General features: G+C 34.2%; 2 protein-coding genes, 1 long non-coding RNA gene, 1 other non-coding gene and 1 pseudogene across 4 annotated transcripts; 1 reads left to right on the top strand and 4 right to left on the bottom strand.

Annotated features, from left to right (window-relative positions):
* Positions 1-80,848: 80,848 nt before the first annotated feature.
* LOC118183029 (allatostatin-A receptor-like) lies at positions 80,849-969,711 on the top strand. Its single transcript, XM_085824290.1, has 6 exons — positions 80,849-80,974; positions 253,039-253,131; positions 387,675-387,798; positions 586,158-586,204; positions 793,097-793,151; positions 966,647-969,711. Exon 6 carries the CDS (start codon positions 966,692-966,694, stop codon positions 967,892-967,894), a length of 1,203 nt encoding a protein of 400 aa, XP_085680416.1. The 5' UTR covers positions 80,849-80,974; positions 253,039-253,131; positions 387,675-387,798; positions 586,158-586,204; positions 793,097-793,151; positions 966,647-966,691; the 3' UTR covers positions 967,895-969,711.
* LOC146995531 (PR domain zinc finger protein 10-like) lies at positions 195,367-229,450 on the bottom strand (annotated as a pseudogene).
* On the bottom strand, positions 318,252-318,833 carry LOC146995532 (uncharacterized). Its single transcript, XR_015043233.1, has 2 exons — positions 318,743-318,833; positions 318,252-318,699 (listed from the first exon to the last, which is right to left on the bottom strand). It is a non-coding gene; the product is annotated as an uncharacterized LOC146995532 (long non-coding RNA).
* On the bottom strand, positions 832,732-834,303 carry LOC146995533 (uncharacterized). The gene has a single exon (XM_085824499.1). It carries the CDS (start codon positions 834,301-834,303, stop codon positions 832,732-832,734), a length of 1,572 nt encoding a protein of 523 aa, XP_085680625.1.
* A 134,479-nt stretch (positions 969,712-1,104,190) lies between the features above and the next one.
* TRNAT-AGU (transfer RNA threonine (anticodon AGU)) lies at positions 1,104,191-1,104,262 on the bottom strand. The gene has a single exon. It is a non-coding gene; the product is annotated as a tRNA-Thr (tRNA).
* Positions 1,104,263-1,153,433: the final 49,171 nt, after the last annotated feature.

Below are 1,153,433 nucleotides of genomic sequence, written 5' to 3' on the forward strand. Positions count from 1 at the left end.
AAATTTCTTTGCATTAATATTTTATAAAGAATTTTCGCTGTAGATGTGGACATTTAAATGCTTAGAAATTTCTTCCTAAAACCTATCATTCAAGTTTCTTTCATGAGCATTTAAATTTTTGAATATGAAAAATTATATATATGCTAAGAAGAGCATAAGAATTTTAGAGAGGATTAGGTGGGGCAATAGTACAGAATAGATTGGGAAACATTGCTCTAAAGCATCAATTAATCGTTCAATAGTTATTAAGAGACAACTTCCAGAAATCGATGCACAATCTCAAAATAGTTAGGAAATGAAGTTAGAAATGTATGGCCCCTGCTGACCAATATTCCAGGAACGTCATCCACAGAAACAGTCATTCGAGTAACGGAAAGAAAATCCCGTAAAAAACAAAGGCGTCATCAAGGGACGAATCAACGTCAAGAAGCGTGAAAATCAAAGATTTATGACCAAATACAAATTCTTTTGTTTCCACCATTGGGAAAACCAAACAATCAAGGAAGATATTCAAAAACTCTCTGAATTTCGTTACCATTTTGAAGGTTGTATCATTTTCTAGTGAAGTTAGTAATGGAAGGAAAATGACATGCTCATAATGAGAAATTGATTTCATCGTTGACTCTGAAGTGGTGCTAGAAGCAATACCACACTACAGATGAATTCGTTATTTAAATATAAAAGCTGATTAATAGATCACAAAATCATCTCATAAATTTTATTTATGGGTGGTGGGTAGCAGAGAAATATTTCTAAGCTACCTAAACGTTTTATGAATTCATGGGCCTTTCCACTTCTGATGGCTTTTCTGTCATAACTTTGATTTGGATAATCCTAAATTATCTTTTAAGACTCTTTTTTTATTAAGATAATGCAATTCAATGCAATATTTATCTAATCAGGGTTAAATATTGCATTGAAGTTGCGATATTTAACCATGCGTTTATAAGGGTTAAATATTGCAGTTATAGTGTTACTCTACAAATCTGTCTTTTCCTCAAAGATATTTGTGTCAAGAATTCATTTAAATTTTAACACTTTTATTAATGATCATTCTACAGTATCCAAATTAAGAATTATCTCATCCTATGCTGTTTTCTACTCGGAATCTTTAAAAAACCTTTAATTTTTAAAACCATTCTACATAATGCAGCTATACGTGAAGCCCAAACGAAACTTATGCTGGTTTCATTATTACGAGTTGATTCATTGCTTTTCGTTACGCTAACTGACGTGAAGCAAATTATCGTTAAACCTCAGATAACAGCAAACTCATGAGAAGTCTAAATTTTCATTTACACAGAATTAGAAACGTAAGTACACACTCTTGTGCTACAACAAGCACAATTCGTGACGATCAAAACTAAATAGAATAGTTCATTTAACTTGAACGTTGAACAGTAGTCAAAGCCTACCCCATTAAATGCTACTAGACGCTAGCTTACTAAATCTACCAGGGCGTCTGACTTAAAGTGTGGACAACGAGTAACCGCAAAGCCGAATAATTATAACTATTAGAGCTGGCAGGAAAATAACCAGGAAGTGGTGCGCAGATGGTGAAAGAAACATACTGTATTTTAAACCCTCAGCTTAAATATTAAATACTAATTTGCATTTTGGTGAGGAATATGGAAAGGAAAGGTTGTAGTAAGGCTTGAAGTTATAAATAACTGGCTAATGAACATAAAATTCGCTACACAGTTCTTTTTCGGAACTGAACATACTTTCACAGGTTTAAATTTTTTGGAGGAAAGTTACCAGCGACGTAAAATATTTTGCGGTAATACAAGCCACTAAGCCAGTATGAGTTAAAATCTAGAGGGTAGTTTTCTAACGCATGTATAGATTTCTGACGGAGCAGTTTATTCAGAGACGAGTACGAAAGGCCATTGCCATGTGCAAGTGCGCAGAGAATACGAAAAATGAAAGAGCAACACATAAGAAAGAACATTATTTTATTCATTAAAATGTAACTATTGCGTTATTAGAATACGCTACAGAACGTAATAGAGGTTTCGATCACCAGCTCTGACAAAAGCCTACCATAAGGGCCAGAATCATTCTGAATATTTTTGAAACGTTTTCGGCGTCTCTCAGCGGGCCGAAGCAGCTACGCAGATAGAGGTTTCGATCACCAGATCTGAAAAAAGCCTACCATAAGGGCCAGAACCATTCTGAATATTTTTGAAACGTTTTGGGCGTCTCTCAGCGGGCCGAAGCAGTTACGCAGATAGAGGTTTCGATTACTAGCTGTGACAAAAGCCTACCATAAGGGCCAGAAACCTTCTGAAGATTTTTCAAACACTCTGGGCGTCTCTCAGAGGGCCGAGGCAGCTACACAGATTCCATACGACAAGATACTTTTCATTGCTCAATTGTTTATTGTACAACAGCCCTTTCATGTGACCGCATAAAAAATCTAAGGAGGACAGATTCGGCCATCGTGAAAGCCAATGAACGGACTGCAATGCTTGATCTATTGTTGTCCAAATGTAGCATATAAATGCTGAAGAGCGTTGTAGCTGAAATAAGTTGGGTTTCCATCATGATCCTCTTATCAAGCCGCGGCGACTACTCGATCTGATAGTCATTCAATACTTGGAGCATGGTTTTCTCCCCCAAACTTTTTATAATTCCGTCTTTTCCAAACGAGTAGGCAAGAGCTATCGGTTTATTTACTAGTCCACCACAATATCAAGCCAAACATCAAAAGAAAAACAGTACTGTGCTGCGCATGTTCATGTAGTATGGTGGTTGTTTAGTAACGAAGCACGTAAGTTTTGTAAGCTCACTGTGGAAGTATGTTTCGTTTCTCATTAAGAGGGAAGAGTAAAAGCGGGATTCGCCACACTTTACAGCATATACTATTCATCAAATATAACCCCTTGCAGGTAATCATGAAGCTGTATTAGCTATGCACGTTGCTCATAGATGCAGCTCAGAAAGGAAATCATAAACAAAAGGGCCACTGATCTATATAACATAGCATAAAACACATCAACATCTGCGAACACAGTAATGGCTGGCGGAGCTTTCGTGGGGTCTGTGAAATATGTAATTATCTGGTTAATTAATGAAACTGAAAAATACTCACATTGCTAACAGTTAACCAATGTGTGTCCGCCACACTTCACCATATCTATGTGAATGCAACTTGTTCGAGTTCAGGAAATTAAACGAATCCTGTAAGGATCTTACCTGTTCAAAAGCATTCTACTCAACAGCTCTGGATGATATATTTAACGAGTTTGCACCTATAATTTTATTTATTAGTGCATTTAGAGTTTTCAGGTTAACTTGAAGCAATTTTATTTGATTATGGGCTGATAAAAATGCTTCAGTTTGATAGTATTGCAGTAACAGAATGACTTGTATGTTGTTTCAATTGCTTTCTTTAAAAGACCGTGAAACGGAAATGCGTTAATACTGCATAGAGATTTGTATAAAGAATGTGTGGTTTCAAAATTGTGCCATTGACTCTAAATGCATCTATAGCAGACGAATCTGCGATTATAATGTTTAATATAGTATAAACCAGCACTTCTTACTCACATCAGTACTAGGGTGGAGTGAAAAAAAAAACGTTTCTTGAAATTCAAACTGCTTGAGTCATTATGTGGTTCCAAACGAGCTAGAACAAATTGTGTTCAAATTTCAGACCAAAATATTGACATCTTGAGGTTCCATACTTCAAGCGAATTGACTTTTTAGCATCTTTATACTTTATTCATGAATTGCTTTTTCATAAATGCCGTTATTAGGGCGAGAAATTGCTTCTCACACCAAAATATAAAATTTAATGCCAAAATATGCTACTAGATGCAGAACGGATTCTAATCTGACTATTGTTTCTAGCTTGGGGTAAGCAATCACTTGGCTTTCATAACCTTTCAATGACATTTTACTGTTAATTAATTGGTTGCTTGGTGTGTTTTATCAGTCTTGCTTTATCAGTCATTGTTTATTTTGGACTACGATGGCGTTGGCTAGAGGTGGATCGTTTTGAGATTTTTGCTGGTCATAAAGTGCGTTGGTTTTCATGTTTGTTGCACACCAATTAATAGCCTTTTCTTCATTTTTTACAGAAGATTGAAGGAAATACATCTGGGCCACAGCAGCTTTCTGGAACAATAGAAAAATCTGTGGAAAGATCTGAAACCCTTTCTGTGACAGGTTATGTCCCTTTTGCAGTTTGATCTATCTGAAATTGACAAAAACGACCTCAGTACTGACGGAAAATACCTCCTTGATATTTCCAGTGCAGCAAACTCGGAGAAATGCCCTTCAGACCTAGTAAACAGGAGTCCTGGTAGGATAGTCCACTTAAGATGGTTTAATATAGCCAACAGAATTCTTCGCCTTCGTAAACCGCCAGACCAACAAACGATTTGAAGCTACTAGCCGAATATGATATGAAAGTTTATGTGTCCTCCAGATTTGAAATAAAGAAAATCCCGATAGCAAAACAGCAGCCTTTTGAGAAGTTTCGCTTGGACAATCCCTTTTAATCACAGACTACTTTGAACCTCGGGTACAAAGACATAAGACTAATTAGAAGAGGTTCTCAGTTTGAAATAGGAAAGTTCCCTTTCCATTCTCAAGTAGTAAAGAGGTATGTGAGACTGGTGAGAGACGCATCATTGGCACGTGTGGTGTAGAAACCAGCGATGGATTCATACTCAATCGAATCCTGGAACATATTTACGACACCAAGAAGAATTTCTTTGGTTCTCTTATAGAACCCGATGCTGACTAGTAATTAAGCTAAAACTTTTTTACTGGTATTTTGTTTAACACTTACAACCATAAGTTGGGTTAGCCATAAGCAAAAATGTTGTAAAAACTCATTAAAAAATAGTTTGATGTTTTCATAAAAATATTTTTTATTTACCTCATGTGGAACCTGAAGATGACGATCGATTGAGCTGCAGTTTTATTACTGTGTTTTTTTCCATCAAACGGAACTATTTGTTGGGTGAGGAAATAATAAAATTTGAAAAAAAAAAAATGTTTGCCCTTTTTCACTCCACCCAACTCAGCACCTTTCACCATTGCTGATGTACTTGACAAGACTTGGTTCACAAACCAAGACGAAACCTATAACGTGCATTATTCTTATATGTACCTTTCACCTTATAAGTCTGACAAGAATTTTAAAGGCATGATTACATTGATAGCTGAAACTTTTAAAAACCAGAACGAAGGCGCCATTGATGGCAATGCACTTCCTCGTGTTGTAAACTTTAGAAAATAGATGTTATATTATTTCTAACCTCATTTTACACCATGATTCAGTTGCTTTGTTTTGTTTGATTATGGCAAAGCACTTAGGGCTATCTGCTTAAAAGGATGGATGCATTCGTGTAGGGCTTTCTAGGGTAAACCGGTTCGTGTACATGTTACACATGGAGAAAGCTATGAAAACTCCCATACAGCTCGCACGTTCGCGGGATTTTAAGCTCGTGCTGAACTACCAACGTTCAGCGACTTTACCGCTACTCCGCTGGTGGGCCCCATGATTCACTTGGGAATGCCCCTTAAAGGATGACTGCTTTAGTTGTCTGAAAACGTAAATTAGTTGTTTTTTATACAACAGGCAATACTATGGTTTGCCAATAGGCAAATCAAGCTAACTGTAATTCATTCCAAATGAAGTGACCTATCAAAATGCAGCCCTGACAATGGAAAATTTTTTATTGTTATTTTTATTTATTAAGTTCTTCTCTCTGCATGTATTCAAAGAATGATCGCAGAAATTTTACTACTAATATTCAGTTTTATAATTAATATAAAATGCTATACATTTCCTAAGAAACAAAGTTTTTCTGTTAAGTTTAAAAACATCCAGAAGAAAGTATGAAGAGCATTTCAGTAATAATTGTCCGTTCAACTCGTAACTGAAAATTGGTACTAAAATTAATGTTTTATCTTTTCTAAATATTTAGACAAAAAAAGGGGGTTTAACTTTAGTGCATTGTGATCAATTTTTACATTTTTTCTGAAAAGTAGTTTAAACTTATCTTCCTAAAATTAATCCCAAAATCTTTTCTTTAAATTTGTGTGTGGATACATTAATTTTTCATGAATGCAGCTGTCCTAAATCGTCTAGGACCACCAGCGGCCGAGCGGTAAAGTAGCTGAACACTGGTAGTTCGGTCCGAGGTTCGAATCCCGCGAACGGGCTGGCTGCATGGGTGTTTTCGGGGCTTTCCCCATGTGTAACGTGTATACGAGCCAGTTTCACTTAGAAAATCTTCCACGTAGGCATCCCTTCCCTTAGGCAGATAGCCCTCGAGGCTTTGCCGTAATTAAGCAACCTAACCTAAATCGTCTATTCTATGATTTTTATAATTAATGATCGCTTTATAATTCTGTTTTATTTACAAATTAAAGAAAAATCCTAATTTAGACAGATGTTATTATAGAAGAAATCTTATGCATTTTGTCAAAGGGCCAGGCACGATATCGTTCTCAAGGAGAAACATTCTGCTATTGAGATTCCTCTTCAAGAACTAAGACGGATATGTGCAAGGAGGAAGTTAAAAAAAATAATAATAAATAAAAGTAGAAGAAAAAGGGGATTTAACAGGTTTTTTGCCATTTATTAAGCAGAAAAAATAAAGCATTATTTTTAAAAATTGAGAGAAAATTGATTGGCATTATTCAAGAATTCAAGGAAGTTTTCAAAGAATGCTGCAACTGAAGAATCATCTTTCAGTCCATTAGCGGCATTCAAGTTAAATAAAAGTTTAAGTTACCAACTGTTATTAGTTTTGGAAGAATGTCTTTCTGTTTACTTCCTCGTACGAAGTAAAGGAAGTACTGTAATCGCCAAAAGTTTTGGGTATCGTATTTTAACGAAACTATCCATATTCACCTACCGTTTTCCCCAAATGGATCGTGAAATGCACTTAAAACGGATTTAGAAGAGAATTTTTCGTGACGTCTGCACGTAACTTAAAAGCGAACAGTCTTAGAATTTTTTTTATATGGAACTGCTATAACATGTAGATGTGCACCTTCATTTTAGGTTGCAATCGGTCGCACCATATGCATATGAATATCTCTCTGTTACCCGGCTCGGTGAGCTGAGTTTTTATTCTTATATGTTCGTAAATTGTGAATTTTTTTGTTTTAAAAATGATTTAATTATATTGTTCTTATGTTGCAGTTACGGGTTTCATGCCTGCAAAATAATCTGATGCAAGATAAGATAATCTGCATGCAAAAGTTGTAAAATTATCAGCAGTTTAAAAATTGCTTAAGTTCCACTAACCTTAAAGACGTCGCCATTTGTTTACAATTGAAACTTGTTACATAGTGCGTTAAGTCAGTTTCTGCATCAAGCTCAGTGTCTTTTTGCCAAGTGGGATCAAACGTTTTGTGCACGGAAAAATCTGTCTTTTTGCTTAATTTTTAACAATGAAAATTGTTTTTAACGGCTTTTAACTTTATTTGCTGTTTCAGGTTTTCTTTAATTTGCAGCTTTTAATGAATATTCTTTTGAGTTTTTATGTACTTTTTCCTTGCCGCGAAGGGAGAACTGAATTGATTGATTAAATGAGAAATACACCTCTAATGGAATTCTGGGAAATAAGTTTCAATGAAATGTAGTAAAAAATGTGCATAATTCAAGGAAATCATGTGGTATCGGATTTTTTATTTATATATTCTATTTTTTATATTTTAGGAAATATAAAGATTTTATTTATATAATGGTTTACAATTGCTCTTTTAAGGCGAGAAAATGCATCGTTGTTTAGCTGGAAATAATTGCAGCTTTTCTATAAAACCAACATCAATGTAAGGCTTAAAGATGCCTTATTAAACTGCGTTCGTTTCCCTGATATGTAAGATATAATAAGATAAATAAATACATGTAAGCTACAGCTAATTAGATTTCCGCAAACTGGTAAATATTTTCGAACATCAGAATCAGAGGAGCAAAGCATAATTACTTTATTAAATAAAAAAAAATCTGATGTGTACACCACATGAATTCCTTGTACGGAATATTAAATTATACGCATTTTTTCTTGAATTTCATTTAAACTTATTGGATTGAATTAAATCTACGTCGTCGACATAGCATAAACCACAATAGAATAAATGCACTCTTTAAAATTCACTAGATTTGTTTACTATAACGACACTCTGAATGCACAAAATTTATATCATTTGAAGAATTACCATTGCCACATGTTCTATTCAAATACTATAATAAAGCTAAAACGATGTATGAAAGAAATTAAGCAAACAAAACAGAAAAGAAACAGTTTTTCACAGACGATTTAGTATTTCTCATTCAATTAATTCATCTCTCACTTCGCGACAAGGCAAAAATACATAAAAACTTAAAATATCTGCATTAAAAATTACGAAGTAAATGTTAAACATTTATTTCGTCGAAAAAATTCCAAAAAGGATTAAGCCTGATTTAATTCGCAATAATAAATGAACGCGTTATTTTTGTGTTGCGAAGCTTAGTCTCTCTAGATTGGCAACAAATCTACAATTCTGCTGTTTCAAATGTAAACAAATATGTCCGCCGTGTTATTTAAAACTTAACCGCACTTAAACAGATTTTAAATTGTTGATAATTGTACAAATATTGCTACCAGAATTACGAAAGGCATAAAAACTTTAATCGGAAGATAAAAACAACATAATTCAATCAATTTTAAAGCCAAAAATGTACAATTTACAAACATATAAGAGTAAAGAAACTGAGATCACTGTGCCGGATAATAGAGTGGATATATATATAAATACATGTTTGGTGCTTATATACGTTTGTTTATATACGTTTGGTGCTTCCGATCGCACCCAAAATACGAGGTGCACATCTACATGTTATAGCAGTCCTATGTACAAAATTTCAACGATCTGAGGCTACTCGTTTTTGAGTTATGCGATATACGTACGTACATACGTTCGTACAGACGCCACGAACATTTCTCTTCAGAATTCATTTTAAAGCAGTTTTATAATTTTTTTCGAGGAAAGGTGTCTTTTTTTCTGTCCTTATGCACAGATATCATGCAAAAATATCGTTAAGTTGCATTCGATAGCGATCAAAATGGATATTTTCGTTGAAATATGCTGCCTGAAACTTTTCGCGATTACAATACTTCCTTTTTACTTCGTACAAGGAAGTAAAAAAACGAAAATCTGATTGCGGCAAGCAGAGTGATATGGCGTGTGGTAACAATAAACAGAGATTGTGACACACATCATAACAATAGTACTCATACACTCAATTTAACCTTATAATTTTACCTTAAATTTATTCATGCTGCTATCATAATTTGCATATACAAACTTGAGCTAACAAATATCTCATCAATGAAGTTTATTTGCAAATTAGGATTGTCATATTCAATATTCATTACCTACGAAGAATTAATAATATACTGCATTTTTACCAAAATTATGAATTCTTAAATAAATAAAAAATCTACATTATTCTTTAAAAGTATTTATAGCTTTAAAGATGTTTACCAGTTTAAACATTAAATTGTGTGTTCACCAGTATTAACTACAGTTTAAACCTGCACAAAATTAACGATTTTTAAAAGATAAGTTACAGTTTTTAAAAGAATTACAATCACGATAAGCTAAGAGGATTAAATTCTATAAAAAGTTGCATTAAATAATTTTCTTTTTCAATATGAATTAGATTTTTACTTTTTTTTATTTTTTTAGAAGGGGGGTTCGGGAAAAGAAAAAAACTATTTTTTCCTTTTATGTTTCAGGACAACGAAATTAAAAATTTATTAATCTGTACTAACAAAATAAGGAGATTAATCATTTATGTAAAACTTATGTAGGAAAACTGTCTGCTAATATGTGCATATTTAATTATATCTTAAAATTAAATTAAATATTTATCAGACATATATTTTGCGCGAAGAGAATTTGCTTTAGCACTATAAACACAATAAAATTTTATACCAATACTAATGTTGCTCTAAGGACCAATAAAACAAACGAAAATGATCTGCGAATACTCATGACGAAACTTTGAAGGATGATGAAATTAATTACGTTAATTAAAGTAAAAGTTTATTTAGCGAAATATTTAATCAGTTAAAATTAATAAGGAAGGTATAATAAAACTTGGTAAAATTTACTCATGCACAAATTTATTTAATGTGCATGTGCTAAAATTTTAAATAAATTTAAGAAATGGTTCCAAAAACAAACTCCTAGCTTTATTAATTTTTTCTATACATAAGGTAATTTATTTATCATTAATTAATCGATTGTCTTGGCTGTAATGTGAAGTGTTATGATCTGCAAACTAAAGGTTGCCTTTTATTTAAAAAAAAATCTGATGTGGGCACCACATGACTTCCTTGTACGGAATATTAAATTATACGCATTTTTTCTTGAATTTTATTTAAACTTATTAGATTGAATTAAACCTACTTCGCCGACAGCGCATAAACCACAATGGAATAAATGCATTCTTTAAAATTCACTTTGTTTACCATACCTACACTCTGGCACTAGGTTTACTTAACAGTATTATATTTCATTCATATTATAACTCAGAATCTACAAAATGTATATCATTTAAAGAATTATCTAATCGTTGCCACATGTTCTATTCAAATACTATAATAAAGCTAGAATGATGTATAAAAGAAATTAAGCAAACAAAACAAAAAAGTAACAATTTTTCACAGACGATTGAGTACGTCTCATTTAATTAATTCAGTTCTCACTTCGCGAGAAGGCAAAAATACTCAAAATATCTATATTAAAAATTACGAAGTAAATTTCAAACGCTTATTTCCTCGAAAAAATTCCAGAAAGAATTAAGCATGATTTAATTGGCAATAATAAATGAATGCGTTATCTTTGTTGTTGCGAAGCTAAGTTTCTCTAGATTGGCAACAAATCCACTAGTCTCCTGTTTCAAATGTAAACATCAATGGCCGCCATTAAAAACAGGGTTAGCGCCAATTAAACGACTCTAAAATTACTAATAATTCTAAAAATATTGCACACAGATTTACTAAAGGCATAAAATCATTAACCGGAAGATAGAAACAACATAATTCAATCAATTTTAAAGCCAAAAATGTACAATTTACAAACATATAAGAGTAAAGAAACTGAGATCACTGAGCCGAATAATAGAGTGGATATATATATAAATATATTTATATACGTTTGGTGCGGCCGATTGCAACCAAAATACGAGGTGCACATCTACATGTTATAGCAGTCCTATATACAAAATTTCAACGTTCTGAGCCTACTCGTTTTTGAGTTATGCGAGATACGTACGTACGTACGTACAGACGCCACAAAAAATTCTCTTCAGAATTGATTTTAAAGCAGTTTTATAATTTTTTTGAAGGAAAAGAGTATTTTATTCTTTCCTTACGTACAGATATCACGCAAGACCATCGTTAAATTGCATTCGATAGCGGGCAAATTGGATATTTTCGTTGAAATATGCTGCCTAAAACTTTTTGCGATTACAATACTTCCTTTTTACTTCGTACAAGGAAGTAAAAAAAAAAAAAAAAAAAAAAGATTAGTCACAAATCTTTCTCATTTTTTATGTATTCTAATCATTTAATTATCTAAATATTTTATATAAAGCTAAACCAAGAAATCAGATAAGCAACTTTTGCTTGAATTTATGTTCTTTTATTGTTTTCTCAATTAAAACTTAAATTTAAAAAAGAGTTTAAGTTATTTGTCCCAAATTTGACAATACCATGAAGAATTTGTTATATGTCTACATTATTTTATTAAATTCATATGTAAAATTGTAGTGTTTTTTATATAGCGTAACATGAAATTGAAACTAGACCAGAAAAATAACAGGAAAAGTTTGTTTGACATTGAAAAGGCTATCTCGCTAAATTGGCGAGATATCGCCAAGCTGGCTATGGTTTTGAAGACTAATTTTTGCGGCGATATTTGGCTGCTAATCGCCAAAAGTCGCCAAACTTGGCCACATTTGGGCCCGGTCATTATAAAACTGTAATTGATCCCTTTGTTCATGCGATGCGTGCGTTGTTATACAACAATTTCATATTAACTAGAAGTGGACTGTACTAAATATTTTATTCAACAACTTTAATCAAATGCGTGCCATCTTTCAAGCGATGACTTATTACTAATAACAACAGCAATAAAAAAAAAAAACTGAGTAAGCGTTTACAGGGTTGCTGTAATGAACATCTGCGCCATGCAAGGCGCCAAGAAGAGAAAAAATGACGTAATCTTACAGTTAAATAGTCTTAATGACTTAACATACCCCCCGGCATTGAAGGGTTACTTCAATAATTTCGTGTGATAGTACTCATAATAACCCACAAAATTGTACAATTACTACCTTATACAATAATGCAATACGAATAACATCTCTTAATTCAATATAATAATATTAAATTTTCAATACAAAATTTTGTGCACAATACAATGTACAATACAAGTTTTATAATAATAAGCTAACACTTAACTAACTTTGGAAGTTTCTTCTTGGGGTAAAATTGCAATTTTGGTAATTCCACGCTTAATGATGCCCTTTGCTGTCTGTATTTCTACTACTCTAACCTTACCGTCAACTCCAGGAAAAATTCTTGTAATGCGCCCTAACACCCATCTACAGACAGGAAGCTCATCCTCCTTAACTAGTACTAGCATACCTATTTTAATATTCGTTTGTTCTACCTTCCATTTTGAACGCTGTTGTAGTGTGTTTAAATAGTCCCTATGCCAACGATTCCATATCAACTGGACAAATCTGGTAGTTCGTTTCCATCTTAAGAGTCTGTTTTCAGGTATATCAATTAATTCGGGTTCTACTATAGCATTCAAGGGTCTTCCAATGAGAAAATGACCTGGTGTTAATGCCTCTAAATCATTTACATCGGAAGATAAGGGAGTAATAGGGCGAGAATTTAAAACAGACTCTATCTGAGTCACTACAGTTAATAACTCCTCGAAAGTCAGCCTTGCATTACCTACAATGCGCTTTAAGTGATATTTCACGGATTTTATTCCAGATTCCCATAGTCCACCAAAATTGGGTGTCCGTGGGGGAATAAACTTCCATACTATTCCTTCTTCACCTAAATAATCTGCTAATTTTTTGTCAGGATTTCTAATTAAATTGTTAATTCTTTGCAATTCGGCATTTGTGCCAACGAAGTTTTTTGCGTTGTCTGAGAAAATGATTGAGCATTTTCCGCGCCTAGCAATAAATCTCTTTAAGGTGGCAATAAATGCGTCAGTGGTGAGATCACTCACTAGTTCGAGATGCACTGCCTTTGTTATAAGGCAAATGAAAAGAGCTAAATATACCTTATGAAGAGTTCCTTTCCTGTGTCCCTTGTACCTAATAAAAAATGGACCGCAAAAATCGGTGCCGACATGATTAAAGGGTGAGCTTGGATTTAAGCGCTCTGCAGGTAATGACCCCATAATTTGTTCGATAGTGACTGGTTTATTTTTACTACAAATTATACATTCATGGGTAATCTTTCTAGTTAAATTCCTACCTTGTAATGGCCAAAATTTCTGTCTCATAAAACACAGTAATGCTTGCGAACCTACGTGTAAATATTTCTGATGATAATGCTCAGCAATCAGCTTAGTTAGTTTGCATTTAACAGGCAAAATTATTTGATGTTTTTGTGAAAACATTACATTGGCCCCTTGTAATCGGCCTCCTACTCTCATTACATTATTTGCATCCAAAAAAGGGTTTAAAGAAAGTAAATTACTTTCATTATTAATGGGTTTACCTTGTGCGAGGGAGTTGTAATCTGAATAAAAACTATATTTTTGAACCTCTTTTACTAAAAAGGATTCTGCCTCATTTAAGTCCTTTGAACTTACTCCTCCTGTTCTTCTCTGTGCTCCTTTCTGTTTTGCACACCTAGCGTTCCAAATGAACCTGAAAATATAACTAACAACACGTAATAATTTTAAATAATTGTTAGTGATATCTAGGACATTATCAATAAATTTTGAAGGCAAAGTGCATAAACAAGCAATGTCAGTTCTTTTTCTCAGTTCATTAGAAAATGTCTCTGTTTTTTCTAATTGTTCAAAGTCAATGTTCTTGTTAGGTATGACACCCTCACTCAAGAATGGAGGACCTTTCCACCACAGATCAGCATCATGCAGCTTGTCAAAATTCAGTCCTCGGGAAATAAGGTCTGCCGGGTTCTCCTCTGAACGCACATAATTCCACTGGCATGTCTGTGTTAGGTCTTGGATCTGCAACACTCGATTAGCAACAAAAGTTTTTAGTACATGCGGGGGATTCTGAAGCCATGCTAACACTATGGTTGAGTCACACCACAGACATATTTTGCTGATGTCCAATTTCAATAAAAGCACCACCTTTGCAACAAGCTGTGCTAGCAGTACAGCTGCGCAGATTTCCAGTCGAGGTACTGTCAGCGGTTTTAGTGGAGCTACTCTGGACTTGCTGCAAAGCAAATGTGAAGATAAATTATTGTCACTTCTACAGCGTAAATAGATGGCTACTCCGTATGCGTGTTCTGATACATCTGAAAATCCATGAATTTGTATATCAGAAAAACTATCCTGTAAAACATATCTACTGACTTTCAAATTGTTGATAGATTGCATTGAATCAATAAAAAGTTGCCAATCCTTAATTATCCTTTCGGGTAGCGGATCGTTCCAATCAAGCTTCAATAACCAAAGTCTTTGGATGAAGATTTTTGCTTTTGTTATCCCTGGACCAAGCAGTCCTAATGGATCATAAATGCGAGCAATATCAGACAACACTGTTTTCTTTGTGTAAGTAGTTCGTTTCTTGATCGTTGATTTGTACGAAAAACAATCTATCTTTGGATTCCATAATAATCCTAAAGTTTTGATGCTCTGATCGTCATCGAAATTACTGAAAGAATATTCCTCTTGTCCATCCGGAAACTGCAAAAGATCAGGATGATTAGCACACCATCTGTGCAGACGCATTCCTCCACGTGATAATAGGTTAATCAATTGCGACTGTAATTCTTTAGCCTCTATTAGAGTATGGGCTCCTGTGAGTACGTCATCGACATAAAAATCCCTTTGTACTATTGGCGCTGCTAACGAAAAATTGTTTTTCTCGTCTTCTGCTAATTGATTAAGTGTGCGCGTTGCTAGATATGGTGCGTTGGAAGTACCGTAAGTTATAGTCTTCAGTCTATAGACCTTAACTGGTTCTTCTTCACTACTCTTCCATAAGATGCGTAATAAATCTCTTTAATGTTCTTTAATCAAAATCTGACGATACATTTTTACAATGTCTGCTGTGAAGGCAATTTTATGCGCTCGAAATCTGCAAATAATATCAAATAGTTCGTCTTGAACTAACCCTCCATTCAGCAGAATATCGTTTAACGAAATTCCAGTAGTCGTAGGAGCAGTGGCATCGAACACTACCCTAAGTTTAGTGCTAGGTTTCTCGGGTCTGAAAACCCCATGGTGAGGAAGATAATATAAGAAACTAGAGCTATCCCCTTCATCAATTTCTTCGGAATGGCCTAATTCATTATATTCCTTAATGAAATCTTTGTATAAGTGTTTCATTGCGGGATTGCGAGTGAAGCGTTTAAGTAGATAATTCAGTCTTTTGCTAGCGTTTTCTCTCGATTCCCCTAAAAGGCTAAGTCCTTCCTCCTTAATTGGCATTTCCACTACATATCTGCCATCATCTTGCCTCATGTGTGTACGAAGAAAGTGCTGTTCACAAAATTCCTCTTCCTGACTTTTCACTTTTTTTGCTTCATTAATACCTTCAATCTCCCAAAACCTTCTCATGTTGTCAGATAAATTATCCCCATTTTCCACAAACCCACAAAAATTATCAAGACTGCCTTGCTGCGGCATGCGCACTGACCCGCTAACGATGTATCCAAAAACTGACTGATGGAGAATCAGGTCTTGCATATTTATTCTATTTGTTCCCAGTAAATCAAAAAATATTTCGTTAGATAATAAAACATGTATTTGACCAGGTTTATAAAACTCTGGATCAGCTAAACCAATGAGTTGCAACTGCTTAACATCGGGAATGTTTATATATCTAGCAGGCGTTACGCGAGTTATTTTTGGAACAACAAAAAATTTGGTAAGGTACGAATAAAATCTCTAGTAGCGTTAGCGATGGTTGCTATAGCTTTTTCCTTAACACTCATAACTGTACCATTGATACCTGAAATAGAAGTGTTTATTTTTTATTTCTTCAAATTCAATAACTCAGCACCTTCTTTAGTAATGAAATTATTTTGAGAACCGGAATCCAGCAAGGCTCTCAGCGAGATAAATTTTCCATCATTACCCTTAACGAAAATAATTGCAGTTGAAAGTAGAACTTGTTTATTAAAAGAACTGGAAATATTCAGCGCAGTACCGTTAATGGATTTTGCTTGGTTGGTTTCATTAGTGTCACTAACCTTTTGGCTGTTTGCCATTGGAGTAAATATATCAGCATTTGGAGAAAGATTACTGCTTAATTTATTAGTCTTGTTTGTGATTTGATTCGATGTGCCATTTGCTTTATCGAAATTTTCTTCATTTCGATCAAAATGTAAGAGCGAATTGTGAAATTTCTGACATTTTCTACATGTATTAGAACTTTTACAGTCCTTGATTGTGTGGACCGAAGATAAACAATTGAAACATAGTTTTTTTGTCTTTACAAATTCCAATCGTTTCTTGACTGTTAGATTTAAGAATTGCGCACATTTCAACAATAAATGATCAGCTTTACAATAAGGACAACTTTTTGAATTTTCCTAAAGTGATGTAAGAGCTTTGGTATTAAATGAACGTTTCGATTCCCCATGCGGAGGTTTGTAATGTGATAGGGTGCGAGCGTGTTCCTTCAAAAAACATGTCAGTTGTTTAACCGTTCCTATCTCGTCTTTTATAAGTGACCTTTCCCACCAACACCGAGTATTTCTATCCAACTTTTCAACTAATAAATAAACAATTAACGTGTCTGAAAATTCTTCCACCTTTTGCTCCAATGCTTCCAAGGATCGTAAACATTCATGCACCTTATCGATAAATTTTAAAAGTGACGAAGTAGAATCACTCGTTTGAGGTACAGAAATTAATTTCTTTATGATAGAATTGATCAAATCTTTTTTGTTGCAATAGCGATCAACCAACAGATTCCATGCTATGTCATAATTCGAATCTGAAATTGGAATGGACTGAATAATATTTAAAGCGTCTGCCTTACACGAACTCTTTAAATATTGCAATTTTTGCGCATTAGTTAATTTGCTATTTTATGCACAGCTGCGGAAAATAAATCCTCAAATTCAATTCATTCTTCGATTTTCCCACTAAATATTGGAAGAGACAATTTAGGCAATTTTATATCCGAAACAATTATGTCTTTACTCGAACCGTTTTTATTTGAGCAGCTATTCCTTTGAGAACGGATCTCAGAAATTTTTCTTTTAATTTTCAAATGAATTTCATCGAGATTATCTACTACATTTTCCTTTTACTTAATGAATTCGTCAGTGTCCTTTTCTTCACAATGTGCAAATAAAGAATCGAAAATGTTACTTAATTCCTTTTTAAATTCTAATATTTTTGATTCGTATAACTCCAATAAGGAAATATCTGCTTCATCCACTGTAGAATTTACCTTATTTTCAAACTTTCTGATACTGCATTTTAAACTTTTTTTGTTAGCTTTAATCGCTTTCAATTCACTCATCATGAACAAATAAATAAGTTATCACTTACCGTGATTGCAGATTTCTCGACAGCAACACCGGAAATGAACGATGACACAGTATCCAATCTTAATTGCGTAATCCACACGAAAACGAAAGCATTCCAAACACTCTATATGAAGTTATGCGTAATACAACCAAACGAAAGTATTCTAAATGTTCTAAAAAGTTAATTTTAGCAACGATATCTTTTACCTGTGGCTCGGCGGGCCATAAAGTGTTCATGCGATGCGTGCGTTGTTATACAACAATTTCAAATTAACTAGAAGTGGACTGTACTAAATATTTTATTCAACAACTTTAATCAAATGCGTGCCATCTTTCAAGCGATGACTTACTACTAATAACAACAGCAATAAAAAAAAAAACTGAGTAAGCGTTTACAGGGTTGCTATAATGAACATCCGCGCCATGCAAGGCGCCAAGAAGAGAAAAAATGACGTAATCTTACAGTTAAATAGTCTTAATGACTTAACACCCTTTATGTAACTGTGATCGTGTAAGGCCCTTATATGTATATGTCTTCCACTAATTTCGAGAAATGGAAGGCACCAGAGATTTCCCGGCGGACGGGGAAAAACTATGCAAGGACGGACAGAGCATTAGTTCTTATAGTTTTTTACTTCCGAATTGACTTCGCAATATTGAGAGTATTTTGTGCTTCGCCTTTTAAATGCTCTTTGGATTGAGCTGTGTTAAACGTTTTTTAATATTTTTAAGTATAATTATTGATTGTATCTGTCGCATTAAATACTTCGAACGAAGCGATCCTAACGTACGAAATAGTAACTAATGAAATGTATCATGACTTCAAGGATTTAACAGAGCTATATTTTTAATAATGACTATATTTTTCATGACTATGACAAAACAGATGAAATTACGAAATTATGCATGGATTCATATCGGATTCTCTACTATAAAAAATTTCTAAAACTGAAATTGCTATCAAGCAAATTATTATCTTTGGATTTCCTGATTATCAAAGAAGGTTGTACCAAAACGCGCAGCACGCAACGCATCTCTGGCTTAAGCAGATAAAACATTACTTTTAATGGTTCAGGGTTACAAGTAGCTGAAAGAGCCTTCACGCACTCCTTCCACACCTTCCTCTACACGGAATGTAAATACTCGCCAGTTCTTCTAAGGATCTCTTCTGAGAGATTATTAATTTGCTCGGGCAAGTATCTGCCGCAATAGATCTGCAATAAATAGTTACGTTTCTTTTTTTTTTCTTCTGACACCAGTTGTTACGGGGTTCGTGTTGATTTGGAGTGAATAACGACGACACTTGATGAAGTATCGAAAGACACTTTTTTTGCCAGTATTGTCAGGACAGCTCCAAAACACGTTTTGCAGTCGTCGATGAACTACTATAAACACGCTGACAAGATCAGCGACACAGTTTTCAGGTTATCAGACTATCAAGGTGGAGACAGCTTCACCGCAAAGCACCAGAGCACAGCTTCCGACTCTGTTTGGTCGTTCTCGAAACTCCACGTACTCTCGAGACTCTCCACGTGATGCACTCGACGATACACAAGAGCAGTGCTCCGCAACCTTTTCTCACATGCGACGCACAAAAAATCTTTCTGGAATTTCGTGGCACACCAAAAGCTAATATATATATATGTATTGATTTATACACAAAATTTACAATAAATTTTTGTTTTTAATTTGAAAAATATACAATTATAAAACCATAACATATTTATTTATATGCAATCATAATAATTATCAATGTGATACCTGCGCTTGCTTCAATGAACACAAAAGTTTTATATTCAAATGCTGACACACTTACAATCACACACACAACAGTGAAATATATAAAAACATTTAAAATAGACATTATTAAGGAAAAAATTGTCGTTGTGTATTAAATACATGATAAAAAATTGCAAAATGTCAAATACATGTATAGATTGCGGCACACCTATATCCTACTCATGGCACACCAGTGTGCCGCGGCACACCGGTTGCGGAGCACTGCACAAGTGTATAGCTCTCGAGTCAGCACAGTCTAAGACAAAATTCGACGATGCACTTAAAGACTCTCTCGATGCACTCGACGACCAACTCGGCGCTAGACTTCCGAGACACTCTCTCAATGACTATCAGCTCGCTAGACAAGGCACACACAATAACTGACTGCGGACCAGCAGGGTTTATATAGCTTTCGGCTTGTGTTCAGGAAGATTCTGGGCTAAACAGGTAAGAATTCGTTCTAGAGGGTTCTCCAACCGTCCACGGTATAGAGCCAATTTTGTCGCCAAATGGGCGATTTCTCACCAAATGTGGCAACCCTGCCCTCTTTGCCATTTTATGGCAACCCTGAAACTGCTTTACGGGGAAGCCATCTTACCGCGCCTGTACATATCGTAACATGATGTTTCTAAAATGATTTATTACATGAGTTAATGCAGTATTCTGTCTTTATTATCAACTCACATTAAACGTATCTAAAAGAAACATTTTTGTCATCACGAATACAAAAATGGCAGCATAATTACCATCGAAACCTTTGATCACACGTCACATAAAAGTAAACACCTTCTTAAAAAAAAACATTTACAAAACTCTCTCTCATCTCCCCATGCAGTCTAATTCTTGCTCTTGGTTTTCTTCCTTGTTTAGCGCCACATAAATAATATTTAACAGAATCAATACGGCACTTTATTCTTAAGCTCTTTCAATAATTGTGAAATGAAAAATAAGAACTTTATCTTTTTTTTTTTTTTTTTTTTTTTTTTTTAAGTAACAAGAAATCTTATTTGATAAATGAAACGGTCATTTTACATTTCTGAAAAAGGCCTTAAAAAGAAATACAGAAATTAAATGCTCTTAAATTATTTCCGACCTATATGCAGTCGTCTTATTTCCTCATATTGTCCTTTGTAAAATATTCCCGTAGAGGTAACACTAAAACTACCGTGTCATGCAACTTTGTAAACATCTGTTAGGTGATAAATTACAATATGCGGTCATTATTTATAACTCATGCGCTTTAAATTTGTCCCTGTCAATTATGGTAGCCGGAAAAATCACATTTACGTAAAACAATAAAAACATCCTTTTCCGTATAAACATTACAAACTCCTTCTTTCTATAGAAAACTGTGTCGGTATCCATAAATTAAACCTGTCAAAAAGTCCTGATTTACAGTCGTTTCACTAAATTTGCGCCTATAACCTGTTTCATTATTTTCTAACTATACTATACATCGCAGTTCAGGTTATGCATGAGATAATCCTTTAGTTTATAACTCGATGGAAAGAATATATATATATGTAATAATAAAATTCCATAGTCAAGAATACACTTAAAATTCTAACTTTATGTTCCTTTCATTTTTAATCGCGACGTTCGAAGTACGTGGAATTAAATCCACAGCCCCGTAGTCAAGTTATTTTTCCCGTCTTTTCTACACGTACCGTTTTAGAATGTTCTGGAGATATTTAAAGCGAACTGGAATGGCTGACGAGGCTGACGTCATTTCTTGGAAGCTCCGCCTTTCCAGAGGCTATAAAAGGACTCGGGAAGGAATATGGGGGCTTTTTCTTAAATGTCACGATGCAGTAAACTTCATACATAAAGTTATTAGTAATTGTTTTTATTTACTCCGGATATCTGATTTTTGTAACTGCTATTTCTCCTGAATAATAATAAATAGATCCTGTTTTTTCAACTTATCGTCTGATTATTTAAGCTACGACTAAAGCTGATACATCACATATATATATATATATTTCATGGAGGCCAATAATGACAAATTGAACTTTCATATCATAACAAAATAACGCTTATGATTTTTTCAGCAGGATATATTATAGCATCTAAAAATATTTTCAGCAACTTCTGAGAATATGCTGTAGCACATAAAAATATTTTAAGCAACTTCTGGATTTAGTTCTAATCTTTTTTTAATGTGCGCTACTATTTAAACTAACTTAATTACGCAAAATGTGAATGTTCATTCCCCGAAAGCCTGAACAGAAAGTTCAGGGGATCAGGGGACCCAATCGCCAAATCTGGTGGTGGATAATTATCATCCACCCCCTTTTTACTTCAGTTACCACTGAAAAGAAATTAGGTTGTTTGGAAGCAAGACACATGAAAAAGGAGAAATGTCATCTTCGGGATTCGAACCTCCGACTTCTCGAATACCCACCGAATGTGCTGCCATTACAGCACGAAGGCATGCTAAGAAGGCGGGAGAAATACCTTATATCACAATTAACTCTTTTGCATCGAGAGAGGGCAAAATCTCAATTCCCCAAACATCGAAAACGCCCGTATCTAAGTATTTCTCCTAGAATGCTTTTCCTTCCCCCATGACAAGTTGAATACTACAGCGCTAACAATAGCCTTACTTAAGTAAAGCGAGAACTTCTTTCTTCCACGCTTTGACACTGTGTGAAGTTCCCCCTTGGGACGGGATTGCAACTTCGGGCATCAAAAGCTAAACACTGACAGTAAACAAAGGAAAGGAAACAAGGAAGCTACTTTTAGTAGCTTCAAAAGATGATTGACATGTGATTTAACAACACCTTAAAGAAATGAGTAATGCAGTAACGTGATGGGGGAAAGCACTGGGTAGGAAATTATTCAGGCGTTTCGGGCGTCCAGCCGATGTCTGAATGATTGGGCGTTTGGAGCGACTTCGATGCGAAAGAGTTAACTCAAATAATCATTCTGTATGCCTTTTTCCACACACGACCTCTTTTTGAATAATTCCTCTGCAATTAAATCTTTTTCCTTTAAAATATCAGGTACAAGATTAACATTCTAGTGGTTTGATTAGTGACGTTTAAAAAATCCTTTATTCATTTACAGGTATGTAATGTAATGGTTCTGAGGATGTGTGTTATCAAAATGAACTAAATGTTAACTACATAGTTTAAAATTCAGTCTTTTTAACACTGAAAAATAAAAAAAAATTTAAAAATTGAAAGGTTTCAGTTCTTAAATTACGTCCAAAGGAACGTTTTTTCAACATTTTGTGTGTTACATTTATTTATTGGATATCACATTCTTCGCCTTTAAACCATAAATTCAGTTCAACAGCAATATCGCAAAATAGTTTTAAAATGAGGATATCTTCAGAATTTCCGATACTCAGTTTCACGCGCTGGAGACAAAAATGTTTTTTCTATACAACGTTGCCATTGCTTGCTTTGAAATCCTTGAATTTGTTAATCAAAAATTCGTTAAAGATTTAGAAAATATGAAATCGATAATAAAACAAATTCCAAATTTCAAATTTGGGCTTTCACATGCCAATATTCGTAGGTGGATTACGTCATTCAAAATCCGATGGTTCTTTGTACAGTTGTATCATCACAATGCGAGAAATATACAAATATTTACGCAGAATTTTTATTATTTAATATTTTCAAATATAATGCAGGACTTTAACATTGGGTGGCAACAGTTTGAAAAGTGAAACGGACATCAACGCAAATTCGCAAAACGAAAACAATAGTCCTTCAGAGGCAAAGCTCTTTGGACTAATAAATGCTACATAATTAATTAGCAGAAGAATAACAAATTATAAATTTGCACAGTTCATTTCTTGAGCTGTAATTAAGGCCCTAATGTAAATTTTTCAAATGTTAGTTATTCATACAACAGTTTAAAAATATGTTGCATTTTTTCGAAGCAAATGTCTACCTCATGCCACTCTTTAATGTGCAGATGACTGACAAAGAAAAAAAGTCATATTAACAAAGTTTGGAAGGGCAAGAGGATTTAAATGCATTTCAAGAATGCAATAAATGAAAATAGTTCTCTGGATTATGGAAATTGTTTTGTTCAACATTATATTAATATATCGCATGGCTGAACCTAAGGAACGTAAAGTTTGACTAATATTTATATTAATATTTATAATAATTGCACTAATCTCATCACTGATTAAATATTTACATAAAATCTGTGCTTAAAGCAAAATAAAATTAAGTTTAATCATTCTGGGAAAATTGTTAATACCAAAACCTGCTGTTTGAATAATTAAATTTATGTTCACAAATTATAAATATAATTTATAAATTCATAAATTACTTGTGAATCGGTTCTTTATTAAATAGTCTAATTCACCTGAAAATTTATTTGCATGTAAATATCATACTCTAAAATCTGTTAATATCATACTCTAAAATCTGTTAATATCATACTCTAAATACTGAAGTCTAACTCTAATACACCTAACTCTAATACACCTAACTCTAATAAACCATTTTAAGGACGCCCATGCTTTAAGTATTAATTGCATCAAAATATGCATTGCTCTTGTTATACATTTAGGAATATTTAGAAATGCTGTACTTTTACTTCGTATTCAAATAGGCAAGCATATTGAATTGCTCTGAAGATAATGTTCTGAAGAAATATAGCTTCGTGGGAGAGAAAAAGACGGGAAAAATGTTATAAAAATTATAGAGAGATCAGGGTTCAAAACGTGGAGGATATGTATTAGCTAAGAGCGTTTCAGCTCCAGCCTAAAGGATCTGGAGTTCCTGTTTTTGATGCTGTTACGATGCTCAAAGAAATTGTACAGTCTATTGGGATTTAAGCGGAGATTCTGTTTTCGGTGTTATTGTTGATTCTAGCTTTAGAAGATCTGGAATTTTTGCTTTCGATCGTGATACGATGTGCGAAAATTTATTCGATATGTGCTGTTAAGAAGAAACCTTGCCGTAGTGTCTTCGTTGTTTCCAGATTAAGAACATTTTGAACATTTTTTTGTTGCCGTTGATGATGTGATGTACGAAGAAACGTTCGAATCTATATATTTTAAGAAAGGATTTTCGTTGTTTACAGCTTGGGATGATCTGGAGTCCTTTCTTTAATAGTGACGAGAAAGGTCATGTATTCTCGTCTAATGCGACTGAGCTAGTGACACTTATTTGTTCGTCCTCGTAGATTCCAGCTTAGAGGTAGGACTTGGGTACATACCTTCCTAATTAACTCTGCTGCTTAAAGACAGTGCATGTTAAGTAACTGTTTGATAAGCTGCCTCCTGTAGAGTGCGTAGAGGCAATGGAATAATGCCTGCAAGCACAGTCAAGGCATTAGAAGAAGTTGTACAAAAAGCGCGGGTAATCTGTAATACAAAGGGTCGTTGTAAGCTTTGCAATAGTCTGGCCTTACGACCCTGCATAGGGTCGGCCCAGACTGCAGCTGCATATATAACCATCTTCTCGTTTACAGTTTGATATAATATTTTTTGTATGTACGGACTAATACCCCAATTGTGTCCATACATACGGCGAAGATTAGTTGCAATGATAGTTGTTCTTCTTTTCAATTCCTGCAGATGCAAAATCCAATTTAATTTCTCATCAAATACTATACCGAGAAATTTGAGCTGCCTTTTAATACCAATTCTGGTACCATTTATTGTAATTCTCGGTCGTCGATTTAAAGATTTTCCTTTCTTTGGGACAAGGAGAATGGTTGACTTTGAAGAGGAAATTGTAAGTTTGATATTATTACATAACTCATAAAAAAGATTACAAGTTTCTGTGGAGTTAATTTGCAGTTCATCTCTTGTTCGCCCTGTGACAACAAAAGCTGTGTCATCAGCATAAGCATATAAACGGGTATGTGCTGGCCAAGTGGAGGATAGAACATAATTAAATGTTACATTCCACAAATCAGGGCCAGCACAGGAACCCTGGGGACAGCCACGATTTTGTATCTTGGTTATTACTTCCCGGTTAGTTAAATACATTAATTTTCGTTCAGATAGATAACTTCTAAATACCAAGAATATATTCTTAGGGCAATGAGCTTTTCTTAATGATTCCAGAATTGCTGGCCACCACAGCGTATCAAAAGCATTTTGAAGATCAATACTAATGAAAGCGCTGTGGTGACCACTGATTCTATTAGATTGCAAATCATTAACAATCTTTGACAATACCTGAACAGTGGATCTACCAGGTCGAAAACCAAACTGATTATCAGACAAAAAGTTTTGCACATGCAAATGATGTTTTAAGCGTAAAACAATTATTCTCTCATATACCTTACCCAATGCAGAGAGTAAGCATATGGGTCTGTATGATGCAGGATTATGTGGGTCTCGACCCTGTTTTAGGAATAAGACCACTCTGCCAATTTTAAAAGCCCTAGGAAAAAGTCCTAAATGGAAAAGTTTGTTGAAGAAGTCCTTGAAGAAATAAGGATGAGAATTAATAGTTGCTCGGATGATAACATAATCAATTCCATCTGGCCCTGGCGCCCGTTTTTTAGGAAGATTTCGTATTGTAGTTTTAATTTCGTCTAAAGTTATATCTTGATCGTCTGCAGTATCAGGAACTGTTAAGTTATTTCTAATTTCTATCTGGAACTGAGAATCTGTGGAAGGATCATCAGATGGAAACACGGTGGTTAAAATTTATTCTATTGTGTCTTGTGTTGGGTGCTCAGTCGAAGTAGAAGATGCTATTAGATGAGTTTGCGAAGGTTGAAAAATTTTTGTCCTTGCAATTTTGTAAGGAAATCCATATGGATCATGATTTTGAGTGCAATATTGCTTCCATGCTGTTAATTTAGATTGAATAATCATGCGTTTATAAATTGCTTTTCCTGTTTGATAATGTTGCAAAGTATTTGAGGTGATACCATTTCGACGGTCAGATTTTAATTTTCTTCTAAGCGCTCGACATTTCTGTTGTTGAGTTCTTAATTCACCGTTCCACCAATGAAGAGCTGAAAGTTTTTTATTTGTTTTCCTTGGAAGAAGATCTTGACAAATATCTTGGATTGTAGTTAAAACCAAGTCCGTAAATTGTTCCAAGGCAGCTGGAGTTGTTTGCAAAGATAGTTGTCTTCTCAGTTGGTTCAATTTTCCTCTAAATTTTCTCGTAAATTGACGATATTTACGACCTGGGAGATTATATCTAATGAGAATAGGAACTGAGCCATTGTTGGTTATTTCAAACGTAATGAATTTATGGTCCGATAAACTTATTTCATCATGAATAGTCCAGTTATGAACCAAATGTGCAGTATTTGCTTTAGTAAAAGTTAAGTCAGGCCATCCAATAGAATATGTTCTATCAAAGGTAGGCGCAGAGTCTGGTGAGTTAAAAAGCACATAATTTTTTGAAGATATAAAATCCTCCAATAGGCGACCTTTAGGATCAGTTGTTGTATAACCCCATGCTATTGAATGGGCATTAAAGTCCCCACTGATGATTTGGTGTTTATTACCAATAATGCGAAGATTCTCTTCTAAAAAGGCAATAACTGGGGTAATGTCATCCGTAGGAGGAGAATAAATTGAATAAATAACAACTATTAAATTTCGAATTTCTAAAACTACAGCAACTTGATCTCTATTAATTGATAAAATTGAGGGAGAGATTTGTGTATTACAGTTAATAATTGCTGCACGTGGAGGTGCTAAAGTGTCTGCCTTAGAGAAAGTTGTCCAAAGAAGAGGAAAACCAGCAACTTGACCGTCTCTAGTGTACGGCTCCTGGGCCAATATGAGATCAATGTGATTTCTTAATGCAAATTCTATTGTCTGTGCTGTAGCTGCCCGAGATCTCTGCATGTTTATTTGTAAGCATCTAAATGATTGCAAAGCACTCTGTGATACATGAATCGCACCTTTAGACATATGTGGTATTCTGGCGCATTCGTTCGACTTGTTTCTGATAGCAAAAGCATGCGTTGGAGTTGGCGGTATGATCAACTAGGACTGGGTTTCTGGAATTCTTGTTTGCGTCGAGACAATTGATGCAGGCTGCAAAATCCGAGGAACAGTCTCGGGAGTCATGTTCACAGGCACAGTACGTGCAGTAGAAGTTGCTGCGACATTCCCGCTGCAAATGTCCAAATCGCTGACATTTATAACATCTCTTGATGTTAAAATGTTCTGTGATTTTGTGAGACTGCCATCCAATATGGAGTTTGGGGTATCGCATAATTGTATTGAAAGCTGCGGGCTTACATTGGAAGATCCACTTAACATTTTTCTTTTCTTTTAATCGAAAAAGAGGTTTTATGTCCTCTGTGTCTAAACCAAATTCAGTAAGAAATGCTTCCCCTAAATCCTCTTGAGGAAGATCTGTAGGAATGTTATGAATGGCTAGTAAAGGATTTTTTAATGTTGGTTGCTTGATAGTAACTAGTGAGAAAGCTCTCTCAGATGTTAAGGTATCTTTTATTTTCTTCTTATCTGACTCTGTTGAACAGACAACAGCAAGACCACCCTTTTTAATTGAACGTATAGCAGTTACCTGAGCTCCAATTTTTGGAAGTGGGAACTCCTTAGCAAGTTTATCCTTCAATTTACGACTAGTTGTCGTATGTTTTGGATATATTAGCAACGTCGGTTGAGGAGCTGCTGGAAGGATGGAATGCTGCACTGCAGCAGCGTAAGAATAGCCTGCGAGTGGAGTTGGCAAATTTACTGTATCTTGCACAGGAAATGAGATATCTGAAGCCTGTTTATGATGGACAAGTTCACAACAAATAACAGTCGAGGTATTGCTACCAGTATCAGTTGTGGGAGGCTTAGGTACAAAATCTGGGCCTTCTTCAGCTAATTGTTTGAAGGCGTCTAAGGATTTACAAAGAGGTTCTCTTAAATTTGAGGGAAGGACAAATTTGCTTCCTTTATATGTTATTGCTATAGTATGGATAGTTTCATATAATACCTTTATTTTTTCATGATAAGAAATGTCTGAATATATCAATGTAAATGGATCCAAATCACTTATTGAAGGAGTTTGATTACTATCAACAGGTATTACAGAAGGGCGAGACATTTTACAAAAAGTAATGTAGCATAAACACCATTAAACATATATATTAATCAGCTGTATAATGAGTAAAGATAAAATTGTACCACAGAATTATGCAATTCAACAAGAAGTATAAAGAGCAAAATAATATAATACAAGTAAATTTACCAATACTGCATAATAACAACAATATTTAAACATAAAGTATATTAAAACATCAATTAAAATGATTTAAAACAGTTTAAACATTAATTACTGTTACAATAATACATATAGATAGTATTCAACACTTGTCGAAATCAGAGTGAAAGTGTCGTAATAACACTCGTCATCGAGTTCAAATAACGACGAAATATAGGGCAATTCAACAGAGTCAAAATTATTGCAATTTCAAAGCGTCTAAGCCAGAAGGACGAACCCTTTGGCACTATTAAATATTTAGCTTGAGAATATAGGTTTCATAGTAAAATGATTGCAGACCAATTAATAGAACAATAGAATTTTCAGTAAAAAGATCAAGTCCGAAGATACAATAGTTAGCAATAAAAGAACTGTACAGAATAATAGATCATGAAAAAAATACCTTTTTCCCGAAAACCAGGTAAGCCTAGGTGCAACTGGAGGTAATCTGTAAATTTTCATGATGACATATTTCTTCCAACCAACTATGAAAAGCAAACACAGCATTTGGATAATCATCCTGCTCAACAAGGATATGGACTCAATGTCTTTTTGAAATGTGACAATTTGCCACAATTACCTCACTTACAGATATTCACTGATAGTTCGAAAATTGAACAACAAACTGGTTGTGCCCTTGTGGCTTATCACAATGAAGACCAAATATTTAAATGGTTAGGACATCTTACTGCTGAAAACAGCGTTTTTCAAGCAGAAGCGATGGCTATTCTTAAAGCTGTTCAATATCTTAAACAAACCGGCGAGATGGAAGGTATAATAATAACGGATAGCCTTTCATCTCTTTTTGCAATTAAAAATCCAAGGCATTCTTCGCCTATTATCTCTGCCATTCAGCAGGAATTGCTCATGTCCGGAAATTCTAAAATACTGATGGCCTGGACAAAAGGTCATGCAGATAACATTGGCAATATCCAAGCAGACTTCTTTGCAAAAATAGCTGCCCAAAAACGTATTGATCATATTGGTGAAATTGAAAACCTAATGGTAAAACGGCCAATTTCGTATTTTAAAAAGGAAATTTTACTCAAGACTATTTCTGCGTGGCAAACAAACTGGGATGACTCCGACACAGGTCGTCGTACTTATTTTCATATTTCATATGTTGATATACATAGACAGGTTACCAATCATCATTTGGTACGTTATATTACAGGGCATGGACCCTATCCAGTTTACTATTATCGACATGGGATTTCAAATACTGATATGTGTGTATGTGGTGAACTTGGAAATCCTGAACATTATGTGACTCAGTGTCCTATTACACAAGATTATCACATTCCCATACCAAATACTAACACTCGTGCATTTTGTAAGTTTTTAATTAAACAAAAATACTTAGTTAAAAAACTGATCAAAATTATGGAAATACTTCATTCCTATGGTACTGACTTGTGCTTGGTAACATAATTTACAATTTTATTATATTGTACGCATACATGTTAGTGTTAATCTACTATTCCCATATGTCAACTTATGACATGCTTGGATTGGGATTTGTCTCATTGAATCTTCGTTGAATTTTGTTCAATAAGAATGTTTACATATATATATATTTTATTTATCTTTGGTAGAAGTACCATTTGATATATGCATTTACTTTTCTATTAATATCTGGATTATTTTAGTATTTGAATTTGTATTGTTTAGATCTTATCGATTGTATTGGGTTGTTTTCTCGATATGTCTTTAACTTGTTATGCATTTATAATTATATCAGTATATATCTACTGACTGTACTTGAATATGCATTGCATAGATATTTTAAGAATAACATTTTGCTTTTGTATTGGTCATATGTTCGGATTTTTATTTTAGTTTATTATTATAATTATATTTTAATACTGTTGGTATTTAAATTGCAATACCATTCTGTTGTACGAATATGACTTTCTTTTGTATAGTATATCTATATCTAACATTGTATACTACTACTCTTTAACTTTACGTTTTGCATTGATATACATAGTCCTTTAACTTAGTATTGTTTTGCACTGATGGTTCATGAAATATTAACATTTGTAATTACATACTCGTGTTTGCATTATATTGTACTGTTCGACTTGTATTGTATTATACAGTCTATTTGTATTTACAATCTTATTATGTACCAATTGATCATTGTATTATAATTGTCAGAGAATTTCAGTATGTTATCATATGTACTAATATTTGAAGCAGTAGTCCTTTAACTTACTATTATTTTGCACTTATGGTTCACGAAATATTTGCATTTGTAATTATATCTATTGTACTATTGGAGTTGTATTATGCAGTATATTTATAATTGCAATTTCATTATATCCCAATTGCACATTGTATTATAATCGTCAGAGAATCTCAGTATTTGCTATCATATGTACTAATGCCTGGACGGTTGGGTGAGCGTTGTGTGGAGGGCGCTTTTGGTCAGTTTGACTGCCCTCTGGATGGTCCGAGCGTTGGGCCTCGGCTTTTGGTGCTGGGCGCAAATGTGGCTCCTACACATTGGCTCTAGACAGTGGTGGGCACGGTGCAATACCGATTAACCATTATGGTAAAGGGACAGTGCCCGTGCTCCCCGTTACCTACCTACCTACCAACTCGGCGGGAGTCAACCTCTAGCAACCAGGCCTCAACCCTGGCCAGCCCCGGCTGAGCATACGACATTTATAAAATGCAAAAAAGAGATATACATGTGCATACAAGGCACTTGAAGAAGAGTACAATCAAAATATATGTATAAACACATAAATACCAACTCATATACAGATATATACACACTTACATACATAAATATTCCGAAACAAATAAAAGTATGCATACTCTCACTCATATTGCTATATACATACATACATATACGGTATCATGATAGTTAAAGTTTACAAGAAGCATACCGTTGAGGTACGCGTGATCCTTAGTATAAATTAGGTACCATAAATAAAAGATATAAACATGTACAGATACACTACAGCATTCACATACAGTACGAACTTTATGTATGAGAACCTGGCACAGCATAAATACAAAATTGCATATTGAACATACATATCACGTATTCTGTTGCTGATATACTGAACTAGCTTATATAGACTCTGACTACTATCTTCCAGCGTCAGAAGAGTAATTGGCAGTAAAATACTCAATTATTGTTTTCAGTTAACGCTGGGCAAATCTGTTACTTTGTAGATTCTGGAACCAATTTGGACAGAATCTGGCTCCTGGTTGCTTGAAACTGTTAAGTGCTGTGTGTGAGCAGGAGAACACAAAATGTTTTGGATGACCCTCCTCCTCACATTCGCAGTTACCATTCTCTCTCAAGCCAAAGCGGCAGAGATATGAATGGAAGAGCCCATGGCCAGTGAGGAAATACGTCATGTAATTGTTATTAGTTTGGGTTGTTGTCTTGACCTTGGGAATGTGATTGTAAGTGGTTAGGGGAGCCATACCTAAAAAGAAAGCATGGATGTAAATTTGTCTGTTCCTTCATAGGAGGTATCGGTGGTCGCTTATTAGTTGCCTCCACAATAAAATGGCCACTACTTCTGGCCTTAAGTAGTGGCCAAAGACGTTATAGGCAAGTGATAGCCATCGGGAAAAAAGGGATTTGGTGGAAATTACAGAATTTCTTCGAATGCCTTTATCCATTGGCTGAGTTTTTGCAGAATGAATTCCCTATAGTAATAAATATTAATAGACGTTGTCGATTTTTGCGTGTAGATTAACTAATCCATATGAAATAATTAAAATCAGTTTTTGTCAATTTATATAGATTACTTGTTTATTTATCTTCTACTGTTATAAGCTCAAGTAATCAAATTATATTTATTGATTAAAATCTACATCTAATGTCTAGAATAGCAATACATTTTCATTTGCACACCTCCTTATTTTACAAAATTATTTTACCACCGATCTGAATTTAAAAAGTAAAACTATCTGAATTTAACATTTTAAACTCTAACATGGAGAAATGATGGTACAAGATTTGGAATTTTGCTAATCAGTTTTTGCTTAAATTTTTCAACTCAGTCTTGTCAAATGTATACAGCACTTAAGCGGATTAAAGGCGGAATAAGTTATTTCACTTCTTATATTGTGTTTCAGGCACACATGACATCTTATTGCAGGATGTTACATTTGATCCGTTGCGGGTATATGTTCGGAAAAATGCGCCCAATTTTTTCCTTGTAAACGAGCGGGGAATTTACCTTGCAACGATCTTCTGCGTGTGGGATGCTTCGGAAAGTTCAAATTACAGAGCAAGTCTTCTGCAATTTTCCAATCGAAAACTCACGATTCTGTGAAGTAGGCACCTTCGAATATCAGACAAAAGCATATCAAACATATAAAAGCTTATAAATAGCTATATCAAACATATAAAAGAACATGTTTTATATCCTTTTACACACTTTCGCATGGTGGAGAAACATGTAAGACATTGGTCTTGGCTGTCGACATCTCCCATTCGACGATTGTAGTCCACAGCACAGGTCCTTCTTCGCCTCCCTTCTTTCTTCTTATTTTCTCTGTGTCAACCATTTCTGCTTTTGAGTGTTCGTGATAATTATATACACATCCTTCTTGCCATGCCAGCGTAAGGACAAAATACCTCTACAAGATAATGTTCTTACTTCTCCTGTTTTTTAGCTTAAATGATGCAAGTTTCTTTGCCATATTTTTCCTATTTTTTTCTCACCGTTCCAACAAGATTTATATTTTCTTCATGCAAAATTTCGAAAAATTTAGAAGACGAATACCAGTTATTCAAGAACATAGTATATCCTTTCCCTAAAAGCGTTTCTGCTAGTTACATGACTACACTTTCCGATACAGGTTCATCACTTCCTGGGATTCTGCCTAGTCCTGTGTGAAATTATAATTGATAACAATAATTAGAATTGAAGTCACACAATTTAGAAAATTTAATTCCTAATCTCGCTCGGTTTGAATGCTATGAATTGTGTATACTTTAGCCGTCCTCTGAATTTCTTTAGAGATTCGTATTTGACGATATTTCTTCCGGAATGTAGAACAGTTGAAATCTGGTATTCAAGTACTCCACTACAGATCGAACCTTTCGTTTTCTGTCTTTTTCAGACACCATCTCATTATTCACAAAATGAAGACAGTGCTATATGGCCAAAAACCGTTTACGAGGCATAAGTTTCGAAAATATGGGTATTTCTATTATTTTTCTCTTTGACCGATATATATCTACTTAAGATTTTTTTATCTGCTACAATATAATGCATAATGCAATATATTCTCGAACTTTATCATTTGTTAGTGGATACCAGTCCTTGTTCGTTTTCGTATTCAGTTCCATTTTCATTTGTGTTAAATATCTTTTCATTTCTCTGACGATCATTTCAAAACCATCATCACGTAAAACTTGTTTGAAAACACACAGAGCATTTGTATCCAGTCTTCGCAGAGCAGAGTAGTTAATGCATGCAATTTCAGTAAATTGTTTTACCAATTCCAGTCATCCTCTGGTAGATCAGATTCGTCACTGCTTGAAATAGGTCTTCCACGTTTACGCATATTTTGTCGAATAGAACTACTAGCTTCACTTGAATATACAACAATGTAAACAATTTGATGACCATCTTCAATCTCCCTATCATCACTAGAAGAGCCTAATGGACTTCCATCATCCCTTTCATATAATACATCTAACTGAGACATGTTGTTAGCACTATTTCTAATTTTTACAAACTTCAAATATGTACTACTTCGTTCTTCGTGCGAGATCAGTAGTGTACTGATTACCGCTTTCATCATGCGTCGTTCACTGGTTTAGCCAATGTGATTTTGTTTATCGGTAGTGTTGAGAGTGGGGAAAATATACAAAACAGGATCAAGGCACGACTGCAGCAGTGCAGAACCTAATATACTGCGCGGCGTTCGCCGAAGAAAGTTCTTACTGTCTCAGAGACGTCAAAGTCTATAATGACAACTGAAATAAATGATGTCTCCCAGACGTCATTGTATGTCAAGGGGTTAAATGCGTTCTTTCATCCGCTTAATTTGTATCCTGGCGAGGAAATGCAAATGGAAATAGAGAATTCAGAAAGGATACTAAAATTAAAATAACTGGTTAGTAAGCTAAAGCAAACAATACACTACAACAGCTACAAAGGATACCGGCCAGAGTGACGTCAGCGCGCGTGCATCGATGCATTTCCCTACTGAGCGGTGGCGCATCCGCGAGCCACTTCTACCTCCATTCTTCAGCATGTTCAAGGATACCCGGAATGTTTCCATATCGATCAGAACCTTTTGCCGTTGATTAGTGGCTAGTGGGCTGCACTCGTGGGGTCCGTTAAGAAGACTGCCATTGACCTCACATCATAGACGCCAGCGTTTGTAATGGTGCCTTGCTCGAGCGATGTAGACTACGGACTGACACGGGGTCATGTCATCAGTTGAGTCACGCTTCTGTTTCTCCAATGATAGTCGGCGTGTACAAGTAGGGCGTCGGTGGGGAGATAGGTCCAATCCGTCAGCAATTTTCGAACGTCCCACCTCGCGACAATGGGGCATCATGTTTTGGGACACAATTGCATAAGATTCCAGGTCACCTCTAGTTCGTATTCAGGACATTATGACGGTCCAACGATACGTGGATGATATGCTGCGGCCGGTGAAATTCCCCTACCTTTGGAGAGTGCCCATTGCCTTTTATCAGCAGCACAACGCCCGAACACACACTGCTCGCATCAGCTAATGTACTCCGCAAGGTGTACAGATGCTTTTCCCTGGGCACAGTTCTCTCCTGAGCTCTCATCAATCGACCATATTTGGGATGTGATTGGATACCATTTGCTGGCCCTACCATTGTCACGTTCAGAAGACGAACTGTGACAAATGTTTAACAGAGAATGAAGAGCCATCCTCGGGACAGCTTCTGTAGTCTCATTGACTCTGTACCTAGACCACGGACTGTACTGTACCTAGACCACGGACTGTACTGTACCTAGACCACGGACTGTACTGTACCTAGACCACGGACTGTACTGTACCTAGACTCTGTACGGAAACTCTGCACCTAGACTCTCTACATGGACAACCTGCAACCTACTGAGCTGATGCGGTTCTAGCTCAGTATTACACATATCATTTCGAAATACAGATCACTTAGTGTTCGTTGCTGTCTCTCTCTGTTTGCTAAGTTTCATCACTTTTTGGCTATTTCTTCTTGGTGTTGCATTATCAATGTCGGATAATGTGTGTTAGACCAATATCAATAAGCATCAATCAAGCGTAACACAAACATCCATACGCAAGCATAGAAGCAACAAACACAATCAAAGACAGACAACCAACTGATCTTCAAATCAATATAAAAAATCGATTAAGAGCATAGTTTATAAAATAAATTTGAGCAGCATCAAAACAAAACACCGCCATAAAATTATTAATAAATTTAAGCATAAGTCTTTTAAATCTAAATGTTTCCTTGAACTTTAGAAAAACAAGCTTTTGAAACATTTAATGAAGTAGAAGGAGTTCAACACGGTACATTTAACAGAGGAATTTCAAATACCACCAAAGGGATTTGCACAAATTAGAAAAAAGAGGCGTTGGCGCTTGATATATCTTCTATAAAATTGCTTTTTTCGACACTAAAAATAAATGACTCGTAGGCGGAAGGATTGATCCAGACAACCCAACTAGCATCCCAGTTACATCTGGAACAATGGCTTAGGAAAAATCGCTTAGCATTAAAAAAATATTTCTGCACAGATTTTCTGCAGACAATATTTTTTCCTCTTTTCTCTTTCCACAGAAAATTAATAAGATTTTTTTGTTTCCTTTTTTCTGAGTGTACACAAAAGTTGAAGAAAGAGAAAAGGGAATTAAATGTGAAATGCTTTTAAGTCACTGATTACTTGAGACAAATGAAACATATTTGTACCTAAAAATAAATTTTATTTAGCTACTTCATTTAGTCGAAGTATCAAAAGATAGAATTTTTGTTTCATGAAAATAAAATTAAACGCAACTATAAAATATCGCCCAGTAGCTTCATTTTCAATTTATGTGTCGTAAAAAAATTGCAAAATCTGATTTTTGGCGGAAGTTTTACACCCGTTCTCAAATAAAATAACGTTTTATAGTCAGAAAACACTATTCATTACTTTTTTATTAGTATGGTAAAGCGTTCTTCGCTGTTTTAGTACAGATAATCTATGTTAAACCCCAAACGACTGGTAATAACTGTGTATTATAACCCCAAATGTTAGAAACACAAGAATTTTGTTTCAATACTTGTATATATTTTTCCATAGTATATGCTTGTATAGGTTTCAAACAAACCGTCAGATAATAAATTCGCTAAGACAGTTCCATCAAATAGCGACTGTTTCTACAAATTAGATTTTTGCATTGCTTTGGAGAATATTTATTATTAGAATATATTTATTTAAAATGAATATAAAGTAAATAAAAAACAAAATCTGAAAGATTTCAGATTTTAACGGTCGTTCAAAAGGCTTTGTTAGTTAATGTTTTATATACTGTCGCTGAGCCCGCAGCCTACATTCACACTCTCTCCTACTAACACATTTCTTTTGTATTTTTAGCCATATTATTAAGCATAATTTTCTTCGCACTTACACCATATACAATTCAACAGCAAAATTACAAATATTTTAAAAGCAGAATAGCAGTATAAGTTTAAAATTCCCGATGCAGCGTTAAGTATTGACATACATTTTTCTGCTTTATTTTGTCTTTTCTCAGATTCGTTAAAGTTTTACAAAATATGAGAGAGACGATAAAATGTTCGAAATTCAAATGTCCGTCTTCCAGGTGCCTATGTTCCTGTGGAGAACTGCGTAATTCAAAATTTGATGACTGTAGGTACCGTAGGTTTTTCATAAATCAATAAACATACATAATTTCATGCACATTCTTCATTATTTAGCCTCTTTAAATACAGAGACTGTTTGCACTTTTTTTAGACGATTTTGGTAAGCGGTAATAAAAAATCGTTTGCTGCAAAAGAAGTAATTGAAATTGTACTATGTTTTTAAAAGTCAAAATTATCGTCTGTGGCTTGAAAGTTTTGTTTTTATTCAAAATGGCGAATTTAACAAAGCAGTGGTTCGAAGGCTACATTTACGCTCTTTCCGAAGAGAAATATGCATACTCCCTTATCCAAAAACGATGTGAGAGTCATGGTTTTGAGATATCTAAAGCGTCGATAGGTAATATCATCAACAAAAAAGGAAACAAACGTCAAATTGGAGTCTCAAGTGGGACAAAAATTCCAAACAAGTATCCAAAGAAAAAACGGACATCTTTCGACTATTGCAAAGGTACGTTGTTTAATGTTGAAAGAAAATCCGCCTAGTCAAAGGACAGTTGCAAAATCATTAAAATGCTCAGTGTCTACTGTAAACAAAATGATAAACGTTGATTTAAATCTTAAGAAAGCGAAAACACGCAATGTGCATCGTCTTCTTCCAAAGCATATCGCTCAACGCAGGACACGCTGCAGATTTCTATATGAGAAACACTTATCCAAAGAAAAATGGAAAACATTTGTCACAATAGATGAAGCATGGGTGTATTTAAGTGATTGTGACAAAAAAGAGCCCTTTATTATCATAAAGGGGAGAAAAAATTTAAGTACACGGTTCAAAGAATCGAAAGAAAAAGTTTTCCTAAGGGATTCATAATTGTTGCTGGTTTTTCTTATAATAGCAAGTTAAAAATAAAGAGAGTGCAAAAAAATGTCAAGAGTAACTCCAAATACTATCAGGAACATATTTTATCGCCAATTTTTCTGAATGAAATATTATCGCTTTACCCACAGTGCCATCCATCTGTGAGACTCCATCAGGACAAAGCTAGCAGTCACACATCAAAATCCACTGTAAATTTCCTAAATGAAATGCAACAAAAAACTAGTATCAAGGCCATACCCTTCACTGATATCCCTACCAAATCTCCCGATGTGTCACTAAATCTCCCGATATGGAATTTTGTGCTTTCGGACTTTTAAAAACTGCATTATCCAAACGTTCTCCCAAAACCCTAACAGGACTCTGGGAAGCTGTTCGGGAGGAATGGGATAGAATATCTCTTCTGCCACTTCAAAAGGCATTATTAACCTGGAAATTGCGGTCTCGAAAGATAGTTCAGAATAAGGGATGTCAAACAGAACATTTAGAACATAAGAATTTTAGGTAATTTAGTTTTGTGAATACAATATACCTCGTCTATAAAATGTGTGAACAGCCTCTGTGTAATACAGGGTGATAATATTTCGTGGGAACAATTTGAAAAGTGATACGCCGTTCACATTTATTCAACGCAAGATCCCGTTTCGAGACTAACGTCCCTCTTGGGCTAGACATATAATGGCCTAAACGAGACTCTAAGATGAAATGATTTTCTTTAAAACCTCTATGTTACATAATGTGCAACAATGTAATTTCCAGAAAAGAGCAGCTTAAGAAATTAGAAGCAAGTCTGAGGAAGCGTAAGGTCTTTGTTTAATGGATTAAGTAATGGATTCATGTCTATTTATATAACATACGTTAGACGTATTTCCATAATAAATGAATGTTATTCAATATAACAAGAAGGTAGCTAATGTATTAATGATTTCATTTGTATTAATTAGGCTCTTCCCAATGACATAAACATTATTTAATATTAAAATAACATACATATTAAATTTATAAGTTCATTTATATTCCTTGGATACTTAGCGCAGCTCAGATACGTAAACTTCAGTAGAGAAATGTTACGCTCACGCATAAAACAATTGAAACCTAAAACCTAAAGAGAAATATAAACTTTAAAGAAAAGATATTTTTATTAGTCTAAAGGGGCTTTGTTCCTGAAGGACTATTTTTTTCGTTTTGCGATTTTGCGTTGGATCACTATAAATGTCCGTTTCACTTTTCAAACTGTTGCCATTAAATGTTAGAGTCCTCCATTATATTTGAAGAAATTAAATAATGAAAAATACGCATAAATGTAGGCATATTTCTCGCACTGTGATAAAACAACGGTACATAGAGCCATCGAATTTTCAATGACTTAATCCTCCTACGAATATGGGCATGTGGAAAAGCAAATTTGAAATTTGGAATTTGTTTTATTATGGATTTCATTTTTTGTAAAACTTTAACGAATTTTTGATTAACAAACTCAAGAATTTCATAACGAGGAATGGCAACACTCTACGGGGGGGGGACCTTTTTATCTCCAGCGGGCGGAATTGTTTATCGGAAATTCTAAAGATAGACTCATTTTAAAATTATTTTGCGACATTGCTATTGAACTGAATTTTATGGTATAAGTGCAAAGAACATGATATTTAATAAATAAAGGTAACGCACAAAGCGTTAGAAAACGCCCCTTTGGAAGCAATTTAAAATCTGAAACCTTTCATATTTTGTTTTTATTTGTAATATTTTGATTATATGTAATACACTGGTGTAAATGTACAGTATTGGTATAATGCAGGTTTAGGGCATTTTTGCGTTCTAGGGGTTTGTGGATTGAACACTTGAAGAATCAAAACACAATTTAGTTATTCGTCAGTATGACACAGAATAATTCCAAAGAAGCGTTATAGTCATCGGAAAACTACGAGAAATATGCTGAAACAATCAGCAACGCAGCCTTCAGACTATCAGTCTAAAACGGGACCGCTCTAGAGGTTATCTCTGAACTCAAGACACTACTAGTGATTTCAACATGCTAATCTAATACTCAAGATTTTCTCCTACTTCGCGTACATATATACTCAAGATACTCTCCTACTCCGAGTATATATAGCTTTTGACCTGCCTTCGAGAACATTCTCGGGAAAACTGGTAAGATTTCGTTCTAGAATATTCTCTCTCCGACAATAGCATATCGCCAGTTTGTCGCCAAATATCACCAAACGGGCGATTTTGAGGAAATATGGCAAACATACTTGTTCCTTTCCATATGCTGGCAACCCTAAACCCACTTGGCAGGGAAGCTATCTTACCACAGCTGGGCTTTCGCAACAGTATTTTAACTTCCCAAAGGTAATGGTAAATTTAAATTACCTTTCTAGACATCGAATAATGTACAAGTGAACACGTGCGAAAAATTTTGATAACACAATCATATAAAATTAAATAATTCATTGCTAAATCTAACGCAGTTGAAGATTCAGCCAAATTCGTTATATTGATTTGTTATACTCATTTTAAAGATAATGCATTGACTAAAATTTGTATCAAAGGCACTGTGATTAGCGTATATAAATTATAATTAACTGCAATGCACGATAGCGTAGAGATCGCGGTAAACAAATTCTGTAATACATGAGGTGAATATGCAATGTATATGTTTAATTCCCCATGCAAATTCTTGCCATTCTACTAATAAAAAAGTTTACCCCTTCAGGACTTCTTTTTTCTGTGTACTTAACGTTCATTTCTCTAAAGCAGCCATTGACCAGAAACTTAAAAGTTTGAGAGCCACTTCAAGTTCTTAAAAGAGAAAGCATTATTCTCTAATTGATAATAAATTTACTTGTTGTACGTTTCTCCCCCCCCCCATCAGCTAAAATTTGCACATAATTTCAAATTTAGTGTTAAGTTTTCTCCCGTCAATTAATAGGCAATAAACTCTTTAAATCAGCTAGCTTCCTGTGGAAAATTTACATCACTTCATTTCAATACGGCTTGAGATAATTATAGACAAAATGAGTTTTAACATTTTATATCAGACACCATAATACTTCGGTTCGAAGGAAAAAATGTACGCTCTCTATTGCTCAACAGTGCTGGGCGGAGGGCCATATATTTAATTTTGCTTCTCTCAGAATCATCCTAATATTTTGTTAATTGGACGAATTAGATTTGCTTGAAGCTTTCCATATCAATAAAAATCTGTCTTCAATTAGATAATCACTCAAATTTTATCCCGTTTTCCTTATTTTGTTCAAACAAATAATTTCTAATTTCATTTTCTGCCCGTCGATGTTACTGCTTCCTTCGTTTCTTTCTCTACCTGTTGTTTCTTTTCTCTATTTGTTGTTTCTTTGTTCTTTTTCCCACTTCATTATAAAAATAATTACTATTATTAAATTCTTGAAAATTCGTCTATTGCTTTTTCTCTCGTGGGAAATTTTGAATTTCAGTTGAAAACAGCGATAATTTTGGGAAACGCTCTTCTAATATAAACCTTTCAGCGATACATATTAGTTTCTTCATACAATCATGTTGTCAAAGGTCTCGAACTTTCAGCGTAAAATGTAGTACGTTTAGTTTTTTAACTATAAATATTTTGAAAACAATTTCGTAAAATTTTCAAATTCATAAGAGGAATTTTAAGGTAAAAGATTTCTTTAGAAGTTGTAACAAACGGAAAAGAAATTCTTAAAGAAAGCTAATAGGGTATTAAAAATGACTTCTTTTAATTGAATCTGTGTCCGCTTTCTGTTACCCTTACGTGTAAAATAGACAGTAATTCTGTAGATAAAATGGATACCGTCAGTTCTCATTATCATTTTGTAATGTAGTACTGTAAACGTTGACTACCTTACGCTATTGAGAAAAAAAAAAAAAAAAAAAAAAAAATCCGCTTTAGCTGAATTTTAGTTTAACATCGTTGTTTTCAAGTTTATACATGCAGACTATTTACATTTGTTGAATTCTCGGTCTGTTAAGCTAATGAACAAATCAGAAGTCGAAAAATTGCATCAGATACTGAAAATTCTGCAAAAATCATTTTGGATTTAGTGTACATTAACATTGTGCATCCTTGCTTTGCAACTTTAATCACATATGAAAAAATCTTTAAATTCGAATGCACTTTTCCTACTCTGATGTAAATCTTGATAATTTCTCTAAGCTTTCCTTTCTAGCAGAGTCTCTGTTTTTTCTACGTTCTATGGTCAGATGAAACTTTCGACATATTTGAATAACTCTGGCGGCTTAAAGCAGTCTGTATGAACAGTAATTCGTCATTTTTTCAATTGCTGAGCATTCGTCATAGTTCAAAGATGAGCTTCCTCAGAAAAAGATATATTTTGAAAGAGGGGTAAATTTATTGCAGCACAGTGGATCGGAAGTGCCACGTCGTTGAGTAATCCTCCGGTAAAGAGTCCGGCCTGTAAGGTCGATTGTGACTCGACAAAGGATATGGTCCTCCACTTTTACCCCCTGGAAAGAAAAACAATAAAGAGATAATATTAGTAATCATAGTATGCTTGAAACCAAAATAGTGTTTTTCTTATGAAAAAGGAGAAATCATTACTTATGAAATCTGTTCCTAAAATCGTTCTTTTGGATGATTTTAAAACTTCAGGATATCAAAATAATAGAAATTTCAAACTGTTGCCTCACACTTTAAAGAGGAATTTACAATTTAAAAAAATTTTAAAAAAAAATCTGAAATTTTTCATATTTTAAATTACGTCCAAAGGGGCGTTTTTTTAACGTTTCGAGTGTTACCTTTATTTATTAAATATCATGTTCTTTGCACTTAAACCATAAAATTCAGTTCAAGAGCAATATCGCAAAATAATGTTAAATTAAGCATATCTTTAGAATTTCCAATATACACAGTCTCACGAGCTGGAGATAAAAGTATTTTTTTTCTATATAACGTTGCCATTTTTCGCTTTTAAAGCTTTGAGTTTGTAAATCAAAAATTTGTTAAAGTTTTACAAAATATAAAATCTATAATAAAACAAATTCCAAATTTGGGATTTCAGATGCCCATATTCGCAGTAGGATTTCGTCATTCAAAATTCGATGGCTCTATGTACCATTGTTTTATCACAATGCGAGAAATAGACAATCATTTATGCAGATTTTTCATTATTTAATTTCTTCAAATATAATGCAGGACTCTAACATTTTGTGGCAACAGTTTGAAAAGTGAACCGACGTTTATGAGTCCGACGCAAAATGCCAAAACGAAAGCAATAGTCCTTCGGGACTAAAATCCCTTTAGACTAAAAAAAAAAAAAAAAAAACTTCTGCTGGTTTAAAATACATTTCTTATAAAACCTTGGTTGCGCATAAGAAGATTAGTATTCATAACCAATAACTATAAGACTTTATAACAATCTCACAAAATTGCCGTGAAATGTGATTGAGATAACCTGACACTTAGCATATGTATGACTTGTTTCATAAAGATAAATATTTGAAATGTGATGCAGTTGAAATGAATGGTTATCATGAAAACACAATACTTATTAATCAATAGATCATTTAATTGAGCTCCTAAAATTCTGACGAGAGAAGTCAAGAATTAAGTAAACTACCACTACTACCTACAGCATATATGCAAATTTTCCACGTACAGTAAGACCCCGCTTAACGCGGGGGATACGTTCCATCAAAGTAGAGCGTAATGCGAAACAGCGCTAAACGAGGCTATCTTTACATGTAAATATTAGGGTTAGGGGAAGATGGCTAGGAAATTGGTTAGGTACTAAATTTAAAAAGTATGTTTTTTTTAATAAAAATAAAACCAAACATTTATTTCTTAAAGCCCAAATTAATACCACATTATTATTTCTTGCAAAAATAAAAACAAAATATAAGTAACAAAACGAATATTCTTAAAAAAAACATATAAAATTCTCAGTCATATTTAGTTAGCCTTCCGCGTTTTGAGTGTTCTGCCTTTTTGTGACAAAAGCATCTAATGTTGTTTGCCTTTTTCTTTTGCGTTGTTCTCTTAAAAGTTCTTCATAAACGGATAGAGCATCTCTAACACCACGCCTTACTTTTGAGCTCCTGTCAAAATTCGGATCATTTTCAATGAATTGATCCATTATTTCAGTTATGGTAGACAAACTCCTTTTTATAAACGCCATCGAAAGTTCTTTTTGCTCTTCTTCTGAATCACTGCTATCAACATTTTTGTTTTCTTCTTGTTCAGTTAATTTCTTGAGCTGATCATTAGAAAGACTAGCCGCTGCTTCTTGAATTATTTCTTCGACATCTTCCACATTTACTCCTTCAAAATATGTCTGTACAATACCGCACCAAACAATAAATACAAGTACACTCTTTCGGATATGTATTTGAAACCTATCGCTGCATAATATTTCGGGGAATCCCCGTATGCTGCGAGCGATTTCGTGGAATCCCCGGGTTGAAATAAAAGAGCGCTAAACCGAAGCAGCGCTAAACGAAACAGCGTTAAGCGGGGTCTTACTGTAGTCCAAAGATGGTTCTGGGCGAACGCCTATAACTGAATTTGTTAGAAAACTTTTAGATAAAACTCAGATACGTAAAAGTGCAAAAGATTCTACAAATAAAATACAATTGAGAGAAACTCTATTTTAACACTGATAAATCTTTCAAACTCTTTTGGTGAGCTGAGACATGCGCTCGGAAAGTTTGAATAAGAAAAAGGTATTGCCTATACATCATTAAAAATTGGTTGTCTTCAAACACAGTTAACATTAAGTGATTTATACTGAGTTTCAAAGCTCTTCTTCTCTTCTTTCTTTTCATTGAATAATTTGTTCCGTAATTGTATTCCTTTTTGTTTCTATAAAAGTATTTGTTTAAAATTTTTTGTTTCTTTTAAAGTTTATTTAAAGTGTTTGTGTTAACTTCACAGATACCTTTCAACTAACTCTTACTACGTAAAGTAATAATAATGCTGCAAATCTGTAAAAAAAAAAAAATAAAATAAAAATAAAAATAAATAATAATAATAATAATAATAATAATTTGAAAGCTTCCAAATTTTATATTATGCTTCGAAGGGGAAACTTTTTTTAGCTTTTTGTGTGTTAATTACACTGGTGTGCAAAAATTAAGGACCAAGTCGAAAAATTAGCATATCAGCTGAACGAAGAGGCAGAACGGACAGAAAGACCAATCAGGAGATTAAGTAAGGGGATGTACGGTAGCACATGCGCAGATATGCAGGTAGACGTAATGGGGGAGTGTCTGAGTAGTATAAAGCATGTTGTCGGTGTAAGATCAGTATTCCTGGCAAAGAGATTGCACGCCGTATAGCAGTTAAAATCACACCGAGTTGCTGCCTCAGCGAGAAATGGCGAATAATCAATCTGTTAGACGACATCTGGATGCTTTTACCCGAGGTCGAATCATTGGGAAGCTGGAGGAAGGCCGCAGTGTGACAAGTGTGGCTGCAGAGTTCGGAATTACTCACAGCATCGTTTCACGACTTAGAGACAATTTCAAAGTACAGGAACTGGGGGTTTAGTAGTGGGTGCTATCCGGGGGTTTAGTAGTGGTCGTCCACGAGGAACCACACCCGCAGATGACCGGTATATTACCTTACAGGCCAGAAGAAACAGGCGGCAGACAGCGGGAGAAATCGCCAGACACACGACACAGGCGACTGGACGACCGATATCGCGTTTTACCGTGGCCAGAAGACTGCACGGTGGTGTTCTGTTTGCACAACGCCCTGTACGGTGTGTACCTCTAACCCTGTACGGTGTTCATCGGAGAAGGCGTTCTCTGTGGTGCCGGGAACACCGGAATTGGAGAGACAATGAATGGGGACGAGTACTCTTTACAGATGAGAGCAGATTCAGTCTGAGTAGCGATTCTCATCGCATACTCATCTGGAAAGAGCGGGGAAACCGCAATCATCCCTCGAACATCATTGAAAGGGACAGGTATGGAGGTGGCGGTGTTCTCGTTTGGGGAGGCATCATGCTTGGTAGTCGTACAGACCTTCACATCTTCGACTCAGGTTCAGTCAACGGGACCCGTTATTGTAACGAGATTCTTCTTCCATATGTGCGTCTTTTTAGAGGCGCTATGGGTCCGCAGTTCCTTTTCATGGACGACAATGCACCATGTCATCGCACAGTAGCTGCCGAACAGCTCTTAGAGAGTGAGGATATTGAACGTATGGATTGGCCGGCACGATCTCCGGATCTAAATCCCATCGAGCATGTATGGGATTTTCTAGGCAGACGCTTGGCAGCTGGTACCTTACCACCAGTAACGATTCCGGAGCTTCGATTGGCGCTGCAAGACGAATGGGCAGCAATGCCTCAACAACTCATTGACACCCTCATTCTCAGCATGGGCAGACGCTGTGAAACAAGCCTAGCAGTCAGGGGAGATCATATCCCCTATTAAAGACCGGATGTTTCTTTCTAGACACCCATCACAGGGATGTTTCGGCCTTCAGCCGCATTGCGCTCCATGCTACTTTCTCAATAAAGCTTTCTTTTATCCCTCTGATTTCTCTTTTAGTAAGTGTTGCTTACATTACTCATGTCCTTACGTATTGGGGATCTTACGGTATTAAATGTGTTGATTTGGAAAGCTTTTTTACAAAGTTATATTAAAAAAACCGTCTCGTCATAAAATTCAATTCAATAGCAATATCACAAAATAATTTAATAAGAGCATATCTTTAGAAATTTCGGTAAACATTTACGCGCTGGAGATTTTTTTTCGGAGGGTGGTACAGTGTTGCCATTAGTCGCTTTGAAATCTTTGGGTTCATTAATCAAAAATTCGTCAAAGTTTTACAAAATATGAAATAGGTAATAAAAGAAATATCAATTTCCAAATTTGGGCTTCCAGATGCCCACATTTGGGTGGAGAAGTACGTTCTTTAAAATTTGATTGCCCTAGATACCGTTGTTTTATCACAATGCGAGAAACATACATACATTTATGCATTAAAAATACATACATTTATTTTTTTAATTTATGCAGATGCTTCATAATTTAATTTCTTTAATATAATGCAGGTTATTCAAATATAATATTTAGTGGCAACAATTTGAAAAGTGAAAAGCCATTTATAGTGAAAAAACGCAATATGCCAAAACCAAATTAATAGCCCTTCTGGGGAAAATGCCTCTTTCGGCTAAAAAAAAAAGAAAAAAGTACTATAAACTACTATGTATCAAACAGACTTAAATTGGTTAAATTAATCAAAATGAGATTTTGCATGAAGCGTTCCAGGTATAGGTATCGATATCGATAGAAAAACTAATTGTTTTGTCGGTAAAGAAAATGTAATTACTTTTTATAAACGTATATGTAAAACGAGTTAAAAACATAAGAACAGATACTTAAAAAAAAAAAAAAAAAAAAAAAAAAAAAAAGTGTGGTTTAATGCATAATTTGTTATTTTTCGGGAATACTTTTGAAGCTTAAGACTAAAATATTTAAGATAAAATAACATGCCGAACAAGTATTAATTTAGCATTCAAACAACAAAAATCAACGTTATATTTTCAAATTTTCACAGGATTAGTTTCGATGGATTTACAGAACCATCAGCCTCAGCTGCTAAAGCAAAAATGAAAGAGATAAGATGTAGTGATTAGATAAAATAAGACAAGAATAACTGGTCAAGAGTTAAACTAAGAGAGCCTTAAAATTTCACGTTAAGGAGTATGAGGTATATGTTAAAAAAATGGAAATAGAGAAGTCATCTGTTGCCCAGCATTGTTGGCCCGAAAATCACACTTTCAATTTAGTCTGCAGCCAAAATTAGTCAAAAACGCTTCACATTGGTTAATTAGATTTTCTAGAGGCGTTTCACGTTCAAAAATTTCTTTCTGTTCTAGTTAACGACCTTAATTCCAATCCATCTTTGCCTTCAGTCTTTAAGGATATTTTTTCCAGTTCTTGTTTCATCAACAGATGGCGCCAGTAACTTAACTCTTGTCCAGAGATATCTTATCTAAATACTATATCTTATGTTGTTCTTTTGAGGTTTGGCAGTTGAGGATGATGGTCCGCTAAAACAATCGAAACTACTCCTGCGGAAATTTGCAAATATAACGCTGATTTTTCTTGTTTGATGGAAGGAAAGTTTTTTTTAACAGAAATTGACTCATATTTATATATGTCATCTGAGGAAAAACACGAAAATGTCCATGCACTTAACCTTGGTCGAGCTATTGGTGTTCAATGGCTTCTCGGTCATGACAACTCGGTCAGTAAAAGGCTTAACCTTTAATAAGCAATGGTAACTTAACACAAAATTTTAATTCGAATAAGATTTTTATGTCTGCGACACAGCTTTAAGAATTTGAAATTTAAAGTTGGTGATATTCAACTCTGTCACAATTTTGAAAGTTTTTCTGCTAGCTTGAGGGTTTACTGGCGACAAACCATATTTCGAAGCTTTAAAATAAGGTACATACACATTTAAATATCTTAAAGAAAGCGCGAGTTTATCATGCATGATTAATGAATGCACAGTTCTTGTCAGCAAAATCTTAATTAGCGAGACCTAATTATAATTAAATAGCTTCGCTTATACCTAGTGACATTTTAACAAAACTCTTCCTCATTTGAATTAAACGTATGCTTTAGCTCAAGCTTCGGAAAAAAAATACACAAAACCTGCTCCCAATTCAGTTAATTGAGACAAGTACTAATCGTCTTTCAAAATGTCTAATTTTCGTGTCGCAGTTAAATAAAGTAGAAGTAAATGTAAAAATACATTTATTTCTAAATGTTGATAACAGATTGCCAATTAACGTAAATCACAGCTAATGAATTTCTTGAGTTCGACTAATTGGAAGTTTTTTTTCGTTTCAGAGGAAAATTATTTTCAAAACGAGGTATAATTAAGATCTGGATTAAATTGCGAATACGTTACACTAGCCCATAAAAATAATGACAAATAAAGAGAGAAAAGAATACGTAAGTGCATTTGCTGTTTTTAAATGAACAATTAATATTAATTAACTGTTGTAGTTCTGTGAGAATGTTGGATTTTTATTCATGCTGCGAATAATTGTTGATTTACCAAAAACATTAATGCTTTTATTAGCTACAATGTCGCCTTCAAAATTGTAACATAGAACGATCCACCTTGTAATTATTTCTCCTTACTTTAATGGAGTTTATTTCTTTCAGCTTCTATGAAATTTGGCTGAAAAATACTGTTTTAAAACATGCACTTATTAGTAGAAAACGCAGTTAGGTAGATTGCTCTAAAGAAGAATAAGAATGAATTTATTTTTTTTTTTACCATGCACAAAATATACGGCAGCAAAATATAACTTCATAATAATAATATAACATACATATTAAATTTACAAATTAATTTCTTTTCTTTAGATGATTATCGCAGCTCAGATAAATAAACGTTAGTTGAGAAATGTTACAGCGACGCATTAAACAATTGAAATCTCAAACATAAAGAGAAGTATTATGTTTAGCCTTAAGGAATAAGTTTTCTTTAAACCTCGGATATTATCCCATTCAGATAAAACAGTTCAAAGTAAACCTGGTAATGTGTTTGTGTTTGTCTTGAATAGAATACAAGGTCGTTTTCGCTTACTGAAAAGGGTCTCTGTTGGTAATATTTTATCTTTTACAATTGCATGCAGAAATCCGCTAGATAAGCATATAATATGTTGTAACCAGTCAAAAGATATGACATTTTATCACAATCAGCAGTATTTTCATAGTTCAAAGAGTTTAAGGAAAACCGCGTTTCCTAAAGCATGTGGTTCGCGTGCTTTTGCTAACGCAGAGAACGGATTTAATTTAACCATTGGTCGAGAAGATCGCCTAGCAACAAAGAATGGATTGCCGAAGATTTTACATTTTTCTCATGAGAATTTTTACCATTCTGTGCACATAAGACATATCTGAGAGAAATTGGAGAGGGCGGATTACTAACTCCTGAACAAAAACATCTGATGTGTGCACATGACTTCCCTGTACGGAATATTAAATTATACGCATTTTTTCTTGCATTTCATTTAAACGTATTGAATTGAATTAAATCTACTTCGCCGACAGCGCATAAGCCACAGTAGTATAAATGTATTCTTTAAAACTCATTCTATTTGTTTATCATAGCGACATTCTTGCGCTAGGTTCACTTAACCGTATTATATTTCGTTCATATTGCAAGGATCTTAAATTTTACTAACGTTTATTTTATTTTAAATCTTTACTATCACTTCTTATTTTCTACTTCCGGCCAGAATTAAAAGCGTTAATTTATTTATGCAAAATTTGTCTGGCGAACGCCAAGTACTTAAGTTGTGGCTTTTTGCCAAGCGAGAGAGAGGAAGGAGTTAGACGAAGCAAGCCGCTTGCCTTAGAAGTTTTACTCAGTTGCTGGTTGCCTTCCAGGCCAGAGGTTTAATCCTCTTGATAATTTTAAACGTATTGTAGTGTTAACAGTTCTCTGTACTACATACGGCTTCCTGTTAATATAAGGCCAATCTTCCACGTTTATTATTTCAAAGTTAAGTTATAGTTTAGTTATATTTTTATATTCTTACGTTTAGACCACAAGTAGTGGGTCTTTGTATTCCGAAGTACGGAAATTATTGTAAAGAGAGAAAAATAAGGGGTTTTGTATACCCTTCTTGTGTATCCTGTCTACTTCCCACAGTTATTGAACATAGCTTTAGTAAGCTCTCTGTTCCGAGTCAGGTCCTTGCATGTTCCCAAAGAAAGTAAGACGGAACATTGAACCTGATAATATTATAACTCAGAATGCACAAAATTTACATCATTTAAAGAATTATCTAATCGTCTCCACATATTATATCCAAATACTATAATAAATCTAGAACGATGTATAAAAGAAATTCAGCAAACAAAACAAAAAGAAACAGTTTTTCACAGACGATTGAGTATTTCTCATTTAATTAATTCAGTTCTCACTTCGCGACAAAGCAAAAATTTAATAATTAAAAATTTCTTTTGTGCTTATTTATTAATCTTTTTTATTAGTTTTCAATAATTAAAGATGTTATGCTCTTCAATGATCACGCAATTGATTCCATATTCTGTATTTCTATATTCGGAAACTATTGGGCCGTCATACGATGATTAAATTCAGTAATTCTATCTATCTAATTTGCTCTGTAAATTTTTGAAATATAGTATTTTTCCTGGAATAAAAAGCAAATGCTTCTTGACTTGGTAATTCAATACGAAACAAACATAATATAGCTATTACTTCGAGCGAAATTTAAATACCTTCGAGTTTCGCGTATTCATTTTATTAAATCATCAGAGAGATGTAAATTAATTCATCGCATTTTAGTAAGGCAGTCAGACAGATTAACAAATATGAATTTAAAATGAAGAAGATTTAGTTCTGAAAAGTATCTCTTTAACTAATCGCATTACCAACCTCGTTGAAGAAAAATTAGATGCTAATAGCAGTTATCGCATACGTTTCATTTTCGACCTTTGGCATTTAAAAACCCGGAAATGAAATTCTAATTCCAGTCACAATACGTTGACAATTCAGATCCCTACTGACTGCAACTTATCGTTCCGATGGGTTTCACAAAATAACCGAAGAGCCAGGCTGCATTTCTATATCCATAACTTTTCTATTAATAGAAATTCTCAAAGGTAGGGCTCACAGATGGAAAACATTATGCATGAAATTGCCGATAACATATTCTGATACATTCGGATTTACCTTCCTTGCTTTGGAATTGGTATTTAGTACCAATCGATCAGAAATGTTAGCTCTTGCTCTAAACTCTATCTCTTCTGCAATATATTATGAATATTTCCATTTCTTTGACAATAAATTTTAGTAGTCTAGCATTTGAGACTTCCGAGCAATACATAATAAGTAGTTTCATCATCAGCAAAACCTTATTAAATGCATGCAGTTGAAATATTTGCCTATTTTAGACATTTCTTACAGCAACTATTTGTTCTATTGTCAAAATGCATCTATTTTTTAAACTGATATATAAAGCGAACTAAACACAATAATTCGTATAATATGTGTTATGCCCTTCATATAATGCGTTACTTGAATACTAAGTGCTCTTATTTTGATATTCAGATGAAAAATAATACTTTGTTCTCTGAGTGTTGCAATTACAAAAGATATATCATAAGCAATTCAAACATTATTTTTACTCTCAAAACTAATCGAAATTTTACAATGATAGTTGCACAACGCCTTTGTGAGATTATGATATAAACTTCTACCTGCCTGTTACTATGCAATAAATTAATGATTTTTTCTTCAGTTTTAATTTATTTCATATTATTTCATTAACCCTGTAAGTTTTATCCTAAATTGTTAACAGTTGTTTTTAGTTAAAGCCTTTTCCTATCTTTACTAATTTCAACTTACAATTTCTTACCAGAATGTGTTTTCAGAATCGCGGTTAAATGCAAATGAAGGAAGAGCAGTACTTAAAGTCAAAGTTCCACTGACTTCGTTAGAGAGCCTGAGATTCTGCCCAGCGCGCGTTCGTCTTTGGGCTACATTCTCTCTAAGCTATTTCTACGCTCGGCCATATTTCAGGTTTTTGATAGCTTTGCTGTTTAGTTAGCGTTAAGGGGACAACTCCTGTAGAATTTTGATAGCTTCGGCTATATCTTTTTAGTTAAGTCTAGTTAAATTTTATTTTCTTAGTATTCTTGAGTTCAAGCCCAAGTAGAGGCTTTCTGTACGCCCTGTGAGAGGACCGACTGTGATTTTTACTTCTACTACCAAAGGGAACTTACTTTCTACAGATGGCTGGGTTACTGGTAATTTCCAGTTTCGTCAAACGCGCCAAAAACGGGATCAATTGCTGTTGGTCATCAAAGGATTGATACCTGCACTGTTTTATTTTTATATAAAGATTTAGTCTCAACAATAGTCATATTTCCTTCTTAAGTTTTTTAATTAAAGCTTCTAGAATTGATGGAACTGTATTCTTTACCTCTGGCACATACTTATCATACTTGTATTCTCACTTTATGCACTTTATCCCTTGTATTTTCAATTTAGTTTGACAGCTAGTACAGTCATGCGTATATATACGCATAGCAATAGATTTGTCCTCACGTTGTTCATTTCTGTAGTTTACGTACACAATCCGGTAGGAATGAAGCGAAAATTTTCGGTATTCAGAATTTCATGCCGGGTCAGATTGAGCAGATTCGGTTCGAGGGACAGCTTCTGCCAACTTCTTTCATACATTGTCTAAGCGTATTCTCTCAGACGAACCATAGTCATTGCAACATGCTAAATATGCGCACCGAATTTAGTCGGCACAAAAATGTTAATTTCAATTGAAGATTTAGTTCGTATCACGTTTAGCTCACAAATAGAAAGCCAAAATTACAAAACAATAACCTTTCCTCTGCTATTTGCAAAATGTCACATTAATGTAAAATTGCAGAAAGGTTACTAAACTTACACTTATTAAGCTTCGATTCTACTACAGTTAAATTCTGCACAGTACTTAACCACGGAATGTTAGACAATCACTTAACGAACACCAGCAAGAGACCGGCTAGTAAATGCATTAAAAATTACCTAAATTACAATGCCAACAGATCTCTTAGGAGATTTACAAATTTAAGCTAATTAAATATTACTTTCATTCGTTGTTTAAACTTAACTTCATGTAATTACAAAGTGCCACTAACTACCTTTCCCGAATTATTGAGATTGAAAAGATACATACGTGCAGAACAAGACTTAATAGCATTTAACATTAAAATTTTAACGAGTCTCTTCTTCAGCATTACCAAACAAAAATATAAAGATAGCAGTCTACTTGACGAAACTTAAATTCACATTGCAAGGATAATCCTACGAAGAACCACAATTCTCTATATTTTAATAAATTATTCTCTACATTGTTAAAAGCTAGGCATAAAATCTGTACCTTACCGATTTGGACAGGACTTTCTCGTCGTTACTTACTCCAACATGAATAATCCTCGGCTACTGCTTCCAGTGATTAAATCCATCTGATCTGCCACTTCTATGACCAGACTGGCCTGCCGTTCTTCAGGCAAAACTCAAATGAGAAGGAAACACACATCCAACATAAAACAACTGCAGGCCACCGACCGACTAACCACCACAGGTGTCAGTTACCCGCTTCAATCCCTGCGCTCTTCTCAAAATCTGCATAACTCCCTGGAAGGAACCAGCTCGAAGGGGCAGAACAGTATGCAAATTGTCACAAGTTTCCTGTAAAAGCGATTTAAAAGACACTTCTTAAAAATTGCTTCTTTAAAATTATGCATGCCTAAATTTACACTAATACTTCCAACTTACTTACTAATACCTCAGACCTAAGAATGCTATATATTTTGCAGTCAGAAGAATTAAATATGGTTTTTAAAATCAAGATTGAAAAATCAATTTTCTTGATCCAGAAAAGGTAATGTTAATCTTATGATTTTTTTATATCTAGAAACTGCAATAAACTTTCAAGTGCATATTTTTGAAGCAAATAATTATCAAATATTTTTCAAGCTTTATTTTTGTACTAAACTGAGAGAATCCTTGCAAGCTAAATAGTCGAATTCGTGATAAATTGCCCGAAGAAAAAATGCAAGAATGAGATTTATAGGAAATGGCTCAAACACAGAAATACATTTGGAAACATAATGGTAAAATCTTGTAGTCTTCATAGTAGGAACAAAATGGCAATTCGAGCAATAAAGATATTTGTCTCAATGGCTACTGAAGAAGAAAAGAAAGCGTTGAAAGTTAGAAATGCATCTGTTCTGTTGCTCTGGGTCCTGGTTCTTTAGCGTTCTATTTGTATTTATATTCTGACAGTTAAGGCGAAAAACATTTCATGAGGCAAACAAAGTGTTTAAGAAATAAGTTTTCAGCGTTGATGCAGAAAATACGTTGATTTGAATAACAGTTATGGATATACTGATTAAAAATCTTGGTAGCAGGAGCTTGCGTGAATTTTTATCTTAATATTTTCTATGCTGGAAATTCGAATATATTAAAAGTGTCAGGAACGTTAAGCTTAATCGTTGAAATTTCAAGACTCAAAATTCAATAGAGTTTAAGATAGATGTCTCTACCTATCCATTTCTTTGTACTCAAGAGTTCATATTGGTAATAACATCATGGAAATATGCAATGGGATTAAGAAAGAATTTGTAGAGACGTTAGGTTATTTTGAAGCAGAAGACATGAAAAATGAACCCAGCCCTCTACGGAACTCGAACCTGGAAATCTCGAAATACGCGCCGAGCGTGCTACCATTACACCACGAAATCATGCAGAAAGGAGGGAGAAAATACCTCATATATGAGTAACAAAATATACTGTGTTCTTGTATTTTCAATGATTCTTTATGCTATCTTTTCATGTGTTCTCAAAAACTTCCAAACGTTCTACATAACTAGGATTACACTCATACGGAGATTTTCGAAGTCTTTTGTTTTTAGGTCCTCTTCGACAACATGTTACATGAGTAAGAATATAACACGCATTTCATACTCAGAATTATAATATTTGGTTCTTTACGGTTTGCAATAAAAATTTGCTCATTGCAGTGAAAGGGGTTATATCAAAAATAAGAAACTGCAGTTATCATGTTATTATAAGAAAAGTATTATAGTGAAGGGAAAATGGACATAATTTTGCTGCATTCATTTGCCCTAATTTTATTGGGTTGTTGGTAATTGAATGGTAAAACATGTGGCAGGCCTTCAGAGGGATGCTCTTCAGAAGATTTTCTAAGAGAAACTTGCTTTGTTATATATAAAGAAAAGCACAAAAAAACAACGGAAACCAGGTCAGTTTTTGAGACCTGATCCAGGTACGAAATGCAATATTCAGAGATCTTATCCACTGCCGGCAATCATTCTGTTATTGAAAGAAATGTATTGGTTATGGCTATAGAAAGACTAAAAAAATACTGCATAAAATTACGAAGAATAGGCATATTTATAGCGGTTATTATTTTTCTAGTAAAATTTAAGGATGCTTACTTATTGAGTATCGTTGTAGAGTCATTAGGTTATTTTGGAACAGAAGACATTAAAATGAGCAATGCCCTCTCTGGGACTAGTACCTAGACCTCTATAATACGCGTCGAGTGTGAACGAAAACATACAGAAAGAAGGGAGGAAATATCTCATAATCCCTCTTTCAAGGGCCGTTCCCACTGGGGTTAATCTGAGGTAACGGAATCAGTTCCATATGTCGACTAGCTCCGCTATGCCTGCAGTTCAGATTTTTCAACTTGGTGTCCTATGTGAAAAACTGGTTTTGGAAGTGGGTCGGCTACGTTATTTGTGTCGGTTAGCTCAGATAAATTCCAGTGGGAACGGCCCCTTAAAGGGCGATTGGGGATCAGGGGACCCAATCGAAAAATCTTGGTGAGGAAGAATCAACATCCATCACCTTTTAGTTCGAACGCCAATGTAAGGGTCATTAGGTTATGTTGATGCTTTAGAGCGGGATTTCGCTAGCTTATCATACGTTGCTATTCTGCAGTTTCTGCTGATACGCCTTCTGTCCGTTTAGTTAAAGTCTATTGCTGGTGTATGTTGCTGAAGCTGTCTGTTAATCTTAAGTAGTTAGCACTACTATTTACCATTTAAATTTAGCACTACTCTTTGCAATTTAAATTTAGCACTACTCTTTACCATTAAATTAGTTAAATTATTCTTATGTTCCTACTGCACGTAGTCGGTGTTATTGTGAGCACGAAGTACGTGCATTTTTGTTCAAGATTTTAATCAAACAAAAAGGCAATTTAAACCCTTTCTTCTGTGTGCTATTTCTTCACGCTTGTGCGAGAAATCACCGTGTTTTGTAGTAAGATCGCACTAACTGTATGTTATCAAAGAAGGTTAGATGTTACAGATCCACCTTCGCTTTCCTAAAGCCCTACTAAAATCTCTGGTCTCTTCAAATTTTCACGTCATCTCTCGTAATAAAGGTCTTATCCCACAATATTTTCAATCGACGAGATTCTTGCAATCCGGATCAAGAATTGTTGTTGGTTATCTTTTTTTTTTTTTTTTTTTTTTAAATTAGGAGCCACTGGTAGAGTGATTAGGTTATCTTGAAGCAGAAGTCATGAAAAATGAACAATGATCTGGCCGGGACTCGAACCTGGACCTCTCGAATACGCGACGAATGTGCTACCGTTACACCACAAAGTCATGCTGGAAGGAGGAAGAAAATACCTTATATCGTAGAGCTTAAGAAACAATAAAAGCAAGGTTAAGGAAATATATAAATATAGCTTAAAAACAATAAAAAATGGATTTTGAAAATCCTTTTTTTATGCTACAAAGATTTGGGAAAATCTGTTATGAAAATTATTAACGGTGAGCGCCGGGCAGTGGGAATCAGTGGATTTTTGCTTTTAATTGCCATCACTATTTGGTCTATTTATTTTAACTAATTTTTTGTAACCATTGTTTATGTTTGTTGCTCGTGTTTTTTTTTTTTTTTTTTTTTTTTGTCTTTGGTGTCTGCTTTTGTCTAAGTGTTTGTAATTGCCCTTTTTCTTCACTTTTATTTTCATTTAGTTATTTTTATGTTTCACTTATTTTCCTTTGCGTGGTCTCTTTATGACCTTGAGACCAACATACTTGGTTAGGTGGGTCGGGCTGCGAACATATCTGATACCTTATATCGTAGATCAATATGTATATCGTGCTATTTCATCTAAAGAGCTTCTTCGAAATATTTTATATGCTATACTGTAATAACTCAATTTAGGATTTATATTAATTAAAATTAAATAATAGATTTTTTAAAACGTGTTTAATATTACTTGGAGTGGAGACACAAATAATGAATACGATGGTGGCTTAGATTTCTGGATGCAATTTTATATTATCAATGACATCCTTCATTTTAATATCAGTGAAAAGAATCGAGTTATCTCATTATGCGTAAATTGAATCTTCATTATATTTACCCAGTGGGGAAATTATTTATCAGACCCTTTTATGAATAGTATTTTAATGCCACGAGAATACCAAGAGCAAGTTTAGGTATGATCGGATCACAATTTGAATAAATCGCATCATTGTGGCATGGCAAATTTTACACTCTTTCCTTAACGTTTTGAAGGCATCAGTGCGTCAGCAATAAGCGACACATCAAAGTGCACTTTTATTGCATGAAAATAACCTTGCCTTCCTGAGCTAGAATACAGCTTAAAGGGGAAATAAATGCATTACTCCATCAAACATCCAGATGTACCTAAAGCAATATTTTTGTTAGCGACATCCTCTGAGAACAACATATAAATTTATATCCCTTCAGTGAAAAGAGTGTATCTAGTTATGTTGCCAAAATAGCAGCTAAGCTGCAGAAGATTGGTCTTCAGCCTCAGATATAAGACCATAATGTCTTTATTTTTATAGCGTAAGAGAATACTACCAGCCGTAAAAGGAGATAAAAGTCAGTATCTTACGTTTAAACCAAGAGAGGTATTCTTAGTAGCTCAGAAAAAGGACGTTTTATTTCTGTGCTGAAGTAATGTGTTTTGCAATAATAAGCATTTTAAGAACAAATCGTAAAAGTATTTCGTCAGTGGCTACTGCAACGCTGTGCCATCAGATTAAGCAAAATCGATACTTAGAACTGAGAGACCTGTTAGATGCATGTTAGACATAAGGAATCAAAACTACGGAAATTATGAAAGAATAATAAATACAGGCATAATGTTATGAAGCTTGTGCATTATATGTACATATGTTACGGTGAAACACCGAAATCTGGAGAATGTCCACTTTCACCGGTGAATGTCAACATTCACCTAGTCGCTTGGTGTATATCCGAAATATTTTCCAAATACTCTTATTTCTGACTTACACCGGTAAATGCCGACATTCACCATGTACTAATGGTGAATGTTGAACGTATAAGAATATTATATTTTCTTCTCCGTAATTCAGTCGCAAAAAAACGCACTTAAGACTTAAAATAAGAACTTAATGACATTAAACTTAAAACACAGAGTACATTCAAAATGCGAAAGGAAAATAATAGAAGTTAAAAAGTTACTCAATTATGTGATTCAAATCTTATTTATTGCAACAACGTAAACTATTATGATACTTTGAATTGCACAAGAGGCGCTTGTTTTTACAACTGCATTTATTTGTGTAACACTTCCTTTAGCAATGACAGTGTGTACATATATACTCCTCTCTTTTCGACCTACACCAGAGCATATGTGATTGTCGACATACACCGGTGAGCGTCCGAATGTATAAGAATGTAATGCAATATTCGATCTTTCACCGACGTATTTGGTGAATGTTGTCATTCTCCGGTGAAAGTCGACATTCTCCAATTTCGGTCTTTCACGGTAACACATATATATAACAAGAACTTAAAATATTTAAATTAAAAGAAAAAGATTATACCATCCCAGAAAAATTCTTTAAACTGAATTTAAAAAAATCTGATGTGTACACCATATGACTTGTACGGAATATTAAATTATACGCATTTTTCTTGCATTTCATTTAAACTTATTGGATTGAATTAAATATACTTCGTCGATAGCGCATAAGATGCAATAGAATAAATGCACTGTTTAAAATTCACAATATTTGTTCACCATAGCGACACCCTGGCGCTAGGTTCATTTAACAGCGTTATAATTCGTTCGTATTATAACTATTAATGTATGTCTATTAACGCAATTAAGAGGCAATCGGCCTAGTGCGACCTTTACCAATATATTATAAATAGGGTATATTTAATGATGAGTTGAATCTAGTAAGACGGAACGTACTTTTTGCACCCAGTGAACGTACTTTTTTGCACCTAAGTCTCTAGAGGATAAGTAAGCGCGGCGCCATCTTTTGGCGAAAATTGTAGTAGAAAAGAAGAGCCAATTTTGGTCTAAAACCAAAAAGACGCGTGCGAAAGTCCTCTCGTGTGGTCTCGTGGAAGGGGAGAGGGGTGGGAGACTCTCGGACACGTCCTTCCGGGAGCTGTCAATCAAAATTGCGGGCGGAACTGAGCCAAATCGCACTGTGACCTGTTGGGTGTTGCCACCGACAGACGTAATCTAGCATTTCTTGCCACGTGGAATTTTGCGCGCTGGGCTGACTACGTCAGACAGGTAAGCATAAATAATAACACAATAACAACAAATGTGTACGCTACAGTCCTTTGTCCTTAGCTTGTCCTTCTCTTGTCCAGTGACACGGCCATGCCTTTCTTTCCCTTAGTTTTAACGCACAATTTGAGCCGTAAATATTATATTATCAACATCTGTATTTATCAGTGTCTTACCAGTATAAAAAGGAATTGGTAAAAGAGAAATTTTTTTTTAATTAACTCTTTCCACTTAGAGTAAATAATCCGTTTCCATATAATTTACCAAATATTGCAGACTGATCTTTCTTCCGATTGCCAACACAGAAGAAAGTAAACTTATATTTCTTTTGCGGATTATGTTTTAGCCTTGCCCATGATGGCTATAGAAATGTTAAGATTTAAATTGAACGTATGAAAGTACCCCGAAGACATTAGGGAGACTTGTATGATTTTCACCTAATGTCAAGCATTAAAATCGCAGGTGGTTCATGTCTAGACGCATTTCTGCCGGAAGATTAGAAAGGAAACTTTATACATGTTGATGACCTAAATATCCAACGCTCAGCTAAATAACTAAATAGCATTTTGTTTCCCATGGAGGAATAACATAAAAATCCTCCACCTGATTTTAATTCCTAAATCCTGTGCGATGATCTCACATTAGACATTAAAAAATTTTCTGTAAATTTTCTATTCGATCTAAATTTTTTAAAAGAAAAGTGCTATTCATATTAAATAAAAATAGGAAATTGCAAAAATCAAGAAGTTAGAAAACTCAGAAATAATAACTCTAAAATTATATTTTCTCTTTAAGCACTTGTGAGGTATCAATAATAAAGTTAAGTAATATTAATAAAACTATTAAATCATAATAATTAAACTCATAGTAATGATAGTATTAAACTAACATTAATGATAACTGATTTAATAATAAAAATTATAAAAGTTTTAATAACACAAAATTTCTAAGCAATAATAAGAAAATGCATAAGTGATTATATTTAAGTAACATTAATATATTCAGCAGTAATAAATACATTAGAATAATAAAATAAGTAATAATAAAAATGTCTGTATTCAAAACAGTTATAAAAATTAATTTATATTAATTTCAGTTTGTTTTGCATATATTTCGTGGATGTGGTGCAACGTTAAAAAGGTATTTGATAAAAAATCTATGCACAAGAATTTGAAATTTACACAGTAGTGCACTACATTAATAGTTTATAGGTATAGTTCATAATAATGCAGGTTCATTTAAAGCCAAACATATCATAAAATTCGAAGAATTAATTTCATGAGTATCCGAAAATACAAATAGTTATATAATTATGAAAAATACATGTAACTGATAAATAAATATTAAATGCAATTTAAATAAACTAAAAATTCAAATCAAAATAACTTTAACGTATTTGTGAAAAATCAAATTCATATCTTTTAATAAATTTATGTAAAATTTCATAAAAAAATTTTAAAATGTAAATTTAAAACCAAATAAATTGCATGTAATATTTGAGGCGAAGTTTATTATAGCTATCGCAAATTGTTAGTAATATATTTTGTTTATAAGTTTATCGAGAACCTGAAATCCGTAATGAACTGGAAAGAAAATACAGATATTGCCTTCTTTTAAACGAACAGTCGCATTTCCAGGAAATTTTTGTCTTTTGTGCAGGTAGTCATCTTAGAAAAGATGGCTATTGGTGGTTAGGGTATATTATCGATCTGCACAATAAATTTATCTCTTCGGAGACCGCTTAAGAAATACTTATTGAAATTTATTAAACAAGAACGATGAAATGAAAGTACGGTATATCAGTTTATTATTAATGCTATGTTAGTAAAATTTAAAAAATAATGATTAGAAATCATGCAAAAAGTTATGAGGGATAGGTTTAATATTAAGTATTTCATTATTAAGTTTATGTAAGTATTCCTAGCAACTCTCTTTCCTAATAATGCCTTGAAAAGTTTTTAATTTTATTTTGAACATTAGTACATCTAGAATATGCATGTAGTTTTACTAACGATTTATTTTATGTTAATTTGCTTTTTTTCCCATCTTCTGCCAGAATATAAATTTCAAGCTCGCGTGTATTCAGATTAGTTTGAAAGGAGACAGTATTTAAAGGAAGATTTTAGAGGATAGAATCAGAGCATGTTCCGCCTATTAAAGGCCACGTTCCTAATTTGATTCTCTTGAGAGCAGTATTCAACTGCGTTGCGTTATGCTCACCATTACGCTTGTCACGCCGACTAGTCATAGCCGACTAGTTTAGGTCAGAGCCATATTGCGCGTTACTGTATTTATGTAACCGTTAACTTAGTAAAGTCAAATTCAGTACCTTTGATTTATCCCATAAATGCTGGCTTCTGTAAACATGACTGTTAAACTTCTGTAAAAGTCTGTTAAACTTTATTTGACTTAAGTAAAAGGGTAATTCACCCCTTTCTCAGTGTCTGTGGTACTTTAAAAGATATAGTGATAATTCCCTTAAAGTCTTAAGAAGTTTCGTACATTTGATGTTATCAAAGAACTCGAGACTTTATGACACTTCGTTTCGCAATCATTTCAATGTAAATTTAATCACTTAAGATTCCTAAAATTTGTAGCACACATACATTACTTGAAGCTTACAAATAAGGTGACCTATTATAGCTTTCCAAATGAGGTCACTTCGCCTTCCAAATAAGATGACCGATTATACTTATCTCAAAAGCAGAAACGTACTGCGTGACAGCATTGATTCGCTATCTCTGGTCAGCTGCACGGACAGGAAATGGATAAAAGAATTAATATAAATACTTCAGGTATGTAATGAATAATTTAGAGTGTATTGCTATGTAATGAGTCTGCCCAAAAGTTCCTTACTATGAGATAAGGATAAATTAGTTTCTGCGTCATACCGAGCTTGTAAGAGAACTATCTTTCTTTGAGATAAGGAAAATTATCTTTCCAGAAATGCATATAAAATATGGTAAATGGTTTTTGTGTTTGAAGATATATCTGTAATTTGTGGAGTACCTGAAAACATTTGCGTTAATGCGGAAATTAGGGAATATGCAGAAATTAGGGTCATTAAAAAATATATTCCATGGTGTGTATTAGATAAGGCAGTGGATTTCTTACACAACTGTATTGCAATTATCAAGGCTGATGTTTACTTATACTCTCAGAAATCCTGGTCACTCTTTCGTAATGGTTTTCTGTGGGTCGTCATTGCCACGACAGGTTCATTCAATCATGTTATGACAAATAACATTTTCGAGCAATTTCACTCAAATGTTAGTAATTAAGATACGAATGCAAATAAATAATCTATTGCACTGCTGAATTCTAATAAGGAGTCTCTGATAAAAATCAGACTAAATAAAAATCTCTGATAAAAGACTACTTCTGTAAAACTGAAAACAGAAAAATAAATACCAGTAGATAAATATAATAAAAAAAAATATTTATACTTATGCCAGAAAAAGTGCATCAGCTTAAAATTATGGAAGTAATTTTGTTTCTAAATTTCTAGAACAGGCATATTTCAGGGGAACGAACAAAATAACAAAGAATACTTCCACAATTGATTTAATGAAAATTTTACAATCCTTTGCATATTTATTTGAAAGAAGTCATTTTATTTGAGAATATACTTTTTAAGTATCATTAAATGTTCATAACCCATAGAAACTATCTGTTTTTAGTAAAGGAATTAACATATTACTGGGTTTTAAAATGAAATGCGCCGTTATTTGTAAATATTGGGACATCTGTAATTTGGATGGGTTTGGTTTAGTTGACTATCGCAAAGCCCATTAGGGTTATCTGCCTAAGGGAAGGGACACATTCATGGAGAACTTTCTAAAGGAAACTGGTTTGTATACACGTTAGACATACGGTAAACCACGCAAAGGCCCATGCAGCCGGTCCGTTCGCCTGGAGTTATATATTTATATACTTTTGGTGCGACCGACTGCAACCAAAAAGGGATGTGCACAACTAAATGTTATAGCATTCCTATGTACAAAATTTCAGCGTCCTGAAGTTACTCGGTTTTGAGTTACGAGAGATACTTACATTCGTACGTACATACAGATGCCACGAAAATGTCTCTTCTGAATCCATTTTATATTAAATTTATAATTCATTTGGGGAAAATGAGCCCTTACGTACAGATGTAAAGTAAAAAACGTCGTTAAATTGCATTCGATAGCGGCCAAAATGGAAAACGCAAGCAAAGGCCTTGAAATGTCTTGAACCGGAGATCATGTTAGAGATTATTACAGATGCATTTGGTGCTACAGTAGAAACCACTGCATGCAAGATGGACGACCGGTAGAGTATTTTAGCAAAACATTTAGTCCAAATCAGAGAAATTATACCGCTACCGAGGCAGGAACTTTAGCGATCTTGTTGGATGTTCAGAAAAGGAGCATGTTACTGTATGCACAGATCATGCAGCAAAAATACGACTGTATTCTGGAAAGAATCTGTCGCCAAGAATCATAAGACTCTTAAATTGCAAAATTTATCTCGAAAATTAAACCTACTGTGGAGAAATAAAATACAGTTGCTGATGCCCAATCAAAAATTAAACTAGATGACGAGGCAAAACAAATACAGTGTGCTATGTTGACTTCAAAAATTTAAAATTTGCTAAGAACAGTTATTTAAGAAATGTAGAACAATGTAGAATTAAAAAATGTTAATTCTTATTTAAATATCTATCATTTTAAGCATCATGACATAACGGGAATTAGGACGAGGGCAATCAGTTATGAAATCACAGGTGACCTCTTGTTTTATTCGAAGGGAACAAATAATAACAATGAATTACTCACCGAGTAACGACCATTTATCCCACCGAACTTAAGATTGAGTATTTTACATGAATTGCATGAAGCGCCATTTTCAAGCCGCCTTGGAATTAGAAAATCAATTCAGAGAGTAAGGAAAGTTACATAACGCTATGAATTACATTTGATTTCAACAATAATAAATGGAATGATATAGTGATATAATGTGCAGTATTTTTAAAACCTACTTAATGGAAACCAGACAGCAGAGGAATCATCTAAAAGTTCTCAAAATTTCCCCCATAAAACTTTACTAACGCTCCTTCCAAGTTATTTTCTTCTCTCTCGAAATAGTCTCTGTTGAACTGCAAACACCAAGTCTACCGTTTTTCCCATGTCTAGAAACACTCGGCAAAATCGGCTTTTTAACAGCATTCGATACCACTTAAGTGTTTTTTCTATTTTCTGATGTTAATTTGATTTTAACCTGAATGATGATATTAATTTGGATGAAAGAAAGATATCGCTGCTAGAAAAAACTACTGTAGCCTGCCAGACGATATAGTGGTTGGAGTAACCTAATATACCGGAGAGCCCGGGTTCGAATCCCAGAGAAGGCATGGATATTTCTAAATGCATGGTGTCTTTGCAGCAAGGCGCGCACTCGAAATATATGGCGAGCCAAAAGTACTCTTGTGTAGTTTGGTGAAAGGGGAGGGGGGTGAGAGACACTCGGTCCCGTCCTCCGGGGAGCACTCCCTCAAAATTGGGTTGGAAGTAGAAGTCCAACCGCCTTGAAACTCAAGCAACCATTCTTCCATGAAATACATGGACAAGACAAAAACCACAACAAAAAATGCTGTATTGATAAACGAGTTTTGCGAAGGCTCATTTTTATATTTTTGAATAATTTCTTTGCTTCTTAGTTTGAGAAAGTTACATTTTTGTAGATTTTAATCTGGGTTTCGTTTTCTCCATCGATGGGACAGCCCTTCCACCAACTGTACATAGCAGCCTTAATATCTGGTTGAAGAGCGAACATATATATATTTTCTAGTCACGGCAGAGAAGTATTGTTCTTCAGTGAAGATGCCACAATCACGGATTAAGGTTAAAGAAATGCAAGGTAAAGAGGACATTTTTTTATTCCAATGTTCCTGAAGAATTCCAAAGAAAGGTAAAGAGACAACCAATATTCCTGAAGTAATACGCCCTCTTTTGATACGGTTCTTTTGGCATCTTTGGGCTGGATGATATTTACCAAACAGCTTTCTCCTACTAGTCGTATCAGACGTCATTCTTCATCGATCGAAAATCTTGACTAAGAACCATATCGTAACAGACACTAGAAAGCAGGAGAATTGATGCTAAGGGAGTGGTAAAAAATATTGCTGACCAGAAAAAATATATAGCTTCGTGTTACTTGCTTAACGCATTTTCATTGAAAGACTGCTTAAGCTTCTGATATGCTTCTGCAGCATTTTTCCAAGAGTGTATTGAAATTTAATATGCAAGAAATATTTGCTTTGTAAAATTCAAAACAAAATAGTTTTGTACTGAAATAGAAATCTAGTGCGACGTTGCCCGAAATGAGAAACGACAGGTAAATCTAGTTTATAAAATGGTATTTAATATCATAAAGAAGCACATAATTAAAGTAGCTGTTTTTTTTTTACCATTTAGCGATTCGTGAATTGACAGTTTCGTGAGCTTTTAGATAGTCTGTCTCTCATATTATAACTCTTTGAATTTCAGATCACTGTTTCGTAAGAAATGCAGTAAACAATATATTTTTCGTAGAGGATTAATATGGTATTATCAATGTTTTTGAATCCATCCGAAGCAGTTATAAAACAAAATAGTTTCTGTGCGTTATAAAAAGAAAAGATTAGTTTTCTACTATAAAGCTAAAACATTCACCTAAAGAAAAGTTAGTTGTTGAGAAAAATACTTCTAAATTATTCTCGAGAAATTTTTGTTTTCACTTTTCAATTCGTTGTTTACTTTCTTCATCGTGCATATTCTTTTCTATGTGAATCTGATAAGTAGAATAAAACTGAGTTTCTTTTAATTCTCAGACCGATTCTTAGATCGAACGACCTTTTTTGCATTGTCTGGAACTCCTGTTTGGCATCTAGCCTAGTCTCTGTCCAGTTGTTTTAAATTGCTATTCAGAGTTATTTTTGTTGTAGTATTGTTGTAGGATACACGAAATGTGCAAGTTTTGCCCTATTCGAGTTGTCTGATCTAACTGGCTAAGAACCAAGTTACATAAGAAGCTGGAGAGTTGTCTGTGGAATATTTTATACATATACATGCATTAATATGTTATGGAAGATATTTAATCTCAGTTTTCTATAATGAAACACGGTGAGATTTGGAATAAATATCTATTTACACATTCATATTCAAATATCTATTTTTATGAAGAGTTATGTTAATTTAAATGCATTTTATATAAAAATATTTTACCTAAATATTGTCAGGTCATTAACGGCGGAAATCTCAAAAGTACCAATAAATTTTAAATCTAGTTTCATAATCTTTTTCTAGTTCAGTCTTTCACAAATCCAGTTTCACAACCTAGCTTAGCTTATTTACTTCCATAACCTAGCTTAAAGTAGCCTACATTAGTTCCGTCCTTCATAAATCCAGTTCCATAACCTAGCTCATTTAGTTCCATAACCTAGCTTATATTAATTCCTTCCTTAATAAATCCATTTCATAAGCCACATTCTATTATATCAATCCTTCACAAATCCACTTTCATAATCTAACTTAACTTATTTATTTCCACAACCTAGCTTAACGCAGCTTATATTGTAGAGTTATTAGGTCAATTGGAAGCGGAAAAGATGAAAAATATGCAACCGCCGGGAATCGAACCACGAACCTCTGGAATACCGGCCCAGCGTGCTACCGTTACACCACTAAGGCACGCTAGGAAAGTGGGAGAAATACTTCATATACTCCCCTTTTTAAAGGGCGACTAGGGTTTTAGGGGACCTAGTCGCCAAATCCTGGGTGCGGAGAATCATCATCCACAAGCTTTTAGTTCGGGCGGCATTTGTAGAGTCATTAGGTCAATTGGAAGCAGAAAAGATGAACAATATGCAACCGCCTTCGCCGGGAATGGAACCACGGACCTCTGGAATACCGGCCCAGCGTGCTACCGTTACACCACTAAGGCACGCTAGGGAAGTGGGAGAAATACCTTATAATATTAGTTCCGTCCTATATAAATCCAGTTTCATAACCTAGCATATTTAGTTCTATAATCTAGCTTATATTAATTCATTCTTTGATAAATCCAGTTCCATTAGCTACCTTCTATTATATCAGTCCTTCACAAATCCACTTTCATAACATAACTTAGCTTCTTTCCTTCCATAACCTAACTTAACGTAGCATATATTAGTTCCGTCCATCATAAATCTAATTCCATAACGTATCTAATTTAGTTCCATAACCTAGCTTATATTAATTCATTCCTTAATAAATCCAGTTTCATAAGCTACCTACTATTATATCAATTCTTCACAAATCCACTTTCATAACCTAACTTACCTTCTTTACTTCCATAACCTAGCTTAACATAGCTTATATTAGTTCCGTCCATTATAAATCCAATTCCATAACCTAGCTTATTTAGTTCTATAATCTAGCTAGGAACGCTAGGGAAGTGGGAGAAATACCTTATAATATTAGTTCCGTCCTATATAAATCCAGTTCCATAACCTAGCTTATTTAGTTCTATAATCTAGCGTATATTAATTCATTCTTTAACAAATCCAGTTCCATTAGCTACCTTCTATTATATCAGTCCTTCACAAATCCACTTCCATAACCTAACTTAACTTAGCTTAGATTAGTTCCGTCCCTCATAAATCCAAATCCATAACCTATCTTATTTAGTTCCATAACCTAGCTCATATTAATTCGTTCCTTAATAAATCCAGTTTCATAAGCTACCTTCTATTATATCAATCCTTCACAAATCCACTTTCATAAAATAACTTAGCTTCTTTACTTCCATAACCTAGCTTCACGTAGCTTATATTCTATTAGTTCCGTCCTTCATAAATCCAATTCCATAACCTATCTTATTTAGTTCCATAACCTATCTTATTTAGTTCCATAACCTGGCTTATATTAATTCGTTCCTTAATAAATCCAGTTTCATAAGCTACCTGCTATTATATCAAACCTTCATAAATCCACTTTCATAACCTAACTTAGCTTCTTTACTTCCATAACCTAGCTTAACATAGCTTATATTAGTTCCGTCCTTTATAAATCCAATTCCATAACCTAGCTTATTTAGTTCTATAATCTAGCTAGGAACGCTAGGGAAGTGGGAGAAATACCTTATAATATTAGTTCCGTCCTATATAAATCCAGTTCCATAACCTAGCTTATTTAGTTCTATAATCTAGCGTATATTAATTCATTCTTTAATAAATCCAGTTCCATTAGCTACCTTCTATTATATCAGTCCTTCACAAATCCACTTCCATAACCTAACTTAGCTTAGATTAGTTCCGTCCTTTATAAATCCAATTCCATAACCTAGCTTATTTAGTTCTATAATCTAGCTAGGCACGCTAGGGAAGTGGGAGAAATACCTTATAATATTAGTTCCGTCCTATATAAATCCTGTTCCATAACCTATCTTATTTAGTTCCATAACCTAGCTTATACTATTAATTCATTCCTTAATAAATCCAGTTTCATAAGCTACTCTTTATTATATCAATTCTTCACAAATCCACTTTCATAACCTAACTTAGCTTCTTTACTTCCATAACTTAGCTTAACGTAGCTTATATTAGTTCCGTAATTTATAAATCCAGTTCCATAACCTATCTTATTTAGTTCCATAACCTAGCTTATATTAATTTATTCTTTAATAAATCCAGTTTCCTAAGCTACCTACTATTATATCAATTCTTCACAAATCCACTTTCATAACCTAATTTAGCTTCTTTACCTTCTTTCCATAACCTAGCTTAACGTAGCTTATATTAGTTCTGTCTTTTATAAATCCAATTCCATAATCTAGCTTATTTAGTGCCACAACCTAGCTTATATTAATTCATTCCTTAATAAATCCAGTTTCATAAAATACCTTCTATTATATCAATCCTTCGCAAATCCACTTTTATAACCTAACTTACTTTCATAACTTTTCATAACTTAACTTCTTTACTTCCATAACCTAGCTTAACGTAGCTTATATTAGTTCCGTCCTTCATAAATCCAATTCCATAACCTAGCTTATTTAGTTCCATAACCTAGCTTATATTAATTCATTCCTTAATAAATCCAGTTTCATAAGCTACCTTCTATTATATCAGTCCTTCGTAAATCCAGTTTGATAACCTAGATTCTTGCTTATCTTCCCCAATATCTTCCCCAAATGGTGAAAACTGGTCAAACAGGATTTCTCACACTCGTGACGTACTGGCTAAACCAGCCAGCCATCTATTGCTTCAAAATCATCTTTCTATGTTTGACAACTAATTCTGCTGCTTAACCGGGATTGTGGTTAATTGCTCTAACTGTCGTATTGAAGGGCTCGTTTTAAAATCCCAGAGAAGACATGGACGCTTGTAAATGTATAGCGTTTGTACGGTATGGGGCACTCTAAAAATGCGGCGAACCAGAAGTCCTCTCTAGAGGACGATGGTAGAGGAGAAGCGGAAGTGGGATCCATGAACCTGCCCCCGACGTGCTCTCTTTCAAAACTGGGGGTGGAACTGAGCTAAAGTCGGGCTGTCATGCATACGGTACTCAAGGCTCACTTGACTCTTTGCCTCGATCAATGTCATGGGCTTGTGCTGACCATCGTCAGACAAGTAACAATGGTAACACCAATGCTAATTCTTCAGTTTTCTGCTGCATCATTAGACCGTTAACTGCCACATCATCGTCAGGAATACCTCTAAATAAAATCTCCAATGCTTGAAGATTACATAGTAATTTTCCCACCTACGCATCAATTTCATATTTTCATTTCGATTTTGCTGTGAAGATTAACGTTACTTATAGTTAGTGTAACAAATAAAATCCATATGTAAGCTTTCTCTAAATTGGGTCAGTATTAGAAAAAGATTCTCTGCTTGATCATAAATGTATCCCATTTATGTTGAAACAAAATTCTCGCTATAAGAACAAATAGTAAAACTATGCTTTCCTTACCTTCCACTGCTCTGTACAGACTGCCGGACATTTCACATAAGGAAATATGACAATTCAAATTTGTTCTCGCCCACCTGAATTCGAAACAAGTATCCTCTAATTTCTAGCAAGATCTACTAACCACTTACACATGGAGACGTATACATGGCGTACAGATGCGGAAACCCATATACTTCAGTAACGTATGCATGGGGAAATGCAGTAATTCCTTATATTCTCCCCCATTTAAAAAACTGGGAAAAGAAAAAACGCCTAGTCGACCAAACCCAAGTAGTCACAAATGCCCAGTATGCATCTGTTAAGCTACTTCTTGAGGGATCTTTAGATATTCCGTACTAAGAAACTTGAAGAATCAGCTGTATTCTCTCCGGTATTCGAAGAAATCTTACACCACGAGTGCTCGCACAGGGATGCAATAATATCATAAAAATCTTCATCTTTCAGCTTAAAATATCTAGCTTTTAAATATTTTTTAAAAGAGTGCTTCACGATCATTTAGCAGGTCTAATTATTAATAACTATATCTTGTCTATTAATATGAAATAATTCAGCGCTTAATTTGAACTATTAATACACTTTTAGACAAAAAAAAAAAAAAAAAAAAACCGGCGCATCACGACGCATCTAGAAGATATAAAGCAAATTGGACGCAAATTGATATGCATACAGGTTTCGACGAAAAATGCAAAATTTTACATTTTGGCTGGCAATGAATAAACGGTTGTCGCTACAGCGCATCTGATCTGCGCAACTGGCAGGATATTTAAAAGGAGAAATTACAATTCCATGTCATAAATTCTTCACGAATTTCATTCCGTGTACTCTGGTACACAGTAACTATGCCTCGCATACAGGTGCGTGAACGATATGCGCAGATGTCAGAATTTGAGAGAGGTCGTGTAGCAGGGCTCAAAGAAGCCGGTTGGTCTTATCGGCGAATAGCTCGACATTTGAGCAGGAGCGATGCCACTATTAAACGGTGTTGGCAGGAATGGGTGAACCATGGCTGTACACAGCGACAAGAAGGAAGCGGTAGGCCTAAAGAAACGACAGAACGTGAAGATTGAGCAATCGTCAGAGAGGCACTCACAGCCCCAGATGCATCATTATCATCGCTTGCAAGTGCAACTAGTGCTTCAGTGACCGCAAGGATCATTCATAGACGGCTCACAGAAAGGGGGCGGAGGTCACGGCGCCCCTTGCGCCGACTACCATTGACCTCTGTACAACGTCAAGCCCGTTTGCAGTGCTGTCGGGCTCATTCGCACTGGAATGTCACTGACTGGAGTAGAATAGTCTTCAGTGATGATTCCCGCTTTGAACTGAGCCCCGATGACCAGCGAAGGTGAGTCTGGAGACGCCCCGGACAGCGGTGTGATACCAACCTGACTGTCTTCTTACAGACAGGACGACAACCAGGAGAGATGGTCTGGGGTGCCATTTCATTTCACAGTAGGACCCCTTTGGTTATCATCCGGCGCAACCTTACAGCACAGCGGTACTTCGACGAAGTTCTAAGGCCCGTTGTGTTGCCCTTAATGTCACTCCACCCAGGGCTTATATTACAGCAAGATAATGCCCGCCCCTCACTGCGCATGTTTCTACTGCTTGCCTTAGTTCTTGCCGAACATTACCTTGCCCAGCAAGGTCGCCGGATGTCTCTCCTATTGAGCACGTTTGGAGCATTACGGGCAGGGCCCTCCAACCAGTTCGGGAAGTTGACGATCTAACGCACCTTAAAATTTTGCGTTAAAGAATATGGGGCATATGTTAGGGAAAAGGAAACTCTGTTGCCCATTGTTGGTCATAAAATCACACTTTTCATTTTTCTGCTGCCAAAATTATTCAAAACAGATCTTCCCTTAGTGAATTAGATTTCCTACAGGCGTTTCACATTCAAAAAATCTTTCTGTTCTAGTTGAACAGAATTTGGCACGATATCCCGCAGGAGGACATTCGCAACCTTTATCAGTCGATGCCCAGCCGAATAACTGCTTGCATAAGGGCCAGAGGTGAACAAACGCGTTACTGAGGTTTTAAGTTTGTGAAGCTCTATCACTTCAATAAATCATCCAATTTCTCTCAAACTGTAATCATTTGTTTCTCTGTAGGTGCACTTCTGCACTTCTACTGATTTTCGTCCCATTCGGATAACTCCTTCTTCTCCTTCTTGGTGCGTCGTTTTTTTTTTTTTTTTCCTAAGGGTGTATTAGTCTAGAGGCATTTCAAATTCAAAAAAATCTTTATGTTCTAGTTAACGATCCTAATTCCAATCCATCTTTGCCTTCGGCCTTTAAAGAAATTATGTTTTAGTTCTAGTTTCATCAACAGATGGCACCACTAGCTTATTTTCTGTCCAGGATTTCTTATCTTATCTAATCATTATATCATATCTCTTTTTATTTGCGCTTTTGCAGCTGAGGTTGTTTGTTCGGTGAAACCATCGAAACTACTCCTGTAAAAATTTGAAAATGTAACGCTGATTTTTTGTTGTTTGACTTCTGAATTAGTATTAATTTAGAATTCAAACAACAAAAATCGGCGTCATATTTGCAAATTTTCACAGGACTATGTTTCGATGGTTTTACCGAACCATCATCCACAGGTGCCAAAGTGCAAATGAAAGAGATAAGATAAGAATGGTTGGACACGAGTTAAGTTATTGGCACCATCTTTTAATGAAACAAGAAAATTAAAACATAATTTTCTTAAAGACTAAAGGCGAGGGTGGATTGGAATTAGGGTCGTTAACTAGAACAGAAAGATGTTTTTCAATGTGGAACGCCTATAGAAAACCTAATTCGCGAATGCAAGATGTTTTTTGAATAATTTTGGCTGCAGAAAAATATGAATCATATGGTTAATATGGTTTAATTTACGTTGGTCGAACTACGAGAACCTTAAAATTTCGCGTTAAAGAATATGGGGCATATGTTAGGGAAAAGGAAACTCTGTTGCCCATTATTGGTCATAAAATCACACTTTTCATTTTTCTGCTGCCAAAATTATTCAAAACAGATCTTCCCTTATTGAATTAGATTTCCTAGAGGCGTTTCACATTCAAAAAATCTTTCTGTTCTAGTTCATGACTCTAATTCAAATCCATCTTTATTTTCAGCCTTTAAGAAAATTATGATTTGTCTCATCAATAGATGGCGAAAGTAGCTTAACTCCTGTTAAGTCATTCTTACCTTATCACTATACCTTATCTTGTTCATTCATTTGCACTTTGGCAGCTGAGGTTGATGGTTTGGTAAAACCATCGAAACTAGCCCTGTGAAATTTGCAAATATAACCGATTTTTGTTGTTTATCGCCTAAATTAATAAAGCTTACTTCTCTAATGAATCTGTTGATGTTCTCACTATTTATTTTGGAAAATGGTTTAGTAACCCATTTTATTGTTTTTCGTCATCTTCTTTATCATTCTTTTATCATCTTCTTTTCCCCTGCTTTCTCTTGACTATATTCCAGTCTAAAATATTCAACATCTCTTTTTTTATTTATTGATGCTGACATCCTTACACACTTTTAATTATAATACTGAAGCAATGCAATTTGTTGTTTTATTTTTTTTCCTCTTATTTATTCTTTTCTTTTTTGAAATCCTGACATTTAAAGGTTAAGAATTTTTTTCGTTATTGTGTACACTTTTGATAAAAATAAACTGATCATAAGAGGGGGGGAGAAGAGAATGTTTCTATTACTTATTATAATAGCAACTGTTGCTGTAAGCGGATTAACAGTGAAGAGTAAGCATAGCATATATGGTATGCATATTTGGATAAAGAAATATACATAGCTCATGCATGCTGTACAAGTATGTAGCAAGGAATCCGATTTTAATATTTTATGAATTATTATGGTATTATTTTTTTTTTCCTTTGAGAACATACAGACTCCCCGTGCACCACATATGTACAACACGGGGCTTACAGAAGTAAGTTAACTAGAACATTAAAGGTTACATGTATAAATAAACATTAAAAATTACATGCATAAATAAAGCGAACAAAAGCAGAGAACAGCAGTCTGGACTTCACGAAAACAGATAAGTTCACTGGCCAAGTCACTCCGAACATTTTCAAATCGTTCTGTAAGCATAATCTAGGGCCATCAAATGTAGGGCACGAGAAAATCAAATGTTCCACATCCTGAGGAACTCTTTTTGAACATTCACATAAATTGTTTGATCGTAGATTAAAACGAAACAGATAACTTGCAAATTTACCGTGACCAGATAAAAACTGAGACACTTTAAAATTTAACGAGAGGAAAGACTCGGAATTCAGTCTATGGTAAATAGAAGGAAAGAACTTTTTGGTGACTTCCGCATTACAAGATGAAATGTATTCCTCATTCCACATAGCTAAAAGCTTTTTATAATGAAAGGACATCCAATAACTCTTTGGAATGCTAATGTTGATATCAATGGGTAAATTTAAGGCATCTTTAGCTAAGAAATCAGCTCTTTCATTTCCGTAGAAACCATGATGAGCACGCACATAAGCAAAGCAGATATCAATACCTCTAAGTGAACTAACAGTTACTAGGGTTTCGATAACTAATTTATCGCAGCTGGTAATACTGTTCAAAAGTTGAAGAGAAGAAAGAGAATCAGAACAAATAAGGTACTTTGAGGATGTTGTCCCATGATCCTGGAACCATTTGACGGCAAGATAAATGCACAGAAGTTCTTCTTGAAAAACTGTACATTCATTCCGTATACGGTGTCTAAGAAAACAAATCTCGGAATGGCCTTCAAAAAGAACAAATGCAAGGCCAACCTTGTTGTTCATCTTGCTGCCATCTGTAAAGAAAACCATATGAAAATTTATTTTAGCAGTCTCTTTATAATCGCAGAAATTTATGGGTTCTAAAGAAGCGGGATGAGGAAGATCAGTGAAGGGGACAATTCCATTAATACAGTCTTCCGAAGCATGAGTTGCCAATGACTCAAAAATATTGTTCTTATATGCAATTTCAAAATCAATAGGCGGAACTCCTGCAAGAACAAAAGCAGCCTCATAGCTTAAGGTTCTATAACCACTAATAATACGAAGAAGAATTCTCCGTTGAATCTTTCTTAAATTTCTTTTGTTAACCTTCTTCGCAAGAACATGTCCCCAAGCACGACAGCCGTACGAAATGAAAGGTACAATACACTGCTTATACATGAGTTTCTTAACAACGTAACTCCAAAAGTATTTTTGGCAATTCGGTGAAAGCCATTAATAATTTTTTCTCATTTAGCAGAAAGGAATTCAATGTGCTTTTTCCATGTTAATTTTTGGTCAATAATGACACCAAGATATTTAACATTTTCTACAAATTCCAACGGAGAATTATCGAGCATCAAAGAAGCAATATTTTGTTCATCAAACGTACTGGGAACAAGCATAACTTTACTTTTTGAAGGATTGAAAGTGAGTTTATGAGAAATCGCCCAACTGGAGACAAAATCTAGAACTTCTTGTGCTCTCAAAAGAATGTTATTCAAAATCCTTCCTTGGAAAATTATAGTAAGTCGTCTGCAAACGCAATTTTTAAACAACCGTCGAGATGACTTAAAAGATCATTTATGATTATGTTCCAAAGAGTAGGTCCGGATACAGAGCCTTGAGGACAGCCTTTTTCTAGAGAATAAACCTTAGCTTAAAAATAATTACTTACACATTATAGAAAATTTATTTTAAAAATGTCTTTCATTTAAAAAAATTTACCATCATACACCTAAAACCCCTGAACACTCTTCGAATATGTGACTGTTGCAAAAATTGGGATATTTTATCTATTTTAAAAGCAATTACTTCCAACTTTTTACAGTTGACTACATAATATAGCTGCTTTGGAAACTAGTAACCAGAAAGTTTGTGTTGCCACAAATATTTTTGTAATTTAATTCGCTTTGTGACAAAATGTTTCGTCATGTTTCCACCTTGCGCGCACGATATTTTAAAAATGGCTAATGGTACATACTTGAAATTTGATGGCCCTATTTTGTAACTGAACCAAAAATCTGATGAATATTTTAATATTAAAAAAATTTATGGACGAAAACATGACAGATTTTTTTTTAATAAAATACGTTTTATAAACTCAACTCCAAATAAAATAAAAATTTAACATGAAATTCTTAGAATTGTTGGTTTACAGTAGTTTCCAAATGTTATAAAAGCTATGTATTAAATATGGAATTAAATTATTAACAGAATGTTTTAAACTGTGCGCGCTAGGTGGAAACGTGACGAAAAATTTGTCACAAAGCGGATTAAACTATAAAAATATTTGAGGCAACACAGAATCTCTGATTACTATTTCAGAAAGCAGCTATATTATGTAGTCAGCTGTAAAAAGTTGGAAGTAATTGCTTTTAAAATAAATAAGTTATCCCAATTCTTGCAACAGTCACATATTCGAAGATCTTATGGGTTTTAAGGTGTATGAGTCCCCTTAATTACTTTTTTAGCCCAAATGGACGTTACCCCAGAAGGGCTATGCTGTTGCTGCTGTTGTCGTTGTACCTCGCCTTTTTTAGAGTCACATCAGCACAAGCACACGAAATTTACCCTGGCAAAAAGTGCAAGATTGCACCTGTCTTTGGCAAGAGCCTAGACCAGCCTACAAGTGACACCACGATTTTGCTCAGTTCCGCTTCCAATTTGGATGGAGAGCACCCGGGATCCGAGGGTCTCCCACACCTGTTCTCCTACTACCAACGTCTCGAGAGGAATTTTGGTAAGCCACAGATTTAGAGTGCCCCCCTGCCGCACAGAAACTATACATTTACAAATATCCATGACTTCTTCGAGATTCAAATTCGGTACCTTAGTATTACTGCCTGCGTCGCTGACCACTCTCCTGATTAGACGACTGAAAAGGGCTATTAGTCTTAAAATGACATTTTGCGTCTAATCACTATAAAAGGCTGCATTTTTTTTTCAAATTATTGCCAACAAATATTATCACCCTGGGTTATATTTAAAGAAATTAAATAATGAAGAATCTACATAAATGCATGTATGTGTCTTTCACTGTGAAAAAATAACGTTACCTAGAGTCATCAAATTTTGAATAACATAGTCCTCAACGAGAAAATGGGCAGCTGGAAATCCGAATTTTGAAGAACTCCTCTTCCAAATAATGTTTATTTGAAATTTTTTAAAACTTTCAAATGAATGTTTGATTAAAAAAATTCAACAATTTCAAAGCGAGTGGTGGCCAAACTTTTATCTCCAGCCTGCGAGACTGTCTATCGGAATTTCTAAATATGTGCTATTTTTAAATATTTTTAGCCCAATGTGGACTAGCGCACATGCTCCCAAAATGTGTATGTAATGAAAAAAACTCCCGTTTGGGCGTAATATAAACTTTGATTTATTTTTTATTAGTCCAAGGGGCCAATTTGCTCAGAAGGACTGTTAATTTCGTTTTGACATTTTGCGCTGATTCACGATAACCATTATTCCACTTTTCAAATTGTTGCCACCTAATATTATCGCCCTGTATATATTTAAAGAAATTAAATAATGAAAAATATGCATAAATGTATGTATGTTTCTCGCATTATGATAAAACAACGGTACCTAGAGCCATCAAAATTCGAATAATGTAATTTTCCATAGAATATGGGCATGTGGGAGCCCTAATTTTAAATTTGGAAGTCGTTATATAATCGATTTTATATTTTGTAAAGCTTTAACCAATTTTTGATTAACAAACTAAACGATTTGAAAGCTAGCAAAGGCAAAACTGTACGGAAAAAAAAAAAAAAAAAAAAAAAAAAAGTTATCTCCAGCGCGCGAGACTCTGTATTCTAAAGATAATTCTAAAGATATTCTCATTTTAAAATTATTTTGCGATATTGCTGTTGAACTGAATTTTACAATTTAAGCTCGAAAAGCATGATATTTAATAAATAGAGGTAACTCACAAAATATTTAAAAAATGTTCCTTTGGACGTAATTTAAAATCTGAAACCTTTCAGATATTTAAAAAAAAAAATTTGCCCTCTATATTGAAACCGTGCTTCTCTAAATTATGGACCTAGTACGGTGGTTATCTTATTTGTCTCTTGGTATGTTAGCACTAAGAGACATATGAAATATCTGAGGTCAGTTATTTCCTATGAATTGCTTAGAGCAAATATCCGACTGTTATACAGGGAAAAATAAGGAGGATCCTTTAAATAAAAATGACGAAAACAATTTTGAACACTTTTTAAGAAATCTAATATATCATATGATAAAGCTGCCGCCCAGTCGGTATAGTGGTTAGAGAAGCCTGATTGATATACCGAAGGGCCTTGGATTGAATCTCTGAGAAAGCATGTTTGTAACTGTCCATCCCCTTCATAGGAGGCGATGGTGGCTCACCTATTAGGTTCCTGCATAATAAAGAGACCGCCACATCTGGCCTTGTATAGATTAATTGACTGTGTTACACAGTAACTGTTCACAATCTGCCATTGGGGGAAAAAATATGATAAAACTTTTCAGCATTTTGTTCAAAGAAAAATTCAGAAGTACGTCGAAATGTTAACCTTCACTTCAGACAAAATATCTATCAGTCTCTCACATTTCGCTTAATTTTGTTCAAAGAAAAATTCAGAAGTACGTCGAAATGTTAACCTTCACTTCAGACAAAATATCTATCAGTCTATCACATTTCGCTTAATTTTGCTCAAAGAAAAATTCAGAAGTACGTCGAAATGTTAACCTTCATTTCAGACAAAATATCTATCAGTCTCTCACATTTCGCTTAATTTTGTTCAAAGAAAAATTCAGAAGTACGTCGAAATGTTAACCTTCACTTCAGACAAAATATCTATCAGTCTCTCACATTTCGCTTAATTTTGTTCAAAGAAAAATTCAGAAGTACGTCGAAATGTTAACCTTCACTTCAGACAAAATATCTATCAGTCTCTATCATTTCGCTTACTTGCAAAGCTACGTTATTTTGAAAGCTGTGTATTAAATTTTACTTTGCAAGAATTTACAGCGCGTACGTACAGCGTGGAAATATGAAAATGAACTGCGATCTTTCTTCGCCTACGTGTTGTCAGCTCTGTAAATGTGGTGTCAATTAATCATTACACTTAGGGATATTATACCAAAACTTGTTGGCAGTGGATTAAAAGGAGAAATTGAAATTGAAAGGAGTTATTTTAAGATAGACGATCACCAAAAGCTGGGCAGTCTTCTGAATCCACTCCCGCGAAAATGCGGCGCAATTACTAAGAAGAAAAACGAAACCACTGCCAAGGAGAGTGTCAACTGCGCATAGCTCACTGCGATTGGTCAACAAGTGCGGCCCGATTCTGCGCCTCGTTGATAGAAGAGTCGAGGTAGACAGTTCTGTTGGTGCGTGTTCTCAGACAGCGGCGAGTTTACAGTGGTGATGCACGCTGTTATGAACATTATCTTACAAGCCTGGAACCCATGCTCAACCGGGCCAACGTAAATGGTTGTTTAATTAGTCGTCGTACCGTCTGCGCAAGGTTAGTTATATTCATTTAAGATTTTGATTTATTCGTGGTTTCATTCAAATATGAATTTTGATTATTACAAAATTAATAGTTTTGTGTTTTTAAATTATTCATTAGTAAATTTCATGTTTTCAAGAAAAGTTAATTTCCAAAAGATGGTGAGTGAGACAGAATCCGAAAATATGCGTATGTTTTGGGGTATATAAACATTACTTTTACCAAGAATATATATATATTTTTGACAAAAATATTTTTATTTTTCAAGAATTTCCTTTGAAAAGGGATATTGAAGGAAATTAACTTAATATAACTTATAAATAAATATCATTATTAGCGAATTTCGTGTTTTCAAGGAAGTTAATTCTTAGAAAATGGTATGACAGTGAGTGAAACAGCAAGAATCCGAAAATATACGTATGTTTACGGTATATAAACGTTATTTTTACCAAAAATATACATATATATTTCTTGAAATACAAAAATATATTTATTTTTCAAGAAGTCTTTTCCTTCGGAAACGGACATTGAATAACATTAGTTTAATACAACTTATGCAGAGTGAATTAATTAAATATCATTATTAGCGAATTCCGAGTTCTCAAGAAATAACTCTCAGAAAATAGTATGATAGTGAGTGAGAGAGCAAGAATCGTAAAATAAACCTATGTTTTGGGGTATATAAACCTTATTTTTTATTAAAAGCATACATATATTTTTGACAAAAATATTTTTATTTTTCAAGAATTCTTCTCCTTCGGAAATAGATATTAAATAAATTAGCTTGATCTAACTTATGCTGAGTGAATTAAATAAATATCATTATTAGCGAATTCCCTGTTCTCAAGAAAGTTAGTTCTCAGAAAATGGTAAGACAGTGAATGAGACAGCAAGAATCCGAAAATATACGTGTGTTTTGGAGTATATAAACGTTATTTTCACCACTGATATACGTATATTTTTGACAAAAATGTTTTTATTTTTCGAGAATTCTTAGCTTTCGGAAATGAATATTAAATAAGATAAGCTAAGTATAACTTATATTGAGTGAATTAAATAAATATCATTATTAGCGAATTTCGTGTTCTCATGAAAGTTAATTCTCAGAAAATGGTACCGACAGTGAGTGAGCACAAGAATCCGAAAAATTATACGTATGTTTTGGGGTATATAAACGTTATATTTTACCGCAAACATACAAATGTTTTTGACAAAATTATTTTTAATTTTTCAAGAATTCATACCCTTCAGAAATGGATATTGAATTATTAAGTTATACTGAGTGAATTAAAACAAAATATCATTCGTAAATAAATGTGTTAGGTGTGTTCTGAATAAGGTGTTTAAAATTAAGGATAATAATTTTAAACACCAATTTTAATACAAACTTTATAATTTTTTTGCTTTAGATAAAATCTAATTTTACTTAGGTAAGATTTAGTAAAGTTTTATCTGAAGGTCGTTTTTAATAGTCTCTGAAAACAGCATTTAACATGCATGTGAAAGCGACTATATTTTATGCACTTTAATAATCCCAAAGCTATTATAGATGTATGAAATATATCGAAACAAATTTTAATACTTTTATTTTTCTATAAACCATTTCTGGTAAGAACCTTTTACGTGAAATTTACTTTTTTTTTGGCATTACGTATTTTATTAAAACTACCTTTCTTTCATTCAGCAGAATACGCACATAACAATATAAGTATCTGAAGTAAATACAGAATCTATTCAGTAATGTAGTCAATTCGTAAGGATAATTACAACTTTTTTCTTAATTCTAAAAATTAGTTAAAACATTCGTTTGATCAATAATAAGCCTTTTGAAACATTTGTAATATTAGAAATAAAAATTTGTAAACCTCTCGTAAAACTGTAATGCACATTTCCTGACAATCTTCAAGTTATTGCTATTCTTGGTACATACGTAGTATCTCGTCGACTGTGAGTTGTTGCTATGCAGTGCTATTTAGACCCAGTTATGGATAAATGTGAAGTAACAATGAATTCATAATATCTGCACTTTTGTTTGGTTAGATTAGGCTCATTGATTAAGACAAAGTAGCTGGGAGGGCTATCTGCCTGTAGGGCAGGATGCCTTCATGCAGGGCGTTTCAAGGAAAACTGGCTCTTATTCGCGTTACACATGCAAAACACGCGAAAACTAACCATGAAGTCAGCGCGTTCTCTGAAATTCGATCCCAGCTCGAACTACCAGTGTTCAGCGACGTTACCGCTCGGCCGCCGGTGGGCCCTTGCTTTTGTTGGATGTGACTCCTATTAATTCTCGATAAGCTACCTTTTGCTTTTATGAACAAGGATATAAGTTAACTCTTTTTGTTGTATTTTTTTTTTTTTTTTTCTTGCGGTTAGAAGAAAATGATTAACCTGTGGAAACTAACGTTTTCAGAATAGCAAGCAGCGGATTCAAAGTTATGAGATCTTAACATTTAAAAAAATTGTTCATTAATGGTCACGATATGATTAGTTGAATATGCTCCACAAAATAGTAATAGTTTGGAACAATTACCTGAGAAAGTTTCTGTTTATAGCGTTCTAAGCAGAGCTTCTAGTAAACTCGCTGAGCCAAATAAACGTGTACAAATCGACGAAAGCTTTTTTAACCAACCGCGTCGAATACTAATTTTTCACTAAATAAAGAAGCGTCATTTTATTCATAATATTTCAGGAATAATCAGTAAAAATTTAGCAAGATCCCTGGCCAGATTTCAGTGTTCGATGTAGCCAACATTCACGGTTGAAGGGATAATACGTAAGTACCCTATTAATTTACTTGATATTTACCAATAAATAACAATACAGTTTACCAATTTTATATAATAATTACCTTGAAATTTACCACTTTGACATAATTATACGAATATATTGACATATATAATTGCAGCTGTATACATTTAGATATGTAGTTGTAGCCACATACGTTTTATAAATTTCGGATCACATTTTGTGCAACCACTTTCTTCATTTCGTCTCGTATCTTTAAAAAAATATTTTGAAGTAAATATTTATAAATGATAAGTAAGTACTGGTCTAAAGAATATAATGTAAATAAGAGACTAAATTAGGAATTCTGTAACTTGCCAACCCCTCTGTTGCACCGCCAAAACTTTTTGTGCAGATTTTTTTTCTATTATTTTTTAATATTTTTTCCCCTTTTATTTCTCTTCTATTTCCCAGGCGTATTCAGAAACTAAGTACCGTTAAAAAAAAAAAAAAAAAAAAAAAAAAAAAAAAAAGTAAAACAATTTTTTCGAATCCAATTTTATTTTTACATGAAAATACATGTCTTAAACTATTTTTCAACATAGTTTCCGCCAATGATCAAACACTTGTCATAGCGGGTGAGAGTTTTTGTATACAATCGTCAAAGAAACTTCCCGCCAGTTTCGATAACCACGACTCCACAGCATTTTTCGTGCATTTTTCCACAGCATTTTCAGATCCAAAGCGCTTGCCACCAAGCTCGCGCTTTATGTGCAGGAGCAAGTGATAGTCGGACGGCGCCAAGTCCGGGCTGTACGGCGGGTGATCGAACTGCTCCCAATGAAACTGTCGAATTAACGATTGAGTGACACCAGCAGTATGGGGCCGAGCATTGTCATGGAGCAACACAATTCCTTTACTGAGCATTCCTCTTCGTTTGTTTTGAATGGCACGCCTTAGTTTTGTTAAAGTCTCACAATATCGTGCCGCATTAATGGTTTCACCTCTGGGAAGAAATTCAGTAATCAAAACGCCTTTCCTATCCCAGAAGACAGTGCACATGATTTTTTGTGATGGCATTGTCACTTTGAACTTTTGTTTTTTCGGAGAATGAGTGTGTCTCCACTCCATCGATTGTTGTTTCGATTCTGGTGTGAAATGACACACCCAAGTTTCATCACCTGTCACAATTTGGTTTAAAAAGTTTTCTCCCTCATCACTGTACCGCGTGAGAAATGTCAGGGCACTACCAAGTCGCTTTGTTTTGTGAACATCAGTGAGCATTTTTGGAACCCATCGGGAACAAAGTTTGCGATAATTCAAGCGGTCAGACACAATTTCGAACAAAACAGTACGTGAAATTTGTGGAAATGCCTCTGAAAGAGTTGTCATTGTGAAGCGTCTGTTCTCATGAATTGCTTCATCAACTTTCCTTACCAAATCATCGGTGACAACAGAAGGCCGACCACTCCGAGCCTCGGCGTGGACATTTGTTCGACCTGCATTAAACATTCTTACCCACTTTCTCACCATTCCATCACTTATCGCGTATTCACCGTAAACTTCTGTCACTTAACGATAAATTTCGGCCGGTTTAACTCTTCTCGCGTTCAAAAATTTAATCACGGCACGAATCTCACAATCAGCGGGAGAACAAATTGTCTTAAACATTTTGAATGTGAACAGCAAACTGAAAATACAACATAGAGAAACCAAAATGGCGACAATTGAAAGTCAGTGAACTAGAAAGACTAGTGCGCATGCGCGGGACTCCTACCACAGCGCTGCGACGGCGCTAGAATAAAACGGTACTTAGTTTCCGAATACGCCACGTATCTCGGCCGGGGCAAATTCAAGCGATTGTTCTACCCTCTTTGAAGACAATTACTTCTTTCCACAGAATTCCTATAGAAAACGACATTTGAAATCTTGTCAACTATTTTTTTGCAATGGCAAAATTCATGCTATTTTTTATCTTAATCAAACTTTACCAAAATTTTTGGCCAATTATGTATTGCTGTGTTAAAGATAGCTTTTCTAATTAAAAAAAAAAAATGTACAAAGTACAGAAAAGTATAAAAGCGAAAAATTTTCGGATACCATATTTCTACGAATATATCCATTTTGACTGCTCTCGAATCAATTTAAACGATTTTTTCGCGTGACATCTGTACGTACGCAAAGGACCCTTTTTTACCAAAAAGGATTGTAAAATGCATTCAGAAGAGATATTTTTTCATGACGTCTGTACGTACCTACGTACATATGTACGTACGTATGTATGTATCTTGTATAACTCAAAAGCGATTAGCAGTAGAGCGTTGAAATTTTATATATACGACTACTATACAATCTAGTTGTGCACCTCCCTTATTCGTTGCAGTCAGCCGCACCAAACATATGTAAATGTATATATTCCTACTCTGTTACCCGGCTTGATGAGGTCAGTATTTTATTCTTATATGTCGGTAATTTTTATTTTAAAAGTGATTGAATTATGTTGTTCTTATGTTCCAGTTAAGACTTTTATGTCTTTAGTTAATCTGCATGCAGTCGAAATTTCAAACATTTAAAAGTGTAAATGGCGTTAGGCGTAACAAGGCCGCAATTTGTTTACATTTGAAACTCTTAGTGGAATAGTGAATTAAGTTATTTGGTGCACAAACCTTAGTCTTTTTTTTGCCCCGTGGGACCAAAAGTTAAATTATCAGTTTTGTGCAACGAAAGTTTTGTCTTCCTGCCCCTTGACCGAATTGCTTGTTTCTGCGTAAAAACTAATTTTAACTGCAAAAATTGCTTTTCTTAAGATGTTTCCTACTGTATTTGGTATTTTATTTTTTTCTGTATTACACAATTTTTAATGAAGATGTTTTGAGTTTTTATGTATTTTTGCCTTACCACAAAATGAGAACTAATTGAATGAGAAGTCTATGTCCTACCGAAATTAAAATAAATAAGTTTAAATTAAGTGCAGCGAAAATTGTGTATAATTTAATAAGCCGCCGCACAAGGTAGTAATGTGGTGTCCACATCAGATATTTTAATTAGAGGCCGGAACTGGAATATTTGGTCTCTTAAAAATTTTTGGTTCTATAACTGTTAGGTTTACGATCAGTGGTTGTGAAAATAAAGATCGCAAATTTTTTTTTATTTGATTACGGCTAAAGCAATCTGCATAAAGGGAGAAAAGCCTTCGTGAAGAACTTTATACTTCCTTGTACGAAGTAAAAAGAAAGTGTTGTAATCCCGAAAAGTTTCAGGCATCATATTTCAATATTCCAATATCCATTTTAACAGCTATCGAATGCAATTTAAAGAAGGTTTTGCGTGACATCTGTACACAAGGACAGAATAAAGGACTCTTTTCCCCCAAAAAAATTGTAAAACTAATTTAAAATGAATTCTGAAGAAAATTTTTCCTGACCTTTGTGCGTACGCACGTACGTACGTACGTGTCTCACATAACTCAACAACGAGTAACCTCAAAACGTTGAAATTTTGCATATAGGACTGCTATAACATGTAGATGTTCACCTCGTATTTTGGTTGCATTCGGCCACACCAAACGTATATAAATATATTTATATATATATCCACTCTGTTACCCGGCTCAGTGATCTCAGTTTCTTTACTCTTATATGTTTATAAATTGTACATTTTTTGCTTTAAAAATGATTGAATTATGTTGTTCTTATCTTCCGGTTAAGGTTTTTATGCCTTTATTAAATCTGTGGGCAATATTTTTAGAATTATCAACAATTTAAAAGTTCTTTAAGTGCCGCTAAGCCTAATAATTTTTTCCATGGCGGCCATTGCTTGTTTACATTTGAAACAGCAGAATAGTAGATTTGTTCCCAATGTAGAGTAAGTAAGCTTCGCAATAACAAAGATAACGCCTTCTTTTATTATTGCGAATTAATTCATGCTTAATTCATTCTGGAATTTATTCGAGAGAAAAAAATGTTTAAGATTTACTTCATAATTTTCAATAAAAACATCATGAAGTTTATCAGGTTCAATGTTTCTTCTAACCTTCTTCGGAAACATACAATGACCTGACTAGAACAGAGAGCTTACTAAAGCTATGTTCACTAATTGTAGTAAGTAGACAGGATACAGACGAAGGGTATACAAAACCCTTTATTTTTTTTTCTTTATATACAATGACTTCCGTACTTCGGAATACAATGACCCTCCACTCGGGGTCTAACTTAAAAGATATCAAAATAAAACTAAACTCTAATTTAACTTTAGAATAAGATTGGCCTTATAATAACAGGAAGCGTATGTAGCACAGAGACTGTGAACACTACAATACGTTTAATTTATCAAGAGGATTAAAACCTCTGGCCTGGAAGGCAAAGTAGCAACTGCGTAACTTCTAAGGTAAGCGGCCTGCTTCGAACTCACGGCTTCCTCTCTTCTGCTTGGCAAAAAGGCCACACTTAAATACTTGGCGTTCACCAGACAACTTTGCATAAACTCCTTCACGCTTATAATTCTGGCCGGAAGTAGAAAATAAGAAGTGATAGTAAAGATTTAAAATAAAATAAACGTTAGTAAAACTTAAGATCCTTACATACTTCCCGCCAGAGTTAATTAGTTTGAAACTGAGGTCTAAAACGACCTTGTTGAAAACTTTTAGCTCTAGAAACTAACGCGAGGCCAAACTTTTACAAACATAACTTAGCTAGAAACTAGAAAATTTTAAAAGAAAGAAATTTGTTACAATAGCAGCTCCCGGAATATACAACAATCTTTTTTCTTTTTCATCTGTACTGCATCAAAACAGGAGCTTTATTCAATTCTGGTTCCTTCCAGAGATCTGGAAGGAAAACTAGTTTAATGAAATGTTACAGAATGACATTGCAAATAACATATAGAATATACTTTTCTTAACATTCTTATTTCATTCATGACTATTTTAATTATCTCTCCCCGTGCTCTCTGACATGTGTTGTAAAAACACCAAACACGAATGTGTTTCTGTCTATGTGTTCAACACTTCCTCCTACAATCAAAACACTAACGTGTTAAAATTCAACATACGAGACCTCTTAACACACCCTAATTTCAACTCTAGACCCTGAGGTACTATTCTGAAAGTGGCTAACTCTAAAGTGTAGCGTCAGAGAGCCTAACTACATCATTCAACCTTTAACACATATTCACCATGATTTAATCTTTACAGTCACACGAATAACAAATTTTTTAACATTACTTTCACTTTTACCATATCACGTTATTTCTAAACATTCAAAATAACAGTTCACATGTATACAAGAACATATCAAGATGCCGTTAATTTTACACATTTGAAAACATACATTAGTAGTACATTGTTAACTTCTATTCTTTTCAAAGCAAGTGCCAATTCTTTCTACATTGAAATAATACTACATTTCAAAAAGTCTTTCAGACTAAAACTTCTTTCTTGTTAGAATGTTTTAAATAAAATTTATACAATAACTTTTTACAATATTTAAGTCTTTATACAACGCTATTATACATCAACTTTAGTTTTACGCGCGAGTAATTGAAAAACATAATAAGAAAATCGGTCACAACTCATTTCTCGCCCTTTTGGCGATAAAGGTAGACCTCGCATGAGGTAAAACTTCTTCAAATCTGCCACTTGCAGTAAGAATGAAAGATTAACTTAAGTTTGTAAAGTAACACAAAATTTTACTTATCTTTGTAATATTCAGACATCCTTTTCTGGGCCCAGTCTTTAAAGGTGCTGCAGACCGTAGCTTGGTTGATCCTCCTTCTTGTACGGGCTCGCCCTTCAGTGCTTTCCTCTGGAAGCTTCCGTTTTTCACCACTACGGCCACCCTTGAACATCTTCCTTCTGTCCTCTGCTTGTGGTCTTGGCCGTTTGAAGGCAGCTGGTCTTGGTGGAACCGGGAAACTTCTGTCGTGATCCTGCTTGGACCTCGTTGTTGGCCGTTCAAATTTTTCTTGTACTTTTTCCTCCGCCGCTGATGGCCCTTCCGCAGTTCGGCGACTTTTGCTGCGGAGAGTTCTGTCGGATGAGTCAATCTTCCGTTTCACAGCCGGGTTATAGTTGCCGTCCTTTCTCCCGGTCTTTTCCACATACGTCGTCCTTCTCCCTTCTTCATTCTGGGGGTGTTCGTGAACTCTGTTTTTTGGACGGTGGAACGGCTTCTTTTTCTTTGTACCTTCAATTTTTCCGCGGGGCAATTTTCTTTTCACTTGCTTCTGTCTCTCATTGGCTTGCCCTTGTACTTGTCGTTTTCCCACCTCTGGAACTTGTACCTGCGGTGTCTGCCGTACCGGATCCTGCAAAAGATCTGAAAAGATTTGCATTTTATGACGGTCATAGAATGGTTTTATCTGGTCAATGTTTGCGGAACAGGTTTCACCATTTCTTGCCTTTAATACTACAACAGCGTGAGTTATTTTTTCTATAACATATGGTCCTTCAAAGCGTGGGAAAAATTTGGCAGTTTTATCTTCTGGTGCTGAAGAAAGTGAATGCTTAATTTTTAGTACTTCATCCCCTACTTTATAAGTTACTCCCCGTCGTTTCAAGTCATAATACAATTTTTGTTTTCTTTGTGCTACTTCTGTATTCTTTTTTGCTTCTTTTATTAGTTTTTCTATATCACCCATTTTAAATTCTGGGGCTCTTTGTTGCACATAAAATAGTTTATCTAACGGTGTTATAATCTTTCTGCCTAGAAATAACTCAGCAGGAGTTTTTCCCGTTGTATCATGTTTTGCGGTCCTAAGGGCGAAAGCAAATTCATTGACATAGTTATCCCAGCTTTTATGAAAATTTTTAACATAACTACGGATAATTTTCACTATATTTCTGTTGACCCGTTCCGCTATATTTGATTGCGGCCGATACGGGACCATTTTTAAAAGACGTATGCCCAGTTTTTGGCACATGTCTTCAAATATATTACTTACAAATTGAGGACCATTATCCGATATAACTTTTAGGGGCGCCCCGTATTTTAAAATATATTTATTTAAAATAGAATCGGTAACTAATTTCGCGGAGGCTCGTTTTAAGGGAACAATTTCGGTCCATTTACTAAAATGATCAACTATAACAAGGAGATAGCGACTTTTGTTTAACTGACTTTTTGGGAAAGGGCCCAATAAATCGATACCGATTATTTCATTTGGAAATTCGGATTTAATACTATTTAGAAACCCGGCCGGGCGGAAATTAATATAATTAACGGCTTGACATGTTGGGCAGGACTGGACATACGCCCTTGTTAACTTTTGCAGTTCAGGAAAGTAGACTGCCTCGCGTACGCGTTGAGTAGTTTTTCGAATACCAGCATGAGAAGCTAAAGGGCTGTCATGGAGCTCTTGCAGGATATTTAATCTAAGACTAGCTGGGATAACAGGTCGAAATTCGTTGTTGGAATTCGTAGTTTTTGTATAAAATAATAGACCATCTATTAGTTCGTAATGGGCCGCCCTATTTCTTATCGCCACAATATCTTGGTGGCTAAAATTTTCAGGATCCTTCAAATACTCATAAATACTTCCAAACTCAGGATCCTTACCCAGTTCGGTTATTACAGTTTCTCGGGAATTTATTGTACACGCTGTCAGCATTGCAACTTTTACGGTATTACCCTGTTCGTCTAATTTAATTCGTGACAGGGCATCTGCTACGATATTTTCCTTTCCGGGGGTATGCTTGATTACCAGATTATATTCTTGCAGTATGAGTGCCCATCTTATTAACCTTGGGGATAAATTTTTTCCAGAGCACAATCTAGTTACCGCCGCATGATCAGAATATATTGTTATCGGCGCCTTTCCAAAATAGACTCGGAACTTTTGCACTGCTAACAGAACTGCAAGTGCCTCTCTCTCGGTCGCGGAATAGTTTCTTTGTGTTTGATTTAAAGTTCGGCTAAAAAATGCTACTGGCTGCTGATTTTGCGAAAGTACCGCTCCTACCGCATAATCCGAAGCATCCGCTGAAATTTCTAAATTTTCATCCTTTTCAGGAAATTTCAACACAGGGGCTTGCGTTAATGCTTGTTTTAATTTTTCGAAAGCACTATTGGCTTCGGCCGTCCACGAGAATCTTGCCTTTTTCCTTTTTAATTTTAACAATGGCTCAGCGATAGCCGCAAAATCTTTTATAAAGGACCTATAATATGAACAAAGTCCTAGAAAAGAAGAGAGCTTCTTTGCCGTGTTTGGAGTCGGATACTTTTGTACAGCGATTATTTTTGATTCATCTGTCTCGATCCCTTTTTGCGATATTTTGTAACCTAAATATTTTAATTCAGGGGCTGCAAATTTGCATTTTTCGACATTAACTTTTAGACCGGCCTCATTTAATAAAGAAAACACCTGTCTTAAATCCTGTACATGTTGGTCTAGATTATCACTAGTAATAATGATATCGTCTAAATAGATAAATGTGGACTTTCCGAGAACAGGTCTTAACACAATGTCCATGCATCGCTGAAATGTTGCTGGGGCGCCTGAAAGGCCAAACGGCATTCGCAAAAATGCATAAGTGCCAGACTTGGTTATAAAAGCAGTCTTAGGCACGTCCTCAGGCCTGATCCCTATTTGAAAATAACCATTCGTTAAGTCTAAAGTTGTCATAAATTTGGTTGATTTTATGTTCCTTAAAATTTCTTCTATAATCGGTAACGGATATACCGGATATTTCGTTATGGAATTTAATTTACGGTAATCAATAGCGAATCTCCACCTTTTTGGATGCTCCAAAGGATAATCATTATTTTTCTTACATAAAACCACCGGACTAGCATAACTACTTGAGATAGGCGTTACGATCTTTTTACGTAGCATATCGGTAATATGCCATTCTATAATTTTTTCCTTATTCTTATCATACCGGTATGGTTTTTGACGAACCGGCAATGCATCTCCGGTGTCAATACTATGGTTAGTAACCTGGGTAAATCCTGGAATATCACTAAATAAGGAAGCAAATTCACTTACCACTTGTCGGATTCTATCTTGCTCGTCATTAGGCAGGTGGTCGAGATTTACCCTTGGCGGTTCAACCTTTTCTACACGCACTGGTTTCATCGTCAGCTTAAGAGACGCTTCATTAAAATCCAGTGTAGCTTGTGCGTCTGAAAGAAAGTCTATTCCTAGTATTAAGTGTGCTTGCAAATTCTTTACTATAAAAAACATCACCTTTACTTGTTCGTCCTTGATACGGATGTACAAAGGTACTTTACCTACGCACTTACATTGTTCTCCTTGCGCCGCTAATACTGTTGTATTATCCGCATTATATATGCGGTATTTGCGAAAATACTTTCTAAAAAAGACTTCTGCCACACAGGAACACTGCGCGCCGGTATCCAGGAGTGCGGTGGCCGGGATATTATTTACCAAGACTTCAATCTTCGGAAGAGTTAAATTTTTCACCATTACTGTATTTAACTTGTAGGAAGAGGGGTTTTCGTGGCCTTCGGATTTCCGCACCCTCTCGTCAGCAGAAATCCGTTTTAGTTTAAATTATTTTTTCTTTCGGTGCTTTCCTTCTTTCTCCACTGGCCTTGAGACTTTTTTCCTGGGTTGCTATTGAACTGTCGACGTTCGCCGGCTGTTTTTGAATGCTCGGGTTTCCTTGCCCACTGATTCGCTTTTTCTCCGTAGCCATGTGCTTGAGTTTGCTGTAGTCTTGGCGTACCAAATTGGTTTCGCTGTTGATATTGGCGTCTTCTTTCGACGTCCGCCGTTCTTCTACTTTCAAACTGGATTGCTAGCTCAAATAATTTTTCCAGTGTAGTCGGATTTCTCAATTCAATAAAGTCTTGCACTTGGGGTAGTAACCTCGGCAAAATCACTTGAATTATTTCAGGATCCGGACGGTTTCCATACAAGAGCTTGAAAACGTGAATTTTTCTTAAAATAAAGCTCGAGAGGTTTTCGATTCTTTGTTGATATATACTGAAAAGTTCTGTTTCTAATTTCGCACGATCCCTTACAACAGGGAAGGCTTTTAGTAGGGCAGTCTTGAAATTTTCGTAGGTATAGGTGGGACTTCCTGCTTGACCCAAGAGACTTCTGCCGATACATTTGAACCAGTTAAGCGCTTGGCCCCTCAAAGCGCTGGTAGCTAAGGTAACTTTTTGAAACTCGTGCACGGGGTAGAGCATGAAGTGGTCATCCAATTTTTCCAAAAAACTGGTTACCTGTGAGTTTCCATTAAACGTTGCTTCTGGTTTCATCGAAGCGCGCATGGTCTGGACAATATACCCAAATCCTTCCAGGGCGGCAGCTGGCATTTCTGGATTCTGAGCTGTTTCTGCAGGCAGCACAGGTTCTTCTTGAAACTCGGCCATGGTTATTCTTCGTCGGGCGCCACTATCAGGTTCAATGTTTCTTCTAACCTTCTTCGGAAACATACAATGACCTGACTAGAACAGAGAGCTTACTAAAGCTATGTTCACTAATTGTAGTAAGTAGACAGGATACAGACGAAGGGTATACAAAACCCTTTATTTTTTTTTCTTTATATACAATGACTTCCGTACTTCGGAATACAATGACCCTCCACTCGGGGTCTAACTTAAAAGATATCAAAATAAAACTAAACTCTAATTTAACTTTAGAATAAGATTGGCCTTATAATAACAGGAAGCGTATGTAGCACAGAGACTGTGAACACTACAATACGTTTAATTTATCAAGAGGATTAAAACCTCTGGCCTGGAAGGCAAAGTAGCAACTGCGTAACTTCTAAGGTAAGCGGCCTGCTTCGAACTCACGGCTTCCTCTCTTCTGCTTGGCAAAAAGGCCACACTTAAATACTTGGCGTTCGCCAGACAACTTTGCATAAACTCCTTCACGCTTATAATTCTGGCCGGAAGTAGAAAATAAGAAGTGATAGTAAAGATTTAAAATAAAATAAACGTTAGTAAAACTTAAGATCCTTACAAGTTTAATGTATTTTTGGCCTTGTGGCGAAGTGAGAACTAAATTAATTGAATGAGAAATATTGAATCGTCTGTAAAAAAAACTTTTTTGTTTGTTTTTTTGTTCTTTGCTTAATTTTTTTGTACATCATTTTGATTTATTATAGTATTTGAATAGAACATGTGGCAACGATTAGATAATTCTAAGACGATATAAATTTTGTGCATTCTGAGTTAAAAAATGAATGAAATGTAACATTTTTAAGTGAACCTAGGGCCAGAGTGTCGCTATGGTAAACAAATATAGTGAATTTTAAAGAGTGCATTTATTTTATTGTCGTTTATGCGCTATCGACGAAGTAGATTTAATGCAATCCAATAAGTTTAAATGAAATGCAAGAAAACATGGGTATAATTTAATATTCCGTACAAGGAAGTCATGTGGTGCAGATATAAGATTTTTTTTCTATGGGAAACCGCCTTGCATCCACACTACACCTAAGGAAAGCCATGAAAATCTGCATACAACCATTCCGTTTATCTGAAGTCGAAATCAGATCGAATTACTAGTGGTCACCGACTTTACTGCTCACCCGCTGGTGGAAAAATTGATTTTTTTTTCTGGTTTTCAGTCGTACAGTTATTTTAAGATCAACAAGATATGTTGATAACGGTTTAACCTTATATTTAAAAATATCAAGTTAAAAGCTACAACTATTTTCAGACATAAAATTAGAAGTACATATATTTGTAGATAATGCATTATATCTTTTAGAGGTATGTATGTTTATTTTTGATAAACATTTGACTGAAACTCCAAAATTAATCCCTGATTAAATCCCTGATTAAATTTGTTTCTCAGTTTTCTTTTATATCTTTGTTACATTATTCTTTCATCTTTTTTTGATTATCAAATCGGTACTTTTTTCTTTATTTCGTAAGTTTTAAAAGACACGTGAAGCTTTAAAATTTATGCCACATTTATCTTGCATTATGGTGTTTGTATTATACTCGTACAATATTTGTAATATTCACATTTCGCTAAATATGTCCTTTTTAACATCACACATATTATTAATTCAAAAACATTACGTTAAGATAATTATTTAAAACTTTCTTTTAATTAACGGTATTTGCTTGTTAAATTCTGCGTATATAAACATAAAATCGTCTGCGTCGTTCGACGTAAAAACTATATTTTTCAAAGTACAGAAATAACAGAATTTCTGGCTAGGAATTCTAACTTAAATGTCTTAAACAGCTAAGTGCGTTTTAAGGATTCTTGTACATTTCAATGCATTTTAGGAAAAAACAAGATTACTTTTGAATCCTCAAATATATGGGGGAATACTCTAAAGTTCCAATATTTGCACCATCTGTTATCGGTATTTATATAAGAAAATATTAAATTTTAATGTACTTATAGACATTTTTTCTTCGTATTCGATCGCGAAGTGGGAGTTGAAATATGTTAAATTCTTAAAACTTTTATTGCGAAAGGGGTTTAGTGGAAGAGAAAATATAATAATGCAGTAGGAAAAAAAAAGGGATTAAAGAATTTAAAAAAAAAATCTCCTTTTTGGGCGGGAAAGTATTCTTGTAAATTGTTTGTTAGAAATTTATTGATGTTTTTATGATTGAAAATAAATATTTCTCTAACATTCCCTAATAGATACCTGTTTAATTTGGATTAATTGGGATTTGAATTCATATTGTTTAAAACATCTACTTAAAATCGAAACAACGAAACCGTAACTATAAGATATAAGTTCCAATCTGCTATCCGGTCTAGGGTTGATATCTGACACAAGATGTGATCTGTTTTAAATTGAACACTGGTGACGTACTGCATTTGATGATGATGATGATGTCGTGTCTATGCCAAAGTGCAATTATATAGCTTTGAAGCTGTCAAAGACAGCTTTTGCAACCTCGGCAGCTCTATCAGTATAAAGTAGGTCCACTGGTTCTTCAATGCCGATGTTAAACAGTCTGTCCTGGATTGCTGGGCAGCTGAAGATGTGATGGCGAGACAGTGGGATGTCATCTGGGCAATGAGGACAAATGTTGGTGTAACTACGCTGTCCGTCTGCAGAAATCCTCATTCCTTTTAAGTCATTTGTCCTAAGTCTGGTTATGATAGTCGACATGGCTCTGTCACAGTTCAAGTCCGGGATGGAGTGTCCTTTAACTTGACCGATTAGTCTTTGGCTGGCAACTGCATTGGCATCAACGAGGGTTAGGCAGTTGGATGGCTGAGGAGAATCACGGGATACCTTTGCAAGCTCATCGGCCTTCTCATTATCAAAATTATTTACATGAGCCGGTATCCATTGTAGGATGCAGGATCTTTGGGCAGCAATGATTTTGTTTGTGAGCTCAATGATCTGTTGACTGAGTTGACATTTGCCCTTCTGGATCGCTTGCAATGCTGATCTGCAGCCAGAAAAGATTATGATGCCCTTGGAACTCTGGTTTTCTTTAGAAAGATAAATCTCCAGAGCATTTTTGATGGCGACGAGCTCGCATGTATAGTTGGAGGCGACCTTCCCAACAGGAATACTGTGGAATTTCTGCACTCCGTCTAGTCCGATGAAAAACGTACTGCATTTAAATCACTGAAAAGGGATCCGTGTTATTACGGTTGCTGGTCTTGCGACTAAGAATGATAGTTCTTTATTTTTCGACATTTTCCCTGCGTATGACGTTAAAGCGCTTGCTTTCCTTAACGTTAAATCTGTAACGCGTGTATTTTCTTCGTTGTCTAAGCTCTTTTTTTTTTGTGTGTAAGTAGTATAAAAATATTTCTGTGAATTATTATTTGGATATTTGCATATATTCTGTAAAACGTTTCTGTGTTTCTGGCACAGTATGTGATTCTAATAAATTTGTGTAAATAATCCTATAATTTAAACAGAGCAACGATTTAATTCATGATATACTATTCACTTGTATATACTGGCAAACACCGTAGGTATCATAAAGCATATGCTATGCCAAAACCAACAAGCTCTATAATGAACATAACCTCTTGCATTGTAAATAATCTGTAATAGTGTGATAATGCTACGTCCTAAGAACATAAATTCTTTCATTGTAAATAATCTGTAATAGTATGATAATGCTATGTCCTATGAACATAATTTCTTGCATTGTAAATAATCTGTAATAGTATGATAATGCTATGTCCTATGTGTTGAAGTATGTTGTAACAGTATGTGGTGATATGTCCTATACGTTGTTAGTGCTATGTCCTATGTTTACTGTAATCAGGTCCCCTGTGGAAGGAGCGGTGCCAAAACCAACAAGCTCTATAATGAGCATAACCTCTTGCACTGTAAATAATATGTAACAATATGTTAATGCTATGTCCTATGTGTCGAAGTATGTTGTAACAGTATGATGTGCTATGTCTTATTTGTTGTTAATACTATGTCCTATGTATACCATAATCAGGTCCCCTGTGGAAGGGGCGGTACGCTAGAGAGGTAGTGCATGGGGGCTATACCATTTTTGTCAATGGCGATGGCGTGGTGTCCCCTGTACTTGTTCTTGTCCTGTCTGTATATACTGGCAAGCCGAGAGTCTTCTCGAAAGTTTTGTTTGGAAAAGGGTGGGAGATCTTTGGATCAGTCCATTGGGATTTTTCTTCATCCAAATTGAGAGAAAACTTCTCCATTCTCTCTGATATCAAATCTATGGTGCACCCTGGGCAAAGTTATTGATGAGATGAAATGGTTAAACGACAGATGGCTGTCTTGGTCATTCTCGAGGAAATCATTAAGTTGCAAGTGTCTGACAATTTGAAAACAACATATCTGTTGTCAGAAAAGAAAATAATTAAAACGGCTGTCACCAACATATGAGAAGAAAAAGTATAAAATGTTAACGTACTTTTCCTATTATTATTATTTACGTGTTCCGTCCTAAGGCACTACACAGAAGCCTTCGTGGCTTCTACGTAACGTTACGTACGTAACTACGTGCCTTCGTGGCAGTAGTAAGGATGCATTCGTGGAGGACTTTCTGAAGGAAGCTGGCTCCTATTAACACGTTACACATGGGGAAAACCGCGAAAATGCCCATGCAGCCAGCACGTTCACTGGATTCGAACCTGGGACCGAACTACCAGTGTTCAGGGACTTTACCACTCGGCCATTGGTCGGCCAACGAAACGTATCCAAGCTCATTTTTTTAATCTCACGTTTTTGTAGTTATTATTGACCTCTATTTCGTAATCCACAAAAATTTTGCAATCATTTTTGTATATTTTGCCTTAATCATGTGAAAAGTATTGATTATATTGGAGATTGACGGAAGTTCATTATTATTACATGGCATTCTTGCTTTCTGAACCCTCATTATTGCATGTTAATTTCGGCATTTTGATAATGTAAATACAAGTAAATTTCTCTTAGATAGTTCTGCACGAAGGCATCTTCCTCCTAAAGCCGTTTACCTTGTGTGCTTTGATGTAGACAGTCAAAAGTGAAATATTCCAAGCCTCTTTTGCAATATTTTAACACACATCAGGTATAGATGCTGTATTTTTCTTTGCTTCGTCAATTAATTTTCAGCCATATATCTGGAATAAGATTTTTAGGTACTTTTCCGTTTCGCCGGCGCAAATCTCGCCAAGCAGACTTTATTGGCGACAACATACAGTATACACATAAAAAATATTAAAAATTGTTAGTTCTAAGAATTCTTTTAAAAAAGAAGGCATAAACATTTTAATATCGCTTAAAATTTTATAAAAAGCCAATAAATAAAGACAATAAATTTGTAAAAAGACATTAATTTAAGAATTTACTATGCTTTCATGGTTGAACATCCTGATTCCTGAAAAGGGATTTGAATCCCGAAGGACTATTAGTTTCGTTTTGGCATTTTGCGTCGGACTCATAAATGTCGGTTCACTTTTCAAACTGTTGCCACAAAATGTTAGTCCTGCATTATATTTGAAGAAATTAAATAATGAAAAATCTGCATAAATGTATGTATATTTCTCGTATTGTGATAAAACAACGGTACATAGAGTCATCGAATTTTGAATAACGTAATCCTCCAACGAATATGAGCATGTGGAAGACCAAATTTGAAATTTGAAATTTGTTTTATGATCGATTTCCTATTTTTTAAAACTTTGACGAATTTTTGATTAACAAACTCAAGGATTTCAAAGCGAGCAATGGCAACGTTGTGCAGAAAAAACATTTTTATCTCCAGCGCGTGAGTCTCTGTATCGGATATTCTAAAGATATGCTCGTTTTAAAACTATTTTGCGATATTGCTGTTGCACTGGATCTTATGGTTTAAGTGCGAGGAACATGAAATTTAATAAAGAAAGGTAACACACAAAATGTTAAAAAACGCCCCTTTGGACGTAATTTAAAATCTGAAACATTTCAGATTTTTTTTTTTTTTTTTTTAATGCAGTATCATGTTTAGGTAGTGCCTATACATATATTTGAAGAACTTCAACTTTATCCTTGTTACGTTTCGAGTGTTATAAAATATGAAATCTATAATAAAACAAATTCCAAATTCCACATTAGAGCTTCCAGATGTCCATATTCGGTGGAGGAATACGTTATTCAAAATTTGATGGATCTAGGTACCGCTATTTTTATCCCAATGCAAGACACATACATACATCTATGCAGAGTCTTCATTATTTAATTTTAAATGTAACTCAAGGAGATAATATTTGGGGGCAACAATTTGAAAAGTGAAACGGACATTTAACGTTTTCACCACAAAATGCCAAAACGAAATTAATAGCCCTTCTGGACTAACGTTCTTTGGGCTAGAAATAAAAAGGAAAATAAAAAATTATCACGTCATGGCAAAAATTACGAAATGTTATCCATAATGTTCAATGAAATTGCACAAATGTACACACACACACACACACACACACACACAATTACCACACCCAAAAAACCTCCAAAAAAAAGAAGACAGACTGAGAAACTTCTAGTAATTCGTTTTTTTTGCATTGTGAAGAAAATGAGGCTAATACATACTTTTACGAAATGTACAGGCGCGGTGTGATAGCTTCCCCGCAAAGCAGTTTTAAGGTTGCCATAAAATGACAAAAGAGTGCAGGTTGCCACATTTGGCGAGGAATCGCCCATTTGGCGACAAAATCAGCGATATACCATGGGCGGATGGAGAACCTTTTGGAACGAATTCTTACCAGTTTAACCCAGAATGTTCCCGAACACAAACCAAAAGCTATATAAACCCTGCTGTTCCGCAGTCAGTTAGTATGTGCCTCGTCGAGAGGGCGAGTCAAAGTGCCTCGTCGAGAGGGCGGGTGAGAGAGCCTCGTCGAGTGCGAGATAGTTAGTATCGAATTGTTGTCTCGTTTAGCGAGTCAATCCCTGCAGAGTCGATCGAGTTGACAGCCGGGCAGAGAGTGCCGAGTGGGTCGTCGAGTGCACCGAAAGAGTCTCGTAGTGTATCGCGGTTAGTGCATCGTCGAGAGAGCGTGTTGAGCTCCGGGAATGACTGAACCGAGAGTCGAGAGCTGTGCTCTGTGTGTCGCCGAGTGCATCGCGAATTGTAGCTTGGAGAGTCTCGAGAGTACGTGGAGTTCCGAGAACGCTCGCGCAGTGTCTGGAGCTGTACTCTGGTGCTTTGCAGTGAAGCTGTCTCCACCGTGATAGCTTCATAACCTGAAAGCTGTGTCGCTGATTGTGTCAGCGTCTTGTGTTGTTTATAACAGTTCGACGAATGTGAACAAGGTTTTGGACCTGTCCTGTTTAATACCGGCCAATAAAGTGTGTTTCGATACTTCATCAAGTTACGTCGTTATTCACTCCAAATCTACGAACCCCGTACGAACGTGAAGGAAGAAAATAATGTAACAACTGGTGTCAGAAAAAGGAAAAAAAATGCAACAATACCAATATGCCATTTACCTGGTTAACTAGCATTTTTCACCGAAACGAAAGAAAAAATAAGGGTACAAGTCAATTCAAGGTTTGGTTTAATTCTCGATATGTAGTTTGATCTTCACTTTTATGCTGTTACTAGTCTCACTTGTCTGACAAAGGCTAGCACAAGCCTACTACATTCATCGTGACATCTTATATACATATATGCGGCTTAAGTGTCTGTTAGTCACCGATAGTTTTTTGGTTGCTTGCGTAACTGTACTAGCCAATGGGATGAAGTTGCCACGGCATTCAAGTAGTTCATATAACATACATGCAGTTATCATTGTTTTAATTAAATTATCATGGTATTTAAGAACATTTAAATATTTTTAATTCATACAATTGTTGCTTATTATGCATGTAACTATATTTACACATGAATTACCTAAAAACTTGCAAAGGTTGATAAATTAAAGGAGACGAAACCAACTAACGAAATGTGCGTAGTACATCTCATCAGGTAGGTTTACTCAAACTCCTATGCTAAATATCCTTTCGGGTAAAGAGTTTAAAATTTTGCCCGATTTTATTCCGACATTGTATTTTAAACTGAATTTTCAGCTGAACGCAAACTGAGCGTGTCAGGGGGAACGTGAACATTTGTTTGCATTAGTACTCATCTCTTTTTGAAATGGTTTACAATTGAACGCAAGAGTTCGTGAGTTCCTGTTCAAGAGTTCGTAAAAGAACGATCGTAAAATTAAAAATAATGGATGGTCCTCTGCAAGGCGAGCTTAAAAATGATGGAAAGATCTACACAAGAAATGTTGTGTACAAAGAAATCTTTGACGTGTGAATTAACATTTTATTATTTAAATCACCTTTATCTATTGAGCTAGCAGTGGCTCTTAAGAAATGTACCGCCAGTGGTTTCCTTCATTGCAATCTACTTAAAGCAATTAAGCAAGTAGAAGGGGGAAACTCCGTGGGGCAGTTAGCAAAGGGGCGTCCTCGCCTCCTGCCCTGGGTAATTCAGTTTGAATTAGAAGACACCTTTGCACAAATCATTTTAATTACAATTTATAATATTGTGGCGTTTTTCTTTCTTCTGACACCAGTTGTTACGTTATTTTCTTTCTTCACGTTCGTACGGGATTTGTAGAATTTCGTGTGGATTTGGAGTGAATAACGACGACACTGGATGAAGTATCGAAACACACTTTATTTACACTGACTGCGGACCAGCAGGGTTTATATAGCTTTCGGCTTGTGTTCGAGAACATTCTGGGCTAAACCGGTAAGAATTCGTTCCAGAAGGTTCTCCAACCGTCCATGGTATATAGCCAATTTTGTCGCCAAATGGGCGATTTCTCGCCAAATGGGCGATTTCTCGCCAAATGTGGCAACATGCCTTCACCTCCCATTTTATGGCAACCCTAAAACTGCTTTGCAGAGAAACTATCTTACCGCGCCTGAAAATTTCGTAACAATATTTAGAACAACGGTCATTTCGTATGACCGCCAGGACAGCTCGAAAACGCTTTTACAGTCGTCGAAGATCTACTATAAACACGCTGACGTAATCAGCGACACAGCCTGTAGGATATCAGGCTATCACGGTGGAGACAATTTCCTGGAAAGCACCCGACTTTGCTTTCCGGCGTACAGCTTCTGACTCTGCTTGGTCGTTCTCGGAACTCCGCGTACTCTCGAGACTCTCCACGCTACAACTCGCAGTGCACTTGATGACACACGAGCACAGCTCCCGACTCTTCGGTTCAGTCTTTCCCGGAGCTCAACACGCTCTGTCGACGATGCACTAACCGCGATACACTAACAGACTCTTTCGGTGCACTCAACGACCCACTCGGCACTCCCTGCCCGGCTGTCAACTCGATCGACTTCACCGGGATTGACTCGCTAGACGCGACACACTCTCAATACTACTCTCTCTCACTCTATGCGAGGCACACACACACACTATCTGACTGCAGACCAGCAGGGTTTATATAGCTTTCGGCTTGTGTTCGAGAACATTCTGGGCTAAACCGGTAAGAATTCGTTCCAGAAGGTTCTCCAACCGTCCATGGTATATAGCCAATTTTGTCGCCAAATGGGCGATTTCTCGCCAAATGTGGCAACCTTGCCTTCACCTCTCATTTTATGGTGACCCTAAAACTGCTTTGCGGAGAAACTATCTTACCGCGCCTGTACATTTCGTAACAATATTTAGAACAACGGTCATTTCGTACGACCGCCAGACTTTCTAGTAGAGGTATATGCGCCAAGAGCGTTGAACACCATACAGTTGACAGCCCGACTTTAGCCACGATCTCGCTTTAACTCAGTTACGAGCTCCGCGCCCAGTTTTCAGAGAGGTCTTAGAAAGTTTCATGGGAATCGTTCAATGCACCTCTTTTTAGTAAACAGATATGTCGGCGAGTTTCGCTTTCATGTAACGATGCAGATTTCTCGAGAACCGTATGGGGATAACGGCAGCTGAACATGCTTTTCTTCTGCTTGACAAAGACGTGTACCACTTCAACGCCCCATCCTGGCACACTCGTTCCATTAGAAAATCTATTTGTTTTGATCTCCTCTATCTGCTTTTATGTTTTTGGCCGATATTTTCTGAACACCCTGTACATAAACATATCCTGTGGTAGTTTTAGCTCTAATTTAGTTATTATTTTGTCTTATTTATTATTCCACCTTCTACTTCACTGAATGAGAACTGTTTGAATAAGCAGCTTTATCTTTACCTCTTCCAAACCCCAAAACTAGTTCCATAAATACATTCTTCTCCTTAAACGTTCCGAAATGCAGCTGAACTTCTTTCCATTGTAGTGAATCTTCTTCAAATGAAACATTTTTCAGCAACTTTATTCGCAATCTACTGCAGGCATTCTAGCTTTAGATTTCTTGATTAAACATTGCTAAGTTTGTCATTAGACTTCGTTTACATCATTTTTATTTTCGTTTTCACCGTTTTTATTTTCCTTGGGGCATTTACTTCCGCGTTTGCAGTTCCTGACTTTTTACAGATTTCTCGCTGCAGGGTTTTCCAAGCTTCTTTCTATGTAGCATGCAGTGTTTTGTGAAACACTTTGGAGGTTGTATTTTTTATGCTATGTTGGTTTTTATGTTCTGTTCCTTCTTAACTTAGATTTTTTTCGATCTTCTAAATACTTATCAAATTCGAATTTTTTTGTTTAATCCTGTAATTTCTTATCTCTGACGCTTCTAATTTATTTTACCATTTCTAACTCATGCACGATTTTCTTAGCTGTAACTTTACATTGATATGCTGTGATCCATAATTATTCTCATGATTAATTTTTGTTTGAAAATCTTCTAATTCTTATCCATATTTGGATGTGTTACTATTTGGTCATTACATGTTTGAAGTATGTATTTGTATTAGTATGTTTGTTTAATTCATTTTTATTTCGTTGTTATATAGAGATTGGCTGTTAATGCATAGAAAGGTAAAATATTCTAATATTTCATTTTTAATTGGATTCCAGTTAAAATTATCTAACCGTTAAATACAACATCTCGGATTTTTGTAGTTTCTTCTAATTGTGAGATTGTTAGTTCTATACACCTTTCCTTATATGTTGTATTTCTTGTTAGATATATAAACTGAAGCTTCATTTTCAAACCGTATATGATCGCTACATAAACTTCTAGAAGGGCTTTTAAAGAGAACCAAATGGCCCTACAGTTATTACATTTCCTTTCTAATTCGAATCCTTAACAAGTATTGCATTTTCACATCATTTTGTGAACAATTCAGATATATGAAATAGATTAATTTCTAACATCCGCTTAGTAACTTTGCATGCATGGCATTTTGCACTTCCTCATCTGTTGAGCCTCTCTTCCTCCATAATAGAATCTTCATTTCAGGAAACGCCAGAAAATCACATTTCCTAAGTCTAGACTTGTATGACATATATTCTAATGCTGAATATCGATTTCAACCATTGCTACTTATGCCTCAACAGGCAGTATAGTGCCAGGAATTGCCCTGGTACAAACCTTTATTTCAGCAGAAAATTCGATCTTATTTAGCAGAGTTTATGTAAAGGCAGAAATGGCAGGGGAGTTAATTAATCTAATGCGACTTTTAATGCGTTTATCAAATAAAATTTATAAGGTATTTCTCCCACTTCTCTATCGTGCCTTCGTGGTGTAGTGATTCTGCATAATGAGCCGGCATTTCAGAGGTCCGTGGTTCGATTCCCGGCGAAAGCGTTTCCTATTTTTCATCTTTTCTGCCTCTAAAAAAATCCTAATGACTCTACAAATTTGCTAAAAATAAAATTTTAAAAGAAAAAATCTGAAAGCTTTTAGATTTTATATTATGCCTCAAGGGTCGTTTTCTAAACGTTTTGTGTGAAAATATTTAAAAGAGCATATTGGCCCACCAGCGACCAAGCGGTAAAGTCGCTGAACACTGGTAGTTCGGTCCGAGGTTCGAATCCCGCGAACGAGCAGGCTGCATGGGTGTTTTCGTGGTTTTCCCCATGTGTAACGTGTATACGAGCCAGTTTCCCTTAGAACGTCCCCCACGAAGGCATCGCTCCCCTTAGGCAGATAGCCCTAGTGTGCTTTGTCATATTTAAATACACCAAAAGAGCATATCTTTAGAATTTCTGATACAGTCTCGCGCGTTGAAGATAATTTTTGTTTCCCCCGTACAGTGTTGCCACTGTTCGCTTTGATATCGTTGAGTTTCTTAATCGAAAATTAATAAATGCTTTACAAAATATGAAATCGATAGTAAAACAAATTCCAAATTTGGGCTTCCAGATGCCTATATTCGAGTGGAGGCGTACGTTATTCAAAATGTGATGGCTCTTGGTGCCGTTGTTTTATCACAATGCGAGAAACATACATACATTTGTACAAATTTTTCGTTATTTAATTTCTTTAAATATAATTAAAGGCTTCTAATATTTGGTGGCAATAATTTCAAAAAGCATTTGCTGTTTATGGTGAATCGACGCAAAATGCCAAAACGAACTTAATAGCTCTTCTGATTTAACGCTTCTTTAGGCATTTAAAAAAAAATTTTTGATCTTCAGACATCGAAAATGCATTCTATCGCCAAACAGTGATCATGTGTTTCATCGCCAGATGGCGCCATAGACTGCTTTATCAATGTACTAGATGGTGCTGGATAATACCCTAATACACCTAAACTGGAGCAGTAAAATCTTAAAAATGTGTGAGCAAAACGTTAGATACCTTAAACTGTTAGAATTTATAGATAAATGCGTAACGAATATAGTCATTCGGCCGGCTAGGAATTAAATTACGAGTAACAACAACTTGCAGTTAAGAATACATTAATCGCCCAAAACTAGCAAATTCTATTTCCAACTCCTCCCTAAATAAGTGTGAAAACTATGAATTTTATTGATGATAGGTATGGAAATATAACCTAAGCTCAATAAATTCTTTTCCAAATATCTCCGAAAATTAACACGTAAAAATATGTCGCTTCCATATTAGCTCCAAATACACAGAATATTAAAATACTCAATTTTTGTTCGATGGAGATCATATAAAATATAAGAATGTATACTTTCAAAAACTCTCCCGAATCCAAGGATGAAGTTATTTCCAAAACAGCACTATTTTTTAGAAATTTTACAAATGGAATCATATGTTTTGGTTCAATAATTAAAAAAAATAAAGCCTCTAAACATATTTTTCAAAAACCTTAGGGTTTACAAACAAATCTGAAAACTAAAAATTCGGATTTAAAAGTATTAATTGCCTAAGCAAAATTTCTTATTTAAGTAATTATAATGTAAATAAATTTGCAATGCGGAAAGTGGCAGTGATTATTTAGTATGATAATCATCTTATTCTGCGATAAGTCATAATGAATCATAATTTCTCTTAAGCCAGACATAGCCTGTACCTGCTTTTACTCAGCTAATCAGTCGGAAAGGGTATCCGCCGATAACATCGCGGACGAAAACGTCGCGGAGAAAACAACGGAAGGCGAAAATGTGCAACAAAACATCGTGGGAGAAAACATCGCAAAGAGAAAACATCGCAGTTCTAAAACATAGTGGTACAAAATATCGTCGTCGAAAATAAAACGGTTCAAAAACATCGCAGTTTAAAAACATCGCAGTTTAACAACATTTTTTACCACGAAAATATCGTGGTAAAAAATAAAGTATCAGTAAATTACTTTTGTACAAAAAAAAAAAAAAAAAAAAAAAAAAAAAAAATTGATTTGTTTATTTCGATGTTAGACATTTTCGATTATTTCACCTCTTGCAAATCCAGTCTTACGTGATCAGATGTATTTGTCCAGATTTGTCAGATACAAGTTCCATTTTAGAAATTTAAAACTTAAGAAATATTAATAACCAGTTATGTTTTTCAAAAGAAAAAAAAACAGTTCTACTTTTACATTTAAATTGAATTTTTAACATTATCTCAAAAATGAATTCTCCTCCGGTGCCTAAATGAATTGACGAATTCTCTCCGCTAAAAGCCGAATACAAATTCATAGTGAGATTTGGGGAGTGGATTTCGAGTTGGTTATGAATTCTTACAAATGAATTGTTTACATGAGGTTTTTCATATTTCCTATACACAGCATGAAAATTGGCAAATTTTCATGTGACAGCTCTCCACGAAGGCATCCTAGCCATTAAAATATACTATTACGTCAGAATTTACGAAAAACTAACTATAAGGCGCATTCCTTTGAATAACAAAATTAATAATGACAAATATATTCGCGGTTTGTTCAATAGAAATTATCAGCAATTAGAAAATATTGGAATTTTTTCAAAAAAATTGTGGTTTATAAGCTTTTTGTACAAACAATAACTAATTTGAAATCACAGGACTTGAAGTTTTCGTGTTCCTCATGGCCAAAAGTTCATATTACGATAAACTTTCTATTAATTTAGATACCAGTTCCTCATGTCCAAACGTTCACTGTCATTTCGAGAGCAGCGAGTTTAGTAATTATAAAAAGTTCAAAATTTTCAGTACCATGTGTGATACAGAAAATGTATAATACATAAAAACTTCCTTTTACTTCTTTGTACGAAGTAAAAAGGAAGTATTGTAATCGCGAAAAGTTTCAGACAGCATATGTCAACGAAATTATCCATTTTGACCGCTATCGAATGCAATTTAACGATGATTTTGCGTGATATCTGTACGTAAGGACACAATAAAAGACTCGATTCCTCCAAAAAAATTATAAAACTGCTTTAAAATTAATTCTGAAGAGAATTTTTCGTGGCGTCTGTACGAACGTACCTCGCATAACTCACAAACGAGTAGCCTCAGAATGTTGAAATTTTGTATACATGACTGCTATAACATGTAGACGTGCACCTCGTATTTTGGTTGCAATCGGCCGCACCAACCGTATATAAATATAATTATATATATATCCACTCTGTTACCCGGCTCAGTGATCTCAGTTTCTTTACTCTTATATGTTTGTAAATTGTACATTTTTTGCTTTAAAAAATGATTGAATTATGTTGTTTTTATCTTCCGGTTAAGATTTTTATGCCTTTAGTAAATCTGTATGCAATATTTTTAGAATTATCAACAATTTAAAAGCCGTTTAAGTGCCGCTAAGCCTTTTTTTTATGGCGGCCATTGAAGTTTATATTTGAAACAGGAGACTAGTGGATTTGTTGCCAATCTAGAGAAACTTAGCTTCACAACAACAAAGATAACCCTTTCATTTATTATTCCCAATTAAATCATGCTTAATCCTTTCTGGAATTTTTTCGAGGAAATAAATGTTTAAGATTTACTTTGTAATTTTTAATATAGATATTTTGAGATTTTATGTATTTTTGCCTTCTCGCGAAGTGAGAACTGAATAAATTTAATGATAAATACTCAATCGTCTGTGAAAAACTGTTTCATTTTCTTAATTTCTTTTATGCATCTTTCTAGCTTTATTTTTTGTTATAGTATTTGAATAGAACATGTGGCAACGATTAGATAATTCTATTCTTTAAATGATATAAATTTTGTGCATTATGAGTTATAATATGAAAGAAATATAATACTGTTAAGTGAATCTAGCGCCAGAGTGTCGCTATGGTAAACAAATACTAGAGTGAATTTTAAAGAATGCATTTATTCTATTATGGTTTATGCGCTGTCGGCGAAGTGGATTTAATTCAACTCAATAAGTTTAAATGAAATGCGAGAAAAAATGCGTATAATTTAATATTCCGTACAAGGAAGTCATGTGGTGTACACATCAGATTTTTTCATTTTGCATATCTGAATTATAGTATTATATAAACTATAATACATTTCCGGGATACTGCGGTAGGGAAATAGTGTTTTTTTCAGCCCACCTTATTGTGTAAATATTAACACATTCAGCTGACAAGCGGAAGATCTGTGATTCCTGGAGAGGGAATAGTTTAATTTCGTATGTATCAGTGTGCAAAACCTAATGTCTATAACGAAGTGCTTGATGTACGTTGATTCAGCCTAGGATGCTTCCTTCTATGTAAACAAATGAGCATGTGTTAGTGGAAAAGAAAAAGCCGTAAGAGATCCTGAGACACTTCTTGATATACCTTTAACCCTTTGTTGCATACAAATAATCTATAGAAGTTAAACGAAAGTGTTTGTATTTTTTCTACTTAAACTAACCTTAGTAATAACAAAAAATAAATAAATAAATAAATAAATAAATAAATAAATAAATAAATAAAAATAATAATAATTTTATTCAAATTTCGTTTTAAATAATTGCTACAGTGTGTTCACTACAGTGGACAGCATGCATATACGTACATGCATACAAATCTCTTCTCAACGATTTACGGTCATTGCACTTGAAATCATTTCCTGCCTTGTTTGCAGTGATCATTACCATCTTCTAAATGGTAAATCTACAAATTAAATGTACATACAGATCCCCAAAAATACCTTCATTTCGTCGATAGTGATTGAATTAATTTTGCTACGATTTTGTAACCTGTACCTATTAGATTCAAATGTCAAATGTTCTAGAATTTCCTTGCCAAACATAAACATTTCCAGTTGTGATTTGGCTTGATAAGCAGTACGTTTGTGTTGCAATTCACTCTTTTCGGTAGATCTTTATCTACCCACTCCACAATTTTCTCAAACTGACATTTAAAATAAAATGTCTAAAATTACTAATTATGAATAAAAAATGGCAGTATAAGAAAATGTAAGCAATATTATATAATGTTTACTATGAGAAATTGTACTAACTTGGAAATAGAAGTAGCAGCCATTTTCCAAATAGCAGTGCTTCACTTAGTGATGCCGTCTATGATCGACAGTTGAAAGTTCTAATAATATAGAATGAATAAACACAGGAATGAAATCTGTTAAGGCATTAACAGAAGAATAAGCAAATTTAAACTTTTGTTTACTAGAGTGGACATGATGCAACAAAGCGTTAACCAAACTACGATGTTGCTGGGAGGAAGTCATTTTGTCATCGCTATTGCCTAGTGATTCAATCTGCCTGATTAATGACTGAATCTACATTATTAATGATTGATCTACTGATTAATGACTGAATCTACCTGATTAATGATTAAATCTACCTGATTAATGATTGATCTACTGATTAATCTACCTGTTTTCTCATATGTGTCATTTCATAACCTACTGAGATATGGAGGATTCCATCCACTTATGATATTTCTATCCATTGTGTATAACATAGACATCAAGACATTATATTTGTAGTTATAAAAGAAAATCTTGATTTTTCTCAAACTTTAATGATAACGATAATTCTAAAGCAGAAGTTGTATAGAATTATGAAACAGATAAACCACTACGTTTGGTTATCACTTTGATTTCATCAGTTTATTTGCTGCTTGAACACATTTATAGCTATTACACACAGAGTATACATTTCAGCATTCTAGAAAATACTTAGGCTAGTTATCCAATGTATGAAACGATGATTAATCACTTCACACATTGCCTAGGCATTCTATAGAATGCCAAATAAAAAAAATATGAAATACATCTTATTCGTTTCAAATAACTAGAACTGCTTACCAGAAGTTAATAAATGCTATAAATCCAAAATGGCTACTAATAAAAAACTGCGGAAATCTTGGCTGCTGAATTGCAATGATATGATGTTTGTGGAAAACACAAATAAACTATTCTATCCTCTTTAAGAAGGTGTCAGTACTATACAGTATTACTTAAAGGACAACGACTTATTTGCCGTACTTCGTGAAGACTCATTTGATACATGGAGAACATGACGGAATGTTGAAAGAACTTTCAATCAAAAACATTACATGTAATGATATTGAACTATACACCCACTTTTGGGAGCCTTTCCAGAAAACATAAAGGTATTAGAAAGGGCACTGTTGTGAAACCTATGATTTTTTTTCAGTTGGGAGGTAGATTTTGTTGATTTCCAGCCTCAGCAAGACAGGAAATGAACATTTATTGTGGTGTATTAAGATCATATCACCATTTTTTACGTATTTATAATAAAAGGCTTTTGATGGCAGTTCTTCATTACTTTCTCAAAATAACATTTGTATTGAGTCAGTCCATAAATTCGTGCGCATTTTTTGGTAAATTTTTAAATAATATAAGAAAACACAATTTAACATTTTAATCAATTATATATTTTCCTCCATTATCTACAATGTCTCGCCATCTACCAGGCAGCTTTTTTATGCCACTTCTATAGAAAGACTGATTTTGATGCAAAAAAAACTTGAAAGTTCATTATGCACATCCTGTTTAGAAATTAATTTTTTCCCAGTAAAAATTTTTGTAAAGCACGAAATAAGTGAAAATCACATGGGGCTATATCTGGGGAGTAAGCAGGATGTGGCAAAAGTTCCCAATTAAATTCACTAATTTTTTACCGCGTTGTTCGTGTGGTATGCGGTCTAGCGTTATCATGATAAACAACACTTTCTTGATATTCACCAATTGTGGACATTTTTTGATCCATTCTGAGTTCAGACGGCAACGTTGTTCGCTATAAACTTCTGAATTAGTCGTTTGATTTGGTTCTAACAGTTCAAAACGTCCTGAATGGGGTTCATTATCAATGCTGCTTTTTCCAACTTTAAATTATTTAAACCATTTCTGGGCGGTCCTTACACTAATAGTATGTTCACCGTATACACTATTAACTTTTATCACAGCAAACGTGACAGATTTACCACACGAAAATAAAAAAAAATGTAACACAGCACGTTTGTACTGATTATCTATATTCATCTTCTATAGGTACAAAATGCGTTCGATATTTACGAAAGTTGCTGATGAATTGAATAATATGTTACTCAAACCATGACAAGTTTCAACAGGTTCAAAATTGTATTTATTTAGTACATGCGTCATAGTGAATTCCACGCATACTTTTAATGCGCACGAACTTATGGATTGACTCGATATTTTTGAGGAAAGAACGTCTTTTAAACTATAGTCTTATCATGACTTTTTTTGACACTTTGTCTAAACGGCATTTGTCATTCTACAAAATGCCTAAATGTTATATACAATGCCTAGGTAAAGTGTATAATAATAGAAACGCTAGGCATTCTGTAAAACGCTTAGGTATTCTATAGAATGCAAGCGTTTCATACATTGCCGGTAGCATAGATAACTAATGGATTTTTTTCCTCAGTTATTTATAAACTAGAAACAAGACCACAATAAAGCAATGTTATTGAACCATTTATCTTACAAACGGCACTACGACATACATCTTTACTTTTGTTATCAAAATTTCTCATGTCGCTGAGTTTTAAATCTAGAAGTCAGACACATAAATTTTCAGTACCTTTGTGATCAGAATAGAAATTTCGTTGGAAAGCACGGAAACATACCAATCGATATAGTTAAAGCAAAAGTTACAAAACTTGAGATGGAAAAAAATATATGTTTTTGATACGAACGGCAGACATCTAAGGCATATCGACTTTTTTTGCTCTCTGGAATTTATTCGACGCGAAAAATGTATCGAAAATGATGCTGGTTTGGTAACAACTGAACGCTCGTTTTCTTCTGTTGTGAAATCCAAACCTTTCCGCTTCTGAGAGATTTGGTACGGAAGTTTTGTCTACCAGAATTGTTTCAAAAGGATTGAAAATGTGTAAATGTAACATAAAATCCTTTTTTTTTTAAGATATATTTTGATTTAGTTTTTGCCACAATCTATTCCCCTACCAAGGCTCTGAAAACTACGCTCTTTCTGAAAATTGCAATTTTTTGCGTGTAAATTACTGTAATACATTACTTACTATTAATTGTAAATTACTCTGTTTCTATATCCTGAAGTCATAAAAAACAGTCTAATGTGAATTTTGATAAGATAAACTCGCAAAATGGAAAAGCTAAAATTATTTGCTTTTCGCATATAATAATAGACATATTATTGTTGAATTAGTCTTTTTCAAACTGCAGCAAAATATTATACTTTATGGTGAACAGTAATAAGCTGCCAAAAGAAACTAACCCTAGTTTGTTACTTTATAACAGGTACTTCAAGGCCGTTGCCAACCCGCAGTTTGCGATCATAATTTCTGTTGTCATCATCACACAACATTTATTTTTTATTTTCCCTTCGTTACCTGAGATTGCAGTGCAAATGAGCTTTCTCTCGTGCACGTAAGAAGCAAAAAACGAAGCAAAAAACACTAAACGGAATTGAAGTGGGATAAAAAATTTAGAGACTCGACCTTTTTTCCCCAAAGTTCGTTCCCATGGCTGCCATTCAAATCACGGCTAGGAAAATAACACTAAAGCTTCTATTTTTAAGTAACAGAATATATCAGTGTGAAATAATTTTTGTTCGCTTGTAGTAGGTGAAATTGGGGATGAGAGGACATGCTTTACAGCAAGATGGGTCATTTCGTTATTCTGAATAACGTACCACGAAAAGAAGGAGGTTTTGAAAAGGTTTTTATTTTCGAATATGATAAAAGATACAATGGCTATCTGCCTAAAGGGAGGGATTCTTCGTAGAGGACTTTATAAGAGAAACTGGCTAGTATTTGTTACACATGAGGAGAACCTCAAAATCCAGCCATGCAGCCAACCCTTTCGCCTGGGCTGAAACCGAGGCTGAAATTTAGTATTTATTGTTCTTTAACCACCCTATAAGTTACCATTCACCACTTGTCGGGCAGATGAAATTAAAGTGCTGTAAATAACATAAAAATATCTTTGCTTACTGTTACTAACAATTAAAGAATTTGATGCATTTTGTAAGACAAGACGGCGGTACTCATCTTCTGAAACAAGTAATTCTTAAATTTCCTTTTAATAATTAAAATAAACTTTAAAATTAAATTATTTTTGAAAGTAATCTTGGTACAGAATTTTAGTTATTAGTGCACAATAGAATTAAAAATCTACCAGTTATTTTTTTACAGATGGATAATACTCTTGTTTATTTATTTACTACGGTAGTAGTTATGCTTATTAATTTATTACTGAACAGAATATATTTACTTTACTGTGAATTACATTCCTAGAATTTGACTCAAAATCGTCTGCATTTTGAATCTCGGAAAATGCGAGTAAAGTTGACAAATTTGAAAAGCCAAAAAAATTTTTACGAGTACTTTCTAGTTATTTGCATTGTATAATGCACTTTCCAAGCATAAGTTTTAAAGTGTCTGAAAATTTTATATGCATTTCTTTATTATGGATATTTAGGTACCTTTTCTACGTTTGAAAAATTGGAAAATAATAGTTCTTTGACGAGGACAGTAAAAATACATGCAGCGTCCTTTATATAAATCACCTGTAACCACAAGCACACCTTTCCTAATATAGAATTTCTTTTTGAAAAACTCCTTAAGCCGCTAAGACGTTTTTCAGGCTTTTTCTTTTTTTGATTTATGCACTTTCAACCTCGAAATATAAATCTTTCTTTTAAAAACTATTTTTACCACTTTTGACAGTGGATGTCGTAAAGAATTTTATTTAAATGAAACGATTCAAAAGAATTTCTAGTTTCATTTTCGTTTTTTAAACACAAGAGATTTCTTTTAAAAGAATCCTTCGCTGTATAGCTGTTAATGCTGAAATGCATTTTTTAAATTCTAATTTTTTAAATTCTAATTTTAATAAATTCTAGTTTAATTAAATATAATGCAAGGAGATAATATTTGGTCTCAACAATTTCCAATTATTACAATTTAATTAAATTTAATTAAACTAATTAAATAAATTTAATTAAACTAGAATTAATTATTACTTTACGATAAAATTAAACAAATTTGAAATTGTGTACTATGCAGTTGGATGCTGTATTCTATTACTTTACGATGTATATCATTTTTGTTTAAAATAAGTGTTTAAAAATCAAACTCCCGAATTACTGAAAAATCTACAGAATATGAAAAGTGTCTTAGTTATACTTGCTTGAAATAATTGTATGAAAAGCACGTAGCTTTTTTAGGGTTTTTATAATAACGGACTTATTATTGCAACAAAAATAATCATTGAATTATTGTACTTACTGAGTAGAAAATCGTAATATAAATTATTAGAAAGTAAGAAGGAAGAAACAATGCTTTAGCAGTTTTAAAAGCCTAAATAAGCACATTATGTTAACATTAAATACATTACAAAACATTAAAGACATTACAAACCACTTCATAACTGTGTTTTTTATTTATATTAAAGTACATATAACTTGTTTTGTATTGTAAAAATTGAATCTTCTGTTTCGTATTGAATTCAGTAATAAATTCTCTTTAAAATGATATATACAAGTTTGCATTTTGCAAAACGTAACATTTTCTATAAGCATACAAAGTTCAAAAACATAAAAATTTCCAAAGTGTCCACAATTTTGGCCAGCACTGTAATATAATATTCCAGATTATTACGAAAATCGGACTACGAAGTTAAAGGCATGAAATTTTGATTTTCGTACTAATATATATATATACACAAAACTATTCACAATTAAATTATCAAACTTCATTACTACACTACCTGAATATCACGTTTACACCTATTCACAGCGCGGAACAGGTTTCGACGAGAAGAAAGTCAAGCAGCAAAAGCACTCTTTTGTTCTAGCTGACGTGCAACTGTGTCTAAGACGTCTGGATGCCTGAGCCCAGTGCCCTACCCCGAATCGAACAGTTAAATTTTCGAAATAATGTACTTAATAATACTTTAAGAAATAAAAAATTCGCATTATTGAAATTTTTAAAATATATTATAAATGTTAATTAGTTAGAGGAGACTGTTCAGAAAGCTGATTGAGCTTGGAACGAAAAGTACTAAGTGCACAGTGCAAGCGCTTGTGGTGGTAAAGTTTACACAATTTGAAAAGAATGCGTACAATAATAATACAGTAAAAAATACAAACCGAGGAAGGTAAAATTATAAATGAAATGACATTGAATACTATTACTCCATTATCACCCTGGGGTTTAGGCTTTTTATACTGCCCATCCAGGTACAGTAAGACCCCGCTTAACGCGGGGGATACGTTCCATCAAAGTAGAGCGTAATGCGAAACAGCGCTAAACGAGGCTATCTTTACATGTAAATATTGGGGTTAGGGGAAGATGGCTAGGAAATTGGTTAGGTATTAAATTTAAAAAGTATGTTTTTTAATAAAAATAAAATCAAACATTTATTTCTTAAAGCCCAAATTAATACCACATTATTATTTCTTGCAAAAATAAAAACAAAATATAAATAACAAAACGAATATTCTTAAAAAAAACAAATAAAATTCTCAGTCAGTCATATTTAGTTAGCCTTCCGCGTTTTCCGTGTTCTGCCTTTTTGTGACAAAAGCATCTAATGTTGTTTGCCTTTTTCTTTTGCGTTGTTCTCTTAAAAGTTCTTCATAAACGGATAGAGCATCTCTAACACCACGCCTTACTTTTGAGCTCCTGTCAAAATTCGGATCATTTTCAATGAATTGATCCATTATTTCAGTTATGGTAGACAAACTCCTTTTTACAAACGCCATCGAAAGTTCTTTTTGCTCTTCTTCTGAATCACTGCTGTCAACATTTTTGTTTTCTTCTTGTTCAGTTAATTCCTTGAGCTCATCATTAGAAAGACTAGCCGCTGCTTCTTGAATTATTTCTTCGACATCTTCCACATTTACCCCTTCAAAATATGTCTGTACAATACCGCACCAAACAAGAAATACAAGTACACTCTTTCGGATATGTATTTGAAACCTATCGCTGCATAATATTTCGGGGAATCCTCGTATGCTGCGAGCGATTTCCTGGAATCCCCGGGTTGAAATAAAAGAGCGCTAAACCGAAACAGCGCTAAACGAAACAGCGTTAAGCGGGGTCTTATTATAGTTATAGATCCTGTGTCCAGGATAACTAAGTGTTCTTATTTTTACATAACATTTCCGTGCAAGATGGTAATAAAATGATCTGATTTGGATAATGCCAAGTTCCTCACGAATGTGCCAGGGTGCTTTGGAGATCTACCTCAGAACATAGATCTGTGCAATTTGAAGTTGTTTCCTGACAGATACGCCCAGAATAAACAGGCATAATATAACATGGGTCACAACACGGACTTATAAATGAGTAACTTGTTGTGAATCAATTCGAGCAATTAAGGGGTATAGTTCAGCTTTACGAAATCGAAACCTCTGGAGAATAGACTGCATCTGTGGAGTCCAAATGGGAGAATTAGTGAAGATCACCACCGAGATAGGGACTTGCTTAGCCCAGGGCAGAAATGCTCCATATAACTCTAGATGCTGATGCATGCTCTTGTTTCTGGTGAACATAACAGCAATGGTCTTGTCCAAGTTGACTTCAATTTTCGATTTAATAAGCCAGGCCTCTAGTGTGTATACGTGGTGCAAGGCTCCATGTATCATCGCATACATTACAAGCATAGTGTGAGGTGTATAAATTATGCCGAAACATTACTGTAATGCGTTATCGGAGTTGAAACACGTCAATGTTAAGTGTCTTTTTTTTAATCCAGTTACAAGCTCAGGCCAGTCCTATACAGAACTCTCTTTTGTTCAGCACGTTGTCTCCTTTTATGCTCGCAACCCAAAACACACACTCTTGCGCACGGGTGTCCGCCGATAACATCGCGGCAAAAACATCGCGGACGAAAACGTCGCGGAGAAAACAACGCAAGGCGAAAACGTCGTGCTACAAAACATCGTGGGAGAAAACATCGCAAAGAGAAAACATCGCAGTTCTAAAACATCGTGGTAGAAAACATCGTCGTCGAAAATATCGTGGTAAAAAATAAAGTATCTACAAATCATGGCATGACGATAACATCGCAGACATGCTTTTTTCAGGCTTTAATAACTTTAAATGGATATTCCCATAATGATTTGTGAGCGCAAGATGTAAAGAAGGATAATTTTTACTTTCATATTTTTTATTAAATATTAAATTTTTGCTGAGAAAATAAGAAGAAAACTTAAGCATAGAAAATTATTGCAACTTATAGCACTTAATAGAATTTTAAATCGACAGTTAACTAACAAAGACCATTAATAAATCATTTTTTATAAAGATTTTACAGATAATTTTTCATAAAAAGTATAATCTATTAAGTTGCATTTAATTTTCTATGCTTAAGTTTACTTCTTATTTTTTCAGCAAAAATTTATTAGTTAATAAAAAAAGTGAAAATAAAAATTATCCTTCCTTACATCACTTGCGCTCACAAATCATTATGGGAATATCCATTTACAATTATTAAAGCCTGAAAAGAGCCTGTCTGCGATGTTATCGTCATGCGATGATTTGTAGATACTTTATTTTTTACCACGATATTTTCGACGGCGATGTTTTTAAACTGCGAAGTTTTTGAACCGCTTTATTTTCGACGACGATGTTTTGTACCAGGATGTTTTAGAACTGCGATGTTTTCTCTTTGCGATGTTTTCTCCCACGATGTTTTGTAGCACGACGTTTTCGCCTTGTGTTGTTTTCTCCGCGACGATTTCGTCCGCGATGTTTTTACCGCGATATTTTCGGCTGTAACCTGCGCACGTGACGTAGTTGCCGGTAGTTGGCTCCTTAGCTCGTGACGTCACACTAGAATCTTGGATTCGCCTCTGAATGTGGGATATTCCTGAACGTCCGCCATCTTTTGCTTCGGCCTCAATAGAAATCATATGGAAAGTCCACATACCTGTAAAACACACAGGTACTTTAAATTAACTGTAAAACACATTTAAAATTTGCTGTCTTTTGAATATATTTGAACATTTATAGTTTACTATATTGTTGTATTTTAATTTTTTTTTTTAATCTTATGCTTCTTGTTAAACAATAATATTTCTGTAAATGAATGCGTCTTATTTTCCTACTTATAAGCGTACACTACTTAAATTAAACCTCTATCTTAATACACTCTATTGTACACTTTATGTGATCGGAAAAAAGTATTATTTCACATTAAACTTGGATTTCATTTCAATATTTTAATGAAACATTGCTTGTACGAAGTTTTGAATTCGAAAAATCTGAACATGCATATGAGTTTTGTTAATAGTGTGTGTAATTGTTGTGGGTTAGCTTACTCGATTCGCTGTGTTTCTTAATTTTTCATTTGAACTTCTACAAGATGCTCTCAAAGATCGTATTTCGAATTGAATTCCTTATTTTATGATTGGTTAAATATTTTCTCATATATCGATTAAAATTGGCTATATTTAATTGCGAAGGATTCAGAAATCTCCTGAAAGAACATTAAAAAAGTTAGATTTTTGTCATTTCGATCCCATTTGACAGAATTCTAATTGAAGTAAAAGTCTTTCCTCCAAAATTCAGTCTAAACAGAGCAGCTGGAACATTTGGATTAATGCTGATTTTTTTATTTTTATTCTCAAAAATGTCATTTCAGGTGAAACGGACAGATTCCGAAATAAAACACTATGAAAATTTACTGGCAGCTTTGCTTTTAGTAGGTTACAAAAGCAAACAAATATGGCCCTTCAAGAGTCGTTGCTAGTTCAAGAATGAAACTAAATGTAATTTAATAATCATTTTTATTTCTTAAACTTAAATATTGCAAGGATTTCCTGGATTCCATAATTTACGCAAGTCCACAAGTTCTAATCAGAAACTTCAACAGCAGAAAACTTGAAGAACTTCATTTACTCCAAGATTCAATAGCCTGAAGCAATACCAAACATTGATTTTTAGCTTCCCGGAAGCTAGCCAAATCTTGCAAAATTCTTTAATGGCGTAATTGGAATATGCCACTTTTCCCATTATTTTTCTCTTTACACATATATATTTTCTACCAATCTACATCATTTGAAAAGATTTTAGCAATATATCTCAAATATATTGCTAAAATAAATTACAGCAATGTATTTGAGATTAGTGTATAAAACGAAAATTACGTTTTAGTTTATTCTAGGGTACAGTTTGAAAACTTTGAAGTGTTATTCAAGTCTTTTCAGTACAACGCAGAAAACTAAGAAAAGTAATAAATTATTTCAGTAATAAAAACCGTAAGTCCTTTAAACCAGTGATCTCAGACTCAAACTGCATGTAGGCCGAATGTTCGATCTCAAACCCAGCTTTTAGCCATTAGGTTATATTGAAGCAGAAGATGGGAAAACTGTGCAATGTCCTTACCGGTACTGCAATCTGGAACTCTCGAATACGCGCCGAGTGTGCTACCATTACACCAAGAAGGCATGCAGAAATGAGGTAAAAATACCTTATATGCTCCCCCTTTAGAAGGATTACAGATGATTAAGGTACCCAATCGCCATGTCCTTGTGGTGACGAATTATAATTAACCATCGTTTTTACTTCCTTGTACGAAGTAAAAAGGAAGTATTGTAATCGCTAAAAGTTTCAGGCAGCATGTTTCAATGAAAATATCCATTTTGACCGCTATCGAATGCAATTTAACGATGTTTTTGCGTGATATCTGTACGTAAGGACAGAATAAGTCTCGTTTCCTCCAAAAAAATTATAAAACTGCTTTAAATTGAGTTCTGGAGAGAATTTTTCGTGGCGTCTGTACGAACGTATGTACGTACGTGCGTATCTCGCATAACTCAAAACCGAATAGCCTCAGAAAGTTAAAATTTTGTATATAGGACTGCAATAACATTTAGATGTGCACCTCGTATTTTGGTTGCAATCGGCCGCACCAAACGTACATAAATATATTTATATATATATATATATATCCACTCTGTTACCCGGCTCAGTGATCTCGTTTCTTTGCTCTTATATGTTTGTAAATTGTACATTTTTGGCTTTAAAAATGATTGAATTATGTTGTTTTTATCTTCCGATTAAGGTTTTTATGCCTTTAGTAAATCTGTATGCAATATTTTTAGAATTATCAGCAATTTTAAAGTTGTTTAAGTGGCGCTAAGCCCTTTATTTATGGCGACCATTGATTGCTTACATTTGAAACAGCAGAGTAGTGGATTTGTTGCCAATCTAGAGAAACTTAGCCTCGCAACAACAAAGGTAACGCTTTCATTTATTATTACCAATTAAATCATGCTTAATCCTTTCTGAAATTTTTTCGATGAAATAAGTGTTTAAGATTTACTTCGTAATTTTTAATATAGATATTTTGAGTTTTTATATATTTAGCCTTGTCGCGAAGTGAGATCTGAATTAAATTGAATGAGAAATACTCAATCGTCTGTGAAAAACTGTTTCTTTTTTGTTTTGTTTGCTTAATTTCTTTTATACATCATTCTAGCTTTATTATAGTATTTAAATGGAACATGTGGCAACGATTGGATAATTCTATTCTTTAAATGATATAAATGTTGTGCATTATGAGTTATAATATGAACGAAATATAATACTGTTAAGTGAATCTAGCGCCCGAGTGTCGCTATGGTGAACAAATACTAGAGTGAATTTTAAAGAATGCATTTTCTATTGTGGTTTATGCGCTGTCGGCGAAGTATATTTAATTCAATCCAATAAGTTTAAATGAAATGCAAGAAAAAATGCGAATAATTTAATATTCCGTACAAGGAAGTCATGTGGTGTACACATCAGATTTTTTATTTTGTGCGTCACTGTGGAGTCGTTAGGTTATTTTGAAGCAGGAGACGTGAAATATTTGCAATGCCCTTGCCTAATTCGAACTTGGACCTCTCGAATACGCGCCGAGTGTGCTACCGTTTCTCTACGAAAGCATGCGGAAAAAGGGAGAAAATAACTTATAAATTTTTTAAGAAAATTTAAAAGCATTTCTAACAAAATAAAAACAAGTAAATCAGTTTGAAATTGAGCTTACTGAATATTTATCAACATATATATTAATAATAGCACACAGGAGAAAATTTAAATTTATATTTAAGTTTAACTTTTAAGTTTAATATTTGGTGCCTATAAGAAATTTCTATTCATTGTATTTTGTAATTCAAACGCAATAAGAACTAAATATTAAATTTTTATTAACTAAGTTTTATTTCGGGTAATTCCAATGCGTTGAATTTATCACTAAATAACTTAATTTAGTCCTGAAATCCTGAAATTTTAGAATCGAGAAGCGCTGTCAACTGTCGGCTGGCAAATTAAATTTACTGACTCTACATATATGGGAAACTCTCTTACCTTACTGACATGACTCGGCGCGCAAGAATATAGTGAGAAGGTCACAATCTAATAATGTCATTTTTTCTCCTTCAATAGCAGTCGCGCAAGTCTATATGTTTATGTCTCTGAAACTTATAAGCACCGTATTTCCAACAGATGCGTAATTAAAATTTATTCGTCGGCTGTATAAAATTGCTTCGGAGGCTACGTGTGGCCCGTATTTCGTACTCTGAGTGACACAATGGTTCTCAGAAGCCACGCCTACAAGTTCAAGTTTTTCATTTTTCATGTAAATATTATTGTGTAAATAGTGCATCTTGGTTTTTCCCCCTCATCGCTATGGATTATTTTTTAAGTGATTTTATCGTTAAATTAAGAACTTTTAATGAACTTTGCTGATTTCGTTGTCGACCAACTAGGGGCCTTCTCAAGATCACACGACGTCTCCTCTGACTGCCTCCACGCCAGCGTAGCGCAAGACGAACATCATTCGTTCTTATTTACATACTCATGAACTCTCATTTTGAACTTTCGCCTCATTTTACATACTCATGAACTCTCATTTTGAACTTTCGCCTCATTTTACATACTCATGAACTCTCATTTTGAACTTTCGCCTCATTTTACATACTCATGAACTCTCATTTTGAACTTTCGCCTCATTTTACATACTCATGAACTATCATGTTGAACTTTCGCCTCATTTTACATACTCATGAACTCTCATTTTGAACTTTCGCCTCATTTTGCATACTCATGAACTTTCATGTTGAACTTTCGCCTCATTTTACATAATCATGAACTCTCATTTTGAACTTTCGCCTCATTTTACATACTCATGAACTCTCATTTTGAACTTTCGCCTCGTGTGACGATGTACTATAAGTACATTATTGATTTCTTTTAAAACCAAGCAAATGTTTAAATGTTTATAATTTTCAGGATACTGGTTAGAACTCTTTTAGTTAATGCCAGCTGTAAAGATAAGATCCAAGTGTGGCCCGTAGGCTGCGAGTTTCGGACTACTGCTTTAAATATTGATATTTATTGGTAAAGGAAAACATTAAAGATATAAACATTTCTTGAAGAATATCTAAACTTTATAGAAGTGCAATGTCCGTAATATGCGTATGGCTTTTTGCCTATACTGTAACATATCTCATCGAATGTGGGTTTGGTCAAGTGGACAGAAAATCAGTATTTAAAAATAATTAGAAGTAAAAATTAGGAAATACTTTTCGAGATCTTGCACTGACATCTCTGCAGTTGATGATTTTCTGAAAGTTTCAATTAAGAGAACTTTCATTATTTTAATTTGGCTAATAAAGATTTAAACTGGTCCAAAAACATTTGGAAGGTGCTTTTGACGTAGTTTCCTAAAATGGCAGTGCTTTATTTTAATTAAGCTTGTTGCAGAACAATCACAGCATAATATATAATTAAAATTTGAAAAATATTTTTCATAAGCGAGTGACTTTTACTTGACGGAGTGGATTTTATGATTAATATTTAGATAAAAATTTTCCTTAACAAAGTTCATAACACCATTGTAGAGATTCTCAGTTCTTTAGGTTAATTAACTAGTTAGTTTATGATTTAGACCTTTACTGCCATTCCCGTTTCCAAGCCACAATCCAAACAAGCTCCCATATATTTAACGTGAGGTTTCAGGTTGCATGACATAGCGTATTCTGCCTCTCGAGGTAACGATACTAAGGTGTGTTAGCTCAAACAAGATTTGTGATCATTGGCCTTGCATTAAATGCCGATACTGAATCGCCACGCCGGTTAGGTTTGAGGCAACTTCGCGTTAAATTGATGATAACCTTCGATTACTAGTTTACTAAAATTTAAATTTTACACTTTACGCTACGTTACCTCTCCATAAGTGCTGGCTGAGTTGTAAGCAAAAGATGTGCCTTCTGTTGTTCTTAGTTTTGAATAAAGTTGTTTCTCACATCCTTCTCAAGTTTCAATTGCTCTTTATGACTTAAGTGATAACTCGCTTAACGTCTATCAAGAGTTTGGACACTATTTGATGATTGTAAAACACACGACACTTTACACAATCAAATAAAAATTATATTCAACATTGTACAATATTTAACAAATTCACAAGCCATCATCTACGGCAGGAAATATGTAGTCAAGACAAATTCTTATGATCAGACGTTTAATCAAAAGAAGATTTAATTGCAAGATACCTTGTTTATCAAGAACATTTCATCTCGTCGCCATTTAGCACATATCCATTTAACTGGATACTAAATGCTCTTTACTGGATTGGGAAGAATATTCCAGGCGGTTAACATATTCCCAAACGCAGAAAGAATCTCTTTTCTTCAAGAATGAGAAAGGTATCTTAAATTATTTCTTACATGCTTCATTCTGCTTCCGACGAATCCCGTTTTTAATGGGAAAGCTTCCGTTTCCTCAGAATGCGGAATCAGCTTTGACATTAGTAACAATGAAAGAGCTCTTCCATTAGGGCTTTTTAATCCCGACATTCTCTAACAGATGTATTAGAATTTCTGCTTTCATGATACAAATTCTGAACATGTAATAGGAACAAGCTAAAAAAAGATCTAAAACTCTTTCCTTCTGAAAACTAGCCAAAAATATGTAGCGGTTGTTATCCATCCATTACACAGAATGTATTTAAAGTGATTACTAACAGGAAAAGCTTGGGTTTGGTTTATTTAATTAATGGCAAAGCAATCGAGGGCTATCTGCCTAAGGAGAAGGATGCCTTCGTCGAGGACTTTCTAAGGTAAACTGATCATATACACGTTACTCGTGGAATAACAGGAACAGCGGTATTTCATTTCGAATTATGTATATATATATATATTCTAAAGAAAAGTAATTATGAGTAAATTAATAAGATATATATATGTAGGAAGAGAGAGAGAATGCGATAATTTAGAAACGAAGAATTCAGATACTTGCAACTTTGGGTCGACAAAACATTTTTTTTTTTTTTTGAGGAGCACATTCTTAATATAAATTGCGCACATCGTAATATATATAATCTTCGCGCCCGTCGTGATTACGTATTTGTCTATTCTATATCTTATCTTGCATCTAGTGACAACACCATGGATGAAAGAGAAAGGTTGTAGAGACATTTGCTTATTTTTGGAAGCTGGAGAGATGAAAAATGAGCAACGCCTTCGCCAGGAATCGAACCACGGACCTCTGGAATACCCGCCCAGCATGTAGACCACTACACCACGAAGGCACACTTAGAAGGCGGGAGAAATTTCTTGTAAGGTAAGCGGCAAGATGTTTGCAGGACAGCAAGCAAGAGAAGGAAAGTGATGTAGCCCAGGAGAAAGTTGAAAGTTGAGTTCAGTGTGACTTGAGAGTCATTTCGGAGTTTTGCTGTTAGATACAGATAAAAGTTTCTTGTTCCAATGTACTCGCAGAAGCTTTTACATAGCTTGTAGCACTGTGTAGTCAGTAGCGATCATCACCGTAAGAATGGTGTGATATGTATTAAGTTTGAAATGATAACGTTTAGAGCGATTGATTATAAACAGTTGCTATTTATAGGAGAGAAAGCAAATAGAGCAAATTGAAATAGCGAGTCAAGTGACTATTGCAAATTAAAGTTAGTATTTTTATCATTTCCTTAAGTATATATATTTACTCCACTTTTTAATTCAAACACAACTCAGAGTTGTTCAGTGCGTACGGAAGCTACGTACACTCTGCATACACACACCAAAAAAAAAAAAAAAAAAAAAAAAAAGGGAAAAAAAGAGGGAAAAAAAGAGTTGTATATCTCCCTATATTTTTATCATTCTTGATACTTTAACTTGCGCTTTCATGCCTCGAAATATGACCTTAAGATCTATATATTTCATTGAAATACAGTATTGTTATAACATTAGGTATTTGGACACCAAACCGGAGATTTTCTAAAATGACATAGCATTTTTTTCCCTGTTTAGATTCTATGACTCAAATTATGTCAATGTGCCAAGTTCCATAAAAGTCACAAGAGTAGTTTATAAAAAATTAACCAAAATTTTAGCTCCTCAATGTTAATTAAATTTGGTATATATTTATTAATATCTGTTTTTTACTAAACTTATCTGATTTCTTCTTTGACAGTTCGAAATTTAGATTCAATCCAAATACATTTCGCAGTTATTTTGTGATTTATTTTAAAATTTGCAATTTTTTAATAAGCTTTTATATTTTTTGAAAAGCATTTTGAATTATAAATTTTTTACCATCGTCTTAAAGTAGATGTTCTTCTAAGCACACCTGCAAAATATTAGAGTTTTTTATTCAAAATTTTCTCAGACTTAAATATTGGCACATTTTGAAATTTGGCATGTTTGTTTTAAGCAATAATAACGCCAAATGTGGTTTACGGGTCTAAAAATAACAAGTAGGATTAAAAGATGTAAGAAAGATTAAAAGATATACAGAAAATTATTTGAAAGAATGAAAGATGCACCTTTTACATCATGCACAATGAAAGGTAAAGTGAAGTAGGTTACATAAATTAAGCATAACGTTAAGTGAACTATTCTTGGCCAAACCGAAAAAAGTGCACCAAGATAAATTTTTGAATTTCTCGGTAGGATACTCCTCACATTTTTCAAAATTTAATATTTAGGCATAATTTGAGTCGAAGAACCAGAATATGGGAAAAACATCGGTATGGCATTTCAGAAAAAACAAAAAAGATTTTGTGTCAAAATTTCTATATTAGAGCAATGCTATATATAAGTCTAATATATATCATAAGTCGTACTTTCGAGACATGAGAAACGCAAGTTTAATTCCGTAAATTCGCCTAATAGAACGGGAGATATAAAACTGTCCCTCTTTCTTTTGTGCAGAGGGTGGCTCACAAAAATGTTCTGAATATTTAATTGCATTCTTTCGACATTACATAGTAATCTTATTACTTTCATGATTTTATTATTATAATGTGCTATAATAAAATGCCCTTCCGTTGTAAAATGTTGTTGTTGTTTATTACTGCTGTGGATTTTCTTTATTAACCCGCGGGAAAGCGCGTGGGGTGTACCATACCCCAACCCTACATAAAAGTAGAATATTCCTAACTTGTGAAACTGAAATTCTGCGCTGATTTCAGTAGCTGAGTTTCTAGTTGTGGTTGACGTTCAGAACAGCTTTTTCTTCGCCTGTGTGTTTCAGAAAAAGATTTATCGGTATTTTGTTGGAACTGGGGTATGACACACCCCACGCGCCTGTCCGCGTAAGTGTTTTTCTAAATGAATATTTAGTTTAGAAATTTATTTATAGAGGGTGACAGTAAATATTTCTACTCGCAAGTGATTTTAAAGTGCTTGACATTAAATTCTTAAAAATTTCTAATTGCATTATGGTAAAAAGAATGACCTATGAATTGGAGATGCAACGTCTGTGAGATTTATTAGAAATATTTGAAAAGCGATGAAGATTGCATTTCGGAAACTAAAGTTGAAACGGAATATTTTCTACACTGGTTTGGTTTCGAAAAAGATAAAACATTAACTCCTGATTTTCCTAAAAAAGGAAAAACTGTTTTTATGCTTTCAACATTATATAACGATTATACTATAGTTGATACTATCGGAGAAAATAAAACGTCGGGAATTATATGATTTTATAATATGACTAAAGGAGTATTGGATATGGGGGATGAAATGTTAGCCAATTATTCAATTGCCAGAATAACAAGGAGGTGTTCAATGGTAATTTTCTTTCCTGCACTGAATGTTGCTGTAATAAATGCTTGAATTATATTATATTCAACTGCTAATCCACCAACTACAACATAAGTTTGTTTTTGAAGGACTTAGCATTATAATTAATGAAAAAAAAATTGAACAAAGATCAGAGATTAATACTTTACCAAGAAACTGACGTACTGCATGCAAAACGAAACAGAAGTTTCGACGAAGAATTAAAACGAATACATGAAATTCGAAACAACTAAGTATGAAAGATGTGATAAATTTTTTGCCCTCTCTCCAAGGACAGAAGAACGTGAATGCAATGTTTAAAATGTGAAAACATTCTGTGCCAAGAACACATGAGTGTATTTCGTTCAAAGTGTGAAGAAATAAAATAAGCATTGTGTATTAGAGATGCAATAAAACATAGAGGCATGATGTTTATTTTTTTATTATTTTCATTTATCTTAATTTTAACTCTAAGATTATTTTGGAAATTAATTTTTTGAAACCCAATTATTATTCACGTATTTATAATACACGAGAACAAGAAAAACAGCTTTAAAACTAAATGAAACTTTTTTTTATCGTATTTTAAATATTGGGGTATGTGATACCCCACGCGCCCACTCTAGTAACTTTTCTTGGTGCGACTTCAGCCGGGTTAAGAAAGTGTCAATTATTATTGCGTAAAAATGGTAAAGAATTAAAGACTGCCGACTGAACAATAGTAATAAGCAAATTGTAAATTACGTTGTCGTCCCTTATAATATTTAATGTGCTGGATAATCAAAGTTCAAAAATGTTACTTTCCCTGTAAGAAATTATGTTAGGTATACACTACATGGCCAGATTTAGTATGGACCAGTGTCTTACAATGAAGTAAATAACCAGGAAATTGGCTACATGAGCTACTTTCAACTTAAAAATGACTTATTAAGATCACAGGTGCGTAGAAATTTAGGGTTCCAATACCTATGAAACACCTAATATTTGAGACTTTTCTCTTGCAGTGGATGTTTACAGAATGGCAGTTGACCAAAAATCTTCAGGCAACAAGTACACATGTGATCGGAAAATGATGGTAAAGGAAAACGTCGCGGCTGCTACAACTAGCGTAATGTAATTGTATGCTTCTGTGTTCTATGTACGAATTCGATGTTTAATGCTGAATTCTAAAAGTTAGTTTCTTTTCAGTGTTCGGTCTGCTTTATGAATGGTCATGGTTTCCTATATCTCTTCCGAGGTCATTAGCTTTTGTATCATGCATAGGTCTTGAAGCATTTGGTGGAAGATACTGGTATTTTCCTGCAAAATAGTTTTGGGTTTTTCTGCTAGTAATTAGAGCTAGACTATCTGGGAAAGCGTCCAGTTGGTGTGGGGAGGGAAATGAAAAATTGTTCAACTGAATGCTATATTCAAGAAGTTCAACGCTTAAACAAGGACCTTGCGAGAACCTCTGAAATTTGTGAATATCTATCAACACTCCGTTAACAAAATAATTAGTCATTATTTAGAATAAATGCTTTAGACAAACATTCCATGTTTCGCGGGAACTGTCAGACAGGTCAACTCATAATATTGCTGAGTGCTTAGATAACAGTTGAACTTGTCGAACTACCGAATTTACAGCATTTATTGTTGAGAGATTTGATATAAAATCAAACTGATGGCGTGATTTCTTTTATTGCAATGATTTTTTTAATATTCCGGTTATCAGGAGTTCTAGAACTTTCTCTATGTCGCGCAGTACGTTAATTAGGCTATAAAGTATTTCTCCCGCCTTCTTATCAGGCCTTCGTGGTGTGGTGGTCTGCACTCTGAGCGCGTGTTCCAGAGGTCCGTAGTTCGATTCCCGGGGAGGGCGTTACTCATTTTTCATCATTCCTCCTTCCCCCCCAAAAAAAATCCTAATGTCTCTACAGTGGCGCCCGAACTAAAAGGATGGTGACTGATGATACTCCACATCCAGGATTTGGCGATTGGGTCCCCTAAAAACCCCAGTCACCCTTTAAAAAGGGGTAGTATATAAGGTATTTCTCCCGCCTTCTTGCCATGCGTTCGTGGTGTGGTGGTCTGCACGCTGGGCGCGTATTCCAGAGGTCCGTGGTTCGATTCCCGGCGAAGGTGTTGCACATTTTTCTCATCGCCTGCTTGCAAAAAAATACTAATATTTCTACAAGGGGCTGCATGACGTTGGGTATGCCAGGTTCTTTTTTGTTCTTTTCAGAAAGCAGTGTTACTCTGTAATGGGCAAAACCGAAGAGTATACAAGTTGATAATTGTAACTACTTTTGAAGATAGCCGACATAAAAAGTAACTTTTCATGTTTTTAATGAAAAGTTATCAGATAAAAAAACTGTGAAAAGTCTGAATAACTTTCTCATCTAATTCACTTCTTGACTGGAAGCATGGATCCACGATTCATGAAATATTTATTGGCACTCTCTTTTCAAACATCATGATATGCGTAATGATACTAACGCAAGTATTAAGCCATACACATAAAAAATATAATGAGAATAAGACAGCAGCAGCTCGCTATAGATAGAAAACAATTTTTAAAAAAGCCAAGACAAATGTGTAGACAGTATCTAAAATGATAACGGTAACCTGTTTCTAATTTTTTTAAACGTGGACGTTCCAGTTAGATTTTTTCTGTGTTACAATGTGGTGCAAATCATCCCGGCTTCATACTTCTTAGAATAAACAATGTTTACTACACCATACGCATATATTCTCTCTGAATCATATTGAGCTGCACATGCTCTCATAAGCGTTGTATAGAATGTTCTATAAAAACGTTGTATAGATTTATGTATATGTGGACTTGAGGAAGATTATAAAGTACCAGTCATATACTCTTGCTGTTCCACGGTATGATGTATGTTGACTAGTCATTAATTAATCAGAAGCAGAATAATTTGTTTTCCTGCGGGAAACCTGAAACAGAAGCTAATAAAAAATAAAAATAATGTTCTTTACCCAATTTCTTGATTGGACGTCACCATTTATCAAGAGTGAAACAAAATGATGTTGGCTTATGGGAGAATTAGGAAAACGCTTTTTTATTCATATTTAGTTTTCTTTTTAATTAAAAAGTTGGCTTTACGCATGCTATGCATCTCTTCACAACAAGTAACAGTTTTTATTTTTATAATCCGTATCATCCTTGGTCGTATTTATTACATCTCCACATAAGTCAGAGCAAACACGTCATCTTTTCATTCTATTTATTACTGCCTCTGATTTGTGGTAAAAATTTTGTGAGATCTAGACTTGCCGAGTTCACCAAATAGAATAAATCTTGAAAGATTTTATTTTGGCTTGGTATGAAAGAATTCGAAGAGGAATGTCTAGAATTATGTTAAATAAACAAACGCATAAATACATACTTTGCTGTTCAAACAAGTATATAAACATAAAATACTTGTAGCCTTTAATGAATGTCAAGATTTTACTTTGACGTCTCCATCCCTCTAAATGTAACTCTTACTGTTGTTTCTAAAAGTATGCTGTTTGAATTCCATATTTCTGTTTATACGTAAATTCTCTTAAAATAATAAGGTTAACGCGGTAGCTACATCGATGTTTTCATGTTTTTCCCTGTTACGTATATACGGCCCAGTTTCCTTTAGAAACCCTGTCACGAGAGCATCTTTTTTATCCTTTTTTACTTCCTTGTACGAAGTAAAAAGGAAGTATTGTAATCATGAAAAGATTCAGGCAGCGTATTTCAACGAAAATATCCATTTTGACCGCTATCGAATGCAATTTAACGATGTTTTTGCGTGATATCTGTACGTAAGGACAGAATAAAATACTCTTTTCCTTAAAAAATTATAAAACTGCTTTAAAATTAATTCTGAAGATAATTTTTCGTGGCGTCTGTACGAACGTATGTACGTACGTATCTCGCATAACTCAAAAACAAGTAGCCTCAGAACTTTGAAATTTTGTATATAGGACCGCTATAACATGTAGATGTGCACCTCGTATTTTGGTTGCAATCGGCCGCACCAAACGTATATAAATATATTTATATATATATCCACTCTGTTAACCGGCTCGGTGATCTCAGTTTCCTTACTCTTATATGTTTGTAAATTGTACATTTTTTGCTTTAAAAATGATTGAATTATGTTGTTTTTATCTTCCGGCTAAAGTTTTTATGCCTTTCGTAAATCTGGAAGCAATATTTGTACAATTATCAACAATTTAAAAGCTGTTTAAGTGCGGTCAAGTTTTAAATAACATGGCGGACATATTTGTTAACATTTCAAGCAGCAGAATTGTAGATTTGTTGCCAATGTAGAGTGACTAAGCTTCGCAACACAAAAATAACGCCTTCGTTTATTATTGCGAATTAAATCATGCTTAATTCTTTCTGGAATTTTTCGAGGAAATAAGTGTTTAAGATTTACTTCGTAATTTTTAATACAGATATTTTGAGTTTATTTATTTTTGCCTTGTCGCGAAGTGAAAACTGAATTAATTGAATGAGAAATACTCAATCGTCTGTGAAAAACTGCTTCTTTTTTGTTTTGCTTGCTTAATTTCTTTCATACATCGTTCTAGCTTTGTTATAGTATTTGAATAGAACATGTGGCAAAGATTGCATAATTCTTTTAACGATATAAATTTTGTGCATTCTGAGTTATAATATGAACGAAATATAATACTGTTAAGTAAACCTAGCGCCAGAGTGTCGCTGTGGTAAACAAAGTGGATTTTAAGGAATGCATTTATTCTATTGTGCTTTATGCGCTCTCGGCGAAGTAGGTTTAATTCAATCTAATAAGTTTAAATGAAATGCAAGAAAAATTGCGTATAATTTAATATTACGTACAAGGAAGTCATGTGGTGTACATATCAGATATTTTTTCGCGTGCTTTTCCATTATTAAATAAATTAATTAATTAATAATAAATCAACTTTTAAAAAAATATATTGAAATTTTTTTCTGGCAGTTTACACAAATTCGAAAACACTAGCAAACATACCGCACAGTTTAAATACATGGGGTGGGGGATATTATAATAACATCAACTAGTTTCTACATGAATGTTCTGTACTTGTGATATACCTATATATAAATATATATCCTTAAAAACGTGATGTATATCACAGGTGCAGAACATTCATGTAGAAATTAGTTAATATTATTTTCTACCAGAACACAAGCAAAAATATATTACGAAATTGATACTTACGTATTAACAGAACCCCATTGGCCCAGTTTGGCGATTTTTTACAGAAATAAACGGGACTTGGGGAAGTTTCGGAATGCATCATATAAATATTATTGCCTGAAGAATTATTACGCTCATGGCTGCCAGAATTTGACGCCTTCTGAAAATCTGAGCGATTCCTAATAAGATGGTTACGAAAATACGTAAGTACCATGCTGTGTTATGATAATAAATTTGCAGCGATCTGTTGCTGCCTGTAATGTAGGAGCTCAGGTTCATCACTAGCTGCTCAAAATGGAGTATGATACTGTAAGTCATGTTCGTTTACAAAATTTGTCAATTTAACAAACTGAATTCTGTAGAATAATATAATCCGCTGTTATTGAATACTTTTCACCGATTTTTATTTAATACTTTATCCTCTTAATGCACTCAAACGAGGTAACTCAGGTACACCGAAATAAATTATTTCCGCGCACCCAAGTTAAATGTGTTAAATAATTTCTTTTTTTTTTTTTTTTTTTTGTTTTTTTTTTTCAGGCATGAATACAAGAGAATATATCCGCTAATATTTTGAATCAAAATAAAGAAAGTGGTTGAATTAAAATTTAGATTAAAAAAAATAGTCGAAAGAAGACTGTTTTCCCGAATTTGTAATGGTTCATTAGGATTTAAATAATGCAATAAGTGATATAACAGTACTTCTAGTCATACTGAAATAACTTCCAAAACGCAGAACATACGTAAGTGCATACGAGGCAGTTGCTCGTAGAAAGTCCTCCACGTAGGCATCCCTCCCCTTAAGCAAATATCCCTCGAGGCTTTACCATAATTACGTAAACCAGACCAAACCCCTAAAAAAGTAAACGTTATTAAGTAAATGGCAAATTGTATTACTTACTATACATTTTTACATCCCTGTGCGAAGCAAAGGAATTATTGTAATCGCGAAACATTTCGGGTATCGTATTATTTCAATGAGAATATCGTTTTTGACCGCTGTAGAATCCATCTGAACGATTTTTTTCGCAGAGATATGTACATACGAACAGAATAAAGGACACTTTTTCCAAAACGGATTGTAAATTGGATTCAGAAGGGATTTTTTCCATGACGTCTGTACGTACGTAGGTATGTATGTACATCGCATATCTCAAAAACGCATAGCCTCAGAAGGATGAAATTTTCTACTTAGGATTGCTATAACATGTAGTTATGCATCTCCCTTTGTGATTGCAATAGACCCCACCAAAAGTATACAGATGCATACATATATACCCACTCTGTTACCTGGTTCGGTAAGCTCTGTTTTTTATTCTTTTTTGTCGGTAAATTATGGATTTTATGCTTTAAAGTGATTGAATTATATTGTTCTTGTATTCCGACTAAGGTATTTATACCTCTAATTAACTTGCATGCAATAGTTATAGAATTATGAGCAATATAAAAGTATAAATTTCGCTAAGCTTAACGCACCGGTTGTTTGTTTCCATTTGAAACCCTCAAGTATAGTGCATTAAATCAGTTGGTGCACCAACTTTAGTATCTTTTTACCCAGTGGAACCGCAAGCTAACTTTAAAATGTGTGCACTGAAAATTTTGTCTTTCTGCACATTAGCCGAACTGGTTCACATTAGCCGAATTTTTTTTTTTTAACTATTATTAACTGTATTTGGTGTCTTAGGTTTTTCTGCATTTTAGAACTTTTAATGAAGATGTTTTGAGTTTTTAGATATTTTTGCTTTGATGCGAAGTTATAACTGAAGAGTTTGAAAGAAAAATGCCCATACGTACAAAATACACGCACGTACAAAAATCTGATGTGGACACTACATGACTTCCTTGTACTTTATACACATTTTTTTATGCATTTCATTTAAACTTATTTCCTCTGATTTCATTAGAGATATATTTCTCATTCAATTAATTCAGTTGTCAATCGGCGGCAACGCAAAAATGCATAAAATCTCAAAATATCTTCATTAAAAATTTAAATATATAAAAATATAAAACACCAAATACATTAAAACAGTTTAAAATTTCTATATATATATAGATATATAAACAGGCTGTTCGTTATTACTAACATACTGCTTGTTGCTACGTTTTTCTGTCTTTAGTTAATCTGCATGCAATAGTTGTAAAATGATGAACAATTTAAAACTTAAACTTTTAAACTGAAGTAAGCCTAACGAGACGGAGTTTGTTAATATCTGAAACTAAATTTTTGTGAATCGAAAATTTTGTCTTTTGTTTATAAACTCTAGGTTTAATTGCAAAAGATATTTTTAATTGGTTTTAACTGTATCCGGTGTTTTAAGTTTTTTGTATTTACAATTTTGGATGAAGATATTTTGAGATTTTATGTACTTTTGCCTTGCCACCGAGTGAGAACTGAATTGATTGAATAAGAAATATATCTCTAATTAAATTCAAGGTAATAGGTTTAAACGAAATGAAGCAAAAAAAAAAAAAAAATGTAAAATTTAATGAGCCATACAAGGAAGTCATGTGATGTTCACATCAGATTTTTTTTTTATTTTAAATAAACGTATCGGATTTATGCCATGATTAGTAATGGAAATATTCTTCATAATAAGTTCAATGACAAAAACCAGCATTTGCATGCTTTTTAAATGTATGATGAACGATAACATGTCCTGCCAACGGATAAACGTATTCTCCAAAGTCTTAGCAATTAATTACACGCACAAATGATTTAAAAGAAATTAACTGAAGGCAGATATCAGGGAAAAAATTAAATTTTGGCTAATTCTTTCAAATTAATGAAATCTGTTAGAAAAAAGGATCAATTATTTGTTTGATAGTTATTAATAAATATATATATTATATTGTTAATCTCATGGATTAAGAATGAGATAAATTTATCAAAATTTTCTTTTTATAACCTAAGGTATTCTTATTTCCGCAATTACATTCAATGTATTTTTCTAAGCAATGTTGCTTTTGAAATTATTTTGGGGAATTTTTTTTCTTTAATATAATTCCCTCCAGCAAAATTTAATTATAATAATCCGTTAAATAGAATATTAATAATCCTCTTAAAAGATTAATTTGATCATGTTTGCTATAGATGAAATAATTTAGGCATTTAAGATAGAATTATGAATATTTATTTTTGTGTGCATCAAGTCTGATAGTGTTGGTGTTAAAATAATTCTACATATTGTTACGTTATTTTCTTCCTTCACGTTCGTACGGGGTGCGTAGATTTGGAGTGAATAACGACGACACTTGATGAAGTATCGAAACACACTTTTATTTACCAGTAGTAATCAGATAGCTCCAAAATCACTTTTACAGTCGTCGAATTGTTATAAACAAGCTGACACGTTCAGCGACACATTGTCAGGCAATAATGGTGGAGACAGCTTCACTGCAAAGCACCCCAGCACAGCTCCTAACTCTGTTTGGTCGTTCTCGGAACTCCACGTACTCTCGAGACTCTCCACGCCATGCACTCGACGATACACAAGAGTATAGCTCTCGACTCAGCACAGTTTAAGACAAAACGCGACGATGCACTAATTCGCGATGCACTAAAAAAGTCTCTCGATGCACTCGACGACCCACTCGGCGCTAGACTTCGAGACACTCGCTCATTGACTGACTATCAGCTCGCTAGACGAGGCCCACACACAAACTGACTGCGGACTAGCAGGGTTTGTATAGCTTTCGGCTTGTGTTGGAGAACATTCAGGGCTAAACCGGTAAGAATTCGTTCCAGAATGTTCTCCATCCGTCCATGGCATATTGCCAGTTTTGTCGCCAAATGGGCGATTTCTCGCCAAATGTGGCAACCCTACTTTCCCTCGCCAATTTATGGCAACCCTAAAACTGCTTTGCGGGAAAGCCATCTTACCCGCCTGTACACTTCGTAACAATATCATAAATTTCTCCTAATGTAAGATAAAACGCAGGCATCTCTCCCACGAATACGTCCACAAACTCGTGTAACAGTGTAAAGAAATCGAGGAAAATCTTAAGAAAAATGAAGTATATTAAAAGATATTGCACTGCTGAAAAAAATGAACTTTTTTTGCTACAGCAGCTATAGCGAAAGAAAACTGCGATGCCGATAAATATCTGAAATGATTATGGGGGAAAAAGTAAAATACTATAAAATTACCTTTAACCTTTTTTTTTTCTTCATATAGTGTTTGGAGGCCACGTAGCTCCAACTGCTGGTAAAATGACCTCAAATGGATTTTGCATTCCTATGTACTGACGCCACATAAACTCTGCTATATGCCACTCGATGTCGAATCTAAACCATTGCATTTTATATCGCCATTTTTTGAAAAAGCATAATTATTTTAGTTATTGAGTGTATGGACTGGTTTTTGGATCAATAAAAGTTATAAACCACAGCATTTATTTTGTCTGTTGTATGTATGTATGTATGTATGAAAGATTCCTTTCTTAAAAAAACAGGGTACTTCCTCGAATGTGTTATTGCAGGTGTCAAGTAAGGTTGACTTACAACTCAGCGAATCAGGTTTACAATTAGTTTTGCAAGCACAACAACATTTCAGTGTGGCTGCAATTGACACGAAAGCACTGGTAAAAATATTTAATACTACCTGAAAATAAAAAGTTTGCTAAGAACAACTACAAAATCTTGCAATGGGAAAAATACGTGAGATTTTAGCTTTTACAAACGGTATTTTGAGCTTGAACTCTAAAGCGACGGAACGAAGTTTGTGTTATGTATAATATTTTTCACGTATGTGATTTTTTTATTACATACCAGATATGGTAATACTTCAAAACAGAAGAGAAACACCCTAAAGAGAAACGTAAATTTAGCATAGCAACAGCTTTGATTTAGTTAAAATCTCAATCGATTTCGAGGACAATTAAGTACAAGTCCCTGATCAATGGGAGCAAAGAAATCTATAAGACTGGATACTTAGATATAAGCCGGGGTCAGGGCGAACTTAATCGCGCTATTTCCGTCACCTCAGATAATCTCCGGGTGGGCTGCTCCCGCGTACAAAACCTCAGTAAAAAACTGAGATTCAACCTGCCACCTTTGGCATGGGAGGCAGGCATGTTGCTGCGAAACCAAACTTTTGTCATGTAAGATTGCTGCAAATTCCAAGTTCTGCTATGAACCGAGAATATCAGACAGATGATGTGACTTGCTCCTGCTCGGTTGAAATGGTACCCTATGGGCTCCAGACGATGAGGTCATTGCATTTTGTTTCTCCAAATAGAGAGGCATTGACAGTGCAGAATAGGACCTTTGCATCGCAGGTCTAAGCAATTATTGCATTCGATCATTAGTTGTTATGCAGTGACATTATCAAATAAGATTCAGGATCATAAGTAAATAAAGGATATAAACATAATAAATCTTGAAATAACTTGCGCAGTCTTTCCAATCATGTAACTGTTGTGCGTTCCAAACTTGATTATTGAGATATTTCTGAATGAAAGCCATTGATCCATGTCTTATCATTCGAAATACTGTATTTAAAGAAAAACACACTTTGATAAAGCACTCCCACGGGTTATTTCAACGCTCTAATCATTTTTTTTAAAAGTCCAAAGAGACAATTTGCCCAGAAGGACTATTAATTTCGTTTTGGCATTTTGCTTTGATTCAGTACAAGCGTTATTTCACTTTTAAAATTGTTGCCACCAAATATTACCGCACTGTATTATATTTAAAGAAATTAAAGAATGAAGAATCTGCTTAAATGTATGTATGTTTCTCGCATTATGATAAAACGACGGTACCTAGAGCCATCAAATTTTGAATGGCGTAATCCTCCTGGGAATATGGGCATCTTTAAGCCCAAATTTGAAATTTGGAAGTCGTTTTATAATCGATTTTATATTTTGTAAAGCTTTAACCAATTTTTGATTAACACACTCAACGATTTCAAAGCGAACAATGCCAACGTTGTACAGAAAAACATTTTTATCTCCAGCGCGCGAGATTGTATATCAGAAATTCTAAAGATATGCTGATTTTAAAGTTCTTTTGCAATATTGCTCTTGAACTAAATTTTATGGTTTAAGTGCGAACAACATGATATTTAATAAACAAAAGTAACACATAAAATATTAAGAAATATGCCCTTTTGGACGGAATTTCAAATCTGAAACCTGTCATATTTCCAACCCCCGTTGAGGGAGATTGAAGGAGATTTCAACGCTTCTGGAAGAACTCAAGAAGCAACGAACTGTGAGTCTAGTCTTTCAAAATAAACTCGTTAGCTTGGTTTTGGTTCATTTAATTATGGCAAAGCACTCGAGGGCATGGCAAAACTACAAAAATGTCCATACAGCCAGTCCCTTCTCCCTGTATTATTACCCCAGATCAAACTATCAGTGTTTAGCGACTTTACCACCGCAACTGGTCCAAAACATAGCTCGAAAGGCCTCTTAATAGAGCATCATATTCATTAATATTCCTTATTTTTAAACGGTGATTGCCAAGTAGATCTGACTTTATCGATATGTTGCTTATTAATTGATATGGATTGTCTACAAAAATATGTATCTTCATCGCATTCCCTGTGTTTCTTAAACACTTTACGCACCTCAGAAAGTGTCTTCAAAAGTCTTTCGCAACATTTGAGACACTTATTTAGCAGACAAAATGCTTGCTTAGCTTTAACCCCTGAACAAACAGCATTTATTGCAAATACTTTATTCAATTACATTTGACATTTAATGAAACCACCATTGTAAAAATTCTTTATTCATTAAAATCTAATTTATTTACAAAGCGATGGATTGAAATGAAATATGTACTGTTGCTAGATGTTGATGAAAATGATAACCACTTCTAAAATATCTTTGCCAACGACTTCTTCCATGTGCGTATTTTAGGTTAACCATTTTGGATGCTTTTTGATCCAGTATGATCATTTTAAGTGTCTATCCAAACTACTAATAAATTATAGATTTAAGCGTTTTTTCTTGAGAAACATTAAATACTCCTGATACTATTTTAAAGCTTTTGCTGTAAATTTAAATTTATTCCTTGAAGCAGTTGATTATTTCAAAAAGGCAATCTAAAACTTGTGTCCATTTGGAGGAAATTTAGTATACGAAATTACTTTTAACAAATGAAAATATATCACCAGAGTTTTAAGCAATTGAAAGTTGACACTTTGAATACAAGTAATAATAAACTCCTAATATTGTCTATCTGAGTTTCAACTGGTTAAAAACTCTGGATTTGGATGCAGAAATATCAGTTTGAGATAACAGCTGATATAGATATTCCCAAAATAAATGGTTTGCAAACTCGGAACAGAGTAGTGAAATGTGTAAGATGAAAGGAAATCTGCCCTTTCCGTCTGTTGCTTTTATCGGAAGGAACATACATGATCTTTTTGGTTTAATGATGTCTTACTCTAACAAAGGATTAGTGCAATAATAACCACATTGTTGCAGGTCAACGAATATTTTCCTTAATAGGAGAAGAAACACAAGATAAGCCGACATATAATCTGCCTTTCCTCTGAATCACTCCAATTCACTTTGTGGAAAGAGGAATAGCATTTAAGGATGATAAAAAAGACTTATTTACACAGAATTCCCTGCCGGATAGAAATCTTATTATGTGAATAGGAATTCTCTCATTTGAACTCCATAAAGAAATCTCCTTAAGAGAATGGTGGACGTTCAAATATTTTTTACTTCCTTGTACGAAGTAAAAAGGAAGTATTGTAATCGCGAAAAGTTTCAGGCAGCATTATTTCAACGAAAATATCCATTTTGACCGCTTTCAAATGCAATTTAACGACGTTTTTGCGTGATATCTGTACCATAAAGACAGAATAAAACTCTTTTCCTCCAAAAAATTTATAAAACTGCTTTAAAATGAATTCTGAAAAGAATTTTTCGTGGCGTCTGTACGAACGTATGTACGTACGTACGTACATACTAAGCCTAATAAATTTTTTGATGGCGGCCCTTTCTTGTTTACATTTGAAACAGCAGAGTAGTGGATTTGTTACCAATCTAGAGAAACTTAGCTTCGCAACAACAAAGATAACGCCTTCATTTATTCATTTTCGCCAATTAAATCATGCTTAATCCTTTCTGGAAATTTTTCGGGAAAATAAGTGTTTAAGGTTTACTTCGTAATTTTTAATACAGATATTTTGAGATTTTATGTATTTTTGCCTTGTCGCGAAGTGAGAACTGAATTAATTCAATGTGAAATACTCAATCGTCTGTGAAAAACTGTTTCTTTTTTGTTTTGTTTGCTTAATTTCTTTTATACATCGTTCTAGCTTTATTATAGTATTTGAATGGAACATGTGGCAACGATTAAATAATTCTTTAAATGATATAAATTTTGTGCATTCTGAGTTGTAATATGAACGAAATATAATACTGTTAAGTGAACCTAGCGCCAGAGTGTCTCTATGGTAAACAAATAGAATGAATTTGAAAGAATGCATTTATTCTGTCGTGGTTTATGCGCTGTCGACGAAGTAGATTTAATTCAATCCAATAAGTGTAAACGAAATGCATGAAAAAATGCGTATAATTTAATACTCCGTACAAGGAAGTCATGTGGTGTACACATCAGCATTTTTTTAATTATTGTCATAGAGATATGAAATTTTGCATGCATGTATATTTTACTATAGTCATATCAAATATCTTTGAAAAAAAAATTCTGCCTCATTGCAATTTATTTTTTAATTTTGTTTCAATTTTTAAATTTTTTTCAAAATGCTCCATGCGACTTAATTTTTTTCTGTTTCTTGGTATTTTTGCTTTATTTTTATTTAAAATGCATTACCAACACAACTTAGTATCAATTAGCGAAATGCATAAAATGTTAGTTTTTAATTAATATTTCTTTCACATATACCTAAATTTTAGACAAAAATCTCCCACCTTAATACACTTTAATTGGACTTTTATCCCCTTAATATATTTGCATTCAAAAATGCATACTGAGTTTTGTTGCATGTATAAATAGGTATCTAAGTTACAAATTAATTACATTTTGAACATAAACTAAAGCGCATGGAGCATTTTGAAAATGTAATATTCACGAAAATTTCACTATGAGAAAAATACTTTATAAGAATATTTTTACGCTGACCTTTAATAATTACTTCTCAGTATCTTCTAATATATGATTTTATTTAATATAAATTATTTTAACATTATTTTACGTATGCATAAATAATTTTCTACTAATAAAATCGTAGAATGGTAAGAAATACTTAATATTATTTTAGAAAGTTTCTCGAACACTTTCAGTAAATTCAACTAAATTCCTTTTTTTAAAACTAGGAATCACTTTAAAAACTTCCTGCACCATATGTTTCCTCATCCTTATTTACATTTTCATTATGTTTAGCTTATTTACGCAGGGTCTTTTGTGGCAATTCTTCTTTTCTTGCATCCAGACGAACACCTTTTTGCACTGGTCTATACCAGAGTTGGCCAAGCTTCAAGTCAGTAAGAGCCGCACGTTTGAATTCAGGAATGTTCGAGAGCCACATCTAGATTTTCTAAAAGCCACAAGTTCATATTTACATGATTATAGAAGTAGTGGAGGAGATTTTAAATCCCTGATAACTTTGTAAAAAGAGTTTAAACTAATTAATTACTTCCTTATGGACACTAAATAATTTTAGTTTACCATATTTCATACATAATATTTTATATGCATAATATTTCATACATAATATTTTATATGAAATTGATTTCGAGAGCTGTATCAAGCTCGCGAGCCGCACTTTGGCCACCCCTGGTTTATACGATGTGTATCTTGCCTTTGACCAATAGATATTGAACATGAATTTATATATTTCTGTTTCATACCTAAAATATTTAAACTCTCAAAAGTGAAATTACTAATTGCTGTGATAACTGCTACTTCGAGTCTGTTTTCAATACAAATGTTTCTCTGGAGCAGTTCTTTCAAATGTCACTATGTAAACTCTCTTTAGTGTTTTGTGTTTCTCCAGATATGCATCTTCCTAAAAGTTCATTACTGGCTAGTCTTTAATACATTGGCAGTATTTTGGATAAAACATCTACTGTTAATTTGATTTTTATCATTGAATGAGAGTTAGGTTTCTTATTTTTGGCAATGCTACTTCGGGAAAAAAAACAAAACATCATAATATGACGCCTGTTAGGCATTTATAGTGTCTGGGTTGAGTCATCGGTGGAAGAACAGTGAAACAAACTTGCATAAATTGCGGTCTTCATATCTTACACGTTTATATCTTACTAATAGTAAAAGATATTAGTCGCGAAAATTAAAATAACGATTCTCTAATGTTTGTTTACCTTTTTATTATGTTACAAAAGGTAAACAAGCGTATTCAAATGCTTATAATATCTTTAAAAATAATTTTACACACAAGCGGTTTTTTTTGTAGACGATAGGGTTAAAACCGTAGAATATTATCATATAAATTTTTATATCCCAATTTTTGGTTGATATTTGTTAAAACCATCGTCCACTGTCCCCTTAAATGAACATTTGTTGAGGGGAAGGGTACCGAAATGGGCGCAGCCTTTCCACCTGGTTTAATGAAACTTTATGATATAGTAGGCCTTGTCCCTCCAACAACGGGCGAAGGGTATTTTATTTTGGTAAGAAAGGTTATCTACTTATATATATATATATATATATATATGTATAATATAGGGTGTAGCTCGCACCCGTGTTACTATACACTATATTATATATACCGGGTGGTCAAAAAGTCAGTATAAATTTGAAAACTTAATAAATCACGGAATAATGTAGATAGAGAGGTAAAAATTGACACACATACTTAGAATGACATGGGGTTTTATTAGAAAAGCAATAATCTGATCAGAAAAGCAATAATTAGCATAACAAATTAAGACAAAGCAAAGATGATGTTCTTTACAGGAAATGCTCAATATGTTCACCATCATTCCTCAACAATAGCTGTAGTCGAGGAATTATGTTGTGAACAGCACTGTAAAGCATGTCCGGAGTTATGGTGAGGCATTGGCGTCGGATGTTGTCTTTCAGCATCCCTAGAGATGTCGGTCGATCACGATACACTTGCGACTTCAGGTAACCCAATAATCGCACGGACTGAGGTCTGGGGACCTGGGAGGCCAAGCATGACGAAAGTGGTGGCTGAGCACACGATCATCACCAAACGACGCGCGCAAGAGATCTTTCACGCGTCTAGCAATATGGGGTGGAGCGCCATCCTGCATAAAAATCGTACGTTCCAGCAGGTGTTTATCAGCAGGCTGGGGACGTTGCGATTCTGTAAATATCGGCGTCACGGTAGCAGTTACAAAAACAGAACCACGCATTTCCTCGAAGAAAAAAGGCCCGATAACAGTAACAGTAACACCTTTTTTGGTTCTAATAAAACCCCATGTCATTCTAAGTATGTGTGTCAATTTTTACCTCTCTATCTACATTAGTCCGTGATTTATTAAGTTTTCAAATTTATACTGACTTTTTGATCACCCAGTATATATAAGAAGGTAGGGTGTAGCTAGCACCCGTGTTACGCTGTGGTTTTTAAAATTTTTTATCAAAGCTTTCTCTACACATGGTTCTTATGACAAGACCCATTATGTAAGCTCAAGGATAATTTACTCCAAATCCAGGGTAAATTGTAACAGACGAAATGTTTGGACAAAATACTTTTTTCGCTAAAATTAACAAAATTGGCGAAATTTGTTTCATGAATGAATGGTTATACCATAAAAGTACGATTTATAATGAAGGAATCGTAATTACATTTAAAAATATTAAAATTTTTCCAGAAATTGTTACACTAGCCTCTAGCTCCCTTACTTTACATATTAGTTAACTCTGAATTCTTAATCTCAGAGATTCATTTAAAGAAGCAAATGTTTAGTAAAAGCTTGCTTTGGATTATACAAATTCTTATCTTCTTTTTTCAGAAGAAAAGATGCAAAGTGCTTGGTTTTCAACCAGTCAGCTATTACGATATTTTTCTGAGTTTTTTTATGCTGGTAAAATCTACAAAAGTTACGGAATGCTACTTTTTAAATTTCCTAACAATGCAACTGTGTACAGCACTCTTTGATTTCGGTTATGTTCATATATTATAATGACTTGATTTTTACTTCAACTTTGAAAAAACTCTAGGGCAAAGAATTTCAAAACTTTTTTTTTTTTTTTTTTGGTTTTTAATCGTAACACAATATTTGTTTGGTTTGGTTTAATTTATATTATTATGGCAGAGCCTCGAAGGCTATCTGCTTAAGGGGAGGGATCCTTCGTGGAGGACTTTCTAAGGGAAACTACGAAAACACTCAAGTAGCCAGACCTCTCTAGGGATTCAAACCTCGACCGTACTGCCAGTGTTCATTGACGTTACCGCCCGGCCGCTAGTGGACCCACAGTATTTGCTAATTTACTTTTCGATACTGAAGCCCTGAAACCATTGTTAAGTAATGATTATGCTATTCCAGTGCAATTTTGAACAACATAGATATACACGATGAGCTCTACGTTCAATAGCTTTAGAAATTCACGAATTTGCTCAATGACAACGGATCATTCCAGCAATAAGACCAAATAGTTTTTGAGGAGATAAAACTGCTTAGCACTGGTAATTAAACTCAAATCCAAATCCTAATGAACGTGTTGGCTGCATGTGTATTTTTGTACTTTGCTCCATTTTTGACTTGAATAGATGATAGTTTCCTTTAGATGGGTTACCACCAATTCATTCCTTCCTTTTCTCAGCAGCGGCAGAGCTGTAAATTCACTGAACATTGGTAGTTCGTTCCATGGTTCGAAACCCGGCAAACGGACTGACTGCATGGGGATTTTAGTGGTTTTACTCATGTATAACGAGTAGCCAGCTTTCCTTAGAATGTCCTCCACGAAGGCATCCCTCCTCTTAAGAAGATAGCCGTCTAGTGCTTTGCCACAAATAAATAAACCAAGTCGTTCCTCAGGCAGATAACCTTCGGGCTAGCATTAATAACCGACGGATCCAAACGTTGCAAACCATTAATGGTCTCGGCATGAATGTGAGTTTGTGAATGACCCGAAAATAAAGATGTCTTATGATCTTAGGATGAATGGTACCTTATGTGCCGCCTTTAGTATTGCCATACGGCCTATTCGGTATCCCAGAAATCAATGGTTAAGGATTGATTATAGGTTCAAGAAAGCAGTAATTATAAAAACTTGAACCAATTATGGATTCTTGAATCAGTGGTGATGAAGAAACTGATCATTAAGAAATAATGATGCTGAGATTATAACACACTCCACATAATTGAAAGTATTCTATTACATTTATCGTTAACAGGAATATATCAGTTCTTTTTCTACGTTAGATCATGCAAGTCTATATGTAAGATTTTAGATAATACTCTGGAATATAGTAACAGAAAGTGTGTAGAGACATAAGGTCATTTGGAAGCAGGAAAGATGAAAAATGAGCAGCGCCTTCGCCAGGAATCGAACCACGGACCTCTGGAACATGCACTCAGCGTACAGACCACCACATTCCGAAGGCATGCTAAGAAGGCAGGAGAAATACCTTACCTACTCCCCCTTTTAGAGGACGACTGAGGGTTTATGGGAACCTGTCGCCAAATTATGGTTGTGGAGGATCATCATCCACCAACCTTTTAGTTCGGGCGCCACTGTAGAGACATTAGGTATTTTTGTAGCAAGAGAGATGAAAAATGAGCAACGCCTTCGAGGGGAATCGAACTACAGAACTCTGTAATACGCGCCCAGCGTGCAGACCACCACACTACGAAAGCATGCCAAGAAGGCGGGAGACCTTATAAGTTGTAGATGATTTACTTGTATTTTGTATAAGAAAATAGAGTGTAAATTGTAATTTATTATACATCACATTTATTTATTCCTTCAAACGCTCTGTCACTTCAAAGAAAGTGATATCAGCAAGCCAAAGTAGAAATTCTTAACATGCTAATGAGAATAAAATCCATGCAACTGACATTTAACGACAAAAGCTGACATTATAAAAATTCAAACTCGTGTCTGATGAATTATGCATTACCTTTCAACTAAAAATGTATACTAATTATATATCCGCTATCAAAGGATCTGTTGAGTCAATTTTTAAACCGCCGCTAAAAGCCATCCGGGAGATTTTCAACAAGACTTTTCCGCAAATTTTAATTACGATCCGCAACAATGGAAGTTTTATTCAGTAATTTAAACATCCTGAGTGACTATGTGAAAAGTGAAAATTGCTTTGAAGTTCTTGAAAATGCACAACGAAATAAAAACGTTAATTAACCCGTTAAAATCCAATGTAATTCATCTAATGTATGTATTAATGCTTAAGTGCAGGTGCACCGTCAATTGGAAATTTAAAATTTCGGTGCGAAGTGGTATCTAAATTAAAAAGCGCAGACATTTTGTGTAGTTTTAAACGAAATGTGTTTTATTTAATTCTCTTCGTCCAAAGTAAGTTTCGGGAAATTTAAGCTAACTTTTATATAATAAATAAAAGTTAGCCTGAATGTGGAAGAACTTATCAGAGATCAGGAAGTTTTCTCAGGTTAAGAAAATCTTAAACCAGTGTCGAAATTCTAAAATGTGGTTAACATGTTATTATTTAAAAGAAATTCGCAATTTATAAATATTCCTAATTATTCTAATTTCTGAAAATATCCTGTGTGGGAATTTTGTTCTAAAACTTAATAGTATCTCACTTTTCCTTTTTCTAACATTTTCAACAATTTTCCAGGATAGTATAATCTTTTTTTATCTTCGCATTTTTAGAGAAATAATCTTTTGTTTTTAATATGTAAAATATACCAAAATACGGTGGCTGCTGTAAAAATAATTGGCGACTTCAAAACTAACTATTCTAGATTTGGTGCTGTCCCCTTAATTCATCTGTTCTCCCAAATTCGAGATCCTTCTATGTTGTATTACGACCTAATATTAGCCAATCATAGATTGTCTCCACAATTGCATCTACTTTGGTATAAATACTGCTTGCAAGAAATTACGTCATTTTTTTCCTTGGCTCCGGCCACGCTATCATCGCTATGCTACTCTGCCTATCTTTAACTCATTCTAAAATGACGTCGTATTCCCGTTAGTCTGTGTTATGGCATATAAGGAATTATTGTAATTCATTATAATTGGATAAATATCTACAAAGATGGTTTTATATGCGTGAAAATAAAAATTAGGACTTCTTCAAAATTCATTTGTGTCTAGGTCATCTGTGTCGTCTTTTCACTCAGCCAGCACGACTACGCATTAAAAATATGACATATATATATATATATATATATATATATATATATATATATATATACACTCATGTCCATAAATTAAGGATAATGCAAAATCAGGCAAAGGAAGAGTTAGAAGCAAAACAAATTTGATTTATTTGTAAAGCTTATTTATTAAACAAAAGGTAAAGAGCAAAAAAAGATGCTATATATTTGATATTATTAAAAATATTAGCGATTTTTTCTCCCTGGAGCAAATTACAAAAAATACCTATTTACAAAAAACCAATATTACATGGTTGGTATGATTGTTAATACATTGTATGTCCCCCAGACGATGCAATACAGTCAGGACAACGCCTAGACATGCGGAGTATCAAATTATCGATCTGATCTTGGGGGATATTACACCACTCAAAAAGCAATGCTCTCCGAAGTTCCGGTAGACATGTAGGAGAAGGTTGACGGGCTGCAACTCGTCGGTCAAGCATGTCACACACGTGCTTTACTGGATTCAAGTCCGGTGAAAATGCTGGCCAGTCCATACGGGTTATATTCTCCGATAGAAGGCATTCGCTTACGATGTTTGCACGGTGAGGACGGAGGTTTTAATCCATAAACATAAATTGTGCGCCCATGGCGCCCCGAAACAAACGTACATGTTGTTCCAGAATGACGTCCCGATAGATTTGGCTTGTCATGGTTCCAATTTGAACATGCAGGTCAGTTCTGAAACCCAGAATAATTCCAGCCCAAACGAGCACTCCTGCACCACCGTAACGGTGTCGTTCAATGATGTTTTCTTGGTGGTAACGGGTACCGGGAGCTCTCCATATGAAAGTCCGGCGAGAATCTGACTGTAAGCTAAACCTGGACTCGTTGGAAAACATCACACAAGCCCACTGTTGCGGTGTCTACAACGCATGCTCTCTACTCCGGGCTAACCGCAGGCGACAGTGAGTTGCAGTAAGTGGAACGCATCTGACAGGTCTACGAGCATATAGACCAATCTGCCCTAAGCGTCTGTACACGGTCTGCCTTGAAATTGTCGTACCAGTGACTGAAGAGAGCTGGCGAGACAGGTCTGAGGCTGTGCTCCGCCTGTTTGTTTTGGCAGTAACTGCCAAATACCGGTTCTCATTCGGCGTTGTAACTCTGGGGCGACCTGTGCTGTAACGTCTACTCACATTACCATCATCTTGGAATTGTTGCCAAAGCCTGGAGATGACACTCAGGGAAATTCCGAGTTCGTTTGATACTTCCAGTTGGGTAGTCCCACATTCCAGACGGCCGATAATTCTAGCACGTAAAAAATCATCCAAATGCGTCCTTTGTGTCATAACTATTCGGTTATTGCACTGAAATGCTTATAAAGAGCTTTTGAACAATTTTATCTCTTTGCCTGTATTCCTTATATATCACTCTCTTATTGTGACGTACCATCGGTGTCATCTGGTTACTTCCTGAAATTTGCATATGATTCTTGAAGATGTGTGTAGTGATTTTACAGGTGATATATTTATTTTAGAGTTCGATTTCCGCGTGACTCCGAATTATCCTTAATTTATGGACATGAGTGTATAATCCCTTGGCTTCCTTCGAATTCAATTCTCTCCATTTGTAACTATATATACAGATTTTAACATTCTCTTTCACCTCTTTTATGGTAAATCTAAGCGTCCCTCAAGCGTCGGTTCCAGCAAACATTCTTTTCGATTATGTGATTCACATTTGCAGCTGTGTAAGTTAGGTTTAAAATTTATATCTTTTTGCCTATATTTTTGTATACACATGTAACTAACTTAAGCATTATATTTATATAATATTTAAATTGTATAATAGTCTCATGCAATTTATATGCAATGTAAATTTTTATTTGGTACATCTGAATTCCCCATCACTTTTTATAACACATTTTTATAAATGTTCATTTTTGATCGCGTCTTAGGAACTTTATCTATTTATTTTGAGCAGTTTAGTTTGTTAATAACGGACAGGTTCGATGTATTTAGTTATAGCAAAGCATTCGAGGGCTATCTGTCTAAGGGAAGGAATACCTTCGTGGACAGCTTTGTGAGGGAACTGGCTCGTATCCACGTTACGCATGGGGAAATCCACTAAAACGGCTATGCAGATAGACTGTTTGCCTGGCATCGAACTCAGGTCGAACTCCAGTGTTCAGCGGCTTTATCTCTTTACTGCTGGTGGGCAAATATCAGAGAGATTAAAATCTGAAAACTAAATAGCTTATATTTTACCACATTGGCAAGAGACTAGAATGAAAGGTGGAGAACCTCATTTACAAGTGAATCAACGCAAAATCATTTAACGCATAAAAGCCCTTTTGAGCGAAACATTCCATGAAAAACTCACAAACATTTCTGAAGATGGAAGCTACGAGAATCCTTTTAGCATCCTCTTGTTGTATTTGACATTCAGTCGATCTTTGACGAGGTAGTGTTCTGTCAAGACTTTGTTAATTTATTAATAAAGTTTAGAAAATACTCTAAGCAAAAAATTAATCATGTATTGGCAGCCGTTCTGATAGAGCAAATACAAGACATTTGCCACTCGCAAACTGTTCGGGTCAGTGAACAAAAGCTGCACGTAATCTAATTTGTGAAAGATTTATGCTAATTTGATACTTCTAAATATTAAATTTGTATTTTTCGACAGGCGTGTTAGGAGACAGAGAACGAGTTAAAATTTTAACTCTTAATTCAAGTTAAAAGTCTGAAAATGGAACCTATCTTTTACATAAATCTAGTTCATATCCATGAGAGATATTCAAATCCTTACAAAGCCTTAATTTGAGTGCTTTTTTAATTATGGTTTTCATATTATATGTTTATCTTTACCACTTTTTGATAAGAAATTTTATGATTCTCTATCATAAGATATTATAAATACAAGCCCCAAAAATATTTATAACATTGGTTAGAATTTAAGAGGACTTTTAACTCTCTGTTGCACGAAGTAATCCTCTTATTAAAAGTCAGGAGGAAAACCAAAAACGACAAATAATTATGTAAGCTTTATATAAGCCAACACATTACTTTATATATTCTCGCCTGTACCGTCGACTGATTCCGTTAATCTTTATCAATAATCCAAATCGATTTGAGTTTAAATAGCCAGCGCCTGAAGCTGGCTTAAAGAGAAAGCTTTTGCAACTCACCATTATTTTTTTTTCCTGAGATGCTTGTGTTTTGCTGAGGGAGTTTCACTTACTAACAGCTGAGGTAAAAATCATGGTAGCTGTAGGCAGCTGATTTAGATTTCGAAAATGTCATTTATTTGTGTATATGTAAGTACTTTATTTCTAAAATCGCACACTTGATTGTCTCTCGCTTTTGTTAATATACATTTGCGCTACAAGAAGTGGCTTTTAGTTGAGTTCTACTTCTCATCTTATTCACGGAATTTTAGATTTCTGCTTGAAAACCAAGATGAGAATTTTTCTCAAGTACAGAAAAGGTAAAAAGATATACTGTAATGGATTTTGCAGTAATTGACAAAACAGATAAACATCTTAGTAAAACATAAATTTTATTTTTAGTTTACGGAGATAGATAATTTGTATATTGGACAATTCTTTAAGTGGCGAAATTTTCATACATCTACTAGCTGGCCCAACTTCAGAATCCTAATTTTTAAACAATTTTTTTCTGTTGCTGAGCAACAGTTACATCATACAAATATGGCGTTGCCACTTCAATAATTAATATAGTTATTTGCTAAGTAACAAGATAGTACAGTACTTTAATAATCTAATAAACTTTAACCTTAAATTTTTATCACAACGTGAATACCTTTTGAAATCTTTAGAGATTCTCAATCCCCGCGGGGTGATCTCCACTGTCATTGTACTCCATTAAACAGGTACAAGTAGAAAAGTCTAAAATAGAAGACTAGCTGAAAGTCAATTGCGGCAGAAAATGAAACAAAGTAAACAACGTAAATCTCTGAGATCGAACAGGAAAGCCAGCCCATTTGTGCGGAATCAGAAGAAACAACTCGAACACTATAAAGACCAAGAATGAAGAAAGGAAATCACTTATAAATCCCAGCAGCCATGCACAAAGAAACAAAAACGTAGGTGAGGCTTTAAAGCTCTAAACGTTCGGAGTGCTTATTTCCATCGTTTCTACAAACTAAAGCTATTTGTTTAATCCCGCTCACATCATCACTCAATTCAATAGTCCAATTCAATGAAATAGTTAATTTATGTAAATGTTTGAATTTTGCGAGTACGTTTTCTGTATTTTTGTAGTAGTACTAATAGTTTATATTTAACTGTTTATTTTATTTATGTGGTGCATTTTATAAAATAATTTTGCGTATTTTATTCTAGTCGACTTTAGGTCTACTAATTGTTTTTGTAAGTGTTTATTTCGTATAAGTTAAGCTACTGATCTTCTAATTTTAAATTGAATCATGTTTCAATTGTAACAATAATTCGACCAGACGCAAATAAATATGCAGAATTCTGCGTACAGGATTTTGCCACATTTGTCAAGTTTCTGCCTGTTGACGACACTCAGGAAGCTTCCGAAAATAACATTTTAAAATAAAAAAGTATATTTTCTTTCGAAAATAACATAAGCCTTCAGAAGTGTTTTGGCGGCCACGGTAAAAATATTTGGTACAGTACCTGTTAACCATTGCTAGAAACCAAGTGTCCCGCTTCACCATTAGTTACGGCTGCCGCTGTCGCAGAGTCTAGCGTGCTAAGTATGCTAGCTATATACCGGCTATCTTAACGTAGATGCTTCAAGGAGCAATGCAAAGTACAAAAATGGTTGAGTGGGTTCAGAGAACAGGCTGAACGTTGGTGACTGCTTTGTCACGTGAGTAATATTAAAACACGTTTTACAAAATTACACAGTACATAAAATATAAAATACATATTTTCCCCAGAAAATAGACCACTATTTAAATAGTATTTATATGTATATTCAATGCTAAAATAGCAGAAAGTCCTACAAAAATTAGGAAAAAATTTAGAATGCTTACATAATATGGAGTTGCAATAACAATTTTAAATCCTATGTAGGGAAATTTTGGTTTTCTTTTAATATAAAAGCTGTGTAAGTGCCGATCTTCTTGCAGAATTTCGTAGCTGAAGAGACTGAAATGATTGTTTATGTTGCAATCTTGTGCGTCCTGATAGAATTGCTTATTAATCTTGTGTAAGAACATCGCAAAGGGTCCTACTTTAAAGACCTCATAAAGACACTTATTCCTTACAAAACAGTGGGCATCTGTGATGATCCACAGGTATTTTTTCTGCACCACTTGTAATTTATTAAGTTCCTGGTCAGTAATTGTTGTCCAGACCTGTGAAGCGCAGATCATTATTGGCCTAATAAAAATAGAAAGATAAGAGTGTCTCTTCTTACCCAAATGTAGTGAAGAATATTTTCCAATGATGGGATAATTTTAGAGGCCTCTCTCGTACGTTATCCCATTCACCATCAATCCAACTGAATCTTATAAATATTGACCGCGTTGAAACTCGGTAGTTCGGTCCGAGGTTCAAATCCCGCGAACGGGTTGGCTGCATGTGCGTTTTCGTGGCTTTCCCCATGTGTAACGTGTATACGAGCCAGTTTCCCTTAGAAAGTCCTCCACGAAGGCAGATAGCCCTAAGGCGCTTTGCCGTAATTAAATAAACCAAACCATAAGAGTGTGGACCAACCTGCGGCCCTCTTATTCATTTTGCCCTTCTTTATTGGGAAAAAAAAACGTTAGTTAAACGTTTGGAAAAACAGAATACCCTTCTTACTGCTTTAAATAATAAATATACATAATTATATTAAATAATATAAACTTCTAGCTCATCAAAAAAGGCTCAGACAATGAAAACTGTTGTAAATATTGTAAATTTAATAAGGGGAGGTAAAGCCCAGACACACAGGGCATTTGTTGTATTTGTGAACAATTTGGATGTTGAATATAGTGACATTCCATGGTACTGTCAAGTGTGCTGGCTAAATGCTGGAAATTGTCTGCAACAGTTGTTTGGGTTGAGAGAAAATATTCTTGCTTTCTTCAAAAAAGAAAACATTGGGCATGTGTATTAAGAAAAATCAGAAGAAATCCAGTTTTTAAATAATCTTGCTTTTCTGACAGATTTAACAACCCATTTAACCCCTTTAAACTTTAAACTACAAGGCTGAAAACAAAATATATTCCATCATAATGGACATGTGAAGGCTTTCGTAAAAAACTTAATGTAATGCAAATTGCACTGAAGACAAACAATATGGCACATTTCGCATTTTGGTCAGCAGCTGAAAGAAGAAATTACAGAAATTTGAATATGTTTCACCAAAATAATTACTGATATCAAGAAAGAGTTCCAGAACAGATTCCAGGATTTTGTCTCCCTGAAAACAAAACTTTGATTGTTAAACAACCCCATGGAGATTAAAGTAAGCGAGGTGTACTGCGACCTTCAAATAGAAATTTATCATCTTCAGGCAATTCCATTCTACCAGACTAAAAAGTGTGATGTCACTGAACACTTCCAGAAACTGATTACTAAAGAACGTTTTCCCAAACTGCATTAATTCTCTTTGCAAATGTTATCGCTGTTTGGCAGTGCATATGTCTGTGAAAGTGTTTTTCTTCTCTCAAACAAATTAAATAAATCACGAGAAATAGCATTGAAAGTGCTTCATTGAAATCGAGGCTGAGATGTTGTCTTATTGAAATTACAAGTGGACATTGATAAACTTGTATCAAAAAAGCAGTGCCAATCATCACATTGATTTCTAGACTGTAAATTAAAGTGATATGTTAAACTAATGATTTAGATGTAATTCATTTTGTTTCTTTAATGCCTCTGGCACTCGCTGTCTTATATTAACGTTTGATTGGCCCTCGGGTAACTAAAGGTTGGACCACACTGCTCTGTGATTCTAGTGATCTACTATAGTATTTTACAGGGGCCCACCAGTGGCCGAGCGGTAAAGTCGCTGAACACTGGTAGTTCGGTCCGAGGCTCGAATCCCGCGAACGGGCCGGCTGCATGGGCGTTTTCGTGGTTTTCCCCATGTGTAACACGTATACCAGCCAGTTTCCCTTAGAAAGTCCTTCCCTTAGGTAGATAGCCCTCGAGGCTTTACTATAATCACGCACACACACACTATATTTTACATGTATTACGGCGAAATTCGCCTTATCTCTGTTTTTTCCTCAATGAGCTATTTCTAACTGCTTGTCTTGCTGTAGAGCTGTTTGTTTTACCAATAAAATGTCAGTTTCTTCTTGCTTACGTGATGTATCAAACAAAGGTGCGCCGTCGCGAAAGAGTTTTAACCCCTTAACTGCCGCGGGCGTATATATACGCCTTGCTCAGCCGATGCGTTAACTGCCCCAGGCGTATATATACGTCCTTCCAAACTGCTACCATTTGCTTTGCGCTGCTACACCTAAAATTATTCGCAAAGTTAACGCATCGGCTGCGCATCTGGGCGCATCTGTGGGGCAGTTAACGCATCGGCTGAGCAAGGCGTATATATACGCACTTCCGATAACTAGCAACAGTATTAATGAGTACAGAATTTGAGTAAATACAATAAGCTTAGAAGTTTGTTTGTTAACACAAAGGCAGTGAAAAGACTTAATAGCGAAGTAATTAACTCCAACAAGGCTTATACGTCTGTTCCCATGACTTCAAAAGAGAAATCTAATAAGAAACATTTATCAACATCGTCTTCAACCTCTTTTCAAGGGAATTAAAACACCATTTATCTTTATTTTCCTCGTGGGCTGTATCAGAGAAAGAAACTGGTTAAAAAATAACGCTATTCAACTATCTATGGGTCTGATTAGTGTGGACAGGTACTGAAAGAGATTAACTGACTGTGAAATAACAGAAATCTGTTAAAAAAAGAAAAAATCTGAAGATTTCAGCGGAGTGGAAAATGGAAATACGAACCTCTCAAAACTCCTCCTCCCTCTGTCGAATGAAAGAGGTAACTAAGCATCTCGATTTACATTCGAAAAATGTTAGAAAGCTCGAATCATCAATTACGGGGGAAATTCGTAATGTTTTTTTTAAACGATCATTTATTTCGAAAAGTATTGAAACTAGAATTATGTTGATGTGTTAGGATTATGCTTCCGAACTGTAAACTGAGGAAATATGGTCTGCTACGAAACTTGCAAAAATACATCATTAACGTAAAAAAATTATAGTTTTGTAAGCAAATATCGCGGTATTTCTGAATTTTATATCACTTTGCTTTATATAAATCTCCATCGATGTAAGATAGTTTCCGTTTTGATAAGTGCAAAGTCTCTAGCAATGCTTTAAGAAGGTATCAGAAAAATATTATTTGAATTTTAAATTGCATTCAGCGCATTCAGATAAATATTATTTCATATCTGCTATAAAAATAGTGAAATAACGAATGTACGGATGGTTTCGAAAAGATGTCTTTATAATATTTTTTAATGTCCTCGGGGCTGTTGGAGTCCCACTAACAAATGTTTTTTTTTAATAAATAAAGTGTTATGAAAGCAATATCATTTCTGCAGCTGAGAAATGCATATAAATAACAGTATTTTAGAGCATTCATACAGTTTTTTTACCTTATTATAGAGTGTTATATGTGCATATTTATACAGTAGTTTAGAGTAAAATTCCTGTGAGTAAATTGTAATCAAGAACGTTATACTCTAAATTATTTACCTTTTTTGTACAACATTCACAGAGATGTGAGTAATTTATATTTAATGGGATATGGGTACTTACGTATTAACGCAACCAGGCCAAAATTCGCATAAATCGCCAAATTTGGCGACCCTACTTACGGCAACCCTACGTGTTTAGGCGAAAGTTTATTTGTAAAAAGAAAAAATAACACTGGGCGTGTACTACCACAGCAATGGGTTTTCGGCGGAATTTGCCGAGAAAAGAAAGAGACGTTTTTGGTTACTGTACCTAACAGAAGCGCCGTTACCCTCATGGAAAAAATTTGCGAAAATATCAAGGAAGGAAGCATCATTTATTCGGATTGCTGGAAAGGATACAATACAAGTGAGTTCGAAAATGCTGGATTTATGCATGGAACTGTTAATCACAAATATAACTTTGTGGATCCCAACACGGGCGTTCACACACAACATGTAGAGCGCATGTGGGGCTCAGCCAAATGGCGCAACAAAAAACAGAGAGGAACAGCCCGTCATCATCTTGACTCATACCTTATCGAATTTATATGGCGCCAAGCTCAAGCTGTTAATGGCGAAGACGGTTTTCAATCAGTGCTAAAAGCAATAGCCAAAAGATTTCCGCCGAAAAAATAATTCTGTAACTTATTCAAATTCGAAACCGGAAGGGTTTAATTGCTATTTTATATTTTAAAACAAAATAATATAAAAAACTGTATTAAAAATTATCTGTAATTAATAAATGTACATTTTCTTTTTATTCATACGTTTTTACTTAAACTTACAAATCGCGCCAACCTGGTTGCGATAATGCGATAATACGTAAGTACCGGGATATGTTAGTTTTAAGTAAGAATACTTTTTAATACGGTATTTATTCTTAATGTCACGAAGATTGATATTAATTTTGTTCTAAGTTTGTCCAAAATCTTAATCCTACAAACGGCCGAGCGGTAAAGTCGCTGAACACTGGTAGTTCGGTCCGAGGTTCGAATCCCGCAAACGGGCTGGCTGCATGGAAGTATTCGTGGTTTTCCCCATGTCTAACGTGTATACGAGCCAGTTTCCCTTAGAAAGTCCTCCACGAAGGCATCCCTCCCCTTAGGCAGATAGCCCTAGTGTGTTTTGCCATAATTAAATACACCACACCACCAAAATCTTAAATTATAATTCGGAATAGCCATAAAAAGAGTTGTAATTCCTTTTAGAATATTTTACATAAGGTTTATGCTTAACAAATGTTAAACTTCTTTTAAAGCTTAATGACTATTATATTAACTGGAATTTCAGCTACTTGTAAATATCATTTTATATCTCCAGAGCTTTTCCATCCAAAATGTCGAAGAAGTTTAAATAGAGTTCTCTGCATTATTTTGAGAAACTTTGCAACTGAAATGAAGATATTTTAAGAAATTAAGATTGTAGCCAACTTTCTTATAAACCTTGTGAAACTGTAACGTTAAATTTTCGTTAAAAGTTTCATGGGATCCAATTTTCGCCGACTAGAATTATATGACTTGCATTAATTGAACTAAATTTACTGTAGGAAAGGTAATTTATATATGTAATTGCGACAGGAAAGATTCCCTGGTAGGAAAGCACTCTTTCTCGTATGACGTCATCAACTTCCTTAACATTTAGATATGCCATTTATTATAATGAATATGCGTAATTTCTTAAATTGCTTTCCATACTGAATGTGTATAAAGTAGGATGGTAATATTGTAAAACCACTGGTTCATTCAGCTCGTCTGTGCTTTGTTTGACTGAATATTTTGTATTTATGAGGGATGTAAAGCTAGTAATCCTTTTGTGATGCGGTAATGAATTCAGAGATTCTGTACACCTGACCATATACTGCAGTCTTGAATTTAGGATCTTGTTCTGATCGTTTGGGTATTAGCTTCCAAGCAATGTAGCCTGACTTAGTGATTTTGTGTAATAATAAATGCTGGTTTTATGCTAAATCCTAAATTATTACTGGTTTTATTCGTATCAACATTTTAATTAGTAACTTACCACAAGCGACTAAGGATTTTGCAGAGTACTTGATCTTCGTTATATAATTTTTGAGTAAATTTGCATTTTATATGCTATGTTATTCCAAAAATAAGCTTCGAATAGGAAGAATATTAGCACATCGTACTGATTTTCTGGATATAAAGAATTTCTTTTACTTCCAGATTTTCACCTTATGTCTGCATAACTGCATTATTCCATTTGTCTTCTTATTATTGATAGGAAAAGTTAAAGCTGCGTGAGAGATTTGAAATACTGTAGTTAATATGAATGTTGAATAATGGGAACAAATCCGAAATTCTGCCGTAATTGGCTAATACTCTGAATAATAAAAATTTTAAGAAAGTATCAGTTTCATTCACGTGAATTATGTGTTGATAGGTAAAACCTTTTAAGTGGCAAAGCCGTATATATACGCTGTGTATATATGTTAATGCCGTATATATACGGCTTAGAATATTTTTTGTGATAACTGTAAGAACGTATATATACGTGCATATTAAAATATGTCAAAGAAATCAAGGCAATATATCAAAAGTGCACAAATCCAAGTATGAAATACCAGCAGAGTTTTTAACTTAAAATAAAAAAAAATAATTTGTTCTCATAGTAGTTTGGGGAAATGTGTGCTTTCTTAGCGAAAACCCTGGCCGCTCAGAGGGTTAAATTGTTCTTAAAGGCGATAGCGAGCCAACAGGTTAAGATAATACTGTGGTATCAGTTCGGTTCAATTACCAAAAGGAAGACCTCTTTACCCTGAACTCTCAATTTTTTTAAAATACATGATTTTGAAACGCATGAGTATGATCATGAAAAAATGGTACTTACGTATTATCGCAACCGTCTTAGTAGAAAGTTTCAGAATACACCAATTCTGGTAATCATGCGCACAATTCAGGCAACCATGCGCACAATAATTCAGGCAACCATGCGCACAATAATTATTCAGGCAACGATGTGCATTACAAATATTCAGTTTCCAGCGTCGCCATTTTTCGTATGCGTTCTTTTTTTTTTTGTTGTATTCCAAGCTCCAAAGAGCTTTTATAGAAAAATTATGATTATTTTTTTTCTTAAACTGAATTTTAAAATTTGTGCTTGTGGGTTTTCGTATAACAGAAGGGAGTTCAACGTTCTTGCAGTAATTCATTTTTTTTTCACTCCAAATCACTAAAAAACAGTGCTTCGAATTCTTTTTCAAATCGATCGCTAGAAAATTTCCACCAAAACAAAACAACAACAGAAAAAGCAAAAACTTACTATCATTTTTTAAAAAGTTGCTTAAAATATTAAATAAAAACAACAAGTATGATTTGAAATGAATGCCATCTTCATATAAATCATTCATAATGATATTAATATTTACCTTATGTCTAACATATTCCTTGAAAGAAACATAATTTGATCCTTTTAGTTGATAAATAATTCTCCATTACAAAATCCCATAAATAATGGAACGATTGTGCTTCAATGAATTCTTTAAACTAAATCAAATATTAAAAAGCAATTTCCTCATATTCATTCTTTATGAATCCAATAATGAATTTAATAATACTCATAAATCTAATTATAAAAAGTGCTCCAACATAATGGGTTATATCACAAATTGTTCAATTCAGCGCTTAATTCCTTTATTAATTGGAAAAAGTAAAAGAATAAACACGGCCGAAGCATCAAAAAATATTCTTTCTTATTCGTATTTGTTGTAGACAATAAGAAAAACACACTTTAAAGGGATATTTTCCTATCTGTATACAGATACATTTTCAGACACTGACAAGCAGTCGCATACAATAATACATCTTCATTAAAAATCCTTTCAAATGCATCTTTTTACGTGAAGATATAAGGTATTTCTCCCGCCTTCTTAGCATGCCTTCGTAGTATAGTGGTCTGCAAGCTGGGCGCGTATTCCAGAGGTCCATGATTCGATTCCAGGCGAGGGCGTTGCTCCTTATTTATCACTCTTGCTTTAAAAAATAACTTAATTACCCTACAGTGGTGCCCGAACTAAAAGGGTGGTCGATAGTGATTCTCGACACCCAGGATTTGGCGATTGGGTCCCCTAAAAACCCAATCGCCCTTTAAAAGGTTAAAGGCCCTTTAAAAAGGCCCTTTAAAAGGGGAGTTATATAAGGTATTTCTCCCGCCTTCTTAGCATGCCTTTTTAGTGTAGTGGCCTGCACGCTGGGCCCGTATTCCAGAGGTCCTTGGTTCGATTCTCGCCGAGAGCGTTGCTCATTTTTTATCACTCCTGCTTTATCCCTTCGTATCAGCTATAGTAAAGTTGTTGCAACTGGTTTTGAAACAAATATATGAAATATAGGGCAAAGTTTCATTACATTAAAGAAATGAGAAACTAAGTTAACAAAAGATTGTAACTCTGAATGAAGATCGTTTTTAAAAACGATTCCATAAAACTATATTTTGTGTAACATAAGAAACTTGACAGAAACATGTTGAATCATGCAAAGCAAGCTTTCAAAGGAGAACAGTTCTGTTCGAATGACACCGTTTAGTAAAACTAAACGAAATTAAGGATTTTATGTGGAGAATTTCTAATTATAAAAATGTTTCTCAAGTTACTTATGAAAAAGAATGGAGAAAAAACTTAAAAAAAAAAAGAAATAAAAGAAAGAAAGAAAGCTTTCAGATATTATATGACGCCCAAAGGGACGTTTCTTTAACGTTTTGCGTGTTACCGTTATTTATTAAATATCATGTTCTTCGCACTCTTACCACATAAAATTCACTTCAAGATCAATATCACAAAATATTTAAAAATAGCATATCTTTAGAATTTCCGATAGAGACTCGCAAGCTGGAGATAAAAACGTTTTTTCTGTACAACGTTGCCATTGCTCGCTTTGAAATCCTTGAGTTTGTTAATAAAAAATTTGTTTTACAAAATATAAAGTATATAATAATTAGTTATATAATATTGTAATAAGTTTTACAAAATATGAAATATTCAAAATTAAAGTCAAATTCGAAATTAAAAATCCGGGCTTCCAGGTGCCTATGTTCGGGTAGAGGGCATCCCACGGGAATGGGTCCCGAGGATCTCCCACCATTCTTCCTCTACCACTAACCTCTCGAGAGGACTTTTAGCTCGCCTTAAATTTAATGTGCCCCCATGCCGCACAGACACTATACGTTTACAGCAGTCAGAATCGACTGTAACCACTATCACGATTAGGCGTCTCCAAAATATATTTATTGCTCCTAACAATTGTATCTTCAGGAATTCTTGAAAAGATTTTTTTAATGGGAGGCTAAATAAAATAGAAAGTGAGTTACGGAACTCAATTTATGATCAAATTGCAACTAGTGTGTATTTTTTATCTATACCTTGATATAAAGCATTTAAGTAATTCAAAAATAATAACAAAGAAAAGAGAAATTTAATTTTTCAAGAATGTTTCTGTGTTGTCAAGAAATAAAAATCGTGTTTTCTGGTTCACCATAAACTTGACTATGAAACAAAAACTTGGAAAAGCAGAATAAAATTATCTTTCTCAAAAATGTCGAAGTCTAATCATTTGAGTGAAAGAATTTTTAACTCCGTCGTTAAATGTCACGCATTCAGCACATTAAGAAACACATTTCTTTTCCTTTCACAATACATTGTTGAAAAAGACGGAAAATAACAAGAAACCGAAATAAAAATGTTGCTTCCGTCTTTAATTCTTTAATCAGTTATTCGAAAAAAAGGCTTTCGAGAAGAAAATTCTCTGTTCGGAAAAATGACTTCGACATTAATGACATTCTTAAAATGATTCTATTCGACATTTATTGTACGCCAAGTTGATGAAACTTAAGCTAGAAATCTTTTCTTTTCTTCATTATGGAAAAAAAATGTTTTTTAAAACATTTTTAACTTGTGTGTGATATTTGATTTTTTATTATTATTAAATAACATCCAGTGAAAATGAATTAAAAGTAGAGGCTGAAATGGTTTCTTGATTGTTTCGTCTGGTAATGCGTTTCTTGTGTATTATTAAAATCCTAATGTTAATGATTTCGAGATATTAGAATAAATGTTAAAAACATTTGCTGAGAAAATAATATCATTTCGTTGTGGTTATACTAGTTTACGAAAGACTTTAAAATGCATTTAACAGTGCCAAAATTATTTTATAAATTTTTTAACTTAGCATTCGTTTATATACTTGCGCTTCATAAATGTTTGGAAAGAATATTTCTGTATAATTTTTGGTGTGAAAGTAGCAAGTTTGATGCACCGTGTGTTTTGAAGCTTCAACTGTAGAAACTTCCAGATGATTTTTAATATTTGAAGTGTCTGCAGTCTGAACTTCCTACTTTAGCGTATTTAGTATGCGTTGCGTGGCACTGCGTTATCAAATTACTGTAGGATAAGCGAACAATAGATTTTCAGTCCACGTAGTACATTGGTAGCAATGCTTCCAGTCTACGGGAGATAAGACATTTAAAATACAGTCTTTTATTTTTGTAACGAATTTGCAAAGATTTATATATAGACAAACCTCAGAATTTTATTTTCTAATATGTTCACAGTCTGATAGCTCTTTTGTTGAAGTATCATATTACATCTTGTCTTCCAAGATAAAAATCATTTTAAAACATCAAGATTGATTTTATTCCACTCCTCCTTCACAATCTTCCAGAGTCCATCCAATGTTTTGGGATGCCAATTACAAAGAGCTTGTTTTAAAAGTCCAAATGTACAGTAATCCATAGGCGACATATCACGGGACTTCGGTAGGATGCATTTAAAGGGAATAGCTTCAATTCCGGCTTCATCTCTCATTTTTTCAAAAAATAGAGCTGTAGATATAGAGGTATGGCTTAGAGTCTTATCCTGATGGAACTTAAAGCAGAGAAGATCATTTGGATAAAACGTAAAGCAGTGAAGATTGTTTGGATCGTTTGGAGGTGTTAAACTATATTTCTGATAATAATGCGAGTTAATTTTGACATTTTTTGTACCTTCCTAATTTTATGTTTATAAGAGAATCCAGTAATAACCATAAAAACCTTTAGCTAAACTTTCCTTGTTTTCTCTGAACTAACATATTATGTCTTTCCCTCCTCTTTTTCGGTAGTAAATCGATATATTCTAGTGCAATCAGGTAAGCATATCCAAGCCTCATCAATTTGTAACTCCGTTATCGCGAAACACCGAAATCTGGAGAATGTCGACTTTCACCGGTGAATGTCAACATTCACATAGTCGCTTGGTGTATGTCCGAAATATTTTCCAAATACTCTTATTTCTGACTTACACCGGTGAATGTCGACATTCACCATGTACTAATGGTGAATGTTGAACATATACGAATATTATATTTTCTTCTCCGTAATTCATTCGCGAAAAAACGCACTTGAGACTCAGAATAAGAACTTAAGAATATAAGAACTTAAAACACACAGTACATTCAAAATGAGAAAGGAAAATAATAGAAGTTATAAACTTACCAAACTATGTGATTCAAATCTTATTTATTGCAACAACTTAAACTATTATGACACTGAATTGCACAAGAGGCCCTTGCTTTTACAACTGCATTTATTTGTGGAATACTTCCTTTTGGAATGGCAGCGTATACATGTACTCCTCTCTTTTCGACCTACACCAGAGCATATCTGTAATTGTCGACATACACCGGTGAGGTTCCGAATGTACAAGAATGTAAAGAAATATTCGATCTTTTACCGACGTATCTGATGAATGTTGACATTCTCCGGTGAAAGTCGACATTCTCCAATTTCCGTCTTTCACGGTAACAACTCTATATTTCCATTTTTCACATGCCACATAATTTTCATACAGCAATCAGCATATAGTCTTATGCTGAGAAACTTGTTTCGGCGTTAGGCGATGAACATCATATTTTTTGTTTTGATTAGCTTTAAATCAGATTTTATAATTTTGTCCACTGTTCCTACTGAGGTAGTGAAATATTTTGCAATAGCTCTTTGTGGGGGGGGAGGGCTGGATTTTCCTTTAAAACATGAGATGCGACTTTAAATTTAATAAGAGCTATACATACCTTTGTTGGATATGAATTTTTTGCCTTTTTCACTGTCCGGTGTAAACTTATACATTTCGTTCTTTTCACATAACTTATGTTACTTATTTTACGTGTAGAAATATTAACACCATGCTTTTCACCTCTTTTTTAATACTTGAATAAAGAGTATTTCTCTCATTCAAGTATTAATGCGCAGACAGCGCAAAAATATAGCCTTCGATCCATTGTTTATTTTTCAGCGACATTTTAAAGAAAAGAATAATTTTAATGCTTAAGATGATAAATTAACCTTATTGCAATTTGATAGCAGTCGCAGTTATATTTTAAAATTAATATTTAATTTCATGAAGAAAATCAAAATCGTTACAGAAGTGTGTGAACACCCTCTGTATAGCAATACTTTGCTTATCTATATTAAAAACATAAATTTAAAACCGATTTATATAATAATGCAAATAAATTATGCCAATATTTAGGAAATTATTTAATAAAAAACATTTGCTTTCGGATCTGTGTATTTCCAAACCCAGGTTTCAAAACACTTTTATAACTTCGTATAGTTTGTACCACGAACTAGCCATTTTTTAGCTTGTTAGCAAGATTTGTTAAGAATTTACTTCTTCCAACGAGAGTCTTTACTTCTTCCAACGTGGACTAAAACAATTCTTGTACAGTTAACCAACCGATCATAGATTTCTCATCGGAAGCTTGCCGGGAAGGTTTGATTGCTTTCCTGGAAGCGAAAGAAATATTTCTAAGTCTTTTCTCCCACGTGACCGCTCCATTCTTTCTAATTACTAATAACATACTGAATTTTCCTTCTATTTATTTTTAGCTTTCCTGTTGCTAGTGCTCCGGATTAAAAATACTAAAATTGTTTTAATATTTAAAAAACAAGATTAAAAAGCAAAATCTGCAGCAAGCTATTACAATCGAACCATGAAATAAACCCACGTAATTGGATGAAACTGACAAACTGTCCTTTTTACTTCCTTTTACGAAGTAAAAAGGAAGTACTGTAACCGCGAAAAATTCCGGGTATTGTATTTCAATGAAAATATCCATTTTGATGGCTATCGAATGCAATTTAACGACGTTTTTGCGTGACATCTGTACGGAATAACGGACCCTTTTTCACGGCCGAAAAATTATAAAACTGATTTAAAATGAATTCTAAAGAGAATTTTTCGTGACATCTGTGCGTACGCGCGTATGTCGCATAACTCAAAAACAGAACGTTGAATTTTTGTATATTGGACTGCTATAACATGTAGATGTGCACCTCGTATTTTGGTTGCAATTGGTGCCACCAAAAGTATATAAATATATGTATATATATATATCCACTCTGTTACTCGGCTTAGTGAGCTCAGTCTCTTTATTTTCATATGTTTGTAAATTGCGCAATTTTTGCTTTAAAAATAGTTGCATTATGTTGTTCTAGTTACGATTTTTATGCCTTTATTAAACCTGCATGCAGTAATTGTGGAATTATAAACATTAGAAAAGTTTTTTTTAAGTGCGGTAAGCCTACTTTTTGATTACCATGGCGGCCATGTTTGTTTACATTTGAAACTTAGCAGAATAGTGGATGGATTTGTTGCCAATCTAGAGAGACTAAGCTTTGCAACAACAAAGATAACGCCTTCACTTATTATTGTGAATTAAATCATGCTTAATGCTTTCTGGAATTTATTCAAGGAAATAAGTGTTTAAGATATACTAACAATTTTTAATAGAGATATTTCGAGCTTTCGTGTATTTTTGCCTTGTCGCGAAGTGAGAACTGAATTAATTGAATGAAAAATATCGAATCGTCTGTGAAAACCTGTTTCTTATTTTGTTTGCTTAATTTCCTTTATACCTTAAGTCCTCGCTTAACGCTGTTTCGTTTAGCGCTGTTTCGGTTTAGCGCTCTTTTATTTAAACCCGGGGTTTCCCCGAAATTGCTCGCAGCAGTACGGGGATTCCCCGAAATTGTGTGCAGCGCTAGGTTTCCAAATAATATAAATGTGGAAGTCGTCGAAGAAATAGTTCAAGAAACAGCAGCTAGTCTTTCTAATGATGAGCTCAAGCAATTAACTGAGCAAGAAGAAAACAAAAATATTGATAGTAGTGATTTCGAAGAAGAGCAAAAAGAACTTTCGATGGCGTTTGTAAAAAGGAGTTTGACCACTATAACTGAAATTATGGAACAATTTGTTGAAAATGATCCAAATTTTGACAGGAGTTTAAAAGCAAGACGGGCTGTTATAGATGCTTTATCCACTTATCAACGACTTCTAACTACATTAAATAAATAAAACTACATTAAATGCCTTCTTGACAAAAAGGCAGAAAAGTGGAAACACAGAATAGACTGAATGATCTGACTGACTTAGAAGTTTATTTGTTCTTATAAATATATTCGTTTATATTGTTTTTATTTTTGTAAGAAATAAATGTTTGGTTTTATTTTTAGCCTCGTTTAGTGCTGTTCCGCATTACGCTCTACTTTCATGGAAACGCGGGGTCTTACTGTATATCGCTTTAGGTTTATTATAGTATTTGAATAGAACATGTTGCAACGATTAGATAATTCTTCAGGTGATATAAATTTTGTGCATTCTGCGTTATAAAATGAGTTTCTAATGTAACGCTGTTAAGTAAACTTTTTTCCCCCATAGCGTCAGAGTGTCGCTATGGGGAAATATATATATATATATATATATATAGAGAGAGAGAGAGAGAGAGAGAGAGAGAGAGAGTGAAATTTAAAGAATGCATTTATTATATTGTGATTTATGCGCTAATGACGAAGTATATTTAATACAATCCAATAAGTTTAAATGGAATGCAAGGAAAAATAAGTGTAATTTTCCGTACAATGAAGTCACGTGGTGTACACATCAGATTTTTTAAAAAATAGATTGAGCTTTGTCTTACATGCGCAAAACCATGGTAAAAACCATGGCGCATAGGTTACATATGCGCCATGGTTTTTAGCATGGTCTATGCATAGAACAGTCTCGCATAGGTTTTAGCATTTATTATAAATCAAAGTGTTATTTTTAAAAATATAATCACGCTGAAGCAGCAAATCAACTGCAAATTCACAGCTCATAGCATAATCTATTGGTGATTCAAATGAAAAATTTTTAGCTATACTGCAATTTATGTATTTGGAAGGACACACTGTGCCAATTATATGGCCATGCGTATAAGAACCCTGAATACTGGTAGATTGAGCTAGGTTTAAATCCAGCGAACGCGTACATGTATGGACGTTCAAGGGAAAGAATTACCATGGGCAGCGTAAATACAAACCAGTTCCCATTTGAAAGTTTTCCCATAAGGGTTACCCTTCAATGGCCTGACGTGTTTCCCCTCATTTGAAATCAACAAACTAAACAAATGGATGACTCAGAGCATAACATTCATTAGCTGTCGCTCAGTGGTTAGGCAAGTCCAGTGCAGTACCGTAGTGCGTGGGTTCGAATCCCGAAGAAGGCACGGATGTTTCTAAATATGGCAGTGTCTTTGCTGCATGGGGGCACTCTAAATATGCGGTGATCAGTAAGTTCTTTCAAGAGGTTGGTGGTAGGGAAACGGGATGGAAGACCATCGGATCCGTCAAAACTTGGGGCAGAAATGTGCAAAGTCGTACTGCGAGCTGTATAGTGCTGAAGACAAGTGTCAACGTCAGACAAGTGTGCATAAGGCAACAACTATGATTACAATTTTAGGGATGCCCACATCATGGGTAACTGCAGCACTCTTTACATTTCATATATAAAAGGCTGAAAGAGTAAGGCTTTGGTAACGTGAATTTTACACTTACCAGATGTTTTGTGCGTGCAACTTCAGTATGCCTCGTAGAAAAATGCCAGCATCATTTCAGTTCGTTTTTTAAAGAGGCAGAATCGATGCACACAGATGTAAGAATTTATTTATTTTTATTTAATTAGTTGTTTTTTGTTAAGTAGCTTTACTCTCCTTCTCCCTTTCCGTTTTTCTACCAGAAAGCTAAATTTAGTTCGCTAGATATATGCTAAATTATTTCTTTAATCAGATTTTCTAAGAGCTGTCGTACTGCAGCTTATTTATATAAGACATGAAATGCATTAATTTTCAGATACTGCTTTCTACATTCATAGCTTAGCATTTTTAAGGAAAGAAGGGGATGTACTCAAATTAAAATGAGTAATTATAAATTTCATATTTTTTATCTTATATATACTATGTGTTTGTAAGTAACAGACAGAACACGTCAGGACTGGTGAGCGATAGCGAGGCAAGAGCATGATGGGATAGAATGAGATCTTCTAGATGTCCAGCCACATATGAACATAACATAATGCTTATGATTGTGTATTGGTTCATTTAATATACCATGCAAATACATTACCATTGATACAAATATCTTTCCGTCGTTTCTTGTGATCTCTAACCAAAATACCGTATTTACGCGAATCTAATGCGCATCGTTTTTGGCCAAATGAAGCATTCGAAATTGGGGTGCGCATTAGATTCGAGTGCAAAGTTCGCCGATGACGTCAAACAAATTTAAATCTCAACAATGGATTACTGTATTTCTCGACTACATTTACCATTACATTTATTGTTGACACATTATTGCATAGAGGATACAGAAATAAAAGATACAAGAAATGCTGCATTTCAAATTCATTGAATCGCAGTGAAGATGACGTGCTCTGGAACGCCGAGGATGACGATGATGATGATGAGGAAAGAAGAAAAGAATCTGCTTCTGACGAAGAGAGCTGCGAGGATTCCAGTGATGAAAACATTTGTGAATAAAGACGTTTACTATTAATCACTAATTGTAGAAACTGTTAGCTAGATAGAAATGTTACGATTTATTTCATGTTCATATTTTACGATAGGTACCGTATATACGGTAGTGGTAATTAACAATGATTGTTTCACATAACAATAGCCCACTAATAGGTTAATTCTATGTTCTGCTACTTTATGTATAAATTCATTGTTGTATAAAATATGGTATCTAAATTTAAATAAAATTATCATACCATTGATTGATAATTTATATACAAATCCGTTTTTGTATAAAATAAGATTCAATAAATTCCTCATTCCATTAATGCGCATTTCGCCGACAAACACATTTTTTTATTATTTAAAGTTTTAAAATGGAGATGCGCATTACATTCGATGGCGCATTAGATTCGCATAAACACGGTAATTCTTAATTTTTGAGTAAAATACTGACGCTTGGAAAAATTCGGATGAAAAAAATTCACTTTGAAATGATATGTTTAGATGTTGAATCATCTCAAGAGGATATCAAACAAGGATTGCATTTTGAAATCCAATTTTATTTTTAGTGATTGCTGACAGGTTTAAGATTCATTACATATTGTTCATGCTTTATCTTTGTCGAAGTTAGTTCTCTAATCTGCAAAGAAATTGCCTGGAAGTTACCACTCCATAAATCAGGATTAAAAGGGATTATATAGAACTACCGTCGTACATTTGGTAAAAGCCTTTCGATGGATTTTAAGACAGCTTCTCATAGTCAATTGTATAAGCGTCTTAACTATATTATATAAACTGAAATGACTGGTTTATCTTACGGAAATAAACCTTCCTTAATTTATATGAATATTTATAATATGTTGCTGGGTGGTGTCAACTACTATTAACACAGATTAATCTTAAGACTGCTCCCTTTCAAATACATAAACAGTTAATTTTTTAAGTTTAATGGCAGTTTAGTTATTAAAAACATTGCAATATGATCTTCACATTCAGTTTGATATTTGAATTACTTTCAAGCTAATATAGGCTAATCTTTAGAATATGGTAACAGGTAATTTGACGACATTTTGGTAAGGCGATAAAGGTTACTAGCTAGGACTTTAGCAATAATCTGAGAAGTACACAGTTCGAATCACAGATTATTTTGTCTCAGAGAAATGAGAGTTTATGAGACATGTAATGTGACATTTTCCGGAAAATTCCGATCGTGATTTTAGCTAATAAGCACTTAGAAACAATTTCGCTGCTAAAGTGCAGAATCGTCCACTTATTTGTTTGGCGCTTTTTACAAGAGTAAGAAGAAATGGATTTTCGTCAATTTTCTTTGACTTTTTAAGTAAACATAGATCGATGTGTACATAGATAAAGTCAAGAGTGTGCGCAATGCCATTTTTGTGCAATTCTGAGATGTTTCTTTAAGTGAAAGCAGGTCGACGTGTACATGGATACCGTGTATGTGTAATTCTTAGAAACGCGGCAAGCAATTTGCGATTCGGCACTTTCTCTCAATTTCGCACCTAATCTTGGTCATGCTTAAGCATTTTTATTCCATAAAAGTTCTAGTATAAGCGTAATTCGACTAGCAGATTGTTGAAAAAAATATTGAGTTAAAAAAAAAAAAAATGCTTTTACTTCGTGAAAACAAAATGGCGTCCAAAACAAAACTAGCAGGTTGCTGTAGCAGGGTTGGTCGCCAAATCTTCGCCAAAAAATCGCCAAGTTACCATAATGTAAAGATTCACCCTAAATTATTTGCTATGATAATTTAGTAAATTAGTTTCTTAATTTATCCCCTCAGATTATAAGTACTTCAAGCAAGCTATTCAAGAAAGTAATGCTAAATATCTGATAGAATATTGCTACGATATTATTTAATCAAAATTCAACGTTGCATCAATCTTTTACATTTCTTAAAAGAAGATCTAAATTAAAATGATAACACAGACTTAACTTAACTAATAATAAGAAAGAAAACTAAAACTAATAATTAAAAACGTAATTCTTCACAGCTGTGTATTTTGATTGCATACGTATGAGGCTTGCATCAAATATTCCATATATCCTTATTCCTTTATTATTCCTTCCTCCCAAATGAGGCCACAAGTATTCCTATTATTTTTTCCTAGAGCACGAAATTCGAGTAGTAAAAATAACTCATTGGATTATGTTATTAAAAAGAAGAAAAAAAATCTGAAAGATTCAGATTTTACCTTACGTCTAAAGCGACGTTTATTTAACATTTTGTGTTTTACCTTTATTTATTAAACATCATGTTTTTCGCACTTAATTCATAAAATTCAGTTCAAGAGCAATATCGCAAAATAAATTTTAAATGAGCATATCTTTAGAATTTCCGATACACTCTCGCGCGCTGGAGATAAAAATGTTTTTTTTTTTCTGTACAACGTTGCCATTGCTCGCTTTTAAATCTTTAAGTTTGTTAATCAAAAATTCGTTAAAGATTTACAAAATATGAATCGATAATAAACAAATTCCAAACTCCATATTAGAGCTACCAGACGCCCATATTCGGTGAAAGATTACTCAAAATTTGATGACTCTAGGTACCTTTGTTTTACCACATTGCGAGAAACATACATCTATGCAAATTCTTCATTATTTAATTTCTTTACAGGGCAATAATATTTGGTGGCAACAATATGAAAAGTGAAACAACGCTTGTAGTGAATCAACGCAAAATGCCAAAACGAAATGAATAATCCCTCTGGACAAATTGTCCCCTTGGACTAGCAATGGCTCAGTTACAACTCATCAAAGCATAAAGCAATAGTAGTTTATTTTGACTTTCATTCCATAAAAATACTATTACTGAAGAAGAATGTTTATTGCTGCTACAACGGCTGCATGGCCATTGAAAAAAGTATGATCTGAGTAGACGTGGTACATTATGATTGCATAGCAAAATTACATTGATAGCTACGACACATTTAACATGAAGACGTTTTCGTTAGAAAAGTGCTTACCAAGTACCGAATGGATAAAACCACTCATTGACCGCTGTTTCAAGTTTTGGAAAATGGTCTCGTTAGGGGACATATTCATGACTTTTCTTTCATTTATAAATCGATAGAAAGTGTCTATCCGAGGCATTCGTTTTTAGATGGATAGATCTCATTTGCTTTTCCCATAATTGACTAAACTGACCAAAACAGCTTTTAGAACATTTTCAACGAAATGCAACTCTCTCTCTCAGCTATCATCTTAATTTTCGTTAAGAAATTTTCAGCTATATAGAAATAATATCTTTGCATTTGGATAAATACGTTTTAAATATTTGAATACGTTTTCGTGATCGTGTTTTTACATAGAATCTTTAAACGTCTTTACAACTTTTAAATGTATTCACAGGATTATTTTTATTTTAATTATCTAGTTATCATGTTTCAGATCTTAACTATAATTTCTCCTCTCCGTCTCGTCACAAGAAATGTAAGTGATTTAGAGAGTATTTAAGACGATGTTTTTGGATTATAAATCAGAGCGTGTTTCTGCCTCTGATAGCGGCCGTCATTTGTATTGTTATACTGGAAAAAGTTCTGAGTCAACTTAGAATAAGTTAATGTGTGTAGTCCTTAATTACTAGATTAAATTTTCATTAAATTTGATTATTACATTAGTTTATCGCCAAAAATAGTGAATATTTTCTTAAGACGTGCTCTTATGTTCAAGCTCTGTTTTAATAAAAGAATTGTTTTAATTTTTTTTAACTTTGTAGTTATTTCAGTCATAGTGATAATTCGCTTAATGTCTGTTACGAATTTGATGCTAGCTTATGTTCTCAGAGAAAGTCACTCTATCAGTTATAACTGAAAAAATTACAAATATCATATGGTCTTAAACATTTATTGCAGAGATTCTGCTGCTGAAATTGCTGAAAAATTGCCAATTGTACTTTTTACTAGCACAAGAATTTCAATCAATATATGCGTCGCTGTGCGTTTCCTAGAGTAATTAATAACAGAAAATAGGTTTCATTTGTACTAAATACAGTAAGACCCCGCTTAAAGCTGTTTCGTTTAGCGCTGTTTCGGTTTAGCGCTCTTTTATTTCAACCCGGGGATTCTCCGAAATTGTGCGCAGCGCTAGGTTTCCAAATAACATATCCGAAACAGTGTAGTTGTGTTTCTTGCTTTTTATCATTTGAAACAACATTTGTTGACATTATTGTAAGTTTAAATTTGTATAATACTATAACGATTAATACAGTGACAAATATTATGATCTTAGTTTTTATCATGGGTGATGATAAAAAACAAGAAAAGAAAGCAACCAGAAAAAGCATTTCACTGGAAACTCAAATGCAAGTGATTAGAAGATTAGATTCTGGTGAACGTCAATCTCAAATTAGCGCTGCATTGATTTTGGCAACTTCAACAATAAGGACAATTCTTAAGAATAAAGAAAAAATACTGTCATCGACAACTGCAACTACGTCAAGCTCTGCAACTAGAATTACCCGTTCTAGAAATAACATTATAGAGGAAATGGAAAAACGACTGTCTATATGGATTGACGACGAAATTGAACGCAATATGCCATTAAGCCAATCTATCATAATGCCTTCTTAACAAAAAGGCAGAAAATTGGAAACCCAGAATAGACTGAATGATCTGACTGAGAATTTTATTTGTTTTTAAAAGTATATGCGTTTATATTGCTTTTATTTTTGTAAGAAATAAATGTTTGATTTTATTTTTATTAAAAAAACATTATTAAATTTAATGCCTAACCATATTTTATCCGTCTTCCCCTAACGCTATTATTTACATGTTAAGATAGCCTCGCTTTGCGCTGTTTCGCATTACGCTCTACTTCGATGGAACGTATCCCCTGCGTTAAGCGAGGTCTTACTGTATGGAAAAAGTCTTAAAACTGATTCATAAATTGGCTGCTCTAGTAGAAAATAAATTTGTCGATATCTCCACCGCTTAATTCTGTTTGTTTACATGTGTATTGTTTCGTTCTACGTGTTCGTGGATTTGGAGTGATTTATGTGTGTGTGTGTGTGTGTAATTATGGCAAAGCCTCGAGGGCTATCTGCCTAAGAGGAGGAATGCCTTCGTGGAGGACTTTCTAAGGGAAACTGGCTCGTATACACGTTACACATGGGGAAAACCACGAAAACGCCCATGCAGCCAGCCCGTTCGCGGGATTCGAACCTCGGAGCGAACTACCAGTGTTCAGCGACTTTACCGCTCGGCCGCTGGTGGGCTTGGAGTGATTTATGACAACACTTGATGAAGAATCAAAACACAATTTATTCGTCAGTATTACACAGAACAGTCGCAGAGACTCGTTGCAGTCGTCGTAAAACTACAACAAACGCGATGCAACACAGCCTTCAGACTACAGTAGAACTCTAATTATCCCAATGAATTGGGACCGGACTCTATTCGGATAATGAAAGATTCGGATATTTGAATTTTTTCCGAAAAAAGGGTCTACGTACACTTTCATTAATTACTGTATGTACTGAATGTTGAAAATGAGAGAAAAACTATTTTTAAAGAAAGAGAGGTTTTAATTAATTAAAATGAAAAGACAACACTTTTGTGCATGTGTTTATATAGCGTACTGTACAGTACTTGCAAGTGCTGAAAGTCATTGCTTGCTGAACATCTTGGTCGAAGAAAGCTCCTGTAAAAGGTAAGGTCAAAGTAAGGTCACCATACCTGCACTTAAAATGTCTTATCCAGCCGTTACTTGCTTCAAATGATGAACAGTTTCTGAGCTGAGATCTTAGCTTTTCCACAAAGAATCGGAACCGAAATTGGGTTTCCTATAGAACGCTGCTGCAAAAACCACTTGAAAACGACATCTAAATTTTTGTTTGTCGCTGCACTGATTTTGTTGAAAGTAAGAAAACTTTCAACTTTCAACTTCCACTTTGTTTTTCAAGCAGTAACACGAAGTTTAAAAGTGTAGGTCTGTTCCTTTTAATCTCTGAAATCGCTGATTGTACAAGAGTACGTTTCCGTCTTAATTTTTTTCTTAATCTCTGAAAGCAATTCGGATAATCAGCGATTCGGATAGTCGCAGTTCGGATAACCGGAGATTACTGTAACAGGCTAACGGAGTTACTGTAACAGGGAAGGCAGCTTCACAAGAAAGCACTAAAGTACAGCTTTCGACTCGGTCGATCGCTCTCGGAACTCAACGTATATCAGAATATCAGATACTCTGGAGACAAACTGCTATTCCGTGAACAGGCAGGGTATTTATAGCTTTCGACCTGCCTTCGAGAACATTTCTCGGGAAAACCGGTAAGAATTCGTTCTAGAATGTTCTCGCTCCGCCTATAGCATATGTTGGTTTGTGCATCAGCACTGAAGGCGTATTGAGTAAGTTTCCTCGGGCGCAGTTTTCATTAAGGAATCATAAGTCAAAAAATTAACTACGAAATCTTTATTTAATAAAATAGGAGAATTTTGCTTAACTTAAGCATAACAAAAAGTAATAATCTTCACAGACATTAAAACACTGAATTATTGAAAAGAATAACTTACGTAGAATCATCATCAGTCCTAAATATCATCAGGCTTACCTATTTAGGCAATAAAAAATAGAAACAGGAACATACTTTGACACAGTACCTGAAAGAGAAAGTACTAACTGAATTATACCTTTGGTCCAAGTACAAGTAGCTAAGGTGAAAGTCAAATACACTGCATTGCACGCGAACTTTACTTTCTCTCGCCAATATATATCTTGGCGCACGTTCGTTTCGTATGCCTTTCGAGTTTCATTATGCAAAATACCTAAATTTATGCTAACAGCATATCGGCAGTTTTGCCGCTGAATATCGCCAGATGGGTGATTTAGCGCCAAATCTCGCAATCCTGCCTTTCTCCGATTTTTCTGGCAACCCTAAACTTACTCTGTAGAGAAGCTATCTTACAGCAGCTGGGCATTTCGTATCAGTATTAGTTTTCTAAGAAATATGAAAAAATGTGTATTCCATGCAGATTCAGTGGATTACATTCATTTTAATGGTCCTGCTATAGCAGTCTGGATCTTACTTTCTGAATCACAAATTTATTTTATTCACAATCTTGGGTTACTTTTAACTTTGTAATAAGTTAAAAGTACGATTGTAAATAACTACGATTCTGCAGTCCGATTATTTTCATATTAGGCTTTCGCTTTATAATATTCTTCTTTAGTAAACAGAATTTCTATAAAAAATAGATTTCATGCAGTGTTAAAAGATAATTTCAAGTTTCTTATCTTTTTAACGATTTAAAGTTGTTGAAATGTAATTATTTCTTTGATAAAATTCTATCTTTTTCATATTCTTTTACTTGTATGCTTATCATTTATGATTTATTTTTACCCTTTTATCATTTATACTATACTTTATTCTGAAAATTTCAAGTCTGGCTGTTTATTAAAGTAATATTTGCCTATCTGTTCACTGATTTCCAATTCCTTTCTTTATGAGGACAGATTCCAAGATATTTCTTTTTGATTATATTGAAAACGTAAGAGAAATATCCCTTTGTTATGTAGATTCTGAAGGAAATGCAGTTTCCATGCTGGTGAATTTGTTTAGATGATTTGTAAACCCGTAAGTTTTGAATTATAAGTACCAATTCTTTGCATTTTGTACTGCGTGTGTGGAAGTTCATGCTCAAAGGGAAAACATTTTTGCACGTTTACAGTTCGAAAGAGTCATATCATTAATAATGTATTGCTTAGAATGGTTAGAGATTTACTCTGACGTCTGAAATATAATTTATTAAATTAAAGTAAAGGTACAAGGAAAAATTTCAGGAAAAATGGTATAAAAATATTATGCTTTTCTTAAATGGAAGATTATTAAATCGGTTTGCTTTGTGCTCGAAGTATTATTATTAGCGTAGATTAAGTTATTTCTTTCTTATTCTTGTGGAACTGGAGTCTAGAAAAATAACTTCTTTTATAAATATTTGAGAACATTTCCACTTTTGCTGTTTACTAAATAATGTAAACATGCTCCTCAGATATTATTTTGAAATATATGTCATTCACGTTAAAATTTCGGAAAGAAGTGCTGAATCGCCCACTTACTTGGCGCATTATGTGTGGCTCTTTTTACAAGAGTAAGAAGAATTGGATTTTTGTCAATTTCATTTGACCATTAAGTGGAAATACATCGATGTGTACATGGGGAAAGTCAAGGGAGTGTGCAATGCCTTATTTGGGCAATTCTCTGCTTTTTTTAAGTGAAAATAGGTCGACGTGTATATTGATACCGAGTTATATATATAAAATGTAGAAATATAGAATAGGCACTAGCGAATGAGATCATCAAATCCAATGAGAATTCACTGCGGTTTTACATAATTTCTGAGTAAGCTATTCGTATGCATTAAAATAATTCTTTGCATTTAAACTTGTATTCCATAAGATTTAATTTAAGATTTAACTTGAAATTAATGTAGATAATAACTTAGAGAGAATTAGATTTTTGTAGCGTAGTTCATATGAGATAAGATCACTTGGGGTCATGTGATACAAACCGGCGAATCAGGATGTTGAACCATGAAAGCATAGTAAATTCTTAAATTAATGTCTTCTTACAAATTTATTGCCTTTATTTATTGGCTTTTTACAAAATTTTAAACCATATTAAAATGTTTATGCCTTCAAAATGAATTCTTAGAACTAACATTTTTTATGTGTATACTGTATGCTGTTGCCAACAAAGTCTGCTTGGCGAGATTTTCGCCGGCGAAACGGAAAAGTATCAATTAACTTCGTAAAAATGCATATCGATCAGTTCCATGATGATGTAGGAATGTATACCTGTCAAAATTTCGTCATTTTGTCGAAATTCTCGCAGGAATAATGATTTAGGACAGCAGAACACATTTACCTGCCGCTGAGCATGCTGAGGACCACCTCAAGACGTTATTTTTAGAGATGAATTTCTTTCATGGGGGAAAATTGTCTTTTATGGGAGAAAATTTTCTCTTTTATGGACGAGACCATTCGCTTTTCAAAGACCATTTCCTCTTTGAAATGACTCTGTTATTTTCTATGAGTCATCGGGGTAAAATTAACTTAGATTAAAATGATCCGGTACGATGGATGAATCAAGAAAGGTTGGCGAGGATGTATGAAAACAGTGCAAAAAATTCGAACGAGCAGTGGGATAGGATCAGTTGGCGAGGCTGGAGCGAAGAGTGAACAGTGGGATCGGAGAAACTGAATCAATTCTCCCTAAACTGATTTCTTTCAACTGTAGTTTTGAGATTCCCTAAAACGTCCTCTCTTTTGCTGTGGTTGTGACTAATCTCACTTGTCTAGCCTCATCATCAGAACAAGCCCAAGAAATTTATAGTGACAAGAAGAACAAGTTTACGTCTGTAATTTGTTCCCTTGGGCACCTTACAGGTGACAGAACGATTTTGTTTAGCTCGAACCCAATGCTGAGAGCGACCAAGGACGGGTCAAAGCGTCTCCTAACCCTCACTAACCCTACCAAACCACACTAGAGGACTTTCGGCTCGCCATATATTTAGAAGTGCTGCCATTCCGCAAAGACACTGTATATTTACAAACATTCATACTTTCTCTGAGATTTGAACCCGGGCCCTTCGGTGCAGTAGTCAGAATCAGTAACCACTGTACCGTTTGGGCGTCTAAAACCTCTTTTCTGCATAGAAATCCCTATAAAATTCTAGAATAATTTTTTTTTTCAAAATGATGGGCAATAATGAAAGTTAAGTTCACTTTTATCCCGCGCGTGAATAAACATTCTTTTCTTCCCTAAGATGGGAAGTTGGCACGCTTCCAATTTTCTTCCTTCTTTTTTCGCCAATCAGGCGTTCACTTTCTCAGTAAAGTAAAACGATGTGTGAACGAACAGCAGATCTAATAGGGGGACCGGAAAGTAATGTCGCTTTCTTACATTAAATTCAAACGAATAAATTTGTAACAAGTTTTTATTTTTAATCAATAATATAATCACCCTCGTTATCAGCAACTTTTTGCCATCTAGTATGGCGATTTCAATCCCAGACCGCTAAAAATCAAATGGTTTTTGAGTAAAGTATCTCGAAATGGCATTTTGGACATCATCCAAATTTTCAAATTTGTAGTCACTAAGAAAATGTTGTAGGGATCGGAATAAATGGAAATCCGAGGGTGAGATATCGGGCGAATAGGGTGGATGAGGCAATATCTCCCACCCCAATTCATTATATTTTTCCAGTGTTCGTCTTGCACAGTGCGGTCTTGCATTGTCGCGTTGCAGAATGACGCCTTTTCCGTTGACAATCGCCAGATATTTTTCGATTAAAGTTTGGTTCAATAGATCCAATTGTTCACAATAGAGGTCTACCTTAACAGTGTTTCCAGGTTTCAGCAATACAAAATGAACAATTCCGCGAATACTCCATCAAACATTCAGAAGCGCCTTTTCGGGATGTAAACCTTTTGTAACCCCTATTTAAAACTGCCTTTTGAGTTTTGGATTATCATATAGGACTTATTTTTTTTTTTGTCTCCGTTAATCAAACGATCGAAAAACGGTTCTGTATGGTGCCGTTGAAGCAATACGTTGCATGTGATGGATAGGTTGGCTTTGTTCTTTTCGGACAGATTATGGGGATCTAAACACCTGACTTGCTTATTTTTCCATTCTGCTTTAAATGTTCTTGGATGGTCAAGAGTATTTTACATGGATTTGTTTCCACTTCTGCCTTCTGCCCTTAGCATGTTTTTGTCGACGTGCGCAGAAACGACATTAATTTCCGGTCCCCCTATTATATTCCTGGCATACTTCCAAAATGGCCCGCGCACTCTAAAAGAACTGCAGCTTCATTTTCTGCAGTTGGAGTAAATTCGTTCAGTAAAAATGGAATCGGTTGTTTGAATCAGTTTCGAAGCAGGTTGTTCAACTCAAGTAGTTTCCTTACTCACCATTACAAAATCTTGTTATTTAGATCTCTGTTACCTGCCTTTACCTTTTTAAGTTATATTTTTTAATCATTTTGTACTATTTTAAATGCCGTTTCAAATAATATACTTTTATGCTGTCCAAGAATTATAAAAAACTATTTCGTTCTTGATTCCTTCTATAGCCATATTTATTTCACGAATTGAAATTTCAACTTCCAGTTATTATTCATTAAATAATTATCTTAGGAACTTTAAAACTCACTATTAACATTTCTATATATTTGTTATGACAAGAACAAGAAGTTTACATTTCTGTCATTAACCAGTGCTGAACAAAATAAAAAAGCAGATATTTTATTTACATATTAAAATACATATTTATCACATCAGTGAGAAGGTCATTGAGACCTTGAAACAGTGGCTCTTTATTGCGCATTCGGTTCTTAACGAATAGTGGCTGTAGACATCTTAACTACGTAGAGAACTCTGCGAAGCTACTTGCTAGGATCTGTTGATATGCAGTCTCGGCCGCGGGTGTATAAAATTTATGAACCTAGTGGTTCTGGAGAAACGGAAAGTTCACTTATTTGTTGGCGCCCGTGGGTCTGGCGAGTCCTAGAGCTGAGTGGCTATAGTAGCCCGGGGGGGGGCTTGAGTCCCGGGTTCTCTGGGTAATGTCCCTTTGCGACGGGCAGCCCGATCGACTGGCAGGTAGCAAATAGATGAAGCAAGGGGCAAAGAAGGAGGTTAAATCTCTGGAATCGCTCTGAGGGGGGGCGGTTGGCCATGTAGTGAAAAATGTATAGCCTTTGGGCTGGGCAGAGCATGTATAACAAATCTAGTTGTCACCTGTTTAATGCGTCTTCATACTAACATATCATACTGAAATATACCATGCGTTTTTTATTTCTAAACATAGATTAGGAATCTGTTTTGAATTTACTATTAAATAATCAGTTAACTCATTTAACTTATAATCTCGTCTCCTGACAGTTCAAATTTATACTAGAACACAATCAGATTCTCGAAAAGTACAATGGGAAAATATATTTCGATACATTTATAAAACTAATTCCCATCCTTTTGCGCTAAAATATATATTTTATCTCAGTTGCGAACCAAACGCTAGCCATTCAGTTCCAAAAACTAATTCATAAGACGCTAGATATAAAATATTTTGTATACAATCTATATATGTAATATGTTGACATTCTCATTATTCATTCTATTATACGATAATGACATCTGCTTGTTTAATGGATGGATATTTTCAGCTTAGGGTGTAAGGAAGAGGAAAATAAATTAGGTAAATACCGACTGCATCGTTAAAAACAACATGTTTTTGCACGTCATTGCTAGCCGGCAGCCAATATATTGAACATCAATACTTTTAGCGCAACTAAAGGATTTCCTTTCTTCTGTAAACTATTTTTCATACTTTTTCCTTTGAAAATTATCAAAAGATTTCGAAGCATAAACATCGCAATACGAATATCGTGAATACTTCCATTTCGGATCCGCCTGCAGCAGAAAGAAAAAACATTGAAAGGAAAACAAATAAGAGGGATACATATCTAAATAATTTTGATATTTCAGTTTTTATATCTCCAAGAAATTCTGAAGGGATTAAACATTTTTAGCGTTTTTTTAATTGCCTTTCTATATCGTACAATCATTGCAGTGCAAACTTTTTTTTTATCATTGCTTCATTTTGACACAAAACTTATAAAATGAGAATTAGTTTCTTTTAATCTCATGTTTCTTAACTCTTTCGCATCGAGAGACGACCAAATCTGTTTTCAACAAACATCGAAAACGCCCGTGTTTACGAATTTGTCTTGGAATAGTTTTCCTTTCCCTCTTTTGCGGTTTCATCCATTCATCCATTGTGCGCAGTTTCACCTTAGGGCCAGATTGCACCTGCGAACGTCAATAGCTTTCCGTATTTCTCCTTTATTTGCTTCAAAAGAATGATTGACATGTCTTTTAACAACTCGCGAAACCAATGAGCCATACACTAACGTGGAGGGGAAAGAACTAGGTAGAAAATAAACGAGACGTTCGGGCGGTTTGCCGTTGCCTGAATGAACGGGCGCTACGGGCGATTTCGATGCGAAAGAGTTAATGTAAGAAATATAACATTTGAAGTAACTTAATTTAATTGAAATTCTAACGAATGAAAATTTGATCTTATTTTAAAAGATTTTAAAATAAACTGATTAAATCTAAATCTTAATGAAGGTATAAAAAATAAATATAAGCAATATTTATTTATTTATTTATTTATTATGTTTCTTGAAATCAGAATTTTATTTTTTAATCTGTGAATTGAACATGTTTCCAATTTATAAAATATAAACCCTTTTTTAATTAATGAAATGAGAAAATTTTCTATAAAATGATAATTGTGCTTTAATTGATGGACTGAGAGTATCTTCTTCACTTTTCGAATCGCAAAGATTGTTTTTAGGAACCAAAATTCATGAAATTCATACTGCCATGTTATTTTGCAGAATGTTCCTCCAGAATGCTAAAATTGCAGAATGGTACATTAGATTTCGTTTTTACTGATTGTCTAATACAACAACTAAATATCAAAGAGTGATACAGGAATTTTATCATTACTATGAAAAAAATGCCTCTAATTCCAAAAGAAAACTATGCAAAATTGTTGAATGACAGATTGACAGATATGATGCTAGTTTTAATATTTTCTTAATTCTTGTTAGTCAGTTGCTCTTTATTGGTCTTTCTAACCATAACTTTAACTGTTGCCGTTCAAAATCTCTCTTTACTTATATTTTGTAGCGTGTTAGGTCAGATCTTAAAAAAATTCTGAAGTGGAAAGTTGTTGATGAACGCTTAACTCTTTCGCATTGAGAGACTACCAAATCTGTTTTCAACAAACATCGAAAACGCCCGTGTTTACGAATTTGTCTTGGAATAGTTTTCCTTTCCTACTGCGGTTTCATCCATTGTGTGCAGTTTCACCATAGGGCCGGATTGCACCTGCGAACGTCAATAGCTTTCCGTATTTCTCCTTTATTTGCTTCAAAAGAATGATTGACATGTCTTTTAACAACTCGCGAAACCAATGAGCCATACACTAACGTGGAGGGGAAAGAACTAAGTAAGGGCGGTTTGCCGTTGCCTGAATGAACGGACGTTACGGGCGACTTCGATGCGAAAGCGTTATGAAATGAGCGATCCGTGACTTGAGTTGCTGAGTTGTGCCAGACAGGAAACAAGTACAGGGACACCAACACATCGCCATGGGCAAAATTGGTATCGCCCCGCTGCACTAACCATCTATGGAAGTCCATCCTCACAGGGTACGCTAACGCCATGCTCGGGCATTTGTTTACATTGCAGCATTCATAATAGTTACATATTAATGGTGCACAATTTGCATTACAGACAATTTTGACATAAGCTATACTTTACACGGGTACTTTGCAGTTGCATGGATAAATACAATAAGTTTTGCATTACAGACAATTTTGACATAAGCTATACTTTACACGGGTACTTTGCAGTTGCATGGATAAATACAATAAGTTATTTACCAATGCATATACATATTTCTTTTGTGTTTTGGTTTGGAGCTTTATTGGTGGAAGGGGGAGTGATTACGGTACGTGGTTCCTTGTTTGTTTGGCTTTTTTGTTACACCTTTCATAGTTTATGAGTTCATTCATAGTACAGTTCATAGTTCAAAACACAATTTATGAATTTATTTCATGGTACATAGTGTTGAGTGCGTAGTACTGATGTATCTGTCACACATTACACAGTATAAAGCCAGTTCGTAGTTTGAGTAGGTATGAAAAAGTCACGGTTGTCTCAATAAATGTAGATATTTAAATGTGTTTTCTAAAGGCACTCCTGTATAGTATGAGGGTGGAGAGTGGATATTCTTATTGCTGGGATTTTCTGAACTTGAGAATTATTTTGGGTTGCATGCTATGGATGACACAGACTGAGTTGTGCCAGGAGGTTATGTAGTGAAACGGAATTGGCATATGTTTCTTTGTAAGTGGCAAACTTGACATTAATGTTATTGATGAATTTATGTGCGACTTTGTATTTCAGCAGTATTATATATAAAAGTATGTTGTCCAAGTGATAAAAACATATAATTATATGTAGTGTCCTGTACCTGATGGAGTACATAAGCACCGTTAACATCCAAAACTGAAATAATTTTTGGAATGAAGATATTCCAGATTTGAATGGTGATAACAGGAATTTTGTACTATTCTTCCGTCAGAAATTGCCCAAATTTTTTTAAGCAAGCTAGGACAGAATAAATTAATGTCACTCTTCGCAGGCCATATTAATTCTCTAATACTTGTCTTGTGATTTTTCGTGCCGGGAAACATGTAACTTCATATACGTTTTTCAAACTACCGATTAAACACTTTGACTTCTTCTAATCGCAGAATAATTTTGTATGTAGTTAAATACTCGTTGGAAACAGTGTTTGAGCCACTCACTGGATACTGTTGTTTCAAATAATTATGTAATAATACATGCATATCTTTTCCTATAGATATATTTGAACCTACTATAAACCATGGTATAACTCTTGGAATATAACTGCATCTGGAATACCACCATGTTTTTTTTTGTAGGAAGCATATAGCATAAGTATGTCCTGAGGTGGAAAATCGTTAGAAAGTCGACTCATCTAAAAACATTACTTGTTGTTACTAAAAACATTACTAATATCACTTGAATGGATAAAACAAGTCCAGGAATTATCATGCATGTCAAGGAGCATTAGATTGCGTCTGTCGTTGGGCAGAGCTTTGAGCGCCATGCAGGTGGCAATACGACGTCTCTCAGTTCCGCTGGCAATTTTGGTGAACACCCTTGGTTGACGGATCCGAGGTTCTTCCACCTTCTCTTTCCCCATCGCCAATCCCTCGGGAGGACTTTCGGCTCGCCGCATATTTAGAATGCCTGCATGTTCCACAGATACTATACATGATATAATATGAGGGACGCAGCCCGAACCCTCCTGGCAGACTTTACTCCACCACCTCCAACAACAAAAAGATATTATACATTTACGAATATTTATGCCTGCTTCGAGATTCGAATCCGGGCCCTTCGGTCCGGCAGTCGACGTCGCTGCACTCTTTAGTTTGTTTCTGGCTTTGTGAATAAGCTTCGTGTTCCTCCAACAGTTGTGCCTCTCAGATGATAAACATTATATGCTGTCATGAATTCCTTTCCATGTCCCCAGTAATATCGTAACTGAGATGACGACTGCACCAATGAGTTAAGTGCGAAAAATGTGATTATTCTTAAACTCAGTCATTTACCTCATTGCAGTGTTGCCAGATCGTGAGATGTTTCACAAATTTGCTACTTTTGACGAAATTGTGCGAATAAAATTTATGTGTATGAGAGTTTGCTAAATATTTATTACTCCTTCATTTCCTTGTGGTAATTTTTGCGACTTTTAATACATCGTAAAACGCTTACATGTTAAAATAATGTATCAACTAAAATTAAACTATTTATTTAGGATTGAATAGAAGATGAGACAATCAGAATCTAATAAAATAAATCATCCTATCAGATCGGAAGAAAATTCACTGAAAAGCATTAACTATAAACAATTGAACTTTAATTTGAGGAAACACTTAACAATAGATATGATTAAATTAATTTAAAAATAAAAATCTAAAATAACTAAGACTTAATTAAAAGTAAAAATTGAATGTGTAAACAATGGATAATTCGCATTATCTTATTTAATTTTCTGTCAAGATTAACATACGTTATTAAAATGTCCAAGAATCGAATTACAGTCCGTGACTTTGAGACTGTATATTTAAGCAGCAGTAACCAAGAGAGACTGAAGTTATGATGACGTCAGACGTCATATGAGCATATGTTACTATGACATCACCAAAATGCCGCGATATCTTACGTCATGTGCTAGGTTTCTCGATTTATCTCCTGCTACTTTAGTTGAGGGGCCCACCAGCGGCCGAGCGGTAAAGTCGCTGAACACTGGTAGTTCCGTCCGAGGTTCGAATCCCGCGAACGGGCTGGCTGCATGGGCGTTTTCGTGGTTTTCCCCATGTGTAACGTGTATACGAGCCAGTTTCCCTTAGAAAGTCCTCCACGAAGGCATCCCTCCCTTAGGCAGATAGCCCTCGAGGCTTTGCCATAATCACACACACGTAAACGCTACTTTAGTTGAAAAGTTTTTTCCAACGCTGCTTCGTTACAGACTATAGATGAAACTTGCAGGTTTAGACAATCTTGAGAATATGTGTAAAATATCCATGCAAAAAAATTTGCCTCTTTTACAAATATTGCATATTCCATAGAAACAAAAAAAATTTAAGCTTAATTTATTATTTTTATAGTGTGTAAGGATTATGTTAATTTTATTAACAGTTAACTTTTAAGTTCTTTTCCTGTCAAATTCTTAACTTCAACTTACTACTTCCGGCCAGAACGTAGTTTTCGAATCCTTCTGAATACTGAATGACGAGGAGCGATATTTAAACCACGAAGTCTACTTGCATAGTGAGAGAGAATCAGAGTTTCTGATTTGCGCGCGGCTGCCTTTTGGATACTCTCTCTCTCAAAGCTGTTATTACGCTCTGCCGTACTCAGGCCCTTGATAAGCTTCGTAGTGAAATAGAGTTGAGGGGCCAACTCGATTAGAATCTTGATAGCTTAGGCTATATTTCTTTAGTTAACCTTAGTTTCAGTTTATTTCTTAGTCTCTTAAGTTCAAGCCCAAGTGTCGGCTTTTATTGTACACTTCAAGACGGAGTTTTGTTAAATATTATTGGAATAATAAAGGGTTAGTTACCCTTCCTTCTTGCTGTTTCTTGTTACACAAACTTAAGCGATTATTCGCTAACTAGTTCTTAAGATTCGTCACTTTCTACAGTAACTGAGAATTACACTAGTGATAATCTTACAAGTGTTTCCATTATTTGAGTAACAATGTAACTTTTAGTAATAAACAAAACGCAAAATTTTTTAGATTATTAAACAGAGTATAATATTTTATTCTTTCATACGCAATTAGATAAACTTCAGGAAATGATTTAAACAAATATTACAAGCCTGTTAGTTCTCTAATACTTCTTCTGAATTAGGGTCAAACTGAAGTTCTTTTGATTCTCAACCTGCAGTCTCCAACATCAACACGGTTTTACTGTTCCCTGTGATTTATTTATGACATTATGCCGCTTACGCACCAGCTGCAGCCAGGCCTGTGCAAATCAACACTGGTTTTAGTCCAAAAATTCGAATATTTCACCACCTAGGATCTAAGAGGCCGACACATCAGCATATTTTAAAGTTAACAACAGCTGTCTTGTAACCTGTTGCGATTACAAACCAAATGTTAAGCGTAACGTTCGCGGAGAATATCTAAATATGAATAAATTTCATAACTCCGTCTTGAGGGAGAATTTCGGATTCAAGTGGAAGGAAATTTTGTATGTAGCAGGTCGCAGTTCACGAAGAAAACAGCATACTTAAGCAGACTCCTTACACTCCGCTAATTCCTCTACGAGCCATGAGTTAATCTGATTCACAACATTACCTATGCAAGCCTATTATGGAAATGCGTGATAGCGTATCTCCTTTCTAGCCTTCTGAGCGCCATAACCGGCTTTATTCGGTCATGAGTTTTTGGTGACTTTGTACATATTACCGTATAATTTAGGATATTTTGATTTCTTGCTTTCTTTAATAGGTTAATCTTCAAATTATGGTAAATTGGCGATTTTTTGGCGAAAATTTGGCGACCAACCCTGCTACAGCAACCTGCTAGTTCTTTTTTGGACGCCATTTTGTTTTCACAAAGTAAAGGCATTTTTTTTTTTTTTTTTTTAACTCAACTTTTTTTCCAACAATCTGCTACCCGAATTACGCTTATGCTAGAACTTTTATGGAACAAATGTGCTTAATCATGACGAAGATTAGGTGCGAAATTGGGAGAAAGTGCAGAATCGCCCACTGCTTGCCGCGTTTTTAAGAATTGCACATACACGGTAATGTACACGTCGACCTATTTTCACTTAAACAAACATCCCTGAATTGCACACAAATGGCATTGCGCACACTCTTGACTTTATCCATGTACACTGCTAAAGTCCTAGCTAGTAACCTTTATCGCCTTACCAAAATGTCGCCAAACTACCTGTTACCATATTCCAAGGATTAGTCCTTTAATAATATAAATGTCATGTTGATGAATGTAAGTTTCTGAAAACAGAGGCTAAAATAAGTAGATACACAAATTCAGCTAATAAATGCTGCTTTCCACAGAATTTTATTTCCAGACAGAAACAAAAAATTTTTTTCATGAAGTTTCAGAGAAAAAATATTCTGAAGTCGTCCGTCGATCATATCATAGCAGAGTTAAATATAAAAACTGTTAATTACAAAAGAAGTAGTTAAATATAAAAATTATATAAAGGAGAGTTAAATATAAACACTGTTTTTTTAAACTTGGAATATTTATTTTGAATGACAGACATTTTTAAGATTTGCTGTATGAAACCGTGTCATAGCGGCGACAGTAAAAGAAACATTTTAATGTAAATACACTCATGTCCATAAGTTAAGGATAATTCGGAGTCACGCGGAAATCGAAATCTAAAATAAATATATCACATGTAAAATCATTACACACATCTTCAAGAATCATATGCAAATTTCACGAAGTAACCAGATGACACCGATGGTACGTCACAATGACGAGAGTGTAAGAGAGTGATATATAAGGAATACATGCAAAGAAGTAAAATTGTTCGAAGGCTCTTTATAACAATTTCAGTGCAATAACCGAATAATTATGACACAAAGGACAATAGATATGACACAAAGGTCGAATAGTGATGACACAAATGACGCATTTGGATGATTTTTCACGTGGTAGAAATATCGGCCGTCTGGAATGTGGGCGTACCCAACTGGAAGTATCAGACGAACTTGGAATTGCCCAGTGTGTCATTTCCAGGCTTTGGCAACAATTCCAAGATGATGGTAATGTGAGTAGACGTTACAGCACATGTCACCCCAGAGTTACAACGCCGAATGAGGACCGGTATTTGGAAGTTACTGCGAAAAGAAACAGGCGAAGCACAGCCTCAGACCTGTCTCGCCAGCTCTCTTAAGCCACTGGTACGACAATTTCAAGGCAGACCGTGTACAGACGCTTAGGGCAGATTGGTCTATATGCTCGTAGACCTGTCAGATGCGTTCCACTTACTGCAACTCACTGTCGCCTGCGGTTAGCCTAAAGAAGAGAGCATGCATTGTGGACACCGCAAAAGTGGGCTTCCGACGAGTCCAGGTTTAGCTTGCAGTCTGATTCTCGCCGGACGTTCATATGGAGAGCTCCAGGTACCCGATACCACCAAGAAAACATCATTGAACGACACCGTTACGGTGGTGCAGGAGTGCTGGTTTGGGGTCGAATTATTCTGGGTTCCAGAACGGACCTGCATGTTCAAATTGGAACCATGACAAGCCAAATCTATCGAGACGTCATTCATAGAGCAACATGTACGTTTGTTTCGGGACGCCATGGGCGTACAATTTGTGTTTATGGATCACAACGCCAGTCCTCACCGAGCTAACATCGTAAGCGAATGCCTTCAATCGGAAGATATCACCCGTATGGACTGGCCAGCATTCTCACCGGACTTGAATCCAGTACAGCACGTTTGGGACATCCTTGGCCGACGAGTTGCAGCCCGTCAACCTCCTCCTACATGTCTAGCGGAACTTCGGAGAGCATTGCTTTTTGAGTGGTGTAATATCCCCCAAGATCAGATCGATAATTTGATACTCCGCATGCCTAGGCGTTGTCCTGACTGTATTGCATCGTCTGGGGGACATACAATGTATTAACAATCATATTAACCGTGTAATATTGTTTTTTTTTTTTTTTTTGTAATTTGCTCCAGGAAGAAAAAATCGCTATTTTTTTAATAATATCAAACATATAGCATCTGTTTTTGCTCTTTACCTTTTGTTTAATAAATAAACTTTAGAAATAAGTCAAATTTGTTTTGCTTCTAACTCTTCCTTTGCCTGATTTTGCTTTGTCCTTAATTTATGGACATGAGTGTAAATCTTTGCTGTGTGAACTGGCAATTGTTCAGACTATGCAACAAGGAGAAAGGACGGCGATGTGTTACGCAGTGCGAAGAAGAGAAAGAATGGACTAGAGTTTTTTGACATCTGACTTCATTGCTTTATTAAAATACCTTGGAATATTAAAATGCATGTAACATAAGGCGTCTTGGTAACATATTTGCTTGTTGATCTGTTAGAATGTATAACGAAAGTAAAAATACAGAACATAGAAATTATTCGAAATTCCAGAAACATGTTGAAAATATCCTTAGTTTGCCACAGTAAAAAAAGAATAGATGGAGTAAATCCCTTTCCAGAAATAATTGCTTTTGCTCTAAGTGCACGTTCGTGGATTAATTTTCTCCCTTTACCTTTGGCCTTTAAGAAAATTCCTTTTCAGAATCCTGCAGTGTTTTCATATTTTTAAGAATATCTGTCTCAAACATTTCCATAAAAATCTCGCAATTTCAAAGTTCAACCGAAGGCTTCATTTTTAAAAGTTGGCTGTTTTAGGAAGTATCAAATAACAAACTTCGCGTGCAGTTACTTTCGGAAACGCAAGACGAAAATACTTCTATTCGAAGCTTGTATTTGTGCTTGGAAAATCAAGCAGTAACTATTTCCTTTTTTTGCCTTTGAAGTTTAGCAGTGGAAACGTTCTCGAGGTCTACCAATAGGTAGGACGCAATAATAGAAGAAAATGGAAATTCACCTCCCCGTTTATTTTTCTCTTTCACAGAAAAATATATAGTCAGCTAAATTTATTCCTTTCACCCAAGCGGTTTTTTTGCGAGAAACGTCTTAAGTCAATTCAACCATGAAATAAACAGCAAGTTTATATCCATTCACCATAAAGTAAATTTTTACGTTTATCAATAGTTATGAATTTTTTACATATGTAATTAATTTTAGTCAAATTATACGTAAAATTGTAGTATTTTTTTGTATAGTTTGAACATGAAATGCTTGAAAAACGCGATGCTATGCCGAAAAAATAAAAATACAGTGGCAAGTCTATTTAATACTTAATAAATGGCTAGTTTGCTAAATTGCCGAGATGCAGCCACGCTGACGAAGGTTTTGGCGATAAAGACTAGTCTCCAAATTGGTTTGCGCGACTAATTTTTGTCGCCGAAAGTCAGAAAACGTGGCTACCATTTGGAGACATAAGTCAGAAAACTTGGCTACCATTTGGCGACATAAGTCAGAAAACCTGGCTACCATTTGGCGACATAAGTCTGAAAACTTGGTTACCATTTGGTAACATAAGGGTCCACTCCTTATGTAGCTGAATGGATACTGTAATTGAATAACTGTAACTGATGTTTGCATGTAACTGTATCCTCATCTAGCTCTTATATGCCTTCCAGTAATTTCGACGAGGTACTAGAGATTTCTCAGTAGCCGGGGAATAACTATATATGAGCAGAGAGAGCATTAGCACTCAGTTTTTCTCTTTACTGGTTCAAAGATAAATTCGAAACACCGAGATATTCGTACGACTTTGTCATTTAGATGAGCTTTACACTGCGTTGTGTTACCGTTCTTAGTAGTTCTTTGAAATGTAACTATACTAATTAAGTTGTGGGATATCGAGAATAGTTGTCCGCGTATTTTCGTGAAAGGTTTTAGAACTGTAAAGTGTTTCTTATCACTGGTTTCTGTGTGCATGCAATCTGTTACGAACTCGTGCACGCAATAATACCAAATTCCACAGTATCTTATATAATATGGACAAGATACAGAATTCATTAGTAGTTCATTAGTAATTCATTAGAAAGTAAACGGCTTCCACAGTTTAGTAATTGGCAAATAGGTAAATTAAAACGATTCCGATTAGTGTTAAGAAAAATCTCATAGTTCAGTTACTCAAAATGTACTCCTTCATCACAGTGTGTTAAAATTGTTACATGTCAGTGAAAATCTTCAAACCGCATCCTAGTCTAGTGCAACTCTTTTTTTTTTTTCTTAATTCCGTTTAACTTGACGTCTAACATTTGAATATTCTTTTTTTCCCTTTTAAATTCTGCATAGGAATTGCTACGGTAACGATGAAGGAGGTTAGAATAAATGGAATAAGCCGTGCAAAGAAAATGAAGCCATGAAACTTCACGGTACCACGACTTATCATGACCGCTGCCATAGGCGAGCTTCTGGTTGGTGTTTTACACTCTAATAGGTGGTGCCTACATGTTAGCTGTCATCACTAAGTGTCTGTAAGTGCCAGATTCTAACTTTAATACTTAATATAAATGTTAAATACAAAGAATTGAAAATAACAAGTTCAATAAATCCAGGGACATGTGTAAATGGTAACTACACGACATGGTAAAACCCATAACACCAGTGAGGTTTCAATTGTATTTTACACAAATTATGCCTAACAAAACCTTTTCTGAGTCTCCGAACGTTTACATTTGCTTTCAAAATCAGTGTAATTTTATGAAAATATGTTTCGTAGTCTTATCCGCACGGTGTATGGTTGCCATGATACGTCGTGACGCCATGTTGTTAATATTTCCTCGGTCATGCTTAATCTAGTTATTCTAACCTCCTTGGTAAGAATGATGCACACTTTCTTTGGTTTCTTTGTATATATGCCTCTCTTCGTTTTGACTTCAAATATTGTATTCTTAGTTCAGTTCTCTCTTGTATTTAATAAACTGGATTGTTTTTTAGTTCCAGTCGCAGTTGCAATACTCGCTTGTAAATGAATGAATAAGATTGGCAGACATTGATAGTTGGACCTGGCTAGCTGGCCTAGATGTTTCCGTAAATGTCATCATATGCAATATGCAGTTTCCTTTATAAAATCCTACACGAAGGCATCTCTGCCTTGACGAATAGCCTTTAAGAGCTTTGCCGTTATTAAGCCCAGCCGTTTAAACTTTGTTTTTACTGTAAAATTTTTTGGCACAGGATATCGTCATCGCAAACGCGAAGTCTCCGTTGAATGTCTAAAATAAACAAAATAAATCAGAAGTTAATAAAGTTTTCTGTCTCAAAATCGAGGGGAAAATGACTATTGAAGTATTTGTGATTCCTTTTAAAATTCGAAAAATTATTCCTACAATATGTATTATGATATAGGATTACATAGTAATTTCACTTGAAGTGACTGAGTAACCTAATTAGACGACTTTTTCTATCCTGTATAAATTTAGAGTACTGGAACTTAGCTGATAACAAAATATGAAACAAAAAACCAAAATATTTATTATCGCTTCAACCCTGAGTAAAAAGAAAAACAAATTACACTACTTGCAGCCTTGACAATAGAAGCGAGATATTTACATAGTTAAAATACAAAAGCCTAAGAACATTACTGTAGAACTAACGTGTTTTTCAACATAGGATTTCATTCCTCCATAACGGTCTGATGGAAAAGCAAAAATGAAGACGCTATTTGATGCATTAAATTCAGGTGTTACTTAAGTTTGTCTTTCCATTTAAACTGTTTTCCACAATTTGCACACAAACATTCTCTATGGTCAAAATATTACAACATTCTATGATTTTGATTTATCTGGACGAGGGAAACGGTTTTCGCACTTATCACAAGGGAATTCCTTTCCGAATGAAACGCTCTAATATGCTTACGAACTTGATTATATTCTTCAAACATTTTCACAATATTGGCAGTAATAATCGCTGGTCGTTTTTAAAATAGAAAGATTCAGTTCAGGAACAGATTCTGGTCTTATCGTAATGCTTTTTAGCAAGATGGTTTGCCAACATTCCTCTCCTTTTGAATCCCAATAAGCAAGTATGATATTTATAAATGAAGCGATAAAAACCAATAGGCGATACGTTTGAGATAAATGTTTTTGAACCAGATGGATTTGGAGATATTGGCATTCACTTACTCTATACGGGGTATGCATATGCTTCATGTGTTCCTTAAGTTTGTTTTCCCTTTTAAACTGTTTTCCACAATTTGCACACAAAAATACTGTATGGTCAGAATGTCGTAACATGTGTAACTTTAATTTATCTGGACGAAGAAAGATTTTTCGCGCTTATCACAGGGTATCTCCTATCTGAATGAAATGTTGTAATATGCTTACGAACTTGATTATATTCTTCAGAAACCTTATGAAAATTAGGACAATTATAAACCCTATTTTCAAAGTGAATGTGTACATGTTCTTTTGAAGCCACAATTTGATCAAATTCTGCTTTACAAATTACGCATTCATAAAATTTTCTTTCTTCACTATGAACTTTTGTATGACAAGCTAAAGCAGAACTATTCGAAAACCTCTTGAAACAAGTGCCACACTAGAACGGTTTTGATTCTTTATTTCCATGTACAAGATAATGCCAAATTAAACGTTCATCTGAAGCAAAGGATTTATAACTTAAGTTGCATTAAAAGTTTTTCATAGGATTGATGATGCCTCTGTAGCAACGCTCCTTGCCAATCTTGCCATGCACACTTGCATGTCCAATTAAATCTCTTCTGCTTGAGAATTCCTGAGTGCATTCAGGACATTTGTGCAACTCATCATTACCTAGTTTGCTTTTATCACTTCCTTCAAATCCATCCTCAGTACCAAGATTACTTTTTAAGAATGTGTAGAGTTCCTCACTTTGTAAATGCTAAGTTACAGTTGAACGTGAAGAATCTTAAGAACTGATAAGCGAATAATCGCTTGAGTTCGTGTGACAAGAAACAACAAGATGGAAGAGTAAATAACCTTTTATTATTCAATTAATATTTAACAGAACTCCGTCTTGCAGTGTACAATAAAAGCCGACACTTGGGCTTGAACTTAAGAGGCTAAGAAGTAAACTAAAACTAATATAAACTAAAGAGATATAGCCGAAGCTATCAGGATTCTAACCGAGTTGGTCATTTAACGCTAATTGACTGCGAAGCTATCAAGGGCCTAAAGTAAGGCCGAGCGTAATAATAGCTTACGAGAGAGTAGCCTAAAGGGGCGGACGCGTTCAGACAGAATACCTGGTAACTCTCTAACACCGAAGAACTTCGCTGTTAAATACCGCTCTTTCTCATTATTTATTCAGACGTGATTCTAAAACTACGTTCTGGCCGGAAGTAGTAAGTTAAAGTTCAGAATCGACAGGAAAGGAACTTTAGCTTAAAATTTAACTGTTAATAAAATTAACATAATCCTTGCAAATGTATGGTCCTCATTGAAAGTCACATTTTCAGCAGCATGAGTCAAAGTATGAAGATTAAGAACACTAGAATTATCAAATGTGAGATCACAGTGAATACAAACCCACTCAGCCCCTTGTTTTCTTAAATAGGTGTTCTTTTAAACTTAATATGTTTCACAAACAATAATCAATCAACAAATGAACTGTATTCCTACACTTTTATTTCATTACACTAATTATTAATAATATGTCAGCGATGCGAAATAATTGATACAAAATAAGCGAGCCATTCTACATGGCTGTCACAAACACAATTCTATCAAATCAAATTATCTTGTTGCCAAACATAAAGTTCAAAACTAAAAGAAGAAAAACAAAAGGAATTTACGCTGTTTGCAACAATAAAATGAAGCAAACGATACTCACATAAACAATAGGAATTTCACCGGCTTTACCGCAAGTCATCATCATGACGAAGCACATGCCTATTCCGATTAGACACATTACTAAATTTGATTCCACATACAGGACATTTATATTTCTTCCTCCTGTATGCATAATTAAATGCTTTTGAAAACTATAGGAAAGCTTTTGTGGCAAATAACACATTTATACTCTTCTTGCTTACAAGGTATACTTTTTTAAAGGTCTGCCTCTGGTTTTCCTCATATTAGTACCTTCTGTACAATTAGCAGAATTTCCCAATGACGTCCTTAGACGAGCTGCATGAGATTTCTTTGCTAATTTTGAATGTGCTTGAATTGTTTCGGATCACCTGCATTCACATTTTCTTCACCATGCTGATTCAAATGCGTCTGCAAATCCACTGAACTTGAAACATCTGATTGCATTCAAAACACGGCCAGGCATTTTCCTGTTCTTGCGGAGCTCTTTTTCTTCTTGGTTTGGCTCTAAAACTGATAGAACCCCACTTTTCGGCGTATATGGCAGAGTACTAGACTCTCAGCTCTGTTTTAGGGTTAATCGAACGTATTGTCCTGAAAAATAGACTGACCTTAATGGACTAGAACCAAATTTTTAGTCCAAAGGGATTTCAGTCCCGAAGGACTATTGCTTTCGTTTTGGCATTTTGCGTCGGACTCATAAACGTCGGTTCACTTTTCAAACTGTTGCCACAAAATGTTAGAGTCCTGCATTATATTTGAAGAAATTAAATAATGAAAAATCTGCATAAATGATTGTCTATTTCTCGCATTGTGATAAAACAATGGTACATAGAGCCATCGAATTTTGAATGACGAAATCCTACTGCGAATATGGGCATCTGAAATCCCAAATTTGGAATTTGTTTTATTATAGATTTTATATTTTGTAAAACTTTAACGAATTTTTGATTTACAAACTCAATGCTTTAAAAGCGAGAAATGGCAACGTTATATATAAAAAAAAATACTTTTATCTCCAGCTCGCGAGACTGTGTATATCGGAAATTCTAAAGATATGCTTAATTTAACATTATTTTGCGATATTGCTCTTGAACTGAATTTTATGGTTTAAGTGCAAAGAACATGATATTTAATAAATAAAGGTAACACTCAAAACGTTAAAAAAACGCCCCTTTAGACGTAATTTAAAATCTGAAAAATTTCAGTTTTTTTTTAGTCCAAAGGGATTTGAATCCCGAAGGACTATTAGTTTCGTTTTGGCATTTTGCGTCGGACGGATAAATGTCGGTTCACTTTTCAAACTGTTGCCATAAAATGTTAGAGTCCTGCATTATATTTGAAGAAATTAAATGATGAAAATCTGCGTAAATGTATGTATATTTCTCACATTGTCATAAAATAACGGTACATAGAGTCATCGAATTTTGAATAACGTAATCCTCCAACATTTATGAGCATGTGGAAGACCAAATTTGAAATTTGTTTTATGATCGATTTCCTATTTTTTAAAACTTTGACGAATTTTTGATTAACAAACTCAAGGATTTCAAAGCGAGCAATGGCAACGTTGTGCAGAAGAAACATTTTTATCTCCAGCGCGTGAGTTTCTGTATCGGAAATTCTAAAGATATGCTCGTTTTAAAACTATTTTGCGATATTGCTGTTGCACTGGATCTTATGGTTTAAGTGCGAGGAACATGATATTTAATAAAGAAAGGTAACATACAAAATGTTAAAAAACGCCCCTTTGGACGTAATTTAAAATCTGAAACATTTCAGATTTTTTTTTTCGTATTAGCAGGTGAGACAAAGGGCATCCAATTACTCATAGATTCATCAGATATATCTAAATATAAAGCAACACCATCTTCATGTTCCACCAAAATTTCGACATGCAATGACGTCACATGGACTCGCAACTTTCTTCAACGTTAGAACATATATAATAATAACATACGATATAATGTTTATCGTATATAATGTTTAGCAATGCTATTTTTTTTCATATTTTGTAACATTTACAAATTTATATTAACAAACTCTACGATTTGAAAGTGAGCAGTGGCAACACTTTTCGAAATAAAGCAAATTTGTATCTCCAGCATGCGAGACTGTTGCCCCTCGGAGAAACTGAGAACGAAAATTAGCGTCTTCAGACCTTTTAATTAATATCTCCGCTGACTGATGTCGTACGAAGATGAGAATGGTCGAAATGGCTTCTCACAAATTTTCGGAATCCGGGAATAGCTCTGTGGAAACTCGACTCCTCGCCATTCCGGATTACATAGTGCCACAAAGAAACAGACGCGCACAGATTTTAATTGTAAAGAATATTAGTAGATAGAAAATGGGGGTTCTGCGACAGGTGGATCAGTGGATCAGGGGGCGTGGTCAATGACATCACAGAGGGCGGGGCCAAAGGCAACGTCATCACACTAGGAGGCGTGGTTTCGAGTTGAGTTGAGTTGTTCGTAGACTACTGATTGAGTTGTAGACCTCCTGCTTTTCATTAAATGTTAGTTTTTTTTAATTTGGCAACGGAGTCATGGCGTCCTCTAGGGATGAAAAATGAAAATAATCTATTTAGGAATTGCTCATGGCGTCCTCTATGGACGAAAAAAGAAAATAATTTATTTTAGAAATTTCTATTTTTTAAAAAAAAAATACTCTATTATTCAAAATATAGAATTGAACTCTGAAACAAAATATCTCACCAGCTGAGTAGTTTGAAGATTTTAACCACTAAGCTGACGGGATACATTCAGATTTAGGTAAAAAAGCCTATATAAGAAAATGGAATTTGAATCGACTCATCAATTTATTCTGATACTTTTATCCTTTCTAGTTTTAAATGAAACTTTAACTTATTTCTTAGATTTTCTGTTCATAATAACATATTCATTTACTGTCATATTTTTTTTAATACTTAACGTTTCTAATTTGTAATATTTTATTTAATTTCCACATACTATTTTTTTCATACCTGTCATAAATTTCAGCATACCCTGATTTTTAACTTATGCGTTATATTTCACAAACGTTCCCGCACATGCTGTTTATTTGTTACATTACTTAATTTTAGATGCAATTTCACACTTTTTTTAACGTTATAATGTTCAATATATTCTGAATTTTAACTTCATTTACTTTTTTTAAACCATTCTAGTATTCTATACACACTTTAACTTAGTGGTATGAAATTGTATTTAAAAAGAAACGTTTATTTTTCATGATCTTAGTTCTTTTACTAAATTTTCTACAGAATTTCTAATTTCTTTCACGTGTTTAACAATATCTTCCTTACATTACCGAATATTTTTTTAAAAAAAACTTAAGTCTATAACTGTTAATTGCTTTTCTTACGTTCATGATTTCCCTTCTGTGTTTATATTTCTTAATTCTAGCTTAACTTATTTATTATAATGTTTTTATTTCTGTCTCATCACTCGTAATTCCAACATTTTATCCCTTTTTATTCATTTTAACGATATGGATTGTTTTCATTTACTCAATCAAATATTTCCTTACAATTTTTATAATACTTGTTTTATTCCTCGATCATAATAGATCATCTACAGGTTTTACTCAGAAATTTCCATTCACAACTTTACAGTTTAATACCATTTATATCTAAATGTATTTCTTTCTCATATAGTTTTATGGTCTTCAAAGTTTCTTACATCATATTTAGTTTTAAATCCCGATTACCTTTAAGTGTGTTGATAATTTTCATTTCTAATTTTACAACCACGTTCAGTGTTTCATCCACACATACCAAAATATTTCTTACATTTTCTGATATTTAGTCTATGTCATATTTCAGTACTTCAAATGAATTTACACTGCTCACACTATTATTTTTTCATGTTTTAGAGACACTAACTATACTAATTTTACTATTTTTCCTGCACTAATTGCATCTATGTCAGCACTCATGATAAACTAGCAATTGTTTTGCATCACATGCATAAAGAAATTCTTAAGACCAACTTTTTCAATATCGTACTCAAATTACTGTTTTCCAGATAGGAATTACCAGTATTCTTTGGTTTTATTCTGTTACATCTTTTTAAATTTTAACATCTTACTTTTAATTCTAACATACATCTTTTAAACAGGTTTTTCTTTTAATGATAGCCTTACCTTATTTGTTCAAATTAATTCTTTCATTCACCTTGTAGGGTTTATATTTATTTTAACTAACATTTATTTTAAGTTTAAACTATCTTTCCTGTCAAGCCTTACTTTCCCCTGGAACTGCCAATGCCAGAATATGTAAATTTGAGTAGAACGCGCAAGGATTCAAATTATCAGCGGAAGTAGTATGATTTAAATAGAAGGAAACGAGTTCGGTGAGAGTTATTCTTACTTAGCGAGCGCGGAGGTAGTTATCGAGAATTTCTTTATGCATGTGATGCAAAACAATTGCTAGTTTATCATGAGTGCTGACATAGATGCAATTAGTGCAGGAAAAATAGTAAGATTAGTATAGTTAGTGTCTCTAAAACATGAAAAAATAATAGTGTGAGCAGTGTAAATTCATTTGAAGTACTGAAATACGACATAGACTAAATATCAGAAAATGTAAGAAATATTTTGGTATGTGTGGATGAAACACTGAACGTGGTTGTAAAATTAGAAATGAAAATTATCAACACACTTAAAGATAATCGGGATTTAAAACTAAATATGATGTTAGAAACTTTGAAGACCATAAAACTATATAAGAAAGAAATACATTTAGATATAAATGGTATTAAACTGTAAAGTTGTGAATGGAAATTTCTGAGTAAAACCTGTAGATGATCTATTATGATCGAGGAATAAAACAAGTATTATAAAAATTGTAAGGAAATATTTGATTATGGAGTAAATGAAAACAATCCATATCGTTAAAATGAATAAAAAGGGATAAAATGTTGGAATTACGAGTGATGAGACAGAAATAAAAACATTATAATAAATAAGTTAAGCTAGAATTAAGAAATATAAACACAGAAGGGAAATCATGAACGTAAGAAAAGCAATTAACAGTTATAGACTTAAGTTTTTTTTAAAAAAATATTCGGTAATGTAAGGAAGATATTGTTAAACACGTGAAAGAAATTAGAAATTCTGTAGAAAATTTAGTAAAAGAACTAAGATCATGAAAAATAAACGTTTCTTTTTAAATACAATTTCATACCACTAAGTTAAAGTGTGTATAGAATACTAGAATGGTTTAAAAAAAGTAAATGAAGTTAAAATTCAGAATATATTGAACATTATAACGTTAAAAAAAGTGTGAAATTGCATCTAAAATTAAGTAATGTAACAAATAAACAGCACGTGCGGGAACGTTTGTGAAATATAACGCATAAGTTAAAAATCAGGGTATGCTGAAATTTATGAAAGGTATGAAAAAAATAGTATGTGGAAATTAAATAAAATATTACAAATTAGAAACGTTAAGTATTAAAAAAAAATATGACAGTAAATGAATATGTTATTATGAACAGAAAACCTAAGAAATAAGTTAAAGTTTCATTTAAAACTAGAAAGGATAAAAGTATCAGAATAAATTGATGAGTCGATTCAAATTCCATTTTCTTATATAGGCTTTTTTACCTAAATCTGAATGTATCCCGTCAGCTTAGTGGTTAAAATCTTCAAACTACTCAGCTGGTGAGATATTTTGTTTCAGAGTTCAATTCTATATTTTGAATAATAGAGTATTTTTTTAAAAAAATAGAAATTTCTAAAATAAATTATTTTCTTTTTTCGTCCATAGAGGACGCCATGAGCAATTCCTAAATAGATTATTTTCATTTTCCATCCCTAGAGGACGCCATGACTCCGTTGCCAAATTAAAAAAAACTAACTTTTAATGAAAAGCAGGAGGTCTACAACTCAATCAGTAGTCTACGAACAACTCAACTCCACTCGAAACCACGCCTCCTAGTGTGATGACGTTGCCTTTGGCCCCGCCCTCTGTGATGTCATTGACCACGCCCCCTGATCCACTGATCCACCTGTCGCAGAACCCCCATTTTCTATCTACTAATATTGTTGCTATTGGTGGTGGTGTTTTAGTAGAGTTAATAGTACTCACCTTTTTCAAAGTTTTGTTGTTTCTTAACAGCTCAAAGACACCTAATTTGTATTCTGCATTGCTTTTAAATCACAGATTCCTTGTCTTGCGAAGTGGAGAGTAATTCCACTTAAGGAAAATTATAATTTAAAACCTAAGACGATCATGCATAACTTTGGTATGAATAATCAACTACTTTGATACAATAAATAAGAAGTATCCAAGTGTAATTAATTTGCAATGAAATATTACAGCATTGGCTTATTTTACAGTTTTTTTTGGGGGGGGGCAGAATTTTACATTCTATTATTTGAATTCCTGAGATCTAATTCTTAAACTAGCAGACCCAGTGTAAAGGTTCATGAAATTTAACTTTAACTTTTAACAGAAGCATAAATGAAGATAAAGAGAAATTATCGTTTCATGCGAAGAAAACTATTCAAAATTCAGAAAAAATCTAAATTTAATGGAAAGAATATTGCAGAGTTTTACAAAATAAATTCTGAGTGACACATGCAATTCTAAAAATTGATAGCTTCATGTCGAGCTTTAAATTCGGCCTGTCTCTTCTAGAATTATTTCATATCTCCTGCAGCGTTCTCTACGTTTCAAACACTTCAAGAAGATTTTTTTTACTTCTCCAGACTTTTAAACATTTTAGTTCCTTCTTCATTTTTGCCTGCAAGCATTGCAAAGAAATTTTTAACTCCCGAAATTCTTCTTAATTTCCAAATCATTTATTGATATTTTTCAATACTGAGGAAGGAAAAAATGGAATGCATACTTTTAATAAGGCAAAATATTGCGTAACATTCTTTTTTTTTTTTTTCTAAAGAGCGTTCCGGACAAAACCCAGCCAACTACGTTCGCTACGTATGAGCAAATAAAAATAAATACCCAAAACACATTTATGGAATTATATTTCATTTAATGTTAGATATTAAAAATGAAATTGATCTATTTTACAACTGCGTTGCTAAAAAAAGAAAAGGTGCTGTGTTTAAACATAATAAAAATTGACAGATATTAAAGAACAAGATATTATAATAGTATGAAGAGTGTAAATATGTCGATATAAAACAAATGTTGAAAAAGGAGCTACGACATAAAATAAAATATTTCATAAACATAATTAAATAAAATGTTTTCAATTTCTATCCCCTATGCTGCGTAAATTTGAAGATATAAAAATCAATCATTCATCAATTAAATTATCTGATAAGGACACCAAGTGACTCTCTTGTACAACCTATTTAATTATACACATTTTTTATGCATGTCATTAAATCTTATTTCCTCAAATTTCATTAAATATATATTTCTCCTTCAATTAATTTAGTTATCACTTCACGGCAAGGTAAAAATGGCGAAGCCAAAAATACGTAAAACCTCAAAGCATCATCATTAAAAATTGCAAAGTACAGACAAATATAAAATACAGTTAAGAACAGTTTAAAAAAAAATTATCATTAAAATTAAGAGTTTCTAATCAAAAAACAAGCAATTCGACCAGAAGGCAAGAAGACGGATTCTTCTGTGCATAAAATTAAAAATTTATTTTTGGTCCCACTGTGCAAAAAGACACAGAAGTTGGTGCACAAACTAACTAAAATGGGAAATTAAGTTTCAAATGTAAACAAATGGCCGCCTCGTCAGGCTTAGCACAACTTAAGCGTTTACATTTTTAATAATTCTACAACTATTGTATGCAGATTAACTAAAGGCATAAAAAACCTTGGAACATATGAAAACAATCACTATTCAAGCAAAAATGCACAATTTACCAACATATAAGTCTAAAAGGACTGAGCTGACCGAACCGGGTAACAGAGTGGTTATATATATATATATATATGTGTGTGTGTGTGTGTGTGTGTATGATGTACCAGCTTTTGTCCGGAATAAATAGATTGGTAAAGAATCATAGATGTAGTCGTAGCTTAAATTATCAGACGATAAGTTTAAAAACAGGATCCATTTATTATATTTCAGGAGAAAATAGCAGTTACAAAAATTAAGATCTCCGGAGGAAATAAAAAGGAAATACTAATAACTTTTTGTATTAAGTTTACTGCATCGTTACATTTAAGAAAAAGCTCCGATATTCCTTTGCGAGTCTTTTTATAGCCTCTGGAAAGGCGGAGCTTCCAAGAAATGACGTCAGCCTCGTCAGCCAATCCAATTCGCTTTAAATATTTTCAGAACATTCTATAACTGTACGTGTAGAAAAGGCGGGAGAAACAACTTGACTACGGGGCTGTGGATTTAATTCCACGTACTTTCAAATGAGAGACCGTCGTCATTATAAAATGAAAAAGAACATACAGTTAGAATTTTAAGTGTAATCTTGACTATGGAATTTTATTATTACATATATATATATATATATATATACGTTTGGTGCCGGCAATCGCAACTTAAAAGGGAAATGCATAGCTACATGCTATAGCATTCCCACGTACAAAATTTCAACGTTTTAAGCCTAGTTGTTTTGGAATTATGCGAGATACATACGTCACGAAAAAAAATCTCCTGCCCTTTTAAATCTGATTTACAATCCGTTTTCGAAAACGTGTCTTTTGTTGTATCTGTACATGTATAGTCATGCAAAAGAATCATTCAAATGGATTCAAGAGCGCTCAAAATGGATATTTCGTTGAAACATGATACGCGAAATTTTACACGATTTCTACTTCTTTTACTTCCTACAAGGCAGTAAAAGAAATTGGCCTTCAAATCTTACATAAATATGCAAGTTCCAAAATAGTGAAGAAGTCAAAATGTTCAAGGAAAAGAAAATTGCCTTAAGACTTATATGCAAATGACTCCAATTCTAAGTGGACAGAAACAGATTATAGATAATGAAATGTGTCTCTTATGTTTGGTTCTAATTTAAGTGGTGATATTAAATATTATAAATTAGCATTACCCCTCTTCTGTCCCTGTACATTTCGGTATAAAATATAAAGATAATATTCGCAAAAAAACTGATATTATTCTAAACCCCTTTTTTTTCCTCTCAGGGAACTGTAAATGGTTCCTTTCTAAAAACGTACAGCGTTTATTATATTTATTTCTTTTCATTTGATTGAATATGAATGCAGAGATATTTTATTATATATAGTATATATATATTTTTTGGCCATATAGGAAAAATGTTATCAACTAATAGAACAGCTAGAAGATTTATTTGTGTCTAAATCGAACAACGTTCTCAATATTACGAAGCTAAACGCATCGAATGAATTGGCGGCATTTAAAGGAAAGTAAACCAGGCTGGAAAAGGAGGCTAAAAACGTGACTCAGTTCAATAGTCTGAAATTCACTACTGCGAAAAACCTCTTTTCTAAAAGTATGCACGAGGACAGCCGGAGAAAATCTGATGCTATTCTAAAAATAAATATATATAGCACTTTAAAAGTGCACATAAAAAGTGAACTTCTTGAATAGTTTTCCCATATAAGGCTTAATTTAATATGAAACCGAATATTAGTTTAAGGTTGAACTTTATTCTCATATTGGACCACTGTGTATTGATAAAATAAAAAGTTTAAATTATTTCTTATTGAAAGATGCAACATTGTGTTCAAGAAATAAATTAAGCGTCTAACAGCAACTGAATGTCTAATTAATATTTTGTAACATGCAACAAGTCTTGTCTGAAACCTTTAATATATTTATACAGTCTCATTTTCTGTGGCAACATAATCTAAAACGAGGTTCAATCTGAACGTAAGAGAATTATTGCGACGTCCAGTAATCAGACAGATAAAATTAAGAAGGGTGTAAAAGACTCTTTTATTAAACTCAGAACTTAAGAGAAGATACGTCTTGTGCTTACAAAACGAGCCATTAACTACGGCGTAATTCAAACTAAAGCTAAATAATGTAAGTTGTAAGATATCCAGAGCCTACACAGAGTTAATATCGCGCAAGATGACTCACATTTAGTTGAATGTTTTTGTATTTTTGCATGTAAAAATTTATTTTATATAAAATACAAAATCTAACGCGTTGAACGATCCTCCGGTACATATATTTAGAACGTTGTTGTACGTGTTATCTCATGTTAGAAAAGGCGAAGGGGGGAACTGTGGGAGCTGTAGACGCAGTCAGCTGATCAGTGTTTCAGTTTGCCATACTCTTTTTATACTCGCTATATCTTTATTTATTATATGCGGCTTAAGTGCCTCTTTGTAGCCGATAGTTTATTGGTTTGCTTGCGTAACTGTACTAGCCAATGTGTTGAAGTTGCCACAGCATTCAAATAGTCCATATACACTGATATCATACATGCAGTTATCACTGTTTTAATTAATTTATCATGGTAGTTAAGAACATTTAAATATTTTTAATTCATACAATTGTTGCTTATTATGCATTTAACTATATGATTTACCTAGAAACTTGCAAACGTTGAGAAATTAAAGAGAACTAACGAGTTGTGCGTAGTACATCTCATCAGGTAGGTTTACCCAAACTCCTACGCTAAATATCTTTTCGCGTGAAGAGTTTACAATTTTGCCCGGTTTTATTCGGGACATTTTAAACTGAATTTTAAGCTGAACGCAAATTGAGCGTGTCAGGGGGAACGTGAACATTTGTTTGCATTAGCAATCATCTGTTTTTGAAATGGTTTACAACTGAACGCAAGAGTTCGTGTGTACCTGTTCAAGAGTTCGTGAACGAATGGACGTAAAGTTAAAAATAATGGATGGTCCTCTGCAAGGCGAGCTTAAAAATGATGGAAAGATCTACACAAGAAATGCTGTGTACAAAGAGATCGTTCACATGTGAATTAACATTTTATTATTTAAATCACCTTTATTTATTGAGCTAGCGGTGGCTCTTAAGAAATGTATGTATGAACTACGTATGTAAGCATGTATATGTATGAACTATGCAAGCAAGTTTTATGAAAGGTCTATGTTTTATGAACTACTTGTATATAAGCATGTACTATGAACTATCAGTAACTATGTAAGCATATATTATGAAATATGTAACTATGTAAGCATGTATACAGGACCAATGTCTGCCCTTATAGGCCCCATGAGGTGTTGCCCCGGATCGTTGCGGAACCTGGACTAGACCCGAATAGTCTTAGTAAGCCGCACGGGTGTCCAGATTCTGCTCTCAACTCAACTCAACTCAACTCTCTGCCTGCCCTGGGTAATTCAGTTGAATTAGCAGACACATTTGCACAAATCGTTTTAATTACAATTAACAATATATAGAACAGCGGTCATTTCGTGTGACCGCCGGGCTTTCTAGTTTATATATATATATATCCATTCCTTTTTTTTTTTTTTTTTTTTTTTTGTTTTACAGTTTTTTTAAATAAATTCTTTTAAAGCAATGCTAATGTAAATTGATGAAAGGTATACGGATATCTTCACTCGTAAAAGCTGCTACTGCTTGGAGTTGTAAAAACATCCCACATTTTTGGTTAATTTGTTTGTTCTTCTGGCATGTTTATTCGCGAAGTTTATACGAACTTTTAATATACAAAAATACTAACTCAGTAATTGAAAATACTAGAAAACATCAAAATGTGTAATTTAATTATTATTTGTTTAGAAACTATGCATGACAACTATTTCTAAAACAATTGGTAATATAATCGTAACCTTTAAAACCTTTATTTTGGCAAACAGGTAATTATTATTATAATCTAATTTTATGACCTTCCATTCTGTGCACTGTTTTCGTGTTAGTTCTCAGATATTATGAGATCAATGGGCTTTAAATCATGAGTTGCCTCCGTTAGATATTAGTTATTATTCCTTTAGTTAATGTTTCTAGCTTGACATCAGCATCATGGCTAATATACCTCAGAAAGGCGAAGAGAAGAAAAATGTGTGACGTGATCGTACTTAGCTGATCAATGTTTATGTTTACAAGCAATGTTCTCGAAAACGAGATATTTCTGAGCAGTCAAAACATTTTAGTGCTGTCGATGAGTTAACATCAATATTAACACACCAAAATCAATATTAACACACGTTTTCCAAAAATGTGCGGTAAAATTTCTTTGCAAGGTTCTACAATGTAGTGGCATCTCTTTAGCAAACTTGATCATTGAATGTTTTATCTGAGCGTCGATTTGCGGTTGTTTATAGCCATTCATTCTTTGTGAAACCTTCTATTCCATCTTTATAATGCTTAATAACCGTGATTACCGGTTTGGCCACGGGCAATCATAGCCATATCCATCCCTCCATTTTCGACAACCATCGTTGTTTCTGTATAAGTCGACATTGCTTAATGTATTTAGTCTTGAGATTTTTCTAGCAAAAATGTCGAGGTAGCACTTTTTTTCTAAAATAAAAGTAACTTACCAAAAGTGTTCATAACATGCGGTTTCATAAGGTATCTTCAGAAAATTCGATAGGTAAAACAAAATTCCACTTAGATACGTACAGTACGTATCAAAATAATGTTTGCACTATTTTGACCTCAATAACAAGAATACTAATAAGAGCAAGAATGAACACTTTTTTTGTTTGTCACGTATCTTAGGTGTTCCAAATGATAATATTTGCAGTGATGCATCTTCTGCAACTCTGCACAAACAAATACTACGGTTCGACGAAAGAGGTGTGATTTCACAAGAGGAGAAGAGCAAGTAATCTCAATCGTCATGTCATCTCATACTATGCTTAAAGTCTACAACACTGTCCCCACAATTAATCCGTTGTGGATTGCTTGTTGGTGCATCATCGTTTCTTCAGCTGATACTAATTACTTCCACTTCAAGATGGTCACATATCCTAGGTGTTCAAAACAATATTTTCAGCGATGCATCTTCTGCAACTCTGCACAAACAAATACTACAGTTCGCGAAAGAGGTGTGATTCCACAAGAGGAGAAGAGCAAGTAATCTTAATCGTCATGTCATCTCATACTATGTTTAAAGTCTACAACACTGTCCCCACAAATAATCCGTTGTGGATTGCTTGTTGGTGCATCATCGTTTCTTCAGCTGATACTAATTACTTACACTTCAAGATGGTCACATATTCTAGGTGTTCAAAACGACAATATTTTCAGCGATGCATCTTCTGCAACTCTGCACAAATACTACAGATCGACGAAAGAGGTGTGATTTCAAAGAGGAGAAGAGCAAGTAATCTTAATCGTCATGTCATCTCATACTATGTTTAAAGTCTAAAACACTGTCCCCACAATCAATCCGTCGTGGATGGCTTGTTGGTGCATCATCGTTTCTTACGCTGATACCACTTCAAAGATGGTCACATAATTTCATAAGTATTACAATTGACTAACTGAGGGTTAAATTCTTTGCTACTTCGTTTTCGCAACTCGTATACTTTCTCGATGTTTTGATAACCTTCAAAACTTGCTTACATTGCTTAAAAGGAAAAATTTGCTCTTTTCTATTGTTTAGCTTATAAGGTTATATGGTTATACGCCACTGACCAGGCTTCGACCTAAGGTATAACCGAACGGAACGATGCCTGATTAGTGGAAAAAACTACAAGCAGCCACCACAACAAAGCAATGGCTGAAAAACCAAACGCTATTAATTGCTCTTAATCAGTAATGTTACAGAAAAGTACTTTACAAAAATGATTACAAGATATCTTGCATAAGTTGCTACATATGACAATAAGCAAACCATCAATATATGATATTATAGTACAATAATATAGTGCATTTAGTAATAAGATACATGAATACGTAATTTAATGGTATTCTATAGTATAATGCCTTAATATTATGGAATAGAACTATGATAAAGTACGAATAATACTATAAGTTAAATATAATTAAATGTGAAATATTTTTAAATGTTGCCTTAAGGGGACTCGTACACCTTAAAACTCATAAGATCTTCGAATATGTGACTGTTGCAAGAATTGGGATAACTTATTTATTTTAAAAGCAATTACTTCCAACTTTTTACAGCTGACTACATAATATAACTGTTTTCTGAAATAGTGACCAGAAAGTTTGTGTTGCCACAAATATTTTTATAATTTAATCCGCTTTTTGACAAAAATTTGCGTCACGTTTCCACCTTGCGCGCACAGTTTAAAACATTCTGTTGCATAATTTAATTCCATATTTAATATATAGCTTTTATAACATTTGGAAACTACTGTGAACCAAAAATTCTAAGAATTTCATGCTAAATTTTTATTTTATTTGGAGTCAAGTTTATAAAATGTATTTTATTAAAAAAATCTGTAATGTTTTCGTCCATAAAATTTTTCAATATTAAAATATTCATCCGATTTTTGGTTCAGTTAAAAAATAGGGTTCATATAAGGAATTCCATCAAATTTCAAGTATGTACAATTAGCCATTTTTAAAATATCGTGCGCGCAAGGTAGAAACGTGACAAAAATTTTGTCACAAAGCGGATTAAATTACAAAAATATTTGTGGCAACACAAACTTTCTGGTTGCTAGTTTCCAAAGCAGCTGTATTATGTAGTCAGCTTTTAAAAAGTTGGAAATAATTTATTTTAAAATAAATAAAATATCCAAATTCTTGTAACAGTTACATATTCGAAGGGTGTTAAGAGATTTAAGGTGCATGAGCTCCCTTAATGCAGTACTATAAGTGACACTTTACTTTTATGTTATTTTAGATAATAACTGTAGTAATACAAAGCATTTTATAACACATAAATAGTTACTTAAGAATGATGTAAATAGGTGATATATGAATGAACCAAAATACGATAATGCATTGCGTTAGATGATTAGCTTATAAGGTATTTCTCCCGCCTTCTTAGCATGCCTTCGTGTTGTAATGGTCAGCACACTCGGCGCGTATTCTAGAAGCCCGTGGTTCGAGTCCCGGCGAAGGCATTGCTCATTTTTCATCTTCCCTGCTTCGAAACAACTTAATGTCTCTACAGTGGCGCACGAACTAAAAACGCTGGTGGATGATGATTCTCCACGAAGATTCGAGAGGTCCGTGGTTCGAATCGCGGCGTGGGCATTGGGCATTGCTCATTTTTATCATCTCTTCTGCTTCGAAACAGTCTAATGTCTCTACAAGCTTACTTCGTTGCCTGTTCTTTGGCGGGCTGTGCCGAATGTGAAAAAGAACAAAATGCCTACATGTGCTCAGGCATTGGAGCTTCATATACAAAATAACCATATCATGTTTAGCAGTTATTTGTTATTAACATTAAATTAAAAAAGTTTTAATTGCTAACAATTGCTAATTCATACCATGCTCAGAACAAAGTTCCTGATAATAATATTTCAATAGCAATATTGCGCCTCACCTGTGGTAGAGCTGTTAAAACAGCTGAATACTGGTAGTTCAACCCAGGTTCAACCTCAGGCGAACAGACTAACTGCATATGCTTCACCAGTGGCCGAGTGCTTAAGGTCGTTGAATACTGGTAGTTCTACCACGGTTCGAACTCAGGGAACGGGCAACGAGCTGGTTCACTTGGCTTTGCTGCATTTTAAGTTGTCGTGTTTTTCCACATACATGGTGTGAGATTGAGCCAGTTTTCCTTAGAAAGATCTCCACGAAGACATCCCTGCATTAGATAAACCTCGTTTTTGTGATTTGCCGTTTTCAAATAATCTTAACTTAACCAATGACAATTTTGAGCTAAAATGTTAATATGTTTTCTATTAAATATTCTTATATAATTCCTTATGCAAGTGCTCCTTTCTCGTCATATATATCCCAACAAAATTTAACGAAAGCCACATAAACTTCAAAGAAAAACCTTTTAAGTCTAGAAGCTAAATATGATCTGCATGCACAGTATTGCATTATGTAAAAAATATATGATATAATGTGTCTTCTATATTGCATTTTTTATACAACTGTTAAGTGTTCGTTTTCGTTCCATATATTAAGTTCGAATTTAATCAATGCCACATAAATTTAGGAAAGAAACACTAAGGAAATTTAGAGGTTATGATGACCTGCATATATTGCGTTATATGAGACAGTGTGATGCTAATCTATGTATCTGCAGTTTCTTTTCTCTAAGCATCCAATATTTAGGTTGCACAGCATTTACAACAACTGAGCTCAAAATCTCCCCTTTTTATTTTATTCAGTGAGGCCTTCCTGAAGTATGTTACTACGTGACGTGACTGTATAAAGCAGCAGTAGGGAAGACACGAACCAAAAGAATTACTCCTTTTCTAGTGAACCAGCCTAAGGAAAAAATAAAAGTTATTTAGCGTTTTATTTATTTTTACAGCATCAGACGTCCATTTATCTTATGTCACGATATGCGTGCTTGTTAGAGCGAAAAATATTCAGCCTTTTTTCGCTAAAAGCTTACCGCTGCAAAGGACATATAATCTCTTCTACATATTAATTCTACCATAAATGGCACCAAAAGATAAGCACGTGTGATATAAGATGAGTGAAAATAACATTAAACGTTGATTATTACTCTAGGACATTAATCAATAAGTTAGGATATGTTGGAATTTTTGAATGTACACATCTTTAATGGGCAAAAGTATGCATGTCTCGAAGATTTAAGGAGTACAAGTTGGAACACATTTAAAGTTTATGACGATGTTTGCTTTCGGCTTTGCTTTTAAAAAAATTATTTAAAAAATTGGGAAATAAAAAAAGAATGGATATATATAAACTAGAAAGCCTGGCGGTCATACGAAATGAACGCTGTTTTAAATAATATAAATTGTAATTAAAATGATTTGTGCAAAGGTGTCTGCTAATTTAAAATGAATTACCCAGGGCAGGCGGAGAAAACGCCCCTTTACCTACTGATCACGGGGTTTCACCTTCTACTTGCTTAATTGCTTAAAGTGCAATGAAGAAAACCACTGGCGGTACATTTCTTAAGAGCCACCGCTAGCTCAATCAATAAAGATGATTTAAATAATAAAATGTTAATTCACATGTCAAAGATCTCTTTGTACAATACATTTCTTGTGTAGATCTTTCCATCACTTTTCAGCTCGCTTTGCAGAGGACCATCCATTATTTTTTATTTTACGTCCGTTCTTTCACGAACTCTTGAACTGGCAACATAAAGTTGACCGTGTTCAAATGCAGGCTTAGGTAAAAATGTGCCAACATGCTTAAGCGTTTGACCCTGAGACTTATGGATGGTCATAGCAAAGCGAGTTTTACTGGAAATTTTCTACTTCTCAATTGAAACGGCAACCCTGTGCCGTGGCTCTGTAATAGGGAAACCCAAGAAAGAAAGTAGAGAATGTAGGGAAAATGTAGGAGAAAATTAGTTTTTAATTAGTATCTCGGTCCATTGGCCCATTGGCTAGTACAGTTACGCAAGCAAGCGATAAACTATCGGCGACAAACAGACATTTAAGCCGCATATATATATATGGGGAAGTAACATCATCTCCTCCGAAACGGCTGGCTCTTGGGCTTAGCGAAGCACACCGTTGGATTCCGCAGCTGCGTGGCACGCCATTTTGACCATTCGCGTCTTCTTGGGACTTTAATTACCCGAGATATTAATAAAAAGCTAATTTTCCCCTACGTTTTCCCGACATTCTCCACTTTCTTTCAAGGAATTTCCTTATTAGAGGGATGTGGCTACGTGCCAAATTCTTTTTTCTCGAATATCTAGGGAACGGCGCCGAATTGAAATTCGAGATGCGTATCCTCAGATTCCAAAAAATCTCCGAATCCATCGATACCGTTCTCATCTTCGTACGACTTAAATCGGTCGAGATATTAATTAAAAACTACGGAAATGTTTATTTCAACGCTCATTTTTCCGAGTGGCAACAATAAACTATCGGCGACACACACTTTAGCCGCTTATATATATAAATACTTATTTGCATCTTAAATTGTAAAAAAATTACACATTTGAAAGTATAAAAATCCCGCACGCTTTACTATTATTATTAAATTTCATTCATGCAAATGGCAGGTGCCAAACACACGCAATATGTATGTATTATTAATGAACAACTGGTGTGTGTGACACTATTTTTCTCCTACAGCAGAAAAAAAGGTGGCACATAGAACCGCCAGATATGTACACACAGTAGTTCTCTCCCGGAACATGGCGCCTCGGAGCGGGAATTTTAAATTTTAAATTTGCTTTTGATCTATTTCATATTTTGCGCGAATTTAATATTTTTATTAATAAATTCGACGGTTAAAAAGCAGTATGTTGCAACTCGGCAAAGTCTAAGATGTTTTAAATTTAATCAGCAATTTAAAAGAATCAGCAATTAAAAAAGAAATGTGTGGGTATAAAAAGAATTTAAAAGAAATCTGTACATTTTTTAAAATTTTTCCAACCGCCAGTTTGTTGCCATTTGGCAAAGCGTAAAATAACACAATAATAATAATAATAACCTGACCTTTATTTATTACGTATCATGTTCTTTGCACTTAAACCATAAAATTCAGCTCAACAGCAAAATCGCAAAATAATTTTTAAATGAGCATACATTTAGAATTTCCGATACAGAGTTTCGCGCGATGGAGATAAAATATGTTTTACTTTTCATGCAGTGTTGCCATTGCTCGCTTTGAAATCGTTTAGTTTGTAATTCACAAATTCGTTGAAGCGTTATAAAAGATGAAATGGATAATAAAACAAATTGCAAATTCAAATTAGGACATCCACATATTCAAATTCTATGGAAGATTACGTTATTTAAATTTTAATGGCTCTAGGTACCGTTGTTTTACCAGAATACGAGAAACACTCATAAATTCATGCAGATTTCTTCATTATTCAATTTCTTTAAATATAATACAGAGCGATAACATTTGGTGGCAACAATTTGAAATGCGAAACAACGCTTATCACGAATCGACGCAAAATGCCAAAATGTAGTCCTTCTGGGCAAATTGCCCCTTTGGAATAATAGTAATAATAATAATAAGTTTACTTTCAAATATTAGCTGTCTGTTATTTATTAACAAAATAAGCAATTTGAAAGCAATAACTTCAGTTCTTTATTATTATTATTATTAATTGCTAGCTGGAGGCGTGAAATTACACTAGCTCATTAAAAATATTACAATCTTTTCTTCTTTATAGTAATTATTTTACGTGGCCGACCGCGCCAACGGCTCATTATTTAAATATTCAATCTCTAGAGCGTTATTATATCCTGTACATTCGATGCGTGAAGAATTTTCTATTTTTGTGCCATTTTTTCACGGCAAATAGGCTTGAAGAGAACAAAATTTGTATGTTTTTTCCCTATAACTATTGCTTACATATTTATTAAATTTTATCTGCGAAATTTCCAAAACTGAATTTTTCACTTTCTTTGATGAAATAATACCTGCAAGAGGCTCGTTAGATGAAGTACCTTGTCTCAAACTTGCTGCCTGCGGGCCGCATGTGGCCCATTAAAATGTTTCTGCAGCTCACGAATGCATCTCCAGTAAATTAATGTGATACATTCGGCAAGAGAAGAAGAAGAAGAATGATCTTGTTTATTTTTATTAGCTGTACAGAAGTCATGTTATCTTTGAGATAATGTACATTGTTTGTTTACGTTAGCTATACGTAAGTCACGTAATCTCTGAAGTCATCAGAATTTATCTCATTAGTATCATTATAACAAGAATAGAAGAAAACATTTAAGATTTGAATGGTTCGAAGTCTAATTTTACATACTTTCATTCCCAAAAACGAGCATGAGTAACAGATTTATATCACACAGTAAATGAATTAACTGCAGAATTGCAGTTAATTCATTTACTGTGTGATATAAATCTTTTTCAAAGATTTGAAGAAACAAATTTGATTAAATTTATCATTACTTGTCAAAAGGTAAATATCATCACGAATTTTTTAAATAAAAATAATTGCTTTGTTTAAAAGTGTATTTATGTACTTGTCAATAGTCTTGTTTCCCTGCAATTAAAACATACTAATTATACTAAAAAATCCCACTGCGCATGAGTATCTATAATTTGTGAAGAAGATACTTTCTAGTAATTTTACTCGAAGATTACGAACTTTATGAAAATCAAAACGCCATGAGGTATTGTAGCTGAAAAAAAGATAATAATTATTTACAAACAAATATGCGTTTTTTCCTAAGGTTGTGGCCAATAGATAGTAGATGTTTTTACCTCTGAGTAACATATTCCGTTTGTTGTCTTTAGGCTAACTTAGGTCGGAAGTTGCTCAGTAGGTAAGTGTTGTTGTATGCGTCATAGAAAGTTCTAATAAACAAAAAAAATTAAATAGTTTGTTATTATTTACTCTAAACTTTTGTCGCTCTTGGAAAGTTTCTATGTATTTTTTTTTAGTTTCAGTTCCAAGTAAATTTATTTAGCGATTACTTCAATTCATATCAATTATTTCAATAAATTTCAATCTGAAAATTTTAATATTTAGCTGTCAGTTACAAAGTATGACCAACAGGAGTTTCTTGCAAATAGCTTTTCAATTTCAGGCTAAAAACAAATAGTCCAAAAAATTTTAATTTTAATTTTTTCTTTTCGTCATTTTTGCATGTATGTTCTGCCAAAAATGTAATAATTTTTTTAAAAAAAATTAATTAACAAATTTTTATTTTTTCAACAACAGAAATTAAAATTCTTTTTCTCTCCTTTTTTTTCGGACGGTCAGCTACTTCCAGGTCGTGCATTTGGCCCGAGTGCAATCTGAGTTTGAGAACTCTGACAGTCATTATTAATGCACAGACTATTAAGATTAGCATCTCAGGAAACAGAATATCAATTGTGTTCACACTGGGATTCGTGCCACGGCTATTCAAGTTTACTTCCGAAACATGCTAACCATTGACAACATCAGAGCACGTCCGAGAAAATGCAATAATTCCTCACATTCTCCTAGAAGTAAAAAACGACTGGAGAGAAGTATGAAATCCAGTCGATCAAACTCCTGGTAGTTAATGACGTCTATATTTTAGGTTGAGCCCCAATGTAAGATTAGACTTAATTAACTATCTAACTGCTCTTGTTTAATCTTTCTTGATCCGAAGATTTGTGTCTTCACGAATAAAAAGTAATCAGTACTTCAGAATATAGATGAGACATAAAATTTAACAAAAATATTAAACAATAAGCTCTATTATAACTACTATTTAACAAATACTATCCACTGGCATAGTCTGTTGCTCTAAAATAGCAATTTCAAAGTTGTTTTCAGTAGCCCGACGTGCCTCGTAACCATGAGAACGACAGGTGCAGCAGACACTTTGCATCGCCTAGTTTCTTATATCCGATTCTTTTCCATATAATGTGTTTCGCTTAAAGAAATGCGCATAAATGAAGACTGGTTTGAACTACTCTCTCATATAAGATACTAAAAATAAGTGTTGCGCGATGATGATGACTTACTATAGAAAATGCGAAGGATTGGCACCGGCTTTGCAGTTTCTATTTTAAAGAAATTTACTCCACGTGTGAGATTTCGGTAATTAACATTGTAGAAACATTAGGTTACTTTTTTTTAAGCAGGAAAGATGAAAAATGAGCAACGCCTTCGTCGGGAATCGAACCACGGACCTCTGGAACACGCGTCGAACGCGTAGACCACTACACAACGAAGGCATGCTAAGAAGGCGGGAGAAATATCTTATATACTCCCCCCTTTTTTAAAGGGCGACTAGGGTTTTAGAGGACCCAATCACCAAATCCTGTGTGTGGAGAATCATCATCCACCACCCTTTTACTTCGGGCGCCACTGTAGAGACATTAGGTATTTTTGAGGCAGGAGACTTAAGAAACGAGCAGTGCCCTCACCGGGAATCGAAACACGGACCTCTGGAATAAGCGCCGAGCGTGCAGACCACTACACTACAAAGTCGTGCTAATTAGGCGAAAGAAATACTTTATAGCGTGTTTAGGTAAGTCAAATTTACAGAGTAACTTGTACTTACCAAACACCTCAGCTATAGTTAACTGTAATTCTAACCTTGTTCTGCAATGGATACAATACTCATTCATTAAAGGATCAGATCGGCAGGTAGGGCGGATTGCCTTGAGGCGGGGACGTCTCAGGAGATGTTCTCGGAACAGGGAGATTTGTCGTCTCAGGTTAACAGGAAGACCGTTATGGTTGATACTGTACTCTTTCTAAATAAGGGCCCACCAGCGGCCGAGCGGTAAAGTCGCTGAACACTGGTAGTTCGGTCCGAGGTTCGAATCCCGCGAACGGACTGGCTGCATGGGCGTTTTCTTGGTTTTCCCCATTTGTAACGTGTATACGAGCCAGTTTTCCTTAGAAAGTCCTCCACGAATGCATCCCTCCCTTTAGGCAGATAGCCCTCGAGGCTTTGCGATAATCACACAAACACACACACTTTCTAAATAAGAGTATTTAATAGTTACTGAAATTAATTTGCATTCTGAGGGAGTTGATGAAAGGAATAGGAAGTAACGAAAACAGTTAAAAACAAAATGCTAGCTAAATTTTGCAATATCCGGGAACCATATGCTTTTAGATATACTATTTAAATTATCTTAGAGAACATTAAAATATAATTAATTGGTCTGTATAACAATTTAATTAGTTGACTGTGTACATTTTGTCACGTTATTTCAAACTATATAATAATGTTATCATCTGGCTGGATGAATTACAGTCATTTCTTTAAATTATTTAACTTATCAGTGACAAATTGTATCTTGTGTAAGTCTTCACATGTATCGGTGACAATGATTTATTGTTATTTAGAAAATTAAAACGTTTTTAATTACCTTCAGTGTTACCTTCAATAAAATTAATACCACCCTTTATATATATATAGGCGTTTTAATACTGAGATTTCCAAGGAAATTGCCCTTTTTTCTTTAAATTCTTTACATTCCTGTGACATCAATGATATATTATAGCGCCTCCTTTTAATTGCGTATAGGAATTTTTTAACTTCACGTGTTACGTGGGAATATTCCAGAGGGAAGGTATCGAGTCCTAGTTCTTGACGTGTCTTACATTCATATGTTGTTTAAAACAAATTAACAATTCATGATTTTGAATCTGTATGAAATTGTATGCTGTAAAATACATTTTAAGAAATACCTTTTGTAAATATTCGACAGATAATTCTAGTCTACGCTTGAGCAATCCGTTCGATACATAAGACTAGTTTTAAAATGTAAAAGTAGTCTTAGTTTCGGTGTTTTCCAAAAAAAAAAAAAAAAAAAAAAAAAAAAAAAAAAAAAATCTTAAATTACGTCCAAAGGGGCGTTTTTTAACATTTTGTGTGTTACCTTTCTTTATTAAATATCATGTTCCTCGCACTTAAACCATAAGATCCAGTGCAACAGCAATATCGCAAAATAGTTTTAAAACGAGCATATCTTTAGAATTTCCGATACAGAAACTCACGCGCTGGAGATAAAAATGTTTTTTCTGCACAACGTTGCCATTGCTCGCTTTGAAATCCTTGAGTTTGTTAATCAAAAATTCGTCAAAGTTTTAAAAAATAGGAAATCGATCATAAAACAAATTTCAAATTTGGTCTTCCACATGCTCATAAATGTTGGAGGATTACGTTATTCAAAATTCGATGACTCTATGTACCGTTATTTTATGACAATGTGAGAAATATACATACATTTACGCAGATTTTCATCATTTAATTTCTTCAAATATAATGCAGGACTCTAACATTTTATGGCAACAGTTTGAAAAGTGAACCGACATTTATCCGTCCGACGCAAAATGCCAAAACGAAACTAATAGTCCTTCGGGATTCAAATCCCTTTGGACTAAAAAAAAAGTTCTCGCTTGTTGTCTCTTTGTTGGTTTCTGAAAAACAAGGATTGTGTCTAATCACATTAGACAACGAGTTTTATTCAAATTCTGCCCCAATTTCAGGTAATTTTTTTTAATTTAATTTTAGGTTTTACGCAGACGTGTTTCTCTTTCGTTCGGTTAGTTCAGTTTCGTATTGTTTTCTTAATGTAGTTAAGTAAGATAAGCATGACTTTAGATTTATTTTTCGTAATCATGAAACATTTTCATTTTCTTTCCCTTATTATTACATCAGTTCTTTTATTCTAAATTTTAACTACTATTAAAATGTTTGCAAAGATCTATTGTTCAGATTATTTAAGATTAATCTAGGTTGAATTAAAGATTAAAAAAGCAGCATATTTCAGTAAAAGAAGCTGTAGGTATATTTTTTCGGCTCATCATATATGGGGTTGATCGTGCCAGTAACTCGCTCATATGAAGGTAAATGGCCGATACTGAAGATGTGCCAACATAAAAATGTTTTAACAGAAACTGACCTGTATTTAATTTATAATTGTGCCATCGGATTGTTTAGTTGACTGATTATAGCCAAGCATGCAAGGCCTATTAGCCTTCTGAGGGATAGCTTATTGGAAGAGAGTCTAAAAGTTTTAGGTTTACTTGATATGGCAAAGCATTCGAGGGCTATCTGTCCAAGGGGGTGCTTTCGTGGAGAACTTTCTAAGGGAAAGTGGCTCGTACACAAGTTGCAGATGAGGAAAACCGCGAAAACGCCCATGCAGCCAGCCCGTTTGTGAGATTCGAACCTCGGATTGAACTACTAGTTTTCAACGACTTTACCGATCGGGCGCGGGTGGGCCTGACAGTCTAAAACGAAAATGGTTTGTATTCACAGCATGCGTAAGGTAGCAACTAAACTCAGGACTTTCACCAGAAACTGAACCCAAGGAAATCTGACTCTCTTAAGGCAAAGCACACGAGGGCTATCTGCCTAAAGGGAGGGATGCCTTCGTGGAGGACTTTCTAAAGGAAATTGACTCGTATACACATTACACATGTAAAAAACCACGAAAACGCCCATGCAGCCATCCCGTTCTGGGGATTCGAACCTCGGACCGAACTACCAGTGTTCAGCGTCTTTACCTCTCGGCCGCTGGTGGGCCCAGACAGGTGATAGGTAACGGAAGACGAGGGCACCAGTACTTTGTCTTCGTATTAGACAGTAGAGCCCCACGCTCCTCGCTGTGGTAAAATCCGCTTTACGCTGTGGTTTGGCAAGAAATTCAAAAAAGTAACAGTGGGAGTGATGTTAAAAAAAATTAATAATACCTATAAAAAATCGGAAAATTTTCAGAAAGGGGAGTTTTTTGAAACATTTTGTGAGTTACCTTTGTTTATTAAATATCATGTTCTTCGCATTTAAACCATAAAATTCAGTTCAAGAGCAATGTCGCAAAATAATTTTAAAAGAAGCATATCTTTAGAAATTCCGATACTCAGTTCCGCGCGCTTGAGATAAAAGGTTTCCCCCCCATAGAGTGTTGCCATTGCTCGCTTTGAAATCCTCGAGTTCGTTAATCAAAAATTTGTTATTGTTTTACAAAATATGAAATCGATTATAAAACAAATTTCAAATTTGGGCTTCCAGATGCCCATAGTCGCAGGAGGATTACATTATTCAAAACTGGATGGCTGTAGGTACCGTTGTTTCATAGCAATGCGAGAAACATACATACATTTATGCAGATTCTTGATCATTTAATTTCTTTAAATATAATACAGGGCGATAATATTTGCTGGCAACAGTTTGAAAAGTGAAACGACGCTTATAGTGAATCCACGCAGAATGCCAAAACGAATAGTCCTTCTGGGCAAATTGGCCCCTTTGGATTAAAAACATTTAGACAGTAAAAGGTGGGTTATCGAAAGCTCTCTTTTGTGGGATTATATCAGAGCCGTTCCTTCTTTGAAATGAACCGATTTTTAACTTTTACTGTTCAATAACAGAAAGTTGATAAACAACATCTGTAACGAGAAGTGAATCAACAGCGGTGTGTGAGAATGAAATGGAACGTTAAAAGAATCGAACGAGACGTGACATCCGGAGAATTCCCTCTATTGATTTCTTTCAAGTGTAGTTTTTGAGATTACCTAAAATTACCATTCTATATGAAACTAACAATAAAATTCTGAAATAAAAATGCTTAAAAGGTTGGGAAATAATAAAAATTAAATTTACTTTTAATATATGCGAAGAGAAACTTTCCTTTCTCCCTTAAAATCAGAATCGGATTTTCCTGGTACGCTTTCAGCAAAGGTTTTCGAAGAAAGTATTTCTGCGTTTGTCAAATCACTGTTCGTTCGTTCATGAAAGTAAATCGGTTCTTTTAAGTAATTTCACAAACCAATCTTCCCTCTTTCGTGGATATTTCAATCGAAATGCAATTATTGATGATTTATCAGTATATGTATTATTATTATTATTATTATTATTATTATTATTATTATTTATTATGACTCGGCCGCTGCTGGCTGAGAAGGATATACCATACCCTGAAATGTTCTGCCTAATATATATCTGAATGCGCTGGAGAGAAGTATACACTTATTTTGTTTCTTTAGAAAGTAATTTTAAATATTAAATATAGTTATATGCTTCCTGTAACCTTTTCCTCACTTTGTTATATCTGCATTATTCTCAAATCGCAGAATTCAACTGGGCAAAATAAATGCTCCCCCTCTTTAATCTTAATTTACATTTGAATCCGAGAGGAATTTGCATTACAAGCTAAGCTAATTTGCTGATGTCATCACTCAGACAGTTCGCAGTAGAGAAAACACGCTTCAGCAGTTGGCTACAAAGCAACCATTAGACATAAATGGTGCACCAGTTTTATACATTCAGATTTCCGAATGTATCTTGGCATATATTTCTGTATATATTGTTCAAATAAATTACTGCTTCTTCACTCGGAAAATTTAATTTTTAAATAAGAGCTTTTCGCATTGTCCTGAATATTCAATTATCTTCCCCATTCATATATTTAACTCGGCGAACAGTTTGTATATCTTTTTGCTTCTATAAATCAGTACATTCTTAGAACTTATGATGAACTGAAATCCATGTTCCAGAATAGTAAGTTTGAAATTAATTGCAAAGTAAAACGTCACATGAAAAATCACAAAACTTGCTTTTTAGTCACACAAGAGGATTTTAAAATTATCTTTTTGCTTCTATAAATCAGTACATTCTTAGAATTTATGATGAACTGAAATTCATGTTCCAGAATAGTAAGTTTGAAATTAAGGGGGCTCATACAGCTTAAACCCCTTATGATCTTCGAATATGTGACTGTTGCAAGAATTGGGATATTTTATTTATTTTAAAAGCAATTACTTCCAACTTTTTACATCTGACTACATAATATAGGTGCTTTAGAAACTAGTAACCAGAAAGTGTGTGTTGCCACAAATATTTTTGTAATTTAATCCGCTTTGTGACAAATGTTTTTGTCATGTTTCCACCTTGCGCGCATGATATTTTAAAAATGGCTAATGGTGCATACTTGAAATTAGATGGAATTCTTTATATGGGCACTATTTTCTAACTGAACCAAAAATTTGATGAATATTTTAGTATTAAAAAAATTTTGCTATAAAACATTACAGATTTTTTTAATAAAATACATTTTATAAACTCAACTCCAAATAAAATAAAAATTTAACATGAAATTCTTAGAATTTTAGGTTCACGGTAGTTTCCAAATGTTATAAAAGCTAAAATTAAATTATGCAACAGAATGTTTTAAACTGTGCGCGCAAGGTGGAAACTTGAAGAAAACTTTTGTCACAAAGCGGATTAAATTATAAAAATATTTGTGTTAACAGAATCTTTCTGATTACTATTTCAAAAAATAGTTATATTATGTAGTCAGCTGTAAAAGGTTGGAAGTAATTGCTTTTAAAATAAATAAGTTAGTTATCCCATATCTTGCAACAGTCACATATTCGAAGATCGTATGGGTTTTAAGGTGTATGAGTCCCCTTAACTGCACAGTAAAACGTCACATGAAAAATCACAAAACTTGCTTTTTAGTCACACAATAGGATTTTAAAATTATCTTTTTGCTTCTATAAATCAGTACATTCTTAGAACTTATGATGAACTGAAATCAATGTTCCAGAATAGTAAGTTTGAAGTTAACTGCACAGTAAAAAAGTCACATAAAAAATCACAAAACTTGCTTTTTAGTCACACAAGAGGATTTTAAAATTATCTTTTTGCTTCTATAAATCAATACATTCTTAGAACTTATGATGAACTGAAATCTATGTTCCACAATAGTAAGTTTGAAGTTAACTGCACAGTAAAAAGTCACATAAAAAATCACAAAACTTGCTTTTTAGTCACACAATAGGATTTTAAAATTATCTTTTTGCTTCTATAAATCAGTACGTTCTTAGAACTTATGATGAAATGAAATCAATGTTCCAGAATAGAAAGTTTGAAGTTAACTGCAGAGTAAAAAGTCACATAAAAAATCACAAAACTTGCTTTTTAGTCACACAAGAGGATTTTAAAATTATCTTTTTGCTTCTATAAATCAGTACATTCTTAGAACTTATGATGAACTGAAATCAATGTTCCACAATAGTAAGTTTGAAGTTAACAGCACAGTAAAAAGTCACATAAAAAATCACAAAACTTGCTTTTTAGTCACACAATAGGATTTTAAAATTATCTTTTTGCTTCTATAAATCAGTACATTCTTAGAACTTATGATGAACTGAAATCAATGTTCCAGAATAGAAAGTTTGAAGTTAACTGCAGAGTAAAAAGTCACATAAAAAATCACAAAACTTGCTTTTTAGTCACACAAGAGGATTTTAAAATTATCTTTTTGCTTCTATAAATCAGTACATTCTTAGAACTTATGATGAACTGAAATCAATGTTCCAGAATAGTAAGTTTGAAGTTAACTGCACAGTAAAAAGTCACATAAAAAATCACAAAACTTGCTTTTTAGTCACACAAGAGGATTTTAAAATTATCTTTTTGCTTCTATAAATCAGTACATTCTTAGAACTTATGATGAACTGAAATCAATGTTCCACAATAGTAAGTTTTAAGTTAACTGCACAGTAAAAAGTCACATAAAAAATCACAAAACTCGCTTTTTAGTCACACAAGAGGATTTTAAAATTATCTTTTTGCTTTTATAAATCAGTACATTCTTAGAACTTATGATGAACTGAAATCCATGTTCCAGAATAGTAAGTTTGAAGTTAACTGCACAGTAAAAAGTCACATAAAAAATCTCAAAACTTGCTTTTTAGTCACACAAGAGGATTTTAAAATTATCTTTTTGCTTCTATAATTCAGTACATTCTTAGAACTAATGATGAACTGAAATCAATGTTCCAGAATAGTAAGTTTGAAGTTAACTGCACAGTAAAATGTCACACAAAAAATCACAAAACTTGCTTTTTTCTAGTCACACAAGAGGATTTTAAAATTATTTAATGTAAACCAATCCGAACCTTTTGTTGCGTATATTCAGTGTAATTCTAAATTGTTTTTACAAATTTAAAGGACTAATAGTACTCATCCAGATGAGCATAATTTTCATAGAACATAGGGTCGCATTCCACCCTGAGAGGCAGAAAAGAGGAATATTAGAATTTCAACCTGAACTTAAAGAATGTTGGCAAAGCGAATGAACGAGACCAAACGTTGCACAAACAGTTTAATGAAAAACTCACAGAGAGTGCACAAAACCGATAAAACCGAACTTTAGAGTGTTAATTCGAGCTCAGACTTTGATGGCAAACACTGAAATGCACATTTTTGGTTGGCAAGGTCTCAACCTCGCAAACGATTGCAACAAGTTAATTATCTAAATTATTAGGGAGAAATTATGTTTTAGGGGGGGTTCCCCTTCAGGATCTTCTATCCTGTCTTCTTGGACTTACTGTGCTGCGCTCATACTACTTGAAGCGCCCTTCTATGAGACAAATGAAAATTCCTTCTATGGGACACGAAGTTCTGACAACGGGAACGCAGCATCAACTTTCCATGATAATCTCAGCATACAGGGGAAGTTGGAGTTAGTTGATAATAATCAACCCTTGATTACATAATTAACTTGTTGCAATCGTTTGCGAGGTTGAGACCTTGCCAAACAACGATATGCATTCGACTGTTTGCCAAGTCTGAGCTCGAATGAACACTCGAACGCCAAGTTTTCGGTTTTATCGGTTTTGTGCACTCTCTGTAAGTTTTTCACTAAACTGATTGTGCAAATTTTGGTCTTGTTCATTCGCTCTCCCAACATTGTTCTGGTTGGAATTGTAATATTCCTCTTTTCTGCCTCTCAGAGTGGAATGCGACCCCATGTTCTATGGTAACTATTGCTCATCTGGATGAGTACTATCACCCGTCTTAATTTGTAAAAGCAAATTTGGGTCACCCTGTATACTTGAGTTTCCGTTTGTAATTATTTATCTTCTCCAAATCTCTTTCATTAAAGTAGATTAGAGTAGGGATTCTTTTCAAGTGGATGATTTTCAATGTTTATTTATATGTCTGCATAAGTCTCTTGCATTGTATATGGGCATATGATGAAAATAAGTTTAGTTTTTTTCCAGTTTCATCCATAGTCATCGTGGATCCTTTCGTAAGCCATATTTGAACTATATTTGTTTAATTAATTAAACATGTAGGCGAATAAGGTATGTTAGAAAAGTTAACTTCTAAATTATGCACTAAATATAAAATGACTTTCTGCTTTATAACCACATAGAAAAATGGCAATTTTAATACTTTTTTTATAATTTCTGTAATAATTTTTTTCAATACTACGAAGTTTCTAAATTTGAATACGTAAATTTTCTTTCGCATACTGCTATGTTATTGTTGTGTACCGGTTTCCGAAAGTTAAGCACGCTATGCAATTAGCAATTTTCGAATGCGTAGATGAATTTGAGTGACTGAAAATCATTGCGTATGCAGAAGACAGTACGCAAATATCATATGCTACAACCAATCACGATTGTTTGTCCAAACGTATGTGAATTAGGCCGTCGTTGTTGAAGACGACAGCGTTCTGAAGGGTTTGAGGAGGCTCATGTTAATGATGACACTAACTGCAGTTTTCTTATATCAGATTTACACCATTCTGAGGACAGATAGCAGGGTTGCTTTCGTTCCATATAAGTTTCTTACTTCTTTTAATTTTTTCGGTTCTGAATTTGCAACTGTTTTGTGCCTTAAGCTAATATTATGAGGAAATATTTAAAATAAATGTTTTTTCGTTTTACTTTAAATAATTTGTCATTAATATAAATGAGTTTTTTAATTTCCAACGGCTAGGCAAAAAATTATAAAGGACTAAAATATCATAAACAGAGGTTGCAAACAAAAGTACTAAGAACAAAAAGACCAAAGTCATTGCCTAAGGAGCGTTCTTGCTTCCCAGTATCTCGACTCTTCTGTACCACCAAGAAGAGCCTCCCACATCCAAGCAGGTAGTCTCTGTCCATTTCTTCTCCAGAATCACAAGGTGGGCAAATAAGATCGCTTGAAATGCTTATGAGTTGCATGTGAGTAGCAAGGCAATCATGTCCTGTAGACAAATAGAAAGCGGCAACTGCATTGCGTCTTGGACTATCGGGAACAAGACAAGGACTTATTTTCCAACGATTTAAGGCTGTACAGGTCTCAAAATCTCGTAAGATATTAGACGTAAATAAAGTTTTTGAAAACAGTTAATCCTCCGATAAGAAAAGGCTGTATTATGTTGTTGTAGTAAGCTGGCACCCCTTATTGCATAGGAGTCCGCTTGTTCATTGCTCCAAAGGCCACAATGACCCATTTGTTTCCCCTTTAAACTGAAAGTTCTCATGAATTCTTGACATTGCACAATTTCAGATGTTAATGACTGTTCAAGAGAGCTAATTGATTGAATGACTGCCTGAGAAACCCCACCCCAAAATGATTGCCTTTGCAAACGTATAATGGATAGCTGATAATTAATTTAGGGCTATAGATATGGCTATTACTTCACCATCAAAGGAGCTACCAATGTATCCTGCAAGGGCGTAAAAAGAAAAAAAGATTCGAAAACACACCAGCCTCAACTTTAAAATGACATTCAAACTGAGATCAATAAAGCCGCAATGGTCTCCACAGCGAGGCATTTCAAAACGTTTGGTGCAACATCGCTATTTCTATGGATGGTTTCCTTTATGTGTAGCCTTACTTCGACACTGATCATCTCCAAAGGGCTTCTGCTTGTCAAGAGTGTTTGTATATTACCTCTAATCTCAAGATCTTTATTGATATCCAGGACTTTTTGAATAAATCCATAATGGGTTTTTATTTTGCTAGGCTTGACTATGTAGTCCATCCAGTAGGGATCCTTCATCCCCAGTAGTTTTTCATAAAGAGCCAAGGCCCTGATTTTCATAATATCCCAGAAGGCTTAATTTCCAATCAGCAATAACATCACACTGATAGATGTGGATTTCACATCTTCTGCAATCAAGCCAAGAGCAATAACATCACACTCCAATCAGCAATAACATCACACTGATAGATGTGGATTTCACATCTTCTGCAATCAAGCCAAGAGCTTGGTTTTGCATCACTTCAAGTTTATTAACAACCAATTGTGGGGCAGTGATGAGAGCTTCACAACAATATGTCGTTAAAGGCGGGATATGAATATTAAATGTAATGTTAAGAGTAGACCAAGCGCACTCCCAGATACACCCTGATAATAATATAAATGTAGACTTATAAAAAATATTATACATGAGATTTCAGTTTCGCATCAGTTTGAATTTTTTGTGGGATGTATATAGCACATATGATTGTATAGCTGATTAAAATTTCTAAGGTTTATTTATGTTAATTAAACAGTTGTTTTATGTTCCGAATCTATACTGTGACTTCTCTCTTTTCGTTTTCCTGCCAGAATGCAAATTAGCTACATATATTTAAGTAAGGGTATATTTAAGTAAGGGTTTGAGAGTTTTAGTCAGAGCGTGTTATGGCTGCTGAAGGCCACGTTACTAGTTGTTTGTCAACGATATTCGTTTCTGCCTACGGAGCTGTTTTATTGTTGCAGATAGCGCTTTTACACAAGTGTAGGTTAAGGGCCAACTCTCTGTGTAGCCTGATTACATTTAGCTGAATTCATAACTCTACTTTTGCGATCCCGACGTAAATGCTGGCTGATTTTTAAGCACCAGATGTGCCTTCTGTTTAGCTGACTTAGTTGTAAATAAAAGAGTCTTTAATACCCTTTGTACTTTTCTGTTTGCTTATCTAGACACAGCGAAAGTCGCTTACGTCTGCTCAAAAGTCTTGACTAAGTGTATGTTAGCAAAACACGTGAGACTCTACAAATCCGTGAACAAATTAATATCTCAATTAATTAAGGGATTAAAATCTTTCATAATAATCACTGATTTCTTCTAGCAATACAAAGAGGGTAATTACAAACACGAATGCTTTTCTTTAACAGCCACGGTTTACTGTCAATCATTCCTTAATTTAATTTGTCACTCGAACTCAGACTTCCATCTAATACCAGTAACTTCTTCCTGTAGGACAAAAGGCTTTATTCTTTGACAAATGATGTGATAGTATCGGATCTGATAGATACATAAGGAGCAGACAACATGTAATTGATCACTGTGAGGGAAAAAAGCTATGGAGGACTTCTTTTTGAAAGAAAAGGTATGAAAGAACCAGTATAAGCATCACATGATAGGGATAAATACAAATAAAAATATATTTCCTAGAAGCTCATCTGATGAAGTAGGCGCAAGGTGTTCAAAAATAGTTTATTATAATAGGCTTGAAGATAATACTAGGTTTCATAGGTTTCTATTGGATTCTAATTTAGAAATAAAAGGGGGTAGGGATTTAAAATATATAGAACTCACTACCGTTATGCCTTATGGAGGGCTTCTCAACCAGGGGAGTTTCACAGTTTCAGGAGGGGGGATGTGATCAGCCTTGTATTTATCTGTTAAGTGTTTAGCTTTCGTTTATGAATATAAAATATTATTTTTATTGACGTCTTGGTATTTACCAACATTTCTGCACTGTTTTGTGTTTAATTCATCAAACCCTAAGTAAATGTTTTTTTTTTTTTAATTTTGGAAATGACGTAGGAGACTGATCTTCTAGCAGTGGCGAAAGGGGTGTATGTATGCGGAAAAAAAGGTTGACAACGCCTTGCCTATAAAGAAAATTATTTTTTTAATAGTAAAAAGCACATCTGTTGTTTAAAATTTAAACTGCTACATTATCAGAATTGTATAAAGATAAATGCATTCAGAAAATTTTGAAATTGCTACATGTAAAATAAAATGCAGCATAAAAATTACTACAGAAGTTATTATTTTGAATATGCATATAACTAATATAGTATTCTATTCTTTGTTCTATGAATATCTTAATTTTACTCCTATACTTTAACCAACCAAAACTGGCTCTCTGAGAAAATTTGGATTCACTATCAGAATGCATATGGCCTCATTTCAGATGTCGTCTTTGCAAGTATGTTGTTTGTTTGTGTGGAGCTGTCATACATTGCATTAGCATGCCAAAGTTTTCCTTGATTCTCATTACGATATGAGTTCTCTTTCTGAAAGTATTCGTAATTATTCTCAGTGGGCACGGGCGATAAAGTTCTTGACGTTGCTGATTTTGGTAATAGTGCAATATATGCCCAACTGAGCATTAAGCAATGCCCAACATTTACACTCTGTTGGTTAAATATTCAACAGACGGAAAATATAAGTATATATATGTTTAGTTCTTTCATAATTTATAAAAGGCAAAGTCTTTATCTAAACGAATGTTATCCATATGGACCTTCATCTCTAATTATGTAATTTACTAATTGAGTGGAAGGACAACCATCCGTAAATAAAAGCTGTTTCTCTTTTATATTTTTGCTTATTAAAATAAAATATATTTTAGAAGAAATTGAATATGGCGTAATGCTTAAATTGCTGTTTCAAAATATAAAATTTTGATTGATTATAAAAAAGCATATGGCATGCTATGCTAACTGAGTAGAGTTCTATTTTCTTGTCTTTAAATGTTGGTCGGTATACGTCAATATATATATCATACTTGAAAATATAACTTCAAGCTGAAAGAAACGGTCTAAAAGGATCTCAGAATTTTAAATTAGGAAAGATATGCATGGCAAGTAGAGAAATTAATCTGAAAGAGGCCCATTTCTTTTATATGCATATTAAGAAAACATATTTATTTTAATACCTTGCATAATATATGAGATATTGTCTAGTAAAATAATTTCGCATAAAGAATTGTTTTCTTACATGAAATATCGATATATTAGAAATGTAAAACCAGGAAGTTCTTATTCAAAATGCTTTGTTTGAATTATTCACAATAAATTTCTTTTGGAAAAAATAATGATTAGCATAAGACATGGATGATTATTTTATTTCCTCACGCTTTAATCAAGACTGGTAAAGTTTAGTAAAAAGTGGGCTTAAAGCAAAGTCTTCTACTAGATCCTTTTTCTCAATAATATGCACAGAATTTCAATAACTCAATAACGTCTGCTGACAATATTTATTTTTTTTTATATTACAGTCGTGTGGTGAAGCAGAATATCTTCAAGAAGTGCACTATGAGTAAGAAATAAAAGTACTAAATGCAAAATATAATGAAATGAAACTACACATACAGCTGCATTCATAACAAAGGTCCATTTACGGTCTTACTATATCACAAGCCATTCTTTTATCTGAGCCACTGACAATTTCCCAATATTTTTCAACATAAAATTTAGCACAGTACAACTCCAACTATCCGAATCGCTGGTTATCCGAATTGCTTTCCGAATTTCAGAATTTTACACAATCAACTGACGAAGAGAAGGAAAAAGAAAAAAGGGAAAAAGAATCTCAAAAGGAAAGGGAAGAGACAGGAGAAGACAGGAGAAGAAGAGACAGAAGGATGGCGTGCCACTTGAGAAATTAAAAACATTCTTTTGAAAATTCCTGGATGTTCAGAAGTTAGTGCTGAGGATACAGCACAATAAATGGCGCGATTCATCAAACCCCGGGTTTCAAATTCTAAATGATGAAGAATTTATTGAAAGTGTGAAAGAAGAAAGTGTTGAGGAAGGAGATGACCTTAATGTCGAAGTTGAAGCAGACACGGGACTATCAGGTAGTGAAGCGTTTGCCGGTATTGAAACTGCGTTCAAGTGCACGGAGCGTCAGCCCGAGTGTGACCATATGCAACTTCTCATTGTCAAGCGGATGCGCGACGTGTGTGCTCGAAAATGGATGAAGATAGTCAAATAGCTTGCTTTGACCGAGATGGTCAGCAAGCAATGACTTCAGCACTTGTAAGTACTGTATAGTACGCTATGTAACATGTACGCAAAAGTGTTGCCTTTTTAGTTAATTAAAACCTCTTTTTCTTTAAAAATAGTTTTTTTTCTCCCATTTTCAATATACAATACATCTAGCGCTTTCAGAGATATTAAACTATTTTGAACGAAGAGTCATAGTGGTACCATTGGGAACGAGTTAGCAGATAGATTGGCAAATGCTTCCACTGAAAATCAAATTATTGATTTTGAAGACTTCTTTGACAGTTTGAAATCCTTGTTGAAAAGAAAAAGTGGCTAATCTTTGAAATATGGTAACAAATAGTTTGGCGACATTTTGGTAAGGCGATAAAGGTTACACTAGCTAGGACTTTAGCAGTGTACATGGATAAAGTCAAGTGTGAGCGCAATGCCATTTTTGTGCAATTCTGGGATGTTTCTCTTAAATAGGTCGACGTGTACATGGATGATACCGTGTATGTGCAATTCTTAAAAACACGGCAAGCAGTGGGCGATTCTGCACTTTCTCCCAATTTCGCACCATATCTTCGTCATGATTAAGCACTTTTGCTCCATAAAAGTTCTAGCATAAGCGTAATTCGGCTAGCAGATTGTTGGAAAAAAATGTTGAGTAAAAGAAAAAAATATATATATATATATATATCTTTACTTCGTGAAAATAAAATGGCGTCCATACAAAAACTAGCAAATGCTGGAGCAGGGTTAATCGCCAAATTTTCGCCAAAAAATCGCCAAGTTACCATAATCCAAAGATTAACCGAAAACGTTTGACTCTATGACAAGCAAAGTGGAACGACCCAGATTCTAAAGGAAGATTCACTTCTAATTTAATCTTAACTGTGAGAGAAGATGCCTAAGTGACAAGTATCTAAAACCAGCTGTAACTAATCATGGACACTTTCCCTTTTATTATAATAGGTTTTCGATTAAAAATTGTGCCTATCCATGTGGCATGAGTAATGTCGATATTGAGCACCTGTTGTTTAGATGGTATTTTATGAAAAATATTGTTCTAAAATTTATTCCAGATATTGCTAAACTCTAAAGGATCTAAGTAAAAATACAGTGACTAAATTGAAATTGTCAAATTTCATAAAATATGTATGTGTAAATGAAATGAATTTATATAATGATTGTGTTTAAAATTTCCCTGTGTGTTTAAAGGAAAACTAGAATGTTTATGAGATTCTGTTATTTTATTTCTTTGCATATGTAAGTAACATATTTTTATTCATGGAAGTAATATGTGTTATATTTTACAAAGTATGTAATAATGTGCTTTTGTTGGTGCAGCTAGTAAATCTCACCAGCTCCTAGACTTTAAGTTCATATTTTAGCTGTTTGTTCTATTTTAAGTTATTTCAGGTAGTAAGGTGGTAGTTCTACTAATTAATGGGCCTGATTTAGACCTTGTTTTAGATCTCAATGTTTCTTTAATTAAATAGCTCCACTAAGCCCTGTTAAGCCTCTAATAGCGGTACAGGAAATCTGGCCAGTCACACAATACATATAGTAATTAATTAAAGTGTACGTATACACTTTCTTCGGAAAAACTCCTATTATCCGAATTTTGATTATCCGAATGGGGTCCGGTCCTAATTGATTCGGATAATTGGAGTTTACTTATTATCCCCTCGGCTATGAGCGATCGCTGAGCGGCGCGAATTATGGATAAGGGTGACGTAATAGACACACTCATAACGTGTGAGCTTTCGTTTCATGTAACCCCGATATTTTCTCGAAAAGCTAGATTTTTTAATACGAACAAGGATATAAATTAGCAGTTATTACTAGATATAAATTAACTGTTATTTATTTATTTTTTTATTTTTATTTTTATTTTTTTTTTTTATTTTATTTTATTTTTTTTTTTTTTTGCATCTTGAAAAGAAATTATAAAAATTTAGGAACTACCTTCTACAGAACAGGCAGTGGATTATTTTCAAAGTTAGGGAATCTTAGCATCAAAAACGTGTAGTTAACAGACACGGCAATATCAGCTGCAACAGATAAAACAGTAATATGTTATAATTATTTACGTGTTTCGCTCTACTTCGTGGAGGACTTTCTAAGGGAAACTGGCTCGTATTAGCACGTTAAACATGGGAAAAACCACGAAAACTTCCATGCAGCTAGCCTGTTGGCGGAATCCGAACCTTGGACTGAACTACCAGTGTTCAGGGACGTTACCGCTCGGCCGCTGGTAGGCACAAAACAGTAATAGATTGGAAAATTCCCTGCGGAAATTTTATATTCATTAGGGTTCTAAATAGTTCTTCCGGTAAAATCGGAGTGGTTAACAAAATAGTAGAAGTTGAAGAAAGCATTTTACGAAGCGCAAAAACGAAAGAGTCGAATACTGATTGTTTCTTGGCTCACAGCGGTCCAGCGGTAAAGTCGCTGAACACTGGTAATTCTGACATGAGATATATTCCAGGTGAACGGGCTGACTGCATGGGCATTTTCGTGGTTTTTCCCCATGTGTAACGTATACGAGCCAGTTTCCTTTAGAAAGTCCTCCATAAAGGCATCTTTTCCCTCAGGCAAATAACCCTAGTGTGTTTTGCGCACTTTTGTGGAGAAACAATCTTGTCATTAGTCGTCAACATAATGGATATATGAATGTACAAAAACTTATATGCAGAATAAACCTACATGAATATGTAGTAGAACACGGATAAAAATACCTTACCTAAATGAAACAAGCTTGATATTTGTGTGTATTACCTACCATAAGATACATTTATCCGCATAAATGCAAATATCTCATTGTTAATTCTACATTTAAACATTTTATTAGTACTTGGCAGATACAGAAATAAATACTAAACAACCATTTCTATTGGAGGATATCTACCAGCTGAATTGCTTAAGTACATATGCATAATATGAAAGTACATGCAAAGTACATAAATTTCAATCTGTTTTTATACTTTAGTTAACAAGCTGATTAAAAAACGTATATTATTATAGCCAATTAATGTATTAGGTTGTAATGGCCTAGATAAATCAGAATTCCTTGGAAGCTAAAACACTTAATAACTATATAGCTACCATTCGCTGAGATCTTGTAAGTATCAAATAAAAAGAAGGGTTAAATTACCCTTTATTCCAACTCGAAATAAATGAACAGATGGCCCGTTTAAGCTCTTACAATAAGCCTTCACTTAGGTTTAAGACAGAAAACATTAAACTAACCCAATACTACATAAAAGTCACCAGCCGAAGCAGAACGTAGGTGGAAATTTAGAATGCATAGGAAAGGCTTGCTCGAAAACAAAAATAACTATTAGAAAAATAAAATATACCCTACAAGGTATATAACTTATTATTCCTTCTACTAGTTATATGTACTGATACTGATATACATACATACTAAAGAAAAATACTGGACTACAATGAAATGAATACTTTAATACAATGAAATAACAATTACCAGATATATATTTATTTACAAAATATGAGTAAATATCTAAATGTAAATTAATTTAAGAGAAATGTATACAAATATTTATATTAGTATTTAATGACGCACTTTTATCTGCCAGATAAAATCAATTGCATCAATAAACTTGCAGAGCTGATAATTGTTCTCATATTTTTATGTGCTATTACCAGAAATTATCGCTTTCGTATTTTATACTTATCTGCATTTTGTATTACTTAGAAATATAATTCGTACTCTCAAGACCAAAAACATAATTTTTTTTTTGTTTTTGCATTCTGTCTATCACATGACATGTTCATGATATAAATCTCAAATAAAAAAATTATTTATTAGCCCCAAGGGCGTTAGCCAAGAAGGACTATTAATTTCGTTTTCGGAATTTTGAGTTGATTCACTATAAACGGCGAATCACTTTTTAAATTGTTGCCACCAAATATTAGAGCCCTGTATTATATTTGAAGAATTTAGATAATTTTGAATAACGTACGTCTCCCCGAACATGGGCATCTGGAAACTCAAATTTGGGATCTGGAAATGGTTTCATTATCTATATTTTGTAAAACATTTATGAGTTTTTGATTAAGAAACTCAACCATTTCAAAGCGAACAATAGCAACGCTGTACGAAGGAATAAACACATTTTTATTTCTAGCGCGAGACTGTGTATCGAAAATTCTAAGGATATGATCTTTTAAATATTTTGTCATATTGTTGTTGATTGAATTTTATGGTTTATTGTTATGGTATATTGCTTGAATTTTATGTTGTACGTTCAAATACCATGATATTTAATAAATAAAGTAACACACAAAACGTTAAAAAACGCCCCTTTGGGCGTAATATAAAATCCGAAACTTTCAGATATTTTTATTGATTTATATTACATTAAATTTAAATCATAACGTCATACGTATTAACCTGAAGTGTCCGAAGTTTTATATTTATTTATTTTGTGATTAAGTCGTATTACCCAAAATGCCGAAAGTTAAGTCGATGAGTGGGGAATCAAAAGAAATTAGACTTTCAGTGTTCATGTAATATAATTATTTAAAAGTCACTGAATATACGGTATACTGTAGTATTACTAATAAATGACAAGCAGGAGGGAAAAAATACTGCGTCTTGCTTATAATGAATGTAATATATAAGAATATTTTTTTTCATTTCCTCTGCATTTCTTTCGGTAATACCAATATACGGTCATTTGGATCAGATATTCGCTACCAAAAATTTATCTACGTCTTTCCGAACGGCGTTATCCTGTTCGATGAAACAGCGCAAATATGGCCTGACTTTAATTTAGAGCTCCTGGTCACCCCATGATCAAACAATTCCCTAGGAGAAGCTCCATCAGATAGATTGCAATAACGGAAGCAGTGACATCTGAAAGGACTGCAAATTCTCCCCTCAGGAGCCGATGAGAAACAATGCGAGGGAAAAGAATTCCCCTAGAGTTCTTTTAGATAACATGCATCTCGAACATTATTTCCCCCCTTTTTTTTTTTTTTTTTTTTTTTTTTTTTTTTTGGTGTGTGTGTTTCTATAAAATAATAAAACACACATATATAAAGAAAACGTATTCCCTTTTCACACCTTAGTTTAGAACATTTTTTTAAAGATCTGAGAGTTCTTTTTTTTATGTGTTAGACAACAAAAAAGCGGAAAGAATGAATCTCGCTGTTCCTTTTCTCTGCAGTCCAAGGCCACTTTTTCATAGATTGTACTTTAAAATACATTCCCTGCACTTAACATTTTCAGTTTCTATGAGATCTCTTTTCTATTGAGATGTCGTAATAAATCTGTCTTTGTTACAACGCTGATATTTTTCAAGCTTCAAATAATATCACTATGGTATAGTAGCTAATTCTCAAGATGGCAGCCGGTCCACCAGCGGCCGAGCGGTAAGGTCACTAAACACTGGAAGTTCAGTCTGAGGTTCGAATCCCGAGAACATGCCGTTTTAGTGGTTTTCCACACGTATAATGTGTATACAGTAGTCTCAGGTTCTAAGTTCGCAATTTTCCTTAGAAATTCCTCCACGAAGTCATTCCTCTCTTTAGGCAGGTAGCGTTGCCGTAATTACATAATCCAAATCCTCAAGATGGCAGCTAGTTTTATGATTAAAGCACCAAAATCCGCTTGGAATATCGACATAAATAATTATGAAAAATAATTATTTTTTATAGAATTAGAATGTAGAGACATTCGGTATTTTTGAAGCAAAAGAGATGAAAAATGAGCAATGTCCTCGCCGATACGGACCTCTTGAATGCGCGCCGAACGTGCTGATCACTACACCGAGAAGGCATGCTAAGAAGGCGGGAGAAATACCTTATATACCCTCCCTTTTAAAAGGCGGCTGGGGATTATGGGAACCAATTTCCAAATCCTGGTGGCGGAGAATCATCATCCACCACCGTTTTTAGTTCGGGCACCACTGTATACACATTCGGTATTTTTGAAGCAGGAGAGATGAAAAATGAGCAATGGTTTTGCCCAGACTCGACCCACAGACTTCTCGAATACGCGCCGAGCGTGCTGACCACTACACCACGAAGGCATGCTAAGAATGCGGGAGAAATACCTTATAAGAATAACAAATGCATTATAAACAAAGGGCATGTCACACGCGTGTGAAATTATTTGAAGCATTTCACTCATTTCTATTCGGTATCGGAGCGTTGAATTAAAAGCTGCATTTGAACAATAAAAAATGTAAAAAAATTCGGTTATTCACAAAAGTTTACAAATTTGTTTTGTATATTCCGATGCTTATGGATAAAGGAATTCGAGACTGTTTCCCTAATTTGAATGCTTCGTCTTTGCAAATCTAAGTCTAGAAGGTGGCCTAACAGGTATCTTCGTATACGTCTACAGTATTTTGAAATACCTTTTTTTCGCCCGAAATGTTGGTACCAAAGCTGCTTATCACCGTTCTATGATATATAATTCATATATTGTGGAAGCATATATCATAAGCAGCAAATTTTCTATATTCAAATGTATATTTTCTAGCAATCTGTTCCTAATTAATCGTATGGCAAATGTGAATTCAAAGAGATTTTCTGATATTAAATATTTAAGAAAGTTCAGCAAACATGCGATAAGAGTCAAATTTAGTTGTTTTCTTAATTGTCTATTTATAAAGTATTATTTCTGTTTTAATCTTCAGTTGTAGGCACTTCGAAGCCAGCGTTAGGGTTCACCTGCGGCCGAGTAGTAAAACCGCTAAACAGTGATAGTCCTCTTCGAAATAAAATCTTATCTAACTAGCTACTTGCTTGGTGTTTTCATCTGTGTAACGTGAAAATAAATCAGTCTTCTTTAAAATGCCTTTCAAGGCGACTTCCACCTACCAGATGCTGAGCGGTAAAGTTGCTGAACGCCGGTAGCTACGACCTTGGTTTGATTCTAAGCTAACAGACTGCCTGCATAGGCGTTTTCGTGATTTTTCCCATATGTAACGTGCATATGAGCCCTTAGACATTCCTGCATGAAAGCACCCCTCTCCTTAGGAAGATAGCCTTTTCATGATTTGCCATGATTAAATCAACCAAACCATACATGAAGACTTCCTTCCTCAGATAGTTAGCCCTAGCTGTAGTGCAGTTATGGCATATTTGCATATTTTGATAAAATAGAACAGGCATGAGAGAGGCATGAACTAATCGTAATATATTGCACAGAATAGGTACAAAAGAAAGAATCTGTGGCTGACTAATTACACTCCTGTTACTGTCCTCTTTCCCGAGAGCCATTTTACATCGGGCCTTGAAACATAAATATTGTCCATATGTGATATAAAGCAAAAACTGTTCTAACTTATCGCCCGTTTTCGATCTATTCCGAATAGTTCAGCGAGAGTGTTGAGACTGGAACTGTGTGAATGCTGTTCTTGAACACCCATATTTTTGAAACCATTACAGCAAGATCCGTTATTCTCTTTTGATATATATTTGCATTAACACAGTGAATACATATTACACCTCTATTGCAAATGCTCCTATAAAAGTGAGGCCATAAAATTTTCCTGATCGCTTTCAAATCCTCAGCGTTCGGATAAGGAGCTAAGAAAGCTGATAATCCGATATTCACAGAACTTAAGAGATTTGCGCATTAACCTGCCAGATTGTAAAATGTGATTTATCGTTTCGCCGAATGCGTTTGCAAACATTATCGTATTTCTTTGTGCGTGCTTTCGTGTTGTGAGAGGTTAACATATCCAGTTAACTTCCGAAGATTCATGGTTTAAAGTCTGGTGAGGGTTCAGATGAACTATGTTTAATTATACAGAAATCAATTTAGTTTCTGCAGCGACTCCTATATTAAAGTATTATTGATAATTGATGATTTGTCACCATTTGCGTTTAGTCGACTGAGTGTCTTACCTCTGCCTAGTCGTCTTTTAAGTGGGAAAGAATATAAAGAATTACCGCATTCCCTCATATATACTGTGTTGTTTCAAGTAATTAAAAGGTCCACTTATCATTCGAAGATCCGTGACTCAGCTGCTGGCGATTACATAGTTGCATTTTCATATTTCTCGGATTCGATTAACCCGCGAGCACACGCACCGATCCGACGAACACGAGAACACGCGCCGGGTATGTCATACCCGAATAAAATTATTGTAAATAAAAATTTGCCGAAAAAAATTAATCGTTTTTTTAAAAGAAATTAAAATGTAAAACCAAATTAATACTTCATTTTAGATAAAATAGAAAACAATAAGGAGAGGAAAAATTATTTACTTACAATTTTTTTAACATTGTTTACAAAATGGGGTCATATGTTCCATATATATATACTTTTGCTACAATTTTCACAAATGAATCTAGTCTTTCTATCGTTTTTCTTGAAGCACTTTGTACACCTCTTGTAAGTCATTTCAGGTTTTTTGGAGGGCGGTCCATTGTTAACATGTTCATCGGTAGTCAGAGTTCGTCCAGAATCAGGAACCACAGATGCTCGTCGTCGTTCATTTTGAACATTTTCTATTAGCTGCATCCCTAAGGCTTTGAGAAAAGTACTCATCCCGTTCACGAGTTAAATTTTCTCGTATTGAATCAATATAAATATTTGTATTATCAACTACGTGTTTTAAAATATCTTCATCGAAAAGCAATGACAAGGAGTCTAGAGGTGTTGAGACGTCTTTAGAATACTTTGTATTTCCAGGGAGTTTAGTTATAATATTTTTGGCCCCAATTCTAACATTAGTCCGGAATTTATTTTTGTTCCATTTTACTCCATTTTTTCCAACATAAAACTCATTGCTACATTCCAGAGTTTCATTTTCTGTTTCTGTATCTGAATCACTACTCTATATGGATGAATCATGATTACTAATTATATTCTTCGTCATCAACATCTTCCTCTTCTTCACTAAATGAATACTCATCAGAAAAAAACTGTTTCAAGGAGATTTCTCAATCTTTTCATCTCTTCATCGTAAGGAATATACGGCCCCATGCTTACAACTCAAGAAAAACTTATAGTAAAAGCTTGAAAACGAGAAGTTGCGAAGTGACTCACTGAGAAACGCCAGTACACGCGCGGGTATGACATGCCCGAACAATGCTGGTCCTAAAAAACCATTGCACTTGCCACCTCAGGAATTTCCCCCATTTAAGTATGTGACCTTGAACTCAGCTACACCAAGTTTCATCCTTTTATGAAAGAATGGGCGAGAAATATACAAAAAGAAAAATGCACATGGGTATGACATACCCGCCGCGTGTGCTCGCGGGTTAGACTAAAAGTTTTGTGGCAGCAGCTTTTGAATCCAGTCTGCGCTTGAGTATATTATGGATCTCTGAACCTGCTCATAACTTTCAGGTTGTGTACTATTAACGATCATTTTGCGGAGAAACTGTGTAATTCTTTGATAAATGTTTAGATAAATGTCGCGTAGATGTAGCGACACAGTTTTATTTCATTGTAAATAATTCTGAACACATATCTTCTCGTTTACATTATAGGTGCCATATATAAACCACAGTTTTTCATACAAAGGAAGAAGCGGAGCAGCAAAGTAATACAACTTAGCGCCAGCAAAGCAAAGTGGAAAAATCTGCTGCGAAATAGTAGCAGTGGTATTCATAAACTTGATATCTTTGTTTATCTGCAACTATATATGAGCTGTCGTAATGCAGAAGGCTTGCGTAAGCGAGCATGAAATGGAAAGACGCAGTCCAAAAAATTATTATAAACGATTTAGAACAGAAGAACGAAATAGACAAATTAAAAATGGAATTTTAAAAAACAACTATTGACATTCAGAAGTCAAACAACAAAAACCAGCGTTATATTTACAAAATTTTCACAGGACTACTAGTTTCGATGGTTTTACCGAACCATCATCTTCAGCTGCAAAACCGCAAATGAACAAGATAGGAAATAATGATTAGATAAGATAAGAAAGCCTGGACAAGAATAAGCAAGCGGCGCCATCTGTTGGCGAAACCAGAACTAAAACATAATTTCTCTAAAAGCCGAAGGCAAATTTGGATTGGAATTAGGATCGTTAACTAGAACAGAAAGATTTTTATGAATGTGAAATGCCTCTAGAAAATCCAGTTCTCCAATGGAAGATGTTTTTTGAATAATTTTGGCAGCAGAAAAATTGCCACCTCAGGAATGTGAAAAGTGTGATTTTCGGACCAACAATGTTGAGCAACAGAAGACTTCTGTGTTTCCTTTTTTCTAACATATGCCTCATGTTCTTTGACGCGAAATTTTAAGGCTCTCTTAGTTTGGCCAATTTAAATTAAACCACACTGGCAAGGAATCCTATAAATACCCCAGGAATTCATATCCGGAATGGGGTCCTTGAGTATAGAAGTTGGAATTTTATTGATGGGAGAATAAACAACCCGAAAGTTAAATTTCTGCAAAATATGTGCAACTTTATAGCTAATTGATGGAAAGAAGAGAATGACAACAGAATTTTTATAATCTCCTAAAATAAGAGTGTGGCTTTTAGTGTGTTGAGATGAGAATTTTTTAACTGCTTGAATAATAATTTTGTTGTTTGACTTCTGAATTAGTATTTATTCGGCGTGTTATTGTGTCTTAACTATTGACATATTATAGTTTTGAGTTGAAATTTTGATTTAGTACATTTAAAGTTAATAATTTTGAGTTATATTTTACATATATATATAAGTATATATATAATTATAAGTAAGGTTGTAAGAACAAACGAAAAAAGACCAATTTTGGTCAAAAATTTGCGCATTGTGCTGCAAAATTAAGGAAATCAGAAGATAAATTTTAGTACGCACGCTAAAATGTTACCAAAAACTGTGGCTCCGTCAAAATTCCAACATAAGCATATTTAGTTGCTATGAAATGTGTGAAAGAGGAGAATTTGAATATTTACAAATTAATAAAAAAGCTATATGCTAAACAAATTAGGTAATTTTTAACACAGTAAAAAATAAATCAGTTGTACGAGGTAAAATAAATATATGCTAAACGAAAAAAGTAGATTAAAAACACTGTAAAATACTAATCAATTGATTGATGGTAAAATATAAAAAAATATTAAATTTAAGAAGCGGTAAATGGTTAATTAGCCGAATTCGGAGTTCATTTTGGCTTTTCAAGGGAAATTTTTATAATTTATAAAAATTACAAGGAGAAAATATTTAAAATTATTAAGTTCAAAATTTTTTTAAAAAGCACTTAAAAAGTAAAATTCTGCGGTATCGATGAAAGATTAAAAATTTAATTTAATATAGAATATATAAAGGAAAATATATATCGTAGAAAATCAGAAGTGAAATTTAGATAGTAAATTAAAAATAGTAATCAATAGTTAATTAAACAGGAATTGGTAATTAAAATGTCTAATTAAAGAATTAAAACAATAAAAACATTGTTTATCCCATAGAAAATATCCCGACATATCAATGGGAATTAGAATCTCCACATACAACTACCAGCAATTCATAAAGATCGCGTTTTGACATTTCGTATTTATGAAAATACCCTATTCGAATTTTAAATTCTCTAATCAGTTTCATAAAATCTAAGTTTAGGTATGTGAAATAACTCTCCTACGCAATGATAGACATTTGCAATTAATTTCAAAAATAAATAAAAATAATTATATTATTCATACAGAACATTACTCAAAAATATGAATGAAAGAAAAATGGAAATAAAAATTAAGCTGCAAATTAAATGAGAGAAGTATACAAATGCAATAAGCAGTGTGTATTTTTGCATATTAAGAGGGCAAAATTATTTCTACATGTTACTTATATTTTATCATAATCAAAGGGGTTATTTCAAATTGGTGCTATCAGAACAACCAAACTGGTATCCAAATTTTACATATCTTTTTATATATACTTGCCAAATTACAAACTATAAAGAGATAGCCGTTTAATTTGAAGCATGAGACGGAAGAACCTTATAAATAGGAAGTATGGTATAATAAGTGAAATCATCGAATGAAAGCGAAATTGATGAAAATATCAAGAATAAGTAATCTAAGAATAAGGTAAAAAGTCTTACCTTTTCAGATCTTCTACACAAAATTCCGGGACTGTTTTTACTTCCTTGTACGATGTAAAGGAAGTATTGTAATCATGAAAAATTCCGGGTATTATAATTCAAAGAAATATCCATTTTCACCGATATCGAATGCAATTTAACGATATTTTTGCTTTACATTTGTACATATTTACAGAATAATGGACTCTTTTTCCCCAAACGAATTATAAAACTGATTCAAAATGGATTCAGAAGAGATTTTTTCGTGGCGTCTGTACGTACATATGTATGTATCTCGCATAATTCAAAAATGAGTAGCCTGAGAACTTTGAAATTTTGTATATAGGACTGCTATAACGTGTAGTTGTGCACCTCCCTTTTTGGTTGCAACCGACCGCACCAAAACTATATATATATATATATATATATATATATATATATATATATCCACTCTATTACTCGGCTTTTTATTCTTATATGTTGGCAAATTGTACATTTTTACTTTGTGTATTTTTGCCATGTCGCGAAGTGAAAACCAAATTAATTGAATGAGAAATATAACTATAATGAAGTTCGAGGACGTAAGTTTAAATGAAATGTAGCAAGGAGGTCATGTGGTGTACACGCCAGGTTTTTTTATTAATTGAAGACAGTCACTATTCATCACAAAAAGAGAGGCTTCTAAGGTGATAACATATTTTAATACACATCATATTACTAACTAATTATATACACAATACACAGAAGAGAAATTACGGATCACATCTTTTTCATTACATCATCCATTACTAGTTCTATCAAACTTCTGTTTCCTTTTAGGCTACGGGGCCCACCAGCGGCCGAGCAGTAAAGTCGCTGAACGCTGGTAGTTCGGTCCGAGGTTCGAATCCCGCGAACGGACTGGCTGGCTGCATGGGTGTTTTCGTGGTTTTCCCCATGTGTAACGTGTATACGATCCCGTTTCCCTTAGAAAGTCCCCCACGAAGGCACCCCTCGAGGCTTTGAGGTAATTAAATAACCAAAACCAAACCTTTTAGGCTACGCCACGTGGTGCTAATCGTTTAAATTTCAACGGCGAGAGTTTCAACAAAAATCATTAATTTTGCAGTTTTGCAAAAGATGGTCGTACCTATTCTAAGATTAGTCTACATCAAAGTACATTTTGTTGCTAATATAGTTTTCAATAAGTTGATATCAACATTCTATCAGAAAGAAAGATAAGGAACAGGAAAACAATTCTAATACGGGATTTTGCTTTTAATGCTTTTTCACTTTTCCATTATCCGTACCTTTTAAAAGCAGAATCTCAAAGGAAATGGAAATTTAATAGATACAATTCTGAGAACGTTTTGCTTTATGATGCATGGAATATTCCAAGATGATTTCGATTTCCATCTTTAGTAGCAAAGTAAATCTTCATGTTATAGAATATTGAGATGGTAAATATAGAATGCTTCAGTAATAATCTTTCAATATATTTTAGACAATATAAATGAAATATGCTTTCTTGAAATTTCCTGGTACTATTTTTCATCATTGTCAGTATGTATATTTCGAAATATAAATATTACTGAATTTTATTTCAATGGTATCAGAATATCTACAATTCACTGAAGTATGAACTGCAAAACCTAAAACAATATATTATTCATTTCATGACTGGCATACAAATTATGCTACAGTTAAAATTTTGTTTCATTTATTTTTTTGCTCTTCTATCATTGTATGGATAAAAGGAAATGTAATTACTACACATAGAAATCTCTAAAATTTTGAATACATTTCATACGGCAAAACTATTTTCTGTTTCACTTTTTTACAAATGAATTCGTACAGTAAGTACATCAAGAAATCAAATTTCTAATAGCTTATTGAGTTGTTGCCGCCTTTAAAGTACATAATTGCGTAGTCCTAATTTAATATTTTTCAATTAATTATTTCCATTTGTACAGGTTTAATACAATTTTGAAGTGATTAGAATCATATATTTGCAATAAATTATAAATAATGATATAGTGTTTTCATTTTGCAATAAATTATTTTGAAAATTATTTTCATTCAAGCAGTAAGTGAAATAAATGATTTTCAATGCGAAATCGGAAAATTAATTAATTAAAATAATTTTGATTAAATGTTACTCTTTAGGATTATTCAATTAAAACTATTTAAATAAATTATTTTTCTAGTGAAAACGTTGTATGTTTAATTATTATACCATATTCTGCTTTTTTCACTATTCTCATACAAGCTTGGTTTCACGGAGTTCAACCAAATTCTGAAAACCCATAACTGATCATATAGTAAAATGTATTTGCAAATATAGAGGACACATTTCTCATAAATAAATAGTAAAGTGGAAGGCAAAAACATAAGCAACTTTCGTATTATTTAAATCGCACTTTACCAAAATGTAATGCAAAATTCGGGATGTGACGTACTAATATGAAGTTCTCAGATCGAATCCAATGCAGTAATCGTCTCTTTTATTATACGCAATTCATTTTATGGCAGGTTTATCGAAAGAAATTTTATTCGTAGAAATTATTTTTAAAGACAAATGCAAAAAGTAAAATATTGTCAAATTTCGAAAGAATTATCTTCTAAAACTTTTGTTCCAATGTATTATATTTTCCTACAACATCTTGTAATATTACTACGTGGTAATTAAAAATTTTCTCGATAATTTTCATAAAAATCTGATGTGTACACCACATGACTTCCTTGTACGGAATATTAAATTATACGCATTTTTTCTTGCATTTCATTTAAACTTATTAGATTGAATTAAACCTACTTCGCCGACAGCGCATAAACCACAATAGAATAATTGCATTCTTTAAAATTCACTTTGTTTACCATAGCGGCTATCTGACGCTAGGTTTACTTAACAGTATTATATTTCGTTCATACTATAACTCAGAATGCACAAAATTTATATCATTTAAAGAATTATCTAATCGTTGCCACATGTTCTATTCAAATACTATAAAGCTAGAACGATGTATAAAAGAAATTAACCAAAGAAAACAAAAAAGAAACAGTTTTTCACAGACGATTGAGTATTTCTCATTCAATTAATTCAGTTTTCACTTCGCGACAAGGCAAAACTCATAAAAACTCAAAATATCTGTATTAAGAATTACGAAGTAAATCTTAAACGAAAAAATTCTTTCCTCGAAAAATTCCAGAAAGGATTAAGCATGATTTAAATAATAAATGAAGGCGTTATCTTTGTTATTGCGAAGCTAAGTTTCTCCAGATTGGCAACAAATCCGCTATCCTGCTGTTTCAAATGTAAACAAGAGCAATGGCCGCCATCAAAAACATTATTAGGCTTAGCGGCACTTAAACAATTTTAAAATTGTTGATAATTCTAAAAATATTGCATACACATTTACTAAAGGCATAAAAACATTAACCGGAAGATAAAAACAACAACATAATTCAATCATTTTTAAAGCAAAAAATGTACAATTTATAAACATATAAGAGTAAAGCAACTGAGATCACTGAGCCGGGTAACAGAGTGGATATATATAAAAATATTTATATACGTTTGGTGCGGCCGATTGCAACCAAAATGCGAGGTGTACATCTACATGTTATAACAGTACTATATACAAAATTTCAACGTTCTGAGGCTACTCGTTTTTGAGCTATGCGAGATACGTACGTATATACGTTCGTACAAACGCCACGAAAAATTCTCTTCAGAATTCATTTTAAAGCAGTTTTATAATTTTTTTGGAGGAAAAGAGTGTTTTATTCTATCCTTACGTACAGATATCACGGAAATACATCGTTAAATTGCATTTGAAAGAGGTCAAAATGTGATATTTTCGTTGAAATATGCTGTCTGAAACGTTTCGCGATTACAATACTTCCTTTTTACTTCGTACAAGGAAGTAAAAATTCCAAGAAAAAATTACAATTCCATTAAATTTCGAGGAAGCTCCTGCTACAGATCGTTTTGAATCATCAAATAAATTTATGTTTTTCTCCGCTTACTTAATGTACCCCATATATATCTGAATGTTTTAAGATAATCGTTTCTAATTTGTCATAATACGTTTATAAGAAAATCAAAAACAGAACAAAACAAAACAAAAAAAAGTAAGCAGCCAGATTTTATATTACGCCTAAAGGGGTGCTTTTTAAAGCTTTGTGTGTTACCTTTATTTATTAAATAACATGTTATTCGCACATAAATCACATAAAATTCAATTCAACAGCAATACCACAAAAATATATAAAACCAGCTAATATTTAGAATTTTCGATAGACAGGCTTGTGCACCAGAGATATGTTTTTTTTTTTTTCCGTACAGTGTTGCCTTTGCTTGTTTTGAAATCGTTTGTTAATCAAAAATTCGTTAAAACTTACAAAATATTAAATTTGTAATAAAACAAATTCCAAATCTGAGGTTTCTGTATGTCCATATTCGAATGAAGGACTACGTTATTCAGAACTTGATGTCTCTAGGTACCATTGTTTTTTCGCAGTGCGAGAAACATACATACGTTCTCAGATTCTTCATTATTTAATTTCTTTAAATATAATTCAGAGCTCTAGCGTTTGGTGGCAACAATTTGAAAAGTGAACCGGCATTTATAGTGAGCCGATTCAAAATGCCGAAACGAAATTAATAACTCTTCTGGCAAATTATTCCTTTGGACTGAAAATGAATTTCTATACGATATTTTTAGAGAACATGATTTTCTCTACTAATGCCTTAAAAATAATTTTCTCTCAAATTAAAATTCCACTAAAGGAATGAATAACATTCATTAAAATTCAAATTATAAACAGCTGTGATAAATCATCATTTACTTTATACACACAGTTTCAATAAAACGAATAATTATATGCCAGGAGTAAAAAAATCTGCTTTCTATTCGATCATTTTTTGGTACGTTCTAATTAATGTGCTTTCTTGTATTCAATTCAGATGAATAAATCACCTTTTCAAATAAAGTAACATTGTAAACATTTTCATGAAAAAAGCGGAAAAAACAACGAGATTGGCAGCAGAAATTTAGTTCAGAATTTTTCGTTTCCATGGCGATCAAATTACTGGCGCTTGTTAATATAAAGAAGAATTTAAATAATTATGGATTTGGGAACGGGCAAAGTGGATATTTCTGTTGAAAAATGAAATCTGAAGTTTTTCGCCATTGCAAGGAAGTAAATATATACGCAACATTAAACACATAATATAAACGAAAGCTTAATTTTACTTTATTCGTACGAGGAAAAATGGATGTCATAAAAGCAAAATGATGAACAAAATTATCGTTTGGTTGAGGCGTCCTCTTCCATGAAGACATCAGGTAACTGTCTTTGGGGAGAGGTCTTCTTTTATTGATCCTTTAACTTTAAGAACTGTTCGACTGAGACTCATTTCCGTTTCACTCAAACTTTGTGCACTGCGCAAAAAATAAATAGATATATAAAATAAATAAAAAAAAATCTGAGAGATTTCAGATTTTAAATTACGTCAAAAGGGGCGTTATTTCAACGTTTTTTGTGTTACCTTTATTTATTAAATATCGTGCTCTTTGCACTTAAACAATAAAATTCAGTTCAACAGCAGTGTCGCAAAATAATTTTAAAATGAACATATCTTTAGACTTTCCGATACACAGTTCCGCCGCGCTGGAGACAAAACAGTTTTTTTTTTTTTTTAGTCCAAAGGGATTTGAATCCCGAAGGACTATTAGTTTCGTTTTGGCATTTTGCGTCGGACTCATAAATGTCGGTTCACTTTTCAAACTGTTGCCACAAAATGTTAGAGTCCTGCATTATATTTGAAGGAATTAAATAATGAAAAATCTGCATAAATGTATGTATATTTCTCGTATTGTGATAAAACAACGGTACATAGAGTCATCGAATTTTGAATAACGTAATCCTCCAACGAATATGAGCATGTGGAAGACCAAATTTGAAATTTGAAATTTGTTTTATGATCGATTTCCTATTTTTTAAAACTTTGACGAATTTTTGATTAACAAACTCAAGGATTTCAAAGCGAGCAATGGCAACGTTGTGCAGAAAAAACATTTTTATCTCCAGCGCCTGAGTCTCTGTATCGGAAATTCTAAAGATATGCTCGTTTTAAAACTATTTTGCGATATTGCTGTTGCACTGGATCTTATGGTTTAAGTGCGAGGAACATGATATTTAATAAAGAAAGGTAACACACAAAATGTTAAAAAACGCCCCTTTGGACGTAATTTAAAATCTGAAACATTTCAGGTTTTTTTTTTTTTTTTTTTTTTTTTTCCTTTGCAGAGTGTTGCCATTACTCGCTTTTAAATCGTTGAGTTTAATAATCAAAAATTCGTTAAAGTTTTACAAAATATGAAATTGATCATAACACAAATTTTAGATTTCAAATTAGGGCTTTCAAATGCCCATATTCGAAGTAGGATTTTCTCAGTTTTTAATTAATATCTCTGATTTTAGCTACTATTTTTTGGAAAAAAAGAAGACGTCGACCATTTCCAAGACCCAAAAAAGAATCGTAAAAAGTTTGACGACTATAGCTATAGTAGTAATTGAGTTATTAGAGGGCAAACAAACAGACATTCTTTCTTATAAATATAGATTTTTAACCTGCATTACAGAAATCATGAATGCATAAATTACCTGACTAATCATAATGTTGTCTTACCAGCGGCCGAACGGTAAAGTCGCTGAACACTGGTACCTCTTTCTAAGGTTCGAATGCCGCGAACGGGCTTGCTATATGGGCATTTTAATGGTTCTTCTGATGTGTAACCTGTATACGCATTTTCCTTAGAAGTTCCTCTACGAAGGCATCCCTCCCTTTAGGCAGATAGCCCTCGAGTGCTTTGTCGTAATCAAACAAACCAAAAACGAAGATGTATTTTAATTCCTCGTAGTCGAATCAGTGCAGTTTCCTGCACATTTTCAGATCAGAACCAGATTTTCTGAATACTTAAATTAATTGAGCAACTAATAAGGAAATAAAAAAGGAAGCAAATTAGTAAAAACGTCAGACTTATTTGTTATTTACCCATTGGCAATTATCGAAGAATAAATTTAAATTAAACGCTTTTATTCTTTTTTCTGGCTTAGTTTTATTCATACGTAGTTTTTAAAAGAAAAAATTGCAAGCGATGTAATGTGTATAAGCAACAATGTGCTGAGTTTTCAAGTAAACAACCCGTATGTAAATAATCAGTGAAATATTTGTTCTCGTCTCACACAAATTGTGAAAAACCTACTGGATTTCCTCACTTTAGTCCTGCTGATACGATCCTGAACATGAAAATGTAGGTTCAAACCACGATGATTTCAATAACATTTATTTTGATAATTCCCATACGTTTTTCGGGGGATTTTTCTCTAGTTTTAAATATACAGTGCAATTTTGAACATCCTGCTAGTCTTACTTTGAATGCCAATACTTCAAAGGGATTCACAGGCTCCATGACGCTTCACTAGATTTGCTATATGCGAAGTATTTTGCTGTTAGATACACTGAAACTAAAGACTAGTAAGATTAACTAAATTTATATGATCTTTGAGTTAATGATTTCTAATCCAACTGTATTTTGCATTGTCAGTGACAAATTAAAGTGACATGAATAATAATATGAAATTATATTTATTCCAGATTTGCTTTCTGGCCAGCTGTAAGAGATGGACGAAACCGTCTAAGGCGCCGCTGTTGACATAATGATCTTAACTCATCTGACAACTGATCAAGGTAATTAATTAGCTTTCAAAGCAAACATGAAGATTATGTTTAGCTTTTACGATTTTACGCTAGGCTTCTATTATTAATTGGTATTTAAATATTAATTTCAATTCACCTAATTTATTTCTGTTAAGGGAATGAAGCGTGTTTATTAAAAGTTGTTTTTGATATATTGCTAAACTTTCGGGAATTTCACATAACTGGAAACTAAGAGTTAAAATTTAAGCTAGGAAAAAAAGTCTACATTTATAGATTAAATACTGGTAATCTTAATAACTTCTGTTAGACTCATTAGTATTTTGGAAGCAGAAGTATATAAAAAATAAGCAATGCCCTCACCAGGACCTCTTGAATACGCGCCGAGTGTGCCAACCGTTATAACACGAAGGCATGCTGGAAGGAGGGAAAAAATACCTTATAAACTAGGTTCACTTTATTTAGTTCATAAATATTTTATTCATAGTTTGTTATGAAATATCTTAAGCTGCGTTTTTAGTGTTTTCAAAACTATTTTAAAAGTCTAGTGCTTACACAATTGTAAAAGTAATTCATTTATGTCGATTATGTTGAGAATGAACTTCTTTTCATGCTCCATACTAAGACTGTAGAAATTTATTAACATTCTATATTGAAATTTAAAGAGTTGATATTTATAATAAGAAGCTTTTTATCAAGAAAATCATACAATTTGTATATTTTATTATTATTATTATTATTTGTAAAGCCACCCAAACGCGACAGTGTAGAGACATTAGGATTTTTTGGAAGCAAGACTGATGAAAAATAGCAAACACCTTCGCCGGGAATCGAACCACGGACCTCTGGAATACCGGCCCAGTGTGCTACCGTTACACCATGAAGGCACGTTAGGGAAGTGTGAGAAATACCTTATAATAGTGCTTAGTGAATCTGACTACCGTACAAAACGGCTCTTATTAAAATCCTGGAGATGGCATGGATGTTTTAAATGTATAGTGTATTTGCTTCATGGAGTAACTCTAAATATACGGTGAGCCAAAAGTCCTTTCGTGTAGATTGCTAGTTGTGGAAGAAGAATGGGAGACCCTCGGACACATTCCCCGGCATGCTCTCCCTAATAACTTGGGTGGAACTGGGCAAAATCGTACTATCACTTACATGGTGCTCAAAGGCTCTTGCCAAAGACATTCTTACTGTAGCACTCATCGCCGCGATGACTTTCGTGGGATTGTTCTGATGTGAAACAAACGAAATTAGTCACAACAACAATAATTATTTGTGGTGGCTTTTTTGTTAATGGGTTCTATTCACCAAATGTGCGTCAAACAGCCAAATCATGTCGTCTGTTTAGTTCATATCAGCAATAGCTATGCAAAGTTGGCGTTGCAAAGAAGCAGGAAGAATGAACATCGAACATTTGTCATAAATTTTCTTGTGTTGCAGTGCCGAATTTATGCAATTCTATGATACATTTTTAAGCGAAAATAAATTGCTGTGTACATGGGCGGAACACAGTGATCTTTTTGGCGTAACAAAATCGGAATTGCCAAGGCTGTACTCACACGTTTATCATTATGTATAGTAAGTTTGTTACAAATAAAATGGTTATTCTGTGGGGTTTCCCTTATTTTGCATAACAAATTTATTTTAAGTTTGATATCTTTACTGAACTTCTCAACTTCCCCTCACATTTTCTCGCCAGGATGTAAATTTAAAGTTAAGCGAAGTGCGTATATAATCTCTGAATTTATTCAGAGCATGTTTATGTTTTCGCTAGCCAGAGCATGTATCGTCGTTGTTTCGCTGTTACGCTAGTCTGCCTCTTGGCCATTTCGGATTTTCATCACGCCTGTTAGGTTTTTGTGAGTCAACCTGTTAGGCGTAACTTACGTGCTATCCAGCACTACTTATTTTAGATTTTGACTGGAATTATATTCTACGTTTTTAGTTTCACCTCAAGTTGACGATGCCATTGTAACGCACGAAGATCGTGCCTTTCTGTTAACTATTTGAATTTAATAAAGGATTATTTTCACCTTCTTCTGTGCTGGTATTTATTCACGCCCGTGCGAGAATTTGCCAGGTTCATTGTAGAATCTAAGTTAGTTTATGTGGAAAGACAGAAAACGACCCTACAAGTGGGGCTCGAACAAAAACAAAAAAAAAAAAAAAAAAAAAAAAAAGGTGTTGGATGATGATTCTCCACCACCAGGATTTGGCGATTAGGTACCCCGATCCCCAGTCGCCCTTTAAAAGGGGGTATATAAGATATTTCTTCTGCCTTCTTAGCATGCCATCCTGGTGTATTGGTCAGCACTCGATGCGTTTTCGAGAGGTCCGTGTTTCGAGTCCCGGCGAGAACATTGCTCATTTTTCATCTCTCCTGCTTCCTAATAACCTACAATTATTTTCACGAAGCTTTATTTATCATTAGGACTGCCAACATCTAGTTAGGTTTCATGCCACAATTTATGTTTGGCGCTAAATGGCTTCATGTTGACAGAAAAGAACCTTGTTTTCTTACGCTTGTGCCCGTTTAAGAATACAAAATACAAGTGTATTTTATTTTTCCTTTGATTGTGCTTTCATCATAGCTGAACAAATACATGTTGATTTAATGTTGATAATGAATTCTTTAAAATAATGAGCCATATTCTCTGAACTTGTTAGTGAGATAAAACCAACACTTTTCACGTCCATCAAACTTGAAAAACTAACGTGATATTCCCCTGTCCCTATGCTGATTACAGCGCATTTTAAATTTCTTCACGCACTCTTTCTTTACTGAATGCCAAAAACTATGCATCCAGAATTAAATCAAATATGCAAGCAGACAGCTTTGACGGCTTTTCCCTAACAGTGGCTGTTTTTTAGAAGAAAAATATCATCTCTTTAGATGAGATGAAACTTTCTTTAGATAAACTTTTTATTCTATTTAAAAAAATCGATGGATATTGAGAATGGAAACTGAGATCATCCTGAACCCGGTTTGAAAGTAGAAGGATTTTTGGTAAAACTCCTTTTTTTTCGGATGATAGCTTACTTTCGTAAAATTACATTTTAAGGTTAGATTTTTAACATATATATGGAAGCATGCGTAGGATTATTTCTTTCATTATGCAAATTGATTTTCTATATGCAAATTGATTCCTTTATACTAAAATAGTTTTCCATTAATTAAATTTTCTAATAAATTGATATAAAACATTTATTGTTGAAGTGTTTGTTTCGATATTAAATATTTTACTACTAACTTTTGGAAACGATTGTTGCAATTTCTTAATGTAATGTCCGAAATTTGTTAGTAGTAAAGTCATGCAAAACTAAAGCGAAGGCTTCTTAGCAATTTAAATACAATACTAGCAAGCTTATTGCGAATTTTTCTGAGCAGCCCGGATGATTAAAATACTTTACCCTCACTTTAATATAAATGTCCATAAAGTGTAATTAAGAAATAAGTTTTTATACAATAAATTGGATGTAATAATTAATGCGCTAAAAAGCGTCATTACTTTAGCATACAGTTTAATGGGAATAGTAATTTAAATAATTCTGTTACGAATTTTGTACTTAGGTATATAGATTTTGTCGAATTATACATGAAATTGTTGTATTTTTTTGTGCAATGCAACGTAAAATAGGGAAGCTATGCGAGTATAGGGTAAAATCCATTTAGCATTGAGTAAATGGGTATCTAGGTAAATTGGCGTAATAGCATCAAGATGACTATCATTTCGGCGACTTTTTTTGTTTCCAAATTTTCGAGAAATCTCCGAAAGTCGCCAAACTTGGCGACTGGTCCCTGTATCACCGTAATATGTATTGAAATTGAATAAATGTAACTGACCATTATATTAGTTGTAACCGTAATGCCACTCGTATTGCTTTCCAATAATTTCGAGAAGCAGGAAGTATTTGAAATATCTCAGCAGCTGGTAGAAAACTATACAAGGCCGAAGAGAGAGCATCTGCTTTCAGTTAGTTGTTTATTTATTGTGCTACGAGTTATTAGTTCAACGTCAACTGTCTCCGCTTTCTCTATATACAGTGGTGGCAAAAATTGTGGACACTTTTGGAAATTTTTATGTTTTTGAACTTTGTATGCTTATAGAAAACGTTACGTTTCACAAAATGCAAACTTGTATATATGTCATTTTAAAGAGAATTTATTACTGAATTCAATACAAAACACAAAATTCAATTATTCGCAATACAAAAAGTTAAACAATAATAGTTATGGATATACATTAGATAGTGATGATTGCAGTGAGTTATCAGTACTTAGTAGGGTACTCTTTATTTTTGATTACAGCTTCACATCGACGTTTCATTGAGCTGACAAGAGTTTTAAACTCTTCTTTCGTTATTACATGATGCCAGGAAATAATTATAGCCTCAATTAGTTCCCTTTTATTTGTTGAGCGCCTTATTCGGACAAGAGTTTTCAAACGGTGCCACAAATTTTCTATAGGATTGAGGTCAGGACTGTTTCCTGGGCCATGACAAGAATTTAATGCTCTTTGTACGAAACCAATCTTTCGATATTTTGGCCGTGTGGCAAGAAGCAGAATCCTGCTGAAAAATAAACGAAGCATTGTTGGGAAAGGGATCTCTGATGGAAAGTAGAAGTTTTGGTTCTAGAATAGTGTCAATGTATTTTCTGGCATTCAGTGTCCCATCGATGGCATGAAGGCGACCCATACCCTCTGCTGGCATGCATGATCAAATCATAACACTAACTGGGTTCTTCACAGTTGCTTGAATGACAGTCAGGGTGTAGCTCTTCTCCTATTCTACGTCTTAACATATTTTTGCCCATCACTACCGAATAACGATATCTTAGTTTCATCACTGCATATAACTTGAGACCACTGATCATCTGTCCAATTAATGTGTTCCTTTGCCCACTGTAGTCTTTTTTTTTCGTTGCTGAAAATTAAGATAAGGCTTTTTTCGTGGAATTCTACCTCTCAGTCCAACATTTGTTAATCTTCTCCTGATTGTTCTTGAACTGACAGAAACACCAGCATCATTCAGATCACTTCTGCTGGCCGTTGGAGACATAGTCTTTTTATTCTTCTGTAATTTTGGCCACCACTGTAGCTTTTTCTTTAGGTGCGCTTCACTTTGCGTTTTGTTTACCGTTCTTAGTAGTTTAAAGCGTAAATACTAAAAACTAACTTCCGTGATACTGTGAACACCTGTACGAGTATTTCTGTATAAAATGCCAGAATTTGAAATGTTTCTATTTAATAAAAATGAATTGTGTTAACCTATCATCGGACCTGCGCGCATTCAATCTGTTACGTTGCGTACGTACGGGTGTACGTACGCAACAATTCTATTTACAGAATTCATCTGCGATTTTTTATCGTTAATATTAAAATAATGATAAATAAATACGCTAATAATAAAATAATTTCTATGACAAACGGTTGAGAAACTAAAGGCAGGATAACTTGATGTACTCTGCTCGAAATAGTTAGAGGATATTATGATTTTGGATGTAAACTGCAGATTAGTCAATGTTTTGGTGACTGATACACGATGTATAGGTATTAGTTATAAGAAAAGAAAACGAAGCAACAAACAAGGAATAATTACATTTTATTGACGATATTTGTCGGCAAATAAAAATCGCACCATTTATGCATAATGTTACGAATTTTTGTGCTTAGATAGATAATTTTTGGTAGAAATATGACTAAAATTGTTGTAATTTTCTGTGTAATGTAGCGCGAGACAAATTTTAAGAAAAAGCTATGCCGGAGAAGTAAGAATGCAGTGGTACCTGCATTTAACATTGAGTAAATGGGTATCTCAGCAATTTGTATTGAAATTGAATAAATGTAATTGACCACTACGTTAACTGCAACCGTAATTCCACCCTCTTATTAGTTTCTAGTAATTTCGAGAAGCAGAAAGTACTAGAAATATCTCGAGGCCGGTTGAAAACTATTTAAGTCCAAGAGAGAGCATCTGCTCTCAGTTGCTTAGTTATTGTAGTTGCGAGTTGTTTAGTTCCTCGTAAACTGAGATATCCGAGGTAGCTTTCTCTTTAGATGCGCTTTGCATTTCGTTGTATTTAACGTTTTAGTAGTTTGAAGTGTAACTACTGATTATACTGCATTCTATTGTGAGCACATGTGGCAGTATCTTTGAGTACAATTCCAGAATTCTGATATATTTCCTTTGATGAGAATAAAATTTATTAACCTATTATCGGACTTGTGCATTTTATCTATTACGAACCTTACGCACTCAAAAATATTACGCAAACACGCAAAAAACGCGAATTCTCAGATAGAAATGTGTTTCAATAAGAAGTATGGTTTTACCTGACTAAAGCAATGTCGCACACGTATCAGCCATAGAATCAATGACATTGTCAATGAGGGACTGAGGTATTATATGCCACTTATGTAGAAGACAGCTTTCAAACTGTTGAATTGTTTCTTGTGGTGATAAGCGGCTGGCAACCCTCCTCCCTAAAATGTCTCAAACATGTTCTGTAGGATTGATATCTGAGGAACATGCCGGCCGATCTGGCCAGCATTCCAAACTTCTTTTTCTTCTAAAATGAAACTTTCTACTAGCTGAGCACGATGTGGCGTGGCGTTATCGTCCAACAGAACGAATTCATCCCCGACTGCTGCATCGTAAATGACCACAATAGGTCTGAGGGTCTCATCCCTATATTGCGAAGCCTTTAGAGCTCTATTCCTTATCATGTGCAAGCCGGTGTGGTCATTGATAGAAATACGGCCCAGACAATCACTTCACCTCCGTCAATATCGTATATTTTCATGCACAAATGCTATATTCCGTGTACCAGCTTCTCACCAAATGAAAATCGGCCTATTGCCTATGGTTGTACTCTAAAGTGGAACTCGCCCGTGAACAACACGTTGCTCCAACTATCTCGCACCCATCTGAAATGCTTCTGTGCTCACCTTCTACGGGCAGCAAGGTGGTTTAGTAAGGTCAACGAAGCACAAACCATAAGTCTACAAGCATACAAACCCATATGGCGAAGTCGATTTCGAACAATTTCAGCCGAAACTCTGGTACCTTCTGAAGATGGTGCTGCAAGAAAGGGGAGTTCATACTGCGGTTACTTCTGGTTTTTAGTGTTAAATACCTATCCTCATTTTGTGCTGTTGCAGGCGTGGGATATTGTCTCGATCTTCGGCCAACATTTCGAGTTTCCAAAAACCGATTCCTTAGTCTAGAAATGACACTTTGATAAAACCTAACGCTTCCGCTACAAAGGATTGCATTTGACCTGCTTCTAAACGACCGATGGTATGCCAGGCTACCGACTTAGCGAAGCCATGCTGCTGAAACATCGTATTCTCAGTTACAAAACATTCAACGCGTGTCAATTGCTTTTAATCTCCCCTTACTGAAGGAATGCCGTGGGTCACTTTTCACTCCTTATCTAAAAAGCGTAACTTTCACGTCACGGACAACATACGCATATTCTCAGTTTTGTAAAGGTTATAGTTTTCCTTTTTAACCTTGTAGGAATTTATATTTATTTTGAATAACCAATTAAGTTTATACTTTCTTTCTTATAAGCCTTCATGCCTCTAATTGCCAATGCCAGAATATTTAAATTTGGTAGCGCGCGTGAAGGAATGCAAATTCTACCATGAGGAGTAAAGCTTTTAAATACTGAGTTCTAGAAGGGAACTCAGTTAATAAATTTTATTCTCATCAAAGGAAATATATCAGAATTCTGGAATTGTACTCAAAGATATTGCCACATGTGCTCACAATAGAATGCAGTATAATAAAGTTAGAAAGTGTGGGCAAGCACTGTACTTTTGTAGCGTGAGTTTCTAATTCTGCATTTATTGCTGGTTAAAGAGGGGTAACAGCTATTATTTTGCTGTCATGAAACTTCGACGCGGTTTTAGTAACAGGATTATCTGAGCCCTGGGGAGGAATTCTTCTGTTTTGTTAATATCTTTGAATTTTAATTCTTGTTAGTTGAGTTACCACCCGAGCGAGGCGTAGTTTGTTAGCGTCAAGTCGACGCATTGGGAATTTTAAAGAGTTTAATAAAGGGTTCTTTAAACCCTTCTCCGGTCTGGGTCTGCACGTACTTCAGCTGTCACACCAAAAGCTTAACGTCTGGATATTATATCTTCTTCTATTTCATTTTTGTTAAAAGCGTTGTCAGTTATATGATTATTCATACCGAACTCACAATATCTCCTAAATGTTTTGAGCAGTGTATATATCCAAATGCAGATGTATACTTGTAACATATAATTTTTGCAGGGACAATAATGAAAATTATATATACGAACAAAGATAGAATTGGAATTCGGCACTGATACTCATATTTTGGATTTTATTTGTTTTTTTCTGGCCAATCCCATTTTTTGAACACACGGCCGGCTTTTGCCAGCTGGAGGGGGGGATCGGGGCTGTGCCCTTGTAAAGATAATGATAATGTAGTATGTAATCCAGCTTTTCTTATTAAGCAATAAGAAAAGCTAGAAATATTTAGTTGTCCAGTTTACTCATATTAAACATTAGTACAGCAGTATTTACTTTATGCATTTCGGTTTTTCAGCAAGATACACCATATGGCCCTATCTTAAGTTTTATATTTTAGAAAACGTTCAGGTATAAACTTAGCTAGTGAAATGCGATAAAATAGAAAGAAAAGGATGCAAAACATAAGGCATGCAAGACTCTTTTTTTGTAACACTGCAAGTAATCTGATAGTCGGTTTGATTAAATAACTCCAGTACGTTAAAAATAAATATGCTACTGAGTTTTTGCGACGGGGTAACAAGAAACACCGTATATTTGGTAGTTAATTCGATAGAAGACCATATAATTTGATTTGGAAAGATTTTTTGTGAGTAATGGCATGATTCACTCTGCTTTTAATTATATAAACCTTGTGACATGCGATTCTTTCTCAATAAATTCATTTCGCAGTTCTTTATTTTTTCTTTTTTAATTTCTAAAGCTATACGATTTTTTTTGTTTGTTTCTTGCTTATACTTTTACTTTTGTATTCAAACCTTTTAAGATTTAGCAATTTTATAAAAAAAATTGGATAGATTTTGAAAAAAAAAAAAATGAAAATTTTTTAAAGGAAGCCAGCGCTTATACTTTTCTGGCTGCGGGGATCTGTGAAAATATATTTGTTTAAAGGTATTTTTAATTTTTATTCTGTGTTTGTTATACATATATGTTTGAGAATACGAATGTTAAACAATTTATTCTGAAAAAAGCAAGTTTATGTTTTAATTAATGTTCAAACATAGAATTTTCTTAAATTCATATTGTGTCTTTCTGAATCTTATGAATCAGCATAATAATGCATGTAAATAAATATTATCAACATAAATGGACTATAATAAATTTATGACCATTCTTTGTTTATTTTCTTCAAATATTTTACACCAAACATTAGGACTAGTATTACCATCTAATGGACAAAATAAAATTTTTAACATCTATAAACCGTACAAAAGGAGACTTGGAATAACCATATCGAATCAGGAAAAGTGGGAAATCCAAGAAAATAAAGCAATTGGAAAAATTCCCTCTGAAATCATAGAACTATGCAAATCCAGCCTCGTTGCCTATGAAAACCGCGGGATTACATAGTCAGAGGGTTAAAATATTGATTGCACATATTTCCTGTCTTATTAGTACAGAAAAATCTGCTATTATATATCTGCACCTGTAATTATTTGGAACTAGAATATTATATAATCTGGGTTCTGTAATCAAATACTGCATAACTCCAACATTAATGAAATGCATTCTATGCATTTTTAATTAATAATACTCCCATGAACGCGCTCATATACTCACGAGCAACACACACATGCATCACCCATGCAAGGTGTCCACAAAGTCTTTAACTAAATTTAACAGCTTGTTGTTTGGAAATGGAATAACTTATACTTGTGATGAAAGCCATACTTTCACAAGGAAGGTTCAAAATTCTTGTGACAAGTGACATATGTAACAGAAGCTCTCAAATCTCAAAATGATCTCTGATTGACGGTCTTCCAAGTGTATGTTTCCAACTGTCCTCCAACTGTATTATATTACAAATGTAATTAATCAATGTATGGGACTACATTCGAGTTGTTATTCTGTGTTTATTGACGGAAAATGGTCTTAAAATTTGGTTGTGGAAAATCCCACAGTAAGCATTCACTCTCGGGCTGTGTCATTTCGATTGCTTTCTGATATGAATATTTTTGGACCCCCAGTTCCTCACATTAGTTAGCCATAATAGTTGTTGGGAAAAACGTTGACATACCTATAATAAAGGCATAACAATTTTACAGCACAATTATTTAAAGGGGGCTCACAGTCACAGAATAAAGTTGTTCAAGGACTTTAAGGACACACACACACTCTATATATATAATGTATATGTAAAAAACTTTAAAACCTAACTCCTTTAATTTTTAGTCCAACAGGACAGTTTGTCCAGAAGGAATACTAATTTCGTTTTGGCATTTTGCGTTGGTTCACTATTTGGTCGCAAATTTGAAATTGAACCGACATAATCGGTTCAATTTCAAATTGTTCCCACCAAATATTAGAGCCATTTAAAGAAATTAAATAATGAAGAGTCTGCATAAATGCATGTATGTTTCTCGCAGTGTGATAAAAGAACGATACCTAGAGCCATCAAAATTTGAATAACGTAATTTTCCATGGAATACGGACATCTGGAAGCCTTAATTTGAAGTTTGGAATTCTTTTTTTTTTATCGATTTCATATTTTGTAACAATTGAACGAATTTTTTATTAACAAAGCTTTCCATTTTTACTTCCTTGTACGAAATAAAAAGTAAGTACTGTAATCGCGAAAAGTTTCAGGCAGCATATTTCAGAGAAAATATCCATTTTGACCGCAATCGAATGCAATTTAACAATGTTTTTGAGTGATATCTGTAGGTAAGGACAGAATAAAAGACTCTTTTCCACCAAAAAAACTATAAAAGTGCTTTAAAAGAATTTTTCGTGGCGTCTGTACGAACGTATGTACTTACGTATCTCGCATAGCTCAAAAACGAGTAGCCTCAGAAAGTTGAAATTTTGTATATAGGACTGCTATAACATGTAGATGTGCACCTCGCATTTTGGTTGCAATCGGCCGCACCAAACGTATATAAATATATTTATATACATATACACTCTGCTACCCGGCTCAGTGATCTCAGTTTCTTTACTCTTATATGTTCGTAAATTGTACATTTTTTGCTTTAAAAATGATTGAATTATGTAGTTTTAATCTTCCGGTTCAGGTTTTTATGCCTTTAGTAAATCTGTATGCAATAATTTTAGAATTACCAAAAATTTTAAAGTTGTTTGAGTGCCGGTAAGCCTTTTTTTTTTATTGCGGTCATTGATTGTTTACATTTGAAACAGCAGACTAGTGGATTTGTTGCCAATCTAGAGAAACTTAGCTTCGCAACAACAAAGATAACGCCTTCATTTATTATTGCTAATTAAATCATGCTTTATCCTTTCTGGAATTTTTTCGAGGAAATAAATGTTTAAGATTAACTTGGTAATTTTTGATATAGATAATATGAGTTTTTATGTATTTTTGCCTTCTCGCGAAGTGAGAACCGAATTAATTGAATGAGAAATACTGAATCGTCTGTGAAAAAGTGTTTCTTTTTTGTTTTGTTTGTTTAATTTCTTTTATACATCATTCTAGCTTTATTATAGTATTTGAATAGAACATGTGGCAACGATTAGATAATTCTATTCTTTAAATGATATAAATTTTGTGCATTATGAGTTATAATATAAACGAAATATAATAATGTTAAGTGAATCTAGTGCCAGATTGCCAGAATCTAGTGCCATAGTAAATAAAGAGAGTGAATTTTAAAGAATGCATTTATTCTATTGTGGTTTATGCGGTGTCGGCGAAGTAGATTTAATTCAATCCAATAAGTTTAAATGACATGCAAGAAAAATGCTTATAATTTAATATTCCGTACAAGGAAGTCATGTGGTGTACACATCAGATTTTTTCTTTTATTATTAACATTTCGTGTGTTAACATTGTTTATTAAGTATCACGTTGTCCGCTTGCTACGAAAACACGCCAAGTAAAATTGCAACAGGCAACAAGAAAATCAGGAAATATTTAAAAACAAGCATATCATTAGAGTTTGCAAAAGACAGCCTCGCGTGCTAAAGATAATAAAATTCTTTTATTCTGTACAGAGTTGCCTGTACTCGCTTTCTAACCGCTGAGTTTGTTAATTAAAATGTAATAACATATGAAATATAAAATTCAAAATTCAAAATTCGCTTTTCCAGGTCTACATTTTTGGGCGGAGGACTGCGTTATTCAAAATTTGGTGACTGTAGCTACATTTGTTTTCTCACAGGCCGAAGAACATACATACATACATACTTAGAAAATCTTTATTACTTAATGTCCTTAAAAGTAATTCAGAATAATACAGGACGCTAATATTTAGTTGCCGCAATTTGGAAAGTTATTAGCCATTTATTGTGAATCGACGGAAAATCTCATTTTGTGTAAAATAGCCCTTTTTGGGCTACAAAAACAAGCATAAACAAAAAAAAAAAAAAATGTGAAATCTATGAGATTTTAGATTATGTCTAAAAAAGAGTTTTTTTTTTTTTTTTTTTTTTTTTTTTTTTTGATTTACATGTAGATACATGTTTCGAGAGCATTAGGTCTAATGTCCCTTTAGGAAAAAAATATTTACAAATTGTATATATTTAGTGGCAACAATTAGAAAAGTGGTTCGCCGTTTATAATTAATCAACGTGAATTCACATTTCGAGGTTAAAAGCCCGTTTTTGGTTAATTTATAAAATAAGTGGTAGGTAATAAAAAAATCTTCAGTCCTTCTTGGAAAATTAGTTATTAATATTGCCAGTTTAAAGAACGCAAACTGTTTTTTCATCGGCTTTAAAAAATAGATAGTAGTATATATTGTGACAGCTATTAATTTCATTTAATTCTAATTTTAACTTTGCTCATGTTTAAGGTTTTGCGAATTTATTGTTTCGACTAAAGAAAACCTTGCACTGTTCGTGAGATACCGGGTGATCAAAAAGTCAGTATAAATTTGAAAACTTCAGAAATCACGGAATAATGTAGATAGAGAGGTAAAAATTGACACACATACTTAGAATGACATGGGGTTTTATTAGAACCAAAAAAAAAAGTTCAAAAGTATGGGTTGGATTTACTACATCTACTGTTATCGGGCCTTTTTTCTTCGAGGAAATGCGTGATTCTGGTTTTGTAACTGCTACCGTGACGGGTGAGAGGTACGCCGATATGTTACAGAATCGCATCGTCCCCAGCCTGGCTGATAAACACCTGCTGGAACGTACGATTTTAATGCAGGATGGCGCTTCACCCCATATTGCTAGACGCGTGAAAGATCTCTTGCGCGCGTCGTTTGGTGATGTTCGTGTGCTCAGCCGCCACTTTCGTCATGCTTGGCCTCCCAGGTCCCCAGACCTCAGTCCGTGCGATTATTGGCTTTGGGTTTGCCTTGAAGTCGCAAGCGTATCGTGATCGACCGACATCTCTAGAGATGCTGAAAGCCAACATCCGATGCCAATGCCTCACCATAACTCCGGACATGATTTACAATGCTGTTCACAACATTATTCCTCGACTACAGCTATTGTTGAGGAATGATGGTAAACATATTGAGCATTTCCTGTAAAGAACATCATCTTTGCTTTGTCTTAATTTGTTATGCTAATTATTGCTTTTCTAATTATTGCTTTTCTAATAAAACCCCATGTCATTCTAAGTATGTGTGTCAATTTTTACCTCTCTATCTACATTATTCCGTGATTTATTAAGTTTTCAAATTTATACTGACTTTTTGATCACCAGGTACATTATTAGAATATTTTATTTATGAAAAAACAGTGAGTTAAATTTATTAAATTAAAGAAAAATCCGATATTTAATCGCATTCAGTCTAATTATTTGGTGCAGTGTTTCCGCCTTTTAGCATTTCAGTTTACTTTTGCACAAAATAATTTTGCTTATTCTTTTGTATAACTGGCTGGGGAAGTCTGTATCCGTTTTCCTTTATGTCGAGTTTTAATAACATTTCCTTCTCATGATATTTTGAACGTCTGTCATTTCTCCCGTTATAATTTTATAGTAAGAAAAGTTAATCCCTTAAAAAATTTCACTGTTAAGATTTATTATGATTATTGATTTCTTTTCAACATCTGGAAGTCGAATAGTGGGTTTCATTTTAGAATTCATTCATAAAAATTTATTTTATCACAACACGCTAATTTATTTAATAAACTTTACGTTTTCCTGAATATAAATTTCAAGCTACGAATAAAATTTGCGTGTTAATAGTCTATTGATATAATGGTAGTTTTGTTCACCTACCTTCTTGTAGATAATATAATTCTTAAACGTATAATTACAAAAAAAAAAGATATTAGAAAAAAGTGCATAAATTTATGTTTATTTTTAACAATATTAATTTTAGATATTAGTAGTATACTTCCATACAGCTTGAAATAGATAATTTCACTAACGTTCAGAATTCCATAACGTTTCGTCTGCTGTTATTGCTTTTAACGATGAAACCAGATAATATTTCCAACAAGCAATTTCCATGTCATGAATAAAATGAAAAAATAATTTTAAAAAAAGAAAATAGAAAAGTGTTGAAATTTTAAAGTCGCACCATTTGATTGTTTAAGTATTTTATGCTGAAGTTACGAATCTGCTCTTACATTTACTCCTGCTATCGTAAAAATTGTTTTTATCTTTTTATCTTTGTTACTAAGCATGGCTTCTTTTGCACTTGATGCCACATAAAATTCAAGAGCAAAATCACGAAATATTTAATATTGGGTTTTAGTATATATTTTTTTAATTAATATTTTTTCTCAAGTAATTTTAACAAAGTGAGTAAAAAGCATTTGGCGTTATTATCGCTCAAAAAAAGATGCCAAATTTCAAAACGCGCCAATATGTAATTTCACATATATCTTATAAATTTCGAAAAAAAAAAAAAAAAAAAATTTCTTTTGCAGGTGTGCCTAGAAATACATCTACATTAAGAGGCTGTTAAAAATTTTATAGGTTAAAAAATTTCAGAAAAATTTATAAAAAATATTTTAAAACACAAATTTTGAAAATAAATAATAAAAAATGGGCGAATTATACTTGGATTAAGCCTAAATTTCAACTTCTGAAAGAAGAAATCAAGTAAGCTTTTTTAAAAAAGAGATGTTAATAAAAATATATCCAATTCAATTAACACTGAGAGAAGCTAAAATTTTGAGACCTAATTTTCTAAAAATTGCTAGTGCGATTTTTGCAAAACTTGGCAGTTTGGCATAATTTGAGTCGAAATTTTGAATTTGAAACGAAAGTTGAATTTGGTCAATCGGCCTAGGAGAACGGGAGATATAGAACTGTCCCATTTTTTTTCGCAGTGTACATCTTTTTTTCTACTATTAATGTATATTCGCACCAAATTTCATTAAAATCTGTTCTTTAGCGTTTCAAGAATTTCAAATAACGTGAAAAATTCTCTTAAAGATTGTTGGAACCCAAAAATTTTCAAAAAATTGTGATTTCGGATTTTTGCATTTTCAAATAGTCTACACTTTTGTCTTTCTAAAAATACCATTCTTTAATCTCTATGAAAATTAGAACTGTAAAAAAATCTAGTTTTAATTTGTCATCTACTGCTTTGACCAATGAGGACTTTTTACCAAACGGGATTTTTTTTATACTCGATGTACCTTTTCTCAGGAACTAGTGCTCACAGGTATCTAAAATTTTTACGGCTTATTTATTAGGTTTCGTAATATTTACTGAAATGAGCTTTTTGTGATAAACTAAAAAAATAATTTTTTAGTCCAAAGGGATTTGAATCCCGAAGGACTATTAGTTTCGTTTTGGCATTTTGCGTCGGACGGATAAATGTCGGTTCACTTTTCAAACTGTTGCCATAAAATGTTAGAGTCCTGCATTATATTTGAAGAAATTAAATAATGAAAATCTGCGTAAATGTATGCATATTTCTCACATTGTCATAAAATAACGGTACATAGAATCATCGAATTTTGAATAACGTAATCCTCCAACGAATATGAGCATGTGGAAGACCAAATTTGAAATTTGAAATTTGTTTTATGATCGATTTCCTATTTTTTAAAACTTTGACGAATTTTTGATTAACAAACTCAAGGATTTCAAAGCGATCAATGGCAACGTTGTGCAGAAAAAACATTTTTATCTCCAGCGCGTGAGTCTCTGTATTGGAAATTCTAAAGATATGCTCGTTTTAAAACTATTTTGCGATATTGCTGTTGCACTGGATCTTATGGTTTAAGTGCGAGGAACATGATATTTAATAAAGAAAGGTAACACTAAATGTTAAAAAACGCCCCTTTGGACGTAATTTAAAATCTGAAACATTTCAGATTTTTTTTTTTTTTTTTTTTTTTTTTTTTGTGTGTGTGTGTGTGTGTGTGTTTGAGAGAGAGAGAAAGAGAAAAGTGCTAAATTTTACCATGCCTAACAAAGTTTTCTGTAAATTACTCTAAAATTCAAAATGTTTCAAAAGCTCATTTCAGTATAATCAAGTAGGTATACTTTAATTACACAAAAAATTTCAAGCTCATATCTACAGCAGATTTTGAGAAAAGGTACACCGAAACTAACCAATTTAACATTGTCGGTATAGGGGTTGCTGATAGACCTTAGTTTTGCACGTGAGTGTATTTTATCGTTATTTTCAACAAATTGTAAAATAAATTTTAAATTGTTTTAAATGCTTCAGATACTTAAATTACGCACATTGAAATCCGAAATTAAAACAATTTTGACGTTATTAATCACGAGTTTTGTTCCTTTCGACTACTACTAAAACACTGTCTCCGTAAAGCATCGATTCCTACTAAAATTTAAATAAAGTTGTTAATCATAATTAAGCTTATCTCATCTTGGCAATAAAATTAAAAGTGCAGTAAGATGCATCAATAATAACTGTGGAAGTATTTGTTAATGAAAACTTATCACACTGCTTTACATCAAGCACTTTTCTTAACTCATCCGGGAAAAGGAAATTTATTAAATATAAGGCAACGTAACAAATTAATTTTCTCACGTCGTTTTTAGTTTCACCGCGAGTACATGTAACCATGTGTGACACGCGAGACAGTTTCGCTTCATGAATTCCCTCGAGGCTGAGCACTTCTGAAGTTGGATAAAAGAAATCTTTTCAAGTTATCAGAGTTACGTGGAATAAATTAGTTCCTTACGAGTGTGGCATGTTATAAAAGATATCTGTACTGATATTTTCCTCATCTATCAAGTCATTTTAATAAGATTCTGTCACTGTCAAAAACGGTACTGCATTTTTCGATTAATCGAATGTATGGCAATATTACACTCATGTCCATAAATTAAGGATAACGCAAAATCAGGCAAAGGAAGAGTTAGAAGCAAAACAAATCTGACTTATTTGTAAAGCTTATTTATTAAACAAAATGTAAAGAGCCAAAAAAAAAAAAAAAAAAAAAAAAGATGCTATATGTTTGATATTATTAAAAAATTAGCGATTTTTCTCCCTAGAGCAAATTACAAAAAAACCTATTTACAAAAAACCAATATTACATTGTTGGTATGATTGTTAATAAATTGTGTGTCTCCCAGACGATGCAATACAGCTCGTACAACGCCTAGGCATGCTGAGCATCAAATTGTCGATATGATCTTGGGGGATATTACACCACTTAAAAAGCAATGCTCTCCGAAGTTCCGGTAGACATGTAGGAGGAGGTTGACGGGCTGCAACTCGTCGGCCAAGCATGTCCCACATGTGCTCTACTGGATTCAAGTCCGGTGAGAATGCTGGCCAGTCCATACGGGTGATATCCTCCGATTGAAGGCATTCGTTTACGATGTTTTCACGGTGAGGACGGGCGTTGTCATCCATAAACACAAATTGTGCGCCAATGGCGCCCGGAAACAAACGTACATGTTGTTCCAGAATGACGTCGCGATAGATTTGGCTTATCATGGTTCCGATTTGAACATGCAGGTCAGTTCTGGAGCCCAGAATAATTCCACCGCAAAGGAGCCCTCCTGCACCACCGTAACGGTGTCGTTCAATGATATTTTCTTGGTGGTAACGGGTACTTGGAGCTCTCCATATGAAAGTACGGCGAGAATCAGACTGCAAGGTAAACCTGGACTCGTCGGAAAACATCACACAAGCCCACTTGTCTACAATGCATGCTCTCTACTCCAGGCTAACCGCAGGCGACAGTGAGTTGCAGTAAGTGGAACGCATCTGACAGGTCTACGAGCATATGGACCAATCTGCCCTAAGCGTCTGTACACGGTCTGCCTTGAAATTGTCGTACCAGTGGCTGAAGAGAGCTGACGAGACTGGTCTGAGGCTGTGCTCCGCCTGTTTCTTTTGGCATTAACTGCCAAATCCCGGTCCTCATTCGGCGTTGTAACTCTGGGGCGACCTGTGCTGTAACGTATACTCACATTACCATCATCTTGGAATCGTTGCCAGAGCCTGGAGATGACACTCTGGGCAATTCCATGTTCGTGTGATACTTCCAGTTGGGTACGCCGACATTCCAGACGGCCGATAATTCTACCACGTAAAAAATCATCCAAATGTGTCCTTTGTGTCATAACTATTCGGTTATTGCACTGAAATACTTATAAAGCGCCTACGAATAATTTTACTTCTTTGCCTGTATTCCCTATATATCACTCTCTTACACTCTCGTCATTGTGACATACCATCGGTGTCATCTGGTTACTTCCTGAAATTTGCATATGATTCTTGAAGATGTGTGTAGTCATTTTACAGGTGATATATTTATTTTAGAGTTCGATTTCCGCGTGACTCCGAATTATCCTTAATTTTTGGACATGTGTGTATATTGCGAGATAAGTTGCTTAAAGTAAAATCCTACTCCTATTCCATTAATGCATATGTAGAAGATTATTGACATTTTAAAGGAAACGAATTATATAGCAGAACTATCCTTTAATTTTATACGTAAGTTATTTTCATAATATGTACATTTCTGTTTAATATTATATTCGAAGCGAGGTTTTACTATAAAAGTTGTAAACCGCCCCGGGATAGTGCTTATCGACGCTGACTGCCTTACCGAAGAGCGCGTTTGACTCATTGCCAGGATAAATGTCGTGAGTTTGTGCTGACCTTTATCAGACAAGTGAGATTGGTAACAACAAAAACAGATGCAAAACAGCATTTTTATTTTTAATAATTCAATATAAATATGATAACCAAGCGTAGGTGTACCCCATGAATAAATCATCTATGCCGTGTTTATTTTGATTTCTTGTATATTTTTGCTAAGTGACATCAGTTTGAGTAGAATTACTCGTCCTCGTTGCTGATCTTTGTGTGTGCGATTTTTGTGATATGCGACCATTATATCCATTTTGACCGCTATCGAATGCAATTTAACGATGTTTTTGCGTGACACCTGTATGTAAGGACAGAATAAAAGACTCGTTTCCTCCAAAAAAGTTATAAAACTGCTTTAAAATGATATCTGAAGAGAATTTTTCGTGGCGTCTCTACGAACGTATGTAAGTACGTACGTATCTCGCATAACTCAAAAACGAGTAGCCTCAGAACGTTGAAACTGTGTATATAGGACTGCTGAACGCTGCTCAAGTGGACTGCCGCCCTTAACTATAGTAAGCCTTACGGTATTTGTTTCCACTTGGCAGATGGTGTCTAATCATGACTCGCTGATCCGACAGCATTTATTATTTCAAAATCTTAGGTTTCATAATCACTCATTATTTTACATAGGTTTTTAGTATCTATAACTGCCTGGTTGTTAACTCAAGTTCTATTTTAACTACTACGCTGCTAACTATACTACACTACTTTAACATGGGCAATGTTGCTATACTTCCTTTTCACTACAATACTACTTCAATGTTTTACACTGGACCACAATACATTTTACACTGAGTACTATACATTGTAACAATATCATATATAAATGCAAGACATAGAAGAATATATTAATGCAAGACATAGAATATCCTATATAAATGCAAGACATAGTAAACCTGGTTATAAATATAATACGATAATATTAGATCATTTTTCTATCGCAAAATTTCGAGTACATACAATGCCTACAAAACTTTACACTCTAGTACTATAAGCTACAAAAGTACAAACTCGGCTAGAATTGCATTTTACATTGGGTACAATACATTGTGATTCTATTATATATATGTACAAAATTTACAAAATATATAAGCATTAAAGTCGCATAACCTCATACTACTACTTATACAGATATACTGAACAATTACTGTAAATACAGTAGCTCTATATCTTGATTACAATTCACACTGTACTAGTTAGCCATATAATTACAAAATTAAGAAATAATATACAATGTTAATCAAACCATACACTGTTATTCATTATTGATGCTATAACATGTAGATGTGCACCTCGTATTCTGGTTGCAATCGGCCGCACCAAACGTATATAAATTATTTATATATATATCCACTCTGTTACCCGGCTCAGTGATCTCAGTTTCTTTAGTCTTATATGTTTGTAAATTGTACATATTTTGCTTTAAAATTATTGAATTATGTTGTTTTTATCTTCCTGTTAAGGTTTTTATACCTTTAGTAAATCTGTATGCAGTATGTTTAGAATTATCAACAGTTTTAAAGTTGTTTAAGTGCCGTTAACCCTTTTTTTTTTTGATGGCGGGCATTGATTGTTTACATTTGAAACAGCAGATTTGTGGATTTGTTGCCAATCTAGAGTAACTTAGCTTCGCAACAGCAAAGATAACGCCTTCATTCATTATTGCTAATTAAAACATGCTTAATCCTTTCTGGACTTGTTTCGAGGAAATAAGTGTTTAAGATTTACTTCGTAATTTTTAATATAGATAATTTGAGTTTTTATGTATTTTTTGCCTTCTCGCGAAGTGAGAACCGAATTAATTGAATGAGAAATACTCAATCGTCTGTGAAAAGTTTCTTTTTTGTTTTGTTTGCTTAATTTGTTTTATACATCATTCTAGCTTTATTATAGTATTTGAATAGAACATGTGGCAACGATTAGATAATTTTATTCTTTAAATGATATAAATTTTGTGCATTATGAGTTATAATATGAACTAAATATAATACTGTTAAGTGAATCTAGCGCCAGAGTTTCGCTATGGTAAACAAATACTAGAGTGAATTTTAAATAATGCATTTATTCTATTGTGGTTTATGCGCTGTCGGCGAAGTAGATTTAATTCAATCCAATAAGTTTAAATGAAATGCAAGAGAAAATGCGTATAATTTAATATTCCGTACAAGGAAGTCATGAGGTGTACACATCAGATTTTTTGATTCAGCAAACCTAATGCTTTGCACAATAAAGGTGAAGATTCATCGATGGCATGATGAGATAGATGCAAATAAAAAGCATGTTGAGAGGTTTTCTGGATTAAAAAATGGCGACATACATATCTAATGGAGACTGCTATTACACAGCTACTGACAACAGAAATGAGTAATATAATACAATGGTCTTTGTATAAAGACCATTCGCCAAATTTATGATATCTCCGTCCAACAGTTCTTGAGGACGAACAACACGGTGCTTGTGGCATACTTGCTATTCCCAAATTTTCTTCTTCAAAAGCACAACAGCCTTTTACAGGCCTTGGATGTCTTAACCGCGCGCTCCTTCCAGCGTCTTCTAGCTGCAGCGACTCCTCTCCAATTTTAATTTTCGAAGTTTTTAAGTCTTTTTCAGTGTCATCGAATCATCTAGTCGGCGGTCTTCCCTTAGCTTGGGATCTCTCAGGTTTCTGAATGCCAAGATAAATTTTCTTCTTGCTCAGTGCAAATGCTTTCTGTTTCAAGTTGTGAAGAAATATTTTAGAAATGAATGGATAAAAAATCAATGAGCGAGGTGAACTAGATGAAAAGTACATCGCTTGCGATGAATAATTTGTCTGCTCACTGGAACTGTTTCTATGCACAGTGCGCAGAACTTTGCGAAAAGTGTATCGATGTTGGCAGAGAAGCCTTTAAGAGAACTGAAATACGTATTGTAACAGCTTTGAATAATATTAAAATCTTGTAGTTTAAATAATTTAAATAAATGAACATTAAGGTATTTGTGAATGGCAATATTTGAAACCAGACTCGAGTGCCTCGTGCGACTCTCGCACGAAGAATGTAATTTATTTTTAAATGAGAGAATATGTTTTTTTTTTTCTTTTTTTTTTTTTGTATGTCGCCATTTTTTTAGTGTTAAATAAAAGTTATTGCTGTGTTCCATCATTGGAGTTGCTTCATTTCGCCAAAGAAGTATTACAGTCATAATTATTTTGGAGGCACCGACCAAGATCGAATAATCGTGCGTATTTTTATTTCATTTGTTCATCACTGAACATAATATTAGTGATACCAGATTATTATTTCCTGTTAATATTGAATTGCTTTATTTTATTAGTTCATCACTGAACGCAATATTAGCGATACCAGAATATTACTTTCTGTTAATATTGAATTGCTTTATTTTATTAGTTCATCACTGAACGCAATATTAGCGATACCAGAATATTACTTTCTGTTAATATTGAATTGCTTTATTTTATTAGTTCATCACTGAACGCAATATTAGTGATACCAGGTTATTACTTCTTGTTGATATTGAATTACCTTATTTTATTAGTTCATCACTGAACGTAATATTAGTGATACCAGATTATTACTTCCTGTTGATATTGAATTGCCTTATTTTATTAGTTCATCACTGAACGTAACTTTTTGTTGATATTGAATTGTCTTATTTTATTAGTTCATCACTGAACGTAATATTAGTGATACCAGGTTATTACTTCCTGTTAACACTGAACTGCCTTATTTTATTAGTTTATCACTTGAAGGTAAACTTAGTGATTCCATTTTAATGCCGTTTCTACTAGAGCTCAAAGGAAAAGAAAAATAGCTGAAGAGCAGATCTTTGAACCGATGAAGGAAGAAAATAAAGCATCCAGAGATGTATTTGAAGAAGAAGTTAAATCACCAGAATTAAACGTGGAAGATGTTCACGAAAATTTGAAAAACGATAAAGAAATTAATATTGAGAATCATTTTGCAATGCAGCGTTATCATCATCTTTCGGCTTTTGATTTATTATCAAAGCCGCTACTAATAGACGAAGAAAACAATTGTCGAAAGCAAATGACAAATGAATATTATCCGAAAGGCACAGATGAACTGAGGAAAGGCTTTGCTGTGAATTATAGCCGAGGAACTGGTCCACTATGGAAGAGATCTAGGTGCCGTCAAGAAAAAAAAGGAAGACTGAATCATTCTCCATTTTTTTCTATTTAAATGTGGTGTAAAAGTATTTGTTGAAAACTTACAATTTTGGTTTAAAGTTTAGAACTTATGGGAGAAATTACCTCTTCTTAAAATAATTCAGAATGTCGAGCTTATAAACTTTCGAAATTTACAGAACTTTTCCCTTCGGTAAAAGTCGCTCCGTTGGGGGAGAGGTTGTAACAGCTTTAAATAATATTAAAATCTTGTAGTTTAAATAATTTAAATAGATGAACATTAAGGTATTTGTGAATGGCAATATTTGAAACCAGACTCGAGTGCCTCGTGCGACTCTCGCACGAAGAATGTAATTTATTTTTAAATGAGAGAATATGTTTTTTTTTTTTTTGTTTGTATGTCGCCATTTTTTTAGTGTTAAATAAAAGTTATTGCTGTGTTCCATCATTGGAGTTGCTTCATTTCGCCAAAGAAGTATTACAGTATGTGTTAAGTATGTTATAATTATGCAAGAGAATTAATAATACGTAATACTTGTAAGAAAAATTAATAATAATAAAACATGTAATATGTGTAATAGTTCTATGTAAGATATAATACAGTAGCTTAAAAAAATTCTGGTTACTTTTGTGTACTCTGTCGTATCTTCGGGAATGTCTAGTAGACTATAAATGCAGTTTTAACAGTAGAGCTTATAAGGTATTGTCGTTCTTCGTATTTCATTGTGGAGTAATTTAATTGTACTCTTATCGTGTAACATCCAGGTAGCAGTGGAAGGTCTGGAGTTTCAGCCACGCGAAAGCGTTGCGCATTTTGCACTTTTCCTGCTCCAAAATAAAATACTTAACTAGGTCTACTAATTTAGTAAACACCTTTGCTTGTATTCATCCTTATGCCATATCTTGACACTTTGCTAATAACGGCAGTGTAATGAAAACAATTTATAATTGTTAACTCACGAGGTTTTTGCAGTAGGCAAAAAAAAATTATCGTATGCTGTAGATAAATAACAAACAGATTAATAAATCTGAAACATCCACTGCTGTCAATGTTTATGCACCATGCTAAAAATGATGTAACAGCAACCATATATTTGGAGACATGTTTCACCTGTATTATCAGGATATTTCTATCGTCACAGTAACTTGCAAGGTAAGCATGTTTTGACATATAAAGGTTATATTAAATAGGCACTTTTCTCACGAAGTGAAGTAGCAAAAAACATGATTTCAAAATTACAGGAAAAATACATGCAGTATCACTTTTGTGTGACCTATGCTCATTGTGCATGTCTGGATATGTACCGGTAGACTTCAGCTGAGAGAACATCATGCCATTTGGTGAATAAACTCATGCTGATCCTCCTTAGGTGCAAGTATTTTGATGCTGGTGGTAAGATTATAGCTTCATCTACTAATAATCCTCCTAATTACTAATTCTTCTTTAACATTGGTTATAAAAGTATCTTCAGGGTGTGAAGGTAAACCCTCAAATTTCATTCCGAATTCCATTTCGACGTGAGAACACAGAGGCTTATAACGTTGCGCGCCTCCAACTTGCACGCAACCAAGAGGTGACTGTGAAAACTTGTATAAAAGATAGAGCCTTGTGAAGGGTTTAAGTCCCTTTTTATTCAACGTAATAAATTACAATTGCATCCTCTTGACGCTTACAGACTGTGCCAACTTGGCAGTCAAATAAAAATAATAACCTGAAAAGAAAGTAAAGACAAGATTCTAACTACGAGGTTCTCTAAAATAACTAACTCACCGCGTTTTACAATACCGCTGCTAATTCAGCAGACTTGAAGCACTGGAACAATTACCACTACTTCCCGCCAAGCACATGGGCCGCAACGCGGGGTTCTTCAGTTCTCGCTAACTACCTCCGCGCTCGCTAAGTAAGAATATCCCACCGAACTCGTTTCCTTCTATTTAAATCAGAATACTTCCGCTGATAATTTGAATCCTTGCGCGTTCTACTCAAATTTACATATTCTGGCATTGGCAGTTCCAGGGGAAAGTAAGGCTTGACAGGAAAGATAGTTTAAACTTAAAATAAATGTTAGTTAAAATAAATATAAACCCTACAGGCTGTTCACACATTTTTTAGACGAAGTATATTGTATTAACAAAACTAAATTACATAAAGTTCTTGAGTTTTAAATGTTCCATTTGACATCCCTTATTCTGATTTATCTTTCGACACCGCAATTTCCAAGATAATAATGCCTTTTGAAGTGGCAGAAGAAGTATTCTATTCCATTCCTCCCGAACAGCTTTCCAGAGTCCTGTTAGGATTTTGGAACAACGTTTGGATAATGCAGTTTTTAAAAGTCCGAAAGTACAAAAATCCATAGGTGACACATCGGGAGATTTAGTAGGGATATCAGGGAAGGGTATGGCCTTGATACCAGTTTTTGTTCCATTTCGTTTAGGAAATTTACAGCGGATTTTGATTTGTGACTGCTAGCTTTGTCCTGATGGAGTCTCACAGATTGATGGCACTGTGGGTAAAGCGATGGTATTTCATTCAGAAAAATTGGCGATAAAATATGTTCCTGATAGTATTTGGAGTTAGTCTTGACATTTTTTACACTCTCTTTATTTTTAACTTGCCATTATACGAAAAACCAGCAACAATCATGAATCCCTTAGAAAAACTTTAAACCTCGCACTTAATTTTTTTCTTCCCTTTTATGATAATAAATGACTCTTTTCTTGTTACAATCATTTAAATACACCCATGCTTCATATATTGTGACAATTGTTTTCCATTTTTCTTTGGATGAGTGTTTCTCATATAGAATTCTGCAGCGTGTCCTGCGTTGAGCGATATGCTTTGGAAGAAGACGATGCACATTGCGTTTTTTCGCTTTCTTAAGATTTAAATCAACGTTTATCATTTTGTTTACAGTGGACACCGCGCATTTTAATGACTTTGCAACTGTCCTTTGACTAGGGGGATTTTCGTTTAACATTAAACAACGTACCTTTGCAATAGTCGAAGATGTCCGTTTTTTCCTTGGATATTTGTTTGGAATTTTTGTCCCACTTGACGCTCCACTTTGACGTTTTTTTTTTTTTTTCCCTTTCTTGTTGATGATATTACCTATCGACGCTTTAGATTCACAAACCCATGACTCTCACATTGTTTTTGGATAACGGAGTATGCCTATTTCTCTTCGGAAAGAGCGTCAATGTAGCCTTCGAACCACTGCTTTGTTAAATTCGCCATTTTGAATAAAAATAAAACTTTCAAGCCACGGACGATAATTTTGACTTTTATAAACATAGTACAATTGCAATTACTTCTTTTACAGCAAACGATTTTTTATTACCATTTACCAAAGTCATCTAAAAAATATGCGAACAGCCTCTGTAGACTTTGGCTAAAAAGACTATAAAGAGACCGGTTTTAAATTTTCCTCTCTCTTCCCGCTTTAGTGTACGCTCGCGCGCGTGAATGAAGGCTGCAAGACACGACTAATAAGTATTTTCCATGCCGATTCCGGCCATAATTTTCATCATCGGGTAATCGTGCTTCTTCATATAATTATTCAATTTGATACCTGTGAACGTGTTTATTCGTTCATGCAGATATTTCTTTTAGTCGATCTCTGCTAACATGAAGAAGAATGCGCAAAGTGAGAACTGAATTCATTGGCAAGTTCATAATGAAATTTTTGCTTCGGGTCACGAGATCGACAAAGTAGCGCATTTTTTTTTTTTTTAAATAGCTGGATATTTTTCATTCCTACTAAGTCCTATAGTATTCTGTAAGCATGACGTCGAAACTTGATTAGTGATTTTTGCGATGTTTCAAGATTTCACTTCCTTCGATGTCCTGTTCTTCTACGATGAATTATCAAAATCATTACGTGACTGGTGTTATCTGGATTTCTTGTGTTTCAAATATGTATCTAAATTGCTAATACAGCAATAATGATCTGAATAAATACGTATCTCACGGGTGAAGATATTACCTTTTTTTTGGTATTATACATGGGTAAGTCAACATTTATCTGTTATTCCATATTTTGGTTATTAAGGTACACCAGAATCTGTTCTCTTCTGTTTGAATTATTAATAGTCTCAACCTCACGGGTGAAGATATTACCTTTTTTTTGGTACTATACATGGGTAAGTCAACATTTATCTGTTATTCCATATTTTGGTTATTAAGGCACACCAGAAATCTGTTCTCTTCTGTTCGGGTTATTAATAGTCTCAACGCAAACATTGTAAAAATCTAATTTAAATTATCCCGGCAACAGTATAGGAAAATAATTAAATGTCCTATCTCTGTATGATTCTCAGTAACCTTTGGTTCTGTAACTCTTAGTTTTACAAAACAGGGCAAAAGCTGACATAAACGTGAGCTATCCAATGGTAAACAATGGAACAGAAAATAGTATATTGCCTCAAATTATTTTGTGATCTTGCTACAATCCATCTTTTTCTGAACATTATGTTCCATTAATAAATTTCAGCAGAGGAGTAAAAATTGTTAGTGTACAATAAAGTTTTGATATTATGGCTATTTGCTTGTACAAAGTACCCATGAACTAAATGATACCAATTATGAAGAAAGTTGAAGAAACGCTTATGTTCTGTATTGGTTCTCTGTCCATACTCTGTGTCATAACTTTTTAAAGCATGGACAGGGAGCCGTTACAGAATATAAGGGTTTCTTCAACTGATAAATGGTCCCATTACATTGTATCATTGCTTTGTAAAAAGTAATCATGACTTGTATTACAATTTTGTATCTAACGTTACTTGTAGAAAGTAATGAATGCACACAAAAAAGTAATGATACTGATAATACAGAGAGTAATGATCAGACTTACTTTGTAAAAAGTAATGAAACTCTCAATGAATTAACTACGGAACCAGAATTCAACAAATCATGCTTCTCAAAGTGATACCAATGCATTTGTAAGGTTCAAATTCAAGAAAATACAATTCAAAAGAAACTGTGAAAGCATTGTCTCGAATAAAGTAAACAAAGATAATGTTTGTCATAGAGACTCATCCGAATTTCAGTTGTATTCCAAACAGATATCCTATACTAATTCAGAACCCAAACAACAAAAATCAGCGTTATATTTACAAAAGTTTGTAAATATAACGCTGATTTTTGTTGTTTGACTTCTGAATTAGTATTTATTCGGCGTGTTATTGTGTCTTAGATATCCTATACTAAAGAAAACTTTTCACGTGCAGAAGAGGATGTATACTAAAGTATCACTTCAAATACGTTTGGTGCTACTCCCAATTTTGCAAATATTTTTTTTACACTTAAAAAAAAACGTGTATTGTCCATGAAATACGTAGTAGTTTATTGAAAGTTTAAGACAATATAAAGTCGATATTTGCTGTAACTATGAACTCAAACTTACGTCTTTTACTAAAGAACTGTATCTGGCCCTTCTGTCAGGCTTGCGAGATTTAGTGGTTCTTAGGTCTTAGATTTTTTTCTTAGGTCTTAGGTCTTAGGTGCTTTTTAGGTCTTTTTCTGCTCTCGCATTTTTTTTTTTTTTTTTTTTTTTTTTTTTCATTGTTGGGGTGGACTTTTTTAGTCCAAAGGGATTTGAATCCCGAAGGACTATTAGTCTCGTTTTGGCATTTTGCGTCGGACTCATAAATGTCGGTTCACTTTTCAAACTGTTGCCACAAAATGTTAGAGTCCTGCATTATATTTGAAGGAATTAAATAATGAAAAATCTGCATAAATGTATGTATATTTCTCGTATTGTGATAAAACAACGGTACATAGAGTCATCGAATTTTGAATAACGTAATCCTCCAACGAATATGAGCATGTGGAAGACCAAATTTGAAATTTGAAATTTGTTTTATGATCGATTTCCTATTTTTTAAAACTTTGACGAATTTTTGATTAACAAACTCAAGGATTTCAAAGCGAGCAATGGCAACGTTGTGCAGAAAAAACATTTTTATCTCCAGCGCGTGAGTCTCTGTATCAGAAATTCTAAAGATATGTTCGTTTTAAAACTATTTTGCGATATTGCTGTTGCACTGGATCTTATGGTTTAAGTGCGAGGAACATGATATTTAATAAAGAAAGGTAACACACAAAATGTTAAAAAACGCCTCTTTGGACGAAATTTAAAATCTGAAACATTTCAGATTTTTTTTTTTTTTTTTTTTTTTTTTTTTTATGGCGGACTATTTTTGTAGAAGGTCTCGTTACAAGCTGTTGCCTCTGACAGAGATATGTTATCCTTTGTTTTTAATATTTTTTTTCCAAAATACTTTATACTTTTATAAAGATACTCCTCTGCCAAAATAATCCCGGTGGTTCTGTTTTTATTCCATTTGCAGTTTATAGTGGTTTAAAAGCCCATGCGTATTATTAGTACCTAATAATAACTATAACTAATAAAATAGAGTTAAATGCGATAAATTATACGAACACTACGCCTACAAGCTTCCAAATAAAGTACAAAGGTTCTGTTAAAAAAAATGTCAGCGCTCTACATAATTTGCTGCTTTTAATATTTACCTTGTGTTGAGTTTTAAACGATTAAATTTGAAATCATCTGATTACATGTCCTATATCTCATAGAAATTATGAAACATGAAATTCAAGCTTACCCGACATATTTGGAATCATTGAGCAGACCGTAGAATATTTTTGGAAGCAGAAGGGATGAAAAATTAGCGACCGCCTTCGCCGGGAATCGAACCACGAACCTGTGGATTACTATCCCAGTGTGCAGAACCACTACACCACGAAGGCACGCTAGGAAGATGGGAGAAATACCTCGTATAATTATTAAAACAATAAGAAATTTTAGTAAAGAAATGAAAATTTGTGTCTTGTAAAGTTTATCCCAAGTCTTTAAAAGTTATCTTTAGTTAAAGCTACTTTCCTGCCCTTCCTAATTTCAGCTTACAATTTTCCACCAGAATGTGTTTTTAGAACTGCGTTTAATGCAAATGAGTAAGAGTGGTATTTAAGTCGAAGTTCTACTGACCTCGAGAGAGAGCTTCAGAGTTTCTGACTAGCGCGCGTCTGCCTTTTGGCTACGTCTCTCTCAAAGCTATTACTACGCTTGGCCGTATTTCAGGCCCTTGATAGCTTGCTAGCTTATTCAAAATTTAGGGGCCAACTACTTAGACTTAGACTTAGTTAGAAATAAAATTTAACTAATGCTTAGCTAAAAGATATCCTTTTAGCTAAGCATTAGTTAAATTTTAATTCTTATTACTTTGAGTTCAAGCCCAGGTGGAGGCTTTGCTGTACGCTCTGAGAAAGGAGACAACTGTTAAATTATTATTTTGAGAAATAACGGGTAATTAACCCTTCTTGAGTTTACCACTCTGTTCCTGAACTAAAGCGTTTATTCGCTTAGCTGTTCACGATGTTTCTATACATTTAACTGTTAGATAAAAGGGTGGAACACCACAATGTAATAAAGAAAAACGATCTAAAAATCAATTAAATTTGCATATTCAGTTGCAATGTTTAGGACATATCTTGAAAGACAAAATGCATAAGCGAAACTGCTTTCCAAAAAATCACTTAATACTCATCCTCGTGATATTAAAAAACAAATGAATTAAACGCTGGGCCATATTAAGATATAATATTGCATTTCAAAGGCAAGGAGAAATTATCTGACCTGTTTATTATTGGGAATAAAGTTCCATTTGCTTTCCCAATTAAATCCACAAAAAAATGCTCCATACCATTCTTCCACATATTCCCTGCCTCCATAATCACTTTTAATGAATAAAGCATAAATAATAAACAAAAATATAAAGATCATTTGGAGATAAAAATTCCAGAGCGTGATATCCTATTATTCTCTTAAAAGAAAGCTTAAAAGGAAGTTTTTCTGATCCCCTTTCATTACTCATAATGAAATGAGTGAGGCAGAATCTATCCTCTCTTTTACCCCTATTTCATAGTTGTTCACTAAATTGTCGATTGCTGCAGTCATTAAAATATGATTCGCTTTATTTTTTCTTTTCTTATGGCATTTTAAGATCTGCATTGTTTTCGTTTTGCTTGAAAAAGGAACTTCCCCCCCCCAAAAAAAAGGGATGAAAAGTTCTGCTTTTAGTTAATAGTAGGGCTTAATTTCAAATTTATTTCAGAGTAACAGAATGTTAAAGTGAATCCTAAAGTAAATTTTAAATAAAGCTAATAAAAATTCTTTCAACAAATACTTTAAACCTCTAAGCGGCAAGGCCGTATATATACGGCCTAGAATATTTTTTGTGATATCTGTAAGAACGTATATATACGTGCATATAAAAATATGTCAAAGAAATTAAGGCAATATATCAAAAGAAAACAAATCCAAGTATGAAATACCAGGAGAGTTTTTACATTAAAATAAAAAAAAAAATTGTTCTCATAGTAGTTTGGGGAAATTTGTACTTTCTTAGCGGAAACCCTGGCCGCTCAGAGGGTTTTAAGATAAGCTTCTCTATCATTGCTATGAGCATTTTTCATTTACAATGATCATTTACTAATGATCGGTTAATGAAGACTGTTACACATTTAAACTAGTAAGGCTTAAATTAAAAAAAAAAAAAGATGAGTACTTTAGAGAAAAATTTGGTTTATTCAATTTTACTTCAAAATAATTAACTAGACGTGTGCTGTTAGTTAATTTTAATGTCTTAACACATAAGTTTTATTAATTATTTAGGAACTGTTGAAAATAGATGTTAAAGTATAAGTAAGTATTTGCAGGCATGGCCAAATTAAATATTCCTCTTTCTTACTGACATTTTCAACTACAAACAATTTGACAAAATAAGTACTCCTGTTTTAAAACTTCGATATTTTTTATGTTATTTCGGTAAGGAGAGAAACAACGACATATCATCTAACCAGCAGGAAAAGCGGAATGTAAGTGATTTATGTTTGAAATTAAATCTTACTTCAGAGTGATTTAGTTTCGATTAATGCTCTAATATTAATATTCGCTATTCTTGTTTTAGTTCGCAAAATCAATCTGTGTCACCGGAGTTGTGTAAATGATGATATGATGGCTATCAATTTTGAAATGGCGTAGTTTAGAGGACTCTATGAAGAGACATGATAGGCCTTCGGTGTTTCACCGTAACATATATACGAATAAGTTTCCCTTTGAAAATCCTCCACAAAGGCATCCCTTCTCTTAGGCAGATAGCTGTTGGGGCTTTGCCGTAATCACATAAACCATAGTTCACATATACAGGTTGCTGCTGTGGTAAAAGTGAGAAATATTTGTTTTTGGTTCATTAAATATTATTTAAACAAAGATTACGCATTTAAAAATATAAAAAATATACAAAACAGTTTTTTAACCAAAACTTCATAATCTAAACAATATTTATTCTAAAATACATTAAATTTTTTATCACAAAGGGGCAATTTGTCCAGGAGGGCTCACTATAAAAGTCTGAATCACTTTTTAAATTATAGCTCCCAAATATTAGAGCCCTGCATTATATTTAAAGAAATTAAATAATGAAGACTCTGCATTAATGTATGTATGGTTCTCGCGTTGTGAAAAAACAACGGTACCTAGAAACATCAAATTTTGAATAATCCAGTCCTCCACTCGAATAGGCATCTGGAAGCCCAAATTTGCAATTTGTTTTATTAACTATTTCATATTCTGTAAACCTTTAACGAACGTTTGACTAACAAATTCAACGATTTCAAAGCGATCAATGGCAAAATTGTACAAGGAAAAAATTACCTCCAGCGCGCGAAACTGTGTATCGGAAATTTTAAAATTTACTCTTTTTAAATATTTTGTGATAATTACTGCTGTTGAACTGAATTTTATGGTTTAAGTTCTAAGAATATGATATTTAATGAATAAAGATAACATAAAAAACGTTTAAAAACTCCTCCTTTGGGAGTAATATAAAGTCTGAAAGCTTTCAGCATTTTTTTAATTATTATATTATTTTAATTATTGGAGGAAGTTTTTATTTCGACAATGTTTTATGAATTAATGTAGAGTTAATTAGAAATATTGTAGTGTCATTAGGTTAATTCGAAGCAGGAGAAGTGAAAACGTTTTCAGTGCTGTCGCCAAGACTCGAACCTGGAACTGTGCAATACGTGGCGAATGTGCTGCCGTTACACGACGAAGGCGTGTGTGTGTGTGTGTGTGTGTGTGTGATTATGGCAAAGCCTCGGGGGCTATCTGCCTAAGAGGAGGGATGCCTTCGTGGAGGACTTTCTAAGGGAAACTGGCTCGTATACACGTTACACATACACGACGAACGCCTGCTGGAAGGAAGGAGAAGATACTTATATACACCACCTCTTAAACTGCGGCTGCGCCCGAATCGCGAAATCCTGGTGCTGACGAATTATTGTCGAACCCCCCCCCCTTTTTTTAGCTCGGATGCAACTGTAGAGTCAGTAGGTTATTTTGAAGAACGTGGAGACGTGAAAAATGTGCAGTGCCCTTGAACCTGGACCTCTGGAAAACGCGCCGAGTGTGCTACCGTTACACGCAAAGGCACGCTCCAAGGAGGGAGATAATACCTTAGAAAGTACTCCAATTTGGAATTTTAGTTTCTTTCGGGATCAGTATAAAAACTCTATGCATGTTGTTGGAGATTAACGCAGATCATCTCTTTTCAAGAAACAAAAAATCTGATGTGTACACCACATGACTTCTTTGTACGGAATATTAAATTATACGCATTTTTTCTTGCATTTCATTTAAACTTATTGGATCGAATTAAGTCTACCTCGCCGACAGCGCATAAACCGCAATACAATAAATGCATTCTTTAAAATTCACTCTAGTATTTGTTTACCATAGCGACACTCTGGCGCTAGATTCACTATTATTATATTTCGTTTATATTATAACACTCATAATGCACAAAATTTATATCATTTAAAGAATAGAATTATCTAATCGTTGCCACATGTTCTATTCAAATAATATAATAAAGCCAGAATGATGTATAAAAGAAATTAAGCAAACAAATCAAAAAAGAAACAGTTTTTCACAGACGATTGAGTATTTCTCATTCAATTCATTCAGTTCTCACTTCGCGATAAGGCAAAAATACATAAAAACTCAAACTATCTATATTAAAAATTACGAAGTAAATCTTAAACACTTATTCCCTCGAAAAAATTCTAGAAAGGATTAAGCATGATTTAATTGGCAATAATAAATGAATGCGTTATCTTTGTTGTTGCGAAGCTGAGTTTCTCTAGATTGGCAACAAATCAACTAGTCTCCTGTTTCAAATGTAAACATCAACGGCCGCCAATAAAAACAGGCTTATCGGCAATTACACAACTTTAAAATTGCTGATAATTTTAAACTATTGCACACAGATTTACCAAAGGCATAAAATCCTTAACAGGAAGATAAAAACAACATAATTCAATCATTTTTAAAGCAAAAAAATGTACAATTTACAAACATATAAGAGTAAAGAAACTGAGATCACTGAGCCGGGTAACAGAGTGGATATATATATAAATATATTTATATACGTTTGTTGCGGCCGATTGCAACCAAAATACGAGGTGCACATCTACATGTTATAGCAGTCCTATATACAAAATTTCAACGTTCTGAGTCTACTCGTTTTTGAGTTATGCGAGATACGTACGTACATACGTTCGTACAGACGCCACGAAAAATTCTCTTCAGAATTAATTTTAAATCAGTTTTATAATTTTTTTCGAGGAAACGAGTCTTTTATTCTTTCCTTACGTACAGATATCACGCAAAAACATCGTTAAATTGCATTCGATAGCGGTCAAAATGGATATTTTCTTTGAAATATGCAGCCTGAAACTTTTCGCGATTACAATACTTCCTTTTTACTTCGTACAAAGAAGTAAAAAGGGAAAAATACATTTTTACTCTATCCGAATATTCATACTGAACACAAATGACCCTTGCCAGGCTCCTTAAAAATCCATAATAAATGTTTGAGGTAGCAGCGTCAATGTTAGCGTAAGTGTATTTTATTTTAAACAATTCTATGCAAATAATATTGATCGTTATTTCAAACGGAGCAATTAACTGAATCTCACAATTCATAATTTGTTTATTTTACTGCTAAATAACAAATTTTATTACATATTTTTCTTCACCGCACTTAATAACGTACATAATGAAGATTTCCAATTATCAGTTAGCGCCCCACCTTGTTTGTCAGAAACTAAAATAAGGAGAAAAAAAATCATGATAACCATCTTGTCGCCTCTTTAAACGTGTGACAAGAGAGTAAGAACAATTTTATGACACCTAATTACTTCTTTTCGAGCATAAATAAAGAGTAACTAAAATGAGTTAAGAATACCCTTTTAGCGTTTCCTCATTTGCTAAGAATATGTTCCTCAACCCACCCTCCAATTGATTGAAGTGTCTGGTCCAAAAGCTAGCGCCTCATCAAAGTAGCGTTAAATTAACCACTTTATGCTTGTGTTATAATTTTTTTATTCTCCGCTTATTTACTTCCATAATCGCTTTTCTAATTTGCTTTTGAGAATATTAATGACTAGGCTTAAGACAATGACGCACTTATCTTGAACCGAACTGTCTTCAGGTGATCTTCTCTTGTCAAGTTAAGAACTGTTTTGAAGAGGCCTCCATTTAAGGTTATGTCAGATAATGACAGAAAATTAAAAAGAAACCAGTTAGCTTAAAAGATGTTATATAAAATAATTTTATTTAATGTGCATCGAATCTGTGTGTTATACAGTGTTCTGAAAAATTGATAATTTTTTTTTTATTCCAGCCTATAGCAGTTAAGGTAATAATTACACAACGTGATTTAATTTATAATTATATTTCTTCTGATTTAAATTACTTTTATGACTTAATTATGCATTTGTTGGCTCATAAACAGTCTTTTTACTTCCTTGTACGAAGTTGGAAGTTCCTTGTACGAAGTTGGAAGCTGGTGGAAGTTGAGAAAAATGTTTCAATACTTCATAGTTTTATATCTTATGTAGTTTTACTTAGAAAACTTCATCTGAAATATTCCACACGATATACATTAGTTTTCAAAACTTAAGCAACGTTTCTGATTTGGGCCAAAATTCAGCAAGAAATCAAGAGAAAGACATGAAATTCATACTACAGAGGCATTATGTAGTACTTAAAGGATGAGGAAAATATAATAGCAAAAACCTGAATAGAAGGAATGCAGTACGGAACAAATAGAAAAAGGCTTTATTGACAGAACGGTGTTGGTAAAATAATCTATCTAGCAAGAGAGAGAACTACAAATAAAGAGCCTTAGTAAGGGACATAACTTCACCTAACTGCACTGGTTGCGTTGCGCTGTCTATCAATATTCAACAGCAGATTATCAAACAGTTGCTGGAATAAGAGCTCCCATTTTTCAAGGAGCACCTGTTTCAGTTATCTGACGTTTCCCGCGGGTAAAGTAGTCGTCAGGTGTTTCTCTGAAGGATTCCACAACTGCTCTTTGGGATTTATATAAGAGGAGCTAGCTGGACAACTCTTTCTGTAGTTATCTCATTTTCCAGGAGTTCCTCAACAACATGAATAGTGTGTGGCCGTGCGTTGTCATTCATAAAATCAAGGTCGGGACCAGGGCCACCTCGGTACAACGGTACAAAAGTGGGCGCAGCCCCCGGTCCACCCAATCGACATAAGTCGATCTTATGACCAAATGGAGGTCGACCCTTCCAACCAACAAAAATTTGCCCAGCGAGCCGGCCGTGCTCCAATAAGAAAAATAAATACTCCCTAAGAAAGCACTTCTCATATAATATGTCTAACCTCAGGGAAACCAAGCCCAAGCCCCGGGCAACTAAAAAGGGTTAATGTAACGCAAACAAAATAAACAAAAAATTTACGAATACAATGGTTGCAAGCCTAAAAAAACACACACTCACACATAAAAGAAACTGAGGAAAATAAAAATTCTTACGATGTTAGTATACAGCAAAATGAAACAAAACAACACATAACCATTCAACACAAAACAAATCTAACATCCAAATATTAAACCACATGAGACAGAGCAGCAACAGATCCATTACACTTTGTTGGATTTCAAATCCAACTAGCAAACAAGCCATATCACCAAAAAGTACCCAAAAGAACAAACTACTACCAATTCGAGCCTCACTACCTTTAGAAGGACCATTAGCGACTTCACCTCTGGGACACTAGTTCCCAGAGGCCTTATTTACAAAATCAATAGTGTACAATTTTTTAAAAGTTCAAATATGTTATTTAAAATTTTTACAATAGTATTTCTATTTTAATAAAATTCAATTATCGGATCTTTTAATTTAGGTCTCTCAATTAGTTATAATAACTTATCAAACATATTAGGTTCTAATTTCCTCGCTATGTCCTAAAGCAATCATATCTACCAAATTTCCAGTTCTGGGTACAAAATAGTTAAATATGTATATAAGTGCGTGTCTCAAAGGTGTAGTGGGTACAAAGAAGAAAGACAGAACACAATTAACATAAAATATAAAAAGGCAGCTCCACAGAGCAATCAATACAATAAAAATAGACCCTTTGTTTATGTCATATTTACAATAAAAATTCTAAAAATTTAAAACATTTTAAAATACAAGAAAAATATTTCAAAAGCAGTGTTAACAACCATGAAACTCCTCCATTTCAAACCATAATTCCAATTTTCTTTCTATTATTATTTACAATTTTCATTATTTCCGCAGCAAACTTTTCCAGAGTACTATACTTAGTATTTTCAATCTTTTTAACGTTAAGTCTATCCCTCACACTCTGAGTTAATCGACAGTGTTCGACGAAGTGCGTTGCCAAGTGTATTACAATATAGACAATTTTTGTTGCCCTGGAGGTTAAAATGACTAAGATACTCAGGGAATCTACCATGATCTGTTATGATCTGATTTAAATCAATATTATCATGAAGTTTCATTTTCTTTTGAATCTCCATCGTTTCTAAATATCTTGTTATTTTTTCGGTGATTTCCCATTTGTTTTTCCATTCAGTTATATGATTCATTTTAATCTTTGTGATCAATTTCTGTCTGGAGTAAAGTAAATTATAATCAGTACCCTCCCCCAGGGCAGCCTCCTTGGCCAGTGCGTCGGCCCTCTCATTTCCTTTATAACCCTTATGGGCACGAATCCAGTGTAGTCTAATATAATGCTTTTTATTTAATACTTGAAAAATATTTTTAATTTCTTTAAAAATGTAATTCTTCGGCTCTGGTCGGGTATCAGTATTAATACTGATAAAGCGTCCGAATAAACATGTATTGTATATCTAACATTTAATTCGGTTTGAATCCATATCAATGCCTCTTTCAATGCTAAGGTTTCAGCCTGGTAAACAGAATTTAATGTACTCAGAACAAACCTTTTCTTATCAATCTCTATACCATGGAAATATACAACAAAGGCGGCGCCGACACCCCCCTCGATCTCAGAGCCGTCAGTAAAAATATCAATATCCCCTTCATTAAAAATTATATCATCATATGGTAAAAAATATAGGTCACACGGGTTAGTTTCATTGATATCATATTTCATCACATAATCTATATCAATAACTGTATTTTCATAATACACTTTCTGTAATAAATTGTTTCGTAATAAAAATTTTTCATAATACATTTTGTAATAAATTGAGAGGGGAGGCGCACCGGCAAGCACACACAGAACCCCCGTCGAAACTGTTCTAAAGGCTCTTGTTATGGCCAGCAGCCAAACTCTCTGCAATGAGTCCAACTTATTTCTAGTTCTTATTAGTTCCCCTTTCCGGATACCCCATGCACCGACACCATACATAATTTTTGGCAGGACAACGTTAAGATATATTTCTTTCAAGATATGACTTTTCTTTCCCAAGATAATTGTATTAAAAGTATTCAAATAAAATGTTAAAATTTGTTCAATATTTCTTTGTATATGTTTAAAATGATTAATAAAATTCAATTTTGTATCGATTATCACACCCAAATAGCACATATCCTCTCCAAATTTAATGTTCTTGTTGTTAAACTTCAATTTGGGTGCCCGTACTTTTATGCCGTTTCTCGGGAAAAGTAAGGCTTTAGTCTTTTGTATATTGAATGTAACATTGTTGTTCCTGCTCCATTTCATAAAAGTTTCGTTTAATTCTCGGAATCTCCTTTCCATCTTCTCCAAGGAGACATCATAAGTTAAAACTAAAATATCGTCGGCAAAGCAATAAATATCATTGTTTGGCATTTCTACTAATATCTCATTAACTATGAGGTTCCAGAACAGGGGAGCGCTACAGGAGCCTTGTGGGCAACCTTTTTTAATATTATAAATTAAATTGCTTGATGTGTTGCCAACTGCGAAAATTAATTTTCTGTTACATAAATAATCCTTAATCAATTCAAAGAGCTGCCTAATGATATTTAGACTTGAGATTATCTGAAGAAGTCTAGACCTGTCTATCGAATCAAATGCGCCTTTTATATCGAAGGAGATCATGGCCACGTGGTATTTAGTTTTGTAAGTCCTAATTTTTTCCATAACTTCGTAAAGTACTAAATCAGTCGATCTGTTCTTCCGAAAACCATACTGTTTTTCACTTAAATATTTATCGCGGGTAATTATATAATTTAGTCTTCTAGTGATCAACTTATCCAAAATTTTAGTGAAGGTCTTCAACAAACAGATAGGTCTAAATTTTTCATCATCTTTAGGTATTAATTAGGCATCTTTAGAGCCACCTCGGTATCCGAACTAATGACACGTGGGGATAATAACTTCATAATAGTAATGATCTCTGGTAAATTAACCTCTATCGAAAATTTGGAATTCCGTCCGTCCCTTCATCATAATAAATCCTCATACACGCTAAAATCCTTCCTAGCAAAACCATCCCAGCCTTCGTTTTGCCTGGTATTAGTAGGATGGAAGCGTGTCCCTGCCTCATATTATCTGGCGCCGAGAAAGATTTGTCGGACTGAAATGACTCTCATCGATAAAGAGGACGTGATTCCATTGATGAGGTGATCTATACGTGGGTTCTTGTTGTGACTTCCCACGAATTTCATCGTTACAATCATAGCAATATTGCGCCAGTCGTTAACAAGAGCTTTGAGCACCATACAGGTGACAGTACGACTTCGTTCAGTCCTCCCCCCTCAGTTTTGATGGAGAGCACCCGGAGAGGACGGGTCTGATGGTCTCCCACTCATCTTTCCCTATCATCAACCTATCGAGAGAACTTTCGACTCGCCATAAATTTAGACTGGCCACCACATGCTGCAAATACACTATACATTTACGAAAATTCAAGCCTTCATGTATTCGAACCCGGAAACTTACGTGCCACAGTAGGCACCCCTAACCACTACTTCGTCTAGGTGGCGGTGACCTGTGTTCTCTGCACCACTGAAAGCGGTGCCGCCGATCGGCTGCTGTCAATCATGTGGAGATTTCAGGACGGTGGGCGAATAGGCCACCTCTCTGAAGTCATCTGTCACCAGAAAAAAGGAATCCTGACGTCCAGGTGCTGTATGTAACTACTGAAAAATGTTGTTTGCTCTCAGGTTTCGATCTGCTTTCGTCTGCTAACCCTCATCAGTCACCGATGAGCGAACTTGGCCTTTCCTTGGCCATAGAACTTTAGAATATATGGGCTTTCCTTGGCCAAAGAACGTCTATGTAAAGAAGGAAAGGCTCCATAGACGTAATGTAAACCAATTTGTCTTCTACGTCGCTAGAAAGAAGAGGGAAAATTCACCAAGGGATTTGGCGACGGAACCTGTTGTCGAGAATTTCGCCCTCTTTGATGTACCGGACCTGGCCGAGATTTTCTTCCTCCGCGACGTGTACAGGAAACTGAGGAACTCGGATTAAGATGAATAAGAAAATTAGATGAAGTTTCACTTTCACTGGCTGTCGAACTTGCATTATCCATATCGGAGTTTGATGTCTGATTTTATACCCGTCAATATCGAGGGAAAAAATGGAGTCACACAGCTGTAAACTCTTGATAAACGTAACCGTTGAACCTGTTCAAACTTTGACATCAGCTTCGAGCTTTGGTGCTTTTTGTCGACATATATTTCACATATTTCACGCATGTTTTCCTTTTCGTTCGAAGGGAGCCACTCCAAAGAACGTCTGCGTAAAGAAGGAAAGGCTCCATAGACGTAATGTAAACCAATTTGTCTTCTACGTCGCTAGAAAGAAGAGAGAAAATTTGCCAAGGGATTTGGTGACGGAACCTGTTGTCGAGAATTTCTCCCTCTGTGATGTACCGGAACTGGCCGACATTTTCCTCCTCCACTACGTGTACAGGAAATTGATGAACACGGGTTAAGATAAATAAGAAAATTAGGTGAAGTTCCACTTTCTCTGGCTGTTGAACTTTCATTATTCATATTTCAGTTTGATGTCTGATTTTATATCCGTCAATATGGAGGGAAAAAATGGAGTCACACAGCTTTAAACACTTGATAAACGTAACCGTCGAACCTGTTCGAACTTTGACATCAGCTTCGAGCTTTGGTGCTTTTAGTCGACATATATTTCACGCATGCGCAGCTGTTTTCCTTTTCGTTCGAAGGGAGCCACACCAAAGAACGTCTACGTAAAGAAGGAAAGGCTCCATAGACGTAATGTAAACCAGTTTTTCTTCTACGCCGCTAGAAAGAAGATGGAAAATTCGCCAAGGGATTTGGCCAAAGAATCTCCTTAGAGATTCTTTGATTTGGCGACGGAACCTGTTGGCGAGAATTTCCCCCTTTGTGATGTACCGACCTGGCCGAGGTTTTGCTCCTCCGCGACGTGTACAGGAAATTGAGGAACTCGGATTAAGATGAATAAGAAAATTAGGTGAAGTTTCACTTTCTCTGGCTGTTGAACTTTCATTATCCATATTTCATTTTGATGTCTGATTTTATATTCGTCAATATGGAGGGAAAAAATGGAGTCACACAGCTTTAAACCCTTGATAAACGTTGACCGTCGAACCTGTTCGAACTTCGACATCAGCTTCGAGGTTTGGCGCTTTTCGGCGACAATATTTCACGCATGCGCAGCTGTTTCCTTTCTCGTTTGAAGGGAACCACTCCTGCTGCTGCGAAGTTTTCCTTCTTAACAATACATATTCTTTGCCTTAGCCGACCATCATCGATTTTTCTTACATGCTATATACCGGTTGGCTGACAGACTTAAAACTACGCCCTTTCAAGCTTGCCAACCATTTAACTCCATATAAAGGCATCCTGATGTTTTCTTGTAACAATTCGGCAGATACAATGTAACTTTCACATACAGAAGAATGCCTGGAAATGCGTCTTCCTTTATTCGTTTTAAGTATCCTTGCATTCGGCGCGTTTATTCTTCGCGTTTTACATGCCCTCACGTATCGTTTGGTATCATGGCGCTCATACATGCATACACATCATCTTTCTACTAAATTGGCTTTTTAATGTACTGGCTGCAAAAAGCCCTTTTCAACAATTTCATGGTTGTTTGTAAAAATGGTTTCGTCTCTTAACCCTTTGACGCGTGGTGGTCGCGCCCTGAAACCACCATTTTCCGAATTTTTTTTCTCCTCTTTTTTCCGAAATTTTTCCGAAAAAATGAAAATGAATTGATTACTGATCTTTTACATCTAAATAACACAAAATGACTGTAGAATCATATATGTTTTAGGTATTAATACTTCAGATCGGATGCCTTTAAAAATTCTTTTTCGATGACACAAAATAACTTCCTTTTATTAATATAAACAACTTTAAATTTCAAAAGTTAGTCATCGCACATCATGATTTCTATCATAAGCAATAACAAATTGCAGTAATTAAACTACATATATAAAAAAACCTCTACATGTATGGCATTTGCTATGTGGTTTCAGGGCGCGGCCACTGCACAATGCTCTAGAGGCTTGGTGGTCGCGCCCTGAAACCACTGCTCTTCACAATGGCGTTTGCTTGCTTCTCAAATAGAAATGTTTATTTTTACCCGGATGTAGATAAGGGGTTTTGATATCACAGAGTTATTTTATTACTAAACAATACATACACCTGCCCAGTAAAAAGGTCTTTCTTTTTCAAATACCTTTCTCTGACATCAACACACTTGCTCTCCAAGCTAGTATTGTGATTTTATAAATTATTCCGTGTGGTTTAAATTTAGTGTAAATATACTTTGCTATAATTAAAAATAGAAATTGCGTAAAAGTTTTATTTAAATTAAAAATATTTTATGAATATTTTGGGACGAAATACGAATAAAATAAGTATGAATGGGAACGAACGATCCGTACAAAGCCAAAAATCCCAAGCCCCCCCCCCCATTAACATAAAAAAACCAGGAAGAAACCTCATAGAACAAGATGTATGTGCGAGACGTGCAGTGTGGGTCTATGCATGTGCCAAAAAGATAAAACATGCTTTGAACAGTGTCACAAAAAAAATTTGTTCTTTTAAATAAAAAAAAAAAAAAAAAAAAAACACTGAGTTCTTTTTTATTCTTATTTTATTGAGTTTTTTAATCCATTTATCCAAATGTCCTTATTATGTAGGTACTTATATTTTCACTGCTATAGAAAAATTACATAAATGTTCATTTTTTAATTTTTTCTGACGATTCACTTTGTAAAATAATGTAAAAAAATATATATAATGCAATTCTTACATACATTTTTTTTAATCCGTAAATTTCGTCATTTATTGGAAACGCGCGCGGGTTTTTTTTTTTTCTTACTACATCAGTAAGTTTCAAAGTCCTAGACGCGCGGTGGTTTCACAGTGCGACCACCACCCACAGAACAATGGGCAAGAGTAGATTTTTTTAATTCATATATTGTTTGTCTCTAGGATCATAATATTCAATTTCTAGTGTTTTTAGTTAAAAAAATTATAAAAATAATATCGCGCCCGCCAAAGGGTTAAATTTTGCACTTAAGTGATTTTTATAATTACGAAGATATGGGAATTCCTGATAGTATAAAAATGTCCTGTTTCAAATGGAATAGATGCATAAGTGGTTAAAAGGGAAAAACAACGCAATATGGAAACATCGGAGGAGAAAAGAAAGCAAGGCTAAAACATCACAATTGTAAAATATCTTGGTGTAAACATAATCGTGGAAAATAAAGCCGTTCAAAAACTTTCCAATTTTTTAACATCGTCGTAAAAATAACTTGTTAAAAATAAAGCACCAACTCATCACATACGATAACATTGCAGACATATGTTTTTGAGGCTTTAAAAGTTGTAAATGCACACTCGCGTAATGATTTGTAACTACAACTAGGAATGAGGGATACTTTTATCTGCATATCTCATATTTTAGATTAATTAATAATTTATGTACTTAAAAAGTAAGAAGGAAACTTAAGCATTGAAAAGCTGAAAATTAGTAGAAAATTAGTACTACATACAGCGTTAACAGCATTTTAAATTTATGTACTTACTAGAAGTCATCATTTAATTCATCATTTTTTTAAAGATGTATTGGCAGTTTTTCATGAAAAATATAATCTAAAAATTTAAAAAAGGAAAGATAACTATGAGCGTGAATATTACTTGTATTAATGTTTTTTAATTTAATTATACGTATATTAATTATCTATTCATTTTCAACTTGTGAATACTTAAAGTTTCTTCTTGCTTTGCTTTAAAAAAATAATTATTCCAAAATTTTAAAAATAGAGATTAAAATATTCCTTGTTCCTACTTGCGCGCACAAACCATTCTACGAAATTTATATCAACAAATATTAAAGCTTGAAAAATACATTCCTGTGAAATTATCATCATTCTATGATTTGTAGGTGCTTTATTTTTTATAGCGATATTTTTTACAACGATGTTTTCTCCTTATTTCCCCTCCCACGATGTTTTTTATGACATTTTTGCCTTGCGTCGTTTTTCCACGATGTTTTCGTCTGCGAATATTTTCACCGCAATTTTATCGGTAGACGCGACACAAGTGGTCCAGTTGTAATCACAATGATTTTCATTTTATTTATATCTGAAAAGTGAGATTTAAACAATTTTATATTTTTTGAAAAGTAATGCAAAAGATCTCCTTCAAAAGAGTTAGAATATTCGTTTATTAGTCCAAAGGGGCAATTTGTCCTGAAGGACTATTAATTTCGTTTTGGCATTTAAAAACTAAAAACGGCGAATCACTTTTCGAATTGTTGCCACCAAATAGTATCGCCTTGCATTATATTTAAAGATATTAAATAATGAATCTGCATGAATGTACATATGTTTCTCGCATTTTGATAATACAACGGTACTTCTAGAACTATTAAAATTTGATTAACGTTACATATGTTTCTCGCATTTTGATAATACAACGGTACTTCTAGAACTATTAAAATTTGATTAACGTAATCTTCCATAGAATACGTGCATGTGGAAGCCCTAATTTGAATTTGAAATTTGTTTTATTATCTATTTAATATTTTGTAACACTTCAACGAATTTTTGATTATAAAACTAAACGATTTCAAATCGAGCAATGGCAACGTTGTAAGAAAAAAAGTCTAAATCTGTACACCACATGACTTCCTTGTACGGAATATTAAATTATACGAATTTTTTCTTGCATTTCATTCAAACTTATTGCATTAAATTAAATCTACTTCGTCGATAGCGCATAAACCACAATAGAATAAATGCACTCTTTGAAATTCACTATATTTGTTTACCACAGCGACATTGTGGCGCTAGCTTCACTTAATAACGTTACATTTCGTTCATATTATAAATCAGAATGCATATAAATTTATATTATTTGAAGAATTATCTAATCGTTGCCACATGTTCTATTCAAATACTATAATAAAGCTAGAACGATGTATAAAATAAATTAAGGAAACAAATCAAAAAAGAAACAGTTTTTCACAGACGATTGAGTATTTCTCATTCAATTAATTCAGTTCTCACTTCGCGACAAGGCAAAAATACATAAAAACTCAAAATATCTGTATTAAAATTTACGAAGTAAATCTTAAACACTTATTTCCTCGAAAAAATTCCAGGAAGGTTTAAGCATGAGCTAATTCGCCATAATAAATGAAGGCGTTATCTTTATTGTTGCGAAGCTTAGTCTCTCTAGATTGGCAACAAATCTACTATTCTGCTGTTTCAAATGGAACCAAACATTTCGGCCATGTTATTTAAAAGTTAGGCTTAACCGCACTTAAACAGCTTTTAAATTGTTGGTAATTCTAGAAATATTTCTTACACATTTCCTAAAGGCATAAATACCTTAACCGGAAGATAAGAACAACATAATTCAATAATTTTTAAAGCAAAAATGGACAATATACAAAGATATAAGAGTAAAGAAACTGAGATTACTGAGTCGGGTAACAGAGTAGATATGTATATAAGTATATTTATATACGTTTGGTGCGGCCGATTGCAACCAAAATACGAAGTGCACATCTATATGTTATAGCAATCCTATATACAAAATTTCAACGATCTGAGGCTACTCGTTTTTGAGTTATGCGAGATACGTACATACGTTCGTACAGACGGCACGAAAAATTCTCTTCAGAATTCAATTTAAAGCAGTTTTATTATTTTTTTGGAGGAAGAGAGTCTTTTATTCTGTCTTTACGTACATATGTGACGCAAAACCATCGTTAAATTGCATTGGATAGCGGTCAAAATGTATATTTTAGTTGAAATATGGTGCCTGAAATTCGCGATTAGAATAATTTCTTTTTACTTCGTACAAGGAATTACTCCACCGCATTTTTTATCTCCACCGCGCGAGATTCCGTATCGGAAATTCTGAAGATATTCTCTTTTTATAATTATTTTGCGATATTGCTATTGAACTGAATTTGATGGTTTGAGTACGTAGAACATAATATTTAATTAATAAAGGTTACACACAATACTTAAAAAACTCCCCTTTAGACGTAATTTGAAATCTGAAACCTTTTAAATTTTATATGTATATATATATGTTTTTAAAAGTTATAAATTTACCATTTTTGTGCCTGAAAATGTCAGCACCATAGTTTCTTCCAAAATATTAACTGCTGCGAAGGAATTTATTAACTATGCAAGCAATCCTAAGAAATATTCCAGGAACAAATTTAATATCACGTCATGTCTCTATCTGTTAACTTAATATTATGTAAAATGTTCTGAGAAATTTCTTGTAAGCTTTTCCTATTAAATTGCTTAATTAATCAATATCAGCAACGTCACTGGTTCCCTGTTTTATTTATCTACGTAATTTCTTCCAGTTATTCAATATGCGTCGAGACAGTATTTGGCATTTATTGATTTTTCAATGAAATATTATGTCTTTATAAGTTTATTAAAAGGCCAAATGATTCTATATCATGAGGGATAATATGCGGGCATGAAGCGACTTTTATTATGACAATAATGCTGCAAATTTTGATAAATATTATCAGCTGCATGAATTATAGATATATGCATATTGTAGTTACCTCCTAATATGTATAGATTAAATATTAGTATTTTTATATTGTTTTATTAATTTTTATATTGTATAGATTAAATATCAGGAGTTTGGAAATACATTAAATTTCTTATAATACTCCAAATAGAAGAATTCTGAAAATTTCCTGCATGTTAAATGGCACAAGCACTGACAACACATGCCAGTACGCGTGGATAAAAATTTCAAAAAAAAAAATCTGAAAGGGTTCAGATTTTAAATTACGTGTAAAATGGTCTTTTTTAACGTTTTATGTGTTACTTTTATTTGCTAAATATCACGTTCTTTGCATTTAAATCATAAAATTTAGTTCAATAGCAATGTCGCAAAATAATTTTAAAATTAGCCTTACTTTAGAATTTCGGATAAACAGTTCCGCGCGCTGGAGATAAAAAGGTTTTTTTTTTCCTCGTAGAGTGTTGCCATTGTTCGCTTTGAAATCCTTGAGTTTGTTAATCAAAAATTCGTTAAAGTTTTAAAATATGAAATCGATCATAAAACGAATTCCAAATTTCAAACTTGGTCTTCCACATGCCCATATTCGCAGGAGGATTACGTCTTTCAAAATTCGATGGATCTATGTACCGTTGTTTTATCACAATGCGAGAAATAAACATACATTGATGCAGATTTTTCATTATTTAATTTCTTCAAATATGATGCAGGACTATAAAATTTGGTGGCAACAGTTTGAAAAGGGTAACGGACATTTACAGTGATTCAACGTAAAATTCTCAAAATGAAAACAATATTCCTTCAGGGACAAAGCCCCTTTGGACTAATAATAATAAAGTAACACAACGTGAAATAGTATTTTAAATTCTTCTAAAAGCATCTAAAAATAAATTATTTTATTTTATTTTATCAGTTTTAATGGAGAAACATTTGTGATCCATATTACATCAGCAGTTTTATGTCGGGCATTTAATAAATGTTTATTACCGTTTATAAATTCAAAGGTGTCCTAAAAAACAGCATTACTTGCGACATTTTATTATTGGAACGCTTAATGCATTTATTGTATTCTTTTGGGAATGGAAGATACATTTATGCCCACGATTTCTGAAATAGTTAGGTGGTTAATATGATCTTCAAATTCGTAAATATAAAACAAAAAAATTCTTCAGCGTCTGGGGTTTTTAGATAATGGAAAATTGATGAGGTTAAGAAGAAATAATATTAAGTTACGTACAGAGCTTTCAAAGCAGTCTCGCTTTGGGATTATTTTGCAACAACAACTTTAATTCTATTTCTTCCAATTAGCATTGTACCATTACTTGGCTTGCATTATTCCCATATCATATTTAACTTAATGGACATTTGTTTGGCAACTCGAGGTTAAAAATAAGAACAGCAATTAGGTTTCCCTTTTTACATTTTCTTTGGAACATTATAAATTGCCTATACGCTAACATGTTTTATTGGCTGCATTTACAGAAAATATTGCCCACACCAAGCCAAAACCAATGATCAACAAAACCATTATTGTTTGAAGAAAAATTATATTCAGTCGCCTCTCTCGCGTTTGGTCTAGGAGCACTTTCATAGTTTAGTAATACGAAATGTATTTAAATGAAAAAAACAAAAGTGAAGATTCATGTTTCTGGCTTGTTTTTGATGCCATTCAAATGAAAACATTTTTTTTTCCAAATGGCAGGCACTAGCCATTATAGGCGCTGGCCTCTACTAAGGCTGGAAGCGGTGATCACTTAATTATAGAGGCCCCTGATAGGTGAGCATTCGTTGCCTCTGCGTTCAGATGACGGTATAATGTGGTTTAAGCTGAGCTGCGTTGCCAGGCAACCAGTCTCTTCTACGTCACAGAATCTGGTTTAGGACTCTTGGCATAAAGTTCAAAGTTTTTAACTTTGTGTCGACTTGGTATAAACGTCGACCAATGAGCGCGAAACCGAATGGGAAGACACAAGAGGAAAGCTGTAGCCACATCCACGCATGTGCAAGTTTAGCTTCTCTAATTTGGTGCGGCTTAGACCCTGTGTCGCAGGTATGAACGAAACTCCCGCATTTTATTCTTTGTGACTATGTGACATTTACGCCGCCTTCTGAACGCAGCCTTATGAAAGGCCAAAAAATTTATATCCATGGCTTCTGCGAAAGTCGAACTCGGCCCCTTTGATAGAGCAGTCAGTGTCACTAAACACTTTCTAAGCGGCAGCAAAATACAGTTTGATAGGATAAGGTATTTTATCCCTGCTTTCTGCATGTCTTCGGGGTATAATTGGAAGCATACTCGACGCGGATTCTAGAAGTCCAAGGTTCGAGTCCTGACGACAGCAGTGGACATTTTTCTAATCTTCTGCTTCAATAAATAAATAAATAAATAAATAAATAAAAACCTTATGTCTCTATAAGTGGCGCTCGAACTAAAAGGTGGTGGACGATAATTCGTCACCCCCAGGATTTGGCGATTGGGTCCCCTAATCTCCAGCCGTCCTTTAAAAGGGGAAGTATATCAGGTATTTTCTCCATCCTGTCAGCATGCCTTTGTAATGTAATTGGAAGTATACTCGACGCTTATTCGAGAGGTTAAGGGTTCGAGGTCCTGCAAGGGCGCTGCACATTTTACACATCTCCTGGTTCAAAATAATCTAACGAGTCTACAACAGTTTTTAGCTCGCTATCAATGATATTAGATTAAAACAGTAAAAAGACAAACTCGTCGATTTGCTTTCTTTGATGATGAAATGTTTTTTCCTTTCTTGCTGTTCCAAGCGCATATGTTTTTAAAAGTTGCGTTGATACGTAACTGCGTCAAAAACTGTACAACGAGGAGTCTCTAAAATAAATTTTCTGATATTTCTCTTTCGCAGTGTGAAAGGCAGATGTGAAAACTATTTTTTCAATAAATATGAAAGTTGGGAAAAGTCAATTATTTAAGCGATTTCTGTGAAATGTGCGTAATTTTACCTTTTTTTTTTTTTTTTTATTTAAATTCGAAGCCTTCAGCATGTGTTAAGAAAGCGAGTAAAAGCTTTCTTAGCACATGTTGAAGCTATTTGAATTCAACTATTTGATGAATCTATTATCTCGTAAGCCTTTTCCTTTACATATTTCCCACTCGCTTTTATTCCTTAATAAGTGAAAAATCACTTTTATGAATTTGAATGCAGTACAGAATTATTTATCTGGTAAAATAGTTTTCTACATAAATTATTCTGCATTGTGCTTTATACATTATCTTTTACGCCTTTTATTACATATTTTTCTCTTTCTAACTGAAACTTCATTCATTAAATTGTTGATGAAAAATCTCGTGATTTCCCAATGATTTTTAAATTGGTTGAAGAAGGTTGGCGGAAACCTGCGACGTTGTATGGAGCTGCGAAGAGCAGTTGAAAATTTCGCTTTTTATGAATATTGTATAGATTTTAATCTCTATAACTAATATTTCGTACTTTTCCTTCATATTATATTTAAAGCATCTGTATAGTAGAATCATTCATGAATATTGAAAATTTCGAAATTATTTTTGGAATACATATATGTTACGGTTTTTAAAAAGTATTCCTTTATTTTCTGCAAATCCCCACTTCTAGATTCACTTCATTGGAATTTTTATCTACTAAAATATTTTAATTAGAAGAAAGAATCACAAAAATAATGAAAACTTCGCGAAAACCTGCATTCAGAAATATGAAGACATCGCGAGAGAAAAGTGTTTCAGATTACTCTGATGTAAATTCCAATCTTCAGACTTACGCAAAAATACATTGAAATTAAGAATTTTTAGCCCAAAGGGCATCTCGAATTGTGATGAAACAACGGTACCTAGAGCCATCCAGTTTTGAATAACGTAATCCTCCTGCGAATATAAGTATTTGGAAGCCCTAATTTGGAATTTAGAATTTGCTTTATTATCGATTTCATATTTTGTAAAACTTTAAAGAATTTTTAATTAACAATCGCAAGGATTTCAAAGCGTGCAATGGCAACGTTGTACAGAAAAAAAAATATCTCCAGCGTGGGAGATTTTGTATCGAAAATTCTAATGATATGCTCATTATAAAATTATTTTGTGATATTTCTCTTGAAATGATTTTTATGGTTTAAGTGCGAAAAACATGATATTTATTAAATAAATGTAACGCACAAAATGTTAAAAAAAACGCCTCTTTAGACGTAATTTAAAATATGAAGCCTGTCAGATTTTTTATATATTTTTAATGTACTTTATTTTATAATAAGCAGATACTCTTATAAAATTTTTGCAAGGAAGAAAATTACTTCCATCAATGAAACCTATTAAAATTTAAAAGAGAAAATGGTTGAAATGTTCCAACTGAGGGTATTGATTGCTTAAATAGCTGAGTACATTATGCTCGCTTGAACTCAAGCCATATTGAGTATATTTGAGATGTTGTTGTGCATCGAGCCACACTTATCTTTACATCTCACTACTTCTCAAAGCTCAATGTATCCTCTTACACAAATGTCGTTTGTTCCCAGAGAAAAAAAATGGACGCCCTAAAATTAATAGTATACACAAAGGTATCATGAAATGTGCAACATAAAACACACTCTATAAAATAATAAGAGAATATATAGAAGATTATAAGATAAGAGAATATATAGAAGAGTATAAGATAAGTGAATATATAGAAGAGTATAAGATAAGAGAATACACTGAAGTGACAAAAGTCATGGGATAGCAATATGCAAATATACAGATGGCAGTAGTATCGCGTACAAAATATATAAATGCGAAGTGCTTTGGCAGAGCTTTCATTTGTGTTCAGGTTATTCATGTGAAGAGGCTTTGACGTGATTATGGCCGCACGACGAGAATTAAGACTTTGAACGCGGAATGGTAGTTGGAGCTAGACGCATGGGTCATTCCATTGCGGATGTCGTTAAGGAATTCAACATTCCAAGACGTCTGCGTAGAGTTGTCAATGTTCACAGACAAGCAACACTGCGTCAAATAACCGCAGAAATCAATGTGGGACGTACGAGTGACGTGTCCGATAGGACAGTGCGGCGACATTTGTCTTCTATGGACTATGCCAGAAGACCGACTCGAATGCCTTTACTGACAGCACGACATCGCCTGCAGCGACTCTCGTGGGCTCTTGAGCATATCGGTTGGTCCCTAAACGAATGGAAAACCGTAGCTTGGTCAGATGAGTCACGATTTCAGTTGGTAAGAGCTGATGGTAGGTTTCGAGTGTGGCGCAGACCCCACGAAGCCATGGACCCAAGTTGTTCAAGCTGGTGGTGGTTCCATAATGGTCTGGGTTGTTTTTACATGGCATGGACTCGGTCCTCTGGTGCAACTGAACCGATCATTGACTGGAAATGGATACCTTCAGCTACTTGGAGATCACTTACAGCCATTCATGGACTTCACGTACTCAAACAACGATGGGATTTTTATGGATGACAATGCGCCCTGTCACCGGGCCACAATTGTTCGCGATTGGTTAGAAGAACATTCTGGACAATTCCAGCGAATGATAAGGACACCTAGATCGCCCGACATGAATCCCATCGAACATTTATGGGACATTATCGAGAGGTCAGTTCGTGCCCAAAAAACTGCACCGTCAACACTTTCACAATTATGGACGTCTATAGACTCATGGCTCAATATTCCTGCAGGGGACTTCCAACGACTTGTTGAGTCCATACCACGTCGAGTTGCTGCACTTCGCCGGGCAAAAGGAGGACCGACAAAATATTAGGAGGTATCCCATGACTTTTGTCACTTCAGTGTATATAGAAGAGTATGAGATAATAGAATATATAGAAGAGTATAAGATAAGAGAATATATAGTTCAGTATAGGGATAAGAGAATATATAGTTCAGTATGACTTAAAAATATTTCTTTATAAATAACTTAATTTTAACAGTAGTGTATATAACCATTTGAGTTGGGGATTTGCATAATATTATAAGGACAAAAATTCCTTACAATATTCTAAGGCAAACAGAATTGGTGGAATGGTTAATTACTTACGGCAAAGAACATTAGAGCTCTCTGCCTGAGGGAACGTATTTCTTAAAGAAATTTACTCACAATTTTATTCCACAAGGGAAAAAACCACAAAAACACCACATAGCCTGCCTAACTCAGGCATTCGGAAATTTACTGTCCATATCGATTGCAAACAGATTCTTTTCCTACACAAGGGACTGCGTAAATCGATAGTTAGTTTCGATAGAAGTTTTCCAAACCAATCTAATTGAAAGTGCTTCAAAAAAATTTCTCAGAAGCTCGAGGGTTTCGAGTTACGTTTTTACACCGCTCCAGATGTTAAGGCTTGCCGAAAATTTTATTCTGACATTATTTTGCATGTGAGAAAAAATCGGCATATTATTTTCTTGGATATGTGTCTGGTTTCACATACAGTTTTTTCATCTAAACATTGAATGATCTTCTCGAATAAGAATGAGATCAATTTAAGATTTTCTGAAGTTGACACCATAATTTATATAAAACATATTACCTGTTTGCAATACATAAATGGGTTCGTTTTACGTTCATATTATTTAAGACTCCACTCCAGGAATACAAAATCGATGCACAGAAAGCTTCAGATTAACGTTTGTTTATTGCGTTGAGATTATTTCTATTAACAAGTTTTTTATTAGGTTGAAACCCTCCTGAACTTCTGCTGTTTCAACTATTTCGCCAGAAAATGTAAATGAAGTGCCTTTCATAACGAGTAAGTGTTTGAATTTTCAGACAAAAATTAGTATCCTCAACTTGTTAGGGTCTGGATAAATGCTGAACACCCATTTCGAAAAAATAAATGATTTTAATAAATCAAAATATGCACATAAAGCGTTAGAATAACATTAATCTCAGCAATGGATAAAGTGTCTATACGAACGTGTATAAAAACAGACGGGAGAAGTTCTTTTTTGCAGTCCCGCAGAGATGAGATTCTTATTGCGCCCGTTTCTCGTCGACTGCTGGCGACCACTTGACTTTTACTTTCGTCTTTTTATTTTACTGATGTTCTTCACGGGATACAGAGTAAAAGGATGCGCTGCTTTCTGAAACTCAAATTCACTATATGTTAATTTAGAAGTCAAACAGCAAAAATCAGCTTTATATTTTCAAATTTTCACAGGACTAGTTTCGATGATTTTACCGAAACATCATCCTCATCTGCAAAAGCGCAGATGAACGAGATAGGATGTAATGATTATAAAAGATAAGATAAGAAAGCTTGGACAGGAGATAAGCTACTGGCGCCATCTGTTGATGAAACCAGAACTAAAACATAATTTCTTTAAAGACTGAAGGCAAAGACGGATTGGAATTAGGGCCGTTACCCAAAGCAGAAAGATTTTTTTCAATGTGAATTGCCTCTAGAAAATCCAGTTCACCAATGGAAGATAGTTTTTGAATAATTTTGGCACAGGAAAAGTTGAAAGTGTGATTTTCAGACCAACAATGTTGGGCAACAGGAGACTTCTGTGTTACCCTTTTTCTAATATATGCCTCCTGTTCCTTAACGCGAAATTTTAATGCTGTCTTAGTTTGACCAATGTAAATGAAACCACACTGGCAAGGAATCATGTTAATACCCCAGGAATTCATATCCGGAATGGGGCCCTTGAGTATGGAACTCGAAATTTTATTGATGGGATAATAAACGACCCGAAAGTTAAATTTCTACAAAATACGTGAAACTTTATAGCTAATTGATGGAAAGAAGGGAATGCCAACAGAAATTTTATAATCTCCTAAAACAAGAGTGTGCCTTTTGGTGTGTTGAGATGAAAATTTTTAACTGCTTGATTAATAATATTAATGTTCTTTACTATTTGTTCTTAGTAATTCTTATTGCGCATGCGCCCGGAGGCGAAACCGAGGTGTTAAACAAATGTGTGGGGGGGGGGGTAAAACCCCACAAACTCTTCTATCGCTGTCAGTATTTAGTACTATGTTACGAGTTGGGGAGTTTTAATTTTTATTTGAAATTACGTTTGTAGTCGCTGCGTAGTGAAATCGGATTTACAAGCGTGTAAGTTTAAACTTTTAAGTATCTTATACTATTGTTATTTGCCCAGCCCGCAAAATATGGGAGATAATTCATTTTAATATTTCAGTTTGAAACCGAATAATAACATAATTTCCTGTTACTTTGAAATGAAGTGAAGATAAATGTTTCCGTTCGAATTTCACTGTGCTTTTGATACTTTAGCATTTTCGTTTTAAATATAAAGACGGCCGATAACTTGACTGTACTCTGAGCAAGTTAGACTAACGTTTAGACTAAGCCAAACAGAGTTTAGGCCTACATTTAGCCTATTTCCGGCCTTTTTTGAATCAGATAGACTGCATATCTTTCTTTTCCACAGTGCGGAGGGATTTTCTATTAGACCAGTGGCAACCAGTTATTTTGCCTAGATTTGAATAATATCTAATTTTTCCAATTTTGACACTCTACTTTTGAATGTTACCGGATTTAAATTTCATTGTGATGTGCTTTTGCTGTCTGTAGCAGTATCACATGTTTAGCATATCATATTTAAAACAATATACAGGATATCCATAATTTAATCGCCGAAAAACAAAATAAAATTGAAACGCAGTTTTACGAAGTAACTGGAAATAATTTATATCTATTTAATTTTTAGTTCAAGAAATTTCATTTATTCTAGTTCTTGGGAATGGCAACAATGAATTTGTTTGTTTACAGACAAAATGGCGTTATACAATAAAAGAAAAACAATGTGCATTCTGTGGTTATGAGAAACAAAATCTTCGAAAATGGTTCAGAGGCAACTCCGACGTGAATTTAATAAACCTTCGACAGCAGAACAATCAATTAAAAGTTGATTAAAACAGTTTCGAGAAACCGGATATGTTTTGTGTAAAGTAGATGCAGGTGAACTAAGATTTAGTGATGAAAATGTTTCGACAATATACTTGGCAATATACGTTAAAAGTTATTAGACACTCGATAAAAACGTAAGTACATATTTTTTATTACTTTGTATATGTACATTTTATTTTTTAGAAAAAAATTAATACATTATTTTCGACAATAACTGAGCTATTTTTTTACTTCCACAGATGTTTTACACTTAAATAACTGTATTATATAAAATTACTTTATTTTAAGTGAGTCAGTTCAAGTAATATTTTAATCTCATTAAACGGTGGCGCGATGGTTTTAAAGCGGTAATTTTATTTTCTTTCTTTACTGTAAATGTAATAATTTAATCTTACTGCAGTATTTTGTATTCGCAGTAAATGTGCTTATAACCTGCCATCTTAAAAAACGACGTTTTCAACAAAAAATTAATACATTATTTTCAACGATATCGCATATTACTATTGTTATTTGTCCAGCCCGCAAAATATGGGAAATAATTCATTTTAATATTTCGGTTTCCTGTAACTTTGAAATGAAGATAAATGTTTCCGTTTGATTTTAGTTTGATACTTAAGCATTTTCTCTTTAAAATTTAAAGACGGCCGATAATTTGACTGCACTCTGAGCAAGAGCAAGTTAGACTATGTTAGAATTTCTGAGCAAGTTAGACTATGTTTATGACAAAGTTTAGAATATTTTCCTATGCTTAACATTTTTACCAAAATAATACTTTTTAAAATTTTCAAAATAAAAACACTATTATTAAATCAGTAATTATAATTCAATAGTAATAATATCATTTGCATCGCCATTCTTTTTACTAATTGCTTCTGTTTGACTTATTGTGACGAGAATACGAGTGATGAAATCGACACGAAAATACACATTTTTGCGCACTCTTAATTAGATTTTCGCAAAACACGATCAATCACTACACAAGCACAAAGCTCTCGAGAGCAACACAGAACGCCGTAGACGTAGGGAAAGATTTCCATCCTCAAAAGTAGGTCAACAGTAAGAGCACATTTGATGAACGACGAACTTTCGATGGAAACACAGATCACGCATCACAGGGGGCAGAAGGGTGCTTCTCTGGACGTAAAATAATCTGCAGAACACCAGAATACAGGTAACAGAAGGATGATTCTCTTGAAGCAAGAACGCCTAGAGAAAAATGTAGAAACATAGAAGTCGCACAGCGGCAAATTCATCTTAAGTGCGTAACATTTTATCCGTATAATCTTTGAGGTATCTTCTTTTTTAGATAATCCCTTTGAAGGTGGTATCCTACCGGCTTTCTGAAATGTAATTTCTCATACAATATTTGTTTTGTGCAGCCGGGGCAACAGGAATGAGACAAATTTTGGAATATAAAGTGGTAGGTTTATTTTAGCATCCATCTCACAAGCGTTCTCCTCGTACCTTGAGCAGAAGCCCTACTTATACATATGTGTGCGTCACGAGGCTCCTCCAATCAGCGATATTAATTGAAATCACGAGGTGACGCTATCTTCTCATCAGGAGTGTCTTATTTGTAAGCCCAAGCGCACGAAATTCCTCTTGGCTAGGGGCACAAGTTTACGCCAATCGTTAGCAACTGCTTGAGCACCTTACAGGTGACAATGCGATTTAGCTCACTTCCGCCCCCCCCAATTTTGATGGAGAGCACCATAGGGGGACGGGTACGAAGGTCTCAAACACATCTTCCTCTACCACAAACGTCTTGAGAGGACTTCCGGCTCGCCGCATTACAAACATCTCTGCCTTTTCCGGGATTCCAACCCAGGTCTTTCTGCATTGCAGTCAGCGACGCTAAGCGCTACACCGGTTGGGCGGCTAACCACGTTTTACAAGATGGCAGAGGATTGTAAAAACCATCCCAACAATTTCGCCAAAAAAATTGCTAAGAATCCAATGGGCCCGTTTACCAAAGTAGCACCATTGACCGTATCAGTAATGACGATCAACTACTTCAGGAAATCATATTCTAAGAAGAAATATTTCATAGTTCAGGAGAGGTTAAACTACTAAACTAAAGAATTTCGGAATCAGAAATCCTGCACAGTTCCTTCTTTCTCTCCGAGTTTGGGCTAACTCATAAGAAAGTAATTGATTCCTTTTTTTACCCTCCCAGTTTGCACTAACTCATAAGAAAGGGAAGTACTACTCTTATATGCGCCCTCAAGTCGCCAAATGCAGCGATATGTGTTGCGCGTTGGATATTGGCGCGATTGCGTGTTCTGCGATGGTTTTGGGGGCGATGTTGGTTTCTATGGCAACCCTTTTTACGTGGAAACTTGGATTTGACTTTAGTCGTTTTAGTTGCTAGTTGGTTCGTGTATGTGTTTGTGGTTTGAAATGATCTATGATAAGAAGTGTTACAAAATTTTAGTCGCGTGCCTGGTACAACTGTAAGGATCTTAAGTTTTACTAACGTTTATTTTATTTTAAATCCTTACTATCACTTCTTATTTTCTACTTCCGGCCAGAATTATAAGCGTTAACGTATTTATGCAAAGTTTGTCTGGCGAACGTCAAGTATTTAAGTTGTGGCTTTTTGCCAAGAGAGAGAGAGGAAGCAGTTAGTCGAAGCAGGCCGCTTACCTTAGAAGTTTTACTCAGTTGCTGGTTGCCTTCCAGGCCAGAGGTTTAATCCTCTTGATAACTTTAAACGTATTGTAGTGTTCACAGTTCTCTGTACTACATACGGCTTTCTGTTAATATAAGGCCAATCTTCCACGTTTATTATTTTAAAGTTAAATTAGAGTTTAGTTTTATTTTTATATTTTTACGTTTAGACCACAAGTAGTGGGTCTTTGTATTCCGAAGTACGGAAGTTATTGTAAATAGAGAAAAATAAAGGGTTTTGTATACCCTTCTTGTGTATCCTGTCTACTTCCCACAGTTATTGAACATAGCTTTAGTAAGCTCTCTGTTCCGAGTCAGGTCCTTGCATGTTCCCGAAGAAAGTAATACGGAACATTGAACCTGATACAACTATATTTACAGGTGGCTGAAAATTCTACAAATATTTAGAAGAAGGTTTTGAACATTTATTTGTGAAAGATAGTATCAATTTTGTGGATAGTGAGTCTGGCTGTCATATAAATACGATAGAGGTTACGTGGCGGCATGTTAAAGCTACACTGCCTATTTCTAATCGGAAATATCATTTTGAGTTTTATTTGGTGGTTTATATATTTTTTCATCTCAAACGGGAGAAGATACTTTCAACAAATTTGTGGTTAAATTGTTTTGGTGATGTTTGAAATTGGTATTTCTGTCGAAGCTTCGATTCCTTCTTTTTCTCCGAATTTGCACTAACTCAAGAAAGTAATTAATTACTTCGTTTTCTCCGAGTTTGCACTAACTCATAAGAAAGTAATTGATTCCTTCTTTTTTACCCGAGTTATCATTAATTCGGACGTTTACTTTGATATGCTGAGAATTTTGCGCTGTTCCACAGTTAGAAGAAATGCAGCCAGATCTTTTTTTTTTTTTTTTTTTTTTTCAAAAGAATGGAGCCCTTGACAATGGGCTACATAATATGCATAATTTACTTTAGGAAACAATTTCTAGGTGGTTGAATTAGTAGAGGTGGATCTATTTCATGGCCACCCCATTTTCCGGACGTCAAATCACTGGACTTCGTTTTCTAAGGATAGCTGAAGAAACGGAATTTATGCTTGAATAATAAAAAAATTGAACTGTGGAGATAGGATTTTTTTATTATTCAGCATTGAATAATAAAAAAATCGTATCCACAGAAACGACTGATTCCGTAAATGCTTAATAACATCGGAAGGGAACTAGAGAACAGATTTTATGATCTCGGAGCAACTAATTGTGCTCATGCTGAAGTATACTAATATAAAATTCTTTGAAGTGCTGAATAAAATTCAGTCGGTCTTTTTTCCCCAATCTCTAATTCTTCATTGTTTAAAACATATCTCCAACCGGTAAATACATTATGAACAACCTTATTCTCAAATTATTTATTAATTCTCAAATCAGAAAAGTAACATAATATCAATAACTAAATTTCTTCTATTCAACCACGCTTTCTTAAAAACAATAATAAAAAAAATTCTGTGCCTATTCTAAAATGATAGCTAATTATTTAGCTGAGAAAGCCCGCTTTGAAAATTGAATATTTTATTGAATTTCTATTAAGAATGTCCAGACAGGTATTCTAATCGCTTTTAAGCGGAAGAAAAATCGAAAAAGGTTTCCATTTAAAGATTTCAGTTTTAGTCGATGTATTTTTACACTAATTGAAAAAAAAATATTGGAAAACTTCACATCACAATTACTTAAGTTATTGTCTAAAACAGTAGCTCTCTTATTTGTCTCGCCTCAATATTATCAGTTTGTCGAAAAACTGGAACATATTAGAAAATTCATTAATCACCTTGAACGGTTTTTAACAAATTACCTGGACTAAAGATAACTCAGTAGAGGAAATCGATCAATCCGCGAAAACCAAGATAATTATAAGCCCAAAATGGACGGGACATAAATTACTGTTTGATCTCTTAAACCACTGACTGAATGTATGCTGAGGAAATTGTCTATAGACAGAAGCATTAAAATGCAATTAGAGGGCAGGTTGTGGGGCGTGTAAACTACCATCTGTTTCATTATTGATATTTCAGTATGAATTGAGGATTGAATATTTTTCATCAAATATTTACCACTTTCTGGTTTAAATATTCTTCAATTATCTTTCTTCTTTTCTGAAAGAAAAAAGCATAAAAAATGAGTATATTCCGTTTTGTGCTACACAAAATATCTTAGTAACTTCCAAATGGCTCATAGCTCCAAGGAATTTAAAGCTTCAAGTTTTACAGTATGTTCGCATTCTGGCAATCTGAAAACTGCATTGAGACATGAAAAATGACAGACGAACTTTATAGTACCAACTGAGAAATTTAGTTCGAAGAAATTTAGCGAATGAAAATGTATAAAGAAGAAAGTCTTGTTTGTGTATCCTCTAATAACTCAGTCACTACTATATCTATCATCACCAAACTTTCTACAATTCTTTTCTGGGTTCTGAAAAAGGTCGACGTTGACTTTCTTCCAAAAAAAAAGGAGTTAAAATCACAGATATTGATTAAAAACTCGGAAACACGTAATTTTCGCCCTCATTTTTCTGAGTGGCAACAGTCTCGCAAAGCTGGAGATGAAAATCTGCTTTATTTCTAAAGTTGTTGCCACTGCTCGCTTTCAAATCCTAGTGTTTGTTAATAAAAAATTTCCAAGTTTTGCTATGAAATAAAAAAAGCATTGCCAAACATTAAATACATTATTCGCCATTCCAAAAATTCGTCGGAAGCCATTTCGACTATTGCCATCTTCGTACGACATCTGTCAGCCGAAATATTAATTAAAAACTCTGAAAGCGCTCATTTTCACACTCATGTTTCCGAATGGCAACAGTCTCGCGCGTTGGAGATAAAAATGTTTTATTTCGAAAAGTGTTGGTACTGCTCGCTTTCAAATCGTAGAGTTTGTTAATAAAACATTTTTAAGTTTTACAAAATCTATTTACATAAAAAAATGTTTGTTGTGTGTGTACTTGTTCGTGTTATTGATTTCTGATCAATTATGATAAACTGTTTTGCCGCATTTAATCGACTAAAATTGAATATAGATGGAATATTGAATGGAACTGAATCTTTTATGAGAATTTGATTAGAAAGACGAAAATCATTGAAAAGTGCGTGCCATTGTTGCTGATATAATGAGAGAGAAATAGCTTATTTTTCTATCGAAATATTTTATGTGGGCTCCATATCGTATCAGGCTGAAAAATGTATGACTATGAATCGTATTTTTTGCATCGTTATTAGAGAAGGATGACAGTGGTATCGTTCTCTCTGTTGTTAGATGCATTACTCTCAATCAAACTTAATTCACATCGGGTACTTCCGCTATGTAGAACTATTTGTGGGGAGATGGGTCGAGTATTTTGGTTCTTATCCCGGCGGAAGTCGCACCAAGAAAAGTTACTAGAGTGGGCGCGTGGAGTATCACATACCCCAATATTTAAAATACAATAAAAATAGTGTTATTTAGTTTTAAAACTTTTTTTGGTTCTCGTGTATTATAAATTATGATAAGAATGTAGTGTATGCAACGAAATATGTAATTCATGCAACAGAAGCCCCTAATGAAAGTATGTACATTATGTATTATGGGAACTGAGCATATTTCCGCACAGCGCTACTGCTTTACGCACACCTTACTATGTCTCATATGTTTCTTCTGAGTGTAATATTTGCATTTATGTGCTCTACGTGTTTCCATATGTATTCTATGTGTCATGATATGTATTCTCGTGTGTGTTTTTATGTCTTTATGTTACGTAATTACGAGTGTGTTTTTATGCTTTTACGTTTAATTTTGTATATCTATGTGTTTCAGCTTATATGAGTGTTTTAGTGTTTTAATGCTATCCTTTATATTCTTTCTAAGTTACTTTGTGTTATTAACAACGTCCTATGTAAAAACTACCCGACATCTAGCCCCTGTATGGCCATGTAAACTCCTGGTGCAGCCTCACGGGGCTCCAGCGAGTTGCTTCTTCGAGATAGTGGAGGACGTGGGACATATGCCTGTTTACCTATGTTATACGTCAGGCGTCCCCGTCCTCCGTCACCTGTCACCTGTATTATAAATAAGTGAATAATAATTGGATTTCAAAAAATTAATTTCCAAAATAATCTTACAGTTAAAATTAAGATAATTGAAAGTAATAAAAAAATAAACATCATGCCTCTAAGTTTCATTTCATCTCTAATACACCATGCTTATTTTATTTCTTCACACTTACGGAATACATTCATGTGTTCTTGGCACAGAATGTTTTCACATTTTAAACATTGCATTCACGTTCTTCTGTCCTTCGAGGGCAAAAAATTTATCACATCTTTCATACTTAGTTGTTTCGAATTTCATGTATTCGTTTTAATTCTTCGCCGAAACTTCTCCTTTTGTTTTGCATGCAGTACGTCAATTTCTTGGAAAAGTATTAATCTCTGATCTTTGTTCAATACTTTTTTTCATTAATTGTAATGCTAAGTGTCCTTCAAAAACAGACTTCTGTTTTCTGGCAAGCATTTATTACAGCAACATTCAGTGCAGGAAAGAAAATTACCATTGGCCACCTCCTTGTTATTCTGGCAATTGAATAATTGGCTGACATTTCATCCCCTATATCCACTGCTCCTTTAGTCATATTATTAAAGCATATAATTCCTGACGTTTTATTTTCTCCAATAGTATCATAATGTTGAAAGCATAAGAAGAGTTTTTTTCTTTTTTAGGAACATCAGGAATTAATGTTTTATCTTTTTCAAAACCAAAACATTGTAGAAAATATTCTTAGTTTCATCTTCAGTTTCCGAAATGCAATCTTCCTCGCTTTCAAATATTTCTAATAAATCTCACATGCGTTGCATCTCCAGTTCATAGGAACTCATTCTTTTTACCATAATGCGGTTAGAAATTTTTACGAATTTAATGTCAAGTACTTTAAAATCACTTGCGAGCAGAAATATTTATTGCTACACTCTAGAAATAAATTTCTGAACTACATATTCAGTCAGAAAAACACTTACACGGACAGGCGCGTGGGGTGTGTCATACCCTAGTTCCAACAAAATACCGATAAATCTTTTTCTGAAACACACAGGCAAAGAAAAAGCAGTTCTGAAAGTCCACCATAACTAGAAACTCAGCTAATGAAAGCAGCAAAGAATTTCAGTTTCACAAGTTAGGAATATTCTACTTTTATGTAGGGTTGGGGTATGATACACCCCACGCGCTTTCCCGCGGGTTATATAAAGCATTTTTGATTTACCCAGCACCTAATTATGAGATGTTTTCAATCATACTGTGTTGCTTACGATGAGGACCAGGTGACAGGTGAATGCAGGGCCCGGACGGCTTAATATGACAAATCGAGTGTCGTCCGGTACCCGCATGCGACATGCGACGGAGGACGTGGGCACCACCCCTCTACCAATACGGTTAATCGGTATAGCGCCACGTCCACCTTTATCTAGATAACCATACGTGTTCATTGTGCTAATATACTAATATATAAACATACATACAAATTTGGTACTTCATACAGTGGCGTTAAAGCTAATTAATGTTAGACACTGGATAATACATTGCCATGTTACAACGTGTATGCAAAAGCATGGATACGATAGCATATATACATAACGTGTGTACTCATATGTTGAGTACACTATGACCCTTTGAAGCATTATCATTAGATTACAGAAGACATGTACATACTGAAATATTAGGTGCGCAATGTTATGCTGGAATAAGTAATTAGTACAGTGAATTAAAAGTTAGACCCTAGATTATTACTGTGTAGTACAGTGTCTTTGGTGCAATTAATTTTAGAGTGGGGCTCTAGTTAGTTCTTTGCGATACGGTGCCGTGTTACAGGATAAAATGTGCAGATGCATAGTTACATTATCATATATACAGAACATAAATTCATATACATATATACAGACACATTAGGTACATGATTATTCCGTGCGTAATAGATGTATATTAACTATACAGTGCCAAGCTATGTGATAACACTAGTAGATACATGGGTACAATTACATATAAACAAAGACATACACAATTACATATAGACAAAAGCGTATATACGCTTATATTTTGGTACACAATAGTCATTGGTGACATAAACATTTCGTACTTACTTCATATACTGAAACTCTAGATCCATAAAATAATGTTATAACTAGTAATAGGTGCTTATTTAATTTCATAATAGGACACTACGTTGATATTTTGCCTTACTGTGTCACGTTACATAGAAATGTATGCGGGTGCATGGGTACAGCTTCCTATTTACAATGCTATACTGTTTTCCTATTTACAATGCTATACCTATTTACAATGCTTATATCATTCGATTTCATAATCAATAGGTACATGGCACATTTATATACATGAGCAGATGGTACATTGTAGAGTGCCGTTCAGGATAATTCATGCACCTATTTAGAACAACACAACCCTGGCGACTTCCTGAAAGGGCTGCATCGGAAATATATTAATGGAGAATATGTGGTATTGACGTGGCCAAACAAGGGCGTGTGCATATATATGCTTCAGAATACAATTAATGAAAAGTTTCATACATAGGTACATTGGTGGTATAGGTACATTGGATACATATGTATATTGGTCTAAGGGGTTAATGAGATAGGACCAGTGTGGAACAGGTCCATGTGTCTATCAGTATGATATTTCTCATATTCATGAATCAGCATTTGTTACCGCAAGGTTCAATGAGACAGCCAAAAGAAAATTTGACCGATTTCCACAGAATCATCAGGTTAAACTAATTACCTTTTGGAATGTATTGTAAACATTATTACAGTTTTTCTAGTTTACTTACAATCAGTGCCCAATCTATCAGCTTCTAGGATATTTCAATTATAATTCCGCGCAGATGTTTACGTTATACGTTGCAGGAAATGTAAAAAAAAAAACCAACTGCTCCCTAGCTGAGATTCAAATCACGTTAACTTCCACTTGCCAGCTGAAAGCGATAACCGTTTACTTCTAAAGCGCACGGACGGAAACGTGACAATTCGCGATCTGCTAGCAAGACATGGAAAGAGTTTACGGCGAATAAAGATTGAAAAGCAGAAGTAGGTGGACCAGAATCGAAATAGATATATGGAATTTGCATTAATAGTCCCGCCACTGTAATAAGATTATAGTCATGTGAGTTTCTTGTTTTTCTGCTGCTGTCAATTAAGATCAAGCTCTTTATTAATTTAGCTAAGTGGTTTTATGTCTTAATTGATTTTAAATAATATTAAGTTGTAAAATACTGTCGTGTGCAAAAGTTTAAGACCACACATAGAAAAATCAGATTTATTGGAATTCCGCCTCAAAAACATATGTTATAAATGAACAAAATAGACTTAAAGGCTATTGAAGTATAGTCAGTATTTTGTCGGACCTCCTTTATTTTTTATTACTTCTGCAATCCTTTTAGACATGCTATGAAAAAGAGACTGGCAATAAGCTTAACAAATGTCTGTACACCACACGTGCTTTATTGTTTCAACACGTTCTGTAGCACTGGATGGTATCCGCGACTTTATATTTCACAATATACCACAGGTTCTCTATGGGATCCAAATCTAGGCTGTTACCTGACCAATCAAGCACTTGGATTTGAGTAGCCCTCATATAGTCCTTAACAATTCTTGCCCTGTGACACGGAAGAACGTTTATGATCAGGCATGTGAAGCCTCAACTTGTCACGTAACAAATTAAGGTACCGACTGCCGTTCATTGTGGTTTTAGGTGGCAGGAAATCTACAGCAGCAGTACCAGACGCAGACATTGCACCCCATCTCATCTGGAGGGTGTTTCACTGTTGGAATCGTATATCTGTCATCATATCTTTTTCCAAGTGGGTGGCGAAAACATTTATCACGTGCAGAAAATTGCGCACACTTGACTCATCGGAAAATAACGCTGCTCTCCACTGAGCGCCGCCTGAGATAACCACTGACCTGACTGTTGCAAAAGTATTACAGTGTTAATAGTCATCCTGGCAGAAGGGAATATTTCCTCCGTGTAATAATATAAACATAAATATTACATGGGCATACAAGGCCTGTGCATAAGCATAGATATGTTCATTACAAACATTGTCTTGTACAAATTACATCTGATAGTTACATAAAATCATGACAGTTATGTGTACATTTAAACATTATCTGAATTCATATTTACAATACTTTTATTGAGATAATCAAAGTAAACTTGTAATTCATTTACACATTGATTGGGTTTTTAATATCATTTAAACTGCTTTACAATATTATTTTTATCAAGTACATACAAACTGGATAGTTATCAGGTTTAATGTTCCTTCTAACCTTCTTCGGGAACATACACGGACCTGACTCGGAACAGAGAGCTTACTAAAGCTATGTTCACTAATTGTGGTAAGTAGACAGGATACAGACGAAGGGTATACAAAACCCTTTATTTTTCTCTATATACAATAACTTCCGTACTTCGGAATACAATGACCCTCCATTCGGGGTCTAACGTAAAAAAAGTATAAAAATAAAACTAAACTCTAATTTAACTTTAGAATAATACACGTGGAAGATTGGCCTTATAATAACAGGAAGCGTATGTAGCACAGAGACTGTGAACACTACAATACGTTTAATTTATCAAGAGGATTAAAACCTCTGGCCTGGAAGGCGAACAGCAACTGCGTAACTTCTAAGGTAAGCGGCCTGCGTTGACTTACTGCTTCCTCTCTCTTTCGCTTGGCAAAAAGCCACAACTTAAGTACTTGGCGTTCGCCAGACAAACTTTGCATAAAATCCTTCACGCTTATAATTCTGGCCGGAAGTAGAAAATAAGAAGTGATAGTAAAGATTTAAAATAAAATAAACGTTAGTAAAACTTAAGATCCTTACATAGTAATGTGCTTACTTTACAATAGTTTTGCTCTTATGGTCCTGCTACTATTCTACGGGGTGAGCTATTTTCATAGCGTTGATTTTCAGTTGTTGCAGTATTTTGAATTGCTATTAAAATTATGCTGCGAAGATACAATTCTCAAGGGAGGGGGAAAATTTCGTAGTACCTTGCTTAGCATAGCCTGATTACCTCCTCTAATTTAATTTTCGTCTGCTTGTTGCCGCAGGTATTCTCCGCCCATTGCGGCCCGGTCCAGTTCTGATATTGTCTGACGAACGTCAGTCATTTCTTTTTATACTTTGAGTAAGTCGAGTATACTTTGAGTAAGTCCTTGAAAGTTTATAAGAAAATAAACCATAATCTACAGCCAAGCATCTTGAAATTGTACTTTATTTGACGCTGGTACCCTTTGCAGCCAGAGCAACTCAAATTATGTTGCATAATGTTGTAGGACATAGAATGACCATCCTTCTTATCACACGATCATCACGTGCACAAGTTTTTCTTGGGCGACCGCTTCTCTTAGGATCCATATAATTTCCCGAAATTTTTAATTTACTGAAAATTGATGCACACCTGTCTTGCTGACTTTTACCTTCAAACTTATTTCAGGTTCAAAAAAGCCAACTTCATAAGCATGACCACTATTTTTGCCAGTTTTCAACAGTAAGTGAGGGTTTTTTTACCCATTACAACAATTGTACATCAACGCTGTGTACGAAAAATCCAATAGCGAACTACTGATAAACGAGAAAAGCACGTTATAGCGTCTAGTACAATCAACGCATGAGATGACAGAATCACATGCGAAAATGATGCAACCTGCTAAATTACAGGAAAACGGCTACTGGACTTAAACTTTTGCGCGTGACTGTAATGTTTCTAAGATATTGTTAAAAGTTTAGAGGAATTTATCATATATTTTGTTTACAATAGAAATAATAATTGATTCTCAAACCATAAACAAACCAGCACAGAGCCAGTGCAATCATAGCGACGTTTTTCCATTTTATCTAACAACTAAATGTGGAAGAACCTAGTGAACAGCTAAGCTAATAATCGCTTATGTTCAGTAAGAGAAATGTAAAGCTCAAGAGAGAGTTAGTTACCTTTTATAGCTCAAGATAAAGATATACAGACGGCCCTTTTCTATGGGCTTACGGCAAGGCCTCCATTTGGGCTTAAGCTCAAAAGTGTAAGAAATAAGAACTTGACTAAATAGATGTAGCCGAAGCTAACACAAATCTAAGCAGTTGGCCCCTAAATATAGGTTTGGTTTGGTTTTTTGAGATTACGGCAAAGCAAGCTAGGACTATCTGCCTAAGGGGATGGATGCCTTCGTGGAGGACTTTCTAAGGGAAACTGGCTCGTATACGCGTTACATATGGGGAAAACCACGAAAACGCTCATGCAGCCAGCCCGTTCACGGGATTCGAACCTCGGACCGAACGACCAGTGTTCAGCGACATTACCGCTCGGCCGCTGGTATGCCCCCTAAGGGTCCGTAATATGGACAACCGTAGTAACAGCTTAGAGAGATGTGGTTAAAAGGTCAAACGCGCGCTAGTCAGAAACTCTGAGTCTCTCTTTCGAAGTCAGTGGGACTTCGACCTAAATACTACCCTTACTCATTTGCATTTAACGCGATTCTAGAAACACATTCGGGTAGGAAATTGTAATCTGAAATTAAGATGGACAGGAAAGAAGCTTTAACTTAAAAATAGCTGTTATAAACTTAGGATAAACCTTACATCATAATTTAGGGGCAGTAACATTTTAGAAAGTAGGAGGCAACGGGTGGCTGAATTTATAAAATGTACAGATTACACTAAGGGGGGGGAAGCCTATTTCCGCTACAGGCCGTACACATATCACATTAACTCAGTGTAATGGCGTATGAAAAATACTTCATATTGTGTGTTATCTGACCTCGAAAATAGTAAAGCCTTAGCATTAATGAAATGTAATTACATACTGTGTGCAGGCTTTTTTGTATAATCTCTGAATCACTGTTTTGCTGTGGAGTTACTTAGGGGAAATAAAGGAACTAAATATCATGTTTGCATTACGCTCTTTTAAAGTGTGGGAAACAAAAATGGATATTGATTTAGAAGACTTAATCATAACAGTTTTATTTTGGTTTGGTTTGGTTTATTTCATTATTACAAAACACGCTAGGTCTATTCGCCAAGAGGGAGGAATGTCTTCCTGGAGAAATTTAAAGGAAACTGGTTCGTTTCCAAGTTACACATGGCGAAAACTAGGAAAACGTCTATGCAGGCATCCTGTACCTCGAATCGAACCCAGGTCGAACTACCAATGATCAGTGGTTTTTCCGCTCTGCCGCTATTCGGTTCCAGAATTAGGAATGAGAAAGAAATGAGTTTTTGTTGCTTTCACGAATAAAATATAACTTCAGCATTCAATTTTTCTCAACATAATACTATTAAGTTAAATTGTTCCAAACTAAGAAATAGTTGAATACTTGTGTTTCAAACTAATATCATGTGCAAGAGTCATATTTTCTAATACATTCCGGGCAAAAAGAAATCTTATATTATATTTACGAAAGGCATACATAAATATGATTCCGGTCCATTACAGCGCTATTTATTAAGAAACTGGGCTAGAAAAGACTGGAATTTTAGATATTTCTTAAGAAAAATGATTCTAGAACTAGCGATTACTAACCTTTTTGTAGCAGGAAACGCGAAAAAGCTGACAGAAAGCTTTAGTTTTATTGTAACTGAAACTCTACTCTTCATCTTGCCGTAAAATGTATTAGCTGATATGGACACGGCTATGTTTTTGTTATGAATGATGATTCTTCAAAATATCTTGAAACCATTATATCAGTCAATTTTAGATCTAAAATTCTTCTTGAGAATTTACGAGCAAGATAAGATACAATTTAGTCAATTTATTTTTCTTCCTTGGGAATCAGAAGTGATCATTTTTTTTTTTTTTTTTTCATTTTCTTTTAAAAGAATACTGAAAAACGGAGCACCCTTCAGGAATTCTATTCTTTTTTATTTTTTACGAGAGTTTAACTGAGAAACATTGTATTGCATTTTATTTTTTACGAGAGTTTAACTGAGAAACATTGTATTGCATTTTATTTTTTTCCTTTAGACAAATAGTAGCAGGAGATTCTCAGGATATTCCTTAATTTTCTTTTAGCTATTTTACGGAAAATTCATTGCTTCTTGTTTAAAAAATAAGAAAAGAGACCACCTAATGACATTTCCGTTATAGAGATTAAAATTCACTTTCAGCTTTACATTTTAAATTATTAATCCAGAGAGCGTTAGCAGAGAAGGACTATTAATTTTGTTTTTGGCATTTTGTGTTAGTTCACTATAAACTGTGTTTAACTTTTCAAATTGTTGCCACCAAATATTAGAGCAAATATTATATTTAAAGACATTAAATAATGAAGAATCTGCATGAATGTATGTATGTTTCTTGCACTGTGAAAAACAACGGTAAGACATCAAATTTTGAATAACATAGTTCACCTCCACACGAATATGGGCGTCTGGAAGCCCAAATTTTGGCTTTGTTTTATTATATATTTCATATTTTGTAAAACCTTAACGAATTTTTGATTACCAAACTCAACGATTTAAAAGCAAGCAATGGCAACACTCTACGGGGGGGGGGAAACCCTTTTATCTCCAGCCCACAGAAGTGTGCATTGGAAATTCTAAAGGTATGCCCTTTTTAAATTATTTTGTGATACTGCTGTTAAATTGAATTTTATGGTTTAAGTTCAAAGAACAGCATATTTAATAAATAAAGGTAGCACACAAAACATTAAAATAAGTGCTCGTTTGGGCGTAATATAAAATCTGAAAGCCTTCAGATTTTGGGCTAACGGCCTGTGGATTGATTAAAAAAAAATGAAAGCTTTCAGATTTTTTTATCAACCCAAAGGCCGTTAGCCCAGAAAGGCTATTAATTTCGTTTTGGCAATTTGCATCCATTCACTATAAACGGCAAGTCACTTTTCATATTGTTACGAAATGTACAGGCGCGGAAAGATGGCTTCCCCACAAAACAGTTTAGGGTTGCAATAAAAGTCAATTTCTAGTGAAAAGTCATCCACGAAACTACTTTTTCCCTTAATTAGGCAGCTCTTGTTTGCTTTTCCATTGTTAACTAAACAAAAATCATCCATTTGCTTCTTTCAGACATTTCAATGGCTCACTTAGTAACCGAGGGAATAAAATGGCTAAATGAATAAAATGGATGAATTCTGGAAATTCAACGCAGCTCTGAGTACTAACGAACAAACTAACAAAATTTTTATATCTTTTTATGTGCATTATAGTCTATTTGCATTTAATTATAGTCTATTTGCATTTTTTTCCTCTTAAAAATGATTGAATTTTGTTGTTCTGATGTTCCGATTAAGGTTTTTACGCCTTTAGTTAATCTGCATGCAGTAGTTGTAGAATAATCAACAATTTAAATGTTACGTTGCGCTAGGTGTAACGAGGCCAGCCTTTGTTTGCATTTGAAAATGTTTGTAGAATAGTGAATTAAGTCAGTTGTTGCTCAAACTTCAGCGTCTTTTTCCCCGGTGGGGCCAAAAGTTAACTTTCAATTTATTGCACTCAAAATTTTGTCTTCATGAGTGCTGACCGAATTACGTGTTTTAGCGTAGAAAGCAATTTTAATTCTAAAATCTGTTTTTTTAACTGTTTAAAGTGTGTTTAGTGGTTTTATGTGTTTACAGTTTTTTTACTTTCTATGTTTTTTTTTTTTTTTTTACCTTGCCGCAAAATGAGAACTGCATGAATTGCATAAGGAATAGTATATCTATAATGACAAAACAATCTCGATAAAATAAATTTAAATGAAATGCAGCAAAAAATGTGTATAAATTTATTGTTCGTACAAAGGAAATCATGTGGTGTCCTAATCAGATATTTAAATTTTATTTTAATGGTAAAGTAAGCACTTTTTAATAATATTTTGATACTTTTATGTTTTCGAGTGTCAAACAATAGCAGAGAAATAAATGATGGAACTTTCTAAAATTTAAATGCATTTTGAATTGAGGTTTTATAATATTTAACCGAAATGGTGTGTTTTATGATATTGTTACGAAATGTCCAGGTGCGCTAAGATAGCTTTCCCGCAAAGCAAGTTTAGGGTTGCCATAAAATGACAAAGCAAGGCAGGGTTGCCACTTTTGGCCAGAAAGCGCCTATTTTGCGACAAAATTGGCGATATCCCATGGACGGATGGAGAACCTTCTGGAACGAATTCTTACCGGTTTAGCCCAGAATGTTCTCGAACACAAGCCGAAAGCTATACAAACCCTGCTGGTCCGCAGTCAGTGTGTGTATGTACCTCTTCTAGTGAGCTGATAGTCAGTCATTGAGCGAGTGTCTCGAAGTCTAGCGCCGAGTTGGTCGTCGAGTGCATCGAAGAGTTTCTTAGTGTATCGCGGTTAGTGCATCGTCGAGAGAGTGTGTTAAGCTCCGGGAACGACTGAACCGAAGAGTCGGGAGCTGTGCTGTGTGTGTCGTCGAGTGCATCGCGAGTTGTAGCGTGGAGAGTGTCGAGAGTACGTGGAGCTCCGAGAACGACCGAGCAGAGTCGGGAGCTGTACTCTGGTGCTTTGCAGTGAATCTGTCGCCACCGTGATAGCCTGGCAACCTGAAGGCTGTGACGCTGATTGTGTCAGCGTGTTTATAGTAGATCTTCGACGACTGTAAAACATGACTTCACATCTGTCCTGATCAGTATTGGCTAAATAAAGTGTATTTCTATACTTCATCAAGTGTCGTCGTTATTCACTCCAAATCTACGTACACCGTACGAACGTGAAGGAAGAAAATAACGTAACAACTGGTGTCAGAAAACAAAAACGCAACAAAATTTTTGCCAGCAAATATTATCGTCCTGTGTTATACTTGAAGAATTTAAATAACGAAGAATTTGCCTAAATGTATGTATGTTTCTCGGATTGTGATAATATAACGGTACGTACAACCATCAAATTTTTGAATAACGTAATCCTTCACCGAATATAGGCATCTGGAAGCCCTAATTTGGAATTTGTTTTTATAGATTTCATATTTTGTAACACTTTAACGAATTTTTGATTAATAAACTCAACGATCCTAAAGCGAGCAATGGCAACTCTGTACGGGTTGAGGGGGACATTTTTATCCAGCGCACGAGACTGTATATCGGAAATTCTAAAGATATGCTCATTTTAAAATTACTTTGCTATATTGCTGTGGAATTGAATTTCATGCTTTAAGTGCGAAGAATATGATATGTCATAAATAAAGTTAACACACAAGACATTAACGCACCTTTCGCGTAACGTAAAACCTGAAATCTTTCAGATTTTATTTACTTTTTATGTAGATTTTAACGAATTTAAGTGTATATACGTAATTATTGTATTTTATTTTTAATTTCTTTTTTGTTGTTTTCTTATGAGAGTTATGAACTTAATGCACGAAGGCGATTGCATACGATTTCGTATTTTATGCTCTTTTATGAGTTTTTAGTATATTGCTACGTGCAATTTAACACGGATCTCCATATATAAGTGAGATAGATAAACAAAAAGGACTTGAATCGTTTTTAAGATAAAAATATGCAGCAATATAAAAAAAAAGATTAATAGCCCAAAGTGAAACGAAAACACGCAGGCTAAAGTTATGTTTAACCGATGAGGATCACCTTAATCGCTTGCAAAGCCAATGATCTTAAAATGTAGTGCTTGCAGCTGCTCTCGTATCCTAAGGGAAAGTGCATACAATGGGTGAAATGGCCCAAAGATCCCCAAAAGAGAAGTAATCGCTTCGCTCAAGTAGGTTATTGTTAACGCATTCTGCTTGCATTGTGCTTGCATGGGAGAAGAAAATACATTCTAACAAAAATTCGTATATACGGGTGTTTCAAATGTTTAAGAGAAAAAGATATGGTTCTATACAGATGCGAAAGAGTCATACGTTGGATTAGAGTGTTTATATGTGCAGGTATAAAATGAAATAAATTTTTCATCTTAATTCTAAAATGTACGAAAATTAGTAACAAAGATTTTCATAACGTTATTTTTCTCTTCCACTTCACTTCGATGTGCATGTCTGTTTTCGGCCATTTTCTTCATTTTAGTCAAGCATTATAGTATTGATTTTTAGGTGTATTGTGGTGTATTTAATTATGGCAAAGCACACTAGGGCTATCTGCTTAAGGGGAAGGATGCCTTCGTGGAGGACGTTCTAATAGAACTGGCTCGTGTACACGTTACACATGGGGAAAACCACGAAAACACCCATGCAGCCAGCCTGTTCGCGTGATTCGAACCTCGGACCGAGCTACCAGTGTCCAGCGGCTTTACCGCTCGGCCGCTGATGGGCCGTATTAATTTTTAGATATATTTTCTGGTTGCAATATTTGATTTTGCCTCTATTTTGTAAAATTCTTGATATTGTGCTACTTACCATTTAATATTGTACTACTTCTCTAAATCAGAAAGAACGTAGGAAAGAATGAACTATTTTGAAAAACATTTCGAAATATTATTGAAAAATCCATGTTAAATTTAAAAGAATGCCAGTGAATTTAAGAACAACGACTGAAATGATGAAGATTATGGTGTATTAAACATGTTGCGTAAAGGAGAAAATATCCTTAAAATTAGATGTTCTGAAGAATATACAGAAGTGGATAAAAATGATGGTTAAGTAATTAACCAATTCTAAATCTTTGAACATAATTTTCTGTTCTGTTACAGAAGATTAAATCAAGGAATATTTACCGGATAACGTATAAATGCAGTTAAATTTCTATCATGAAAGTGCATTTAAGATTTTTCACGTATCCCAAGGGGATCGTCACAGTTTCAGCGTTAGACCATAAATTTAAAAATGGGAACTTCGCGAAAAGTGCTTACTTTTAAAGCTAATAAAAATACGAGGAGTCTTTTTACTTTTATACAATTCGATATTTCGCATATTTTTTTTAGATCAAATTTTTAAAGATGTTTTCAACTTTACAAAAATGGTTCGCTTTTATATAGGCACTCCCACAGATCCCGGTACACATTGCCTCCTAGAGTACACATTGTGGAATCGTACACAAGTACCAAGCACAAGATCGGAAAATATTGTTACGAATTTGGTATTTAAATAGCTAATGTTAGTTGAATTATAAATAAAACGGTTTTATTTCCCGCGGAGTGCAGCGCGTGACGAATATTAAAAGAGAGCTAAGCCGGAAAATTGAAAATACAAGAGCGCATGCATTTAACATTTAATAAATATCTCTTTTTCATTTCGAGAAAGTACTAGAAAATTCTCACGCGCGATTTTAAAATCTTATAAAAGGAGGAAAACCTATCAGTTTGTAGTTACTTAGTTTGTTGTTGTTTAGAAAACTGCTTTTGTTGACTTTAGCGAATTCGAGGATTAGCTTTCTTTAGCTGTTTTCAATTAAGTTCTCTTGAACGTTTGAGTAGTTAGAAGATACTACTGTGATATATTGTGATACTGCACGATTATTTGAGGATATTTAATCATATTTGTTGTGATAATAATAAATTTTCTTCATTCTTCATCGGACTTGTGCATTCATTTCGTAAAGAACCCGTACGCACTCAACAGTATTAAAGAACTTAGTAACTAAAAGCCAGATATTTTGAAAGCGATATATGTATACACATATATCGCTTTCATCATATATATATATATATATATATATCGCTTCGTTTCCTTATCGTATATATATATGTTACGGTGAAACACCGAAATCTGGAGAATGTCGACTTTCACCAGGGAATGTCAACATTCACAGAGTCTCTTGGTGTATGTCCGAAATATTTTCCAAATACTCTTATTTCTGACTTACACCGTTAAATGTCGACATTCACCATGTATTAATGGTGAATGTTGAACATACAAGAATATTATATTTTCTTTTCCGTAATTCAGTCGCGAATAAACGCACTTGAGACTTGAAATAAGAACTTAAGAACATGAGAACCTAAAACACACAATGCATTCAAAATGAGAATAGAAAATAATAGAAGTTAAAAACTTACTTAATTATATAGTGCGTTCTAAATGAGAAAATAAAATAAAAGTGATAAAAAACTTACTAAATTATGTGATTCAAATCTTATTTATTGCAACAACTTAAACTATTATGGCACTTTATGACCTCTCTTTTCGACTTTCACGAGAGCATATCTGTGATTGTCGACATACACTGGTGAGGGTCCGAATATACAAGAATGTAGTGAAATATTCGGTCTTTCATCGATGTATTTGGTGAATGTTGATATTCTCCGGTGAAAGACGACATTCTCCAATTTCTGTCTTTCACGGTAATATATATACACGATAAGGAAACGAAGCCTGTAGCCATTTTTTAGCACTCTGTATAAATAAGAGCGTCAAATATAAGTATTGTATTTACTTTTATTATGTTGTTCTGTTCATCGTACAACCATTAAATGTCAAAGGTAATTTAAATTGTTCAAATGTCAGCTGGGTAATTAGCCATTACCCGCGAATCATTATCGTTGCCCAAATGGCCATTTAGATGACTCGACTGAGAACGAACTACAAATAAATTGTCTGAATGCGTTTTAGATGGAAAAAAAGATTATTTGTAGTTGAGCAAAGTTGTCTTTGTCTCGCTTTAATTTTGGAAAAGAATTGTAATTTTTTAAATAAGTTGTCTCTTGATAACAATAACTCCAGTTAAATCAAAAATCCGATACCTCTAAAAAAGTTTACTTGTCACATTTATTATTTTCTACAAATATTAAAATACAAAATATGGAGCGTTTAAAATAAGGCGATAATGCAGCCTTGATGTAGATTTCGAATAAAATTTTGTAGCTCCTTAAGAAAACAGATCTGTGTCTCGCCGCCTTCAATTATTCTCAGTTATTCATAAGAATATTCTCCAAGCGCCATGGCATCGATTTCAAGAAGTTTGAACTTTTTTTTTTTCCGATGGCAGATTGTGAACCATTACAAATGTAACCCAGTCCATTAATCCATACAAGGCCAGATGTGGTGGTCTCTTTATTTTGGAGGCATGGAGGCACTTAATAGATGGGCCACCATCGTCTTTCCTATGAAGGACGAACAGTTACAACCATGCCTTCTCCGAGATTCGAACCCAGGCCCTTCGGCATCGCAGTCAGGTTCCCTGACCACTATACCGACTGGGCAGCAGGAAGTTTGAAGTAGTACTGAAGGTATTCGGTTCCATTTTTCTTACAGGATAGATTTCAAATGATCTTTTCCCATTAATTATCTTTTTTTTCACGTTTTATGAACTTAAAATCTGAGTTTTCAGTGACGCTTCATATCTAGGGACAAGGCTTGTAGTGGTGTATAACCACACTTTTACATTGCTTAAAACCCTTTTTTCGGTTACATAACGAAGTCCACACGAAAGAGCTATCGTGTTTGTTATGGGGTCGATTGCTTTATTTAATTATGGCAAAGCATTCGACGGCTACCTGAATAAAGAAAGGAATGCTTTCGTGGAGGAATTTATAAGGAAACCTAGGTCGTATATACACTGGTGTAAGAAATTAAGAGAATTTTTATATTTGATCTACGGTCTTCAGAACTACAGGACAGATTTTAATAAAATTTGGTGTGAACGTAGGTTGATATAATACAAACAAAATAAAGATTCAACAGTTATAATAGACACACATGTTCGTGTATAACATTCATGGGAGTTTGAAGGTCTGAAACAGCGGTGGCAGAAGACACAAACGAAATGGGTTAATAGGGGATATGGTCCCGTCTTACAGCCATACAGGCCTCGCAGCGTGATGTCATACTGGAAAAAAAGCAGTTTATCAATGCGTGTAGCAATTGGTCCCACTCATTCAGCAACGCTGTTTTGAGTTCCTGGATGGTTCAGAGTGTCCCAGACAGGGTTGAGGTCTGGAGACCTGGCTGGCCAATCCATCCGGCGAATACCCTCACTCTCGAGAAATTCGTCGAACCAGAAAAGCTCTATGTGGCCTCGCGTTATCGTCCTGTAAGATGAACTCGGGGCCCACTGCACCCCGGAAAAGGCGAAATATGGCTCCGAGACCTCATCTCTATACTTCACACCAGTAACAGAGCAGCCTCTGTCAAAGACATGGAGAAGTGTGTAGTTAACCAACATGATGCCTGCAAAGACCAAGATGCCTGCAAAAGATGATGACTGCAAAGACCATGATGACTGCAAAGACCATGATGGCTGCAAAAATCATGTTGGTTAACAACATGATGCCTGCAAAGACCAAGTACACCGCCACCGCCATAATTGTTGATTTCGCGATAATGGAGGGTAGGTAAGGGGTTCCTGGCTCTCTCCTTATAAAGGTACGGCGATAATCAGTGTTTAGCTGAAACGGGACTCGTTGGTGAACAGAACCGTCGCCCATTGCTCGGTACTCCAAACACTATGCTGCCTGCACCATGCTAATCGGACTCTTCTGTCCGTAGACGTGAGCGGGACGCAAACAGCCGGTCTTCTGGCAAACAACCCTTTCTTTTGGAAACTCCTAGTCTTTCGGAAAACAGTCACTCTTGTTACACTTCCTGTGGCTGCATATAGGTCCCGAGAGAGCTGAGAAGCAGTAGCTCCTCTGTTACGCCTCGCTAAAATGGATAAATAGCGATTTTCTGTGGCCGTCGTGGTTCTTGGACGACCTTGCCCAAGCTTTCTCTCGATGGATACACTAACCTGGAATTGTTTCCATAGGTTACACCTGACGCTGGGAGTTAAATTAAACTCTCTGCATATCTGGACTTGCGATTGGCCTGCCTCTAGCCTCCCCACAATTCACCTCATTCCATCATCTAAACGTTGGTGGTTACTCATTTTTACTACTCCGATATGAATTTAACCGTTTGCTGCAAGATAACACCAATAAATTCACCGAGGTGTGCTAGCGAACACAATTAGTCTTACGCTCCACGCGCTTATAAAGCCTGTTTTTCTGCTGGCTCCGCCTTACACACACGTGTACGCTTATGTATTTGCCGTACAATATTTGCATTTTTATCTAGAAGCTGTGGTTTTTCCTTCAGTTCAGTTCCATGCAATTCGATGAAATATGCAAATTATCTTAATTTATTTCACCAGTGTATGTTGCACATGTGCAAAACACGAAAACGCCCATGCAGTCAACTCTTTCTCCTAGATTCGAACTTCGGACCAAACTACCTTTACTGCTCTGTCACTGATGGGTCGTATACAGGAAACACGCATTAACCTACTACACATAGAATTCGAGTCTATTCAAAATATAGAATGGATACTTTCTGTTATAGAACAATATGAACAAAAGTAAATATCATTACAGAAGAATTTTTTTTTTAAATGACATATATGGCAACTTCAGTCCTATGGCAAGAAAATGCACCATAATATAATCTTACTTTGATTCTCTCTGATGAGAATTCATGAGAAGACCCCGGAATAAAATTTAACCTGTTTGCAAAAATCTTAGCAAACAGGATATCATTTCGGGCCCTTAAATTTAAACATGCTTTTACCTCTTTTAATTGTATTCTTGTTTTCAATGTAAATACTGTCAATAAAATTTTGTGTCATTCTATTATGTAAAGTTACGGTAGCAAAATTTCAGTTAATTATATAGAGACAGATATTTTAATTATTTTTCTGCATTGCTCCCAAATAACCCAGAATAGAAGAGAATATTTAGAATTTATTCACGTATAGAGCCAAAAAAGTAACGCGTATTATCTTCACCTGTGAAACACATATTTATTCATAACATTAATATCCTTGTATAAATTTAGATACATATTTGGTTTCAAAAAAACCTACATAACGCCAGTCAAATAATGACATTCGTGAGTTTCTCGTAGAAGGAAAGAAAGCACCAAAGGAAGTGAAATCATGATACACCGCCTGAAGTCGCTAATTAAATTTCGACGTTATGCTTCCAAAATACTATAGAACTTAGTAGAAATGAAAAATGCGCATGAAGAAGCACGAGGACTTGCTGAAGAAAACTGTGTCGCCGAGTCGGCGTGGGACGGAAAATTACCAGAAGTATCTTGCAGCCTTCATTCACGCGTGCTGCATAACATGAAAGAAGAAAGAGATAGAGAGGAGCTTCAAATCCGGTCTATTTGTAGTCTTTTTAGCTAACGTCCGTTGCCACACTCGAAATGGAATTCGGAGTGGAAATGTGAGGGCTTACCTCCACATTAATAATAAAATTTTATTACTTTGTTTTCTTATAACAAAATAGATATAGATATAGAACTAGGTGTCTTTAAACAAAATACTTGCAGAAATATCTCTCTTATATCTTCTCAATTAGTTATAGCTGGGCAGCAAAACATTGATCAGCACCAAACCATTGATCAGACACTTAATAGATGGGCCACCATCGTATTTCCTATGAAGGACGGACAGTTACAACCATGCCTTCTCCGAGATTCGCACCCAGGCCCTTCGGCATCGCAGTCAGCTTCCCTGACCACTATACCGACTGGGCAGCAGGAAGTTTGAACTAGTACTGAAGATATTCGGTTCTTGTAGTAGACGGACAGTTACAACCATGCCATTACGATTAAGTATTTCGTTCTCATTTTAAAAGAAAACTCGGTTTTGATTTTAAAATATATTCTCATTTGCAGCTCTTCTACCCTATAGAGAATTTTTAGTATCTTTTTCTGTTCCAGATAATGCCAAAATGTTCCTCTGTTTTCGTGTTCGAATGTTTAGCTTAACTCCTATAAGGTAAACTTTGTCAAAGTGCTATCTGCTGGATCGTTAAAGTGTTCTTTGTTATAGGATAGCGAGAGCGTTAAGACGAACATAAATCAGTTTATGTCTTTACGTTTTGTTTGAAAAGAAGCTCAAGGGAATAGTGCTTTGTGTTTCATTCAGAAGACCCAGGGATTACAAATAGACCCGTTCCCCATTACATTGTTATCTGGGAATTCTAAGGGGTGAACGAAAAGAAACATTGAGGCATCGAATGCTTAATGTTTCCAGTTAGGCTGTACGTGTCCTTTTGCAGATAGGGGAATCCTTGTTAAACGAATTTGGCGTTACTCAAATTTGTATTTGGTTAGAAATGAGCAATATTAGTTCAACACCTTTTTTGAAATTCATAAATAACTTATAAAATTGAAAATTATTTATCCTCGAGGATTGAGTTGTTTAAAAATATGAGTCTAAAGATATTGTTAAACACAGAGATTTATTTTAATAATGCAGTACTTAAAAACAAATGATTATTTTTATCGAAAAATGAAAATCATAATAGAAAATTATTTAGAGTAAAACCGTGCGTAATATTAGAAAGTTCAACAATCGGCTTTATTTACTTTAAAGATAATTAAAGGCCAATTGTTGAACTTTTCTCTTTAAAAGTGTACTGCATTAATTAAAGACAGCACACTTTTAAAATTTTCAAAAAAATTCGATTTTCTCCAATTTTGATCGAATCCCGCGAACGGCTGGCTGCATGAATGTTTTCTTAGTATTCCCCATGTGTAATGTGTATACAAGCTAGTTTTCCTTAGAAAGTCCTCCAAGAAGGCATCCCTCCCCTTAGGCAGATAGACCTCGAGGGTTTGCCGTAATTAAGTAACCTAACACTCTCCAATTTTGCAATATTTTTATAGCTCTAACCTTTCTGGGTAATTTGGTGCCATTGTGTTGGCTAGACGTTAATTAGTTTGCGAGATATTCAAATTAATATACATAAACATCGAAGTAGTTGTTTATCGTGCACCTACAGTGATGGTGATAGCTACTGGAGTACTTGTTTAAAGTTTTGGTTTAGTTGATTATGGCAAAGCACACTAGGGCTACCTGCCTAAGAAAAGGGACGCCTTCGTGGAGAATTTTCTAAAGGAAACTGGCTCGTATACACGCTACACATGGAGAAAAGCACGAAAAGAGCCAGGCAGCAAGCCCATTCGCCTAGAATCGAACCTACGTCAGAACTACCAGTTTTCAGCAATTTAACCACTCGTTCGCCGTTAGGCCTATAATTTGAAGATCTTCAGTTAGGATTATGTGCATTAAAAGTCAGCCATTGATGATTTTAAACAAAAATATGCCAGCGCCAGAACACGAGGTAAAAAGTGACTTTAATTTTGTTTTAATATGTCGCTATAACTCGTTATATTTCACTAGAAAGTGCAAAAGCTAAGATGGAAACTGTGGTTTCATTTCATGTTTTTTGCTTTGATTTATAGTATTTGAGCTTGACTTACTGCGTGTATTCCCAATCCCCAGGCTTTTTATTCTCAATGAATCTTTTAATTCCCTTGTGTGGAAACTGTGCCCAAAAACTAGTGAGTGTAATAAAGTTACTGCAGAGATGGCTGCATATGAAGCCATTCTATCATTCAATTTTGTGAAAATAGCTCGAATAGAGTGTATGAAAAGAATGGCTTTTTGCAGCAGAACAATGAGCAACTGAATTAAGAGGAAAGCTAATAATAAGTGAATCTACGATACTGAAATCACTACTTCAGCAATAAGTTTAGAAACTCGCGGAGACAAACGCATGGCAAACGCTGTAAAATTTGAAGCACAAAACGAAAGAGAAGGTATCATATAAGAATCTGGAAAATTTAAAAATTTAAAAGCAGTTTTATATTATTTCTAATAAATTAAAAAATTACATAATAGCTGGATTATATATTTGGTATTATATTTTATATATTATATTTTATTATATTATATATATATTTTATATATATGTAATATTAATATATTTGTATTACCTAACCTATTGTCTGTAATTATCTCTTAGATTTTCCTCCTTCCTTTAAGTAGATTTGAATTTTTTTTAGGCAAAATGGGCGTTAGCCCAGAAGGGCTATTAGTCTCAAAACGGCATTTTGCATCGAATCACTTTGAATGTCCGAATCACATTTCAAGTTGTTACCACCAAATATTTATTGACCTGTATTATATTTAAAGAATCTACATGAATATATGTATGTTTTCGGCATTGTGGAAAAACAACGGTACCTAGAGTCATCAAATTTTGAATAACATAGTCCTCTGTACGAACATGGGCACCTGGATCCCCGAATTTGTTTTATTGTATATTTCATATTTTGTAAAACTTTAACGGATTTTTAAAATTAAAGTACCCAACAATTTCAAAACTAGCTGCAGCACTGTAGGTAGCAGCACTTTGCTCATAAATTTAATTTTAATTACATTTATCCCAAAACGCTATTTTTTCAATTTGTAAATTTATATACACGGAACAACAATTACGACTGCCCTTGTGTTCCACAGACATTGATATATATCGTAAATTTAACATTTTATGACCTTATTAAAAGCAAAAATTATGTAAAATACGTTTTTGCATATTATAATGTTTAAAAATGGAAATTTCAAATAAATAATATATAGCAGAACAAAATTAGAATCTAAATATGTTCTATAATTTAGCATGAAGTATATTATTATGCAGTAAATATTTAATTAAATACCTTTTGCGCAGTCAAAGTCGAATTTTCGAAAAATGAAAATATCCTTTACATTACAGATAATTTTTAAGTACATAAATATTACTATTTTATTTTTTATTATGCTTTCAATAATAAATCTACATGCTGAGAAAATTTCATGCATGTAATTGAAAAATTGCTTTTTTAAATCAGAAAAATTGGTCAAATTTTGAATATTTTAGGCTTGTTAAAGGTGCAGTATTCTCTTAACATTACATATTATGTTTCACAATTCCTTTCCCATAAGAGCATCCCAATTCCTGAAAGAAAAATTATTCCCCTGAAAATCACATCTCGTCTTCTCAAACGACTGTACTAATTTTTACCACAGGCTGTAATTTTAAAATGCTTCTGCTAAATATTATGCAAAAGATTAAGGAAAACATCTTTCTTTATCAATTCATCTAATGAATAAAATAATAGACTGCCATTAATTAATTTCAGTGTTATGTTGCGTAACAACTTGAATTTTTATTTGTGTCCTGACATTGTTATTGTAACTCGAGATGCAGTCCTTTCGAATTAACTTCAAGCAAATTCTTCGTAAGCATTTAATTATCTTTCCATCATTAATCTCCATAATGTTACGAACATCATCCAGTTTGATACGATTTTATTTTAATTTCTGGTTTAAGGAAACGGGGCACTTTAATTAAAGACCTTTTCATTACTAAAATATTGATGAAAGAAATGTTTTAGGTGTAATTCTATCTCGTTTTGAAATATCATTTGGTGTAAATCCTCCGCAATGATAGTATTGGACTACAATGATACTATTTATTGGATACGAGAGCTTTGACCCGCAATACTATTTATTAGATACAAGAGCTTTGATACAAGTCTTTGACCAGTTATTCCGATTCAAGATTCGCTTTCCCACTAAATTCCTTTTCTTTCATAAATGAGCTACTACATCGCGTATGAAAAGAAAGATTTCTCAACACATTTGATTTTTAATAGAAAAAGAATAGCATCTGATTCCAATAACATAGTCTGATTTCCCCAATTAAACATTGCATCTGATTCTCTTCGTTATACATGGTATTTTAATTGTACATTGTATTTTAGCAAATTAAATTTCAACAAATTAATTTTACACTGTATCTTAACAACTTAATTGTACATTGTATTTTAACAAATTAATCGTACATTGCATTTTAACAAATTAATTGTACATTGTATTTTAACAAGCAACAACAATACATTATATTTAATCTTGTTACACATGAAATTTTATTTAAAATAGAAGAAAATATATTTTCTCTTCCTAAAGTTCTACTAGATAGTTCCACGAAACGCGCTGGTAGTGTCAGAGTTTTAGCAATTTTTTCATGTATTATATCAATACCTGATAGATTTCCAATGAAAAGTCATCCACAAATAGTACTATTTTCCCTTAATTAGGCAGTTCTTGTTTGCTTTTCCATTGTTAACTAAACAACAAAATCTTCCGTTTGTATTTTTTTTCAGACATTTCAGTGGCCCACTTAGTAACCGAGTGAATAAAATGAATTAATTCTGGTAATTCAACCCAGCTCTGAATGCTAGCGAAAGAACTAGCAGAATTTTTCATTCTTTTTACGTGCATTATAATCTATGTAAAAAAATAAAATTTTCTTGAAATAGTAAAATGCTGTAGTTAAACATGTAGACATGTAAAATAGATTTAAAATGTATTCAGAAGAGAATTTTTGACACATTGGTAAGAACGTACGAACGTGCAAAAATAAATAAATAAATAAATAATTAAAAAGCAATGGCCCTAGAACATTGAAATTTTGTATATATGGGATTGCTATGTAGTTTTGCACCTCCTTTCTGCGCTGCAATCAGCTGCACCAAGCATATATATAATTCCACTCTGTTACCCGGCTCGGTGAGCTGAGTATTTTTAATTTTATTTATTGGTAAAATGTACATTTTTTTCCTCTTAAAAATGATGGAATTTTGTTGTTTTGATGTTCCGGTTAGGGATTTTACGCCTTTAGTTAATCTGCATGCAGTAGTTGTAGAATAATCAATAATTTAAATGTTACGTTGCTCTAGGCCTAACGAGGCTAGTCTTTGTTTGCATTTGGAAATGTTTGTAGAATAGTGAATTAAGTCAGTTGTTGCTTAAACTTCAGCATCTTTTTCCCCGGTGGGATCAAAAGTTAACTTCAATTTAGTGCACTCAAAATGTTGTCTTCTTGCCCGATGACCGAATTACGTGTTTTAGCGTAGAAAGCAATTTTAATTCTAAAAACTTTTTTTAACTGTTTAAAGTGTGTTTAGCGTTTTTATGTTTTCCTGTACTTTACAATTTTTTATCATGAGTTTTTTAGTTTCTATGTTTTTTTTTTATCTTGCCGCGGAATGAGAAGTGTATGAATTGCATGAGGAATAATATATCTATAATGATAAAATAATCTCGATAAAATAAACTTAAATGAAATGCGTAAAAAATGTGTATAAATTTACTGTTCGTACAAAGAAAATCATGTGGTATCCTTATCAGATATTTTAATTTTATTTTAATGGTAAAGTAAGCACTTTTTAATAATATTTTGATACCTTTATGTTTTGAGTGTCAAACAATAGCAGGGAAATAAATGATGGAACATTCTAAAATTTAAATGCGTTTTGAATTGAGGTTTTATAATATTTAACCGAAATGGTGTGTTTTATGATATTGTTCCGAAATTCCAGGCGCAGATGGATAACCTTCTGGAACGAGTTCTTACCGGTTTAGCCCAGAATGTTCTCGAGCACAAGCCGAAAGCTATATAAACCCTGCTGGTCCGCAGTCAGTGAGTAGTGTGTGCTTCATCGAGAGGGCGAGAGAAAGTGGGCCTTATAGTGTGCGAGATAGTTGGTGTCTCGTTTAGCGAGTCAGTCCATGCGGAGCCGATCGAGTTGACAGCCGGGCAGCGAGTGCCGAGTGGGTCGTCGAATGCATCGAAGAGTCTCTTAGTGTATTGCGGTTAGTGCATCGTCGACAGAGCATGTTGAGCTGCAGGAACGACTGAACCGACGAGTCGGGAGCTGTGCTCTATGTGTCGTCGAGTGCATCCCGAGTTGTAGCGTGGAAAGTCTGGAGATTACGTGGAGTTTCGAGAACGACCGAGCAGAGTCGGGAGCTGTACTCTGCTGCTTTGCAGTGAAGCTGTCTCCACATTTATTGCCTAACAGTGTGAAGGCTGTGTCGCTGATTGTTCCAGTATAGTAGATCTTCGACGACTATAAAAGTGATTTTGGAGCTATCTGATTAATGTTGGTAAATAAAGTGTGTTTCGATACTTAGTGTCGTCGTTATTCACTCCAAATCTACGAACCCCGTACGAACGTGAAGGAAGAAAATAGCGTAACAACCGGTGTCAGAAAAGAAAAAACGCAACAATAGGTCAAATGTAGGTATAGACAACCCTCCATTTATTCTATTTCAGCTAAGCTCGGTTCATCAGATTCGGAAACATTGCTGTTCTTAATTTCTTTGTTTAACCCTTATTTACTATTGTTTGGATTTGAATTAAGAGTTTAGTTCATTTCCCTTAGTATTTCTTGGCCATTAATTTAAAAGCTGGTTTTTCGTTGTTTTTGCGTTACTTTACTTTCAGTCCAAGTCACTGGCAACGTAACGAACCTGCCCAGATGCTGCAGATGAGCTTTCATTCAATTATTTGCTAGGAGATACATTTGATTAGCGTGAGATTCGCCGTAATTTTGTTTCTGTGAATTTCAGAGAACGAGCTTCGAATTTTTAAGTACTTGATCTAATTTTAAATTATACTAAGTTTTGTTGGACTCTAAATGGGTTAAATTTTGAAACAGAAGTGCAGTTAAAAGTAAACAAATAAGCAAAACGTTTATGACAAACGCGTGACTCATTGATTATATTGTAAACTCGTTGTCAATTTATTTATTTTCTATTTTTCTGTTGGCGGTTTTGTATATTAGAAGACTATTTCATTTAAAGTTTGGGCAGATCTAGTTTGTTTTATTTTGGTTCGTGATCAGCATAAATGTTTTTTGTTCCGAGGCAACGAAAGGTTTCTTAGATTTAATTTTAACGTAATGAGTATAACTCTGTACAGTGGAGATTTTTTAAACCAAAATGCAAACCTTTTACGGAATCTACTTTCCAACGCACGTTTTGCAAAATTGAAGAATAAACATTCGCTTTACTGTTAAGCTGTAAAAAGTAGTATTTCTCTTTTAAATTAAATTAAATAATAATAAATTAAAGTTGTCAAAATTAATTACATTCCGGATTTCTTTAATTTTCTTCTATCTATCTTTACGAATATTTTCTGAATGAAGTACCTCTGTTAATTTTAAATCTGCTTTCTTAAGCAGGAAATTATACTATAAGGAAATAACAGTAAACATGAAACTAAACTCATCACATTTAATAACAAACTCAGAAGATATTCAAATCTATAAAAGACATATCTTTATTCTTGACACCGTACTCCTAAATTTAGTAGGGACCACCAAGACTGAGCGGTAAAGACGCTGAACGCTGGTTGTTCCGACCTGGGTTCGATTCCAGACTAGTGATCTGGCTGCATGGACCTTTTTGTTATTTTACTCATATGTAACGTGTATATGACCCAGTTTTCCTCACGAAGGCATCCCTTTCCTTAGGCAGATAACCCTAGCGAACTTTTTCTTAATTAAATAAAACAAAATTTAATATAATACTAGTTGCATATTTCTTGCCATCAGATGACATGTATTAAATTAAACGGGGAAAACACTGTTTTATGATGCAGAGGCATTTTTGCAAGTGCATTTGCTTAAGCGAAGTATTACTTGTAGTGCTACAATGAAAATTTGAGAAGCAATTTTAGTATAGAAAATAAAGCAAAAAATATGAGGTTCAAATAGCTATACTTAGTTTATCTACCTTATTTGCCGGCATATAAGAAACACCCCCTTTTTTATACACATTTTTGAAGGTTAAAACTTATTTACTGATCATTATAATGAATTTACAGTATTTTAAATGTAAGATAATACAAATAAAAAGCAATACTTTCTGCAAATAACTCTATTTGGAAAAGAGCACCTTTTAATCTCCTTCATCAAACCCCAGACACTCATCTCCAGAGCTAAATGAAAAGTCGCTTGAAACCTCTTCTAAATCAGAATCTGAGTCCTCATACAACAAATTGTCTTCTGTACCATCCAGTGCATTACTACCTCCTCCTGATTCCGCCAAGTTCTTGTCATTTTCTTTGTTGGGGGTAGCTCGAAATGCCTCTCTGCAGTCCTGTTTCCATGTTCTTTAGCATACGTAGTCACACGTAGCTTGTATGTTATGTTATAGCAATGCCGACTTGTTTTTGAGCTATAATTTTCCAACAAATTTAAGAAAATTGAACAGAAGAAATTTCACACACTTAAAATCGTTCACAAAAAATGGAAAGTTAAACGAACCCAGTTATGATTTTCGATAACAGCGCATGCGCATTCAGTGAACTCTTTCAATGAATGCCTGAAAATGTGAGTTTAAACAGTTGAAGGTCTACTCATATATTGGCGGGACTAGCCTAGAACGTGAAAATGTGAGTTTAAACAGTTGAATGTCAACTTATATATTGGCAGGACTAGCCAAGAACGCGGAAATGTGAGTTTAAACAGTTGAATGTCAACTCATATATTGGCGAGACTAGCCTAGAACGTGGAAATGTGAATTTAAACAGTTGAAGTAAACTCATATATTGGCGGGACTATCCTAGAACGTGGAAATGTGAGTTTAAACAGTTGAATGTCACCTCATATATTGGCGGGACTAGCCTAGAACGGGGAAATGTGAGTTTAAACAGTTGAATGTCACCTCATATATCGGCGGGACTAGCCTAGAATGTGGAAATGTGAGTTTAAATAGTTGAAGTAAACTCATAGATTGACGAGACTAGCCTAGAACCTGGAAATGTGAGTTTAAACATTTAAAGTTAACTCATGTATTGGCGGGACTATGTCGCCCTATCTAGCAGTATTGTAACTACTACATAAAAACCACGACACAAGTTAAAAAAAAATAAATAAAAATAAAAAACTGGAAACGTTTCTGCAATGCGCAAATATTGTAAATTATGCTATGAAGAAACTGCGGCACAATTTGGTAGAGAAATGACCAGAAAACTGACTAAACAATTTGTCACATTTTGTGATACCTGCGAAGAAGAACCGATTTTATGTTTACCGTATTTCAATAAAATCCATTAAATTATGCAGTTTTTTTAGTTTGAACGGAAAGTTTAGTGTCAATCACCGGTGGCTGACGCGGCCTGAACGGAAAATTCAGTGTCAGTCACCAGTGTCTGACGTGACACTCAGCGTGTTAATAGAGATTGAATAGAGCGGTTTATTTACCGATTAATTTTCATATTAACATACAAAATCTGGCAGCATGTGTTATTTACTAAAAGAAATATTTTCAGCATTGATCAGTGATGTTTCAGAATAGCGTTTAAGATTTTGATGGCTCTCAGGTTTATTTTTTTTAAGCTTGTTTAGCTTTTTTTTAACAGAAATTCATCACAAAAATATTTCCTCTTTAAGCTCGAAAGAATTAATTTTACTGATACCTGACCAACTGTATCTTCATAAATTAAAAAGTAACGTTATTTTTTTTCGTAATTTGTCAGCTACGCAAGTAATGTAAATTTACAAAAACATTACTTGCCGCTTATTAACAAATGAGAACTAAAAATACAAGGCACTGAATAAACCTACGCCGTGGAAAATTTTCCAGTAACATTTCTATCTTACAAAACAACATCATATTTGTTCTACAGTGTTTTAATACCTTAGTTGTTTCAATGGCTCGCAGATGCTTGCATTTTACTTATTTCTTTACTACTTTTATTCTTTAAAATAAGAGGTAAGCCAAAGAGAAGTAGATCTTTTTTCACTCGAGAAATACTTCTCCGATTTCTTTTGGTGGTTGATATAGCAGGATATACAGTGACAAAAATAGTTCGAAATATTGTGTATACAATCCTGATTCTTTCACAGAGTCTAGTCGAATGATTTGAAAAGCATTTTTTTTTTATATCGCAGCCATTTACTATTCTATCTCTAAGTTTTTCCAGGAGAATTTTTGTTTTTTCTCCCCTGTCGTAGTAGCGGTGATAATGCATATCGTTTTCGCATGACTATTTTCAAAAATTTAGTGCATGCTTCATAGGAAATAGAAATGGTTCAAGATTTTACAATACCTTCTATATTGTGCTTCAAATGTTTTTATTTTGTGCGGAGAATTTCATGTCTTTCAGGAAACGTTTCACTTCGTTGAAATTCTAAATGTTGGTCACAGAAATTTTTAAAAGTACTTAAAGTGAATTTTGATGTTTTATAGGGTCGACTTGCATACTATAACAATAAGGGATAAGATGAATAAAAATAAAGCCTCGTTCAAAAAGCGTTTATTTTACCTTACTAATCTTTATGTAGTAAATAAAACTGTGCTAAGTAAATACAATAAACAGCACAGCTTTAGTTCATACTCAAAATTATATTTGTCTACTTGATGCTGTTTAACGCTTTAGACCAGCGGTTGCCAACCGGTGGTTTGCAAAAACCTTTTGATGGTCTGCAGAAAAATTGGGGCATTATTTATATTTTTAATGAAGATTCAGTTTAAAAAATGCCGAGTAACAAAACCTATTATGGAATATGGATTATACTTTTCTTTTAAATTTTAGCTACTACTTTTAGCGAAATTTCTTCTGAATTTAGCGACTTTTTAGCCACTTTTGCAGGTGTATTCTAGCGACATTTGAAAGTGAGAGTTGGCATCCATGGATATGCAGCTGTTATCAGTTATAGCGCGAAATGGAATTCTTTTTCCTTTTGAGTTACAAACATATGGTATTGTAGTCGTTAATAACACAGTTTTTCTCCATGTCAATAGGCAACCTTGATGGATTTTTATGAGAACCATTTGCATTCTTGTTTTTAATTGCATCACTGGAAATTTCCGTGTTTGTTTTGTCTAATTGTTGATCGATGGCGCCATTGCTGAGTAAGGAATGATCATTATGTTTACAATAATTAAAACTTGGAGCTGTAACACTTTCAGTTTATTGATATTGCTTTGTATTTGCAGTTTTGTTCTTGCTTTTCGTGAAGTTCCTTTTCAGTGATATGGAAATGTGAAGCTTTCTGTACAAAAAAGTAAGATTTTTGTACTTTTCATATAATTTTTCAGTGTGAACGAAATATGTGTATCAGTGAGTTGTTAACAGTGTTTTAATTGTTACTCATAATCAGGGGCATAGGCTGAATTTCCAGAAAGCCATGCTGCTGAACACCAAATGTTTCGAAAGTTATATTAACAAATGAAAATTAGAATTGCATCTATTGGAAAGTTGAATATTTTTTATGCGTATTAATATGTTGCTTTTAACGTCTGATTTAAGGAGTTTTTTTATTCCTATTAGTGGTCCGCCAAATATAAAATTATATATGTAGTGGTCCGTGAAGTTCCAAGGGTTGACAATTGCTGCTTTAGACTACACAAATGATAAGGCGTGCTGTTGCCAGCGAAAGAATAAATAAATAAATATTTTATGAATAGGAAATAAATAAGACTTCTAAGGAGCCTAACAACTATTACTCACAATTACTATTACTCAATTAATTATAATACAAACAGAGCGTCCTTTTGTTTGCGTCCTTTTGTTTGGACAGTAGCTGCTTTAAAATTGTTAGCAATTACACTTTAACTGCCAGTTCCATTAGACACTTGGAAATGCTCTAGCTAGAGGAATTCAGTCTAAATGCCCATTTACCAATTCGCTAACACGCTACTGTCAGAAAACAAGGGCAGGGGAAAATTTCAATGCGATGAATGCGTGATTCAGACTACATCAAATCTTGCTAAAAGCAGAACTTGTAATTAAGAGATATCGTCGTTTCAACTTTACGCTCTTACTAATGAGATCTGCATTAAACTTTTAACAAGGCGAATTAATGCGACGGAAAACAAGAAAAACAGTATAAAGTGTAAGGATATATTTTAAATGTTTACGCCTTAACAGTTAAGTCACAAACATAGCTATAACTTAGCAAATATTTGAAAAACGAATTATGAAATAACCTCCTCAAAATTAACGAAACCCAATTGCTTAAACATTCATTTAGATAAAACAATCAAGGACGTAATATTTTTATTTAATATCTGAGCATTTATTGAGCTACTATTTAAACAAAAAAATGTTTTAAAAATCAGTAGAGGCTTCATGGATTTCTTTTTCAGGAGCAAGGAAAAGGCGAGGGAGAATTCTGTAGATATTCCCACACTCACCTGAAGAACATAGAGCTGTTTCTAAAGCCATCAAAATCTGTAGAGTTATTCAAAATCTACACGAAATTAAGACTGCTTTTTTTTTTTTTTTTTTCTCTTTCTTTCAAATTTTAAATGATTGATTAAAATTCAAACCAAGCTACTTGGCGACTTACTCCCTTACTTGGCGACATTTCTCTGTAACTTGCAAATTTTTATAATCAATTTTGTTGCTATCTGGCGACATTACTTAAGTTTAAAAAGATTTATTTTATAGTATTTTGGTCGTGTTAACCGAAAGGTTGGTCACAATAAGCGAACTATCTTTCCTGTTTTTATATACAAACAGATTAGATTTCGGCAAGTCTATGACAGTATCCGAATGATACATTAACCGCGATTGCATTAAGCGGCGTCTACTATAACTGAAACCCCACTCCAGAAAACTTCCTTAGCATATCCTGGAAATGTCATTCGCAAGATCAGTGCACATCCTCAGAATATCCCGGAATGTCCTGCAAACTTCCCAAACACATCTTGCCGAATGCTTAATTGAATTATCCTAGAATATCCAGTATATTCTTGAGTAGATTCCAAAAAGTTAAATCTCCAGAACAGAGGTTCCCAACCTTATGCCGCAACTGTGCTGTCACAATAAAATGTTTTAGTTTTCAATAAAATTCTATGTGAAGTTTTTCTCATTTTTAATGAAATAGAAATTGTGTCCAACACAGATACCAGCACAAGCGAAATGTTATCTATTTATTTTTATGTGCATGTATTAATATATTAATTACCGTTAATGTATGCATCTATTAATGCGTTAACCGTTAATTTGTGCATATATTGATGTATTAAATACCGTTAAGGGGGATCATACACCTTAAACCCCTTATGAGCTTCGAATTATGTGACTGTTGCAAGAATTGAGATATTTTATTTATTTTAAAAGTAATTACCTTCAACCTTTTACAGCTGAGTGCATAATATAGCTGATTTGGAAACTAGTAACCAGAAAGTTTGTGCTGTCACAAGTATTTTTGTAATTTAATCAGCTTTGTGACAAAATTTTCGCCATTTTTCCACCTTGCCCGCATGATATTTTAAAAATGTCTAATGGTACATACTTGAAATTTGACAGAATTCTTTATATGGGCACTATGTTCTAACTGAACCAAAAATCTGATGAATATTTTAATATTAAAAAACTTTATGCACGAAAAAATTACAGTTTTTGTTTTAATAAAATACATTTTATAAACTCAACTCCAAATAAAATAAAAATTTAACATGAAATTCTCAGTTTTTTTGGTTTACAGTAGTTTCCAAATGTTATAAAAGCTATATATAAACTATGGAATTAAACAATGCAACAGATCATTTTAAACTGTGCGCGCAAGGTGAAAACATGACGAAAATTTTTGTTACAAAGCGGATTAAATTATAAAAATATTTGTGGCAACACAAACTTTCTGATGCCTATTTCAGAAAGCAGCTATATTATGTAGTCAGCTGCAAAAAGTTGGAAGTAATTGCTTTTAAAATAAATAAGTTATCTCAATTCTTGCAACAGTCACATATTCGTCAAATATCATAAGGTCACAAATATCATCACAGTCACAAATATCATAAGGGGTTTAAGGTGTATGAGCCCCCTTAATGTATTAATTACCTCTATCCAACTATGAATTCATCTTGAAAAGGTAAATGGTGCCCGCAGGCCAACAGATATTCTAGAATGTGCTTTTAGGGGTCGGGGAACCCTGCTATAAAAGAACTGAAAGTTCTGTGAGATTCTGAAGACTATATTTTTCTATTTCATAATTGTTGTCGTTTTTTAGTATTTTGTAAGCGTATTTTGCTTTGTTGGTAATATTTACTTGTATGCCCTTTCTCTTCATCTTTGCCTAAGGCTATTTCAGGCTGGCTGCTTGAGCGTTTTCGTGATTTTTCCCATGTGTAACGTGTGTATGAGACAGTTTCCCTTAGAAAGTCCTCTATGAAGGTATCCCTATCCTTAAGCAGATAACCCTCGAGTGCTTTGCCGTAATGAAACAAAGCAAACCAAACTCAAGGCTTTCTCCCAAGGCTTTATGAAATTTGAAATAAAAATAAAAAAGTGTTGTATTTTGGTTTTAAATTCTAAATTCATAACTCGTAAGATTTAAGGATGCACAGCAGAAACTATAATTAAAAATTTAATTATTTCATTTCCTATACAATAATAAATTTCCACAGTACTTCTGTTCAGAACTTTGAACATCTTCATAAGTTTACGTTCAATACAAATTCTAATTTCCTAAAGACGTTAAGGACATTTATAGCCCTTTTTTTATTATTTAGAGAAAGCTAGCATGAACGACATAGCCTGTAAAACGGAGTTCTGAATATATACTTAAATTCAAAAAAGCAATTACATTTACTAGCATAAATAGCAATCAAAGATACTCCTTTCTAATTAAACGAGGGAATGTGTTTAATAAATGTGTTAAAAAGCTGTCAGGAAAGCATTACGTTTTAATAAGGAGTATGGTCATAAATTTCCAGCCTAATCAGAATCATAAATGTAGTTTAAAGTAAAAAGCACATCTAACTTGTTTTTTAAGTTGTTCTTGTGTCTTCAACTTCTTTCACAGTTTTCGTTATCCTTGTAATTAACCATTAAAGTCATCGGAAATATATTCAGTTCTTAGAATCAGTACCAAGATCTGAAAACCTCTATGATTAACATCTGATATAGTTGCCTTCAGTTTGGTACTTACTTTAAGAAGCCATTGGAATAAGTAAATTTGAAAGAAAATGGTTTTCCCTTAATGTTTCTCTCCTGCAAAAGAAGATATTTTATTTTTAATCAGTTTCTGTTCCGAGAGTTTTTAATTTATGAAACTGAAAAGCAAGAATTATCATTTACATGTTCCTTTTTGATATGATTAGATTTAAAAAAAATTTTAAGCGGTTTGTAATGACACATATATTTAGCATTCAGTTCTAGTTAAAACCAAATGATTAATCTGTGCTGAAATGCTTATTGTGTTTTTTAAATGTTAACCAAAAATTTGTAACTGTTAGAATTTTGCTGCGTTTGAAAACTTATAAAGTATTTTCTGTTTTGGTTCCTTCATCGATATAACGTAATGACTTTACAATTAGCACCCGAACTGAAAGATAATAGACGATAACAAATGGGTCTCCTAATCCCCAGTCGCCCTTTAAAACAGTGTAAAAGTTATTTTCTCCCTCCTTTCAGCATGCCTTCATGGTGTAATTGGAAGCACGCTCGACGCGTATTCAGAAGGCCCAAAGTTCAAATCCCGGAGAGAGTCCTGCGAGTTTCTTCGATTTCCTGCTTCAGGAAAGGAAAAAAACCTAAGACCCTACAGGTGGCACCCGAACTGGGCGGTACTTTGTCACCACCAGGTTTCGGCGACTGGGTCCCTAATCCCTAGTCGCCCTATAAAAGGGGATGTATATAAGGTATTTGCTCCCTTGTTTCCGTATGTCTTCGTACTGTAATTAGAAGCATACTCGACACATATTTGAAAGGTTCATGGTTGGAGTTCCCGCGAGCACATTTCTCATTTCTGACGTCTTCATTAAAAAACTCTAATGACTCTACAAATGTATGTGAATATAGTATAGAATATTATGTCAGATGTATAATTAAAATTAAAATGGAATAATACCTTTATAAAGTTATTATTAAATTTAAACTGAGGTTTTTGGATTCTGAGACAGAGCGTGCTTCTGCTCTGGTACTTGCATGTCAAGCAACATGTTTAACCATTTCTTCAATAATAACATCATTTCCTGGTGATTTATTTCCTTTAATAGTGTTCAAAGCAATATCTAATTTTTCTAAAGTGATGTCCTTTAGAAACAAGTTATCATGCCTGTATCTTCTTGTTTCCAGGAGCAATTATCTAGCACAGCTTTTTATTTCCTTATCTTCTTTCTGATAGTCAATTTTATCAGCAGTAGAGAAGTGCATTGGCTACTTTTTCACTAGTGTCTACTATTAATTCGGATGCCGCCCAGAGGGTATAGTGGCTAGGGGAGCCTACTACGGTGCCGAACGGCCCGGGTTCGAATACCGGAGAAGACATGTATGTTTGTAAATGTATTGTGTCTGTGCGGCATGGTGGCACTCTAAATATGCGCGAGCCGAAAGTCCTCTCGTGTGGATTGATGGAAGGGGAGAGGGGTGAGAGACCCTCGGATCCCTCCCCCAGGGTGCTCTCACGCAAAATTGGGGGTGGGAAATGGAAGTCCAACCTCTTTTTGGAGTGGGTTGTGGCAACCATTGTTCCATGTAATATGGACAGGACAAACACAAGAACATTAAACCCAGCTGTATAAAGGATGTTTGAAAACTGGGCAGCAACTGGAGTAAAGGAGGCGTTCACTAATTTAGTTCTTTTACGATACTTAGTATATTTCCTCGGACTTCAAAGAAGCTTAAAATGAACCCAATATTTTGGCTTATGTGCATACTCTATGTATTTCATTAGGTTTTTCAAGCTACAATTATTTTTATTTTTCATTTTGTCAGATCATTTATACCTAACGACATGTAACCACATCTAGATGATAAGTTTTCAATCGTCAGTAAATTTGATCGTTCTTGTGCATTGATGACATACGTGATGTTAAGCGTTAGACTACTTTGCTAGCTTACCCACAGATTGTATTTAATTCATATTTCGAAATTCTGGAAAGAAATTTTTTCATAACATATTCATTTTATATTCCATCGTTCCGAAGCACACGTTTCCAGTGGTTTGAAGCACAAGCGTAAGGTAGCGATCATGTAAGATGTATATCAATATTAATCTTTCAAAATGGCTTGCTTAAAATTTCATGATGCACAGCAGGTCTTTTTCGATGTCATAAATTATCAGAGAATTCCTGATGGATAAAGCTGACACAATTGGGGGGGAGGCGCAATATTGAACTTTTATTTAAAAACAAAATAATGCATTCATAATTTATCTGTCTGTGTAACTTTCTTAAGCAATAGACAAAGTAAAAGGTTAAAAGCCTTCAGACCCGATATAATACAAAATATCAAATATGTCACATACTGAATACCAATATAACTCAACTATAAATTCAACTTCTCACACTTTAGCAAATCGCAAATGAATTCAAGTTGTACTAGATGAAATGAGAACACAAAGGATGCATCTGATCATCACTGGAAATGAACTGATGAAATATTTAATTAGTTTGTAAGGATTATGTTAATTTTATTAACAGTTAAATTTTAAGTTAAAGTTCCTTTCCTTTCATATTCTTAACTTCAACTTACTACTTTTGACCAGAGCGTAGTTTTGGAATCTGGCTGAATATTTAATGAGGAGGAGCGGTATTTAAACCACGAAGTTACTTACTGAGTCAGAGTTTCTGATTTACGCGCGTCTGCCATTTTGGCAACTCTCTCTCTCAAAGCTGTTATTACGTTCGGCCGTGCTCAGGCCCTTACTAAGCTTCGTAGTCAAATAAGTTAAGGGGCCAGCTCGATTTGAACCTTGATAGCTTCGGCTATATTTCTTTAGTTAATCTTAGTTTTACTTTAATTCTTAGTCTCTTAAGTTCAAGCCCAAGTGGCGGCTTTTATTGTACACTCCAAAACGGAGTTCTGTTAAATCTTATTGGAATAATAAAGGGTTAGTTACCCTTCCTTCTTGTTGTTTCTTGTTACGCGAACTTAAACGATTATCCTCTTATCAGTTCTTAAGATTCTTCGCTTCCAACATTAACTTAGAATTACAAAGTGAGGAACTCTACAAGTTTTTAGCGTTATAATTCTGTTAAAATAAAAAACAATTTTTCTTAGATTTAGTTACAAAAATTACCTGTTGATAAGTTGTAATATTTAACATTTTATATTCTAGCAAGATAAAAATGTTTCCAGTAAAATAAATTGCATTAGTATATTTCGGCATCTAGGTATATCTGTGAATCTTGTATTTTGAGAAATGCACAAACAATGTTACGTAAAGATGGTACTTTGTCTTATCCCGCAGCATCTATTTGTCATCGGATTACAAACATTCTGCTTAGATTGGCCGGATTAACGACTTTCTTCTAGTTGTGGATAAGCTTTTCTTCCTACAGAGTTTTCTGGAATGTCCAGAAATAGAATCATTAGGCTTTTGTTCATTAAGGAGCTCAAAATATGTGAATCGAAAGAAAAGCGTTCATTTCACGTTGGGAAAACCATTCATTTCAGTAATTTATGTTTGAGAAAGACCTACTGAATTATTTTATTTTATCCTATTCTCCAAATAATCAGCGGAAAAGTGCTTAGGGCGTTCGAAAGAATTACACATAGGTCGACAAAGTTTATTTTTTTAAATATGGTTTTTCTATATGTGCTTCTTACCCTTAAATTTGTAAAAGTAAGATGAGATATTTATTAAAAGTCTTACGACAAGAAATGGTAAGGTTCTTATATATAATCTAAAGTTTATAGAGCAAAACTTTTATTTAGTGAAGTATTCATTATACTATAACGGGTAAGGACAGTTTTCCGTGTCTTTAAGTGTAAAACTGAAGATACATATATAATTTATATATTTTGGGGGCCACGTGCAAAATAACCGAAAGTGTTGTTTTGCCGAAACCAAATCCATAATTTTTCAAAATTTTAAAACATGCTCAACACCTTCAATGAAATGCGCTGTAGAACCTAGAATTTTGATACTTTAATTTAGACTTGCAGAATTTTGACTTGCAACAGGCAGTTAAATTCATGTGCCAATAAACTGACTTTTAAATATCTCGTACAAATTCCATAAGTAAAGGTCCTTATGCATTTCACTTATTTAAGTCTAATAGAAGTATTGGTAACAATAATTTCTCCTTCTTTGAGGAATTAGATTATAGTTACTTTTTTATGTAGAACACTTCCATCCATGGCATTAGAATATTTTTTAATCTTTCTACACTAGTTTGAGAAACAGCAATCCAATGCACATATCTAAAATCAATATTTTTATGATTTTATTAATAATGTTCAATCGCTGTTTTTATTTCGCGTTTAATTTTTTTCTAATTTTCTTTTGTTGCCTAGGTGGTACAAACTCCGCAGTAAACTTGAATCTATTCTGCATACATGTCGATTGAACGGTCAAAATAAAAAATAAAAAAAAGAAGCTATTCTTACACATGCTTCATTTGCTCTTTTTGTTGTCATGTACGTTGAGGTTTCTTGATTACGTACGTTTTGCTACCACGTACGTTTCTGGGATTTTAGTGTTAAGGGGTATCAAAAACCCCTATACCGACAATGTTAAATTGGCCATTTTCTATGTACCTTTTCTCAAAATCTGCTGTAGATGCAAGTTTGAAATTTTTTCTGTAATTAAAGTATATCTATTTGATTATACTGAAATGAGCTTTTGAAGCATTTTGAATTTTAGAGTAAATTACAGGATATTTTGTCAGGCATAGTAAAATTTAGCACTTTTCTCACACAAAAAAATTTTAATTTTTTTTGTAAGTTTATTACAAAAAACTCATTTCAGTAAATATTAGGGAACCTAATAATTAAGCCATAGAAAGTTTAGATACCTGTGAGCAGTAGTTCCTGAGAAAAGGTACATCGAGTATAAAAAATCACGTTTAAAGAAAACGCGTTTTATGTAAAAATCCTCATTGATCAAAACAGTCGATGACACATTAAAACTAGATTTTTTTACAGTTCTAATTTTCATAGAGATTAAAGAATGGTATTTTTAGAAAGATAAAAGTGTAGAGAATTTGAAAATGCAAAAATCCGAAATCTCAATTTTTTGAAGATTTTGGGGTTCCAACACCCCGTAAGTATAGCAGAACATGGTCTATCGTTGAGCGTAAAAATATAACAAGAATATCAACGACATTCCGCATTATACTTGTCTGTTGATATGCAGATAAGTTGTTCCATTTCCTTGATTGGCAAGCATTCTGATTTATCGTAGTACTCAAACGAACTATACTTACTTCTTTCCTTCTGGAAAATATTCTTTTATAGTTTTCTTCAATTGAGAAAAGGATGTGGAGGTTCATTTATTTTGACTACTAGGTAATTTTTAGTTAAAGCAACTTTCCTTTCACCTGCACTTTCCTGCCATAATGTTAATTAGTTAGCGTGAGGTGCCACGTTGGCTTTTATTACGCCATTTTGCACTGCTCCACATTCTTTCAACTTTTTGCACGTGTGCTGGGTTCTGCAAAATTGTATCTGTGGTTAACTGGGAGATGATCATATCCTGCTTCTTTCACATCCTTTGTTTTGTATGCTTTCCAGCAATTAGAAAATACTGTACTACCGTCTCGTGACGCCTTTTTTTCAGGTGCGCCAAATAAAGTTTTAGCAGAGCGATCCGAAACGGCTGAAAGGAAACATTCTTTTGCTTCTTTACATATGCCTCCAAAAACCCACTGTGGAAGCTAAGTGTAGTGGGACTATACCTGCATTACTTATAGTAAACATTAGTTGTCCCAATACATTTCCACCTGAACCTGAACCTGTGGAGAAAGAACACTTCCAAAGTTACTCTTTCCTTTCGTAAAATGACTTTCGTCAACCTCTACTATTCTGTTATTTCCACCAACTTTAACTTCAGGTCTACATAAAAAGGCGTGAACACAAACCTCCCGCACATAACTGTTTCGCTTAACAACGGTACTGTTGTTAATTTTTAATTGCATTTTACAAAACTCAGCTTGTGTCAGTTTATGTCAGCAGCAGTAGATACATTTTACAGCTGATCCTTCAAACCAAGTGCATGAGATATGGTATCTGTTTTTTCTCGGCAAGATCTCAGGTTGCCATTGTGGGCGTATCATAATTGGTAAAACACAGTATCATTTCATTATTATTTTTACAAAATCTTCAACTATGAAGAATTCTTTTATCTTGTAGTATTTACAATGGATCTGCATCATCTTTAGGTAAATCCCATATTGTGAAACTCATTTTTAGCCCAAAGGGGCGTTCGACCCAAAGTGCTAGTCTCAAAACGCCATTTTGCGTCGTTTCACTTTTCAACCTGTTGCCACCAAATGTTATTGCCATGTATTATATTTAAAAAGAATTAAATAATGAAGAATCTGCATGAATGCATGAATGTCTTTCGCACTGTGAGAAAACAACGGTACCAAGAGACATTAAATTTTAAATAATGCAATCCTCCACTCGAACATGGGCATTTGGAAGCCCGAATTTGGAAGTCGAATTGGAATTTGCTTTATTATCTATTTCAAATTTTGTAAAATTTTAACGAATTTTGGATTAACAAACTCAACGATTTCAAAGCGAGAAATGGCAACACTGTACAGAAAAGAAAAGAAAAAAAAAAAAAAACATTTTTATCTCCGGCGCGCAAAACTGTGTATCAGTACTTCTATAGATATGCTCATTTTAAAGTTATTTTGCGATACTGCTGAATTTTATGGTTTAAGCGCGAACGACATGATATATTTAATAAATAAATATTTAATAAATAAATATAGCACACAAAACGTTAAAAAAAGCCATTTTAGGTGTAATATAAAATCTGAAAGCTTTCAGATTTTCTTTTCTTTTCTTTTTTAGTCGAAAGGGGCTTTGTCTCTGAGGGACTATTGTTTTCGTTTTGATATTTTGCGTTGAAAACTTTAAAAAGCTGTATAATTTTTCAAACTGAAGAAATTAAATAGTAAAGAATCTGCATAAATGTACGTTTCTCGCATTGTGATAAAATTGGAATTTGTTTTATTTTCGATTTCATATTTTGTGAACCTTTAACGAATTTTTGATTAACGAACTCAAGGATTTCAAAGCGGGGAATGGTAATGTTTTACAGGAAAAAAAATATCCGAGACTGTATATCGGAAATTCTAAAGATAAGCTCAATTTAAAATTATTTTGCGATATTGCTCTTGAACTGAATTTTATGGTTTAAGTGCGAAGAACGGAATATTTAATAAATAAAGGTAAGGCACAAAATGTTAAAACACGCCCCTTTGGACTAATTCAAAATCTGAAACCTGTCAGATTTTCTTTTTTCTTTCTTTCTTTTTTTTTTCTTGTGCGTGTGTGTGTGTTTGTGTGTAAATAACGCTTTTATTAAAAGAATGTATACGAATAATGTCGTCTATCAAATTATTGCTTGTTCTGTTTTAAGAAAATGCTGCAAATCATAACACGCGAATATTTGGTTCAGTTTCACTTATAAAACCGATATACTTATTTGATCGAATTCTTGCAATCTTCGAGAATTTGCTACACATTTTAACGGCGTTTTTTCGTGACGACCGTGTAACGGAAAAATACCGCAAAAATTGTGTCTGTTTACTCACATTCATCTTGTAGATACTGCTTGGTCCTTTTTTCTTCCAACAATTTATTAAAATTCTATCAGAAGAACTAACCATGAAGCAGCATTTAGGAAATTTTGCACGTAACGCTGAGTTACATGAGAAAATATTCTGAAACTATGCTGTGTAAGTTAAGTTTTTAAGAATAGAAATCCGAAGCTTAATTAAACCTTTGCTGTTATATAATCCGTCGCTGACTCTTCCGCAATTAAGGGACGTAAAATGATCTGAAGAAAAATAATATTATCTTTCTCTTGATCTGTCATTAAATTAATTTTAAAAGTTATCCACTGTGGAACAACTGGCGTTATTCTGTTAGGAAATTTTAATTAACCTTATCCACGAAGTAATTACGCAACTGATGAGAGACAACTAAATTACTCGAATAGGATAGTCTTAGGTTACCAAGTGTCAAGTGTTTTTCGAACCTCTTGTTGTGTCAAAACGTAGACAAATGTATGCGTAAAAAGAGTAAAATAATAAACTTTCTTTTTGAAATAATAAAAAAAAAAATTCCTTTCCTTTCATTCTGAAATTCTTTATTCAAGGATATCTTTCACATGTAAGAAAAATGTTTGTGCTAGTAAAATTAATTAAAATTCTCTACACATGGTAAAAAAAAATTTGCATTCATGAATTAGTTGCAAATGAAATTTTAAACCCCAAAATAAATATTATTGAGATTATCATATGCTATTACATTCATTGGAAGAAATACGTGTTTACAATGTTTGCTCTATATCTGAATGAGCATTTAAGAATATTTGCTTTGTAGATAAAAGTAATATTTAACAATATTGTATTTGTAAAGCACTAATAAAAGGTGAAAGAAATCGTTACTAAGTGATTTAAAGGAATCAAATAATTAAAAAAAAAGTTAAGGAAAGTCTGAAAGCTTTCAGATTATATATTACGCCCAAAGGATCGTTTTTTAGCGTTTTGTGTGTTATATTCAATAGCATGTTATTCGCACATAAACCATAAACTTTAGTTCAACCGCAATATCACAAAAAAGCATATCTTAAGAATTTCCGATACACAGTCTCGCGTGCTGGATATATATATATATATATTTCCGTATAGCCATTGCTCGCTTTGAAATCCTTGAATTTGTTAAACAAAAATTTGTTAAAAGTTTTAAAAAATATGAAACAGATAATAAAGCAATTTCAAATTTGGGCTTCCAAATGCCCGTGGAGGACTACGTTATTCAGAATTTGTTGTCTCTTGGTACCATTATTTTTCTCACAGTGCGCGAAACATACATACATTCATGCAGATTCTTCATTATCAGTCCAAAGGGGCAATTTGGCTAGAAGGTTTATTAATTTTGTTTCGGCATTTTGCGTTGAATCACTAAAAACGGCGTATCACTTTTCAAACTGTTGACACCAAATATTAATGCCCTGTATTATGTTTAAAGAAATTAAATAACAAAGAATCTGTATAAATGTATGTATTTATCTTGTATTGTGATAAAACAACGGTATCTATAGTCATCAAATTTTGAATAACATCCGAATATGGGCATCTAGAAGGTGAACTTTGGAATTTGTTTTATTATCTGTTTCATATTTTGTAAATCTTTAACAATTTTTTTATTAACTCAACGATTTCAAAGTGAGCAATGCAACACTGTATGGAAAAAAGAAAAAAAAAATATCTCCAGCGCGTGAGGCTGTGTATCGAAAATTTTAAAGCTATGCTCAATTTCAAGTTATTTTGTGATATTGCTGTTGAAATGAATTTTATGGTTTAAGTGTAAAGAACATGATAAATGTAGCACACAAAACGTTAAAAATCGCCTCTTTGGGCGTAATGTAAAATCTAAAAGCTTTCAGATTTTATTTATTTTTTATATTTATTTACTAATTTAATTTCTTTTAATATAATGTAGAATTTTAATATTTGGTGGTAACAATTCGAAAAGTTAAACGCTGTTTTATTAGTGGACAACGCAAAATGCCCAAATGAAATTAATAGTCCTTCTGGGCAAATTGCCCCTTTGTTTTAATAAATAAACTGCAATCTGAGAAACCTCAGTTATATGGGAATACTTGAAAGAGTTCAACATTAAAATTTCTAAAAATTAAAAAGATTAAAAATATAAAAATCTTAAGATTAAAAAGGTACCGCTTTCCGATCTGGCATACAAATTGCAGTTTAACTCTTACAACGATTCTATGGCAACGTTGTGCAGAAAAAACATTTTTATCTGCAGCGCGCGAGACTCTGTATCGGAAATTCTAAAGATATGCTCAATTTAAAACTATTTTGCGATATTGCTCTTGAACTGAATTTTACGGTTTAAGTGCAAAGAACGTGATATTTAATAAATAAAGGTAACACACACAATGTTAAAAAGCGCTCCTTTGGACGTAATTTAAAATCTGAAACCTTTCAGATTTGTTCTTTTTTCCCTGGTCCCTCTATCATATCAATGTTCAGTTTACTTAGTAAGATGCGCTTGAAAAACTTTCTTTCTATTAGTAACATTTTGTGTGTTAACTTTACTTATTAAGTATCACGTTCTTTTCACGTGTTCTTACGCCGCATAAAATTCAATTCAACAACAAAATCATAAAATACGTAAAAGATTGTTCAGATACGTTCAGACTGAAATATTATAAAATTCTGACGTTGACAATTTTCCTATAAAATGCGTAATATTGTTAGGTGTTTGTAATGTATTCAATGCACATAGAACCGATTATAGCTTGATAAAATTTATTTCCCCCCCCAAAAAAAAACGATTTACAACTCTGGAACCTTTCACAGAAGTATTCGTACCTTTCTTCTCAACATCACAAAGCACAATCAGTAGTTATACTTTAATTTACTAAGAACGTTAAACACAATGCAATGCAAAGCGCATCTAAAACCCGAAGCTGTCACAAAGATCTCCGAGTTCTCCTAAGTCAGTTCTGAACTAAGCTGAGAACCGATGCTTTGTCCGGTCTTACATAGTTTTCCCTCGGCCGCGGGAAATCTCTAGTACCTTCTATTTCTCGAAAGTACTGGAAGGCTTATTCGGTGAAAGTTGCATATAAGGGATACAGCTACAGTTACATTTAGGGATCAATTACAGTTATACAGTTACAGTTATACAAGGGCTAGACTAGGTTTGGCGACTTTGGACGATTTCTCGTCCAATTTGGCAACAAAAATTAGTTATCAGAACCATCGCCACCGTGGCGATATCTCGCCAATGTTAAATATACTTAGCCATGTAATCTTATTTCTCCGGCAGAGCTTCGGTCTCTTCAGAATTTTAATGTTACGTTACACAAAAAAAGATACTGCAATTTTGCTAAAATTATTTACATATGTGTAAAACTCGTAAGAATACTTTTTAAATAGGAAAAAAAGTTTTGTGTAAGTAATTTAAAAACATATTTTACTTTTCACAAGAATCATACTAACGGCAATTCGAAGGCCGGTTTGTTCTTGCCTTAAAAAAATAAATAAAATAAATAAAAAAAAAAGAAAGAAAGTAAAGGAAATGCCTTTAGAAAAGTAAATGAAAGATAACTTGTATACAAAATCTTCTTTTACGTATTTCGAAGGAAATTTATGAAAATATTTTCATGAGCTTCTTCGTGACACAACTGGGTTTTATTCTTCTGAGAAGCAATTAGAGAAAGAAGCCTTATCCAGACTGAAACAAAAAGACTTAATTTGTTAAATTGCTATTAATTAAATATAACAACAAGCGCACTTTTTGAACAAGGCGAAATATACTGTTACGTGATTTCCTCCTTTGTTAATTATTGCGAATTTTACGACGTATTACAATTTTTTATGTAAACAATGTTTTTTCAATGGAGCAACTAATTTTACTTGCTTGCAGTACTATATCATGCAATACAAAAGACTATTATGCAATTCTATTTTCAAATGAAAAAAAGATGATTTCTGTCTGTAGTTTCGCTTAGAGTGAAATGACTAGTGATTCCTGAAACTATTTCGGAGTAAGACATATTTGGGTGATCTGGAGTGGCAGACGATTTGTTTGAAGCATAATCGTATTCTTTTGTACATTGTATTGTATTGTTCTATATAATATATATGAATGCTAGAATATTGATTAAAGTAATTAAAATTTGTATAAAATATCATGATTGTTTTCAAATTTGTAGAAGCTTTTAACCAGACGAAAATCAATTTTAAACGTAAAGACGATTTAAAAACAGAAATAAATTTGATAACACATTAAAATGCTATTGGAAAGAAATATTTGCATACCCTTTTTTTCATGTTCGTGGAAAAAGGAAAACAAAGTGAAATGCCAGAAATACACTAAATATTTTGAATTAATAAACTTCATTTTCAATCTTTTTAGACTTCGTATAATATCCGTAAACGTGACGAATGAAATATGCTATAAAGGCAGTAGTTTCTTTCAGTACATTCGGATTCGTATAATTTTCGTAAAAATAACGTGTGGAAAATAACGATAAAGAGTCAACAGTAACTTCAGCCTTTTTCATTCGTATAAATTTCGTAAAAGTAACGTGCAAAAAATACCATACCCTTATTTCACCAAAATTATATATATATTTTATACATATATTTTGGGAGACGTGCTGCCTGGGATCGTATTCTTTTGTATTAGTATCCCAAACTAAGCGAATTACTTATTCGCTTAGTTTGGGATTTTTCAATTTCTCACATATTGCAATGAAACCAGCGGAACAGATCTCACAGTTTCAAATGGACTGTTCAAAATCCGTTTATGCGATCAGTTTATTTTTAAAGTATTAAGAACCAGAACAAAAGTGTAACTGTGAGTAATGGTTTCTCGATATTGTATCAATTGCAAACGCAATATGATTGTGTCCTATGAAAGTTATTGAATGGTATTTAAAAATTCTTAATTGCATCTTTCGATTTCAAAGAGACAGTTTTTCTCTGCTTTTAATATTTTTGTATGGCATATGTACTTCCCTTAATAAACATTTTAGATATTATTTAATTAAAGTGTATTCATTATGTGTGCAGGATTTCTGAAGTTGCCAATGATCGGATTCGAAAAAGGCAAGAAATGGAGAAAATAATCAAAACTATAAAAAAATTAATACTGATAAAATTAATTCATAATGAAGGTAAATTAAAAGAAAATGTTTTATTTAAACGTGTTTTGGTAAAAATACATTTACAGGTGTCCCTTGGCGTAAATTTGCGATTCCTATTTTCACTTTAAAAACATCAGAGAATTGAACAAACTTGGCACTCTCTTTGTTCATACACACATCCATATATTTTCACTTGAAAAGTCAAAAGAGCAGCCAGCAAAAAATATGTAATCGCAATAAACTACATTTTAAATCAAACAATCAGTATAACATAAAAAAGGAAATTAATCTCAGCACTACATAAAGGAAATAATATCCACTTACCTTATTTTCCTCTCTTACCAACTTTTCCTCTCTTCAGTCAAACAAAATTCCTTTACAGCATCCAAAAACGTCCTAAAATTATCTGAATTGTATACTGTCGTAGCCACATAAATTCACAAAGAGTCAAAAATAGTACCGTAGTGCTGGTATCCTGCGACGTTTGACCATACGGCATTTCCTTCCAGCAAACAGGAAACATAATGGCTACTAAGTAATGTGTGTGTATTTAATTATGGCAAAGCACACGAGGGCTATCTGCCTAAGGGGAGGGATGCCTTTGTGGAGGACTTTCTAAGGGAAACTGGCTCGTATACACGTTACACATGGGGAAAACCACGAAAACGCCCATGCAGCCAGCCCGTTCGCGGAATTCGAACCTCGGACCAAACTACCAGTGTTCAGCGACTTTACCGCTCGGCCGCAGGCTACTAAGTAAACCTTCATTTACACACCAGTCAATTAATGCTCTTTTCCCCTTTCGTTCCAAATCGTACAGAAACTTCAACTTAATCTTACCACATTCAGCCATTTTACCGTCTAAACCACGAAACAGCAACGTCCTTCCTAACCAACACACACCACAAGCCCCAACAAATCTTTTCCCATCATTCAAATTCACCGCTATCACGCAACCGATTACGTCATAATAGGGTTTCCATAACATTCAACTACTCAGGTTACCATAAATGAAACAACAACTTCGCGATCATACAAGGGGCAACCTTAAATCTACTCTAACCCATATTATCTGTCGTATGTACAAATTTTAACACTTAAATAGAAATAATTACTTTAGTTAGTCATTCATATATTATTGAAGAATCACTGTTTAAAAAGGTTTTCTTCATAAAATCATTTTTGCGGAAAACTCTCTAAACTTGTGACTGCATTTTATGTAAGATTTCTATACAAAACTGCAAAGTATTATTCTTTTAAAATTGTATTACCAACAACTAGTGAATTTGCAAATTTTCATGGAAGTGTTCTACACTAACTATCAATAAGTATTTGGTCACCTATGCAAATGACGATATCTGCGGTCCCAAGGTACGCCACGGACTCCGTCGGTATATATCGTGTAGGAAACAGCATCGGCTTTAGTCGCATGCAAGATGCCTCGCAATTCGGAGCTCTCTGATTTCGAGAAAGGTATAATTATCGGGTATCACAAATGTGGCCGATCCTTGAGGAACATATCTAGCGATCTGAAGTACCCAATATCGACAGTGGCCTATGTGATTAAGAAGTGGAAGGTGAGCGGAGTTTGTCGCAATGTGCCCCGAGTCGGCAGACCAACGAAACTGGGAGATAGAGACCGAGGAGTGCTATCCAGAGAAATTCGGAAGAACCACACCCAACCGATGGCCCTCATCCGCGAGGAGTTTCAACAGGCATCCGAGAGTACTGTTTCAATGAATACCATCCGTAAGGAAGCACATTTACTTGTTTTTCATGGTCGTGCTGCTGCCCATAAGCCTTTGATCACAAAGTCCAACCGCGTTGCTCGGTTAATGTGGTGCAAAGCGCATCGAAATTGGACCGTAGATCTAGTGGAAACGGGTTCTTTGGAGTGACGAATAGAGGTTCACCCTTTACCGTTCGGATGGCAGGGTCTGGGTCTGCCGTCTACCTGGAGAACGTCTCCTGCCAGAATGCATTGTGCCAACAGTCAAGTTCGGCGGAGGTGGAATTATGGTCTCGGGGTGTTTCTCCTGGTATGGGCTGGGACCCTTGGTCCCCATTCATGGTAAGCTCAACTCCGATGCCTACTGCACTATTTTGGATGACAATGTGCTTCCTACGTTGTGGCAGTTTTACGGGTTGGACCCCTGTTACTTTCAGGACGACAATGCCAGTTGTCATGTTTCGACGTTAACCAAGGCTTGGTATGGTGCCAATGGAGTTCATCGAATGAACTGGCCTGCCCAGAGTCCAGACCTGAACCCTATCGAGAACCTCTGGGACGAGTTACATCGCCGAATTCAGGGGTGCACTACCCTTGCAAAATCGGTCAAGGAACTTCTATGTCTTCTCCAAGCCGAGTGGAAGAAAATACCACTAGCTTTCATACAAAGACTTGTGGAAAGTATGCCCCGGAGGGTCCACGCTGTAAATACCTCTCGTGGAGGCTCCACCAGCTATTGATTTTGAATAAAGTTAGTTTTTCTTTTCTATCACAGGTGTCCAAATAATTATTGGTAGTCAGTGTATAAACTATTGAAAATTTACCACCAAGATTAAATCTTTGTCGTGGTTCTAGTATTGTTTTATTGGTTGTATTATTACTTTAAAATTGTATTTCAAAATATTCATAAATTTACGTATTTTCATGTAAGTGTTCTTTGAACTAATGAAAAATTACTATCAAGATTACGATGAATGAATTCACATGTCTTTTGTATTTGTAATTTACGAATTTTAGCGAAATATGTGTTAGGAAATTAAATGAAATTATTTCGTGACATATCGTTTTAACGAACAATATTTATTTTTTCTTTTTATTAGAAAGAAACCAAAGCACTTATTTATTTCTGAAATCCTATAGCGAAAGTTTCAGAGTCTTTTCTATTATTTTCATGAAAGCATTCAGTTTTTAGGCAAAAGGAAAAGCTTTTAAATCAGAAAATTGAAGTACAAATCTCGAACTGCTAGAAAAATTTAAGAGTATTTTTGTTTCAAAATATAGCATACTAACGAATAAAAGTAATTTCTTTTCTATACCTTAATAGCAGTCTTCATTAGCAGATAAAAAAGAACGATTTCATTAAATTAAAAATGCATTTAAAAATGTAAATTGCAGTAAGTTTTCTCTATGCAGTAAAATATTCGTTTCTTTTAATTACTTTTAATTCCGTGATAAGAGAATAAGCAGTAATACTTTAACTCTCGAGACAATGCGCAGACAAAAATTTTAAAAGAAGAGAAACGTTAAGTAAGATTATATTCCTCTTAAACAAATAATTCCAACGTCTTTCCAAATCAAACAAGCGAAAAATTAAATTCTCTCTTTAAAAAGGTTTCTCTTATTGGAAAAAAATGGTGCAAAAAGTTAGCTTTCATTTTACTTTATAATATTGTTGAATTTTGCAACAGTTTTACTTCTTGGAAAATTGCCAGTGTCGCAACATTTTGTTACTAGATATTGATAAAAAATAGTGTTTGAAAATTAATCAAATTAAAAATTTTAGACATTGTATCAAGATATGAATACAATTAAAAAGTGAATTGTGTTTTCTGTCTTTGTTCGCGCTAATTTTTAACCCTTTCCGGCACGCTACCTTTTAAAGTCGCAGTTTTGATATAAAAAAGGTAGGTAGTTTAATTAGACCTAGAGGAGTACACAAATAAAAGTTTGTCAAGATAGCACTTATCGTTTTAATTCTGTGGGTGTGCCTAAAGTGGGCATATTGATTGAATAGAGCTTCGAAAAGAGTGCTGACACGAGCATTTTTATGAATGAACTGACCGATGAGATACGAAGAAACAAATAATACAGACTCTCAGTTGTCCTAGATGATCGGTGAGCCCGCTCTGGGCACACCTAGGGTTCGCGTTTGATTTTAGAAAAGATTTCAAGGTAAAAATTTAAAACTAATATAGAATAAGGAGATTAGCATACAGCCAAAAAATAACATAGAAATTTCCTTTCAGACAATTCCTTTTATACCCTAACAAAATCTGGAAGATTCTTTGAAAAATGAGGGTCTTAAAGAACTAAATATGGCTAAAATATATGGACTGGTTTGTGTTGAACTGCCATCTATTATAAATAAAGAAGGTTCAGAGTAACCTATAGTAACCCATAAATCCTTTTTCATTCAATTTTTCTGTGCGTAAAGAAGGAAATTTTTAGGCGTGTCCAGACCGGACACATTGTGCTGCAAAGGGTTAATTGTACTTTTTTAAAATAACAAAGCCGAATTTGTAGCTGGAAACATTTAGCCAAACCGGAAAGCCAATTGCTAAAATTAGTAATCACCAACGTTCGGTTGATAGTTTAGTTTAGTTTAGTTTAGTTTATGGCAAAGCACTCGAGGGCTATCTGTCTAAGGGGATGCCTTCGTGGAGGGACACTGGCTCGTATAAGACGTTACATATGGCAAAAACAACGAAAACATTCATTCAGACAGCACTCAAACCTCGGAATGCGCTACCAGTGTTCAAAAACTTCGCCGCTGTTAGTTAGGCGACGCAGTCGCTCGTTCAGGCACCTGGGTGAATACCCTATCCTGTATGTAATTTGTCGGAGTGTACATATCATTTGATGGGCAAAGCATACAGTGCTGTAAGAAAAGTTAAAGTGGAAGTAGAAGGTTGCACTAGGCATGATGAAGTAGCGAAAAGAGTTCGGTGAATAGGAAATAATCTAGCGATGAAAAGGATAATGGCACATGGGGAGATCGAACCCACGACCTTCGCGTTATTAGCACCACGCTCTAACCAAATGAGCTTATGGGCCAACTCGCCACTGTTGGACTATGTGGATGATAGAATGAGAGTGATAGAATTCTCTCATATTTTAAATAGATATCCGCCATCGTAGATTTCAAGAAATGTTATTTAATGTTACCTTTTCAAAAACCAAAAGTATTAAATTTAAGCAAACTATTTGTTTGCGGTTAACATTTAATAACTTAACCTAGCTTCAAGCAACTATATCAGTCTGCTGTTGTCATTTTTTTCCCTCGTATCGTTACTGGTTTTGAGATTTCTTAGTTCCTAAACAAAAGTATCATCTTTTTATCTAATTCTCATATAAGCATAAAATTAATAATTTATTAAATTAAGCATTATATTGAAGCTCATAATCACATTTGCTTTACGCTTAACTCGAAACACGATTTTCCATTTGCTATCTGGACTTAAATACTTAGCACAAACACAGAAGGAAAAGTACCTGATGTGAAGACACCACGTGACTTTCTTATATGGCCTTATTAATTATACGCAGTTTTTACTGTATTTCATTTAAACTTATTTCCTCGAATTTCATTAGGGATGTATCTCTAATTAAATCAATTCACTCCTTGTGGCAAAGCAAATATACGTAACAACTCAATTTTCATTCAAAACTGAAAAATGCAGAAAAAAAAAAAAAAAAAAAACCTAAAACATCAAATATAGTTAAAACGGTTAAAGATAAATTTTACAATTAAAATTAGTGTATGCACCAAAAAAACAAGCAATTCGGTCAGTGGTCAGGAAGACAACATTTCAATGCACAAAACTTAAAGTTAACTTTTGGCCACACAAAAGACATGAAAGTTAATACATCAACTGACATAATTCAGTGTTGTATAGGAATTTTAAATGTAAACAAATGGTGGCCTCCATTATGCTTAACGCCACTTATAAATTGCTTATAATTTTATAATAATTGCAAGCAGATTAAGTAAAGGTATAAAAAACCAAACATAAGAATAGCATAATTCAGTCACTTCCTAAAGCAAAAAATACAGTTTACCAACATATAAGAATTAAAAAACTGTGTTCACAGAGCGTTTAACCAGAATGCTAATATATATTTATATTCTTACTTTATGTCTTTACTGATAATTTTTCAGCAGCTGAAAATTCTAGGCATGATTATATTTTTTTTAATGTTTTGTAATTATAATATATATATATGAAATGTAGAATCTCATACATTATTTGTGTTGTGCAGCCGGGGCTACAGGAATGACACAAATTTTGGAATATAAAATGATACGTTTATTTTAGCATCCATCTCACAAGCGTTCCCTCCTGTACCTCGAGGAGAAGCCCTATTTATAGATATGTGTGCGTCATGGTGCTCATCCAATCAGCGATATTAATTGAAATCACGAGGTGACGCTATCATCTCATCAGGAGTGTTCTTAAGGACTTTATGTAATATGACAGATTTATAAGTTTGGCGATTTGGCGGGCGCCAACAGGTTAATATAATTTATAATAAAGAAAGGATTTCGCCAAAATTTAGGAACAGGGATTCAATTTAGGTAGAGAATTGCCAACACTTTATTAAGCAATATGATTAGAATTTAATTTAATCAATTGATTTAAAAATATCATTACATATAAATATATACACACACGTTTGGTGCGGCCGATTGCAACGAAAAAGAGAGGTTGGTTTGGTTTATTGAGAATACGGTAAAGCACACTAGAGCTATCTGCCTAAAGGGAGGAATGCCTTCGTGGAGGGCTTTCTAAGGCTCGTATACACGTTACACATGGGGGAAATGATGAGGATAAGGAACGGGGGACGTGGACACTATGCCTCTACCATACGGTTAATTAGTATAGCACCACTTCCACCATGATCTAGAGAACCTTTAGGACAACACTAATTCAAATACGTGAGTACATAATTGAAAATCAATGATTTATTACAAACAATTGTGGTATACATTGGCAATAACATCATTGGCAATAAAATTGCTGCATTTGTGTAAATAACAAGTTACTATACATTTAACATAATACGATGTAGTTAAGAAATTATATGTGTTATTGCATAAGACTTCTAACAAGTAATATATGATTATACTTAATACATGACACAGCGCGAGGATGAACTCCTGAGGAGAAGTCAAACAAATAACTATAGAGAGATTATAATATGATAAAAATACGGTTCAGTTTGATAAAAATCCAGTATAGGATGACAAAAATACAGTAGTTTACATCAGATTACAGTAATGATGAATACAAAGGTATGGACTAATATGTTTGTGGTAAAATACATTGAAAATATTATGCCAGTTAAAAATAGATGTGCACATGACATGATACAGTTTAAACAGTTGTAGTATACCTTGACAATAAGGAATTGTTGTATTTGTGTAAATAACAGATTACTGTACATTTAACATAATACAATATAAATACGAAGTCATATAGACACATGGGGGAAACCACGACAACGCCCATGCAGCCAGCCCGTTCGCGGGATTCGAACCTCGGACCAAACTACCAGTGTTCAGCGATTTTACCGCTCGGCCGCTGGTGGACCCGAAAAAGAGAGGTGCACAAATACATGGTTTAGCAGCCTCATATACATAATTTCAACTTTCAACGGCTACTCGTTTCCGAATTATGCGAAATACATACGTACGTATAGACGTCACAAAAAATCCATTTTACAACCGTTTTAAAAAAAATAGAGTTCTTTTGTTCTGTCCGTGCATACAGTCCGTGGTACGAGGAATTCGAAAAGAAACAAACGCAGAGATAGTGTTCGGAGTCCCTACTTTAGAGTACAATTGAGTGAGTGAATGTGCATATACCTACCACTACATCGCGATGGAAAATGCCTTTAGTTCGTTATAATCTAAACACATCTTCAAGGATTTCCTAAAATTTGACCTCTGCACTTAACATTAAACATTTGCTGTCATTACGAGGAATAAAAACGTAGACAACAGTGTAGCCAGCCACGTTATTATATTCTCCAATAAATCAGGATTTGGCGGCGATTAGAATATCTGTTCAATCCAAACTTGTGTTAAATCTTATCGAATTCATTTAGATTGTTAAACAACTAGTAAACAGACCGATTCGATTTACTGCAAACTCCAAAAGCTTATTCTGAGTCAACTGCAAATCCTGCTGCTCTAAAATCGAGTTAGAATAGGGAGAACACGAGTAATTTTCCGGATTAGAGTTTAAGATCAATGTCCTGAATATTCATTCTAAGTGGTTCCGTTGCATTACTGATGAAATGAGCTGGGCGTGAAGTCATTGCCATCCTAAGCATCCCATATGCTGTTGAAGCCGGCATGGTAAATATTTGCCATTCTAGCAGAAAATTGTTTGAATTGAATTTGCTGAACCGAATTACGTCGAGTCTTGTTATTTCCGAGAGAAATCTGTGTTTAATGATAAACGACTCCTTGCGTCGCTTCTTGTGACATTTATAATATCACTGGTTGGGACATGTATTTTATTTGAACGAGAATGTGCTATTCTCCTATACAAGATGTGTGTCTTGTAAGAAATTTGTTTCTCTTGCTCATTTTGAGCATGAAAATGCGTTTTCTACGTCTTGGACATATGAGAAATACATTAAAAATGATGACATTTAACTGATATCATTTAATCCAAATCTAGCCTAGAAAAAACAGTATTAGAAATAATCCGAAATCTCCAGTACTCTGGGTTTTTATTATAAGGTTATTTAGAGATAAGTATGCCGCCCAGACGATATAGTGCTTAGGGAACGCTTCTGCGGTACCGATTCGAATCCTGGAGAATGCATGGATGTTTGTAAATGTAGTACATTGTGTTTGCGGCATGGGAGGTACTCTAAGTATATGGCGAGCTGATAGTGCTCTCGTGCGGTTTGGTTAGCGAGGTAGAAATTAAGAGGAGAGGCCCTAACTGGTTTTTCTCCCTACACTGCTTTGAAGCACTGGCGATCCCTTCGTGGCGACCAAAACATTCACTGACTTGCCATTAGGGGGATCAACGTGTTTTGACATGATTGGATGTAAATATTTTGTAATTACGTCATAAATATGCATATAAATGTATCTATGTTCTTTTTCTATACTATTTCAGAGTATTGTGAAAAGAATACATTTTTAAACAACATTTCGTTCTGAACGGAATTTTTCCCAGGATAGTTTGCTCAGAAGAGTTTAATTTGAATGAAATATTTCACAAGTTTTCGTTAATTACATTAGAAAAGCAATTTAGAATAAATAGAATGCCTTCTATTTATTTAAATTTTTATCTTCTCTATAACTAGATTTCAAATTCTTTCACTCTCTTTTATAAATAGCCCACCAGCGGCCGAGCGGTAAAGTCGCTGAACACTGGTAGTTCGGTCTGAGGTTCGAATCCCGCGAACGGGCTGGCTGCATGGGTGTTTTCGTGGTTTTCCCCATGTGTAACGTGTATACGAGCCAGTTTCCCTTAGAAAGTCCTCCACGAAGGCATCCCTCCCCTTAGGCAGATAGCCCTCGAGGCTTTGCCATAATCACACACACACTCTTTTATAAATAAACGCAATAACTTGGAAGTCGGTTACGTGGAGATACACACAGCAATAAATGCGGTGATAGGGGCCAATTCAAGATTTTTTTATTCCCGAGAAGAACATTTTTAACTTTAAATAACACATTAGAATAAACGTAATTTTTATCTTTTCTAGGCCTTCGTAACAAATTATTTTCGATGGAGTAAAGAAACTAGCAGCGGAGAGCAAGGTGATTTCTAGCTCGCGTCTATTGAAATGAGGTAGTACTTAAAGGAAGGTTTTAGAGGGTAGAATTGGAGCGTGTTCCGCTTGCTAAAAGCCACGTTGCTAATTTGATTCGCGTTAGGTCAGAGCCAACTTGCTCGTTTCTCTATCTGTGTAACCGTTGAGCTAACTTCACGATTACTTAGTTAAGTCAAAGTTACTATCTTTGATTTAAGCCATGAATGCTGGTTAATAACTTGACAAAATAAATTGACGTTAATATCGAGCTTGACATTTTTTCCAAATGTGTCGCGTTATAGTGATCACTATGACTACATAAAAGCCTTCAGGAATGAAGATTTGGGAAGCTTTTAGAACTAATGTCCTATTGTAATAAGAATAATAATAATTATATCTTAGAACTCAGTCTTATCTTTTCATTGTAAAATCCCCAAAATAGATTTTCCCATATATCAGCAAGATCAACATTAGCTGTCAGGATAAAATACAAGTTATGCAAGAAAACATATGCACTCTTGATGAATAAATACCATTTTATGTAGAAGTCTGGTCTCTTCGACCACTTTCTTTCATTATAATGTAAAATCGGAAGGAAAATCAATATATCTTTGCCTGTTTGATTTCATACTATGCCGCTATAAAATGTGGCTTTCAACCTGAAATGAGATGCGAAAGCATCTTTAGAAATTATTTTCTTGAAGAAAAAAAAACCGTAGATATAAAGTTAAAATATTTTCTTCTTTGATCCCATAAACAGCAGTTATGGATGCGTTTCCATTCAAAACGGTTCTTCAGTTGTTAATATATGTTAAATTTAATCACCACTACTTGAATTATTTTTTTACGTAATAATAACTAATAATTCTATAATGACCAATATTTTATCAACACTTCCCATTTATTGCATGAATCAATTATGATTGTGGTTTTCAATATGTGCTTCGCTCTATTCAGCTATAACATACCCCTAGATTTTTAGACTGTTTAAATTATTTATATTAACACGTGCCATTTAATATTTAATTCAAGGATTGTTATTTTAATATTCGTTTGAACTGCATGGTCATAGCTTCGTATCGCAATATAAACATGTGGTTATAATTAAAGTTTCTTTACTGAGAGTTCTCAGCAGCCCTCTTTAAAAAACATGTATTAATGAAACTTAAAACATAAATTATTTATACCATCGAGAGGATAAGAGAAAAACCACGTTCCCAGAAACAAGTACAGCTCCTGTTTTTGATACTGTTGAGATATTTGTAATCGCATTCTTACTGTTTTAAAAGGAAGTATAGCTTTCTGTCAAGTCCGAACATTCATTAGCTTTCAGCCAGGTCCGAGTTATTCTGAAACTTAAATCCCATTCTGTATGTTTCTTTTGATTGGTTATTTATTGTGTCTTGTTTATGATTTGTTAAACCATGATCTGTTGTGAAGTTATATATATGACCTTTGTAACCGCTTATCTCTTATTATATATACCAACGCCTAAGGGCATCTTTTTCAAAAGCGGAGGTTAAAGCAGCAGAGGCTGCTAATTGCCTCCTAACCATTCAAAAGACAAAGACAGCTTATCGCTGCTTAGTATTATTCTGCCTGCTTAGTATTATTCTGCTTGTACTTATTTATCTGTGCTAGTGCTTGCACTTACTTATTTCTGCTTGCACGTAACTCTGCGTGTATCTCTGCATTATCTCGGTAATAAATATTTGCTTTGCGAACCACGGCATTTTCTATATTTAACAGATACAAAGTGGTTTTTTTTAATAAAAAATTATTGGGGTTGGAAACTACAATGTTTGAAAAAAAATATTTATATAGAAGCTCAAAACAAAGAAAAACTGGATTCCAGATTGTATTCAGGTGACGAGGGACGTGGGCACCATGCCTTTACCATTATGGTTAATTGGTATTGCGCCTCGTCGACCATTGTTTATTGAGAGTCGACCATTATTATTGAGAGTCCCCCAGATGGTAATTGGGACACACTCAGGCTGCTTGCACCAACTGTCGAGACCCAGCATCTGATGCATGGGCTCTACAACCAGCTGTCCCTAATGGGTAATTTATTGAAAATTTTGATATTATCATACAATGAGATACATGTAGTTATTAATTTAAATAAATATAATATGAAAAGATATAATACAGTGGTGTAAAGAAAAATATTTCTTGACGGCGAAATGTCCCGACGGCGAAGTGGCCAACGGCGAAATGGCCACGGCGAAACAGCCACGGCGAATATTACCCTTTCCTATCGAAAGGCCGGGGTTTGAATCGCGAAGAAGGAATGGGTGTAGTTTGTTCGGCACTTTATTCGAGGCATCGGGTGGCCCACTTATTAGATGCCTCCATGGTAAAGAGACCACCAATGCCTTAATAGTGGTCAATGCCCATAAACAGCTAAAGTCCGCTATTGGGGGGGGATTCATCAAACAGAGTGTTGTTGCGATACCTATAAAATACTGTAACTAGAAACTTGCTGTTGAAAATAGTTCTCGCGAAAGAAAGGTGCTTCGTGGAAACGCTCCGTTTTACGTTTTCTGTTGGCACAGCAAATTGTGTAAGTCAATTTGCATGCCATTGAAAATAATGTTTTGGCCTTCATATAGGCAATAGATCGCCTTTTCACCGAAACTGCTTTACTCTAACCGTCTCATTGTCAAGATGAGAATTCTTATAAAATAATAATTTATTTTTTTCTATTTTTAGCTTCACTTGTGCTTGCTTGCATATTTCATCAGTATATCTTCGGTTTTCTTTGACAAAAAACTTCTTAGAGACGTAAGTCACTTTAGCTGTCCTGCAATTAATTTTGAAAACAGAAATCCAAAATTATTTCAGCTTATCCTTTATCTGTATTAATAACAAATGTAATTTAAAATAATAACAAATGTAAATTTACGTTTTCTGTTGGCACAGCAAATTGTGTAAGTCAATTTGCATGCCATTGAAAATAATGTTTTGGCCTTCATATAGGGAGTAGATCGCCTTTTCACCGAAACTGCTTTACTCTAACCGTCTCATTGTCAAGATGAGAATTCTTATAAAATAATAATTTATTTTTTTCTATTTTTAGCTTCACTTGTGCTTGCTTGCATATTTCATCAGTATATCTTCGGTTTTCTTTAACAAAAAACTTCTTAGAGACGTGAGTCACTTTAGCTGACCTGCAGTTAATTTTGAAAACAGAAATCCAAAATTATTTCAGCTTATCCTTTATCTGTATTAATAACAAATGTAATTTAAAATAATAACAAATGTAAATTTACGTTTTCTGTTGGCACAGCAAATTGTGTAAGTCAATTTGCATGCCATTGAAAATAATGTTTTGGCCTTCATATAGGCAGTAGATCGCCTTTTCACCGAAACTGCTTTTCTCTAACCGTCTCATTGTCAAGATGAGAATTCTTATAAAATAATAATTTATTTTTTTCTATTTTTAGCTTCACTTGTGCTTGCTTGCATATTTCATCAGTATATCTTAGGTTTTCTTTGACAAAAAACTTCTTAGAGACGTGAGTCACTTTAGCTGACCTGCGGTTAATTTTAAAAACAAAAATTCAAAATTATTTCAGCTTATCCTTTATCTGTATTAATAACAAATGTAATTTAAAATAATAACAAATGTAAATTTACGTTTTCTGTTGGCACAGCAAATTGTGTAAGTCAATTTGCATGCCATTGAAAATAATGTTTTGGCCTTCATATAGGCAGTAGATCACTTTTTCACCGAAACTGCTTTACTCTAACCGTCTCATTGTCAAGATGAAAATTCTTATAAAATAATAATTTATTTTTTTCTATTTTTAGCTTCACTTGTGCTTGCTTGCATATTTCATCAGTATATCTTCGGTTTTCTTTGACAAAAAACTTCTTAGAGACGTAAGTCACTTTAATTGACCTGCAGTTAATTTTGAAAACAATAATCCAAAATTATTTCAGCTTATCCTTTATCTGTATTGATAACAAATGTAATTTAAAATAATAACAAATGTAAATTTACGTTTTCTGTTGGCACAGCAAATTGTGTAAGTCAATTTGCATGCCATTGAAAATAATGTTTTGGCCTTCATATAGGCAGTAGATCGCCTTTTCACCGAAACTGCTTTACTCTAACCGTCTCATTGTCAAGATGAGAATTCTTATAAAATAATAATTTATTTTTTTCTATTTTTAGCTTCACTTGTGCTTGCTTGCATATTTGATCGGTATATCTTCGGTTTTCTTTAACAAAAAACTTCTTAGAGACGTGAGTCACTTTAGCTGACCTGCAGTTAATTTTGAAAACAAAAATCCAAAATTATTTCAGCTTATCCTTTATCTGTATTAATAACAAATGTAATTTAAAACTAATTATGTTCCAATTAAATTTGACAATATCTTTTCATCTTCTGCACTCATCAATGAGTTGAAAGATTTAATTCTAATTAAAATGAATGATAGTATTCTAATAACTGAATTTAAACCAATTAAGTCTGTATTATTAAGTTGGTAGGAATCTGCCTTCTATCTTCCTAAAACTGTCAAACTTAATTATGAGAACAAACAATATTGCATTGCTTCGCAAATTGAATCACTTTCATGAAAGAAAATACTACTCAGTTTCCGAATGGAAGATAAAATTAAATAGATACCTCTACCCTGCTTTATTACATTAACGCTAACACTAAAAATAAAAGAACAGATGAAATTTAATCAAACTCAGCTGCCGTTGATGAATTCTCAAAAGCTATCCAATTTTATATTTCAAAGAAATCCATTTTAAAATAAAGATTTTCATTAACATATCTCGTGATTGAAGTTTTAATTAAAGTTGGTAAATTTTAATCAAAGATTTTTAACAAAATTATTTCTGGGTATTAATTTACTTGAATAAATTTCTTTGAATCATGTTACCAAAAACAATTCTATGAATTTCGTATGCAGTAAAAGTGTATTTTCTTTTCTGAATGTCAAAAGGTCAGATGAAACATCAGATACGGTTCAAATAGTTTCCTAACTGCAATAGCTTTCAGTATGTTAAAATTGTCTGAGCTGTCATAACTTGAATTCCATCACTATAAATATGTTTTATGACTTCTATTAATAAGCGTAGTGGTCAATACATGCTCAAAGATATTCTTATTTTATTCCTAGAATTATTGTCAGTAAATAATTTCTAAGAATTCTGGATTTCTTCCCTCGTAGTTTTAGTTTTTCCCTCGTAACTAAAACTTGATTTATTGTGGAATATGATAACTAACTTCATTTATAGTAAATGTATTAACTAACTTGATTTATATGTACGTACTCAGTCAAGAGTTTTACACGGATTCCTTTTTTTCATAACATTGATCAAACATGTTTTAGAGAAAACTCGTTTATTTTATATTGGATTATTCTTTATTCGATTGTATTGCTTTTATCTGACGTAAACGGCATTTTTTTTATTTATTTAAATTCCTACTATTAGCTCACACTCTTTCTGTATATTGTTCAGATTTTCAATTGCTAATAAAATACTTTTTATTCATCCACTCAAGTTCAAATACAATTTTTTAAACTTGTAGTGGATGACTCTTAATGTTAATACAATTTTTTCACATATTAAAGTTAATTCATACTTCTTTATTCCTGTTTATCGGAACTAAAAGTATGCTGTTTTTACTTCCTTGTACGAAGTAAAAAGGAAGTATTGTAATCGCGAAAAGCTTCAGGCAGCATATTTCAACGAAAATATCCATTTTGACCGCTTTCGAATGCAATTTAACGATGTTTTTGCGTGATATCCGTATGTAAAAACAGAATAAAAGACTCTTTTCCTCCAAAAAAATTATAAAACTGCATTAAAATGAATTCTGAAGAGAATTTTTCGTGGTGTCTGTACGAACGTATGTACGTACGTTTCTCGCATAACTCAAAAACGAGTAGCCTCAGAACGTTGAAATTTTGTATATAGGACTACTATATCATGTAGATGTGCACCTTGTATTTTAGTTGCAATCGGCCGCGCCAAACGTATATAAATATATTTATAAATATATCCACTTTGTTACCCGGCTCGGTGATCTCAGTTTCTTTACTGTTATATGTTTGTAAATTGTACATTTTTTCCTTTAAAAATGATTGAATTATGTTGTTCTTATCTTCCGGTTAAGGTTTTTATGCCTTTAGTAAGTCTGTATGCAATATTTTTAGAATTATCAACAATTTAAAAGTTGTTTAAGTGCCGCTAAGCCTAATATATATATATATATATATATATATATATATATATTGCGGCCATTGCTTGTTTACCTTTGAAATAGCAGTGTACTGAATTTGTTACCAATCTAGAGAAACGTAGCTTCGCAACAACAAAGATAAACGCCTTCATTTATTATTGCAATTTAAATCATGCTTAATCCTTTCTCGCCTTCCGAACTTTTTCGAGGAAATAAGTGTTTAAGATTAACTTAATTTTTAATAATTTAATTTTTAATAAATAGTAATTTTTAATACAGATATTTTGAGTTTTTATGTATTTTTGCCTTGTCGCGAAGCGAGAACTGAATTAATTGAATGAAAAATACACAATCGTCTGTGAAAAACTGTACTTTTTTGTTTTGTTTGCTTAATTTCTTTCATACATCGTTCTAGCTTTGTTATAGTATTTGAAGAGAACATGTAGCAACGATTAGATAATTCTTTAAATTATATAAATTTTGTGCATTCTGAGTTATAATATGAACGAAATATAATACTGTTAAGTAAACCTAGCGCCAGAGTGTCGCTATGGTAAACAAATAAAGTGAATTTTAAGGAATGCATTTATTTTATTGGGGTTTATGCGCTGTCGGCGAAGTAGATTTTATTAAATCCAATATTAAACGAAATGCTAGAAAAAATGCGTATAATTTAATATTCCGTACAAGGAAGTCATGTGGTGTACACATCAGATTTTTTTAAATATATTATAAAACTTACAATGACCGTTTATTAGGAATTTTCACGTGCTGTAAAAATTTATTTTTTAGCAGTTTATAAATAATAGCACATGCCTCTGATAAATGGGATTGTAATATTTAACAAAAATAAGTGGCAACAGTAGGACAGAGTTCTAAAGATTTTTAAAGTGTATGAAATCAAAGAATACTAGTTTTATAGAGTTGAACGAAGCGGATGCAAAGTTTCATTATGTAGCGAAAATTCGCCCCATATTTCTATGCTAACGTGATAATAATATAGGATTAAAACATTTTTTAGATTACTTGAATATTTATATTATTTGAATATTAATTGAACAATTAGACTGCTCGAAGCTCACTGGAAAGCTTCCTTGCAATAACGAAGCATTACAAGAGATGGACAGAATGAGAAACTATAGACCACCATCAGCTTCATAAATTAGAAACGAAAAAAATTTTAATAATGTTACTAAAAAGTAACTAATTTTTTTTTCCTTTGCTGACCTAAGTACGATGGCTTTAAAATAAACTTTTTTATATTACTTATTAAAATCTCGGTGTGAATTTAATTATTAAAGAAGATTAATCAAAGAAATAATTTCTAGAATTTTTATTTATGGGAAGGTGTATGATACATTTTTCGTTGATGATCTACGAAAATGAAGAAGGGATTTAATTTTTAAAAAAAGTGATAAACATTCCAATGGTTGTTCGTTTTGTTCTTAATCGTGCGAGTTAAAGTTAACAACATTTTACATGTGTTTGATGCAAATATACAAACAAGTTCAAAACATTTCTTTAAATAGAAAACTCATCTTTCTGTCTTCAAGCCAAGTAATTAGATAGAATTACTTATTTAAAACTATAGGCATTTCTGTAAAATTTCTAATGAATGGTTACGAATTTATAAAGGACAACATTAATGAACATAATTAGATATTATTTAATAATAATTAGGTATCTCAAAATAGATTCATAGAAGCTATCAAACATTTAACTTTTATGAATCCTTTAAAATTAATTTTTGTCAAGCTGATGGGAGTTTGCTGTTCCAGAGAAAATTAATCAAAAATATTATTACAGCATGTTTGATTTTTCAAATTCCATGCATGTATAAGATGCTTTGAAAGATCAGTTTTAATTCATAAAATACTTGTATAAAATATAGTATATAAAAATCACAGATTTATGTATGTGGAGATTAATATTCTTGTTTTCCGGTTTTGCGAGACATTGAGATTCACAAGAAAATCCACGAACTGTGTTGTTATTTTGATAAATACTGGATTTACGTAGGCAAGCAAGAGATAATAAGAATTTATAAAAAATAGTCAAATTTTCTGTTTTTTTTTAATTTTTGCAAATCACTGCATCGTATTTTATTAAAATATTCTTATCACAATTTTTTAAACAGCATCAAACTAGTATTGCATAAAATAATAACATATGTTCTAGTCAACGTATGTATAGCTATTAGTCAACATATTATATTATTTTCTAGTCAACATATGTATAGCCATTAGTCAACATATTATATTATGTTCTAGTCAACATATGTATAGCCATTAGTCAACATATTATATTATGTTCTAGTCAACATATGTATAGTCATTAGGATTATTGATGCAGGAGAAATGAAAAACGAGCATTGTCCTTGCCGGGACTCGAACCTGGACCTCTCGAATACGTGCCAAACGTGGTACCGTCGTTACACCACGAAGGCGAAAGCATGGATAAAAAAGGAAGAAAATACCTTATTTACTCCCCCTTTTAAAGAAGACTAGGGATTAGGGAACACAGTCGCCAAATCCTGGTGGTGAAGAATCATCATCCATCACCTTTTATTTCGGGCGCAACTGTAGTGATATTAGGTTATTTTAAGTAGAACATGTTGAAAATGTGAAATGCCGTCGCCGGGACGTGAACCTGGAACTCCTGAATACGCGCCGAGTGTGCTACCATTACACCACGGAGACATGCACGAAGGAGAGAGAAAATACCTAATAATATGTTACATATATGTCACATGATATATTGCATCATGTTTTACTTAGCAAATGTCAAAACAAAATGATTATTATAGCATAAACATTATATTTTATTAAGAAAATGAAATCTGGTATACATTGATAAATGTAATACCCAATAGAAACAGCTGACAAAATAAGGGTTATTTTCATTTCTATTTAATTAAAAGTGTAAGAACAAACTGATAAAAAGGCTTTTTATTAAACATTTTCTAAGATCTCAGAATTGAAAAATAGCAATTATATAGAAATAGTTACAGGAAGAAACATTAAAATTTTATGCTTGTTTAGAAGAGTATTTTTTTTTCTTTTATATTAGGCAAATTTTTACACTGCTTTGGGCAATATATTTTGTTTTTTTTAGTTTCTCTCTTTTAAGAATAATTCAAAATAAAAATATACATCTTTATAATGCAAAAGGTTTTAGGATTTATAAGCGTTTTTGTAGTCCAGAGCACTGTTTTAATTAACATTCACATTTGAGTCTTTACAAATGAAAAGTCACAGATATTAATTAAACCTTGCAGCGAATGCGTTTTGCTTAGAAGATGTTAGGAAATTTTTCTTTATTCGTAAGTTACTGAAATAATTTTATTGCTGATAAAAACTTACTTTTTAACCTTAGTAACCGTTAGGTATTTTCTGGAGTGGTAATGTGAACAGGTGCAGTCGTCGTGTGCAAACTGCCGTGAGACTTCAAGTGTTTAGACTAGTAAATGATATTTCCGGCCCTCAGGATATGAGAAAAGTCCAAGTCATTTGGGTTTGGGTGCCTTTTTTTCCATTCGTATAATATATTTACCCTTATTTACCTTATACATCTTAAGGGGACTCATACACCTTAAACCCCTCATGATCTTCGAATATGTGACTATTGCAAGAATTGGAATATTTTATTTATTTTAAAAGCAATTACTTCCAACCTTTTACAGCTGACTTCATGATATAGCTGCTTTGGAAACTAGTAACCAGAAAGTTTGTGTTGCCACAAATACTTTTGTAATTTAATCCTCTTTGTGACAAAATATTTCGCCATATTTACACCTTGCGCGCATGATATTTTAAAAATGGCTAATTGTACATACTTGATATTGGGTGGAATTCTTCATATGGGCACTATTTTCTAACTGAACCGACAATCTGATGAATATTTTAATATTAACAAATTTTCTGCACGAAAATATTACAGATTTTTTTAATAAAATACATTTTATAAACTCAACTGAAAATAAAATAAAAATTTAACGTCAAATTTTTAGAATTTTAGGTTTACAGTAGTTTCCAGACGTTATAAAAGCTATATATTAAATTTGGAATTAAATTATGCAACAGAATGTCTTAAACTGTGCGCGCAAGTTGGAAACATGACGAAAAATGTTGTCACAAAGCGGATTAAATTATAAAAATATTTGTGGCAACACAAACTTTCTGATGACTATTTCAGAAAGCAGCTATATTATGTAATCAGCTGTAAAAAGTTGGTAGTAATTGCTTTTAAAATAAATAAGTTATCCCAATTCTTGCAACAGTCACCTATTCGAACATCTTATGGGTTTTAAGGTGTACGAGTCCCCTTAAAGCGATGTTATTCTTTTCATCTGAATTATTCTACTTCAGTAGCCATAACAAGGTAATAAAAATATGTTGTTACATGATTACAGGTTCGTAATAGATTGAATGTACACAAACCAATGATAGCTTGATAAAGTTTGTGTCTACTGAAAAAACACTTTACAGCTCATAAAATCACTCGTACAGCTCTTCTCATTATCACAGAGCACAAAGAGTAGTTACAGTTCAAACTACTAAGAACGTTAAGCACTACGCAAAGCAAAGCGTATCTGAAAGGCGAAGCTCACACGGAGATAACTCAGTATTCCGTATTCGACTCTGAACTGAGAATCTTAGAAACTAATGCTGTTCTCGGCCTCCCATGTTTTTCCCCAAGCCGCCTAGAAATCTCCTCAACCTTCTATTTCTCGATTTTTTTTTTTTTTCAGTGTCGGGTTCTAGCCGTTAATAAGCATTGGTTACTACTAAAACCGGAAGTGGTGATCACTTTATGATGGAAGCACGTAATAGGTGGGGCACTGTTGCCTCTTACGAAGGTATCAACAAATTACATCCATTTCTTCTCCGGGCTTCGAACCCGTGCCCTACGGTACGGCAGTCCGAATCATTAACCACTTTTCCGACTGGGGGGCTCACTTCTCGAAATTAAGGTATCTGCCTACGTTCGGAGCACATTTTTTAAAAAACATAGAATTCTGATGAAATATATATTTATTTAGTCAAAATATGATATCAAATCATGAAAATAGGTAAATTTTTGGGAATATTTTAATAAATTTTTGAAATATATGCAATTTTATGCAAATTTTTAGGAAAATTTAACGCTTACGTTAAATGTCGTATATTTTTTCCTCACAGCATATATTTCAATTTTATTTATACTGTATACTACTACAACACTTATCTGTGTTATGAACTAACATGTTTATGATATTTCTAAAATTTACTAAAATATGTGTAATTACATGAAAAAACACAGTTTTTTGTAAAATATTTCTTTTCGTTTTATATAGAAATACTTATAAAACAATCAAATTAATAAATATTACTTAGATTGCAGCTTAAAACCTAATAAATAATATAGAAAACATTTTAGTGAAATTTAATAGAGATACCTTTAGAACATTTTGAGTAATTATATTTCTTGTATGTAAAAACACTAGAAAAATTAGTTTTTCAGAAAACGCATTTAAAGATTTCACATTAACAGAAAAACTGTTCTGTTGTATTTACACACTTAAAATTCTCCACATTTGTACATCACACCCTCTATATCTTTATACTTAAGTAATTTTGATTTCCTATTTGATTTTAATTTTTTTCTGGCTATTTTCGAAATGAGCGACGAATGAATTTTCGAGTTCTTTATTCTTTCGTTTTCAATTCCAAAGTAATTTTTAATCATTTCTTGTTCAATTGATATGCCTAAATGTTCAAACACAGTAAGTAATCCAAGATACCCTGAATTAAAAATTAAAACGGCTATATATGCACCCAGCAACATAGTCTTTATACCTAATCGCAATATTGCCAAACCCAGTTAAAAAAACCGCAATGTTGCCAGTCCCAGTTCAAAGAATTAAGGCAAATAATTATTGCCAGAAACAAAAAAAAAGTACCCAGAATTAAAATGAAATGTTTTAGCACAATTTTACACACAAACAGGTAAAAAAAAAAAAAACACGGATAACAACATTGTTTACCTTTAAGTTGAGCCTTTTAAATGGCACTTCCGGTCTTTCTGCTTTCACTTCCAGTGCAGTTAATTGGCTATACCTTCTCTTCTAATTATCACAAACGTAAAAATGAATCATTTTCGGAATCCTACAAAACTGATCTTTCAAATTGGGCAATAAAAAAAATCGAATTTTTTCGCCGAAATCGTTCTTTTAACGTAGGCAGATACCTTAATGCAAGATATATGAGGGATGCGATTACAGTTACATACGCAATACTGAGTAAAATGAAAAGCTTTGACGTTTGATATTCATAGAGTTATTTTAGAAATTTATGCAAATAAAGCAATTTTCTTCTCAAAAACCTCAAATCTCCAGAGAATCAGATTCTTCTTTGATCTCTCTCTTTTCTTGAAACGAATAATCTCTGTGATGCTGAAGTTTTGCTTTAAAATTTAGCTTGACATATTCTTTAGAACTTTATCAACAATTAACTTAAATCAGCTACGGTTGCTTGACGTCTAAATATAAAAAAAGAAAATTTCAATGTAAATAATTCATCGTCCATCCAATACTCGATAAACGTTCGAATTATGTAAATATAATTTGATCTTGCGCTGCGCTAAAAGCGCGGAAACTTCGCATTAATAATTTTCTTCAGCATAAATTAGGTTGATGAAAAGTTTCTTCAGCATAGCTAGTTCTAAGCTCAAGAATTTTCTTCAGCATAAGTATTTCTGACTATAAAAACGTTTGCTTTGTATTCAAGAAAAACCTAATACTACTTTTTAATTCTTTAATATTCGGATGTTTTACTCAGAAAGAGTAAAAAACTTTAAAATATATTTTTAAATTTTTAAACTAAAAGTTGTTATCTTAAGGAGCTGAAGTAATTTATTTTTAATGTTTAAAAAGGATGATGGGCACTTCTTGATCACTTTCTTCTCAATTTACAAAATATTAAAATGAACGCAGATGTAGTAGGCTTGCAAACATACCTATGAATTATTTATTCCTCTTTAGCTCTAGCAGTTAGTGTTTTGATTTTCTACTTGCAATATATAGCCTAACATATAAGTAGTCCAAAAGTTCGTGATAAAGCAATAACACAAACCTAAAAATTTTTAATTACTATATATATAAATGTGTGTACATATTTTTTAAATATTTTTAAAGCTTACATATTGCTCAGAAATTCTGTACATGTGTAAATAATTTTACTGATGTTTTAAATAAATATATATATATGTTACGGTGAAACACCGAAATCTGGAGAATGTCGACTTTCAACGCTGAATGTCAACATTCACATAGTCTCTTGGTGTATGTCCGAAATATTTTCCAAATACTCTTATTTCTGACTTACACCGGTCAATGTCGACATTCACATGTACTAATGGTGAATGTTAAACATATAAGAATATTATATTTTCTTCTCCGTAATTCAGTAACGAATAAACGCACTTGAGACTTGAAATAAGAACTTAAGAACATGACAACTTAAAACACACAATACATTCGAAATGAGAAAGGAAAATAATAGAAATTAAAAACTTACTTAATTATATAGTGCGTTCTAAATGAGAAAATAAAATAAAAGTGATAAAAAACTTACTAAATTATGTGATTCAAATCTTATTTATTGCAACAACTTAAACTATTATGGCACTTTATGACCTCTCTTTTCGACTTTCACCAGAGCATATCTGTGATTGTCGACATACACCGGTGAGGGTCCGAATATACAAGAATGTAGTGCAATATTCGATCTTTCACCGACGTATTTGGTGAATGTTGACATTCTCCGGTGAAAGTCGACATTCTCCAATTTTGGTCTTTTACGGTAACATATGTATAAATTGTAAAAGCTGAATACATACGATAAGATAATGATGATATTTTTTTGAAAGTTTTACTTCTATGTTCTTTTAAAAGAGCCAAATAACGTTCTTTGCGTTTAAAAACACTAGCAAATAACAATATACGATGAAGATTAAAGTGAACATCATATTAAATATATTTAAAGTAATCTTTTATTAAATAATCTCAAATTGTACCGATCATATTGAAAGGCATCGACTCCAGTTTCAAGCTTCTAAACTCTTACCTTTAACATCTTTAGTTAAATCTTTATATAGCATGCACTTTTACATCAAAAGAATGGATTGAAGCCTTTTAATTGTTCCAAAACATACTTTGTACAGAACATAAAATTTGATCAGAATTTACTGAAGAATGCATTTCTGAATACCATGACCGTATACCTGATGAATTACTTCGTTCATTAGCTTTCATATTCGAGTTATATTCAATTCTTACATGTTCTATTTTAAAATACTTTTCGTATAAAAAGCTTGAAGGTAATTTTAACTGCACTGTTTTTCCAAAATTATCCTTGTAATAACAGTCTTCATCGAATTTCATCATATAATTTTTTATTATAATGATTTTTGAAAAGTTTCTTCTTGATACGAAAACTAATGTGATATTTAATATACCGTATATTCCAATGTATAACACGCAACTATAATTTCAAATTTCATTTTTAAACTTTTAGGTATATCCGCCGTATCACGTGTACCTTTTTGTTTAACCCCTTAACTGCCGCGGGCGTATATATACGCCTTGCTCAGCCAATGCGTTAACTGCCCCAGGCGTATATATACGTCCTTCCAAACTGTTATCATTTGCTTTGCGCTGCTACACCTAAAATTATTCGCAAAGTTAACGCATCGGCTGCGCATCTGGGCGCATCTGGGGCAGTTAACGCATCGGCTGAGCAGGCGTATATATACGCCCGCGGCAGTTAAGGGGTTAAGAAGAAACCCGAGAGATACATGTGCGACGCTCCTTTCTTTTAAAATTATTTATTCGAAGAATTTTCTACAATGCTATACTAAACTGACAAGGATAAGCGGAACAATACATGTGTGCGGAAAATGATTAAAGAAGTAAATAATTCCGCATAGGCAGTGAGTGGTATTCAATGCAGGTGTGCACAAGAATGTTATTCTGGGAGTTCGAGAAAAGAGTGACATAATTTCGGGTAAAAATGCACACCTGATCCGAATGAATTCGCTTAACTACGAGTTAGATGTTTTCTCTGAGTTGATGAAAGCACAATAATTAATATTAGGCAAAGGAAATTATCCGATAACGAAAAGTTTTAAGTTCATAAGTAGTGTCATATCTTTTAAACAAACAGCATTTAAGTACATGTATCAATCTAATATCTGTATGCTCTCCCTTCCCCTATTTTTTTATGTATCATTTTTAATGTCCGGTGAATAACACGCACCAGTAAATTCAAATCGTATTTTTTGTACTGAATGTGCGCATTGTACACCTGAATATACGGTATGTATTTTTCAAACTGAATGGGATGAAATACGTAAAATTCATTTTCTAGGTTGTGAAAAGAGGTTTACGTCTGCTTTTTGATGACGTAAATGCTTTAATTGGAAAAGGCACTGAAATCCTTGATATCTGTGGTATAGAACATGTTTCCGTTTGATGCGTGTTTCCTTTCTAAGGTAAGCATTAATTAATTAACTTTAATGCGTCAATTTTGAAATCAACTGTTCAGAAAACCAATTTTTAGAGGAAAAACTCATTTAACATTTGTTTTTGCCACTGACCTGTGACTTTTTTTCTAGGAAATACACTTTTAATAAATTAAATATTGTTCTGATTTTCATTAAAGTATTTCCAAAATGATTAAATCAATATAAAAAGGCATTTGTTTTTTCGGTTAACAGTATATGGCTTTAAATTTTAACTAGTGAACACCCCAGTATAGACTATGACCTTGTAATTTTCCGCAGATTGAAGTTATTCACAAAGTTGTTGGACTTGTAACATTAAGATACCTTAATGCACTTAATGATTTTTTTGCTTCAACTTTCTCATAATATGAGAAGTTTCAAGGAATATATTTCATGTTTCTTCAAAAAATCTAAAATAAAGCTAAAATATGTGTACTAGTAATTCAAAGCATACATCAAAATATATATACTATGCATTAAAGCTGTATTACGCTATGAAATAAGTAATGCTATTAATAAATATATAACAAAACAGCTATCATATATGTTATACATTTGATATTAACAAGTATTTAAAAATGAATCAATAAAATTAAATAAGATAATAATCGATAAATAAATAGTAGTGAATAGTAATGTAAAATTATGTGCATCAATACAAAGGAAAACTTTACCGCCAATTGAACAAATGCCTTTACCAATTTTTAAATATTTTTATTATTCATTGGTTTTTAGTGTATTTTATTTCTCTTGAATTTCAGGTAATAAAAGACTTATTGTGCAATCTACGATAAAATTTCAAATTAATGTTATAATTTTTATAAAGCGAAAAAATAGTAATCTAATTTTAGAAGTAAAATAAAATCGCAGATTATTATTTTCTCATCTATGTGTTCTGTAGCATTATATGCGACGGGGGGGGGGAACACTGGTTTTCAGAAATGAAGCTTTCCAAAATTATTTACCCGAATTGTGCTAATCGTATACCTGTGCGAGACAAAATAAAGAAGAAAAGGCAATATTTTTATAATATTAAAATTAATAGCTTTTATTAAATTTACAAGAGGAGTATAATCTTCTAAGTAAACGTAAGAGTTATGTAAAGACGTGTGGTAAAAATCATTTGAAAATATTGTAAAATATGAATAAATGTAAAGGAGCACAAATCCCGAACGAAAAGATTTTGACTAAGAATAATCATTTTAAAGCAAATTAGTTAACTGAAAAATGTAAAATATTTACATTTACGAAATTTAAAAAGCATACTTTGTGCTCACGAATGAATTAAAAATTCATCTTATATTCATTTGGCCTAGACATAGAAGCAAATCGGATAGTTACGATTCCGGATAATTATGATAACTAGGAAGTGTGTTAAACTCACTGCCCAAATTATGAAACAGGAGACTTGAAACGAAATCATTTATGGATCTTTTCAAGTTCCCATTGTGTTCAACTCAGCAGAAATAATGATGCGAATCATATAGTGCTAAGTAATATTTCTGAAATAGCTTAATAATTCATTTATTTCCATTTAAAGGTATTTAAACAAATATACATTTAATATTTTATATAGCTTTTATGAGTCCACGTTAATGCGTGTTGTGAAAAATATAAAATTTTACATCTTATATCAGTCTTTCTTTGCGTGGGAAAAGGTTGGGATACGGAGAATAACATAAAGAATTAGTATTGATTTCAATACAAAATATATTAATAAAAAAAAAGAAAATCTGAATGGTTTCGGATTTTAAATTACGTCCAAAGAGACTTTTTTTTTTTTTTTTTTTTTTTTACATTTTGTGCGTACTTTTATTTATTAAATATCATGTTACCTCATACTTTTATTTATTAAATATCATGTTACCTTATCATATACCACTTTCGCACATAAACCATAAAATTTAGTTCAAGAGCAATATCGCAAAATAATTTTAAATTGAACATATCTTTAGAATTTCCGATACACAGTCTTGTGCGCTGCAGATAAAAAAAAAAAAAAAAATCCTGTACAATGTTGGCATTGCTCGCTTTGAAATCCTTGAGTTTGTTAATCAAAAATTCGTTAAAGATTTACAAAATAGGAAATCGATAATAAAACAAATTACAAATTGCAAATTTGGTCTTCCACATGCCCATATTCGCAAGAGGATTATGTTATTCAAAACTGGGTGGCTCTAGGTACCGCTGTTTTATCACAATGCGAGAAACATACTGTTACGAAATGTTAAGGCGCGGTAACGTAGCTTCCCCGCAACGCAGTTCTAAGGTTGCCATAAAATGGCAAGAGAAAGCAGGGTTGCCCCATTTGGCGATAAATCACCCAACAAAATTGGCGAAATGCCATGGAGAACCTTTTGGAACGAATTCTTACCGGTTTAGCCCAGAATGTTCTCGAACACAAGCCGAAAGCTATATAAACCCGGCTGGTCCGCAGCCAGTGTGTGTGTTCCTCGTCGAGAGGGCGAGTCGAAGTGCCTCGTCTTCGAGAGTGCAAGATAGTCAGTATGGAGTTGGTGTCGCGTCTAGTGAGTCAATCCCTGCGGAGTCGATCGAGTTGACAGTCGGGCAGCAAGTTCCCACTGGGTCGTCGAGTGCATCGAAAGAGTTTCGTAGTGTATCGCGGTTAGTGCATCGTCGAGAAAGCGTGTTGAGCTCTGGGAACGACTGAACCGATAATACGGGAGCTCTGCTCTGCGTGTCGTCGGATGCATCGCGAGTTGTAGCGTGGAGAGTCTCGAGAGTACATGGAGTTCCGAGAACGACCGAACAGACTCGGGAGCTGTACTCTTGTGCTTTGCAGTGAAGCTGTCCCCACCGTTATTGCCTGATAGTGTGAAGGCTGTGTCGCTGGTTGTGTCAGCGTGTTTATAATAGTTCTTCGATGACTGTAACGTGATTTTAGAGCTATCCTGATTAATATTGGCTAAATGAAGTGTGTTTCGATACTTCATCAAGTGTCGTCGTTATTCACTCAAAATCTACAAACCCCGTGCGAACGTGAAGGAAAAAAATAACATAAAAACTGGTGTCAGAAAGAAAAACGCAACAATACATACATTAACGGCAGATTCTTCATTATTTGATTTCTTTAAATATAATACAAGGCAATAATATTTGGTGGCAACAATTTGGAAAGTGATTCGCCGTTTAAAGTTTGCAACGCAGAATGCCAAACGGAAATGAATAGTCCTGGGCAGACCCTTTGGATTAATAACGCACGTAATTTTTTTATTAATTTGAAAATCAAGTACATGAACACGTCACCGTTAATCCTAGACCTTCACATTCGAAAGCTGCCTCTGAACGAATAGCCAATGAGAGTGAAGTATGAAAGTTCTGTGTTTGTTTTTATGAAGAAAGATATAAAAAACTGTAGTGCGGAAATTCAATTTTTTTCATATATTTAAAACTCAGAACATAAAATTCATTTAAATCTTCCATATTTTTAAGTAATATAAAAGGATTGGGGGATTTAGAAAGTGGAGCTCTGAGACACGTTCCACTGCTGCAAGCCAAGTCCTGCTGCACTTATTTCATCACCATCTTCCTGGAATATATAGAAAGAGTTGAAAAAACATTTAAATTAATCGGTTTTGCATAAAATCGTTTATTTTTCGTTCGTGCTTCTTTCAGGTTACCATATCTTCATTCAACATGTCTTTTGAAAGTAATTATAGGGAAAATGTTTTTGCATTGCAAAAATGTGAATCACTTCAAGAAAAGAGAAAAGAAAATAAACGTATTTTTGAATGAAATATGCAAGCATTATTTGATGTAGTCTGAATGGCAACGCTTAATTATTTACGTGCACCTTTTCTCTTTGTCCAAGAATGAGAATGTTACTCTTTTGAACAGATTTTCGCTGCAAATATGAATAGAATATTTTTCAGTTTTTTGATAGAACTACGGAATAATTTTCTATTTTTTCCAATTTTACTGAAGCTCTATAATGGAAAATGCAATTGAATTCTGCGAATGCTATAATTATGCGAAAAATTATTCTTTTAGAAGCTTTTCAAGTTTTCGAGAGAAATTTCCTTTCACATAGTTTTTATTTTCTTTGTGTATTCAGTAATACACTTTTCCAAAGTTTTACCTTTTATACATTTTGGAAAGTATTGAAATATATATTTTTCAATCGTAGAAAATAAGTTTAATCATATTTATTTCAGTTCTACGTAAGTATGTTTGCTAACTTGATTCGAAACTGATTTATTTATATGTCTCGAAAGAAAATTTGCTTTTCGTTTGTTTGGGTAAATATAAATTTTTGAAAATTCCGCTTGTCTATTTTCGTACTATGAAAGTTTACGCAAAGGCATGAAGCATAAAAAAGAGATATGACAGCATGGCTGAAACTTTCTTTTTACCTCATGAACAAAATTCGCTTCAAAATAATGAGATGATTTGTTGCCTTTCAATAAGAGACGAACAGAATTATCTTCTTTCTGCAAAATGTTTCTCAGTAGTGCAATAGAAGTTCTTCATCCTTGTTTCGAAATTTATGGATTCAGTTACTTTCATGATCGTAAAAGGAAAACTACCTTTCTAAGAACTCAATACAGCAAGTAAAATATTTTTGAATATTGAAGGGAATGAAACTCGTTTTCCTTAGCATCTTTAAAGGAACTTCCTAAGATTATCATAGCCCCATAACAGAATTTAGAAGTAAATATGTAAAAATTAAAATATTATTTACCGAGTTACATCAATGCACAATAATCCAGAAAAACTGCAGAAGATAATATTACTATTTTTTTTATTTTGCTGTTAATTTTTATTTTTTCGAATACTAGGTAAATGTTCATTAATAAGTTACGGAGTCTTCGAAATTGGTAAAAATGTGTCGGTTTTATTTAATGAATTTCATATAAAATCTTCTAATTTAAAAAACATTTTGTGCTAGGGGTTTCGTTTCTGCAGGTAATTTATAGGATCCTAATGGAGTAGATTTAACTAAAGTATTTTAGACCTTATTAAGCTGATAAACGAATTATTGTTTCCTCTGAAATATTTAGGGCAAATTCATATGAATGTTTAAATAACTTTTAATTAACTCTTAAAATTGAACAGAAGTCACCTTTGTGCTTATGAACAAAAACTACGTCACTTGCGGGCACTAAAGTAACAATATTGAAATTTCAAATTAAATTATCATGGTCAAAGACCCCCCAAATTGGCTTAATTAAGTTGGTTCACTATTTTAATAGCGCGTTTTAACGTCGGTCAGCAAAATGGCTAAAGCCGGAATATTCACTGGCCGGGAGATAAAACGTAAATTGCAGTTGTCACAACCAAAAGCTTTATATCCAAAACATTCAACCCCATCGAGTATTCAAACTAATATGCTTCCTGGTTAAAGCTACGGAAAGAAGTTAATCTAAGTTATACTAAAACCGTATGGAAAGCTGTCAGAAAAGTGAACAAAATGAAGTCATTTACTGATTAATAGCTACTAATTAAATTTAAATAAAAAGAATATTAAGAAATTAAAGAATCAAATTTAATAAATTAATGACAAATGTTGAATTACAGTTCTAGAGTTCATCGCATTTGAGGATCCTGCTCGAATTACAATATCACTATTTATTATTATAATTATCAGTAACAATATAAATTTTAATTATTAACAACCAAGAATTAAGATTAAATAAAGTGCGAAAATATAAATAAAATCCATAATTTAAATTAAATTAAGGCCAAATATTTAACTAATAATTTACAATAATTGATTACATCTTATTTGAGGCTCTCCTCGACGAAAATCGCTTAAAAAACTGAGAAGTACAAAAGCTAAGGTCGGTTGTATTCTGGCCGAATTTAAGCCCTGATGCCTTTGCTATTATTTTAATCTTCTTTTCCATTTTAATGAATAAATTTCTCTTTGTAAACTCGTTGCACTTAAAACAATGCTGCAATGATTAACTTTCTGAAGATGAAGACATGTTGCTTCCTTTTGTCTCTCCAAATTCGCTGAACATATTCATTTGGAATCAATACCCTAATTTCATAACATCTTCATTTGTCTCTTAAATTTATGCTATAAATTGAATGTTCCAAAAATAAAGTACGACTGTATTATTACTTGCACAATTCGTAAAACTGGTATTAACATTTTCTTTTTAATAAATGATCAAATGTCAGAAGCTTATCAAGCTATGAGAGTTTTAGTCAAATGATCCCAGTTATTAAAAATATACAAAATTAAAATTTTTATTGGGCTTCGAGACAAAAAAATGAAAATACTAAGTTATTCTTTTTTTTATTAAATATCTTTTATGAAATTAATAAAAGGAACTGCAGTATATTAATTCGAATCTAAAATTTTAGCCTAAGCGGATATTTAGCCAGTACCCCCATAGCATAAAACATCCTCAGGATGTCCTATTTAAGTCGTAATATCCCCGGACATAGTTAGGATGTCCTAAGGATGTTGATTCTCAGATGTCCTGAGGAGATCGTAATTTAACATCCTAAGGATGTCTTATTTAAGTCGCTATGTCCCGGGACATGACAGGATGTTCTGAAGATGTTGATTCTCAGATGTCCTTAGGACTTCACCAATTTCACATCCTGAGGACTTCCGTTGTCAAACATTTTGAGGATATTTGTTCAATTTACCAGTTTTAATTTTTTGACATTGCACATCTGAAACTTGCACATTATTTAATTTTCATATGTATTTTACTAAGTTGTTTCTAACTGCTGTACATTAAAAATATTGATATGATTGATGATTTATTCTTGTTATTTTGTTATTAATTTTAACTGCTTTTTTTTCTGACGTTTTTAAAAATTTATTTAGTCATGGAAAAGATTTTTTTCAATGGATTAGCATTTTATAGAATATTTTTTGCAAAATTCTAAATAACATGTATTTTTTTTATAAAAAATGTATAAATTACATGTATAATTACTTACAGATTACTAACCCTATTATAAGTATATATAATATATATTTTAATTCTGAAACGATTTTTTTTTTAAATTTGGGTATTGAGACATTAGGTATTTTTTTGGAAGCAGGAAAGATGAAAAATTAGCAACTGCCTTCGCCGGGAATCGAACGACGGACCTCTGGAATACCGGCCCAGTGTGCAGAACCACTACACCACGAATACACGTTAGGAAAGCGGGAGAAATACCTTATATTACTAGCCTTTTTAAAGGGCGACTTTTTTTAAGGGTACCCAATCACTAAATCCTAGGTGTGGATATACCTCATCCAACACCTTTTTAGTTCGGGCGCCACTGTAGAGACATTAGGATTTTTTTGGGGAGCCGTAGAGATGAAAAATTAGCAACCGCCTTCGCCGGGAATCGAACCACAGACCTCTGAAATACCGGCCCAGCGTGCAGAACCATTACACCACGAAGGCACGCTAGGAAAGCGGGAGAAATATCTCATAAGGAAAAAAATTTTCCCCTAATTACAGGACAGAAAATGTTTTTCAATCGCGCTATCTGTTATTGATATTGAATTACAGTCGTGCGGTAATTTCGCAGTAAAAATAATTCTCTGATGACTATCCAAGATTCTAGAAACTTTGGTTTTATATAGAGATGGTCGTCTTATAGAAATAATGCTTAATATCAATATTTATTTATAATCTCAGAACTATTGGTCACTTTCAGGAGTGGTCGTTTGAGAGGCGATATTCTATACATTTATTTACTAATACTCTCAGATTCCAAAATATGTTTATATTCGCAGAAATATATTGGACAGAAGGTGGTCGTCACATACATGCAAAATATTACATTTCATTGAAAATTAATTCAGCATTACTTAACTATTTTCCTATTAATTAATTAATGAGATAAAGAAAAAAATACGACATAGTACTGTTTATTACGGAATAATGTAGGAAGTTCTGCAGAACTATATTCTTTCGCGTCATTGCACATTGTATCCGGCAAACTACTAGTTCCTTGTATTCTTCCGCAAATCCGTAAACGTCCGTCTGATTTGAAACGAAATCCAAAATGGCTGCGCCATGAGGTTTACTTTTTCTATGGATATTTTTTGTTGCATGAAAGGTAAGTTCATTTGCAATATTTGTATGTTTACTTGTTTGCTTTTCGATTTATGTTATTTTGACAGTTAAATGTGTTAGCTATCACAGCTTTATGAATTGTTACCGTTCTGTCGTGAATTACGTGTATATCTCAATGGCTGTCTTCAAATATCTGATTTGTCCTGCTCTCCAAATGTTCATGACTGAATTCTTTTTAGTTCAGTTTATGCATTCAGTTTCAAAATATTATGTGTGATCAGATTATTATTTTATTGCAGCAATAAATTTATATTAAATAGTTTGAACGATTGTATAAAAATAAGAGTTTGCATTGTTTTGTTCAAAATATGTATGGTTGAAACATTATCTTAATCTAGTTTATAATTCAATTTTAAAACATGGAGAATTGGAAGTTTTAAGTGTTTTTGGGGGGTACTGTTCTGTTATCGGGACCGTATTCGGAAATGTATGAACCTGGGTTTGTAAGTATGTGCATATGTATACACACACACATACATTTACAAATGTTAATTAAATATTTTCACTATTTGTTAACTATAATTCACTGCATTTGTTATATATAATCACAGATTAAGGTTGTAGTGCTTTCCTCACTCTGATTTCACATGTATTTTGATTCATAAATACATGTATTTATAACACGTACATAAATCCACATATTTCGATTTCTCTTTTGAGACCGAATAAAAAATGAACTAAACATTTTCGTTGATATTGAGAGTTGAACAACAGCTCACCTCAAAATAAAATGAATTAATAAATTTATGGAAAATTTTACACAGCGTATTTTAAACAGAAAGAATAAACTGAATATACTTAGAAGTATTAATAATTGGTAGAGCTGATTGCAGAATAAAATGCCTTAATTGCATGGTAAACAGTAGATCTTCTTTTGGAGTTTTTCTGTGTTGCGTAAAATGCAGATTTAAATTTTTGATATTGATTGTCATATAAATGGCTATTACTGTGTTATTTTGCTCTGAAATGAATGGTTAGTAATAAAATTCTGGATGAGATAACCTTTAACATGTGCTAGAATTTACGAAGTTTAATTTGGTGCTGATTTCAACTGGTAAATTTCATTTTACTGAAATTTGCATAAGCACAAGTGCAAATTATTTTCAGAACTTTTTTTTAGTCCAAAAGGGCTATTAGTCTCAAAATGTGACTTCATATCGTCAATCGTAAACTTATTTCGCTTTTCATTCAAGTCTTGTCATTTGGCAAAATTTAACATATTAAAATCTAATCTCTTATCGATTAAGCCAAGCTATTTAAAAGCTATACACACTGTTCTTAACAATGTATTTTTTTTTTACTTTTTAATCTGATTGATTTAAAATGCATTTAATTCATCATATATCTAATTGAAAACAATTAATATTTTTATATAATTACATGATATATTTCTTCACTTTTCAAATATACAGAAGATATTTAACTTTCTGGTGTCAGTATCTTATAAAATGTTTTGCTATTTCTACTGCCCCTTCTGTATTGATAATCTATGCACTCATAAACTTTGAGCCCCATTTAAGTGACTGCTAAAATCTGAGGCCTTTCAGATTTTTTTTTTTTTTTTTTTTTTTTTTTTTGTGTGTGTGTGTGTGTGTGTGAGTAGAAAGACAGAATTTTAGAAGACCTCTTTGAGTTACCTTTTGAATGATGTAAAGAATTGTTAACATAATGTCAAGAACATAATTTTTACAACTAAATATTAAATATATGAAACAGCCTGCAGCATTTTCATGTTACGAAAACATATTTATTTATTCTGTGGCTAGGAATTGATTTAGTTTTAAAAATACAATTTATTCCTTTTAACAATTTCCCAACAGTCTCATCAAAACACTAAAATTTCTTTACATGTTTTAAAGAAAGATGATTCATTTATGTAAAGATTATTAAATGGCTAATTTTATTATTGAGTTTTTAATACAAATTAACTGAAATTATAAACTGATTTTGTAAAATAGTTTAATTATGAATACTTCAATTTGGGGGCTATTGGATGTTTAAAAATGTTCGAAAGATTTTTAATATCTTAAAAATAAAAGCAAAATTTTCTGTTATAATATTTTGTATTAATAATTCATTTTAATTGCCTTGCTCAGTTTTAATATATTCACAAATTCGGTTTTAAAAACAAAATAAGTTGTATAAATATTCTCAACCTTTTTAATTTTTCCAGAGTAACCCTAGGAGAAGGATTTGAGACTGTCTGTGTAAAATAAGTAGGTTTTAGATCATTATGACACCTTCACATATTTTCACTGGAAGTTTCTTTGTATATATACTGGGTATTAAGCAGTGGAGAGTATGTATTTAAAGTGATATTGTAACTAGTAAAAATTTGAAATCCTGATAACATTCCATACGCTGTCGGTGGGACCTAGATAGGATGTCCTAAGGATATACTGGGATGTGACATTAAACACACAGGAGGATGAGTTTAGGAGGAAACTGGGATATTACAGAATGACCTGAGGATATAGTAAGTAGGACGTTAAATCCTAATAACGTCCCATACGCTTTCGATGGGAGATAGATAGGATGTTTTTAGGATATGATGGGATATGTTTAGGAGGTTAGTGGGATATCCCGGGATGTCCTGAGGATGTAGTAAGCAGGAGTTCATATCCTAATAACATCCCGCACGCTGTCGATGGTACTTAGTTAAGATGTCCTGAGGATATCCCGGGATGTGACATTAAGCACTCGGGAGGAGGTATTTAGGAGGTTTGCGGGATATTCCGGGATGTCCTGAGGATGTGCGCATATCCCGCTATCAACATCCTCGGGATATCCCAAGGATGTTTTTGTGCTATGTGGGTAGACTATTTAAATGTTACAGGCAGTTAGCCGGCAGAACATGACACGGACATTTAACCAGCCGACAACACGTTTAGCCAAGAGCAAGTTTAGATGGCAACGCATGCATTTAGGTAAAAATATGCAACAGTGTATTATAAAAATTTGTTAATATTCATTTACTTAATTTTTCTATCAACTTCAAAATTGCTAAAGTTCTTCATAAACTCAAAGTCACTTTTTCACTTATCATTAAATTTTGTTGCTCGATTCTTAAAGATTCCATCTCTGATTTTAATTCTTGCTGGAATTTTGGTTTATCATGCCAGAGTACACACATTGATATTATCATCCAAACCTAATGAGCGTTGAAAGGTTTGTCATAAAACTTAAATTGTATGTTCGAAAAAGAGAAATAAGCAAAAGTTTTATGGCTAATGACTGTTGGACACTTAATCATAATTTCGACTTTGGATTTGCAAAAATTATGCGTAAAGCTTGCTTAGTTAATAAATTGGATTTATTTAAACCCTTTCAAACTAATAAAACATTTAAATTTTTAATTAATGCCATTAATTTTCTACTCCAGCTCTTCCAAACGCTTTCGAATTCCTCTAAAATATTAGCTTTTTCACTTTTCATTACTTGGGAGCTAAGCCTGATTGTTCTAGAAACTGATTTTAAAATATCCGCCAACTAAGGAGATTTTCTGTCTAATTTTAAAATCTATTCTGGATATAGCGTTTAATAAAGACAAAAACGTGTTACTTGTTCATTAATCTTCTTACTGTGTGCCCTGGAAATGGACCTTTATCTCGGATAAATATGGATCGATAAAAGATTGTCGCATGATTTTGACAAAATGTATCTGTTGTCAATTAAACATGTTGTCGGCTAAATGTGTTGTTGGTTAAACCTGCTGTCGGCTATTATGCCGGCTAAGTTTCCATGTCAGCTATATGTCTTTTGGTTAACAACTGTCAGCTAAGTGTCTCCTCAGCTGAGTTGTTGTCGATTAGTGTCCACGACCGGGCTATGAGTTATAATGACGAAAAATACAAGGCATTACTGATATAATTATTTCGCTGTGCTTTATAAGCATCTGACTGTCTTAAAATCTTGATAAAGAATTTTTAAAAACAGGTACAGTAAATAAACGTATCAGAACTACTATTCCTTCTAATTGCCTTTGCAAACGTAACTGGAGTCCTGAGTAGGAGCAGGGAGTTTACTGTGTTCGTGCGTCTGTAGAAGATATCACAAAAGTAGGTAGGGTTAAATTACCCTTTATTTCCAACAGCTTACAACCGATCCCGCACTTCGGGATACAGAGACCAGCACTTATGGTCTGAAACTTAAAAAATAAGAACTAAACTCAATACTTCACAAAGACTAGTAACGCGTAGATTGGCCATAAACTCTACGTATGTAGTGAGCAAAATGCGGGAAACTACAATACAGTCTGTCTATCATAAGAAAACCTCTCGCCAGTTAGTCTACCACTGTCTGTTGACACTGACGTAGAGTAGTCTCCACTGACGTAGAGAACTCTGCGAAGCTACTGGCTAGGATCTGTACCTAGGCAGTCTCGGCCACGGGGGTATAAAATTTATGAACTTGGTGGTTCTGAAGGCTCTGGGAAAGGTCACTTATTGGCCGGCCTCGGAGTCTGGCACGTCCTAGCGCGGCGTGGTGCTAGTAACCCGTGGGGTTTTCCCCCGGAGTCGCTGGGTAATGTCCCGCTGCGACGGGCTCGCCCGAGCGACTGGCAGGAGCAATTGACGACCGGTGCTGCCTGGTGACGTATCCAGGTGGTGCGCGGCTCTGCTGGAGGGTAATAGTGGAGGTTGAACCTCCACGACGTGCCCGAAGGCAGAGTCGACCTGTAGTGAGAATCAGTTACTCGGAACAGGGAAGCCGAAACCCATAGTTACCACTGTCTGTTGCCGTAGAAACGAGCCTTGACCCATTTTCGGTAGAGGTGTCTTGAAGACGAATGATAACTCTTTTCCCCTCAGCCAACAGTCACCAAAAGTAAAATAACAATAAAGCAACCCTTGGCTCGCTCCTATTTGAAATATACTAAGACTGTTGCTATAGCGACCGCCACCCGCCAGACACTGTGGCGGGGCTGTTCTTCTCGCAGACAGACAGTACGTCTTCAAGTATCAAACAGAACTAGTTTTGGCCTCAAAGGCAGACAGGGGCTGATAGAAAAGCACGCGAGAGGTAAGGTAGCGAGAAGTCTCTCTCTCCCTTTCTTGGCTTAAAAGCCACAACTTAAATACTTAACAGCTTGCAAGCCGAATTTGCATAACCAAATCTGTTTAAGTTTATTCTGGCCGGAAATGAAAATAAGAGAGGATAGCAAAGTTTTAAAATAAAATAAAAGTTAGTAAAACTTAAAATCCTTACAAACTGTGGTGTTGTTGGCTGTGATCGTATAAAAATTACGATACTAAGAGTTTCGAAAACGAATTAATTCCGCGTAAATAGTTAAACTAAAATTTAGTGGTTAGTACATTGCATGATCTTTATGTACCTTTTTCTTTGGCAAATGCGCTAATATATGTTTTAGTTCTTTCAATGTAATATCCCTATCCGGTGGCACGTTGGTAGACATCTGTTCTGTGCGTATAGTTGCTTGTTGCTTAGAATCTTCGGTTGGGTCATCCTGACTGAAGACGGAATCCAGGATCTGTATTAATGTTTCCCTTGTGTAGTCCTGAGTAACATTTATTCGTGTAGGGATGTGTAACTGGGCAGGCCTAAACAGCTTTCCAGTCATAATCTTATGATGAATACCATAGATGTTTTGTGACTCTGTACAAAAAGCATGCCATGAATTGAACATGAGGAATCCACGTAATAATAAGAATAAAATGACTTACCCAATAAGGCTCCCCGGGGGTCGACGTAGAGAACTCTGCGAAGCTACTGGCTAGGATCTGTACCTAGGCAGTCTCGGCCACGGGGGTTTAGTTTAGTTTAGTGACGGAACACGTGGGCACCATCCCTTTACCGTTATGGTTAATTGGTAATAGCACCACGTCCACCCTTATCTAGAGACTAGTGGGACTACAGGTCATACTTTACAGTACTTACGATATCGTACAATATAAATAAACCATACAATTTCCTACATATGCATGATACAGTATATAATCAAACAGGATTATTAAAGCATAATGCTGGTGCGTATACAGTTAAAATGCAAAAGTTAAGATGTAAAATACTAAGTATCGATTAAAGTTATATGACTAAATAATATTATATTATTCATGCATAAAAACCTTAAAAAAAATAAAATAAAAAAAAATAAAGAAAGAAAATTAAAAAAAAAAATACAATATCCTACATATGCATGATACAGTATATAATCAAACAGGATTATTAAAACATAATGCTGGTGCGTGTACAGTTAAAATGCAAAATACTAAGTATCAATGAATTATATGATTAAATATTATTATATTATTCATACATAAAAACATTCAAAAATAAATAAATAAATAAATAAATAAATAAAATAAATAAATAAAAATAAGTAAATAAATAATGCGCTGTTATATATATATATATATACATAGAATATGCCATACAAAATAATACACATACACATTAGGAGCAGAATGTGGAATATAGGATCATACAAATACAGGATCAAGTCGTGAGGATCATTGAAAAGTACATACTTAATGTGCTTCACAAATTCAGCCATAAGTATCATTCATACAAATGTAAGCATTCTGGAACAACAAAAACCAATAATGGTGTACCCTCATATTTGCTACAATACACTACACTGGTACAGTAATTTCTTATGAAATATTTTACTTTTAAATTTCAGAGACACAAAATTTGATAGAATTTGTACTGAGTGACTATTTGAAAGGGTACGTTAAGACTGTGGTAAATAATAAGCAAAGTAAACATATTGTTTTTCATAGGGGGTGCATAAGATACAGTACAATAATCATTTCATTAGATCAGTCCGTTATAAGAATATCACTAAAATTTATAAATGTAGCATTAAACCAGAGTTTACCACGAAGATTATGTACTTTGCATCAATGCATTATGCCTATGAATGCTACACCTGGCACAGGTCTATTCCAAGACCTTTAACCTTTTCCATAACCTTGTTAATTTTATTAATCAAGTGCCTCTGCTTGATTAGAAATTTACAAAAGGCTTGACGATTTTGCGAAGGGAATCTGATATGTAAGCCTTCTGTAAGAGGGCATTTTTCAAGGTAATGCTCCGGAGAGCCTAACTCTCCGCAGGTGCAAAAGCTGGAATCGCTTATTTTAAATCTCTCAAAATAAAGAGGAAAAGTGCCATGCCCTGAAATATAATGTGTCAGATGGGGATTTCCACAGCATCTATCTTGTGTAACGTAAGAAATATGGTAATAAGTACGACGACCAGTGGTACTATAATCCCATTCTTATTGCCACTTACTGATTGCTTTGAGACGTAATGCAGATTTCAAATGTGAATGCGGCCAAGATATGTGAATTTGTTCAGCAGCAATTCCAAAAGCGGCCTCCTTGGCGAGAGTACCTGCAACTTCGTTTCCATATTCACCCATATGTGCCTTTATCCAAGCTAAGTGGATGTCATGGCGTTGATGTTTTCTAAGGTCTTGTTGAATATCTCTAATGATTTTGGATGGGTGTTCTGGATTACTAATCGCATAAATAGCTGAAAGGCTATCAGACTTTATAGTAGCCTTTAGGATTTGGTGGGTTAGCAAGTAGCGAATAGCTTGCGCTATTGCTACTGCTTCCCCTTGAAAGACACTGTTATTGTTAGCCAAATGGCCCTTCCATTGTGCAATGACACTATTTTTTTGTAAGACAGCAAATGCGCTCCCCACATTTCCTTCAATTTTAGATCCATCCGTATAAATTACTATACTCGAGGGGCTACGGTATTCTGTGGGCGGGACATGTAGTCTAATGCCAACACCATAATCCGCAGGGTGAATGCTGTCAGATGTTAGTTTGGTTTCATATTCCTCCGAAGTAAAATTTTCTTCAGCAAATGCTATTGGCTTGTGTAGCTGTATTAACATTTGTCGTGCTGCTTCCTCCTCAGTTCTAATATGCAGTGGGAGCAAACCAGCCAAGACATTTATTGCATCAGTGGAAGTAGTAATATATGCCCGAGTTATTCCTAAGGCAAAAGGGCGCTGAATAGTAGAGAGATGCTTGATTTTTCTCCTCTGCATAGGGAGAGCCCAAATTGCTGCTGCATAAGTTACTAACTTTTCTACAACCGTTGTGTATAAGATCTTTTGAATGTGGTGGTTCAAACCCTACTTGTATCCATAAAATTGTCTTAGTTGTTTGGCGATGGCCAGGGTACGCTTTTTAATAGAGAGAACATGAGGAATCCACGTAAGTTTTTCATCAAAGGTAACACTAAGATATTTTAATTCTTTTACAATTTTGAGCCTCTGACCATTGAGTACAATACGCGGTCTCCTTGCCAAAGAGCCTCCCTTCTTAGGCACCAGTAAAATTTGACACTTATTTTCTGCTATGACTAATTTCAGTTCGTCACAATTTCGCTGGAAAATTTGACAGGCCTCATTGCAGTTCTTTTGCAATTCTTCACGAGAATGTCCCTTGACAACCAAGGCCGCGTCATCGGCATAGGCAAAAATGTTCGTATGCGCAGGCCAGGAAGCATTGAGTAGCTTATTGAAGGTTAAATTCCAGAGTTGAGGACCTGCGCAGGAACCCTGCGGGCATCCTCTCGTCTGTGACTTTTCAATAATTCCCGCTGAATGTATAATCATTATTCTTAGATCTTGTAGATAAAGATTTATAGTATTAAAGATATTGCTTGGGCAGCCAGAACTTCTTAGAGCCTGCAAGATCGCTGGCCACCATAAGTTGTCAAATGCACTCTTCAGGTCTAAGCTGATGAGTGCTGTATGGAGACCGTGATATTTGTTGTCCATGATAGCCTCTTTGATATCATGCAAAGCGTGTAAAGTGGAAGTTCCTGGCCTAAATCCATATTGCCTGGGACTGAGGATATTATTAACGTGTAGATAATATCGTAGTCTGGTCATAAGGAGTTTTTCAAACAGTTTACCAAGAGCCGGAAGTAAACAGATTGGTCGGAAAGATGTGGGTTCCGCTGGATTGCGATATTTTTTCAAAAACAACACCACTTGTCCGATTTTAAACGATTTCGGGAATGTACCCGTAGCTAGCAATTTATTGAAAAAGCTAACAAAGATTGTTGGCTTGGCCAAAACGACTGTTTTAACGATTGCATAATCAATGCCATCAGGGCCAGGGGCCTTTTTCTTTGGCAAATGCGCTAATATATGTTTTAGTTCTTTCAATGTAATATCCCTATCCGGTGGCACGTTGGTAGACATCTGTTCTGTGCGTATAGTTGCTTGTTGCTTAGAATCTTCGGTTGGGTCATCCTGACTGAAGACGGAATCCAGGATCTGTATTAATGTTTCCCTTGTGTAGTCCTGAGTAACATTTATTCGTGTAGGGATGTGTAACTGGGCAGGCCTAAACAGCTTTCCAGTCATAATCTTATGATGAATACCATAGATGTTTTGTGACTCTGTACAAAAAGCATGCCATGAATTGATTTTAGCCTGCAAAATTGAACGTTTGTACTTCGCTCTTGCCTGTTGATAAATTGGGAGGGTCTTAGCTGGAAGGTTTAGTCTACGCTCAGTCTTTAACCTTCGACGTAATGCGCGACATTGCCTCTGCTGAATACGAAGTTCAATACTCCACCAATTGATCGTAGTCAGTTTTTTAGTACTACGCTGTGGCAATATGTCATCACACGCTTGCTGTATACACTTTTGTAGAGTCACTGTGAAATTCTCCAATTCGTCTCTAGAGTTCGCTTGAGTTAGCTGTTGTTCAATACCTTCAAACAAATTCTTGACACGTTTACGCCTACCAGGTAGGTTGTAACGACGAATAATATTAATTGTCGTCGGTTGCTCTATTGAGAAAGTAATGTACGATGGTCGCTTAAGCTAATTTCATCATTAACCCTTGAGTTTTGTATTAATGGCGCAGCTGAGGCTGAGCTGACCGTCAAATCAGGCCAGCCTTGTGCGTAGATTCTGTCATATGTCGGAGGAGCGTCTGCTGTGTTATGTAAAACAAGATGATTAGCAGACAGAAAATCCTCCAGAAGGCTTCCTTTGTCATTCGTAGAAGCATACCCCCAAACCGTGTTGTGGGCATTATAATCGCCTGTAATTATTTTAAGAGGAATTTTAATCTTTTGCAGGGTATCTGTAAGAAACTGTGTAGTAGCCAAAATATCTGCAGAAGGAGGAGAGTATTGTGAGATAAACAGTAAAGATGCTTTTTGTGCTTCTATAATGATTGCAACATTATCGCGTTCAATTGCTACGATAGCCGGAGACCATTTTTTGTTGCAGTTAATAATAATGGCTCTAGGAGGTTGCAGTTAATAATAATGGCCCTAGGTTAATAATAATGGCCCTATCCTCCTAGGGCCACGGGGGTATAAAATTTATGAACTTGGTGGTTCTGAAGGCTCTGGGAAAGGTCACTTATTGACCGGCCTCGGAGTCTGGCACGTCCTAGCGCGGCGTGGTTCTAGTAACCCGTGGGGTTTTCCCCCGGAGTCGCTGGGTAATGTCCCGCTGCGACGGGCTCGCCCGAGCGACTGGCAGGAGCAATTGACGACCGGTGCTGCCTGGTGACGTATCCAGGTGGTGCGCCGCTCTCTTGGAGGGTAATAGTGGAGGTTGAACTTCCACGATGTGCCCAAAGTGGACCCGCAGTGAGATTGAGTTCTCGGAGCGGGGAAGCCCAAACTTATCTTATCTTACCCAATAAGGCATGGATGAGTCAGTAGCTCTCTTTCAAATATACATTTATTAAATCACAAAACACACTTTTCTTGATTAGCCTAGATTATATACGTTACAAAAAAACACAACATTCATAAATGCTTTTCAGCATGTCCTACTCGTTAGTCCTACGGGACTCTCACAGCGTTAATTTCTTACTGTATATAATTCTTAATCCTAAAGCATCGATGACACACTACTTATCAGCATCTTGCAAGAAGCTTAATTAATAGGCGGTGCACTAGTTCGCGAGAGAAGAGAGAAGATTTCTTGTAGATGTGCTTGCATTTGGCGCACATGGTCGTCACTTTGAAAATTCCAGTTATCAGGATATACACGTGAAATCACAGCACAGGAACCATTTTACCTCGCAGCATAAGCAGTAAAGTTTACCGGAGTTCTTATTGCTCATTTATGCAGCTTTCTTAGTACAAGAACATATTTTCTCCTCCATCTTATGCAAAGGAATATCAGCTCGATTACATGATGTTTTACCGTGGACGATGGCGAGAGCTGTGTGTGGCCCGAAGGCCCACACACTCGTTAACACGACGGCAGGCAGAAAGAGAAAGACAAAACCAGTCCTTCCAGTTTTTATCCACTGCGACGCGCGTTGTAGGGCACGATAACGATTCAAAAATCGATAATGCCACCGTGTTCACTGTGAGAATTCTGTGTTCTCACACAGACATATATAAGACTTTCTGAAATCAAGTAGCTTTATTTTCCCTATGAAATTGTTCTCTTACAAATAAATCATTGGCGACTGGCAAAACTATCAATGAGCGGTAAATTTTAGCAATATTGCAACTTCGATCGGCAAAAATTTTAATAAAACTTTATCAATATCAAAAGTAATATCGACAGTTTTTTGTTAACAGAAAGATTTTCCTAATAAATTATCTCCTCCCGGGTGTAAAATACTTTTGCTCTTGCCGTTTTTGCCTGTCCTGGAAAAACTTTATGAATTTGTCCTTTAATTAGATAAATGTTTTTAATTCTATGCCAGTCTAAAGTAATTATTAATTTTACTTTAATATTTGGCATGTGTCAAATGCGGTTATACGTTAAAGTAACGCTCTATATAATTTATTTTTATTCCTCATAATGTATTTCGACAATGCGTATACATTCAAAATTGATGGGTTTGTGGTATTCACACATGGCATTATAATATCACCGATTATGTATATTTAGCATCTGTTTCTATTACAAATTCACATATCTGTTTGTTGATTTCGTTTAAAATAGCAATTAAGCATTATTATCCATTTGCGGCTACAGAACACTTTCACAATCCCTGTGAGATTTTTAAATGATCGTACAAAACGAGTCCTAAATCAAATTTCTGAAGTTATAATTTTAGGTATTTTAATGAGAAACAAATTATACGCTGAAATTTTGAGTGTCTAGTTCTTGAGTTAGTTTTTGTTTTGCTTAAGCGGTGTGTGATGAAATGTCCTAATGAAAGTCAGCTTTCAATATTAATTTATAATTTTATGTACTGTAAACAATTATTTTAATCAATTATATGTAATGCGGGAAATAATTAAACTCCGTTGGTATTCATAATGGACAAATGCGTTGAAAATATACTCTGTTGCTTCAATCAAACTTTCTAATTTGTGGATTTAACGCAATTAAGTACATTATAATGACTAATACATTATTATATATTTAAACTTGTGGCAGAGTGTAATTGCCTGAGATTAAAAAATTCGAAACTGACATTTAAACAGCTCCAACAAGAAGTCTTTTTTAGGAAAGAATGTTGCTAAAACCTATAAACATGGGAAAATACTAGTAAAACCCGTAAACCCGAGAAGAAATAAAGGTAAATTAATAAATTCTAATGTAGAAACCTTAAACATGAGAACAGAAAAAAAATATTGGGTTGCTAAGTTTCCCACCAGTGCTGTTTATCAAATTATTAAATGGACGATGGTATGTTTTGACAGGGAATGAATTAATATATCATCGACTGTCTTCAGGCATTGAAAACTGTCATATATAAATAGGAATCCATTGCATATTGTCAAACCTATGTGGTAGTAGCACAGGCCCAACACGAAACTACACTCAGTTTAAAAGAGGATATCATCTCAGTAATTTTCGCACATAATTCCTGTACTAAGAGTTGAATTCATGTTGAGCTTGAAATTTCCGGTTTGATTAAAATACATGTTTTAACCTTTACTGGCAGATTGGTTTTAAAATTCCGAATTAAAAAATTACAGTGTAGTAGCGAATACCTACCTAAGTGGAGCACCTCTGAAAATGACAGGTATTTTTGGGTCTTTATGTCAATATTCTCATTACACATCACTTATCTAAGAAGGCAATTTCCACTGAAGACCAAAATCACCTGGTACCAACAGTTAGACACTCTTAGATAGGGTTTGGTGTATTATGACCTGATTAAGTTACTATTAAACTAATTAATATACTGCATAAGAAAAGTACGCAAATCAAATTTTGAAAAGGATTCTTTATAGTACTGTATTTGCTGGTGTATATGACGCATTTGTTTTCCTTTAAAAATAGGTCTGAAGAACGGGGTACGTCTTATCCCGTCTTATACGCCGATACTCGATTCAAATAAACTCAAATAACTGAAAACTCAGTTATCTGACATTCTAGGATGCCTAACGAGTCAACTTCAACCTTTAGATATCTGCATTAATAAACCATTTAAGAGATTTATGAAGGAGAAAATGAAGAACAGCTGGATGCAGTCTTCAAATTTTGAGGTTACGCCATCAGGAAGAACGAAGAGGCCTACCATTTCGCCAGTATGTGAATCGGTAAAAGCTTCATGGGATGCTGTGAAAACAGAGACAGTGGTTAAATCATTTAAGATGTATGTCATTAGTAATGCACTGGAGGGTACAGAGGACAATTTGTTGTATGAGGACTCAGATGCTGATTTAGAAGAGGTTTCAAATGACTCTTCATTTAGCTCTGGAGATGAGTGTCTGGGTTTTGACAAAGAAGATTGAAAGGTGTTCGTTCCCAGATAGATTGGCTATTTGCAGAAAGTATTCCTTTGTATTTGTATTGCTTTATAGTTAAAATACTGTAAATTCATTATAATAATCAGTAATAAAATTTTATCCTCCACAAATGTGTATAAAAAATGGGGGTACGTCTTATACGCCGGCAAATTAGGTGTACTGAAATAAAATTTTTATGAAAAAAAGTATTTTCTAAGTTAGGTATGAAATTATCAGAGGTAGATATTTTAGGCTTTAAAACATTGCATTAATACTACTGATTGCATTAATACTACTCTGATGCCTCTGGTGCGAATTTGCTAGAGGGAGGATAAAATGAAAGGGGGGGTAAATTTACGCCTTGTCATTGTATGATTTACGTAGCCTCTATCATTAAAATTATTTTATACTTTTTTTAAATAAATTCTCTAAGTTTTCCAAATAACTGCATAAACACCTTCACAATAATACCGCAAAACTGCAAGAAGAGGTTGCTTAAACTGCAACTCGGAAGGACTTGATTAGTGCCACTGAGAATCTCAAAGACAGCTGTAAACGAATATATAAACTTAAACGAGTTAAACCCATATCAGATTGTAACTGGTGGAACATTTGCCTACTCATCGAAACATACAAATTCTCAGAAGTCGTTCTCAGTCATGTCAAGAACAGAAAACGTGTAAAAAGATGTATCATACTTGAAACAGAAAGAGTAGTGCATAAAAGAGCCATTTTAAGTGCAAAAGGTTTCTCACATAAATCGTTTTTGCACAAGAACAGCCAAAACGTTTGGATGGCTGTCAGAAACCATCGACAAGTAATGAAAGAAAATGGTCTTGAATGGTACCGTAAACATTAATGACTGTAGAGCCTACAAGAACAGCCAAAACGTTTGAATGACACAAAGCTACATCTGTGAGAAACCATCGACAAGTAATGAAAAGTACCATAAACATTAATTACTGTAAAGCCTAAAAGAACAGCCAAAACGTTTAGATGAGAAAAACAATACATCTGTCAGAAACCATCGACAAGTAATGAAAGAAAATGGTCTTGAAAGGTACCGTAAACATTTATGACTGTAGAGCCTACAAGAACAGCCAAAACGTTTGAATGGCAACAACGCTACATCTGTGAGGAACCATCGACAAGTAATGAAAGGTACCATAAACATTAATTACTGTAAAGGCTACAAGAACAGCCAAAACGTTTGGATGACAAAAACACTACATCTGTCAGAAACCATCGACAAGTAATGAAAGAAAATGGTCTTGAAAGGTACCGTAAACATTAATGACTGTAGAGCCTACAAGAACAGCCAAAACGTTTGGATGACAAGAACGCTACATCTGTCAGAAACCATCGACAAGTAATGAAAGTTACCGTAAACATTAATTACTGTAAAGCCTACAAGAACAGCCAAAACGTTTTGATGACAAAAACACTACATTTGTGAGAAACCATCGACAAGTAATGAAAGGTACGATAAACATTGATTACTGTAAAGCCTACAAGAACTGCCAAAACGTTTGGATGACAAAAACACTACATCTGTCAGAAACCATCGAGAAGTAATGAAAGAAAATGGTTTTTAAACGTACCGTGAACATTAATGACTATAAAGCCTACAAACACCAATTTTATAACAGATGTAATATACTTTATTAAATGTAACGCCTCACAGTTCTGAGTTCTGTTCAAAATTCTTAGGTATAAGCATAGCTTAAAATTTTGTCTTCCAGAACTACAATTATTACAACTAAGGTAAAATTCTGTTTTCAATACTTGTAAAATTCCAGTGTCTATAGGTTTCAGCTCCACATAATGTATGCAGAAATTTATTTGCAAATGATTATTGTACTTTTATTAATATCCAGAAAAAATGCCCGATTGTCTTCCGACACTACCTTTGGACTGTGGTTGGCTAGCTAGTAGATAACTTCGCATTGACTGGACATAATGGCTTGAAGCAAAATAGCACGTGAGCCGTCCAGTCAGCGTTCAATAAAAAGGGGGGAGTTAAAAAAATGTCACAATGAATACAACATCGAATTAAGCAAAAACTTAAGGGGACTCATACACCTTAAAACTCATAAGATCATCGAATATGCCACTGTTGCAAGAATTGGGATAACTCATCTATTTTAAAGGGCCCACCAGCGGCCGAGCGGTAAAGTCGCTGAACACTGGTAGTTCGGTCCGAGGTTCGAATCCCGCGAACGGGCTGTCTACATGGGCGTTTTCGTGGTTTTCCCCATGTGTAACGTGTATACGAGCCAGTTTCCCTTAGAAAGTCCTCCACGAAGGTATCCCTCCTCTTAGCAGATAGCCCTCGAGGCTTTGCCATACTCACACACACACACACACTCACACACACATTGATTTTAAAAGCAATTACTTCCATATTTTTACAGCTGACTACATAATATATATGCTTTCTGAAATAGTAACCAGAAAATTTCTGTTGCCACAAATATTTTTATAATTTAATTCGCTCTGTGACAAAATGTTTCTTCATGTTTCCAACTTGCACGCACAGTTTGAAACATTCTGTTGGATAATTTAATTCCATATTTAATATATAGCTTTTAAAACATTTGGAAACTACTGTGAACCAAAAATTCTAAGAATTTCATATTAGATTTTTATTTTATTTGGTGTCGAGTTTATAAAATGTATTTTATTAAAAAAATCTGTAATATTTTCGTGCAGAAAATTTTTTAATATTAAAATATTTATCAGATTTTCGGTTCAGTTAATAAATAGCGCCCATATAAAGAATTCCATTAAATTTCAAGAATGTACCATTAGCCATTTTTAAAATATCATGCGCGCCAGGTGGAAACATGGCGAAAAATTTTGTCCCAAAGCGGATTAAATTACAAAAATATTTGTGACAACACAAACTTTCCGGTTACTAGTTCCCAAAGCAGCTATATTATGTAGTCAGCTGTAAAAAGATGGAAGTAATTGCTTTTAAAATAAATAAAATATCCCAATTATTGCAACAATCACATATTCGAAGATCATAAGGGTATGAGCCCTTTTAAATCGACTGTTGAGAATGAAACTGTTCCTGAATCAAATTTCAAACAGTATGCAGCGATGCATTAATTGCTATAATTTACTGAGCATTTTTCTTTAAATGACATGTAAAGATCTTAGAAGAATATTTGTTTCCTTTTCGTGGCTTTACAAATAGTTCTTATATCGAAGTTTATTACTTTGGAATGGGGGAAGCATTTTTATGAAAAACAAGTTATATTCTTTTAATATGTGTCCCGAGTATTTATATTTTATCGCCTTTGTGATAAAATAAACTTCTAGAATAGCGAAAGAATAATATTGTAACTAGTAAGCGTTGAAGCCCATTTTCTTAACGTACATTTTTGTACCAAAGCGGTTTAACATAAAATTTTATAGCATGTGCGGATAGAGCAGCATCCCATAAAAATTTCTCTTGCATATCTTTATCGACTGACTGATTGTGTACGGAGAAAATTCTTAGACAAAAATAGATTTATAGGAAAATATAAGGTGTAAAACGAAGATAAATATTTAAGCTCGGATTAGCAGAATAAGTGCGCAGAGGGGGTAAAAAATATAATATTGAATCAAAATGTGTTCTTAACGAGGGCTAAAGTATGGAAAGAATGTGCAGAATATGAAAGCAAAGTTTTTAATAGCTGCAATGCTATATCTGTAACTTTACAGAGAAAAATATGGAAAATGGTTCCTGGAAATGATTAACAAATAAATTAATTATCTTGTGTTACTGTCTCTCTCTTAATTAAAAAATCTGATGTGTACACCACATGACTTCCTTGTACGGAATATTAAATTATTCGCATTTTTTCTTGCATTTTATTTAAACTTATTAGATTGAATTAAACCTACTTCACCGACAACGCATAAACCACAATAGAATAAATGCATTTTATAAAATTCACTTTGTTTACCATAGCGACACTCTGGCGCTAGGTTCACTTAACAGTATTATATTTCGTTCATATTATAACTCAGAATGCACAAAATGTATATCATTTAAAGAATTATCTAATCGTTGCCACATGTTCTATTCAAATACTATAATAAAGCTAGAACGATGTATAAAAGAAATTAAGCAAACAAAACGAAACAGAAACAGTTTTTCACAGACGATTGAGTATTTCTCATTTATTTATTCAGTTCTCACTTCGTGAGAAGGCAAAAATACATAAAAACTCAAAATATCTATATTAAAAATTACGAAGTAAATCTCAAACGCTTATTTCCTCGAAAAAATTCCAGAAAGAATTAAGCATGAATTAATTGGCAATAATAGATGAATGCGTTATCTTTGTTGTTCCGAAGCTAAGTTTCTCTAGATTGGCAACAAATCCACTAGTCAAATGTAAACATCCATGGCCGCCATTAAAAACCGGCTTAGCGGCACTTAAACAACTTTAAAATTGCTGATAATTCTAAAAATATTGCACACAGATTTACTAAAGGCATAAAATTCTTAACCGGAAGATAAAAACAACATAATTCAATCATTTTTAAAGCAAAAAATGTACAATTTACAAACATATAAGAGTAAAGAAACTGAGATCACCGAGCCGGGTAATAGAGTGGATATATATAAATATATTTATATACGTTTGGTACTATGGGTACTATACGATGACAAGTTTCAACAGGTTCAAAATTGTATTGTTTTAGTAAATGCATCATAGTGAATTCCACGCATACTCTTAATGCGCACGAACTTATGGGCGGTTACAGCAGCCGAGCGGTAAAGCTGCTGAACACTGGTAGTTCGATCCGAGGCTCGAGTCTCGGCGAGCGGGCTTGCCGCATGAGCGGTTTCGCGGTTTTCCTCACATGTAACATGTATACTTGCCAATTTCCTTGTGAAATCCTCCACGAAGGTTTCCCTTCCCTTAGGGAGATAGCCCTCGAGTGCTTTGCCATAATCAAATAAGCCGAACCATGATTCGTCGTCAGTCCTTTATTATACACTGACTATCAAACAAATTTTAGAACATATTTGACCTTAAGGAGTGTGCAGGAATTCCATCCTTTAATGCATATTTGAAAGAAAGCATTTTTAGCTTTGGCAATGAAATCTGAAAAAAGAGAAGTTGCGATTCTTGATAAATCTTTAAACTATTTTAACTATTTTAACTATTTTAACTTGATTCCTCCTAAGATTGGCTACCCTTCTTCGAATTTTTCCTGTTTGCTTTATCCTTATATAAGCTGTTTCCGCTCGAGGTCGCTTGACGAACGGAAAAGTTCTTGAAACAAAGTTAAATGAGCAATCCATTACAAACAGATCTTGCCTGATATCAAGCCGTATGCGAGGAAAAGGGGGGGGTATCGGCTGAAGATGTTATTATTCTTTCGGGAGTTGGCGTTAATTAACTACAGAGTTACTGCAGGGATGAATTTGTAATTCTGGGAAGACGCTTGGGGGATTGCAAACTTTTAATGAAGTGTCTGGCAGTTCCTCATTTGTTTCCCACCAACAGAAAATTCTTACGCAGAAGTAGGTAGTGCGCCGATTTATAAGGTAAATATCATACGGAAAGTAAAAGAAGTTTAATGTTTTGCATTTAATTTTCAGTAGAAATATTTAACCTATTAATTATGTGGAAATTTTGTAGCTTCTTTTTGGCTAAACAGCACGAAATATTTATGTCCTAAATAATAGAAGTTAGGTAAAGTATTAAAAATTTGGTTAACATTGTAGGCTTAAATACATGAAATGAATATATGTCATATTCATTCACAGTAGCATTCAGCTTATGAATTTTAACTAAGTATGTGCAGTTCTGTGTGGCAGTTTAAAATAAGACTGCATAAGCAATAAACAGTCCAATGGAATCTTATTTTCAAGCATTTACAAAGTCTATACATTTTGGAATGCTTCTTTTCTGTCAAAAAAGGAAAATTCTGCCTTTAACTGAACATTTTACAGCACTAACAAATGTCATTCACCAGCAACTGAGCGGTAAAATTGCTGACAACTGATAGTCCCGCCTGAGTTTGAACTCAGACGAACGGCTAACTGCATGGGAGTTTTCGTGGTTTTCCTCATATGTAACGGGAATACGAGCTAGTTTCCATTAGAAAGCTCTCCACGGAGGCATCCCTCCCCCTTAGACACATAACTTTAGTGCGCTTTACCATAATAAAATAAATCAAACCAAATCAAACGAACAAATGTCAGAATCCTCTAAATGGTTGGGGTGGTTTTCCTTTTCATGGATATAATTTACATTGTATATATGAATATAATTTACATTTTAAAGAATATATAACAAATTAGAAAGCTCAGCGGTCATACGAAATGACCGCTGTTCTAGATATTATAAATTATAATTAAAATGATTTGTGCAAAGGTGTCTGCTAATTCAACCAGAATTACCCAGGGCTGGCGGCGAGGACGACCCTTTGCTTACTGCCCCACGAGATTTTCCCCTTCTACTTACTTAATTGCTTAAAATATAGTGCAATAAAGGAAACCACTGACGGTATATTTCCTAAGAGCCACCGCTAGCTGAATAAATAAACGTGATTTAAATAATAAAATGTTAATTCACATGTGAGAGATTCTCTTTGTACACAACGTTTCTTGTGTAGATCTTTCCATCATTTTTAAGCTCGCCTTGCAGAGCACCGTCCATTATTTTGAATTTTACGTCCGTTCTTTCACGAGCTCTTCAACAGGCAACATAAAGTTGACCGTGTCCAAATGCAGGCTCAGGTTAAAAAATGCCAACAAGCTTAAGCGTTTGGCACTGAGACTTATTGATGATCATAGTTAGTTACGCAAGCAATCAATAAACTATCGGCGACAAATAGACACTTAAGCCGCATAAAATAAAGATATTTATTAATTTCATTTTATTGGTTTTTGCCGGTTGCATATTTCGAATTCTATTACATATAGATGTTAAATTTATTTATTTATTGTTAAATGCATGTGCTCTTGTATTTTTAATTTTTCCGGCTTAGTTTTCTCATAATATTCGTCACGCGCTACAGTGCATGGGGAATAAAACAATTTACAGTTGCGCATGCAACCAATAAACTATCGGCGACAAACACTTAAGCCGCATATATTTAAAATGTCAGGATGTATACCGATATAATTTATATTGTAAACCCTATATAAAAAATGTCAGGATATATATATGCATATAGTTTACATTTTAAAGCCTATATAACAAATGTCAGGATACATTTATGGATATAATTTGTATTGTAAAGCTGAACACTGGTAGTTCGCTTCGAAATTCGAATCCCGCGAACGGGCTGGCTGCATGGGCGTTTTCGTGGTTTTCCCCGTGTGTTGTAAGGATCTTAAGTTTTACTAACGTTTATTTTATTTTAAATCTTTACTATCACTTCTTATTTTCTACTTCCGGCCAGAATTATAAGCGTGAAGGAGTTTATGCAAAGTTGTCTGGCGAACGCCAAGTATTTAAGTGTGGCCTTTTTGCCAAGCAGAAGAGAGGAAGCCGTGAGTTCGAAGCAGGCCGCTTACCTTAGAAGTTACGCAATTGCTACTTTGCCTTCCAGGCCAGAGGTTTTAATCCTCTTGATAAATTAAACGTATTGTAGTGTTCACAGTCTCTGTGCTACATACGCTTCCTGTTATTATAAGGCCAATCTTATTCTAAAGTTAAATTAGAGTTTAGTTTTATTTTGATATCTTTTAAGTTAGACCCCGAGTGGAGGGTCATTGTATTCCGAAGTACGGAAGTCATTGTATATAAAGAAAAAAATAAAGGGTTTTGTATGCCCTTCGTCTGTATCCTGTCTACTTACTACAATTAGTGAACATAGCTTTAGTAAGCTCTCTGTTCTAGTCAGGTCATTGTATGTTTCTGAAGAAGGTTAGAAGAAACATTGAACCTGATAGTGGCGCCCGACGAAGAATAACCATGGCCGAGTTTCAAGAAGAACCTGTGCTGCCTGCAGAAACAGCTCAGAATCCAGAAATGCCAGCTGCCGCCCTGGAAGGATTTGGGTACATTGTCCAGACCATGCGCGCTTCGATGAAACCAGAAGCAACGTTTAATGGAAACTCACAGGTAACCAGTTTTTTGGAAAAATTGGATGACCACTTCATGCTCTACCCCGTGCACGAGTTTCAAAAAGTTACCTTAGCTACCAGCGCTTTGAGGGGCCAAGCGCTTAACTGGTTCAAATGTATCGGCAGAAGTCTCTTGGGTCAAGCAGGAAGTCCCACCTATACCTACGAAAATTTCAAGACTGTCCTACTAAAAGCCTTCCCTGTTGTAAGGGATCGTGCGAAATTAGAAACAGAACTTTTCAGTATATATCTACAAAGAATGGAAAACCTCTCGAGTTTTATTTTAAGAAAAATTCACGTTTTCAAGCTCTTGTATGGAAACCGTCCGGATCCTGAAATAATTCAAGTGATTTTGCCGAGGTTACTACCCCAAGTGCAAGACTTTATTGAATTGAGAAATCCGACTACACTGGAAAAATTATTTGAGCTAGCAATCCAGTTTGAAAGTAGAAGAACGGCGGACGTCGAAAGAAGACGCCAATATCAACAGCGAAACCAATTTGGTACGCCAAGACTACAGCAAACTCAAGCACATGGCTACGGAGAAAAAGCGAATCAGTGGGCAAGGAAACCCGAGCATTCAAAAACAGCCGGCGAACGTCGACAGTTCAATAGCAACCCAGGAAAAAAAGTCTCAAGGCCAGTGGAGAAAGAAGGAAAGCACCGAAAGGAAAAATAATTTAAACTAAAACGGATTTCTGCTGACGAGAGGGTGCGGAAATCCGAAGGCCACGAAAACCCCTCTTCCTACAAGTTAAATACAGTAATGGTGAAAAATTTAACTCTTCCGAAGATTGAAGTCTTGGTAAATAATATCCCGGCCACCTCACTCCTGGATACCGGCGCGCAGTGTTCCTGTATGGCAGAAGTCTTTTTTAGAAAGTATTTTCGCAAATACCGCATATATAATGCAGATAATACAACAGTATTAGCGGCGCAAGGAGAACAATGTAAGTGCGTAGGTAAAGTACCTTTGTACATCCGTATCAAGGACGAACAAGTAAAGGTGATGTTTTTTATAGTAAAGAATTTGCAAGCACACTTAATACTAGGAATAGACTTTCTTTCAGACGCACAAGCTACACTGGATTTTAATGAAGCGTCTCTTAAGCTGACGATGAAACCAGTGCGTGTAGAAAAGGTTGAACCGCCAAGGTTAAATCTCGACCACCTGCCTAATGACGAGCAAGATAGAATCCGACAAGTGGTAAGTGAATTTGCTTCCTTATTTACTGATATTCCAGGATTTACCCAGGTTACTAACCATAGTATTGACACCGGAGATGCATTGCCGGTTCGTCAAAAACCATACCGGTATGATAAGAATAAGGAAAAAATTATAGAATGGCATATTACCGATATGCTACGTAAAAAGATCGTAACGCCTATCTCAAGTAGTTATGCTAGTCCGGTGGTTTTATGTAAGAAAAATAATGATTATCCTTTGGAGCATCCAAAAAGGTGGAGATTCGCTATTGATTACCGTAAATTAAATTCCATAACGAAATATCCGGTATATCCGTTACCGATTATAGAAGAAATTTTAAGGAACATAAAATCAACCAAATTTATGACGACTTTAGACTGGTTATTTTCAAATAGGGATCAGGCCTGAGGACGTGCCTAAGACTGCTTTTATAACCAAGTCTGGCACTTATGCATTTTTGCGAATGCCGTTTGGCCTTTCAGGCGCCCCAGCAACATTTCAGCGAAGCATGGACATTGTGTTAAGACCTGTTCTCGGAAAGTCCACATTTATCTATTTAGACGATATCATTATTACTAGTGATAATCTAGACCAACATGTACAGGATTTAAGACAGGTGTTTTCTTTATTAAATGAGGCCGGTCTAAAAGTTAATGTCGAAAAATGCAAATTTGCAGCCCCTGAATTAAAATATTTAGGTTACAAAATATCGCAAAAAGGGATCGAGACAGATGAATCAAAAATAATCGCTGTACAAAAGTATCCGACTCCAAACACGGCAAAGAAGCTCTCTTCTTTTCTAGGACTTTGTTCATATTATAGGTCCTTTATAAAAGATTTTGCGGCTATCGCTGAGCCATTGTTAAAATTAAAAAGGAAAAAGGCAAGATTCTCGTGGACGGCCGAAGCCAATAGTGCTTTCGAAAAATTAAAACAAGCATTAACGCAAGCCCCTGTGTTGAAATTTCCTGAAAAGGATGAAAATTTAGAAATTTCAGCGGATACTTCGGATTATGCGGTAGGAGCGGTACTTTCGCAAAATCAGCAGCCAGTGGCATTTTTTAGCCGAACTTTAAATCAAACACAAAGAAACTATTCCGCGACCGAGAGAGAGGCACTTGCAGTTCTGTTAGCAGTGCAAAAGTTCCGAGTCTATTTTGGAAAGGCGCCGATAACAGTATATTCTGATCATGCGGCGGTAACTAGATTGTACTCTGGGAAAAATTTATCCCCAAGGTTAATAAGATGGGCACTCATACTGCAAGAATATAATCTGGTAATCAAGCATACCCCCGGAAAGGAAAATATCGTAGCAGATGCCCTGTCACGAATTAAATTAGACGAACAGGGTAATACCGTAAAAGTTGCAATGCTGACAGCGTGTACAATAAATTCCCGAGAAACTGTAATAACCGAACTGGGTAAGGATCCTGAGTTTGGAAGTATTTATGAGTATTTGAAGGATCCTGAAAATTTTAGCCACCAAGATATTGTGGCGATAAGAAATAGGGCGGCCCATTACGAACTAATAGATGGTCTATTATTTTATACAAAAACTACGAATTCCAACAACGAATTTCGACCTGTTATCCCAGCTAGTCTTAGATTAAATATCCTGCAAGAGCTCCATGACAGCCCTTTAGCTTCTCATGCTGGTATTCGAAAAACTACTCAACGCGTACGCGAGGCAGTCTACTTTCCTGAACTGCAAAAGTTAACAAGGGCGTATGTCCAGTCCTGCCCAACATGTCAAGCCGTTAATTATATTAATTTCCGCCCGGCCGGGTTTCTAAATAGTATTAAATCCGAATTTCCAAATGAAATAATCGGCATCGATTTATTGGGCCCTTTCCCAAAAAGTCAGTTAAACAAAAGTCGCTATCTCCTTGTTATAGTTGATCATTTTAGTAAATGGACCGAAATTGTTCCCTTAAAACGAGCCTCCGCGAAATTAGTTACCGATTCTATTTTAAATAAATATATTTTAAAATACGGGGCGCCCCTAAAAGTTATATCGGATAATGGTCCTCAATTTGTAAGTAATATATTTGAAGACATGTGCCAAAAACTGGGCATACGTCATTTAAAAATGGTCCCGTATCGGCCGCAATCAAATATAGCGGAACGGGTCAACAGAAATATAGTGAAAATTATCCGTAGTTATGTTAAAAATTTTCATAAAAGCTGGGATAACTATGTCAATGAATTTGCTTTCGCCCTTAGGACCGCAAAACATGATACAACGGGCAAAACTCCTGCTGAGTTATTTCTAGGCAGAAAGGTTATAACACCGTTAGATAAACTATTTTATGTGCAACAAAGAGCCCCAGAATTTAAAATGGGTGATATAGAAAAACTAATAAAAGAAGCAAAAAAGAATACGGAAGTAGCACAAAGAAAACAAAAATTGTATTATGACTTGAAACGACGGGGAGTAACTTATAAAGTAGGGGATGAAGTACTAAAAATTAAGCATTCACTTTCTTCAGCACCAGAAGATAAAACTGCCAAATTTTTTCCACGCTTTGAAGGACCATATGTTATAGAAAAAATAACTCACGCTGTTGTAGTGTTAAAGGCAAGAAATGGTGAAACCTGTTCCGCAAACATTGATCAAATCAAGCCCTACTTCGATCGTAATAAAATGCAAATCTTTTCAGATCTTTCGCAGGATCCGGTACGGCAGACACCGCAGGTACAAGTTCCAGAGGTGGGAAAACGACAGGTATAAGGGCAAGCCAATGAGAGACAGAAGCAAGTGAAAAGAAAATTGCCCCGCGGAAAAACTGAAGGTAAAAAGAAAAAGAAGCCGTTCCACCGTCCAAAAAACAGAGTTCACGAACACCCCCAGAATGAAGAAGGGAGAAGGACGACGTATGTGGAAAAGACCGGGAGAAAGGACGGCAACTATAACCCGGCTGTGAAACGGAAGATTGACTCATCCGACAGAACTCTCCGCAGCAAAAGTCGCCGAACTGCGGAAGGGCCATCAGCGGCGGAGGAAAAAGTACAAGAAAAATTTGAACGGCCAACAACGAGGTCCAAGCAGGATCACGACAGAAGTTTCCCGGTTCCACCAAGACCAGCTGCCTTCAAACGGCCAAGACCACAAGCAGAGCACAAAAGGAAGATGTTCAAGGGTGGCCGTAGTGGTGAAAAACGGAAGCTTCCAGAGGAAAGCACTGAAGGGCGAGCCCGTACAAGAAGGAGGATCAACCAAGCTACGGTCTGCAGCACCTTTAAAGACTGGGCCCAGAAAAGGATGTCTGAATATTACAAAGATAAGTAAAATTTTATGTTACTTTACAAACTTAAGTTAATCTTTCATTCTTACTGCAAGTGGCAGATTTCAAGAAGTTTTACCTCATGCGAGGTCTACCTTTATCGCCAAAAGGGCGAGAAATGAGTTGTGACCGATTTTCTTATTATGTTTTTCAATTACTCGCGCCTAAAACTAAAGTTGATGTATAATAGCGTTGTATAAAGACTTAAATATTGTAAAAAGTTATTGTATAAATTTTATTTAAAACATTCTAACAAGAAAGAAGTTTTAGTCTGAAAGACTTTTTGAAATGTAGTATTATTTCAATGTAGAAAGAATTGGCACTTGCTTTGAAAAGAATAGAAGTTAACAATGTACTACTAATGTATGTTTTCAAATGTGTAAAATTAACGGCATCTTGGTATGTTCTTGTATACATGTGAACTGTTATTTTGAATGTTTAGAAATACCGTGATATGGTAAAAGTGAAAGTAATGTTAAAAATTTGTTATTCGTGTGACTGTAAAGATTAAATCATGGTGAATATGTGTTAAAGGTTGAATGATGTAGTTAGGCTCTCTGACGCTACACTTTAGAGTTAGCCACTTTCAGAATAGTACCTCAGGGTCTAGAGTTGAAATTAGGGTGTGTTAAGAGGTCTCGTATGTTGAATTTTAACACGTTAGTGTTTTGATTGTAGGAGGAAGTGTTGAACACATAGACAGAAACACATTCGTGTTTGGTGTTTTTACAACACATGTCAGAGAGCACGGGGAGAGATAATTAAAATAGTCATGAATGAAATAAGAATGTTAAGAAAAGTATATTCTATATGTTATTTGCAATGTCATTCTGTAACATTTCATTAAACTAGTTTTCCTTCCAGATCTCTGGAAGGAACCAGAATTGAATAAAGCTCCTGTTTAGATGCAGTACAGATGAAAAAGAAAAAAGATTGTTGTATATTCCGGGAGCTGCTATTGTAACAAATTTCTTTCTTTTAAAATTTTCTAGTTTCTAGCTAAGTTATGATTGTAAAAGGTTGGCCTCGCGTTAGTTTCTAGAGCTAAAAGTTTTCAACAAGGTCGTTTTAGACCTCAGTTTCAAACTAATTAACTCTGGCGGGAAGTATGTAAGGATCTTAAGTTTTACTAACGTTTATTTTATTTTAAATCTTTACTATCACTTCTTATTTTTTACTTCCGGCCAGAATTATAAGCGTGAAGGAGTTTATGCAAAGTTGTCTGGCGAACGCCAAGTATTTAAGTGTGGCCTTTTTGCCAAGCAGAAGAGAGGAAGCCGTAAGTTCGAAGCAGGCCGCTTACCTTAGAAGTTACGCAGTTGCTACTTTGCCTTCCAGGCCAGAGGTTTTAATCCTCTTGATAAATTAAACGTATTGTAGTGTTCACAGTCTCTGTGCTACATACGCTTCCTGTTATTATAAGGCCAATCTTATTCTAAAGTTAAATTAGAGTTTAGTTTTATTTTGATATCTTTCAAGTTAGACCCCGAGTGGAGGGTCATTGTATTCCGAAGTACGGAAGTCATTGTATATAAAGAAAAAAATAAAGGGTTTTGTATACCCTTCGTCTGTATCCTGTCTACTTACTACAATTAGTGAACATAGCTTTAGTAAGCTCTCTGTTCTAGTCAGGTCATTGTATGTTTCCGAAGAAGGTTAGAAGAAACATTGAACCTGATAGTGTAACGTCTATACGATCCAGTTTTCTTGGAGAGTCTTTCACGAAGGCATCCCCCTTATGTGCTTTACCGTAATATCAATAAACCAAAGCCAACCCAGTACTGAAGAGACTTTGGGTTAATGATTATTTATAATGGCGTGAAATCATTGTCTGTGGCAAAATCCCTACTACCCCCCCCCCCCCGAAAAAAAAAGAGAGTGAAAGGAAAAGAATAATTCCCAAAAATCTCTGTAATTTATATGTGTCTTTTTTTTTTTACTGTCTTAATGCCAGTTTTATGTCTTTGAATACTTTATTCCTTCACATACCCGTCTCTTTTTGCAGTGTGCTTAAAATTTCTCTTTAAACTTTTCCATTTCCTTTATGTCATTTAAGCCAGCAAGTAAGATCAAGTTCCTTCATTAATATGTGTATTCGATTTCCACGCCATTAGCATCTGTTACAGATTTAAGTCGTTAAATGTAAACAAATAAATGTTCAGGAGCATAAAGAATTGAAAAAACGGAAAGAAAGAGAATATGTCGAGACCTTCTGGGCAGCGAATTAAACTTGGAAGTCTGCCACGAGGAATTTAAATTAAATTTTTGTTCCTCCTAAGCAAACAAAACTGGAGATAAACATTTTGTAACTGATTTATTCTTTGGAAATATTGCTTGAACTGTGTTTTTAAAAGTTAATTTTTTTTTATCATTCATTTCACTGTAGGGCTAATCTCTAAAGATAACAAAGTAAAAGAAACGACTGGTCATAAGCAGCAGTAACTCTACACCTTATTTCATTTTTCTTACTGTGCAGTTTTTCCAAAAAAGAAATCAATTTAAATACAGTTTCGATGTTTTTAAACAAAAGATAACACAACAAATCAAAGAAAAGGTCACATTTTAAACAAAGAACTACTACATTTTAAACAATGTAATCATGTACCATCAACTTCCCTTGTAAAAAAGAACACGGATTTTCGAAATTTTGGTTACGGGGGGAAAAGTGGTCAAAACAATATAGAAATAAGAAGGAAGTTATGTTCATAAGATAGAGGAATAAGGCAAATTTCGAGTTTAAAAATGTTCATATACATTTAAAAAAATCTATACTATTAAAATCGGTTCGCGTATATCTGCTTGTTTGGTGGATTATCTCCTCCGGAGCGGCGGGGAGTTATGTTTCGAGAGAAGTACCCTGGATTCCAAAATTTTATGAGAAGCCATTTTGACAATTCTCATCTTCGTACGACTTTAATCAATCGAGATATTAAATAAAAACTCCGAAAACGCTAATTTTTGCGCTCATGTTTTCCGAGTGGCAACAGTCTCGCACGCTGGGCTTGGGAAATTTTAAAAAATCAAATGACTCTTATTATTGAATTGAGTAAATTTCTTATATGACCAGTTCGGCTCTGTATTGAAATAACAGTTTTCATTTTTATTTCGACTACAGTGTTACATGATAACATACAAACATATGATAAATTGTCGATTTGGGTGTATACTTGATAAGTTGCAGTTTCTCAATAAGCTAAAGTAGTAGATGATATTCGAATCTTTATGCAGTGATACTTGCTTCAACAAGTTTGCGCCCTAAATTCATGCAAGAAATGTCGAATAGAAGTGAGTTATTGGAAAAGCTAAGGAGCATAAGTGAAGAGTACTCCGATATAGAAACAGATGCAACAAATTCTGAACTATCATCTGAAGATGAAGTGGATTATATTCAAAGTGAAACATCTGACACTGACGATAGCGATGAAGAGCCGATCACCAATGATGAAAATGAAAGTGTCATCAATGTGCCCAGGAAAAGGTGTAAGGTGTGCTAAGTATTTCAGAGACTCTGATGAAGAAACCGAAACAACCTTTCAGGAGACCGAAACAGCTGCCGACGGTACACTGTGTGGTTAAAATTGTGGTATTTCTGGAAGGTTGTAACGATCTTAAGTGTTAATAACGTTAATTTTATTTTAAAACTGTACTCTCTTTTCTTATTTTCCACTTCCGGCCAGAATGAACTTTTTTGCCAAGAGTTGGAGAGAGAGGGGAAATGAGCCGCCTTACCACAGCATTCTTATGAGTTTTCAATCAGTTGCTTGATATTTAAAACGTATCGTAGTTTCAGCAGTTTGCGTACTACCTACATAGCCTTTTAAAAAGGCCAGTCTTAGTGTTAGGCATTTGTAAACTAATTCAAAGTTAGCTTTTAGTTAGAATTTTAGTTAGTAGTTTTATATTTTTACATTCAGACCACAAGGGGTTGATCTCTGTATCCCGAACTACGGGAGCATCTGTAATCTTATAGAAAATAAAGGTTTCAGTACACCCTTCCTGCTTGTGTCGTCTATTCCTACTTGAACACAGCTTTAGTAAGTTCCCTGTTCCTTTTCAGGACACGTAATATTTCCAAAGCAGATCAAAAGACATACAAGTCATCACTAAGTTACCATCTACTTGTATTTTCAAGGGTGTGAAAGGGCCAACAGGTTACGCAAATTTGTCAAGTACGACTTTGCCACAACAACAAAACCAATAATATATGTAAAAAATGTCAAAAGTATGTTTGCGGAAGATGTACACATAAAAAGATGTTCACTTTCATTTGCAAAAAATGTACAAATAATAATGCATAAATTTCTTTTTTTCCCAAGTGAAGTAAATTTTTTATTGTTAACATTTACTAATAACTTGTTATATGACTGTAAATAATGTAAAAAATATAAAAAATTAATTTTAAACAAATTTCTTTACACATTAGTTTTTGTTTCACAATGCAGTCATTTTGGCTGCTTTTGGGCAATAGAGGTATATACTAAGTTTCAGTCATTAACTATAGATAATATCGTTATCTATAGTTAACGATATTATCTATAGTTAATATTGCCAATAACTATAGATAATATCGTCATTAACTATAAATAATATATTGCAGTCATTAACAATAGATAATATAGTTGTTTGTGTTGCAGAACAAATGGAGTTCTGGTAGTTTAATACTTTTTTCAACCTTTCATATTTTGATCACGTAAATAATATTCAACATTAGATACTGAATAACAAATGCAACTTACAAAGGGAGCGAAGATGTGAATAATTTTTCCCTGGAAGAAAGAAAGACCTACATTCTAAGCCTTTCAAATTGCATAGATAGGTAAGATGAAACCGACGCCAGTGTGTAGTACCAGTTCTTTTCCAGTTCATTTTATCTTTGAAAAATTAATTATAATTTTGAATTCCGAAGAATTTTCAAATTTCATTTTAATTCTGTACAGAATTTTAAACTTTATTTTTTAATTTGGTGCTATTATCCTCCTTTTTGGTTATTAAGTTACCCTTATTATGGCTTTTATATTAAAACTGCATTTAAAATAATCCATTTGTTAAAGACCATAAGATTTTTAAATCATTATTTCAAAGAAATATCACTTTGATTATACCATTAACAAACTCATTTATTGTATTCATAATTTGAAGCGGGAATAAATTTAAATAAATGCATTTTAAAATATCATTATTAATACCCTCTAATAGTTTTATATGCAATTTAACTTAGCAATAATCATGTTGCGTAATTAAATCTCCCCCATCTTAATATTATTATGTTTATCTTAGCTACCATTTAGAACTATTCTATACACAGTTTAAAGTTTCTAGAATTCATCTTATGTTAATTTCTTAGCATTTAATATTGTATTCACTAAGGTTAAAAAGATAAAAGCTTATTACTTGAATTTTAATTAATGCGATTTGGTTTGTGGATACTATTGAGATAATTGTTGGAATACGTATATTCAGTTAGTAAGGGACATTAGTTTTATGTGGACTTAGTTATAACTATATCACATACTGTTCTTTAAAATTAAAGGATAATCTGAGAAATGTGCTTATTAAAATTTTAACCAGTGTCCAATAGAATTTTTGTTTAATTTTAATTATCAAGTACACACATAGTTGAATTACTGTTCATAGACTAGTGCATGAAATAAGCAAATTAGACGGCTGACAAGCCGTTTTGCAATGGAAGCATAATATTACAATTCAGATGCATAGTGTTGTTTGAAGTTAATATGGTTTCAAAGAATGATTAACGTGTATTAACTCTGACTCACTCAAAGGCGTCATTTAATTGAATTGCGAAAGTTATGATTAATTGGTAAACTCGAGGGGAGTATTAAACAAAAATGGAGGCCACTCAAAATCTGAATATCTCATAGATTGTCATATCAAGAACTTATCCCTCCGGGGGTCGACGGAGAACTCTGTGAAGTTACTGGCTAGGATCTGTACTTAGGCAGTCTCGGCCAAGGGGGACATTAGCGCTAGAAGAACGGAAGCACTTTCGAGACATGGAAAATGCAAGATGAATTTCATCAATCTGCCCATTAGAAAACGGGAGATATAGAACTGTCCCTGTCCCCCCTCCTCGCAGTGTACAACCAGTAATTAGAAGACCAATATTTTAGACCCGGAGACGGACATAGCTGATTTTTCGCGTTTCATCGCTCTAATAACTAGTTATCTTTACAGTGGGGCCTGAAAGAAAACATAATCAATGATCGTGCCTCTGTCCGTTATAATTCGCGTTATAATTATAATCTCAGTCTAAGTATAACTTTATTGCAGCAAGTAATTCTACTTATATAATTAGGAAAATAAATTTCATCGACAGTTAAAATTACATAGCTTGGAAAATCGTGATTATAAATAAACTAGAACGCTCGGCGGTCATTCGAAATGACCGCTGTTCTAGATATTATAAATTGTAATTAAAAGGATTTGTGCATATGTGTCTGCTAATTATATTTAATACTAATTATATATAATACTGAATTTACCCAAGGCAGGCGGCGAGGACGCAACTTTGCTTACTGCCCCACGTGGTTTTCCCCTTCCACTTGCTTTATATTTCTTAAGAGCCACCGCTAGCTCAATAAATAAAGGTGATTTAAATAATAAAATGTTAATTCACATGTCAAAGATCTCTTTGTACACAACATTTCTTGTGTAGATCTTTCCATCATTTTTAACCTCGCCTTGCAGAGGACCGTCCATTATTTTTAATTTTACGTCCGTTCTTTCACGAACTCTTAAACAGGCAACATAAAGTTGACCGTGTCCAAATGCAGGCTCAGGTAAAATAATGCCAACAAGCTTAAGCGTTTGGCACTGAGACTTATGGATGATCATAGCAAAGGCAAGTTTTACAGGAAATTGTCTACGTCTCAATTGAAACGGCAACCCTGTGTCGTGGCAACTTCACCTCATTGGCTAGTGCAATTACGCAAGCAACCAATAAACTATCAGTGACAAACAGACACTTAAGCCGCATATATGTATATATATGGGGTGAAGTAACAACATCCCCTCCGAAACGGCTGGCTCCCGGGCTTAGCGAAGCACACCGTTGGATTCCGCAGGTCCGTGACACGCCATTTTGACCATTCGCGTCTTCGTAGGACTTTAATTAGCCGAGTTATTAATTAAAAACTAATTTCCCCCTACGTTTTCCCTACATTTTCAACTTTCTTTCTTGGGTTTTCCCTAATAGAGATTTTTGGCTATATGCCAAATTCTTTTTTCCCCGAATATCTACGGAACGGGACTGAGTTAAAATTCGAGACGCGTATCCTAGAATTCCAAAAAATTCTCCGAATCCATCGATACTGTTCTCTTCTTCGTACGACTTTAATAGGCCGAGATATTAATTAAAAATTTCGGAAACGTTAAATTCCGCGCTCATTTTTTCCGAGTGGCAACAATAAACTATCGGCGACAAACACTTATGCCCCTTATATATATAAAGAAATTGCATTTAAACCTTATATGTCATAAATTGCGCGTAAACATAATTATATACGTAAATGGCATTGGGCCACTGTTGAACCAAAATTTAATTGCTGTTGTATTAGAATTGTGTTAATAGCTGGATTAGCTGCAGCTTTGCAAGAAGTAATTACAATATAATTATCAGCTATGTTTAATCACTGGTATATTGCTTAAAATTTAAAGATAATTTCATGATATGAAGTTGCAGCGAATAACAGTATTCTGAGAGTTAGCTATGCGCGAGGGGGTTTAGTAAGTGGATTCAAGTCTTACTTAATTACTGCTTTTAGATTATCTCCATTCCTTCTGACCCATCAATTTCCAAAGCATGATTTGTGTCTACAGATTTTAATTTCCGTTCATATATTTTATATGATGAGTATAAATAAGGCGCCTTCTTCAAAGTGGAATAATCACGATTACTAGTAAATTTAATTATTATTATACTGTAATTATTTAATGTACATACAATACTGTATACGAGTAAGTTAGAATAAATACTAGTAATGCTACATTTACAATTTTATACTGTAATTATAACTTAAGTTATATTGTTTTATTTATATTTGGATTTCAAGCTTTCTTATATTTGGTTATTTTTTTCTTTATTGTTTAACGACATATTTTAATTTTATGAGTATATTTTACATGTACATATGTATAGGATTTGTTATTCTGGGAAAAATGTGCTTCAATATTCTAAACAAGAAACAGGGTAAACAAGAAAGTATCGTAGACAGGCTTATGAAAAATGCTTGAAATATCATTAATAAATCAGATGCTAAAATTTCTGAATTACATTTATCCTTGCACGTGGTAAATAATTAACGCAAAATTTAATAAATTTATATAAACTACTGGAATTTATTAAAATATAAAAATATTGTTACGAATTTGGTATTTAAAAAGCTAATATTAGTTCAATTATAAATTAATTGGTTTTATTTCTCGCGCAGTGCAGCGCGTGACGAATATTAAAAGAAAGCTAAGCCGGAAAATTGAAAATACAAGAGCGCGTGCATTAAATAAATAAATATCTCTTTTTGATTTCGAGAAAGTACTGAATTCTAGCGCGTGATTTTAAAATCTTATAAAAGGAGGAAAACATCTCAGTTTGTAGTAGTTGCTTAGTTTGTTGTTGTTTAAAAAAACTACTGTTGTTGATTGTAGCGAATTCGTGGATTAGCGTTCTTTAGCTGTTTTGAATTACGTTCTATTGGACATTTGAGTAGTTAAAAGAAAACTACTGTGAGATATTGTAATACTGCGTGATAATTTGAGAAAATTTAAGCATTTTTGTTGTGATAATAATAAATTTTTGTTCATTTTTTTTCATCGGACTTGTGCATTCATTTCATAACGAACCCGTACGCACGCAACAATTTTTGGTGTCAGAAGTGGGATTTCAATGCGAATAACAAGAGCGATGGAAGAACAATTCAGGCAAATGATGACTGCATTTGCTGCTTTCCAAGAAAAGATGGAAGGGGCCGTCAAATCCGTTAAGGAAGAAATGAAATTGGGCCAGGAATCCGTTAAGGAAGAAATGAAATTGGGCCAGGAATCCGTTAAGGACGAAATGAAAGCCGTTCAAGCTGGTCAAGAAAAGATTGAAGCATGTCAAGAAGAAATGAAAAGAGAAATTACCTGCATAATAGAAAATAAATTTGAAGCTATGGAAGGCAGAATTGACACAGTTGAAAATAAAGTTGGACAAATTGAAGAAAAAGTTTCTTTCGTAAAAGATCAAATTGAAGAAAAAGTTTCTTCGGTGAAAGAAGAAATAGAAAAAAAAGTTTCTTCTGTAAAAGAAGAAATAGAAAAAAAAGTTTCTTCTGTAAAAGAACATATAGAAGGGAGAGTTTCGGCTGTGGAGGAACGAATTGAAGGAAGAGTTTGTGCCGTCCAACACCAAGTCGAACAACAAATTGATGAGAGAGTTTCTGCAGTTGCCAAAGAAATGGAAACGTTAAAGAAATTCGTAGCGACGGCAGGGAGCAAGAATGATGATTTTAAATTCTTACCGATGCCTGCTCGTCCATTTTTGAAGCTATCCACATATGATGGGAAGACATCCTGGCAAGTGTACAAGACCCAGTTTTCTATCGTTGCGGATGCGAATGGATGGGATTCCCAAGCTAAGGTCTGTCATCTCGCCGCTTCTTTAAGAGCCGACGCAGCGGATATCCTTCAGACTCTTCCCGAAAACAAAAGGTTAGATTTCGAAGCTCTGTCCGGCGCTTTGGCGAGAAATGTTTAAAAGACTACAGCAGGCTTCAATTAAAATCCCGTCAACAGAAGCCCACTGAATCACTTCAGGAGCTCGCCACGGATGTTGAAAGGCTGTCACATCACGCCTTTTCGGAGTGCCCGACAGAAACAAGGGAAATCCTGTCCCTGCAATATTTCATCGATGGCATCCGGGATACTGAAATACAAAAAGCTCTACGAATGGCGGATGTAAAAGATTTAAAAAGCGCTCTAGTGTACGCCATGAAATTCGAGGCAACCCAGCAAGCCACTCGTCGAGACTGCCACCCAGTCAGAGCTGCTCAAGTCCAGGAGCCAAGGGATCAAGTCACCGCTCGTCTAGACGATTTAACTAGACAACTGAACGCCTTAAGACGGAATAGTGGTGAAACGAAACCGACCCTAAAGTGCTGGAATTGCGGTGTTGAAGGCCACCTACGAAGGAACTGCAGAACTCCCCAGAGCACGGAAAATAAAGCATACGATTTAAACAGACAATTAAATGCCACGGGAAGGAAAAGGACTGACAAGAAACCAAAGTGCTGGAACTGTGGAGCTGAAGGCCACGTACGAAAGAATTGCAGAACACCCCAGGGTACGAAAATTGAGACAATTTCTGAGCAACGACGCAGGAAACAAATTAATGACCATATCAAGGAACGGAGGTTGCCAGATAATGAGAAACCCTGTTTGAAAGCGCTTAAGATCTCTATAGTGAGTGGCAATAATAACGGACTGTCCATCAATGGGAATATCGATGGAGTTCCTTGCAATATGATCATTGACACAGGAGCTAATGTTACCATCATTAGGAAAGATTTAGCTGAACAGTTTAAAGATAAACTTATTTGGACGCCATCCTATGTTACCCTTCAGACTGCGTCTGGTGATAAGATCGACATAGCTGGGAAGTTAAACCTGAAAATCACGTTTGGAAGTGCCGCCTACCATCACACGGCATATGTGGCGGATATTACAGATCCATGCATACTCGGATTGGACTTTTTAAGGAAATACAATTTTTCCTTAGATTTCAAAAACAATAAGCTGCTTTCAGCATCTGATGGCATGACTATCCATCCTCAAAAGGGATCCTCGCCTGGAAATGTCGACGCCTTGTCCGAAAGATCGAGCTCGGGAAGCTGCCGAAATCATATCAGGGTCGAAAAGAAACGCAAGACTATCAGCTATTCTCCATCTCAGAAGTTCTTCGGTCAAGACCTTCGTCTGCCTTGTGACCGCCTGTTTAGTCTCCCTACGGATGCGCCTTCATCGCCTGAGGAACACATCCAAGATGCCCAGGCCCGGTTTGAGGGGATGCACCGTTCTGCACGAAAGCGAGTCAACTTGGCGACGGAGAAAACGAAGACCAGATGCGACACAAGAGCTACTAGACATAGATCCAACAAAGGAGACAAGGTGTGGTTGTGGAACCCGATTCAACGAAAAGGACTGTCACCTAAATTACAGTCACCTTCGGATGGTCCATATACAGTGCTGAACACGAATGACGTCGTGGTTCGGATCCGTGAGTCTTCGAACTCTTACGACAGGTTAGCTCATTACTATGGCCATAGTACATAATGTAAATAATTGTAAATAGTATCAGACCATGGTCCTTTTTGTTTTTAAATGTGTATTTGATTTGATTTGTATTTAGTATTTGATAGCATTTGATTTGTTTAAGTTAGTTATTGCATTTATTGTTCATGTTGTTTGATATTGTGATGTAATGTTTATGCCTCAGTTGCATTTATGCCACAGTTGTAAGTTTAGCTTCCTGTCCAGGGATTGTACTGCCCGGGACGTGCAGTCCTTGGGAAGGGGGCAGTGTTACGAATTTGGTATTTAAAAAGCTAATATTAGTTCAATTATAAATTAATTGGTTTTATTTCTCGCGCAGTGCAGCGCGTGACGAATATTAAAAGAAAGCTAAGCCGGAAAATTGAAAATACAAGAGCGCGTGCATTAAATAAATAAATATCTCTTTTTGATTTCGAGAAAGTACTGGAAAATTCTAGCGCGTGATTTTAAAATCTTATAAAAGGAGGAAAACATCTCAGTTTGTAGTAGTTGCTTAGTTTGTTGTTGTTTAAAAAAACTACTGTTGTTGATTGTAGCGAATTCGTGGATTAGCGTTCTTTAGCTGTTTTGAATTACGTTCTATTGGACATTTGAGTAGTTAAAAGAAAACTACTGTGAGATATTGTAATACTGCGTGATAATTTGAGAAAATTTAAGCATTTTTGTTGTGATAATAATAAATTTTTGTTCATTTTTTTTCATCGGACTTGTGCATTCATTTCATAACGAACCCGTACGCACGCAACAATATTAAATTTATGTTTCAACAATAAAAATTCAGCATCTAAATATTTCAAACTTCAAATATGATCTTAGAGACCAAGTCTAATGGGGATAACAAAGACAAAATTGTGGAGTTATTCAATGACTGAGGAAGTAATTCTTAGCATAATATTGTCACTTTATGTTTTTGAAATCCAAACTTCTTTGAAACACACGAGCTAACAATCGGAATACTGGTGTAAATATAAGTTCAAATATTTTCTTGAATGAAAACATTTTTACGGAAATCAATTCAATCGGAAAGTTTTTAAATAATCTTTTGATGTATGCTTCAGCAAAACTAGTCATGCAAAAAGACATATTTTCCCCTAAGCAGAATTTATTGTATAGTGTTAACGAAATTTCCATCAAAATATACTTTACTTTAAACACGTGAAAGAAAACTTCAGCATCTCAACTTTAAAGCAATCACCTATAAAGTTTACAATGTATTGTTCCTTCTTGAAATTTGAAACTATTCTTATTCTTAGCATGCTTCATATATTCTCTCCGCAATATCAAGAATTGAAACAAAGACACCGCACATGTTTCCTTTTTTTTATTATTCGTTGAAAACATATAGGCAACCAAGGGGGTTACATCTTTGCGGTTTCCACGAAACTTATTTTGAAACTCATTTCAGCCAGTTGTAACTTTTTGGAGATTCTAATATTCCAGGCTGTTTGCTCTCATGCTCTCATTGGTTTGATCCATCGCATTCCTTTAATCGAAAAGGACTGAGAGGGCGTGGAAAATAAGAAAAATTCAATTTTGCTACCTGGAACTCTGGAGTGGTTCTTCTTTCATGTTAACTCATTTTGAAAACCCAACCTGTTCCATTCTTCAGGAGAAGAATAAAAAAAACGCAGCTCTTTTCCCTTTAGGGTATGAGAATTGCTTTTTAATTTTATAGATTTTTAAAAGACATTGGAACAAGAATTGGAGGAGAATAGAATTAAATTCAAATTGGATTTAGACAAAAATTTATTTCCTATTTCTCCAATATGCTTAAGAAAATGAGGTGCATTATTTTCCTATTTGTTTACTAATTGTTATCAGAACTTTGTTCATGATTGAACCTACATTATAACTGAAAAATATGCATAGATGATTTCCAAATTAAATATAAATGTGATCGATCTTTGTTCTTCGTTTTTCTTCCCTTGCAGATTTTCATTCTTTAGGAGGAGAGAGAAAAAACGTCTGTGACATTTTTGGGGGAGCTTTGCAATCTCTTGGTTGTTTGCAAGATCATCCCACTCAGATGTTTCAAGTCATGACAGACTTAATAATTTACTTAACTGTGTACAAACGTTTTCCTTACTAAATATCAGAAACTGCTAAAAATGTACTTAAAATGAGCCATAAATGATAAATAATTTTACTTTAAAAGTCGTTCCGGTTAGTATGTCCTAAAATGGAACATAAATGATAAATAGTTTTACTTTAGAAGTATATGTCTTATATATATAAGTATACTTAATATGTCCTTTTTTACTTTTTTGTACAAAGTAAAGGCAATATTATAATCGGAAAAAATTTAGGTGCCGTTTTACAACGAAAATATCCATTTTCACAACTATCGAATTTATTTGAACGATTTTTTTTTTTTTTTTTTTTTTTTTTCCAAAGCATCTGTATTCACGAACAGAGTAAAGGACTTGTGACCCAGAACGGATAGTAAAATCAATTTAAAATGGATTCACAAAGGAATTTTTCGTGGCATGTGTACGTATATATCTCGCAAAACTCAAAAACGATTAGCCCTAGAACGTTGAAATGTTTTATTGGGGATTACTATAACATCTAGTTGTACATCTCCCTTTTTTGTAGCAAAAGGCGGCACTAAACGTAAATAAAATACTTAACGCCAATCATCTTAATCAATCTCAGTGAACTCCGCCTTTTTTTTATTATTATATGTTAGTAAACTGTCTACTTTTTCCTTTAAACGTAATTAAATTACGAGTATGTTGTTTTTATGTTCCGGTTTAGATTTTTATGCCTTTAGTTTATGTGCATGCAATAGTTCTAGATATATCAGCCGTTTGAAAGTATAAGTGTAGCTAGCCCTAGCATGGCAGCTAATTGTTTATACTTGAAATTTGAGTGAAACAAATCAGTTAGTGCCCCAACTTCAGAGACTTTTTGCCCAGTGAGAGCGAAGCTAGCTTTACATTTTTGTGTACCAGCAATTTTGTCTTTCTGCCCGTTGGTCACGTCGCTTGGTTTTACGTACAAATTCTAATTTTACTCTTTTAAAAAAACTGCAAAAATTTTGCAAATTTCGTGTTTTAGGTTTTTCTCAGTTTTACAATTTTTAATGAAGACGTTTCGAGTTGTACGTATTTTTGCTTTGCCACGAAGCTAAAGCTGAATTGATTGATTGAATGAGAAATATATCTCTAACCAAATTCGAAGAAAAATGTTTAAATGAAGTGGAGCAAAATATGTGTATTATTCAATTGGCCGTACAAGGATCATGTGGTCGTACAAGGATCATGTGGTCGTACAAGGATCATGTAAAATCATGTGGTGTCCACATCAGAATTTTTAGTAATTCAATTGACGATTTACTGGTCAGATTTTATTGCATATATAAATTCTTTCACCAAAATATTTGCTTTTTGAAAGAACCGTATGTATGGAATACCCTCTCTGTAATACATAATTTCGAATACTCTGCAACTGCTGAATTTCTAACGGTCAGTCTAAAACACTGTGCTTTTGCTGAAACCTATTTCATCTCAAAGAAGTACTACACTACATTTTGGGGAATGAGAAAAGGATTAAATATTTATATCAGTCCGAACGCCAAACAGAGTTTTTATGCATGCTTTAAGATATATCGAAAAAGAAGGAATAGAAAAAAGTCTTGAATGCTAATGCGATATGCGCCAATTTTAAGAAAACATAAACAAGCAAATATTTTAAGAAATCATCCCAAATATGGCTATGTGCATTCGAATACTAAAATCAAATGGAAGTATGTTATGGATGCTACGCTAGTTGACTGGTATATTCGTACAGAATTGGCATATACATATAAAACGAAGAAACGAATCCTTTGTTGGCAAGATGCATTTAACCTCCCATGATCATGATTTTTGTGGTTTTTTATAGCCATCAGCTATAAGAGCTTTCCTTTATTTATATGTGCGGTATGCTGAAGTTTAAACGTAATGCATTTTGCTAAAATATAAAAGAGGTATAAGGTTTATTTACTTTTTCTTCTCCTTTTTCCCCCCTCCACATGGGCGGTACTCTGAAGCATAACCTAATGCACTTTACTCACATATAAAAGCGATGAAAAATATTTAAAAAATAAGGCACTCCCAACTTTTCCATTTCTCCCTCTATAAGAGGAAAAAATCGTACAACAAAATAACGTTGCAATCTTTAAAATTTCAGGTTATAATATATGTCACATAAGAGTTTATTAAAAATGCAAAACTAAATAAATTAATCATAAAAATATAACACAATTCATATTACTTCTTAAAGCGGTAGCTACTGCTGCCACTTCATACAATTACGTTTTCGTGTTGTGAATTGAATAATTTGAATGTCCCTTATTTAAAGACACGTGACAATACATAAAAATACGAAAAAATAATTATTTGTATCTTTCAAAAATGTATTTAAAATAAAGAAACACTTGTTTCATAATGGTAGAAAAAGAGGATTTCTCAGATCTCGTTACTCATATTCTCACGTTTTTACTTCCTTGTATGAAGTAAAAAGGAAGTATTGTAATCGCGAAAACTTTCAGGCATCATATTTCAGCAAAAATATCCATTTTCACCGCTATCGAATGCAATTAAACGAAGTTTTTGCGTGACATATGTAATAAAGGACTCTTTTTCCTAAAACAAATCATTAAACTGATCTAAAAGGAATTTTGAAGGAAATTTTTTATAGCGTCTGTGCGTACTATATTATATCGTATAAATCAAAACACAGCTACAGAACGTTGAAATTGTGTACGTAGGACTACTATAATATGTAGATGTGCATCTGGTATTTTGATTGCAATCGGCCTCACCAAAAGTACGTAAATATATGTATATATATATCCACTCTGCTACTCGGGTCAGTAATCTCAGTTTCTTTATTCTTATATGTTTGTAAATTGTGCATTTTTTGCTTTAAAAATGATTGAATTATATTGTTCTTATCTTCCGGTTAAGTTTCTTATGCCTTTAGTAAATCTGCGTGCAATATTTGTAGAATTATCGACAATTTAAAATTGTTTAAATGCGGCTAAGCCTAATTAGTTTTGCGATGGCTGCCATGTTTGTTTACATTTGAAGTTTTATCAGAATCGTGGATTTGTTGCCAATCTCGAGAAACTAAGCTTCGCAACAATAAAAATAACGCCTTTTTTATTATTGCGAATTAAATTATGCTTAATTCATTTTGGAATTTATTCGAGGAAGCAAGTGCTTAAATTTTACTTCGCAATTTTTAGTGTAGCTATTTTGAGTTTTTATGTATTTTTGTCTTGTCATGAAGTGAGAACTGAATTAATTGAATGAGAAATACTGAATAGTCTGTGAAAAAAATCTGATGTGTACAGTATATGACTTCCTTGTACGGAATATTAAATTATACGCATTTTTTCTTGCATTTCATTTAAACTTATTGGATTGAATTAAATCTACTTCGCCAACAGCGCATAAAAAACAATAGAATAAATGCATTCTTTAAAATTCACTCCATTTGTTTACCATAGCGACACTCTGCCACGAGGTTTCCTTAACAGTATTAAATTTCGTTCATATTATAACTCAGAATGCCCAAAATTTATATCATTTAAGGAATTATCTGATCAATGCCACATGTTCTATTCAAATACTGTAATAAAGCTAGAACGATGTATAAAAGAAATTAAGCAAACAAAACAAAAAAGGAACAGTTTTTCACAGACAATTGAGTATTTCTCTTTCAATTAATTAAGTTCTCCCTTCGCGACAAATCAAAAATACAAAAAACTCAAAATATCTGTATTAAAAATTACGAAGTAAATCTTAAACACTTCTTTCCTCGAAAAATTTCCAGAAAGGATTAAGCATGATTTAATTCGCAATAATAAATGAAGGCGTTATCTTTGTTGTTGCAAAACGTAGTCTCTCTAGATTGGCAACAAATCCACTATTCTGCTGTTTGAAATGTAAACAAGCAATGGCCGCCGTCAAAAACATTATTAGGCTTAGCGGCACTTAAACAACTTTAAAATTGTTGATAATACTAAAAATATTGCATACAGATTTACTAAAGGCATAAAAGCCTTAACTGGAAGATAAGAACAACATAATTCAATCATTTTTAAAGCAAACAAATTTACAATTTACAAACATATAAGAGTAAAGAAACTGAGATCACTAAGCCGGGTAACAGAGTGGATATATATATAAATATATTTATATAGGTTTGGTGAGGCCGATTGCAACCAAAATACGAGGTGCACATCTACATGTTATAGCAGTCCTATATAGAAAATTTCAACATTCTGAGGCTACTCGTTTTTGGGTTATGCTTGATACGTTCGTACATATATCGATAGCGGTCAAAATGGATATTTTCGTTGAAATATACTGCCTGAAACTTTTCGCGATTACAATACTTCCTTTTTACTTCGTACAAGGAAGTAAAAACGGTTTTTAGATTTATTATAATATTTGAATGGTATATGTGGCAACGATTAGATAATTCTTCAAATGATATAAATTTTGTACATTCTGAGTTATAATATGAATGAAATGTAACGCTGTTAAGTGAACGTAACGTCAGAGTGTCGCCATGGTAAGCAAATATAGTGAATTTTAAAGAGTGCATTTTTTCGATTGCGGTTTATGCACTATCGACGAAGTAGATTTAATTCAATCCGATAAGTTTAAAACAAATGCAAGAAGAATTGCATTTGTTTTAAACTAAATTTTTTAATATTCTGTACAAAGAAGTTATGTGGTGTACACATCAGCTGTTTTCAATTAGATGTTTAATAGGATGCTCAATTACTAATTTTAATACTCTAATGTGGAAAATCCAAACCATATTTGCATTATTTTTGCATTTTCGTATATCCTGACAAATTATTTCAAGCAACATTGTTCATTTCCTGACACTTTCTAAATGCACAAGTTCCATATTATTGTTTATTTATTTAGCTTCAGAAAGGATTATATGAAAGGCTTAATTTTTCAATGAGTAATTATTTCTTAATACCTATTAGATTACACGCTTTAGCAAGATTTATCGCTATCAACGCACAAGTGTTGAAACGTTATGCTTTATGACGTTTTATCACCGGACAATATCTGGATGGTAACATAACGCAGGATGGCGTCCAAATGAGTCGTTGAGGCAGATATCTTCGGATGATGCTAACATTGGCTCCTGTATCAATGGTCTTGTTACAACGGACTACATTTATATTCCCCATGACAAAGAGTCCATTACTGCCGCCACTTATTGCAAGAAGTGGAGACGCTTTAAAATGGATCTTCTCAATATCTGGCAACATCTTCCCAGCCAAATGGCGACTAATTTGTTTCCCCTCGTCCTGGCTAAGGATTTCGAGTTTTGGGTGTTCTGCAGTTTATTTGTATATACTCTTCACTCCCGCAGTTCCAGCACTTAAAGATCGGTTTTTGTCATTCAGATTCAGCCTGAAGTCATTAAATTGCCTGGTTAAGTAGTCTAGATGATCTGTCATTTGATGTACTGGCTCCTGGAAATAAGCAGCTCTGCTTGGGTGGCAGTCTCTACAGGTTGCTTACTGGTCTACTACGAATTTCATACAGTACACTAAAGCGCATTTTAGATCCTTAGCATCTGCAATTTGCAGAGCTTTGTAGATTTTAGGATCCCGGATTCCATCGATGAAGTACTGCACGTCCGTTGAAGTCCGAAAAAGCGAGATGAGACAGCATTTTAATATTCTGAGTGAGCTGCTGGATTGTTTCTGTGGATCTCTGGTGGTGAGACTGAAACTGAAGCCTGCTATAATTTTTAAATGTTTTTCATCAAATACATCTCGAACGCGCCTAATGGATCTTCGAAGTTTTACCTCTGGTTTGTGCACACAGCTTGAACCCACTATGTTTGCTCTCAAAGAAACAGTAAAATGGCCGGCATTAGTTTCGAAATCCCATCCATTTGCGTTGCCACTTTAGAGAACTGAGTCTTGTACACATGCTAGGAGGGCTTTCCATCATACGTGGATAGCTTTACGTAGGATCGAAAAGATACAGGTTGGAATTTAAAACTGTAAGAATTGTTGCCTACTCTCACAGTAGTTTTCTGAAGCTGTCAACTTTCTCGGCGACAGTACCGTAAGTAGGGAACGCAGCGCCTGCGGCAAGAGTTTAAACTCGCACCCCTTTCATTTTTTTTTTTTTTTTTTTTTTTCATTTAAGGATAACAATACTGAAGTTGAGTTAGCTATATGAAAATTAGTTTTTTTTTTTTTTTAATTCTCCTATAAGATTATTATTTATGTGTAGTTATAAATAAAAACTGTTTAAATAGTTTCCATTCGTATTTAATAAGCAAAAGTAGAAAAAATATAGGTATTATCTTAATACACTATATGAAAGCATAAGTTTAATATATTTTAGAAGTAAAGAAATTGATTAAACTAGTTTTTATTAATTTTGTATAACCAAAAATAGGGAAGTTCACAATAGCAGTACATTTCAAAATCAAAATACTATTTATCAGAAAAAAAACTTAAGTTTAACATATTTTACAAAGCAATTTCTCTAGCTTTTCCATTTGCAAATACATCTATTATATCATCATAATTTAATGCTTTGCAAAACCTTTTTTACAGTTGCTATTACAGGTATGTTTGTCAGTTGCTCTTGTCCAATGAAAGAAGGTACAATTTTATGATCTTCAATTTAATAAATGAGCACTCTCAGAAAGTTCTTTTAACAGGCATTGTTAAAAAATTACTCTTTGCAATGTCAAAGATTGGTTACATATTACGTAATCAGAGTTCGTATTTTTTTCGGTATTTGTAAACCATCCATTGGCATAAATTTTCAAACATTACAATCGCTTGATATGTAAACTTCTCTATTTAAGACAAAAGTTCCGAAATTTTTAAGTCGGGATTAGATATTCCTAAGCTAAGTTAGCTGCTCTTTGTTTCAGATGAACTAGTGGTAAAACTTTTGACAAATGTCCATTTTAAAAACTGAAAAACCTTTGGGATATTTTATATAGCTGTAAATTTGTCATTTAGTTGCATGAGTATTTAATCTAATAAATCTCAAATACCGTTCTTAGTGATTAAGTTTCGTTCATTGAAAACGAATCAATAGCAGCCTTCTCAGAGGCACATTTCTTATTATGCGTTGTCCCTTTTCTACTACGCAAGTTTCAATATTCATTTCTTCGGTGCTACTTTGGTAGACGGTTGCACGGATTTTTGGCGACTTACGTTGGCCGAATTGTTGGCGCGATTTTTACAAACGTCAGCCATCTTGAAAAACGCTATTTTTATGCATAGTAAAGTATTCGAAACTTAAAAAAATAAATAAATAAATATCGTTAAAAGTAATGGATTAATTTTTTGTTGAAAATGTCATTTTTTAAGATGGCAGGCAAGTGTAAATAAATACATTTACTATGAGTAAGGTTATTATTACTTTCATGTAGCAAAGAAGAGAATAAAAACACCGCTATAAAAACTTTGGGCCAACGTTTAATTAGATTAAAATATTACTGAAATTGAATATCGAATTAAAAACCATCATACCAACATTTAAAAGAATTAGAATATTATTAAATTCAAATACTTTAAAATACGTTATATAGAATATAATTAACATTAAAACATATGGACAATAATTATCTCAGCAATTTCTGAAAATAGTGTATTAATTTTTTAAAAAAAATTGAAGTATGCAATTATAAAATAAAAGAAAAATATGTACTTACCTTTTTTGAGTGTTTAACCTGTTCTTTACTGATAAGTACCACAATAAAAAATCAGAATCATAATTTAGATAACATCTTTGAAGACATCTTTGAAGGAATTCGAAGATATAAATTAAATTTTAAAACGGCGCGGAAATGCACAAATTGTCAGTAACCAATCAGGGAGCTGATTACAGCTCGTTAATGCACAAATATTCTATAACCAATCAGAGAGCTTATTACATCACAGCTAGAATTAAAATTATTTAAAAATTCATACATAATAAAATCATTTTTTAAAAAAATGCAAAATTAAATTGTATTTTAATATTTAAGAGCCATAAATAATGTTTAAAACATTAGATTAAATTTATACATATTAAAATGAATTACTTTTAAAGTAAGGTGACGTCATTGCTTACATCATCCACAACATAAAATTTCATAAAATATGATAAACAATAAAATTTTTATTTCAAATAAAAATGCAAAATTAAATTGATTTTTAATATTTAAAAGCCATAAATAATATTTTAAACACGGAATTTATGCACAATAAAACGCACTATTTTTTAAATAAAATGACAACAAAGTATCGGTTACCATAAATAACTTATCCAACAATGGGTTTACCATAAGTTGTATTACTCGCCAAAGGAAAATCGCCAAAATCCGTGCAACCGTCTACCAAAGTAGCACCATTTCTTCAGCCAAACCTTTCGACGAATTGTGAGACGCACCGAAGACATCATTTCTATGCTGCTGAATTTCACCAGTAAGCGATTTTATCATTTTCGCTCTATTTTCAATAGTAGTTTTCTCCTGTGGAAGTAAGTTTATTCTATTTACATTTCTTAACCCTTTGGCGGTTGCGAGATTAAGCAATTCTTTCTTCTCACATATGCTCGATATCAGTCAGTCGTGCATTTTTAATGCGAGGTGTGTTCGTTTGCGCCCACTGCGGTGCGTAAATGGAATGCAAAGTGAGCTCGTTGGAGACTATCAAAAGGTGATATGTGATGATTTAGCGACACACTAGCACTGGCATTAACGTAAAGGTTATCATATTGGTTACGGGGCTGTACAATAATAAGGTACAATATTGGATTTTTAAACAATAGACCTTGGTTTAGACCCCCAGACGGATCAGTGGCATATCTACAACCTTCACTACAATTTGCACCGCGAAGACTCAGTTACAAGCTAATATTACAGTTCTATAATGTTTGCTCATCGTATCTGAACCATAATGCCCCATCATACTAGGACCCCATACCATGGCTTAGCAGTTGCTGATTCTATTAATCATTCACACGTTTGAGTAAGACTTCCTCAAAAAGCAATCGTATAAAGCCTCAAAAAACAATCGTCCGTTCAAATGAACAGGTAAGAATTGTGGATTTGTTTAGCAACTTTCTCTGGTGAAGTACGGCTAACCTGTGAATAAGACGGAAGAGGAAAAAGGGGATCCACAGCATTCTTCTGTGGATACCATTGAGCAAAGGCAGCCTGCCGTGGCTAATTTTCAAACTGCAGTAACTGCACACATTTCTCATGGTGTGAGTGCAAATGGTCAAGATGCCCAAGATGTTGGCTTGGAGAAGATCAAAGCATCAAAGCGGGTAGTGACTGCTCCTGTACTGCTATGAAATATCTTCTTGAAGGCGAAGCACCATCTGTTGGATTTGGGTTCCTTCTATCCCCTATTCTTGGCATGTCTCTAAAATGAAGAAGTTTTTTTTATAACTTTTGGTTCACGTCTAGTGGTTCGGTTTGGTGCACGCCTCATCGGGACAGCAGCCCGGCTGTTACAATCAACAGCACCATTGTAGAGACATTAGGTAAATTTTTGGAACCAGACGAGATCAAAAATTGGCAATCGCCTTCTCCGGGAATCGAAACACGGACCTCTGGAATACCGGCCCAGCGTGCAGAACCACTACACCGCGAAGGCACGCCAAGGAAGTGGGAGAAATACCTTATACCATACATATTTACTAACGGCCATTTGTGAAAGCTTTCTTCTCATTTTATCTCGTGGGCGAGTTTCGGACGACGATTTTCCTGCGTGGACGTTTTGCCGAGTCTCTTAACAGCTTCCTCTATCGCGTCCTCTGTTTCGTTACCATTGCATTACCAACACCGCATTACTGTGTGATCCCACTATCAAATATTAGACCATGTGGTAGCGAATCACCCTGTGTATAGTTAGTTTGTCCTAAAATGTATTCAATGAATGAATTGCCATGTATTCCTAAGATTACGGCGCTTAGTAATTGATCTAAATAACCCATTAATGATCGTGGTAGAGAGTTAGGAATTTTCTCAAATGTATCGAATTTTCAGAAATTATATTCTCTTGAGATGAGTATAATCCTAAACTGAAGAAAACTGATTAAACAAGGCTTAGTTTGTTTAAACTAAGCCTTGTTTAAACCATTTGCAGTTCCGTTGATTTTATTTCTTGCCAACAGAATTATTGTTATGAATGAAATAATGCATTGTATTAATTATATTTGTAAAGACAACATATATTTCAATAAGTGAAACAGTATACTGAGACATTAAAGATGCTTTTTGATGTTACACGTCTTGACATTAATGAATCTTTGTCTTTTTTATGTGTCATTTCCTAGCCTTTGTGTTCAGGAACGTGGAAAAGAGCTTTTTTCTGAAGGTTTTTTTTTCCTTTCGCTTCAACAGTTCGAGTAATTTACCAGGTTGAGAATATCAATGGCGTGGAAAATGCAGCTTCCCAAAGCCGAGAAATAAAAAAGGAATCAACTAAGCAGAAAAGAGAAATTAGATTCCCAAGAAGTCAGCAGTTTTTCGCATTAGTAGCTGAAACTAATCGCATTACAAATTATACAAAAAAATGTGTGAACTGGCGTTTCATTAAATTTACCTTTGGGATCAAAATCAGCTAATAAAAATCAGTCGGCAGCTAAAATACGAGCACTTTTTCCTTCTCCTTTTTTTTCAATGACATAATTTACTAAACCTATTTGCCTCTGGGAAATTTAACCTCTACACTCCACTGGAGCCATTACGACGATTTACGTAACATGCATTTCTTCGCCGTTAGCGCCATTAGAGATGAAATTCTTAAACTGCATTGCAGCCCGAAGTTGACAAGAAGATTTTTCATTATATTTTGAGAGTGCTGCTATGGCAGTTGCACAAAGAGAGCTATTATACTTCTACGTTTCTTTGTTTTGTAAGGTTAAATTTAATTAATTATTAAACTAGACCATGTTTAACCACCTTATACTGTCGACGATTTCTCGTCTTCTCGTTTATGTCTTGTATGACTAACTTCAGGACAAGCTCACGAACTTCATCGTGGCAAAGACAGCAAGACTGTGCTGTCTTTGCCTGTCGTTGGCAAGAGCCTTGAGCACCATACAGGTGACAATACGACTTCACTCAGTCTCATCCCCACAATTTTGATGGAGAGCACCTCGGGGGGTGCGGGTCCGAGGGTCTCCCACCCCTCATCTCCTAACACCAACCTCTCGAGAGGACTTAATGCTTGCCATATATTTAGAGTGCCCCTATGCCGCAAAGACTCTATACATTTACAACCATCCATGCCTTCTGAGGGATTCCATCCCAGGCCCTTCCGTAGCACAGTAGTCTCTCCTAACCACTATATTTGACCGCTCATAAATTCTACCCCTCCAAAAATACAGATTACTTTAAATCGTAACTAAACATTTCATTAAAACTGTGTCTTACAGATATAAATCTTTTACGTTGTACTTAGGAGTCTTGTGGGTTTATCAGATCTAACGGCGCTTGCGATTAGGAAACGTTTTGCGAGAAACAAGCTTCTAAGGGTTCCTAGTCGAAACCATGGAAGTTCATGTCGCGTCTATGAGCACATTTCGTGATTAAAATGTTTCGCTTAAACGTTTGCCTATCGTAGCTACTCCTCCAAAATTGGTTTACGCGTAAATCAACCAATCAGATATCCCTAAAGATATTCGAAGAAATCCTCTACTTGCTACTACTTTTTCTCCTCTACTACTCTACTGCTTTTTCTCCTCTACTCTTGCTCTTCTACTCTTTTCTCCTCTCTTGCTAACAATATTCACACTGTAAAAATTCTGTTGATGTCATTGATAAACTTAAAAATATTTCTCCACTTCGTTCCATTATGGTTTCATTTGATGTCAAATCACTGTTTACTAATGTTCCGGTCGAAGGAGCACTACATTGTCTTGAAACTAGGCTTCGGGAATTTCACTTCCCACATACTGAAATTAATGAGTTGGTTTCGCTTACTAAAGTTTCTCGCAGTCAAACCCACTTTGTTTTCCAAAATGCATATTTTCGTCAAGTTGAAGGATTGGCTATGGGTAAACCTCTCACTCCGGTACTTGCTGACATTTATATGCACTATTTTGAGATAAAATTATTTGATAAACTATCTTTTCGTCTTTGGATTCGGTATGTTGACGACACTTTCGCACTTTCTGACGGTTATAAAGAGGATTTATCCGAGATTCTATCTATTATGAATTCAATTGATCCAGCCATCCAATTCATTCTTGAAAATTGAATCCAACAATTCCCTCCCCTTCCTTGATATTCTTATAATCCGCAATGAAACTGATTTTAGCACCATTGTGTACCGTAAACCCTTTGCAGTTTGTTTACCACCCCATGCCAAGTCATGACACCCTGTTAAGCAAAAAATGGCTTCTTTTTACTATTATGTATTCCGCGCGCTTAAAGTTTGTTCCTCTGAATCTTTGCTTACCAATGTACTTAATTATTACAGAGCAGTTGCGATTGACCGTGGATTTTCTCCCGTGATTATTGATAAAGCCGTTAAAAAATTTTCAGATTCCCATCAAAGAAGACATTCCACTGTTAGAAATAATATTAATGACCTTGTCGTGCTTCCATTTTATCCTTCTGTTATCTATAAAATTGCACGGATTCTCCAGAAATTCAATTTTCAAGTCGGTTTCTTCCGTATTAATAAAATTCACCCTTCGATTCTACAAGATTGCGTTTCTGTCTTGAATTCTTGGGGAATTTATAGTATATCGTGTCAGTGTGGTTTAAGATATATTGGCCAAACAAAAAGAGCGTTGAAGTTTCGTATCAAGGAACATGAATCTTATGTCATAAAAGGCGAAATTAACAAGTCTTCAATAGCGTATCATAGTTGGACATTTAACCATAATTTTGACTTTGGGTCTGCGAAAATTATCCAAAAGGCATCTTCCATAGGTGAATTGGATTTTCACAAAAATTCACAAAGATTTAGCAGGTTTAGTTAATGATTTGAAGTCCAATCCAGTCCTTCCTAATTCCTTTAAAATTCTACTATCTTAATTTATTTTTGCCGATAGATGGCGTTACCTCCTCGCGTTTGGTACTACCAGAGGGTATAAAAATCTGTTCAGTGGTTGCTTTTCATTATTTGAAGTTCAGATTTTGAGCGTGAAGGTGCATTTGCCCCTCGCTCCCTATTTTAACTTCGCTAATTTTTCTTGTCCTTGATGCTTGATCAGATAGCCTGGCTCAGTAAAAGTAGGCGGCCAGTGCAACTCTGATTAAAAATCCAGTTATAACCACGTGCAGTGCTGATAAGGACCACGTGTTTCTGAAACTCCTTCTCCTTTATTTTCTTCTTTCTAGGTATTTATTTCTCCTGATGAGGAGGGACCTTTAGCTGCCCTCGAAATCGATTGAGTATTTCATTATACTTACGCTAAATACAAGGTTGTTATTACGATTTTGATTCGAAGAAATGTTTCTTTAGATGCTCTGTTGAGGATAAGTAGTAAATCTGATGGTGGTTTTAAAAATACGAATGCTTAAATATAAAAATATGCGAACTAATTTGAATGCCTGACCACCTCGAGAGTAGCTGTTATCATCGTCTATCCCTAAATGTTAACAAATTCAGGAAATCATTCATCAAAACCAGATCAGCAAACAGATGGATAAATTGCTTTTCAGGTGTATTGCCAAAGCTCTCGCTTACGGTCTAAATTATGCATATTTTCGCTGTTTAAATGCAACTCGCGTTCTGGTGAAGACTGACGAAAGAATAGGAGAAACAGGAAAGAAAACAGAAAATAGTTTTTAAGCTAAAAGGAACTTTACGATGTCATTAAAAGATAGAAAAGGGAATTTGAATGCGTTCGAAATATATTTTATTTTCATTTTGAATTATACAAGATCAGTTAAACAAGGCGTTGCATTGCAGTTTAAAAATCTTAAAATGATTAATAAGGTACAAGTAAGAACACAAACAGAGTCAAGAATAGAGTTCTTTGCATCTTTTCTTTCTTTGCTATAGACTTATAGCGTTGTAAGATAAGAACACGCTCCCCATTCCGTCTTTCATGTCTCTTGTGTGAGTTTTTTTTTTTTTTTTTTTTTTTTTACTTTTATAGTTGAAGATTGTCAAAATGTTAGTGATAATGACGTAATAAGTGATAGTAACAACCTTAAAAGAAGAGGGGAAAAAGTAAGACTTATTGAATAAATATTTCTTTAAATGAGATAATGAGATGAAGGGAAGGAATGAAATGAAAGAAGTTGTTTAATTGTAAATAAAGTTAATTAATCGATTTCCAAATATTTCAAGTTATTTAATTGTAAATATTTTAAATTTTATTTAGGACAATAGCTTTAATTTTTAGAAGCCCCAGTTTCCGAATTATATTAGAACTTTTGGTTAAGGGTGTTAAAAATTTGCGAAGTTAAATTAAGGATTAAAGTTATTTAAATAAAACACAACTTTTTATATATGACAAGTAAGTAGATAACTGAATTAACTAAAGTAAATATAGACATTGTATAGCTTTGAATAACTTTTCTCTTTCTCTACAATTACAGTAGGAGATGGTGTGGTGTGTATTTAATTATGACAAAGCACACTAGGGCTATCTGCCTAAGAGGAGGGATGCCTTTCGTGGAGGACTTTCTAAGGGAAACTGGCTCGTATACACGTTACACATGGGGAAAACCACGAAAACACCCACGCAGCCAGCCCGTTCGCGGTATTCGAACCTCGGACCGAACTACCAGTGTTCAGCGACTTTACCGCTCGGCCGCTGGTGGGCCCAGTAGGACATGTAAATCTGATTTTAAATTAGCTTTGCGAGTGTTTGAAAACAGTTAAATACACACAGAAAAAAGCACCTTTTTTCAGATCAAACTTAACTGATGGAAAAGACTTTAGCATGAATTTAAAAAAGAAACAGTTTCTGAAACTCTTTTTGGTAAAATGTATTACAATATAAAGTAGTTTAAATTTGATATTAATTATTAAATTTATAAATTTTTTAAGTTATTAAATTGATATCACATTTTCTTTTTTCGGGAGTAACTTACAAAAATTCCTACCCAGAATTTTACTTTTCGAAATATTTTAACTTATTTATTAAACCAAATTCTAGACGCTATTTATAATTGAAAATTGTTAAGAGTTTTGAAACTCTTTCGTTGGTTTGACCACTTAAAACTCAGCATAAATAATATACGCCGAATTTAAAGAATGAAAGACCCAATTTAAGTTACTCTGCTCCTCAGAATACGTTTATGTGTTATGAAATTTTTCTATGTGTATGCAATGAGATCATTCTGGAACCTTTCTACGCATACTAGTTAAAAGATGATTAACATTAATATATCCGAGAAGAATGTTAATTGTAGTGTACGTCCTATCAGGATATTAGAAAGATTTTCTTACAAAATTTCAAAAGAATGAAACAATTTACTTTAATGTAATTCAGTACTTAGTATTTTTTATTATTATAATATATTAAATAGTATTCAGGATAAAAAGTATTCTTTTCGAATTTCTGGTTCTTACTTGGCAACACTGATAATAACGCTTTAAATGACAGAATAGAAAAATTCCTTCTTTAAAAATTCTTAAGGATAAAAGAAAATATATAATAAAAGTGTTTGGTTGATAAATGTTTTAGTTATACACAAGTTTCTTTTTTGACGAACAGAAGAAACTCTCCTTTATGCTTCTGTCAATTGAAAGAGAAAGTTTGTAACTTCCTTTCTTAACTTGAAATGACATTTCTGCCAAAACATGCGATTGCCTGAAGAGTATAGCAAGTGATAACAAAGGAAACAGAGAAAGAAAGATATGTGGTCAATATAAATGACAATTGCTCAGCTTCTTTGCGAGTGCTATTTTTATCTTTCCTTTCAAAGCAGTGGCAAGTATTTTGATTATGAGAAACAAGACTTGTTTATTTTTAAACACTGATATTTTTACTTCCTTGTACGAAGTCAAAAAGAAGTATTGTAATCGCGAAAAGTTTCAGGCAGCATATTTCGACGAAAATATCCATTTTGACCGCCATCGAATGCAATTTAACGATGTTTTTGCGTGATATCTGTACGTAAGGACAGAATAAAAGACTCGTTTCCTCCCAAAAAATTATAAAACTGCTTTAAAAATTAATTCTGAAGAGAATTTTTCGTGGCGTCTGTACGAACATAGGTACGTACGTGCGTACATACGTCCGTACATATCTCCCATAACTCGAAAACGAGTAGCCTCAGAACGTTGAAATTTTGGGTACTATTCGGTTTCGAGGGCCGTAAAAAAGTTGCAGCGAAAATGCACGCGCAAAGGCGCCAAATCTAGCAAACGCCTCCCATTTAACAGCGCGCCAAATCTAGCGTACGCGCTGATTTCAGATTGCGTAAGTTTATATAGTTCTATATTTCTTAACACGCCATTGAAATACTAGTTTAATTTTTAAATCCTTTTTTGATATCCTATGGATTTAACAATGTGGGAATTGCCCATGACGAAAAGTCGGCAATAGAATTTTGGGTAAAGTGCAGAGTCACTGCTTGACGCGTTTTTAAGAATTGCACATACTCGGTATTCATGTGCACATCGACCTATTTTCACTTTAAAAAAAAAAAATCCTAGAATTGCACAAAAATGGCACAGCGAACACCCTTGACTTTATCTATGTACATATCGACCTATTTTCACTTAAAAAGTAAAAGAAAATTGACAAAAATCCTATTGTTTTTACCCTTGTAAAAGCGGCACACAAACAAGTGAGCGATTCTGCACTTTACCGAGAATATTTTCAAAGAAAAGGCATCATTCGTTATAGAAAATTACGTTTGAACATCCAACGTGATGAAATTATGCTTTAGCGATAAGTCGGTAGCGAAATAGCGATGCAGGCATCCATTCAGTTATGTTTAGCAATTTTTATATAAATTGTAATAATGATCTGAAATAGTTATTTACTCTTATGCTTCCATTCAGTCATTTTTAGACTTTTTCATATAAATTATAATAATAAAAAAATATTACATGAAATTAACCTTTCATCTAAATTAAAACATCAATCTTAGATAGTTATTTACTATTATACTTCCTTTCTTGCCACAATTATTAGGGTTGCCGCAATTATTTTTGGCAGCATTGGCATCAACAATAGTTTGGCGATTTTTTACGGCCCTCGAAACCGAATAGTACCAAATTTTGTATATAGGACTGCTAAAACATGTAGATGTGCACCTCGTATTTTGGTTGCAATCGGCCGCACCAAACGTATATATATATATATATATATATCCACTCTGTTACCCGGCTCAGTGATCTCAATTTCTTTCACTCTTATATGTTTGTAAATTGTATATTTTTTGCTTTAAAAATGATTAAATTATGTTGTTTTTAATTTCCGGTTAAGGTTTTTATGCCTTTAGTATATCTGTATGCAATATTTTTAGAATTATCAAAACTTTTAAAGTTGTTTAAGTGCCGCTAAGCCTTTTTTTATCATGGCGGCCATTGATTGTTTACATTTGAAACAGCAGACTAGTGGGTTTGTTGCCAATCTGGAGAAACTTACCTTAGCAACAACAAAGATAACGCCTTCATTTATTATTGCCAATTAAATCATGCTTAATCCTTTCTGGAAATTTTTCGAGGAAATAAGTGTTTAAGATTTACTTCGTAATTTTTAATACAGATATTTTGAGTTTTTACATATTTTTGCTTTCACGCGAAGTGAGAACTGCATTAATTGAATGAGAAATACTCAATCGTCTGTGAAAAACTGTTTCTTTTTTGTTTTGTTTGTTTAATTTCTTTTATACATCGTTCTAGCTTTATTATAGTATTTGAATAGAACATGTGGCAACGATCAGTTGTTTCTATTCTTTAAATGATATCAATTTTGTGCATTTTGAGTTATAATATGAACGAAACATAATACTGTTAAGTGAATCTAGCGCCAGAGTGACGCTATGGTAAACAAATACTAAAGTGAATTTTAAAGAATGCATTAATTCTATTGTGGTTTATGCGCTGTCGGCGAAGTAGATTTAATTCAATTCAATAAGTTTAAATGAAATGCAAGAAAAAATGCGTAGAATTTAATATGCCGTACAAGGAAGTCATGTGGTGTACACATCAGATTTTTTCTTACTTATCATGGCAACAAAGATTTATAAACCAGCTATTACTATAATACAGCTCATGAACTTTGGTGAATTTTTACTTCGCAAAGAAAGGTTTAAGGTAATTTTAATATCTTTAATAACTTCAGATCTAGCATCACCCCGCCCCCCAAAAAATGGTTCAAAGAAATGTTTTCTTTAGCAAGTAATAATTAGTTGAAATACGATGTTGTTCTTTTGTAAAGATAAAGCCATTCTGGAAATAATCAAGATTCTTCCATTGTAATTGCTATCCAAAAACAAGAACGTAAAAATGCAGTTTATTAATTTAATATTCGAAATTTTTGCAGTAGTAAACAAAAACAAATAAAATGGTACTGCAAAAGATTGTGACTGTCTCTCACTCTTCATTAAATAACTAGACAAATTTATAGAGATATTAGGTTTTTGGAAGCAAGAGAGATGAACAATTAGCAACCGCCTTCGCCGAGAATCGAACCACGGACCTCTGAAATACCGGCTCAGTGTGCTGACCATGAAGGCACGCTAGGAAAGTGGGAGAAATATGTTATATACTTTCTTTTTTAAAGGACGACTAGGATTTTATTGGATCTAGTCGCCAAATCCTGGGTGTGGAGAATCATCATTCACCACCCTTTTAGTTCGGGCATCACTGTAGCGGGTGTCCGCCGATAACATCGCGGCGAAAATATCGCGGACGAAAACGTCGCGGAGAAAACAACGCAAGGAGAAAACGTCGTGCTACAAAACATCGTGGGAGAAAACATCGCAAAGAGAAAACATCGCAGTTTTAAAATATCGTGGTACAAAACATCGTCGTCGAAAATAAAGCGGTTCAAAAACTTCGCAGTTTGAAAACACCGTCGTCGAAAATATCGTGGTAAAAAATAAAGTATCTACAAATGATCGCATGACGATAACATCGCAGACATTCTTTTTTCGGGTTTTAATAATTGGAAATGGATATTCCCATAATGATTTGTGAGCGCAAGATGTAAAGAAGGATAATTTTTACTTTCACATTTTTTAAATAACTAATAAATTTTTTCTGAAAAAGTAAGAAGGAAATTTAAGCATAAATAATTAAATGCAACTTATAGCTTATACTTTTCATGAAAAATTACCAGTAAAAGCATTACAAAAATTATTTATTAATGGCCTTTGTTAGTTAACTATGTCGGTTTAAAATTCCATTAAGTGCTATAAGTTGCATTAATTTTCTATGCTTAAGTTTCCTTTTTATTTTCTCAGCAAAAATTTATTAGTTAATAAAAAATATGAAAGTAAAAATTATCCTTCTTTCCATCTTGCGCTCACAAATCATTATGGGAATATCCATTTACAGTTATTAAAGAATGTCTCCGAAAAGCATGTCTGAAAAAAAGCATATCTGCGATGTTATCGTCATGCGATGATTTGTAGATACTTTATTTTTTACCACGATATTTTCGACGACGATGTTTTTAAACTTCGAAGTTTTTGAACCGCTTTATTTTCGACGACGATGTTTTGTACCACGATGTTTTAGGACTGCGATGTTTTCTCGTTGCGATGTTTTCTCCCACGATGTTTTGTAGCACGACGTTTTCGCCTTGCGTTGTGTTCTCCGCGACGTTTTCGTCCGCAATGTTTTTGCCGCGATGTTTTCGGCTGTAACCCTGTAGAGACATTAGGTATTTTTTGGAAGCAAGCAAAATGAAAAATGAGCAGTCGCCTTCCCCGGGAATCGAACCACGGTCCTCTGGAGCACCGGCCCAGCGTGCAGAACCACTACACCACGAAGGCGGGAGAAATATCTGATAAAGTTTAGTTTTAGGTGTTTCTATTAGTGATGGTCTTAAGTGTGAATAGAAGTGCTCCACCAGTGGCCAAATGTTTAAGCCCTCTGAATACCGGAAGTTCGACCTGGGTTCGATTGCAGGCGAACGGGCTGGCTCAAGATAATTTTGTTGTTTCATCACATGTAACATGAAAACAAGTTCTTTTAAATAGTCCTTCACGAAGGCATCCTTCTGATTCGGCAAATCGCTGTATTGTGCTTTGCTGCTTTCGAGCAACATAACCTAACCCATAGACTGGGCATAATGGTATCATAATTTAACTAGCTAATGCGTCAGTAGGAATACATACGATGATGGACAATTTATTCCAAGAAATGAATGCGAATGTCGGCATAAACTTTCACATAAACTTTCATACTGTTGCACGCTACGGAATCTTAGAGATCGTCTTATATAACTATGCCGGATGAGTAGGAAGAAACGGATACTTTGTTGAAAAAAATCTTGGTTCAGGCAATCTAATCTAATCTAAGAAAATAAGCCGTACCGCCAAAATTGGCACAACCGGCAATTTAAAAGAAACAAACTGAAAGATAACTGGATAAACACTACAACAGAATAAGGACTACTTATCCAAAAACTCATCCTCCGCTGGAGATGTGTCGGCGCCGCCAACGGGTCATCTCGACCTTCATTCAGAATAGAAACCACCTATTTCTTAACATAAAATGACTAAATTGAACTCAAGACAACTGCTAACCTAAACAACAATTATAAAATACAAATATTGCCTAGCTTAACGAACAATAAGCATTTACAGTTTTCAGTAAATTATACATTGTATGTATACAAATTACATTATAATTTATGCAATTCAACTCAAAAATTTAAGCAACTAAACAAAAGGATCGAAATATACATAATTATTCAAATTGATAATAATTTTTATAAGTCCTAATTTAGCTTTATTATTGCTATATAGATATTTTTCGTTATTTATAGATATATTTCGAAAATATTCTCCTCTAATTTCCTTCGTTAAGGCACAGTCCCAAATGTAATGTCCATTAGATGCTCCAGATGCATCCTGACCACATCGGCAATGCATATCTTTCCCATGAAACCTTTTTAGATATTCTGGAAATTGGCCATGTCCTGTTATCAATTGATTTAGCAATCTATTGTAACTTAATCTTTGCTCTTTGACAACAGGAAATATTTTATAAACCTTTCGTCCAGTTTTGTCATAATGCCATCTTTGTTGCCATGTGTGGAGAATCTTGTCATGTAGTACACTCTTAATATAATTAAGAGGTAAAGGAACCGTGATATCAATATCTGTATTATAGCATGCTTCCTTAGCAGCAGAATCTGCTGCTTCATTTCCATAAATATTCGAATGTCCTTTTATCCAATTTATATGTAATTTCATTTTTGAATTAATATTGTGAATATAATTTCTGACTTTATCTACTTTTGCAGATAAACATTTTCTAGAATTAAGAGCTCTAAGGATGCTCTGGGAATCTGTGAACACCGAAATCTCCCAATTTGTAATATATTTCTCATTTTATTCCTCATTAGCCCATCTTATGGCGTATTCAAAGGCAATAAGTTCTGCATCAAAAATAGTTGAATTATTATTCAATCTTAATTTAGATTTATATACATATTTATTATTTGCGAAAGCAACAAATGCTGCTCCAACATTTTTATCAATCACGGAGCCATCAGAGAATAATTCCAAACCAACACCAGTTGGAAGAAGTGTCTTCCAGGTAACCTCTTTAAATTGTGCCGGATGAAAATGAAACTTTTCTAATTTTGGATCAATTTCTCTATTAGAAATCTTCAGATCACAATAATCTGTATTCTTCTTCATATGAACAGCTTTATTTTTTGGTTCAGGCAAGGTAAATATCAATGAATGTCTCATGGAGAATGATGAGAGATAAAGCAAATTCTCCTTAAAATAAAATGAATATTGCAGATCACGGCAATTACTAACAGAGTAAAATCTAAAGCAATAATCACCAAAAAAGAACTCGGTGCAGTCATACGTCTGTAAAGTGAATGACTGCTGAACTAAAGCAGTAAATTTACCGTAAACAAACTCATTGCAGACGCAAAATTGCAAATGAATGACTAAACTTTAACTAAGTCACGGTTTCATTGCAACTTACATTATATGGTTATCCAATCACATTCGGAATATTTTGAGAAACCTCTCTCATACGATTCTGTAAAGGAGTTTTCCGGGAAATTCTAGAATGTTGCCAATTGGCAAGAAACTAATAAATATCACCAGAATCCGGTAGTCAGTTTTGTGAATATACTGGGCTGGGAGAACGTAATTTCGGTTTGCACAAATAGGTAGCGTTATGTTCGTTTTGTTGTTATTCTTTTGTCAATCTTGTAATTCATTTTCTTTTGATGTTTCACTGCTGATACTTTTGCGTTGCTATGGAAACAAATTCTGAATATTTTTGTTTACAACTGTTAGTTTACGGTCAGTTTTAACGTGGGGTGCAAAATTAACATTTCCGACATACAGTGGATGGACAAAAATATGGAAATACCTTGTGAAATGCATGTTTTGAAAAGAAAGATTGATTTTAATGAAATATGTAGGTGGCGCTGGCGTTTTTCACTACTGACGCCACCTATACAACTTCGTAAATGTGCTAAACAGTTCAGTTGTTGTCGGAGTACTGTTATGTGAGGTTGTCATTGCATTATGTCAGAGTTAACAGACTTCGAACGTGGGCAAATTGTTGGAGCACGTACGGTAGGTGCTTCCGTAAGCAAGGTAGCCGAGGTGTTTAGTGTTTCAAGAGGTACTGTATCGAAGATTTATTCCGCATATTTGAAAAGCGGGAAAACATCATCTGCTAAATCACAGCGCGGACGAAAGTGTGTCCTGAGTGATCGTGACAGACGATCATTAAGGGCAATTGTGACGAAAAATAAGACCACAGCTGCAAAAGTTACTGCTGAAATGAATGTTGTGTTACAGAACCCTGTGAGTACCAAAACAATTAGAAGGGAGCTTCATAAACAGGGAATTGCTGGCCGTGCTGCAATCGAGAAGCCACTCATCAGTGATGCTAATGCCCGTAACAGGAAATGGTGGTGTTTAAGTCATAAAGGCCTGGACTATAGAGCAGTGGAAGCGAGTAATATGGTCTGACGAGTCTTCTTTCACATTGTTTCCCATTTCTGGCCGAGTTTACGTCTGGAGAACGCCATCTCAAGCCTATAATACAGACTGCTTGTTGCCAAGAGTGAAACATGGCGGGGGTTCTGTTATGGTTTGGGCAGCCATATCGTGGTTCTCTGCTGGCCCCATGATAACTGTGTCAGGGCACATGACTGCCAAGACTTATGTGAACATTTTGGCTGATCAAGTTCATCCCATGGTACAAACTTTGTTCCCCGATGGTGATGGTGTCTTCCAAGACGACAAAGCCCCTGTTCACACAGCTCACATTGTCCAGGACTGGTTTTCTGAGCACGAGGATGAGCTGTCCCATCTCCCCTGGCCACCACAGTCACCAGACCTGAATATTATCGAACCTTTGTGGTCTACATTGGAACGGAAATTGCGTTGTCGTTATCCACCGCCAACATCGTTATCTGAACTTGCCACCGTTTTCCAGGAAGAATGGTATAACATTCCCTTGGCAAACATACAGGAACTGTATTTATCTATTCCGAGAAGACTGCAAGCTGTTTTGGATGCCAACGGGTTTCCTACACCATATTAAGCAAAGAAACATGTTTTTTTAAAGGTGTTTCCATATTTTTGTCCAACCCCTGTATTTTACTTTTTAATTTTCATAAAGGCAAGAGATAGCCTCAGGCTTGCAAAGACGTAAGTGAAGGTTATGGTGGTAATAGCTTAATAGAACGCATGCGTCAGAATTGGCTTAGAAAATTTCATTCTGGAGATTTTTTGCTTGAAAATTACCAGTGTTCTGCCTCCCCGTTTCAAGTTGTTGATAACAAAATTAAAGCCATAATTAAATCGATTAATCGTACAATTGTGCGAGAAATGTTAAAAAGGTTCAATTTATCAAACTAAACAACTGAAAATCACATAAAATATCTTGGGGATTCTTTAAGAAGCTCGGTATTAGGTTTCCGCATGAATTGAAACAAATTCGCTTAACACAACGCGATTCAAACGTAATGCAATCGACCTCTTTTTTTTTTAAAAAATCATGACTGATGATAAAGAATGGATCGTATATAATAACACTTATTGAAAACGTTCATGGTCGAAGATTGATGGATCAGCACAAATCATATCGAAAGCTAAATTGGACCCCCCCAAAAAAAAAACAATGCTCTCAGTTTGCTGGGATTACATAGGTGTTTGTATTTTGAGCTGCAACCAAGCAACCAAATGATCAAATCAGATATTTACTGCTAACAGCTTATGAGGAAGCAATCAACGATAAAACGCCAGAATTGGCAAATTGCAAAAGAATCGTGTTCTACCGTAACAGTGCGTGACACTATCGCGAAATTATTGGAGCTCGGCTGGGAAGTGATGCTTCGTCCCCCATGTAGCACGGACTGTGTACTGTCGGTTTATCATTTATTTAGAAGTTTATAAAACTTCTTTAAAAAGGGTAAAACTTCCAGTAATAGTGATGACCTCTTATCACCTCTTATCCATGTCATTTTTGGCTGATAAAGACCAGAAGTTTTATTAGCGTGGAATCATAAAGTTACTAGAAAAAATGGCAAAAGGCCATCGAACAGAATAGGAGATATTTAACTGATTAAATTTCATATTTTGTATAGAAAAAATTTTCTTTTATTTCACACTAAGAAAACCAAAATTTTGTCCTTGCAAACCCGATATTTCCGGCTCATGCTGCATTTCCTGTTCAAAAGTGAAGAGATTCAAATAGAACAATTCTGCAACATATACGAAATATCCATCAAACACTATAACTTGATACAAAGTTGTTTAAACATAATTTCGCAATAAAATTACCATTTAAAATGCGATAATGTATAAATATGTAGACTGGGCCAAAAAACAAATAGGACAATTCTTTATCTCCCATTCTACTGGGCCAATCGACGAAATACAAATTGCGTTTTTTATGTCTCGAAAGCGTAACTTAGGATACGTATTAGATTTATATATTGCATCATTCTAACATAGGTAATTTGACACAAAATCGGACTTCTTCTGAAATTACGTACCAATCGTTTTCCATATTTCGATTCTACAACTCAAATTATGCCTAAATATTAAATTGTGTAAAATTTGGACGAAATTTACGGAGAAATTCAAAAATTTATGTTGGCGTATTTTTTTCACTAATTTACTTGGCGAACATTTTAATTTATAACAACCCATTTTTCCTCTTCTTTTTTTTTCATTGTAAACGAAAGAAATAAATATCAGTCTTCATACTCTAAAGTAATTTTAACAAAGTCTATATTATCGCTCAAGAAGAAAAGATGCCAAATTTCAGAACGCTCTAATATGCAAATTCATGTATATTATAGAAAATTTCCAATAAAAATGTCTAATTTTTTGCAGGTGTGCCTAGAAATACGTTAAAAGTTTTTAAGATGACGTTAACATTTTGTAGGTGATAATGAAAAATATTTTTCGAAAAATTATAAAATTATTTAAAAATACAAATATTAAAAAAAAAAAAAAAAAAAAATCCGAAATGTTTCAGATTTTAAATTACGTCCAAAGGGGCGTTTTTTAACATTTTGTGTGTTTCCTTTCTTTATTAAATATCATGTTCCTCGCACTTAAACCATAAGATCCAGTGCAACAGCAATATCGCAAAATAGTTTTAAAACGAGCCTATCTTTAGAATTTCCGATACAGAGACTCACGCGCTGGAGATAAAAATGTTTTTTCTGCACAACGTTGCCATTGCTCGCTTTGAAATCCTTGAGATTGTTAATCAAAAATTCGTCAAAGTTTTAAAAAATAGGAAATCGATCATAAAACAAATTTCAAATTTCAAATTTGGTCTTCCACATGCTCATATTCGTTGGAGGATTACGTTATTCAAAATTCGATGACTCTATGTACCGTTATTTTATGACAATGTGAGAAATATACATACATTTACGCAGATTTTCATTATTTAATTTCTTCAAATATAATGCAGGACTCTAACATTTTATGGCAACAGTTTGAAAAGTGAACCGACATTTATCCGTCCGACGCAAAATGCCAAAACGAAACTAATAGTCCTTCGGGACTTCCTTTATTATTAGTCCAAAGGGATTCAAATCCCTTTGGACTAATAATAAAGAATGAAAAATGTGTGAATTATATTTGGATTAAATATAATATTTTTCTAATTTTTCTAATTTTACTAGATTTCGAATTCTAGAAGAATGAATAAAGTAAGTTTAATATAAAAAGAGATATTAATAAATATATACCAGATTCAATTAACATGTAGAAGCTAAAATTTTGAGAGCTAATATTTTAAAAACTACTCGGGCGAATTTTACACCACTAGGCACAGTTTGGCATAATTTGAGTCATAAAATCGAAATATGGAAAAAAATTGGCATGTCATTTCAGAAAAAGTCCTTTTTTGTGAAAAATACCTGTATTGGAACAATGCTATATATAAATCTAATATGCATCCTAAGTCGTGCTTTCGAGACTTGCAAAACGCAATTAGAATTTCTTCAATCGGCCCAGTAGAACGGGAGATATAGAACTGTATCTTTTTCTCTGCGCAGTTTACCTAAAAGCAATACGTAACACTACACAAAATTTCTTTGAAAAGTTTTTAGTCTGGAAGTGGTTATAAGAAGGGATTAATACAGAGAAGTTGTATAGTTTAAATTTGGGAATATGAAGTTTTCTTCAGTATGTAAACGAAGAAAACTTCTCTAAACGTGTCATAGCAGCGAAGAAGGAGACGTCAGGTCGTTTCTAAGTTGCGTCAGATAATGGACAGTTTTGGTTTAGTTGATTATGGCTAAGCACGCTAGAGCTGTTTGCCTAAAGAAGGAGATGCTTTGGTGGAAGGCCTATTTAAAAGAAATTTTCCCGTTATGGAACCGTTGTACATGAAAATAAAAGATTTTATTTGGTTATGGCGATTTTAGTTATTAGTTTACCACGACGGCATACACCCTCCCCAAAAGGAGATTCATACGTTCATTTTTCAGTTACGAATTTTGCATATACGTATGTAAATAATTTTGCTGAAATTGTATGTGAAAATGAAATATTTTTTTGTACAATGTAACATAAAATGCTTGAATGAGACGAAGCTCTGCCGGAAAAATAAGACTGCAAGTCTATTTAATATTGAGTAAATTGCGATCTCGCTAAAATGGCGACATTTCGCCAAACTGACGACTGTTTTGGAGACAAACTTTGTCCTCATATTTTACGAAAAATCACCAACAGTCGCCAAACTGTGCGATTAGAGGACATATTGGTCCAATGCCTGTATAACTGTAAATAGTATTATGACTGAATAAATGCAATTGATCCCTATATGTAAATGCAACTGTATCCGGCCCTCATATGCTTTCTAGTCATTTTAAGAAGGTACCAGATATTTCCCGGCATCCGATGCAAAAGTACAGAAGACCAGAGGAGAGTACCCGTTTCTCACTCAGTTGTCGTTTAGTTTAGCGTGAGTTCGGAGTATTGAGAGATCTCCGTAAGAGCTTCGACTTTTTAGATGCGCTTTGCTTTGCGTTGTGTTTAACGTTCTTAGTAGTTTGAAGTTTAACTACTGTTTGTGTTCTCTGATACAAAGAGAGTGTTTTTTTTTTTTGGTAAATCTTTGTGTGAAGAGAATAATTTTATGGAAAGTTCCAGAACTGTCAAATGACCCTTTTGGGAAAATAAATGTGATCAAGCTACCATCGGTTCTGTTTGCATCCAGTCTACTACGACTCCGCATCTACGCAACAATATTATTACGTTAAAAGTCTTGAAGAGGATAATCATGCGAAATAGGCTCTTATATAAACTTATACATCCCTCTAATTAAAGAAGTACAGCTCGGCTTAAAAAGTAATATTTCACGCAATAAGCGATGGAAATATTTTAAAGGTTTAATCGAAATGAAGGAGACACAATTCTCTGAAGTCTGCTAGGAACTAATAATAATGTTAGATTAAATTTAGTATATATACAGTTTTTAAAGTAATTTAATTTAGAAGTGTTTCGAATAAAATAAGTAATCGTGTTATATTCGTTTTTCGATCACACATTCTGAAATCTCTAGGTGATTACTTCCTGCAGTTAAAAGAGCATACCTATTACATAGTTAATAATACAACCACAGTCATATAGTTAGTACAAAAATATTGCGATTCAGTCTTACATTTTCAACTATAAATTTTAAATTAAATAAAGCAACGATAATTTGTGTGAAAGTAATAAGAATAAAATCGAGTTAACTAAGTGATCAATAAAATAACTACACTGTCGTGGTAATCCATTGCCTAGTTATGACAAATCATGACGATTATCTTCATAAGGAACGATGTCCTCGTAGAGAAATTTCTAAGAGAAATGGATTCCTATTCACGATACGTACGGAGAATATGTCTAAAACATACTTGCAACCAATTCAATTTAAATGATTCGACAACCTTCAAGCATTTAACCGATGCTTAACAGCTGTTGAATCATTTAAATAAATCACTAAGAATTACATTAACGATTAAATAGCATTTAATTAATACTAAAATAAATAACTCACTTAAAGAGATCAAATTCGACTTTTCTATGTAGCACAATCACGCACACAGTCAATAGAAGAAGTGTCTTTTCAGTTCAGTTCTTTCACACAGTTAGAAAAGAATTCATCGATAGCTTCACTTCAAATCCCCTGGAAGAGTAAGGCTGGTTTCTAAGATCCTCCCACGTTTTGAGACTGCGGCTACTGTAGAAGACTCAAAACTCTTGAGAAATATTAACAGGTGAAAGCAATGAGGCACTTTGCTTAGCAATTCTTCAGGACCGAGTAGTTTGGGCATCCGAAGATGGCTTAGAATCATCCGAAGTCTGTTCTGGAACAGTTTCAGTTCGACCGGCATTACCTTCTTTAACCTATAAAAGGGAATCCAAAAATTTATTAGTTGGTACTACAAAAGAAAATCTTCTCTGGACAGATCTGGCTAAAATATTAAAGTAAATTTTCAGTTTGAAAGTCGGCACTTATCGAAATGAAGCTTTTCTTCTTTCCTTATCTGGCGCTTCCTTTTTTAGTTTATTTTTAAAGCGTATTTTATTAGATGAGCAGTTCTCAGAATTTTCAAAGAACCATGATATACTGTCTTATCCCCGACTTTCAGTTAACGTTTTGAGAGAATATACTGTAAAAATAACATCAACGACATCCATTTCACCAAGGACATATCTCCAGTTTTCTACTGATGTCAAATGGTGGAACTCCTTTACTCTATGTGATACAAAAACAGACCACTGCTCCCGTTCCCGAATCACATCAAAATGTAACTTTTACACTCATGTCCATAAATTAAGGATAATGCAAAATCAAGCAAAGGAAGAGTTAGAAGCAAAACAAATTTGACTTATTTGTAAAGCTTATTTATTAAACAAAAAGCAAAGAGCAAAAAAAGATTCTATATGTTTGATATTATTAAAAACATTAGAGATTTTTTCTCTCTGGAGCAAATTACAAAAAAAAACCTATTTACAAAAATCCAATATTACTTGGTTGGTATGATTGTTAATACATTGTATGTCTCCCAGACGATGCAATACAGTCCTTACAACGGATAGTCATGCTGAGTAACAAATTACCGATCTGATCTTGGGGGATATTACACCACTCAAAAGCAATGCTCTCCGAAGTTTCGGTAGACATGTAGGAGGAGGTTGACGGGCTGCAACTCGTCGGCCAAGCATATCCCACACGTGCTCTACTGGATTCAAGTCCGGTGAGAATGCTGGCCAGTGCATACGGGTGATATCCTCCGATTGAAGGCATTCGCTTATGATGTTTGCACGTTGAGGACTGGCGTTGTCATTCATAAACACAAACTGTGCGCCCATGGCTCCCCGAAAGAAACGTACATGTTGTTCCAGAATGGCGTACTGATAGATTTGGCTTGTCATGGTTCCAATTTGAACATGCAGGTCAGTTCTGGAACCCAGAATAATTCCACCCCAAACAAGCACTCCTGCACCACCGTAACGGTGTCGTTCAATGATGTTTTCTTGGTGATAACGGGTACCTGGAGCTTTCCATATGAAAGTCCGGCGAGAATCAGACTGCAAGCTGAACTGGGCTCGTCGGAAAACATCACACAAGCCCACTGTTGCGGTGTCCACAATGCATGCTCTCTACTCCAGGCTAACCGCAGGCGACAGTGAGTTGCAGTAAGTGGAACGCATCTGACAGGTCTACGAGCATATAGACCAATCTACCCTAAGCGTCTGTACACGGCCTGCCTTGAAATTGTCGTACCAGTGGCTGAAGAAAGCTGGCGAGACAGGTCTGAGGCTGTGCTCCGCCTGCTTCTTTTGGCAGTAACTGCCAAATACAGGTCCTCATTCGATGTTGTAACTCTAGGGCGACCTGTGCTGTAACGTCTACTCACATTACCATCATCTTGGAATCGTTGCCAAAGCCTGGAGATGACACTCTGCACAATTCCAAGTTCGTCTGATACTTCCAGTTGGGTACGCCCACATTCCAGATGACCGATAATTTTACCATGTAAAAAATCATCCAAATGCGTCCTTTGTGTCATAACTATTCGGTTATTGCACTGAAATGCTTATAAAGCGCCTGCTAACAATTTTACTTTTTTGCCTGTGTTCCTTATATATTAATTACTCTCTTACACTCTCGTCATTGTGACGTACCATCGGTGTCATCTGGTTACTTCCTGAAATTTGCATATAATTTTTGAAGATGTGTGTAGTGATTTTACAGGTGATATATTTATTTTAGTGTTGAATTTCCGCGTGACTCCAAATTATCCTTAATTTATGGACATGAGTGTATATCAGGCAAATCAGAGCTAATCTAATGGAATGTGGTAATCGAGCTCTTGTGCTACACGAAATTAGTTCTACTTTCAGTGTCAATAATTCCTTGAGTGGTGCAGCTCTAGATTTAGATAGCAAGAGATGATTTGACAGAAATAGAAACCTCTGTTCACATAAAAACACGAGAAGCATATGAAGTTCTTCATGCGTCTACAAATACAAGTATTTCAGGTGTCATATTTACCTCCAGGTAGCTTGGAACTTCGACATCAAATCGGTCATTCATCGAGATTCATCATCATTCATCATTCATCAAGATTCATCATCATTCATGAAGACATCAAGATCGACATTCAAGATCAATCGCTTTACCAACCAATCTGAAAACGACTTTTCGATGTTGTCAATAAAGGGTCTGTCTTAGTTTAGCTTGTTTCTCCATGTCCCCTTCATCAATAGCTTTTGCAATAAGGTTGAAGCACATAAACATCCGAAAGGATCGAATATTTGTTGTATCAAAGACAAAACAGCTATTTTTGTTTTATTTTATTTGAATTTTTAGAATGTTAGGTACTCTCTCAGGATACCTCGATCCAAATTCGATATCATACCCAAAAGAGAAGTATCCTCAGCGATTTGGAGATATGCGAACTAAACATATTAAGTTACCAGTTTTCTAAATTAGTTTCTTAAATTAAAACATGCAATTTTCAGTAAACTTAAGGGACAAACTGATCTAATGTATGTAAGCTAAACACTCCTGTTACTATCGACATAAAATGAATGACGAAGCGGGAAGCAACTTCATAATTGTCTTTAAAGGCATACCCTAGCAAATGATTTTAAGATGCCATAAAAAAAGGCGTTGTAACCCTAAATAGTACTCTGCAATACCTGTAAAGAATGTCTTCAGTTTCGTAAGGAAAACGAATTTAAGAAATTTTCTCTGTTGCGGATTAATACTTAATTGTAGGAAGGCCTTTTCTATGTCAGCAGATAATCCTATGGGTTACAACCTAAATACGCCCATTATATTGGGGATTAACCCAATTAAGTTTGCTCCTTTAATGAGCAGATTATCTAAGGATGGCTGATTTAACTCTTTTGTTGAGGCATCAAAGTCTGGTCTGATTTTTAAGTTTGGATATTTTCTTTAATTACCGGGAGATGAGGTAAATAGTGTTCTTACTCATATACCCCTGTTCCTTAAATATATATAAGTAATCATCCAAATATCCTTCACTGGCTATGCGCTCTCACATTTCTTACCTCTTTTCAGAATCAGTTGTTTGTTACTTAGCGAAAAGGTTACATTTTTGAATGGTAACAATACCTCATATTTTCTGTTGAGAAGACTAATCAAATTATTGACTCAAAGGGACGTTAGCCAAGAAGGGCTCATAGTTTCGAAACAGCATTTTTTTTGCTATAAACAGCATTTTTTTGCTATAAAAAATAATTTTTTTGCTATTGAATCACTATAAACGGTTGTACCTTTTCTCAAATTGTTGCCACCAAATATTATCACCCTGTATTACATTTAAGGAAATTAAATAATGAAGAAACTGCATGCATGTATGTGTGTTTCTAGCGCTGTGAAAAAACAAGGATACCTAGAGCCATCACATTTTGAATAACGTACTTCTCCACCCAAAATATGGTCATCTGGAAACCAGAATCTTTAATTTCTAATTTGTTTTATTATCTATTTCATATTTTTTATACTTTACAGAATTTTTGGTAAAGAAACACAACAATTTCAAAGCGAAGAGTGGCAACACACTGTACGAAATAAAATATATTTATCTCCAGACTGTCTATCGGAAATTCTAAAGATCTGTTGTGTTCAAATACTTTTAGCCCAAATGTTCCCGAAACATGTATGTATACGTATAAATGAAAAACAAACGCTCTTTTGCGTGTAATATAAAACCTGAAAGTTTTCAAATTGTTTTTTTTTACTTGTTTTGATCCATTGCATCGAGAAACATTAATTTCTTCTATTCTTCCAGAAGCAGGAACTAAGTTTCACAAACCAAATTCCGTTTATAATTTAATAATTATCTCTCATTTAATGAGAGAAATAATTTCATAAATGATTTCAAATAATCATATAAATGCAACAAATGTCTTTAATGATAATTCTATTTCGATTATATATATATATATAGTAATAATAAAATTCCATAGTCAAGAATACACTTAAAATTCTAACTGTATGTTCTTTTCATTTTTAATGGCGACGGTCTCTTATTTAAAAGTACGTGGAATTAAATCCACAGCCCCGTAGTCAAGTTGTTTTTCCCGCCTTTTCTACACGTACAGTTATAGAATGTTCTGGAGATTTTAAAGCGAACTGGAATGGCTGACGTCATTTCTTGGAAGCTCCGCCTTTCCAGAGGCTATAAAAGGACTCGCAAAGGAATATCGGGGTCTTTTCTTTAATGTAACGATGCAGTAAACTTCATACAAAAAGTTATTAGTAGTTCTTTTTTATTTACTTCGGAGATCTGATTTTTGGTAACTGCTATTTCTCCTGAATAATATAAATGGATCCTGTTTTTTAAACTTATCGTCTGATAATTTAAGCTACGACTACATCTATGATTCTTCACCAATCTATTTATTCCGGACAAAGGCTGGTACATTACATATATATTTGTAATAATAAAATTCCGTAATCAATAATACACTTAAAATTCTAACTGTATGTTCTTTTCATTTTTAATGGCGACGTTCTCTTATTTGAAAGTACGAGGAATTAAATACACACCCCTGTAGTCAAGTTGTTTTTCCCGCCTTTTCGACAAGTACAGTTATAGAATGTTCTGGAAATATTTCAAGTGAACTGGATTGGCTGACGAGGCTGACGTCATTTCTTGGAAGCTCCGCCTTTCCAGAGGCTATAAAAGGACTTGTAAAAGTATATCGGGGTTTTTTCTTAAATGTCACGATGCAGTAAACTACATACAAAAAGTTATTAGTTAATTCTTTTTATTTATTCCGGATATCTGATTTTTGTAACTGCTATTTCTCCTGAATAATAATAAATGGATCCTGTTTTTTTAAACTTATCGTCTGATTATTTAAGCTACGACTAAGGCTAATACATCACATACATATATATGTGTGTGTGTGTGCCTTTCATTTAGGAATTGAAATAAGATATTCTCTAGAATTTATTCAGGAATTCTTTCACGATCACTTATAATTGTGACTACCAAATATATATTCGTCCTCAACACCTCAAGATGTTCGTACAATGGAAGAGTCCTCTCTAAAGATATGATTGAAAGAACGAAAGAAACTCTTCTGGAAATTACGGTTTCCGGCTTACGCTTTTACCGACAATCCTGCGATAAGTGTAAACATTAACCATTCAATACGAAAGCAGTCCTAACAATGGGACTTCGTTCCCCTTCGTGACTTAAAAACCTTCAAATCCCTGAATAGAAATCGAAAGCTACTCGGGGAATATATATGCAAATGCAGTTCCGATAAAAATTCTAAAGCTCGACTTTTGATTGAAAAAAAGTTCTTTTTCGCATTACTTTCCTTCTTAGAACCGATTGCTGTCTTCTCTTAATGTGAAACATTGAAAATCATGGCAGTTGAGATCTAATGTTTACCTTTCTATTACTCCGTGTATCTGAAGGTCTGGTTCTAGATTTCCAAAGTAACAGTTTGTGATATTAAAAAGAACCAGCGTATGCAGCTATGCATGAAAACTTAATAACATACCCGACTGCAGTATTAACTGTTACGAGGTTAGGAAATTAATTTCAAAATAAGATTTAAAAAGAATCTTAAATTACGCAACACAGATTCTAGTTTCCAAGAGGGAGGTTTTAATTGAAAGTTTGAAATATATGACGCGTTTCAGCTGAATAGCGTCAAGTTATGCAGCTGAGGAGTGAAATAACCTGAAGAATAACATCCTAAAAGTGGGATTTTCTGAGTAAAATGTATTTTGGATGAGGTTTGAATTAATAATCTCCCAGTGTTCTGTCCCTACAGCTTCAACGAAAAGTATATCGTTAGTACTCTGAGGCAGTTTTTAATCAAGTCTCCATGTCGCATTCTACTTCGCTTTAAAATAATCCTTGGTATATTCATATATTAATCTCAGAAGAAAAAACGACATATTAAATTGTCGTAATTCATTTTTTATGTAACATATTTGGAGAATAGAGTCGAAATTCTAATAAAGAGCATCGCAAAATGAAATGCTTCTATTTATTATTCAGAAAATACGTCATGTGGATCATTCTCTTTGTATCTGCCACTACGAGGTTTCTTAAGTGCACAAAACAAATGAAAATATTTTCCGCTCGAAATTAAATAATTGTTTAACCTTTTTACTACTAACTATTTCAAGATAATTAAATCTTAGAGTTTTAAAATTTGAGATTTCTTTTGTGTTTATTCTGAAATTGATGTTGTCCTTACTCACATGCGATGAAATAAATTTGCAGACATGATTATGCAGTGTACAGTGGATGGACAAAAATATGGAAACACCTTGTGAAATGCATGTTTGAAAAGAAAGATTGATTTTAATGAAATATGTAGGTGGCGCTGGTGTTTTTGACTTCTGACGCCACCTATACAACTTCGTAAATGTGCTAAACAGTTCAGTTGTTGTCGGAGTACTGTTATGTGAGGTTGTCATTGCATTATGTCAGAGTTAACAGACTTCGAACGTGGGCAAATTGTTGGAGCACGTACGGTAGGTGCTTCCGTAAGCAAGGTAGCCGAGGTGTTTAGTGTTTCAAGAGGTACTGTATCGAAGATTTATTCCGCATATTTGAAAAGCGGAAAAACATCATCTGCTAAATCACAGCGCGGACGAAAGTGTGTCCCGAGTGATCGTGACAGACGATCATTAAGGGCAATTGTGACGAAAAATAAGAAGACCACAGCTGCAAAAGTTACTCCTGAAATGAATGTTGTGTTATCGAACCATGTGAGTACCAAAACAATTAGAAGGGAACTTCATAAACAGGGAATTGCTGGCCGTGCTGCAATTGAGAAGCCACTCATCAGTGATGCTAATGCCCGTAACAGGAAGAGGTGGTGTTTAAGTCATAAAGCCTGGACTATAGAGCAGTGGAAGCGAGTAATATTTTCTGACAAGTCTTCGTTTACATTGTTTCCCACTTCTGGCCGAGTTTACGTCTGGAGAACGCCATCTCAAGCCTATAATACAAACTGCTTGTTGCCAAGAGTGAAACATGTCGGGGGTTCTGTTATGGTTTGGGCAGCCATATCGTGTTTCTCTGCTAGCCCCATGATAACTGTGTCAGGGCACATGAATGCCAAGACTTATGTGAACATTTTGGCCGATCAAGTTCATCCCATGGTACAAACTTTGTTCCCCGATGGTGATGGTGTCTTCCAAGACGACAAAGCCCCTGTTCACACAGCTCACATTGTCTAGGACTGGTTTTCTGAGCACGAGGATGAGTTGTCCCATCTCCCCTGTCCACCACAGTCACCAGACCTGAATATTATCGAACCTTTGTGGTCTACATTGGAATGGAAAGTGCATTCTCGTTATCTGAACTCGCCACCGTTTTGCATGAAGAATGGTATAATATTCCCTTGGCACACATACAGGAACTGTATTTATCCATTCTGAGAAGACTGCAAGCTGTTTTGGATGCCAACGGGTGTCCTACACCATATTAAGCAAAGAAACATGTTTTTTTAAAGGTGTTTCGATGTTTTTGTACAACCCCTGTATGTACAATAAACTTATTAAGCAATTTTATTTCGTTGCAGTATATTTTCTAGTGTTGTTTCGTTCCCCAAAGTGTCTTTTATTTTTAATTTGATTCCTCACTTTCAATGTAAAAATGAAAATCTTAGGGAGTTAGAAATGTATGTACTGTAAACATCTTATGCTTTATATGATAAGGGAATGTTATACCTAATATTAAAAGGTAGTATAACATTTTATAACTTAAGAGAGACATCTTCTCGGTGGACGTTGCAGAGGAAATGGCTTCATATCCGCAATACACATAAATGAAATTACGAAAACGTAAAGCAGTCAAAAATTCCACCTTTTGGAGTCGAACTAGAAATGCGCTTCTAGCTATTAAAATACAACTTGAAGTTTACATGCGGTCTTTAGAGCTTTCGCCTGTTTTGTGTTCGCTGACTTTAAAGCTGAGAGAGAAAGAAAAATTTAATGAATTTATTATACATGAAAGTTGGTTAAGCAAGTTACTTAAAATGTATGTGAAGATTGTCTGCATAACAAAAGGGATGTTTTCGTGGAGGAATTTATAAGAATAGCTGTCTCTTAGCATTAAATGTAGGAAAATTCACGAAAACTGCATCCAACCGCCTCATTTACTTGGGAACAGACTTGTGAGGCGAGAGACCTCTAGGTCTTAAATATGTTGGGATGAGTGTGCAGAGTAAAACACATTCCATTCCTGAAATCGTTAAATGTGACTATTTCATGAAAACTCACGTCAAATAAGAAGCTGTTTGACTTTGGAAAAGGAAGTAAGATTTTTATTTGATTCAGAATAAATTGGTGAAGAGAATTCGAGAATATGTAACATCTCTTCTTTTACAGCAACATCTCGAAAAGAATTTCTTACCGACGGAACTTGTGTGCCCTCTTCTCTGCGCTTTCTCAGACATAAACGTCAGTCTCCGAATATGAATGCCAGTTCTCTGGTGTGGGAGTAATCTCTGTGGCCGACAGGACAACGAATCTGAAACATTTTTTTTTAAGCTTCATTTACGGATTAGCTGAGAATTGATGTAACGCATATTATGATAAATGTTAGTAAAAATTTTGCTTTTTTGAAACTACTCCTGGATTACTTTCATTGAATACTAATGCTGTAATATGGGCACTCTGGTACAGTTCTATATCTCCTGTTCTCCTGAGCTGATTGATAAAATTTAATATAAGTTTTTCATGTCTCGATACCTCGACTAAGGATATATATTAGATTTATATATAGCATTGTTCTAACATATATACTCGTATTTTGAAATTGAACTTTTTCTGAAACAACATACCAGTTGTTTCCATGTTTTGATTTTACTACTCAAATTATGAGCGGCCGAACAGTAAAGTCCCTTAACACTGGTAGTTCGGTCCGAGGTTCGAATCCCACAAACGGGCTGGCTGCATGGGCATTTTCGTGGCTTTCCCCATGTGTAACATGTTAATACGAGCCAGTTTCCCTTAGAAGGTCTTTCTCCATTATGTCTTCACAAGTTTGGTAAAAATCGCACGATTAGGTTTTCAAAAACTAACTCTCAGATTGTTAGCTTCTCGATGTTAATTGAATTTCGCATATATTTATTAATATATTATTTTTATTGAACTTACTTGATCCCTTCTTTCACAATTCCTGGTAGTTCTGTCCGAAGTTCGAATCCCGCGAACGGGCTGGCTGCATGGGCGTTTTCGTGGTTTTTCCCATGTGTAGCGTGTATACGAGCCAGTTTCTCTTAGAAAGTACTCCACGAAGGCATCCCTTTCCTTAGGCAGATAGCTCTCAAGGCTTTGCCATAATCGCACACACACACATTCACAATTCGAAATTTAGGTTCAATGCAAATAAAATTAGCAGATATTTTGTGATTTATTTTTTAATTTGTCTTTTTTGTAATTTTTATAAATTTTTCGAAAAAAGTGTTTGAATTATACCCTATAAAAGTTTTACCATCACCTTAGAGTAGATGTATATTTAGGCTTAGCTGCAAAAAATTAGAGTTTTTAAGTCAAAATTTACCAAGATTTACGTGAATTTACATATTGACGCGTTTTGAAATTAGGCATTAATGTTACAAGCGATAATAACCTAAATGTCGTTTCCGCACTTTGTTAAAATTAAAAAATTATTTGAAAGAGGGAATGATGCGCCTTTTTTTCCGTTCGTGCACAATGAAAGGGAAAGAAATATAGGTTACCACAAGTTAAGGATTTTTTGCAGAGTGAAATATTTTTGGCGCAAAGTCAACAAAATACCCAGGATAAATATTTTAATTTCTTGGTAAGTTTTACAATTATTTATTGTTAATTTTACAATCTTTAATATTTAGGCATAATTTGAGTCGTATAATCGAAATATGGAAAACAAAACATTAATTAATGGTGATTATTTACATGGAAAATGTCCGATTCTGTATCAGAATTCCTGTGTTAGAACAGTGATATATATATATATATGATGTACCAGCTTTTGTCAAGAATAAATAGATTGTTGAAGAACCATAGATGTAGTCGTAGCTTAAATTATCAGACGATAAGTTTACAAAACAGGATACATTTATTATTATTCAGGAGAAAATAGCAGTTACAAAATCAGATATCCGAAGTAAATAAAAAGAATTACTAATAACTTTTTGTATGAAGTTTACTGCATCGTGACATTTAAGAAAAAGCCCCGATATTCTTTTGCGAGTCCTTTTATAGCCTCTGGAAAGGCGAAGCTTCCAAGAAATGACGTCAGCCTCGTCAGCCAATCCAGTTCGCTTTAAATATTTCCAGAACATTCTATAACTGTACGTGTAGAAAAGGCGGGAAAAACAACTTGACTACGGGGCTGTGGATTTAATTCCACGTACTTTCAAATAAGAGAACATCGCCATTAAAAATGAAAAGAACATACAGTTAGAATTGTAAATGTATTCTTGACTATAGAATTTTATTATTGCATAAATATATATATATATATATATATATATATATGATATATATCCTAAGTCCCATTGTCGAATTTTCGTCCAGGGGCCCAGCAGAATGTGAGATATAGACCTTACCATCTTTTTTTGTTTTGTTTGGTACGTACTCTCTGCTTTCATTCTAATTCATTAGCTCAATCAACAGAGTAAATATAGCACCTAATTATTGCGTCGGCAGTAAAATATATTGGAAATTGACGAAATTCAGAATAGAGCATTATATTTATTTCGATTCATTAGAAAGCACAAACATATCTAACATGTTACAGTTACTAAAAGATGAGCTCAACTCCTAGTCATGTTTCTCTACGTTAATCTGTAATCGATAGAAACAATCAAAAGCTTTCACCGGAATGCTTTTATTAGCCATGCATGACTAATAGAGAGAACTAACATTAACGATACCATTAGGAATGTTTCATTAGTTTCATATTCCGGCAGAGTTCGAATGCATAGGCTAGTTTCCTGAATGAGTAAGTAATCGTTATGCATAGGAAATGTTTCACATTTGCGATAATAGTAACAGTATTTTTAGCTTTGAAGAAAAAAATTGTATCTTCGCGGTTTCTGGTGTTGATGTTTCTGTTTTTCTCTTGCATTCATTAATTTAGTTTTCTTTCCAATATCATTTTAGTTCATTTACTTACCGAATGAATAATTTCCTCAGGGTGATAAAGTTTGCTATGTAATATCCTACAGAAATCAAACTTAATTATTTTGATGTCATGCAATTTTAGTGATTGGCAACAATTTTAGTTAATGGTCAGTAAATGTATTTGTCAATTACGAACGCACAATGTAAAGCTTAATTTAAACAAAACGTTAATTTTATATTAGTTCTTTCCTATAATTCCTGCTTCTTCAGCCAACCAAACCAGAATGTAAATTAAGTGAAGTTTAACTAACGAGTGAATTATAATGTATACTTTATAGTGAGTTTTGGCGAGAAAACGAACTTGTTCATCGTGAATATTTTGTAGTATTTACTGGCGTTTAGTACAGATTACCACTTTTCTGTGTTTCTTAGAATTCTACGCTTCCACTTAATGCGAAGACGTTAAATCGGCATAGAGCAGGAAAGTTAATTAAGATGTAGTTTAGGTTAAACTAACACGCTGAATAATGATTACTGGTGAAGTCAATGAACAAAAATCAGTATAATATTTGTAAATTTTGCAGGACATTCAGAACCACCTTCCTCAACTTCCTAAATGCAAATACGTTTCTCAGCTGCCTACGTCATTTGCACATAGACAGCTGAGGAAGATGGTTCTATAGTTAAACCTTCGAAACTAGTCCGTCAAAATTTACAAATATTGCAGTGATTCTTCTTGCTTGACTTCTAAATAAGATGTAGTTTATAAAGTTTATAAGGTATTTTCTTCCCCCAGTCCTTATACCTTCGTGGTATAACTGGAAGCAGGATAGATGCATATTCAGAAGGTCCAGAGTTCAAATCCCTGGCTAGTGCAGAGTGGATGTTTTCAGTTTCCCACATCGAATATTTCTAAAAGACTGTAGAAGTAGTCCCCGAACTAAAAAGGTGTAGACGATAACTAGTGATTGGCGATTGGGCCCCTTAATCTCTAGTCGCCCTTTAAAAGGGGAGAGCGTGTAAAGTGTTTCTCTCTCCTTTCCGCATGCCTTTGTGGTATAACTGAAAGCACACTCGTCGCGTATTCGGGAAGTCCGGAGTTCGAATTCCAGTGAAGGTGCTGCGGATTTCTTCCGTTTTCTTACGTCAAAAATATTCTAATTTATACTACAAGTGTTAAACGTCAATTAGTTTAACTTTACATTATCACACCCTTCCAAACCCCCCCCCCGAAAAAAAGGAATAGGATAGAGAGAAAAGAAAAAACAAAAAGGATAAAAGAAAATTTTTCCACTGTAGACATGAACTCATAAGCGTGTTACTCTACTCTTTATTTTCACCAGATTTTTTAATTCCATAACAAAAACGCGCAAATGAGATTTTAAGCTGCTTATCATATTGGATGTGAATTTATCGAGCGTATTTGATATAGAAATTACTTACAAGAAAAGAAGAGGAAAAAATTACTTAAATTGGTATTTTTATTACTTTTTATTAAATGCCTCGATAAACCGTGATTAAATTACATTATGAGAAACAAATATATGCTTGAAAATTCTTTGCATGCATTATGTATTAAAGAAAGAATAAAATTTAAATATTACTATATGAGATGTTGTTGTTTGCATTATTAATAAATTAATATTTTCGAATGTCTTTATCACGCAATTGGATCAAATAAAGGTATCGAAGTTTACAAATATTATATTAAACTTTTGAATTTTTCTAAAATTTTAAGACGAAATTTTATGATGTTTGTTTGGGTCAACATAATACATTCACAAAACGTTCTATTATACAGAAACATATAGAAATTCGAAATTTTTTCATCTTTCACTTGTTTCGTAAAACTAAAATTCATCTATAGAGCTTAGTGCAAAATATTTTTTATCTGTCTTAGTTAGATGTAATTCTCAATAACAGCACTTATTTCTCAAATGAGAGTGAAATTACTGAATTTAATAAGTACTAGTGGTCTGCGGCCAAAACATAATTTACAAGTTCTAGTCACACCTGAAATGAAAATGCATAAAAGCATTTCAGTATGAATAAAATCAGTTCATTCTTTCTAAGCAACAACCAATTCGTAAATGATGTTTTTGTTGCCAAACCAGGAAACAAAACTTTTGACACTCAGGTTAATACGCATACGTATGACGTCATGATTTAAATTTAATATAATATACCAACTTTTTGTCAATATTAATAAAAGAATTAATGTGGCAACATTATACTATCTCAATTATCCTAAATTGAAACAAAAAAGTTGCTAACAGCAGCTATTTACTATTTGTAATGGTGACATTAATGAAAGATGAGAATGGTCGAAATGGCTTCCCACGAATATTTGGAATTCGGGGGGGGGGTTATCACAGACGCGCACAGATTTTAATAGTATAGATTGTTGCATGCTTATGGATGCGTAATTGATTGAATGCGCACAGAAATTATGATAACATGATAAAATTTATTTTACCAGAAGAAACATTTTACAGTTATGGAACTTTCCACGAACGCAATTCATTTTAGTAAATAATATGCTTTTAATCGAAATAAGAATAATATTAACTGAGTTATTTATGGAAAAGAATTAACATAAAAATGACGTGTTATCTAAAATTCACCTTTTAAACGAGCCAATAGAACTGTTTCGAACGTGCATGCAATTTTATAAGCTAGTAAATTCGAAACATATGCAAAAGTGACGCTTCTCTACTGCATTTATCACATTTGTTTCACTTTAACGAGACGAAAGATTTATTAGAGAAAAATATAAGCGAAACAAATATGAAATTCAGAAAAAAGGGATTTCAGAGGATGACGACAGAGAATGGTTATAGTTTAACTAAACTATTAACAATTATGAAATCCCGGAAAGTGATATTCAGAAAGATGATGAAAGAAAATGGTTGTAATTTAACTAAACGATGAATAAACAGTGACAAAATTTAGAAGGAATTTTCATGATATTTTTATTCAGAACTGTAGAAATTAAAGCTTGAAATTTTCAAGAAGGTTTTGAAATCATTGTTATAAAAGAATTATTTTTAATTATTAGCGGAAAAAGGGACGTTAGTTCCAAAGAGGATATTAGTCTCAAAACGGCATTTTGCTTTCAATTACTATAAATGCCGTCCGTATCACGTTTCAGATTGTTGCCACTAAATATTATTTGTCCTGTTTCGTATTTAAAAAAATTAAGTAATGGAGAATATGCATGAATGTATAAATGTTTCTCGCATTGTGTCAAAACAACAGTACGTAGAGCCATCAAATTTTGAATAACGTAGTCCTCAAACCGAACATAGGGCACCTGGAAGTTCGAATTTTGAATTTCGACTTATTTCATATTTTGTGAAACTTTAACGAATTTTTGATTAACAAACTCAAAGATTTCACAACGAGCAGTGGCAGCATTGTACGAAATAAACAATTTTATATCCAGCGGGTGAGACTGTCTATCGAAAATTCTAAAGATATGTTGTTTTAAAATAATTTGAGATTTTGCTGTTGAATCAAATTTTGTGAGCGTTACCGCAAAGAACGTGATATTTATTAAATAAAGTAAACACACACTATTTTAATAATAAAAAACAAAAGAAAGTTTTGAAAGCCATCTTAGCAAGAAAACTGAAAATTGATATGATAAACTGAGAAAATACTGATAAAAACAAAAATACATGCTTACATGCTACACTTAACTATGCTTCTGAATTCTAAACGTATACAAAATTTTTGTAATTTTGCTGTTCAATTTGTATATGGCATAAATTCGAAGAAAATGATGCTTAATAATAAAGCTAAAAAGACAAAAAAATGGGTTAGTAGCAGCGAGTGTAACAGCAGACTAGTAGACTGCGACCTCAGCGAGAGCGTAAAAACTTTAACAAAACCTTTTGGACGACAGTTAAAAATCTGAAAGTTTCAGATTTGTTAGTCCAAAGGGGCAATTTGCCCCTGTCTGACTATTAATTTCGTTTTGGCATTTTGCGTTGAAAACTATAAACGGCGAATCGCTTTTCAAATTGTTGCCACCGAATATTATCGCCCTGTATTATATTTAAAGAAATTAAATAATGAAGAATCTGCGTTAATGTATGCATGTTTCTGGCATTGTGATAAAACAATGGTACCCAGAGCCATCAAAATTTGAATAACGTAATATTCCATAGAATTTGGGCATGTGGAAGCCCTAATTTAATTTTTTAAATTTGTTTTATTATGAATTTCATATTTTGTAATATTTCAACGAATTTTTGATTAAAAAAACTAACCTATTTCAAAGCGAGCAATGGCAACACTGTACGAAAAAAAAAATCTCATGTGTACACCACATGACTTCCTTGTACGGAATATTAAATTATACGCATTTTTTCTTGCATTTCATTTAAACTTATCAGATTGAATTAAACCTACTTCGCCGACAGCGCATAAACCACAACAGAATAAATGCATTCTTTAAAATTCACTTTGTTTTACCATAGCGACACTCTGGCGCTAGGTTTACTTAACAGTATTATATTTCGTTCATATTATAACTCGGAATGCACAAAATTTATATCATTTAAAGAATTATTTCATCGTTGCCACATGCTTTATTTAAATACTATAATAAAGCTAGAACGGTGTATAAAAGAAATTAAGTAAACAAAACAAAAAAGAAACGGTTTTTCACATACGATTGAGTATTTCTCATTCAATTAATTCAGTTTTCACTTCGCGACAAGGCAAAAATACATAAAAACTCAAAATATCTGTATTAAAAATTACGAAGTAAATCTTAAACACTTATTTCCTCGAAAAAATTCCAGAAAGGATTAAGCATGATTTAAATAATAAACGAAGGCGTTATCTTTGTTGTAGCGAAGCTAAGTTTCTCTAGATTGGAAACAAATCCGCTATCCTGCTGTTTCATATTTAAACAAGAGGAATGGCCGACATCAAAACCATTATTAGGCTTAGCGGCACTTAAACAATTTTAAAATTGTTGATAATTCTAAAAATATAGCATACAGATTTACTAAAGGCTTTAAAACCTTAACCGGAAGATAAGAACAACGTAATTCAATCATTTTTAAAGCACAAAATGCACAATTTACAAACATATAAGAGTAAAGAAACTGAGATCACTGAGCCGGTTAACAGAGTGGATATATATATATATATATATATATATTTATATACGTTTGGTGCGGCCGATTGCAACCAAAATACGAGGTGCACATCTACGTGTTATAGCAGTCCTATAGACAAAATTTCAACGTTCTGAGGCTACTAGTTTTTGAGCTATGCGAGTTATGTACGTACATAAGTTCGTACAGACGCCACGAAAAATTCTCTTTAGAATTCATTTTAAAGCAGTTTTATAATTTTTTTGGAGAAAAAGAGGGTTTCTATTCTGTCCTTACATACAGATATCACGGAAATATCTCGTTAAATTGCATTGGAAAGAGGTCAAAATTGGATATTTTCGTTGAAATATGCTGCCTGAAATTTTTCGCGATTACAATACTTCCTTTTTACTTCGTACAAGGAAGTAAAAACAAAAAGAATTTTACCTCCAGCGCGTAAGGTTGTGTATCGAGAATTCTAAAGATATGCTCATTTTAAAACTATTTTGCGATATTGCTGTTGAGCTGAATTTTATGGTTTGAGTACGTAGAACATGATATTTAATAAATAAAGGTAACACACAAAACGATAAATAAACAGTCCTTGGACGTAATTTAAAATCTGAAACCTGTCAGTTTTGTTAATTTACTTATTTATTTATTTTTGCTGGTGCTCCATACATTGTGATATGTATAGAAAATATAATACAGAGCTTACGCCTGCTGTAGTACAACGCTAACTACCGCAACTCGCATTTGAAACCACTATTGTACTATCTGGAATACCACTAACTCTTCGTTGGAATTGCAGTACCTCCTAACTCGGGTAACTCAGCTAGTTGAACATGCATAACCCATTTCCGAGGCTAAGTTGACGTATTCCAAACCCTAATATTAAGCATTAAATTTCGAATATAATGAGTAGCCTGTAATAGCAGTTTGGTTCAAAACAAGGGTTATTGATTTTTGATAATATGATGTAAAATCATGTATACCTTATATCATTGATATTCATGGTCTAAGAATATATATAAATGGCAGGTTTTTGAAAGCTCGGGTGAAGCAAGCATTAAATATTTCTTCGTTATTTTACATTATATGAACATTATTCTCTGATATGGTATTTACCTGTTCTCTCTAGTTCATACTGCCAGTGTCAAAAACGCATTAGTAAATCATTTATGAATGCTGTATCCTGAATTGATAGATCCATTGCAAATGTTACACAGGATGCATATTTCATCCTTTAATGCCTGTTATACTACAGCACTGCATATGTTGCCCATTAATGCAAATGAGAAGCTGCTGCTTAAGTATGGTTTCTGATAAGCTATATCCAATGATGATACTGAATTTCGTATATATTTGTGAGCAGAATGAGAGTATAGCTTTTTAAGCAACAATTTTTGAAGTTATTACAATGCAATTATTGCATGTTTACTTTTTCATGATTAAATATTCAACTATTTTATCCAAATAAATTTAAAACATATTCCCCATGATCAGAAATAAATTTGTAGTCTTCTAAGCGTTACTGTAACAAGAGAAGAAATATTTAAGGCGGAAAATAAATTAATCAAATTCTGACTGTTAAAAAATGAATGAGTTTAATATTCTGAAAATCGACTAAGGAAAGAATACAAAATTTGCTTTTGCTGGGCATATATATATATTTAAAAGGATATTAACATTGGCAAAATGTATATTTTGATAAATATAATATTATCTTGAAAATAACTTAATTATAAACGTTTTATATAGGATATAGAGTTATACAAAATAAACATTAATATTTGTATTGTTATATGAAACATTTATGTCACATATTGTTTAACTCAAGTAGTACAGCAATTTAATAACTAAATAATGTATTACTAGGAGCTTTGGATTCTGCAGGAGGATTAGTTTGAAGTGCATCTAATTTCTTAACTTATTTGTTAAGATCAATAGCAGGGTTTTTCAATCTTTTTAACGCCGTGCAACCATTGCCCCATTCCCAGATTCGAAAAATACGTAAACATTTATTTAAATTTAGATTCTTTTTTAATGTCTTTTATAAATAAAACAAGAAAAATCTGATATGTACACCGCATCACTTCCTTGCACGGAATATTAAATTATACGCATTTTTTTTTTTGCATTTCGTGTAAACTTATTGAACTGAATTTCGCGAAAATTCTATCATCTGAAGAATTGTCTAATCATTGCCATATGTTTGTTCTATTCAAATACAATAATGAATCTAAAACGATGTATAAAAGAAGTTAGACAAATAAAAAGAAAACAGTTGTTGTTGCGAAGCTTAGTTTTCTTTAAATTTGCAACAAGTCCTCTATTCTGCTAAGTTTCAAATGTAAACAAATATGGCTGTTATGGTAAAGGAATTAGGCTTAGCCACAATTAAACACTTTTAAATTGTTGATAAGTCTACAACTATTGCATGCAGGATAACTAAAGGCATAAAAACCTTAACTGTAAAATAAGAACAACATAAGACAATAATTTTTAAAGCAAAAAATGTACAATTTACCAACATATAAGAATAAAGAACTGAGCTCACGGAGCCGAGGAACAGAGTGGGTATATGCGTTTATATATATTTGTTTATTTTTGGTACGGCCGACTGCTACCAAAAAGGGAGGTGTACGACTGCATCCTCTAGCTGTCCTATGTAAAAATTTCAACGTTCTGACGCTACTTTTAAGTTATGCGAGATACATACATACGCACGTACGTACGTACAGATGCCACGAAAAAATCTCTTCTGAATTAATTTTAAATCAGTTTTATATTTTTTTGGGGGGGAGAAGACCTTTATTCTGTCCGTACGTACTGATGTCAGAAAACAACTTTGTTAAATTGCATTCGATAGAGGTGAAAATGGATATTTTCGTTGAAATATGATACCTGGAATTTTTCATGATTACAATTTTTCCTCTACTTCGTACAAGGAAGTAAAAAGTATGCAAAATGTTAATAAATGCAAGAACTAGAGTAAAAGTAGAAAACAAATTTTGTGTTTATATACAGATTTTATTTTGTTATCAGCATACAACTGTTCTAAATATAAACATACCATTTTACCATTTTGTGTTGCCAGATTCTAAAATTCAATCAAACTCTGCGTGTAGAAAATCGTGACTAACGTCACGGGCAGCACTATCAATCTAGAGGCCAGGACACTCAGTATACATTATCATACTTAAGTGGAGCTTTATATTCTTTTGAGAAGCGTTTCCCAAGTGCTGAGAATATCCCGGCGCTAGGAAGTGAAATGACAACGCCGCTCTGCAGATAAACGGAATTAATAACTTTGTTTAGCATAGTAAAATGAAACTATGTTATAATTTGTTTACAGATTACGCCGCCATTTAAAAATTTAATATGTTCACTGATGGCATATGATACTGGAATTTAACGCTTATGACTTCATAGTTTTGTTCTTATGTTTATCTTATCTCCGATGCCATCTATAAATTATGATTGTAAATTATTTATTGTTATTAGACGGAATATCTTCTGAGAAGTGACAAAAGTTAATTATGGATGTCGTTTTATTTTATCTTATCTCCGATGCCATCTATAAATCTGATTGTAAATTATTTATTATTATTAGATGGAATATCTTCTGAGAAGTGACAAAAGTTAATTATGGATGTCGTTTTATTTTATCTTATCTCCGATGCCATCTATAAATCTGATTGTAAATTATTTATTATTATTAGATGGAATATCTTCTGAGAAGTGACAAAAATTAATTATGGATGTCGTTTTATTTTATCTTATCTCCGATGCCATCTATAAATCTGATTGTAAATTATTTATTGTTATTAGACGGAATATCTTCTGAGAAGTGACAAAAGTTAATTATGGATGTCGTTTTATTTTATCTTATCTCCGATGCCATCTATAAATCTGATTGTAAATTATTTATTGTTATTAGACGGAATATCTTCTGAGAAGTGACAAAAATTAATTATGGATGTCGTTTTATTTTATCTTATCTCCGATGCCATCTATAAATCTGATTGTAAATTATTTATTGTTATTAGACGGAATATCTTCTGAGAAGTGACAAAAGATGTCGTTTTGGATGTCCTTTTATTTTATCTTATCTCCGATGCCATCTATAAATCTGATTGTAAATTATTTATTGTTATTAGACGGAATATCTTCTGAGAAGTGACAAAAGTTAATTATGGATGTCATTTTATTTTACATTCATAAAGATGTACGATCAATATATGGTAGAGGTTTTATTCTATTTTATTAATAGTTATTTTTATTTTGGAACAAGATTTTCCTTCACTTTCTAATTTCCTACCTACGCTTTCCTGACAGAATGAGTTTCAGTTTTACGCTTTATACAAAGAGTAGAAATTACAATTTAAGCTGACGTTTAAGTTACTTCAGTAGGAGAGAGTGTTCTGCCTTTTGGCCATGTTTCTGCTGCTAGTTAAAGCTTGCTATTCTATAACCAAACATACTTATAACGTGCTTGTTAGCGTACGCCGGTGATTCTTATACAAGATCCAACTACGCGATATTGACTCTGTGCGGCTTAGGCTGATTAATTTTATTTAGAATTAGCTTATACTTCTGTTTTGAGTCCAAGATCAAGTGGAGGCTTCTTGTACGTCTAAAGAGTGGGCATCTGTTAATCTATTCTAAGTTCAAATAGAAGAGTACTTCAACCATTCTTTCAAGTTGATACTCACGCAGTAAGATTTTAGCGAATAGTCACTTCAAAGTTTTACAATATTATAGCAGCCAATGGACTTTTGAATTTAGCAAGAATATCACAATATATATACAGCGTGATCACAAAAATACACATTTTTTTTTTAATTTAGCAAGAATATCACAATATATATACAGGGTGATCACAAAAATACATTTTTTTTTTTTAATTTAGCAAGAATATCACAATATATATACAGGGTGATCACAAAAATACACAATTTTTTTTTAACAACGTAAACGTATCTGCTGCCAAATCTCAAAAGTAAAAAAATATATGTAAGATTGACAGAAAAATAAGAAAACCAACATAACACTATCTACTTTTGCAAACCAAAATTACTTTCTTGCCAAAATAATTTCACAGGATTTTAAATTGAAAGAACAATATGGAATTTTAAAATCTACAGGGTGATCAGCGAATAAGCCCTGATTTCAAAATTAAATATCTCTACAACAAAGATCGATAGAATTATGCGGTAAACTGAACGTTTATTAGCAAAACTGTAAAAATGGTTTACAAAAGTTTAGAAAATTTAGTTACGAAAATCGTTAACAGATGGCGCTCTGCAATGAAAACTCTTTCTCTGAAAGAAGTCTGAAAAAAGCGGGAGTAGCGGGATTGTTTCGATAGGCAGTGTCTTTCAATGCGTCCCACAGAAAGAAATCACAAGGACTCAGATCGGGAGAATATGGAGGCCAAGCAATCCCTGTGTCAGCAAATTGCGGATAATCTAACGCAATTACTCTATTCTCAAAGTATTCATGAAGAAAGCGAAAAACTTTATCTGTTCGATGTGGTCGAGCTCATCTTGCATAAACCAATCGATACCTGGTCGATCCTCCAACGCTAGTTGAGTGCTGACAAACTGTTCCAAAATCGTAACGTAATGTTCAGTGGTTATCGTTTCTCGTACGAAAGGGGTCCGATAAAATGCCTCTGGCCCATACCGCAGCCCTGGCAGTAACTTTAGGCGAATGCTGTGCTTTCTCTTCACACAAATGAGGAGTTTCGGAACCCCAAAATCTCCAGATTTGTTTATTAACAATTCCATTCAAATGAAAATGTGCCTCATCTGTGAACCAGATGCAGCTCACATCAAATCTGTCGTTGTCGATCATTGATAGAATCTGATTCGCGAAGTCAACCCTTTGTTTCACACCTTTCATGGAGACTTTGGATTTTGTATATAACATTGAATCGGTTTCTAAAACTGCGACGTGTTGCCGTAGGACTGTGTTCTAATTCGCGAAATTCCAGAACAACAACAACAAGAAAAAACAGGTTGTTCAATGGAATACGTTATTTCACTTTCTACGCTAGCCTCTTTTCACTAGCCAACAGTCGTACTGATCACTTTCGACTTCGATGCACATTTTAAAGGCTATTGATAGGTCATTGCGATTACAGCGCCCTCTGCTGACGATTTTCGTAACTAAATTTTCTAAACTTTTGTACACCATTTTTACAGTTTTGCTAATAAACGTACAGTTTACCGCATAATTCTATCGATCTTTGTTGTAGATATATTTAATATTTAATTTTGAAACAGGGCTTATTCGCTGATCACCCTGTAGATACGATACAGTAAGAACATCTGTTATGATATGTACACTAGAAAAAAAAAAGAGAGTTCTATATCTCCCGTTCTACTGGGCCGATTGACGAAATTCAACTTGCGTTTTTCGTGTCTCGAAAGCGCGACTTAGGACATGTATTAGATTTATATGTAGCATTGTTCTAAAAGAGGCATTTTGACTCAAAATCGAACTTTTCTTTAAGTGACATACCATTTTTTTTCCATATTTCGATTCTACGACTCAAATTACTCCAAACTATACTAAGGTTTGTAAAAATCGCACGAATAATTTTAAAAAAAAATTAGTTTTCAAACTTTAGCTCCTCAATGTTAATTGAGTTTGGTATATATTTATTAATCTCTCTTTTTTATTAAACTTATTTGATTCTTCCTTTCATATTTCGAAATTTAGGTCCATTCCAAATAAAATTCACCCATTTTTCATGATTTATTTTTAAAATTTGTATTTGTAAGTGATATTTATAAATTTTTCAAAAAAAATATTTGAATCATAATCTATAAAATTTTTACCATCGTCTTAAAGTAGACGTATTTCTGAGCATACCTGCAAAAAATTACAGTTTTTTATTCAACATTTTGGAATATATACGTGAATTTCCATTTTGGCGCGGGGCCCACCAGCGGCCGAGCGCTGAACACTGGTAGTTCGGTCCGAGGTCCGAATCCCGCGAACGGGCTGGCTGCATGGGTGTTTTCGTGGTTTTCCTGATGTGTAACGGGCATACGAGCCAGTTTCCCTTAGAAAGTCCTCCACGAAGGCATACCTCCCCTTAGGCAGACAGCCCTCGAGGCTTTGCCGTAATTAAATAACCTAACCTAACCTAACCTAACCATTTTGGCGCGTTTTGAAATTTCGCATATTTGTTGAAAGCGATAAGACATCAAATGTGGTTTAGACACTTTGCTGAAATTATTTGGAAGTAAGAATGATGTGACTTTTTTCCCCGCTCATGCACAATGTAAAACGGTAGAAACGAGAGCCTTTTTTTTCCCCTCCATAATGGACGGGAAAGAATACTGAGAGATTCGCCAAGGGAATTATTCTTGGCGTAAACTGAAAAAAATGTGCCGTAATAAATTTTCGAATTTCTCCCTAAATTCCAAACGAAGTTTTACAAAATTTAATATCTAGGCATAATTTGAGTCGTAGAATCTAAATATGAAAAAATAGGTATAATATTTCAGAAAAATTCCTATTTTGTGTCAAAATACCTTTGTTAGAACAATGCTATATATAAATCTAATATATATCTTAAGTCGCGCTTTCGAGACATGAAAAACGCAATTTGAATTTTGTCAATCGGCCCAGTAAAACGGGAGATCTAGAACTGACCTTTTTTTTTCGCAGTATGCGTAAAAGAATAAGTTACATGTACGCCTATTAAGTTATGAGCAAGATTTATCTTTTAATGAACGTTTGTTTGTCTTTTAAAACATCTTATGACTGATTAATTTAAATACAGAAGAAGGTGACACATCTAAACTTGATTAGGCTTGACTGGAATGCGGCAGCAGACCCAGCCGATATTTTTGTGTAAGAGCGATGAAAACAAGTCTACATTAGAGAAGGTAAACATTGCGAAAGCTACGATGGGATATCCAGAGGGAATATTTTGAAGAGACTTTTGCAAATGAGAAAAAAGAAATAATGTTTTTAAACCAAGATTCCAAATGGTTAAAGAAGGAATATTTGAATTGAAATATTTATTTAGTGATGTTAATTGGTTGATGAAGTTATACCTTTGTGACATTTTTGACTGCTTAAATAAATTAAATCTTTTGTTTTAAGGCAACAGTATAACTGTACTTACAGAGCAAGAAAATGTGGAAGCCGTATTATGAAAAGTTTATTTTGTGGAGTTTTCTTGTGGAAACAAGAAATTATAATGCTTTTATGAAACTAACATATGTTAAGAAAACCTGAAGTGGACACCACACGACTTCCTTTACGATCTGTTAAATGTTACACATTTTTACTGCACTTTGTTTAAAGTTATTTCCTCGAATTTGAATAGAGATATATTTATCATTTTAACAAATCAATTCTCATTTCGCGGAAACGCAAAAATACATGTAAACACAAAACACAAAATGCAAAATTGTAAAATACAGAAGAACTTAAAACGCTGAATACAATTAGAAACATTTATAAAAAGGAATGTTTGCAATTAAAATTAGAATTTCTAAGAGAAACCAATTAGCAATTCGGGCAACGGACAGAAAGATGAAATTGTCGCGGCGCACAAACTTTAAGAAATTTCTGTCCCCACTGGGCAAAAAAGCAATTAACGTTTGTGCACCAACTGACTTAATTCACGATACTACTAAGAGTTTGAAATGTAAACAAATACCAGCCACATTAGAGCTAGCGCCTCCTACGCTTTTAAATTATTGATAATCCTACAAATATTGCATGAAAATTAACTAAATTCATAAACTGGAACATAAGAAAAACGTAATTCAATCACATTTAAAAGAAAAAATTCTAAATTTGCCAACATGTAGGAACAAAGAAAAACAAAGCTTACCGATCGCCGTGTAAAAGGGTGTGTTGGCCTAGCTTCTTACCCGGCGACCTTGCCTCGTACTTACTCTTTTCCTTATATATATATATGTGTGTGAAAGATAAAAATCTGAAAGAAAACTTCTAATTTTAATTGGCTATAATCTCTTTTATTTTTTATTAAATTCGAGGCTTCATCTCTCTCTCTCTTAGATAAATCTCTTAAAAATATGTCTAAACTGCGTCATTCAAACCAATCATTTGATCCTTAGTAACGCATAATGCAGATACCTCTTGCCCAGTCAAATAATTGTAAACCTAACTAGAATGAAACTTTTGACTCCCTCCCTTCTTCCTCTGAATTCCTGCGTTAATTTTCTCTTACGCTTTCCTGCTGTTAAGACGCTGCAATCATCTATGTTGGCTTATATCGCTGTCGTATCATAATTGTTCTGGAAAGAGGCACGATTGGAATGCCAAACGGATTGTGGCCACAAATGTGAATTTAAATAAAAATCGAATTAAAACTACCTCGGTTGCTAAGTTCTTAGTCTTTACGAATTCAACGTTTTAAGTATTAAGGATCTTCGTAATGAGCATTTCTACGCATCTGTATCTCAGTGTTCTTACTTCAGTGCTTCCAAAAGTGTGCCATCGTTACATAGATATGTATGTATATGTTTGATGCGGCCTATTGCAATAAAAAAGGCAGCTGCAAACCTAGATGTTATAGTAGTCCCATATATAAACAATTTCAACATTCTACGGCAAATCGTTTTTACGTTATGAAAGATACATACGTAAGTACGTATATGCGCACAGATGTCCCGAAAAATCCCTCCTGAAACCATTGGACAGTCCGTTTTTTCCAAAACGGACCTTTTGTCCTTATTGAAGACCTTCTGTCCTTACTGTCCTTCTGTCCTTAAAACGGACCTTCTGTCCTTCTGTCCTTATGGACAGATATCGTGTAAACAAGTCGTTCAAATGGATTCGAGAGCCGTCAAAAGGGATATTCTCGTTGAACTATGATACCCGAAATTGTTCGCAATTGCAATATTTCCTTTACTTCGAACAAGAAAATAAAAAACACAATATTATGTTCATACCCTGAGGAATTTTTTTTGGCTATCAAAGAACATCTCACATCTCATAGGATGGTAGGCATATCTGAAAGAATATTTTCCTCTAATTTACAGCAGCAAATCAAGATAAAAAGCGCTTTCACAGTTAATAAAGAATCAGTATTAGTATAAGTTAATACTGATAAAGTTAGTAAGGTAATAAAGAGTCAGTATTATTGGATTTATACACCGAATCCTTAACTGAGCTGTCTTGCGACACAGCGCTTAAAATACAACTTCGACAGGATATCGTCGATAGATTTTTCGCCATTCTGCAGACCTGAAAGTTCGAATTAACGAGAAACAGCATCACACTTCCCAACAAATATTTTTAATAATTTACATTTTTGTTTATTTCGCAATAAGGAACAAATATTTGAAAACTATTTTTTTTTTAATTTACCAATAAAACATAAACATTTTTACCTGGGTCACGAAGGAAAAGTATTAAAACAAACGAGTCACAAAAAAAAAAAAAAAAAAAAAAAAAAAGATTTGCAAAGCTCCGTTCTGGAGAAATGGAACTAAAATCAGACTACAATTAGTTCACCGTAACCAGCAGACTATAATCGTATTTCACATGACCACGAAATGCGTCTGTCTGTTGAATTTAATTACCGCATAATAGAAGGATGAGTTATGGAATACTTCGGTGGTCTGGGATTATAAATTGATCTGTCTTGCCGCTACGACTTCTCCATATGGGGATTCACTGACCCTCAGCACTTAGACAGAAACTTGATTCATCGGCGAGTACTGTTCATGTCACCATTTATTTATAGATGCGCTTTGGGATTTATAGAGACATATGTGCCTTATATTAATAACATTTTCAAATGGCATGGGGGTTCTATCAGTTGACGCTTCAGAATTTCCTGCATGTCTACGGTTAAGCATAACTGCGCTGTCAAATGTTGTTCTTCTGGAAGCAGCGTACTGTTCTGAACATTCCAATAACCTGTACTAATGGAATATCGTGCGCTCAATCGTACATCTCTAGCCCTCTGAGCGGCTAGGGATTTCGCTAAGAAAGCATAAATTTCCCAAAACTACGAGAAAAAATTATTATTTCCATTTTAATGTAAAAACTCTTCTGGTATTTCATACCTGGATTTGTGTACTTTTGATATATTGCCTTAATTTCTTTGACATATTTTAATATGCACGTATATACCGATATCACAACAAATATTCTAGGCCGTATATATACGGCCTTGCCGTTTAGAGGGCTAGAGCTTCATAATCATATCGCAATGCCTTTTAGCAAATTTTATGTGTGCGTAGCCCAAATGCCTTTTGTCCGCCAACGTTCATTAATATTACACTGGTTATAAAAATTAAAGCTAATGGCATTTCTGTTAGAAATAAAACGTAACTGATACTTAATAAAAATTATTAACAGAAATTTGTACAAAAGTATTAGGTAGCATAAATAGCAATGTTTGGCAGATGATTTTTTGCAAAATTTTGAAATTAAGACCACATTTATTGAAATTGGAAAATGACGGAAAAATGAAGTCACCTGTTGCGAAAAAATCGTTTTATGAATATGGTGCATGGTCACCTCGGGCAGATATGCATACCTCACATCTCGATTTCATAAGCTTTAAATAAATGTTGATCACGTCTTGTGGAACTGCACGCCACTTTTCTAAAAGTGCACATTTCAGCTCCTGGAAGATCCGGCGAGGAAATGGTTCACTAAAGCTCAATCGAATTCAAGTCGGGTGAGTTAAGTGGTGAATCCATTCGAGTGGTATATCTTCTGTTTGCAAGTATCCTGTCACTACATATCCTCGATGAGGCCGAGCATTGTTACCTATTAGCAAAACCTCTGGGCCGACATCAACCCTAATTAGTCTAACTTGAGGTTCCATTACGTCGTCCACATATCTTTGAGCGGTTACAGAATCTTCTTGAAAGATATACAGCTCGGGGCGGCCATTTGTCATGATGTCCTCACCAAAGCAATTAACCGCAGTCGTGGGAAAGCAGATATTTCATGGACAAGGGAAAACAAGTTGCGTGTACCTTCCTCTGTCCCCCAGATCAAGCACGTGTAGAATGACTATTCAGACTATATCTAGACTCATCCGTAAACAATAATCGGGCCCAGTGGTCTTGGTTTCATTCAACATGGCCACGCCAGCAATTGAAACGGGCCAATCTGGAAGCTGAAGCGAGTGGAACACAAACCATTGGCTTTGCTCGCATACAAATCCTCTTTAAGCCTTCGTGCAACAACGAGTTCTATTTTCATTATGCATCTCACTATCTTGAGGTATTACAATACATTTCTTTCTTGAGTATATTATTTGTTAAATGATAAAGCACTATTTAACTTTACATTAATTTATTTTATATATACAAACAGATATGCATAACAACACATATAATTAGCCCGCGAGCACACGCACCGATCCGACGAACACGAGAACACGCGCCGGGTATGTCATACCCGAATAAAAATATTGTAAATAAAAATTTGCCGAAAAAAATTAATCGTTTTTTTAAAAGAAATTAAAATGTAAAACCAAATTAATACTTCATTTTAGATAAAATAGGAAACAATAAGGAGAGGAAAAATTATTTACTTACAATTTTTTAACATTGTTTACAAAATGGGGTCATATGTTCCATATATATACTTTTGCTACAATTTTCACAAATGAATCTAGTCTTTCTATCGTTTTTCTTGGAGCACTCTGTACACCTCTTGTAAGTCATTTCAGGTTTTTTGGAGGGAGGTCCATTGTTAACATGTTCATCGGTGGTCAGAGTTCGTCCAGAATCAGGAACCACATATGCTCGTCGTCGTTCATTTTGAACATTTTCTATTAGCTGCATCCCTAAGGCTTTGAGGAAAGTACTCATCCCGTTTACGAGTTAAATTTTCTCGTATTGAATCAATATAAATATTTGTATTATCAACTACGTGTTTTAAAATATCTTCATCGATAAGCAATGACAAGGACTCTAGAGGTGTTGAGACGTCTTTAGAATACTTTGTATTTCCAGGGAGTTTAGTTAAAATATTTTTGGCCCCAATTCTAACATTAGTCCGGAATTTATTTTTGTTCCATTTTACTCCATTTTTTCCAACATAAAACTCATTGCTACATTCCAGAGTTTCATTTTCTGTTTCTGTATCTGAATCACTACTCTATATGGATGAATCATGATTACTAAATGTATTCTTCGTCATCAACATCTTCCTTTTCTTCACTAAATGAATCCTCATCAGAAAAAACTGTTTCAAGGAGATTTCTCAATCTTTTCATCTCTTCATCGTAAGGAATATACGGCGCCATGCTTACAACTCAAGAAAAACTTATACTAAAAGCTTGAAAACGAGAAGTTGAGAAGTGACTCACTGAGAAACGCCAGTACACGCGCGGGTATGACATGCCCGAACAATGCTGGTCGTAAAAAACCATTGCACTTGCCACGTCAGGAATTTCCCCCATTTAAGTATCTGACCTTGAACTCAGCTACACCAAGTTTCATCCTTTTATGAAAGAATGCGCGAGAAATATACAAAAAGAAAAATGCACATGGGTATGACATACCCGCCGCGTGTGCTCGCGGGTTAGGCAATAATTGTATTGCACCATGAAATTCCGCAATTACTTCCGTGAACATTACGTGATTTTTTTTTCTTTTTTAAGATTTTGCGAATATCAAATTTTATCATTAATCTCAAACAAACTGGCAGATTTTGGATCTTTTCATATTCCTTTTTTTTTTAAATTACATTACAATCATTACATTGTATTTAAGTAATGCTGCTTTCCTTTACACTTTCCTCAAAAATACGTTACAGAGGAAACTTGTTTCAAAATCCACGCTAGAGTACTGAGCTATATACTACATTCTACGGAACTTCCTGGAACACGAGGAAAGATCATTTAAGGAAGATGCATGTGCTTCCGACAACACATTGCATGCGCTTCCGACAACAATTCTGATTCATGGAGAACAAACCTTAAAAAAAAAAGCTTGTTTTTATTCAATGTAATGTATAAGAACCCAGTCCAGTTAAACAGTTATCTTGATTTAATTCAATAATGTTGAATTCCGTTTCAGAATATGATTAGTTTATGAATGCAAATTTCAATTACAAATGCGTAATTCAATTTTTATTTAATTAAATGCTACATATTTATGATATTTTTTCCTTTCTGGTATGCATCTCTCTTTCCGTAATTTTAATATAAATCTCAAAGCCTTTCTATTACGCAAAATCCCATCATCATTTCCTCTGGACCAATCAGCAATGTGGTGGCAAGTCGCTTAACACTGGTAAATCCGGTCTAAGATTCGAATCTGGACGAACGGGCTGACTGCACGGGCCTTTATAAGATTTTCCCATGTGTTACTCGTATACGAGCCAGTTTCCTTAGAAATTCCTCCACGAAGGCATCCTTTCTGTTAGATAGCCGTCGAGTGCTTTGCCATAATTAAGTAAGCTCAAATTGTCTTCACATTACCAATACTTAGGGTAGTGACTTTATCATGGTTCGAAATGTTCGCACATTTTAAGACATTTTTCGAGATTTGAAGAATAATAGATTTTTCTGCAAAGCAGAATAAATAAAATAATATCTGATTTTTTATTACGCTTTAAATTTGAAATGTAAATGAATTCATGGAAGAATGGTTGCCAGAGCCTCAAGGAGGTTGCATTTCTACTTTAACGCCAGTTTTGAATGAGAGCACCCGGGGGAGGGGTTCCGATTGTCTTCCAGCCCTCTGCCCTTCCACCAAATCACACAAGAGGACTTTCCGGCTCGCCATATACTTAGGTGCCTCCATGCCGTAAAAAAATTATACATTTATTTACAAACATCTATGCCTTCTCCGGGATAGCAGTAGACTGTCTGGGAGGCTAACATAAATGTTAAATTATTTTTATATTTAAATCATAACACTTTCTGTTATGTATGTTGAAATGTAACTTTATTTTAAAATTTAAATCTGAAGAAATTTTGTGTTATCTTAAGATTTTTTGTGCTTCTAAAGTCTGAGAAAAAGACGTCTCCGGAAGTTACATAAAAACATTTTCCGTTGTTTCTCATTATCTTCTGCCGAGGAATAATATCAAGATCGAACTATTTTTACTTCCTAGTACAAAGTAAAAAGGAAGTGTTGTAATCGTGAAAAGTTTCAGGCACCATATTTCAAAGAAAATATCCATTTTGACCACAATCGAATGCAATTTAACGATGTTTTTGAGTGATATCTGTACGTAAAGACAGAGTAAAAGACTCGTTTCCTCCAAAAAAATATAAAACTGCTTTAAAATTAATTCTGAAGAGAATTTTTCGTGACGTCTGTACGAACGTATGTACGTACGTACGTATCTCGCATAACTCAAAAACGAGTAGCCTCAGAACGTTGAAATTTTGCATATAATGACTGCTATAACATGTAGATGTGCACCTCGTATTTTGGTTGCAATCGGCCGCACCAAACGTATATAAATATATTTATATATATATATATATCCACTCTGTTACCCGGCTCAGTGATCTCAGTTTCTTTACTCTTATATGTTTGTAAATTGTACATTTTTTGCTTTAAAAATGATTGAATTATGTTGTTTTTATCTTCCGGTTAGGGATTTTATGCCTTTAGTAAATCTGCGTGCAATATTTTTAGAATTATCAACAATTTTAAAGTTCAAAATCGTAAAAAACAACCTTATATTTAGCGTAGGTATAATGAAACACTCAATCGATTTCGAGGGCAGCTAAAGGTCCCTCCTCATCAGGAGAAAGAAATACATAGAAAGAAGAAAATAGGAATCACAGAAACACGTGGTGCTTATCAGCACTGCACGTGGTTATAACTAGATTTTTAATCAGAGTTGCACTGGCCGCCTACTTTTACTGAGCCAGGCTGTCTGATCAAGCATAAAGAAATATTAGCGAAGTTAAAATAGGGAGCGAGGGGCAAATGCACATTACGCTCAAAATCTGAACTTCAAATAATGGAAAGCAACCACTGAACGGATTTTTATACCCTCTGGTAGTACCAAGTGCGAGGAGGTAACGCCATCTATCGGCAAAAATAATTGAATTAAGACAGTAGAATTTTAAAGGCATTAGGAAGGACTGGATTGGACTTCAAATCATTAACTAAACTTTCTAAATCTTTTTCACATCTTTGTGAATGTGAAAAGCCTCAAGAAAATCCAATTCGCCTATGGAAGAAGCTTTTTGGATGATTTTTGCAGACCCAAAATCAAAATTATGGTTAAAAGTCCAGCTATGATACGCTATTGAAGACTTGTTAATTTCCCCTTTTTTGACATAAGATTCATGTTCCTTGATACGAAACTTCAACGCTCTTTTTGTTTGGCCAATATATCTTAAACCACACTGACATGGTATACTATAAATTCCCCAAGAATTCAAGACAGAAACGCAATCTTTTAGAATTTTATTAATAGGGGAGAAACCGACTTGAAAATTGAATTTCTGGAGAATCCGTGCAATTTCATAGCTAACAGAAGGATAAAATGGAAGCACGACAAGGTCATTGATATTATTTCTAACAGTGGAATGTCTTCTTTGATGGGAATCTGAAAATTTTTTGACGGCTTTATCAATAATCACGGGAGAAAATCCACGGTCAATCGCAACTGCTCTCAAATAATTAAGTTCATTGGTAAGCAAAGATTCAGAGGAACAAACTTTTAGCGCGCAGAAAACATAATAGTAAAAAGAAGCCATTTTTTGCTTAACAGGGTGGCATGACTTGGCATGGGGTGGTAAACAAACTGCAAAGGGTTTACGGTACACAGTGGTGCTAAAATCGGTTTCATTGCGGATTATAAGAATATCGAGGAAGGGGAGGGAATTGTTGGATTCAATTTCAAGAGTGAATTGGATGGCTGGATCAATTGAATTCATAATAGATAGAATCTCGGATAAATTCTCTTTATAACCGTCAAAAAGTGCGAAAGTGTCGTCAACATACCGAATCCAAAGACGAAAAGATAATTTATCAAATAATTTCATCTCAAAATAGTGCATATAAATGTCAGCAAGTACCGGACTGAGAGGATTACCCATAGCCAATCCTTCAACTTGACGAAAATATGCATTTTGGAAAACAAAGTGGGTTTGACTTAGAGAAACTTTAGTAAGCGAAACCAACTCATTAATTTCAGTATGTGTGAAGTGAAATTCCCGAAGCCTAGTTTCAAGACAATTTAGTGCTCCTTCGACCGGAACATTAGTAAACAATGATTTGACATCAAATGAAACCATAATGGAACGAAGTGGGGAAATATTTTTAAGTTTACAATGACTTCAACAGAATTTTTTACAGTGTGAATATTGTTATCAAGTAGAGGAGAAAATATGGAAACTAAATATTTGGCCAAAGGATATGAAGCAGTACCTATGTGGAAACAATTGGTCGAAAAGGAATACCGGTTTTGTGGACTTTTGGAAGAGCATAAAGTCTAGCGCAATTAGTAATAGGCGGAATAAGTGATTTCTTCAACTGAGTTGGCAGAATGTGGGAAGATTTAATAGCATTTTTTACTTTCATGAGGTCCGAAGTTGAAGGATCTTTAGGGATCGAGCAGTATGGGCCTTCATTTATCAATTTAGAGACTCCAGTAATATATGTGTGTTTGTCCATAACAACGATCTGTCCGCCCTTATCAGCTTTAGAGATAATGATATTAGTATCAGAATGAATTTCACGTAAGATCTCATTTTCCTTTTTGCTAAGATTAGAATCCAAAGATTTATTGTTAAAATTAACGTTATGAGTCATTAGGTGGCGGATTGTATCCTTCTGCGTTTCCGAAATTTTGGAGAATTTAAAGGCTTTCTCTATAGGGGCGATGATTTGAGGAATTGAAGGTTTAGATGTCTTTGAAAAGTTGAAATTATATTTTAATACTTTTAACTGATCCTCCGAAAGATTCCTATTGGAGATATTAACGATGGAGTTAACGTTTACAGTGGGAAGATCAGAGGGATAATTGGGACTATCCGACTGGTGTGCGAGTTTTTGGAATTTAGAAATGAGCACATTTTTATGCCGTTGACAAACGGTATCGGTTCTAGACCAGGATGTATGTTCAAATGAGGAAAAATTTTCAGTGGAATTAGCAATTTTTAAATGGAGGTATGAGGAAAAATTTTCAGTGGAATTAGCAATTTTTAAATGGAGGTATTTCCTCATTTGAACATACATCCTGGTCTAGAACCGATACCGTTTGTCAACGGGGGGATGATGTTTGGGGAGATTTTGATTTTAATTTTAAACTTTTTATTTATTTCTGTGGCTACGAACTAATAATTTACGGCTTTTACACTGTGTGAAATAAAGACTTTTGAACTATTGTGTAATTTATTTCTAAAAGAAGACTTCTAGGAAAGGATATAATTGAAAATCTTGGAAGAAACTATACCCTTGCCTCCCAGGTAAGTTCAGGATAATTATTGCTGATTTTAACTGTATATACTGTTTTTAAACTGTATATATTGGATTTTAAATTATATTTATTATATTGAATGGTTTTATTTTGGATCCTTTTAATTATGCACATTTTAAATTGTAATCTTAATCATTGTAATGCTGCGACATGCCGGCTCTCTGCAATAGATAATATTTCTGAGGATATCCCTGATATTGTTACAGTTCAAGAACCTTATTATATTGGAAAGAAAATGGCTTATATTAAAAACAGTTGGAGGACCATCCATGCAGATACAGGAAGAGCCGCTATTGTTGTCGTAAACCCTGGGATTGAATTCATAGTTAAACACGCTTCTGATATTATTGTTGCTATTGAAATACAGAAAGAGGGAAGGAATTATGGTGTGATCTCATTTTATTTTTCTCCTGTGGAATGTTTGAATACGTATCTTTTAAAATTAGAAGAAGTTATATCTGTTTTTAAAGACAGTTTTATTATTATTGGAGATTTTAACTCAAAGAATTTTATTTGGGGAGCTAAGAGTCTTGATGAAAGAGGGGTTTTAACTTCAGATTTTATTATTTTAAATGATTTGATATTATTGAACAAAGAAAATTCTAGACCCACCTTCTCTTCTTCATGTGGAGATGGATATACGGATTTGGTGTTGTGTTCTCCAAATTCTCTTATTGAGAACTTTGACATGCAAATATAGGAGGAAAATTCCCTTAGCGATCATAACTATATTTTGATAAGTATAAAGGATGTTAGTATTAAAGATAAGAGGGATATTATTCTGTCAAATAATGTTAAAAGAATTAACAGATGTTGCGTTAAGATGAGAAGGTTTATTTTTGAGATTGAAGATCGTATTGTCAATACGAAGGATGCTGGGGAATTTAATGATTTAATTTTGTATATGGAGAAGCGAATTGAAGAAAGAATGAGAAGAGATTTAAAGTGTGAGATATGACAACGTAGTGGTACTGCTTGGTGGAATTATGAGCTGAATACTCTTAGAAGGAGAGTCAGGGCTATCCGCAAGAGTTGCCAGGTGAAAGACTTGGATGATGAAACTAGATTACGAAGAAAAATAGAATATAAAAAATGTTTGGCTTTTTATAAAAAGAAAATTAAAAAGGTGAAGGGTGATTTCAGATATAGGGCTTTTATTCAAGACAAGGAATATTACGAAGGAATTTTTAAGGTTGCTACGAATAAAATTAAGAAACAGATTATATTACGAGATAGTGATAATAGAGCGGCTACGGATGTAAAGGAAGAATATTTGAAAATTGTTAAAAAGACACTGAATATTGAAACTGATGAAATTGATGATCTTGATAATAATGGTGATAACTTTGGTAATGACTACTTAGATGGTGAATGGGACTCTACCTACGAAGAAATTAGGGAAGTCATTTTAAGTCTTAGAGACAGAGCCGCTCCAGGATTGGATGGAATTCGGGCAGGAGTTGTAAAAAGATTGTTTGTGAACTATCCTTCGTTTTTTATTATTTTGTTTAATAAATGTTTGTCTTTGCATGTTTTTCCTATTGCCTGGAAGATCGGAAGATTAATTTTGTTGCCTAAAAATGAAGATAAATATCGCCCAATTTGTCTATTAAAGGTTTTTGCTAAGGTATTGGATAAGCTAATTGTAAATAGACTTTTATATGTCATAAACGATAAACAACATCTTGCGGAAAATCAATATGGATTTAGGAAAAAAAGATCTGCTAATCTGGCTCTCTTTAGGGTAGTTGATAAAATACGTAGAATAAAAAGTATTGAACATGTCGCGGTTGTTTCTTTTGATGTTAAGGCTGCTTTTGACTCTGTTCGATGGTCCTCCGTATTAAATAAATTATTTGAGCTGAAGATTACAAAAGATCTTTATTTACTTATCAGGGATTATTTTAGTAATAGAAGAATTGTTTTTAAGGGATTTTCAGAAGATTTAGATATAAATTTGGATATGCTTAAAGGCTGTCCGCAGGGATCGTGTAGTGCTCCCCTGTTCTGGGCCCTAATTGTTAATACTCTCCTTGTGGATTTTGATGTTTCTAATGCAGAAATAATTTGTTATGCAGATGATATTCTGCTTATTATTAAGGGCTCCTCTCTGGAAAAAATACAACATACCTTTATAAAAGTTGAAGAGCAGATGTTGAAGTGGAGTAAATCTGAAAATATTTATTTTAATGTGGAAAAGACTTTTGGACTTTTCTTTCCTATAGGGGGTGCTAGAACTAGAGCACCAAAATTGAAATTTGACGGTAAGAATATCCGTTTTCAGAGAAATATAAAATATTTGGGTGTTATTATAGATGAAAAGCTAAATTTTATTGAACATTTTAAATCTATACATAGAGAAACTGATAGAATTTTACATTTTTATCGTAGTACTTTTAATACAGAAACTTTGCATAAAAAAGCGCCGATACTGAAGAGAATTTTTAACAGTGTTATCTTACCTAAGATTTTCTATGGAATAGGTGCTTGGGGTGCTAGGGCAGGGGAGTTGATCCGCTTGCGAGATAAATTGAATACTTTGCAGAGAAGCTGGATGCTGGCAGTTACGAGAGTCTTCAGGACAGTCTCTACAGAGGTGGTCTGCCTCCTTGCTGGTGTCCCGCCCCTCTCATTCCAGTATAGTTTTTATTATAAAAAATTTTTACTTTCGAATAATTTGGTTGATCATATAGATATAAATGAATGTGTTATTAAAAGTGAAGCGTTTCTAAATTTTGATGATGATTGTATTCATCCTAGTAATAAGATTTTGATTCCTTATGACTGTGCATTTCTCGAATGTCAGGAAATGAATATTTTCACAGATGGTTCAGGACTACTCGAGGGGGGTATTGGAGGTGCGATCGGGGTATTCTTCTATGGAATTGAAATACAAAATTGGAAATTTCGTTTAAATTCTATGAATTCTGTCTATCAAGCAGAAATGTATGCTATTTTTGAAGCTCTCAACTGGATTAAAGGCACATTGAAAATTAGATATAATATAAATATTTATTCTGATGCATTGTCGGTGCTACAGACCCTCTCGGGTCCTGAAAGTAAAAACTCTCTTGTATTTGAAATAAAAAAGACATATGCACAATTGAAAGATATACATAATATTAAGCTTCACTGGATAAAAGCACATGCAGGATATGAAGGGAATGAGAGGGCGGACGAATTAGCTAAGTCTGCAGCTGTGGATGAAAATGTGATTATTAAAAATATCCCAGACTCTAGAAGAAGGGCCACCTCTACTCTATATAATTATGTATTGAACGAATGGAAAAATAATTGGGAACAATCTAATAGAAATTGTGGTTTACTGAAAAATATAAATATTGAAAAGAAAATGAAGTTATATAAAGATATAGATGCCAATCAAATGCTTACGGGACATGGACGCTTCCCTGCATACTTGAAACGTTTTGGATTGCAGGACAATGATAAATGTAATATTTGTAATGTCACTGGAGACTCTATGCATTTCTTTGAGAACTGTATTATTACTGGGAGTGCAAGGGATAGATATCAAAAATATTATAGAAGTGATTTCAAGAAAAATTATAAGAACTTTGTGCAATATTCTAGACAAATTATGAAGATTGTGAATAGCTCAAGAGAAGCCATAGGAATCTATGTGTGAATGCTGTTTTTGTATTGTATTTGCTTGGTTATGTGTTGTCTTATTTTTATTTTCTAACAGTTCTTTATTATTTTATTATGTTCTTTTGTGTGAATGTTTAAGGTCCAGTGATGACATGAAATTCACTGGTCGTATTTATGATTTTGTTTAGTTCTCTTTTTTTCTAACTTTTTTGTTACTCGGTTCCTGGGGCTTTTGGTTTCCCGGGATTCATAGTTTAATATTTTATTTGTTTGTTTTTCTTTGTTAGTTTTTGAGCACGGCCGGGTCTCTGGCCCCTCGTTTGTTGTTAGATGGGCCGGCCCTTGTGATAAGTCATATGACCAAGTGTTCTTGGTTGGGTGGGCTGAGGGCTGTGCCCCCGTAATTCACCGTTTGTCAACGGCATAAAAATGTGCTCATTTCTAAATTCCAAAAACTCACACACCAGTCGGATAGTACCAATTATCTAGCTGATCTTCCCACTGTAAACGTTAACTCCATCGTTAATATCTCCAATAGGAATCTTTCGGAGGATCAGTTAAAAGTATTAAAATATAATTTCAACTTTTCAAAGATATCTAAACCTTCAGTTCCTCAAATCATCGCCCCTATAGAGAAAGCCTTTAAATTCTCCAAAATTTCGGAAACGCAGAAGGATACAATCCGCCACCTAATTACTCATAACGTTAATTTTAACAATAAATCTTTGGGTTCTAATCTTAGCAAAAAGGAAAATGAGATCTTACGTGAAATTCATTCTGATACTAATATCATTATCTCTAAAGCTGATAAGGGCGGACAGATCGTTGTTATGGACAAACACACATACATTACTGGAGTCTCTAAATTGATAAATGAAGGCCCATACTGCTCGATCCCTAAAGATCCTTCAACTTCGGACCTCATGAAAGTAAAAAGTGCTATTAAATCTTCCCACATTCTGCCAACTCAGTTGAAGAAATCACTTATTCCGCCTATTACTAATTGCGCTAGACTTTATGCTCTTCCAAAAGTCCACAAAACCGGTATTCCTTTTCGACCAATTGTTTCCACATAGGTACTGCTTCATATCCTTTGGCCAAATATTTAGTTTCCATATTTTCTCCTCTACTTGATAACAATATTCACACTGTAAAAAATTCTGTTGAAGTCATTGTAAACTTAAAAATATTTCCCCACTTCGTTCCATTATGGTTTCATTTGATGTCAAATCATTGTTTACTAATGTTCCGGTCGAAGGAGCACTAAATTGTCTTGAAACTAGGCTTCGGGAATTTCACTTCACACATACTGAAATTAATGAGTTGGTTTCGCTTACTAAAGTTTCTCTAAGTCAAACCCACTTTGTTTTCCAAAATGCATATTTTCGTCAAGTTGAAGGATTGGCTATGGGTAATCCTCTCAGTCCGGTACTTGCTGACATTTATATGCACTATTTTGAGATGAAATTATTTGATAAATTATCTTTTCGTCTTTGGATTCGGTATGTTGACGACACTTTCGCACTTTTTGACGGTTATAAAGAGAATTTATCCGAGATTCTATCTATTATGAATTCAATTGATCCAGCCATCCAATTCACTCTTGAAATTGAATCCAACAATTCCCTCCCCTTCCTCGATATTCTTATAATCCGCAATGAAACCGATTTTAGCACCACTGTGTACCGTAAACCCTTTGCAGTTTGTTTACCACCCCATGCCAAGTCATGCCACCCTGTTAAGCAAAAAATGGCTTCTTTTTACTATTATGTTTTCCGCGCGCTAAAAGTTTGTTCCTCTGAATCTTTGCTTACCAATGAACTTAATTATTTGAGAGCAGTTGCGATTGACCGTGGATTTTCTCCCGTGATTATTGATAAAGCCGTCAAAAAATTTTCAGATTCCCATCAAAGAAGACATTCCACTGTTAGAAATAATATCAATGACCTTGTCGTGCTTCCATTTTATCCTTCTGTTAGCTATGAAATTGCACGGATTCTCCAGAAATTCAATTTTCAAGTCGGTTTCTCCCCTATTAATAAAATTCTAAAAGATTGCGTTTCTGTCTTGAATTCTTGGGGAATTTATAGTATACCATGTCAGTGTGGTTTAAGATATATTGGCCAAACAAAAAGAGCGTTGAAGTTTCGTATCAAGGAACATGAATCTTATGTCAAAAAAGGGGAAATTAACAAGTCTTCAATAGCGTATCATAGCTGGACTTTTAACCATAATTTTGATTTTGGGTCTGCAAAAATCATCCAAAAAGCTTCTTCCATAGGCGAATTGGATTTTCTTGAGGCTTTTCACATTCACAAAGATGTGAAAAAGATTTAGAAAGTTTAGTTAATGATTTGAAGTCCAATCCAGTCCTTCCTAATGCCTTTAAAATTCTACTGTCTTAATTCAATTATTTTTGCCGATAGATGGCGTTACCTCCTCGCACTTGGTACTACCAGAGGGTATAAAAATCCGTTCAGTGGTTGCTTTCCATTATTTGAAGTTCAGATTTTGAGCGTAATGTGCATTTGCCCCTCGCTCCCTATTTTAACTTCGCTAATATTTCTTTATGCTTGATCAGACAGCCTGGCTCAGTAAAAGTAGGCGGCCAGTGCAACTCTGATTAAAAATCTAGTTATAACCACGTGCAGTGCTGATAAGCACCACGTGTTTCTGTGATTCCTATTTTCTTCTTTCTATGTATTTCTTTCTCCTGATGAGGAGGGACCTTTAGCTGCCCTCGAAATCGATTGAGTGTTTCATTATACCTACGCTAAATATAAGGTTGTTTTTTACGATTTTGATTGTCACATTAGCGTGTTTCTCTTCTAGTCTAATTTTAAAGTTGTTTAAGTGCCGCTAAGCATTTTCTTTACGGCGGCCATTGATTGTTTACATTTGAAACAGCAGACTAGTGGATTTGTTGCCAATCTAGAGAAACTTAGCTTCGCAACAACAAAGATAACGCCTTCATTTATTATTGCCAATTAAATGATGCTTAATCCTTTCTGGAATTTTTTCGAGGAAATAAGTGTTTAAGATTTACTTCGTAATTTTTAATACAGATATTGAGTTTTTATGTATTTTTGTCTTCTCGCGAAGTGAGAACTGAATTATGTGAATGAGAAATACTCAATCGTCTGTGAAAAACTGTTTCTTATTTGTTTTGTTTGCTTAATTTCTTTTATACATCATTCTAGCTTTATTATAGTATTTCAATAGAACATGTGGTAACAATTAGATAATTCTATTCTTTAAATGATATAAATTTTGTGCATTATGAGTTATAATATGAACAAAATATAATACTGTTAAGTTAATCTAGCGCCAGAGTGTCGCTATGGTAAACAAATACTAGAGTGAATTTTAAAGAATGCATTTATTCTATTGTGGTTTATGCGCTGTCGGCGTAGTAGGTAATTTATGTATGCAGTATTATGCATGGTAACCGGCGCCTAATGAAAGGGTTGTCTTAATCTAAAATAACGGTTTTGAAGGCATTTCTAGAACTTTATAGTTTTGTAAGCGGAAATTTGGAATTAAAATACTAATAAAACATATTTTATCATGTACTATTTTACTGTTACTAAGATATTGCTACGTTTATTCCGGCTCGCCATATGTTCATTTCGGCACATTTTTTCCTGCACAGCATTTTAAAACGTGAATGTAAATCTCCGATCAGGAAACTTTTTGCAGATTTGTAGTGTGATTCTCAGGCCGCGAAAATTCCGCGAACTTTCAAATTACTCTGCGACGACCTTGGCTAAATCTCCCATTATTCCCACATGACAAAGTTAATTTATGTTCATATGAAATACTACGTAACGAATAACTGAAGTAAGCAAAGTGAGCAACTGGCATTTTAGTAATTTTTAGTATCTAATCTTATGCTAAATTTAAAGGATATTTTCTCCCTCCTTTCCGCATGGCTTCATCCTGTAACTGGAAGCATACTCGACACATATTCGAGAGGTCTAGGGTTCGTGTCCTGGCGTGGGCATTGCAAATTTTTCACGTATTCTTATTCAAAATAACACAATGTCTCTACAAGTGGTGCCTGAACTCAAAGGGTTATAAAGTATTTCTCCCGCCTTGATAGCACGCCGTCGTGGTGCAGTGGTCAGCACACTCGGTGCGTATTCGAGAGTTTCGTGATTCCAGTCCTGGCCAGGGCATTTCTTATTTGTCATGCCTCCTGCTTCCAAAAAATTCCTAATGTCTGTACAGTGGCGCCCTAACTAAAAAGGTAGTAAATGATAATTCGTTACCACCAGGATTTGGCGAGTGAATCCGTTAATCCCCAGTCGCTCTTTAAAAGGCGGAGCGTATAAGGTATCTTCTTCCATTTTTCCGCATGCCTTCGTTATGTAATTTAAAAGCGTACTCAGCGCGTATTGGAAAGATCCAGGGTTCAAATCCCAACGACGGAAATGCAGATTTTACACCACTCCCGTTTCAAAGTTATAAGGTATTTCTCCCACTTCCCTAGCGTGTCTTCGTGGTGTAACGGTAGCTAGCTGGGCCGGTATTCCAGAGGTCCGTGGTTCGATTCCCGGCGAAGGCGGTTGCATATTTTTGATCTTTTCTGTTTCCCATTAACCTAATGACTCTACAAGTGGCACCCGAACTAAAAGGGTTGTGGATGATGATTCTCCGCACTCAGGATTTGGCGACTAGGTCCCCTAAAACCCTAGTCACCAGTAGTGTAAAAATGAGTGTTCTGCATCAGGAGGGTCAGAGGGTCGGGGGCGTGGCCGATGACGTCACACAGGCGGCGGGGCGAAGGGAAATGACGTCACAACAGAAGGCGTGGTCAATGATGTCACGAGTAGAGTTGAGTTGTTGGTAGACTGCTGGTTGAAATGTAGATTTCCTGCTGCTGAAATTTAAATTTAGCTTTTCAAAATTGGCAACGGGGATTTTTTTGAGATATATGCTCATGCTGCCCTCTCTTGATGAAAAAAGAAAATAATGTGTTTGGGAAATGCTCATGGCGCCTTCTAGGGATAAAAAAGAGAAACGATCTATTTTAGAAATTACATACATATATTTTTTTAATGATCTATCATCTAATATATAGGATCGAACCCTGAAACAAAATATCTACACTACTGTCGCCCTTTGAAAAGGGGAGTATATAAGGTATTTCTCCCACTTCCCTAGCGTGTGTTCGTGGTGTAACTGTAGCACGCTAAGCCGGTATTCTAGAGGTCCGTGGTTCGATTTCCGGCGAAGGCGGTTGCGTATTTTCATCTTTTCTTCTTCCAATTAACCTAATGACTCTACAAAGTAACCTAATGACTTAAAAAGTTTGATTTAATTTAATTTATACGGGTGAGCTGGCCTCGTGGTTAACGCAGAACACCCGACTCAGACAAACAAAAATACAGTTAAAAGATAAAAATGAAAGATTAAAACATAGATTAAACAGATTAACACAAATTCTGTATCTTAAAAATACACAAATGACTCAACAAGTTATTGGACTTTATATTTATATTTCTGTTGTATATTTTAATCCCACGAAATATGTCATGAATCATACTGGCATTATTTTCAGAGAAACTAGCTAATAATAGTTATATTTTTCATACAAATGTAACAAAACATATTAAACGCAGAGAAATTGTTTTCAACAAGTGTTAATACTACCCTTTGTGATAGCATTTGTTTTCAGTTGTAAACTCGATAGAAAAAAGGTAGTAAAGATATATTTTTCTGAATTGCGCAGCAGAAAGTATTCATATGTACACATTTTTATTAAACTTTCAGAGCATAAGTAAAGGCCCGTTAAGGGCTTTTGCACTTTCCTTCGCATAATTTTACTAAGCAGATTTTTTTCTCTTCTATTGGTGATATAACAAAGACGAAAAAAGGATGTTGCAGTACCTGAGAGCAGCGAAAAAGTTCTTACTCCTGAACTCTCGTCATGTTATCATCGCCATTCATCATACATTCTTTCAACTCTTAGTAACAGCTGACAATATCCTTTTGAAATCCTTGAGATATAGCGAAATGGATATATACAATCTAGGCATAAATTTTTCATATATTTATGCAGAAAAAGAAAACGTGTAATGTAGTTCGTAATCCATGTATAAAACTCTATGATAAAAAGAAAATTTTAAGTAAAATAACTCAAACCTTATATTTTTTGCAGAAGTATTTCATCCAAAGCGTAGCATGAAAAATAATTCTTCGTCGGTTCATCTATCATCGAAGTAAATTTTAAATTAACTTTTGATATTTTGCCAACATAATTTAACAGTTTCGATTTTTACGTCTAAGAATTCTTAAGAATTGGTACTATGATGTATTTTGATGCCTCAGGGAAAATTCAAATAGTTATTGACTTAAGGGGACTCGGCACCCCCAAAGTCAATGAAATTACCGATGTTTCAATTTTTTGATGGAAAGGCACCTTAATACCCTTACTACACTGAAGAGAAATTTTGAAATCATTTGACGATAATAAATGCTATAAAAAGGTATTTAAAAATTTTGACACCCCTTTAAATGCCCCACCCACTCATTGTTTTTTTTTACTTATTAATTTTTTCAGTAACTTACTAAAAATCAGTGTAAATGAAAAGGAGTGTAATTAAATATGACTCCAATTATCAAAAAACTCTGTTTATATGTATATACTGATTTATTTAAATACAAATTAAAGTTGGAAAAATATTTTCACCTATAAACTGGCAAATTTATACATTTATACTGAGCTCAGCAAATAATTTTATGTGTATTATAAGACAACTTGCTATGCTTATTCAAAAATTGAAATTATCTGTGATTAGACACAAACAGAAAGAGGTGCTGTAATGAACGTGATCCAGTTTCTGACTATAGCATTATTGAAATAGTGCTGGAACAAACATTAAACTCTTTAATTAATTAAAATACACATAAATTAATTTGAGATCCAATTTATATACAAGAACAAATGGCTACAATAAGAGAAGAAATCACATAAGCTGCTGAGTGGTTTTAAATTAAATGTTTTATGTCTGTTAAAATTTCAAATTTTGCTTTTTAAAAAAATGAATGAAACGACAAATTAATATTATTCATAATGATTATAAGCGTTTTAGAAAATATAATTAATTCATGTATTAAAATTGTATTGAGCGTGTTTGAAAAAAACAGAAACAGGTAAAGAAAAATTCTACTTTCATTTTATGATTTGTTTGCAATATTTCTAGCCAGATAAGGTTTTGTACAAAAGCTTGTAATTTATGTTCATATTAATCAATTGAGCAGTACTAAGTTTTATTATATATATATATATATATATATATATATATGTGTTGAAATTCAGTAATAAATTTTTTAAGAAATTTGAAATGATTTAATGACCATTCAGACAGTTTACATTCTTTAAATTGCGTTTTCTCAGTTTGCAATTTTTCAATATATCCTTTTACTTAAAGTCCTAAAACTTCTTCAGATACGGAACAAATTATATAATAACTGTTTATTTAAAATACACTCATGTCCATAAATTAAGGATAATGAAAATCAGGCAAAGGAAGAGTTAGAAGCAAAACAAATTTCACTTTTTTGTAAAGCTTATTTATTAAACAAAAGGTAAAGAGCAAAAAAAAGATGCTATATGTTGATATTATTAAAAAAAATAGCTATTTTTCTCCCTGGAGCAAATTACAAAAAAAAAAAAAAACTCTTTACAAAAAACCAATATTACATGGTTGGTATGATTGTTAATACATTGTATGTCTCCCATTCGATGCAATACAGTCCGTACAACGCCTAGGAATGCTGAGTATCAAATTATCGATCTGATCTTGGAGGATATTACACCACTCAAAAAGCAATGCTCTCTGAAGTTCCGGTAGACATGTAGGAGGAGGTTAACGGGCTGCAACTCGTCGGCCAAGCATGTCCCACACGTGCTCTACTGGATTCAAATCCGGTGAGAATGCTGGCTAGACCATACGGGCGATATCCTCCGATTGAAGGCATTCGCTTACGATGTTTGCACGGTGAGGACGGGCGTTGTAATCCATAAACACAAATTGTGCGCCCATGGCGTCCCGAAACGAACGTACATGTTGTTCCAGAATGACGTCCCAAAAGATTTGGCTTGTCATGGTTCCAATTTGAACAAGCAGGTCAGTTCTGGAACCCATAATAATTCCACCCCAAACGAGCACTCCTGCACCACCGTAACGGTGTCGTTCAATGATATTTTCTTGGTGGTAACGAGTACCTGGAGATCTCCATATGAACGTCCGGCGAGAATCAGACTGCAAGCTCAACCTGGACTCGTCGGAAAACATCACACAAGCCCACTGTTGCGGTGTCCACAATGCATGCTCTCTACTCCGGGCTAACCGCAGGTAACAGTGAGTTGCAGTAAGTGGAACGCATCTGACAGGACTACGAGCATATAGACCAATCTGCCCTAAGCGTCTGTACACGGTCTGCCTTGAAATTGTCGTACCAGTGGCTGAAGAGAGCTGACGAGACAGGTCTGAGGCTGTGCTACGCCTGTTTCTTTTGGTAGTAACTGCCAAATACCAGTCCTCATTCGGCGTTGTAACTCTGGGGCGACCTGTGCTGTAACGTCTACTCACATTACCATCATCTTGGAAGCGTTGCCAAAGCCTGGAGATGACACTCTGGGCAATTCCATGTTCGTCTGATACTTCCAGTTGGGTACGCCCATATTCCAGTCAGCCGATAATTCTACCACGTAAAAAATCATCCAAATGCGTCTTTTGTGTCATAACTATTCGGTTATTGCACTGAAATGCTTATAAAGCGCCTCCGAACAATTTTACTTCTTTGCCTGTATTCCTTATATATCACTCTCTTACACTCTCGTCATTGTAACGTACCACCGGTGTCATCTGGTTACTTCCTGAAATTTGCATATGATATTTGAAGATGTGTGTAGTGATTTTACAGGTGATATATTTATTTTAGAGTTCGATTTCCGCGTGACTCCGAATTATCCTTAATTTATGGACATGAGTGTAATATACTAAATATAATCAAGGATGGGTTTTGAAAAATAATGAAAAGGAAAGTTATTGGAAGTGAAAATGTGACTGAAATCATATTTTTTTAAAGTTCTTATAAAAATGAAGTTTTTATTTTTTTTCTCAGAAACTAATTCATTAATTGCTAAATCGAGCCGTAAAATTATTAAGAACACTATTATAAAACAATAAAAAATTCTAAGCAAAAATATTGAAAATTGTGGAAGAAATTTTTAATTGATTTTTTTTAAATTAAATTAAACAAAAATTAATAGCAAAAATTTTTTTCACCTTAAAACCATTTTGTCTCATAAAAACCCCTTAATATTATTCATAAAAAGTAGATGAAAGTGCTTAAATAAAAAAAATCATTCAAAAGGTATCGAGTCCCCTTAAAAAAAGGATTAATTCTGAATTTCTTCAAGCATTTTAGAGGAATGTAAGCTTACAGTATAATTCGTATATTAAAATTTGAATATATAAAGTATTTTGAATATGAATATTTCTATTGCACTTCTACATACAGCATTAAATATTTGCATTACATATCATTGCGTCATTTTTTGGTGGGGGTTGTTTATGAACAATCCTACACTACTTCTTTTTTATATGACCAATCCTGCATGTCGGTTTAAATGTATAAAACCTTTATTAAAATAATATCCGATTAAAAACTGATGTTTTTTTAAGTGTAACGTAATTTTGAATTCTTTCTTTTAGATGATTTTGTACATTTAATTATAAACATGTGTTAATTAAATCGTTTCTAGAAGCAGGCTTTAAATTCAATATAAAAATTCTCTGATTATGTTCTTTTCGTGGATTAATGTTAAGTAAAATGTTAAAAATTTTACAGTTTAGTTACACTGCAAATTAATTTTAAATTAATAAATAATATAATATAATTCGCTGAAGCTGTTAGGGAGAGAATCCCTCCCAGTATAAGAAGTATATTTTAGATTTCTTAAGAAAAATTAATTCGCATTGATCTATATTTATTGTTGTATTTAAAATAGAGTTTTTATCCCTACAAAGTTATATATTTTTATTCATTGTTATTGTAATTTTATTTATTGTTAACCCAATGGCGGCTAACTCAGAAAGGCTATTTGTGTCGAAACTTCATTTTGCATCAAATCACTGTAAACGGCTGTAACATTCTTCAAATTGTTGCCACCAAATATCATCGTCTTGTGTTATTATTTAAAGAAACTAAATATAGAAGATTCTACAGGAATGTGTGTATTTTTCTCGCGTTATAAGAAAACAACGGTACCTAGAATTATCAAATTATGAATAACGTAGCCTTCCACTCGAACAGGGCACCTGGAAAACCAAATTTGGAATTTTTTTAATAGTTTGTCTCATATTTTGTAAAATTTAACGACTTTTTGATTAAAAAACTTAACAATTTCAAAGCGAGTAGAGGTAACATTGTAAGGAATAGAACATTTTTATCTACAGCACGCGAGACTGTCTGTCGGAAATTCTAAAGATATGCTGTTTTAAATATATTTAGCCCAATGTGGCTTAAGGTCAAATGTTTTCGAAACGGGTATGCGTCTGTAAATGAAACAATGCCCGTTTGGGCGTAATATAAAATCTGAAAGCTTTAAATTTTTTTAATATTTGTATTTTAACATCCTTGTATACGGAATACAGTTTTCCTTTTATACATGTGAATATTACCAGTGATTAAATAGAAATTGTTAAATAGTCATGCTTCCTTGAAAAGAAATGAAAATAGTACGCTGGTTTTTGCAAGTAAGTGGAAGAATAGCTGTATATCGCTGTTAGTTACCTTAGCTTGTAGAGTTCTTCACTGGGTAATTCTAAGATACTGTTGAAAGTGAAGATTCTTAAGAACTAGTAAGCGAGTAATGGCTTGAGTTCCTGTGATAGGAAAGAACAAGATGGAACGATAATATAATCCTTTATTATTCAAAAAACGATTTGACAGAACTCCGTCTTGGTGTTGTACAATAAAGCCGACACTTGGGCTTGAACTTAAGAGACTAAGAATTAAACTAAACTAATCTAAACTAAAGAGATATAGCCGAAGCTATCAAAATTCTAACAGAGTTGGTCCCTTAACTTTAACAGACTGCGAAGCTATCAAGGGCCTAAAGTACGGCCCAGCGTGATAATAGCTTACGAGAGACTAGCCTAAAAAGGCAGGCGCATGCAGCCAAAATACCAAGTATCTCTCTCACTAAAACAGAAGAAATTTGCGGTTAAATACTGCTCTTAATCATTAGGTAGTCAGACGTGATTCTAAAATTACGTTTTGGCTGGAAGTGGCAAGTTGAAGTTAAGAATCAATAGGAAAGGAAATTTAATTCAAAATTTAACTGTTAATTAAATTAACATAATCCTTACAAGCTTATAAAGTCGGTTATACTTTTCAAAGCAGAAAACATGAAGAATTACCAATGCCCTCCTGAATATTTAAACTGTAGACTTCATGACATAGCATGCCATGCAATTTTACGTATAGTGTAGGAGAAATAAAAAATAATATTTATCTTCTAGGATTTAATCATAGAAAGTCTGAAGTATGGATCCTACATTTGGATTGCAGATAAATTTTTGATGACTTTTTTTTCTTCTCTTTTCTTCCTTTATTCTGAACTTTCGTATCTATGTGAATGAATTAAATGAAAAAGGAAGTTAAGAGAGGTAATCGAATACGTATCATCTAACATATTTGCATAAAGCGTAAAACTGACTTATCTTTTGAATTGTAATGAATAATTTCAGTGAATTTTAAGGTATTACATTTTGGCAGCGTTATTCAATAATAGCTCCAATTACAATGAATTTTATTTTACATTTTGGTTGTGTATGAGCACAAAATTTTAAATGTCCTTGGTAACGATCACATATTGTGATATTTAGAATACAAATACGTTAACTTTTCCGTGTGTAATTAAACACAACTTATCTCTGAAATTTCACGATTATGAAACTTAGTTAAGTCATTGAAAACTTAGTGTAATTTTTTCAAAGTGTGAATTATTCTCTGGTATTACTATCATTCGGAAATATTGTATTTTTCCTCTTCGCTTGTCTTCTCCCTTAGCGATTTAGTACGAGGTTACGAAATTTTTTTAAATATTCACATAAATTTGTCCTTTATCAAGACGCTCAGAAAGTGAGATTCTTTAACTTTCAATGTAGATTCATTCACATAGTAGTTGTTTTCCTCTCACTAATTGATTTACTTGTAGATTTTGGGTGTTGGGGGCTCTTACCGATGAAGCTGTGGAGACATTAGATATTTTTTGGAAGCAGGAGACTTGAAAAATGAACAATGCCTTCTCCGGGAATCGAACCACGGTCCTCTGAATTACGGCTACTCTAGGCAGATAGCCCCAATGTGCTTTGCCATAATTAAATAACCTAACCTAACCTAACCTGAATTACGCACCCAGCGTGCTGACCACTACACTACGAAGGCGAGCAAAATACCTTATATACTCCCCCTTTTAAAGGACGACTGGGCTTTAGGGGACCTAATCGCCAAATCCTGGGTGTGGAGAATCATCATCCACCACCCTCTTATTTCGGGCGTCACTGTAGAGACATTAGGTATTTTTTGGAAGCATGAGTCATGCAAAATAGACAATGCCTTCGTCCTCTGGAATACACGCCTAGCGCGCTGACCACTACACTGCGAAGGCATGCTAAGGAGGCGGGAAAAATATCTTATAAAGCATAAATAGTAAAAACTCCGGGATATCTATTACTCACGATATTGTGAAGATCACAAGATGATAAAAAAAATGATAACAGTCACGACGACAATCGTTTACAAGCTGTAGCACGTGACACAGACAACAATTGTAGCAGAATTTAATGATTTGAGGCTACCGATTACCTACGATAAGAATACACTACAGTCAAGGTACAGGAAAGAAAATTGAAGATATATTATTATATATTGGTAATGTTAATCTTGAGGCATATTCTTACTGGAATACAGTATTTACCGGTAGTTTGTCCACGTACCTTTCATTCGTTATGTTCTTACTGTAATTGCGTCCTTTGGAAATCATTCATATATAATTTTCACCTCTCACTTTTCGTACTATAAAATTTATAAAAGTTTCGACATGTCCGCGACTTCACGGCCTATTAAATTTTACACATTTTTGCTGCGCTTTCATTTAAACTTATTTCCTCCAACTGTTCTAGCTTAATTAACCGTCCCCTCAAGCCGAGTTGAAAAGAACATCAGAAACTGCGTATTTTGAAATTCAATATTCCGGTAAATTTTTGTCGTACTGCCGTCAAACTTCTTCTAATTTATTCTTTCATAATGAGTATAATTCCCCAAATAAAGTGTATTAGGAACCGGAAGACCGTATTTAAAATTAGATTTCGGTTATTTGTCAAAAATTACTTTTTAAACCTGACATTGCCAAATTATGAGTATTTTCATCATTTGAAATGTTTCTGTATTGGAAGTATATGACTATGATCACAGATTGCGAAAATAAATGTCGGGTAAGGATATTTGCATATATATATATATATATATATATATATATATACAGGGTGTCCCGTAAATGTTGCAACAAACTTCTGGGGGAGGTAGGGTGCATCATAAGGATTAAGAATTGCATAAGAACCCATGTCCGGAAATACCAGGGGTAAGTTGTAGCACAGGTGGAAGATGGGAAAGTAAACAAGAAAGTAATTAATTTGAATCATTTACTCAACATGAATACAAATGGTGTACGACAGCCTGAATGTTACAACAGATGCTCGAAGTTTGCACCATCAGGCGCCAAAGATACCTGACACCGACGGGCTTCTGATTGCCGGACAAGCTCACTGGGGATTTCTTTGACTGTAGCAGCTGCGAGTCTTGCCACGAGATCCATTTCAGGTACAACAGGATCGTGATGCAAGACACTTTAGATGGCTCCCCCCAAAAGGAAATCGAGGCTCGATAAATCTGCTGAGCGTGGGACCAGGGAACCGGTCCATCACGCCCACTCCATCGATGCTGGAATGATCTGTTCAAATGGCTACGAACATCCAGTCCAAAAAGAACAGGCGCCCCATCAGTCGGTAGAAAACGAAGGCTAAAATACTCCCGGACCATCCATTATGGTGCTTTTCATCAAAATTGAAATAGAGCTGCACAAAAATGCGGTGATCGGTGTGACTATACTTGTGCAACCAACTTTGAAATTCTAACATCCCACCCGCTTAAAGCCATCCGATCAGTACGCCATAAGTATGAACCCGAGGTTATTGTAGACCTATGTGCCTGCAATTTCTTTCGAAAGGAGTTTCATAGTGACAGACTTTTTGAACACGATTATTAAAATAAGTTCTGATTGAAACAGATTTAAATTTGTCTTTTACAGGGTGGCAGCTGTATGAAATTTTTCTAGTCTGCTCGAATCATGGATAAGTTCAAAACTTTGGAAGACAACAGCGACGTGTTCTCCTCACAATTAGCAATTAGCAATACTGGCTACTTGCGAAGAAAACACATAGCTGTCTGATATTTCTCCAGTCTGCTGCAATCATGGATAAGTTTGACGCTTTGAAAGACAACAGCAATGTTTCTTCCTCATTAGCAATACTGGCTAATTTCGAGGGAAAATCTTTACTGTATGAAATTTCTCCAGTGTACTGGAATGATGGAAATGTTGAACACTTTGGAAGGCAGCAGTAATGTTTGTCGCTCGCAATTACTCATTGCGAGGGAGAAATGTTGCTAAAGGAAATTTCTCCAGTCTATTGGAATCATGGATAAATTCGACACTTTGGAAGATACAATTTAAGTAACCATTTGCAAGAATATATTTTTAAGCATTTACTTCTTCAGTAGTAAAGAATGTAGGCAATATACCTTTTTTCCCTGAAATATGAAACTTTATAAGTTTTGGCAATTTCAGTGAACACCGGATGTTAAATTCAAATTCTAATTTCCAATGTTCACAAAACTTCACTGTATTAATCCCCGAATTGCTAAAACTGACATAAAGACGTTCTTGCTAAAAATGCATGAATGGATAAATATGTTAGCAGCTCCTAACATTTCCAGATGCTGTTCAATATGCTTATAAAATAGCACTCAATTAAAAATAAGATTTGGAAATATACGTCTCCATAAGCATTCTTTAACAAGATATAAAATTCACGCAAGCGAAGAGACTTAAGAAAAAGCGCACACCCGGATAAAGCTGTGAAGATTAAGACCTTGTATTTCGGAAATGGACAATTCTATCAGGCGAGAAATACTCGTGGGAACTAGACAGAACCATTTTTAAAAGCGCAACCTAGGAAAGTATGTTGCACGCGTTTCTTGACGTGAGTCACACGAGCGGATTACTTTATCACGGAGACGTCTCTAGGGAAAAACTCGAAGAATCCTGTTTGCTAGGTCTCCTGCGTTTCCATGGTAATAGCGTTAAAGTGTCATGCTTCTGCGGCAAGAAAAATTGTTTATTGAAGAGATGGACCGAGTAAAAAATGGTCGAAGCAAGGAACTTTGCAAAGCGTGGCTTGACGAAGACTTTCGTTGGCATTTTCTTTCATAAGAGATTAGACAGTCACGCATGCGTGAATGTTGAAGGAGTTTAAATGTAAAAGAATGTATGGAGCTGTAAAATAAGCCTTTTAAGTGAATAAACGGAGATAAAAATTCTATAAGATGTCATTTACAGTTCTACGGTTTGAAAATGTCTCGGTATTCAGAGCGAGATCATTAAAATGATGAATGTTTAAAGTTTGTGACATTCTGAAAGTGTTTCTATATCTTTGCTAATGCGTAACTTTATTCGGAGCATTCTTGAGCAAGAGCTCCCCGCTCCAAATAAATCTTTAAGGATTATGGATGAAAATGTCATAAAAAGAAACATTGGATATATAAGTTAACTATTAAGTAGAAACTATTTAGAAAGAGAATATTTGGAAGACATATACCACGTTGCTACGTAGTTTCAAAAATGTTTCATTTTCTGTTTATGGAAATAAAAGCAAGAGCATAAAATATTATTGTTATAGCTGCAGATACAATTCCATGGTTTTCTTGCAATTATTAAATAGGGTTGTTTTGAAAGGTTTTGCAGTTTTAATAGAACTTACATTGTCGATGCTAATTTAATTACAAGTAAATTAAACGATTAATTAACAAATATTGTTGCGTGGGTACAAGTGCGTAATAGATTGAATGCACATAGAACCGATGATTGCTTGATAATTTTATTTTACGTAAATAAACACTTTACAGTTCTGGAACTTTCAGCAAAAATATTCATTCACCTCTTCACATTATCAAATATTATAATCAACAGTTACACTTCTTTTAAGAACTAAGTACTAAGAATTAAGACTAAGCACTAAGTACTAAGAAGTAAGACTAAGAACTAAGTACTAAGAAGTAAGACTAAGAACTTAAACACAAAGCAATGCAAAGCGAATTTAAAGGGCGAAGCAAATAAGGGGATGTCACCGTATTCGGACATCAGCCAAACTGAATAACTATTGAGAAACTGATTTTCTCCCGATCTTATATAGTTTAACCCGGCCGCCGAGAAATTTCTAGTACCTTCTACTTCACGAAATTACTGGACGGCATATGGAAGCCGCATACAGTTGCAGCTACATGTCTAGATTGATTACATTTATTCAAACACAACACCAATGGCAGTCATATACAGACTAGACCAAAATGTCGCCAAATGTTCGCCAAGGTGACAAAAATTAGTCGCCAAAACCTTCGACAGCTTGGCGATATCTTGCCAATTATAGCCACTTACCACTTACTTAATGTTAAATACACTTACCCCTATATTCTTACTTTTCCGGCAAAGTTTCGCTTTTTTAGATTTTCATACTACACTTCCACATATAATTCGTTAATTTACTAAAATTATTTCTATAGGTGCAATATTCGTAACAATATTTTACTTTATTTGAAAGACATCAAGCTGGAATCCGGTATTTTTTTTTTCACTTAAAAGTTTATAAGGTATTTTTCCTCCTCCTTCCAGCATGCCTTCGTGGTGTAACGGTAGCACACTCGGCGCGTATTCGAGAGGTCGAGGTTCGAGTCCCTACGAGGGTCTTGCTCATTTCTCATGTTTCCTGCTTCAAAATAACTTAAGCCCACCAGCGGCCGAGCGATAAAGTCGCTGAATACTGGTAGTTCGGTCCGAGGTTCGAATTCCGAGAACGGGCTGGCTGCATGGGCGTTTTCGTGGTTTTCCCCATGTGTAACGTGTATACGAGCAAATTTCCCTTAGAAAGTCCTCGTACGAAGGCATCCCTTCCCTTAGGCAGATAGCCCTCGAGGCTTTGCCATAATTACACAAACCAAACCAAACCAATCAAAATAACTTAATAACTCTGCAGTGGCGCCCGATTATTTGTTGAAATTGAATCCAACAATTCCCTCCCCTTCCTTGATATTCTTATAATCCGCAATGAAATTGATTTTAGCACTACTGTGTACCGTAAACCCTTTGCAGTTTGTTTACCACCCTATGCTAAGTCATGCCACCCTGTTAAGCAAAAATGCCTTCTTTTTATTATTATGTATTTCGCGCGCTCAAAGTTTGTTCCTCAGAATCTTTGGTTACAAATTAACTTAATTATTTGAGAACAGTTGCTATTGACCGAGGATTTTCTCCCGTGATCATTGATAAAGCCGTTAAAAATTTTTCAGATTTCCATCAAAGAAGACTTTCCACTGTTAGAAATAATATTAATGACCTTGTCGTGCTTCCATTTTATCCGTCTGTTACTCGTAGTTATAAAGTTGCACGGATTCTCTAGAAAATCAATTTTCAAGTCGATTTCTCCCCTGTCAATAAAATTCACGGTTCGATTCTAAAAGATTGCGTTTCTGACTTTAATTCTTGGGGAATTTATAGTATATCGTTTCTGTGTGGCGTGAGATATATTGGCCAAACAAAAAGATCGTTAAGGTTTCGTATCAAGGAACATGAATCTTATGTCCGAAAAGGCGAAATTAACAAGTCTTCAACAGCGTATCATAGTTGGAATTTTAATCACAATTTTGTCTTTGGATGTTCAAAAATTATCGAAAAAGCTTCTTCCGTTGGTGAATTGGATTTCCTTGAGGCTTTTCATATTCACAAAGATTTAGCATGTTTAGTGAATGACTTTAAGTCCAATCCAGTCCTTCCCAACACTTTTAAAATTCTATTGACATGATTCTTTGTTATTATTTTTGCCGATAGATGGCATTGTCTCCTCGCGCAGGGTACTCCCGGAGGCGTAATGGCAAACCGCACATTCAGTTGATCATGTTAAACGAATTTTGCGTACTGCGCATGCTCAGAAGAGAATTTGGCGCTATTACGACTGTGGCACAATTCTAAAAGAAGATAAATGCGGTGTATGGTTGATATTCTATCTGAGCGTAAAACAGGGGTTTTAAAACGTGTTACTCAGTAAGTAAGTTGCTTCAATACTTAAAGTGTAAATATCGATTGTAAACTACGCAAATTTTCGTTTAAGAAGGATTACAAAACAGGAAATATTACAAGGTATATTTAACTAAATGTATATTGATTATATTTCTGAGGGAAAAAAGCGACTGATTATTTACTATACGTTCCATTTGTTCCACTTTAACAAATTAAGGAATAAATCCAGTTTAAATTACTGAAGTAAGATCAAAGAAATTATTATCATGGTTATGAGTAAAATAAACCACAATGAAGTGAAAAAAGAAGCAACAATTAAGCACAAAAAAATTTCCGTAGTACTGCAATTGTAAACAGTCGATAAGACCTACATGACGAACAGGCTTGTGTAGGGTTGTTTGTATTTTAGTCGCCAGTATTTTCTCCCACGCCAACGGTACGACATTGAGCATGCGCAAAAAGCGAAATTCGTTAACATTGATCAACTTAAGGGGACTCATACACCTTAAAACTCATAAGATGTTCGAATAGGTGACTGTTGCAAGAATTGGAATAATTTATTTATTTTAAAAGAAATTACTACCAACTTTTTACAGCTGACTACATAATATAGCTGCTTTCTGAAATAGTCATCAGAAAGTTTGTGTTGCCAGAAATATTTTTATAATTTAATCCCCTTTGTGACAACATTTTTCGTCATGTTTCCAACTTGCGCGCAAAGTTTAAAACATTCTGTTTCATAATTTAATTCTATATTTAATGTATAGCTTTTATAACATTTGGAAACTACTGTGAACCTAAAATTCTAAAAATTTCAAGTTAAATTTTTATTTTATTTTAAGTTAAGTTTATAAAATGTATTTTATTAAAAAAATTTTTAATGTTTTCGTCCATAAAATTTTTCAATATTACAATATTCATCAGATTGTTGGTTCAGTTAGAAAGTAGTGCCCATATAAAGAATTCCATCCAATTTCAAGTATGTACCATTAGCCATTTTTAAAATATCATGCGCGCAAGATGGAAACATGGCGAAATATATTGTCACAAAGAGGATTAAATTACAAAAATATTTGTGGCAACACAAACTTTCTGGTTACTATTTTCCAAAGCAGCTGTATTATATAGTCAGATGTAAAAAGCTGGAAGTAATTGTTTTTAAAATAAATAAAATATCTCAATTCTTGCAACAGTCACATATTCGAAGATCATAAGGCGTTTAAGGTGTATGAGTCCCCTTAATGTGCGGTTTGCCATTACGCCTACCGGAGGGTATAAAAAGCCGTTACAGAGGTTGCTTTCCTTTTCTAGTAATTTCGTTCTCCTGATGAGGAGGGACCTTTAGCTCCCCTCGAAATCGAGTGAGGTTAATAAATGTACGCGAAATACAAGCTTGTTATTGCGGTTTTGATTGTCACATTGGCGTGTTAACAAACTCACCGAGTATTCGAGAGATCCAGGTTCGAGTCCCGGTGAGGGCATTGCACATTTTTCAGATCTCCTGCTTCAAAATAACCTAGAGACTCTACACTGGCGCCCGAACTAAAAGGCAGTATATGATGATTCTTCACCACCAAGATTTGTCGATTCGGTCCCCTATCCGCAGGCCGATTAAGCCTTTAAAAGGGGGAGTATATGAGGTATTTTCTCTCTCTTTCCAGCATGCCTTCTTGGTGTAATGGTTAACACACTCGGCGCGTATTCGCGAGGTCCAAGTTCGAGTCCCGGCGACGGCATTGCTCATTTTTCATGTACTCTTGCTTCAAAAATGCCTAGTCTCTATAGTGGCTCCCAGAACTAAAAAGGTGGTGGATTATGATTATTCATGACCAGGATATGGTGACTGGATCCTCTAATCTCCAGTCGCCCTTTAAAAGGGGAGTATGTAAGGTACCAGAAATGGGCGTTACCAGAAATGTTAACCAAACAAGTTGTTTTATGGGTATGAGAGACCACGCCCAATGGAGTATATAACGTACGTTGTTCCTCCTTTCTACATGTTCTTGTGATGTAACGGTAGCACACTCGACGCGTATTCGAGAGTTCTAGGTTCGAGTCACGGAGAGAGCATTGTTCTTTTTTCATGTCTTCTGCTTTAAAATAACCCAATGACTGCATAATGCTACAGGTTTATTTTTTGATAAAGATTACCTGATATTGTTGTTGCTGTTTAATTTTGGCATGGAGTAATCCGAGTTCAAGTCAAACTGAATGCGATTTAAAATGAAACTCAACTGATGCATTCTTCACGAATTCTATTAAATATGGCAGGTGACAGGTGACGGAGGACGGGGACGCCTGGTGTTTAACAGAGGTAAACAGGCATATGTCCCGCGTCCTCCCCTATCTACCGGGGGTTTATTGAGATCTTAAAAGATTTATTACATTGCCATACAGGGGCAGATGAGAGATACATTGGCTATTTATATTGTATTACAGATTTTAGGTTTGCAAGGTATACGTTACATAACATACTGGTTACACATTTAAGAAGAAAAAAAAAGAAAAAAAAATATTAACATAACACATACATGACATGACACATAAATACTATTAATAAAGAAGGTACATGCGCTTAGCAGAAGGAAGATACTGTATTTCCTTAGATGCAGAGGAGTACTTACATTCACTTAAGACCCTAAATTAGTGGGATTGGCATAGGTCTTGCCCCAGGGCGGTTATCTGGCTGATTATTCTGCAGATGGTATTCACTGTGCCTTTGTTATTAACGATGAATCGTTTGAAGGCTATTTGGTTGTCTGCTGGCAAGTGGAGATGATTATCCTCCGTGAGCGGGCATTCAAAGATGTAATGGTCTGGAGTTCCGAGCGACCCACAGACGCACAAGCCTGTATGAGAGATACCAAATCGCTCAAAATAGGTGGGAAAGGGCCCGTGCCCCGAGATGTAATTAGTGATGGGAGGTATGGAGTATTGGCGCTCCATTTTCTCTCTAGGCAGAAATAAATTGGTACTGCGACCCGTATCACAGCTCTCCCATTCAGCTTGCCACTTCTGCAGACATTTTTCCTTAAGAGTTCTCTTGAGATACAAGGGTGGCGCTGGAATAGTTACCATCTGTGCAGCTATGTTGTTTGCTGCCTCCTTTGCCAGTTGGTCAGCTGTCTCGTTACCCTCGTTGTTAACGTGTGCCTTAGTCCATATTAAATTTACAATTAGTTGAGGATGTGATTGTAGAATATTCTGGAGGTCCGCTACCAATGGGAAGGTGTGGTTATGGTTGACTAGGGCGAATAGCGTTGACATGCTATCTGTAAACAGCATTGCATCGGTGATCCCGCTGTCAATTGCATGCTGAATCGCAGTGGTAATGGCTATGACTTCAGCCTGGAATGTACTGTTTATTGGTTGAAGATGCCCCTTCCACTCGATTTCCTTGGATCCTCCGTGGTACAGGACGAAGGCACTACCTGTACCCTCGTCGAGCTTGGATCCATCTGTATAGTACTGCTATTATAAATAAAATATGGCAACAAAAATCTATTATTAATTATTCATAATATTATCATATGTATCTTTTCAGAAATAATTGTGATATACTACAGCTTCTGTCGTGGCGCATATAATACTACGTTTTTAGTGTACTCATATTCACGTGTTATGTTTATGAAATTTAATATTTAACTTTTGAAAACCGTTTCCATTCCCATATGGTAGTAAAGAGTAATATTCAGGTTTTTTTCCTACGGTGAGAATTTGATCATAAATGTAGCTGAACTAAAGTCATCTATTCTTAAATTAGGTTATAGTTAAATTTCGTGTTAATTTAGTGCAAAACATGATATGCATCCTAAAATGTTAAAATTCTAGCAGTTACAAATTATGTTTTTGTAAATTAAAAAAGTCTTCGATACTGCTAAGATTCAATATGATCTGTATTACTGGATTTTTCAGGCGTTGTTCCTAAAAGAATAGTAAATGGCCTTGGATTATAGTGACCGTCTCATGTTACTTGCAATATAGTAGGATCTGAACCTTCTCCGTCGCATGGACCACCTTTGAGAGGGATACATAAGCGAGATATGTCGCTGTGCGTGGAACAAAATGATTGTTGTTAATATTTTAGTGGTGGAGAAAATTTCAAGCTTCCAGATCTTGACTACGTTTTGTAAACAAAATGGAAAGCAATATATATTGTGCAATTTTGAGTGGGTAGAATGGTCAGATAATAGCTCTTGGAGTCCTGTCCAGATATAGTTCTAGTAGTTTAACAATGTCATCGCAAGTTAAGTGTTAGTAAGTTAGTGTAGTCAAATGCTGTCTTTGAAGAAGAAGTAAAGCAGCTTCCAGGACATTGTGAAAGATACGCTAGAAAGATCTGCTTCGAATAACAGTACAATTTGCAAGAATTTAGGATTCCATTCTCACAGGTTGTGCGGGTTGCAAATGAATAATCGAGTATTCCTTTGCAATAACATCAGTTCTCGAAAGCTTTTATCAAACATTAATTTGATAACCTAATAAGTAAAACATATCGACAAGTGAGTACGTGTTACTGCGCTAAAACAGAAAAGAGGCATATATTCTGAAAGTGCAAGTTTTGTAATTCGAAAATTTTCTGGGCGCTGGAAACTAGGCAAGGTTGCAAGGTAAAAAGACAAAAACCGCTGGATGCAGAATGCTGCATTTTCTCTTGTGCTATAACTTCATGCCATAACCCGTCACAATGGACCACTTATGTAATACATTCATCGGAAATCCATCTAGCCATTCGCTGCATGAATCCTAAAAAATCCTTTCAGACCTACTTAAATTCCTTGATGCAGCGTGCTTGCATTTTCCATATATTCTGTTGGAACCACGAATCTTGCATTTGAAGTTCGAACATGCTAAGGATTTCTACCACTATAGTACGCGCGGTAGAATGCGATAGTTCCTTATACATTCACGAACTTAAAAGGGCAGCAGGAGAAAGACAACGAGACCCAATCAACCAAATTCGCTTTGTGATCAATTATCATTCACAACATTTTCAACTTCAATGCCATTATAGAGTTTATTAGACACTTTCAAGCGGTTTATTAGATACTTATTAAATACTCTGAAGTTGAAACATCAGCTGTGCTTTTATCGTGTCTCAAATCGGACCTTTTGATTGCTGATTGGACAGTACAGTAGAACACCAATTACCCGAATCAATTGGAACCACATCTCATTCCGATAATTGAATTTTTTCCGAAGAAAGGTGCTACGTACACTGTAATTAATTACTGTATGTTGAAAATGGGGAAAAACTATTTTTAAATAAAAAGAGGTTTTTAATTAATTAAAATGAAAAGGCAACACTTTTACGTACATGTTACATAGCATAGTGTACAGTACGTACACGTGCTGAAAGTCATTGCTTGTCGAATATCTTGGTCAAAGTAAGTTGTTTGACTGTCTTCATCCGTTTTCGGACAGCCAAGTCGCTCATCCGTTTGACAATGATAAGTTGCATGTGGTCACCCTCGAGCTGACGCTTCATACACTTCAACGCAGTTTCAATGCCGGCAAACGATTCACTAGCTGATGGTTCCGAGTATACTTGAACTTCAACATTAAAGTCATCTTCTTCCTCGACACTTTCTCCTCTCACACTTTCAAAAAGTTTATCATCATGTAGAATTTGTAACCCAGTTTCTGAGGAATCACGCACCATTTGCTCCTTTTAATGTCTGAAATCGTTGATTGTCCAACACCGCACATCGCAACCAACTGTTTACCCGAAACTCCTTTATCTGATTGCTCTATAATTTTTTCCGCTAACAATAGCACAACACGTTTTCTTTTAGAAGCCGGGGTGAAAGACGAAACGTTTCTATCTTAATTCTTCTTCTTGAATTCTGAAATCTATTCGGACAGTCAGAGTTTGGATAACTGGAGTAATTTTTAATTTAGTTACTAACTGGTTTTATAAAATGAGAACATGCACCGGAGAATGGGACACTTTCTTTAAAAAATGTTTAGCGGCTTAGGGGATTATAGTCATTAATTTCTTCTACTAGTTATTAATACTAGTTACTTTGGATTTTAATCAGTTTTGGTCATCATTATGACCAGTTAAGCATGCGTTAAAAGAGCATCATCGACATCAAGCATCATGAAGTACTGTCTTAAATAAATATTAATAATAGAGCCATTTGTTTCAGCAGAAGAATTTTCATAGCTTTTAGGAAGAACAGATAATATGATGACTGTACATCCCCTCTCTATTCATTATAATTTTTAAATAATTTTCAACTCGCAGATTTCTAATTAAAAACCGTAATTTATGTAACTTATTAGATTGAAATCTTTTGGAGCAGCGTCCTAATTTTCAACTAGATCAATAACTTCCAGCACATCATTTTGTTCTTGTATGCTGTCTTTAGAAGAATAAATTCCATTTTACAAAGGCAACATTTTTTTTCAGCTGTTAGCATCTTAGTTTGCGAGAACGAACTAAAATGTGTTGAATTTTAATTGAGCTTGATCTGTTCGTAATAATTTCAATCCATTTTTTCTATTAGAAGTTTGCTACAGTGCGCATAGTTCGACCTTTCAAAAATTACAGACTTAAGTCTAAACTTTTTAAAAGGTCGAACTATACTAACCAACTAAAAATGTCGATGCTTAATTGGTCTTTATCTTTTCGTAATAATTTCAACATTTTTTTCCTGTTGAAAGTATGCTATAGTGCGTCAGGTTAGACCATTTAAATATTGTCAACTAAAGAGCCAACTAAAAATGTCGATGTTTAATCGGTCTTTATCTTTTCGTAATAATTTCAAATTTTTTCCCCTGTTGAAAGTTTGCAGTAGTGCGTAAGGTAAGACTATTTAAAAATTGTTAACTAAAAAGCCAACTAAAAATGTCGATGCTTAGTTGGTCTTCATCTTTTCGTAATAATTTCAACATTTTTTCATGTTGAAAGTTTGCTTTAGTGCGTAAAATTAGACTTTTTAAAATTTACCAGTTAAACAGTTCCATGTTTAGTTGGTCTTCATCCTTCTGTAATAATTTTCTATACGTTTTTTTCTATTGAAAGTTTCCTATAGTGCCTATAGTTAGAGCTTTTAAAAGTTCTTACATTTTAATCGTGATTAATTTAGCTCTCGTTTAATACTTTCTTAACTAAACTAGTTAAAACAAGCTATATCATTAAACTGATATCAGTAATTAAAGGTTGAACTCTATTTGCATTCAATATTTGAAATTAAAGAACCACAACTTAACGTTCAGCAAACTACAACCACCACATTTAATACTGCTCAACAAATTAAATCTGATTATTTCTCGTATTACACAATTAAATTGTTTCCAGAAATATATTGTTCATTAAACGGCTTAATCTGTGTACCTTTCTCATTCTCAAACATCAATTAAAATGTACAATGTAATTAGATAAGCAGAAGTCTATTCATTGCATTTATTTTCACACAAAAGCATTTAACTATTACTGAAATAGTTAAAGCTATCACCTCAAAATCTGTACAGATAATTTTGTTTGCATTCGTATTTTCACCAAAAGGAAGACATTAGCATTAACTATTCCAGTATAAAGTTAGACCAATAAATTTTGTAAATGTATAGGCATTTGGAATATGGAGATAACTTCAGTATTCTGTGCGATTTGTAATCCGCTTTGAGTAATAGGTTCAATCAACTTATTCATCATGCTCTGAAAAAATATTCAAAGTGAAACCTCCTGAAAAATTAAAAAAAAAGTTATGTACTAAGTTAAGTCGTTAGAACTATGTTTTGTTAATAAACATAACCCTACAAGTATTTCTAAAATTTATATTTTTAACTTTCATCTTGATATATTTTATAAATGAAATTTATTTTACTTTTCATCAAACAGGTACTGAAAAGAAATTAACTATTTAAACCATTAAAAATATGTTTATTGTTTAATAGAACGATAAATAAAGCAGTTACGGGCTGGTTCTTTTTTAAAATAAATTTAAGATTAAATTGTTTTGCCTATTTTCAAACTTTAAGGAGTGGCTATACAGGAGACCGTGCGGATTATGCTTTATGCTATTCTTCTGTGACAGAACTTTTTAAAAATTTCGTAAGTAAGGGTGTGGTAAATCCACTAATAAACTAAACTCAGTGACGCAACAGCCCTAGTGGGCGACGTCCTGCAGTGCCCTTGACCTTGGGCTCTCGAGTGCATCAGCATATGCCCTGGGCAAGTGGTCAGCTTGTCGCAGGAGCCCCGGTGTTTAGTCCCCAAGCTAACTTGGTACTCATTTAATCGAGCTACCCAAGGGATGAAAGGCTGGGTCAACCTTGCCCAGCCCGGTGATTGAACCCCGGACCTGTGGTGCAGCTGCGCGACGCGCTAGCCACTTCGCCACCAGTCTGTCAAATCAACTAATACTGAAAACAAAATTGGGTACTTAAAACCGGAAAATACCGTAGACCACAAGAGACTGCGCCAATCGCGCCAAACTAAAAAACCCCATTTGTTAAATACATCAAAAAACGTTCTGTTCTCATTTTTCTTTCAAATTTATTATATTATCATTTATTTATATTTAATTTTTCATTAAAAATTTCCATTATTTTTTTATTAAGAGGATATACTGTAAAAGCACTTATTTTCGCTAGGTCTTAATTTTCACGAGAAAATATAAGTCTCGCTTTGCTTTTTTGGCGAGAAATATAAATCTCGCTTGCTTTTTTTCGCCTCAAATAATAATTTAAAAAATCAGAAATTTTTCACTTAACAAATTTCGCGAAATTTTCAACTCGCGAAATTACTGATATCTTTATTTTCGGGAAAATTACGGATCGCAAAAATAAGTGTTTTTACAGCACTCACTCGAATTTATTGCAGTGTCCAAAAATTCCTAATTTCGGTTAGAATAGCAACAAATATATCTTCATCCTTGTGAAACCGACTCCACATAAATTCATCCGTAATGAATCCAAATGATGGCACGCGGTCCCACGTAGTCCATTTTTGGCGAAAAAGCGCGTAGTTTGGCGTCTTCTCTTTAATAGGAAGAAAAGGTCGACGGAATTTTCCGTAAATACCCTAAAGGGTAAGTAATATAAGGTAAAATAGAAATATTAATGTTAATCCAGGAAGAAAAAGATGTTTCGTTAATCTGTGCAAAAATATATTCCTTGAAATTGGGATTGATAGCTTGGAGTTTTCCATTTTTCATGCGAGATTTACGAAGTTATCTTTTTATCTAATCATAAATAATATTGAAATACCCATGGTATCGAAGGAAAGTAGAAACATTCACGCAATATTTGAATTTTGCACCATTTGTGCAATAAAGTGTTGCTAAAGAAACAAAAAAAGACAATGGGACAACTGAAGAGTTAAGGGTTATTAAAAACAGAGTGCTGCACGAAAGAACAATGCATTTTCATTGTTGAACAATATTTCAAAAATAATGAAGGTCTGGCAGCTACAGTTCGCAGTTTTCTTATAAAATATGGTTGGAGTATATATTTGGCATTATCAGCTGTGAAATGATTAATACAAAAATTTAAGAACGCTCGATCAATTAGCGATCATAAACACTCCGTCCTTCAACAAGTCGTTCAACACAAAACATCGGAACAGTTCGTACGAGTTTGTTGAGAGTCCAGGGACAACAGATTGGCACCATGGTCAAGAATTGGACAATTCGAGAATCTCTGTACAGCATATCCTTGTTAAAGATTTGCTTCTTCATGCTTACAAATGTTGACTTGCTCAAGAATGAAAACTTACTGACCCCCAAAGTGAAGAGATTTCCTTGAGTGGATTATGAAACAACAACAGGTGGATGCTGATTTTTCAAACAAAATGATCCTCAGCGATGAGGCTCATTTTCATTTTGATGGATTGTTTAATAAACAAAATAGCCTCTTCCCTTGGACTTCGCCCTGGAACCTCCAGTTGTTTTGACCAACAGAAGCAGCTCACTTCCTGTCCTTATGGTTTTGTTGACTACCAGACTAACAAGTGGCCACCTTAAATGTCTTTTCCTTTTGATAGCGGCATAAAACTCCATCCCACTTGTAACAAATGCTGTGACCATCCAGCTCCACCGGATCACATACTGGGTTGCATAGGACTTTCTAAGGGGACTTAACATCCGATCCCCTCACTGTTATTGATTTTTTGGCGGTCAACAACCTTCTGGAGCTGATCTGACATATATAAGATCTTTCGAGGATAAGCAACAATAATACAAAATTGCAGCATTTGAGGTTCAGAAAATCCCCGAGTTATTGTTGACCAACAAATGCGTCTATAAGATGTCACTGTTTGGTGCGGGTTTTGGATTGGATGCATCTTCGGATCATTCTTCTTCAAAAATGCTGCTGACCAGATACAAGTTATGAAAATTCAGTTTTTGCCCCTAAGTTACAAGATATAGATGTAGTCGACAAGTACTTTCAACAAGAAGCTGCCACATGCCATACATCCCAAGAAACAATTTAACTACTGCATGAGTCATTTTTCTGATTGTGTAATTACCCATTTTGGTGACCAGAATTGGCGGCCCAGATCATGCGATTTAACGCCGTTGAATTTCTTTCTTTGAAGTCTAATGTTTATGCCAACAAGTCCACTACCATCCCCGATTTGAAGTAAAAAACTGAGTGCTGTGCGTACAAAATTCAGCCACATCTATGCAAAACGGTCATGAAAAATTTCAACAACAGTTTACGAGTATGCCAACAAAGCCATGGAAGTCATTTACCTGATATGCTATTCGATACATAACACTATACTATATACTTTATGAATTAATAAAAAGTTTACAATTTTTAATTCTAAACCTGTGTTTTGACTAAGTAATATTGAGTAATATGTTGAACGTTAGTGGAAGGTGAATGTTTTCGATGTTAAAACGTGCTACCATATTCTGTTCTGTGAAGTAATTTTCCGGTAACTATTGCGTAAAATAAAAGATTTTATGAAAACATCTGTTAAAAGTTCTGTAGCTAGGAAATAATATATTGATTTAATTAGGGAGCTAGAGATTTCGCGTTAAGTTTTTAAAATCAATTAAATTTAATTCGTTGTCTTACTGCTAAATCACTAAATAAATGAGGTGTTAAGAAGTTACAAAGTCATTATAACTTCACTTCTTTTAATTCTTCGTTTATTTAGCTTCTTACGTGCATAATTTTAAAGCAATTGTGTGAACGTTTAAAGAGGTGTGTATGGAGAGTAAATATATAAAAATAAAATATTAAAAATTTTGTAAGTAACATTCTAAACAAAATTAATACTTATGATTTAGTTTATATAAATATTCTAAGAAATGGTAAATTTATTCCAGAAAGAAAAATGCACGTTAAATTACATATTATTTTTTAGTTTAAATTTTTTAATTGATTAATTGATATTTATTTATCGTATGGATTTCTTATTTTCTATTGCATCAAATAAAATATTTTATTTGTTACTTCGAAATTAAGAAGTACAGTGTCAACTCGAAAACTGAAGATTCCGATTACAATTTCAGTAAATTTAATTCGATAAATTCTTGGCGATGATTGTTATCTAATTACGGAGTATATTCTAATTAAAATCAGAAATTGAAAATATTTCAGTCGTTAAACTATTAAATGATGTACCAGTAACTAACTGAAAAAAAAATATTCTTTAATTCCTTCTGATTTGTACATTCAACAAGATAAACTTTGTACCCGTTCACGATGACAACACGCTTTTTCACTTTGTATGGTTTTAAATATTAACTTCTGAAACCGTAAAGATAGGTGACTTTTTGCCCAGTCTTAATTTTTAATTAGAGTAACACCACATCAAAAGGAGATTAAAAATAAACCTTATGATTTACTTGTCAACATGATGGTTACATAACCTGTTAGCTAAGAGGAAAATCAAATTGGCCCCGCTTGCGAAAAAAATCAGAACAAATGTTCAGTAAAAATATTCAATACAATGTAAATCTTTCTACAAGGCTTTAGCTCATGTTTGGTTGTTGGTCATGAAGCAGTTACGGCTAACAGAGCTAAAGCTGATTTCAGCAATTCAGTTTGCAGAGCAAAATAGGAGTAAGGATGAGCGGCAGTTGCCAAAGACACTCTTTGGAACTGAAGAACCGTGTACTTAAATGCATTAACTATTTTGCATCTTGGTGGGAGCCGACGGAAGTAGAAGTAAAAGTACAGGGTGTGGCGCGTTCATAGTAGGATATTAAAAACACACCATAAGGCAGTAACTGTAATTTATTTATTACATTCTTATGTCAATTAATAGTTAAAGGTATCCCATTTACTAATGTGTAACTCATTGTCCATTGCGTGGATTATGTACTTTCTGAATATGATGCCTGTCAAATGATTCCCCCTCTGCACAACACATTCATCTAGGCGGCATTGGAAGCTTGTCATTACTCGGCGTAACGTATTCCCTGGGACATTACCGATGGCAGTTCGATGCGATCCTTCAACTCAGGAATGGTGACACAACGTGTTCGAAAAACTTCTTGCTTCAAGGGCCGCCGAAGGAAAAAGTCTGCACATGAATGATCAACTGAGCGAGGCGGCCAGGAAATGTTACCAAAACGGGAAATTTCTCCACCTGGGAATGTCTGTCGCAATGGTCCGTCCATCCGGAACTTTCCCATGACGTCTCAAGTTGAAATGTTGGCGAAAGAGACGCTGGGTAGCAACAACAGAGTAGTTATTCTTGAAATAACTTTCAACAGCCAAGGCACAATGCTGTGTACTTCACCGATTCATATCACTGTCACACTCGAAATGGCAGCTCATTTGTACACGAATGCGGCAAGAGCTGGCGCGCATTCATCCAGTACGTCATTGTACTACGCAAGTCAAATTACTCTATGAACGCTGCCGCACCCTGTACAAATAAAATAATGGCAACTGGTTAAATAATATAAAATCCTAGCAGTTTAGTAGCAGAATTCGCATGTTATGAAAACGTACGCGCAGCTTTTGATACACTAGAAAGCCCGGCGGTCGTACGAAATCACCGCTATTCTAGATATTATAAATTGAAATTAAAATGATTTGTGCAAAAGTGTCTGCTAATTTAAACTGAATTACCCAGGACAGGTGGCGAGGATGCCCCTTTGCTTACTGCCCCACGGGGTTTCCCCCTTGCTTAATTGCTTAAAGTAGAGTGCAATGAAGGAAACCACTGGCGGTACATTTCTTAAGAGGCACCGCTAAATCAATAAATAAACGTGATTTAAATAATGAAATGTTAATTTACATGTCAAAGATCTTTTTGTACCCAACATTTCTTGTGTAGATCTGTCCATCATTTTTAAGCTCGCCTTGCAGAGAACCATTAATTATGTTAAATTTTACGTCCGTTCTTTCACGAACTCTTCAACAGGCAACATAAAATTGACTGTGTCCAAATGCGCTTAAGCGTTTGGCCCTGAGACTTATTGATGGTCATAGCAAAGGCAAGTTTTACAGGAATTTGCCTACGTCTCGTCTCAATTGCAACGGCAACCTTGTGCCGTGGCAACTTCACCCCACTGGCTGGTACAGTTATGCAAGCAACTAATAAACGATCGGCGACAAACAGACACTTAAGCCGCATATATATATATGGGGTGAAGCAACATGTTCTCCTCTGAAACGGCTGGCTCCCGGGCATAGCGCAGCAGACTGTTGGATTCTGCAGGTTCGTGGCACGCCATTTTGACCATTCGTGTCTTCTTGGGACTTTAATTAGCCGATATATTAATTAAAAACTAATTTTCCCCTACGTTTTCTCTACATTTTCCACTTTCTTTCTTGGGTTTTCCCTATTAGAGGAATTTGGCTACGTGCCAACTTCTTTTTTCTCGAATATCTACGAAACGGCGCCGAGTGGAAATTCGAGACGCATATCCTCGGATTCCATCCAAAACAATCTCCGAATCCATCGATATCGTTCTCATCTTCGCACGACTTTAATCGGCCGAGGTATTAATTAAAAACTAAGGAAACGTTAATTTCCGCGCTCCTTTTTACGAGTGGCAACAATAAACTATCGGCGACACACACTTTAGCCGCTTATATATATAAAGATATATCTAATAAATTAATATATTTTCAAAGTAGCTTCATAATACTTAAAGCTAATGCAATTTTCTAACGCGATGTTTTACACTCAGTCCCAGTAGGGGCGCGTGGTAAAGTCTCCGAACGCTGGTAGTTCGAATCCTGGCAAACTGGTTGATTTCATGGGAGCTTTCATGATTTTTCCTAATATGAAAATGGATACAACCATAAGTCTTCCCTAAAGCACGCATTCCCATAGACAAATATCCCCGCGTTGCTCTGCTTTAATTAGTTAGTCTAACTTAGCGTCTTTAAAGGCAGGAAACGTCATCCAAGTAAACAATGCTTTCTAATCGTCTTCAGTATCTTTCTGCCATCAATTTCGTCTGGGCAATATTTATCTTATCCTGAAATGAGGGAATTTCCATTTTCCCTCATTTCTCTTCAGACGGAAGACGTGCTAAATTAAAAACGTAACAATCTTGTTTACATAAATTCAGAATTCTTTAGAAACACACATTTCACATGTATAAATAACAGAATTTAAAATCTTCGAGGCAAATTTTATAACTATTGAATATTTTTATTTCGCATTGCAGCAAAAAAAAAAAAAAAAAATCTGCGAGACTTTCGAAATAGCCTCCCGGGAATTGAGGCAGAAATGTACCAAGCTTAGAAATCTCAGAAGTAGGTTACGAAATAATTTCTATGGATACTGAAATCCTATGAATGTAGTTTGATCGTAAAATATGATACCTTTTGTCACTGTGTCGTAACATGCTTTGTTAGAGAAGCCGACTGCACTTCTAGTAACTCGTCGTCGGGTAAATTGGATTCTCTAAGCGATGTTAATGGTCTTAAGCGTTTTCTATCTATTGGTATACGAATTCCTACCCTTCAAAGAGGGAATAAAGTGAATAGAATGAGTAAATCTTTTGGGGAAAACTTTCTCTCGCCTTTGGGGTAGACAGAAAACATGTTTACCTGCTAAAAAGCTGCTAAGAGAAATCACAGAACTTTTGTACTTAGAAGAGAAATATACAAGGAAGCAGGCAGACTTTTTTTCAAAGGAAATATGTAATTTGCTTACAGTTTATTTAAAATGAAATAAATGGTAAAGCAATTTTATGAATTTAATTACATTGATGTCATGGTTACAAAAATGAAATTGCAACACTGCAGAATAAGTGCATAATTAAAGCCGATGAAATTACCTTTTCCATGCCCTACTAAATTTTTTACTTGCTTCCTCAATACTTCTCTGCCGAAAATTAGACACAAGGTTATCAGGTTCAATGTTCCGTCTTACTTTCTTTGGGAACATGCAAGGACCTTATTCGGAACAGAGAGCTTACTAAAGATATGTTCAATAACTGTGGGAAGTAGACAGTATACACAAGAAGGGTATACAAAACCCTTTATTTTTCTCTCTTTAAAATAATTTCCGTACTTCGGAATACAAAGACCCACTACTTGTGGTCTAAACGTAAGAATATAAAAATATAACTAAACTCTAACTTGACTTTGAAATAATAAACGTGGAAGATTGGCCTTATATTAACAGGAAGCCGTATGTAGTACAGAGAACTGTTAACGCTACAATACGTTTAAAAATTATCACGAGGATTAAACCTCTGGCCTGGAAGGCAACCAGCAACTGAGTAAACTTCTAAGGTAAGCGGTCTGCTTCGACTAACTCCTTCCTCTCTCTCGCTTGGCAAAAAGCCACAACTTAAGTACTTGGCGTTCGCCAGACAAATTTTGCATAAATAAGTTAACGCTTATAATTCTGGCCGGAAGTAGAAAATAAGAAGTGATAGTAAAGATTTAAAATAAAATAAACGTTAGTAAAACTTAAGATCCTTACAAGGTAAGGTATAGCTTGACCAAACAAATTATGGATTCTCTGTTTGCTTGAAGCTGCTTTAAAAACGTATGATCATAAAACGTTCTGTACAATCATAACAGATGAAATTCTGTACTTTGATTAGTTGTTAGCTGCTGTTTGTTTAACAGATTATATATACGGAGAAAATTTATTTAAAAGGTGAAAGTTATTTTCACCAAAATTACAACAGCGCGAAAACAAAAATCAAAAAAAAAAAAAAAAAAAAAATCACAATCTGTGATAAAAAAATACGGTGAATGAATTGCTGGCGGGCAGTGTTGCTGGTGCTACTGAGTTCATGGTCAGGTTAATGAAGCAAAATGTTTGTCAATAATTTTTCGCGAAACCATGTAGTTGTCCATGTGCATATGTGGACGTGCAGTTTGTTCGTATGTGAAGTGTAATGCAGCACTGCTGTCAAGGGTAAAATGGAACAACTTACCAACGTGAAATAAAGTTTAAGAATTCCAAGAGAATGTCACGACATGCTGTACCGGTGTATTTTCATGGCGCAAAGCGCATAATCGAAACAAATGAGTATACGAGTGGCACAAGTACGCTGTCGGGACATCATGAAATATATGCAACGGCTAGATAGACCCATGACTTCGGGCACAATCGAGGACATTGACAATTTCCAGATATTGACCGAAGAGCATCGACCGACAGTTCCAATATTGGCGGAGAATACAGGAGTGTCGTATGGAACTGTTTATATGACTGTAAGCGGAAGGTTGGTTAAATGCAAACTGTGTGCACAATTAGTGCCTCACGACATGACTCCTGATCAGAAATAAGATAGCATGGAGGCGTGCGAAGACCTTTATCGACAATGTGGATAGGTGGATATTGACTCCCACCGCTCCTGAATGGTGGATGAGTCATGATGGCTAAAGACATATCCAGAATCGAAGAGGCAAAGTGGTGCGGTCCGTGCTCAACGAAATCCAAAAAGAGGTTAGAGAAATTGTCTATCAGAACAATGCTGATTACCGCTTTTGATGCTGGAAGTATCATTCATAAAGAATACCTGGCAGATCACACGACAATGAATGCAGCCATCTCCGTTAACCTCCTAAAGAGGATCAGATGTGTGCTCCTTCATCATATCAAAAATCGATTCTAGCGTCTGTTATACGATAATGCTAGCCCCCAGACAGTGCAGCAGTTCCTAGCACGTAAGAGAGTTGTTATTCTCATCAGCCTCTTATTTACAGGATGTGGGCACTGCCGATTATTTTTGTTTCTTTCGTTTGAAGAAACATTGTAGAGACAACTGATTTAGGACACTGCCGATATCCAACGCAAGGTGAATGCTAAACTCAGATGCAATCGTCCAAAGTATGAGAAACCTCTACATGCTCTTTCAGAATTACATAACAATAAGACTCGAGTAATTTCAAGGAACTTTTATTCTATTCTATATGAACTGCTATTCCTGCAAATAAATTATGAACTCAGTCATTCGCTGTGTTTATTGATCACAAGCTGTATATCGAACCTAAGGCAACTTTTATTACTAAATCTTTCCATTTCAATTATGCCTTTAAACGTAATTTATAAATTAATTTTTTAACATTTCGAAGAAGGTCTTATGGATTTCATCACGCAAGTTTCACGTCATGGCACAACAGAAATTGTTAGCACTTCAGTGACAGGAAATATTTGTTGCAAAAAAAAAAAAAAAAAAAAAAAAAAAAAACGACTATCCTACACATTAAATAATTGAATATTTTCTTTTATTAAATACGAGCAAGAGTCTCCTTGTCGAAATAATTATCATGGCAAGTTATTTTCCTTCATTTTGTACGAACTACAGGAAGTACTGTCATTACAAAAAATTCCCGGTTTTATATTTCAACAAAAATATCCATTTTGACAGTTACCGAATGCAATTTAACGATGTTTTTGCGTGACATATGTACGTAAGGACAGAATAAAGGACTCTTTTCCCCAAATAAATTTTAAAACTTATTTTATTGTGGCCCGTCTGTACGTACGTGTGTATGCATATATCTCGCATAACTCAAAAACGAGTAGCCTCAGAACTTTCAAATTTTGCATATAGGACTGCTATAATATGTAGCTGTGCACTTTCATTTTTGCTTGCAATCGGCCGCATCAGAAATATATGTATTTTTACTCGGCTGTGACTCGTTTACTCTGTTACTCGGCTGAGTGAGCTCAGTTTTTTTTAAATTTTTAAATGGTAAATTGCGCATTTTTTGCTTTAATAATGATTGAATAATGCTGTTTCTAGCTTCCGGTTAAGGTTTTTATCCCTTTAGTCAAAATGCATGTAACTGTTGTAGAATTATCAAGAATTTAAAAGTTGTCAAAGTGCGGCTAAGCCTATCTTTGCCGTAGTAGCCATATTTGTTTACAATTGAAACTCAGCAGAATAGTGAACTAAGTCTTTCTGCACCTTCGGTGTCTTTTTGCCGAGTGTGACCAAACGAAAACTGTGCACCGAAAGTTAGTTCTGTGCACCGAAAAATCTGCCTTCTGGTCTAATTGCTTGTTTTTTCGTAGAAACTCTAACTTTAATTGTAAACATTGTTCTTTTAATTGTTTCAACTGCATTTGTTGTTTTATGTTTTTCTATATCTTTCAATTTTTAATCAAGATATTGTTATTGCGTAGATGAAAATTGTTTCAAATGTTAAACTGAGCCTGAAACGAGAAGATAAAACTGTAATTTTTTTTTAAATTGATGTTCTACAATGTTTAATAAGCATTTTATATTTTATAACTGTTTTACATATTTAGATATAAATTTTGCTTGGTAGTCCTTAGATTGCAATTTGATGTTTTGAAATTCTTTTCCCCCATTTGGTGTTTTATCTTTTAATGCAAGAGTACACTTATTACAAGAATCAGTTTAGGAAAGATAACATAACATAGTGCACATATAAAAGAAAATGAACTATTTAATAAACACTTAAAAGTGGCAAATTAGTTAAAAAATAAAATTTTATGAAATTAGATATTAATCCCTCTCTACAATTCTTTAATGAGAGATTTTATAGTTAGCGCCGCTTAAAAATATTTAGGGTAACAGAAGTATGTTAATTTTTTTTTGTATTGCAACTAATTATATCTATTTATTTTTGGCTTTAATAGAACTTTTTTTTTTACATAGATAAAATTGAGTTTTGCGCTTGTTAACTTCGCAGCCGAATTCGGTGTTTTTAATTGTGTGCATAATTTCCTTTTAAAATATACATTTTGTAACATACTGCATATTTAAAAAGTTATTAATAACTCTTCAGTTTTTTATAAAAGCAAGAAAATTTTCAAAAATTATCTTTTACCTCAATGAGAGCATTCAGACACATAATGAATGTTTGAAAACTATTTCATCGCAGAAAAGAATGATCGTTAGTAATAAAGGCCATGAAAATCTTTTCCAGAATTAAATTGCACATTATCTCGAATTTCTGAAAAACTAATCGACAGATTTAAATGAAATTTGGTATGAATAAGAGCTGTATCATTCAAAAGTCATCTTATGTGCGCATAATTATCAATAAAGCCCATACTGCAGGGATGTCCCAAATCCACCTTTTGATATCGAACTGAAAGTGAGCCTAATATGGTGTATGGTATCCTCTCAAAGTCAGACAGGTCGCGAAGCATGATGGGATACTGAACAGGATGCAGTTAAAGAGCCTCTGCGGCAGTCTATCCTATTTCTGCAGCAAGGTACTTTTGAACTCCCGGATGGTTCTCGGAGAGGGATCTTCAGATGATATTGCACTCCTAAGAGAGTTCCAGATATGCTTTAGGGTTGCCAATTCAGAAGATCTGCTTGGCCGAACAAATGTAGTTACTTTCCTGGTAACTGTTGACCAGCTGAGTCCTATGTGGATGCGAATTTTTGTTCAGGGACTCTTTGACAAACACATGCAGGGGTGCAGCCGTCCAACATAATGCCAGCCCAAACCATTACACCTCTACCCCTGAAACACTACAAAAATGTTCATTGACGGTAGGATTTGACGAGTCTTTCCGTGTAATTATGTTGGCAGAAGCCATCTATTACTTGTTAATCGTGATAACAGCCAGCACACAAGTTGGCATCTTTAAAAAATTCTCCAAAAGGTTACAGTGTCACATATACATTATAACCAGCAAAGAAGTTGGCATCTTTAAAAATTCTCCAAAAGGTTACAGTGTCACATATACATTATAAGCAGCAGAGAAGTTGGCATCTTTAACAATTCTCCAAAAGGTTACAGTGTCACATATACATTCAGTTTCACATAGATATTTTTACATTTAATGCTATACATTTTCGATTCTAGGATGTTAATTCCAGCTATTTGTTATGACTTACTTAGCTGAACAGTTGCATTTCCTATTTGTTGGATATTATTAAAGATTCATAGATTCATTTTACTAAACAGTTACAAGAGGGTTTTTTGCAAAAAGGTTAGCAGAGAATGTTACAAATTAAATGCAGAACTTACAGTTGCACAAAGATAATAGATCCGGTTATGAATTATTAAGCACATAATTACACTTATAAACAAACAGTTACAATAGAATCGATGAAATTCAAAATATCCAAATGACGAAAGTAAATACACTTTTCATAATACTCTAGCTGCATACATTAGTTACATGATTGTGGAAGAGAGAATAACAAATTTGCCTACAGGACTGTAAAAGAAACATTTCTGCTTTCTTTTAAACTAATAATATAAGGGGAAAGTATTACAAAATATTCCTGATACACCTCTACCATTGTTGAGGGAGGTTTGTTTGTGTGCGGGAAGCAACTCGCCCTACTGTCTACAAGTGGCCGTACAGCTTAATTAGGTTGTCCCACTTATAGGCACAACAGAGCACACATGCAGTAGAATTCCCGCAATTGGATTGATCAATATTGATCATAATGCATAATCTTTCTTATAGAATTCTCGTCTCGTTCATATCTAATAAAATCCATTCCAGATTAAAAATTTCATTTAAGATAAAAATATTTCCTTCCTTAAATCCTTTAAAACTGGACAGGTAACCGCGTGGTATTTAACATCTCCAGTTTCATTGCGGCTGCCTCAGATACCGGAGTTTTGAAGATAAAATCTTTTAAAGTATGCAGGAAAACGGTCATGACCCGTTAAAATTTGATTGTTTTTATTGTTAGCAGTCTCATGTATTTTTTTTTATTTTTATCGGAGATTTTCCATTTTTCTTTGCATAATTTGCAGCTATACGTCTTCATAAAGGTTCAAGGCCTTCCTTTTCTAGCCTGCATGTTTCAGGCGCTCTCCAAAGGTACGCGGGGAATCACTGTCCACGCTGAATCTGGACTCAGTTATAAGCAGCACGGTGCTCCACTGAAGTGTAGTCTAAGATGCATGCTGTCTGCACCATGCTAAACGCGCTCTCTTTTGTGCTGCAATGAGCGAGACGCAAACAGCGGCATACAGACCTATCTCATGAAGCGTTCGGGCAGTTGTAGACCGTGAATCTTGGGTGAATACAACTGACGTGAGAACCGTTAATCTGTAGCACTTAATCTGCTGCGCTGAATGGCCCATATAATGATACTCATTCGTCGTAATGAATCTTGCTCGACCTAGTACAGGTCTTCTCAATATGGATTCAGTGTCCTGAATCTGTTTCCACAAATTCCAGACGATACTGGGTATTACACTGAGCTTTGTAGCCACCTGCGCTTGTGATGGACCGACAAGGATTCTCCATCTCTCTCCGTTATACATGCGTTCCTAGCTACTCATTTTACCTAATACCTTATAAAATTTATCCGAGTGTTTCAAAAAAGATGGCGAATGTCTTGTAGGGTTACTGGCACACAAATCGCCGAAAATACTGATGTGCTTATATTCCCTCTATAATAACAGCTCTGGAGACACGTTTTGCACCCGACTGTACTTCCCTTTGCTCTTCTTCAGGAGTTAACGTTTGGAATAGTGTATCAAGTTTGGAGGTTGCTGCTCTAAATTTATGTGAAAATATGTATGCGTTTCTTGTATTATGCTATAAATCTTATAATCCTGAACCGAATTCTACAACGAGATTTCGAATCTGCGATATGGGCGGAAAACTTCTTACCACGTGTTAGCAACAATTTGACATTTGGTGTTTTCTCACCTAGGTGACGGCATTTATTGTTTTTCGCCAACTTAAAATGATTGCGGAAGTTTTCGGAATACACATCATCAAAGCTTTATGGAAGTTGTTTGACGAAGTTTTCAGAAGAACTTCAGCAAACTTATATCTATCAGCTGGTTAATGGAAACGGCAGTCAATCGATTCAGTTATTCAGTCAGTGCCGTACCACACGCATTAAGGAATCACTGTGCAATGGTTATTGCTTTAGATTTTTGCTATGTGAGTGATTTTGTAACCTGCGGTATTTCTCGCAAGGTATGGAGATTTTTCTGAATATCTTTTCCTTTGAGATGTTTATAGCTGTTTACCTCGCTATAGGGCTGTTATTTAGATATTTCAACAAAATATCAAATTTTTGATGTTCATTTAGCATAGTTATTACAGAATAAAATTTTTATAAATTCGTACCACATAACAGTGTTAATTGCGATTTATGTATCATGTTTTTTCAAAAATAAATAAAAAAAACAATTTAAGCTGCATCTGCTCCTCAAAAAAAAAATTACTGCTCTTTTGTGTTTCTAAACGGATCACATTAATGAGCCTTTTTTTTTAATATCTAGAAACAAAATGTATCAGTTTTAAATGTTTAGGAAGTTAAAATAACAGTTATTATTTAAAGTCATAAAGGGAAATGAAAATCCAGCAGATAATATAAAAATATTGACATTTTTGGATAAAACATTCTGGTTTACTTTGAGCATTCGGTTCATTCTCAGTTATTACCGTTAACGTTTTAAAATATTCATCAAAAGTTAATAAGCTGCCTGCCGTCCACCCACCATTTTCAGACTCAAAGTTGAAAATGTGCCAGGAAAGATCCATTTAAATTTTAGAAGATAATAAATATTTATAAGATCAGACACTTTTTCTTAATTATTTACAAGAGTCATTCTTACAATTTGTGTGTGTGTCAGCGGTTTTAAGTTACCAGTGTACCATGTAGCGTTTATAAAACTAAAAGGTGTACCAGAAGATGAAACTGAGTTGACGCATTTCGACTGAACTGTCTACCAGTTTTTTGCAAGCGGATGTTTCTTCGCTCATGCGCAGAAGGATTATGGAAACAAGCATGGTAGACATTACTTTAAAAGAGATAATCAGGTTGAATATTCATAACAATATTGACACTATCGATAATAATACTAGATATATCGATTAAGAATAAATACGTACTTCTAATTCCAGAGTGAAAAGTCTAAATCAAATCATTAGTAAACTGCAACACGAATGTAGTTAGTGATGCTGACTGCAGTATAAAAGGGCCGGGGTTCGAATCCCAGAGAAAGCATAGATGTAAATTGTCTGTGCCTTCAAAGGAGGCAACGGTGTCCCACCTATTTGGTGCCCTGCACAGCTTCCGGTCTTAGTAGTGGCCAGCGCATATAATGGCTACTGGCCGCCAATGGAAAAGTAAATCCGCTTATAAACTATGCTAACTATTGGGTCAGTCCATAAATTCGTGAGTATTTTTTGGTAAATTTTTACATAATATAAAAAAACACAATTTAACATTTTAATCAATTATATATTTTCCTCCATTATCTGCAATGTGTCACCGTCTTATAGGCAGCTTTTTTATGCCATTGCTGTAAAATGACTCTGGTTTTGATGAAAAAAAAAAAAAAAAAGAAAAACTTGAAAGTTCGTTGTGTACATCCTGTTTAGAATTTAATTTTTTTCCCCGTAAAATATTTTGTAAGGCACGAAATAATTGAAAATCACTTGAGGCAATATCTGGGGAGTAAGCAGGATGTGGCAAAAGCTCCCAATTAAATTCACTCATTTTTTGCAGCGCTGTTCGAGCCGTATGCAGTCTAGCGTTATCACGATGAAACAACACTTTCTTGATATTCACCAATCGTGGGCGTTTTTTGATCCAATCTGAGTTCAGACGGCAAAGTTGTTCACTATAAACTTCTGAATTAATAGTTTGATTTGGTTCTAACAGTTCAAAACGCTCTGAAACGGGGTTCATCATCCATGCTGCTTTTTCTACTTTAAATGTTTTAGACCATTTTAGGGCAGTCCTTACACTAATAGTATGTTCACCATGTACACTATTAATTTTTATCGCCGCAAACCTGGCAGATTCACCACATGAAAATAAAAATTGTAGCACGGCACGTTTGTACTTATAATCTAGTATGAAAATCTAGTATGAATATACTAACCTAGTATGAATATATCGTCTATGGGTACTAAAATGCGTTCGATATTTACGAAAGTTGGTGATGAGCTGAATAATATGTTAGACAAACGATGACAAGTTTCAACAGGTTCAAAATTGTATTGTTTTAGTAAATGCGTCATAGTGAATTCCACGCATACTCTTAATGCGCATGAATTTATGGACTGACCCGATATATTATTTGCTTATTTTTAAATCTTAAAACTGAATATATTAAACAACTGAAACAAGTGTTTATAAGATTTTGTTTTTTTATCGAGAACTTACCGAGCATAAAAATACTCTCGAAGTGTTCATGAAATTTAAATAAAACTAAAAAGCGTCTTATGTCATGAAAATAAGAATTTCAAGAGTAAGAAATAAAATGTAGACGGAAACATAAATATAAAAACGGAAATGTAAAAAAGTAAAGAAATTTTGCTAAGACATATTTCATAACTTGACAAAAAATATTCAGTACTGTGACAGGAGTGACTCACCCAAACATAAAGAAAACCATTATTCACTGAACCTTTCCTCGCTGGAATTACATTTCATCATATTCCCTTCTAAAAGAGTTGATTGATGAAAAACAAGTCTGAAGTCACGGTATGTGGAAATTTACAGTTTGATAAATGTCATTTTCTTAAAATAATTAGATATTTTACGACTTATTGCGAAAAATGCCTTTTTTATGGATCCTTATATATAAAACGTTTCGTTAATAAGCGGAAATTCGAAGTTAGCAAACGCTAAATTAACTTTCTTTTACTGCATTATTCTTTATAATAAGAAGCATTTAAAAATTTGCTTTAATTTTTCAATTTTTATACATACGAATGAAATACTTTATTTGCGTAAAGGAGACCTTTTTGTAAATTGTAATACATGCCAGCTATAAAACTGCAATTAAAAAAAAAAAACTGAAATGTTTCAGATTTTAAATTACGTCCAAAGGGGCGTTTTTTAACGTTTTGTGCGTTACCTTTATTTATTAAATATCATGTTCTTTGCACTCAAACCATAAAATTTAATTAAATAACAATGTCGCAAAATAATTTTAAAATGAGTCTATTTTTGGAATTTCCGATACACAGATCCGCGCGCTGGAGATAAATAGGTCCCTTCTCGGTAGAGTGTTGCCATTGCTCGCTTTGAAATGCTTGAGTTTGTTAATCAAGAATTCTTTAAAGTTTTACTTAAACTTTCTTTTACTACATTATTCTTTATAACAAGAAACATTTAAAAATTTAAAATAAATCAAATGAAATCGATCATAAAACAAATTCCAAATTTCAAATTTGGTCTTCCACATACCCATATTCGTAGGAGGATTGCGTCATTCAAAATCCGATGGCTCTATGTACCGTTGTTTTATCGCAATGCGAGAAATAGACATACATTTATGCAGATTTTTCATTAATTAATTTCTTCCAATATAATGCAGGACTCTAACATTGGTGGCAACAGTTTGAAAAGGGAAACGGACATTTATAGTGATTCAACGCAAAATCGTAAAACGAAAACAATAGTCCTTCAGGGACAAAACCCCTTTGGACTATTCATATTTAATCGTGGCTTAGGAAAGCAGCCATAAAAGGTACTTTTCCAGGGTATATAAAGAAAGGTTTCCTCTCTGTTAAATCATTATCTTAGAGTCAAAGATATGCCTTAAGAGGCAAAACTGCTCTCTGTAAAAAGAAAAGCGCTTTTACCTGTCTCATAAATATGTAAAACAGCATGTTTGTTTGTAAAATGTATTTCGTTCATTTGAAATTAATGTAGAACAGAAAGCTAATATGGTAGAATATGAAGTATCCAGAATGATCTAGACTATACCTTAATTATGGATATTTTTAATTCCTTAGGACAAAGGCGTACTTGTCGTAACATAGGAAAATGATTTTAATATTTCTCTTATCGCATTTTTAAATATTGTACATTTGCAACAAGTGTTTCTTCCATGAGACAAGGTGAAAAAATGTTTTTTCCCGGATAAAAATTAAAGCACGTCAATGAAGTTACTTCATTAGTTAAGGCTGGATAGAAATATTCAATTTCTAGAGTAATTGTCCATTCTATTATTTTCATAATTTATTTAATTCTTTTTCTGATATCTTTTCACACATTTTGCTTGCTAACAAATTACCCATAAATATAAATATGCAAATTTTTATGTTGCTACATATAACATCAATTAATTTCCTTCAAAATATCATTAGTTCATTTTAAATGCTGGAATTATTTACAACGCTGATGCAACGAGATGGCTCCCGACCTAATGCGACCAAATATGCGCCAAACGGGATTAAATGCCGCGCCGCCCTTGATCAATCCACAATGTTGCGACCCCACAGAGAAAGGTCAGACAAGGCAGTACTAGGACGGTCCCTGCCGAGCCTTACTCTGTCCCGAGAGCCCTCAAGGCTCCTGTGAAGTCTTTTATTATGCCCCCGTGGTTGAGATTGCCCCTAGGTACAGATCCTAACCTGTACTACCCAGGCGTTCGCCTGAGTCAGGAATTATTTACAAAATGCCACATCATACGAAAACTATTAAGTACACTTGTAGAAACATTAGATTATTCCGAAGCAAGAGAGATGAAAAATGAGCAACGCCTTCGCCGGGAATCGAACCACGGACCTCTGAAATACGCGCCCAGCGTGCAGACCACCACACTACGAAGGCGTGCTAAGAAAGCGAGAGAAATACCTTATACACTTTTGTAATTATAATGCCCACAAAAGCAACTTAATTAGGCTTTAATGTTGCGAAAACAATTTAAATATCCAAAGGAGTGCTTTATGTAGTTTTAAAATATCAAGAGGAGCACGGACAGTTTGATATCGTAACGTAACATCATTCGGAAAAGAAGGAAACAAATGGCTAAAGAAAAGTTCTAAGCTAGACATTTCTGTCCGTTATGTTGCTAAAAACTTAAGATATCCAAAACAAATTTCACTGAATTACGAAACTTTTATTTTGGTTTTTAAAGTTTATACGACATCATAATGTTTTCCTGTTTCAAGAGTTTCGTACAAAGCAAAATAGTTAAACTTTATTACCAACTGATTCTTCTTCGAGTGCCTAGAATTTTATAACAGAAGGCAAATCGTATTTTATGTTTAATTTGAAGTTGAGTTTGGGAACAAGAATATCATTCAACATTCATTAGTTATGGCTTTGTCCACTTCAGGATAATGCCGAAGGAGAAATTCACAAAACAGTTATGGCAAAGGTCACCACACATAAAGGGGACAATATTTTAAACTAATTTTTTTATGGAACGGCAAATGGTTCCGTATATTTAAATCACTATATTAAATGTGTTTTGATGCCTTTCATCAAACAACATCAAAATGAACATATATTATACAATAATGATTACACGATTATACTAATGATTACACCATCAAATGCTACCAATGATTATACAATCAAACCTTTTAGTTTAAATTAAAAATAAGTAAGTTATGAAAGCAAATTTCCAAGTTCGAACCAGTCTCTTTCTTCTATTTATTAAATTTTTCTTCAATATTTAAATAACAAACAATACATATGTTTTATATATTACTATGTCGTGATTATCAATCAAATCTTTTTAATCAAATGAACAATCAAAATTGATTTTGTATCGAAATTCAATAATACTCACAAAACCTCCGAATTAGAAGCATTAAAGTATTACTTTTTATACATTACTGCTTGCATTAATTGATAATTAGACTAATGAGCTCATTAGTCTAAGTCATATTAGACTAATGAGTGTCTGTAACTGATTTTTTTTTGGTGAGGATGTCGTGTACATGGGAACCCAAAATTGATCGCGAAGCACCATATATAGACAGGACCGGATTTTGATTTGACGAGATCCTAAGCTATTTGAGATATGGGGCCCTTTATGATAGATATGAGACATTTTTCTTCTTAATACAGAATATACTTGTAGTACAATTTCTAAAGGTGAGATGAAGTCCAAGAAAATGTCCAAGAAAGTGGCGGCCTTAAGCTATAGCTTGTGCAGCTTACACGTATGCAGACAAGAAGCAGCCAGTTATCTCAGTGATGTTCCCAAAATAGAGCCGATCAGTATTGAAGGGTGTTTTCCAAAAGGAATCAATGATCTTATGATTGCAGTCAAAACTATGACCAAGACGTAATGCCCGTTTAGGACAGTTATTGCAGGGATGGTAGGATCTTATACCATCTCATTCTCTCTTCACTTTCAGAAAGTGCTAGCTTCTGAGCCGAATTACAGTTTTTGGAATGCCTCGATTAGTATTAATTTCACAAATCCGAAGTACTAGTCTTTTTTTTATGGTACTTCCTCCAAGTGAATACTTTGCGATGGCCACTTGAGTCGTCAGAGGTAGTATTATTATTAACCATGGCTGAGATATCTTGTCATTTTTGGGAGCTGTTTGTGATTTCAATTCCAGGAATGCCATCGTGGGCAGGCATCCACTGCAGAATTCACATCTTATTTAGGTTGTCAGTTTTCCTCTGTTGATGTTGCATACCTTGGACAAGTGTTGATTGACCTTTACGTATTGCTAAGGCAGCTTCGAAGTTACAGTAGGCTAACAAACCATTTGCGTTTTCCATATTCTCTCGTCGATAATAGTCAGTTAAGTCTTTGTTTACTGCTCTTATTTCGCTGGCGAAATATGAGGTAAAGGTACCTGTGCAAATTTTATAGTTCGCGGCTAGACTATGGTTATTTTTATCAGCTGAGCTGTCAGTATATGCATTAATGCAGTTTTGGGATATTGTTTGGATAGTCTGTGTACCTTTGCAAAGATAGTAGTTATTTATTCCTGTTTCGAACATGCTTCAATGAGATTAATAGAAATTTTAGTGTTCTTGGCGATAGTTGGGAAGAATAAAAGCTGTTGAGTACTAAAAGGGTGCAGTGATTAAGACCGATCATTTGCCTTATTTCAAAATCGAATTTTAAAATAAATTATCTGGTAGTAGTCTGGAGTAGAAGTCTGGTTCAGCCATTCAGTCAGTTCTCCATTAAGTGCGCCAAGATGGCAAACTGCAAAGCAATTTTTCAAGAAACTCCTATGAAAGATTTTGTAAATATTTTGAGATTTGACTGTTATATGATTGTTATTGATTGCTCCATTTTAATAAATGCCAAATGTAATATCTGAAAGCATTTCAGGGTTGTTACTAGTACATGCATTTATGCGAATGCCATGTAATAAAAGGCAGTTTAGAGACATTAGTTATTTTTGGGAGCAGGCAAGATGAAAAATTAGCAATCGCCTTCGCCGGGAATCGAACCACAGATCTCTGGAATACCGGCCCAGTGTGCAGAACCACTACACTACGAAGGCACGCTAGGAAAGTGGGAGAAATACCTTATAACAGGAATAGGAGCATCAAACACAGGGAATAATTACAATTGATCGAAAGAACAATAAATTATTCATTTTAAATTTATTATAGTTGCACTCTTCCAAATATCTGTACAACGTGTCTTTAAAATAAATGTTAAATTTCGTATTCGGAATAAACAATAATTTTAGCGTCAAAGGATTTCAATCTTCAATTAGATAATGCATTATCCTACTTTCATTTTCTAATATTTAATTTCCAAAATCCACGCTCATGTGAACTTGTAATAAATGATTCTAGGTCCTGATATGCCTCACCAACTCTTTATCTCATACACAATCTAATCAATATATCTTTTAATTCTAACTATTAAGGTTGTTTTATAAAAAAAATAATTTAATTGTTTTTCCCCTCGTTTAGAGTGATACATATTCTTGGAATTCCTTCATATTAAACGTATTGGTGTCCTGTTTTCCGCTGTTTCAAATGAAGTATTCAGATCATTTGAGAAAAAAGCTGCTGCAAAGGGGCAGAATTAATAGTGATTTCAATGATTTCTTCTGTTTCTTAAGTTGGAAATCTGGCGCGGGAGAGTTGATTAATTCCTTTTAAAATTTTTAAAACTTAATATAATTTTTAACAAATTTTCTCTTTCTTAAAAAATAAGTTCAAAAAACAAGGAATTCTTCAATTTTTGAATCAGATGACAAAACAATCGGAAGTCTGTTTTAATTACCAAATAAGGAAATAGCTATAGAATGTACAGATGTATTAAAGTATACATTTTAGCTAAATTACTTGAGAGTTTCCAGTTTATAGGAAAAGGATTAGAATATATAAATAAATTAAGAATTTATGTTTTAATACTTAGGTATCAAACAGTAATAAAGATGGGATACACTTCACACATTTTAAAAAATGTGGATGTACCCGAATTCCGTTGATAGCTACCTTAAAACAACTCAAATGTTTTACATATAAACAAATATTACATTTTTAGATTAAATTCTGATTACATAAGAACATTTTAAAATAAATTCAGGTATTATCTTATTGTAAACTTTAAATCAGCTTATTGTAAACTATAAATCAGCTTATTGTAAACTATAAATCAGCTTATTGTAAACTATAAATCAGCTTATTGTAAACTTTAAATCTTATATTTAATCTTATCTTTTATATGTTAGAAATTCTTAAGGTAAGTTAACTTTCTCCAGATTAAATTTTTAATTAGATGAAAATTCGAAAAAAATCTTAAAGATAATGTTTTTAACTCTGCTTTAAAAGGCACGTCGCTTAATATATCATTATAATCAATTACTAGGGCGTTCTGTTATTGATTTTTGAGTGGATGATTCTGTTATTGATTTTTGAGTATGAGTTTTACATATTAAAATTTGTTGTCTATGAATATGCCTCCACATTCTCTCCGTAGGTTATTATAATATCTGAATTCATATATAGTTCAATCTGTTCATTCAGCAGATTTAAAGGTTAAGACAGAAGGACCATGCATTCTCTCAACTCAACCAGAAAATATCGCCTTTGTTTCGTTGGCAGTATCCTTATTAAAGCCAGTAAGAAAGAAGTCACATGGGGTGGCTATTCTACCGAACTTTCATGTTCTGTTCAAGTGCTCCAGGATGTATTGTTCTAAGCAATTCCGGACATCCTAATCGCCCAACCTTGCTTGAAATGGCTATCCGGAATATCCTTCTTTGCTCCTATGTTAGAGAGTTTTGTCTCCACACTCGATAATAGGGAAGTTACCTTATGTTGCCGCGAGGCCATTTTTAGCTGTTTGCAATGCTCTATGAGATACTTAGCTTCAGCTATCAGTTTCTATAAACTTTCAAAAATGCCTTTTATATTCGGAGGAAAACCTTAAATTTGGCATTGTTCTTAAGCGCCATGAAGTTGTATGCTTCTTGCGAACGCATTGTTTTACAGGAGAGTATTTTGGCATAGAAGAAATGTTTTATGTATATTTCACATTAATTGAAATTATAAAAAAAATATCACAGGTTATTCCATGAATGCATCTCCAGTAATTTTGTGCAGATATTATATTACTGAACAATATTTTAGCACAACGAGAGTATAAAATTGATTTCCATTAATTTAAATTCTAAAGATTTTCGGCCCTGGTCATACAGGAATACGTCCAGGATGTGAAATTAAGACTAATTATGACGCTTAGTTACTTACGAAAAGTATAATAAGACATATATTAAATTATATAAGGTATTTTCTCCCGCTTTTCCGCATGTCTTCGTGGTGTAATTGACAGTACGTTCGACGCGTATTTAGGAGGTCCAGAGTTAGAATTCCGGCTAGGGCACTTCGAATTTCTTCAGTTTCGTGACATCGAAAAATTCTAAAAGACTCTACAAATGGCCCCCGAACTGGAAAGATGATATATAATAATTCGTCTCCATCAGAATTTGACGATTGTGTCCCCCATTCAACCTTGCCGTTTAAAAGGGGGAGTATATAAGGATTTTCCCCCTAATTTCCACACGCTTTCGTGGTGTAACGGGAAGCACGCTCGTTACGGGAGGTTTTGAATTCGAATCCTGCGATGGCATTGTGTATTTTTTCAATTTCCTGACATCAAAAAAATTCTAAAAGACTTTACAATCAGGATCATCAGCACCAGGATTTTAATCACCTTATAAAAGGGGAATTACATAAAGTTATTTTCTCCTTTCTTTCCCCATGTCTTCCTTGTGTAACTGTAACGCGATTTATCTTACAATATATCTCTATAAATCATTAACATCAATTAACAAATTGTTGAGCTACATACAGGATAAAAGTAAGAAAAATATTCAGTAAAAATATTGAGTCTGACATTTTTTTACCAAATTTAACTACCTTTACCATTCCCTTGATTAAATTCTTGTGGTTAATTCCTACGATTTCAAATTATGAAAAAAGTTCAGAAGTGTCAAAAAAATGCAAATACAGGTTTCCGAAAGATTTTTTTGAAAAGCAGTCTCGTGAATGATAGAATCTCCACCCATTTTTTTCGGACGAGTGGATAAATGTGTTCAAAATCTTAATCCTTCTTCATTCCTTTACGCAGACCAGCTTCCGCATCAATCACTACATTTATACTTCACTACCCATCACTATGTTCTCTACTCTCACTACCAAAATCACTACCGAAATAAACTTGAACGAAGCATTGGTCTTCGACAAATGCTTGATTATTTTAAGCTAACTATTACAATGAACTTCTTCATTTATTAATTATTAAATTGTTACTCCAAAGGGATTTGACTCCCGAAGGACTATTACTTTAGTTTTGGCATTTTGCGTCGGACTCGTATAAATGTCGGTTCACTTTTGAAATTGTTGCCACAAAATGTTAGAGTCCTGCAATATATTTGAAGAAATTAAATAATGAAAAATCTGCATAAATGCATGTATATTTCTCGCATTGTGATAAAACTACGGTATCACAATTTTGAATGACATAATCCTACTGCGAACATGGTCATCTGAAATCCCGAATTTGAAATTTGGAATTTGTTTTATTATAGATTTCATATTTTGTAAAACTTGAACGAATATTTGATTAACAAACTCAAGGATTTAAAAGCGACCAATGGCAACAGTCTACGGGGAAAAAATCCTTTTTATCTCCAGCGCGCGGAACTGTGTATCGGAAATTGTAAAGATAGGCTCATTTTAAAATTATTTTACGATATTGCTGTTGAACTGAGTTTTAAGTTTAAGTGCAAAGAACATAATAACATGATAGTTACTAAATAAAAGTAACACGCATAACGTTAAAAAAAATCTGTTGTGTACACCACATGATTTCCTTGTACGGAATATTAAATTATACGCATTTTTTCTTGCATTTCATTTAAACTTATTGGATTGAATTAAATCTACTTCACCGACAGCGCATAAACCACAATAGAATAAATGCATTCTTTCTAACACACTCAACGATTTAAAAGCGAGCAATGGCAACACTCTACAAGGGGAAAAAACCTTTTTATCTCCAGCGCGTCGAACTGTGTATCGGAAATTCTAAAGATATACTCATTTTAAAATTGTTTTGCGACATTGCTATTGAACTAAATTTCATGGTATAAATGCGAAGAACATGATATTTAATAAATAAAGGTGTAACACACAAAACGTTAAAAAAACGCCCCTTTGCACGTAATTTAAAATCTGAAACATTTCAGATTTTTTTAATTATTGGATTGTTTACAATTATTTTTATCGTGTAAAGCTTGCTGCAGTTACTAAATACATGCATAATGAATTTTATGTTCAAACAATTCTCGTTTCCTATATCTATTACGATTTTTCTTACATTAAAATATCAATCAGCCTTGTTGTATCTCAGGATATGTAATTTATTACAGCAATAAATTCTTTGAAAACTACTTACATTGAAATTCATTTACTATAATTATTCTGTGCTGCTTTGTAAAGTTTAATTTATTCTCATGCAGTTCCTTTCTTGTAACTAAGAGATGTACTTCGAAATTTTCATTTAGCTTCTATACCTTTAAGTTTTGATATGCAGATGCAGGAAATATTCATGTGTGTAGAACACATACAGTGGATGGACAAAAATATGGAAACACCTTTTGAAATGCATGTTTGAAAAGAAGGATTGATTTTAATGAAATATGTAGGTGGCCCTGGCGTTTTTAACTACTGACGCCACCTATACAACTTCGTAAATGTGCTAAACATTTCAGTTGTTGTCGGAGTACTGTTATGTTATCAGGTTCTGTGTTCCTCCTTACTTGCTTTGGAAACAAGCCACAACTTAAGTACTTGGCGTTCGCAAGACAAATTTGCATAAATAAGTTAAAGCTTTTAATTCTGGCCGGAAGTAGAAAATAAGAAGTGATAGTAAAGATTTAACATAAAATAAACGTTAGTAAAACTTAAGATCCTTACATAGTGAGGTTGTCATTGCATTATGTCAGAGTTAACAGACTTCGAACGTGGGCAAATTGTTGGAGCACGTATGGTAGGTGCTTCCGTAAGCAAGGTAGCCGAGGTATTTAGTGTTTCAAGAGGTACTGTATCGAAGATTTATTCCGCATATTTGAAAAGCGGAAAAACATCATCTGCTAAATCACAGCGCGGACGAAAGTGTGTCCTGAGTGATCGTGACAGACGATCATTAAGGGCAATTGTGACGAAAAATAAGACCACAGTTGCAAAAGTTACTGCTGAAATGAATTTTGTGTTACCGAACCCTGTGAGTACCAAAAGAATTAGAAGTGAGCTTCATAAACAGGGAAATGCTGGCCGTGCTGCAATTGAGAAGCCACTCATCAGTGATGCTAATGCCCGTAACAGGAAAAGGGGGTGTTTAAGTCATAAAGCCTGGACTATAGAGCAGTGGAAGCGAGTAATATGGTCTGACGAGTTTTCTTTCACATTGTTTCCCACTTCTGGCCGAGTTTACGTCTGGAGAACGCCATCTCAAGCTTATAATACAGACTGCTTGTTGCCAAGAGTGAAACATGGCAGGGGTCTGTTATGGTTTGGGCAGCCATATCGTAGTTCTCTGCTAGCCCCATGATAACTGTGCCAGGGCACATGACTGCCAAGACTTATGTGAACATTTTGGCCGATCAAGTTCATCCCATGGTACAAACTTTGTTCCCCGATGGTGATGGTGTCTTCCAAGACGACAAAGCCCCTGTTCACACAGCTCACATTGTCCAGGACTGGTTTTCTGAGCACGAGGATGAGTTGTCCCATCTCCCCTGGCCACCACAGTCACCAGACCTGAATATTATCGAACCTTTGTGGTCTACATTGGAACGGAAAGTGCGTTTTCGTTATCCACCGCCAACATCGTTATCTGAACTTGCCACCGTTTTGCAGGAAGAATGGTATAATATTCCCTTGGCAAACATACAGGAACTATATTTATCCATTCCGAGAAGACTGCAAGCTGTTTTGGATGCCAACGGGTTTCCTACACCATATTAAGCAAAGAAACATGTTTTTGTAAAGGTGTTTCCATATTTTTGTCTAACCCCTGTATTTCAGCCAATCTAATTTCCTACGAATATTGAATGAGAAATTAACATTCCCTGGAAAACTGACATATGTCATTTTTACTTAATGAACAATTTGAAATGCAAATTCGAGGTAATAAATGCTGTAAAACTTACACATTTTCTCTTAAAACATTTGTAACTCGTCATTTTAAATGTAACGGATGATTATTTCAATAAACGCAACTTTGAATTATTAAAGACGAAAGTTTAAAATGCTTACGCCTTAGCTACTGAAAATGAAATGTATTCATACTTAATTTTCATTTTGACCACAGTTTTGACATTTTATATCATGAAAACTATATAAAATTATCGTAGTATTTCTTCTCTTAAATATATATATATATAGCATGCCGATAGTTTATGTTATTTTTTAATTTATGAACTGAGTTTTTATTTACATGATTTAAAATTTTGTTTCAGGATAGTTTAAATTTTATTCCGTCTGCAATTCAGCATCAGAAATGCTACTTTCTAAAGTATAGCTTATGATTTATTTGCCCTTGAATCTTTCGCATCGACAGAGATCAATACCTGTTTCCTTTAAATATTTGAACTCCCGTGTATACGGATTTCTTTTGGCATGGAGCTTCTTCCTCCCCCCCTCTGCCAAGTAGACTTCTACAGCGTTAATATTAACCCACTTAAGTGTAGTGATTACTTCTATCTTGGATATCTTTGTGCGGTTTCGAACACTGTGCGCAATATTTGTTGTTTGTGGCTTGTCCCACCAGATTGATAGTAAGTTGTGTGAATTCAATTTAAAGTAAAAGGCTGACTTAGACCGGCGGGATACTAGCTAAACGGCAAGAATGCACAGCCGCTATTAATATTAACAGCTATTATAAACTATTACGTTTGCTATTACGTGCGCTCGTAATAGCGAAATCATGCACTGTCTAACCTTTTCTCTCCCAGCAGTTTAAATACTATTTTCACCTTATTTCATTTACAGGCGCGGAACCGCGAGGGCAAATACGAGAATTCAGGAAAAGCTCACGAAATCAGGTAACTATTAGTAAAAATAAACAGGACCCCACATACTAACCTACTTTTTATCTTTTAAACTTTATTATAAAGCATCATTTTCTTCGCACTCATGCCAAATACAATTCAACAACAAATTGCAAAAATTTTAAAAGCAGCGTATTGTAAGCAGTGTTGAGTGTTGGCATAAAAAAAATAAAAAATGTTTTTTTATTTTTTTCAGCCTTTTCTAACGTTATCATATCAATATTAAGTTTTCTTAGTAAACGATGACTCGCAAAGCTCTTATTTTATTATGAACGTTTCGTGTGTTACGTTTATTAATTAAATATCATGTTCTCCGCACTTGTGCCGCACACAATTAAGCTCTACAGCAATCGAAATAATTAAAAATAACATATGTTTAGAATTTCCGATAGACATTCTGTCTGGAACGCAGGAGATAAAAGTTTTTTATTGCGTACCGAATCGTTGATTTTGTTAATGACAAATTCATTAAAGCTTTACAAAATATGAAATATGAGATTTAGAATGCAAAATATTTCATTACTTAATTTCTTTGACCTGACAAGGCTTGTCCTGCACGCTTTTGGATCCATTTAGCATCTTTTCCTTGCACAAGATTTCGTAGCAAGATAATATTTCGTTGCAACTATTTGAATAGGGACTTATTCATTTAAAGTGAAAACCTGCAAAATCTCTTTTTAAGACTAATTGCTAACTCGGGGTAATGCTTTATTATGCTGAAAATTTAAATATATTCTTATTTTTTGGCTAAACTTTGGAATATGGTATCAGGTAGTTTGGCAACATTTTGGTAAGGCGATAAAGGTTACTAGGTAGCTAGGACTTTAGCAATGTACATGGATAAAGTCAAAAGTGTGCGCAATGCTATTTTTGTGCAATTATGGGATTTTTTTTAAGTGAAAATAGGTCGACGTGTACATGGATACCGTGTATGTGCAATTCTTAAAAACGCTGCAAGCAGTGGGCGATTCTGTTCTCCCAATTTCGCACCTAATCTTCGTCATGATTAAGCACTTTTGTTCCATAAAAGTTCTAGCATAAACGTGCTTCGGCTAGCAGATTGTTGGAAAAAAATTTTGAGTTAAAAAAAAAATGGCTTTTACTTCGCGATAACAAAATGGCGTCCAAAGAAAAAACCAGCAAGTTGCTGTAGCAGGGTTGGTCGCCAAATTTTCCCCAAAAATCGCCAAGTTACCGTAATCCGAAGATTAACCTAATTTTTCCTCCCTTCTACATGCCTTCGTGGTGTAATAGTTAGCCATCTCGGCGAGTATTCGAGAGGTCCAGGTTGGAGTCTCGGCGCACATTTTTCACATCTCCTGCATAAAAATAACCTAATGACCTTATAAGGTATTTCTCCCGCCTTCTTGGTGTAGTGGTCAGCACACTGAGCCGGTATTTCAGAGGTCCGTGGTTCGATTCCCGGCGAAGGCTTTGCTAATTTTTCATCTTTCCTGCTTCCAAAAAAATCCTACAGTGGCGTCTCTACAGTGTCTCTACAGTGGCGCCCGAACTAAAAGGGTGTTGGATGAGGATTCTCCATCCCCAGGATTTGGCCATTGGGTCCCCTAAAATCCCCAGTCGCCCTTTAATTTGGGAAGTATATAAAGTATTTCTCCCGCTTTTCCTAGCGTGCCTTCGTGGTGTAGTGGTCTGCACACTGAGCCGGTATTTTAGAGGTCCGTGGTTCGATTGCCGGCGAAGGCGTTGCTAATTTTCCATCTTTCCTGCTTCCAAAAAAATCCTACAGTGGCGTCTCTACAGTGGCGCCCGAACTAAAAGGGTGTTGGATGAGGATTCTCCATCCCCAGGATTTGGCGAATGGGTCCCCTAAAATCCCCAGTCGCCCTTTAAATTGGGAAGTATATAAGGTATTTCTGCCGCTTTTCCTAGCGTGCCTTCGTGGTGTAGTGGTCTGCACACTGAGCCGGTAATTTAGAGGTCCGTAGTTCGATTCCCGGCGAAGGCGTTGCTAAATTTTTCATCTCTCCGGCTTCCAAAAAAAATCCTAATGTCTCTACAGCCTTACAGTGGCACCCGAACTGAAAGGTGGTGAATGATGATTCTTCACCACCAGGATTTGGTGATTGGGTTCATTAATCCCCATTCGCCCTTTAATTTAGGGAATATATGAGATAGTTCCTTCCTCCTTCCAGCATGCCTTCGTGGTGTAATGGTTAGTACACTCAGCGTGTATTCGAGAGGTCCAGGCTCGGGTCCCGGAGAGGGTGTTGCTCATTTTTCATGTCTTCTACTTCAAAATAACATAATGACTCTACAATCTATGTTTAAATTTCTCACAGAGTAAGCAACTTTTAACCCTTAACTTCCCACTGTTGCATTTCTGCAATGTATGATTTATTTTAATTTAACAGACTCAATATTTTTTTTTATTTACCTACAAATCACTTATCTAGGAAAGAAAGGTTACTGCAACGAAATACATGCTAAATTTGTCACTAGATAACAGCACATTTTTTCCAGAAATCACAACAATTATAAAAATCTCTGATGCCTCAAGAACTGTGTTTTTGCTATAAAAAGAATCCATTATATTTTATGCTTCCTCTTGTTTATTGATGAAAACAATTTCCAGGTAAGAAGTTTAAACATTTTATGTTCATTTAAAAGAAATTTTGATTTTCTAATAGAAAAAGTTTGAAAGAAATTTGATTTTAATTATATGTTGCAGGTCTGCAACATTGGTCTTTGGTTACCATTTTGACACGGCCAAAAAGCGTATACTAACCCAAGATGAAATTGCTAGATATATGAATAATTTGGGCGAATTGAGTGATTTAAGTGAGGATAGTCTTGAATATTCTGCTGATGATGTTAATTTTTTAATTGTGTGTCAGCTAATGATGATTGGGATAGCGACTGTGAAATAGTGTTGTTTCACAAAATACAATTCAGAATATAAAAACATCCGATGATAATGATAATAAATTTGATAGAAATATTTCAGCCAGTGTGCGTGTGTGATTATGGCAAAGGCTCGAGAGCTATCTGCCTACGGGAAGGGATGCCTTCGTGAAGGATTTTCTAAGTGAAACTGGCTTGTATACAAGTTACACATGGGAAAACCCATGTGAAAGAAATATCAGTGTTCAGCGACTTTACTGCTCGGCCGCTGGTATATTTCAGTTAGAAAACCTTTTTTAAATTTAACTCTTTAAGAATAATAAAACATTGTCAAAGAATATTTTATGGAAAAATCAAAACATTTCATTGATTGAAGAAGTATTAAAATTCCATGGAGATGACACGCTCCCAAGAGAAATTAGGGATTTGAACACTACGTACCAATTTTTTAAATATTTATGGACGGAAGAGATCATAAGTAACATTTATGAAGACAGCAAACGATATGCTAATCAAAAGATCCTTTGATTATATCAGAGAATGAAATAAATCAATATTTGGGTATTTTGCATTTATGCATCTCTAGTTCACCTGCCAAACTATAGAGCATACTGGTCAGAAAAGCTTGGATTTGATCGAATTAAAGAAACAATGAAGAAATCTGAAAATTATAAAAAAAAAAAAAAAATCTAATGAATTTACAAAAATTCAAATCTGAAGTTGCATCATGCTTATGCGAAATGGGGTACGGTCGAAATGCCAAAAGAGGAAGACCTAGTAATACTTCAATGGTACAAATGTCTCAGACTAAAAGATGCAAACGGACTGCCCAATCCGTTCCATGTAAGGTCATTTGTAGAGATGGTATAAATCATTGACCAATATGGTCAGAAATGAATACGGTGCAAGTTTTCAAACTGCAAGAGCTACACTCAAACTGAGTGCGAAAAGTGTAAAGTAGGGGACTTTCTACAACAAAGTCAATAACTGCTTTAAAAATTTTCATTGTATGTAAGGCTAAAGCAATTTATAACAATGAATAATAAAATCCTTATATAAAAAAAAGTTTTGTAGTTTTACAGCACTACTTCACAATGTTGCACTTCTGCAACAAACAAAAAAAATGACTGAAATTTAATTTAAAACTGCTTAATTTTTTTAAAAAATATTTTTCTCTTTTATTATTACTTAAGAAGTAGCTGATATAATTGTGGGATGGCATCGTTCACTATAATCAGATGACGCGACAAGCTGTGAAAATAAATCTTTTACTTTTCCGATGATAGGAGTCAGACGATTCCGCCATTAAGACGATGACGCGATTAAAAGATGTTTGAATGTAAAGATGATTCCTTCTCTTCATGTGTAAATAATCTCACCTATTTCCTTCTACGTATGTAATCACTTTGTAGTTTGTTGCAATATTCATGTTTCATTAAATATTCAAGTTATTTGTAAATCGGACTAGTTTATTAGCCCCTAGACAGCCACCTAAGAAGTAAGTTTACAAACATCATATTCCTAGACAGTAAGTTCCGATTCTACATAATTTTTTCATAGAAATTTGAAAAATTGGGAAGTTAAGGGTTAAATAGTAACAAAAAGTAAAATGCTGGAAAAAAAAGTAGCGAAATAAATGAGTTCCAGAGACTTCTCATAAATTTTTGAGAAAATTGGGAAGTTAAGGGTTAAATAGTAACAAAAAGTAAAATGCTGGAAAAAAAAAGTAGCGAAATAAATGAGTTCCAGAGACTTCTCATAAATTTTGTTTTCTTACCTGCTTTTAGAAATAATCTTCTACCGTTATTTAGAAACATTTGTTCTAATGCTTTTCCTGTGTTTATATAGATAATTGCAAATACATTTCGGAAAATAATAAAACGAGAACATTGTATCTTAATTTGAAACAAGTAATTAAACCTGAAACTTTACTAACGTTGAAAAAACTCATTTGTTCGGCTGTAAAATAATAATTTTTGTAGTCTCTTAATGTACTTTTAATGAATGAAATAACGTTTAAACATGCGCAACATTAACTATTTTGTGAAAATATTCCAACAAACTACATTTTTCAGTTTCTTTGATAAAAAAATTATAGTAATAAAACAACGGTTATGTATTCTACGTGGAATTTTGTGACATTACTTTTTTAACCGCAACAGATTTTATTTAGAGTTCATTTCATGTAAAAAGGCTCTATAAAACTAAATGATATTGCTTCAAAAACTAAAAAATTTACGATGAAAGAGGATAATATTCAAGCTATTACGGCAGTATCAGGAATAAATCCGAAGCGTTTTGAGCACATTTGCTGTATCTTGCGGTCGAAATGGTGCCGCATATGTGGAATATTTTAAACTTAGTTTGCGCTAAGCACTTCTGGCATTTTGCCTATTTTGTGCAAGGCGTTCGAGATATTTTCGCAATTGAATTTTTGTGTTTGATGCCTGTTCTTTTTATTTTTAGATAACACACCAACTGCAGCAGTTTTAAGAAATTGTCTAAAGTAGCTTCATATGCAAAAACTTTAAACATGATAAGATCAAACATGAACTTTAATCATTAAATAGGTTTAGTGAAATATAGTTGATTTGTAGAGTCATTAGGTTTCCTTGAAGCAGAAGATGCGAAAAATGAGCAATTGCCTTCCCGGGACTCGAACATGGACCTCTCCAATACGCGTGGAGTGCGGTACCGTTACACTACAAAAGCATGCTGAAAGGAAGGACACAATTCCTTATATGCTCCCCCATTTTAAAGGGCGACTGGGGATTAGGGAACCCAGTCGCCAAATCTTGGTGGTGAACAATCATTATCCACCGCTCTGTTTTTTTTAGTTCGGGTGCCATTTGTTGTGTTTTTAGGTTTTCTTGAAGCAGGAGATTAGGAAAATGAAGAATGCCCTCACCAAGACTCAAACCTGGATCTCTCGATTACGCGTCAAGTGTGCTGCCGTTACATCACAAAGGCATGCTAAAAGGAGGTATTACGTATTTCCAGCGTCATTCTGACTAGAGGGCGCTGCGTTCGTCCTAATAGTCAGTGGCAGGCAGGATACTAAAGGTGTAAGACGTGGAAGGCAGAGATGCCTAATAATATATCTCTAATTGATTGAAATTTTCGTATATTTTCCTGTAAATAAATGTTGTTATTGTTAACAAAACCTCTTATTATCTCTTGGATGCACCTTTAGTCTCACAGAACCATTAGATGCAAAAGGAGGTAGAGAATGCCTTATAGATGTAAGAGCAAAAGAAAGCTATCCGAAATCCTTTACTAACAAAACACTAAAAATACCCTCTTTTGCAGAAACACACACAAAAAATGCATCCTTAAAAATAATCCGAGGATATCGAATTTTTTATGTCTGCAAATTTGTTTATAAAAAGAATGAAAAAGATTTAATTTCCAAGGCCAATGAGTGCCAGCTTCGGTCATAGCACGTGTTCCGATATTTTAAAACAGGTAGCAATTGCGGACGGTTTATCATTTTATCAAAATTTTCTCTCTTTCAGTTAATAATGATAACTCCAAGTTATTTCTAGTACTTTCAAAATTCTAAAATTTCAGCTTGTCCTGTTTCCTACGACACGCAGCAGAAAATTCTCTTTCGCTTTGCTTTGCTTGTTTCCATATAAATCAATTTTTGCAGCTCTGAAAATAATTTTTGCTTTTGAAGAATACTTCCTGCCTCTAATTGCCCTCGAAATGGATAGAGTTGTATTCAAAAATCTTCTCCAATCTAAAGGTTTTCCCCTTTTTTCTTTAGCCCGAAGGGCGTTAGCCCAGAAGGGCTATTAATTTCATTTTGGTATTTTGCGTTTATTCACGTTCTGCGTTGATTCACTTTTTAAACTGTTTCCACCAAATATTAGAGCCCTGTATTATATTTAAACAAATTAAATAATGAATATGGGCATCTGGAAGCCCTAATTCATTCGGAATTTGGAATTGTTTTATTATCTCTTTCATATTTTGGCAGATATTAAAGAATTTTTGATTAACAAACTCAACGATTTCACTGCGAGTAATGGCAAAATTTTACGGAAAAAGAAACATTTTTATCTCCAGCGCGCGAGACTGTGTATCGGAAATTCTAAAGATATCCTCATTTGAAAATTATTTTGCAATATTGCTCTTGAATTGAACTTTATGGTTTAAGTACGAAGGACATCAGATTTAATAAATAAAGGTAACACACAAAACGTTAAGAAAGCGCCCTTTGGGCGTAATGTAAAATCTGAAAGCTTTCAGTCCCCCCCCCCTTGCTTAGAGTCAAAAACATATTATGGCGAAAGTAGGAAAACAAAATCAGATGTACAGTTGTTACCCCAGCCCCCTCTTCAGCGATTTACAATCTTCTGTTTACTGCTATCTACTGTGCTAATTACTGTTACTACCGTTATTTAGACCTTATGTCCAAGCGCGGCTTTTCATTAATTTTTACTAACATTACTTACACTGTTCTTATATCGATATACATATGTAGATTTTGTTTTGCCATTCATCTTCCTCAGTAAAATTAAAAATTGATATTTTGATATTTTTAACCTATTAACCGCCGTGAACCAATTTCGGGATTTGTCTTAGCAGCGGAAATTTGGTAACTTTAATTAGGTTGGAAGCAATGTTTTCATTGTTGTTACATTGTTGTTTAAACCTTCTCAAACGTTTGCATGAGTTGTTGAGTAATCTAGAGAGTATTATTGTTTCTGAGAAGAAGTAAAATTTTTGTGAGTTTCAACATTTGAAATTTTCAAAATGCCTAGTATATCATATTATTATATACATCATTTCCAACTCCTGTGTATTACCGTGTTCTCTAATGTTTTTAGAATGTATTTTCTAACTCTTTATTATCAACGTGAATTTTATTTTCCGGTAAGGGCTACATGAATGTCGATCTCCATTTGGGGCTGATGGCAGATTCCTTCTATATTCCAATTTCCAGTCTCTATGTCAATCTGGACACCAGAAATAAATGTAAATCAAGAGAAAAAAATTGAGCAGTTAATGGGTTAATAATCTGTTGATAAATTTAATTAATTAAGTAAAATTTTATTGCGAGATACAATGGAATGTACTCCATACTTATTCAGTTAACGTTTGATACTTGATTTATATTTTTATGGAAGAAAACCCGGACATCAAGTTCTTGTTGGTCGAGTTCTCCAGATAAGTTCTTCATTCGTTTGTTACCTGACGCAAACGATGATCTCATTCTCCGAAGAGATTTTTCAACAAATCCCTCAAGGGCATACTTATGAGCATTTTTGAAAGATATCTTGACTTAGCTGGTATCCATGATTTAAAGGGTATATTCTTCATATATATTTTTTTACGATTACAGTGATACCGATAACGTAAAATGAACATGTTACCATCGATCGCTTCTCTACCTAACTCTTTTATGAGATATATTTTTATCTTCCTAACAAAAACGGAAAACGTTTATGGATAAGAATGTTTTCACGTAGTTTAGAAAAGAAAATTTGAAATATTCAGTGGCAAATCCAATTTTAGGGCGCAAATAATAAATCTTTCGAACTTAGGAGACAACTTCTTTAAGTGGCGGAAAAATATCTAAAGGTTTTTATGACGTTTATGAATTATTCACGTTAGAGGTCCCAGTACATTTCCGTTTTTGCTGACCTTCCTCCTCTACGATTATTCCCTTTTCTCGTGAAATCTAGAATGTCAGAAACATTCACAAAAGAAGTGGTTTTGCAAGAAATGTTTTTATTCAGATTTATTTTCGCAATGCGTTGATTGTGGTTATATCACAAAAGCTTTTAGCTGTTTGGGAACATGATTGCGTTGAGCGCCGATTTACAAAAAACACTCCGTCAAATCATTTAGGTTATGTGAGAATTCATTCAACCGACTATATACGTATGCAATGAATATAAATGTGTTTTGCATCTTTCAGGAATCGATTTACGTCAAATTGAAAGTGAATGCATGGCTGATGAGAGGTTGTTTTGGGGCTTTCGAAGTACAGATGGAAAGAACTTAATCTATAATAGATTTTTCTCGTCATCAAACCATTAACATCAACTGGATCCATTTTAATGATTTATTGTCAAGGATCGTATAGCTATTTCACATGTTTAGGTAATGGAAAGTAATTTACAGTTATGTATCACAAGACACATTCAATGTAAATTAAAAAATGAAAAGGGCATTTTAATAAGTCCTTTCATCTGACAATAATAGCATATTAAATATCGGTTTGACAGAAATGTCATTTATAATTGTGTCCAATCGTTGATTTATTTCAGGGATACTTAAGGGAAATCCTTAAACGACTTGAAATCCTTCACCACTTGTGCTTCCATTTATTTTATATAAGCAAACGAAAAGGAGTATGCTCATCTTTATAGTTGCACTAAAACTATAATGTATTTTTTCGCTTCTTCCAGCACGTCTTCGTGCTGTAACGGTAGCATGCTAGTCACAAAATTCGAGAAGTCCAGTTCCGAGTTCCGGACAGGGCACTGTTCATTTTTTATTTCCCTGCTTCAAAAATAACCTAATAACTCTACAAAACCATTTGCACGTTTTTTAATTAATTTAGCACCACTTGCATTGTTTGTTCCATAACATGATGACCTCTATACACAAAGTACTTGCATTTTCAAATGAATTTTAATCATACTACACATCTTTAGATATACACTTAACGTTTTTTGCGTTAGTTATACGTTCTACACATTCTGGAATACTTCGGTTGAAAATAAGGCTAAATAATTGCAGACATATGCTTTGAATTAAGTGCCAGGTAAAATTTTATTACGAGATACAGAGGAATTTCATTCGATATATAAGTATTGGTTGTAACTCCTAGTTGGGGAGAGAGGGAACTCCGTTCCCCTTCAAACAGCGCTTTTGTTCGCAGAAATTGTAGCACTTTTTCTCTCTTTTCTCCTGTTTTGTCGCTGTTAGTCCTTCAAAGAGCTATTTTATAACGCAAAGTCTGATTGGTGCTCCATTACAGCAGGCTTTGAAGCGATAAGGTCAATTTAAAAGAACAGCTACGAAAAGTTTTGTAACGACAGTTAGGTGTTTCGGAACAGAAGACATGCAAAATCAACTATGGCTTCGCAGCATATATCTTCCATTAACTAGAAGGATTGCTAAGTACATTCTCTGAGAAAGCACGCACGAGAGAACCTCACACCTATCCTCCGAGATTCAGACTTGGATTTTAAGCATTGCAGTTTCAAAACCTGAGAAATGCTTCCGTTAACAGACCTCTGTACAGATTCGTATGCATAGCAAATGTAATATTACGATGAAGTATGATGATTAATAGACGTACTTACCTACGCGAATTCAGCAGATATTTTGTGTATGTTCAGAGATATAAAGATGAATTACTGCAAATCAGCTTAGGACTTTTAGAGGTGCATTCGTCTTGAGTTGTCCGATTTGGATTAATGATAACACTCATCCATCTAAAAAAATGGCTGATAAACTTCTGGAAACAGAAGCCATTGAAAGAAAAAATTGAGAAAGTAAATCACTTAATTCCAATAAATAAATTTAAATTAAGCTTTTTGAAAAGCTTTTGGGCCCCGAAATTATTTACTTACATATCACTTTATCCTGAAGACTATACTGGTGAAGACTACACTACAATTTTTTAGATACTGGGAACTTTACCTCCCAATTCTAAATAATTGCTTAAAATTCTAGTCGTGGAATTACAGAGATTACAATTAGTATAAATCTATGTAATCATGTTGTGATTTTTGTCTAAGGACTAGGTAAGATTTCATTCACCATTAATGCTAAGTCTTCTGTTTTTCTGATACTCATGGGCGTTTCTTTATAATCTTTTGCTTCTTATTATTTTAATTTTATTTGTTTCATAATGCAGATTAATCGGAGAAGAAATTGTTTATTAAAATAATATTATTATTACAGTTTTGGTGAACTCTAAAACAGCAAATCCCTTCTACATTGCAAACATGACCATTTTGTACGCCAAAGCATGTGACATGCGATAATCGCCTGCGCCACTGCATGGAATGCTGGGAAAAATTCATATTTTCCTACAGATATACTTCCAACTTTCATTGATATACATTTTAATGATTTTCCGCGGTGTCCGCCGATAACATCGCGGCAAAAACATCGCGGACGAAAACATCGCGGAGAAAACAACGCAAGGCGAAAACGTCGTGCTACAAAACATCGTGGGAGAACACATCGCAAAGAGAAAACATCGCAGTTCTAAAACATCGTGGTACAAAATATCGTCGTCGAAAATAAAGCGGTTCAAAAACTTCGCAGTTTAAAAACATCGTCGTCGAAAATATCGTGGTAAAAAATAAAGTATCTACAAATCATCGCATGACGATAACATCGCAGACATGCTTTTTTCAGGCTTTAATAACTATAAATGGATATTCCCATAATGATTTGTGAGCGCAAGATGTAAAGAAGGATAATTTTTACTTTCATATTTTTTATTAAATATTAAATTTATGCTGAGAAAATAAGAAGAAATCTTAAGCATAGAAAATTAATGCAACTTATAGCACTTAATAGAATTTTAAATCGACATAGTTAACTAACAAAGACCATTAATATGTAATTTTTTATAAAGATTTTCATAAAAAGTATAATCTATTAAGTTGCATTTAATTTTCTATGCTTAAGTTTCCTTCTTATTTTTTCAGCAAAAATTTATTAGTTAATAAAAAAATGTGAAAGTAAAAATTATCCTTCCTTACATCACTTGCGCTCACAAATAATTATGGGAATATCCATTTACAGTTATTAAAGCCTGAAAAAAGCATGTCTGCGATGTTATCGTCATGCGATGATTTGTAGATACTTTATTTTTTACCACGATATTTTCGACGGCGATGTTTTTAAACTGCGAAGTTTTTGAACCGCTTTATTTTCGACGACGATGTTTTGTACCACGATGTTTTAGAACTGCGAGGTTTTCTCTTTGCGATGTTTTCTCCCACGATGTTTTGTAGCACGACGTTTTCGCCTTGCGTTGTTTTCTCCGCGACGTTTTCGTCCGCGATGTTTTTGCCGCGATGTTTTCGGCTGTAATCTTTTCCGCTTTATTGAAGCAATATTTCAATGAAACTGGATATATTTTATTATAACATTGTGTAATTTTCTGCCATATGCATCTATATTCATTGTTTTTTTCAATTTATATTAATGTATTATGATATCATGTATCACCTATATAAATTGACTGAGTTTTGTTCAGCAGTTTTTTAAAAATAATTTATTTTTATGCAGATAAATTCAGTTCTTTCACCATTTAAGCAAACGATATATCCATAATATTTCCTTGAATCGTATATTTTGAAATATTTTCTCTAAAATATATTAAAATTGTCGTATTGGTTGTCGCGCATGATATGCGAAACCATCCTTTCAGAGGAGATACTTCGATGTATCCCAGAACCGTTTCTCTGACTAAATCACCAAAGAAGAATTATTCTAGTTTCCTGTTTATTGCACAAATAAAGGAAGGGCTTATAAAAGCATATATAAATACATATTCCAAAAGGATATTTATTTTTAATCAGACAATATCACTTTTATTTAGCAATTATAAATGGCAAAAATTTCATCTGACCAGAAATAATGTTAGGTTGTCCGTAGAGTTACGTTACATACAGCGTTGCAATTGTGATTTTGCGTCATCACATCAGCTCCCGAAGAAAGGTTTCTGTTTGGTTTTAAAAACCAAAATGTCGTATACACAGATGATTAACATTCATAAAGTATGCAGAGAGATCTGTCTTTTGGCAAAGACTCTATATGGTGTGACTAATTTAATTTTAACCGTAAATGAAGCTTCTATCACTTGAAGTACGGGAAAATTATGTAAAATAAATAAGTTCAAAAGATATTTTCTGCTAAAAATAATTTAGTTACTGAACCTTTTTCAAAGACGAAAAAGATTATTCGTAAGTTGTTATTACTAGCTGCTACGACTTATAAATCGTAGCAGCTAGTAATAACCACTTACGAATAATCTTTTTGTCAATCGTTTTCCGTATTTTACCCTTGTGTATTCCTTTCAGAAGTCCAAGAGGGATAGATTAAAATTATGAGGCTCTAATGTTCTTTATAAAATGTTTCCTTTGATCATTCATTGTGAGGTAAAATTTTATTCATGCCAACCACTCACGGCGCCTATGTCCCATGTCAAATCTGGACTAGTATCCAAAAGGGAATTTTAAGCTACGTGTTTTACATTTTAGAAGCTCAGTAATTAATTTTCTGGCTTTTAGTAACCTAAACTTCTCGTCATAAAGAATTTAAAGGAATTTGTGGCTCAGATTCCGTTTTATACAAAGTACATTAATTAATGGGGTTCATCATTAGTTACATACCTTAAAGATCAGCAAAATATACGCTTTTATTTTGACTCCATTAATTTTAGAAACTTTACTTCAAGGAAACCTTTCACTTTCTTTCTTCTATCCTCTATACTGTTTTCATAAGACTTTTGTTACAGTTAGTTTGACGTAAAGATGAAGCAAGCATAAATTTTCTGAGGACATAAGACTAAGTTATACTTCTAAACCACGAAAATAACATCTTCCTTTCCAAGCTAGCACATTTTAAGTTATGTTTCTCTTTGCCCTTACTATTCCACTCACACAAAAAGCAACAGTATTTTTTTTACACAAATTGTGGTCGATGGAATAGATCTGTCACTTAAGCCTCCACCGATGTGTCATGAGTGTTTACGGTAGGTCATACTACGAAGAAATAATTTCATATTTTCGTACGAGTCTTTCATTTATGTAAGAAAAGCAAGCGGCCCTGACAAAATTTCATTTCCGTTATGAAGCAAGACTGCTTTTAATCTTTCTTGGAGGAAACCTATGAATATTTCTCCGTTTCATTCGGATTGCATTCGTGCTCCAAAACTACAACCAATTGGTCAGCTTCATTGCATTAAATAAACTTTCTTTATGAAAATTAACTCTCACTGTATCTTATAAAACTTGCTCATATCTGTGTCTTTTATCTCAGATATGCTATATGTTAAGGCTTAATGCAGATACCTAAACATGGCTTGTTCATTAATTAATGTTACAAGTAAGGTGAGACAAACATGATTAATTACAGAAGACATTTGTCGCTACTGATAAAGACATCAAATTGACCTCTGACATTGAAGAATCAGTGGAATGTTCTGTAAAAATAATAGAGACCGATAGAAAACTTCTTATTTTCTAATTGAAATCAACATCACAAACTGAATACCAGACACTAAAATATATTCTGTAAGAGCTCATTTGTTGCTTGTATACACGTTTCTATGCTTTTTGGGGAATCTGTAGCTTGTATTTTGTCAGTCACACTAGTCACAGTCCTCGAAAGAAGATGCTATTCTTTACTGCAAGTATTAAAGTTAAATTGATGTGACTTTTGTAATGAGCACCATGAACTTAAAATGTATTGAAAAAAAGTTTTTTTTTTTTTTTTTTTTTTCCCTAATACCAAAATTTCGTAACATTTTAGCATATTCAGGATGTAATTCAGAGGAGACTCGGTAAATTTCAAATGATTTCTTTTATTTGGGAACTTTCATCTAATTTTTATGAATATTATTAAGTGGATTTATAAGACAAAATGATTTTAAGCTGAAAAACATATTTCGCCAGTAACTTTTTTAATTTAAATGTTTGAAGGAAACTTTAAAAATTAAAATTTCTTCCTTCTCCTAGTTTTCAGTGTTTTTACCCACGCGTTTTTGTTAAATTTCCTCAAATGTTTTTACTATATTTTTCAGGGTTCCTCATAACTTTAAGAATCGAAGTTAATGAAATAGTTTCTAATAAAAAAATAAAAAGAATATTTTTGTGTAAAAACATTGAAAACAATATGATCTCAATCACATTTTCACTTCGAATAATTGTTCTTTTCACTATTTTGCAAATTCCATCCTTGTTTAAGTGTATAATTTTAAACAAGCAGTAAAAATATTAAATGATGTAGTCCATATCTGTATAAGTTTTAAGACTTAAGGACTTAAGTAAAAGGATTTATTGACAAAATGCAAACTGAGGAAACTCAGTTTCAAGAATGTAAACTGTCTCAACGTTCATTAAATCATTTTAAATTTCTAAAAATTTTATTACTGAATTTCAGTACATATATACATACATACATATATATATAAAATAATATATAGTACTGTTCCATTGGTTAATGTTAAAATAAATTACAAGCTTTTGTTTAAAATCTCATCCGATCAGAAATATTGCAAAAAAAAAAAAAAAAATCATAAAATGCAAGTCGAATTTTTTACCTGTTTTTGTTTTCTATAAACAGGTAAAGAAACATGTTCAAAACAAATTTAATACATGAATAAATTATAATATATTTTCTAAAACACTTATAATCAATATTAATCAAATTAATTTCTCATTTCATTTCATTTTTTCGAAAGGCAAAATTTGAGCAGACATAAAACATTTTATTTAAAACCATTCACCAGCATGTGTGATTTCTTCTCTTCTTTCAGCCATACATTTCTCGTATGTAAATTGCATTTTAGATTAATTTAGGTGTATTTTAATTAATTAAAAATATTAATGTTTTTTCCAGAACTATTTTAATAATGCTACAGTCAGGAACTTGATCACGTGATAAATACACATAGAAATATTTGCTGAGCTGAATATATATATAAAACTGCCAGTTTAAAAGTAAAAAAAAAAATTCTTTTCCGTCTTCACTTTGTATTTAAATAAATCAGTGCATACATATTGTTGCGTTTTTCTTTTCTGACACCAGTTTCTTTTCTGAACGGGGTTCGCGTGAATTTGGAGTGAATAACGACGACACTTGATGAAGTATCGAAACACACTTATTTAGCCAGTATTGTCAGGATAGCTCCAAAACACGTTTTGCAGTGGTCGGTGAACTACTATAAACACGCTGACACGATCAGCGACGCAGCCTCCAGGTTATCAGGCTATCACGGTGAAGACGGCTTCACGGCAAAGCGCTAGAGTACAGCTCGTGACTCTGCTTCGTCGTTCTCCGAACTCCACGTACTCTCGAGACTCTCCACGCTACAACTCGCGATGCACTCGAGGACACTCGAGCACAGCTCCCGACTCTTCGGTTCAGTCGTTCCCGGAGCTCAACACGCTCTCTCGACGATGCACTAACCGCGATACACTACGAGACTCCCGGCTGTCAACTCGATCGACTCGCTAGGGAATGACTCGCTAGACGAGACACCAACTCGATACTGTCTATCTCGCACTCGACGAGGCACATTCTCACTCGCCCAGTCAACGAGGCACTCTCACTGACTGCGGACCAGCAGGCTTTATATAGCTTTCGGCTTGTGTATATAGCTTAGTATTTTACGAACTTAAAATGAATTTCGTGTTTCAATAAATCGATTAAATACGAATTTATTTAACAAAGAGAGCTTAACACCTTTTCAACGGGATTTTTTCTTAAAAAAGTTTATTTTTAAAAATGTACAGTTTATTTTTCTTTTATTTTTTGACACATTAAACTTTCATCCTTCCGACTGCTTTTACAAAAAGAATTTTTGAAAAATTATAATATTTTGTAGCTTTAATTTTTTTATTTTAAATGAAGCTTTCGAGTACACTTCCCTCATCTCACATCTATAAAAATGTAATTTTGGCAACAATTTTCCTGTCTTATTGTTGTTGATAGATTTTTGATGAAATCGCATCATTTTGAATAGTTTCATTCTTTTAGAAATATGGGTTTTGCAGCAATTTTTCATCGTATTTCTTAAGCCACTGAGATTGGCATATTTCATTGTCATTTATGTATATATACAATACATTTTTACTGATATTTTTTTAATAAAGTTGTTCTGCAGAGTAAAATTCTGCGCGGAATTTTATGTTTTTTTGAGTTGCTTTCATGTTATTTTTTGCTTATTTCGCTGTTTGTAAGATATTGAAAAGTTTTGCATGATTTTTTTTCTTCAACGGAAAGTTGGTTAATTTTTTTATTAGGATAATTAATATTTGTATTAAGGGATATAGCTTATTTCATTGTAATTTTTTTCTCTTGAAAATATGAGATAAAATATCATTAATTATACTTTGCTTTTCAGAATTTTTTTGTATTCTTTTATGTTATTTATTGATCATTTCACTGTATTTTAGATATTGAAAAGTTTTGAGTGATTTTTTTAGGAAACAAAGTCACTCAAAAACAAAAATCACTCAAAACTCCTTTATACCATTTGAGTTCTTAAGATTTTGTAAAGGGAAGTTGGTTAATTTATTTATTAGGATAATTAATATTTGTATTAAGGGATATTGCTTATTTCATCGTAATTTTGTTATACGTAATAACTTTTTATTAAGTTGTTCTGCAGAGTAAAATTCTACGCAGTTTTTAAATTTAACGTTTGGTGTTTCCTTCAGCCATTTTTCCGGTACATTTGAAAGCCAGACAAAGGCTGGCAGCGAAGCTGCTAGTTTAGGTAATAAAATAACAATAGAATTTTTTTTTTAAATCTGAAAGCTTTCAGTCTTACATTACGCCCAACGGGATAGTATTTTTTATTTTTTTATTATAGGGTACCGATTACCATTAGAAGTGGTATCAGTGACATGGTTTCTTTACTATCTTCTTTAAAGTTTTATTGATGACTGCTAACTATTCTATTATTCCATATAACCGAAAATGGTAACTATACGTATTCACGTACACATCCGTTATCATGCTTTGATTTGAAAAGACTCCAATGATCTTCGTATATCCTCTGGTAGTAAAGCGTTTGGGAGTAATCAGAGAGATTCATATATTGAAATTCTTCGGCGAATTGCCTTCCTTTCGAAGAATCCAAATAAATATTGAAATCTCCGGCCAAGATCGTTTTACATTCTTCGTCATATTAAAAAATACGAAAAATGGCACTGAGTGTATGATCAGAAGAGGCTCGTTTTTGCGTAGAACTTCATCTTGCGCGTAGACCACATCCATTTGTACATCGTTATAATTCGTTTTGAAATATTTCTCATACATCAAACAGTATATCTCTAGAATTTCCAATAGACTGTCTCGAGACTGTTGGAGAAAAAAATTTTTTGATATTCTTTGAGTGTTGCCATTGCTCGTTTTGAAATCGTTGAGTTCGTTAATCAAAAATTTGTGAAAGTTTTACAAAATATGAAACAGATAATAAACTAAGTTCGAAACTCAATATTCGGGGGTTCAGATGCCCATGTTCGGCTGGAGAATTACCTTATTCAAAATTTGATGGCTCTAGGTACCATCGTTTTCTCGGTAACATAGCTCTGAGTATCGAAAACTCAAGCATTCGGATTAAATGGAACTTCAAACATCTCAATACTGAAAATTTTCAAATAATTCCAAAATCTGGATATCGTTTTACAAGCTAAATATGTGGATATTCCTTCACAATCTAAATTTACTTTAATGCAGCTTGAAGGGTTTAAGCTTTGTTATAATAAGAATAAAGTTTATTCTTTTTTCTATTGGCAGATAATACAAACAGAACTCTGTGAACATATGACGTAGAAACTCAATATCTCATCATTTGGCGTCTCTCGCTCTCCACCTCAAAGGCTCCACACAGAGCTGGGCACCTTCTGATGTGGGTCCTGTTCATTTGTTCATTTAAGTCGCAAAGTGGGAAGTTTCCCTGTGGTTTGTCCGGTAATTCTCTTTCCCGGATAATCCTCCAGTGTTTGGTTGAGACACACGTTATAAGTTCACGTTTCAAGTTTTTTTTTTTTTAATTTCACCAATCAATACTTTTGCAGAGTGATAAGAACAATTTATAGAAAGAAAGAGAAAGTTTTTCAGTTTTGTATAAAGTTTTGCAAAATAGTAAGAACAATTTGTATAAGAATAAAGATTATAATAATTGAATATCGTGCAGAAACTAACAGTGGGGTTTACGCTAAAGATCTTATAAACTGAATTGACTGCAGTTATGCTGCATGTTATTATGTTAACTTACAAATGCAAGCATGGATAGAAAATAACGTAAGGTCATGATGTTTGTTTAATCTGTTTTCAGAAAAGAAGCACTTATAAACTCGGTGAGCAGACAAAGAACAATGAGCCTATGAACTAAATTCATAGGCTCATTGTTCGCATAGAGTTGCTCCTTTCTTAACTTTCATAAGCTTCATATTTGAACAAATTTTAGGTCAGTTTATGTTTTATACACACTCACTTCATATTCTAGCTTTATAAATATTGAGTTAAACTGTATTGCTCTTCAGATGATTTAAATGACAAGAAAACTAAAACGACACATAAATAAATAAACAAATAGATTTTTATTGAGCTTGATGTTAGCTTAGAATGTAGAAAACATGATTCTGTTAATTAAAAATTCGTTTATCAAAAGCTCGCGTGTTTTCAGTCCTACTGTACTTTATTACTGTTAGCCAAATATAGGAAATGGCCATCTTAAATAAGCAACAGAAATACTAAATCATAAGCTAGTTAAAAATTTTTAAAAAGAGCAGATGATAGTAAAAAAATCCTTTTGAGAAATTCGGTTATTCTAAAAGAATTTTTTTTTTTTTTTTTTTGTTTTTAAAATGTTTGTTTCTTAATTTTATGTTTAATAATATTGTTGCGAATTTTGAACATAGATAGATGATTTTAGAGCAATTATATGCGAAATAGACTTTTCTGTGTAATGTAACGCGAAAAAAATTTAAAAAGAGAGAAGCTATGCCGGAAAAGTAAGAATACAAGGACAAATCCAGGTAATTTGGCGAGATATCGCCAAGCTGACAACGGTTTTGGAGAATTTTGGCGACAAATCGCCGAAAGTAACTAATTTGTAAGTAATTTGGCTACCATGTGGCGACATTTGAATCGGGTCCCTATATCACCGTATAGGTATTGTAATTGAATAAATGTGATTGGTCACTATATTATTTGCAACCGTAATTTGCCCCTCATATTGCTGTTGTTGTAAGTTGTTAGTTCAACGTGAACAGAGATTATCTCCGAGGTAGCTTTCTCTTTAGGTGCGGTTTACATTGTGTTGTGTTTAACGTTTTTTATAGTTTGAAGTATAATTAGTTATCGTACTCTGTGATACTGTGAACATCTGTACGAGTATTTCTGCGGAAACTTTCAGAACTTTGAAGTGTTTCATTTGATAAGAAATAAAATTTATTAACCTATCATCGGACGTGTGTGCATTCAATCTGCTACGAAACCGTACGCACGCAAAAATATCATTAATCTTAATCGTCACAGATTCATATAGTTTTCGTCAAAATCATTTTCTTGAAGAAACATGAAGCTTTTAAATGTTGCTTACTCACCCCCTACTGTAAAACGTATATTGTTTGATAATAGTTAAAATAAAACTTTATGAATTCGATATTAACATTTGTATTCTACACAAGAAATCATTATCCTTTCTCGATCCGCTCCCCAACATTCAATTATCATCTTTTATCGTCTTTTTAAAGTTCCAAATTTAAAAGTTGGAACTTCCAACATTTCTAAGAAGTTTTAAAGGAACATGGAACAGAATCGTGTTAGCAGATAAGCAATCAAATTATAAATAATGCATTAGTTTCTTGCGTGATTGCGAGAAGCGTTTTTTCTCCTCTCCGATTTTCCTCTTTTCTGAACACGAAACTACTCTCGAATATAAATCTTTTTGAAATATTCAACGCATATTTAAAGATTATGTTCACGAGTAATAAATAATTAATGATGAACAGTTAAAAACAGCAAATGAAAATATCAAGAAAGTATATATTCGAGAACTGATTATTTAGTTTGTCATATTTCAGAATTTTTAATGAATTGCAACGACTCTTAGAAGCAAAATTTAAAGCGGTATATATATATATATATATATATAGAGAGAGAGAGAGAGAGAGATAGATAGATATACGCATTGCAGGAAGTTAAGATGAAATATTAGTTTTCAGATGCGAAGCAGTTTCGAAAAAGCTATTTCTAACTTTTAGAATAGAAAGGGGAATGTGCCCAAGTTAAAAGGGGAGGATGTGCCCAAGTTAAAGAGAGAAACTAAGAAACCAACGGTTTCGAAAATAAAGGCCTGTTAAAACTTTTATTGATACTATATGTTTGTTCTATTATGAATATGTTACGGCGAAACACCGAAATCTGGAGAATGTCGACTTTCACCGATGAATGTCAACATTCACATAGTCGCTTGGTGCATGTCCGAAATATTTTCCAAATACTCTTATTTCTGACTTACACCGGTGAATGTCGACATTCACCATGTACTAATGGTGAATGTTGAACATATAAGAATATTATATTTCCTTCTCCGTAATTCATTGGCGAAAAAACGCACTTGAGACTTAAGAATATAAGAACTTAAGAATATAAGAACACACAGTACATTCAAAATGAGAAAGGAAAATAATAGAAGTTATAAACTTACCAAATTATGTGATTCAAATCTTATTTATTGCAGTAACTTAAACTATTATGACACTTTCATTTCACAAGAGGAGAATTGCACTTGCTTTTACAACTGCATTTATTTGTGGAACACTTCGTTTTGGAATGACAGCGTGTACACATACTCCTCTCTTTTCGACCTACACCAGAGCATATCTGTGACTGTCGACATACACCGGTGAGGGTCCGAATGTACAAGAATGTAAAGAAATATTCGATCTTTCACCGACGTATTTGGTGAATGTTGACATTCTCCGGTGAAAGTTGACATTCTCCAATTTCGGTCTTTCACAGTAACAAATACATATAACGTGTAGATATATAGTAAATAATCTTAATAATTCGTGATTCATGAGCTGTTTCCGAAAGACTTATGTTTATATACAAGGCTTTTATACATATATGTAAGATATAACAAAATGCAATGGTTGCTTTAAGAAATGATTAACGACCTCAAAATTAACTCTTCTAGATTTGTTGTTCTCCCCCGTAAATTCATCTGTTCTCCCAAATTCGAGATCTTTCCATGTTACATAACGCTGCTTGAAAAAGGTAACTAAAACTAAAATTAACCAATCAAAGCTTCGAGTACTTTTTGCGTCTACTAGGTTCTTTTCCTAGCTTCAAACCCGCAAATAACTGTGCGCCGCTTATGCTGTCCTGTTTAGAAACCTTACGCGTTATTTTTAAAACCCGTATACATGGAAATTATTGCGTTCTCGCTATGATTAAAAGATATCTTGCCTGCAAAATGATGATTTTTGATTTGTGTGAAAACAAAGATAATTGATTTGTCGAAATCCAGTTTTGTTATCTTCATCTGTATGCCTTAACCATCAGCCATGACAGATGTCGAAAGCTGCTAAAAGTATCCTTGGCGTCTACGCACTTTAAAATACTACACACACACACACACACACACACACACACACACACACACATATATATATTCGCTAGTACAGAGTCATAAATTATTATACTTATCTGCTATATATCTGCACATAATATGTATTCATAATAGCACACTTAGTGTCCATAAAATTTTTAAAAGACTTTTATTTTCGCAACATTTGGTCCCTTGATTCCTCTTTTTAAAGTGAACACTTCCCTCTCTCTATTCTAAAAGTAGAAATAGCTTTTTCGAAACTGCGTCACATCTGAAAACTATTATATCTTCTTAACATCCTGCAATGCGTACAGTTCGTAGCCAATCAGATTAAAAAAATTTACTTTAAATACCACTGCAATTCTTTTAAGCTCTCTCTTTTGCCCTTCTCTCCTGCTCTAGCTTGGAGCCCACCAGCGGCCGAGCGGTAAAGGCGCTGAACACTGGTAGTCCGGTCCGAGGCTCGAATCCCGCGAACGGGCTAGCTGCATGGATGTTTTCGTGGTTTTCCTCATGTGTAAAGTGTATACGAGCCAGTATCCCTTAGAAAGTCCTCCACGAAGGCATCCCTCCCCTTAGGCAGATAGCCCGGTAGCTCAGTAGGTACTAAGAAATTTTCCCCCTCTCTTGAGAATTGTATCTTCGCAGCATAATTTTAATAGCAATTCAAAATACTACAACAACTGAATATCAACACTAGAAAAATAGCTCACCCGGTAGAATAATAACAGGACTGTAAGAGCAAAACTGTTGTAATGTAAGCATATTACTGTCTAGTTTGTATGTACTTGATAAACATAATATTGTAAAGTAGTTTAAATGATATTGAAAATCCAGTCAGTGTGTAAATGAATTACAAGTTTAATTTGATTATCTCAGTAAAAGTATTGTAAATATGAATTCATATAATGTTTAAATGTACACATATCTGTCATGATTTTGTGTATCTATCATATGTAACTTGTACAAGACAATGATTGTAATCAACATATCTATGCTTATACACAGGCCTTGTATGCCCATATAATATTTATATGTATATTTTTACACGGAGGAAATTTTCCCTTCTGCCAGGATGACTATTAACACTGTAAGACTTTTACAACAAAGTCAGGTTAGTGGTTATCTCAGACATCGCTCAGACCTAGTGTGCTTTGCCATAATTAAACACACACACACACACACCCTGTTCTAGCTTTCACTAGTCATTCGGTTCGCTGTATCGTTCATTGCCTGAATATCGGCTAAGTATTACAATGGCGAGGTTCATACTGCATCCATAATTCTGTGTGAAGCAAATATTGTGTCTCCACAAAATCCTTTATTCAATAATAAAATTATGTTCAGTTCGACCATGTCTATAATCAGGTCCAAGCCGTAGACTTAGTAATAATAATGTAGGAGCATTGATAATGAATATGTAGAAATACACCATTTCGTAGATTTCAATCCTGTAACGTAAATAGCAACTTTGCAGAGGAGGCAGATTAAATATTCACCTTTGTTTTAAAAATATGTTGCGGCCCAAAACAACTTGGCTCACTAATCTTGTGAAGTAAGAAATGTGAAGGTGTGTGTAAGAAATGTGAAGGTCTATTTAAAAACCTTCACATTTCTTAGAGCTATGCAATAAGGAGTATACTCCAGCTAGACCGAAATATAGAAAGCAAGTGAGTTCTATTCAGGATGAAATCTAATTCAGAACGAGTTAATTTTGGTTCTCAGTGCATTTGATTGGATAATTAATATTGCTATAAAATTATCATTGGCTGTTTTAGTTCCATTAACATCACTAGCGTTATGTAAGAGCCATTATGACATGGATTAGTCTAGAAAAAAACCAGTGCGGAAAACTCTTACTATTTTTAGAATAGAGAGGGGGAAGTGTCCAAATAAAAAGAGGAATTAAGGGGCTATTGCTAGTTAAATGTATAAGCTAGGATACATTAGCCTTTTAGGATAAGCTGTCTGCAATAAACGGATGCAATGCATTTAAGGAAACTGCCCCTGCTACTGCATACCTTAGGGGGAGGGAAGAAAACAACATCGCAGTCTCGGCCGTTTCGGGCGGTTGTGGTCGTTTGAATAAAAGGGCGTCTCAGGAGTTTTTATCTTCAAAGGGTTAAAATATTGGAAATAGAAGCTGCACAAAAAGCATTTCGGACAAATGTTCATTAACGAATGCAAGCAACCTTTGACGTCTTTTCATGACAACGCGCTGACCAATTGTCAGTATTATAATCCTAGGGCCTCTGTCACCTATTTGCTTTGCTTTGTGAGATATAGTTTCAAAAGACTGAAAAGACAGAAAAGAGAAAAGAATAATGACAAAAAGTAGATATACTCCACATCTTTTCACAATGAAATGTTTAGGATTTCAAAATAATTAAGGATATGCAAACTAACAATCTGTTTTCCTGGCATTGTATACTTTTGAGATATTTTTTAATTAATTATTTTTTCTAACATACATTTTTTAACTAATTATGTATGCTGTGTGGCATGATCATTTTCATTTTTTCACTTCATCTCATCATCCGATTTTAATAAATTTAAAAAGCATTTTATTATCATTTTTGAACAATGAACGTAACTAAGCAATGAAAGCGCAAAGACGGCATCACTCGACGTTGAACAATTTCGCATAGAAGTTTCACAAATTACAGTAATAAACCTGGCGAAGAGTAAAAGATGAATCTGCAAACAACATGTTCACAAAGCGTTAGGTTACGGATTATGTTACTGAGGTAAAGAAAGCTGAAGTTTGTTAATTTCGCAGTAAAGGCATATAGAATCACTTTATTGTTCTTGGATTAATTAAAGTTTCAGTTCAATGCTGATTGGATAGAAGATTTTGCTATTATTTTTGCCGCTATTTCAAAATCATATTACAGGAATTAATTTTGAAATGACATGCTTCTGAAAGATTCATCATTTAAGTATTATTATTCTTAAGCTACGAAGGGAAAATAATCGAATTAAAAAGGGTTTCAAGGGGCAAGTACAAATTAAAATTAGCATTTTATAATGCATATATATATGCACGCACATACGGATTTTCTTGATGTGTATTCGTTTATCTTTTCTTCCCTTCTTTCTTCTCTGGGGGCCAGAAAGTATACGCCGGATATAAAAATGATAGATTTAAAATAAGATAAAAAATCAGCATCCAAAAATTAGATTTTTACAAGTACCTAAATGCTGTTTATTTAAAATAAATAACATAACTTATGAACTTATCGGATAACATGAAAAGTTTGTCATGTTCGGCTTCCGATATATCTTTAGGTATGTAATCGAATCCAAATTCATCTTCACTATCATTCTTACCCTCATCCATAAATAAATAATCAACCTACCAGCGATCGAGTCCCTGATATGCGGTAGGCCGGTTCTGGTCGAGGTTCGAATCCCAGCGAACGGGCTGGCTGCATGGATATTTTCGTGGTTTTCTGCATATGTAAATTGTATACGAGCCAGTTTTCCTTAGAAATACCTCCACGAAGACATCCCGTCCCGTAAACTTCCTATCCCTTCCCTTAGGGTTTATTTCCTTAAGGCATCAACTCAAGGGATGCTTTCAGGAAGTAAACCAAGCCAAACCAAACCATAAATGAATAATCATACCAGTTCCATCTTTCACGAACACACTACTCTTTGCTGAAGCACGATTTTCATTTTCTTTCCATTTGTCTCAAGATAGGAAAATAAGAAACTAAACTAATGTTAAACTAAACTTAGCCGATGCTGTATAAAATTATCTAACGTAGCTGGCTCTTAATTGGTGAATATCATCATTATCATTAAATTAATATGAATATATCATCATTAATTAACCGGTGAATATCATCATTAAATTAACCGGTGAATAGCATTAGGTATGCATTCAATACGGCCGTGCGTAGTAAGATTTAGTTGTAAACAATGAAGTAGCCTGACGACGAACACCCGTCACTAAGGACTTCTAAGCTGTTGTGCTGAAGTAAGCGAAATCTTCCTTTAAATACTCTTTCTCCCTCATTTGCGTACAACGCAAAAAACTTATTCTGATAGGGAATAGTAGGTGGAAACCGAGAACAGATAGTAAAGCATGTTTAAAAATTAAATTAACTATTACAAACTGAAAATAACCCCTAAAAAATTATGAAATAAAAACATGGTCGTGTTATTATTATTATTAGTTCAGCTCCTTTTTAACAAAGTTTAACTGCTGTAGCATGTTGTAATCATAACTATTCGTTTCATGTAAACAGAAACATTACTTTATTTTTTGTTACTTTTATATTTTGAAATGTTAGTGTGATTTTAAAATATATCTTTCAGGTTTTCAGTAAACGTGATTGGTATCACAAATGCAAAATAATAATAAATTATCTGACGCTTTTGCATCACAAAGTACTTCATTAACTATTCGCTGCGAAATATGTTTCGAATATATGCTTTCGATCTCGGAGGTTATATTGTCTGTTAAATGCTTTTATATAATGCTTTACATACTGCTTGCATATGCTGGTAGAACAAATGACAATGTATATACATATCTGTTATATCTGAATGCTTATGAATTTTAAAAACTCGCTTTATAAAACTTGCAGTTATATTGATGAAGTTGGACATTTCAGTTAACAGAGACGCCCTGGGGGAATATTTTCCATTAACCAAAATAGCAATTTCAAGAAAGATCTTTCTCTATTAACGTCATGCCACAAATCGTTATAAAATATTAAAACAAATAAATGAATTCGAAGGTGTTTTTTTTTCCCCTCTCCATGCGCTAAGTGGTATCTGTTTGAACTTTCGATGTATGGTTTGAAGGACTCGTGAGCAGAAATTCAACTTTATTTATATTTTTATATATTAATATTAAAAAATAAGCAATCTGTGTTTGTTCTATGAAATTTCAATGTAAGTTAAATAATAAGCCATAAATGCAGGCTCTGCAGTGCACAGTAAAGTGGCTAGCAGAAAATAAACGATTGATGAACGAAGTCGTTTCATGTGTTGATGAACGAAGTCGCTTCGATTTAAACGATATTCGTTTCGAATACCGTTTAATTCGAAACATTTGTGATACTATGGAGAAATCGCAGCATAAGGCTAAATTGTATGTAGGAAAGAGTCATTATGAAAATGGTGGTACGAAAAATAGTGATATGAAATCTTCAGGATGGCATGAGTCAGTATGGTAACAGAGCTCAAATATTTATATGCAATTTAAAAATTAATAATAAATAAATAAACAAAAAAATATAAAATGTCTGTAAGCTTTCAGATTTTATATTACGCCCAAAGGGTCATTTTTTAACGTTTCGTGTACTAACTTTATTTAATTAATGTCGTGTTCTCGGCACTTAAACCACAAAATTCAGTTCAACAGCAATATCACAAAATGATTTATTTTATTAACCTTAAACCGTTTCTTTTTTGTTTTGTTTGCTTAATTTCTTTTATACATCGTTCTAGCTTTATTATAGTATTTGAATAGAACATGTGGCAACGATTAGATAATTATATTCTTTAAATGATATGAATTTTGTGCATTATGAGTTATAATATGAACGAAATATAATACTGTTAAGTGAATCTAGCGCCAGAGTGTCGCTATGGTAAACAAATACTAGAGTGAATTTTAAAGAATGCATTTATTCTATTGTGGTTTATGCGGTGTCGGCGAAGTAGATTTAATTCAATCCAATAAGTTGAAATGAAATGCAAGAAAAAATGCGTATAATTTAATATTCCGTACAAGGAAGTCATGTGGTGTACACATCACATTTTTTTAGTTTATATAACGTAACGATAGAATTATACTGAAAATTTAAAATCCTATAATGCAACAAATTGTTTTTATGATCAGTGTGCTAGTAAGTTTCCATTTAACTTTAAATATAAATAGTTGATGTCCGATGAGTCTTTGAATTCATAAATTTTAATTCTCTAATGGTATATATTTTGTAAACAATTATGAGTCGTTGTAAGTAAGATGTAACAGACGTTTTCTATAAATATATTTAAAAAAAGTTACCATGGAAGCATTTTTTCTAATTCTCATTTCCTTTTCTCTTCTTATCTTTCAGAGTTCTTCGCTTCTAACTCTACAGTGATACAAACTGACTTTGAAAAGGTATGATATATTATGTTTTTATTAAATTTCTTTTGCGAAGATGGCTTAGCAAAACATTCCTAAGACTTTTCACATTTGCAAGTCTGGAACGATTACTCACATTCCGAATCTGAATTTTATCTTAGAAAAGACAGCTTAAAGCTTATTACAAATAAAAATGCGTCATGGATTTTCTATAGCCAAGATGTTTTTGAAAGGATTACGATTTTGATAAAATATTGGTCAAAATGTTTAGATATACTTCGCATCTCTTTCCTTTTTTTATGCACTTAAAACTAGCGCTTCTTTACATATTTAAGTATCTCGGTTACAGGAAGACCATTTAAAGTTCGCGAGAGTAGTTTTATAAATGGGTCATTTTCGGCGCAGCAGCTGAATGAGATTTGTATGCTTATGTAATTTTCTGAAATATGTCTGCTTTTGGGGCAAATAGTTGCTATTCTTTTTATTTTATTCCGGAATTTGTGAATCTTCTCACGTTTTTCAACTTAAAATGTTCTGATTGATTGTACAGCAGGGCGTTCATCTAAACGATTCTAAGTTTTTTTTTTTTTTTTTTTTTTTCAAGAATATGTTAGGAATTTTTACGAAATTATTTTACTTCAGTTTTGTTTAATTTAGAAATGCTACTTCTATGCGCTATAGCTTTCAAATAAAATTTCAGACTGCTTCTTTTTATATTGCTTCTGAGTATCCGAGGCATATACAAAGAAAAACTGAAAATTTTATTTCTGAAGTTCTAGGTATTACGTCAGGCATTAGAGAAAAATACTGCATGTTTTTCGAAAGTGAAGACAGCAGTTGAAAGTAACTCAAAGAAAACTGAAATTACCTTTAATCGGGAAGTTTTACTTAAATAATTGGTACAGAATATTCAGGATCACTGGTGGTAAGATATTCAGAGGTGAGCCCAATGTGGACGAGCGTAGTCGTCCATTAACAGGAAGCCAGGACCAACTGCACCCCTTAAAAGTCTAACATAAACTCTCTTATTTATACTCCATAGCAATCAGGGAGTCTTTGTGAAACACCTGCAGGGGTTGCAACATAACCAAAGAATATGTAAGAAGAAAAGCTTCGCAGCAGCAGGAGTGGGTCCCTCCGAACGAAAAGGGATACAACTGCGCATGCGTGAAATATCTGTCGCCAAAAAGCGCCAAAGCTCGAAGCTGATGTCGAAGTTCGAACAGGTTCGACGATCACGTTTATCAAGAGTTTAAAGCTGTGTGACTCCATTTTTCTCCTACATATTGACAGATTTAAAATCAGGCATCAAACTGCGATATGGATAATACAAGTTCAACTAGTAAAGCGAAAAAGCACGAAAATTCGAGTTTAAATTATCGCGAAAAGTCAAAGAATGATTCATCTTAACCCGTGTTCCTCAATTTCCTGTTCACGTGTCGGAGGTGGAAAATCTCGGCCAGGTACATCACAACGGGAAAAATTCTCGCCAACAGGTTCCGTCGCCAAATCCCTTGGCGAATTGTCCCTCTTCTTTCTAGCGGGGTAGAAGACAAACTGGTTTACATTACGTCTATGGAGCCTTTCCTTCTTTACATAGACTTTCTTTGACATAATTGCCTGCACAAACCATTATATCACCGTGACCGTAATGATCCTTTTCCTGATGAGAGAGGGATGGTATCGTGTTCCAGGCTCTCTCCAGACAGAGGTACATCGAGAAGCAGTGTACAGGCTGAATCTTAATTTCCATATGTAAAAGGTACGGTGCCTCATTGAAGTCTGGTCTAGTGCATTTTGTCTGCACCATGCTAAACGCTCTCTCTTACGTGCTGCAGTGAGCGGGACGCAAACAACGGGTCTTCTAGCACCCAGCACTATCTCAGAAAGCACACTCAGATTTCACTGTTAAGCTTACAGCTCATGCGAGTGTTGTGAAGCTGTATCAGCTCTTTGTCGCTTCAATGAGAGCGCCAAAGAACGGTCTTCATTCATCATTGTGGATTTCGGTCGATTCAGCCTAGGCCTTCTCGATATGGATCCAGTGTCCTGAAACTATTTCCACAAATCGCAGACGACACCGGGCGTTACACTGAGCTCTGTAACTATCTGCGCTTACGTTTGGCCTGTCTCCAATTTATGGACAATTCTTTATCTCATTCCGTCATCCGTAGGTTTATATAGCTGCTTCTTTTACCTTATAAAATTTATCTAACTCTTGCAAGAAGTACGGCGAATGTCGTGAAGGGGTACGAGTGTGCAAATCGCTGGAAATCCCTCTTGCGCTTATAATTCCCCAATCACGGTTTAGCAGACACGCATGTATAGACTAACGTATTCGACTCGGAATATTTACATAAGTCTTCGGCGGCATAATAATACCTTTGGTTCAATACATTTCATAAAAATTCGTATAATGTTGAAATTTTCTAATTTTTCATAAGTGTGTAAACTAGTGGAAGTGGAAGGGGAAGGGGAACCTCTGATTGGACATTAAATGGAAAACATTTTCCTTTCATACAGTAATTACCGAAGGTTTTATATTTCTTAAACTTAAACTAAGTTACTGAAACTTTTCTTTTTGCTGCAGATATTTAAGTTCATTTTGAAAATCTCTGCTTCTCTTTCTTTTTTTTTAAATACAGTGTGTTTACAATGAAGTATATGGAGATTTGCTTTTAATTTTAAAGATAAGTGAGAATTGGTCTTAGTTTAAGAAAATTTCATGTTTGCATCATAGTTCAAAGATTCATCTGACAATGCGTTTCCTGGTACGACTGAAAAAATATTCCATGGCACTCTCTTGTTAAAGCGGCAGCATTTAATAGCATTTTAAATTTGCGCACTACTGATTCTGCAATTAAGTTTGCTGTGTCTGGCAACTAATTGCAGTACCCGGTTTAATAATGAAATATCCACTTCTTTAGTGACTGCTTCTTTGAAACTGAGAAAAAAACGATTCTTTTAATCTAGTATAGATTAGGTTAACTTTCACAATTGTAATTTTTACTAAAAGGCTTTTGAAAACTTTGTTTTTTCACGAGAAAGAAGTAAATGTGATAAAAATTAAAAGAAACCCAAAAGTCAAAAAGAAGTCACAAAGAACTGCTGCGAAAAATCTTCATGGAAGTGTCTTTATGAATCTAGGGCTAGCTGCAATAGCTCAGCAATTAGACGAATATTTTATTATGAATGTCTATTGAGATATGTACTGTTACGAATTTTGTATATATATATATATAAATAACTTTCTTTATTCTTCTTCATAAGCTCCACAGCCTGTTACAGGCCAAGGCTGTAACAGGCTGTCCTCCACTTGACCCCATTCGGCGTGATAGTCTTCCATCGGGTAAATGACTTTAGTGAAATTATATGTGAAATTGTAGTACGTTTTTGTATAATGTAAAATGAAATGCTTGAAAGAGACAGTGTTCTGCTGGAAAAATAAGATTACCAATGGCAAGTTTATGCATTGAACTAAATGGCTATCTCGTTAAACTGGCGAGATATCGCAAGCTGGTGACGGTTTGGCGACTAATTTTTGTCGCCAAATTTGGCGAGAAATTTTAAAAATCGCCAAATGGCACATTTGGGTACGGTTTCTGTATAACTGTAATTGTTACTGGAATTTAATAAATGTAATTGATCCCTATATTTAACTGTAACTGTATCCAGCCTTCATATGTCTTCCAGTAAATTTGAGAAGTGGAAGGTACTAGACATTGTAGCGTTGCGCGTCTCCAACTTGCACGCAACCAAGAGGTGACTGTTGAAACTGGATAAAAGACAGAGTCTTGTTAAGGGTTTAAGTCCCTTTTTATTCAACGTAATAAATTACAAGTGCGTGCTCTTGACGCTCACAAACTGCGCCAACTCGGCGGTCAAATAAAAATAATAACCGGAAAAGAAACTAAAGACAAGACTCTAACTACGAGGCTCTCTAAAAGTAACTAACCTCACCGCGTTTTACAATACCGCTGCTAATTCAGCAAACTTGAAGATCACTTGAACGATTAACAAATCTTCCAGGCAAGCACAGAGGCCGAAACGCGGGGTTCTTCAATTTCTGTCTAACTACCTCCGCACTCGTGAAGTAAGAACAGCACACCTCGAACTCGTTTCCTTTCTATTTAACTCAGAATACTTCCGCTGATAATTTGAATCCTTGCGCGTTCTACTAAAATTTACATACTCTGGCATTGGCAGTTCCAGGGGAAAAGTAAGGCTTGACAGGAAAGGTAGTTTAAACTTAAAATAAATGTTAGTTAAAATAAATATAAACCCTACAAAATTATATGTGAAATTGTAGTACTTTTTGTATAATGTAAAGTGAAATGTTTGAAAGAGACAGTGTTCTGCTTGGAAAATAAGATTACCAACGGCAAGTTTATGCATTGAACTAAATGGCTATCTCGTTAAATTGGCGAGATATCGCAAGCTGGTGACGGTTTTGGCGACTAATTTTTGTCGCCAAATTTGGCGAGAAATTTTAAAAATCATCAAACGGCACATTTGGGTACAGTCTCTGTATAACTGTAATTGTTACTGTGATTTAATAAATGTAATTGATCCCTATATTTAACTGTAACTTTATCTAGCCTTCATATGTCTTCCAGTAATTTTGAGAAATGGAAGGTACTAGATATTCTTATTATTTATTTCTTATTTATTTCAGAGTGAGTTCGGAATATTGAGAGATCTCTGAAGGAGCTTTGCCTTTTTACTTGCGCTTTACACTGTGCGGTGTTTAGCGATCTTAGTAGTTGGAAGTGTAACTACTACTTATTTCACTTTGTGATGCTGCGAATAGATGTACGAGTACTTTTGTCGAAATTTTCAGAACTGTGAAATGTTCCTTTAGGTAAAAATAAATATTATCAAGCCATCATCGGTTGTGTGTGCATTCAGTCTAATACGAAACCCTACGCGCGTAAGACTATTGTAAACGATTGCAGTCACCAGTTTACGTGTAGGATTAAAATTTGTATTTTTTCAAATGCTGTAAACTGCTTGTCTAGTTATTTCAGAAAGCCGTCATAAAGTCATATATATAACATTTTTATGTTACTTTATATTATATATGTAACATTTTTATGTTACTGCTTTAATTACATATTACATTGAATTCCATCAAAACAATCACCGACAATGCAAAATGATTCTGTGGAGATAGTCGTCTTAGAGAGGTGATTTTCAAAACTGATATTTGGTCAGCCAAAATTCCACCTACTTTTATAAGTGGTCCTTTTAAAGACCTTTCTCAGAATTCCTTTTGCTTTTTTCACAGATATCATTTAAGAGGATTCATACACCTTAAAACCATTAAGATCTTCGAATAGGTGACTGTTGCGCGAATAGGGATATTTTATTTATTTTAAAAGCTATTACTTCCAACTTTTTACAGCTGACTGCATAATATAGCTCCTTACTGAACTAGTAACCAGACAGTTTATGTTACCACAAATATTTTTATAATTTAATCTGCTTTGTGACAGAATTGTTTATGCGTTCGCGTCATGTTTCCACCTTATGCGCATGATATTTTAAAAATGGCTAATGGTACACACTTGAAATTTGATGGAATTCTTTATATGGGCACTATCTTCTAACTCAACCAAAAGTTTGATGAATAATTTAATACTAAAAAATTTTATGCACGAAAACATTACAGATTTGTTTAATAAAATATATTTTATAAACTCAACTCCAAATAAAATAGAATTTTAACAAGAAATTCTTAGGGTTTTTGGTTCACAGTAGTTTCCAAATGTTATGAAAGCTACATATTAAAAAGGGAATTAACTTATGCAGCAGAATATTTTAAACGGTTCGCGCAAGGTAGAAACATGACGTGAACGCATAAAAGATTTTGTCACAAAGCCAAATTAAATTTGAAAAATGTTTGAGACAACAGAAACGTTCTGGTTACCAGTTCAGAAAGCAGCTATATTATGTAATCAGCTGTAAAACGTTGGAAGTAACGCCTTTTAAAATAAATAAGTTAATTCACATACTCGAAGATCTTAAGGGTTTTAAGCTGTATGAGTCCCCTTAAGACTATGTAGAGGAAAAAAAACCGAGTACATCAATTGGGTAACAGAATTCAGGAAACAAATTTTGCCTTTCATGTATTCGGTGAAAAAAGTCTTATTTATGGGCACAGAATATCAATATTTATGATAGGAAAGGGACACAAAGAACACGAAATTCTTTCCATAAAAGAGTAACATATAATACCAAATGCATTTGCGACATTCTATTGGCGTAATGACGCAGAAGGAATGCTTGCTTTCTTGGAAAACTCATTGAGTGGTCATTCTCCCAGCTGCCCACAGGGCGGCCACTCAAGTGGATATTCGCATATCTCGCAAAAGAATGGCACTATTTAGTATGTTTTCACATCGTGTATATGAGGAAGAAAGAATATCCACATATTGAAATAAATGCAGAATTAATCGGCCCAATAAATTTCGCTTTTGGCGTGGACCTTTTCTTCCCTGCAAAGCTTTTCATGTTAGAAGGGTTTCTGTCTTTTATTCTGTCAGAAACAAGCTTTTGTTTCAAATGATTAATGAGAGATAGTATGTTTACCCGTCATGGTTATGAGTAAGGATGAACTCTAACTGATATTTATGTATATGTTTATAACCGTTGCTAAATGCCATTTTTACGGTCTTCAGAATTTTCCGACTACATTTGGAACACGTTGCTTCCGCTAACTGTTTGCTGCAGTGAACTTTAAATGGGAGGAAATGTTTGTCAGAAGCAGGAAAAGTAAATTAGAGCGAATGTTTCAGAGAATACTTGTTTTTAGTCCAAAGGGGCTTTGTCCCTGAAGGACTATTGTTTTCGTTTTGCGATTTTGCGTCGGACTCATAAACGTCGGTTCACTTTTCAAACTGTTGCCACAAAATGTTAGAGTCCTGCATTATATTTGAAGAAATTAAATAATGAAAAATCTGCATAAATGATTGTCTATTTCTCGCATTGTGATAAAACAATGGTACATAGAGCCATCGAATTTTGAATGACGAAATCCTACTGCGAATATGGGCATCTGAAATCCCAAATTTGGAATTTGTTTTATTATAGATTTTATATTTTGTAAAACTTTAACGAATTTTTGATTTACAAACTCAATGCTTTAAAAGCGAGAAATGGCAACGTTATATAGAAAAAAATACTTTTATCTCCAGCTCGCGAGACTGTGTATATCGGAAATTCTAAAGATATGCTTAATTTAACATTATTTTGCGATATTGCTCTTGAACTGAATTTTATGGTTTAAGTGCAAAGAACATGATATTTAATAAATAAAGGTAACACTCAAAACGTTAAAAAAACGCCCCTTTGGGCGTAATTTAAAATCTGAAACATTTCAGATATTTTTTTTTTTTTTTTTTTTTTTTTTTTTTAAGTCTTATTTTGTTATTGAGGAATATTGTAGCATTTTATACTATTGATAAATGAATAATTCGTCAAATAGGAAATTATCAAGTAAACTAAAAGTTTTAACCAGTAACACAATTATGAGTTATTTGATAATATACTAACTATTGAAAAGAAGTGCCTGCATTAATAAGGTATTTTCTCCTTCTTGTCCGCATGCCTTCGTTGTGTAACAGGAAGACTCGACGCGTAATCGAGAGGACCAGGGTTCGAGTCCCGGCAAGGGTACTGCACATTTTTTTCACGTCTCCTGATTCAAAATAACCTAATGAGTTTACACATTAATAATTTTGACTATATAGACAGGTTAACTTTTGGGAGATTAAATAGTTGTTTATGTCGAAGGTTGAAAATTCTGAATTTTCATGCATGAATTTTAAAGAAAGGTACAATTCTTTAATTTTTATGTTTTAAATTGCTTACTGAGAAAGAACTAATCTATATTTATTCAAGTCCAGAGGAGAATTCTTCATTTTACTTTAATCTTTATAATAACTCAGAACATTTTTCATTAATTCTGTGTAACTAGTGAACCTTAAAAGTCTTTAAGATGACTTCCTTATATCGACTGTTATACTTTCATATTTCTTGTAGGATTTTTTTAACAATGCTTTGCAGAATATAACAATTATTGTTTTATTTTTCATACATGTTGGATTTTTTATTTCCATTTTCATTTCGCTTAAGAAGACATAACTCTTTTTGTTGTTACTCTTTCATTTTGAGATTTTTCATCAACTGTGCTTTCGAAATCCCAGTAAATATTCATCACTTTTTCATGTATGTAGACTTTTTTTCGCTTTTTTTTTCCTTCCTGAATATGAGCAGATGGAAAACCAAAAAAGAGGCATTAATGACTTTAATGCTGTGATTGCAAGTTTGTATTGAATAGGTGTCTTAGGTGAACAGTAATTTTGTTAAACCTGCAATTTTTGCTGATTCTTCTGTACTTTTGGGAGACAAAAATATCAGATTACAAAAATGAAACTGCTTATATTTTCTGTCTCTCATAATTTTTTTAAATATAGAATCGCATTTTCTTCAAACATTTGCCTTTATCACTGCTTTTGCTTGCGTGATAGCTGAAATCATTACTGTGATAGAAAAGCTTTATATGCAGGTATGAAATTATTCAGGAAAATGTTTGTACGAATTACTCTAACTTCCAATGAACAATATGCATATGTATCGGGCTGGCAAGGAAGTACTTTCGATTTTTAGTGGGAAATAAAACTCAGTTTTTCATCGGAAAAAACTAACTTTAATTTCTCAAATATTTTCCATTCTTTTTGAAGATCTTTGCTTCTCTTCTGCTAACTGTATGATTCCGTGATTATAAAACGTCTGGCCTTCACCGCCCAAAACTCTCAATCAAATATGATTTGAGGTTATTGTTATTCTTACTGAAAATTTACCATTTAAGAAGTTTTGTAAACTTTGAAATAAATGATAATCCGATGGGGCACGGTCTGGGCTGTACGCAGGATGAGATGTCACTTCTCAACAAAGCTCCTATAGTTTTGCCCGTGTTGTTAAACATGTGTGAGGCCTCACATTCTCATGGTGAAACACAATTCCTTTGCGATTTCTCAATTCTGGAATTTTCTCTTTGATTGCTTCTCCCAATTTCATAAGTCGTTGGCAATAAAATTCTCAGTTGATCGTTTGGTTGCCTGAAAGCAGCTCAAAATGCATAACACTTTCGTAATTCCTTCAAACTGACAGCATGATCTTTTTCTGATGCATTTTAGCTTTCCATATGTTTTGTGTTCTAACTCATAATGCTTGGACTATGACTTCTTTCAATTAATGTTATTGAAGACGTCCCCGTTTTCATCACCAGTGATAATTCCTTTCCAAAAAGGGTCGATTAGTTACGTTTGAAACGCGTATCGCAAATATTGATTCGTTTTATTAAGTGAATTTCTTTCAATTCTTGAGGAACCCAAATATCGAGCTTCTTAACCTGTCCAGACTATCTTATGTTTTTTTTTTTTTTTTTTTTTTTTTTTTTTTTTTTTTGTGTGTGTGTGTGTGTGTTTGTGATACATTTAACCTTTTTGTAATATCTTGCACAAATATATAATGATTCGATTTAATTACGGTTTTAATTTTGTCACCGTCAACTTAAAATGTTCGGCGAGAATGTTGGTCATCTTCAAGTGAAAAATTAACGAAGTTAAGCTAAGCATAACGCATGCGTTCTGTTTAAGGAATCAACACCATAAATTTCACATACCTTTTTATGAGCCTCAACTGCTTTCTTGCCTTTATAAAAATAAAAAAGTAGTCGAATTGTTTTTTTCGTCTTGTGTTAAAATTGATGGTAAACTAACATGTATAAGCAAAGATACGCGGAATTTTTTTATAGCAACACAAACATGTCAGATTCGAAATCTCAAAAGAAACAAAATTGAGATTGTGATTGAGAAAATAACAAAATGAACGTAACTTTATTTGTTTTTGCAAACCGAAATTACTTTCTTGTGTTTCAGTAACAGCATCAGCATTTTAGTCAAAAAAATTTGTTTTTAAGTCTTTATTTGCTTAAAATTAATTAAGCAATATTGCACTGAAAATGCCCTCGGTTCCACATCTTCAGATTGGGATTTATTTGCCTTATCGCAGATTAAATTATGATGCAATCGTTTGCAAAATAACCAATTCTCTGCTTGTGCAATATGCGCTGTTGCCAACAAAGGTTTGGTTTTTGGTTTATTAGATTACGGCAAAGCACTCGAGGGCTATCTGCCTTAAGGGAGGGATGCCTTCGTGGAGGACTTTTTAAGGGAAACTGGCCCGTACACACGTTACACATGGCGAAAACCACGAAAACACCCATGCAGCCAGCCCGTTCGCGGGATTCGAACCTCGGACCGAACTACCAGTGTTCAGCGACGTTACCGCTCGGCCGCTGGTGGGCCGCCAACAAAGGAACCACCATCTTTCTTTTTAAATATCGCTTTTCGGTGCTTATTATTAGGTAGGCATTTAGTCTGCCGACCCCCGCGAAGATATTTCTTCCCATAGGTTCAGAAACATTAAGTGCTTTGCGATAATAAAAACAAAATCCTACCTAGCCCAATTTTTGTAAATTAGACATGCAACTGATTGAAGTTGTACGGTGTTTGTTGTCTGAAGAAAAACATCTCATCAGTACAAAATGACTGGTATCAGATACACCAGTTGCGTCAAACTCGTATTGCATGTGGACCAAATGCAAGCAGCTGACGGTCAGAATTTTTCTTTAAGAAAATGACAAATTTGATTAATAAATTAAAAGAAATTTTAAGTGAGTTTTAAACTCTGCTTGCGAAGTATGTATCAAAATATTAATTTAAAAAAAAATCTGAAAGGTTTCAGATTTTAAATTACGTCCAAAGGAGCGTTTTTTAAACGTTATGCGTGTTACTTTTATTTATTAAATATCATGTTCTTTGCACTTTAAAATTCAGTTCAACAGCAATATCGTAAAATAATTTTAAAATGAGCCTATTGTGCAGGCAAGCCTCCACATTTATTCAGCTTCAAATCTCTTCAGTGCGCTCGCTCAATGACAGAGCGAGGTTGACGATTACAACCGGTTTTTGCTCTCTTCTGCTGCGAGACTCCGAAGTTGTAGGGCGGCCTTCTGACCGTCCTCACCGGGGATGATGCGTGTCTGCAATTTGTTCCTTTTCGTGCATTTCTGACGACCATCTCCATATAGTTTCAAGAGAATGCAGTTTTGTAAAAAAATAACAATAAGCGGATGAAGAATTAACCTAATTGATTTAGATGCTGGCTTCTGTGGTAAATGAATGGTTTTTTACAACTTGAGAGGAATTCCCGTGCACGTGTCGCATCTTGAGTTGAACTCATGTTTCAACAAAAATATATAGAAATAATCATTGAAGTTAAACTCCTTCGCCATAAAAATTGAATTCTGTTATCGTGTAACTTTGTGTAACGAAGATGAACTGAGATTTATTAGATTGGATCTTTAACGCATTTCTGCACGAATGGTTAGGACTCAAAAATGGTAGCACGTGGTATATTGTTTTATGTCTGGTTATGTTTCTTGATTTATGCTAATATTAATCTACATTTTTACGGTGTCAAGGTACAATAAATTTCTCGTAATTCACATTATTTGAAGTGTCATCCTTTAAGGGTATGTTACTTTAATTCTTTTTTTTTTTTTTTTTTAGTCCAAAGGGATTTGAATCCCGAAGGACTATTAGTTTCGTTTTGGCATTTTGCGTCGGACTCATAAATGTCGGTTCACTTTTCAAACTGTTGCCACAAAATGTTAGAGTCCTGCATTATATTTGAAGAAATTAAATAATGAAAAATCTGCATAAATGTATGTATATTTCTCGTATTGTGATAAAACAACGGTACATAGAGTCATCGAATTTTGAATAACGTAATCCTCCAACGAATATGAGCATGTGGAAGACCAAATTTGAAATTTGAAATTTGTTTTATGATCGATTTTCTATTTTTTAAAACTTTGACGAATTTTTGATTAACAAACTCAAGGATTTCAAAGCGAGCAATGGCAACGTTGTGCAGAAAAAACATTTTTATCTCCAGCGCGTGAGTCTCTGTATCGGAAATTCTAAAGATATGCTCGTTTTAAAACTATTTTGCGATATTGCTGTTGCACTGGATCTTATGGTTTAAGTGCGAGGAACATGATATTTAATAAAGAAAGGTAACACACAAAATGTTAAAAAACGCCCCTTTGGACGTAATTTAAAATGTGAAACATTTCAGATTTTTTTTTTTTTTTTTTTTTTTTTTTAGATCACACATTTCATTTTGCACGTTATCCAGTAATTCCTGGCTTATTGCACATTAAATATTATAACACCTATCTTTACACTTCCGATACACAGTTCCGCGCGCGCTGGAGATAAAAAGGACTTCCCCCCCCCGTAGACTGTTGCCATTGCTCGCTTTTAAATCGTTGAGTTTGTTAATCAAAAATTCGCTTTAAAGTTTTACAAAATATGAAATCGATAACAATTGGTCTTCCACATGCCCATATTCGTAGAAGGATTACGTCACTCAAAATTGGATGGCTCTAGGTACCGTTGCTTTATTTATCATAATGAGAGAAACATACATGCATTTAATGCAGATTCTTCATTATTTAATTTCTTCAAATATAATACAGGGGTATTTGGTGGCTACGATTTGAAAAGTGATACATTCTTTTAAAGTTTTCAACGCGAAATCGCAAAACGAAAGCAACAGTCCTTCAGGGACAAAAGGGACAAAGCCCCTTTGGACTAATAATAATAATAATAAAGCAAAGAAAAACGAATTATATTTATTTTTCTGAAATCTAAAGAAAAACGAGGAAGAAGTAATGCGTACTATTCTCGTTATCGTTAAATGCGTACTAAATGAGTTAAATGCGTATTAACTGTGTTAATCCTGAGCAGCGATTGGTTTAAAACTTTCTCCCTGTAGAAGAGTAGCAGGAGAAGAGGGAAGAGACATACCGCAGAGTGACGAAACATGGTGCCAGGCGTATCTCTGAAGCAGGGAGGGGTGTTTAACTATAACTTAAGAGTTTAATATTTATTTTAATTGGTTCCATGTGAGATTTTATAATTTTGTTTTATGTTTTATAGATATATATCCACTCTCTTATCCTTGTTAAACATTTTTATCCTGCCTCTATTTTCGCATTCGTGGGTTGTAGTCGTATAGGAAAGTGTTTTTAATGGCGAAAATATTCATGTTTTGCAAATAACAAAGTTAAAAAAAAATAATTTTCACAAACACCGAAATCTAAGTCCTCTATTTCTATTTAGAAAAGTTTTGTATTTGTTAGGAAAAGAATAAAATTATAAGAAGTTTTATTTCCGTATGACAAAAATTGTCTGAGATATTTAATTTTAAAATTTGCAATTTTTGACGTCATTTACAACTTGCCTTGCGGAATCAGTTAACTGAATTAGAATATTTCGGCCGCTCAACCGGTATAGTGTTTAGCGTCGCTGACTGCCGTGCCGAAGATCCCGGGTTCGAATCCCGGAGAAGGCGTGGTTTATAAGTGTATAGTGTCCGTGCGGCATGGGGCACTCTAAATATGTGGCGAGCCGAAAGTCCTCTCGAAAGGTTGGTGGTAGGGAAAGAGGGGGTGGAGACCCTAGGTCCGTCTCCCCCCCCGAGGTGCTGTCCATCAAAATTGGGTGTGGAAATGAGTTAAATCGCACTGTCACCTGTAAGGTGTTCAAGACTGTTGCCAACGGCAAGCGTAATCTTCCGCTCCTTGCAAGAGGAATTTCTTAGGCTTGGGCTGAATGTACGTCAGACAAGTGGGCATCAGCAACCACAACAACAGAATAATTCGAGAAAATAAGTTTAAATAAAGTTCAACAAAAATGTACACAATTTAGTACGGCATGCAAGGAAATCACGTGGTGTCCACATAAGACTTTTTATTTAATTATATGCAATGGCCAAATCGATTAACTAACTCTTTGCATTATAATAACAATAATAGTTGTTCCAAACCTTTATGCATTTTACGTATCGTAGCCTAAACTCTATATATGTGATAACTTTTCCTACTGTAGCTATTGATCATAGACTTCATGAAATTTGAAGTAACGGTCTACGTCATTTTATTAATTTTCTGTAATTTTGTTTTGTGCAGCTAATTACTGTAGTAAAGAAAAAATTATACAGGAAAACAGAAGAGTTTAATAGATGCAACCAACGTTTTCTATTCTTTCATCTTCCATCCCAATGTAATAAAAAATCTCATACCGTCTGATTTAGTTAACGGTCAATTAAAATTTAATTAACTGACTTACATAATGGGAATTCAGATCTATGTTAATCCGAGAATTTATTTCGTAATCTATGAATTTATTTCCATTTATTTCGTGTGTTAAATCCCTTCATTAAGAAATGAACTAGATTTCACATGGGCATAATCTCAAATGTACACAAAGAACTCATTTTTCAAAGTGTTAGTTAGTTTAATAAAATTCAGGTTTTAGTTTACCTTAAGTAATTAGTTTTATAACTCGGTAACGAGCAAATTTTCTTATTCCCTGTCCAAACAAAACTTTAATTTAAAAGTTGTTTTCAGACAGAAGCATAGGCTTAAAATAAAAGTAACATTTTCTCTAGAGTATTACATAGTTAACAAAATAATTCTGCGTCGTTGCTGCTAATATAATTGTTTAAACAATGGTATCCATGCTTTCAAGCACATATTCTTAATTTGGTAGTTTTCTTCAAACAGCCAAATTATATTACCGAACAATTCTCAAATGCTTCAACGAGGAGAACTCTGTTATTTAAATAAAAACGGTACTAAATTTGGAAACTGCATTTAGTGTTGCTTACATAAGTCTTTAAATGTATAACACTCGTCACTGCAGTGTAAGTCCACAAGTATCGTAACACTCAACAGATTTCGATTTCAAGTAGATTATCAACAGACTGATAGGCAGTTTGAAGATCCGAAAAGCAATTTTGGGTAAAATACATGTTTGATATGCTCTTGAGGGCAGCTTTGGAGAAAACACACACTGAAGTGTTTATTCAATATACAAATGCAGGTGTTTAATGGTTTTATAAATATTTAATATCCGTCGCTTTTGTATTTCTGGGTTTTTATTTCAAACTGATTGCGTAGAAACAGTATTCGGAGATAATTTGTTTTTACAGCTGTTTGTACTTAAGCTTAATTTATTTTCACAAAATATGAATTCCTGGAATATTTGGTTATAAATTTATTAACTCAGTTGTTCATTTTGTATTTAATATCTGATGTGGACGTCACGTGACTTCCTTGTAGGGGCCTATTAAATTATACACATTTTTTGCTTCACTTCATTTAAATTTATTTCGTCGAATTTCATTAGAGATATATTTCTAGTCCAATCAATTCAGTTCTCGCTCCGCGACAAGGTAAAAATTCATAAGAACTGTAAAATATAGAAAAATGTAAAACACCAAATATAGTTAAAACAGTTAAAAGAACAATTTTTTACAATTAAAATTAGGATTTCTACGCACAAACAAGTAATTCGGCCAGCGGCCCGGAAGACAAATGTTTCGGTGCACAGAACGTTAATTTTCGGTGCCTTAGGGCAAAAAGACATTTAATTTTGTGCACCAACTCAAGTAATTCACTTTTTACTAAGAGTTTCAAATATAAGCAAATGGTGGCCTCATTATGCTAATGTCGGTTTGGCGTTGTGTGTGGTACATACATACGTACAGAAATCACGAATAAAATCTCTTTTGAATCCAAATTAAATCCATTTTACAATCCGTTTTGGAAAAACAAGTCCTTTATTCTGTGCGTGCATACAGATGACACGCAAAATACGTTGTTTAAAACGTTTCTAGAGCGGTAAAAATGGATATTTTCCTTGAAATATGGAATTAACCCTTTCGCCGTTCTCTCCTATCCGCGAAAATTTCTCCCCAGCGGTCGTCTGTTTTTCGTAGCCTGTAATATTGTTTTCTCTGTACATCATAACTTTCCATATATAACTTTCGTAGTGCATGAATGAATGTTAATGAATATTAAGTAGAATTATAAGGAAATAAAGCATAATTGAAAAATAATATCTCTGCTTATTTCTAACAGCAGGATAATTTGATAACATCTGTTCAAGGCGGTCCACTCGTCCCATTTTGTTGTTGTACTCTTTTAGAATTATTGGTTTTTTTACAGTTCTTTTCCGTGGAACATCAATCATCGAGTTATTATGGACTGTACTCATCAAACGTATATCCTTCTTGTCTTTCTAATTCACCACCTCATTTTTTCTCTTTTTTCTGCTGAGTAGACGTTGAAGCCATCTCTCACTGTCTTGTATCTTATGTAAAATGGCGCGAATATACATAAAACCCGGGGCAAATTCGATTAGATATAGAATGCCTGATTAGTGCTGCCCTCTAGGAGGTATTAGAACAAACAAAAATAAAAACTCAAACAAGTAAACATTTAGAAAGCGTTTTAAACGTTTAAAAGTTTTAAAATGTAGAAGAACGCTTGTAGCGCGTTACGGCCGCCCTGCGAAATTTTCACTCGAACGCGCTGCTATACGCGTTACGGACGACGAAGAGGTTAAATGGATGAATTTAAAATAATATAATTAGTTGCTACGAAAAAAATTCTACATAGATACCAAATACTTTGAAACTAACATTAAAACTACCTTATAAATACATTTATCCTGGTTATCAGTTGTATGTGAATAATGGGTAGTTCAACAAAAACACATTTTGCTCAAAATGCTGTCCTTCATAATTCATTCTCATCTGTCAAAAACTGCCTCTTTTATTCTTAAAAAAATATGGAAGACGAACTACTATGCTTAACTATCTCTGTATTTTCCATTAAGCAGATTTGGCAGATAAAATGTGTGTCTGGGCACCATCAACTCATTTAGCTGAGTATGCACAACACGCTTCTCTACGATTTCTGTTTGTTTCCAAAAAGCGGTTGAAATATATTTCGACTAAAGGGTCTGAGTCGAAAGAGAAAATATAAAGCTAAATATTATGAAAAGAGCTAAATACTACACGTTTTGATATATATGGTGGCATTAGAGCGTGATGGGTTGAAAGAAACAAAGATAAATAAATAGTTAAAGTTATGAATGAAGGTTTATTTGTTTCTCAGTTATAACAGTTTTATATAACTATATTATACTTTTTCAAAAACTCGCAATTATTGTCACAACTCATACATAACTATTGTTACAACAATTCACAAGTGGTGTAATTGATTATCGCACAGAAATCTCAGAAGTATTTTCATAATAACTCACAATTGATGTAATTTATTATAACTCATAAGTGCTCTAATCGTGTATCTCATAAGTATTGCTAATATAACTCACAAGTGATGTAATTATTATCGCACAGAAATCTCACAAGTATTGTTACTACAATAACTCACAAGTGAAGTAATTTATTATCGCACAGAAATCTTAGACGTATTTTCACGATAGCTAACAAGGGATGTACTTCGCTATAACTTACATGGGATGTAATTGTATGTCTCACAAGTATTGACAGAATAACTCACAAATTATGCAATTTATTATCGGACAGATATCTTACAAGTATTTTCACAGGAACTGACAAGCTATGAAAAATTTTTATAACTTACATCTGATATAATTGTGTGTCTCACAGTATTAACAGAATAAATCAAAAGTGACGTAATTTATTATCGCACAGAAAACGATGAATATATGAATGGGCACCACTAATGAAGGCCGACATGTTAGCCACGCGGGATTTGTTGTCAGTTCGGTTAAGAAGATATGTTAGTAGTGATCTATTTGAAAAGAATACCACATTGTTCTGTAACCGCATAGATACCTGTTGATTTTTGTTGTTGGTATCTTCTATTATATGAATGATCCAGGGATGAAAATCGATGCGTTGTTTTAAAGGTTTAACCGGTGTATTGTTTTGTATCTGACTCTTATATATTTTAATATTTAATTATGGTGTAATTTACCTGAATGTCTAGAAAAGAGAGTGCCATCACATTCTGCAGATGATTTGATGTTCAAGACCTCTATGAATGCATATTACCTATTAGATAGGTAATCATAGCTGCCCTTAGCGCAATCCAATCGATCCAATCCAGGCTCTCCAGCTCCGACTGGCAAAGGCCCTGAGCACTGGTAACTTGACCTGGATACAAAATTCAGCGAAATGGTTGGCTGCATGGGCCTTTTCGTTATTTTTTCATCGTGCAAAGTGGATACTAGCCTTTAAGAAGTCCTTCGCAAAGGCTTCCCTTCCCTTAAACAGATTGACATTACTTGTTTTGCTATAAGCAAGCAAACCAAAATAAACCAAATCCATTCTGAAAGGGAGATGTGAAGAAAAAATCCACACATGCTAATTAAACGAAAATGCATTATTGCCTTCAACTATTCCCCAAATCCAAGTTAGCTTTATTACGCAGATCTATCGCATATTATATTTATTGCAGCCTTTCCATGCATCAAAGCGGGTGTCATCCTATTTTCAAATTTAAAGCACGAAACTTACAATATTTTCTATAATGATGCGTGTTTTTGTTCGCTTGTTGCTGATACGATGAAGCAATGTTACAACGCGAAATACTTTGTGCAACGTCAGTGACTCTTAATCTGCTCAGAAGTAGCCATTCTCTTTGTGTCTTTTTCTCCCACATCTGTGAATCAGTGACGTCAGCGTTGTTAAGAGCTTAATCTTGTTTGTCTGCTGACCTTGCGGCGAAGCACCTAATGAAGGCGACAGCGTGAGAGAATGCATGCCCGTGACGACTTCGTAGGAGAAATTGGATCATCGTTAAGTCACACAATGGTTAAATTGGCCAAAACACTTATATAGCTGACCAGAATCCGAAACAGTGCCAAATTACCTCAGATTTCATTTTCCTTGGTCGGTTGTTGGCTAATATTTATTTGATACAGTTTACGCTTCCTCTTAAATATCTTCGTGGTATATTAACGAGTCAGCTTAGTTGTGAAACTCTATATTAATGATAGCTGCGCAGTTTAAAGTAATAGCGATTAAACTGGCTTTCCATTCTATAACAAGGCAAAGGATTATGTGTAATCAGATTATCATTAGTCACTACATGGCCTAATCTGATTTGATAAATGTTAACCTAAGCTATTATCACCAAAAGGAAAGGATTATTTTCTAATTGAAAGCATGCCTAGTACAATTCTGTACTAGACAAACTTAAGGCATTGAACGTATAAGGTATTTCTCCCGCCTTGTTAGCATGCCTTCTTAGTGTATTGGTCAGCACGCTGGGCGCGTATTCCAGAGGTCCGGTGTTCGATATCCGGAGAAGGCGTTGCTCATGTTTTACGTTTCCTGCTTCCAAAAAATACCTAATGTCTCTATAGTGGCGCCCGAACTAAAAGGGGGGCGGATGATGATTATTTATACCCAGGATTTGGCGATTGTGCCCCCCTAAAACTCCAGTCGCCCTTTAAAAGGGGGAGTATGTAAGGTATTTCTTCCGCCTTCGTATTGTGATGATGTGTGGGCTGAGTGCGTATTCCAGAGGTGCATGGTTCGATTCCCGGCATAGGCGTTGCTCATTTTTCACGTTTCCTGCTTCCAAAAAATACCTAATGCATCTACAAACTATCCAGTGAAATTGTCGACCTGAGTAACAGCGGCAAACGTTTCTAACCTTTATCTAGCTATCTCTCTCTCTCTCTATATATATATATATATATATATATCTTGAACCATTTGTTTCTCAGCTTTCATATTCTTTTAAGCTGCGTGCAGTTCGAATAACTGACGTGACTACAGAAAGATGAGGAAAAAAAAAGATAGATCAATAAATGTCGAGATGGATATAGTGGTTAATGAAAGTTGTTTTACGACGATATACTTAAAATTATTACGACGAATAAGTTAATTAATTGACTAATCTGGGTGTTTGTAGTATTTTTTCTTCCCATTTCTTAGGATAATATTTATCTACCAATTGTACGCAACCTCTGTAATTCTCAATGATGGAATTGTGAAAGATGATATTCAAATAAATATCTGACCGGTATGTAGAGAAAATTAAAACATAAAACAACTTAAGGTATACAATAACCTATCGTTTGAAACAGAAAGTATACAGCAATATAAAACTTTAATTTACATAAAATAAATGTGAAATCATGGAAAATGACTAACTGCTTTAAATGTGAAAATGTAGGAAAACACGAAAAATCGAGGAAAAACATTTTATCAGTGCATTCAAGTAACACAACAAGTATTCAGTTGTTTTACCTAAACGGTTATTAATTATCGGCACACATTTCCAGACACTGATTATGTATGCAGCTTCTGATCAAATTAAAGCTAACGAAACGAACGATGATCCTATATATTTGGTTAATATAATTAAATTTCTGACATGATATATTGAATGATCAAAATATTGTCAGTTAAGTTTGAGCTGGCCTCTAACTTGCAGACAGAATTCAGATTTGAAATGGATACTGGCATGTGTTGTATGTATGCGACATTAGCTAAATATGATTTGAATATATTGATGGCAAGTGAAAGTATAACCATATTTCAATGCATAATAAAAGCATCCTGATCAATAAAGTGTCCAGTATTCTGCTGTGATATTTTTAGCTTTTTATTTACTCTTGCAGTTTTTTTAAGAGGGTAAAAAAGATATATCTTACATTATCAGCTTCTGTGTTCCTCCTTACTTGCTTTGGGAACATTAACTGTCCTGACTCGGAACAGGGAGCTTACTAAAGCTATGTTCAATAAATTTGGGAAGTAGACAATACACACCGGAAGGGTATACGAAACCCTTTATTTTTCTCACTTTACAATGATTTCCGGAGCTTCGGAATACAGAGACCAACCACTTGTGGTTTGAACGTAAGAATATAAAAAATATTAACTAAAAATCTAACTAAACTAACTTTGGATTAATAAACAAGTGCTTAACTCCAATATTGGCCGTATATTAACAAAAAGCCGTATGTAGTACAGAGAACTGCTAACACTACGATACGTTTAAAATTATCAAGAGGATTAAACCTCTGGCCTTGAAGGCAACCAGCAACCGAGTAAAACTACTATGGCAAGCGGCCTGCTTCTAATAGCTCCTTCCTCTCTCTTGCTTGGCAAAAAGCCACAACTTAAGTACATGGCGTTAGCAAGACAAATTTGCATAAATAAGTTAAAGCTTTTAATTCTGGCCGGAAGTAGAAAATAAGAAGTGATAGTAAAGATTTAAAACAAAATAAACGTTAGTAAAACTTAGGATCCTTACAACATGGTGATTTATTAGTTTTCCTTCTAAACATTGTTCTGTACATTAAAGCATGATATGAATGATCTTTGAAATTATAATTTACAGGGTGATTGTAGTTATAATTTAGAGCTGTTTGTAGCTACAATTGGTAAACGGTCCAGCAAAAAATTTTTCAATACAGTATTCAAAAGCTGCCACATTAGATGGCATTGTAGTTTCCGGATAATGACTGCTAGCCTAAAATCAAGAATGGATTCTACTTCCAGGCAAAGATGGGCTGTACATATGTGTTTCCTCTATGGTTCTCCCTCGGCGCCGGGAAGGACGGCGATTCAGGCGTTAGCTGTCTTGTTTAGGCAGCTAATCGGGTCCTACGCCTAAGAGCTGGTGACTAGCTCTATCCATATGGTGGAAACAGACAGTCATGGAGGTACTTCCATGCAGGCAGTACGGGGGAGATTAGCTGCGTTCACAGGGCTAGAACCTATGTTTTTTACAGTGGTCCGTTCTGGCTTGGCAGGGACTGAGGTCCGTCAGTGGCAAGGTCCGTTCTGGCTTGGCAGGGACTTAGGTCCGTCAGTGGCAAGGTCCGTTCTGGCTTGGCAGGGACTTAGGTCCGTCAGTGGCAGGGTCCGTTCTGGCTTGGCAGGGACTTAGGTCCGTCAGTGGCAAGGTCCGTTCTGGCTTGGCAGGGACTTAGGTCCGTCAGTGGCAGGGTCCGTTCTGGCTTGGCAGGGACTTAGGTCCGTCAGTGGCAAGGTCCGTTCTGGCTTGGCAGGGACTTAGGTCCGTCAGTGGCAAGGTCCGTTCTGGCTTGGCAGGGACTTAGATCCGTCAGTGGCAGGGTCCGTTCTGGCTTGGCAGGGTCCGTTCTGGCTTGGCAGGGACTTAGGTCCGTCAGTGGCAGGGTCCGTTCTGGCTTGGCAGGGAAGTAATTCTGACTCGGTCCATGCGACCGCTAAATGTTTTTTTAGATATCTTCTGGGGAGTTGTATAGACTGCTCGACTGTCTGGACCTGGGTATTTTTCTCTCTGGTGCACTCTACATATGTGTCCTACACCTTCTAGCTGGCGTATGTTGACTGTCTTTTGTGATGATCATGAACCGTAATCTAAATACAAAAATAATAGGAACGCACCATATTGGCTATGCAACAATAAAAACAGATAAGTTCTGTTGGGAAAATAAGCTAAACCTTTAGCAACTTTCATCTTAATAAGATATCTAAATGATCGATGGGTTCGATCATTGTCAATTCACATTCGTGGTTATTGAAGAACATTTATCCAATAGCTAAAAATAAGGATTCAAAAAGCAAAAAAATGGGACTCATATTATTCCCTGAGATCGCGCTGGGATGAAATCTGGAGAAAGGAATTTATTAAATCTATGAAACATAATCTCAAAAAGCATTTTAGGTACTTATCAAAACACTTACAAACATTATGAATGAAAGTGAGGGAAGTTAAGTAATTAATTATACATTAGACCAAAGTCTCCACAATTTGTCCGGAAAACGACTATGACCTTAGAGGACTAAAGTTTGGAAGATTAGGATTTCAGTCATAGAGGTTCGGTTAGGTTTATTTGAATATGGCAAAACCTGCGATGGTTATTTGCTTAAGAGTAGAAATGTCCCTTGGAAGACTTGCTATGAGATAAACTGGCTCTTATCCACAGCACACACGAAAAAAAACCACGGAAACGCCTAATCAGTCAGAACATTCTTTTTGAACCGAACCCAAATCTAATTACCAGCATTCAGCACTCTACCGCTGACCAACTAACAGGCCCATACATCCTGGTAGAGGATCTTGAACTCATTAAGCGCATAAGTTGTTAAAGATGTTGGGAAACTCGTTGTGGAGCAGTCATTGGTCCATTTTGACAAAGTCACGAATAGTGATTCGTTTTTGACCATATCCTATGCAAAGGTTTGAAAAATGTTGCGAAGTTTAAAGCAGTTTCCCATTAAAGATCAATCATAACAGAGATTGTTTTATGCGATAAAAGTCAACGACTGGTATTCATAATAACGTTTAATTAAGAAAAGAAGTTAATGTTTTAATGCGGTGGATTATCCTTTTGAACAACGAGGCCCACTTTTATCTGAATAGTAGCGTAAACACTTAGAACTGTTAAATTTTGGCAAAGGTTCGATTAAATTAATAAATTTTCCAAGAAACGCCTCTACATTTGCCTCACAGGAAAGTATGGATTTTCTTCCCATTTAGCCTCTGTTCTATATTAAGTATAGAACACTCTAACTTATTAAATTTTACAATGGCTACTACTAAACATCATCACTGTGTAATTGAAAATTCACGTTAATGCATGTACTTGGTAAAGGTGTGAAAATTCTCCACATCAGTAATATTCTCAGAGTAATAAATGCTATATGACATCAATACATGGTAAATCCCATTCCAGAAACAAGTCCATATATATAACTGCGTTATGTGAAAATAGCAATGTAAACCCATAATATAGAGAATATTGGTCCAGTGTAAAAGAATTAATTAAAATTGATTACAATACAAGGTAAGAAAAATCAAACTAACGTTTATTCATGGTGATAAAGAGATTAGGTTACAATACTGATAGAGCATGATAGTACATGATGATCACAATATTCATTACAATTTTATTAAGGGGACTCGTACACCTTAAAACCCATAAGATGTTCGAATAGGTGACTGTTGCAAGAATTGGGATAACTTATTTATTTTAAAAGTAATTACTACCAACTTTTTACAGCTGACTACATAATATAGCTGCTTTCTGAAATAAAAATCAGAAAGTTTGTGTTGCCACAAATATTTTTATAATTTAATCCGCTTTTTGACAACATTTTTCGTCATGTTTCCAACTTGCGCGCACAGTTTAAAACATTCTGTTTCAGAATTTAATTCCATATTTAATATATAGCTTCTATAACATTTGGAAACTACTGTGAACCTAAAATTCTAAAAATTTCATGTTAAATTTTTATTTTATTTTGAGTTGAATTTATAAAATATATTTTATTAAAAAATTTGTAATATTTTTGTCCATAAAATTTTTCAATATTGAAATATTCATCAGATTGTTGGTTCAGTTAGAAAATAGTGCCCATATAAAAAATTCCATCCAATTTCAAGTATTTACCATTAGCCATTTTTAAAATATCATGCGCGCAAGGTGGAAACACGGTGAAATATTTTGTGACAAAGAGGATTAAATTACAAAAATATTTGTGGCAACACATAATAACTTTCTGGCTACTAGTTTCCAAAGCAGCTGTATTATGTAGTCAACTGTAAAAAGTTGGAAGTAATTGCTTTTAAAATAAATAAAATATCCCAATTTTTGCAACAGTCACATATTCAAAGATCATGAGATGTTTAAGGTGTATGAGTCCCCTTAAGAGGTGGCTGGTTAACAACTTTAGCTGAAGAATAAATTAAAGATAACACATACCTTTAAACCTTTAACATTACTAACATAACCAATGAGCGGAGGGCCCTGCTCCTTTAATTGTTGCAATAAACACCCCAATGTACTCTAAGCAACTGTAAATGGTAAAAATAAGAAAAATTAATATAACAGCAAACTCATCTTTCAATACTGAAAAGGGTTAATCATGAAGATAACACACAAAACCGGTTTACACCGGAAGTGAATATTTGGTTTAATAATTAATTTGAGGAAACGTGTCCAATTTACTGAAACAGACAAACTGCAGGTGATGTTTTTTTTTCCCCCACGGGAGGGATAAACCAGCAGTTTTTTTTTTTTTCACACGAATGAAGAAGCCATAACGCCTAATCTGCAAAAGGAATAAACACAAAATTAAATTTTAGTGGTACTAGTCTTGAAGCACGACTGTCTTCCCGGGACGTCTCGTCCACCAGAAATCAACGGTATGAACCATTTTTGCTACGAAAGCGAGAAGATAGAGGTCAGTAGCCATCGAATTTCCAAACCGCCACAACTCTCTCAAGCTCTTCGCTGTTCCTCCTCGTCTCCGAAGCGGCTGCCGTCCACGCTGAATGGTAAAGTTGACATCTTTAGTTTTTCTTCGAAACGTCTCATGAAATTTATTTTCTCCGTCTCTTTCTGTCTCGTCTCCACTGCACAGCTACTTTAGTACCTGGCGAAACTTGAAAAATTTGGCGAAGTATGATGATCGGAAGAACGTCAAGCACAGCAACCCAAACAGAGAAATCTTCACGAGAAGGGGTTTCCCACTACCAGAAGACGCCAACTATCGCGGTTCAACCATTCGGCCTCCAAGGCCACTCCACTGAGTCAAACTCCTCTCTGCTGATGGAAAAGGGAGGAAACACTAGCCTCGCTCGGGGTGCAACTCAACTATGGCGATCTCCCTACCAACGACTTTTCATTCTCATAAACAAACTCTCCGTAGAACATTTCCCCGCTGGAGATGTCACAACAAACGGGGTCGGTCCCGGTTATACAAATACTACTGCATGCGGCACAGTCATCAGGATATGTGGTGAAGACATCAGACATGTGTTAAAATGCTTGGCGAAAGAATTTTGGAGTGCAGAAAACTACAGATAAGGGATTCTGAGAATGAATTCTAATTCGACGGTTTGGTTGGGAAAATTACTTAACCAGTGAACAGTTATTCAATACAATAAACGAATTTAGGACATTAAAATTAAACTATTTCATAACAATTAATTTCATTAAAAAATGTCAGCACAATATAAATTGTTTCTTCAGCAGAAATTAAGTATACACACTCATTATACAGATTGAGTTTCAATTGCTATTGATTTACCTTACCACCAGTTAGAAAATATGAATTCAAAATACTTTAAAAGAAAGAGGGGTAAAAAATAGGTTACCTCAAATAAAATTAAAAAATTAACACACCAAAAGTGCAGCAACAAGGCTTACAAATAATTAAAGTTAAACAAATTTAAGGGTCAAAGACAAAAACACAAAAATAAACTTAAGTCCCTAAACTCAAATTAAAATCAAACAATTTCAACATAAGAAAAGTTTTAAAGCAACCAGACCTAAATTTAAAGTTTACAAAAAGTTGCAGTTTAAACTTACAGACAACTTTAAACAACTAAATCAAAAATTAATAACTTAATTAATTACTGAATCAAAAATTAATTACTAATCAAAACTGAATTAAGTAAGCAAAGCTTATAAAGCTTGAAAATACTAACAATTAATACATAACACCTCCGACCATATATATGTGGACATTCGCTCCTACAACTCAACCGCCTTTTCCTAAATCTGGCAACAGCTACAGCAGCGAGATACTTCTTCAAACTGCGTGAGAAAATAAAAAGAGACTTTTATTCCGATGAGGTTATGACGTGGCGTTGGATGTAACTGAACTATGCCGCTTGAAAATATTGCTTGATGATGTAATTCCATTTCATGATGAATAGAACTTTTTATCTTACTCCCTTTCACTCTGCACGTAACATAATCATGTTTATTCTTTCATCATTAAATACCTTTAAAATGCCACTGCCTTCCTCTATTTTAATCCTAACCTCATCCCACATATATTCGACGAAGTTTCTGTTAATAGTCTTGTGACGTTTCCATGACAACAGCAGATATCCTAACGTGCTGCATATGTATCAATTCTACTGTAGCTGCAGAATTGATAGTCCTAGTTTCGATTACTTTTGTCCAATGTAGCGCCATGGTCCACATTTTGCATGTCAGGTACAAATATGTTTTACTTATATATTTCTTGGATAAATGTCTCATCTAGATGTTCGTTTCCTTTGCCTGACTGCTACATTACCCGAAACTCAGCCCTGTTACTTCTTTAAGATAAGAATTACTTCTTTAGGACCTCTAGCGATGTGAGGGATTGATGTTTATCGCGGAAGTGTTGCATGGTTGGCATAATTCATGCAGAGATGCAGCACAGATAGTCAAGTGCAATCAGAAGCTATTCCAAATCTCCTTCAGTGTATGCAAATGCAAGATGATGAACACATTGAACAGATTCTTTTTATTAAAGGCTGCTATTTGACTGAGTATATCTCGTATGATATGCTGTAATGCATGCGTTTATGCCATTTAGATTGTGATATCGTTGCTTTTAGCATTCCAAGTAACATTTTATTCCTTGATACCACTCATAATGCTTGGAAAGGCTATAACAGATATTTTAACAGATTTCTTGTTGTTTAATTTATTTGCCAGGCTTCTTTTCCCGTATGTTTACCAAAATAACCCTGTTTTATTTTAAATATATTATTTACAGAGGATATATTTTGCACCCCTTCCCCACATACACATTGCAGAATTCCGTTTACCCGATGCTTTTAATTATATGTATAAATTTTAGTACCCGTATGCATATTTCACAAGTGCACATCTGCATAGCCACCGAGGGAGTGGCTTCTAGGATGGACCAATGGGCATCCAATAATATTTCTGTCATGTTACATGATCGTTCGCGTGCTTTAAGATTTAAACAAGATGGTTGAAAATATGCTGCCACGCAATTTTCTGTACAAATTAATTAAAGCATCGTCGATTTCTTCTGAAAATTTTCATTGCGAAGTTAAATTAAATATAAGCAATTGTGAAAATTCCGCTACCTCGCTGAAAGAATTTGAAATAAATACTAACAAATAAAAAGAATGCAGGCATTGAAACAAGAAAACACTAGATTCATTGTAACACTTCCAGCCTTTCTCAGCTCAATTAAAATAAAACTATACACTTGAATTCTCTTAATCCGCAGGTGTTAGTAAATCCATAATATTCGAGGCTAATTGTAGCTTGAGTCATTTTCTCGAAGGTGATAATATGCCGTGAACATCAATCCAAATATTAATGCGTGATAAAAATCGCGAAAGTGAAATGTCAGCGATTAATGAAACTCATAAAGCACTACGATATTTTGTACTATTGTATTATTTATAACTACGAAACAAACACAAATTAAAACATAAACAACATACGCTCACATGCATGAAGAATTAGCGTCACAAGAGCAACAGAAGCTCATTGGTCCATTTTCGAAACCCCTCCCTCAGTAGCTACGCTGATGTGCACTTGTGAAATATGCTACCCGTATACTCACTGATAATAGCTTCAAGCATATATAAACTGGCCAACATTAATTGCGATCACTAAACGTCTAAATAAATAGATTTTAAGATTCTTTTAATTAACTTTGTGGCAGTAAATAAGACTTCCTATAGTATGTGTTTAGGGATAATAGATTTGAAAATTCCATATTGTTCTTTGAACTTAAAATCCTGTGAAATTATTTTGGCAAGAAAGTAATTTTGGTTTGCAAAAATAGATAGCGTTATGTTGGTTTTCTTATTTTTCTGTCAATCTTACATATATTTTTTTTCTTTTGAGATTTGGCAGCAGATACGTTTACGTTGTTAAAAAAAAAAATATTTTTGTATTTTTGTTCAAAATTGTTACTTTACGGTCAGTTTTAACATGGGGTGCAGAAACAAACTTTCCGACAAAACAAACTTTTCTGAATTTTTTATTTTCATAAAAACAAGGAAAAATTGCGGCTGAGTCTCACATGTGAAGTTTATGGTGTTGATTGCGTAACAGAACGCATGTGTCAGACTGTGTTTAAAACATTTCGCGCTGGAGAATTTTCACTTGAATTTGACCAACGTTCTGACCGACCTTCGGAAGTTCAGAATAATCATCATGAATAATCAACTTCAGACCTTCGGAAGTTCAGAAGCCGTAATTGAATCTAATCATCATCGAATGATTGCAAAAAGATTAAATGTATCACATACAACAATTAAAAATCACATTACTTGTCTTGGACTCGTTAGAATTCGATATTTGGGTTCCGCATGAATTCAAAGAAATTGTCTTTACACAACAGATCAATATTTGCAATATTCATTTCAAAAGTAATGCAATCAACCTCCTTTTAAACGAATCACTGGTGATGAAAAATAGATCGTCTACAATAACATTAATCAAAAAAGGTCGTGTACCACGTATGATTAAACAGCGCTTCCAAGCAACCAAGCGATCAACTCAGATGTTTACTGCCAACTTATGAAACTGGAGGAAGCAATCAATGAGAAAAGGCCAGATGACAAATCTCAAATGAATCGTGTTCCACCAAGATAATGCAAGCCTCGCACATCCCTAGAAACATGGAGGAAATTATTGGAACTCGGCTGGGGAAAATGATGTCGCATCCACCCATATAGCTCATACAATATATCATCGAATTATTTCGAAGTGTGCAACGTTTCTTAAATGGTAAAAAATTCAGTAATAAGTATGATCTCAAATCGCATTTAAATGCGGTTTTTGCTGATGAAGACCATGAGTACCATTAGTGCAACGTCATGAAGTTACCAGAAAGATGGCAAAAGCTCAAAGAACAGAATGGAAGAAAGATATTTAACTGATTAAATTTCATTTTTTTGTATAGCTAAAATTTGAATTTTATTTCAGACTAAAAATCCGATTTACTTTCTTGCCAACCCGATAGTTTTGTAAATGTTGCTGTATACTTTCTCGTAGTTTTCCATTAATAATGGAGTATCTGTACGCCATTTTGCCAGCTGCATGTACGATGCATACAATCAAATTTATGATGCGTTTCAAGAGAGAAGAAAAATAAGGTTTTCTTAGGATATAAATAAAGTCGGTTTTTTAATAATTTAGCAATTTTATTTCGACTTTTATCAATTTAATTCAATAGATGTCACTTTTTACTTAGGTAAAACTGTTTCGCAGTAAAATTAAACAAGTTTTATCATTTTGCCCATATATGTTAATATATTCGTGCTTTGAACTGTAAATGCACAATTTTGAACATTTTTATGCAAGATTCAAAAGATTCAGGGAGAAGTATTTCTTTAAAATTTGGTGATATAACTATTATTTCAATTTAATAAATGAACCAAATAAGGTGGACCTTCATGCAATGAAAGAACTTGTAAAAATGTAATTTTCATGTGGGTTCTTTACAAAGGTATTTTCAGCCAGCAAATTCTTCCTTAACCCGCTAAAGATCGTTTAAGAAAACCACCATACAGAACTGAACACGGACATGATTATCAAGCTTCTATGATTTAAAACAGTTTCACTTCATAAAAAGAATAATGGATCTGTGAATTGCTGACTGTCCATTAAAATATAAATTTCATTAGCTTAAGTATATTTTCTCATGGAAGTTTGAAATACATTCTCTTTATTCGGGTTATTTTTGTTGTAAAAAATATTTTTTTGGAAATCTACGTTCGGATAGGTAATTACTTATATCGTGAGGAAGCTTTTTTAACTACTTTGGCTGCAGTATACATTTTCCATTGACAGTTTTTCCTACCTATTAGCGTAATTACTTGAGTTTGATTTATTTTCGCTAAAACTTGTCATGTAATCTAATATCACATATGCAGAAAATATAAATGTTTTATTCATTTTTTTAAACTAGAACCCTAGTTGTGTGAACATTTATGTACATAGAAGATATTTTAATCGTTCAGTCTTTTTAAAATATCCTGCATGCATGAATATTTTTATGAAGTAGTAATTGGTTTTTAATTCCTCCTCAACGTTCTACTCTGTAAGAATAAAATTCTTCACAAAAAGAAGTTAGCAGAAATTATAACTGTGTATGGAACAGTTAAGAAATACGTATTACTGGCTAGTTGCATATAATCTTATTCCATCCTTATTTAATTATATCTTCCTCTAGATGGCCAAAAATAAAAATGAAGAGCATTTTCAAAAACGGTTGCAGTTTAGGAATATATGCGATATGTCACCTTTTTAAATGCTCATTTTAATGCTTGTGGGTGTCATGTAACGTTAATTTAATTAACAATTTAGTGAGAAAATAAAAATGCGTTCGATAAACGTATTAATTTCTAAATGACAAAAAAAAAAGGTTTTCTTCTTATACGCAGGATCGAATTTGATTATCAATCTTTTTATTGACATTTCCTTCCTATTTTATGTGTATTCTTTAAACGGGACTTTTTCAAGCCAGTAGAAAATTATTTTGATGAATTCATTATTTTACTCACAGAATTTGCCTGTCGGCCAAACTAAGAGTGTGCATATGTAAAAGCTAAAGCAACACTTTTTGACTCCTTTTCTCCTCCCCAGCATGACTATGATTAATGATGATTACATTGAATCTCGTATGGAGGATACGTTCACGGACCTGTCCTCCCAAATGATCCTCTTTTTTTATTGGAGAAGGGCAGTTTTTTGTTTCAGAGCACATTATTGTTAAAAGGTTTTAGCATTTCTGTTGTTAACTGGAAATTTCTTGAAAATGTTTGGTCAGTCTTGCTATTTAGGAGTAATCTAGACCCTTTAAAAGAGTTTTAATTCAAATACCATTCACTTAGGTTTTCTATGAATAGATTTGGAGCAGAAAATCGAAAGATCTAATTCTTTCTTGTGTATTTTTTGCACTCAAATTAATGTTCACTTAGATATAAAAAATTAAAAAAAATTTTTTAATCTTAAAGCTTTCAGATTTTATATTACACCCAAAAGTGATTTTTCTGAACATTGTGTTACCTTTATTTATTAAATGTCATGTTCTTCGCAATTAAACCACATGAAATTCCATTCAACAGCAATATCGCAAAATATTTAAAAACAGCCTATCTTTATAATTTGTGCGGCGTTTAATCGTGCGAGGAAGAAGTATAACACAGTCTCGCGCGCTGGAGATAAAAATACTTTTTTCAGTACACTTTTGCCATTGCTCGCAAATTCGAAATTCAAAATTCGGGCTTCCAAGTGTCCATATTCGGTTGGAGGATTAGGTTAATCAAAATTTGATGACTCTAGGTACCGTTGTTTTTTCACAATGCGAAGGATTCGTGTATTTATGCAGGTTTCTTTAAATGTAATACATGACGATAATAATTTCTGGCAACAGTTCGAAATGTGAATCAAAAATCATAAAATTAAAATCACACCAATCCCGGAATTTTACGTTATCTAAACTGAGAAAATGACACACCCGTGACGAATCAAACACCAGAAATCTGACAATGCCGTCCAAAACATCTGTACACACAACGTGAGAAAAAAATGGACCCCCGCCAACTAACAAGCGAAATTAAGCTTTACGAGAATCCAATTACCTAAACTTTGTACACCCCCCTTGTCTTGAAGGAAGCAAACTTGAAACTATAAAAAAGCGAAAGGAAGACGATTTTCGTTTTAAACACCATTAGTAAAAGGCTACAACACAACACCCTACTGCCCCCATTGTTAGTACAAAGGCCATAAACCAATAAACCAAATGGCTCTTGCAACCGTTTCCTGTCGTTGTTACACTGCACTTTCAGGAATTACCAGTTAAATAAGGCTTTAACAATTTAAGAATACTTTTTCCCAGATTAAAATATACATGAATACAAAAAAAAAAAAAAAAAAAAAAAAAAAAAACTAGAATAATGATAACTTAAAACACATATTAATATTTAACATTCGCGACATAACAGAGCTTATTAGATTTCATTGGCAGTAATTAAGGTGAGCATTAATCATTTCTTAATAATTATTATTATTTAATACACTGTAAGGTATAATTTAATTTTATAATAGTTATTTTAGGTTTATGATACTTTATTATCTCTCCTAACTTCAGCTTAGAATTCCTTACAAGAAGGATGTTTCAAAATCGCATTAAATGAAAATGAGATGTAGAACGTACACTGCTGGCCATTAAAATTGTAGCACCAGGAAGGAATGATCTGATGAATGTCAAAATCACATGAAAGGTAGACGAGGTTGTGATATGCAAATGATTGCTATTTCAGCCTATTTAGACGACACAGGATGGAGAAACAGAATTTGAAGATTTGCATGAAAGAAACGCTGTGTAGTGGATTTCTCATTGGGAAAACGCCTTTTGTTCGAAATTTGCTCAGAATTTAGTGTTATACCTCGAATAATAAGAATAAATGCTTACCAGAAAGTGTCAGAATGCGATAGAGGCAAAATCGTTGCCTATCAGAAGTGTGGATTTTCATTCCGCAATGTAGCCCGTCGCAGTGGTCAACATCCAACTACTGTCATGCGAATATGGAATCAATGGTTTTCTGAAGGTCACGTTGAACGGCATGCAGGATATCAGTGTCCTCTCATGAATAACGCCCGAGATGAAGACATATTGTGAGGTCAGCCCTGCACAACCGTACAACCATATCACGAAACATTAGTCAGAAATGACCATGTTTGCAGCATGTCTACTGCTTCTCCAAGAGAGAGAGACTGGGTTTGGCGCGCTGGCAAGAAAATGGAACAAGCCAGGGGGGGAGAAAGGAAGGTCTGGAGGGACGGAAGAATACACTTGCTTGGAATTTCCTTCAGTGATCTCAGAGAGTTCTTAGCTTCTCCCTTTTACCCTTGTTTAAATTTAGTTCTTTCCATCTCAAGATCGTTGTATCAGTCACAATTAATTATTGTCTAATACTTTTGTGTTTTTTGTTTGATATTGTTGCTCATGGATTCCAAAGCATCATCGAATTCAAAAGGCAAACACTTTCGAAGCTCGACCAAAGGAATTTTGCACAATGTTGTTACATTTTGTGATAATGAAGCAGATAAGGGTTCTGCATGCATCCCATTATGTCATGCTACTAAACGAGCTTCTGCTATCGCCGGTGTGTCAGAGAGCACCATCAGAAGAATTCTTAAATAGTTATACGCTTGTGCGTTGCGTCGACGTCTGCAGCCGCAGCGTCACATGAGCTTCTGAAAACATTCTAATACATTTTTAAAATAAGAAGATCACTTGTAGAACGTTTTAACACCCTTGAGGTCTTGCCAGAGTACATCTCGGTTATAGCATATGTGTTTATTAAAAAAATCAAGGAATATCTTCGCAGCTGTTTATCGCCAACAGTAAAATAAGAAAATAACAGCAGCTGTTGGCCAGCTGTGCAAGTTCTGTTTTTCTTTCTTTCCGTGACTATATGTAAAGCAAAAACATACATTTCATCTTCATTCATAGCGCTTGTGTCGAATTATAGTTTTTACTGAGATTGTATTCACAGGTCTTTTCGGGGGGGTGGGGAGGAAAATTAAGTAAGAAAACACGAATGATTTTTCTGAGTTAAGATCTATGTAAGCAGCAGACAACTCTTAGTATTTCTTATATAACAGGCCTACAAATAGCCTGATGATAGTTTTCCTTGAAACACTAGCCTCGTAATCAATCAAGGTATCCCACGCCTTAGACAGACCATCCTCGTACACTTTCCATAATAATCCATAATCATTGAATTACCTCATACCTTGGATCGGATTGAGTCTGGCTAGGCTTCAGACCAGAGTCGTATTATCCCTAAAGGCTTCCAAGATTCTTCAAAGGTTACAAGGCTAATTGAAGTTTCGCAAAAATTGTGATGATTATGTTGGCCCTCCACAGCTGCATAGCCAATGGGGACAATTTCTTGGGAACAACGATTACGTATTTCCAGGATTCAGCAAGGAATTGTGATAATTACACTAAGTGTATACAAATGTATGGCTAACGGTATAAAAATGTTGAAGTAGAAATTGCATTAGGAATGAGAGCTGTTTTCAAAGTTATTTTAAGTTTATCGGTTTCATAAGGTATCACAAGAAATTAAAATAATTAGTTTAATCCTACATAAATGTATGATTAATTGCATGACAAGTTTGTTTAGGAATTTCTTGAGAAATGAAAATTATTCCAAAGTTCTAGAACAGCGGTGCCCAACCTTGTGCTCGCCCATCGTTTTGTATGTGCTCGCCAGCCCGATTAGGTACTATGAACAAAATGTATTTGAAAAATAAGCATTTATTTATATTTCTTATTTGTTAAAATATAGTAAGCATTTCTGGTCATAAGAGATACTTTGCAAAACGTTATAAATTAATTTATTGCTGACTGATGAACTTGGTCACGAACATGGAATCTTATTGCTTCATTCCGATGTTAGATGGCTCAGCAGGGAAAAAGTACTTCAACGATTTGTAGAACTTCTTTCGTCAATAAAGCAGTTTTGGGAATCCAAAAACGAAGTTTATAAAGAATTGGACGATTATAATTGGTTAACCGATGTGTATTTTCTCACGGATATAACAGATAAACTGAACGAAGGTCTCCAGGGAAAAGAAAAAAACCTTTTTCAATTGCCTGAGACTGTAACTGCTTTTCAGATAGAGTTAAATTTGTGGATAAATCAGATGAAAGAAAGATATTTCACCCATTTTCAGAATTTATCAAGCTATATTAATAAACACAAGGCAATTGAAACAGAGAAATACGCGGAAAATCTAAATGCACTGAAAAATAATTTTGAACAACCAATATTATTATTTATTATCTCAAACCCATTTCCCGAAATGAATATTTCAGATGTATCACATAAGATTGGAAATATGTTTAACAAAAATGTTGGTGTTTTGGAAATGTGCTCGCCATAGGCCAAAGGTTGGGTACCACTGTTCTAGAAGAATTAAAAGTTTAATAAAAAAATGTTCTACATGCAGCTAAATCCATGTCTTAAAAGTTTCATTTATCGCTTTGATTTTCCATTCAACAAGTGAAACATATCTGGGATGAGATCTGAGTGATTGTTGGTGGAATTTAGAATCTGTTTTAAACTTTCTTCTAGTGTAAAAAACGTTTAAAAAGCCAAATTGACAGTTACGACAAGAAATGAAGCCATTAAGACCAGGAAAACAATTTCATCTCACGATCGATTTGTAAGTTCCAAACCCCTCAAGTCAGTTGTTTAAACGTAGCAATTTAACATCTAAAACTCGATTTACTTTTTTACCCTATCTGAGGAGCTTTGAAAGGATTTCTACATTATATGCTCTATTAATGCCATTTCTGAATCTCGAAATATCTGCTTTTCACTTCGTGCTGGTTACTTATCTCTTCGTTCAAGTTATTCCTACATCCAAAGCATGTCTTTCAAGTCCTATTACACTACCTCAGATTTAGAATTCTTATTCAGAAAAGCAAAGCCTCTTAAAATGTGCTATCGCCTACTCACTAAAGGTAATTATGACCTCAAATCATGCTATCACTTTATCCTTCTTGAAAAGTAATTAATGTCACTAAGAATGCCACCACCTTAGTTACCAAAATGCGGTGGGTTTATGTGTGCTGAATTTATTGACTACGGGTGAAATTCTCACTTAAGTTTTATCGCATACATTGGAGCTAAATTAATCTTGGGGACTTCATATTTACGGTATAATCATCTCAAATCAAATGTGCCCATTTCCCTTCAAGAACAATAAATTTGCATAGAGAAAGATCTCATTTTTGCTTTCTATCCTTTAATTAGATCATAGATTTACACTGCGCAAAAGAAAAAAAAAAAAAAAAAAGGGGGGGGGGCAGTTTTATATCTCTCTTTCTACTGCGCCGATTGACGAAGTTCAGCTTCCGTTTTTCATGTCCCGAAAGCATAGGATATGTATTAAATTTATATATAGTATTGTTCTAATATAGATATTTAGACGCAAAAGCGATTTTTTTCTGAAATGACATGACAATTGTTTTCCATATTTCAATTCTACGACTCAAATTATGCCAAATTGCCAAGTTTTGTAAAAATCACACGAGTAGTTTTTCAAAAATGAGCTCTCAAAATTTTATCTCTTCAATGTTAATTGAGTTTGATATATATTTATAATTATATCTTTTTTTTATTAAACTTATTTGATTTTTTTCTTTAATATTTCAAAATTCAGGTTCGTTCCAAATAAAATTCGCCCATTTTAAATGATTTATTTTTAAAATTTGTATTTTTAAATAATTTTTATACATTTTTCGAAACACATTTTGAATTATAATCTATAAAATTTTTACCATCGTCTTAAAGTAGATGTATTTTTAAGCATACCTGCAAGAAAGTAAAATTGTTTATTCAAAATTTCCGAAGATATACGTGAATTTATATATTGGGGCATTTTAAAATTTGGCATACTTGTTGAAACATCACATGTGGTTTAGGCGCTTTGTTAACATTATTTTAAAGGAGAACGATGTGACTGCACAATGTAAAAAGGTAGTGACGAAGTGACTTTTTTTCTTGCAATTTTATTTAAACTTATTAGATTGAATTAAACCTACTTCGCCGACAGCTCATAAACCACAATAGAATAAATGCACTTTAAAATTCCCTTTGTTTACCATAGCGACACTCTGGCGCTAGGTTTCGTTAACAGTATTATATTTCATTCATATTATAACTCAGAATGCACAAAATGTATATCATTTAAAGAATAATCTAATCGTTGCCACATTTTCTATTCGAATACTATAATAAAACTAGAACTATGTATAAAAGAAATTAAGCAAACAAACCAACAAAGAAACAGTTTTTCACAGACGATTGAGTATTTCTCATTAAATTAATTCAGTTCTCACTTCGCGAGAAGGCACAAATACATAAAAACTCAAAATATCTGTATTAAAAATTAAAGTAAATCTCAAACGCTTATTTCCTCGAAAAATTTCCAGACAGAATTAAGCATGACTTAATTGGCAATAATAAATGAATGAGTTATTTTGTTGTTGCGAAGCTAAGTTTCTCTAGATTGGCAACAAATCCCAAATCCACTAGTCTCCTGTTTCAATTGTAAACATCAATGGCCGCCATTAAAAACAGGCTTAGCGGCACTTAAACAACTTTGAAATTGCTGAGAATTCTAAAAATATTGCACACAGATTTACTAAAGGCATAAAACCCTTAACCGGAAGATAAAAACAACATAATTCAATCATTTTTAAAGCAAAAAATTTACAATTTACAAACATATAAGAGTAAAGAAACTGAGATCACTGAGCCGGGTAATAGAGTGGATATATATATCAATATATTTATATACGTTTGGTGCGGCCGATTACAACCAAAATACGAGGTGCACATCTACATGTTATAGCAGTCCTATATACAAAATTTCAACGTTCTCAGGCCACTCGTTTTTGAGTTATGCGAGATACGTACGTACGCACGCACGTACATACGTTCGTACAGACGCTACGAAAAATTCTCTTCAGAATTAATTTTAAAGCAGTTTTATAATTTTTTTGAAGGAAAAGAGTATTTTATCCTGTCCTTAGGTACAGATATCACGCAAAAACATCGTTAAATTTCATTCGATAGCGGTCCAAATGGATATTTTCGTAGAAATATGCTGCCTGAAACTTTTCGCGATTACAATTCTTCCTTTTTACTTCGTACAAGGAAGTAAAAAGATGCCTAGATTAATTTCTGAATTTCTCCGTAAATTTCGCACCAAGTGTTACAAAATTTAATATATTGGCATAATTCGAATCAAAACATCAAAACATTGCTATATTGTTTCAGAAGAACTCCCATTTTGTGTCAAAATACCTACGTTAGAACGAATACATAAATGTAAGATAAATCCCAAGTCGCGCTTTTGAGACATGAAAAACGCAATTTGAATTTCGTCAGTCGTCTCGGTAGAACGAGATATTCCGGTTCGTTCCATTTGAACAAGAAATATAGAACTGTCTTTTTTTTTTATGCAGTATACCTTGCGATAAACAACTAAAGGACCTGATAAGTGGTAAGACTGTGTTTTAGGATATGAAAAGGCAAAATTGAGTAATAAAAAACTCTCTTTATTACCAGTTGACATATGCAAGGATTTTCGATAAAGCAGAACTGAATGACACTTGAATCTTTGGTTTACACAGTTATGGGAAAGCACGCGAGGGCTACCTGTCTAAGGGAAGGGATGCCTTCGTGGAGAACGTTCTAAGGGATTTTGGCTGGTGTGCACATTATACATGTGGAAAACTACAAAAACGCCCTTGCAGCCAGCCGGTTCGCCTGGAATCAGGACTACCGATATTCAGCGACTTTACCGCTGGAAGCGGCACGACTCTTGAGTGTAATTCTCTGAGAAATATGCCAGTGTAAAAATTATAATTGACGAGCAAAAACGTTATTTAGATTGGCGTAAATTGTAAATAAAATTCTGTCAGTTTCAAAAACTATTTGACATAAGTTCCTTTCCTTCAAACGCAAAAGTTTTCACGAAAATGGGAGAAATATAAGAAAATCTACAGGAAAACGAGTGGTAGGACGACAGATAAAATAAAATTCTGTCAGTTTCAAAAACTATTTGACATAAGTTCCTTTCCTTCAAACGCAAAAGTTTTCACGAAAATGGGAGAAATATAAGAAAATCTACAGGAAAACGAGTGGTAGGACGACAGATAAAACAAACATAGTTCAGAAAGCAAGCAGTAATAAAATATGCAAAGCTAAAATATTAAAATTTCGAAAGCTTTGAGAGGAACTAATACCATTAACAAATCGCCATTTTATTGAATTTAATTTGGTTTGGTTTAATTTGGTTTATTTGATTATAGCAAACCATTTGGTGGGTATATGCCTAAGGAAGAGGATTCCTTCATGGAGGACTTTCCAACGGAACCTGGCTTTTATATACGTTAATTTATTTTGGTCATGGATTGAATTTACAAAATATCTGCAAATGAGATAAATGTCCTTGAAATTTAGGAACCAGTAATTTATATTTAATCAAATTAAGTAATATATTTTTAACACAACGATATTACAGTTTCATTAATATTTAGCATAGAAAGAAACAATCGCTTTAAACTTATTAACTTGTATATAAAAATTTATTTATTCTGCTAATTTATTTGTAGAAAAAAGTTTCATATGCAACTAACCTGTCTATAATACAGTTTCTCATTGCAAGAACAATATGTAAAATACCTATTACTAATAGTAAAATATTATAAACTACTCTTTTTCTTACTACTGCCCCAGCAGTGGTCGATTGGCTAACACTGCAGAATGCGGGTAGTTCGTCCTGGGTTCGAAACCGTATGAGTGGGATGATTGCATGGTCAGGTTTCGTGGTTTTCCCTAAATATAACGATAGCCCGAATCCGTTTTTCTAAAAAAGTCTTCCACGAAGATATTCCTCCCAAGCCATCTAGCCATCGTAGCACTACATACTCCAATAGCTGAAACCATTTTCTCACTGCGATTTTGGTGTGACTTGGCGAGTAATAAATTAAATTTTCTCTTTAGGGTTAGCATGAATGCAGTGGATCGTTTTGAATGTAATCATGGTTACGTAAATAATTATAGGCTCATTTCTGATTTTTTCTTGTTAACTTTGATGTTTCAATTACTATCTTAATGTTCTCTTCTCTTGATATTGCATATTTTTGCATATGTTTTGGGGATTTATTGATCTGGGTTTGCAGATTAGATCTAAAAGTATTTTAAGCGAAGCAGTGACGAAAGGCTTAATAGTTTAAGAATTAGTCCTCACAAAAATTATAAATTTATTGAACATAAAACTTTGTATTTAGAATGAGTTGTTTAGAGTAAGCCAAATTATAAAAGAAATACTGTACTATTATTTCATTTCAAATTAACACCACATATAGACTGCCCATATTCAATAAATAAAAAAAGTCAATTATTCAAGACATAGCTGTGAATCTACTTCATTGGGTCCCTTACTCACTTAACTATATTTAGGTTTAAGTTGTTTGAATATGGCAAAGCAAGAGAAAACTATCTGCATAATTTAAATGATGTTGTATTGTTCCAACGTATAATTTACAACGAAATATGTGGAACGTTGAGAACTGGTGAGGGAATAATCGCTTTAGTTCCGTAGACAGAAACGTAAACTTGATAAGGAATAATTACCCTTTTTTGCTCAAAATAAAGTTCATAGTCGGTCCTCTCTTAGGACGTACATAAAAGCCTCCACATGGGCTTGAACTCAAGAATACTAAGAAATAAAGGTACTACTTTGGTAGACGGTTGCACGGATTTTTGGCGATTTACTTTGGCGCAATTGTTGGAGCGGTTTTTACAATCGTCAGCCATCTTGAAAAACGCTGTTTTTACGTTATTTTCCGCATAGTAAAGTATTCGAAACTTTAAAAAAATAAATATCGTTAAAACTAATGGATTATTATTATTATTATTATTTTTTTTTTTTTTTTTTTTTTTTTTTTGTTGAAAACGTTGTTTTTTAAGATGGCAAGCAAATGTAAATAAATACATTTACTACGAGTATAAAATACTAAAAAAAGGTTAAATTATTACTTTCATATAGCACAGAAATAGAATAAAAATACCGCTATAAAAACATTGCGCCAACGTTTAATTGGATTAAAATATTACGTAAATTGAATATCGAATTAAAACAATCATACCAACGTTTAAAATAATTAAAATATTACTTAAATTAAATACTTTAAAATAAGTAAATAAGAACGCGTCGTACACTAGAGCTAAAATGACAAAAATTAGTTTATTGTCGGTAAAAAGGGAGGAATGTCTAATATTTTTCTTACCATTACAGCGATTATTTCTTCCAACATGACCAAAATACCATATAAGGCCGTCCTCAGAATCGGCTCTTCTAACGATCTTCATCTGTGATCTACATTTTCGCACTTCATTGAAGAAGCAATTAGCGAGGTTTCCTCAAAAATTTAAAATAAATTTCCTCTGACCTTTGTAAGAATTTATAAGTAAATCTTTGATTAGAAAGCCAGGCGGGCCAAAATAAGGTCTCAAAGGACAATTTTTTGATTTCGATACCAATAATCCTTGGTACTTATCAAAAACAACATTCATCTTTGAAGGAGACATTTTTGAAGGAATTCGAAGATGTGGATTAAATTTTAAAATGGCGCGGTAATGCACAACTTTTCAGCAACCTATCAGAGAGCTGATTACAGCTCGTTAATGCACAAATATTCTATAACCAATCAGAGAACTGATTACATCACGCCTAGAATTAAGATTATTTAAATAATCATACGTAATAAAATCATTTTAAAAAAGAAATGCAAAATTAAACTGCATTTTAATATTGAACAGCCGTAAATAATGTTTAAAACATTAAATTTATAAATATTAAAACCAATTACTTTTCAAGTAAGGTGACGTCATTGATTACATCATCCATAGCATAAAATTTCATAAAATATCATAAAAAATAAAATTTTTATTTCAAATAAAAATGGAAAATTAAATTGATTTTTAATATTTAGAAACCATAAAATATATTTAAAACACGGAATTTATGTATAATAACACGCATTATTATTTAAATAAAATGACAACAAAATATCGGTTACCATAAATAATTTATCCAGCAATGGGTTAACCATAAGTCGTATTAGTCGCCAAAAGAAAAATCGCTAAAAATCGCCAAAATCCGTGCAACCGTGTATTTTATTTTCGTGGAGGACTTTCTATAGAAACGTCGCCCATATTCACGACTCACAGAACAAAATGTTCCCTCAAATAACAATACATTTTATTATGCCATATGCAAAAATCTTGGAAATTAGTACTTCGAAGACGTCTTCTTTAATATGTTCAAAAAACATTTGTTTGGACCATGAATTAAGAAAAAACATCATGTGAACACAGCATGATTTCCTTCTACTGCATATTAAATTATACACGTTTGTGGAAGCACCTAAATTTAAACTTATTTCCTCAAATTATTCTAAATTAACCGATTCCTGAAGGCAAGTTGAAAATGACATAAAAAACTGCAAAACCTTAGATTAAATATCAAGGTTAATTTTTGTCGTACGGGAGTCAAATTCCGTATAATTTTATTTTTGCTTTCTTGTACGAAGTAACGGAATTATTGTAATCGCGAAAACTTTGAAGCATAATTTTTCAGCGGAAATATCCATTTTGACCGTTACCGAATCCATTTGGAGGATTTTTTTCATGATATCTGTACGTACGAACAAAATAGAAAACTCTTTTTTTTTTTTTTTCAAAATCGATTGTAAAATGGATTTATTTCGTGACGTCTGTATGTATGTATGTATGTACGTACGTAAATATCTCGCAAAACTCAAAAATGATTTTCTGATATGTCGTGCGTGCATTTAATATATTTAATACGTTTGAGTACACTATCTACTAATTAGAAAAGTTTTATTAAAGAATCATAAGTTATAATAACTACGAAATCTTTATTTAAAAAGTTAGAGAGTTTACTTAGCTGAGATAGATCACAAATGTTACAGCCAAACAAATTTGACTCTCAAAGTTATCAAAGAGCCTTGCAACATTCTGTGCCCTCTCCCCCAAGCAAAAATTTATTTAAATCTCTTACAGCCTGGTACCAAGAAAGATTCCACCTCAATAATCAAAGAAAAGGGTGACCATACCATTGAGGAACTCACGACCTTAACTCAAGATCTGACGATCGCCTACACAGACGGCTCTTCCGACTCCAATCTGAACAGAGGAGGAGCGGGAGTCTTTTTCATCGGAACAGACGGAGTGCAGAAATGCCACAGTATTCCTGTTGGGAAAATCGCCTCCAACTATACATGCGAGCTCGTCGCCATCAAAAGTGCTCTGGAGATTTATCTCTCTAAAGACCAGAGTTCCAAGGGCATCATCATCTTCTCTGACTGCAGATCAGCATTGCAAGCGATCCAGAAGGACAAATGTCAACTCAGTCATCAGATCATTGAGCTCACAAACAAAATCATTGCTGCCCAAAGATCCTGCATCTTACAATGGATACCGGCTCATGTAAATATTTTTGGTAATGAGAAGGCCGATGAGCTTGCAAATGCATCTCGTGATTCTCCTCAACCATCCAACTGCCTAACCCTCGTTGATGTCAATGCAGTTGCCAGCCAAAGACTAATCGGTCAAGTTAAGGGAAACTCCATCCCGGAATTGAACTGTGACAGAGCCATATCGACTACCATAACCAGACTTAGGACAAATCACTTGAAAGGGATGAGGATTTCTGCAGACGGACAGCGTAGTTGCACCAACATTTGTCCTCATTGCCCAGATGATATCCCACTGTCTCACCATCACATCTTCAGCTGCCCAGCAATTCAGGCCAGGCTGTTTAACATCGGCATTGAAGCCCCAGTGGACCTACTTTATACTGATAGAGCTGCCGAGGTTGCAAAAGCTGTCTTTGACGGCTTCTGAGCTATATAATTGCACTTTATCATAGACCCGACATCATCATCATCAGATCACAAATAGAATACAAATCAAAGTTAACAGTCTTTACAAACGCTTAAACCGAGGTGTTAAAATATAGAACTTACAAAAGATTCATTTATAAGTTTAACATAACATCAGGCTTACCTATTAGGCAATATTATCATGAGTATATTCCATAAAAAGAACGTAACTTGCTGAAAAGAATGAAGGACAAATGCAATGTTAGCACAAAACCTTTTTAAGACTTCTACATCTGAACAAAAAAAGAATCCTCTCTCAAACAATATACATCGTTTGGCGCTCGTTTGTTTTTATGAGGCTCGTCGCCGAGGTTCGATATGCAAAAGTGACACTAATTTGTTCTAACATTTTACAATTTAAGGTCCAATTTAAAAAAAAAAAATAATTTTCGACAAATAACGAAATCTAACATTTAATGATGTCCCCCGGTTCTTGCTCTTACATTCAACAAAGTTTTATTCTCATTTTGCAAACGTAACAATGTAAGAAGCTTGACTCCTGTACGACAAAAATTTACCGAGATATTTAATTTCAAAATTTGCAATTTTTGATGTCATTTTCAACTTGCCTCGAGAGATCGGTTAATTAATTTAGAATAATTCGAGAAAATAAGTTTAAATGAAATGCAACAAATTGTGCATAATTTAGTTGGCCGGACGAGAACGTAATGTGGTGTCCACATCTAAGTTTTTGACACTTCACAAGTAGCAGTAGTCTTGGATTTAATTTTAAATTCACAAAATTCCAATTTTTCATTTAGTTTTATATCCTGGATCGATAAATTGATTTTTCTTTAAAATATTTGCTTTTATTCCTTAAATTTTATAACTGTAACAGGCAGACTATCTGCTTTAAAACATAAAAGGTATCGAAATTAGTATTAATATTCTTATCAATATATAAAATTAATAAGGAAAAGATGATTTTTAATGAACGAAAATTGTATGAAACTAACGGAACTACCCCATGCCAGTTACGTTAGATTGGGAATAATGCATCTAACAACACAGACAACGATACCGCTGTAATCCTACTGTAATAACGATGCAAAAATTACTATTCATAGTCATGCATTTTTCACTCTTATGCGATATGGAACCCACACAAAAAATTTCGATAGAAAACACACAAACAGACACTCTTCTTTATAAGTGTAGATTTTGTAAAACTTACATATATTTGATTAATAAACTCGATTTGAAAGCGAGCAGTAGCAACCCTTTTCGAAATGAAGCATTTTAACACCAACGCCTGAGAGTGTTGCCACTCGGAAAAAGTAGCGCGAAAATGAGCGCTTTCTGAGTTTTTCATTAATATTTCGGCTGACTAAAGTTATACGAAGATGGAAATAGTCGAAATGGCTTCCCACAAAATTTTTGGAATCGGGAATAATGTATTTAATGTTTGGCAATGCTATTACTCCCTTGTACGAAGTAAAAAGGAAGTATTGTAATCGCGAAAAGTTTCAGGCAGCATATTTCAACGAAAATATCCATTTTGACCGATTTCGAATGAAATTTAACGATGTTTTTGCGTGATATCTGTACGTAAGGACAGAATAAAAGACTCGTTTCCTCTAAAAAATTTATAAAACTGCTTTAAAATTAATTATGAAGAGAAATTTTCGTGGCGTCTGTACGAACGAATGTACTTCCGTCCGTACGTATCTCGCATAACTCAAAAACGAGTAGCCTCAGAACGTTGAAATTTTGTATATAGGACTGCTATAACATGTAGATGTGCACCTCGTATTTTGGTTGCAATCGGCCGCACCAAACGTATATAAATATATTTATATATATATCCACTCTGTTACCCGGCTCAATGATTTCAGTTTCTTTACTCTTATATGTTTGTAAATTGTACATTTTTTGCTTTAAAAATGATTGAATTATGTTGTTTTTATCTTCCGGTTAAGGTTTTTATGCCTTTAGTAAATCTGTCTGCAATATTTTTAGAATTATCAACAATTTTAAAGTTGTCTAAGTGCCGCTAAGCCATTTTTTTATGGCGGCCATTGATTGTTTACATTTGAAACAGCAGACTAGAGGATTTGTTGCCAACCTAGAGAAACTTAGCTTCGACACAACAAAGGTAACGCCTTCATTTATTATTTCCAATTTCTTCATGCTTAATCCTTTCTGGAATTTTTTCGAGGAAATAAATGTTTAAGATTTACTTCGTAATTTTTAATACAGATAATATGAGTTTTTATGTATTTTTGCCTTCTCGCGAAGTGAGAACTGAATTAATTCAATGAGAAATACTCAATCGTCTGTGAAAAACTGTGCCTTTTTTGTTTTGTTTGCTTAATTTCTTTTATACATCTTTCTAGCTCTATTATAGTATTTGAATAGAACATGTGGCAACGATTATATAATTCTCTTCTTTAAATGATGTAACTTTTGTGCATTATGAGTTATAATATGAACCAAATATAATACTGTTAAGTGAATCTAGCGCCAGAGTGTCGCTATGCTAAATAAATACTAGAGTGAATTTTAAAAAAATGCATTTATTCTATTGTGGTTTATGCGCCGTCGGCGAAGTAGATTTAATTCAATCCGATAAGTTTAAATGAAGTGCAGGAAAAAATTCTTATAATTTATTATCCCGTACAAGAACGTCGTGTGGTATACACATCAGATTTTTTTTATTTCATCGTAAAACTTCGAAATTTTTTATTAACAAACTCTAGGATTTGAAAACGAGCAGTGGCAACAACTTTTGAAATAAAGGAGATTTTCATCTCCACCTTGTGTGACTATTGCCACTCGGAAAAATGAGGTCGAAAATGATCGTTTTTCCGAGTTTTAATTAATATCTCTTATTGTACCTACCTTTTTTTGGAAAAAAGTTATCGTCGACCTTTTCCAGGACCAGAAACGAATTGCAGAAAGTATGGTGACGATAGCCATAGTAGTGAGTGAGTTATTAGAGAACAAACAAACACACTTTCTTCTTTAATAGAGATTATAAATCTAACGTCAGAGAGCAACAGTCATCTGTAATATCATTAACTAGCAGCTTCGCTGCCAGCCTTCGTCTGGCTTTTAACTGTACCGGAAAAATGCCGAAGGGAACACCAAGCGTTAAATTTACAAACTGCGTAGAATTTTACTCTGCAGAACAACTTCATAAAAAATGTTATTACGTATAACAAAATTACAATGAAATAAGCAATATCCTTTAATACAAATATTAATTATCCTAATAAATAAATTAACCAATTTCCCTTTGCAAAATCGTAAGAACTCAAATGGTATAAAAGAGGTTAAATCCTAAAAAAATCACTCAAAACTTTTCAATATCTTAAAAACAGTGAAATGAGCAATAAATAATATAAAAGAATGCAAAAAACAAAAAATTCTGAAAATCAAAATATAATTAATGATATTTTATCTTATATTTTCAAAAAGGAAAATAATACAATGAAATAAGCTATATCCCTTAATACAAATATTAATTATCCTAATAAAAAATTAACCAACTTTCTGTTGAAGAAAAAAATCATGCAACACTTTTCAATATCTTACAAACAAAACGTAACATGATAGCAACTCAAAAAACATAAAAATTCCGCGCAGAATTTTACTCTGCAAAACAACTTTAACAAAAAAAAAAAAAAAAAAAAATTCATTTTCATATATATATTGATATATATATATATATATATATATATCAATATATATATGAAAATGAAATATGTCAATCTCTTAAAAACAGTTACATGAGAAATACAATGAAAAAATTGTTGCCAAACCCATATTTCTAAACGAATGAAACTATTCAAAATGATGCGATTTCATCAAAAATCTATCATCAACAATGAGAAAGGAAAATTGTTGCCAAAACCACATTTTTAAAGATGTGAGTACTCGGAAGCTTCTTTTAAAATTTTTTTTTAAAATACAAAATATTATCATTTTTCCAAAATTCTTTTTGTAAAAGCAGTCACAAGGATGAAAGTTTAACGTGTCCAAAAATCAAAGAAAAATAAACTGTACATTTCTAAAAATAAACTTTTTTAGAAAAAATCCCGCTGAAAAGGTGTTAAGCTCCCTTTGTTAAATAAATTCGTATTTAATCGATTTATTGAAACACGAAATTTATTTTAAGTTCGTAAAATAGCTAAGTGCCTACGTTTCGTGACGATGTGAAAATGGAGTGTCTAGAGGCCATTATGTCTCAAAATGACGCTATTTCGTCACAAAACATAAAAAAAAAAAAAAAAAAAAAAATTCTGAAATGTTTCAGATTTTAAATTACATCCAAAGGGGCGTTTTTTAACATTTTGTGTGTTACCTTTCTTTATTAAATATCATGTTCCTCGCACTTAAACCATAAGATCCAGTGCAACAGCAATATCGCAAAATAGTTTTAAAACGAACATATCTTTAGAATTTCCGATACAGAGACTCACGCGCTGGAGATAAAAATGTTTTTCTGCACAACGTTGCCATTGCTCGCTTTGAAATCCTTGAGTTTGTTAATCAAAAATTCGTCAAAGTTTTAAAAAATAGGAAATCGATCATAAAACAAATTTCAAATTTCAAATTTGGTCTTCCACATGCTCATATTCGTTGGAGGATTACGTTATTCAAAATTCGATGACTCTATGTACCGTTGTTTTATCACAATACGAGAAATATACATACATTTATGCAGATTTTTCATTATTTAATTTCTTCAAATATAATGCAGGACTCTAACATTTTGTGGCAACAGTTTGAAAAGTGAACCGACATTTATCCATCCGACGCAAAATGCCAAAACGAAACTAATAGTCCTTCGGGATTCAAATCCCTTTGGACTAAAAATTCTAATTCTAATTTCGAAAAACATCGCTTCGAGGTGCAGTGGCTCTTGTCTAGATGTACCTATGTACCAAATTTCGTAGTCGTGCGTCTATTAGCTTACGCGCAGCACGAACGAAAGACACACAGACTCTTTATTTTATTATGTGTAGAGATTAGTACACATTTAAAATGTTGTTATAACTGTGCTGCCATTTGATCCCTTTCATTATCATATAAATTTGTTTGCTATATAATTGCAAAGAATTCATCGAAGTGAGAGTAATGTTAACAACGATATACAATGAGACTTTTCAACCCAACGGCAGCCACAATGTATGCCGGGGAGAATATTTTGGCTTCGTTTCCTTTGTTACACGAGTAAACTGTTTTCTTGAAATGAACGAAATCCACTTTCCTACTACTGGCGTCTGAAATGCTTTCCGGCCACTGCTTTAAAGGATTTGGGGTACTCCTGAGAATTGTCGGAAATGCACATATTTCATAGTATTCGCTTATGGTAATGGTGCATATGGTGCTGAGATAAGAGTTAGGTAAATGGAGCTCGACCGATAAAATTCACGGAGTTGCAGATGAGATAGATTTATTTAACTGTGACACTTATTTAGAGAATTTCGTATACAGTAGCGAGTAGGAAAAATATTTTTGTTGACTGTTTTCGTATGAGCTTTCTTGATAGCAAAGTCTATTTGATTTTATGACAGATTTTCAGCCCCGCTATCTACTTGCCTTCTTGCACAGTTGGGATTTCTCAAATAATTAACGTGTCACGTTTATTGAGTGAAATATGTTATTTCATTTAGGAAATAAAAATGCTTTTTTGACAAAATTTCTAGTATAAGTGTCCTGTGACTGAAATACCAAGAAGTATTCAATGCATTAATAAAGGATAGATCCACAAATATCATTATATTTAACCCAAGAGGGTAATTTCCGAGAAAGGCTATTAATTTCGTTTCGGTATTTTGCTCCGTCGACTGTAAAACGGCGTTTCACTTTTCAAATTGTTGCCACCAAATACTAGAGCCCTGCATTATATTTAAAGAAATTAAATAATGAAAAATCTGCATGAATATATGTATGTTTCTCGTATTGTGAAAAAACAACGGCTCCTGGAGACATCAAAATTTGAGTAACGTAGTCCTCCACTCGAATATGGACATCTGGAAGCCCAAATTTGGAATTTGTTTTATTATCTATTTCATCAAAACTGTTTCAAAGCGAGCAATGGGAACACTGTAAGAAAAAAGACATTTTTATCTCCAATGCGCAGGACTGTGTATCGGAAATTCTAAAGATGAGCTTTTTTAAATATTTAGTGATATTGCTGTTGAATTGAATTTTATGGTTTAAGTGCTAAGAACATGATATTTAAAAATAAAGGTAACGCATAAAACGTTAAAAAAGCCTCTTTGGGCGTAATATAAAATCAAAAAGCTTTCAGTTTTTTTTTTTTTTTTTTCTAAACTATTATTTTCAAATACGATTGTTTATTTATTAAAAAGATTAATAGCTGTATTCTAAGATAAAAGATTTTGAAGGAAAATGCCAGTTATACCATGAGAAAAAATAGGCAACTTATACGAAGGTTCTTCTATATGCTCATTAATACTAAAAAAGTTATTAAAATAGCTAAATCATTTAAAAAATGAAGTTTAAAAGGGTGTTGAAAGTAGAGTTGCTAAACGTTTATGAGCAGTAACAAGTGCATCATAGGTACCTATTTTTTATTTTATTATTTGCATGCTGAAGGCCCTGAGTGCAGCATTACAGACAAAACGCATGTATGTAAAGAAGGAAAGCTTCCATAGACTTAGTGTAAACCAGTATCACTACAGCGCCGCTAAATCGTGGAGGGACAAATTCTTGTGTGCTGGAAATTGAGAGATACGGTACAAAAAAATGAAAGAACTTATAGGATTTGTTCCTTGACAAAACTTTTCGCGATAATTTAAACTCAGATTCGTAGATTTCCCTACTCAAAATAAAATAAAAAAGGCATCAATTAATCTACCTACGCGGATTACTGATTTGATTTTACGTTGAAATGTCGGGGGTAGAAAATTGTATCACAAAAGTTTGAAATCTTCACAAATGTCAGCTTTGTCTTTCGACCAAAGAATATCGAATCAGTGTCGAAGCAGATCTAGTCTTTATATCTTTTTGTAATATATTTTTTGCGCATAGGGGAACTAGTTATCTAGCCGATGTCAAAGATCGAAGATCATGTCTGTTAAGAGTTCAGACTTCTGTGATGCAATTACCCTCCCCCCGTATCGACTTAAATCAAATCAAGAACATTGAAAATAAATTTATTAATGTATCTATTTATTTTGAGAGCAAAATCTGTGAAAATCCGAGGCAGCCGCTACTGAGTGCTCACATAAAGTTTTATCAAAGACCGAATCATCTACGTTCTTTGGTTTTGTATCATATTCCTCAATTTCCTGTAAATATGGCGGTATTGTGACGAGAATTCGTCCCTCACGATGTAGTAGCGCAGTAGTGAAGCTGGTTTACATTATGTCTATGGAAGCTTTCCTTCTTTACACACACATTCTTTGCTTCGACACGGGCTCAAGAGCTATTTCGCGCATGCGGAGAAGGGTATTTATTATGTTTGGATGGGTAGCCCCTGTAAAGTAAACATTGTTTATATTTTTTCTCTGTGGTTTGACTCAGCCACTCCTGGTCCAACGAAGCTTTCGTACGTAACCCTAGAAGTTCTTTGTTATAGGAACAGGTTGAAGTAAGACTGGAACCTGTGCATCCATCTAGCCATGCTAGCTATCGCTGGTTCTTACTAACTGCTAAGCTTTCGCCCCGGATGGAATTCCGAGGAAGAACACGGTGCGGACGGTCCGAAGGTGTCCCACACCCCTACCATCCATCAGCCACTCGAGAAAATTTCGGTTCATTGTGTATTTTAAGTGCTTGTATTCAGCGCAGGCTTACAAATGCTTACAAATATTCATCCCTTCTCTGGAAATCGAACCCGGGCCCTTCGGTACCCCAGCTAACGTTATTAACCACTATACCATTTGAGCGAGAGTGCAGCACTACAAAAGACACTAGACAGAAGTGTCCTTCATTTCTTATGTCTTCCCACCATTTTAAGGGAAGTTTGGTAAAAGAAGAGACACATATTTCGCCAAACCTAAGGGGAAAACTAGTTTAAGTGTCTAAATGGCGCAAAGACACTATGCATTTATAAACACACATGCCTTTTTCCGAAAATTTGCGGCAATGATCTGACACCTGTACTTACCAGCACAACGATAGGCAGCATTTAGTTTTATTAAATGGGCTTAATAATTGAAAAAAACTATTAAATGTGGCTTACAAAAACTCCCTGGCTTTTAGCGTATAGTGAGGTAGAATTTGTGTACCGGAAATGTGTCAAGAAAAGTTTTATTCGTGAAATTAAATGATTCTTTGCACTGAGATGCTAAGTTTTCAATCTTACAGGAACATGGTTGGCATTTCAAACAGCAGCAAATTTAAAACTCAGGAAACTAATGGTATAAACTTAACTCTTATTTTAAGTTTTACGGTTATTGAATGGTATTTAAATATTGTCCAGTTATCTCTTGGTTTACGCCTCATGTATTTGCTCAGACAAGAACTTTATGCAAATCACATCACACGCAAGAAAGTTTAAAAGCTAACGTGACCATTAGTGGCCTCCGAATGTCGAGAGTTTGACCTGGATTCTGTTCCAGGCTGGCTGTGTGGTTAAATTTTCTTGTTTTCAATGTACAATGAAAATGTGAACCATTTTCAGTTAGAAATTCCTCCACGGAGGCATCTCTTTCTATTGGCAAATAGCCCTTCCATGCTTTGCCATATCATAATAACCTAACATAAATTTAACAGTTAGAAAAAGTCAACTGATGCCTTGCTGCATGTATGGCCATTTTCCTTTTCTTAGTTGTCAGCACCAATCTATTTGTCTGGGTTAGAAAGAATTTTTGCATTGGTCAGTGGCAGCTTTGAATTTCACTGACCCCAACGTTTCGTACGTGCTTTTTTAGTACTGATTAGCTAAGGATTAAATCACGTTCCTGTTTTAGAGGCTATGATTATGATATTTGTTCATGTCAAGTTATGTGATTTAGTTGTTACCAGTAATTGTTGATACGTCCTTTAGTTTTGCGATTTCTTGCTTTGTTTTAATCCTCCAACAATGGTCAAATAATGTTTTGTGACATTTTATCTGTGCTTGTGTAAGTTGATTGTAGTCAAGCCACAACTAGCCGATATTTAGAAAGAAACTATCAATCGCTAGGTGAAAATATTTTTAAAACTAGTTTAAATGTTAGAGTTACGATATAAAACAGTTGTTAAACAATTCTGGCATGTCCCTAACAGAGAATGAATGGTAGCAGGCTTAAAATCAGACGCTATTTTTCTGTCAAGAAAATTTGCATTCGATAGTTTTAGTAGAAGAAATGATTCTTTTTCGCTAAGATACTAAGTAAAAAATGTGCAAGTCGCACGTCAACGTAGACGCTTTTACCTAAGGAGCAAAAAAATGGCAAATTGTAAAGTTCAGAGTGACTGATGATCAACTTTAGGATGATTAATTCTGAAGCCACTTCAATTTTATAATACCTGTCTAAATTGAAAAAAAAATGCATCGGGAGTGGTTTTGCTTTACACTGTCACTTTGAAATGAAAGAAACATTAATCACCTCTGTGTGCGTTTAAAAATGTAGATTTTGTTTCGTACCGTTAGCGGAATACGTTTTCCAGAACAATAAACAGAAAGCATTTTTTTTTATAGTGAAGTAATCTTGAAAATGCATCAGAGTTTTAAAGAGATTAATGTAAATGCTCAACGCAGATACCATTGTGGTTGTTTTTAACATTGTTGTTGCTAATAATTATTGAGGATGTGTGAATTAAATACTTTTATTTCTTTTACTTCGTATTTATGATTGCGTAAGACGTATCTGACACAAATGGCTTACGGGAGATTATATGTAACATATGAATAAATATTTAAATGAAATGATTATTATATTAACTGATTCTTAATATTAAATAAAATTTAATCATGTTAATAAAAGTTATCCTGCGTAGTGTATCGAGAAGTTATTTATTGTACTATTACCGTGCCGTAAAATCACAGTCATGGGTTTTTACGTAAAAAAGGTTAGGAGTATCATGTTTTTACCCTCTTCCTACCTCGGCATCTAGTTCCGATGAGATGCGGTTGTAAGTTGAAGTGACGTTGTAATATAATCAATTTCTCTCGTCTGAGTGATTTAAATAAATCTCCTTTAGTAGATTTTAATCCATTTGACAAACTATCATGACATGTCTTCCATACATTGCACCTGTAAGTCGTTAACTACAACCCGCTTTTTATCGTGAATCGAATATGGCTTTATTTCACCTACCGCATCAACAGGTTCTGGCTTGGTTTATGTGATTACGGCAAAGCCTCGAGAGTTATCTGTCTGAGGGATGTCTTCCTTGAAGACTTTCTAAGGAAAACTAACTCGTATACACATTACACATGGGGGGGGCGAACTACGAAAACGCCCATGCTGCTAGCCCGTTCGTGGGATTCGAATCTCGGGCCGAACTACCAGTTTTCAGCGACTTTACCGCTCGTGTACCAACAGATTTTGACACGAGACGTTTACATATTTTTACCTACAAAGTGCCATTTACACTTTTCAAACCTAAGGAATATCAGCTCTGCAATCTCCGTCGTAGAACCACGGATCTTCTAAGCTAGTTAGACGTGTTAAGCACTTACCCCTCAAAAGCACGCATAGGAGAATGCGGTAATTCCATATATTCTATCCAACTGAATGAGGGACTGAGGAAAGGTTCAAGACTGGGTCGAATTAATGTAGGTGATCACAAACGATAATATAGCACATCTTAGTGAAGACGCCAGTGTGGAGACCAATTCATTTTTTTAAGGACCATGAAACATGAAAAATCAATTGTGCCCTCTCCGAGAATTGACAAATGGATTTTTCATTCGTTCGCTTGACATGCTAATCACTCAACCGCGAAAGCATGTTTCAGGAATGTGGTAATTCCTTGCAAAGGGAAATTGCATGAAAAGACAGCAAAATGTGAAATCTGCATCGATTCATTATATAGCAGTAGATAGACGTAATTTATCGTAAGTGATAAAAGAAAAGGGCAAAACTGCATCATTCCTTAGCGTAAATAATATATATATAAATACATGTCTTAAGTATAGGTACATAATTCCTTTGTTGTACTTATTTTTTTAAATATATTGTTGCGTGCACACCGGTTCGTAATGGATTTGAATGCATACAAAACCGATGATAGCTAAATAAAAAAAAATATATTTTCCCAAAAGAAACACTTTGCAGTTCTGGAACCTTCCACAAAAGCACTTGTACAGTTCTTCTCAGCATCACAGGGTACAATCAGTAGTTGCACTTCAAACTATTCACACAATTAAACACAAAGCAATGCAAAGCGCATGTCAAACTCGAAGCTTTCACTTAGATCTCTTGATATTCCGAAGTCAGTTCTGAACTAAAAGCTGGGAACCGATGTCTCTCTGGTTTTACATAGTTTACCCCTCGGCTGCCGGCTCAATCTCTTGTACCTTCTATTTCTATCTAGACGTTTCGAATTTCTCGTCAAATTTGGCGAAAACATTTATTACCAAAACCATCGCCAGCTTGGCGATATTTCGCCAATTTAGTGAGACAGCTGTTTATCTCATTAAGTAGACTTCTCCCCTATAGTCTTATTTTTCTAACACAGCTTCCTTTCTTCAGACTTTTCACGTTGCATTATACAAAAGATACTACAATTTAACATATAATTTCACTAAAATTATTTACATACTAGCGGAAGTACTCGATACCAGTTACGTTAGATTGAAAGTAACTTATCTAACGACTGAGATAACGATACCGCTGGTAATCCTTCTCTAAAAACGATGCAAGAAATACGATTCTTATTCATACATTTTTTCAGTCTGATGCGATATGGAATCCATATACAAAATTTCGATAGTTAAGTAAACTAATTCTCTTTCATTATATCAGCAAAAATAGTACGCAGTTTTTAATGATTTTCGTCTTTCTAATCAATTTCTCTTGAAAGTTCAAGTTCCATCCAATATTTCATCAATTCTCCATTTTAGTCGATTAAATGTGGCCAAATATTTATCGTAATTGATCAGAAATCAATAACGCGAACAAACATACAGTAAGATCCCGCTTAACGCTGTTTCGTTTAGCGCTGTTTCGGTTTAGCGCTCTTTTATTTCAACCCGGGGATTCCACGAAATCGCTCGCAGCATACGGGGATTCCCCGAAATATTATGCAGCGATAGGTTTCAAATACATATTCGAAAGAGTGTACTTGTATTTCTTGTTTGGTGCGGTATTGTACAGACATATTTTGAAGGGGTAAATGGGGAAGATGTCGAAGAAATAATTCAAGAAGCAGCGGCTAGTCTTTCTAATGATGAGCTCAAGTAATTAACTGAACAAGAAGAAAACAAAAATGTTGACAGCAGTGATTCAGAAGAAGAGCAAAAAGAACTTTCGATGGCGTTTGTAAAAAGGAGTTTGTCTACCATAACTGAAATAATGGATCAATTCATTGAAAATGATCAGAATTTTGACAGGAGCTCAAAAGTAAGGCGTGGTGTTAGAGATGAGCTATCCGTTTATAAAGAACTTTTAAGAGAACAACGCAAAAGAAAAAGGCAAACAACTTTAGATGCTTTTGTCACAAAAACGCAGAACACTGAAAACGCGGAAGGCTAACTAAATATGACTGACTTAGAATTTTATTTGTTTTTTTTTAAGAATATTCGTTTTGTTATTTATATTTTGTTTTTATTTTTGCAAGAAATAATAATGTGGTATTAATTTGGGCTTTAAGAAATAAATGTTTGGTTTTATTTTTATTAAAAAAACATACTTTTTTAATTTAATACCTAACCAATTTCCTAGCCATCTTCCCCTAACCCCAATATTTACATGTAAAGATAGCCTCGTTTAGCGCTGTTTCGCATTACGCTCTACTTTGATGGAAGGTATCCCCCGCGTTAAGCGGGGTCTTACTTTACACACAAACAGGCGTTCGTCTTTATATATATCGATTTTGTAAAACTTACAAATTCTTGATTAACAAACTCTACGATTTGAAAGCAAACAGTAGCAAAACTTTTAGAAATAAAGCATTTTTATCTGCAACACGCGAAACTATTGCCACTCGGAAAAATTAGTGCGAAAATTAGCGCTTTCAGAATTTTTAGTTAGTATTTCGGCTGATTAAAGTCGTACGAAGATGGTAATAGTCCAAATGGCTTCCGACGAATTTTAGAAATCGGGAATAATGTATTTAATGTTTTGCAATGCTATTTTTATTTCATCGTAAAACTTAAGAAATTTTTTAATTAACAAACTCTAGGATTTGAAAACGAGCAGTGGCAACATCTTGGAAAAAAAGTAGATTTTCTTCGCCAGCTTGCGAGACTGTTGCCACTCGGAAAAATGAGGGCGAAAATTATTGTTTTTCCGAGTTTTAATTAATATCTCTGAGATTTTCGCTCCTTTTTGGGAGAAAAGCAGACATCGATCTTTTCCAGGAGCCAGAAAAGAATTATAGAAAGTTTGGTGACGATAGCTATAGTAGTGACTGAGTTAGTAGCGAACAAACACACAGACATACTTTCTTCCTTATGTATATAGAATACGTGTTGACTGGGCACACATGACAATTTGCATCATCCCATATTGTAATATTGACTAAGTAGAACTATTTTGCAACGCTATTTTTAATCCATCGTAAAATTAAAAAAAATTTTATTAACAATCTCTAAGATTTGAAAGCGAGCAGTGGCAACAACTTTCGAAATACAGCAGATTTCGTCTCCAGTTTGCGAGACTTTTTCCGACTTTTTAATTAATATCTCTAATTTTAGTTACTTTTTCCTTCCTTTTACGATGTAAAAAGGAAGTATTGTAATCGTGAAAAGTTTCAGGCAACATATTTCAACGAAAATATCCATTTTGACCGCTATCGAATGCAATTTAACGATGTTTTTGCGTGATATCTGTATGTAAGGACAGAATAAAAGACTCTTTTCCTCCAAAAAAATTATAAAACTGCTTTAAAATGAATTCTGAAGAGAATTTTCCGTGGCGTCTGTACGAACGTATGTACGTATGTGCGTACGTACGTATCTCGCATAAGTCAAAAACGAGTAGCCTCAGAAAGTTGAAATTTTGTATATACGACTGCTATAACATGTAGATGTGCACCTCGTATTTTGGTTGCAATCGGCCGCACCAAACGTATATAAATACATTTATATATATATCCACTCTGTTACCCGGCTCAGTGATCTCAGTTTCTTTACTCTTATATGTTTGTAAATTGTATATTTTTTGCTTTAAAAATGACTGAATTATGTTTTTTTATCATCCGGTTAATGTTTTTATGCCTTTCGTAATTCTGGAAGCAATATATGTAGAATTATAAACAATTTAAAACCTGTTTAAGTGCGGTTAATTTTAAATAAATGGCAGACATATTTGTTTACATTTGAACCAGCAGAATTGTAGATTTGTTGCCAATCTAGAGAGACTAATCTTCGCAACACAAAAATAACGCCTCCACTTATTATTGCGACTTAAATCATGTTTAATCCTTTCTGGAATGTTTTCGAGGAAATAAGTGTTTAAGATTTACTTCGTAATTTTTAATGCAGATATTTTGAGTTTTTATGTATTTTTGTCTTGTCGCGAAGTGAGAACTGAATTAATTGAATGAGAAATACTCAATCGTCTGTGAAAAACTGTTTCTTTTCTGTTTTTGTTTGCTTAATTTCTTTCATATATCGTTTTAGCTTTATTATAGTATTTGAATAGAACATGTAGCAACGATAATTCTTCAAATGATATAAATTTTGTGCATTCAGAGTGTCGTTATAGTAAACAAATATAGTGAATTTTAAAGAGTGCATTTATTCTATTGTGGTTTATGCGCTGCCGACGAAGTAGATTTAATTCAATCCAATCGATTTAAATGAAATTAAAAAAAAATGCGTATAATTCAATATTCCGTACAAGGAAGTCATGTGGTGTACACATCAGATTTTTTTTGGAAAAACGTCGACGTCGACCTTTTCCAGCACGCAGAAAAGAATTGTAGAAAGGTTTGAGATGATAGCTGTAGTAGTGACTGAGTTATTAGAGGGCAAACAAACAGACTTTATTCTTGATATATATAGATATACAAAATTCGTTACAATTTGTTTGAACTGTTCCTGTTTTAACTTTTGAAAATAGTTAGGGTAAATTATTCGAAATGGCTTCGCTTCCATTTGCAGGAATTGCGTATCTTACACGGACAATACGAATATTTCTTTCAGCTGAAAATGGAATAACTGCCAGGAAGCCATTCATCGGTAGAAATAACAGGTTACTTGATTAAAATTTAAAACTTAAGTTTGAAAAGCTGTTGTGAAACATGTAATTGAGTCTTTAAACTGGTAGAATATTATTGAAGTTAAATGTATAATTAAGCTGTTATTCCTCGCATTCTGTAATTTGCTTGAAATACTTAAAAGTATGCATGAACAATTTCTCTTGCATAATTCTTTCCATTGTGAGATCCCCAGAAGTCTTGAGATGAATTTCCCTGCATCATTACAACGAAAGTAAGTCATTCGGAATTAATATTTGATTATAGACTAAAATAAATGACTGCTAATTCAGAGGCAGTGTGTTTTCAACTGTATCACATTCATCACTTAAATTAGTTTCGGAGTTAAGTATTCCTATGAGTACGTTTAATGATGTTTCCCACTGTAATGATTCCCTCTTTAGGAGTCCTTTGAAGTTTATCATGAAAATTTCCGTTTATACATTGATTTTTGGATCAGTTCCATAGAAGGTCACTAAAAAATAAATTAAACTGCGGTTCTTAATTAAGATTTAAATTGTGGTGAATTAAAACAATGTTTGAATATTTAATGTAGATAAAATGCTTTGTTTTCTAAATTTGATTATATTTGATGATTAAGGTGGTTTCCCTTTGTTGTTGTCGTTGCCTTGTCCATGAATTTCATGGAAGAATGGTTACCAGACCTTCAAGGCGGTTGGACTTCTAGATCCAACCCAATTTTGAGGAAAAGCGCCCCGGGAGATGGTCCGAGGGTTCTTTCTAATTTTTATGTTTTTAGTCCAAAGGGGCTTTGTCCCTGAAGGACTATTGTTTTCGTTTTGCCATTTTGCGTTGGTTCACTATAAATGTCCATTTCACTTTTCAAACTGTTGCCACCAAATATATATATCCACTCTGTTACGCGGCTCAGTGATCTCAGTTTCTCTATTCTTACATGTTTGTAAATTGTACATTTTTTCCTTTAAAAATGATTGAATTATGTTGTTCTTAACTTCCGGTTAAGGTTTTTATGCCTTTAGTAAATCTCTATGCAATATTTTTAGAATTATCAACAATTTTAAAGTTGTTTAAGTGCCGCTAAGCCTAATAATTTTCTTGATTCCTGCATTCTATTTGAAGGCCCATTAGCAGCCGAGCGGTAAAGTCGCTGAACACTGGTAGTTCGGTCCGAGGTTCGAATCCCGTGAACGAGCTGGCTGCATGGGCGTTTTCGTGGTTTTCCCCATGTGTAACGTGTGTACGAGCCAGTTTCCCTTAGAAAGTCCTTCACGAAGGCATCCCTCCTCTTAGGCAGATAGCCCTCGAGGCTTTGCCATAATCACAGACAAACATCTATTTGAAGAAATTAAATAATGAAAAATCTGCATAAATGTATGTCTATTTATCGCAATTGTGATAAAACAACGGTACCCAGAGCCATCGAGTTTTGAACGATGTAATCCTACTGCGAATATGGGCATGTGGAAGCTCAAATTTGAAATTTGGAATTTATTTTATTATCGATTTCATATTTTATGTAACTGTAGCAGTTCTTTTATTAACAAACTCAAGGATTTGAAAGCGAGCAATGGCAACGTTGTACAAAAAAAAGCATTTTTATCTCCACCGCGCGAGACACTGTACCTGGAAATTCTAAAGATATGCTCAGTTTAAAACTGTTTTGCGTATTACTCTTGAACTGAAGTGCGAAGAACGTGATAGTTAAAAAATAAAAGTAACAAACAAAATGTTAAAAAAACGCTCCTTTGGACGTAATTTAAAATCTGAAACCTTTCAGACTTTTTATTTATGTTTCTTTGTGTTTTTAATTTTTTTTAATATTTGTAAACTTTGATGGTTCAATTCTTCAGTGTGGTATTTTGCAATCTGCAGTTTTCTGGCTACATTTACTTCAACACTAATTAAGTTAATGCAAAAATATCATTTTAATTCTACAACATATGAAGCGCTTTTCTCAGCGCAGCGCTTACAAACAATATTGCCAAAGAACGCATTTTTTACAATGATTATTTGTTATTTTGGCGATTTTCTACATTTATCATCTTTTTTAGATTTTTTTTATATATATGTATTGTGTTTGGATGTGTTTGAATAATTGGAAGATGTGCTCCTCTTTACTATTGTGTGGCTACTGGAACACTTTCATCAATTATCGACCCAAGTTTCAAATTCCTTCTAAATATTTCACGATAGTTGAAGATGTTGCACTTTCAGCTTTATTTTCGTATGTTTCCTACGAATGACTGGCATTTTTAAAGTGCTCTTCAGTATTTGCTAAGACACGGTTCCAGATGCGTCCAGCATATAATTTTGAGAGGCAGTTTCAGATACGTTCAGCAAGTTTCTTGCAGTGTAACAAAAACTTATTTTTCTGATCCATTTGGATTTTTTTCCTTTTCTACCATGTCGTAAAAGTTCCAACGGTCTTTTTGCGAGATTAATATCGACTCTTCAACGTAATCGATTCATGGATATATTATTTCTTGGTGGAATGAATGAGAATAACTAGTTCTACGGATTGTCACTTATTTTTCTGACGGAGATTGATAAGAAAATAGTAATGCATAATGTTACGGGAATTTAAAATATTTTATCAAAATTTTTTAATGCCAGAAAAACTTTTTAGTAACTTTACATTTAGCGTAACATTTACTGCTAATGTCTTTAAAAAATATTTCTAAGCATTTTATTACAGTAATATTTAAAAAGTAAAAATCTAGCAATGACATGTCGTTGTAAAATATGAAATAGTAAAAGGTGAAATAAAGGTCACATTTCATTACTGAGCTCAGTTTAAAATATAGAGAGGTCTTTTTTTTACTGCTTAGATTTTTTTAAATTTTGATGTATGCTGATAATAAAACTGACTTAAAGAAGTAGCAATGGTCTGACAGAAATTTTAATATTTTTTTCAGTACAGCTTCACTCTTTTAAGTTGCATACATTAAGCCGAGACTGTAATAGACTTAATTATCGCTATGTCTACAGAAATAATAAAAACTTAAAAAGAACATAGACGATCTTTTTATTCAGAACTTAATTAACTGAACAGAAGGCATCTTTTGTGCTTACAAAACGAGCCAGCATGTATGGCGTAATTTAAAAGCAAGGACTTAAAATTAAAATTAAGCTAAATCTTAAGCTAGCCCTTACTAAGAAATTTACTAAGAAATCATCAACCACTTAACTGTTTTGGCCGAAAACCGTCCGGGTGACGTGAAAAGGGACTTTTTGATTTGCCCGTTTACCACTCGGGCAGTGTATTCTCCTACACCAAGCCACTGATTGTTCCGGCCTTTTCCACATTTTTCACTTTGCAGTGTTTCTGATAGATGTATGTAGTGGCCTGGGAGATACTGGATTGTGAAATCAGTTCATAGAAAAATTTTCCCGCTTTTCCTTAGGCGAAGAAATTTAACGAGTTTGTTTGCACGTGTTCAGCTTTGCAGATAGTTATTTCTTTCCAATTTTGTCATGAAATAAAAGAACAACGGGTGACACTAAATGGCTCATAAAAAATATAATTCTGATATTAAATCAGATAGCAAATCTAAAATTTCTATAAATGATTCTGGTAGTTCTGAAAGTTCTTTATCGGAATTCCGTAGTGATGATGGGATAACGGAAAGTTCAGATGGTCTAACTCAGGTTCGGAACATTTGTGAAATGGATACTAGTAATCCTCGTCCACCACCGCCACGATTTCCTTTCACAACGAATTCACTTCTTTCACATTTATCTCCTGTAAAGTGTTCTTGCCAGTTTCGCAGTTTCGTCAGAAAAAAAAACAACTTTAACTAAAAATGCTTTAATTTCGCCGTAATTAAAATTCTTCTTAATAATAATTAATAAATGCAATACTTGTAACAGTTTTGAATACTGATTTGAATTCATATAATCGATTAGAATACAAAATTGTTTATACAAAATATGCTTATTTTTGGTCACAATATGGCGACATGTTCTTGCCAAGAAGGTTAACAAAAGAAATTTAAGAAAGATTCAACGGAGAATTCTTCTTCGTATTATTAGTGTTTATAGAACCTTAAGCTATGAGGCTACTTTTGTTCTTGCAGGAGTTCCGCCTATTGATTTTGAAATTGCATATAAGAATAATATTTTTGAGTCATTGGCAACTCATGCTTCGGAAGACTGTATTAATGGAATTGTCCCCTTCACTGATCTTCCTCATCCCGCTTCTTTAGAACCCATAAATTTCTGCGATTATAAAGAGACTGCTGAAATAAATTTTCATATGGTTTTCTTTACAGATGGCAGCAAGATGAACAACAAGGTTGGCCTTGCATTTGTTCTTTTTGAAGGCCATTCCGAGATTTGTTTTCTTAGACACCGTATACGGAATGAATGTACAGTTTTTCAAGCAGAACTTCTGTGCATTTATCTTGCCGTCAAATGGATCCAGGATCATGGGACAACATCCTCAAAGTACTTTATTTGTTCTGATTCTCTTTCTTCTCTTCAACTTTTGAACAGTATTACCAGCTGCGATAAATTAGTTATCGAAACCCTAGTAACTGTTAGTTCACTTAGAATTAAAGGTATTGATATCTGCTTTGCTTATGTGCGTGCTCATCATGGTTTCTACGGAAATGAAAGAGCTGATTTCTTAGCTAAAGATGCCTTAAATTTACCCATCGATATCAACATTAGCATTCCAAAGAGTTATTGGAAGTCCTTTCATTATAAAAAGCTTTTAGCTATGTGGAATGAGGAATATATTTCATCTTGTAATGCGGAAGTCACCAAAAAGTTCCTTCCTTCTATTTACCATAGACTGAATTCCGAGTCTTTCCTCTCGTTAAATTTTAAAGTGTCTCAGTTTTTATCTGGTCACGGTAAATTTGCAAGTTATCTGTTTCGTTTTAATCTACGATCAAACAATTTATGTGAATGTTCAAAAAGGGTTCCTCAGGATGTGGAACATTTGATCTTCTCGTGCCCTACATTTGATGGCCCTAGATTATGCTTACAGAACGATTTGAAAATGTTCGGAGTGACTTGGCCAGTGAACTTATCTGTTTTCGTGAAGTCCAGACTGCTGTTCTCTGCTTTTGTTCGCTTTATTTATGCATGTAATTTTTAATGTTTATTTATACATGTAACCTTTAATGTTCTAGTTAACTTACTTCTGTAAGCCCCGTGTTGTACATATGTGGTGCACGGGGAGTCTGTATGTTCTCAAAGGAAAAAAAAAAATATGGCACGAAAATGAAACAGTTAAGTAGTTAACGCGCAAACTTATAATGGCGTGAGAAGCACTATTGGCAAAAATAAAGCAACGCCGAAGTCAGACTGCTATTGTAAAATTTTAATTAGTAACATGGCCTTCAGGCGGAACACGCTGTGATTAAGCAATCTGAAATGGCAGTTGAAATACTATCTCTCTCTTCCTCTTTAATTACGCGCGAACTAAAATTTACATTTTTGTAGGAAAACGCAAAAAAACTGACAGTAAATATGCATAAGATAAAATAATTGCATGCATTTCATGGAAGAATGGTAGCCCGAGCAGGTTAGACTTCTACTTCCAGACTCTAGGACTTTTTGCCGCCGCCATTTCACCGTGGCCGTTTCGCCGTTGGGATGTTTCGTCGTCAAGACATATTTTTCTTTACATGACTGTACTGTATCTTGCCGTATTTTGCTCATATTAAATTTAGTTAGTTTAATAATTCTGTTTACCTTTTGTATACTTAGTGTTGCTTGTAATATATATATTTATTTACAAGTATGAAATATGGAGAAATTACACGTAGTTAGTTGGAAAATTATGTCAGTTTCAAAGAGAACTGGGACTAAACTTCTGATATAACAGAAGTTATATTATCGATTTTAAAATTATGCGGGTACAATATTTACATAATTCGCCAAAATTTCTTGAGTTTTTAATCGGCTAGTTCAGAGAAATCACTCATACAAGCAAGAAATTCACATTTTTATGAAATCTGAATGGGAAACGGAATTACTGTGGAATCTTGTCAGCACATTTCTATCTTAAAATTAATATGTCATGTGTAACGGTGAAATTGTATAAAACTGTACACAAAAAATTATTAAATTAAATTATTGAACAAAACAGACTTATTAATTTAAATCAACTTAATATAATACGGCAAGATATAATACAGTCGTGTAAAGAAAAATATGTCTTGACGCGAAACGTTTCGACGGCGAAACGGCCACGGCGAATAGTCCTATTCCCCTAGTTCACCCCAATTTTGAGAGAGAGCATCCCGGAGGGGTGGCCCGAGGGTCTGTCTCACCCCTACTACCAAACTGCACGAGAGGACTTTCGGCTCGCCATATATTTAGAGTGCCCCATGCCGCAAAGACACTATACATTTACAAACATCCATGCATTCTTTCGGTACCACAGTAGGATTTCCTTTAACTATACTGTCTGGGTGATAATTGATAATAATTAAAACAAACACATACATTACAGATTTGTTTAATCCTTTGACTACTAACGGATCGTATATGTCCCATTTAAAGTTTAAAAACTACTGCTGGTTTAAAAAGTACTTAGAATCTTCTGCATGTTGGAGATCATCTTCCAATAGTTGAAAAACCAAGACGCCGCTGTACTCATTGTACACAAGGGAACATAGAGAAAAGAACAGATATGAGTTGCCCAATGTGTAAGTAATGTTGGGTTATGCAAAGGATGCTTTATCCTGTACCATACGATGTAAATCTATTTCATATAATAAAGTTTTTCAGAATAATAGGTGTGCTTACAGTAAGTCAATCGCTTCGTGTAGGATATACAGGGGTTGGACAAAAATATGGAAACACCTTTAAAAAAACATGTTTCTTTGCTTAATATGGTGTAGGAAACCCGTTGGCATCCAAAACAGCTTGCAGCCTTCTCGGAATGGATAAATACAGTTCCTGTATATTTGCCAAGGGAATATTATACCATTCTTCCTGCAAAACGGTGGCAAGTTTAGATAACAATGTTGGCGGTGGATAACGAGAACGCACTTTCCGTTCCAATGTAGACCACAAAGGTTCGATAACATTCAGGTCTGGTGACTGTGGTGGCCAGGGGAGATGGGATAACTCATCCTCGTGCTCAGAAAACCAGTCCTGGACAATGTGAGCTGTGTGAACAGGGGCTTTGTCGTCTTGAAAGACACCATCGCCATCGGGGAACAATGTTTGTACCATGGGATGAACTTGATCGGCCAAAATGTTCACATAAGTCTTGGCAGTCATGTGCCCTGACACAGTTATCATGGGGCTAGCAGAGAACCACGATATGGCTGCCCAAACCATAACAGAACCCCCGCCATGTTTCACTCTTGGCAACAAGCAGTCTGTATTATAGGCTTGAGATGGCGTTCTCCAGACCTAAACTCGGCCAGAAGTGGGAAACAATGTGAAAGAAGACTCGTGAAAAGACCATATTACTCGCTTCCACTGCTCTATAGTCCAGGCTTTATGACTTAAACACCACCTTTTCCTGTTACGGGCATCAGCATCACTGATGAGTGGCTTCTCAATTGCAGCACGGCCAGCAATTCCCTGTTTATGAAGCTCCCTTCTAATTGTTTTGGTACTCACAGGGTTCGGTAACACAACATTCATTTCAGCAGTAACTTTTGCAGCTGTGGTTTTCTTATTTTTCGTCACAATTGCCCTTAATGATCGTCTGTCACGATCACTCAGGACACACTTTCGTCCGCGCTGTGATTTAGCAGATGATGTTTTTCCGCTTTTCAAATATGCGGAATAAATCTTCGATACAGTACCTCTGAAAACACTAAACACCTCGGCTACCTTGCTTACGGAAGCACCTACCATACGTGCTCCAACAATTTGCCCACGTTCGAAGTCTGTTAACTCTGACATAATGCAATGACAGCCTCACATAACAGTACTCCGACAACAACTGAACTGTTTAGCACATTTACGAAGTTGTATAGGTGGCGTCAGTAGTCACAAACGCCAGCGCCACCTACATATTTCATTAAAATCAATCTTTCTTTTCAAACATGCATTTCACAAGGTTTTTCCATATTTTTGTCCATCCACTGTATGTATTCCAACATTAACTACGGCTGTGATATCTGTGTCCCAGCCTTTAGCTTGAGAAATAACCGTTTATAAAAAAAAACCCAAATGCTAAACTTACCTTATTTATGACGTATTTTGTTCATCTGGATAGAAAATGGGTTAATTTTTTTTTTAAATTCGTAGTCAAAAGAAATGCTTCATTAACGTTGTGTGAGTACTATTTCAACTTTGTTACGCTGTTGCTAATTGGAAAGTACTCGTCAACAATAAAGTTAATACCTATAAAGGAATTAATTTTACTCTTTTCCTGCGGTATATATATTGCATATGCTTAATTATTTTTCTCTTATTTATTCTGCTGCTAACGTAAAAATACATAACAACATTAAAAATAATACTTATAAGGTATTAATTTTATCTTGACAAAAGTTCCTATTATGTATAAGTTTCTTAATTGCATAAACTCTTTATGCATTTTAACTTATTGTTTTCGTACGTAGGTTGCTTTGTTTTTATCTTAAAATCGTTCTTCCAAAATCTTTCTTTCAGCAAACTTTACAAAATTACATTTTGTTCTCTTGCGAAGTATAACCAAGCAAATAATCTCAAAGCATTGTTTATATTATTTAAGAATTCCATGGCTAGAATTTAAAAAAACTCATAAGGAGTTTTTATGCTAAAAATTTACCATGAAATGACTATAATTATAATAAACAACAATAATTATGTACCAAAAACTAATAATAATAATTAAGTTTAACAATTTTATCCCCAAATTGTATCATTATTGATGCAAATAAAAGAAGTAGAAAACATGAACCTGCAGTCAAAAAATGTTAATATGCCCAGCTGCGGTAAGATAGCTTGTCCCCAAAGCAGGGCAAGGGTTACCAGAAAGTGGCAAGGAAAAGCAGAGTTAACAAATTTAGACGAAATTGCCCATTTGGCGACAAAATCGGCGATATTCCATAGACGGAGACCATTCTAGAACGAATTCGTACCAGTTTTCCCGAGAATGTTCTCGAAGGCAGGTCAAAAGCTCTATATAACTTCCCTGTACGTATACTAGGAGAGTATCTTGAGTTCAGTAGCAGAGTAGTAGTGTTCAGAGACTAGCTCGAGAGCGATCGACCGAGTCGGGAGCTGTAATTTAGTGCTTTGCCGTGAAGATGTGTTCACCGTTATAGCCTGTTAACCTGATGGCTATGCTACTGATTAATTCAGCGTGTTTGTTATAGATTTTTGACAACTGTAACGCTTCTTTGGAACTGTCCTGTATAATACTGACGAATAAATTGTATTTTCATTTTTCATCAAGTGTTTTCATCAGTCACTCCGAATCCACTAACCCGTAGAACTCAACAATATAAATTATTTCATTGTTTATATATTCAATATAAAATGTTCTCTATCATTACATAATAAGCGTTAGTAAAGATATGTATTTGTTGCATGCAAAATATATCGCATGATTCATAAAAATAACTTGTACAGGTTAAAAGCTATTTTGGATTATACCACTTTTTCATAAATCGGTCATTTTTCTCCAGATCACGTCGGTACACAGATGCTGGAAATCGTTCTTAAGCCGAACTGCAGTGTAAATCAGGTGCATAAGTTGACAAAACAAATATACGCGGCTACACTGCTAAGTTTTCCTTTCCTCCGTAGGAATATAAACTTCGCGGGTATTTTTCCTTTTCTTCAAGCTTCTAAAGTAGACAGACATACTTTACGTGAGTAATTTTCAATGAATGCACAGAAATCTGCTGCACGATTACAGCTGTTATTCTACAGAATGTTACACATTTGTCGGTTTCCTTTTATATCAAATATTCGTATCATCTAATCTAAGGAATTCTAAAAATAATTTGAGATTCGAATATCAGCGGCGATTTTTCTTGCTTCGAGATTTTACGAATCTTAGCCTAAAAAACACGGTTAAACGTTTTAACTGGAAATTTTAGAAAAATTAGTGTTATCAATTCTAACAGAAATATTTTTAAAAAAACGAAACAAGAGAAGGGGGTAAAGAGATAAAACGGCGGAACGCGATTTGTAACTATTTCAATAGTCCCTAAATTATGAGTTTCAAATTTGTTTAAGAAACAAAATAAACTAGTTTTCCCAAAAAGAACGTTAGTCCCGAATGGATTAGCCTCAAAACGGCATTTTGTAAATGCATTTTTGTAATGCTCATTTTGTAATGCATCGCATGACTTTTCAGAGTGTTTCCACCATATATTATCTCCCGTATTATATTTAAAGAAATTAAATAATAAGGAATCTGCATGAATGTCGCACTGTGTAGAAACAACGGTACTTACAGTCATCCAATTTTGTAGTTCTCCACCGGAACTTGGGAAGCCCGAATTTTGAACTTCGGATTTCTTTTATTATTTGTTTCATATTTTGTAAAACTTTAACGAATTTTGGATTAACAAACGCAACGATTCCAAAGCGAGCAGTAGCGACACTGTATGAAATAAAATATTCTTAATTTCAGCTAATGAGACTGTACATCGGAAATTCTAAAATGAAGTTTCTAAATATTTTGAGATTATGCTGTTCAATTGAATATTATGTAAGTGTGAAGAACGTGGTATTTAATAAAATAAAGTTAACACATAAAACGTTGTAGAGACATTAGGATTTTTTTGGAGAAGCCGGAGAGATGAAAAATGAGCTATTGCCTTCGCCGGGAATCGAACCACGGACCTCTGGAATACCGGCCCAGTGTGCAGAACCACTAAACCAAGAAGGTATGCTAGGAAAGCGGGAGAAATACCTTATACTCCTTTTTTTAAAGAGCGACTGCGGATTTTTAGGGGATCCAATCGCCAAATCCTGGGTGTGGAGAGTCATCATCCACAACCCTTTTAATTCGAGCGCCACTGTCGAGACATTATTGCAACAAATGCTCTACCATCTAATCTCTGACTGCATAGGGAGCAATGCTACGTATTGTAATAGTAACTGCAATTGTAACTATACTTATCTAATTGCACCGCAACTGTACCAACTGTAATGTAATGAAACTGCACTAACTGTACTACCTGTAATGGAATGTACCACCCGTAATGTAATGTAACTGTACAGTAATAATTGTAATGTAATTGCACTGCATCCACTGCGCAATCTACAAAAATTGCACTCTGTATTATATCACCTCAGCATGTATCATCCATACTCCAACATGTGCAAATTTCATTTAACTGTAACATACAACAGTAATATTTAACTGTACCATATAACAATATTTTGTCCTTGTACCATGCCTTATGTTTTGATACAAGTTGCGTACTTGTACTAGGCCATATGTATAATTCACAATATGCATTCTTAGTATGCACATACGTGTTTTTATACAACCTTGTTTATTTCAGTTAACATCATCAATCTTCTAAGCATTATTGTCATGAAATGAATCTGTAATATAAGTACCATTCCCTATGTTCCTTTGTTTTATACTTCATGTTTATCTGTACCGTAATTGTAAACATATTTAATGATACTGTGCCCTATGTATGCCCTATGTGTTTTTAAGCGATTTATGTCATGTGATCCTAAGTGTTATGTGCTCGTATTTATTACTTGTTTTATGTTATATGTTTAGGTGTTTAATTTTCTTTTTTTGTTATAACCTATTAAGTGTTTTTTTTTTCCATGCCTGTATCAACAAGTTAATGCAAATGTACCTCAACTGCCAGATGTTCAACAGTTGCCCCTGTATGGCCATGTATCCACACTTTTAATTCTTAAATAAACTCCCAGGGAGGACGCGGGGCATATGCCTGTTAACCTCTGTTAAACTTTAGGCGTCCCTGTCCTCCGTCACCTGTCACCTGTGGAGACATTAGAATTTTTTTGGAGAAGCCGGAGAGATGAAAAATGAGCAATCGCCTTCGCTGGGAATCGAAAAACGGACCTCTGGAGTACCGGCCCAATGTGCAGAACCACTACACCACGAAGGCACGCCAGGAAAGCGGGAGAAATACCTTATAACGTTAATAATAAAAAAGGCAAAAAAATGTGGATGCCGGTTAACCGGAACAGCGGTTAGCGACATTAACTGCCGTACCGAAGGGGCTGCTCTTGAATCTTGGAGATGGAATGGATGTTTGTAAATGTATAGTGTCTGCTTGGTATGGGGGCACACTAAATATGCGGCTAGCCGAAAGTCCTCCCGGGAGGTTGGTGGTAGAAAAAGAGGGTTGGGAGACCATCCAACACCCCCAGTGCTTCTCGTCAAAATTGGAGGCGGAACTGAGTTAAATCGTACTGTCACCTGTATGATTATCAAGGCTCTTGTCAACAACGGGTGCAATCTTGCAATCCTTACTACGATGAATTTCGTGGGCTTGGGCTAATGTTATTCTCTGACAATGATGTTACTGTCAGTCATTAACAAACAAATGGGTTAGTAGGAGAGAGGAGTGTAAAAGCAGGCTGGTAGACTACGAGTTCAGCGAGAGCGTGGAAAACCTTAACTAATCCTTTTATGCGAACGTTAAAATCTGAAAACTTTCAGATTTAAAAAAAATCTTTTTTCATTCAAATTTTAATTAATCTCTCTTTTAAAAAGTAATGTATTTACAAATTAATTCTCTTCCCCATTATGTAACAAATAAATGCTAAACAAATGCGAAAGAATACCTTTTTCTACAATTAGCGGCACTTTTAAAATCTATAAATATTGCTAATATGTAAAATAATGTAATTATAATTAACATCGGTAGAATTTAATCTTTGCCTTTAAATGTGGATGTAAATACACTCATGTCCATAAATTAAGGATAATTCGGAGTCACGCGGAAATCGAACTCTAAAATAAATATATCACCTGTAAAATCACTACACACATCTTCAAGAATCATATGCAAATTTCAGGAAGTAACAAGATGACACCGATGGTACGTCACAATGATGAGAGTGTAAGAGAGTGATATATAAGGAATACAGGCAAAGAAGTAAAATTGTTCGCAGGCGCTTTATAAGAATTTTAGTGCAATAACCGAATAGTTATGACACAAAGGACGCTTTTGGATGATTTTTTACGTGGTAGAATTATCGGCCGTCTGGAATGTGGGCGTACCCAACTGGAAGTATCAACGAACTTGGAATTGCCCAGAGTGTCATCTCCAGGCTTTGGCAAAGATTCCAAGATGATGGTAATGTGAGTAGACGTTACAGCACAGGTCGCCCCAGAGTTACATCGCTGAATGAAGACCGGTACTTGGCAGTTACTGCCAAAAGAAACAGGTAGAGCACAGCCTCAGACCTGTCTCGTTAGCTCTCTTCAGCCACTCGTACGGCAATTTCAGACGCTTAGGGCAGATTGGTCTATATGCTCGTAGACCTGTCAGATGCGTTCCACTTACTGCAACTCACTGTCGCCTGCGGTTAGCCTGGAGTAGAGAGCATGCATTGTGGACACCGCAAAAGTGGGCTTGTGTGATGTTTTCCGACGAGTCCAGGTTTAGCTTGCAGTCTGATTCTCGCCGGACTTTCATATGGAGAGCTCCAGGTACTCGTTACCACCAAGAAAACATCATTGAACGACACCGTTACTGTGGTGCAGGAGTACTCGTTTGGGGTGGAATTATTCTAGGTTCCAGAACTGACCTGCATGTTCAAATTGGAACCATGAAAAGCCAAATTTATCGGGACGTCATTCTGGAGCAACATGTTCGTTTGTTTCGGGGCGCCATGGACGCACAATTTGTGTTTATGGATGACAACGCGCGTTCTCACCGTGCAAACATCGTAAACGAATGCCTTCAATCGGAGGATATCACCCGTATGGACTGGCCAGCATTCCCACCGGAGTTGAATCCAGTAGAGCACGTGTGGGACATGCTTGGCCGACGATTGCAGCCCGTCAACCTGCTCCTACATGTCTACCGGAACTTCGGAGAGCATTGCCTTTTGAGTGGTGTAATATCCTCCAAGATCAGATCGATAATTTCATACTCAGCATGCCTAGGCGTTGTACGGACTGTATTGCATCGTCTGGGACACGTACAATGGATTAACAATCATACCAACCATGTAATATTGTTTTTTTTATTTGTAAATAGGCCTTTTTTGTAACTTGCTCCAGGGAGAAAAATTCGCTAATTTTTTAATAATATCAAACATATAGCATTTTTCTTTTTGCTCTTTACCTTTTGTTTAGTAAATAAGCTTTACAAATAAGTCAAATTTGTTTTGCTTCTAACTCTTCCTTTGCCTGATTTTGCATTATCCTTAATTTATGGACATGAGTGTAATAATACTTAGTAAGTTATATTTCATTATAGGCAGCACTTCAAGCAAATTGCAAAGTTAAATATTTCTCGAATAGTTGGTCACTGATTCATCATTCTGGTACAAAAAATGAACCCGATCTATGAACCCCTAGCGGTCGAATCGCTAAACCAATCGAAATGAAATTTTCAGATGTTGTTATTTGACGGTACACGCTCGAGACTGTGATGATTTGAAACAATAGAGCTTTCACGGTCACGGTTACAGTGAATAAATTTCGAAATTTTCGAATGGCGGTATCCATATGTTTTTGTTTGCAAACTGATTAGAGCTCTGCAAAAATCATAAATGACGTTGGAATGATGCACGTATGAAGAATATTCCTGGGGTGAAACGAAAAAGAAGAAAATTGTAAAGGAGCAATAACAACACAAGAGAGAGAGAAAGGGAAAAAAACTATTATTGGAATAACAAAATTTTCAACGTGCCCACCTTCGAAGACGATAATGTATTGCACGCGGGAGATTGTTACCAACAACAACGAACCTAACATTGCAGGAGAAATTTGTATAAATTCACCTTCTTTTGCAACTTTCATGTATGACAGATCTCGTGGATTTGATATGTAAACCTTAGATTTCAGTTAAGCTTAGAACCAGAAGTTCATCCGAGTGAGTTCGTAGAATCGGAGGTGACTATGAACTTCGATGTTACGGAAGGTGGCTCTATCTTGAAATGTTGTACACTTTGATAACTTGTAATTCCAATAAAAGTTTTATTTCCCTCTCCTTTCTTGTGTTGTCATTGGTCATTTCTAATGCTTTTCTTTGAAAATGATTTACGCCGGTAATTTTCGTCATACGTGTACCATTCCAATGCTATTTATGGATTTTCAGTGAGCTGATCAAATTTTGAGAAAAACTTTGGTGTTGCCATTCGGAGAGTTCTATTGTTTGATATCATTACAGTCTCGAATGCTTACCTTCAAATACCGTGATTTACATTTCGCGAATTGCATTTTCGTAGAAAACAATTCGCAGACGTAAGTTGGTCCGCCGAGAGATGCAAAATTTTACAGGGCGGGACACATGTGAGCCGTGGGTCGCGTATTAATCATCCTTGCCTTAGAGAGCCAGTTTCTCTCGGAAAGAACTTCCATGAAAATAACCTCTACTCTTAGAGAATTAATTTTCGTGTGCTTTGCGGGTTTCGACTATAGAAACTATTTTTTTTTTTTTTTAGTATAAAGGGCTTTGTCCCTGAAGATCCCTGTTTATTAGTCCAAAGGAGCAAGATATTATTATTCCAAAGGGAGTTTGTCCCTGAGAGACTATTGTTTTCGTTTTGCGATTTTGCGTTGAATCACTATAAATGTCTGTTTCATTTTTCAAACTGTTGCCACCAAATGTTAGTGTCCTGCATTATATTTCAAGAAATTAAATAATGAAAAATCTACATAAATGTATGTATATTACATAGAGCCATCGAATTTTGAATGACGTAATCCTGCGAATTTGGGCATGTGGAAGCCAAAATTTGAAATTTAACATTTGTTTTATTATCGATTTCATATTTTGTAAAATTTTAACGAATTTTTGAGTGACAAACTCAACAATTTGAAAGCAAGCAATGGCAACACTTTACGGGGGGGGTGAATCGTTTTATCTCCAACGCGCGGAACTGTGTATCGAAAATCCTAAAGATAGGCTCATTTTAAAATTATTTTGCGACATTGCTATTGAACTGAAATTTATAGTTTAAGTGCGAGGAAGATGATATTTAATAAATAAAGGTAACACACAAAACGTTAAAAAACGCCCCTTTGGGCGTATTCTTAACCTGAAACTTTTCAGATATTTTTTTTTTTTCATTATTTAATTTATTCAAATATAATGCAGGGCTCTAACATTTAGTGGCAACAATTTGAAAAGTAAAACGGACATAGAATTAGTAACACAAGAACGTTGAGTTTGGCATAGATTTAACTGCAGATCTAAATCAATTTCGAGGACAAACAGGTACAGGTCCCTCTTCATCAGTAGTAAAGAAATCTGAAAGTTTCTCTGCCTCAGGAGCAAAGAAATCAGTCTTGCAGATTTCTTTGCTCCTGATGAAGAGAGACCTGCACCTGTTGAACTCGAAATCGATTTCGATCTTCATTTAAATCTACGCCAAACTCAAGGTTCTTGTGCTGCGAGTTTTATGTTTCACTTCGTGTGCTTCTGTTCTGCCTTCATAGAAACTAGTGTTGAAGTATCAGCCCTTTTTATATTATGTATCGGAATAGAATATAAATAATATATTATATATCGGAATAGAATATAAATAATATATTATATATCGGAATAGAATATAAATAATATATTATATATCGGAATAGAATATAAATAATATATTATATATCGGAATAGAATATAAATAATATATTATATATCGGAATAGATTATAAATACTATATTATATATCGGAATAGAATATAAATAATATATTATATATCGGAATAGAATATAAATAATATATTATATATCGGAATAGAATATAAATAATATATTATATATCGGAATAGAATATAAATAATATATTATATATCGGGTCGGAATATACCAAAAAAAAAAATGTTTTCGGAGGGAGCTACCTCCGCGTATTTAAAGCAAAATCCTTGACTTTATTACTTTAATTTTGAATTTGTATTTTTAATGAGAACAATTAAGCTGCACTTTGTCTTTATAGAAACTGCAAATATATCAAATTTATGTTCCGAAATGGAAGCAGTTTGGCGTTATGTTATTTTTTCATTTCCTAATAAATTTTTTACGTTGTTTATAAGAACTTCTTTTATGATCTTTTAAAGTCACCAGAAGAGATTTTAAATCTTCGCTTTTCTATCGCTCTACTAAAATAAATTGTTTCGTAAGCAGGCTGACGCGTGATGAAGTTAAAAGTAAATATCTCAAGATATAATCTACGGTTTGTATGCTGAGAAGACTGATTAATGTTTTACGAAACGTTAATTAAATCCAAGAAAGGCTGTAAAACTTGACCATATATCAAAGTATTATATCAAAGTTATAAAATTTGCAATTAGTGGCATACTGTCATTTTTTTATTAAAATAATGCATGTTTTATTGTAGTAGGGTTCATAAAATGTTAAATAAATTTCTGAAAAAGTGTTGGGAGGGATACTCGTAAAGTAAATTCATGAATATTAATATACTTGTTCTAGTTTTTATTCCGTGTTTGTTATTAGAGACTAAATATTTTTATATATATAAGTATTCCAAAAGAATGAACTAAATGATTCTGTCGTAAATCAAGAACTCTTTTTACTTATTTTTCAGATGTTTCTTTTGCATTATGAACATTCATTTAAATTTTTTGGTCTTATCTGTCTAATTTTATTTTATTTCATGCGTTGGCGCAAATTTCACTCGTAAAATTAAAAAGTCAAATATTTATGATGTGAGTTTTAGCTTTACAATGCGTTTCTCATAGCGCATTTTTATAATTTCACGTTTAAGTGTTAAATGAAAATGCATTAAATACCAAAAACTGTAACTTCATTTCAGTGTCCGGTGTTTAGAAAATGTAAACTGCTTTTTTTTTTTTTTTTTTTTTTTTTTTTTTTGAGTCCAAAGGGGCTTTGTCTCTGAAGGACTATTGTTTTCGTTATGTGATTTTTCGTTGAATCACTATAAATGTCCGTTTCACTTTTCAAACTGTTACCACCAAATGTTAGAGTCTTGCATTATATTTGAAGAAATTAAATAATGGAAAATCTGCATAAATGTATGTATATTTCTCGCATTGTGATAAAACAGCGGTACCTAGAACCATCGAATTTTGAATGACGTAATCCTACTGCGAATATGGGCGTATGGAAGCCCAAATTTGAAATTTGGAATTTGTTATATGATTGATTTCATATTTTGTAAAACTTTAAAGAATTCTTGATTAACAAACTCAAGGATTTCAAAGCGAGCAATGGCAAAACTCTACCGGGGTGCGGGAACCTTTTTATCTCCAGCGCGCGGAACTGTGTATCGGAAATTCCAAAGATAGCCTCATTTTAAAATTATTTTGCGACATTGCTATTGAATTGAATTTTACGGTTTAAGTGCAAAGAACATGATATTTAATAAATAAAGGTAACACACAACTGTTGATGGCAACAGTTTGAAAAGTGAAACGGACATTTATACTGAACCAACGCAAAATTGCAAAACGAAAACAATAGTGCTTCAGGGACAAAGCCCCTTTGGACTGTTACAAAAAGTACAGGCGCGGTAAGATAGGTTCCCCGCAAAGCTGTTTTAGATTTGCCATAAAATGGCAAGATAAGACAAGGGGGCCACATCTGGCGAGAAATCGACGATTTGGTGACCAAATTGGCGATATGCCATGGACGGATGGAGAACTTTCTGAAACAAATTCTTACCGGTTTATCCCAGAATGTTCTCGAACACCAGCCAAAACCTATGTAAATCCTGCTGGTAAGCGGAGAGTTTGGTGTCTCGTCTAGTGAGTCATTACCTGCGGATTCGATCGAGTTGACAGTCGGGCAGCGAGTGCCGAGTGGGTCGTCGAGTGCACCGAAAGAGTCTCGTAGTGTATCGTGGTTAGTGCATCGTCGAGAGAGGGTGTTGAGCTCCGGGAACGATTGAACTCAAGAGTCGGGAGCCGTGTGTCGTCGAGTGCATCGCGAGTTGTAGCGTGGAGAGTCTCGAGAGTATGTGAAGAGTCGGAAGCTGTACTCTGGTGTTATGCAGTGAAGCTGTCTCCACCGTGATAGCCTCATAACCTGAAGGCTGTGTCGCTGATTGTGTTAGCGTGTTTATAGTAGTTCTTCGACGACTGGTGTACTATGATTCTAAACTAATGAGTGTACTATATAGCAAAAGAACTAACTAATTTATTGAGAGTAATTAACTAAATTCAGATCTAATACATGCCCTGGCATGTTGCTTAGCCGAATCAAGATGGCCAAGTCAGCGTTTCTCTCCTCACCCAATAGGTGGCTCTGTATTCTAACTTAACATGCCGCCGCCCGTTGAAATTACAAATTTCAACATGTAAATTACAAATTTCAACATGTAAATTACAAACAAACATACAGTTTAACATTCCAAGAATAACTAATTCTACAACACAATATGAAACCTAATAGATAATCTTTCATCATGAATATAATATAAAATATTATAAACATTTAAGAACATTAACATTCATTATGCTACAATGAAACTTATTCTTTAAACAGTTCCATTTTAATGTAAAGCACAATTTTGAATAAGAACATAATAATGTAAACTAAGCATTATTATCATGGATATGTGATAAACAAATTTTACTAATACATCGAATAAACGCACCATTTGATGTTTTCATTTTAACAACTCTGGCCTTATTATCTTTACCAGGTAAAACTTCTAGAATTCTAGCTAAAGACCATTTAAGAGGGGGAAGATTATCTTCCTTTAACACAACTAACATCCCTGCCTTTAAATTTTCTTTATTAATAAACCATTTGGTGCGTTGTTGGAGATGATTTAAATAATCAGTTTGCCAACGTTTCCAAATAACTTGAATGAACTTAATAATAACTTGCCATTTAGAAAGTCTATTATCTGTAAGATGAGACAAATCTGGTTCAGGATATGAAGTAATGGAACGTCCAATTAAAAAATGAACCGGCGTTAAGGCTTCAAAGGTATATTTACCCGAAAGCTTAGGAATTGGTAATTCTGGCAAACGTATTTGTACTTTAGAATCAAATTTATTACAATCCTTTTCATTTTCAGAATGTGCGATAGATGATAGAATTTCCATAATTCTTACCTCCAGAACTTCCGTTCTTTCTTCCATTTCAGCGATTTCTTCATCGATGGCTGTGACATCTTTTTTATCAACGCTTTCGAAATATCTGTTCCTTAAGTTTCTAATATCCATTTGAATGCTTTGAAGGGATCTATACTTTATTTGAATTTCGTTCTTATTCGAACTATCATCATATTCCTTCACAACATTTTCTAATCTAGTTAGTTTCGCTTTTAACGAAGTTTTATTTCGATCTAATGTTCATTTTGTTCATTTCTCCGGTTCTGCTGACCATGTACTATGATTCTAAACTAATGAGTGGACTGTATAGCAAAAGAACTAACTAATTTATTGACAGTAATTAACTAAATTCAGATCTAATACATGCTCTGGCACGTTGCTTAGCCGAATCCTAATGGCCAAGTCAGCGTTTCTCTCCTTATCCAACAGGTGGCGCTGTATTCTAACTTAACAACTGGTAAACGTGATTTTGGAGCTGTCCTGATTAATTTTGGCTAAATAAAGTGTGTTTCGATACTTCATCATCAAGTGTCGTTATTATTCACTCCAAATCTTCACGAACCCCGTACGAACGTGAAGGAAGAAAATAACGTAACAATTGGTGTCAGAAAACAAAAGTAACAGGACTAATAAAACATAGAATATGAATATTTGTTATTATTCCAATGTTATATATATATATATATATATATATATATATATATATACATTTCTTTTAACAAATACTTACCTGCATTATACCGTGGGACTATGATATATTTTTTTGTATAATGCGATCATGATTAGTATTGTAATATTAATGGAAACTTAATTAGTTATACGTTAGTACCTTCCAGTAAGGGACACCCACTGGACCAGACTTTTTTTATTTAAATAGAGGTGTCCCTTCTTCAGCTGATACATTCTAAAAATATAATTTAATTAGAAACTCAGGCTGAGTCAAGTGATATATAAATAAGTAACATAGTCGCAGGTATTTACCTGAATTTGGATTTAATGAAAAATACAAATTTTTAATTAAAAAAAAACTTTAATTATTGCAAAAATGTATGAAATGAGCAACAGAGTTTCGTACTTATAGAATTTTTTTGAAAATAATCGATTACACGAGTTTATGTGCGGAACTGTGTATCGAAAATCCTAAAGATAGGCTCATTTTAAAATTATTTTGCGACATTGCTATTGAACTGAAATTTATAGTTTAAGTGCGAGGAAGATGATATTTAATAAATAAAGGTAACACACAAAACGTTAAAAAACGCCCCTTTGGGCGTATTCTTAACCTGAAACTTTTCAGATATTTTTTTTTTTTTCATTATTTAATTTATTCAAATATAATGCAGGGCTCTAACATTTAGTGGCAACAATTTGAAAGTAAAACGGACATAGAATTAGTAACACAAGAACGTTGAGTTTGGCATAGATTTAACTGCAGATCTAAATCAATTTCGAGGACAAACAGGTACAGGTCCCTCTTCATCAGTAGTAAAGAAATCTGAAAGTTTCTCTGCCTCAGGAGCAAAGAAATCAGTCTTGCAGATTTCTTTGCTCCTGATGAAGAGAGACCTGCACCTGTTGAACTCGAAATCGATTTCGATCTTCATTTAAATCTACGCCAAACTCAAGGTTCTTGATGCTGCGAGTTTTATGTTTCACTTCGTGTGCTTCTGTTCTGCCTTCATAGAAACTAGTGTTGAAGTATCAGCCCTTTTTATATTATGTATCGGAATAGAATATAAATAATATATTATATATCGGAATAGAATATAAATAATATATTATATATCGGAATAGAATATAAATAATATATTATATATCGGAATAGAATATAAATAATATATTATATATCGGAATAGAATATAAATAATATATTATATATCGGAATAGATTATAAATACTATATTATATATCGGAATAGAATATAAATAATATATTATATATCGGAATAGAATATAAATAATATATTATATATCGGAATAGAATATAAATAATATATTATATATCGGAATAGAATATAAATAATATATTATATATCGGGTCGGAATATACCAAAAAAAAAAATGTTTTCGGAGGGAGCTACCTCCGCGTATTTAAAGCAAAATCCTTGACTTTATTACTTTAATTTTGAATTTGTATTTTTAATGAGAACAATTAAGCTGCACTTTGTCTTTTAGAAACTGCAAATATATCAAATTTATGTTCCGAAATGGAAGCAGTTTGGCGTTTATGTTATTTTTTCATTTCCTAATAATTTTTTACGTTGTTTATAAGAACTTCTTTTATGATCTTTTAAAGTCACCAGAAGAGATTTTAAATCTTCGCTTTTCTATCGCTCTACTAAAATAAATTGTTTCGTAAGCAGGCTGACGCGTGATGAAGTTAAAAGTAAATATCTCAGATATAATCTACGGTTTGTATGCTGAGAAGACTGATTAATGTTTTACGAAACGTTAATTAAATCCAAGAAAGGCTGTAAAACTTGACCATATATCAAAGTATTATATCAAAGTTATAAAATTTGCAATTAGTGGCATACTGTCATTTTTTTATTAAAATAATGCATGTTTTATTGTAGTAGGGTTCATAAAATGTTAAATAAATTCTGAAAAAAGTGTTGGGAGGGATACTCGTAAAGTAAATTCATGAATATTAATATACTTGTTCTAGTTTTTATTCCGTGTTTGTTATTAGAGACTAAATATTTTTATATATATAAGTATTCCAAAAGAATGAACTAAATGATTCTGTCGTAAATCAAGAACTCTTTTTACTTATTTTTCAGATGTTTCTTTTGCATTATGAACATTCATTTAAATTTTTTGGTCTTATCTGTCTAATTTTATTTTATTTCATGCGTTGGCGCAAATTTCACTCGTAAAATTAAAAAGTCAAATATTTATGATGTGAGTTTTAGCTTTACAATGCGTTTCTCATAGCGCATTTTTATAATTTCACGTTTAAGTGTTAAATGAAAATGCATTAAATACCAAAAACTGTAACTTCATTTTCAGTGTCCGGTGTTTAGAAAATGTAAACTGCTTTTTTTTTTTTTTTTTTTTTTTTTTTTTTTTTGAGTCCAAAGGGGCTTTGTCTCTGAAAGGACTATTGTTTTCGTTATGTGATTTTTCGTTGAATCACTATAAATGTCCGTTTCACTTTTCAAACTGTTACCACCAAATGTTAGAGTCTTGCATTATATTTGAAGAAATTAAATAATGGAAAATCTGCATAAATGTATGTATATTTCTCGCATTGTGATAAAACAGCGGTACCTAGAACCATCGAATTTTGAATGACGTAATCCTACTGCGAATATGGGCGTATGGAAGCCCAAATTTGAAATTTGGAATTTGTTATATGATTGATTTCATATTTTGTAAAACTTTAAAGAATTCTTGATTAACAAACTCAAGAGATTTCAAAGCGAGCAATGGCAAAACTCTACCGGGGTGCGGGAACCTTTTTATCTCCAGCGCGCGGAACTGTGTATCGGAAATTCCAAAGATAGCCTCATTTTAAAATTATTTTGCGACATTGCTATTGAATTGAATTTTACGGTTTAAGTGCAAAGAACATGATATTTAATAAATAAAGGTAACACACAACTGTTGATGGCAACAGTTTGAAAAGTGAAACGGACATTTATACTGAACCAACGCAAAATTGCAAAACGAAAACAATAGTGCTTCAGGGACAAAGCCCCTTTGGACTGTTACAAAAAGTACAGGCGCGGTAAGATAGGTTCCCCGCAAAGCTGTTTTAGATTTGCCATAAAATGGCAAGATAAGACAAGGGGGCCACATCTGGCGAGAAATCGACGATTTGGTGACCAAATTGGCGATATGCCATGGACGGATGGAGAACTTTCTGAAACAAATTCTTACCGGTTTATCCCAGAATGTTCTCGAACACCAGCCAAAACCTATGTAAATCCTGCTGGTAAGCGGAAGAGTTTGGTGTCTCGTCTAGTGAGTCATTACCTGCGGAATTCGATCGAGTTGACAGTCGGGCAGCGAGTGCCGAGTGGGTCGTCGAGTGCACCGAAAGAGTCTCGTAGTGTATCGTGGTTAGTGCATCGTCGAGAGAGGGTGTTGAGCTCCGGGAACGATTGAACTCAAGAGTCGGGAGCCGTGTGTCGTCGAGTGCATCGCGAGTTGTAGCGTGGAGAGTCTCGAGAGTATGTGAAGAGTCGGAAGCTGTACTCTGGTGTTATGCAGTGAAGCTGTCTCCACCGTGATAGCCTCATAACCTGAAGGCTGTGTCGCTGATTGTGTTAGCGAGTTTATAGTAGTTCTTCGACGACTGGTGTACTATGATTCTAAACTAATGAGTGTACTATATAGCAAAAGAACTAACTAATTTATTGAGAGTAATTAACTAAATTCAGATCTAATACATGCCCTGGCATGTTGCTTAGCCGAATCAAGATGGCCAAGTCAGCGTTTCTCTCCTCACCCAATAGGTGGCTCTGTATTCTAACTTAACATGCCGCCGCCCGTTGAAATTACAAATTTCAACATGTAAATTACAAATTTCAACATGTAAATTACAAACAAACATACAGTTTAACATTCCAAGAATAACTAATTCTACAAACACAATATGAAACCTAATAGATAATCTTTCATCATGAATATAATATAAAATATTATAAACATTTAAGAACATTAACATTCATTATGCTACAATGAAACTTATTCTTTAAACAGTTCCATTTTTAATGTAAAGCACAATTTTGAATAAGAACATAATAATGTAAACTAAGCATTATTATCATGGATATGTGATAAACAAATTTTACTAATACATCGAATAAACGCACCATTTGATGTTTTTCATTTTAACAACTCTGGCCTTATTATCTTTACCAGGTAAAACTTCTAGAATTCTAGCTAAAGACCATTTAAGAGGGGGAAGATTATCTTCCTTTAACACAACTAACATCCCCTGCCTTTAAATTTTCTTTATTAATAAACCATTTGGTGCGTTGTTGGAGATGATTTAAATAATCAGTTTGCCAAACGTTTCCAAATAACTTGAATGAACTTAATAATAACTTGCCATTTAGAAAGTCTATTATCTGTAAGATGAGACAAATCTGGTTCAGGATATGAAGTAATGGAACGTCCAATTAAAAAATGAACCGCGGTTAAGGCTTCAAAGGTATATTTACCCGAAAGCTTAGGAATTGGTAATTCTGGCAAACGTATTTGTACTTTAGAATCAAATTTATTACAATCCTTTTCATTTTCAGAATGTGCGATAGATGATAGAATTTCCATAATTCTTACCTCCAGAACTTCCGTTCTTTCTTCCATTTCAGCGATTTCTTCATCGATGGCTGTGACATCTTTTTTATCAACGCTTTCGAAATATCTGTTCCTTAAGTTTCTAATATCCATTTGAATGCTTTGAAGGGATCTATACTTTATTTGAATTTCGTTCTTATTCGAAACTATCATCATATTCCTTCACAGCATTTTCTAATCTAGTTAGTTTCGCTTTTAACGAAGTTTTATTTCGATCTAATGTTCATTTTGTTCATTTCTCCGGTTCTGCTGACCATGTACTATGATTCTAAACTAATGAGTGGACTGTATAGCAAAAGAACTAACTAATTTATTGACAGTAATTAACTAAATTCAGATCTAATACATGCTCTGGCACGTTGCTTAGCCGAATCCTAATGGCCAAGTCAGCGTTTCTCTCCTTATCCAACAGGTGGCGCTGTATTCTAACTTAACAACTGGTAAACGTGATTTTGGAGCTGTCCTGATTAATTTTGGCTAAATAAAGTGTGTTTCGATACTTCATCATCAAGTGTCGTTATTATTCACTCCAAATCTTCACGAACCCCGTACGAACGTGAAGGAAGAAAATAACGTAACAATTGGTGTCAGAAAACAAAAGTAACAGGACTAATAAAACATAGAATATGAATATTTGTTATTATTCCAATGTTATATTATATATATATATATACATTTCTTTTAACAAATACTTACCTGCATTATACCGTGGGACTATGATATATTTTTTTGTATAATGCGATCATGATTAGTATTGTAATATATAAAAATATTAATGGAAACTTAATTAGTTATACGTTAGTACCTTCCAGTAAGGGACACCCACTGGACCAGACTTTTTTTATTTAAATAGAGGTGTCCCTTCTTCAGCTGATACATTCTAAAAATATAATTTAATTAGAAACTCAGGCTGAGTCAAGTGATATATAAATAAGTAACATAGTCGCAGGTATTTACCTGAATTTGGATTTAATGAAAAATACAAATTTTTAATTAAAAAAAAACTTTAATTATTGCAAAAATGTATGAAATGAGCAACAGAGTTTCGTACTTATAGAATTTTTTTGAAAATAATCGATTACACGAGTTTATGTGAAAGTCTGCACATTGCAAGCGTTTGTTTCCATATGGATACTAAAGTCACTGATGATCTAAGTCCTTCACTATCGCCAACATGTCGTGACCATGAGTGTATTTCAAGGCAACTGTATAGTTGTGTCCCACTTTTCGTCTGGCACTTATTCCTTTTCTTCACCGCTTTTTGAGCTATTTTTGTTAAAGCTTATATTATTAACTACAGCCGAAATAAAAGCTTTCTGGTTATCATCGGTGTCTTCAGTGTGCACGTTTTCATCGATTTCTAAATATTCTTGCATTTGAACACTGCCACTGATTTTTCATAGTTCAAACAGTTCATTTTTATCAGTAGTATTTTCACTGAAAACACTGGAAAGTTATATTTCAATGTTTGATTACTTAATAGAGTCCTTCCCTGGGGGTTGACGCAGAGCTCTCTGTGCAGTACTGGCTAGGTTCTAGTATGGCTGGCTAGGATGCAGTATCTAGGCAGACTTGGCACAAGGGTATCAAATTAATGAACCTGGCGGTTCCCGATGATCCGTGGGTTTGAGCTTCTGTTCACCTTTCACGGGTCGGGCGGCGTAAGTCCCCCTTAACTAGGATCATGGAGGTAGGAAAGGGAGGAGGGGCCATTCCGCGCTAGAAGTGAAGCATTGCTTTGAAGCTTGGGTCACCAGACGGGGTGTTCTTTGTTTACATTCAGAAGCTCCCTTCACAAGATTCTGATAGTATTTCGACGCACGACAGTTCCATAGAAATCGAAAAAGGCACACTCTCGCATGAAAGAAACATTCATAGTGTGATGGATAATAGCAATTTGTATAGTTTACTGACATTTACGCAAAAATCACATCTTGGTTATTTTTCGATAACTAACAACAGCAATTTTGATTATGAATTTGTTTTATAAAATTCTAAGCTGTTGCACTACAAAAATATAGATTTTAAGAAAATTGCTAAAAAAGATCTGCCAAAATTTATTTTCTAGAAGATTTGAAAAGTTTGAAACTTGATGGCTAAATGTAAATATAAAATTATGTATGTTAAAATATTTGTAATTAGGCACATAGGTCAGATTAAGTTTTTATTAAATAGAGTAACGCATGCAAGGGCTATCTGCCTAAAGAGAGAGATGCCATCGTGGAGGAATTTTGAAGAAAAACTGACCTTTGAGTGGGTATTAAAAATAATACTTATAATTTTCATTCAAATTATATTCATATATATTTTTATGTAAAACTTTCGGGTGTATGCTAAATTAGTGTAAATTACTTTACACGAAAAATATAGTGAATGCACAGAAATTAACGATTTGCACATGCCGGAAATGATAAATAGGAAATATGTATGGGTATTTATGCATGTGCTTGCAAAAAGCATGTATCTGCCTTTGACAAAATACTTAAATAATCATTAAATTATTTATAAATGTATTTGAAATGAAGAATTTATTCACTTATAAACAACTGTGAAAGTACTGTGAAGAAATCTAATGATTAAATGTATCTAATTTATAATGATTATAAATATTATCTAAATATATAATAACCTTAATATTGAATTGTAAACATAAATTGAAATCCTGTTGGCAAATACGTTATAAAACTATGTAAGCAAGAATTGTTCGCATTGGAAAGCAATCTGTTAAAAGGTATTGTAAAGCAAATGATATGAGATGCGCACTTAAGAACGTAATAAAGAGTTTTGGAATATGTATTGTTGAAATGAAGGGTAAAAAAAAATCTGATAAGTATGATTAAAAGAATTATTCCCTTTACATTTTATAATAACTTATAATTATATATATATAAGTTTTAAATAATACTTTAAAAAAAAAACTTATTTTATTCCCTTTCAGAAATGTTCAGAGAAAGTCAAATACTATTTAATACCTATTTAAATATTAGGAATTAGCGAAATACTTATTTAAAGTATTTCGCTAATTCCTAATAATTCTCTAATTTAAAATGAACCGAATAGAGCATTAATTATAAATTGACTTACATTTTTCGATTTAAAAGAAGCCAAAAAATCATGTCATATTTAAGAAAGTATTTTAGGAAGAAGCTCTGTAAATAGAAAAGTAATAATGCATAATTTTAATATTGATAATACAATAAACTTTGATCTTAATTTTTGTACCTTAACCGAATTACCTTAATTTTTTTTTCTAATGTAATTAACGAAAACTTGTGAAAATATTTCATTCAAATTAAACCATTCTGAGAAAACTGTCCTGTGAAAAGAATAGCATTTAATTCCGTTCAGAATGAAATGTTGTTTAAAAATATGTTGTTTTCACATACTTAGGACTCTGAAGTGTTGTAGAAAAAGAAAATATATACATTTATATGTATATTTGCGACGTAATTACAAAATATTTACACCCGAACGCGTCAAATCCCATAGAACTCAATGGTAAATGACCCAATGTTTTGGTCACCACGTAGGGATCGCCGGTGCTTCAGAGCAGGGTACGGAGAAACTTGTTTAGGGCGACTCCCTCTTACTTCCTACCTTCATGACTAGGATATCAGTAGCCGAATAGCGCCCGGGCCATTGAGCGTCCGATCTCCATAGTCCTCTGTATTCTGTGTAAAGCCTGAAGGGAGGGGTTGCCAGCGTAGTACTGGATCAAGGATCAAGCAAGTTAATTTACGGAATGCGCTAGGCTAACTCCACATCATCAGAGATAAAAATAATTAAATCAAAAGAGGGGTTCATCTAATAAGGAAAAATTTTGAAGCCTAAATTTAAAAAAAATAAAAGCTTTTCAGATAATGCCTTTCGCATGAGCAAAAGGTAAAATCTCATAGAAGGTCTTTTAAATTAAATTTCGTATCTAAGAAGGGCCAGAATTCAATTTTGATAGGGAAGTCATCATTCATAAAATTTTGAAAAGAATAAAAAAAGGTGCAATACATTTCCTTGATTCTTGATATCAACAGTAAAATGAAATCATTAAAACAAGCAGTCCGGATGAGAGGAGCTAGCGCGGGTTCAGCGAACTCGCACCCACTGGGGGTAGCTGGGTGAACTGGGCGGGGGAGGGCCCGTTAGGCAGGTTCTAGGAGCAGATCAGAGTATACAGCTTGGCAGGTTGCACCGATCAACTGCCAGTCAAAGCTAAAAAGTTTTCATACCCACCCCACCGTGGTCTCTGTTCGCTACGACGGTGGTTTTGGCTGGCCAGTGTTTAGCGGTGGGTCTTAGAGGGAGCCTTAAAAAGTTGATGTTCTCAGAGGTGTGGGATCCCATCCTATGGGTGGCTTCTGACTGATACTGTGTATCAGTCCCCGAAATCTGATTTAGTTATAAGGTATTTCTCCCGCCTTCTTAGCGAGCTTTCGTGGTGTAGTGGTCTGGACGCTCAGCATGTAATTGAGAGGTCTGCGGTTCGATTTCCGGCGAAGGCGTTGCTAATTTTTATCTTGCCTGCTTCCAAAAATACATAATGTCTCTACATAGTTCACAGGTAGGGTACAGATTTTAGTTAGTTAGTTCTTAAAAGAAGTGCTGAACACGACTTCATTACACGGATTCAACAGCCTTTGTTATCCACTGAATGACATTCAATACATTTGCACATTCTGCAAGCTGGTCACTGGTTCTTCAAGGCAACTTGACAAAGAACATACCGTAGAAACAGTTTACGGTAATGAACCTTGAACCTTTGTCGAAAAGCTGTAGTAGTGATGTTGCAATAGGTGGTAAAGATTAATTTCACTGATTTAAGTTCTGCATTTGGTAGGTGGGCTGGCGAATAGTCAAGAAATAGCAGAATCTTCCTATTTTTTTTTCTAGATAATGTTTCCTTAATAGCAATCAATCATTAGGACATTATGTTTCGCGTCATCCATATTGTGATGCTAATAGACCGATCTAGCATTTATACTGATGTGTTTGAAGCATTTTGGTTTTTTGGCTTCTCCAATTACAAATGATTGTTCAAACTCTGCTTCCATGTTACAGGCAGTAAGACGTTCGTCGGAGCTTTTATTACCACAGCACTTTTCTCTTTTGAAACATAAAATTTTATTAGGCAAATTTTGATAAAATAATGCAGTGTCATCTGCATTGTAGATGTTTTATCCTCATATCCTTCATAAATTTCATTTAGCTTTTTATCCATTGTGTTACATTTTGCATATTTACTGGTGTTTCTTCACCACAGTAGTTTTAAAAGTACTGTTGTGTACTTGCTTAAATTTGTCTTACAGAATCTTACAGAACAAAACCAATTGAACACTACTATATCAATTTCAAATGCTTCACATTTTTTAAATTTTACAGCATTTGCATGCTCTTCGAATTATTAATCCGTAACATTTTTATTTCTTCCCTATTCTTTAGCACATGACTTACTTGGTTTCCACTTATTCCAAATTTCTGCACTGAATCCCTCAAACTAAGCTTCTTAATTTCCTCTACATGATATGCATCAGTTTTGTTCTAAAGCTAAGCTGTTTCTATTTGGAGACATGTTAGGTAAAATAGGTGTAAAATGAACACATAAGTACAAAACTACACTTCGTTTGCTCCCTAGTCCTAGCACGAACTAAGAATGATAAAAGTTTTCATTCTATCATTGTGGGATCCCTGTGCCTTAACAGGTGGTTCCGTTATCTCATCATCTTTTCTTTCCCATTGTTTCCTGTCTTTATATTTAATTACAGCTTGCCAACATTGTTTTCTTTCCCTGTAACAAAAATGAATTGTAACAAGCATAACTGGATTTTTAATTTTCTGAATGTGAAATATCATTTTGATTGCACAACAGTTTGCTTTTTTCCAATGTTTTGCTCCCCTTTTCCCTACTGAAAAGCAGGAAAAAGGGGAATAAAACAAAACAAAACCTTTCTCCTTTTCAAAAGAGAAGAGTTAACTTTTCATTTCATTTCTGATGTCCTCTTGTCACAAAGAAGTTTCAATTATTCACAGGAAAGTTTGTGTTTTGTTGAGCTCTTTGAAACTAGAACAAATTATTACTAACAAAAGAGTATTTCTATTTTTATTTATTCTTCTACCTCTACCTTAGTCTTCAAACGTTTTTCAGTGTCCCTTAAACATAGTGTCCTTTAATAAGAAGTAAATACATTAAGGTTCCTATTTAAAGGGACATGGGCGAAGATCCATAATTCCTATTCGAAGGTACTACGGTCACTTATTCGGAGGTAACCCTGACAGGAGATACTTCTGTAGTACTTTTTCTCATATGAATTTAGAGATTTAGTTCAGCTTCAGGAAGCTTTATCTAGCTGCAACCGTATGCAAAATCGTTAAATACCTTCTCATTTAGTTGCACGCATAGAGAAAACCTCTAGCCTTTGAAATAAGTTTAGGTTCTACCATAATAATTTAATATGCATAAAGTTAAAACAAAAATTACATTTATGAAATTTATATACATATATAAAATATTACTCATTAAATTTATATACATATATAAAATATTATTTATTAAATTTATATACATATATACACATTTATATACATATATATATATAAATGAAAATATAAACACACGACGTTATTCGTGTTCAGAATACTCTTCGGTAAAACAACAATTCTAACAATTCTATGACCTGACAAAACAAGTAAGTATTTATCAAGACATCCTATATTTCATACCTTCTTCCGGTATCACATTTAAATGTTTTATGAACCATACGGAGTTACATCGCTATTTAATGCTGCAGTAAGAACTTTTAATTTTACCCCAAATCGCAGTTCATTATTATTTCTGAATTGTTAGTTTTATCCTATCGAAAACAGTGTGTTATAGATTTTAAATTATGAAATTTATCCGTTTTCGAAGTGGATAATTTTTTTTGAAGTTTACAGCAAGCGTTTAAAATACATTAAATAACCCATACTATTTATTCTTTTGTTGTTTACATAAAGATAATTATTTCTATTCTGTATGATTAGCCACACGGAATAAAATACAAAATCTTCATTTAGCATTAAAGCAGTTCCGTTTGTTTTTACAGTACCTTTATTTTAAGGCCCACTAGCGGCCGAAAGGAAAAAAATGGCTGAATACTGATAGTCCGGTCTGGAGTTCGAAACGGGCTAACTGTATGGGAGTTTTCGTGTTTTTCCCATGTGTAGCGTGTATACGAACCAGCTTTCCTTTTAAAGTCCTCTACGAAGGTATCCTTTACCTTAAGCAGTTAGTTGTCGAGTGGAAATTTACTAAACTTTCGTTCCAAGATGTTTGCTAAACGAAAAATAGAAGCATTAAATTTGGAATAAAAAACAAAATTTACTCAAAATATTGCTGTCGGTCTGTTAGAAAAATCCAAACGAATACCAAAAACATCAGCAAAATGCAGAACCAAATATGTTTTAAAGAACGTAAAATGCTCAAAGCGGAAAAAAAAAAGCATCAAGAATTAAAAAAAAAAAAAAAAAAAAAAAAAAAAAAAAAGGATACATTTCAAACATATAAGAGAAATAACTGTTCGGCACGAAAACTTCCAATCAGCGGTAAAATTCTTTAAAAACCACTCTATAAGCGCTCGCCATCCAAAGTTTTGGATTTCTGAACCGTTTTCCTTCGAAGTGATATGTATTGACGTTTTAAAAACCTCTTTGTCGTTAGGAACTGTTAACTATTACTGATGGTTCTTTCTGTTCCTCTAAAGTATACGTAATTTATTTTCTTTTTCAATACCATGCAACCGTTAGATGACAGATGGAACAATCTCAAATTGAAGAATTTAGTGCAAACTATAGTTTGTTAGAAAATTCTGTAACTGAAGTAAGAATAACTTTAAACCTCCGAGGTTAAAATTAATCTTCTAGGAAAAAATGCTGTAGCAAACGTGTAGCAAAAATATCTGTCATTAGTAAAAGGTAGAGATTCAAAAGCATTTGTAACCTACACGAGGCAGGTTATTCTTATTAGACAATACATGCTTAAACATTCTAAGGCTCAAATCATTTAGCATTGGAAACGTAAAATAAAAGATATACACTTTAGGAGCAAAGAAAAGAAGTGTTTTCAATAACAAATGACTCGTAACAGCCAAGGTGTTTTAGAAAATGTCAATATTTCTTTTCTCGAATTGGTGTAACTCAAAAATCGAAAGCTCTTAGCAGGAACAATTTTACACACTGAATTTAAAATGAAAACGTGGGAAAATTTTGTTGAACGCAGAACGAATCCCCATAACATTTGCAAGTATTATTGTGTGACGCTAATTTATTGTTGTCATTTACTAATACAACTAATATTATCATAACCTTTGAATCTAGGAATAATCAGGATATTAAACTTATTTTGTTAGTCAGATAAAATTCGCATAATAATGCAATAGCACTGACTGATTCAGTAGAAATTGTAAATGAACCGATTTAAAAATTTCTAAGGCAGGTGTATTGTAACATGTGAAAAAAGTCGGATGTTCAAGAGAACTAACTAACTAAACTTTATACGTGCCTCGTCAACTAAATGACATTACACGACTGGATTTAGCCCAGCTGAGAAATCCCGATATCAGGCACGGGGCGGGCAACCAGCAATAAGCCACCTTGGAGATGGTCTAACACTCCAACTGAGGTTCCGGTGCCCACATCACCAGGACAACAGCTTCAAAATCGATCTCCACCAGAAAAACTGGCCCACCGCTACACTGGTCGACCAAGACCACCGTCCCAGCGATCAGAGACCACGATGGGGTGGGCTTATAAACTTGGCGCTTTGACCGGTCGTTGAAAATGCTACCCACCAGTACTACACGGGATACCCCTCTCCTTAGACTTTGCATGGAATACCAAGGACAGCAGTGACCAGACTCTCAATGGTCCAGTTTGTTATTTGGCTACCAATACCCTGGTGGAAGGGACTTACACCACCCAACCCATGAAAAGCAAGTATAAACTTACTCCATGGGCCTTCGGGAACCGCCAAGCTCGAAATATTATACCCCCGTGGCCGAGACTGCCTAGGTACAGATCCTAGCCAGTACTTCGCAGAGTACTCTAGTCGACAACCGGGGGGATGTTCAAGTGAAGAAGAACCTATCTATATATATGTAAAATATAAAAAATACGATGGCTTTGCTCTACGCGAACACGCAACCTTTAATTAACTTTCTGCAATTCAGGATCTTTTCCTTAGACCAGTACCATCCAGAATATTCGCTCATTTCATAACCGCTGCTATAAATACTGAGTGCGCGCCACTTTTGCGTCAGATTTAACTGCTTCTGCTGGACTCCCTGCATACTTTTACTTTGTAAATACGCATTTTATTTTTGTATATAGTCTTTCTAATTGTGAGAAAAAATTCAGTTTGATGAGTTTATGCACTGAATATTTGTAAAAAATGCACACTGTTACTGAAACTTGGACCAGCATCTCTCCAGCCTACCAGACGCCGCTATAGCCTCACGTGACAAAATAATCACGCCCTCTTTCACTTTGCTTCCTGTCCTCCGGACACACTCATGCATTTGCTATACCTGCAGTGTACTTATAAATTCATGACAGCCGATATACAGCTTGCTATCTGCAAGCTAAACACGGCAATAGTGGGAAAAGGAAAGATTTTGCGTCAGAAGCTTTCCTCCCGCTGTGCCTTTAGGGTTCCCCCCGGGGGTTGACTCAGGAGAATTCCTGGGAAGTACTGGTTAGGATCTGTACCTAGGCAGTTTCAACAAACAGTCTTCACAGGACTAGAACCCGAGTATTGTACTTAGGTTGGTTCAGGCTTGGCATGGACCGTACTGGTACTGTCGTGTCTGTTCCTCCGGCTGTGGTGGAGCTATATGTAGATTTAAGTGGGTCTCTTCGATGGGGGTTTAGCCCTCATAGTCCCAGTGACGGGGACTGACAAAGTAAGGTGAGGCACCCGCATGAATATATCTGATGCTGAGGGAGTGGTGTCCCGAGGCAAAGTGTATTTCTTCGTATTAAGTATTTTTACCTCGCCGAGGCTATGTATAAAGCCGGGCAGGGACTGTGGGGTCTGCGCCGCCACTGATGAGTCCCTTCTAGAGCCCGTTTCATCTAAACTTTGTACGGAATTTCCAGGTCGAAGGTTGGGTCTCTAGCGCACTGTGCCTTTAGGGTCTACGCTACTGCGCTTCTCATCTTTCTCTATTTGTTAGAATGTTATGACGCAGAAAGTAGAAATTTAATCGTAATTACTAACTCATTATTGAATATGTAATTTGGAGAACTTCGTCGGAAAAGGAAACTGATCTGCTATCTGAATTAAATAAATATGTGCAATTAAAAGTGAAATTCCTCTGTGTGTCGTCTTTGGTTCACGACTGCCAAAATATCACATGTATAAAGAAGAAAGTCCGTGTGTTTGGTTGTCCTCTAATAACTCAGTCAATACTACACTTAGAAGCCCAGATTTTGAATTTGTTTTATTATTTGTTTCATCTTTTGCAAAACTTGAAGAATTTTTGATTAACAAACTCAGCAATTTCTAAGCGAGTCGTGGCAACACTGTACTGAATAAAATATTTTTATCCCTAGCTCGAGACTCTCTCAAAAATTATAAAGATATATGTTTTTTTATATATTTTGTGATTTTGCACTTGAATCGAATTTTATGTAGCATAGGCGCCAAAAACCTAATATTCAATAAATAAAGTAAACACAAAAAGACTTTAATAATAAAAGATAAAGTTTTTTAAGCCATCTGACTTAAAAAAAAAAAACTGAACACTGATATTGTTACGAAATGTACAGGCGCAGCAAAGCAGTTTTAAGGTTGCCATAAAATGGCAAAGGAAGGCAGGGTTGCCACATTTGGCGAGAAATCGCCTATTTGGTGACATTTGGTGACAAAATTGGCGATATGCCATGGACGGATGGAGAACCTTCTGGAACGAATTCTTACCGGTTTAGCCCAGAATGTTCTCGAACACAAGCCGAAAGCTATATAAACCCTGGTGGTCCGCAGTCAGTTAGTGTATCTCAGTGTGTGTGCCTCGCCTAGCGAGCTGATAGTCATTGAGCGAGTGTCTCGAAGTCTATCGCCAATGCATCGAGAGAGTATTTTAGTGCATCGCGAATTAGTGCATCGTCGAGTTTTGTCTTAGACGTGCTGAGTCGAGAGCTATACTCTTGTGTATCGTCGAGTGCATCGCGTGGAGAATCTCGAGAGTACGTGGAGTTCCGAGAACAACCAAGCAGAGTTGGGAGCTGTACTCGAGTGCTTTGCAGTGAATCTGTCTCCACCGTTATTGCCTGTCACTGTGAAGGCTGTGTCGCTAAACGTGTCAGCGTGTTTATAATTGTTCGACGACTGTAAAAGTGATTTTGGAGCTGTCCTGAGAATATTGGTAAATAAAGTGTGTTCCGATACTTCATCAAGTAATATCGTCATTATTCACTCCAAATCAACACGAACCCCGTACGAACGTGAAGGAAGAAAAAAACGTAACAACTGGTGTCAGAAGAAAAACGTAACAACTGGTGTCAGAAGAAAAACGTAACAATATGATGAACTGAGATAAGACTGATAAAAACAGAAAAAATGTATGCCAACACGTAAGGCTGCATCGAGAATTTTAAATGTATACTGCTACTCTGCTTTTAAAATTTTTCTAATTTTGCTCTTGAACTGCATACGGCGTAAGAGCAAAATTATAATAAAATAATGCTTAATAACAAAGCTAAAGATATAAAAAAAGAGGGGTTAGTAGAAGTAAACGTAACAGCAGAATGGTAAACTGCGAGCTCAGCGAAAGCATAAAAAATCTTAGTAAAGCCTTTCGAGAGATGTTTAATATCTGAAACTCTTCAAATTTCATTTTTCTCTGCAAACATGTGTCTATAAAAATGCATTTCTTTTTAAATAACAATAAAGTGCAAGAACATTTGTTTTCAAACTTTACTTAAACCTGACAAAGTCTAAAACTGTTCTGCGACATTGATTTCTGTTATCATTGGGTAAGCAGGCGTGAAATGAGTACATTCCCTATCAGAAACTTCCAGCAACAGAGATGATACTGAATGTTCAACATGAGGTCTTTAAGGCAGACATCATTTTTCTAACGATGAATTCTTTCTCTGTCATTGTTTAGTCAGATGCACTTTTTAAAGCCTTCAAAGTTTTTTGATTAATGGAAAACGATTTTTCATGTCCTCAGTTTTTACCATGCAGTTTAATAATTTTAAAGCTTTAATCTGTTATGATGCTTTGCTTTAAGTATGTTTCAATTTTATTACATTAAAATATATATTTATAATATTTTTTTTTAAATTTGAAACATTTCACATTTTAAATTATGCCCGAAAGGGCATTTTTTAACGTTTTGTATGTTACCTTTGTTAATTAAATATCATGTTCTTCGCACTTGAAACACAGAAAATTCAATTCAATAGTTATATCACAAAATATTTAAAAACAGCATATCCTTAGAATTTCCGATACGTAGAAGTCTCGCGCTCTAGACATAAAAATGTTTCTTTCCGTACAGTGCTGCCATTGTTCGCTTTGAAATCGTTAAGTTTGTCGTAATTTTTCTGCTGCCGAAATTATTCAAAACACACCTTCCATTGGTGAACTGGATTTTCTAGAGGTATTTCACATTCAAAAAAATCTTTCTGTTCTAGTTATTGACCCTAATTCCAATCCATCTTTGCCTTCAGGCTTTAAAGAAATTATGTTTTAGTTCTGATTTCATCAACAGATGGCGCCAGTGGCTTATCTCCTGTCCAGGTTTTCTTATCTTATCTCGTTCATTTGCGCTTTTGCAGCTGAGGATGATGGTTCGGTAAAACCATCGAAACTAGTCTGTGAAAATTTGAAAACATAACGCTGATTTTTGTTGTTTGAGTTATAAAATAATAAATCGTTAAGTTTGCTTATAAAAAATTCGTTCAAGTTCGACAAAATTTTAAATAGATAATAAAAAAAATTCGAAATTCAAATCCGAGCTTCTAAGTGCTCATGTTCGGTTGTAGGACTACGTTTTTCAAAATTTGATGGACCTTGGTACCGTTGTTTCTTCACAATGCGAGAAACACTCATGTATTCATGCAAATTCTTCATTATTTACTTTCTTTATATATAATACATAGCGATATTATTTGGTGGCAACAGTTTGAAAGTGAATCGACGCAAAATGCCGTTTTTAAATAAATAGGCTTACGCCCTTTGCGCTTTAAAAATTAGATAAAATATATTTATGTGCATTTTCGATAAAATTTCAACCCATTTTTTAAGTTACTGCTATGTTTTTTCCTTGGAAAGAAGAAAAATAAATAAATAAAAATAGTGGTATTTAACAGACATGATCTTTTCATAACCTGCTAAATAAAAATAAATAAATAAAAATAGTGGTATTTAATAGACATGATCTTTTCATAACCTGCTAAATAAAAATAAATAAATAAAAATAGTGGTATTTAATAGACATGATCTTTTCATAACCTGCTAAATAAAAATAAAGGCATAAAATAGTGGTATTTAATAGACATGATCTTTTCATAACCTGCTGTCATAGCCTATTTTGTTAATTATGAATGAGATATATATTTGTGAACGGCGTTACCTTCAGATTATTATCAGATTTAAGCTCTGGAAAAATGTTTATTCAACTACAGTTTTGAGAGTTAATTGTTATAGTATTTTTAGTAATGAGTGGGTTATGTATTTTTATTTATATAAGAAAAATAAAAACAACTTAAATTCAACTTAGACATCATTTCTAAATATGTTCTTGGAAAAGAAAATAAATCTTAAACGACATATTACATTTTCTACTTCCCTACCTTTTCTTCTTTCGATAGACAGAAGATACATTCAATAGAAAAATATATACAGTAACTACTGCTACTGATTTTCAGTGATATTAAGAATTCAAGAGAAACGGTTCTTCTCAAACAGTTTAAGAAAACAGAACTTACAGTTTATCATCATAGGATTATTGAAAACTCCAGAGAACCCCGGAAATTGAAAAAAACTAAAATTCTAAAACGGGAAACATTATTTCGCTTTTCGGTAACTATCATCATTCATATTAAAGTACATACGAAGGCAATTTCTACATCGATAGCCTTTCCATATATTTGATCTTTGACCATACTGTGTAAGAAAAACAATTTTATTGTTTCTTTTCTTTCCTGAAGTAGTCTTATAAATATTGTAACAGACATAATACAAATATTTGACACCGTTAAATGAAAAGATTTATATAAACTTGCTTACTTTGTATTCTTAAAAACACTACAAAAAATAAAATGAGATAATTAATCATACATAATAATTAATATTTTAATAAACACAGGATGAAGAATTTGGGTACAAACAGTTCAAGTATTGTTCCCTTTATGCACAAGAAACATAAAGAATTAATCTATCAAAATGGGAAGTATTATTTTACTACCTTGAATATAGCAGTTTCCATGCTGCAAATCATTTAGAAACTATTCGGCATTTCTGAGCACGAAACATGAAACATAAACAACTTGTAGAATCATTAAGTTATTTGGAAACATGAGACATGAAAAATGAAAAACGGCCACACCAGGACGAACCTGGATCTCTGGAATATGCGTCGAGTATGCTATCGTTACCCCACGAAGACATGCAAAAAGGATAGCGAAAATGCCATATATAATCATCCTTTTAACCCATTAACCGCCAAAACTACAAGGAATGTTTCTTTTCTCATGAAAATAATAACAAATATTAAATTAAGCATTTATAACATAAATTTACATTGAAAATTTTAAAAAATGCCCTTACTTGTGGAAAAACCGAGTGTTGCGTTCGCGCAACGTCAGCGGAATAAGACTACGGATTTTTAGTGAGTAGGATTGTACTCGTGTGATGTTTCTTTTGAGTGGAGAGCAGGATTACCTTTTAGCTGTATACCGCTTTATAAATCTACAAATCACTTTACTTGTAATTAATTTAATATTAAAATATACATTGTATTTCTTTTACAAATACAGATTATTTCATTTGAAAGATTCAAGCATGAAAAGCTTGATTACGATCATGATGTAAAGCTACATTACATACTTTGCTGTAACTATAAACAGTCTGGCTATAGTACTCTTTACAACAAAGTCTTTTGTTATCAACGGACTTAACGATAAAATGTCTACCATCTCCATGCAGTGGTTTTTGAATGCTGAATTTACTAGGTCTTCCTGTTGCTGATCTATTTCTAAATAATTCTACACTCTCAATAGGAGTTTGCAAAAATAATAATGCATTCTCGCGTCTGAAATCTGAAAGAGACTTTATATTTCCAGTAGTAAAAAGTGGTGATACTTAGTAAGTTTAGATACGGTCTCACCTCATATAATTTATCAGTATTGTCAATTTGACTATTGTCAAATGCAAATTCTGCTTCATATTCCTGTACTGCAAACGTGATATCAATTATCGTACAACAGGAACAGAAATGTCTTTATCAAAAGACCAATACATTTTTTGAGGTAAAGAATGATATCCTGTAAGCAATAATATTCCAATAAATCTTCTCATATAGGCTTCAGATGCAATAAATTTTGGGATTTTTTTTTCCTGAGCGTATATATTTGTCTGTTCAACGAGAAGAGAGTAAATGTCTAAACCAAAAAGAAAATCGAAAATCTGTGCACTAGTTTTACCTTGTGTTTTGTCTTTTATAATTTCTCTTCTATCTCTTTCTTCATGTTCTTCCTGAGACATAACTAACAGTTCCTTTTTTATCCACTTCAAGATTTCAGTCTTCTGTTTTTAAACTTTTTTGTATGACTATAACTGCTTTTAGAAGGCTTAAATTTAGTTCTTACGTGAATTTCAACTTCCCCAGCAGTATCATTTGGTAAAATATCATTATCGTTATTTAAAACATTGCCATTCCTTTCTTCTTCGTCACTAGGCTCTGCAATTTTTTGGGGAAAAACAACAATATCAGATTCATTTTAGTCATTATTAACATTATCATCATCTGTTTCTTCATCAAAAAATCTTTGAAGGGCTTCTTCTAATGTAAGATACCTCGTTCTAGACATTTTTATACAACCAGAACATGAACCAAAAATCGAAAGGAATGAGAGGAAAAGGAGATTGACTACCCTTTTTCTGAGTAGGATTGTACCCGTTTCCTGCTGACGTTGCGTCAACACAACACCTGTTTTTCCTCCCTTCCCAACACAAATATAAACATCTGACTGATGTAATGTTCTGATAAACGGTGACACTGACTAAAGTTAGATCACTCATAAAGACGGAGATTCTTTCGTTAAATATTTTCAGCAAACATACCCGGTCGAAAATTTTGCTTAAATTTTGCTTAAAGTATGAGATTAATTATTATAAACAAAATGATTGTTGAAGGCAAATATTTTTTTACAGAAATAATCTTCATAATATTCCCTACACAAAATCATCTGCTGGTATAAAATATCTTAGGTAGTTATATTTATATACGCATTTATTTTGACCGTTGCGTCAACGCAACACCAGCGGCTAATGGGTTTAAAAGCGACTGGGGATTAGGTGACCCAGTCGCCCTTTAAAACTAACCACTAGCCGACTACCGACTAACTTGTCAATCGAAATTTTTTTCGTTTTCAATAACCTCTCTGTCACTTTCTTCACTATCGGAAGCGGTACATCGAAACATGCTTTCGCTTTGTAGATCCTTTGGCAGCTCCAGAATCGGAAACTCTTTTTGACATAATCGAAAGTTCAAGCTTAGTTTTTATAAAATTGCTCAAACTTTCTGCAAAAAATAATAAGCCGGATCCAATTAGAAGATTAAGGAACAACGCAATCAGCAACAATAACTGAAATAGATAATTAGATAATTTTAGCCTAGCTTTTACTTTCCGTTATACATTAAACGCGCATGCGTAAACACATTATGCGTTTACGCATGCGCAGAAATTTTGTAGCTTTGAGGTCCGGATTATAGATCATTCCGGATTAAAGACTTTGTACTGTATAGGAGACGTCTCTGGAACTCACGATGGAGGTGCCAAAGAAATGCACGAAGATACTACATGCATATTTTCCACATATTTTCTTTTTGCTCCGAATTAACCCAGTAAGAAATTGTCGCTGATAGCCTGAAACTGTGATTACTGTATATTCTCGTTTAATTTTCTGCTTTTTATTTTATTTTGATTGCTTGAAAATCAAAATGCACATAATTCTGAAGCGAGCGGTAAAGTAAAAAAAGCGTATTTAAATCAGAGGTGCTAATATTACTATATATTTATTGCTTCAATATGTTCCGCTTTCATTTCCATACTTTGTTTGTTTATGGATAAACGCAAATTTCCTGTTTAGATACAAAATGTTTTAATATAAATAAAGGTCTGTAACAATACATTAAAAAGTTTCTAAAGACTAAGAAGTTTTTGAAGGCGTCATTAATTTCCATAGAAGCCAATTGTAACTATAGTCTGTTATTTTAAATAGGCATTTCAAGGTCCCTTTTCCGACTAGCCTGTTCCGTAACCATGGTAACGACAGTTGTAGCAAATGTTTGAATTCTCTAACTGTTTGTATTCTACTTGCTTTCTGTTTAGTGCGTTTCGTATCGAGAAAAAAAAGGACGAAGTAAAACCGACTTGAACTATAGGAAAAGTAAGTACCGCGCGGTGCTAACGAGGTATGTTCTAACTGCCAATGGGAAAGAATCTGAAAGGCTTTGAAGGGCCCATTTTAAAGTAGCAGTTTATAGTTGTACAAATTGATCACAGGTCACAACAGTGTGAAGGCATTCAAATGTTGAAACTATTACTCAATTTTTGGAGGTAAAAGGACAGACACCCGTTTCCAGTAATTAGATATATGTGTGTGTATAATTTTCAGGGATAGCATTTTATAAAGCAAACTTCATTTCTTTTTTATCTTCATGAGAGGATGGGATGAATAAAAAGTTCTAGAATCGTGAAAGGTTAAAAGAACAGCCTTGAAATATATTTAGGAAGAATGCCAATCTCTAACTTCAAAGAACTGAATTCTGCGAGTAAATCAAAACTTTCTAAATTATATTCTAAAAGTTCTAGGAGCGAAAATATGCTAGTAAGTACTGTAAAAGATTAAGTGGTTGCTCAAAAATATTGCATTATTCATTTAGGTAGTTCCAAAACTTAAATATTCTTCTCAATATTCTATATTACAAAGTAGCAGCTTCGCTGCCAGCCGTCGTCTGGCTTTTAAATGTACCGGAAAAATGGCTGAAGGGAACATTAAACGTTAACTTTAAAAACAGCGTAGAATTTTACTCTGCAGAACAACTTCATAAAAAATGTTTTTACGTATAACAAAATTGCAATGAAATAAGCAATATCCCTTAATACAAATATTAATGGTCCTAATAAATAAATTAATTTGCAAAATCTTAAGAACTCAAATGGTATAAAGGAGGTTAAGAACTTCGTTTCCTAAAAAAAATCTCTCAAAACTTTTCAATATCTTAAAGGCAGTGAAATAAGCAATAAATAACATAAAAGAATACGAAAAACAAAAAATTCTGAAAAGCAAAATATAATTAATGATATTTTATCTTATATTTTCAAGAGAAAAAAATTACAATAAAATATGCTATATCGCTTAATACAAATATTAATTATCCTAATAAAAACGTTAACCAACTTTCCGTTGAAGAAAAAAAATCATGCAAAACTTTTCAATATTTTACAGACAGTGAAATAAGCAAAAAATAACATGGAAGCAACTCAAAAAACATAAAATTCCGCGCAGAATTTTACTCTGCAGAACAACTTTATCAAAAAAAATTAATAAAAATGTATTATATATATATAAAAATGGCAATGAAATATGCCAATCTCTTCAAAACAGTGACATAAGAAATACGATGAAAAATTGTTGCCAAATTCATATTTCTAAAAGAAAGAAACTATTCAAAATGAGGCGATTTCATCAAAAATCTATCAACAACAATAAGACAGGAAAATTGTTGCCAAAATCACATTTTTAAAGATGCGAGATGTGAGAAGTGTACTCGGAAGCTTCATTTAATTTTTTTTAAATACAAAATATTATCAATTTTCTAAAATTCCTTTTGTAAAAGCAAGTCTCAAGGATGAAAGTTTAACGTGTCCAAAAATCAAAGAAAAATAAACTGTACATATTTAAAAATAAACTTTTTTAGAAAAAAATCCCGTTGAAAAGGTGTTAAGCTCCCTTTGTTAAATAAATTCCTATTTAATCGATTTATTAAAACACGAAATTTATTTTAAGTTCGTATAATAGCTAAGTGCCTACGTTTCATGACGATGTGAAAATGGCGAGTAAAATCTCGCTTGCCTATAGCCCATTATGCCTCAAAATGACGCTATTTCGTCACAAAACATAAAATAAAAAAAAAAATCGAATACGAATTTCGAAAAACTCGCTTCGAGGTGCACTGGCTCTTGTCTAGATGCACCTATGTACCAAATTTCGTAGTCGTGTGTCTATTAGCTTACGCGCAGCACGAACGAAAGACACACACACACACAAACAGACAGACTCTTTCTTTTATTATATGTAGAGATAGCCAAGTTTCGAAATTTACATTTTGATGTTTAAAACATGGTTAAAAATGCCTCCTTTAAAAAAATTTTTTTTAAATGTAACATTAACTAATTAGCGTTAAAATTTTTGTTCTGTTTTCCATATTTCAAATACCCAATGTTTCGAAATTTACATTTTGATGTTTAAAACATAATTGGAAATCCGTCCTTTAAAAAAATGTTTTTTTAATATAACATTGACTAATTAGAGTTAGAAAATTTTTTTTCTGTTTTGTTTTAAATAATAATAAAATTTAATATGTTGCAGTACATATTTTCAAGACGCTATTAAAAAACATTTAATGAATATGTAAGATGTATATCTCAGTTGACAGTGCTCGGTAAATATTGTCCTTGTAAACATTAATGGGTTTTAAAAGGAAGCATAATTACGTTTTATCATTAGTACTGTTATTCTATGTACACATGCACAAAGTACGTCTTGCACAAAATAATGAGACAGTTCTATATCACCCGTTCTACTGGACCGATTGACGAAATTTAAAGTCCACGTTCCACGTCTTGGAAGTGTGACTTAGAATATATATTAGATTTATATATAATGTTGTTTTAACATAGGTATTTTGGCACAAAATCGGACTTTTTCTGAAATGAGAATTTTTTCCCATATTGCGATTCTACGATTGAAATTATGCCCAAATATTAAATTGATTGTTTAATCATGCTTTTGCTTCAACAATATCTCTGTGAGTTGAATATAATGCTAAAAAGTCTATTAAGAAGTAAAGTTAAAAACTAAAAAAGGAAATAAATAAGTAAATATAATAATCCTTTAACCCAATTTCAATCAGAGAAAGAGGATCTCTTAACCAAATAAAAAGTTTGCCTGGCCTTATAAGTCCTTAATCTTTGTTTTGCCTTATAGTGTTTCTTGAGATTTTATTTTCTGATTTCTTGATACTGATTTTTTTTTTCCTTCTTCCGTTTCCCTTTGTATTTTTCTTTAGGAAGATATCCAGTTGACTGAAGAAAGTTTTTATGTATCAGATATTTTTACAACTAAGAAATGCATTTTTAGTAACCGCTGTGTGAAAAGAGATGTAGAAGCAAATACGGATCAATACATTATATAATTTTCGTAAAAGCGATTATTAGATGCAGAGGGAGTCAATTATATATGAATCCAAAATAAAAATACATAAAATGTCAAAACATCTCCATTAAAAATTGTGAAATACAGAAAAACATAAAACACCAAATACAGTTAAAATAGTTATAAAAGCAATTTTTACAGTTAAAATTAGGTTTTTTTAAATTAGTAAATTAATTGTAAGTGTTTAGATTTAAATTGTGTTATGCATTGTATTGAAATCAATATAAATACAAACTTATAAATGCAAGTATTTACAAATTTATGATTTTTGTAGTTTTTACTAATATTTAAATACTTAAATTATTATTTCAAATTTCAGTAATAAATACGTTAAGATTGCAATATACAATTTTCAGATTACAAATCGCGTAGTTATATTTTTCTTTTTGAAACGCAGAGTAATTTTACATAAATTCAAGTGATTTTATTTTTTTCAAAAGAAAAACTTTATAGTTCTGACTGTAAACTGAAATTTAAAATAGTAATTTAAGTATTTAAATATTAGTAAAAATACAAAAATCATAAATTTGTAAATACTTGCATTTATAAGTTTGTATTTATATTGATTTCAATACAATGCATAACACAATTTAAATCTGGAACGTTCCACAAAAATAATCGTACAGCTCTTTACGGTATCACAGAGTACAATCCATATAGTTACCAATTCAAAGTACTAAAAACGTTAAACACATTGCAATGCAAAGGGCATCTAAAACGCGAAACTCGGACTGAAATCTCTCAGTGTTCCGACGTTACTCTGAACTGAAAAAAACTCATAACTGATGCTCTCTCCGGTCTCGTATAGTTTTCCCTCGGCTGCCGAGAAATCTTTAGTACCTTCTTTTTCTCGAAATTACTGCAAAGTATATACGGTTAAATTTGCATACGGATGTGGTTAAAGTTACATATAGGGATCAATTACAGCTACTCAATTAAAATCCCAATTACAGTTATACAGAGAGTGGACCAAAATGCCGCCAAATGGCTCTGGGCGGCTCTGGGCGATTTCTCGCCACATTTAGTGACAAAAATTATTCGCCAAAACGTTCACCACCTTGGCGACTTGGCGATTCTTCGCCAGTTTACTAGATAGCCATTTACCTGAGTGTTTAAATAGACTTGCCCCTTGTAATAGTATTTTCTGGCAAACAATCGCTTTCTTAAGGCATTCAACAAGATGACATTAAACATTGATATGACATTAAACAACAAATAGCACTATTTTACGTATAATTTCATTAAAATTATTTACATAGATACAAAATTCGTAACATTACTTTCTACGCACTAAAAACACGGGAAATCAACAGGGTTCTAGCAGATATTCCAACAATACATTTCGGATTAGTTACCTGCATCTACTAGCCATTTACGCTACTAGAACACATAGTGGGGATGTGATAATTCTCTAAATCCCTCTAAAAGAATGACTAATGAGAAGCAAGAGAACAGTCGACCAAGTTCAGCTGCAAACAAATTTTTGTCCAGAGGCCATTAGCTTTCTCGGAAGGATAAACACGTAAAATTATCAATGTCTTTTACTGAGATTTGAGCTACGTCTTTTCCAACAGCTTGCTAGATATGGTAAACACTAGTACCGCAAGAACATGCATAAGGGAATACAGGATTCCTTATACCTCACTGGGGAATCTGTTAAGTTATCTGAAATTGGTTAGGTTGTAGAGACATTAGGATATATTGAAACCCGGAGAGATGAAAAATTAGCAAACGCCTTCGCCGGGAATAGAACCACAGACCTCTGGAATATCGGCCCAGCGTGCAGAACCACTACACCACGAAGGCACGTTAGGAAGGCGGGAGAAAAGGTTATCTGAAATATGTCTGAACCCACGAGGGCTATCTGCCTTAGAGAAAGGATGCCTTCTTGGAGCATTTTCTCAAAAAAACTGGCTCGTATTCACTTTACGCACAGAAAAAAACACAAAACGCAACCATGCACTAAACCTTTCGCCTGGAATCGAACCCAAACCAATTACTAGCGTCTTAACCACTCTACCACTGGTGGGGTTTATTGAAAATCGAACTTGAGGCCTTTCGGCTACTACTACTCCTGCTTTATTTCGTATTCACAACGCCATAAGGACATATCAGAGTATGCCTCAGTGCCTTACAATAGAGTATGGTTCTAAATTGTTCTTACAAATGAAGACTAATAATAGTACCCATCCAGACGAGCAATAATTACCTAGATAGAACTTAGAACTTAGGGTCGCATTCCACTCTGAGAGGCAGAAATGCGGAAAGTAGAAACGCATCGAGGAAGAACAAGGAGGCCATCTCTTAAGGCCTATCAAGAATTAACCGTATGCAAATTTGCACTTTGAAGAGGCAGCATTTTGCTCTTACTTGGTATCACAGAGATCCAATCAGAGTAAACGGTGCCCTTAAAACGGCACAGCGTCATCGTTTCAAGTATACCTTAGTAACACTTTTTGGATAAAACTTTTCGTGAATGCTGTGGCGGAGTAGACGTACGAGGAATTGGCCAAATATCCACCTAACATACGATGAAGCAAAAGGGAATGGACGAAGATTGTTTGAACAGTGGTTTCCACTCATCGGATTTCAAATCATCCAAACCTTTCCAGTGTTGATTAAAGGATGCGAGAATTCAATTCTTTTGCCATCTCAAAACGCAATGCAGGTCATTCGCGAAATGCACGAATGCCAGAAATGGAAGAGCGTGTTGTCGTTATTTTGAGCACTGTGAGTTTTTTAATAAACAATAAATCTAATTGCGAAACTTTTAGTCTCGCTAATTCGTCGCTTTCCCAACACTGTTGTTAAGTTCAAGTTCAATTTCTAATATTCCCCTTTTTTGCCTACCCCTTTTCTGAGTGGAATGGGACCCTATATTCTATGTTAATTATTACTCGTCTGGATGGGTACTGTTGCGTTTTTCTTTTCTGACACTAGTTGTCACGTTATTTTCTTCCTTCACATGCGTACGGGGTTTGTGAGGATTTGGAATGAATAATGACGACACTTGATGAAGTATGGAATAACACAATTTATTTGCCAGTATTTTCAGGACAGCTTCAAAACACGTTTTACAGTCGTCGATGAACTACTATAAACACGCTGACACGATCAGCGACACAGCCTTCAGGTCATCAGGCTATCACGATGGAGACAGCTTCACTGCAAAGCACCAGAGTACAGCTCCCGACTCTGCTAGGTCGTTCTCGAAGCTCCACGTACTCTCGAGACTCTCCACAACACAACTCGCGATGCAATCGACGTCACACAGAGTACGGCTCCCGACTCTTCGGTTCAGTCGTTCCCGGACCTCAACACGCTCTCTCGACGATGCACTAACCGCGATACACTAAGAGACTCCTTCGGTGAACTCGACGACCCACTCGGCACTCGCTGCGCGCCTGTCAACTCGATCGGCTCTGCACGGACTGACTCCCTAGAGGAGACACCAACTAACTCGTAACTAACTCTCCGCGTACCAGCAGGGTTATATAGCTTTTGAATGGTGTTCGAGAACATTCTGGGCTAAACCGGTAAGAATTCGTTCCAGAATGTTCTCCAACCGTCCATGATATATCGCCAATTTTGTTGCCAAATGTCGCCAAATCGTCGATTTCTCGCCAGATGTGGCACCCTTGCCTTATCTTGCCATTTTATGGCAACCCTAAAACTGCTTTGCGGGGAAGCTATCTTACCGCGCCTGTACATTTCGTAACAGTACAGTCACCCCTCTTAATTCGTAAAAACAATTTAGAATCACCCTGTATAATTTTCCAAGGGTTTTCCAAGATTTCTGTGTGATGAACAGCAAATATCTGCTGTTATTAACGAGAAACCATAGTTATATATATGGTGTTATCAACGTTATTAGGATTTATATTTATCACTGTTAAAGTCTGAATATGTTTTAAATTCAGCTATGCTTTAAATCTTATCAACTCCAGTTAAACTCTTAAAACAAAAAATGAACATATCGATAAGTTCTGTTGTGAACTCGGGCAACATATCCTATGTTAGATGTAAATAGTACTGCTCTGGAATCAATTTAGAATAGAGAGAACATGGGTAATTTTACGGATTTAGGAGCAGTTGTCCGCATCGTTCATTGTAAGTGGTTCCGTTGCATTACTGACGAAATGAACTGGGCGTGAAGTCATTGCCATTCTACGCATCCCGTATGCTCTTGAAGCCGATGTTGTAAATACCGGCTATTCTAACTGTCATTTATTTGAAATTCAATTTGCTAGACTAATTTTATATCGAGGCTTGTTTCTTCCGAAAGAAATTCCAGTAGTTAATGATGTAGGCCTTTTTCACATCGCTTCTTGTGAGATTTATGGATTGAGCACGTATTTTACATGAATGGCGAATTTTTTTTCCGTTGATAAAGTATCGCTATAAGTTTATGTAAATATTTTTGGTTTATTGTATACAGTTTTTTATTTATTTATTACCCCAAAGAGGCATTACACCCCCCAGAAGATGAAGAAGAAGGATTCTTAGTCTCGAAATAGCATTTTGCGTCGAATCACTAAAATCGTTGAATCAGTTTTGAAATTGTTACCTCTAAATATTATCGCCCTATATTATATTTAAAGAAAATAAATAATGAAGAATCTGCAGTAACGTATGTATGTTTCTGGTATTGTGAAAAAACAATCAAATTTTGAATAACGTAACATGGGCATCTGAAACCCGAATTTCGAATTTGTTTTGTTATCTATTTCCCATTTTATAAACCTTTAACGAATGTTTGATTTAAAAAACTCAAAGATTTCAAATCGAACAGTGGCAACACTATAATAAATAGAAGATTTTCATCTCCAGCGCACGAAAGTGTTCTATCCTAAATTTTAAAGATATGCTGTTTTTAAATATTGTTAAGCTAAAAGGGCGTTAGCGCAAATGCTTTCGAAACGTATATGCGTGTGTGTAAATTTAAATACCTCAACTTTGGGCGTAATATAAAAGCTCAAGTGTTTTAGGGTTTTTTTTGTGTGTTTGAGTATTTTACATAGTTTTGATTTTGTGACCAATATTGACGCTTGTGTATGTTTATTTCGTGTATTACGCTATATATCATTTCATTCTGAGCCGACTGATATTTGATGTGTGTAAAGATAACTCAAGCAGCAACAGAGATACGTGGGGGGGGGGAGGAAGAGAAAAAAAACTTTTCCTAACGGATCTTGGCAACAAATTCGCTTTCCGAGGTCAGTTTGAAAGTTTTGGGAAAACGCATTTTTTAGCTTTCGCAGCAATTTTACTAACAGTTTTCTGTTGTTCTTCCTCCCTAATGGAGTAACTTTATATACAGGACGGTATGAGCGTCTTCATGTTATTGTTCAGAAACGTGAGAATATCGCTTTAGACTTTGATCTTCAAATCTTTTGAAGAAATCCGCGCAGCTTATAAATAATAAAGCTATCTTCAGCGTTAATGGAAATGGTACTGATAGTATAATACTTATTGTTTCTGAAGAGATCATTTGGCATTTCGGATTAAGACGTGTGAAAATTTAAATATGCCTTCGCTACGTTTCCGAAGACAAGTCTTCAGATTATAGCTAAACATCCCAATCATTTACATCAGGAGCGAACCATTCATATCAGGAGAGGAAAGAATACGATAAGTCCTTACATTTTCCCTCAGTCAAAGAGCGAGTGAGGAATGTCACGAGACTCGGTCAAAAAATGTCAAATGGTGACGAGTTGCGTTATTATAGAAACTATCGTGTTTTTCGGAGCGAGGAACTTTAAAATTGTACCCTCACCGAGATCCGAATTGCTAATTTTCTAATTCCCTTTTGCATATGTGGGCCACTTACACCGTAATAACATGCATGGGGAAGACGATTGTTCCTTAAATCATCTCTCTACTCAAAACGTCATTTAAATTTTGGTCTTAAAGTTGCATGCTCAATTCGTTTAATTATTGAGACATATCTATTAAAAATTCCTCTCCCAGCCAGATCTCATTTTCTAATTCCACGTCACATACATTCAACTTGTCTTTCAATTTTTAGTGTTATGCGATACGTATCGTATCAAAAAAGGCGTACGATTCGTATCGCATCAAAAGGTTGGAGACTGGCGATTTAGATGTTCCCCATATAAAAATAAGTAATATATTTTTCAGCGTCCATTGTTTCTGTATTAAACAAAATTCCACCTTTATCGCGGCTAGTCCCACAACCGTTCATGGTATTCAAAAGCAATAATGTTTGCCTTATTTATTTTATGTTCCAAAAAATTAGGACTTTTAAAGTTAAAAATAGGAGCATAAAATTACTCAGTATATGTCAGGCTTCTTTTTCCTGCCACAAACGCTGATTTATAAAGCTGTTCATATGAAGATTTCTAATAGAGAAATTGATCCAAAATTAGAAAAGTTTTATTTTCATCCGGCACAATTTAAAGAGGTTACCTGGAAGACACTTCTTCCAACTGGTATTGGTTTGGAATTATTCTCTGATGGCTCCGTGATTGATAAAAATGTTGGAGCAGCATTTGTTGCTTTTGCAAATAATAAATTTGTATATAAATCTAAATTAAGAGTGAATAATAATTCAACTATTTTTGATGCAGAACTTATTGCCTTTGAATACGCCATAAGATGGACTAATGAAGAAGAAAATGAGAAATATATTACAAATTGGGAGATTTCGGTGTTCACAGATTCCCAGAGCATCCTTAGAGCTCTTAATTCTAGAAAATGTTTATCTGCAAAAGTAGATAAAGTCAGAAATTATATTCACAATATTAATTCAAAAATGAAATTACATATAAATTGGATAAAAGGACATTCGAATATTTATGGAAATGAAGCAGCAGATTCTGCTGCTAAGGAAGCATGCTATAATACAGATATTGATATCACGGTTCCTTTATCTCTTAATTATATTAAGAGTGTACTACATGACAAGATTCTCCACACATGGCAACAAATATGGCATTATGACAAAACTGGACGAAAGGTTTATAAAATATTTCCTGTTGTCAAAGAGCAAAGATTAAGTTACAATAGATTGCTAAATCAATTGATAACAGGACATGGCCAATTTCCAGAATATCTAAAAAGGTTTCATGGGAAAGATATTCATTGCCGATGTGGTCAGGATGCATCTGGAGCATCTAATGGATATTACATTTGGGACTGTGCTTTAACGAAGGAAATTAGAGGAGAATATTTTCGAAATATATCTATAAATAATGAAAAATATCTATATAGCAATAATAAAGCTAAATTAGGACTTATAAAAATTATTACCAATTTGAATAATTATGTATATTTCGATCCTTTTGTTTAATTGCTTAAATTTTGATTTGAATTGCATAAATTATAATGTAATTTGTATACATACAATATATAATTTACTGAAAACTGTAAATGCTTATTGTTCGTTAAGCTAGGCAATATTTATATTTTATAATTGTTGTTTAGGTTAGCAGTTGTCTTGAGTTCAATTTAGTCATTTTATGTTAAGAAATAGGTGGTTTCTATTCTGAATGAAGGTCGAGATGACCCGTTGGCGGCGCCGACACATCTCCAGCGGAGGATGAGTTTTTGGATAAGTAGTCCTTATTCTGCTGTAGTGTTTATCCAGTTATCTTTCAGTTTGTTTCTTTTAAATTGCCGGTTCTGCCAATTTTGGCGGTACGGCTTATTTTCTTATTTTCTTAGATTAAATTAGATTTTCCTGCCAGTTAACTTTCGTTTTTCACAAAACTGTTACTTGCATGAATTCCGCTACCGCGAGTTGCTAATTTAGTTCCTGTACCACGGTGAGTGGTTGCGAGCATTTCGAAGAGTAGAAAATCGTCATTAGACATTATATAAATTTTGCCAATAAAATATATTACCTCTAGGCTTCCACAGAAATCGAGACTAAAATATCTCATTTGCATTATTGGACACACTACCACTGAGCCTACAGTAGTATATAACCCATCGTTCGTTGTTTAAACTTGACGACTTAGCACATCGCATGCGCGAAACGTACTTTTACGTTTAGTACTGTCTGCCACTAGAACGCGAGTCACGTAAAAGTACGTATTTAATAGATTTTTGCTCTACAGCGAGTATCGTATAAATACGATGGACATTACAAATGTGTTTCGATTTATTGCGATATTACTAAGTGACAAAACACTCGCGAAAATTGACGGAAACGCATTCTCAACACGCATAAGTCCGTGGCGAAGTATACACGCATGCAATATGCTAAAACTAATTATTCTCGCATGTAAAATCACTAATACAGCTGGTGCGCTCAATATACTCTGCTGTCATCTAATTGGATCAAGCGACTTTCGAAGTGGGGAACATGAAATATCAACTGTGCCTTCACCAGATTCGAAGCAGGGTTCGTCATTTTTGCTAGTTGCGCGTTCTAACTATTTACTCCCACAGAGTTCGCAATGGAAATCTCTGTAATTCCTTGTATTTACTGCCATCAAGACAGCGTGAGACTCAGTCGACTAAATCTTGATGGTAATATGTTGTCATCCATTACGTTTTTAGATCTGTTGCATGGAACATGAAAAATCATCTGTGCCCTTAGCGAGTTTCGAACTACCTATCTTTTGTTTTGGTAGCTGGACGCGCTAACTCTATATGCTGACACCACTACAGGGTGCGCAAAGAAATCGGAAAACTCCTTACAGTTATGAAAGGGCTCTTTCTGTTGTGTCTCTTTCCCGTCTTAGTTGCTTGATAGAACATTCGAACAAGTCCACGAATTTTATTATGACGAGGCTCGTAGGTTTTCGGCACCTTATAGTTGTCAATGCTACTTTGCACACAAATCCATCCTAACGTTTTAACGTGAGGGCCCATGCCACAAACCACTCGAAAATACTTTCGGCTGGCCGTGACCCCATGTCGCAAAGATACTATACATTTACAAACATCCTAGCCTTTTCTGAGATTCGAAGCCGGGCAGTAGCATGCAGCAGTCTGCGACGCTAGCCGTTGTACCGATCACAGTAACCAGGCTCTTTTCTAACTGTAGTTGACGCTTTAATTCTGGAAGCCGATGAAATGTTTTTTTATGAGAGGTCGAAATTTTCGGTAACCTGGCGATTTGTTTCCTTCTTTATTCTCCAATCAATTAACAGAAATATTTATTCCATTCTTGCCCTCCTTTTTAATTATATACTGAAATTTAATCAGTATAATAAATTTTAATGCCTAAAGTATGTGTCAAACCATAAAAAAAGGCTGAAATGTTTCAGATTTTAAGGGTCGCTCAGGAGGTTTTTTTTTTTAAGTTTATTACTTTATCGCTGAGCTCGTTGTCTACCACTTTGCTAACCAATGCAGTCATTCTTGCTAACCAATTTTTTATGTCATAGCTTTGTTATTAAGCATCGTTGGTACTTTTTGGTTAAGCACAAGACATGCCTTTTGGACCTGTGAAAGAGAAGACAAACACTTGCTGAGCTCATCTGGGGACCTAATGTGTATGTACGTACAGGGGTTGGATAAAAATATGGAAACACCTTTAAAAAAACATGTCTCTTTGCTTAATATGGTGTAGGAAACCCGTTGACATCCAAAACAGCTTGCAGTCTTCTCGGAATGGATAAATACAGTTCCTGTATGTTTGCCAAGGGAATATTATACCATTCTTAATGCAAAACGGTGGCAAGTTCAGATAACGATGTTGGCGGTGGATAACGAGAACGCACTTTCCGTTCCAATGTAGACCACAAAGGTTCGATAATATTCAGGTCTGGTGACTGTGGTGGCCAGGGGAGATGGGACAACTCATCCTCGTGCTCAGAAAACCAGTCCTGGACAATGTGAGTTGTGTGAACAGGGGCTTTGTCGTCTTGGAAGACACCATCACCATCGGGGAACAAAGTTTGCACCATGGGATGAACTTGATCGGCCAAAATGTTCACATAAGTCTTGGCAGTCATGTGCCCTGACACAGTTATCATGGGGCTAGCAGAGAACCACGATATGGCTGCCCAAACCATAACAGAACCCCCGCCATGTTTCACTCTTGGCAACAAGCAGTCTGTATTATAGGCTTGAGATGGCGTTCTCCAGACGTAAACTCGGCCAGAAGTGGGAAACAATGTGAAAGAAGACTCGTCAGACCATAAAATTAGCTTCCACTGCTCTATAGTCCAGGCTTTATGACTTAAACAATACCTTTTCCTGTTACGGGCATTAGCATCACTGATGAGTGGCTTCTAAATTGCAGCACGGCCAGCAATTCCCTGTTTATGAAGCTCCCTTCTAATTGTTTTGGGTTCACAGGGTTCGGTAACACAACATTCATTTCAGCAGTAACTTTTGCCACTGTGGTCTTCTTATTTTTCGTCACAATTGCCCTTAATGATCGTCTGTCACGATCACTCAGGACACACTTTCGTCCGCACTGTGATTTAGCAGATGATGTTTTTCCGCTTTTTAAATATGCGGAATAAATCTTCGATACAGTACCTCTTGAAACACTAAACACCTCGGCTACCTTGCTTACGGAAGCACCTACCATACGTGGTCCAACAATTTGCCCACGTTCGAAGTCTGTTAACTCTGACATAATGCACTGATAACCTCACATAACAGTACTCCGACAACAAGTGAACTGTTTAGCACATTTACGAAGTTGTATAGGTGGCGTCAGTAGTCGAAAACGCCAGCGCCACCTACATATTTCATTAAAATCAATCTTTCTTTTCAAACATGCATTTCACAAGGTGTTTCCATATTTTTGTCCATCCACTGTATGTATGTGTGTCTGTGGAAAAATTAATTAAAAACGCACGCACATGTTGTTATAACAATTCCACCAAAATGTGCAGCAGGTGCGTAACGGAAAAGTACAAAATCGTTTTCTTCGCACTTACGCCAAATAGAATTCAACAAAATTCCGAACTGCTGGCATATATTTTTCTACTTTTAAGTTATTTCTCAGTTCATTATATCAATGTTCACTTTTCTTTGTAGGATGGCTTGAGAACCGTTTTTTAGGTTTCTTACTCTTTATTTTTTTGTGCGTTGATATTATTAAATATCGTGTTCTTCCCACTTACGCCAAAATTATTATTTAAAGTCTAAAGCATTATTTAGGAAAATATTTATCATCATTAAAAAAGGTAATTCCGAAACAGTTTATTATAAAACTAATTTTAATTGTGTTTTTCAAAGCTGTAATTAACTGAATATGTTTTTTTTTCTTTCGAGATGGCAATACGTTATGCAAGTTTCCTTTGTACCACATATCCTTACGAAATTTTCTTTTAATTTCTTTTCTAGTACCGGAAACTTTAAAATGTTAATAGCGTGCGTTGAAAATATTTTGGTAGCAGAATATTAACTAAATTCACAGTTCCAAGTGAAAGAACTAAAGCTTAAATTCATTAATTAGTTACACAGTTATTAAATTATTTCCGTGCCATTTTTATTTAAGTAAAACATTTCAGTCTTTCTGGACAACATTATTTAATTAATTTTAATTGCTATTCGTGTTTCCATTCCGTTAGTTGACTTATTATTATAAATAAAAGCATGTAAAATAATACTGCTTCGAAGATCGGAGAAATTTCGTGCCGTCTGTACGTACGTATGTATGTATCTCGCATAACTCAAAAACGAGCAGCCTCAGAATGTTTAAATTTTGTATGTAGGACTGCTATTACATATAGCTGTGCGCCTCTCTTTTTGGTTGTAACGGCTGCACCATAAATATATATATATATATATATATATGTAATAATAAAATTTCATAGTCAAGAATACACTTAAAATTCTAACTGTATATTCTTTTCATTTTTAATGGCGACGATCTCTTATTTGAAAGTACGTGGAATTAAATCCACAGCCCCGTAGTCAAGTTGTTTTTTCCGCCTTTTCTACACTTACAGTTTAGAATGTTCTGGAAATATTTAAGGCGAACTGGATTGGATGACGAGGCTGACGTCATTTTTTGGAAGCTCCGCCTTTCCAGAGGCTATAAAAGGACTCGCAAAGGAATATCGGGGGCTTTTTCTTAAATGTCACGATGCAGTAAACTTCATACAAAATGTTATTAGTAGTTCTTTTTTATTTGCTCCGGATATCTGATTTTGTAATTGCTATTTCTCCTGACCAATAATAAATGGATCCTGTTTTTTAAACTTATCGTCTGATAATTTAACTACATTTATGATTCTTCAACAATCTATTTATTCCTGACAAAAGCTGGTACATCACACACACACACACACACACACACACACACACACATATATATATATATATATATATATATATATATATACCAGTTGTGTCACTTGGCCTCGGTGAACTCAGTTTTTTATTCTTATATGTTTGTAAATTGTGCATTTTTTGCTTCAAACAAGATTGAATTATGTTATACTTATGTTCCGGTTAAGATGTTTATGCCTTTAGTTAATTTGTATGCAATAATTGTAGATATATCAACATTTCAAAAGTTTTTTAGGGCAGCTAAGCCTAATGGAATAGCCATATTTGTTTACATTTGAAACTTAGCAGAATCGTAAATTAAATCTTTTTTCACCTTCAGTGTCTTTTTAAAATTAAAACATAGATTAAAAGTTTTTCAGAGTTATAACTCCATGTTTAATGTACTGAATTTCATCTATGCTTTCTAAATGAATACACGTATATTTTGAAACACTGTATTGTTAAGCATAGATTAAAAATTTTGACTGATAACTTTTAGTATTAAACATGCAGTTTCTTCTGTTTTCTTTCTGTTATTATTCTCACATGAAGAATTTGAGGGTCGAAAATTTTGGAACCTTTTAGGATTTTATTGGCATTTATATTAGAATTCTTTCATCAACGATAACGTACATTCGCACAAACTATCCCATTTTTCGAAATATTTTATAACATTCGTTTTGTAACCGAAGGAAACGAAAGCAGTTACTACCTCAAGTAAGGGATAGAATAAAAAGGGTGCCTTTTAAAGATTATGCAGGGATCTAAAGGACCAAAGTAAATACACGTTTGAAAGAAAATATTCTTTTTGGTTTTCAGAGTTTTTTTTTTTTTTTTTTTTTTTTTTACCTATGAAGTCAAATATTTCCAGCGTAAATTTTGTCGTTTCCACCTCCGGCGAAGATGTGAAGTTCCATTTTCCAATGTCATTATTTAAATAAACACTTCTTTTTCATGATTTTGTGTTTCTATGACTCGCTTTCTCTTCTTTGAATGACTTTTGTGGAAAATAACTGAACTTATTATAGGCCATCTTGAAAGGATATATTGAATGAAAATATAGTTCCAGATTAAATTTTCTTACAACTGTATTCTAAGAAGGAAAAAATAAATAGATCCATGCCCCGATTTACAAAACTAGAGACTCAAAATCCACTCCTCTGTTTTCTTTCTAATGGAAAGGTTATCACTGGGGCGAATCATTGCAAAGCATATTTATTGTTAAGGTTTTTGTATTGAATTAGCTACTTTTAAATAGAATTGCTATTAAAATGTTTTTTTCCCCGTGAAATGTTGCACGCGACTATTTGAAGAGAAAGGGTGAGCCGGAAAAATGAAAAATAGAGGAGCACGCGCGTTTAATAAATAAATATCTCGTAATTTTACGCTTTTTCTTTTCGAGAAAATACTAGACTATGCTGGTGCTGATTAAAGAGCTTATAAAAGCCAGAGAAAGAACATCTCAGCCTCATTTGTTTTATGAGTTTGTTTAGAAAACTGTTGTTGTTTAATGGAGGGAATTCGCGGTGAAATCGGATTAGATTTCTATGTTTTGAATTAAGTTCTGTTGAACATTTGAGTAGTTTAACAGATAACTACTGTGCGATATTACAATATTGTACACATATCTGTGGAAATTTTTGCGTTTTGTTTTATTTGTTGTGATAATAATAAATTCTATTCACTTTTCATCGGACTTGCGCATTCAGTTCATTACGAACCCGTACGCATGCAACAATACAATGAAATAATCTAAAATAAGTTCGATAATAAAATAATCTAAACTAAACGATAAACTAAGTTCGGTACGTATTCCAAGTTTACACTTATGTAAGTTAACCTTGAATAGAAATTTTAGACATTCGGTTGCTGAATTCATTGCGAAATTCCTTCATTAAGTTGCGAATAATCTTTCTCACTCTCTCTTTAATATCTCTCCTTCCAAGGCTTTGTTTAATTTTATCATAAACTATTAAGGTGGTAATACCTTCTAGCAATTTATTTATTTTTTTCGTCACCCAAACTAAGATTTTTAGCGCAAAAGTGAAATTGGCCCAAAAGGGGCTAATAATTCGTTTTGACATTTTACGTTAGTTCACCATCAACCGCGTTTCACTTTTCAAATTGTTGCCACCAAATACTAGAGCTCTGCAATATATTAAAAAAATTAATAATGAAGAATCTGTATGAATGTATGTATATTTTTCGCACTGTGAAAAAATAGTGCTAGCTAGAGATATCAAATTTTGATTAACTTAGTCCTCCACTCGAATATTGGCATCGGGAAGCCCAAACTTGGAATTTGGAATTTGCTTTATTATTCTGGTTTTTTTTTTTTTTTTTTTTTTTTTTTTTTTGTAAAACTTTAATTTTGTAAAATTTTATTTTGTAAAACTTTAAGGAATTTTTGATTAACAGATTCAACAATTTCAAAGCGAGCAATGGCAACACTGTAGGGGGTAAAAACATTTTTATCTCCAGCGAGCGAGTATCGGGAATTCTAAAGATATGCTGTTTTTAAATCTTTTTGTGATATTGGCGTTGAATTGAATTAATTTTTTTTTTTTTTTGCGAAGAAGATGATTTTTAATAAATAAATGTAACACACAAAAGGTAAAAAAATCCATTTTAGGTGTAATATGAAATCTTTCAAATGTTTTTATTTATTTATCAGCATGCATTTTAGAAACATATAAAAAGATTAATAATCACACTCTAAAGTGAAAGCAATTTTAAAAATCATTCAAACGACTCAGATATTAAAGTTACATCAGAGGGATTTGAAATTTCGTGGTGTGGTCGTCCCATATATAAATTAGAAGTAAATATTCATGATTTGTCTTTTTATTAATTTAAGAAAAGCAATTTTGTAAAAATTACGAAATCTAACTTTTTATTCCTCCCTTCTGTCCTTATGCTTATATTTAAGGAAATTTTGTGCTGATTTAAAAATAAAATATAAAATATTTGAAAAGCGTACTACACGAATTTTTGTTTATATATATAATTTATATATATTGAACTTTTTGGAGCAACAGCTCCTGGTAACTTTTAGGCGAGCTTACTACAATTTCTAATTTATATATATTATATAATTTATTTTATTTTCACTCTAAAAAAGAATATCGTATTCTGTGGCCATACATAAAGTGAAGCTCGAAATGTTTCCATTTCTTACGATACTAAAATTTTCTAGGAAACTCTTTAAAAATATCAGTATTGAAAACGTTTCCGCTGTTAATATATTAGGTGATTAGTATTGCGATGAAAATTGTTTTGAAATGTATGAATCAAGTAATATATCCAATGTAATGATTGAAATATCATTCAAATGGATTTGAGAGCGGTCAGAGTGAATATTTTCTTTGAAATATGATACCTGAAATTTTTCACGGTTACAATACTTCTTTTTCTTCGTACGAAGAAGTAGAAACTGATTTACACAAAATGATAATAATAGTGATAATAAAAGAGATAAATGTCTAGCCATTTTACCTAGAAATGCTTTTTTTATTGATGTGTAGTCTTTCTTAGGCAAATATAAATCTGACTAATGTCGACGCTTTGACAATGCCATTACAGGTGCAAAAAATAAGGCACTCCATGGCAGATGTCGATATAATAGGTTTATCGATCCGTTTCATTTATGGCTTTAGTGACATTCCCTTCCTCCTCTGAAGTTCTGCAATGAAGCTTACGTAAAAGATTACATTTTTATCAAGGAAACTAACTTTATTCATATAAGCATAGGAATTATCCTTTTATCAAGGAAAATAGCTAAGATATATATTGTACGTATTTCATTAGTTTAAATTATTTGGTTAAGCTTAACAACCGGAAATCCTTCTTCAGCGTGCGCGTTCCTTTATGTTAATGCATGAGTTAGTTTATGCTTCAGAATATTACTGTCACTTCTTTCCGTTTCTGCGCCAGAATGCGAATGAGTTCGCGAGTTAAGTTAATATAATGATCGCAAATTTCACATGAATGATCATATGTACATTAAGATACATTGCAACAAATTTCAAAAATAAGTAAATACATAAAAAAAAAAAAAAAAAAAAAAAAAAAAAAAATCTAAAATTTTTCAGATTTTAAATTACGTTTAAAGGGGCGTTTTTTAAACGTTTTGAGTGTTACCTTTATTTATTAAATATCATGTTCTTTGCACTTAAACCATAAAATTCAGTTCAAGAGCAATATCGCAAAATAATGTTAAATTAAGCATATCTTTAGAATTTCCGATATACACAGTCTCGCGAGCTGGAGATAAAAGTATTTTTTTTCTATATAACGTTGCCATTTCTCGCTTTTAAAGCATTGAGTTTGTAAATCAAAAATTCGTTAAAGTTTTACAAAATATAAAATCTATAATAAAACAAATTCCAAATTTGGGATTTCAGAGGCCCATATTCGCAGTAGGATTTCGTCATTCAAAATTCGATGGCTCTATGTACCATTGTTTTATCACAATGCGAGAAATAGACAATCATTTATGCAGATTTTTCATTATTAAATTTCTTCAAATATAATGCAGGACTCTAACATTTTGTGGCAACAGTTTGAAAAGTGAACCGACGTTTATGAGTCCGACGCAAAATGCCAAAACGAAAGCAATAGTCCTTCGGGACTGAAATCCCTTTGGAATAAAAATGTTTACCTTTATTCAAAATCGCATGGTGATGAAACGAAAAAAAAATAAATCTGAAAGCTTTCAGATTTTATATTACGCCCAAAGCGGTAATATAAAATTTTTTAACCTTTTGTTGGTTACCTTTATTTAATAAATATTATGTTCTTAGCACTTAAGTCATAAAATTCAGTTCAACAGCAGTATCGCAAAATAATTTTAAACTGAACATATCTTTAGAATTTCCGATACAGAGTCTCGCGCACTAGAGATAAAAGTGCTTTTTTTTTCGTACAGTGTTGCCATTGCATGCTTTGAAATCGTTGAGTTTGTTAATCAAAAATTCGTTTACAAAATAGGAAATCTATAATAAAACAAATTTCAAATTCCTGATTAGGGCTTCCAGAAGCCCATATTCGGTGGAATATCACGTTATTCATATTTAAATGCTCTAGGTATCATTGTTTTATCACGATGCGAGAAACATGCCTACATTTATGCAGAATCTTCATTATTTAGTTTCTTTAAATATAACACAGGGCGATAATATTTGGTGGCAACAATTTGAAAAGTGAATCAACCTTTATAATGAATCGACGCAAAAATGCCAAAACGAAATTAATAGTCCTTCTGGGAAAACTGCCCCTTTGGACTACTAAATATGAACAAAAGATACTTTACAGTGAACGTTCATTTATGTCCAAAAACTGGATAAAATAAACTGAAAACAAACGTCATTTGAAACGAATTTAGAGATTTTCAGCGAAATTAGGAAATGTTTCCGAAGTTTCGTTGCCCCCCAAAAAATAATAATAATTTCTTATTCGATGCTGAATTCAAAGTAAAGGAAAAAAACGTAAAGGAAGAGTTAAAAGAAAATTCTTATCACTCTAAGAACTTTCTTTTTAACTGCTCCAAAAGTATTTTACTTGCTTTTTCTTTATGTTTTAGCACAATAGAATACGGATAGCGTGTTTCTTCGAATTCCAGAAGAGAAAAAAAGGACTAAATGAGAGGAAACAAAACATTAAGAATTCAGCACCGTCTTGATTCACTGGCGCAAATTTCATTTCCTATCTGAAGGTGGGAAGTATACGCTAAATAAAATAAATTCTGGATAGTTTTTCAGAAGTTGAAAAGCGCAATAATATATTGTTTACCCGAACTTTTCTTTCCTTCACAATTTTTGAAAGTTTGTTAAGGAGTTTTCCATTTCGCATGTCGAGACGTTATATCCGAAATAAAGTTGGCAGGAATGTTCTTTGCTTTGACGGATGAGTGGCTGTTCCCCGAGCTCAAAATATTCGAAAAAATTCGAATTATTTTTCAAATGTTTTCGAAGAGTCCGAAATAACGTAAAACTCCTAAGCAACAATTTCCGTTGGACATGAAAGCTCCTCCGTTTAGAAGTAAAACAAGTTTTACAAAATACTTTTGGAGATAACTTGAATCAGCAAAGGAAAGAAGGAAATGTCAAATACAGTTACTAATATTTTAAATTTTAAAAAGGTAATTAACAGTTTTATTTTTGCAGAAATACTATTTAAGGGCAGCTTCTTCTTGCCCTCTTTTATTAACATGATAAATGTTATTGTTGTTGTCGTGTGCAAATTACTAAGAACAACGGTTGCCACAGCCTACTTCGAAGAGAGGTTGGACATATATTTTCCACCTCCAATTTTGAGGGAGAGCAACCCGGGGGGGGGATTTGGGGGTCTCCCACCCCTCTCTACTTCCACCAATCCACACGAGAGAACTTTCGGCTTGCCGCATATTTAGAGTGTCGCCATGACGTACCGACACTATACACTTGCAAACATCTATGTCTTTTCCGAGATTTGAACCCAGGCCCTTCCGTATCGTACTAGGCTCCCCTAACCACTATACCATTTGGGCGACAACGTGATAAATTAATGTAGAAAACTGATTTTTGATAACTGCATTCACTATGACACTATTAAAGCTGTACGCACATTTTTACACGACTTTCATTTTATTTACAGAAATACTTTACCTAATTTTTTTTGTGTTTTAAATAATTCATTTGATACCCCCTGTTCTTCACTATTTTTCGACGCCATAATTTCCAAGGTAATAAAGTCCTTTGTAGAGTTCATCACTTTGTAAATGCTAAGTTACAGTTGAACGTGAAGAATCTTAAGAACTGATAAGCGAATAATCGCTTGAGTTCGTGTGACAAGAAACAACAAGATGGAAGGGTAAATAACCCTTTATTATTCAATTAAGATTTAACAGAACTCCGTCTTGGAGTGTACAATCAAAGCCGACACTTCGGCTTGAACGTAAGAGGCTAAGAAGTAAATTAAAACTAATCTAGACTAAAGAGATATAGCCGAAGCTATCAAGATTCTAACCGAGTTGGCCTCCTTAACGGTAATTGACTGCGAAGTTATCAAGGGCCTAAAGTACGCCGAGTGTAATAATAGCTTACGAGAGAGTAGCCTAAAAAGGCGGACGCGTGCAAGCAGGATACCTGGTATCTCTCTCCCTAAAACCGAAGAACTTCGCGGCTAAATACCGCTCTTCCTCATTATGTATTCAGACGTGATTTTAAAACCACGTTCTGGCCGGAAGTAGTAAGTTGAAGTTAAGAATCGACGGGAAAGAAACTTAAAATATAACTGTTAATAATATTAACATAATCCTTACACCTTTTTTAGTATCGATCCTCTTTAACAGCTTTCTGAAGTCCAAGGAGGGCTGTAGGTAGACCTCTGGACAATGAGCTTTTCAAATGCTCAGTATCGCAAAATTCCATCAGGAGATATAGGTATGGAGATAGATATAGGAGATATAGGTATGAGTGAAGAGCGTGGATTTCATACCCGTTTCTTATTCTATTTTATTCAGGAAATTAACAGTGTTTTTTGACATGTGACTGCTTTCTTTGTTTTGATGCCGTTCCACTGATTAATGGCACTGTGGTTAAACAGGAGGTATTCCATATTTGAAAATTGGATATCAAATATATTTCTGATAATATGTGGAGTTGACCTGAACAGTTTTCTTCACTCTCTTTAATTTTTATTTGCCGTTATATCAAAAACCAGCAACAAACATAAATGCTTTTGAAAAACTAAGTTTAGATTCTTTGGACCATGTTCTAAGATTTTTTGTTCTCTGTAAATTATTTGATAATAAATAATTTATTTGTTGAATGTCATTTAAATATACCCAAGACATTTTTCCTATTGTGACAACATTTTTCCCTTTTTATCCGTATAATTGTTTCTTGTAGAGAATTCTGCAGCAAGTTCCGCTTTCGAGTTGTTGAGAAAGACGATGCACATTATGATTTTTACGCCTTTTCTTGATTAATTAGCATTAATCTCTTCTTTTTCTGTTGAAACAGAGCATTTTAATGATTATGCAACTATCCTTTGACTTTGCAGATTGTCTTTTAGTATTAAAGATCTTTGCAACATTCAAATCTTGATCACAAATTTTGACCTTTTTTTCCCTTTCCTATTATTAACTATCGTTGCTTTAGATATCGAAAAATCATGGCTTTCGCAGCATGTTTTAATAACTAAATGCGAATAATTTGCGTCGAAAAGAGCACAAACAGAGCCTTATGCCCATTGCTTTTTTAGAAAGCAGCATTTTGCATGAAAACAAAATTTTCATGCAGGAGACGACAATTTACACTTTGAAAAGTATAGTAGTTGTACTTGAATCGTACAGAAATGATTGACACAACGACTCTCAAAACAAAACTATTACACTATGCGAAGGGAAGACAAGTGAAATAGACACAAGGGGGGGGGATGAGCTACTCCGAATGCATTGATGGAGCTGGCCACAAGCGAATGGTATAAGTCAGCGGCCGTCCCTTTCGCCGTTGTCATTGAGATGGTGGACAGCAAAGATGGAAGATGATTATCACTGTCAGCGTTGGACAGCATGGTTCCTACGGAAGGAAGGGATGCAGGGTAGTAAGATCCATCGTTGCATGGTGTCGGTGTGTGGGAACAAAGAGCACCTCAAGGCGTACCGTATCCCGTTGGTTGGCCAAGTTCAGGAGTGGAGTGGAGACCGCAGCCAAACGTGTAAGCGCGGGACGATCACCAACATCGCATACAGCAGCAAATGTGGCAGCCGTGTCGGATTTGATCATGGCGAACAGGCGCATAACGTTCAACAATGTGTAGGAAGAAACAGGGCTCGCGCAAGGAACATTGCAGGCGATTACTCATGGTGATTTGTAGATGACAAAAGTGGACGGACCTCGGACCTCGAAGCAAGACCTCGGACTACGCCTTGCTTGACAACATGAAATGTTGAATCTTCTTCCAAATTGCATGCAGTTGTCCATAGGTGGTGCACCAACACTCCACAGACTGGTTTACCGAAGCCCTTCGGGACCTCCCAGCCAGGTGGCAGGAGTGTATTGACATGGACGGGGATTATTTCTAATTGATGTACTATCAGTTGTTTGTTAATAAATTGCATTCCGCTCTGTGGCAGCATTTGTGTCATTCATTTCTGTATGACCTAAATCGTTTAAAAAAAATTCCCAAGCAGGCGATTTTTATAGCAATGTAAACTCGTCTAAAAAATATGCGAACTGCCTCTGTAATGAAATTACACTTTTGTGCGCTCAGTAATGTCGTGAATCTTCGTGTCAAATGAATAATCCATATGCAAGATACTGTGAGAAAAATCTGTACAGAAAGATGAAAATTACAGAAAATTTCAAAAAGAAAGTTCTTAAATTTACTGTAAAAATTAAAGTACATAAGTTTCCTGACTGTTAAGTAAATTTTACAGGACTTTAGGTTTAGCTCAAATAATACTTTAACTTCAGCATAGTTAATTATTTTAATTTTATTTAATTAGCTATACATAAATTGTTTTTAGTAGACCTTTAGCAAAATTTTAGACTTTTAGTAAAATTTTACATCATCAGACCTTTTACAATACCTTCAGACATTTAGTAGACCTTTAGACCAATGCATTTGGCATTAGCTAAGCTTAGAAATTAGGTAATGCCAAAATATGACATTCATGTATCATATTTAAATGTATATAAACAAACATGATCAGCAAAGTAGTGGTTAGAGCTCCCGGCCACTGTATCATTCCTAGGGTTCGTTTCGAATTTCCCAAAGAAGACGTGGGTGTTTGTAAGTGTATAAAGTCTGTGCGGCATAGGGGCAACCAAAATATTCGATAAATCGAAAGTCCCTGGAGTGGCTTGGTGATTGGGGAAGAGGTTTAGAAATCTTCTGACCTACGCCCCCCCTACGGGTTTTCCTACGAGTTAGGTGGACATGACATTAGTTGGAATTTCTCTTTGAGCTCCTTGAATCATTCCAACAGAATACGAGCCTTGTGACATGGGGCGTTGTCCTATTAGAAGATTCCATTTCCAGTTGGCAAGGCATACGTCTTTTAAGGCTGCAGCTGATCCGCATATTCAGATAGTCCGCAGCTTTCATGGTCTATTCTACCATTACTAAGGATCCCAGATCCGCTTAAGAACGTCCTCGAAAGCATAATACCACTACTACCACCTAATAAATAATATGATCTGCTGTGAGCGGAGAGGGGAAGGAACTGCTCGCCTGGAAAACGGGGCATACCCTGATACGACCATCTACATGATGAATGAGAAATCGTTGTTCATCCGACCAGGCAACTATTTTCAACGTATCCATGGTCTAGTCCCGATGTTTCAGGACCCACTGTAGGTGTAGTTGACAATGACGCTTGGTCACCGGAGGCACACGAGTGGGACGTCTGCAGCGCAGTCTGGTATCCAACAGTGTCTGCTGAACTGTGTCTTCCGAAACACTTGCAGTTGGACCTGTTCTGCACTGAGCTGTCATTGCCTGATACTGATTTTGCTGTACCAAGAGGAACAGGCTCAGACGTCCTTTTTGTTTGATGACGCGTGGATGTCCAACACCTTGGCGTCTACTGCTGGTTTCACTTTCATTTATCCACTTTGCACAAATATTGGCAGACAGCAGATTGTGAACAATCTACCAAACGTGCAGCTTCGGGCATACTCGTTCCGAGGTCTTTGAGCCATTACAATCTACCCTCTATCAAATTCGCTTAGATCAGCACCCTTCCCCATTACTCACAAAAGTAAGTGATTTCCACTTAGTCACGTGCTCTCTACGTCATCCAGATGCGTTCGTTGAAAAATGTGAGGACGGTCATAACATTTTGGCCCGTCTGTTTATTTAAATAGCTTAAGAAGAAGAATTAAAAGCGGAAGAAGTGAGAGAAGAGTAAAAATTGAAATGCATATTATTTATATTTCCTTTAAAAAGAAATGAAATCTAATGCTAGCGAAGGGACGCTGGAGATAGAAAGGTCAAAGGAAACAGAAAGACGGGAAAAAGTAGAAATTCATTTTAGTTCAAATTAATAAAGCACTTAAGTAAATAGTATAATCGCTTATTGTAGGATTTGTTTTATTTATATGTAAAAGATTAAAAAATATGGAAACAAAAAGCATAAATATGTATTTCTTAGTAATTGTGTTGTGCTTGGTATATTTCAAGCCTTTACACTATTGTGTTAACTCGTACAAGAAACATTTAACCTGACCTTTGCGATTCTGTAGTCAAACATTAATTGAAAATAAAGCCGACTTCTTCATCCTAACAATCGGAGCGGAAGCAATGAGAAAAGCAATTAAAAGAAAGAAGAAGAAACTTTCTCTATAGACATTTTCCTATAAACTGGAAAGATGATATAACCACAGCGGTGAAGGAAATAAAGCCAAACATTGTGAAATGTGCTGATTCATCTCCTCGGCATTTACTGATATTTCGAAAGTGTCCTTAACGCAGGAAGCGTTTAAATATCATTATATGAAATTTGAGATATTCCAGTGCACCTTATCTTTGTTGTGTTTTTATTATTCAGCTGAATGCGAGAAAAAAAGTCTAAATAGAGTGATGAATTTTGTCATGGCGACCACCTTCTTAAGACGACCACCATCCAAAATAATCTGGAACCATGAGTGACCTCTTATACTGTTCATTGTGTGCATATTTAATATGAAAACATTCTTCGGGATATTCTCAAAATACGGCAACAAGGCTGTGAACCGTTTAATATAATAAAGATGGAAGAATTGATGTTTCGCAATGGCCACCAGCTGACAACATGACAACATATTGCCTTTACCACCAGTTCTGTAACGCTCCGAGCATCGTGTAGTAGCTTCTGTGATTTTATGAGTAAGTTATGTTAATGAAGTTGATTATTTTTGCAACGTATAGTAGTTATGTCTTGCAAGAACCAACACCGAGCCGCACCTAAACCTCTTACAGTATAATTGTACGTGAACATTTGAGGAAAATGTTCTGATCAAATAAATAATTATTTGAATAGTTATTATCTTTCAATATATATATATATATATATATATTTACATCAAATATAAGTAACTATAATTATACTTTAAATTAGCAATAGCCCCCGAATTCCTCTTCTAATTTGAGTACTTCCCCTCGCTTTTCTAAAAATAGTAACAACTTTCTCTGAACTGCGTCATTTCTAGATTAATCCTATCATATTACTTTTACATAACAATGATGATGTAACGAATTCGGAACTTAAACCGAAACCCTTTTCTTAATAAGCTGCCATATTGGATAATTGCGGAGTTAGTTTCTGCTTCTTTCACTGTTAAGGCGCTGGTGCTCTGTTTTCTTCCTTTCGCAACAATGTAAAAAATGTAAATATGCCTTAAAGGAAATGATTACTGTGCCAATTTGTTTGTGGCCGCAAAATATTTATTGAAATAAAAATCAATATGTAATCTGCTTTAGCGTAAAATAAAGTCGAATCCATTATGTACTCGCTTCTGTTACATTTTAAAGCAAAATAATGAAACACATTTTACTTGTATTATAAGGAATTTCTTATTGGCATGCCTTCGTGGTGTGGTGGTCTGCACGCTGGGCGCGTATTATAGAGGTCCGTGGTTCGATTCTCCGCGAAGGCGTTGCTCATTTTTCATTTTTCTTGCTTCCAAAATACTAATGTCTCTACATTATATACTTTAAAACTGTATGCAAAATTTCACGTTTAGTGTACAAAACGTATACAAAGACCTCATCCTTTATTTGCACAAAATCACATAAGCAGTATCAATTCAAACAAAATTAAACTAAAGCATTGTTTTACATTGATTATGTAATTAACATTCATAATTTCAATTAAATAGAGTAGGAATAATTCCTAAATGATCTTTAATGTGATTTAGATTCTTATTTTGACGAATGACTTCTAGACCTGTTTTAAAATAAAGAGTTTAATTAAATTAACTCATTTCTTATTTAGAAAAAGATAAGAAACATTCATTTTGTATAATTTACTAATAAACAATTAGTCTTAGAATTCATGTACATGACTCACAATGGTCAAACAAGCGCAAAATTACGAAATGTGCACATGTATTAAATAAGGAATTTGAAATATGCGTTGATTGAGCTACAAGGCAAAAGCAAGAGGCTGACAAGCAGAACATGTCTATAAATAGAAGCACTTGTTTATCAGCTAACATAGATGATATTTTCTCATTGATCCTATTTCGGAAATATTTTATCAGTAAGCATAAACATGAAGCTATATTTAATTCGGGAGAATTTAATCTTCCTCATTCTGAAGTTATCTTTCACAGTTCTTAAGAACTTTGTACATTTAATTTAAATAAAATATTGATAGCATCGTCAAATGATGTCAAGTGCCATTAAACACACCTCGTGGAATCAGGAATTAACAAAATTGTAGAATCTACGAATGTAAGTATGCTTCTTTATTTTGAAAAATCTGTTTTGAAAATTTTGATCGCAAATATAAATATAAACAAAGAAATCTGAAAGCTTTCAAATTTTACTTTACGTTCAAAGAGGTGCTTTTCTTTTTTTCACATTTTGTGTGTTACCTTTATTTATTAAATATCCTGTTCTTCATCGCACTTAAACTACGTAAAATTCACTTCAACAGTAATATCGCAAAATATTTGAAAACAGCATATCTTTAGAATTTCCGATTTACACTTTCGCGCGCTAGAGATAAAATTTTTTTTTTCCGTGCAGTGTTGCTACTGCTCTCTCTGAAATCGTTTAGTTTGTAAATCAAAAATTCGCTAAAGCTTTGCAAAATATGAAATAGATAATAAAACAAATTCGATATTCAAAACTTGGACTTCCAGATGTCCATTGTATTGCAAATAATAATATTTTTGGCTCAAATGCTCTCGAAACGTGTGTGCCTGTAAATGTGAAAAAAAAAAAAAAAAAAAAATCCGTTTGACTTTAAAATATAAAATCTGAAGCTTTCAAATATTATTATATTTTTTCTTTTTTATTTTGCTCTTGAATTTTATATGGCGTAAGTGCGAAGCAAGTGATATTTAATAGTAAAGTTAAAAAATAAATAAAAAGGTGATTCAGCGGGGATAAATTCATGAGCAGATCGATAAGCTGCAAAACTGCTAGGTGAGCAAGAGCACAAAAATTCTTAGCAAACATTTCTGCTGTGACGTTAACATATTAAGTAACGAATTTTTTGTTTCTCTTTAAAAATGACTGCAAAATTTGAGTATTTTTAAATTGTTTGTTTACTCTTGAATTTCTCATTTGCTTAAAATAATGTGAAAAAATTTATACAGCTCTATATGTATTATAATTATCTATTGATTTAATTTAGATTGATTTGCACGATGCGTAGCTGGGGACTATTTTTCATCACTCCTGCTGCCAAAAAAAAAAAAAAATCCTAATGTATCTACATAATAATTAAAAATATAAAATTTGGAAGGTTTCAGATTTTAAAATCACGTCCAAAGAAGCGTTTTTTTTTTTTTTTTTTTTTTACATTTTGTGTATTACCTTCATTTACGAACTATCTTGTTCTTCGCACTTAAACTAGAAAGTTCAGTTCAAGAGCAATATCGCAAAATAGATTTAAAATGAGGATATCTTTAGAATTTCTGATACACAGTCTCGCGCACTGGAGATAAAAATGTTTTTTCTGCACAAAGTTGCCATTGCTCGCTTTGAAATCATTCAGTTTATTAATCAAAAATAATGTTTTAGTTTAATTTTGTTTGAATTGATACTGCTTATGTGATTTTGTGCAAATAAAGGATGAGGTCTTTGTATACGTTTTGTACACTAAACGTGAAATTTTGCATACAGTTTTAAAGTATATACTGTAGACACATTAGTATTTTGGAAGCAGGAGAAATGAAAAATGAGCAACGCCTTCGCCGGGAATCGAACCACGGACCTCTAGAATACGCGCCCAGCGTGCAGACCACCACACCACGAAGGCATGCCAATAAGAAATTCCTTATAATACAAGTAAAATGTGTTTCATTATTTTGCTTTAAAATGAAACAGAAGCGAGTACATAATGGATTCGGCTTTATTTTAAGCTGAAGCAAATTACATATTGATTTTTATGTAATCTGCTGCTTTTATGTAATTTTAAGCTGAAGCAGATTACATTTTGATTCCTTCGTTAAAGTTTTGCAAAATATGAAATCGATAATACGACAAATTCCAAATTTCAAATTTGGGCTTCCAAATGCCCATATGCGCAGGAGGAGTACGTCATGCAAAATTCAATGGCTGTATGTAGCGTTGTTTTATCACAATGCGAGAAACATACAAGCATTAATGCAGATTCTTCATTATTTAATTTCTTTAAATATAATGCAAGCAATAATATTTGGTGGCAACAATTTGAAAAGTGAAGCAACACTTGTAGTGAATCAACGCAAAATGCCAAAACGAAATTAATTGTCTTTCTGGGCAAATTGCCCCTTTGGACTAAAACGAATTCATAAAATGAGTGCATCAAATAGTAAACAGACAATGCAGTAATTTTTAAAAAATCCATAAAATAAAACTTTGCTGGTAATACTAAATGGACGTCCAAAATGCACAGCTGCCTCTGTGTAATTTCTGTACTCCGTCAAACTATGCGGCACTCAAAACAGATTAAATGTGCTCTCGTTACATTTGACCGATCTTTGTGATGAACCCCTCCATGCGTAAAATTAATAGCCACGAGAACGTTCAGAGTATTAAACAACCATTCTGATCCACATTTCTTGTCAAGTGGTATTAAGCGGTTTGTGACTTGATGCTATGCAGTATACCTTTCTGCCTAAACGACATTACAGTTATGTTTTTCCTTTGTTAAACGCCATCTGCTATGAAAGCACTTTTCCAATAGCGATCATTCTGGAATATGTTGTAAATAATATTTTTTTGGGATAATTTTCTTTGAGGATAAATTTAATGCATAGTTATTTCGAGTTGTGGTGGAGGTAATGAATGTCCCTACTCGTAAAATTAGTGTTTTTCAGCCATTTATTGAATGCATACGTTAAATTTAATCAATTTGCTAAAAGCAAATCTGAAAATTATTCGAGTTTTAATTTAACTATCCGATAATACGGGTATCTAGTTTCTTTCTTAAGAAGTAGTAGACAAAAACATTTTATTACGAATAAAATAAATTTTTCGGTGTTTCTGATGATGTAAATGCGTTATGCAAGGTTAGTTTTTATGGTTTAGACATTTTTACCCTAAAAGGGCGTTAGTTCGAATGGGTTATTAATCTCGAAACGGGATTTGCAGGTAGGATTACGTCATTGAAAACCGAATAGCTCTGTTCAGGCAGCGCGTCTCCAAAAATATACGTATAAAATTTTGGTGAAATAAGCGTATGGTACTTTTTGCACGATACTTTTACGAAATTTATACCAATAAAAAAGGCTGAAGTTACTGTTGACTTATTATCGTTATTTTCCGCACATTATTTTTACGAAAATTATACGGTATATAAATCCAAATGTACTGAAAAAATAAAAACTACCGCCTTTATGGTATATTTCATTCGTCACTTTTGCGGATATTATACGAAGTCTAAAAAGTTTGAAAATGAAGTTTATTAATTAAAAATATTTAGTGTATTTCTGGTATTTCACTTTGTTTTCCTTTTCCGTGAACATGAAAAAAGGGTATGCAAATAGTTTTTTCCAACAGCATTTTAATGTGTTATCAAAATTATTTCTGTTTTTAAATCGTCTTTACTTTTAAAATTGATTTTCCTCTGGTTAAAAGCTGCTACGAATTTGAAAACAATCATGATATTTTATATAAATTTATAATTCTTTAGTCATTATTCTAGCATTTATATATGAGGCTAAAATTTTTCTATGAATTTTAACATGTGGGTTAAATCTTTATGTGCCATTTTGAAAAAAAAAATATTTAGTAGGTACCGGAAACATACATACATTTATGCAGATTCTTCATTATTCATTTTCTTCAAATATAGTACAGTATATGGTGGCAATGATTTGAAAAGTGATACGCCATTTATAGTGTTCCGACGCAAAATCGCAAAACGAAAGCAGTAGTCCTTCAGAGACAAAGCTTTTTTGGACTGAAAATTGTTAAAATAGATTCGGGAATGGTCATATTGATAATCCCATTGAAATCTGGAATCTGAGTTTTTTTGCGATTACAATACTTCCTGGTAAAAATAACCATTTATAGATTTCTTTGTTTTCATCGCATTGGTATATAAATCATGCGTAAACGCTGTCAGAACTTTGTTTAAATCTCTTTTAACATAATCTAGGTCACCTGTCCCGGTATAACCTTACATAACCGAAACTCAGTCCATAAATTACCCGTCTGGCCTTAAGGCTTTTATGGGTAATGGCATCTGTTCCGAAAATATATTTTCTTTAGAAACAGTGAAGGCCATTGCTTTAGTCCAGTGATTCTGAACCTTTTTTTGTAGCGGCACACTTTTAACGATTTCAAAATTTGGCGGCACACAGTGAAAAAGATAAGTTTAAAAGTTGTTTATTTACCACTGTGTAAAATAGTTTATGATAATAAATTTGAATGCTAACTAAAATATGCACTACAAAAACAGCAATACGTTTATTAAGGGATTAATTACAAGTTAACAATAAGAATATTTTTAATGAGAAATTTGAACTTGATGTTTTTTATAATTTCATTTATATATTCGTCATATCGTCTTCTACATTTAACAGTCTCGATTTTTTTTTTTAAAGTTAATACTGAAAATCCGAATCCACACAAATAATATGTAGAGAACTGTAATAATATTTTTAAAGCTCTTTTGGCCAACATGGGATAATCGCATCTAATGTTAATTCAAAATGAATTAATTGATTCTTCCGACTATTTTAAAATTAAATCTCGATTATTAGAAAGCGAAATTAGTTCTTCCTCTTCATTCAAAGTTAATTTAAATACTTCGGCACCAGAATTGGCTTGGATACCACAATTGGCGCGCTTATTAATGTCTTAAAAACCGAATTTCGCAATTCTCATGTACACTAGGATTAAACCCATTATAATTTTTACTATACCCATTTCTAAAATTTGGCGGCACACTTTAAGAATTTGGCGGCACACAAAAGTGCCGCGGCACAGTGGTTGAGAATCACTGCTTTAGTCTATCCTGTTTGAAAACTGTTAAGAGTCTCAAATTCATGTTACATTTATAAAGTTAGTTTCAGCCAGCGAAAATATAACTTAATATCTCTCACCTTTCTAATCAAATTACGCATACATAATTTAGAAATATTATGTAATTGAAATAGTCATATTTTTGAGTCATTATCTACGTCCAAACTTATTCGATATATGATAAATTAAAAGTCGAAAACCGTCGTCGAAATGGAAGTTTTACCTTTTAACGTTATCGGATAACCTAAAATAATATACATCGTACGTTGCCAGGGCATCTAAAAACTAATGAAACAAAATTTAAATGATAAAATACACTGAAACAAATAAAACTTTGAATGCACGGTTGCACGTTAAGGGGTATCAACAATCCCTATACTGACAATGTTAAATTGGCCATTTTCGATGTACCTTTTCTCAAAATCTGCTGTAGATACACGTTTGAAATTTTTTGCGTAATTAAAGTATACCTATTTTATTATATGTAAATGAGCTTTTGAAATTTAGCGTAATTTACATAATATTTTGTTAGTAAAATTTTAAAAAAACAGTAAAATTTAGCACTTTTTCCCACACGAAAATTCAAAAAATTTTTTTTTTCAAGTTTATCACAAAAAGCTCATTTCAGTAAATATTAGAAAACTTAATAAATAAGACATAAAAATTTTAGATACCTGTGAACAGTATTTCCTGAGAAAAGGTACATCAAGTATAAAAAAATCAAGTTTGGAAAAAAAAACGCGTTTTTATGTAAAAAATCCTCATTTATCAAAGCATTCTATTACAACTTAAACTAGATTTTTTTACAGTTCTAATTTACATAGAGATTAAAGAATGGTATCTTTAGAAAGATAAATGTGTAGAGAATTTGAAAATGCAAAAATCTGAAAAAAATCATTTTTTGAAGACTTTTGGGTTCTAACACCCCTTAAGCGTTTAGGAATCGGTGAGCCCATTCCGTTTCTCACCATCCAGTCTTTTGCAACGTAAAGATTAAGCGCATTCATTACGAAATGTCCAGGCGCGGTAAGATAGCTTCCCTGCAAAGCAGGTTTAGTGTTGCCAGAAAATGGCAAGAGATGGCAGGGTTGCAACATTTGGCAAGAAATCGCCCATTTGGCGATATTTGACGTCAAAATTGGCGATATGCCATAGACGGATGGAGAAGCTTCTGGGTTAGTGTCTAGAGTTAGTGTCTCGTCTAGCGAGTTGATAGTCAGTTAGAGAATGGCTAGTCGAGTAAATGAGCGAGTGTCTAGTAGTCTAGTGCCGAGTTGGTCGTCGAGTGCATCAAGAGAGTCTCTTAGTGTATTGCGAGTTAGTTCATCGTCGAATCTCATCTTATTTCGAGTGTGTTGAGCTCCGGGAACGAATGAACCGAGTCGCGAGCTGTACTCTTATGCATAGTCAAGTGCATCGCGAGCTGTAGTGTGCAGAGTCTTGAGAGTACGTAGAGTTCCTAGAACGACCGAGCAGAGTCGGGACCTGTACTCTGGTGCTTTGCCGTGAAGCTGTCTTCACCGTTATGTTATGTAGAGAAATTACCGGATAGCGTTATAAAAATTAGGTGAATGATTTTATGATTTATGGAAATTTAAATTTTATTTTGATTCTGAATTATTTAATTTAAGGCTTTAATTTTGGGGAGAAACAGATGCTTCGGGAAATATTATTTAGTATAAATGAATATTATTTATTTTCTTTTATTTGCAAATCTTGTACAAACTTTTATTCATTGTGAAAGAAGCAGGGAAAGGGAGGCAATTTTCGCCAAGTCATGATTTCGCGCGCTTTAGAATGTTCGAGAAAGAATTTTCATTGTTAGTTGACCTTAAGAGAGGAAAGTACGTGACGGAAAGGTCAAAGGTTGCTACTTGTCTTTCAATGTAAGTCGTTCAGGTTTTTGGCGATTGAGGGTCCGGTTGTTGGCTAAGTGAAGCAGGGCGCGCATGCGCGATCACCCTTATTTCCGCATTCTGGAGTTGAAAACGAAGATTTTGCCATAACTAAGGGGGCGATAAGTGAAGCCATAGTGGGAGCCCGTTTTGTGAAGGAGACGAAGGAAATTCGAGTTGGATACACACTCACTTTTGGCTGACTCTAGGACTGACTCGCTGATTTTCGGGCTTGCTGGACAAAATGTAATTACGAAAAGAGATGTTTTCCGGCGGAGAGCGGCAAATATGCTCCCCGGCCGCGTTTGGGTTAAGAGGCGACTCCCTCTTGCAGACTGGCGGGTGGAACTTACTTGGGACGTTACTCGTGAAGCTTGCTCTTGGGATGAGTAAGAACAGGCGAGCCGTAATTGCCTAGAAACAACGTTTCTGACCTGAGGCTGAAAACCCTCTTCCTTGCGGCGTGCTGGTAAAGAGGCGAAATTTGAACGAGTTACCTGCGTGTTGACATAGGACTTTCAGGACCAAGCGGATAGCCGTCCTGGGCAGCAGTGCTCCTGTTTCTGTTCTACAGTGGTGAAGTGGAGTCTACATTTTTAGAACCAGTGTCAAGATGAGCCCGGCCGACATCAACGCTTGATAAGAGTCCTCCATTTCAAGATGTCCACTACAGATAAGTTATTTTTTTTTTTTTTTTTTGTGTTTATTCGAACCTCTCACGAAACTTTTCTTCATAACACTGGTGCCGTGACCTCTGCTTAGTGAAGGATCGAATCGGTAACTCATTTTTTTGAATTTATTATTTCGTATAACTTACTCTTTTAAGAAGGTGTTAAATTTTATGTGCTAGGATTAATTAGAGTTTTGATTTGTGTTTGCTTATTTGTTAATACGAGAGTGATAAAGTTTGAAAATGTGTGTGAATTTCAAAAATTTTGGACTTTAACGTTAGGCAAACAGAATTGAACTTTAAAATTAGGAAAAATATATATTTTAATGTAGCAGAATAGGTACTGTACATTTTTACTGTTGAAAATCCTTGAGTGTTTTCTGGATGTATACTTTTGATTTCTGATTTCTGATACAAGATGGAAAATGAATTAAACCACGATAATCCTATGCTATTTGTGTATCCTTGTATAAAGTTTCGAGTGCTTGTCTTTAAAAACTGGACTCATTTTTTGAGCACTTCTAAGAGAAAGAGATTAAAGACTCTAATTATTTTACTGAATGAGACAAGCCATAGCTATGCGTAGCTAGAATTTTTTTTTTTTTTTTTTTGTGTGTGTGTTTTTGCTGATTTTTTAACCTAGAATCTTGTGAAATGTGTAATTGTGAGGCGTAACGTTAGAGAAATTTTGATTTTTTTGACTTAATTGAATAATATTTTGTGAAATGTATGTAATGTTTTCATGATTCTCTAGCGTAGTATATTATTGCTTTTTGATTTACAATGTTTTGTTATGATTCCAGTATATTGTGTAATGTGTTAGAAAATTTAATTTAGTATTGAGCAATGAATTTTATAAGTTCTGAAGGCATAATGATACAAATGAATGAGTTAAAAAAATTGAAGGTTATTTTTCAATTGCAAAGTTCTGTTTTAAAGTGAACATGGGTTAGATTTGAATTTTTGCCTGAGATCAGCAATAGTGATGTTTGGTTATTTAATTTTTTTTTTTGGATTGTATTCTTCAGCTTGAGTGAAGTTCTAATTAGTTTAATGAGTCAGAGTAATTGAGATTAGTTATCTTCTGAGTTTTAAGTTTGTGAAGAGTTGTCATGTGAGAATTGTTTAAACAGTAGAAATTTAGTCTTGTGAATTGTAGAAAGTGAATTTTAATGAGAATTTTGGTGACAACGGGAATTGGTTTTATGAAATTTTTGAAATAAGTTTGAGAAGATTAGTTACTTATGCTCTGTACTCATGTGTGGGAATTTTCTGTTGATTACAAGTAGTTTGTCTTGAATTTGCTAGTGAATCGTAATAGATTTGATTTGAGTTACTGAATTTTCTTTCTTGGTTGGACTTGTTGCTGAATTTGGGGTTAATTCTTGTTTTGGCTTAAGTTTTGTATTTGAATTGGTAGTATCAAGATAGTTGTATCAAGTTTTTGTTTTGTTTCCTGGTGGTTTCTGCCAAGGTCCGTAAAATGTAAGTTCTCTGATGTTTGGCTTCTGTGGAAGAATTGATATTTCTGTGGTTATAGGAAAATGGTAGAATTTGAGTTATGGATTTGATTTGTGAGATTTTCAGGGATTTTTGAGTTATGAGTAAGTACTTTTTTTTAGTTTAGCACTTTTGAGAACTTTGCATTTGTTGCTTGCAGTTAGGTCTTGCGTGAAGTTGTAATGTCCTGAAAACTCGTTTTCTTGTAAATACTTGCACTTCATGGTGGCACTTGACCTCTTACACCGGGAGAAACAGGAACTTGTTATCTGAGAAAACTATTGTTGTATCTTTTTCATTGTGTTGGTTCAGGATTGTAACGTTTCAGTCAGCGCACTTTTCTTTCCGAGATAAGAGATCTTATGTTCTCTTTCAACGTGTCTGGAGGTTTGCTTGATACGTAAAGTTTGAGTCTGTCATTCATAATACAGCGCTTTTCTCAGCTTACATGGACGCGGTAAAGAGTTACTTTGTTTCTTTTGTTTGGGTGGAGGTGTTTCTGAAGGCTGTTACTTAGGTTACTATACAACGTTTTGAAAAAGTCTGATGCAGAATAGATCTCAGTTTTGCCTAAAATTGGGGGGTTTGTTTTGAACACTTTTTTTTTATTTGTGATATTTTATTTAGTGTTCTAGTAACGTGCTTCAGTCCAGCTTTGATTGATTTCTTTGACTAGTTGAAATTTGTTTTTGAGGACCTAATGGATTTTTTAGAATTACTGAATTTTTTTAGGTGTTGTCTTTCTAAGGGGACTTAAATATGGTGTTGTTACTCACTAGTGTTTACCGTGAGGTTTGAAAAATTTTTAGCGACACTTCACTCTTGCTGGTTGATTTTTTTTGGCTTGACTTGAAATACAGTGAAATTATTTTTTGACTTGATATGGTTTAACGCAATGACTATTTGTGTATTTGTTTAGGTATTGCAATTTAAAATTTTTTTTGTTTAGGTATCACTGATCTCATTGCTCATTTGAATTATGTACGAAATTTTTACAGTTTAATTGTATTTTCATTTTATGTGTATATGTGTATCTTGGTAGTATTTGTAAATTTTTGGCCAAACGTTTTTGTACATGCATTAGGTATTAGTATTATTTTTGTGTGTGTATTGGATAAAATTCTAATTGGTATTTGCACAGCGTATTCGTTATGCTATTTTCGGAATTGATTTTGGTTGGATCGAATTTTTGGACAATCACGTTTTCTTTCTTTCTGATTTTTTTTGTGTGGGGTATTTTCGGCTGGTTCCGAGGTTCCTTGTGTTGTAACGTTCTTTTCTTTTCTAATGCTTGGCCCTGATCAGGCCGCTTCTGTTCTTAGACGTGATTGTTTGGGATTCATTCCTGGAAGTTATTCATTTTCGTAGTACTTAGGGGTCTTTACTCCTTATTTGAATACGTTCATGTGACATATTTTATTTGGAATTGTTTGAATTATTAGTGTGTTTATTTTCTCAGGAATGTATTTTATGTATCTGCGGCGCGTTAATTATCTTATTGATTGATCTAAGACATATTTTGTTTGTGATTAGCGCCTTATTTTTATTTTTATTTTTGTATGTGTTCTGAGTATTTCTAGGTTTAATTAAGTGATTTAATTGATGTTTTTGATTAATTATTTTTGATGATCTTCCTTGAGTATTTTAATTAGTAATTGCTTTGATTAATCTTGTTGTTTTACTTGCACATTTTGGACTTTACATTTAATGTGTCAGTAACGTCACTATACCAAGGAGTCGTATGAAATATTGTTACATCATGCTATCCTTTAGCCTTATTGCACAGTATGAGTCATGGTATTTCAAGAAGTGTCTGTCTGCTAAATTTTGGTAAACCAAAATTTAATTCCTTAGGGGAAAGGAATGTTATGTAGAGAAATTACCGGATAGCGTTATAAAAATTAGGTGAATGATTTTATGATTTATGGAAATTTAAATTTTATTTTGATTCTGAATTATTTAATTTAAGGCTTTAATTTTGGGGAGAAACAGATGCTTCGGGAAATATTATTTAGTATAAATGAATATTATTTATTTTCTTTTATTTGCAAATCTTGTACAAACTTTTATTCATTGTGAAAGAAGCAGGGAAAGGGAGGCAATTTTCGCCAAGTCATGATTTCGCGCGCTTTAGAATGTTCGAGAAAGAATTTTCATTGTTAGTTGACCTAAAGAGAGGAAAGTACGTGACGGAAAGGTCAAAGGTTGCTACTTGTCTTTCAATGTAAGTCATTGAGGTTTTTGGCGATTGAGGGTCCGGTTGTTGGCTAAGTGAAGCAGGGCGCGCATGCGCGATCACCCTTATTTCCGCATTCTGGAGTTGAAAACGAAGATTTTGCCATAATTAAGGGGGCGATAAGTGAAGCCATAGTGGGAGCCCGTTTTGTGAAGGAGACGAAGGAAATTCGAGTTGGATACACACTCACTTTTGGCTGACTCTCGGACTGACTCGCTGATTTTTGGGCTTGCTGGACAAAATGTAAGTGACTCCGAGAGGTGTTTTCCGGCGGGGAGCGGCAAATATGCTCCTCGGCCGCGTTTGGTTAAGAGGCGAGACACACTTACTCTTGACCGGAGAAAGGAAAAGATTTAGTCGGTATCGAGCAGTACTTCCGGCGGGGAGCGGCAATTATGCTCCCCGGCCGCGGGTTTTCTCAAAATGCGAAGAAAAAAAAACTGTTGAGCGAATAACAAAAAAATTAACAGAGACTTGGGTCTCTATCTGTATCGGCAAAAGTCAGGACGATGTCCTCTGAACTCCGACTTGAAAACAGAAGGAATTATGTCACCTTAGTCAACTGGAAGCCTGCGTTAGCCGTTCTCTAAAATGCCGAGCTTAATTGTCTACGTTTTCCTTGGTGGAGCTTAGAGTCTGGGCAGACAGCCGTGCGGTGTAAGCTGTTCTCTTGCTTCCAGTGGGAATAATTTTCTTCTATGGAAAACAGTAGCAGGCGTAAGATTTGACGGTATAGCTGATGTAATTTATTGTCGTGCCGTTCGAGTCTCTGTCTTGCGGATTTGCCAAGTGACGTAAGGATAGAGCTAAGATATGAGCTCTCCTCCACTTCAAGATGTCCACTCAAGATAAGTATTATTTTTTTTGGTGTGTTGGAACTTTAGGCAAGTTTTTCCAAAAACGTCCTTAGCAGTAAAAACAACGTCGAATCTAAAATTTAACTCTCAGGCCATAAATTGTTTCCCTTTCCTTTCTTTTAAATCACCAGACAAACCTTAAGTTTTTTTATGAATTTAAATGAACAGACTCTCAGATGAGGTTAAGATTTTTCTTATTGTGTTGTAATTGAATAAACTGATATTTAATCTGGAACCTCTTACAGTATGTTTTCTTTATATATTTAATATGAACTTTTCCTTTATATCTTGTATATGTTTTATGTTTTCGATCCTCTCACGGCGCGGTCCCGGAATGCATTTTTTTTCACAACGCAAAAAATGCTGTACACGTTTCACTATACGATCACTCCCTTTAACGGCAAGTAGTTTCATATTTAACATTTTTATATGAATTTAAGATATAACATTGGTGCCGTGAAGTAAGATTCATAACATTATTTCCCGGCGTGAACTTAAGCTATTTAACAGTTATAGCCTGATTGTCTGAAGGCTATGTTGCTGATTGTTTCAGCGTGTTTATAGTAGTTCTTCGACGACTGTAAATTTGTCTTTGGAGCTGTCTTGAATAATACTGGCTAATAAATTGTGTTTCGGTACTCCATCAAGTGTCGTCATATTCACTTCAAATCCATGTACCCTTAACAAACGTGAGGAGAAAAACGTAACAATATTCACATTAAGCGGATACAGACGCAGTGATTTTTCGCATGCACCATTATTATTTTTTCATTCCTTGTATTTCTGCTAATGTTTTGTATTTTTTCATGTACATTATTTGCATGTTCTTTGAGGTAGCTGAATTGGTTTGCTTATCAATCGACGTTTATATTTGACGTTTTTAATTTACAAGCGTGTCAGGTTTTCCTCAGATGATTATCTAAGTCAGTTTGGGCTAACAGACAGTGATTTTGCAACTTTCTTCTCTCTTCCGCTATTTTTCCATGACCCCCACTGCAAACTTAATTATGCCTAGTACTTTCAATTACCTCAATTTGATGAAAAGGGACACGTCGAGTTCTGCGCGATATTCGCAGCTAAATCGCAACTGTCATGGTCATCATTACCAGTGAAGAATCATTACATTAGCATGGAATAAATCGGTGTCAGAATAAGTAAAAATTTAAACCGTGATTTGTCTAACAACATTTCATCATACAATGTTTTAATGTATTCGATCTATCACCCTTCTGAGTAAGCTCTATTAGATTTCGAATTCATGCAAAGTAAGACTGTGTGTTACTTTGCTGAATTAGTTCTATTAGATTTGAAATAGCTTATGGATCACTTTCGAAGTCATGCAAAGTAACGTTGGATGTTACCTTGCTGAATCAGTTCTATTAGATCTTAAATATCTTATGGATCACTTTCGAATTCATGTAAAGTAAGACTGCGTGTTACTTTGCTGAATTAGTTCTATTAGATTTGAAAAACCTTTGCATCACTTTCGAATTCATGCGAAGTAACATTGTGTGCTACTTTGTTGAATTAGTTCTATTAGATCTGAAATATCTCATGGATTACTTTCGAATTCATGTAAAGTAAGTCTGCGTTTTACTTTGCTGAATTAGTTTTATTAGATTTGAAAAACCTTTGGATCACTTTCGAATTCATGCAAAGTAACATTGTGTGTTACTTTGCTGAATTAGTTTTATTAGATTTGAAATATGTTATGGATCAGTTACGAATTCTTGCGAAGTAACATTGTGTGTTACTTTGCTGAATTAGTTCTATTAGATTTGAAATATCTTATGGATCACTTTCGAATTCATGCGAAATAACACTTTGCATTGCTTTCTTACTTTGCATGCTAGGAGACGGGCTCTTACGACACCCCGCTATTTGGACATATTTAATATATAACTGGAATTTATATATTCGCCCCTTAATTCGGCAGTTTGATTTATTTGGTACTTTTTTTTATTTTAAGCATATAATTTTTAATACTATTTTGTATTGCTATACGTTTCTGTTTCTTAAATATATTATTAAGTTTTCAAAAACATTTGCGAACAATTGGTGAATAGGTGAATATAACTTTGTAAAAGAATTTCAAATCTGTACGCATAACCCTAGCCAAGCACTGGGGAGAGTGGAATTTGGCCTTCTTAAGTTTATTTCTCCTATCTCTCTGCTTGGCCAACCTTGCTGAAATAGCGGTAGGAAAGTGGTTTAATAGTGGTAGGATTGGCAGTCGGCTGCGACACATTTGGACACAGGTTCAAATTCCAAGAAGGTATGAATATTTGATACTCTTGGCCGCGTGAAAGCACTTAAAGAAGCGTTCAGACTGTGGTTTAACTGTCAGGATTGTCTTGATCATAAGTCAGCTCTGTTTAGACCTTTGCTGAACTGTAGCCAGTTATGGGAACCAAATTTGCACGGGAACAAAGATACTAAATCGTAACTATAATATTTATCTTTCATTTGACGATTTATTGTAAATGAATCAAAGTAGATGTGCCTAACTGGCTGAAACGTAACCATCTGATATTTCCCTTTTTTTAAAAAAAGATTATTTCTAAACCGATATTATTTCGAAGCCATTGCTGCAAATGATATAATACAGAGAAGACAGACATTCGCTATGCCATATCAAACAATATTGTTTTCGTTATAGATCTGTCATCTAAGTTCTGTCATTATTGTCAAATGCTGAACATGATGGAATATACAGTAACAATTTCCACATCCTTCGTAATATCCGCTCCAAGCATTTATCTTCCTCATCTCACGTCGCAGAAAGCTGAGTCCCTAAATAGCGAATCCACGATGACATGAGAGCTAAAACACAAGAAAGGAAAACAATAAACATATATCAACATATATCACCCAGCTCCTTCAGTTCGGATTATCGATCTTTCCCTTGCGTGATAACTTATAGATTCTCTAGCAGATTTCTCGACCTTTTACGTTAAAAGAGATATAATGTGCATGCAGTTATCTATTTAATGGAAGAAGGCAATAAAAGGCTCCTTATCTTTATCTTACAGGAATGAAGTATTTCAGAGATGACAATAATTCAAATGGTAGCGCGAGTGTTTATATAATGATCGCGGAGTATGTAAATCAAGTCTGGTTGTAAACTCTGACGTAAAATAAGCTCACCTATCATTCTCATATCCGAAGATTAAAATTCTTAGCTCCTTAACTTCCAGGGTTTTACAGTCTAATGAACTCATATTTAGAAAGAATTTGATGCAGTAATATTGAAAAGGTATAATTATCTTGAAATATCTGTTGAGTATATTATTTAGATGTCTAACAATTCTGCTAGTAAAACAAGAACAGTTTCCCTTTCATTTTGTATCTTACTTCTAGTGGTATGTTTATGAATGAAACTCTCCAAGGATTATGGATGTAAAATTCTGCAAGAAGGACGGCTTTCCAATTACTTGCACATAAAAATTTCTGCCAGTTTCTAATGGACCCGCGTGTATACAGGACAGTTTCGCTTAAAATTCTCTCAACGAAGGCATTCCTTCCCTTAGGCAGACAGCCCTAGTGTGCTTTGCAATAATTAAATAAACCAAACGGATCTGATTTGGGGTTCGATATATATTTGTTCAATGGCGGGCACTTGCCTGTCCCGGCATCGGCCACTCCTAAGGCCAGATGTGGTGGTATCTTTATCTTGGTGGCACCTAATAGGTGGGCCACCTTTGTCTCCTATGAAGACACAGACAATTACATCCATGCCTTCTCCAGGATTCGAACCCGGGCCCTTCGGTATCGCAGTCAGGCAGAATATAGCAAGAACGTTGGGATCAAGCCTCCACAGGGATACGTGTTTACAATATCATTCCCAAGGTCAAGACAACAATCCAAACTAATAGCAATTACATGACGTATTTCCTCACTGGTTATGGGACCTTTCCTTCATACCTCTGCCGCTTTGGCTTGAGAGAAAATGGTAACTGTGAATGTGGGGAGGAGGGTCATCCAGATCATTTTGTGTTCTCCTGCCCACACACAGCACTTAACAGCCTCAAGCAACCAGGAGACAGATTCTGGCCAAATTGGTTCCAGAATCTACAAAGTAACAGAGTTGCCCAGCGGTAACTGAAAACAGTAATTGACTACTGTACTAGCAATTACTCTTCTGACGCTGGAAGATAGTAGTCATAAAAGTCTATATAAGCTAGTTCAATATGTCAGCAACAGAGTATGTGATGTGTATGTACAATATGTAATTTTGTATTTATGCTGTGCCAGGTTTTCATACATAAAGTTCGTACTGCATCTGAATATGTTTATATCTTTTATTTATGGTACCTAATTTATACTAAGGATCACGCGTACCTCAATGGCATGCTTCTTGTAAACTTTAACTATCATGATAACGTATATGTATGGGTTTATATATCAATATGAGTGAGAGTATGTATACTTTTATTTGTTTCGGAATATCTATGTATGTATGTGTGTACTATATATCTGTATATGACTTTGTATTTATATGTATATACGTATATTTTGATTGTACTCTTCTTCAAGTGCCTTGTATGCACATGTATATATTTCTTTGTACATTGTTGTACTCTTCTTCAAGTGCTTTGTATGCATATGTATATCTCTTTTTTGCATTTTATAAATGTCGTCTGCTCAGCCGGGGCTGGCCAGGGCTGCGGCCTGGTTGCTAGTGGTTGACTCCCGCCGAGTTGGTAAACAATTCTGCATGAATATATCTATACCTGGGTCGGAAGCCAACTCAGCGGTTTACCTCCCCTAACCACTATACCGTCTGGGCTGCGGGAAGGGGGGTTGTATATGTATTGGAAGGGAATAAAAGAGCGATGTTGTGAGAGTCATTTTAGAATTATCTTTAAAAATGCCACTTATTCATGACATTTTGTGCAACCTGAGGGTTTGAGGTCGGAAATCCGTAACACTCGGACACTGAAATGTGCCATGTGAAAGCGGATCCAAAGGTTTGAATAATGTTCTATTATTAAAGGTTACCTGCTAAACCGTCGCTGAAGAAAACGAAGCAGAGAAAGTAATTTGAAGAGAAAACTTTGTCATGCAAAATAGCGTGATAAAAGAAAGCAGTGAAAAAATTTCGCAGTTCTAAACAATGGTTGGGTAAAATATTTTCATGGAAAATAAAGCGATGCTATAGCTTGGAAATTTCAAATCATTATCATATCTCTAAATAAAAAATATTTAAATAGTGTTTGTTCATAATTAACTAAATAATCGTAATGTCTATCAACCGCTTCACGTAGCAGTAATTTGTACTAATTTTCGGATTTTTAATACTGAGGATTCCTTTTTGCTTTATGAAGTTTCGTGTGTGAAGAATAAATAATAAATGTTAACAGAAAGCACCAATCATGCTTACAAAATAACCAGCATTTGTGGCATAAGTAACGTAAATTAGCACAAGGATTTATAACACAGATAAAGAAACGCGCAAGTCGGCTGTGACCTAAAGTCGGCTGGGCAGGGCTAATGGCGAGAATAAACTCAACGCTGCAGAATACTACTCTCAAGAGAATTAAAACAGCAACGTGGCCTTCAGCAGGCGGAACACGCTCTGGTTCTACCCTCTAAGCCAGTGGTGCCCAACCTTGTGCTCGCCGATCGTTTTGTATGTGCTCGCCAGACAGATTAGGTACTATGAACAAAAAATATTTTAAAAATAACCATTCATTTATATTTCTTAATTGTTAAAATATGGTAAGCACTTATAGTCATAAGAGATATTTTGTAAGACGTTATAAAATAATTGATTGTTGACTGATGAACTTGATAGCGAACATAGAATCTTATCGCTTCATTCCGATGTTAGATGGCTCAGCAGGGGAAAAGTACTTCAACGGTTTGTAGAACGTCTTTCGCCAATAAAGCAGTTTTTGGAATCCTGAAACGAAAGGTATAAAGAATTGGACGATAATAATTGTTTTATTCGATCTGTATTTTCTCACGGATATAACAGCGAAAGTGAAGAAACTAAAAGAATATCTCCAGGGAAAAGAAAAAAAAAAACCTTTTTCAATTGACTGGGACTGTAAGTGCTTTTCAGATAAAGTTAAATTTGTGGATGAATCAGATGAACGTTACATTCACCTATTTTCAGAATTTATCAAGCCATATTAATAACCAAGAGGCAATTGAAACAGAGAAATACTCGGAAAACCTAAATGCACTGAAACATAATTTTGAACTCCGCTTCTCAGATTTCCTTAAAGTTCAACCAATATTATTATTCATCTCAAACCCATTTGCCGAAATTAATATTTCAGATGTATCACATAAGATTGGAAATATGTTTAACAAAAATGTTGATGGTTTGGAAGTGAATGAAAGAGCGATGTTGAAATGTGCTCGCGATAAGCCAAAATGTGCTCACGATAGGCCAAAATGTGCTCACAATAGGCGAAAATGTGCTCGCGAGAGCACCACTGCTCTAAGCCCTTCCTTTATGTACCATCTCCTATCTACCACATTTGAATACACGCGAGAGAAAAATTTACATTCTGGCATGAAAATGGGAGACGAGAAGAATATTAACATAAAATAACTGATTAACAAACTAGATGAAATCTTATAGTTTCTTTTTCAATAAAGACTTAATAAATAGTTGCTTCAAGAGTCTGACATAATAGAGACAAGAGTACTTCTAATTTCTTTCTGCCCTCACTAATCATTACGCATTGTAGCAGCGAACATCGTGCATTCGAAATTTTTAAAGTCTCAAAATGACTATCTGAACTTTTATTTACGTGCAAGCGCTTTATATTATAGCACAGTGCTTGTAAGATTATGTTTTAAAAAATCTACGAATGTTTTGAACCGCTTTATTTTTCTACGTCGATGTTTTCTCCTTGAATCTCTTTTATACCGTGTTGTTTAATACAATATTTTCCCTCGCGTGTTACTTACGCCACGATATTTTCTTCTGCGATGTTTTCGACCAACATAAATCTGAAATAAATATATCCGCCACTGTTACGTTATTATTAATTTATCTAATAATTTGTTTTATAGAAGCAAAGGAATTTTTAATTCTTTTTTCTGCTACTATAGTATTTTCCTCCACACACGCTTGGATTCATGAAACACTTGTTACATAATAAAAACTGACAGTTTCTTCTTTTGAAAGTCAACAGGCATAGAAAATATAGACACGAATGCGGAGCTGATGTGTTTTTCGCCATCACTTAATGAGCTGAAGCCCATACTAATGCCGCACTTCGCAAAATAACATCAAACTACGAGTGCCGTCAGGCTTACTGTCATATACTAATAATTTGTAATAACCCATAAAAAATATATAAACTAAACTCAGTGCCGTTACAGCCCTAACGGGCCAATGCCTGCAGTGCCCCGAAATCTGCTTCTTTGACCGTGGGCCCCGGGTGCGTAAGCAAATGCCTTGAACAAGTGGTCAGCTTGTCGCAAGACCCCCACTGTTTAGTCCCCAAGCGAACTTAGTATTCATTTTATCAACACAAAAGGGGCCCACTAGCGGCCGAGCGGTAAAGTCGCTGAACACTGGTAGTTCGGTCCGAGGTTCGAATCCCACGAACGGGCTGGCTGCATGGCTGTTTTCGTGGTTTTCCCCATGTGTAACGTGCATACGAGCCAGTTTCCCTTAGAAAGTCCTCCACGAAAGGCATCCCTCCCCTTAGGCAGATAGCCCTCGTGTGCTTTGCCATAATTAAATACACACACCATTTTATCGACACAAAAGGATGGAAATCAAGGGATGAAAGGCTGAGTCGACCTTGCTCAGCCCCGGAATCGAAGCTCAGACCTGTGGTGCTGCTGCGCGATGCGCTAGCCACTGTGCCACCGGGCCTCAAAATATATATAATTTGGTGATTATGTTGCATATGCCTAGATGTATCAAGTGTTTATTACTTAAACCTCTGATGTGCCTTATATATTTAATTATGTAACTCCATTTATTCTTGTAAAATACCAGTGACTTACTTGTCCTTATACAGTAAGCATGTACTTTTATAAAATTAAAAAAAAATAATTAAAAAATCTTTAACGAGTAATATTCAAATCAAATTTTATTAGGGATGTAAAGATAAATCTGCTGTGAAGGGGCATCGTGACTTAGCAGAGGAACAATAAAGTTCACTTTAGCATAATGCAACTGTTTGCAAAGGATTTGTTGAAACCAGGAACGCCATTGCGTACCTCAAGTATAATCTCTATTCCTTTTAATGAAATTTCTTTTAACTTTTTTTAATTTGATATGCACTCTTATACAAAAAAAAAAAAAAAAAAAAAAAAAAAAAAACGACGCACCGAGAAGATACAAAGCAAATTGGACACAAAATGGTATGCATAGAGGTTTCGACGGAAAATGCAAAATTTTACATTTTGATTTCCAATGAATGAACGGTTGCCGCTACAGCGCATCTGATCTGCGCAACTGGCAGGATATTTAAGAGGAGAAATTACGATTCCAGGTCATAAATTCTTCACGAATTTCATTCCGTGTACTCTGGTAGACAGTAACTATGCCTCGCATACAGGTGCGCGAACGATATGCGCAGATGTCAGAATTTGAGAGAGGTCGTGTAGTTGGTTTAAAGCCGGTTGTTTTTATCGGCGAATAGCTCGACATTTGAGCTGGAGCGATGCCACTATTAGACGATGTTGGCAGGAATGAGCCATGGCCGCTCACAGCGTCAAGAAGGAAGCATTAGGCTTAAAGAAACGACAGAACGTGAAGACCGAGCAATCGTCAGAGTGGCACTTACAGCCCCAGATGCATCATTATTATCGATTTTACGTGCAACTAGTGCTTCAGAAATCGCAAGGACCATTCATAGACGGCTCACAGAAAGGGGGCTGAGGTCACGGCGCCCCTTGCGCGAACTACCATTGACCTCTGTACAACGTCAAGCTCGTTTGCAGTGGTGTCGTGCTGATTCGCATTGGAATGTCACCGACTGGAGTAGAGTAGTCTTCAGTGATGAGTTCCGCTTTGAACTGATCCCCGATGACCAGCGTAGGCGAGTCTGGAGACGCCCCGGGCAGCAATGTTATAGCAACCTGATTGTCTTCCGCCAGACAGGCCGACAATCAGGAGTAATGGACTGGGGTGCCATTTCATTTCATACTAGGACCCCTTTGGTTATCATCCCTCGCAACCTTACAGCACAGAGGTACGTGGACGACGTTCTAAGGCCCGTTGTGCTGCCCTTCATGTCACGCCATCCTGGGCTTACATTTCAACAACACACTGCACATGTTTCTGCTGCTTGCCTTAGTGCTAACCTAACATTACCTTGGCCAGTAAGGTTACCGGATCTGTCTCCTATTGAGTACGTTTGGAGCATTATGGGCAGGGACCTCCAACCAGCTCGGGATGTTGACCATTTAACGCTCCAGTTGGACAGAATTTGGAATGATATCTCTCAGGAGGACATCCGCAACCTCTATCAATCCATGCCAAGCCGAATAACTGCTTGCATAAGGGCCAGAGGTGGACAAACGTGTTACTGACGTTTTCCCTTTGTGAAGCTCTATCACTTCAATAAATCATTCAATTTTCTCAAACTGTATTAATTGTTTTTCTGTACATGTACATCATGTACATCACTTCTACCGATTTTCGTCCCATTCGAGTAACTCCTTCTTGTGCGTCGCTTTTTTTTTTTTTTTTTTTTTTTTTTTTTTTTTTTTTTTTGGGTCTAAAAGTGTATGACGTCGTCGTTGACACACATACGTTTATATAATTATCAAAGAGAACTCAGAGAAGAACAATTTTAAAACTCATAGAGAAACAAGTGAAAAAAACATAAAGTCAAAATAAACAGCGGAACTTAAAGAACAATCTCATAGAGAAACAACTCAACATCAGGCATAATGCCAATGCCCACGAATCCCTTCTGTTAAAATGAATGTTAATAAGACTGCTTTTATGTCTACTTTTTTTTTTTTTTTTTTTTACAGTATAAAGTTGATCAGTAGTTTATTTTATTCTCGATACTGAGGAAATGTAGAAGAGGAACGTAGATCAATTCTTTTAATCAAAAAACTGTGGAGAACACTTCGGAAGATTTAAAACCGACATGAAAAAATAAATGATAAAAGCAGAACTCTTTGGAACAATAGAATCAATTCGGGGCGGAGTAGGGGTATTAGAATGGAATACCGGAATTAATTCGGAGGCGAGGGTAGGATTTCTTTCACCTTGAGATATTTTTTTCCTTTCTTGCTCTTGATTACCCCACACGATGTGGAATTTCAAACAAATGAATATTTTCTGCTTTTCCTATTTTTCGATTTCCATTTAAAATTATACAACGTTTGGTTTTGTTTAATTTTAAAAGTAAAATTATTGTAACAAATTTTATTTCTAAATTAATATTTAGGCTAATTAAATTTACATCCTTTTTGAACGAAATTTCTGGCTCAGCACAATTTTTTCACCTCCCAAAGAATAATAACTTATTAATGATTTTTATTTATTCAAAGAATATTAATGATTTAAATTCTCTAATAAACTGCTCTTTAACCAACTAAATGCTTATAGAATGTTTTTTTAAAAAAATGAGTGTGACTAAGCAGAACTGTTTGTTGTGAAGGCAAATCTTAAACTGTAAAATACTTTTAAATCCTTTTTCCAGAAACATGATAGGCAGTATTCAAGAACATTTTTCTCAATCCTTTTAAAAGCATTTAATGGCCTGTCAACGAAAGGTGTTGAAGCTTTTTTTTTTCTTATCTCCTAAACGGCAGGGAATAAGGCTCGGGGGAAGCTGTCTCTATAAATATTTGAATATTTGCTTGAAAGTGATGCTGGACCTTAGGCAAACACAAAAATTAATGAACTTATTAGATTAACAGGAGCATATTATATAGTTGCTTTGAGTTCATAAGCCTCATTCCTCGACGTACACCTTGAAACACAAAGAGAGTTTTATTAGGCTAGTACTTTTAAAGTCAACGGCAGCACAGAAAGTGCAAGTTGAAAAGGGGGGATGAGAAATAAAGAGAAATGAAAAGAAAGAGAGAAAAAACTTAGTCGTTACAACTTTTACATGCAGTTCGAGATTTGACTGTTTCAGAAACCAGGAATTAACCATGTCTTTTATTAAAGGAGAAAGAAAACAAAAATGACCAAAGTCCTTGCAGAGATATTAGGTTATTTTGAAGCAGGAGATGTGAATAATGTGTAATGCTCTCGCCGAGATTCGAACCTGAACCTCTGGATACCGCGCCGAGTGTGTTACTCTTACACCTCGAAGGCATGCTGGAAGGAATGAGAAAATACATTATATACTTATCTTTTTAAAGGGCGACTGATGATTAGGAAACCCAAATGAAAAATCCTAGTGGTGAGGAATTATTGCCCACCACATTTTAGTCCGGCGACAGTTGTAGACTCATTAGGTTATTTTGAAGTAGGAGACATGCAAAATGAGCAATAGCCTCGCCGCGATTCGAACCTGGACATCTTGAATTACACCCCAAGTGAGGTACTGTTACACCACGAAGTCATGCTGGAGAGAGAGAGAGAAAATACCTTATTCTCTGACCAACTTGTTTGGTTAGGTGGGTCGGGTTGCTACCACTTCTGTTACCTTATACTCTAATTAAAAATATATAAGTTTCTAGGTAATTCCATTTGTACAAAGAGGCTGCAATACGTGGCTATTTTGTATTAACAAGCAGAATCTAAAACCATTTATCTGTTACAATTTGAAAATCGTTAAGGAATTGCAAAGATTTGTTTCAACATTTTTGTTCACCTGTAGCATACCCTGAGCCCATGCCACACGACTGTTTTCCTAGACAGCCACTGGAAGCTAAATTAAATGCTATTTAGTTGAATCCTTTAAACACCAGGTGCCGCCAGTTGGGATAGTCGTTAGTGACCGCCGTACCGAAGGGCTGGGGTTCGAATACCGGAGAAGGCATGTGTATTTGTAATTTTCTGGTGCCTGTGCGCCATGGGGGGCACTCAAAGTATGCAGTCAGCAGACAGTCCCCTCAAGAGGCTGGTGCTACGGAAAGAGGGGTGGAAGAGCCTCGGACCCATCCTCTGGGTGCTCTTCTTCAAACCTCGGGACGGAACTGAACAATATCGTATTGTCACTTGTGCGCCATGAGGGGCACTCAAAGTATGCAGTCAGCAGACAGTCCCCTCAAGAGGCTGGTGCTACGGAAAGAGGGGTGGAAGAGCCTCGGACCCATCCTCTGGGTGCTCTTCTTCAAAACTCGGGACGGAACTGAGCAATGTCGTATTGTCACTTGTGCGCCATGGGGGGCACTCAAAGTATGCAGTCAGCAGACAGTCCCCTCAAGAGGCTGGTGCTACGGAGAGAGGGGTGGAAGAGCCTCGGACCCATCCTCTGGGTGCTCTTCTTCAAAACTCGGGACGGAACTGAGCAATGTCGTATTGTCACTTGTGCGCCATGGGGGGCACTCAAAGTATGCAGTCAGCAGACAGTCCCCTCAAGAGGCTAGTGCTACGGAAAGAGGGGTGGAAGAGCCTCGGGCCCATCCTCTGGGTGCTCTTCTTCAAAACTCGGGACAGAACTGAGCAATGTTGTATTGTCACTTGTGCTCATGGTTCTTGCCAACAACAAACGCAATCTTGTACTTCTTACGACGATGAATTTCGCGGGTTTATGCTTATTTCAGACAAGCGAGATTAGTCACAGCAACAACAACAAACACCAGGTAGTGAGATTTTTATGAGTTTTGATTCCGTAAAACAATACAATAGCTGGAATTTGAGGAATAAAGAGACAAGCAAGTGACCAATGGAAGTAAAGAGTTTGAAAAGAGCTAGTTTAGATTAATTACTCATATAGTCAATAAATGTTGAGCCGACAACAATGCAATCCGAGGTTTACTATTCTAGAAGGCTTGCTATTCCCAACATCTGTCTGACGTCATCGGTTTTGTGTGACGTCGTTGCCTCATCGTCTACTCCAGAGCTGCATCTTCCTTTCCCTATTTCTGCAAGAAAGAGACGTCACTGAACTCGAGCTTTAGAAAGAGCCTAACCTTGTCTGTTTACTGACCTTGATGTGAAAGCGGCGTTTACATTGATATTGAAATTTCTTATGAAGAGCGTAGCATGTAGCCTGTAATTGTACTTCCCAATTGAGATTTGTTAACTAGTTAAAGGTTTTAAAAATTCTAATTTAATTCACAGGTTATAGCTTCTTAGAAGAGCGTTTATATTCATACACCCATTTATACTGCAATATTGCTAAAATCGCTTTGCATTAAACTATAAATTAATTCCATGAAAAAAGAATCGAGCATACAAGCTCTAAACATTTTGAGAAGTTTCATGAACTATATAATAATGGATGAGAAAAATACAAAAGCATGTTATTTTCCAAAATCTCACAGTGAGTTTTTTGAAGGGATACTAGTGGACTAGTGGATAAACGGAACAAATGCGACATAAATAATATTTTTACTTCCTTGTACGAAGTAAAAAGGAAGTATTTTGTAATCGCGAAAAGTTTCAAGCAGCATATTTCAACGAAAATATTCATATTGACCGCTATCGAATGCAATTTAACGATGTTTTTGCGTGATATCTGTACGTAAGGACAGAATAAAAGACTCTTTTTCCTTCAAAAAAGTTATAAAATTGCTTTAAAATTAATTCTGAAGAGAATTTTTCGTGGCGTCTGTACGAACGTATGTACGTACGTGCGTATGTACGTATTTCGCATAACTCAAAAACGAGTAGCCTCAGAACGGTGAAATTTTGTATATAGGATTGCTATAACATGTAGATGTGCACCTCGTATTTTGGTTGCAATCGGCCGCACCAAACGTATATAAATGTATTTATATATATATCCACTCTGTTACCCGGCTCAGTGATCTCAGTTTCTTTACTCTTATATGTTTGTAAATTGTACATTTTTTGCTTTAAAAATGATTGAATTATGTTGTTTTTATATTCCGGGTAAGGTTTTTATGCCTTTAGTAAATCTGTGTGCAAAATTTTTAGAATTATCAGAAATTTTAAAGTTGTTTAATTGCCGCTAAGCCTTCTTTTAATGGCAGTCATTGATGTTTACATTTGAAACAGAAGACTAGTGGACTTAGCTTCGCAACAACAAAGATAACGGATTCATTTACTATTGCCAATTAAATCATGCTTAATTCTTTCTGGAATTTTTTCGAGGAAATAAGTGTTTGAAGTTTACTTCGTAATTTTTAATACAGATATTTTGAGTTTTTATGTATTTTTGCCTTCTCGCGAAGTGAGAACTGAATTAATTAAATGAGAAATACTCAATCGTCTGTGAAAAACTGTTTCTTTTTCGTTTTGTTTGCTTAATTTCTTTTATACATCGTTCTAGCTTTATTATAGTATTTGAATAGAACATGTGGCAACGATTAGATAATTCTATTCTTTAAATGATATAAATTTTGTGCATTATGAGTTATAATATGAACGAAATATATAAGTTAACTGTTATATAATTATTGGATTATATTACAGTTTACTTAGTTTACGTTATATAATTATTATATAAGTTAACTGTTATATAATTATTAATACTGTTAAATGAATCTAGCGCCAGCATGTCGCTATGGTAAACAAATACTAAAGTGAATTTTAAAGAATACATTTATTCTATTGTGGTTTATGCGCTGTCGGCGAAGTAGGTTTAATTCAATCCAAAAGCAACAACGCCAAATCGTTTTGACACTTGTCATTTATGATAACAATCGTTAACATCTTGGCATTTCTTTTTCAGATCTTCTAACTATTCAGTTATTTAATTGTTTTTACATTTATAATTAACAAAATAACATATTAAAATCTCTGTTGATCAACATATTATTTATTATTTGAAAGCAATTTATCATTATATTATTCATATTATATATCTAGCTATTTACAACTAACCCTATGCTGAGAATAATTTATTAGACTAAGAAAATGCTATTTAACAATGCTTATTCGAAATTTCCATCTAAGCAGCCATTTATATATTCTGGATGGGTTTTAATACCTTCTCGCATTCTGATGAAACTGGGATTATATTAATACGTAATATTAATATCATGCTACAGTGTGCATATTAATCCTATACAAGGATTTATAATCCTGTGAGCTTCAGCTTTCATTCAGTTATCAGACTCGGTTAAGATTTCTCCAAGAGTTTCCAAGCCGAGTTTGCTAGAGATCAGCTGAATGGAGAGAAGTCAAGCATGAGTTTAGACGCCTACGAAAGCTGTGGAGTTAATTGTTCACTAATATGTATGTTCTGTAGTTGTATGGATTAGGCATTAGGCATTAGTAGTCTAAATCCTCCTTTCGCTAAGCTCTTTAAATGTAAAAAGACTTACACAGAAGACGACTGGCGTATTAAATCCAGTCAGTTATTGGTCTCAACACTATCCTAATACTTAAGTCTACAGTAGCAACACTTTGCTCGGGAATAAAGATGAATGTTGGATGTATTTTTGATACTTGAATACGTAACAAAAAGGTAAAAATAAAAAATAAAAATCTGAAAGGTTTCCGATTTTAAATTACGTCCAGAGAGGCGTTTTTTTTTTAACATTTTAACACTCTTCGCACTTGAATCATAAAATTCAGTTCAAGAGCAATATCGCAAAATAATTTTAAATTGAACAAATCTTTAGAATTTCCGATACACAGTCTCACGGGCTGGAGATAAAAATGTTTTTTTTCTGTACAACGTTGCCATGGCTCGCTTTGAAATCCTTGAGTTTGTTAATCAAAAATTCGTGAAAGTTTTACAAAATATGAAATCGATAATAAAACAAATTCCATTCAAATTTGGTCTTCCACATGCCCATATTCGTAGTAGGATTACGTCATTCAAAATTCGATGGCTTTATGTACCGTTGTTTTATCACAACGCGAGAAATATGCATACATTTATGCAGATTTTTCATTATTTAATTTCTCCAAATATAATCCAGGACTCTAACATTTGGTGGCAACAGTTTGAAAAATGAAACGGGCATTTATAGTGATTCAACGCAAAATCCCAAATCGAAAACAAAGTCCTTTAAAATAACAAAAGCTCCTTTGGACTAAGAATTCACACACCTTTTAATGTTAATGTTTCTACAATTTACCAGTTTCTGCAGTTGCCCAAACGGGACATTTGTCTCGAAACAGCTTTTTGCTTCGAAGCACTTAAAATGCGTTGTACCACTTTTCAAATTGTTGCTACCAAATATTATCGCTCTGTATTATATTTAAAGAAATTAAGAAAATGAAAAATCTTCATAAATGTATGCATGTTTCTCCCACTTTGAAAAAAAGAACAGTACCTAGGGCCATAAAATTTTGAATAGCCTAGTCCTCAATCTGAACATGGACGTCTAGAAGCTCGAATTTTCTTTTACACGTGCAAATCATTCTATGAAAACTATATGTGAAATTGTAGCTTTTAGTCTAAAGAGGCAATTTGCCCAGAAGGGCTATGATTTTCGTTTTGGCATTTTGCGTCGATTCACGATAAGCGTTATTTTACTTTTCAAATTGTTGCCACCTAATGTTATCGCCTTGTATTATATTTAAAGATATTAAATAATGAAGAATTTGCATGAATGTACGTATGTTTCTCGCATTGTGATAAAACAAGGGTACATAGAGCCATCAAAATTTGAACAAAGTAATGTTCCATAGAATATAAGCATGTGGGAGCCCTAATTTTAATTTGAAATTTGTTCCACTATCGATTACACATTTTGTAACACTAAAACGAATTTTTGATTAACAAACTAAACGATTCCAAAACGAGCAATGGCAACACTGTATAAGATATTTCTCCAGCCTTCTTAGTGTGCCTTTAGGGTGTAGCGGTCAGCACGCTCGACGTGAATTCGAGAGATCCGACGGTCGAGACCCGGCGAAGAAGTTACTCACTTTTCATCTCTCCTACTTTCAAAATATACCTAATGTCTCTAAAACTGTACGGCAAAAAAAAATTATCTCCACCGCGCGACACGCTGTATCGGAAATTCTAAATATACGCTTATTTTAAAATTATTTTGCGATATTGCTATTGAACTGAATTTTATGGTTTGAGAAACATAGAATGTGATATTTAATAAATAAAGGTTACGTTAAAACAGAGGTTACACAAAACGTTAAGTTACACAAACGTTAAAAGGTTACACAAAACGTTAAAAAAAAACTCCCCTGTGGACGCAATTTAAAACGTGAAAGACAGCAAGATATAAAAGGACCAATGTGCAGAAGGTTTTCGATTAAACTGACTTAAGAGTTAAGCATTTTTAGATTTTAGCAGTTTTTAAATTTTCTTTTTATCTCTTATCTTCTTGATAACTACAGCATAGCAACGAAAATAAGTTATGAGGGAGTTCTTGATAAATTAAGATGAAAGAATCTTTGTAATTCGTAGAAAGATAATGACGAGCCGGGTCCTTAAATTGCTGTATTTGCAATATGTGTTTTCTGATTATTTGAAAGGCAGTAGCACATTTTTAATGTCTGAGACATTTTGTGATCAAAGAGGCTGCTGCACTAGATGTATTATTTCATCAGGTTATGTAATTTACCCTTTATTACATTTAAATTTATATCAATTTTTATTATTTATTTTTTAAGGTTATTCGTCTTTTATTACATTTTGAGTTTGAAATTTAACATGAAATGAAAAAAACTGAGAATTTTTCCTTTAGCAAAATTTTCAAATACTTATTTCGGAAGCAACAACTAGGCTTCACACCATACTTATAGGCTGTAAGTTTTTTTTAGCCTATTATAGTTTACAATGCAGAGACAAAAATGCAGTTTTAACATTAAATTTTCGAAAAAACGCGTATTTTGGACATCACTTCGGAAGCAAAATGCGTTGAAGTGATTATATTATTTCATCTTTTACAGAGGCTGTTCGCACATTTTTAGACGATATTCGTAAGCAGTAATAAAAACTCGTTTGCTTCAAAATTATTGCAATTGTACTATGTTTTTAAAGTAATTGCAATTGTACTATGTTTTTAAAAGTCAAAATTATCGTCTGTGGCTTGAAAGTTTTGTTTTTATTCAAAATGGTGAATTTAACAAAGCAGTGGTTCGAACGCTACATTTACGCTCTTTCCGAAGAGAAATATGTATACTACGTTATCCAAAAACGATGTGAGAGTCATGGTTTTGTGATATCTAAAGCGTCGATAGGTAATATCATCAACAAGAAATGAAAAAAACGTCAAATTGGAGCCTCAAGTGGGACAAAAATTCCAAACATATATCCAAGGAAAAAACGGACATCTTTCGACTATTGCAAAGGTACGCTGTTTAATGTTAAAAGAAAATATCCCTAGTCAAAGGACAGCTGCAAAATCATTAAAATGCTCGGTGTCCACTGTAAACAAAATAAACGTTGATTTAAATCTTTAGAAAGCGAAAAACGCAATGTGCATCGTCTTCTTCCAAAGCATATCGATCAACGCAGGACACGCTGCAGAATTCTATACGAGAAACACTTATCATGATGCACTTAGATGAAGCATGGGTGTATTTAAATGACTTTAACAAAAAAAAAAGAGCCATTTATTATCATAAAAGGGGAGAAAAAATTTAAGTGCATGGTTCAAAGAATCGAAAGAAAGTTTTTCTAAGGGATTCATGATTGTTGCTGGTTTTTCTTATAATGGCAATTTAAAAATAAATAGAGTGCAAAAAAATGTCAAGATTAACTCCAAATACTATCAGGAACATATTTTCTCGCCAATTTTTCGGAATGAAATACCATCGCTTTACCCACAGTGCCATCCATCTGCGAGACTCCATCAGGACAAAGCTAGCAGTCGCACATCAAAATCCACTGTAAATTTCCTAAAAGAAATGGAACAAAAAACTGGTTTCAAGGCCATACCATTCGCTGATATCCCTACTAAATCTCCCGATGTGTCGCCTATGGATTTTTGTGCTTTCGGACTTTTAAAAACTGCGTTATCCAAACGTTCTCCCAAAACCCTAACAGGACTCTGGAAAGCTGTTCGGGAGGAATGGGATAGAATACCTTTTTTGCCACTTCAAAAGGCATTATTATCCTGGAAATTGCGGTGTCGAAAGATAGCTCAGAATAAGGGATGTCAAATAGGACATTTAAAACACAGTTTTATGTAATTTAGTTTTGTGAATACAATACACATCGTCTAAAAATGTGTGAACAGCATCTGTATATATGCAAGCATCTGTAATTCTAGGTTATAAATACAGACACAAATGAATCTAAATTTTTATGTTCAGTATGGCCATCGTAAGGCATTAAGTAGCACAGGTATTGCCTTGGGGTAAGAGGTTTTATTACGTTTCAATGAGAATTGTAGTAAATTGAGAGGTTTAAGCATGAGAGAAATTTCTGCAATTGTGGTATAAATGCAAGCAAATAATGATATTAAAATTATGACAATAACGCTAATTTACACCCAAATGTAATTTAGGGAAAACATGAGTAAATATTTAAATATAGTATTCACTATTATTATATATAATTATTATTATTATGTATAGTTAGTATTATATGTAGCAGCGGTTTCCAACCTTTTGACTAACGTGTACCATCTAAACAAACATTGAAATTCTTTAGTATCACCACTACAAAGTACTACTACCTCCACCACTCTTGAAGAAAGCTCAGATCGCATCAATTTGCGAGTGTTAGAGAAAAAAAAGTCATTTAAGATAAGGGGTTTTAATTTTTGAATTTAATAGTTAAAAATACTTTGCTTCTTTGCGTACCACCTATTTTTCTCTTGCGTACCACCGGCTGAGAACCCCTGATATATAGTATTAAATATGGTATTTAAGTTCTGCGTTCATTACATTCTTCGAATATAGCTCTAAATAGCACAGCTAGCAGTGGATATATTATAGCCGGGTCACCTCATCCTTGAGAATCCCTGTTTTTAAGATATCAAGTATGTTTACTATTATTCATACTTTCACACGTTTTATCTTTGAACCCGGAAAACAATTTGGAAGCTGTATGAAATGGGGAGCAATTTATAATACGTAATTTCGCGATCGTATAAATTTGCTTTTGGATGAAACTTTGTGTAACATTGAATCAGTTTTATGTATTGGTGTAATACAATAATTGTTTAATCTCCTTCTGGATCAACAGTTGCACTGGATATTTAGGGAAGTGTTTTTACCAGTTTACGAATGTAAGAGGTTCCAATTTCACTTTGGGTATGTTGATTCAAAAAGAGATTAAATAATTATTGCATTACACCAAAACATAAAACTGATTCAATGGTACCACTAAATGATTCAGTGCACTAGTGTGTACTTAGTGGTGTGCGTAACTTAGTTCGGTGTAGTAGTATGTACATAGTGATGGTATAACTTCAGTGTACCTAGTGATACACTGAACCACCAGGACCAGTAGGACCAACTGGTTGGTTCGGTAATTACGGCAGAGCTTCAAGGGCTATCTGCCTAAGGAGACGGATGCCCTCGTGAAGGATTTTCTAAGAGAAACCGGCTCGTATACACGTTACACATGGGGAAACCTTTAAGGCAGCACGCTCGCGGGATTTCAACCACGGACCGAACTATCAGTGTTCAGCGAATTTACCGCTGGGTGGTGTCCCTATGACAAACTGAAAAAGGAGGTAAATGAATTAAATATAGCCTTTATTGACCTTAATAATGTAAAAGAACTCAAAGAACAAAATTTAAACTGATTTGTTAACTAAACGTTGTAGAGACTTTAGGTTATTTCGAAGCAGGAGAGATGAAAAATGAGCAGTGGCCTCACCGGAACTTGAGCCACGGACCCCTCAAATACGCGCCGAGCGTGCTGACCACTATATCACGAAGGCGTGCGAAGAAGGCAGGAGAAATACCTTATATTCAACACCTTTTAAAGGACGACTGGGGATTAGGGGACCCAATCGGCAAATCCTGGTGGTGGATAATCATCATCCACCACCTTTTTTAGTTCGGGTGCCACTGTAGAGACATTAGCTTATTTCGAAGCAGGAGAGATGATAAATGAGCAACGCCCTCGCCGGGACTCGAACCACGAACCTCTCGAATACGCTCCGAGCGTGCTGGCCGCTACACCACGAAGGCATGCTAAGAAGGCGGGAACAATACCTTATAACGTCAGCAGCTATAATTATCAGTTTATTTTTCATATTATTGTTCATATACTTTAAGAGTAATGACCCAGCTCAAATAAAATATAAAAGCCCGACGATCCAGAAATCTTTGGAAATGCCGAATGTCAACAGGAAAATTCCAAAGAATTGATCGCAAGAAAAACGCAATTCGGCGTAGAAAAGCCAAACAAACAGAATAAACTTCTGTCTAAAGTTATAAGAATACTCATCTTGTTTGTTATCACATGAATATCAAAAACCTTACGTTTAATTATGTAAGATTTTGGTGTCCGGGAATGCATTTCAGACTTAAAAGTCGATATAATTTCATAGGCCTTTAACATATCAAAGTAAAACATTTTATTCCATTAGGAAATCTTCTCCACTCCTCGTTAATGGAGATGCCACCAAACTTTCGACCATTATTCCACCAGAAGTGTGCAACAGCTCACTGCTTTTATTTATTTAGATAACTGTGAGATACAAATTACGGACGAAACTTTTAAAGAAATGAAATAGGCTGTCATAAGTTTTCACATTACATCGCCATTGTTTATGTGTTTTCAAATAAAATCACCTTTCGTACCCAATAATGCAAAATTTCGTGATACCAGCATCCTGTAATTTTAAAAATACTATATTGCATGCTGTTCCCTTTAAAGCAGATCCAAAATTCTAATCATTTGTTCAGAATGCGAGAGAAAAACAAACAACTAGCAGTTGACTTATAAACCCTTTGCAAAACTTATACTACCATTCTGAAAATTTATTGGGTTTACCCCAAAAGAAAAACTTGGCGATGGTTCTATCATTACTATGACGTCGCACGTTTGCCATTCTTTGCACTATATCGCAGTGTGTTTGGCGATTGTTTTTGTTTGTCAAAAATACTCGACATCAAGCATACTGGCAAAAGTATTTCTAAGAATAGATGGACTAAACGACTGTCGTAAACTTTGGAATTCCTCCATATGTTTCCGTGTCATACTAACTCCTTACTTTTCTTTTTATGAGGAGTGTTCAATTCCAGGAACAAATTCTTGGAACAATACAATAGATATAACGGTTAGGTAAGGTATAATCAGGGTCTAAAATACAACTGTGTAAGTGTTTTCACATTTGAGATGTTATAAGTATGCTGTTTCTCAGTTCTATATGTAATTTATAATGGCTTTACTTGTCTCTCCTTTTATTAAGTTATCTATAAAAAAATTTTAAAATTTTGCATTATTCCATTTACTTGAACGCCCCATTCCATTAACTTGAACGTTCCGGTTATTTGAATAGCGGATCGTCAGTTAGCTTAGGTTAATTGGTGAATGGTATATAAGAGGTATCTCGAGGGTTATCTGCCTAATGGGGAGTCAACTTAGTGGAGGACTTTTTAAAGGAAACTGGCTCGTATCCACGTTGCACATAAGGAAAACCAACCATGCAGCTAACCCGGTCACCGGGATGCGAACCCAGCTCGAACTACTTGTGTTCAGCGACTTAACCGCTCGGTCCGTAGGCACGGATAGTCGGATTTTAATGTAGTTTGATATTAGTGCTACACATATTGCTTTTAAAAATGCAATAAAAAGAAATTTGCGAGCACCTATAGTACGTAAAGAGAAGCATTCTTTTTTATTTAAAATTTATCTTAATAGTTTATGAACAAAACTGCAACGGAATAAATTAAATGTGCAGTACTTAGCATTTTTCCCCCAACAGAGCAGTTTGCCTAGAAGGGCTATTAATTTCGTTTTGGCATTTTGCGTTGATTCACTATATAAATTTTTAAATTGCTGGCATCAAATATTAGAGCCCTGTATTATACTTAAAGAAATTAAATAATAAGGAATCTGCATGAATATATGCATGTTTCTCCCATTTTGATAAAACAACGGTACATAGAGCCATCCAATTTTGAATAACGTACGTCTCCACCCGAATATGGGCATCTGGAACCTCAGATTTGAAATTTATTTTATTATTTATCTCATATTTTGTAAAGCATTTATGAGTTTTTGATTAAGAAACTCAAAGAAACTCAAAGCGAGCAATGGCAACACTGTACGAAAAAAAAAAAAAAAACTTTTTTATCTCTAGCGCGCAGGACTGTGTATCGGAAATTCTAAAGATATGCTCTTTTAAATATTTTGTGACATTGCTGTTGAATTGAATTGTATGGTTAAGTGCGAGGAACATTATATTTAATAAATAAAGTTTAAAAAGAGTCCCTTTAGGCGTGATATAAAATCTGAAAGCTTTCAGATTTTTTTTCCATGTTTCTTATTTTGAAAAATTTCTAATGTGCTTTATACATTGTAATTCTGAAATAAAATATTTTTTTGAAAATTTTGGAAATAGGACTTTTGAATTACTTTTATTAAAATTTTGTTTGGAGAGAAGCCAAAACAATATTCACACAAAAGCGGCTTGAACCCTAATAGAGGTTTCTATTTAGCTGCCCTAAATTTTCTACACACCATGAAATCGGAAAAAAGTGTTTTATGCGTTTATTTACACTTTTACGTTATTAGAATACTGAATTGGTATTATTCGTCTTCAAATACGGAAAACTCAAATGAAAATGCACATCCATATATAAAAAGTTGAGACTTATAAATTTAATTGAATAAGCTGATATACGTCACCTCACCTATTTCATCTGTAAAATGGTGCTTTGTTTTTAAAACAGAACTCGGAGAGATAATTCTGATAAAACTTAAGAGATAACATGAAAGGTCTGAGGTGGTTAAAAAAAACCAGAAGTCATTAGTGAAAATAAAGATAATTTTATAAAAATATTCACCCAGATGCTGCCCCCGACGTTCATTAGCTATCTATCCGTTAATTTATTAAATTATTCTTTTATATTTTCTCTTTTCGATAAATTGCATACAAAGTACCACTTCTCCTGGAGCAAAAGAACTTTAGTAGTCACACATCTGCGTACTTTACATAAATCGATATAATTTTGTATAAAATAAATGCGAGTCTAAGCAACCCTTTTCTTTAATTCTTTTTTTCCACCTACTTCTTTATTTTACATTTGCATATAAGTCTTCTCCTATATATAATATATTAACTTAAGCTTCTTAAAGAAATGAGTGAAAACATTCGGGGATTTTTTTAATTCTAAGATTAAATTACCCTCTGCATAGTATATTAATAAAATTTCTTAAAGAAATAAATAAGAAAGTTAGATAATTTTCCTTTAATATTAAACTTTTGTTTCTGTTATTTTGTTAACGCCTTCTCCCTGGTTAATACTGATTTGAATTCGAAAATGTGTAAACAAAAAGCCTAAAAGGAAAATGTACTGATGGAAGAATGACGAAAAGTGATTTTTCTAAAAAAACGCTTATTTTTCTAATTCAATGGCATTTTCATATTGAGAAAAAATCTAATGTGTACACCACATGACTTCCTTGTAGGGAATACTAAATTATACGCATTTTTTCTTGCATTTCATTTAAACTTATTGTATATGCGCATAAACCACAATAGAATAAATGCATTCTTTAAAATTCACTATATTTGTTTACCATAGCGACATAATCGTTGCCACATGTTTTATTCAAATACTATAATAAAGCTAAAACGATGTATAGAAGAAATTAAGCAAACAAAACAAAAAAGACACAGTTTTTCACAGACGATTGAGTATTTCTCATCCAATTAATTCAGTTCACAATCAGGCGTTTTTTTTTTTTTTTTTTTTTTTTTACATTTTGTCTGTTACCTTTATTTACTAAATATCACGTTCTTCGCTCTTAAAGCATAAAATTCAGTTCAAGAGCAATATCGTAAAATAGTTTTAAATTGAGCCTATCTGTAGAATTTTCGATACAGAGTCTCGCGCGTTGGAGATAAAAATGTTTTTTCTGTACAACGTAGCCATTGCTCGCTTTGTTTGTTAATCAAAAATTCGTTTACGTTTTACAAAATATGAAATCGATAATAAAACAAATTTCAAATTTCAAATTTGGGCTTCCACATGTCCACATTCGCGGTAGGATTACATCATTCAAAATTCGACAGTTCTAGGTACCGTTGTTTGATCAAAATGCGAGAAATATACATACTTTTATGCAGATTTTTCATTATTTAATTTCTTCAAATATATTACAGGACTGTAACATTTGGTGACAACTCTTTGAAAAGTGAAACGTACATTTATAGTGAACGAACGCAAAATCGCAAAATGAAAACAATAATCCTTCAGGGACAAAGCCCCTTTGGACTGAAAACAGTGCACAACATTACAAAAACGCATAAAACGTAAATATGATTAAATAAACACAGCCGCTTAGGCGGGAAGTGGTTAACGACGTTGACTGCAACGCCGAATGGCTCGATTTTGAATTCCGGAGACGGCAAGGATGTTTGTAAATACATAGTGTCTGTGCAGCATGGGGGTGCTGAAAATATGCGTCGAGCCGAAAGTCCTCTTGAGAGGTTGATGGTGTGAAATCGGACTGTCACTTGCATGATGCTCAAGGCTATGTCCAACGATAGACACTATATTGTACTTCCTGCCGCGATTATAATTCGTAGTTTTGTTCTGATTACACCAGACAAGCAACAACACAAAGTTAACAACAAGCAAATACAAATGATTACATATATTTACAAAAATCGAGCAAATTGATGTGAATTTTTTTTATTTATTTATTTTCTTTTTTATTTTTTATTTTGCCTTCAGCGAGATAGTTTAGAAAAAAAAAACTCATTTCATGCTTTTCGTGCATATGTCTTCCCCCAGGTTATTATCAGATTTATTCCCACCAACGATAACTGATTACCTATTATTTTCAAAAGAATCTTCTCGAAACGAATCGATAAATGCGCAACTTAAACATTCTTCACCCGCATTTTAAATCACGCTTCGGAATATAATTAAAGGATAATTTTGCTTCATAAGGATTAAAAATATCGGATCCATTAGTGAATCTCACGTAAGCTTTGAAATCTTTTATTGTTTCCACTTTTTTAAATACTTTCAGACCCGTTATTTTCTTCTTAATGTGTTGCTTCTAAAAGTGGTCTCAGTATAAAGCTTTAAACTCTTCGATGTAACCACTGAAAATGAACAAGTTGTTCAAGGATTTTTCGCAAGTTCTGGATTTCGTTTTTTTACTGTGAGGAGCCATCTATTAAAGCTTTATTCGGAAAATTTTTGTAGATTCCAAACTACTTTAACAAAGTTTGTTCAAAAGCTGGACACTCGGACTTTAATCTTCTTCTGTGGGAAATAGGTCCTGCCGTTCGCAAAATAGTCGAGAATCTTTTTCTCCCCTCTGGTTGGTCATAGAAAGTATATTACAAAAAATTTAATTTCTTTTGTGTTAAATCTTTTTTTTTTTTACTATAAAATGATTGTCAGTTTCATGGCTTAGTTAAGGGGCTCTTACACCTTAAACTCCTTATGATCTTCGAATATGTGACTGTTACAAGAACTGGGATATTTTATTTATTTTAAAAGCAATTATTTCCAACATTTTACAGCTATTTACATAATATAACTGTTTTGGAAACTAGTAACCAGAAAGTTTGTGTTGCCACAAATATTTTTGTAATTTAATCCATTTGTGTTTTTCGTCAAGTTTCCACTTTGCGCGCATGATATTTTAAAAATGGCTAATGGTACATATTTGAAATTTGATGGAATTCTTCAATGGGCACTATTTTGTACCTGAACAAAAAATCTGATGAATATTTTAATATTAAAAAATTTTATGCATGAAAACATTAGAGGTTTTCTTTAATAAAATACAATTTTTAAACTCAACTCCAAATAAAATAAAAATTTAACATGAAATTCTTAGAATTCTTGGTTCACAGTAGTTTCCATATGTTATAAAAGCTATATATTAAATATGGAATTAAATTATGTCACAGAATGTTTTAAACTGTGTACGCAAGGTGGAAACATGACGAAACATTTTGTCACAAAGCGGGTTAAATTATAAAAATATTTGTGGCAACGCAAACTTTCCGATGACTATTTCAAAAAGCAGCTATATTATGTAGTCAGCTGTAAAATGTTGAAGTAATTGCTTTTAAAATAAATAAGTTATCCCAATTCTTGCAACAGTCACATATTCGAAGATCTTATGGGTTTTAAGGTATATGAATCCCCTTAGATTATTAAGCTTTCCATTTTTATATGCAATGCGTCTACAGAATTTTGCGGTTAAATTCATAAAAAGCCGAGATCTGAATTAATCTTCTTTATCGGTGTTTATATACAATTTTCCTACTATATACAGTGGAGAATTAGGTATTTTGGAAGCAGGAATGATGAAAAATAAGCAATGACTTCTCCGGGAATCGAACCGCGGACCTCTGGAATATGCGCCCAGTGTGCAGACCACCACACCACGAAGGCATGCCAAGAAGGCGAGAGAAATACCTTATAATACATTTAAATCTCTCAGAGATTTTAAGTTGATTCTAAAAGAAGCAACTTGAAGGGTTTTTCATTCTGTTCAGATAATTTATGAATTTCTGAAATGTTCTCAAAATGGATGTTAGGGAGGATTTCAATTCACGGAACAAAACGTAATCCGCAGATGCCAGATCCTGCGAGTAAGGAGGTAATTTATAGCAGCCGCGCTTTAAAAATAGCACACATCATTTTCTGTATAAATATTTCCTTTTGAATTGAAAGGTAAAAACGAGCATCAGAATTTACATTATTATTGCATTTTTTACTATGGTAATAATACTAAATATTCATTCTACATATACATTTATACTTCACATAGTTTTTCATTAGTGTACTGATATAAATATACAAACATTTTTATTTTCAATAGAGTTTGTAAGTTTATGTTTGAAACATACAAATACCTTTCTGAAAAGAGGACTTTTCTACAAATGTACGATAACAGGCAAAAAACTTGAGCTGGATTTGTTGTAAATTAAATTGATAATGTTTATATTCGTTTATAATTAGATGGTATTTTTCTCTCATATCTAACTTTCATCAGGCTTAAAATCAATCTTGAAATCAAATCTCAGCCTGGCTTAGCCATAAAATCAAATCTGGCTCTTAAAACTTAGCTGCTGTTTCATTCGTGTAGCATAAGTTCTGGTGGTTTAGTTAATTATCGCAAAACACACTAGGACTATCTGCCTGTGGTAGAGATGCCTTCGTAGAGGACTTTCTAAGGGAACATGGCTTGTGTATATATGTTATACATAGGGAACACAACCGAAAGCAATCATGCAATCAGCTTGTTCAATTGAGATCGAACGTGGGTCGAACTTCTAGTATTCAGGGATCTTAGGCATTCAGCCGCTAGTGGGGTTGATTTCTTAAAGAAAACTAAATCATATTCTCTTTACACATGGAGAAAACCACGAAAACACCCATACAGCCAACCCATTCACCTGCAATCGAACCCAGGTAAGAATTACCAATGTTCAGCGGCTCCCGTGTTAGCATATGATCCGCTTATTCAGAAAAATACTTTTCCAAGTTCAGCTGAATAACTTGCAGGATTAGCATGTTTTGTTCCGGAAGCTGTCTGAGTTAGTTGTTATAGAGCGCTGAAAGTAGAACGATATATGAGTGAAACCGTCAGTCAGGATTTCAAATTAAGAAAAATAATGATGTACGTTTCCATTAAATACAACACCAGAAAATTGTTGCCAAACATGAAAAGTCACCATATGGGTTCGCCAGTTTCGCGCTGAATCAAGTTGAGATAACCTTAAGATGTTGAATAACAATAAAATCGTCAATCGTTAAGAAGCATGCACACACACAAAAGTATTGCAATTCCTCGTAGTATTTTAATAAAGAAGCAATGAAGTACATTCCGCAAGAGGAGAAGAGGAAGAATGATCTTGTTTGTTTACGTTATCTATATATAAGTCACGTGACCTCTGAGGTCATCTACATTGTTGGTTTACATTTGCTATACGCAAATCACGTGATCTCTAAGACTATCGGAATATATCTCATTCTGCCACTTTAAATCCAAGAAACAAACACATCAATGGTTAAAATTACTTAATTTATTATAAGCTGTGGAGACATTAGGTATTTTTTTGAGCCCCCTTGCCAGCACTCGTCGAGCGTCGAGCGTGCTGGCCGCTACTCCATGAAGGCATGCTAAGAAGGCGGGAGAAATACCTTATGTACTCTTCCTTTTAAAGGGCGACTGGAGATTAGGTGAGACAATCGCCAAATACTGGTGGTGGAGAATCATCATCCAACAACGTTTTTAGTTCGGGCGCCACTGTAGATACATTAGTTATTTTTTGACAGCAAGAGACGTGAAAAATGAGCAATGCCCTCGCCAGGACTCGAATCACGGACTTCTCGAATACGCGTCAAGCGTGCTGACCACTACACCAGGAAGACACGCTAAGAAGGCGAGAGAAATACCTTATAAAGTGCAAATGCAAAACTGACATCACATGACATTTGAATATAAATCTTACGTTGAAATATAAAATGATATGTATATAGAACGTGATGAAAAAGAAAAATAACAAATTTATTACCAAGTGATATCAGAATAATTTTTTTTTCAGTTGTTCAATTTAAAATAGAAGGTGTTAGAAATGGCATTTATTAATTCAAACTCTAGTTACAAAAATTATGCATTAGATGTAGTGTAAATTTGTCAAATAGGTATTTTATTAAAAGTAAAAGTCAGTAGGAGTATAATATGTTAATAAGTATACATACAGGGGTTGGACAAAAATATGGAAACACCTTTAAAAAAACATGTTTCTTTGCTTAATATGGTGTAGGAAACCCGTTGGTATCCAAAACAGCTTGCAGTCTTCTCGGAATGGATAAATACAGTTCCTGTATGTTTGCCAAGGGAATATTATACCATTCTTGATGAAAAACGGTGGCAAGTTCAGATAACGATGTTGGCGGTGGATAACGAGAACGCACTTTCCGTTCCAATGTAGACCACAAAGGTTCGATAATATTCAGGTCTGGTGACTGTGGTGGCCAGGGGAGATGGGACAACTCATCCTCGTGCTCAGAAAACCAGTCCTGGACAATGTGGGCTGTGTAAACAGGGGCTTTGTCGTCTTCGAAGACACCATCACCATCGGGGAACAAAGTTTGTACCATGAACTTGGATGAACTTGATCGGCCAAAATGTTCACATAAGTCTTGGCAGTCATGTGCCCTGACACAGTTATCATGGGGCTAGCAGAGAACCACGATATGGCTGCCCAAACCATAACAGAACCCCCGCCATGTTTCACTCTTGGCAACAAGCAGTCTGTATTATAGGCTTGAGATGGCGTTCTCCAGACCTAAACTCGGCCAGAAGTGGGAAACAATGTGAAAGAAGACTCGTCAGACCATATTACTCGCTTCCACTGCTCTATAGTCCAGGCTTTATGACTTAAACACCACCTTTTCCTGTTACGGGCATTAGCATCACTGATGAGTGGCTTCTCAATTGCAGCACGGCCAGCAATTCCCTGTTTATGAAGCTCCCTTCTAATTGTTTTGGTACTCACAGGGTTCGGTAACACAACATTCATTTCAGCAGTAACTTTTGCCACTGTGGTCTTCTTATTTTTCGTCACAATTGCCCTTAATGATCGTCTGTCACGATCACTCAGGACACACTTTCGTCCGCGCTGTGATTTAGCAGATGATGTTTTTCCACTTTTCAAATATGCGGAATAAATCTTCGATACAGTACCTCTTGAAACACTAAACACCTCGGCTACCTTGCTTACGGAAGCACCTACCATACGTGCTCCAACAATTTGCCTACGTTCGAAGTCTGTTAACTCTGACATAATGCAATGTCAACCTCACATAACAGAACTCCGACAACAAGTGAACTGTTTAGCACATTTACGGAGTTGTATAGGTGGCGTCAGTATTAAAAAACGCCAGCGCCACCTACATATTTCATTAAAATCAATCTTTCTTTTCAAACATGCATTTCACAAGGTGTTTCCATATTTTTGTCCATCCACTGTATATGTACTAGCATGACGTGGTATGAAAATAAAAATTAAAGATCTCTCAAGCTACAGTGCAACGGCAATTTGTGAAAGGTTGTTGGCAAACAAAATCTTTCTTACGAATTGCCACATTTGGCGACTTCTCGCAATTAGCAAGAAGGATTTTTCTGATGCTATCATTAATGGAAAAGTACTGATGTTGCATATTACTTAAAATATCATTAATAACTTTATAATTTTAAAAAACCTAACTTTATTAAGTTATTTATGACAAAATAATAAATAACTTTATAAAGTTATTTATCACATTATTATAATTTTTATTTACCCCTTTGAGAGTAATATAAAATCTGAAAGCTTTCAGATTATATATTACGCTCTAAGGGGCGTTTTTTTTTTAACATTTTGTGTGTTACCTTTTTTTATTAAATATCATGTTCTTCGCACTTAAACCATAAAATTCAATTCAACAGCAATATCGCAAAGTAAATTTAAATTGAGCATATCTTTAGGATTTCCAATACAGAGACTCACGCGCTGGAGATAAAAATGTTTTTTCTGTACAACGTTGCCATTGCCCGCTTGAGATCGCTGACGATTTTAATGAAAAATTCGTTAAAGTTTTACAAAATATGATAATAAAACAAATTCTAAATTACAAATTTGGGCTTCGAGATACCCGTATCCCAGTGGAAGGCTACTTTATTCAAAATTTGATGTCTCTAGGTGCCGTTGCTTCTTCACAGTACGAGAAACATACATTCATTCATGCAGATTTTTCAATATTAAATTTCTTTAAATATAATGCAGGGCTCTAATATTTGGTGGCAACAATTTGAAAAGTGAAATGCCGTTTATAGTGAACCAACGCAAAATGCCCAAATGAGACTAATAGCCTTTTTTTTTTTTTTAATTTTATGATTTAACTGCTATTTTGGGTTAATAAAGTCTAATCATTCTTAACTTACTAGTTATCTTACTAGAAAACTAGGCGACTTTTTAATTCATTTTAACTTCAGATTCCTTAAATACAAACTCATAAAAATAAACGTATAAAAGCAATTAAAATATTTATTGCTACTTTGGCTTGAAACATTTGCATAATGAGTATTTGCATCATTAGTATAATTAATCAAATTTGTTTCTGAATTTTCTCATAAAAGTAATTAATTTCTCTTTTTCTTGTCCTACTTACATCTTATCGTACGTAACAAAAATAAATTTTGGTAGTAATAAAAAATATATAATTATGGTAACATGTAAATTTTAACCATCTATTAAATGATTCTTCCCTTTTTATTCTACATTTGAATGCTGTTTTCAAAATTATTTCTTACAAAGTTGAAAATGGCTTATGGAATATGTTTCCTTTTAAGCATTCAATTTTGCTTCTTGCACGAAAAAAAATAAAATTATTCCGTCAATTAATGAAATATTTTCATAATTAACCTTTTTTTCACATTTTAACTATCGCACAATTTTCCGAGAGTTTTAAGAAAGTACTTCAGTACGTGTCAATTTTAATTAGGAATTAAGTAAAATTCTTTTGAGGTGTCAAAATGAATGCGAAGTTTAAGTAGAAACATTTTAATTGTTTTAGTCTTCGTTATTAAAGAAAACAGTATCCTTTAAATAATGTAAATAGGCAGTAAAAAGTACCCAATATATTAAATCATGTTTCTGTTTGAAAGCATTTTACATGCATAAATCTGTCTGAAAGTATAACATAACTTAAAACTTGTTTTTAAAATTTCTAAGATAGCAAATAAAAAAAATTGGGAACGATAAATATCGTTATGCTACAATTAATTGCACCTGAGATATTGGCAACAGAACAGGAGTAACAGCAGGAGATTTATAAAAAGTGTTAATTTGTTAAATCTAATGCAAAAAAAAAAGGTCTGCCAGATAAAATTTTTTTCATCCCATAATTTAGAAAGATTTCAAAAAATGTTTTTGTATGTCGGAGAAACAAAATCGATTTCAAATACTTTTTTCTTACCACAAACGCTGAAGGCACACACACACACACACACACACAAATATATATATATATATATATATATATATATATATATATATAAATCTATTGCAAATACGCTATTTCAAATAACAATTATTAAAAATAATTTTTTTGTAAAATTAGCTTTAATAGCACAGGAAAGTTATTTAACTAGCAAGTAGCAAATATTTCGATTAAAAAACATCGAAAAGTCATATAAATACCTAACATTATAAAGGACTACAAATAGTAATTAGTAGTTATGAGATTAGTTAATGAGGGTTACGAAAGGAAATACGAAGAACAATCTCAGAGTACTTTTTAATTATTATTTCTTTTTAAGTTTTTGTATTTTTTTTTTTACAATAGCAGTTACTAAATATGTCATAAGTAAAAGGTTAGAAGTTTCTAAAATATGCAAAATTATTCTCAAGCTATTTCAAATTACATTTTTAATCCTTATGACAGTTAAACTGAAAAAAAAAAGTAAATAAAACTTAAAAAAAAACTGGAAGGTTTCAGATTTTAAATTATGTCTAAAAGAGCGTTTTTTTAACGTTTTGTGTATTAACTTTATTTATTAAATATCAGGTTTTTTGCCACTTAAACCATAAAATTCAGTTCAACAGCAATGTTGCGAAATAATTACAAAATGAGCATATCCTTAGAATTTCCGATACACAGTTCCGCGCGCTGGAGATAAAAAGTTTTTTTTTTTCTTTCTTTCCGTACAGTATTGCCATTGCTCGCTTTGAAATTGTTGAATTTGTTACTCAAAAATTCGTTAAAGGTTTACAAAATATGAAATAGACAATAAAATAAATTCCAAATTTGGGCTGCCAGATGCCCATATTCGGGTGGAAATGTACGTTATTAGAAACATATATATATTTAGGCGGATTCTTCATTATTTAATTTCTTTAAATATAATACAGGGCGATAATATTTGGTGGAAACAATTTGAAAAGTGAATCGGACATTTACAATGAACCAACGCAATATGCCAAAACGAAAATAGTAGTCCTTCATGACAAATTGCCTCTTTGGACTAAAAATTTAAGTGTTAGATTTTCTCTTCTTATAAATTACTACGGCTTCCATTATTGAGGAGATTTTGTGAGATAGCGCAATAAGAATTAGTGTTTGAAAGTTGTTTATAATTTGAGAGTGACCTGATGATCGTTTACGTAGCTAAGCAAAATCTATTCAATCACTGTCCACCGCTATTTTCATAAATTAATCTTACGAATTTTATATACATGTAAATGACTTTAGTGAAATTATGTGTGAAACTGTTGCACCTCTTGTATAATATAACATGAAATGCTTCAAAAACCGAAACTCTTCCGGAAAATTTAGGGTACAGGGGCAAATCTATTTAACATTGAGATAAATGGCTATCTCCTTAAATTGGCGATATATCGCCAAGCTGGAGATGGTTTGGCGAACATTTGGTGATGTTTCTGACTCGTTCCTGTATAACAGTAATTGGTAGTGTAACTGAATGAATGTAATTGCTCCTTATATGTCAACTGCCACTCTAATATGTAACTTAAACGATATACTAACGACCCTTATATGTAACTTGAACCCTACGTGCCTTTCAGTACTTTCGAGAAACTGAAGGTACTAGAAATTTCTCGTCAGCTGGGGGGGTGACTATGTAAGACAGAACAGAGCATCAGGTCTCAGTTTTTAGTTCAGAACTGATTTCGGAAGATTCTGAAACTGTGCTAGCTTCGCTCTTTGCATTGTGTTGTGTTTAACGTTTTTAATAGTTTGGAGTGGTAATTGCTGATTGAGCTCTGTTATACCAAGAAGAGATGTACGTGCTTTTAAGGGTAGTTCTAGAACTGTAAAGTTTCAAAACTTTCAGTTCAAACTGTAAAGTCAAAATAAATTGTATTAAGCTACCATCGATTTTGTGTGCATTCAATCCATTACGAACGCACGCGCGCGCACGCAACATTAATATTGGTTCAGAAAGTTCTTAAAATATAAAAGTATTCTGTCGTAAAATTCTTTGTACATTTTCACATGAGTAGTAACCATACTTAGTTGCTGTTGGACAAGGTAAATTTTGTTTTTGCGTCTGTGTGTGTGAATCATTAATAACAATACAAGCCTTACAAAATTGGAAACGGATAAATTTAGTTTGATACTTTATATATACCAAGTCTTTATATATACCCAACCTGAACAACATATTACAAACAAAAACAACATAATCATACATTTTTTTCGACTTTATGGTTATGTTGTTCACATACATGCTGTCATAAAATTATTTGAGGTATATATTTTAAACTAAGAGAGCCTTAAAATTTCGCATTAAGGAACATTAGGCATATGTTAGAAAAAGGGAAACACAGAAGTCTTCTGTTGCCCAACATTGTTGGTCCGAAAATCACACTTTCAATTTTTCTGCTGTCAAAATTATTCAAAAACCATCTTACATTGGTGGACTTGATTTTCTAGAGGCATTTCACAATCAAAAAAATCTTTCTGTTCTAGTTAACGGCCCTAATTCCAATCATCTTTGCCTTCAGCCTTTAAAGAAATTGTTTTCGTTCTGATTTCATCAACAGATGGCGTCAGTAGCTTATCTCCTGTCCAGGCTTTCTTATCTTATCTTATCAGTATATCTCGTTCATTTGCGCTTTTGCAGCTGAGAATGATGGTTTGGTAAAACCATCGAAACTAGTCCTGTGAAAATTTGAAAATATAACGCTGATTTTTGTTGTTTGATTTCTAAATTAAGTCCTCGTGTATTTTGCCTAACCTGCTAACTAGCATAACATAATCATATGTGTTCAAGCACTTAGTAAAGACAGCTCAGAAGAAGCGCATTTGCAACTGTCTGGAGTCTGCAACATAGAAATTTCAAATTTGCAAATTTAGTAAATCTTTTGCATTTTGACTGAATGTAACATAACAACTGTAATTTTTCAGCTATTGTTTTAGCTAAAAGTTTTCTGTTTGAGATATAATTTTTAAACTTTTTAAATAGTTTTAGGAGGACTTTTAACATAAAAAGCAGCCATGAATTATTTTAACACCTAAGTACTGAAAGTGTGTTTAAATCTGACAAATGCCGTTCATTTTTAATCCTCTGAGCGTTACGGGTTTAGCCCTGAAATTTCAGAGTTCCTCAAAATGTCACGAATAAGGAATATTTTCTTGATTTTAATTAAAAAATGACTCTTTAATTTTGTACATTGATTCCTTTTCTTCCTATATACATCCAAACTGAAATCAGATACATTAAAAGCTAGCAGAAATTTTCATGTATAATGAATGTGGAAGGCAACCTTCTGTACGGAATTTTCCGGTCGTAACGCTGAGAGAGAATTCCGTTTCGTAGACTTGTAGTCGAGATTAAACAAGTTAGATTTTAATAATAACTAATTTCCCTTCTACAACTCTATTTGGTTTATATTTTCTCTATCAGTTTCAAAAGGCGTTTATTATCTCAGTGCCGAGGAAAGCTGTTGCCATAGCAATATAATAACAGCAAGCCTCTAATTAAGAAAGCAGATTTCCCTAAAATCGCTTCCAATCCACTTTTATGTTCGCCATTTTTTTTTTTTTTTTTTTTTTTGCTCTTTGAAGTTTCTCATTAATTGGAATATAATCCCTTACATTATAAAGACGGTACGATAGAAACTGCTGGTATTGTAATTGCAATTGATCTTGTTATATTTAAAACGTAATTTGTATGCTAATGCATTTAACATAAGATAATGTTGTCTGCGCTTGAATCCATTTATAACAACGAACGTTCTCTTTGGTAAATGGCCCCAATCAGGAAAGAACCTCTTTTTTTATGAAATGCAAACTTAATTTTTATTGTAAATGTCTTAGAAATAATTCCAGGAGACTTATGTTGAATAACTGCATGGATCAAGGCAGGACATATCTAGTTTTAAAAGGACGAAGGATGGAACATTCAGTCGGCGTCCTTTTTACTTCTTTGTACGAAGTGAAAAGGAAGTATTGTCATCGCTAAAAGTTTCAGGCAGAATATAACAACAAAAATATCCATTTTGACCGCGATCGAATGCAATTTAAAGATGTTTTTGCGTGATTTTTGCGTGATAAACGAGCAGTGGCAACATCTTGGAAAAAAAGTAGATTTTCTTCGCCAGCTTGCGAGACTGTTGCCACTCGGAAAAATGAGGGCGAAAATTATTGTTTTTCCGAGTTTTAATTAATATCTCTGAGATTTTCGCTCCTTTTTGGGAGAAAAGCAGACATCGATCTTTTCCAGGAGCCAGAAAAGAATTATAGAAAGTTTGGTGACGATAGCTATAGTAGTGACTGAGTTAGTAGCGAACAAACACACAGACATACTTTCTTCCTTATGTATATAGAATACGTGTTGACTGGGCACACATAACAATTTGCATCATCCCATATTGTAATATTGACTAAGTAGAACTATTTTGCAACGCTATTTTTAATCCATCGTAAAATTAAAAAAAATTTTATTAACAATCTCTAAGATTTGAAAGCGAGCAGTGGCAACAACTTTCGAAATACAGCAGATTTCGTCTCCAGTTTGCGAGACTTTTTCCGACTTTTTAATTAATATCTCTAATTTTAGTTACTTTTTCCTTCCTTTTACGATGTAAAAAGGAAGTATTGTAATCGTGAAAAGTTTCAGGCAACATATTTCAACGAAAATATCCATTTTGACCGCTATCGAATGCAATTTAACGATGTTTTTGCGTGATATCTGTATGTAAGGACAGAATAAAAGACTCGTTTCCTCCAAAAAAATTATAAAACTGCTTTAAAATTAATTCTGAAGAGAATTTTTCGTGGCGTCTGTACGAACGTATGTACGTACGTACGTATCTCGCATAACTCAAAAACGAGTAGCCTCAGAACGTTGAAATTTTCTATATAGGACTGCTATAACATGTAGATGTGCACCTTGTGTTTTGTTTGCAATCGGCGGCACCAAACATATATAAATATATTTATACATATATCCACTCTGTTACCCGGCTCAGTGATCTCAGTTTCTTTACTCTTATGTGTTTGTAAATTGTACATTTTTTGCTTTAAAAATGGTTGAATTATGTTTTTTTTTTATCTTCCGGTTCAGATTTTTATGCCTTTAGTAAATCTGTATGCAATAGTTTTAGAATTATCAACAATTTTAAAGTTGTTTAAGTGCCGGTAAGCCTAATAATTTTTTTTAATGGCGGCCATTGCTTGTTTACATTTGATACAGCAGACTAGTGGATTTGGTGCCAATCTAGAGAAACTTAGCTTCGCAACAACAAAGATAACGCCTTCATTTATTATTACGAATTAAATCATGCTTAATCCTTTCTGGAATTTTTTCGAGGAAATAAGTGTTTAAGATTTACTTCGTAATTTTTAATATAAATATTTTGAGTTTTTATGTATTTTTGCCTTCTCGCGAAGTGAGAACTGAACTAATTGAATGAGAAATACTCAATCGTCTTTGAAAAACTGTTTTTTTTTTTTTTTTTTTTTTTTTTTTTTTTGCTTAATTTCTTTTATACATTCTAGCTTTATTAGAGTATCTGAATAGAACATGTGGCAACGACTGGATAATTCTATTCTTTAAACGATATACATTTTTTGCATTCTGAGTTATATGAATGAAATATAATACTGTTAAGTGAATCTAGCGCCAGAGTATACCTATGGTAAACAAATACTAGAGTGAGTTTTAAAGAATGCATTTTTCTATTGTGATTTATGCGCTGTCAGCAAAGTTGATTTAACTCAATCCAATAAGTTTAAATGAAATGCAAGAAAAATGCGTATAATTTAATATTCCGTACAAGGAAGTCATGTGGTGTACCCATCAGATTTTTTCTAATACATCTTGGCGTTTTATTGTACCATAATTTAAACTATAGCTGCAGTATGTTAGTTTCGATGATGTTAGCCCGATCCGTTTGATTGTTTTTTCTTCGATAGGTTATGTTTGTTACCCTTTTGCTTGTTTCTTGATGCTTTTATAAATATGATTGTCGCTACTTCCATCTTAAATCCACCGAATGCTAGGAATTCAACCTGGATTCAGTCCCAGGCGAACGGCCTAGCTGCAATGTCGATTTTCGCGATTTTCCCATGTCTAACGTGAATACGAAGCATTTTCTCATAAAAAGTCCTACACGAAGGACTATTCTTCCCACTGTGCAGGTAGTCCTCGAAAGCTTTGGATGTATTCAAATAACATAATCTACCTTCCGTCTTCGCATGTATTTTCTGCTCTTGAAGAAAAAGAGTCTGTGCCTGATTCGATCGATATAATATAATATAATCGATTTATAATATAATATAATAGATTTATATTATATCTATTATATTATTTGATCGATATGATATAAATCTTTAAAACTTTATTTAAAATATATGCCACGATAATGTTACCGTTTTGTTTAATTTTAAACCTTGGATTGGCATTATTTAAATTTTAAAATTGTCTGGTTTTATTAATTTAATTACTTCCATTAAAAATTTGTATTTTTAATTAAACCATAAAATGTAAGATACATCTGTGTTTAAAAATACTTTTTTATTAAGTTTTTACTTATGTTTATAATATAATAACTATAACGTAATCTGCTACTTATGACAAACTATTGAAAAATTGTAAACAGATTTTTTTTTTTTTTCCGTAAGTAAACGTTAAGTTTCCTCTTTCAGAAATCGTCATCTTGCTGTCAGTGTCAGTGGCAATATAATGGAATTTTTTTTTGTCTTTAAAAAAGATGTCTTTAATTTTTGTTATAATTTACTGATAACTTTGATACCTCCTTGTTTTGCACCTTGTAAATTTTGATAAGGTTCTTTGAGCACGAAGCAGTTTTATTTAACACTGTCTATTAATGTATGAAACTATTTGAATTTCATGATCTACAGAAATTCTGCAGTGTATTATTACTGTATACAGAATTCTAAAGCACTTGGTGTATATTTTAAAGTGTATATTTACCTCTAAATAATTCCTCTAAATAATAATATATACCTCTAAATAAAATCTAATTACTTTATATCCTATTTTTTATCGGCTCATCACGGTATTCGCCAGACCAGAAACTATAGAAATTAAATAGTCAGCGGCATAACCATAAACACACCTACAAAAACATTAAACTAATCATAGACAAGCTACAACAATAAGGTAGAGAACTATGCCACTCATAAATAATAAAACGGACGTAATGATGAATACCTAGCAATCGAAGTGCCACCACACAGCTGTCCAACAATGTAGAGAACTATGCCAACAACAAGGTAGAGAACTATGCCACTCATAAATAACAAAACGGACGTAATGAGGAATACCTAGCAATCGAAGTGCCACCACACAGCTGTCCAACAAGGTAGAGAACTATGCCAACAACAAGGTAGAGAACTATGCCACTCATAAATAACAAAACGGACGTAATGAGGAATACCTAGCAATCGAAGTGCCACCACACAGCTGTCCAACAAGGTAGAGAACTATGCCAACAACAAGGTAGAGAACTATGCCACTCATAAATAACAAAACGGACGTAATGAGGAATACCTAGCAATCGAAGTGCCACCACACAGCTGTCCAACAAGTTAGAGAACTATGCCAACAACAAGGTAGAGAACTATGCCACTCATAAATAACAAAACGGACGTAATGAGGAATACCTAGCAATCGAAGTGCCACCACACAGCTGTCCAACAAGGTAGAGAACTATGCCAACAACAAGGTAGAGAACTATGCCACTCATAAATAACAAAACGGACGTAATGAGGAATACCTAGCAATCGAAGTGCCACCACACAGCTGTCCAACAAGGTAGAGAACTATGCCAACAACAAGGTAGAGAACTATGCCACTCATAAATAACAAAACGGACGTAATGAGGAATACCTAGCAATCGAAGTGCCACCACACAGCTGTCCAACAAGGTAGAGAACTATGCCAACAACAAGGTAGAGAACTATGCCACTCATAAATAACAAAACGGACGTAATGATGAATACCTAGCAATCGAAGTGCCACCCCACAGCTGTCCAAAGAATCATGACTGTTTTCTCACCTCCCACTGAAGAACGACACCTAATCTGCAGCTTCACCATTTAATTTTCCATGGAAACAATCTAAGGTACTCATATGATTCAAATATCATATTCAACACAGAGTGCTCCTATCCTAAGTCATCACTATTTATGTGAGTGATGATTATCAACTACCAGTGCCTTCAAACTGCCAAAGCGCAGTACTTTGAACTTTACACTATTATCTGATACTCACTATACAAAGGTCTCTCCATGCTGCTGCGCACAATTCTGTGCACATTGAACTCTATGCACAATGAACTCTGTGCAAAGTAAACTCTGCAAAATCTGTGCACAATCACACAACGATACCACCAACACAAAAATAACATAGCATTATAACTCACATCACATCCATCTTCCCAAATGCTAAAGGCATTCCTCCAAGCACACCAACAAATGTCAAACTGCAACACCTAATTAATTGTAACATGTTATCTCCATATTGATTCCTGTATACCAATATATCTGTACCTCGATTACCTGTACCCCAGTTTATCTGTATAATTGTTCTTCCTGTGTAAATAACTTGTTACTTTAATGTAATTTATTATGACAACTGTGTAATGTAATGACTTGAAATGTAATCTTTTGTCTTAGTAAATGCCAGGAAAAGGTAGTGCAGTGGGGCAATACCCTTTTTGTCTACGACGATGTCGTGGGGCCCGTGCACATTTTCCTGTCCTGTCCTGTCCTGCACCGTGGTGCTGCGGCTCTAGCTGAATAACTTTTTCTCGTGTAACTGCGAAGGAGATACCAAGAGGATAGATTAAGTTTTTCTAATATGAAGCATAGATTGGCTATTTAGTTGTCCAGACGATACAGTGGTTAGAGGAGCCTATTGTGGTACCAAAGGGCCCGGATTAGAATCTCGGATACGATATACTAGATGTTTGTAAATGTATAGTGTCTTTTTTGCGGCATGAGAGCAAATAGTACATGGCGAGCCAAAAGTCCTCTCGTGTGGTAGGCTGGAAAGGGAGAGGGGTGACGTACCCCGGACACCTTCCCCGGAGTACTCTTCCTCAAAATTCGGGTGCAAAATAGAAGTGTAACCTATCTCTGGCAACCCTTCTTTCACGTAATGCGGACACAACAACATTGGCTACCTGCCTAAGGGGAGGGATACTTGGAATAACTTCAGCTTTCTAAGAAAAAATCACTCTTATTCATGTTCCATATAGGGAAAAACAACAAAAATAATCATGAAGCCAGCTGGTTCACCTGGGTTTGATTTCGGGTCGAAAGGGCAAAGACATATTTACTGCAATCCAAGTGAGAGAATATTATACATTTTTGTTCATTGTATTTTATTTCAATAACTTTTATAAGTCCAAAGCTAGAAAAATTCGGTTACTTCCTTGGTAGAGGTGCCATTATATTATACATTTTTGTTCATTGTATTTTATTTCAATAACTTTTATAAGTCCAAAGCTAGAAAAATTCGGTTACTTCCTTGGTAGAGGTGCCATTATATTATACATTTTTGTTCATTGTATTTTATTTCAATAACTTTTATAAGTCCAAAGCTAGAAAAATTCGGTTACTTCCTTGGTAGAGGTGCCATTATATTATACATTTTTGTCCATTGTATTTTATTTCAATAACTTTTATAAGTCCAAAGCTAGAAAAATTCGGTTACTTCCTTGGTAGAGGTGCCATTATGCTTAGTCGCCAAACCTGGCCAACGTGATCACCCAATCTGTAACGCGAATTAAAACAGGAAGTATAATAATTTAGCTCCGTCTTTATCTGGGGAAAAAGTCTAATAAAGGTGCGTTCACACGACGGTCACAAATTACTTTTCTCGTGTAAACAAGGCAGCTACTCGAACCAGATGACCATCAGGCACCTCCACTGGAAGATGAACTAGCTCCACCGTTGCGGATTCTGACTAACTCTCCTCCGAAAACGAATTGAATTTCTCCATTACAACAAATATTTGCGGTTATACTTAGCCAACTAATCCTCAAGATATGTAGTCAACATTTGCTATAATTGTTTTCAAATCGAATTGCTATTCTACGTCAACGCGCAAGCCATTCACAAATTACTTTTCTCGTATAAACAAGGCAGCTACTCGAACCAGATGACCATCAGACGCCTCCACTGGAAGATGAACTAGCTCCACCGGTGAGGATTCTGACTAACTCTCCTCCGAAAGCGAATTGAATTTCTCCATTACAACAAATAATTGCGGTTATACTTAGCCAACTAATCCTCAAGATATGCAGTCAACATTTGCTATAATTGTTTTCAAATCTAATTGCTATTCTACGTCAACGCGCAAGCCATTATTGCTTTTCCTACAAATTTTCAATTTTTCTCTCCCGAACTTACAGTTAAATGGACTTAATGCTATGCCCAACAACAGATATGTACACCCTTCAAGTTTGTTCCGCACAGGGTAAGGCCAAGCCCAGGAACTTGATGGGTGACTTCATCATTTAATGAGTCACACAACAAAACGGACGTCGCCGGCGAAATATCGTCCAAACGGAGACGCGAGCGAAGTCTGCATTTAGACAGTAGACTTGTTGAAGAGAAAAATCATGTGACACTCATACAAGACTGCAAACGCGATGTGTTTCATCTGTGGTTTCGTAGTCTGGTCAGAAGAATGTCGCACTCGGTACGTTTTATTGCGAAATTTTGTTTATTAAGCAATTTAACAGCTCATGATAGTAAGATTAAACAGTTATTATATTCACAAATCAGTTTTTATGCACATTTACAAGGTATTTCTCCCGCCTTCCTTAGCGAGCCTTCGTGGTGTTAGTGGTCAGCACACTCAGCGTGTAATTGAGAGGTCTGCGGTTCGATTCCCGGCAAAGACGGTGGCTAATTTTTCATCTTACCTGCTTCCAAAAAATACCTAATATCTCTACAGTGGCGCCCGAGCTAAAAGGGTGTTAGAGTGTTTGATGATGTTTCTCCTTACCCAGGATTTGGCGATTGGGTCTCCAAAAACCTCAGTCGCCCTTTAAAAGGAGGAGTATATAAGGTATTTCTCCCGCCTTCCTAGCGTGCCTTTGTGGTGTAGTGGTTCTGCACGCTGGGCCGATATTCCAGCGGTCCGTGGTTCGATTCCCGGCGAAAGCGTTGCTAATTTTTTATCTTCCCTGCTTCCAAAAAAATGCCTAATATCTCTACACATTAAGATTTATAAAGTTGTTTCGGAATAAAGTATGTAAAGAGAATTAAACGATTTGAAACCCCTTCCATCATATAACAAAATGAATTTCATATTTTTTATAAGTTAATATTTCATCCTCCTCCCTCTCGCTTGGCTTGCTTATTTATGTGCGATATGGGAGTACGTGTAAAGGAAACTGTGCAATAACTAAAACATTTTATAAGTATTCCCTATATATTATCACACATATATTAGATGAAAATTATTTCAACCAATAACATTTATTTGTTTCAAATTCAAATTTAATGGTTTATAGAGAATATTACATTCACAGCAAAATATTAAAAAAGTCATTTTTCATAAAGTAAACATGCCCTTTTATGTAAAAAGTGTAAAAATTTTAAAGTATTATTTTTTGATTTTTGGTGCTTTCTGCGTGACTGCTCATTTCTATAAATCGAATAAAGGTTACCAATTTCTGTATTAATTGTTTTAATTAATATTTTTGAATCAATATGCTTGTAATTAAAGTAAACCCCAACCAACTATGCTAAAATAGTATTTATGCCCTGTGAATATCAGATGTGAATAATAGCTTTCATTTGCATTTATTCTATTAAAAGCTTTCTTAGGAAAGGTGCCTATAATTCTTTAAATATTTTAAATTAAGATAATAAGCTTAATTTTGATTCGCTAAGGATGACTTAAGAACCCGGATACCCGGAATTCCGAATTTTAAGTTGCATATTTGCAGTTAGTTTTGTTTATTGTAAGTCATTAAAGCAGATCAATAGTCAGCATAGTAAAAGTAACTCATTAAGATAAAACACTTGTGCAACCAAAACGATGCATTCCCTCTGTAACTGATATACTCATTAAAATAGATCTATAGTCAGAATCATAAAAGCAACTCATTAGAGTGAAACACATATTGCGTAACCAAGCGAAGCAATCTCTGTGCTCCAAAATTTCTGCGCGAAATTTAATTGCCAATATATGCAAGGAAACCGAACAAAATTATTTATGGAGTTAGATTTATTTACGATCCTAAGGGCGGTGTTTAATAAGAGATAAAAATGAAAGAATATTCTTATTATGGCGATTAATAACTTCTTACTGCTCTTATTGACTCTTATTATGGCTTCCGTCTGATTTTGCAAGCCCCGGAGAGCTCATTATTAAAGAATATTGCCCAGAATATAAAAATCTGGGCCTATCATTTTTGTTTCTAGGATTTATTATGGCTTGTACAGTATGCGAGGAAACAAATCACAGAAGGGACTTGCTCTTCACAGCACAACTTATTGCAAGATCTTATTGCGGTGATTATTTATTTGCATTCTACTATACAGCAAAGTTCTAAGTTAAGCGGTAGATTACTTCTGTACGTTTATCACCTGACTATACAGTACATTTCATTAATCAAAGACGTTTTTGATTACTAATTAATCTCAACATTCTGCGAAATTCATACAAAATTTCCTTTACGTTATGAAGTTAATTTTCTTCTAAAATTCGAAGTTAATGCGCAAACTTTAGCAAATGCCTCAAGGTGATATATCATCAAACCAGTTTGAAATTTCTAAAAGTATAATGAAAGTGAAATGTTATATTTGTGAATCCGTAGAGATATTAAGTTATTTTCAAGCAGGAGTATATGAGAAATTACCAGTACCCTCGCCAGGACTCGAACCTGGACTCGTCGAATACGCGCTCAGTGTGCTAGTCCTTACGCCACGAAGCCATACTGGAAGGCGGCAGAACATATCTTATATACCAAAAGTCATAAGGGGAGCTTGGGCTTGCCAGGAGGGAGGAACAGCGAAATACCTAATGTATCTTATATGCTCCCCCCCCCCTTTTAAAGGGCAACTCGCCGCCTTTTTAGTTCTGGAGCCAATGTAGAAAAATTTGGTTTTTTGATACAGCAGACGTACACAATTATCAATGCCCTGGACTGACACCTGGACCTCTCGAATATGCGCCGAGTGTGCTACGGTTACACTACGAAGGCATGCAGAAAGGAGGGAGACAATACCTTACATTCTGCGTGGTCCGGTGCTTGCTAGGTTTTCAAACTGACCTTATATTCTGCTCTTTTTAAAGGGGGACTGGGTATTAGGGAACCCAATCGCCAAATTGTGGTGATGACTGTAAAAGCGTGGCATAAAGGTTCTTTGTCTAGGATGAGAGATTTCAGAGTGCAATAATTTTCATCGGTGGCGAAATTATGTGCGTTTGCTTATGATTCCGGTTGCAGCCTGGAGGGTCACTCCTGTGGACGAAGAGGTAAAAGAAGTCTTTTCAGTAGGGTCTGGATATGGACACTTTGTTATGTATTTTACTTGAATAACGTCAATTTTCAGCGGCCGAGCGGTAGAGATACTGTATTCTGGTATTTAGGTCCGGGATTCGAATCCGGCGAACGGACTGGCTGCATGGTTCTTTTCGTGATTTCCCACCACGTGTAATGCGTATACGAGCCAGTTTCTCTTAGAAAGCCCTCCAGGAGAGCATCCCTCCTGTTAGGCAGACACTCCTCGAGCGCTTTGCCATAATCAAATAAACCAAACCATACATTAATTCTTGTTGCTAAATGTTAATATTCTGAATTTAATTAAAGAGTCACCTGACATACTAAATAACTGAACCGCTGCCTGGCTTCTCTTGTACTGGTGTAAAAGTAGTCGCAGTTAGCTTATATGGATTCACAGCCATAAAAAATTCAATTTCAGTAGTAGTTTTCAAGTATGAAATATGTGAAACTGTATTACTTATTTCATGCAATTATTAACTGCAATTCAAAATTTTTATATTCATAAAATATAATAAAACCGAAAACATGAGAGGAATGATTAAGAAACGTAAATTATGAATATCATGAAAACATTCTTAAATACTTTCAGACTTAACTCCTACTCCGCAGCTCATAAAATATCATAATATCTTGCACTTCACATCACTTAGAACACTGTGTAATTTTCAAGTTGACGAAAATAATCTCCATTATGATAACTATTTTCTAACTGTCACTACTTTTATCGTTTACAAAAAAAGAATTGCACGAGATAAATGATTATTCATTAAATGTCCACCTATTTTCTTTCCCCGTTGAAGCTGAGCATTACTTCTTGTTATGCACGGACTAGAATGGTCGAACTCATTTCTTGTTTAACCGATTCATGACCCTGAATGCTTCCCAGGCTGCAAAACAAAAAGTGACTAATATTACAGGATACAGGAGGACTTGGTTACCGCAAATAGGACTTGGACTCCGCAAATAGGAGGACTTGGTTACCGCAAATAGGACTTGGACTCCGCAAATAGGAGGACTAGACCACAACTTCAGGCAATCCTTTTAGTGGAACTTAGACAAATACACTTGGTTTCGAATTAGCAGTCAACATTTGTTATCCTGTTATGCCATCCAGTGGGGCTCTTCAGAATGCTGATATATAAATTCAAGCACAGTGTCCACAGAAATACAAACTAGCGTTTCATAGTATTGTAGACATTATAACACACTACAGATTATGGCCGTCGTTAATATCAGCCATTTATAGGTACCTAAGAAGTACTGCCAAAATCCTGACATGCAGATTTGCTTACATACACATAAAAGATTTATTGATTATGCTATTTGTACCATCGCTTATACAATATTAATAATGACTCCCTGATCGGTATAATCGTTAGCATTGTTGTCTCCCTATCATTGGGCCTAGGTTCGAGTTCTGAAGATGGCTTGGATGTTAATGTATAGCATCTTTGTGGCACTCTTTACCTCTGGCGGAATTCGTTTTCAAAATTGGGGTGAAATTGGTCAAAATTGTAATCATTATGCACCAAACTTACAATATGCTTAAATCCTATGCCAACAACAGATGCAACCATGCGTTTCTCGCTAAGATAATATTCGGGGGGGCAGATTTGTTCGGATGTTACTATTAGACAAGTGAGACGAGTCACAACTCATTGGTAATCAACAGTTGATTAACTGGAGATTTTGTATTCTTTAGAGTAGACAGCATATTGTTTGCTCTAATCAAAATGTATTTTGTAATGAAACATTCTTGCAGAATATCACTTTGTCGATTCACGCTGGATTTTGCAGAAAATAAATTCGAAACAGACTCGATAGAGTAATTCCGAAGAATAATCATGAAATTTGTTTTTTACTTAATTACTTTTACAATCACATTTCACACTAAGTGCTATGGTAACTCATAGCAAAATACATTACTTGCAAATATAAAGAGAATTTTTTTAAATCATAATAACTAATTTCTAGAAATACTTGAAATTAATGAATGAGACTTCAGGAATTACTATGCAAAATATTTCCGAAAATTATTAAGTAAAATAAATAATTAACGTTTATGAGACCTGTAGATTTTTGACTTTCCGACAGGTTATTGAAAAATAAACTATAATTACTTGAAACATCATTCAGGAAGTTTCAATCACAACATACGCTGAAAACTCTTACAGTATAGTTTATAAGGGTGCATAGTCTCAATCAAACAGATATTAGAAACTCTTCAAAGACGTATGTTTATCCAACTTTTGAAAGATGCAAGTATTAGTTGAATGGAATAACATGTTGACTTTGCTTACCTATTGTTTGCGAAAGTAGATATTGGAATACTAAATATTTTGCATATGTGCAGAACATACTCGAAACCAAGGAAAATATATATGAAATTGTTCAGCCTTAACATCTTTGATATAAAATATATATCTACTTGGGTATTGAATGATTATGAGTGAATTAATTCATTTTAAAGTATTTTATGAAAAGTAGTTATAAACATAAAATGTGGAAATTGAAGTTTTTCTTTTTAATCTCTTTCTTTTTGAGCAGAAGATAGTATAAAATGTTCATTGTTTGCCTTCTAAACTAATAAGTGAGTAGTATTTATCTATATTTAATTTCCATTTTTTTAATTTTATGGACTTTTTCTGTTTGATTCTGAAAAGTAATTTTCACGCGAAGTCAAGATTATTTTATTTATGGCTCCAAAAACCTTCAGAAACACATTTGAATGAAACCCTTGAAACATTTAATACTTTTAAATACTTTTAAGTTCGAATTTTAACTTTTTAACGAAAAGTATTATCAGTATAAAGAACTTAAAGCAGATTTCGGCGAGCTGATTATAAAACATCTATTAAACTTGCTGCATATTTGCCCCATTTTTGAAAAAAAGTATTTTTTAAACAAGTGTATAAAAATGGGAAAAGAGTGATTATAAGACACACTCTAATTGAATGCAACTTTAAAAATAATTTTCTTTGCTCTGTCTGTATATTGCGTTTATTTTTTTCTTTGTATCATGTATTGATGATCTCCTGAGTAACATTAAGTTGCGTGGCTAGGGTTAACTTAACCGCTATATTATGGTTCTGAATTTTTTCCAAATGAAAGTGCCATTAATCCAGAGAAACGTGGCTTTAATATATCTGCTGAGTCATTCAGTAATTAGAATTAATAGGTGTATGCCTTTAGACTTATTAAGATTAACGCTTTCGTAATTTAAGCGCATTTTTCCTGTGCAAAAATCAAAATATATTCTGAAGATACAGGATGTCATAAATGTCAGTTAATGGTTGGTAACATTAGCTGATAACAGGCAAAGTGATACAAGAATCTCTTTTAACCGCGTCCATCTAATTTTGCTTGCCAGAGATCTAATATAATATCGGATAATAAAGCGTCTTTTCATCCAGTTGCCATAATTCTGAATCAAATAATTAATTACATATTTTTTTTTGATTTACTCATATGTAACACAAAATTAAGACAGTTCCTCTTATATAGCTTTGTGCCTTAAACAGTGTGCAAGCTTGTATGTTATCATTCGAAAAACAAACGTTCGACAACGTGATTTCTTTGTGTCATTAGCGTCGAGGCGTTATTTGGAGATGTGATAACTGCAAAAGTGATTCGACGTAAAGTTATGATGTCATAAGCTAAACTCTTTAAGTGTTGTTTGAAATTTGATACACTGGGAAAATGATTCGACACAAAACGTGAGCGTACTTTTAAGCATTATATTATATGCATTATATATTATAAGCATTAATGGTGTACGTTATCGTCCAAAAAGCCAACATTCGACAACATGATATTTTGTCGTTATAAGCGTTAGAAATTCTATCAAAATAAGTTATATAAGCATTACTTTAAAAGTCATGGACAGCACAAATCATTCGATGCAAAGGTACAGATAAATCAGTATAAGCGATAAATCGATAAATGTTACCGTCTGGACAGTAAATATTCGATGACATGATATTTTTGAGTGTTAAATATCCATCCGTTATAACCGATGTAAATACCAATGTAGAATTCAGTATTTACATAAATTTACAACAAAATAGGTTATACTAGCAGTTCCATACCACAGGGGTGGTCACCTTCTATATATAATAATACTATATGTTCGACATTTTGTTTGAAAAGTGATATATCTCAAAAGTGATTCAACGCAAAATGGAGGATCTAGAGTAATACACTTCCTAGTGTTTAATATGTATTTAAACCACATTTAACTTGAAGATTACGAAATAAAAGTACTGAACATAATCGTCGCTATTTATTTGATTAAAAAATGAAATAATAAACTCCCAGGACGTATTGGCTGAATGTTTGCCGAAAATGTTTTGCTGATGAAAAAACTGATGGAAAAATATTTAGTTTGATCGCATTTAAAGTTGGTATAAAGCTTTATTCAAAATCTATATGACTTTTAAGTTACGTTTTACATAATTTTTAACTTAATTACTAAATTAAAAATCAAAAACTACATAAAAATGAAAATTACGAAATTAAATTAAAACTGCGTAATTAAAATTACGTAAGCTGCCTAAAAATTAAAAATACGTAAATGCGTTAACAATGTATTTAATTTTACTTATGCTAGAAAGAAAAATAAGCTATCTTCATAATTGAATTTCTGTGCATCTAGAATCCAGAGAAATATAATTCTGCTGGGTTAAAATGAAATCTAATTTGTACCTGAAATAATATACGATGCCAACTGCAAAGTTTGATTCTTAACATCAACCAACTTTTGCATCATTATTTTTCTTATCCAGAAACCTCTTCTCGGAAATTACAATTTTTGATTTCAGAAATCACTCTGGCATAAACTTATTTTCGGATGAGCACAAGTACAAATAATATTGTAAAATGTAATTTAAATCGAATTAGGAAATTCTCGTTTGCGAATTTCCATTAAAATCTCGAGTTCTCGAAATTATATATGATTGCTGCTAGTATTTTTCAATGATGAGAAAATAAAACGAAACAGGGAAAAAAATTTCAACTGGTTATCAACGGCAAAAATGTTCGACATAAAGCATTATTCGCAGAATACATCGAAATTTATTTGATGATATACGGAGTTTTATTAAATACACGCAGATTTAAACTGTCTATTCATCTGAGCCTAGAATATTGTAAGTAAATTCGATTTATTCGGAACGACGTAATGAAGAACATAATAATCCTTTTTGCTGAGTTATTTAATGCGTAAAACTAGAAATATTTATGCTACTTGAAACACAGTATTTGCATAAATATTTAAAGTACTTAAGCCAATGTTCTTGCTTTGAAAATATTCAACATCTTTTTATTAAAAGAATAGAACACGTTATTTTAACCATAATGTTTATTGAGTTTTATTGTATCTCTGATACATCGCTTAAGAAGAAAAGATTTTTTCCTGTCTTGAATTTTACAGTTTTATTTTTAATACATAATTTGCATACGCACATCCTTTAAATCGGAATTAGCAGATCTGCATGTTAAGTTAATAAAGTATTTTCTTCCTCCTTTCTGCATACCTTCGTGGTAGCACAATCGGCGCGTATTCCAGAGGTCCAGGTTCGAGTACCAGCGAGGGCATTGCTCATTTTTATGTCTTCTGCTTCCAAATAACCTAATGTTTCTTCAGCAGCGCCCGAACTAAAAAATGGTGAATGATGATTCTTCACCACCAGGATTTGGCGACTAGGTTCCCTAACTCCCAATCGCCCTTTAAAAAGGGAGTATATAAGGTATTTTCTACCTTCTATCTGCATCCTTTCGTGGTGTAACGGTAGCACACTCGGAGCACATTCGAGAGATCAAGGTTCGAGTCCTGGCGAAAACAATTTCAAATTGTTTACGTCTCCCAGCATGTTGAGTAGTAACAACAAGTTATACATCATCCCCTATGAATCAGTTACGGAATACATTATTTTAATACAAGAATGGTTATACATAATCCGGACTCGTCGGGACTTCGGCGATTCCGGATTATCGATTTTTCCGGATTATAGATCATCAGTTTAAATCTCGTAAGATGGCATGCAGAAATTCTAAAATTAAAAATATGAAACCATAATTTATGAAATAAAGAACAATTGTGATCTAAAGGGTATCAAAATTTACAAAAAAAAAAAAGAGCTTAATATTTATTTGTTTACTTTATTAAACATTTCTTTGAATGTAAGTTGTTTAAGTTGCTTCGTTTTATGTGATAATACTTTCTCTTTAATTCTTTAAACAGACATAAAATCTTGTTCAGTTACAAAGTTCCGCTGTTCAACTCCCGTAATTTCTGTGCCGAGAATACCGACTAACTTGTCAATCGAAATTTTTTCGTTTTCACTAACCTCTCTGTCACCTTCTTCATGTCTTTATCCATTTTTTGAAGCAATTCTACTTTTTGTTTGATGGACATCGAAACATACTTTCGTTTTGTAGATCCTTTGGGCGCTCCAGCACCGGAAATTCCATTTGACATAATCGAAAGTTCAAGTTTACTTTTATAAAAATGCTCTTACAGTCTGAAAAAAGTTATAAGCCGGATCCAGTTCGAAGATTAAGGAACAACGCAATCATCAACATTAACTGAAATAGATAATTAGATAATTTTAGCTTATACCGTCCGTTATACATTAAACGCGCACGCGAAAACGTATTCTGCACTTGCGCACACGCATATGGGCAGTCGTAAAGGTCTTACGCGCACGCGTAAACGCCTATGCGCATGCGTCAACGCGGCGCATGCGCAGAAAGGTTTTAGCTTTGAGGTCCGGATTATAGATCATTCCGGATTATGGGTGTCCGAATTAACGACTTTTGACTGTATTTGATGTTGTTTCTGTCATAAATGCCACAATTATTAAAACTGACTGAAATGTATAATTTACGTTTCAATTTTACCGACTTATTACTCAGGCTTACCATGGCGAAGATAATCGTTTAAGTCATTCAAATACTCGAATTTTTAGGACAGTGAAATTGAAAACATTATTACCATTTGTGCGATTAAGCTGAGTGTGGGATATGTAAACCTTCTCCAAGATTCTGTTGGCTTGTTAAACATTGTATTAGTAGCTGTAATTGTAAAGTTATTTCAGAATTTAAGTGCAAGGTTTTTTTTTTTTTTTTTTTTTTTTTTTTTTTGTCCTTTATGGAACAAACAAAACTAAGATGGGAGAGATCTTTAAAGTTTTGCAATCTTTCAAATTTTTTTAATTTTAAATCTCTTGAATTCTTCATATAAGATAAAAACGATGAAGAGGAATTTTTAGTTTTTAACAAATTCCTGTATATCTGTTAAGGAAATATAAATGAAATTTAGTAAATTATGCACAAAAAAATTCTTGAATCCTGAGTTCTTTTCTCAGTATAATTGAATCAAAAAATTTCGTAAAAATGCATCAATTCCTAGAAATTTTCTACAGTTTCCTAGAAATGTTCCAGATCGAAATAATGCTTAGGAGATAAAATTACTTCAAAATTTTCAGATGCGAATACTAAATTTCTTTCAGGAGATTCAGAGTGTGAGATTGAGGCCCGCCATAAGATAATATTGGTAATTCAAGTCCATTAAAATTGAAACAACGTGTTCCTTTTTTACAGAATGCTTCTTTTCTTTTGGACGACAATAAAATTAATCTTTTCAGACATTTTGGTGACAACTTTCAAAGGATATTCAGATTAGGAATGGATCGATTCAAATGAAGACAATTGTGCAAAGATTTCATTTTTCAAATATAGAAACTTTTTTATGAGCTAATAAGATTCAAGAACTTCAATGAGGAATTCTTAAAGCAAATAGTTTCTACCAGAACCAGAAGGTTTAGAGAGAATAGACGGCTACAATTCTCTCGATTTGCAAGCCACTACATTTGTCTACAACAGTCATCGTAATGGTTTATATTCGGTTATATAAAACTGGTCAATATTGAGCATTAATGCATTGCTATATAATGAGTTATAGAAATTAAACCGTGTTGTGCAAATTATCATTAATCATTTTCTCCTATTTCTCTTCGCTCCTGAATAAGATTTTGACGTCTGCCATAACTTTTCCGTTTTTTTTTAGTCCAAAGGGATTTGAATCCCGAAGGACTATTAGTTTCGTTTTGGCATTTTGCGTCGGACTCATAAATGTCGGTTCACTTTTCAAACTGTTGCCACAAAATGTTAGAGTCCTACATTATATTTGAAGAAATTAAATAATGAAAAATCTGCATAAATGTATGTATATTTCTCGTATTGTGATAAAACAACGGTACATAGAGTCATCGAATTTTGAATAACGTAATCCTCCAACGAATATGAGCATGTGGAAGACCAAATTTGAAATTTGAAATTTGTTTTATGATCGATTTCCTATTTTTTAAAACTTTGACGAATTTTTGATTAACAAACTCAAGGATTTCAAAGCGAGCAATGGCAACGTTGTGCAGAAAAAACATTTTTATCTCCAGCGCGTGAGTCTCTGTATCGGAAATTCTAAAGATATGCTCGTTTTAAAACTATTTTGCGATATTGCTGTTGCACTGGATCTTATGGTTTAAGTGCGAGGAACATGATATTTAATAAAGAAAGGTAACACACAAAATGTTAAAAAACGCCCCTTTGGACGTAATTTAAAATCTGAAACATTTCAGATTTTTTTTTTTTTTATTATTCGAGATAGGCCTATCATGTGCAATCCGGTTTCATGCACTTGGAAACAAACAAGATGCAATCCTTCTAAGATTCTTCAAATAAGATGCAATTCCTTCGCTTTGAATGCAAGATTCGTGTACACTCTACATTAACCTGTGTTAGGAACGCTAACTGTTTTAAAGTTTGGAATAATTGTGACGTACCACTGGTAATAGATTTCGTGTAAGTATTTAAATTGTCTACAAAGAATCGATAACTCAATAGGGAATGGGTATGATTCCATGTTATTATTAAGCGATCGCTAGATTAGTATTTGGGATTGGTGATCGTGTTCCTAATATTTCTGAAACACTTCCGAATGTTCACATGCCAATCTTTCTGAAACTGCCGCATTTTCTGATTGTAACAAGTATTAACAGATTTAGGTTAAGCATGCAATTAACGAAAGGATTGCAAATTAATTATGTGTCTGGCTCTAAACGAATATGTGTATCTTAAAAAAGCGATCATTCACTAAACGAATTCTGCCAAATCAGTTGTACATCATGCCGCAAGAAAATAAAATTATCCTTCATCAATATTAGCAAAACATTATTTTATTTACATTGACTGCATAGTTCGTAAGAATCTCGATTTTACATGCCGCTTAATCGAATGATGAATACACACTGTTGCCAATCTGCTTTAGCTAAATGTTAGAATCAAAGGACGTGTGACTTATCAAAAGTTCACAGTGTATGAATTCTTGATACGTACCAGCCTTGTGAAATGGAATTAGGATTGCATTCGCAGCTGAGTTTTAGTCAGACATTATAAGATTACTTTACATTTATTAATAATGCTGCAAAATATAACAAAACAACACTGCGTAACGTTACTTTACTATCAAAACAATAATAGTTATTATAGTAGCATGAAACGGTTCTACATCAGGAGGCGGAGTGCGGAGCAAAGACTACAGCGAAATGAGCAGACTGATTGCCGATGAGCCTGATATCTGATAAGGAAAAGGACCGAAATAAAGCAGACGTTTTGATAAGAAATTATTTTGATTAATTTATTTTAAACAATTTTTCGGCGACAATTTTCTTTAACCCTTTGACGGTTATGGAAATGAGCAGTTTCCATTTACGTAATTCGCGCAGCATTAGGAGTAAACAGTAGTCGAAAGTGGCAGCTGTTTTCCCCCGCCGTTCTTCCGAAAATGTCACCTTTCTCTGGCGATGCCGTAGATAGCTCGTCTCGCGCGTTTTAAAAATTTCTTAAAATATTTGTAGTACATAAATAACAGCTTTTACGTACTTTAAAATAATTATTAAATAGTAAATTATAAATGATTATAACCAATTATATAAATAATAATAGTTAATTATAAATATAAGACAAATATTGAATTGAAAGGACTAAATAAATACAACTAATGTAAAACTTTATGAAGCACAGTATAAATACAGTAATTACCTAAAAATCTGTTTGTGTCGGCTAAATCGGCTAGGAGCGTGAGAACTTGAATCAATTATACACCACTGTCGAACACTCGAAAAATCTTCCTCATCGCTTGAATCGTCTTCTGAGTTTGAAATACTGTGAACAAAGTCTTCATCAGATTCAAAACTTGATAAGCTTTCTGTATCACAATCATAATCATCATCATAACTATCTAACTTTCGCTTTTGAGCCATTTTACTGTACAACCACCCTAAAAACCGCGCCAAAATACGTATAAAATGAACAAGGTCAAAAAAAAATCCACCTTCATTATGCAAAGAAATTCATGGAACTCGTACTGCCATCTGTAGACAGTAAAACTAACTAAATTTCGTGAGTAGCATTCGTTTGAAACACAATCAGTGCAGAATAATAATGGCGAACGAAGTCAGCTCGTCAGTGCGCATTGGAAAAATTTCACTACTCGAGTAGTGCTCGTTACTAACAATTTCGGTCAAAATCTTGCTCCCGAGCGGAACTCGTTTGCGCGCATTATGAAGCACGATTCGATTGCGAGCTGAACTCGTTCATAACCATCAAAGGGTTCTTTAATTTAAATTTTAGTGCCTATTCCCAATATTTAAGGGGACTCATACACCTTAAAACCCGTAACAACTTCGAATATGTGACTGTTGCAAGAATTGGGATAACTTATTTATTTTAAAAGCAAATATTTCCAACTTTTTACAGCTAACTACATAATATGGCTGGTTTCTGAAATAGTAATCAGAAAGTTTGTGTTGCCACAAATATTTTTATAATTTAATCCGCTTTGTGACAAAATGTTTCAGCATGTTTCCACCTTGCGCGCACAGTTTAAAACATTCTGTTGCATAATTTAATACCATATTTAATATACAGCTTTTATAACATTTGGAAACTACTGTGAACCCCAAATTCTAAAAATTTCATGTTAAATTTTTATTTGAGTTGAATTTATAAAATGTATTTTATTAAAAAAATCTGTAATGTTTTCGTCCATAAAAGTTTTCAATATTAAAATATTCTTCAGATTTTTGGTTCAGTTAGAAAATAGTGCCCATATAAAGAATTCCATCAAATTTCAAGTACGTACCATTAGCCATTTTTAAAATATCATGCGGGCAAGGTGGAAACATGGCGAAATATTTTGTCACAAAGAGGATTAAATTACAAAAATATTGGTGGCAACACAAACTTTCTGGTTACTAATTTCCAAAGCAGCTTTATTATGTAGTCAGCTGTAAAAGTTTGGAAGTAATTGCTTTTAAAATAAATAAAATATCCCAATTCTTGCAACTGTCGCATTTTCGAAGATCATAAGGGGTTTAAGGTGTATGAGCCCCCTTAATCGCTTTGTATTCTGAATATGTTATTCCGTAATTATTTTATGCTTATCTTTCCTTAATACTTTCCTGTTTTCGAAATTAATTGCATACTCGCTCGTCCTTAATTTTAAAAGTAAATTTTTAATTATCAGCATATATTTTAAGGGTTTCAGTTTCCTATATATTTTTAGTTTTAATATATATTTCTTTAATTTTCTGCTCATAATGACGTTTTACTTAAAATTAATTGCATTAGTTGTTTTTATTATTTATTTCATTTTACGTACATTTTTATTTTTCACACTTTTTAACCAACCTAGTCTTAATTTTAACTCATTTCTTACATTTTCCTAACATAATTACTCAAACATGCGTTTTTATTCATTATCTTATTTATTTTTAACCCTTTTCATACTTTTCAACTTTTGCAAATTTTAAATAGTAATTAATTTGTTATATTTTCTAACTATGCCCATGGCTTTTATTTAATTAAACGTAATTTTTAGCTTCTTTCTTACTTTTCAACATTTAAAACTCTTACTTTTTCAAATGTTAAAAAGTCCTTACTGTACTTTTTAACATTTGAAAAACATGTTTTAAATTTTAGTTAATTTTTAAAACTTTCTAATGCATAACTTTTATTTGATTTGTGTAATGTTAAAGACTATAACAATTTATTAAAATTTAGAAGCTGTTAAAAATTACAAACGTTAAAAAGTATGAAACAAGTTAAAAATTGTGTGTAAAAATAAACATTATATTAAATAATAACGCGTATATGTAGAATTATGGTTGGAAAATATAATAAATGAGTTAAAAGTAAGAGTATATTAGTTAATATATATATAAAAATAAAATCTTCGTAATATGAAATAAACAATAAAAATTAGTAATTGAGTTGAAATTATGGAAAACGTCATTGTGAACAGAAAATTTAAGAAATATGTTAAAATTAGGAATATATGGGAAACTAAAAAGCTTAAAATATACGATAATAATTAAAATTTTACTTTTAAAATTAAGGCCGGGCGAATATGAACTCGAAAATAAGAGGTGTTAAGGATATACATATGTTACGGTGAAATACCGAAATCTGGAGAATGTCGACTTTCACCGGTGAATGTCAACATTCACATACTCTCTTGGTGTAGGTCCGAAATATTTTCCAAATACTCGTATTTCTGACTTACATCGGTCAATGTCGACATTCACCATGTACTAATGGTGAATGTTGAACATATAAGAATATTATATTTTCTTCTCCGTCATTCAGTCGCAGATAAACGCACTTGAGACTTGAAATAAGAACTTAAGAACATGAGAACCTAAAACACACAATACATTCAAAATGAGAAAGGAAAATAATAGAAGTTAAAAACTTAATTATACAGTACGTTCTAAATGAGAAAATAAAATAACAGTAATAAAAAACTTACTAAATTATGTGATTCGAATCTTATTTATTGCAACAACTTAAACTATTATGGCATTTTATGACCTCTCTTTTAGACTTACACCAGAGCATATCTGTGATTGTTGACATACACCGGTGAGGGTCCGAATATACAAGAATGTAGTGCAATATTCGATCTTTCACCAACGTATTTGGTGAATGTTAACATTCTCCGGTGAAAGTCGACATTCTCCAATTTCGGTCTTTCACGGTAACATATGTTTATATATATATGAACAAAAACTGAATAACATTTTCAGAATACAATGGCTGAAAATCCTGAAATTTAAGTTAAAGAAAATTATAGATGGAGAAACTAATGAAAGGTAATCTCTTATCAAAAAGTCTCTCTGATCTCGGTTCTTCTTTTTAACAGATAGCTGGCTTATTAGTAATCTCACTGCGCGTTTCGCCTGCGGCTAGGCTCCCTACTGCGCCTCCTGACGCAGAACCCGCCATTTCAAACTGCATACTGCGTTCTTCATACTGTAGTTAACAAATTTCAAAATAGTATACATTTCATTATGTTTACCTTACATAATACAATACGTTATATTACAAAATATGCATAATTGTGAAACATTACCTAATACTTACAAACCCACGAACAAAGCAGTTCTGCAATTTGCATGTTCCATAGGTTCTCACTTAATTCGTGTGGTTTTTCTACAGCGATGTTTAATGAACCAAATTTATTGAATTATTATTTTTAAAAAATCTAGATTATCTGTATTCTGCTTGCAGTATTGCCTGTTGTATGCTTTCAGAATTAATTCAAAATTTGTTATGGCAAATTTTCGAACTGCCTTATTTTTCGCTTTCGAACGAAATCCTCCTTTTTCAAAATATCTTTCATAAATAAAGCCACATTATGGATTCTTTCTGTAACAAAAGAATAAACTTTTCAAAGTTTTAGAACATGTCACAAAAGAAAGGCCTGAAAAGGGCATTATTTTAGTGCAGAATGTGTATATGTGCTGCCTTTTAGAAACAAAAGTACATAGTTTATTCTATTTACGGGAAAATTTTAGCTTGCACTAAAAACAAAATATTTCTTCCCGGACTTTCCAAAAATACGTCAGAATAGTCGTCGTCTTCATTTTACAATCTTAAATATTGTTTAGTTGTAATATTTTGCATGACTAAGCATACGATATAAATAGATTGCCTTCTACAGACCTTAATATTTCTTATTTGAAATAAATTTTTATTGTAAATAAACTAATCCCAGATTTAGAGCATTTTAAGTGATTGCTGTTAATGTTTACATTATGTTCAGAGCATTTCAAATAATTTCAGCTGACTTTTGCGCCGAGTTCAGATGATCGTAAATAATTCTTGTTTACAATTTTTTCAGTGGACTATTTTACTAAACGTTTCTACTTCTGTACGATGTTTAGTACATTCAATAATAATTTGTACCTTGCTGTTGTTCCAATGTTGAACTGCCCAAACAGTTCAACTTCGTGGCGGTGTTCGTTTCAGAGATGGGCCCACCAGCGGCCGAGCGGTAAAGGCGTTGAACACTGGTAGTTCGGTCCAAGGTTCGAATCCCGCGAACGGGCTGGCTGCATGGGTGTTTTCATGGTTTTCCCCATGTGTAACGTGTATACGAGCCAGTTCTCCTTAGAAAGTCTTCCACGAAGGCATCCTAGGGAAATAGCCCTCGAGGCTTTGCCATAATCACGCACACACGTTTCAGAGATGGTAGTGAAAGATTAATGGCTTGCGTAACCGCTCTACGAAGAACAATATTGATTCAAAATGGTGCAAAAGATCTTTGGTTAGGTTAGGTTTATTTAATTACGCAGTTGGCGTTATAATATGAGGCTTAAAATAAAATTCACCCCTTTCGTATTACTTTATTTGCAACCAAACTACTTCCTCTGGTACCTTTCACATTGGTGAATTTTCCGAGCAAATTCATTAACGTTTATTTTGATTTAATATGTTTGTTAAAAATGTGTCGGCCGCTAAAAACCCCCCACGTACATAAAGCGGAAGCAACTAAATCAAAAGAGATATAATATTTTTACGTGCTTACGGTTTCGTAATGGATTGAATGTACACAGAAACGATCACAGCTTAATAAAATTTATTTTACCTAAAGAAACATTTCACAGTTCTGAAACTTTTCACAATAGCACTCGTACTTGAAATTACTGGAAAGCAATATGAGGGACGAATTATGGATACAGCTAACATACTAGTCAATTACATTTATTCGATTGCAATACCTATTACGTTGATACAGGGACCGTACCAAAGTACATCAGAGCACAATCAGTAGTTACCACTTCAAACTGCTATGAATGTTAAATACAACTCTATGCAAAACGCATCCAAAGAGCGACGATCGCACGGAGATATATTAATATTCCGAACTCAACCCTGAGTAAAACTGAAAACTGATGCACTCTCTTGTCTCATATAGTTTTCCCTTCCCGGCGAGAAATTTGATTTCTTGAAATTTCTGGAAGGCATATACGGTTACAGTTACATGGATTCAGTTAGAATTATATGTAGGAATTAGACCAATAACAGTTAGACAGTAATAGGACTCAAATGTAGTCAAATGTTCACCAAGTTTGGCGGATTTTGGAGATTTATCACCAAATTTGGCGACAAAAATTAATTGCCAAAATCCATCGCCAGTTTGGCACTAACCATTTACTTCGATGTTAAATGGACTTGCCACTGTAATCTTGTTTCGTCTTTCGAGGCAATAAGAAATACTGCGATTTACATATAATGTTAATAAAATTATTTACATATGTACAAAATTCTTAACAATGTATAATTTATACACAAGTAATGTGGCTTACTGTTTTTAGTCGTCCACATTGTTTCGTATCATGATTGAGTCCAGGATACTTTAATACTATGTTCTCATATTAATGTGTGCTGTCTGACCGTATCGTTATCATTTTGCTTTAAAAATAATGTTGTCTGAAGACTTGGTTTCATGCTGTATACACCCTTAAAACCGAAACCTATTGAACATGCCACTACGGGATGACTCTTGTGGGGATGTAAATGTTGCGGACATAACACCTTCAAGATTTCTATCGAGGATCTATTTGCAAAGATTTACAAAACATTTACAGTTAATATCATGTAGTGTCACGACACACCACTACGCAATCTACAGTGGCAATGGCGAATGCCACGCATTCGCATGTTGTACAAGTGCATGTTGTACGCTTTTTCCTTCGCATTTCATACTAGAAAGTTGTTTTGGTGAATTTTTGAATAATGGTGACTTGGCGATTTTTTGGCGAAACTTTGGCGACCAACCCTGCTGCAGCAACCTGCTAGTATTTTTTTGGACGCCATTTTGATTTCACGAAGTAAAGGCATGTTTTTTTTTTTTTTTTTTTTCTTTTTTTTCAACATTTTTCCAACAATCTGCTAGCCGAATTACGCTTATGCTAGAACTTTTATGGAACAAAAGTGCTTAATCATGACGAAGATTAGGTGCGAAATTGGGAAAAAGTGCCGAATCGCCCACTGCTTCGCGCGTTTTTAAGAATTGCACATACGCGGTATCCATGTACACGTCGACCTATTTTCACTTAAAAAAAACATCCAGAATTGCACAAAAATGGCATTCCGCACACTCTTGTCTTTATCTATGTACACATCGACCTATTTTCACTTAAAAAGTCAAAGAAAATTGACAAAAATCTAATTCTTCTTACTCTTGTAAAAAGCGCCAAACAAATAAGTGGGCGATTCTGCACTTTAGCAGCGAAATTGTTTCTAAGTGCTTATTAGCTAAAATCACGATCGGAATTTTCCGAAAAATATCGCATTACATGTCTCATGATCTCTCATTTCTCTGAGACAAAATAATCTGTGATTTAAACTGTGTACTTCTCGGATTATTGCTAAAGTCCTAGCTAGTAATCTTTATCGCCTTATCAAAATGTCGCCAAACTACCTGTTACCATATTCCAAAGATTAGCCATTGTTTTCTCCGCCTCCTGCATCTTCTGTTCTTCCGTTATTGCACCTAGTAAGAATTTTTTATTAGATTCTGATTTATATAGAATAGTTGAATTTGTTTTAAATATTCTCTCTGTTAAATAATGATATATATTCATAAATACTTTATAATTACTGATGTCATTTCTCACGCGCATCTTTCTCATGCTTAAAAACGTACTAAAATGCCGTTTTCGTTTGGCTTTTATTCCTTGGTGAATAATGCATGATTTTTTTTCTTTGATTTATAGATCCTATGGAGAATTGAATTACTGCAGTGTATATTTGGATAAGGAAGATTTACAGGTATGTCTTTTTATTCTACATAAATCCATTTCAATATTATACTCCATTGATATTAATATCGCGAAACCTGCAGAGTCTTACTTTGTAATAAAAATTTATCCCCCTGAACATTTTTAGCATTATAAATTATTTAACAAAACGAGTACTGGTTTTAATATATAGGAGCATTTTAACACATTTTCAGAATTTCGTAAATAAGAGAAAACATAAATTTTGATAGCAAAACGGCATTAAACGCAATTCTAATTGTCACACAGGATTGTGAGCATTGCATTGTGGGCCAAGAAGTCTGAAATTAATTTATTTTCATTTTAGAATTTATTTTTATTTTAGCCTTTATTTCCCGATATTACGAAATTTGATTTTTATAGAATTAAAGCAGTAAATTCTGCCGACTAGCAGTCAAAAGCAAAGAACGTTTCTCTGTTTCGGTTATTGATTGAGACAATTTTCAGATGTTTTTCTTCATCCTTCATGTCATCTTCTAATATATGATAAGTTTATAACTGTTCCGTTAAGCAAAACTAAAATGCTGGCAAAAATTATTTTAACTTTGCAACTGAATTGCAGGTAGTTTTTTTTAATTATGTGGACACTAATTTATTCCTTTTTCATGAAATAATAAAATATTAATTAAGATGTATTAATTACGTGAACAATTTACTTCTGGACATTGATTTAGACAAAATATGTTGTTCCAAAATTAAATTAGATTTACAAAAAAATAAGAATATCCACTTCATACATCGAGAAGTAAATGTCAGCAATTAGCAAAAGAATAACTGCTGATGTGCCAGCGATTGCGACGAGAAAAAACATATATCAAAATAGTGAACGTAACTTTTGACAATGTGAAGGATATTTCTCACAATAAGCTGGCATGTATTTGGCGCAGTTAATCAAACTTTATCCATAATGTGTTAATGTCTGCTAACTAATATATGAGAACTGATTAGATATTTTGCATTAATACTTTCTATCATTATCTCATTTCTTCCGAATTGTGCTCTTTTAAAACGTTTAAGCGAAATGACGCATTGTTTGAAGCCACTGAGATCTACAACAGAAACATATGTTTTAATTCTTGTAGTTGAAATTGAAGTTGCTTTGGAACGAGAGTGAGATTATCGTTCTGTCTTGAAGTTTTCGTTTCATAATCAAACACCCGCCAGCTATAAGGAGTATCTGTGCAGTTGTACAGCAAATCAACGCCCTAGGGCAAGACATTTGCGAGCCACAGTAGCATGGCAGACAATGTACTCAACGATTAGATATTCGCAGTATGTACACATTCTGTAATACACATTCCACATTCAATTTTGAGCCTCGTGTTAACATCTGCTTTCAATAGCCACCAACTTGCAGAAATAATGTTACTGACATGTTTATCAGTGTAAAGCACTGGGCACCCAATGGAATGATGTGTTATCGTAAATCGAAATATACAATATCCGTACAATGCACGAATGTAGTGTATGCAACGAAATATGTAATTCATGCAACAGAAGCCCCTAATGAAAGTATGTACATTATGTATTATGTGAACTGAGCATATTTCCGCACAGCGCTACTGCTTTACGCACACGTTACTATGTCTCATATGTTTCTTCTGTGTGTAATATTTGCATTTATGTGCTCTACGTGTTTCCATATGTATTCTATGTGTCATGATATGTATTCTCGTGTGTGTTTTTATGTCTTTATGTTACGTAATTACGAGTGTGTTTTTATGCTTTTACGTTTAATTTTGTATATCTATGTGTTTCAGCTTATATGAGTGTTTTAGTGTTTTAATGCTATCCTTTATATTCTTTTTTAAGTTACTTTGTGTTATTAACAACGTCCTATGTAAAAACTACCCGACATCTAGCACCTGTATGGCCATGTAAACTCCCGGTGCAGCCTCACGGGGCTCCAGCGAGTTGCTTCTTCGAGATAGTGGAGGACGTGGGACATATGCCTGTTTACCTATGTTATACGCCAGGCGTCCCCGTCCTCCGTCACCTGTCACCTGTCTTGAAGTTTGGAGCCAGTGTACCCACATTAATATTCGTTAGATTTATGTTCGAATATAAAATCCAGAGGAAAGTGATCATTCCACTTACTACCAATACACATAAAAATTTTATTTACGTGTAATACAGTGCTTTACGGCCATAAATATTATGCGCGGGTTTTTGGTATTATTAGGCTTAACACCTTTGTTCTTCCAATCGAATAACTCCAGAAACAGGACGCTCGAAGCGCCACCCAATGGCGGATGCTGTCAATTCATAACAAAACAAAACACTCTAGCATAAAACTTCATGGAACATCCATGGTGTCAAGCGTTAAAACTCCATGAAACAGCCATGATGTCAAGCACTAAAATTCCATGGAACATTTTCGTAGGTGAAAATCGAGAAAGTGGTCAGGCTGGTGATTTTATGGATTAGAGTATTTAGTAGCTAACTTTAAGTATTACTTCGTATTTATACTAGCGGTTATATAACATGCCAGAATGTTCTCGAAAGTACTGTTCCAGTGGGAAGATCCCGAAATTGCGGAAAGTTAATATAGGTTGCCTGTTCGCGCAGAGCAAAGCCATCTTATTTTTTATATTTTGCACACATACACACACATATATATGTAGTATATCCGTGTATAGTCTATATACCGATATCATCTATACCGGATATATATATATATATATATAATTGTATGATCTTAAATTCACTTAGTTCGAAAGCAAGTTATTCTAATACTTACGCAATTGCTGCAACGTAAGATAATAATAATTTATTTACTAAAGAAATATTGATTATGTTATCTCCAAATATTAATTTTAGTAGAATTATCTAAAAAGAGTGAACCCATAGGTAGGAAGTTTAATTCCAAAAATTGTTTTAAAGTAACTTGAATGTAAATAGTTAAAAATGTTTTACGGGGACTTGAAGTAAATCATGAATAACAAAATTTCATTTGGAAAAAGAAATTAAATTAAAAGCAAGTAATTATTGCTATTGATCGGAAATTAAGGGAACAACGAAAGTTGGTTCATGATTTACTTCAAGTCCCCGTAAAACATTTTTAAATTTACATTCAAGTTACTTTAAAACAATTTTCGGAATTAAACTTCCTACCTATGGGTTCACTCTTTTTAGATACTTCTACTAAAATTAATATTTGGAGATAATATAATCAATACTCAGTAAATAAATTAATATATATATATATATATATACCGGATATAGCCTATATACCGGTATACATACAGGGGTTGGACAAAAATATGGAAACACCTTTAAAAAAAACATGTTTCTTTGCTTAATATGGTGTAGGAAACCCGTTGGCATCCAAAACAGCTTGCAGTCTTCTCGGAATGGATAAATACAGTTCCTGTATGTTTGCCAAGGGAATATTATACCATTCTTCCTGCAAAACGGTGGCAAGTTCAGATAACGATGTTGGAGGTGGATAACGAGAACGCACTTTCCGTTCCAATGTAGACCACAAAGGTTCGATAATATTCAGGTCCGGTGACTGTGGTGGCCAGGGGAGATGGGACAACTCATCCTCATGCTCAGAAAACCAGTCCTGGACAATGTGAGCTGTGTGAACAGGGGCTTTGTCGTCTTGGAAGACACCATCACCATCGGGGAACAAAGTTTGTACCATGGGAGAAACTTGATCGGCCAAAATGTTCACATACGTCTTGGCAGTCATGTGCCCTGACACAGTTATCATGGGGCTAGCAGAGAACCACGATATGGCTGCCCAAACCATAACAGAACCCCCGCCATGTTTCACTCTTGGCAACAAGCAGTCTGTATTATAGGCTTGAGATGGCGTTCTCCAGACGTAAACTCGGCCAGAAGTGGGAAACAATGTGAAAGAAGACTCGTCAGACCCTATTACTCGCTTCCACTGCTCTATAGTCGAGGCTTTATGACTTAAACGCCACCTTTTCCTGTTACGGGCATTAGCATCGCTGATGAGTGGCTTCTCAATTGCAGCACGGCCAGCAATTCCCTGGTTATGAAGCTCCCTTCTAATTGTTTTGGTACTCACAGGGTTCGGTAACACAACATTCATTTCAGCAGTAACTTTTGCAGCTGCGGTCTTCTTATTTTTCGTCACAATTGCCCTTAATGATCGTCTATCACGATCACTCAAGACACACTTTCGTCCGCGCTTTGATTTAGCAGATGTTGTTTTCCCGCTTTTCAAATATGCAGAATAAATCTTCGATACAGTACCTCTTGAAACACTAAACACCTCGGCTACCTTGCTTACGGAAGCACCTACCATACGTGTTCCAACAATTTGCCCACGTTCGAAGTCTGTTAACTCTGACATAATGTAATGACAACCTCACATAACAGTACTCCGACAACAACTGAACTGTTAGCACATTTACGAAGTTGTATAGGTGGCGTCAGTAGTCAAAAACGCCAGCGCCACCTACATATTTCATTAAAATCAATCTGTTTTTTCAAACATGCATTTCACAAGGTGTTACCATATTTTTGTCCATCCACTGTATATATATATATATATATATATACCGGATATAGCCTATATACCGGTATACATATATACCGAGCCTGGTAAAGATATACTTCCAATTACAAAAACTGTTACAGATGGCGAATATATTCATTTTTTGGCAATGTCAAATTTAATAAAGTGAAAATTCATTTCCGACAATTAAAGAAATCTAACTTTGAATGCGATCTCCCGGTTCCCATAGTTACATTTGGAAAAGCTGTTGCTGTTGTTGTGACTTATCTCACTTGTTTGACAATAACATCCCACGAAATTATTCATCGTGGCAAGGAGTGCAAAATTGCGCCTGTCATTGGCAAGAGTCCTGAGCACCATACAGTTTACAGTACGACTTCCGCTCCCAATTTTGATGGAGAGCAGCCTGGGGGAACAGGTCTGAGGGTCTCCCACCCCTCGTCCCTGCTACAAAACTTTCGAGAGGATTTTCGGCTCGCCGCATATTTACAGTGTCCCCATGCCGCACAGACATCTATCTATCTATATACAAACATCTATGACTTCTCCAGGATTCGAACCCTGGCCCTTCTGTTATGAAAAAATAACATTATTTGAAGTTTGACTGCCGTACGACCAAAATTGACCTGTGCATTTAATTTCCCAATTTGCAATTTGTGATGTCACTTTCCCCTTGACTTGATGGATCTCTTAATTATGTTATAATAATTGGAGGAAATAAATTTGAATTAAATCCCGCAAAAATGTGCAGAATTTATTAGGCTGCACAAGGAGGCCATGTTGTGTATCTGTTACCGTGAAAGACCGAAATTGGAGAATGTCGACTTTCACCGGAGAATGTCAACATTCACCAAAAAACGTCGGTGAAAGATCGAATATTTCTTTACATTCTTGTACATTCGGACCCTCACCGGTGCATTTCGACAATCACAGATATGCTCTGGTGTAGGTCGAAAAGAGAGGAGTTATATGTACACGCTGCCATTCCAAAAGGAAGTGTTCCACAAATAAACGCAGTTGTAAAAGCAAGGGCCTCTTGTGCAATTGAAAGTGTCATAATAGTTTAAGTTGTTGCAATAAATAAGATTTGAATCACGTAATTTGGTAAGTTTATAACTTCTATTATTTTCCTTTCCCATTTTGAATGTACTGTGTGTTTTAAGTTCTTATATTCTTAAGTTCTTATTCTGAGTCTCAAGTGCGTTTTTTCGCGAATGAATTACGGAGAAGGAAATATAATATTCTTATATGTTCAACATTCACCATTAGTACATGGTGAATGTGGACATTCACCGGTGTAAGTCAGACATAAGAGTATTTGGAAAATATTTTGGACATACACCAAGTGACTATGTGAATGTTGACATTCACCGATGAAAGTCGACATTCTCCAGATTTGGGTGTTTCACCGTAACATATCCACATTAGATCTTTTTATTTAAAGAACAGTAATAACTTTTATATGGCCATAAATATTTTTATTCATAATAATAAAAATTTTAAAGACCATGGAAATATTCTTGTAGATATACTCATCCAACTAAAATGCGTTGCTTTGCGAAACATGTTCTTTCATCTTTCACGAAACTGACACTGATACATCTGTTTTAAGCAAAAGCTTTCTGCGAAAAAATAAACAAATAAAATCTAATAATATGTATATCTTCTCGGACCATGTTTGATAAAGAAAAAAACTGCAACTTTTCTCAACGATTCCACTTTCCTACTTCAAATGAAAGTTTTCCTGTTATCGCCGGCGCAATACCGATAAGCAAATGCAGATGTGAGGAGTAAAAATGCTGGAGTTATTCTTCGGGTTTCATATTTTGCAGGAGCAGAATGTGATATATTCAGATACGAAGCCGAATAAATTCTATTCCAGGAGAGCTCCTGTGCGACGCTGTCCTTATTAGATATGCCGAAAGGAGTAATCTGGCTGCATATCTCTAAAATGAACTTGTTCCAAATTTATTGCTGGACTGTTATCACGTAGTAGTAACGGAAATGCGTTGCATATTTTATCTAAGACTTGTTACAATGTTTTAATGAGTAACTTAGAGTTTGCTTATTACGATATAAAGTATTATTTCTGCATATCCAAGCATACCATAACTCGAGCATAGAAATTTTGTGAACGGATTTGGGCATAGAAATTACTTATTATAAGACTATAAGGTATTTCTCCCACTTTCCTAGCGTCCTTCGTGGTGTAGTGGTTCTGCACACTGAGCAGGTATTTCAGAGGTCCGTGGTTCGATTCCCGGCGAAGGCGATTGCTGTTTTTCATCTTTTCTGCTTCTAATTAACCTAATGTCTCTACAGTGGCGCCCGAACTAAAAGGGTTGTGGATGATGATTCTCCACACCCAGGATTTGGCGACTAGGTCCCCTAAAACCCTAGTCGCCCTTTAAAAAGGGGAGTATATAAGGTATTTCTCCCACTTTCCTAGCGTCCTTCGTGGTGTAGTGGTTGTGCACACTGAGCCGGTATTTCAGAGGTCCGTGGTTCGATTCCCGGCGAAGGCGATTGCTGTTTTTCATCTTTTCTGCTTATAATTAACCTAATGTCTCTACAAGACTTGGTATATTTTATATCAGTTCACCTACACGTGCTGGGTCCTTTTTTAAAAAACTTTTGGATTTTTCGGATCCAGGAAACGTGAAACGTCAACGGTGGATTTGCTGGGATTCGAACTAGTTACTTCTACTTGCTGACTAGACGTTGGTTTGGTTCATTTATGCAACAGAATTTTTTTACATTGCTGCAATATAATAATTTTTATTTGTGTTGTGAGGTTTATCTTTATATTTTTGACTAATAGTTCATTTTAAGTTGTAATGTTGCGCGCTTCCAACCTGCACGCAACAGTAGTGGTGACTGCTGAGAACTGGAACAGGTTTAAGTCCCTTTTTATTCAACTTTAGAAATTACAAATGCGTGCTCTTGACGCTCACAAACTACGCCGATCCGGCGGTAAAATAAAAATAAGAAACTGAAAAGAGATAATAACAAGTGACTAACTACGAGGCTCTCTAAACGTAACTAACCTCACCGCGTTCTAAGATACCGCTGATAATTCAGCAAACTTCTGAATATTACGTTGAACGATTAACAAACTGCCGAGGCAAGCACACAGGCCGAAAGGCGTGGTTCTTCAATTTCTAACTAGCCACCTCCACGCTCGTGAAGCAAGAAAGCACACTTTCGAACTCGTTTCCCTTCTATTTAACTCATTGCTTCCGCTGATAATTTGAATCCTTGCGCGTTCTACTAAAATTTACATACTCTGGCATTGGCAATTCCAGGGGAAAGTAAGGCTTGACAGGAAAGATAGTTTAAACTTAAAATAAGTGTTAGTTAAAATAAATATAAACCCTACAAAGTTACCACTATATCTGTTACTCTCTTTTCACCCAATCGTTTGATGCCAGAATGTAAATGAGACAGCGAGCGTTTATTCAGATTAAGGTAAAAAGAAGTGCTTAAGCAAAAGTTTCGAAAGTTAGTTTTAGAGCGTGTGTGCTTATTCCAGGCCACCTTGTGCCGTGATTATTAGCGACTTGATTTAGTGGCGTTGAGTGTTTTAGCCATTTGGCTTTGTCTCGCCGGTTTTCTACAAACCAGAGCCTTACCTGCTTGTCAAATTATTCTCTGAGCTATCAGGCTAATCCACCACATTTTGAATTTGTTCGTTGTTACGTATTTTCTCGGCTTGTGTAAACTCAAATTGGGTTATTGTTACGTTTGTGTCCGAATAAAGGGATCTTAAACACCCTTTTTCTAGTTTTTTGTTTTGTTTCACAAGGCTAGAATATAATTCTTCGATAGTCTTTTTAAATTCTATAGGGAATGCTCCCTGAGATGATTACACTTATAGTGTTTCAAACTATAACACTACATTTTTATAGCTATCTGCAAAGATCATTTTGGATACTTTTCCCATGTAGCAAAGTGCGTGAATTTTCACACAATCAGTATATTCTGAGATAGCTACTTGGGATGTAAAATTCACTGCTACAGAACAAGCAGAAATATCAAGAGAAACGTTTTCATCATACGCAAAATATTTTTATTATTTAATGATTAAGTTTTTAAGTTATTTCTTAGTATTATAGTACTACTGCATGTTTACTTTTATGGCAAAGCACTCAGGATCTATCTGCATAAATGAAGACATGCCTTCGTGGAGGATTTTCTAACTGAAACTGGCTCGTGTATGCGTTTCATATAAGGAAAACCACGAAATCCCCCATTCAGCCAGCCCTTTCGCCGAGATTCGAATCCCGCCGGCCGAACTACTAGTGTTCAGCACTTTTACCGCTTGGCCCTTGCTGGGCCACTGACTAGACGTTGAAGTTAATGATTTGGAACAACAAGAGTGCAGAGAGTCTATTACATAAAATGACATTGAAATCATTGAACTGTAGGACTCGAAGGGAAAGATCGTGACCCTTATGAAAAAGTATATCTAGAAATTTTAGAAAGGAAAGGTGGAATATCTCTGATAAAACTAAAAAGTATACGCGATTGGTAACAGTCAAAAAATAACAAACATGCACTGGCATATACTTAAATCAAGTTTTAACGGGTCATCGCCGTTTTCCATGACCCATTAAAATCTGTCCATTTCACTTTAAAATTTCATTTCCGTCCATTTCACTTTAAAAGTCCGCCCATTTTTTTTTATTTTTTTTATGGTTTTATCTTCAGAACTCCAACCTCTGCTGCAGCTGAGATAAAACTGAAGACGCTAAACACTTCTTGGAGATCTGCCGACTTTTAAAAGATCTGAGGAAAAATTTTTATCATAAATTGAATTTTTAGCGTGGAAAGGATTTTATCACATTTTGACAAGGCGAGAAGTCTATCAAGAAAGATTGTGATAATTATATAAATAATAATGGATCAACTGTGGGAGTCCTTCTTTAGTGTGTCTGCTGTGTTTGAGCCTGTAACTGGGACAGTTTATATTAAGCCACTTGTGGTATGTGTGCGGGCTGCCTCCCACAAACAAACACTATTCTTCTCCACTTAAACGATGACTGGAGAGAGGCATGACACCCAGTCGATCAATGTCTATTGGTGACGTGTTATCATAACCACATTTTTTTCCGACATCATTGAAGAGTTTTTATGCCTTTCGAGACAATTAAAGTGAAAAGACGTGTGCGTTCTTTCTGAGACTCGAACCCCATGCCTCTCATTTGCTCGTTGACCGTACTAACTACCTACAGTATAAAAAGGCACGAAGAAGGGAGGTCATTTCATACATCTTATTCTCTGAACGACAAAAATAGCTACAAGCAGCCGTAATAAAACTGAGTTTAAAATTTAAGAAATCATTAAAAAATAAAATACAATCAGAAATGGCGTTCGCATACAAAACATAAAACCTGTTTGCACTGTAGCTCTTCTTAAAATCTAGGTATCTGCTAATGCTACAGAATGTTTCCCAGTTCTGCAGTATAATAATTTTTATTTGTGTTTCAAACTATAACGGTATATTTTTACAGCAATCTGAAAAGATTATTTTGGATACTTTTACCATGTGGCAATGTTTGTGAACTTTCACACAATCATTACATGTTGCGATAGCTATTTGGAATGTAATCTTCGCTGCTACAGCATAAGCAGAAATATCAAGAGAAACGTTTTTATCATGTGCAAGATATTTTAATTACTTAATATGATTAGATCTTAATGTTATTTCTTGGTATTTTAGCACTGTTGCAAGCCAGCTTTTTCAGTGTTTAAATTATTATCTGCGTTTCATGTGACCGCATCTTTATTTCGTTAATCTTCATTAACTTTATATTTTATTTCTCTGAACATGCTGGTTTTCCCCATGTGTAACATGTTCCCTTAGAACGTTCTCCACGAAGGCATCCCTCCCCTTAGGCAGATAGTCCTAGTGTGCTTTGCCATAATTAAATACAGCAGTACAGCATCTCTGAACATGCCTCGCTTATGAAATTTTTGTCCTAAACATCACATAATTTACAATGAATGTTACTTGCGCTAAATTCTTTAGAGATTAAAAAAAGGTATAGTTAGTTGATTTGATTAGCGAAATCTATTGCATCCCCATCTATAGCTCGTTGTTTTGTTAAGCTGCAGTGCTGTAGTGCAATTTCGCACAACCCGCGATGGCATTTTGATTGCATATTTGTTGTTAGATGCGGTTCTTAGCACTTTTAGAGATGCAGAGGTATGAACTGACCTTACGTTCGAGATGTTATTTGAAAGGGAAAATGAATAGATTAGGGTTTTCTTTTTTTACTGAGTATTACGTCATTGTAGTGTGTATTCTAGGCCATGTCATTGAGGAAATGTGAGAGAACGTCTCACGGAAGTATTTGGTTTAAATTTGGTTTATTTGATTGTACTGTGGTGTAGTGGCCGAATCGGCTACTCAAAGCCTCTGTTGTAATCCAGGGTTGAAATAAACGTTTAACTCAAGTTCTAAAAGTAACATGAATTGAATTTAAATAAAAAAAAAAATTATCAGGTGTTTTCATGACGATGTGGGACTCGGATATATTCAGTCCCGTAATTTCAAAAAATTATTAAACATGAATGTGCGCGATCAACAGCATACACGAGGAGTCCTAGTTCTAGTGGACCAAAATGCCCATAGCCTCAGCAGAAAGATCCTGACTCTTCTCAAACCAATTTCCTTTCTGGCTGCAAAAATTTTATTAACTCATGGTGTCCCTCCGCTGAACTCTGGGGCAAAGGGGTGGAATTCCACCACTCGTACCTAACAAAGATGTCCACATTCCGACCCCGATGAAAGACTGATTCTGTGTCCCTGGAACCGCTGGAGTGACCTTGGAGGCTGAAACCAGAATAATTAACAATGGGACCTCGTTTCAATAGGATTTCTCTCCGGTGTGAAAGAGGCACCATTACATTCGGAATTCGGCTTCCCTGGACGAAATCTGAGAAGGAACATCTATGCGACCTTGTCACAATCGCAAAGCTCTCCAGTACTATCTGGGGCCCACCAGCGGCCGAGCGGTAAAGTCGCTGAACACTGGGAGTTCGGTCCGAGGTTCGAATCCCGCGAACGGGATGGCTGCATGGGCGTTTACGTGGTTTTCCCCATGTGTAACGTGTATACGAGCCAGTTTCCCTTAGAAAGTCCTCCACGAAAGGCATCCCTTCCCTTAGGCAGATAGCCCTAGTGTGCTTTGCCTAATTAAATACACCAACATCTCCAGTACTATCTGTTTAAGAAGATAAATGCCTTTATGGTGGGCTTTCTTAGGAGAACTCGTTCGTCTACACGTTACATGTGGGGAAAACCACGGAAACGCCCATACTGGCAGCTAGTCCAAAAGGATCGAACTGCGAACCGAACTACCGGTGTTCAGCGACTTTACCACTCTGCCGTTGAGGAGCTTCCTACTAGGTGTTAATCAGTAAATGGAGGTCGCCGAGCCGCAGTTAGTGGCGCTGCAGCATTCTAGTGTCTCCGTATTTTTTTTTTTCTTGAGTTGGTATTTCTGACGTAATAATTTCCTTGAGGCTGTCCCCAATTGGTTAGCAGAATGAATATCTGCGGAGTTCACACAATAATATATATGTTAACTCCGATTTTGTTTAAAAAAAAAGAATTTCGGCCAGTCACATGCTTTCAGATTTTGCCTTCGGCCCGCATGCAACTTGAGTTTCAGACCACTGTTATAATAACGGTAGTGTGCGATAAAGAAAGAGCATACATATATTTTATTATTATTTTTTAACTGATTAACGTTTTTCAACTTCTTGAAAAAAAATGCAGAGTTTTGTTTTTAACCTATATGGGCATTTTTTGGAAAACTTAATTGACAATAATGTTTCAATGAATCAGCTTGAATTTTGATTATTTTAATACCATTCTTACAGCTAAAAATTACATTTGTGCTATATTTTAAAATCGCTGTTATTTAGTGTATTCGCAAAGTTCAGTCGAGCGAAAAGGGAAATTGTATTTTGAACAATCATCTTTGCATGCATTTTTATCATTCGTTCAATGTATTTTGTAGAAATAAAGTATATCTGCCACTTGATATGAATCCCTAGATATATATTCATTTGAAATAATATTGTTTAAGGTGTGCGACTCAATAGCAATGCCGCAAATATGTCCTCCTTTCAGGATATCATATTGATATCAAAATCTTACAATATTACACTTTGGAACTTTTTTAAATGTTTTGTTTTAGAATTTATTGATCATGCTTTGTTTCGTACAGGGGCATTATTATTAATGCCTAATCAATAAATTCCAAAAAATCCAAAAGCCCATTTGGGGGGTGTTAAATCCCATTGCAGCAGTGAATACTTTAAAAGACCGTAGAACACGTATCGAGTTCCAATATATATTTTGAAGCGTTCGAAATAATAAATATCAAAATTGATAAAATAAGAACAGTAAAAAGAATAATATACTAAAAGATGAAGTTTTAACCGATATGGTTTGGTAAATGCCTTATATGCTTAAGAATAGCTTATTCTATTAGTATTTGCAAAACAAGGCAAATAAAAATAGTACAAGGTAAAACATATGACAGCGTCTAGAACTTCAATGTATACTATACACACACACACATACAGAGACAGACAGACTCTTTCTTTTATTATATGTTGAGAAGAGATGAAATTCAAGGAAATAAAAGTTTAAATGAAGTGCAGCAAAAATTGTGTATAATATTAAGAGGGCGTTCAAGGGAGTCACGTGGCGTCCACATCAAATATTTTATTATATCATTTCAGATTAGAAAACTGATCTTGAGACCAAATAATCTTTTCTATAACTTTGCGCAAACGTGTTTTGGCTCATGATGCCTTATGAACCGTAAGATAAAAATTCAAATGCGCAGCTAAGCGCATTGAATTTTTATCTTAAATCTTTTATCTTATTTTGTCTTAAATCTTTTATCTTATATCTTAAATTTTTATCTTATATCTTAAATTTTTATCTTATATCTTAAATTTTTATCTTTTATCTTATTTTGTTTTAGTAATGCAATGTCTACTATCTTAGTAATGCAATCATATCAGCTTAAAATGTCTACTATCTTACTATCTTAGAAAATGAAGAATATAAAGCGGAGAGAATGGAGTCTTAAGAAAAAGCATGATGACGAAAATGAACAATTAATTATTAGAAGAAACAATTTTTGATATTTACATCCATTAACTTCTGAAAAAAATAAAAAATCGAATTTAATATTAATTAGCACTGGATACATAAAGTTCATACACAATTTGGTATGAAAATTAATTAAAAAGCAAATTCTTACACCAAAAAGCGATTTAAAAAGTTTTTTGGTAGATAATACTTTGCAAAAGGAAAATTGATCTAGAAAACGTAAAATATATTGCAAAATATTTTAAAAAGCATATTAAAATAAATTGTAAAGGCGAACTTCTTTCCGAGAAAAGTTGATTTTCCTACAAACATTTAATTTTTCCTGGGGTGGGGGCTGGAAACTGCCTTTTTATTATTTGACTAATTAACAATGTTAAGTTTAATGAAAACTGTATACAGAGCTACGGAGAAAATTAAATGTTGCGATGAAATTAGTGATTCTGATATATTGTGCGTTATATATATTTAAATATACATTTTTTCTTTATTTTCCTTTTTTAAATTTTTATTTATTTATTATTTATTTTTTTATTTATTTATTTATTTACTTTTTTTTACTTCTTTTTAGATCACATTTTTATTTATTTCTTTCATTTTTCCATATGTTGGATTACTTCTTTTTTACATGTTTTTGACTCGGTTGCCTGATACTAAATGTGATGTGTACACCACATGATTTCCTTGTACGGAATATTAAATTATAAGCATTTTTTCTTGCACTTCGTTTAAACTTATTGGATTGAATTAAATCTACTTCGCCGACAGCGCATAAACCACAATAGAATAAATTCATTCTTTAAAATTCACTCTATTTGTTTACTATAGCGACACTCTGGCGATAGGTTCACTTAACAGTATTATATTTCGTTCATATTATAACTCAGAATGCACAAAATTTACGTAATTTAAAAAAATATCTAATCGTTGCCACATGTTCTATTCAAATACTATAATAAAGCTAGAACGATGTATAAAAGAAATTAAGCAAACAATCCAAAAAAGAAACAGTTTTTCACAGACGATTCAGTATTTCTCATTCATTTAATTCAGTTTTTACTTCGTGACAAGGCAAAAATACATACAAACTCAAAATATCTATATTAAAAATTACGAAGTAAATCTTAAGCACTTATTTCCTCGAAAAAATTCCAGAAAGAATTAAGCATGATTTAATTGGCAATAATAAATGAAGGCGTTACATCTGTTGTTACGAAGCTATGTTTCTCTAGATTGGCAACAAATCCACTACTCTGCTGTTTTAAACAAGCAATGGCCACCATGAAAAAATTTATTAGGCTTAGCGGCACTTAAAGGACTTTAAAATTGTTGATAATTCTAAAAATATTGCATACAGATTTACTAAAGGCATAAAAACCTTAACCTGAAGATACGAACAACATAATTCAGTCATTTTTAAAGCAAAAAATGTACAATTTACAAACATATAAGACTAAAGAAACTGAGCTCACTGAGTTGAGTAACAGAGTGGATATATATATAAATATATTTATATACGTTTGGCGCGGCCGATTGCAACCAAAGTACGAGGTGCACATCTAAATGTTATAGCAGTCCTATATAGAAAATTTCAACGTTCTGACGCTACTCGTTTTTGAGTTATGCGAGATACGTACGTACATACGTTCGTACACACGCCACGAAAAATTCTCTTCAGAATTCCTTTTAAAGCAGTTTTATATTTTTTTTTATTTATATATTTGGAGGAAAAGAGTCTTTTATTCTGTTCTTACGTACAGATATCACGCAAAAACATCCTTAAATTGCATTCGAAAGCGGTCAAAATGAATATTTTCCTTGAAATATGCTGCCTGAAACTTTTCGCGATTACAATACTCTTTCTTTACTTCGTACAAGGAAGTAAAAATTGTATTAGATTTTTAAGGTTTTTTTGCTTGTTTATGGTTTACGCTATTATTTTATACATGGCCTATATATTTACAAAATCTGCATATAATTCTGCTATTTCCTATTTTCGGTTAAAAAAATTCCATATGATTTCTTTTTCAATTATCGGATTACTATTTTTGCCAGTTTTGTTTCTGGACTCGATCTACTCAAAATATCTTTTTAAATTGTCTATTACTTCGCATTTTTTTTCAATTTGCCTATGTTTTTGATAATATAATTTTGCATTTTTGACACTGTTTACTTCTGCCTATTAAGAGTTGGACTGAAAAGAGACAGGAATTACTTTGATTTTGTTTATAAGATTATTTTTAAATTTAAAATGTGCAACTTTAGTTTGCGTCTTTGTCAGTACAGAAACAGGTTATTTATTTATTTAATTCTTCCGTTGCAACAACTTAAACAATTAAAAAATTAACGGTTTAAATTTAATTTAATTAAAATTTTTCTTTTAATTTAAAGAGTCTCTGGTGTTTAATGCGTATTACTAACGGAATTGTGAGGATGTTATAGAACAAATAAAACAAACAAAAGATTTTAAACACAAACATATACTTTACTTTTATTTTTTACTAGCCGCTAAGCGACCAGCCTTCGGATTGGATTGGATTATTCAATTATGGAAAAGCACACGAGGGCTATCTGCCTAAGGGGAGGGATGCCTTCGTGGAGGACTTTCTAAGGGAAACTGGCTCGTATACACGTTACACATGGGGAAAACCACGAAAACGCCCATGCAGCCAGCCCGTTCGCGGGATTCGAACCTCGACCGAACAACCAGTGTTCAGCGTCTTTACCGCTCGGCCGCTGGTGGGCGCGACCAGCCTTCGTCTGGCTTTTAAATGTACGGGAAAAGTGCCTAAAGGCAACACCAAACGTTAAATTTAAAAACTGCACAGAATTTTACTTCGCAGAACAGTTTTATCAAAATTAAAAAAAAACACACACATACAAATTTCAATAAAAATGTATTACATATAAAAAGTATTAACAATGAAATAAGCAGTATCCCTTAATACAAATATTAATTATCCTAATAAATAAATTAACCAACTTCCCGTTGCAAAATCTTATGAATTCAAATGGTATAAAGGAAGTTAAGAACTTTGTTTCCTAAAACAAATCGCAAAAAATTTTATATAATTAAATTATATATAATTAAAGCGTAATGTAAAAAATTGCAACGAAATAAGCAATGAATCTCATATTTTGAAGATAAACAGTCAGCAGTCCAGTATCCAAAGCAATGAATTAGAAACTGCTGCCAAAACCACATTTCTAAAAGAATGAAACTATCATCAGAAAGCAATAACCAGTCAAAATTGTGCTTTAGGGACAACATAATTCAAAATATACAAACCTCTTTGCCATTAGTTAATTAAGAGAAAGAGAAAAAAAAAAAGAAATTTCTTTCTGTTGTGCCTCGCGAGACGCATGCGCGGCAGAGTAAGAAGATTGCGATGTGCTTGTTGCGTGTCCAAAAATCAAAAGAAAATAAGCAGCATTTTATCTCATATTTTCAACAGTCAGCAGTCCAGTATACAAAGCATTGAATGAAAAACTGTTGCCAAACCACAATTCTAAGAGAATGAAGCTATTCAAAATGACGCGATTTCATCAAAAAAGATAAAATACAAAAAAATTCTGTTTCGAATTTTGAAAAAATCGCTTTGACGTGCACTGGCTCTTGTCTCGATGCACCTATGTATCAAATTTCGTAGCTCTGGGTCTATTAGCTTACGCGCAGCACGAACGAAAGACACACGCACAGACAGACGCTTTCTTTTATTATATGTATGCATTCAAAATGAGCCTATGCAAAATTGATCGATGATATGAAAAGTAATTTAAGATGTCTGCAATTATATTCCTAGTAAATGTTAAATCTCTAAATGAATTGCCAAGTATACTTGGACATTTACTTGACACCATATTGAGATTAAAATGATGTTTCGTGAAATCAAATGCCTTTTCATATCGTTTAACGTCTACACTGAAATTTCCCATCAAACTAATGGGAAAATGTGTATCTACATGAAACTTTTCATCGATCAATAGGGTAGTGCCAAAATATTTCATCAATGCACTAAACAAGCACATCCTCTCATCTCATGCATTAACAGTTGGATGAATATTTAACGGATGCTAGAATAAATCTTGATTGCCCATTAACAATTAAATTATATCAACCATACAAATATCGCCTGCTTCTGAATCCCGTATTCTTTTATTCTTAACAGCAAGTTCTATTAGCACACAGTCTGCTACACTCGTTAAATTTCTATAAATCGCAGCAACACTAACTAAGCGAAACAAAATAAAATACAACAAATAGCACCCGGACAATCTTGTCTGTATATCAAACGACCTTGCCACCCACACGCGGTCACGCATGTTCACGGAGCTTCACCAAACTTTAGCTATTTTTGACGCGTTACTATGCGTATACTCTATGTATAATTAAAAAAAAAATTGTGTGTTTGCTAATGGGTTCTTTTATCGATCTAATGACGTACTTAGATTGGTTGTAATATTTGTAGTTGCGAAGTCGTGCGCACCTCAAATAGCGTCTTAAGTTTTGCTTTCCCATCAAACCTCACTCAGGCACGTTGTGCTACGTTAAAAAGATATAAAAGTATGTTTTTATCTTACAACATTTTTCCAGGAGTTATTCTCATAAAGATAAAATTTTATAGTTAAAAATTTCAAAACAATTATTGCCCCAAGGCAGTTATCTGATTTAATGATTATGTCCTTTAATGACCTTTTAATTCTACTTTAAAAAATGTCTTTTATTTTTTCTTTTTTCCTCTTTTCTCTTCCCTTTCAAGACTCTTTTTCCCGTTGAAAGAGATCTTGTTTACAGTTCTTTTTCATTGACCTTTGATATTGGTTAATTGTATAGCTTAACTCAAGTGCTCTTGAATATCTATTCTTTGTTGTAATTTCTTGTTTTTACGACTAGTCTTGAAAGAATGGATTTTCAATAACAGGGCTCATCTTTAAGATATGTTAAACACGGTACTAGCCTTTTCTTTTGGTTCTTAATGGTCATTAAGTTCTCCTTAATGTATCCTCAAATTTGGCGCTGTGTCTAATGTACACTTTCAATTCAAATTTAAGAAAACTAAATTAGATAAGCCAGTTTGCCATTTATATTTTATGAAAAAGAGTATCTCCTAAAAACTGCGTAAATGACCTAAAGAAGGTTCTTGAAAATTTCGTTAGAAGAAAAAGTATTTTTCTCTTCTTTTAAAGCTTAAAGAGAATTAATTCTCTGAGGCAGCGGTGCCCAACCTTGTGCTCGCCGATCGTTTTCTATGTGCTCGCCAGCCCGATTAGGTTATTATGAACAAAACATTTTTTAAACCATTCATTTATATTTCTTAATTGTTAAAATATGGTAAGCATTTATAGTCATAAGAGATATCTTGCAAGACGTTATAAAATAATGGATTGCTGACTGATGAACTTGATAGCGAACATGGAATCTTAGTCCTTCATTCCGATGTTAGATGGCTCAGCAGGGAAAAAGTACTTCTACGATTTATAGAACTTCTTTCGTCAATAAAGCAGTTTTTGGAATCCGAAAACGAAGGTTATAAAGAATTCGACGATAATAATTGGTTAACCGAAGTGTATTTTCTCACGGATATAACAGCTAAACTGAACAAACTGAACGAAGATCTCCAGGGAAAAGAAAAAAAACCCTTTTTCTATTGACTGGGACTGTAACTGCTTTTCAGATAAAGTTAAATTTGTGGATAAATCAGATGAAAGAAACAAATTTCACCCATTTTCAGAATTTATTAAGCCATATTAATAACCACGAGGCAATTGAAAGAGAAAAATACTCGGAAAACCTAAATGCACTGAAACATAATTTTGAACTCCGGTTCTCTGATTTCCATAAAGGTCAACCAATATTATTATTCATCTTAAACCCATTTCCCGAAATTAATATTTCAGATGTATCACATAAGATTGGAAATAGACCTTGCCACCCACACGCGGTCACGCATCTATCGCGAGCACATTTCCAAAACATTAACAAAAATGTTGATGTTTTGGAAATGTGCTCGCGATAGGCCAAAATGTTCTTCGCGGGAGGGAAAACGTTGGGCATCTCTGAAGTGTTATTGTTTTAATTTCGAAATAAATGGGTGCCGACTATGGGTGAAAAATATTCCCAATTGAGGATGAATAAGATCTTCGTTTTGTCTTCGATATTATGAAAATGTTGATGAGTAATTAAAGTTGTTGATTAACTGTGAATAACATATAATCTATTTTAATCTAATATTATATATAAATAACGAATTAATTTCAACTTAAAAAATACTTCATATAATAATCGTACTAACTGTGTTGATTTAATAAGCGATTATTTTCCATGTTTTCGTATATAGTTTAACCGTGCCGGCCACGACCATTATCACAAACACGCATGCGCCATTCAGACCGATTTGTTTACCATACAGATTGGATGAAACATTGATTTCCGTTCTTATTTTTCCCCTGTTTATTTACATTACGTTCAAAGAGTACATGTTTAACAAGGCAGAAAATTACTTTTAACTAATCCAAGATAATGGCTTATCAACGGCCCAGCGGTAAAAGCCGCTGAAGACTGGTAGTTCGGTCCGGAGTTCAAGTCCCGGCGAACGGGCCAGCTGCATGGGCGTTTTCATGGTTTTTCACCATGTGTAACGTGGATATGAGCCAAATTTCCTTAGATCCACAGTTCCACAGGGCCTCCCTTCCTTTCCCTGTAGTGCCTAATGGCTGAGCACGTAATAAGTAAAAAAAAATCTAAGATGGTATTCTGATCATCATTTGTTCTGTCTGATCATCAACTGTTCTGTTATAATGTGTTTAAATTTTTGCATTTATATATTTATTTATTTGTTAAAAATATAAGCGTTTCCAAAGCTTAATTGTGTTATATATGCATAATTTTATGAAAAGGCGTAATAAATAATTATCATTGCATTGTAATTATTTTAATTATTATATACTGCGTAATTTTCATTACAATAAATTATAATATAATAATTATTATAATTGATTATAATAATTTTGCGATATTAAGTAAGTATTTTAATAGTAATTAATAAGTATTATGTATCTTTTTATCTTTGAACTAAATATATGTACATTAATCAATAAACATAAAAAAAGTTCTTAAAAATTAGTTTTAATAATTATATGATAATGAATGATTATTTAGCTATTTAATTAATTATGACAGTAATATTATAGTAAATAAATGTCATATGTCGTTTTGATTTTTTGGCTTAGCATCTGTATGCATTATTATACACAGTTGAAATAGAGGGAACCAAATTTATTTTAGGAAAAAAGAATGAAAATTATTCTTGCATAAAAAATCACAATATTAGTAAATGGCCATGTTATATAAAGACTGCGAGCAGAGAAGACGCCGCTCAAATGGGGTGCATACCCCCTTTTTTTTGTTTTAGCTGCAGAAAGAATATTTTCACTAAAACATATAATTCCATTATTTTTAAGGATCTTATATTTAAAAGTAAGCAATGAAATATGCAATTTTTCAAGTAACGTTCATATGTTTACCCAACATTTTTGGTTTCTAGCGTTGCACAGCAATGCGAAGCTCTGCCCTTACTTCTACGAATATGAAATAAAGGCGTCAAAAACAGCTGACGAGAGGATCACCACATGACACGGGAACTTTCTTGCCTTCGATAAAAAAAAAATTCCTTCTTTCTGGAGAAGAGTGAACTTCCATGTGACCTGTTTATCCTGCAGCACGTAATTAACAGCCCTTCTGCACGATCCTAAGTGTTTTTGCACAATGCGAACCAAAACTGCGTTTGACGCTGTCGTGCTATACAAACGGGCGGGACTAGGCAATGCGAAATTTTTAAACTCACCACTCTCGATGTCACCCGAGAGTTAGTATTTATGATCCATTCCTTTATCAGTCACAGAACGTTCTCAGTCAGACAGGGTCAACATTATTCCACCCCAAGAAACATTGCTGCGGGCGTTCCTCAAGGATCTAATCTGGGGCCTTTGTTTTACTTAATTTATGCCGTGGATTTCCCGATGTTTGACAACAATACTAATTGCATTACTGCCTGCTACGCTGACGACACTGCTATTCTGTCTTCTTCACTCAACCCTAGTCATGCTATAACTCGCATCCAGAGCCGGATGCATGAAATCGAACATTGGTGCTGTAAAGTGGAGAACTCGTATTAACGCAACTAAATCCAAACTCTTGCTCATAGGTCGTCACCGCAAGAAAACTGTGAATGTTGGCGTGACATTATTTAATGAAAAAGTCCCTAAAAGTCACTCAGGCAACATATCTTGGCGTCAAATTCAACTCCACACTTACCTGGAACCCTCATGTCACGGCAGCCATAGGCAAAGCAACAGGTGTGGGAAGAAAACTTAACAACATTATTATCTCAACTACGTTTGATCTTGCCAGGAAACGAAGGATCTATATCTTCATCTTACGCCCAGTTCTTACTTATGCATCCCCAGCCTGGCGCGGGGCTTCAAAATCTGACTATAACAAACTTCAAACTTTTCAAAATAACTTTCTTAGAAAAATAACGGGTTCTCCACTGTTCATTAGAAACACCGACCTACACAAAGACCTAAAACTAGATGACATCAAAACTTACATTGGGAAAATAAATAATAACTTTTATACCAAGGCCACCAACACTAACATTGTTAATTATGCAAATAATTTCAGGTACGAACTCCTGGAAGAAGACTTTAATCTCCGTCCGTATGCTACTCCTCATTTTACATACAATATCTAAATAATACGCATATTCCTTTCCACTATTTCACATTTATTTTATTTTCTCACAGTTTCAATTCTCGCAGGCAGGGGCCTAATTTACTTCTACTTTCGCTTACTCACAGTGTTTACCACTCGAAGATCTTCATGCGAGGTTTGCCCTAGCCAGAGATGATTGAGGTGTTGGTAAGAGCGCGATAGATATTGCGCTGAGGCCAGCCTAACTGACAAGTATCAAAGTATCAATGCGAAAATGTATCCGAATGATAACATTAACCGCTATCACATTAAGCAGCGTCTACTGTATAGTCCATATGTCTCTTAAGCTGTGTTCAGACGACGGTATAAAGGGCTTAAGTGGTTTAAGCCGAGCTGCGTTGCCAAGCAACCAGTCTGTGCTACGCCACAAAATCTGGTTTAGGGCTCTTGGTATAAAGTTCAAAACCTTCAACTTTATCTTTGAACTTTGAAACTTTGAACTTCAAAACTTTGAACTTTATGCCGACTTAGAATAACAGTCGACCAGTCAGAGCGAACGCGCGAAATCTAAACGGGAAAACTGTAGACACGGGTCCACGCGTGCGCAAATATAGTTTCCCTAAGTGGGTGCGGCTTAGACCCTGTGCCGCAGGTGTGAACGAAATTCCCGCATTTTATTCCTTCTCACTATGCCTCTGTGATATTTACATTTTCTAATACTGAAATATGAAAATTCTAAAAATATTTTAGCATTAATTTAAAATTTTATTCTACAGATTATGCAATGAAATTTGTTTTAAATTTGGCAAATGTCTTTCTCCCATTTTTACTTCCTTGTACGAAGTAAAGGAAGTACTGTAATCAGGAAACATTTTTAATATCATATTTCAACGAAAATATCCATTTTCCGAATCCATTTAGTGGATTTGTTTTGCGTGATATCTGTAGCTATAGAAAGAATAAAGGACTTTTTTTTCCAAATCGGATTCCGAAATGGACTTAAATTTGACTCAAAAGGGATTTTTCGTAAAGTCTGTACATGCATACGTATGTATGTATGTATACTACGAAAACAAAAGGGAGGATAGTTCTATATCTCCCGTTCTACTGGGCCAATTGACAAACTTCAAATTGCATTTTTCATGTCTCGAAAGTGCTACTTAGGATATATATTAGATTTATATATAGCATTGCTCTAACATAGGTATTTTGACACACCAAATCGGACGTTTTCTGAAATAACATACCAATTTTTTTCGATATTTCGATTCTACGGCTCAAATTATGCCTAGATATTAAATTTTGCAAAATTTGGTTCGAAATTTACGGAGAAATTCAAAAATTTATCTTGGGACAAATTTTGTTCAGTTTGCGCCACGAATAATTCACTTAGCGAATTCTTAATATTATGGCAACCAATTTTTCTTTCACTTATGCTGAAGCGGTAAAAAAGCACCTCGTTCCTATCTTTTTACGTTGTGCGTGAGCAGGGGAAATGTCACAGCGTTTCCACTTCCAAATAATTTTAGCAATGTGTCTAAACCACATTTGATGTTTTATCGCTTTCAACAAATACGCCAAATTCCAAACGTGCCAATATATAAATTCACGTATATTTTCGGAAATATTGAATAAAAAAAACTGTAATTTTTTTTTTCCGGTATGCTTAGAAGTACGTCTACTTTAAGATGTTAGTAAAAATTTTATACACTGGTTATCATAAATTAAGGAAAAATCACGATTACTGAAAAAGTTACATGTAGAATATTATGAAACTTACCCACAATATACAACACGTAGCAAGGTATCAAATAACATAAAAATAAATTACCTGACAATTATGGTAGTATAGAAATTAGCACATGTATAAAATGAACAAATCGAAGGTGTCAGTTTGCAATATAAAAAATATCTTCTATATGGAATATGATCGCCTCTAGAAGCAATATAGCACATACAGTGATGCGTGATGCTTTCAATTATGCGGTCTATCAGTTCCATAGGAAGCGAGAGCCATTGCTCTTGCAAAGCAGTTGCAAGCGCGACAAGGGTCTGGAGGGGCGGATTGAAAGCAGTTAGAAGTCTCTCTAAAGCATCCCAAACGTGCTCGATAGGATTCAAGTCCGGAGATCGATCTGGCCACTCCATGCGCATAATTGTTTCCTGTTGAAGATAATCATTTACGATGCGAGCCCTGTGTGGTCTTGCGTTATCGTCCTGCAACAGGAAAGCATCACCTATTGCCTCGGCACATGGGCGCACATAAGCATCAAGGGTGTCATCTCTATAAACCAGAGCATTCACGATTTCCGTTGGAAAGACATGGAGGTTTGTGCTTCCACCCAAAGAGATGCCACCCCAAACATAGACACTGCCTCCTCCGTATGCATCTCTTTTACGGATGTTTGACGGATGGTAACGGGTTCCAGGTTCTCTCCATATCAAATAACGCCTACTATCGCTTTCTAGACTAAACCTAGACTCATCCGTAAAGCGAACAACCCTCCACTGATCAGGCGTCAAGTAGACATGTTGTCGTGCCTACTCCAAACGGTCCCTCCTATGGCGTGACGTGAGCAGTACGCAAATGGCTGGTCGCATACAGACCACCTTCCTGAAGCCTTCTACGCACAGTGCTACCAACCTTCCGGTGGCTGCAGCAAGGCAGGATCTAAGAAGAGTCGGAGTAGCGGTTCTATTCCTGCGGGCACATAATGTCAAATATCGGTCATCAGCGCTCCTCGTAGCAGTTGGCCGTCCTTGGCTGAACCTCCTAGATGCCGAATCTGTGGTTTGTAATCACCTCCAAAGCCTGCAGGTCATTGTTACGAATTGGCTATCTTAGATTTCTGATGTCATTATCACAGTGAAATTTGTGGGCTTGCTCTCAAACATGGACTTTTTATTCTCCTCGTGCCCACCAGCGGCCGAGCGGTAAAGTTGCTGAACACTGGTAGTTCGGTCCGAGGTTTGAATCCCGCAAACGGGCTGGCTGCATGGGCGTTTTCGTGGTTTTCCCCATGTGTAACGTTTATACGAGTCTGTTTCCCTTAGAAAGTCCTCCACGAAGGCATCCCTCCCCTTAGGCAGATAGCCCTCGTGTGCTTTTCCATAATTAAATACACCTATTCTCCTCGCAGATGACGTATTCCGAGTGCAGCGCCACTAATTTGCATATTGCAGTTTTATTCAGCTACTCTTACTTGGCAACATATTCAAATTTTACACGGTTTGGCTTATTTTTGAGGGAGTTATCGCTATTTTTGTGATATTTCCTTAATTTATGCTAACCAGTGTAGATTATAATTCAAAAATATTTTTGAAAAATTTATAAAAATTGGTTAAAAATACAAATTTTAAAACTAAATCATAAAAAAATGGGTGAATTTTATTTGGAATGAATCTGAGTTTCGAAATGTGAAAGGAGGAATCAAATAAGTTTATCAAAAAAAGAGAGATTAATAAATATATACCAAACTCAATTAACATGGAGGAGCTAAAATTTTGAGAGCTAATTTTTTAAAAACTACTCGTGCGATTTTCACAAAACATGGTAGTTTGGCATAATTTGAGTCGTATAATTGAAAAATGGAAAAACATGCTATATCAGAAAAAGTCCGATTTTGTGTCAAAATACCTATATTAGAACAATGGTGTATATAAATCTAATACATATCCGACGTCGCGCTTTTGAGACAAGAAAAACGCAAATTGAATTTCGTCAATCGGCCCAGTAGAACGGGAGATATACACTGTCCCCCTTTTTTTCGGGGGTGGTACGTATATATCTCGCATAACTCAAAAAACGATTAGCCGTAGAGCGTTGAAATTTTGTTTATGATGCTGCATTAACATCTAGTTGTGCACCTCCATTTTCTATTACAATCCGCATTATTATGTATGCGTGTGATGAGAAAGACGTAGTAACATTGTGATGAAAAGGACGTAGCCAATGTTACTACGTCTTTTTCATTACATACACTTTCCCATTCCATACTTTCAAAATATAAACTTCCCCTAACTTGGCTGAAAAGTCCTTATCCGCCTTTTTTTTCCCACAATCGTAGTCATATACTTCCAATTGCAGAGGTGCTTTTAAATGAAGAAATTAATCATGTTTTGCCAATGTCAATTTAAAACAAAAAATTGTTTTCGGCAAATAACGAAATCTAACTTTTAATGCGATCTCCCGGTTCCTATAGTTGTATTTGGGAAAGTTTTATTTTCGTTATTGAAATATAAAATCATAAACAGTTTGACTCTTGTTAGACCAAAATTGACCGCGATATTTAATTTCAAAGTTTGCAGTTGTTGACGTCATTTCAGCTTGCCTCGAGGGAATGGTTAATTTAGAATAATTCCAGGAAATGATTTTAATTGAGGTACAGGAATAAAATGTGCATAATTTAATAGGCCGTACAAAGAAGTCATGTGATCTCTATATCAGATTTTTTGTCTCATTTTTACTGAGAAATTCTTATTTGCAATTAATGATATTCAATTATAAAAAGCTTTCAGTACTCATTGTTTCAATTCCGGTATGATGCCTTCCAACTATATATCATCTAACCAAACATATCTAATCCCACACTGACTTTTCCAAGCAATATTATCTCTCTTATCTTTTCCGTTCTAGAGAAACATTTTTGGAGAGCTGTGTTCAGTATCAAATGTAGCGTCAAAACACATTACGTCAATATCAGTTACACTGTCAAAATATATTACGATATCCTACAAAGAATGGATATCTGTCTCTGAACATATTCAGGAAAGAGAATTTTTAAAAAAAACATGTTTCATATCCGAATGTCTATGAAATGATTTACTTCTGAAAAGAAGATACGAAGCATATTTTTCTTTAGTGGACTGGAAAAATGACGCCGAATTCCCTGAAATATTTCTCTGTATTTTTTTACTTCGGAATATTTCTTGTTTATATATTTACTTACTATGCGATATATAGCATTTACTTATTATGCAATATATTATTATGTAATATATTTCTATACGATACAATAAAGTTTAGATTAGACTTAACTGATCGGTTTTGCGGCTTGTAATGAAGAAGGCATTATTCGGAAAACAATTTTACATAGCTAAAGTAGAGTTGTTAATATAGTTAAGGAAAAGAATGCAAAAAAAAAACTTAAATCAATGCTTTAAAATCAGCCATCAAGAATCTTATCTCCATAAAGGTGATCTTCTGTTGTATAGTTGTATAGCAACCTTGTTCCAATATTCATATTTTATTTATAAAGTTTAGGGATCTTCTTTGCAATCATATACTCCAAATAAGCTTTAGAGCAGCAAATTATCACTAAGTGTAAAATAAAATAACAACTGAAACTTGAGAAGCGTGCAAAAGAACTCAAACATATCAGAAGGTGCAGTTGGTGCTTAAAACTCAGCCAATCACCTGTGGCGAGATAACTTAAAGCAAAGTAAGTTGTAAAATTTAAGATGTAAAATTTAAATTCAAATAAACCAGTAACCGAAGGCTATACAAATCAATTGACGCGAAGCTGGCTCGAAACTTAACCGGCGTAGATTTTCAGATGTTGGCAATTATAATACAACGACGAAGACTACAAATCTTATCCTATCAAGCAACTTAGTAACATCTCCTCGATAGGCAGAACACGGTCTACCTTACAATCTAAAAAACCTTACCTTAAATACCCCTAAACTAATTTACATTCTGGTGGAAAAACGGATTGAAGAAATGACAGTAAAGATCCATAACATAAAATAACTAATTATTTAACATAAAAAACCTTACATACTTTTTTAATGTTTAAGATAAGTAATTTGAATGAATGAAAGATAATTAATTTGATTAATTTGAATAAATGAAAAGCGAAATGAATTAAAAAATTAAATCTTTCCGATTTTGTTCTGCTAGAGACAATCAAGACTTTTCGAAGCCAAGAAACATGTATAATCACCTGGATCACATTATAATTAGAACCATAAGGCTCCTAATACTAGCTATATGTGCTAATCATTCACATCACAAGAACAAGAACAAAAGAATGTGATAATTCCTTACATTCTCCCCGAGCTTAAAAGCTGACTGAAGTTGACGAAATTTCTAAGCACAGTAAGAGAGTTTGAGCTCTAGTGTAGAGACCGCTAAATTTTTTAAAATGGAGGAAACTAAAATAATCAGTTATATTGAGAACTTAGTCACGGACTTTCCGCTTAACGTGTGCTCACCACTTACATCACCAGAACATAAAAGGGGGAACGTTATAATATCTTGAAAAAGGATTTAAAATACACTTTGATCCGCAAACCATATTACCCGTAGATTTATAAAAATTTGTTTAAAAATCTTTTTATTTTTGCTGATAATTTGAATTATAATCCTCATTTATTTATAGTTTTTAGGCATCTTCATGCTTGATTTGTTTCTTATCTCCTTTTTAAAGCTACTTTTCAAAGTACACTGGTGTGCAAAAATTAAGGACGAGACGGTTTTTTCAAAATAACTTTGTACAAAAGCTTTCCAAATCAACACATTTAATACCGTAAGATCCCCAATACGTAAGGACATGAGTAATGTAAGCAACACTTACTAAAAGAGAAATCAGAGGGATAAAAAGAAGCTTTATTGAAAAAGTAGCATGGAGCGCAATGCGACTGAAGGCCGAAACATCCCTGTGATGGGTGTCCAGCAAGAAACATCCGGTTTTTAATAGGGGATATAATCTTTCCTGACTGCTAGGCAGGTTTCACAGCGTCTGCCCATGCTGAGAATGAGGGTGTCAATGAGTTTTTGAGGCATTGCTGCCCATTCGTCTTGCAGCGCGAATCGAAGCTCCGGAATCGTTACTGGTGGTAAGGTAAGAGCTGCCAAGCGTCTGCCTAGAAAATCCCATACATGCTCGATGGGATTGAGATCCGGAGATCGTGCCGGCCAGTCCATAAGTTCAATATCCTCACTCTCTAAGAGCTGCGATGACATGGTGCATTGTGGTCCATGAAAAGGAACTGCGGACCCATAGCGCCTCTAAAAAGACGCACATATGGAAGAAGAATCTCGTTACAATAACGGGTCCCGTTGACTGAACCTGCGTCGAAGATGTGAAGGTCTGTACGACTACCAAGCATGATGCCTCCCCAAACAAGAACACCGCCACCTCCATACCTGTCCCTTTCAATGATGTTCGAGGGATGATTGCGGCTTCCCCGCTCTCTCCAGATGAGTATGCGATGAGAATCGCTACTCAGACTGAATCTGTTCTCATCTGTAAAGAGTACTCGTCCCCATTCATTGTCTCTCCAATTCCGGTTTTCCCGGCACCACAGAGAACGCCTTCTCCGATGGGCAGGCGTTAGAGGTACACACCGTACAGGGCGTCGTGCAAACAGACCACCACCGTGCAGTCTTCTGGCCACGGCAAAACGCGATATCGGTCGTCCAGTCGCCTGTGTCGTGTAAGATCCCCAATACGTAAGGACATGAGTAATGTAAAATCGCTAGACACACGACACCCTGTGTCGTGTGTCTAGCGATTTCTCCCGCTGTCTGCCGCCTGTTTCTTCTGGCCTGTAAGGCAATATACCGGTCATCTGCGGGTGTGGTTCCTCGTGGACGACCACTACTAAGCCCCCGGATAGCTGTTACTGTAGTTTGAAATTGTCTCCAGTGTCGTGAAACGATGCTGTGAACAATTTCGAACTCTGCAGCCACACTTGTCACACTGCGGCCTTCCTCCAACTTCCCAATGATTCGACCTCGGGTAAAAGCATCCAGATGTCGTCTAACAGATTGATTATTCGCCATTTCTCGCCGAGGCAGCAACTCGGTGTGATTTTAACTGCTATACGGCGTGCAATCTCTGCCAGAAATACTGATCTTACACCGACAACATGCTTTATACTACTCAGGCACTCCCCCATTACGTCTACCTGCATATCTGCGCATGTGCTAATGTACATCACCTTACTTAATCTCCTGATTAGTCTTTCTGTCCGCTCTGCCTGTTCGTTCAGCTGATATGCTAATTTTTCGACTTCGTCCTTAATTTTTGCACACCAGTGTATAATCGGGATGATTTCGTCATTTGCTTGCTGCTTTCTGCATTAATCGTCTCGTTTTAAAGCAGAATACTGGCACAAATCATTTTATCAGCTTTTCGAATATACTTAGAGTAATAAGGAGAAAACTTTTAAACTGAACTATTATGTTATAGTGAGAAAATTGCCACCTACGCATATTATTTCTGGAAAAGATATTATACTGCGAAGAAAAATTTGATGAATCGCAATAACTCTAAAATAAAATGAAACTACCAGTTTCAGTGACGGAAAATATTCTACTTGCTTCTCAATGACAGTTTTCGAAGTTTATACATGCTTACTTTTATTGATATCAAGTAAACGAATTTCAGAGTTTACGGAAATTTTATCGCCTTTACCTATTCACCTCATGTATTATTCCTCGAACATTCTCAAAAATAAGCACTCTTCAGTAGAATCTCTATGTCACGAAACATGATGCCTGTATCCAGTACAATAGATAATGGCTTGAAAACATGCACATGTACAACTATGTTTCGTTATGTGCACCATGTAATGTAATGTAAGATAAATTACGTAAGATAAATTTGTAAGATAAATTTGACGTAAGATAAATACATCATTATATCTGATTTAAACAGTAATGCTTCTTTTCCTAAAACCTTATAAGGCATTTATCCTGCCTTCCTAGCGTGCCTTCGTGGTGTAATGGTCAGCACACTGGGCCGGTATTCCAGAGGTCCGTGGTTCGATTCCCGGCGAAGGCGTTTGTTAATTTTTCATCTTTCCTGCGTTCAGATAATCATAATGTCTCTACAACCTTAAAGGAAAATCCTGGATAACAGCACTGTTATACTAACACTTTCTTTGACCATTTTAATACTACTTACAAAAATAGTTTACCGAAATTTTAAATTTACCGAAATCCCATTTCTAGAAATTACTGGTAAATATACGGTTAAAGTTACACATAAGGGCCGGATGCGGTTATTGTAACACATAGGGAGGAAATAACAGCTGTTCAGTTACAGTACCACAGTTACACAGAGACCGAACCCAAATGTAGCCAAATGATAGCCAAGGTTGGCAACATTGGTCGATTTTCCGCCAAGTTTTCGAGTATAAGTAATCGCCAAAATCATCCGCAGCTTGCCGATATCTCGCCAATTTAGCGAGAGTCATTTACATAAATGTTAAACGGAGTTGCTCTTGTGGCATTACTTGTCTGTCCTCAGCTTCGCCCTCTCGGAGCCTTTCATTACACAAGTGACATTAAAATTTCATCTCAAATTTCATTACAGTTATTTACTCGCAACAATGTCGTGAAACAGGATGCTTGTATCCACTACAATAGATAATGGCTTGAAAACATGCACATGTACAACTATGTTTCGTTATGTGCACCATGTAATGTAACGTAAGATAAATTAGGTAAGATAAATTTGTAAGATAAATTTGACGTAAGATAAATTAAGGCTGAAACCCAGAAGTTCCGGTGATGCTGCCGGCCGTGGAAGGCCTTGCGGTAGTGGCCGGAGCCACAGTTTCACCAAAGCTCGAATACGTCGGGAGGGTGTTGGGGTTCTAAATGACTAGTGTTAGGGGTTAACACATACTTATATAGGGTAAATGATATGTCCTCTACATCCTCTACATTTATACTTATTAGTGTAAAGATTATGTTAGTTTTATTAACAGTTAAATTTGTTAATTTTATTAATATGTTAGTTTTATTAACAGTTAAATGTTGAGTTAAACATCTTTCCTGTCAAATTCTTAACTTCAACTTACTACTTCCGGCCAGAACGTAGTTTTAGATTCACTTCTGAATCATAATGAGAAGGAGCGGTATTTAAACCGCAAAGTTTTTCGGTCTGGGCGAGCGAGTTACCAGGTATTCTGTTTGCACGCGTCCGCCTTTTTAGGCTTCTGTCTCGTGAGCTATTATTACTTCCGGCCGTACTTAGGCCCTTGATAGCTTCGAAATCAATTAGCGTTAAGGGGACAACTCGGTTAGAATCTTGATAGCTTCGGCTATATCTCTTTAGTTTAGATTAGTTTTAGTTTACTTCTTAGCGTCTTAAGTTCAAGCCCAAGTGTCGGCTTTTATTGTACACTCCAAGACGGAGTTCTGTTAAATCTTATTTGAATAATAAAGGGTTATTTACCCTTCCATCTTGTTATTTCCTGTCACACGAACTCAAGCGATTATTCGCTTATCAGTTCCTAAGGGTCTTCACTTTCTACAGTAACTTCGAATTACTCGAACTCGGTTAGAATCTTGATAGCTTCGGCTATATCTCTTTAGTTAAGATTAGTTTTAGTTTACTTCTTAGCCTCTTAAGTTCAAGCCCAAGTGTCGGCTTTTATTGTACACTCCAAGACGGAGTTCTGTTAAATCTTATTTGAATAATAAAGGGTTATTTATCCTTCCATCTTGTTATTTCTTGTCACACGAACTCAAGCGATTATTCGCTTATCAGTTCTTAAGGGTCTTCACTTTCTACAGTAACTTCGAATTACACTGTGAGGAATCCCACAATAGAACATAACACGTTCCCCATCTTAACACGTGGGGGTACATTTTGTCCATTTCTTCAGTTTTCAAAAGCCATTTCTGAAAACAGTGCAAAATTATTGACATCGAAACTAGGACTGCGGAGACATGATTCTATTGTTTGTATGCTTAAATTCTTTAATTCTCATTTCCATTCAACGTGCATCTTTTGTATCCGAAGAATTTCCTGCTTCAGAATAAATGTGCATTTAATTTATTTTAACATCCTGCTAATACATTACAAAAGCTTTATATTTATTGCATGATCTTCATTAACAATACATACATATCATTAAAAAATATTCTGACGATTCGAAAATCCCATTCATTTCCATCAAAATATAAAAACGAGCTAGGTACTAAATTTTCTCTTCGAGCTCAGTTAAGCTGTATATTACATTAAATCTTCCTCAAAAGGCTATAAACAGTAATAAAAATTCTACTTTTCCCAACAGATTTTCATATATTAGGCAGTTCTAAGGGATACACTAATCGTTATGAGTAGTTTCATTTTAGTGGTAAATGGATCTTAACGACTTCGTCGTTATGCATTCAGATCATTTCATTAAACGCTTTCCGCATTAAAAAGAGAGTAATAATAAGAATCGCAGCTGCGTATATTTAGGTTTGCTCATTACTCAGACTAAGCCATTAAGAGTAATCCATGCGTTTGCAAAACTTATGAAATACCATTCTTTTATTCTTTGATAATTAGCAATATTTGTTGTGTGTGTTAAAATTTTAGTAATTGGTTAATTTTTATAAATCGTCCAGAAAGTACTTTACATTACTTAATTAAACGCTATTCTGGTTTGAATAAAGTTTGTATTATGATAGCTGCAGTAATTTTTAAAGTAATTAAATACATAATATTCGTAGTGAGAAGATTTCGTATTGCCTGGGAAACTGAAAATACGTTTGTGGACTGAAAATAAGCAAATAGTGAGGTTAAATGTGGTTATTAAATTGCGTTGCTTTCTCTGTACGTTAATGCACCATTTATTACTTGAATAGTACAAATGAAGAAAAGGATAATAAGATTAAAGAAAGTGTTACATTTTACGTCCTTGTGTGAAGTAAAATAAATATTGTAATCATGAACCATTTCTGGTATCATATTTCAACGAATCGAATGTTCTCGTATCCATTCCGTGACGTCTGTACGTACGTGCATACGTTGATCATGATCCATCCATTTATTATTTGAATATTTTTTTAAACGGAGGACGTGGGCCCTTACCATTATGGTTAATCGGTTTTGCGTCATGTCCTCCTTTGTCGTGTGAAACCCTCCAATAAAATACTGGAGGGTCACACCATCATTCCTCACCCTTCGTCTCGAACTTATTGTAAAACATTAAAGAATTTATACATGGACAAATACTCGGCAATCTGTGACATAAGACATATACATATTTGTTTAACAATATTAGTTAATAACAATAGTTTTAAATAGAAAATTTTGAATGCCTAAATATAAAATTGAATTACTTTTAATACCTAAATTATTTGAATATTTGAAATTCAGTGTCAATAATGGCCAAATCCATCGGTCTCTTTTTATTTTAAATTTAATTCTTTTTTTACCTTATCACTGGGAGCGCTGTAGAGTCAATAGGGTATTTTGAAGCAGAAGTCATGAAAATGAGCAATGCCCTTGACAGGACTCGAACTTGGACCTCTCGAATACGCGCCGAGTGTGCTACCATTACACAAAAAAGGCATGCCGAAAGGAGGGAGACAATACCTTATATACTGCGCCTTTTAAATGGAGACAGTGGATTAGGAGACCCAGTCGCTAAATCCTGGTGGTGAAGAATAATTATCCACCACCTTTCCCTGTTCGGCCGCCAACCATGGAGGTAGGAAAGGGAGGAGGGGAAAACCCGCGCTAAAAGTGAAGCACTGCTTTGAAGCTTGGGTCACCAGATGGGGTGTTCTTTGTTTACATTCAGAAGCTCGCTTGACAAGATTCTGATAGTATTTCGACACATGACAGTTCGATAGAACTCGAAAAAGGGACACTTTCGCATGAAAGAAACATTCATAGTGTGATGGATAATAGCAATTTGTATAGTTTAGTGACATTTACGCAAAAATCACATCTTCGTTATTTTTCGATAACTAACAACAGCGATTTTGATTATGAATTTGTTTTATAAAATTCTAAGCTATTGCACTACAAAAATATAGAAGTTAAGAAAAATGTTATGCTTAAAGAATGAAAAATACCTTACGGTACATTTAAAATTGTATACGTCTTTCGATACGCTTGATATAGTATTCGCTACTTTTATTTTATTTTCCAAACGTCAAAATGTTTTAAATAAAACAAATTTTTTTCACATCCTTATATTATTGTAACATGTACCTTTTAAAATTAAGTAACGCATGCAAGGGCTATCTGCCTAAAGAGAGAGATGCCATCGTGGAGGAATTTTGAAGAAAACTGACCGTTGAGTGGGTATTAAAAATAATACTTATAATTTTCATTCAAATTATATTCATATATATTTATGTAAAACTTTCGGGTGTATGCTAAATAAGTGTAAATTACTTTACACGAAAAATATAGTGAATGCACAGAAATTAAAGATTTGCACATGCCGGAAATGAAAAATAGGAAATATGTATGGGTATTTATGCATGTGCTTGCAAAAAGCATGTATCTGCCTTTGACAAAATACTTAAATATTCCGAACGCGTCAAATCCCATAGAACTCAATGGTAAATGACCCAATGTTTTGGTCACCACGTAGGGATCGCCGGTGCTTCAGAGCAGGGTACGGGAGAAACTTGTTTAGGGCGACTCCATCTTACTTCCTACCTGCATGCCGCCAACGCAGAGTCACTACGTTTTTTTGATGCTGGAGTCGTGAAAAATAAACAATGCCGTCGCCGGAACTCGAACTTGGACTTCTCGAATACGCGCCTGGTGTGCTACCGGTACACCACGAAAGCATGCAGGAATGAGGGAGAAAATACCTCGTTAAATATATAGCGTTGCGCTGGCTGCAACACAGGGAATGGAAAATATTCCAACTTTGAGGAGAGGAAAGAACACACACAAACAACCAAACCCTATTCGTAATCTGTAGTCTCACCCGCACCCTAGAGTTAGGACTAGCCGTTAGTTCCACTATGTATTATGCAGTCCAGGAAGATATTATGGAATATTATATATATATGTGTGTGTGATGTACCAGCTTTTGTCCGGAATAAATAGATTGGTGAAGAATCATAGATCTTCGTAGTCGTAGCTTAAATTATCAGACGATAAGTTTAAAAAACAGGATCCATTTATTATATTTCAGGGAAAATAGCAATTACAAAAAAATCAGATTTCCGGAGTAAATAAAAAAGAATTACTAATAACTTTTTGTATGAAGTTTACTGCATCGTTACATTAAAGAGAAGACCCAGATATTCTTTTGTGAGTCCTTTTATAGCCTCTGGAAAGGCGGAGCTTCCAAAAAATGACGTCAGCCTCGTCAGCCATTCCAGTTCGCTTTAAGTATCTCCAGAACATTCTATAACTGTACGTGTAGAAAAGGCGGGGAAAACAACTTGACTACGGGCTGTGGATTTAATTCCACGTACTTTCAAATAAGAGACCGTCGCCATTAAAAATAAAAAGAACATACAGTTAGAATTTTAAGTGTATTCTTGACTATGGAATTTTATTATTACATATATAAATTAGATTTCATAAAGTTTGGTAGATACTCATATTTATTTGTAGATTAGTCTGGTTCTTTTTGTAGACAGTTTTCAACTTGGAAATGAAACTGTTAACGTTTAAATGCACTGCCAAACAAAGCGATTGTTCTTATTGCAAAATTCGTAACTGAGTATGTTTATCTTTTGACAAGTACTAATAAATTTTAATAAAAATTTTCATTTTGAAATATTTGAATGGGAGTGATATCACAGTACTTATTAATTAGCTCCATTTCTAAATTTTCGGGAGTTTTATTCACTTTGAGTAATGAATCTTCTGTAAAACTGGTTTCAAAAAACCGTTAAAATCATAAAACTTTATCTTCAAATTCTTGCCTTGTACTAATCTTAATTAATTTACGGGAAATATATTCGCTGCCCGCATAGCCGCATAAAAATTCTTTAGTCCATTAGTTTCAGACCGCTGTTTTATTCCGTAAAACAATCCCCTCACTTTCGGTAGGTATTTTCACTACGCTCTGTCATAATGAAAGCATTCCAGATTCTTTCCTTAACATTTAAGGTATTTATTCAAAATACTGTCTATAAGTTAAGGAACCAAATTCTTTACAACTACAAGTTTTCTGATACAGTTTTAATTGATCAAGAAATTCACATTTTTGTTCTCTAATTTATCCATGCTTATAAACTGCATGCAGAATTTTTTAAAAAACTTACAACATTCTAAAATACACATTCGACTTTCCTGGCATTTTCACGTTTAAACATTACTTTTACATTTACCGAAGCAAAAATACTGAGTAATGCTGTTGGAAATTTCTGAACTGCTGACAATGTCTGACATACTTTACCTCTGAGACCGGCACGTACTTGGAAAAGAGGGCAGAAACTCATAGTAAATTCAAACTGGCGTATTGCACTAAAACATATTGGTGAAGAATGCAGTGAATTTGATAAATTCATCTTTGACTTTCTCTTTTTTTTTCTTCTCTTTTTTTATGACAGATTCGTTAAATTCTCACTTTTAACTCTTCTGAAAATGTTCTAATGTCAACTTTTTATATTTCCAATGGCAACTGACGATTCCAATTAGATTTCGATGCTGTCACAAAAATTTTTCCTGCTTCTTGCTGTTTTATCTTTCATATGGTCGGTGCTGCTTTTCAGAACCTTTTTTGTTTTTCCTTTTTACGTCATCTAATATTGTTTATGAATGGGTAAAAATGACTTTATTTCAATTTTACACTTATGTTTACTATTACTGCTTCGTCTTTCATTCCCTGTATGATTATCCTATGTCTATTTTACTTAGCTAATTTAATTTTTGACTGCATATCCCTTGTTGACTAGTGAAAACGGTTATGTCATTAAATTGTATAAAAAGCGCACTATGTTGCAAAAAATTATATATGTAGCCAGATAAAACTGAGCCACAACTACGGCACTCGGCAGTAATATAGTGTTATGTAATATAGTGTTATGGCAGTAATAGAGAGTAGATAAACAAATGTTAAAAAATCCGAGAGAAAGAAACGTTTTATTTACGATTAACTAATACAAGGAATTTGAAAATCAGTAAGTGGTAAAGCCATCCCTGGCAGCTGTATATGCCGATAATTAGTTGGGCATGGAAGTCTATTAAGTTGCGAATGTTCACGTGGGGTAGACTGCGCCACAAACGGAGCAACTGGTCAGCGATTTGGGGCGTATTTGTACATGGTTGACTTTGCCTGCCCAACATGTCCAAAACATGTTTGATAGGCGATAGGTCTAGAGACCTGGCAAGCCAGTCGAGGATTAGCACGTCAGAGACATTGTTGGGAAACTTATTCTGTATGTGGCTAGCGTTGTCCTGCTAGAAAACAGAATTTGGACTACATGCTAGCATAGGAAGTACGATTGGCTGCAGAAGGTCTTGAACAAACGTGTGAGTACCTCACAGCGCTACTAATGGTGAATGGCTCTCACAGCTGATCACTCCCTAGACTTCCACATTATGTGTTCTGGTTGTGTGCTGCTTGGTAACGAATCGTACATTGGACTGCTCACCTTCCCCTCTCCAGACACGTATGCGGCGGTCATCAGCATTGAGAGATAAGCACGATTCTTCGCTGAAAATCCCATTTCTCTAACTGGACACTGTCTAGCTTGAGCGAGATTGGCACCATGTAGGATGATACTGCTTGTGACGGAATAACATTGGCGAGCAAGCATTTTAAGGGGACGGTGGACTTTAAAAATTATTTTTTTAAGTTTTCATTTTTTCAACAAGAAATTTTATACATGTACATCTTATAGCATCAGTAAACAAAATATATGCTCAAAATTTCAATTTGTTTTAAATTAAAAATTTTTAAAGCAATTAATTAATTATTTTAATTAAAAATTTAAAATGCTCCATGCGCTCCAATTTTTAATATTATTTCCTAATGTTTGCTTTATGTTACTTATAAAGGCTTGGTAAAAGTATTTGTGTATCCGTTATTGAATATGATGATAAAAAATTTTTAAAGGCTATTTTTGTGAACTTAACCCAATTTTCGAAAAAATTTCACCTTTTGTTAAAGGTTTTCACAAGTTTAAACTTCTTAATAACCTCATATCTAAAAATGCATACACAGATCTACTGTAACATATAACAATATAGTTTCTTCCAAATATCATCCATTTTTAACTAAAAATGAGACGCATGGAGCATTTTCAAAACACACAAATTGCGAAAAAATTTGTTTTGAGAAAAATGAATTTAAAGTTTTCCTTCAAACTTACCTTTAATACATGGTCATGAGAAACAGCAAATTAACTTTGAATATAAATTTGTAAACATTCGATAACATTTTTGTAAGATTTAACTATTTTTAATCTCATAATATTAAATATGACAAAAATAAACATATGACAAATTGCTAAGTGATTCGAAGTTATACAGGTAAAAACAATTTATGCCGTATACTCAATGAAATTTTTAAAAATCACCAGCACCATATGTTTTACCTTCATTTGCTATAATTGCATTATCGTTTAGTGATTTACAATATTTTTTACTATTTCTGTGTTTTTTCCATGCAGGTAAACTTCTCTTTTTACTTTGGTTCAAGCGACGCTGATCGCGCTTTTTTGCAATGAGTAGGGAAAACGAGTTCACTTCTTCCTGTTCTACGCTTATGGCATTTACACAACCAAAGTTAAATTCATTAATTGTTGATAATACTGACATTTCTAGCCTTTTTTTAGAAATAAACACTTCTTTAGGGCAATTGTTCCAAATTAAACTATGGATACTTTCATTAGCATTTTGTGTTTTACCAGAAATGCATCTGGACAGCAATTCTGTGCTAGCTAGCCTTTGATAAATTGGCAATATTTGAGAAAGAACACTTTCAGATACTTTAGTTTTCATGGCTTTATGTGCTTTCGGCTGCTCTTCATTTGCTACTGCACGTTGATAAAAACACCATGACAACGTACCGGTAGGACATTTCGAATGTTTTGGTGAGACATCAGTAGATGAACAGTGTAGTAAGCTTGCATAAATTGCAGATTTCATTTTGTGTATATCCGGTATGTTATCTTTTATGGCCTTTCTGTAATAGTTTGTTAACTTTAAAATTGTAGTTTCCTTCAGATTACCTTCTTTTCGTCCACCGATACATATACCTCTGGAACGCAGCTCTTTAACTTTATTGCGCAATCCTGCCCCTAAACGTTTTGCCACATGATTGATACATTCTTCTTTACTAATTTTTACGTCATTACCATAAAGATTCAGAGTTAATAAATGTTGATATGTTTTCGCATCCCCATCAGAAAGTATCCCAACATATCGCATATTACATGTACTGATAGACCGTTTCCATAAAATTTCTGCGGCTTTCATTTCCATAGCATTAGACGAACCAGAAAAATTTTTGGAACACTCTGGTTTGTGGCTTTCAAACCATATATGAAATTCCGCACTGTCAACATCCATATCTCTTTTCGCGCATACACATTCAGGACAATATTTTGACAGAATTTCGTAGTCGATAACTAACCCAGTCAAGACATCTACGACGATACCTATTCCATACAGTGATGTATGCCCACGTTTTTGCCATGTGCCATCATACGACACTGTGACATCTATACACTCATCATTATTTATATTAATTAATTTTTTATGCTTATTTCGAACAATATTTCGAGAAAACTGAAGGAAATCACCTTTTAGTTTCCCCTTTTCTTCAGACAAACTGTGTAAACATTTAGCAAATGTCTTTTTGTCCATAGCATGAATTCCCATAATCATGGAAAACACTTCTAAGGCGGCGTGGCCTTTGCCTATTTTCAAAAATGCTTCGACAAGTTTCGTATTCACATCAAAAGTATTTGATCGTTTTACCCGCTCACTTGAAAATGTTGAACTAAATATTTTATCACAGTTTTTACAAACTAATTCAAGTTTTGTAGAATATCCATATATTCCTTTCGAAACAATATCTAAAGAGTTGGTTGAGCACTCGTCACACTTTATATTACATAGCAATGGATTCCACATTTTACGATTTATCAAAATATATGAATCATCATTTCGGTTATCACCACAGTCAGACGTTCGTAATAAACTTTCATTCAGTTTCTTTACACTGGCACTTATTGAAGTACTCGCTTCAACTATAGAACTTTCAGAAAAAATTGTTTTTATTTTTGGAAGAAACTTCTTCACTGTTCAATGTCACGTCATTTTCCGAATGAGCTGCCCATCGTTTTTCAATTTTGCTGACAGCTGCAAGTTTTTTCTTCGATGGTCGCCCTTTAGGCTTACGGTAACGACGACTTATGGCATGCATAATGTACAATAAATAAATATATATATATATATACTCTTACGCAAGAGGTTATAAATTAATCTGCAGTTCTTCCAGTCCAAGAAACTCAGTTATAAACAGTCCTGCAAAATGTAGTTGTATAAAACACAGCAAAACACTTTTAGCAAAAGAACTAAAGAAAATAGCGAGGAAAACACTTTTAAACTGTAAACAGTGAAATGGCAGTTACAGTTAAAACGCTATATTGCCAGATTTATAAAGAATTAAATATATAAGTATATAAATATCAGCAAATAACTGTTGAAACATATTTGTTTACATTTTCGCCAAAATTTAAAGGGCAAAGTTTATGTTGTTTACACATTTTAAATGCTTGTAACTTCGTTAAAAATTAGAATATTTAAATTCGGTTTTTTACATACGATGCAGTTAAGTATATGTAATACAACGAGAGTAAAACAAAAATTTCAATATTTTGGTCGATTTTTAGCTTTTTCAAAGTCCACGGTCCCCTTAATAGCAGTCGAGATTTGATCCCAACGTCTCCTTGTCTTCTGTGAATATCACTGGATATCTTGATATCTCTGCGAGTTGGCCAATGGCGTTGAATCGATGATAGCGAAACTGTTGATACGGACGTGGCAGCTGTTCTAATTGCGAGATCATCTCTCTCATTGGTGGCCCGGAGACGTCCCAAGCACATACGGTGGCTGAATATGCCTTCGTTGAGCCTCTGGTTCCAATAATGGACAATGACCATACCCCTCCGATGAATATGCCAGCCAATCCACCAGTTCGACCCTCTGCCAACTTTTCATAACGCCCTCGTTGAGTACGTCTTAAAGGCGACTTTCGTTACAATGTCGTGTATCTAAGCCATCAGATTAGCTGAAAATACTCGTCACTCGCTTTACCTGACCTTTTGTATTCTACCAGCTGCGCACTTTAGATGCGCATTGTATCACTCCGCAATGGATATTGGTGATGGAATTTTAATCATTTAAATAACTCACCAAACTGCATTTGCATGCCTCGTTTCGTAGGCAATGTTCAATGTTTTCTGGATGCATATATATTTTTCTAACAGAGTGTAATTTGCTTTCATTCCCTTCTTCATATTTACTGTATACATATATAGATATGTATACAGTAAATATATAGATACAAATATTATATATATATATATGTATAGAGCGAGAGAGAGAGATATTATACATACATATATAGATATGTTACTGATATTTCACATGTTTGTTGCTGATGGAAGTGAGTTTCTAGTATTAAATTAAATTAAGTCCCAAAAACAGCTTTAGAAATTTATTTTCCTCTGTGCGTCATTGTTGCTTATACACACTCATGCCATGGAGACAATATCAATCTTTACGCATACGCCAACGGATCTTCAAAAGTTGAACTAATAATGGATTTTAGCTATAATTTTACTGTTAAGCTCATTTATTTCAAATATTATTTGGTTTCCTTTTCAGTGTAACTGACATAAGGTTTTTGTGTTAGACGTAAATACAAGTAGAATAGAGAAGTAGCTTTTAGTTACCCGCTATAGAAAAGAACCTTTGTGAAAGGCTTCTCCAATAAAAGTCGCAACTCATATTTGAGTTTATTTTGCGTAAACTCACACAAACACGGATGCGGGGTAATGCCAGTGAAAAAGATCTTCCTCTAAAGCTTCTGTTTCCCTTGGGCAGATAACACCAATGCGCTATTGCATAATCCATGCAGGCACTTAATTCCAGAAAAAAACTGAGACGAAGTTGCTACAAATAGGTGCTCTTAATGACTTAAGTCTTTTGTTTTCCCTGATATACGAATAAGAAAAGCCAAATCTGAAAACATGCTTGAAGAAAGACATTTCTATGTCTAGATCAATGACAAAACTGCATGCTAACCAACATCTGTTGTTAAGTTTACATACTTTTTTCCTCATTTCCGTAATATTGATTTGAATGCAATATTTGTTTACCCATACGAATAAATGCTTTTAAGCTAGATGCATCTTTGTACTTTATTTTATCAATCAGAAGTACTTTTTATAGCCTTTGCATTTTCTTTTTACGAAATAAATATTTTGAAGCAATAATCTAAGCTATTATGCGCTATGATAATATACAGGATTTTAATATGTTACTTTAAAGTTCATTTGAGTATGAAAACCTCTCGAAACACTCAGGCTTATGCAGGACCATCAAACATTTCTGAACTCATATGTGGAAGGTTTTTCTTATGTGCTTTATACACAATAGACTCATTTATACACAATCGACTCATTTAATCTCTTCATATTATTAGAAGGTGTATCTTGAAAAAATACTTATAAAACATACAGAAGCTTCATATCCGCACGAAATATGTTTTCAGAAGCTAGAGCTTTTCATACCATTAGATGTTTTTTAGCCCAAAGGGGCAGTTTGCCCAGAAGAGCTATTAATTTCGTTTTGGTATTTTGCATTGATTTACTATAAACGGCAAATCACTTTTTAAATTATTGCCGCTAAATATTAGATCCCTGTATTCTATTTAAAGAAATGAAATAATGAAGAATCTGCATAAATGTATGTATATTTCTCGCATTGTAATAAAACAACGGTACCTAGAGCCATCAAATTTTGAATAACGTACGTCTCCACCAAATATGGGCATCTGGAAGCCCAAATTTGGAATTTAGAATTTGTTTTATTACCTATTTCATATTCCGTAAAGCATTTATGAGTTTTTTGATTAAGAAACTCGACGATTTGAAAGCGAGAAAGGGCAACACTGTACCCCCCCAAAAAAAGGCTCCAGCGCGTGGCTGTATACCGGAAATTCTAAATATATGCTCTTTTAAATATTTTGCGATATTGCTTATTTGAATTAAATTTTATGGTTTACTTGCGAAGAACATGATATTTAACCCGCGGGAAAGCGCGTGGGGTATATTATACCCTACCCCTACATAAAAGTGGAATATTCCTAACTTGTGAAACTAAAATTCTGTGCTGCATTCAGTAGCTGAGTTTCTAGTTGTGGTTGACTTTCAGAACCGCTTTTTCTTTGCCTGTGTGTTTCAGAAAAAAATTTATCGGTATTTTGTTGGAACTGGGGTATGACACACCGCACGCGCCTGTTCGCGTAAGTGTTTTTCTGACCGAATATTTAGTTCAGAAATTTATGTCTAGAGTGTAACAGTAAATATTTCTACTCGCAAGTGATTTTAAAGTACCTGACATTAAATTCTTAAAAATTTCTAACCGCATTATGGTAAAAAGAATGACTCCCTATGAACTGGAGATGCAACGCCTGTGAGATTTATTAGAAATATTTGAAAGCGATGAAGATTGCATTTCGGAAACTGAAGATGAAACTAGGAATATTTTCTACGGTGTTTTTGGTTTCGCAAAAGATAAAGCATTAATTCCTAATGTTCCTAAAAAAGGAAAAACTGTTCTTATTCTTTCAACATTATATAACGATTGTACTGTAGATGATACTGTTGGAGAAAATAAAACGTCAAGAATTATATGTTTTTATAATATGACTAAAGGAATAGTGGACATGGGGAATGAATTGTCAGCCAATTATTGAACTGCCAGTATAACAAGAAGGTGGTCAATGATAATTTTCTTTCCTGCATTGAATACTGCTGTAACAAATGCTTGAATTATATTACATTCAACTGCTAATCTTCCAACCAGAAACAGAAGTCTGTTTTTGAAGAACTTAGCATTACAATTAATGAAAAAAAGTCTTGAACAAAGATCAGAGATTAATACTTTACCAAGAAACTGACGTACTGCATGCAAAACTAAAGCAAAAGTTTCGACGAAGAATTAAAACGAATACATGAAATTTGAAACAACTAAGTATGAAAGATGTGATAAATGTGATAAATTGGACAGAAGAACGTGAATGCAATGTTTAAAATGTGAAAACATTCTGTGCCAAGAGCACATGAATGTATTTCGTTCAAAGTGTAAAGACATAAAATAAGCATTGTGTATTAGAGATGCAATGAAACTTAGATGCATGATGTTTATTTTTTTATTATTTTCATTTATCTTATTTTTCACTCTAAGATTATTTTGGAAATTAATTTCTTGAAACCCAATTATTATTCACGTATTTATAATACACGAGAACATGAAAAACAGCTTTAAAATAAAATAAAACTGTTTTTATCGCATTTTAAATATTAATATGTGATACCCCACGCGCCCACTCTAGTAACTTTTCTTGGTGCGACTTCCGCCGAGTTAATAAATAAAGTTAACACACAAAACGTTAAAAAAACGCCCCTTTGGGCATAATGTAAAATCTGAAAGCTTTCATATTTTTTTTTTCCGTTCAGTAACAAATTGATGTTTAACATACGTATTATGACATATATTTCAGAGAAATACGCATACGTAATAAGAAACCTGCTTAATATATGTATCACCTGAAACACGTTCATATACTAGTGCACACATCGTAGTGATACATATACTAGTGTACATATACAGGGTGGTCATAAAAAAAGTTCGCTGATAGATGAACCCCTAGCAGCCCGTAGCAGCCTATCCACTCATGAAATTTCAGATATTGCTATTTGAAGGTATGATCTCGAAATTGTGATGAGTTAATACTATAGATATCTCACGATCAAGGTTACAGTGAACAAAATTCGAAATTTTCGAACGGCAGCATCCACTTGTTTCGTGCGCAAGCTGAACATGCCATAAGTAAATACATAATAACATACCATAAATGAATTTAAAAACAATAAATGGTGTTGGAACAATACGCGTATGAGGAAACTTGCCGGCTCAAAACATTTGCAAAGAAGGGAATTGTACAGGACCAATTGCGACACAGGAAAGAAGAAGACAAAAAAGACTTTTTTTGGAATTAAGAAGCTTTCTGCGTCTCACCTTCGCAGATCGTAACGGGTTGTATGAGGAAAATCGCAGAAGGAATCTGTATATCGTCACATCTTATGACATCTTTCAGGTCTGGCAAATATCATGGGTTTGATGTGTACATCTCAGATTTCAGCTAACCCCAGAGGTAGAAATCCAACGAGTAAGGTCGGGGGATCGGGATGGCCACGAAGCTGCAAAGTTATGGGAGATGATCCAATATCTTCCAATGTTGTACACGTTGAAAGCTTGTAAATTCAGTATTTTTTTTCTTTCCTCTCTTGCGTTCTGATTGGTCCTTTGCAATGATCTTTGCAAATGTTTTACGCCGGCAGTTTTCGTTATAGGTCTATAGTTTCAATATTAATTATGGTTTTTTAGCTCGCTGATCGATGATCTAGGAAGAAAGTGTGTGTCGGCATTCGAAAATTTCGAAATTGTTTCACTTCACCGTAACCGTGAGAACTCTATTTTAAATAATTACAATCTCTAGCGCTCACTTTCAAATAATAATGTCATAAATTTCATTTATATTTGTTGAGCGGATAAGTCGCTAGGCATTCATATATCAGGAAGCATATAAGCAAAGTGTGCACTGTTAAGACAATGGCTTGAGTTTGGCCAATGAGAATCGAGATGAGACTCACCATAACTCCGCCTACAATGAGTGATGTCACATTTCTGACGTTTGTTTGCATCCTGCTGCTCGGCGTTACGAAATGCGTAACGCCTAATAACGCCAAGAAGGAATACAAATTCACTACAAAATTTCTCTACGTGAATAGGTATCAATACAATGGATTGAATGCACAAGTCGATAAAAAGTAAATAAAATCTATTATTTTCCCAAGAAACAAAACAAAATGCTGAAATTTCCTCAAAGATATTCGTACAATATCGCAATATCTCACGCAATATTTATTTTTTGAACTACTAAAACGTTGAATAGAACTCAATTCAAAACAGAAAAAGCTAATCCAGTCTCACAGCGAATTCGCTACAATTAATAACAGCGCTAATTAAACAACTGAATTGAGATGTTTTCCTCCTGCTTTTATAAACCTCTAATCCTGCACGAGAAGATTCTGGAAGTTTCTCTATTTTTCTGGATAGCAAAAGAGTACAATTACGATACATCTATTTATTAAAAATGATAAATGCGCGTGCTCCTGTATTTTAATTTTTCCGGCGTAGATTTCCCTTCAAATAAGTCTCGTGCTGCATAGCACGAGAATATAAAGCAATTTTAATTACAAATTCCACTAAAAATTGCTATATAAATACAAAATCCGTAACAATATATATATATATATGTATGTAATAATAAAATTCCATAGTCAAGAATACACATAAATTCTAATTGTATGTTGCTTTCATTTTTAATGGCGACGTTCTCTTATTTGAAAGTACGTAGAATTAAATCCACAGCCCCGTAGTCAAGTTGTTTTTCTCGCCTTTTCTACACGTACAGTTATAGAATGTTCTGGAAATATTTAAAGCGAACTGGAATGGCTAACGAGGTTGACGTCATTTCTTTAAGCTCCGCCTTTCCAGAGGCTATAAAAGGACTCGCAAAGGAATATCGGGGGCTTTTCTTTAATGTAACGATGCAGTAAACTTCATACAAAAAGTTATTAGTAATTCGTTTTATTTACTCCGGATATCTGATTTTGTAACTGCTATTTCTCCTGAATAATGATAAATGGATCCTGTTTTTTAAACTTATCGTCTGATAATTTAAGCTACGACTACATTTATGATTCTTCACCAATCTATTCATTCCGGACAAAAGCTGGTACATCACATGTATATATGAAGAACGAACCAAAAGAACCAAAAGGATAAATAATTAACCAAAAGGATATATATATATATATCCTTTTGGTTCATTTTTCAAGATGTAACATTTCTAGCGAATAATCTAGAAACCTTTTTTCTCTTAATTTTTAACATATTCACATTCAGTTTTTTAAATAATTGAGATGAGCGTATTCATATTTAATATTTATGCACAACTTGATTTATCGCCTAATAATGCATTTATTTAATTTTGGAATGTCAATTCCAGTTGTATATGACTTTTAATAGTAGAATAATTAATTAGTCTAAAGAAGCTTTTGTTTGTCTTTATTTTTTAATTCCTTTAGAAGAAAATTACATAATAATATTAGAAGTAATTCTTAATCTATTACTCCTTACACATTCTTAAATATGTTAACAGAAAAGTTTTATTCAATAGCATTATAAATTTATTTTATGCATAATTTTAATTAATAAGAACTAATAGAACACAGCCCAACACCAGCTGAGCGGTAAAGTCACTGGAACGCTGATAGTTCGATGAGTTTGATTCCAGGTGGACAGACTGGCTGCATGAGCACTTGCCTGGTTTTTCACATGTGTAACCGTGTAACTATAACTGTGACTGTATATACCTTCCAGCAATTTCGAGAAATCGAAGGTACTGAAAATTTCTCTACAGAACGAAGGAAAACTATGTAAGATCGGAGATAACAGCAGTGCAGTTGAGTTCAGAGTTAGAACTGATGCTTTCTGCATTGCCTTGCATGTGTAACGTGTATACGAGTCAGTTTCCCTTAGAAAGTCCTCCACGAAGGCATCCTTCGCCTTAGGCAGATAGCCCTCGAAGTTTTGCCGTAATTAAATAACTTAACCTAACCTAACCTGCATTGCCTTGAGTTCTGAGTTCTGAATAGTTTGAAGCGATAACTGCTGATCACGTTCCATTCTAGGAACGTTTGTTTATACTAGTAACTGTATAAATAATAGATACATATTAAATATAATAAAATTTAAATATTATACATATATAGTATAATATTTAATTAATATTATACATATATAATGACTTTTTAATATGCTATATATGTATATATACTATACATATATAGCATATTAAAAAGTCATTTTTACTTATCTTTTGAAATTTATATGCCAGATAAATTTAAAGAAAATATGATAAATTAAACTATGATCTACAAAGTGTTATCCATCTTCTTCACATTGGAATGGTGGAATAATAAGTGAGAACCATTGTTCTATTAATTTAATCAAACTTTTAGACATTATTATTCGCTTACCTTGGGCGAATTGATTGCTATACAAAATTCCATTAATATAAATGTTAACATGTATGACTTATAGGTCGTAATCAAATCTTTTCTACCTCGATCAGCTGAAATATTTTCTTCTTTGTAGGTTTCACAATATGAATCAATTACAATAATAAATTGGTAAACAGTAATTAATTCATGAATGAAAACGGCTGCATAATTCTCAAACAGATTTATAAATTCAGTATGATTATATAAGTCTAGTGATATATAGTTTAATATATAAGTCTAGTGATTTGAATACATTTTACATGAAATATAAAATATATAATACATATGAAATATGATTATATAAGTCTAGTGATTTGAATACCTTTTTACATGAAATTTAGAATTTAGTTATTTAAATATTGGGTCGTATAAAAAGTCTCCGCGATTTTTTGCCACTAGCTGGTGTTGATGCTTATATATCCGGCAACACTCACCCGATAGTCTCAAACGAACATGTGCTTAAAAGGTGACATTCAGCTTCCATTGTCTGTAGAAATAGTTTTCTAATTCGTTGCTTGTGTAAAAAAGTTATATTGATTTGAAAATGAGTGAAATATCTGAAGAAATACGTTATCTAATGCTTTTTACTTCCTTATACGAAGTAAAAAGGAAGTATTGTAATCGCTAAAGTTTCAGACAACATATTTCAACGGAAATATCCATTTTGACCGCTATCGAATGCAATTTAACGATGTTTTTGCGTGATATCTGTACATAAGGACAGATATAAAAGATTCGTTTCCTCCAAAAAATTATAAAACTGCTTTAAAATTAATTCTGAAGAGAATTTTTTGTGGCGTCTGTACGAACGTATGTACGTACGTACGTATCTCGCATAACTCAAAAACGAGTAGCCTCAGAACGTTGAAATTTTGTATATAGCACTGCTATAACTAGTAGATGTGCACCTCGTATTTTGGTTGCAATCGCCCGCAACAAACGTATATAAATATATAAATATATTTATATATATATCCACTCTGTTACCCGGCTCAGTGATCTCAGTTTCTTTACTCTTATATGTTTGTAAATTGTACATTTTCTGCTTTAAAAATGATTGTATTATGTTGTTTTATCTTCCGGTTAAGGATTTTATGCCTTTAGTAAATCTGTGTGCAATATTTTTAGAATTATCAGTAATTTTAAAGTTGTTTAATTCCCAAGCCTTTTTTAATGGCGGCCATTGATGTTTACATTTGAAACAGGAGACTAGTGGATTTGTTGCCAATCTAGAGAAACTTAGCTTCGCAACAACAAAAATAACGCCTTCGTTTATTATTTAAATCATGCTTAATCCTTTCTGGAATTTTTTCGAGGAAATAAGCGTTTAAGATTTACTTCGTAATTTTTAAAACAGATATTTTGAGTTTTTATGTAATTTTGCCTTCTCGCGAAGTGAGAACTGAATTAATTGAGTGAGAAATACTCAATCGTCTATGAAAAACTGTTCCTGTTTTGTTTTATTTGCTTAATTTCTTTTATACATCATTCTAGCTTTGTTATAGTATTTGAATAGAACATGTGGCAACGATTAGATAATTCTTTAAATGATATAAATTTTGTGCATTACGAATTATAATATGAACGAAATATAATACTGTTAAGTGAATTTAGCGCCAATGTCGCTATGGTAAACAAATACTAGAGTGAATTTTAAAGAATGCATTTATTCTATTGTGGTTTATGCGCTGTTGGTGAAGTAGATTTAATTCAATCCAATAAGTTAAATGAAATGCAAGAAAAAATGCGTATAATTTAATATTCCGTACAAGGAAGTCATTTGGTGTACACATCAGATTTTTTCCTATAAAAAAGGTAAAAATGTTACAGAAACAGGCCGAAAAATTTATGAAGTTTATGGTGAGAGTGCAGTGAGTGAACGAAGGACCCAGGATTGGTTTGCTCAATTCCGTTCCGGAAATTTCGATATAAAAGATGCACCTCGCTCTGGTCGGTCAGTCACTAAAAATGTCGATGAAATTTTGCAACTGGTGGAGCAGGACCGGCATGTAGGCTGTCAGGAAATAGTAGAGGCACTAAACATCAACCACATAACAGCTTGGAATTATTTGAAAGGAGCAGGTTACAAAAAGAAGCTCAATGTTTGGGTGCCACATAAATTGCAACCTGGCGAGATCATCAATTCGGCCCTGTATTGTGCACATCTGGACCGTTTGAAAGAAGCAATACAGAAAGAGCGACCAAAATTGGCCAAAAGAAAGGGAGTTGTATTCTAAAGGGAGTTTAGAAAGGGCAGACATTTTTGATGACTTGGAACAAATTGACGGAACTTGGTTGGAACATTTTGATGCATCCACCATATAGCCCGACCTAGCACCGTCTGATTACCATTTTCTTCGGTCACTGCTAAACTATGTTGATGGTAAAAAATTGGCCGACCGAAGAGTCGCTGAAAATCACTCCTCCAAGATTTTCGACCAAAAACCACAGAAGTTCTACACCGATGGAATTATGAAGATACCCGAAACGTGGCAAAAGTTTGTAGATAATAATCATCAATATGTACTTGATAAAAATTGATTTTCAATAAATGAAACATTTGTTCAAAAATGTACCAAAAACGCGCGGAGATATTTTATGTGACTCAATAATTATTACGATAAGGAATAAAAGTTAACTCTGTGCCTACAAATCAAAGTAAAGAAAAGATTTAATAAACTTAAGTGTTGTAAAGGTTTATAAATAACACAACTATAAAGAAGATTTAAAATCAACCATCAAAAAGTTTTTTTTTATTATACTAAAAGCGAGTTAAGGTTTTATTGTAGTTTCTTAACAAAACTAATAAAGCACCTTTTCTGGCAACTCCTTTCTGTCTACAAGACTTTTGGTATTTAGCTCTTATCTGCTAAATCGATAAAAATCGCGACGTAAATCGTATTTTAATGCGACATTATTTTCGTTTTACTTTATATGTATGTCCCCTCGTGATTTTATTTCTTTTATCCATCTGTTAGTCCATTTCATTATTATCTATCGATTGCTTCTTTCAAGAAACTTTTCCCTTTTATTTACTCATTTAATACAAAAAAATCTGTGTATTGCTTTTCTATTTGCTTTAATATCAGGTGAAGAGGGCGTGTAATTGAGAAATATTTTCATGCTGATTTCCTGAAAAAGTATTATTTCGCTTTTTAGTCCAAAGGATTCGTAATTTCGCTTTTTCGCCAAAACGAATTTTGACATTTTCCGTCGGACTCCTATAAATGTCTTTTCTCTTTTCAAACTGTTGCCAGTCCTGCGTTATATTTGAAGAAATTAAAAAATTAAAAATATGCATAAATGTATGTATATTTCTCGCATTGTGATAAATCAGCGGTATCTAGAGCCATCCAATTTTGAATGACGTAATCCTAATGCGAATATGGTCATCTGAAATCCCAAATTTGAAATTTGGAGTTTGTTTTATTACCGATTTCATATTTTGTAAAACTTTAATACATTTTTGAGTAACTAACTCAGCTATTTAAAAGCGAGCAACGGCAACACTTGGGGGAAACATTTTTTATCTCCAGCGCGTCGGACTGTGTATCGAAAATTCTAAAAATGCTCTCATTTTAGAATTATTTTGCGACACTTCTATTGAACTAACTTTTATGGTTTAAGTGTAAAGCACATGATATTTAATAAATAAAGGTAATACACAAAACTTTAAAAAAACGCCCCTTTAGACGTAATTTAAAATCTGAAATATTTTAGATTTTTCTTTTTCCCTTTTTATTTATTAGTCCAAAGGGGCTTTGTCCCTGAAGGACTATTGTTTTTGTTTTGAGATTTTGCGTCGAATCACTATAACGGCGAATCACTTTTCAACTGTTGCCACCAAATGTTAGAGTCCTGCATTATGTTTGAAGAAATTAAATAATGAAGAATCTGCATAAATGTGTGTTTCTCGCATTGTGATAAAACAACGGTACCTACAGCCTTCCGACGTAATCCTACTGCGAATATGGGCATCTGAAAGCCCAAATTGGAAATTTGGAATTTGTTTTATTATCGATTTCTTATTTTGTAAAACTTTAACGAATTTTTTAATTACAAACTTAAGGATTTAAAAGCGAGCAGTGGCAACACTCTACGGGGAAAGAAAAACCTTTTTATCTCCAGCGCGCGAGACTCTGTATCATAAATTCTAAAAATATGCTCATTTTAAAATTATTTTGCAACATTACTGTTAAACTGAATTTTATGGTTTAAGTGTAAAGAACATGATATTTAATAAATAAAGGTAACACACAAAACATTAAAAAAAAGCCCCATATAACGGACCTAATTTAAAATCTGAAACATTTCAGATTTTTTAAAAATTTTATTTTATTTATTTAGACGTTTATAATAAGCACGAAGAAGTTTCACGCAGAATATCAATACGTATCAATAAAATTTCAAAGAATAGTTGAATCCGTTTGACGATTGTATCCTATTCTGTTTCGTAAATTTTATAGGTTGTAAACTATAAATTCAAGTAAAGTGACAGTGTTATATAATCGAAATGCAGCAGTTTCAACAATGCAAATCCTGTCTTCTTACGCTACGCCTTGTACGTATATACGTACAATAATATATGAAATATCACTGCGGATTCTTTACGTGTATTCTGAGATTGCAAGGACCCACTCATCTATCTTGATGATCATGAACATCAAGAGCCACACGTCAGAGTAAAACATAAAATTATGTATAACAGTAACTTTCTTGTTTATTATATATTTTAACTAAACCGGAATTTCGAGAGCCAACAGGTACAGGTCCCTCATGTTCAGGACAAAAGGGTGATGGGAGACACTAATGACCTCCAAACTAAGCTTGCATTTTTGCCTTATTTTGTACTTTATTGATTTAGAAGCAGAGATGGAAGAACGGAAATAGCAAGATTAATTTTCATCTAACGATTAATCCATGCCTGTTTCAGTAGATGGAGCTGCACTAGATTTTCTGATAGTTCTGCATAAAATCGCTGATATTTTACAAATTGGAATATTCCACAAGCTGCCTTGGCCATCCTCGGCCATCGCTATCCAAGTTGTAACTATTCTCAGGGAAATCGAAATGAACAACGTGCAATTCAGCAGGCAGAACACGCTCTGATTCTACCCTCTAAAAACTTCTTTTCAACACTAACTTATTTCTACCTCATTTGAATAGCACCCGAGCTAGAAATTTACATTCTGGGACGAAAATGGGAAACGAGAAGAATAGGAAAGTTCATTAACATAAAATAACTAGTTAAAAATTAAACGAGGCCTTACAGGTTTCATTTTCTCTAGTTGACTCTCCGTTAAATTCTGTACAAATACCACGACTGCCTACTTCTAAATTATACCATATATAAGAATCATAAGAATGGGATTAATTTTGAATAGAAAAATGTCTTATTAGCTTATTATTTGTTTTAATAGGAAAGAGAAATTTTAAGGTGTTTCTCCCGCCTTCTTAGCATGCCTTCATAATATAGCGGTCAGCACGCTGGGCGCGTATCCCAAAGGCCTGTGCTTCGATTGCCGGCGAAGGCATTACTCATTTTTCATCTCTTTAGCTTCGAAGAAAATCCTAATGTATTTATCAAATAACGTTATTAACGTTATTAACTATATTAAAAAATCTGATGAGTACAACACATGACTTCCTTGTACGAAATATTAAATTATACGCATTTTTTCTTGCATTTCATTTAAACTTATTGGATTGAATTAAATCTACTTCGCCGGCTACGCATAAACCACAATAGAATAAATGCATTCTTTAAAATTCACTTCAAGAGTATTTGTTTACCATAGCCACACTCTGGTGCTAGATTCACTTAACAGTATTATATTTCTATCATATTATAACTCATAATGCACAAAATTTACATCATTTAAAGAATTTAATTATCTAATCGTTGCCACATGTTCTATTCAAATACTATAATAAAGCTAGAATGGTGTATAAAAGAAATTAAGCAAACAAAACAAAATAGAAACTGTTTTTCACAAACGATTGAGTATTTCTCATTCAATTAATCCAGTTCTCACTTCGCGACAAGGCAAAAATACATAAAACTCAAAATATCTATATTAAAATTGCGAAGTAAATCTTAAACACTTATTTCTCGAAAAAATTCCAGAAAGGATTAAGCATGATCTAATTGGCAATAATAAATGAAGGCGTTATCTTTGTTGTTGCGAAGCTAAGTTTCTCGAGATTGGCAAGAAATCCACAAGTCTGCTGTTTCAAATGTAAACAATCAATGCCCGCCATCAAAAAAAAAGGCTTAGCGCACTTAAACAACTTTAAAAATTGTTGATAATTCTAAAAATATTGCATACAGATTTACTAAAGGCATAAAAACCTTAACCGTAAGAAAAAAACAACATATTGAATCATTTTTAAAGCAAAAAATGTACAATTTACAAATATATAAGTGTAAAGAAACTGAGATCACTGAGCCGGGTAACAGAGTGGATATATATATATATATATATATATTTATATACGATTGCAACCAAAATACGAGGTGCACATCTACATGTTATAGTAGTCCTATGTAAAAAATTTCAACGTTCTGAGGCTACTCGTTTTCGAGTTATGCGAGATACGTACGTACATTCGTACAGACGCCACGAAAAATTCTCTTCAGAATTCATTTTAAAGCAGTTTTATAATTTCTTTGGCGGAAACGAGTCTTTTATTCTGTCCTTACGTACAGATATCACGCTAAAACATCGTTAAATTGCTTTCGATAGCGGTCAAAATGGATATTTTCGTTGAAATATGCTGCCTGAAACTTTTCGCGATTACAATACTTCCTTTTTACTTCGTACAAGAAAGTAAAAAGAAACTTCAGAGGCTATTGGAAATTAAATTCTGAATTTTATCTGTGTATATATGTATATATAGAAATTGATATAAATGATTATAATTCTTACAGACACATACACATTGATATAAAAGTTGATAATTCCTACACAACTTGTACATAAATAAACATATTTTAGTATAGCTGTTTCGAATATTGAGCAAGTACAAGTTAATAAAACGAAAGCATCTCTTGCAACACAAAATAAAATATCACAGGGGCAGAATTTAAAAAATCAAGCTCTCCAGAAAGCGTTAGTCCATCAGCCACCAGCCAACTTTCCTTGTACGTAATCGTTAATGCAAATCATTAACCATGACACATCTATCATTACTGAAACAAAATTTATTTAGCTTTCTTAAGACGTTTCTAATGAATCAGAAAGCATGAAAGTTTTCTAGTTAGAACAAAACTTATTCTATTTTTGTATTTGCCTTAGAATATATTAAAATATAACCGTTCAAAAATGGTTTCAAAAATCAAACGTTATAAAAACTTCCTCACTTACTTTTTGCCAACGTTTCATTAATTCTTTATAAATGCCCGAAAGGAACAAATAAGTAATAATAAAGAATTAAAATTTCATACGTATTTTTTCAGTTTTTCACTCTTTCCCAAAGTATCGTCTAACTTATCATTATTTAAATACTTTAGCTAGCTATTTTTTCCTACAGTAATTTTTAGCATTATTTAGTTTATATATTTCAGGATGCTGATCTTACAGGCATTTAATAACATTAAACGGAATGTCATTATTAAGACAAATAGCAATTTGCTCAGAAGGATTATTATTTCCTTTTGGCATTTTGTGTCGATTCCTTATCATCGTTGTTTCACTTTTTAAAATGTTGCCACCAAATAGTATCGCCCTGTATTATATTTAAAGAATTTAAACAATGAGGAATCTGCAAAAATGTATGCATGTTTCTCGCATTTTGATAAAACAATGGTACCCAGAGCCATTCAATTTTGAATGATGTAATCCTCCTGCGAATATGGGCATCTGGAAGCCCAAATTTGAAGTTTGGAATTTGTTTTGATTTCATATTTTGTAAAACTTTAACGAATTTTTGATTTACAAACTCAAGAAATTCAAAGCGAGCAATGGCAACGTTGTACAGAAAAAACATTTTTATCTCCAACGAGTGAGACTGTGTATCGGAAATTCTAAAGATATGCTCAATTTAAAATTGTTTTCAGATATTGCTCTTGAACTGAATTTTATGGGTTAAGTTTTTTAAGTGCGAAGAACATGATATTTAATAAATAAAGGTAACACTTAAAACGTTAAAAAAAACGCCCCTTTCGACGTGCATTAAAATCTGAGAGCTTTCAGATTTTTAAACAATTTTGTTTATTTACTTTTATCGTTGCTCCCGCTAAGCTGTACAAAATTATTTGTAGCTGAATGTATATAATTTTAAGTACAGGACGCGTAAAATCTGTAACACGTTACATAACACGTTGTGACAAATGCACGTATATAAAATTCTTATTTTGGATAGCGCCATTACCTTGTCAATTCCATCCCAAGGTGTCTTCCTTTGAAAGTTTACACTGCTCTGCAGAACATATCCTCTGAAGTCTGTTCGCATATATACAGTGGATGGACAAAAATATGGAAACACCTTGTGAAATGCATGTTTGAAAAGAAAGATTGATTTTAATGAAATATGTAGGTGGCGCTGGCGTTTTTGACTACTGACGCCACCTATACAACTTCGTAAATGTGCTGAACAGTTCAGTTGTTGTCGGAGTACTGTTATGTGAGGTTGTCATTGCATTATGTCAGAGTTAACAGACTTCAAACGTGGGCAAATTGTTGGAGCACGTACGGTGGGTGCTTCCGTAAGCAAGGTAGCCGAGGTGTTTAGTGTTTCAAGAAGTACTGTATCGAAGATTTATTCCGCATATTTGAAAAGCGGAACAAACATCATCTGCTAAATCACAGCGCGGACGAAAGTGTGTCATGAATAATCGTGACAGACGATCATTAAGGGCAATTGTGACGAAAAATAAGAAGACCACAGCTGCAAAAGTTGCTGCTGAAATGAATGTTGTGTTACCGAACCCTGTGAGTACCAAAACAATTAGAAGGGAGCTTCATAAACAGGGAATTGCTGGCCGTGTGCAATTGAGAAGCCACTCATCAGTGATGCTAATGCCCGTAACAGGAAAAGGTGGTGTTTAAGTCATAATGCCTGGACTATAGAGCAGTGGAAGCGAGTAATATGGTCTGACGAGTCTTCTTTCACATTGTTTCTGGCCGAGTTTACGTCTGGAGAACGCCATCTCAAGCCTATAATACAGACTGCTTGTTGCCAAGAGTGAAACATGGCGGTGGTTCTCTTATGGTTTGGGCAGCCATATCGTGGTTCTCTGCTAGCCCCATGATAACTGTGTCAGGGCACATGATTGCCAAGACTTATGTGAACATTTTGGCCGATCAAATTCATCCCATGGTACAAACGTTGTTCCCCGATGGTGATGGTGTCTTCCAAGACGACAAAGCCCCTGTTCACACAGCTAACATTGTCCAGGACTGGTTTTCTGAGCACGAAGATGAGTTGTCCCATCTCCCCTGGCCACCACAGTCACCAGACCTAAATATTATCGAACCTTTGTGGTCTACATTGGAACGGAAAGTGCGTTCTCGTTATCCACCGCCAACATCGTTATCTGAACTTTCCACCGTTTTTCAGGAAGAATGGTATAATATTCCCTTGGCAAACATACAGGAACTGTATTTATCCATTCCGAGAAGACTGCAAGCTGTTTTGGATGCCAACGGGTTTCCTACACCATATTAAGCAAAGAAACATGTTTTTTTAAAGGTGTTTCCATATTTTTGTCCAACCCCTGTATGTCTTGCTGGATCTTTTCAGAGGGTGGGAAGTAAGTGGCGAATAGCTATGTTGAAAGGACCTCCCCGCCCCTTTATGGTTTCTTTACAAACCGCCATAAATCATTTCCAACAACGTCTCGCTTTACGTGCTGTTTATGTTATACACAAACATATACTTTTACAGCTTTTTTTCGCGAATTGGAGCCTCCTTGAATGGTAGAAACTTCGTGTCATTTTTCTTCATACAATGTCATGCAAGTCCGAGAGTTATTATTTGGAGGCTATATTTGTCAGCGAATGTTGTTCAATAAGAACGCTAGACTAAGCATAAAATTTACTTATAAAAACGTATAAGTTTTGGGGAAGATATGGAATTCATACATACGCCTATGCATCTATATACTCCTATAGGCTTAAGGCACGGGTTACACGCTCTCATGTTCTGCTTTAATTGCATAATAAAATATGCATAGTCCCATATATACATTGAGTCCTATATATATATTGAGACTAGCAGGAAACAGAACATTTATTTTCTCTGACTGTAAGCTTGATGATGAAACAGAGTTGAAAATATTTTTGGAACAAATATGAAATAATTTATTTAAAATTATTTATTTAACAAGAAGTATAATATTACATGAAGAATTCCTGAGTCGTTAAGCGATATTTGTATCGACATTTACGAAAATACTCTAGACTGTTAGATTTTCGTGTACGGTGATGGTAAGTTATATTAACAACATATTTTTTCGTACGTGCTTCTGAAGCATTCCGCAAATCAATGCAATGGAACTAGGAAACATAAGCATTGGGATCGTACGTTTCAAATGTAAAAAATACCATACATAAATACAGTGGCTTCCCGTCCAGCAGTACTTAAATAGCTTACAAAATGTTTTATGCATTTTTGAAATATAATCAAAGAAAGGTATTTAGTATATAATCAAACATATGTTTTCTTCGAAAGTTTTAAAATATTTACAAAATTATAACTTAGGCAAAATGTTAAATATTGATGTTTTAGGAAAAATTTAACTTTTAGGATCAGTATTAAAAGATCGGCCTAGCGGAAAAGTTCCTGAACGCCGGTAGTTCAATCCGGGGTTCGAATCCCGCTGAACAGGTTGGCTGTATAGGCGTTTTCGTGGTTTTCCCCTTGTGTAACGTGTATAAGATATAGTTTTCCTTAGCAAGTCTTCCAGGAAGGCATCCCTTCTCTTAGGCAGATAGCTCTCGAGTGCTTTGCTTATTAAGTTGTATGATAAAATAAAATATATAAGCCAAACCAAACCTTCAATCCTCAAACCCGAATGAAGTTTCGTTTTGAAATACCGCTTTTAAAGTGATTGCAGATACAAAGAAAAGTAAATTACAATTAAAAAAAGTTTTTCTATACGATAAGCTTTAGCTCTACTCTTATATGCGCCCTCATTTCACCAAATGGGGCGATATGTGTTCTGCGCTGGTTTTTGGCGCGGTTGCGTGTTGTATGGCAACCCTGTTGACGTTAAAAAATCTTTTGCTGGAGTGGTTTAATTGCTCGTTGGTTCGTGTCGTGCGTGTTTTGAAATGGCCTATGTTGCAATGATAGACGGGATGGCAAGATTTCAATCGCGTATTTTAGATTGTGTAGAAAGTAAATTTAGTATTAAAAGGTACGATGTTGAAGTTGTTAACGAGTCTTTTGTTCACGTGTGTGTTTATGAGGATTAAAGTGTATTTTTGGAATTTCTGTGGGACTTTTAAAACGGAGTCCGAAATGCGGAGCTGCTATGAGAACTTGGACGAAGAAGGGCGTTCCTGATAATTCTTGTGTGGATTTGCAGTCAAATGGTTGCTGGTAAAGTATGTGGTTGTCAACGTAGTTTAAGATTTGGATTGTAGTTTTGGTGTCGTAAGTTAACTTTGGAGGAAGTTTTTATCGTTACTTTTGAAATTTTGAATCTGAGAAAGACATGTGATATAGCAAAATCGTGGCACTTTTGTTCAGAGACGTTGTGTGACTGGCGAAATTTTATTCAGGAATGTATTATAGTAAGTGCATTTTATTTTACTGTTTTTATTTTTTAGAATGTTATTTTTTAGAATGTTACGATGAATTTTTGTTGTTATTGTTGTTTTTTGAATTGTTTGTAATTTAGTTTAGTTTATTTCGTTGATTTGTACGCAATGCCTAGATTGTGCAATTCGTAGATTTTTTTTTTTCGAGTTTAAACAGAATGCTATGTACATGGTATTATTTGAAATTTATTGTTGATATGTTAATTTACTGAAGCTAGGTGTGCGTAGTTCGTAGATTTCTTCGCTGCCTAGAGTGTGTAATTCGTAGATGTTTTTTGAAGTCAAAACATATCGCTGTGTACATGAATTCTTGTCAAATATTTTTGATTAGAAACTTTATGTTTTTGGTATCTAACTTGTTTGTTTTTGTTTCGGATTTTTAGCTTAAATTGTGTCTTCAAAATGTGTTTTTTGAATGTGCGAAAACCGCATTTTTGGAGACAGTTTAGACTTAAAATTCGAAATGTAGACAAAACATTAAAGTAGTAATATGGCGGCGTAGAGTTTGGCGAGAAATTTGGCGACCTGAGGGCGCATATAAGAGTAGTTCCTAAGCTTTTATTCAAATTGAATGTGATAGTTAATGAACCCAAAACTAAAATTTATTTTATCATACAGCTTTATAAAAACAGGAGATTAAATAATTCTGTTTACAAAATTCGTCTACAGTTTTAAATAATAATACTTAAATATTAATTACTTATTACAAAAATATTTATTAATTATTTATGATTATTACACTACTCTTTTCATACAACTTTCATTTATATGATTTTTTCCGCCCTGTTCGATGGTGTAAAGAAATACATCTCTGATTGTTTTTAGTTTCTTCTTTAAGCGTAAATATGAGCGAATTAAAAAAAACAAAACTCTAATTCCAATTTTGAAAGAATCGCTTCATCACATTGTATAGACATCGACAAATAATGTGTGTTGTAAATCTGAACTCGACATATTATCAGAAAAATCGATGACGAAATTACGACCATAGTAACAGACCAAGAGGGAAGTAAATCAGAGTTCATAATAAATATCATTATCAGGCGCTTAAAAAAATTCACTTCAGAATAAATAAAAATTACCCTGTTAATTTCATAAACTACTAACTTATTCAATCGCAGCTAATAATGCATTGGATGAAACTTTAATCTTGACGGAATTTTAAAAATATGTAAGTTCGTTTTAATTGCATGAAATTTTTACATTTTATCTACTTTTTCCCCTTTTCATCACGCTTGGTTTTGTTAGTTGAATTTTACTTAATTTTCTGAAGGCCATTTTCGTCGTAATCAGTATTATCTGTCGCTTGCTTTTCATATACAGTTTTCAAATTTACGCGTTCCATTTCTTTTTCAGTGGAAGGGTATTAAAAAAAGGAATAAAATCACTGAACAGTAGTATTCGTCTCGCATCTAGGTCTCACTGATTGAGGCTACGTGCAATTTTTTTTTCGTTATTTCCCCTATTGTTACAAGAGTAAAAACCAATTTAGTACTTACTTATTACCGCAACCACCTTAGTAGGAGTCGTCAAATTCTGGCAACCATATCTAATGTAGGTTGCAATCCAAAAAATTCACCGAATCACCTTTTTCTTCTGTAAAAAACCGCCAAACTGCGCCAAGGTGGTAGCGCTAATACGTTAACCCTTCGGTTGACGTATTAGCGCTACCACCTTGGGTATATAGGGTTAAATAGCACGTTAACCCTATAACCCTATAACCACGTACGTTACTCTTTACCACGAGTTTGTGCCATAAACTAAAGCCACGAGTCTGACTGGTGGTAAAGAATTCGTATCATAAACAAAAGCCACGAGTCTGACTCGTGATAAAGAATTTGTGTCATAAACAAAAACCACGAGTCTGACTCGTGATAAAGAATTTGTGTCATAAACAAAAGCCACGAGTCTGACTCGTGATAAAGAATTTGTATCATAAACAAAAGCCACGAGTCTGACTCGTGATAAAGAATTTGTATCATAAACAAAAGCCACGAGTCTGACTCGTGATAAAGAATTTGTATCATAAACAAAAGCCACGAGTCTGACTCGTGATAAAGAATTTATGTCATAAAAAACCACGAGTCTGACTCGTGATAAAGAATTTATGTCATAAACAAAAGCCACGAGTCTGACTCGTGATAAAGAATTTGTATCATAAACAAAAGCCACGAGTCTGTTTCGTGATAAAGAATTTGTATCATAAACAAAAGCCACGAGTCTGACTCGTGATGAGAAATTTGTGCATAAAATGACACGTATTATTATTAGAACAAGCGATTGGATTTATTCTACATCGAATATTTTTCCTTTGATTGTAACGTCACTATTTTGTTTTCTTCAGTTTTTTCTGACGAAACTGGATGATCTGTTACTTTGGTTCCCCGTAAAGCTTCGTTACGTTCATACGTTTCAGATATAATTTCGTATAAAGAATTGAAAAACTCTCATACCCATCATGGCAAACACTTATACTCATCATATCCATCATGCAATTATTTTTGTCAACTGATCGATTATGAATACACCCTAGACGTCTTAAAATTACTATTTGTACATAAGCATTGTTTATTATTTCACAATTCCTTTCGTTACACTGAAATATATATGTCATGTAAAGTATACATTTTGCACCAGTTCGGGTACACAGCTGAACCGTTGAATGGCACGGCGCGCAACCGATTACTATAGCTCGCGCAATCGGCAGATATCGTGTAGACCAAGCGGTTTATTACTACCATTTCCTTCACGAACTCCTTTACGAAGGCAACCAAGTAGACTAAGCATGCTTTCCCACTATTTTTAACCAAACAATCCAAAAAATAATATGTGAACATGCGACTAAAGTACACTGTACAGTAGAACGCAACCACAAATGGCATACAAAATACTTTAAAACCAGCTATGCAGGTCATTAAACATTCAGAGTGCGTGTACGGTGCAACAAGAATGAACAAATCGGCTGATGCGGAGCATAACTTCGTATAACTTAGGAGAGGTCGCAGTTAAAATTATTGGCCGTGACAAAACATAACGTTTCCGAAATCCATCAAATGAAATCAATGGTTAAATGAGCGTATTTCAGAGCAGTTGCATCGCAGCCTCTGGGGAAGCAGGATGGTCATACTGCCGAGACATTGGGCACGATTTTTGGAGCGATGAAACAGATGACACGGTTGTTAGCAATTTATTCAACACACTTTTCGGTCAGTGGACGGAAAACTGTGAGTATTCGCGGTAGATGATTTGACGTATGTACCAAATTCATCGAGTGCGCTACCGCTACAACTCCGGAAGCTACACTTTCTAACATTCAGCAGACCCTACCCGCATATCCTTGTCATTTGTTTGCGACACTGAATGACTGGACGACGATTGGAGGTAGATGGACAGACGTAAGACGCTCTTACGTATGTGCTTGTCAGCGTCCTTTATATTAAAGCCGCTTCAATGCCAGCAATGTTTGCTGTGACTAAATCTACGCGAAACACAAGGTTGTTGCTTTGCTAATTTTTATTGTTTGCGACACTGAATGACTGGACGACGATTGGAGGTAGATGGACAGACGTAAGACGCACTTACGTATGTGCTTGTCAGCGTCCTTTATATTAAAGCCGCTTCAATGCCAGCAATGTTTGCTGTGACTAAATCTACGCGAAACACAAGGTTGATGCTTTGCTAATTTTTATTGTTTGCGACACTGAATGACTGGACGACGATTGGAGGTAGATGGACAGACGTAAGACGCACTTACGTATGTGCTTGTCAGCGTCCTTTATATTAAAGCCGCTTCAATGCCAGCAATGTTTGCTGTGACTAAATCTACGCGAAACACAAGGTTGATGCTTTGCTAATTTTTATTGTTTGCGACACTGAATGACTGGACGACGATTGGAGGTAGATGGACAGACGTAAGACGCACTTACGTATGTGCTTGTCAGCGTCCTTTATATTAAAGCCGCTTCAATGCCAGCAATGTTTGCTGTGACTAAATCTACGCGAAACACAAGGTTGATGCTTTGCTAATTTTTATTGTTTGCGACACTGAATGACTGGACGACGATTGGAGGTAGATGGACAGACGTAAGACGCACTTACGTATGTGCTTGTCAGCGTCCTTTATATTAAAGCCGCTTCAATGCCAGCAATGTTTGCTGTGACTAAATCTACGCGAAACACAAGGTTGATGCTTTGCTAATTTTTATTGTTTGCGACACTGAATGACTGGACGACGATTGGAGGTAGATGGACAGACGTAAGACGCACTTACGTATGTGCTTGTCAGCGTCCTTTATATTAAAGCCGCTTCAATGCCAGCAATGTTTGCTGTGACTAAATCTACGCGAAACACAAGGTTGATGCTTTGCTAATTTTTATTGTTTGCGACACTGAATGACTGGACGACGATTGGAGGTAGATGGACAGACGTAAGACGCTCTTACGTATGTGCTTGTCAGCGTCCTTTATATTAAAGCCGCTTCAATGCCAGCAATGTTTGCTGTGACTAAATCTACGCGAAACACAAGGTTGTTGCTTTGCTAATTTTTATTGTTTGCGACACTGAATGACTGGACGACGATTGGAGGTAGATGGACAGACGTAAGACGCACTTACGTATGTGCTTGTCAGCGTCCTTTATATTAAAGCCGCTTCAATGCCAGCAATGTTTGCTGTGACTAAATCTACGCGAAACACAAGGTTGATGCTTTGCTAATTTTTATTGTTTGCGACACTGAATGACTGGACGACGATTGGAGGTAGATGGACAGACGTAAGACGCACTTACGTATGTGCTTGTCAGCGTCCTTTATATTAAAGCCGCTTCAATGCCAGCAATGTTTGCTGTGACTAAATCTACGCGAAACACAAGGTTGTTGCTTTGCTAATTTTTATTGTTTGCGACACTGAATGACTGGACGACGATTGGAGGTAGATGGACAGACGTAAGACGCTCTTACGTATGTGCTTGTCAGCGTCCTTTATATTAAAGCCGCTTCAATGCCAGCAATGTTTGCTGTGACTAAATCTACGCGAAACACAAGGTTGATGCTTTGCTAATTTTTATTGTTTGCGACACTGAATGACTGGACGACGATTGGAGGTAGATGGACAGACGTAAGACGCTCTTACGTATGTGCTTGTCAGCGTCCTTTATATTAAAGCCGCTTCAATGCCAGCAATGTTTGCTGTGACTAAATCTACGCGAAACACAAGGTTGTTGCTTTGCTAATTTTTATTGTTTGCGACACTGAATGACTGGACGACGATTGGAGGTAGATGGACAGACGTAAGACGCACTTACGTATGTGCTTGTCAGCGTCCTTTATATTAAAGCCGCTTCAATGCCAGCAATGTTTGCTGTGACTAAATCTACGCGAAACACAAGGTTGATGCTTTGCTAATTTTTATTGTTTGCGACACTGAATGACTGGACGACGATTGGAGGTAGATGGACAGACGTAAGACGCACTTACGTATGTGCTTGTCAGCGTCCTTTATATTAAAGCCGCTTCAATGCCAGCAATGTTTGCTGTGACTAAATCTACGCGAAACACAAGGTTGTTGCTTTGCTAATTTTTATTGTTTGCGACACTGAATGACTGGACGACGATTGGAGGTAGATGGACAGACGTAAGACGCTCTTACGTATGTGCTTGTCAGCGTCCTTTATATTAAAGCCGCTTCAATGCCAGCAATGTTTGCTGTGACTAAATCTACGCGAAACACAAGGTTGTTGCTTTGCTAATTTTTATCGTTTGCGACACTGAATGACTGGACGACGATTGGAGGTAGATGGACAGACGTAAGACGCACTTACGTATGTGCTTGTCAGCGTCCTTTATATTAAAGCCGCTTCAATGCCAGCAATGTTTGCTGTGACTAAATCTACGCGAAACACAAGGTTGATGCTTTGCTAATTTTTATTGTTTGCGACACTGAATGACTGGACGACGATTGGAGGTAGATGGACAGACGTAAGACGCACTTACGTATGTGCTTGTCAGCGTCCTTTATATTAAAGCCGCTTCAATGCCAGCAATGTTTGCTGTGACTAAATCTACGCGAAACACAAGGTTGATGCTTTGCTAATTTTTATTGTTTGCGACACTGAATGACTGGACGACGATTGGAGGTAGATGGACAGACGTAAGACGCTCTTACGTATGTGCTTGTCAGCGTCCTTTATATTAAAGCCGCTTCAATGCCAGCAATGTTTGCTGTGACTAAATCTACGCGAAACACAAGGTTGTTGCTTTGCTAATTTTTATTGTTTGCGACACTGAATGACTGGACGACGATTGGAGGTAGATGGACAGACGTAAGACGCACTTACGTATGTGCTTGTCAGCGTCCTTTATATTAAAGCCGCTTCAATGCCAGCAATGTTTGCTGTGACTAAATCTACGCGAAACACAAGGTTGATGCTTTGCTAATTTTTATTGTTTGCGACACTGAATGACTGGACGACGATTGGAGGTAGATGGACAGACGTAAGACGCACTTACGTATGTGCTTGTCAGCGTCCTTTATATTAAAGCCGCTTCAATGCCAGCAATGTTTGCTGTGACTAAATCTACGCGAAACACAAGGTTGTTGCTTTGCTAATTTTTATTGTTTGCGACACTGAATGACTGGACGACGATTGGAGGTAGATGGACAGACGTAAGACGCTCTTACGTATGTGCTTGTCAGCGTCCTTTATATTAAAGCCGCTTCAATGCCAGCAATGTTTGCTGTGACTAAATCTACGCGAAACACAAGGTTGATGCTTTGCTAATTTTTATTGTTTTCGTATCCGTGTCGGAGTGTGGGATGTAGCAGAGTAGTGCCGTATCATTTTAAGTAAAAGTCAAAGAAATTAATTAAACACTTTTTACTAAATTTAGGACTGAAATTAAAATGCAAAATACATAAAAAATAAATGATGTATACATAAGAATGAAATATACATAAAAGTTAACAGATAACATTACAATTGTAGCTTACCAACAAAGAAATAACGATCCAAAAGACCGAAATTCAAAAACATACATTTAAGGTTGCAAATTTAGCTTCCAGGCCCTCTGTTAATAGAAGTGAAGTCAAGAAAAAAATTATATAAGTAATACAAATGTACACAAGCATGTACTGTAAAATCTTTTAAAAACATCCTTCTTCATCCTCTGTATTTGAGCATTCAGATAAAAAATTCATTTCTTAAAAACGTTTTATAGGGTATAGACCACTCTAGTGTTTTTCAGAAGACTGTGGATGAAGTTAATTTGAATTTCATTTTTCTTGTAAAACTTTAGTAAGAAGAATTAATTTTTGTTTTAAAATAGAAAAAATATTGATGTTATATATATATATATATATATTTACCTAAACGTTTGCCCGGCTTATACGTCTTTACCCGGACTTGATTTTCGCAATCGTTGGCCGTACTGATTATCATCCAATTACAGAAGTGTTTAAATGACGAAAAGTGTTTGATGTCATTTTAAACTTGCCTTGAGGAACTGGTTAATTAAATTAGAATAATTCGAGGGAATAAGTTTAAATACAGTGCAGAAAAGATATGAAAATCTTTTAAATGACGAAAATATTCAGGTTTTGGCAATGTCAAATTTAAAAAATTAAAAACTTTTCCTAAAATAACGAAATATATCTTTTAATGCGGTCTCTCAGCTCCTATACTTATATTTGTAAAAATTTTTTATACACTTTAAGAAAAAATAAAAATGCAAAACATTTGTTCCCGGTACGACAAAAATTGAATAGGTTGTTTAATTTCGAAATTTGTAATTTTTGATGTCGTTTTCAACTTGCCTTGAGGGATCGGCTTATTTATTTAAGTTACAATAGTTCGCAAATAGAAGTAATCGTAAATGAAGTGTAGTAAAAATTGCGATAATTTAATAGGCCGTTCAAGGAAGTCATATGGTGTCCACATCAGATTTTTTTTCTATTAAAGATAAAGAATTTTGTTTAGTAATTATCGTTTGCTACGTGTTACCTTTCTTGCAACATAACTCGATGCAAAAAAGCAAAAGCGTTCTTTCAGTTTAGTAATTTCATAACATATATTCATGTATTCAGATATAATATTTTCCTATGAAAAGAATATTTATTCTTATTAGGAATGCCATGAGAAAATTTTTAAAAAATCGTATCATATGGTTATGGGAGCCACTTAAGCTAGCTAAAGCAAAATATCTAGTGAAGTACTTGAAAATCAGACATACAGATAACGTTAAGCTATAGTGAACGAAAAGTGTTGCAAATAAAGCTATATTCTTAATAAGCAAAAAAGGCCTTTGCTATTTACGTAAACCTATTCAGGCTTAAATAGCTTGTTTGTCATACGCACGCATGAATAATTATTTATTATCTAAGAAACCAAAATTTGATTTATGGCTCTTAATGGAAATTAATGTGTTTGAAGTCGAAGAAAATAAAATCTGACGCCAGACTGGCAGTGCTTATGAATCACTCTGGTTTATGAATTGAAAATTTGAAAATTGGCAAAAATCCAGTTAGTGTCACAGTATGAGAAATCATTTATCTTCATCATTAAAGTCATGTATTCCATAAAACTGCAATTAAATAAAAATGTATGTATTCCATATATAAAGCTAGTAAAATTATTAAGTAATAAAAATTCATTGTAAATCAACTACTCATAAAGGAATTGGACGTTTCAAATGTTTTATGCATTTTTTAAAGTTAAAACAAATTACGGTTTGTGCCCTAAGAATATTCAGATAATTAGCGTAAGAATTAATTTATTGTACTCTCTAAAATCAAAATTCATTTTATTTGTTAAGTTTTCAAGAAATGATCTCTTACGATATTGTGAGAATTTGGCTTAATGGTAAAGCAGGTAAAAACTTGGCTTTTACAGATTATTTTGTGTTCAGAATCTAGTAACACTAATTGAAATAGTCAACTTTGCATTTTATATCGTATGTAATACACACAGTAGTCAGTAAATTAGAAACCCAAGATCAATATTATATTGGACCACTTTTGCACGGATAACTGATCTAATTCGTTTGGGCGTCGAATCTTCATACTTTGGAGTGCACTTACGTCCAGAGAATACCATGCATTGGCTGTGCAACTTTTTAGATCTTGTAAATTAGATGGAAGAGGAGAGTGCTGGCGGATGCGTCTTTCCACCAAATCCCACACACTTTCTATGGAATTCCGGGCTATACCGTGGCCAGGGAAGGTGCTGGAAGTCAGACTGATGTTCACTGAACTAGTTTTGAACACTTCTGGCATGATGTATGGTTGCATTATCGTCCATGAAGTTTCCATCGCCATCAGGGTTAACATGCAACATTGCAGGGTGCACTTGATCTGCCAGGTATCTCATTGCTGTTTGTTTACCCTCGAGGAACACCAGGGCATCACTTCCATGCCAACAGAACATGCTTCATATCATGATACTCCCACCAGACTCTTGCATGTTGCCAGTAAGGCAAGATGGCTTCATGGCTGTATGGGGCTCTTGCCAAATTCGACGTCTTCCATGAGTGCAATATAAGGTGCAGCGTGATTCATCTGACTACATTTACCCATTTGTAATCCTCACATGTCCAATGTCTTCTTCCTCGACACTACTGCAAAGGAATTCTTGTATGCCGGGCAGAAATGAGTGGTTTTTCTCCCAGGCACCCGACTATGCATTCCTATCCTCTGCAATTCTTTGACCATGGTTCAAGTTCAGATTTATTGAGAAGAGCCTTGGTTGACGACTGTGTCAGGTGAAGCACAGTAGAGTCCCTGTTCTGTCGTACAATTTGTCGGTGACGACACCGATAACATGGCGTTATGGGTGGTTGAGAACACAGTGACATTTGCTGTCTTCTAAATTGAGGCCCGTGCTAAACGAGTACCAACAATAGGCCCTCTTTTCAAATGGTGAAAGATCTGTCGTTTTTCCCATTTTACTTCATTCAGCGTAAAAACACCTTTCTTATACCAGCATTCTAACCACGTGTAACCCACGTTATAAAAAAATTGTATACTTCATCTCTAGCATGTATTATAATGAAAATCTCAAAGGTTTCTAATTCATTGGCCAGTGTGTGTAGCTGTCTAAGGAAAAGGATAGCTTAGTGGAAAACCTTTCGGGGAAATCTGACTAATATTCACTACATTACACATAATGAAAATCAGAAAACTATTATACTCCCATTACGTTTTCCAAACTTTTAACGTCAGTGAAACTGTCAGTGTTCAGAGGTCCTAACCGTTTGGCTTTTGACAGGACTTAATGCTCCAGGAAAAATCCGTGCATTCCGTTTTTTTCAAAAACTTAAGAAGATCCAAATTTTCTGATGTCTTCTTTTCTTCTTCGTTTCTTCTGTCTTCTTTTCATTTCCTGTCGTGATTACTAATATCACAAATAAAAAAGCAACGTTTTTAATAAAATCGGGTGTGAAAATAAATATGAAATACAAAATGTTAACAATTTTTTTTAAATAAACTGGCTTTATGCATCAACAATTCCTGAATTTGAGAATAGTGTTTAAGAAACAACCTAAAATACAGAATTTCGAATTAATCAAACATGATGTTTTCCACTTTGCCATTTACATATGTCAAAATCTGTTATTTACATGTATTTCTGCACTTCTAATTGTTCTTATTAATAACCATCACACTTATATTACACCCAAAAGGACTTATTTTACACATCAAATTTTAATTACTATAGAAATTAAAAAATTCGGCACTTACCGTTATCGTATTTTAATCCATTTTTTAATGCAGACTACAGTTAGCTTAACAATTTTTAATTTTTTTTTCTTCTTCTTTTTGATATCGCAGCAATACAAACAATATATTACAATATCGGAATAGAAATGCAGAATAATTTAATATAGAATAATAAAGCCCATATCTAACATTCTGCTGCAGGTTAAAAAAACAGTCATTGATTTTTCAATTCTTCAAACGGGAAAAGTTTCAGAACTTTCCCCGTTTGAGAGAAACTCCATCTCAAAAAAATTAAACTCGAATTTCCAGCTTTGGACAGTCGTTCTTTCCCTTTTCATTGTTCTCAAGATAACGTTTCCTTTCGAGAAACTAAGAAAAGTAAGCCCTAGCTATTGTATGTTAAGCCTAGATTGATAGATCGATCAATAAATCAATCAGTCAATGTCATATCCGATGCTGCACCCCACAGTACTTGTAAAATTTTACATTATTACACTATTTCAAAAAAAAAAAAAAAAAGGGATATCTATGAATGTTACCCTTACTTCACTTAGAGCCTTGATATTACGGTATAATATTAACAACAACAATTTAAAAAAATTGAAAGCTTTCAGATTTTATATTACGCCCAAAATGAGCGTTTTTTTAATGTTTTGTGTCTCACTTAAACAGCAATATCACAAAATATTTAAAAATAACAAATCTTTAGAATTTCCGATATACAGTTTCGCGCGCTGGCGACGAAAGTGTTTTTTTTTTTTTTTTTTTTTTTTTTCCCTGCAGTGTTGTCATTGTTCAGTTTGAAATCGTTGAGTTTGTTAATCAGAAACTCGTTAAAGTTTTCCAAAATATGAAATAGATCATAAAATAAATTCTAGATTCCAAATTTGGGCTTCCAAGACTGTGGAAGACTACGTTGTTCAAAATTTTATGTCTCTAGGAATTTTTTTTTTTTTTTCAGAGTGCGAGAAACATACATACTGTTGCGTGCCTACTGTTGGCCCATACTGTTGGTTCGTAACAGATTGAATGCAAAAGTCCAATAAAAAGTTAATAAAATGTATCTTATCGCAAGAAATATAACAAAAAGCTCGCAATCCAAAGCCCAGAGAAAGCTAAACCGATCTCACCACGAATTCGCTACAATAAACCACAACAGTTATCTAAACAACAACTGAGCTGAGATGTTCTCTCTCTGGCTTTATAGCTTTTTAAATCTCCCGCACGAGAGAGTTGTAGCAATTTCTGGAAAGCAAAAAGCATAGAATTACAGTTACAGTTAACATTGTAGTCAATTACATTTATTCAAATTAAATACCAATTACGGAGATAAACTTTTATTTAAATGTTAAATGCAGGTGCTCTTGTAGTTTTATTTTCCACCGTAGCTTTCTCTTAAAATTCGTCACACGTTGCATTGCACGGGAAAATAAAACAATTTTAATTACAATTCTACTAAAAATAGCCAACTAAATACAAAATCCGTAACAATACATTCATGTAGATTTTTCATTATGTATTTTCTTTAAATATAACGCAGAGCTCTAATATTTGGTGGCAACAATTTGAAAAGCGAAACGCCGTTTTACAGTCGGCGAGGCAAAATGCAAAAACGAAATTAATAGCCCTTCTGGGCAAATTGGCCCTTTCGGTTAAAAACCGTCGTAAATAAGAAGGTATTTCTTAGAAATAGGAATCCAGAGAGAGGAATTATATGTTTGCTTGTTTCATAGCTCTTTAAGGATTAATTTCCAGTAATTTAGGTTTTTCTTTATCTAATTCGCTTCACAAAATTCATTATTAAATGAACGTAAAAAATATTTTAATCTTTTTAGCTTAATACAAATATTAATTCTGCCACAAATGTCAATTTGTTGTGGTTTTATCAAAGCTTATTAAACAAATTTGACTAAAACTTCAAAGTTCTTTCTTCAAATTGCGTGGGCGTTATCAGTGTAAACTTTTACTCACACCTTTGAAAAGTGTTAATATTTCTAGTTCCGATAAACTCGCCTCGGAGATAAGCAGATACAGATTCCAGTTGAGGATGCATATGAACGTTTAAGTTTTGTTAATATTATAACCGTATATAACCGTGGCTTGGTTTCTCGAAGGCCACGATATAACTGTTTACAATATTATGTTTATTCTCTAAAAAGAAAATTTATCTGGGATTCTTAGAAACATTTTGCAGAAGATGTTTTTTTACTTCATATAATGAGAGCCATAAATAAATAAATAGGTTTCTAACATATTGATGATATTTTGTTATATGAAATGATATTTTGTTGATATGATGATATGATATTTTGTTAAAAGAAACATTTCTTAACTTTACTTCATCCATAGAGCAAGGTTGCAAAAATCGTATTACCGCTCAGAGCCAGATTTAGACTTGATAAGACTCTAAGATATTCGAGTTATGGGACCCTGTTATAATATATTTTAATACTAGTTATACTATATTTTAATTTTTGGGAGGCCTCCAAGAAAGTGGGGTCCTTATAGCTTGTGTAGCTTATACGTAAATCCGGCCCTGCTACCGCTTAAGTAATATGTTTTAAATATTAGGCGTAATATCACGCCAACTGTGCCTCGTCCGGCAAGACGATTTACCCCCTAGTCAACCGCATAGTTTCACATGGTGTACGCCTCCCTGAAATTTTTGAGGAAGATTGCGAAGAGAATATGGTTCCGTGCCTAAAATGCAAAGGACAGGTACACACAGTTGTATGTTTATGTATACTTTTGGTTATTTGTTTTCTCTTTGTCTGTTTGCACTGAGTGTTTTCACTCTTGCGAATAATGTATATAAAGTGCTACTACTATAAATCATAATTGAAAAAACCTGAAAGGCTTCAGATTTTATATCCCGCTTAAAGGGGAGTTTTTAACGTTTCGTGTATTAAATATCATGTTCTTTATTTATTAAATATCATGTTCCTTCACCCTTAAACCACATAAAATTCAAATCAACAGCAGTATCAGAAAATATTTAAAAACAGCATATCTTTAGAATTTCCGATAAAAGGTCTTGCGCGCTGGAGGTATTTTTTTTTTTAAGTCCAAAGGGGCTTTGTCCCTGAAGGATTATTGTTTTCGTTTTGCGAATTTACGTTGAATCACTATAAATGTCCGTTTCACTTTTCAAACTGTTGCCACCAAATGTTAGAGTCTTGCATTATATTTGAAGAAATTAAATAATGGAAAATTCGCATAAATGTATGTATATTTCTCGCATTGTGATGAAACAACGGTTCATAGAGCCATCGAATTTTGAATGACGTAATAGTCCTGCAAATATGGGCACGTGGAAGACCAAATTTGAAATTTGGAATTTGTTTTATGATCGATTTCATATTTTGTAAAACTTTAACGAATTTTTAGTAACAAACTCAACGATTAAGACACAATAACACGCCGAATAAATACTAATTCAGAAGTCAAACAACAAAAATCAGCGTTATACCTACAAAATTTTCACAGGACTAGTTTCGATGGTTTTACCGAACCATCATCTTCAGCTGCAAAACCGCAAATGAACAAGATAGGAAATAATGATTAGATAAGATAAGAAAGCCTGAACAAGAATAAGCAAGTGACGCCATCTGTTGGCGAAACCAGAACTAAAACATAATTTCTCTAAAAGCCGAAGGCAAATTTGCATTGGAATTAGGATCGTTAACTAGAACAGAAAGATTTTTATGAATGTGAAATGCCTCTAGAAAATCCAGTTCTCCAATGGAAGATGTTTTTTGAATAATTTTGGCAGCACAAAAATTGAAAGTGTTATTTTCGGACCAACAATGTTGAGCAACAGAAGACTTCTGCGTTTCCTTTTTTCTAACATATGCCTCATGTTCTTTGACGCGAAATTTTAAGGCTCTCTTAGTTTGGCCAATGTAAATTAAACCGCACTGGCAAGGAATCCTATAAATACCCCAGGAATTCATATCCGGAATGGGGTCCTTGAGTATAGAAGTTGGAATTTTATTGATGGGAGAATAAACAACCCGAAAGTTAAATTTCTGCAAAATATGTGCAACTTTATAGCTAATTGAAACTCAACGATTTAAAAGCGAGCGATGGCAACACTCTACGGCGGGGAAAAGAAATATTTTTATCTCTAGAGGGCGCGGGACGGTGTATCGAAAGTTCTAGATAGACTCATTTTAAAATTATTTTTGGACATTGCTACTGAACTGAATTTTATGGTTTAAGTGCAAAGAACATGATATTTAATAAATAAAAGTGACACACAAAACGTTAAAAAACCATCCGTTTGGACGTAATTTAAAATCTGAAACCTTTCAGATTTTTTTATTACTTATTTCGTATATTGTAAAACTTTAACGAATTTTTGATTAACAAACACAACGATTTCAAAGCGAGCAATCGCAACAATCTACGGGGTAAAACAACATTTTTATCTACAGCGCGCGGAACTGTTTATCGGAAATTCTAAAGAAATGCTTATTTTAAAATTATTTTGCGACATTGCTATTGAACTGAATTTTATTGTTTAAGTGCAAAGATCATGCATGATATTTAATAAATAATAGGTAACAGACAAAACGTTAAAAAAAGGCCCCTTTGGACGTAATTTTTTTTTTCTTTTTTTCCTGTACAGTGTTGTTCTCGCTGGCTTTGAAAGGGTTCAATTTTTTAATTAACAATTCGTTAAACGTTTACAAAATGTGAAATAACTTATAAAATAAATTCGAAATTAAAATTTCGGGCTTGGGGGTGCCCATTTTCGGGTGGAATTTTACATTATTCAGAATGTAATGTCTCTAGGTGCCGTCGTTTTCCCAATGCGAAAAACATACCTACATTCATGAACATTCTCCTTTATTCATGAACATTCTCCTTTATTTAATTTCTTTTAAAATAGTACAAGGAATTAATATTGAGACAGCGTGGGATCAATTTAAATCTGGTTCGAGACTAATAGCATTCTGAGCTAACGCTCGTTCGGGCTGAGTAAAAAAAAATGTGACAATAATATGAAAAAATATCTTTGCGATCATTGTTGTCATTAATTGTTTAAATAAATTAATTAAGAAAAAGGAAGTTTCATTATAATTGCCCAACTTTAAACGTAGTATGACTTGAGATATAAGTGGCGCGACGTAGAATACTGGTTGTCTAAGTCGTATTAAGTTCGAGTTCATAAATTTTATTAATTTTATCCAAGAGATTATACTATATGGAATTTTACTGTAGTAAATATCGGCAACGACATCGCAAGATATTATTACGACACATATTTTTTTCAAAGGACCTGCGATTTATACCTAGTTTTTCTTAAGGAATACTTCCTTGCGCCACACTACCCTACATTATAGACTACATTAAAAATAAAATCTAATGTTTCCTTTTTACTTCCTTGTACGAAGTAAAAAGGAACTATTGTAATCGAGAAAAGTTTCAGGCAGCATATTTAGACGAAAATATCCATTTCGACCGCTATCGAATGAAATTTAACGATATTTTTGCTTGATATCTGTACGTAACAACAGAATAAAAGACTTTTTTCCTCCAAAAAAATTATAAAACTGCTTTAAAATGAATTCTGAAGAGAATATTTCGTGACGTCTGTACAAACGTACGTACGTACGTATCTCGCATATCTCAAAAACGAGTAGCCTCAGAACGTTAAAGTTTTGTATATAGGACTGCTATAACATGTAGATGTGCACCTCGTATTTTGCTTGCCATCGGCCGCAACAAACGTATATAAATATATTTATATATATATATCCGCTCTGTTACCGGCTCAGTGATCTCAGTATCTTTACTCTTATATGTTTGTAAATTGTACATTTTTTGCTTTAAAAATGATTGAATTATGTTGTTCTTATCTTCCGGTTAAGGTTTTTATGCCTTTAGTAAATCTGTATGCAGTATTTTTAGAATTATCAAGAATTTTAAAGTTCTTTAAGTGCCGCTATGCCTAATAACTTTTTTTTGATGGCGGCCATTGCTTGTTACATTTGAAACAGCAGGATAGTCGATTTGTTGCCAATCTAGAGAAACTTAGCTTCGCAACAACAAAGATAACGCCTTCATTTATTATTGCGAATTAAATCATGCTTAATCCTTTCTGGAATTTTTTCGAGGAAATAAGTGTTTGAGATTTACTTCGTAATTTTAAGACATATATTTTGAGATTTTATGTATTTTTGCCTTGTCGCGAAGTGAGAACTGAATTAATTAAATGAGACATGCTCAATCGTCTGCGAAAAATTTCTTTTTTGTTAGCTTAATTTCTTTTACACATAGCTCTAGCTTTATTATAGTATTTGAATAAAACATGTGCAACGATTAGATAATTCTATTCTTTAAATGATATAAATTTTGTGCATTATGAGTTATAATATGAACGAAATATAATACTGTTAAGTGAACCTAGCGCCAGAGTGTCGCTATGGTAAACAAATACAGTGAATTTTAAAGAATGCATTTATTCTATTGGGGTTTATGCGCTGTCGGCTAAATATATTTAATTCAGTCCAATAAGTTTAAATGAAATGCAAGAAAAAATGCGTATAATTTAATATTTCGTGCAAGAAAGTCATGTGGTGTACACATTAGATTTTTTTGTAATATGCAGGCTGCGAGTCTCTTCGTGTATTTTGTTTTTAATTTAGCAATGTAATATACGTTTTTAAATTCTAGTATTGTTTTCTTTTTATACTATAGAGTCATTGGGTTAGTTTGAAGAAGCATATTCAAAAATGAAATGCAGGAACAACTGACAATGGCTGCAAAAAGACGAATGGTACCCCTTCAATCTTGCAGTAACAATAGCACTATACTCAGACTAAATTAGAATCTTTAATTTCTACTTCCTAAATCACATAGTTATTTAATTCCTTTCAGAATTATTTATAACATTTCTCTAAAGAATAATTTAATATTTAAAAATTAATCAGCAATACAAAAAAATCACAACTGTGTTAAGACTCGTTTCCCTTTCCTACATAGAAATGGAGATTTTGCAGAAGTTTTTGTTAGGTATATTTTTGTTTTAAAATTATCTTAATAGTTTAATACCAACTGATATTTATATCTAAAGCTTTATTACGCAAATAAATTCCAGTTTAGTGCATTCTTTGATATCATAGCACAGTATCATAAAGAAATGTTAAATGAATTTTAAAAAACTAGTTATTTTTTATTTCAAAATTGATAATTATGTTAGGAAAATTGCGAAAACATTGAATTTGCTGCTAGTTTTAATTTTATAAAGAAATTCAAAGAAAACATCCGAATTGTAAACAAGAAATGAACTGATCATCCATCAAAGCTGGATTCCAAGGTCTGTGTTTTTCGGCAAATATTTTAAGAAATCTACGATTAAATGCTTTAAATCTTTTGGCAAAACTCGGCAAAAGATTTAATATATCGCTTTCTTCTAAGAAAGTCAGAATAATTCTTACACAGGAATGAATTATTGTTCGAGCACTGTGAAAACAAGAAAATAAACAACAACTCAGGGTTTTATTTGAAAACGCAATGACAAATGGAACATTATCACCCTAAAATCTCTGGATGGGAGGAAGATTTGTGTCATTTTATTCAGGCGTTTTACGTTATTGTCTGGTGAAGAAAAAAATGCAATAAATCTAAAATGTTTGGAACTGGAAGTAAAGTACGATGTTGAAAGCGTGGGACTGCATAATTGCAGCAGGACTGTGTAAAATGAAAAACATACGAACATTTTAAGAAGCTGAAAACATCAGCACAGAAACTGATTATCGGAAACAATTCGATATGGTGTCAAGACAATGATACTAAGCATTATAATAGTCACTTATGATTGTTGTACAACAAAAGATGATCAACACACTTCCCCAACCTCCAAATTTAAGTGAAGCTGTAGCTAACAAGCAAATCATTTCATCAAAAGCCGAATTACAAAAATTGATAAAAAAAATTCGTGCAGCAGTTACAAAATGGCGTTTTCGTGGTTTTCCCCATGTGTAACGTGTATACGAGCCAGTTTCCCTTAGAAAGTCCTCCACGAAAGGCATCCATCCCTTTAGGCAGATAGCCCTCGAGGCTTTGCCATAATCACACACACTTTCTGACAGTTCCCAATGCTTTTGTTGATTTTTTTTAATGTTGCTAATTAATTTTTATTTAAAAATAATATTAAATCATTAATTGGCTAAACTTCATACATAATTGGGTTAGAAACCGAATAAAGATATCATACGAAAAATACTTCAGGAAAATCTAATCTAACCTATATACATTTGTATTTTTATTCAAGTTTTAAAGGTGTCCTGACATATGTAGTAGTCACTATACTGAAACCGTTAAATTAAATTTACTTTTTTAATTAAATTTCAATGGTACTTTTCAGTGAAAATTCATTCGTAGGAGCGAATGGGAAGCATAAAGGAAAGAGCTAAGATAAGTCTTGATATTCATAACGCATAAAATATGACACATAGACAAATATGTTTTACCTAGAATTTGCATGTAACATATTCAAGTTTTGTGTGTAATCACTTAATAAATTTTTACGTGTGATTCTTTCATTGCCCGAAGGATATCCAGTCGATATTCTATTCTATTCCTGTGTTGGTCAACATTGTGTGAAGGTGGTGTGGTGTGGTGTGGTGTATTTAATTATGGCAAAGCACACTAGGGCTATCTGCCTAAGAGGAGGGATGCCTTTCGTGGAGGACTTTCTAAGGGAAACTGGCTCGTATATACGTTACACATGGGGAAAACCACGAAAACGCCCATGCAGCCAGCCCGTTCGCGGGATTCGAACCTCGGACCGAACTACCAGTGTTCAGCGTCTTTACCGCTCGGCCGCTGGTGGGCACATTGTGTGAAGGATGGATGGATGTTATGACTTCAGTAATTCTGCGCTGTAATGCCTGCGATGTCGTTCACATGCGTTTGCTAAACCTTGTCCTTGTTCTAAAGGAAGAAATCCAGTGGTGTTATGTCCGCTGATCGCGGAGGCCAGTTTGTGGGACAATCACGCACGATCCAGCTTGCCGGAAATGTTGAATCCAAATAGGCACGGGAATCTAACCCCGGTGAGGTGGCACACCAACTTGTTGGAAAGTTAAGGCCGGATTATCCAGAATCTGTGGTACAACAATAATCTGCAACACATCAAGATAGGCTCTGAGGAAAGTCCCCGGACACATTGGCATTACGTGCCGCATGGAAAACTATATTGTCTTTCTCTCAATCGAAGCCAAACTTTAGAGGTACTGGCTGTGATCGTCTCTTCACTGAAGGAGAAAGGTCGTATGATTTTATTGTGCATAAAACCGCTCCACACTTTCAGCTTAGAGCTATCTGAGACGTTCTCAAGTAGAGCGCATGGGGATTCTGGCAGTCCTAGATTCTAGCAGGTGTTGGTTGCCACCATAATTTAATTGAAATTGGCCACATCAAGATAGGCTCTAAGGAAAGTCCCCGGACACATTGGCATTACGTGCCGCATGGAAAACTGTATTGTCTTTCTCTCAATCGAAGCCAAACTTTAGAGGTACTGGCTGTGATCGTCTCTTCACTGAAGGAGAAAGGTCGTATGATTTTATTGTGCATAAAATCGCTCCACACTTTCAGCTTAGAGCTATCTGAGACGTTCTCAAGTAGAGCGCATGGGGATTCTGGCAGTCCTAGATTCTAGCAGTGTGTTGGTTGCCACCATAATTTAATTGAAATTGGCCACATCAAGATAGGCTCTGAGGAAAGTCCCCGGACACATTGGCATTACGTGCCGCATGGAAAACTGTATTGTCTTTCTCTCAATCGAAGCCAAACTTTAGAGGTACTGGCTGTGATCGTCTCTTCACTGAAGGAGAAAGGTCGTATGATTTTATTGTGCATAAAATCGCTCCACACTTTCAGCTTAGAGCTATCTGAGACGTTCTCAAGTAGAGCGCATGGGGATTCTGGCAGTCCTAGATTCTAGCAGTGTGTTGGTTGCCACCATAATTTAATTGAAATTGGCCACATCAAGATAAGCTCTTAGGAAAGTCCCCGGACACATTGGCATTACGTGCCGCATGGAAAACTGTATTGTCTTTCTCTCAATCGAAGCCAAACTTTAGAGGTACTGGCTGTGATCGTCTCTTCACTGAAGGAGAAAGGTCGTATGATTTTATTGTGCATAAAATCGCTCCACACTTTCAGCTTAGAGCTATCTGAGACGTTCTCAAGTAGAGCGCATGGGGATTCCGGCAGTCCTAGATTCTAGCAGTGTGTTGGTTGCCACCATAATTTAATTGAAATTGGCCACATCAAGATAGGCTCTGAGGAAAGTCCCCGGACACATTGGCATTACGTGCCGCATAGAAAACTGTATTGTCTTTCTCTCAATCGAAGCCAAACTTTAGAGGTACTGGCTGTGATCGTCTCTTCACTGAAGGAGAAAGGTCGTATGATTTTATTGTGCATAAAACCGCTCCACACTTTCAGCTTAGAGCTATCTGAGACGTTCTCAAGTAGAGCGCATGGGGATTCTGGCAGTCCTAGATTCTAGCAGTGTGTTGGCTGCCACCATAATTTAATTGAAATTGGCCACATCAAGATAGGCTCTGAGGAAAGTCCCCGGACACATTGGCATTACGTGCCGCATGGAAAACTGTATTGTCTTTCTCTCAATCGAAGCCAAACTTTAGAGGTACTGGCTGTGATCGTCTCTTCACTGAAGGAGAAAGGTCGTATGATTTTATTGTGCATAAAACCGCTCCACACTTTCAGCTTAGAGCTATCTGAGACGTTCTCGAGTAGAGCGCATGGGGATTCTGGCAGTCCTAGATTCTAGCAGTGTGTTGGCTGCCACCATAATTTAATTGAAATTGGCCACATCAAGATAGGCTCTGAGGAAAGTCCCCGGACACATTGGCATTACGTGCCGCATGGAAAACTGTATTGTCTTTCTCTCAATCGAAGCCAAACTTTAGAGGTACTGGCTGTGATCGTCTCTTCACTGAAGGAGAAAGGTCGTATGATTTTATTGTGCATAAAACCGCTCCACACTTTCAGCTTAGAGCTATCTGAGACGTTCTCGAGTAGAGCGCATGGGGATTCTGGCAGTCCTAGATTCTAGCAGGTTGTTGGTTGCCACCATAATTTAATTGAAATTGGCCACATCTAAGAAAAGGACATGTTTCAGGTAATCAGTACCCTTCTCAGTCTCAGACAGCTTGGCGTTAGCAAAGTCGTAACGAGCACTGTAATCCAGCAAATAAAGTAACAATAAATATTTACACCAAAACGTGTATATGTCACATCTAAATGAAGATAAAAAGTATTTGTCTATAGGTCATTTTTTGAGCCTTATGAACACTTGTAGTCAGGAGAAGAATTCTAGGACATCCTGTATATTTAGGTGGGAAATAAAGAAGCGGGTTTTGATAAATCATAATGAATTTCCTACTATGATTTTAGGTCTCTCAATTTCTGTGCATAGATTGCTGAAATACTTTTTAAAAAATGCACGGAAAATTTAATTATAATCTTCATGCTATATTTTTAAAACGCTGAAGATCCAAAGAAGAAAGCGGCAGAACAAGTATGGATAATCATTCTAAACCGAAATGGGAAATGAAGTTGACATTATAAAAGTTAAATCTCATTTTTATTGATTACTTTTATTTCTATTACTAATTTTATTAATTACGTTTAAATTTAAATAATAATTTTTCATTTTCATTTTAGTTTTTAGTTAATTTGGAATTGTAATAATTTTGTATTTTGTTTTTCAAGAGCTATAAAGCAATATATGTCTTTGAAGAACACGAAAATTAAAGTAACAATTTAAGATGTGCAATGTATATCTTAAGTGAATATAGGACTGAATTCGACAGTCATCATACGATATGTTCCTAAAAGTGTTTCATTGTTCGTTACAATAATCATTATTACTTTTCTCAAAGAAACATTAATTCCAGAATTTCAAAGTAAAAGAATTTGAAATATGTGTTCAAACTGGTTTCTACAGCTTTTTATTGCAATTTTTAATTTCTAACCACTATGCTGTTAAATTCAAACACTTCTTAATATAATGCGTTCTGAAATAATTACTACCCTCGTTTTTTAATTACCGACAGATTGAAAGCATCATCGAAGGAATGTTCCTCTTATTAGAAAATAATTTAATTTCTTTTCAACCAACAACTAAAATTCCTCGCATTATATTATTCAAAGACTGAAAAAGGGGGGAGGGAATAGCAGAAGAAATACCTGAATGAAAAGGAATGAACGTCTTAAGTTATAATTAGAAAATTCTCTTTAAACCTGTTCGGGAGTAATTTAGAAAAGATTAATTTTACTTTAATTAAACAAAACCACAGTGGATAATCATTTTTCTTTACAGATCGAAGTGTTTGCATGAAACACTTGAATTTCTTCAATGTAAAATAAATAAATATTTTTCTTTTCGAAATTTTCAAAAGAATTTTTGAAATATTTTATTAATGATTAGCATGGAGAATGTTATTTACAGATCTGATATATTTTTCCTTGTACAGAGGTTGTTAGTACATTTTTAGACGATTTTGATTGTATTTAAAGAAGTATTTTATCTAAAATGTTTTTGTTTTAAATGTTCTGTTTGATGCCCCTTCTTCTTCACTATCTTTCTGCACCGTAATTTCCAAGACAATAAAACCTTTTATAGTATCGGAAGAAATCTTTTATACCATTTCTCTTGAGGTGTTTTCCATTGTTCCTTGAAGTCCAATGAGTGTTGTAGGTCGATCTTTGGACAATCCACTTTTGAAAAGTCCAAAAGCTCAAATATCCATGAGTTAATTACCGGGGGATTTAGTAGCGATATGAATGAAGAGTACCTACCTTGATACTCGTTTCTTATTCCATTTTGTTCAGGAAACTAACAGTGGATTTTGACGTATGGCTGCTAGGTTTTCCTTGTTGCAGCTCTACTGAATGATAGCACTGTAGGTAAAGAAACGTTATTTCATATTTAAACATTGGATATAAAATATGTTCTTGATAATGTGTGGAGTTGATGTTAAGCATTTTCGACACTTTTTATTTGTCGTTATATCAAAAACCAACAACAATCCTAAATCCCTTTGAAAAACTTTCTTTAGATTCTTTGAACCATGTTTAAAATTTTTTCCCCTCTATGATGAAAATAAGTGGATTTCTTTTCATTGTGTTCTTTAAATACATCCAAGATTCATCTGCTGTAAGAATATTTTTGTATTTTTCTCCGCAGAAATGTTTCTCATGAAGAATTCTGCAGCGCGTTCTGCGTTCGGCGATATGTCTTGGAGAAAGACCATGCACATTATGTTTTCCGCCCTTTTCAGATTCAAATACATATTAATTACTTTGTTTCCAGTTGGCATTGCGCATTTTAACGGTTTTGTAACTCACCTTTGACTTGGCTGATTTTCTTTGAGCATTAACGGTTTTACCATTGCAGTATTCGAAACACTCTGTTTTTTTCTTGGATATGTGTTTGGAACAATTCTCCTTATCGAAGCCAAACTTTGAAGTTTTTTCCTTTTTACTTCCTTGTACGAAGTAAAAAGGAAGTATTGTAATCGCGAAAAGTTTCAGGCAGCATATTTCAACGAAAATATCCATTTTGACCGCTATCGAATGCAATTTAACGATGTTTTTCCGAGATATCTGTACGTAAGGACAGAATAAAGTACTCATTTCCTTCAAAAAAAAAATATAAAACTGCTTTAAAATTAATTCTGAAGAGAATTTTTCGTGGCGTCTGTACGAACGTATGTACGTACATACGTACGTATCTCGCATAACTCAAAAACGAGTAGCCTCAGAACGTTGAAATTTTCTATATAGGACTGCTATAACATGTAGATGTGCACATCGTATTTTGGTTGTAATCGGCCGCTCCAAAAGTATATAAATATATTTATATATATATCCACTCTGTTACCCGGCTCAGTGATCTCAGTTTCTTTACTCTTATATGTTTGTAAATTGTACATTTTCTGCTTTAAAAATGATTGTATTATGTTGTTTTTATCTTCCGGTTAAGGTTTTTATGCCTTTAGTAAATCTGTATGCAATATTTTTGGAATTATCAACAATTTTAAAGTTGTCTAAGTGCCACTAAGCCTTTTTTTAATGGCGGCCATTGATGTTTACATTTGAAACAGGAGACTAGTGGATTTGTTGCCAATCTAGAGATACTTAGCTTCGCAACAACAAAGATAACGCATTCATTTATTATTGCCAATTAAATCATGCTTATTTCTTTCTGGAATATTTTCGAGGAAATAAGTGTTTAAGATTTACTTCGTAATTTTTAATATAGATATTTTGAGTTTTTATCTATTTTTGCCTTCTCGGGAAGTGAGAACCGAATTAATTCAATGAGAAATACTCAATCGTTTGTGAAAAACTGTTTCTTTTTTGTTTTGTTTGCTTAATTTCTTTTATACATCATTCTAGCTTTTTTATAGTATTTGAATAGAACATGTGGCAACGATTAGATAATTCTATTCTTTAAATGATATAAATTGTGTGCATTATGAGTTATAATATTAACAAAATATATAAGTTAACTGTTATATAATTATTGGATTATATAACAGTTAGCTTAGTTTCCGTTATATTATTATTATATAAGTTAACTGTTATATAATTATTAATACTGTTAAGTGAATCTAGCGCCATAGTGTCGCTATGGTAAACAAATACTAGAGAATTTTAAAGAATGCAATTATTCTATTGTGGTTTATGCGCTGTCGGCGAAGTAGATTTAATTCAATCCTATAAGTTTAAATGAAATGCAAGAAAAAATGCGTATAATTTAATATTCCAATTTAATATTCGAATACAAGGAAGTCATGTGGTGTACACATCAGAATTTTTGGGGCATTATTAGCTATCGTAGCTTTATATATCGAAATACCATGGCTTTCAGAGAATTTTGTAATAACTAGAGAAGAATAATTTTCTTTTGAAAGAACACTAGCGTAGCTAGTAGCTAGCGTAGGTTGCCATCCATTGCTTCTTTAAGAGCGGCATTTTACATGACAATAAAACTGTTAAGCCGCAGACAGTAATTTAGATTTTCACAAATATAGTTGCAGTTAAAAACAATTTCAAAGCAGATGATTTTTTTTTTTTTTTTTTTTTTTTTTTTTTTACCGCAAAGCATAATCGTCTAAAAAAATGTGCTAACAGCTGCTGTATTAAAGAAGTAGTCTGTAAAAAGAGGAAACATGTCTTATACTCGGAACTCATTTTCTCTGTGGGAAAGCTTTTATTTTCTCTTCGATGGTTACGAAATAACACACTTGCAAAACGTAACAATAACTAGTTACTTCTTCAGACTAGGACAGGCAGAAACAAAACTTTGGCTAAAAAGGTTCCACGACAATTCATCACCCGTAACACTCCAGCACGATCCGTCCTGAGCAAGACTATAAATCTCTTTACACGCCTATATTGACAAAATGGAGCGTTATTCTGAGATGAATTCTTATCAACTACTAAGGGAAAAGGCGTAATTCAGAAAGAACTATTCAAATATATGTTGCCAAATTTTCCTTGTAATTATTCACACCGTTACACAGTCGCACATGTGAAATAGCGTAACATTTTTACCTATACTTACAATATCAAATTCTTACAATCGTACAAATATTACAAATATTTATAAATATTTCAATTTTTTTGTAAATATTTGTGTTTATTCATAATCTGCAACACTCAAGAACGATCCTTCCAGGACAAGGTTCTTTACACGTCTGCAACAATAAAACGAAGTCTTATTCTGCAAAGAATTCTTGACAACTAAAGAGAAGTGATGAATTCAAAAAGCAACGTTCAAATATATTTTACGGAATTTTCCTTGCAATTGTTCACACTGTTACATATTTCCACACGTGGAACAGCGTAACGTTTTTAACTATCCTTATGGTATTGCATCTTTAGAAAATAAAAAACGTTAAAAAATATTGTAAATTTTCGCAAATCTTTGTGTTTGTTTTTCTGTGATTAAAGTTTTATGTAAGTTTGCAATATTATATATATTTTTAATTACATTTTACTTCTTTATATGGAGTAAAGCAAGTATTATCATCGCAAAAATTTCGGGTATCATGTTTTAACGAAAATATCCAATTCGACCACTTAAATTCATCTAAACGATGTTTTTGCGTGACATCTGTACGTACGGAAAGAATAAAGGACTCTTGTTTTTCAAAAACAAATTGTATGGATTTAAAATGGATTAAATTGTTCCCCCCTTAACATTCACCCAATTTCCGATCAATGACGATAATTACTTGATTTATTGATTAATTTTTCATTTTCAAAAGTTTCCATTTCAACGTTTTCATTTGCCAAAGTTACCATTTCAATTTTCATGATCCAAATTGATGTTTCTAGAAAAAAAAAATTCAAAATTCAATTTTCAATGCTTCATGTTTCTTCTTTCTACTACAATTCTACTAATCTTATCTAAGGAGATAAGATACTTAATAATCCATTTGTAAATAAATTATATATATATATATATGTGTATATATATATTCTAACTCTCTTACCCGTTTGAGTGAGCTCAGTTTTTTATTCTTATATACTGGTAAATTCTGTATTTTGTACTTTAAAAGTGACAATTATGTCGTTCTTGTAGTCCGCTTAAGATTTTTATGATTTTAGTTAATCTGCATGTAATTGTTGTAGAATTATCAATAATTTAAAAGTGGCGTAGGCTTAACGAGGCCGTCATTTGTTTACATTTAACACACTAGTGAATTAAGTCAATTTTGTGTACCAATTTCAGTGTCTTTTTGCCCAGTAGGGACAAAACTTAACTTTCAATTTTTTCACCGAAAATTTTGTCTTTCTGCCCGCTGGCCGAATTGCTTAGTCTTTGCGTAGAAAACTAATTTTAAAAAAATTACTAATTACTGTAAAAATTGTTTTTTTTTTTTTTTTTTTTTTTTTTAACTCTACTTGGTATTTTAAGATTTTCTGTATTCCACAATTTTTAATGAAGATGTTTTGATTTATGTACTTTTGCCTTGCTACTAATTGAGAATGCAATTGATTGAATGAGAAATATATTTTTAATGAAATTAGAAGAAATATGTTTAAATGAAATACAGCAAAATATATGCATAATTTAATAGTCTGTACAAGTCAAGCGGTATCCACATCGGGCATTTTAACTTCATAGTGCATTTCGTTTAATAATTATCTGCATATCTGTGTATTATCGTTTAATAATTATCTGTGTATCTGTTTAATTTCATTTATGGCCGCCTGTTATTTTTTAGTGTTAGTTTGTGTGTTATGGAGTAGATCTGTCACTTCTAAATAAACTAATATATGAATTGTAAAGATAGATAAAAACAGAAATTGATATGAAAAAAACAATGACTGCTCTTTCACAGCAACTATTTCCGCCAAATCTGAGGGGACTTCTCAAATTTGGCGATATTCTAGAACTTTCAGAAATATACATTTTTGATGACGTACGGCCGATTTTTTCGGGAGCTTCCTGAAGAGCTTACTTATCCTTTTGTGGAAAGCTGCAGATGTCAGCTGTACTGGATCTGAAAACCATATAGCTCAGTTGGATACTGTTCAAAATAGAGTCCTGCGACTAGAATGAGGTTTTGCTCTGTGGTTAAACTAATTTTAAAGTAATTTAAATGTAATTTGCCTATATTCATGGAGTTTTAAGGAGAATTAGCCTTATCTCTCTTTTCACGGACTACTTTTACTTATTTATCCAACTGTCTGAGCTGTTATTTATGTCAATGTGTCAATTTCCTTTGTGTCCATCTAACGTAGTTATTATAGAGATCCCTACGAACATATAGCAGGACATAATTTATTCCACTATTTAACAAAAGTCTTTGCAAAATTTGAGAATGTTTTGAACGAACAGAAGAGATAAAGGAAATTAAAAAAAAAAAAGAAAGAAAAGAAAAGAAAGAAAGAAAAGAAAAGAAAATTTGGGAATGCTATGAAGCCATTACTGTTCCCGTAAGGTCATTAAAGAAAATATATTTTTAAGAACTAAGCAGCAAATCAAAAAAGAAAAAAAAACTGTTTATGCAGTGTTCGAAATACTCAGAATACTGGCTATGGGAATAGAAAGAAGCTTTGAATCTCATGTTGTACATAGGCGACATTGGTGAAACATTTCTCCAAAAGAAAAGACTTAGTTTCTGGTTGATTGTGGCGGCTAGGCCCTCATATTTTCCACTCCGAGTTCCAGTTCGACTGTGTAGCAAATGACACCGGCTTACAAAGCTATAAATAACCGGTTTGGGGGTTCTTTCTTTTTCTCTGTCTTTCTTACTCTTACATCAGTTTGGAAGCTCTAGGGAATAAAGGCGAATGAGAGTTGTGTAGCAACCTTTCCTCGCCGTTTCTGCGTGATATGTCTGAAATTTTTTTAGTGCCGCTTCATGCGAATATTTTTATGCTTTCCAACAGTGAATATCATTAGTATTCGATCATTATATAGATTGTATTCCTAGTTGAACACCTTGTTAGAAAGAAGAAAGGGGCCCACCAACGAGAGGATAAGTAGCTGAATACTGGTAGTTTGGTATGGGGTTCGAATCCCGATGAACAGATTGGCTTCATGGGCGTCCCCCCCCCCGACGTGTACTGCATATACGAACCCAGTTGCCCTTAGAAAGCCCTCTATTCCTGCCTTTAGATAGATAGTCCTCGAGTGCTTTGACATAACTAAATAAACCAAATCAAACATAAATTTAGGAGGCTGCTGAGATTAGTTCTTTGCGCCATTTTTTTTCTTCAAGGCAGGAGAAACATGTTGTCGATCAAGCAGTGCGTTTCGGTGAAAAATTAGCTGAACATTTTTCATCCCTACGAGGTCCTGTTTGATTCTTTTGTAGTTAAATATTTAATAACTTTCGCGAATCATTAAGACGTTTGCTGTATCTTATACATCAACAACGAACTCACGAGCATCATTCATGGAACTGGTGTCTGCCTTGTCTTCTATGTGACTGAATGTGAAGCTAATCTCCTACTACAAAATTTAAGATTCTGAATAAATATTAATTTCACATGTGAAAATGTTACATTTTGGCACTATTTCGGGGCTAAATTAAAGGTATTGTTATATTTTTGGCAGTATTGCATGGCTAATGTTATCAAATTTGGGTTATTGCGGCATTAAATGTAAAATCTAATTATCGCTTTATTTGGGTTATTGCGATACGAATTTAAAGATTAATTAAAATATATATTTTTAACAGCTGCGAAGTATTAGCTCATTACTAAGTATTCCAAAAAATGAAGAGGTCATGATACAGAATCGTAGTCAATGCATTGTGTCACTCGCATAGATTTAGCGTATATAGAATCTGACATTGACATGCAACAATAAACGATTGACTAGTATCCTTTACTTCGTGAACAACGTTTTACAATAAACCGTATATTTTGTAAAGTACCAATATGCTGAAATATTTTGGTTTTGAAAAATATATGGCGACTGACAATAAAAAATATCCCCCATGCTGCCGAAATTTCCCTATAGTATCTCTTAAGGGCCGTTTCCATTGGGCTTTATCTGAGCTAACGGAGACAACTGACATAGCCGACCCATCTCCAAAATCAGTTTTTTCCATAGGGCACTAAGATGAAAAAGCTGAACTGCAGGCATAGCGGAGCTAGTCTACATATGGAACTGACTCCGTTAGCTCAGATAAACCCTAGTGGGAATGGCCCTTTAAGAAGAACCAATGGAACGGCTCCCCATATGACACATTCAAAATATTTCAGAAGACCAACTCTTTAGAACCAGTGTTTCTTCTTTGTCACGCGATATGAAACAGCAAATCGTTTTGGAGTTTTGGAGTTAGTACCCATCATCCACCATCATTTGAAATCTCTATTTCAAATGATGGTCGATGATGGATGATTGTATACCTTTAGCTGATTGGCTGTTGGAAATGAACAACTTACAATTTTTTTGCGAAAGAAAAAAAATCATACGTCTTTCTTTGAGAGGTAAAGCAGGTAGAAAAATTGTTTGAAGCAGTTGTTGGTCTGAAAAAAATTGATATGTGATACCAGCCTTAGGATAACATAGCAGTTTCTCAATCGAGGTTGTTTTACATGGACCAAAAATATGCAGTAGCTTATTTCTTCTGCGATCCAATAAGGTAAACGTCGTCTTCTTTTGAGGTAGAATTGGCTTCATTATGCATTTCAAAGCTCTTTTAATTTAACTTTTGAGTTTATCATCTACATTTGTTTCATAAATCCCATAATTCATCAGCAGCCATAATTCGTTGAGAAAAATGTTGTTATCTGCTCCTGTTTAAGAGAAAAAGAATCGATAGACGAAACGGAAAGATAACTTTTCACGTCGTAGAGACTTGCATCCCTTAATCTAAATTTTAGCTACCCGTGCTGAAAGGTTTATTTCAGCTGTTTGTATATGAAAGCTTTATTGATATTTTAGACTTTTTCCCCTATAAAAGTTTTGTCATCATCTTAAAGTAGATATATTTCTATGCATACCTGCAAAAAATTGGAGTTTTCATTCAAAATTTTCTAGGATACACGGGAATTTACATTTTGGCGCGTTTTGAAATTTGGCGCATTTATTATAAGCGATACTAACGAAAATGCAGTTTACGCACTTTGTTAAAAATTATTTAAAAGTATGAACGATGATTTTTTTCGGCTCGTGGACAAAAAAAAAAAAAAAAAAAAAAAAAAAGGGGGGGGAAGGAAAAATAGGTTGCTATAAATTAAAAAGTTCGCCAAGTAAATTATTCTTGGCGCAGACTGAAAAAAAATTCGCCAAGAAAGTTTTCAAATTTCTCCGTAAATTTCTCACCAAAAATTACAAAATTTAATATCTAGGCATAATTTGAGTCGTAGGATGGAGATATGGGGGAAAAATGGTATGTTATTTCAGAAAAAGTCCGAATTTTGGGTCAAAATACTTATTTTAGAACAATGCTGTATATAAATCTTGTATATATCCTAAGTCGCGCTTTCGAGACATAGAAAATGCAATTTAAATTTAGTCTGTGAGGTTTACCACTGTGTATCTGCAGTCAAAAGTGAGTAACCTTAAGAACTAGTTGGCGAATAATCGCTTAAGTTCTTGTGACAAGAAACAACAAGAGGGAAAGGTAACTAACCCTTTATTATTCCAATAAGATTTAACAGAACTCCGTCTTGGAGTGTACAATAAAAGCCGACACTTGGGCTTGAACTTAAGAGACTAAGAAATGAACTAGAACTAAGATTAACTAAAGAGATATAGCCGAAGCTATCAAGATTCTAATCGAGTTGACCCCTTAACGCTAATAGACTGTGAAGCTATCGAGGGCCTAAGTAAGGCCGAGTGTAATAATAGCTTACGAGAGAGTAGCCTAAAAAGGCGGACGCGTGCAGACAGAATACTTGGTAAGTCTCTCGACAAGACCGAAAAACTTCGCGGTTTAAATACCGCTCCTTTTAACTCTATTTGACTGCGAAGCTTATCAAGGGCCTTAGTACGGCCGAGCGTAATAACAGCTTTGAGAGAGAGTAGACAAAAGGCAGACGCGCGCAAAACAGAAACTCTGATTCTCTCTAACTCAGCAAGTAGAACTTCGCGATTAAATACCGCTCTTCCTCATTAAGTATTCAAACGTGATCCTAAAACTACGTTCTGGCAGGAAGTCGTAAGTTGAAGTTAAAGATTTGATAGGGAAGAAGTTTAACTCGAAATTAAAACTGTTAGTGAAATTAAAATAACCTTACAAGTCAATCGGCCCATTAGAACGGGAGATATAGAACTGTCCTTTTTTTGCATTTTTTTTTCGCGTAGTGTGCATATTAGTATATTGCCCCTGATTTAATGCAAAGGAAAATCTGAAAGAAAGGTGTATATCATCATGCTTTCCTTTTCTCCGCAGGGAGAATTTTGGTGATGCCTTAAGCAAAAATTATTCAACTACCTTTAAGGTTAGAAATATTATGATAACTTTGGTCTGCATCAAAAGTATCCCCATTTCAAGTTCGATTTCGTAAAGCTCGTCTTTTAAGAGACCTTAGGGAGGGGTTGTGTCTGACAACCCCACCCGGCAAATACAAATTTCTCAGCCTAGTGATTAGGCAATAACTTTCCCTGATACCTTTTCTATCGGAATGATACTTGACACAGATTTCGATTTCATAGGGGGGGGGGAATCGGTCGGCCCAGTTATGGCCCGATAATTCGACGGGATATGGTTCGCTATTAGCGAATTTCAATACCGTTCATGGAATTAATTCGCATAATTATCTTAATATCGGAAATATAGCGTTTTAAGGTTCACAGCTGGTCAGTTGCAAATATATAATATAATGCAGCAGTAATGTACTTACCTTTTTGTACCAATACGAGAAAAGTTCTTTTCTCAACAAAACTAAAAACAAAAACAAAAATTAATTCTGTAAAAGCGAACCGTCTTGTCGTTAAAAATATCCATAGCAGCATTTTCCCATCTCTAAATATCTGTTGTCGTTATTGTTGTAACTAATCTCCTTGTTTGAAATCAGAGCAAGTTCCCGAAATTCACCGTAGCAAGGAGTCACCATAATACCTGTAACTGACAAGAGCCCCATGCCACACAGACACTATACATTTGCAAACATCCATGTCTTCTATGGGATTCAAACCCGGGCCTTTCGGTACGGTAGTCAGAGTCACTAACTACTATCCCGGTTCGGCCGCCTATATACCTTACTTCGCATTATGCTACCGGAGAATTTATCATCTAAGCATCTTGAGAAATCTAGCTGACCTACATGGCGAATATCTATAATTTATATTTCAAATGAAAAGTGCGGTTGCGTAACAAACTGAACTTTTTAAATGTAATAAACGTAAGTTTTATTATCTTATAAATTATTTTTATTTCATAAGATTATATCTAATTGATATAATTTATAATGCAGTTACTCCCTTATATTAAAATAAAATAATTTTCAACGACTTGCTTCTTGAAAATTTAGCTTTTGTAAGATTGCGATACTAAATTCCAGTGGTGTTGAACATTTGAATGAATTCATATTTTAATCAAATCTTCAATTAATTACCCCCTGAATTTTGTTCGTATGGTCGTTTAAGTAGTTTGAACGGCCACCGGCGACTGTAGATTTTCACAAATAGTTAATTTTGTTTATTGAAACAAAATAAATAAGTAAGTCTTAGAAATCTGTTAAATTGACGTTATTTTAAACATAAATTCAACCAAAGATCTTTTGCTTTATTACACTAACTTTGTCTGAAGTTTGTTTATTTTTCCTTAGAATTCTAAATATTCTAATATTAGTTAAATCTCTGAGGATGAAAATCTATATGGCTTCAGTGAGAAAGGTATCGACTATTTTTACTTTGTTTATATATAAAAGTTTGAAATACACTTTTGTTTGGTATCGAGGGATATTTATTTTGTATCTCAAGGGATTCTCTAGTTAATCAGAAATGGATAAAATCAATAATTAGGCAATGTTTTAGAATAAAAAAGAAAAACTAATAGCGTTATTTTCTAGACTTTCATTTTATGCACATAACATATCGCCTTATCAGATAAAACCCAAATATTACTCCAAAACCTTTCCATAATTGGATTTGCTGCTGTGAATGTACTGGAGGGAAAACATCGATATCATTTTATCGATAACTTTTGCGATATTTTAAAAGAAAATAGGAAATTTTATATAAAACAGTACCGTTATAATATCGATTGTCGTGTCGTTTATAATATCGATTAGAGTGTTAATGTGCATAAGGTTCATAAAAGCTCTCGTGAAATTCCTGCAATAAATACCTTAATATTCGATGCCGCTAAACTCAATGTAAAAAATATTTTTAGTTTTATAATCTTCCTTAATTAAACAAATGAATTAATATTTCAAAACGCAATTAAAATAGTGAATCATATTAAATCAGCTGTGAAAGACTGAAGTACAATATAAATCATGTTTATTAATAATTTGATAGCAAGTGTAGAAATACAAACAAACGTCTGTAAACGTAGTGTTAATATCAAATATTTTTCTTTGGTAAATATTTCATGAAATATTCACGAGTAATTTTCCTTAAATCTAAAGCTCAAGCCTAAAGCTTAAAAACTCAAGTCCGCAGTCACTTTAATGATATTTCGTTGTCTTCTTCAGAAGAGCTAAAATTAACACGCGCGGAAGTTTAATCGATGCGACTAAAAACGGATCTATTAAACGTGTAAATTGTTTTGTATATCGAAAACATTATTTAAATTACCCTTTTCCCGCTTTACACTGTAACACTCTTTGAGTTACAAATTAACGGAAAAGAAAGCTATTATCTTATTATGATACTTTTTAAAGGATTATAGGAATTAGAAACTCTTTATGTATCTGCTTTAATAGTGCTTTCAAACTTTTTCTTTCAAATGATATTCCGCGTAATTTTCTTTAGTGAGATGAGCGGATAATTTTATTTGCTACGCTCGAAATGGAAGTCTTAATAGGATCTTTTTTTTTTTTTTTTTTGAACCTTTAATGAGATTAAATGATGTTTATCTATACGTAAAAGTTTGATGCAAATTATGCATACATACAATCCTTTCTTTTCCTTAAATTTCATAGATTATTTTATTTATCTGGTAGCAACCAAAAACTGAAAAAAATGTCTTTAGCTTATCAGGACTTGTATTCCTCTTTACTTGCTTTGGAAACATGAACTATCCTGACTCGGAACAGGGAGCTTACTCTAGGTATGTTCAATAATTTGTGAAGTAGACAATACACACAGGAAGGGTATACAAAACCCTTTATTTTTCTATCTTTACAGCGATTTCCGGAACTTCGGAATACAGAGACCAACCACTTGTGGTCTGAACGTAAGAATATAAAAATATTAACTAAAACTCTAACTAAACTAACTTTGGATTAATATACAAGTGACTAACTTTAAGATTGGCCGTTATTTAACAAAATCCGTATGTAGTACAGAGAGCTGCTAAAACTACGATACGTTTGAATTTATCAAGAGGACTAAACCTCTGGGCTTGAAGGCAACCAGCAACCGAGTAAAACTACTATGGCAAGCGGCTTGCTTCTAATAACTCCTTCCCCTCTCTTGCTAGGCAAAAAGCCACAACTTAAGTACTTGGCGTTAGCAAGACAAATTTGCATAAATAAGTTAAAGCTTTTAATTCTGGCCGGAAGTGGAAAATAAGAAGTGATAGTAAAGATTTAAAATAAAATAAACGTTAATAAAACTTAGGATCCTTACAAGCTCATTTAAGATTGTGAATAATAATTTATTATTAATGACACAAATCTATTGCTTTTGAACTAGAAAAATTTAAAAAATTAATTAATACGAATGAAATTATTTCTAGACATTTATTTTTGTACAATGATTAGCATTGCATCTGGAATGCCGGATTAAATTAAACCCTTTACACAGAGGGACTTTATGCCTGCAAGTATTTCTCACCTAATTTAAATCCTAAGGTTTTACAAAGACTTAACCTTAGCATTATATCCTGAATGCCGGGATAAATTAAACTCTTCAGATAGAGAGACTTTATAATTCCTCCAGGTATTTTTCATCTAATTTAAATCGGTCTCGCTTCATGGGCGTTTTCGTGGATTGCTCCATGTGTAACGTGTATACGAGCCAGTTTGCCTTGGAAAGTCCTCCACGAAGGCATCCCCCCTCTTAGACAGAAAGCCACCCGAGGCTTTGCCATAACATCTAATTTAAATCCTAATGTTTTAAAGACGTAATCATAGCATTGCATGTTGAATATCGGGTTACATAAAGCTCTTCGCATAGAGAGACGTTATGTATCTCCGTTATGTAATTGAAATCCCAATTCCATAGGGAATTATGACATTTCCACATGCTTATTAGTCTGGTGTAAGTGTCTAGGAGTTTAAATACATGGTTTAAATCCTAATTTTTTAAAGACTTAATCATAGCATTGCGTGTTGAATATCGGGTTACATAAAGCTCTTCGTATAGACTTTATGTATCTCCGTTATGTAATTGAAGTCCCAATTCCATAGGGAATTATGACATTCCCACATGCTTATTATTCTGGTGCAAGTGTCTAGGAGTTTAAATACATGGTTTAAATCCTGACGAGGGCACATCTGATATCTTTCATTTCGTGGTTCGGAAGACCCAATTGTTTCTATAGTTACTTTCGAACTAAAATCTAGGATAACTCGTCGAGAATTTGATTTGGTACACTGGATTTCGTGCCTCTTAAAAAAAACATTAAGGTAAGAGATTAAAAAACAAAATTTCATGTTTTGGAGTAATGAATTGACACATTTTTCAGACATTTGTTTAGTCAATATTTAAAAGAGGTACACTATGTTGTGTTTAAGTAATTATTTATTGGGTAAAAAAAATATTTTTAAATGGCCAAACGCTTCACTTAATAGCCATTAGCCTTCTGCCACTACATGGGCGGAAGTGGTGGTCATTCCATTATCATATATATATATTATCAATATATATAGCATTTTTCTAACATAGGTATTTTCACACAAAATCGGACATTTTCCGAAATGACAAATATTTTTTTCGTATTTCGATCCTACGACTATTATGCCGAAGTACCAAAGTTTGTGAAAATTGCACGAATTAGACAATTAGCTTTCAAAATTTTAGCTTATAATTCAATTTTCTGTATATTTATTAATTTCTTGTTTTATTAAACTTCCTTGATTCCTTCTTTCGTAATTCGAAATTTAGGTTCAATCAAAATAAAATTCGCGGATATTTTCTGATTTTTTTTTTTAAATTTCTATTTTTTAGTAATTTTCATAAATTTTTCGTAAAATTTTTGAACTATAATCTGTAAACGTTTTGCCGTCATCTTAAAGTAGATGTATTTCTAAGCATGAATTAAAATTGGATCTTTTTATTCAAAATTTTGTAAGATATATCTAAATTTACATACTGGCATTTTTTTTAATTTGAAATATTTGTTATAAACGATTATAACCCCAAATTAGTTTTACACACTTTTTTAAAATTATTTCAAAGTGTGAACGATGCACTTCTTTTTCCGTACGCGCAGAGCGAAAAGGAAAGGAAAATAAGTTACCATAAATTAAGAATTTTGCCAAGTGAATTATCCTTGGCGAAAACTGAAAAAAAGTGCTCCGACATACATTTTTGAATACGTTTCTTACCAAATTTTGCGAAATTAAAGGATTAGTCATAATTTGAGTCGTAGTACCGAAATCTGGAAAAACATTCGGTATGTCGTTTCAGAAAAGTACGGTTTTGTGTTAGAACACTTACGTTAGAACATCGCTATATATAAATCTAATATACATCCTAAGCCCCACTTTCCAGACATAAAAAACGCAAGTTCAGTATTGGCAAATGGCCCAATAGAGCGGGAGATAAAGAACTGTTCCCCCCTTTTTTGTGTGTGTGCAGAGGGTACATGGATAAGCAGTTGTTCTTTACAGCATTAAAACAGTTGTTCTTTACAACATTAAAGCAGTTGTTTTTAACAGCATTAAAGCAGTTCTTCTTTATAGCATTAAAGCAGTTGTTCTTTACGGCACTAAAGCAATTGTTCTTTACAGTATTAAAGCAGTTGTTCTTTACAGCATTAAAGCAGTTGTTCTTTACGGCATTAAAGCAGTTGTTCTTTACGGCACTAAAGCAGTTGTTCTTTACAGCATTAAAGCAGCTGTTCTTTACAGCATTAAAGCAGTTGTTCTTTACAGCATTAAAGCAGTTGTTCTTTACAGCATTAAAGCAGTTGTTCTTTACGGCACTAAAGCAGTTGTTTTTTACAGCATTAAAGCAGTTGTTCTTTACAGCATTAAAGCAGTTGTTCTTTACAGCATTAAAGCAGTTGTTCTTTACAGCATTAAAGCGGTTGTTCTTTACAGCATTAAAGCAGTTGTTCTTTACAGCATTACAGCAGTTGTTCTTTACGGTCACGAAAATATGAGCAGATACTACCGCAGATGATTTTCGAAAATATTTTATAACAGTGAGGCCTGTGATAGTGTAGCACACAGTCTTCGCTGCTGGTCAGGTAATAGTAGCTGGTAAACGAAATTCTTCCATTAGCTATTCGAATTATAAATTCTAGCTTTTTTGAAAAGTTGCTAGTTAACCTGTTGAGAGTGACATTTTAAGGTCTCTGTAAAGGGACCTCTTAAAGTACGATGCATCGGTAGAAATCTTTGAAAAACTGTTTTTAAGTACCATGAAATGGCTGCAGTTCCTTACATAAAACTAAAAAAAAAAAAACTATCTGAAGCTAAAACATCCACGCTGGGGCAGCATTAGTAATAAATTGGCAAATGAGATCTAAGAAAAATAACATTTCCTCGGAAGATTTATTTATAAGTGCAAATTAATTCAATTTATTTCATTTTAATGCCATTAAGCTCTTGTAGGATTTAGAGGTAGTAGAAAAATTTGAATGAAAAATCCGGATACAAAAAATAAGTATGCGTGCATTATCTCACTAATAAAATTTGTTCGAATAATGTGAATAATTTAATATCCTTAAATAATATTACATATAAATGTTTTTCGTAAGGTTCTGTTGTAATTCTAAATAAATTTTTAAATTGGAAGTCTGAATTTCTTCCTTTAAATGTCACAGATTTACATATATCTGTTTTAATAAAACCTAGAGTCATGTATGCATTCTAACTTCCATTTTATTTTGTCACAGGCTATTGCAGTCTTAATAGTAAACGTTTTAATAACAAATAAAAATAGCTGAATCATTTGTTTCTCCGAAATAAACCTTGGATATTAAATTCTATTTTCCATCCCGACGAATAATATCGGTTTATTAATATTTGAAAATGCGATCAATGATTCTGCCGTGTACATTAAGGTACTCGTTTCTGCGACAGTTTGAATATTTATGCTTTCTGTCCTACCTACATTTTATTATTATGAAATCATTCCGAACAGGTGGCAACAGTTCCGTGAGGCTTCAGGGGTCGGAAGCCTTCTCGTCTTCGAAATGAAATAAAATGCTCTAAAATCAAATATTTATTTTAGAAGTTGCAGCTGAAAATTTTTATTAAAATTAAACAACTGGTATGAATCTACACTGCAACAAATCTGATTGCAGAATGAGAAAACCTTTTATCATCAATAAAAATAACCAAATCATTTATTTTTGAGAAATAATTTTATTTTCCATTCTGATTAATAATGTTGATTTATGAACACAAGCTTTAGAATTCACAAATAAACATTTTGCTTCTCAGACATTATTTAATTCTGCCAGTTTTTTGGCAAGACTCACGTGCAAGTAGAAAGAGATAAATAGCAAAGCTTACAAAACTTAATATTTTTTGTTCGATTTATAGGATTGGTGTGTTTTGCAGTTAGTCAATAGTGACTGAATTCTTGGTAGAAGTTAAGCAAGTTATCACGAAGTCCAAAATAACAACTAAAATTCAAGAAAGATGTAAAAGATCCTTTATTTAAAGGGGCTCATACACCTTAAACCGCTTAACAAACTTCGAATATGTGACTATTGCAAGAATTGGGATATTTTATTTATTTTAAAATCAATTACTTCCAACTTTTTACAGCTGACTACATAATGTAGCTGCTTTGGAAACTAGTAACCAGAAAGTTTGTGTTGCCACAAATATTTTTGTAATTTATTCCGCTTTGTGACAAAATTTTTCTTCATGTTTCCACCTTGCGCGCACGATATTTTAAAATGGCTATTGGTACACACCTGATGGAATTCTTTATATGTGCCCTATGTTTTAACTGAACCAAAAATCTGATGAATATTTTAATATTATAAAATTTTATGGGGGAAAACATTAGATTTTATTAATAATATACGTTTTATGAACTCGATTCCAAATAAAATAAAAATTTAACATGAAATTCTTAGAATTTTTGGTTCACAGCCGTTTCCAAATGTTATAAAAGCTATATATTAAATATGGAATTAGGTTATGCAGCAGAATGTTTTAAACTGTGTGCGCGAGGTGGAAACATAACGAAAAATTTTGTCAAAAAAAACGGGTTAAATTATAAAAATATTTAATCTGCTTTGTGACCAAATTTTTCGTGTAAATTTGTTGCAACACAAACTTTCTGATCACTAATTCAGAATACAGCTATATTATGTAGTCAGCTGTAAAACGTTGGAAGTCATTGCTTTTAAAATAAATAAAGGTATTCCAATTCTTGCAACAGTCACATTTTCGAAGATCTTATGGGTTTTAAGGTGTACGAATCCCCTTAAAACTAATAAGAACAGAAGGCACATTTGATATTTACATGTCAGCCATCCGCTTGTAGCGAGATAACTTGCAGTAACAGTAAGTCAAATGTAAAATTAAATTCGGGGGGGGGATACTGAAAGCTTTCAGATTTTATACTTTTCTTTTACGAAAGAATGTCCTTTTGGGACGTTTGTAAAAGAAACGTCCCAAAAGGACGTGTCTTTTACGGATCATTCAAAGTCATTCGACGCAAAGTACAATTAGACATTGTAACGTCTTTGCGTTGTTACGCTACCACCATAATACTAGTAAGAAATGTAGAGAAACCTCACGCGTAAAATATCCGTGCTTGAAAATGCACGCGCTATTAATGTTAATGGAACGCTGTGCATCATTGAATTTCTTAATCAAGAATTCTTAAAATTTTTACAAAATATGGAATACATAATAAAACAAGTTCCATATTTGGTCTTTTAGATGCCCATATTGAAGTGGAGGGTTACATTATTCATAATTTGATGTCTCTAGGTACTGTTGTTTTTTTCACAAATCGAGAAATATGCATATGTTGATACAGATTCATCATTATTTAATTTCTTTAACTATAATGCAGGTGTCATAAGCTGGCATAAAGGTGCTTTGTCTAGGATGAGTTTTCAGAGTGCAATAATTTTCATATCAGTGGTGAAATCCTGTGCCTTTGTTGATGATTCCGGTTGCAGCCTCGAAGGTCACTCCAGTGGACAAAGAGGTAAAAGAAATCTTTTTGTCAGAGTCAGGAGATGGACACTTTGTTATGTATGAGTAAAAGAATCATACCCCTCGGGTGTTCAGCACAAGTAAACACAGGGACATATATAAGGTGGCTTCCTGAGAAGAAGGCACAACTTTCCTGTTTAGAGCTATGGGCATGTTGGCCTGCTAAGAACGATCATTCCTCGTGTATCAATCCTCGTGCATTTTTCCTGGAACAAAATTCTGAAATTACGGGACTAAAGATATCCAAGTCCCATACTGTCAAGATGTGCAACTGTTAAGGTTTTCATCTTATTAAAATTCATGTTATTGTTAAAACTTGAGTTAGAAGTTCATTTCAACCCTGTCTCACAACCCAGGGTTTGCGTAGCGGTTGCGGCTACTACACCACACAGAGCTCTAATATTTGGTGGCAACAATTTGAAAATCGAATTAGACTTTTATAGTGAGCCAATGAAAAATGCCAAAACGAAATTAATAGTCCTTCTGAGCTAACGCCCATTTCGGCTAATAAGGTAGTAGCCGAAGGCTACACAAACGTGAAGTTGGCTCAAAACTTAACCGGCGTGGATATTCAACTATTGGCAATTATAAAGGAAGGCCGAAGACTACAAATCTTAGCTTTAGCAACCTAGTTACTTGTCCTCGAGAAGCAAAACACTGTCTGTCGTCTTACAAACTTAAAACATCACCTTAAATACACGCGAAGTAAATTGCATTCTGGTGAGAAAAGCAAAAACAGACGTGACAGTGAAGATCCAAAACATAAAATAACTGGTTAATTAACATAAAAGAAACTTACAGGTTCAATTTAAATTAGATCTGTTCAAGATAATAGCTTATCCTAAACAGAAAGTACTTAATCCAAGTATTAGTAACAACATAAGGGAAACACAAACTAGTCTTCACAACATCCTCTGAGAAGAGTTATTTCTTCTGAAAGTAATGTAAATACTTTCGCTTCTTTACGAGAAATTGAATTCCATTGTAAAGTAAAAAAGAAATAAAAAATGAATACTATTGAATTGTATTCCGAGAATTCTATCCCTATATAAAGAATAAATCTGAAAAGATGTAGCAGAAATAAAATTTAACTCGCATTTGCAGTCGAGGAAAAGCTTCAATTCTATTACTTTCCCTTTCACTTTGCATTTGCTGAACTTCTGGAGTTTAGTAGCTCTTAGATTTTCGACAGCTCGTGAAAAATATTACAGAAGCTTTTATATTTTAACAAAAGAATGATTTATTATGAAGTGCACTTAAAACATGCATCCATAATGCTCTGTCGTTTCCGTGATGCATTATAATGTTATAACTTAATCGAAAATCTGTTCTTCTTATTCGGATTTATATTTTAATTTCTTAATTTTGCCATCATGAAATGTTTACGAATTGTTTTCTTTTCGAAGACTAGTAGTTAATTAGGAAGTAAAAATTAAAAATTTTAAGACAAGCAGAGCATTAATGAAATAATTTTGTGTCCTATATAATAAGATGGATGGATCTTTTATATTAAGATTCAAAAGTGCTAAATTTGCATTCTCCATGGGCATTATTTTTAATAATAAATTGATAGCATGATAGACAATTTTGAATGGCAAAATACTAATATTACTATTTTTCTGCCCACTTCTTAGTCTTTTATGATGCGAATTTATAAAGATTATAAAAACAGTACTGCCAAATTACATTTCTTCAAATCTTTCCCTAGTTTATAATTTCTGATTGTTTTTCAGTAGTGCAGTCGTAAGGGATATGGAATTTGAGATGGGCAAAACAGCTGTATTGTGGAATCGTATTAGAAACATTCACTAACTGAAATTTATCAGCTCTTTTTGACTCACTATTCAGTACAAATAGCATTGACCAAAAGCATCGGAAATGAACATTGAATTAAGAATGGTTAGCGAGGCTTAATAAATTTGCATTCTCCATGGGCATTATTTTTAATAATAAATTGATAGCATGATAGACAATTTTGAATGGCAAAATACTAATATTACTATTTTTCTGCCCACTTCTTAGTCTTTTATGATGCGAATTTATAAAGATTATAAAAACAGTACCGCCAAATTACATTTCTTCAAATCTTTCCCTAGTTTATAATTTCTGATTGTTTTTCAGTAGTGCAGTCGTAAGGGATATGGAATTTGAGATGGGCAAAACAGTTGTTTTGTGGAATCGTATTAGAAACATTCACTAACTGAAATTTATCAGCTCTTTTTGACTCACTATTCAGTACAAATAGCATTGACCAAAAGCATCGGAAATGAACATTGAATTAAGAATGGTTAGCGAGGCTTAAGCAAAGAGCGGACAGCTTATTTCACTAGCGCACATCAGCGTAGCCACTGAAGGAGGGGTTTCGAAAATGGACCAATGAGCTTCTATTGCTCTTGTGATGCTGAATCATCGTGCATGTTAGCACATGTTGTTTACGTTTTAATTTGCATTTGTTTCGCAGTTATAAATGTATTGCGCAATAGTAGAGAATCTCATCGTGCTTTCGTTTTATGTGTGCGTATGTGTATTTAATTATGGCAAAGCACACTAGGGCTATCTGCCTAAAGGGAGGGATGCCTTCGTGGAGGACTTTAAGGGAAACTGGCTCGTATACACGTTACACATGGGGGAAACCGCGAAAACACCCATGCAGCCAGCCCGTTCGCGGGATTCGAACCTCGGACCGAACTACCAGTGTTCAGCGACGTTACCGCTCGGCCGCTGGTGGGCTCTTTCGTTTTATGAGTTTGATTAATTGCTGAAATTTAACGTTCGCGATTTTTATCACTCATTGATATTTGGATTGATGTTCACGGCATATTATCGCTCTTTACAACGAGACAATTACTCAGGCTACAATTAGCCTCGAATATTATGCATTTACTAACAAATGTGGATTAAGAGAATTCATGTGTATAGTTTCTTTTATTTATTTATTTTTATATTTTATTGAGCTGAGAAGGATTGGAAGTGTTCCAATGAAACTAGTGTTTTCTTATTTCAGTGCTTGAATTCTTTTGATTTTTAAAGTGTAAGACTCAAAATACATATTGTGTATGATCTGATTATATCCATTGTTAACATTAAAAGTTGTATGTGAATGAATTGAATATGAATAAATAAATTCATTCTGTTTGATGATTATTTCTTGTGTAGATAGTATATTTAAGAGTGAGCAGTTATTAAATATGAAATTTGACACACTAAATGCAAATTAGTGAATTACGGATGCAAATTAGTGAAGTGAATGAATGAATAAAACTTTGAATAAAATTATGCATTGGCTATTATTGTAGAACATCTTTTTCATGTAGACTGCAATAAAAAGTGCTGACTTCTATTTACATATATAACTGGTGTAAATATTTTTCTTATCTGCATAGTTTTATATAAAGATAGCATTTGGGCTCAGATGTTTATCGCATGTTTCTTTCTTCATCTTATTTACCACTTATTAAGTAATATTTCACATAGATATTTTTGCGGGGTATCCAACATGTGTTTGTATTTATTTCAAATTCTATCAACCAGGTAGTGATATCTTCCCAAATGCTTATATTTCATCTAACTCCGCAACGAACATTTTCAGAAATAGACGATGTCCAGAAAATTGCGTGGCAAAATATTTTCAACCTTAAATCTTGCTTAAATCTTAAAGCGTGCGAAAGGTCATGTGACATGACAGAAATATTACTGGATGCTCATTGGTCCACCCTAGAAGCCACTCCTTCGGTGGCTACACAGATGTGCACTTGTGAAATATGCCAACAGGGAATGGAGTTGGAAGAATCGACTCTATCAAAAGCTAGCTTCCTGAACTTATTTCATTTAACTGAAGTTTTAAGATTCCGTAAACTTTCCTCTCTACATAGAACTAAAAATAAAATTCTAGAATAAAAATTTTTCGAAAAAGTTGGGAAATGATAAAAATTAAATTCTTTTTTACCATGGAAGATTAAACACTCTTTTGTGCCTTAAAAAAGAATCAACTTTAATAGCACGCTTCCAACAAGAGCTGTCGGTGAGTAAACTCAAAAAGAGCTCTGCTCTTTTATGGCGAATCAGATGCTCGCTCGCTAAGTAAGGTGAATCAGATCGTGAACGAAAAACACATATATATTCCTGGAACCCTTCCAACAAGAGCTCTTCGTGAACTGTGAAAGAACTACTATTTCATTTTTTTAGAATCATTGTTCATTCGCCAAGTTAAGTTAATGAGTTCTTTGGCGAGCGAATCGTCCACTGTTATAAAAAAAAACAACATTCTTTTCACTTCACAATGTTTCTCAGCAGTACAAGCTGTGAGGAAGGAAAAAACTTTTATAAGGTTATTTAGCTTGCATTTTTCTTATCTCAAATGATGAGGAGTTTAACTAACCGAAATTCAAACAAAAATGATGCATTAAGGTAATAGCTATAAAGATCCCACCAGCGGCCGAGAAGTAAAATTGCTGAACAATGGTACTTCTGACCTGGGTTTGATTCGAGGCGAACGGGCTGACTGCATGGGCGTTTTCTTGGCTTTCTCCATGATTAACATGTATACGAGCCTGTATTTCTTATAAAGTCATCCAGGAAGGCATTCCTTCCCCCTAAACTTTGCCGTAATCTATCAAACTAAACCAAAAGGTAGCCATAAAAAGTTTTTACTATCAAAACATTAGGTTATTTCGAAGCAGGAGGCGTGAAAAATGTGCAATGCCCTCGCTGAGACTCGAACCTCGGATCTCTGGAATACGCGCCTAGCGTGCTGACCATTACACCACGAAGGCATGCTAAGAAGGCGGGAGAAATACCTTATAACTATAGTAAACATGTTTGCACTCTAAATTATCCAGCTGACATTAAGTATTAAACTTTGAATGTGGGTAATTTGATCGCTTTAACGGGAGCTTTAACTTAGAACAAAAATTGACGATATTCTCTTCCAATTTGCTGGCGTGAAAAGAAATGTTTATTAGAACAGTCTTAACATAGTTGATAAAAATGTGAATATTAGAAATGCTAAGATACTCTTTTGGTTTCCACCATTTTTTTTTAACCAAAGTGATGTTATTAATGATTAATGATTCTAGTAATGCCATTATAAATAGAAATAAATATTTTTCACATTTCTGTCGCAAAGTATTTTCTTTATGGGAATGAAAGAAGAAAAACGGTCGCCGCCGGAAACAAAGCAAGGCGAAAATATCGTAGTACAAAATATCGTGGGGAGGTGGAGAAGGAGAAAACTTCGCAGTTCTAAACCATCATGATACAAAATGTAGTCGCCTTAAACCATGCATTGAAAAATATCGTCTTTGGGCTATGAAACTGCATGATCGTTTTCGTGTTTTTTCCCATGTGTAACGTGTATACGAGTGAGTTTTGCTTAGAAAATGCTCCAACGAAGCACTCCTTTCCTTAGGCAGATAGCCATCGAGGCTTTTCCAAAATCATATATCTCAACTCCAATTTCCATAAGCAGTGATACCGTATACTCTTGTGTAATGTCCGCACCCTAACTGTACAGATAAAATTTATGCAAAAAAAAAGTGATTCGCTTAATGTCCGCGCCCGAAAATTTAAGAATTTCTTCCTTTATATTTTTTTTTACATCGCCTTTTTCCCTTTAGTCAAAGACATTAGTCAATAAGCATCTTTAAAGAAAAAATATGCATTTATTTTGTCTTTGGTTGACGCCTTAATAGAAAGCAGAGACTATCTTGCATTCTGGTGCAGCTGTTATTCAGTCATAATACCGGAGCCAGCCAATCCATTCGGCAAACGCGATAATAAACAAACAGGTTTTCACCACAGTGGCTTCCAGGAAATACTGTTTTGTAATGAAATTACTTTCCCCTCCTTCCTCCTTGGAGCATTCGCGTATTTCAAGCTTTCTCTTTTCACTCATAGTATCATTTGGAATTCGTGTTAGTTAAAAAGTAGCGTTCTTGAAATGGAAAAATGCAGCAGCTTTTAAACTGAAAGTCGTAGAATTTGCGCAGGAAAATGTAAAAAGAGCAGCAGCAAGAGTTTATAAGGAGGACAAAAAGTGTGCGAGGAAAAGGAGCAAACAACGTGATCAGCTGGCGGCAACGAACAAAACAAGACGTGCGTTTCGTGGATCGAAATGTAAGTTTCCGAACTTGGGAAAAAAGTAGTAGCGTATGTTCGTGATATGCGTGCTCAAGGGTATGCAGTAACACAAGAAATGTGCCAAATAAGAGCGCTTGCTGTGGCACGAGAAGAAGGCATTCCTACGTCGAAATTCAAGGCGAGTGAAGACTGATTGCGGCGAATGATGAAACGAAATGGGTTTTCATACAGTGTGTCAGAACAGATATTTTTAAATAACATTTATTTAATTTGTGTAAAAGTAAATATTAAAATTGCAAGTGTTGGTTAATTTGTGCTTTTATATTGTGCTCCTGTGCGAACTAATACGCGCCGAGTGTTGATAGCGTAAGCGGGGTAATTTATATATGTGGATGGAAGAAAGTGAGTTTATAAATTTTAGATAGCTATTAAACAACTTTAAATTTGATACTTTTATTAGTTATGCCATTTTTTTCCACTTAGAACTTAACTTGGCTGTTCGAAATGAAATTTACACCCAAAATTATCCACGAGAAAAAGCGTGGCATTTGAATAACCGGTGTAATGTCCGCATCTGCATTTTAGTGATGTTATTTTAGGAAAAAAGTGCGGACATTACGTGAGCGTATACGGTAGTACGATTCTCTCAATTTGAGATATTCCAATAAACTCCCATTATTCTCCCATAAACATAATTATACCGCCAGTTAGGCGTCATTCCTTCAAGTTCTTTTTTAAGATTCTTTGCAGCATGTAATCTTTAACTCTGTATAATTGCGCCAACATTTTATCCTTTTTGCTTCCAAGCAATTTATTGTTCCGTAAAATTTAGTGAACCCCAATCAGTTAGCCATTATCCCTTTAATGTCTTTTGAAATTCTTCATTATATTTCATTTTTTAAATCTTATTGTAATAATCATATCATTATTTTATCCATTCATTTGTTTGCAAGCAATGAATTCTCCTATAAACATAATTATATCACCAGTTGGGTGTTCTTCCTTCAAGTTCTTTTTTAAGATTCTTTACAGTATGTAATCTTTAAATCTGTGTAATCGCGCCAACATTTTATCCTATTTGCTTCCAAGTAATTTATTGTTCCGTAAATGTTAGTAACCCCAATCAGTTAGCCATTATCCCTTTAATATCTTTTGAGATTCCTTATTATATTTCATTTTTAAACCTTATTTTAATAATCATGTCATTATTTCATCCATTCATTTGTTTGCAAGCAATGAATTCTCCTATAAACATAATTATACCACCAGTTGGGTGTTCTTCCTTTAAGTTCTTTTTTAAGATTTTTTGCAGTATGTGATGTATAAATTTATGTGGTGTATAAATGTATGTATGTGTATGTATAAAAAGAAGGCATCCACCCCCTGAGGTAGCGGGCTTCAGCCCGCTCAGCTGGCGGGCTTGCCCGCTAGTGTGATCTTAAAATCTGACACTGGATCTTAAAATCGCACATATATTTTCTACCTTCATTTGCTTCCAAGCAAATTGTTCTTCCGTAAAAGTTAGTAAACTCCATCAATTAGCCATTTTCCTTTCAATATCTTTCAAGATTCTTTGCTATGCGTAATTTTTAAATCTTTATAGTCATATTACTATTTTATTCTTTCTTTTGTTTTCAAGCTGTCATAAGTATAATTATACTATCATTTAGGTATTCTTCCTTCAAGTTCTTTTTAAGATTCTTTGCAATATGTAATCTTTAAATATGTGTAATTTATTCCTTTATTTGGTTCTAAGCAATTTACTCTTGTGTAAAAGTTAGTAAACTCCATCATTTAGCCATTTTCTCTTCAATATCTATTAAAATTCGTTGCTATATTTATTTTTAAATCTTAATAATCATATAACTATTTCATCTTTTCATTTGTTTGCAAGCACTATTCATGTTCGTAAATATAAGTAACACACTCTCCCTTTAAGTTCTTCTGTTTTGTCCAACTTATAAAGGAAATCACGAGCTGAGAATAAAAAGCAGTTTCTTTCCATTTAATTGCCAGCAAAGACGGCCCGTAAAACTCAAAACAAAAAAGCTTCTAAGAAGACTTTACGACGCGCTCACATACTGGGAAGTCTCAAAACATTAAGAGACCCCAGGAGGTATATGGAACAAGACTTACTTTTAGAATATGCATTTCCAAATTTCCCTCCTGCGCAAAACACCTTTTTCTCTCCGATTTTGTTTATATATTCTTTACTTCTTTTTCGGAAATGCTAGCCATTACTACATATAGATATTAATGGATACCAAGAATAAAACGGAAATTGCATATTGGGGGAAGAAAGGAAAGAAATATATTCGATGTGTGTTTTTTCGAATTTTTTTTTTTTTTTCCTTTCGCGCTAAAATATATCTCGTGTTTCACTGAAGATTACCGTATGCATATTTCACAAGTGCACATCAGCGGAGCCACTGAGGGAGGGGTTTCCAAAATCGACCAATGAGCTTCTTTGCTCTAGTGATGCTTAATTGTCGTGCATGTGAGCGTATGTTGTTTACTGTTTCGCAGTTTTAAATGTATGGTGTAATAGTAGAAAATCTCGCTACTATTAGCCTCGAATATTATGCAATTACTAACACCTATGGATTCAGAGGGTTCGAGTGTACAGTTTTTTTTATTATTCAGCTGAGAAGGACTGGAAGTGTTACAATGAATTTAGTGTTTTCTTATTTCAGTGCTTGCATTCTTTTAATTTTGAAAGTGAATACAATACAAAGTGAAATTCAGAATACATATTACGTATGACCTGATTATATCTATTGTTAACATTAAAAGTTGTATGTGAATAAATTCAACATATTCGTTGTGAATAAGATAAATTCATTCTGTTTCATGAATTTTTCTTGTGTAGACAGTACATTTAAGAGTGAACAGTTATTATTAACTCTTTCGCATCGAAGTCGCCCGTAACGCCTGTTCATTCAGGCAACGGCAAACCGCCCCAAAGCCTCGTTTATTTTCTACCTAGTTCTTTCCCCTCCACGTTAGTGTATGAACACTAACGTGGAGGGGAAAGAACGTTAGTGTATGTAAAAGACATGTCAATCATTCTTTTGAAGCAAATAAAGGAGAAATACGGAAAGCTATTGACGTTCGCAGGTGCAATCCGGCCCTAATGTGAAACTGCACACTATGGATGAAACCGCAGGGGGAAAGGAAAACTATTCCAAGACAAATTCGTAAACACGGGCGTTTTCGATGTTTGTTGAAAACAGATTTGGTTGTCTCTCGATGCGAAAGAGTTAAATGTGAAAGTTAACATACTAAATGTATATACGAATGCAAATTAGAAAAGTTCACTTTGAATAAAATTCTGCACTGGCTATTATTATAGAACAGCTTTTTCATATAGACTGCAATAAAAAGTGCGGACTCCTATTTACATATATAATTGGTGTAAATATTTTTCTCATATGCATAGTTTTATGTAAAAATAGCACTTGGGCTCAGATGTTAAAAACATATTTCCTTCTTCATCTTATTTATCGCTACTTATTAAGTAATATTTCACGTGGATATTTTTGCGGAGTATCCAATATGTGTTTGTATTCATCTCAAATTCTTTCAACTAAGTACTGAAATCGTCACAATTGCTTATATTTATTACACAATCGTCACAACTGCTTATATTTGGTCTAACTTCGCAATAAAATTTTCAGAAGAAAGCGACGACGCTTTAATTATTGTAGACAGAAAATTGCGTGGCAAAATATTTTCAACCATCCTGCTTAAATCTTAAGCGCGCGATAAGTAATGTGACATGACATAAATATTACTGGATGCCCATTGGTCCATCCTAGAAGCCACTCCCTCGGTGGCTACACGGATGTGCACTTGTGAAATATGCTTACCGCATTCTGTTCCCAGCAAAATCGAGGTTATATTCCATTTTTTAAAACTTTAAATTAACGTAAAGGAAAATATGAAGAAAAATTACGTTTCGTAAATATTAGGTTATTCAACACTTTTCTCTTTTCAGCAATATTTTTGAAATAAAGCTTTATTCTAAGTGATTTCACAACATCATAGATCATAGAAACTCATCAGATTCAAAACGTAATATACTAACAAAACAAATCTGATGTGGCTTCCTTGTATGGACTCATTAAATTATATACTTGTTTAGTTGCATTTCATTTAAACTTATTTCCTCGATTTTCATTCAAGATTTACATTATCTCATTCAATTAATTCAGTTCTCACTTCGCGGCAAAGCAAAAATACATCTATACTTAAAACGCCTTCATTAAACACTGCAAAATACAGAAAGACATAAAATACCAAATACAAAGTTAAACAGTTAAAAAAAAAAACAATTTTTACACTTAAATTTAGAGTTTCTACGCAAAAACAAGCAATTCGGCCAGAATGCAACAAGGCAGATTTTTTGGTGCACAGAATTGAAATTTACTTTTGATCCCACTCGGCAAAAAAATATTGAAGGTGCAGAAACTGACTTAATTCACTATTCTGCTGAGTTTCAAATTTAAACAAATGGCGATTCGTTAGACTTAACTCACCACTTAAACTTCTAAATTTCTGATAATTCTATATTTATGTATAGGAATCCCAACCATGATTATCCACGATTATGAGTGATGGAATTCCAACCATGTAGCTTAACTAAAGGCATAAAAGCCTTAACCGGAACCTAAAAACTGAATAATTGAATTACGTTTAAAGCAAAAAATGCACAATTTACCAACATATAAGAAAGTTTATTATGAATATTTGCGAACGGGCTGGCTGCATGAGTGTTTTCGTGGTTTTCCCCATGTATAACGTGTATACGAGCCAGTTTCCCTTAGAAAGTCCTCCACGAAGGCATCCCTTCCCTTAGGCAGATAGCCCTCGAGGCTTTGTCGTAATTAAATAACCTAACCTAACCTATTATGAATATTTATATAAGATTGGTGCAGCTGATTGCATCGTAAAGGCGAGGTGCAGAACTGCATGTTATAGCAGTTCCATATACAAAATTTCAACGTTCTAAGGCTAATCGTTTTACAGCTATACGAGATGCATACGTACATATGTACAGATGTCAAGAAGAAATTTTTTCTGAAACCGTTTTTAATGCATTTTACAATCCTTTTTCTGTCCGTACGTACAGATGTCACGCAAAAACATCGTTGAAAAGGTTTCGACAGCGGATGAAATAGACATCTTCTTTGAACATTTTTAGCGATTACAATACTTCCCATATTTCGTACAAGGAATTAAAAATGCAGTACTTGATATATTCTTAAGCTTGCTTCCTCAGATTTAATAAAAATTAATTACTCTACATAAGCTTACATTAATTCTAACAATAATTAGCGCAGTTAAATAACTTTAAATTTTAACTTTCATTGTAGATATTGACTGGTATTCACATAGCATTTGGTCAAAACCACTCAAGATACCAAAAGACGATTGGATGATTTAGAAATAATATCCCAAATTACAAAATCTGTGTTTAATTATAACACTTTGTTTTTAAATGTTACTGTGTAACTATGGTGTCACATAATGGAATTATTGTGTTATACAATATATTGAACGTTATACTTCATGCTATCCATATATTTAAATTATATTATAGGAAATTATGAAATTTTTAAGATATTAAGGAACAATTTGACAAGAAAGGAATCAGAGCAAAAATTTATATTAAGTTTTATATGATCTACTTTGCTAATTTAAATTGCTGAGATCACTGTTAAAAAATATTAAACATATTATGTTACTATTATGATCCTTTGAATCCCAAACTTATTGCAGATATTACTACCAGTAATACGATTGAATTAACAATCGATGCGATTGAATAACAGCGTTAAATGAAGGGCTCAGCAGGTAGTGTAATTGCATTTGGAAAGCTTACGACATTTCCATCCTACGTAAATGACCCGAAGTTAACTGATTTAAGCTTGAAGTCTACCGCTTGAGAACTCACTTTCACACAAATGCTTTTATCTTACCCATTTCCATATGCGAAATGATATTGTAAGGAATATTTTATTCCGTTTAGATCAAAAATGAAAATTGGAAGTCGTCGAATATCGAATTCGTTTGTTATTCTGCGCAATACTTGATGCTTGCTATTCTTAGGAATTTCCAGTTCCTAAGAAAAAGAAAGATATTCTTATCCAATTCCAAAAAGTTCGATATTCAGCAATAATAGGTTCTAAACGCACTTTTTAGTATAATAATACCCTCTGGTTCCATAACTCTGAATATTTATGTTCTAAATCTACAGTTGTAAAATATATAATATTTCTTTAACTGGTTGCATTATATCGGAAATGTTATCAGTAATATCCGTTATTTGAATCAATAATGTTATCAGTAAGTATATGCTATCAGTAATCAGCTATTTTAAAAAGCTATAAAGCTGATTGGCATTTTCCTTTAAATAATTAGGTACTTTTCTGTTTTGCCGGCGCAAACGATAAAGTCGCCAATAATGGTACAACTGATGCCAAACTGGATATCTTCGCGGTAAAGTATTTTTGTCATACAGACCAAAGCTAGAGAAACCTTTCTAAAACGATTATCCACGATTGCCGATGATTTTGTTTTCCTGTGATCATGTTCATTTTAGACAGCTATTACATTTTCAGAAATACTAGTCATATTCAGAAGTGATCGTCTTTGGGAGATAATCGCTGGAAAGAGTTCACTGTATTCAGTTACATATGTTAGTCTTGCATGAATATTCTTCTTACAGCCGAAAAATTAAGAACTTGAAATGTATTAATTCCATTAATTGTGAAATTAACTGATTCATGTAAAATTAAAGAAAATACTGCAGTTTAAAAGAATTTATTCATATTGTGTCACCGCTTACTTGTTACATTTCAGTGACGTTTTGAATGGCTATACCCATCCTCATATCATCATTTCTGATGTTTATAACATTTTTAAGGTATTTGCCTTTAAAGCATGCATTCAAGTACATCTGTTGAAAGCTTCATGGAAAAAAAAAATAAAAGTGGATTGTAATTTGGTTAAACATTTTGTTTTTTCAATAAACTGAGTTAAATATCGGAAAATATTTTTGGCAGTTTTTATTTATGAGCGTCTAAATGTTACTTCGAAGTTAAACGTAAAAGTTTTTACATAACAAAATTCATTTTAGCAGCATTCCAGCTCGCTGGATTTTATGTTTGTAACTAAATTTGCTTTTTTATTTACTCTTACAGCTTTCATCTAGTTTTCTTCAACGGAAGCCACCACCTGAAATGCATCCAAAAACAAACTCGTGCATCGTATTAAAGTTTATGAACGGGCAATCTCGAGAAAAATAGATGATAATGCGAGGGAAAAACAAAATCCTTTCTTTTAATGGTAAAAGAAAGATAGCAAAGGAGGGGAAGAGCTATTAAGAAGATGTAGCAAAAAACAAAATTGCTTTCCAACTCAATGCAGCTATCCGGGAAATTTTTAATCTGTTTCTCTTTTTTCCTTAATACGACAAGAGAGAATTTAAAATACAGAGAATTAGTCTCTATTAGCTTCATATTTCAGTTAGAGTAAGAAATCGCTTTTTGTAAATCAGTTGGTAGCAGACTGAAGGAGTTTCAAAGAAATTCATCGGCCAAAAACGAAATGGATGAGAAAATATTCATAAATAAAATGTAATTAAAATTTATTTATTGCTTAAAAAATACAGCAATTTTGTAGAAACACTTTAGTTTTAGCACATATAAAAATTCAGCTGCGTTCTTGCCAGAATTCGAACCAAGGATCTTCTAGTTCTTCGCGGGACCTGACACCATAAAGGCGCGGCCGGACAAATGAAATATTTATTATATATTCTTCCACTAAAAAGTGTTACTGGAGTGAAGCACGAGTCTTATTAGGCCAAATATAAAGTGGTGACGAATTACAGTCCTCCACATTTACATAAGACGTCATTGTAGAGTCTGTCAGGATTGTCTTTTCGGACAAGAAAGTATGTAAAATTAATTACATCCACCTCCTGGTTAGAACCATGGATCCTCCATTTGCTAGCAGGACGTGCTCACCGCCTAAGACATGAAAACAGAAGTGGTGACAAATTATAGTCTTCCACATCTATATTGGACGCCACTGTAGAGACTGTCAGGTTTTTTTTTTTCGGACCAGGAATCATGTAAAATTAATTACATCCTCCCCATGACTGGAAACATGAACCCTCCACTTGCTAGCAGGACGTGCTCACCCCGCCTAAGACATGACAGCAGAAGTGGTGACGAATTATAGTCCTCCACATGTACATAAGACGCCATGTCCTCCACATTTACATAGGATGCCATCCTCGAGTCAACATCGCCAATCAGATGTTGACTCAAGAAGTCAACCAATCTGAATCAGATGTTGACTTACAAACTACTAAATTATTAAACAAAACAGTCGATCAAACATGAGAAAGTATCAGCCACTAGTGTTAAAAACTGAGTGCCCATGCGGACGTGGACTACGATTGCAGGATTCCCAGCTGCCATCATTAATAAATATTAAATTTTATTATGAATTAATTTTAATAAAAGCATTTAGCACGTTCCCTGCGGGGAAAAAAAGAGACAGTCCTATATCTCCCGTTCTACTGTGCCGACTGACGAAATTCAAACTCCATTTTCCATGTATTGAAAGCGCGACTTGGGATATATATTAGATTTATATATAGCATTGTTCTACGTCCTTGTACGGAATATTAAATTATACGCATTTTTTCTTGCATTTCATCTAAACTAATTAGATTAAACCACAGTAGAATAAACGCATTCTTTAAAATTCACTTTGTTTACCATAGCGACACTCTGGCGCTAGGTTTGCTTAACAATATTATATTTCGTTCATATTATAACTCAGAATGCACAAAATTTATATCATTTAAAGAATTATCTAATCGTTGCCACATGTTCTATTCGAATACTATAATAAAGCTAGAACTATGTATAAAAGAAATTAAGCAAACAAAACAAAAAAGAAACAGTTTTTCACAGACGATTGAGTATTTCTCATTCAATTATTTCTTATTCAGTTTTCACTTCGCGACAAGGCAAAAATACGTAAAAACTCAAAATATCTGTATTAAAAATTACGAAGTAAATCTTAAAAGCTTATTTCCTCGAAAAAATTCCAGAAAGGATTAAGCATGATTTAAATAATAAATGAAGGCGTTATCTTTGTTGTTGCGAAGCTAAGTTTCTCTAGATTGGCAACAAGTCTGCTACTCAGCTATTTCAAATGTAAGCAAGAGCAATGGCCGCCATCAAATTAGACTTAGCGGCATTTAAGCAATTTTAAAATTGTTGATAATTCTAAAAATATTGCATACAGATTTACTAAAGGCATAAAACCCTTAACCGGAAGATAACAGCAACATAATTCAATCATTTTTAAAGCAAAAAAATGTACAATTTACAAACATATAAGAGTAAAGAAACTGAGATCACTGAGCCGGGTAACAGAGAGGATATATATATAAATATATTTATATACTTTTGGAGCGGCCGATTACAACCAAAATACGATGTGCACATCTACATGTTATAGCAGTCCTATATAGAAAATTTCAACGTTCTGAGGCTACTCGTTTTTGAGTTATGCGAGATACGTACGTATGTACGTACATACGTTTGTACAGACGCCACGAAAAATTCTCTTCAGAATTAATTTTAAAGCAGTTTTATAATTGTTTTGAAGGAAAACAGTATTTTATTCTGTCCTTACGTGCAGATATCACGCAAAAACATCGTTAAATTGCATTCGATAGCGGTTAAAATGGATATTTTCGTTGGAATATGCTGCCTGAAACTTTTCGCGATTACAATACTTCCTTTTTACTTCGTACAAGGAAGTAAAAAGAGAGATTAATAAATGTATACCAAATTCAATTAAGATTGAGGAGTTAATTTTTTAAAAAAGTACTCGGGCGATTTTTACAGTAGCAGTATGCCGTAATTTGAGTCCTAGAATGTAAATATGGAAACAAATTTGCATGTCATTTCAGAAAAAGTCCGATTTTGTGTCAAAATACCTATATCAGAACAATGCTATATATAAATCTAATACATATCCTAAGTCGTGCTTTTGACACATGAAAAACGCTATTTGAATTTCGTCAATCCGGCCAGTAAAACGAGAGATATACAACTATTCCCCACTTTTTTTTTCGCAGTGTATATTTTATGATATTTTTAAAAAATTTTAGGTAGCGGAAGAAAATGATGGAGTAGCACAAAATTCGCAAAATCGCACAAACTATAAATTTTAATAGTACATGTTTGTCAAAAGTAGCAAATTCGAAAAAATTCGCAAGATTTCACAGCAGTGGAAGCAAACTATATTGTTATGCGGCAACAACAGCCATGATAGTACTTTATAAATTCTTTTCACCCCACCTTATTTCACCAAGAGATTGCATTTCGTTCCTGAAATAATGACCAGTGCTTGCAGTGGTTTCGTCTATTCTTTTCGTGACACTTGAGAAGGGATGTTTCCAGTTGTAAGCAGAGCCCGATAAAGAGAGTCAGAGGATATGAGAATAGCGAACTTTAAAGGCCTCCAACATCACATGTTTTTAAATAACTTTAGCGTTCGTATCACTTTCCAAATAAAAGGATGTTGCAATTAAATATTATCGCCATGTGTTATTTTTCAAGAACTAATATCTTGCATGGTATTGGTAAACTGCGATTTCAGCAAGACTACAAAATACATTAAAAATCTCGCTGATGCGACTTTAAAACTGTAGCTTTTCTGATTTTCTTTTCTTATATATAGCTTTTATGGGGGGGGGAGAATTATGGACACATCTTCAGCTTAAGTCATAAGCTATTAAAGAATTCACCTATGCAAACCAAAAGAAAATTATAACACTCTCCCTGAAAGTGGTAGATACGGAACTTAATGCCAACAGGGCTTACTGCACGAAAACAATCATATATAAAATATTATTTTTAAAGCCAAATGCAATAACTTTGTTAAAGCGCGAACCCATGACCTTTTAAGCGTAATGATAAAATTGTTCTGCATACACTAGAAAAATAATCACATCGTTATTGTGTAAAAGCTTATTTCTGCTGTCAACTTTAGATTAACCGTGAAATTGATTTCCACGATTAACTTCAAACCGTGGTTCATTAAGGACAGTTATAAAACCATCGGAAAGAAGAAGAGCACATATTAAAGTTAACAGAAAAATACTATTAAACATTTACAAACATTTTCAAAGAGTTTAATCTAGAGAATATGTTCATTTGGTTATGTTAGTTAAATCAGCATTCAGAACAAAAAGAACGCATTGTAAGTTGGGATATGGATATAGATGGGGTAAAGTATGCTGGACACCCAGCGGTTGGACAATACCCACATTGGTTAAACAATGTGGGTATTGTCCAACCGCTGGGTTACAACATTGTTTAACCAATGTGGGTATTGTCCAACCGCTGGGTTACAACATTGTTTAACCAATGTGGGTAGTGTCCAACCGCACTAATTTATTTCCTTACTAATTATCCTGATAATTTATTTCCTTACTAATTATCCTGATAACTACACTCCTCAGGGTCCACGAGGTGCTCCACCAGACGTTGCTTGCAATGTGTTGTATTTGGTGTTTTCCACACCGCGGACTCTGTCCCTTTTTGGTGGGTGTTATATCTTTCTACCACCTGCCCAAGTGTTTGTGAGATCTGGAAAGAAACAATTACATTTTTCACGTTAATGCTTTCATACGTACATACTATGGTGCAACAGCTCCAGTGCTGTTTGCACTTTTACTCTTTTGCAGTTCGCTGCAAAGTTTGAGGTTACATTCTACAATTTTGTGTAAGATTATTGGGTTTCTGTACAGATCTGTCTTTAGAATTTGATAAGTTTTATTATTTTACAAGTGCCAAACATTAGCGCTTAAGCCTTTAGTTCACAGGCTCTCCACTATTTTTTAACAATTTCCTCATGCCGAGAAATTCGGAAGAGTTAACTTGGTATGTCCGAAGGTTCTTATTAGGTTTTCACTGTTAAGAGTTTCCTTACTAGCTATGTTGTTCGATTGTTGTAGTTGCTTTTACAATAAATGTTGTGGCACTTCCTAAAATGCGACGTTAAGTAAAGGAAGAAATAACATCATTAGAATCGAAGTAGCTAAGTATAAATGGTAAAAAGAACAATATTTAACAGAAACTTTGAGCAGTGGCATTGAATTCAAAACTTGCGTAAAAAGGTCAGTGAGAACATTTTATTTGTTAGCATAGTTCATCTGGTAGACATCATTGGCTACGACCGACTGCTGTCCTCGCACGTTCTTTTTTTTTTTTTTTTTTCTTTATCCTGATGATTTGTGTAAATAATATTTCATCGTTCTATAGTAAGCAAATTTAACTTTTTTTTAAACGAGGCCTAGTTAATACACATTCCGGTTAATCAAAGGTATGTATTATATACCTATGTATTATATATATATATATATATATATTTACAATGTTTTCATTTTGTAAAAGGATGTTTTTCTGCCTAAATCGGTGTAAATTAAAGCAAAGTACTTATCTGTTATCTAAATTTAATCCAATTTTTATCTTCGTGTAAATATTCTGCGTACCGTTTACTCTCCGCATAGAATTCCGCTCTCATAAGATTGTTTATTCACCACCTCAAACATATAAGATAAATCTTCTCTAATGTCATCCGTTTAATATACAAAAGAAATCTTAAAGATAATGCCTTAAAAAAGTGAAGCCTTTAGAAACGATTGGTGCTCTTAAGACTTTTTTAGCATATTAACAAAGCGTCGTCCAATACGAAAAGCAGGAAAAAACCGCATTGAGAGTAATTTAAGGTCAATTTAATGCACTGATTTTCGATTGACTAGAATTGCAAAGGAGAATAATTAGCCTACGAGACTCCGCAATCAATGGAATAACTTAATTCGTTCTTTCGAAGCAGACCTATTATGATGTAACTTTATTTTTTTAAGTACACATGCTTTGTGTTATCACAATAAAATATCTTGACCTAAATTCTGTCTATTCAAGTAGTTCAGTCAACATCAAGAAAATCTGAATCCTATTACGTAACATTTTAATAAATTGGGTACTTAATCAAAAAAAAAAAAATTCCAGGTTTTCTTTCAGCACTTAACATTTTAGATGAAAAAAAATCAAAATAAAGGCAATTTTCATTGATGATAATCTCCAGAAATGATGGAAGGGTTTTAACGAAATTTGATACGGAAATAGGTTGAAATCATACAAAACATATCATTCAACAGTCATGGTACATCGGCGCAAAAAAAAAGAAACTAATTGGGGTATAATTAGGGCTAACAATCATATAATTCTAACAGCGTCATTTTATTCTAGATGGGACACAGTTTGTGAAGTCCATTCCCTTCCGGCAACACACTGTATTAAGGTCCTGAAGGGTTTTAGGAAGAAGAATTAAAGTCGCAATTGATCTCCGAAGAGCGTCCCGAACATGTTCTAGAGCAATGGCATTTTTTATTCTATGTACCCCACTGCTAGACATTCCACCTTCTTTCCTAAACTCAAAAAACATGTTTAAATTTAGATTATTTTCTAATGTGTTTTATAAATTAAACAAGAAAAGTATAGAAAGTGTTGATAAAAACCAAAACTTCAATCAAAGTACTTTTTATATTCATAAACTAAAATTAAATGCTTAACTGGTAAATGAAAGGCTGACCATATTCTTTCCCTGCAACTATGAAATTCTCACCAGGAAGTATTCCCTCTCGATGGAGAACTCCCACTCTAGAAGGTTTAGGTCTGGAGATCTGGCTGATCAATCCGTACAGATCCATTAAGGCCTTCACTTTCATGAAAAATCATCCACAAAATGTGGATGAGAATTGTCGTCCTTAAAAATTAACTGAGGCCAACTGCAATCCTGCAAAGTTGTTTTTCTTCTACCAGCATCGACATCTCATGTAAAAGCTTTCCAGACTTTTCGAGACTCGCAGCTTTTCTTTCAAGAAAGCAGTATAATCTTCGAGTGTAGCATCACAACTACCACAATGTTCTCCGTATCAATAAGGCTTTGATAACGTTGGACTAATTTCAATGAAACTGCAGTCGATAATAATTTTATGTTCAATTGTGCTACTTTTTACGTTACATTTATATATTTCTTTAGTATTAAATTGTAGAAACCAATTCTCCTCTAGTATCATTTTAATATTATTAATTTGGTAGCTTTATTACTGCACTTATTTGGTAGCTTTTGAAGAGCAATAAATTTCTAGGCTTATATGATAATTTCATTGAATTCGTAATAGGACTACCTGTACATATTTTCACATATTTTAACAATCTGAAGAGAATATCCTTACATTTAAACATGAAGTACGTTTTCTATTGCGTTTAGAAAGCATACACAATTGTTAAGAGTAAAAAACGTAATACTATATTACATTACAAAAGGACATTAAGTTTAGGATATATGCTTAGTAGCTTAACTAAATACAATAAAAGACTCGACACGAATCTGTATAAATATGGTGCAATACACAGAAATATAAACTTTAATGATGAATTTAAAAGATAATATTTCAATACCTACGAGTTTCTCGAATAACCTGCCCTTAAATTTAAGTAAACTTAGGCTGAAAATTTATTCTCAGTACGTGATATCGATGTTTGATGCTTCACATGCATTTGTAACAAAGAAACAATAATTTTCACTATTTTAAGAGCATGTAATCCGTTAAAATTGTAGTATGTTAGATTGTGCATTTTATTAAATAGATGTATATATGTGTTCAGTAAAACTGGTGCAAATTTATTTCTTGCGACTTGAGAAACGTATCATCGATATTGTACGTATCATCGATACGATGGAGTAGATTTATACCTGATGATTTTTTTAATTTCAAGAGATCCAAGCCATGGATCTTCCAGTTTGCTACTTGGAAAACTAATCACTTACAAAGAAAGGAATACCATAAAAATGTGTACGGTTCTTATTATTCTGCATTAATTATTAACCAGTTATTTATAATTTCAGCCTTTACTATAACTTCCCCTTTCCGTTTTCTCATCAGACAGCAAATTATTTATAGCTGATGTTTTCGGACTGTAAGATAAGGGCATGTGTCTGCTTCTCGAGGCCCCGTTACTTGGTCTCGCCAGCTCTGGATAGATTGTAATTCTTCCGCTTTGTGTTATTGCTGCTGACATTTAATTATTAGAGAAGTTCTGAGCCAACTTAAAATAAATTATGTAATCTTTGACAACGTCGTCCAGACGGTATAGTGGTTAGGAGAGCGAACGGCAATACCAAAGAGCCCGGGTTCGAATCCCGGAGAAGGCAGGGGTGTATTTGTATGTCCCGTCTTAGAAGGCAAAGTTGGCCCACCTGTTAGGAGCGTCCATAATAAAGTGACCATCACTTTTGGCCTTAATAGTGGTCGACGTTTTTGAACGGCTTGGGTATCCATTGGGGGAAAAATATCTTTAACTACTCGGCTATGTTTAACTTTTGAATTTGACTCGTATTTTAAGTTGTATGGAGCTTTTGTAGGAGGCTTCACTTCATCAGTTGTATCACAGGACAGTACCTGTAAGAGTTGTACGAATTGGAGGCTCCTTTCAGCCCACCTGGACACAAGAGTTTCCATAGCTCAAAAGAAGGGGCCCCCGTCTCTCCACAAACGAGGGCAACCAGCAACCTAGCCACCCTCAAACAACAAACAAAAATACTAAATTAAAAATAAATAAGCACATCTAACACAAAATTACAAACAAACAAAACCCATAAACACAAATTCACAACATAGAACACCACAGATATCTAAGGTAAATGGTAAACACAAATGTCAAATTCCTGGTGTCCCGTGCGTTTATTCCTGTCCTGTTACTTTCGCCGTAAATGGCGGCTGTTTCTGTAAGCACGAGACGTGCATTTTATGTTAAAGTTCTGGTTTAATAGAAAGGTTATTTTAACCTTCTCAGGTCTCGATTGTTAACTTCAGACACAGCGATAATTCGCTTCAAATATGTGAGTAGTTTGATGTTAGTTTATACTATAAGGTTATATGGTACTTCTTCCGCCTTCTCAGCGTGCCCTCGTTGTGTAGTGGTCTGCACGCTGAGCGCGTATTCCAGAGTCCGCGGTTTAGTTCCCGGCGAAATCGTCGCTCATTTTTCACATCTCCTGCTTTCAAAACAAACAAACAAAAAAAAAAAACCTAATGACTCTACAGGGACGCCCGAACTAAAAAGGTGGTGGATGATGATTCTGCACACCCGGGATTTTGCGACTGTGTCCCCTAAAAATCCCTAGTCTGCCTTTGAAAAGAAGAGTATATAAGGTATTTCTCTCGCCTTCTCAGCGTGCTTTCGTGGTGTAGTGGTCTGCATGCTGGGCGCGTATTCCAGAGGTCCGCGGTTCGATTCCGGCGAAAGCGCTGCTCATTTTTCACATCTCCTGATTTAAAAAAATACCTTAATGACTCTACAAGGTACTTTCTCCCTCCTTTCTGCTTGCCTTCGGGATGTAATGGTAGCACACTCGGCGCGTATTCGAGAGGTTCAGGTTCGAATCGCGGCGAGGGCATTTCTCATTTTTCATTTCTCCTGCATCAAAATAACCTAACGACTCTACAATACCAACAAAGAAGACAAACACCGTGTATAAATGAATTAATTAATCTTAATAAAACTATTATACTGTTTAAATGTACCAAGTATTATATGTATAGCTAAACTGTTTATGGCACAAATACTTATTTTAATCCCATTATTGAAAACTTCTAATTCCAATATGCTCAAAATAAAAGGAAGGAAATTTACCTCTGGTCATTCCATAGCAGATCTTAATAATACATATCTCGGAAATCAAGATATTAAGCAAATAATAATATAATTCAAAGGGCAACGAAATCCGTGCCTATCGACAGCTAATTCCTCCTCTGTATACCTAACATCTTATTCATATCTAATTTGAGAATAGCGTCCTGCAGGAGTTACTTATAAAATTTGATAACAAGCTTTGTCCAAACAATTTTGCTCAAGCTAGCTTATTCTACTCTCTTTTAAATAAATTTCGAAAACTGCCCGAATGAAAGGATACCCAACTTTCACTCATTGATTGGATCACCAATGGGAGCACGTTCAGCACTCTAACGGTACTTACGTTGTCCGTGTTTCAAAGTTATTTAACCATGCTAACGACGGATCCAAACATGTAAGTCGACTCTTCGCTGTACTAATTGGGAAACATCGTTGATGGCGGATCCGATTCCTTAAACATTTACAAACCGAAGCGCTGATCGCCACTTCCAGAGACTGCGCCTTGGGGTTTACATGAAATTATGGACGGGCGTGTAACGGTCACAGGCTATCCTGTCCCTGATTGGAGTACCCATTTTGACGGTAGTGATTAATTTTAAAGAGGGTTTTCCTACCACGAATTGATGTCGGTCATATGTGTACATTGATTGCGGTATTGTTGAGCCCCAAGTTAACCAATGCTGAAGACCATGAAACAGTTTCTGTATTATTTCGGAATTATTTTTTGTCTTTGGGGCTTTTAGAATGGACACTTTTGTTATTATAGTAATATAAATTCGAAATCTACGCATAAATTGTGTTTTTTAAATATTACCTTGGAGCCTAGTAACAAAATTTTAAAAAATAGTTTAGTGAATGAGTTTGTAAGGTTATTATTATTTTGAATAACCAGTTATTTTATCCCTTAGATCTTCACTGTCACTTTTCTTTCCGTTTCCCTACCAGAATGCTAATTAGGTGAGGGTGAGATTTTTAGATTGTAATACAAAACGTGTTTCTACCTCTCGGGTTCTCGTTGCTAGGTTTTTCTAACTCGGATAAGCCTTATTTCTTAGGCTTTACATTATAATTGCCGACATTTAAATTGTTACGCCAATGGAAAGTTTGAGCCAACTTCGTGTTAAATCATTTATAATAAAGCTTAGCTACTAGACTTAGCTCTAAATTCGAATTAACTGCAGCTTAAAGTTACACCGCCACAAGTAGTTAGCTGATTTGTAAGCGCGAGTCATGCATTTATGTTCCTGTTCTGATTTAATAAAAGGTTTATTAAAACATTTCTAAGACTTTTTTCTTTAACCTTAAAAACTTTCTTTCCCCTTCTTCTTCTCAGATGAAATGGTAATTCCCCCTCCCGCAAGTCTGTTAGAACTTTGGGCTTAGTTTATGCTAGCAAAGAATATTAATCTCTGTCTGATGTGTATTAGCATGAAGTATTAAATAAAATAAAATGTGTGTGTATGTGTCTTTGTGCGTACTTTTACGACTCTAATCTTATTGATTGTATTTGAAAATCAGTTTAAATGATGCGTATAGAATTATTTTTAGTACACTCAACTTTTGAATCCTTTAGTTGTCCTCAAGTAAGTTTTGGGCATTCCTTGCCCGCGCGAACATAATCGCATATACGGGTCCAACCACACTTCAGAACCAGGCGAAAGGCCAGAGCGGTTCAACCTCCGCTCTGTCCTTTCAGAGAGGGCGGTGCACCACCTGGGGGTACCAGCCAGCACTGGTCTTTAATTTGCTACCTATCAGTCGCTCGAGCTGCCCGTCGCAGTGGGACATTACCCAGCGAACTAGGGGAAGCTACCCCCTGGCTACTAGAGCCGTACCGCTCAGGACGTGCCAAACCCCGAGGCCAGCCAATGAATGACCTTTTCCAAGGCCTTAAAACACCAAGTTCATAAATTTTATTTTATTTTATTATTTATTTAAGTGTGGTTTAGGCACTTTGTTAGAATTATTTAAAAGTAAGAAAGATGTAACTTTTTTTCCGCTCATGCACTATATAAAAAGGTAGGAACGATGTGACTTTTTTTCTGCTATTGCACAATGGAAGGGAAAGAAAAATGGTTTGCCATGTAATAAGAAGTTCGCCAAGTGAGTTATTCTTGGCGCAAGCTGAAAAAATACGCCAAGATAAATAAATATTTTTTTGAATTTCTCCATAAATTTCGCACCAAATTTTACAAAATTTAAATTTTAGACATAATTTGAGTCGTAGTCGTAGTTAGTCGGAAAAAAAATCGTTGTGTCATTTCAGTAAAAGTCCGATTTTGTGTCAAACTACCTATGTTAGAACAATGCTATATGTAAATAGAATTTATAGTCTAAGTCGCGTTTTCGAGACATGAAAAACGCATTTTAAATTTCGTCAATCGGCCCAGTAGAACGGGAGATATCGAACTGTTCCTTTTTTTTTTTTCGCAGTGTACTTCTTTGAGCCCTTGCTGTGTTTCCATCTGCAGCTCTATAAATGAAATCAGGTTGTTACTTTCCGCTTCCAAGTAACGATGCGTATCATTCGAAACCGCGCGGGAAATGGTATTTTACGCTAGCAGACCGCTTTTATCTCTTGCTCAATAACGCCTTGTACCACGTCAACACCCTGTTTGGACGCACGTATTCCGCTGCAAAACCTGTTTATTTTGGTCCTCTGTATTTGCTTTTTATTTATATTACAGTATCGAGCACCCTGTATATACATAACATCAAGAGAAGATCTTATGATGAACGTTGTTATTGGTAAAATGGAATATATTACATTTATTATAGTTTAAAGCATTTTATATTATCATTTGCTTTTATTTGAAGAAAAGTTATTCACAAAATTATAGAGAGATACATTTACAATTTTAAAAATGCACTGAATTAGAATTTTATCAATGATAAATTTAATAATGTAAGTTCATAGCTATTTATAATAATCATTCTTAATGTGTTATTCTCTGAGGACTCTTGTGAAAATCCCCAAAAGACATAACATACAACTGAATATTTCATTTTTAAACAATTTATTACTACTAAGATTTCCAAATTTACTTTTTATATTGAATTACCAATCATGGATACGTTTAATACGTATCAACCAACATAAATTGTTGCTATAAAAAGCTTTGCACCGAAAAAAATATATTGAAGCTTCAGATTTGAATAATCTATTTCCGATTTTATTTTGTGATGCATAATATGGATGAAGCAACCCGACTAACTTAATAACAGGTATTGCGTTAATTTAAAACACGTCTAAGATATAAGCGTAGCAACTGGCACTGATTAGCCTGAAAGAAATTTCATTCAGTTTTGAAGAGAAAAGTGAAAGATGAACCAGGAAAAACTTTTAGTGTAGTTTTTCATTTGAAACATCAAACACCCTAGGCATAAAACCTATAAGAACTAGATTACTGACATTTTTAGCCAAGTGAAATCAATAAGCTAAAAGTAATCTCACATAAGAAATGGTATTAAAGAATTGATTCTCAATCAATCAATCGCGTTACTGTTAATTTTTTCGAAAAGGATTCTCATACATAATCAGAGTGATTACTTCTTCCCCGTCTGATACAATAATACGTATATTTTGAGAAAGATCTCAGTACTACACAGTCTTTCACTCTCTCTCCTTATATATATACATAGAGAGAGAGAGAGAGAGAGCTGGATAGACAGACAGATATATATTTTTTATACTGCTAATTTTAAAATGCACTAAAATCCTGATGAATTAAGTCCTACCTAAAGATAAGTTCTGTTATTGCGAAGCTACGGATAAGCTGCTCTCATAAAAATCAGGGTAAATCAAAACTGTCTACAGAAAACATAAACCCCAAAGAAAAGTATGTGGGTTTACAGCAGTGATTTCGAACGGTGTCCTAGGTTTTCGGTAGTTGTTTGTATTCGCTAAAGAGCATGATTTAATTGTATGTAATGCCGATCATGTAAATATCGTATAGTAAAAAGGAAACTATTCTAACCAATTTTTTTTCTCGAGTTTGAACTCAATGATATTGTTCAAATTCTCCTGTAAAAAAAATTTTTAATGCCAGTTATCATTTAGTTTGCTTATTATTACTCATGTATTTATGCCTCTGAGCGGCGGGGGGGGATGGATTTATCATGGAGACCTGTATTTAAACAGCCTTTATTAACTACTGATTTTAGTCTCTATTTTCATAAACTTACGTTCGTTAATATGACATTTCATTATCAAAGAAATTAAGACAGAAAAATATCTTAAATGATAAGCTAATGACCAAGTGACAAAAAAATCTCGTGACCAGATTTATCTGTTCTTGACGTTCAGAGATTAATACTGGTTTAGCTAACATGACCAAATAAATTTAACTTCTAGATTAAATTTCTTTAAAATATAGCTAAATTGCTTTTAATAGTAATTTCCTGTTAATTTATAGTCCGATTATTCCTCTTTCGTGACTTTTCTAAACTGGCCCTGGATGTTATTCCCTGTGTTAAGTTCAAATTCGACGGAAATCTTTGAGGTAGATACATTCCTCCAATTAAAATTTAACATGAAAGGAAAATTAAATACAGTATTTGTGGGTGGTTGTATTGATTCCAATTTGATTGACATCAGCAGGTAATGAATTATTTAAATACAATGTGTGGCTATATCATTAAGATGATTATTTCTCAATACACTGCGTCAGAGAATGCGCAATCAGAAAGATTATTCTGCATTCCTATGTTGTCTTAGGACCTACTACGAGCCGAGCGGTAAAATCTCTGAACACTGGTAATTTGAATCGAGATTCGAAACCCGCGAACAGGCTGTCTGCATGGGGTTTTCCGTGTTCCCCATATATAACATGTATACGAGCCAGTTTCCTTTAGAAAGTCCTAAGCAAAAGTATTCCTTCCCCTTAGGCAGAGCCCACCAGCAGCCGAGCGTTAAAGTCGCTGAACACTGGTAGTTCGATCCGAGTTTCGAATGCCGCAAACGGGCTGGCTGCATGGGTGTTTTCATGGTTTTCCCCATATGTAACGTGTATACGAGCCAGTTTTCCTTGGAAAGTCCTCCACGAAAGCATCCCTCCCCTTAGGCAGATAGCCCTCGAGGCTTTGCCGTAATTAAATAACCTAACCTAACCCCTTAGGCAGATAGCCTTCGAGTGCTTTGCCATAATCAAATCAACCAAACAGATGATATATTAAATCATTATTTTTAGGAACTCTTAGTTCAAACAATATCTATGCAATCAATGTTTGTTTTCCTTGCTTCCTAAATTTGGTAAACTATCTTTGGTACTTCCTTATTATTATGGCTTCCTTTATTTAAACGGCGAGACGAATAGCGCCAAGTTTTGATTAAGAACATTTTAAGAGCTTATGTTGTAAATAAGTTTACTTCTCACATACAATGCTTAGCTGCCATGTTTTCGCGCCTGCATTTAACCCTCTGGGCGGCTAGCGGTTTCGCTAAGAAAGCAGAAATTTCCCAAAACTACTGTGAGAACAATTTTTTTTTTTAAATTTTAATGCAAAACTTCTCCTGGTATATCATACCTGGATTTGTTTTCTTTTGATATATTGCCTTAGTTTCGTTGACATATTTTAATATGCACGCATATATACGTTCTTACAGATATCACAATAATTATTCTAGGCCGTATATATACGGCTTTGCCGCTTAGATGGTTTTAATGCAGAGTCAAAAGCAACATTCTCCCCAAACCTTCATTATGAAGGGCATCTGCCATGCACTCCGTAAACTTACAACTTATTATCCCTCTTATGGATTCTATCAAATAATAAACTTATCCAGAACTCTTCATGTGCTGAGCGGAACTATAACGGGCCGTGGTTTTAATTGCCGATCACTTGGCGACAGTTTGGGACATACATTGGCGCCGTTTAAATTATGGGCGCTATAATAATAAGAAAGTACCCTATTTTTGACAGTAGTGGACCAGTCGCATGAAATTTAATTAAAAATTTCGGAAAGTGACCCATATTTGCTTTATACATGAGGCTGTTGCTGTTGTTACTAATCGCATTTGTCTTATAAGGTATTTCTCCCGCCTTCCTAGCGTGCCTTCGTGGTGTAGTGGTGCTGCACACTGGGCCGGTATTCCAGAGGTCCGTGATTCGATTCCCGGCGAAGGCGGTTACATATTTTTCATCTTTCCAGCTTCCAAAAATACCTAATGTCTTTACAGTGGCGCTCGAACTAAAAGGGTGTTTGATGATAATTCTCCTCACCCAGGATTTGGCGATTGGGTCCCCTAAAAACCTCACTCGTTCTTTAAAAGGGGGAGTATATAAGATATTTCTCCCGCCTTCCTAGCGTGCCTTCGTGGTGCAGTGGTTCTGCACGCTGGGCCGGTATTCCAGAGGTCCGAGGTTCGATTCCCGGCGAAGGCGATTGCTAATTTTTCATCGCTCGGACCTCCAAAAAAATCCTAATGTCTCTACAGTCTGATGTAATCAGAACAATCCCAAGAATTCTGTCGTCGCAAGCAGTACAAGACTGCGTTTGTCACTGGCTTGAGCCTTGAGCATCCCATAGGTGACAGTTCAAATTTATACTCAGTTCTACTCTCAATTTTGAAGAGAGCTCCCATGGTCGTATTCGAGGATCTTCCAAACCTCTTACCCTACCATCAACCTCTCGAGAGGACTTTCGGCTCGCCGCATATTTTGAGTGCCCTTTGCTGCACAGACACTATATATTTACAAACATCCATGCCAGAGCCTCGAGCACCTAACAAGTGACTCTATGCTCAGTTCCGCCCTCAGTTCTGAAAGGGACCACCCAGGGGGCAGATTCGAGAGTCTCCTACCGCTGTTCCCTTATCATCGGTCTCTCCAGAGGACCTTCGGCTCACCACATGTTTTAAATGCCCCCATGCCGCTCGGACACTTTGCATATATAATTATCTCTGTCTTTTGTGGGATTTGAACCCAGGAACTTCGGTAGCAACTTTACCATACGGCGGCTAGGAAGTCAACGTCAGGCCTGAATCCGGTATTGAAATATTTTATCGATACATTGCTTGCAGGGCTTAGAGGCAAACTAATACTAATATTCTTTAACTTTTGCTATCCAGCTTTTGATAAACTGCATTAAAAGTTCTGTTCTCTATAAATAAAACTTGATAAATGATATCAGATAAAAAATTGATTTTTTTTTTCCTGTCAACAAATAAAGTAGACTGAATTAGAAATTCATTATGCTGGAAATAAAACGAATAGTTACTGAAATATGAACTTGGAAGGAAGAAATGCTTCAGACATCTTACATCATTACTTAACTATTATCGAAAGTACTTTCCTTTCACAGACTTTTCTTTAATTACATGAAAACTGAAATAAAATAGTAGACTAGCTTCTGAAACGAAAAAAAGCAGTTTTTTTTTTTTTTTTTTTTTTTTCATTAAACTATTTTCTCTTCAATTCCTGTCTCTTTTCTAATGCTTTTCATTAACATTAAATGAAAAAAAAAATGAGAAAGGTGCAAAATATGAGCACCCAAAACTATTTCAATAAAACAGCTCCAACATCACATAAATTTCTGCATTTGGCTGCTGATTTCATTAGCACTGACGGCGAAAATTATTGAATGGATGCCGTGCTGATTATTAAACTTGTTCCGCTTTTCTTCTCATCTATATTTCGAAAATTAACTAAAGTTTCGGTGGCACATTTTATGTGTTTGGTATTTCTTGTAATTGAAAACGGTCAAAAAAGTTCCTCTTAAAATTTATCCTTTATTTGGTGCATACTGGCAACAAAACATACTTTCCTCATTCTGTGTCGAGAGCATGCTGTGCATCTCACGCACGCAAAAAAAAAAAAAAAAAAAAAAAAAAAAAAAACACCTGATATCTTTCAGATTTTACATTACGTCCAAAGAGGCTTCTTTTTTTTTTTTTTTTTTTTTAACGTTTTGTGTGTTACCTTTATTAAATCTACTGAAACCATAAAATTCAGTTCAACAGCAATATTACAAAATAAATTTTAAAAGAGCATATCTTCAAAAATTCCGATACCAGTCTCGCGCGCTGGAGATAAAAAAGTTTTTTTTCGTACAGTGTTGCCATCACTCGCTTTGAAATCCTTGAGTTTGTTACTCATAAATTCGTTCAAGTGTTACAAAATACGAAATAGATAATAAAACAAATTCGCAGTAATATTACGTCATTCAACATTCGATGGCTGTAGGTGCCATTGTTGCATCAATGGTAGGTGCCATTGTTGCATCAATGGTAGGTGCCATTGTTTCATCAATGGCAATTCATCAATGGTTTTACAATGCGAAAAATATACATACATTTATGCAGATTTTTCATTATATAATTTCTTTAAATATAATGCAGGAATTTAACACTGGGTGGCAACAGTTTGAAAAGTGAAACGGACATTTATAGTGATTCAACGCAAAATCGCAAAACGAAAACAGTAGTCCTTCATGGACAAAGCCAGTTTGAACTACTAACTAATGTCCATAAATTAAGGATAATTCGGAGTCACGCGGAAATCGAACTCTAAAATAAATATATCACCTGTAAAATCACTACACACATCTTGAAGAATCATATACAAATTTCAGGAAGTAACCAGATGACACCGATGGTACGTCACAATGACGGGAGTGTAAGAGAGTGATATATAAGGAATACAGGCAAAGAAGTAAAATTGTTCGCAGGCGCTTCATAAGCATTTCAGTGCAATAACCGAATAGTTATGACACAAAGGACTCATTTGGATCATTTTTTACGTGGTAGAATTATCGGCCGTCTGGAATGTGGGCGTACCCGACTGGAAGTATCAGACGAACTTTGAATTGCCCAGAGTGTCATCTCCAGCCTTTGGCAACGCTTCCAAGATGATGGTAATGTGAATAGACGTTTCAGCACAGGTCGCCCCAGAGTTACAACGCCGAATGAGGACCGATATTTGGCAGTTACTGCCAAAAGAAACAGGCGGAGCACAGCCTCAGACCTGTCTCATCAGCTCTCTTCAGCCACTGGTACGACAATTTCAAGGCAGATCGTGTACAGAAGCTTAGGGCAGATTGGTCTACATGCTCGTAGACCTGTCAGATGCGTTCCACTTACTGCAACTCACTGTCGCCTGCGGTTAGCCTTGAGCAGAGAGCATCCATTGTGGACACCGCAACGGTGGTCTTGTGTGATGTTTTCCGACGAGTCCAGGTTTAGCTTGCAGTCTGATTCTCGCCGGACTTTCATATGGAGAGGTCCAGGTACCCGTTACCACCAAGAAAAACATCATTGAACGACACCGTTACGGTGGTGTAGGAGTGCTCGTTTGGGGTTCCAGAACTGACCTGCATGCTCAAATTGGAATCATGACAAGCCAAATCTATCGGGACGTCAATCTAGAACAAGATGTACGTTTGTTTCGGGGCGCCATGGGCGCACAATTTCTGTTTATGGATGACAACGCCCGTCCTCACCGAGCAAACATCGTAAGAGAATGCCTTCAATCGGAGGATATCACCCGTATGGACTGGCCAGCATTCTCACCGGACTTGAATCCAGTAGAGCACGTGTGGGACATGCTTGGCCGACGAGTTGCAGCCCGTCAACCTCCTCCTACATGTCTACCCGAACTTCGGAGAGCATTGCTTTTTGAATGGTGTAATATCCCCCAAGATCAGATCGATACTTTGATACTCAGCATGCCTAGGCGTTGTACGGACTGTATTGCATCGTCTGGGAGACTTACAATGTATTAACAATCATACCAACCATGTAATATTGGTTTTTTGTAAATAGTTGTTTCTTGTAATTTGCTCCAGGGAGAAAAAATCGCTAATTTTTTTAATAATATCAAACATATAGCATCTTTTTTTGCTCTTTACCTTTTGTTTAATAAACAAGCTTTACCAATAAATCACATTTGTTTTGCTTCTAACTCCTCCTTTGCCTGATTTTGCATTATCCTTAATTTATGGACATGAGTGTAAAAAGAGTTAATGAAAAATATAAAGTTAAACAAGGAGATGAATAGTATAAATAATGTTAATATAAATCAGGTACTGACTAATCATGGGCGTTTCCCGGCTTATTTTAATTGGTTCCATCTATAGAATAAGGATAAATGCTTAATATGTGACAAGTTTTGAGACGCCAGGCGCTTCATGAATGCTCGCTTACCCGGAGTGCAAGAGAGAAATATAGAAAGAATTTTAAGGAAGATTTTAAAAAGAACTATTTAAATTTGAAATATTTTTCAGAGACAATAATGAAAATTACAAATACGAACAAAGATAGAATCAGAATTCGGCACAGAGACTCAGATTTTGGACTTCTTTTGTTTTTTCTTATATTTGTTTTTTTTTTCTGGCCAGTCCCATTTTTTGACCATACGGCTGGCTTGTGCCGCCTAGGAATGATCGGAGCTGTGCCCTTATAATGATAATATAAATAGAATATATATCCTAAATCGCGCTTTCGAGACATAAAAAACGCAAGTTAAATTTTGTCAATCGGCCCAGTTAAACGACAGCTATATAACTGTCCCATTTTGTTTTTTGTGCAGAGTGTACAAATGGCTATTCATTGTTCCATGAGCATAAATAGGAACAGGAATGTTTTAGATAAATGTATGCCATATGAAAAATTACATCATCAAAATATTAAACTTGAAATAATTCTTTACAAATCCAATACTAACGATTGGTCTCAACGTTTTCTTCTTTTTATGCGTATATTTCGCCCGGGAATCGTTTATGATAATGGCTAATTTCTGTGCTTACGTAGGTATAAAGTCGAGGTATAAAAACACGAGCCAGGTTACTACTTACATCTATCCGAGGGGGTACAAACATCTGTGCTTTCTCCATGATTCGAACCCAGGCTCTTCGGTTCCACAGAAGGCTCCCCTAACCACTATACTGTCTGGGCGGCTAAGTTAATGATTATACTAAATAAAAGTGATTAATTATTTATTTATCATACCAAATAATACATTTAAACATACTTTAAAGTATTTATGAAAAAAAGAGCCCAACCTGGAATTTTAATAAAAACGACAAGATACGTACGACAAGAAGTACGGCGATAGAACAACACTATCCTTTTCGAAACGGGATGTACGATCAGCCTACATAAACCCCCACGTTCACACCAACGCACAAAACACCTTCCATATACATAAAATTAATTTGAACATTTACAAGCATTTAAGTTTTTAAACTCAAATTTCAAATACATTATTCTACAGAAAGAAAATGTTTATAAGGCAAAAATTAAATATGTCTATACAAAATCTGTCTTTGCCAATGTTTGATTTCCTAGCGGTGAAGAATTTGGTTATTACATTAAAATATTAATAGAAACTGGTTTGATAAATCATATTCTTCAAGGCAGCTCCCAAGACGAAACAAATTAAATTAATATCGTTATAATTTTTTTTTTATCTACTACTATCATTAAGGCACTGAAGATTAGGGAACTAAGACTGAAAAAAAAAAAAGAAAGAATTCCTTTAAATGCATATTTATGAAAACTGTTGGTACTATTGAATGTATTTAACTTTATTTTGCCCCTAAGTATTATAGAGTAGCAAATAGAAGTAATAAATATTTACTTTTAGCCTTACAATACGTTTTCAGATGTTTTCCAATTATAATGGATTGATAAAAGTTACACGAATGCGTTTGAACTAATTATAAAATTTTCTCAAAATATAATTGCAATCACTTGTTATAAAGGCTTTAATGTGACGATTTTCATATTTTGGTTTTTTGATGTATATACACATTAAACTTGGTTTAGCAACATAAATTTGAATTTGACAAACATGAAAATTTATACGATTGAAAATATACTGATTTAACTAAGTTACACTCTTGCTCAGGAGATAGATGATATTGTCTATCGTTTAATAATTTCCCTATCCGCGTCTATTAATTCTGATAAGATATTTTGAAATAATTCATACGTTCATATATGTACATTCTTTAATATCATATCTGAACATCCCGTTCTAGAAAACATCTTATGCATTCTTATTTCTAGTAAATACTCTTCTGCATTCTTATATCCTGCAGCATCATAACTACATTCCATTCCACAAGAAAACAGACTAAGCAATAAAGAAGTATCTAGTATACCTACATAATTCGCGCAACAAAATAGCTATATTATTATATAGAACATATATATTACATTTCCCATGAAGAGAAAATACCAGAAATGATTTGAATAAACTTAGCATCTTTGGGAAGTGAAGCAAGTCGAATTGAAAAATAAAAATAGTCACAAAAAAAAAAAAAAAAAAAATCTGAAATGTTTCAGATTTTAAATTACGTCCAAAGGGGCGTTTTTTAACATTTTGTGTGTTACCTTTCTTTATTAAATATCATGTTCCTCGCACTTAAACCATAAGATCCAGTGCAACAGCAATATCGCAAAATAGTTTTAAAACGAGCATATCTTTAGAATTTCCGATACAGAGACTCACGCGCTGGAGATAAAAATGTTTTTTCTGCACAACGTTGCCATTGCTCGCTTTGAAATCCTTGAGTTTGTTAATCAAAAATTCGTCAAAGTTTTAAAAAATAGAAAATCGATCATAAAACAAATTTCAAATTTCAAATTTGGTCTTCCACATGCTCATATTCGTTGGAGGATTACGTTATTCAAAATTCGATGACTCTATGTACCGTTATTTTATGACAATGTGAGAAATATACATACATTTATGCAGATTTTTCATTATTTAATTTCTTCAAATATAATGCAGGACTCTAACATTTTGTGGCAACAGTTTGAAAAGTGAACCGACATTTATCCATCCGACGCAAAATGCCAAAACGAAACTAATAGTCCTTCGGGATTCAAATCCCTTTGGACTAATAAGCTATACGAAAAAAGTAGATTAAAAAAAATTTGAAAGGTTTCAGATTTTAAATTACGTCTAAAGGGGCGTTTTTCTAACATTTTGTCTGTTACCGTTATTTATTAAATATCACGTTCTTCGCACTTAAACCAAAAATTCAGTTCAACACCAATATCGTAAAATAGTTTTAAAATGAGCATATCTTTAGAACTTCCGATAGAGACGCGCGCAGGATACAAAAGAGTTTTTTCTGTACAACGTTGCCATTGCTTGCTTTGAAATCTTTGAGTTTCTTAATCAAAAATTCGTGAAAGTTTTACAAAATCTGAAATTAAACCAATTCCAAATTTCAAATTTGGTTTCCCACATGGCCATATTCGTACGAGGATTACACCATTCAAAATTCGATGGCTATATGTACCGTTTTTTTATTACAATGCGAGAAATATACATACATTTATGCAGATTTTTCATTATTTAATAATTTTTCATTATTCGTAGAGCCCGGTCTAGCAGACCTATTTCTCTGAAACTAGGTATACACGTTACATGGACCGTGAGGAAACGAAAATTGAAATAAAAAAATCTGAAAGCTTTCAGATTTTATATTACGCCCAAAAGGTCATTTCTTTAACGTTTTGCATGTTACCTTTATTTATTATATATCATGGTCGTCGCACTTAAACCACATAAAATTCAATTCAGCAGCAATATCACAAAATATTTAAAAAGAGCAAAACAGCATATCTATAGAATTCTGATACACAGTCTGGCGCGCTGGAGATAAAAGGGAATTTTCCGTAAAGTGTTGTCATAGCTCGCTTCGAAACCTCTGAGTTTGTTAATCAAAAATTGGCTAAAGTTTTACAAAATTTGAAAGAGATAATAAAAAAATTGTGCCCATGTTCGGTTGGAGGACTACGTTACTCAAAATTTGATGGCTCTAGATACCGTTGTTTTCTCACAATTTTTTCAAACATTCATGCATTCATGCAGATTCTTTATTATTTAGTTTCTTCAAATATAATACGTGGCGACAATATTTGGTGGCAACAGATTGGAAATTGAAAAGACGCAACATGTCGTTTAGAGACTAATTGCCGTTTGGGTCTAACTTGCATTTGTGCTAAAAAAATACTATGTCATATTTGTAACATTCGAGTAAACATTCGAGTGGAAAAGGAAACTAGGCTTGAACAACTCGGTATACCAAGCAGAGCTTCTAGCTATCAGTGCTGCAATTAGATATGCGAACACATGTCAACAGGAGAAATTCTCCATACTCAGTGATACGGCATCAAGTCTGGCGGCTACCGCAAGTCAAAACAGCCGGAGTCCTTTGGTATACCGAATTCAGAAACAACTTCTGACAATGCCTATTTCGCAAAGACCCACTTTAAAATGAGTTCCCGCTCACACAGGGATTCAAGGCAATGAAGCCGCTGACCTACTGGCCAAGCAGGCAGCCAACTGCACGGATATATTAGAAAGACCAACTAAACTTCCTTGGTCTCATATTAAGCGAACAACTTTGACAAGTCTGCTACAAAATTGGCAAAGTAGATGGACAGAGGCAAAGGTAGGACGAAGGACATTTCGATTACTTACAAAAGTTAACATGGAAATAAAGACCCACTGTGCTAGCCTAACACAGTTCTTGACAGGTCATGGATCATTCCCAGTATACCTGAACAGATTCAGACTTAGGGATATTCCTTTCTGCGAATGCGGAGAGGAAGGCGACACGGACCATTATTACTTCCATTGTGTACATACAAGAACCTGGCACTTGAAGAAACAATCGGACTGTGCCTGGGCAATGTGGACGTCTAATACAGTCAAAAACAGAATAGCCCTTGATAAAATAGAGAAATTCTCAAGACACTGCCTAAGCAGAAACAGCCGTGGATAATATTCTGTTTCAAATGTTCAGAACTTAAAGCAGATAACCAGAATAACGCTTAGTGCTTTGCAGTTATCAATATGTAAAAACTGTTATTAGAATGTAATATCCAACCTTGTTACTTTGGAGTCTTCCCCGCCGTGATGGTATATAATTCCTTTTGGTTCGGAAGCCATCATAGCGGTGCACTCACTTACTCACTATGCGATATTTCGGCCACCAGGTTAGAATAGGGTGCATAAAAAGCAAAAAACAGAAACTGGAAACATAAAACTATATTTAATCACAGCATTTGTTTAATGTGCAATCCTTGCGTCAATCACACATCAAAGCGTGGTCTAGCTTGTTCGATAGTAGCCCGTAAGGATCCTCGATCAACTGTAGTAACATGACGTGTTATGCTTACTTTAAATTCAGGCATAGTTTATATGATTTGTCTACAGATGTAATACTTCAAGATCGCCAAAGTTCCCTCGAAGCAGTGCTTTCATTTTTCCTGAATGTGAGGTGGGCGCCATCTTGGATGAAGATAGAAGTCTGTAAACATTTTCGTTCTTGTAAGACAGGAATGACTTGCTGCTGAAGAAGTTTGCAGTAACGAGCGCTCGTGATGGAATACTTTTAAAGGCCTTTAGAAATGTTCTCCTCAGAGAAAAAGGGACCAAGAATGAAATCAGCAGTAAAATTTGACAAAAGCGCCAAATGATCCTTTTCGAGTGTTATAGAATAGCTGAAAGTTTACACAGTTTCATATGCTGCAGTCTACAAGCGAAGTACACTTTCCTTGAGATTACTGAAGTATATTTATTAAAAGCTTTCATTTGGACCATAAGCGATAAGCAACGGAGGACGTGGGCACTGTCCCTTTACCGAAAGTATCTGGTCCATAGCTCACCAGCGACCGATCGGTAAAGTCGCTGAACACTGGTAGTTAGGTCCGAGGTACGAATTCCGGGAACGGGTTGACTGCATGGACGCTTTCGTAGTTTTCGCCATATGTAACGTATATACGAGCCAGTATTCCTTAGAAAGTCCTCCACGAAGGCATCCCTCGAGCCCGGTTGCCCATCCTTAGGCAAATGGCCCTCGAGACTTTGCCGTAATCGCATAAACCAAACCAAACCACTTGAACCAGAATTTATTTTTAAACTGCGTAGCAAATAGGGACAACGTTTCAAACTGCTTTAATTGTAACTGGCCGCAATATGCTGAGCTTCTGTACTCCTGATTTGCTTTACTCACAAGGTATAGTTTCATTTTTCAAATGAGCACTTTTTACGAAAGTAAAGCTATTTTTGCTCGTTTAGTGTGGTAGAAAATGGGATATTTTCTCTGCGCAAACGCACAGTGCCATTTGTGGCTAGATTTTTACATTTAGGTATTAATTACTGACAAAAGCAATTGTTATTATGCATGTATACATGAATATCCAATTCCATTTTTATAAAAACTGAGTCGTTTTGTGCATGCTGTGAGCGTTTGGAATATGCTTGATTTTTCAGTATATTCAAATGCATAGTTAAACAGTGAGTGAGCATCTCTTCAGTAATTTTTAAGAAAAAGAAACGTTAGCATAGTATAAAAGCATTTATTTCACAAAAGCGCAATGAAGGAAAATTTAATTTTTTAAAGTAATCAGGTATATAATAATGGGAGCCCTTTTTTTAATTCAAAACTATTCTTAAGCATGTAGCATTCACTTTTTATCTCACAGTACAGTATCAAATGTAAATAGAATATATTTTGCGAATGTGAAAGAGTCTGATTCTCCTGAGCCCGCTTTCGAAATATAAACAGTTAGCATTGCCCAGCTTGAAAGTGAAAGATCCTTGCTTTAAATCCCTGCGAGGGTACAGCTATTTTACAGGCCCCTAGTTCAAAAAACATTGAACAGTTTCTCCCGTGGCTCCCAAAATAGAATGATCATCACTACTTAGTTTTAGTAGACTTGGGTTCAATCCTTTTTTCCAATTGCTCTTTAATGGGGAAGGATGTAGGGAATTTTATAGCTTCTTTTACGTATATTTTTGCCCTGCCGCGAAGTGATATCTAAATTAGTTGAATGAGAAATACATCTCTAATGAAATCATTTTAAATGAAATGTGGCAAAAAAATGTGTATAATTTAATAGGCCGTATCATGTGTTGTCCACGTCAGATTTTGTTTTTAATATGAGTAGTCTAAAGAAATGACATTTCTATCTAAACAAGATATTTCTGTTTAGTAAATTTATATAAGTGTATGAGAAAGGCGGAGAAAGAATATTTCTACCTGCGGGACTCTTGTATTCTGAAATGTTCACGAAACTTCTATAGCTAACGCAATTCAGTAATGCGATAACGTAGAAAGTGTCACGCCTCTGCGGCTGATTCTAGTCTGTGGCTTCGGTTAATCGATGAGTAAACTTCTACCACAATGGTCTGGATCTGATAGCCGTAGCTAGAATGGCCTAATACTACAGTAGTCTTATACTAATCCATTTAATTAATGGATAACTGACTGATTGAAAGCATTACACCCCACCTGTACCATATGGACTCAGGTGACTGCTCTGTGCCGAGAATAAATGATTACAGCCCATCATCTGCAGGATCAGTCACATTCGACAGCTTCAACGACGCTTCCTCATAAAGGTTCTGCCACCATTATACAAGTCGGCCATTGTTGGAAAAGAGAGAAACTTTTACAAGGATTCCACAGCTTAAAGCAGCACTCACCATATGCAGATCATTTCTTTCTTGAGTTCTAAAATGCATCGGTCATAAAAGTGCGGATATATTTATGCCAGGACAGTTCTGTAATGGAAGGATTTTAGTTTACTCTCTTACCACAAAACAAATGAAAATTCTTGTTAAATGGCGGCATCACAGCATAAAAGAATCCACTTCTTTTTTAAGGTTGCTTTTTTAGAAGTTTATCTGCATAAGCATATAGGCATCTTTATATCGGTGCTCCATTATCTAGGCTTCTCTCGAATAGTGTTTGACTTACATAAATGTTACAGCTTCTTTATGATGGAGCATCATTATGAAGGTGTCCAAGCCACATCCTTCTCTGACCTAAAGTGCCTTAAATACCAGCATTCAGTAATCCCGTACTTCCTTTCCACTGCCACCAACCACATAACAGGACTTTCAAACAAGAAGACTTGACATGCCCTCTTCTGCATGTGGATAATACAAATGAAACATGCAGGTCATGCCTGGAATTCGTACCCGGGATCATCTACTACCGGCATACTATTGGAAAATCGAAACAAAGACGTAGTCATAAATTAGTAGAATGCATTAAAGAAAGCTTTATTATGAATTTTCAAATTATTTTCTTCCCATTATAAACAATAATGTGATTTACAGCAGTTTGGAGTCTCTGAATTTCTCAATAAAATATTCAATTCATGCGATGATCCTCAACTCATGCCCAGGTGGACTTCAGTTTATGCATCAGAATAGTTTCCGCCAAAATTAAATGCAAATTATTGCGGGTATTTCCGAGAATTCTCGTTTTAGCGTGACAGTTGGAAGCCTAGGCAATACCTTCCAACCTGTTAATATCCTACATACACTACATAGAATTTAATAGCTAGGGCGGGAGCTCTCCTTCTATCGCCGACTAGCTGTGAAAGTCATTAAAATTGATTTTCTATGTAATGTTGAAGCAGCGTTATTCTTAGCGTTGTCGAGAGCTCAGGCTTACAACCGCCTGTAAGTTATATCTTTACCAGAATGTCAGGATGTTTAGTACAAAATTTTGATAGTATTCCTAGAGCTAATGAAACATAAAAGAAAAAAATTCATTTTTAAAATTCTAGAGCAATAACTTTTTCAACATGTTAATCTTAACATTTTCATCTAATCCATCTGCTAGTCTTAAATGGGACTAAGATAATTCATTGCACAATTGTTATTTTCTTGTACGAAGTAACTGAAGTATTGCTCTGAAAATGTAACTTGTGTAAAATTGTAAGTTGCGTCATAAACGATGCTGTGTGAATCTGTTTACGCTCGTCAATGCTTGATCTGCTCCGAAAATAAAATCATGTGTTTAAATTAACAGCCATGTCCGAAAGCGTTTCTTTTCCATTTTCTTATAATAAATATATTACGCAGCTGTTTAATTCCAATACTTAAATTCTCTTACTATATACATATATAGTTGTTACATGATTTTACAATTTTGCTAAGTAACTATAGTGTCAAATGTCAAATGTATTTTTTAGCATTAACCTTCTAACATTCCTCTTATAAAATTTTAAAAAATTTTGAAGCTCAATGCGCAAAATTCTTGACCACTAAGGTCTCTCTAATTTATGTTGTCTTGCTACTTTCGTATATATATATATATATATATAAAAATTTCCCTTGAAAAGCCAGTTTGGAAGTCGAATTGGGCTAATTTACCATTTTCCGCTTAACTTTTTATCTGATTCTGTTTTTTTAATGTTTTACATGTCTAATGGATTGATTTTCATATGTATTAATTTTTTAAAACGTGTTGAACTTTTTGGAGAAGCAGCTCTTGGTAACTTTTAGGCGAGCTTACTACATTTTTTTATATTTTACTTATTTTGCAGCATATTGCGCAAGATGTTTTCTAGACCAAAATTAGTTTTCAAAATTGTAATTACTACCTTGCTTGATATATATATATATATATGTAATAATAAAATTCACTTAGTCAAAATAGTCAAAATTACACTTAAATTTCTAACTGTATGTTCTTTTCATTTTTAATGGCGACGTTCTCTTATTTGAAAGTACGTGGAATTAAATCCACAGCCCCGTAGTCAAGTTGTTTTTCCCGCATTTTCTACACGTACAGCTTTGGAATGTTCTGGAAATATTTAAAGAGAACTGGATTGGCTGACGAGGCTGACGTCATTTCTTGGAAGCTCCGCCTTTCCAGAGGCTATAAAAGGACTCGCAAAAGAATATCGGGGGCTTTTTCTTAAATATCACGATGCAGTAAACTTCATACAAAAAGTATTAGTAATTCCTTTTTATTTACTCCGGAAATATGATTTTTGTAACTGCTATTTCTCCTGACCAATAATAAATGGATCCTGTTTTTCAAACTTATCGTCTGATAATTTAAGCTACGACTACATCTATATTTCTTCACCAATCTATTTATTCCGGACAAAAGCTGGTACATCACATATATATATGTAAGATAAAATTATATGAGTCAGAATTATAATATAACTATAAACATTAATTCTTCCTCTCTATTCTAAAATCGTAATAACTTCTCTGCATTGCGTCATTTCTAGATCACTCTATGTCCCGCGCAGCTCTCATGACGTAATAATTGGGAACTGAAACTGCCTTTGTAAACCAAAACTTTTCTCTTCGCCGTGCTTCAATCCTTCATAACTACGCACTTCAGCTTTTGCTCTCTACTGTGCTAAGATATAATTTCGCTGGCTTGCTTTCTATCTCAACCATATCAAAAATGTAAATCTTCTGTGGAAAGGCACGACTAGAGTGCCAAGTGATTGTGGCCACAAATATCAGTTGCAAATAAAAATGGAATTAAAACTGTCTCGACTGCCAAGTTCTTTAGATATAACCAAGTTGGCATTACTAGCATACTACGCAATCAAAATCGTCTTCAATATGGGTCTAATCACGCATCTATAGTGTTCCGTCTTTTCTTGTGCTTTTATTATGACATATATATATATTGCCAAAACACAAAAAATATATATTGAATATATAATAAATAAAAAATAAATAAAAAATTACAAATAGCAAACACGAACAACTTGCTACTTTGTTAAAAATAAAGAAACAGAAAAAAAAAAAAAAAAAGATCTGACATGTTTCAGATTTTAAATTACGTCCAAAGGCGCGTTTTTTTTCACGTTGTGTTACCTTTATTTATTAAATATCATGTTCTTCGCACTTAAACCATAAATTTCAGTCCAATAGCAAAATCGCAAAATAATTTTTAAATGAGGCTGTTTTTGAATTTCCGCCCCCCGTAGATTGTTGCTATTGCTCTCTTTCAAATCGTTGAGCTTGTTACTCAAAAATTTGTTAACCTTTTGCTAAAAATATGAAATCGATCATAAAACAAATTCCAAATTTCAAATTCGGGCTTCCACATGCCCACATTCGCACTAGGATTACGTCATTCAAAATTCGAAGGCTCCATCTACCGTTGTTTTATCACAATGCGAGAAATACACGTAGATTTATGCAGATTCTTCATTATTTAATTTCTTCAAATATGATGCAGAACTCTAACATTTGGTGGCAACAGCTTAAAAAGTGAAACGGACATTTATAGTGATTCAACGCAAAGTCGCAAAATGAAAACTATAGTCCTTCAGGGACAAAGCCTCTTTGTATAAATTTGATAAATATATTGAGTATACTGAATATATATTGCATACAAAAAATATGTTGAAATGGTTCATCAGCTAATTCTGGGTACAGAAAAGCAGCGATTTTTTTTTTTTTTTTTTTTTTTTTGGAAGAGGAATTGTAATTAATTTCGATGTATCTACCTTCTAATGAGTTTATGTCAGAGTTGACTGGATTCCTCTTTTATGTTCTTTTTTGCTTTTAGTCCAAAGGGACAATTTGCTCTGAAGGACTATTAATTTCGTCTTGGCATTTTACTATATCCTTTTTCAAATCGTCGCCACCATATATTATCAGCCTGTCTAATATTTAAAAAAATTAAATAATGAAGAATCTGCATAAATGTATGTATGTTTCTCGCACTGTGATAAAACAACAGTACCTAGAGCCATCACAAATTGAATAACGTAATCTTCCATAGAATATGGGCATGTGGAAGACCTAATTTGAATTTGAAATTTGTTTTATTATTGATTTCAGATTTTGTAACGCTTCAAAGAATTTTGGATTAAAAAGTTAAACGATTTCAAAGCGAGCAATGGCAACACCCGTACGAAAAAAATATTATATTCAACGCGCGAGACTCTGTATCGGAAATTCTAAGGATATGATCATTTTAAAATTAATTCGCGATATTGCTGTTGAACTGAATTTTATAGTTTGAATACGTTTAACATGATATTTAAAAAATAAAGGTAACACACAAAACGTTAAAGAAAGCCCCTTTGGACGTAATTTAAAACCTGAAACATTAACATTTTAGTTTTCCTTTCTCTTTGTTATTTCGTTTTGGGTTTTTATTGTGATTTTAATTTTTCTTTTAACTTTTATAGAACTCTAATTCTATATTTATAGGATTTTTCAAAATTTATTTATTTGAATTTCAGTTTTTGGCCTTTGTGAAAAAAACTGGTTCTAAACTTCTTTCTTTATGTATATATATATATATATATACAGGGTGTTTCATAGACCATAGATCATGGGAGAAACTTGGAGGGGTGGTGGAACGCACTAAAACAAGCATTTTTTGTATAGGAATGTAGGGGTGAAGTGACGGGTGAAGGCAGGAACGCAAAAAAACGACACGAGAGGAAAATGTGTTTATGTACGAAATCAATGCAATGTGCTTCTTTGTAGCAATACAGTATTCACAATAAATGTTCTAAAAAGGGAACGCTAACAGTAATAGGAACTACAGCTGTGATTGGCTGGCAATGCAACGGTAGAGGACGGTAGTGAGCCGGAGAAACCACGATCCGATGCGTCAGAGGATCATTCGTAACTCTGATATCGAGCATGATGGGTGAGTTTACGCACAGGGAAAAAGCTGATATGCATCTCATGTATGAAGCTGCTAATGGGAACGGCAGCGTAGCGCTACGGTTGTACCAGGAACGGTTTCCGAACAGACGTATGCCGATGCACACAATGTTCGAGTGCCTGCATCAGTATCTGTGTGAAAACGGGTCATTTGAAGCCACCTCTGACACTAAGAGTGGAAGAAGAAGTGCACGACAACCTCGGATTGAAGAATCCATCTTGAACATTGTGCATGAATCACCTCAGACAAGTACAAGAGCTATTGCACGTAGTCTGCAGCTGAGTCATTCCACCGTTTGGAGAATACTGCATGAAAACGGTTTGCACCCATACCATTTGCAGAGAGTCCAAGCCTAGCAAGAGACAGATTCATTTCTGTCATTGGTTCTTGCAGCAGTGTGCGGCGATTTCCCATCGGATGTTCTATTCACGGACGAGGCAACTTTCTCACAGGACGGCATCTTCAATAGCCACAACATGCACGTGTGGGCAACTCATAATCCATACGGCACACGTCCACATGCATTCCAATCCCGCTTCTCCATGAATGTGTAGGTGGGTATTGGTAACGACTACCTCATAGGCCCATACCTCTTACCTGCACGTACAAATGGCTTATCATTTTTTCTGCAAGTGGTGCTACCGGAATTGCTGCAGGATATTCCGGCTGTCGTTCGTGATCGCAAGTGGTTCCAGCATGATGGTGCACCAGCCCATAACCACGTGTGGGATGGGACCTTTTCCGGCCGATGGATTGGCCGTGGTGGACCCGTTTGATGGCCACCCCGTTCACCAGATTTACCCAGCTTGGATTTTTTTATGGGGCCATCTGAAGAGCATCATTTACGAGACTCCCGTTGTTTCACTGGAGGACCTCGTTGCACGACTTATTACATTACGGCTGCAAGCGTGCGCGAAATGCATGTCGTTTTTCAAAATGTTCATCAATCCCATCTACGACGTTACCAAGCATGTATTACTGCTGGTGGGCGCAATTTTGAACATTTATTGTGAACACTGTATTGCTACAAAGAAACACTTTGCGTTGATTTTGTACATAAACGCATTTTCCTCTCGTGTCGTTTTTTTGCGTTCCTGTCTTAACCTGTCACTTTAGACCCTACGTTCCTATAAAAAAGTGCATGTTTTAGTACGCTCCACCACCCCTCCAAGTTTCTCACGTGGTCTATGAAACACCCTGTATGTTCTAAAATGGTTTGTTCAAAGTACATTATCTAGTTTCATTATTTCGGAATTTGAAGGATTTTCATAAGAAATGGCAATATTCCTCCATACACGCTCCACGTTTGAAAGCCGAAATACTACGCCATTTTAATTTTCATCCCACATTTTTTCATTCAGAAATTCTAGTAATTTTTTGCTTTTGTTTTAGTTATTTTAAGTTACGGGGAAGTTTCCTGCTCTTTTTTTTTTTTTTTTTTAGTCCAAAGGGATTTGAATCCCGAAGGTCTATTAGTTTCGTTTTGGCATTTTGCGTCGGACGGATAAATGTCGGTTCACTTTTTTTCAAACTGTTGCCATAAAATGTTAGAGTCCTGAATTATATTTGAAGAAATTAAATAATGAAAATCTGCGTAAATGTATGTATATTTCTCACATTGTCATAAAATAACGGTACATAGAGTCATCGAATTTTGAATAACGTAATCCTCCAACGAATATGAGCATGTGGAAGACCCAATTTGAAATTTGAAATTTGTTTTATGATCGATTTCCTATTTTTTAAAACTTTGACGAATTTTTGATTAACAAACTCAAGGATTTCAAAGCGAGCAATGGCAACGTTGTGCAGAAAAAACATTTTTATCTCCAGCGCGTGAGTCTCTGTATCGGAAATTCTAAAGATATGCTCGTTTTAAAACTATTTTGCGATATTGCTGTTGCACTGGATCTTATGGTTTAAGTGCGAGGAACATGATATTTAATAAAGAAAGGTAACACACAAAATGTTAAAAAAACGCCCCTTTGGACGTAATTTAAAATCTGAAACATTTCAGATTTTTTTTTAAATTATTATTATTATTTTTTTTTTTTTTTTTTTTTTATAACTATTATGATGTAGTTTGAGGGGAATTTAAAGATTTTCGATTATTTCTACAAAGTTTGTTTATTTGTACGTAAAGAATTTTTGTAAATTTAAAACTTACCGTTAAATTGACCGTTGTATTTGCTTTGTAAAATGACATGTTGAAATCTAGATGTTTATTTTTCATTATTGTACTGTTCGTAATCTTAACTTGTTTAAATGTATTGTATTGTTTTGTTTTTTTGTCGAGGTTGAAGTTATATCGGTGTAATCGCTGGACGTTTTGAGAGTGGGTGTAAATCTAATTGCAAAGACTTTTTTTCCTTTTTTTTATTTTAATTTTCTCGAAAAGTCAAAAATTATTACCCTTTGAAGAGTCGATCTAAAAAACTATTTTTCAGATAATTAAAATAAGTATGAATAAGTAAATGAAAGATATAAGTATGAATAATGATAGTCTGAATAATCGATTAATGGGAATAATTAAAATATGAGTTATTAATCTGAATAATTCATTCGCTTATTCACTTGAAAATTTAAAAAAAAATTAATTTAATAAATTTTTAAAAAATTTTAACAAATTTTGTCTTTCCATTCGCATATTACTTTGTTATAGAATTTAATAGTTTCTCTTTTTTTAAATTTCAGTTTAGAGAATTTTTCCACAATGATATAATTTTTTCTTCTAATTTAAAATTTTTAATGCTTTGCTGTGTATATATATATATGTATGTATACATTTTTATGATTAATTTATATTAATTTAAACCTAATAAGCCTAATAAGAATATTAATTTAAGCTTTTTATAATTAGTTTAAACCCATGTATAAAAATAGCGTTAATAATGAAAAGCGTTATTTTAATTCATCACAAAAAGCTCAGTTAAAAATATTTAAAAAATGTTTACTATCTCTTCTTGAGTAATTTGAACGCTGTGACATTATTAAAATGCATTTATACCGCAAAGGAAAATTTAGCAATACTTTTATTGTATATTAATTAACTGCGCAATATCTTTTAATGCTTATTTAATGATGTTCTTTTTTATGTCATTTCTCCATCGAACGGAGGTTAACTTGTTATTTAAAATAATTGGTCATTGGATGCATTTTAAAAAAAAGCTTGCGGCTATGTTTGTCATTTGAAAATTTCCATTTTTCTTTATGAGACCTTTTCTTCTCAACAAACATGTTGGCAATAAAAATGGTTATTGTAGTTCTTTGTCCTCCGTATATTTTTAAGAAATTAAGAATTCTATTTATGTTTTGTTGTTCGAAAACTAAGCGTAATGTTTCCCTATTATTCTAATTAAAAACCGATTAATACTTCCGCAAATAGCTTGAAGTATAATAAAGAATCAATGAGCCAAGAGCGAAACAGATTTTACTGCATGAGCACTAATTAATGATACAGTTTTTTCTCCTAAAAAAGTTGCGGTGGTAACTAATGTTAAAGACTATTTACTAAGCGTTGTATGTTTTGACTTACAACGCCTTTTACCTCACAATATGCATGTATAAAAAAGTATTAAAACATTGTATGGATACTAAATAAATGCTACATTTATCGCTTGACAGGAAAGTATACATTTGTAAGTGTTTAAAAGTAAAGTAACATTTTAGCAGTTTTCCTCTTAGCCGAAAGTTAAAAAGAAAAATGTTTTGCTCTCTGTGCATTAACGTGCATTTTATGATACGAGAAGAAGAATTTTTCCATCTTCCCTTCAGAATATTTAATCAATTCAACTTCCTTTTAGGAAATCTTGTTTATTATCTATGAAATTTTATGATATGAAAGTATTCTAAATTGCTTATTTTTGAATTCCCCCCCTCCCCAGCGGCCGAGAGGTCGCTGAGCACTGATAGTTCTGACCTGTGTTGGATTGCAGACGAACGAGCTGGCTGTAGGGGCCTTTTCGTGGTTTTCCCTGTGTGTAACGTGTGTAAGAACCAGTTTCCATTAGAAAGTCCCCTATGAAGTCATCCACCCTCTCGAATAGATAGCACTAGTGTGCTTTGCCGTAATCTTAATAAAGTCTGAATTCTTTATTCAAGCTTACGTATATTTAAGAGATAGTTGGGCTAAAATATTTAGCTCATTAGATACAAGAAAATTTCAGGTATCATATTTCAATGAAAATAGACATTTTGATCATTTCGAATCCATATCAATAATTTTTTGATTGACATTTGTACGGGCGGAAAGAATAAAGGACTCTTTTTTCCAAAACGGATTGTAAAATGGATTGCCCAAAATGGATTCAGAAGAGATTTTGTTCGTGACGTCTGTATGTAGGTACGCATATATCTGGCATAACTCAGAAACAAGTACCCGTAGAACTTAAAATTTTGCATGTGGTACTGTTATAACATGTAGTTGTGCACCTTCCTTTTTCGTTGCAATTGGCAGCACCAAATGTATATATATATATATATATATATATTGAGCTCATCGAGTCGGGTAACAGGGTGGGAATATATATATATATTTTCCCACCCTGTTACCCGGCTCGATGAGCTCAATATTTTTATTCTTATATGTTGCTAAATTGTCCAGTTTTTGCTTTAAAAGTGGTTGAATTATGCGGTTTTTATGCTCCGGTTAAGGTCTTTATGCCTTTTAATTAAGCTGCATGCAGTAGTTGTAAAATTATCATGAATTTAAAAGTTTAAGTGTCACTGAGTCTAACTAAGCCGGCATTTGCTACATTTGAAGTTCTTAGTAGAATAGTGAATGAAGTCAGTTTGTGCACCAACTTAAGTGTCTTTTTGCACAGTTGGCTAACCAAAGGTTAACGTTCAGTCTTGTGCATCGAAAATTTTGTCTTTTTAACCGTTGGCCAAATTGCTTGTTTTTACGTACAAGCTCTAATTTTAGTTGAAAAAAAATTAACTGTACTTTACAATTTTTAATGAAGGTGTTTTGAGTTTATTTGTATTTTTGCATTGCCGCGAAATGAGAACTGAATTGATTGAAGCAGAAATATATCTCTAATAAAATTCGAGGAAATAAGTTTAAATGAAATGCAGCAAAAAATATTTATAAAAAATATGCCGTACAAAGAAATCACGTGCTGTTCACTTCATATATTTAAATATAATATTGTTACGAATTGTACAGGCCCGGTAAGATGGCTTCCCCGCAAAGCAGTTTTAGGGTTGCGATAAAATGGCAAGGGAAGGCAGGGTTGCCACATTTGGTGAGAAATCGCCCATTTGGCGACAAAAGTGGCGATATGCTCTCAAACAGCAGCCAAAAGCTATATAAACCCTGCTGGTACGCAGAGAGTTAGTCAGTATCGGGAGAGTGCCTCGTCGAGAGGGTGAGTGAGTGTGTGTCTCGAATTGATCCGTGCGGAGTCTATCGAGTTGACAGCCGGGCAGCGAGTGCCGAGTGGGTCGTCGAGTTCACCGAAGGAGTCTCTTAGGCCCATATCACACGGCCTTTGTTTCACACGAACAAATGTTTCGGACAGTTTTTCTGCCTCGTTTACTATTGAAAGAAAGACGTGCGACGTTTTCCTTCCTTTCCAAAAAAATTGCAAGTTGTTCGTTTTCACCCAATCAGCTATCAGCTTCGAATGCTATCAGCTTGTTTGTAGTGGGGAACCAGTTTCCCTATGTTAACCCCGAAGCGACCTATGGTGATTGGCTGTTGTGACAAAGCAGAAAAATTGTTCCAAACAGTTGTTTTTCCGAAACAAACTGACGTGTGATAGCAGCTTTAGTGTATCGTGGTTAGTGCATCGTCGAGAGAGCGTGTTGAGCTCCGTGAACGACTGAACCGAAGAGTCGGGAGCCGTGCTTTGTGTGTCGTCGAGGGTATCGCGAGTTGTAGCGTGGAGTCTCGAGAGAACGTGGAGTTCCGAGAACGACCAAGCAGAGTCGGGAGCTGTACTCTGGTGCTTTGCAGTGAAGCTGTCTTCACCGTGATAGCCTGATAACCTGAAGGCTGTGTCGTTGATCGTGTCAGCGTGTTTATAGTAGTTCATCGACGACTGTAAAACGTGTTTTGGAGCTGTCCTGACAATACTGGCTAATAAAGTGTGTTTCGATGCTTCATCAAGTAGTGTCGTTATTATTCATTCCAAATCCATACGAACCCCGTACGAACGTGAAGGAAGAAAATAACGTAACAACTGGTGTCAGAAAAGAAAAAACGTAACAATATATTCTTTTTGAAGAAAAGTAAACAGGTACTTGTTAAAACGTAATACGGCACCCAATATTTCCTTTACGTAAATGGGTATAGCCCTATTACTCTTCCATTTTTATTAATTTAGAATGTAATAAATGTTTACAGTCGGTGTCTTTGCACTTACAAACTTTGGAGTCATTTACCCAATTTTGGTAATTATACAAAGTTTGCTATAAATACAATTTTTTTTAGTTTCCAGAATTTTGTTATAGTACATAATTAATCATATTAGATCTTTTGGATCAGGCTTATAATAGATCATATTTTTCATAGTTCGTAGTTCATCATTTGTAGTATATGTTTGTATATTCATAATTCATAATCGTAAAATTTATTAGTAATTCGTAATAGAAGTATTAGTAGTTAATCTCTGAGGTTGTAATTATTGGAGTTATTGGGTAACTGAGCAATATTTCATTAATTAGCACAAAGTTTTTCTCCTCTAGATGAAAGGTACATAATGCTGTTTTCTACTTTCTTTCTGAAATACATATTCTTGATTGCAAATTTAAGAAAAGCATTTGCGTTTGAGGTAATTAATTTAATATGATAGTTAAGGGACAGGCATTTATATAATGATTAGGGTCCACTCTATCCCCACATACGCACTGATCGGAAATAGAGATGTTTCTTTGTCGAAAGTATGTAGGGAATGGGCATGTCCTGTGAGAAAGCAACTTATGTAGAGGTTGACCATAGTGCATTGTTCATTAACATGAGGAGCGACTCCATAGTCTTCTACCTGTACCGTTATTTTGCCGTTCATTTTCCCAGGTATTTGTTTTAATTTTTCCAAGATGAAATTTTAAGTAGGATTTTGGCCAAGGATGCTGTATTATTGGAGTATTATTGCATGTTATGGCTGATTTTGCAGCTGTATCAGCTTCCCCGTTCCCCGCGATTCCAACTTGAACTTTGATCCACGAGATTCTTGGAGATAGGCGAGGATGTTGTGAGGTACTTTCGATAATTTCTTGAATCAATTCAGATTTATGCTTAGTATTTTGGAGCACTAAAGTAAACAAACGTATAAATAGTAGCTGTTATATATTAAATATTTAAGAGGTGTTGGAACCCCAAAATCTTCAAAAAATTGTGATTTCGGATTTTTGCAATTTCAAATTCTCTACACTTTTATCTTTCTAAAAATACCATTCTTTAATCTCTATGAAAATTAGAACTATAAAAAATCTAGTTTTAATTTGTCATCTACTGCTTTGATCAATGATGATCTTTACATAAAAACGCGTTTTTCTCCAAACGAGATTTTTTTATACTCGATGTACCTTTTCTCAGGAACTACTGCTCACAGGTATCTAAACTTTTTATGGCTTATTTATTAGGTTCCCTAATATGTACTGAAATGAGCTTTTTGTAATAAACTTTTAAAAAAAATTTAATTTTTTTGTGTCAGAAAAGTGCTAAATTTTATTATGCCTAACAAAATATTCTGTAATTTATTCTAAAATTCAAAATGCTTCAAAAGCTCATTTCAGTATAATGAGATAGGTATACTTTAATTACAGAAAAAATTTCAAGCTTGTATCTACAGCAGATTTTGAGAAAAGGTACATCGAAAATGGCCAATTTAACATTGTCGGTATAGGGGTTTCTGATACCCCTTAACATTGTTAGTTCTTACATATCATAAAATTAAATTCAGTTTCTTAGGTTTCGCGGCCGAGCGATAAAACGACTGAAGACTAATAATTCGACCCCAGTTTAAATATTAGTTAACGGACTGGCTATATGAGAGTCTTCGTGAATTTCCTTATGCCCAGTTTGCCTTAGAAAACTCCCCTAACAAGGCATTTCTTCTTTTAGATAGATAGCCCTCTTGTGCTTTGTCATAAAATAATGCTAATCGTGTAGTTCTTAAATTATAACCACTGATATTACTTGAATACTTCTGTAACTTTTCTTACATATTAATCCCATAATAAAAAATTATATTTTAAGGTTAATTGATTAAAACAAAGTAATCTTATAGCTGTCTACCTAAGGCAATAAATACCTACGGACACTTTAGAAGAAACTGATACGTTCTTATGTTACATATGGGCAAAAACGGCTCACCAGAGCCCGAGCGGTAAAGTCGCTGAACACTGGTATTTCGGTCCAGGGCTCGAGTCCTGGCCATCGGGCTGGCTATATGAGCGCTTTCGTGGTTTTCCCATGTGTAACTTGGATATGAGCCAGTTTCCCTTAGTTCCTCCACTGAGGCATCCTTTCCCTAAGGCAAATAGCCCTCAAGTCCTTTGGCATAGTCAAATAAACAGAACCATATGAGCAAAACCTGAGCCTCTTCCATGGAGCCAGTCGGTTCGCCACGACGTGAACCTAACACTCAACAACCAGTCTCAATGGTTGAAATTGCTGCTCCAAAACAACGCTTGAGAAAATTCTGATGGATCCTTTCGTTACCAAAATTTATTGATCAGTTTTTAACATAGCAACTGCTTAACTACTCAACGCAACCAGATTGACTGGTTACTCACAAAATGGACCAAGAAAATTCGAAAAAATAAAAGCCAAAAAGTTGTGAAACATTTTGTCTAATAAGTTCTCGAGCAAATTAAAAAGCTGGTGAAATACGGTTTTTAAATTAGTTTAAGCTAACAACCTTTAACTGGCTCGTTTTATTTCCACAACAAACCAAGCCATGTTTTTAATTTAAAATAGCTAAAAAAAGGTTTGTGAAAGAGTGTTTTTAATGTAAGATAAGTAGTTTTTTTTTTTTTTTTTTTTTTTTTTTCTTCCCCTACACTAACTTCTGATTTTCATTTTTATTTCAGTTCACTTCAGGGTGACGTAAATTTTATGAAAATATAGGAAAACGCAGTGTAGCCTTCATTTACAAACTTCCTGTTGCAAATTTGAATTTGAAAACGTCATGTGTTTTCCAAGCATAATTTTTTCTATGATATGCAAATCAAGCACAGCAGCTAGTACCCTGTGACCGAGTGATTACGATTGAATGCTGATACTTCGTCTTGCTCTCGAGCCTAGGCGAATAGGCCGGCTGCAAAATTGAATCTCCCATGCAACGTGACCACTAGCCAGTTTCTCACAGAAAATCCTCCAAGAAGGCATCCCTCCCCTTATACAGATAGTCCTCGTGAGCTCTGCCATATTCCAATGGTGTCCGCCGATAACATCGCGGACGAAAACGTCGCGGAGAAAACAACGCAAGGCGAAAACGTCGTGCTATAAAACATCGTGGGAGAAAACATCGCAAAGAGAAAACATCGCAGTTCTAAAACATCGTGGTACAAAACATCGTCGTTGAAAATAAAGCGGTTCAAAAACTTCGCAGTTTAAAAACATCGTCGTCGAAAATATCGTGGTAAAAAATAAAGTATCTACAAATCATCGCATGACGATAACATCGCAGACATGCTTTTTTCAGGCTTTAATAACTGTAAATTGGTATTCCCATAATGATTTGTGAGCGCAAGATGTAAAGAAGGATAATTTTTACTTTCATATTTTTTATTCAATATTAAATTTTTGCTGAGAAAATAAGAAGGAAACTTAAGCATAGAAAATTAATGCAACTTATAGCACTTAATAGAATTTTAAACCGACATAGTTAACTAACAAAGACCATTAATAAATCATTTTTTATAAAGTTTTTGCAGGTAATTTTTCATAAAAAGTATAATCTATTAAGTTGCATTTAATTTTCTATGCTTAAGTTTCCTTCTTATTTTTTCAGCAAAAATTTATTAGTTAATAAAAAATGTGAAAGTAAAAATTATCCTTCCTTGCGCTCACAAATCATTATGGGAATATCCATTTACAGTTATTAAAGCCTGAAAAAAGCATGTCTGCGATGTTATCGTCATGCGATGATTTGTAGATACTTTATTCTTTACCACGATATTTTCGACGACGATGTTTTTAAACTGCGAAGTTTTTGAACCGCTTTATTTTCAACGACGATGTTTTAGAACTGCGATGTTTTCTCTTTGCGATGTTTTCTCCCACGATGTTTTGTAGCACGACGTTTTCGCCTTGCGTTGTTTTCTCCGCGACGTTTTCGTCCGCGATGTTTTTGCCGCGATGTTTTCGGCTGTAACCATTCCAATAACAATAATCGTAATTTTACACAGTCGCAATTTTGAAATCAGTATGTGCTCTTAGCGGTTTGGTTTGGTATATTTAACTGTGGCAAATTACTGTATGGCTATCTGCCTAAGAAGAGAGATGCCTTCGTGGAGGATTTTTAAGCGAACTGGCTCTTATGAACGTCACACATGGAGAATTCTACGAAAATGCTCATGCAGCCAGCCTGTTCGCCGGGATTCGAACCCAGAGCCGAACTACCAGTGTTCAGCGACATTACCGCTGGTGGGCCCTCTCGTAACAGTTAGCACCCAAAGAACCATGTTGTGTGACTAAATAGCGATCACCATAAATGGCAAAACCTGCCACTTGTTTGACGTAGTATGCAGAATGAAGCTGAAATTAACTTCTACATCATTATGAATAATAGATTTACAGTCATGATTCGAGATAAATCAATTCCTTTGAATAATTTGTGTGCAAAAATTGAGTAAAGTACTTCGCACTAACTTAACTTGAGTGCTTAATTAGCTTTGGCTGTTACTGATATTTTTCTATTTTATTTTTATAATAGCAAACGAATGTTTGGGAGAACTTCATAAAAACTCGAGTGCTTCATTTGAAATGTTCCCTTAAATTCCATGCATGAAACGTAACGATGAACCATGCGTATAATTAAATTCCATGTACGCCGTTTTGACATAATGATTTATAATATTTTTATTTATAATTATGCTGTGTTAAAATAATGGTTTCGTGGGAAAGTGCATAAAAGATAATATTGTCTTTCAAGAACAGAAAGTTTTTTTCTCTTTAAATGCATTTTAGAAGAAAGGATATTTAAACCGTAAGTAATGAATGCATTTTGGCGAAAAGTTGAAACAGAGAAAATGGATTTATCTATTCCGTAAACAATTTAGAAGTCCTGATTATATCACATGGCAAAAAAAAAAAAAAAAAAAAAAAAAAAAACACTTAGGCTTCTTTAAACTCAGATTTGAGAAGAAAATTACTTTTTTACGAAAAATAACGAATTTGTTAAACTCAGATTTGAGAAGAAAAGTACTTTTTTACGAAAAATAACGAATTAGTTTTTTATGAAGTAATCTGAACTTATATTTGCGAAATTCCCCCCCCGCTCTCCTTTTTATTTTTTGATTTAATTATAATAATAAAAAAACGAGAGGTAAAGTTTCCTTTTATTCCTGAAATAAAATTTCTTTAGTAATTACTTTTGCAACAAGTGTATTTAAAATGTTTACAGACGGTTCATATTTCTTTTTAAGCGTGCCAGTCTTTGTTTTATTAAAATTTTGCCTTGTATATAAAGCATATCTTCTTGTTTTATTTTTCATGTTTTCCTGCGTATGATGGCAGTATTAATGATTTTGCTTAAAAGATTGTAAATCACGAAAACTGTTTTATAAAACTTTATAAGCATCGTAAAACGTAATTAAGGCGTAAACAATATAAAATTAAATTAGTCAATTTTAAGTATTAAAGATCTGTTTTTAACCATTAATGTTATGCTAATTTAACATGACTCACATATACTATGCACGTTAAAATTTCATGTGCCATATTAAGTACTGAAGTTTGAATTTAAAAAAACGTATTCTCTTCAGCTTGTTTTATAAATTCTAAAATAAGTTTGTACTAAATTTTTATTTAAAACTATACTTATTTTCTGTAAAAAATAAGTATATTCCATATTAGTTTTCAATTTCTAGCAGGTAGTTTGGTGGGGTTTACTTTATTTAATTACGGCAAAGCACTCAAGAGCTATCTGCCTAAGGCAAAAGATGCCTTCGTGGAGGACTTTCTAAAAGAAACTAGCTCGCATATACATTGCACATTTGTGATAAACCACGAAAACACCCGTGCAGCCAATCAGTTCACCGAGATTCAAACCCGGAACGAACTACCAGTGTTCAGCAATTTTAACGCTCCGGTATTGGTGAGCCTTTCTAACAGATGGCAAGAGTTAAACATCCATCTTCTTTGCAACAGCTAATATTCAACTGTTTTTATATTAAACAAAGTGAATGGGTTTTATTTGCCACGGTATACTATATAAATATAAATTTTGAGTATATAAATATTAGTCAAACAACAAAAATAAGCGTTATATTTTCAAATTTTCACAACACTGGTTTCGATGGTTTTACCGAACCATCATCCTCAGCTGCCATAGGGCGGATCGGATCGGATCTTTTTCTGTTACAAGCAGGCAAAAGAGTCTTAATCCTGTCGATTAAAAATAGTGCCGCTGGCCGATTAGTAGAAAATAAACGGTGTATACACACCTCACCCGAAGGCGAATGGTATCTGTGTCACATGGATTCTTCTAGGCAATAAACTGGCAATTTTGATAAGCATTTTGATAAGCAGATAAAATGGCAATTTTGAGAAGCATATGGCATGAAGCATCATCGTCTTAGCAAAGCAATGGCGATGAATGATAAGCACTGCGGTCCTGATCGTGGAGAGAAATGCAGTCTAATAGTCAGGAATTTAACGTAAAATGGCAAACAGTCATAATCTGGAGGAACATAGCAAGCAGTTTAGTCCAAAAGCGGTAGAAGCAGTCCAAAATAAAGTCTAGAACATAGGGCAAATGAACGAGATATAGTGATTAGATAAGATAAGAATGGCTGAACAGGAATTAAAGCTACTGGCGTAATCTGTTGATGAAATGAGAACTAAAGCACAATTTCCTTAAAGGCTGAAAGCAAAGGTGGATTGGAATAAGGGTCATTAACTAGAACAGAAGGATATTTTTTAATGTGAAATGCCTCTAGAAAATCTAATTCACCAATGGAAGATGCTTTTGTTGTTTGACTTCTAAATTAATACTTCTTCGGCGTGTCATTGTATCTTAATTACATAGATATTGTTTTCTTTTGGCGGTTCTTGAAAATATTTTCCTAAATTGTGTGTTATTGCTTTTAAAAATAGCTTTTCTGAATTTTAGCATATTTTCCAGATCTTTTTAAGACTTGCAGCTATAGATAATAATGTGGATGTAGACATGCATGCATCATTCTTTTTTTCTTTTAATAACGTTCTCTAGAGTCTGCCGAAAGTGCACTGGTCAGGGAAAGATAGTTAAACTGTCGCATATTAACTATATCTCTTCGAAGACTTAGCACTAATTCTTACAAAATAGTAAAGGCAACAACATTTTTACCTCTATGTCTTGAATACACAATGCTTGGCATATTCATACAGCTGGGCTTGAATCCTTCAAACAACTTAACGTTTTGAAGTCTGTGGTTCTAGAGTTTTGAATGTCTTGTGTGCTATTAAAATAATGATCCATGACGTGACATTTCACTTTAGGGGAGCTGAAATATTCTGCAGGTTACGAATCTCGCGAATGGGAAGAATGTGTCTGAATACAGTAATTAAATCGAGCTTTCTCTGACCTAAAGCTCTGAGTCGAGCGTTTTCAGGCCTAAAGCGCTGAAAATTTTCTGTACCTCCTTATACGGTATAGAGTTCACTAACTGCCCCTTAGGAAGAATTACTTGAGAATTATACATTTCCAATGATTATGAGAACCTACCTGTTGGTCCCCCAAATTTTACTTCGGGCGCTACTGTTTATTTCATTACAGCAAATCACTCGAACGCTATCTGCTTAACAACAATATCGGCATGCCCTGCTCCACGTGACCCTTTATGGTCCGTAATACAGGTCCACCTCATATACAGGCGCGAAGGCCTGTATATACGCGCATATACAGGCGCGTATATACAGGTCCACCTCATAACCAGACGCGAAGGTTCAACCTTAGCTCTGGCCCCTCAGAGGAGATGGCGCACCAACGGGGATATTCCCAGGCAACATTGGTCGTTAGATTTGCTACCTGCCAGTCGCTCGGGCTGCCCGTCGCAGTGGGACATTACCCAGCGAACCAGGGGGGCGCTACCCCCTGGCTACTAGAGGCACCCCGCTCAGGACGTGCCAGACCCCGAGGCCGGCCAATTAGAGACTTTTCCCACTGCCTTCAGAACACCAAGTCCATAAATTTTATACTTCCGTGGCCGAGACTGTCTAAGTACAGATCCTAGCCAATAGCTTCGCAGAGTTCTCTACGTCGACCCCCGGGGGGTATCCGCCTAAGGAGAACGATGCCTTCGTGGAGGACTTTCAAGGTAGATTGGCTCATATACACGTTACACACGAGGAAAACCATGAAAACACTCATGCAGTGAGCCCGATCGCCAGGTTTCGAACTCGTGCCGAAATAGCACCCGGGTGCCACTGTACAGATATTAGATTTTAGTGGCAAGAAGAGTAAAAGGGAGGTGCACAACTAGACGTTATAGCAGTCCTGTATACAAAATTTCAACGTTCTACTGCTAATCATTTTTGAGTTATACGATATATATATATACGTACGTAAGATGCTCTAGCTGGAATTCGAAAAGCCAGACTCCCTACTGCCAGCCAGACGTGCTTCCTTTTAAATCACGAAAGCACGCAGAAAGAAGGGAAAAAATAATTTAGAGCATTGGAGAAGATCCGGTTAATCCGTAGCGCTGTTAATCCGGCGCCTGTTAATCTTAAGTTGACTGTAATGTTGTTCGTGTATTATATCACATAACTGCGGTAATTAGTATTAATCAATCATACGTTCTTATGCGTGTTTTACATTTTTAAGATTCTGTATATACAAATAGGAATTTTTGCATCACTTTCTGTTTTTCCATTCTCATATCGAATCATTTTAATCACTTTTTCATAATAATATAGTTTCAAAACTTCAGTTTCTTTTTTATACTTCATGTATCATTTATCTACTAATACCGACTGCGTATACTTTCTCTCACACGAATCCAAATCTTTAATTCTCGGAACTTTCTTCTGTTTTGTAAGTAACTGCTGGATTAGCAAGGTCATCCTCTCCAGTGAGACATTATTTCGAACTAATGATGTCTCCTCTTCGGGGCGAATATATATATGTATATACTGTAATGCAGTTAGTTTCGTAATTTAATGTAGAGTTTGATTTTGTTATTACTAGCGAGTCCAAGTAATCAGGATTTCAGCGAGTATGTAAGTCTGTTGCAGCTTTTGAGCTCCGACGCCGCGAGTTTTTGTTAGTTGGTAATGCCATAATTTTGGGACAGAATCCGTGTAGTGTTAATCTATTCCAAGGAAGATTATAGTTGAATCTTTTCGCATTGCTGGCTTGACATTTTGCTGCATTTATTTTCCGCTAGCATTAATTTATCTTTGCTTGGAATTGCGATAATGGTCTAATTTTTTTTTTCTTTCTGTTTTGAAGATTTAGCCGAACTATGAAACGCGCAGTCACACAAACTAAAATACTTTTTTCCGATCGGTCGCACACTTTGCTAATTAAAATTCGTCGCTATTGGCCGAAGCGTTAATCATTTAGCCGTCCCGTCACGGAGAACGTTGCCCAGAATCCACTACGGGGTGCAGCCAATTACATCGCCCACAAATAAAAAAATTTGGTTCCAGTTTTGATGGTGAACATCCTAAAGGAGGAGTGAGAGAATCTCCTATACCTTTTCCGCTGCCACCAACCTTTCGAGATTACTTTCAGCTCAGTTGCCCCCCAATGCTACAAAGGTATAATAATAAGTGCACACATGGATTTTTTGTGACATCTGTACGTACGTATATATATATCTCGTACAACTCAAAAATGATTAGCAGTAGAACATTGAAATTTTGTATACAGGACTGCTATAACGTCTAGTTGTGCACCTCCCTTTTGTATTGCAATCCTCAGTACCAAAAGTATAGCTATATTGATATATATATATATATATATTTCGGGATGCATACCTAGGCCAGACACAATGCCAGCCAGATCTCTTACCATCATGCTAATATGACGACATCGAAATATTATCTTGTATAAGCTAATTCAGCATGTTGAAGTTGAATAACCTTTCGGGTATCATACGAGGGCCATCCAGGAAGTAGATTACGTTTCCGTCTGTGTCCGCTAGGGGCGGGGCTAGCGCGGCCATCTTGGGGTCAGAGCGTTGCGCAGCTCAGTCTGCATCTAGCCGTGCTAGTGAGAGGTTCGTGCTGTGCTCCGTTCAGATACTGTGACGGTTTGAAATGTCTGCGTTAATTGAAAATCCCGCGAGCTGCGAGGTGCGCTCAGTAATAAGGTTTCTGACTGCAAAAAACTGTAAACCGATAGAAATCTATCGGCAGCTTCGTGAAGTGTATGGGGACAACATTATCACTGAAGGTGGAGTGCGTCAGTGGGTCATAAGATTTCAAAATGGCCGAACCAATGTTCACGACGAAGATCGAAGTGGGAGACCCAGCATACTCGTAGTGACCGCCGAACTTCTCGAAAAAGTCGATGCTAAAGTCCGTGAAAATCGAAATTTCACAATAACGGAACTTTCTTTGAGTTTTCCACAAATTTCGCGAAGTTTGTTGCACGAAATCATCAGCGAAAAGCTTGGTTACCACAAGTTTTGTGCAAGATGGATTCCAAAAATCTTGACAGAGGACCACAAAAATCAGCGAATGGCTGCAGCGTTGAACTTTTTGGACGCTTACCATAAGGATGGTGACTCTTTACTCGATCGCATCGTTACTGGTGACGAAACATGGGTGAAACATGTGAACTGTGAAACGAAATTGCAATCAATGCAGTGGGGGCACACAAGTTCTCCCCAAAAACCCAAGAAATGCATGCAAACAATGTCGGCAAGGAAGATGATGGCGACTGTTTTTTGGGACAGAAAAGGTGTAATTTTGGTGGACTTCCTGGAAAGAGGCACTACAATAAACTCTCAAAGGTATTGCCAAACTCTCCAAAAACTCAGAAGAGCAATTCAAAACAAGCGCAGAGGAATGTTGAGCTCTAAGATCTTGTTGATTCACGACAACGCCCGGCCCCACACGGCAAATGTCACTCGTAAAGTTCTTGAATCTTTTAAGTGGGAGTTGTTTCCTCATCCGCCGTACAGTCCCGACCTGGCACCGAGCGACTTCCACCTATTCCCAGCAATGAAGAAGTGGCTGGCTATGCAGCGTTTTGATGACGACGCACAGCTGCAAGAAGAGGTAACGAAGTGGTTGAAGGCGCAGGCGGCCGAATTTTTCGACGAAGGAATTTCCAAGCTCGTACATCGCTACGATAAATGCCTTAATTTGTATGGTGACTATGTAGAAAAGTAGTATTTGAGTGTGGCTTTCATCTGTATATAATAAAATTTGTTTCCTATACTTTGTTTATTTTTTTATTCCAAAACGTAATCTACTTTCTGGATAGCCCTCGTACATAAACGAAAATATTCATTTTCACCTCTCTCAAACCCATTCGAACTACTTCCTTGCGTGACATCTGTACGTACGGAAAGAATTGTAATTTTTTCCAAAAAGGATTTTAAAATGGAATTAAAATGATTTAAGTGGATTTTTTTCGTGACATCTGTACGTACGTTCGTATATATCTCGCACAACGCAAAAATGATTAGTTGTAGAACGTTGAAATTTTGTGTCTTAACTGCTATAACATGCAATTGTGGATCTTTCATTTTTGTTGGCAATCGCTAGCACCAAACATGTGTATATATATATATATACTAAAGAAATATTAATTATATTATCTCCTAATATTGATTTCAGTACAAGCATCTAAAAGGAGTGAACCCATATGTAGGAAGTTTAATACCGAAAATTGTTTTAAAGTAACTTGAATGTAAATTGTTAAAAATGTTTTACGGAGCAACGCAATGGCGTTGCAATGTCTGACGGTATTTTGCATCGAATGACTTTTTCGAATGTATGTACAGTAAGACCCCGCTTAACGCTGTTTCGTTTAGCACTGTTTCGGTTTAGCGCTCTTTTATTTCAACGTCGGGATTCCCCGAAATTGCTCGCAGCATGAACTACGGGGATTCCTCGAAATTGTGCCTAGCGGTAGGTTTCCAAATAACATATCCGAAACTTTTTAGTTATGTTTCTTGTTTGGTGCGGTGAGGTGCTGTACGGAAGCATTTTTATCATTTGAAACATTTGTTGACATTATTGTAAGTATAAATTTACATAATACTATAACGATTAATACAGTGACAAATATTATGATCTTTAGTTTTTATCATGAGTGATAATAAAAAACAAGAAAAGAAAGCAACCAGAAAAAGCATTTCACTGGAAACTAAAATGCAAGTGATTAAAGATTAGATTCTGGTGAGAGTCAATCTCAAATTAGTGCTGTATTGAATTTGGCAACTTCAACAATAAGGACAATTCTTAAGAATAAAAAAAAAATAATGTCATCGGCAACTGCAACTACGTCAAGTTCTGCAACTAGAGTTATCCGTTCTAGAAATAACATTATAGAGGAAGTGGAAAAACGGCTGTCTATATGGATTGACGACGAATTTTGAACGCAATATGCCATTAAGGCTATCTATCATAATGCCTTCTTGAAAAAAAAGGCAGAAAATTGGAAACACAGAATAGACTGAATGATCTGACTGGCTAAGAATTTTATTTGTTTTTATAAATATATTCGTTTATATTGTTTTTATTTTTGTAAGAAATAAATGTTTGGTTTTATTTTTATTAAAAAAACATTATTAAATTTAATACCTAACCATGTTTCTATCCATCTTCCCCTAACTCCATTATTTACATGTTAAGATAGCTTCGTTTAGCGCTGTTTCGCATTACGCTCTACTTTGATGGAACGGATCCCCCGCGTTAAGCGGGGTCTTACTGTATCACTTTTCAATCCCGTTTTAAATCCCCCGTCAAATAACGCCCCTTTGAGGTTAATATAAAATCTGAAAGTTTCATATTTTACGTCCCCCCCCGGAGTTTTTTTAAATTAATTAAGGTGAGCTTGCTTTTGATGCTTCAGTTGTAATTTAATACGTCAAAAAGCTTCTTCGGATTTTAGTTCCCACCCCGTTAATTCCCTTTTTTCCGTTTCGTTATTCCCCTTCCCTCTTTCTCGCCTTTTATTTCCCTTTTTCATCTGAGTTTAATAATTTTTTAACAAATGAAAACCAAATTTTACTATGAAATTTGTAAAGTAAAAAAACGGAAATTTGAATATTTGTACCATTTTCTAATGTGCCTGATAAACGTTAGTTTGAATAAGTATGTCGCTTTTTAATATTGCTTTCGTAAAAGCCTATTTTTTTATAATGTAAACAGAAAGAAAACCTAGCAAAACATATATGTTAAACCATCCAATAAATGTCTCTTAGGATTTGCCAGTTACGACAAATAAAAGAAAAAAAAAACGAAACGGAATGTTTGCCATAACTAAATAAAAACCTCATTATAATATATGTTAAACTGGTCCCGGAAAGATGTAAATCAGAGCGGAAGTGTATTCTAAACGGCTGGGTAACGAGAATTGTATTATACGAATAGTGCGTTATAAGAAGTCCTTGGCAAAAGCATAATGTATAAATAATCATAAAGCAAAAACTACTATTAAAATACTTAGAAGGTACTAATATTACAGCTGTAACTATTCATTTCAAATAATTGAATTTCATGAAGCAGTATTTAAAAAAATGCTTTGTATCTTACACAAGAATAGCAAAGGTTTTCATGCATCGCTAGATATATAGTTTAAGCAAAATTCCTTTTAGGATATTCAAACATAAGTAATGGTTCTTGAGAGGAATGTGAAGCTAAATTAAAATCCATGAATGTTTATTAAAGCCTTGTAGAGATCTTAGGTTATTTCGAAGCAGGGGAGATGAAAAATGAGCAATGCCCTCGCCGGGAATCGAACCGCGGACTTCTCGAATACGCGCGAGCATGCAGACCACTACACTACGAAGGCACGCTAATAAGGCGGGAAAATACTTTACAACCTAATTTTTTAATGACAAACATTGGCTAATAAATAAGTCACAGCCTTTTTTTAATAAGTAAGACATTTGTTAATAACTTTTGCTTAATAAGTCATGACAGTAAAAAAGGATTTGCTAATTTGAAAAAGAATCCTTTGAACTATTTATGGGAACATGTTTTAAATATTACATTTTAATTATAGGCTTATTTTAGTCAAATACTACTCGATCTTAAATTTTGCATATTGCATCAAATGAATGAAAATGAAATGTATTGTTATTCTCGGATGAAATGAAGAGCTTTTATATAAATCCAGTAGCAATACATTCAGACTGATATATTATTCAGACATCATATTTTGTTGATACTTACTTTAGTTATAACATGTTTCTCATAATTTCTTTATTCTTTTACTATACGCGTGAATAAGAGTCAATTTCCCTCAGAAAGTTTTCCACGAAAGCATCCTCCTCTTAAGCAGATAGTCTTCGTGGCTTTATCCTATTTGAATAACCTAAGCTAAACTTTCTTTTAACTATACTTTCTGCATACGATTACCAAAGGTAGGCGTTAGCTTTCCGTAATTCGTACTTAAAAGAACTTCAGAGATTTGTTCCTTGAGAGTTATATCCTACCGATTCCTTCCTGCGATTTATTTTCGAATGGTTTTAGAATAGAAAATGTTACCGGGGTCTGCAATTCATCTGAGTGAGATTTTTCTTTGCAATTCTAAATGCAGTTTTCTATGTTCATCGCTATTTTATTCTTTATATTTGCAAGCTATAAACTTCCTACAACAGTTTATGAATATTGTAAGCTGTATTAAAGATATGTGCTATTCACGGAATAAATAAGTATGATGTGTTATATAGTATAAATCATGTTTAATATAATAACACAGAGTTGAACGTTAGCTCAGTTTTGAAGCATTAGGAAATTCGGAACATAATCCTATAAAGCTATGTTTGATACCATATTGACAATCACTTTCCGCTCAGGAATACTCTTAGAAGTGTCTACTTTGACATAGCGCCGGTAGTGCATGGTTTATATATGACACACAACCATGCAACCTATTAGTAGTCTTTTCCTGAGGGCATGCATTTCGAAATGCGTTATGCAGCTCTTTGCAGTTTTCATATAATATATGAGGAACATTTTCCTGATTAATTTAAAGGCTTCTGTGCGACGTATCTATGGTATAAAACTTAGTAAAGGGTAAAAAAGATCTTAGATTGTCATGGTTTTTTATCAAAAATCTGTCGATTCCTAGGGAAATGAATGTAGGTTCTACTTTTTCCAAGAATAAAAGAATTAACACATATTTTTTTTCTTCTTACAGAAAATTCGGCGAAGGTTATGCTCAGCATTAACTTTTATCACACTGTTAAAAGGTTTACTGCAGCGGCTTGATTATATTTCATGCAGTCTCAAAATAATAAAACTTTGATTTTAAAGCTACATGAAAAGTTAAGGAAGGATTAGCATCCATAAGCATGGTTCTCTTAAAAGATCGCCCACCAGCGGCCGAGCGGTAAAGTTGCTGAACACTGGTAGTTCGGTCCGAGGTTCGAATCCCGCGAACGGGCTGGCTGCATGGGCGTTTTCGTGGTTTTCCCCATGTGTAACGTGTATACGAGCCAGTTTCTCTGAGAAAGTCCTCCCCGAAGGCATCCCTCTCCTTAGGCAGATAGCCCTCGTGTGCTTTGCCATAATTAAAATAAACCACCACCTTAAAAAATCCTTTCGCTGTGTCATTTAATGTTTGTAATGGCTCCTTGATCCGTAATGTGAGTTAAAAGTGCAATGTTTTTGAATAACTAGCAACTAAAAATGTTTCTGATATCATATACTCTTACGACTCAGAGAAATGAACCTCTAATTTGTAAGAAACGATCCGCCCAAACGCTAAAGTGGTTAATGCCTCTGACTGCCGTACCAAACGGCCTGGGTTCTAATCCCGAAGAAGGCATAGATGTAAATTGTATGTCTTTTGATAGAAGGTAACGGTGTCCAACTTATTAAGTACCTCTGTAATAAAAGTGACCATCAGTTCCGTTCTAGTCTTGGTCAACGCCTATATTCTTTCATATAACAACGTTCTAGTCTTGGTCAACGCCTATATTCTTTCCAATATCAACGTTCTAGACGCCTATATTCTTTCCAAAGGCGAAAAAAAAATTAAGAAATAGTGACTAATTTCTATTTATATACTCAACGTATATCTGCATTTTTAAGCAAAAACAGAAGACAAGGTTATTTGCGAACCAGTCTATTATATTTCTATTTTAGTCTTACGATTCTATATTCTTGAATAATGCATAGGATACACGCACAATTATTTTAATGCTTTGATATAGAAATAAATCACTAACGCGTGTTAAGCAAATTCAACTTTCTCCTTATTTTGCTCAAATAATATTTACTTTAGTTCGAAGTTAGAATTTTTATGGACAAATCATTCGAAATTAAACCAGCAATTGAACTGCAATCCGTTTGTGAAGTCACAAAATTTTCGATTGTTCTGTTTCGTCTGGTTTATTACTGGCTGCCCTTCTCTAACTATAAACGTATAATTCTAAAATAGAGAGAAGATATCGACACACCTTTCGCGACAATTATTCTCAAATTCCACCTTCTTTTCCTATAACATCCCGCCAAGATTCTAGTACAAAATACATAAAGCTTCCATAGCAGTAAACATAGCTCCAATCTTTTAAGAGTTGTTACTCATTTATCACTACCCAGAGGGCATAGGTAGCTTAAAGTGTGCTACGGACCCGAGTAACATTACCCCTCGCACATAATGTCGTATAACATAACACATTTTTGCACATGATGTCGCAGAATCCAAAATTATTGGATCTTGCAGAAGAACTCTCTTTCTTCTAGACTCAAAAGGAATACTGTAGAGACATAAGGTATTTTTGGAGGCAGGCAAGATGGAAAATGAGCAACGCCTTCGCCTGGAATCGAACCACGGACCGCTGGAATACGCGCCCAGTATGCAGACCACTACACCACGAAGGCACGCTAAGGAGGCGGAAGAAATACATTATGTACTCCTCCTTTTAAAGGGTTTTCAGGGGATCCAATCGCCGAATCCTGGGTGCGAAGAATCATCATCTACCCTCTTTTTAGTTAAGGCGCCACTGTAGAGACATCAGTTATTTTTGGAGGCAGGCAAGATGAAATATGAGCAACGCTTTCGGCGAGAATCCGCGCCCAGCATACAGACGACTACACCACGAAGACATGCTAAGAAGGCGGTAGAATTACCTTATAACTGTTGTCTTACAACGGATCCCAGCTCATGTTGAATAACTGGCAATGAATGTGCTTATACGAATGGATGGGCTTATAGCTGTAACGGGAACTGAAATTTTGCAATCAAATAATAGTGGAATACAGTTTACACCGATAAAAAGAATAGTAAAAATGCTATGAGGAAAAATGTGAAGTAATTAACACTAATAAATGGAGGAATTTGATTTGTAATACACCAGATTCTCCCAGATCCATCCTAGTTGCAACGCTTCGTTTGGGGACCGGACGTGATCATCTTACCAGACATTTGCGCAGCATTAGTATATATGATAGCCCCTTACGCAATTATTTCAACCAGAATTAGAAGATAGACAGAGTTTATTTGCTAAAATGTTCCTTGTTGAAGGAAGAAAGCCTACATAATCGATATTGGCGGGCTACGAGAGTTGATGCAGTTGACATCAAGGGACAATATTTTTTTTTTACATTTTCTAGTTTCAATGTATGCATTGTGACTGCAATGAGGTTAATTACTATTTTATCGTTTTATAATTCTAGTTTGGTATTGTTTATGCTCTCCAGTCTCATGAGGACCAACGATGTATAACCAAGTAGAAAAAAAATATTTTATTAACGGGGACTCGTACACCTTAAAACCCATAAGATGTTCGAATCGGTGACTTTTGCAAGAGTTGGGATAACTTATTTATTTTAGAAGCAATTACTACCAACTTTTTATAGCTGACTACATAAGCTTTCTGAAATAGTAATCAGAATGTTTGTGTTGCCACAAATATTTTTATAATTTAATCCGCTTCGTGACAACAGTTTTCGTCATGTTTCCAACTTGCGCGCACAGTTTAAAACATTCTGTTTCATAATTTAATTCCATATTTAATATATAGCTTTTATGACATTTGGAAACTACTGTAAACCTAAAATTCTAAAAATTGTAAGTTAAATTTTTATTTTATTTTGAGTTGTGTGTATAAAATGTATTTTATTAAAGAAAATTTTAATGTTTTCGTCCATAAAATTTTTAAATATTAAAATATTCATCAGATTGTTGGTTCAGTTAGAAAATAGTGCCCGTATAAAGAATTCCATCCAATTTCAAGTATGTCCATTAGCCAATTTTAAAATATCATGCGCGCAAGGTGGAAACATGGCGAAATATTTTGTCACAAAGAGGATTAAATTACAAAAATATTTGTGGCAACACAAACTTTCTGGTTACTAGTTTCCAAAGCAGCTATATTATGTAGTCAGTTGTAAAAAGTTGGAAGTAATTGCTTTTAAAATAGATTAAATATCCCAATTCTTGCAACAGTCACATATTCGAAGATCATGAGGGGTTTAAGGTGTATGAGTCCCCTTAAGAATATGGATTTCTCACCTGCAGAAGACATATAATAATTAAAATTTAGCGAATTTTTCCATTTAGTGTATTGTTCCAAAAAGCTAATTTTAAATTTATTAGCTCTTCTTTTAATTATTTATTTGCTTTTAAAATCCATGTTGTGTTTATATATAAATAATTAAGTATAATATAACAATCTATGTTTATCTTTATATTATTTTAAAGAACAAGAGTTCTAACTATTGATTTACTTGCTTTAAAATATGACTTGTAAATCAGTCATTGAATAATTTATTTTTTAAATATTCACAGGTAAATCAGTTTCTGTATGCTAACAATCTATGTTTTCATAATTGTAAATGGTTCTTTTCCGTTGTTCTGTGCCATTAAGAAAGCCAAATTAGTGACCAAATCTCAAGTGAAATGATATGTATCAGACAAATGTGATATTTTTATGTCTGGAAAAGCTTAAAATGCTAAATATTGAATTTTCTTCTCTTTACAGCTGAATAACATTCTTGGATTCTGAACAATACATTCATCTGACACAATGTTTGACGAGGACTACATTGCGATTGAAGCCGAAATTGTGGAACCCAGCGATTCTGAGTTCGGCCTGGTTACGCCCACCCCAGTGCAGCTTCTAAACAGCACAGTACGTTTCTGCACAACAAATTACACCACAAATGTGACAATTTGCAATAATACTGTTAACACTGCTAGGATAGATTATAGTGCCATGGAACGCGTCATTGGTATAGTTGTGCCAATTTTGTTTGGAATCATTGTGGTGGTAGGCCTCATCGGTAACACTCTGGTGGTGATCGTCGTAGCATGCAATCCACAAATGAGATCCACCACTAATGTCCTTATCATAAATTTAGCCGTAGCTGATCTTTTGTTCATCATGTTCTGCGTACCTTTCACAGCCTTTGATTATGCTCTTCCTTACTGGCCTTTCGGGGATGCCTGGTGCAGAGTCGTCCAGTATCTGGTCATAGTTTGTGCTTACGCTAGTATTTATACATTAGTCCTTATGTCTCTTGATCGTTTCCTGGCTGTTGTTCATCCCATCACATCCATGTCCATTCGCACTGTCCGAAATGCGTTTATAGCGATCGGAGTCATGTGGGCAGTGATTGTCCTCACTTGCATACCAGCACTTCAGTCACATGGCCAAGTATCGTACACTTTTGATGGTACCGAATATTCTGTTTGCATATTTCTATCCAATGAAGGATATAACTACGCTGCTTACCAGATTTGTTTCTTCTTGTCATCTTATATCATACCTCTCGGGCTAATATTCGTGCTGTACATGCTGATGCTGAAGCGATTATGGTTTGGTGTTGCTCCAGGTGGTAGAGTTAGCGCAGAAAGTTTGAGATCTAAAAAGAGAGTAACCCGAATGGTTGTGATTGTAGTCGTCATATTTGCAGTCTGCTGGTGTCCTATCCAAATCGTTTTGGTGCTAAAGAGTATCGACTCATACGGTCTCACTCCTTTGAGAATTGTTGGTCAAATCACTTCACATATATTGGCATACATGAATTCATGTGTCAACCCTATATTGTACGCTTTCCTTTCAGACAATTTTCGAAAGGCTTTTCACAAGGTAATTGCTTGTAATCAGAAGCGGTCCTCAATGCCTAATAAAAATACTATAGAGAAACAGACAGAGCGGGAGACCACTCTTAATAATGGCACAGCCACCAAGCAAACCGCCAACAACTCTAATAATGATATACTATAAATGCATGGCTGTTATGACTACAGACGTCGTACGTCTGCAGACTTACGGAAGAATTCTCACTTTCATGTGGTTTGCAAATTGAATCAGTGTGTGATGTAAATCCCAGTTCTTGTGTTATGTGGTGTGCTTTACACGTTCACTTCGGCATGTCATGATACTGTGAGATATCAAGTAAGAAACTCCGTACAACTCCCCACCAGTATTCAAGCAAATTCCATACCAGCTAAAACTTCACTCAACGGATAAGTAGAAATACCATTTTTAAAACTTGTAAGACAATAACTGAAATCTATGTCAGTTTCTGTCGTTATTGAACATGGGCACTTAGCAGTTTAATGTGCTAAACCAATATGACTATCTTACATTCTTAAATACTATGATAACTTTCTTACTACTGCTTTGTATTACTCAAGAAAATTATTTTGCACCTAGAAATGAGACGAGATATAACGGACAAATGCCTTACTTTGCATTATGCAAAGCAAGGATTAATAGAATAAACTTCACATGGTACAAACTACGTCTTACAAGTTGCTTCCAAAATCGGCAGTAAGCATGAAGTACTCATGCTAGGTACTTAATTTCATTGTTGAAACCAGCATCTTGCAATTTGATGAGCTGCATTTTACGAAGTTGCATAGCTTTAGAAAATCGTTTTCGAAAAGTGTCAACGGAATGAGCCGCCAAAAAATTCAGTTGCAATGCATGAAAACATGTTCTATCTCGACTTTGCGTAGAGGACATTTGAAATGATAGGACTGTGAAATGAAAATGGCTCAACAGAGTTTAAGCCTCGATGCTCACTTTCTAAATACACTAGAATAGCTGAGGTAACTTCACGAAGAGAGAGTTGAACGGGCATCCATGCATATTCATTCTCTCTTTAAAGATTTCTCTTTGACTTGTTAACTAGAATTTTATTACTCATTCAATGTGAACAAAAATTAATTAAATAACTTTGATGTAATACCTAAATTTAATGTATTCTGTGTAAAAAGAGCACTGTTTGATAATATATATTTTTTATCACTAATTCTTTATAATTTGAATATAATGTCTACCATTTTTATCTTGACTGTTTATGAATTTCTTTTTGTGACATTAGAGCAAGAACATGTGTACTTTATTAAGTCTCTGCTTTATGCTGATAGGTGATTAAACATCACCTATCAGCATTCTTATAAGTCTCCTTAACATTAGTATTTAACGATACGTTGACATTAACCATCTGCTCTAAGGCATTGCTTCAATTTTACTTATTTTTGTCTCTGTATGATGTACGATGTGACGAATTTCGAATTAATGTACGATGTGACGAATACGAATTTCATGTATTAGAACAAAGTGGCACAAATAAAATGGAACTCTGAATCACTCTCTTGTTAAAGCAGATATCACAAACTAATTGTTATTTTTAAGTAACATAAATATTTCTTATTGGTCATATAGCAAAATATGAATTTTAGAACTTTATATCAATGTTACTTCACTGCAGTTTAGGAGACAAAAAAAGGCATAAGGTTTTTATTTTGAAGGTTAAAATAGGTAAACTAAAGGACAAAAAAACTATGTGGAAAAGCTTTACTTCTGTTTAATAACAATTATTTAAAACGCACGTTTCCAACTTTAAGTTATGCCTTAAAAGTATTTTAGGAACAGAATGCTGAAAAAGGTATTTCACAAACAACACGATTACTACTGTGTTAAAAAGTTTCTGTTCCAAATGTTTTACAACAAGCGAGCATTTTCTTTAGCTAATGATGTACAGTGTCTCAAAAAAGTGATGGGACACTTGTGCTTTACAAAAGGAAACTGCAATAAAATAAATTTAAAAAACATGTAAAATTTTTTGTGGGTGTGTTTCATACTTAAATTTAGTAACAATTATTACAGAACATACATTTTCTCAAAATATTAAAATATTAATTTAATAAAAATACAATCGTTTAGAACGGAGCAGAAAATGGCTCACTTAAGTGATGGGACACTTACTTTTCCATCAAATATTTATCCAAAAATTTTACTTTTTAAAAGGTTTTAATATTTTGTTGGATTTCCTTTTACTTTTAAAACATGATTTAATCTTCTTGGAATGAATTCGACTAATTTTTTTGTGATTTCTGGAGTGATTTTACCCCATTCTTCTTGAAGCACCGATTTTAATTGTTGTTTTGAAGAAATGGTGTGCTCGCAAATTCTTGATTCCAATTCTTGCCGAATATTCTCTATGGGATTTAATTGTGGAGATTGTGGGGGTGTTTTTATTATTTCAGGACAGTTATACAGCAGCCAGAGTCTAACGTTCAAAGCACTGTGCTTGGGGTCATCGCCCTGGTATAATTTAAAATCGTTATGAAGGTTAAATTTTCGTGCTGAAGATTTCAAATTTTTATTTGAAATGTCAATATACTTGTACTGTTCCATTATACTGTCAATTAAAACAAGATTACAAACTCCAGTGGACGACATACACCCCCATACCATAACTCCTCCTCCACCATGTTGGCACCAAGTTCTGTTAGCGAAATTCTCCCCTGGGTTTTCTCCACACCAAGATTCTACCGTCAGAACCAAATATATTAAATTTACTCTCATCAGCAAATATAACTTCATTCCAATAATCAGAATTCTTATTTATGTTGGATTTTGCGAAAGCCAGTCTGAGTTTTCTATTCTTTTCACTTACGAAGAATTTTTTCCTGGCTGCTCTACCGTGATATCCAGCAGACCGAATTACTCTTCTAATAGTCTCAGCAATAACAATTACTCCATATAATGCTTGTAAATCAGCAGCAACTTTAGGAGCACTCATTCTTGGATTTTTTTTTAATATTTCGAACGATAATTCGCTTTATTCCATTGGATAGCTTTGATGGTCGGCCAGGTCTTCTTTTATCTTGAATCATATGATTCTTTTTATATCGTTTAATGATATTGAAAACTGTTGAATGACTGAAGTTAACTGTTTCAGTAGTTTCTCTAATAGATTTTCCACGTTCAATATGCAAATTAATAACTAATTTTCGAATTCCAGGCAAAGTTTCTTTTCGTTTAGCATTCATGGCTGCACAGAGCTAAAAAACACAAAACTTCCAAAACAAACTGGAGAGAAATACTGCAGACGATTTTATAAATTATTGCCAATTGCTTTTTGAGTAAAAATAAATACCCCAAAAGATATTTTTATTGCTTACTTCAGACGATTTTTGTTGCATAGTAGGTAGTGTCCCATCACTTATGTGAGCCATGTTTTGCTCCGTTCTAAACAATTGTATTTTTATTAAATTAATATTTTAATATTTTGAGAAAATGTATGTTATGTAATAATTGTTACTAAATTTAAGTATGAAACACACCCACAAAAAAATTTACATGTTTTTTTAATTTATTTTATTGCAGTTTCCTTTTGTAAAGCACAAGTGTCCCATCACTTTTTTGAGACACTGTATGAATTAATTATTGCTATACTTTTTATATCTAATATATTCTTTTAGGTCATTACGCAAAGAGAAACTAAGAGAACTTCTTCAAAATAGCCAGTCTAATTAATAGACTTTTAAAATTTTTATGTTCTGTGCTAGCATAAGCTGTCAGTATTTATAAAATTTAAGAAAGCTACTTAAATTCGAATATTTTTCATTTTTAATTTTAATACAAATTAAAAAAATATGAGTTTATAAGAAAATTTTTAAATGAATCTATTTTTTTAATAATTCATATCAAACTTTTCTACTTAATTAATACTTTCATTTTATCAAATTACTGATTTTTATCTCAAGCAGTATCAAAATAGTAAATTTCCTTTACACAATTCTTTCTGCTTCCAGTATTATTTATATATATTAGTTGCGTACTGATATAACTGTTCTTATGTTTGTATGAAAACTTTTCAGCAGACGATCAAACATTTAAATGAATCAAATGTAAGTCTATCATAGGAGTAGAGCTGTAAAAATAATGTCTCTTCTCTTATAATGATAGGATTCAGGTATGTGTTCATATATATATGTACGTACGTACGTATGTGTGTATACACACACACATATACGCACATACATACATGCACTTCTAAACCCGATCTCGATAACAAAAGAGTACCAACAATAATAAGGAAATTTTCTTCTGTATAGAAAACGTTATGAATTATGAAATATTACTATCTAACACTGCAAACTGAAAAACAAAATTCTTTCGTGCTTTCCATTGATTTTAAGATTTGAATGGATGTTAAATTATGTTTTTTAATTTAACAAAGTAGCATCAAAATACAGTTCTTTCCTTTTAGAATAAACGCTTACATAAAAAGCGTTGTAATTTCTTTGAAAGACAGACCGACTTGCAAATATAGTACCAGTTTTCAGACACATATATTTGAGATTATTTATTGTTGATGAAAATATCGCAAAAAGAACTGAAAGAATAAAATATGGTACCTGACAGAAAACTTCCACTCTTATTGCAACTTATTTTGAAAATATAATGGTATGAAGTATTATAAACCAAAAAAAATGATAAAAATGATATTTGTAGTTTATATTTTAAAAAGTGGTAAATGTACTAAATATAACTTCATTATTTAGTATTTTTTCATGCTTCAAACCTATATCTAGATCTATGATAAATCTAATTTTATTTGTGCAAATACACCCAATTAATTAATATCTAACGATTGTTATTTTTATGATCAAGAAAATATGATAACAGTGTAACACTTTTATATTTCATGTTTTCGATTAGCGAGCATTTACACTGCTCATACTGTTTCTATGTGTGTTAAATCAGTGTTCAGTGTATCTCTGTATATATGTTTGTAATATTTGTATATCTGGGTAATGAATTACTTTATGTTATGAAATTTTAGTTAAAAGTATTAAATAATTCTTGATAATTTGAGAGTTGTTGTTGTATTGTAGATGGAACGGTAAAAGTCACTCTAATAATAAAACATTTCCATTATATGTAAGAAAAAGTTCAAAATTTCAAACACATAGTTCAGTTTTTAATTTAATATTTCATATCAAAAGCAAAATTAATTAGTTCCATTTATCTGATTTATTCTTTCAAATATGTCATTAATTACGTAATCAATTCGTAACAACGTATTTAAATAAACGCAAATGAACAAAAACAAAAAGAATGCATTTAAATAAATTGTCTTTGCCAATTCACACGCTTCGACAGCAAATGTAAAGGTTCTTCGGGAACGATTGAACAAAAAGAATGCATTTAAATAAATTGTCTTTGCCAATTCACACGCTTCGACAGCAAATGTAAAGGTTCTTCGGGAATGATTGAACAAAAAGAATGCATTTAAATAAATTGTCTTTGCCAATTCACACGCTTCGACAGCAAATGTAAAGGTTCTTCGGGAATGATTGAACTTATCGGTTCTTTAGCCATCTCTTAGTTCTTTTCACCTAATTCAAACTCTCCCTGTCTTCTATGTCTAACCCAGGATGCACCACAAATTGTAGACCGATATTACATCCGCGAGAGGAGAGGAAAAACGGATATACGTATCACCGTTACCTTGGTTAAACCCATACCCGTTAAACCCTATACCTTACAGGGCCACATGATGCCATACGTTTCTTATCTAATTATTATTTCGAAATGATTTGAAGAATCAGAATGAACATGGTTCCTAGATATGTATCTTTTAATGTTTAAATTTTAGTGGATCAGCAAATAAATTTATAATGGGAATAATCTCTCATTTCATTTTTATTCATTTATATATTAGAGGATTACAAGAAAGATTTATTTATTAGAGGATTCATTTATTTATTATAAGATTACAAGAAAGTTTTAAATTTGGAATTTTCTTTAAAACTGTCACTGTTATGTATACTGAGATTTTGGGCTAAATTCGATTCAAAGCGAACGGGCTAGCCAAAGCGAACGGGCTAGCTGTTTTGTTTTCATGGCTTTCCCATGTATAACATGAATACAAGCCAATTTTTCTTAGGAAATCCTTCAGGGAGCCTCCCTGCTGTTACGCAGATAGCCGTTATGCATTTTTCTCTATTCAAATAACCTAACTCAAACTGTCCCTGTCTGCTACGTAATTTAAATATTTTCGACAAAAAAATTAATTTGAAAAAAGAAACGAAAATTTGAAAAACTTGATCTTGCATATTGAAATCTAAAATTTGTAAATTTTTTCTTTGGAAACTTTAAAAGAATATAAATAAATAATCTAAAATACATGTATTAGATATTAACATTGATAAAATAATACATAATTATTAAAAATAAAGAATACTTTACATTATATATATATATATATTTGCAACTGCTGTGAAATATATTTGTATAGTGCATGAATTTTCTTATTACACATTTAGGTGTATTTGATGTGGTGTATTTAATTATGGCAAAGCACACTAGGGCTATCTGCCTAAGGGGAGGGATGCCTTTCGTGGAGGACTTTCTAAGGGAAACTGGCTCGTATACACGTTACACATGGGGAAAACCACGAAAACGCCCATGCAGCCAGCCCGTTCGCGGGATTCGAACCTCGGACCGAACTACCAGTGTTCAGCGTCTTTACCGCTCGGCCGCTGGTGGGCAATACACATTTAGGAAACTCGACATGAAGAAATGCTCAAGCATTTTAAATTTAAGTTTAAAAAAAATTTCATAAGCATCTGCAAGAAAGCGGACTTCATGCCCTTTTCAAATCCTGCTCTTTCCATTCATATGAATGTACGCAAATCACTAAAATAATGTGCGTAGTGGAGTAAAATCAATTACAGACATATCTCCGAAATAACAAGCAGCAAATCCCAAAGTTACTTCGAAATGGATATGGAAATTAAATCAGCCAACAAAGTCCTTTGTTTCAAACAGAAGAAACTATAATTAGGTTATTTCAGTCTGCTGTGAGAGATCATGTTTCAAAATCCCAAAATTGATTATGTAAAAAAAAGGCAAGTAAAAAGTGCTTTGAAGTAAAAAAAAAAAAGCTTTATGATTAATATAATTATAAACCTCGTCATTTTCGCGGTCAGAAAAGCACGTGAGAATCTTAAAAGGGCAATTATTTTATTGAACGGCGCAAACTTGGCACAGTGTTTTTAATACACGAAGTATTATAAAACTGTTAAAGATTAATTTCGTAAATCGTAGCTATTCAGTTAAATATAGAGTTGTAGCAAATTATGCCTTGTTCTGTCTGTGATTTCGCACAGGATATTGTAAAGACTTCCACTAGGGCAAAAAAAGTCGTAACCGTGTATACTTCAGTTGCAACTCGCTTTGGATTGCTATAAGTTTCTTGAGAATTTCGAAATAATCTTTTATGATTAAATTTAGTTTGCCTAAAACTTATTTAATCTTCTGAAAGGGCTTAACAAATTCTTGTCTTATCTTCGTCTTGCAATACCAGAATACTAAATAAATACAACAGATATATCCTTGCCTTTTAATACCAGAACAGTAAATAAATAAAATAAATACCCTTACCTTTCAATACCAGAACAATATATAAGTGCAACAAATATCTTCACCTTTCAATACCAGAACACTAAATAAATACAACAAATATATTCACCTTTCAATACCATAACACTAAATAAATACAACAAGTATCTTTACTTTACAATACCAGACTACTAAATAAATACAACAAGAAATATCTTTACCTTTCAATAATAGAACACTAAATAAATACAAAAAATATATCCCCCTTTCAATACCGTAACACTAAATAAATATAACAAATATATTCACCTTGCAGTATCAGACTACTAAATAAATATAAAAAATATCTTCACCTTTCAATACTAGAACACTAAATAAATACAACAAATATATTCACCTTTCAATACCATAAGTCTAAATAAATACAAGTATCTTTACCTTACAATAGCAGACTACTAAATAAATACAACAAGAAATATTTTCACCTTTCAATAATAGAACACTAAATAAATACAAAAAATATATCCCACTTTCAATACCATAACACTAAATAAATATAACAAGTACTATATTCACCTTGCAGTATCAGACTACTAAATAAATATAAAAAATATCTTCACCTCTCAATACTAAAACACTAAATAAATACAACAAATATATTCACTTTTCAATACCATAACACTAAATAAATACAACAAGTATCTTTACCTTACAATACCAGACTGCTAAATAAATACAACAAGAAATATCTTCACCTTTCAATAATAGAACACTAAATAAATACAAAAAATATATCCCCCTTTCAATACCGTAACACTAAATAAATATAACAAGTATATTCCCCTTGCAGTATCAGACTACTAAATAAATATAAAAAATATCTTCACCTTTCAATACTAGAACACTAAATAAATACAACAAATATATTCACCTTTCAATACCATAAGTCTAAATAAATACAAGTATCTTTACCTTACAATAGCAGACTACTAAATAAATACAACAAGAAATATTTTCACCTTTCAATAATAGAACACTAAATAAATACAAAAAATATATCCCACTTTCAATACCATAACACTAAATAAATATAACAAGTACTATATTCACCTTGCAGTATCAGACTACTAAATAAATATAAAAAATATCTTCACCTCTCAATACTAAAACACTAAATAAATACAACAAATATATTCACTTTTCAATACCATAACACTAAATAAATACAACAAGTATCTTTACCTTACAATACCAGACTGCTAAATAAATACAACAAGAAATATCTTCACCTTTCAATAATAGAACACTAAATAAATACAAAAAATATATCCCCCTTTCAATACCGTAACACTAAATAAATATAACAAGTATATTCCCCTTGCAGTATCAGACTACTAAATAAATATAAAAAATATCTTCACCTTTCAATCCTAGAACACTAAATAAATACAACCAATATCGTCGCCTTTCAATACCATAACACTAAATAAATACAACAAGTATCTTCACCTTGCAGTACCAGACTACTAAATAAGTACAACAAATATTCTTCACCTTTCAATACCAGAGCACTTAATAAATACAAATTTAAACAACTATAGGTTAAGTAACAGTTTTAGTTACTTCCAGAACTAAAACTGTTACTTAAACCAACTTTTGCTTCTTGTCGCTAGACAGATAGTAATGATCCAAGTCACTTGTAATGAAAAGTCTCCAATACCAATAACAGCCAGTAATTTTTTTTACGGAGTTTTACAGTGGTTGCCAGCCAGTTTCTCGGAGTCATTTAAATTCGGGTTATTTACATATTCTGATAAAGAAGATTAAACAGCAAAAGTGCAAGTAAGATTGAACATAAGAAGATGTTGACTGAATTAAACCTTCCAGCCTATATCAGGTAATAGTTACAAGCATAAAACAGATAAGCAACATAAAGTACAGTTCCAAATTTTTTCAGTTCCAAAATTTTTAAAAATCAACAATCATTTGGGGGGAGTACTTTTGTTTCGTGAGCTTTGTCCGTTGAACAGTTTAGTATATAAGATAGTATTCCTGAAGAAAACAAATAATTTATTTGCTTAAAAACAATATAATGTGTCGATTACAGCTGTGGATTTAGAATTGCTTCAACTTTCATTTTAATAGTTAAGCTTCATTCTCGTTTGAAGGCTTGGCTAGAGAAGTTCCATCGTCTGATAATAAGAATAATATTACAAAAATTATAGTTTTATAACCATATTTTTCAACTTTTGAATGCCTGAAATATGAAACCCGTGCGAAACGTTACCAATTAATGTTCTCAAAAAGCGTTAGGCATTTCTGTAGTGCCTTAATTATATTTGTTGAAAAAGCAAAAACTTCTAGTACTACAATAATAATATTCAATGGTTATAATGATACAGAAATAGTAAATTCTAGAGTACTTACCGTTGTTCTTAAAATATGTTTCTATTTTATTTTAAAAAATCTTTTTCTATTAAAAAATCTTAAAAAGGATTCTATTTTGAGGTATGCATTTCTACCAATTTGCGATAATATTTGAAACTAAGGGGCTCATCAAATAGTACTGCAATGTAGAGATGTATATTATGGGAATTTATTTTCAAAAAAAATTCATAATCCTATCAAGATGTACAAATATTAATTATGTAGTTTCACTATGTGACGTGTGTTAATGTGCATTTGTTAAAGATGTTAAATTAACCATTTGTTCTATATCACACATATAAATATATTTATATTTGTATAAAGTGCTTGAATTGTATCTCAGTATGATGTCGTGTATATGAAATGTTATGATTTTTGGGAAATAAATTATGTTCCCCCAAAACTGTTTATTTTTATCTTTTATTTTATATTTTATTTATTATATTGGGTACTCTTCTGTTTTGAGGGCCGTAAAAAAATTGCAGCGAAAATGTATGCGCAAAAGCGCCAAATCTAGCAAACGCACCCATTTAACAGCGCGCCAAATCTAGCGTACGCGCTGATTTCAGATTGCGTAAGTTTATATAGTTCTATATTTCTTAAGACGCCATTGAAATACTAGTTTAATTTTTAAATCCTTTTTTAATTTTAAATCCTTTTTTTTTTTTTTTTTTTTTTTTTTTTTTTTGATATCCTATGAATTTAACAATTTCGGAATTGCCCATGATAAAAAGTCGGCAATAGAATTTTGGGTAAAGTGCAGAAGCACTCCCTGCTTGACGCGTTTTTAAGAATTGCACATACTCGGGATCCATGTGCACATCGACCTATTTTCACTTTAAAAAAAATCCCAGAATTGCACAAAAATGGCACTGCGCACCCCCTTAACTTTATATATGTACCTATTTTCATTTAAAAAGTAAAATAAAATTGACAAAAAATCCAATTGTTTTTACCCTTGTAAAAAGCGGCAAAAAAATGAGTGAGCGATTCTGCACTTTACCGAAAATATTTTCAAAGAAAAGGCATCATTCATTATAGAAAATTACGTTTGAACAACCAACGAGGTGAAATTATGCTTTAGCGATAAGTCGGTAGCGAAATAGCGATACAGGCATCCATTCAGTTATGTTTAGCAATTTTTATATAAATTATAATAATGATCTGAAATAGTCATTTACTCTTATGCTTTCATTCAGTCATGTTTAGCCTTTTTTTATATAAATTATATAATAATAAAAAAGTATTACATGAAATTAACCTTTCATCTAAAGTAAAACATCAATCTTAGATAGTTATTTACTATTATACTTCCTTTCTTGCCGCAATTATTAGGGTTGCCGCAATTATTTTTGGCAGCATTGGCATCAACAATAATTTTTTACGGCCCTCGAAACCGAATAGTACATTATATTGTTATGTCAAAAATATTAAGTTTATTATTTGCTTGAATTAATAAGAATTAAACCTAGGTTCCTTAAATCTTGAAATCTTGATTGTGAATTAAATTCAAGCTCCTTCATTCGATATCCCGAAACTAAAAGACAATAAATCTCCTTTCAAGTGCATTGGAATACAAGTTAAAATATATGCTCTCCAACAGTAATTCAAGTTGTGTACCGTTTCCAAATTTTAAAAATGCTATAACATTACAGTCTTATCTATCCACACATAATGCTTCTTTATATGTTCAGATATTAGGATACAGTCGAAAATATCGCGGAAGAAACAACACAGGGCGAAAACGTCGTGATACAAAACATCGTGTAAAAAAAGAAAGAGAAAATATCGCAGTTATAAAATATCGTGGTCAAAAATAAAGCTGTTCAAAAACTTAAAACATCGTAGTCAAAAATATCGTGGTAAAAAATAAAATACCTACAGATCATCTCATGACGATAACATCGAACACATGCGTTTATCAAATCCCATATTGACATATTATGTAACTGGCATTCGTCATGACTAACAAATCGAAATTGAAAACATTAATTGCACGCTATATAAGAAAATGTTAACTACACTTTAAGAATAAACAGAAACAAAACAAAATATAATTTTCACTAAAACAATATCAGATTGCCAAATGTGAAAGAAAATATTTTGATAATTAAGCAAGCAATTTTTATAGAGGCAACCTCATTCAGTTATTTATCCTCATTTTAATAAGCACTTTTAGCCTGCATTTTTCATAAAAAATTATCAATAAAACTTTATAAAAAGATTAATTTATTAATGACCTTTGTTAATTAAATATGTAAATTTAAAATTCTGTTAAAGTTCTATAAGTTGTATTAATATTCTACTTATTTTCACTTTTTAAATGCTTAAGTTTCCTTCTTATTTTTTCAGCAAAAATTTATTAGTTCATTCAAAAATATGAAATCTAGAATCCCTCTTTCCATCTTGCGCTCCCAAATTGTTATGCAAAAATGCATTTACAACTTTTAAAACCTGAAAATGCATGCGTGCGATGTTATCGTCATGCGATGATTTGTAGGTACTTTAGCTTTTACTTTAGCTTTTTCGACTGCGATGTTTTTAAACTGCGAAGTTTTGGAACCGCTTTATTTTCGACTACGGTATTTTGTACCACAATATTTTAGAATTGCGATGTTTCCTCTTTGCTTTGTCTTCTTCTACGATGTTTTCGCCCTGCGTAGTTTTCTCCGCGACGTTTTCGTCCGCGATGTTTTCGGCAGATACCGTATACTCAGATCTAAAGAATACCCCAGGTTCAGTACTGAGTGACATTTCAAAACTCAATAATTTGATCGGCACTCACTAGCACATTGCAGCCACAAATTATCGAAACCCCGTATTCAAGCCTAGACACCATTTTTGTACACAGTCAGCACAAAAACATTGACTGACATGTTTCTTTCTCTTTAAATAACCCTTTTAAATATGCTTTATAATTAGGCAAAGTACGGCTATTACACTAAAGGTAAGTTAGCAAATTTAATTTTTTGACTAATCTTTGGAATATGGTAACAGGTAGTTTGGCGACATTTTGGTAAGGCGATAAAGGTTACTAGCTAGGACTTTAGCAGTGTACATGGATAAAGTCAAGAGTGTGCGCAATGCCATTTTTGTGCAATTCTGGGATGTTTTTTCAAGTGAAAATAGGTCGACGTGTACATGGATACCGTGTATGTGCAAATCTTAAAAACGCTGCAAGCTGTGGGCGATTCTGCACTTTCTCCCAATTTCGCACCTAATCTTCGTCCTGATTAAGCACTTTTGTTCCATAAAAGTTCTAGCATAAGCGTAATTCCTCTAGCAGATTGTTGGAAAATGTTGAGAAAAAAAAAAAAAAAAAAAAAAAAAAAAAAAAACATGCCTTTACTTTGTGAAAACAAAATGGCGTTCAAAACAAAACTAGCAGATTGCTGTAGCAGGGTTGGTCGCCAAATTTTCGCCAAAAAATCTCCAAGTTACCATAATCCAAAGATTAACCAATTTTTTTAACTAAATTATTAATTTAATTTAATACTCAACAATTAAACTCTAAAATTACTATTCATTTTCCTTAAATATTTAAAATCATTTAAGCACAATCGATTTCCGTTTATTATAAAATTTAAAATTCCTTTTATGCAAATGAATTTAACTTATAATCAGATTATAGTTACAATATTAATAATAAGAAGAATTATATCATAATCAAAGAGGTTTATCTACTCACGGTGGGGAATATATCACTCCATTTACCATCACGCATCTCATCACCGGTACGCAAGTTACTATCATTGTTCTTGACTTTGAAATGCCAAACGTGAGGATATGCTCTCATCAGCTCCAATTGAACAGAATTGCACAGAAATTTTCCAAAGTTTGAAGTTCTTTTGCGAAGAATATTGTTATGAATTTGCTTTAAGCTTTCTTAGGCTGCAACTATGCTATAAATCACTCGGTAGGTAAACCCAAAGTAAAAGAGAAATCTTGGATATCAAATGGTCTTTCTTTTCCCTTTACCAATTCCGCTCTTCACAACTTCCTAAAGAGACTAATACAGATTTAACGCTGCTGTCAAATCGTCAAACAGTTGATCAGTGACATCCCGCTAAAAGGAACTCTGCCATTCTTATCAAGCCAAATCAGGCAGAACGTCCAAAGCGAACAAAGAATTCATCGGTGATTAATATTGCAAGATAGGCAACTCTGAACGTCCAAAGCAAATAACGAATTCATCGGTGAGGAATATTGCAGGATCAGCAACTCTGAACGTCCAAAGCGAATAGAGAATTCATCGGTGTTGAATACTGCAGGATGGGCAACTCTGAACTGTTGCACTGCTCATGTTTTTTCCCCAAGTTGTGGCAACCACCGGCCGGGCAGACGATCCCACTCACACTATTCTCACATCTCAGATTTTATAATTCAGAACCCCAAAACCACATCTGAATTCTATATCCGTGCAAGCTACGAAGAAAAGTTTCTCGGCCCGGATAAAGTTATTGATAGCTTAAAAACAATTAATAATTCCTTGTTAATGTTATTTTTTCTAATCTCCTGTTAGCTAATCGAAAGAAATTGAGGTCAGTTATGTTTCTGCTTCCATCAGCCATTCAACCTTCTGGGATTGCGCTGACCCTCCTGTTATCTTCAAAAAGAAAAAGACTAATCTTTGGAATATGGTAACAGGTAGTTTGGCGACATTTTGGTAATGCGATAAAGGTTACTTTATCTAGCTAGGACTTTAGCAGTGTACATGGATAAAGTCAAGAGTGTGCGCAATGCCATTTTTGTGCAATTCTGGGATGTTTTTTCAAGTGAAAATAGGTCGACGTGTACATGGATGATACCGTGTATGTGCAATTCTTAAAAACGCGGCGAGCAGTGGGCGATTCTGCACTTTCTCCCAATTTCGCAACTAATCTTCGTCATGATTAAGCATTTTTGTTCCATAAAAGTTCTAATATAAGCGTAACTCGGCTAGCAGATTGTTGGAAAAAAAAAAAAAAAAGATGCCTTTTCTGCGTGAAAACAAAATGGCGTCCAAAAACAAACTAGCAGGTTGCTGTAGCAGGGTTGGTCGCCAAATTTTCGCCAAAAATCGCCAAGTTACCATAATCTAACCAAAATAAGACACGTATGGGCTGTCTTCAAAAGGTAAGAACCAACTTCACAGCCCATTCAGTAAAATCTCTGCTGCTCTTTCGTTTTCAGCCAAATAGTAAATCTACAAAAAACAAAGAACTTCCGTTCCTTTTGAAACAAAATCCAAAAGTAAAAAGGAGATTAAAACTATTCTGTCTTCACACACATTCCCTCTGAAAATACATCCGCCGGTTTAACTGACCCTCATATACTCTAGTTATTTTCCCTAAAATAGATTTCAATAAACTGTGTTCTCTCTCAAGCAATGGGCTCACATAAATTCTAAAGCAGTACGAATGCTAATAACATTACAGCAGAATTAAGAATATAAAGATTAACTTTTAATTGCCACAAATTCTTGCTACACTAATCTAAACAGTTTCATTTAATACGTATTAAAATCCTTAATCACAATAACTGCATTTATCACGTTCATTAAATTGAGTACACAACAGTCTATATTAGTAAGCTGATAAAATAAAACGATATATGTGGGATCATTCATGAAAGGTATCTCTTTGTAATCCTGAGCATCAAGCTAACTAGAAACTATGATAATGGTACCATTATTCGGCTCTAGCACAAATGATAAATATTCTTAACTCTAAATGTGGATTTTTAAACAAGTTTGTTTCAGTTGAATCATTTATTAATAAACAGATGCAGCGAGAAGTATCATCTTGGATAATTAGTATCTAAACTGAAAGATTTATCAAGCTTTTCATCAAATAACTTGCTAACTGATAAGGATTATTTGTTAATAAAAGTTTGGAGGAAATAATTGTAATAGTAATTTGCCAAAATAATGTAAGCATTTTCGTCCGTAAAATAGTTGTTTACCAAACTGAAACGTTAATTAGATTGGTTATAACGCCATAACATGGTTTCTGGTGCAGACAGGCAATTACACAGTGGGGATTCATTTAACTTATCTAACAGTTAATTTTGTTTTTAAACAACCTTTCCTATTATTCTCGTTCTTCAACCAATGTTTTCTTGCGAGAATGTTGATGAGTCAGCGCGCTTATAATCAAATGAGGTAGAAAGAAGTTAATATTTAAGGGAAGGTTTTCGGTTGCCTGAAGGCCACGTCACCATATTTGATTTACTAGCGACTAGATTTCTATAGCACTGAGCGCTTCTAGCCAGTTGACTTGTTTACGCCGACTTTTACGAGTCAGAGCCTGCCTGTGCGTTAGGTAACCTGTGAAAAGGCGTTAGGCCAATTTAATTCCATTTTATTTTATTTTCCACTTTATTTTATAGCATTATATATTTTAGTTGCTTGTTACTTGAGCTAATCCAGAAGTGTTGGTTTTTTGTAAGCATGAGTCGATACCAGCTGTGATAATAAGTTAATAAATGATTCTTTACACTCTTCTGTAGAACAGATTTCGTGAATTTACATCATTATTTTATATGGATACACTACTAATATTTAATACTTTAAATAGTGTGCTGCGTGTAGTAAAGAAAACCAGTTCTATAAAAACTTTGTTAGCCGTTAGTTTCATTTTCATGAATCGTTATTATAAGGAAATGTCACAGCATTTGCGAGATATTCAGTACAACTGATCTATGTAGTGGACATTACCCCACCTTCAGAAACATTGCTTCAGATCTTAAACAATGTTGCGAGAAACTGCTAAGAGAGACTCAGAATTTCTTTCTACGAAACATATTTCCGAAATGACACGAGAAGAATGCATATCATAAGTATACGCAATACAAAGTAAAGGATAATATCCAAAATGCATTTTCCATTTTCTTCGTTTAAAATTCATGAAACTGTAAATCCACAACTGTTTTAAAAATTTATCTAAACAAATGTTTGGCTGTAAAATTTGGAAAACAAACATTCGAAACTCAAATCAGATCCATAGATTGCAAACGGTAATTAAAATTTCGAAAAGAGTCATCATCAGTTTCTTGAAAACCACAAAGAAATCTTACATTCCTTCTTCTTTACAGAATAAGTTCGAGAAAAGGTAATAATGAGCATAAATCCTCAATTTTTCCTTCTCATAACAGCTGTATTTTCTATATTACATTAAGAATACAAACGAAAGTTATGAATAAGGTATGCATACCAAAGGTATTAGAAGTAAAGAAACTTTTTTTTTTTTTTGCCATCCCCCAAAAGGCATATTGTTGCTGCCTTGCTTTCTCGCAGAAAATATCGCATTTAGCCAGATTTCCAACTTGCTGTCATGTAGTTAGTATGATAACAGTTACGTAGGTATAAACATAACTATAGATGTCGCTATACTGATTGTTCCTACAGGCATTTCAAGGTTTTATTACTCTCTACCTCTGTATATTTTATCTCTAGGTATTATATTTGAAGGGTACAACTTTACATTATGGTAACTTGGCGATTTATTGGCGAAAATTTGGTGACCAACCCTGCTACAGCAACCTGCTAGTATTGTTTGGGACGCCATTTTGTTTTCACGAAGTAAAGGCATGGTGGTTTTTTTTTTTTTTTTTTTTTTTTTTTTTTTTTTTTTTTTTTTACTCAACATTTTTAAACAATCTGCTAGCCGAATTACGCTTATACTAGAACTTCTATGGAACAAAAATGCTTAATCACGACGAAGATTAGGTGCGAAATTGGGAGAAAGTGCAGAATCGCAAACTGCTTGCTGCGTTACACGTCGACCTATTTTCACTTAAAAAAGCATTCCAGAATTGCACAAAAATGGCATTGCGCACACTCTTGACTTTATCTATGTACACATCGACCTATTTTCAGTTAAAAATTCAAAGAAAATTGAGAAAAATCCAATTCTTCTTACTCTTGTAAAAAGCGCGCCAAACAAATAAGTGGGCGATTCTGCATTTTATCAGCGAAATTGTTTTTAAGTACTTATTAGCTAAAATCACAATCGGAATTTTCCGAAAAATGTCACATGACATGTCACGTAATCTCTCATTTATCTGAGACAAAATAATCTGTGTACTTCTCAGATTATTGCTAAAGTCCTAGCTAGGAACCTTTATCGCTTTACCAAAATGTCGCCAAACTACCTGTTACCATATTCTAAAGATTAGCCATTTGAAGAAATAACTTAGGGAATTTTTAAAATGTATGGCAACAGAAACAAAATTATGTTACCACGAGGAGCTGACAAAGAAAACGTCAAGTTCCATCGAGAAGAAAAGGGAAAGCGAATAATAATAATAATGTATAATTTAGCTGGTAGGGTACGAACTGCGCCAAATTTGATCAAAATATCCCGCTTCCCTCTTATCTAATCCACGAACTGCGCGACGTTTCCTGTCCCCTATCTCTTTCCCAAGAAGATTGGGTACTACAAAAGGTCATTTATCGCCATTAATGGGACATTCTATTGAGACTGCTAGCCTTTATTTTCGTTTATCAATATTGCAAAAATTTTGCATGCAAAACAAATATTAATTTAAAGTCTCGCGTGTGTTAAAGTAAAAATAATTTTTTCTACACTCATTTTAAAATTTTATGATGCTTAAATGAATGATGAGCCAGATCTTTTTTATTCTCTGTAAGAATTAAAACCTTTTCAAGTTGTAGATTTTAGTCGCTGATATATATATATGTATATATCAGGTTTGAATAGTAAAATTGACAGATTAATGACATACACAAAGCTGATACATAATCAACCTATAAAATATCGGATTTGTAGCTCACCTTAAATAAGTTTCTTGTCTAGATAAATATTAGCAAATCTTCTTAGATAGCAGAATGGTTTTAACTTTCAAATTTACCATTTTAGGTAAACAGCTCTAATTTAATTTTAAAAATTCTCTTAATTAAATCTAAAAACTGGACTTCTTAAGTCGTTCTAAATTCACACTAATATTATTGCAATATATTCCCGTATTAAGCTTTCCATTTTTTGTCATTGAAGGTATTTTAAGGTTATTTAACTTTCTTACAAATTCCATATTTTAATACTAGAAACGTTTAAATATTTATTCTGTTTTACAACAGATGTACTTTGGCAAACATTTAATTTCTAATACTCATTTAATTGATAAATTAATAATTATGAGCGTCAGCAGAATTTTCATAAGTAACGAAAAAAAATTCAAACTCCCTTATATTCATATGCTGGGATTTTCAGTTCCCTTTTAATCCATTCCTTTTTCACATATTGTTGCACTGTACTCAAGTTTTCATGTATGTAGAATTTATATACTTTGTATTGTATTTATGCCAATTTATATTTAAATGATAATTTTTACAAATTCTTGCATTACAACTCTAGTTAACAGAAGATATTTCTAACGCCTTGGCAAAGCTTAATCTTCAGCATGTAGCTTATTTTCTAACCTAGTTTCAACCTGAATTACTTGTAAAATTAATTATTTGAAATTATTTGTTAACAAAGATGGTCACTAAATCACTCTATTTCTAACTGTTGTCATTTATAATGCAAGGAGTTCATGTGATTTATAATATAATTCATTTATAATTTTTTCAGCAATATTGAAATTAATAGTAGATACTGATAATGTTATACATTTAGATTACAATGATTTAGATTACCATTGCCTTCTTCACTCATGCTTTTACATTCCTAATATTTCATAATAGCCATTGCCTTCTTCACTCATGCTTTTACATTCCTGATATTTCATAATGGCATACAGATAAGTTTAAGTCATTCATTAAACATATAAATCTCTAATTCAACCCACTTTTGTTCTTACGTGTGCTGTATCTTCTATTTTCTTTAATATATTGTTCAGCCTAATTTCAAAAGGTCCTTATGATCAAACGGAAGAGTCACTAAACATTGGTAGTTCTACCCCAGTTTCTAGTCCCAGTGATCCTCCAGCTCTTTCTTTCTTTGTACTTATTTACTGTGTAAAAATATAGCGTAAAAAATTTCAGTTCATGAAGTAAAAATACTTTTTTAATTTATTCTTTAAAAATATTGCAAAAATTTTCACCGTTACGTTAGCATATCTTTTTAAAAATCCCTCTAATAAGAAAAAATAAGGAAAGAAATTAACTCGGTTTCGGTGATTGATACCTCGGTGCAAATTATACGTAACATTTTTCCAAAAGCATAGAATTTATGTGGATATCAATAAATTAAGGATTATTTCTCCATCTAATTTTCTTAACATGTTTATTTCAGAATTTTCTTTTCACACTGTAGCGCTTAACTTTATAAGCTTCCTATAATCATTCAATTTCTGCAGCTATGGTAACTTTGCATACCTTCTGACAAGTAGTTATATTTTTAACCACTGTATTTTAATTCATGTTGGTTATCAGTAGATTATTCATTTGTTTCGCAAGTTCAGATATTTATTTTATACACAAATCTACGTAAAATAGCAATAAAACTTTAGTTATGCGGAGCTCCTGATTGATTGCTTGTTTCAGATTGAATGAAATTAAGCTTAATGTTACTGTTAATTAGCTTGTTATTAATTTAATTATACATTTCTAATTAATTATATGTTCAGATATTTCCAAGTATATTACTCAAACTTTTGCATCCCAATTTTTAATTTTTGGTTAAAAAAATAAACTTTTATTTACTGAGAGGCCTGATTGATTATATTAATTTGCAGTATTGTTTATCTAATTCCTTTCTTCTAGATAAATTTTAGAAAAAACTTCTTAGCATTATAATTTAAATTTACTTACAATTTATACGTCAGTGTTCCAAATGCATAGTAATGTTGTTATAATAGATTTCATGCTAAGCTTTTTTTTTAATTTAACTAAATTTAATTTCTGCAAACATTTACATGATTACTTTAATTAATAAAAAATATTTTTAGCTCACTTTAATACACTTTGATACGTAATAATTTTTTGCACGCTAGTGAACTCTATTAAATTTTCCAGTCTAGTTCAGACATCTTGACTATTATTGATGTAATTTATTAAAAATATAATTTGTATGCTTTATAATTATTTAATTTATGATATTATTATAATAAATGAAAGATGTTTGTAATGCTAATACGCATGTTTACTAATACCTTTTATTTTCTTTGTTAGCTCCCGCATTTATTACTGTTATTCAAGTAATTAGCTTGCTTGTTAGATATTTTGTACTTGTTCTTGTGATATGTAATTTTGTTTATTTATTTTTATTTTCCTCTTGGCTACAATTGGCTTCGAAAAGCTAAATTGTAACCCTGTAGGCAGCAGGAGGAAGAAATTTTGATTGGCGCAGTTGGACTATAGCTCGGGCCGGGTGGGATTTTCATTAGCACAGTCGAAGTACACCCATTTAGCTAATAAGTTCTGGCAACAGTGAGTGTTGGATTCATTAGGAGATTGCACTTTGCGATGCCGTTGTTCCAAAGATGTTTTACTTTAGATAGTAATTCCAACTAAAAACCTGCCATCTTGCTTTGCTATTTGTTTTCTTTTTTTACGTTTTCAACTGCAATTTCAATAAAATTGGAGATTCACAAATTAAATTGAGAACACCTGTTACAAAAAGAATTGATAAACAAACATAGCAGGAAATAATTGCATAATGTTATAATGAACTGTACTAGTAATATTCAATAAACGCTCACCGTTTCAAATCAATCGAGAATAACATTAGAAAACAGTATGAGTTAAGAATCTGAAAGTTGAGGGACTTTAGAACATTTTTCAGCTTTAAAAAAAAAATAATAATAATTTTGATGTTAAAAATCGTAAAAACAATATGGCCTCACAGGTAGTGTGTCCAGTTAATGTGCATCAAATACAAACATACAAATGTTTAGTTTATGTAAATTATGAGATGGATTATTAATTCTAGAAAGACCATGACTGGTACACGAAATAAAATTATAAACAAAATCTGAAAGATTTATATTTTAACTTTCGCCCAAAAATGTCTTTTTTAAAGTTTAAAATGATTCTTGAGCAGAGGTTATCAATACAGATAGGCCAGGTGGAACAGAGAAATATTTCATAGGATACTAGATGAATACATATTAAGACTAACAAGGGAATCTTATAAATTTTATGCATATTTAAAAACTGAAGAACATATAATGTAATTCTATAAAAATATTTAATGTTTTTAATTATATGCATCATCAGTTAAATGCATTTTCCTTTAACTGAATCAGATTAAAAAAGTAAATATATATATATATATATATATATATTCATAAGAACTACATCGATTGTTTTCAGATAGCTTAGTTTCGTCATCAACAGCAGACAAACAAGATTTGAAAGATACATATTTTACATTTTCTAAATGGCAGCAGATTTGAATGAAAAGCGAAACCACGCAGAAATGCGTTTGAAGAATAAAATACGTTTTCGGTTAAAAATATTTATTTTGAAAACAATATGTCAAATGCACTAAAACTGGTACGACGGAGAAGATTATTACGATTGTAGATTATTACGCCGTGACTCGACCCACGAACCTCCCGGATACGCGCCGAGTGTGCTGACCATTACACCGCGAAGGCATGCTAAGAAGGCGGGAGTAAAATCTTATATACTCCTCTAGAACGATCGGAGATTAGGGGACCGAATCGCCAAATCCTGGTGGTGGAGAATCATCATCCACCACTTTTTTAGTTCGGGCGCCACCTTAGAGACATTAGATTATTTCAAAGCAGGAGACATGAAAAATGTGAAATGCCCTAGCCGACTCGAAACACGGACCTCTAAAATACGCGCCGAGTATGCTAACTACTACACCACGAAGGCATGCCAAGAAAAAGGAAGAAATACCGTATGCAGTTTATAATGTTCATAAGTGGAAACCTTTTCAATATATTCACAGGATGAAAATGTTCATTAAATATATGCAGCCTGAAAGACTATACGTTTCACAAAGCTCTACGCCGTACGAAGAAAGTCGTTTCCGTAATTTTTAAACTTAGGATAATGAGGTTTGCCTTCTTAAGAATCTTTGAAATGACCTATACTGTATTGCAGATAACCCGGGGGTCGACGTAGAGAACTCTGCGAAGCTACTGGCTAGGATCTGTACCTAGACAGTCTCGGCCACGGGGGTATAAAATTTATGAACTTGGTTGTTCTGAAGGCCCTGGAAAAGATCATTTATTGGCCGACCTCGAGGTCTAGCATGCTCTGAGTGGTGTGAAACCGTAGCCGGGGAGGTGATCCCCCTGGTTTGCTGGGTAACGACCTACTGCGACGGGCTCGCCCATGCGACTGGCAGGCAGCAAATTGACGACCAGTGCTGACTGATGAATTCCAGGTGGTGCGCCGCTTCTCTGGAGGGGCAATAGTGGAGGTTGAACCTCCACGATGTGCCTCAAATGGGGAGTGGACCTGTAGTGTGATTGAGTTCACGGAGCAGAGAATGCCCAAATCTTGCTGCTGTTTACTTCAGATACCGAGAGTGAGAAGACTGAGGTATAATAATCAGAAGTGGGATGTCTGACAAGAATACATAAATTTTTCTCTGTATGAAGACAACAAGGTGCCACCTTAAGTTATGTTAATTGTTACGAAAGAAGAGTATTAGCTGGGTACGCGTGCTTTTTTTTTTTTTTTTTTTTTTTTGAGTCATAGCACATGATTTTGAATTGAATTGTAGTGTTTTGAAAACAAAACACTTTAATAAAAGCATTATCACGGTTTTCACTATAATATTAAACTCCCTATAATACTGGATATATAAATGTAGTAAAAACTGTGAGCAGTTTTGGAAATATTTTTTCGGATGGTTTCGATTTCAAATCGGTATGTAATGGGTTCAGTTTAATTGTCGTGCCCTATATATATACTCAGTTTCACTTTTAATTCTAATCTGCTGGCATTCGGCAAAATGTAAGATATTTATCTTTTAGTTTTAATTTGTCTGTTATTGATTAGCAAACTAAGCTATTTAAAACCAATATATGCATATCTAAAGAATATGAATTTTTATTTTTTAATCTGATTGGTTTAAATAAAAGAACACTGAATTCAAATTACATTTGATTAAAAACATTAAATATTTTTTTAGACTTACGTTATATATATTTCGTTATTATAAATTTAATTTAGTTTTATTTTTTGTTCCCTTTTGAGTTAGGCTATGAATGCTAGCTGGTTTTATAAGCACAAGGATTGCCTTCTGTTAAGCTATATAAGTTCTAATAAAAAGATCTTTATGTCCTTCTTATATTTTTTACTGAACAAAGCGATAAGTCGCATGGATCCTTCACGAGTCTTGATTTAGTGTATACTTCCCAAGAATGTGAGACAATTTTCCAAATATTGCCACGTGTGTACAGAACGTTCCCCGAATTACTCTGAAATCTAGCATTCCATAAAATATTTCGCTGTACCACCTGATCATCTCTATTAATAATATCTACTCGTAAACCACATTAGGTATTTTCTCCTTGCTTTCCGCGTGCCTTCGTGGTATAAGTGGAAGCACACTACGAGTGTTTGCTCTCAAATAATAATAACGCGTAAGTGGATTGTAACTTTATTTTATTAATGTCACAATATCTCAAACTCACAGTCATAAAATTAATAACTCACGGCTTTCAACGAACCGGATACACAGACTTTATTTCGCCGCCAACGGCCACAGTCTTCATTTCACCAATCACGTAGCTGCATTGCAGAGGCGCAAACGCGAACAACGCGTACTTGGCAATTCGAATCCCGGCGAAGGTACTGAACATTTTTCACGTCTCAATGCATCAAAATCTCTCCTGACTCTACAATGGCATCCAAACTAAAAGGTGGTGAACGATAATTCGTCACCACCAGAATCTGGCGATTGGCTCCCTTTCGACTTTTAGCATCCTTCAGAAACTAATACCGACTCCATAGAATCTTGCTTAGTAGATCAAACTGTGCACAAGGCCAATAGCGGGTGTGGTTAAGAAATGATACCCCTTGCTATCAACACCTTTAGGCGGTAGTAAAAGATAAGCCTCAAATTTAACTAAATACAATTAGCGCGATCATATATTCTCAACATGGCATAAGCAGGAATTTAAACTTGTGGCATAAGTAGGCATACGAAGCAATTACGTAGCAATTACGAGCAATCAGTAGCATAAGGCATAGCATGAAGTGCAATCATAGCATAACATAGCATAACAAGAGGCGATTGGGTCTCCTCATCACCAGTCGCCTTTTAAAAGCGAGACTGCAGTTTGACTATCATTAGGAGACTATCATTAGGAAAGCTCTCGCCAGTTAGTCTGCATCTGTCTGTTGCCGTAGAAACGAGTCTTGACCCATTTTCCGTAGAGGTGTCTTGAAGACGAATGATAAACTCTTTTCTCCTTGGCAAATAGTGGCCAAAAACATAATAGCAATAAAGTAACCCTTGGTTCGCTCTTGTTTGAAATACACTAGCCCTGTTGGTTGCTATAGCGACCGCCACCAGGTCACACACTGTGGCAAAAACTGATTTTCTCGTAGACAGACAGTACATAAGATATTTTCTCTATCTCTTCCACATTCCTGCGTGGTGTAACTGGAAGCACCCTCGACTCGTATTCGGGAGGTCCGGAGTCTGAATCCCGATTAGAGCACTGCACATTTTTCACGTCTCCAGGATAAAAAAATGCTAATGACTCTACAACCATATTAAACATTGAAACAGACTTTTTGGAAGGCAGTTAAAATCTGAACCATTTCGGATCTGTCATTTTTATTTATTTATTGGGGAAGAGTTATAACTATTTCCGGTTTTTATTATTTCAGAAAACTTAGCAAAATAAAATAAAGCACGTTTTTTATCTCACAAAAGGTGATAAGCATATTTATCCTATGTTACGAAGTAATGCCATCCCATTTTTTAATGATTTTCATTCTTTTGGTTAATAATCTTCGACACATTAATTCTTCCCATTAAAATTAGTTGTTATTACTCACATTAAAAATATACTGGAAATAAGAACAATTTTTAAAGCAACAGAGTAAATCTTTGAGAAAAATGTGTAAAATATAATATGAAAAAGGACTGGGATGCTAAACAAATTAAGAAATGCGATCATCTCAGCAATGCCTCCAACACAAGCTATAAAGCTAGCACAAATTTGCTCTTTTTCAAGCATATACCGTGCAATCAAATAAAATGTATTGTTAACAACAGCTTGCAATCATCTTCTCATTTTGTGAAAAATAACGTACAGAGAAACTCTAGGCCAAACTTAAACTCTTTAGAATAAAATGTTCACCGAATATCACCAATAGCATTTTCAAATTCAAAGAAATATTCCATATATTTTAACTAATTAACTGTCCGGCACAGGTTTTCTTAATGATCTTATTTCTCAATCTTCCAAAAAAGTATGCTAATGTTCTTTTAAACACAGGGTGTCAAACCTCATCTAAGTGGTCCAATCACGAGAAGGGAGGGGAGATTGGAAACTTTCGGAAGGAAGAAGAAAAATGCTGTTAAAAGACTGTACGTGCGTTTTAATTTCGAAAACATCTTTTAATGTGATATCGGACTTCGAAATAATTTTCTAAGCTTAGAAAAATTCCTGTAAAGTATTCTACTCCCCCCCCCCCAAATCTCTATTTTAACTTATTTCTGATTTATTACAATATTGCTTTTTATTTTCTTTATCTTATTATTACGTATTTATTATTCTAACTAATATCTGATAAGTTATGATATTTGCTTTTGCAAATGCACAATTAAATACCTTTGATTATGAATGTAATACATTTATTTTTAAATGAAAGCAAGTAAGTTATTGGCCAAAGACTGCCTTCTGACCTCAACCATCATTATTCATGACGTCACTCTGATAATGGATGGCTATAGGCCCGAAATGGGCATGTGTACACTGCGCAAAAGAGGGGGAGGACAGTTCTATATCTCCCGTTCTACTGGGCCGATTGACAAAATTCAACTTGCATTTTTCATGTATCGAAAGCGCGAATTAGGATATGTATTAGATTTATATATAACATTGTTTTAATATAGGTATTTTGACACAAATTCAGACTATTTCTGAAATGACCTGCCATTTTTTTTTCCATATTTCGATTCTACGACTCAAATTATGCCAAACTATCCAGTTTTGTAAAAATCGCGCGCGTAGTTTTTGAAAAATTAGCTCTCAAAATTTTAGCTCCTTAATGTTAATTGAATTTGATATATATTTAATTATATCTCTTATTTTATTAACATTGTTTGATTGCTTCTTCCAGAATTCGAAATTCAGGTTCGTTCCAAATACAATTCGCCCACTTTTTATGATTTATTTTTAAAATTTGTATTTTTAAATAATTTCATAAATTTTTCGAAAATTTTGCATTATAACCTATAAAACTTTTAACATCTTAACGTAGATGTATTTCTAGGCATACCTGCCAAAAATTAAAGTTTATATTCAAAATTTGCTAAGATATACACGAATTTACATATTGGAGCATTTTGAAATTCGGCATCATTTTGTCTGAGCGATAATAACGCCAAATGTGGTTTACGCACCTTGTTAATAGTAACTGAAAGTGCGAACGATGACTTTTTTTCCGCCCGTCTACAATCTAAAAAGGGAATAGAAAATCGGTTGCTATAAATTAAGAAGTTCGCCAAGTAAATTATTCCTGGCGCAAACTGAAAAAAAATGCGCCAAGATAATTTTTTTTTAATTTCCCCGTAAATTTCGCACCAAATTTTACAAGATTTAATATTTAGGCAGAATTTGAGTGGGAGAATCGAAATATGGAAAAAATTGGCATGTCATTTCAGAAAATCTCTGATTTTTGTCTAAAAAAATTAGATTAATTGCTATATATAAATCTAATATATATCCTAAGTCGCGCTTTTCGAGACATGAAAAGCCCACCAGCGGCCGAGCGGTAAAGTCGCTGAACACTGGTAGTTCGGTCCGAGGTTCGAATCCCGCGAACGGGCTGGCTGCATGGGCGTTTTCGTGGTTTTCCCCATGTGTAACGTGTATACGAGCCAGTTTCCCTTAGAAAGTCCTCCACGAAGGCATCCCTCCCCTTAGGCAGATAGCCCTAGTGTGCTTTTCCATAATTAAATACACCACCACACCACGAGACATGAAAAGCGCAATTTGAATTTCGTCAATCGGCGCGCAGTAGAACAGGAGATATATAGAACTGTTCCCCTCTTCCCCCCCCCGTAATGTACAAGCAAAATAGTATAAAAGAAAAGACCATACGTTTATGTATGTATTTCGTCTGAGAATGATGCTTTTTCTTAGAACACCAGTTTCTCTGTACCTTTAAATTCATGCTGATTGGTAATCGAAAGAGCTGTTCTTAATTAATTTACAAGCAAGACACAGGACTACAAATAAAGCCAATCGTAGGTTAAAAAGTGAAAATTCATGAATCTTTCTCTGCCTACATACACTTTTCTCATGAATTAACGGATCGAGGATTTATGACGTTTCGAGAATAATATAAATAAAGCAGAGATATTAATACTTAAATTAATAAAATTTAATGAACTTTTCCAACTAAATTTACATTCGTAAATGAATTAAAGTTTGAAAATTTACCATTCAGCACCGTTATATTTAATCAATGTTACCACTTTAACTGGATAGCGTTTTTATGCATTACATTGTTTATACGCAGATGTTCTTTATTAAGTAATCTGTTTGAACATAAACAGGGTCGTACTGAACCGAAATTCTTTATCTACATGAACAGTCAATGGATGACAACATCGAGAAAACAATTTTTGCCATATCAACAGAAATCCAGGAAAGCTCTGAATTCTTTTCAGTTCAGTTTTCTAATTTGGACTTTGTAACTACATTTCCTTTCGGTGTAATTTTGTGGAACGTCTAATAGAAAATAAAATCAGAATTTATGAAAATTACTCAATAATTTTAAATAAAGAATTTGTAGGAAAAATTCCTTTATTCGTCATTTTCAGAAAAAATCTGATATTTTATTAATCTTAGAAAATCCTGTTATATTTGTAAAATTATAAGGAGAAATTCGCACCACAATAACGTTATTATGCAGGTAATCATTCAAACTGTTACTGAAAAATTGACTTCAAAATTTGACAATAAATTTTAGTTCATTTTTATATAAAAACAATAAACAAAAAACAAAAAAAGGGACAAAACGGTAATAAAAACAGTGTAATTTTAAGCATTTCTTCTACACCTAAAAATCAAAAAATATCAAGTGATATCATTATACAAAGAATATTAAAATAGTTCTAAAAAGTGTAATTTTAAGTATTTTTTAATTCTAAAAATAAAAATATGTCAAGTAACACTAAAAAAATTAAAATAATACATATTTTGTAAAAACTTCAGGAGATTTTGAAAATATGTACGTATTCCGACAGCATAACGGCATATGGTTAATCTTCAAATTATAGTAACTTGGCGATTTTTTGGCGAAACTTCGGCGACCAACCCTGCTACAGCAACATGCTAGTTTTGTTTTGGACGCAATTTTGTTTTCACGAAGTAAAGACAGGTTGTTGTTGTTTTTTAACTGAACATTTTTTCTAACAATCTGATAGTCTAATTACGCTTACACTAGAACTTTTATGGAACAGAAAAGCTTAATCATGACGAAGATTAAGTGCGAAATTGGGAGAAAGGGCAGAATCGCAAACTGCTTGCCGCGTTTTTAAGAATTGCACATACACGATATCCATGTGTACGTCGACCTATTTTCACTTAAAAAAAATACCAGAATTGCACAAAAATGGCATTGCGCACACTCTTTATCCATATACACTGCTAAAGTTCTAGCTAGTAACCTTTATCGCCTTGCCAAAATGTCGCCAAACTACCTGTTACCATATTCCAAAGATTAGCCCGGCATATTTCCTAGGAAATCAGGCAAATTAAAGACATTGTAAAGTGTTTCCATATCATACAAATATTCCCCGTCCACAGTTAAAATGTTGTAAAAAGGGTATAAATGGTATAAAAGGATTAAACGTTCATAATGAACACCATAAGCTCCCTACTATAGGAAATAGACATATTTTTAATCAGCACATGTCTTTAAAAATGTCTGTGTCCTATAGTATGGGACATATGCTGTTGAAGAGAATATTGCATTTAGAAACAAGATCAAGGAACATCTGCCACATTTTTCACTTCACCTCCCTTACCTTTAAAGAAAATAGACAAAGAAGAACATTTTATTTCTTAACATTCTACATATCTCTAAACATTTAGTAACAAACATGTGTGGTCAGAATTGCCCTTGCTTTTATAAAACATTACTAGCCTTGTACATGGTCTCCCGTAAATGTTGCGACAAACTTCTGGGAGAGGTAAGGCATATTATAATGATTACGAATTGCATACGAACCCTTGCCCGGAAATGTCAAGGGTAAGTAGTAGCAAAGGTAGAAGATGGGAAAGGAAACAAGAGAGTAATTGATTTGAAACATTTATTGGACATCAATTCAAATGGTGTACGAGAGCTTGAATGATACAACTGATGACCGAAGTTTGCACCACCGACGGACCACTGATTGCCGGACTCTTACCCTGGACATGTTCAAACACACCGAGAGTTTCCTTGATTGCAGCAGCTGCGCAGGCGAGTCTTGCCACGAGACCCATTTTCCACACAACAGAATCGTGATATACGATACTTTTGATGGCTTCCCACAAAAAGAAATTAAGGCTCAATAAATCCGCTCAGCGTTAGGGCCAGGGAACTGGTCCACCACGCTCAATCCATCGATGCGGGAATGATCTGTTCAAATGGCTACGAACATCTAGTCTAAAATGAGCAGGCGTTCCATCAAGTTGGAACCACATGTTCACAAGCTCTCCGTTAGTATAACGTTCCATGCTATTCGTATGGTGTCTATCACTCGAATGAGGCAATCCTCACTTTCCACTATCACTCTCCTGCACAACACCCCCTGGCGACGTACAATGACGTTTCTGCTCAGGGGTTCCTATGCAATTCTTAATCTTTATGATGTGCCCAACCTTCCCCAGAAGTTTGTCGCAACATTTATGGGACACTCGTATATGCATCCTCTTGGAAAATTAAGTACGTTATAAAGTTAAGTTTGACGTTCTTTAGCATAAACTGGTATCAAATTACAATAGAGAGAGAATTATCGCTTTGTTTGGATGGAGCTACAGAGTGTAGAGAAGATTTAAAAAAACCTTTTTATTCAGTCAGAGCGTTAACATAAAATACTCGTATTGTGCTTAACGGGATCGGCCAACTATTTGCGACAACGTAACTTAAAGTAACTGCCAAATTCAAAATCTATAACTTAGTAGACATAGACTACACAATTTATTTAACCCGAATTAGGTTCAAATTCTCACCGGCGTTACAAGTTAACTGTCAACAACTATTACCCAAAGCCAAATAATATAATCTTATCTGAGCCAGCTAAGCCTAGTAACAGTGCATCGAAAGGCAAAAACACCTCTATCTTTGACCACAAGAAATGCTTTCACAATAGCGGCTTTAAATACTTCGAATAAAATTCTCACTCTCTGGTTCATCCAACAAAAAATTTACCGACACCTTTGTACCAGCTTAATACCTGTCTTCTCAGTGTGGTGGTTTCTATAGTTGTCTTTTGTACTTCCCCAACTAGGCAATGTAAAAAATCAGTATCCAGGTGTTCCAAAATATTCATTACCGTATTTCTACCATCGTATATAATTGCCGGTTTCATTGATTTTCTCGTCGTAGCCACAAATGAACCCCAAACTTTCCATGGCATTTGCGAATGTCGGTGAAGTCTGTGATGCTGGAGAAGAAATTAAAATGTGCTTTGTGTTGAGCCATAGTCTGAGATTTTGTTCCAACGCCAATACAGAATCATTTAAAACTTTTTGATGTCAAGAAACTGAAGAAATCCGCACTTGCCCTCCTCGGAATTCGAATTCCGGAGCTCCCGAATACGAGTCGAGCGTGCTTCCAGTTCGACCACGAAGGCATGCGGAGAAGAGAGTGAAAAAAACCTTATAACGCATAAACTTTAGAGACTTAAACTTGGTAAGCTAAAACTTACTCACTCAATGAATAGAAAAGACTTTCATAAAATTGAAACTTCCATTGAAATTAGCTTAAAACAAATACAGTGGATGGACAAAAATATGGAAACACCTTGTGAAATGCATGTTTGAAAAGAAAGATTGATTTTAATGAAATATGTAGGTGGCGCTGGCGTTTTTGACTACTGACGCCACCTATACAACTTCGTAAATGTGCTAAAAAGTTCAGTTGTTGTCGGAGTACTGTTATGTGAGGTTGTCATTGCATTATAACAGACTTCTAACGTGGGCAAATTCTTGGAGAACGTATGGTAGGTGCTTCCGTAAGCAAGGTAGCCGAGGTGTTTAGTGTTTCAAGAGGTACTTTATCGAAGATTTATTCCGCATATTTGAAAAGCGGAAAAACATCATCTGCTAAATCACAGCCTCGGACGAAAGTGTGTCCTGAGTGATCTTGACAGACGATCATTAAGGGCAATTGTGACGAAAAATAAGAAGACCACAGCTGCAAAAGTTACTGCTGAAATGAATGTTGTGTTACCGAACCCTGCGAGTACCAAAACAATTAGAAGGGAGCTTCATAAACAGGGAATTGCTGGCCGTGCCGCAATTGAGAAGCCACTCATCAGTGATGCTAATGCCCGTAGCAGGAAAAGGTGGTGTTTAAGTCATAATGCCTGGACTATAGAGCAGTGGAAGCGAGTAATATGGTCTGACGAGTCTTCTTTCACATTGTTTCCCACTTCTGGCCGAGTTTACGTCTGGAGAACGCCATCTCAAGCCTATAATACAGACTGCTTGTTGCCAAGAGTGAAACATGGCGGGGGTTCTGTTATGGTTTGGGCAGCCATATCGTGGTTCTCTGCTAGCCCCATGATAACTGTGTCAGGGCACATGACTGCCAAGACTTATGTGAACATTTTGGCCGATCAAGTTCATCCAAGTTCATGGTACAAACTTTGTTCCCCGATGGTGATGGTGTCTTCCAAGACGACAAAGCCCCTGTTCACACAGCTCACATTGTCCAGGACTGGTTTTCTGAGCACGAGGATGAGTTGTCCCATCTCCCCTGGCCACCACAGTCACCAGACCTGAATGTTATCGAACCTTTGTGGTCTACATTGGAAAAGTGCGTTCTCGTTATCCACCGCCAACATCGTTATCTAAACTTGCCACCGTTTTGCAGGAAGAATGGTATAATACTCCCTTGGCAAACATACAGGAACTGTATTTATCCATTCCGAGAAGACTGCAAGCTGTTTTGGATGCCAACGGGTTTCCTACACCATATTAAGGAAAGAAACATGTTTTTTAAAGGTGTTTCCATATTTTTGTCCAACCCCTGTACTTTCCTTCATGTATATATAACCCCTTCTCTTTCTTTTACCCACATGTAGTCTATTTCAAAACTTTCACAAAGTTCCAACGAAGTCCGGAATATACCGGAAAAAAAAATAATTGTTACTCAGATCTCGAGAACACAACCACCTCAGCAAACATGAATAATTTATCCTCCTTTTTATAGTTGTTGCAAGCAATTTAAAAGTTCTAAAAGCCAGCGGTTACAGTTTATGTGTTTTTAACAAATTCTTTCGTTACGGTAGGCACTAATCCTCTTCTAACAAAAGAAAGTTTCCTTCATCTTTCCAAGACGACGACCTTTATTGTCCTTTTTCGAAGTTTTCCGAGCAGAGAAGAAAATTTGATTGTTGTTACGAAGCAGGTATTAATTTCGTTAGATCCAACAAGGCCTATTCCAACATTTAAGGTGAGACAAGCAATCTATTTAAAGCATGTTTTCGTGTTCCAATAATTACTCAGCTTTTAACAAAAACAAAAATAAGAGAGAGAAAAAGAAAAAAAAATCTGTAAATAACAAAAGTCAATTAAAACGTACTTTAGGAGCCTAAAAAATAGGTATAATAATGCGTTCGCTTAATTTTATCCAACAATAAGCATCGGTCTAAATAAATTCAAAAGAATATGTATCAAATCCTTTTAGTTAAATGAACGAAAAGTTTAAAATTATATTTTATGGATATTTATAAAAACTTGAGTGTAAAAGAAAAATAAAAAGTCCTTTCATCTTTATAACGTTCGTACAGCTTCTTTATACGTGTTATGCCTCTTTTGTTTTCATGGCCCCTAAGCCTGCGAGTTTTCACAAAAATGTTCAGCGCCATCTGCCGGTCCTGAAAGATGACATCCCACAATAATATTTCTATAAAAGCCCTTGGAACTTGGAATACAATTTAAAAAAGAAAAAAAAACTGTTGTGTATATCACATGAATTCCTTGTACGAAATATTAAATTATGCGCATTTTTTCCTGCATTTCATTTAAATTTATTTCCTTGAATTTCATTAGAGATATATTTCTCATTCAATTAAGTTAGTTCTCACTTCGCAACGAGGCAAAAACACATGAAACCTCAAAATATCTCTATTAAAAATTTAAAACACCAAATACAGTTAAAGCAATTTGAAAATTTTACAATTAAAATTAGAGTTTCTAAGCAAAAACAAGCAATTCAGCCAGCAGGCAAAAAGATAAATCTTTTCGGTGCACAAAACTAAAAGTCTCCTTTTAGTACCACTTGGCAAAAAGACACCGAAGGTGCAGAAAGACTTAATCTACTGCTTTGCTAAGATTCAAATGTAAACAAATATGGCTGCTATAGTAAAATAATTAGGCTCATCCGCACTTAAACAAATTTTAACTTGTTGATAATTCTACAACTGTTACATACAAATTAACTAAAGGCATAAAAGCATTCAGCGGATGATATGAACAATATAATTCAACCATTTTAAAGTAAAAAATGCACAATTTACTAACATATAAGAAAAAAAATGAGCTCACTGAGCCGTATAGCAGAGTGGGTTTTTATATATATACTTATGGAGGGGACGATTGCAACTGAAAAAGGAAGTGCACAATTATATGTTATAGCAGTCCTATATACACAATATCAACGGTCTGAGGCAACTCGTTTTCAAGTTATGCGAGATACACACATACGTACGTACCTACGTACCTACGTACGTACAGCCGCCACAAAAAATCTATTCTGAAACCATTTTATAATTTGTCTGAGGAAAAAGATTTCTTTATTCTGTCTTTACGTACACAAAAACATACTAAAATTGCATTCGATAGCGGGAGTTATGCGAGATCCAGTCATATGTACGCACGAACGTACGTACGTACGTACAGACACCACGTAAAAAACTCTTCTGAATCTATTTTAAATCAGTTTTATAATTTTTTTTTGGGGGGGGGGGGGTAAAAGAGTCCTTCATTCTGTCCATACGCAGAGATGTCACGCAAAAACATCATTAAATTCCATTCGATAGCCGTCAAAATGGATACTTTGGTTGAAATATGGTATCTGGACTTTTTCGTAATTGCAACAGTTCCTTTACTTCGTGCAAGGAAGTAAAAACGCATGTGAAAATGGCGATGTTGGAAACTGAATATTTGTCATAGGCGTCTGAAACATTGTTATGCACATGGTTACCAGAGATTTGTGCATTCTGAAGCTTTGGCGATAAGGTGGTTGCGATGATACGCAAGTACCTTGTGTCCTTCCTAATAAGAAATATTAATTTATATTATATTAATATAATTATCAGTTAGCTTTCGTAAACTATAACTACAGAAAACATCTGCTTCATAAACTCTCAGCTTTTAAATATACCTATTTTAATCACTTTTGAATCTAATCATGTATATTACATTATTGCACATTAGTATGCAATCAAGAACCACTGTTAAAAGCCATATTTGCGTTAAAATCTCAAAGGCATTTATATGAGGATTTTGGTAACTCATACCACAATTAACCAATAAAAAAAAAAAAAATCTGAAAGGCTCAGATTTTAACGGTTGCCCAAAAGGGCTTGTTAAGGATTCTATACGCTTTCGCTGGGCTCATAGTTCACAAGTCTGCTGTTGCTACACTTCTGCTAATCCTTTTCTTTTTGTCTTTTTAGCTTTATTACTAAGCATCATTTTCTTCGCACTTACGCCAAGTACAATTCAACAGCAAAATTACAAAAATTATAAAAGCAGTATATGTTTAGAATTAATTCCACATGAAATGTTAACTTGTCGTCACGCATTTTTCTATTCTTTTCAGTCTTTTCTCAGTTTATCGTATCAATGAACAATTTTGTTAATAAGATGCCATACAAAACGTTTTTGTCTTTCAATTTTCAACGTTTTGTGTGTTAAATTTATTAATTAAATATTACGTTCTTCGCATTTACGTCACATAAAACGTAGTTGAATAGCAAAATGACAAAATATTTAAAAACAGCATATGTTTAGAATTCCCGATATACAGACTCGCGCACTGGAGATAACAATGTTTTGATCCGTACAGTGTTGCCACTCCTCGCTTTCAGATCACTGAGTTTCTTAAAAATTCATTAAAGTTTTACAAAATATGAAATGTAAAATTCGAAATTAAAAATTCGGGCTTCCTGGTGCACATAGTCGGGTGGAGGGCTATGTTATTCAAAATTTAATGGCCCTAGGTACTGTCGTTTTTTCACAGCGCTCGAAACATTAATACATTCATGCAGATTATTTCATTATTTTAATATCTTTAAAAATAACACAGGTCGATAATATTTCGTGGCTTCAATTTGAAAAGTGATTCAGACATTTAAAGAGATACGCCACCAAATCACGTTTCGAGACAAAGTGCTCATTCGAACTAACGCCCTTTTCGGCTGAAAAAGAATATTTATAATCGATGGTGGCAGTAAAACTGAATTTTAAACTATAACAAACATAACTTTGAAGAACGCATTTCAAATCAAAATATTAGATATTTGTACTCTCAAAAAAGTACATTCCTAAAGGAATCTGAATATTTACTCGCGTTTCTGTTTACACTATTTTACCGTCAAATAGGAAATGCAGAATGAAAAGCCGATGCTTTTAAAATAGAAATTCTTTCTGAGTTGGGTTTGAACGTTACTCAGTAATAAAAATTCACTTTTGAGACTTAAAAAGAAGAAAAAAACAGCGCATATTATTTTTATTTAATACGCTAACTGTAATATTTATTTATTATTTATGTTTTAAACATATTCATAGATTTTTTCCTTTATTAAATTTAAAATACCTGTTTTACTATTATCTGAATTTATCATAATAACCCTTCTCCTTATTTAAATTTTCATTCCTTTTTTTGCGTCGAAAAAATATAGAATTTTATTTTTTAAATGTTTAAAAAGAGGAAATCCACTTGAGAGAAATTGGTATTCAAATTCATTTTATTATGCGTAGAACATGAAAGCATATTTTAAGCTAATTTTAACGCGTGGAATACCTTGGTACACAAGATAACTGGTAAAAGATATCTAGATGATTAACATAGATTTTACTTTATGTTTATGTTCATTACGGCAAAACACTCGATAGCTATCTATCTAGAGGGTTGCCTTCGTAGAGGACAGCCCACCAGCGGCCGAGCGGTAAAATCGCTGAACACTGGTAGTTCGGTCCGAGGTTCGAATCCCGCGAACGGGCTGACTGCATGGGCGTTTTCGTGGTTTTCCTCATGTGTAACGTGTATACGAGCCAGTTTCCCTTAGAGAGTCATCCACGAAGACATCCCTCCCCTTAGGCAGATGTGTGCTTTGCCATAATTAAATACACCACACCATCGTAGAGGACTTTCTAAGGGAAATTAGTTCGTATAGACATTACAGATGGGGAAAACCACGAAAACGCCCATACTAGCCAGTCCGTTAGCCGGAATTTGAGCCCCAGAACGAACTACCAGTGTTCAGCTACTTCACCGCTCGGCCGCTGGTAGGCCTGCTTAATATTGGATAGATCCATCTAGGAAACTACAGTAAAAATATTACCACGGTGAATGGGTGGGATACATGGATTTTCCCTATGCGTAACAAAAGTACTACATGCTAGTTCCCCATAGAAGAAGCTAAGTGGATAGTGCTCATGTCATCCTACCAACCTTCTTTCAAATAGAAACAAGCTGGTAAACACAAGTTAGTTTCCCTTAGAAAAAGAATATATTAGGTAGTCCTCATGTCTTTCTACTTACCTTCTAACGGAAAGTAGCTCATAAATAAATACAAGCTAATTTGACATAGAAAAATGTAGGTAAATAATCCTCATGTTTTCCTGCCTACCTTCTTTCTAACGGAAACTAACTCGTAAATATAAGCTAGTTTCCCTTACAAAGAAGGTAGATAAGTAGTTTTCAGGTCTTCCTACCTATTCTTTCAAACGGGAAGTAAACACAATTTAGTTTCCCATAGAAAGAAGTTAGGTAGGTAGTCCTAATTGTCTTCCTATGTATCTTCTTTCTAACGGAAACTAATTCGTAAATACAAACCAGTTTTACTTAGGAAGATGGTAGATAGGTAGCTATCGTGTTTTACTACCTACCTTCTTTCTAACGGAAAAATGCTCGTAAATACAAGCTAGTTGTACTAAGTAAACGGGCTGGTTGTACTTCCTTTCTGCGGTTTTCCCCATGCGTAACATTGATAGGCACCAGGTCTTCTTAAAAAAGCCCTCCGCGAGGGCATCTCTTCTGTTGGACATTCAGCCGTCGTTTGTTTACCTGCATCCAAATAAGTTAATCCATGCAGCAATTTTTTGCGCAAAATAAAATGATTATAAAAACAAGATGAAGAAATTATAAACATGTTTGGAATTTCAAAATATGGTACTTTCAGCTGAAAGTATAATCTGATAAATCTGTATATGATGCTGCGTCACAAAACGTCTTAGCAAAAGTATCTCGAATTGAACTTTGTCTTTTCACTGTATCTACTTGCCAGTTCGACCTTCCTATATTCAGGTTACGCCTATTGTTGCCATTAATTGCTTCATTATTGCTATCTACACCAACGAATAATTGCTAACTACTATTTCACGTATTTTTGCTCAACTACTACTAATTTCCTTCGAATGCTTCGCATTCAGCTCACATACCTGGACTTACGCTATGCTCACAAAAAGATATGCTCAAAATTCTTTCACTGATTTCCTCAGGGTAGGGCGATGCCCAAGAACCTGATACTGTGACCTGATCTAACGCCTTAGCAAACACATGAATTTACATATAGGTAACCTAAAACTTTAGCCTCGATCTTCTCGTTTATTTAGCCTTTACAAATGCATTATGACTTTTAAGGTTTTTCAACAAGGAGGATGATCAAGAGATTTCTAAACCATTGCATAGGTTTGTAAAATTTAAAACGTTAAAATGTCCGTCCCTCAAGGATCACCTACAATGATCCTTTTCTCTAATAAAACAATTCGAGTCAAACATCTGTGTTTATGCCCATCGGTACAGTATCCGTCATCAAACAATATCCAACCGGCGTCTTCAAGCATACTGGACTTGAAATATTGCTTCTCTTCATTCCTTCGATACATTGCAGGGTTAATTTGCCTTCAATGTTAAATCGTTTGGTGTATATAAAAGGAGTATAACTACATCAGTGTTTCGGATCCTGAAAAAAATTATTATATTGTAACGAATTTTGTATATATGTAAACAATTTTAGTGAAATTATATGCAAAATTATACTATCTCTTGTATAAGGTAACATGAAAGGCCTTAAGAGAGTGAATCTTTGCCCGAAAGATAAAGCGACAAGAGCAAGCTCATTTAACATTGAGGTAAATTATCATCTCGCCAATCTTGTCACCAAATCTGGCGAGAAATCGCCAGACACTTTGGTCAGATTTCTGTATAATTGTAATTGGTCTGATCCTACTATGTAACTGTAGCCATATCTAATCCTATATAACTGTAATTCTGTATGTTTTCTAGTAATTTTCAGAAATCGAAGGTACTGAAAATTTCTTGATACCTCAGAACAAGTAAAGCTGAGTATAAAGAGAGAAGCTCTCTCTCCGTGGGAGCTTCTCTCTTTTTATACTCAGTTTGAATTGCGTTATGTTTACGTTCTTAGTAGTTTTGGTAGCTATTGGGTGTGCTCTGTTCTACTGAGAACAGCTGTAAGAATGTTTTTGTGAGAAGTTCCAGAGCTGTAAAGTGTCTCTTTTGTAAAAATAAATTTTATCAATCTATCATGGTTCTGTGTGCATTCAATCCATTATGAATACATATTCATATGCAAGTATGATCTAATAATCATAATCAAGGATCTAAAGGGTTTTAGCTCTTGCTGCATTCTTGTAGACCTGCTACAATCTTGTAGATTTCAGCAGCAAAACGAAAATGGCAAACTAGACTTGTCCTATGAATTAATTCCTTCGTAGCTTAATTTTCGACAATTTACTACTAAAATTATTCTAGCTTGAGTACTTAAACATCTAATGCTATTGCTAGCATTGTAGAGTCTTTAGGTAATTTTGAAGCGGGGGACATGAAAAATGAGCAATATCTTCGCCGGGACACGAATCTGGACCTCTCAAATACGCGCCGAATGTGCTACCGTCACACCACGAGGGCATGCAAAAAGAAGGGGGAATTAGGAGACGCAATCTCCAAACCCCGGTGGTGAAGAATCGTCATCCACCACCTTTTAATACGTGTGCAACTGTAGAGTGATTAGGTTATTTTTAAGTGGGAGACATATATATATATATATATATATATATATATATATATATATTCCTACCCTCTTACCCGATCCGGAGAGATCAGTATTTTTATTCTTATGTGTTGGTAAATTGTACATTTTCTGCTTTAAAAGTGATTGAATTATATTGTTTTTACTTTCTTGTTAAGGTTTTTATGCCTTAATCAATCTGCATACAGTAGTTTTAGAATTATCAAAAATTTAAAGCGCATTCGGAGCGTATTCGAGAGGTCCAGGTTCGAGTCCTGGCGATGGCATTGCACATTTTGCATTTATTAATTCACAAGTTTAATTCACAAGTTTACATTTATTAATTCACAATAACCACTTGATTGGCTCAGCTACTAAACTCCCTACCATAAATAGTTGGTCAGTTAAAGTTAAAACTCGAATTACATACTTTTAGGATATTCTTTGATTTTTTCTAGATTTATATTATTTAAATATTTTAATATTAAAGATAGCAGCTTGGCACTCAACTTTACTTACATTAGCGCCATCTATATAATTTGCAGAACACACTTACAGCACTTAGGAAATACTTTTGAAGACCCCAACTCTTATATGGTAGGTAAGTTAGAATTAAAACTTACTATTTACTTGCCTTTAAGTATTTTTATGTAGTATTTAAGTATTTTCTAGATATGTAATTATTTTTAAGTATATATTTGTTTTTTATAAATTATGAATTAGTTCGTTTTAGTTTCTTATTGGTTTGCATTAATTTGTCTAGTTCCTTTTTAGTTTCTTTTTGATTAATATGCATATTCATGTCGGGAAGGTTTCTGTAGACAAGGGTTTCTAAAATGCATTGGTTTCTAAATTATTTTTTCTGGAAAATTTAATTTTTTAAAAAAGTTTAATTTAATACTAAACTTTACATTGCTTATTTCTCAAAATATTTCATTATTGGTATTTTCCTTTAGACCTTTAATTTTAATTGCTAATTACTCAAGGTACCACTTAGTTGGTATTTCGTTTTGGAAATTCTTCATTACATTTGGTTTTGACTTTTACCCTTGCTTGCATGAATGACGAAACACGAATTGAATGATTAAAGAGTTAGGTTTGGAGGCAACTTCCCCTTGATAAGTCTCTCTCCTGCCTGCTCAACAGTCATTCAATTATGCATTTTTTAAAAAAAAAATTTTAGATTAATTTTAATTTGCTAAATAGGTGAATTTATTTTCATGTTTTGGTTTTGCACTTGACTTACTTATGCTATCTGAATTTAAATGATATTGTAGATTAGTTCGAAAATTAATGCTTTTATATGTTTGCACATCATTTTAACTTTAAATTTCCTTTTTTACGTATATACATGTTTGTTAATATATATATATATATACATATACATTTGGTGCTGCAGATTGCAGCGAAAAAGGGAAGTGCACAACTATCTTACAGCAGCACCATATACAAAATGTATAGATCTTATTATTATCTTAAACTTATAGATCTTATTATTGTCTTAAGTTTATATATCTTACAGTATTACCATATGCAAAACTTCAACGTTCTACGGCTACTCATTGTAGTTATACCAGATACACACGTACTTACGTAGGTACTTACAGACGTCATGAAAAAATCCTTTCTGAATCTGAAAGATCTATTTTAAATCCATTTTACAATCCATTTTGGAGAAAAGAGTCCTTTATTATGTCTGTACGTACAGATGTCATGCAAAAACTTTCAAATGGATTCTAGAACGCTCAAAATGGATATTTTGTTTGAAATATGATAACCCAAATTTTTCGCTGTTACAGGACGTCTTTTACTTCGTACAAGAAAGCAAAAAACAGCATACCAGAACGAATACGTTTTTGTTAAGTGCCCTTTTTACTTATATTCACAGTAAGCAGAAGTAGCGAGTTTGATGATAGTGTCCCATTAGCTGATGATAAACCACTGGCTTTCTACACTCATATTCGAGTTGGAATCTTCTCTTCTAGGATATCTTATTAGTTTGACTTAGGCGAAGACCTACGAGAGATATAGTTGTAAGAAAAACATTTGCTCCAGCCTCGGGAAATATCTCCAGTACGTTTGCGCCACAGATCATCCAGCAAAACTGTTTTGGTTAGAAAACATCCGTTCAAAGTAGTACTGAAAGAAACTGTGAAAGGATTTCTGTGAAAAGATTCTCATAGACTTGCTTATATGTGATAACCCCATTACACTTCGAAACGATGTTGTCCCAATACGTAGAAGAAGAGGAATATACGAATTTGATAAACTCGAATTAGCAGATCCGCTATATTACTTGCTTGAAGATTCGTATATTTTATACCACCAGAATGATCTCTTGTCTCCTTCAGTGAGACAGGAGCTCCAAACTGTACTCTCATGTATTGCTAGCGGCCACATAAATTGTCTCTCTTTTAAGGAGGGCATAATAAACTTTTCCACGTGCACCAAGCGTGGTGACCATCAGGCTTCCGCCGAGCATATTTTGGTCTGCTTAGGCAGATGTGCAGAATAGGCAGGATACCAATCCCCTCCTTCTGCTCGACCTTCTTCCAGACAATAGTCTTTTGGACCTTGTCTGACTTCGTCAAAATGAGGAGAAAAAAGCAAATGCAACAGCAATACCACCAGAACCGAGATTGTGAGAGTGTGCATCTTAAGCAGTATAATAAACGACTTCTAGTAATTTGTGACTTAAAGAAAACATGTAAAGTCATACTCAGGAATCTTTTGATATTACAAATTAGTAAAAAGGAAATAATTAAAAATAAAACTTATTTTGTCACATTAGACAATATATAGTAAAGAACATTTTTGAGACTTAAATCTGATCCAAAAAAAAAAATCATTTCCCAAGCATTCTTAGCAAGCAAGTATATTACTATATAATGTATCCTTATACTTAGTGATGAACTATAAAGTCTTAACTGCTTGATTAATCAATGAAGAAGAAATAAAGCAGCAGAGAAAGGATAATATCATCATCCTTAAACCTACACAATATTCCTCCCTTCCAAGACATCAGGAGGATTTCTGGTCATCTGCCACTCTTCATCGTCCACACTGGGAACTCTATCACCTCACTGTCAAGAGCCATTCAGAGCGCACTTGTCACTTCACAACCCCTAATGAAAAATGTCAAGATGATGGATTGCGTTTGTGTATCTGTCCATAAGTGACGTCCACTCAATGAAGCTTTTAAGTTCATCAAGCCCAAACCACTACGGGCGGATGTCAAAAACACTAGCTAGATTCTTAATTCATTATATCTTTCGCCACACACAAAATAAATATTGCTGTATGACAAATTGTAAATCAAGATAAATGGTATGTGACTATAAGAATTAAAAGTCGGCTGAAATAGCTCTCAGTTTGACTGTTTTGTATATGATCGAAAAGACATTACGAAAGCTACATGTTGCTGATAAAAGACAGGTCTTCTATCTAAATTGCTAAATAAACTAGAGACCATTTCATATCATTACTATTATTTGAGCATATTTTAATACGTCTAGCTTAGATGCTACATCATCAATTTTAATTCTTTGCAGTCTAAATCCTTATCTACATAGTTTAGTAATTCCACGAAAAATACATAGGCACCAGAGATGGGACTTTCTAATCTTTGGCTTTCACGAACCTTGAACAAGGTTTCAGATTCGAAACTCAAATCTAAAATCAAAAATTCGAGTCTTTGATATTTCATGAATCTCTAATAAGGTTTCAGAATCGAAAACTCGAATCTAAATTAAATCTAAAATTAACGGAAAATCGAAAATTGGAATCGAATATAAAATAGGATTTGAAAAATCGGATGCCGTTTTTTTCCGTCATTCGAATTTTTTGAATTTCTAAATTGGAAGAATGTTAAACATTTCAACTCTAAACTTGGGATTTTATTTTTTAAAAAGTCACTTGCTAAAGTTATGCTCATAACTCATAAGTACTGTGTTCACACAGATGTAACCATTTTTAATATCTATGTCTTGTAACACTAATCAATGCGCCCTATTAGTGGATCTCTTGTGGCCCTAACATGGGTCAGCTTTAGATAAGGGGGAACATGGCGCTAAACCAATTAACCATAACGGTAAAGGAGTGGTGCCCACGTCCTCCGTAACTAAACTAAACTAAACTAAAATGTGTGACCTGATATATTGCCGATTAACCTAAATAAGGTATTAACATTATAAGATATTTTTCCCTCCTTCTTAGCATGCCTTCGTAGTGTGGTGGTCTGCACGCTGGGCACGTATTCCAGAGGTCCGTGGTTCGATTCCCGGCGAAGGCGTTTCTCTTTTTCACGTCTGCAACTTCCAAAAAAAGACCTAATATCTGTACAACTTGTGATTACATAAGCCCCACTCTTAATTTTCTGGAAAGTGCTTTAGCATATTTATTCTTTGAATCTCGAAGATTTGTTCTTTACGCTGTTTGCTTTGATTTAAAACGATTCTGCAAAACTATATTTTTAAAAATTTGGGATTGTTCATTTTGTTTTGGGGGTTAAATTACAATATGAAAATCATTTTCAAAATTCAGGAATTTCAGTGTCAATCATGATACTATAAATTTCATTTGTATGTTCTGTATAAAGATTATAAATTTCGTTTATATCTTGTTCCATTTGTGTCTTAATAAACGCAGCTATATTATTAAAAGTCCGAGTTTATAAATTTTCTTTCCGTCAAATGCAGATTCTGTAAAATCCTATTTTTCTGTTAGTAGAAATATAAATTTAACAATGAATAAATGTATAAGTTTACATTCTAATAAAAAAATTATCCAAAAAAAATAACAGTTGAAATTTTATTCATGCATAAATTTATTTCTTATCAAAAAACATTTCCTTACACGGGCAAATTTCAAATTTTTCTTAACTGGAAACTTTTAATGTCAATTGCCCTTTCTTTTTCTCCTTATTTTTTATGAATAGTTTGGAAGCAGTTCAGAGTTCAGATTCGATGCAATTTAGGATTCCCACCTTTTTTTCTAACAGAAGGCTAGTCTAAAACCTCAAACTACGTGATGGATACCTGCCATAAAATAACTTAATATAAGACTATACAAAGGGAAGTGATTCTTGTACATCTTATACTCTACAAAAAGAAACCAAGTCGATATGATGTTAATGGAAGCAGCTACTCTGTGTACTCATAAGTAATTCGGATTTGTAATTGTCATATTTATGCAAAATAAGAGCAATAAAATCTACCAGTTCAAGCTCCTTTCAAGACCATAGCAGAGAAAGAGTGCTAATGAGCTTTAAGTTACTATTCACCATTCCGTTATTGGCCCAACTGGAAAGGTGTTAGTCAGGAATTACACTGTCACGATATTTACCTAATATGTTACCAACGGTAGAGTGCACCCATTCTCCCATGCATGATATTTCATAAGCTGCTGAGATATGTTCAAGATCAACAATATGGGGAAATCCATGGAACTGTATACAGTCAACCATTTCAGCTGTTGCAAATCGAGCATAGAATGAATCAACAGTGTTCTGTGATTTTAACCATTCATCAGATGGTGTGCTTAATTAAAGACATGGCTGGCTGGTTAACTGATAATGGCAATGCACGCGAGAATTATCTAGCTTAGAAACTCAAAGGTATCAATGAGCGAACTGGAATGGAAATTCGAATAGGACAATGGGACTCATTGTCTGGGGGATCTGTACATTAACTCTCTTTTTTCAGAAGGCAGGATTATCGAGAGTACACCATATTGCATATTTTTAGAAAAGCTTACTTTTGTCGGTAATTGTTGGAGTACAAGCAAGGAAATTGCAAGGAAATTTAGGAAATTGCTTCAATTAGATAGCTGAAAAGGATTAATTATACTTGTTGTGATTGGATTAATGACTTGTTGTGAACATATTTATAATTGAGATAACTTCTTGCACTTAAAATTTATTGACGCACTGTCAAAACATTGTACTTCGAAGAATTTTTCATATTATGTTTAGAACATGGATGATTTATTTCATCTAAGAATTGATATATGTACTAAAATTTGTTCAATCCCGGATTGAACAGGTAATTATAAGAAATTACGATATTCTTCCAGTGTGAGTTATCTTGGTATAGTCATGTTAGTAGTGAGTTATCTTGGTATAGTCATATCAGTGTGAGTTATCTTGGTATAGTCTGTGTATGTTCACAGTTCAGTGAACATACACAGTTCAGCGAAAAATTTTTAATCATTTCCATGCGAATACCACCATTCTGCGAATTCTTGAATATAGGCTGAAATGCAGATTAAGGAAGGACTTTAAGCAAAATTAAACAACAGGAGTTTAAAGAATGATTAAAAGTATTAATAAATAAATTACTACATTATCTACCAATAAGTATTTGGACGCCCATGAAAATGCCATTATCTGTGGTCCTGATATATATCATGCTCTTTGCCGTTAAATATCGTGTAGGAAACATCATTGGCATTAGTCGCATGCAAGATGCCACGAGTTATCTGATTTCAAGAAGATGTAATCGTCGGATATGACAGAAATGGCTAGCGCTTATGAGGCATTCCTAGCAAGCTGAATTACCGAAAATCGACAATGGCCTATGCGATTCAGAAGTAGTATATGAGCGGTGATTTTCGGAACGTGCCCCGAATCGGCAGACTCACAAAACTGGAAGATTACGACCGATGGGTGCTGTCCAGAGGAATTCGGAAGAGCTGCACCCAACCAAAGACCACCATCTTTCAGGAGTTTCAACAGGTATGCAGGAGTGGAGTACGTTCGATGAATACCATCTATAAAGAAGCAAATCTGCTTGTTTTTCATGGTTTTGCTGCCGCCCGTAAGCCTTTGATAACAAAGTCCAACTGTGCTGCTCGGTTGGTGTAGGGCGAAATATGTCGACAGTGGAACACAGATCCCTGGAAATGAGTTCTCTGGAGCGATGAGTCTAGGTTCACCGTCTACCATTTGGATAACAGTGTCTGGGTATCAGTTGTCCTGGAGAACGCTTTTGGCCAGAATACATTGTGCCCACAGTAAAGTTCAGCGAAGGTGGAATTGTGGTCTAGGGGTGTTTTTCCTAGTATGGTCTAAGACTCTTGGTCCAAAGTCATGGTAAGCTCAATGCTGATGTCTACAGCATTATTTTGGATGACAAATGTGCTTTCTACGTTGTGGTAGTTTTACAGGTTGGGCCAATGTTACTCTCAGGACAAAAATGCCAGCTGTCATGTTCTGAGTTCCATCAAGGTTCAGTATCATGACAGCAAGATTAACCGAATGGATTGGCCTGTCCAGAGCCCAATCAGGAACCCTATCGAGAACATCTGGAACGAGTTGGATTGTTGAATTAAGAAATGCAGCACCTTTACAACATACGTGAAGGAGCTTACATAGATTCTTCAAGTCAAGTGGAAGAAATAGCCTTCAGAACCATATGGGTGACAGTCCACCTTTAGCTCAGTTTTGCCCCTCAGTTTTTAGAAAAAACACCCCGGAAGGACAGGAACGAGAGACTTCCACCTATCTTTCCCTAGCACCAACTCTCGAGAGGGCTTTCGGGTCGCCGCATATTTATGCTGCATAGACACTATAAATTTACAAACATCCATGCCTTCTTCGAAATTCGATACCGTGTCCTTCGTTACGGTAGTCAGAGTCACTAACCAATATCATGGTTGGGTGGCTTTGTAAATGTGATGCGGATGTGCAACACGCCGATATTCATGCTTAATGTTTGTGATTTAGCTATGCGGTCCACAACAACAATGTGAACAAAATGTATGTCTTCTCAAGAATTATTATTGTGGTATGATAAGATCCTTTATGTCACTATGCATCGTTGTTTTGAAAATTCTCATAATACTCTTTGGATCTAGACTAAAGCAAGTAGAAAATTGCATGGTAGGATAATTGGCTGTACTTCTTTCGCAATCGAACTCTGCTTGTATCAGTTCTTACTACTTACACGAGGCTTAAGAAGAACTCCAGTACAAAAACTAAGAGTAAGTACGGTTTCCGAACGAAACATCGATGTTTCTTTTTGGCTTTTATACTAAATCAAGGTGCCTATAGAAAATTGCATGGTAAGATAATTGGCTGCACTTCTTCCGCGATCGAACTCTGCTTGTATCAGTTCCTACTACTTACACGAGGCTTTAAACGAACTCCAGTACAAAAACAAAGAGTAAGTACGGTTTCCGAACGAAACATCGATGTTTCTTTTTGGCTTTTATACTAAATCAAGGTGCCTATATTGTGCGTAGGCCGTGAAAAATCTAATAATAGGCCTATCCGGGCATATTTTACCTTTAATGAAAATTTCAGATTTGTTATGCGTTACCTTCGTGGCATAGGAATTTTAACGTTCCGCAGTATACATATATCCATACTCAATTTTAGATACTAAATAGAGCCATATTCATTTTTATCACTTTAGAGCACAATATAGCATAATACAAAGGTCCAAACCTTTTTATTTAATTAGGTTTCGCGGTATTTCTGAAAGTGCGACGTCAACACTCACTCAGTCGTTTCTTTAATGCCTTTAAAATGATCACAACTAAGTATTTTTATGATTGCAACAATACTTCTTTGAAACTGAAAGTATACCATAATTGCAAAATTTTATTCACAACGAAAAATGCAAAGTGCCAGACGTTCAATAATTTATTTTATATAATAATATTATTTAGTATAGTATTAGACTAGAGGTTTAAAATTAATTTTAACTTGTTCCTAAATAGGAATTCTTGTTATTACTATTTACTAGCAGAAACTTGCGCGTAAAGAAAATAACTTGCATTCTAAAACTAAAATAAAATCATATTTTCGAGAGAAATCATGATTAAATTCAATTCTGATATTCTGTTTTTAGACTGAAATTTCTTTTAAAATCATCCTAAAAAAACGCAGTTCATTTTAAAATTTTATAAAGAATCATTAATTTAGCAAAAGTATGCGAAAAGTCTGCGATCTTTAGAAAGGAATTCCTTTCAAAATATTTCAATATAATAAATATTATATTTTATGAATCGTGCAAGTAATTTAAATTAGATTGATTTTCACTAAATTCAAAAAATAAATTAGTTGATGTGAGCAAGAGCAAAACATTTTTTAAGCTTTTATTATTTACATATCATTATCTTATACATCCATTGAATTACAACATCAAAAGCGAAGTAAAAAACTGTAGCCAGGGTAAAATAGATAAATTATTTCATGTAAAGTACACTGTTTATATAAACAGCGCAAAATGAATCACTTAATCATAAAAACTGCAATTTTTATCCACATTTTGCAATAAGTGTCTTAAACTATTAGTAAACTTAATGAAAGTAAATTACAAAATCATATTCTTGCACTTCCGCTTCAGAATTCCTTCCGCTTCAGAATTTCTCGGCTAATGTCCTGATACAGTCCATTCCCAGTTCAGTCTGGGCCCACCAGCGGCCGAGCGGTAAAGACGCTGAACACTGGTAGTTCGGTCTGAGGTTCGAATCCCGCGAACGGGCTGGCTGCATGGGCGTTTTCGTGGTTTTCCCCATGTGTAACGTGTATACGAGCCAGTTTCCCTTAGAAAGTCCTCCACGAAAGGCATCCCTCCCTTTAGGCAGATAGCCCTCGTGTGCTTTGCCATAATTAAATACACCAACACCAACACCAACCCAGTTCAGTCTGAACTAGAAATTTCCCTTCACCGTTATTCCCAACTCAACCTTCGTTTCTCACCTTATCATCTGAAAGCAAAGGAGGAGGAATATATGAGTTTTTATTTTCCACTTTTCATACCAAAATTATCACGTGATTCTTGTATTAGTCTATCTTCGCGCTATTATTCTTAAGAAGCAAATATTATTAGTAAATATTTTCTTTTCCTAGCTTGTTATCTTGTACTGTATTGGTTATTATTATTATTAACGTGCTCCAGAAGGAATACCTTCGTGGAGAACTTTCTAAGGAAAGCTGACTCTTATTAACACTTCGAACCTCGGACAGAACTACCAGTGTTCAGGTATATCACCGCTTGGCCAATTGTACTGCTTATGATAGGATTTTTTATAGACTTGGAGACTTCATTTAATATATTGAAACTAATAGGAATCAGTAAGTCTTCATTTAAGACATCAAGTCTTTTAGACTAAAACATGTCAATAAAAATGAAAACAAAAAATAAATAAACTTACAAGTTGAATCAAAATATGCATACCCGTAGGTATATTACGTAGCCCCGGACCTTGTTAACTATTAAGTTCCGGCCAAATTTTAATGAAGAACACTCCGGGAGCGATCCGAGGGTCTTCTACCTTTCTTTCCATAAACCAACTACTAAAGCTACTAAAGACTACTACTTTTAGTTCGCCGTGCGTTTTGGGTGCCTGCTTACCGCACAGACACTATACACTTAAAAACATTCACTCTTTCTTCGGAATTCGAACCCAAGTCAATTGGCACGGAAGTTGCCTAGGAAGCATTAAAAACAAGTAACGGGTCTGCCAATCCACCTACTCTAATGAATGTTTTCTTATGAATTCGGGGGCTTACCAGCAGCCGAGCGGTAAAGTCGCTGAACACTGGTAGTTCTGTCCGAGGTTCGAATCCGCGAACAGGCTGGCTGCTTGGGCGTTTTCGTGGTTTTCCCCATGTGTAACGTGTATACGAGCCAGTTTCCCTTAGAAAGTCCTCCACGAAGGCATCCCACCTCTTAGGCAGATAGCCCTCGAGGCTTTGCCATAATCACACACACACACTTATGAATTCGGATGATTAAGTTTGCCTTCTTTTCTTAGCACCTAGATTTCGAGACATGGTCAGAAATGATATAAAGGAGATATTTCTGAACAGTACTTATTTGGGAATAAAATAAAGTCTTGAGTCTTTCCCTCTGAGGGTCAATTAAAAAAAAAAATTTCGATGTTAAGTGGGAGTGGAATGGTAAGATGGGAATCGGAACTAAATCTTTCTACTTGTATAAAATACACTAAGGTTTGGCTCAAAGCAAAAATCCAATGACAGAAAAGTGCCCAGGTATTTCCTCATTTGCGGTACAAATGTAAATTCTTACCCTTATATATGCTTCTATAAGTAAGAAATATAAATGTTTATCGTTAATTTTGTTTGTAATTTGACTGTGCAAACCAGCAGTGAAAACAATCCAGAAGTACCACTGCAAGTAACTTAAGTTTTATTTTAAGCATGCTAGTCTGATGGCTGTGCATGCCGTAAATGTTCAAGAAAAAAAGTTCTGAATTGAAGAAAACAAAGGTTATTTCTTGTGGTAGTCCTGTCCAAAGAAGCAACTATCTTATTCCAGCCTTAGAATAACAAATAATCTCAAAGACGATATTAGCTGCTGTAACAGAAGTGATTATAAGCAGCGTAGGTTATAAAGTTGGCTATCTTACTAGTATTACTTGATCCATTATAGAGCCAAACTTATGCTGGAATAAGAGCGTCAAAAGTTGTAGTGCTTTCCTTTCTAATGGTACGGACTCTGTACTATCGTATTTGGCTCTCAAAATGATTTCAGAGTATAGTCTATCATGAACAATAAAACGTGTATGTCAATATGATACGGAACAGCTTTAAAAGAATCTAAAATGATCAACTTTAGAAGAAAAAAGCAACTTCTGGTACATCTTTACTGATATCAAAAATTATTAAACGATTAAAAAAAAAATCTGAAAGGTTTCAGATTTTAAATTACGTCCAAAGAGGCGTTTTTATAAATCTTTTGTGTGTTACATTTATTTATTAAATATCATGTTATTTGCACTTAAACCATGAAATTCAATTCAGTAGCAATGTCGCAAAATAATTTTAAAATGAGCATATCTTTAGAATTTCCGATACACAGTTTCGCGCCCGCTAGAGATAAAAAAGTTTTTTTTTCCCGTAGAGTGTTGCCATTGCTCGCTTTGACATCCTTGAGTTTGTTACTCAAAAATTTGTTAAAGTTTTACAAATATGAAATCGATAATAAAATAAATTCCAGATTTCAAATTGGGTCTTCCACATGCCCATATTCGTAGGAGGATGACGTCATTCAAAATTCGACGGTTCTATGTAGCTTTGTTTTATCACAGTGCGAGAAATATGCATACATTTATGCAGATTTTTCATTACTTCATTTCTTCAAATATAATGCAGGACTCTAACATTTGGTGGCAACAGTTTGAAAAGTGAAACGGATATTTAAAGTGATTCAACGCAAAATCGCAAAACGAAAACAATAGTCCTTCAGGGACAAAGCCCCTTTGGACTAACAAATTGCTTTGGAACTGGGGCATTTAGGCCTAGTTACCAAAAGGCGCAGTAATAATAGACAAACTGGCATTTTAAATGGCACAACAATTAAACAATCAAACGCATAAATGCAAATGTAATGAGAATTCTTGGGGAAGTAATACCAATTCAACACAGAGCGAACACCTTTATAAACAGTTGTTACATTTTACGCAGAATTTCCAATAAATACATTCATGCAATTCAAATTATGTTTACAAGTTAAATATAGGTTTTATTAAAATATCATCTATGAATTAATGACTTTCAAAGGAGTTTTGCGTGCAAAGTAAACGCAGGTTATTAAATTATCTCAATATTTAATAGCTGACGATTATAGCGAACAATAAGCAATAATCAAAGGATTATTCTGAAGGTAATATATAATTTTTGTAAATAAGCTACCAATTCACTCTTATAATAATCTAGCTAATTTAATATTAAAGAATTAAGGCTAACTTGGATTAAGTATAATAAAGCCTAAGCTGATGATCATTAAAAAGAACATGACTCGAAAAGTAATGTTACCAATTTCGTACATATGCAAAGAATTTTAGTCAATTTATATGTGAAATAATATTATTTTTTGTATAATGTAACATGAAATGCTTGAAACAGAAGAAGCTCTGCCGTAAATGTAAGAATATAGGGGCACGTCTATTTAACATTGAGGTAAATGGCTATCTGAATACCAACCTCTCGGAATTTGCAGTTGAATACGCAGTTAAACAATAGTTGTTTCGAAGCAATTGTCTGTATTTTAGAAGTCTAGAAATATCGTAGTATAATTCAATTTTTCAAAACAAAATGCATGTGAGGGAGAATTATATCAATCTATTAATTACACTAATGAAAAAATCCTCATATATAATTATCAGACACATATACTTCTAATATTTTAATTGATATTGAAAAAATATTGAAAAGCATATTGCTTTGGAGAAGTTTATTTTTTACATAGATGAATAGGGTACTGTTGTAAAAAAGTAAAGAAAAATAATTTAAAACTGCGTGTATTGTTTTAAACCCACCGCTTATACTACTAAATGGTGTTAAAACTATTTATATGAAATTAAAAACAAATTAAAAAATTCACAATTTTTTAAGATGGTAAGAGCTCTTGAAACTGAAATTTACCAAGACATGAAAAATTATTATTAAAGTCTTTTAATTACAACAATTTTGAAAACTGAAGATTTGATAGGAGTGTACTGATTACATAATATGGCCTTATGCAAAAAACAAAGTAATAACACTAGAATATACATATTTATGGTACATATTTCTGCCTGTGAGAGCCTCTTAAAAAGCATCTTAAAAAAAGGAAAAATAAACGACGGAAACACTTGCCGTTTAGATTTAATTACCTCCCTCATAAATATGATAATTAAATGCATTTCATCAGTAAAACTTTCAGATGTAAAAAATGGACCTAACAAGGGTAATTAGTAAGAAGTGAATTCACAGCAATTAAGTTTTAATCATAACGATTTTTATTTCTGAGTTTAGCAGTTGTTGTAAAGCTACAACGCTATCATCTTAGAACTGATCCCGACATTCGTCTCTTCTTATTAGTCTCAGAGCTTCGTTGATTATGCAGGATGTTTAAAGAAAATGCAGTTTTGAGTAATCTTTTTAACAGATGTTGGGGACTCACGATTCCAGCTCAAGATATTTATCAAACATCATTGGCTTTCTAACTAAGACAATTTTGCAAACATGACATCTTTTCATATGTACATATATACATATGTTACGGTGAAACACCGGAATCTGGAGAATGTCGACTTTCACCGGTGAACGTCAACATTCACATACTCGCTTGGTGTATGTCCGAAATATTTTCCAAATACTCTTATTTCTGACTTACACCGGTGAATGTCGACATTCACCATGTACTAATGGTGAATGTTGAACATATAAGAATATTATACTTCCTTCTTAGTAATTCATTCGCGAAAAAACGCACTTTAGACTCAGAATAAGAACTTAAGAACTTAAAACACACAGTACATTCAAAATGTGAAAGGAAAATAATAGAAGTTATAAACATACCAAATTATGTGATTCAAATCCTATTTATTGCGACAACTTAAACTATTATGACACTTTGAATTGCACAAGAGGCCCTTGCTTTCACAACTGCATTTATTTGTGGAACACTTCTTTTTGGAATGGCAGCGTGTACATATACTCCTCTCTTTTCGACCCACACCAGAGCACATCTGTGATTGTCGACATACACCGGTGAGGGTCCGAATGTACAAGAATGTAATGCAATATTCGATCTTTCACCGATGTATTTGGTGAATGTTGACATTCTCCGGTGAAAGTCGACATTCTCCAATTTCGATCTTTCACGATAACATATATACACAATATATATATATGTATAAATATATACACAATTTTAGTTTAATTTTTACAAGAGTTCTTTTTAAAATTATTATGCGTTAAAATTTTTTAATTTTTTCTCACCCCTTTTTGATTTTGAATTTTGCCTCGTATGTTGGGGAAAATTTTTTCTTTTTTTGGGGGGGATGGGGATGTGTTGCTGTTATGGAAAAGGATAGGCATTTATTTATTATACTGCATTGCTATATCTTTACTGTGTTATTTAGAAGGAAACTTAGTTTTAAAAAATGCATCACAGAATCATGAAATTCTCCTTATTTTTGCTGTGCTGAATTTTTACTGTGTAATTCAGGTAACAATACTTTTTACGTGTTTTTTTTTGTTGTTGTTGTTTGTGTGTGTGTGTGTATATATATATATATATATTTTATGTTTATCCATTTGTTGAACTTTTACGTTACTTTGCTGCTGAATGTTTATGCTTTAAAAGTATAATTTTTTTAAAGTCTTTTTTTTTTCTTTCACCAGGTAACCACAAATTATTAATTTTTTAAATATGAGCAATGTAAAGTAATGTTCAAATAAAATTCAAATGTGCATAATAAGAAATAGATAACAAAGCAGGAACTGTTAAATAAATAAACATAATTAAATAAATAAACTCTTAAAATAATTAAATAGATATAAAAATTGAAAGAATATGAAAAACATTTCTGTAAATGCACGGCTCTTTTAAATGACTGACCCAATTTCAGATCAATGTAGTCTAAAAATTTATTAAAAAGCACAGAATGGCTAATATTATGTGAAATTAAAGGTTTTTTATCCAATTTTTTCACACAGTGTTCTATGCATGTTCCATTGTTTAGTTACGCAATGCCAGGATGGTACTTAAAGTTCTTGTCATACTCGCTCCATATTCTTTTTCACTATCTTTACAGCAGTAATTTTGATTGCGTAGATTGCTTATCCATAATGACTAGGCAAATTGGAGGCGAATGCAGATTAAATCTTCAGCTTTAGTTTCGGCAATATGTTGTGGCTATACACAAGTCGGCACACTAAATGTGCCTGTTCCAAAAGGCTTATATTTTTGATAATTTCGTAGCAAGAAAGCAGAGCAGATAGAGAGCAGTGCAGTTAGGCCAAAGAGTGGAAAGCAAGTGCGTAATGTTCAGAATGAAATCTCAAGTCAGACTGAGTTTGCTTTGGTTCTCAAAGCATTTTGATTGGATAGTTAACATTGCTCTAAAATGACTATTGGCTGGTTGAGTTTAAATTCCATTTACATCGTCATAATTACGTAAAACCCATATGACGTAGAAAAGTCTCGAAATGACGCAGTGCAGAGAGGGGTTACTATTTTTACAATAGAGAAGGGAAATTAATTTACGCTGCTAATTTAATCTTTTATATATTCTTTATTTTTCTTACATATATATATATTATACAATATAACAAACAGACTGCCCAACCCAGATAATGGTTAATGACTCTGACTGCCGTACCGAATGTCCCGAGTTCGAATCCCGAAGATTTGTAAATGTATAGTGTCTGTGCAGCATAGGGGCACGACCCGTGCATTCGGGGAGCTCTCCATCGAAAAATTTAGGGGTGGAACTCAGCAAAGTCGTTCTGTCATCTGTATGGTGTCCAACGCTCTTGCCAATGACAGGTGCTACTTTCCCTTCTTGTCCCGATGAATTTCGCGGTCTTGATTTAATATTAGACAAGTGTCTAATAGTAGTCACAATAATGAAAAACATTCTGCTTGATTAGTTGTTTTTTAGTCTACAAAAATTATTTGAGGCATGTGTTGCATTAAAATTAGACCAGAAAACAGTAGCCAAATTTATATAACTTTCACCCAAATAGCAGAAGAAACGGTGAGAAGGAGAACGGCGCTTATTCTACGGTCCCATGTGAAATAGATTCCATTACACACAAAACTCAAAATTTTAACAATTTTGAAAGTAGTAATTTAAAGCCAGTTTTGTCCAAACTAAAGATTTTATAATGCTTAAGCCGCCTTTTATAAATTCTAATTAAAATCCTTATTATGGCTGAAGCCTTTAGCAATATTTATACACAATGATTAAAATGTTTAATTAATTCTATGTCCAGATATTTTGGTAATGTAAGGAAATGTGAATGTGTTTATATTATAAGTTATTTCTCCCACCTTTCTAGCGTGTCTTTGTGGTATAGTGGTTCCGCACGCTGGGCCTTATTCCAGAGGTTCGTGGTTCGATTCCCGGCGAAAACGTTTGCTCATTTTTCATCTTACCTGCTTCCAAAAAAATACCTAATATCTCTATAATATGAATAATCCGATCACGGAAAACAGTTTTTTGCAGTGGTATATTTATTTCTTCGGAAACCCAATAAAAAATTAAGTTTTCGTTTTCTTTAAAAAAAAATATAAAAGTCAGTCTTGTGTCATTCAATACTTTAATTAAAACCTTGTGCCGCTGAAGCCAGTTCAGAACTATTTCAATCAGAGAATGTAAAAAGAGGCTATGCGACTAAAGTCATATTTTACAGGAGCAAACATAAATTTATCTCATTCCTCACACGAATGTCAGAAGTCAACAATAAAATATTGTTACGTTTGTTCCTTTACGTACGGTACGGATTCGTGGACTTGGAGTGAATAACGACGACAGCGCTTGATGAAATATCGAAACACAATTTATTAGCCAGTACTATTCAAGAGAGCTCCAATAACACGTTTACAGTCGTCGAAGAACTGCTATAAACACCCTGCAACAATCAGCGACACAGCCTCCAGAATATCAGGCTATAACAGTGGAGACAGCTTCACGGCAAAGCACCAGAGTACAGCTCCCGACTCTGCTCGATCAATCTCGGAACTCCACGTACTCTCGAGACTCTCCATGCTACAACTCGCGATGCACTCGACGATACACTAGAGTACAGCTCCCGACTCCTCGGTTCAGTCCTTCCCAGAGCTAGACACACTCTAAGATGAAACTCGAGGAGGCACTAACTCGCGATATACTAAGATATTCACTCAATGCACTCGACAGCCAACTCGGCACTAGACTACGAGACGCTCGCTGACCCACTGTTAACTCGACCGACTCCGCACTAAGTCTCCGCGTGCCAGCAGGATTTATATAGCTTTTGGCTTGTGTTCGGTAACATTCTGGGCTAAACCAGTAAGAATATCGCTGATTTTGTCGCCAAATGGGCGATTTCTCGCCAAACTTTGGAGCCCTGCCTTCCTTGCTATTTTCTGGCAACCCTAAGCCTGCTTTGCGAGGAAGCTATCTTATCGCGCGTAGATATTTCGTAACAATATTATGAGATCGGTGTAAATAGAGTCCATATAATTCAACCTTTTTTAAATGTCTTTTGACATTGTGAGGAATGGGATAGTTTTCTGTTGACCCTGTAAAATTTGGCTTTTGACCCATATCCCATTTTTACATCTACCGGTTCATTTAGTTCAATATTTTTTAGCAAGTTATGCATCTAACAGAAAAATTTAGTGATAACTTAAAACTTGCCCTATTCTGTACCTCAGTATTCTAGCTAAGAAATACACTATTCGCCGTTTGCTATATACCTAATTCCACAGTTCGCTTTGTCTCCATACGATATTACCAGTATTTATTACAAAGACATGTTGTAATTATAATTTCTAACTATCCATACACAGGTATTTACTCCAGTATGAGAAATCTTCCGCTTCAGATGCTGTTAACCATTTCTATAATGTTAGCCAGATTTAGCTTGGTATTCAAGCTCTTCCATAAACTTCAAAATTAAGCTCTTTGATGAAGCACTGAAGTAACTTGTGGTTAGAGAATGTAGTGATCAAGTGCAATGGAAAGAGGAAGTATATGCTGTCTAATTAAGAATGATTACCATAATGTTGAGATGAATCAAAGCAGTGGGCATTGAGAATACAGCAGATGGTAATGAGAGCTCTAGAGCAGCAGTGCTCATGCGTGCGTAAATGAGGAAAATATATATTTATGCATATTACGAGATGAGTAATCCATAGTTATATTTTCTGTGATAATGACATGCTCTGAAACTTGCCTTTATAATAAGGAAAACTTCTTTTCAACATAAATAAATAACAAGAGACAAGAGAAAATATAAAATCAAAAACAAGAGGAAACATTTTTTTTTTCTTTCAGTATTGCTAATTATTAAAGAAAACACCTTTTTCGAGTGTAGATGAAATAAAAAATAAATGCGACAATAATAATCATACAGATAGCAATACGTAAATATTATTCTGCACCAAGTTTAATTCCGTATGAACTTTAATAATCTGCAAGTTTTTCGCTCTCTGTGCTGGTTTAATTTGTCGAGGCTAAATAAACGTTTGCAGAAAATGTCGTAATCTCGCTTTCTCAGAAGAAAATCATATTTTCAGTAATGTGTTTTTGAAGAACGAAAATTAAATCAATTGATGCTTAGAATGCGAAGACTAAAAATCTAGCTGGATATATTAAAAAAAAATTATGTTGAATGCAGATTTTGGTTTTAATATCTTTATATTAAAACTAAATTATATTTCCTTTTCACATGCATTTATGCATTTTAGTCTTCATATCTTTATAATATTAATATAACGAACAGAACCATTATATTGATTCGTGTAATGTATCCAGTTCTTTTTACCTTGTCTTTGGTCTCATTAATCAAAATCACTTGGATTTAAAAAAATATAATTTTTTTTAAAATTTATAATTTAAAAATATAATTTTTTTTAAACTGTTTCTTGATTAAAAATATGTCTGAAACATTCTGCTGTAATAGAACTTAGATGTAAATCTAATCTTGCATTGTATTTTTTCTGATTTCTTTTTTAACTGAGAGAATGAATATTTATACTTTTGTTTTTAAGTAAAAATTATCCCTTTATCATTTACTCATACAATCAATTGTATGTATTTTTCAGATACTCGACATGTTGTCTTTTAATTAGAGGCTCCACTTTTTATCTTTGAAGATTATGTACTCACTCTCAAGATTGCTGAACTGTTTTTGATAACGTCACTGAAGCAGTTAATAACATCGAAGCATTGCTTTTCTAATAAAAAATGATATCACATTAATAATACATACACCAAGCGGAGATAATTCTTACGGAACTAAGGATGAAACAGGATATCTATTGTAATTATTTCATCTGTTTTCCCTAATGGCTCACAGAACAGATAAAATAATTTACCATTTTCTAACTCTTCTGTTTTTCCTTCCTTGTACGAAGTAAAAAGGAAGTATTGTAATCGCGAAAAGTTTCAGGCAGCATATTTCAACGAAAATATCCATTTTGACCGCTATCGAATGCGATTTAACGATATTTTTGCGTGACATCTGTACGTAAGGACAGAATAAAAGACTCTTTTCCTCCAAAACAATTATAAAACTGCTTTAAAATGTATTCTGAAGAGATTGTTTCGTTATGCCTGCACGTACGTACGTATGTATCTCGCATAACTCAAAAACGAGTAGCCTCAGAACGTTGAAATTTTGTATATAGGACTGCTATAACATGTAGATGTGCACCTCGTATTTTGGTTGCAATCGGCCGCACCAAACGTATATAAATATATTTATATATATATCCACTCTGTTACCCGGCTCAGTGATCTCAGTTTCTTTACTCTTATATGTTTGTAAATTGTACATTTTTTGCTTTAAAAATGATTGAATTATGTTGTTTTTATCTTCCGGTTAAGGATTTTATGCCTTTAGTAAATCTGTGTGCAATATTTTTAGAATTATCAGCAATTTTGAAGTTGTTTAATTGCCGCTAAGCCTGTTTTTAATGGCGGCCATTGATGTTTACATTTGAAACAGGAGACTAGTGCATTTTTTACCAATCTAGAGAAACTTAGCTTCGCAACAACAAAGATAACACCTTCATTTATTATTGCCAATAAAATCATGCTTAATTTTTTCTGGAAATTTTTCGTGGAAATAAGTCTTTAAGATTTACTTCGTATTTTTTAATATAGATACTTTGAGTTTTTATGTTTTTTTGCCTTGTCGCGAAGTGAGAACTGAATTAATTGAATGAGAAATACTCAATCGTCTGTGAAAAACTGTTTGTTTTTTGTTTTGTTTGCTTAATTTCTTTTATACATTATTCTAGCTTTATTATAGTATTTGAATACAACATGTGGCAACGATTAGATAATTCTATTCTTTAAATGATATAAATTTTCTGCATTATCAGTTATAATATGAACGAAATAAGTAACTGTTAAGCGAATCTAGCGCCAGAGTGTCGGTATGATAAACAAATACTAGAGTGAATTTTAAAGAATGCATTTATTCTATTGTGGTTTATGTGCTGTCGGGGAAGTAGATTTAATTTAATCCAATAAGTTTAAATGAAATGCAAGAAAAAAAGCTTATAATTTAATATTCCGTACAAGGAAGTCATGTGGTGTACACATCAGATTTTTTTACTGCTATTGTCTAGATTTCCTTATTTCTGAAAAATGTTTTATTTGTTCCCTTGGCAACAGTTATATTTCTTAATTTGAATTCTGTACTAATCAGACTATCTAAACTAGAGGCCTATTTTAGTTACGTAATTTTCATGGGTATTTATCGCCAACACAAAAATATGGTAAAGAATTAAGAACAACTAAAATTCCAAATTAAAATAATGGAAGACGTAAAGCTTGAAACATTCGTTAAAAAATAAGCGCAAACAATTGAAGTTCGTGTAAAATTTTTAACCATGTATAATTCCAATTAAAGATCTGATTAATTGAGTAATTATACAAAAGTCTAATTGATTGAGTATAGACATTTGGAAATGTTTTACCTCTCAAAATTAGAAAGCTATATTTATACTCCAAAACAGGTTCTCAGATTCATCGCCGATTAACAGAGAAAAAGTATATCCCAACAGCTAAAAGCTCTTCCTCCAGCAGCAAGTATTCTATCTAGGACTAAGCTCAAAATTTCGATCTATGCAGTGACCAACAGCCATCGGAGGCATCACGTTGTATAGACATTAAGTTATTTCGAAGCAGGAGAGAGGAAAAATTAGCAATGCCTAGCCGAGACTCGAACCACGGACCTCTCGAATACACGTCGAGCGTGCTGACCATTACACCACGAAGACATGCTAAGAAGGCGGGGGAAATACCTTATAAGTTTATCTTCTTTATATACCATTCATTTTAAATTAAGCTGTAGTTTATTTGACCCCCGGGGGCTGACTCAGGCGAATTCCTGGGAAGTACTGGTTAGGAACTGTACCTAGGCAGTCTCAACCACGGGGGTATAATAACAGACTCCACAGAAGGCTTGAGGGCTCTCGGGACAGAGTAAGGCTTGGCAGGGACCGTACTGGTACTGTCTTGTCTGCCCTTGCTCTGTATAGTCGCAACGTTTTAGATTGTTAATGACGCGGGTGGGTATCCAATTCCGAAAGGCCTTTGTTGCCAGGACGGGAGCTCTCTGCCGTGTGAGTTGTGAGTTGTAGTTTATTTGAAATTTATTGTATAGAAGATTAATTTCATAAACAGCCTTCTTAAAAATTATTTCTTTAACCCGCGGGAAAGCGCGTGGGGTGTATCATACCTCACCCCTACATAAAAGTGGAATATTCCTATCTTGTGAAACTGAAATTCTGTGCTGCATTCAGTAGCTGAGTTTCTACTTGTGGTTAACTTTCAGAAACGCTTTTTCTTGGCCTGTGTGTTTCAGAAAAAGATTTATCGGTATTTTGTTGGAACTGGGGAATGACACACCTCACGCGCCTGTTCGCGTAAGTGTTTTTCTGACTGAATATTTAGTTCAGAAGTTTATTTCTAGAGTGTAACAGTAAATATTTCTACTCGCAAGTGATTTTAAAGTACTTGACATTAAATTCTTAAAAATTTCTAACCGCATTATGGTAAAAAGAATGACTCCCTATGAACTGGAGATACAACGCCTGTGAGATTTATTAGAAATATTTGAAAGCGATGAAGATTGGATTTCGGAAACTGAAGATGGAACTAGGAATATTTTCTACACTGTTTTGGTTTCGAAAAAGATAAAACATTAATTCCTGATGTTCCTAAAAAAGGAAAAACTGTTCTTATGCTTTCAGCATTATATAACGATCATACTATAAAAGATAATATTGGAGAAACTACGACGTCAGATATTATATGTTTTTATAATATGACTAAAGGAGCAGTGGATATGTGGGATGAAATGTCAGCCAGTTATTCAATTGCCAGAATAACAAGGAGGTTGTCAATGGTAATTTTTTTTCATGCACTGAATGTTGCTGTAATTAACGCTTGAATTATATTACATTCAACTGCTAATCCGCCAACCAGAAACAGAAGTCTGTTTTTGAAGGACTTAGCAATACAATTAATGAAAAAAGTATTGAACAAAGATGAGAGATTAATACTTTACCAAGAAACTGACGTACTGCATGCAAAACAAAAGCAGAAGTTTCGACGAAGAACTAAAACGAATACATGAAATTCGAAACAAGTATGAAAAATGTGATAAATTTGCAAGGCATTCACTTTCACTGTAATCGCGCCAAGGACAGAAGAACGTGAATGCAATGTTTAAAATGTGAAAACATTCTGTGCCAAGAACACATGACTGTATTTTGTTCAAAGTGTAAAGAAATAAAATAAGCATTGTGTATTAAAGATGCAATGAAACGTAGAGGCATGATGTTTATTTTTATCATTTTCATTTATCTTAATTTTAACTCTAAGATTATTTTGGAAATTAATTTTTTGAAACCCAATTATTATTCACGCATTTATAATACACGAGAACAAGAAAAACAGCTTTAAAACTAAATAAAACTATTTTTATCGTATTTTAAATATTGGGGTATGTGATACCCCACGCGCCCACTCTAGTAACTTTTCTTGGTGCGACTTCCGCCGGGTTAATGCGTCACTAAAAATTCAAAAAACAATATTATACGAACATAATTTGCTCGTATTACGCAACATATATTATTATACGAACATCATCCAATTTGATGTCTCAACTCTTCTAAATTAAACCAAATAATTTTCCTAACGCCTTTAGGAAAATAAATGAAACTAGGAAAAAAAAAACTTTGAATCTAATTGATAATTATAACGTGAATAATGAAAGAAATCTAGAAAAACTATTTTTTTTCAATGGCGGATTCTAACCGTTTATAGGCGTTGGCAATCGACTCAGGCCGGAAGCCATAGTCTCTTTACTATGGCGCCTAGTAGGTGGGCCACCATTGCCTAATATAAAGAGATGGACAAATTACATCATGCCTTCTCCAAAATTCGTAGCCTTTTTTTTTTTTTTTTCTTCTCCCGGAATTAATTAAGGAATGTTTGCGCTTTTGCAGCTGAGGATGATGGTTCGGTAAAGCCATCGAAACTAGTTCTGTGAAAATCTGAAACTAAAGCTGATTTTTGTTCTTTGACTTTTAAATTAATATCTATAAAATTTTTTAAGCATATATCTCGTACGAACACAATTAATTTATCATTAACAGACCGGGAGGCAGAAATATTCCTTTATCTTTTTATCAAGGATGTAAAATAATTATTTTATTTATTTATTTATTTATTTATTTATTTAGTGCTGACATTAATTTAAAAAGAATATATTTACAAGTCTGATATATCTGCAGTAGGAGTTGAATATTCTATTTATTAGCTTCGCTGCATTGAATCTCCAAGAAAGGACAAAATTCTGCTTAAAATTCAGAAATAGCGTTAGATGTTTTTCTTTCATAAGAGTTATGTACCGTCTAGAAAGACTAGAAGACTTACAAAACTGATTTGTCACCCTAAAAGTGTCGAAATTTCTCTTTCCTATATTCTTAAAAGGTAATTCCGATAGGACATGTGGAGAAAATTGATTTTCCTTTACCTATAAAATTTTGATTATAAGCAAACTGAATTTGAATAATTCAGGAGAAATATCTACTTTAAAAGCATAAGAAGTCAAATTACATTAAACTGCATTGAGGAAACTAAGGGTAAAAAAGTTGAAATCCTTCTTGGTTCAATTTTGAAGTATTGTAGAAAAATAAACACGTCGTCTGTATAAGGTGAAATTTGAAACAAAAAAAAGTTCGAAAAAGTAAATGTTTTAGTATTTTAAATAATTTTTTTCCTGGGCTATATAACTTGTTCCATTCATAGAGCTTCCTTGTGATTTTCTGAATACTCCTTCATTCCCTCGCTATGGCTTCTGAAGTTTTGAAATGATCTAAAAAAATCTTCTTTAAGCTGAGATTTCGTTGCAGAGAATGCAATGAAGCCCTCAAATGTACGTTTTTAGGAAATAAAAGGATGTTAAAAAACTGTTACACATTTTTTTGCAATGAAATGATAGACGCAATTGAGTCCCCGAAAATTTTTACATTACTTTTCAACATCTGAGTCTACAATAGTCTGTATCAAGGGAAAAAAGCAATAAATAAATAAAATAAAAATAATTAATATGTGAAAAAAAATCTGAAAGATTTCAGATTTTATATTACGCCATGAAGGGGAGTTTTTTAACGTTTTGTGTGTTACCTTTATTTATTAAATATTATGTTATTCGCACTTAAACCATAAAATTCAATTCAACAACAAAATTATTTTAAAAGAGCATACCTTTAAAATTTCCGATCCACAGTATCGCGCGCTGGAGATAAAAAGCTTTTTTTTTTTTTTTCCTTACAATGTTGCCATTCTTCGCTTTGAAATTGTTGAGTTTGTTAATCAAAAATTCTTTAACGTTTTCAAAATATGAAATAGAAAATAAAACAAATTCCAAATCTGGGCTTCTAGATGCCATATTCGAGTGGAGAATTAGCTTATTCAGGGGTATCAGAAACCCCTATACCGACAATGTAAATTGGCCATTTTCGATGTACCTTTTCTCAAAATATGCTGTAGATACAAGCTTGAATTTTTTTTCTGTAATTAAATTATACTTATCTGATTATACTGAAATGAGCTTTTGAAGCATTTTGAATTTTAGAGTAAATTACAGAATATTTTGTTAGGCATAGTAAAATTTAGCACTTTTCTCAAACAAAAAAATTAATTTTTTTTCCTAAGTTTATTACAAAAAGCTCATTTCAGTAAATATTAGGGAACCTAATAAATAAGCCATAAAAAGTTTAGATACTTGTGAGCAGTAGTTCCTGAGAAAAGGTACATCGAGTATAGAAAAATCACGTTTGGAGAAAAACGCGTTTTTATGTAAAAATCCTCATTGATCAAAGCAGTAGATGACAAATTAAAATTAGATTTTTTTACAGTTCTAATTTTCATAGAGATTAAAGAATGGTATTTTTAGAAAGATAAACGTGTTTATCTTCGCGCGAGACTATGTATCGGAAATTCTAAAGATATGTTCATTTTAAAATTATTTCGCGATATTGCTACTGAACTGAATTTTATGTTTTAAGTGCAAAGAATGTGATATTTAATAAATAAAGGTACCACACAAAACGTTAAAAAACGTCCCTTTGGGCGTACATCTGAAAGATTTCAGATTTTTATTCCCTAGTCCAAAGGGGCTTTGTCCCTGAGGGACTAATGTTTCCGTTTAGCGATTTTTCGTCTAATCACTCTGAATTTCCGTTTACTTTTCAAACTGTTGCCACCAAATATCATCGCCTTGTATTGTATTTGAAGAAATTAATAAATAACGAAGAATGGGCATAAATGTATGTATGTTTCTCGCATCGTGATAAAACAACGGTACCTAGAGCTATCCAATTTTGAATAATGTAATCCTACTGCGAATATGGGCACCTTTAAGCCCAAATTTGAAATTTGTTTTATAATCGTTTTCACATTTTGTAAAACTTTAACGAATTTTTGATTAACAAACTCAAGGATTTCAAAGCGAGCAACGGCAACATTGTACAGAAAGAACATTTTTATCTCCAGCGCGTACGACTGTGTATCGGAAGTTCTAAAGATACGCTCAATTTACAATTACTTTCCGATATTAGTCTGGAATTCAATTTTATGGCTTAAGTTCAAAGAACATGATATTTAATAATTGAAAGTAACACACAGAAGGTTAAAAAAAACACCCCTTTGGACGTAATTTAAAATTTGATAACTTTCAAATTTTTATTTACATGTATATATGTTACGGTGAAACACCGAAATCTGGAGAATGTAGGCTTTCACCGGTGAATGTCGACATGCACATAGTCGCTTGGTGCATGTCCGAAATATTTTCCAGATACTCTTATTTCTGACTTACATCGGTAAATGTCGACATTCACCATGTGCTAATGGTGAATGTTGAACATATAACAATATTTGTTTTCTATCCCGTTATTCAGTCTCGAAAAAATGCACTTGAGACTTAAAACGAGAACTTAAGAGCATAAGAACTTAAAAACACACACTACATTCAAAATGAGAAAGGAAAATAATAGAAGTTAAAAACTTACTAAATTATGTGATTCAAATCTTATTTACTGCAACAACTTAAACTATTAGGACACTTTGAATTGCACAAGAGGTTCTTGCTTTTATAACTGCATTTATTTGTGGAACGCTTGCTTTTGCAATGACAACACGCACATATACTCCTCTCTTTTCGACCTACACCAGAGCATATCTGTGATTGTCGACATACACCGGTGAGGGTCCGAATGTACAAGAATGTAATACAATATTCGATCTTTCACCAACGCATTTGGTGAATGTTGACATTCTCCGGTGAAAGTCGACATTCTCCAATTTCAGTCTTTTACGGTAACATATGTGTTTATATATATATATATATATGTATATGTAATAATAAAAGCAAAGGAAATAACGGAGCAGTGTAGATGCGTGATTAGATCCATATTGAAGAAGAATTTTGATTGCGTAGTATTTAAAGAACTTGGCAGTCGAGGCAGTTTTAATTCCATTTTTATTTCCAATTGATATTTGTGGCCACAATCACTTGGCACTCTAGTCGAGCCTTTCCACAGAAGATTTACATTTTTGATATTGTTGGGATAGAAAGCAAGCCAGCGAAATTACATCTTAGGACAGTAGAGAGCAAAAGCTGAAGTGCGTAGTTATGAAGGATGGAAGCACGCGAAGAGAAAAGTTTTGGCTTACAATTCGGTGATTGGTCGTCAAGAGGCATCTGGTATTAACGGTTACGTAAGATCGCATGATTAATTTGAATGACGCAATGCAGATAAGTTATTACGATTTTAGAATAGAGAGGAAGAATTAATGTTTATAGTTATATAATAATTCTGATTCATACATTTTTTATCTTACATATTAAGATGTAAAATAAAAAAAAATACGAATGGCTTTGCTCTTTGCGAACCAGCATCCTTTAATTAATTTTCTGCAATTCAGCGTCTTCCCTTAGACCATTACCTTCTAGAACATTCGCACCTATTACATAACCTCCTCATATAAATGCTGCGTCATAAGTTTTTCTACATTTTTCTAGAAGCTACTCTGTTACATAACCTTTCATATAAATGCTGCGTCATAAGTTCTCCTAGACAGATGCCTTCTCGCCTTCGTTCTGCTAACGCTTCCGCTATGCTCCTCTTTCTTTGTTAGAACGTTATGACGCATTAAAGTTTAAAGTCAGTAGTATCAAATAGTTCAATTACTGAATAAGTTATTTGATTAACTTCATCTGGAAAAAGTCATCTGCTATAAATTAAAGATATGCTTGCTGTTAAAAGTGAAAAGTCCTGAGTCGTCATTTTTCTCCGTACTTCAATCATCCCAGCTTCGTCAACCATCTGCCAGAACGTGTAATGGAATAGCCTCACCATTCGCCCACGATGTGATGGAATAACTGAAAACATTACAGTTATTAATTAGCCGGTAGGATGTATCCTCTACGTGGGAAAAAGCTCCTGGATTTATTTATAACGCGCTTCTAAATTCAACAGTGGGTCAAGGACAGTGTATGATCGTCTGATGCTTGTGCTTCTTTTCCGGCGATTCTTAAGTACTTTCCCTCGTCTCCAAAGTTATGCGTTTTATCAAGTGCTTCTAAAGTTATTGATTTTAGTGTTCAAATTGATGTGTATGCGAACTCTTAAACTCAAGATTTTGTGATTGGAATGCTAACACGTTCAAAAATGGAAAAAATGTCAACTGATAAGCAAGAATCCGTAGCTATTGTGGATACAGTGAAATTTCAATTCCCTATTTTTGATGGCACAAGTACAAATTTTCCAATAGACAAATATCTTCTATTGTTTGAAGAGAAAAGTTTTGGTTTACAATTCGGTGATTGGTCGTCAAGAGGCATCTGGTATTAACGGTTATGTAAGATCGCATGATTAATTTGAATGACGCAATGCAGATAAGTTATTACGATTTTAGAATAGAGAGGAAGAATTAATGTTTATAGTTATATTATAATTCTGATTCATACATTTTTTATCTTACATATATATATGTGTGTGTGTTTATATATATATATATATATATGAAATAAATATTTCGTGTTTGGTATTGTATTTGATGTGATACCTGCAAAAGTTATAGATTTAATCTTTGTTAAAACAGTAAAATTACCACGACTATTAAATTGAAGCACTATTAAATTTTGCAAAAAAATGAAGCTTAGAAGCAATATTCTAATTATTCCCAGCTATTTGGAAAATAAAATTAATACCCTGATATGTATATAGCAGTTGTTGATGGCTCATGTTCATTACGCAAGTTTTTAAAAACTATAATGCATTTTGCTTTGGAAGCAGAGCAAAGCAAAAAAAAAGCAACTTTCCTTTAAAAATTAAATTCATTTCCTTAATAGCAATCATGAAAAAATCCTGGAAAGTACTCGCCTAAAACAAAATCCGAAAAATGGAATGTTTCAACATGAAATCTTCTAGTCAAAACTAAGAGAAGGGAAATTTGTAATAAAAAATAGCAGAAAAGCGATGTAATGAAAAAGCAAAGAAAAATACGACGTTGGTTAGAAAAACTAGGAAAAAGAGACACTATTCAGTGAAGCCGTTTTCTTTTCTGGAAACCATTTTTAAAGCCATTTTTTTCCCTTTTTTTAACCGAATTGTGCAACTAATGTCGCTTTCTCGAATTCTATAAAGTGAAGAACTTTTGGCATGAAGAGCAATTTAAACTCTGCTTGCGAAACATAACAAACAAAGCTTTTTTTTTTCTCCCTTTAGCTTTTTAACATTATTACAGCTTAGAACCGGAATGCAGAAGAAATTGCCAAGTAAATGCGAAATACTTTAGTCTATAAATGTATAACAGCCACATATGTAATATATATAACCATATATATATATTCTAAATAAAAGTAATTAAGAGTAAATTAAAAGGCCTATGACTTGCCCTAAAGCTGCAAAGTAATAAACGAATAACTCATAATAATTTATAATAAGGTGTGGTGTGTGGTGTATTTAATTATGGCAAAGCACACTAGGGCTATCTGCCTAAGGGTAAGGATGCCTTTCGCGGAGGACTTTCTAAGGGAAACTGGCTCGTATACACGTTACACATGGGGAAAACCACGAAAACGCCCATGCAGCCAGCCCGTTCGCGGGATTCGAACCTCGGACCGAACTACCAGTGTTCAGCGACTTTACCGCTCGGCCGCTGGTGGGCCCTAATTTATAATAAGAAAACGTTCCATATACCATCTCCAAGGAACAGAAATTCAATTTAAAACCATGAATGAAAAATATTTTTAGTAGTATTTTAATTAGTATTTTAAACTAGTATTTTCTAGATCTCTTTTGCTTTAAAAAACATAAAAATCTGCTATAAAAAATCTTGCAGCACAAAACTACCAAAATCAAAAACAAAAATGTTAATCATTGAAAAAGTAGCTATTGTAATTGATCTCAGATTAATCGACTTGTCAAGCGGCATGAAATAATCTACCATCAATTAACAAACAACTAAATTAAGAGAAAGTGTTTCATCTCACTTCCAAGTGAGCACCAAATTTTTTGCTATATCCAAATCAAAAGTCACAATTAATATTCGATTAAAATAAATACATTAGTCCATTAAGCCAAAAGAATCCCTTTAAACAAATACAGCAAAATATCTTTAAAATTAGATTGCTCACTAAGAAAACAACTAAACAGGATGCTTACTTTAGAAGGCTATAAGGTATTTCTCCCACTTCCCTAGCGTGCCTTCGTGGTGTAACGGTAGCACGCTGGGCCGGTATTCCAGAGGTCCGTGGTTCGATTCCCGGCGAAGGCGTTGCTAATTTTTCCTTTCTCTGACTCCAAAAAAAAAATCCTAATGACTCTACAAGTGGCGCCCGAACTAAACAGGGTTGTGAATGATAATTCTCCGCACCCAGGATTTGGCGACTAGGTCTCCTAAAACACTAGTCGCTCTTTAAAAAGGGGAGTATATAAGGTATTTCCCCCACTTCCCTAGCGTGCCTTCGTGTTGTAACGGTAGCACGCTGGGACGGTATTCCAGAGGTCCGTGGTTCGATTCCCGGCGGAGGCGTTGCTAATTTTTCCTCTCTCTAGCTCCAAAAAATACCTAATGACTCTACAAGGCATAAACTTTCATTTTCAAACTCAACTACAAAAAACGTAAACATTTTAGAACAATAAAAAGTAATTCAAAATCGTAAGAAGATCAAAAAAGATATAAACCTTAAAATTAAAGTTTAAAACAAATAGTTAATAGAAATTTAAAGCTCAAACTAGAACTTAAATTAACTAACTTGCCTGCAAAATTTTAAAACCAAAAGGCTCTAAAATGTATACTTTTGTATATATTTATATATCTAAAATGTATATATATATATTATAAAACTCTTAAAATTGTCCAAAATAATTTTTTAAATTAATTTAAAAAAAAAAAAAAAAAAAAAAAAAACCAAAGAGACGAATCTGCGCACAAGCTGCTAGACCAAAAATAGTAATTTTTTAATTTTTGTATATGTATTTATATATATATATATATATATATATATGTGTGTGTGTATATATTGTAAGGATCCTAAGTTTTACTAACGTTTATTTTATTTTAAATCTTTACTATCACTTCTTATTTTCTACTTCCGGCCAGAATTAAAAGCTTTAACTTATTTATGCAAATTTGTCTTGCTAACGCCAAGTACTTAAGTTGTGGCTTTTTGCCAAGCAAGAGAGAAGAAGGAGTTATTGGAAGCAAGCCGCTTGCCATTTTAGTGTTACGAGTTTTCACTCGGTTGCTGGTTGCCTTCAAGGCCAGAGGTTTAGTCCTCTTGATAATTTCAAACGTATCGTAGTTTTAGCAGCTCTCTGTACTACATACGGACTTTTGTTAAATAACGGCCAATCTTAACGCTAGGCACTTGCATACTAATTCAAAGTTAGTTTTAGTTAGTAGTTTTATATTCTTACGTTCAGACCACAAGTGGTTGGTCTCTGTATTCCGAAGTTCCGGAAAGATCTGTAAAGATAGAAAAATAAAGGGTTTCGTATACCCTTCCTGTGAATATTGTCTACTTCACAATTTATTGAACATAGCTTGAGTAAGCTCCCTGTTCCGAGTCAGGACAGTTCATGTTTCCAAAGCAAGTCAAGAGGAACACAAGTCCTGATAATATATGTAATATATAACAAAATACGTTAGCTGCTTTAAAAATAATTGAAGACCTCAAAATTAATATTCTAGATTTCGTGCTCTCCCTCTAAATTCATTTGTTCTCCCAAAATCGAGATCCTTCCGTGATTATGTAACAACCTCAAATTAACCAATCATAGCTTAGAGTCCTCTCTGCATGTGCTTAGTATAAATGTTACGGTGGAAAACCGAAATCTGGAGAATGTCGACGTTCACCGGTGAATGTCAACATTCACCTAGTCGTTTAGTGTATGTCCGAAATATTTTCCAAATACTCTTATTTCTGACTTACGCCGGTAAATGTCGATATTCACCATGTACTAATGGTGAATGTTGAACATATGAGAATATTATATTTTCTTCTTCGTAATTCAGTCGCGAAAAAACGCACTTGAAAATAACATAAAAACTTAAGAACTTAAAACTTATTAAAGAACAAAAGAACTTAAAACACACAGTACATTCAAAATGAGAAAGGAAAATAATTGAAGTTAAAAACTTACTGAATTATACAGTACGTTCTAAATGAGAAAATAAAATAATAATAATTAAAAAACTCACTAAATTATTTGATTCAAATCTTATTTATTCCAACAACTTAAACTATTATGACACTTTATGACCTCTCTTTTTGACCTACACCAGAGCCGGTGAATGTCAATATTAACCTAGTCGTTTAGTGTATGTCCGAAATATTTTCCAAATACTCTTATTTCTGACTTACGCCGGTAAATGTCGACATTCACCAAAAAACGAATTCAAGTGCGAAAAAACGCACTTGAAATTAACATAAAAACTTAACTTTAAACTTATTAAAGAACATAAGAACTTAAAACACACAGTACATTCAAAATGAGAAAGGAAAAATAATTGAAGTTAAAAACTTACTGAATTATACAGTACCTTCTGAATGAGAAAATAAAATAATAATAATTAAAAAACTCACTAAATTATTTGATTCAAATCTTATTTATTGCAACAACTTAAACTATTATGACACTTTATGACCTCTTTTTTCGATCTACACCAGAGCATATCTGTGATTGTCGACATACACCGGTGAGGATCCGAATGTACAAGAATGTAATGCAATATTCGATCTTTCACCGACGTATTTGGTGAATGTTGACATTCTCCAGTGAAAGTCGACATTCTCCAATTTCGGTCTTTCACGGTACCATAAATACCGCTAGCAGATAAACTGCGTCATCTTCTTCTAAGCTTCCGCCACACTAAGATCCACGTTGCTTTGCTTGTCCGTCTGAAATGATATCGCCCCGTTAATCTGTGTATATAAAAAATTATTGTTATTGCTTATGATAAGAAAATATATTGTCCACGAACAATTATTCTAATGTGCCTGGAAATAAAGATGATAATTAGCTAAAGTTGGTTTGGTATCAACATCTTCGTTCCGTCTTGCCGCTCTGCTATCACGATTACGCATCAAAAATATTACATATATATACAATAAAATTATTGAAATGAAATAATAATCGTAGCTTAGGTGATAACTTATGATTTCTTTTCTATGAAGGTCCTAACCAATTCTTTCTTCCCGAAAGTCGTAACCCAAAAGGAGTACAAATAAAATTAACCCCTTCGCGCCGACTGTCACGTATACGTACCAGCAACGAACACACTTATCTACCGGCCGACACGCAGGCGTGCCAGAGCATTGTTGCGTTCTCTACCGACTGTCACGTATTTGTGCCAGTACCTTGGAACGTTTTTCAAACTATAATTTCCGCCACAAGATGGCACTGTATGCCCATATGGTTTCAGATACATGTACATTAGACCTTCTACTCGAAATGAGAGAAGCATGACTCACATACACGTGTTTTTGATTATATAAACAAACGGGGAACTAAATGTTTCCGAATGGCGTGATTTATGACGTCTCTTTAAATCGCACTTTATTCGCACGTGGTAGTTGTTTATTGTAAGTAGAAGTTTTATATGCGCTAAAGCGTTGAGTATTTCGGTTTACAGTTCAGTTTTTAGAAAATAATTAGATCTTGTTAGACGTGAATTCTTTCTGTTTCTACTGTTTCAATGTCGAAGCGTCGAAAATGTTTTAACAGAGCATGAAATAGCAGAAATGATGCAAAATATTTCAGATATTGATTCTGAAATTCTGATATTCTGATATCGATTCTGAAAGATTAACTGAAAGACATTTTCCAAAACTTTGTTCAGAAGAGACTGATAAGAAAATGAGACGACGATGCTTCGTTTGTTCACATTCCCGGAAAAATCCTCCAAAACGGCAAATGAGTTATTACGAGTTCAAGGAATGTAACGTAGGACTGTGTGTAGATCCCTGTTTTCAAATTTTTCATACGAAAAGAGAATTTTAAGTAATACATTTAGTTTTCAGATGTATAATGTTAAAAATAATAAAATGGTGAGTAATTAAAATAAAATGTGTAAAATATGCATTTAAACAAGAAATAAGGTAATTAAAGTATGTACATAAAAATATCTATAAAGCATAAGCCGTTTAAATACTCTATAGAGCATTATTAAACAATGCGTTGATACTTCGGAAATTTCATGGATTTAGGCTTAGTAGCAAAAATGCCCCCGGCCCTGGAGAGACGCTCGCGGAAGACACTGCCGGCCTCCGCGATAAGCGCGCGTTTTCGCTACCCGGCTCGAAGGAGTTTAAGCTTCAAATACATATACAATACTGAAAATAATACAAAAAAAGAACAATAAACAGAAATGATGCACTAAATCTCCTCTGTTTAACGCTTCAAAGAGAACCTGTCAAGGGAAAAGAGTTTTGATGCCTTAAACGAAGTTGATTAATGAGTTCTGAATACATATTTCGTTCCTCTGACGTTCGATTCCCGCGAAGACATTGCCTATTTTTCTCGTCTCCTGCTTCAACAAAACAAATGACTTTACATTAAAAAGAGCTAGATTACTCCGAAAATGTCACAATGGCCCAGTTCGAAGAAATACAACAGATACAGAGCTAATGGTTGCATTACATATTCTCCCTTTCTCTAATTTACTCTTTCGCTTGCTATTTGGAATCTACTTAATAACATTTCTAATGGAGTGAACGAAACAGTGTAGAAGTACCGGACAGAATTAATACCAAAATCATACGCTATTTAAAATAAATCTTACAGAAATCTTCCGCGGCGCCCTACCATTTTTCATTCAAAATTTTTTGAAGGCAAGGAATTGTCAAGAAAAGATTTCTTTTCTGTCAGGTAACTTTAGTGGTGTAGTGGCCGAAATCGCTACGCAGACCCTGGGTTGTGACACAGGGTTGAAATGAACTTCTAACTCAAGTTTTAACAATAAGATGAATTTTAATAAGATGAAAACCGTAACAGCTGCATATCTTGACAGTATGGGATTTGTGTATTTTTAGTTCCGTAATTTTAGAATTTTGTTACAGGAAAAATGCTCTAACGCATTTATACACGAGAAATGATCGCTCTTAGCATCCAACATGCCCATAGTTCTAAACAGGAAAGTTCTCCTCTTTTCTAAGGAAACCACCTTATATATCTCCCTGTGTTTACTTGCGCTGAACTCACGGGGGGAGGGAAAGATTCTTTCAATCATACATAACAAAGTGTCCATCTCGTGACACTGATGAAAAGACTTCTTTTACTTCTTTGTCCACCGGAGTGACCTTCGAGGCTGCAACCGGAATCATTAACACAGGCACAGAATCTCACCACTGATATGAAAACTATTGCACTCTGAAATCAGTCATCGTATACAAAGAACCTTCATGCCACCTTATCACACATTGAACAATAACAGGCTGTACCTGAAGGCTGCGTGTTACTTTGTAAAGTTTAAAAATAAAAACTATTTAAAGGAACTTCCTCCAACTGTTTCAGGATAATTGTACATTGATGGCCTCCACATTAATTGAGAAATAATCAAACAAAGAAGGATTTGTGTTTTCGAAACAAAAGAAAACTAGTTCTCCATCCTGAACTTGATTTCCATCTGAATGGAATATTGATTCCAGTTAAATCTGAAATAAATGTTTTAGACGTGATGCTTGATCGAAAGCTGAGCTTTCTTCTTCATGTCTTATATCTGAGGAAGAAGTATTTAAAAATATTAAATATTATGAAAGTCCATTCGAATATTTCCTGGAGCACTGAGCGCTACTCTTTGCTTCGAATATAAAGAGTGCTTATACTATCTAGATTAAATTATGGTTCAGTTATTTATGGATTAACACGTACTTTATATTGTTTGAAATTAGATCCTGCCCATCATTAAGCTCAGCAGATTACTTCTGGAGCTTGCAGAGCGACTCCTTTCCAGAGTCTGTATGTTAACTCGTATGAACCATTAATCCAGTTGAGACATTAGCAAATTTCTTTGCATTGTTATTTCAATATATCCTTCCAGCCACACCATCCTTGCTTGTTGATGTGTGATCTTTTGAGCTAGGAAAACCTCTCTTTTCGCGGGACTCATTTTTGTCTTAGGGTTCAATCCATGATCCAAGGAATATCATATGTCTGATGTGTCCACCCGAGCAGTACATCATTTTGAAATCACGCCTTCGAAGAGTATACAAATTAAACTTCTAGATGTCTCTCTATGTTCTTCTAGTCACAATAAAAGAATCACTAACGAGATCATATACAAACAGCTTTTTCTTCAGCACAGACCAAATAGCACTTACAACCCACTATATATAGATGTTTCAAAAACAACTAGCCATGTTGCTACAGCATTTGTCACTAGTGACCGCATGCAAGACATATGCTCACACGACTATTACTTTGTTATAGCCTCTGGACGAACTGCCACATATTATGCACTTTCCTTCATTTTTAAATAATGCCGAAAATAGTTTATAATTGTTACGTTCTACGGGTTCGTGGATTTGGAGAGACTGATGGCAACACTTGAAGAAGAATCAAAACACAAATTATTCGTCAGTATTTCACAGGACAGTTCCAAAGACGCTTTGCAGTCGTCGAAAACTACGATAAACACGCTGAAACAAGCAATAACACAGCCTTCAAGCTTCAGGCTATTAACAGTGAAGACAGCTTCACGGCAAAGCACTACATTACAGCTCGGTCGCTTTCAAGCTAATCTCAAAGCAGTACTACTAAGCTCAACACACTCTTCACGATAAACCCAAAATGCACTCCTACTCCGCGTACAGACAGGGTTTAATATAGCTTTTGACCTGCCTTCGAGAACATTCTAGAGGAAACCGGTAAGAATTCGTTCTAGAATATTCTCACTCTCTCTATGGCATATCGCCAATTTTGTCACCAAATGGGCGATTTGATATCAAATCTGGCAACGCTTCCTTTCCTTGCCCTTATCTGGGCAACCCTAAACCCGCCTTGCGGGAAAGCTATCCTATCGCAATTGGGCATTTCGTAACATTATTTATTTTGATTCGTTTAGTGCCCTGAAACATAAGAAACTTTCTCTGTTAATCAGAATTAGGTATTTGTTGAAGTCCTGAAGTTAAATTTAAATTTAAGAAACCGTGGTTATCATATACTTTCCTGCTGTGTTTCCGGGCATTTCGGCATAAAAGGAATGACTTGGCAGTGAAGTCTGTTGTTGAACTTTCTAGTCGACATCGGTTTAAGAGACATCAGCATCGTCATCAAGAAGATCCTGGCTAAATGCAGCTACTTTGGCACTTTCAAATAGATAAGAAATTAAAAAGAGTAAAACCCAAAGAAGAATTTTGGGAGGCTAATAGAAATCGGTGGGAAGAGGTTCTTTTAACTCATCTTAGAATTGTTACTCTCTTACTACACATATAGTGATTTTCTAAAAGCCAAAAGTGGGCTCATTTTATCAAAGTGTAATGGCCCTCTTATAGGTGCGTCATTTTTTAGTAGATTATGTATATTTTAAGAGTCTTCTTTTAAAATATTTTAAAGATTCTGCCTTACCTCTTGACCGTTTAATAGAAAAAGAGGTCAATTTAAATCCTTTTCAGAATTTGAGAGAGATTAGTTTTTTTAATTCCTTAATTTGTTTGATTTTAATTAATGTAATTTGTTTTCATGTGTTATACATATTTAGATTTCACCTCGTTCTAAATCTAAATTTACCTGTCAATTTTTAAATTAGAATAATATAACCACGTGTTTGGTGCATCATAACCTTTTAAGTTATACGCTATGAATCCCACCATCCATTCATCCCATCCTGGAATATTACTCCTGGAACTCCATCCTGGAATCGTAACAATTATTTTCTTAATTGTTTGCATAGCAGATTTCATAATGTTTAGACAACTCGTTCGAAATGCTTTTATCTCCTGTCAGTTTCTACCCCTAAAATGGTATTTTATGCTCTTAAAATAATTATTTTGAAAACTTGCATTGTGGAAGAAAGGTGAAACGATTAATGTATTTCAAAATTTCAAAAATTTATATAGCGGAAATAAAGATCTCTCGCTTTAGTTGAATCTCTTCTATGCCCTAAGTAACGAGTGAATTTCTCAGAATGCTTCAAATATCTTAAAAAGAACAAATTAATTCTCTGAAATGTGAATTCAAATAATTCATCTAAATAGCTTTTATTATGTAAATAAGGATACGAGGTATTCACATGCAATGCTTCAATTCACGATGCATTCAGCAAATAATGCCCTCGAAAAAGGGAATGAATTTAATTATTTCAACTGGGAAAAGTAAGACGCAGAACGGAAGATCATAACTTAATGACACCATGCAGCTTTGAATGACACATCGCATTCTCCCTGATTACTCTTCTGACCTTATTTGTACACTCATGTCCATAAATTAAGGATAATTCGGAGTCACGCGGAAATCGAACTCTAAAATAAATATATCACCTGTAAAATCACTACACACATCTTGAAGAATCATATGCAAATTTCAGGAAGTAACCAGGTGACACCGATGGTACGTCAAAATGACCAGAGTGTAAGAGAGTGATATATAAGGAATACAGGCAAAAAAATAAAATTGTTCGCAGTCGCTTTATAAGCATTTCAGTGCAATAACCGAATAGTTATGACACAAAGGACGCATTTGGATGATTTTTGACGTGGTAGAATTATCGGCCGTCCGGAATGTGGGCGTACCCAACTGGAAATATCAGACGAACTTGGAATTGCCCAGAGTGTCATCTCCAGGCTTTGGCAACGATTCCAAGATGATGGTAATGTGAGTAGACGTTACAGCACATGTCGCCCAGAGTTACAACGCCGAATGAGAACCGATATTTGGCAGTTACTGCCAAAAGAAACAGGCGGAGCACAGCCTTAGACCTGTCTCGTCAGCCCTCTTCAGCCACTGGTACGACAATTTCAAGGCAGACCGTGTACAGACGCTTAGGGCAAATTGGTGTATATGCTAGTAGACCTGTCAGATGCGTTTCACTTACTGCAACTCACTGTCGCCTGCGGTTAGCATGGAGTAGAGAGAATGCATTGTGGACACCGCAACAGTGGGCTTGTGTGACGTTTTCCGCCGAGTCCAGGTTTAGCTTGCAGTCTGATTCTCGCCGGGCGTTCATATGGAGAGCTCCAGGTACCCGTTACCACCAAGAAAACATAATTGAACGACACCGTTGCGGTGTTGCAGGAGTGCTCGTTTGGGGTGGAATTATTCTGGGTTCCAGAGCTGACATGCATGTTCAAACTGAAACCATGACAAGCCAAATCTATTGGGACGTCATTCTGGAACAACATGTGCGTTTGTTTCGGGGCGCCATGGGCGCACAATTTGTGTTTATGGATGGCAACGCCCGTCCTCACCGTGCAAACATCGTAAGCGAATGCCTTCAATCGAAGGATACAACCCGTATGGACTCACCAGCATTCTCACCGGACTTGAATCCAGTAGAGCATGTGTGGGACATGCTTGGCCGACGAGTTCCAGCCCGTCAACCTCCTCCTACATGTCTACCGAAACTTCGGAGAGCATTGCTTTTTGAGTGGTGTAACATCCCCCCAAGATCAGATCGATAATTTGATACTCAGCATGTCTAGGCGTTGTACGGACTGCATTGCATCGTCTGGGAGACATGCAATGTATTAACAATCATACCAACCGTGTAATATTGGTTTTTTGTAAATAGATTTTTTTTTGCAATTTGCTCCAGGGAGAAAAACTCGCTAATTTTTTCAATAATATCAAACATATAGCATCTTTTTTTGCTCTTTACCTTTTGTTTAATAAATAACCTTTACAAATCAGTCAAATTTGTTTTGCTTCGAACTCTTCCTTTACCTGATTTTGCATTATCCTTAATTTATGGACATGAGTGTAAATCCTTTCATGGTACATTTGAATGGGAGGACAATGTTATTAGGTTTTCAGTCACTGTAAGTGGCACTGTAATGCATTACACTCAAAAATTAGTTACTACACGTTGGTTAATAAATAATAAAATATAACGTTATCATACGTAGTAAAAGTCAATCTATTGTTTCGAAAATTGGCATCAGTTACTCTGTCAATCAAATAAGTCACGACAAAATCGCAAAATTAAAATCCTGAAATATAATAATTTAACCAGATTCTTTCTCTTTTGATTATGAGCTTTTTTTAGTTCAATAACCCTTGTCTATAATTAAGACACAATAACACGCCGAATAAATACTAATTCAGAAGTCAAACAACAAAAATCAGCGTTATACCTACAAAATTTTCACAGGACTAGTTTCGATGGTTTTACCGAACCATCATCTTCACCTGCAAAACCGCAAATGAACAAGATAGGAAATAATGATTAGATAAGATAAGAAAGCCTGAACAAGAATAAGCAAGTGGCGCCATCTGTTGGCGAAACCAGAACTAAAACATAATTTCTCTAAAAGCCGAAGGCAAATTTGGATTGGAATTAGGATCGTTAACTAGAACAGAAAGATTTTTATGAATGTGAAATGCCTCTAGAAAATCCAGTTCTCCAATGGAAGATGTTTTTTGAATAATTTTGGCAGCAGAAAAATTGAAAGTGTGATTTTCGGACCAGCAATGTTGAGCAACAGAAGACTTCTGCGTTTCCTTTTTTCTAACATATGCCTCATGTTCTTTGACGCGAAATTTTAAGGCTCTCTTAGTTTGGCCAATGTAAATTAAACCACACTGGCAAGGAATCCTATAAATACCCCAGGAATTCATATCCGGAATGGGGTCCTTGAGTATAGAAGTTGGAATTTTATTGATGGGAGAATAAACAACCCGAAAGTTAAATTTCTGCAAAATATGTGCAACTTTATAGCTAATTGATGAAAAGAAGGGAATGACAACAGAATTTTTATAATCTCCTAAAATAAGAGTGTGGCTTTTAGTGTGTTCAGATGAGAATTTTTTAACTGCTTGATTAATAATGTTGGGTGGAAAGCCCCTGTCAATAGCTATTGCTTTTAAATAATTTAGTTCTTCATCAAGGGCTAGTTTGGAGGAGCAAACTTGAAGAGCACGGAAAACATAGGAATAAAATGAAGCTAACTTTTGTTTAGTCGGATGACATGATTTAAAGTGTGGTGGAAGGCAAACCGATGAAGGTTTACGGTAAACTGTAGTACTGAAGTTGGATGTGTTACGTGTGACCAGAATGTCGAGAAACGGAAGAGAATTGCAAGCCTCAAGTTCAAAAGTGAATTGAATAGCAGGATCAATAGAATTCATTGTTGAAAGAACTTTATTTAAATCATCTTTATTACCTTCAAACAGGGTAAAAGTATCGTCTACGTAGCGGAACCATGCCGGGAAGTTTAAAGTTTCAAACAATTTTGATTCATAATAATGCATGTACATATCAGCCAGGATGGGACTGAGGGGGCTTCCCATGGCTAATCCCTCAGTTTGCTTGTAATATTTATTTTGGAAAACAAAATGTGTTTGTTTCAAATAGAGTTGAGTGAGAGAAATTAGCTCCTCAATTTCGATGCAAGAGAAATGAAATTCGCGAAGTCTGGTTTCTAGACATCTTAATGCACTCTCCACTGGGACATTGGTGAATAATGATTTTACATCAAAAGAAACCATGAGTAAATTACTAGGAGAAATGTTTTTAATCTTTTTTACAAACTCTATTGAATTTTTTATGGTGTAAATGTTATTGTCTAATAGAGTGGAAAATCTAGAAACTAAATATTTAGCTAAAGGATACGAGGCAGTACCTAAATTTGATACAATAGGGCGGAAAGGAATACCACTTTTATGAATTTTGGGAAGAGCATATAATCTGGCACAATTCGCAACAGATGGGATAAGCGAATGTTTTAAGTTGCTTGAAATGATTTGCGAAGATTTGATCGCAGTTTTTATTTTGGATAAGTCCGAAGGTGAAGGATCTTTAGGGATCGGATTATATGGTCCTTCGTTTAAGAGTTTAGTGACACCATCGATGTAAGTGTTCTTATCCATGACGACTATCTGGCCGGATATTATCATTTCAAAGGCCGACAAAGGTGGCCAGATAGTCGTCATGGATAAGAACACTTACATCAATGGTGTCACTAAACTCTTAAACGAAGGACCATATAATCCGATCCCTAAAGATCCTTCACCTTCGGACTTATCCAAAATAAAAACTGCGATCAAATCTTCGCAAATCATTTCAAGCAACTTAAAACATTCGCTTATCCCATCTGTTGCGAATTGTGCCAGATTATATGCTCTTCCCAAAATTCATAAAAGTGGTATTCCTTTCCGCCCTATTGTATCAAATTTAGGTACTGCCTCGTATCCTTTAGCTAAATATTTAGTTTTTAGATTTTCCACTCTATTAGACAATAACATTTACACCATAGCCCACCAGCGGCCGAGCGGTAAAGACGCTGAACACTGGTAGTTCGGTCTGAAGTTCGAATCCCGCGAACGGGCTGGCTGCATGGGCGTTTTCGTGGTTTTCCCCATGTGTAACGTGTATACGAGCCAGTTTCCCTTAGAAAGTCCTCCACGAAAGGCATCCCTCCCTTTAGGCAGATAGCCCTCGTGTGCTTTGCCATAATTAAATACACCAAAACACCATTTACACCATAAAAAATTCAATAGAGTTTGTAAAAAAGATTAAAAACATTTCTCCTAGTAATTTACTCATGGTTTCTTTTGATGTAAAATCATTATTCACCAATGTCCCAGTGGAGGGTGCATTAAGATGTCTAGAAACCAGACTTCGCGAATTTCATTTCTCTTGCATCGAAATTGATGAGCTAATTTCTCTCACTCAACTCTGTTTGAAACAAACACATTTTGTTTTCCAAAATAAATATTACAAGCAAACTGAGGGATTAGCCATGGGAAGCCCCCTCAGTCCCATCCTGGCTGATATCTACATGCATTATTATGAATCAAAATTGTTTGAAACTTTAAACTTCCCGGCATGGTTCCGCTACGTAGACGATACTTTTACTCTGTTTGAAGGTAATAAAGATGATTTAAATAAAGTTCTTTCAACAATGAATTCTATTGATCCTGCTATTCAGTTCACTTTTGAACTTGAGACTTGCAATTCTCTTCCGTTTCTCGACATTCTGGTCACACGTAACACATCCAACTTCAGTACTACGGTTTACCGTAAACCTTCATCGGTTTGCCTTCCACCTCACTTTAAATCATGTCATCCGACTAAACAAAAGTTAGCTTCATTTTATTCCTATGTTTTCCGTGCTCTTCAAGTTTGCTCCTCCAAACTAGCCCTTGATGAAGAACTAAATTATTTAAAAGCAATAGCTATTGACAGGGGCTTTTCACCCAACATTATTAATCAAGCAGTTAAAAAATTCTCATCTGAACACACTAAAAGCCACACTCTTATTTTAGGAGATTATAAAAATTCTGTTGTCATTCCCTTCTTTCCATCAATTAGCTATAAAGTTGCACATATTTTGCAGAAATTTAACTTTCGGGTTGTTTATTCTCCCATCAATAAAATTCCAACTTCTATACTCAAGGACCCCATTCCGGATATGAATTCCTGGGGTATTTATAGGATTCCTTGCCAGTGCGGTTTAATTTACATTGGCCAAACTAAGAGAGCCTTAAAATTTCGCGTCAAAGAACATGAGGCATATGTTAGAAAAAAGGAAACGCAGAAGTCTTCTGTTGCTCAACATTGTTGGTCCGAAAATAACACTTTCAATTTTTGTGCTGCCAAAATTATTCAAAAAACATCTTCCATTGGAGAACTGGATTTTCTAGAGGCAATTCACATTCATAAAAATCTTTCTGTTCTAGTTAACGATCCTAATTCCAATGCAAATTTGCCTTCGGCTTTTAGAGAAATTATGTTTTAGTTCTGGTTTCGCCAACAGATGGCGTCACTTGCTTATTCTTGTTCAGGCTTTCTTATCTTATCTAATCATTATTTCCTATCTTGTTCATTTGCGGTTTTGCAGCTGAAGATGATGGTTCGGTAAAACCATCGAAACTAGTCCTGTGAAAATTTTGTAGGTATAACGCTGATTTTTGTTGTTTGACTTCTGAATTAGTAACCCTTGTCTATGTTAGGCAACTTTTGTTTATGCACAGTATCGTTCTTATGGCGATTCGATATCGATTCTTGGGCTGATGCTACGCAGTATCGATTTCAAACAGATGTCGACTCTGTGAGTTGCCGGTCGTATGCGCTGAAACGGAAAGTCCTGTCATGGATTGGTGGAGAGAAAGAGGGATGTAAGACACTGGGACCGCCTCCACGCTGAGGTATTCTCCCTCAAAACCGGGCCGGATGCTTAGTAGTTAGCGAGGCCCGAAGATACGTAACATACAGGGTGGCCCAGAAGTCGCTTTACATTTTGAAAATTAAATAACTTTTTCTTAAATGACTGTATTTAATTAATTATTTTTTATTTTTTGCTTATTCACATGTCCATTCAAATGGAAATGAGCTTCATCTCCCATGATCAACTTGTGAATAAACTCATTGTCATTTCTTGCAGTTCTCTGAAACCTGACAACATAATTTACTCGTTTCTGAAAGTCTGCTGGTTTTAAAGATTGCACTAATTGAACCTTGAAAACGCGTCACTAAGTTCCTTATTGCAGGCCTACTAGGGGGATGTCGAACATTAAAATGGCATATATTGCGTTGCAACAATTGACCGTCCATTTTCAAAGTAAAATTCAATTATCTTCACTCGTTGTTCTGTTGTAAACTTATCCATGCCAAAAATTTCCAGGGATTATATTTTTTAATTCTGAAAAGAGAAAAAGAAATATATTAATAGAAAAAAAGTTATTTAATTTTCAAAATGTAAAGTGACTTCTGGGCCACCCTGTACCTACAGAAATGCACTGGTGGCTGCTTTGCTTCAACCTTCACCTGTCAGTCACATGATTATGATGAATATGTAGGTCACAAATGTGATTATTAATTATTCAAATACTTTCACGGTTTTTTTAACCATTTTCATCGGATACTGGTAATTAGTACCTGTCATATGTTAGTGTTGATTCTATGTCGTGTCGACGCGCTTAAGACGGGAATATCACAGGAAATAAATCTCAAATCAAAATGTCGTGGAGAAAAATAGAGCAAGAGAAAAACATCGTCGGACTAAATATCGCGAGAAAAAAGAATGCGAAGAGAAAACACCTTGATTCTGAAATATCGTGGTAAAAACATCGTCATAAGAAATAAAACTGTTCAAAAATTTCTCAATTTTAAAACACCATCGTATAAAATATCGTGGTTATAAAAAGGTGCCTACGAATCATCGCATGATGATAACATCGCAGATACGGGATTTTTAACCCCTATATTTCATATTTTAGAATTAATTAAATTATTATTTTGTACATCGCGGAATCAAATTTTTTTTATTGAAAAGGCAAGAGGAAAAATTAACCATTCGAAATCTGAAAATGAGCACATACATGTGAAACTGCGAAGTTTAAAACTGCTTATTTTCCTGTTGAGGTATTTTATACCATGATGTTTCGCTTTTCTTTCTTTTTTCCTTACATGATTTTTCCCAAGACATTTTCATCCGCGATGTTTTCAGCCGACACCGTCAATGCTATGCGTTCTCCATCCTATATAATGTTGATCATAGTAATGTGGTAAAAGAATGTGTGACACTAGCTGCCATCGTTTAGGTTGTATGAATGTGGCAAAGCCACAAAAGCTGTCTGCCTAAGAGGAGGGATGCCTTCTAGAAGATTTTCTGAGTGAAAAATAGCTTGTAATCACGTTACATATGAGGAAACTACGAAAATTAACAATACTGCCAGCCCATTCGTTGAGGTTCGAACTCAAAGCAGGCCGAACTACTAGTATTCTTAGGTCTTAACAAGCTGACCACTGGTGGGGCAGGCTTTTGTTGGAGTTGTTGAAGAATTCTGGTGGTCTGATTATCTTATTTTCTCCAATCCAAATACTTAGCTACCCTAATTCAATTTAAAGAATTTTTTTTATTTATTTTATCATTTATTACTTTATTTTATCACTGAAAAGTCTTAGATGTTCATTTCTGAAATCAAAATATTTTTTTCGACTGCTCAAAGGTCTTTTAATTATTATTCCAGCTACATTTTTCAGTGTAAATTAAAATTTTAATTTAAAAAAGTTTTATTTAATTCTCATTTTGACAATTAATTCCCGTACACTTTCTTTTCAAATTTACTCAAACAATATTAGCTTCTTCGTACTTGAGCACTTTTTTTTTAATTCATTTAACTCGTTCGTGAAAATTATTTAAAAATTTGAAGGCGATTTAATTTTTTTTTTTTTTAATTTTAGTAGAGATTTAGCACCAGTCCTTAGGAAGCAGAAGCCTCAGAGGTTCAGGTTGGTGAATGATTTTACAATTAGCAGTCGAGGGTACCAAACAAATGTATTGTTATGCTGGTATCACAAATCCATTTGTTTCAGACAGTTTTTCTACCTTCTTTACCATTGAAAGAAAGACGTCCGATTTTTTCCTTTCACTCGCAAAAAAGTTTAAGTAGTTCATTTTCGACAACCAATCAGCATCGTATCCCCCTTCATCAACCATCAACCATTCATTTGCATAGGAGAATTACGGTAATCATAGACGATCCAGTGTGATTGGCTGTTTCATATCGTGTGACAAAGCTGAAAAATTACTCTAAACAGAGATTTTTGTCAAATATTTCCGAAATTTCTTCTTGGTAATTGTACAAAAGTCATCTACTTCGTTAATGCTATTGTCGTGAAGTTATAAGGTATTTCTCCCGTCATCTTAGTATGCCTTCGCAGTGTAGTGGTCAGCACACTGGACGCGTATTCCAGAGGTTCATGGTTCGATTCCTGGCGAGGGCGTTGCTCATTTTTCATCTCTCTTGCTTCAAGAATACCTAATGTCTCTACAGGGGCGCCCGAATTAAAAGGGTGGTGGATGATGATTCTCCATCCAGAGGATTTGGCGATTGGGTCTCCTAAAGCCCATTCGCTCTTTAAAAGGGACAGTATATAAGGTATTTCTGTAGCCGTCTTAGCATGTCTTCGTAGTGTAGTGGCCAGTACGCTGGACGCTTATTCGAGAGGTCCGTGGTTCGGGTCCCGGCGAGGGCATTGCTCATTTTTCACATATCCTGCTTCGAAATAACCTAATAGCTCTACTGTTAACTGAACTTTTAACTTGTTTACTTTAGTTGTAACCTACCTTGAATAATAAAATAAATTTTAATTACAAGAAAAGTTTTGTTAGGTTTAAATTTGCATTTGTATACGAGTCGATGATAGAAAGGGGGGTAACTCGCAGATGGTGAATAAGTAACTCTAATTAAAGTATGTTAAATCAGCATACTTTGGAAGACTGGCTTAGTAGCAGAATTATAAATATTGGTTTGGCCACTCTATTCTAATTCACCTTGTCTACTTCCATAGCTCAATTTTCGTCTATCCAACCTTACTTCCTACCTTTTACTCACACGATAATTTTGTGACTTGGGGTAACTAAAGTTTAGGTTTTCCTCACTTCACATGCTCAGACTGTGTTCCATTTGTTCTACTTCTTTATTTCCTACAAATATATTCTAAATCTCTTTTATGCATTTCTACCTAGAAGTAATTTTGTATCTAAAATCTTATAACTTTTAGAAGATCATAAGTTTGCCTTCCATAGGATAAGAATTTATAAATTCATTATTCAGAACTTATCTTAATTTTTTTTGAGTAATAATTACTTATTATTTAATTCCACTGTTTGGATTTTTCTTCTTCTGATCCTTACCAGTGTCTATTAAAGGCAGACAGCCAAGAATTCCTTCAAAAGATTTTTTTTCCATGATATCTATTGTATTCTTTTTCCATTACTTTCTAGAACACCACAAAGTAAATCAAAAGCTTTCCCCATTTTTATTATGCGTCTGGCATAAAAAGTTTCATCTACTGGCAAGGTTTGAATATAGATCGTAGTTCAACGAAAAACTGCGTCTAACGAAGCTGTGTTGAAGCAAATAAACGGAGTGCATATCATATACGAGACTACACCCCGTATGAAATTTATCTTTCGTAAGGCTTCATTAAATCTTTCCCATAAGGCAATGAAAGAGTTCTTTATATTTTTATTTCTCATTGAAATTTTTAAACTCTTCATTCTGTGAATCCGATACTTGAGGTACGCCATACTTTGATGATCTCATGCTTTTCTTTTAAAACTTTACTATTCTTTTTCACTCCAAAACTTTACCATTCGTTTTTAGAGTAGTAGTTTACTTAGTACGTTTCCTTTCTTACTGCCTAGTACGAAGTAAAGGGAGTATTGTAATCACGAAAAATTCCGGATATTATATTTCAACGAAAATATCCATTTTGACCGCTATCGAATTCAATTGAACGATGTTTTTGCGTGACTCCAGTACGTAAGGACAACATAAACAACCCTTCTTCCCCAAACGGATTATAAAATTGATTTAAAATGGATTCAGAAGAGGTTTTTTTTCGTGACGTCTGTACGTACGTATGTATCTAGCATAACTCAAAACCAAGTAGCCTCAGAATGTTGACATTTTATATATAGGACTGACATAACATGTAGTTGTGCCCCTCTCTTTTTGGTTGCAATCGGCCGCACCAATAGTATATAAATATATATATATATATATATATACCTACTCTGTTATTCGGCTCAGTGAGCTCAGTTTTTTTATTCTTATATGTTGTTAAATTGTGCATTTTTTGGTTTGAAATGATTGAATTATGCTATTCTTATCTTCCGGTTAAGGTTTTATGCCTTTACTTAATCGGCATGCAATAGTTGTAAAATTATCAACAATTTAAAAGTTCTTGAAGTGCGGCTAAAACTAATTTCAGTTTACTCTAGCAGCTATATTTGTTCGAAACTTAGCAAAATAGTGAATTAAGTCGGTGTCTGCACCTTCAATATATTTTGCCGTGTGGGACGGAAAGTAAACTTTCAGTTTTGAGCGCCGAGAAATTTGCCTTGTTTCCCGATGGCCGAATTGCTTGTTTTTCCGTAGAAACTCTGATTTTAATTGTAATTTTTTTAAAAATTGTTTTAACTGTATTTGGTTTTCTATATTTTTTAATTTTTAATAAAGAAGTTTTTAGGTTTTATGCAATTTTTACCATACCTCGAAGTGAGAACTAAATTAATTGAATGAGAAATGTATGTCTAATGAGATTTGAGGAAATACGTTTTAATGAAATTCAGCAAAAAAATACGTATAATTTAATATTCTGTATAAGAAATTCATGTGGTATACGCAACAGATATTTTTTTTTCAAAGTATTCAAGGAATCCTTTCATCAATGTCGCTTATTTAATTTATTTGCGCTAGTTTGTTGAGATTGTTACCCTAATTTTAAAACATTAGAATTTTCAATTTCCGTTTCATATTCTTATGAAAGAATCAAATTATGCAAGTATTCAACTGCCCTTTTGCAAAACTTATTGTGGTTTTTAAAATCCAGAAATCTGAGAACGTCTGTACATGTTTTAATTATGTTCTGACTTAATGTATTTATTACATTTTATACCATTCGTTTCTTCTAATTTTAGCTTAGACTGCATATTGTATATAAGAGGAAACCGAATGATATGCAGTGTAACTAAATATCGACAAAAGCTAACTTAGTAATTACTTTTAAATCGGTCTAAATGCACCATTCAAATATATCTAAATTTGCTTCACATATAAGTGTATTTCATAGATTTAGTTCACAAGATATAAACTCGCTAAAATATTGATCGAGTTTTAATATTATCAGGTTCAGTGTTTCTCCTTACTTGCTATGGGAACATTAAATGACCTGACTCGGAACAGGGAGCTGACTAAAACTATGTTCAATAAATGTGGAAAGTAGACAAGATACACAGGAAGGGTATACGAAACCCTTTATTTTTCTCTCTTTACAATGATTTCCGGACTTCGGAATACAGAGACCAACCACTTGTGGTCTGAACGTAAGAATATAAAAATATTAAATAAATTCTAACTAAACTAACTTTCTAACTAATATAAATTCTAACTAAACTAACTTTCTAACTAATATAAATTCTAACTAAACTAACTTTCTAACTAATATAAATTCTAACTAAACTAACTTTCTAACTAATATAAATTCTAACTAAACTAACTTTGGATTAATAAACAAGTGTCTACTTGAAGATTGGCGGTATATTAACAGAAAGGCCGTATGTAGTACAGAGAACTGTTAACACTACGATACGTTTAAAATTATCAAGAGGATTAAACCTCTGGCCTTGAAGGCAACCAGCAACCGAGTAAAACTGCTATGGCAAGCGGCCTGCTCCTAATCACTCCTTCCTCTCTCTTGCTTGGCAAAAAGCCACAACTTAAGTACTTGGCGTTCGCAAGACAAATTTGCATAAATAAGTTAAAGCTTTTAATTCTGGCCGGAAGTAGAAAATAAGAAGTGATAGTAAAGATTTAAAATAAAATAAACGTTAGTAAAACTTAAGATCCTTACAATATAAGCAACTAAATCATTCCTCTAGAAAATGTTAATGGTTTCTCAGATTTTTTTATATTTCAAAGTAAATAAATTTAAATCATTTGCAAGCAAAATTCAAATTTTAACGAAAATGTAATTTTTCCGTCTTCCAATGGGATAATATAAATAATTAAATGTTCATGAGTTTATGAGACTTATATAAACTCGTTGAAATTTTGATCGAGTTTTAATATAAGCAACTAAATCATGCCTCTAGAAAATTTTAATGGTCTCTCAGATTTTTTTATATTTCAAAGTAAATAAATTCAAATCATTTGTAAGCAAAATTTCAAATTTTGACGAACAGGTATTTTTCTGTCTTCCAATGCGATAATATAAATAATTAAATGTTCATGAGTTTATGTGACGCAATGAAATAAAATGGAATACAAAACTTACATTACCCTTAATTTTGTTTACAAAATATTTAATTTTATTTACAGAAGTTATTAATTATCCCTTGAAATTCTTTAGAAATCATTTAGAACTTTGATTTCGTTCAAATGTATGTCAACCTATTCTCAAAAAATGAAATTGTAATTCATGCCACACATTTCTATACAACTTAGCTATGCAAAATTTCAATTACAACTGTCCTTCATAAAAAATATTTTTACTAGAATACAAAGGAAAATTATCATGTTATTTCTACTGCTGAAATTAAAAGAAGACCATAGAAGTCATTAACTCAATCTTCGATTCTGCCAAGAAACTCGAAACAGAATAAATTTTATTTCTGAATTGCATTATAAAGAAATGGTCTTGACGAAAGGTGAACTGGTTTTATAAAATTGGTGTTGATGAGAAATTCTAACATAGTTAAATGTTACTTAATTCTTTACTTAAGAGTGCATCCATTTGCCTCATTGCTTCTCAAATCACCCAACAAATTGCAGATTCTCATCATTGCAATCCTTTTTGTTTTTTTCCAGGCGGAGACGGGGTAAAGAACAGCTTAGGGTATTATTTATTTGATCAGTCCTTCGGAACTAACTCAGCTTCTAAACCTCTAAGAAGGTGGTGTATTTAATTATGGCAAAGCACACGAGGGATATCTGCCTAAAGGGAGGGATGCCTTTCGTGGAGGACTTTCTAAGGGAAACTGGCTCGTATACACGTTACACATGGGGAAAACCACGAAAACGCCCATGCAGCCAGCCCGTTCGCGGGATTCGAACCTCAGACCGAACTACCAGTGTTCAGCGTCTTTACCGCTCGGCCGCTGGTGGGCCCCTCTAAGAAGGATGACGGTGGAACACTATTTCACTTGCTGCTTCAGTTCCTCCAGTGAATGTCGAAGATTTCCGCTCACTGGTGAAGCCGAGATTAGAAGGACACCCTTCTCTGTGCTGCTAAGAGGTGGAAGAATCGAAGGATTAGTTCGATTCAATTTGATCAGCAGAAAAACAGGAGAGGATTGCATGGGGAGTTTATCTTTAGAAGTGTGTGGAAATAGGTTCAATGCTAATGATGCGAAATGTGAAAGTAGCTAGTTCAGTTTTCTAGAAGAAGTGGTCAATGATAAAGTCTTATTTAAAGTATACGCTAATTTAGCACAGTAAAGTTTCATAAATGACTCAGTGGAGGAAATTATTTTGCAAATATTGTTTTCTATTTCAGTTGTTCATTCATGGTCAATTACAGGATAATGAAATTAACAGTCTTGAACCTCCATCAAGCACACAAATTCAAAAAATTCCAAGAGAAAAGTTTAAATATATTTCTTAGGTTTTGTATGCTATAAAATAGTTAAAGTTTAAAATATCAGACTTTTAGCATTATTTAAAGACAATAAAATAGACAAAACACAGAGAAATAAAAACTTAAAAGCTTAGGTTAGAGTTGACTTGTATTATCGTACTCCTTGTATTATCGCGAAGTTGTTGTTTCATTTATCGCCAAGTTCTTGTTCCGTTTATTGCCAAGTTGTTGTTTCATTTATGGTAACTTGAGTAGTTGAATGTTATGGAAACCCTATTATGACGTAATCGGTTGCATTATTTCGTGAAATTTTGAATTATGGGATGTTTTGTAAAGGTTGTGATGTGTGTGGTTAGGAAACACATTGCTTGTTTCATTGTTTAGATGGTAGAATGGCTGAATGTAGTAAGATTAATTTGAAGTTTCTGTGCGATTTGGAAAGAAAGGGGGAAAGAGCATTAATTGACTGGTGTGTAAATGAAGGTTTACTTAGTAGCCATTTTCAAGACAGTTCGGAATACGAATGATATTTTTGTGAATTTATCTGGAGACGCCGATATACGGATTGTATTCAGGATAAGTTTGGGAAGTTTTTGGATACTGTTAAAGAATTTTGTGTGCCACAGAAGTAAGTATGCATAATGTTAATGCATAATCCTTTTTTATGTGATTTTATTGTTTGGTTTAAAATGTAGTTTATTGAGATTATGTATTTTTTGTTTCCCTCTACTGTAGAATTGGGTGCTCCTTTGACTTTTAAGAGAAAATATATCGATGGATGGACAAACTCAAGGGAGTGCGCAATGCCATTTTTGAACAATTCTGCGATTTTTTTAAGTGAAAATAGGTAGATGTGTACATGGATACCGAGTTTGTGCAATTTTCTCTTTGTGTAGTGGCGATTTTTGGCGCAAAAATCGCCGCTACGCAAGCCAAAATAACAAGTCAAAGACTTGCACAAATTCGGTAACCATGCACCGCCAAAAATCGCCAAGTTTCGCCAAGGTGTACCCTAAAATATACTTTTACCAAAGCTTATTTTGTTTTACAGTTTTTATTTTAGCTAGTTTAACAATGAAATTTGGCGATATTGTGCTTTTCTGAGCAGGAAACGTGAATATCAACTGTGTTCTCACTGGGATTCGGAACACAGACCTTCTGATGCTATAGCTGGACATGCTAACCATTTATACTAAGAGAGCATGCATGGAGGAATATGCTTTACATTCTTCCTCATGAAGCCGACAAAATCCAAATCGGAAATAGCGGCTACCATATTTTATTTAAGCCCTTTAATGAAACCATTAGATTTTTTAGAGCTAAAAACATGAAAATTCAAATGTACTTTCGTTGGTTTTCGAACCACAGCCTTGTAATGTTAACTACTCACACCATGAAAATATACACAGGGGAATGACATAATTATTTACTGTTCCACTTATATTGGCTTTTATTTAGAAATTAAAGTTTTTGAGATAAGGTGTCTGAAGTATGTAAATAATTTTCCTTCCTCTTGAAAATATAACGTCATATTCACTTTAAAAGTAGATAAAAAAAATCTAAAGTTACCATTTCCGCTGTTAGATAACAGTAAAATATGAAAAACAATCGATTAATAACTAACGCAGATGTTTTGTGATTGATTTCGTGGAAATAACGGATTTGTTCTAGGAGGCAAAAAAATTTCTAAGCTATTTGGTAACTTTTTCAGTCTTAAGGAAAATTGATCATCAATATCAATAGGTTAAATAAAAAAAAAAGACTAGTTTTTCATGTTCCAAAAAGGCAATTTCCGGACATGAAGTAAGATTATGATACTGAGCATTAATGCAATATTACCGAAATCAATGTTTGATCCGCAACACCACCTGATCTCTTCTCGAAATGATAGATCACCAACCAATGGCATCGTAACGTCGGTTCTCGTCTCCGTACCCTCATCTGCGCAGCCACCTATTTCTGGCATTGTGTGTGACTAAGCGGAAACTAATTCATAGCTCTCTAATCCAGAAAAACACAATGGCCAACATCTGGATCTTCGCAAAGATTCATTCTATCTGACAGCATTAGGAGGAAAGGATTGAAGATCGTAATTGCCTGCAGATCCAAAGCTATATCTGAACACTTGCAACAGATAAAGCCCCATTAGACGCATTTTAAGTTCTGATATCCGAAGATATTCCAGCTTCCGCTGCTGAATAGTGTAAAACTTGTAACAGGACTTGTATTCATTTCTTGAATTTAATATCCTTAGAAGACATTTTGCATGTCCTGACTATAAGAAACGACCTAAGTATTTCAGGATCAACTAAAATTACTTTGTGATTTTAAAGTTCGAACTGATGCTCCAGCTACCAAATAAAGGTAAAAATGCAAAGTCTTTTCTGAAAAAAAAAATGCAAATACTTTATTTATCTTTTAAATTTTAAAGACATTTGGTGTTATTCCTTGATTACAAGAAAAGTAAAGCCGATATCGAATAAACACATTGCTGTTTTTCTTGGCTTTGTTATTATTCAGCCATTCAATCAAGAATTAAATATTTGCTATCACTTATTACAGGGGTTCTCAACCGGTGGTACACGTACCACTGGTGGTACGTAAGAGAAAAATGGGTGGTAAACAAAGAAGCAAAGTATTTTTAACTATTAAATTCAAAAATTAAAACCCAATATCCTGGTTGAGTTTTTTCTCTGATACTCGTAAATTTATGCGATCTGAGCTTTGTTCAAGAATGGTGGTGGTAGTAGAACTTTGTAGTGGTGGTACTAAATGTTTTCAATTTTTGTTTAAATGGTACGCGTTAGTCAAAAGGTTGAGTCAAAGGTTGCTTATATTAGAAACATCAATTAATTTATGCTCTGGGAGTAATAATTAGCTATTTTTCCGTGAGATCATATTTAACAGCTTTCCCCGAGTTTACGATTTCTCCCACATTCCCAATAAAAAGAAAATACCTTAATTTAGAAATATTTATCTCCGATTCAAAGAATTAACTAAAATGTTTTAAAAAATTCTTTTCTTCAATAATTTAAAGTTTTATTTTCTGAAAATGAACATGTTTAGTATTTACTTTTAAAGGCAAAAGAATCTCTTTAAAATGGAAATTGGAAAAATGCTCGCTTGAAACATCACATTATTAAAGTTTGTTTAAAGCCGTCTTCCTATTAGAATGTGACTTCATAATATTTTTTTTATGTGAGTGCATCGAAAAAACAGAATATAGAGCATTAAAAGTTCGATAATCTGTTACTCCTACAATTTAGGCACACCCCATAATTTGGCACATGTACACTGCGAAAAAAAGGCGGGACTGTTCTATATCTCCCATTCTATTGGGCTGATTGACGAAATTTAACTTCAGTTTTTCATGTCTCAAAAGCTCGACTTAGAATATGTATTAGATTTATATACAGCGTTCTTCTAATATAGGTATTTTGATACAAAATCGGACATTTTCTGAAATGAATGACATGCCAAGTGTTTTCCATATTTCGAGTCTATGACTCAAATTATGCCAAACTGCCAAAGTTTTGTAAAAATCGCACGAGTAGTTTTTAAAAATACAGCTTTTTAAAATTTTCGCTCCTCAATGTTAATAAAATTTGATATACAGGGTGTTTATAAAGTCCCGGACCTATTTTGATGTTTAATAACTCATAAAATAATAAAGATATATTAAAATTAATAACATAAATGGTTAGATAGACTCAAAAAGTTTCATGACCCTTGTCAATGAACTTCCACGTGTGCGCCCTTCGTCGCACGGAGAATATCAAGTCGATATTCAATTTCACGGCAAGCATGTCGGCATCCACAGAGGCTACTGCGGTTGTAATTCTGGCTTTTAGATCATCAATGTTCAACACTCTTCTCCTGTAAACGTTGTTCTTTACAAATCCCCAAAGGAAAATCCCCAAGTGGCGTTATATCAGGTGATCTGGGTGGCCAAGGAATTGGACCTCCTCGCCCAATCTATCTTCCTGTAAAATGGTCATTCAAAGAGCTACGAACGATGGTAGCCCAATGAGGTGGTGCACCATCTTATTGCAAAAATTCATGTGGCTGAATCTCTTCTAGTTGTGGAAATACGAAGTTTTCCAACATGTCTAAGTATACGACTGATGAGACCATCTTTTCTGTACAAAAGAAAGGCCCAGTGACTCGGTCGTGCAGTAGTCCACACCACACATTAACCTTTGGGGAATCCCTTTGTTCCTCACGGTATTCATGGGTGTTTTCAGATCCCCATATGCGCACATTATGGCGATTAACAATACCAGAAAGATGAAAGGATGCTTCGTCGGAGAATATTATGCGCTTCAGAAATTTAGCATCACCTTCTATCCCCCTTAGCATATCTGTTGCAAAGACCATCCTCCTAGGCCTATCGTCCGGTTCCAAAACTTGAACAATTTGAACTTTGTATGCAAATTGTTTCAGCAGTCTTAGTTTTTTCTTAATAACCTCGTACACCGTCGAATTTGGTATATCCAATTCTCTTGCCGCTGATCTCACAGATCTTCTAAGATTGCGTAAAAATGTCTCTCTGGCACACTCAACATCAAAATCGCTTGTGCAGGGACGTTTCTTATCTACGATACTTCCAGCTTCTAGAAAATTCTTTTTCCACCGAAAGATGCTGTATTTGGATGGAGGATCTTTTTGGTAAATTCTTCGGCAATTTCTCTGTGTTTGCATTATGGATTTCGTTTCTATGAACCATTATAAAATCTGTGCTTTCTCTTATGGTGTATCCATTCTCCTTAAAATACGGTCGAATAAAACATCACATACAAAAGTACTAGAACAAACACATAAAAAGTAAACATAACATTGCAATAGTTACCAAAAACAAAAGAGAGAATAATGCAATTAATAATCAGCCGATATTTAGAAAAGTACAGATATTGAGACTGGAAAATGAAATTATCTGAAATTAACCACAAGCGCAGACGATATTTACAAAAGTAAAGATATTCAAACCTGAAAAGGAAAATATGTAAGTTATTCCATCAATAAATGCCATAAGTTTGTTTATATCTTCATTATTTTATGAGTTATTAAACATCAGAATGGGTCCGGGACTTTATAAACACCCTGATTTATTAATATCCCTTTTTTTTATTAAACTTACTTGATTCCTTCTTCCAGAATTCGAAATTTAAGCTTAGTTCAAATACAAATCGCACATTTTTTATGATTGATTTTTAAAATTTGTGTTTTTAAATATTTTTTACAAATTTGTAGAAAACACTTTTGTATTATAATCTGTAAAATTTTCGTCGGTAAAAAAGTCACTAAACATTAGCAACATATAAAAAGAAAACATAATTTAGTAATTTAAAATACAAATTTGAATGATTAAATATGGATTATGTGATGCATTAAAATAATAAAACACTCACATTTTTCTGCTGTTCTTCTAAAGTACACAGAGATCTGTTTTCGATTAAAAAAATCACAGAATTGAGGAGATTCGGCTTCGTGCAGTTATTGACTACAGCGGCTACCGAGGAAACGCATTTCCTCGTTGTTCCCTTTAGAAATTTTCAGTAAAATTCTGTTGTTCCCTTTAGAAATTTTCAGTAAAATTCTGTAGTCTTGCAGAAATTTTACCGCACCTTGTTCCATTGCTGACAAATTCAGCAAGCTCTTGTTATAAAACTAAGGCAAAAATTATCATGATTTTGTTCATAAAAAATCGTTAGAACTTGGAATGCAACTAAAAAAGAGCGCATACGTATGTGGTGGAGTTGCTTCACTGAAGGACTGTTAACGTATACGAATGTGGTGGAGTTGCCTTCACTGAAGCACTGTTAACGTATACGAATGTGGTGGAGTTGTTTCACTGAAGGACTGTTAACGTATACGAATGTGGTGCAGTTGCCTTCACTGAAGGACAGTTAACGTATACGAATGTGGTGGAGTTGCCTTCACTGAAGGACTGTTAACGTATACGAATGTGGTGGAGTTGCTTCACTGAAGGACTGTTAACGTATACGAATGTGGTGGAGTTGCCTTCACTGAAGGACTGTTAACGTATACGAATGTTGTGGAGTTGCCTTCACTGAAGGACTGTTAACGTATACGAATGTGGTGGAGTTGCTTCACTGAAGGACTGTTAACGTATACGAATGTGGTGGAGTTGCCTTCACTGAAGGACTGTTAACGTATACGAATGTGGTGGAGTTGCCTTCACTGAAGCACTGTTAACGTATACGAATGTGGTGGAGTTGTTTCACTGAAGGACTGTTAACGTATACGAATGTGGTGCAGTTGCCTTCACTGAAGGACAGTTAACGTATACGAATGTGGTGGAGTTGCCTTCACTGAAGGACTGTTAACGTATACGAATGTGGTGGAGTTGCTTCACTGAAGGACTGTTAACGTATACGAATGTGGTGGAGTTGCCTTCACTGAAGGACTGTTAACGTATACGAATGTTGTGGAGTTGCCTTCACTGAAGGACTGTTAACGTATACGAATGTGGTGGAGTTGCCTTCACTGAAGGACTGTTAACGTATACGAATGTGGTGGAGTTGCTTCACTGAAGGACTGTTAACGTATACGAATGTGGTGGAGTTGCCTTCACTGAAGGACTGTTAACTTATACGAATGTGGTGGAGTTGCTTCACTGAAGGACTGTTAACGTATACGAATGTGGTGGAGTTGCCTTCACTGAAGGACTGTTAAGAGCACTGAGCGAAATAATATGAGTTCAGCACGTTCTGAAAATTTGGCGACTTCCACTAAAGTACGGCGACTACATTCATTAATACATAGAGGTAAAAAATAGCATCACTCTTACTGTTTGAAGATCCAGTAGACCCATGATCGAATTATAAACGGGTGGGAAAAATATTTTTTGAAACTGCTGTTTATAAGCGTTCTAAACACTTAGAAACAGCATATGAATACAATAGTGCTTAATTTGTGCTACTGTGGCAAAGTTGGCAACTATTCGCTCTCGTTTGAAGTGAATTTGGCTTTTCTGTCTTACCTCTTAAGTACCCAAAGCAAATTTTTTTCCATGTTTTAATTCTACGACTCAAATTACGCCAAACTGTCAAGTTTTGTAACAATCGCATCAGTATTTTTTAAATAATTAGCTTTCAAAATTTTAGCTCCTCAATGTAGATGTACTTCTAAGCATACCTGCAAAAAAAAATTAGAATTTTAATTCAAATTTTCCGAAGATGTACGTGAATTTATATATTAGCGCATTCTGAAATTTGGCACATCTATTGAAGGCGATAATAACATCAAATGTGTTTTACCCACTTTGTTAAAATTATTTGAAAGTAGGGGCGAAATGACTTTTTTTCCGCTCATGCACAATATAAAAAGCGAAAGGAAAATAGGTTGCGATAAATTAAAAAGTTCGCCAAGTGAATTATTCTTGGCGCAAATTGAAAACAAAAATGCGACAAGACAAATTTTCAGTTTCTCCGTAAATTTCGCACCACACTTTGCAAAATTTAATATTTAGTCATAATCTAATTCTTAGAATCATAATATGGGAAAAAACCTGGCATGCATGTCATTTCATAAAAAGTCCGATTTGGTGTCAAAATTCCTAAATTAGAACAACGCTATGTGTAAATCTAACATATATCCTAATTCGCGCTTTCGAGACATGAAAAACGCAGAATGCCTTCATAGAGGACTTTCCAAAGGCTCATATGGGGTCTATTCGCTATGACATATGGGGTCATATGGGGTCTATATGGCGAAAACTCCCAAGCAGCCAGTCTATTCGCCGAGATTTCAAACCAGGTAGAATTATCAGTGTTTAGCTATTTTACCGCTCGGCTATCAGTGAGTTTCCATTCTGTGGAAGAAATTACGAAGACGACGGCATCTTCAGAACAGGACTTTCTTTCTTTTCACCATCGACGGAACAGCTGGACCACTGGGTTAGGTGCTTTTCAGTCTGTTGATTCCGTCGATGGAATTAAAAATAAATACACGAATAAACGTAAATAAATAGCTTAGATAGCTTCCTCTGGGGATTGGTCACGAAACCAGGAACATTTAAATAAGAACCAAAACATGGAAAGAAGGTGCATGGTGGGAACTGCTGAGACTAAGCAGAACACTTTTCACTTTTATCGTACATGTTAGGCATACAGTTATATTGAGGATGGGCTATAAAATTCAAGTACAGATGTAAAGATGACCAAATACATTACAAATTGTGGAATACATTAAATGAGTTCTGGATTAATCATAATATTAAATATAATTAAAAACAGCAAAAACAAAAAAACACAAGACATTAAGTAAATTAAGATATGTACAGAGCAGGCTGCTGACGGCACGGTGTCCAAGGAAAGTAGTCACTCCAGGTTGTCAGCAATGCTTTCAGCAATGGTAGTGCAGTCTCTAATGCGGCTGAGGGCTTGTGTTCTTGAACCATGCTGGCATATTGATTGCAGTTGATCTTTTTAAATGTGAATTCCCTGTATGGGAGCAGTCAAACAGATAGTGATCAGAACAGGACTGAAATATTGCATGACCCGATAAAGAACACTTGAGTGCCGATTTATAATGGACTCATCGTCTGAAAATAAAAATCGTCATCACCTCCCGTTAGGTTCAAAAATTATTAAACAACTCAAAAGAAGCGAGTAGCATTCCTTTAACCTGGTTACGACTGCTAGTTCATTGATCTGGACATTCTGAGAAACTATTTAAACTCAAGGCATGGCTAATCTTACAACGATTCCTTTTTGCTAAGCTCTTCCCATTTCCATATTTGGCTTCTAATAATGTTCCCCCTCCTCTTTGCCCACAGGCAACGTAAAAAATTAAAATGTTTCTTCACTTGTTCCTTTAGGATGCAACAATTCATAATGTTCTAATTAATTTACGTGTCCTTGCCCACTAGAATTTTAATGAAGAGTCTAGTTAAGTGACTATTAGCTGGTCTTCTTGCAACTATAAAATACAAATCCAAAGAAGGGTTTAAATACCCTTTTATTCACTCAAATAACAGATGGCCCATCTCGGGCTTACAGGAAAACCTTCACCTGGGCTTTAACTTAAAGTAGAAAATAAGGAACTAAACTAATTCTAACTAGCTAAGCTTTTGTCGAAGCTGTACAAAAATAACTCACCGGGTGGGCCCGTAATTAAATCTCACCGACGAATACTAACAAGCACTCAAGACTATGGCCAAACGTAGTAAGACAGGCTTAAAATAACAACGTGGCCCGAAGGCAGAACACGCTTTACTGAGCACTTCCTATGGAAGTGACTGAACTTCCCATTAAATACCGGTTTTACTTCATGTACACTGCGGGAAAAGAATGAGACAGTTCTATATCTCCCGTTCTACTGGGCCGATTGACGAAATTCAAATTTCGTTCTTCATGTCTCGAAAGCGCGATTTAGGATATATATTAGATTTATATATAGCTCTATTCTAACATAATTATTTTGACACAAAATCGGACTCTTTCTGAAATAACATACCATTTTTTTTTCCATATTTTGATTCTACGACTCAAATTATGCCTAAATATGAAATTTTGTAAAATTTGGTGCAAAATTTACGCAAAAATTTACAAATTTATGTTGGCGCATTTTTTTTAGTTTGCGCCAAGAATATTTCACTTGGCGAACTTGGCGAAAAATATGGCAACCTATTTTCATTTCTCATGAGCGGAAAAAAATCACAATCGTTCCTTTTTTCAAATAATGTTCTTTATATTTTGGCGCAGTGTACATAAAACGCGATACTGAAATCTCATTCTGGCAGGGAGTTAATAGGTGTAAAATAAGAATTTAAAGGAAATGGTTTCAAAATTAAAAATGACTTAATTAGAAAATTAAAATAATCACTACAAATTGAACAAGTAATTCGTAGGTTCTGAATCCAAGTTCAAGCAGGCTCATGTCCCATTATCCCATAGCCTTTAGGAATCGTCGCTACTAATTCATTTCGCCATCCCAAATTTACCAAGAAACAAAATAATAGAAGAGTGCCTAAATTATTTTACTCAGCCAAACGCGCTTTCATGTGAATGAATTTTTCTCATATAATACAGATTGAGAACTTAACGTTGTGAAAAACTGCATGAATACCTTTCAAAAATCCTAAGTATGTGTAGAGAAAGGAGAAAAATATTTCGTTAATTTTATTGCGTTATTACTTGCTTACAATGAATCTCAAAGAAAAAGAATCGAAAGATTTATAAACAATAAAAAGGTATTTTTCATTATAGAAAGCATGCAAATATCCTCTTTTCGAATAAAAACTCTTTTTTAAATTCTAGAGCTATGTTCACTTAAGGATGGAAGACCTTTTGTTAAAAATTTACCTAGAAACATTCATCTGTGATGAAGATATATCCTGCGTCATTCTTTTCAACCAAGACATTTCGCGCAAAGACCAAGAAATGCCTTTCAGCCAACCAACTATAGATGTACTATGTCATTTTTCACCCCTTTGAAAAAAAATAAAAAATGTGGAATAGCAAAAGTAGCTAAAACGCAGATTGATGAAATTACCTAGGACGCAGATGCTACATGTGCAGTTCTCTAAAAGCTTCTATTTTTTTTTTTTTATAAAACTATAAGCCGTAAAAATTCTCTTTCGCGTTTTTTATTTTTTCGAATTCTTATATATGTTGAAGTAGAGATGGTATTTAACGTTCTCATTTTTAAATAAAATTTGAATGTACATAAAAAAAGTTTTAAAAGAATTTTTGTAACTTCTTTTCTAAAATGTATCTACCTTAAAAAAATCATTTTATAGATGCATAAAAATTTCAGGTATGTTTCAAATTCCATAAACAAATTAATACTTTAAATAATAATAAATTGCGTTCTAAATAAATAGCATCTTTTACCTGTTTATGGCAATATGACAAATAAAGCCATTTATTAGCTCAATATCTATGGCCGTGCACTTAGCCACCACCCCCTCAGAACACGAAAAGTATATCCGTATTGTAAATATTAGTTTTGTAGTAGTTTCTTTTGTAAATAATGTGAAATATATCGCATATATTAATTTCTTATCATTTATCGTCTGACTTTAAGAAAATAGTTTTGAAGCCTCTCGAAATGTTAATTTTTTGAAGTATTCGTAATTTGTTGAAAATTTTTCAAACTGAGTATTTGCGAGTGAGTACTCGGTTTAAAATTAATTTGAAAAATCCATTAATTAATTTAATTTTACTGTTTTCAATACCGAAGTTTCCCAAACTCAATATTAATTTAGCTTGTTAGAAATTCCTCCAATTTCACTGCAATTTTTACATGAACCCTTTCAAGCTCGAAGGTATATAGAGCATGTCCTAGCCACGTATTCTCTTATTTTAGCAGGACAAATATCTCCATTTGGCTTTGCTGCCCCACTGTCATAGTGGTTAGTGACTCCGTACCGAAGGGTCCGGTTTCAAATTTCGGAGAGGGCATGGATGTTTGTAAATGTATGGTGTCTGCGCAGCATGGGGGCACTCAAAATATACTCTAGTAGAGCGATTGGTGGTAGGGTAAAAAATGTAAGAGACGCTGGGGTTCGTCCCCCGGGGTTCTCCCTCTCAAAATTTCAGGCGGAATTGAGCTAAAGTCGACTGTCATCTGTATACAGTGGTGGCCAAAATTGTGGACACTTTTGGAAATTTTTATGTTTTTGAACTTTGTATGCTTATAGAAAACGTTACGTTTCACAAAATGCAAACTTGTATATATCATTTTAAAGAGAATTTATCACTGAATTCAATACAAAACACAAAACTCAATTATTTGCAATACAAAAAAAGTTAAACGATAATAGTTATCGATATACATTAGATAGTGATGATTGCAGTGAGTTATCAGTACTTAGTAGGGTACCCTTTATTTTTGATTACAGCTTCACATCGACGTTTCATTGAGCTGACAAGAGTTTTAAGCTCTTTTTTCGTTATTACATGATGCCAGGAAACAATTATAGCCTCAATTAGTTCCCTTTTATTTGATGCGCGCCTCATTCGGACAAGAGTTTTCAAACAGTGCCACAAATTTTCGATAGGATTGAGGTCAGGACTGTTTCCTGGCCATGACAACAATTTAATGCTCTTTGTACGAAACCACTCTTTCGATATTTTGGCCGTGTGGCAAGGAGCAGAATCCTGCTGAAAAATAAACGAGGCATTGTTGGAAAAGATATCTCTGATGGAAGGTAGAAGTTTTGGTTCTAGAATAGTGTCAATGTATTTTCTGGCATTCAGTGTCCCATCGATGACATGAAGGCGACCAATACTGCCTGCTGACATGCATGACCAAATCATAACACTAACTGGGTTCTTCACACTTACTTGAATGCAGTCAGGACGTAGCTCTTCTCCTATTCTACGTCTTACATATTTTCGCCCATCACTACCGAATAACGATATCTTAGTTTCATCACTCCATATAACTTGTGACCATTGATCATCTGTCCAATTAATGTGTTCCTTTGCCCACTGTAGTATTTTTTTTTTTTTTTTTTTTTTTTTTTTTTCGTGGAATTCTACCTCTTAGTCCAACATCTGTTAATCTTCTCCTGATTGTTCTTGAACTGACAGAAACACCAGCATCATTCAGATCACTTCTGATGGCCGATGATGACATTTTTCTATCTTGGAGACATAGTCATTTTATTCTTCTGTCATCAATAGATGTGGTGCACCTTTTTCGGCCTTTTCCTTCTTTGTTTTTTATTGAATTTGTCTCCTGATATCGTAAACAAAACTTTCGGACTCCAGATGTAGTCACTGAACCACCCACCTGTTTTGCAATTTCAGCATAAGAAAGACCACTTTCTCGTAACACAATAATATTACATCTCTTTCTAGGTGTCCAATCTACTCTTTTATTTGATGTCATTGCTTCTTGACTAAATATTAAAAATTTTTACAAAAATTCCTACTTGTAATTGCAGTGTATAAGAAACAGGTCCTCCTTCTACAGAACAAAGCAAAATAATGAATTGTTTCAAGTGTAAACATGATGTCAGCTTCTACTGGAAGTTACTAACATTTGATTGGTTCTCAGAACAAGAACAGTGATTGGCCAGGAAAGCTAGACATTACAAACCACTTCATAACTGTGTTTTTTATTTATATTCAAGTACATATAACTTTTTTAGTATTGCAAATAATTGAATTTTGTGTTTTGTATTGAATTCAATAATAAATTCTCTTTAAAATGATATATACAAGTTTGTATTTTGCGAAGCGTAACATTTTCTATAAACATACAAAGTTCAAAAACATAAAAATTTCCAAAAGTGTCCACAATTTTAGCCACCACTGTACTGTTTAAGGCTCTTACCAGTGACGGACGCATTTGACTTCTTGCCACAATGAATGTCCGGGCTTCTGCTAACCATTGCTAGATAAGTAAGATTGGTTATAACATTAACATAGCAGAGTTTCAAAAATTATTTTCATGTACAGTAGAATTCCAATTGTCTTAATCAATTGGGAACGAACTCCATTCAGATAATTATATTTTCTTCGAAGAAACAGTCTAAATAGACTTTAATTAATTACTGTGTAGAGACATTAAGTTATTTGGAAGCAATAAAGATCAAAAATGAGCAATACCCTGACCGGGACTCGAACTACGGACCTCTACGTCGTGTCGAGCGTGCTGACCACTACACCACGAAGGCAAGCTAAGAAGAAATGCCTAATAACTGTATGTACTGCATGTTGAAAATGGAAAAGAAAAAGAAGTTTTAAGGGGACGTAACTTTTGAATGATTTTTTTTTTTTTTATTTAAGAACTTTCATCCGATTTTGATGAATAATATTAAATGGTTTTATGAGACAAAATGATTTTAAGCTAAAAAATGTTTGCTAGTTATTTTTGTTTAATTTTAATTTTTTTTTTTTTTAAATTCAGCAGTTAAAAATTCTTTCTTCTTCCACAATTTTCAATATTTTTTGCTTCAAATTTTTTATTGTATTTATAATAGTGTTCTTAATAACTTTATAGATCGATTTTGCAATTAATAAATTAGTTTCTGAGAAAAAATAATAAGCACATTTTTTATATAAAAACTTTAATAAAGTATGATTTCAATCACGTTTTCACTTCCAAATTTTTTTTCACTATTTTTCAAAACCCATCCTCGATTCCATTTAGTTTATAATTTTAAAAAAGCAGTAAAATAATTAAATAATTTGGTCCATATCTGTTCAAATTCTAGGATATATTGAAAAAAAAAAAAAGGATAAATAAAGTAAAAGGATATATTGAAAAATTGCAAGCTGAGTAAACGCAGTTTACTCAGTTTGCAATTTTTGTAAATAATAAATGTAAACTTTTGTAAATAATAAATGTAAACTGCCTGAATAATCCATTTCCGAAAGACCATATCCGAAAGACTTTCAAAGACATTCTTTGAGACAGAAGCACTTAATGGGCCTAAAAACAATTAGTTATTGAAGTTGTAGAAGAGCTTTTACATAAATATGATGATGCAGCTTCTGAACAAAAGAATGTTGCCAGACCACCTACAATAGATAACCCTGCCCGTCTTACTGAACGACATTTTATATCCCATTTTCCTCTTACTCCTGCGAAACGTGAGCCTACAAGACAGTGCAAAGTGTGTTGTTCGAAAAAGGATAAAAATGGGGAAAAGATAAGGAAGGAATCACGATTCTGGTGTAGTGATTGTGGAGTTGGTTTGTGCTTGGAAAAGTGTTTCCAGTTGTACCACACAAGACTGAATTACTGAACTACTAATAGGTATTCACTTATATTTATTTATGTTTTAGAAAATAATTAATTTTTTTCATTTTTAGAAAATAATGCTCCACTAGAAGTGAACTTTGTAACTGCCATGTTGAGTGGCAGCTGCCTCAAAGCAAATATGCAGTGGCTACAAAACTTTAAAAATTTTACCCATGTACGTCAAAATATCAATTTTTAACTACTTAAGTATATTTTATTTTGTACTAAACATTTGGTTTTTGCAATAAAAAAATTTGACAATTTGTGTACCCAAATCATCAAAATAACTTGACAGTTAAAGGGTTAAAACTCGTCACGCGCGGCATTGCACGGATAAATAAAACGATTTTAATTACAATTCTACTAAAAATAGCTAACTAAATACAAAATCCGTAACAATATTTTTATTTTAAACATTAATTAAACAGATTTGAAATTATTTTAAAAATGTGTTAACACATGTTACATCATTAAATAAAACAGACACTGAATGATATTTTCAATTTCATCATTCTTCGTATAACTTAAAATCCATCTCATATTTCTTTCCTTAATCAAAATCAAAATTCCAATTTAAGCAATGACGTAAAACGAGAGATACGTATGTTAATTTTTTCGATAAAAACCTTTAGCCTATCTATTTCTTTTTTCATCCTTAAGAGATATCTAAGCACCATATGAAGCAACGTACTAATTGCAGCTCTATTTGTAAAAGGTTTACACAAAATTTTGAATTTCATATGTCCTTACTAAAAAGGTACCACGGCACAAATGCTATCGAAGTTTGAAAATCTTATTGGTTTAGTTCTTACCTTGTTACCTCTTACCTACGACTATTTGTAGAAGAGATATTCCGTCTATGATCAGCTTCAAATATACTATATGTATACATTTGTTTATTTATTTATGCATTTTTAGTAAGTAAACGAATTAAGCGCTTTCCCCCATTAAAAATAAGTACATATTTAAGGCGTTCAATGATCAATTCCAATTAGGAAAAAAAAAATCTCTTCTTAGCAAAATTCTGTCGGAAAAATAATAAAGTGCTTCTGAATATAGTTTTTCGACTACTTACCAGAACAAGAATTTTTGGAGCTGGCGAATATGGTAGACGTTACTAACTTAGCATGAACTCCATTTTCAACTCTAGTGGCGGCATCTGGTGTAAAAATAAGAACTATTATAAAAATTAAAGCAGTCATTTGAGGTAATCTGTTTTCTATTTGCACCAATACCAAAAAAGAATTAATGTATAAGAAATTAGTCCATTATCTTTTAAAATATTAAATATCCTTTCGAAATTGTTGTTTCAAAACAGTTACATCCTGAGGCTAAATAAATGCCTGGATAAATTAATTAGAATTAAATTATTAATTAGAAATAAATTAAATCTTTATTGAAATTAAGTTTGAGCGGTATCTTTAATGAGATCAGTCTATTTAAGAGCCAGTTTAATATAATATGCTTAAATTATTTTACTACTTAAATGCACATAATATTAAACTGGTAAAACACGTAATATGAAACTGTAAATATAATCCAATCATATAATTTTTTTAGATTTCTATTTTCTGTAAGTCCACTGTAGTTTCTCTAAATTTCATCACTTACATTGCAGCCTCAAAATCAGTTACTATAATTTCATTTTCAGTGTCCCATGAATGCTTTAAATAATAGTAAAGAAGACATTGAAAAAAATATCGTCTTGTGAGAAAATTGTAATTCTTTAAAAATTCGCATTTTTCTTCTAAGGCGCCTTTATAAATATTAAATTACGTTTTAATCTTTTAATGTATTCTAAATACTAAATATACAATTATTTTAACTCTTGAATCAGATAACTTGTTGCTAATTGCGGATTTCGCAGCGATAAATAACATAAGACCCTTCTTTTAAAGCTTTTGATATTAAATAAAAATGTTTTAAATTACACATCGAATAAAACGACAAAAAATATGTTTAACTAACTAAACTTTTCACCTTTTTTAGATAAAAAATTACTGTTCAGGAAACACTTAGCAGTGCAGATCTTTTCAAAACACCGTTCACTACGATATACAGTTTTATTCAAACAGTAATCACCATTTAGACAACTTTGTTCAAACTAACCAGTAATGTAGTCTTACATTTGATGCTAAAAAGTCAAAATCATTACAGGCCCGAAGGCACGTTCTTTATTAAACAACAAAAATATGCTCCTGTTTTAAATCCTAAATATTCGCGAATCGAAGAAAACAGAACGCAGAAAATTGTCAGGCACAAGTTCTTTGTAAATATTTCGAAAGCTTCACTTTTGAGGCAATATATCGAAACTTTAAAATAGGAAAGTTCAAGTACAACATCAGCACAAAATACATCCCTTGTTATTAATATTTGTTTATACCCGGACAACAGGAAGCTGTAGGCAAACAGAAAACTTGAAAAAGAACTGCTTATTTTACGAATTATTTTCAATAATACTTCGAGCAGAAGGCAATAAAACGTTTCAAATGATTAAAGTAAACATTGTTTGTTCCCAAAGTCTAACTTTCCTTTTAACTCTATTCTCGGAATTTTTATTTCGAACTAAAATTATGTTGCAACAGAAAATAAAATATCTAGCATATAAAGAACGTAAAATGTAAACGGAATTTCCTGCATACAACTTATTAAAAGAATGTTTGTTACAGTATTTCTATTTACTAATGAAATTCCAAATCTCTGTTATACCTTTTACTAAACACTATACCCGTAGATTAAAATATAACATTAGGATAAAGTCCGAAATATTTTAATCGAGTTTAGTTCGGGTTTTAACTCAAAAACACGTGTCACGTTCATTTTGAATGCGACAGCATTTGTACTTTCGTTTCTGGTATTCGAAACAAGATCTTTTTCAGTTAGTCTTTTTAAGCAAACTCTACTGAGAATCTGCCGTAAACTCCAAATATCAGAGCTCGTCTGGATATATGAAAAATCATAATAGTTGTAATATGTTCTTTTCCATTAGACAAATATGTATTTCCCTGTGAGATAGAAATATATATGCAATTTTTAGTATATCTTATTTTAATTCAACACATGCTATACACTTGAAAAAATTAAATGTTTTATTTTCACTATATAACACAAAGTGCACTTTTTAGTCCAAAGGGACTTGAGTCCCGAAGGACTATTGCTTTCGTTTTGGCATTTTGCGTCGGACTCCTATAAATGTCGGTTCACTTTTCAAACTGTTGCCATAAAATGTTAGAGTCCTGCATTATATTTGAAGAAATTAAATAATGAAAATCTGCGTAAATGTATGTATATTTCTCACATTGTCATAAAATAACGGTACATAGAGTCATCGAATTTTGAATAACGTAATCCTCCAACGAATATGAGCATGTGGAAGACCAAATTTGAAATTTGGAATTTGTTTTATGATCGATTTCCTATTTTTTAAAACTTTGACGAATTTTTGATTAACAAACTCAAGGATTTCAAAGCGAGCAATGGCAACGTTGTGCAGAAAAAACATTTATATCTCCAGCGCGTGAGTCTCTGTATCGGAAATTCTAAAGATATGCTCGTTTTAAAACTATTTTGCGATATTGCTGTTGCACTGGATCTTATGGTTTAAGTGCGAAGAACATGATATTTAATAAAGAAAGGTAACACACAAAATGTTACAAAACGCCCCTTTGGACGTAATTTAAAATCTGAAACATTTCAGATTTTTTTTTTTTTTTTTTTTTTTTTTTTTTTTTTCCTCCAGAAAATTTTCGGGAAAAGTTTTTTTTCTGGAAAGTTCAGATACGTATTTGATGATACTGTGTTTTGGAAAACAACCTTTTTAAAAATGCATCGTAAAAAAGTGTAACAAACACGTCGGCATTCGAAGCAGTAATTTGATTCGAGAATAGTCGTCTGCCATTTACTGCAGCAGGAGTAAAAAATTAATGAGTATTACATTTCGCGTGGAAGAGTTAGAAATGTCCGATAAGACCGTAATAGAATGGAGTAATTACATGCGGAAGCTACCATTTGTAAGTAGCTTTATAAATTGTTTTCCGGGATAATTATGGAACTAAAATTAAAATATGTACCTAATAACATGTACGAATATGAAATAAATAACTTTCCCCAATTTGAAATTGCCATTATATTTCTTCTAAAAATCGCCAACTTGCGCTAGCGTGGTTGCGACAATGCCAAAGTAGAAATTAAATTAACTTTTATGGGTGAAATTCTAGTATACATTATGGCCTTGGCGCCATTTTGAAAATACTCCCCAATACCAAATAACGCGTTTACTACTCGTTATAAATGTGTACCTAAACACCAATTCTCTGTAGATAATCTTGTTTTTGTGTTTACTTTACAGCCTGTATTTGTTACAATTACAACGGAGTTTATATTTTGCATTTAAACTGAGTCTTTTTCTATAAAACAAAAGGAAAACTGAGTTTTCCTTAGAAGGTCTTTCAGTAAAGTATCTTTCTTTTTGGCAAATATCCTTCAAACACTTTGCTATATTCCACTGAATAAAGCAGAAAAAAAAAAAAAATCTGAAAGGTTTCAGATTTTAAATTAAGGGGCGTTTTTTTTTAACGTTTTGTGTTTAACGTTAAAATTATATTATTTTATTTAATATAATTTTAATAAAATTTATCTATTAATTTATCTATTATTATTTATCTATTAACAAAATTTATCTGTTATTCAAATTATCTAAATTTATCTATATAATTTTATTTATTAAATATATTCTTTGCACTTAAACTATAAAATTCAGTTCAATAGCAATGTCGCAAAATAATTTTAAAATGAGCATATCTTTAGAATTTCTGATACACAGTTCTGCACGCTGGAGATAAAGAGTTTTTTTTTTTTTTTTTTTTTTTTTTTTTCCCCCGTAGAGTGTTACCATTGCTCGCTTTAAAATCCTTGTGATTCGTTAAAGTTTTACAAAATATGAAATCGATAAAAACACAAATTCCAAATTTCAAATTTAGTCTTCCATATGCCCATATTCTTAGGAGAGTTACGTCATTCAAAATTCGATGGCTCTATGTACCGTTGTTTTATCGCAATGCGAGAGATATACATACATTTATGCAGATTTTTCATTATTTAATTTTTTAAAATATAATGCAGGACTCACTAACATTTAATGGCAACAGTTTGAAACGTGAAAAGGACATTTATAGTGATTCAACGCAAAATCGCAAAACGAAAACAATAGTCCTTCAGGGACGAAGCCCCTTTGGACTAAAATGTCTTTCGCAATAACTTTATGATTTTCATGTCAGAAAGTAGAAAAAGGGTAATCTGTTCAAATTTGAAATTTTTTTTTTTTTTTTCGATTTCATATTTTCTAAGATTTCAAGGAATTTTTGATTAACAAACTCAAAGCGAGCAATGGCAACGTTATACAGGAAAAACATTTTCATCTCCAGCGCGTGAGACTGTGTATCGGAAATTCTAAAGATATGCTTAATTTAAAATTATTTCGCGATATTGCTCTTGAACTGAATTTTATGGTTTAAGGGCGAAGAACATGATATTTAATAAATACAGGTAATACACAAAATGTTAAAAAATACGCCCCTTTTGACGTAATTTAAAATTTGAAACCTTTCATATTTTCTTTTTAATATTATTATTTAAATTTGAAACAGTTATTTACACCCCTTGGGTTTTTTCTATGTACTAAGTACAAAGGTCGTGAATTATGAATAGAAGGAAAAGAGTTGTGCTTTTCCAGAATGGCAACATCAAAATGATATTTCGAAGATTTCTGTTCATATAAGTAATATACTATTTTGTGAGAGAGTAGCTAATATTTCTGTCCCTTTTAAACTTTAAATAAAATTGTGGATATTTACTAAAATGGTTTTGTTTATTCTGACTTTTCGTTTCAAGAACCGTTATTAACTGAATTTTAATAAAGTGCGTAAAAAAATGCATCTCAGCCCGGCATGTAGAATGGAGTAGCTAAAAGGAAAGGTTTTATTAGCGCGCAATTAGAACGTGATACTACTGCAAATTCTAATCTTCAAATGGAATATGGAAGGTCTTTATTTTATCAAATTAGAATGGGAGACTTAGAAATGGTGAATAGGTAACATGTAGACAATACCGATTACAATGTAAACAAAACCAGAAGTCCGTTTATGGAAGCGGCCATGATGGGTCGTGACGTAAAACCGCAATGTTTATGATTTCATTTTCATTGCACTGGACATGCGAGTGAGTCTTACTCCATTTATTTTAACATCCTTGGCTTGGCGTTTCTAATCTTTATTAAAACATGGAAAAAATATGGAAAGAAAACTGAAAGGTTTCAGATTTTAAATTACGTCCAAAGGTGCATTTTGTACCTTTTTTTTTTTTTTTTTTTTTTTTTTTTGTGTGTGTGTGTGTGTGTGTGTGTGTTATTAAAATAAATATCACGTTCTAAGTACTCAATCCATAAAATTCAGTTCAACAGCAATATCGCAAAATAATTTTTAAATGCGCATATCTTTGGAATTTCCGATACACAGTCTCGCGGGCTGGAGATAAAAATGTTTTTATTCTCCCGTACAGTGTTGCCATTGCTCACTTTGAAATCGTTTGTTTGTTAATCAAAAATTCGTTAAATGGTTACGAAATATGAAATCGATAATAAAACAAATTTCAAATTCAAATTAAGGCTTCCACATGCCCATATTCTGTGGAATATTACGTTATTCAAATTTTGATGGCCTTAGGTGCCGTTGTTTTATCACAATATGAGAAACATACGTAGATTCATGCAGATTCTTCATTATTTAATTTCTTTAAATATAATACAGGGTGATAACTGTTGGTGGCAACAATCGGAAAAATGAAACAACGCTTATCTTAAATCGACGCAAAATGCCAAAACGAAGTAAATAGTACTTACTTCTGGGCAAATTGCCCCTTTGGACTAATTATTTGACTTTAATTTTTATTACAATGACTGTCCTATTTTCATTTCACCAAAACTAAAATATGCTTTTTACTGTAAATCGCTGCTGAACCAAAAAATAAAAGAAGGTATTAAACGAAAAATTAAAATCCTGGCATATTCGCATTACAGCAAATAAAATTATCTGTAAAAAATTATCTGGAACATTCATATTCGAATAATCTTAGTTCCATGTACCTTATATATTTGGTGTTGTATTTTATAGCTTAAGAATTTCTCACGAGAAAAAAATACAGTGTAACACGTTTAACATATCTAATTCCCTGCAGATGGTGTCCTTTTATAGCATATTTGGGGAAAGAAACCAAAGAAATGAAAAAAAATCAAATCTCGTGCGTGCTCAAGAAGTGTAGGTAAGAGAATTTTCCTGGATCTAATAAAAGGTTTAGATGTCTTGAAGCAGCTTGGGTTCATGTTCAGAAATATATTTCTCCGGACCCTTCGATACCAAATTGAGAATATTACTCTCCTGGAATGCAAATTCTCCCATTTGTATGGAAATGGCAGAAACATCTAACATTGAATGTAACTTTGTATCGACCAAAAACCCCAAAACTAAAAACCTTGCTATAGAAATGATATGCAAAATAACACATTTCTGTGCGTGAGAGTATTTTTGAATTTTCCGATACGATTTTGAGGATTAGAAATTGTGTAAAACGTGTTTGCGATAAAAATTTCCTTTGAAAATTTTGTCTGTTATTCCGAACTCTACATTCTTCCAATTCGGGTTAAATCTTCATACATTGCTTAATGCAAATCAGCATTGTAAGCTGTCAGGATTAGAATAAATAAAGAATATCTGTAGTTTTCGAATTTAAAAAATAGATTAGAAACATATTTAGTGGCAAAAATTCTTTCTAGGGTGTTCTAATGAAATTGCCGGAATAAATAAGCTTTGAACGACTGTCCACAGACTTGGGGGTCTCAGCTTAATAAATAAAATTAAAATAGAATTTAAAACTATGACAATTTTTCTCAGGAACTTTTTATATTGCCCATGTAGGGTTGGAAAAACTGGCACTGAACTAAACATCCATCTTTCTACTCTGAAAAATGAACAAGATATCAGCCGACGTGTTTAGAATGAAATAGACTAATAATTTAACCCTGACAATGCGTTTGCACGAATGCTAAGGTTAGTTATGACAAGCGCTAAGTTTCCATGGTATAAGAGTGTATTCAGTTACTGAGTTATTGAATCCACCAGCGGCCGAGCGGTAAAGTCGCTGAACATTGGTAGTTTGGTCCGGGGCTAGAATCACGGCGAACAGGCTAGTTGCATGGGCGTGTTTCAGACTAGAAACTGAAAAATTTCTTCCACCACGAATAGCAAGGGACTTAAAACCATTAAAAAATCCCACGCTTTCTTGTTGCGAAGCAACTAGTAGCTATTCCGGAAAAAGGATATTGGGTTGGGAAGCATCTTAAGGAAGAAGTAACAAGTGTAAAACATGGCGTCGTTTTTAAATACTTTTCTTTTAAGAAAAACCATCCAAGAAGGCTAAGTTTAAAACAATCTATTTTTAAATCTTAATATATAGAGAGAGATAGATATGATTAGGTTACTTCCTAGGAAGTGTGTAGAAACATTTAGATAGTAAAGGTGTGTTATTGTGGAAATCTAAAACTGGAATTTACAGTTAATTAAAATGAAATTTGCATTTTATTAAATGCTAAATAAACAAAAGGTTTATTTAAAAAATTAAATTCGCTGTTGATTCCACAAGAACATCCCGACTTTCCAAGGAGAACTGGAATCACTCCACGCAATCACCAACAATTCATAAAGCTCGCGCTTCATCTTTTTGGCATTTCTGAACAAAATACCTTTTTAAGTCACAAACTTGCTAATCAAATGCAGGATTTTACTTTTCTACTCCTGTAGAAACAAAATTTGAAATTCTGTAATTTTTTAAGGTTTTTCTCCTTGTATTTTTTTACAAATTATATATATATGTGTGTGTATGTATATATATGCATATATATACACATCATAGTTACTAACTTGTAGTAAGGGTAGACTCCATCCAGACGACTCGGAATTGCACATTGCACTGCATTGCGCGGTCGGTATAGTTCGACTGTCGCCAACACAATCTTGGTTAGCATTCTGCCAAAACATTTCTGATCGTCCAGTAGTGTCGTTAATTACGTGTTGATCGGCGAGGAGGGACATGAGGGTCCTCTCTTCAACGGAAAGAGAGAATTTATTACGGAAAGAAGGAAATTCCCCTATACTGTCATCACAAGCATTTTACACCTTTGGCTCATATGAGCAGAAATTGAGGTTCGAATTGATTTGAAACCTATTATGAACAGCAGAGTTTTCTTCATAATTTGAATTTTATATGAATAGTGCATATTTCATCGCTTACTTTATAAAAAAAAGATCACTAAAAATCATGCAACTGCGTTTTTCAGCAGAAGTATACTTTTTGTAGTACAGACAAAGTACTCAACAAGTTTTTACCTTTTATGAGCAGGATATGTCCAGATCGTAGTTGATTTAACATGACATTTGCCAGTTCTGTAGTCGAAGCATTTATCAGTGCTGTAATCTGACATTTGTCAGTATTACAAGAATACTTTTTTTCTAAAATAAATTTCGTTTTTCTTTTCTTGTGAATAATAATGCATAGACATTTTAACACAAAAGCCAAAATGAAATATTTCATTTCAATTAATGGTCAATATGTCAGCTTAGAGTACTTAAAAGTTAACTTTAATTACTACTAAACATTACCTTAAGTCTATGCTCTTTGAACGCTGCGAAAATAAACAGGTAAACAGGTAAAAGTGCATGGGGCACCAGAAACGTCACTATAGAATTGAGCAGATATTGTTCCAATTCATTAACCAGTTAGTGTATGAAAAACTGCAATTTATTGTATTCCTTTTCTGTAAACTTAGCTGTACAGAATATAAATACTCTAAAATTTTACTAATTTTCAACTAATAATATAGAATGTCCTATACCAAGCATAAAATCGAAGTTCATGACATAAGCATAACTTAGGTGAATGATTTTTAATAGAAAACTTCTGATATTTCAATCTTGGTATCGGAACAATGGCTTCTGACATCGATTTTAATTTTTTTACCCCAAAAGGAACGTTCGTTCCGAAAGGGATATTAGTTTCGAAACAGCATTTTGCGTCAAAATACTTAAATGCGATCTATCACTTTTCCAATTGTTGCTACCAAATATCTTAAAAAATCTAAACAAACCCTTTTGGGCAAGACTTAAAATCAGAAACCTTTCATATTTTTATTTTTTAGATTTTATTTTTTTTCCTAGTAATCTAAGATTATTTAAAGTTTTTTAAACCCGTCTAAGAAAAAAGTTACTTTAATATTTAATAACTTTCTGCCTAAAGGAAAATTTTTTGCATTATGATGAACTTATTTTCAGCTCTCTTTAAAGTGTATGAACATAGAAATGAAACATTATAAAATATTAATTTTGTGTTCTTAGTACATCATACGTTTTATATTGATTAAATGCATATTTATCACAGATATTGGTGAGAAAACGGCATTGCTTTATAAGACATTAAATCTGCTTAATGTCTCTATATCAATCAGTCTTGCTTCACATTATCATTTGTGTCATAAGCTGTCCTAATTATACATCTAAATACTGACCATTATTAGAGCGCAAATCATAAGCTTTCAATTAAGCGTTCGGTGACGATGATATAATTGACGGGAAAATGAGGATGTATACGCCTTTTGGACCATTTTAGCCGTGAAGATCCCAAACCATTAGAGAGAATAAAACCATTTGTTAGTTTAATAAACTATTATGACTTATGAGCGAATAAGGATGTGGCTTGGAATACTTTAAAATTAGGTAACTTTAAAATTAGTCAAAATTCAGCTGTAGAACGAAGTTGGTTCTATGGAAAAGTTCTAAATGCTTTTAATGAAACAAGTCTCTCAAACTAGGCTGTTCTTTTCTATAGAACCAATGCGGTTCTGTTAAACAAATACTGAATTTTCCCTTTCTAGGGATCTTATATTCCATCCCTATTTTGCAATTCTTGCTTGGGATATTCCATTTCAGATGTTTTGAAACAGCCTTCCGTTTCAGATACATTGAAACTATTACGTTTTCTTACTTGAATCTATTAGTTTCCTTTCCAGATATCTTGAAACTATTGTTTTCTCTTGTTTCAGTCGAATATCTTTCCTTTCAATTATCTTAAAACTATTATTTTCTATTACCTGAATCTGTTTTCTTCCGTTTCAGGTATCTTGAAACTTTTATCTTCTATTACTTAAATCTATCATATTCCTTTTCAGACATTTTGAAATGAAATTTTCAGTCTCAGATATCTTGAAACTAATATCTTCTGTTATTTAAATCTATTATCTTCCATTTCAGATATCTTGCAGCAGAATCTTCCATTTCAGATATCTTGAAATTATTATCATCTACTACTTGAATAAAATTTACATGACATTTTAATTTAAGCTCCATATCTCTATTTTCTAGAGAGTTACTTCGCTTTCGTTTTTGGTAATGAAAATAATGTAAAACTAAACTGAAAGCCTTTAAAATGTTAAACTTTTTCTTCAAATTCTTGTCATAATAGTGCTATTTAATTTACAAGGAATGTATTCGCAGCCGAAAAAATGGCTTTGAGAGCCGAATGCGGCACGGGGGCCGCCAGGCTGAGATTATTGGCTTATATAAATAAAACTTTAATAAAACAAACTTGTACAGAGTATTACTTTTATCAAAGCAAGAAGCATGAAAAATCAATTTTGTCTTCGCTGGAATTCTATCCATGAATTTTCCATTTGCTAGTTGTACGTGCTACCACTTACACCATGAATGCGCACACAAAAGAATACGCTAAGTCTTTATAAACTTAAAAGTTTAATTATTTATTTCAGAGTTATGTTATTAGATGAATACAAACGTTGTTATGTTATAAATACTTTCATAATATAATTTTAAGTGAAGAATACTAGAATCCATTAACCACCACTCTTTCCACAAAACCCAACTGCACCAAGGGAAAATCATTCGACTGCTTGATACGGGATACAATGATACAAATATCATATAACGGAAGACTAGGAAAGCAGTAGTATGGAATGAAGAACCCGATACACACAGAATACTGGTTTGGTTCTGTTTGTTTGATTATGACAAAGCACTCAAGTGCTATCTGCTTAAGTACAGGGATGCCTTCGTGAAGAACTATCTAAGCTTTCAAATCTGCAACAAACGCCAAAAATTCCATCCCGGAGAAGGCATGGATGTTTGTAAATACACAGTGTCCATGCCAAAAGTCCTCTCGAGAGGCTGTGGTATAGGGGTAGAGGGGTGGGAGACCCTCGGACTCCGTCCCTCGGAGTGCTCTCCATCGAAATTGGGGATGGAAATGAGCTAAGTCGCACTGTGACTAGTAAGGTGTTCAGGGCTGTTGCCAACGACAGGCGTAAAACTTGTGGTTAGGACTGCACCTGTTTAACCATTAAAGATAACGGTAAAGTACCCGTGTGCTAATGTTTTACCTGTTACATTTAACCTATAGTTGCTCCTGAAAAGCGCTGCTTTAACTCAGTTTTTGAGAAATGTTTTCATACGATTCTGTCAATATATTTTTCATGGTTCCAACGCCAAATAATTTACAACACTCTGAGTATTGATTTTGAGTATAATGTTAATGGTGCTACCGTCGGAATGACATCTAAATTTATTGTATTTCACAATTTCAATTTTAGAGTGATTCCGCCAAAATTCTCAGATAAACCTATAAAGTTTTTAATATTAATTAACCAGTTACTCCGATCTGCGACTTCTCTTTTCCGTTGTCCTCACCAGAAGGCAAATTAAGTTGTAAACTATTTACGACGAGGGTTTTTAATGATTTATTTATCCTACGTTCGTATTTAATCCAGATTTTACCTTATATAATCATATTTTTCATGTATTCTTTACGTTATTTTTTTCTGAATTTAATCAAGACTTGTTTCCCAAGCAATTTCGCCTTTTTGGCAGCACCGTTCCTCCTTCTACATCCATTTTGACTTACAAGAGGAGCTGTGTTTAAGCCGCAATTCTGTTGTCAGTATCTTAAACAACGATTTCCGGTAGTTTTAGAATTACAGCTCTCGGCAGCGACACCCGCACGTTGTGTTTTGTCGTCCAGCTCTTCTAATGAGTTCTTTAGCCATTTTGCTAGCCAAAATGCACAAAATACAGCGCAAAATGCGCTGTTAAAATATTGAGCCAGCGTAAATACGACAATTACTGTAGTCTCCAAATACGTTACCTCTAATTTTAAACTTCAGCTTATATTAGTTTAAATACCCGTAAATGGCTATATTTGGATTGTAAATATAATTTGTGCCTTCTATTTAAATTTAAAATTAAATAAAAAGGTCATTTAAACCTTCTTAAGAACTTTTTTATAATTCACAGGGAGCGATATTTCACTTCTTATTCTAATGGGATCATAACCTTAACCGTAAAAATGTCCGTTTTCAATCATGAACCAGTGACATCCTATTAAAAACTTGGAAAGTTCTTTACATTCCATAACATATTAAGATATAAATAATAAATTTCATGTGCTGTAAAATTTTTTTTTATTTCGTGAATTTCAACATTATCTCAAACAATCTGTATCCAATTAAAATACAAACTTTTACCATAGAATGCAGCTAGACAACTTGGTTTTTTTATTAGAAATAACAAAACATTTCCACCGAGTTCTGATGTATTCAGATTTGTTGTATGATTAAAATTAAGAAGCTTTTTCGTAACAACCTAACGCACAATTGTTAGCTATTCCTAGGCAAATAATTTTAGGGAAAATAAGGCATAATTTACTGGGCTAGCAAACAGTAATTAATGAAAAATCTCGAAAGTTTCGTAATCGAGGATTTGCGTTAACATTTCGGGGAGAGGAGATATAAGAAATGAAGCAATAACACAAATAATTAATATGTAACATAGCACCAGGAATGAAGCAATTATATGAATAACTAACATGCAACTAAATGAAAGTGTAATACATTTATAAATAAATTGCATTCTGGATATATAGTTCAACGCCATCATTTTAGATCAAGATTACTATTTAATTGGATAGGATTATACAGAATTTGATTCATTTCCCTAAGTAGCGCTTTTTTAAAAAAGCATCATTCGACATTGAAATTGTGGGTCGATACCCATAGGGTAAGGTGGGTTAAATTCGGAAAACGAATTATTTTCATGCACGAAAAATCCATCAAAACTTTGATAAATTCAAAGTTCAAACTCGTAGTTCAGGAGTTTTGAATAGGACTACTTTGCATCCTATGTTTAAGGGAATTCTAGGACAAAAAAGCATAAAAGTATTCAAATAGAATAATAATCTATGAAGTGGACATAAAAATGCTTCCAGAACATTGGCAAAAATGTTTCGACTCTACAGAAGAGTACATTGAAATGTGCATATTATCATACACAATAAAGGTTTTGGTTAAAACAAATCAGTCTCGTTCCTATTTTAATCATCTTGCAGAAGTTATAATAGAGAGCAAAAATTAGAAAAAATCTGAAATTCTTCAATTTATTCAATATCTGAAACAAAAATATCTATTTTTTGTTTTAATTTAGAAATCTTAAATTTATAAGGTATTTCTCCCGCCTCCTTAGCAAGCCTTCGTAGTGTAGTTGTCAGTACGCTCGACGCGAATTCGAGAGGTCCGTGGTTCGATTCGAGGGCATTGCTCATTTTTCCCATCTACTGCTTCTAAAAAAAGCCTAATGTCTCTACAAATTCACAGAAATAATTGCTGAAATTCGCTCTGCGATAATGTCATTCAATTAAAGCTTCCCAAGAATCTCCTTTTCTAAAATATACTGCTCTTTCATATTTATTCTGATTGCTATTCATGGACCTTTCAATGATATTTACTATATTCATTGCAAAAGAATTAATTATTAGATCATGAATTTTAATATTTGTTCTTTGTAAACCTATAAGGAATAATCCAAGAAACGAAACATTATGCAACAAAATTAGCATTTATTAATCATAATATATTATAATGTACAACTCGTTGTGACGGGACGGCTCCTGTCCTGGCATCAAAGGGCTCTCGGAATTGAGTACCGCCCCGCACTTCTTACAATCTACCATGTTGCGACCCCACAGAGCAAGGGCAGACAAGGCAGTACCAGTACGGTCCCTGCCGAGCCTTACTCTGTCCCGAGAGCCCTCTGGCCTTCTCTGAAGTCTGTTAGTATACCCCCGTGGTTGAGACTGCCTAGGTACAGATCCTAACCAGTACTTCCTAGGCATTCGCCTGAACACAACGTAAAAGGTAGAAAAAGGAGTAGTCAGCAGCTCTGTATGATCCGCAGTAAAAGCCAGTACTGTGTTTTCAGATGCAGCCATACAGGTACAGCTCCGTAGCAATTTGTGACACTAGTAGTGAGCTATTGTCGCAGTTTGGAACGCGCTACGTGGAAATATAAAGGCACAACTTCCAGGCAGCAGATCAGTATCAAGCACAGCGCCCAGGAGTATTTCAGCATCACTTTCTTCAAGAATTGGATTCATTACGCTTAGACAGAAAGATCGGCTTGTTTAGAAAGCACTGGAATAAGTCTTTAGCAGTATGAATTTTAACAATACGAACAAGTCCATTTTATCTTAGTTATATTTCTACTATTCTTCCTAACGAGTATGTAGCTATGGAAATTTTACCTTTCCATGCAATGATATGACCAACTTCCAGATTAAACTTTGTCCATTTTGATCTAGACTGCAATGCATGCAAGTATTCGCTGTTTCATTTCTTCTAAAATCCCTGCTTTACATTCTGAGCACCTGGAACCAAAATCTTGAGAAATGTATCAACCGTATTCCAGAACACTTATAATAGTTTCTCCTACAAATACACTCATGTCCATAAATTAAGGATAATGCAAAATCAGGCAAAGGAAGAGTTAGAAGCAAACCAAATTTGACTTATTTGTAAAGCTTATTTATTAAACAAAAGGTAAAGAGCAAAAAATATGCTATATGTTTGATAATATTAAAAAAATTAGCGCTTTTTTCTCCCTGGAGCAAATTACAAAATAAAACCTATTTACAAAAAACCAATATTACATGGTTCGTATGATTGTTAATACACTGTATGTCTTCCAGACGATGCAATACAGTTCGTACAACGCTTAGGCATGCTGAGTATCAAATTATTGATCTGATCTTGGGGGGATATTACACCACTCAAAACGCAATGCTCTCCGAAGTTTCGGTAGACATGTAGGAGGAGGTTGACGGGCTGGAACTCGTCGGCCAAGCATGCACCACACGTGCTCTACTGTATTCAAGTTCGGTGAGAATGCTGGCCAGTCCATACGGGTGATAGCCTCCGATTGAAGGCATTCGCTTACGATGTTTGCACGGTGAGGACAGGCGTTGTCATCCATAAACACAAATTGTGCGTCCATGGCGCCGCGAAACAATCGTACATGTTGTTTCAGAATGACGTCCCGATAGATTTGGCTTGTCATGGTCCCATTTGAACATTCAAGGTCAGTTCTGGAATCCAGAATAATTCCACCCCAAACAAGCACTCCTGCACCACCGTAACGGTGTCGCTCAATGATGTTTTCTTGGTGATAACGGGTACCTGGAGCTCTCCATATGAAAGTCCGGCGAGAATCAGACTGCAAGCTAAACCTGGACTCGTCGGAAAACATCACACAAGCCCACTGTTGCGGTGTCCACAATGCATGCTCTCTACTCCAGGCTAACCGCAGGTGACAGTGAGTTGCACTAAGTGGAACGCATCTGACAGGTCTACTAGCATATAGAACAATCTGCCCTAAGCGTCAGTACACGGTCTCCCTTGAAATTGTCGTACCAGTGGCTGAAGAGAGCTGACGAGACAGGTCTGAGGCTGTGCACCGCCTGTTTCTTTTGGCAGTAACTGCCAAATACCGGTCCTCATTCGGCGTTGTAACTCTGGGGCGACCTGTGATGTAACGTCTACTCACATTACCATCATCTTGGAATCGTTACCAAAGCCTGGAGATGACACTCTGGGCAATTCCAAGTTCGTCTGATACTTCCAGTTGGGTACGCCCACATTCCAGACGGCTGATAATTCTACCACGTAAAAATCATCCAAATGCGTCCTTTGTGTCCTAACTATTCAGTTATTGCACTGAAATGCTTATAAAGCGCCTGCGAACAATTTTACTTCTTTGCCTGTTTTCCTTATATATCACTCTCTTACAGTCTCGTCATTGGGACGTACCATCGGTGTCATCTGGTAACTGCCTGAAATTTGCATATGATTCTTGAAGTTGTGTGTAGTGATTTTACAGGTGATATATTTATTTTAGAGTTCGATTTCCGCGTGATTCCGAATTATCCTTAATTTATGGACATGAGTGTAAATGAGAAGGATTTAGCGTATCTAAACATGATGCGTATGAAGTAATGGAAATTAGTAACTTCGAATTTAGAATAACTTCTATTACCGTAAGTAAAGTAACTAGCTCTTCAAATATAAGTACTTGTCTGTCTTATGAGACTTCTAAAATGAGACTTTATAGATTTAGTTCCACTATTCCATACACACCAAAGTGTGGGAAAGGCAGGAAAAGTTGTATGCCACTGAACGAAAATTAGCTAAAAAACTACTGAATTAATTTCTTTAAAGCTATTTCCAATTCATGCAATTTGGTGGCAGCAGTTTGAAAAGTGAAACGGACATTTAGATTCAGCGCAAAATCACAAAACGAAAACAATACTCCTTCAGGGACAAAGCTCCTTTGGACTAATAAGCATAAACATGAAATAAAATAAAAGAAATAAGGTGGTAAGCAGCCCTGTCCGATCCACTGTAAATCTAATACTGGGCGTTCAGGACACACCGATAGCGGCATAGCTATTTGTAATACCAGTAGTTCAGCTTGGAACGCTCTGCAGAGAGGAATAACAACTTCCAAGCAACACGTCAGAACACAGTTCCTTAACGGTACTTCACCAATATTATTTAACAAACATAGAATTCAACTAAACTTTACATTTGCCATAAAATCACGTCAGTTCGATATTTAATCTATTCTTTTTCTGCAGTACTGTTACCGTAACCTTTTTTTCTTTCCGAAGAAGAGGCAATAAAATCTCAAGCTGTTTCAATCTCCGCACTTTTTAGTTGCAAACTTTTATCGTGTTTGATGCTGACGACCGACACATTTATTAAGCCAATTTATCAATATTGCCACAAGCATACTTTTCGATATCGTACTCTTATGCTCTAGAATCCCATTTTCAAACATATTTCACTGTAGCAGAATACTTTGTTATCTACCTAACGTAAAATTCTATTTAAATTTGTTAAATTAAGCTTCCAATGAAGTGAATATGGATAGCAATTAAATTTAAAAAGATGAATATTTTTCAAGCTTGCAACACCACAGAAATTTTCCATAAGATTCTAGTTTCAAGAAGAACTTGTATTGGTTAAGTGAGCTTCAATCAAAAAATAATTAAAATATTTCAAATCAAAAAATAATTAAAATATTTTCCCCATCCTTATCACAAACAGTGACCTTACCATAAACAAATGTCTCTACACAAATGCTAAGGCAGAGATTAAACGATACTCCCCGTAGTCGAGATTATTTTAAAACTTTATTTCGTATGTTTATATTTATCACTGTCTTTATATCAAGGAGCCATTGTAAATTTTCTTTGTAAATAACACATTTTAATTCTTTTCGTAGGTAGTTTAAGTTCCTTGAATAATATGGCAAAGTTACGAGGGCAATCTGTCAAAGGGAGGGATATCTTCGTAGAGAACTTTCTGAGGGAAAGTGGCTTGACTCACGTTACACATGGGGAAACAACGAAAACTAGCCGTACTACCACGCATGCGTTCAAACTCAAATCAGGTCGAACTATCGATATTCAGCGGTCTTAACCATCCGGCCACTAGCCCAGTTGTTATAAATTGATAGTTTGCGCCGTTAGGTGGCGCTCCGAACGTCTTGTCTCTGTTAATATTCTGTAACTTAACTTTAGTTTGATGGATGAACAAAGGTGTTAAGCCTAATAACGATGAAAGCGTGTGCCAAATAATAATACATGTAAACAATGTATTATATTGTAAATAAAACGTGTTTGTATTAATAACAAAACGGATTATCACTTACCTGTGGAATTAATGCTCTTTGATGGTAACGGAATTAGTTACTACATCAGCTTTCTCTGTAAAACAATGTTTATTGCATTTTAAAGAAAAATCTGTCTTACAATATAAAAACATATATTTTTTTAGTCAAAGAAATAACGTAGCTACGGAAATATGTCCTAGGGCTCCTACTATTAATAAAACAGTACATTTAAAGCATCTTCACTTAACCATTGGACCAGTGGCCCAGTCCTTTCTGTAAGACAGTGCCTAGTGCATCTTTAAAAGAAATCTTTCTCACAATATAAAAACATATATTTGTAGTCAAAGAAAAAGTAGCTACAGAAATATGTCTTTGAACGCTCCAACTTTTAATAAAATAGCATATTTTTAAGCATCTTTATTTCATAAGGAAATGCTACCAAATTCAATATTCTCTTTAGAAGTAATATTCATTATCTCAAAATAAATTAATTTTAATTACATGAAAAAGATGCTTTGGGAAATAGAAATGAAACTTGTATCTTAATTAAATAACTCTAAATAACTGACGCTAGCGAAATGACTCCACAATTAAGTTATGTAGGAAAGCGATAAAGGAGAAAGACATTTTCTGAACCATTATGACCATTTAAGGATTAAATTAATTATATTTTTCTGCATATGCAGACGTATATACTTCATTCTTTGAGAGAAAAATTCTTTTGGTTATGCATATGCATTTCTGTAATACGTGCTTTCCTTACAAATCTCTCATATGAGAATAGCAGGCACAGAATAATCATTCATGGAAAAACATTAAATTGATAAGAGTTTTCTTAGTTTTGTTTTAGAAATATAAACCATAAATAACAGAAACAATTAGCTGTTTCCAGAGATTAAAGACAAAACAAAACTTAATGGCCGACATTTTTCATTGTGACTGTTAGTGTATGATACAGGCCAAAGCATTGACGATTCCCATACAGGCGAATTGTAGTTTCACTTATAAAAGTAAATTACAACGAATGAATGAAAGTTGAAAGAGGGAAACTGAAGTTTTAATATCTCTACAGATAATAAAAGAAACAGTCTGTCCATGTGTGTGTGTGTGTGTGTGTGTCTTTCGTTCGCGCTGCGCGTAAGCTAATAGACCCACGGCTACAAAATTTGGTACATAGGTACATCTAGACAAGAGCCAGTGCACCTCGAAGCGATTTTTTCGAAATTCGAATTAGAATGTTTTCTATTTTATGTTTTGTGACGAAATCGCGTCATTTTGAGACATAATGGGCTATAGGAAAGCGAGATTTTACTCTACACCATTTTCACATCGTCATGAAAGTAGGCGCTTAGATATTTTACGAACTTAAAATTAATTTCGTGTTTCAATAAATCGATTCAATACGAATTTATTTAACAAAGGGAGCTTAACACCTTTTCAAAGGGATTTTTTCTATAAAAGTTTATTTTTAAAAATGTACGGTTTATTTTTTTTTTATTTTTGGACACGTTAAAATTTCATCCTCGCGACTGCTTTTACAAAAAGAATTTCGGAAAAATTAAAATATTTTGTATTTTTAAAAAAATTTTTAAATGAAGCTTCCGAGTACACTTCTCACATCTCACATTTTTAAAAATGTGATTTTGGCAACATTTTCCTGTCTTATTGTTGTCGATAGATTTTTGATGAAATCGCATCATTTTGAATAGTTTCATTCTCTTAGAAATATGGGTTTGGCAACAATTTTTCATCGTATTTCTTATATCACTGTTTTTAAGAGACTGGCATATTTTATTGTCATTTATATATATATACATATATATATATATATATATAATACATTTTTATTGATTTTTTTTTATAAAGTAGTAAAATTCAGAGTAAAAATGCAGAGTAAAATTCTGCTCGGAATTTTATGTTTTTTGAATTGCTTTCATGTTATTTTTTGCTTATTTCAGTGTTTTTAAGATATTAAAAGGTTTTGCATGATTTTTTCTTCAACGGAAAGTTGTTTAATATTTTTATTAGGATAATTAATATTTGTATTAAGAGATATAGCATATTTCATTGTAATTTTTTCTCTTGAAAATATAAGATAAAATATCATTAATTATACTTTGCTTTTCAGAATTTTTTGTTGTTTATATTCTTTTATGTTATTTATTGCTCATTTCACTGTTTTTAAGATATTGAAAAGTTTTGAGTGATTTTTTTAGGAAACAAAGTTCTTAACCTCCTTTATACCATTTGAGTTCTTAAGATTTTGCAAAGGGAAGTTGGTTAATTTATTTATTAGGATAATTAATATTTGTATTAAGGGATATTGCTTATTTCATTGTAATTTTGTTATACGTAATAACCTTTTTATGAAGTTGTTCTGCAGAGTAAAATTCTACGCAGTTTTTAAATTTAACGTTTGGTGTTTCCTTCAGCCATTTTTCCGGTACATTTAAAAGCCAGACGAAGGCTGGCAGCAAGGCTGCTAGTAAGATAATATAATCATAATCCATATGTGATGTTCTCAAGTCAGTTTATATCATAGTTGAAAAGCTAGTTGGTATTTTTGGCACGAATGTCAGACAGGTAGTATTGCACCAAACATAGCATTATAAATTGCAAAAGCTAAAATATGTCCTCCACGAAGCATTCCTCCCTTTGGTGTGTGCGTCTCGGGAATAAAAAATCTCTTAAAATAGTTATAGAGAAATTTATATGAGAATGTGATAATAGACTGTTTAAAATACAAAAATAAATATCATGACGATATATGAAGAGTGATAAATATACATTTGGTACTTTTCAGTCACACGTATATTAAAATATTATAAATCCTTCAAAGCAGTGAATTATACCTTTAAAGAAAAAATGGGAAAAAAAATATAAGATCTGAAAGCCTTCAGATTTTACATTACGCCTAAAGGCGCGTTTTTTATTAATGTTTTGTGTGTTACCTTTATTTATCAAATATCACATTTCTCGAATTTAAACCATAAAATTCAGTTCAACAGCAATCGCAAAATAATTTTAAAATGCGCATATCTTTAGAATTTTTGAATTCTTGCGCGCTGGACATAAATATGTTTTTTTCGTACAATGTTGCTATTCCTCGCTTTTAAATCGTTGAGTTTGTTAATCAAAAATTCGTTGGCAGTGTTACAAAATATGAAATCGATAATGAAACAAATTTCAAATTCAAAATTCGGGCTTTCAGGTGTCCATATTCGAGTGGAATTATTCAAAATTTGATGGCTTTAGAAACCGTCGTTTTTTCACAATTCGAAAATCAAGCGTACGTTCATACATATTCTTCATTATTTAATTGCTTTAAATACACTCATGTCCATAAATTAAGGATAATTCGGAGTCACGCGGAAATCGAACTCTAAAATAAATATATCACCTGTAAAATCACTACACACATCTTCAAGAATCATATGCAAATTTCAGGAAGTAACCAGATGACACTGATGGTACGTCACAATGACGAGAGTGTAAGAGAGTGATATATAAGGAATACAGGCAAAGAAGTAAAATTGTTCGCAGGCGCTTTATAAGCATTTCAGTGCAATAACCGAATAGTTATGACACAAAGGACGCATTTGGATGATTTTTACGTGCTAGAATTATCGGCCGTCTGGAATGTGGGCGTACCCAACTGGAAGTATCAGACGAACTTGGAATTGCCCAGAGTGTCATCTCCAGGCTTTGGCAACGATTCCAAGATGGTGGTAATGTCAGTAGACGTTACAGCACAGGTCGCCCAGAGTTACAACGCCGAATAAGGACCGGTATTTGGCAGTTACTGCAAAAGAAACAGGCGGAACACAGCCTCAGACCTGTCTCGTCAGCTCTCTTCAGCCACTGGTACGACAGTTTCAAGGCAAACCGTGTACAGACGCTTAGGGCAGATTGGTCTATATGCTCCTAGACCTGTCAGATGCATTCCACTTACTGCAACTCACTGTCGCCTGCAGTTAGCCTGGAGTAGAGAGCATGCATTGTGGACACCGCAACAGTGAGCTTGTGGGATGTTTTCCGACGAGTCCAAGTTTAGCTTGCAGTCTGATTCTCACCGGACGTTCATATGGAGAGGTCCAGGTACCCGTTACCACCAAAAAAACATCATTGAACGACACAGTTACGGGTTTGCAGAAGTGCTCGTCTGGGGTGGAATTATTCTGGGTTCCAGAACTGACCTGCATGTTCAAATTGGAACCATGACAAGCCAAATCTATCGGGACGTCATTCTGGAACAACATGTACGTTCGTTTCGTTGCGCCATGGGCGCACAATTTGTGTTTATGGAAGACAACGCCCGTAATCACCGTGCAAACATTGTAAGCGAATGCCTTCAATCGAAGGATATCACCGTATGGACTGGCCAGCATTCTCACCGGACTTGAATCCAGTAGAGCACGTGTGGGACATGCTTGTCCGACGAGTTGCAGCCCGTCAACCTCCTCCTACATGTCTACCGAACTTCGGAGAGCATTGCTTTTTGAGTGGTGTAATATCCCCCAAGATCTGATCGATAATTTGATACTCAGCATGCTTGGGCAATGTACTGACTGTATTGCATCGTCTGGGAGACATACAATGTATTGACAATCATACCAACCATGTAATATTGTTTTTTTGTAAATAGGTTTTTTTTTTTTTTTTTTTTTTTTTGTAATTTGCTCCAGGGAGAAAAAATCGCTAATTTTTTAATAATATCAAACGTATAGCATCTTTTTTTGCTCTTTACCTTTTGTTTAATAAATAAGCTTTACAAATAAGTCAAATTTGTTTTGTTTCTAACTCTTCCTTTGCCTGATTTTGCATTATCCTTAATTTATAGATATGAGTGTATAATACAGGACGATAATATCTGGTGGCAACCATTTGAAAAGTGATTCAGACTTCTACAGTGATTCAACCCAAAATCCCGCTTTGAGACTTAAAGACCTTCTGGATTCTCCTTTGGGCTAACAAAACCAAATATCAACAAAAGTGAGCACATATTGAAGCGGTTTCATCCAGTAGAAAGTGATGTAAGGTAAATCTGAAATATCCGAGGAGAAATCGGATCAATTTTACAACGGCTGTCTGCGGGACAGCATTAAACACACACGAAGAAAATCTGAAATGAAGTACAATTTGTTATTAAGCTGCTGATCCCATAACTTTTGCCACGTTGAATTAATGAAATTAATATTGCTTAGCTCTTAAACACACTTTGCATTTAGCAGACATTAATAGACGTTACAAGACAATATTAACTTCAAATCAGATGTAAAGTTTGCACAACTTGGTCTCAAAAGAGAATTAGTTCTATATACATCAGAGAGGCCTACTTTAGTATTAAAAACGGAAATGAATATAAAATAAATTTCAATGAACATTTGTATCAACTTAAGCGTATGTCACTGTTTTCCCAAATTTTATATGATTTCGTTTTAAGCATCTTCATGCTCAGAAGAAGTTTTAAGCATAAATACTTATTTTACCAAGCACAGAACGTTTTGAAAGGTATTGTGGCTCTTAGACGTTTGGCAATTTACATTAAAAAATACCGAGTTTAATGGGAATTGCACCAATAAATTATACTCAATAAAGGCAGGTAATAAAATTACTTTGAAATATTTTTATGTAATAAATTATCTTGAAAGATATACAGGTAGTTAGAGGCAAATAAAAGGTGGATAAAGTATTCACTTTGTAAGGATCTTAAGTTTTACTAACGTTTATTTTATTTTAAATCTTTACTATCACTTCTTATTTTCTACTTCCGGCCAGAATTATAAGCGTTAACTTATTTATGCAAAATTTGTCTGGCGAACGCCAAGTACTTAAGTTGTGGCTTTTTGCCAAGCGAGAGAGAGGAAGGAGTTAGTCGAAGCAGGCCGCTTACCTTAGAAGTTTTACTCGGTTGCTGGTTGCCTTCCAGGCCAGAGGTTTAATCCTCTTGATAATTTTAAATGTATTGTAGTGTTAACAGTTCTCTGTACTACATACGGCTTCCTGTTAATATAAGGCCAATCTTCCACGTTTATTATATCAAAGTTAAGTTAGAGTTTAGTTATATTTTTATATTCTTACGTTTAGACCACAAGTAGTGGGTCTTTGTATTCCGAAGTACGGAAATTATTGTAAAGAGAGAAAAATAAAGGGTTTTCTATACCCTTCTTGTGTATCCTGTCTACTTCCCACAGTTATTGAACATAGCTTTAGTAAGCTCTCTGTTCCAAGTCAGGTCCTTGCATGTTCCCAAAGAAAGTAAGACGGAACATTGAACCTGATAACTTGTTCATTCGAAATTCCTTCCATCCGGAATATTTTTTATTATTTTGAGTTGTTTACGCGTGTGCTTTCGAATCAACATCCCCAAAAGAGAACTGTTTGTTGAGATGGAAAAGAATTTGTTCTTGTAGCACTATTGCCAATTCCTTACCAACTATATTCACAACACTAGGGATCAAGAAAACCAGAGTACCAGATTTTACTAGAAGATGCTAAGTATCACAGACAGTGGGTACAAGCAGTGTTACTAAGCGCCCCACGTGCTAAATATAACAGACAGAACTTTCATCGAAATTTTCCAATTATTTCAAAACACCCTTTTTGTTACTATAAATGTAAAGTGTTGTTGGGGTTAATAAATATGCTGTTAATTATAGTAAATTGAGTATAGCTTCATCCCTTATGATCGAACACAGAAATTCTCCGTACATAGCAGAAAAAATGTTTTTTAGTCCAAAAGGTCTTTGTCTATGAAGAATTATTGTTTTCATTTTAAGATTTTGTGTTGAAACCTTTAAAAGGCTGTTTCACTTTTCAAATGGTTGCCACAAAATACTATCATCTTGTATTATATTTGAAGAAATTAAATAATGAAGAATCTGCATAAATGTATGTATGTTTCTCGCATTGTGATAAAAAACAACGGTACCTAGAGCCATCCAATTTTGAATGACGTAAACCTATTTCGAATATAGACATCTGAAAGCCGAAATTTGAAATTTGTTTTATTATAGATATCATATTTTGTAAAGCTTTAACGAATGTTTGATTAACAAACTCAGCGATTTAAAAGCGAGCAATGGCAACTCTCTAAGGGGAAAAAATCTTTTTATCTCCAGCGCAACTGTGTATCGGAAATTCTAAAGATATGCTCATTTTAAAATTATTTCGCTGTTGAACTGAATTTTATAGTTTAAGTGCAAAAACCATGATATTTAATAAATAAAGGTAACACACAAAACGTTAAAAAAACGCCCCTTTGGATACGGATTGGAAACATGGCATTCAACTTATATGTATTTTTTTTTTTTTTTTTTTTTAGGTTAAAGCACAAACATTGGACATGTTATACAGACGCATTTGAAAATATATTTCTAATAATGGATATTTTTAGGGTCTAAATACTAATTAAACCCCATAATAATTACATCGTTATAGGTGTCAAAGTAAAAGCGCACACAGAAGAGGAAACATTAAGTTTGTAACCATATGCAGTTTCATGTAAAATTATATTATTTCTAACTTGTTTAGAATACGCTGTGCATTCTAGTCCATAGATAAAGTACTAACAGAGATTAAATGAAAAAAGTTGTTGATTGCTAACCTAGGCAGTAGCAACTTTATTGTTCATGGGAAAAGTATTGTTAAAACTGACAGAACAGTTACCTCGAAATAGGGAAAACGAATAGGTGCTTTTATTCCATAATTTATATCAGCCTGCATGTAACATGGCAAAAAGCATGTAACTGTACTACATGGGTCAGCAAAAAAGTGTGTGCTTAAACTAGTACTGGGTACTGTATAATTCAGAAAGTGGACTGTGGAAGTTATGATTCTAAAATAAAAACTGGCTCACGCCATCTTAGCCTCAGATCACGTGGTAGTTGTTAATAAGCCATATAATGGTCTTTTAAAAGGTAAGCAGGAAACGCGCCAGAACACATTCTCAAAGCAAACTGGGAAACATTTTCCAAATTTTGCAAAAACAGAACATCTTACGAATGCCTGTACATCTTAACCATAGCCAGTGTGAGTTAATTTCATAGATTCATATATTCCTATAGTAATGACAGTCCAACTTCTAACCAACAGGTATTATAGAAGCAGTACGATCATGTTCAGAGATTATTTCAGAGACCTTTCACGCTCTCTTCTCAAGACTGAGATATAGGAATAAAAGATCAATTTATCACCGAATATTAGTTCCAGAAATTTTATTTCATTAATAACTGGAATACTAGTATTACGAAAACGTATGAGTAAACAATACTGTGCAGAAACGGAAATAGCAGCTCTTGCTAGGAGTGAGCATAATCATGAAAGAAAACTGTTAACGGCAACTGTCGCTCCATCCAATACCTGCTATAGTCTCGATCAGCCATCAATATATAAAGTGCCATTAACAAATGGCAGTAGCTGATAAAGCTTCTTTTTGATATGAAAGTTATAAAGTGCAAGACGTAAAACGCTGTGAAAGGAACTTCCACAACTTGACTAAAATACTTTGAAAACTGATGCTAAAAACACAAATGGTTAAAACGTTCTGAAGGAAAAAAAGAAGAAATTACTTCATGATGCAAACTCAAGTTGTAGAGAGATTAGGTAATTTTTGAAAGCAGGAGAGATGAAATATGAGCAATGCCCTCGCCAGGATTCGAACCACGGACCTCTCGAATACGCGTCGAGCGTGCTGACCACTACACCACGAAGGCATTCTAAGAAGGCGGTAGAAATACCTTATAAAATATAAGGAATGCCTAGCACAGTATCCAATCATGTAAGTCTCTGAGTTACTATGATAGTTATACACTCATGTATACACACATGTATACACACTCTCTACATTACTTGTGGTCAGGTGAGCTGGCCGCTCCTCATAAACAAACACGCTCTCCAAGTATTCCAGAAAAAGCTGTAGAGACATTAGGTTTTTTTGGAAGCCAGACAGATGAAAAATTAGCAACCGCCTTCGCCGGGAATCGAACCATGGGCATCTGGAATACCAGCCCATCGTGCTACCGTTATACCACGAAGGCACGCTAGGGAAGTGGGAGAAATACCTTATATACTCCCCTTTTTAAAGGGCGACTAGGATTTTATGGGACCTAGTTGCCAAATCCTGGGTGCGGAGAATCATCATCCACAACCCTTTTAGTTCTGGCGCCACTTGTAGAGACATTAGGGTGTTTTGGGAGCCAGAGAGATGAAAAATTAGCAACCGCCTTCGCCGGGAATCGAACCACGGACCTCTGGAATACTGGCCCAGCGTGCTACCGTTACACCACGAAGGCACGCTAGGGAAGGGGGAGAAATACCTTATAAAGCCTCCTCTTTTAAAGAGCTGCCCAACGGATGCTTCAGCATTTTAGCCCCGAGCCTTCAAAGTGTAACTTGATCAGCTGATTCAGACATATGGGTTTGGGTTTGGATGTTAACCCAGTTACCTGAAGTTGTAGCAAAAGCAATGTATTGAGGTCAGTAACTGGCCATTCAATTACCACGATCCTCTTTTAAAAGAATACAAAGTTCCAAGCATGGCAAACATGTGGGTAGTTAAGTCACCATGAGTCTGCAGCAGCATCTTGAAAAGAATTCGCAGTTAAATCACAGTAAGAAGAAATGGAAAACAGTAAATAAGAAAAGAAAATAAACAATGTTCATCACTACGCCAGAGTCGTAATACCAGTATTCATCCAGAAGATGATTACATGACAGAACCGTAGCTGGAAGATTCATAATCCTATGCCTAGATTCTTCAGTGTCAGAATTCATGTTGAATAACTATGCCTTTTAGATACAAGAATTTCCATAAAAAATACCAAACATTTACAAGAAAAAGATGCTGAATATAATTTTGATTTTGTATTTTCTTGACATGTAAATTGATTGCCAATTTTCGTCTCAAATAAAATTCTATTACAACATGAATAATGAGTAAAATGTTCTTAAAAAGTTATATATTTCGACTATATTTAACATTAAATCCCTAAGCATGTCAACTGCATCTTAGACCGATAAAATTATGCGTGAGGAGTATTTGCGAGTAAAGTGCCTTGCCATAAATAATGGATTATTTCTGGCAGAAGATTGTGAGTTGAGAGACAATAAAGCTCTCTATCATTTTTTTTTCACACGCAGATGCCTTATATAACATTTCCGCTCATTTCAATGACAAAGAAATATTTCCACATTAACATTTAAATCGAGACAAAGTTACCTCAGTTTTTATTCGACACGCAAGACATTATCAGCCGTAAATTCCACATTAATGGAATTCGTTTCAATGAAATATTATTACGACTAAATCCATTAATGGCACAACTCTTGGGGAAATAAAGCTTGAGATAAACGTAAATCCCTGATGGTTGTAAAAAGGGAAATTAAATTTATTTTTGACACAAATACTCCAATGGACCTAAAATAAATGGCTAATTTTATTGCTTTAGGGTTTTATAACATTTATCTCAGACACGCACATAAAAGTATTATGTTTCAGATGTTCCATACATTTTACAGACTCTAAAATTAAATATGGGAACTGATAAATCCTTTGATTCATACCTGATATAATGAGCAATGTGTATGTGGAAATAAAGGTGATCCAATCCATTATAGTATTACTCAATGTCCCTTAACAAAGTCAACTCATATTAAATTGCCTAATTCAAATATCAATGCCTTCCTTCGTTTTGCAATTACCAACAAACATTTAAAAAATAAAATAGAAAATACAATCAAATATCTATCTTTAATAGGCAAAAATTTATGTGAGCACTAATGTAATTAATGTCAAAATTCATTTTTGAAGCTGCAATTCATCTAAAACTTTTATTATCTAATTATCTTAAAAACAAACCCTTGCAATAATAATGATATAGTAAAAAAGGGAAAAAGAAGAGGAAGAAGATACAGATTCATATAATAAACTTTATCTCGAGGAACTATTAAGAACTGTTATAAATTATGACTGTTAGCCTACTATTATTATAGCTATTATAACTACTATAATTATATCTAATAGATATATCAATCAAAATATCGACATACTATTTATACTGTTATATTATGTTATATTATACTATGTGTTATATTATACTATGTACTATTTTGAATATTACTTTAAAAATAAACCGAAGTGTAGTGGGACTTTACCTACATTACTTATAGTAAACATTGGGTGTCCCACTACATTTCCACCTGAACCTGAACCTGATATAAATTGCTCGATATTTATGCATGATATATAGATAAATCACTGTCGTAAAAGTGTGAAAGTAAATTACATTTCCATTCGTCTGTGTTAAAAATAAATAATCAGAATTTTAATATATTAACGCGGATAATTGCAGTGTCCTACTTCTATGAGACAATAAAACTGCAAAAGTAAAAGAAAACACGGACACTCATTTTAAAAATGTAAAAAAAAAGAGCAAAATCAGCTTTTTAGATTTAAGATAAAGTGAAATAAAATGGTGAAAAAGCAATTAAATCTTAACTTGTTCTCATTATTTTTATCAATATGGCTCCTTTTATCTATTTATTAGCCCAGAGGGGCGGTAGTCCAAAAGGGCTAATTTGTCTCAAAACGGCATTTTTGGCATTTCACTATAAACGGTGGATCATTTCTTAAATTGTTGCCACCAAATATTATCACCCTGTATTATATTTTAAGGAGTTAAATAATGAAGAATCGGCATGTATGTATGTTTTTCGCATTCTGAAAAAACGACGGTACCCAGAGCCAAGTTTTAAATAAGGTAATCCTCTAGCCGAACATGGGCACAGAGAAGCCCTAATTTTGAATTTCGAATTTGTTTTATTACTAGTTCATATTTTGCAAAACTTTAACGAACTTTTGTTTAACAAACGCGACGATTTCAAAGCGAGAAATGGCAACACTCTACAGTAAAAAGCATTTTTATCTCCAGCGTGCGTGACTGTCTATCCGAAATTCTAAAAATATGCTGTTGAACTGAATTTTATGTGGTTTAAATGCGAAGAACATGATATTTAATAATACATAAAACGTTAAAAAACGCCCCTTTGGGCGTATGATAAAAGCTATCACATTTTATTAATTTTTTTTTTTTTTTTTTAGTCCAAAGGGACTTGAGTCCCGAAGGACTATTGCTTTCGTTTTGGCATTTTGCGTCGGACTCATAAATGTCGGTTCACTTTTCAAACTGTTGCCACAAAATGTTAGAGTCCTGCATTATATTTGAAGAAATTAAATAATGAAAAATCTGCATAAATGTATGTATATTTCTCGTATTGTGATAAAACAACGATACATAGAACAATCGAATTTTGAATGACGTAATCCTACTACGAATATGGGCATCTGGAATCCCAAATTTGAAATTTGGAATTTGTTTTATTATCGATTTCATATTTTGTAAAACTTTAACGAATTTTTGAGTAACAAACTCAACTATTTAAAAGCGAGCAATGGCAACGTTGTGCAGAAAAAACATTTATATCTCCAGCGCGTGAGTCTCTGTATCGGAAATTCTAAAGATATGCTCGTTTTAAAACTATTTTGCGATATTGCTGTTGCACTGAATCTTATGGTTTAACTGCGAGTAACATGATATTTAATAAAGAAAAGTAACACACAAAATGTTAAAAAACGCCCCTTTGGACGTAATTTAAAATCTGAAACATTTCAGATTTTTTTTTTTTTTTTTTTTCTTTTTTATTCAAAACTACGTTTTCACTATGGCCACAACTGGCAACGCAGTCTGAATGCTGAACACTAACAGTTTAAACCATTAGTTGGTTGAACACTAAGCGTTAAAACCATCGGTTTGAAATTTCGATGGATAACTATTTACACCGGTTAATCCATCCTAGTACCTTCACAGGATATCCAGTACCTTCCATTTCTCGAAATTACTGGAAACCATACACGGTTAAAGTTACATATTGTTGCGTTATTTCTTCTGACACCAGTTCGTACGGGGTTCGTAGATTTGGAGTGAATAACGACGACACTTGATGAAGTATCGAAACACACTTTTATTTACCAGTATTAATCAGATAAGCTCCAAAATCACTTTTACAGTCGTCGAACAGTTAAAAACAAGCTGACATGTTCAGCGACACAGCCTTCACACTGTCAGGCAATAACGGTGGAGACAGCTTCACTGCAAAGCACCCGAGTACAGCTCTCAACTCTGCTTGGTTGTTCTCGGAACTCCACGTACTTTCGAGACTCTCCACGCGATGCACTCGACGATACACAAGAGTATAGCTCTTGACTCAGCACAGTCTAAGACAAAACTCGACGATGCACTAATTCGCGATGCATTCGACGATCAACTCGGCGCTAGACTTCGAGACACTCGCTCAATGACTGACTATCAGCTCGCTAGACGAGGCACACACACTAACTGACTGCGGACCAGCAGGGTTTATATAGCTTTCGGCTTGTGTTCGAGAACATTCTGGGCTAAACCGGTAAAAATTCGTTTCAGAAGGTTCTCCATCCGTCCATGGTATATCACCAATTTTGTCGCCAAATGTGGCAACCCTGCCTACACTTGCCATTTGATGGCAACCTTAAAACTGCTTTGCGAGGAAGCCATCTTACCGCGCCTGTACATTTCGTAACAATATAAAGGTCGGATGCGGTTACAGTTACACATAGGGATAAGTTACAGTTATTCAATTACGGTACTAATTAAAGTTATACACAGGAACCGGACCCAAATGTATCCAAATGATCACCAAGTTTGGCGATTTTTGGTTGTTCCTCGCCAAGTTTCCAAAATCATCGCCATCTTAGCGATATCTGGCTAATTTAAAGAAGTCATTCACATCAACATTAAATAGACTTGAACCTGTAACGTTAATTTTCCGGTAGAGCTTCGTGTCTTCCAACATTTCGTGTTTTATTATACAAATGGTAGTACAATTTTAGATATAATTTCACTAAAATTATGTCCACACATACAAAATTCGTAACAGTATTATAAAATTGCTCAAAGAAAAATAACACCTACTCCAGGAGAAAGAACCAAAGCATTGCACTTTAAAGAGTTAAAGAGGAACTTTTTTTATATTTCAGAAATTTCTTATTACTTCTCAGTTAAAAATTAAAGATAAAATAATAAAAAGTAAACAGAACGAAATATAATTCCTAACCCACTTCCAAAACATGCATGATATTAAACCTAGTGGACAACGAAGGGCTGCTTTCTCCACCCAAACGCAGCAGAATTCAAGTAAGTTCGCATCCACGGAAGGAATTCCACAAAATACCAAGAGCCAAAATGAACAAACTTAGGTCTTAATATCCTCCCGAATTTGGTCAAAAATCTCATATTTTTGGCGATGAATAAGCACTGAAAAGTGATCAAAGGCAGCAAATTTGTTTTCAGGTATGCGCACAAATTTTTTCACTAAAAGTGTTTGTAGAGTCATTAGGATTTTTGAAGTAGGAAACATGAAAAAATGAGCATTGCCCTGGCCGGGACTCAAACATAAACTTCTCTAAAAAGGTTATCACACATGGCTACAGTCCCTGCTAGACGGGACTTTTCTGAGAAACGAGATTCTGGTAGCCTGAAGCGAAGTCCCGCCTAGCTACGGAAACAACGTTGCGGCTACGCGGGAGTTTTGCAAACCTCGCCGAAAATGTCTCGGCTGGACCTCAGTCCCGGGTAGAGACAACCAATCAGACGAAAGTTCTCTTTCTGAAGCCTCGCGTGATCCCAATCTGAGCGATAATCGATTAGTGTTTGGCGTTCAAGTCTTTGTAGTAAGTGAAAATGGTAGCCTAGCTACGTGGGTTTCCTGGAATTGTGCGGGTTCTGAGAATTGTTCCTTTCGAAGTCAAGTTCCGCGTAGCCGAAACATAAAGTGATTGGGACTTAATACGCGCAGGGTGAGCTACCGTTACACTCCGAAGGCATGCAGAAAGGAGGGGAAAATACCTTATATATCCTCTTTTCTCAAGCGGGACTGGTAATTAGGAGACCCAATCACCAAATCCTGGTGGTGAAGAATCATCATCCACCTCCTCCTTTTTTTTTCGAGTGCCATTGTAGAGTCATTTGGTTATTTTGAAGCAGAAAATGTGAAAATGTGCAATGCCCTCGAACCTGGACCTGTCGAATACGCGCCGAGTGTACTGCCGTTACACCAGGAAGGCATGCAGAGTGGAGGAAGAAAATACCTTATAGGTTTAGCATTTTATATTTAACCGGTTCAAATAATTGAACATTTCACAATTTTTTGATAATTTTCCTCCATGGGAGCCATATAAAAAGTTAGATTGTGTATTTATAAATTTTTCCTCCCATAAAATTTAAACTATTTGCATAAAATTCTCGACCATATTTTGAGAATCTTTAAAAATGTAAGTAGATTAGTTGCAGATCCTCCGTTAGCAAAGTAGACGTAAACTAAACTAACTTTCCCAATAAAATTAATGGAAAAATAATTAACTCGTTCTTATAATTTCGTTTTCTTTAGAACACCGTTTCATACTAAAATACAAATGCAATGGGCGAAATAATGCTGTTCATAAATGAAGTACTGAAGCACTTTTAATGATGGTGTTCGCCTATCCCGTGCAATTATACTACAACGTCTCTGATCTTTGGTAATCGATTTCTCCTCCATTGACAATGTTAGCTGATTGAATACAAAATTCGCTTTCGCAATCGTAGACACCATTATTCTCTGCAAATCTTAGTTAATCACCAAGTCCCATATACACATGCTATCTTCAGTCTTTTGACTTTTCAACAGTGTCTTTTTTTTTAAACCTTCGTGATGATCCTAATAATTTTCTTCGTTGCTTGAGGGTTTTCATTAGCTATGCTAAAACTGACTGTTAATGAATTTGCAATGCTTTTACGCGTAAAAACATAAAGTTACTTAAGAATTCAGGATTAGCTCGAATTCTTTACTGAATAATAGCAACAGGCGCCCTGACACTCATGAGCAGTTGTAGCATTGCCTCGAAAAGGGAAACAAGTGTTCTGTGCGCAGCTGTGATTCACTGAACTCGAGTATTTTTCCAAACAAAACTTTTTCCGTTGGAAAAGGACTTATACCATGTCGGACATATTTCAAAGCGAAGATATGTCGGAGTAGAAGTCTTCCTACTTAGAATCAATAAATAAAAAATCTGATGTGTGATACACATGACTTCATTGTACGGAATATTAAATTATACGCATTTTTTCTTGCATTTTACTTAAACTTATTAGATTGAATTAGATCTGCTAAATTCACTTAACAGTATTATATTTCGTTCATATTATAACTCCTAATGCACAAAATTTATATCATTTAAAGAACAGAATTATCTAAGCGTTGCCACATGTTCTATTCAAATACTATAATAAAGCTAGAACGATGTATAAAAGAAATTAAGCAAAAAAAAAAAGAAAAGAAAAGAAACAGATTTTCGCAGACGATTGAGTATTTCTAATTCAATTAATTCAGTTCTCACTTCGCGAAAAGGCAAAAACACATAAAAACTCAAAATATCTATATTAAAAATTACGAAGTAAATCTTAAACACTTATTTCCTCGAAAAAATTCCAGAAAGGATTAAGCATGATTTAATTCGCAATAATAAATGAAGGCGTTATCTTTTCTGTTGCGAAGTTATGTTTCTCTAGATTGGCAACAAATCCACTAGTCTGCTGTTTCAAATGTAAACAATCAATGGCCGCCATAAAAAAGGCTTAGCGGCACTTAAACAACTTTAATATTGTTGATAATTCTAAAAATATTGCATACAGATTTACTAAAGGCATAAAAACCTTAACCGGAAGATAAGAACAACGTAATTCAATCATTTTTAAAGCAAAAAATGTACAATTTACAAACATATAAGAGTAAAGAAACTGAGATCACTGAGCCGGGTAACAGAGTGGGTATATATATAAATATATTTATATACGTTTGGTGCCGCCGATTGCAACCAAAATACGAGGTGCACATCTACATGTTATAGCAGTCCTATATACAAAATTTCAACGTTCTGAGGCTATTCGTTTTCGAGTTATGCGAGATACGTACGTACATGCGTTAGTACAGACGCCACAAAAAATTCTCTTCAGAATTAATTTTAAAGCAGTTTTATAATTTTTTTGGAGGAAACGAGTTTTTTATCCTGTCCTTGCGTACAGATATCACGCAAAAACATCCTTAAATTGCATTCGATAGCGGTCAAAAGGGATATTTTCGTTGAAATATGCAGCCTGAAACTTTTCGTGATTACAATAGTTCCTTTTTACTTCGTACAAGGAAGTAAAAAGGCCTATAACCACACTTTTAGAAATCCTGTTCAAAACAGATCATTCGTAAGAAAAGGTTAATGTATTAAAATATAAATTTTTAAATGATTTACAGATCGTGTTCACTTTTATGCCTTACATATTAAATTATATCTATTCGGTGGCAACATGTTTTTGAAATTATCGTCTCTAGAATTCGGCTGTTTAAACAAATTGCTTTTCAAAAGTAGTGTATTATGATGATACTGTGCGTTTATTATAATAAATAACTATATTAAATAAGCACTTAAACTGTTTCAATAATATTCTGAATTGTTGTATTTTTTTTACCACATCATTGAACAAAAAAATCGGAATTTCCTTTGTAATATATATTTCTTCAAATTAATCGTTATTAGAATAATAAATGTAAATTGCATACATCCAAAAAAATAGATTTTCAGGTTCATACATCTGATCTGTAACGGCATTACCTCTCTGAACTTGTTTTACATTTCTAATTTCAAGTAAGTAGTCCCTCTTCATCTTTTTCAAAAACCTATAAGGTATTTCTTCCGCCTTCTTGGCATGCCTTTGTGGTGTGGTAGTCTGCACACTGGGCGCGTATTCCAGAGGTCGGCGGTTCGATTCCCGGTGAAGGCGTTGCTAATTTTTCATTTTGCCTGCTTCCAAAAATACCTAATGTGCGTTCTAATATAAACCTTTTAATAAACTATAAGCCATCTTCAAATAAATCAAATTTAATATTATCCGATTCTATTTCTCTTTCCAACTGCAGCCACATTTTTAGAAATCGTGTGCAAAACAGATCATTCTTAAGAAACGATTAATGGATTGAGATATGAATTTTTAAATGATTTACAGAACGTAACTTCCTTTGTAATACATATTTCGTCAAATTAATCTTCATTAGAATAATAATTGTAAATTATATACATCAAAAAGAGATTTTCAGGTTCGTAAGGTAAATTTCATAATTTAAAAACTATAGAATAATTTAAGTAATTTTTTTATTACCAACTGTGTTAGAAGTTAGTCTTCTGCTTCTTGATTGCGTCGTTTACTATTTAATTAGATGTAAATAATATTTTATTTTATTTTCTAAGAAAACTCCTAATCAGATTTCCTACAATTCTAGTTTCTAATGGCTATGGATGACTAGAAAATAAGAAAACTCAAATTAACAGCTAATCGTAATGGGTTTCTTTCAAATAACTAAAATAATAAAATAAATGTGAAATTTGCTATATTATGAAACACGAGTCTATCTTTTATTAAGCCTGCTTAACTTTCTCTAAGCTATGCACAATCATAGCATTCTTTCAATAACAGACTTCCCGGAGGAATTCAGTATCGTGTTTTCGTAATAAAACGCATTCTACAAAGAGGAAAATTTCTTTCCCGGTTGATGATAGAACTTCCTTTTAATTAATCTTCTCCTTTATAATCTTCTCCCATTCCAAACTACACCATTATAACTTCTAGAATACAAAGGAAATTTGTTTTTATAACCCACATAATGAAGAATAAACTTTCATTGATCGAGATTTACAAACGAAATTCAACTAAACTATAATCACCTCCAAACGGGGGGAATCTTTTAACTTCCCTCGAAAGGGCTGTTTGAAAAGAAAAGATTGATTAGAGAATGAAGACCTGAATGAGAATCTTTGATTCCGCTGGGTAATTTAATGATACAAAGTCGATTGATACATGCATGCTTTTTTCAAAGAGCAGATTTTAGTAGCATTAGTTTGTTTAAAGAACATTAGGATCAACATAATGCTTACTCAACAATTTTATATAAGAAAACGATTATTTTCTTGAAGCAGTCGTCAAAAGGTGAAGTCGCGAATGATGGAGAGGAAAGGTCATTTTTAAGGGATTATCAGGATGTAAAGTTTTTATCATCATATTAACAGCCTCTTTGGGAGAACATCTTGAAGATTAGTAAGCGTATATTTGAAAGAACTAAATACATGCATTTTTTACCTCCTTGAGGAAATATTTCCATTTTCTTTGAATTACTATGTATTTATTCTCTCCAGGGATATTTTGCTGTGTAAAAGATTTTGGGAAGTATTTTAATGTTTAATTTATTAAATTTTACTATTTCATGAACCTGATTTCATGTTCTTCCCTAATATAAAGTGTATACATCTAAGGGTTATATTTGAAAACTTAAACACATATACAGTGGTTTCTCGATACACGTCTGCTTTTAAATATGTACTGTATGAACGTTAATAATTTTGTGTGGTTTGGTTTATTTAATTATGGAAAAGTACAATAAGAAGAGGGATGCCTTCGTGGAAGAACTTTAAGAGAAATTGATTCGTATCAACTTTAAACATAGGAAAAACCACAAAATGTCTATACTGCGATCCCGCTTATCTGCTTCGAAGAGATGCATCCGTGGAGAAATTTTAAGGGAAGTTGATTATTTGTATCCATGTTAAACATAAGAAAAACCACAATAACTTCCATACTGCAAGCCCGTTCGTTTGGAGTTTTGTTTGATATATGACACTTATTGGAATACAACTCGAGTTCCATGAGTTACGACTGCACACACTACACTTATTCATCTCTTTCGAAATAATGCTAGTATCATTCTTGAGAATCAGTACTATGGGTTTCGGCTTCCCTGTTCCGAATAACTAAATCTCACTACAGGTCGACTCTGCCTTCGGGCACGTCGTGGAGGTTCAACCTCCACTATTACCCTCCAGCAGAGCCGCGCACCACCTGGATACGTCACCAGGCAGCACCGGTCGTCAATTGCTCCTGCCAGTCGCTCGGGCGAGCCCGTCGCAGCGGGACATTACCCAGCGACCCCGGGGGAAAACCCCGCGGGTTACTAGCACCACGCCGCGCTAGGACGTGCCAGACTCCGAGGCCGGCCAATAAGTGACCTTTCCCAGAGCCTTCAGAACCACCAAGTTCATAAATTTTATACCCCCGTGGCCGAGACTGCCTAGGTACAGATCCTAGCCAGTAGCTTCGCAGAGTTCTCTACGTCGACCCCCGGGGGGTGAGAATCAGTACTGCTTTTGCTACTATTCTCTAGATTATTTTTGAAGCAAAAAACGCAAAACTTATGCACTGTTCTTGCCAGGACTCGAACTCTGGACCTCTCGAATACGCGTCGAGTATGCTTCCAATTACACCACGAAGACATGCGGAAAGTAAGAAGAAAATACCTTATGTACTCCCCTTTTTAAAGAGCGACTGGAGATGAGGGGACACAGTCGCAAAATCCTGGTAGTGATGAATTATCACCGACTACCTTTTAGTTGGGGTGCCACTGTAGATGCATTTATGCTGAAAGCAGGAGACGTGAAAAATGTGCAATGTCTTTGCCGCAACTCGAACATGGACCTCTCGAATAGGCGACCAGTGTGCTACCGTTATAACACGAAGGCATGCTGAAAGGATGTAGAAAACACCTAATAATTTCGCAAACAACCCGCTTTGTAACTCTAAATTTTCAAGTCATTTTGTATTCTTTCGCATAAATATTTTGTTAATTGATTAAACATGAAGAAACCGTAACTTTAGTCCTATTGCAGTCCGTGCATAGAAACTATCAATATTATTGCCTTAGACATTATTAACGCTCGTTTTACTACTAGCGAGAGCTTCGCATCTGCACTGATGGGCTTCTGTTGGATTATACTCAGGGTACAGGTGCTGGTGTTTTTAGCTGCTTTTTTTCATTTTACCTACACATTAGCTTTTTTACAACTCACTTTAATTTAGAATTCGAAGCTACTTATAAATCCTTGCAACAACTTGGGGTTCGTCTGTCTGCTCTTGAGATATGCTAAGTTTTTTATACTCTATCTCTGCTCTCCAGTCTTTGCAACTAAGAGAAGAGCAGCCAGAAGAATAGGGGGTTCTCGTATGCAGAGTTACAGAGAGCTTCTGGAAGCGATTGAAGGAAAAGTTGCTTTCCAGTGGGTTTCCAGAGTTACAGAGAGCTCCTAAAAGAGACTGATGGAAAAGTTGCCTTCCACTGGACATTCTGGTCTCTGTGGAAACCAGATGCGAAGCTTATGGCAAAAGAAAAGGAACTGATATTCTCCAAACGTTTTATAGAGACCTTCCACGCTACTCTGCTAAATTACAAGTAAAGAGAATTTTCAAGCAATCGTTTCGTTGTCTGACTTCCCACGCTGTTGGTGCTAATGCCTGTACTTTGTGGGATCACAGTGTTTCGTACTCACCCCGTCCTGCCGCTGTGACCCACTTAAGACATTTGACTGGACACAATTGTCTTAGCGCCAATCTGTTCCGTTTAAAACTGGCTTATTCACCTGAACCTATTCTGTATGTCTCTGGACAAGACATGAGTGCTGCTCATCTGGCCATGTGCTCTGCACTAAATGATATTGATTGTAATATTAGAAACCATTGCAGAGCCCTTGGCCTAATGACGTTACGATCAATGCCCTGACATTTGTTTAATAATAATAATTCATTAATAGTGAGTTTTAGAAGAGCTGATGAGAAGAATGGTGTAATAAAGAAAATTGTTAAGATCACCACAAAATGTCAGAAAAGGGACTATTGAAAAGTACGAAGATGGCATCCATAGCCCGGTACTTGGCTATTGCGTACTGTGCGCCAAATACGGTGGTGTCTACAGTTGTGAAACCCAAAGACGTTATTAAATGGGTAAATGTTGCTACAGAGAACGAAATCTGCTACCAAACAATGATCACAGATGTTAAAACATGTTGAAAAATTGCTTTTGTTCTGGATAACAGAAAAACATTTATGTACAGTATATATTTCACCCACTGAAGTTTTGTATTCTAGTATTAAACAGACTATAAGATATTTTCTCCCTCTTTCCAGCATCCTGGGACCTCTGTCGCGAACTGTTAATGGCAAAAAATACAACCTCATTGTCATAGATTACTTCACCAAATGACCTGAAACGTATCCTATTCTTGATCACAAGCTGTAACAACATCAGAGGTAATGATACAGCACTGGATTTCCGGTCCAAAGGGCCTCTACAGCTGCATTCCGACCAAAGAAGAAATTTTGCATCGACTGTAATTAAAGAACTCTACAAGCTACTCGGTATTGACAAAACTCAAACGACACCTTGACATTCCCAGTCAGATAGCATTGTAGAGATGTTTCAATCGAAGCATCCTTAATAACTTCTAGTTGGTGGTTTCCAGAAACCAACAGGACTGGGACAAGAAGTAACCTTTCTTCTTAATGGCTTATTGCAGTGCTTTCACGAGGCTACCGGCTATTCTCCATCTCAGATGCTCTTCGGTCATGACCTTCGTCTGCCTTGTTATCTCTTGTTTGGTCGCCCTCCGGATTCACCTTCACCGCTTGAGAAGTACATCCGAGTTCTCAAGGCTCGATTTGAAGTGATGCAAAATTTTGCACGAAAACGAGTCAACCTGGCGACGAAGAAGATGAAGACCCGATACGACACGAGAGCTTCAGGACGTCGATTCAACGAAGGAGACAATGTATGGTTGTGGAATTCGATTCGACGGAAAGGACAGAGTCCTCAACTACAGTCCCCTTGGGATGGTCCTTACATACTACTAAAACAGGCTGAACGACGTAGTAGTTCGGATCCGTAAGTCATCAAACTCTAAGCCTAAAGTCGTTCATTACGACAGGCTAGCTCCTTTCTTTGACCATAGGATGTAGTGTATGGTCCTTTTCGTTTGTAAATTTGAGCAGTCATTTGTTGTTTTAGTATTTGATTAAGTTACTTATTGCAATTATTGTTTATGCTTTTTGTTATTGTAATATAATGTGTATCATTGCATTGATGTCTTAGTTGTATGTTTGGCCTCCTGTCCAGGGATTGTGCTGCTAGGGACGTGCAGTCCTTGAAAGGAGGCAGTATTGAGAATTTTATATTTAGTTATATATTTTTAGTAGAATTTATAATTAAAACTATTGTATTTTCCCTGTGTACTACACCACAAGACAAATATTAAGAGAAAGCTATGTCGTAAAAATTAAAAATACAGGAAAAATTGTTTCTTTTTTGTTTTGTTTGCTTAATTTCTTTTATACATCATTCTAACTTTATTATAGTGTTTGAATAGAACATGTGGCAACAATTAGATAAGTCTATTCTTTAAATGATATAAACTGTGTGCATTATGAGTAATAATATGAACGAAATATAATACTGTTAAGTGAATCTAGCGCCAGAATGTCGCTATGGTAAACAAATACTAAAGTAAATTTTAAAAAATGCATTTATTCTATTGTGGTTTATGCGCTGTCGGCGAAGTAGATTTAATTTAATCCAATAAGTTTAAATGAAGTGCAAGTAAAAATGCGTATAATTTAATATTCCGTACAAGGAAGTCATGTGGTGTACACATCAGATGTTTTGTTTTTTTACACAAACATATTTTTGGGGGTAAGAAGAATGATCAGAGGAAAAACTGATCATTTATTAGAAGCTAGAAAAGCTATGTTCCTACTATGACAAACATAGCTGCTTCCGATTTACCAAGATAATAGCATTTCCCCAGACCAAAACATGATATGATAGTGATACGGCGGAAAATAAACGTTGGTATCCATTAATAGAGGTTCATTTTCTTGGAATAAACATTACATTAGGAATGATAACAGTCGTAAGAAAAGTCTCCTATCGCAGAAACCAAGATATGTAATTCCTTGACCTCTAAGAATTATATCAACAATTCAGTGTTCGACGTAATGAATATTTCTGCTGAAAGAAATACTTACGGTTTACATACTGTGACTACCTAGGTAGAAATGCTTCAGAACATATGGGTATTTTATAAAGGAAAAATATATTCGTTTATATAATAACATACTATAACATAGCCCTAGAAGAAAAACATGCCAATATAAATAAAATTAAGCGAAACTTTAAATTGCCGTAATTTTAAAAACAAATCTGTTGACTTTGAAGCCGATCAGACATACATATCACTGCTTCAGAATCAGAAGTATTTACAAAAACTGGAGATAAACAGATTGCAATTAAAAGCATAAACTAACGAAGATAAACTTTTGTGAATCTGAAAGTTTTCAAGGAAATATTTCAAGGTTCTGTTAAAGAAATTTTATTGATAATTGTTTCATGGACAGTGTCAAAAATTATTGTAACTAAGTAATTAATTACTGTAACTAACTAATTAAATAATTAACTGTAACTCTAATTAAAAATAATAAAAATGTTCTTAATTCCAAAGATATTTTTGTTCCTCTTTTTCGAATAAATAGTTCTGCTGACTTGGTACAAAATTTGCATGTACTTTCAGTTTGGTTGATATATGTTAAACCATACTGACAAGATATGCTATAAATTAGCCAAAAATTAAAATCAAGTATAAAATCCTTAAAAATCTAATAGCAAATTTCAATTATAGTTCAAGAAAAATTATCTGAAATTTGAACTCGCGGAAAAACGGAGCAACTTTTGTAACTGGCAATAAGTGAAATGGAATGATAACGAGATTGTTATGGTTATTTCTAATGGTGCAATTGAAAAACAGAACAACGTTTGTAAATAACAGTAAATGAAATGGAAGGATGACGATACGGTTATGGTTATTTCTAACTGACAAATAGGTGAAATGAAATGACGACGACGTTGTTATGTTTAATTTCTAATCGTAAAATGAAAAAATGGAGCAACATGTGTAACTAAGAGTAGATGAAATAGAAGGATGACAACATTGTATCGGTTATTCCTAACAATACAATGAAAAAAAACAGAGCAACTTTTGTAACTAACAGTAAATGAAATGGAAGGATGACGACATTGTTATGGTTATTTCTAACAGTGGAATGAAAGAAACGGAGCAACTTTTATAATTCAGTAGATGAAATTTAAGGGTGACGACATTGTTACGATTATTTTTAATAGTGCAATGGAAAAAAAGGGCAACCTTTGTAACTAACAGTAGATGAAATGAAAGGATGACAACATTGTAATGGTTATTCCTAACAGTGTAATGAAAACACGGAGCAACATTTGTAACTAACAGTAGATGAAATGGAAGGATGACGACAACGTAATGGTTATTTCTAACACTGCATTAAAAAAGGAGCAACTTTTGTAACTAACAGTAGATGACACTGTTGTGGTTATTTCTAACAGTGCAATGAAAAAACGGAGCAGTTTTTCTTAACTGACACTAGATGAAATAGAAGGATGACAACATTGTAATGGTTATTCCTAACAGTGCAATGAAGAAAAAGGAGCAACTTTTGTAACGGTATATGAAATAGAAGGATAACGACATTGTTGTGGCTGTTTCTAACAGCGCAATTAAAAAACGGAACGGTTTTTAACTGATAATAGGTAAAATGGAATTATGAAGGCGTTATTATAGTCATTTCTAATCGTTAAATGGAGAAACGGAGCAACATTTGTAACTAACAGTAGATGAAACGAAAGGATGACGACACCTTTATAGTTATTTCTAACAGTGAAATGAAAAAAAAAAAAAGGAGCAACGTTTGTAACTAACATTAGATGACATGGAAGGATGACGACATAGTTATGGTTATTTCTAATAGGGCAACGGAAAAGTAGAATAATTTTTGTAACTAACAGTATATGAAATGCAAGGATAACGACATTGTTACGATTATTTCTAGTAGTGCAATGAAAAAAAAGAATAACTTTTGCAACTAACAGTAGATGATATTGAAGGATGATGACATTGTTATGGAAGGATAGCGACACTGTGATGGTTGTTTCAAACAGTGCAATGAAAAAACGGAGCAACATTTGTGACTAACAGTAGATGAAATGGAAGGATGGCGGCACTGTTATGGTTATTTCTAATAGTGGCAATGGGAAAATGGAGCAACTTTTGTAATTGTGTGTAAATAAAATGGAATGATAACGATATTCTTATGGTTATTTCCGATACTACAATGACTTAAATTATAGAAGAAAATCACAATGGCTATCTTATTTGATGTCTTTTTTTTATTTGATTATTTGATGTTACAGTCTTATTTGATGTATGTCCTAATGCTAGATATGCGGGGACGCAAGACAATTTTACCGAAAATGTTGGTAGAATGATTGTGTCTTCGTTTCCCGTCTACTGACATGGCGATCAATTTCAAATAATTGAAATTCTGGCCAAAAAAATTCCTAGGAATATACGTAATCGCATATACGTAACTATACACGCGAGTAAAATGAAGCAGCAAAGCAAGCGGCATAAATGAAGCATTGTATTGAGCAGGGTGGCATGATTTTGCATGGCAATCGAGCTCTAAAAATCGGTAGTTTTATTCAAAATGTACGCCAGTTTAAACTTGCTTCGAAATCTAAATACTTTTAAACGTATTATACGTATATATGCTCAAGCCGAGCGGTAAAGACACTGAACACTGGTAGTTCGGTCCGAGGTTCGAATCCCGCGAACGGGCTTGCTGCGTGGATGTTTTTGTGGTTTTCCCATGTGTAAACCATGGAGGTAGGAAGTAAGATAGAGTTGCCCTAAACAAGTTTCTCCCGTACCCTGCTCTGAAGCACCAGCGATCCCTACGTGGTGACCAAAACATTCGGTCATTTACCATCGAGTTCAATGGGATTTGACGCGTTCGGATGTAAATATTTTGTAATTACGTCGTAAATATACATATATATGTATATATTTTCTTTTTCTACAACACTTCAGAGTCCTAAGTATATGAAAACAACATATTTTTAAACAACATTTCATTCTGAAGGGAATTAAATGCTATACTTTTCACAGGACAGTTTTCTCAGAATGGTTTAATTTGAATGAAATATTTTCACAAGTTTTCGTTAATTACATTAGAAAAAAAATTAAGGTAATTCGATTTTATTCGGTTAAGGTGCAAAAATTAAGATCAAAGTTTATTGTATTATTAATATTAAAATTATGCATTATTTCTTTTCTATTTATAGAGCTTCTTCCTAAAATACTTTCTTAAATATGACATGATTTTTTGGCTTCTGAGGCATCTTTTAAATCGAAAAATGTAAGTCAATTTATAATTAATGCTCTATTCGGTTCATTTTAAATTAGAGAATTATTAGGAATTAGCGACATACTTTAAATAGTACTTGAATTTCTCTGAACATTTCTGAAAGGGAATATAATTTAAAACTTGTAACTGAGTTATTATAAAATGTAAGGGGAATAATTCTTTTAATTATACTTATGAGATTTTTTTTACCCTTCATTTCAACAATACATATTCCAAAACTCTTTATTACTTTCTTAAGTGCGCATCTCATAGCATATGCTTTACAATACCTTTTAACAGATTGCTTTCCAGTACGAACAATTCTTGCTTAAATAGTTTTATAACGTATTTCTCAACAGGATTTCAATTTATGTTTACAATTCAATATTAAGGTTATTATATATTTAGATAACATTTATAATCATTATAAATTAGATACATTTAATTATTAGATTTCTTCGCAGTACTTTCACAGTTGTTTATAAGTGAATAAATTCTTCATTTCAAATACATTTATAAATAATTTAATGAATATTTATGTATTTTGTCAAAGGCAGATACATGCTTTTTGCAATAATATGCAACAATAATATATGGATGTGAAAAAAATTTGTTTTATTTAAAATATTTTGGCGTTTGGAAAATAAAATAAAAGTAGCGAATACTCTATCAAGGGTATCGAAAGACGTATACAATTTTAAATGTACCGTAAGGTATTTTTCATTCTTTAAGCATAACATTTTTCTTAAAATCTATATTTTTGTAGTTCAACAGCTTAGAATTTTATAAAATAAATTCATAATCAAAATCGCGCTGTTGTTAGTTATCGAAAAATAACCAAGATGTGATTTTTGCGTAAATGTCACTAAACTATAGAAATTGCTATTATCCATCACACTATGAATGTTTCTTTCATGCAAAAGTGTCCCTTTTTCGATTTGTATGGAACTGTCGTGTGTCGAAATACTATCAGAACCGTGTCAAGCGAGCTTCTGAATGTAAACAAAGAACACCCCATCTGGTGACCCAAGCTTCAAAGTAGTGCTTCACTTCTAGTGCCGACTGTATCCTTCTTCCTTTCCTACCTCCATGGTGTAAACGTGTTTCGTGTTTTTTCCCATGTGTTTCGTGGTTTTCCCCCATGTGTCCAGTTTCCCTTAGAACGTCCTTTACGAAGGCATCCCTCCCTTTAGGCAGATAGCCCTCGTGTGCTTCGCTATAATTAAATAATCCAATCCAAATCCAATAATCCTTATATATGCTCAAAACTACACGAATAATTCAATAAAATATTATCCTGAAATTAGACATAAATTTTCGAAATCAGATTGTCTTAGTACCAATTTATATGTATTCGTTCTGTCTTTCAGCGCGAATTATTCATATGTGACGAAGAGATTACAGTTGACGAAGTTAAGTACCCTAGCTAGTTGTGAACTGCATGTGGGAAGAAAATACTTCGCTATAATACACTTCAATAGCTAGCAGATTCGAAATAATATTTAACTCTTAATGATACACTAATCATAAGCTAGGTTATGGAGGAATAGTTAACTACTGTGCTCTCTGCTAATCCTGAAAAATCCTTTAATTTGAACTAGCTTGGGTATAATTCTTCATTAAAACTGGTTTTAAATCATGCATTGCGTTGTTGCCGCAAAGCAGAGGCGAAGGATTATAAATAATTATTCAGATTTAATTAAAATTCAGCTTTGCAGTTGAGGAACTCTTTTTGATACATCACTTCATTCTAACTGCTTAAAGGGAAATTATATCGTGTAAGGATATTGAAATTTATATGTTAAGAAAATATTTTTTCAATCAGAGAATTATAAGTTCTTATTTAAAAGATTGTAAATAAGGGTAATTCAAGTTACTTGCTATCATTTTCACAGTTTTCAAACTCAACTAATTTGATATATTTTACTTTAAAGGAATATATTTTACTTTTAAGCATTTATTTCTTAATTATCTGCTTTAAAGTAAAATATTTGATATATTTAATTATCTGCTTTAAAGTAAAATAATTATCTGCTTTAAAGTAATTCTACTTTAAAGCAGATAATTAAGAAATTACATGTAATTCAACTACACTAAACTTTTTAACTGTTTATTCCAACCTCCCTTTAGAACAAAACTATTTTATTGCATTAGTATGACAACGTTTTTAATTTTACTTGCTTCTACGAAGCGGTAGACACATTAGGTATTTTTTGGAAGCAGGCAAGATGAAAAATTAGCAACGCCTTAGCCGGGAATCGAATCGCTGACCTCTGGAATACGCGCCCAGCGTGCAGAGCACCACACTACGAAGGCATGCCAAGAAAGCGGGAGAAATACCTTATATACTCCTCCCTTTTAAAGGGCCACTGGCGTTTTTTAGGGAACCCTGTCGCCAAATTCTGGGTGTGGAGAATCATCATCCAGCATCCTTTTATTTCGGGCGCCAGTGTAGAGACATTAGTTTAATTCGAAAGCCGGAGAGATGAAAAATTAGCAACGCCTTCGCCAGGAATTGAACCGTGGACCTCTGGAATACACGCCTAGCATGCAGACCACCACACCACGAAGGCATGTCAAAAGACGGGAGAAATACCTTAAAAAGTAAAGAAAGTATTGTAATCGGAAAAAATTTCGATTATCAAACTTCAAAGGAAATACCCATTTTGAAAGCTCCCGAGTCCATTCTGCCTATTTTTTTCTTTGCTGTCTGTACGCGCGAATAGAATTAAGGACTCGTTATTCCAAAAGGGATTATAAAATGGATTAAAACTAATTTCATAAAAGATTTTTTCCGCAACGTTTGTACTTACGTAACGTATATGTATATATATATATATATATATATATATGTAGTGGGGGAGTTGAAGATGCTAAATAACAATTCCAACGTGTTTGCCACACCACAGAACATTTATTAAAAGAAAACAGAAGAAGGTACAAATTGAATTAAATGCAAGTGCCGTTTGATACAAACAGGTTTCTGTATAGCTTTTGCCAGTCTTATCACATAACCGATTAGTGCCAACTCGCACTTGCTGATGTATTATACAGTCAGTTTACCACCTTCGTGTGGAAACCTACAGTTCCTTATTCTACACCTTCACGTGTAAACAGACATCTCACCACCTTCGCGTGGGATAGCAGAAGAAAATCTATGTCATACTCCTCTTTCACCAAGCTGCTGGCGCATCGGTGAGACCTCTGGTGGTTTTGTCGCACTTACAGATACTACATATATATACTATATACACACACACCCATCCTTTTACCTAGCTCAGTGACCTCTGTCTCTTTTATTCTTGGTAAACTGGTTATTTTTGGGGACGGGTCCAAAGGAACTTCGTCCCTAAAGAACTATTATTTTCGTTTTGTGATTTTACGTTAAATCATTATAAATGCCCATTTCACTTTTCAAACTGTTGCCACCAAATGTTAGAATCCTGCATTATATTGGAAGAAATTACATAATGAAAAATCTGCATAAATGTATGCATATTTCTCGAATTGTGATAAAAGAATGGTACATAGAGCCATCGAATTTTGAATGACGTAATCCTATTGCGAATATGGGCATGTGGAAGCCCAAATTTGAAATTTGGAATTTGTCTTATGATCTATTTCATATTTTGTAAAACTTTAAAAAATATTTTAATTAACAAACTCAAGGATTTCAAAGCGAGCAATGCCAATGTTGTACAGAAAAAACATTTTTATCTCCAGCGCGTGAGGCTGTATATCAAAAATTCTAAAGATATGCTCAATTTCACACTATTTTGCGATATTGCTCTTGAACTGAATTTTATGGTTTAAGGGCGAAGAGCGTGATATTTAATAAATAAAGGTAACAGATAAAATGTTTAAAAAAACCGCCCCTTTAGGCGTAATTTAAAGACTGAGAGCTTACAGATTTTTTTTTTTTTCTTTAGTAGTGATTGAATTATATTGTTCTCATGCTCCGGTTAAGGTTTTTATGCCTTCATTTAACATGCATGCAACAGTTGTAGAAATATCAACAATTTAAAATTTCATGTTGCGCTAAGCCTAACGAGGCCGTCGTTTGTTTATATTAGAAACTGAGTAGAATAGCGAATTAAGTCCACCAACCTGAGTGTAAGTTTGCCCTCTGTGACTACAGCTTTCACTTTTGTCAGCTTTCACTTTTGTGCAACGACAATTTTCCGTTCTTACCCGCTGGCCTAATTGCTCGTTTTGGTGTATAAACTGTCTTTGAAATTGGAGGAAACAAGTTTAAATGAAATTCAGCAAAACGTGTGCATAATTTAATAGGCCGCACAAGGAAATCATGTCATATTTTTTTTAATGAAAAGGAAGTGAGTTTTATACGTTAACTAAAGGCATTTTCCATCATTTAAGACACTCTTTCAATTTCTGTCAAATACCTTTCGAAGAATTCTGCGAGTGTGGTATTAATTTTCTACATAAGGTGTTTTCGAAGCAGGACGATGGGAAAAATATGCAATGCCCTCATCGGGACTCGAACCTGGACCTCTCGAATACGCGCCGAGTGGGCTAACCGTTACACCACGAAGGCATACTGAAAGGAGGGAGAAAATACCTTATATACTCCCCCTTTTAAAGGACGACCGGGAATTAGGGGACACAATCGCCAAATCCTGCTTGTGAAGAATCATCATCCACCATCTTTTAGTTGAGGTGCCATGCAATGCTGTCGCCGGGACTCAAGCCTGGACCTCTCGAATACGCCCCGAGTGTGCTAAACGCTACACTACGAAAGCATGCTGAAAAGAGATAGAAAATACTTGTCGATAATAAAAAGACTATTACCTGACAAAGCAATATTGGGTGAATATGCAGTGATAGAAAACTCCTGTAGGAGTAATCCATTTAATTTCTGTGTCCTTTAAAATTCTGTATGTACCTTAAAAGTTGAAAATAAGTTTTACATGCGGAAAACTGCTCCCTTTCGAATTACTAGTGCAGATCTTTTGTAATGTCTGCATCGATGTTTGAAATTTCTGATAAATAAAAGGCTTACAATTCTGGATTAGCATATTTGAAGCGATTCTCATAAATTATTCTCTTGAAATCTCACTATCAACATAGCATCATCTTCATTTTATGCAAATTCGTTGCGGTTATCAATGATGTATTTAAGGTAATTGGCATATCCCTCTTAACCAAGGCTTTTCAAAATATTGAGACGTTATACAGAGGAGGCGCCTAAAAATTACTGAGGGCAATAGAAGAGTTTTAGAGTGTTGTTGTTATTTTAATGAGTAACTAGGTAGCTGTTATTTTTATCAGCGTAGTAATACTCTGTACTTTTTTATGCTTGTACTGAAATGCATTTAAAAGTTTTTTCTTTTTATTTATTTTTTTTTAAGTTTTTGGCCCGCGACATGTAGCTTAGCTTTAAAGATATTATTAGACATAAATGGAGTCATGGGGTAGCGCATATCACAATCGCGAAGGACCCACTTTCCAAAGGGCTTCCAAGTTATTAAGTACTTAAAAAAAACAGTGAATTTACTTTGTGTCTTAAGATGAAAATCCTTCAGAAGTCTGAATAAAATGAGAATTACTTTGAAATTACGTACCTCCACTCCACAAATCCGACAATAATATTACTTCCTTCTTTTATAATGCCTAGTAAATCGTACTATTAATTCTCTTTAGTTGTAGGCACAGCCAATCGTTACTCAAGCTTCGACCACAAAATGGTTCTTTTCATCGAAAGGCTTCGAGAGTGGCATAAGTTCCTGAAATTCTAGTTTAACTGAAAACGTTTTGCGTAGGACTTGCTTGATCAAAACTGGCCTCATCCTTTGCGGTCATCCTGCGCATGCAAAAGAAACAAGGTAGCGTTTGCCCTAGTTGATGTCCGGTGATAGGAAATGGGTGACATATTTTTACTTTACCAGAAAAAGTGATTTATCAGAGTGTTTTCAGGTTAATTGAATACTTTAACGTTGAGATATATTCTGCTATTAAAGACACTGATTTTTCAAAGAAATGTTTCAGATCTTTCTTAAATCTAAAGAATATCAATGAAAAAATCGTTATATAATTTGCTGTTCGTATGCTAATCGAACTATTCTGTATTACTTTTAATTTTTATCTTTGAAATATTGCGTATAGTGAGCCTTCAGTGTATGGTGTGTTCGGACTGAACACACTGTACTGGTAGCGCCTGTCACGTGGGAGTAAGTCACAGAATCTGGTCTCGTGCTTCAAACACGGGGGAGGCTGAGAACGCAGATTTATTTATATTTGTTTTTATTCTTTTCTGTTTTTGGTTTTGAAGACCCCGGTGCTTTGTTTTCACTTAACTATTTACTTTTCAATCGAGAGCAGACTTTTTTTTTCTCTTGCTTTCATCGTGCATAGTTTGCTTAGTTTTGACTTCTGTAGCTTTTTATTTGTATATATATTTAATAATTATTTTTTCTAGTCAATAATTAATTGTAAATATAATAGTATTTTAATTATTTTTCTTATAAATTTTAAAATTGTGTAAATGGCTCGGAGAGGCCTCAGCATTGCCGAAGCAATAAGTTTCCTTTTTTCTCAATTTTTGGGGGGAGTGTAGAGTAGCAGGCCTCCCTGTGGTGCACCCTGCGTTATGCTAAATCTGCTACAGAGATCAGATTATACTGTTTTTAAATCACAAAGTATTTTACTGTAATACGTGCTTCACAGCAATGCTCACCTATCGCCGCAGCTCGTGTGGCTCAGTGTGTTCGCTTCGGACACACCCACAAAATGGAAACGGTTTGTGCAATCTTTGTAAAGTGATACCTGCATACTCTCTTATTCCTAAATAGATTGCCTACAAATTTTTTTGGTAAGATTCCAACTTTAAAGAGTAGCGTGCCGGAAAGGGTTAATCGTTCTGAGACCGTTTTTCGTTTAGTTATACACGTTTCCGTATACGACTGCATCCGTAGCAAAAATTGCAGAAGTTTATATGGAGAGACTTCTTTTGACCTACCTACATGCCCGGATGCACATCAGCGTAGCCACTGAGGGAGGGGTTTCGAAAAAGGACTAATGAGCTGCTATTGCTCTTGTGACGCTAAATCTTCGTGCATGTGAGCGTATGTTGTTTACGTTTTCATTTGCATTTGTTTCGCAGTTATAAATATATGGCGTAATAGTAGAAAATCTCGTAGTGCTTTCGTTTTCTGAGTTTGATTAATCGCTGACATTTCACTTTCGCGATTTTTATCACGCATTAATATTAGGATTGATGTTCACGGCATATTATGTGGATTAAGAGAATTCAAGTGTATATTTTTTAATTGAGCTGAGAATGACAGAATGTGTTACAATGAATCTAGTGTTTTCTTATTTCAGTGCTTGCATTCGTTTTATTTTTAAAATGTAAGATTCAGAACACATATGATCTGATTATATTCATTGTTAACATTAAAAATTATATGTGAATAAATTGAACATACTCGTTGTGAATACGATAAATTCACTCTGTTTGATGAGTATTTCTTGCGTAGACAGTGCATTTAAGAGTGAGCATTTATTAAATGTGAAATTTAACCCACTAAATGTACACGAATGGAAATTAGTAAAGTTCACTTTGAATAAAAGTCTGCATTGATTATTATTATAGAACATCTTTTTCATACAGACTGCAATAAAAAGTGCTGACTTCTATTTACATATATAATTGGTGTAAATATTTTTCTCATACGCATTAAAGTTTTATGTAAAGATTGCATTTGGGCTCAGATGTTTATCACATATTTCTTTCTTCATCTTATTTACCACTTATTAAGTAGTATTTCATATCGATATTTTTGCGAAGTATCCAACATGTGTTTGTATTTATTTCAACCAGGTAGTGAAATTTTCATAATTTTCTATATTTGATCTAACTTCGCCATGAAAAGTTTCAGAAGCATTCGACAATGCTTTAATGATTTTGTACAGAAAATTGCGTGGCAGAATATTTTCAACCATCTTGCTTAAATCTTAAAGCACGCGAAAGGTCATGTGACATGACAGAAATATTACTGGATGCTCATTGGTCCATCCTAGAAGCCACTCCCTCGGTGGCTACACAGATGTGCACTTGTGAAATATGCTGCCCGGATCTAGCCCACTTTTCTTTCACCTTCTTCGCCCTTTCAAGTTTTTATCTTGAAAAAAGGAGTTTACTCACATGTGGAAACGAAGCCTCAGAACTTCTTTAATGGATTTACATTTTTGCGATACTTCGAGTTATAAAGCGAGGATAAGGGATTTTAGTTTCAGCGGTTGCCATTTGAAGAATTAAGTGCTTAGTAACTTCTTTTGGTTTTCATCTTCTTATCTTTGATCTTCCCCCGTTCAAGCTTAAGCATGAACCCGCTAAGCAATTGTCTGGAGGCCCCACGAGCATAGAGATCCAATACTAATCAATTTACATTCCATTTCTGTGAGTAGTTGTCACAGGGGCCCTAGCACACTGGTTTGCCTAAGGGCTCATAATGCTGTTACGACAACACAGCTTCATAAGCACTCTGTAACAAAAGATCATAGCGAAGAATGTAAAGGGCACATATTTACTATGACACATAGAATTAAATTTTGCATAGATATTTCTCACAACATTGAGTTGTGTTAAACTTTCGCACAAATGACACTGACTGTACGTTCCAACATCTATATGTTCCTCCATTCAGATGTGTTCTGCGGCTGTATGTTCCTATATGCAATCTACAGCTATATGTTCGTTATAATCGTTATAGATTTCTTATTATCGCATATGCTTAGAGTACTTTACTTTAGCTAAAGAGTACTTTACTCTAGCTAAAATAATTAACTAAACAATTTTTCCAACACCGATTAAAGGGACCCACAGTGTCGCTGATATGGTTACGAAACTCTGAAAAGTCGCCGAATTGTAAAATACTGAAAAATTGTGGAAGATGATGGGGTGAAAACAATATATCATGAAGGCTCACAGAAATGCCGCTTGAAAGTAAATCCAGTAATATAAAGTAAATATACGTGTGTGTAAAATGTTTTGTTTGTTTTATTTGTTCTATAACATCTCACATGCCGTCCAGACGGTACAGTGGGTAGGGTAGCCTACGAAGATATCGAAGGGCCCGGATTCGAATCCTGGAGAAAGCATGGATGTTTGTAAATGTATAGTGTCTGTACGGCATGGGGCTCCCTAAATATGCGGGGATATCATGGTTCTGAACTAGAATACAAACTCTTTAGAATTCCCAATGAATGCAGTGTTTTCCAAGCCGAATTACTGTGCATTAGTGATATCTCATTAGTCAATTAAGTGGATATCTAACAACTGTTCGTTTAAATCTGTTAAGAGTGAGCATTTATTAAATGTGAAATTTAACCCACTAAATGTATACGAATGAAAATTAGTAAAGTTCACTTTGAATAAAATTCTGCATTGGTTATTGTTATAGAACATCTTTTTCATACAGACTATCTTTTTCATACAGTTCGAATGAGAATCGTTAAGTTCTCATTCGAACAGATTCTCTTTCATACTTCTATTCTCTTAGGATTATCTTTTCATGCAATAAATTAATTGTCACTTCTCATGCCCTTCTTAAAGACCTTAATAATAAAGATGTTGATGTTATCTTTTCGCATATACATGGCCACACTGGCAATCTAGGAAATCTAGGAAAGGGCTGATTAGTTGGGAAAACAAGCTATAAATCTTCAAGTAAATACTCCAGTGATACTGCCTAAGTCATTTTTTTAAGTAAGCCATCAAGTTTCATGAATTATACACGAATTCTACTACTGCCTCCTTGACTAAATTATATTTACCTTCCATTCCTCACAGACTGAATAATGAAAAGTTTTTCCGCAATTTTGAAATTACTCAATTTCTAACTGGATATGGTAATTTTAATTCATATCTGAAGAGATTTAGATTATCTAGTACAGACTTGTGTTTATGCAGTTTCGGGGAGTGCAAAATGTAACATTTGTTGTTCTATTGTTCAAAGCTCGCGGAAGAACGAAAAGAACTCATTTCTAAGTTAAACTCTGTGAATATTATATTTCCTTCTCCTCTTCACGTATTTGTCCAAGATAAAATGGCTTTCTCTTTCTTCTGTAAATTTATCTCTTACGTGTCATCTGTGAATTAGTAAATTATTTTATTGTGGGTTGCGTTGTTGTATTTGTTTGTTTTTTTACTTACCTCTCGTAAGTCTTGTAAAGTACTATGTGGTGCTCAAGGAATTTAAAATTTTCAATAAAAAAATATGTGGGGATCCCTTGACCTCTTGAGAGGTTGCTGGTAGGGGAAGAGGGGTAGGAGACCCTCAGACCCATCCCACCCTTGCCACGATGAATTTTAAGGGATTGTTCTGATGTCACTGTCACGCAAGTGAAGTAAGTCACAATACATTGTCACATTTCCATTAGTAATCCTACGCATTTAACACCTGCGGCTCATTAAACTGAAAGATAGACCCTACCATCAATCTGTTTTTATAATTTAATATATGTTACAAACATCTAAGCGGAACAGGTTACAGTTACTGAGAATGTTCTATCACGCAGTTTCTTTGCCTTTAATATGAAACGTATCTCCGTACACTAGCATATACATAATTTCTTTTCCTACCTTTCTCTATGTTTATTAAACGTGATTTCATAACACCAAGTTGGAAGGGAACAGGGTGTAACATAGTATAACAAGTTGACACTTTATTGACTCATTTCCGTTTATCTTAGAATATATCGGAAGAAGTTAATGTCACCTTCATAAATCATCTTAGAGAAAGGGCAAACAGGAAAGTAACGCCATACCAAAATCCGTTTCCCTTTACGAACTTAAACTTCATTAATTAAATATCCGACATTTTAAGTCGGAAACTAAAGATGATTTAACTAGAAGTGCTACTTATTACAGAATGTAAGACAGATATTTAGTTTCGGTAAGTTATAATGAAAATTTCCTTCGACAATGCTTCAAAATGAAAGGAAACTTTTATTAGGTCAGCTCAAACATATTATACACGTCAACTGTGTTAAGGGGCAGCACCTTTTAGGATATAATTAGACTGCATTTAACAAGCTTAAAGTTGTAAAACTGAAATATCACTTTCAGTTTTGAACATGCACAAATTCGGAAATTATTCTGGGGCGCTAAATGAAAATAATGGTATTCTCACGTTATCCTCACAAACCTACCACAAAACTGTCATTTGTTGCCAACTTAGGACATGAAAAAAGGCTCTACCAGCGGCCGAGTGGTAAAGTAGCTGAACACTGGTAGTTCGGTATGGGATTCGAATCCCGCCGTTTGGACTGGCTACTGGGGGTTTTCGTGGTCTTTCCCATATAATAACTTGTATACGATTCAGTTTTCCTTAGAAAGGCTTTCACGAAAGCATGCCTCTCCTTAGACAGATAGCCATTGAGCATTTTGCCATAAACAAATAGCCCAAACCATGAAAAACAGCAGCCAGTTCTTCTCTAGTACGTTTCTTCTTCCTAAAACTTAGGGATGACCAGTGGCCAAGCGGTAAAATCCCTGAATACTGGTACTCGAATCCCGGCGAACGGGCTGGCTGCATGGACGTGTTCGTAGTTTTCCCCATGTGTAATATGCATATGACCCAGTTTCCCTTAGAATGTCCTCCACAAATGCATCCCTTCCCATAGGAAAATAGTACATGAGTGCTTTGCCATAATTTAATAAACCAACCAATCCTACTCTTTATTAGTGAACAAAACTCTTTATTAGTGGACAAAACGCCCTATTTTTAATGCAACCCCGTTTGTTTTCATAACAGCTACAAACTGGCATTATGATTCGTTACGACAGAGAAAGAAAATGAAACTTCACACACTAATCACAACAGACAGAAGCCAGAAACATGACCCTCGACTTTCAAAGCAGTGCGAATCACTATATCACTACCGACACAAAACGTGGCATTACGCGTTGCTGTAATGCGCAACAGTTAGTTTCCAGACATAAATATATATATATATATATATACATATTGTATGTATATATATATATATATATATATGGGCACTTGCCTATAACAGCATTGGCCACTACTAGGCCAGAAGTGGTTCTATCACGGTGCGGAGGCACCTAATAGGCGGCCACCATTACCTCCTATGAAGGGACAGACAATTTTACATCCATGCCTTCTCCAAGATTCGATTCGGCCCACCAGCGGCCGAGCGATAAAGTCGCTGAACACTGGTAGTTCGGTCCGAGATTCGAATTCCGCGAACGGGCTGGCTGCATGGGCGTTTTCGTGGTTTTCCCCATGTGTAACGTGTATACGAACCAGTTTCCTTTAGAAAGTCCTCCACGAAGGCATCCCTCCCTCTTAGGCAGATAGCCCTAGTGTGCTTTGCCATAATTAAATACGCCACCACCACCGAGATTCGATTTTCCAGGATCAGATAAATTAAATTTTCATAAAATTCTGGTTTCTGGGTTGCCTCCTTTGGCGACATAGTGCTTTATCTTGTGATTCTTGTGAAGGTTGGACGGGTAAGACGATAGTACAAAAATAATTTATCTCTGCAATTATAATGAAATACTAATAAGACTAAATCTCAGCTCACCAAAACCTTTAGTTAATCAAAATTATTTCCCCACTAGGGTTCGTTTTCTCAGAAGATGGTTAGTGTTCTAGCAACGAAACGCTGAGTATATTTCTAAATCTAAACTTTTCAAGAAAATACTTTAATAAATTTTAATTAATTTTAATATATGTACTATATAAATTTCTATGCCATTACCTAATATACGTATTTATATGATTTTACTATTCATATTTGTAGCTCAGAAAAATATTAAAAATTCTTATTAGGTCATTTCAGTCTGAAATCGAATTATTTGAAGCCTCTTAGAACCTCTTGGAATTTTTTGAGGCATGTATCACAATTCGAAGACATCGTAGTACATCATACACTTGGCATAATCATCGAGAGCGATGGATTTCATTTTTCGAGCTCTAAAAAGCCTATTTCTGACATAAAGGGTACACCAATATTCTCTAGACGTTTTTTCAAAATTGGTAAAAAGGAAGAACTTGTCATCTGAAGATGTGATTTGCGCCTAGGTTCATGCCATGAATTTGATTTGGCATAAATTGTTTCAGTTCAAAATTTCGCCAATAGACTGCACTATTAGACATTTTGCCTATTGGCACACTATTGCCAATTGTCTGGACTCGCATGTATCCTTTGAATGACAATTAACGAAAGATACTTTGCTTAAATGTTGCATATCGGCTTCATTTCACAGTATTTCCCACAACCAAGTACTCATTGTACCTCTCAATATAGGATCTCACCACATTGCAACCGTGTGATTGCATTTCTCACTGACAAGACAGTAAATCTGAATTTATCCAATGCTTTGAATAAATTCAGATTTATCCAATGCTTTGGATAAATTCAGATATATTTTCGTAGCGGATACCATCATTTAACTATGCTAGGGTTAATATATCCCTGTTGTACAGCGGATATTTCAAAGAATCCTACAACAAAAAATTCACTGTGTGAGTACCAACAGTTAAGGAAGTCAGGCAGTAAGGTACGAGTGACTGATCAATTCTTTGAGAACTAAATGCTTTCCTGACGAGTTGCTTCACAAGTACAGACAGAAAAAAATCTGAATTCACGAAACGACGTTTGAAGCAAGTAGCATCCTCCTATGAACACTCTTCGCTTCTTATGACTTTTAACTCTTTGTAAAATAAAAAGTATTGTAATCGCGAAAATTTTGGGGTATCATATTTCCACAGAAATATCCATTTTGACCATTCCGTAATATATTTGGATAATTTTGTGCGTTATGTCTGTACGTATAGATAGAATAAAAGACTATTCGTTTTTCAAAACGATTGTGAAATGGATTTAAATTGGTTTGGTTTGGTTTTATTAGATTACGGCAAAGCACTCGAGGGCTATCTGCCTTAAGGGAGGGATGCCTTCGTGTAGGATTTTCTAAGCGAAACTGGCTCGTATACACGTTACACATGGGGAAAACCACGAAACCGCCCATGCAGCCAGCCCGTTCGCGGGATTCGAACCTCGGACAGAACTATCAGTGCTCAGTGACGTTACCGCTCGGCCGCTGGTGGGCAAGGATTTAAATTGGATCGGTAAGTTTCAATTATTCTGCAAGTACGATTTTGTAAAGATACATGTTGGAAATAATTCTGACTGATCGTCACAAAATTGCGTTCGAAGTAGCACCTATACAAGGCCGCTACAATACTATCTGTTGGTGAAAATGTAACTACTCTGTCAATAAAATTTTTCGTAATTAAAACAATCCCGTACTTTTTTAAACAATTCAGAGAAAACCATATATTGCAGGTATTTGTATTACTCTAATTACTTTTTTTTCTGTTTCTTTTGAATCAACCAATATTTCTCATATAACCGATATTTTTCATATTCTCATATGAGCACGAAGTGCTCATATGAGATTTGTCGAAATGTTTTTTGATAATACGCGTTAGCGCTCTTACGTAACAAATTGTTAAGAAAACAGGGTGTCTCTGGCTTCACTCACATAATTGTTCTTAATCTTTAATTAAAGAAATCTACAACCAGCATCATTATAATTTTTATCATATACCATCACTTCACTGTGAGATTTTACCAATTAGCAGAGGCGACGCAAGGCTTCTCCTGACAAAAACATACTAAAGTTCTTCCAGCATTCATTGCAGCTACATTTTTCACTTTTAACAGTTTAAGAATCTGAGTTTTTCTGAAATTGTCATTTACTGTTTTTAAATAGTCTTTTCTTAAGTGCAAGGCGCAATGTATGGAAGCCTTTATTTATAACAAACACAGTTAATAAAGGAATTAAAAGTACATAAAAGCAAAATAAATTGTAAAAAAATTTTTCAATGTCTTGTATTCCAGTTTTAAAACCGAAACAGTGAAAATAAAAATTTCCAACTAAAAAAAATAATAATTGAAGATTTTTTTTGGCAATACCCTATATGAAAAAAAAAATAAAGATTGAATGCTTTAGTGAATGACTTGGGTTCGGGCGAAATACGCGAGAGCTATCTGCCAAAAGGATAAGATATCTTCATGGAGAACTTTTTAAGGGAACTATATTGAGTCATGGGGAAAAATACGATGCCTCCAGTACAGTTAGCCTATTTGCCAGGATTTTAACTCGGAAAGATCTACGAATAAACCAATAACACGGAACGGTTAGGTTATTTAATTACGGCAAAGCCTCGAGGGCTATCTGCCTAAGGGGAGGGATACCTTCGTGCAGGACTTTCTAAGGAACCTGGTTCGTATACACGTTACACATGGGGAAAACCACGAAAACATCCATGCAGCCAGCCCGTTCGCGGGATTCGAGCCTCGGACCGAAATACCAGTGTTCAGCGACTTTACCGCTCAGCCGCTGGTGGGCTCGAAGAACACGGAACGATCTACCAGTGTTCAAGGATCTTACCGCTTAGCCGCTTGGGCTCTACAGCGATGAAGAAAACCATCCCTTGCAGAAGCACCGAGTCTGAACTTTAATTCAAATAACTCCTTTTTGATCGAGTTTCGCATTCAAAAAAGACTCGTGTTCTAAAGTTAAATATTTAATTTCAGTTATTATATTCAATCCTTATGTATATTTTAAATTTATCAAATATGCTGTAAATTGAATGATTACCAAAAATAATAGGTACTTTTCCGTTTCGCCTGCGCAAATCTCTCCAAGCAGACTTTATTGGCGACAACATACATAACAAATGTTAACAAATATTAGTTCTAGAAATATTTTATTTTGAAGGTATAAACAATTTAATATCTTTTAAAATTTTGTAAAAATCCAATAAATAAAGACAGTAAATTTGTAAAAAGACATTAATTTAAGAATTCACTATGCTTTCATGGTTCAACATCCTGATTCGCCGGTTCTTATCACGTGACCTCAATTGATCTCATCTCACGTAAACTACGCTACAAAAATCGAAGTCTCTCAATAATTATCTATATTAATTTCAAGTTAAATCATAATTTAAAATACAAGTTTAAATGCAAGAATTATTCAATTCGCACGAATAGCTTACTCTGAAATTATGTGCTTTACTTCGCTAGTGCATTCTCGTTAGAATTGATGAATTTAACCCTTGACTTTGCCTTTTCTATATTCCCTCAGTAGAATTGATGAATTTAACCCTTGACTTTGCCTTCGAGTGAGCGGTGTGATTGCATCCTAATTGACTTAATTACCGCGAATGGCCTTAAAGCATAAAATTGAACTATCTGGTAAAAATTCTATGTAATTGTATGCTAATATTGAAAAAATCTGATGTGTACACCACATGACTTCTTGTATTGGAATATTAAATTATACTAATTTTTTCTTGCATTTCATTTAAACTTATTGGATTGAATTAAATCTACTTCGTCGAAAGCGCATAAACCACAATGGAATAAATGAATTCTTTAAAATTCACTCTAGAATTTGTTTACCATAGCGACACTCTGGCGCTAGATTCACTTAAAAGTATTAATAATTATATAGCAGTTACCTTATATAATAATTATATAACGGAAACTAAGTTAACTGTTATATAATCCAATAATTATATAACAGTTAACTTATATATTTCGTTCATATTGTAACTCCTAATGCACAAAATTTATATCATTTAAAGAATAGAATTATCTAATCGTTGCCACATGCTCTATTCAAATACTATAATAAAGCTAGAATGATGTATAAAAGAATGTAAGCAAAGAAAACAAAAAAGAAACATTTTTTCACAGACGATTGAGTATTTCTCATTCAATTAATTCAGTTCTCACTTCGCGAGAAGGCAAAAATACATAAAAATAAAAAATATTTATATTAAAAATTACGAAGTAAATCTCAAACACTTATTTCCTCGAAAAAATTCCAGAGAGAATTAAGCATGATTTAATTGGCAATAATAAATGAATACGTTATCTTTGTTGTTGGGAAGCTAAGTTTCTCTAGATTGGCAACAAATCCACTAGTCTCCTGTTTCAAATGTAAACATCAATGGCCGCCATTAAAAAAGGCTTAGCGGCAATTAAACAGCTTTAAAATTGCTGATAATTCTAAAAATATTGCACACAAATTTACTAAAGGCATAAAATCCTTAACTGGAAGATAAAAACAACATAATTGAATCATTTTTAAAGCAAAAAATGCACAATTTACAAACATATAAGAGTAAAGAAACTGAGATTACTGAGCCAGGTAACAGAGTCGATATATATATATAAATATATTTATATACGTTTGGTGCGGCCGATTGCAACCAAAATACGAGGTGCACATCTACATGTTATAGCAGTCCTATATACAAAATTTCAACGTTCTTGAGGCTACTCGTTTTTGAGTTATGCGAGATACGTACGTACATACGTTCGTACAGACGCCACGAAAAATTATCTTCAGAATTCATTTTAAAGCAATTTTATAATTTTTTTGGAAGAAAAGAGTCTTTTATTCTGTCCTTACGTACAGATATCAGGCAAAAACATCGTTAAATTGCATTCGATAGCGGTCAAAATGGATATTTTCGTTGAAATATGCTGACTGAAACTTTTCGCGATTACAATACTTCCTTTTTACTTCGTACAAGGAAGTAAAATACAATCAATCTGATAAGAAATGACTGAGGCTTGTTTTGAAAATGAGGCGTAAAAGGTTATCAGCGAGAATATTCCGTTTGCACCATTATTGGCGACTTTATCGCCTGCGTCGGCAAAACGGAAAAGTACCAAATAATACATTTTCGTCCAAATACATTATTTTAATCTCATTTTGGAAAGGAATATTGAGCAGCAGATGTATCTGATTTGAAATCTTGTATTTGTGGCTACTAGATGATGTTGGCTGCTCTCATATCGCTGAAGTGTAATAGCTTCAAGCTTAAAATCGCTGTTGTTTACGCAGATTGAATAGACGAAGAATACTCATGTAATGACAAGTAAAAACCTCTCAGACATCTTTCACTTACAGGAGAAAAATGAAGATGAGAAAATGTTGAGAAAATATGTGGGATAAGAACAGTAAAACGCAGTGGTAACTGATTGTAGCAAAACACGCAAGAAACATTTAAGGCGGCAAAAAATACATATTATCAGAAAAACGTTTAGAGAAAGGCTTTTCATTTTCCGAAAAATAAATTTTAGGTTTCGAGCGTTTTAGATACTTTTCTTCAACAAATTAACGAATAATTTGAGTTCTTTGGAAACGTATACCTTTTAATTATACCCATATGTATAATGGATTACGATTTAAAGAATTTTAATTTTTTAGTTTTCTTACTTCGATGAATTTATTACGTCTTTGCACTTAAAACTTATGATTATTACTCCATATTATGTAATTTTCCTAATAATTATATATAACAATATTCTGATTATTACGTCTATATTTTTATGTATGAAAGACTACAATAAAAAGTCAGAGTTTATTAATAATTTATAAGGTATTTCTTCCGCCTCCTTGGCATGCCTTCGTGTGTAGTGGTCTGCACGCTGGACGCGTATTCCAGAGGTCTGCAGTTCGATTCCCGGCGAAGGCGTTGCTAATTTTTCAATCTCTCTTGCTTTCAAAAAATCCTAATGTCTGTATAGTGGCGCCCGAACTAAAAGGGTGGTGGATGATGATTCTTCCCACCCAGGATTTTGCGATTGGGTGCCCTAAAAACCCCAGTCGCCCTTTAAAAGGGGAAGTATTTAAGGTATTTCTCCCACCTTCTTGGCGTGCCTTTGATGTGTTGTGGTCTGCACATTGGGCGCGTATTCCAGAGGTCCGCGGTTCAACTCCCGGCGAAGGCGTTGCTAATTTTGCATCTCTCTTCCTTCAAAAAAATCCTAATGTCTCTACAAATTAAGCATTTGTTCCCTATTTTAGCAATCATCATTCAGTTGTTATATAGCAAGTCCTCGAAAAACGAAATATTTATTTTTTTTAAACTAAAATTCAGGCACCTGTTCTTGCATGTTTAAACATTTCATCTACAATAAAATTCTGTGACGGACATGAAACATAGAATCGAATTCAAACTGGAAACCATGTCTTACGATTTATTTGATTACGGCAAAGCACAAGAAGGTTATCTGTATAAGAGGAGGATGCTTTTATGGAGGATTTTTCTAATGAAAACTTGATCGCGTACACACGAAAACACAAATATAATTCTAACTATTTCAAAAGCTAAGGCTGACTTTTTTGTCCAATTTTATTCAAAATCATATATTTTTACCTAATATATTTCTTTGATATTTAGATAAATCACCGATATGAAATTATACATGATTTTGATTACAATTTTAATTTAGAGAAAAATACTTACTTTTAAGCATTTTTCTCTATATTAAAAATTTTTGTTTCTTAAAAAATTTTCAAAACTTTTGTGTTGAAATTAAAGATATTTCTGAAAATGTCAATTTTACAAAAAGTTCTTTAATGAGAATTTTTCAGAACTTAGAAAGTAACAGTTTTTGCGTCCAAACAAATGTTTTCCCATAAAGAAATTACATAGTCTTGTATTCAGTTTTGTTAAAACAATTCTACAGCATCTCTGCTGAGCTTGACAACTGATCCAAATGCATAGCAATGCGATAAAACGAAATTCCGTTTTTGAAAAATTTAAGTAGTTAATTACGACGCTTTTAGTGATAACTTAAAGATTGATAATTCTTTTTATCCGAAAAGATTTTTGAATACAATGCAGTTTATAGATTATTACTGCAAATAAAGCCTTTACAGACAATGTTAATGCAAGAAATTCTTTTATTATGAAATTTTGAATTACCAATATCATACACATGAAACTTTTCGAAAACTTAACATCTTTTCATATAACAGTTTCAACCTAATTCCCCGCATATTTGATTAAATCTAGCTTCCAAAAGTTACCCACACCACAGTAAAATCAACAAAAAGGGAAAAACTAAAGTTTTCATCAACGCCCAATCGCATATGAAAGCAGGAAACGTGTTTATGTATGAACGAAAACAAGTACTGTATGCAAAGAGGAAACCAATATTTGATTTTAGTAAATTACAAGATGACGTTACATTTGAATCATTAATAAATTTACGTTTAAAGTTGAAAGCAAGCAAAAACATTTTACATTACGCGATCACTCTGGACTTTCAAAAAAATTTCACAATACTTTTTTCTTCCGATAGCGGCCACTTCTAAGGCCAGATGTGGTGGTCTCTTTATTATGGAGGCACCTAATAGGTGGGCCACCTTTGCCTCGTATGAAGGGACAGACAATTACATCCATGCCTTCGCCGGGATTCAAACCCGGGGCCTTCGGTATTGCAGTCAGGCTCCCCTAACCACTATACCCCTTGGCGCAAATTCACAATATTTTCCCATGCTTTCAATAAGGTGACCAACTATTTCAGATAATATAGTCTATTACATCAAAATAGGAATCTCCAGATTATGTTTCGTTGGCCAACTCCTCTTATAACTACGGGAACGACAGTTGCATCAAATAATCTGGGTCATTCTGATTTTTTGCCTTCATTTTCGTTTAGCATGTTCCTCTTTATAAAAACTAGAAAACCAGGCATATATAAGGTAAATTAAACTAGAGTCTCAAATGAGGTGTAGAGCATACGTACTGTACAGTAATGACGACACTTGTTATGATCGCAAATGGGAAAGGACCAACAGTTGCTCTCATAATGGAGTGTAGGTCTTCATCCCTAAACTTCGCAGCAATCACAGAACCATCTTTAAAGCTGTACAGCTGGGTTCGATATTCCATTAAAATTCCAGCCAACACCATGATGTCCGATGATAGTCTGGGCCTGATTCCTTGTACCTCGTTCCCACCATGCCTTTACACGCTTATTAACATCTTCCACAATAAATCTGGACACGTCCATGAACAGGTCTTTGCACCAATCTGAGACAGTCCTTTGAGATATTAACAACACTACCTTAATCTTGCCCCTCTGGATTGGGCAATTAGTACAAAGCGAACACTTGGTACTCAGGCGTAGAGTCCTTTCAGGTAAAGCATTCGTCGTACAGTACTGGAAGATACTGTCTTACCAAGTGGCTCTGCAAACCTAGATGAAACAGTTCTGCAAGTCGCTCCTCGTTTCCACTTGGTTACTATAGTAATATGCCAATCCTCAAGAGTGGTAACCTTTGGTCGACCGAGCATAGAATCCCCGGACAACTACTTATTAAAGTTCCTTATAAGTTATTTCCACATTGCAGAATTTACCAAATGATCAACGACAAAGAAAAGAGAGACGCCTTTGATCCACTATCCTGCTTCAAAGCTACAGAGCGCACTTCAACAATCACTATCTGCCATTCGTCTTCTGTCACTAAAAGAAACAGGATTATCGCCCTAAATGTTCCTAGAAAATTATAAACACTTCGTTTCAGCACTTAAATGAATCTTCTGCAACCTTTCAGGGTGGTAGCGTCTTCCACGACATTCTACTTAGCATATATGCGAACAGTCAATAATTATTGGCTGCAACATACGGTATTTCCATATTGTCATCATCATCATCCGAATGTATTTTCAGCCATTCAGATTGAACTATGCTTTCGCAAAAATGCTAAGTTGCATTGCTTAACCTTCGGTCAATGTAGGATATAATTATAGGCATACGGATTATGAAGTATCTTTAGTGGTCTCATAGGGGGACCTTTTAATAAGCAATATAAAAACTTTAAGCCTCTGAAAGCACATGATTTTGACAAGCTAGACGGGAAAAACCCCGAGAACGATAAAGAAAGTAAGGTAAAGGTGGAGAGACCACTGTCCCGTGTGCTGCATGCCTGACAATCAGATGAAAATCGACAAGAGATAAAAGTCACGGCGTGTAAGAAAGCAAGTAAACATCAAAAGTCCAAGCTAGGTTACAAAGCTGTGGTCTCTAAGCATGTGAATAGTAAATCGTCTGATCAAATTACCTTCTGAAATGATCTGGCAACTAAGAACGTCTGAAAATTTTGCAGGATCACAGCCAGTTTTGGAGAAACACTTATTTAGCAATGTGGTTCACTACAGGGTCTACTTTTATATCACTATGTTTTTCATCAGGTACTTTACAGTTCTCAGATTCTTATTCTGTACTACGTGAAGTTTGCAAAACCTTTGAGCTTTTGGGGCTGAGGTTCAGGCTGCAGATGTACAGTATTGGCCTTATAATGCATAAATACATCCTTCTCTTTTTATTGAAAGACGGTCCACAGTAATTTCCAGGGTGTACAAAAAGTTGGTTGGTGCTACTACGGGATTTATTTATAAAGTGCTTTATATTGCAAATCCATAACAGCCTTTGGAGAAGACCCAGAGAAGTTATATTATTTATAAGGTCCATAATTTCCTCAACTACGTAGAGGTTGTTTAGTGCTATTTACAGTATCATGCGTCTTCTTACCAAAAGGACCTTGGACATTAGGACATTCTCCTTCTCCATTTTGTGCTGAAGTCCTCAGTATCTAAAACAAAATCCTGCAGTTTGGATATGACATTATTTGGTTGGACAGGGGTAACGCTACTGTCGTACGTTTAGCGTAGCAGGCTATCATAGAGTTATGGTTCCGTTTATCTGATTGTGTAGAAAACGTAGAGAATGCGAGCAATATAGAAGCTCAGGAATCCACCCGCAGTGATTCTTTTGACAGCCAAAAAAATAAACATTTCCTTGACTGATGATAAAAGTGCGGTCGGTGAGGAGGGAGTTGTGAGCAAGAATAATTTCCCGACTAAAGTTCGTTTTGATCCGTTTCCACATCAACCTCTGATGCCAGACGCTGTCTAATGCTGTTGTCACGTCTTAGCATAATGAGTGCCGTGCATTTCTTATGGTACAGAACTGCCACGATAAATTCATCTATCCTGGCGAGCTGCTTTGAATCAGAGAGTTCCTTCCAAAACCCATACTAGTCAAAGGGAAGTAACTGAAGATATTTTATTTTAACTTTCAGTAGGAGTAGTGAGATTAGGTATAGGGCTTGCTGACAGTCCACACATCGGAGAATGAACAAATTTTTCAACTTGCTTAAGGGGACTCATACACCTTAAAACCCGTAAGATGTTCGATAAGGTGACTGTTGCCAGAATTGGGATAACTTATTTATTTTAAAAGCAATTACTACCACCTTTTTACAGCAGACTACATAATATAGCTGCTTTCTGAAATAGTAATCAGAAAGTTTGTGTTGCCACAAATATTTTTATAATTTAATCCGCTTTGTGACAACATTTTTTGTCATGTTTCCAACTTGCGCGCACAGTTTAAAACATTCTGTTTTATAATTTGATTCCATATTTAATATATAGCTTTTATAACATTTGGAAACTACTGTGAACCTAAAATTTTAAAAATTTCGTGTTAATTTTTTATTTTATTTTGAGTTGAGATTATAAAATGTATTTTATTAAAAAAATTTTTAATGTTTTCGCCCATAAAATTTTTCAATATTAAAATATTCATCAAATTGTAGGTTCAGTTAGAAAATAGTGCCCATATAAAGAATTCCATCAAATTTCAAGTGTGTATCCTTAGCCATTTTTAAAATATCATGCGCGCAATATGGAAACACGGTGAAATATTTTGTCACAAAGTGGATTAAATTACAAAAATATTTGTGACAACACGAACTTTCTGGTTACTAGTTTCCAAAGCAGCTATATTATGTAGTCAGCTGTAAAAAGTTGTAAGTAATTGCTTTTAAAATAAATAAAATATCCCAATTCTTGCAACAGTCACATATTCGAAGATCATGAGAGGTTTAAGGTGTATGAGTCCCCTTAATGAACTGTGGATCCACTAGTATCAAAATACGAGCATCTCCTGTTCTCAGTGTTCAGCGAAAGCTCTCACTTTGTCAACATTTGTGTATGCAGTAGAGTTCGCAGCAATTTTAAGAGGCTAATTACACTTATGTTTGTTCCTATGTGTTATCTCTGAAATTCCCTTTTAGATAAAGATCTTCTGTTTGACTCTATAATTTTTTATACGTATAATGAATTAATTCATAATTCTCTGCCATGCTGTTCCTGCTGATATATTTAATATTAAATATAAATGCAATTATAATCGAAAATCCTTAAACCCAGAACCTCAAATTCTTATCAAAGTGAATTTTGTTATACATGCTAGATATAATACGCACAGCCATGTTAAATTATTGATTTTCGTAACCATTCGTTGCTTTGAGAAAATAAAAAAAACTATCTGACATGCCCGACTAAATAAGGGTAATTGATCTTCCAGTGAAGGTCAAATGAAAGACTAAGTAAGGAAGCTAATAAAAATTTTCTCAGAAAGATCAAATGACCACCATCTGACGGATGATGGGTCTACAACAGAGAATAAAAAAGGATAACTCTTACATACACGAATCTTACCAAAAATAAAAAAAGTGATTGGCTGAAAGGGTAACGAACATAGCATAAAGTCTTCTTTTCGTGGCAGATACTCGTGTAAACACGATAACAAGATCCATTGCGACAGAGTTTACAGGATCTATAGCTAAGAAAAAGAGGGGGAAATATATATTTATACGGGTTAATAACATAAAAACTATTTATCTGACTTCGGGCTACAACTCTATGCGCAGCATAGCTGATGAACATGTTACTTATAGAAAGCGGATTCTTAATAATTTAAAACTAAAGAGCTCTTGCTGCATCCATAACACATATATAAAGGACATTCCTTACTTTTCACCAGTTCATTGCAATTAAACAAGAATTTATTAGCATATGTATTATTTTTAGAGTACGCAATTTTATTCGTGTAGGAAATAGATCACTAAAGTGAGATGATAATAAAGATCGAACGGAGCTTTTAACCACAGGACTCATGTTACAGTTGTTTATTGTTTATTTGAATGTGGCAAAGCACACAAGGGATAGCTGCCAAACAGAAGGAATGTCTTCGTGAAGGACGTTCTACAGAAAACTGGTTCTAGTTCGTGTTATGCATGATAGATTTATTTTAATTTTAACTTTTCCACAAAATTTTTTATTCAACTGCCGAAGATCTGGCTAGTAAAGTCTTCGTCAAGGAGCGGCCGAATCTATCGGTCATTTAGCCGTCTCATCTCCGGGAACGTTATAAGATATTTCTCTCACCTTCATGGCATGCCTTCGTGGTGTGGTGGTCTGCACGCTCGGCGCGTATTCCAGAGGTCCGTGGTTCGATTCCCGGCGAGAGCGTTGCACATTTTTCATCACTCCTGCTTCCAAAAAATACCTAATGTCTCTACAGCGGCGCCCGAACTAAAAGGGTGTTGGATGATGATTCTCCACATTTGACGATTGGGTCCCCTAAAAAAACCCCAATTCTTAATTCTTAATTCTTCCAATTCCAATTAATTATCTACAATAAGACTGTATCCCAATTCTTGATTCTTCAATTCGTTCTACTTCGGTTTCTTTTTTTCTCACGGGGCTCATTGTCCTTCGTCGGGAACGTAAATGTGCTTCGCGCTCTTCGACTCCTTCGTTTTTTTCATTTTTTTTTTAATCATGCTTCAAAGAGCGCATCAGGTAAGCGAATGTTGAACATAGGTCCAGGGGACAAGCTAGTTGGTGAAAGGGGGCGTGACCAATAGTCACGTGTAACAGCGAACGGCATCGGATTAATGGATACACCACAGTAGTAAAACTGAAAAAAGTGTTTTCATATCGAAAAATAGAAAAGAAAATATGAAAATTATCTTCTTAAAGTACTAGAGTGAGATCTGCATTGAAAAGTTCTTGGTCTCATCACATTGTATAATTCAAAGTGTATCAAAGTACTTGGTAATCAAAAGATCATAGTCAAGGTACACTCTCTTCCGTCGCAATAGTGAATCCAGATGCAATACGTACATAAATTAAACAGAATAGAATAAAATAGCAAAGTAAAGGAAATTTTTAGTGATATTTACATATTTACATAGGCGGCATAAAAGTTACTGCTTTATTATTAATTATGACAAACTACTAATAGCACAGAAAAGCCATTAATATGATCACTGTGGCGTTATTTGATCGTCCTATCAGCTGAAGCGCAAGAATTAGCACTCAAATATACTTTACACACATCATTTTTAATTTATGTTCAGTCACTGTATCACTTTGACTACTCACATTGCACCGTTTGTTTTATTCACTCGCTGCACTTCACTGATAAGAAACTGATGTTCGAATCCACTATGTTTATTCCTTTGTATACCCCTACCAATGGATAGCCCCATCCATACAAAAAAGCCTTCGAATGGTCCACAGTGCTCTAAACATTCCACAACATTCGGGAATGTTCTGGTGTGTTCCACAATGATCTGGGTTATTCCCGGATGTTCCCGAACGTTCCATACTGTTCCCGAACAATTCATAACATTTCAGAATGTTCTAAAATGCTGTAAAATGCTCTCGAGTGTTCTGGTCTGTTCTAAACACTGCAAAACTTCCAACCCTTATATCTTTAAAAGCACGCCATTCAAGTAAAAATGGGAACCTTCTCCATAGATGGGGCATAGAGTGCTACCCCTCCCTTGATCGTACCGGTAACCGTTTCTGAGTTTTAGCGGCGCGCACACTGTACACTTTTATAATATATATTGATTGAAATGTTTATACGAGTTATGTTTATAAAAATGCAAGAAGTAATCGTTTGTATTCCTTATTAAGAGCAAATTCTTCCGCAGTTATTTGCTATACGAGAAATTAATTTAGCCCAGTCAAGTTGTTGCGAATTTATAAGCTTATTAAATAATAATTATTACATCAGTTTTGCTCCCATCAGTGGTTGAACGGAATAGTAATGATTGCTTAAATCATTAACTTGCTAATTTTAATCCCATCATTTTCTGAAATGAATGTAGTAGTTATTACTTCACTCATTAACTTCAATTTTGCTCCCGTCAGTGGCTGAATTGAACAGTAATTATTACTTCAATCATTAACTTCAATTTTGCTCCCACGAAATTTATAAGTAGCTAAAACCTTCTCCAGTTTTTTGCTGAATTGAATAGTAATTATTACTTAAATCATTAACGTCAATTTTGCTCCCTTCAGCAGCTGAACTGATATTCCTTCAATCATTAACTTCAGTTTTGCTCCCATCAGTGACTGAATTTAAAAACAATTATTACTTTAATCATTAACTTCAATTTTGTTCCCATCATTGGCTGAAATGAATAGTAGTTATTACTGCAATCATTAACTTCAATTTTTCTCCTATCAGTGACTGAAAGAATAAGGCCACAGAACACTTCAATCAAAGCTCAAAGTCATTAACTTCAGTTTTGCTCCCATCAGTGACTGAATTGAAAAACAATTATTACTTTAATCATTAACTTCAATTTTGTTCCCATCATTGGCTGAAATGAATAGTAGTTATTACTGCAATTATTAACTTCAATTTTTCTCCTATCAGTGACTGAAAGAATAAGGCCACAGAACACTTCAATCAAAGCTCAAAGTCATTAACTTCAGTTTTGCTCCCATCAGTGACTGAATTGAAAAACAATTATTACTTTAATCATTAACTTCAATTTTGTTCCCATCATTGGCTGAAATGAATAGTAGTTATTACTGCAATCATTAACTTCAATTTTTCTCCTATCAGTGACTGAAAGAATAAGGCCACAGAACAATTCAATCAAAGCTCAAAGTCCCACGAATAGGCTGGATGCATCAGCATTTTCGCGACTTTCTTCCTATGTAACATGTTTATGATCCGGTGTCTTTCAGAAAGTCCTCCTGGAAGGCACTCTTTCCTTAAATAGATAGCTTTATAAGGTATTTCTCCCGCCTTCTTGGCATGCCTTCGTGGTGTGGTGATCTGCATGCTCAAGCGCGTAATCGATTCCCGGCGAAGGCTTTGCATATTTTTCATTTTTCCTGCCCCCAAAATAACCTAATATCTCTACGACCCTGGTGTGCTTTACCATAATCAAATAATCTTTAAACACGCAACATAGTTTTTTAAATTTCGCATTTCTTACAGACATTAAAATTTGATGTTTTTCCTTGATAGGACTACAAGATCTTGAAAGTTTTCCAAGTAAACGAAGGGTTAAAAAATAGCTAGCTGAACGGCATTACACACATAGAGATTTATTTTGCAGGAAATATGGTGAAATCGATCAACAAATGAAATCTCTTATTTTATAGAATCGCTTTTGTTACCTTTTATTCGCAGTAGTTTATAGTACTGCAATTAAAACAGAAAACTGAGAAAAATATTTTTTTTCAAACACGCTGAAACTTTATAAAAGTTGCTTTAAACTAGAAACTCTATAAAATTATGTACGAATTCTAAGTGAGAAAGATGTAGCGTATATTCAACATTATCGCAACCCACTTAAGCTTTAAATTATTGTGAGAATTTTCTAATGAAAATTGAGAGGAAATTAGTACTTTCTTCACTATATAATTCAGCATGTGAAAACTCACTAAACTAGCTTTAACCTCATTTAAATTCCTTACGTAAACACGCGACCTTTTATTCCAACCTCAGCAAAACAAAAGGAGGAGAGAAATGTAGAGATAATGAATTTTTCGACTTTCTAAATGTAGAGAGAAGAATTTGTGGAATTCGATAAGGGAATTCGGTAACTAAGGAAAACGAATTATGACATATTTTCATACCTAGCTGGAGCACAAAAGGAAGAAAATTTTGTTCTGCCTTAATAACAAAGGAATAGTTCTCCTGTTAGCACCTCTGAATTTCGATAAATATTGGAATAAATTCCGTAATGGGATGTGAGAAATTTTTCCCTCCATTATACTATTAAAGTATAATTCAACAAGAGGGAGTATTTGACTTTAAATGTCATTGCGTTTATTTTGAAAATTATTACTAGGACATCATTAGAACAATAAAAATGAAGTAAAGTATTGTTGCGTGCGTACGGGTTCGTTATGAAATGAATGCACAAGTCCGATAAAAAAATGAATAAAAATGTATTATTATCACAAAATGCTTAAATTTCCTTAGATATTCGTACAGTATTACACTATCTCACAGTAGTTATCTCTTAACTTCTCAAACGTTCAACAGAGCTTAATTGAAAACAGCTAGAGAAAGCTAATCCGCGAATTCACTACAGTCAACAAGAGCAGCTTTCTAAACAAACTCTTAAAACAACAACAAACTAATTAACTGACTAACAACAACTTTTGACTAATCCTTTAGAATATGGTAACAGGTACTTTGGCGACATTTTGGTCAGGCGATAAAGGTTACTAGCTAGAACTTTAGCAATAATCTGAAGTACACAGTTCGAATCACAGATTATTTTGTCTCAGAGAAATGAGAGATCATGAGACATGTAATGTGACATTTTCCGGAAAATTCCGATCGAGATTTTAGCTAATAAGCACTTAAAAACAATTTCGCTGCTATAGTGCAGAATCGTCCACTTATTTGTTTGGCGCTTTTTACAAGAGTAAGAAGAACTGGATTTTTGTCAATTTTCTTTGATTTTTTAAGTGAAAATAGGTCGATGTGTACATAGATAGAGTCAAGAGTGTGCACAATGCCATTTTTGTGCAATTCTTGGATGTTTTCTTAAGTGAAAATAGGTCGACGTGTACATGGATACCGTGTATGTGCAATTCTTAAAAACGCGGGAAGCAAGTTCCGATTCTGCACTTTATCCCAATTTCGCACCTAATCTTCGTCATGATTAAGCATTTTTGTTCCATAAAAGTTCTAGCATAAGCGTAATTCGGCTAGCAGATTGTTGGAAAAAGTGTTGAGTGCCTTTACTTCGTGAAAACAAAATGGCGTCCAAAACAAAACTAACAGGTTGCTGTAGCAGGGTTGGTCGCCAAATTTTCGCCAAAAAATCGCCAAGTTACCATAATGTAAAGATTCACCAAACTTTTTAAACGCGCGAGAATTTTCTAGCACTTTCTCGAAAAATGTTAAATGCACGCGCTCTTGTATTTTTAGTTTTCCGGATTAGCTTTCCTTTAATATTCGTCACGCGCTGCACTGCACGGGGAATAAACAATTTAATTTATAAGTCTACTAACATTAGCTATTTAAATACCAAATCCGTAACAGTATATTTAAGGTGTAAAATTTCCTTTTTAGCGAATTAGACACATTTAATGATTTTTCCCCCAACTTCAAAAATGTTAATTGCTTTGAGTGGCTGTAATGTTTTGTGTCGTATTTTTTCCCTCGTGTTAATAACATTGTTTTTGTGTTTAATGTTATCGGGCTTCTTTTTATCGCTAACTGTTTTCGTTAAATCATTAATCTAAGAAATAGGTACCGAAATCGACAATTAAGGAAAACCCAAAGGGAGGGACTGGTATTAAAAATCTGAATTGCACACCCATATGACTTTCTTGTACGGGATATTAAATTATACACATCATTTTCTGCAATTCATTTAAATTTATTTCCTGGAATTTCATTACAAATATATAACTCATTCAATCATTCAGCTCTCTCTACGCGACAAAGCAAAAATGTGTAAGAGCCCAAAACATTTTCATTAAAAATTGCAAAATAAAATACAGAAAATCTTAAAACACCAAATACAGTTAAAAACAATTAAAAAACAATTTTTACAATTAAAATTAAAGTTTCCACACCAAAACAAGCAATTCGATAGCATGCAGAATAAGGCAAAGTCTCGGTGCACAAAACTGAAAGTTAACTTTAGGTACCACTGGGGAAAACGACACTGAAGTATGTACGTATAGATGTCACAAAAAAATCTTCTGTAATTGTCCTGTCTGTAACTGTCCCATTCTGTAATTGGCGTGGCATACATATATATGTATATATATATACATTTTTGCTTACATATATAAACATGCATACATGAACACACGCATCCATACATACATGCATACATACACACATTTCTGGATTTGTTCTTGATAACAGAACTGTACCCTCTCTTTTACGATTTCAGGGCTCATTCCTAGATTAAGTCTGTAATTCCATTATCTTAGATTTACATATAACATCTAAAATCTCAAAAATGCAGGTACTTAACGTATTATCCCGCCAACCGTGAAATTCGGCTACCATCGAATCATCAAAGTTGGTGGAGATGTCGCCAAAATTTCGCCAATTGTTTTTGGAATTCTGAAGGAACTGACTCTTCTTTATTTAATAAATAATTTGTATTCAGTTGGCTTCGTATAAATGCTTTCCCCGATTTATATGAATTTGCTAGGCCGTCTGAGCTTACAAAGATCTGTTTAGA

The sequence above is a fragment of the Stegodyphus dumicola genome, chromosome 9 (genome assembly GCF_044657685.1).
Source record: "Stegodyphus dumicola isolate Sdum_Otavi_A_Nest chromosome 9, ASM4465768v1".
NCBI classification, from domain to species: domain Eukaryota; kingdom Metazoa; phylum Arthropoda; class Arachnida; order Araneae; family Eresidae; genus Stegodyphus; species Stegodyphus dumicola.

Coding starts and splice junctions, on each gene's coding strand:
- LOC146995533 (XM_085824499.1), bottom strand. CDS start 834,303: ATGTGGAATCCATTGCTATGTAATATAAAGTGTGACGAGTGCTCAACC.
- LOC118183029 (XM_085824290.1), top strand. CDS start 966,692: ATGTTTGACGAGGACTACATTGCGATTGAAGCCGAAATTGTGGAACCC.